General features: G+C 49.4%; 3 protein-coding genes across 5 annotated transcripts; 1 reads left to right on the top strand and 2 right to left on the bottom strand.

Annotated features, from left to right (window-relative positions):
- Nucleotides 1-151,980: 151,980 nt before the first annotated feature.
- Nucleotides 151,981-236,125, bottom strand: LOC144805760 (uncharacterized). Of its 3 annotated transcripts, none has more exons than XM_078672249.1 (2): nt 236,059-236,125; nt 151,981-155,103 (listed from the first exon to the last, which is right to left on the bottom strand). In XM_078672249.1, exon 2 carries the CDS (start codon nt 154,384-154,386, stop codon nt 152,200-152,202), a length of 2,187 nt encoding a protein of 728 aa, XP_078528375.1. In that variant the 5' UTR covers nt 154,387-155,103; nt 236,059-236,125; the 3' UTR covers nt 151,981-152,199. The 3 variants fall into 3 exon arrangements, 2 of the variants coding, with proteins under 2 accessions (XP_078528375.1, XP_078528374.1); XM_078672248.1 differs by lacking the exon at nt 236,059-236,125 and adding an exon at nt 193,298-193,501; XR_013605594.1 differs by lacking the exons at nt 151,981-155,103; nt 236,059-236,125 and adding exons at nt 174,221-174,424; nt 193,298-193,501.
- Nucleotides 236,126-360,721: 124,596 nt separating this feature from the next.
- Nucleotides 360,722-887,008, top strand: LOC144805763 (NACHT, LRR and PYD domains-containing protein 3-like). Its single transcript, XM_078672252.1, has 11 exons — nt 360,722-361,004; nt 416,823-416,867; nt 473,662-475,348; nt 509,462-510,304; nt 532,927-533,106; nt 836,802-836,975; nt 837,085-837,255; nt 837,352-837,522; nt 843,602-843,772; nt 843,867-844,037; nt 886,966-887,008. The coding sequence occupies exons 1-11, from the start codon at nt 360,722-360,724 to the stop codon at nt 887,006-887,008; spliced, it is 3,939 nt and encodes a 1,312-aa protein (XP_078528378.1).
- A 189,813-nt stretch (nt 887,009-1,076,821) lies between these two features.
- LOC144805764 (uncharacterized) lies at nt 1,076,822-1,137,244 on the bottom strand. The gene is made up of 3 exons (XM_078672253.1): nt 1,137,096-1,137,244; nt 1,083,535-1,083,606; nt 1,076,822-1,080,707 (listed from the first exon to the last, which is right to left on the bottom strand). The coding sequence occupies exon 3, from the start codon at nt 1,079,594-1,079,596 to the stop codon at nt 1,078,199-1,078,201; it is 1,398 nt and encodes a 465-aa protein (XP_078528379.1). The 5' UTR covers nt 1,079,597-1,080,707; nt 1,083,535-1,083,606; nt 1,137,096-1,137,244; the 3' UTR covers nt 1,076,822-1,078,198.
- Nucleotides 1,137,245-1,153,433: the final 16,189 nt, after the last annotated feature.

The following is a 1,153,433-nucleotide window of genomic DNA, read 5'->3' as shown; positions in this document are numbered from 1 at the left end:
GTTTGGTACTGAATTCAGTCAAGTCAATGCAGTCATGTGCAAATTCTTCCCTCACTTCCTCTGCAAAAGAGCTAGGTAGTAAGGTAGCTGGATTCAAAATGTTACATCTTTCGATGGTTACATTTCCTGCACCTACAAGGATTCTCTCATACTTTGTCAGCCGACTAGGAGTGAGGTATTGAGTTTTGGTTCTTGTCAGCAAAATTACAACAGAATGTGGAACATATACAGTTACTGGATGTCCCATCACAATGGACTCACTCTGTTCAAGACTCATGCAAGTTCCAGCTACAGCTTTCAAACACCCAGATAATCCAGCTGCTACTGGGTCCAATGTGGAAGAAAAGTATGCCACTGGACGTCGAGTCATACCATGAATTTGAGTCAGGACTGACAGTGCACAATTGTCTCGTGTGTCACAGAACAGTGCAAAATCTTTTGAATAATCAGGCATTCCTAAGGCAGGAGCAGTACAGAGACAATCTCGCAATTTGATAAAAGCTGACATGCTTTCGTCATCCCACTCCACCGGGTCCTGTGCTCCTTTCCTTGTCATTTTTATCAATGGTTTTGCGAGGACTGCAAATCCCACAATCCATTACCTACAGTAGCCTACAACTCCAAGGAACATTCTTATTTCTTTCTGGGTATTTGGTAACTCCATGTTTCGAATTATCCTGATTCTTTCTGAGGTGACTTTCCTGATACCTCTCTCTATCTGGTGCCCCAGATATTTCACTGATGTGGTACAGAATTGCAGCTTTTCTGGGGACACTTTATGCCCTCCTCACCTAAATGGTTCAGCAAGGCAATGGTGTCAGTTACACAGTCTTTTCGACTCTTAGACGCCACCAAGAGGTCATCTATGTACTGCACCAGAACTGATTTTCCGGGCAAAATTAGGGTCTCAAGGCACTTTTTCAGAATCTGATTAAAGATAGAGGGGCTTTCTGTATACCCCTGGGGGACGCGATTCCAGACGTACAAGTGACTGTCGAATTCAAATGAGAAAAGAAATTTGCTGTCTGGATGCAATGGAATTGAAAAAAATGCATGACATAAGTCAATGACGGTGAACCATCCAGCATTCCATGGAATGTGGTATAGAATCACTGCAGGGTTTGGCACGACAGGGCAACAGGGAACCACAATTTTGTTAACCCTTCGCAGGTCCTGTACTACCCTGTACTTACCGATAGGTTTCTTGATTCCATTTATGGGTGAATTGCATGGACTGCTCATCACTTCCTGAATGATTTTGGCTTCTAACAATCTTTTTATTTCAATGGCAACCCCTGCTTTCACATCTGCACTCATTTTGTACTGTTTAATATTTGGGTACACTGCATTTTCTTTTATGGCTATTTTAATTGGGTCAGCATTTTCCATTAATCCTACATCTTTTCCAGTAAAATCCCATACTTCTAGTTTCACTGTCTCTTGGAGCTCTTCTGGTAAGTCATTTAATGTCAGTCTTTTAATTTCTGAGTCGGGTCTTGCTAACATTAATTTGTAAATTCCGTCCTCGTCGGGGGTTTGAATTTCAACGCCATTTGGTGTGCAAAAGATAGTACAATTCATTTTACACAGCAAATCCCTCCCTAGCAGGTTTACAGGACTGGAGTCGCAAACGACAAATTTATGCATCTCTTTGAAATTTCCAATTTTAATCTCCATAGGCTTGGTAACTCGGGTACTAATTAGCTGATTAGAAACGCCCACTACTTGGATCACTTCTCCCGAGAGGGGTAGGTTTGGAACATCTGCTGTTCTCACAGTAGAACGGGTGGCACCAGTGTCCAATAGAAAGGTGACATCATTTCCTTCAACCTTTCCTTCAATGTATGGCCCTGACTGGTCCACCGGCAAGGAGGCGCCAAGCACGCACTCCTTGTCCTCCCCTCTCAGGCCCCGTCAGTAGGTGTCATCACAGAGAAACGTGTCATTCAACAGGAATTGTTAGGTTGCTGTATTTTTATTCTCCCTTACTTCCCATTCTTCGGTGTCATCACCCTGTGGTGCTTTGCTCCTATAATTTTGCCTAGGTGCACGAGGCAACTGATTCTGCTTTACCTGTTGCTGGGTCTTCCGTAGTTTTTCATTCTGCGTCTGTGGATTTAAATCAGTTATTTGGATGTTACCATTCTGTACATGTGGACACTCGTCTCTCCAATGAACTATCTGGCCGCATCCGTGACAGGGGAACTTCTTTTTGGCCTCCTCTCAGCTCATTTTTACTCTGGGCGTTCCCCCACCCCTGGGGCCTTGTTTCTGATTACTAGTTAATTTATTTAGCTGTTGCTCCTGTTGTTCTGCCAACTTTACCTGAGCCCACATTGTTGAAAACTAGTTTGTGAACTGAACATCATCTGCGCCATCTTGTCCATTTCCTCAGACTCACGCACAAATTTGCACAGCAGCCATTTTAGGTGCCATGGCCTCTCATCCTACTGCCGATAGCCAGCGCGTCTCTCCTCCTCACTCCCCGGCCTCGCAAGCATTCCCCCCCGCGCCCTGACAGCCCCCGGTCTCTCCTGCTTGGGCCCTAAACGCACCTCCAGCGCGACCCTGCCTCCGAGCCACATCCTGTGCTGAACCCCCACACTCTTTCATCTCATTCATAAAACAGGCCCTTTGATAACCTCTTCCTCCTTGCCCGATTGTCCGGTCTGATCCCAGGCCATCACTTAGCCCAACAGATGCAGTTTATTGCCCCTACAGTAGGACCTCGCCTCACATCAAAGGAGCGGGGATTAATCAATGCCCTCACACCCCTAGATCCAACCGATCGCCTGCATTTCTGTTCCCAGCGGAATGTCCAGCTGCGCGATAGCCATCATGCTGAGATTAGGGGTGGGGACTCCTACTGTAGATATGTGTGGGAACGAGCCTGAACCGAGGATTCCAAAGATGCCTTTTCCGTACTTCAAAGCAATACCACGGATGTCACAAATGTAATAAAGCCATAAAACTGTGTATAAGAGGCCAGGCCTCAGAGATGCGGTTAGAGCACCTCGAAACGATACCTCGTTGTCCGATCTGATGTGTTCTGCTCCGTCAGAAATAAACTCCTGTTTCCTGCCTTCCAGTCTCCAGCGCCTGCCTCTTTATTTGGTAACCGTGAGTTGGGTGAGAAGCGGCTAACGCCGGGCAAACCTTGAAAAGGGGTAATCGAACTGATCTGCCTGACCCCTTTTTCCACAATTGGCGTCCCAAACGTGGGGCCCATCAGCGACACGTGGATCCAGTGGGAGAGGTCCTGACGACGGAGTGAACGACTGCAACGATCGGGAAGTGCACCTGCCCGATAGACCCTCGTCTGGCAGCCGATCATCCGAACTTCACTGGTTCCGAGCAGACCTCTCTCGAGTGATCTACGGTCCTGACTGGGAACCATCAGGAGTGCCGCGACAGAAGATAGAGGACGATCGGGCGCTGGAATCGGAAGACAGGAAACTGTCCATGCGGTCCGGGTAAGGTCGTGTAACACCACAAACTGTGAAATATTTGATTGATTGATTAAAAAATACTAGTATTACTCGCCGAATTGTTGGTTCTCTTGGAGATTCTCTGTCTGCAAACGGAGAGGAATAGAAAGTATTCTCTCTTCCTTTGCAGGTAGTGAAGGGTAGGTAACGCAGGCCTTTGCCCCCGTTGTAATCCGTCGTGCCTATCTTTCTCCCCCACTGATTGATTGTTTGCCCGAACATTGTTTGTTCGAGGATTGTTTTCTCGAGAATTCTCTGTCTACAAACGGGGAAGGATAAAAGTATTCTGTCCTCCTTTGCAGATAGTGAAGAATAGGTAACGCAGGCTTTTGCCCCTGTTGTAACCTGTCGTGCCTATTTCTTTCTCGCCACTGATTGTTTGATTGAACGGACATTGATTGTTCGATATTGGTTCTTTGGAGGTATTCTCTGCTTACAAATAACGTGGAATAGAGATATTATGTCTAGTCTTTGTAAGCAGTGAAAGAGTAGGTAGCGCAGGCTTTTGCCCCCGTTGTAACCCGTCGCGCCTATTTTATTCCTCATTTGATTGATTGATTGTTTGTCCGAACATTGACTGTTTGGAATTGGTTCTCTCTTTGGGTATTCCCTATTTGCGAATACTGTAGAATAGAAATATTCTGTCTAGTCATCGCAAAGTAGTGAAGGATAGGTAGTGCAGACTTTTGTCCCCATTGTAACCCGTCATGCCTATCTTCTCCCCATTGTTCAGTAGTTGGTTCAGCCCGGACCGCTTATTAGAGGTGGATCATCCGGCTCCTCTGGAGGGCACTCCTAATAAGGATATTTTTTTAAAGTATGGACTAGTCGCCGTAGCTTATAGTAAGTTATGGCATAAATATACTAAAAAGGATCAGGAAAGTCAGTGGCCACTGATAGGATCCTTCGATGACGCAAAAATAAGCGTGCTGGAAACAGCCCTTTGTAACAATAAAACAACGCCCACTATGCTTGATAGTTTCGGCATGTGGCGCAAAGAAGCAGAGCAACGAAAGAAAAGAGAAGAAGCAAGAATAGGAAAAGAGTTACGAAAGGCAGCCCACCTGACCGCTAAGAAACTAGAAGAAGAAATAAAAGAAAGAGAGGAGGCCAGACAAAAGCAGGAATCTGAGTCGGCAGGCCAATGCCCTGTTAGGACCCACTCTACGCTCTACCCTGAGCTGCCATCCAAACAACGGGCGAACGATGAGTTACTGCTAGGTCCTCCGATCATCTACATGCCCCCCCCCCCCATATGCCCCCTCCCAACCTCTAGTGCAGCACCTGCCAGCTCCGAGTGCAAATGAGAATGACCTTGGAGCTAGTACCCCAGCCCTCACGGCCTCCGCACCGGCCGCATTAGTAACGACATCAGATGAACTCGAGACTAGCAAGCAGCCACCAGCCAGACTGAATAGATTGAGCAAAGATGAGCGGGATGGAATTGACAAGATAGTAAAGACACTGGTAGAACGGAAGGAGAGCGAAGAATACACGATAGATATGCACAATTCACATGCCGGTAGCCACAGACGGCATTTCATTTTACGGTTTAGCTACCACACCCTGAACGCATATGAGGATAGGTATCAGAATCAGGGTCCTGCTAAACTGACAGCTTTATATAGAAAAGTCAATGTTGGAGACGAGGCTGAGCACGACGTGACGGACCTCTTCATGCAAACGCTTGAGGTCTTCCGCCACCTCACGGAACAGAAACCAGAAATTAAGATTACAGTCCCTGAAACGACTGGGTCCTCATCAGAAGTAGCCAACACTATGATGCCTATCAGAGAAGCCGCCCCCTACTGGGTTCCCCCGCGAGGTCAGGGAACAAACGACGATATCAACCAGGCAGATGCGAAGGGGAGGGTTGTGTACAACTGGGTTTATCAACCATGGGATCTGCAAGATATTTTAACTTTTAGGCAAACCCTGCCCGATTTAAGAAAGAACCCGACAGCATTTTATACCGAACTAGGTACAACCTTGGGTTCAACAATAATGACCCTAGCGGACATTGACTTGTTTTTCGGGTTATGTCTGCCGGCTGACGTGTGGAAGCAAATCCGGAAAACCGACCACACAGATCTGTTCGGACATACCTGGAATCAACTCAGTGAACTAGATAGACAGCGAGAGCCCGGAAAGAAACCTGTAAAAGACATACTGGAACTCCCGGACAAAATAGTTCAGAAGCTAAAGACATTGATCCCAGAGAAGAAGGTAGACTGGTCGATAGTCACGGCTTGCCGTCAGAAACCCCAGGAAGACGTATCAGAATACTTCTCCCGATTTGAGACGGTGTTCTCCGACTACAGTGGCCAAGACATGACCACTGCAACCGGACAACACCTATTCGTGCAAAACTACGTAAAGGGTCTATCGCAAGAGGTCTCCCAAAAGTTACAGACGAGCGAGAGTAGTTGGGGGGCCTCCAAACCTGCAGCTATCCTTCAGATGGCTCAGTACTACGAACACCAAAAGAACGAGAACGATAGGGCGACTGAGAAAAAGAAAAAGGACTTGAAAGAACGAGTGATGATTGCTCAATTGCAAGGAGTGACGACAGGAAGGGAACAGTATAGAGGAAACTACCAGTCGAATGCCCCTAGAAATCCACCCCCTAGAGACCCCACACCCACACCCGGCGCTCCACGAACAGACCTCGATGAGAACCAGTGTGCGTTTTGCAAAGGATTTGGCCATTGGAAGTCTCAATGTCCGGTTCTTCTGGAAATGATTAAAAATAAAGAGACGAGGGACATGACGAATGGCCCCAGGACTAGAGGGCAGGGGCGAGGGCACACCCACGACACCAACAATGACAGACCTGGCAGACCGAACACGTTTGACCGTCCCCGGCAGAATCAGTGCCAACAGTCTGACTGCGACAATGCCCGCGACTTTGCATAGGACTGCCAAGGGCAAGGAAGGGATCCAGTCGAGCTCTATGTTGACCAGCAAGGTCCTTATGTCACCGCTAAGGTCCTAGGTACGAAGTCTCCATTCCTGGTAGACACTGGCGCGACACGTAGTGCGTTATCTAAACGACTGATTCCAAGGGCACCCTTGTCTGGCTCACACATAACATCAATAGGCTTTGATGGAACGCCCTCCACTAACCCCTTATCCGCACCGGTTTCCTTCGACTTGGACAGTAACCCCACTGACACGACGTTTCTGCTTTCCTCCAACACCCCCGATGCCATTATGGGACTTGACTTACTGAAGCATTTCCGAGCTACTATCAGGTGTTCACAGGACGGAGTTCGAGTCATTCTGTACGATAACCCGACTCTGCTCAGACCTCATCCCGCACGACACATGTTCTCTATCTCTGACGCTGACGCATCCTTACTTGACTCTCTACCTCTGTATCTGTGGGCTAAAACTGACTCTGACGTAGGACGAATGATGATCGACCCCGTGCGCATAACTGTTCGCCAAGATGCGATACTCCCAAAACTCCCACAGTATCGGATATCGCCCGAAGGTGAGAAGGCATTGGTAATGATAATCCAGTCCCTGGTAGAGGCAGGAGTGGTAGAGGAAGTAGTCAGCAATATTTGCAACAGCCCTATCCTACCCATTGTGAAGAAGCAGGGCGAGGGAGATGAGAAAGCGTACCGCTTCATCATCGACCTTCGAGAGGTCAACAAGGTAGTTGTACCTCAGTACCCTGTAGTATCAGATATCGCCACCATTCTGACCCTGATCCCTTCCACAGCCACCACCTTCACTGTAATAGACGTCAAGAACGCTTTCTTCTCCATCCCCATCCACCCAGACAGCCGCTACCTTTTCGGCTTCACGTTAAAATCCCGCTCATATAGATTTTGTAGAGCTCCCCAAGGTTACACAGAAAGTCCCAGCATCTATAGCCAGGCCCTCAAGAGGCAGCTGGACGCCGTTCAGCTACCGGAGGGAGTGGTGTTAATACAGTACGTCGATGACATCCTTTTGGCGGCCGACACCACTCCACTTGCAGTCACAGCCACCATCCAACTCTTGCACTTCCTTGCGGAAAATGGCCACAAGGTCTCCAAGAGAAAGTTGCAATTCTGCCAACCCCAGGTCACCTACCTAGGCCTCCTCTTGTCCAAAGACGGGAGAAAGCTTACACCCGATCGAATTCAGGCCATTCTAGAAACCCCCGTCCCAAAGACCCAGAAACAAGTCCGCTCCCTGGTAGGCCTCACCTCCTTCTGCCGGCAGTGGTTGCCAAATTTCAGTCTCATTGTAAAGCCACTACTTTCCCTACTAGCCAAAGATGTCCCCTTTCCACTCCCTTGGACCCCCGAATGCCAATCTTCCTTCAAAGAACTTCGAGACGCCCTTTGTTCTGCACCAGTCCTAGGAACCCCCGATTACACCAAACCCTTCTCTCTCTACACTCACGAAAGGGAGGGGTGCGCTTTGTCTGTCCTGACTCAAACTATTGGCCACAAGCAACGACCATGTGCCTATTTCTCTGCCACCCTTGACCCCGTAGCGAGAGCCTTGCCTGCCTGCCTTTGAGCCGTAGCTGCCACTGCTGTCTCTATCCGACAAAGTGAGGGGATCGTACTCTCAAATTCCCTCACGGTATTAGTGCCCCATGCTGTTGACACCCTCCTAAACCAGACTAAGACGCAACACCTGACTAGCGCACGACTGACCGGATACGAACTGACTCTGCTTGCACCCCACATCACGCTGAAAAGATGCACCACACTGAACCCAGCCACCTTGTTGCCTCTGCCCGAAAACGACCCAAATGTCCCCCCTATACATGACTGTGTGACCCTCACAGACGAACAGACTAGGGGTAGAGTTGACCTCCGAGACACCGCCTTCACAGACCCTGATGGAGAGCTATGGGTAGACGGCTCTTGCATAAAACTCCCCGACGGCACCACCTCAGCTGCCTATGCAGTTACCACAGTCCGAACTGTAGTTGAAACCGCCCGCATCACGCAACGATCCGCACAGGCGGCAGAACTGATTGCCCTCACACGAGCATGTATTATAGCGACAGGGACTATGGCAAACATTTACACGGACAGCCAGTACGCCTTCGGAGTGGTTCACCATTTTGGACTCTTGTGGAGAGAAAGGGGATTCCTGACGTCCCACGGCACGCCCATCCTCCACGGAGACCTAGTCTCCACTCTGATTGAAGCAGTTCTCCTCCCCAAACGATTAGCTGTAATCAAATGCCAGGCACACAGGAAGGTGACAGACTTAGTCGGACAGGGAAACGCGCTGGCCGACATCACTGCCCGAACCACAGCTGAGAATAGGACGACGACACGCATGTATGTGACCAGGTCACAAGCAGAAAAATGGACTGACGCTAGGGAAACGATTAGGGACATCCAGATGGCCAGCTCACCACACGAATTGACTGAATGGACACGGGTGGGATTGAAAGACGATGAAGGCTGCTGGCGGACAAAGGACACTAACAAATGGTTGCTACCCAATTCATACCTGATCCCCATACACACTATGGCTCACTCCCCTGCACACATAGGATCTGCCCCCATGATCAAACTCATCTCCAAGGTCTGGCACAACAACAAAATCCCCGACTCAGCCAGACGCCTGGTCCAGCAATGCCTCATCTGCCTGCAACACAACCCTGGGAAAGGAACTGTGGTACCCCGGGGAGGGTTTGGGGTCCCGACCATCCTTTTGAGGTCCTCCAGATGGACTACATCCAACTAGAAAGATGCCAAAGCCTGAAGTATGTATTAGTCATTGTGTGTGCCTTCAGCAAATGGGTAGAAGCCTATCCAACCCATGATAACACTGCCATGACCACTGCCAAGGTACTACTGAAAGAGTTTTTCCCTCGCTACGGTCTTTGTCGAATTCTATGGACTGACAACGGCCCCCACTTCATAGCTGAAGTTATGTTATGTTATGTTGTTATGTTATTCAAATTTTTGAGCGCACAGCTGCCCCAGCCAAGGGGCGACGGCGCTATAATTAGTGCAGATAACACAACTGAAACACAAAAGATGGGGAATAATTAGTAAGGCAAAGGGAAAAGGTAAGTTTTAACAGCCTTCCTAAAGGAGAACAGATCCTCCAGTGAACGTATGTGGGCCGGGAGTGCGTTCCATAGTTTAGCGGCCAAAACCGTAAACGATCGACCACCCAGTCGACATTTTTTGAAACGGGGAACAAGTGCCAAGTTTTGTCCGGTAGAACGAAGGCAGCGCAGAGGGTTATAGGGGGACAAAAGGTGCTGAAGTATGACAGGGGTGCCGAGCTTGAGAATTTTAAATGAAAAGCAAAGGCCTTGAACTCTATGCGTTTGGATATTGGTAGCCAATGCAAGTTAGAAATTGTAGCACGGGCTAAACAGAAGCGCGGAAGGCCAACCAAGGCCCGAGCTGCCGCATTCTGCACCCGTTGGAGTCGCCGAACTTCCGCCTGGTTGGTGCCCAAGAACAGAGAGCTCGCGTAATCGAGCCTCGATAGTACACTAGCTTGGATCACCATCTGGCGGGTAGGGGCATCAAAAAACTTGAGGATAGGCCTCAAACCCCGTAGGATGCCAAAACACATGGATGCCACCTTCTTAGTATGGAGCGAGAAGGATAGTTTGGAATCCAGCCAGACGCCAAGATTTTTAAGTTCGGAGACCGGTTTCGGTGAAGGTCCCAGCTCCTCAGGCCACCAACTAGCGCCCCACAAATCAGGGTGTTTCCCTAGCACCATCACTTCAGTTTTGAGGGCGTTGAGTTGTAAACAATTGGCAGTAAGCCAGTTGGCAACAGCCCTCATACCATCCGCAAAGTTCGATGCCAGTTGGTCAGAGTCCCCATTAAGAGCCACTGCCAACTGGGTGTCATCGGCATATGATACCATAGTGAGACCCCAACTCTTCGCCACCTCCGCCAGAGGTTGAACGTACAGATTAAAAAGAGTGGGGCTCAACGCCGAACCTTGCGGGACTCCTTTGGTGATAGCGTGGGACTTAGATCTGAACGGTGGCACCACAACCTGAAAAGATCGCTCCGAAAGGAACGAAAGGAACCACTCCAACGCCCTTCCTGAAATGCCAGCCTCACTGAGCCTACGAATGAGAATGGTATGGGATACAGTGTCAAAGGCGGCACTTAGGTCCAAAAGGACCAAGGCCGCCGTTTGACCTTTATCTAGTACAGAGCGGAGATGTTCAACCATAAATAAAAGTGCCGTCTCTGTACTATGTCCAGATCTAAAACCATTCTGTGTTGGATCCAGAAGATGTGCAGAAGCCAAATGATTTGTTAAAATGTTGTTCACGTGGGCCTCTGTGATCTTTGCCACCCAAGGAAGAAGGGAGATAGGTCGATAACTCTCCGACTTCAACGGATCCAATCCAGGCTTCTTTATAATGGGCATGACACAAGCAGCCTTCCAACTAGGAGGAACAGAACCGATGGTAAGGGACTGCTCCACCAGATGACGAATAGGAGGAAGGCAGAGGGGCGCCGAGTCCAAAAACTGGGCAGGTCTCAAAGGGTCATCCGGAGAACCAGATTTAACCTTGGTCACTAGATGGTTAAACTCCTGCTCCGATGGTATGGAGAGGGAGGCCAGACACTGAGAAGTACGCATTAACAAGGGCGTACTATCAGGGTCAACTTTGGGAAAGGAGCAATAGATAGCATTTACTTTGTCCACAAAGAAGCTGGCTAACAACTCACAGTGAGCTAGAGAACATACTTCCGTAGTAGGAAGTCTGCTCACTGTGAGCTCCTTCAAGACTTTAAAAACCAGTTTGGACGGGTTAGAGCTCGCCTGGAACTCCCGTGCATAGTAATCAGCGCGGGCCCTGCAGACGGCTCTGTGGTATACCTTTACTTTGGCCAGATAACTGACCTTCAGGGCTTTATCATAGTTCTTTCTCCAAGCTCTTTCAGCTTGTCGGCAGGTGGCTTTAATACACCTGAGTGCCTCCGTGTACCAGGGGTTAGGCAAAGCATGACGATTCCTGCTCCAACTGGCTGGAATTAATTCGTCAAGGACTTTGACAATCCAAGCGCAGTAGATGGTGTAACCGGTTGCAACGTCATCGGAATGGACCCGAGGTGTAATAGTTAACAGACGATGGAAATCCTCCAATTTGAGCTTTTTCCAGGGCCGCCTGTAAGATGTTTTACCAGGCTTCCCAGTAGATTGTGTCGCCATTGTGACAGACAGCTCAATGAGGTGATGATCACGCCATACCATCGGTCTAGGGGGGGAAACCTCGACCAGTTGAAGATTGGTGAAAACCGGGTCGAGGATGTGACCTCCATCATGGGTCGGATGACGGACCAGTTGAAGTAATTGTACTGCTTCCAAATCATCCAGCAAGCCTCTAACCGCCGGTATCTCCATGGCATCAAAGTGCATATTGAGATCGCCAACGATGGTGAAATTAGAAGAGAGCAGGGAGAGAGAGCTTACCAACTCAGGAAGGGCTGTCCTGAACGCAACGTCACTACCAGGTGGACGATAGATCAGGAGACCAGACAGTGTTTGATGGTGACTAAGGCTGATAGAAAAATGGGCACACTCAGCACCAGCCAGGGTCGTCGGTTTCCAGGTACAGGTAAAGCAATTTTTAAAGGCCACAGCTATACCTCCTCCTCTCCCCTTACGGTTTAATGTATGAAATGCATAGCCAGGTGGAAGGGCCAGATTAATAGTGGCCATGTCCTTGTCACCAAGCCATGTCTCCGTCATAAAGAAGACATCAGGGCTCTCTAAGGAGATAAGTTCATAAATATCTCGGTGATGTTTCGACAAGGATCTGATGTTCATGTGCCACAGTTTACCGGTAATGGGAGGTGGAGGTTCCCTCTTACGAGGCGATGATAACTGGCTGGGAGCCAGCGTCGGGGCCAATAGTACCCAGCATCCACATGAACACGTATAAGGTCCACACAGAGGATGCTGGGCTGAGTGCAAACAAGGGGGCAAACATCGTCTGATCGAATGAAGAGCTTGGCTAGAATACTGGCGGGTCATACTCACAGTGCGATAGAGTCCTGCCACGTCCAGCGTCTCCCTTGCGCGGACGAGCGTAGACGGGCAGGACTCTGGCACGACTCCGGCACAGTGAAGGCGTCACAACTGCGCGTCCCGCTGCGCGGGAGAGGGGAGCTTTAAATAGGCCGACCAATCTCGGCGCGAGCGCGAGTACGCTCCAAGATGGCGCCCGTATTTTCAGATATGAGCCCAACGCAAGATGGCGCCCACAGGACCACCCTCGGGACCAGGACCCACCAAATGGCGGTGAAATCAACTTTTTAAATGCAGGTGAGAGGGAGGGAGGCAACCCTGACCAAGCCCCGCTAAAAACAGGGGAGAAGTGAGTCAAACGAGCACTAAAGCAAATACAAAATAGGGAGGTTTAAAAACCAGAAGCGCCAGCAGCAGCGCGTGCGCAGCAGTGGTAAAATCTGTCCAGGCTGCCAGATAAGTGGGTCCGCCTTAAATAGGCCGACCAATCTCGGCGCGAGCGCGAGTACGCTCCAAGATGGCGCCCGTATTTTCAGATATGAGCCCAACGCAAGATGGCGCCCACAGGACCACCCTCGGGACCAGGACCCACCAAATGGCGGTGAAATCAACTTTTTAAATGCAGGTGAGAGGGAGGGAGGCAACCCTGACCAAGCCCCGCTAAAAACAGGGGAGAAGTGAGTCAAACGAGCACTAAAGCAAATACAAAATAGGGAGGTTTAAAAACCAGAAGCGCCAGCAGCAGCGCGTGCGCAGCAGTGGTAAAATCTGTCCAGGCTGCCAGATAAGTGGGTCCGCCTTAAATAGGCCGACCAATCTCGGCGCGAGCGCGAGTACGCTCCAAGATGGCGCCCGTATTTTCAGATATGAGCCCAACGCAAGATGGCGCCCACAGGACCACCCTCGGGACCAGGACCCACCAAATGGCGGTGAAATCAACTTTTTAAATGCAGGTGAGAGGGAGGGAGGCAACCCTGACCAAGCCCCGCTAAAAACAGGGGAGACGTGAGTCAAACGAGCACTAAAGCAAATACAAAATAGGGAGGTTTAAAAACCAGAAGCACCAGCAGCAGCGCGTGCGCAGCAGTGGTAAAATCTGTCCAGGCTGCCAGATAAGTGGGTCCGCCTTAAATAGGCCGACCAATCTCGGCGCGAGCGCGAGTACGCTCCAAGATGGCGCCCGTATTTTCAGATATGAGCCCAACGCAAGATGGCGCCCACAGGACCACCCTCGGGACCAGGACCCACCAAATGGCGGTGAAATCAACTTTTTAAATGCAGGTGAGAGGGAGGGAGGCAACCCTGACCAAGCCCCGCTAAAAACAGGGGAGAAGTGAGTCAAACGAGCACTAAAGCAAATACAAAATAGGGAGGTTTAAAAACCAGAAGCGCCAGCAGCAGCGCGTGCGCAGCAGTGGTAAAATCTGTCCAACTTATCCAACTAATCTTGAAAGGATTGGGTGTAAAACAGAGGTTTCATGCAGTCTTTCACCCCCAATCTGCTGGCTTAGTTGAGCGACACAAGGACCGTCCCCGGCAGAATCAGTGCCAACAGTCTGACTGCGACAATGCCCGCGACTTTGCATAGGACTGCCAAGGGCAAGGAAGGGATCCAGTCGAGCTCTATGTTGACCAGCAAGGTCCTTATGTAACCGCTAAGGTCCTAGGTACGAAGTCTCCATTCCTGGTAGACACTGGCGCGACACGTAGTGCGTTATCTAAACGACTGATTCCAAGGGCACCCTTGTCTGGCTCACACATAACATCAATAGGCTTTGATGGAACGCCCTCCACTAACCCCTTATCCGCACCGGTTTCCTTCGACTTGGACAGTAACCCCACTGACACGACGTTTCTGCTTTCCTCCAACACCCCCGATGCCATTATGGGACTTGACTTACTGAAGCATTTCCGAGCTACTATCAGGTGTTCACAGGACGGAGTTCGAGTCATTCTGTACGATAACCCGACTCTGCTCAGACCTCATCCCGCACGACACATGTTCTCCATCTCTGACGCTGACGCATCCTTACTTGACTCTCTACCTCTGTATCTGTGGGCTAAAACTGACTCTGACGTAGGACGAATGATGATCGACCCCGTGCGCATAACTGTTCGCCAAGATGCGATACTCCCAAAACTCCCACAGTATCGGATATCGCCCGAAGGTGAGAAGGCATTGGTAATGATAATCCAGTCCCTGGTAGAGGCAGGAGTGGTAGAGGAAGTAGTCAGCAATATTTGCAACAGCCCTATCCTACCCATTGTGAAGAAGCAGGGCGAGGGAGATGAGAAAGCGTACCGCTTCATCATCGACCTTCGAGAGGTCAACAAGGTAGTTTTACCTCAGTACCCTGTAGTATCAGATATCGCCACCATTCTGACCCTGATCCCTTCCACAGCCACCACCTTCACTGTAATAGACCTCAAGAACGCTTTCTTCTCCATCCCCATCCACCCAGACAGCCGCTACCTTTTCGGCTTCACGTTAAAATCCCGCTCATATAGATTTTGTAGAGCTCCCCAAGGTTACACAGAAAGTCTCAGCATCTATAGCCAGGCCCTCAAGAGGCAGCTGGACGCCGTTCAGCTACCGGAGGGAGTGGTGTTAATACAGTACGTCGATGACATCCTTTTGGTGGCCGACACCACTCCACTTGCAGTCACAGCCACCATCCAACTCTTGCACTTCCTTGCGGAAAATGGCCACAAGGTCTCCAAGAGAAAGTTGCAATTCTGCCAACCCCAGGTCACCTACCTAGGCCACCTCTTGTCCAAAGACGGGAAAAAGCTTACACCCGATCGAATTCAGGCCATTCTAGAAACCCCCGTCCCAAAGACCCAGAAACAAGTCCGCTCCCTGGTAGGCCTCACCTCCTTCTGCCGGCAGTGGTTGCCAAATTTCAGTCTCATTGTAAAGCCACTACTTTCCCTACTAGCCAAAGATGTCCCCTTTCCACTCCCTTGGACCCCCGAATGCCAATCTTCCTTCAAAGAACTTCGAGACGCCCTTTGTTCTGCACCAGTCCTAGGAACCCCCGATTACACCAAACCCTTCTCTCTCTACACTCACGAAAGGGAGGGGTGCGCTTTGTCTGTCCTGACTCAAACTATTGGCCCCAAGCAACGACCATGTGCCTATTTCTCTGCCACCCTTGACCCCGTAGCGAGAGCCTTGCCTGCCTGCCTTTGAGCCGTAGCTGCCACTGCTGTCTCTATCCGACAAAGTGAGGGGATCGTACTCTCAAATTCCCTCACGGTATTAGTGCCCCATGCTGTTGACACCCTCCTAAACCAGACTAAGACGCAACACCTGACTAGCGCACGACTGACCGGATACGAACTGACTCTGCTTGCACCCCACATCACGCTGAAAAGATGCACCACACTGAACCCAGCCACCTTGTTGCCTCTGCCCGAAAACGACCCAAATGTCCCCCCTATACATGACTGTGTGACCCTCACAGACGAACAGACTAGGGGTAGAGTTGACCTCCGAGACACCGCCTTCACAGACCCTGATGGAGAGCTATGGGTAGACGGCTCTTGCATAAAACTCCCCGACGGCACCACCTCAGCTGCCTATGCAGTTACCACAGCCCGAACTGTAGTTGAAACCGCCCGCATCACGCAACGATCCGCACAGGCGGCAGAACTGATTGCCCTCACACGAGCATGTATTATAGCGACAGGGACTATGGCAAACATTTACACGGACAGCCAGTACGCCTTTGGAGTGGTTCACCATTTTGGACTCTTGTGGAGAGAAAGGGGATTCCTGACGTCCCACGGCACGCCCATCTTCCACGGAGACCTAGTCTCCACCCTGATTGAAGCAGTTCTCCTCCCCAAACGATTAGCTGTAATCAAATGCCAGGCACACAGGAAGGTGACAGACTTAGTCGGACAGGGAAACGCGCTGGCTGACATCACTGCCCGAACCACAGCTGAGAATAGGACGACGACACGCATGTATGTGACCAGGTCACAAGCAGAAAAATGGACTGACGCTAGGGAAACGATTAGGGACATCCAGATGGCCAGCTCACCACACGAATTGACTGAATGGACACGGGTGGGATTGAAAGACGATGAAGGCTGCTGGCGGACAAAGGACACTAACAAATGGTTGCTACCCAATTCATACCTGATCCCCATACACACTATGGCTCACTCCCCTGCACACATAGGATCTGCCCCCATGATCGAACTCATCTCCAAGGTCTGGCACAACAACAAAATCCCCGACTCAGCCAGACGCCTGGTCCAGCAATTTCTCATCTGCCTGCAACACAACCCTGGGAAAGGAACTGTGGTAACCCGGGGAGGGTTTGGCGTCCCCGACCATCCTTTTGAGGTCCTCCAGATGGACTACATCCAACTAGAAAGATGCCAAAGCCTGAAGTATGTATTAGTCATTGTGTGTGCCTTCAGCAAATGGGTAGAAGCCTATCCAACCCATGATAACACTGCCATGACCACTGCCAAGGTACTACTGAAAGAGTTTTTCCCTCGCTACGGTCTTTGTCGAATTCTATGGAGCGACAACGGCCCCCACTTCATAGCTGAAGTTATGTTATGTTATGTTGTTATGTTATTCAAATTTTTGAGCGCACAGCTGCCCCAGCCAAGGGGCGACGGCGCTATAATTAGTGCAGATAACACAACTGAAACACAAAAGATGGGGAATAATTAGTAAGGCAAAGGGAAAAGGTAAGTTTTAACAGCCTTCCTAAAGGAGAACAGATCCTCCAGTGAACGTATGTGGGCCGGGAGTGCGTTCCATAGTTTAGCGGCCAAAACCGTAAACGATCGACCACCCAGTCGACATTTTTTGAAACGGGGAACAAGTGCCAAGTTTTGTCCGGTAGAACGAAGGCAGCGCAGAGGGTTATAGGGGGACAAAAGGTGCTGAAGTATGACAGGGGTGCCGAGCTTGAGAATTTTAAATGAAAAGCAAAGGGCCTTGAACTCTATGCGTTTGGATATTGGTAGCCAATGCAAGTTAGAAATTGTAGCACGGGCTAAACAGAAGCGCGGAAAGCCAACCAAGGCCCGAGCTGCCGCATTCTGCACCCGTTGGAGTCGCCGAACTTCCGCCTGGTTGGTGCCCAAGAACAGAGAGCTCGCGTAATCGAGCCTCGATAGTACACTAGCTTGAATCACCATCTGGCGGGTAGGGGCATCAAAAAACTTGAGGATAGGCCTCAAACCCCGTAGGATGCCAAAACACATGGATGCCACCTTCTTAGTATGGAGCGAGAAGGATAGTTTGGAATCCAGCCAGACGCCAAGATTTTTAAGTTCGGAGACCGGTTTCGGTGAAGGTCCCAGCTCCTCAGGCCACCAACTAGCGCCCCACAAATCAGGGTGTTTCCCTAGCACCATCACCTCAGTTTTGAGGGCGTTGAGTTGTAAACAATTGGCAGTAAGCCAGTTGGCAACAGCCCTCATACCATCCGCAAAGTTCGATGCCAGTTGGTCAGAGTCCCCATTAAGAGCCACTGCCAACTGGGTGTCATCGGCATATGATACCATAGTGAGACCCCAACTCTTCGCCACCTCCGCCAGAGGTTGAACGTACAGATTAAAAAGAGTGGGGCTCAACGCCGAACCTTGCGGGACTCCTTTGGTGATAGCGTGGGACTTAGATCTGAACGGTGGCACCACAACCTGAAAAGATCGCTCCGAAAGGAACGAAAGGAACCACTCCAACGCCCTTCCTGAAATGCCAGCCTCACTGAGCCTACGAATGAGAATGGTATGGGATACAGAGTCAAAGGCGGCACTTAGGTCCAAAAGGACCAAGGCCGCCGTTTGACCTTTATCTAGTACAGAGCGGAGATGTTCAACCATAAATAAAAGTGCCGTCTCTGTACTATGTCCAGATCTAAAACCATTCTGTGTTGGATCCAGAAGATGTGCAGAAGCCAAATGATTTGTTAAAATGTTGTTCACGTGGGCCTCTGTGATCTTTGCCACCCAAGGAAGAAGGGAGATAGGTCGATAACTCTCCGACTTCAACGGATCCAATCCAGGCTTCTTTATAATGGGCATGACACAAGCAGCCTTCCAACTAGGAGGAACAGAACCGATGGTAAGGGACTGCTCCACCAGATGACGAATAGGAGGAAGGCAGAGGGGCGCCGAGTCCAAAAACTGGGCAGGTCTCAAAGGGTCATCCGGAGAACCAGATTTAACCTTGGTCACTAGATGGTTAAACTCCTGCTCCGATGGTATGGAGAGGGAGGCCAGACACTGAGAAGTACGCATTAACAAGGGCGTACTATCAGGGTCAACTTTGGGAAAGGAGCAATAGATAGCATTTACTTTGTCCACAAAGAAGCTGGCTAACAACTCACAGTGAGCTAGAGAACATACTTCCGTAGTAGGAAGTCTGCTCACTGTGAGCTCCTTCAAGACTTTAAAAACCAGTTTGGACGGGTTAGAGCTCGCCTGGAACTCCCGTGCATGGTAATCAGCGCGGGCCCTGCAGACGGCTCTGTGGTATACCTTTACTTTGGCCAGATAACTGACCTTCAGGGCTTTATCATAGTTCTTTCTCCAAGCTCTTTCAGCTTGTCGGCAGGTGGCTTTAATACACCTGAGTGCCTCCGTATACCAGGGGTTAGGCAAAGCATGACGATTCCTGCTCCAACTGGCTGGAATTAATTCGTCAAGGACTTTGACAATCCAAGCGCAGTAGATGGTGTAACCGGTTGCAACGTCATCGGAATGGACCAGAGGTGTAATAGTTAACAGACGATGGAAATCCTCCAATTTGAGCTTTTTCCAGGGCCGCCTGTAAGATGTTTTACCAGGCTTCCCAGTTGATTGTGTCGCCATTGTGACAGACAGCTCAATGAGGTGATGATCACGCCATCCCATCGGTCTAGGGGGGGAAACCTCGACCAGTTGAAGATTGGTGAAAACCGGGTCGAGGATGTGACCTCCATCGTGGGTCGGATGACGGACCAGTTGAAGTAATTGTACTGCTTCCAAATCATCCAGCAAGCCTCTAACCGCCGGTATCTCCATGGCATCAAAGTGCATATTGAGATCGCCAACGATGGTGAAATTAGAAGAGAGCAGGGAGAGAGAGCTTACCAACTCAGGAAGGGCTGTCCTGAACGCAACGTCACTACCAGGTGGACGATAGATCAGGAGACCAGACAGTGTTTGATGGTGACTAAGGCTGATAGAAAAATGGGCACACTCAGCACCAGCCAGGGTCGTCGGTTTCCAGGTACAGGTAAAGCAATTTTTAAAGGCCACAGCTATACCTCCTCCTCTCCCCTTACGGTTTAATGTATGAAATGCATAGCCAGGTGGAAGGGCCAGATTAATAGTGGCCATGTCCTTGTCACCAAGCCATGTCTCCGTCATAAAGAAGACATCAGGGCTCTCTAAGGAGATAAGTTCATAAATATCTCGGTGATGTTTCGACAAGGATCTGATGTTCATGTGCCACAGTTTACCGGTAATGGGAGGTGGAGGTTCCCTCTTACGAGGCGATGATAACTGGCTGGGAGCCAGCGTCGGGGCCAATAGTACCCAGCATCCACATGAACACGTATAAGGTCCACACAGAGGATGCTGGGCTGAGTGCAAACAAGGGGGCAAACATCGTCTGATCGAATGAAGAGCTTGGCTAGAATACTGGTGGGTCATACTCACAGTGCGATAGAGTCCTGCCACGTCCAGCGTCTCCCTTGCGCGGACGAGCGTAGACGGGCAGGACTCTGGCACGACTCCGGCACAGCGAAGGCGTCACAACTGCGCGGGAGAGGGCAGCTTTAAATAGGCCGACCAATCTCGGCGCGAGCGCGAGTACGCTCCAAGATGGCGCCCGTATTTTCAGATATGAGCCCAACGCAAGATGGCGCCCACAGGACCACCCTCGGGACCAGGACCCACCAAATGGCGGTGAAATCAACTTTTTAAATGCAGGTGAGAGGGAGGGAGGCAACCCTGACCAAGCCCCGCTAAAAACAGGGGAGAAGTGAGTCAAACGAGCACTAAAGCAAATACAAAATAGGGAGGTTTAAAAACCAGAAGCGCCAGCAGCAGCGCGTGCGCAGCAGTGGTAAAATCTGTCCAGGCTGCCAGATAAGTGGGTCCGCCTTAAATAGGCCGACCAATCTCGGCGCGAGCGCGAGTACGCTCCAAGATGGCGCCCGTATTTTCAGATATGAGCCCAACGCAAGATGGCGCCCACAGGACCACCCTCGGGACCAGGACCCACCAAATCGTGGTGAAATCAACTTTTTAAATGCAGGTGAGAGGGAGGGAGGCAACCCTGACCAAGCCCCGCTAAAAACAGGGGAGAAGTGAGTCAAACAAGCACTAAAGCAAATACAAAATAGGGAGGTTTAAAAACCAGAAGCGCCAGCAGCAGCGCGTGCGCAGCAGTGGTAAAATCTGTCCAGGCTGCCAGATAAGTGGGTCCGCCTTAAATAGGCCGACCAATCTCGGCGCGAGCGCGAGTACGCTCCAAGATGGCGCCCGTATTTTCAGATATGAGCCCAACGCAAGATGGCGCCCACAGGACCACCCTCGGGACCAGGACCCACCAAATGGCGGTGAAATCAACTTTTTAAATGTAGGTGAGAGGGAGGGAGGCATCCCTGACCAAGCCCCGCTAAAAACAGGGGAGAAGTGAGTCAAACGAGCACTAAAGCAAATACAAAATAGGGAGGTTTAAAAACCAGAAGCGCCAGCAGCAGCGCGTGCGCAGCAGTGGTAAAATCTGTCCAGGCTGCCAGATAAGTGGGTCTGCCTTAAATAGGCCGACCAATCTCGGCGCGAGCGCGAGTACGCTCCAAGATGGCGCCCGTATTTTCAGATATGAGCCCAACGCAAGATGGCGCCCACAGGACCACCCTCGGGACCAGGACCCACCAAATGGCGGTGAAATCAACTTTTTAAATGCAGGAGAGAGGGAGGGAGGCAACCCTGACCAAGCCCCGCTAAAAACAGGGGAGAAGTGGGTCAAACGAGCACTAAAGCAAATACAAAATAGGGAGGTTTAAAAACCAGAAGCGCCAGCAGCAGCGCGTGCGCAGCAGTGGTAAAATCTGTCCAGGCTGCCAGATAAGTGGGTCCGCCTTAAATAGGCCGACCAATCTCGGCGCGAGCGCGAGTACGCTCCAAGATGGCGCCCGTATTTTCAGATATGAGCCCAACGCAAGATGGCGCCCACAGGACCACCCTCGGGACCAGGACCCACCAAATGGCGGTGAAATCAACTTTTTAAATGCAGGTGAGAGGGAGGGAGGCATCCCTGACCAAGCCCCGCTAAAAACAGGGGAGAAGTGAGTCAAACGAGCACTAAAGCAAATACAAAATAGGGAGGTTTAAAAACCAGAAGCGCCAGCAGCAGCGCGTGCGCAGCAGTGGTAAAATCTGTCCAGGCTGCCAGATAAGTGGGTCTGCCTTAAATAGGCCGACCAATCTCGGCGCGAGCGCGAGTACGCTCCAAGATGGCGCCCGTATTTTCAGATATGAGCCCAACGCAAGATGGCGCCCACAGGACCACCCTCGGGACCAGGACCCACCAAATGGCGGTGAAATCAACTTTTTAAATGCAGGTGAGAGGGAGGGAGGCAACCCTGACCAAGCCCCGCTAAAAACAGGGGAGAAGTGAGTCAAACGAGCACTAAAGCAAATACAAAATAGGGAGGTTTAAAAACCAGAAGCGCCAGCAGCAGCGCGTGCGCAGCAGTGGTAAAATCTGTCCAACTTATCCAACTAATCTTGAAAGGATTGGGTGTAAAACAGAGGTTTCATGCAGTCTTTCACCCCCAATCTGCTGGCTTAGTTGAGCGACACAACGCCACACTGAAACTAAAACTGTCGAAGATAGTTGCCACCACAGGACTTAAATGGCCAGATGCCCTCCCACTGGCATTGCTATCGATGCGCTCCACTCCCACTAAGCACCATTTGACCCCCTACGAGGTTGTATTTGGGCGACCGATGAACATCTGGACTGCCCCTAAACCGACCTCCATTCACGACGTCCCGGATGTCCTACTGTCTGATTACTTGTGCAAATTGGCTAAAACATTGTCTGTCATTCATCAGCAGGTGCACGTGACCCGGACCCCGATGCTTCCAGGGGTCCGGGTCACGATATCCAACCGGGGGATTATGTGCTGATCCGAAATTTCCAACGGGCGAAGAGTCTGGAACCCCGGTGGACGGGCCCCTGGCAAGTACTGATCACCACCCGGACGGCTCTTCGAGTGGAGGGGAAATGACACTGGCTGCACGCACACCACTGTAAGAAGGTCTCCTCGACCCTGGCCACGACAGAAAACGTCAGCACCCAAGAAGAACTGCTGAACAAAGACCGGCCATCACTGAACTGTTATCCTGATACCGAGGCACTCAAACTTGCAAAATTCTCTGATCCCACTGTGCCATCCAGGGAAGGGTATTTCCTGCGTCGAAAGGAGGGAGCTTCGGCTAAGTAGACCACAGACTAAGTTGAATCTCAGAACGGTAGCCTAAACACAACCAAGGGTTGCCCGGAGAGAAGCTAAACGAAGTCTGCGGTTCTGCCCACTACCGAGCACCTCGAAGATGATGGAAGCGCCAGATAAGAAGATGATGGAAGCAACCGGAAATACCCACTACAGGAACCCAAAGACTGACAGTATGCACAAATCAAAGACAATTGCCCTTTTCATTGTCCTCCTCTTTTGCCTCCTCCTCATGACTTCCTTCTGGATCGTGGAAGAGAGCGCACCCGCTCGTCAGATATTGCTGACCACTGCACAGCCAACCACTATGAAAGAGCATCACCTGATCTCCCTTTCGCCTCAGCTCCGAGAAAGGCGTAAGGAGTTCTGGAACAATTCCTTCGTGCAACTGTTGCATCAACACAACCTTGCCGCCAATGCCACAAACTGCTGGATCTGCGGGTTGTTCCCGCATGCCACCGGACACTCCATCCCTTTCATCCCTTCCCCTTTCTCAGTTCATGGCTCCTGCCTTGCCTGGTTGATCCTCTTGCAAGAGAGCTACAAGGACAACGCCACTTCTGGTCAAACAGTGTCACACTTCTACCATGGGTTCTGGCTGAACAAAACCGGAAGAACATCTGCTCCCTTTTGTCCTTTGACCTCTGGTTCCTCCTTCCATATGGACATCCCTGCCAAGGAACGAGTTGAAATGCAGGTGTTCCATAATCCAGCCAGACCCACCTTCTCCTACCTACGGAAACGAACTGCTGCCACTCAGACTGTGGCTCTGTCTGTTATCAATGTCACGGGCCTCGTGTGCCTCGAAGGCCTGGGAACACAGCTGGTGGGTCACAGTTCCTGCCACATCACCAGAACATTGGACTCAATTGATCCCCCCTCCTTTGTTGCTTCTCCGAATATGTACTTTGTTTGTGGCATCAAAGCTTACACTTGGCTTCCAAAGGGTTGGGGGGTACTTGCCACATCGCCTTCATTCTCCCTCCAACATACGTGGCCCCAGCAAACCATCACCGGCAGAAGCGCGCAAGAGACATTGAACAAGCCAACTCCACCGGAGCACAGTTCCTGGATGCAGTGAAGGGACTTGTTCCTCTGTGGGGCCCAATGGCAAACAGCCGCGCCATCCGACACCTGACCCAGGCAGTAGAAACGACCATGAACATCACGGTTGGCATCCTCACTAACAATACGGCCGAGCTTCAGGCAGTTCGCCTGGTGGCTCTTCAGAACCGCCTTGTTCTAGATGTGGTTCTATCTGACCGTGGAGGAGCATGCCGCATCATCGGATCCAGCTGTTGCACCTACGTGCCAGATAACTCGCCCTCAGTCTACAAAGCAATCGAGCACCTCCACAGACTTTCCTCAGAGGTTCACCAGGAGCAGGAAGGATGGTCGCTTGGGAGCTGGTTCTGGGGTACTTTGAAGGACTGGGGATGGAGGTTGTTTACATTTATATTGATACCGGTCATGGTACTGTGTGGGTGTTGCCTAGGTATTCAATGCTTGCCACCTTTGTGTTCACTCATTGCCAACTGCATGTGCCCTAAGACTTTGGACTTCGGAACTGAGCACATGAGTCCCCTCTATGAGGTAGAAATACGTGGCCTTATGGGGATAGATCCGAATTGACAAGTTGGCGAGACATGTTAAAAGGGAGGACTGTTGAAAACTAGTTTGTGAACTGAACATCATCTGCGCCATCTTGTCCATTTCCTCAGACTCACGCACAAATATGCACAGCAGCCATTTTAGGTGCCATGGCCTCTCTGCCTACTGCCAATAGCCAGCGCGTCTCTCCCCCTCACTCCCCGGCCTCGCAAGCATTCCCCCCCGCGCCCTGACAGCCCCCGGTCTCTCCTGCTTGGGCCCTAAACGCACCTCCAGCGCGACCCTGCCTCCGAGCCACATCCCGTGCTGAACCCCCACACTCTTTCATCTCATTCATAAAACAGGCCCTTTGATAACCTCTTCCTCCTTGCCCGATTGTCCGGTCTGATCCCAGGCCATCACTTAGCCCAACAGATGCAGTTTATTGCCCCTACAGTAGGACCTCGCCTCACATCAAAGGAGCGGGGATTAATCAATGCCCTCACACCCCTAGATCTGACCGATCGCCCGCATTTCTGTTCCCAGCGGAGTGTCCAGCTGCGCGATAGCCATCATGCTGAGATTAGGGGTGGGGACTCCTACTGTAGATATGTGTGGTAACGAGCCTGAACCGGGAATTCCAAAGATGCCTTTTCCGTACTTCAAAGCAATACCACGGATGTCACAAATGTAATAAAACCATAAAACTGTGTATAAGAGGCCAGGCCTCAGAGATGCGGTTAGAGGACCTCGAAACGATACCTCGTTGTCCGATCTGATGTGTTCTGCTCCGTCGGAAATAAACTCCTGTTTCCTGCCTTCCAGTCTCCAGCGCCTGCCTCTTTATTTGGTAACCGTGAGTTGGGTGAGAAGCGGCTAACGCCGGGCAAACCTTGAAAAGGGGTAATCGACCTGATCTGCCTGACCCCTTTTTCCACAACATAACCTTTTCCTGTAGCGCTTTTCGTTTGTCTGCCATCTCATCCTCGCAGTATTTGGCATACTTTAGGACCTCATCAATTGGTTTAGACTGCCAACAGATTTTATTGTCTTTGATCCATTGCGAAATCTCAGGCCTTAACCCTAGCACGAATCTATAATTAAAATGAGTCATGTCCTTCATCTCTATGTTATCCAAACCACTGTACGTTTTGAACACCTGTAACAGTCGTTCATAATAGTAATGCACAGTTTCATCTCTATTCTGGGTAGTTCTATCTATTCGGATCCAATCAGTTTCCTTTGCAGGTACTTTTCCCTTGAGATGTAACATTACCTGGTTGTATTTCTTCATTACTTCTGCTGAAGGTGCCCCTGTGTTTGGGTCTCTTGGGAATTCCTCACTAGGCCAATCAATTGCAATTTTACATTCTGTCCACAGATCTACAGGCACCACAATGTCAAAGAACCCATCCAAATCTTTCCAGAGACATTTCTGGACTTTCACAAATCTCTCGACCTGTCTGTACCAATCTACAGGTTTTTCTCGCAATTTTGGGAAGTCATTAGTAAAGGACACAATATCCTGTCGGGACCATGGAACATGCACATACTTTCCCCCTGGCACTTCTCGCATAGGATATAATTTTTCTGCCTTGTCTGCTTCTTGCAACACATACTCAGATGTCATTTGCTTTGACCTATTATCTTCTTTTTTCTTGGCCCACCTGGATTTCCAATTTTCTAAGTCTCCCCATTTTTGTAACAGGTTTAGCAATTCTCTGATCTGTACCTTTTTCCCTGACACATTCATGTTCTCCAAATCTTTGTCAGAAAATTCTGCTCTGTAGGGTTTTTGCAAGATTTTAGATTTACCAATATCTATTCCCATACTAGCCGCGGTGTCCATTAATTTCTCGTGGAACACTCTGGTATTTCGAGTTAGGCTCTTGCAAATGAACAACAATTCTTCCTCAGAAAAGGTATTCAGTCTGTCTAACCCCACATTTCCAGCCATCAGTTCTTCTAATTCTATTCTTAATTTGTAAATATCTAATGGTTTCGACTGAGGATTCTGTTTCTCTAATTCAGGAGTCACTACTGTGGCACTTCTAGTACCAGAGGCTGACTCAATCTGCACCTCTCCTGAATTGAAAGGAGGGTTCTTCCTCCGTAAACTCCTCCCTGGTTCCCTTATTGGTAAATCCATCAATGAAATCTCAGACTCACATTCACTTGCCTGATCATCTACAATTATTGGCTCTCTTCTCGGCTGCACTACAGCTGGGGTAATAATCGGAGTCTTTGGACTCCCCTGTTTGTCCCCGTACAAAGGAACAACTGGTCCAATAGTTACTGGGATTGTCAAGGCTTCAGGACTTGTATTTAGTTGGGACATTTTCTGAATTAATTCTGTTCTTTGTTTAGCTAGAGCCTCTCGCTCTCTCTCCTGCAGTACCCTTTCGAGGCTTGTTTCATTCACTATCTGCGGAGTCAGGGTTGGAGTAAAATTCGGGGCAGTCGGATGTGTCATACCTGGTCCCTCACCATAGTTAGGTTTCAGGAACGGATTCCCTGTACTTAAAGGTCTCGGCTCCTCCTGATAAGGAGGTATTAGACAGGCGTCTCTTGCACTTACTGGTCTGAGTCCTTCATTATAAGGAGGTGGATTCTTCATTAACAATTCCTCCAAATAATCATCGTCTGAATCCCCACCGGTCATCAGATGCTTGGTCTTTTCTGTCCTTTTCCCTCCCATGGGTTCCTCTAGTGCCATCATAGGGTACACTCCTTCTACTATCATATTCTGTCTCCACTCTTTCATTCTCTTCTCTCTGGTTTCTTTTTTCACTTTTGGATACCATTTGGTTAACCCTTTGTCCATTCTGGGTCTGTCTCGCTCAAAAGCCTCTATTTCCTATTCTTCTAAGGCCTCATATTGCGGTAATCTGGGTCTGGGATGTAAATCATTCATTCTAGTTCTCAAATTGAACAAAATTCTGCTGTTAAATGTTCCATCTAATGGAAACGCCAAAATTCCATCATTTTTAGTGTACTCCACCCAATTTTCCAACCACACACAAGAGTAGTATCCCGTATCAAACATCATGATTGATGCGGAAGTATTAGGTGGTGGAATGACAACTCCTTCTCTAGTTTTGATAGGTTTGTCTTTCTTGAAATAATTCTTTACTTTGTTTACTAAGGTCATTTTCCTCTTATTTCCATACATAATGTTGTATCTACGACCTTTCCACTTCTCTTTTCCAAACCCTAAATATTTTGGATCAGGTCTAGTCTCTGGGTTAGACGTCTGCCACATATACTTTTCCGCAATTTACCTTTGTTTACAAAATCACTTCCAATGCAAAAGTGTCTTTTATTTTCGTGCAACCAATCAAATGCGCGAATTCAAATTAATTCAGCCAATGGGTGAGCGGTGTTTCTCGCAAACGAGTTCTCACGCTCCTTTGCTCACCCCTCCTTCACAATTCCGCCTCAGCTACACGCCCGCTGTCTCGACCAATGCCAGCGCGACACTGAGTGACGTCAGCGCAGCTCCGCAACTGACTCCCTCCTTCACAAGGTAAGGAAAATTCAATTTCTAGCTTTAAAGTGCAAGTACTCAGTTTAATTAATAACGTAAACACATTTGCCACTGTACTCGAGTGTCTAGAAAAAAAAAATTTGTTTCACTGCAAGTAAACCTCTTTTATTTACTTTTCAAATACTGCGATTAGATCCCTTCAGCCTACTCTTCACATAAGCATTAGTGAACCTGCTACTCCTTCGACTCATCCACGGTGGGATATATACTAAGCCAAAGGTTTCACTAGTGAACTCCGTTGCTACCAATCAAGCTTAGACGAACCCTGCTACTCCTTCCGTGTGACCCTTACTAGGTTATATCACAATAGAAGTTTTGCCAGCGAACTCTTTGCTACCATTTATTCAAACATGCATTCAGAAAACCCTAATCAGTGCTTCCAGTTCTGCCTAACCTGCACCAATTTTCCTCTAGTAAGTGACCTCACTACGGCGTGGATTCTCCTCACCACCCGTTATTTTATTCCCCGGGGATTCCAGACAAACATATAACAATTTACTAACGGATATTTATTAGTACATTTATCAATATAACAGCAAGAAAAACAATTTAAAACATTTCATAATTTTCAAAGTAATAAAACAACAATTGTACAGTCGATCGATCTAGCAGCAATAAAATGTTCACAATTAGCAGCAAATAACCTATCTTAACTATCTTAACTAGTCCTACCTAACTTTAACTAGTCCCTAACCATTTCCTCTGCTACCAGAAAAACTACTGCTAGAGCGCGCAGGTCACCTGGCTATAATTTTACCATACACGTATTGGGCCCATATATTTCAATTTACCATGATCATTAATCAGGTGACCTTACACTCTACTACCAGTAACCCTTGTTCCTTCCTATTTTATTTTCAGTGTACCCGACTTACCAATCCACTGTTTCGGGTACCTATGATCACAATGGATCAGGGAGCTAGCTGTAAAAGAAAGGCAGACACCAAAAATACGTATCTATATTTGCACTCATATAATAACCAGAGACACGGGAAGTTTTAAAACCTTTATCTAAAATTCATCAGTTTCATTAAGCATTAGGTTTACAGCCAATAAACTGTCAATAACTAAAATTATAAAGAGCACGTATCCATATAAGAAATAAATCAGGCCAACCATTTAGAATTCTAAAGGAAGGTAAAAACAGGGAACATGCTAGTAAGTAGTTTCAGACTTTAGACTAAACGTGGAGTGACTAAAGGACGGGGAAAAATAAGGAACATACTAGAAAGTCACAGTTGAATTTCCCCTAGATATTGGGCACGGAAAAGGACATTGGTTTGTATTACGAAAATTTCTGAGATACCATGTAACTATGGGGAAGGTAAGAGTTGGAACACGCTATAAGTCCAGAACAATCATTTCATTTAGCTAAAGGAAGGTAAAGAAAAGGGAACATCTATATTTCATGAACTGTATGTAGGACGTGCTTAAAGGATAAGGAAAAATTGGAACATGCTAGAATTACAACGATAAGGTATGATTGTTTCATTTATCAGGGCAGAGAGAGAAAAAACATGGAAAATCAATATGCAAGAGTACGTCTTTATTAAAGCAAGGAAAAGAAAGAAGGATGCAGAATAAGTTTCCCAGCACTATATTTACCTAGCACAGTGTGAAGACCAACCCTGGCCACGGGTCAGTTAAGGACAGGAGAAACCCCAAGGAAGGACAGTCGCCAGTAGGCCAGCAGGTGCAGAATGGACACCCCAGGACAGGACAGGAAGACCAGATTAGGATCAGGACAGGACCACCAAGGTAAGACCAGCACTCGCAGTTCGGAAGCAACGCCTGCGCTCCACCCTCTCTGCAGCTAACAGTCAGAACCCTGATTGGGTTATCGAATTTCCAAGCAAAGTGCTCCGCCAGAAATTAAGGTTTCCCAATACCCCCCTGGGTCTATGGAAATTAGGGACAGAGTGCTCCGCATCACCTCTGTTTCAGGATCAGCTATTGAGTGCGTTGGGTCTGTGACAGGTCAGCTATTCGGACAAGTCGGACAATTTCTCTAGCTAAACCTAGGCTAGTTATACTGTTTTCGGGTCTGTGTACCACCCCCCAAATGTTGCAAGTGTAAGAATCCCCAATTTCGATTGGTCCTCAAGTAGGACAGGTCAACACACCAACCAGGAATAACTTCTACAAGTCCCAATTTGCATCTTTTGGGATCGCCTATTGAATTTGGGATTCCCATGACATTGGTCTCAATATTACAATAGCGCATCAATTAAATTATACATTATGATACATTTGGTACATTTCAGCTTCTTCTGCGAGGCGAAGGTGCATCTTCCCAGGCACATCTTGGCTGGGACCTCGGGTTGGCAAGGGTTCAATGCCATGGAGTTCATCTACTTACAGAAGACTGTCATGCGCAGAAAGGCTGTTCAATATGGAGTATTCCCATCCCTCATGCCCACGGATTTCGATACATGAAAAGAAAGTGAAAACAATTTAGAACACAGAAAATAAATGATTATACTGTATACCAGGAATCCCTATATGACTCCCCTTACTTTATATTAACTATAGCATTAAGATTAGTGCAAAACTAACAGAAAAGCAGAAAGCGGCAGGGCAAGCTTCGGCATGTGAGAACACAAAGCGGCCATCTTAAGTCGAGTGCGCAAGCGTGAAAAGTTTCCACCAGAACTGCGAGTACGTCATGTCACCTGAGTATGACCAACACATGCACAGAAGAAAACCTCGCCAAGCAGCGGCCATTTTAGTGGCAAGCGTGTTAAGGTTAATAAACACATAGACAAGCATCACTCTGATACCCAAAATGTCAAAATTAATGGGAAATTAGTAAGACAAGCATATTGATTATTATTTTAATAACGTTATTTGAGGTTCTTGATTCAAGCAAGCCGCTTTACGTGCGAATTCTTGCTCCATCATCATTAAACCAACAAAAACAGGTCAGAGAGAATATTGGAGAAGGCAAAAAGTTCAGGGATGACCCTGCCAAGAGGGCCAAGTCCAACATAGCCTTACGACCTGCTGTAGTAGGGCTATACCAGCCATTAAAGACCTGCTCCCTTTTTAAAGGCCCTTACCTTCGGCTTGGGCCTTTAATGGGCGGAGTAGAGCAATAAGGCTATGATTAAACATTGGAATGTTCAGCGCTCCATTAAATAAAATGGAGTACTCTGTCTGGTAAACAACATTTAGGGCCCGATGTAGGTAATCTCGATTGACCTACTCTTAAATACAGAATCATACCGATTCGGTATTTAAGAGTAGGTAAATGGGATGTAGGTAATTTCTCTTTTTAAATTACCGAATCGGTAAGATTTGGTAATTATCGAATCGGTATTTACCGATTCGGTAATTGCCATTCATTCCTATGGGCCTGGAGGCCCATAGGAATGAATGTCAATTACCGAATCGGTAAATACCGATTCGGTAATTGGGGGAAACATTGAAGGGTGGCAGGGTGTCACTTTGACACCCTGTTGCACCCCTCAATCGTTTATGGGTGCACATGTCTGCAACATGGCAGCGTTTGAAAAGCAAAAACGATGCTTTTTCAAGGCTCTTCATTATTTACCACCAACTTCTAGTTGGTGGTAAATAACGAATTTATAAAGCCCTGTAGCACTGATTACAGTGCTACCTACATCTCATGACACAGATTCGGTAATTTTACAGAATCGGTAATTTTACCGAATCTGTAAAATTACCGAATCTGTATTTTAGGTGGCCCTACATCTCATTTTCCAAATACCGGTCGGTAACGGCCGAAATTACTGAATTTCGGCCGTTATCGACCGGTGTTTGCCTATCTACATCTGGCCCTTTGTACGCAGCTCCTAGTGCGCATATCATTACTTCGCAAACGTTGCTACACTTGCGATGTTACAACACGTACCATAAGTACGCAAGTTGTTACATTGCAAGCGTTGTTACAATGCATGCGTTGTCATGGTATGCGCTATCCACATCGTTGTTTGTAAGGCGCTTCTGTTTGCAAACAACAAAGTGCAGATCTGACGTCGCTGTAAGCCGGAGAAGAGAGGAACCACGGAGGAGAGAGAGAGGTAAGTGTAGTTTTTTTGGGTCATGCAGGGGTGTTTTTTTAGGTTATTGGGTTGTGTTTGAGTAGTATAGAGTAGTGTATTTGAGTTTAGGGTAGTGTCGGGGGTCGTGAAGTGTTGTGTTGGGGAATAGTGATGTGGTGTTTGTGTAGGGTAGTGTTTTAGGGATTAGGGTAGTGTTGGGGTGTCGTGCAGGGTAGTGTAGTGTAGGGAGCAGACTGGGGTAAAGGTAAGGGTCATGCAAGGAGTAGTGTTTTAAGGTTTAGGGTAGTGGTGTGGGGGGTCGTGAAGTGTAGTGTTCGAGTGTAAGGTCCAGGAAGGGTGAAGGTCGTGAAGGGGGTAGTGTATTAGGGATTAGGGTAGTGGTGTGGTGTTTGTGTAGTGTATGGTAGTGTTTTAGGGTTCAGGGTAGTGTTGGGGTGTCGTGCAGGGTAGTGTTGCAGTGTAGGAAATGAACTGGGGGAAGGGTGAGGGTCATGCAGGGCGGTAGTGTTTTAGGGTTAAGAGTAGTGGTGTGGCATTTGTGTAGTGTAGGGTAGTGTTTTAGGGTTCAAGGTAGTGTCGGGGGGTCGTGAAGTGTAGTGTTCGAGTGTAAGGTCCAGGCAGGGGGAAGGGTGTGTTAAATCGCAGTTTACAAACATGAACATCACCGGCGCCATCTTGCCTAACAAGAGCCATTGTCCACAAGTAAACGGCATCCATTTTAGGTGCCGCGGCCATCTCGCACTTTGTAAGTCACCCACGATTCACCCTGACCTCGCAACCATCCCCAGTGCCCTGATTCAGCGTAACCAAATGAACTAAGGTCATAAAACCTTGTCCTCGTGACAAGACTGTGGAGCCACTTCCCGCCCTAACACGTTTGTCCTTTCATCCTCCACACTCGAGCAGGCCCTTCTGATAACCCCCAACTGCACCTGGCCACTCGATCCAGTCCCAGGCTGTAAACCAAGCCCTGCAGATGTAGTTTATTGCCCCCACACAGCAGGACTTGTTGCACGAACAGAAATGCTTGATCTTATCACTTACATAACCCTTAGATGTGACTGATCACACACATTTACAGATCCTGTTGGAATGTCCAGCTGCGAGATATCAATCACTAATTAGGACCCGGGTGGGGGGGGGACAAATTGTTGGGACTCTGTGAGAACCTGCTGGGGGCGGGAATTCCTAGGATGTTTGACCACCAATAAAGTTACTGTAAATTGTATAAAAAGGAGAGCAGTGGAGAAGTTGTTAGAACACCTCCTGAAAACATCCCTTGTGTCAGACCTGACGTGTTCTCCTCTAGAGCAATAAACTTGTTCTTGCTTATCAGTTGCCAGCGCCTGCCTTTTTATTTTGATAACTATCGATATCGATATTGGGAATTAGAGGTGTCTTGCGCCAAGCAGCCTGGGTATTCGTAAGAGATTGGCTGTTTTTTCCACAAATTGGCGTCCCAACGCGGGGCCCATCAGCGACACGGGGTCCGGGGGAGAGGTCCTAACGACAAAGAGAACGACTGCAACGATCGGGAAAGTGCACCTGTTAGACCTGGCACCTTGGCGTGAGTTTCCCTTCCACTTTTTGCTGATGTGCCTCAGATGTTTTTGCTGGTGTCCGCCGCTCAGGGCACTGCGCCACGGCCAACCCGTGCCGCAGTGCAAGTGCTCCCCATGAAAAGTATAACTGTGATTGGTATACCTGATTGGTTTATTGGATTTACTGTCAGTCCCCAGTAAAGTGCACCAGGAGTGCCAGGGCTTGTGAATGCCAATACTGCTAGTGGGCCTGCAGCGCTGGTTGCGCCACCCACAGAAGCAGCCTTAAAATGTGTCTAGGGTCTGCCATTGCAGAACCTGCGTGCGGTCTGGTACTGTCATGCTGGCTGGGCAAGTGCACACACTTGCCAGCCCCTAATTTATTTATTTATTTATTTATTTGCTTATTGAGCGCCTGATTCAATTCCCGAAGGGATATCTCTGCGCTTTTTTTGCTTCTACTGTCTGGTCGCTGTTGACTTTAGTTGTAAACAGAGTAGAAAAAGGGATTGTATTAGGGCAGTGTGAAAAGGTATGTTTTAGGTTTTTTCCTGAAGGATTCAAGGCTAGGGATCAGTTTCAGCGCAATTGGTAAAGAATTCCAGAGTATTGGTCCTTTGTATGATAGAGCTCGTCCACCTTGTCTGGCTCTTCTCACTTTTGGAACCTGTAACAGTAGATGATTGCTGGAACGCAGTGTGCGCCCGGGGATGTATGGTGCAAATATTTTCTTAAGATATTTGGGACCTGTACCGAACAGACATCTATGTATCATGCAGCATATTTTGAACTTGATACGCTGCTTCACCGGCAGCCAATGGAGTTGGTGTAAAAGGGGGCGAGAGGGGGTTCTAGGGGGAGCATTTAAAGCTAATCTTGCTGCCGTGTTTTGGACTACTTGTAATTTCTCCAGTTGTTCCTCATTTACCGATATGTATAGGCCATTACAGTAGTCCATTCTACCTATTATTAGAGTTTGAATGAGTGTTTTCCTGTGATTGTCCGGCAGAAAAGGGAAAACGCGCCGGAGCAACCCCACCACATGGAAGCATGCACCTGTCACTTGGGTAGTGTGTTCCTTAAGTAGGAGTGCCTGATCTAGTTTAATGCCAAGGTTTTTTACTGTTAATTTAGGGGTTGGGACCGGACCCAGCTCCAAGGGCCACCAGTCTGGAGACCATAAAAGAGTTGCCCCCCAAATAGCATTACTTCGGTTTTGGTCACATTACATTGGAGATAGTTCTGTGTCATCCAATGTGCAACTGCTCTCATTCCGTCCGCAAAAGTTGTTTGGATTGCGGAGTGAGGGTTTGGAAAGGAAACAGAAGTTGGGTGTCATCAGCGTATGACACCGGGGTGAATCCGTAAGATCTTATGATGTTTGCTAAGGGGGCCACGTACACGTTGAAGAGCGTGGGGCTTAGGCATGAGCCCTGTGGCACTCCCTTAGTAAGCTCCCTTAAGGTCGAGGAATGGGAGCCCAATTTAACACCTTGTTTACGCCCCGAGAGAAAGCTCTCCAGCCAAGACAAAGCCATTCCTTCCACACCTATATCACTCAGTCTGTCAAGAAGAAGTTCATGTGACACCGTGTCGAAAGCAGCGGAAAGATCTAACAGCACCAGAATTACTGAGCCCCCTCCATCCAGTGACATTCTGATGTAATCGGTCACTGAGAGGAGGGCTGATTCTGTGCTGTGATCAGGCCTGAACCCAGATTGAGAAAGGTCCAGGCCTTCCGCTGCCTCAATGTATTTCGACAGTTGGGTGTTCACATGCTTCTTGGTGAGTTTGCTGAGATAGGGTAGAAGGAAAATGGGTCTTAGGTTGGAAAAGTCCGTCCAGGGAAGAGTGGCGTTTTTGCGAATGGGACTGACCACAGCTTGTTTCCATTCTGCTGGTACACATCCTTCTCTAAGGGAATGATTTATTATTGTTTGGATGTGGGGACCTAAAAGGGAGCATAGGGATGTCATCATTTTGGCAGGTACAAGATCATTAGGAGAGCCTGATTTAATGTGGCTAGTGAGGAGGGGAAGATCTGTGTCCGTGACTGGTGAGAAGGTTAGTAAGGACGACTTCTTTTGTTTAGGTGTAGAGGGGATAGAAATACCACAGTTGGGGCTGGTGGCTTTCAAGATTTTCTCATAAATTGTGTTTATTTTACTCTCGAAGAATAATGATATTTCATTACACAAAGGCAATGAAAAATCATTTGAGGTCACACAGGCTGTGGGTTTGACAAATGTTTCAAGTATTTTATATAACTCCTTCGAGGAGTTTCCTGCCTCTACCAGTTGTTGGGTCAGACTATTCTTACGGGCCAATCTGATGTTTTTATAATATTTCGATTGCGCTTCAAGGTATGCTTTTTTTTCCTCTTCTAGATGTGTCTTTCTCCATCTTTTTTCTAATCTTCTGCATCCTTGCTTCTCAGATCTCAATGCCTCTGTATACCATTTCTCCTGTTTATTCGGGGGAAATTGTTTATGCAGTTTGAGAGGAGCCAGTTTGTCTATTGCCTCAGTAAGAGAATTCTTAAATTTGCTTAATGTGTCTTCCACACCATCTGTTTCCAGAAATCTGGGGTTTTCCCAGACCCTCTGCAGCTCTTCTACTGTAATTCTATGCCACTGACGGCGCAAAATGGGAGGGAGGATTTTTTTATGAGGGTGTTTATTAGTAGCGGGTAAATGGAATTCTACCAGATAATGGTCTGTCCAGTCTAGCTGAATGGCAGCATTGGGGGGATTTATAATACAGTTCGAGAAAAGCAGATCTAATAAATGTCCGCCTTCATGGGTGGGTCCATGATTCTGTAATGTAAGACCTAAGGTGGACAGATCTGCAAGCAGCGATTTTGTTTCGGCTAGTTCTGGAATATCTGCATGTATGTTAAAGTCGCCCAAGAGGACAAAGTCTTCTTTGGCTCTGATATAGGGAGCTAACAGTTCCATGAGGGAGAGAGAGAACCCAGAACATGGTCCTGGCGGGCGATAAATGAGAGCTCCTTTCTTGGATATTCTGGTAGACAGATTGATTCTAAAAATAAGAATTTCTAATGTGGAGCAGCATTTTTTCTCCAAGATGGTGACTTTCAAGTGATCTTTAAAAACTATTGTCAGACCGCCTCCTGTTTTAGTGGGTCGATCCATGTTTAGAAACTTATATCCTGTGGGAACTCCTAATGCGATGGCCGGGGTTGTGTGGGGCTTAAGCCATGTCTCTGTCAGGAGACATAGATCAGGCTGTAATGTGTGGAGTAAATCCCATATTTGCAATTGGTGTTTGGGCATAGAGCGTACATTTAATAGTATGCATGTTAGTCCTTCTTTTGGTTTCCCTACACCAGTGGCCAAAGGTTCTAAAGAGTTTGTATAAGTCGTTTGAAAATGGCAGATGTTACAGGAGAATGGACCCTCAGGATATAGCCATTTGTCATTAATACAGTTAGGAGTGATTGCGGGTTTCAGGGACAGCAGATCTTGAGCGGAATACCTGAGTGTTCTCCGTGGGGTATCCGCGCAGAGCATAGCCCCTGGCTCCTGGCACCGTCCTGGCGCGGACGGGCGCAGACGGGCAGCTCTTTGGCGGGTCTTCGGCGGGTATTCAGCTGCGCGCGATCGCTGCGCGCTCCTGAGGGGGCGAAGGCTAAATAGCCACTGAAATTAAACACTAGAGCGCTACCCGCTCCAGTGAATACAGGAAGTGCCTGAAGTGTGTGGCTCTCACCTGTCCGCCCTCCGCACAACGGTACTAATTACCCTGTCGGAACGAGGCGGACAGGAAGTAGAGTTGAACCACCACTACTCCTCGCTATCTCCTGAAAGTGTGACTGGCTGAAGCTGCTTCCCTGCTATTCAATCAGGTAAGGGAACGTCAGCGCGATGACTTCTGGCGCATAGTAATCAGCACAAGAAATGCAAGTTTAGAATAACAGTTAAGGTGCGCGTTCGTATTCAACACACACACTAGTTATATATTTAAAATTAGCACAAGTGTGCACAAAGCTATGGCGAGGTTAAAATTCCTGTTTGAGATTCAGCATAAATCACCAGCAGCGCTGTACCAGCATCAGCAAAAGCGGGTCAGAGACACTGCCACCATCTCCTGCCGCAGACGCGCTGCGTCTGGTGCTCAGCCTAAATAGCCACTGAAATTAAACACTAGAGCGCTACCCGCTCCAGTGAATACAGGAAGTGCCTGAAGTGTGTGGCTCTCACCTGTCCGCCCTCCGCACAACGGTACTAATTACCCTGTCGGAACGAGGCGGACAGGAAGTAGAGTTGAACCACCACTACTCCTCGCTATCTCCTGAAAGTGTGACTGGCTGAAGCTGCTTCCCTGCTATTCAATCAGGTAAGGGAACGTCAGCGCGATGACTTCTGGTGCATAGTAATCAGCACAAGAAATGCAAGTTTAAAATAACAGTTTAGGTGCACGTTCGTATTCAACACACACACTAGTTATATATTTAAAATTAGCACAAGTGTGCACAAAGCTATGGCGAGGTTAAAATTCCTGTTTGAGATTCAGCATAAATCACCAGCAGCGCTGTACCAGCATCAGCAAAAGCGGGTCAGAGACACTGCCACCATCTCCTTCCATCTCCTTCCCTTAACTTCATATTAGTCACCCCTATGGTAGGCCCCAGGGCAGGGTGCATTGTAAGTGTAAGGTAGGACATGCTCTGATGAGTGTGGCATGTCCTAATAGTGAATTACAGCCAATTTCGTTTTTCACTATTGTAAGGCTACCTGTTCCCTTTAGGCCAGATGGGCTGCTGGAATTATTACACTCTATAATCCCAGCAGGCTCAGGGAACATGGTAGAAAATAATGTTTAGTATGCCTGAACTCAGAATAATAAAATACTTCTTTTAGTAAAGTTTATTTTAATATCTTGTGTTTGCAAATGCTACTTTTAGAAAGTTAGCATTTGCTTGCCTAACCATTTCAGCCCGCCTCTGCTAGTATGTGTATCTGGCTGTCTGGGATGTGTGAGTGACAGGGCTGGGGGATGACAGGTGGTGAATGGAAGGATTACACCTTAGTGGGAGGTAGGAGTGGCCCTGAACTTTCCCTCAGGCTGTGCTATGCCACCACAATGCTGGCTCCGCCCCCCTGAGGGGCGACTGATGACTCAGCCTGCACCTGGCCCAGGAAGGGCAAAGCACTGTCAACAAAGTACTCCTGGCAGCCCCTGTCCCCACAATGGTGGCTCCGCCCCCCTGGGGAGCGTCTGATGTGCCTGCCCTCACACTGAAAGCAACAGCCCGAGTACACCCCACAAGTGCTCAGAGACTGAAAGGGATTATGCAGAGGCACCCCTGGCCTGGAAAGACAAAGGAAATGGGGTATAAAAGTAGGAGCCCTGCTCCTTGTAAAGTAGATGCTGTTTGCGCTACAGAAGAAACTCTGCCCGAAGAGAAGGACCTGGAAGAAGACTACAAGGAGGAGTGCTGTCTCTGGCCTGTGTCTGGTGCCTTGCTGCAGAAGGAGAGGAGAGAAAAGACTACAAGAGACTTTTGCTTTTATTGAACTTTGTGCCAAACTCTGCTAAAGATCTCCAAGGGCTTGCTGTGGAACTTGCCCCCTGAACTGCGCCCCAGGAACATTGGGCGCTACCCCCCTGAAGAAAGCTTCTGCTGACGTGTGCTGTGTGTCCCTACAGCGCCGAGTGGAGGAGAGCTGAGAGCGCTGTGCATCCCCGCCACGCTCTCTGCCAATTCGTGCAGCCGTGCCCCCCCGATCACCGTGACTGTGGCCTGATCGTGTCGCCAGCTACAAAGTGAAGACCGGCCCCGCTGGTCCGAGCACCGTGACTGTCCCGCTCTGAGCCGTGCTCACATCGTAAAGGGAGGACCTGTCCGGTCCGAGCATCGCCGCCTGTTTGATCCCCGAGTCACAGGCCGCCCCGCAAAGACAGACGCTGCCAAGATTGTGCCCTCCGTAACCCGGGCGCTGAGACCCCTTGTCCCCGCAGCTGAGAAGTGAATCGCTGCAGGGCCTCGCCTGATCGGTGCACCGCACCTCGTGGAGTGCACCCCCCCTCAGCCCCGCCTGCCTCAGCTTCCCCCTTCAGAACCGAAGCGAACATCACCGAAAGGATCCTGTCCCATAACTCACCGCCGTCCCGGGTGCCCCGTGACCTGCAGCTGCGATCCGCAGGCCGCCGCACCCTCCAGGGAAAGCAACGCGACGTGGGACAGCCCCCCTTTCAGCCGTCCGCTTCACCAAGAACAATATCATAAAGGTATTGTGCGCTGTGCCCAATAATTGTGTGCCATGTGGGGAGAGAATCCAGACCGCACCGTACGCCGCTCACGCAAGAGGCGTGGGGCGGGAGGAGACGCTCGGGGAGAAGCCGGGCCAAGCCCACGAGAACACCGCAGTGCGGCAGAGTGCTAATACAGGGCAGGAGGCCCCAAAACCCCTTGCCTTTTGAACATTGCCTTTTTACAAGAACTATCTGAGAAACGAGCTAAGAACTGTGACATTGCTGAGAGTAACTGGAACCTTGCATTTTGAAGTAACAGAACTGTATTTACAAGCCTGCTTCTGAGAATATATAAAGCGAATATATTTTTTTTACTAAAATACAGTTTGGTGTCATTGTGTGGTGGGTTAGTGGTGATTGTTGTGATACTGCAAATGTTTAACCATATGTGCCCCAGAGATTAGCCTAGACTGCTTGCGCCACACTACCTAGAGGGTGAGCAGGGGTTGTTCTTGAAGGTAATCCTTTGCCCTGACTTGGAAGAGAGGGTCCCTGCTTGTCGCCAGTGCTGCACTGCACCAACCAGAGACCCCCAATTCCAACAGCACCTGCCTGAAAGAGACCCTCGTCTGGCAGCCAATCATCCGAACTTCACCGGTTCCAAACGGATCTCTCTTGAGTGACCTACGGTCCTGACTGGGATCCCACAGGAGTGCCGCGGCTAATACGGAGAAAAGAGGACGATCGGGCGCTGGAAGTGGAAGACAAAGATCTGTCCATTCGGTCTGGGTAAGGTCGTGAAAACGACTTCTGTCGAATGATTGATTGTATTGGAATTGTTTGGATTGAATACTAGTATTGCACTTTATTTGTTTGTTAGCTCGTTAGCTATTTTGGTACGTTGGCTCTTTTTGAGATATTCCCTGTTTGCAAACAACGAAGAATAAGAATATTCTCTCTCTGTGCAGGCAGCGAAGGATAGGTAGTGCGGACCTTTGACCACAATTGTTTGAGATCTTTATTTGTCCGATTATACGTCATGCCTATCTTCTCCCCACTGACTGGTAATTGGTTCAGCACGGACGGCTTATTAGAGGTCAGTCATCCGGCTCCACCGGAGGGCACCCCTAATAAGGACATGTATCTGAAGTATGGAATAGTCGCTTTAGCTTATAGCAAACTATGGCACAAGCACACTAGGAAGGATCGAGAAAATCAGTGGCCACTGACGGGATCTTTTGATCCTGCTAATATAGAAACGCTAGAAATAGCCTTACGCGAAAAGAAAACCACGCCGACTATGCTTGACAGCTTCGGCTTATGGCGAAAAGAAACAACACAGCGAAAGAAAAGAGATGAAGCGAGAATAGAAAAAGAACTACAAAAATCAGCTCACCTAGCAGGCAAAAAGTTAGAAGAGGAAGTTGAGAAAAATCTAGGAAGGAGCGAGAGGCAGAGATCTCAGGTCAACACCCGGTTAGAGCTCCCTCAACTCTTTACCCTGAGCTCCCATCGAAACAAAGGGTAGACGACAATCTACTCCTAGGTCCACCGAATATCTACATGCCACCTCCATATGCCCCTACCCTTCCACTAGTGCAACAACAAGGATCTCAGAATACAACTGAAAGTAGCGACAGGGCCTCGGTATCCACGGCCTCTGCGCCAACCGAGTCACGCCTAATGCCTTGCCAGAGGACACATCAGAAAGAATCGAAGTGAAAGGGCTGGTGAGAATCCCACGATTAAGTAAAAATGAGCGAGCAGGCATCGATAGGATAGTTACAACCCTAGTAGACAGGAAAGAAACAGAGGAATACATAACAGATATATGTAACTCCTACGCCGACAACCGCAAATGACACTTTGTCGTGAGCTTTTGTTATTACACACTCACAGCGTATGAGGAAAAGTATAGGAATAAAGGGCCCGACCGACTCGTGACTCTGTACAGAAAGGTAGATACAGGAGACGAGAGTGAATGCGATGTAGCGGAAATTTTCTCCTATACATTAGAAGTCTTCCGCCACCTCATGGAGCAAGGGCAGGTAGACAAAAATGCAACATCTGTAATGACGGAACCCCGATAGAGAGAATAGATAACATGATGCCCATTAAGGAAGCTGCCCCCTATTGGGTCCCCCCTAGAGGACAAGGAACTCACAATGACTTAAATCACAAAGACGCTAAGGGAAGGGTGATATATAATTGGGTATATCAGCCCTGGGATAGACAGGACATTCTGACGTTCCGAAAATCCCTGCCGGACTTACGAAAGAATCCTACCGCATTTTACACGGAGTTAGGTATAGCCCTAGGGTCGACAATTATGACGCTAGCTGACATCAATTTGTTCTTTGGGCTATGTCTGCCAGCCGATGTGTGGAAACTGATCAGGAAAGTAGACCACACAGACCTATTCGGTCATACCTGGGGACAACTCGATGGGCTGAATAAACAGCGAAACCCTGGTCAGACACCCTTGAAAGCCATACTAGACCTCCCTGACAAAATAGTGCAGAAGGTAAAGACCCTGATTCCCGAGAAAAAGATAGATTGGTCTATCGCAACAGCTTGCAGCCAGAAACCTCAAGAAGATGTTTCAGAATTCTTCTCCCGGTTCGAGACAGTGTTCTCAGATTATAGTGGACAAGACATGTCCACTGCGACCGGACACCACTTGTTTGTACAGAACTATGTTAAGGGACTGTTGCCAGAAGTCTCACAGAAACTACAGACCAGTGAGAGCAGTTGGGCGGCCTCTAAACCAGCGGCCATCCTCCAGATGGCCGAATACTATGAACACCAGAAAAACGAAAACGAAAGAGCCAATGGAAAGAAAAAGAAACATTTGAAAGAAAGAGTCATGATAGCGCAGCTACAGGGTGTAAATTTAGGAAGGGAACAGGACAAGGGAGGATATCAGCAAAATACCCCTAGAGCGCCACCACCACCTAGAAATACCATGCCTGCCCCATACAACGGGCGCAGAGACTTAGGGGAAGATCAGTGTGCATTTTGTAAAGGGTATGGACACTGGAAATCCCAATGCCCGATCCTGGCAGAAATAAATAAAGAAAAGGGAACGAGAGAATTAGTAAATAGGCCAAGAGGTAGAGGACGAGGAAGAGGGTACACTAACGACATTAGTGAGGAGAGGCCAGGTAGGACAAATGCTTTTGACAGTCCCGACAGAACCAGTATCAGCAATCAGACTACGACAACACGTACGACTTTCCATAGGACAGCCAAGGGTAAGGGAGGGATCCAGTCGAGCTCTATGTTGATCAGCAAGGCCCTTATGTTACCGCAAAGGTTCTGGGCACAGAGTCGCCATTTTTGGAAGACACAGGAGCAACACGTAGTGCACTATCCAAACGACTGATTCCAAGGGCACCCATGTCTGGCTCACATGTGACCTCAATAGGATTTGATGGTACGCCCTCCACTAACCCTTTGTCCAGACCCCTCCCTTTTAATCTAGAAAATAACATCCTTGACACGACATTCCTTCTCTCTTCCAACACCCCAGACGCCATTATGGGTCTCGACTTACTGAAGCACTTCCGAGCAACTATTCGATGTTCCCCTGACGGAGTGCGAGTCATCTTATATGACAATCACCAACACCAGAGAGATAGTCCACTCCAACGCATGTATCCCATTTCCGAAGCAGACACATCCCTACTGAACACTTTACCATCGCACTTGTGAGCTAGGGCTGACTCAGACGTAGAACAAATGATGATTGACCCAGTGCATGTAACAATACGATAAGACGTGACTCTGCCAAAGATACCGCAGTACAAAATCTCGCCAGAGGGAGAGAGAGCTCTCACAGACATCATTCTCTCACTTGTAGAAGCAGGGGTGGTAGAAGAAGTGGTGAGCAACGTTTGTAACAGTCCTATTCTGCCGATCATAAAGAAACAGGCAGAGGGAGATGGAAAAGCCTACTGCTTTATCATTGACCTAAGAGAGGTCAACAAGATCGTAGTGCCCCAATATCCAGTCGTTTCCGACATTACCACCATCCTGACCCTCATCCCATCCACTGCCACCGTTTTCACTGTTATCGATCTCAAAAATGCATTATTTTCTATACCCATTCATGAGGACAGCCGCTATCTTTTTGGATTTACACTAAGATCCCGCTCATTTAGATTTTGTAGTGCACCACAGGGGTACACAGAAAGTCCAAGCATCTATAGTCAGGCACTCAAACGACAGCTGGATGCCATACAATTGCCAGATGGAGTAGCACTGATACAATACGTAGACGGCATTTTGCTAGCAGCAGACACCACTCCAATAGCAGTCGCTGCCACCATACTACATTTCCTTGCCGAAAATGGTCACAAGGTCTCCCGCAAGAAACTGCAATTCTGCCAACCACAAGTGACGTATTTCGGACACCTTTTGTCAAAGGAAGGGAGAACGCTCACACCAGACAGGATCCAGACCATTATAGACACTCCTGTCCCCAAAAACCAGAAACAAGTCCACTCACTGATAGGCCTCACTTCATTCTGTCGACAATGGTTACCAAACGTCAGCCTCATCGTCAAACCCCTTCTCTCCCTCCTAGCCAAAGACACACCTTTTCCACTCCTTTGGACACCCGAATGCCAGTCAGCATTCAAGGAATTACGAGATGCCCTTTGTTCAGCACCTGTTCTAGGGACACCAGACTACTCCAAACCATTTTCCCTCTACACACACGAAAGGGAGGTATGTGCATTATCTGTCCTGACACAATCAATTGGCCACAAGCAACGCCCCTGTGCGTATTTTTCTGCCACCCTCGACCCAGTAGCTAGAGCGCTACCCGCATGCTTGCGCGCTGTAGCAGCTGCAGCAGTCTCCATACGATAGAGCGAGGGAATAGTGATCTCCAACCCCATCACATTGCTAGTACCACATGCAGTTGACACATTGCTAAACCAGACTAAGGCGCAACATTTGACGAGTGCCCGACTGACTGGATACGAACTGACCCTGTTAGCACCACACATTATGCTGAAACGATGTTCCATCCTCAATCCAGCCACATTGCTGCCTCTTCCAGAAAACGACCCTAATGCAATTTCGCTACACAACTGCGTAACCCTCACTGACGAGCAGACTAAAATTAGAGTTGATCTCCGAGACACTGCCTTCCCAGAACCAGACGGGGAACTATGGGTAGACGGCTCATGCCTCAAGCTCCCTGATGGCACTACCTCAGCAGGGTATGCCGTGACCACAGCTCAAACTGTCCTAGAAACTGCCCGCATTGCCCAATGATCTGCCCAAGCAGCTGAGCTCATTGCCCTTACACGAGCATGCATTCTAGCGGCTGGCACGACAGTCAACATATACAGCGATAGCCAGTACGCCTTTGGGGTAGTTCATCATTTTGGACCCCTTTGGAGGGAAAGAGGGTTCCTGATGTCACACGGCACGCCCATCTTACACGGGGACCTAGTCTCCGCATTGACAGAAGCAGTCCTCCTCCCCAAGCAGCTAGCAGTAATTAAGTGTCAGGCTCATAAGAAGGTGACCGATCTCATTGGGCAGGGAAATGCACTAGCAGACATTACTGCCCAAACCACAGCACAAGACAGAACCACAACACGCATGTATGTGACCAGGTCACAAGCAGAACACTGGACTGACGCTAGGGCGACTATAAGGGACATACAGACAACAGGCACACAGAGCGAGCTGACTGAATGGGCGCAGGTGGGACTGAAAGATGAGGAAGGCTGCTGGAGGACAAAAGACGGTGACGAATGGCTGTTACCAGGCGCCTATCTGATTCCCATATTGACCATGGCACACTTACCCGCACATATAGGATCCGCCCCCATGACAGAACTAATCACGAGGGTATGGCATAACGGCAAGGTTGCAGACTCAGCATGACGTTTAGTACAGCAATGCATGGTGTGCTTGCAACACAACCCAGGGAAGGGGACAGCAGTACCACGGGAGGGTTTGGGATCCCCCATCACCCCTTTGAAATCCTCCAAATGGATTACATACAGTTAGAAAGATGTCATGGTCTCAAATACGTCTTAGTCATTGTGTGCGCTTTCAGCAAATGGGTGGAAGCATACCCCACTCGTTACAATACCGCCACAGCTACTGCTAAGGTGTTGCTCAAGGAATTCTTCCCTAGATACGGCCTTTGTCGAATTTTATGGAGTGACAATTTATTTATTTATTTATTTGATATATTTGTAGAGCGCAAGCCTGTCACCCAGAGGGCATCCTGGCGCTTTGATCAGAGAACCAAGCACTTGACTGAAGCAGTCGCGCAACCATTACTTAGGGAATAAGTGCGTCTTTAAGGCCTTCCTGAACGGAAGATAGTCCTTGTGACTCCTAAGAGAGAGTGGGAGGGAGTTCCATAATTTAGCTGCAGCCACGCTAAAAGAGCGACCGCCCATCCTCACTCTTTGAAACCTTGGCACCACCAGAAGGTGAGCCGACGAAGACCGCAGAAGCCGTGGGGCCGAATACCATGCAAACATATTTTGCAGCGAGGTAGGGCCCAAAAGGTGTACAGCTCTAAACACCAAGCATGCCGCTTTAAACTGAACCCGTAGATCTACCGGGAGCCAGTGCAGATCTCGTAGCGCAAGAGTGGAGGAGCTAGACCTGGATCGGGAAAGGGCCAACTTAGCGGCCATATTCTGCACCCGCTGAAGCTTCCCAATCAAATTTTTTGGGGCCCCCAAAAGAAGTCCGTTGCAATAGTCGAGCCGACTTAATATAGTCCCACGGACTACTTCCGGCCTGGCCTGAACAGGGAGAAAAGGCAGAACTCTGCGTAACATGCGTAGCAGCATCATACATGTTCCCGTGGTTTTGTTGACATGTATGTCCAGTTGTAGATTAGGGCCAAACATTACCCCCAGATTGCGTGCTGACTCCGATGCCAGCACTGGTTCGGAAAAGGTACTAGGCCAGAAGTTCGCGGGCAGTGCCTGCGGAATACGATCAGTAGAACAGTGGAGCACCTCCGTCTTCGAGCTGTTGAATTGCAAGGAGTTAGCTCGTAGCCAGTCCGCTGTGGCTGCCATACAGCGATGGAAGGTGCCCAGCGAGACCGCATTATTCCCTTCCAAGGAGAAGACCAGCTGAGTGTCGTCGGCATAATTAAATGCCAAGACCCCGAAAGATTTTATTAGCTGGACTAAAGGGCGGAGGTACAGGTTGAACAATATCGGGCTGATGGCCGAGCCCTGTGGAACCCCCTGTCCTATTTTCCTTGGCTCAGAGCTGAAAGGCGGAAGTGAGACCAACTGTTGCCTACCCTCGAGATATGAAATCAGCCAGTCTCTAGCCCCCTCGTTGACCCCGCACTCCTCCAGCCTCCGGACCAGGGTCCGATGGCAGACCGTGTCGAACGCAGCCGACATGTCGAGCAGCACCAGAAAGGCTGCCCGCCCACTGTCGACACGCGAACGCAGATTGTCCAACACGGTCACCAGTGCGGTCTCCGTCCCATGTCCAGGGCGGAAGCCAAACTGGGCCTCGTCGAACCACCCGATGTTCTCCAGGAAGCCAGACCCCTGTTTCGTAGTGGAAGTGATTCAAAACATTCTGAAGGGCTTGGGGTGAAGCAAAAGTTCCACGCCGTCTTTCACACCCAATCAGCGGGCCTGGTGGAACGACACAATGCCACACTAAAATTAAAATTGGCAATGAGAGTCGCCACAACTGGGGTGAAATGGCCTGACGCACTCCCACTGGCATTGCTATCGATGCGTTCCACCCCAACCAAGCACAGACTGACCCCATACGAAGTAGTCTTTGGCAGGCCTATGAATATTTGGGCGGCACCGAAACCAACCACCATTAATGATGTCCCGGACATATTAATGTCTAATTATCTGTACAAGTTAATGAATGAATTAATGCTTATCCACCAACAGGTGCTGCATGCCATTCCGGACGTGTCCAGGGGGCCCAGGACATGATAGCAGACCTAGGGATTTCGTCTTGATCAGAAATTTCCAAAGGTCGAAGAGTCTGGAACCCAGGTGGACAGGCCCCTGGCAAGGCCTCATCACCACCCGAACTGCCCTTCGAGTGGAAGGAAAGAAAAATTGGCTGCACACCCACCACTGTTGGAAGATCTCACCAACCCTGGCAACCAGCAAGGAAGTGGACGTGTAAGAAGAGCTCCTGACCAAAGATCGACCAACCTTGAACTGCTACCCACAGACAGAGACTCTAGAACTGGCAGAGTATCCCGACCATACTGTACCATCCAAGAAAGGGTACAACCTGAGGTCGACAAAAGGAGGGGGTCTCGACACGCAGACCACTAACTAAGTCAAAAGTCACAAATCGGTAGCAAACACTTCAAAGGCTACCAGGAGATACGCTAGACGAAGTATGTGGTCAAATTGGCGGCTAGATACGAAGCGGAGTCAAAAACTACGTAACCTCAGACCCTCCTTTTGCCATACTCAGGCAAAGCACAAAGGACTCATGTTAGTCTGAGTCGATGTCAATGGTCATGAGGTCATTGAGTTGTTGCTGTAACATCACTCTAATATTCTCTGTTTTCTGTGACACTGGTTTTGGGACGCATACAGTGGCACAAAGTCCACAGATGGCTGGGCCACACTGTAAACAGAGGCAACAAGAAAAGATAATCGCTAAAACCGCTCCAAGGAAAGTTAATACTTTCCATGCCCATGTGGACAGTAGTCCCCAAAACCATCCCATCACAGACCAATCTCCAGTATCCTGATGAATGGACTCGGAAATTACATGTAGTTTAGAAATGGCTTGGTATACTGTAGGGGCATTATCGGGAAAGTAAACGCAACAACTAGACCCAATTAATTTACAGACTCTTCCTCTATCTGCAAGAACAATATCTAAAACCATTCGGTTTTGTAAAGTCTTAAGGCGATCCGCCTGAAGTTCAACTGTCAGATTATTCAATGCTCCAGAAGTTATGTTTATGGTAGCATCGACCACACGGACTAGACGTCTGATGTTTCTGCTATTAACTATTGGACCCCAAAAGGGAAGAAACCCTTTCAGAAAATCTCCTCCCTCTTGTCCAGCTGTGTCTTCAGAATCAATAACCCCTCTACCATATCTCTTTCTGTGATGATCTGCAGGAGCAGTATATGTCGGAGGAAGAAGGAAAGCTATATAAAATGTCCCCGAGAAATATGTGGCAAGCCATGTATAAGCTCTATCATGACATATAAAATATATACCTTGAGATGGTACCAACGGTGAAGAAACTGAGGGTGTGTAAACATATGTATGGGAACAATTACTCTTTTCCTGTTTGATTTTGGTGTTCTGGCCATTTATTTGTAAACACAAATTACCTTTATGAGGTATAGTCCAGATCGGTGAAGATCTTTTCTGCTTTATCTTGTCAGTGAGGCTAGTGATATAACGAGTCACATTCCACCCATCATATGCTTGCTTTTCATCCTTGGGAATTTTACTAATGTCAGCGATTTTGCCATAGTTACTATTCCCTTTATCAAAGGACTGTGGCTAAAATCTACTCCACCATTATAGGACCCATCAGGAGGGTATCGAAGTTGATTCTGGTATGCATTAGAAAACATAGCCAGATAAGCCCAAGCAGAACCTTCATATGAAAATGGGAGAACTAAGTACGGCATCCCTCTCTCTGTATTGTGGGGCATAATCCCACAGACCCAACAGTCAGTTGTATTTACTACCAATTAATGCTGATGTAACAATTGGATAAATGTCAAAAGCCGTACGAAATTTAAGGCACTGTGTATTGCTTACAAGGCTATTAACAATTCTGGCCCGCAGTTTCTTAAACATGCTTTTCGTCCTCTTGTAACTTCCAGGACACTTAGCTCATCCTCAGCTCATCTGCTTAATGTCCAACGCACAAGGAAAGCGAACTGGGGCAACAGATGTTTTGTGATTTCCACGGCTATACTATGGAACTCCCTTCCCCTCACCATTAAAACCTCCCCCACCCTCCTCAGCTTCAGGAAGCAAGTAAAAACTTGGCTGTTTCCACATTAAAGATCTTGTAATTGTCATCATCTGATCATTTAAGCGCCGAGACACCCCCGGGTATTTGCGCGCTATAAAAATTGCCAAAACATAAACATAAACATGTAGGAGCACATGTTTCACATATAGCAGTGACATGTAGCATCAGTAAACATTCTGCTAAAAGAAAATATGCAACTCTCTCTCTTTTTTTTTCCTCCCTCTCTCTTCTCCGGTAACACATTATTGATAAGTTCTCATCTGGAATAATGTGTCCTCCTTTGAGGCACTCGTCTGGAATATTGCCCCCTGTTCTCAATGCCTCACCTAGGACATTGTTACTACTCCTATAGAAACAAGCATTAAAAATGCAACAGGTTTCACATTTCATTAAGTTAAAGCCATTTGCTTTGGTATACAATACCATTAGCAAAGCAAATGGCTTTAACTTAATCAAAAGCGAGACCTGTTGCATTTTCAATGCTTGTTATTTTATCCAATTGAAGGTAATAAAACATGCCCCCCACTCTCTTTCTTTTCATAAAACTCCATTAAAGCATTGCTTTGCGGAAAGGCAATACGCACATATGGGGCACTTTTTTATTGGTGTGCCCGGGCTGATTGTTGATCCCAATCGAACCCTGATACAGCCTGAGTTACAAGAACAGCTAGTGTGAGAAGGCAAAGAGGCTGTGGCAATTACTAGACTGCTTATGCAAGACTCTGGCTCGCAGGGGTAGGAAGCCAGGCAGGCACATAACATAGACTGCGGCTGTTGGAAAGAGACATTTGCTAAAAAAAACAGCTGACCAGAAAAGCTTTGACAGGCAGTGCTTTAAATGGGCCAGCACTGTCTGGTAATGAGCATCAGCACTTGTTCATTTTGAGAGGGAAAGTACCTGCACTTCTCAAGAGAGACGTAATACCTTTAATTGGAGAGTACCTGCATTTCTCAGAACCAGGGAGGTAGGTACTCTGGTACAGGGTACCTTAACTTTTATTTCTCCATTTCAAGCACTGTTGACAAGTATCGCACTTTGTGACAATTTGGTCCACCTAGGCGTCTGGTTCTCAAATAATTGAGCTGTTAGTTGCCGGAGCATCCACGGTGGGGGTTCCTGCCAAGTATTAAAGTGGGTGCTTGCGCCCAGCTAAGACCGCATCATAGATCCCAGCAGCCTCAGCGGTGCCGGTTGACCCACACCTTCCAAGGGGGCTCTTCCTACCCCTGGCTAAGAGGATCTGTGAGATATGGGGTCTCATGGGCCCCTCGCCACATCCTGCAAAGGGGCCTATCATGCTGAGTGTCTCTGGGTTACAGGGACAGTCCAGTAAGATAAGGTGGTGTGTGCAGACGTGGGGGGTGGCCAGAGTCCCGCTGTGCACACGCTGTTTACATTTGTATTTTTACTGGTGATTCCCATGTAAACCAGCCAGTTACGCAATCTGTAGAGCACATGAAAAGGACAGCTAGTTACAGCTGGCCTGGGGGACAGCATGTTTTTACATCTCCCTGGGATTGGCCATCCCCCCAGAGCAATGCTGCATCCAAGGCCCGCGTGACGCCTCGTGCCAGCCGCTCTAAGCCCTCTTCTATCTCGATACCAAAATACTAGAAGATGGGGGCCGAGCTAGGCTCACTCGCTGCCCGACGGGAAGGGCTGGCTCCATGCTAGCGAGGGGCACTTCCACATCCAGTCACTCCTGCACCCCTTCCAGGCTGCCGAATGGGCGAGGCAGCCCTTCATCCGCAATTAGACTAATGTTTGCAGTGGGATAAATGTTACACGTTTTGAAATGATACTGCTTACTGTCACACTTATGCAGCTTTATAGCGCTATTAAGAGCAATTGTTAATATTATTACAGCCCAGCTGGCAGCTGTAAGGTATTGATTTCACTAACTTTAAAAAGATCAGCCAGCTACGGCAAATTTACACCTTCAATCAGTCAATTAATCAGTCAGCATTTGTATAGCTCAGCACTGTCTCCCCCAGGGGTATCTGGGCGCTGAGGGTCTCTGTCTCCGTCGAAAAACCAGGTCTTGAGTTTCTTTCCGAAGTCTGACAGGGAGGGTGCTGCTTGGAGGTGGAGGGGCAGGTCGTTCCAATTCTTGGTGGTGAAATAGGAGAAGGAGCAGCTCCCACTGCAGCTCCGATGGATGCGGGGTTGGTGCACGAGGACGAGTGAAGCGGAGCGCAGGTGTCTTGTAGGTGGATAGAAGTTCAGTCGATGGTTGATGTAGGATGGTCCATGCTTGTTGAGGACTTTCTAGGAGTGTGTGAGGATCTAGAACTTGCATCTCTTCGGGATGGCGAGCCAGTGGAGGTTTCTGTGGTGGGTCCATTTAGGGAGGTCCAGGATGAGTCTGGCTGCAGTGTTCTGTATGGTCTGGAGTCTTCTGAGGAGCTGGGTGGAGATTCCGACGTAGAGAGTGTTTCCGTAATCGATGCTGCTGCTGATGAGGGCCTGCGTAATCCTCTTTCTGGTGTTGATTGGGACCCATTTAAAGATTCCGCGGAGCATGCAAAGAGTTTGAAAGCAGGTGGGGGTGTCTGTGTTGACTTGTCGTTTCATGGTTAGTTGGCTGTCGAGGGTGCGTGCATGGTCTGTTGGAGTGGGTGTCCGTCCGAGTTCTGCTTGCCACCAGCTGTGGTCCCATACGGAAGTGTTGTTCCTGAGGATCAGTCCTTCTGTTTTGTTGGAGTTGAGTTTAAGGCAGTTGACTCTCATCCATTTTGCTACATTGTGCATGCCATTGCAGACGTTGGTTTTGGCATTGGAGCGGTCGTCTTTGAGAGAGAGGATTAGTTGAGTGTCGTCTGCGTCGGAGATTATGTTGAGTCCATGGGATCTGACAACATCTGTAAGGGGTGTCATGTAGATGTTTGAACAGGGTGAGGCTGAAGGATGATCCTTGGGGTACACCATATATGATGTCCTTGGGCGTGAAGGTGAAAGAAGGCAGTCAAATGCTCTGTGGGAGTAGTCCTGTAAGTAAAGAGGCAATCTACTTGAGGTTGTTTTGCTGACTGCCGATGTTGTATAGTCTGTTGATGTGTGTGATGGGAGATGCTGTTGAGCGCAGCAGAAAGGTCGAGAAGGATCAGGGCTACCATTTTCCCATGTTCGAGGAGAGTTCTGATGTCTGTGGCAGCGATCAGTGAGGTCTCAGTGCTGTGGCTGGCATGGAATCCTGTTTGCGAGGCATTGCTGAGGCAGGGGCGGCTCCTCCATGTGGGCGGAAGAGTGTTGCCCCACTGCTTTCTTGAAGTGCGAGAAGTAAAAACATAAAATGGTATTATAAATATCATTTTATGCTTCTGCTTCTCACACTGAGAGAAAGCAGAAGGGTTTGGTTGAGTTCTCTGCTCTAGGGCTGGGGAGGAGTAGCTTGCCCACTGCTGAGGGCACCGCCTGGTTGATCAGCCCTCTGGGGCCGACCAAACCAGTCATGCGCACTTTGCCTTTTCTCCATGTAGGCTGCATGCATGCTGCCTACATGGGGAAAATGGCCTCCCCATAGATGCCTGGCTGGTTTGCATCCCGACCAATCACAGCGCTGCCATTGCAGCATTGTGATTGACTTAGGGGATGGGAGGGTGTCTTTCTGCTTCCAGGACAGGAGCAGATACAACGTAGGACCGGGCCGGCGAAGATAAGTTAACTTTATTGTTTTCATTTTAAATTAAACCTCTCCCTTCCCCATGTGACGCCTTGCCCCGCGCAACCCCCCGCCCCCGACTCGTGAGGCATGCCTGCCGCGACTGCGCTGAGGTGGTTTTGTTATAGGTATTTGTTGAGCTGTTGTTTGATGGCTTTCTCGAGTACTTTGGCTGAGATGGGGAGGAAGAGAGATTGGTTGGTAGTTTTTGAGGTCGCTGAGGTCGGCAGAGGGTTTCTTTAGGGGCGTCTGATCTCTGCATGTTTCCATCTGTCCAGGAATGTTGTTGTGGAGAAGGAAGTATTGAGGATGCTGGTGAGTTCTGTGCTGATTGGGTTGGTTCCCAGGTTGAAGAGATGGTGGGGGCAGGGGTCGGTGGACAACCTGGAGTGGATGGACAACATGGCTGTGGTGGTCTGAGTGGTGAAAGGAGACCAGGTGGTGATCATTTGGCTGGTGTTTGCTGTTTCGTTGAGGTTGTCAAAGCTGAGAGTGGTAGGTTTGGGGTCAAAGTTGTACTGTGGAAGTAGTCTGCAAGGGTGTCGCAGAGTTCTTGGGAGGGCTGGACAATGTTCTCTGTAGCTGTCAGGTTGGAGAATTCCTTGACTATTTTGAAGAGTTCCTTCGTGTAGTTGGCTGCGGTATCGATGCGGGCAGTGATAGCTGCTCTCTTGGCTTCCTTGATGCAGAAGTGGTAGTTGTTGAGGGCTGCTTGGGTTCTTAGTGATGCACCAGCGCTTCTCAAGTCAGTAACAGTTGTGCTTGGTGGTTCTGATCTGTGGGATGTATCATCTGGCTTGTTTAGAGGTTTTGTTGGCCTTTGCTAGTTTCAGCGAAGCACCTCTGACAGTGCATTTGGTGATCCAAGCAGAGAAGTTTTGGACCGCCTGGTTATGGTCAGTTGATGTTTCGGGTAGTGTGGTGCTGAGGGCTTGTGTCCACTGAGTCTTGATTACATTGCCTCAGCTGAGGTGGGAGGAGCCATGGTGCTTGGTGATGTATGCCGGGCATCAGAGACGATAAAGTGAACAATGGCGTGGTCTGTCCAGGTGAGTTCCATGGGCGACTTTAATTCTGTTGCTGGAGGTAAGAAGGAGTCTGTGTGAGTCCGGCTTTTTGCGTGGGTTCGGAGACGAGTTGGGTGATGCCAGTGTTGTTCATTTTCTCCAGGAGGGTGATGGAGCTGGCGTTGTTGGGGTCGTTGACGTGGAAATTGAGTTTGTGAGTAGGAATCAGTGGTGAGATTTTGATGGCTAGGAGGGCAATGTGTTGGAGATGGCATCACAGAAAAGGGGTCGGGGTCTTGGAGGTCTGTAGGCAAGGGTGCCTCTTATCGTGGTCTTCGCGTCGGTCTGTAGTCAGAAGGGGGGGTTCCATGAAAGGCATTGAGTCATTGTTGGTGATGGTGCATAGGGTGGTTTCCTTGAAGATGATGGCGCTGCCCCCACCGTGTTTGTGAGTGGAGTCCTGTTGTATAATCTTGTAGTCATCAGGAGTGGTGGTGGCGATGTTGGGATTTGAGGAGGGTTTGACCTACTGTTCGGTGAAGGCAATGTCAGGGGAGAGGGGGGTGATGGTGTCCCAGACTTCCATCACCTGTTTGCACAGGGAGCAGGGGTTGAGCAGGATGCATTGGAGCGGTTCTCTGTTGTTCATAGACTTCTGGGCAGAAGCAGCACGGGGTCCGGTGCGGGCAGGTGGACCTGTGTGGCAGGAGAAGCGGCAGTTGTGGTCGATCGCCGGGGGATGTGCAACAGCTGTTGTTCTGACATCCGAGGGCCCGCAGCTCCTCTGTGGTGTAGAAGTGGATGTTTGGAGGGCCATGAGTCCTCCATAAGTTGTCTAGGGAGATGAGAGTGTCTGGCAGGGAGGCAGGAGGGTGGAAACCAGTGGGAGAGCTGCAGTGGGAAAAACAGCAGAACGCGGGAGGGGGCTGTACTTGCAACTGCACAACTGAACTTACACAGTAGGGACCAAAATGGCCAGAGCCACAATAAATGAGCTGAAAAATAACGAAAAGCGTCAAAACAAAGCAAAGAAATTGGCAAAGAAAATGAGAATGAGAATGAAAATGAGCCCACTGGAGGCCGGAGCGAACCAGAGGGCTACAACGGCAGGAACTGACGAGTGGTCCTCAAGCAAATGGAGCTAATCACAAGCTCAGGTGTCAAGGCTACTCCTCTTGACATTCAACTTCCACACGTATCTCTGCATCAGATGTATTAACTCAACAGTATCAAAGAGCACCCATTCAAGCATTCATCTTGTATTTACCAAACATTAAATGTCATGCAGGACAGCCCAGGAAATATGCGACATTAAACCAAGCATATCTTTGAAATTGATGAAATGCAATTCATAATGTTAACATACATTTTTGATTTCAGACTATCAGTTAAATTTAAGCTCGTTGCCCCAGCTCACAATCCCCATGGTGGCATTGGTAGATCCAGTTGGTCTCACCTTTGGGACCCAGGGATTTTGTTGATGTTTTTTAGCTGTTCTTAGTGTGTGGTCTGAGGGCCGCTGGCAGTCTATGCCCCTACTCACTAGGTCCCCAACTTTAGAAAATTTGATAATATTAGCAGATTACTAAAGTATAAATAAGTGGAAAAGCGAACTGTAGAACTGAACATTTTTAAACATTTCCCCAATGTAAAGGAATTTGAAATTGAGGACTTAAAATGAGCTTGGTATTAACATCTGCTCAGTTCATGGGCACATCACAAGAACAGTGAACAGAATCTAGTATGGACGTTTGGTGGCCTCAATGGATGCACTGGAATGCATTATGAGTGAAAATGAAAGAGTGATATTCTGGATTCTAAAATTCAAAGAGCTCCAATCTTCCCATTAAAATTAAAATTTAGATTTTTGTATACTTTTTTGGAAGTGAATTGAATAAAATAGTTAATAACTTTTTCAACTAGTAGTTGTATTTTTGAGTATTATTCTGAGGTTCAAATCATAGAAATTGCTAAGGAAGGGGTCCCCAGCTCAAGTATTAATTCGATAGGCGTCCTTAGATGTCAAACGATTAAGAACCTGTGCTGTACAGCACCTCTGATGATGTGCAGCATAGCTAAATATAACAAGCATTGGCATAGCCAATAGGTCTTGCTTTTGGTACCTTCTAAGTATTTAGTTATGCAGCACAATATCCTTGGTGCAACCACATCAACTGTTGCGTGACTAAACACTTATAAGGTCCCAAAGGCTAGACCTATTGGCTATGCCAATGCTTGGTGTAGTTGTGTGTGCAGTTGTGTGTGTGGTTGTGTGTGTGTGTGTGGTTGTGTGTGTGTGCGTGGTAGGGTGTGTGGTTGTGTGTGTGTGGTTGTGTGTGTGTTTGTATGTGTGGTTGTGGTTGTGTGTGTGGTTGTGTGTGTGGGTGTGGTTTGTGTGTGGTTGTGGGTGTAGTTGTGGATGTGGTTATGGATGTGTGTGTGGATGTTTGGTTGGGTATGGTTGTGTGTGTGGTTGTGTGTGTTGTTGTGTGTGTGTGTGGTTGTGTGTGTGCTTGTGTGTGGTTGTGTGTGTTATGTTTGTGGTTGTGTGTGGTTGAGTGTGTATGTGTGGTTGTGTGTGTAATTGTGTGTGTGTGGTTGTGTGTGTGATCAGGATTCTGACTTTATGGTGATTTGGGAAGGCACATACCCCTCCGTTCCCTCAGAGGTTCAAAGGAAAAATGCTGACGCGTTTCCAATCCCCTTCAGAGTTTGGGGATTATCGCCAGGGCTGAACCACGGTGTAATCTGATATTTTTGAAGTGGTTTTCACTTTTGGTACACCATCCTTTATGTAATTAAGACAAAATGGCCGGGTAATTGGCAAATGACAGTTTCAAAAGCGTGTATTCAAAACGGATGTCAGATCTCACAGTGAGACGTCATTGCTCGTGTACACCGTGGTTGAGCCCTGACTGAAGGAGATTGTAAACGCGTCAGCATTTTCCCTCTGAACCTATGAGGGAACTAAATTTGACTTGGACTCTCAAGAGGATTTACCAGCAAGAAGTACACCCATAGAGAGAACTCAAACTTTCTTTTCCCCATAGTTAGTCTGCCCTTTAAAGGAAACAAAGCACAAAGGACCTTGGTTTAACGGCAGGCTGATTACTAGCAATCACGGCTGGTGTAATTATCTGTAAATGCACATGGGTTGTAATGTTATGTATTCACATTTCTTAATGTTTTGTTATATTTTGCACAATTTTGTTCCATATGTTGATCAAGTTTTCTTTTTGAAAAATGAAGAATGTATCTTTTGAATGCATTATTGGAAAACAAAATGTCGCTTTAAAATTGTTCTAAATGCAGGGTGAATTGGTGGCCAGGTACCCTCTATTTTAAGAACTTTATTACGTCCTACCAGGCCCCCGTAATGAACGTGACCCCTTTGGTTTGACACCACATGAAGAGAGCATCGTTAGGAAGAGGTGTCAATTTATTTCTGTTTTAACTTTGAAATGTATTATAGATTATGTGTATATTTGTAGGATATTTTTAAATTATGAGCTGTCTGATATGTTTTTATGCTTTCATGTGCTTTTATGATTGTCTGATATAGCAATCGAATAAAGCTCTCTTTGACTTGACTTGACAAGCCAAGTGCAAGTGAACCACACAGGTCTTTGAATGCTTTAACAAATTTACTATGGCGTATCTGATGCAGCAAGAGAGGGAACAACTGTTGGGGTACAGAGATTACCTCGATATTTGTACCATTTGCTCCAGATAGAGGATAATTTTTTAGGCCATGCTCTTGCTACATATGCTGTGTTTTCCCTTATCATACACCAATCCATGTTATCCTTCCAAGACTCCACTTTGGGTGGCACATTTGCACCCCACAGCCTAGTGAGATTCTTCTTGGCTACCATCAAACCCAGCGTGGCCCATATTTTGTCTTTACTATTCAAATTAGTGGGTTCCTAGACGTTCAATAGATATCGTTTGGCCTCCACTCCTATATCCTGTCCTGGGACTTCACCAAGACAGTCGTGTGTACCATTCCAGTAATTCTGAATGTGCACACATTCCCAGAGACTATGGATGAATGTACCTGCCTGGCCACACTGCCTTCGGCACAGTAAATCAGTTGCCCTGTCCATACTGACAAGCTTAACCCCCGTAATATATATTCTGTGGCGATTTTTGAGTTGGACCAATCTCAGTCAGGAAGAGATTGCAACCTCTCGTGGGGAAGCTACTGCTTCCTGCCTTTCCTCACCGTCCAGATACAGTCCATCCCCTTTCCAGTGCTCTCGGATCCATTCCAAGGGGTCAGGAGCATTATTAATCAGTTTCTTGTAAGTCAGGGACACCGCTTGTGTCTGCATATATCTGTCAAGCAACCTATCCTCCAGCGGTGAAGACTCTGCAGGAGATACTCCCCTCGGTAACTGTGATGTTAGTGCGTGTCTCACTTGTATGTACCTAAAGTGTTCTGTATCCGCCATTTCATATTCTTGTTGCAGGGTGGCAAATGATATCATTTCTCCCTTCTTCCAAAGGTCTCCTATCTTTGTGATCCCAATCATATCCCACTTGTCAAATCCTTTTGTGTTCTTCAGGGTGCCCAACTGCTCTGAGTCCTGTAGGGGGTAGCCTAGCTGAGCTTCCGTTCCCAGCCCAGACTACTGTTGACCTGGACCAAGTGTCCAGTTGGTCCCTTTAAGGGAAATGTTTGGGGTTTAGAGTAGAGGGCCATGGTATAGTTTATGCCGGGATGGAGCCAATTGTTCATCCTGTAGCCCGAATCACCCCAGAGACGGTACGTGCACTGATTAATAGCCAATAGTATTTTTTGATGCCCGGTAGTCCAATCCCGCTGTCATACAAACTTAACATCAGCTTTGGGAAGGCTAAACGTAGACGACCATCCCAGAGCAAATCTCTCTGAAGACTCTCCACTGCTTTGAAATATTTCGCAGGGACTGGGTCCGGGAGGTTCTGAAACGCTTAAAAAAACGCGTAGGGACATCATTTTAAACAATGCTGCTCTTCCCAGTAACGAAAGCAGAAGCGTTTTACAATTGGCAACATCTCTACCCAATATCTGCAGTGGGAGAAGCAGGTTACGTTCATATCTCTTTGCGGAGTCTTTTGCGATAAATATTCCTAAATACTGGAATCATTCTGCCTCTATCTGCATAGGGCATCCCCTGGGCAAGGGGGGGTCCCCCATGTAGGGCATACATCAGGGATTTGCTCCAGTTGATTGTACATCTGGAATACTTCCCTAAAGTACTCTGTGGAGGGAAGTCTTGGGAGAAGTGTGGCTCACCGGTTAGAGGCGGCAGACCCAGAAGCAGAGGTCGGCCTGGGACCAGGGTTCAATTCTCGACGCGGCAGGGTACGGGACCAACGTCAGCGGGCTCGATAAATCTCGCCTCGGTGCCTCTCTAACCATGGGTCCCACGCTGCAACTCTGGGCAATAGCTTGCTTAATCTCCACTACGGCCCCCTCGCTGCCGGGGATGCCTGGCTTCACCTTGGGGATGCCCAATAGGGACCATCTCACAGAGAAAGCCAGGACGGGTTCCCCAGCGGTATACAGCGCCAAGAAACCCCAGGGTGAACGTGCGCTCTACAAATACATACTAACATAACAGATGCGAGGTACAGCAGAATATCATCCGCGTTGAGAGAGATGTGGTCCTCCCATGTTTCGGCCCACTTCAATCCCCAAATTACGGGGTCTCTGTGAATCAGGGCGAATAGCAAGGGAGACCATGGACAACACTGTCTTGTCCCCGTCCCAGTGTGAATACATCCAATTTTTTATTGTTAACAACCATCTGTGCAAAGGATTTCGTCAGTGGTTCCCAAACTTTTTTGACCCGTGGCTCCCTTGACCTATTTGCTGTTGGCCACGGCCCCCCCATTATGTTACTTTCTTTCAGCTGGTGGGGGATGTAAGCCCTGCCTCTGGAGTACTTTCATTTTTTTCTGCTGAAAATACCTGGTATGAAGCCAATGGTCATACAGCCTCCCTCCTGCAGCCTCCACAGTGCCAGCCGTGTGCACATTCACGGTGCAGGCCCTTCCCTCCAGCTGTTGCTGGACACTGTGTGCCAATACCAAAAAACAGTGGTCCAATGGACTGATAGTTCAAATATCACAATTAATTCAACATTTTATATTTCACATGGTAGAATATTCTTAAAGCACAAAACAGCCAGAACACATAACCAGTGGTGATAAATTTATTCTCTACCACTAATCGTCATAATATTTATATATTTTTATATTTACAAGTAATGCAGGGTCAAAAGGTTGCCCCAATCAGAGCGTGCACAAATAGAAAAGTTGAGTGGATTTAGTGATGAAGAGAAAGAGGGAAATTGGCAAAGATGGTGATATAAAAACAATTGTATACTTCAAATACAAGGATCAATAATCATCCCCACATCAAGACCTGACCATACATCAATTTGGCAACAAATCATTCAAGTTTTTTAAGAACTGTTGTGACTAGTACATCCTGTGCACATAGAAAGGAAATAATAATGGTCCAGGTCAATAATCTGTAATAAGCGTCGACGTTTCGACTCGACTAATGGCCACACAGTGAATTATGCCTGGGCCGGGCGAGTCTTCATCAGGACTAGATGGGCAACCATATATTCTTGGGATGACCCCTGACGTGGATAGATGTATCTATGTTCAATTTTCAGTTTCAATTAATGAAGATAACGTCCTCCTTGATGTATATATCCCTCCGGGACATTCACATGAGGTTCTCAGCTTGCCCACTCCATTGTTCCAAGAGTTACGTGATTTGAAAGGCAGACGTGTTGTAAGAAGGTATTTTATTAATGAATGTTCTCCCCAAACTGGCAAGATATATTTTCTCACTAACTAATTCAGAATGTATTCCTGTGTTTCTACTCCTCGTTGTTTCGTTCCGACGGCTCACAAGGAGACTGCCCTCGAGTTCCGGGTGTTTACAAAGTTAGTAGAAAGCAATGATTCCCCCGCGAGGTGGGGGAATCATTGCTTTCTACTAACTTTGTAATAAAATACCTTCATACAACACGTCTGCCTTTCAAATCACGTAACTCTTGGTGCTTCACAGGAAACGCCCACGCTGTTCACATTGTCACCTGCGTCGCTACTTTGGTTTTCACACATAAACCACGAGCACAACGTGCAATTTGGGTTGATACAATTGTCTTCATTTATTAGTACAGAGATGTTACAACTGTATTACTCTGTTTCTCCCCAATTTACAACAAACTGTTTATATAAATGATGCCATGAGCACATACTATAACCAAATAGAGTTTCCTTGTTTCCTTGTGGATAATCTTGTATGCATATCCTTATTAATTGATACAAAAGGGGATGATGGACGGAGCGTTTGAGCAAATCAAACACTCACCCCCAGTCAACTGATCTGGGTTTAATCCATCACCATTCTTTAGCCCACTCAGCCACCCCATTTCAGACATGGCTATATGCATGCCAACTGCCAAGCCATGTCAACCATGTTTGATTTGTTCAAACGCTCCGTCTATCACCCCCTTTTGTATCGCTTTGTTCGCCCTAAGTGTGGCAGGGTATGCACAGACGTGAGTCCCTTGTTAACTTGGCCACTGGATTCAAGATAGCCTGGCTGATGAGGATTATGAATCCGAAACTGGTCCCAGGATGCTTGTTTCCGGTCCAGGGAAGACATGGCTTGGCAGTTCGGGCTGCACTGTTCCCATGAGGCACAGGGTCAGACTGATTTGCATATGGCCATGTCTGAACTGAGGTGGCTGAGTGAGCTAAAGAATGGTGATGGATTAAACCCAGATTAGTTGACTGGGGGTGAGTGTTTGATTTGTTCAAACGCTCCGTCCATCATCCCCTTTTGTATCGCTTTATCCTTATTAATTGCCTATGAATAATACCAGTTGGGACATCCTTTGTTTGTATTACTCTTTACCCCAATCCCAACACGGTTGACAGGTTACGCTCCTGTTTTTTGCTACAAAATCCTTTTCAGGGCAGCATTGTGCACCCTGGGGCAGATTTACAAACTCCTTGCGTCTCTTTCAGGTCACTTTTCCCATGTTAATAGTTACGCAAAAGCAGCGCGTGGGGTTTGTAAATCTGCCCCCCTGTGTCTCTGGCACGTGCACCCAATACAGGCGCTTTGCTTTGGTTGGTTCTCATTACTGAAATAATGAGAGGACAACATGTGCGCATATTTTTATATTTTGGGAGGCAGATTTACAAGCCCCTTGCGCCTCTTTTACGCCGCTGTTGCATCACTTTTGTGACCCAGCGGCGCCGCAAACCCAGCACCATGCTGCTGGGTATTTACAACGTGATGGATCTGGGAGATGCGTCGCATTGTAAAGCCCTCCGCCACATGTACGCGTTGTGGCGCGGGGGGCGTTCTGGCGCAGGAACGCCTCCTAAAAGTGGCTGAGTGAAATCTACAAGATTTCACTCAGTCACTTTTAGGGCCATGCTGCGTGAAAACCCTGCGCCTGCCTGAAGCAGGCGTAAGGATTGACCCAGCATGTTATGGATAGGGCACCCCCGAGCCTTGCCGGAGCTGCATCGCGCTTGTGACGCAGCTCCAGCAATGCGCCACCTTTACGGCACAGATGGGTCACGCATCTGTCCATCCGTGCGCCACGGTGTGCCGCATTGTAAATGCGGCGCATCAGTGGTGGCGCACGGGTGGGCAGATGCGTCGCAACTCTTCTGGCGCATCCCTGCTGAGGATGCGCCAGAAGTCATAAATCTGCCCCTATATATTTCATATTTCATTCCTTCATCCCAGAGGCCGAAAGGTGTCTGTGTTTATTGAGCGTCGCTGAGGGATATTCTCTTTGGTGAACAGTGAATAATAAGTGGCCTTGCCATTCTGAATGTTTGTATAAAATGAATGAATCTACAGTGGACGCCCAGCACTAAAGTTTGCAGACTCTTAGATTCTGCTTGTACCTGGTGAAGAATCCCCCCCCCCCCACAATCGTGATGCACGTGTGCCCTGTGCGTGCCCTGTGCGTGCGGTGCGTGGATTCCCCCCCACACTCGTGATGCACGTGTGCCCTGTGCGTGCCCTGTGCGTGCGGTGCGTGGATTCCCCCCCACACTCGTGATGCACGTGTGCCCTGTGCGGGCCCTGTGCGTGCGGTGCGTGGATTCCCCCCCACACTCGTGATGCACGTGTGCCCTGTGCGTGCCCTGTGCGTGCGGTGCGTGGATTCCCCCCCACACTCGTGATGCACGTGTGCCCTGTGCGTGCGGTGCGTGGATTCCCCTTAACAATGTCTAAAACATATAGAAATACAAAGCATCAGCGCGCGCTCTCCCCCTCTCCATGGAAAATGGATATTTTTGTATTTCCTGGTGGAGATGCTTCTTGTTTCTTTCAAATCTAAAGTTTATTGATTCGTTTTCGCCGCTTGAAGCTGTTCATCTTCGAACCCCGGAGCTGCAGATAAATAAAAGCCTCTTTTACTCGTGTCTGGTACACGCCGTCTGAGGTTGTTTCCTGCGGGAGGCGGGTGTCTGTGTGTCTGTCCTGGAGGCGGGTGTCTGTCTCTCTGTCTGTCTTTCCTTCTTTCGAATCCAGTGCAGCCCCCGGGGGGCCTTCTTTGTGGTCGTTTCCAGAGCCCTCATCTTGTTCCATGAATGGGAATGAATGACTGGGGGGGGGGAGAGGGGGGGCACATCCACTTATGGGGGTCCGAACACTTCAGGCAGCGGATACAATCCACAGCCTTCATTGATGTGCTTTGAGCCCCTCACACTCCTGTGCCCGGTGCGCTGCACCTGCTGCACAGTCACAGACACGCCCCGAATCGACTGCGCACCCCTCACACCAGCTGCCCCTGGAAGGGTCTTTCTCTTTCTTTTTTGCCTTCTTTGCCCTTGTGCCTGGACAAGAAATAATCACAGCTCCTTGGATGGATCGGTTGCCAAGGAACGGCCCGAGGGAGGAGGGAGCAGAGGATGAAAGGAGGAGAGGCCTGTGCAGGGGTACAGGAGGGGTGCAGGAGGGCACCCTGTTTCCCATCAGCCCCCTCGGCAGAAGGACTCATAGTGCGAGCAGACCCTGGATGTGTCCAGACTTTCATCATATTTGGGATAAAGGTGAGACCCCCCCCACTCTCTGCCCCCATCAAGGGTGGGTCCTGGTTCTCCAGCTGCACCTGGGGGACCGCGGGGGCTTGGCACAGCCCCCCCTCCCCCTATGGAAGGCGTCCGTGCGCTGGAGCCACCGCTGGGGCCTCAAGGCGCTATAAACACGAGGGTCTGTGGTGCTAAAGAGGGGCGCGGCCATAGCAGGGCCCCCCGACCCGAGAGCCTCCGTGTCTGAGGGGCTCAGACAAGAGCCTCTTGGCTCAGGGGCCCCAGCTTTAGAACCACTGATCCTGGGGCAGCGCCTAGAGGCAGCGCATGGAGGCAGCGCTCGGAGGGTTCTGAGGGGTGTAGAGGAGGCGAGGCCTTTCCTGGAGAGGTAAGCATCTGTAAAGAAGAGTACACTGCTGAATACAACTGGTAAGTGTAGATTATCTCTCTGCGGGGAGCGCGCGCGTCATCGGGGCAGGCAGACAACATGGGGTCATGTCGTGAGGAACTTTGAAGTAAAAAGAGAACGTTTTCTCCTGGGTCTATTTAGAAACCCGCTAATCAATATTAGTCCCGGGTAATAATTCTATAAAACGCTCATTTCTTTGTCAATCTTCCATTCCTCACACAGACAGTTCCTCAAAGGTAATTTAGTGACATCAATTAAACAACGCGTCATTGAATGTTACATCCCAGGAACTATACGTGTGTTTACATTGATGAAATGATTAACGGACACCTGGTTAAAAATATACATTGAGTTCAAAGTGGAGTAACAGAATTTGAGATGCTTTTTATTTTTCTGCACTTTACTTGGTTGTCAGCTCTCTAATTTTTAGTCTTACATATTGTTTTCTTACATAAATTGTATTTTAATTCTATGTTCAGCCAAAACTGATGGTCAATAGGCATTTTATCTGTCATTTATATTGATTGGTTGTTGTATTATATGTCATTATTAATTTTATTAAAGATATATTGTGGTTTTCCCAACTAGTTCTGTTGTTTAATTGATGTCACTAAATTACCTTTGAGGAACTGTATGTGTGAGGAATGGAAGATTGAGGAAGAAATGAGCGTTTTATAGAATTATTACCCGGGACTAATATTGATTAGCGGGTTTCTAAATAGACCCAGGAGAAAACTTTTTCTTTTTACTTAGCAGTGGTACCCCTTCTCTTGGGTGTGGGGTCGCTCCCAGTTCATAGTTTCAGTGAGTAACTTTGAACCTGGCAAGGGTGAGTGATGTGTGGTGGGCTTGGAGTCTGCAGAGACCTCTTTCTTCATGTCTGTGGGACGTGATGCACGAGTAACTACCATCATTCTCTCACTGAGAAGAGGTGTGGCGCAGCGGCCAGGGAGCCTGACTCTGGACCACGGGGTTCACAGTACGGTCCCTGGAGGCAGGTTAGCCCAGCACCATGTGACTCTGCGCAATAGCTCGCTTCATCCTTCCGACCGCTCCCAGCGCCTGGACACCTCTCCGGAGGCAGCTGTGCGCTTTACCAATGCTGGTATTTCATTTCTTTTCATTTGACTGGTGCTCCGCGCTCACGCTGCTTCAACCCATTACACTGACCTCAGGTTAGCGCACTAGCCAAGCGCCTCCTAGTTTAGGTTTAGTTAAGGACACCCTTACCGTTGAATTTAAATGAGGAAGTTTTAGCTAAAGAAAATAATAAAATGACAAATTACGCTTAGGATTTATTGTGGGGGTCATTGTTCAAAGGGCCCCTCCCCCCCCCCGTGCACATTGATTTCTTTCAGTAATTCTGGTCTGAGATCTTTTCAAAAACGTGCCCCCAAAATATTCTCAAAATGAACTTTTTCTTCGAAAGAGCAGTTTTTCACTTAAGCATCATTTCACTTTAGGGAGAGTTGAATGTGTGAACTTCATGGTGTCTCCACCAGAGGGGTTTGGGATTATGGAGAGCACTTCTGACAGGAGAAGAGCTCCTGCTAGACTGAAGACTGCAAAGAGTGTGTTCTGTTGTAAAAAGTACAAAGTGCAATGTCATTCTCTTGTTTTTAGGGATAGAGTCACAATTAATTCATCATTAATGGGTGCGTAATTTAAAGTTACATTTTGTTGAGCTGTGTTTTTATGAACAGATATTGGCTGTTGTAGTTGGTGCCTCAACATGAACCTTGTTGATAATGCGTGCTCTCTGCTGGTATTGGAGCAGCGGACACCAACATTCCTTTGAGTAGTAACTTTGGTTTCCTTCCTGTGTCCTGGTAAGGCAGACAAAGTTGTGTACGTTTTGGTCATTGATAATACGTCTCGCCTTTTGTGTTTGTTTATTTTGTTTTGATTCTCATTGTGAATGGGTGAGCATGTAATACATCTCTGAATACTACTTGCGAGGGAGAGACTTTGCCTCCAGCTAGTGCACCAGCCCACTGAATGTTACTGAATCTACGGCTACATACATGTATCCGGGCTACATACATGTTTGTGGCTTAAAAAATGGAATAAGATCACTGCTGACGATGAGCAGATACACTTTCCTGGGCACGGTACGTTTACTCTGAGGAAGATTGCTGGGATTCTGCTGAGTCGAGGAACTATGCTTGGGACCATAGAACCTTAGTATGTAGGGACTGCGTCATTGTAGCACCGTAGCAGACATGAGCGCTGGACCGACTCGCTAACATCTCTCACTTGCCTTCCTACTCACTCACAGAGGACTAAGGCAATTTTGCGATCGCAAACGCCGAAATTCGCAGAATTTCGTCGCTCGCAAAATAGCTAAGTGGTATGTACGAAAGCAAAACAACCTCGCAAGATAAGGAATTGCAAATTTACGATTCCCTATTTTGCGATTGCATTTAAGCAATCGCAAATTGCGATTCCTTAAAGCCAATGTATGAGGCCCAGAAAAAGTGCAATTTCGCCATAAGGCATCGCAAATTACCACCAACTTCAAGTTGGTGGTAATTTGTGATTCCTTTTTTTTAATTTATTTTTTTATTTTTGACGTCAGAGAATGCAGTAGTGGCAAACAAACAGATACATACATAGGTCAAATTTGGTAAACAGCAAGAGCTAACAAAGAGTTAATACATGTAGATTAATCAATGAAATAGTGCAGAGAAAAGAGAAGAAAAAGAAACCAAGAAGAAATTACGAGGCAAAGGATAGTTCATGGAAAACAGCAACTCAACGATAAAAGACTTATAAGTATGTAATAGGCCCACAATACCTATTTTAATCATTAGTCCACCAGGGCCCAGATCTTACAGGCCTGCCTCCGCTTCTTCCCACCCTTTAGTGTGAATACGGAAAGCTCCCAGTTATAGATAGCAAGCAACCTAGCTCTCCAATTAATAAATACAGGTGGATCAGGAGATAACCGTTGTGAAGTAATACACAGCCGGATCATAGACATAGCTATAAACAAAAATGCAGTGGCATGCCAAGAATGTATTGCCAATGATGAACCTTCAAAGCCCATTATAACCATCTCTGGAGACATAGTGCAAGAGTTATTGAGCGTAACAGTGATAAAGCGCTCCACGTCAAGCATAAAATCACGAAGTCTCGGGCATGAATAGAACATGTGGATCGGGTCAGCTGCATACAACCCACACTTAGCACAATGATCCCCCTTCCTACTATCCCATTTTGCTATTTTTGCCGGCGTATAATAGAGTTCAAAAACTGCCATGTAACTTTGAGTCCGTAGACTACCAGAGACCAGGGCCTCACGGGCTAACTCCAAAGCAGGCCTCAGATCAATCCCAGTCTTCTCAAGTTTAGCCGCCCACTTCAAGTTTTGCACCTCTAAATCGTCCGGGAAACTGAGCAGTAAATGTTGATATACTGTCCCTACTCTAGCTTTTTGTTGTATGAATTGAAATATATCCACCGTATCTAGCATTGAAGAGGTTGTACTAAGCAGTTTGTGAATAAAGCTTCTGATCTGCAAGTATTTAAAAAAGTCATGCGTATTCTTATCCTTAAGCAACGAAAAAGAAAGTATTTGCCCAGCACACACTAAATCCCCGATGGTCTGAAAACCTGAGGCCTGCCATCTAAAAATAGTATAATCCTGAAAAATGGAGGCGAGGAGGCGAGCAGCTTTGAGTGGAGTATAAATATTAACATTTGGAATACCCAATTTCCGCCGTATTTTCTGCCAAATATGAAACATAGGATTGATAACCTTAAACCTGGTCTTCTTAAAATAGCTGGGCTCCATAACTTGTGTCAAAATACCCTTGGCGGTCGTGCCAAGACCAATCTCGAAAATAGTGGGTCTATTGCATGGGTGGACCTCGATGCTTGAACCCAAAAGAGGCACTCTCAGGGACTGACCCTATGCTGCCCAGTAATAGATTAATAATTTGGGTACAGCCCAACCACCACGATCGCGGGGGAGGCACATCCACTTAGCAGCTCTACGGGAATGGCGGTACCCCCAAAGGAACCTATAACAAATTCTATCAGCCTTTACCAGGCTACGATTAGATCACCTACACCTCTCCTTATATGGTCGTTGCAGTGTCCTTAAAATGCTGGTACTCCCAAAGTTTTTATATCTCTTTAGGACAATACTGGTAATTTGCGATTCCTTTGAAAAATGTACTTTTTTGCATTTTTCAAAGTGCCATGTGGCGCACATACATGCCCTTAGGTCATGTATGTGTGCCACATGGGCCCACATGCACATTTCAGGGGTGCAACAGGGTGTCCTTTTGACACCTTGAAATTGCATTCTCAATTTGCGATTCTCAAATCGAGAATTGCATATTGAGAATGTCTTCCTATTCATTCCTATGGGAATCTAGATTCTCTAAAAATCGCTATTTCAGAATCGCAAAACGTAAGTTTCATACAATTGGCCCCAAGTGATTAGACAACCCAGAACATAACACTCCAAACTCTCAGCAATCGTGGTGACAAGACACACCCTTTTGCTCTCACGCATGTACTTGTCCACAGTAAATTCTGACAGAGACAAGACAAGTTTAAAATGTTTACTTTAACTATCGTGCTCTAGTATGCAGTACATGTGCCAAAATAAGCAAGAAAAAGCCTAACACAAATATGGTCAGTATAGCAAGTAATCCATAACTCATAAAAGGAGCTGTCATGATATCCGACAGGGCAAAATAACCCCTCCCCTTCCATAGAAGCAAATTGATTATGCATCAGAAGATCTCTGGGTGTTTGCAGCAGACCCCGTACCTTAGCATGCACAGATGAAAGTTCTACATCACAGTTGTAGTCACTTTCTTCTGTCTGAAAATCTCCCTCCAAGTGTGTCTTTCACATGACTGTACATACCTATATGACAAAGAGCATGTGTTCCCAAAAGAAAGCTGCATCTGTATGTTTTGTCTTGGTGCTAGAGCCTGACCAGAAAACAATAACAAGGGTTATTGTTGTTTGACCCTGTTCACTGTGTTCATACGAGATCCCAGGAAAGGACAGAACACAAAAACAACTGTAGGTTCCGTGTGAAAGTACAGGGTGCCACAAAGCAAAGTGCGTTTGTATAGTAACGTGTGCAACGTAGAGTGCAGCCTGCTTAGGCTACCATTGGGAAAACAACAATGGGCCTGCATGGGATATTTGACACCCTCACCTTGGTCAGGATAGAAGCACCCAAGATCATGACAGAACTCAGCATCTAAGCAAAAGCAAAGTGTTCAAATACATCCGTTTGACACATTTCTCAATTAGTTGTCATGTCAGCCAGGCAAAAAAATAGTTTAAAGAAAGTTCCCAGTTATAGCATGTCATTGGGGCCCAGACGGCGATTTAGGGACATCAGCCATCCAATTGAGCAGGTCAAAAAAACACACATGCTCTTCAGTGCCAGACGTCGGAAGGACCAACAAAGTACGACTTGTGTTAGTTTTGATGATGCTGAGATCCAGAAGACGATGTACTGTTGCATAGGTAGCACCTCCGGTCATCAGCCATAATGCAGGGCTATACATCAGTTGCATACCGAAGGAATAGTCCTGTAATGGGTCACTAAGGAATCCATCAACAGCTTGTGGTGGCATAGCCAAGCAGATATCCATGACCCATTGAAATGGGCACCTGATACAATGAAACACAGGTTTCGAATAATGTGGAGGCAGCACCAGATAGATAGTCACAAATTGAAACGTGAAAGTGTTTTGAAGTTTCTTTTATTTTTCTTCTTTATATGTAATCCAGAACAAACAGTGAACGCGTTTCGTTCCTACTTGAGGAACTTCATCAGGGCTGCAAACAACACAAGACATATATAAATATACATAAATATATACAATATATACAACACAATACGAATATAGCAAAAGTACATATAACTTGAGGCAGAAAAGGCACTAATGATGAGAGAAAGAGAAACCATACAAACATATATATATTTATACATAGAAAAAGCCGAAAGAACAATACACACATGTACCAATACATGCAAACTTGTTGGACAGAAAACTTATAATTTATATGTAATACATATGTTTTCACATATAGTTACTTCCAAATATTGACTCTAAAGAGGAAGAAACAAGATGAAATAAGTATTCCTTTATTTTAACAAAGCAAAGCAAGAAAGATAGTACCAAGGATAAAATATGAAAAACAGGGGGGGTTTTGGAAAAAAGAGAGATTTTGGGCATATTGGAAAGAAATATTAAAAAATAGAAAAAATAGAAAAAAGAATAGAAGGAAAGGGGGGGTGAACGGGAGAGATGAAAAAGAAAAGAAAAAGCAATTCTATCCAAAAGCGAGAAATGTACGTGATTAGATGGACTTAACATGGGGAACACCTAATCCAACATAAATGGAGTCAAGTTGTGTTGCTCACCATAGGAGTGCAGAGAATGTAGCAATTGGAGTTTGCCAAATATGAAAAAATGAATCAAGGAGCGCACTTGGTTAATGGGTATTCGCTGTATTTGAGACACAAGAAAAAACAAACATTGCAATGATAAATATTATGAGGTAGAAAAAAGCGAGAGGCGCGTGTACAGCATGGTTAATATTCAGTCTTGTACAAAAACTGTACTGATGGTAGACTAACCGGTTCAAATAAACAGGGAGTTGGGTCATGATACTCAGTTTGTTGGTAGAGAAAAACACAATAATCCCCTATAAGCGGTAAAGACAATAGGTCAGTGATTTGGCAAAGACCACTACAAAGTAACCCAACAACGGTAAATGTATCTATATACAGTGCACCCATATAAAGTATGTAAAGTACAGGACCTTACCAGAGAGTTATATAGAGTGGCCAGTTTTCTAGAAGAGTCGTTTGCACTCAATATGTTGATAGAGAAAAATACAATAATCCCCTATAAGCGGTAAAGACAATAGGTCAGTGATCTGGCAAAATTGAATCAATGTGACCAACGACCTATAGATGTAGAAGCATATTACAAATTCAACTTACTATTTAGTTCAAGGTATCAGCAATCTAAAGTTGACTCAGTAAAAGGCACGACGTTCAGGGCGGCCATAATAAGCCACCAACTTTCCCAATCTGGAAAACATATATTAAGTGCCAAAGTAAATAATGAAACAAAAAAACCTTTAAATTGTCAACAGATATAGCCATGTATACAACAGGCTCGTCTTTAGCATGGATTCATAGCTCAGTATTAAGAGAGTACAAAAAACACTAAAGATTATCCCGTGCACTAGTGGGTTCAAGCTGCCAAAGGGGTTAGTCCAATCCTATAATGTAGCCCCCAAGGGTCCCAATAGTGTCAAACAAGGTGTGGCCATATTAAATACACCATGGTCGTTATTGTGGGCCCATGAGAAAATATATATATTCAAGTAGCACAAGCACCACTAAAAAATAGCCCGACATTCGTCCAATCCCCTGTTGCAGTAACTGAGGGTCCCAGGCGGTTGTTATGATTTCCAACAGACTACCCCACAAAAATCGGTAACCCACCAATCTAGACGAACACATAACATATTGAAATAACAATAGGTTGTCAAGTGTGGCATGGCGCAAAAATCAGAGCCCTTTGGTTGTGGACAGAGGTAAATATTTTTAAGAAATAAGAGTCATGGGCGCGAGCCCACATGCAGATTTTAACAAACACATGGAAACACAATCAAAGACTGTGTCATGATCGGTTTAGGAAGGGACAGCCCAGTGTTATATAACAACAAGTAGGGGTCCCGACGGAACAATCTCAAACGCGTATCCCATCCGAGCCCCCCCCGGCAGGCAGCAGCATTCACCAGAAAGATAGAATATCCGGTATTTCCTCCCGTGCCTCGAAAAACGCCAGTCGCCATGTCAAATTTCCCATCTGTTATTTAAGGCATCGGCAATTGGTCACGTGATCATCCACGTGTTGCAAATACGGACTACCTCATAATCTCAGCAGTACTAGACAACGGTATTATTATCGGCGCCATATTGTAGTAGTTAAAGGTTGATGTTATATCTGATAGTGTCGCGTGTGGACAGAGAGGAAATATGACCATGGCCACAGTTTACTGGATAAATGGTAATACGAAAACTCATAACAAAGATATCTAGTCTTAAAAAAAATATATATTAAATTCATAAAGTAATAAGACCATCCAGATAGCGATTTGTTTCAGATTTCAAATGGATAAAGACCATTGGTAATATGTTATTCTAAAGAACCAACTGATCAGTATATAGTTTAACATCAAAAAGAAATGTTTTGTTCATAGAAAATAGTGCACCTCACTGTCGGTATTGTGTCCTAGATTAATTGATCAGAGACGACATATCCATTTTGCTTCCTGTTATCTGAGCAACAGCTCCCTGTTGCCACCTCTCTTATTAGCTGGGACATGTTCAATTGCATGAAACCAGAAGGTATTATAGATACCAAACTAGATACTAGATGCACTATTTTCTATGAACAAAACATAGGACGCATGTGTATAGATGTATATGAGGCACTTTTTAGTGTTAAACTATTTAAAGCGATTAAGGTACCCGACTGTATGTCCATCCTTTGCAAGTATATTAGCTCTGCTTGTGATGAGGAACTTTTTGTATATCATGGCTATATATGCATAACCATGTTAAATGTGGGTTTTAGGTTGTTTATGCCCCTAGCCTTTCTTTGTCTATTTCCACTGTCTTTCCCTTAGTCTGTCATTTTATATTTGTCTGATCCCCATCTGCTTCCACTATATCCCCCCTTTTTTTATTCAAAATCATGAGTTTTTGACAGTAGTTTTCTTCTTGTAGAACCGGTTATCCTAATCAATATATAATATCTCTAATTTATAGATGGCTCGCCCCTTGTTAATGAAGTTGATATTATAGGTGTGTCCACCTCGGTTGATCTGACAAGGGATAATATATTTAAACGTCCTTATTTGTTATATTTCTTATCTTTTTTAATATTGGCGGTGTATTATTACCTTTCAAATAATTTATTATCAATATTGTATCCCATCAATCTAGGATTCGACTCCATACATAGAAAAAATGATTTCCCCCTTGCTTTCTCGGTCACTCCAATATGGCGCTGACATTTCTTTTTGGTGTTAAACATTATACTGATCAGTTGGTTCTTTAGAATAACATATTACCAATGGTCTTTATCCATTTGAAATCTGAAACAAATCGCTATCTGGATGGTCTTAATACTTTATGAATTTAATTTTTTTTTTCGTTTGTCGTGATTTCGAAAGAATATATATTTTTTAAGACTAGATATCTTTTTTATGAGTTTTCGTATTACCATTTATCCAGTAAATTGTGGCCATGGTCATATTTCCTCTCTGTCCACACGCGACACTATCAGATATAACATCAACCTTTAACTACTACAATATGGCGCCGATAATAATACCGTCGTCTAGTACTGCTGAGATTATGAGGTAGTCCGTATTTGCAACATGTGGATGATCACGTGACCAATTGCGATGCCTTAAATAACAGATGGGAAATTTTTGACATGGCGACTGGCTTTTTTCGAGGCACGGGAGGAAATACCGGATATTCTATCTTTCTGGTGAGTGTTGCTGCCCGCCGGGGGGGGCTCGGATGGGATACGCGTTTGAGATTGTTCCGTCAGGACCCCTACATGTTGTTATATAATACTGGGCTGTCCCTTCCTAAACCGAGCACGACACGGTCTTTGATTGTGTTTCCATGTGTTTGTTAAAATCTGCATGTGGGCTCGCGCCCATGATTCTGTTATTTCTTAAAAATATTTACCTCTGTCCACAACCAAGGGGCTCTGACTTTTGCGCCATGCCACACTTGACAACCTATTGTTATTTCAAAATGTTATGTGTTCGTCTAGATCGGTGGGTTACCTATTTTTGTGGGATAGTCTGCTGGGAATCATAACAACCGCCTGGGACCCTCAGTTAAAGCAACAGGGGATTGGACGAATGTCGGGCTATTTTTTAGTGGTGCTTGTGCTACTTGAATATATATATTTTCTCATGGGCCCACACTAACGACCATGGTATATTTAATATGGCCACACCTTGTTTGACACTATTGGGACCCTTGGGGGCTGCATTATGGGATTGGACTAACCCCTTTGGCAGCTTGAACCCACTAGTGCACGGGATAATCTTTAGTGTTTTTTGTACTCTCTTAATACTGAGCTATGAATCCATGCTAAAGACGAGCATGTTGTATACATGGCTATATCTGTTGACAATTTAAAGGTTTTTTGTTTCATTATTTACTTTGGCACTTAATATATGTTTTCCAGATTGGGAAAGTTGGTGGCTTATTATGGCCGCCCTGAACGTCGTGCCTTTAACTGAGTCAACTTTAGATTGCTGATACCTTGAACTAAATAGTAAGTTGAATTTGTAATAAGCTTCTACATCTATAGGTCGTTGGTCACATTGATTCAATTTTGCCAGATCACTGACCTATTGTCTTTACCGCTTATAGGGGATTATTGTATTTTTCTCTATCAACATATTGAGTGCAAACGACTCTTCTAGAAAACTGGCCACTCTATATAACTCTCTGGTAAGGTCCTGTACTTTACATACTTTATATGGGTGCACTGTATATAGATACATTTACCGTTGTTGGGTTACTTTGTAGTGGTCTTTGCCAAATCACTGACTTATTGTCTTTACCGCTTATAGGGGATTATTGTGTTTTTCTCTACCAACAAACTGAGTATCATGACCCAACTCCCTGTTTATTTGAACCGGTTAGTCTACCATCAGTACAGTTTTTGTACAAGACTGAATATTACCCATGCTGTACACACGCCTCTCGCTTTTTCCTACCTCATAATATTTATCATTGCAATGTTTGTTTTTTCTTTTGTCTCAAATACCGCAAATACCCATTGACCAAGTGCGCTGCTTGATTCATTTTTTCATATTTGGCAAACTCCAATTGCTACATTCTCTGCACTCCTATGGTGAGCAACACAACTTGACTCCATTTATGTTGGATTAGGTGTTCCCCATGTTAAGTCCATCTAATCACGTACATTTCTCGCTTTTGGATAGAATTGCTTTTTCTTTTCTTGTTCATCTCTCCTGTTCACCCCGCCTTCCTTCTATTCTTTTTTCTATTTTTTCTATTTTTTAATATTTCTTACCCATATGCCCAAAATCTCTCTTTTTTCCAAAACCCCCCTGTTTGTCATATTTTATCCTTGGTGCTATCTTTCTTGCTTTGCTTTGTTAAAATAAAGGAATACTTATTTCATCTTGTTTCTTCCTCTTTAGAGTCAATGTTTGGAAGTAACTATATGTGAAAACATATGTATTACATATAAATTATATGTTTTCTGTCCAACAAGTTTGCATGTATTGGTACATGTGTGTATTGTTCTTTCGGCTTTTTCTATGTATAAATATATATACGTTTGTATGGTTTCTCTTCTCTCATCATTAGTGCCTTTTCTGCCGCAAGTTATATGTACTTTTGCTATCTTCGTATCGTTTAATGTTGTATATATTGTATATATTATTGTATATTTATATATGTCTCATGTTGTTTGCAGCCCTGATGATGTTCCTCAAGTAGGAGTACAGATGATACAATATTAGCGAAAGTATAAATATGAGGTGACAATGTATTATTGTTGTCCACCACAGCAATATCTAAATTATCTTGGTCAATTTGACGTAAACGTACTGCTGGCTGCAGTTGCAACAATTTCTAGAGTTCATTGTAAGCAGCATAAACCAATCATTTAGAACGTGGTGATTTTGACCCAAAAGGGAATCAGATAGATCCAATTCTTCGGACTTGAGTGAAAGATGTTGTTTCACTGCAGATAAAGTTTAATGTTTTAACTGCCGTTGTTACAATTTACATACAGAATATGCTGTTACAGTGTTAGAGTGTAAGGCTTGTGAAGGTCTATTTAATTTGAATTCAAATGTTGTGTTTAAAAAAGCAAGAGTGACAAACATTTGTGTCTATCGGCCATGATAACCACTCACCTTGAGACATGATTGAAGAATTAAAGGTACTGTTTTGTATAATACCATTTAATTGGTCTTCAGTATAATATGTGTAAGACTGCCAATCAGGAAGAGGTTTTGTGATTTAATATTGGGAGTATTCAAGTATTTAATTTTTGCCAACCCCAGAAAAGTTGTTTGCCGGACAATGTCGTTCAGAAAAATAGTTTGCCTGGGTGGAGCAGTGTGGTGCAGCAGCTAGAGCAGCTGACTTCGGAGCACATGGCTCACGGTTTGATCCCCGGCTCCAGCGACAGATCAGCTCAGCACACTGTGACTCTGGGCAATAGCTCAATTAATTTCCATGACAGCCCCCAGCGCCTTGACACCCGTAAGGGTGAGTAGTTCGTGCCTTACAAATACTGATTTTTAGGATTTAGAATCAGACATCCACGAAATAGAGATTCTGTACCTTGGACTTGCCAAGACATAGCACCCCAAATCGATTTCAACTCAATATTATCCTTCCACTATTGATAGACTTTTAGAACTAGGTTATCAAGGCGTATATAATAACTTAGTTTAAGAAAGCATATATATTTTTAAGTAGCGGGAACCAATATAAAATAGTAAGATCTTAGGTCTGATGTGTCATAGCTCGTGAAATACGTATATTTTATCTTGTGAGTTTCGGAGCTATCCTGAGGCAGAATTGGACAATGCTCCCATTGAGTATAGTTATATTGGGGACCCTGTCCATTAGCTCTAGGCAAAAAATTATGCCCATAATGTTGATAACAGAACAACTCGGCATAATTAGCAGAGTTAAAAAATAAACCCAAACTTTGGTGTGGTGCGCCACTCGTTATTAAAAAGGCGGTTGGTCAATAAGTTAATAAGACATATGGTCTTGTTAGAATTGTCTCAATCCTTTATTTTCATAAGTGTCCAAATACAAAAAAGCCAGCCAACGCGTTTTGTTCATAAACAATTAACTTCTTCAGGGCATAGAATGACGGTCCTGGGAGAGACAATGTATGTGTGCAGTATAGCTAAGTATGGGCAAAATTTGTGAATTCGCGGTCCGCGAATTCGCGCGAAATGGCAAAAAAATCTGCGAGTTCGCAAATTTTCCTGCAAACTCGCGGATTTTTTTGCCATTTGCACAAATATGTGACCATGTGTGCCTGTAACTTTGCCAGCGCGCCAAAAGGCACCGAGGTCCCTTGAGTGAGCTGGCCATCATAGTGGGGACGGGCGGAAAGACGTTTCGACCTTGCTCACTTCTTTTTAGGGCTGATTGATATGTTACTTAATTTGAGCTTCAACTCGGGCACCTGCTTTTATATCTGTGAGTGCTTCCTGTTGAGGTTTACTTTTTGTGACAGGAGCATCGTGCCAGAATGAATCCTGCCCTGCATATTCGTCCACGAAGATGCCACCGTTTTGTGCAATACTTCTACTCAACTGGAGTGCTTTCTACTGGCTAATCAGTAAGTGCTCCCTCGTTGGGTAAATGTATAGTGCTTTTCCTACACTGCAGCTGCGTAACGGGTCAGATGATTTGTCTACAGTGACCATGTGTGCGTGTAACTTTGCCAGCGCGAGAAAAGGTGCCGAGGTCCCTTGAGTGAGCTGGTCATCATAGTGGGGACGGGCGGGAAGACGTTTCATACCGCTAGTGTGTGGTGGATGGGGCCAAACGGGCAGGGCTTCTATGCGAGTTCACATGCATCTTGTTTATAAAGGGCCAGAGACCGAGCAGAGCAGCAGATGAGGAGAAAGCAGCCTCTTGGCCACAGGAGCTACACTGGGATGGCGCTCGGGAAACTCATAGATGCAAAGACCTCCCTCAAGGAGTACAGCTAATTTTCGACGACAGATATGGGGATAAAGGACACTTGCCCAGCCTCGACCTTGCTCACTACTTTTTAGGGCTGATTGATACGTTACTGAATTTGAGCTTCAACTCGGGTACCTGCTTTTATATATGTAAGTGCTTCCAGTTGAGGTTTAATTTTTGTGACAGGAGCATCGTGCCAGAATGAATCCTGCCCTGCATATTTGCCACGAAGAGGCCACTGTGTTGAAAAAATCCGCGGGCAGATTTCAGCAATTTTGCGAAAATCCACAAAATCTGCAAGCGGAACGGATTTTGCGCCCACCCTTAAGTATAGCTGCATGGGCCTCCTTGATAAGGGCCGGTATGCAGTGGGTCTGGTCCAGGTGTACGAGTTCAAAAATAAATCTTCAGATTCAAAAAAAGTGTAATATTGTAATTCTGAAAACATCAAATTTATAGTATCAACATGTTATGTTATGTTATGTTATTTTATTTTATAGTGCGCACAGCTACCCAACAAGGGTTTCCCAGCGCAGGACATAACAGAAGCTAGGAGAATATCGGAATTAGCAATGTAGGTTAAAAAAACAGGTTTCCGGAAGACGGAAAACAGCTTCTCCCTCCTCATCGCATCAGGTAAGGAATTCCATAAGGTTGGCCCAAGAAGAGAAAAGGAGCGGCCTCCCACTCTCGACAGTTTAAACCTCGGGATTTCAAACAGTTCTCCTGATGACGAACGAAGCAGGCGACGGGGATGGTACTCATGAACCAGATCTTGTAAATATTTGGGGGCAGAGCCGATCTTTATTCTGAACATGTAGCATAAGGATTTACATTTTATGCGATGTTCTACCTTGAGCCAATGTAGTTCTCTCAGGGCATTTCCCATGTTGGACATTCTGGGAAGGCCGCAGAGCAATCTAGCGGCACAATTTTGCACCACCTGAAGCTTACGTAGTACCTCTCTGTTGGACCCCGGGAAGAGAATGTTACCGTAGTCCAGGCGAGATGTTATTAAAGCCTGGACAACTGTTCTTTGGGCGTCTACAGGGAGCATCCAGATAATTATTTTTAGCCATTTTAAGATGGTGAAACAGGTGGCTGCTGTCTGAACTGCCTGTTGTTTCATTGACAATTTATTGTCAATGATAAAGCCTGGATTACGTGCCTGAGAGGAGGGTATGGAAAAAGGTCCCATATTAGCTGTCCAATGTTGGGGGCCCCAACGTTCAGACTCTTTCCCAAAAATTAGTACTTCCGTCTTTTCCCCATTAAGCTTGAGCAAATTTAGATGCATCCAAGCTGCAATCCTGCGCAAGCCTAGTTGCAGATTAGAAGGGTCCTGTTTCCTCCCTGCTGATAATGAAAAGATGATTTGTGTATCATCAGCATAGGAAAACAATGCAAGCCCTGCCGCTTCTGCAATAATTGCTAATGGTTGCATATAAATATTGAAAAACAACGGGCTCAAAATAGAGCCCTGTGGCACACCATACGGGAAGGAATAGGACTTAGACGAGGCCCTGGTGGAGAACACCTGGAATGTTCGTTCCGCTAAAAAGGAAGACACCCAGCCAAGCGCAGTCCCAGCAATACCCAGTGCCTGTAAAGATTCAATTAATACGGTATGAGAAACCGTATCAAAAGCGGCACTTAGATCTAATAAAATAAGGGCAACTGTGTTGCCGGCGTCCAAGCGCTGGCGTAACATCTCAGTAACACCCAGCAAAGTGGTCTCCGTGGAGAGCCCTGCTCTAAACCCTGATTGCGAGTAGTGCAAAAATTGAGACGCTTCCACGAACAAGGATAACTGTCCATTAACGTGTTTCTCCAAGACCTTCGAGAAAGCCGGGAGCAGGGAAATGGGTCTAAAATTAGATGACATGATCGGATCTGCATTAGGCTTTTTCAACAGAGGTAAGACCATTGCATGTTTCCAGACTGTGGGCATCTGTGCTTCTCCAAGAGAAGCATTTAGTAGCCCCATCACTACTTCAAGAGCAGGTTGTTCCATCTGAAGAAGCACTATGGCTGGAAGCAGATCACAAGGAGAACCTGATTTAATATTAGTTAAAATATTTAATAGGGACCCCATATCCAAAAGATCCCACTGCTCCAGTTTTAACCGCGAGACTTCTGACCCAGAATACATCCGGGCAGTGTTCTGGAGGGCTGGGGTGGACACATATATTCCCCCTAGTTTCTGATAAATTTGCTCAACTTTGTTTATGAAGAACTTGGCTAGGGAATCACATTGAAGTTCATCAAGAGCAGGCGGACTTGGTTCAGTCCCAGCACCTGCCAGCTTTTTAACCATGGAAAACAAAGTCCGCGAGCAATTTTTTGCCCCCGAAATGGACGATGAAACATAATCAGCACGTGCCTTTTTACACAATGCATGAGATTTTTTAAGTGCGGCTTTATAAATATTTTTGGCCTCTGGAGCATTGTTCCTTCTCCAACTTCTTTCCACCGCTTTACACTTGCTTTTTTCGATTTTTAACTGCTCAGTAAACCATGGGGCAGGGGGGCGATGGTCATTACATTCTTTATCCGACAATGGCAGGAATGCATTGGCCGCAGAGGCAATCCAATTATAAATACTATTAAAACATCCCAATCATCCGATTGTAACCAAGGCACTATAACATCACCCATGAAAAGCCTGAATACATAGGGTATCTGAAGGGTCTCCATTGGACCAAACATATCAAATTGTACTTTATCCGATACAATTCCATCAGTGTCTGAGACCGCTGATATGTTGACATGGGACTAGTATATTTTAATTTTATGCGAGGATGAATGCGGAGCCAACAGCCCGCCCAACGGTTCCGCAACAAAGCGTTCGGGGAGGAAAGGGCCTTTATTCGAAAGGAAAAAAACAGTCACAAATCTAATATGCATGAACAGAAATACCATGGAGAGTACTATCCTGATATATATATATGTACTGTGGAATCAGATAAGTGCATTTTAACAAGGAGATGAAAACACAAATCGGCACTGGTGTGGATGCAAAACCGAGGTCAATGAAAAAATGTGGAAAGGAAAGTTATCTTGATCAATATAGTAGCCTGAAGAACTCAGTTGGAATAGAGGAGGCTGTGAGTCTGGATAAGAACTTGAAGCTCGCACCTCTGAAGGGGTCTCAAGTGGTGGATCAGAATAAACTATTTCAATCATGGAATGTGTATAGATGTAACAGTTACCAGGGCAACTGAAGGCTTGACCTTTCCCTCTGGTGGCTGGGTAGAAGCAGGAATGATGGTGTTTAACTGCTACAAAACAACATTCTGTAGCGGGACACTTCTAGGCATAATATTTAGAATTGGCCATATGGTGTAACTTCACCTTTTAAATGGAAACAAACAATTGTCTTTGAATCCTGAAAGAGGAGGTAGAATCACAGTTCAGGTACTCTGAAGATCAAGCACAGCGTGTTATATTTTCCAAGTGCATGTGAAAATATTTCCCCCCCCTGGAAGTGAAGATTAGCCTCTCTTCCTGTCAAGTGTTTCCCCCATGGGACATTTTAGTTTTCCCTATGGTAACCTAACTTTATAGGCCTCAGTTTTCTTTGCACATGTTACTATGTAAATATGCTTGCTTCTACTTTCACACGTATAGGAAGGTGGATATCTGACTATATGGTTCCCCCCACTTTTTGCCTGGTGTTTTGCTGGTTTTCGACTTAGTTGGGCTGGGACCCTGCTAATCAGTGCCCCAGCTTATCTGCTTTCACTCTAAAATGGACTCCATGTACTTTAGGTACATACCAGAATGGGTATTGGGTCACCTTGTGAGTCCGTGTATAGTGTACCGTAGGTACCCAGGGCATAGGTACATCCAAGGCCTACCAGGGGCTGCAGCATGTATTATGCCACTCCTGGCTGGCCCTCCAAACTGACACCACAGGTCTGTTCACAGAGCCTGGGTAAGGTGGTGTAATCACCCCTTACTGGGATATAGTATACCTATAACCACCTGTACATATAGACACATATACACCTATAAGTCACTCCTATGGCAGGCCTTGACAATCCTGGAAGCAGAGTGCTTGGTTTTATGTGAGAGGGTGCCCTAGCATGAGTTGAGCCCATCTGCAGCTGGCATCACAAAATGGATGCTGCTGCCACAGACACAAGTCTGCCCTCCTGCTGCTGGACAAAACTCCAGCAGGGGAGGCCTGGACAATAGGTTTCCTGTCAGGTGAGGTGCTAGCACCTCTCCAGGCAGGCTTTAGTGTATTGGGGCAGGCAGGGTTGCATTCAGGGAATGCTTTTTCAGACACTGCCTGTGGCACACATGGTGCTCCATGCATAGTCCAGTCCAAACCAGTTGCTGGGGTGCAAGCCCCAGCTCTGGCGCGAAACTGGACAAAGGGAAGGGGGTGTAACCACCCTCTCCCCTGGTCCACCCATAGGAGGGACCTTACAGGTAGTCCAGCCCCCAAACTTACTATAAGTATGTTAGCTGTGTCCCTAGAACTTTGGATTATCCTGGAATGAAACTTTGATACTGAACTCTTGGGCCTTCGACATTCCATTCTGACTGGAAGATGGAAGACATCTCCCTTGTGGTCAAGGAGTGACCACCCTGTTCAAACAGGCACCACAAGCAACTTGCCGTTCTGCAGTTTTGAGGCTCTGCCGGATCCCGAAGAGACTGCAACACAGGACACAGACTTCCAGACTTCTCTGACCTCGACCTTCGATCACAGCAAAGTTGAAACCTGCGGCGGACACGAGAGACGTGGGACCAGAACTCCTGGACATCCTGCATTTTGCTTACTGCAGTGACTCCTGAGGTAACTCACAGTTGTACATTGGGGTACTTGAAGCCCCAGCCCAGATCGCCATTTGCACTGAAGCTCAAGCCTGCACACTACATGAGTGTCTCGTGGGCCCCACCTTTGCATTTTAGCTTGACGCGTCTTCCCGGTTCCTAGTCCGTTGGCTAGTGAGCCCCTGGAAGACTTCCTTTACAATCTAACTTGCTTTTCTGGTTTCTGCAGGCTTTCTCCAGCTTTCCTACAAAGAAGAAGCTCCCCAGACCTTGCTGGTCTGCAACAAAGCTCATCTCAACTTCCTATGCGGGTTGCGGTTACCATGGCTTGTTGAGTCCAATCTGGATACCGACACCGCAGTCAACTAGATCCTTCATGGGACAGCTCTAATCCAGTGCCTGGTCATCATCGATGACTCCTGGACCACGTGGATGAAGAGACAAGCTCCACTTCTTCACTCGAAAGCACCCAACATCGCCTGGTTCCTTCCTGGTACCTTCCTGGTCACTGGCTAGTGACCCAGATTCTGTCCCCTCTGCTTTCAGGTTTTGCAGATCTTCGATCCACCCTTGGATCCACCCGGACACTTTTCCTCTGGCCGCCTGCAGCACTTCTTTACAGGTCTCCATAGAAAACGACGACGAAACCCGACACGAAAAGGCACCTATGCACCCGGCTTTCCTGGGTGAGCTAACACGAGTACCACGGGGCTCCCGTGGGTCTTGACTCTCGAAGTGTCCTAGTTTAAAAGGGTTCCATCCAAGTCCATCCGGAAGTGTCCTTAAATTATATATTTGTAATTTCTTCGTTTCCCATAAAAAGTCAATGGTAACCCGCAGCTGTGTTTAGACACTGCACGCGTCTCCCGTGGGCCTCTACTTCCTAACCTTTGGTTGTTTAGAGTAGCCCCAGCGATTCCACAGGTCCCAGGCCTGCTTTGTAATCCTCACGTGGTTCTTATACCACTATTTTAGTATATGGTTTGTAAGGGCATAACTGTATTGGTGCAACTTATTGTTTGCTAATTGAGATTCTTGTAATGTATTTTGACCTCTGACCTCATAAAGAGTGTAGAGGGGTTGTGTTTAGAATAAATACATATATATTTGATATATACCTTGTGTGGTGTACTTTCATTTGGTACTCAAGAGATTATAACTCGCCTACAGAAGTCTTAGCCTGATGACTGCTGGCCCATGCTACCACTAGGATAGCTTTCTATAAGGTTGACTTTACAACCACCATCAATAAGGGTCTATTAGACTGGTGTAAGGTGCCCACTAGAACTAGTGGACATCATATGCCAGGCTAACTTCTCACAACACGGAACATGCAAATGTTTTTGCGTTCTGTTCTTTTCCTGGGATTTACTCTGCGTGCAACCGACAAGGCCAAACAATGATGCCCCATGTTATTCTTCCTGGCCAGTCACTAGCACCTAGATATAACACAAGAATGCAGTTGTTGTTTATGTGCACACATGTCCTATTATATAGATAAATACATGAGCTAAAAACAGACAAATGGAAGGAGAGTTATTATAGAATAGCACTGCGTGCGCTGAAATGTAAACGTCCATCTGTGCATGCTTAGGTACGGGGTCTGCCGGTAATCCCCGAGATCATTCATATATTCATTTAGCCTTAGAAGAAGGGGATTGTGTGTAAGATTACTCTGTCCTATAACATGACAGCGCTTCTGATTGTATATCAATCATTAACCATGCCGGAAATATTTTTATTATGCGTCTCATTTCTAATTGTGGCTCATATACTTAATTTCAGAGCACAATAGTTTGAATAAATATTCTCAACCTTCTTTGTGTCTTCTGGTTATCTTATTGTTGACAATCACAAGTGAGCGAGCAAAAGGGTGTTTCCTGTTACCGCGATCCCTGAGATGGTCTAGAGTGTTGTGTTCTGGTGGTGCAAAATCACTTGTTTCTCTGGTAAGGTTAGGAGGGCAAGTGAGGCACTCTAGGTAGTCAGACTCTGCCTTATAGATACTGAGGTGGTTTGGTGACTCAGTCTCTATATGCTGATGTTCTATGGTTCCAAGCATAGTTCTATTCCAGAGCAGATTCCCTGCATGTTATGTTATGTTATGTTATAATTTTGTTAAGCGCACAGCTGCCCCAGCTAGGGGGCGTCCCGGCGCTGACCGTCTAATTGTACAAGATAGCAGTTATAGGCCGAAAAGATGGAAGCCCTAGATCAGTGGAAAAAGAAAGGTCTTAATAGCTTTCCAGAATTACAGTAAGTCATCAATACCACGAATGGAGACAGGCAAAGAATTCCACAGTTTAGTCGCCAGGAGCCGAAAAGAACGGCCTCCGGCACGGCAGAGTTTAATCCTGGGTATGGTCACCAAATGTTGACCCAAGGAGCGCAGGCTACGTTGGGGAGTATAGGGAGTTAAAAGAGGGCGAAGTAGCTCAGGACTAGTGCCTTTTAGTATTTTAAACGCCAAACAAAGAGTTTTAAACTGGATTCTTGCTTGGATCGGTAGCCAATGTAAAGCTCTGATAGTGGCTCTGGCGGAACATCTACGTGGGAGTCCCACAAGAGCACAAGCTGCCGAGTTTTAAACTCGTTGGAGCCGCAAAACCTCTGCTTTGTTTGCGCCTAGAAGTAATACGCTGGCATAGTCCAAGTGTGATAAGATTGTAGCCTGGACAGTGAGCTGCCGAACAGGCGCGTTAAAGAACCTCAGGATAGGGCGGAGGCCTCTCAAAAGGCCCACACACGATGCTGCCACCTTCTTCGTGTGGGACTGAAAATTGAGATCCGCGTCCAGCCAAACTCCCAGGTTCTTAACCACTGGCTTAGATGTTGGCATGATGCCTAGCGAGGCCAGCCACCACTGCTCATTCCAGAGGGAGATGTTTTTCCCTACCAGCATCACTTCCGTTTTAGTGGCATTCAGTTATAAACAGTTGTCAGCCATCCACTGAGCAACTGCAGTCATCCCATCTCTAAACCTTGTGGCAACTGCAGAAGGGCCTTCAGCTAAGGTGATAACCAGCTGAGTATCGTCAGCATACGATACCAGCGTTAGGCCCCAATCTCTTGCCACAACCGCAAGTGGTTGTACATAGAGATTGAACAGAGTCGGGCTCACTACAGAGCCCTGCGGAACCCCTTGGCCGATGGAGTGGGCTTGAGATAGGAATGGCGGTGCCGAGACCCAGAAGGATCTGTCCGACAAGAATGCACGGAACCATTCCAAGGCCTGGCCCGTGATCCCTATTGCCTCCAGGCGATACAACAAGATGTTGTGAGACACCGTATCAAAGGCAGCGCCAAGATCTAATAATATAAGCGCTGCACTCTGACTGGCATCAAGAATAGTTCTTAGATACTCAGTGGAGGCTAGCAAGGCAGACTCGGTACTATGACCCAATCTAAAACCGTTTTGCGAAAGGTCCAGAATGTTGTTAAGGGTCATGCATCAATCCTTTATTATTTTAACACGATTGTCAATAAAAATGTTCACACTTCACATTCTTCTCGGAGTATGCTAAATAAACTATTTGCACGAAATAGATTAATTTTCCTTGTCACTTGTGCTTTTTCTCCACCGTTGTTGTTTCCTTAGTTGGGAAGCAGTGACATCTTTCAAATTGAAAGCTCCGGAGGCGTATCTACATGAATATTTATCTTCTATTGCTGCCACCAGTGTATCCTGTTATGAACCCCAATGTACTCCTATATAGGCCTAGGAAGTTGCACAACCTTTTACCTACATTTGTCTTATCATTGTTCTACATAACGGGTCTGGTGCTGACCCTTTACCTAGTTAGGCGCTGCATAAATGTTGTGTGGTTTTCACCGAAAACTAGCCTAATTTATTATGCATGAGGATTCTCAGTATCACAGCAGGATTACCATCTTCTGCATAATAACTCTGTATAAGGGTCACCACTATTATCATCCTTGGCCGACATGGCCACAGTACCATGACACATCTAGGTAGAATCCCTGAGGGTAACTTTCGGGTATATAAGCACCATATCTTTGCTAGGCAGCCATAGGAGAAGAAACTTCCATGCTGACAGGAGACGCTGAAGTCCCTGCCCGCAGACACTCCAGCACAGAGTGGTCTGACATCCCTCAATGGGTGTCCAATTCCAGACCAAGACGGGTTCCTTCCCTCTCTCACATCAGGCAATGAGGTTAGCTCTTTCCTAGGGGGAATTCTTGGCTATACACCCACATACATGCTAGGTACCCTTAGATACATCTAGTTGGGGTTGCATTATAGGAGTACGCATTAATATTGTCATGTATCTATATGGTAAACAACATTTACAACGCAACTTTTACAACGCACTACCATTACAACGCATTTTTTACAACGCAAAAACTTTTACAACGCATACCATTACAACGCATGTTTTTACAACGCAAGTACTTTTACAACGCATGCCATTACAACGTAAGTATTGGTAAGTATATAATTATATTTAATATTTTATATGTTTGGTTTTTTTTTACGTTTTCAGCTTTTGGGTAAAGGGGTATTTTTAGGGTTTAGGGTCAGTTTTCAGTTTTTGGGTAAAGGGGTATTTTTAGGGTTTAGGGTCAGTTTTCAGTTTTTGGGTAAAGGGGTATTTTTAGGGTTCAGGGTCAGTTTTCAGTTTTTGGGTAAAGGGGTATTTTTAGGGTTCAGGGTCAGTTTTCAGTTTTTGGGTAAAGGGGTATTTTTAGGGTTCAGGGTCAGTTTTCAGTTTTTGGGTAAAGGGGTATTTTTAGGGTTCAGGGTCAGTTTTCAGTTTTTGGGTAAAGGGGTATTTTTAGGGTTCAGGGTCAGTTTTCAGTTTTTGGGTAAAGGGGTATTTTTAGGGTTCAGGGTCAGTTTTCAGTTTTTGGGTAAAAGGGTATTTTTAGGGTTCAGGGTCAGTTTTCAGTTTTTGGGTAAAAGGGTATTTTTAGGGTTCAGGGTCAGTTTTCAGTTTTTGGGTAAAGGGGTATTTTTAGGGTTCAGGGTCAGTTTTCAGTTTTTGGGTAAAAGGGTATTTTTAGGGTTCAGGGTCAGTTTTCAGTTTTTGGGTAAAGGGGTATTTTTAGGGTTCAGGGTCAGTTTTCAGTTTTTGGGTACAGGGGTATTTTTAGGGTTCAGGGTTAGTTTTCAGTTTTTGGGTACAGGGGTATTTTTAGGGTTCAGGGACAGTTTTGGGTTTATGGGATACAGGGGTATTTTTTGGGTTCAGGGACAGTTTTGGGTTTTTGGGGTACAGGGGTATTTTTAGGTTTCTGGGTTAATTTGGGTTTTGGGGGTACAGGGGTACAGGGTAAAAAAATTAAATTAAATAAATTAAATTAAATTAAATTATATTAATTACAATTAATTTAAAAAATATATATTATATACTTACCAATACTTACGTTGTAATGGCATGCGTTGTAAAAGTACTTGCGTTGTAAAAACATGCGTTGTAATGGTATGCGTTGTAAAAGTTTTTGCGTTGTAAAAAATGCGTTGTAACGGTATGCGTTGTAAAAGTATGCGTTGTAACATCATACATCCATCTATATGCCTGCATATATTCATTGTTTTAGCACTATGATAGAATTTGACTTTCTATTTACTTTATTGGTGCTTATAACCATATACATCTGTTACTGTCTAATGGTTGTTGCAGCACACGCATTTTATACTAGCATGACGCTGGTTCAGTAAATGCTTATTGAAAACATCCCCATATTTTATTATATATATCTCTCTGAGAAAAAGTGATCAAGAGTGAGCGAAAAGTACTGTACTATTGCCACGATCCCTGAGGGGATCAGGGTTGTCATGTTCAATAGTTTCCAGAAACTGTTTACTCCTTGGTAAGAGGGGCTCATAGTGGCACTGTGAGCCGGCTGGTCTGCAGAATAACATATCCTCGGGGGGGGTCTGGAACCAGTCTGGACACCAATACCTTAGTTTCTGTTGCCTAAACCCGCAGATCCTTTATAGACTATAGTGGTTATTTTGGCTAAAAGGAGGTTACGCTTCACATTAGCTGACCGTGGCAAAATTAAATCAGCAGGTTCCCACCCATCCCCCAGCCTATGAATGTAGCTGAAAGTATGCAGCGTTTGAGCTAGTGGAATTGCATACTGAATGTCACACTCACAAAGAGATAAGATGCCTTGACAAACATCGTACATTCTGAGAGGTAGGCGAGTCCGAAAATTAAGGGTAGTGTCATGTTTGTGTGGGTTTCTGATGGATGTTACAACGGTTTACCTCATTTCATTTACTCGTTCTGTGGTTGGGTTATTTTATGCAACTGTATTCTCGAGTGACAAGCGTGGTTTAATTTTGATTCCCGCTGCCTGAAAAAAGTGTTTCCCATTGTATTATTTGGATCAGACCATCACGCAGGACGCTTCTGGGGACGTATTGCTTTAAGTGAAAGCCATATACGCGCCCATTGGTGTATATATATATTTTGTTTATAAAATGGCGAGTATGTCTATAAATATCATGGTTTTAATCATTTTTAATGCAGCTTTGTGTAAAACAACGTGCGTGTCCAACAATTACACCCCATTATTATACCTTGGGCCTGTGTAACTACGCTATTTGTTTGCACTATGTGCCCCTTTCTCTTTCGTTAATTGTGATTTACTCTTGGATTTTATAGCAAGAAACCAGAGGGAAAAAGTCATCAACCTCGTCAGTGCTCATTCGCTGCTCCCTGCATGATTGAGGTAATATTATGTTCTTTTTAACTTTTAGTGCGATGCATACAGAAGGCATTGACTGGGAAAAAAATGTGCCCAGCAGAATGAACAAAATTGCAAACATTTATTTTCGATAGTTAGTTTTCTTCAAATTTTGCCAATCTTTTCTCACCTTGCAATCAGATTTTCTTTTCTTTTTGCTCATGGGTGCTGTCACAGTAACATTAACACCAAGACACCAACATTAACACTGTCACAGTAACATCAATTAGGGGGCCAAATATGGCTAACAGACATTCAAATTCACAATGCCAATAGCTAAAATTTTGGACATTGCTGAGACCTTTTAAATCCATACAACGACTGAATCACCCACTCAGACATCTATGCACAGACTCATACACCCCCATGCACCCACCCACACAGACACTTAGGGACTCATACAGATACTCAGACAACATATCAATAACCTATATAGACACTCATGTAGCTATTCAGCAACCCATGCAGTTGCTTACACACCAACAGAGAGACTAATACAGACTTTTACACAGTTTAGTCACTAACCCATGCATTCAGTAAGACACGTTCAATCACTCACTTATACAGTCAGTCATGTACCTACTAAATAATACCTTTAGGCACTTGTAAATGCATTCATTCTTCAATACACCTTGGCATAGATATATAAAACATATTTAACCTTTACAGAAACACACATTCACTGGATGATGTTATGAGTGATGTCATGAGTGATGTCATTTGAGATGTCATCAGAGATGTCATCAGTGATGTCACTGACCATGTCAAGAGTGATGTAATATGTGATATCATCAGCAGTGCATTGCAGGCTCCCGAGTTATAGTTAGCTCAACTAACTATAACAGGCGAATTTCTCTGGTTTTACATGAGTCAAATGTTCAACTACCTATAACGTCTTTGAAACCTATGTTTTTTTAGTGAATTTCTAAGGTTTCTTAAATGCTAATTCCTAACTATAACTTGTCTGAAACCTATGTTTTTTTCCAGCGAATTTACATATATTTTATATATAATAAACGCAACTTTACTCAGCGCAAAGCACACCCTATGCGTAGCGATATAGTAAAAACAAGCCCTGAATTAGACACCAAAAATGGGTGGCTTTCCCCTAAAAAGGGTTTCTATAAGTGCAGCACATGTCGTGTTTGCAAATTCAGGGTGAATTCTAAAACGTATTCCACTGCCTTTTCAGATGTCCCTGTACAACTTAAAGGACATTACACCTGGCGCACATTTTACAGTGTATCTGTGGATTTCGCTATGTAGGCAGCACTAAGCTGCAGGTATATGTGTGAATCATGCAGCATTTACGTGCGACGGTTAATTCTGACCCCTCATATCCTGTCGCCAGACATATCAAGGTGGAACACGATAGCAACCTAAACGTTCTCCAATACTATGTCAAAGACAGTGTACCTGTGAACAAACGGGAGTGGGGGCAATCGCGAGAAAAAACTGAGGCAGTTAGAGACCAAATTTATAGTTGAGCTAGATACGAAGGCCCCTAGGGGATTAAACATCTGCGAAGATTTACATCATTATCTATAAAGTGTATCTAGTTACTATTGTGTAGTCTCCCATCTCCCCGTGTGAAAGTCCTGATTTAGTAGGGATGACTCACTATGTCAGGTATACTTCAGTACATTTAAATATCAGAATGTTAGCTCCTGTACAGTGGCGCCTTTACAAGATCAGTTTCTTTCATTCATTTTTTTGTATATAGTCAATTGTATATCTAGATTCAATGATGAATTAACATGCAGCCTTCTCTCACAATTTTTAAAACTTTATTCACTGCACTTTTGGCACTTTTATAGCGATTATTGCACTTTAAAGAGGATTTGAATAAAATCTTAATGCTCTCTAGATATTTAAATAATTTCTTAATCATCCAGATTTATAGATCGAGTATTTGTACGGGTATTTATTGCAAGATATGTTTATAATGAAGCGAATGTTAAGGAAAATTTCCGAAAAACCATTACACCATGATTTCCCAGTTCATGCTTTATTTGGTCCATTGTGCATTGCTGAATTTATACTTTAGTCGATTAGAAATGTGATCCACAAGAAAAATGCTATGATTACATACATTTTTTTTAATCATGTCACCACATAGACATGGATGGTTAAGGGTTATCAATTATATTTCCTTTCAATTATAATTATATTTCCTTTTTCAAATATTGAATTCACAATAACTATGTATATAATAATGAAATGTAAGTAAATGTTATCTATTTGTCAAGGAGCAGTGCGCTTGTTCAGGCAATGTTTATTTCATATAGTATTTCCTCTATGTTCAAGCAGTTGGTAGGCGTTATGTCACATGGTCAAATAATTGCCTTATTTAAACGTCACTTACTTGCGACGCATTTATGTGATCAAGGCCACCCCGTTGGCCGAAACGTGTCATGTTCGAGATTTGCATTATTGAAAAGGAAAAATAAAAACGCTATTGCCGCTGGCAGTATCGGCAAAAAACAAGTTGTCCGTCTCTCTTTCCGGTGCCTGGATGCACTTTGAGTGGTAATTGGATATATATATATATATATATATATATATATATATATATATATATATATATATATATATATATATTCACTGAAAAAACCATAGGTTAGAGACCATATATAGTTAGCTGGACATTTTATTGACATAAAACCAATGAAATTCCATATATAGTTAGTTGCACTAACTATATATCGCGCACCCGCAATCCACTGCTGATGATGTCACATATTACATCATTCATGACATGGTCAGTGACATCACTGATGACATCACTGATGACATCTCAAATGACATCACTGATGACATCACTGATGACATCTCAAATAACATCACTGATGACATCATCTAGTGTCTGTGTGTTTTTGTAAAGTTTAAATATGTTTTACATATTGAAGAATGAGTGGATGTATGGAAGACTGAGTGTGTGTGTGGCTGGCTGGGAGGTGTGTGACTCTGTGCATATCAATGTGTACTTGTATCAGTGATTGTATAAGAGAGTAAGTATGTGTTAGTATATGTGTGAAAAGTATGGTGTTCTGTGTTTAACTGTATAGATGAGGAAATCGAAGTGTGATTGATTCTTCACAGGACTGACTAGGTGTATGAGTGCATATGATAGTGTTGTAATAATGAGTGACTGTATGTATGAGTGATTGTATGGGTGAATGAGTGAATGTGTGTGTAGACGTAGGAATCAGTGAGTGCGTATGTAGTAACTGGTATTGGTGTGTCATGATGTCATCAGTGATGTCATTTGAGATGTCATCAGTGATGTCATTTGAGATGTCATCAGTGATGTCATCAGTGATGTCACTGAAGTATGGTGTTCTCTGTTTAACTGTATAGATGAGGAAATGGAAGTGTGATTGATTCTTTACAGGACTGACTAGGTGTGTGAGTAACTCCATGGATGAGTGGCAGTGTGTGAGTGTCTGCATAGGTGTATGAGTGCATATGATAGTGTTGTAATAATGAGTGACTGTATGTATGAGTGATTGTATGGGTGAATGAGTGAATGTGTGTGTAGACGTAGGAATCAGTGAGTGCGTATGTAGTAACTGGTATTGGTGTGTAATGATGTCATCAGTGATGTCATTTGAGATGTCATCAGTGATGTCATCAGTGATGTCATTTGAGATGTCATCAGTGATGTAATCAGTGATGTCACTGACCATGTCATGAATGATGTAATATGTGACATCATCAGCAGTGGATTGCGGGTGCGCGATATATAGTTAGTGCAACTAACTATATATGGAATTTCATTGGTTTTATGTCAATAAAATGTCCAGCTAACTATATATGGTCTCTAACCTATGATTTTTTCAGTGAATTTTCAAGGTTTTGTAAATGCAAATTCCTAACTATATATGGTCTATAACCTATGGTTTTTTCAGTGAATTTCATTGGTTTTTTAAAAGCTAATATCTATAGCTGTAAAATATATTCTTTATTACGTGACGTATCACGTAGCCACGTGAGACGCCTCATGACGCGTCGCATAACCGTGACGTATCGGCTCTGCAGCGCAAACAAAACCCGTAACGTAAGCGTGCCGGAGCACGCTTACAGATATATATATTTTTTTTAACCTTAATTAGACAAAATCCACACGTGCACATATCTTGAGGCCTTGCAAAGGCACATCAAACAAACAGTCCCTACAATTTTGCCAAGTTTGCTGGAAATCTATTCCCTTAATTTTTTTTTTTACTGTTTCTCTTGGTTTTCCCCTTGTTACGCTTACTGGGACGCTACCCGGTACGCGAACCGGACGCTCCAAAAACACAAGATGGCGGACTCCCGTTACGCTGCCGGTTAGCTGCACGGTTCGCGTACCGGGAAGCGCCTCTACCGCGAAAAATCGCGGGGGACTTTAATATCCCCCTCATCAATCCTAGGGGGTCAGGAGGGGTTTACCTTTCCCCCTTTCCTTCATTTCCCCCTTCTTTTTTCACCACATCTTGTCTCTCGAACCTACCGAGAGACAAGATGGCGGCCGCTCCGGACTGTTTACAATGTTGACAGCTACGCTGCCGGTTAGCTGCCCGGTGAGCTGCCCGGTGAGCTGCCCGGTGAGCTGCCCGGTTCGCGTACCGGGACGCGCCTCTACGGCGTAAAATCGGAAAAAATTTTTTTTTTCTTTTTTGCCCCGCCGGGCACTTTAATATCCCCCTCATCAATCCTAGGGGGTCAGGAGTGGTCTACCTTGCCCCCTTTCCTTCATTTCCCCCTTCGTTTTTCACCACATCTTGTCTCTCGATCGTACCGAGAGACAAGATGGCGGCCGCTCCGGACTGTTTAGAATGTTGACAGACACCGGAGAGCCAATCAGCTTCGCTTCGCGAAGTTCCGTTACGCGTCAGGTACGCGAACCGGGGCGCTAACCGGAGCGCTGTCACAGATATATATATTTTTTTAAACGTTAATTTCTCAAAATCCACTGGAGCACATATATTGAGACATAGCAAAGGCACGTCGGGCAAACCATATCTACAATTTTGCCAAGTTTCATGTAAATCTATTCAGCCGTTCGAGCTAAAAGTGAGTCCAACCGCCCTATGGAAAAATGAATGGGAAAAACGCGTTTTGGGACCCCCCTTTTTTCTCGGCCCCCCCTTGACGAAACCCCCCCAGATTTTCAGGGGCTGCTCAGAAACTAAATGTGCCATTTTCCTGAAAATTTCAGCCAATTCCGTCCACAAACGCCAAAGTTATTAGACATAGAATTTTCAGAAATCCCATAGAGAAAAAATCCTAACTATATATACCCACTGGCTATCGCCAGTAGGTAATATACATATATAAACATATATAATCTGCATATCTATATAAATATAAATGCATGCATACATATACATATATGCATACATATGCATGTTATTTACATGAAAGTTTTAAAAACACTAATAAAAGCAAAGCTAAAAAGCCACCTCATTACAAACAGAATGGCTTTAACTTGAACGAGGGCGAGATCTATTGCATTTTCAATGCTTGTTTACTTTGGTTCTATCAAGAAGGCATTCAGATGTGTCACACATTTGCCATAAATTCTGAATGTTAGCACTCTAGTTGCTCATTAGATCACTGTAGTAAAGCTAGTGCTCACCAGGGAAGTCTGCTGCTAATCATGGTTTGCAGCCATTTTCCCGCATTTTTTATCCCGCAGACTTTCAGTCCGCATACCATTATCCCGCAAGGTCATTGACCTCGCATACCATTATCCCGCATTTTTTCAAAACGCATGTGCATTTATCGCGCATGCCTTTACAAAGAATTACGTTTTAAAGGCATGTATGTAAATGCATTTGCGTTGTGAAAACCACGATGACGAGAGAGGTAAGTGGGTTTGTGTTAATTTTTTCGTGGGTTAGTGATTGTGTAGTGTAGTGTAGTGTTGTGTAGTGTAGTGTTGTGTTAGTGTAGTGTAGAGTTGTGGTGGTTGTTTAGTGTAGGGTCATGCTGGGGGTAGTGTTTTAGGGTTTAGGGTTGTGTTGTAGTGTTTGCGTAGTGTAGGGTCATGCTGGGGGTAGTGTTTTAGGGTTTAGGGTAGTGTTGTAGTGTTTGCGTAGTGTAGGGTCATGCTGGGGGTAGTGTTTTAGGGTTTAGGGTTGTGTTGTAGTGTTTGTGTAGTGTAGGGTCATGCTGGGGCTAGTGTTTTAGGGTTTAGGGTAGTGTTGTAGTGTTTGCGTAGTGTAGGGTCATGCTGGGCATAGTGTTTTAGGGTTTAGGATAGTGTTGTAGTGTTTGCGTAGTGTAGGGTCATGCTGGGGGTAGTGTTTTAGGGTTTTGGGTAGTGTTGTAGTGTTTGCGTAGTGTAGGGTCATGCTGGGGTGTAGTATTTTAGGGTTTAGGGTAGTGTTGTAGTGTTTGCGTAGTGTAGGGTCATGCTGGGGGTAGTGTTTTAGGGATTTGGGTAGTGTTGTAGTGTTTGCATAGTGTAGGATCATGCTGGGGGTAGTGTTTTAGGGTTTTGGGTAGTGTTGTAGTGTTTGCGTAGTGTAGGGTCATGCTGGGGTGTAGTGTTTTAGGGTTTTGGGTAGTGTTGTAGTGTTTGCGTAGTGTAGGGTCATGCTGGGGTGTAGTGTTTTAGGGTTTTGGGTAGTGTTGTAGTGTTTGCGTAGTGTAGGGTCATGCTGGGGTGTAGTGTTTTAGGGTTTTGGGTAGTGTTGTAGTGTTTGCGTAGTGTAGGGTCATGCTGGGGGTAGTGTTTTAGGGTTTTGGGTAGTGTTGTAGTGTTTGCGTAGTGTAGGGTCATGCTGGGGGTAGTGTTTTAGGGTTTTGGGTAGTGTTGTAGTGTTTGCGTAGTGTAGGGTCATGCTGGGGGGTAGTGTTTTAGGGATTTGGGTAGTGTTGTAGTGTTTGCGTAGTGTAGGGTCATGCTGGGGGTAGTGTTTTAGGGTTTAGGGTAGTGTTGTAGTGTTTGCGTAGTGTAGGGTCATGCTGGGGGTAGTGTTTTAGGGTTTAGGGTTGTGTTGTAGTGTTTGCGTAGTGTAGGGTCATGCTGGGGGTAGTGTTTTAGGGTTTAGGGTTGTGTTGTAGTGTTTGTGTAGTGTAGGGTCATGCTGCGGGTAGTGTTTTAGGGTTTAGGGTAGTGTTGTAGTGTTTGCGTAGTGTAGGGTCATGCTGGGGTGTAGTGTTTTAGGGTTTTGGGTAGTGTTGTAGTGTTTGCGTAGTGTAGGGTCATGCTGGGGGTAGTGTTTTAGGGTTTAGGGTAGTGTTGTAGTGTTTGTGTAGTGTAGGGTCATGCTGGGGGTAGTGTTTTAGGGTTTAGGGTAGTGTTGTACTGTTTGTGTAGTGTAGGGTCATGCTGGGGGTAGTGTTTTAGGGTTTAGGGTAGTTTAGTTGTTTAGTGTATGCTAAAGGCATATTCGTTCTAAAAGTTTTCGTTATTTTAATTTGCGGCCTAATAGTACATGCGGGATTTTTTTTGCGGACTGATGGTATGCGGGATTTCGTCATATATTCGCTAATCATACTTTCTATGGCAAAATGAACCCCCTCATTTTGTTCCTTTTTAAATTAAATGTTTTAAGAGTTACCACTTTATTCCAATCAAGATGGCTTCAGGTGTGCCATACCTTTGTAATAAGTAGGACTGTTAGCACTCTAGTTGTTCTTTAGAACACTCTGGGACATTCTGTCATTGGGCTATAGTTGGGCTACATCTGGCTGATATTTGGGCTACATTTGTTTTTTTTGTCTCTGGTGGCCATCTTTGGGCTACATTGGGCTACATTGGGCTACATTGGGCTACATTTGGGCTCCAACATATATATAGCCCAATGTAGCCCAATATATATTTTTCAAAGTTAATTTTCGTAAAAATCACTGGAGCCTATATCTTGAGACATAGCAAAGGCACATCGGGGTACCAGTCTCTACAATTTTGCCAAGTTTGGTGTAAATCCATTCAGCCGTTCAGGCTAAAAGTGAGGCCAACCGCCCTATGGAAAATTGCATGGGAAAAACACGTTTTGGGACCCCCCTTTTTTCTCGGCCCCCCCTTGACGAAACCCCCCCAAATTTTCAGGGGCTGCTCAGAAACAAAATGTTCCATTTTCCTGAAAATTTCAGCCAATTCTGTCCTCAAACGCCAAAGTTATTCGACATAGAATTTTCAAAAATTCCATAGGAAAAAAATCCTAACTATATATACCTACTGGCGACCGCCAGTAGGTAATATATATATATATATATATATATATATATATATATATATATATATATATATATATATATTACCTACTGGCAGTCGCCAGTAGGTATATATAGTTAGGATTTTTTTGAATAGGGATTTCTGAAAATTCAATGTTGAATAACTTTGGCGTTGATGGACGGAATTGGCTGAAATTTTCAGGAAAATGGCACATTTTCTTTCTGAGCGTCCCCTGAAAGTTTAGGGGGGTTTCGTCAAGCGGGGGCCGAGAAAAAAGGGGGGTCCCAAAATGTGTTTTTAACATTGAGTTTTCCGTAGGGCGGTTGGACTCACTTTTAGCTCGAACGGCTGAATGGATTTCCACAAAACTTGGCAAAATTGTAGGGACTGGTAGCCCGATGTGCCTTTGCTATGTCTCAAGATATATGCTCCAGTGGTTTTTACGAAAATTAACTTCGAAAAATATATATTGGGCTACATTGGGCTATATATATGTTAGAGCCCAAATGTAGCCCAATGTAGCCCAATGTAGCCCAATGTAGCCCAAAGATGGCCACCAGAGACAAAAAAAAACAAATGTAGCCCAAATATCAGCCAGATGTAGCCCAACTATAGCCCAGTGACAGAATGTCCCAGAGTGTTCTAAAGAACAACTTATGGAGTTGCCTTGTACACCATACAGAGGACCAGGAAACAGTGTAAGGTTTCTATAATCGCTTTATTAGCATCAATAGTTACACTCAGGAAGAGCGCCGGGCGCCTGCTGTATGTAGCGCAGTGCCGGCGTTGATCTGGCGCGAACCGCCGCTCGCGCATGCCTAGTCCATCCGGACGCGCTCAGGCGTGTTATGTCACACGCCCTGAGCGTAGCGTCTAGAACGCTAACACCACATATCTCCCCTTTTTCCTTAAGGGAGGAAACAGTTCAGTGTTCAGTGTTCATTTATTCAAAGTCTCTAAGATGCGAGGGTCTGACCACCAACCACCCAGCACGCGTGCGTCTTACCGGAGTGGAGGTTCTTCCCAGCAGCTTGGGTTCAGGGCTCTCTACCTTTCCTCCTGCTGGACCTTGTCCCGCTCTCCCAGGTGTTTCTTCCACTCTCGCCGACGTTTCTCTTCCACTGGTATCGATGGGGTCTCCCATGTCCGTGCTCACATTTTCCATTCCTCTGCTTGCCTCTTCGGGCTCTTTTTCTCCATTTCTTGCTCCTTGTACCTGAACGTGCACATCGTTGTTGTTCTCCCCTGGCCACTTCACTATCTTGTTGACTTTGGCCATGCGATCGTGTGACCACACCCTGCCATCGCTAAGGAGAGCTGCTCTGCCGTACACTTCTTCTACTTGTAGGGGTGGGCTATACCTGCTGTCCCCTTTCTTCTTCATGATGGCATGCTTTACTCTCACCCACTCTCCTTTTTCCAACGAAGAACTTTGTGTCCTTTTCCTTTGATTGTAGTGGTCTGTGTACACTTTCTGTGCTCTCTGCAAGTTGTGTTGGACTACTGCCGGTGACCATTTGCTGGTGATCGTTTTCTCTCTCCAGACCACATTGTCTTTCGTGAACGGGTGTCTACCCCTGAGAATCTGGAAGGGACTGTACCCCGTTGTGGTGGGGGTAATTCTATACGCCCACAACATTCTTTGGACCTCTAATTCCCAGTCTTTTCCTTGCATGATGGCTGCTTGAATGGATCCCATCAGCACGCAATTGAATCTTTCCACTTGTCCATTACAGGCGGGATGATACACTGCCGTGTGTTTTGACTTGATTCCATTTCTTTCCATATAGCTTTTCCATTTCTCCGACGTGAACTGTGGACCATGGTCTGTCAGGATGGTTCTCGGGATGCCTTCTCTCAGAAACACGGATGTGAGAAATTTGATGACAACCTCCGCGTCCATTACTTCATGTACGTGTACCTCGTGACATTTTAAATACTTGTCCACCAGCACGCACAAGTACTTTGTTATCCCTTGCCCATCCAATATCGGCCCTAGGATGTCAACAGCTATGTCCTCCCATGGGTCACTGGGTTGTTCGAAGAGGCCTAACGCCGGTCTTAAAGGCTTGAGTACTTTGTCTGACTCTTGGCATTGGTTGCAGTCACTGACGTGTCTCTCAACTGCGATGTCCATTCCTGGCCACCAGTACATCTGCTTCACTCGAGACTTGGTCTTCACTATCCTGAGGTGACCTTCGTGCAGTTGGTTCAGCAATATAGGGATCAGCTCCTGAGGGGGTATCACCTTGTCCCCCCGGTACAGAAAGGTTCCTGAGTCACTCATGGACAACTCCTCTCTCACTTCAAACAGTTTCTTGAGCTCCTCCTTCAGTTTTCTTTTGTCCGGCCAACCGTTGACTACGTACCTCTTAGCCTCCTCCAGGGTCTCATCATTTCCATATGCTTGGGTCCATTCCTGCATGCTTATCGCCCTCTCTTCATCTTCCAGAGCTGCCACCATTTCCTCGTTCTCCTCTGCGGAAGCAGGCGCTTCTTCCATGTTCGACGCCCTGCTAAGGTAGTCTGCTACCTTGTTGCGCGTACCCGGGATATACTCAACGTCATACGTGTACTCCAGTAGCTTGAGCATCATTTTGGCAATCCGCGGGGTTGCCGTTGCATGTCCACTTGAGGTCAGCACCTTGACTAGTGGCTTATGGTCGGTTTGCAGGCGGAACCTCGTGCCCCACAGGAACTGCCGGAACTTTCCCATGGCCCACACGACTGCCATCATTTCCTTCTCAATTACACTGAACTTCTGCTCAGTGGCTGACAATGCTCTGGACGCAAAGCTCAGCGTTTCAACAGTGTTATTCTCTCTTAGTTGAGCAAGGACAGCTCCCAGTCCTTTTTCACTGGCATCTGTGGTGAGGATGCTGATTCCCATAGGGTCATAACCCTGCAACGGCACAGCCTGGCTGACGTCCTTCTTCAGCTCATCGAATTCTTGTTGAGCTGCACTATTCCAGAGAAAGGACGTCTTGTCTCTGACCAGTTGACGCAAGCCGTGTGTCTTTGTCGCAAAGTGTTGGACGAACTTGCTATAGTACTCTGCCATCCCTAGAAATGACCGTACTTCTTCTTTGTTGTTGGGGGCTCTGGCCTCGCAGATTGCTCTCACGTTGTCTTTCTTGGGTGTTATTCCAGATCCACTTATTTCGTGCCCCAGATAGGTGACGGAAGTCATACCGAAGCGGCACTTCCCCCATTCCGCTGTGAGGCCTCTGCCTTGCAGTACACTCAGTACTTGGTCCAGTTTGGCATCATGGGCCTTGCGATCCATACCCATCACCAGGATGTCGTCTTGGAAGTATTGAATGCCTTTGACATCCTTGAACAGGCGATGCATTAATTTTTGGAACACCGCCGCTGCGGACGCCAGCCCAAAGGGCATCCTGCGGAATCGGTAGCACCCGTAAGGGGTAATGAAGGACGTGAGTTTCCTGCTGGACGGGTGGAGTTCTATCTGATGGTACGCCAACGTGAGATCGACGGTGGAGAACCACTGCACACCCCTGGTTTTTGCTAGCATCTCTTCTATTCTCGGGAGAGGAAACTTTTCCACCACCAAGCATTTGTTCAGCTCGCGTAAGTCCACACAGAGGCGCACCTTCCCGTTGGGCTTCTTGGCAACCACTAGCATGGGCGTAAAATCCGCTCCGCTCGCGGATTTTTCGGATTTTCGGCAAATCCGCAATCCGCGAACGCTCGCGAATTTGTCGAAAATCCGTGAATCCGCTCGCGGCGGATTTTTTGCTTGGTTGCGGCGCGCGGCGTGGTGCACGGCGTTCACTTTCCGTCATTTTAGCGTTTGCCGAGTTGTTTTTCTTTGCGAGTGACGCGCCATTTTAGATCTTGCTGCGTGTTCCCGCGGGAGTTTGTCGCCCGCGAATACGTACTCGCGGCTTGCCACCTTGCACAGCACACCTCGCGAGAGTTCGCAATTGCGAACATGTAGTTGCGGCGGAAAGGAACAATCTCGCACTTGCGAAATAGAGATTTTGCAATTTCGCACAAGAAAATCACCAGCAAACAGGATAAACCTTCAGAAAATTATGATTTTTATCAGAATCACTCCTCAGGTTGACATTTGCATGGCCTTTTTTTTTGCAAGGAGTCCATTTTGGGGGGGGGGGGAGGAAGGAAGTGCCCCACAGTCTCCAACTTCCTGTTCCTGTCCAGCAGGCTCCTCCCAGTGCTTTGTCCATCTCCTGGTCACTTTCATTTGGATCTGGAGCTGGAAGGATTACTTTTTGTGGGTGCTGCTGGATATTTGGATTTGAGGCCTTTTTGACTGTCTTTGGATCACTTTTGGATTAGAAATCAACTTTCACAAGTAAGTTTGTTTGGGGCATTACAGTTGCTGCAAGTACAATTTTGGAACTTTTTCAGAAAATTAAATAAATTATATTGTGGGTAGCCACAGTATCCAGTAGGACCAGGGTTGGTTATGGGTGCATGATACAACTGTTTTGTTGAATTTAAACACCATTGAGGCCATGGATGGGCTGGGATTGTGCAGATTTTATTGTTTTTTGTCGTTTTTTTGGGCCTGCTGGTGTGGCCCTTTGCCCAGGGGTGGTGAGTGTTGCATGGGCCTAGTCTTTCTGTGGGGTGTCTTCTTGAATTTAAACATAATTGAGGCCATGGATGGGCTGGGATTGTGCTTATTTTATTGTTTTTTGTCGTTTTTGGGGGGCTGCTGGTGTGGCCTTTTGCTTGCCCAGGGGTGGTGGTGGTGCATGGACTGAGTGTGCCTGTGGTGTTGTCTCACTCTCTTTGATGTAAACATCATGGATGGCATTGGATTGTGGTGATTTCTGGCTGTTTTTCTGTTTTTTGGGGGTGTACTGTTGATGTGGTCTGGCCATGTGGGTGGTGGTGGTGGCCATCTTGAGTGCTGGCTGGTACAGGCAGCAACATGTGCTTGGGGTGTAAGGGGGCCATTTTGAGGAGAGGCAGTGTCTGAGGCCTGCACTTATTTTGCCTACTTTTCATCCCTTATGCCCAGGGGTAGTGAGTGTTGCATGGGCCTAGTGTTTCTGTGGGGTGTCTTCTTGAATTTAAACATAATTGAGGCCATGGATGGGCTGGGATTGTGCTTATTTTATTGTTTTTTGTCGTTTTTGGGGGGCTGCTGGTGTGGCCTTTTGCTTGCCCAGGGGTGGTGGTGGTGCATGGACTGAGTGTGCCTGTGGTGTTGTCTCACTCTCTTTGATGTAAACATCATGGATGGCATTGGATTGTGGTGATTTCTGGCTGTTTTTCTGTTTTTTGGGGGTGTACTGTTGATGTGGACTGGCCATGTGGGTGGTGGTGGTGGCCATCTTGAGTGCTGGCTGGTACAGGCAACATGTGCTTGGGGTGTAAGGGGGCCATTTTGAGGAGAGGCAGTGTCTGAGGCCTGCACTTATTTTGCCTACTTTTCATCCCTTATGCCCAGGGGTAGTGAGTGTTGCATGGGCCTAGTGTTTCTGTGGGGTGTCTTCTTGAATGTAAACATAATTGAGGCCATGGATGGGCTGGGATTGTGCTTATTTTATTGTTTTTTGTCGTTTTTGGGGGGCTGCTGGTGTGGCCTTTTGCTTGCCCAGGGGTGGTGGTGGTGCATGGACTGAGTGTGCCTGTGGTGTTGTCTCACTCTCTTTGATGTAAACATCATGGATGGCATTGGATTGTGGTGATTTCTGGCTGTTTTTCTGTTTTTTGGGGGTGTACTGTTGATGTGGACTGGCCATGTGGGTGGTGGTGGTGGCCATCTTGAGTGCTGGCTGGTACAGGCAGCAACATGTGCTTGGGGTGTAAGGGGGCCATTTTGAGGAGAGGCAGTGTCTGAGGCCTGCACTTATTTTGCCTACTTTTCATCCCTTATGCCCAGGGGTAGTGAGTGTTGCATGTGCCTAGTGTTTCTGAGGGGTGTCTTCTTGAATTTAAACACCATTGAGGCCATGGATGGGCTGGGATTGTGCAGATTTTATTGTTTTTTGTCGTTTTTTTGGGCCTGCTGGTGTGGCCCTTTGCCCAGGGGTGGTGAGTGTTGCATGGGCCTAGTCTTTCTGTGGGGTGTCTTCTTGAATTTAAACACCATTGAGGCCATGGATGGGCTGGGATTGTGCAGATTTTATTGTTTTTTGTCGTTTTTTTGGGCCTGCTGGTGTGGCCCTTTGCCCAGGGGTGGTGAGTGTTGCATGGGCCTAGTCTTTCTGTGGGGTGTCTTCTTGAATTTAAACATAATTGAGGCCATGGATGGGCTGGGATTGTGCTTATTTTATTGTTTTTTGTCGTTTTTGGGGGGCTGCTGGTGTGGCCTTTTGCTTGCCCAGGGGTGGTGGTGGTGCATGGACTGAGTGTGCCTGTGGTGTTGTCTCACTCTTTTTGATGTAAACATCATGGATGGCATTGGATTGTGGTGATTTCTGGCTGTTTTTCTGTTTTTTGGGGGTGTACTGTTGATGTGGACTGGCCATGTGGGTGGTGGTGGTGGCCATCTTGAGTGCTGGCTGGTACAGGCAGCAACATGTGCTTGGGGTGTAAGGGGGCCATTTTGAGGAGAGGCAGTGTCTGAGGCCTGCACTTATTTTGCCTACTTTTCATCCCTTATGCCCAGGGGTAGTGAGTGTTGCATGGGCCTAGTGTTTCTGAGGGGTGTCTTCTTGAATTTAAACACCATTGAGGCCATGGATGGGCTGGGATTGTGCAGATTTTATTGTTTTTTGTCGTTTTTTTGGGCCTGCTGGTGTGGCCCTTTGCCCAGGGGTGGTGAGTGTTGCATGGGCCTAGTCTTTCTGTGGGGTGTCTTCTTGAATTTAAACATAATTGAGGCCATGGATGGGCTGGGATTGTGCTTATTTTATTGTTTTTTGTCGTTTTTGGGGGGCTGCTGGTGTGGCCTTTTGCTTGCCCAGGGGTGGTGGTGGTGCATGGACTGAGTGTGCCTGTGGTGTTGTCTCACTCTTTTTGATGTAAACATCATGGATGGCATTGGATTGTGGTGATTTCTGGCTGTTTTTCTGTTTTTTGGGGGTGTACTGTTGATGTGGACTGGCCATGTGGGTGGTGGTGGTGGCCATCTTGAGTGCTGGCTGGTACAGGCAGCAACATGTGCTTGGGGTGTAAGGGGGCCATTTTGAGGAGAGGCAGTGTCTGAGGCCTGCACTTATTTTGCCTACTTTTCATCCCTTATGCCCAGGGGTAGTGAGTGTTGCATACTTGCATGTCCCTAGTCTTTCTGTGGGGTGTCTTCAATGTAAACATCATGGATGGCATGGGATTGTGCTCATTTTTCTGTGTTTTGTCGATTTTTTGGGGTGTATAACTGAACTGATGTTCCTCTGTCTTCCATTGCTTTTAGGTGCACAAGAAGACTCAATAGAACCACCAGTGCCAGGAAGAAGTCCTGCAGCGGTGTGTGCAGCATAACGTCACGCGACGTCACGTCTGGACACAGAACCCTCTGCAACTCGTGCAACTGCTGCCTGCTGACCTGCTCTGAAGAAGATGGCCCCAAAAAAAGTAACCCGTAGCTCCTCTAGCAAGAAAGGTGCCAGTAAGGAGCAGAAGAAGCAAGTTACCAAGGACACTGGTGTGCCGCCCGCCCCTTTTTTTGTGAGTAAAAAAAAAAGTATGCCTGCAGCAGCTGCAGCGGGATCTGCTGGGGACCAAGCTGGCAGCAGCACCCCCGCTCCATTGGGCTCAGTGCCACCACCACCACCACGCCAACTTAAGTCCAAGCCCTTGAGTGCTGCAGAGGCAGCCAGTATACTTCTTCAATCACCATCGACCAGTGATGTTGGCTCATCGCAAGAAAGCAGCAGCAATGTCCCTCAATCAACACAGGTTGTTGTAGCTCATCTGACGAGTGTTGAACAACCACAGCGGCAACAACAATCACATGTGCAAGTACAAGCCCAAGTACATGTGGAAGGAGAGGCAGCGCAAGGAGATGCGCATGCAGAGGTGCATGGAGGGTCACAACAAGTGCCCACAATAGTTGTTCCTCCCGAAGTAGGGGCACATCAGGAAATCGACAATCAAGGCGAGGTATCATTTGAGGAAGCCACTCCTCCTGATGATCCTTCATTGTCTTCCACAACCCTAGCAAGGAAGAGATCAAGGGTGGTGTCTACATCCTCTTCAAGCACACCTCCTTCTGATGATACGGATCAAACTTGGGAACCAGCACCACAGCCGTCTGAGAGTGAGGCACACCATGATCCAACAAAGGTACTTAAGCGTAAAAGGAAGCTCGTCCAAAGTCTCAGACTTATGGAGTGTGATGAGGCTCAACAAGAAGTGGCGGATACTGCTGCTGATGAAGACTCTGCCAACGACGACCCAGTCATCATAAAGGTCACTGCAGCCCCAGCGGGCATGCAGCAAACAGACATTTTGACCCTAGCCCGAAGAGCTGCTGAGCGTGATGATGATGATGATGTTGTCGATGAGGAGGCAGTGGAAACACCACAATCATTGGAGTTAAGTAGTACACCAACTCGTCCCGCTTCCATATTTCTTTCTGGCAAGAAGAGACCTCCGTCAACCTCGACCTTAATTAGTGGCGGTGAAAGTGCAAAACGTACAAAAGTTGGGCAATCCAGATCCTCCACTTCATCTGGCATTAGCTTCATGACCACCACCACCAGTATCGCCGCCTCCTCCATGTCCCACAGACACTTCAAGTCCCCCGTTTGGGACTTCTTTACTGTTTGTCCAAAAAATCCAAAGTTTGCCATTTGTACCATTTGTAAGCAAGCAGTTAGTCGTGGTAAGCCAGGTACCAACTATGGTACCGGAGGCCAGAGAGGTCATCTTAGGAGACAGCACACTGTCAAATGGTTTGCGCACCTAGATGCGATCAAGAAAGGCCAAATTCAAGGAAACGTTGATGTTTCATCTGATGATGACGAGCAGGAAGAAGACGTGTCAAACACTTCCCTTACACCCAGTACCCCTGTCAGCAGCACACCCAATGTGAGGCACACTAAGAGTGTTGGAGCGAGTGAGACACCAACGCACAAAAGTTCACCAGCGAGCAAAATTGGGTCAACGAAGTCATTATCAGCCCGTAAATGCTTGGTCCAGGGCAACATTAGAACAATGCTTACTTCAGACGTGCCATATGAACGCAACCACCCACTGACGCGTCTGTATAACACTAAGCTGGCTAAAATGCTAGCTGTGGACCTTCTACCTTTTTCTTTTGTAGAAGCGGTAGGTTTTCTTGAATTAGTTGCAACGCTCTGCCCTAAATGGAAGGTTCCGAGCCGGTTCTATTTTGCCAGAGTTGCGGTTCCAGCACTACATGAAGATGTGCTGCAGGCGATTGGGGCAGCTTTGCAAAAGAGTGCTGTTCACACAATACATCTGACAACAGACATGTGGACCAGTGGCCCAGGCGATGATTACATGTGCATCACTGCACACTGGGTCTCTTTTTCAGGTGTTATAGCAAAGCTAAACGCAGGTGTTGACCCGGACCAAGTTTTCAAAGCTGCTCGGAAACATGCAACACTAGCCATGTTTGCCTTGGAGAAAAGTCACACAGCAGAAAACCTTTTGGAAGAGTTTGACAAAAAGGTGTTGTCAATGCTATCCCCCCTAAAACGCAAGATTGGTTATGTTTCCACGGATAATGGCGCCAATGTAGTTAAGGCCATGTCACAGGGTCACCATGTTAGAGTGCCGTGTTTGGCGCACTGTATCAACCTGGTAGTTCAAAAATTCTTGAGTGATAAAGAGAGTCCAGCGTTCGAGGTAATGGCCACCTGCCGCAAAATGTGCAACCATTTCAGCCATTCTTTTAAGGCCCGGAAGCATCTGCGGAGACTGCTACTTCAACGTGGAATGCCAGTGAAAGCACTCATCCAGGAGGTGGCAACACGTTGGAACTCAACCTTCTACATGCTTGAGCGTCTGCATGAGCAGTATACGGTACTCGATCACTATTTCTTGACAGAGGCTACATCTCAGAAGGAGGACCTGCGGATGAGTAAGGCGCAATGGGCCATAGTTAAAAGCCTGACAGACATGCTTCGTCCTTTTGAGTTCTTCACGCGTGCAGTCAGCCAGGAGGACTGTAATTTGGGAAAAGCTATCCCATTGTTGTGCATACTGGAGCACCAACTGATGGCGGTTTCTTCTGAGTTTGAAAAAGATGAAAAAAAAAAAAACCATTTCATTTTGTCTGAGAAATTATTACATCGCCTACGTGGTGATGAACGTCTTAAAAACATCAACTCAGATCAGCATTACATTTGTGCTACTATTCTGGATCCACGCTACAAAAAGGCGCTGGCAGACAACGCATTCTTTCCTTTCGCTGATGCAGATGTTCAAAAGTACAAACATTGGTTAGCCTGGTCAGCCAAGAGGTTTGAAAAAGAACGGCAGGTTATTGAAGGAGAAGCCAGTACATCAGCATCAGCATCAGCAGGCCATCCGCAGTCACAAGAATCCACTTCTGCACCTGTGGCTGGGGCACAAGTGACCTCTCAGCCGTTAAAGACACCGGCAACTGGATCATCTGCACCACACACAATGACAACACTAACAGTGGCTGGGGAGGAGGATTGGCTAAGTTTGATGGGGTATGGTTCTCTAAAAAATGTCACAGGCACAGCAAAAAGTAAGCAAAGTGGAGGAACAGTTGATGACCTTGAGTCGATGGTGCAGGACTATCTGAATGACTCAACAGTGGTCTTTCTTAATGAGGAGCCATTGCAGTATTGGCATGGCAAAAAACAATTGTGGCCACAGCTCTACAACCTGGCTATAAACTATTTGTCTTGCCCACTCGCAAGTGTGTCTTCTGAACGTGTTTTCAGTGCTGCTGGTGGCATTGTAACTGCCAAACGGAGCCGCCTATCGCCCAAAAATGTGGAGCGGCTGACAATGATCAAGATGAATCAGCACCTCATACCACCAGATTACAAAGTGCGAGAAAGCACGCCACATGAAGACGATGAGGACAGCAACGTAGATGAGGGGATTTTTTCTCTGTTCGGTGCCACTGACCTCATCCAGCCTGAATTCGCAGAGTATGATGACGAAATCTTGTTCTTATTCCCTGACACCGAGCCCTGAAAATGAGACAATCAATCAAGAACTTTCTTTTTCGTCCTTATTCACTTTTATTCCTGTGTGCTTTGTGTCTCTCTTTCTTTGTTTTGCACAGTTAATTTAATTCAAACTTTAATCACCTAATCCCAAAAAGAAGACCATCATCAGTACTGTCTTCACTTGTTTGCTTATTGATTTGAAGGTGCCGCAGTCTACATTCCTCAGGTTCACAAGTTCTGAAGAACATGCTCCTCTATCCTCCTCCTCCAGACTGCGATTTCCCTCCAAGCAGAGTGCTGGATTACGCACAATGAAGAAAGACTCAGCACTTGTGGGGGTGTTGTACTTCTTTGCGGGTGAGTTGACGGTTTTGGGCCCATTGCTGTGAAGCTCTAATAATGGACAAAAGTGTTTTGGACCAAATATGAGGTGAAAATTTCTTGCCGTTTTTGCTGACTTGCTTGCCTTTGAGGTGCTCTTTGGCGGGGTTCCGGGGGTTTGTGTGTAATTTTTGGTGTCTGTCGAAGCACTGCTGCGACAGTCTAATCTTGATTGCATTTGCTTTTCAGGAAATCCGTGGTGGAAAACAGGAGTTATGATGATTGATGATGACCTAGCTGCACAGCGCGTTACTTTGGACCGAAGGCCGAGAGATATTGTAAGTATGAGATTTAGCTTTTTCGCTGTTTGGGGGTGTTGTCGGGTGTTTTTTTGCGGGTGGGTTGGCGCCGGCGGGTCTTGCCTGGGGCATTCCTGGGAAGGTCTAATACCGGATACAAGTGTTTTGGACAAAATCCATAAGGAACAGCCTTTTTTTTGCCATTTCTTCAGACATCTTGCTCAATGTAGCATTTTGGGGGGCTTCCTGCTGTTCGTGGGTGGGTTGCGGCCGGGGTCTCTGTCGAAGCACTGCTGCGACAGTCTAATCTTGATTGCATTTGCTTTTCAGGAAATCCGTGGTGGAAAACAGGAGTTATGATGATTGATGATGATGACGACCTAGCTGCACAGCGCCGCGTTTGGACCGAAGGCCGAGAGACATTGTAAGTATGAGATTTAGCTTTTTCGCTGTTTGGTGGTGTTGTGTCGCGTGTTTTTTTGCGGGTGGGTTGGCGCCGGCGGGTCTTGCCTGGGGCTTTCCTGGGAAGGTCTAATACCGGATACAAGTGTTTTGGACAAAATCCATAAGGAACAGCCTTTTTTTTGCCATTTCTTCAGACATCTTGCTCAATGTAGCATTTTGGGGGGCTTCCTGCTGTTCGTGGGTGGGTTGCGGCCGGGGTCTCTGTCGAAGCACTGCTGCGACAGTCTAATCTTGATTGCATTTGCTTTTCAGGAAATCCGTGGTGGAAAACAGGAGTTATGATGATTGATGATGATGACGACCTAGCTGCACAGCGCCGCGTTTGGACCGAAGGCCGAGAGACATTGTAAGTATGAGATTTAGCTTTTTCGCTGTTTGGTGGTGTTGTGTCGGGTGTTTTTTTGCGGGTGGGTTGGCGGGTCTTGCCTGGGGCATTCCTGGGAAGGTCTAATACCGGCTAGAAGTTAGTTGGACAAAATCCATAAGGAAACACCAGTTTTGGCACTTTGTAAGTTAGGGTTCGTTAGGGTTAGCCCTAGCAGCAGGATTGCATGTGTTTAGGGGGGTTCTATTGCAACGCGGTTCTGTTGTTGTAGAGCACTGTTGGAGCGATGCTGGCTATGGATACTTTTGCTTGCAGGCAAGTGGTTTGAATACAATCCACGGTCTGTATTTGGGTCTACTGTTACTTTCAAAGTACGTTTTGTAACCATTTTTCTGCTAGGCATCATCAAAGTGTGACTTTTTGAACCACACAGCGTACATACCTTTTATTTATTTATCAGTGGTATTGTAATAGCACTTCCTGTTTTCCGTTCAATAATTACAGGCCGGGTTTCAGTCAACATCCGCCAGGCAGGCAGTGGACAGGGTGTCTCTTCTGTCAGTGGTCACCACCACATTGATGGACGAAGCGTCAGCTGGAATGGAGGAGTGCCGCCAATAAGAGGAATTGTTTGCTGCATGCAACTTACTTACCAATTTCAACAGGACAACTCCAACAACATACGCAATACAGATACAGTATCCATTGTTGTCTTTTATTCTATGAGTGTGACTGCATGTGCTTACCTTTACTTTGTAACCAAAGATTGTCTGTAAACTCTGTATCTTCAATTATTGTTTGTCCATGCTCTGCTTTTTTTTTCTTCTCTCAACAAAACCTACCCAAAAAGAAACCCCCATTCCCATCCATTTTACAAACCCTAACCCTCTTCCCCCGGGCTGTGTTGTTTTGCTTGATGTCTGACTAAAATGACATCAATAATTCCACACACTTGCTGGGGAGGATAAGGTGATAGCAGCAACAGGCTGGTGAAGGAATACGAGGATATCTTCTAGACTTACTCAGCTTCAGTACTATATCTTCTAGTAGTAGTAGCCAATGTCAAATAAATTCAACGCAAGTACTAGTTATACTTGCAATACTTTACCATTTGTTAGGCTACATTATGGCACTGTTCTAGTGTACTGTCACCTGCTATTTTCTCGATCGTACCGTAACCGTTGTAATGCTACAGTAAGGAGTACAAACAAGGTTTCGTTTTCTTTTTTTCCATAGGCATGCAACTGCCACTGTGTCACACCACTAGTAACACCGCAATGAGGAAATGTCACCCGCCCAGGAATGACAACGTTAATCCCCATTTCACCTGGAGCCAGCCCTGGGCCTAGCCCTAATTTCTAACACAAATTACAGGTAAGATAAGCGTTTGGTGGGAGGTAGTATAATGGAGTATTATTTCGGAGTAGACAAGAGTTTGACGGTTGTACTACTAAAGTCCTACGACTGTTCAGGAAAACAAAGTTACTGTTACACCCCCGCCCCCCACCCACCAGACTGAAAAGCAGTAAAAAACAGGTATGGTCAGATAAAGTAGTTGAAAAATATATTTATTTATCCCTAACAAAATAATCTCCCTCACCCACCCTAACCCCAACGATTGTCTCTGAAACGTCCCAAAACGATCCCAACTCCCAAATCCCACCCCCCAAAAGTCTATAAAAAAAGGGCAAGGGACACTCCACTACTGGAGGGTGCTGGTGCTGGTGCATGATGCGGCATGGGCATCATACTCCTTGCGGAGGGTGGCAAGCTCGGAGCGGAGGCCCTTAACCAAGGTCTTATACCTCAGGACCTCCTGCTCCAGGTTGGACATGCGGACTCGGAGGCGGTGTTGGCGTTCCTTGCAGCTCCTGTGGGGGGCAGCTGGTGTTTCCGGTGCTTGGCGGTGGCGGTCGGCTTTCTTAGCCCGGCTCGGTCCCGCTGGTTTAGTCACGGAGGAGGATGCAGTCGAAGATGTTGCCCCGCTCGACTGCGTGTCCTCCTCCTCCTCCAGGGCCACCAGCCGCCGATACTCGGCGACTGTGGCCTCCAGCCTCCGTTGCCGGGCCAATCTAGCCTGCTCCCTCCTTGTTGTTGATTTGGAAGAAGGAGCAACTATATGAAGAAAGAAAGACATAGTCTGTAACCAATGCTCCTTATTAATAACACAAAGTGATTGAGCCGAAAGTTGGGTCACAGAGTACAAGTAGCAAATTGAAAGCACAGTACATAACTATTGAGGACAGTATCTATGTAACCCTCCCACTTCTGCATCCTTGCTCTAACAGTAGTGGTAGTTTAATGAACTAATTCTACGACCACTATGGACTTCCATTACAGTCGACTATGACAGTACACCAGTCTTATTCTTCTTCTTCTCTCTTGTTTAGGGAAATGGGTACGTTATCTTATGCAAGCCGGCAGAATGACATGGACACAGCACAGTGAAGTTGCACCCGAGAAAAAAAGTTGCACACCATGATGATGGAGACAGACTTGCGTTACTGTACCGGTCCAGTACATGCAGGTGGTGAAGCTATTACTTTTCTATTACGGGTGGCACTGAGAATACTCTGTTACAAGGGCTACTGCTTAATTAATTTACCTTTCACCCTACAGTGCAAATGAGTACTAGAAAAGGAAACTGAAGAAGCTAACTAATTTGATTATCTATCACTTCACATGGGACGTATTTAATGACAGATGAGATGACTTTAGGTGCTTTGCTTAATATTGAGTGAACACAGTGATACACCCACACATGAATGACGTACTACAAGTAAACTAAAGTTATTAAGAGAGGTACGGAGTGTCCACCGTAATAACCAGATATATGCTGTGAATGCAAACGCAATACAAAGTACTGCTACTATTCATGGAAGTATTGGACACATTTACAATTTCTTTTCCTTGCCTTCCCTGCACTGGGACGGACGTGCGGGTGCGGTGGTACATGCTCTTCAAGGTAACACTTACTTCACCTGGCGACCATCTACTCTCTCTAGATACACATTTGCTATGTAAGAGTCAGAGAATACCATGCTCCAGGCATCCATTCATTCAAAGTATACGCACACATACAGTTTCTGTTTCACCCACCCAGGCTGCTGTCCTTCCACCCATCCTTGCTTCATCATTGACCCAGCCATGCACCATACCATATTCTTTCCTTCCCAGCCACCTCTGGGTCCAAGCAAACACATATCGTTCTTCTTTGCCAGCCATCATACAAGTTCGCGTCCCACTTACTTACACCCTTCTTTCGCTTTTCGTTCATCCCATCCATCACGTTCGTCTAAGAACTTATTGGGATTCTTCTCACCAAAAACTTCACAGCTAAGTCGAAGTACATTTCGAGGAGGCTACTACCTGGTTGATTTGTAATTGTAATACACCCGTGCAGAAAGCACACTATGCAGTCTTCAATCTCAATAAGTAAGGAATATATAGCTTACCTGTTTCCGCCACCACCGTTTGATCCCCCACAGGAACGGCCACCAGCTCTTCTACCGCCGCATCCTCCCCAGAGGCCTCCGAGTCCAAGTCCAACACATCAGCCACCTCCGCGCTGGCCCCGTCACCAGATGTTACACCTACAAAGTACATTTAAGAAAGTTAGAATACACCACTCACTACTATATAATATTTGGTCTAGGAGAAATGTTAAAAAAACAGAATACAATGTAATAATTTGTGACTGTCTACTCCATAGTAAAAATGTCCCATTTTCCAGGGAAGGCTGTTGTCTTGCTGCACTTTTATGCACAACTGATGAATGCTTGCTTTTGATTTTTAACACGCACCACTTTTTCTCCTAACAGACAGAAGCTTGACTCCTGAGTCCTAAGAACACGACCAGGATCAAGTTCAAAGTAGGTGAGAGTTCGGCTCGACCACAAGAAATGTGTCCAATTAATCGTCAGCACTAACCACTTTTCCGTTTACAGTTAAATAGTTTTATGACAAAGTAGATTTCAATAAATGTGTTTACTTTTAATAAAGCTTTTACACTTAAATAGACTCTGTGGTTTTTGTTCCTCTAGACTAGAGTGGATGAGCTAAAGGTTTTGGAATTTTTGCAAGCATGAGTGCCTCTGACACTTCTTGACTGTGCTGTGACTCCGTACTACTCTCTTGTCCTGCGTACGATAATCTAGAGATCATTGGGGATCTATAATCGGTGACTTCGGGAGCTGAATGACTCTGCCACACTATCTAGTCAGTAAGGAGACAGTGCATAGAGGTATTGCTGAATATAATGGGAGTCCAATGGAATTGCCAAATGTCCAATCTTAGTTAGCTACACAGACAGACTAATAAAAATAGTCTAGTAATACCACAGGGAGTCATCATATTCGAGGCAGGATAAGAATTTATATTCAGTCTACAAGAAGATCAAAGACGATTTAGAAAAAATCGAATGAGGAACGCTAGGAAAAAATAGGTACTGTTTAGTAAAATGTAAACTTACTGGGGCCAGCAAAGGAGCCCTCGCCTGCCCGATCCTGGCCTGCATCCTCAGCACCCTCCTCCTGTGTCCTCTTGCCCTTGGGGGGAGCTGATGTACAACATGAAAGAAAGAAAAACCATAAAACATGGATGAGATTTTTCAACCAAATCAAACATTTCAAAAGAACAATAACAACATATTTTGGAAAAATAGCAAATAGATAGACAACTATTCCACGGGATCTATCTCATGTGGTATACTACGTTATTCGTATTGCCTGATTTGCGGAACGTTGACTTAGAAAGTTCCTATGTAACTCAATAAACAGACTACTAAAGAGGTTTGCCTAGGCCTGGCACTGCAGGCAGTAGTGCACAACACGTGACAGACAAAGTCCATCCTGCTTGCAGATCAGTGAATACTCAAACTATCAATCCACCCGCCACCACCGCCACTATTTCTTCTGATAGCCATGTGACTGTCTAAAGGAAGGACACTGGACTTCAGTCTGTTGGGGCTGATTTATAAGTCCCTTGCGGAAGTTGCGGCTGATTTTCCTCCATTGTTGCGTGCCTTTTCTGACGCAGCGGCAGAACAAAAGACTCGCCATGGTGTTGGTGCGGCGTATATATTAAAAAAAAAACACATATGGGCATATGGGCGATGCATCACGTTGTAAAGCCCTGCGCCATCAGGGGGCGTTCCGGCGCAAGGGAGGGCGTACCTGCGCAGGAACGAATCCTAAAAGTGGCTGAGGGAAATCTACAAGATGTCAATCAGTCATTTTTATGACAATGATGCATGACTCAAACCCTGCGCGCTTGAAGCCGACGTACGGCTTGATGCAGCATTGGGGAGATAGGGTACCCCAGAGCATTGCTGGAGCTGCGCCATCGTTGGCACGCAACTCCAGCAATGCGCTGCCTTTACGGCACAGATGCGTAAGGCTTCTGTGACGTTTTGGGCCAATGGGTGGTGGTGGCATGGCACACAATTACTGCCGCATCCCTGCTACTTTGCAGGGATGCGCCGGTAATTGAAAATATGACCCTTACTGTCTAGCATTACGCAGTTCTTTTCTTTACAGTACACTGATACATAATTTCTTAGGCCAATGAAATGCTTCTGAACACAACATACAAAACAAAGAAGCATAGTAGCAAGCAAGGCTACTGAGAAGGAGAGCAGTGCACCTGAAAATGAAATGCATAGAAGATTTTGAAATATAATTTACCTCAATGTAATCGGCAGCATTATTGCTCTTGGTAAAGAACAAAGATTTGCAAATAACAGAGCCGGATAAAACAGAGTAGTAAATGTACTACTACTACTACTCACCAAGCCCGGGGACCTCTACGCCGAGCGCGTCCAGCAAGTCCCGCTCCCGGTCCATGACATCGGTCCAGCGGTGGGTGGCCTGGTTATACGTGCGCCGGACCCCAGAGATCTTGTACATGGCCCGGCACACCTTCTCCCACCGCTGGCGGCGCTCCCGGATGCCATAGCCGGTCGCGATCTTGCCGCCTCCCAGGATCGTCTTGGGGAGGCGGCGCTGGACATGGAAGATCAGTGCCGCCACTTCCTCCGCGCTAAAGATCTCCCTCGGGACCACTTGCTCCCCCCTTAAACGCCCGCACGGGAGCCGGGCACGGGGTGCGGGACCCTTCCCCTTCTCAGGGTGCTTCCCGGCTCCCTTTACCATGGTCTGGGCAGAAATAAACTTAAATGATAAAGAAGAAATAGAATAGTGAAGAAGAAAATAAAAGAGTTTAAAAAAGTAGTTTAAAAGTAACTAAAAGCTGCAGAAAACACAAAAATATAGAGCTAGAAAAATAGAGGGTTAGATAATAAGTAAAATTAGATCAAAAAAACTTCAAACAAGCAAAGGATGGCAGAGATTGAGAGAGGATAGAGAAAGCATGCCCAGAACCATAGCAATGAATGAGAAACAAGATGGCCGCGCCCGTTCACGACCGCGTGGGTAAGTTCGCGCGAGATTTTCCTTGCGAGTACGCGCGAACTTGTACTCGCGAGCAGCACACTTTGCGAGATTACACATAGCGGGCGGAAACGGAATTACGTCACGCCAACAAGATGGCCGCGCCCGTGTACGACCGATAGGGTAACTTGGCAAACGAATAGCTAGAAGCGCCTCGCGAACACGCGCAAGATCACGCGAACATACACGTCGCAACAAAAACAATTTTGTATTCGCACGTATTCGCGGCTTCCGAAATCGATCTCGCACGGATTCGCGCCCCAAATAACGCGCGAAATTGCAAAAAAAACGATTTTAGCTAAAATGAAAGCAATGAGCAGGTGCAAAAGTTCAAACTTAACATTAGTAACATTCAAGGTAGTGCTTCCTGATGGGCCCCTCCAGAGTTTGCAACAATTCTATGACCCTGCTATGACCCAAACAGCAGGCTCATAGAATAGCACCATAAAGGTCCTGTAAAAAAAAAAAATCACTGCAACAAATAGCAAATTACAGATAAGGAAGGAAGCAGGTGCCAGCCAGACTGGAACTTTCAAAATTACTGACACATTAATGAAACACAAATTAATTGATGGCAGTTGAAGAAGGGCAGGTGTGCTAGCTTTTTTCAACCACCATAATCTACAGTAATAAATAAACCTAATAGGTGCCTGTGAGGATGTACTAGAGGGTGGCATGGGTGTCCCAGAGGGTGGCAGTGGTGAAACAGAGGGTGCTGTGAACCTGTGATGATAAACCAGACGTAGAAACAACATAGTCGCGGCCGTTGCAAGCCGAAAAGTAAGTTCGCAATTGCGAACTTGTCCCAAAATCGGCGCGAACACGCGCCAACACAAAAAACGGAAAAATCCGCAAGTCCGCTAGAGTTCGCGGATCTTCGCGGATTGCGAATCCGTAAATACGCAAGTTCGCGGATTGCCAATCCGCAAAATCCGCCCATGCTTAGATCCTACGGGTGGTCTGGCTCATTGTGGTCTCAGGATCCTACGGGTGGTCTGGCTCATGGTGGTCTCAGGATCCTACGGGTGGTCTGCTAATGGTGGTCTCATGATCCTATGGGTGGTCAGGCTCATTGTGGTCTCAGGATCCTACGGGTGGTCTGGCTCATGGCGGTCTCATGATCCTACGGGTGGTCTGGCTCATGGTGGTCTCATGATCCTACGGGTGGTCTGGCTCATGGTGGTCTCATGATCCTATGGGTGGTCTGGCTCATGGTGGTCTAATGAGCCTACGGGTGGTCTGGGTCATGGTGGTCTCATGATCCTTCGGGTGGTCTGGCTCATGGTGGTCTCATGATCCTATGGGTGGTCTGGCTCATGGTGGTCTAATGAGCCTACGGGTGGTCGGGCTCTTTCTTCCAAACATCTTGTGTCGGTGTAAATGTGGCCAAAGAATGTGATCTCTTCTTTTTCTGGTTCACGCATGACTGGATTCAGTCGATCGAACGCCGTCCTGCTGGAGGTCTCTCCTCCTCCGTCGGGAAGCCCAGAGACTCTGGGCCTCATTTATGAGGTCTTGGGTAGGGCCGCACCACAAGGAATCTTGCTGCACTGCTCTACGTCAGAACAAAAGGGCAGGAATGTGCCGTATCTATGTGATACAGCGCATTCCTGTCCTTTTCCCCAGCGCAGGCGCACAGTGGGCTGCCATGCGCCAATGCAGGCAGCCTTTCTCCATGGTGCGATGCAAGGGTGCCTGCGTTGCAGGATGATTGATTTTGTGCAGGAAGGGCGACCTTCCTGCACAAAGTCAATCACAAAAGACTATTTCCTATTTCTATGTGTGCTGCAGAATGCAGCACAAATAGAAAATGGAAAGCATGAGGATACAAATAAATCTCCTGTTGTGCCTCCCTGACGCCACCCCTTTGGTGGCGTTAGATACTGACGTATTCCCAGGTTTACAATCTCTTGTAAACCTGGGAATACGTCAGGTTTCATGAGTGTTGTGCGGGAACACCCACAGCAACACTCATGGAACGCCTGTTTCATGCAGTGCTCTGCAGGGTGCCAGTCTCTGTGTTCTACGTGCACCAACATGGGATCTGGTTAGGTGCCAACCATCTAGTCAGATCTCAGCCTGAGTTGGCTTCATCTTGCCAACCACGAGCGGCATCTCCTTTTGGATTATGGTGAAGAACATGTTAGCCCTGTGGGTCCCCCTCAGGTTAACCGATTTGTAACTTGTTATAACGTCCATTGTCCACAATTGAGTGTCCTCCAGTTTACACTGGGAAATGCTGGGGGACACATTTCGGTTGAGGTGGAGTATTCCACTTCACTACACCTTTCTTCCCATATCCTAAATTCCTCCAGTTGTCAGGAACATTCACCATGACTGGTGCAAAGCAATTCTTGCCACCCATGACTGGTCAAAAGGCTGTGGTACGTGGACCATCTGCACCTCTCTGTGTGCCACCCTCTACATCTGCCTCTCAGAGTGGAGCTTCTTTCTCAAGGTCCACTCTGAGAGGCAGATTGGAAAGTCTGGAGATTGAGAGGAGCAGGATACGCACCTCACTCTCCAGAGCCTCCACCTTCATGTCTGGAGACTGAGAGGGGCATCAGAGATCCTACCAGCTGCCAATGGAGGTGGTCGATATAATTCTATCAGCTTGTTGCCCCTCCACCTAGTCAGTCTATTCTGGAAGGTAAAACTCATACATCGTCTGACCTGTTAATCATAACATGGACCCTTCGAAGGCTCTTCTTTCAGAAGGTTTCCATTGTGCTCTATGTCCTTTCTCATGCGTCAATGGACTTGTTTTCACATTTCTGAGCCCTTCCACAAATACCAGCTATGGTTACTGATGATGTAAACCGTTTTTTATTGCTATTATTTTGATGATATACAACAAGCAACAATGCTTCGCTGTAGACTTATTATGAACTAAGACAGTTTACAAACCATAGAACGAAATGGAGTGTCTATAGTGCCTGGAAGTCACTCGAGGAGTCAAGTCATACGTCTTCACTTTGTCTCGATGCACCCCTCACTTCTTTATTCACATGAGCAGCTGTTCACATCTTGAGCACTTTATTTCACTATTATAGCTGACTTCATTTGCTAAATTCTGTGAATAGATTGATCAAGTGTGATTGTTCTATCGTTGTTTTTCAAATGTATTTTCCAAATTGTCGAAGTCATGTCAGCAAATGTTAAAACTGTACATTTCTGGTTCATGGACCGCTCATGGAGAGCGGCGGCATCCACACAGTCATCGAGTTGGTATTTTTCAGAAATCAGTCTACAGGGAAGCATTGCTACTTGTTATCTGCTGTACCCCCGGTTCCTGCTCTAGCAGTTTGGGCAAACCTTTGGTCTCTTTATAGCATCACTTCGTTGAGGCACATCAGCGAGTTACAGGCACTGAGCGTGCGGCCGCCCTTCACATGCTTCTTCCTGGAGGAATTATTCCTCAGAACTACATCGCCTCTCCTTCCCAAGGTGGTGACCTCTTTCCATCTGAGGCGATCTGTCACCCTTCCCACCTTCTACCTCCAAAGGAGGCGAGATCAGATCAGATCAGAATACGCTTTATTCGATTTAAGAAGATGTTAAACCATAAAAGCACAATACATAATAAAAAACATGCATTTCATGTATGTATACAAAATAAAAATTTAAATGATATTTTAAGAAAGAGTGGGACAATCCATTGTCAGCCGTTGTCTAACCACCCCTTTCAAGGATTTAACAAAGTGATCAGTCACAGATCGGTCATTCAAATATTGCAGCTTTAGAAGGGCGGGCGGCATTGTCTCAAGTCATAAGTCATTAAAATTGGTCAGTCAGTCAGTCAGTCAAAGATTCTTTATTTTGATTAATTAAAATCATAAAAGAGCAATAAAAACACATACATCCTATAAACAAATAAAAATATATAAAAGAATTAATATGCGTTTGATTATTCCAATTCAGCAACAGACTATTTACAATACAAAAATTCATTGTATACTATTGTCAAGTATAATTAATAACCAACAAGTTTCCCACTATAAGTCCTACTCGTCGATTACATACACACTCTCTTTCTATTATGGATCGGGACAGCGGCCACCAGAAAGCACGCTACACTATAAGTGACTTGCATACTACTGAATATTTGTAGATAGAGCAGGGCCGGCCTCACTTGTACGAAGCCGACCTCATGCAATAAGGGATATAGACATTTTTTCCTTGGCTCTAAATAAAGCTCACAAAACATCACGAAATGTAGAGTGTCCTGTGTGGAAAACATATCACAAGAACAGGGAGCTGAATTTTCCGGTTTACCCTACCTTGGGAAGGTACCCAAGGTAAAATAAATTTGATTGAACCGAAATCTAACCAACAGGAAGCGATGGAAAGGCTTACTAACAAATTTTAAGTATGGTTCAATAGCAGGGGAGGTGGCTAACAAATAGTTGTTTCTAACCCCTGTTTCCTTAGCTCCTGCTCTTCAAGGTATGTCACTAACAGATTCAAAAAATTACGTTTAATCCAACCTATGTCCTCTGTTTGTAGGCCCTCAGGTGATATGTACAGTTCAGGACGCCCAAGCCTGAAGCATGCCACTCTAACGTAACTGAGCCATGGAATCCTGTTTGCCCTATCCAGGGCTACACAATCTTTTAAAATCAAGTGGCTTAGTGTGATTTCTTCATTTAACCACGATTTCACCTAGCATATTATTGGGGCCATTTTTAGGTGGTCTGAATTATAACCCATACCTAGTTCAGTGTGTAGGGTGTAGGTCGGAGTCGACTGGGGAAGTGACAGGAGTGATCTTAAGAACCTGTTTTCTGCGACTTGGATTTTATTCAGAGCAGTAAAGCCCCATAGATCTGCCCCATACGAGGCAATCGCTAGGCACTTAGATTTGTAGATTTTTAACATTGCCTCTATAGGTCTTGCTCCCAACCTCTTTGAGAAGCCCAGGAGTGCTGCTGTGGATCTTGCAACAACATTACCCTTGAGCTTCAGTTGTGGGCCCCAATTTCCCTTCTCATCAAAAAGGACCCCCAGATAAGTAAAAACCGGGACCTTCGATAATTCTGCTCCATTGCACGTAAATGTTTTTGCTTTTATGTTCCTGATTCCTGCTCTGGCCACCATTACATGGGATTTTTGAATGTTCACTTTTAAATCTAGTGAATCCGTGAAGCTACCGAAATGATCCAGCAGCCTCTGTAGGCCCAACCCTGTACGAGCCAGTAAAACTGCGTCATCCGCTTACAGGAGAACCGGGATACCCAGTCCCCTGCACGCGGAATATCTAAGGTGGCCACTCCCAGGGACTCCTCCAGGGCGTTGATGTAAATAGTAAAAAGTAGGGTTGCCAGAATGCACCCTTGTCTGACACCCCTCCTAGTTCTAAATTGGCCGGTGCATCGGCCCTCCCTGGTGACCCTAACTGAAGCTGAGAGGTCCCGGTGTAAATCACTTAAGAAGTTTACCAAGGTGGGATCTTAGTTCCCTGAGGATTCACCATAGTTTGGAACGGTTAACCAAATCGAACGCAGACGCGAGGTCCATGAAACCCATGTACAGTAGCCCATCCTTGGCGACTGTGTACTTGCTTATCAAGAAATATCAATTAAAGCATTGGTCCATGGTACTCCTGTGGCCTCTAAAACCATACTGAAGGTATGGTATCGTATCCATATTGCCTTGGTGTGCCTGATATCGTATTCGCACTGTATCTCCTGCATTCTGTGCCATTATTATTGCATTGTTTTGGTATTTGTGCCAGTGACCTCCTTGGTTGTGTCCCCGATCTCACCTGTGCCATTATTATTGCATTGTTGTGCCCTTAGCCCGTCTCTCCTCCCCGCTCTCTGCCGCTGCTCCCCTGTGGCCCCACCAACGCTCCCTCCAGCATCTCTGGACATATCCCCTCCCCACTCGCCACCCCGCTCCCGCCTCCCAGCTGCTCCTCCCTCCCACTAACAACATAAGGCAATACCCGCGAGGCGAGGAGCTGTGACTGTCCTGCCTTGTCAGAACCGGTCGCTCCACCCGCCGCGCGGCCCTCCTTGGTGTGCCTTGGTGTGCCTGATATCGTATTCGCACTGTATCTCCTGCATTCTGTGCCATTGTGCCTGGTATCGTATCCATATTGCCTTGGTGTGCCTGATATCGTATTCACACTGTATCTCCTGCATTCTGTGCCATTATTATTGCATTGTTTTGGTATTTGTGCCAGCGACCTCCTTGGTTGTGCCCCCGATCTCGCCTGTGCCATTATTATTGCATTGTTGTGCCCTTAGCCCGTCTCTCCTCCCCGCTCCCTGCCGCTGGTACCCCATGGCCCCACCCCCGCTCCCTCCAGCACCTCTGGACCGATCCACTCCCCACTCGTCACCCCGCTGCCGCCTCCCAGCTGCTCCTCCCTCGCTCCGCCCCCTCAACTCTCCACTTATGGCAGAGTTGCATACGTGCTGTGGGCGCGCACTAAACGCGCCAAAGGCGCGCCAAAGGTATGCCCGTCTGCGCCCGTCCGCGCCTGGACCACGCCCAGCGCCAGACCCCCTGGACCCCGCAGAGGCCATCCCACCCGCCAAACGTACGACGCCGCCACCCTCACTGCACTCAACACCGGCCGACTCCCCGACTGCTACCGAGCCAACCCAGGACGCACCCATGGACCCTTCACCTGCCAATCCTGCAAGTTCTGCTGCATCAAGACCTACACTGCATCCGCTCACGCCAAGAGGAGCTCCAACATCAACCACCTGAAGTGCATCCTGCTCAACACCCGCTCGGTCCACAGACACGCCATTGAACTATGGAACCTACTCGACTCCACATCTCCGGACGTCGCCTTTCTCACTGAAACCTGGATGAACGCCTCATCAGCACCCGACATCGCCATAGCCATCCCTGACGGTTACAAGGTCATCCGAAGGGACTGCATCAATCAAACAGGAGGAGGCATCGCCATCGTCCACAAGAACACCATCCGCATCACGACCATCTCCAACGACACCCTCACAGCCGCCGAACACCTACACTTCCAGATACACACCGACCCCAAGACCACACTCAGAGGCACCCTCATTTACAGACCCCCAGGACATCGCACACAATTCAGCGAACACATCGCTGACTTTGTCAGCCCACACGCCCTCCCCTCCGATGACTACATTCTCCTAGGGGACCTCAACTTCCACCTGGAGAATAACAACAACAGGAACACCACCACCCTGCTGGACAACCTCGCCAATCTCGGACTCCAACAACTGGTGAACACCCCCACCCACTACGCCGGACACACGCTCGACCCAATCTTCTCCTCCAGCAAGCACATCTCCTTCGGGTGACCGTCCTGTCCTGCACAGAAGTGGTCGCTCCCCGCATTTCCTCCTGGTATCGTAGCGCTTCTTGTTCCACGCTGCCAGGGCTTTGCTTGCAATCATTTGGTGTCGCTTTCCATCTCGCCACATTTCATAGCGCCGCATTGTGCCTCGTGTTTAGATGCTACCTGTGCTTTGTAACTTAATTTGATTTGCCACATTTGTTAGAGCCGCATTGTGCCTGTGACTAGACGCTACTTGTACTGTTACCGCATTTCATTTGCCACATCCCATAGCGCTGCACTCTGCTTTAATGCGCTGTAACCATAACGCTACTGTGTATTTTATTTTTGTGCTCACTGCTCGCCCCAACCTCTCCCTGATCACCGTTGTTTACTGCTGCTGCCATTTTGTTGTTTGTGCAGTCCCAACCTTGTCCCTCCAATCACGCTCCCGCCTCCCTGCTGACCCTTCCTCGCCCCCCCCACCAACCATTTATGACAGATGCTTTTGCGCGCAGCGTTCACGCGCAGAGTTCACGCGCAGCGGTCACGCCCCATGCGCGCCAAGGCGCGACAAAGGTAATCCCGTCTACGCCCGTCCGCGCCTGGACCGCGCCCAGCGCCAGACCCCCTGTTCCCCGCCGCACCCAACCCACTAGAGTCACATATGATGCCGCAACTCTCCTCGCCCTCAACCCCGGACGCACACCACAATGCTGCTTAGCCACCCCAGGACATACCCATGGTCCATTCACCTGCCTCTCCTGCAAGTTCAACTGCTCCAGGACCCTCACCAAACCCTCCTCCGCCACACGCCGCCCCGACGCTAACCACCTGAAGTGCATCCTGATCAACACCCGCTCGGTCCACAGACACGCTACGGAACTCTGGGACCTACTCGACACTGCTTCACCTGACATCGCCTTCCTTACAGAAACATGGATGAACACATCATCAGCACCTGACATCGCCATAGCCATACCGGACGGCTGCAAGATTACCCGTAAAGACCGCACCAACCAAACAGGAGGAGGCATCGCCATTGTCCATAAGAACACCATCAAAGTCACGACCAGCACCGATGATAATCTTACATCCGCAGAACATCTCCACTTTCAAATCCACACAGACCCCAGGACCACACTTAGAGGCACCCTTATCTACAGGCCCCCAGGCACCCGCACTCAATTCAGCGATGACATCACGGACTTCGTCAGCCCACATGCCCTCGCCTCCGATAACTACATTCTTTTAGGCGACTTCATCTACCACCTTGAAAATAAACACGACAGCAACACCACCTCCCTTCTGGACAACTTGGCCAATCTCGGACTCAAACAACTCGTTGACGCCCCCACCCACGCAGCCGGACACACGCTCGACCCTATCTTCACCTCCAGCAAGCACATCTCCTTCAATCACACCACAGCCCTCCACTGGACGGACCACAGCTGTGTTAACTTCAGCTACAAAACCACCCTAAACCACAACCGCCCACAACCCATTCCTCGGAGAAACTGGAATAAAATCACCTCCGACCAACTCCTCACATCACTCAATCAAAACCCTCCCACCCTCTCATTGGACATAAACCAAGCAGCCACCAATCTCAAGCAATGGATCACCCATAGCGCTGAAGAATTAGCACCCCTGAAAAAACACCAGATCAAATCAACCAACAAAAAGGCTCCCTGGTTCAACGATGACCTTAAAAAATCCAAGAAGCTATGCCGCACCCTGGAGAAAACATAGAGAAAAAACCCGACCACAGACAAAATGGCCACCCTTAAGGCAGCCACCCGAATACACCACCAACTGATCCGATCCGCCAAGAAATCAGCATTCAAGGATCGCCTCGACAACAACTCTCACAACAGCAAGGAACTCTTCAACATCGTTAAAGAATTCACCAACCCCACCGCAGCATCCAACGACATTACTCCTTCCCAAGACCTCTGCAACGCGTTATCCTCCTTCTTCTACAACAAAAATGCCGACATCCACAACAGCTTCGAGAATACTCCCAGCGTTCATCCCTCCCCACCCCCCTCAGATCCAACCCCGCCAACTAACATCCTTAGCGCCTGGAACCCAATCACCACTGAAGAAACCATCCGCCTAATGAACTCAATCCACTCTGGCTCGCCAACTGACCCCTGCCCCCACCACATCTTCAACAAAGCAGACTCCATCATCGCACTCCAACAACTGGTGAACACCCCCACCCACTACGCCGGACACACGCTCGACCCAATCTTCTCCTCCAGCAAGCACATCTCCTTCGAGTGACCGTCCTGTCCTGCACAGAAGCGGTCGCTCCCCGCATTTCCTCCTGGTATCGTAGCGCTTCTTGTTCCACGCTGCCTGGGCTTTGCTTGCAATCATTTGGTGTCGCTTTCCATCTCGCCACATTTCATAGCGCCGCATTGTGCCTCGTGTTTAGATGCTACCTGTGCTTTGTAACTTAATTTGATTTGCCACATTTGTTAGAGCCGCATTGTGCCTGTGACTAGACGCTACTTGTACTGTTACCGCATTTCATTTGCCACATCCCATAGCGCTGCACTCTGCTTTAATGCGCTGTAACCATAACGCTACTGTGTATTTTATTTTTGTGCTCACTGCTCGCCCCAACCTCTCCCTGATCACCGTTGTTTACTGCTGCTGCCATTTTGTTGTTTGTGCAGTCCCAACCTCGTCCCTCCAATCACGCTCCCGCCTCCCTGCTGACCCTTCCTCGCCCCCCCCACCAACCATTTATGACAGATGCTTTTGCGCGCAGCGTTCACGCGCAGAGTTCACGCGCAGCGGTCATGCCCCATGCGCGCCCAAGGCGCGACAAAGGTAATCCCGTCTACGCCCGTCCGCGCCTGGACCGCGCCCAGCGCCAGACCCCCTGTTCCCCGCCGCACCCAACCCACTAGAGTCACATATGATGCCGCAACTCTCCTCGCCCTCAACCCCGGACGCACACCACAATGCTGCTTAGCCACCCCAGGACATACCCATGGTCCATTCACCTGCCTCTCCTGCAAGTTCAACTGCTCCAGGACCCTCACCAAACCCTCCTCCCCCACACGCCGCCCCGACGCTAACCACCTGAAGTGCATCCTGATCAACACCCGCTTGGTCCACAGACACGCTACGGAACTCTGGGACCTACTCGACACTGCTTCACCTGACATCGCCTTCCTTACAGAAACATGGATGAACACATCATCAGCACCTGACATCGCCATAGCCATACCGGACGGCTGCAAGATTACCCGTAAAGACCGCACCAACCAAACAGGAGGAGGCATCGCCATCGTCCATAAGAACACCATCAAAGTCACGACCAGCACCGATGATAATCTTACATCCGCAGAACATCTCCACTTTCAAATCCACACAGACCCCAGGACCACACTTAGAGGCACCCTTATCTACAGGCCCCCAGGCACCCGCACTCAATTCAGCGATGACATCACGGACTTCGTCAGCCCACATGCCCTCGCCTCCGATAACTACATTCTTTTAGGCGACTTCATCTACCACCTTGAAAATAAACACGACAGCAACACCACCTCCCTTCTGGACAACTTGGCCAATCTTGGACTCAAACAACTCGTTGACGCCCCCACCCACGCAGCCGGACACACGCTCGACCCTATCTTCACCTCCAGCAAGCACATCTCCTTCAATCACACCACAGCCCTCCACTGGACGGACCACAGCTGTGTTAACTTCAGCTACAAAACCACCCTAAACCACAACCGCCCACAACCCATTCCTCGGAGAAACTGGAATAAAATCACCTCCGACCAACTCCTCACATCACTCAATCAAAACCCTCCCACCCTCTCATTGGACATAAACCAAGCAGCCACCAATCTCAAGCAATGGATCACCCATAGCGCTGACGAATTAGCACCCCTGAAAAAACACCAGATCAAATCAACCAACAAAAAGGCTCCCTGGTTCAACGATGACCTTAAAAAATCCAAGAAGCTATGCCGCACCCTGGAGAAAACATGGAGAAAAAACCCGACCACAGACAAAATGGCCACCCTTAAGGCAGCCACCCGAATACACCACCAACTGATCCGATCCGCCAAGAAATCAGCATTCAAGGATCGCCTCGACAACAACTCTCACAACAGCAAGGAACTCTTCAACATCGTTAAAGAATTCACCAACCCCACCGCAGCATCCAACGACATTACTCCTTCCCAAGACCTCTGCAACGCGTTATCCTCCTTCTTCTACAACAAAATTGCCGACATCCACAACAGCTTCGAGAATACTCCCAGCGTTCATCCCTCCCCACCCCCCTCAGATCCAACCCCGCCAACTAACATCCTTAGCGCCTGGAACCCAATCACCACTGAAGAAACCATCCGCCTAATGAACTCAATCCACTCTGGCTCGCCAACTGACCCCTGCCCCCACCACATCTTCAACAAAGCAGACTCCATCATCGCACCCCATCTCCGTGATGTCATCAACTGCTCATTCAACTCTGCCACCTTTCCGGAAAGCTGGAAACACGCCGAGCTCAGCGCCCTCCTGAAGAAACCCACAGCAGACCCCTCTGAACTTAAAAACTACCGGCCCATCTCCCTCCTCCCATTCCCGGCCAAAGTCATCGAGAAAGCCGTCAACAGCCAGCTCGCCGCCTTCCTTGAATCCAACAACTCCCTAGACCCATCCCAATCCGGATTTCGAGCCAAACACAGCACCGAAACTGCCCTAATTGCAGCTACTGACGACATCCGAACTCTACTGGACAACGGTGAAACAGTGACCCTCATTCTACTCGACCTCTCCGCCGCTTTCGACACAGTCTGCCACAGTACCCTTATACAACGCCTCAGCAACATTGGAATACAAGGAAAAGCCTTGAACTGGATCACCTCATTCCTCGCTGGGAGAACCCAAAGAGTCCGACTTCCCCCTTTCAACTCTGAAGCCACCTAAGTCATCTGTGGCGTACCACAAGGATCTTCACTCAGTCCCACCCTCTTCAACGTTTACATGCGTCCACTCGCTTCCATCGCGCGTCAACACAACCTCAACATCATCTATTACGCCGACGACACCCAGCTTATCCTTTCCCTCACCAAAGACCCCAACACCGCCAAAACCAATCTTCACGAAGGCAAGAAAGATGTAGCCGAATGGATGAATCATAGCCTCCTAAAGCTCAACTCAGACAAAACGGTGGTGCTCATCCTAGGATCTTCCCCCACTGCCTGGGACGACTCTTGGTGGCCTTCCGCTCTGGGCACAGCACCCACACCCACAGACCACGCACGTAACCGTGGCTTCATCCTAGACTCCTCTCTCTCGATGTCCAGACAAGTCAACGCAGTCTCATCCTCTTGCTTCAACATACTTCGCACTCTCAAAAAGATCTTCCGCTGGATCCCCCTGGATACAAGAAAGACTGTCACCCACGCACTGGTCACAAGTCGACTCGATTACGGCAACACACTTTACGCCGGAATCACAGCAAAATTACAGAAAAAACTCCAACGCATCCAAAACGCATCAGCGAGACTCATATTGGACATCCCTTGCCAAGATCACATCACCGAACACCTAAAAGACCTCCACTGGCTTCCCGTCAACAAAAGAATTACATTCCGCCTTCTCACCCACGCACACAAGGCCCTCTACAATCTAGGTCCCGAATGCCTCAACACTCGCCTGTCCTTCTACAAGCCCACCCGCCAACTAAGATCGTCCAATCAAGCCCTTGCCGTAGTCCCACGCATCCGAAAATCCACCATGGGTGGCAGATCCTTCTCCTTCCTTGCCGCCAAGACCTGGAACTCACTCCCCACTCACCTCCGCCTTACTCAAAATCACATCGCCTTGAGGAAAGATCTTAAAACTTGGATATTCGACAAATAATGATCCCCTTCCCCAAGCGCCTTGAGACCCTCTGGGTGAGCAAAGCGCTATACAAATCCCTGAACTTGAACTTGAACTTCAACCACTCCACGGGACTCCACTGGACAGACCACAGCTGCGTCCACTTCAGCTTCAGAAAGACCACGACCCACCACCACCCACAACAGGTCCCCCACAGAAGCTGGAACAAAATTACCACCGCCCAGCTCACCACATCACTAAACCAGAACCCTCCTGCCAGATCAACGGACCCCAATCAAGCAGACAACAACCTCGCACAGTGGATCACCAACTGCGCTGACGACCTAGCACCCCTGAAAAACTGTCCCAACAAACCAGGAAGCAAAAAAGCCTCCTGGTTCAACGACGACCTCAAGAACTCCAAAAAGAACTGCCGCGCCCTCGAGAAAGCCTGGCTAAGAAACCCAACCACAGACAACATGACCGCCCTCAAACACACCACCCGCAAACACCACCAGCTGATCCGCACCACCAAGAAGTCAGCATTCAGGGAGCGTCTAGAAAATAATGTCCACAACAGCAAGGAACTCTTCAGCATCGTCAAAGAGCTCACCAACCCCAGCGCCGACAACAACGACATCATTCCCTCACAAGACCTCTGCGACTCTCTCGCCTCGTTTTTCCACAGCAAGATCGCAGACATACACAACAGCTTCGGCGACCAGACCACTCCCCCACCCACAGAATCGAACTCCCCCCACCACCACCCTCCGCGCCTGGATCCCGATCAGCACCGAAGACACCATCCGCATGATGAACAACATCTACTTCGGATCGCTAACCGACCCATGCCCCCACCACATCTTCAACAAGGCCGACTCCGTCATCGCCCCTCAACTCCAGGACATCATCAACTGCTCCTTATACACCGCCACCTTCCCGGAAAGCTGGAAGCATGCCGAGCTCAGCGCCCTCCTGAAGAAACCTTCAGCAGACCCCACCGAACTTAAGAACTACCGCCCCATCTCGCTCCTCCCTTTCCCCGCCAAAGTCATAGAAAAGACCGTCAACAGTCAGCTCGCCGCCTTCCTCGAGTCCAACGTTTCCCTCGACCCCTCACAGTCCGGTTTCCGAGCCAACCACAGCACCAAGACCGCCCTCATCGCAGCCACAGACAACATCCGAACACTACTCGACAATGGGGAAACAGTGGCCCTCATCCTTCTGGACCTCTCCGCAGCGTTCGATACGGTCTGTCACCAAACCTTAATTCAACGCCTTAGCAACATCGGGATACAAGATAAGGCACTGGACTGGATCATCTCGTTCCTCGCCAGAAGAACCCAGAGAGTCCGCTTCCCCCCGTTCAGATCAGAGGCCACAGAAGTCATCTGCGGCGTACCACAAAGTTCATCGCTCAGCCCCACCCTCTTCAACGTCTACATGAGCCCCCTCGCATCCATCGCACGCCAACACAACCTCAACATCATCTCCTACGCTGACGACACCCAGCTGATCCTCTCCCTCACCAAAGACCCAACCACCGCCAGAACCAACCTACACAAAGGGATGAAAGAAGTAGCCGAGTGGATGAAGAACAGCCGCCTAAAACTGAACTCAGACAAGACGGAAGTCCTCATCCTGGGATCATCCCCCTCTGCCTGGGACGACTCCTGGTGGCCCCCGGCCCTAGGCAGCGCACCCAAACCAACGGACCATGCACGAAACCTGGGCTTCATCCTAGACTCCTCCCTCTCGATGACCAGACAAGTCAACGCCGTCTCATCATCATGTTTTAACATCCTACGCATGCTCCGAAAGATCTTCCGATGGATCCCCATCGAAACAAGGAAGACGGTCACCCAAGCACTTGTCACCAGCCGCCTGGACTACGGAAACATCCTCTGCACCGGAACCACAGCCAAACTGCAGGAAAGACTTCAACGCATTCAGAACGCCTCCGCACGACTCATCCTGAACATACCTCGACACAACCACATATCCGGACACCTGAGAGACCTGCACTGGCTCCCCGTCAGCAAGAGGATCACGTTCCGTCTCCTCACTCACGCACACAAGGCCCTCCACGACCTAGGACCCAGATACCTTAACAACCGCCTGACCTTCTACACCCCCACCAGCCAACTGCGTTCGTCCAACCAAGCCCTCGCCGCGATTCCACGCATTCGAAGATCCACCATGGAAGGTAGATCCTTCTCCTACCTGGCGGCCAAGACCTGGAATTCCCTCCCCTCCCACCTCCATCGTACCCAGAACCACCTCTCCTTCAGGAAGCAACTCAAGACCTGGTTGTTCGATCAGTAGCGAACTCCTCTCCCCTAAGTGCCATTGAGACCCTCTGGGTGAGCAGTGCGCTATACAAATTTCTAATTGGAATTGGAATAGAGAGCACCCCCCTGTCCTTGAGCCAATCTCCCAATCTCTGTAAAACCACTCTGCCCGGGATTTTAACTGCAGAGTCTAGAAGGGAAATTGGCCTATAGCAGGCGGGGTCCCCTTGATCTTTTGTGGATAAACTCCTGTTTTAAAAATTGGGACTATAACCGCTGTGGCCCACGATGGTGGGGCACCAACTAGAGATGCAGCATTAAAAACATTAGTCAGAATTTTTGCCCAAAAGACTGGGTAAAGACTATATAAGTCCGCGGGAACCCCGTCAGGGTCTGGAGCTTTATGTTTTGACATTTCTCTAATGGCCCTCTCCACTTCTGTCGAGTCAAATGTAACAGGGTTTACCTGTCGAGCACCCATGATATCCACTTCCACTAGATCAGGGTGCCCCACGCCCTAGATATTATTGAAGTGTTGAAGCCACCGTTCATCTGGAATTACACAGTCCGTCCCCTCATTTTCCTGTTCCGAGAAGAACGGGTGATTAATTGTAGTCCAAAACTTCTTACTATCCCTAAGCACATCAATGGATTGAAGATTGTCCCACGCCTCCTCTCTGATTTGCCGTTTACGTAGGGCGATGGCTATTTTATAATTCTTGCGCAGGGATGCAACTAGCGCCCTATCTCTTGGCCTTTGTTTAAGTGCCAATTGTAGTGCTCCATGAGCCCCTGAGCAATTATTATCGAACCATTTGTGTGCTTTCCTGGGTTTGGCCCTATTATCTGCCTCTACATTTTTGTCAATCTGATCGCATATGGCCGCGTAGGCATCCAGAAGCTCAATGCCCGAGGCCATACCATTAAGGCAGGTTGCAAAATTTGCCTCAGCCTTGCCTGTGAGATCTTCAAAGAACACTTCCGGGACCACCCTGTCCCATTTGATTCTTCTCCCTTGATCTTTTGTGGATAAACTCCTATGAACCCCCCCCCCTGTATTCCTTAGCACCACTGGAGTTCCCTAAGACCACCTCCAGCAGGACAGGATTGTGTGTATGTGTCTTGTATTGTGGTCGCTAAAGATTGAAGTCACCACTCTATATAGTGTAGTTTTAGCCAAAACTGCGGAGGATGAAAAGATATAGTCAATGACTGAGACTGCTCTCCGCCCTATAAAACTGGGTACTCTCTCCTCTCCTTTTTCAATATAGGGTTCAAAAAGGTTCATGTTAGACAAAAACTCCTCAAGAGCCTCTCCGTGCCTGCTATGCTCAAAGTGGGGAACCCCACAACTTAGCGGCCCAAAAGGTTCACCTAAGGAACAGTCCCATTTACAAGGATGTATGTTAAAATCGCCCAGAAGTATCACTTCGGTGAAGAGTTCTGTTTCAGCTTAAAATCTGACAAAAACAGGTCCAAAGCACATATGTGCTCATTGTGCTATGATCCGTCAATAGAGTTATAACAATTAATTAATAAATAACTCTTACGGTCAAAACCGCTCCATTCAACTATCAAAATGTTGCCAGAATCTGCCTCAAGTTTTTGGAAAACACCTGGAAGGTTAAGCGAAAAGAGGAAGAGAAGACCCCCCTTTGCTCTCCCCGGCTTCCCTACAACCGCTGGAATAACGAAACTTACGTACCCATCAAAGCTAAAACTGCTTGCGGGGTCCCAAGTTTCCTGCATGGCAATAATATCATGCTGACTGACAAAATCCACCCAGATAGCATCAGTTTGTTTAGCTCAGGTGCCTGACACATTCCAGCTCAAAAACTTACGTGCAGCTATAGGGTTAGGCCCTCCCGCTGTGACACCTTGCCCTTGAAAACGGGCGGACTGTCAATCATTGGACTCCATATGAGACAGAGGGGAGAAGCGATGTGTAAGAGCCACATCTGCGTTTATCTGATGCTGTGGGGGGGGAGCAGGTGTTATCGGCATGAAAACCCTTTCAACCCTCTGAGGCAATCGCCCTATAAGTCTAGGCTGTGTGGTATCATCACTTGGATATGGGGTCGTATGTGGGCTATGTCGACTATGCCGTTCCCGAGTTGAAATCGGATATTGTACCAGTGGCTTCGATGGGGGATAAAAATATCCCAAAGGAAGTGGTCTAATGCCCTTATTAGCAACCACTGAGGCATCCCAGAATAATCTTTCCACACATGCCCGATTATAGAAATTTACCACCATACAGTCCCCCAAGTTACCTTTTGGGCCCCGCTCAACCCATCTAACCCTCCTTGCCATAATAATAGAATCTGTTATATCTGTGCCTCCGCTACTATGTTGTGCACACCAGAGACTGGCTTGTTTCATAAGATCTTGGGTAGATTCATTTTCGCTGTGCCTTAATGGGGGAACCCCTGTAAAAACAGCCACCAAAGGGGCAGCCTCTGGTGGTAACTCCAAGGTCAGGCCCTGCTGAATGGTCTGCCTATTTCTATCTGGACCCGGTCTCCTAATATTACTCCTGATGTTACTTACTCCGGGATTGGGATTCCCCCCCTCCTTAAAGGTAACAGGCAACAAACTTCCACGTAACTTATCCGGGCTTTTCCCCCTTGGAACCTTGGACTCCCTGTTCGAAATATCGACCCTATCCCTGTTCCCACTAAAGGCTTGTGTCTGGACCGAACACCTCCCGTGACATGTGAGCTGGTTAATAAATAAATCAATTTTTTCGCATTTTTTTAGCAGTCCTGCAACACATGTATTTAAGGTGTCCACAATGTCTTTAGCGATAGCCTCTAAAGCTGGTTCCAATCGCACTATGAACAGCTCCGCCACCATTTTCCCAAGATATTCTCTGGAGCTAGAGTCTGAACAAAGGGTCGCGTCTACAAGTTTTTGCCTTCTCATAGTTTTTTTCGCTGTCTTGTGCTTAGGGGGTAATTGTCTAGCAGGTCCAGCGTAGCTATTGTTCTCCAATGTCTCCTGTGTCTCTGGCACTACCAGAGTATCTGACAGGCCTAGCCGGGACTCCGCCCCAGAGAAGCCATTCGTTATTACGATGTTCGGCTCCAACGGTACAGAGGGGATCTGGTGGTGAATTAGCGATATCCAAGCCCAGTTCTTTCTCGCCATTAGCAATTTCCTCTGATAATACCCCCACCGCAGATGTCAGATATGTAATGATTGACTCTGATTTTCTAGCCACCTTAGCTTGATTCCCCTCATGCACCCCAGGGCATTGGGTTTTTTCTCTTACCCATTGCTGCTAACAAATGTCAGAGTGGTAGCCCGGCCCGTCCTCTTCCGTCCTCGGACAGCCACAAACGGCCCACCCTTTGCCCAGGCTTAGACCGGCGCGTCCCGCTCGCGTCCCGCTGGGTGGGAGATGTTAATTAGTTAAATACTCCTGGTGGTGGAGGGAGGGGCTGCCTCGCTGCGCAGAACCCCGCAGGTGTCTGGGGCGAGTAGTCCGTGTCGCCAAAGAGCCCCCTGCAGCCTCAGGTGAAGCGTCTCCCGCGAAGCGGGAGGTGCGAACAGTATTTAAAGATCCTGGTGGTGGAGGTAGGGGCTGCCTCGCTGCGCAGAGCCCCGCTGGTATCTGGGGCAAGTAGTCCGTGTCGCCAAAGAGCCCCGTGCAGCCTCAGGTGAAGCATCTGCCGCGAAGCGGGAGTCGCGAACAGTATTTAAAGATCCTGGTGGTGGAGGGAGGGCCTGCCTCGCTGCGCAGAGCCCCGCTGGTGTCTGGGGCGAGTAGTCCGTGTCGCCAAAGAGCACCCTGCAGCCTCAGGAGAAGCGTCCATTTTTTTCTGGGCATAGAATAAAACTTGCAAAAACACATAACATGAATTGTCGACTGAGCAGAGATGTTATCACACGGGCATAAACATAGGGTGCGGGACCATTCATTAGTTTTTGGGAAGGTAACCCTAGTGTGAAAGCTGCCAAGGCGTAGGCAGGTCAATAACAATCTAGCATAGGCTCCTGCAGTGTTTAATAAGTATGGTTGTATTCCTGGTTGAGTCAAGAGTAGTTGGTGTGTACTCACTGACGGTTTTACAATGTTGCTAGATAGATTAATGGACTCCAAATAGTCCAGACATAGTGATTTTAAACTATTTCTAGTAACATTGTCCAAGCTGTCAGGGTTAGAGAAATATTCAGGATTGCCTAGACTCTCTAATAAATGTTTGACATAGGTCAACCAGGAAATTCGGTCAGCCCCATCAAGGGACAGACAATCATTGATCAGGTCCCTGTTCAAGCCAGTAGAAGTGCCAGTCCAAAGTTTATGCCACAACAAGATGGGCTGCAGTTTAATCAAGTCTAGGAGTTAAGGCAACCACAGCTCAGCGTGGCATACGGATGCATCTGTACTACTGGGTACAGCTAAAAGATATCTCAGGAACCTATTTTCAACTATTTGCAGGCACTCGGCATTGGCATGACCCCAGATGCCTGCTCCATACATGACAACAGGAATGCATTTGGCTTTATAGATTGTTATTAAAGCTGCAACTGGGCACCCCCCCAAGTTCCTGGCAAAATGAATGATGGCACCAGTGGCTTTACAAAATAATAACTTCCTGGATTCAATAGCTTTAGACCACAGACCCCTTTTTTCAAATACATTGCCCAAGTAGGAAAAATGAGCCGTGAATTTGAGTTTCCTGTCTTCAATAAAGAATTCACAGGCACTTGGTACTGGGCTTACAGCATTTCATTGTAAATGTTTTATTTATATTGACACGAAGGTCAAGATCTAGCATATAGGCCGAAAAGCTGGTAATTACATTTTGTAGGCCAATGGGGGTACGAGCCAATAGGACGTTATCATCTGCATATAATAAAGCTCTTATTGGCTTTCCGTTTATGCATGGCAAGTCCTGACAATCATTACCTAATTTTGCGCCCAGGTTATTAATATAAAGAGTGAACAGGAGGGGTGCCAACACGCACCCCTGCCTCACCCCCTTCTTTACCGAAAGGGTCTTACTGAGTTCACCACCCCTTCCATAGTGCACCCGGGCCCTAGCATCTAAATAAGACTGTTTTAAAAAGTTAAGAATGGGTTGATCAACCCCCATGGCGTCTAAAATGCTCCATAGCTTCTGATGGTTAACACAGTCAAAGGCTGAACTCAAATCAACAAAGCATAAAAATAAATTCCCCCTTTTAGCCTTTAAATACTTTCCAACCAGTAAGTTCAGGTTTAAGCATTGTTCGATGGTTCCCACACCTTGGCAGGAAAGCATACTGTAATTCAGAAATTATACAGTTTTCCTCTGCCCATAACTGGAGGCAATTTAAAACAACACGCCCAACCACCTTTGCAAAAGAATCTAGTAATGAGATCGGTCTATTGCAGGACGGATTGTCACGATTGCCCTTCTTGTAAATAGGGACCAGTATCGATTCCGTCCAAGTGGCTGTAAATCCCAGGGCCAAGCAAGCTTTTAAGACCAGGGCTAACAGGGGTCCCCATTGCAGTGGATCTGATTTAAATAAGTTTCACTGGCATGCTATTGGGGCCTGGGGCTTTGCCCTCCATACTTTCGTTGATTTCAATAGGAAGATGGTTTGGAGGGATTAAACGTATGGCCGCCTCGTTTTGGGGATCCACCTGATTATTATAAAAGCCAGAAAAATGGGGCACCCATTTATCCTCCTCTATTTCAATACTAGGCAGGTTACCCGAGGCAAGGAAAGGGGCATTCACTGCCTTCCAGAAACCTTCTGTATCTTTCAAGGCTGATGCTAGTTTTAGATCTTGCCATAATTCGGACTTTATGTTTGCCTTGCGTTCCTTAAGAGATGTCTTATAGGCTAATCTTGCCCTTTTTATATCTGCTCGATCTTTTACGGGTTTATGTAAGGAGGTTATCAAGGCTGCATGGGTTTGGGAACATTTGGCATCAAACCAACTGCTTCTCTTGTCAGCCCATTTCTTACTTTTTGCCCGTAGTCTATTTTGTATAGTCTGAATTATTTTCCCAAAAGAACTAAGAATATCTGTTTTGTTAATGTTTTCATCGAGATAACCTGTAAAATCATCTTTGCAGATGGTTAAGAGGTGCTTACAAAGTTCAGATTGATTTACAGCCGCCCATTCGACTGTGTAACCATTTTGTCTATCAATAGCAACATCTCCTGCAGGTGTGTGTCCAGTGTTTTACTTGTTAATGCTTTGGCAGGGAGTTTTAAAAGGACGCTAATCGGTTAATGATCGCTAAAAGCAACAGGATGTACTTTAAAATTGTGTATTCTGTCCGCATATCTATTTGATATCAGTATATGGTCTATGGCTGAAAACAAGCCACGTCCGTTAAAGGTACTATTAAAAGGAATTAGGGACGAACACACACTATTTGCAAATCCCAAATCCATAGAATATTTTAGCAAATTAAATGAATCTCCAGAAGCAGTGTGCAAGAAACGGAACGCATCATTTGCATCATCTCGGTCTATACCACAAACGTCTCCCATTGTATGTGGGCACGGTCCACAATTAAAATCCCTGCCCCTGATTATACAGTAGTCTTTACCAGAACTTCTTTGGGTCTTGTCCAAATCTCTCTGCAAAGGCATCAAGATTTGTCTGGTGTCAGCAATTGGTATATTATTATAAAAATTTGACAAGACTAAATAATACTTATTATCTAAGTTGATTTTTAACACCTGATAACAGGTTTTAGACTTCATGAGGTCTATCTTGTGAGCATTTAACCTATAGGACACATAGATGCAAAGGACGCCCTTAGTCCTTCCCTTACTTGAGGGCACTGCTGAACTGGAAAATGTCTTAAAACCATTAATATGTAAGATGTTATCAGACCAAGTTTCTTAAATACTTATATTATGGATGAATTCCAGCCAGGCAGCATTAGACAGTTTAGCTTTAAGACCTGCCACATTCCAGAACAGGATCTCTATTTCTTAAGCAACTGTTTAATCTTTTTTTAACTATCTATCTATGAAATGCTTCTTTTAAATCGAAACTTTTTAATACCATATCTAAATTGTTGTATTTTCTCCCATATATTTTAATTGTAATCAAATTAATTTATGTATTTTTATTGTGAAGCTTTTATGATAAATTTTATCGAAATAAAGCCTTTTTGACTTGACTTGACTATTTCTTTCAGTCTAGGCCCAGACTGTGATATACAATCAGTGGGGGCAGGGACTACGTTCGGGCCACCAGAGCTATTTGGTGTTTCACTATAAGAAATGCAGGCCTTCGACTGAGTTATTTCACTCTGAGTATTACAGTTACAATGATTAGCGGCATTGCTTGCCCTAATGTCGGGTTGTTCAGTATTTACAAGTAAAGCTGTACATTGCGAGATTGTTCCTATTGATTGACATTGTACCCTATTGCTATTAATGTTACTGAGTCAATCGTTATCTTCCAGGGAAGAAAGGGCCTCAAATCTACTAGTCAAAGGTATGCTGAACTGAGTGTGGTGCATGTTATTCATGAAATGGGCTGGGAGTTGCATCTCCTGTCCTGCGTGTCGGAGGTAGTTAGTGGGGGGATACAAGTAACCCAACGGGAGTACATTTATTCCATGATTGGTCACATAGAGGGAACCCTGTAGGCTCAAAATTTCTTGTGTTAATCTTGGTGTTCTAAAAGTGAGGACTATCCAATCACCCGGGAGCCTCTTATCACATTTCCCCACCCATCCCACTCTCCGTGCCATTTTAAATTAGCTAAATAGGGCATCAGTTAAGCCAATTTTAGACCCGAGCCTGCAAAGAGACTTATTATGTAAAGTCTCCCAGGATTAAATTGATTTGGACGTGGATTGTGGTACATTTGCCGATATTATTGTATATGGTGTGGCTTCTGGAGATAGATGAGATAGATTTAAGGTCAGGCCTTCTTCATTTACCCTGCCCCTTACCCTATATGTGATCTCGGGTTTGGGCAGTCTTTGATTAATAACGGGTGCTATATCAGATGGCGCTTTATTATAATCTAAATTAAGATGACTCGTATGTCCAACACCCCCCCCAGATTGCACGGCTGGTTGTGAGATGTCCGCCATATGGGGGTTGGCTATATTTCCACCATTTGATGTGCTCCCTAGACACCCTAAGCAACTGGGCGTTATGTTATTTGTGCCTACACCCTGCATTTTTCTCAACAGTTCCTCGATCGCCAGGGTCATTGCCTGCAGTTTCTCTGATGTGGCCGAGGCCGATAGTGAAAGTTGATGGTATGGGGCATTGCCAGATCTCTGCCCCTCACTGGGCACCAAAGAGATCACGGAAATGGAACAAGACTCCAGGCGCCCAGACAAATCAATCAATGTACCTTCCAGAAGCTTTAAACGGCCGCCCAATGAAGCAACATTTTTGTCTATAGATTCCCTGATCCCACCAAGGACAGTGTCCAATACTGTCATATTAATGGCATTAATGGCTGTGCCGTCCTCCTTGGGCAGAATTGTGTAGACAATGAAACATCCATGGTCTGAGGACTTACAGAGCAATTCTTTACCGCTGTATTGGTCTGGGAGTCACACTCGGATTCCTTTTGAAGTTTTTGTTTTGATGGACCCTTACCCTTCTTACGGTTCACGGATGCCTTTGCCTTCGGCTTAGCCTTTGTGCCCCCAATGGAAGAATTGGAAGTCCGGGTTCTAGAGGCTATGCTTGGCCCGTTAGAGATATCCATTTGTAGTGCTGGCGGCTCATCATGTACAAGGGCCAACACATCCGAGACCACTGGTAGTGTCCCTAAGTTTTAAGGTGATGAGCAGGATTGGGTTAAGTTTTGGGAGATACCTGCTGGATTATGTAATCCTAATGAGGTTCACCTTGAATGAGAAAAGGGGTCTAGAGACAGCCGCCTCTCTGTTAGTTCTATCTCATGGCATAGTAATGATTCTTCCCTCGTTATAAATGCGTCAGATAATCACTCCACCACGACGTTAAGTACCAATCCCGCTTCACACGAATCAACAGAAAGTTATAATTAAAATCTGTACCTGAAGGTCGTTATAGAGGTGGTATAATGTAGGGCCACTTGTAGGTTAGTTAAATGGGGCGACAGGCACACTGCAAGTTGGGGTGGCTTTTTGGTCTACCGCAGGGGTGCAGGGTGGGGGGATGTGTGTTGAGGGGTTCTTGGGGGGTGGTGGAGGGGTCTTTTCTTGTTTGTTTGTTTCGAGGCTACGATTTGGTCAGTATTTTATCCTATGTGCCTGTTTCGTGGCGGAGGGACTGTTTGTTCATTTCTGGGATGGGGGTAGGGGGCTGAGGGTGCTGAGCTGGAACGTTAATGGTCTCGGGGATAGGATAAAACGGGGGATAGTTTTGCAGTATTTGAAGCGACACTCCCCGGATATCGTTTTACTCCAGGAGACTCATCTCGTAGGAAATACGTGCCATGCGTTGAATAGACGGGGCTACCGTTTGGTGGCCCACTCTGGCTTTACTACTGGGTCGAGGGGGGCGGGTATCCTGGTTAGAAACTCCCTCCCCCTCGAAATAGATGACATGGTTTTGGATGATAGGGGCCGCTATGCCGCTGTTGTGGGCCGTTGGGAGGGGAAGACGATCTCCATTTTGTCTGTGTATGTTCCCCCTGGTCTACAATCCACCACGTTTTCTGATTTGGGCGGGGTGGTCCTGGGGCTCCCCGATGGTCTGTTGGTAGTGGGTGGCGATTTTAATTCAGTTGTCAGTGGGGAAGAGGATCGTAGCCCTCGCAGAACCCTCCCCACGTCGCAGCTATGGCTGGGGAATTTTTTGTACACGTTGGGTTTAGCAGATTGTTGGAGGCAGCTGCACCCTGGACAGCTCCAGTATAACTTCTATTCGGAGCGCATGGTAGTCTCTCGAGACTCGATTACATACTTGTACCAGCGGCACAGATGGTCTCTGTGAGGGAAATTAGGCATTTGGCTAGAGGGATCTCAGACCACTCCCCACTCTGGCTCACTATTGACGTGCGGCTAGAGTCCGGGGGTCGGGTCGCTCCAATTAATCCATGGCATCTTCGCAACCCCAACATTGGTACGGAAGTGGTTAAGTGTATGGATCTCTACTTTGCCGAAAATGTAGGGTCGGTGTCCTCCCCTGTTTCTTTATGGGAGGCATACAACACTGTGGTCCGGGGTCAGACTCTATCTTTGATTGCCAGCGAGAGGAAGCGCAGAACTATGGAAGTGGTGGGCCTGGAAAATGACATCACTGAGTTGGAGGAACGGATGGGGTCTGGGACTACGCCTGAGGACTTGCACTCCTTGGTACTTAAACAGTCTGAATACAGAGCTCTGGTGACTGATGCGGCTAGGGCAATGAATCGTGAGCAGCAAGGTCGTCTGTGTTATGTGGGTGACAAGGCGGGAAAATTGATTGCTTGGCTGGACAAGAGGGATAGATTGAGTCGGGTGGTGCCTGTTATTGAGAGAGTGGATGGCGTGCGAGTGGTGGACCCGGTCGAGATAGTGGAGGTCTTTGCCCAGCACTTTCAGAAGGTTTACGCGCCGGTCTCTGGCAGACCGGAGGAGGATTCGCACTTGTTGCTCCGCGATATAGCGTTGCCTAGTCTGTCGGACTCAGACAAGGAGCTTATGGAGGCAGATTTTTCCACCGATGAAGTAGCGCTCGCTATCCGTTCGCTTCGTTCGGGCAAGGCTTCAGGCCCGAACGGCATACCGGTCGAGCTGTATAAGCTGAGCCCTGACAAAATGGCGCCGTATCTTCGCCGGATGTTCTTGGCATCGCAAGATCTCGGGCTTCTTCCCCGGGACCAGAGACTGGCGTCCATTGTGGTCATCCACAAGGATGGCAAGCCTCGTGAACTCTGTTCGTCATATCGGCCGATCTCGCTTTTTAATGTGGAGCCCAAGATCCTTGCAAAGCTCTTGGCGAGCCGGCTGATTACGGTGATCGGCGATTTGGTACACCCGGATCAGTCTGGTTTTATACCCCACCGCAATACCGCATTGAATCTTCGACGTCTTCATGGTGTCTTGGCAAGGGCGCGGTCTCTTGAGGAGGCGGCCATCTTGGTCTCACTTGACGCCTCGGTGGCCTTCGACACGGTGGAATGGCCATATCTGTGGGCTGCCCTTGCCAAGTTTGGCTTTGGCCCTAAGTTCATTGGGTGGGTTAGACTTTTATATGAGCAACCGCTGGCTCAGGTGGTGGTCAACGGAAGGGCCTCGGAACCTTTTGTTCTTGGGCGCGGCACGAGGCAGGGCTGCCCTTTGTTGCCGCTCCTTTTTGCACTTGCTTTTGAACCCCTTGGAATCCGTTGGGAGCCCTCGCTCAAGGGCATACGGTGGTCCCCCGCCTTCGAGGATCGTGTGTCGCTTTATGCCGATGATATATTGTTGTATCTCACTTCTCCCCGTAAGTCGTTGGGTGTTCTGTTTGACATCCTGAGTTCTTTCGGGAGGAACTCTGGTTTGGATATCAACTGGGCTAAGTCCTGTATTTACCCACTTAGGGGTGGACAACCTTCTCTGCCCCGCATTTGCCCTATACCTGTTTCCGAAGTTGGCTTCAAGTACTTGGGGATCTACATTTCGATGGACCCCACGGTGCGCTATGAGCGGAATTTACTACCTCCGCTTGTCCGGCTTAGGTCGGATGCTGCAGCGTGGTGTGGATTGCCTCTGTCCCCTTTGGGAAGAGCGGCCTTGTTTAAAATGATGTCTCTTCCCCGGTTCCTGAATGCCATTCAGAATACGCTCGATCTGGTTCCGGCCAGCTATTTCCGTGAAATTGAGGGCCTCCCGAGGAAGTTGGTTTGGGGCGGGCGGCCCCGCATAGCATTGGCAAAATTGACTTTGCCGTGGTATGACGGTGGTATAGCTTTGCCTGATGTCAAACGTTATTACTGGGCAACTCAGTTGAGTGCTATCAATCACGCCATGTATGGTCCTGTCCCGAATCCCGAATCCCGCCTATGAGATGGACAGGTGGCAACTGCCGGGGGGTGATTACAATAGAGCGCTCTATTCCAGAACCGCCAGGAGGAATCTGACGGGCCCCACTGCTGTGGCGGTACGGGTATGGGGCAGTGCAACATCGGCCACGGGCTGGACGGATAAACTGACTAGGGCAACTCCCCTGTATGCTGCTGAGAGATTGGGTGGTCTGTGTTCATCGAAGGGATTCGATAGTTGGGACCTTATCGGTATCAGCAAATTAGGCGATCTTTGGGCCACCAGCAGAGTCAAAACTTTTGACGAACTGAAACGGGAGTATAAGTTGAGTGACAGGGAATATTTTCGATATATTCAGGTCCGCCACGCACTCGATTCGGTCTTCCCTGTTGGGACTACGATTCCTGAGTCTTCACCCCTGGAGGATAGAGTGCTGGATGGGCATGTCCCTGACAGCACTATCTCTCTCATATATAAAAAAAACTTATTAATGCCCGTTCGGACCTCCTTATACAGCTAAGAGATGCGTGGATTGGTGATGGTCTGGAGTTGGACGACGAGGACTGGCAAGCTGCAATATCCTCCCCTAAAGAAGTTGCGATTCCGGCGCGTCTCCGACTGGTGCAGCTGAAGATTCTGCATCGTGTCTATGTCACGGGTCCACGGTTGGTGCATTTGGGTTATTCTGTGGATGTGTCATGTCGGCGAGGCTGTGGTATGCTTGCTACCTTCCTCCACATTATATGGGAATGCCCGGAGGTAGTGGTTTTCTGGAATCGAGTGCATGCGGTCATGGGTGAAGTGACGGGTGTTGAGCAGCTCCCTGAGGCCAGACGCTGTTTGTTGAATGTATGGGAACCGAATGACTGTACGGTTGCTCAGACTCAGTGGGTCACGCTGGGTAACATGATTGCAAAGAGAGATATTGCTCAATTGTGGGGATCTCATAGGGCACCGTCGGTCTCGACCTGGGAGGAGAACATGGACTGGTGCATGTTTAGAGAAAAAATCGTGTACATATCTCGTGGTAGGCCCAAGAAGTGGGGCAAGATATGGGGTCAATGGAATTCATATCGAGGAGAGATCTGTGCTCCTCCCCTTGCTGAGCCCCCTGACATTCCACGATCTCCTTGACTGTACGTTCTGGTACTTTGATTTCCTGTTGTATGTGATGCACTGCTCACTCTCGGTCCCCACTCCCCTCTCCCGTGATTTCTTGATGCCTGCTACTCATTTGTCTCCCCCTACCGTACGTAACAGTCCTTATATTGCTTGGTTTTGCCTCGACTATTTTTCGGGTTTTTCTTTGTGGTGTTTATACATTGTAAAAAATGGAAACCTTTATTTATCCTCTCTTGCCATGGGCTTCGGATAACATCGTGCTTCTACGCTGCCGGACCCTCGGGCTGTCGGCTGATGAGCTGTGTATAGAGTTGTTATTGTTATTGCATGTAACTGACCGGCCTCTGTGGTTGTAGGTCTGTAACTGTACTCTTTTTTACGAAATAAAGGTTTTTAAAAAAAAAGAAAGGGGGGGAGAGATGACCCCCCCAACTATCGGCTAATTTCCCAATTAGGCAACATCTGGAAAATCTTTGGGAAACCCTTACAGTCACGACTCGAGACCAGGACAGAGGAGGACAATATTGCCTCTAACTCTCAGGCTGGATCCTGAAAAGGCTAAAGTAGAATCGACCAGGCTCTGAGGTTGCACATGATCTGTATGAAGTTTGTGTCCCTGGAAACTACCCGCTCTACTTGGTCTTAAGAGACCTAAAAACAGCATTCGATTCTGTCGCCGCTCCGTCCTTCTGAGTCTTCTGGAAGAAGGAGGTTCCCAAGCAACTATTTAAGTATCCGAAAGGATCTGCCGCGGCAATCATTCCAGAGTAAGATTTGGTGTAAAAGAAGAATGCACAGAGAAGTTTGAAATAAACATTGGCGTTGGGCAGGGTTGCGTACTTGCCCCAGCTTTATTCAACATTCACATCAGTGGAACTGATTTCTCTCGGGAATCTTCGTCTTGATGTTCCGATATTGGAGAAGGAAAATATTCCAATCCCGCTGGTTGCAGATGATGCAGTAATATTAGCGCGTACTGAAAAATCAATGCATCAACTTTTGGAAGGCTTTGAGCTATTCTGTAAGGTACGGAAGTTAATAATCAATAAAGAGAAAAATATATGATAATTATTCATTAATCAAAGGTATTGTTGACATTCAGGATTAATGGTAAACCAACTAAGCGACTTAAAACATGACTACCTCTGCATACGAATGGATGACCATTTATATTGGAAAGCTCATGTGGCGAAGGCGGAAACAAACTTGACGCCACTATTCTACATTTTGCTAACTCAAGCAGCAAGAGACCAATAAAACTAGCATTGATGCATTCAAGACAAATGCACGTATGGCCTGCGCTTATGGTGCTGAACTGTGGGATTTTACGAAAGTTCAGGCTCTTCTTAAACTGGGAAACATCTTCTTGTTACGTGTACTAAACCTGGGTCTGGGAACCCCACTGACAGTATTAAGAGCTGAGCTGGGGTTCACTGGAGGATCTCACCCAATAAGATATTGGATGCGAGTGTGGTCAAATCTATTGTTTGCATCATATAGTATGGTTCCGCAGGAACTGCGACGATGCAGGATTACAATAATTTACTCCGGTTCAAGCACACTGAGAACATTCTAACATACACTAGTTGAGTAGAGAAATAGAATCATCTGGAACTGATGAATAAGGCAACACTAGAATTGGTTAAAAAGAAATATTGTGCATTCATGTGGAGCACGCAAGCAGCAAGGAAAGGCATCCTTCCGACTAATTACCAGAAAGTAAAATGTGAACCTTGCCTGGAGCAGTTCATGGACTTGCTGTTCCCTGCTGAGAAAATGGCTTTATATCTCATGTTCAGATTAGGAACTCTTCAGGTGCGGACCTTAACTAAATCATGGGTAAAGCCCCTGGAGGCGGATCTGACACGTGTCCCCGTACATAAGGGGGCCCTGAGTCATTTATACATTTTATGCTGCTGTGTGATATGTCGCGTAAAATACGAAGGTACTACCTACGTCCACTTTTTCTAACATGTAATCTGAGATGCTGCAGTGCAGTACTTTTCTTATGTTATAGAACTGATCGTATGGAGATTTGCCAGGCAGTTGCTTCGTATATGCAGACCTGCCATAGACAGCAGTGAAGGAAGTGGGTTCAAACCATAAACCAACTGTAGTGATGGTTTTGACATTTTCCGTTTATCTCTGGGGGCTGTGCTCGTCCTTTGACATACTTGCCCTCATAAACTGGGGCGTAGCTCGACTCCAACATGAAAGGCACTGGAGAACCTTATGGACTGGACAGAGCATCGAGAGGTATTGTTGCACATTTCTACTTGTACCTGCACTTTATAAAATGCTCGCTTAGGTGTTGGCCGTCTATTGGCCCATATCTGAGGGTTTAATTTTCACCCGGCTGTCAGCAAAACAAACTATTTGGACAATCCTTGTTTTTTTAACACACTAGGTAACGTCTGCGCAGCAGGCTAGTGCTCTTCTTTTATTTCTGATGTTTATAAGACAGCTGTCAGGCTTGCTAGGGGTTTACTTGCTCTGAGTAGGCAACAAGCAGACGGCGACGCCGGTATCTGCACCAATGTACGTGCTTGTTAGCTGGTACGCTTTGTAAGATCTAATGACCGCTCTATCTAATTGATTGGTTTTAAAAGTGATGTACGTCATCCATTTGCACTAGCATTTTACGTCAGATCATGGATTATGCGCAAAGTGAAGTATTTGTATGAAACGTGCTTAAGTCGTTTTAAATCAACAAGAATTGTGATTGTTTTATCTGCTGTAAATAACGCTGACAATAAACCTTTGCTATCAAGTACCACACCTGCAGGAATGCTCAGTGGGTTGTGCAAAGCTAGATTTAACATGGTCGTCTGTGGAAGTGTGTCCCTCCAGAAATCAGAGTAGATCATACGGTGGGGGGCAAGAAAGGTTTATTTAAGTATCACAGATGCAGAGACCCTTTCCATCATCAAGCTAAGACCAACGGACAAATGTCTCTATTCCAGCTCACGGCCTAGCAACCGTCCCCACATTCCAGAATATCATGACACAGGACGTCACACCTTCTCCCCCCTTATATATAGGGAGGAGTCACTTTAGTCTGGTGCTCAATTACATATGTAGATGTGTCTGGTGGAACCTGATAACTGAAAGGCACGCATTTGTTTACATACAATTTCAAATATGTCTGATTTATTATTCCTATTACCGCGCTTTCAACCTTGAGAAGGCCCATCCTAGACCAGTGTGTGGACAAAAGACATGCCGACAAATCGAGGGCAAAGGTATTGGAACATGGTCTAGGGACACTGACAACTCCTACATCAAACCTCACGTTTAACTCATGAAGCGCAAAGAGGGATATAAAGCGATATACTGAGAAAAAGTAACCTTGAGAATTGCTGCAAACTAAAGTAAATTTTAAAAAACTAATAAAAGTACTACATATCCACAGCTGTGAGACCTGGAAGCCGATTATTTCTCAATATAGCCCTAGTTTATGATTACCTTACAGTGCTCACATTATCATCCGTGCTAGAAAAGATGGGAGCCTGGGATGTCTGGTCACAGAAGCTCATTTACATACAAAGGGGGTGACAACCTGTTCACAACGCACAGCACAGCTTGTACACAGAAAAGGGTAAAGTCTTGAGTCTCTTTTTTTCATTTTCTTTAATATATCTTGCACCTCGCTCTCTTCTTCTCTTTCTCTCATTTCATTCATCATAAATTACTCAAATTCACTATTGCTTTATCAGCACGGCACAAGTCGGGGGTAGCCACAGTTTGAAGGGGTCCCCCCACTATTATCTAGAAACTTGACTCAGTTCCATCTAGCTCCTTAGCCTGCGACTGTTTGTTTGTGTGAGTGGCGCAAGAGAGGAACAGAGAACTTGACAAAATTAGCCCTTCTTTTGCTTAATACACAGTAAATGTGAACCACTTTGGGGCTTAGGGGCTGGATAATGAATAACATCAGGAAACAAACGCAAATTAAAAGCACATTTTATTTATTTGCTGAAAATTGTTTAAAAATGTAATTTCAAAGTTTCACATATCTGCTTAAAAATATTTACACTTTCAGTCATTTCCGAGTTTAGTTACAAACTAATAGTGGGAAAAACAAATGATGTATAAAAACTGAAACCAAAAACATATTTTTACATTATTTTATATTTCTTGTTTTGTGTTTTTAAAACTGGCCGTCAACCTTTCACGTGAAAATTAGTATAAGGGCCTGACAACACTTCTTGTGATGTCACTACATGTGACGTCACTGTGATTTGCATATGATAATGGGCTCCTTTACTATTTTCCTTACTTGTGCGCTGTTTATTGGCATGACATGGGTCTATAGGTATTAAAAATAAACATATAAATTCACAGGTGTTCAGGCCATTTCTTTGGTGATGTCACACATTGACATGTATTCGGCTGCTTCTTCTATTTTTAGGTGAGTACATGTAACGTGCCGTTTCCCCTCCTTCCATTTCTCTCTATTTCTCGCCCCTTTCTTTGTCTCTCTCGCTCTCTTTATCTCTCACCCTCTCTATCTCCCACACACTCCTGTTAGCGTTAGCTTCATGAATGTCACTGCCACTTCTGGCATTCATACGACAAATCCTTTAGAAGATTTGAGGACAAGGGACAATCAAGTGTGGAAGACTAGTTGCTGGGAGTGCAACTGATTATCCTGGCACATATATGCTGTTGATGTGGGAATTCGCTATTTCACCACATTCTTCAAACAGAGTCGACTGCTTACAATGGCTCAATTCTGGTAAAAAGAAGAGTTTGGCAAGTCACAAACTGAATAGGGAGAGCCATGTCGGAGAGGAGCCACGGGTCACACTTAGTTATAAGGCCCGAGGCACGAGCTGATCCATCAACCGATAACAGAGTGTAAAAGATGCAGCAAACATTACTTAAAAACACTTATATGCTCTTTTATATCTAAAAACAGGTTATTTCTTGAACACCTGTGCTTCACTTTAGTTCATCACATATACTGCTGCGGCATTTGTTAATAGTAATATCTACATTTTACCAATGAAGCTTCCCATCTCCAGAGCTCTGACAACGTGTCCACTCTGGGTGTGTTTGGTTTATAGGTTTTATCACTAATCCGACAAGTTAGCTGAAAATATCGTTGCTAGTCCCAGTATTGTTCAGTGTTGCTTTTAAAGGAAGTGTGATCCGGTGCGATTGAATGTTTTTCTTTGTATCTCTTCTTCACCAAATAAAAATCAACAATTTTTCTTTTCTTTTAGTCCACATTGTGCTAGCCTCCCACTGTGTATCCTGGTACATCATGCTGCTTTGCTATGTGTACAGAAGTGAACAATCACTGGAAACAAACACTTTTATAACTCTGCAAATACTGTTATCTGTTTTCCTTCTTTACTGCTAGTCCTGTCTTCTATCATCTGGCATTTCAATGTCCCACATAATTTGAATTTAATTTTTTTCCGTAATTCATTCCTCTCACAATAACTGCACTGTTCTGCTGTTGTCTTTGTCCTCAGATGGGTCAATATTATTTTTGATGTTCTTAAGTTCTTTCCAGAGTCTCTGTGTTCGGGGTCTTGAGCCCAAATATCCACGGACTCGATAATTCTCGTTTCGGTGCCTACTCGAATCACGGGTTCACACTCTGCAGCTCTGGGCATCAACTTGCTTAATCTCCACTACGGCCCCCCCGCAGCGGGATGCCTGGCTTTCACCTTGGGGATGCCCAGTACGGGTGACTCACAGGGAAAAAGCCAGGACGGGTTCCCAAGGCAAGCGCCGAGATGCCTACGGGTAATCGAGCGCTATATAAGAACGCATAATAATAATAATAATAATAATTCGCTGATGTGTTTGGAGGTTTGATAAGTGACTAAAGCTCTTCCTACATTCACTGCCCTTGAATAGTTTTTCCCAAGTGTGTGTTTGCTGAGGATTTTGAAGGTGTGATAACTGACTAAAGCACTTTGCACATTCACAGCACTTGAATGGTTTTTCTCCTGTGTGTGTTCGCTGATAAATCCTTATTGCTGACGAGTCGCGAAAACTACTGTCACATTCACTACAATGATAGGGTTTTTCCCCTGTGTGTGTTCGCTGATGTGTTTGGAGGCTTGATAAGTGACTAAAGCTCTTCCCACATTCACAGCAGTTGAATGGTTTATCCCATGTGTGAGTTCTCTGATGAATCCTTAATGCTGAAGAGCCGCGAAAACTACTGTCAACTTCACTACAATGTTAGGGTTTTTCCCGTGTGTGTTCGCTGATGATTTTGTAACACTGATAATTGACTAAAGCTCTTTAGACATTAATTGCACTTGAATGGTTCTCCTGCGTGAGTTAGCTGATGATACCTTAATGCTGAAGAGCTGCGAAAACTACTGTCACATTCACTACAATGATAGGGTTTTTCCCCTGTGTGTGTTCGCTGATGATACCTTAATGCTGTAGAGCTGCGAAAACTACTGTCACATTCACTACAATGATAGGGTTTTTCCCCTGTGTGTGTTCGCTGATGACTTTGTAGATGTGACAATCGGCTAAAGCTCTTTGCACATTCACTGCACTTTAATGTTTCTTTTCCTGTGTGAGTTCGCTGATGATACCATAGTGCTGAAGAGCCATGAAAACTACTGTCACATTCACTACAATGATAGGGTTTCTCCCCTGTGTGTGTTCGCTGATGTGTTTGAAGGTTTGATAAGAGACTAAAACGCTTCCCACATTCACTGCAGTTGAAAGGTTTTTCCCCTGTGTGTGTTCGCTGATGTGTTTGTAGCTCTGATAATTGACTAAAGCTCTTGACACATTCATTGCACTTGAATGGTTTTTCTCCTGTGTGAGTTCGCTGGTGACGCCTTAATCCTGAAGAGCCGCAAAAACTACTGTCACATTCACTACAATGATAGGGTTTTTCCCCTGTGTGTGTTCGCTGATGTGTTTGGAGGTTTGATAAGTGATTAAAGCTCTTCCCACATTCACTGCAGTTGAATGGTTTCTCCCCTGTGTGTGTTCGCTCATGACCTTGTAGTACTGATAATTTACTAAAGCTCTTTAGACATGCATTGCACTTGAATGGTTTTTCTCCTGTGTGAGTTCGCTCATGATACCTTAATGCTGAAGAGACGTGAAAACTACGGTCACATTCAGTACAATGATAGGGTTTTTCCCCTGTGTGTGTTCGCTGATGACTTTTTAGGTCTGATAACCGACCAAAGCACTTTGCACATTCACTGCACTTGAATGGTTTCTCCCCTGTGTGTGTTCGCTGATGACCTTGTAGTACTGATAATTTACTAAAGCTCTTTAGACATTCACTGCACTTGAATGGTTTTTCTCCTGTGTGAGTTCGCTGATGATACCTTAATGCTGAAGAGCTGTGAAAACTACTGTCACATTCACTACAATGAAAAGGTTTTTCCCCAGTGTGTGTTCGCTGATGACTTTTTAGGTCTGATAACCGACTAAAGCACTTTGCACATTCACTGCACTTGAATGGTTTTTCCCCTGTGTGTGTTTGCTGATGAATCCTTAATGTTGAGTAACGACTAAAAATGCTTTCACATTCATTGCAATGGTATGGTTTTTCCCCTGTGTGTGTTCGCTGATGTGTTTGTAGATTTTCTAATCGATTACAGCTCTTCCCACATTCACTGCACTGGTATGGTTTTTCCTCCGAGTGTGTTCGCTGATGTCTTTGTAGGTGATATAACTGACTAAAGCTCTTGCCACATTCACTGCATTTAAATGGCTTTTCTCCTGTGTGTGTTCGGAGATGAATTTGTAGGTGTGATGACTTACTGAAGCACTTTGCACATTCACTGCACTTGAATTTTTTTTCTCCTATGTGGTTAGACAGATGGCTTTGTAGGTGTGACGAGAAAGTAAAACACTTTGCATATTCACTGCACTTGAATGGTTTTTCCCTTGTGTGTGTTTGTTGATGTCTTCGTAGGTTTGATAATCGACTAAAGCTCTTCCCACATTCACTGCACTTGAATGGTTTTTCTCCTGTGTGTGTTCGGTGATGTCTTTGTAGGTGTGATAACTGACTAAAGCTCTTGGCACATTCACTGCACTTGAATGGTTTATCGCCTGTGTGCGTTAGCAGATGAATCCTTAATGCTGAAGAGTAACTAAAACTACGGTCACATTCACTACAATGATAGGGTTTTTCCCCTGTGTGTGTTCGCTGATGACTTTGTAGCTCTGATAATCGACTAAAGCTCTTCACACATTCACTGCATTTAAATGAATTTTCCCTTGTGCGTGTTTGATTATGTCTTTGAAGGTGTGATAACTGACTAAAGCACTTTACACATTCACTGCACTTGAATGGTTTTTGTCCTGTGCTCGTGTGCTGATGAAGCTTGAGTAGTGATGACAAACTAAAGCTCTTGCTGTATGTGTATGATTCTTCTTTCTTAGTTAGTGCCTGTGGGTCGGGTATAAATTTATCTACATCCCTTGACTGTAGTTCCTGATGGGCCAACATGGCTGATAAAGCACTTGTGATTTCTCACACACTTTAAATGTGTGCAGTATTTTGCACGTTTGATTTCTGTTTTAACAATAAAATACAATAGCCACCAAATATTTGCCACACTTCTAGTACGTAGTATGTGTCTTTGTAGGGGATTGTGCCTTTAGATTGGATTATGGCTGTGGACGCTTGCAGGTAAAGATGTATCTTCCTTCTGGCTGGTGCAAATTGGGACAGTCTGTTGTATTGTAGATAGAAGAGCTCCTCTTTCCTTTACCCGTCAGTTGTCTGGCTCCGCTCTGTTGTGCTTTTCGCTTGTTACTGTGGTTTGGCCAGAAAGAGTTTACAATTCACCTAGAGCACGGAATGAAGGCTTGTCTTCATTTTAGAAAATAGAGCACTGCGGTAATCACATCATACCGATACATTGATCAAAGTTAGTATTTGACACTTGTTTATTCAGGAGGTGGTTTGTTATTGTTGTTGCCTTAATTTTCCTAAGGTCATTTATTCGTCTTTTGGCGTGGAGGTGCACAGCTCAGACTCTTACAATCACTGAACTGCCCTTGATGCTTCATCCGGGATCTGTCAGTTTGTGTGCAGGTTCCTCTGTCGCCGACTGCGCTGATGTTTTCCTGAATACTGTAGCTCAATATTTCTGCTATTATTGAAGATTTACAGCATTCGCGTTATTATTGATGGTCAATTCATACATTCAAGGCTTGTTATCTGTAGGATGTAAAGATATTTAAAATTACTAAATTGAAACAAAATAGAATGAGAAATCACAATATTTATCTGGTTGTAAAAGACATTTCAGGGGAGATTTACCAAATCTCCACGCAATGTGGCGCAGGCCTCCCCCTGCGAGGCTGCACTGCATGACAGGGAGGGAGCAGGAGAGCACCATATTTTCAACGATATGGCTCTCTCCTTCCCTTTCCCTTGCGCCGGCACTGATTACAGCAGCCCTGCGCCATGCACACACCTTAGCACCAGAGCGCTAGCGTGTGTGTGTGAGCCCAGCATAGGTTTTCTACAGGAAGGACACCCTTCCTGTACAAAATACTATGCCTAGACATGAGGGAAACCTTTTCCAACCTTGTATGCATGTTGCACAGTGCAGCACGCATGCAAAATTCAGAAAAGGAAGGAGAAATTAAAGCATTTCTCCTTCCAAGCGCCTAGTTTAAAAGGGCGCAGTTTTCTCACGCTAAACCCAATCTACTGTATTTGGTAAATTGAGTTTAGCGTGAGAAACAATGGGGCAGATTTATGTCAGACGCGGAAATGTGGCGCATCCCTGCAACCTATTTACAACGTGACGCATCTAGGCAGATGCGTCACGTTGTAAAGCCCTGCGCCACATGAAACCTGCGTCAGGTTTCATGTGGGCGTTCTGTCGCAGGTTGGGCGTTCCCTCGTAGGAAAGCCCCGTAAAACTGACGTAGTGAAATCTATAAGATTTCACTGAGTCAGTTTTACGACGCTGCTGGGTCAAATCCTTACGCCTGCTTGAAGCAGGCGTAAGGAGTGACGCACCACGTTATGTATGGGTGGCCTCTGTACATTGCAGGAGTTGCGTCGCACTTGCGACGCTACTCCAGCAATGCGCCGCCCGTACACCACAAGATGCGTCACGCATCTGCCCTTCCTTGCACCATGGTGCGCCGCAATGTAAATGCGGCGCATCTGTGGTGCCGCAAGGAGGGAATTGCGTGACATCAGTTCTGGCGCATCCCTGCTGATTTGCAGAGATGCGCCAGAACTCATAAATCTGCCCCAATGGGTGGTTGCACGGGAACGCCCATGCCCCACCATTGGCAGGCCCCAAGGTGCAAAGTAACGCGAAGCAGTGCAGTGCGATGCTTCACATTACTTTTACGCTATTTGCTGGAAAGAAAATTAGGAAAAAAAGATTTTGCACTCTTTTGTGCCACTTTTGTGACGCAAACACGACGCAAAATCTTAGTAAATCGCCCATTCTTCTTTACTGCCTTTGAACTTAGTAGGGAATATTTCATAATACACAAATATTTAACTAAAAGTTCTGGTGATCAGGTGACATCCTATTAATGTCTGAAAACTAGGTGATTTAACAGTGTTCACTGAGTAACTTAGCAAAGTAAGGGTGCTCGGAGCTCCCAAGTGCTTAAGGTTTTGCTTAAGATAGATGCATACGGTCAAGATTTCATTCAAACAACAATAGAGTTTAGAAAAAGAGATGGACCAGGCGGGGCTGCAAAATTTCCAGTAACTCTTTACGAAGTATACAACGAAAGTAACTCCATTCACACACTTCTCATTTCTTTCCTATTCACTTAAGATTATCTCAAATACCAACTTCTGTCTTTACCTTGCTGTTCATAGGTCACCTTTGACACTTTCAACAGCTCCCTTGGTTCAAGCATTTTTGGTTTCGTCTAACCTGGAAGAGTGGAACATTATTGTGGTTTGTCGGGGTTTCCTATCGCCATAACATCTGTCCATCTCCCTGAAACTAGTGCAGCTTACAGTGCCCGGTTCTGGTCCGGAAAGTCTGGATTTTCTGAGCTCCGTAGAACATTAAGACAGTTCTTCCGCATCTAACACATACTACAAGACTCCAAGAGTCCACGCTACAAGTGCTGCTGCAAGGTTTAATTAACCCACTGTATCTGAACATCCCCTGGCAAATGCCAACTAGAGAATAAACATCCAGCCTGCACCAGCAGAGTGCAGAAAGCTTTTCAAGCTCCTCGAGGTACATGGACTTTCTCTGTCTGTCGTAACTGAAGATGTTAATCCTTGGTAACATCTATTGCCTTTGGACAATGTCCTCCATTTTGCTATCAGAATGTAACTCATCCTGCGCAGACACAAACCCTCAAGTCTGTATTGCATGAAGCTGGGTGGTTCTCACGCAAAAGAGGGCCCTCCACAAATTGCTGACATTTTCTTACACCCCCTGGACAGCCGTGGCAACACACAGACCACCCACACCCCCTCAGGGATCACCAGTCCATCTGCCAGGATCAAGACTCCGATCTTTCAACCTTCTCTGTTACCGTCTTTGGAACAGCCTGTCTCTGAGATTCGTGGAAGCTCCACACTCAGTGAGCTCAGAGTTGCCTTGAAAAACCATCTCATGAGAGTGCAAGAAAAGAACATTAAGTGACACGCACTACACAGAAGTGTAAATATATCTACCATTATTGTTCCATGTACCATTGTCCTACTGCTGCTGTTTTGACATGGATGTTTTGCCGGCTATCACAGCAGCTTCTTCGTTTAAAACCTTACGCAATAGTTTGTTTTCCATCATACCTACTTACCTATGTACTGTTTCTGACCCTACAGCATCTCTGGCAGACATGTTGTGCTGTCTGTTGCCACATAAATAGGAAGTAGATTGTTACTGCAGGAAGTGTCCTTGCAGTCAGATGCACTTGATTGGGATAAAAGGTACCATGTTTGTTAGAAAAGCTGCAACTATTGGAATAATAACATACCAAAAGCCGCTGATACAGTGCAATAACACAGACCAGGTACTAGAAAAACGTGATGCAAACAATGCAATAACACAGGCCAGGCATTGCAAGAATATGACACAATCAGTGCAATAACACAGGCCAGGTACTAGGAAAACGGGACTCAAAAAATGCAATATCACAGGCCAGGCATTAGGAGAATCCGACGCAAACAATGCAATAACACAGGCCAGGCACAAGGAGAATCTGATGCAAACAATATAATAACACAGGCTGGGCACTAGGAGATTCTGATGCAAACAATGCAATAACACAAGCCAGGCACTAGGTGAATCCGAGGCAAACAATGCAATAACACAGGCCAGGCACTAGGAAAACGGAACGCAAACAATGCAATATCACAGGCCAGGCATTAGGAGAATCCGAGGCAAACAATGTAATAACACAAGCCAGGCACTAGGTGAATCGGATGCAAACAATGCAATAGCACAGGCCAGGCACTAGGGGAGCAAGCTATCTTATCACCAGCAAGGGACTCCACAAGCTCTGTGCAGCACCCTGGTAGCAAAGGAGTCCCAGGGTCCACGTCGGAAACGCCGCTATTGCCATTGGCCTATCCAGGCGCTCAACCTCAGTGTGAGGACTGCCTGCCCCAGCATCCCTTGATGTCACGGCGCTTATAGCGCTGCCTCTCCCCCCGCAGCGCGGGACGCGCGCGGGCGAAGCCCGGGCCAAGGGCTGTCCCGTCCTTGCCCTCATTGCCAGGAAGAGGCAGGGCAGGGCTACCCCCCTTTCCACTGGCATTAGGCATCTTGCCTACTCAGATTCGCTGGACATTCAAGAACTGTTGTGGACTAGTCAAGGTACTGTTAACGCGGTTATCTCCCAGCATTGCCCAAACTACTCTCTTTGATTCTAAATAATTACGCTCTCTCTCCTGAGGGGTTTGTGGGGCCGGTATACGGGTGGCCTGCGGGTTCTCATTGTCCACGGGGCCAAGAGGCCTGTTCATTGCTGATTGTGTAGACAGGTTGCTTTAGACTTAACTTGCACTATAGCGGTAGCATGGGGAAAGGGAAAACTATGGAGGGCAGTGGGGGAGGGGCGGGCGGGATAGTAAAGGGAAAAAGGCTAGGAAGGTACAGAAACATGCAGGGAGTAATTGTGTACTGGATAGGATAGACACCCGCATTAGCGAGTGCGAGGACATATTAGTGACAGATACAACCGCCCATGTAGCAAATACTAAATCCCCACAACGCTCTACCCAACCAGCTAGCTTAAACAACCCTACTACGGCCCGCCAATTAGCTATTCCAGCTATGTTTCATAACCCCCTAAAACAAGCGTTGTCATAGCCAATGGGTCTCGCCTTTGGGACCTTATGTGTTTAGCCAGAACTTTTGGCTATGTTGTACAGCGTTGTGGCTGCTGTGAATTTTGTTGAAAAGTTATAATAAAAAGTGTTAAGCATTTTTGTTAAGTTTATACAAACGAAGACAACATTATATACAACTGAAAAACCTGATAAAAAAGATTTTAACATAAAAAATGTCTTCTATTTTTTTTGTACTTGCACGGCTGGCAACTTTTTCTTGCCTGTTCTCATGCTTGTTTGTTATAATTTTTTTATTATGGGAAAGCAGGACATAAATAACGGGGGAGTGCAGGTTGGAAAACAGTAATTTAATTAGAACACGAGCAGCGGACGGACACTAGGGAAGAATCAACAGATTCCAGGGCAGACTGACGTGATGATTAGGTGATGCACTGATACAAAATGGTGGTGGTGAATGATGACTAGTGCTCAGGTGGTGACAATATATGGTGTGGATTGGAGGTACGTTGTGGATTGTGGTGTTGGAACATGTTGTTTGGTGTGTAATTATGCAGTGTGTTTTGGAAATGTGGAGTTTAAATGTGTGGCCTGGAACTGTGGTGTTGAGTGAAATTATGCTTAGGAAAATTGTGTCATGGTGTGGAGTGCATTTATGTTGATTGGTGGTATGTGGTATAGAGTGCATTTATGTGGAGTGTATTTATGATGCATTGAGTACAGTGCAATTATATGGCGTGTAGTTATCTGGCACTGACTGGTATTATATGGAGTGTATTTATGTTGCATTGAGTAGAGTGTTATTATGTCGTGTAATTATGTGGCACTGAGTGGTATTATATGGAGTGTATTTATGTTGCATTGAGTAGAGTGTTATTATGTGGTGTGTAATTATGTGGCACTGAGTGGTAATATGTGGAGCGTATTTATGTTGCATTGAGTAGAGTGCAATTATGTGGATTGTAATTATGTGGTACTGAGTGGTATGTGGAGTGTATTTATGTTGCATTGAGTAGTGTAATTATGGGCGTGTAATTATGTGGCACTGAGTGGTATTATGGGGAGTGTATGTTGTATTCAGTGGAGTGTAATTTTGTGGCATTAATTGGAGTGTATGTTACATTGAGTGCAGTGTAATTATGTAGCATATAATTATGTGGCACTGAGTGGTATTGTTTGGAGGGCATGTTGCATTCAGTAGTGTAATTATGTGGTGTGTAATTATGTGGCACTGAGTGGTATTATTTGAAGCATATGTTGCACTGAGTGCAATTTAATGTGTAGCATATAAGTATGTGGCACTGTGTGGTATTATGTGGAGTGTATTAATGTTGAATTGAGTAGAGTATAAATATGAGGCATGTTATTATGGCACTGAGTGGTATTATGTGGAGTGTATTTATGTTGCATAGAGTAGAGTGTAATTATGTGGCGTGTAATTATGTGGCACTGAGTGGTATTATGGGGAGTATGTTTTATTCAGTAGAGTAATTATGTGGCACTGAGTGGTATTGTTTGGAGGGCATGTTTCATTCAGTAGTGTAATTATGTGGTGTGTAATTATGTGGCACTGAGTGGTATTATTTGAAGCATATGTTGCACTGAGTGCAATTTAATGTGTAGCATATAAGTATGTGGCACTGTGTGGTATTATGTGGAGTGTATTAATGTTGAATTGAGTAGAGTATAAATATGAGGCATGTTATTATGGCACTGAGTGGTATTATGTGGAGTGTATTTATGTTGCATAGAGTAGAGTGTAATTATGTGGCGTGTAATTATGTGGCACTGAGTGGTATTATGGGGAGTGTATGTTTTATTCAGTAGAGTAATTATGTGGCACCGAGTGGTATTATTTGGAGTGTATGTTGCATTGAGTGCAGTGTAATTATGTATCAAATAATTATGTGGCACTGTGTGGTATTATGTGGAGTGTATTTATGTTGCATTGAGTGGAGTGTAAGTATGTTGTGCGTAATTAAGTGGCACTGAGTGGTATTATTTGGAGTGTATGTTGCATTGAGTGAAGTGTTATTATGTAGCATATAATTATGTGGCGCTGAGTGGTATTGTGTGGAGTGTATGTTGCATTCAGTAGAGTGTGATTATGTGGTGTGTAATTATGTGGCACTGAGTGGTATTTGGAGTGTATGTTGCATTTAGTGCAATGTAATTATGTAGCATATAATTATGTGGCACTGAGTGGTATTGTGTGGAGTGTATGTTTTATTCAGTAGAGTGTAATTATGTGGCGTGTAATTATGTGGCATGTAATCATGTTGCACTAAGTGCTATTATTTGGAGTGTATGTTGCATTTAGTGCAGTGTAATTATGTAGCATATAATTATGTGGTATCTATCGTGACACCCCAAAGCGGACTCCATCTATGCATGCACCCAGGATCTGGGGACAACACCCTTAATTCTGCTCGAGTTTAGCATAGTGCTGAACACAAGTCACCTTAAAAAATAACACTACATCACAATGCAGTAACAATAGACTTCTGTTCCCTGAACCCAGACACCCCTCCGATCACTCATGGACTTTCCTTTACCTTTGCCCGTGTATAGTGCTCAGCTGCCTTTAGGGTAGGTTTGCGCTCTACAGATACCACATATGTACATAAATATTGAACCAAAGCCAATCAGGGAGGTTCAGTGCTAAATATGTCAGACAATGAGTGCATTTCACTTGTGCGAGCAGTGTGCGCAGCCTCTCGTCGGGTGGATGGGGTGACCAATTCTCTGTGTTGTTGGGTTTATTTAATTTACTGAACTGACAGTGTTCTTACAGAATACTAACGCTGGTGTGTGACTCCTTCTGCGGCACAGTGACTGAATCGAATCATTTGACTCGATTTACAGTGAATTCAAACCAAATGCGTCTAATTAGTAAACGTGAGAACTAGAGAGAGAGGGGGGCTTAGTTCGAATAAAGGACAAGAGATGGGAAGAGGTAATAGAACATTATAAGGAACACAGAAGAGCAGGTTTAAGGAACAGGGTGGAAGAAAGGGTGAAACCGGGGTAAGAAAGATTGCCCCTTGAGCATCAGTTTCAGGAGCAAACTCAGAACTTTTAGAAGCTGCAGCGTCCCGCGAGTGGTGCGCACGCTCGTGTGAAATCTGACACAAAACAGATGGCACACTGCGCGCCGCTGCTCGTAACCGCAAGCCGTAGGCCTTTTCACACGCTTCCAGAGCGATTCCAAGAGGTCGTTTTCCTAGAGCAGCGCATGCGCACATGGTTTCAAAGGTCAACGCACATCCACTGGTTAATGGTTGACAGGGTACCAGTGGATAGTTTAAAAACCAACAGCGTCAGTCCCAAAACCGGGAGTGATCCAGTAAGATAACTCCTACATTTATTACCCTTTGCCCATCACTGTTTGATACTTTAATTTAAGTAGGGAACAACATGAGATATCCCTGAACATAATGGTGCATATTACTCTGAAGATCAAACAAGCTGTGAAGGCGTGCTTGAAGCAACTTTTTCTGTCACACTCTACTGACTTTGAAAATAGTGAATAAGAAACACCTTAAGTCAAACTCTAGGACGAAAGCAAAGGGTGTGACTGGCACCAGAATTTTAGCTAAAAAGAGAAAGGAATAAAGCACATTAGCTGCCACCAGGGCCTGATCTCATTCCATGCTCTAGGCTTATGGGCAACATCAGAGGAAGAAGGTCCGAAATACTTGATGGCCTAATGATGCCCGGACAATCACTTCCAAGTTTGTCAATCCAGCAAGCAGGACAGGAGGAAAGGGCAAGCAAAAATCACCCTCCACCAGCCAAAGTGATAATCCCCATGTAGGTAAGGGAACATTTGTAAAAGAATGATTGGCCACCAGAGGATGAAAGCCGACTCACTGTTCTGCCCCATTTCCATTCACAGAAGGCTGCGGATAGCCTCTTCCACATCAGCACTTCAGCCACTGTCCTGTTGTGTTTGTTTTCTTACGAAACTCTGGCTCAGGTTGCCCTTTTAGTGAATTACATTTCAAAAGGTTCAGCTATTTATTTAGCACGCTATAAAAAACCACTAATAAAGTAAAAATCGGTATCAACCAAATACTCCCTTACAATGTATCCCTACACTTCAAATATAAAATTTTAATGGATTTAAAGTACAGAAAAGTGAAAGTTGTAGATGTTTGAAGTGTGGCAATTTCCTTTTTAGGTCTCACTTACCAGACATTGCTGTTGCGAGTCTATTGCGAGTGTGCGCGTGCGCTGGTGTGAAAACTGACACAAAACAGCTAGCATACTGCACGTCGCCGCTTGTGCCCGCAATCCGTAGGCCTTTTCTCACGCACAAGCGTGTGAAAAGTCAACAGCAATTCCAAAAGGTACGTTTTCCTAGAGCAGCGCATGGGCTGCTCTAGGCTTGACCTAAAAATGGTGCCCACACGTAGGCGGTGAGGGAAACCTAGATGCTGGAAGTGATAGCCAATCCTCAAATAAGTAATCTAGGAGTGACCTACAGAAGACAGGGTCGGAAATCCCGTACACTAATAGGTTTCTACCACTGGTGGAGTTGCTGGAGGAGGACACCGAAACGGGGCCTAGGTGTCAACCACCTCATCAAACACAGCATTCCGAGACATGTATCCTAGAACCAGATTGTAGATCTGCCAATGTTCCCCAAGAAATACTTAGCCTCATTAATACTCTCAGGCTAGAGGTCGAGGATATGAGAACCATGCTTGAGGGTCTTACTTCCCTGGTAAATCAGCTATTGAATAAGGAGCCTTCCTGTCCCTCTCGGCCTGTACCCAGTGACTCTACATCTCATCAGGTGGTTTATCCAGAGTGGGAGATACCCACTGTAGATAAGGCTCCCAAGTTGGCATTTTTTTGCAAGCTAGCCCCCCGCAGCCATACCACGTATAGTGGTTCCAGCACCCTCCAGGACCGAGTAATTAGCTTTGTAATTCACGAAGGCATCTCAAGGGCTTCCAGACTTACCTCCCGAACCCAATCACTAGATTGTATTGAGCTTACACTGAGTGAGGTTGATGTTGGAGAAAATCTTCTTTCCCTGGAATATCGTACTTGTCCCCAGAGGGTTCCTCGATCCAATTCAGACGGTTCTTACCAAGCAGTGCGTGCCACCAAACACTGGAAAATACACTGCCTGGGTTTAGAGGCTTTTCCTCTCTTGAGGCTAATGATTGACTGCTTTGTAATACACAGAACAAACTAGATGGTCTTTTTGCTCCCCATATGATTAAAGAATCCCCTCTCTTACCCTTAGCTGGTACTTAACTTCCTTGTCTTCATCCAGGAAGGGAGGCTACTGCCTCTCGGGAAGCACCCTCCTTAACCTAGGAGTATCGGGCCCAAATGATGTACTTATTGATGTTACAAGCGGACAGCGGCTACATTCACCTGCTACCCATGGGATATCCATGTTATCCTGGAATGTAGCTGGATTGAAGACGAAGACCGTCTCCCCTGATTGGTTCGCTTTTATTGATCAGTTTGATGTCTGTTGTTTTCAAGAAACCTGGGCAATAGACCCCCTATACTGCTTAGGTTACTTAAATGTCTATACCCCTGTAACATGTGGGGGTAAGGGTCGACCCTCAGGGGGATTGGTAATCTGGGTGCGCCAAGCTGGCGGTTTTAATATGGAGGTCCTTAAAACACAGAGTAATGATATCGGTGCGATCAGGTTGAAGTGGGGCCAACAAGGGGTTGTGGACGTTTCTAACATTTATGCCAGGGGCTCAAAGGGGAAGAAGTCGGACGTTATAGCGGTTTTGGACGACTTATTAGATCTACACTCCTGTGGTTCAAACATTCTGATCGCGGGGGATTTTAATGTGACTTTTGAGCCCCTCACTCTTGAACATTGTTGTAGGAAGGTGTCATCTGACTGCATGGTTGCCCCCACTTTTTTCCTGCTGTTTTGCTGGTTTTCGACTTAGTTTGGCTGGGATCCTGCTATTCAGGACCCCAGCCTATCTGCTTTGTCCCTAAAATGGATTCCATGTACAATAGGTACACTCCAGTTTGGTTACTGGGGTACCCTTGTGAGTCCCTAGTATATGGTACAATAGGTACTAAGGGCATAGGTACCCCAGAGGCCTACCAGGGGGTGCAGCATGCATTATGCCACCCCTGGGAAGCCTTCCAAAAGTACACCACAGGACTGGTGGCGTAGCCTGGGTAAGGTGGTGCATGCACCACCTTACCCAGGCTGCGTAGATATAGGTTACCTATATCTACCTTAAATCACTTCACATAGAGACCTATCAGTCACTCCTATGGCAGGCCTTATCAATCCTGAAGGCAGGGTGCTTGATTTCATGTGAGAGGGTGCCTATGCATGAGCAGAGACCCTCTGTAGCCTCAGAACCTATTCTCTGGGGCTGTTCTGTGATGCAGCCTGACCATATACTCTTAAGTGAATTATATCCTCGCTGTAAATGCTAACTTTGGGATGGCTGCACGGAAACATGTTGTGTTTGGTGTCAAACACTTTGGTATCCTACCCCCCCGCCAGTCCTGGCAGCGGGGGTAGAATTCCACCCTTTTAGAGGGAGAGACATGTACACACCGGTCTACCCGATAACCAGTTTGAAGAGCCCTGGCATTACAAAATGGATGCTGCAGCCACAGACACAAGTCTGGCCTCCTGCTGCTGACCGAAATTCCGGCAGGGGAGGCCTGGATAATAGGTTTCCTGTCACAGGGAGGTGTAGCCACCTCCCAGACAGGCCTTAGGGAATTAGGGCTTGGTGGGTGCACTCCAGGATTGCTTTGAAGTCTGCACTGGGGGCACATTTGGTGTCCCTGTGCATAGTCCAGTTCAAACCGGTTGCACGGGGCTACGAGCCCCTGCTCTGGCAAGAAACTGGACAAAGGAAATGGGTGTAGCCACCCCTCTTACCAAACCCTCCCTTAGGTGGGTCACTAGAGTTAGTCCAACCCCTTTCTTATGTATAAGTAAGGAACCCCTGGCAACAGGACTTTAGATATCCCTGGACGAAACTCTGCAACTGAATCCTGGAACTTCAACACTCTACTCAAGACTAGAGGACTGAAGAAATCCCTCTTGGGGTCAAGGAGTGACTCCCCTGCTTGGCAGGCACCAACGAAGCATTTGCCGGTCTGCATCTCCGAAGCTCCCGACGGACTCCAAAGTATCTGCAGCCCAGGAAGAGGATTTCCAGACTTCTCAGAGGTTGACCCGAGTCCCCAGCAAAGCTGCGACCTGCAACCCTCATGAGTGACGTGGATCCGGAACGCCTAGACACCGTGCACATTTGCAAGTGCATTGACTTCTCGACATCTCTTGAAGTTGTGCTTTAGGTTACTTGTAGCCCTAGCCCCGAGCACCATCTGCACTGAAGATTGTGGGCCCACATTCCAAGAGTGTTCCGTGGGCCCGATTCTTGCATTTCCACTCGAGGCTCCTTTGCGATCCCTAGTCCATTGACTGGTGGGTCCCTGTGAAGTCAACTCTGATTTTCCTTAGGCTTCTCTGATTGCTTTAGAAGTGCCCTGACTCCCCACCAAGTGGTGAGTCCCTTGGACCTTGCTGGCCCGCACCGAAGTATCTTTCTCCTTTCTGCGTGCGTTGCTGTTGCCACGGCTTGTTGGGTCCAATCCGGACAACGATACCGCAGCACTCGACATCCTTCATGGGACATCACAAATCTAGCTCTTGGTTGTCGTTGACGCCGCCTGGTCCTCGTGGCTGAAGAGTCAAGCTTCACCTCCTTCACCTGAAATCACCCAACATCGGTGGGTATCTGCCTATCTTGCCCCTGGTCACTGTCTAGTGACCCACTCTGTCCCCTCTGCTTTCAGGTTCTTCTCATCTACGATCCAGGCTTGGATCACTGCGGACACTTTCCACTTCGACTGCAGTAGCACTTTGCAGCAGATCGCCATTGGAAACAGCGACGATTCCCGACACCTAAAGATACCTATGCACCCGGCTTCCCTGGGTGAGGTAACTCGAGTACTCCATTGCTCCTGTGGGTGTTGGCTCTAGAACCCCTTAAGTCTAAAGGGGTTTGCTCAAAGTCCTCCTCTAAGTGTCCCTTTTCTTTAAATTTCCAACCGTGACATTCCCCATTGAAGTTAACGGCGATCCGTGGCTGTGTTCAGACACTGCACGTGTCCCCTGTGGGTCCCCTGCGTCACTACCTTGGGTGGTTCCTGGAGGCCCCAGCACTTCTACAGGCTTTAGGACTTGTGTCTATCAAAAGTTGTGGTTCTTATACCACTTTATTGATATATGGTTTGGTGCGCCCCTAGGGCTCAACATATATTGTGTTAATTTACTGTGTGCTATTAAGTTTTCTGTATGTACTTTTGCCTCTAGCCTCATAAAGAGACTAGAGGGATGTGTTTAGAATAAATACATATATTTTATATATATCCCTTGTGTGGTTCTCCTTTCATTTGGTCATTCACGAGATTATCGACTGGTAAAACAAGCTGCTTCACATTCCTCCAAGACTTAGCCTGAAGGCTGCTCTCCATAGCTACCACAAGGATAGCTTTCAATAAAGGTTGTCTGTAACCTATCATCAATAAGGGTCGTTTGGACTGGTGCAAGGTACAAGAATAGTGGACAGAATATGCCAGGCCAACTTCTCACATATTAATTCAAGTCTTGCTAAAGCAGGCACGACAAAGTGCACAGCATTGGCGCCCTTCTTCTTTGTATTTGCAGCAGCGTGCCATGCGCCCTTCCACTTTAATAATGCGTGTCGCTTATTTGAAATGCAGTCCACACAGCACTCGTGGGACGCCGCTTGTTTGTATTTGCATCGCCATGCAGGATTTCTCTTTGGGAGCGGCTGCCGCCCCGCACAGCATCCGTGTCCTGCAAGTGCTGTGTGGGGCGGCGGCTGTTCTTGAAGTGGGAGCGTGCAGGGCCCGCTGCAAATGCAAACAAGCGGGCACCATTGCCCAATTAATGGATAACTTATCCTACGCCTTCGTCAGGACCTTAAGTATTGCTACTGCTCTCCGTCGGTACCTCTGGCGGTTTCAAAAGCCGCCTGGGGCTTTTGGAACCGCCGGAGGTACCGACGGAGAGAGTGGTGCCTCCTATGTCCTGATCCGTGACCAGGTGATGCGAGGTCTTGTCCTCGCAAAAGACGGGAAATTGTTATTTACAGAGGAACTGTTATCCTTATTTACAGGTAAAGAGGTTGTATCAGTTCCAACTCTTTACACATGTTATAAATTGTGTATTTATAACACTCACTTGCAGTAGCAATACTTAAGGTCCTGACGAAGGCATAGGACAAGTTATCCATTATTTGCTGAAACATGTTGACCCTTCACATCTAGACAGTTATTTGTTTAAGACTGTCGTTTTGCACTGTTTTTATGTCTTGATCTCTGAGAGGCACAAATAAATAATGTTGCTTCCCATTGGTCAATTTTAACTCACATCACGTACACACTACTGCACTGCATTCACGATTCCCACATAATCGAGTACTCGCATCTAGAGGTCCAAATACAGTCAGATGTGTTCACCCAGTACTTCATTATCGGTGGACATGACCATACTGTATAGACGAACATAGCCCATGCCAATGCATGTTTTCGCTACATGTTTGTCTTTCCTGGGTCAGTCCTGTGTATCATTTTGAGTGTGCCATTAATGAAGTGAAATCATAACATGTTTGAGGGCAGTGTCCCACTTGTATCTGTGAATTACAACTATAGTCCCTTCCTTATTTCCCCGTCACCATCAAAATAATTTTTGGCATGTCATCTTGTAGTGTTCTTTAGTGTCTTGTGACCGATCCTCTTGACAGAGGCAGATCCAGTATGTCTGTGAGGGTGCTTGTGAACCAGGTGTCCCTCAATGCTTGTGGTTTTTCCTGCCTGTGACTGGAAGCATTTAGCCTGTTGAATTGTGGGATTTGCAGTCCAAACTCTGTAGTTTTTCCTTCTCATTACCCGTGACTATTGGTTTTTCCCTCCAAATGTCTCCTTTGCTCTGTGCTAAAACGTGTATGTTAAACAGTGCACCCACAGTGACCATTTTGTGTTAACAAGTAAGTGAAACCAGCCCCCTTCCCCCATGAGACAGCAATAATCTGCCGTAAGATGTTTAAACTGTGTTTAATAGGGACTGTGCACTTTGTTTTTTGGCCAGGAGAGGGAGTACAGTTTTATACAAATAGTGTTGTTAGAGGACAAGTTTGTTAGGGCCTTACCTGCAGAAGGAGAGGGAGTACAGTTTTATACAAATAGTGTTGTTAGAGTACAAGTTTGTTAGGGCCTTACCTGCAGAAGTCCAAAGTGTGGATTGAGCCTGTCTGTCTCCTAGGAGATTTCTGAATACAGGAGCAGCTTCCAACTCCCTGGCCAGCAAACCTTGTCTGAGGTTGCTGAGACCTTATATAGTCTGATATTGTTTGGTACATTGGACACTGATTGGTCGCTGTATCTGGTGTTTCTATTGGTTTAGGGTTAGTGTCTTCATTGGTTGGGTATTTGAGGGCTCTGATTGGTTTCTGGGTCTGTGATTCAATCAATGTAGGGTTGGAGCTAGTGTTAGGATTTCTATTGGAAGTAGGGACTAGGGCTTCCTGTGTTATTTGTTGTTTGGACTGGGGCTAGGGTTAGGCCTTTAATTGGAAGTAGCGATTAGAGCTTCTGGTGTGATTGGTTCCTGGACTAGGTGTGGGACTAAGAGTAGGGTTAGGCTTTCTATTGAAAATAGGAACTAGGGCTTCCTGTGCCATTTGTTGCTTGGACTAGGGTTGAGACTACTGGTAGGGCTAGGGCCTCTATTGGACGTAGAGATCAGGGTTTTCTAAACTGATTGGGTGCTTGGACTAGGGTCATGATTGGCTGTAAGGTCCTGGTCTCCAATTGGTTCTAGAGTTTAGGGTTAGTGTTGTGATTGGATAGTGTTTGGGCTAGGGTTCCCAATGGCTGAAGGGGTCACCTGACTACTAGGGCTATAAACAGCCAAGGCTTAGGGCATCTCCGCTTGGGAGTCGGAGCTAAGGGTGGAGAGGACATGGGTGAGTGCCTGTTTAAACCTGTTGGAGACTGGCCGGGACCAGTACCAGGAATGCTGGCCATTCATTAATACCCACCCTACGTATTTGTCACTCAGTATATATACATTTATTTTCACTATAGATATGTGCCTATCTTTGTGTATTGCTTTGTATAAACATGTACAATACTTATGTTATAAAACAACAAAAAAGACAAAAATCATCTTTGGTCTACATGTACTTGCTTCCATTGTGCATCTATGTACCTCCATGTACTTGGATCTATGTGTCTGTTACTTTTCTCCTTAAAAAGCATATCCACTGCACTACCCTATTTCTCATCCTGTACCTCTATCAATATCTTTAATCTGCATATACTTACCTCCTTTATGCATCTATATACTTTCAATTTACTTATGTATCTATATATTTATCACTTTCTTCTAATTTAGCATATCCAATGCACTACCCTATTTCTCATCCTGTACCTCTATCAATATCTTTAATCTGCATATACTTACCTCCATTATGCATCTATTTACTGTCAATTTACTTATGGATCTATACATTTATCACTTTCTTCTAATTTAGCATTTCCAATGCACTACCCTATTTCTCAGCCTATACTTCTCTCAATATATCTTCTAGCCCAACATTTTGACTCATCTCAAACTTCTTTCTACTACTCTTTCCAATTCACTACCCTATGTCTCACCCTATACATCTATCAATATATCCTCTACACCCACTCTCTTTTATCCCAACCCCCATACCACTACTATGTTTCACAAAATAATCCTCTCTCCTACTCTATCCCACCTTGCATCAACAGACAACTCTTTTACTATACCGATCCCCCAAAAGAAACCTTTCTAAACTCTCCGCTCTGACTCTTCCCCTCCAAAAACACTTTTTACTCATCCAAAAGCCTCCTCCTACTGCTATGACCTAAAAAAAGAAATCCTTCACTCTTCCATCCCTCCAGTATCCTTTTCAATCAAAATAACAGACTAACATGTTCACTTCTCTAATTCCATATTCCATTATATTAATTCACCTCTAATCCTTTATGGGTTCCAGAGTAGCGTGCTACTGGCCATCAAAGTGTTTCAACACCTCATCAGGCTTACAAGCGCTATATAAATGCAAACCTTTTTTTCTTTTTTACCTCTCCCCAACCCTTCTCATTCCAAATAACTGACTAACATATCCACCACTAAAAATTACTTCATATTTCACTATACTAATTCAACACTAATCCTTTATGGGTTCCTGAGTAGCCTGCTACTCGCCAGAAAAGCGATTTAACACCCCATCAGGGGTAACAGGCACTATATGAATGCAACCCTTTCTTTCCCTTCTATCCCTCCGCTATCCTTCGCACTCCAAATAACTGACTAATATCCAACACTCAAATTACTTTCATATTTCACCATACTAATTCAGCACTAATCCTTTATGGGTTTCCGGAATAGCATGCTACCAGCCAAAAAAAGCGCTTCCTGGGTTAGAAGTGCTATATAAATACAAACCTTCTTTCCTCTTCTATCCTTCTGCTATCCTTCCGAATCCAAATTACTGACTAACATATCCACCACTTAAAAGTTACTTGCATGTTTTACTATACTAATTCAACACTAATCCTCAATAGGTCCCGGAGTAGCTTGCTACTTGCCGAAAAAGCGCTTCGACGCCTCGTCAGGGGTAGTAAGCGCTATACAAATGCAATTACAATAAAATATAATACAATATTGTGATTTTATTGCAGATGCTGATGAGCAATGGGGGATCTTAAAGTTAGAACTGCCACCAATTAAAAAATGGTCTGACGTGGCAATCCAAATCAATGCCACTTGTCTAGAGAAGGGACCACGGGCGGCGAATGTCAGATCCACATCCGATAGGCATGGAGCAAATACTTTCAACAATGGCAATTGTGCCATTAGCATAGACTACTTATTAATCAATCTGCGACTGTGGCATCCCTTAAGGGATATGGTAGTAAGAGAGCGGCCAGAGAGTGACCACAACCCCCTGTGTGCAACTCTTGATTTGTTACCACAACGGGAACACACGCGATCAGAGAGTAATTTGCTCACAAGGATGTGGTTCCATCAAACGACATGAGACGCCTAAAATGGGCAAATATACTCGAGCACCCCGAAGCTTTAGCTTCAATATCCCTAGACGTTGAAGGGGCGATTTCAGAGTTGGAAGTATGCATGCTAAACTCAGCTGCTCTTGACCCGGTGATCGGTACCCATGTTAGTTTTTTTGCCAAGCTACGCACTTATTTCATTAGATGCCATAAGGCTAAGGGAGTCTATCCTAGGAAAGGCCCTAAGTGGTTCAATATGGAATGTAAAGAGGTGCGTAGACAACTAGGAGCTGCAATTAAAGAGTGAAATCCCAGTGCTGTACAGCAACTAAGGTATATTTACCGAAGAGCACAAGTTAAGGCAAAAAAATCCTGGGATAAGGATAGATGGCAGGAACTCAAATTAGCATGCGTAAACAAAAATCCCAACAGTTTTGGAACATAGTTAAGTGGGACAGGGGTGGTCTGCCAACCCAGCCGCAAAACCACTTTTCACAGGAGCATTGGGTCACTCACTTTAAACCTCAATATGCACGTAGCTCAGGGGAAGGGACGGAAGAGAAGCCCCCGTGCCGGTACTAAACAGGCACAGTTTTTGAAGATGCTGAAGTTAGTCTGGCCTTGGGGGCAGTAACAGGAGGTAAAGCACCGGGCCCAGACGGCATTCTGCCGGACATATTTCTGTATGAAAAATCTAAATGGTGCCACTACAACGCGATGGTGGCTAACGCTATTGCGCAGGGTGCCCCAGTTACTGAGTCGTGGAAAGGGGCAGAGATTATCCCCGTTTTTAAAAAGGGGGATAAATCCCTGCCAGGAAACTACGGGCTTATCAGCCTGAGAGACTCACTCCAAAAGATAATTCTGCATCTAGTTTTGAACAAACTGCAGGAATGGGTGGGAGAGACAGATAGCGTATCTCCTCTACAGGCAGGCTTTAGGGCGTGTAATAGTACCATTGATCAGGAATTTTGTTTTATTATGCTCTACTGGAAGACTGTGGTCTTGAACAAGGGTAGTCTTTATGCTGCCTTTGTGGATCTTAAATCGGCTGCATGCTGAGGTGCAACGGAGGGCAAGAACAAGAAGGTTGGGCTTGGATGTGTCCCAGAGTAATTACCAGTGGCAGAGATGAACTCAAACGTTCCACCCATCATTTTCCGTATTCATAAATATGCCAGGTGTGCCCAGATGTGGGTCCCATGCTCGCTGCAATGCTGGAATCAAGCCGCACCCTACAGTCAGAGCCCAGATGTGGGTCCTGGGCTCGCTGCACCACTGGAATGAAGCCGCGCCCTACAGTAAGGACCCAGATGTGGGTTCAGTGCTCACTGCACCGCTGGAATCAAGCCGCACCATACAGTCAAGGCCCAGATGTTGGTCCCATGCTCACTGCACCACTGGAATGAAGCCGCACCCTACAGTCAAGGCCCAGATAGGCTGAAACCGGTCTTGGGTTGCTTCTGTTCCGGTTCAGAAAGGATCTGGATTGGCTCTTCAGGCTGGACTGCTTCTATTGGAAGGAGTCTAAAGCTGATTTGCATATGTCTGCTTCCTGTTTGAGGTGGCATTGTGGGCCAACACCAATTGATCTCCCTCTCAGGCTTGGCCTGGGGAGGACCTGGACCACAGCCGGAGTCTAGTGAGGATGAGGATGTGATAAGTGCCTGGTATGGACCAGATACAAGAAAGTGAGCAACCCAGATTACCCTTGAGGGCTTGGGTAATTAAATGAAAAGGTAAGAGTGCCTTCAAGGGAATTCGTTTAGACAGATTTTTACACTTTCAGTGTGACTTGCAAGAATCAATGAATAATCCTCATCAGAATTCAATTCAACTGAATAAAATCAAACAAACATAACTACATAAATGACAAACATAAACACAAGCCAGGTGTATAGAGAAAGAAGTTTATCAAAAATTTAAAACAATTCATCTGGTATACAGAAAGTAACATAGGACTGCAGGTTGACACTTAGTATATGCACAAGCAACTCAACAGAACCTATTAACGCCTATCCCAAAAGCTTAATGAAGAAACAAAAAGGATGAAGCGGAGGTCGACGTTTCGGTCTCCTACAGAATACTTGGCGAGACCATCTTCAGGACTGATGACACTTTAAATCTGTATATTACAAAGTGTAATCTGAAACAGAAATGTTTTCAGTTACCAAACTTATCGAATTGATCTTTTTACTAACACCTTAGCTTGTACAGCTACATTTATAACAACATAAAAGAACAGTATTACACAAAACATATTTACAAAAAACATATTAGACATCCAAGGAGAGAATTAATTTTTCAATTACATTCTTGATAGCGATCTCCATTTGTGTGGCATACAGAAACCTGTCTATACACTCATCACTTAAACGCAAATAACTACTGAATCAAATTATGACATCAGCTTAAATGCATATTGTGCTACCATCAATTTCAAATTATGAGGCAGTATGTAGACTAACTTTATACAGAGCAATATTCTCTTTACTGATGCCTACAGGCAAAACACTTAAAGCCCCTTGTGGATGTTTCAAAAAGGCCACCGCAGAAAACATGCGACCTAGCTTTATTTAAACCTTATTTTTAATGTTAGAGGGACAAGAAAGAATCTGGGCTGTGCAAGTGAAACAAGGCTAAATGCTCTATATACAAAATAACTTACAGCGAGTATTGTAACAGTTGCAAATTGAATTTGGGCAACAAGATCACGTCACGTCCTTAAGTTGTGGACATGGGTACTTCGGCGGGTTTATTAATATCAACCAATCTGAGGAGATATAATACAACCTTTTAGTTTAAATGCCTCATACTACTATGGAAACCAAGTTAAAATACCTCGACTGAATTACCTTTCACTTTTGGTGAACTCGTGAATGCAGGGTACCGCTTTCACTGAAACGTCAGTCAGACGGCAATTCAGGAGAATAAATCTGATTGACAACAAAACACATTGTTTGTATTGTGGCCTTTCTAAATCTAAATAAAATTGATTTACAGAGTATAGTTGAGCGCTTACCAAAAAGAAAAGGTCCTTTGATCAGATGTTAGCTTAAATCAACTTCAGGTATCTTCCGTAAATGCTACAAAAAATAAACTCACTATTAGAACTCATTCTACACGTGTGTTACAGTGTTTTTCTTCAAGAGAAGAACGGAGCTCTAGCTCAGGTTATCGACTTACCGATAGCGTTCTAACCGAGGTCCACAAGACGGGGATCCTGTTTCTATCGAATAGGCGGAAACACCTCATACCTATTGCGCTTCCATTTAAAGGGCCGTTTGGATATCGAGATAGGACTGCGCCAATGGGCGCCATCTTTGAACGGGTTTTAGCCGCCCATGTTTAAAGGTGGATAGAAATCGGCAATAAGCCTATATTGTATTGTAGACCGCGAATGCCACATAGACAAAGTAAAAGAATGGTGGCGACAAAGAGAATGAAATGTCGACGCTTCTGAAATGGTCAGATTGAAACATCCTTTTATACTAACAGTGATTGTAAGCAAACATCGAAACAGATACATATTTCATTTGTAGCTTAGTGCATTTCTTCAAAAAATCAGAAATTATACTTTTTCAGAAAATCACATAAAGTTTTACAGTTCAAGGGTGCTTAATAAAAACTCATTCTATACAGTGAATCTTGTAGCTATGAGGGCGACAGTTCTAGTCATAATACTGCTCCATAGTTGACCTTCTAAGCAGTTTTAACAGCACAGATTAAGAATATTTTCAGAAAATGACATTACGCTAAACATGCTAACGCATGCCATTTAATTACCTCCAACACCCACCCAAATAGTGTAGCAAACACGGGATTTCCAGGCTAAAACTTTCTCTAATTGCAACACTGCTAACGTGGTGTACTGTATTCAATGCCCGTGTTTGCTACACTATTTGGGTAAAACCATTCAACCCATCAAAAAACGTATCTTGCAGCACCAGTCCAGAATTAGGTGTAGAAAAGAAAATGCACCTTTGGTGGAACACTACCTACAACTGGGTCACAAAGAAACGGATATGACTTGGTGGGTGTTGGAGGTAATTAAACCTAATAAAAGACAGAACAACATCGACAAAGTCCTCTCTTTAAGAGAAGGCAAACTTATCTGTTTAACTGACACTGTTAAGAGAGGATTACATTCAGCCACTGAATGGCATGCGTTAGCATGTTTAGCGTAATGTCATTTTCTGAAAATATTCTTAATCTGTGCTGTTAAAACTGCTTAGAAGGTCAACTATGGAGCAGTATTATGACTAGAACTGTCGTCCTCATAGCTACAAGATTCACTGTATAGAATGAGTTTTTATTAAGCACCCTTGAACTGTAAAACTTTATGTGATTATCTGAAAAAGTATAATTTCTGATTTTTTGAAGAAATGCACTAAGCTACAAATGAAATATGTATCTCTTTCGATGTTTGCTTACAATCACTGTTAGTATAAAAGGATGTTTCAATCTGACCATTTCAGAAGCGTCGACATTTCATTCTCTTTGTCGCCACCATTCTTTTACTTTGTCTATGTGGCTTTTCGCGGTCTATAATACAATATAGGCTTATTGCCGATTTCTATCCACCTTTAAACATGGGCGGCTAAAACCCGTTCAAAGATGGCGCCCATTGGCGCAGTCCTATCTCGATATCCAAACGGCCCTTTAAATGGAAGCGCAATAGGTATGAGGCGTTTCCGCCTATTCGATAGAAACAGGATCCCCGTCTTGTGGACCTCCGTTAGAACGCTATCGGTAAGTCGATAACCTGAGCTAGAGCTCCGTTCTTCTCTTGAAGAAAAACACTGTAACACACGTGTAGAATGAGTTCTAATAGTGAGTTTATTTTTTGTAGCATTTACGGAAGCTACCTGAAGTTGATTTAAGCTAACGTCTGATCAAAGGACCTTTTCTTTTTGGTAAGCGCTCAACTATACTCTGTAAATCAATTTTATTTAGATTTAGACAGGCCACAATACAAACAATGTGTTTTGTTGTCAATCAGATTTATTCTCCTGAATTGCCGTCTGACTGACGTTTCAGTGAAAGCGGTACCCTGCATTCACGAGTTCACCAAAAGTGAAAGGTAATTCAGTCGAGGTATTTTAACTTGGTTTCCATAGTAGTATGAGGCATTTAAACTAAAAGGTTGTATTATATCTCCTCAGATTGGTTGATATTAATAAACCCGCCGAAGTACCCATGTCCACAACTTAAGGACGTGACGTGATCTTGTTGCCCAAATTCAATTTGCAACTGTTACAATACTCGCTGTAAGTTATTTTGTATATAGAGCATTTAGCCTTGTTTCACTTGCACAGCCCAGATTCTTTCTTGTCCCTCTAACATTAAAAATAAGGTTTAAATAAAGCTAGGTCGCATGTTTTCTGCGGTGGCCTTTTTGAAACATCCACAAGGGGCTTTAAGTGTTTTACCTGTAGGCATCAGTAAAGAGAATATTGCTCTGTATAAAGTTAGTCTACATACTGCCTCATAATTTGAAATTGATGGTAGCACAATATGCATTTAAGCTGATGTCATAATTTGATTCAGTAGTTATTTGCGTTTAAGTGATGAGTGTATAGACAGGTTTCTGTATGCCACACAAATGGAGATCGCTATCAAGAATGTAATTGAAAAATTAATTCTCTCCTTGGATGTCTAATATGTTTTTTGTAAATATGTTTTGTGTAATACTGTTCTTTTATGTTGTTATAAATGTAGCTGTACAAGCTAAGGTGTTAGTAAAAAGATCAATTCGATAAGTTTGGTAACTGAAAACATTTCTGTTTCAGATTACACTTTGTAATATACAGATTTAAAGTGTCATCAGTCCTGAAGATGGTCTCGCCAAGTATTCTGTAGGAGACCGAAACGTCGACCTCCGCTTCATCCTTTTTGTTTCTTCATTAAGCTTTTGGGATAGGCGTTAATAGGTTCTGTTGAGTTGCTTGTGCATATACTAAGTGTCAACCTGCAGTCCTATGTTACTTTCTGTATACCAGATGAATTGTTTTAAATTTTTGATAAACTTCTTTCTCTATACACCTGGCTTGTGTTTATGTTTGTCATTTATGTAGTTATGTTTGTTTGATTTTATTCAGTTGAATTGAATTCTGATGAGGATTATTCATTGATTCTTGCAAGTCACACTGAAAGTGTAAAAATCTGGTATGGACCATGTGGTAAATAAATAATTAAATACCTGATCTATTTTTCGGAATAATTAATTAACAGATAGCTCAATAAATAAGAGTCAAAATTCGAGGTAGCTGGAGTTTGCAGGTTTTAATACAGCATAAAGGACAGGAACAGGACAACCTGCACGATCTGGGATGGCTAGCTAGCACGGGGGGCAGGATCGGGACAACAGCTAACTTTAATAACAGTGTACAACATATATATACTAAAACAATTGCATTACATTCAGTGTAGTAGGCGTAGCAGTGGGCGGGGTTTGTAGCAGTCGCGAAAGATAAGGCATAAAGTGGGTGTAACAAGAGGCGTGTACATAGACATGTGATGCAAACGTAACGGAGTATGTCATAAATGGGGCGGAAACATGGAGGGGGCTACCTAAGGAGCCGGGACCTCTGACCTAGTGGTGCGCGCAAGCTGGCAATGACGTGTTACTGGGAGGAACTGGGGCTATGACTTCTGCGCTAGAAGGAGAGACTAAAGTCTGGAGAGTCAGAGCGACATGTACCTAAACACTATCTAGTATCTGATGTTTAAAGAACATGTTGATAGAATCCAAAAGTTATCAGGGTAAAGGCTAACAGACTCTAAGACTGGTGCATGCATTATTCTACATGTAGTGCGTGTTGAGGAATATTAAATGACCATTAATACAGTATTTCTCTTACATGGAGACGTAAAAGCTAGACGATGACTGAAACTATTGATGCGATTCAGTAGCTTAGGAATGCAGAGAAGGAGAGCTGGACTGATAACTAGAATCATAACATACTCTTGGCAGACTGGAGGCAGAGCAAGGCCGAGCCGGGCACTGTGAGGCATGAAGTAAGCTAAGGGTCAGGGATACAGGTGGGGGCTGTATCGCTCCTCGGAGAGGGTTCAGAAGACAGGAGCTGAATCTGAGTCCGGGCCCTTTTGAGGCCTAGAAACGGGGACTTTACAATGAAATAACGTGCACACTGAGAAACGTGGCAACGTAACTTTACATAGGCCTGATATTCGTTGTATTCACGAAAACTGGGAACTGGCATACTAGAGATGGACACAACTGTAATTGCGTCTTTAATCGATCATAAGGGATACATATGCATATTAATCATGCACATATAACATAACATGGGGAACACGTAGGCACATATAACATGGCAAAATTTACTTTTCCACATTCCCTCCTTGTGCCCTACGTTTCCATCAGGAAACATCTATATTCATGATACCGTCTATCATTTCATACAGTATCATTTGCTCGTCTCGAATTTTCTTGGAACGGGATCTAGGACGGGACTTGGGACTAGGAATACAAGAGGTAGCACAAATGCCGCAAATCGCAGGGCCACATTGTATACAGAGGCAGCAACTGAATATGATCGCTACTGCAATACCTAGAAATGACAATATTTTCCATCCCCAGGCAGATATGATACTCCAAAACCAACCGGACCATGTCCAGGTGCCTGGATTCTGGTGTAACTGATGGGCAATTTTATGAAGTCTGGTTATAGCTGAATAAACAGACGGCGCGTTATTAGGAATGAAAATGCAGCAACTAGATCCGATGACTCTACATGCTCCTCCTCTATCGGCCAGTATGACGTCAAGAACGAGACGATTTTGGAGCACGACAAATCTCAGAGCAGATTGCTCTTCGGTTAAGTTACCTAGAGCAGAGGCAGTCTCATTCACTACTGCTTCAAGGGTTCTGGTTAACCTACGGATTAGCTTACTATTCTGGATAGGGCCTATAAAAAAGAAGAATCCTTTATTGAAGTCTGTATACTGTTCTAGAGCAGTTTCAGTTTGATCGACAATCGGGGACTCGATCTCCCTTCTATGTCTAATGTGTACTAGATGTGTGTTTCTATGATAATCAGATGGGGCTAGGAAAACTGGTGGCAGTAGGAAGGCAATGTAACAGGTTCCATCCCAATCGAGGGGCAGACGAACATATGCGATCTGACCACAAACAAAATATGAATGACGTGAGGCTTTGAAAATAGATTTCCCACTGTCACTATACTTGACAATAGTAGTACAATCACTATGTCCTACATGTGCGGAACCATTCTTTCGGACACATAATTCGCCTTTGACTGGTAGTACTGAAATAGCAGGTAAATCTGGAGTGGTATCAGACTGAACATTCAGGACCATAAAATTCGAAGAATAATTACCTAAATTATAAACTTCATTTTCTAGATCTAACCCTGTTCTATGGGTGAGACCTTGCTTGTCTGGAAAACATGTACTATTCAGAAGGGACATATCAGTTGAGGATGACGTTAACGTGGACCATGCTCCACACGAACCATTATGTGAAAACGGATAAGGAAAGAGTGGCAGAACTCCCTTCGGTGTCTGGAAAGGGGGGAGACGACCACACACCCAACAATTAGTAGCATTGCTGGTCTGGTGTGAATAATGCAGCATACGGATAAATGTGTTGTTGCGCATAGCAAGACGATAGGATAGTTCGTGAGGAGGCAGATCACTAAACGTGTGCTCTACTGTAGCATTAGAAAACTTATTTACATGAGAAATTGGAAAACATAAATGAAATGCATAACTTGTGCAGGTAACCATCAAACTCAGAAACAATATGAAACTTAGAAAAACGATACATCTGATTGAGTTTTGACTAACTCTCTCACTATGGGGGTCTATCTCATACATGTCAGATACCCGTCTAACCGTTTCACCCGAGGGGGACTTAGACAATTAAACTGGCTGACTTATTTTACTAGACCGGAGCTTACTTTTATACTCCTGCTGCGGAGTTTTCTCTAACAGGGGAGGCTTGGAATCAAAGTCAATAGCGGGACAGTCCTTGAGAATAGGGCAATTTTTAGAATCGGAAGTGTCTGTAGAAGTGTCATTGAACGTTTTAGTTCTTAGTCCATGAAATTTCTTGACGTGAGACAGGTGCACCCAGCCTTTTCTGCCTTCCAACTTCACGGCCGTACGGGTGGTCAGAAGGACTAACTTCGGCTCCTTCCAGCGAGGTTCCAGCGGACTTGAACGATCAAAGTTCCTTATTAAGACCAGATTGCCAGGAAGGATCTCATGTGGCTTGACTTCAGTATTGTCGGGAAATGCAGCGGCAACCTGTGAACGACAAGAGTGTAGGGCAGACATCAAGGAAGCTAGGTAATCTGTCAGCATATTACTGGAAACATCGGTAATACTGCGGGGTCTAGGTGTACCCCACATATTTGGGGGGCGGCCGAATACGACCTCATAAGGGGACAGACCTGATCTGGAATGTGCGACCATGCGCATATAGAATAGGGCGACTGGCAGAGCTACTAGCCAGTCCACACCTTTCTCTTTACCGACTTTGGCGATGCGGATTTTTAGGGTCTGGTTATGTCTCTCTACGAGACCTGCTGCTTCAGGATGGCGTACACAATGGAACTTCCACTGGTACCCTAACAAAAGGGAAACATGCTTCATGAGTTCAGATGAGAATGGCTGGCCGTTGTCTGAATACACGACCCTAGGGAGTCCATAGCGGGGGAAAAATTCACGAACCAACTGCTTGGCAGTGGTCGCGGCTGTGTAATCTGGAACTGGATATGCTTCTGTCCATCTGGACAAAGCGCATACAACTACAAGGACATACTTGAAACCTCGACATCGCTCCATCTGAATGTAATCCATCTGGAGGACCTCAAAAGGGTGGTCAGGAGGCTGAAATCCCCCTTGTTCCACCGGGACACTTTTACCTGGATTGAACTGACAACATATCATACAGGTACGGACTTTCTGCTTGGCTGCAGCTCGTAAATGCTTGTTGAACCAAATGTTCTGGATACTGTCTAACATGGCTTTTTCTCCTAAGTGTGCTGGACTATGTGCGGTATTAATAATTACTTGAACCATTGAGTCGGGGAGAAACCATGTGGCTTTTCCCTTCGTCAACCATCCCTGATCTGTCTGGACCCCTCCTTGTTCGGACCATTTCTTGATTTCTTCGGGAGTAGCATGTGACTGGATATCTATGACATCTTGAGTAGGGTCCTTAACTGTCATACATGTAGTCGGATCTGGAGTGGATGTCGGTGTCTTGTTAACTGGTATGTCTGGTGTCTTGTTAACTGGTATGTCTGGTGTCTGAACAGTAAGCTTGGCTGTTCGATCTGCTAGATCATTGCCTTGAGAAATAATGTCTGTAACTTTCGTGTGTGCTTTGCATTTCATGATAGCGATAGATGTCGGTAAATGTATTGCATCTAACAGAGCTTGAATAAGGAAACCATGCTGAATCTTGGTTCCATGAGAAGTCATGAAACCTCTTTCTTGCCAAAGCACTCCGAAGTCGTGTACAACTCCGAATGCGTAACGTGAATCTGTGTAAATGTTAACTTTCAGGTTCTTGGCACGTATGCAGGCTTGGGTCAGAGCAACTAGCTCTGCTGCTTGAGCGGACAGGGTGTCAATACGGTGTGTCTCTATAACTTCAGTGTCAGTAGTCACTGCATACGCGGCTACTAGTTCTCCTGTACTTGTTCTCATACATGAACCATCCACATAAAGTGTCAGGTCAGGATCTGGTAATGGAATATCTGTCAGGTCTTGTCTTGGCTTTGTCATGGTGTTAACAACTTCCACACAGTTATGTGTGGCAGGATTTGAAGAAACTGACGGTAACAGTGTAGCAGGATTTAAAACGTTGCAGCGTCTGATTTCTATGTGTGGCTGGAACAGTGTCAATTCATAACCTGTTAAACGTGCAATTGTCAAGTGCTGAGTCTGTGTTCGGTTTAAAAGAACTTCCACGGAGTGTGGAACTTGTACTGTCAGGGAATGTCCTAATACTATGGAATCACTTTGTCTGATAGCTAGTGCTGTGGCTGCAACTGACTTGAGGCACGCAGGCAGGGCCTGGGCTACTGGATCTAATGTGCTCGAAAAATAAGCACAAGGCTTGTATTGTCCGGCTTGATCTTGTGTAAGAACAGATAATGCTGTACCATCACGTTCTGTGACAAAAAGGGTAAAAGGCTTACTGTAGTTCGGTGTAGCTAGAACAGGTGCTTGGCATAAAGCTTTCTTCAACTCATTAAAACTAAGTGTATGTTCAGATGTCCAAGGGAGAACAGTCGATACGGCTGCCTCCTGTGTCGTTAACTGTATCAGTGGCTTGGCTAGGAATGCATACTGATGAATCCATTGTCTGCAGTAAGAAGTAAGGCCGATAAAAGCTCGTACCTCCTTCTGTGTCCTGGGCTGTGGAAGACTCGCTATTAACTGGATGCGATCGGGTGTCAACTGCCTACCCCACTTGGACAGTAAGTGGCCTAAGTAGATCACTTGCTGGACTCAGAATTGAAGCTTCGAAGGGGACACCTTGTGCCCCATCTCGGCTAGGAAATACAGAACTGTAAGTGACGCTCGCTCGCAGTCACGTTCAGAACGGGCTGTGATCAGTAGATCATCGACATACTGGAGCAGGGCAGTGTCAGTTGGCATGTGAATATTGTCTAGTTGTCTCTTAAGTGCTTGACTGTAAATACTAGGACTTTCTGTGAAACCTTGAGGAGCTCGTGTAAATTTATAGCTCCTTCCATTTAAACAGAATCCGAAAAGGTACTGGCTATCTGGATGAATTGGAACACTGAAAAATGCATTCTTGAGGTCGATAACAGTAAAAAATATTGCCTCAGAATCAATGGCTGTCAATAGGGATGAGATATCTGGAACGACTGGGTACTGGGGAATGATACATTTATTGAGTTCTCGAAGGTCAATCACTAATCGATATACTGGGGGTGCATTTGGATCAGTACGTTTCATGACTGGAATGATAGGAGAATTACATACATTGGAGTCAGTTTCTACAACTACTCCTTGAACCATGAGCTCGTCAATAATTTTGGATAAGGCTGCTACAGCCTCAGGTGGCAATCTGTACTGTCTGATTCGTGGTAACACTACACCTGGCTTGAGAGTCACACGATGGGGTGTGATTTGCATAAAACCAACATCAGTTGGACCTTGCGCCCATAGATGCTGCGGAACATTGGACAATCTCGGATCAAAATCTCGTAAAACATAGTGACCCTTGAAGTCACGTAAAAACAAACGTATTCCTTCTGGGGAGCAGCAAATAACTGCACCTAATTCTTTTAATGTCTTAATGCCTAACAAATTTTCTGGACATGATTTCGTAAGTAACAGGTCAGTAGTTCGGGACAATGGACCAACTTCTAGAGTAACTGGTTTGGAAATCTCATTAACTATTGGCTTTCCGGAAAATCCAAGGGAAACATTTCTAGAGCCTGAGAGCGGAGCCCCTGGAACCTCGTCATGACTGATAGTAGTCCTACTTGCCCCTGTATCAATCAGAAACTTTCTGTCTTTCCCTAATACTTGACTGTGAACATAGGGACCCTCTTGATCTACAGGTATCTCGATGAGAGGCAAGCCTACCTCCCTCTCTAGGCTGTTTCATGAATACGGTTGATACTCTGGATACTCTGACTGGGCATACTGGTACATCTGCTGTGTAACATGCTGTGTTGCAGCGATAGGCTGCGGTACTGGAACTGTCTGTGGTGCATTCTGTGGTGACTGAGAAGTCTGTGAAACTTGTTCTTGTCTAGGCGGACGTGGTCTTTCTTTAGTCTTACCAGTGGCTATGTTGTGTTTCAGAACTGCACACTCGTTTATAAAATGACCTGGCTGTTTACAATAATTGCAGGTCCCTTTAACAGGAACTGCAGCATGACTGGCTTGATTCGTACCCCTCTTCTGACTGTCTTGAGGAACAGATTGTGCGACTAATACTTTCATTTTCGTATCTTTCATACGTCTCCTTTCATGATCTTGCTCTTCTCTGATTCTATTCTGGTGATACTGGAGCATCTGAAGCATTTGGGACGGAGTATTAGCTTGCCAGGTACTCTCGACTTTCAAAACTCTATTTTTAACTTGTGGACTTGAATTCTCGACTAGTTTAGTAACAAAAAGATGAGGGTATGACTCACTACTCGTCTTTAAACCACTGTTGATGCTAAAACATTTCTCGAATCTGGAATAAAAATCACTAGTGTCTTCGTCTGGTTTCTGTTTACAGGCTGAGATTGCATCCCAGTCTTCCTTTTTAGTGGCTAATAACCTAGGCAAAACCTGTATCAATAATTCTGGTAATTCTTTACATTTGTCTCCGAGACCGGTACCTGGTACTCGTATCTTATCTTCAGCTTCTAGAGCTGTCCAATCGATCTTTTTCTCTCCCACCTCCCATTCTTTTTCCTTGAGTTTTTCGTATACCCCTGCGGGCAACAGGACCTTTAGCATTTTAATAATATCTGGATACGTGTATTCTCCCATACGGAGCATGTCTTTTAATTCACGGTGGAACCCTGCTGGATCTTTATCGTGACAGGGAATTAACTTCTTCATCTCTCAGAGTTCCATCTTTGTAATCGGGGTGTAAACAAATACTCGTTGCATTTCACCACCCTCTGTCCTAACTGGGTGTACTTCTCGTAACGGATGCTGTCTGTCTATGTAAAACGGTTTACTTTCTGGGGGTGAGACGTGAACAAAATGCAGATTCAGAAACGTTCTATATTTGTGGCGCTGTTCTAGAATGACAGTAATTAAATCGGTACCTAAACCTTTCCATCTATACTGGAGTAACTCGTTCAGGATATCATGTAACGGACCTGGATCAGAATGTTGACCCTCATACAATGTAATGAGGTGCTGGATCATATACATACCCACCAGTCGCTGCTCGGCTGGGGGCAGTTTCAGAAACATTTGTGCCACTATTTCGTCTGGAAAAGTGGTAGAATCAGTAATCCATCGGACTGCTGATCGGGCCAGTTCTTGTTCATGCATGGTACCTAACTCAATATAACCGATTCGTGATTTCAGAATTTGATCGGTAGCTTGAAATACTTGTTCTAGAGAGCCTTGTTCTGGTGCTGGAAGATGAAAGACTTTCTTGTGTTCTAGGCGTAAATGTCGGTCTGGAAATCTAGATTTACCTACATACGCTATTCTGGCGGGATTCTCGTCGTCTACCTCTTCAGTAGAAGAGTCATTTTCTTTCTCGCTTACTAGAGCTTCTTTGCGTTGTTCGTGTAACCTTATTATTTCTTTACGTATTTTCTTGTACATACTCTCTATACTATTGAGTGTCTTGTGCTTACCCTCGGCTATATTATCACTCCACCTTGTCAGAATTTTCATTTCGTTCAAATCTTTAGTCGGATAATCTTGTTCCCTTATTAAACAATTGATTAGAAACTTTAATAGCATGAACTGAATCTCAGCTTTCCTGAGAGACATGACTTCACCAATACTTTCTGGATCTTGTCCTGTACGAATGAAACGATACATTCTGTCTAGATCTTTTTTCATATTCGGTAGGGTGACCAAATACTCGGACACCTGTCTTATACGCACGGAATATATAACCATACCATCCTCGCCTGGAACTGGATCATAACAGCATTCAGTAAGAGCTCGTCTGATATCTGCAATGGACTGATATTTAGGCGTACGCTGTAATGCACGTTCATGTAACTCGACTAACCCTAGACGTCTATTTGGCGGCGGGGTACCAGGAGGACCTCCTCCCGCGGCCCCTGAACTGGAATCATCGACTGACACTCTTCGTGCTGGCAGAGTGATCGATGTAGCGGGTACTTGTAATGTAGGCTGGACCGGGGGTACCGTAACAGGTGCTGTAACAGGTGCCCCGGTGACTGGAGGAGCAGGATTTACATTATTTACAGGAGCTGGCGAAACAGGATTTGCATATTCTGGGACTGTGTCGTCCAAATAGGACGAGAGAAAAATATCAGCTGCGGTCGGTTTGTGACGTAGCTTGGTCGGAACTAAGGGCGGCGGAAAATTACTGGATGCCTCCGGGGTTGCTTTTGGCAAGCCCTCGGCAAGAAGAGGATACATACCCTTAATGAGGTCATTTCTCTGTCTGTCTGACTGTTCGGTTTTAACTCGTTCACCTATTTCGATTAATTCCCTTTCTTGGGCTCTCTCTGTGGATTCCCTACTTAATTCTGACTTTCTGATTTCTTTTTCGGTTCTTTTATGAGATTCTTTGTGCCATAACTCGATGGCATCTTTCTGTGACTGTCTGGCTTTCTTTTTCCATAATGCTTCTTCTACTCGCATGATGCACTCGGCATCCCACGTACCTGATACAGGCCATCTATACTTTTCTTCTAACTGTTTGGTGTACTCCACCCATAAATCTAGATATAATATGGCGCTTATGCCATGCTTATGATACATAAAATGACCTGGACTGTCCCTAGGCGGGACAGGGACTGCTTCTTCTAACAGACCTTTTCTAGTTCTTAACTGACGTAACTTGGAGAATAGAGGCATGACTGGGCTGGAGTCTAGACACAATACAATACACAATAAACACGATAATTACTGAAGAACAACACATTCATACCACGACATTGAAATACATGAATGACATTTAAGATAACTGTTCAGACAAAATACTACCTGGAATACCAAAAACAGAATACATGAATTTCTCGAGAACAGAACAGACTAGAACAGAAACTAGATGCACTGCTAAAACAGTACGAAACTTACCGGTCTCATAAAGAGACACGTCAGGACCCGCATCCACCTAAGTGGACACTTCGTGTTGGATCTGTGTACCCAAACCCACGGACCAGAGACAATACAATTGACCCTGTCTAGATACTACCCCAGCAACGGTACTCACCGGGCAGCAAGAACGGAAGGCCTCGGACTGGACTGGACTGCTACGACGACGGACGGACGAACTTCGGACTTCTGTTACGGGTGGGCCTCCGGATACCTCGGACCTTGGACTCTCGGCTTGGGCTCTGGTCGGGACTCGCCGCGTTCCTCCACCGCCTCGTCTGGATGCTGGACCGCAACCTCCGTCTCCTCCGTGGGCCTGAGGGATACTTGAAGCAGAAATATCTGCACGTGCACGGTATGGTTCCGTCACGGCTGCAGAGGATCAGGGGGCTTGCGTGGCTTCTCCGGCGCGTGGGGAAAGGGCAAGTCCCTGTTCGGGCGCCATTATGTGGTAAATAAATAATTAAATACCTGATCTATTTTTCGGAATAATTAATTAACAGATAGCTCAATAAATAAGAGTCAAAATTCGAGGTAGCTGGAGTTTGCAGGTTTTAATACAGCATAAAGGACAGGAACAGGACAACCTGCACGATCTGGGATGGCTAGCTAGCACGGGGGGCAGGATCGGGACAACAGCTAACTTTAATAACAGTGTACAACATATATACTAAAACAATTGCATTACATTCAGTGTAGTAGGCGTAGCAGTGGGCGGGGTTTGTAGCAGTCGCGAAAGATAAGGCATAAAGTGGGTGTAACAAGAGGCGTGTACATAGACATGTGATGCAAACGTAACGGAGTATGTCATAAATGGGGCGGAAACATGGAGGGGGCTACCTAAGGAGCCGGGACCTCTGACCTAGTGGTGCGCGCAAGCTGGCAATGACGTGTTACTGGGAGGAACTGGGGCTATGACTTCTGCGCTAGAAGGAGAGACTAAAGTCTGGAGAGTCAGAGCGACATGTACCTAAACACTATCTAATATCTGATGTTTAAAGAACATGTTGATAGAATCCAAAAGTTATCAGGGTAAAGGCTAACAGACTCTAAGACTGGTGCATGCATTATTCTACATGTAGTGCGTGTTGAGGAATATTAAATGACCATTAATACAGTATTTCTCTTACATGGAGACGTAAAAGCTAGACGATGACTGAAACTATTGATGCGATTCAGTAGCTTAGGAATGCAGAGAAGGAGAGCTGGACTGATAACTAGAATCATAACATACTCTTGGCAGACTGGAGGCAGAGCCAGGCCGAGCCGGGCACTGTGAGGCATGAAGTAAGCTAAGGGTCAGGGATACAGGTGGGGGCTGTATCGCTCCTCGGAGAGGGTTCAGAAGACAGGAGCTGAATCTGAGTCCGGGCCCTTTTGAGGCCTAGAAACGGGGACTTTACAATGAAATAACGTGCACACTGAGAAACGTGGCAACGTAACTTTACATAGGCCTGATATTCGTTGTATTCACGAAAACTGGGAACTGGCATACTAGAGATGGACACAACTGTAATTGCGTCTTTAATCGATCATAAGGGATACATATGCATATTAATCATGCACATATAACATAACATGGGGAACACGTAGGCACATATAACATGGCAAAATTTACTTTTCCACAACCAGGACATCAGCCAGGGGCTTGTGAAGCTCAGGATATATGCCAGGGCATTGTGAGGACCAGGACATGAGCTGGGCCTTGTGAGGACCAGGACGTGAGCTGGGACTTGTGAGGACCAGGACATGAGCTGGGCCTTGTGGGGACCAGGACGTGAGCCAGGGCCTTGCGAAGACCAGGACGTGAGCTGGGCCTTGTGAGGACCAGGACGTGAGCCAGGGGCCTTGTGAAGACCAGGACGTGAGCTGGGGCCTGGCGGACCAGGATTTGAGCTAGGGCCTTGTGAGGACCAGGACTTGAGCTGGGCCTGGTGGACCAGGACATGACCTGGGGCCTGGTGGACCAGGGCCTTGTGAGGACCAGGATGTGAACCGTGGCCTGGTGAGGACCTGTTATGTTCCATATAGGTACCCATATATAGGTCCGGGTAATATCATATACTTTCACCTTTTAGGATTGAACCTTTACCTAGTTCAAGTCCTGGGTGCAGCAGGAGGGTTTTCCCCTGAACAATAGCCTCCTATAACTTCATCAATGGACTCATACAGTATGAATGAATATTCATGAGGGTTCTTGGAAACCAGGTAGAAGCTACACCACCTGCATAATATCTATGTACAAGGTTAATCACCTACGTCATGCTCAAATCCAACAATGCCTAACACAAGGAACAAGGGACAAAGAAACAGATAATTTTTGTATAAATACAGCACATCTTACTGAGTTAAGAGAGAGGAGATCAGGACTTCCATGCCGACACACTAACGTGAGGCGCTGAAGTTCGTGCACTCGGACACTCCAGCTCGCAGTGGTCTGAACATCCCTTGCGGGTTGTCCAGTTCGAGACCAGAACGGGGGTCCCACACGCATTTTATGGTAATGTATTTTATATGCTGGTATGCATTCATTATTTTAGCAGAATGGTAGAAATCTATCATCCTTTTATGTTTCTAGTGCTTCTAGTTATGTATATCCTCTACTGTCTATTGATTGCCTCAGCACATCTATTTTACACTAGAATAACGACTGTTCATAAAATACATATTGAAAACATCCCAACCGTTTATTCTGTGTATCTATCTGAGAGGATCAGAGTTGTCAACCGTTTATTCTGTGTATCTATTTGAGAGGATCAGAGTTGTCATGTTTGATAGTTGCCAGAAACTCTTCCCTCCTTGGTAAGAGGAGTTTCCATTGGCACTGTGAGCTAGCTGGTATACAGGCCAACATACCAGACAGAGGTGTCCAGAATCAGTCTGACACCAATCCTATAGTCTATGTTGTCTAAACGCACAAAACCCAGATGACAAGCCAGGACAGGCCTCTATGCCTACACCCCTGGACAGACCTCACCTCCTCTGCACCCCTGGACAGGCCTCCCCTCCTCTGTACCACTGTACAGGCGTCACCTCCTCTCCTCCCCCTGGACAAGCCTCGCCTCCTCTGCACCCCTGGACCGGCCTCAGCTCCTCGCACCCCTGGACAGGCCTCACCTCCTCTGCACCCCTGGACAGGCCTCTCCTCTCCACCCCTGGACAGGCCTCTCCTCCTCTGCACCCCTGGACAGGCCTCACCTCCTCTGCACCCCAGGACAGACCTCACCTCCTCTGCAACCCTGGACAAGCCTCACCTCCTCGGCACCCCTCGACAAGCCTCACCTCCTCTCCTCCCCCTGGACAAGCCTCACCTCCTCTGCACCCCTGGACAGGCCTCTCCTCCTCTGCACCCCTGGACAGGCCTCACCTCCTCTGCACCCCTGGACAGACCTCATCTCCTCTGCACCCCTGGATAGGTCTCACCTCCTCTGCACCCCTGGACAGGCCTCACCTCCTCTGCACCCCTGGACTGGCCTCACCTCCTCTCCTCCTCTGGACAAGCCTCGCCTCCTCTGCACCCCTGGACAGGCCTCTCATCCTCTGCCCCCAGGACAGGCCTCACCTCCTCTGAACCCTGGACAGGTCTCACCTCCTCTGCACCCTTGGACAGGCCTCTCGGTGAAGGATTCTCATTAAGGAAAGAGGAGCCCAGAGTTCATTCCACCCCATACAGCACCTCTGACTCCACTCTGAGCCTCGGGGCGCTATGCACAGGCCCCAGAGAGACACTGCTTCCACGGACAGGTCTCACCTTCTCTGCACCCCTGGACAGGCCTCACCTCCTCTGCACCTTTGGACAGGCCTCTCCTCCTCTGCACCCCTGGCCAGGCCTCTCCTCCTCTGACCTCTGGACAGGCCTCTCCTCCTCTGCACCCCTGGACAGGTTTCTGGACAGGCCTCACCTCCTCTGCACCCCTCGACAGGCCTCTCTTCCTCTGCACTCCTGGACAGGCCTCCCCTTCTCTGCACCTTTGAACAGGCCTCTCTTCCTCTGCACCCCTGGATAGGCCTCTCCTCCTCTGACCCCTGGACAGGCCTCTCCTCCTCTGCAGCCCTGGACAGGCTTCACCTCCTTTGCACCCCTGGACAGGCCTCACCTCCTCTGCACCCCTGGACAGGCCTCTCCTCCTCTGCACCCCTGGACAGGCCTCACCTCTTTTGCACCCCTGGACAGGCCTCTCCTCCTTTGAACCCCTGGACAGGCCTTGCCTCCTCTGCACCCCTGGACAGGCCTCAGCTCCTCTGCACCCCTGGACAGGCCTCTCCTCCTCTGCCCCGCCTCTGGACAGGCCTCTCCTCCTCTGCACCCATGGACAGGCCTCTCTTCCTCTGCATCCCTGGACAGGCCTCACCTCCTCTGCACCCATGGACAGGCCTCACTTCCTCTGCATCCCTGGACAGGCCTTACCTCCTCTGCACCCCTCTGGACAGGCCTCACCTCCTCTGCACCCTTCTGGACAGGTCTCACCTCCTCTGCACCCCTGGACAGGCCTCACCTCCTCTGCACCCCTGGACAGGTCTCGCCTCCTCTGCACCCCTGGATAGGCCTCAGCTCCTCTGCACCCCTAGCCAGACCTCAGCTCCTCTGCACCCCTGGACAGACCTCACCTCCTCTGCACCCCTGGACAAGCCTCACCTCCTCTGCACCCCTGGACAGGCCTCTCCTCCTCTGCACCCCTGGACAGGCCTCACCTCTTCTGCACCCCTGGACAGGCCTCTCCTCCTCTGCACCCCAGGACAGGCCTCACCTCCTCTGCACCCCTGGACAGGCCTCTCCTCCTCTGCACCCCTGGACAGGCCTCTCCTCCTCTGCACCCCTGGACAGGCCTCTCCTCCTCTGCACCCCTGGACAGGCCTCTCCTCCTCTGCCCCCCTGGACAGGCCTCAGCTCCTCTGCATCCCTGGACAGGCCTCTCCTCCTCTGCCCCCCTGGACAGGCCTCAGCTCCTCTGCACCCCTGGACAGTCCTCAGCTCCTCTGCTCCCCTGGACAGGCCTCTCCTCCTCTGCCCCGCCTCTGGACAGGCCTCACCTCCTCTGCCCCTGGACAGGCCTCTCCTCCTCCGCACCCCTGGACAGGCCTCTCCTCCTCTGACCCCTGGACAGGCCTCGGCACCAGAAAGAGCTGAGCTCTCCTGACCTCACCATAAATGCCAGGGGGGGATCTGATCCATGGATTAATAAATTGCAGCCAAGTGAGTTAGTTAGTCAGCTCCTACCTGATCAGAAACCTGTCCAGGCTCTCTCCTCCTCCTGGGGGGCAGATCTGGGATCTGAGTGGGGCAAATCTGGGGTCTGAGGGGGTCTGTAGATGAAGGTCTCTGCCCACCAGACAGGGCTCCTTCCTCCTCTGCTGCAGGCTGCACACACCAGGAGAGACAGGAAGTGATGTCAGCATTTGCTGCTGGTGCTGTCTCTGCCGCCGCTGACCCGGAAGAGGAAACCCTTCTCCCTTTATTACAATGTGCAGCTCAGTGGGTTTCATCAGCAGGCGAGGAGCGCCATCTGGTGGCTGCTGACGGAACCGCCGCCTCCAGGCTCCAGCAGGGAAACAAGCTTTGGTGACTGTAAAGACCTGGGTTTTTAAATGTCACGGAGATGTGGACACTCACAGTCCATGACAGGGTCTTGTATTGGAAACAAGCATTGGCGCCTGCAAATGAACAGACATGACATTCAGGAGTGAATTTAAATGAGGACTTGTATTTCATTCAATATGTGCAATGTAGACACAGCTGCTGCAATGAGGCTGGGCAGCGTTTCTACTGTTCCTGTTCCAGGGGGTGATTCTTTATATTTTACAGGGCCGTGAATCCTCAAACCATAGCTGCCAAGGTTTCAGATTGCTATGTGTGACATTTTCATAATTTCAGTGAAATTATGAGTGACATTTCAATGACTATGAGTGACACTGTCTTGTGGCGGGCAAAATCAAGTAATAAAGATTAGGGAAACAGATAAATAACAGAAATTACCCCCATTTCAGCAACAAGAAACTCTAACAAGGTCTTAAAACTGCAGCAAAGCAGCAGGAATGGAAGGAAGGGCACTAACCGGAGACAGCAGCATGACTGCAGCTCTCAGTGACAGAGACATTTTCCCCCTGAAATAAAACCAAACACATAAGTCCATGGAAAAAGCAAAATATCAGAAATGACTTCACCCTTTAAAACAGTAATAAGCTTTGGAAAGACGTTCAAGCTTCTACATAGCCCCTGAATTGCAAACTTACTAACCTACAGCCCCGTTCTAAGATGAATGTTACTGGAAGGGGGCCTGCTACAAAAGGCATATGTTTTAAAACTCACTATTCACAGGGGAGAGGGTCAAAGAAATTATACAACTCCACCACCCCGAACCCCCTAAGGCAAAGTATACACACAAGAAGGGGTGGAGAGATTAGAGTACACGTGTAACAACACGAGACAGAAAAAAGAAATCTGTTTTGAAAACTGCCCTCACCCACACACAAAAGTGTGTGACATGCTTCATCATCGGGTCTGCTTACAAAACGCCCTGGTGTAGCCACACTCAGGGCGGAGCATAAGGGAAGGGGAAAAAGTAATAATATTTTGAGAACCTAGTCTTCTCTTCTAACACGACCCATCCTCATTCATTTTAACCCTTTCCATGCTGATGACGGCCCCCAGCCGTCATACACTACGGGGCTCGTGTGCTGATGACGGCTGGGGGCCATCATAAACCCGCCCACTCGCCATTCTGCCGCACAGGCGCAGAATCGCAGCCGCATGGACGGGGTTAATCCTGGTTGTGGAACCTATAAATAAAGGTTTCATTGCTATCCACAAACCAGTTTTAAAGCACTTTCCCATTAACTGCACTTTGTCTTATCACCATTCCCAGTCACAGGGTGATATTCACTGTTCTATCACTCGGTTTGTTAAATTTGTGTTGTGTCTTGTCATTTCTCAATATTTTATTATTTTTCCCCCTTCCCTTATGCTCCGCCCTGAGTGTGGCTACACCAGGGCGTTTTGTAAGCATATGTTTTAAAACTTCATGGGATATAATTTGCACACAGATGATCAATCATGGTAATTTAGAAATCATTTTTAGAAGCATTAAATGTGAACTGTAACTCATCCAAGCATGTTTTTGTTTTTATGGGACCACTTCTCCATTTCCGTCTTCATACTGCTTTTCAATACAGGTTTTCATTTTGGCGTTTATAAAAACAGAAGAGTTCAGGTCTTACAAGCAATATTCTGCTTAGGCCGCATGTGCAGAGCAGGGCACGTGCACACTCCATTACGGATTACAGCGCTAGGTCAGGTGTAACATGAAAACGAAGTACAGAACTCCCATGATCGCTTTTAGGTGACCTCAAGACGCCACAATGTACTAAAGAAACAGCCCACGGAAAATAAAATGCAATAGTTTAGACAAAAACGCAGTCATGTAGCTAAGAACCGGAGTATGTGCAAAACAAGAGAAGTTCGGTATTAAATACACTCGTACCACTGCTAAACAATTCCCAAGCAGGCCTCTGGAACAGGTTATGAAATAATTGCATAACATTATGATGTGAATGCAGAACCCGCACACTGCCCAGGTGAACAGAAGGGCACTGCACACATTTGTTTTCAGAAGTTGCTGTCACGGAGAGCTACAACATAGATACTGAGCACGTGAGTTGTGCTGAATTAAGTTTGCTAGAAGAAACCAAGAGAACCCGTTTACTAAATAGATTAATCCAGTCTAGAAACAAAGCTACATTGGCACAACTAAGCTGAATAGCTTAGACAATTGTGACAAATGAGGCCTCTGTCTTTACAACAATGGAATAAGACACCTACAATGTATTCGCATGTCTTGTAAACAAAAAAAACAATCTCTGCCACACACGCTAGTTACATGATGAAAGAGAGCGCACAACGGGAACGTCGTACCACACATAAATCAAGGACAATTTGCAATTAAAGAAATGTTTACTTTTTAAGAAACGCTACAAATTGAAGATATTTTACATTATTATTGAACGATGCCACTCCAGTAAGCAAAAACATAGCCGGGACTGCATAGAAGAGGGTTTCGCTGTGAATAAGCAGCACAACCTTTTACTATTTAGTACAAACAACTCAGGTCACAAACTGGCACTGAAAGTATTAGGAACAGCAGCACTGGCAGCGCGCTAGCGCTATTAATAAAATGTAAAGTACACTTTGAATAAAACCGATACCTCTCGAGCAGCAGCAATTGTACGGGCCGGACCTCGCCGCAGAACCATCAGGTGTGACCCACACAGGGGTCTCTCGCTCAGTGGATGGGTCTGAAGATGGAGGGGGTATTTCAGCAGCACAGGGGTCTCTCACTTAGTGGATGGGGCCTGAGGACAAAGGGGGTATTTCACCCATACAGGGGTCTCTCACTCGGTGGATGGGTCTGAAGACGGAGGCAGTGGCGTCACTGGGGTTGGTGCCACCCGGTGCGGGTAACTCATGGTGTCACCCCCTCACGACTTACCGCATGGACCACCTCTGTCGAAATGTACGGCGCTAGGTACTGTTTTACTCCCTCTAGCTCCCTCTCTCTCTCTAGCTCCCTCTAGCTCCCTCTCTCTGTCTAGCTCTCTCTAGCTCCCTCTCTCTGTCTTACTCCCTCTAGCTCCCTCTGTCTCCCTCTCTCTCTCTGTCTTACTCCCTCTAGCTCCCTCTCCCTCTGTCTTACTCCCTCTAGCTCCCTCTCTCTGTCTTACTCCTTCTAGCTCCCTCTCTCTCTCTCTCTGTCTTACTCCCTCTAGCTCCCTCTCCCTCTGTCTAACTCCCTCTAGCTCCCTCTCTGTCTTGCTGCCTCTAGCTCCCTCTCTTACTCCTTCTAGCTCCCTCTGTCTCTGTCTTACTCCCTCTAGCTCCCTCTCTCTCTGTCTTACTCCCTCTAGCTCTCTCTCTCTCTGTCTTACTTCCTCTAGCTCCCTCTCACTCTGTCTTGCTCCTTCTAGTTCCCTCTCTTTCTCTTACTCCCTCTAGCTCCCTCTCTCTGTCTAGCTCCCTCTCTCTGTCTTGCTCCCTCTAGCTCCCTCTGTCTCCCTCTCTCTGTCTTACTCCCTCTAGCTCCCTCTCTCTCTGTCTTACTCCCTCTAGCTCCCTCTCTCTGTCTTATTCCCTCTAGCTCCCTCTCTCTGTCTTATTCCCTCTAGCTCCCTCTCTCTCTCTGTCTTACTCCCTCTAGCTCCCTCTCTCTGTCTAGCTCCCTCTAGCTCCCTCTCTCTCTCTCTCTCTCTCTCTTACTCCCTCTAGCTCCCTCTCCCTGTCTTGCTCCCTCTAGCTCCCTCTCCCTGTCTTGCTCCCTCTAGCTCCCTTTCTCTATCTTAATCCCTCTAGCTCCCTCTCTCTGTCTAGCTCCCTCTCTTCCCGTCTTACTCCCTCTAGCTCCCTCTGTCTCCCTCTCTGTCTTACTCCCTCTAGCTCCCTCTCTCTCTGACTTACTCCCTCTAGCTCCCTCTCTCTCTCTGTCTTACTCCCTCTAGCTCCCTCTCTCTTACTCCCTCTATCTCCCTCTCTCTTACTCCCTCTAGCTCCCTCTCTGTCTTGCTCCCTCTAGCTCTCTCTCTCTCTGTCTTACTCCCTCTAGCTCCCTCTCTCTCTGTCTTACTCCCTCTAGCTCCCTCTCTCTTACTCCCTCTAGCTCCCTCTCCCTGTCTTGCTCCCTCTAGCTCCCTCTCTCTCTATCTTAATCCCTCTAGCCCCCTCTCTCTGTCTAGCTCCCTCTCTTCCTGTCTTACTCCCTCTAGCTCCCTCTGTCTCCCTCTCTGTCTTACTCCCTAGCTACCTCTCTCTCTGTCTTACTCCCTCTAGCTCCCTCTCTCTCTCTGTCTTGCTCCGTCTAGCTCCCTCTCTCTCTGTCTTACTCCCTCTAGCTCCCTCTCTCTGTCTTACCTCCTCTAGCTCCGTCTCTCTATCTTACTCCCTCTAGCTCCCTCTCTCTCTCTTACTTCCTCTAGCTCCCTCTCTCTCTGTCTTACTCCCTCTAGCTCCCTCTCTCTCTCTGTCTTGCTCCCTCTAGCTCCCTCTGTCTCCCTCTCTGTCTTACTCCCTAGCTCCCTCTCTCTCTATCTTACTCCGTCTAGCTCCCTCTGTCTCCCTCTCTCGCTGTCTTACTCCCTCTGGCCCTGGGACCCAAACTGCTGGGCAAGTGTCAGTGAAACCAAACTGCAAGTCAACGATGCCATTGCCTGCCTGCCTGGTATATGCATAACTGGGTTTGGTTTGGCTTCGGTTTAGTTTCGACTTTCGTCACAGAACAACAATGCAAACCCAAACCCTTGAATCTTTGACTTCTGTGACCCATCCATTCTGTTGTGGAAAAGTAAATTTTGCCATGTTATATGTGCCTACGTGTTCCCCATGTTATGTTATATGTGCATGATTAATATGCATATGTATCCCTTATGATCGATTAAAGACGCAATTATAGTTGTGTCCATCTCTAGTATGCCAGTTCCCAGTTTTCGTGAATACAACGAATATCAGGCCTATGTAAAGTTACGTTGCCACGTTTCTCAGTGTGCACGTTATTTCATTGTAAAGTCCCCGTTTCTAGGCCTCAAAAGGGCCCGGACTCAGATTCAGCTCCTGTCTCCTGAACCCTCTCCGAGGAGCGATACAGCCCCCACCTGTATCCCTGACCCTTAGCTTACTTCATGCCTCACAGTGCCCGGCTCGGCCTGGCTCTGCCTGCCAGTCTGCCAAGAGTATGTTATGATTCTAGTTATCAGTCCAGCTCTCCTTCTCTGCATTCCTAAGCTACTGAATCGCATCAATAGTTTCAGTCATCGTCTAGCCTTTACGTCTCCATGTAAGAGAAATACTGTATTTATGGTCATTTAATATTCCTCAACACGCACTACATGTAGAATAATGCATGCACCAGTCTTAGAGTCTGTTAGCCTTTACCCTGATAACTTTTGGATTCTATCAACATGTTCTTTAAACATCAGATACTAGATAGTGTTTAGGTACATGTCGCTCTGACTCTCCAGACTTTAGTCTCTCCTTCTAGCGCAGAAGTCATAGCCCCAGTTCCAGTAACACGTCATTGCCAGCTTGCGCGCACCACTAGGTCAGAGGTCCCGGCTCCTTAGGTAGCCCCCTCCATGTTTCCGCCCCATTTATGACATATTCTGTTACGTTTACATCACATGTCTATGTATACGCCCTGTTCACGCCTCTTGTTACACCTACTTTATGCCTTATCTTTCGCGACTGCTACAAACCCCGCCCACTGCTACGCCTATTGTATTGAATACCATGTATTTTGTTTAAGTATATATATGCTTGTGCACTGTTATTAAATGTGCTAGCTAGCCATCCCAGATCGTGCAGGTTGTCCTGTTCCTGTCCTTTATGCTGTATTAAAACCTGCAAACTCCAGCTACCTCGAATTTTGACTCTTATTTATTGAGCTATCTGTTAATTAATTATTCCGAAAAATAGATCAGGTATTTAATTATTTATTTACCACATAATGGCGCCCGAATAGGGACTTGCCCTTTCCCCACGCGCCGGAGAAGCCACGCAAGCCCCCTGATCCTCTGCAGCCGTGACGGAACCATACCGTGCACGTGCAGATATTTCTGCTTCAAGTATCCCTCAGGCCCACGGAGGAGACGGAGGTTGCGGTTCAGCATCCAGACGAGGCGGTGGAGGAACGCGACGAGTCCCGACCAGAGCCCAAGCCGAGAGTCCAAGGTCCGAGGTATCCGGAGGCCCACCCGTAACAGAAGTCCGAAGTTCGTCCGTCCGTCGTCGTAGCAGTCCAGCCCAGTCCGAGGCCTTCCGTTCTTGCTGCCCGGTGAGTACCGTTGCTGGGGTAGTATCTAGACAGGGTCAATTGTATTGTCTCTGGTCCGTGGGTTTGGGTACACAGATCCAACACGAAGTGTCCACTTAGGTGGATGCGGGTCCTGACGTGTCTCTTTATGAGACCGGTAAGTTTCGTACTGTTTTAGCAGTGCATCTAGTTTCTGTTCTAGTCTGTTCTGTTCTCGAGAAATTCATGTATTCTGTTTTTGGTATTCCAGGTAGTATTTTGTCCGAACAGTTATCTTAAATGTCATTCATGTATTTCAATGTCGTGGTATGAATGTGTTGTTCTTCAGTAATTATTGTGTTCATTGTGTATTGTATTGTGTCTAGACTCCAGCCCAGTCATGCCTCTATTCTCCAAGTTACGTCAGTTAAGAACTAGAAAAGGTCTGTTAGAAGAAGCAGTCCCTGTCCCGCCTAGGGACAGTCCAGGTCATTTTATGTATCATAAGCATGGCATAAGCGCCATATTATATCTAGATTTATGGGTGGAGTACACCAAACAGTTAGAAGAAAAGTATAGATGGCCTGTATCAGGTACGTGGGATGCTGAGTGCATCATGCGAGTAGAAGAAGCATTATGGAAAAAGAAAGCCAGACAGTCACAGAAAGATGCCATCGAGTTATGGCGCAAAGAATCTCATAAAAGAACCGAAAAAGAAATCAGAAAGTCAGAATTAAGTAGGGAATCCACAGAGAGAGCCCAAGAAAGGGAATTAATCGAAATAGGTGAACGTGTTAAAACCGAACAGTCAGACAGACAGAGAAATGCCCTCATTAAGGGTATGTATCCTCTTCTTGCCGAGGGCTTGCCAAAAGCAACCCCGGAGGCATCCAGTAATTTTCCGCCGCCCTTAGTTCCGACCAAGCTACGTCACAAACCGACCGCAGCTGATATTTTTCTCTCGTCCTATTTGGACGACACAGTCCCAGAATATGCAAATCCTGTTTCGCCAGCTCCTGTAAATAATGTAAATCCTGCTCCTCCAGTCACCGGGCACCTGTTACAGCACCTGTTACGGTACCCCCGGTCCAGCCTACATTACAAGTACCCGCTACATCGATCACTCTGCCAGCACGAAGAGTGTCAGTCGACGATTCCAGTTCAGGGGCCGCGGGAGGAGGTCCTCCTGGTACCCCGCCGCCAAATAGACGTCTAGGGTTAGTCGAGTTACATGAACGTGCATTACAGCGTACGCCTAAATATCAGTCCATTGCAGATATCAGACGAGCTCTTACTGAATGCTGTTATGATCCAGTTCCAGGCGAGGATGGTATGGTTATATATTCCGTGCGTATAAGACAGGTGTCCGAGTATTTGGTCACCCTACCGAATATGAAAGAAGATCTAGACAGAATGTATCGTTTCATTCGTACAGGACAAGATCCAGAAAGTATTGGTGAAGTCATGTCTCTCAGGAAAGCTGAGATTCAGTTCATGCTATTAAAGTTTCTAATCAATTGTTTAATTAGGGAACAAGATTATCCGACTAAAGATCTGAACGAAATGAAAATTCTGACAAGGTGGAGTGATAATATAGCCGAGGGTAAGCACAAGACACTCAATAGTATAGAGAGTATGTACAAGAAAATACGTAAAGAAATAATAAGGTTCATGCATGAACAAGAACTAGCCCGATCAGCAGTCCGATGGATTACTGATTCTACCACTTTTCCAGACGAAATAGTGGCACAAATGTTTCTGAAACTGCCCCCAGCCGAGCAGCGACTGGTGGGTATGTATATGATCCAGCACCTCATTACATTGTATGAGGGTCAACATTCTGATCCAGGTCCGTTACATGATATCCTGAACGAGTTACTCCAGTATAGATGGAAAGGTTTAGGTACCGATTTAATTACTGTCATTCTAGAACAGCGCCACAAATATAGAACGTTTCTGAATCCGCATTTTGTTCACGTCTCACCTCCAGAAAGTAAACCGTTTTACATAGACAGACAGCATCCGTTACGAGAAGTACATCCAGTTAAGACAGCGGGTGGTGAAATGCAACGAGTATTTGTTTACACCCCGATTACTAAGATGGAACTCTTAGAAATGAAGAAGTTAATTCCCTGTCACGATAAAGATCCAGCAGGGTTCCACCGTGAATTAAAAGACATGCTCCGTATAGGAGAATACACGTATCCAGATATTATTAAAATGCTAAAAGTCCTGTTGCCCGCAGGGGTATACGAAAAACTCAAGGAAAAAGAATGGGAGGTGGGAGAGAAAAAGATCGATTGGACAGCTCTAGAAGCTGAAGATAAGATACGAGTACCAGGTACCGGTCTCGGAGACAAATGTAAAGAATTACCAGAATTATTGATACAGGTTTTGCCTAGGTTATTAGCCACTAAAAAGGAAGACTGGGATGCAATCTCAGCCTGTAAACAGAAACAAGACGAAGACACTAGTGATTTTTATTCCAGATTCGAGAAATGTTTTAGCATCAACAGTGGTTTGAAGACGAGTAGTGAGTCATACCCTCATCTTTTTGTTACTAAACTAGTCGAGAATTCAAGTCCACAAGTTAAAAATCGAGTTTTGAAAGTCGAAAGTACCTGGCAAGCTAATTCTCCGTCTCAAATGCATCAGATGCTCCAGTATCACCAGAATAGAATCAGAGAAGAGCAAGATCACGAAAGGAAACGTATGAAAGACACGAAAATGAAAGTATTAGTTGCACAATCTGTTCCTCAAGACAGTCAGAAGAGGGGTACGAATCAAGCCAGTCATGCTGCAGTTCCTGTTAAAGGGACCTGCAATTATTGTAAACAGCCAGGTCATTTCATAAACGAGTGTGCAGTTCTGAAACACAACATAGCCACTGGTAAGACTAAAGAAAGACCACGTCCGCCTAGACAAGAACAGGTTTCACAGACTTCCCAGTTACCACAGAATGCACAACAGACAGTTCCAGTACCGCAGCCTATCGCTGCAACACAACATGTTACACAGCAGATGTACCAGTATGCCCAGTCAGAGTATCCAGAGTATCAACCGTATTCATGAAACAGCCTAGAGAGGGAGGTAGGCTTGCCTCTCATCGAGATACCTGTAGATCAAGAGGGTCCCTATGTTCACAGTCAAGTATTAGGGAAAGACAGAAAGTTTCTGATTGATACCGGGGCAAGTAGGACTACTATCAGTCATGACGAGGTTCCAGGGGCTCCGCTCTCAGGCTCTAGAAATGTTTCCCTTGGATTTTCCGGAAAGCCAATAGTTAACGAGATTTCCAAACCAGTTACTCTAGAAGTAGGTCCATTGTCCCGAACTACTGACCTGTTACTTACGAAATCATGTCCAGAAAATTTGTTAGGTATTAAGACATTGAAAGAATTAGGTGCAGTTATTTGCTGTTCCCCAGAGGGAATACGTTTGTTTTTGCGTGACTTCAAGGGTCACTATGTTTTACGAGATTTTGATCCGAGATTGTCCAATGTTCCGCAGCATCTATGGGCGCAAGGTCCAACTGATGTTGGTTTTATGCAAATCACACCCCATCGTGTGACTCTGAAACCAGGTGTAGTGTTACCACGAATCCGACAGTACAGATTGCCACCTGAGGCTGTAGCAGCCTTATCCAAAATTATTGGCGAGCTCATGGTTCAAGGAGTAGTTGTAGAAACTGACTCCAATGTATGTAATTCTCCTATCATTCCAGTCATGAAACGTACTGATCCAAATGCACCTCCTGTATATCGATTAGTGATTGACCTTCGAGAACTCAATAAATGTATCATTCCCCAGTACCCAGTCGTTCCAGATATCTCATCCCTATTGACAGCCATTGATTCTGAAGCTACGTTTTTTACTGTTATCGACCTCAAGAATGCATTTTTCAGTGTTCCAATTCATCCAGATAGCCAGTACCTTTTCGGTTTTTGTTTAAATGGAAGGAGCTGTAAATTCACACGAGCTCCTCAAGGTTTCACAGAAAGTCCTAGTATTTACAGTCAAGCACTTAAGAGACAACTAGACAATATTCACATGCCAACTGACACTGCCCTGCTCCAGTATGTCGATGATCTACTGATCACGGCCCGTTTTGAACGTGCTTGCGAGCGAGCATCACTTACAGTCCTGTATTTCCTAGCCGAGATGGGGCACAAGGTGTCCCCTTCGAAGCTTCAATTCTGTGTCCAGCAAGTGATCTACTTAGGCCACTTACTGTCCAAGTGGGGTAGGCAGTTGACACCCGATCGCATCCAGTTAATAGCGAGTCTTCCACAGCCCAGGACACAGAAGGAGGTACGTGCTTTTATCGGCCTCACTTCTTATTGCAGACAATGGATTCCTCAGTATGCATTTCTAGCCAAGCCACTGATACAGTTAACGACACAGGAGGCAGCCGTATCGACTGTTCTCCCTTGGACATCTGAACATACACTTAGTTTTAATGAGTTGAAGAAAGCTTTATGCCAAGCACCTGTTCTAGCTACACCGAACTACAGTAAGCCTTTTACACTTTTTGTCACAGAACGTGATGGTACAGCATTATCTGTTCTTACACAAGATCAAGCCGGACAATACAAGCCTTGTGCTTATTTTTCGAGCACATTAGATCCAGTAGCCCAGGCGTTGCCTGCGTGCCTCAAGTCAGTTGCAGCCACAGCACTAGCTATCAGACAAAGTGATTCCATAGTGTTAGGACATTCCCTGACAGTACAAGTTCCACACTCCGTGGAAGTTCTTTTAAACCGAACACAGACTCAGCACTTGACAATTGCACGTTTGACAGGTTATGAACTGACACTGTTCCAGCCACACATAGAAATCAGACGCTGTAACGTTCTAAATCCTGCTACACTGTTACCGTCAGTTTCTTCAAATCCTGCCACACATGACTGTGTGGAAGTAGTTAACACCATGACAAAGCCAAGACAAGACCTGACAGATATTCCATTACCAGATCCTGACCTGACACTTTATGTGGATGGTTCATGTATGAGAACAAGTACAGGAGAACTAGTAGCCGCGTATGCAGTGACTACTGACACTGAAGTTATAGAGACACACCGTATTGACACCCTGTCTGCCCAAGCAGCAGAGCTAGTCGCTCTGACCCAAGCCTGCATACGTGCCAAGAACCTGAAAGTTAACATTTACACAGATTCACGTTACGCATTCGGAGTTGTACACGACTTCGGAGTGCTTTGGCAAGAAAGAGGTTTCATGACTTCTCATGGAACCAAGATTCAGCATGGTTTCATTATTCAAGCTCTGTTAGATGCAATACATTTACCGACATCTATCGCTATCATGAAATGCAAAGCACACACGAAAGTTACAGACATTATTTCTCAAGGCAATGATCTAGCAGATCGAACAGCCAAGCTTACTGCTCAGACACCAGACATACCAGTTAACAAGACACCGACATCCACTCCAGATCCGACTACATGTATGACAGTTAAGGACCCCACTCAAGATGTCATAGATATCCAGTTACATGCTACTCCCGAAGAAATCAAGAAATGGTCCGAACAAGGAGGGGTCCAGACAGATCAGGGATGGTTGACGAAAGGAAAAGCCACATGGTTTCTCCCCGACTCTATGGTTCAAGTCATTATTAATACCGCACATAGTCCTGCACATTTAGGAGAAAAAGCCATGTTAGACAGTATCCAGAACATTTGGTTCAACAAGCATTTACGAGCTGCAGCCAAGCAGAAAGTCCGCACCTGTATGATATGTTGTCAGTTCAATCCAGGTAAAAGTGTCCCGGTGGAATAAGGGGGATTCCAGCCTCCTGACCACCCTTTTGAAGTCCTCCAGATGGATTATATTCAGATGGAACGATGTCGAGGTTTCAAGTATGTCCTTGTAGTTGTATGCGCTTTGTCCAGGTGGACAGAAGCATATCCAGTTCCAGATTACACAGCCGCGACCACTGCCAAGCAGTTGGTTCGTGAATTTTTCCCCCGCTATGGACTCCCTAGGGTCGTGTATTCAGACAACGGCCAGCCATTCTCATCTGAACTCATGAAGCATGTTTCCCTTTTGTTAGGGTACCAGTGGAAGTTACATTGTGTACGCCATCCTGAAGCAGCAGGTCTCGTAGAGAGACATAACCAGACCCTAAAAATCCGCATCGCCAAAGTCTGTAAAGAGAAAGGTGTGGACTGGCTAGTAGCTCTGCCAGTCGCCCTATTTTATATGCGCATGATCGCACATTCCAGATAAGGTCTGTCCCCTTATGAGGTCGTATTCGGCCGACCCCCGAACATGTGGGGTACACCTAGACCCCGAAGTATTACCGATGTTTCCAGTAATATGCTGACAGATTACCTAGCTTCCTTGATGTCTGCCCTACACTCTTGTCGTTCACAGGTTGCCGCCGCATTTCCCGACAATACTGAAGTCAAGCCACACGAGATCCTTCCTGGCAATCTGGTCTTAATAAGGAACTTTGATCGTTCAAGTCCGCTGGAACCTCGCTGGAAGGAGCCCAGACTAGTCCTTCTGACCACCCGTACGGCCGTGAAGTTGGAAGGCAGAAAAGGCTGGGTGCACCTGTCTCACGTCAAGAAATTTCATGGACTAAGAACTAAAACGTTCAATGACACTTCTACAGACACTTCCGATTCTAAAAATTGCCCTATTCTCAAGGACTGTCCCGCTATTGACTTTGATTCCAAGCTTTCCCTGTTAGAGAAAACTCCGCAGCAGGAGTATAAAAGTAAGCTCCGGTCTAGTAAAATAAGTCAGCCAGTTTAATTGTCTAAGTCCCCCTCGGGTGAAACGGTTAGACAGGTATCTGACATGTATGAGATAGACCCCCATAGTGAGAGAGTTAGTCAAAACTTAATCAGATGTATCGTTTTTCTAAGTTTCATATTGTTTTTGAGTTTGATGGTTACCTGCACAAGTTATGCATTTCATTTATGTTTTCCAATTTCTCATGTAAATAAGTTTTCTAATGCTACAGTAGACCACACATTTAGTGATCTGCCTCCTCACGAACTATCCTATCGTCTTGCTATGCGCAACAATACATTTATCCGTATGCTGCATTATTCACACCAGACCAGCAATGCTACTAATTGTTCGGTGTGTGGTCGTCTCCCCCCTTTCCAGACACCGAAGGGAGTTCTGCCACTCTTTCCTTATCCGTTTTCACATAATGGTTCGTGTGGAGCATGGTCCACGTTAACGTCATCCTCAACTGATATGTCCCTTCTGAATAGTACATGTTTTCCAGACAAGCAAGGTCTCACCCATAGAACAGGGTTAGATCTAGAAAATGAAGTTTATAATTTGGGTAATTATTCTTCGAATTTTATGGTCCTGAATGTTCAGTCTGATCCTACTCCAGACTTACCTGCTATTTCAGTACTACCAGTCAAAGGCGAATTATGTGTCCGAAATAATGGTTCCGTACATGTAGGACATAGTGATTGTACTACTATTGTCAAGTATAGTGACAGTGGGAAATCTATTTTCAAAGCCTCACGTCATTCATATTTTGTTTGTGGTCAGACCGCATATGTTCGTCTGCCCCTCGATTGGGATGGAACCTGTTACATTGCCTTCCTACTGCCACCAGTTTTCCTAGCCCCATCTGATTATCATAGAAACACACATCTAGTACACATTAGACATAGAAGGGAGATCGAGTCCCCGATTGTCGATCATACTGAAACTGCTCTAGAACAGTATACAGACTTCAATAAAGGATTCTTCTTCTTTATAGGCCCTATCCAGAATAGTAAGCTAATCCGTAGGTTAACCAGAACCCTTGAAGCAGTAGTGAATGAGACTGCCTCTGCCCTAGGTAACTTAACCGAAGAGCAATCTGCTATGAGATTTGTTGTGCTCCAAAATCGTCTCGTTCTTGACGTCATACTGGCCGATAGAGGAGGAGCATGTAGAGTCATCGGATCTAGTTGCTGCATTTTCATTCCTAATAACGCGCCGTCTGTTTATTCAGCTATAACCAGACTTCATAAAATTGCCCATTAGTTACACCAGAATCCAGGCACCTGGACATGGTCCGGTTGGTTTTGGAGTATCATATCTGCCTGGGGATGGAAAATATTGTCATTTCTAGGTATTGCAGTAGCGATCATATTCAGTTGCTGCCTCTGTATACAATGTGGCCCTGCGATTTGCGGCATTTGTGCTACCTCTTGTATTCCTAGTCCCAAGTCCCGTCCTAGATCCCGTTCCAAGAAAATTCGAGACGAGCAAATGATACTGTATGAAATGATAGACGGTATCATGAATATAGATGTTTCCTGATGGAAACGTAGGGCACAAGGAGGGAATGTGGAAAAGTAAATTTTGACATTTTATATGTGCCTACGTGTTCCCCATGTTATGTTATATGTGCATGATTAATATGCATATGTATCCCTTATGATCGATTAAAGACGCAATTATAGTTGTGTCCATCTCTAGTATGCCAGTTCCCAGTTTTCGTGAATACAACGAATATCAGGCCTATGTAAAGTTACGTTGCCACGTTTCTCAGTGTGCACGTTATTTCATTGTAAAGTCCCCGTTTCTAGGCCTCAAAAGGGCCCGGACTCAGATTCAGCTCCTGTCTCCTGAACCCTCTCCGAGGAGCGATACAGCCCCCACCTGTATCCCTGACCCTTAGCTTACTTCATGCCTCACAGTGCCCGGCTCGGCCTGGCTCTGCCTGCCAGTCTGCCAAGAGTATGTTATGATTCTAGTTATCAGTCCAGCTCTCCTTCTCTGCATTCCTAAGCTACTGAATCGCATCAATAGTTTCAGTCATCGTCTAGCCTTTACGTCTCCATGTAAGAGAAATACTGTATTTATGGTCATTTAATATTCCTCAACACGCACTACATGTAGAATAATGCATGCACCAGTCTTAGAGTCTGTTAGCCTTTACCCTGATAACTTTTGGATTCTATCAACATGTTCTTTAAACATCAGATACTAGATAGTGTTTAGGTACATGTCGCTCTGACTCTCCAGACTTTAGTCTCTCCTTCTAGCGCAGAAGTCATAGCCCCAGTTCCTCCCAGTAACACGTCATTGCCAGCTTGCGCGCACCACTAGGTCAGAGGTCCCGGCTCCTTAGGTAGCCCCCTCCATGTTTCCGCCCCATTTATGACATATTCTGTTACGTTTACATCACATGTCTATGTATACGCCCTGTTCACGCCTCTTGTTACACCTACTTTATGCCTTATCTTTCGCGACTGCTACAAACCCCGCCCACTGCTACGCCTATTGTATTGAATACCATGTATTTTGTTTAAGTATATATATGCTTGTGCACTGTTATTAAATGTGCTAGCTAGCCATCCCAGATCGTGCAGATTGTCCTGTTCCTGTCCTTTATGCTGTATTAAAACCTGCAAACTCCAGCTACCTCGAATTTTGACTCTTATTTATTGAGCTATCTGTTAATTAATTATTCCGAAAAATAGATCAGGTATTTAATTATTTATTTACCACACTGTGCACGTGCAGAATGCAGATGGCGGATGGTGCCCGTAGCTACGGCGGGCCGGGGTGTCGTGGTGGCGCGCTTCTTGCACTAAAGCAGGATGCAGGTAGACTCGTCAGTGTAAATTGGTGTCACCCCCCAGATGGGGTGACACCCGGTGCGGTCCGCACCCCCCTAGTGACGCCGTTGGACGGAGGGGGTATTTAACCCACACAGGGGTCTTTGACTCAGTGGATGGGGTATGATGGACAGAGGGGGTATTTCGCCCACACAGGGGTCTCTCACTCAGTAGAGGGGGTCTGAGGACGGAGGGGATATTTCACCCACACAGGGGTCTTTCACTCAGTGGACGGGGTCTGAGGATGGAGGGGATATTTCACCCACACAGGGGTCTCTCACTCAGTGGATGGGGTCTGATGGAGGGAGTATTTCACCCACACAGGGGTCTCTGACTCAGTGGATGGGGTCTGAGGATAGAGGGGTATTTCACCCAAACAGGGGTCTCTCACTCAGTGGATGGGGTCTGAGGATGGAGGGGGTATTTCACCCACACAGGGGTCTCTCACTCAGAGGATGGGGTCTGATGGAGGGGGTATTTCACCCACACAGGGGTCTCTTACTCAGTGGAGGGAGTCTGAGGACGGAGAGGGTATTTCAACCACACAGGGGTCTGTCACTCAGTGGATGGGGTCTGATGGGGGGTGTTTCACCCACACAGGGGTCTCTCACTCAGTGGATGGGGTGTGAGGAAGAAGGGTGTGTTTCACCCACACAGGGGTCTCTCACTCAGTTGATGGGGTCTGAGGACGGAGGGGGTATATCACCCACAAAGGGGTCTCTCACTCAGTGGATGGGGTCTGAGGATGGAGGGGGTATTTCACCCACACAGGGGTCCCTCACTCAGTGGACGGGGTCTGAGGACAGAGGGGGTATTTCACCCACACAGGGGTCTCTCACTCGGTGGAGGGGGTCTGAGGACAGAGGTGGTATTTCGTCCACACAGGGGTCTCTCACTCAGTCGAGGGGGTCTGAGGACGGAGGGAGTATTTCGCCCACACAGGGGTCTCTCACTCAGTGGATGGGGTCTGACGGAGGGGGTATTTCACCCACACAGGGGTCTCTCACTCAGTGGATGGGGTCTGATGGAGGGGGTTTTTCACCCACACAGGGGTCTCTCACTCAGTGGATGGGGTCTGATGGAGGGGGTATTTCACCCACACAGGGGTCTCTCACTCAGTGGATGGGGTCTGATGGAGGGGGTTTTTCACCCACACAGGGGTCTCTCACTCAGTGGATGGGTCTGATGGAGGGGGTATTTCTCCCACACAGGGGTCTCTCACTCAGTGGATGGGGTCTGAGGACGGAGGGGGTATTTCACCCACAAAGGGGTCTCTCACTCAGTGGATGGGGTCTGAGGACAGAGGGGGTATTTCACCAACAAAGGGGTCTCTCACTCAGTGGATGGGGTCTGAGGATGGAGGGGTTATTTCACCCGCACAAGGGTCTCTCACTCAGTGGATGGGGTCTGATGCAGGGGGTATTTCACCCACAAAGGGGTCTCTCACTCAGTGGAGGGGGTCTGAGAACGGAGGGGGTATTTCACCCACACAGGGGTCTCTCACTCAGTGGCTGGGGTCTGAGGGCGAAGGGGCTATTTCACCCATAGGGGTCTCTCACTCAGTGGATGGGGTCTGAGGACGGAGGGGGTATTTCACCCACAGGGGTCTCTCAGTCAGTGGATGGGGTCTGAGGGCGAAGGGTGTATTTCACCCACAGGGGTCTCTCACTCAGTGGATGGGGTCTGAGGACGGAGGGGGTATTTCACCCACACAGGGGTCTCTGACTCAGTGGATGGGGTCTGAGGACGGAGGGGGTATTTCACCCACACAGGGGTCTCTGACTCAGTGGATGGGGTCTGAGGACGGAGGGGGTATTTCACACACACAGAGGTCTCTCACTCAGTGGATGGGGTCTGAGGACGGAGGGGGTATTCACCCACACAGGGGTCTCTCACTCAATGGATGGGGTCTGAGGACGGAGGGGGTATTTCACCCACACAGGGGTCTCTCACTCAGTGGATGGGGTATGAGGATGGAGGGGGTATATCACCCACACAGGGGTCTCTGACTCGGTGGATGGTGTCTGAGGATAGAGGGGTATTTCAACCACACAGGGGTCTCTCATTCAGTGAAGGGGTCTGAGGACGGAGGGGGTATTTCACCCACACAGGGGTCTCTCACTCAGTGGATGGGGTCTGATGGTGGGGGTATTTCACCCACACAGGGGTCTCTCACTCAGTCGAGGGGGTCTGATGACGGAGGGGGTATTTCACCCACAAAGGGGTCTCTCACTCAGTGGATGGGTCTGAAGATGGAGGGGGTATTTCACCCACACAGGGGTCTCTCACTCAGTGGAGGGGGTCTGAGGACAGAGGGAGTATTTCACCCAGACAGGGGTCTCTCACTCAGTGGAGGGGGTCTGAGGACGGAGGGAGTATTTCACCCACACAGGGGTCTCTCACTCAGTGGATGGGGTCTGATGGAGGGAGTATTTCACCCACACAGGGGTCTCTCACTCAGTGGATGGGGTCTGATGGAGGGGGTATTTCACCCACACAGGGGTCTCTCACTCAGTGGATGGGTCTGATGGAGGGGGTATTTCACCCACACAGGGGTCTCTCACTCAGTGGATGGGGTCTGAGGACGGAGGGGGTATTTCACCCACAAAGGGGTCTCTCACTCAGTGGATGGGGTCTGAGGACAGAGGGGGTATTTTACCCACAAAGGGGTCTCTCACTCAGTGGAGGGGGTCTGAGAATGGAGGGGGTATTTCACCCACACAGGGGTCTATCACTCAGTGGCTGGGGTCTGAGGACGGAGGGGGTATTTACCCCACAGGGTTCTCTCCGTCAGTGGATGGGGTCTGAGGGCGAACGGTGTATTTTACCCACACAGGGGTCTCTCACTCAGTGGATGGGGTCTGAGGACGGAGGAGGTATTTCACCCACAGGGGTCTCTCACTCAGTGGATGGGGTCTGAGGACGGAGGGGGTATTTCACCCACAGAGGTCTCTCACTCAATGGATGGGGTCTGAGGATGGAGGGGGTATTTCACCCACACAGGGGTCTCTCACTCAGTGGATGGGGTATGAGGACGGAGGGGGTATATCACCCACACAGGGGTCTCTGACTCGGTGGATGGGGTCTGAGGATAGAGGGGTATTTCACCCACACAGGGGTCTCTCATTCAGTGAAGGGGGTCTGAGGACGGAGGGGGTATTTCACCCACACAGGGGTCTCTCACTCAGTGGATGGGGTCTAATGGTGGGGGTATTTCACCCACACAGGGGTCTCTCACTCAGTGGATGGGTCTGAAGATGGAGGGGGTATTTCACCCATACAGGGGTCTCTCACTCAGTGGAGGGGGTCTGAGGACAGAGGGGGTATTTCGTCCACACAGGGGTCTCTCACTCAGTGGAGGTGGTCTGAGGACGGAGGGAGTATTTCACCACCACAGGGGTCTCTCACTCAGTGGAGGGGGTCTGAGGACGGAGGGAGTATTTCACCCACACAGGGGTCTCTCACTCAGTGGATGGGTCTGAAGATGGAGGGGGTATTTCACCCATACAGGGGTCTCTCACTCAGTGGAGGGGGTCTGAGGACGGAGGGGGTATTTCGTCCACACAGGGGTCTCTCACTCAGTGGAGGTGGTCTGAGGACGGAGGGAGTATTTCACCACCACAGGGGTCTCTCACTCAGTGGAGGGGGTCTGAGGACGGAGGGAGTATTTCACCCACACAGGGGTCTCTCACTCAGTGGATGGGGTCTGATGGAGGGGGTATTTCACCCACACAGGGTCTCTGACTCAGTGGATGGAGTCTGATGGAGGGGGTATTTCACCCACACAGGGGTCTCTCACTCACTGGATGGGGTCTGATGGAGGGGGTATTTCACCCACACAGGGGTCTCTCACTCAGTGGATGGGTCTGATGGAGGGGGTATTTCACCCACACAGGGGTCTCTCACTCAGTGGATGGGGTCTGAGGACGGAGGGGGTATTTCACCCACAAAGGGGTCTCTCACTCAGTGGATGGGGTCAGAGGACAGAGGGGGTTTTTCACCCACAAAGGGGTCTCTCACTCAGTGGAGGGCGTCTGAGAACGGAGGGGGTATTTCACCCACACAGGGGTCTCTCACTCAGTGGCTGGGGTCTGAGGGCGAAGGGGGTATTTCACCCACAGGGGTCTCTCACTCAGTGGATGGGTCTGAGGACGGAGGGGGTATTTCACCCACAGGGGTCTCTCAGTCAGTGGATGGGGTCTGAGGGCGAAGGGTCTATTTCACCCACAGGGGTCTCTCACTCAGTGGATGGGGTCTGAGGACGGAGGGGGTATTTCACCCACAGGGGTCTCTCACTCAATGGATGGGGTCTGAGGACGGAGGGGGTATTTCACCCACACAGGGGTCTCTCACTCAGTGGGTGTGGTATGAGGACGGAGGGGGTATATCACCCACACAGGGGTCTCTGACTCGGTGGATGGGGTATGAGGATAGAGGGGTATTTCACCCACACAGGGGTCTCTCATTCAGTGAAGGGGGTCTGAGGACGGAGGGGGTATTTCACCCACACAGGGGTCTCTCACTCAGTGAATGGGGTCTGATGGTGGGGGTATTTCACCCACACAGGGGTCTCTCACTCAGTCGAGGGGGTCTGATGATGGAGGGGGTATTTCACCCACACAGGGGTCTCTCACTCAATGGATGGGTCTGAAGATGGAGGGGGTATTTCATCCACACAGGGGTCTCTCACTCAGTCGAGGGGGTCTGATGATGGAGGGGGTATTTCACCCACACAGGGGTCTCTCACTCAATGGATGGGTCTGAAGATGGAGGGGGTATTTCACCCACACAGGGGGCTCTCACTCAGTGGATGGGTCTGATGGAGGGGGTAGTTCACCCACACAAAGGTCTCTCACTCAGTGGATGGGGTCTGAGGACAGAGGGGGTATTTCACCCACACAGGGGTCTCTCACTCAGTGGATGGGGTCTGATGGAGGGAGTATTTCACCCACACAGGGGTATCTTACTCAGTGGATGGGGTCTGAGGACAGAGAGGGTATTTTACGCACACAGGGTCTCTCACTCAGTGGATGGGGTCAGATGGAGGGGTATTTTGCCCACACAGGGGTCTCTCACTCAGTGGATGGGGTCTAAGGACGGAGGGGGTATTTCACCCACACAGGGGTCTCTCACTCAGCAGATGGGGTCTGATGGACGGGGTATTTCACCCACACAGGGTCTCTCACTCAGTGGATAGAGTCTGAGGATAGAGGATTATTTCACGCACACAGGGGTCTCTCACTCAGTGGAGGGGGTCTGAGGACGGAGGGGGTATTTCACCCACAGGGGTCTCTCACTCAGTGGATGGGGTCTGAGGACGGAGGGGGTATTTCACCCACAGGGGTCTCTCACTCAGTGGACGGGGTCTGAGGACGCACGTGGTATTTCACCCACACAGGGATCTCTCACTCAGTGGAGGTGGTCTGATGACGGAGGGGGTATTTCACCCACAAAGGGGTCTCTCACTCAGTGGATGGGTCTGAAGATGGAGGGGGTATTTCACCCACAGGGGTCTCTCACTCAGTGGATGGGGTCTGAGGACGGAGGGGGTATTTCACCCACAGGGGTCTCTCACTCAGTGGACGGGGTCTGAGGACGCACGTGGTATTTCACCCACACAGGGATCTCTCACTCAGTGGAGGGGGTCTGAGGACGGAGGGAGTATTTCACCCACACAGGGGTCTCTCACTCAGTGGAGGGGGTCTGAGGACGGTGGGAGTATTTCACCCACACAGGGGTCTCTAAACTCAGTGGATGGGGTCTGATGGAGGGGGTATTTCACCCACACAGGGGTCTCTCACTCAGTGGATGGGTCTGATGGAGGGGGTATTTCACCCACACAGGGGTCTCTCACTCAGTGGCTGGGGTCTGAGGGCGAAGGGGGTATTTCACCCACAGGGGTCTCTCACTCAGTGGATGGGGTCTGAGGACGGAGGGAGTATTTCACCCACAGGGGTCTCTCACTCAATGGATGGGGTCTGAGGACGGAGGGGGTATTTCACCCACACAGGGGTCTCTCACTCAGTGGATGTGGTATGAGGACGGAGGGGGTATATAACCCACACAGGGGTCTCTGACTCGGTGGATGGGGTATGAGGATAGAGGGGTATTTCACCCACACAGGGGTCTCTCATTCAGTGAAGGGGGTCTGAGGACGGAGGGGGTATTTCACCCACACAGGGGTCTCTCACTCAGTGGAGGGCATCTGAGAATGGAGGGGGTATTTCACCCACACAGGGGTCTCTCACTCAGTGGCTGGGGTCTGAGGGCGAAGGGGGTATTTCACCCACAGGGGTCTCTCACTCAGTGGATGGGGTCTGAGGACGGAGGGAGTATTTCACCCACAGGGGTCTCTCACTCAATGGATGGGGTCTGAGGACGGAGGGGGTATTTCACCCACACAGGGGTCTCTCACTCAGTGGATGTGGTATGAGGACGGAGGGGGTATATAACCCACACAGGGGTCTCTGACTCGGTGGATGGGGTATGAGGATAGAGGGGTATTTCACCCACACAGGGGTCTCTCATTCAGTGAAGGGGGTCTGAGGACGGAGGGGGTATTTCACCCACACAGGGGTCTCTCACTCAGTGGATGGGGTCTAATGGTGGGGGTATTTCACCCACACAGGGGTCTCTCACTCAGTCAAGGGGGTCTGATGACGGAGGGGGTATTTCACCCACAAAGGGGTCTCTCACTCAGTGGATGGGTCTGAAGATGGAGGGGGTATTTCACCCATACAGGGGTCTCTCACTCAGTGGAGGGGGTCTGAGGACAGAGGGGGTATTTCGTCCACACAGGGGTCTCTCACTCAGTGGAGGTGGTCTGAGGACGGAGGGAGTATTTCACCACCACAGGGGTCTCTCACTCAGTGGAGGGGGTCTGAGGACGGAGGGAGTATTTCACCCACACAGGGGTCTCTCACTCAGTGGATGGGGTCTGATGGAGGGGGTATTTCACCCACACAGGGTCTCTGACTCAGTGGATGGAGTCTGATGGAGGGGGTATTTCACCCACACAGGGGTCTCTCACTCACTGGATGGGGTCTGATGGAGGGGGTATTTCACCCACACAGGGGTCTCTCACTCAGTGGATGGGTCTGATGGAGGGGGTATTTCACCCACACAGGGGTCTCTCACTCAGTGGATGGGGTCTGAGGACGGTGGGGGTATTTCACCCACAAAGGGGTCTCTCACTCAGTGGATGGGGTCTGAGGACAGAGGGGGTTTTTCACCCACAAAGGGGTCTCTCACTCAGTGGAGGGCGTCTGAGAACGGAGGGGGTATTTCACCCACACAGGGGTCTCTCACTCAGTGGCTGGGGTCTGAGGGCGAAGGGGGTATTTCACCCACAGGGGTCTCTCACTCAGTGGATGGGTCTGAGGACGGAGGGGGTATTTCACCCACAGGGGTCTCTCAGTCAGTGGATGGGGTCTGAGGGCGAAGGGTCTATTTCACCCACAGGGGTCTCTCACTCAGTGGATGGGGTCTGAGGACGGAGGGGGTATTTCACCCACAGGGGTCTCTCACTCAATGGATGGGGTCTGAGGACGGAGGGGGTATTTCACCCACACAGGGGTCTCTCACTCAGTGGGTGTGGTATGAGGACGGAGGGGGTATATCACCCACACAGGGGTCTCTGACTCGGTGGATGGGGTATGAGGATAGAGGGGTATTTCACCCACACAGGGGTCTCTCATTCAGTGAAGGGGGTCTGAGGACGGAGGGGGTATTTCACCCACACAGGGGTCTCTCACTCAGTGAATGGGGTCTGATGGTGGGGGTATTTCACCCACACAGGGGTCTCTCACTCAGTCGAGGGGGTCTGATGATGGAGGGGGTATTTCACCCACACAGGGGTCTCTCACTCAATGGATGGGTCTGAAGATGGAGGGGGTATTTCACCCACACAGGGTCTCTCACTCAGTGGATGGGGTCTGAGGACGGAGGGGGTATTTCACCCACACAGGGGGCTCTCACTCAGTGGATGGGTCTGATGGAGGGGGTAGTTCACCCACACAAGGGTCTCTCACTCAGTGGATGGGGTCTGAGGACAGAGGGGGTATTTCACCCACACAGGGGTCTCTCACTCAGTGGATGGGGTCTGATGGAGGGAGTATTTCACCCACACAGGGGTATCTTACTCAGTGGATGGGGTCTGAGGACAGAGAGGGTATTTTACGCACACAGGGTCTCTCACTCAGTGGATGGGGTCAGATGGAGGGGTATTTTGCCCACACAGGGGTCTCTCACTCAGTGGATGGGGTCTAAGGACGGAGGGGGTATTTCACCCACACAGGGGTCTCTCACTCAGCAGATGGGGTCTGATGGACGGGGTATTTCACCCACACAGGGTCTCTCACTCAGTGGATAGAGTCTGAGGATAGAGGATTATTTCACGCACACAGGGGTCTCTCACTCAGTGGAGGGGGTCTGAGGACGGAGGGGGTATTTCACCCACAGGGGTCTCTCACTCAGTGGATGGGGTCTGAGGACGGAGGGGGTATTTCACCCACAGGGGTCTCTCACTCAGTGGACGGGGTCTGAGGACGCACGTGGTATTTCACCCACACAGGGATCTCTCACTCAGTGGAGGGGGTCTGATGACGGAGGGGGTATTTCACCCACAAAGGGGTCTCTCACTCAGTGGATGGGTCTGAAGATGGAGGGGGTATTTCACCCACACAGGGGTCTCTCACTCAGTGGAGGGGGTCTGAGGACGGTGGGAGTATTTCACCCACACAGGGGTCTCTAAACTCAGTGGATGGGGTCTGATGGAGGGGGTATTTCACCCACACAGGGGTCTCTCACTCAGTGGATGGGTCTGATGGAGGGGGTATTTCACCCACACAGGGGTCTCTCACTCAGTGGATGGGGTCTGAGGACGGAGGGGGTATTTCACCCACAAAGGGGTCTCTCACTCAGTGGATGGGGTCTGAGGACAGAGGGGGTATTTCACCCACAAAGGGGTCTCTCACTCAGTGGAGGGCATCTGAGAATGGAGGGGGTATTTCACCCACACAGGGGTCTCTCACTCAGTGGCTGGGGTCTGAGGGCGAAGGGGGTATTTCACCCACAGGGGTCTCTCACTCAGTGGATGGGGTCTGAGTACGGAGGGAGTATTTCACCCACAGGGGTCTCTCACTCAATGGATGGGGTCTGAGGACGGAGGGGGTATTTCACCCACACAGGGGTCTCTCACTCAGTGGATGTGGTATGAGGACGGAGGGGGTATATAACCCACACAGGGGTCTCTGACTCGGTGGATGGGGTATGAGGATAGAGGGGTATTTCACCCACACAGGGGTCTCTCATTCAGTGAAGGGGGTCTGAGGACGGAGGGGGTATTTCACCCACACAGGGGTCTCTCACTCAGTGGATGGGGTCTGATGGTGGGGGTATTTCACCCACACAGGGGTCTCTCACTCAGTCGAGGGGGTCTGATGATGGAGGGTGTGTTTCACCCACAGGGGTCTCTCACTCAGTGGATGGGGTCTGAGGACGGAGGGGGTATTTCACCCACACAGGGGTCTCTCACTCAGTGGATGGGGTCTGAGGACGGAGGGGGTATTTCACCCACACAGGGGTCTCTCACTCAGTGGATGGGTCTGATGGAGGGGGTAGTTCACCCACACAGGGGTATCTTACTCAGTGGATGGGGTCTGAGGACATAGAGGGTATTTTACGCACACAGGGTCTCTCACTCAGTGGATGGGGTCAGATGGAGGAGTATTTTGCCCACACAGGGGTCTCTCACTCAGTGGATGGGGTCTGAGGATGGAGGGGGTATTTCACCCACACAGGGTCTCCCACTCAGTGGATAGAGTCTGAAGATAGAGGATTATTTCACGCACACAGGGGTCTCTCACTTAGTGGAGGGGGTCTGAGGACGGAGGGGGTATTTCACCCACAGGGGTCTCTCACTCAGTGGATGGGGTCTGAGGACGGAGGGGGTATTTCACCCACAGGGGTCTCTCACTCAGTGGATGGGGTCTGAGGACAGAGGGGGTATTCCACCCACACAGGGGTCTCTCACTCAGTGGACGGGGTCTGAGGACGCACGTGGTATTTCACCCACACAGGGATCTCTCACTCAGTGGAGGGGGTCTGATGACGGAGGGGGTATTTCACCCACAAAGGGGTCTCTCACTCAGTGGATGGGTCTGAAGATGGAGGGGGTATTTCATCCATACAGAGGTCTCTCACTCAGTGGAGGGGGTCTGAGGACGGAGGGAGTATTTCACCCACACAGGGGTCTCTCACTCAGTGGAGGGGGTCTGAGGACGGAGGGAGTATTTCACCCACACAGGGGTCTCTCACTCAGTGGATGGGGTCTGATGGAGGGGGTATTTCACCCACACAGGGGTCTCTCACTCAGTGGATGGGTCTGATGGAGGGGGTATTTCACCCACACAGGGGTCTCTCACTCAGTGGATGGGGTCTGAGGACGGAGGGGGTATTTCACCCACAAAGGGGTCTCTCACTCAGTGGATGGGGTCTGAGGACAGAGGGGGTTTTTCACCCACAAAGGGGTCTCTCACTCAGTGGATGGGGTCTGAGGACAGAGGGGGTTTTTCCACCCACAAAGGGGTCTCTCACTCGGTGGAGGGCGTCTGAGAACGGAGGGGGTATTTCACCCACACAGGGGTCTCTCACTCAGTGGCTGGGGTCTGAGGGCGAAGGGGGTATTTCACCCACAGGGGTCTCTCACTCAGTGGATGGGGTCTGAGGACGGAGGGGGTATTTCACCCACAGGGGTCTCTCAGTCAGTGGATGGGGTCTGAGGGCGAAGGGTCTATTTCACCCACAGGGGTCTCTCACTCAGTGGATGGGGTCTGAGGACGGAGGGGGTATTTCACCCACAGGGGTCTCTCACTCAATGGATGGGGTCTGAGGACGGAGGGGGTATTTCACCCACACAGGGGTCTCTCACTCAGTGGATGTGGTATGAGGACGTAGGGGGTATATCACCCACACAGGGGTCTCTGACACGGTGGATGGGGTATGAGGATAGAGGGGTATTTCACCCACACAGGGGTCTCTCATTCAGTGAAGGGGGTCTGAGGACGGAGGGGGTATTTCACCCACACAGGGGTCTCTCACTCAGTGGATGGGGTCTGATGGTGGGGGTATTTCACCCACACAGGGGTCTCTCACTCAGTCGAGGGGGTCTGATGATGGAGGGGGTATTTCACCCACAAAGGGGTCTCTCACTCAGCAGGTGGAGTCTGATTGAGGGTGTGTTTCACCCACACAGGGGTCTCTCACTCAGTGGATGGAGTCTGATGGAGGGGGTATTTCACCCACATTGGGGTCTCTCACTCAGTGGATGGGGTCTGATGGAGGGGGTATTTCACCCACACAGGGGTCTCTCACTCAGTGGATGGGTCTGATGGAGGGGGTATTTCACCCACACAGGGGTCTCTCACTCAGTGGATGGGGTCTGAGGACAGAGGGGGTATTTCACCCACACAGGGGGCTCTCACTCAGTGGACGGGATCTGCGGACGGAGGGTGTGTTTCATCCACAGAGGGGTCTCTCACTCAGTGGATCGGGTCTGAGGACGGAGGGTGTGTTTCACCCACACAGTGGCCTCTCACTCAGTGGATGGGGTCTGATGGAGGGGGTATTTCACCCACAAAGGGGTCTCTCACTCAGTGGATGGGGTCTGATGGAGGGGGTATTTCACCTACACAGGGGTCTCTCACTCAGTGCATGGGCTCTGATGACGGAGGGTGTGTTTCACCCACACAGGGGTCTCTCACTCAGTGGATGGGGTCTGATGGAGGGGGTATTTCACCCACAAAGGGGTCTCTCACTCAGTGGATGGGGTCTGATGGAGGGGGTATTTCACCCACACAGGGGCCTCTCACTCAGTGGATGGGGTCTGAGGATAGAGGGGTATTTCACCCACACAGGGGTCTCTCACTCAGTGAAGGGGGTCTGAGGACGGAGGGGGTATTTCACCCACATAGGGGTCTCTCACTCAGTGGATGGGGTCTGATGGTGGGGGTATTTCACCCACACAGGGGTCTCTCACTCAGTCGAGGGGGTCTGATGACGGAGGGGGTATTTCACCCACAAAGGGGTCTCTCACTCAGTGGATGGGTCTGAAGATGGAGGGGGTATTTCACCCATACAGGGGTCTCTGACTCAGTGGAGGGGGTCCGAGGACAGAGGGGGTATTTCGTCCACACAGAGGTCTCTCACTCAGTGGAGGGGGTTTGAGGACGGAGGGAGTATTTTACCCACACAGGGGTCTCTCACTCAGTGGAGGGGGTCTGAGGACGGAGGGAGTATTTCACCCACACAGGGGTCTCTCACTCAGTGGATGTGGTCTGATGGACGGGGTATTTCACCCACACAGGGTCTCTGACTCAGTGGATGAGTCTGATGGAGGGGGTATTTCACCCACACAGGGGTCTCTCACTCAGTGGATGGGGTCTGAGGACGGAAGGGGTATTTTACCCACACAGGGGTCTCTCACTCAGTGGAGGGGGTCTGAGGACGGAGGGGGTATTTCACCCACAGGGGTCTCTCACTCAGTGGATGGGGTCTGAGGACGGAGGGGGTATTTCACCCACAGGGGTCTCTCACTCAGTGGATGGGGTCTGAGGACGGAGGGGGTATTTCTCCCACACAGGGGTCTCTCACTCAGTGGACGGGGTCTGAGGACGCACGTGGTATTTCACCCACACAGGGATCTCTCACTCAGTGGAGGGGGTCTGAGGACGGAAGGGGTATTTCACCCACACAGGGGTCTCTCACTCAGTGGATGGGGTCTGATGGGGGCGTGTTTCACCCACACAGGGGTCTTTGACTCAGTGGATGGGATCTGAGGACGGATGGGGTATTTCACCCACACAGAGGTCTCTCACTCAGTGGACGGGATCTGCGGACGGAGGGTGTGTTTCATCCACACAGGGGTCTCTCACTCAGTGGATCGGGTCTGATGACGGAGGGTGTGTTTCACCCACACAGGGGTCTCTCACTCAGTGGATGGGGTCTGATGGAGGGCTTATTTCACCCACAAAGGGGTCTCTCACTCAGTGGATGGGGTCTGATGGAGGGGGTATTTCACCCACACAGGGGTCTCTCACTCAGTGGATGGGGTCTGATGGAGGGGGTATTTCACCCCACAGGGTGAGGTTCTGTAAATTACGAATTCGTTTGTGCTCAGCCTCCATTTTTTAGTCGCCTCCATTTTATGTTGCCCTCACTCAGGCAGCGCGGCGAACGCGATGTTTTTGTCGTTTCTGCATTCACGTGTCAGGTGGATTCTTTGCCTATGTTTACTAACGAGTGTCAGGGTCTGGCCGAGTACACTAATTTCTGTCAGAGCTGATTAATCCCCGTCCGGACTATTTGTTGGTTCGCACCATTCTTTCCTTTAAGTTTTCTTATCTGCTGTCCTTCGCTACACATCTCATGCATTCTGCTGTTTCACGACTGTCCTTCTAACACATACTGCTGTGTTTTCTCTACTTGTAAATCGAATTGTGTGGATTCATTTGTAATTTGCTTAAGGGGTCGAGTGACAAACACAACCGGGAACTTGAGTTACTTTGGACTTAAGGCATTGTTTATAATGTTTGTTTATGTCTCATGCTCTTGTGTGATTGCATTTTGCATTGTATTGTACCGTATATAAACCTGTGCGCCACGGGGTTAAGTGGCAGTCTCTTTTGAACCTCGTTTTATCGACGACTTCTAAGACCACTGTACTAGCTGCCTCTAATAAATACTATCTTCTACGCCAGACGAAGAGTCCGTGTCTCTGTATCTGACAAGGCAGGTGAATCTCGGGGATTTTAGGCGTACCCTGCGCCGCCGGGCCTTAAGGCTGCGGTTCTCCAAGGGGTCTCTCTCTCCCTGGTGGGGGTCTGAGGACGGAGGGAGTATTTCACCCACACAGCGGTCTCTCACTCAGTGGATGGGGTCTGAGGACCGAGAGGGTATTTCACCCACACAGGGGTCTCTCACTCAGTGGATGGGGTCTGAGGACCGAGGGGGTATTTCACCCACACAGGGGTCTCTCACTCAGTTTATGGGGTCTGATGACGGAGGGGGTATTTCACCCACATAGGGGTCTCTCTCTAAGTGGATGGGGTCTGAGGACAGACGGGGTATTTCACCCATACAGGGGCCTCTCACTCAGTGGATGGGGTCTGAGGACGGAGGGGGTATTCCACCCACACAGACAATCTTGGCTCCTTTATCTCACTCTTGATTCCACCTCGTGGCTGTTTAATCCACCCCCAGCCACTCTCGGCTCGTTTTTCTGACTCTTGATTCCACCTTGTGGCTCTTTAATCCACCCCCAGACACTCTTGGTTTCTTTATCTCACTCCTGTAGGTCCCTGCTTTCTCCCTTTGTCACATTTTTTCATCTTTCTCTTCCTCTTTCTTCCTGCTCGTGTGTTTTTCACTCCCTTCTTATGGGTAAAAGTCTGGTGAGGGAAAATAAGTGCCGGCTCCACCTGCGATCACCGGCTCAAATTAAGCTTTAATCAACATCTTACCCCTTCTTTGATAAATTAAAGAATTTAGGGCAATCGAAAGAAGAAAAACAGACAGGAGGGAGAGGAATGAAAGGAAAGATAACACAAAAAAGAGAATGCTGAGGAAGAGAATACGCGTGAGTCACTCCATGACCGCATCTCCTCGACCCATCACTGTGGACTTCTGATACAGCGAATGTCTGAGTCTTAGCTGCTGCTTCTTGCTCAAACGCTATGGTGGTCTCATGACCCTACGGGTGGTCTGGCTCATGGTGGTCTCTTGATCCTAGGGGTGGTCTGGTTCATGGTGGTCTCATGATCCTAGGGGTGGTCTGTCTCATTGTGGTCTCATGATCCTACGGGTGGTCGGGCTCATGGTGGTCTCATGATCCTACGGGTGGTCTGGCTCATGGTGGTCTCATGATCCTACGGGTGGTCTGGCTCATGGTGGTCTCATGATCCTACGGGTGGTCTGGCTCATGGTGGTCTCATGCTCCTACGGGTGGTCTGGCTCATGGTGGTCTCATGATCCTACGGGTGGTCTGGCTCATGGTGGTCTCATGCTCCTATGGGTGGTCTGGCTCATTGTGTTCTCATGATCCTACGGGTGGTCTGGCTCATGGTGGTCTCATGATCCTATGGGTGGTCTGGCTCGTGGTGGTCTCATGATCCTATGGGTGGTCTGGCTCAGGGTGGTCTCATGCTCCTATGGGTGGTCTGGCTCATGGTGGTCTCATGATCCTACGGGTGGTCGGGCTCATGGTGGTCTCATGATCCTACGGGTGGTCTGGCTCATGGTGGTCTCACAATCCTATGGGTGGTCTTGCTCAGGGTGGTCTCATGATCCTTGGGGTGGTCTGCCTCATGGTGGTCTCATGATCCTGTGGGTGGTCTGGCTCATTGTGTTCTCATGATCCTACGGGTGGTCTGGCTCATGGTGGTCTCAGGATCCTACGGGTGGTCTGGCTCATGGTGGTCTCATGATCCTATGGGTGGTCTGGCTCATGGTGGTCTCAGGATCCTAGGGTGGTCTGGCTCATGGTTGGCTCATGAGCCTACGGGAGGTCTGGATCATGGTGGTCTCATGATCCTACGGGTGGTCTGGCTCATGGTGGTCTCATGATCCTGCGGGTGGTCTGGCTCATGGTGGTCTCATGATCCTACGGGTGGTCTGGCTCATGGTGGTCTCATGATCCTACGGGTGGTCTAGCTCATGGTGGTCTCATGATCCTACGGGTGGTCTGGCTCATGGTGGTCTCATGATCCTACGGGTGGTCTGGCTCACGGTGGTCTCATGATCCTACGGGTGGTCTGGCTCATGGTGGTCTCATGATCCTACGGGTGGTCTGGCTCATGGTGGTCTCATGATCCTACGGGTGGTCTGGCTCATGGTGGTCTCATGATCCTATGGGTGGTCTGGCTCATGGTGGTCTCATGCTCCTACGGGTGGTCTGGCTCATGGTGGTCTCATGATCCTACGGGTGGTCTGGCTCATTGTGTTCTCATGATCCTATGGGTGGTCTGGCTCATGGTGGTCTCATGATCCTACGGGTGATCTGGCTCATGGTGGTCTCATGATCCTCCGGGTGGTCTGGCTCATGGTGGTCTCATGATCCTACGGGTGGTCTGGCTTATGGTGGTCTCATGATCCTACGGGTGGTCGGGCTCATGGTGGTCTCATGATCCTGCAGGTGGTCTGGCTCATACTGGTCTCATGATCCTACGGGTGGTCTGGCTCATGGTGGTCTCATGATCCTACGGGTGGTCTGGCTCATGGTGGTCTCATGATCCTACGGGTGGTCTGGCTCATGGTGTTCTCATGGCCCTACGGGTGGTCTGGCTCATGGTGCTCTCATGATCCTATGGGTGGTCTGGCTCATGGTGGTCTCATGATCCTGTGGGTGGTCTGGCTCATTGTGTTCTCATGATCCTACGGGTGGTCTGGCTTATGGTGGTCTCATGATCCTACGGGTGGTCTGGCTCATGGTGGTCTCATGATCCTACGGGTGGTCTGGCTCATGGTGGTCTCATGATCCTACGGGTGGTCTGGCTCATGGTGGTCTCATGATCCTAAGGGTGGTCTGGCTCATGGTGGTCTCATGATCCTACGGGTGGTCTGGCTTATGGTGGTCTCATGATCCTACGGGTGGTCGGGCTCATGGTGGTCTCATGATCCTGCGGGTGGTCTGGCTCATGGTGGTCTCATGGCCCAACGGGTGGTCTGGCTCATGGTGGTCTCATGATCCTACGGGTGGTCTGGCTCATGGTGGTCTCATGATCCTACGGGTGGTCTGGCTCATGGTGGTCTCATGGCCCTACGGGTGGTCTGGCTCATGGTGGTCTCAGGATCCTATGGGTGGTCTGGCTCATGGTGGTCTCATGATCCTGTGGGTGGTCTGGCTCATTGTGTTCTCATGATCCTACGGGTGGTCTGGCTTATGGTGGTCTCAAGATCCTACGGGTGGTCTGGCTCATGGTGGTCTCATGATCCTACGGGTGGTCTGGCTCATGGTGGTCTCATGATCCTACGGGTGGTCTGGCTCATGGTGGTCTCATGATCCTAAGGGTGGTCTGGCTCATGGTGGTCTCATGATCCTACGGGTGGTCTGGCTCATGGTGGTCTCATGCTCCTATGGGTGGTCTGGCTCATGGTGGTCTCATGATCCTACGGGTGGTCTGGCTCATGGTGATCTCATGATCCTATGAGTGGTCTGGCTCATGGTGGTCGCATGATCCTACGGGTGGTCTGGCTCATGGTGGTCTGGCTCATGGTGGTCTCAGGATCCTACGGGTGGTCTGGCTCATGGTGGTCTCATGAGCCTATGAGAGGTCTGGCTCATTGTGGTCTCATGATCCTACGGGTGGTCTGGCTCTTGGTGGTCTCATGATCCTACGGGTGGTCTGGCTCATGGTGGTCTCATGATCCTACGGGTGGCCTGGCTCAGGGTGGTCTCATGATCCTACGGGTGGTCTGGCTCATGGTGGTCTCAGGATCCTATGGGTGGTCTGGCTCATGGTGGTCTCAGGATCCTACGGGTGGTCTGGCTCATGGTGGTCTCATGATCCTACGGGTGGTCTGGCTCATGGTGGTCTCATGATCCTACGGGTGGTCTGGCTCATGGTGGTCTCATGATCCTACGGGTGGTCTGGCTCAGGGTGGTCTCATGATCCTCCGGGTGGCCTGGCTCATGGTGGTCTCATGATCCTGTGGGTGGTCTGGCTCATTGTGTTCTCATGATCCTACTGGTGGTCTGGCTTATGGTGGTCTCATGATCCTGCGGGTGGTCTGGCTCATGGTGGTCTCATGATCCTGTGGGTGGTCTGGCTCATTGTGTTCTCATGGTCCTACGGGTGGTCTGGCTCATGGTGGCCTCATGATCCTACGGAAGGTCTGGCTCATGGTGGTCTCATGATCCTACGGGTGGTCTGGCTCATGGTGGTCTCATGATCCTACGGGTGGGCTGGCTTATGGTGGTTTCATGATCCTACGGGTGGTCTGGCTCATGGTGATCTCATGATCCTACGGGTGGTCTGGCTCATGGTGGTCTCATGATCCTACGAGTGGTCTGGCTCATGGTGGTCTCATGATCCTAGGGGTGGTCTGGCTCGTGGTGGTCTCATGATCCTACGGGTGGTCTGGCTCATGGTGGTCTCATGATCCTACGGGTGGTCTGGCTTATGGTGGTCTCATGATCCTACGGGTGGTCTGGCTCGTGGTGGTCTCATGATCCTACGGGTGGTCTGGCTCATGGTGGTCTCATGATCCTACGGGTGGTCTGGCTCATGGTGGTCTCATGATCCTACGGGTGGTCTGGCTCGTGGTGGTCTCATGATCCTACGGGTGGTCTGGCTTATGGTGGTCTGGCTCATGGTGGTCTCAGGATCCTACGGGTGGTCTGGCTCATGGTGGTCTCATGAGCCTACAAGAGGTCTGGCTCATTGTGGTCTCATGATCCTACGGGTGGTCTGGCTCTTGGTGGTCTCATGATCCTACGGGTGGTCTGGCTCATGGTGGTCTCATGATCCTACGGGTGGCCTGGCTCAGGGTGGTCTCATGATCCTACGGGTGGTCTGGCTCATGGTGGTCTCAGGATCCTATGGGTGGTCTGGCTCATGGTGGTCTCAGGATCCTACGGGTGGTCTGGCTCATGGTGGTCTCATGATCCTACGGGTGGTCTGGCTCATGGTGGTCTCATGATCCTACGGGTGGTCTGGCTCATGGTGGTCTCATGATCCTACGGGTGGCCTGGCTCATGGTGGTCTCATGATCCTGTGGGTGGTCTGGCTCATTGTGTTCTCATGATCCTACTGGTGGTCTGGCTTATGGTGGTCTCATGATCCTGCGGGTGGTCTGGCTCATGGTGGTCTCATGATCCTGTGGGTGGTCTGGCTCATTGTGTTCTCATGGTCCTACGGGTGGTCTGGCTCATGGTGGCCTCATGATCCTACGGAAGGTCTGGCTCATGGTGGTCTCATGATCCTACGGGTGGTCTGGCTCATGGTGGTCTCATGATCCTACGGGTGGTCTGGCTCATGGTGGTCTCATGATCCTATGGGTGGTGTGGCTCATGGTGGTCTCATGATCCTACGGGTGGTCTGGCTCTTTCTTCCAAACATCTTGTGTCGGTGTAAATGTGGCCAAAGAGTGTGATCTCTTCTTTCTAGTTCACTCTTGACTGGATTCAGTCGATCCAACACCTTCCTGCTGGAGGTCTCTCCTCCTCTGTCGGGAAGCCCAGAGACTCTGGGCCTCATTTATGAGGTCTTGGGTAGGGCAGCACCACAAGGAATGTTGCTGCACTGCTCTACGTCAGAACAAAAGGGCAGGAATGCGCCGTATCTATGTGATACCTCGCATTCCTGTCCTTTTCCCCAGCGCAGGCGCACAGTGGGCTGAAATGCACCAATGCAGGCAGCCTTTCACCATGGTGCAATGCAAGGGTGCTTGCATTTTGTGAAGGAAGGGAGACATTCCTGCACAAAGTAAATCACAAGAGGCAATTTCCTTTTTCTATGTGTGCTGCAGAATGCAGCACAAAAAGAAAAGGAAAGCACGATGAGAAATTCTCCTTGTTGCACCTCCCTAACGCCACCCTCGGGGTGGCGTTAGATTCTGATGTATTCCCAAGTTCACAATTTCTTGTAAATCTGGGAATGCGTCAGGTTTCATGGGTGTTGTGTTGGAACACCCTCAGCAACACCCATGGAACGCCCGTTTTATGCAGTGTTCTGCGTGAAAGGAGCACATATTTATAAGGCCATGAAAAGCCACGTAAAGTGGCTTTACGTCGCCTTATAAATATGCAGTGACACATTGCGCCACTGCAACATCAAAAAAGTGAAGTTCCGGCGGCGCAATAGTGCCAGTCTCTGGGTTCTACGTGCACCAGCATGAGACCTGGCTAGGTGCCAACCATCTGGTCAGCTCTCAGTCTGAGTTGGCATCATCTTGCCGATCACGAGCGGCATCTCCTTTTGGATTCTGGTTCAGAACATGTTAGCCCTGTGGGACCCCCCAGGTTGACAAATTTGCAACTTGTGATAACGCCCATTGTCCACAATTGTACGGCCTCAAGTTTACACAATGGGATATGTTGGGGGACACATTTCGGTTGAGGTGGAGTTTTCCGCTTCACTACACCTTTCTTCCCATATCATTAATTCCTCCAGTTCTCAGGAATATTCACCATGACTGGTCTGAAGCCTTTCTTACCACCCATCATTGGTCTTAACGTTGGAGCAGAAACCTCCCTACAGATGAACATACACACAGAAAGGCTTATTCATTAGTACATCAGAAAGCGGCCTTGGAAAGGCAGACAGAAAATAATAATGAAATGCAGTATTCTGCTGAGGCAAGCAAAGTGAACATTTTGCGGCCTACTTCGGGCCTAGTTAAAGCAGCCTAATAGGAACTGCAAAAGCTGCAAAAGCTAATGGAGTCACAAGTATACATAGGGGTCACTCATTACTCAGATAGCTCAGTGGGTTGTACAACATGAAATGCAAATTGTATCTATTTAGCCACGCAATGCTAACCTAAAATACTTATGATGTTATGTGACTGGAAGCATTACGCAAATGGGGATTTCAAGTCTAACAGATCCTCCTTTTAGCATAAGTGGCTAAAAAATGCTTTAATTGCCATCAGGTAGGATCTTCACAATATTAAGGGGGGTGGCCGAGGCGAGGGAAGCAATAGGCACACACAAGATATAACACTTAGGATATAACAGAGGAATACAACACTCTTTTTTTTTTTGTAGAGTTTTATATAGCACGAACTAGACCCGAACCGAATCAGGTATCAGAGCGCTTTACATAGCACCAGTTACGTTACATGAGGACGGACACACATTTATTTTTGGCACGGGGAGATTAAGTGATTTGCCCAGAATCACAGGAGGTTTTGGCGTCGTTGCCGAGACTCGAACCCAGATCCCCAGGTCCGAGGTCGAGCGCCCTAGCCGTTAGGCCAACTCCTCACCCCTCTCCACTCTTGAACGCATCAATACTACTAGTTTTCGAAGATGCCTTTATCAATCAGCATCGGATCCTGAACTTCTTGCATCATCATAGATGAAGCCTTTGCATCATGTCCTGGTGATTACGGAGCAGGTGTTATTTTGCTTATACAAAAGAGAGCACCCCAGATGACTGGGTGGAAGTGACAGCCCACCCAGAGTGGTCCCCCTGATGTGGTAGAGAGCACCCTAGCTGACCAGGTGGAAGTGACGGCCCACCCAGAGTGGTCCTCCTGACATGGAAGAGAGCACTTCAGCTCACCGGATGGAAGTGATGCCCACCCAGCTGTCATCTCCCAACAGAGTGGTTCTACTGAGGTGGAACCGAGCACTCCAGCTGACCAGTTGGACTGACAGCCCACCCAGAGTGGCCCTCCTTATGTGGAAGAGAGCACCCCAGCTGACCGGGTGGAAGTGATGGCCCACCCATCTGTCGCCTCCCTGTAGAGAGCCCAGCTAGAAGGATTTGCCAAGTGGAATGAGATGCGGATAGAACAACTGAGAGACTCTGGCAAGTCTTGGGAGAAAATCCTTCCAAGATCTCCAGTCAAATTCTCCCAATACACTACACAATTTCACAAATATCTTCAGCTCAAACAAACTCTGCCATCCACTCTCCCCTCCTACATATTTTGCCCGAGTCAGGTGAAACGCCCAATGGGCTCACTAGGTAAGGGCATGATTTCTCAAATCTACAAATCATTCATACTAAATCCACCCGACAGGTTAGCCCCTGTGGAACACAAATGGGAGGTGTAGGCGAGTCCCCTCGATGATGCAGACTGGGGGGCCTCGTCACCTCAATCAATCATATAACTTGTAAAGCGCACTACATACCTGTGAGGGTTCCAAGGCGCTGGGAGGGGGGGGGGGGCTGCTGCTATTGGTCGAAGAGCCAGGTCTTGAGTTGTCTCCTGAAGGTCAGCAGGTCTTCGGTTTGTCGCAGGTAGAGGGGGAGGGTGTTCCAGGTCCTGGCGGTACGATGGGAGAAGGATCTGCCTCCGGAAGTGGTTCTCCGGATGCGTGGGACCGTGGCCAGGGTGTGGTCGGCGGAGCGGAGTTTCCTGTTGGGTACGTAGAAGGAGAGTCGACTGTTGAGATAGGCTGGGCCGGTTTTGTGGAGTGCCTTGTGTGCGTGGATCAGAACCTTGAAGGAGATTCTTTTGTCGACGAAGAGCCAGTGCAGGTTCCTCAAGATGGGGGGTGATGTGGTCGTGGCAGGGGACGTCGAGGATCAGGCGTGCCGAGGCATTCTGGATTCTCTGTAGTCTGCTGATGAGCATGGACGAGGCTCTGGTGTAGAGGGCGTTTCCGTAGTCGAGTCTGCTGCTGACTAGGGACTGGGTGACTGTTTTCCTCGTGTTTGTCGGGATCCATCTGTAGATCTTGCGGAGCATGCGGAGGGTGTTGAAACAAGTGGAGGAGACCATATTGACTTGTTTCGTCATGGAGAGTTTTGAGTCGAGGATGACTCCCAGGTTGCGTGCGTGGTTGGTGGGGGTTGGGGGGACTCCAGTGACGTGGGCTACCAAGAGTCGTCCCATGCAGAGGGGTTGGACCAGAGGATGAGGATTTCCGTTTTGTCTGTGTTTAGTTTGATGCGGCTGTACACCATCCAGTCTGCGATGGCCTTCATTCCCTGGTGGAGGTTAGATTTGGCAGTGCGGGGGTCCATGGTGAGGGAGAGGATCAGCTGAGTGTCGTCGGCGTAGGAGATTATGTTGAGGTTGTGCTGTTGGGCGATGCGTGCTAGTGGAGCCATGTAGACATTGAACAGCGTCGGGCTGGGGGAAGATACTTGAGAGACACCGCAGATGATCTCGGAGGCATCGGATCAGAACGGGGGGAGGCGGACTCTCTGAGTTCTGCCGGAGAGGAAGGAGATGGTCCAGCCCAGGGCCTTGTCTTGGATCCCTGCGTCGTGCAGGCATGTGCGTAGTGTGTGATGGCAGACTGTGTCGAAGGCAGCGGAGAGAATCAGGAGAATGAGGGCCGCCGACTCGCCGTTGTCTAGTAGGATCCTGATGTCGTCTGTGGCGGTGATGAGGGCGGCCTCCATGCTGTGGTTGCTGCGAAAACCTGATTGGGACGGGTCCAGGATGTTGTTGTCTTCGAGGTGACGGGTGAGCTGGGTGTTTACTATCTTCTCGATGACCTTTACTGGGAACAGAAGCAGGGAGATGGGACGGAAGTTCTTGAGGTCGCTCGGATCCGCCTTGGGTTTCTTCAGTAGGGTGTTGATCTCTGCGTGCTTCCAGTTGGTGGCGGTCTCAAAGGAGAGGTTGATGATTTTGTGCAGGTGTGGTGCGATGGAATTGCTGGCTTTGTTGAAGATGTGGTGCGGGAGAGGGTCGGATGGGGAACCGGAGTGGATTGTTCCCATGGTCCTGATTGTGTCCTCGACGCTCACGTTGGCCCAGGTTGTCAGTGTGTCGTGGGCGGTGGGGTGCGGGGGGTTCGGTGCGGTGTGGTCGGCAGGGATCGTACGGGGTCTGAAGCTGTCATGGATGTTGGTGATCTTCAGATGAAAGAAGGTGGCGAGGGAGTCGCACAGGGCTTGCGATGGTGGGATGTTGTTGGCGTTGGAGCTGTGGTTGAAGAGTTTCTTCACGATGGTGAAGAGCTCCTTGCTGTTGTGTGCGTTGTTGTCAAGGCGGTTTGTGAAGGAAGTTCTTTTGGCGGTCCTGATGAGGTGGTGGTGGTTGTGGACGGCGTCTTTGTGGCAGTGTGGCTGTCTGGCGTCTTGTCGCTGTGCCATATGAGAGGGACTGGTGAACGAATGGGTGCGGAGGGGGCGGGGCCGCAGGGGCGGGGACAGGGGACAGGAGACCGGCGCAGGGCACAGAAGAGAAAAGAGGACAAGAACAAGGGGCACAGAGGCACAAGTCAGCACAGGGGTACAAAGAACGGCGAGGGGTACAGAATAAAAGGGGGCACAGAATCAGAGCGGCGAGCGGGGGGCAGGGGGTACAGACAGTTACAAAGCAGGCACAAAGCAACAGGCAGCAAGCAAAACATACCTAAGGCCACCACTGGCCACCAGGGATGAGGCGCAGGTGGAGCCTGCGGGTGGTGGAGGGCCTCGATACACCGGCAGCAGCCGGAGACAGCGGGGTGATGGTGGAGCTGCAGCGGGGGAAGCGACCTACCAGGAAGGTCAAGGGTCCATACAACTATTTTAGTATATCACATATTACACTCCCCGCAGGTAACCTTTCTTCTCCCAGATGTCACCGCTGCACGCCCCCAAAGGCCAACTTTCACCATATGATGCGGTCCTGCCCAGCACTCATGCCTTACTTGTGGGTCATTTGAATGGGAGCTCTTTGAGGCCCTCGGCCCCCCTTGAGCTGACCTCCAGAGGGGGGATACTGGGGATACTAGAAAGCATGGGGGGGCACTTGAGCGGAGTGTACCCTGGTGGGCTCAACCCCGCTCCTGGCTGGAACTGGACTGATGAACACCACCTCAACTCTCGAACGAAACCATTACATTTTGACATTTTGTTTTTATTTTGATACAGAACTCCTACAGAGGTCCACAAAAATGCATACGCATATTAAACAAAAAATACTTCACATACAATACAAAATTCTTCCTTTATACATAGCTGCTGCCTAAAAAAGACTTTTATTAAACATACTATGTAGTGTACAAAAAAAATATAAAAATAAATCAGAGCATTCGTATGGAACATGAGGAGAAATATTAAAACATGTATACAATTAAATATCCAACCATCAAAATATTGCGACATACAAAAGAACGTTAATAATTACCTAATAAATAGCCAAAAAAGGTTTAAAAAATTGATATATCCTATAGCAAACGATTACAAAACAATGGGGAAATCCAGGAGGCCATAGGAACTTGGTGAGAATTGGTACAGAACGCAGTTTTAAAGCGATTACTTGATATTCCATATAAGGAATCTTGAAATTAATTTATCACGGTACTGTGTAATTCTGTGGGGGTAGCATTCCACCCTTCTAGAGGGAGAAGACATGTATTTACTGGTTTACCCGGTTAAAGTTAAACAGAGCCTCAGCATCACAAAATGGATGCTGCTGCCACAGACACGAGTCTGCCCTACTGCTGCTGGGCTGCTGGACGAAACTCCGGCAGGGGAGGCATGGACAATAGGTTTCATGTCCAGGGAGGTGCCAGCACCTCCCCAGACAGGCTTTAGTGTATTGGGCAGGGAGGGCTGCATTCAGTGAATGCTTCCCAGACACTGCCTGGGGCACACAAGGTGCTCCATGCATTTCCCAGTTCAAACCCGTTGCTGGGGCACTCTGCCCCAGCTCTGGCGTGAAACTGGACCAAGGGGAAGGGGTATAACCACCCCCTCCCCAGGTCCTCCCATAGGAGGGACCTTAAAGATAGTCCAGCCCCTAAACTTAGTATAAGTATAGGAACCCAGTCCCTAGGACTTTAGATTACCCTGGACGAAACTCTGAAACATAAATCCTGGACCTTCGACATTCCATTTTGATTGGAAGACATCTCCCTTGTGGTCAAGGAGTGACCGCCTTGTTCAAACAGGCACCAACAGCAACTTTGCCGGTCTGCATTTTCAAGGCTCCCGCCAGATCCCGAAGAATCTGTGACACAGGACATGGACTTCCAGACATCTCTGACCCCGACCTTCGCTCACAGCAAAGCTGAGACACGTGGCGGACACGAGAGACGTGGGACCAGAACTCCTGGACATCCTGCATTTTGCAAGCTGCACCTACTTCACGAGGTATCTCAAAGTTGTGCATTGGAGTGCTTGAAGCGCCAGGCCTGCTTTCTAATTCTCACGTGGTTCTTATACCACTATTTTAGTATATGGTTTGTGAGGCCCCTAGGGCATAACATATACTGTGCAACTTATTGTATGCTAATTGAGATTCTTGTAATGTACTTTGACCTCTGACCTCATAAAGAGTACAGAGGGGTTGTGTTTAGAATAAATACATATATATTTGATATATACCTTGTGTGGTGTCCTTTCATTTGGTATTCAAGAGATTATAATTGGTAAAAGAACTAGCTTCACATGCTCTCTGAAGTCTTAGTCTGATGACTGCTGGTCCATGCTACCACTAGGATAGCTTTCTATAAGGTTGACTTTACAACCACCATCAATAAGGGTCGATTAGACTGGTGCAAGGTGCCCACTAGAACTAGTGGACATCATATGCCAGGCTAACTTCTCATACCAGACAGAAGTCTACAGGTCTCGGACATCTGCTGATATAAATGCTACAACCTTGAAATTCTGTGGACGACTGAGGCACATTTAATGTTTTTGTGAGGAACTCAAAGGTACTGCCCGACAAGCACTGTCCCAAAAGGAAATGCGCCAACAGATGCAGCGGGACAGCTAGACGGCTGCTATAGAGCATCCAGCAAGTGGCAATGGGCTCAAGTCTCATGAGGAACAGATGTTTCTAAGGCTCAACCACTGAGGGGACCTTCTGGAGGCCACTTTAAAGCATTGCTATAAGAGTCACCTCCAAATCCTTGGACACTGCATTGCAATAAGGGACCTGGCTGGTGACAATACAAGGAATTAAGTCTGATGACAACTTACCTCTAGTCGGTGCTGTTCTTGTGGCAACCCTTGGTCCGGATCAGGGCTGCTACAGTGTCCAGGGGTCTACAAACAAGAGAAACCAGGTTAATCACACATTGTAGATGTTTGCCAACTGCAATAATAAGAAATAGTGTGTGCATGAAACATTGGAACCACGTTTGAACCACTGGACAGAAAGCGGGAAAGGAGAAGCATAGATGTGTCGGTGACACTGGAGACCTGAAAAAGTATAAAACCAATAAGACTCTAGCAAACAATACACAAAAAATCTCTAGGGGTAAGCACAGAGTGCCCGATTCATAGAACTAACTTAGTACAAAATCCTAAACTTACTACCATTTTGGTATTCACAGAAGGCACTTACTCATTTTGGTATTCACAGAAGGCACTTACTCATTTCGGTATTCACAGAAGGCACTTACTCATTTTGATATTCACAGAAGTTAGAAGTCCTAACTTTAGGATTCCTAAATGCCTCTGTGAATACCGAAAGTCTTAAAGTTAGGATTTTTCTGAGTTTAGGAGTAGTAAAGTTAGGATTCCTAAATGCCTCTGTGAATACCGAAAGTCTTAAAGTTAGGATTTTTCTCAGTTTAGGAGTAGTAAAGTTAGGACTCCTAACTTTAGGACGCCTAAATGACACCTATGGTAAGATTGGGTGTTGGATGGGCATGGGCACGCCATTGACACCTCTGGTCAGATTGGTAGTTGGATGTACACGGGCACGCCATTGACACGTATGGAAGAATTGCGTGTTGGATGGACGCGGGAACGCCATTGACACTGATAGTCAGATTGGGTGTTGGAAGGGCGCGGGCACGCCATTGACACCTATGGTCAGAATGGTAGTTGGATGTACAAGAGCACGCTATTGAAACGTATGGAAGGATTTAGTGTTGGATGTATGTGGGCACGTCATTGACACCGATAGTCAGATTGGGTATTGGATGGGCACGGGCACGCCATTGACAAGCATGGTAAGATTGGGTGTTGGATGGAGGCAGGCACGCCATTGACACCGATGGTCAGATTGGGTGTTGGATGGACGCGGGCACGCCATTGACAAGCTTGGTCAGATTGGGTGTTGGATGGGGGCGGGCACGCCATTGACACGTATGGTCAGATTGGGTGTTGGATGGAGACGGGCACGCCATTGACACCGATGGTCAGATTGGGTGTCGGATGGACGCAGGCACTCCATGGACACGTATAGTTAGATTGGGTGTTGGATGGGCGTGGGCACGCCATTGACACCTATGTTCAGATTGGTTGTTGGATGTACACGGGCACACCATTGACACAAATGGTCAGATTGGTTGTTGGATAGACGCGGGCACGCCATTGACACGTATGGTAAGATTGGGTGTTGAACGGAGGCGGGCACGCCATTGACACTGATGTTCAGAAACGGTGTCGGATGGACGCAGGCACGCCATTGACACTGATGTTCAGATTGCGTGTTGGAGGGATGCGGGCACGCCATTCACACCGATGGTCAGATCGGGTGTTGAATAGGCGCGGGCATGCCAATGACAAGTATGGTCAGATAGGGTGTTGGATGGACGCGGGCACGCCATTGACACCTATGGTCAGATTGGGTGTTGGATGGATGCAGGCACACCATTGGCACGTACGGTCAGATTGGTTGTTGGATGGACGCAGGCACGCCATTGACACTGATGTTCAGATTGGGTGTTGGATGGACGCGGGCACGCCATTGACACGTATGGCCAGATTGGGTGTTGGATGGACGTGGGCACGCCATTGACACTGATGTTCAGATTGGGTGTTGGATGGGCGTGGGCACGCCATTGACACATATGGTCAGATTGGTTGGTGGATGTACACAGGCACGCCATTGACACGTATGGTCAGATTGCGTGTTGGATGAATGCAGGCACACCATTGGCACGTATGGTCAGATTGGTTGTTGGATGGACACAGGCACGCCATTGACACTGATGTTCAGATTGGGTGTTGGATGGACGCGGGCACGCCATTGACACGTATGGTAAGATTGGGTGTTGAACGGAGGCGGGCACGCCATTGACACTGATGTTCAGACTATCAAGCTATTGTTTTCAGGATTGCTTGCTGAATATTCGTTATTTATGGTAATAGACATGGACTCGCTATTATGTAACTTGTTACCCTGCAGAGTATTCAGACGTGGAGCTCTCTTTTGCATGATTTGTTGTAATATGTATGCATTATAAAAATGATAAATAAAACTTTTTTTTAAAAATGAGGCCCAGGGTTCTTACAATGAGTTTCCTGAGTGGTCTAATTCCCTCCTTAGTTGACTGCACCACCTGGGGGATAGTGTTTGCTGCAGTGTATACACTGTGCTTTGGCACCTCCTCCATGAGTGCTATACCATTGACTCCAGGACATTTTTGACCTGTCCCTAGTACAGCGCGACCACCCCCCCCCTCACCCCTCTCCACCGTGCCAATCTTGAACCCCAGGGGCAGTGCTCTAGGGGGCCAACCACAAGATGGCCACCTAAAATAACCTCATACCAGACCTGAAAACCACCAAAACTGAATGCCACCTCTCCCCCCACAGACAGGAGCTCACTGTCTGTATCGAGCGTGTTAGCTTCCTTAGCTCTTCCGGTCAGTCCTGACCACCACAGGCTACTCTGTGAAGGGACGGCCAGGAACATAACTCTACTGAGGCGACCCCGCTCTCCACACCACCAGCACCATACCCACCGCATCCCTTGAAGCTAACCTCCTCTATTATGACCACGTAATTCCGACCCTATTCTCTCCAAATTTGTATTCCAAATCCATGGCTTCCCGTAGCTGGCCCTCCCCTAATCAGACCACATAACACCGCCCCAATTCTCTCCAAATTTTAAACTTCCTCCTCCTCTCACCTTTCTTCTTGCCTTAGACTTGCCATTTTCAGCTCCCGCCCTCCTCTTCGGAGCCCGCCCCCATACCCCTCCCCCTAACACCCTACTCACACTGTGCCTCCAGAGAGGACAACCCACACTGCCCCCCTATGAACCATGTAACTCCGCACACTATGCCTCCCGACAGGACAGCCCACACCGCCCCCCCACCCTCTGTGAGCCACGTAACTCCGCACGGCCGGAACACCTTCATGTTCTGCTTCCCACCTGACCTCTCTCCCAAAGCAAAGAAAAACTTTAAACAGAAACTGATCCGACAGCATCCCGAGTCACTCTTTACAGACACCTACCACTGTTTCTCCAAAGGACTGGTAAAAACGGACCTTATCTACACTGAGAGACACGAAGCATGGAAATACATCATCAATTCGCACCTCAAAATCTAAAAAAAAACAACACCTCACATAGCTGCAAACCAACAATATCACTCCCCCACCGCCCAAAGGCGTACTGGAAATACCACAGTAACCATTTACTCTATTGGCACAGTCCTGATACAAGCTAATAGCAACAACCTAGAGTCCTTTGATATCCTCTTCCCTTCTCTCCAGGATACACCCTCTCACGCTCCTCCTCTCCCGCATACTCCCACACCGGAGGAACCAGACCAACCATTTGAACGGACATACCGCCTTGGAACTCACTATCAACAGCACTCGACCCTCAGCACGTGACCTTCCTCCCACAAACCCCAGGGAGTGAACGTCCCCCCTCTTCCCGTATCCAATTCTCACCCTCAGCTGTCTCCTAGCCACCCCCCATGCCTGCCTCCTGGCCTCATCCCTGCCCCTCCCACAGGGAGAATAAGATCTATCCCCTCCCCCACTTCAGCTCTCACTGCCATCCGCCACCTACCGCCCGATACCACCTTGCAACCCCACACTCCACACACCGCACGTCATTCACCTCACGATCCCCCCAAATAACAGGACCGCCCTACTCCTCACCCTTGAGTCCCACTCCCACCCACCATTTGCCAGCTCTCCCCCCTTCCACCTCTGGTAAACTCTCACCCCCTCCCTACACCTGCCCCCCACACACGCCAACTCACTGCGAACAACCAGAACACCCCCTCCACACATCCACAAGCAACAAAGCCACTACACCCCATTGAGACCTCGGACCACATGACATCTCCCTCACCACCCTCAGAGAGACCAGGACCACCCTTTTGCCCACGGAAGGCACTCATCTCCGTCCATCACCTGCTGGGACAACGCACGACATCCCCCCCACCACACCCATAGACAACAGTAACCCCCCATGACCATCATGGGCTCTCACCCCCATCCTTCACCTACAGGCTCTCATCCTCCTCCACAACCTGCCCTCCACTCTCTTCTCCTCGCGTCGAACCACCTGAACACCCATTCCCCGATCACACAGGATATACAGCACCACCTGAACACCCACCCCCCTACTGGACCCCCAACACCCTACACTCATGGCCTCACGGAGGCTTAGCGATCATCCACAGAGGCAATATGTCTGCACAGAGACAATATGTCTGTGACGGAATCAGAATCACAACTAGAACACCTTTGAGTGCCTAACAGTCAACATCATCACCTGCAACAAACAAGCATTTGTAATGCAATAGGTCTCGCATTAGGAAAGTTTGAGCTATTGGTATTGTAAATGACACATTTTTTATTTATGTGTTGGTTTTGAAAATAGCAAAATAAATAGCTTTGTCAATTACAATGCCAAAAGTTTTAACTTTCGCAAATGTGACACCTAGAGCATTTGTAATGCAATGTGTGTTGTATTTACGTCACTTAGATGTATTGATATTACAAATAACAATGGCTTTTAATTTTTAAAAATAATTAATACTTAAATAAAAGTTATTGTAGTTTATAATGGCAATAGCTTTTTTTTATTACTTTATTTTCCAGTTTTGCAATGAAGGCATGACAATAAAGATACAATGCAGTCATACGTGGCACAGTCAGCGAAGAAATGAGATGACATACATAAAGCATTGACATGGGAACCAATATTGACAACAAAGAATCAAATGCTGTGACCAAAAAACAAAATACCTTTCCGGAAATAATGATAACCATACGATATATACTGCACTCAAGCAAGTAGTCTAGAAGCAGGTAATCAATGTCATGAGGAACTAGCCCACCCCCTCCGGGGTAATGCCAGCTTGTAGTTGGGAATCATGCCCCAAATAACCACCGGTCTGGAGGAGCGGGGAAGCAGGGTACTGAACTCCTCACAGTTCACATTGCAGAAGGCAAGGCTGTTCAACCAAGCGTGTAGCATGGGGGTACGTCTACTGCCCCACAATAGCGCAATCTCTCGCTTGGCTAGGAGAAACCCCAGTGCAGCTAGCCTACGGACCTTTTTGGGGAAATTCGCCACATATCCCAGAAGAGCGATCTCAGGTAGTGGTAGGAGTTGCATGGATAATATGTCCCCCAAAGTGGTATGAATGTTCAACCAATACTGGTGAATCCTAGGGCATGTCCAAGTGAGATGTGCAAAGTCAGCATTGGGGGCTAAACATTTCTGACATTGGTGGGGCCTAGAGTCGTCAATTATATGAGAGTGAGCTGGGGTGAAATACATCCGATGAAGGAATTTAAAGTGGATTAATCTGTGTCGACTGTTCAGGGAAATGTCTCTTGTGGCCCTGCAGTAATGCTCCCACCGGTAGTCCAGGATCGGAGCTCCCAAGTCCGCCTCCCAAGCAGCCCTGAACCTAGAGTCGTCTAGGAGTGTAAGTGTCCCACGCATGTTGTAGAGCTTGGACATGAGATGGGCGCAGTCCGGAGTCTGAATCAATAGGGTGAGGGGAGGGGCCTCAACAGGGGCCACCGGGAAGGACCCGAACCCAGCTCTCAAAGCCGAGCGCATACGGGTCAGAAGGAAGGCGTCCATAAAGGAACGCTCACTGAAGCGAGTATCTTCTGTCAATGAAAATGCATGTCTGTCTGGGAACAGGTCTCCGAGTGTGTGCCTGACCAGTGATTCCCCGGTGTTCTGGAGCACAGAGGAATTGGGCAATGGCAAAGAAGGGGAATTTAGGGAGTCAAGTCCAAATAAACGGCGTAGTCTGCTCCAAGCCCAGCAAGTGGTAGATACCGTCTGTACACTCCGAGGATCACAAGAGAAACCGGTAGGGAGGAGTGTGAGAAGTTGTCGTGGAAGTATGAGATCGGCCTCAGGTTTCAAATACGGGATGCGTGAGTCGGGGTGGAACCAGGCGTATGCGTAACAGCATTGCGCAATTAAATAATATAAATACAAATCTGGAACGCCGAGCCCACCTCTGTCTGGCCGTAATGTCAGTATCTTCCAACTGACCCGGGGTGTCTTGTCTCCCCAGACCAGCCGCAGCAATATGGAGTGGAGCTGCGAAAAAAAGGTCTTAGTGAGGGGGATGGGAATATTGTTAAAATAATACAAAAATCGGGGCAGGACTATCATCTTTAGACTTTAGGACTTTAGATTACCCTGGACGAAACTCTGAAACATAAATCCTGGACCTTCGAAATTCCATTTCGACTGGAAGACATCTCCCTTGTGGTCAAGGAGTGACCACCCTGTTCAAACAGGCACCAACAGCAACTTTGCCAGTCAGCATTTTCAAGGCTCCCACCAGATCCCGAAGAATCTGTGACACAGGACATGGACTTCCAGACATCTCTGACCCCGACCTTCGCTCACAGCAAAGCTGAGACACGTGGCGGACACGAGAGACATGGGACCAGAACTCATGGACATCCTGCATTTTGCAAGCTGCACCTCCTTCACGAGGTATCTCAAAGTTGTGCGTTGGAGTGCTTGAAGCGCCAGGCCTGCTTTCTAATTCTCACGTGGTCCTTATGCCACTATTTTAGTATAAGGTTTGTGAGGCCCCTAGGGCATAACATATACTGTGCAACTTATCGTATGCTAATTGAGATTCTTGTAATGTACTTTGACCTCTGACCTCATAAAGAGTGCAGAGGGGTTGTGTTTAGAATAAATACATATATATTTGATATATACCTTGTGTGGTGTGCTTTCATTTGGTACTCAAGGGGTTATAATTGGTAAAACAACTTGCTTAACTCGCCTACAGAAGTCTTAGCCTGATGACTGCTGGTCCATACTACCACTAGGATAGTTTCTATAAGGTTGACTTTACAACCACCATCAATAAGGGTCGATTAGACTGGTGCAAGGTGCCCACTAGAACTAGTGGACATCATATGCCAGGCTAACTTCTCACACCAGACAGAAGTCTACAGTTCTCGGACATCTGCTGATATAAATTCTACAACCTTGAAATTCTGTGGACGACTGAGGCACATTTAATGTTTTTGTGAGGATCTCAAAGGTACTGCCCGACTATCACTGTCCCAAAAGGAAATGCGCCAACAGATGCAGCGGGACAGCCAGACGGCTGCTATAGAGCATCCAGCAAGTGGCAATGGGCTCAAGTCTCATGAGGAACAGATGTTTCTGAGGCTCAACCACTGAGGACCTTCTGGAGGCCACTTTAAAGCATTGCTATACGAGTCACCTCCAAATCCTTGGACACTGCATTGCAATAAGGGACCTGGCTGGTGACAATACAAGGAATTAAGTCTGATGACAACTTACCTTTAGTCGGTGCTGTTCTTGTGGCAACCCTTGGTCCGGATCAGGGCTGCTACAGTGTCCAGGGGTCTACAAACAAGAGAAACCAGGTTAATCACACATTGTAGATGTTTGCCAACTGCAATAATAAGAAATAGTGTGTGCATGAAACATTGGAACCACGTTTGAACCACTGGACAGAAAGCGGGAAAGGAGAAGCATAGATGTGTCGGTGACACTGGAGACCTGAACAAGTATAAAACCAATAAGACTCTAGCAAACAATACACAAAAAATCTCTAGGGGTAAGCACAGAGTGCCCGATTCATAGAACTAACTTAGTACAAAATCCTAAACTTACTACCATTTTGGTATTCACAGAAGGCACTTACTCATTTTGGTATTCACAGAAGGCACTTACTCATTTCGGTATTCACAGAAGGCACTTACTCATTTTGATATTCACAGAAGGCACTTACTCATTTTGGTATTCCCAGAAGGCACTTACTCATTTCGGTATTCACAGAAGGCACTTACTCATTTTGATATTCACAGAAGTTAGAAGTCCTAACTTTAGGATTCCTAAATGCCTCTGTGAATACCGAAAGTCTTAAAGTTAGGATTTTTCTGAGTTTAGGAGTAGTAAAGTTAGGACTCCTAAATGCCTTCTGTGAATACCGAAAGTCTTAAAGTTAGGATTTTTCTCAGTTTAGGAGTAGTAAAGTTAGGACTCCTAACTTTAGGACGCCTAAATGACACCTATGGTAAGATTGGGTGTTGGATGGGCATGGGCACGCCATTGACACCTCTGGTCAGATTGGTAGTTGGATGTACACGGGCACGCCATTGACACGTATGGAAGAATTGCGTGTTGGATGGACGCGGGAACGCCATTGACACTGATAGTCAGATTGGGTGTTGGAAGGGCGCGGGCACGCCATTGACACCTATGGTCAGAATGGTAGTTGGATGTACACGAGCACGCTATTGAAACGTATGGAAGGATTGGGTGTTGGATGTACGTGGGCACGTCATTGACACCGATAGTCAGATTGGGTATTGGATGGGCACAGGCACGCCATTGACACATATGGTCAGATTGGGTGTTGGATGGATGCGGGCACGTCATTGACACCGATAGTCAGATTGGGTATTGGACGGGCACGCCATTGACAAGCATGGTCAGTTTGGGTGTTGGATAGAGGCGGGCACGCCATTGACACGTATGGTTAGATTGTGTGTTGGATGGGCGTGGGCACGCCATTGACACCTATGGTCAGATTGGTTGTTGGATGTACACGGGCACACCATTGACACAAATGGTCAGATTGGTTGTTGGATAGACGCGGGCCAGCTATTGACACGTATGGTCAGATTGGGTGTTGGATAGACGTGGGCACGCCATTGACACGTATGGCCAGATTGGTTGTTGGACGGACACAGGCACGCCATTGACACTGATGTTCAGATTGGGTGTTGGATGAACGCGGGCACGCCATTGACAAGTATGGCCAGATTGGGTGTTGGACGGTGGTGGGCAGGCCAATGACACTGATGTTCAGATTGGGTGTTGGATGGGCGTGGGCACGCCATTGACACTGATGTTCAGATTGGGTGTTGGATGGACGCGGGCACACCATTGACACGTATGGTCAGATTGCGTGTTGTATGGATGCAGGCCCACCATTGGCACGTATGGTCAGATTGGTTGTTGGATGGACACAGGCACACCATTGACACTGATGGCCAGATTGGGTGTTGGACGGTGGTGGGCACGCCATTGACACTGATGTTCAGATTGGGTGTTGGATGGACGCGGGCACACCATTGACACGTATGGTAAGATTGGGTGTTGAACGGAGGCGGGCACACCATTGAGACGGATGTTCAGAACGGTTGTCAGATGGACGTAGGCATGCCATTGACACTGATGTTCAGATTGCGTTTTGGATGGATGCGGGCACGCCATTCACACCGATGGTCAGATCGGGTGTTGAATAGGCGCGGGCATGCCATTGACAAGTATGGTCACATAGGGTGTTGGATGGACGCGGGCACGCCATTGACACCTATGGTCACATTGGGTGTTGAATAGACGCGGGCCCGCCATTGACACGTATGGTCAGATTGGGTGTTGGATGGAGGCAGGCACGCCATTGACACCGATGGTCAGATTGGGTGTTGGATGGATGCGGGAAAGCCATTGACACGTATGGTCAGAGAGGGTGTTGGATGGACACAGGCACGCCATTGACACTGATGTTCAGATTGGGTGTTGGATGGACGCGGGCACGCCATTGACACGTATGGTAAGATTGGGTGTTGAACGGAGGCGGGCACGCCATTGAGACTGATGTTCAGAACGGTTGTCAGATGGACGCAGGCACGCCATTGACACTGATGTTCAGATTGCGTGTTGGATGGATGCGGGCACGCCATTCACACCGATGGTCAGATCGGGTGTTGAATAGGCGCAGGCATGCCATTGACAAGAATGGCCAGATCGGGTGTTGAGTAGGCGCGGGCATGCCATTGACAAGTATGGTCAGATAGGGTGTTGGATGGACGCGGGCCCGCCATTGACACGTATGGTCAGATTGGGTGTTGGATTGATGCAGGCACACCATTGGCACGTATGGTCAGATTGGTTGTTGGATGGACGCAGGCACGCCATTGACACCTCTGGTCAGATAGGGTGTTGGATGGAGGCGGGCACGCCATTGATACGTATGGTCAGATAGGGTGTTGGATGGGCGCGGGCACACCATTGACACGTATGGTCAGATTGAGTGTTGGATAGGCGCGGGCACACGATTGACACCTATGGTCAGATTGAGTGTTGGATAGGCGCGGGCACACCATTGACACCTATGGTCAGATTGGTTGTTGGATGGACACAGGCACGCCATTGACACTGATGTTCAGACTGTCAAGCTATTGTTTTCAGGATTGCTTACTGAATATTCGTTATTTATGGTAATAGACATGAACTCGCTATTATGTAACTTGTTACCCTGCAGAGTATTCAGACGTGGAGCTCTCTTTTGCATTGATTTGTTGTAATATGTATGCATTATAAAAATCATAAATAAAACTTTTTTTGAAAAATGAGGTCCAGGGTTCTTACAATGAGTTTCCTGAGTGGTCTAATTCCCTCCTTAGTTGACTGCACCACCTGGGGGATAGTGTTTGCTGCAGTATATACACTGTGCTTTGGCACCTCGTCCATGAGTGTTATACCACTGACTCCAGGACATTTTTGACCTGTCCCTAGTACAGCGCGACCACCCCCCCTCACCCCTCTCCAACGCGCCAATCTTGAACCCCAGGGGCAGTGCTCCAGGGGGCCAACCACAAGATGGCCACCTAAAATAACCTCATACCAGACCTGAAAACCACCAACACTGAATGCCACCTCTCCCCCCACAGACAGGAGCTCACTGTCTGTATCGAGCGTGTTAGCTTCCTTAGCTCTTCCGGTCAGTCCTGACCACCACAGGCTACTCTGTGAAGGGACGCCCAGGAACATAACCCTCTACTGAGGCGACCCCGCTCTCCACACCACCAGCACCATACCCACCGCAACCCTTGAAGCTAACCTCCTCTATTATGACCACGTAATTCCGACCCTATTCTCTCCAAATTTGTATTCCAAATCCACGGCTTCCCGTAGCTGGCCCTCCCCTAATCAGACCACATAACACCGCACCAATTCTCTCCAATTTTGAACTTCCTCCTCCTCTCACCTTGCTTCTTGCCGTAGACTTGCCATTTTCAGCTCCCGCCCTCCTCTTTTTAGCCCGCCCCATCCCCCTCCCCCTAACACACTACTCACACTGTGCCTCCAGAGAGGATAACCCACACCGCCCCCTATGAACCATGTAACTCCGCACACTATGCCTCCCGACAGGACAGCCCACACCGCCCTCCCACCCTCTGTGAGCCACGTAACTCCGCACGGCCGGAACACCTTCATGATCTGCTTCCCACCTGACATCTCACCCGAAGCAAAGAAAAACTTTAAACAGAAACTGATCTGACAGCATCCCGAGTCACTCTTTGCAGACACCTACCACTGTTCCTCCAAAGGACTGGTAAAAACGGACCTTATCTACACTGAGAGACACGAAGCATGGAAATACATCATCAATTCGCACCTCAAAATCTCAAAAAAACCAACACCTCACATAGCTGCAAACTAAGAATATCACTCCCCCACCGCCCAAGGCGTACTGGAAATACCACAGTAACCATTTACTCTATTGGCACAGTCCTGATACAAGCTAACAGCAACAACCTAGAGTCCTTCGATACCCTCTTCCCCTCTCTCCGGGACACACCCTCTCACGCTCCTCCTCTCCCGCATACTCCCACACCGGAGGAACCGGACCAACCATTTGAACGCACATACCGCCTTGGAACTCACTATCAACAGCACTCGACCCTCAGCACGTGACCTTCCCCCCACAAACCCCAGGGAGTGAACGTCCCCCCTCTTCCTGTATCCAATTCTCACCCCCACCTGTCACCCACTTCGCTGAGTCCCCCTAGCCACCCCCCATGCCTGCCTCCCGTCCTCATCCCTGCCCCTCCCACAGGGAGAATAAGATACATTCCCTCCCCCACTTCAGCTCTCACTGCCATCCGCCACTTACCGCCCGATACCACCTAGCAACCCCACACTCCACACACCGCACGTCATTCACCTCACCATCCCCACAAATAACAGGACCGCCCTACTCCTCACCCTTGAGTCCCACTCCCACCCGCCACTTGCCAGCTCTCACCCCCTTCCACCTCTGGCAAACTCTCCCTACACCTGCCCCCCACACACCCCAACTCACTGCGAACAACCAGAACACCCCCCTCCACACATCCACAATCAACAAAGCCACTACACCCCTATGAGACCTCGCACCACATGACATCCCCCTCACCACCCTCAGAGAGACCAGGACCACCCTTTTGCCCACCGATGGCACTCATCTCCGTCCATCACCTGCTGGGACAACACACGACATCCCCCCCCCACCACACCCATAGACAACAGTAACCCCCCATGACCATCGTGGGCTCTCACCCCCATCCGTCACCTACAGGCTCTCATCCTCCTCCACAACCTGCCCTCCACTCTCTTCTCCTCGCGTCGAACCACCTGAACACCCATTCCCCCGAGCACACAGGATATACAGCACCCACCCCCCTACTAAACCCCCACCACCCTACACTCATGGCCTCACGGAGGCTTAGCGATCATCCACAGAGACAATATTTCTGTGACGGAATCTGAATCACAACTACAACCCCTTTGAGTGCCTAACAGTCAACATCATCACCTGCAACAAACAAGCATTTGCAATGCAATAGGTCTCGCATTAGGAAAGTTTGAGCTATTGGTATTGTAAATGACACATTTTTTATTTATGTGTAGGTTTTGAAAATAGCAAAATTAATAGCTTTGTCAATTACAATGCCAATAGTTTTAACTTTTCGCAAATGTGACACCTAGAGCATTTGTAATGGAATGTGTGTTGTATTTACGTGACTTAGATGTATTGATATTACAAATAACAATGGCTTTTAATTTTTAAAAATAATTAATACTTAAATAAAAGTTATTGTAGTTTATAATGGCAATTGCTTTTTTTTTAAACTTTATTTTCCAGTTTTGCAATGAAGGCATGACCATAAAGATACAATGCAGTCAGACGTGGCACAGTCAGCGAAGAAATGAGATGACATACATAAAGCATTGACATGGGAACTAATATTGACAACAAAGAATCAAATGCTGTGACCAAAAAACAAAATACCTTTCCGGAAATAATGATAACCAAACGATATATACTGCACTCAAGCAAGTAGTCTAGAAGCAGGTAATCAATGTCATGAGAAACTAGCCCACCCCCTCCAGGGTAATGCCAGCTTGTAGTTGGGAATCATGCCCCAAATATCCACCGGTCTGGAGGAGCGGGGAAGCAGGGTACTGAACTCCTCACATTTCACATTGCAGAAGGCAAGGCTGTTCAACCAAGCGTGTAGCGTGGGGGTACGTCTACTGCCCCACAATAGCACAATCTCTCGCTTGGCTAGGAGAAACCCCAGCGCAACTAGCCTACGGACCTTTTTGGGGAAATTCGCCACATATCCCAGAAGAGCGATCTCAGGTAGTGGTAGGAGTTGCATGGATAATATGTCCCCCAAAGTGGTATGAATGTGCAACCAATACTGGTGAATCCTAGGGCATGTCCAAGTGAGATGTGCAAAGTCAGCATTGGGGGCTAAACATTTCTGACAATGGTGGGGCCTAGAGTCGTCAATTATATGAGCGTGAGCTGGGGTGAAATACATCCGACGAAGGAATTTAAAGTGGATTAATCTGTGTCGACTGCTCAGGGAAATGTCTCTTGTGGCCCTGCAGCAGTGCTCCCACTGGTCGTCCAGGATCGGAGCTCCCAAGTCCGCCTCCCAAGCAGCCCGGATCCTAGAGTCGTCTAAGAGTGTAAGTGTCCCACACATGTTGTAGAGCTTGGACATGAGATGGGCGCCGTCCGGAGTCTGAATCAATAGGGTGAGGGGAGGGGATTCAACAGGGGCCACCGGGAAGGACCCAAACCCAGCTCTCAAAGCCGAGCGCACACGGGTCAGAATGAAGGCGTCCAGAAAGGAACACTCACTGAAGCGAGTATCTTCTATCAATGAAAATGCATGTCTGTCTGGGAACAGGTCTCTGAGTGTGTGCATATGAAATGTTTCCAGGGTGTGCCTGACCAGTGATTCCCCGGTGATCGGGAGCAGAGAGGAATTGGGCAATGGCAAAGCGTGGGAATTTAGGGAGTCAAGACCTAATAAACGGCGTAGTCTGCTCCAAGCCCAGCAAGTGGTAGATACCGTCTGTACATCCCGAGGATCACGAGGGAAACCGGTTGGGAGGAGTGTGAGAAGTTGTCGTGGAAGTATGAGATCGGCCTCAGGTTTCAAATACGGGATGCGTGAGTCAGGGTGGAACCAGGCGTATGCGTAACAGCATTGCGCAATTAAATAATATAAATAAAAATCTGGAACGCTGAGCCCACCTCTGTCTGCGGTAATGTCAGTATCTTCCAACAGACCCGGGGTGTCTTGTCTCCCCAGACCAGCCACAGCAATTTGGAGCGGAGCTGCGAAAAAAAGGTCTTGGTGAGGGGGATGGGAATATTGTTAAAATAATACAAAAATCGGGGCAGGGCTATCATCTTAATAATGGTAATTCGACCCGCTATGGATAAGGGCAGACGGAGCCACCTCGTGACCTGCGACTCCAGAGAACTAATGGCGCTACCATAGTTGAGGCTGAGGATGGAATTGGCGTCCAGGTGGATGTGGACGCCAAGATATTTGACAGAGTCATCACACCATTCCAACGGAAATTCACACTGCCAGGGAGTGGTGCTCGACGTAAGGGGAAATATAACGGATTTATGCCAATTAATGTGGAGTCCAGAGAACTCACCAAACCGTATAATCTCGCGAATTAAGGGTGATAGGTTGTCCTGGGGCATGAGAACATACAACACGGTGTCGTCAGCGTACATTGACAATAACAGAGGCCCGTACGGAATTGTAGACCACGCTGCAAGTGGTTCTCTTGGAATTGCCTGGCCAGGGGGTCCATGGCCAAAATGAACAGAAGAGGGGATAAAGGGCAGCCGTGCCGCGTGATAAAGGTAACGGATCAGTAAGCGTGCCATTAAGGCGAAGGCGGGCCGTGGGTTTAGTGTATAATAACGCAACCGTCGCGACAAAACATTCCGGCATGCTCTTATGACGCATGATGGAAATGAAGAAGGGCCATTCGAGGGAATCAAGCGCTTTTTCCGCGTCAAGTAAAATCACGGCCGCAGGGGTGGAGGGCTCGATTCGATGTAATACAGTGAACAGCGTCCGGAGATGAAGCAAGGTGGATCTGCGGGGAACGAAGCCCGACTGTACCGGCGATATGATGAATTCCATTAATAGCGATAGTCTGATGGCAATGACTTTGGCCAGGATTTTATAGTCCAGGTTCAAGAGGGATAACGGTCGGTAAGAGCCGCAGAGCCCGGGGTCCTTCCCAGGTATAATGGCAATAGCTTTAACTTTTGTAAATAACTTTTGTGAAGATTATGTTCGGTGTATTTTATTGTGACGAAAATCCAAGAACAGAAGTGATATATTAACATATTTTTGTGACATTTGCAATAAAGCTTGAAACATTGAGAGAACATATTTGAACCAGTTGTTGTTTATTGGTTGCACAGATTGAAGCTGTGGTGGGGCTGAGTGATGTTCTGGTGGCGACGAGTGATGCTGTGGCATTCAGTGATGCTGTGGTAGCGCATAGTGATGTTGTAGTGCCCCTGAGTGATGCCGTGGTGCCCCTGAGTGATTCTGTGGTGGTGCTGAGTGATGCTGTGGTGATGCGATGGATAGATAGATAGATAGATAGATAGAGTGAGGGCGATAGATAGATAGAGTGAGGGCGATAGATAGATAGAGTGAGGGCGATAGATAGATAGAGTGAGGGCGATAGATAGATAGAGTGAGGGCGATAGATAGAGTGAGGGCGATAGATAGATAGAGGGAGGGAGATATATAGATAGAGGGAGGGCGATAGATAGAGTGAGGGCTATAGATAGATAGATAAAGTGAGGCCAATAGATAGATAGACAAAGTGAGGGCGATAGATAGATAGATAGATAGATAGATAGATAGATAGATAGATAGATAGATAGATAGATAGATAGATAGATAGATAGATAGATAGATAGATAGATAGATAGATAGATGAAGTGAGGGAGATAGATAGATAGATAGCTAGATAGATAGATAGAGTGAGGGCGATTTATTTATTTATTTATTTATAGTGTTTTATATAGCGCGGACAAGACCCGTGGGTATCAGAGCGCTTAACATAGAAAGATTACAGATTGACATTATAATAGCAATTATAACAACAAAACAGATATGAGGTAGAAGGCGATATGCTATAAGGGGTGATTAGATATATATATTCCTAACACCTGTGCAATTAGCATTAAGAGGTGAATAAGGCTTAGCTTGTGTCATAAGCATATAGTCAAGCTCGGTGAGGTAGGGTTACATAGCATTACCAGTGCAATTACATGTGCAATTAGCATTAAAAGTTGAATAGGCTTAGCTTGTATCAAGCATCATATAGATAAACAAAGTGAGGTAGAGGTTATATAGTTTTGGCTGTGAGATACAGTATATAAGATCACATATATATGAGGTAGCAGTAAAGTGTACAGCCGAGGCTTGAACGGGGAATCAGTCATTTGTCAGATATTGATCTTCAAATTATTCATGATGAGTACAACCCTCTTTTGGCGTAAATGTTCATACCAGTGATCTGTAGGCTTCCCTATGTAGGGTATTTACTCATCATGTGGCTCTTCAGTTCCCGTTTGAATGTTACAGTATTTTGAATCTTCCTGATATTTGGAGGGAGTGAATTCCAGACTCTAGGGGCGGCTCCGGAGAAAGCTCGGTCATAGGTCTTTTTCTTACGGAAGAAGGCTGGCCGCAATAGCAACTCTTTAGCGCTTCTAGTTGGTCTGTTACCTCCCGATAGCCTAATTTTCTTGGCTAGATATCTAGGCGTGTTGTAGTGAACCGCTTTGTGGGTAATACAGGCCATCTTCATTTGAATTCTGGCCTCGTAAGGTAGCCAGTTTAGTGCTTTCAGGTGGGGAGATATGTGATTGAATTTCTTAGATAGATAGATAGATAGATAGATAAGATAGATAGATAGATAAATAGATAGATAGATAGATAGATAAAGTGAGGGCGATAGATAGATAGATAGATAGATAGATAGATAGATAGATAGATAGATAGATAGATAGATAGATAGATAGATAGATAGATAGATAGATAGATAGATGGCGATAGATAGATAGATAGATAGATAGATAGATAGATAGATAGATAGATAGATAGATAGATAGATAGATAGATAGATAGATAGATAGATAGATAGATAGATAGATAGAGTGAGGGTGATAGATAGATAGAGTGAGGGCGATAGATAGAGTGAGGGAGATAGATAGATAGACTGAGGGTGATAGATAGTCTGAGGGCGACAGATAGATAGAGTGGGGGCGATAGATAGATAGATAGATAGATAGATAGATAGATAGATAGATAGATAGATAGATAGATAGATAGATAGATAGATAGATAGATAGATAGATAGATAGATAGATAGATAGATAGATAGAGTGAGGGTGATAGATAGATAGAGTGAGGGTGATAGATAGATAGATAGATAGAGTGAGGGCGATAGATAGATAGATAGATAGATAGATAGAGTGAGGGCGATAGATAGATAGATAGATAGATAGATAGATAGATAGATAGATAGATAGATAGATAGATAGATAGATAGATAGATAGATAGATAGATAGATAGATAGATAGATAGATAGATAGATAGATAGATAGATAGATAAAGTGAGGGCGATAGATGGATAGAGTGAGGGCGATAGATGGATAGAGTGAGGGCGATAGATAGATAGAGTGAGGGCGATAGATAGAGTGAGGGCTATAGATAGATAGAGTGAGGGCGATAGATAGATAGAGGGCGATTGATAGAGTGAGGGCTATAGATGGATAGAGTGAGGGCGATAGATAGATAGAGTGAGGGCGATATATAGAGTGTGGGCAATAGATAGAGAGAGGGCGATAGATAGATAGAGTGAGGGCGATAGATAGATAGAGTGAGGGCGATAGATAGATAGAGGGCGATTGATAGAGTGAGGGTGATAGATGGATAGAGTGAGGGCGATAGATAGAGTGAGGGCGATAGAGGGCTATAGATAGATAGAGTGAGGGCGATAGATAGAGTGAGGGCAATAGATAGAGGGAGGGCTATAGATAGATAGACTAAGGGCGATAGATAGATAGAGTGAGGGTGATAGATAGATAGAGTGAGGGCGATAGAGGGCTATAGATAGAGTGAGGGCGATAGATAGATAGAGTGAGGGCAATAGATAGAGTGAGGGCGATAGATAGATAGAGTGAGGGCGATATAAAGATAGAGTGAGGGCGATAGATAGATAGAGTGAGGGCGATAGAGGGCTATAGATAAATAGAGTGAGGGCGATAGATAGATAGAGTGAGGGCGATAGATAGAGGGAGGGCGATAGATAGATGGACTGAGGGCGATAGATAGATAGACTGAGGGCGATAGATAGATAGACTGAGGGCGATAGATAGATAGATAGACTAAGGGCGATAGATAGATAGATAGATAGATAGATAGAGTGAGGGCGATAGATAGAGTGAGGGCGATAGATAGATAGAGTGAGGGTGATAGATAGATAGAGTGAGGGCGATAGAGGGCTATAGATAGATAGAGTGAGGGCGATAGATAGATAGAGTGAGGGCAATAGATAGAGGGAGGGCGATAGATAGAGTGAGGGCGATAGATAGAGGGAGGGCTATAGATAGATAGACTAAGGGCGATAGATAGATAGAGTGAGGGTGATAGATAGATAGAGTGAGGGCGATAGAGGGCTATAGATAGAGTGAGGGCGATAGATAGATAGAGTGAGGGCAATAGATAGAGTGAGGGCGATAGATAGATAGAGTGAGGGCGATAGAAAGATAGAGTGAGGGCGATAGATAGATAGAGTGAGGGCGATAGAGGGCTATAGATAAATAGAGTGAGGGCGATAGATAGATAGAGTGAGGGCAATAGATAGAGGGAGGGCGATAGATAGATGGACTGAGGGCGATAGATAGATAGACTGAGGGCGATAGATAGATAGACTGAGGGCGATAGATAGATAGATAGACTAAGGGCGATAGATAGATAGATAGATAGAGTGAGGGCTATAGAAAGAGTGAGGGCGATAGATAGATAGAGTGAGGGTGATAGATAGATAGATAGATAGAGTGAGGGCGATAGAGGGCTATAGATAGATAGAGTGAGGGCGATAGATAGATAGAGTGAGGGCAATAGATAGAGGGAGGGCGATAGATAGAGTGAGGGCGATAGATAGATAGAGTGAGGGCGATAGATAGAGGGAGGGCGATAGATAGATGGACTGAGGGCGATAGATAGATAGACTAAGGGCGATAGATAGATAGATAGAGTGAGGGCGATAGATAGAAACACTGAGGGAGATAGATAGATAGACTAAGGGCGATAGATAGATAGATAGAGTGAGGGCGATAGATAGAGTGAGGGCGATAGATAGATAGAGTGAGGGCGATAGATAGATAGAGTGAGGGCGATAGAGGGCTATAGATAGATAGAGTGAGGGCAATAGATAGAGGGAGGGCGATAGATAGATAGAGTGAGGGCGATAGATAGATAGAGTGAGGGCGATAGATAGATAGAGTGAGGGCGATAGAGGGCTATAGATAGATAGAGTGAGGGCGATAGATAGAGGGAGGGTGATAGATAGATGGACTGAGGGCGATAGATAGATAGACTGAGGGCGATAGATAGATAGACTAAGGGCGATAGATAGATAGATAGAGTGAGGGCGATAGATAGAGTGAGGGCGATAGATAGATAGAGTGAGGGCGATAGATAGATAGAGTGAGGGCGATAGATGGCTATAGATAGATAGAGTGAGGATGATAGATAGAGTGAGGGCAATAGATAGATAGATAGATAGATAGATAGATAGATAGATAGATAGATAGATAGATAGATAGATAGATGGCTATAGATAGATAGAGTGAGGGCGATAGATAGAGTGAGGGCAATAGATAGAGGGAGGGCGATAGATAGATAGAGTAGCCTTGGACCAGGGGGTGCCGCAGGGCTCGCCCCTGAGTCCAACTCTTTTTAATCTCTACGTTGCCCCGGTTGCCACCATAGTGGAGAGTCACGGCCTGCGCATGGTGTCGTATGCCGACGACACGCAGCTGGTCATCTCCCTGTCACGTGCGCCAAGTCTTGCGGCGGACATCTTCAGAGCATGCATGCAAGATCTTGCTGCCTGGATGTCTGCCAATTGCCTCAAGCTCAACGGAGGCAAGACTGAGGTGCTGGTCGTGGGGGGAGGCCAGGCGGCGTGGACGTCGGCATGGTGGCCACCATGCCTGGGACCAGCACCAATCCCCTGCCAGTTCGATCCCAACCTCACCTTCGGACCCCAGATCAACCGGGTGGTTGGATCATGCTTCGGGACTCTCAAGAGCCTCAGGAAGGTTCTGAAGTTTCTGCCTATCAAACACGCCAAACATTAGTGCATGCATTAGTTACATCGAAGATGGACTATGGCAATCTTCTCTATCTAGGGTCTTTAGAGAAGAATCTGAGCCACCTGCAGGTTTTGCAGAATGCTGCCTCTTTGTTTGTGAAACAGTTCGCAGATATTTAAAGAAGGGAAATCAATTTCCTCTACGAGTTCGGTGACTACGAGTAAATCGCCTTAGTCTCAACCACATTCGGCATCAAAACGCCATCCGATGGTTTCACAAACAAAGAGGCAGAAGGAATTTACAAGTTATATGGTTGTTCATTGTGCAACACGGGTCCTGATGATGGTCTCGACGAATTATACTATATGAGACCGAAACGTCGACGATAAGACACTTCTTTGTATGTACAAGCACGGAATTTGTATTTGTATATAGTTGTTGAAAGATGTATATATGGTAGATATGTAAATACTATCCATATTTTGTACAAAAAGTGTCAATAAGTACTGTACAGTGAAAAAAAACTTAGTAACAGTACATTTGTTTTGTTGCCGTTTATGAATTGACATATGATTTATCTGTATGCAAATGAAAAAGAATGTGACACAATACAATAAAATAACTAATGGATTGTATGTATGTCCCTCGAGTACTCTTAAATTGATGTTCACTGCTGTGACAAGAATCAAAAATTACAAAAAGATTAATGAATGACTCCTTCAGGAACATTTATATTGTGTTATTGATTATACCCAGTTCCTTGGGAATATTGGGTCACCCTATTGATTGTGAACACTAAAAGAAAGGCACAAAATAAGTAACCTAGCTCCTTGTGTATAAAAATAGGAATTATAAGCAAAGACGGCCAGCTTGAGAATTCAGACTGCTGGGGAAGGCTCTCAGCTCTGCAAACACTGGGGGCGTGGGCTGAAAGAGGCCTGATGGAGCCCGGAGGTCAATGTGTTTGTCATGCAGTGCTGAGGGAAGCTCCCTTCACACCTCCTTCACAGCCAGGTGAATGACAACAGAAGTTCTTGGGGCATATTACCAAGGTGGCGATAGGTAATTATCGCCGGTTTAGCAGCCGTTTTCGGCCGCTAAGCGGCGATAGTTCTATCGCTCTATTAGCAAGCTGTCGCTAACTGATGTTAGCGACAGCTTTTAGGCGATAGCGAGCGGTTTGGGGCCCGCTTTGCATGTCAGCGATGTTTATCGCTAATGACATGCAAAGTGGGCGTACCCAACCTGTTAGTGACTGAAAGCAGTCGCTAACGTCGCTATCGCCTATTAGCAAGGCAGGCGTAGCGATGGAAATATTCCTGCTATCGCCAAAAACTAACGGCTGCTCAGACCAGTTCTTAGCCATGTTATCCAATGGGAGGTGGATAACATGGCTAAGAGCATTTTGTCGCTAATGCGTGAATATCACTGTATTCTCAGCGATATTCACGCATTTCGCCGCTATCGCTGGATATTTTAGCACAATGGAAAAAACGTTGCTAATAGCATGTTTTCTCTGCTAACATATCCAGCGATAGGCAGCAATAAAAAAATCGTCGCTCAGCCTATTTAGCGATAATTGTCGCTACTTGTTGGTAATATGCCCCTTGTGCTTTGCTCAGTCCCCACCCTGCACACGACCAGGGGGGAAGGGCTGCCAAGTTGAAGTGGCAGTGAAAGGGCTCTTCCCGGAGGACGAGGAAGGTAAAAAATGAAAGAAATGCACATCCACTCTATGTTATCCTGTTAGGAGTGAAAAGGTGAATGGAACCTCCGTTCTCTGACCTATAAAAACGGGCATTTCTGCACCTTTGTGCACAGGCTGGAAATATATTGTGAAATAACCCATCAACTATAGGCCAATTTAAGTAAACTGTTAACTTTCCGTGAATAGAGAAATACAACATTTCTCATTTCAATTTCTAGTTTTCTGTGTTGGTGTTTTAGAGCGGGGGTACTTTGAAAAGCACAGACAGTGAAATGCTTTGTATTTGCTTATGCGTTTTCCCTTATTTGAATTGTATAGGTAAAATGTCCAAGTTTGCACATTTTCAATCCTGTGCTGCGTGGCTTCTTGAGCTAAGGTTAGGGCTTTAAGTGGGCCGGGTCTCAAGGGGTCTGAGCACTGGCAGTTTTTAGGTCTCGCCTGTCGATGCGCATGCGCATCGAGCTTGCGAGCCTATTGCGGCTTAAACAACCTTTAACTAGCAAGCAAGGAATCGTGGCGATTCCTTGCAGTGCCCGTGACTTTTAAGCTCAATGCGCATGTGCATTGAGCTTAAAAGCGCGTGCACAGCCGCCCGCATTCCTCCGACACCTTTGAAGTGAAGCTTAGCTTCACTTCAAAGGCCCGGCTTCTTCACACCCACATGCCGCTCTCCCCGCTCCGCCCCCTCCCCTGCCCGCCGTGTGACCTCGGCCACAATAGCCGTCTTAGCTTGAGATTGCTCTTCCACAGAATTCACTCGCACTTTCACCTGTGCAGATTTCTAAAAAGTCGGCGTAGATTGCAATGAGTGTGCCTGCCATGGTGTTCTTCCTATTACAGAACTAGCGTTGACTGCCTAGGTACACGGAGGCTGCATTCTCAAAAAAAGCCAAGGAAATATCACTGCGACTCTTTGGTACAGCGGGAGAGAAGCTACAATAAAATTCACTGCTTGCTGCAAACTCTCCCCATAATGCTTTGCAGGGCCTCGCCTTTAAAATATATTTTCAACCATATCTCTGCCGAGGCTGTTCTTACAGCGTACCTGTTCTTCTCAGTTAAACATTGCCACAATAGCCGTCTTAGCTTGAGATTGCTCTTCCACAGAATTCACTCGCACTTTCACCTGTGCAGAGAATTCCTGTGCTTGTGAAGGGTGGCATGATGGGACAGAACCTGCCTCCTCCTTCAAAGACAGTTTGAAAGGATGCAGCAGTCTGCCAAGTCTTTTCACTCTGTAACTTAGTAGTGCAAATGGTGCTGTGTTTCGGCCCTTCCGTTAGTTTTTCCCCTGCCCCCGCCTCAACCCCCCCCCCCCACTGGGAGCCCATCACTTCATCTGCATCAGGGTGCGCTTCCTGATGTAAGTACTGTTTACCGAGCATGGAGCTTGTAAACCTTTAATTCACGTGCTTTTCCTGGATTGCTCTTTAAGCCTGAAAACAATATGTTTCCCGTGAAGGGCGGAACTAGCTGTCTTTCTGAGCGGAGCTGCATTCAGAAAAGGGAGTGTTATTTTATTTTATTTCATTTTTTTTACGGAGTGCGTAATTGGGCTTATTCCACGCATTTGTGTGATTTACCGCTTTAAAGACTGAAAGACTCTTTTCCTTTGATAATTGATTTTTGCCAACTTCTTTCTTGTGTGCTGGAATCTTCTGGCTCTTGCAGCTTGATGCGTCATCAGCCGGCGTTAGTTTTTGCCCTGCCCCTGCCCCTGCCTCAACCCCCCCCTCTCCCCCCCCCCCCCCACTGGGAGCCCCTCACTTCATCTGCATCAGGGTGCGCTTCCTGATGTAAGTACTGTTTACCGAGCATGGAGCTTGTAAACCTTTAATTCACGTGCTTTTCCTGGATTGATCTTTAAGCCTGAAAACAATATGTTTCCCGTGAAGGGCGGAACTAGCTGTCTTTATGAGCGGAGCTGCATTCAGAAAAGGGAGTGTTATTTTATTTTATTTCATTTTTTTTACGGAGTGCGTAATTGGGCTTATTCCACGCATTTGTGTGATTTACCGCTTTAAAGACTGAAAGACTCTTTTCCTTTGATAATTGATTTTTGCCAACTTCATTCTTGTGTGCTGGAATCTTCTGGCTCTTGCAGCTTGATGTGTCATCAGCCGGGTTGGGTCCTTCCCCACCCAAAACAGAGCCAGCAAATCTGTGCCTCGCCAAGTATGCAACGTCAGCACGAGTGCTGGGATATGGCCCTTTGCTGCCAAACAGCTCTCCGATGAGGCCTGGCCGCAACTTATCCTGCTCTGAAGGCATGGATCTTTTCAGAGCCCAGCACATCAAAGGGCTTCTCCTCCCCTAATTATTCATGGCCGGCCACAGGCCGGCCGTACTTTCAGTTTCCCGAAACGGCTTCTCCTCACCTAATTAGGGGAGGAGAAGCCCTTTGATGTGCTTCACACCAATGCGCCTCACAGTCATTCCTAAGTCAGTAAGGCTCTCCTTTGCTGCGCGCGGCGCTTGTGGTATCTAGGCGCTGTTTCAGTAAATTTTAAATCCCCGTTTTGTCCATTACTTTAAAATATTTTTTTATTGTTACCCTGCTTTTAGAATCACTGCCCACCTACTTGCACCATAATTGTGCCCTCACCGCGGTTTCAGCGGGTCCTTTCCAGCGCGTTTTCGCGCTCTCCTGGAACATCGACGCCATCTTGGGGGTAGGTAGGGGAGGCTGATAGGACGCCAGGCCAGCTAGCGCTCTAGCAGTCAGGCAGACTCGCTAGAGGCTATCAGGAGTATAACGCGATAAAAGGGTCAGCTGAAGTGAGATTTGCCTGTTAAGGCTCTCCTTTGCTGCGCGCGGCGCTTGTGGTATCTAGGCGCTGTTTCAGTAAATTTTAAATCCCCGTTTTGTCCATTACTTTAAAATATTTTTTAATTGTTACCCTGCTTTTAGAATCACTGCCCACCTACTTGCACCATAATTGTGCCCTCACCGCGGTTTCAGCGGGTCCTTTCCAGCGCGTTTTCGCGCTCTCCTGGAACATCGACGCCATCTTGGGGGTAGGTAGGGGAGGCTGATAGGACGCCAGGCCAGCTAGCGCTCTAGCAGTCAGGCAGACTCGCTAGAGGCTATCAGGAGTATAACGCGATAAAAGGGTCAGCTGAAGTGAGATTTGCCTGTTAAGGCTCTCCTTTGCTGCGCGCGGCGCTTGTGGTATCTAGGCGCTGTTTCAGTAAATTTTAAATCCCCGTTTTGTCCATTACTTTAAAATATTTTTTAATTGTTACCCTGCTTTTAGAATCACTGCCCACCTACTTGCACCATAATTGTGCCCTCACCGCGGTTTCAGCGGGTCCTTTCCAGCGCGTTTTCGCACTCTCCTGGAACATCGACGCCATCTTGGGGGTAGGTAGGGGAGGCTGATAGGACGCCAGGCCAGCTAGCGCTCTAGCAGTCAGGCAGACTCGCTAGAGCCCTATATAGGCTCATTATGCAGGCGCGCAGCGTGTGCGCGTTGCGTGTGGGCCGTAGTACTGCCGGAGTCACGCCAGAGTCCAGCCCGTCTGCGCCCGTCCGCGCTAAGGACGGGCTGGATGGCTGGGAGTCAGGACATAATATTGGTGAATCTGTAGGGATTATATATTCTCCGCAGGATTTCACCAGCCTTCGGCCCTCTAAGTTGCCTTGTCATCATAGCCATCCACCGGAGCATTTTCTGATCCCCCCAGGCTGCCTCTGTTCCTGTTTCACCACCACAGTGCCGCCCTCGGCTCAGGTGGTCACACTAGCGGGTCCTGATGCCAAAACAGGAACCTCGAGGAGGAGTGATAAGGGGTTTCTTCTGAATGCAAGATCTTTGATTAAGAACAATCTTGCGTTCAAGGACTTTGTACTGGCCAGAAAACCGGCCTGGGTCTTCATCACCGAAACATGGGCCAAGGACTCCTCGGGTCCGGACCTGGTGGAAGCGGTACCAGAAGGCTATACGCTGGTGAGGGAGGATAGAGTGGGACGTATTGGTGGGGGGCTCGGTATCCTCCATAAGGACAGCCTCTCATGCCATATTACGCCTTTCTCCGAGTTGCCAAACGCCTTCCAGGCCCTGCAGTTTTCAATCAACGGAGCATACACAGTACCGTTTAAAGGCTTTCTCATCTATAGACCTCCAGGGAATAGAACAGATTTCGGCCTCCATATGCTCAATATGTTGGAGCCACATTTCGGCTGTGAGCACCTCACTGTCTTGGGGGACCTGAATTTCCACTTAGAAAATCGGGAATCAAAGGAATCGCTATCCCTATTGGATATCTTTTCTGGCTGTGGCATGCAACAGCTAGTTAAAGGTCCCACCCATCAGGCAGGCCATACGCTGGACGGGGTCTTTTCGAATGACCCCAGGTTGTCCATTGAGTCGCCCATACCTCTCTCTTGGTCGGATCACTATGCTATCCCCATTGATTTAATAACTACTACTGGGAATAGCAAGGAAAGTGAGCCTAGTAAAAGGGATCTGAGGCGTAAGCTTAGAAATATTACCAATGACATGCTTGCTCCCAGACTGCCAAATCGGGAAATCTTCTCAGAGGAGGACGTAGGTTCGGCGGTCGAGAGGATCGACACTGCCATTAAAATAGCCATCGACGACCTTGCTCCTGCTTCACTGTGCTATTCTGCGAGGAAAAGTCCATCGGCTCCCTGGTTCTGTGAATCATTAAGAATCCTCAGGCAGGGAGTACGAAGACAGGAGCGCCTCTGGAGGACTAGCTGGGATCTGCGAGAAAGGGACAAACATAAAACCCTTCTAATGAAGTATAAGAGGGAAGTGATTAGAATCAAACAGGATTATTTTACCTCTCTAACCACCTCTCTCTCTTCGCCGAAAGAGCTGTTTAAGATAGTAGATACGCTCATTTCTTTGAAGGTACCGGACCCCGTGATGAGTTCACAGCAGCTCTGTAATGATATTGCACAATTTTTTCAATCCAAAATTGTCGATATATACTCGGCTTTAGAGCTTCAAAGGACGGCTCTGTCGTCCATACCATGTCCATCTGTCCCTGTCATAACATCCTCTAAGGAGTTGCTGCCGGGACGTTTGTCCAGCTTTCCACCCCTTTCCCTCCAAGAACTTGAAGTCCTTCTGTCAAAGACCAGATCGGGCTCACCCCTAGATCCGTGCCCCTTGAAACTCCTTAAACAATGTAAGGAGTCTCTTCTGCCCATCTATCTAGAGATGATGAATCGGGCAATGGAGGACGGTACTTTTCCCCTACAATGGAAAAGAGCGGTGGTTAAACCACTACTAAAAAAGTCTACACTAGATCCGGGTGTCCTCAAAAATTTTCGCCCCATTTCGCTGCTTCCAGCCCCCGCAAAGATGCTGGAAACCCACCTTAACCAGCATCTTGCAGCCTTTCTGGAAACCTCTGGCCTCCTAGATCATTCGCAGCATGGTTTTCGGAGAGATCATAGCACTGAGTCGGCCCTCACCATCGTGCTTGATAACATCCGCACAAAAGTGGATAAGGGCCAGACCACCCTCCTTATTCTGCTAGATCTTACGGCTGCGTTTGATACCCTGTCCCCCTCAGTGCTAACATCTCGACTGAGGGAGATAGGGGTCGAGGGGCCAGCACTTAGTCTGCTGACCTCTTTCCTTGGCCAGAGGGAACAGAGAGTCAAGATGGGGGAGTTCCTATCTCCATCCCACCCTGTGCAGTGTGGGGTCCCTCAGGGGTCGGCTCTAAGCCCGACCCTTTTTAACATCTATGTGACCCCACTTGCCAGGCTGATCAGATCTTTTGGGATGGAGGTAGTATCCTATGCCGATGACACGCAGATCCTGGTGTCTCTCGCCCAACCTTCCAACTTGGCTGCCTCCAATTTTAGACACTGTATGGAGGCAGTAGCTCAATGGATGATTTGCAATTCATTGAAGCTCAACGGCGAGAAAACAGAGATCCTGGTGTTCGGAGGCAAGGAGGACATCTGGTCGGCGGAATGGTGGCCCCCATCTTTGGGCCAGTGCCCTACACCCACTGCCGTGGCCAGAAACTTAGGAGTCATGATTGATCCTATTTTGGGGATGAGTCACCAAGTGAACAGGACCATCTCTACCTGCTGGGGCATAATAAACATCCTGCGGAAGATAAAATATTATCTATCCCCTCAAGCCAGGAAACAAGTGGTAGTTGCTTTAATAGGCTCAAGATTAGACTATTGCAATGCCCTACTTCTAGGCATTAACAAGGGCCTCATAAGGAGACTTCAAATGGTACAGAATGCCGCAGCAAAATTTGTACTAGATCTTCCTAAGCGGGCCTCCGCTACGGCTGCAAGAAAAAGTTTGCACTGGCTTCCGATAGAGTCCAGGATCGCTTTTAAGTCCCTATGTCTGATCTATGGGGCTTTGGCTGCATATGGGTCTAGAGGTCTGAGGGAACTGCTGGTTCCCTATACCCCTGGCAGAGCTCTGCGCTCAGCTAATAAGTCCCTGCTGGCAATTCCCCGTGTCCGCAGAGCCAAATGGGGTGGCAGAGCCTTTTCAACCTTGGCTCCTAAGCTATGGAATGCTCTGCCAACTGAGATTAAATCCCTCCCCACTAAGCAAGCCTTCAGGAAGATGCTCAAAACGTGGCTATTTGCCAAAGCCTACCCCTAGCTCTGGATTTGCCTTCTTTGATTTTTTGGTTAGGCGCCTTGATGCCTTCGGGCTTAGTTGCGCGTTTATAAATCCCATTTCATTTCATTTCATTTCATTTCAGTACTCTGCCTCTGCCCAAGACCTGCTTTCTAACACTTTGAGCCTCGCAGGCAGGCCTGGCCAATTGCTGCTTGTTTGTATTTGCTTCGGCTGCCATTCTCAGACTCCACGATCTGCTCATGTGACATGGTTGCTCCACAAGACGCTTTACACATTACACTCATCTGCCTGAAGTGGGAGAGCATATGTCATAAGTACATATGTCCTCTTCTTTTGCCTCTGAGTTTTAAACAAGCAAAGCTGGTCCTTCTGTACTTGCAGTTTCACTTCTAATGTGTGTTGTTATTTATCATGATGTTTAGCTGAGGTGTATCACGCTCGTTCATGAGTTTGATCTTTTCATACTGTGAAATGTTTTCTAAGTTGTTTTTGATTGTCTTACCGCTGGAGGTCTCCCTGTGCTACATTTAGCCACTCACACATGCAACGCCACTCACACATGCAACGCCACTCACACATGCAACGCCACTCACACATGCAACGCCACTCACACATGCAACGCCACTCACACATGCAACGCCACTCACACATGCAACGCCACTCACACATGCAACGCCACTCACACATGCAACGCCACTCAACCATGCAACGCCACTCAACCATGCAACGCCACTCAACCATGCAACGCCACTCAACCACGCAACGCCACTCACACATGCAACACCACTCACACATGCAACGCCACTCATGCATGCAACGCCACTCATGCATGCAACGCCACTCACGCATGCAACGCCACTCACGCATCCAACCCCACTCATCCACGCAACGCCACTCACACACGCAACGCCACTCACACACGCAACGCCACTCACACACGCAACGCCAGTCACACACGCAACGCCACTCACACACGCTACGCCACTCACACACGCTACGCCACTCACACACGCTACGCCACTCACACACGCAACGCCACTCACACACGCAACGCCACTCACACACGCCACTCATCCACGCAACGCCACTCATCCACGCAACGCCACTCATCCATGCAACGCCACTCATCCACGCAACGCCACTCATCCACGCAACGCCACTCTTCCATTTGCAAAAAGAAAAAAGTCTAACTATTCTATTGCGAGACCTATTGCATTTCCAATGCTTGTTTTAAGGGGGCCTCGAAACGGGTATCTATCGGGTCTGTTTTGAGCCCTGGCACAGGACTGCAGTGACAGCAGTCACTGCAGTCTGGAAAAAATGTGCCAGGGCGCAAACAGCCCGATAGAGACCCGTTTCGAGACAGCAGGCACGTCGATGTGCGCTGCCCACACTGCTCACTTCTCACTAGTGGAGAAGTTACGGCATGACGTCATGGCAGGTGAGCGTTGTAGGGGAAGGGAAATCCTTCAAAGAGTCATTTTCTTTCTGGATTTCCCTTCTCTTTCTGAGACGCAAGAGCAGCAACATTGTGGTAGGGTCACCAGGGCTTTAATTGGAAGCTTTTTCAATATTATATGTAATAAACATAGTTGCCGCTTATTTATCTCATGCAACTAACAACCATTGACAAAGCCAATAGTCCTTACTTGTTGTAGGTATGATGTTACTTTTTGTATCATATATCTGGATGAAATGACAAACAGAAAAAGTCGGGCGGCACACTATGCTAAACACAGATTTTTAGCGTAAGTGTTTTAAAGCCACGCCCCTGGCCACGCCCCTTTGAGAGACCCCCATTTTTTTCTTCCCACTTAAAGCCCTGGCTAAGGTCTCACAAGCCTCTCCTTAATGTTAGCACATGAACACTGCACCATTATAGAGTAATTCGTCAAATTCTACTTTTATCCTTTCCATTCTGGAACTTTATTATGTTATCATTATATATGAGAACAATAAGTCACAGGATGGAAGGAAAATATAACAAGCACAAGGTGGTGTGGGGGTGTAGAGAATGACGGAAACACCATCGCAAAGGAAGAAAGCGTGCCATTGAGGAGAAGGCGGGCCGTGGGTTTGGAGTACTAAAGTTGTTTGCTCTGTTATGTTAACGCTTAGTGTGTTTCCCTTTTGCGCTGTGTTTCTTTGCGGCGCTACAATGACGAACAATCTAGTGCTGTGCGCGCTGATACTGCAGGAGAGGGGGCAGGGGCAGAGAGACTGACAGGGGCAGGGAGAGGGCAGGCAGCATTAGTCCAGCGTCCGCAGGGGGCGAGGGGGTGCAGTGCCCCCCTTGGAGGGCCCCAGTCTGGCTACTCAGCCATACCCTGAGACGGCCGGCCGGGGCGGGGTCAGGGAGGGACCCTGCGGCTGCTGCACTGCGGGGTGGGGTGACTATAGCTCCTCGAAGCTGGGCTCCAGGGGTGCAGCGAGCTGTGCCCGTGGGCATGGGGGGCATCCAGGTTCCGAAAAGGAGGATTGAAGGGCGAGCTCTGGGGGAGGGAGGGGGGTAATGGAGGGCGGGAGGGTCGCCGGGTGGAGGGGCCGCTTCACTAGCCTCCAGTGCGCACACATGTGCGCCACGGATGAACACACATGTCCCGTTCATGCCTCATTCTTTGCTGTGCTCGGCGCCGGCAGCATGAGAGTCCGAGCCCCACGGTCACTCACTCACCCGGGCTCTGCCCCCTCTCCGGGGCTCGGGGCGCCCTCTCTGCCCTCCTCAGTGTCCACCCTCTCTCCTGGTGCCCTCTACCTCCTCAGCCGCAGCTCAGCGCATGGAAGCTCCTTCGCGGCGCTAGAGCGCAGAGGCCCGGACGTGGTGGAGGTCTGGGGGGGGCTGGGGTGGGGGAGGGCTCACTTACCAGTGCTGGTCAGTCGGTGCCCCCTCTGCTGGGGGGGTCCTCCGTCTGTGTGTCTCTGTGGGCGCTGGGTCGGTGCAGCCTCGAGGCGCTAGAGTGCGGAGGCCCGGACCCAGGGGCGGGGGAGGCCGCAGTGGAGGGTGGGGGGGGGGCTCCCATCTGCTGTCCCACGAGGACTGTGGGTTAGGGGGGGGGCTGTGGTGGCAGCCCTCGAGGGGTCCGGACTGAAACAGCCAATCAGAAAGCGGGGGGAGGGGGAGTGCTATCCCCCAAGAGAGACCAGCCCGCCCCCCGCAGATCCTCACCAGACATGCCTGCCCCGGGTGGGGTCAGGAGGGTGCAAGTCCGCCCCGTCCCAGGGGCAGCGCTGGAGCCTCCTGTGATCCTGGGCACATCCCTCCCACAAATCCACACATCCATTCCTTCCTCTCGCAGCCGGTGCCCCCTCCAGCAGTGCCAGGCGGCGCTGGGCACCACAGCTGCTGCCTCGACCCCTGGCAGGGCATGCGGTGCCAGGCTCGCTTGGATTGGTTGGTAATCCGCCGGAAAGTTGCTTCCTTGAGAGCAGCGAGAAGTTATCAACGAGCCTCAAACTTGCCAAGTGATATTGAACCCGTGGCTGCGCCTCCGCCCCTCCCACCGACAGGAAGCGCAGACACGGGGCGCTTTGAAGTGTCATTGATTCACTGCTGCTCTCGCGGAGAAACGCAGATTTAAGCCCCCTGAGAGCGTGGGTTTGGTGCAGGAGGTCCACGAAGGTCTCGCATGCCAGGGTTGAGCTTCAACCATGGGACATGTGTGTTTAGGCTCCACGCGGGGCACAGTGGCCACAACCCGAGTGGAATAAACCGTGAGGCGGGGGCGTGATTTTGTAAAGAATAGCATTAGATATCCCCACGCATCCGGAGAGCGAGGGCCGGTGCTCGCTCCTTTGGCCGCAAAACTCTGGAACTCACTCCCTTTTCCCATGAGAGTCACATCGAATCATCTGGCTTTTCGCAAAAACCTTAAAAACTTGGATTTTTCCCTGTAAGTAGCCTATCTGCGGGCATTCACTATTGGCTCCGGACCCTGGGGTTTCTGATAGCGCTGGGACGCCTTGTCGCTGGGGCAGCTATGCGCTCTATAAAACCGAAAATAAAATAAATATCAACGCTGCACAAGAACGATGGTGGGGAAGTGTGCTCTTTTTCTTTAGGAGGCTTGGAGCGAAAGAAAGGGATTGAGGTTCTGTAACTTATACTCAACAGGGTACTTCGGCCACTGCCCCACTGCCCCACTGCCCCACTGCCCCACGGCCCCACTGCCCCACTGCCCCACTGCCCCACGGCCCCACTGCCCCACTGCCCCACTGACCCACGGCCCCACTGCCCCACTGCCCCACTGACCCACTGACCCACTGACCCACGGCCCCACTGACCCACTGACCCACTGCACCTCAAGTGACTCGAGTCCACGACCACCACGGTTCACCAATAAAGGACAATGGCGCAGCGGGGGGGGGGGGGGGGGGGGTCTTCAGGCATAAAAGTAATGTGTTTTCTGGCACGGCCGGCTATGCTCCACGGCCTAGGCCCTGACCTGGGTCAGGGAGGTGTATCCATGTAGCACGATATCAGGAAGCTGGAGCTGTTACATAATGTCACTACAGGACCCTTCGCCCCATATCAGGTGCGGCCACAACAAGAAACCCAGTTTGTGCTCTAGCTCTACATCGTGGAGATGAGTCTTGTCACAATCACTCACCCCTTCACAAAAGTGATATTGATGGCAACATTTGTCTTTTTTAATCGTATAGGTACACAAATCCTGTTCTTTCGAATTTACATCTCCCCTGATGAAGACTTTCACAAAAAGAAGTGTCACCCAGCAGGTCGAAACGCGTTGGCCCATTTTGAGAGAGGTTTCCAGGCTAACCGAGTAGAGTACAGACCTCGAATCGAATCCATCTCAGCCCTAAATTCAGGGTTCCTCTGTCACTCATGTTGTAAATAACTCCCTTAACCTCTCCCCTGCGAGAAAACAGTACTATTAGCCTGAGGACAGTAAAAAGTTACAGTCTGCCCTTGTTGCTTTTTCGCAAAGTAATAGGACTAATGGTGGATGGAATAATCCACATCCACATGTACCATTGAAATATTCTTAACGTCTCTTCATGTTTTGTTTGCGATTGGAATACACTTGTCTTAAATGTATATAGGATCACATGTTTAAGTTGTTTTTCACTCTATATATTTACAGAACATACTGCCTTGTTTTGATTGTACACATTAATAAATGTTTCAAACGCCCATCTTTGGGTTATGTTTCTGTAATTGGAAAAATTGAAAAAAGAAGAAAGATAAATGTAAATATCCCAACGTTAATTAAAAAAACGTTTGGGTATCAAAGAGTTTGCTGAATTCATGGTGTCAGAGGCACGCTGTTGTTGCACTATGTTACATAATGTCGCAGCATCATGGTCTGCTGTGCCGGCTAGTCACAAGCAGGTTTAAGGTTTTATTCTTTGCCCTCGTGGCCAATGGTTTTTTGGAATCCTGCAGGTTGTCTCGTAAATATTAAAGAGGAAATGTGAGTGCACAGCGCAGGCTAACCAAAGTATGGCACGGATGCCAACACAAGTCAATTTTGTCTCCCTATAGCGGGGATTATGCCTGGCCATGAGGCTTGTCCTTCGCTGCAGGCCGCTATACATGGGGGGAGAGGACATGGTTGATGACCAGAACTCTTGACCGAGGGTTTAGACTATTAGAAGTTGTCCAATAAAATCAACGTTTGATGGTTCTTCGAACCGGAGGAGTTGAATCTTAGTCTATTTCCACCGCTCATAGTCTAACTACTGTATTAGTGACAGCCTTAGTGTCAGTGACGCTTGTTTGTTTTGGGCTTTGCCCCCAGTCAACACCGGCTTTTATACAGGGTGGTCTGCGGGATGCGTCCGGGCGCCGCTAGGCCCACGAGGTGGTAATTCAATCAATCAATCAATCATAACATTTGTATAGCGCGCTACTCACCCGGAAGGGTCTCAAGGTGCTTGGGGGAAAGGGTCCGCTACCGCTCGAACAGCCAGGTCTTGAGTTGTCTCCTGAAGGCGAGATGGTCCTGGGTGAGTCGAAGGTGGATGGGGAGGGAGTTCCATGTTTTGACCGCCAGGTAGGAGAAGGATCTGCCTCCGGCCGTGGCTCTTCGGATGCGTGGAACGGCGGCGAGGGCGTGGTTGGTCGATCGTAGCTGGCGGGTGGGAGTGTAGAAGGTCAGGCGGTCGTTGAGGTACTTGGGGCCCAGGTCGTGGAGAGACTTGTGTGCGTGGGTGAGGAGCCTGAACGTGATCCTCTTGTTGACAGGGAGCCAGTGCAGGTCCCTCAGGTGGTCGGAGATGTGGCAGCGACGGGGGATGTCCAGGATGAGTCGGGCGGCGGCGTTGTGGATGCGTTGGAGTCTTCTCTGTAGCTTGGCTGTGGTTCCGGCGTAGAGGGTGTTTCCGTAGTCCAATCGGCTGGTGACGAGTGCCTGGGTGACCGTCTTCCTGGTTTCGGTCGGGATCCATCGGAAGATCTTGCGGAGCATGCGAAGGGTGTGAAAGCAGGATGAGGAGACGGCGTTGACTTGTCTGGTCATCGAGAGGGAGGAGTCCAGGATGAATCCCAGGTTGCGTGCGTGGTCTGTTGGCTTGGGAGCGGTGCCCAGGGGGGGGGCCACCAGGAGTCGTCCCAGGCGGAGGGCGATGGTCACAGGATGAGGACTTCCGTCTTGTCTGAGTTCAGTTTCAGGCGGCTGGTCTTCATCCACTCGGCGACGTCTTTCATCCCTTCGTGTAGGCTGGTTCTGGCGGTGTCGGGGTCCCTGGTGAGGGAGAGGATCAGCTGGGTGTCGTCGGCGTAGGAGATGATGTTGAGGTTGTGTTGGCGTGCGATAGCTGCAAGAGGTCTCAAGTAGACGTTAAAGAGGGTGGGGCTGAGTGATGATCCTTGTGGTACGCCGCAGATGACTTCGGTGGCCTCGGATCGAAACGGGGGGAGGCGAACTCACTGTGTCCTTCCGGCGAGGAACGAGATGATCCACTCCAGTGCCTTCTCTTGGATGCCGATGTTGCTGAGGCGTTGAACTAGGGTGCGGTAGCAGACCGTGTCGAACGCTGCAGAGAGGTCCAGGAGGATGAGTGCCGCTGTTTCCCTGTTGTCGAGCAGGGCTCGGATGTCGTCGGTGGCTGCGATCAGGGCGGTCTCGGTGCTGTGGTTGGCTCTGAAACCGGACTGCGAGGGGTCGAGGGATCCGTTCGTCTCAAGGAAGGCGGCCAGCTGTCTGTTGACGATCTTCTCGATGACTTTAGCAGGAAAAGGGAGGAGCGAGATGGGGCGGAAGTTCTTGATGTCGGTGGGGTCTGCTGTTGGTTTCTTCAGTAGGGCGCTGAGCTCGGCATGCTTCCAGCTCTCCGGGAAGGTGGCGGTGTTGAAGGAGGAGTTGATGATGTTCCGGAGTTGGGGCGCGATGGTGGAGTCGGCTTTGTTGAAGACGTGGTGGTGGCATGGGTCGGTCGGAGATCCGGAGTGGATGGTGTTCATCGTGCGGGCGGTGTCTTCGGTGGTCACTGTGGTCCAGGTGCAGAGGTGGGTGGTGGGGGGCGTTGGTTCGACGGTTGGGTGCGTGGGTGGTGCGCCGAAGCTGTTGTGGATGTCGGCAATCTTGCGGTGGAAGAAAGAGGCGAGAGAGTCGCAGAGATCTTGTGAAGGAGTGATGTCGTTGTTGCCGGTGCTGGGGTTGGAGAACTCCTTGACGATGCTGAAGAGTTCCTTGCTGTCGTGGGCGTTGCTGTCCAGTCGGTCCTTTAGTGATTTCTTCTTGGTGGTGCGGATAAGCTGGTGGTGCTTTCGGGTGGCTTGTTTGAGGGCGGTCATGTTGTCAGTGGTCTTGTCGAGGAGCCAGGCTTTCTCGAGGGTGCGGCAGTTCTTCTTGGAGTCCTTGAGTTCGTCGGTGAACCAGGAGGCCTTCTTGCTTCTGGGCCTGCTGGGAGGGAATTGTAATCGCAGAGGGGTCAGGGAGGAAGAGGTGTGGCGCCGCGGCTAGGGCGACTGACTCCGGAATCTGGGGATTACGGTTCGATCCCCGGCACCGGCGGCAGATTAGCCCAGCACCATGTGACTCTGGGCAATAGCTTGCTTAATCTTCCCAACGGCCCCCAGCGCCTTGAGACCCTTACGGGTGATTGTGCGCTTTACAAATGTGGATTATTATTATTATTTATTATAACGCCGCCGCAAGACTGGTCCTCAACCTGCCAAAACACTGCCACATCTCCCAGCACCTGTGCACACTCCACTCGCTGCCCGTCGAGGCGAGAATCACCTTTAAGATGCTCACCCACGGCACTGGACCAGCATCCCTGAACAGCCGACTCAAATTCCACGCACCCCAAAGGACCCTACGATCAGCCCAGCTCTCCTACGCCGTGGTCCCCCGCACCAGAAAGACCAGATCGGGAGGCCGCTCCTTCTCCTTCCTCTCGGCCAAAGCATGGAACGCCCTTCCGCTCCACCTCAGACAGACAACATCGCTCCCCATCTTCGCAAGAAACCTCAAAACCTGGCTCTTCGACAGACCCCCTCCTTGATGGAATGGAACCTGCACCCCCCCACCACCCCTAGCGCCTTGAGACCCTTACGGGTGAGTAGTCGCGCTTTAACAAACCCCTGATTGATTGATTGATTGTGGGGCCATGCGTCATGTGATAGGTGATGCCTCAGTTGGGCAGGAGGTTCTTATGGTATGCGCCTTGCTACAAGTGTTAGTAGGGTACACTGCTGATTGAGTGGATGCATAAGGTGTTATGCTAAGTACAGTTCCTACCAGCAACTACGGGGTTGGTAAATGAGATATAGGACGATGGCCTGATTGACCCAGTGAGTTAGGTAGTCCCTGTGATGTAATGATGGGTTTGGTAGAACAGGGTAATCGGGACAGATGGAACCAATTTTATCTTGCATGGACGATACGATGGGTAATTAAAAATTACCTGGTATGGAGTCTCCTCTGTAGGGTGCATAGTGTGTCACTGTGGTAGTGCAGGTTCAGTGTGTACTCCCTTCTCCTGACTAAGGTGGGTTCGGCTAGGCTTAGGTGCATACCCAAGCCAACCAAAAACTCCATTTACAACATTGGTAGAGAATGCCTAGGACTTGTTTGCTGTCCATTCACAGCCGCTCCACAGGGGAAATGTTTTAGGGCACGAGGTTTGTGGAGGGCTCTGGTGTGGGAGCCTGGTGAAGAGCTAAGGTCAGGCTAAGATGTCTTGTGCTTGCACCGCACGGTTGAGTCCCAGCCACGAGTGGATTGTATCAGGGTGAGCTAGCTGTGGGTCAGGAAGCGCCTAAGCATCAGTGGCACTGAGCAGCTTACAGCCAGATGTTGCATCCTATGCAAAGGGCATATGTTGGATTAGAGCCCTACTTCGAGGTACTGCTTTAAGTGCTTGGAGGTCTGTTTGGCACCACCTTTCTATGGAAACCAGGGTCTAGCAGGCTGCTCTGAGATGAATGTTTGCTGGCGTTCAAACATGCATCTGTCACTAATTTACTCCGATAACTGGGACAAGAAGTAGGCGGGCTGGATAATTTCATTCTACCTGCATTGGCACATCATGTTCCCTTTTTCTTGTCTGCGCCCTGGTATACTAGCAGAAGTTTTTGCAGGGCAAGACTTCACTAGGGGGGTGACTGGCTTTCTGTATTCGACAAGTCCAATATGTTTCACATTTACTAACGTGTGAAAGTTTTCAGCTGCTGGTGCATAGTTTAGTCTTAGGCACAGTATTATTAATTTATTTAATCACTCTACGTAGTAGTGCCACTACCATGCGTTTACGCACCAAGACATAGTGCAGCGGTGTAAGGTGCCATGCTGTTGGATATAAAGTTTCACTATGACTGCAAGGTCCCGCGGGTGGGTCAGCGATTTGGCCACTTTCGTGTTTCAATCAAACCTTCCTTCCTCTGTGGGTGGTTGTTGGACTTGGCCCTTCTGGCAGGTTCACCCCTAAACTTTTTGCTTTTAATGGTGACCCAGTAGTAGTGATTTTTGGTTTCTGCGCACTTTCACTGTGTCCCAGTGGAAAGTGCGTGCGCACTCTGAGTGCATGTGGTGAGGTTGGTCTGCCCTCCCATAGGAATGCATGGGGAATGTATGTGTCGCTGGTAGTTCCTGATGCGTGGGGTGTGCAGGCTCGAGTCTGGTATATGCTGACTCGTGTGATTGAATGCTGCGCAATGATGCGTGCAGCATGTTTGTTTCTAATATGGAAGTGCCACTTCTAGAAGTGTGCCTGTCTGTGCAGTGAATGTGCTGGCGTGTGATTGACTGAAGCTGGCTGGGATGCCAGGCTCCATGAGTCATGATGGGTCTGCCCGGTGGTGAGTGTGGAGATCTGCATGCTGATGGCAGGGGAGGAGTGCACCTGGGTCCTGAATAGGGCTGGGCTTTCCCCACACAATGCTGGCTCCGCCCCCTGTGGTGCATCTAACGACCCTAGCCCTGCCAATGAATGGAGTGAGGGGCTGAGCACATCAAGAGTGCTCACAAACCAGCTGTGACTAGTTTTGCCCCCTCACCCAGCTGAGGGGGGCTGCTGCTGCTGCTGGGCGCCAGGAGGACCGCCACTTGGACTGCCTCCCTGCCTGGAGGCCCAGTGAGCTGGCTCTGGGCCCAGCCTTGCCCCCCCCCCAATCTTGCTACAGTCCTAGGAGGACTTTGTTCTGGACTTGCTGAACTTTTTGTGCCCTTCCAGCGTTTTATCTGGTCACTAGCGCCTGGGAGCGCTTTATTGGTGCTAGCGCTTGGGAGCGCTGTATTTAGTCGCCATAGCACTTGGGAGCGCTGTATTTACCCCTCAAGCGCCTAGAAGTGCTTTAATTGTATCTAGCGCAGGGAGCGCTTTACTATCCTCTAAGCGCCTGGGAGCGCTTGGTCTTCCTATAGCACTTAGGAGCGCTGTGTTCCAGAGTGTGCCCACCCCTCGTTCTGTGCGAAGAGAGTCACCGCGGCCACCTGGCCGGAAGTCAGGCAGGCTGGGGGGCGGGACGACAAGACACCCGGAAGTGACCTCCCTTCCCCGGGGCTCCGAGACGAGAGGAGAGCCCCGGGGTGCAGTAGCGGAGTCACGGCCGCCGGTGAGGCCCCAGAAGAGGGGAGCCCCGCCGCGGCCCCTACTGAGCAGCCCCAGAGAGAAGAATCACCCCAGGCAGCAGCGCGGGATGAAGTGGAGACCGCAGCAGCAGGAGTCTCGGTGAGTGGGGCTGGGGTTCTTTGGCAAGGAGGGGGGCGTCGGGGCACATTGCCGGTGCCCGCCCCCCCCCCACGAGTGCTCACCTCACTTTTTGTGACCCCTTGTGTCACAGTTCCCCGAGCGGGACTCCAACGGAAAGGCACGCAGTCCTCCAGAGCCCTGAGAGGCTCCAAGGGGGATCCATTGTTCCTTAAAGGCCCCGTGGGGGCCTGGGCATATTCTTGGGGCGGCCCCGGGAGGCAACGGGCCGCTCCCACTTTCGTCTCCTCCAGTGAGGCCCGTGGGGCCTTACTTTGATCTCGAGCCCCAGAGGAGGGCTCCAACGACCCCGCATTTGGTTGTAAAGCCGACGAGAGGCTCATGGGGGCATTTCTGTATTGAGAGCCTCGAAGGCTCCCCGGGGGCATTTGTAATTAGGAGCCCCGAGGCCCCAGGGCCCCATTGTTGTTTTAGAGCCCAGAGAGGCTCACAGCCCACATTGTGTTTAGAGCCCAGAAAAGCTCTTGAGTGCCCAGTCAGTGGCACAGAGCCTTCGAGGCTCCAACGTTGGCCCTCAGTATCTACACAGCTGCCCAGCACTTAGTGGGCAGCTGCTACGTTTAGGCCCCTGACTTTGGGACACAGGGCGTCCTAGCCCCAACAAGGCCAGTTGGCCTAGGGACTGCCACCGGTGGTGGCTCATATGAGTTCTGCGCAATTGTTCCTGCACCTCTGGATGTGTTGTTTATGCGTCATGTGCCTTGTTCCTACACCTCTGAATGTGCTGTGTTGCATCATGTGTTTTCCTTCCCTACACCTCTGACTGTTTATGCATCATGTGTAATGTGCCTATACCCCTACATGTATTGTGATACTTAGGTGGTTGTTCTTGCTAGTACAGGTGTTGCTAGTGAGGTCCTGGTTCCCTGCGTGACATTCTCCTAAGGTGGTTAGGGTTGCGTAGGTGGTACTTACCTGTTACCAGTAGTTACTGGTTGTGTGCTAAAGTGATTATTATTCTATGATCTACAAGTGCTAATTCTACCAAGTACTAAGTCTAAAAGTGCATATTCCTGACAGTGGTCCAGGTGGCCCTGTCTTGTACATATCCCCTGTAAATTCTGCCCGTGCCTGTTGGCACATTGTAAAGTGTGTGTTTTTATCTAATGTGTTTTGGTATAATACATAGGCTATTTTTACATATAACCTTGTGTGGAGTTTCCTTTGTGGTGGGCCTTGGGTGTTGTTGCTGGGGGTGCGTGCGCAAACACTTAACCTACATAGCCTCCAAGATTAGCCTTGCTGCTCGCGTCACGTTACCTAGAGGGTGAGCGGGGGTTATCTTGGTGTGTAACTCCCTTGCCCTGATGTGGAAGTGGTGGTCTCTGACTGACTTTGGCGCAAGCCCTGGCCAGCCAGGGATCCCATTTCTAACAGTGGTAAAAGGTATATCAGTAGCAGAGTAAGGAAGATACCTGATCGAACTGCAACACACCTGCTTGAGCACTCGCTCTTCAAAAATACACAAGCTTCATGCCCCAACATGCGCTATACACAGATAGCTGAGAAAGGAAGTAAGGCAGGCTGGATACTTTTTCTCCTCCCCCAGTGGCACATCTTGTCAGGAGTCAAAGGTACAGCACTTCAGCCGGGCAATGTTAACACCCAGCCACTCCAAGCTGATTATTTAAGGTCATCTTAGCCACATATACTCAGCTCAGTATTAGGCCCCTGGTTTGGTCAGAGTCACTAATAACTAAATTCAACTAAACAAGAGGCGTGAACGTGAGCAGTCGGTCACACTGGCAGCAACAAAGCTGCCTGGGAGGTCTGGGTTCAGCCACCACAGATTAAACTGACCAGGTAACAGCTTGGTTATAAGGACCAGTGGGGTTTGTGGTATCTTTTCAAAAGGGAGGAGATATGTTAGGCACTTTATTGCCCACAACGTAGCACATTCATGCAGGCATTGTTTTATTGCATGTTGCAACATGTGTTTCCCTGAATACGCCAGCAGATGCGCACGCGGCCAGCACCACGCACCCTGGAAAGTCTGGAGGCGAATACCACAGAATAAGCTTTAATGGCAAGAGGAGTAGAGCGGGACGTCCTGCCCCAGGGTGCGGTTATCGCACGGGCATCACAGCAGATAGGCTGCGGTCAGACGAGGGATATTGAGGGCCAGGAGGCCAGGCAATGAAGCAGAACCAATGCTAAGGACCCCCCCTCCACCACTGGACTGCCCGGGTATGCGAGTGCAGTGTGATTTGCAGTGTTACAGGTATTTTCCCGCCCACACATGGGCAGAAGGGTACATTGCAGGAACCTGGATAATTAGAGTGGGGGAGTTAGACCTATAGAGCATCAAGGGTCACTGCTGGTTAGCGGGTATGTTGGTACCTGTGATCGAGCTTTAGTTAAGCAAGCCTGGGAGTTGGCGTTAGTGGCTGGTCAACCCTAACAGAGTAGGTTAACTCTGCTCCCAGGGCAGGTTATGGGCGGCTTCAGTGAGGCATGACATGCCTCGTCCGCACAGCCAGAGGATACAGGTCGGTTGTGGAAGCGGTCTTTCTAGCAAGTGTGCTACTGTTCCATAATTGGGATACGAGCGTTAGGGAGCTCAAAATGCTAGAAGAGCTGCAACTACAGGTTACAGGAGGAGGGAGCCACATCAACGTGCAGGATGACATAGCGATGTTTAAGAGAGCTCCCTCCTGGGAAGCCATCACAGTCTGGCTGGGCATGTGAGGCACTGGTACATTCCCAGAGACAGATAAACCGCTCCATGCGCAAAAACGCTGAGCATGGGGCTTTGGCCTCAGCAGGAATGGGCCACGCCTGTCTTAGCACGGAGCAAAGTCCATGAAGCAGTGGAGCGTTCCCGCAAAGGGCGAATAGTGCTATGTGCAAGTTCAGACCAAAGAGGTTTTGGGTTTTATCAGACAAGAGCCGTTCCAAAGGAAAGTGAGGCTATTTTGATGCTGTTGAGGTTCACTTGTCTTAGGTTGGAAGGGATGTTAGAAAGGCAGCCCCGGGGGAGGCAGAAGATGTCTGACTGACCATCCCGAGACCCACCTCTCCTTAAGGAGTTGTCCGAGCGCCGTCGAGAGGCCTCCTGAGCGAGGGCCCTCTCTAAGAATCGTCACAGCAGAGTAATCACACACTACAAAGGGACACCACACAAGAGGGTACTACTTCGAATCTTTATCTGTATTAATGGTTCGGTTCCTTCAGCAATATATATACAACGGATCGAGGGATCCTCAGAGTCTCGGTCACAAGGGAAGAAAGGGTAGCGGGACAGTCTTACGATCAGTCTAGCACGGGGATACCCTGCGCTCAGCTCTCAATCCTCGAGCTGGGGGGTTCCGCCAGGTTGGGCCGCGGCAGTGCCAGCAGGCTCCGAAGATGGTCTCAGCGAGGTGGGGCCGCGGCAGCGCCAGCAGGACTCCCAGATGGTATCAGCGAGGTTGGGCCGCGGCAGCGCCAGCAGGACTCCAAAGATGGTTTCAGCGAGGTTGGGCCGCGGCAGCGCCAGCAGGTCTCCAAAGGTGGTTTCAGCGAGGTTGGGCCGCGGCAGCGCCAGCAAGTCTCCAAAAGGTGGTTTCAGCGAGGTTGGGCCGCGGCAGCGCCAGCAGGACTCCAAAGATGGTTTCAGCGAGGTTGGGCCGCGGCAGCGCCAGCAGGACTCCAAAGGCTCAGGGTTCCAGGTAGTGAGTTCTTCTCGGGGTCAGCCGCGACAGCGTCAGCAGGGCTCTCGACTCCAGGATACAACTGCCGACCCATCCCGGAGCTGCCCCAGATATAGGTCTGGAGTCCTTTGATATCCGGACCCTCGCGCCTGGGGGTCAGAGGGGCCGGGATGAGAGTGTCCAGACACCCAGCAGGGGGGTGGAGCCAGCGCCCAGGGAGGCCGAAGGGCGATCGAAACCAGGCGTCAGGGGACTGTTGGAGGTCCATCGAAACTCCCCTCTTCCCGGATCTGTCAAGTGGCCGCTTTACCACCTGGTTGGATCTTGGTGCCTCGATGTCGGGGCTTCGCTGGGGCTGTGGCCGAGGTCGGGCCGAGGCCACGTGGTCCGGGCGTGTAGGGTCCAAGATGGAGTCGGGCCTGAAATGGTGGGCCGGAATCGTAGAGTGGGGCAAGCCGGGGTCACCGGGCTCCCGAGGGGGAGAGCCGGGGATCGCCAGGGGTGGCGGCCCTCGCGAAGCTTGGAGGGTATCGTTTTTCAGCCGGGGGATAAGGGTTGATATCGTCCAGGGCCCGCTCGGCGGGAGCAGTGGGACCACGCCACGAGGCCGGGTCCAACAAGGGACCTGATCCTCTTGGATATACAAGAGACACTGGAAGGAGCCGGTTGCAAGTGAGTTAGGTGGTGTTTGGTTGGTGGGGGGCTCAGTAGGGGACGGGGTCCGCCTCCAGAGCTGTGGCAGAGTTACAGGGCGATCTGGAAGCAGTCTGGGTACAGAAGGATACCTCTGCAAGAGCACAATAAGGGTGCCAGAGACAAACCCCAGAAGCCTCAGGGGAGGGTCCTGGAACAATGACGTCGGCGCCCCATTAGTCCTCCGGGCGGTTGTGGGCCTGAACAACCGGGAGCTTGCCTTGTTGCGCTCCGCCCTGAAAGGGGCGCGAGTAATAAGGGACCAATGTGTCACGTGATCCAGTAAGGGGATCACCCCTTAAGGGTAGCACTGATTGGGTTTTCCACAGTGCTTGGCTCATCAGGCGGGCAGGGTAGCATAGGTTAGTACGCCTACCTGCCCTTGGATCGCCCGTAAGATAACTCACCATAATTTGCATCCTGTTGTATGTAATAAACCTGCAGCCATAATTTTCTCCCAACAAAAAGTTGTGTGGTGTATTTATTTATGCATGCCTTTTCTACTTTGGTGCGGGTGGGGATCATCCTGCGTCGATAATGGAACTAGGCCTCGATTCATGTTGACAGCAGCATTTCGGCTCTTTTATCCTCTCCATGTATCTGGGCCCGGATTCCCAGGCAGCCTGCAGCTCACTTGCTGCTCAGTTATATATGTATAATCCGGGCGCGCATTGGAGAAGCATTATCCAAATCCCTCTGCAGTAAGTAGAAATGCAGCAAGCAAGATTGTTTATCCGGCAGCTCTAGTGTTAGTGGAACATGTACAAATGTAATTTTAACCCTCGTGGTTGTGATTAATAGCCATCATATAGCCTTATAGCCCTTCGTAGCTGGACTATACCAGCTATTAAAGGCCCTCCCCAGTGAGCGCAAGGGGATTGGGCTCCCTGAAGCCTTTGTTCAGAGCTAGAGCTGTGAACAAAGAAACGTTGGAATGTTGGAGCTCCAGGCTTATACCATGCGGCACTGTTGCTTCTGTGAAGGTTAAATATACTGGGAAGCAAAGCCCGGTCTCGTTTTGCCTGGGCTCCACGTTATTGTTCACTGCTCCTCACTGTGGGTATGTCCCAGCCTTCTTTGAGCGGGGCAGGGGGCTCTGAGTGATTCTACGTTGGTGATTAGGCCACAAGGTGGCACTGCGCGACTGTTCCTCGCACTAGGCAAGCTGCAGCAAGGAGCACTGTAATAATTTACACCTTAATTTTATCCCGACCACTTGAAGTGTTCCCACACTTAAATAGCCAATTGTGACGTAGTCGTGACTAGTATGAGCGTGTCACACTACATCACATTTGTATGCCCTATCAAGTTGGCCAGCAGAAGGCAAGCCCTGCCACAGCTCACGGGATCAAAGCCATTGGCAGCTTTTCATTCCTTCCAACTCACTAGCTTCCCTTTCCTGGGTGCAGGGGTCAACTTTCCGCAACCAACATCAATGGTGTCGATTACATTCGCTGGTGCAAGGCCGATCACTTGGAGGCTCACTCCGCTCAAAAACACATAACATCAAGGTAATGCAGAAGAAAGCTCAATGGTATGTAACCTTATATGATAGACCTCTAGGAGGCCATAGGCAGCTGTTAAAAGGTAATTAACAGGCATGATACTGGTTTCATAAATTGCATTTAGCTCATGCTCTTACTGCCTTTTCTGTAAATTTAAGGTGATTAGAGCAGTCATTCTGTCCACCCAGTTGAAGTAAAGTGTAGTGTTCAAGTTTTTGTCCCAGTTTTGGCTTTAAAATCCTGGTCACCCTATGCTGAGGGCAAGGACGAGCAGCCAAGAATGAGGGGTGAGAAGAGACGTGTGTCTCCTGCCGTTGATTCTCACTGAGCATTAGTAGGTCTGGGCCACGACCCCAATAGCGGCCTGGTGCCCGATGGATCCGGCGCAAGTACGAGGGGTGCGCGGTCATGATGTGCTTACCCCATACATGCACTGTCATTGTGGGTGTGGATGCATGGGGGCCGGAAGGGGCTCAGATACAGGGCCCTCTTTCCGGTTGTTGCCGATCCTTCTCGGTTTTGGTTTGGGGTTCTGCCTTTGCCCTGGGTGTTGCGTCGCCACTGTGGGTTGTCCCCACGTGCTCCTTCAAGCCTTAGCCTATTGTGCAGTGAGTTTGTCCTCAAATCCTTTCACTGTTCCTTTACGCTGCGGGTAGTGTTGCCTGTGTGGGCTGTACCCTTGGGCTCATTTCAGGCCTGAGTCTTATTGTGCAAGGCATAGACTGCTGCCTAGACCCTCCCCACCCATCTGCGGCAGACCCAGGATCTGCTCACCTTCAGGAAGCTCCTCAAGATCTGGCTCTTCGAGCAGTAGCAGCTCCCCCCCAGTGCCTTGAGACCCTCACGGGTAAGTAGTGCGCTTTACAAATTCAATGATTGATTGATTGATTGATTTGCATGTTGTCATTGTTTCAGCTGGGATGGCATTCACCCTGAACGTAGCGGTTGCATTCTGGGTTTGTTGTTGTGGCTGTTCTTGAACAGTCCTCTCAATGTACCAGGCCCTTCACAGGCGAATGCCTAGGAGAGGGCCCGGGGACACAGGGGAGGCTGGAGTCACCCGCTGCTGCAGGACAGGGACGCAGGCACATGTTCCACAAAAGCAATCAGCATGGCTCGGGCAAGTTGCACCGCCATGGGGGAGGGATCGCTTACTCGGGCGTGCTTCTCAAAAACGTCACCCCCTCCCCCTTTGTTCCTACTGGTCACCCTGTCTGGTCATGTCGCGGGTCCCCTTGCGGTCCCTGGTCTCGCTGGATACATTGTTGTCCCCCCGCTTTGTGTTGCGGGGTGCCTTGAGCCCGGTGGCAGCATGGTCGTTGGTGATGTATGATGGTGAGTCTGAGGCCCACGTTGACATTATACTCTAATAAAGTTTTCGATAGTGTTGAGGAACTCCACAACACATTTCATCACCGAATACCCCTTCATAGTGTTCGTGGGGTAGCTAGCATGGGTAGGTTGGGTATGCACCGTATCATTGTTTAATTTTGCTCCAAGAAAGTGTCATTCATCGTCTTTTGAATGTATATTTGTACTGAAATGATGAACATCTCAAACATAGCAATCCGAAACCTGGAGAGCTATGGATGGGGGTGTCCAGCTCTCGGTTGGCTATGCAACTGAGCTACAATTGTGGCTTATTTCACCTTATGCAAATAGAAGCACTGATTAGCCAATAGATGGGCTTGTTGTAGGCAGTGCTCCTTTTGTAGTAAATATAGGGATGCAATGACATATGCTTAATATGTAATGGACCTGGTGCTCATGTAGAGCGTTTCAATACCCTTGCATTCACGTACACGTTACATGAGTGTAATTAATATGTAATTCTCAATGCGTGTTAGAGTAACGCGATGAATGGCGGATCGGTCAGGCTGTTCAGGGAGCGGAATACCTAGTAAATGCGGTGTGTGCCGGTGGCCGGTCTGAATGCCATAGTCATTGCCTGAGATGGCTGGGTAGCCCTGCAGCTTAGTTTTAACTCTTAAACAATCCTTGAAGCTTGCTCAGGGCGCCCTCTGCTGTTGGTGTCTTTTATATTGGCCAGACCCTTCTGGAACTCTTCAACGCTGTGTCCGGGACCAGGTGGAAGGTGTACACATCGCTTTCAGCACCGATGCTAGACAAAGATTTAAGCTTAGTGTCGAGGGTGATATAATGTTCCCTGGTCTTGCTGAGGGGCTCCATAGGGTAGGATGACCCAGCGGCAAGGAGCAGCTAGGGTAGTTTATGTGCGCATTATCGACCATGAAGCCAAGTATGCATCGCGGGTCTCTGCTCACACTAAAGTGGGCCAAGATCGCACAAAACATAGGAGGAGAGTGCGGTGTCAGTCATATATGGCGATTTATAAGAATATGCCAGAGGTAGCGACTATGACATCACAGACTTGATTTCATTTTGCATTGCGGGCGTGTGACTTAGCAGTAACCGGACAGGGTGCCCTGGGTGGGGCAAAACAGTAGATCAGTTTTATCCATGAAAAAAATATTTAAAAAATCCCTGCGGTGGTCAGTTTCTCCCTAGTTGGATGAGAGTAAAGGGTGATCTAGCCAGCATTTTTGGGGTGCGATCTCGGCCCCCCCATTTGCTTTGTCATGGCCGCAGAATGCAGTTTTGTGCAGTTGTGGGGAACGAACCAGCCTGAGGGGGTAGAAGCTGCACCCTTGTCCCGGCGTGAAGCCAATTGTACACAGCACTATGGTGATATGTGATGCCTCTGTTGGGCTTGAGGTACATATGATATGCGCCCTGTTACAAGTGTTAGTACGGTACACTGCTGATTGAGTGGTTGCATAAGGTGTTATGCTAAGTGCAGTTCCTACCAGAGCTACGGGGTTGTGCTAAAAGGAGCTGTAGGACTGTGGCCCGATTCACCCAGTGAGTTATGTAATCCAGGGTAATTAAAATAACCTGGGATGGAGTCTCTCTAGTGTACCTAGTGTGTCACGGTGGGAATGCGGCTGGCACTTGACAGTTACACTGCCTCGGGGCTAAGCCAAAATCTCTGCCTAGCCACCTAGGGGGTAGGATGGTGTCAGCTTAAGTGTGTACTCACTTCTCCTGACTAGAGAGGTGGGTTCGGCCAGGCTTAGGTGCATACCCAAGCCAAACAGAAACTCCATTTACAACATTGGTAGAGAATGCCTAGGATTGTTTGCAATCCATTTGCAACCGCCCCACAGGGCAGAGGTTTTAAGCCCCAAGGTTTGTGGAGGGCTCTTGTGTGGGAGTCGGTTGAAGAGCTAAGGTCAGGCTAGGATGTCTCACGCTTTCGCCGCACGGTTGAGTGCCAGCCACGAGTGGATTGTATTAGGGTGAGCTGGCGGTGGGTCGGAAGTGCCGAGGCATCAGTAGCACTTAGCGGCTTACATCTAGATGTGGTTTCCAACAATGCATGTGGCATCTGTTAGAATAGAGCCCCACTCTGAGGTAACGCCTTAAGCGCTCGGAGGGCTATTGGCACCGTCTTTCAATGGAAGCCATTGTCTAGCGGGCTGCTCTGAGTAGAGCATTTGCAGGCATCTTTCAATAATTTACTCAGATAACTGGGATAGATATAAAAGGTGGGCTAGATACTTTCTTCTACCTGCATTGGCACATCTGGTCAGGATTGATCGGCAAAAGGGATTGCACTTCATCCAGGTAATGTTAGCATTCATCCACACCAAGCCGATTGTTTAAGGTCACACTTACATAGCCCAATATTAGGCCTTTGTGTATGTCAGTGCCATAAATGATAACATGGAACTGAACAGGAGGCGTGACCGTGGATTACAACAGCAGAATTTTGGGGATAGCTAGTCTCCACAAGCTCTTATTTGCATGGTGGTCGATGCTACACGGGGCATCGCCCCACTTCGGACAGAGCACCGGCATTGTGTTTCCCAGGGGGCAGCAAGTGAATGCAAGGCTCTTTCCAAATCTGGCACCAGAACACAAGGTAGTCAGGGCCAACTTGTCTGTTGGGTGTCTTGTGTAGGCGCCTGTGTAGCTGTCGCTCCACGAAGGGCTGAGTTGCCTCCAATAGAGGGCGCCAGGCATATATCGTTTCAAAAGGGGGGGTGGTAATGGACGGAGCATCTGAACCATAGGAACAGTCCAGCCCGAACTGCCAAGCCATGCCTTCCCTGGACCGGAAACAAGCTTCCGAGGACCGGTTTCTGGCATTACAGACGTCTTCAGCCCGGCTTGCTTGAATCCAGTGGCAAAGTGAGCAAGGGACTCACGTCTGAGCATACCCTGCCACACTTGTGGTGGCCAAAAGCGGTACAAAAGGGGGGGTAATAATGGACGGAGCATCTGAACCAATCAAACACTCACACCCAGTCAAAAGATCTGGGTTTAATCCATCACTGTTCTGTGTGGCAGGGTATGCTCAGACGTGAGTCCCTTGCTCACTTTGCCACTGGATTCAAGCAAGCCGGGCTGAAGATGGCTGCACTGCCAGAAACCGGTCCTCGGAAGCTTGTTTCCGGTCCAGGGAAGGCAAGGCTTGGCAGTTCGGGCTGGACTGTTCCCATGAGGCACAGGGTCAGACTGATTTGCATATAGCCATGTCTGAACTGGGGTGGCAGAGTGGGCTAAAGAACGGTGATGGATTAAACCCAGATCTTTTGACTGGGTGTGAGTGTTTGATTGATTCAGATGCTCCGTCCATCACCACCCCCTTTTGTATATATAGTTTCAAACCAGATTCTACACCATGAATGCGTTCACCAGGGTCTAGCAATCAAAGAGGTCTGTAAAATTGTCTGGTCAACGGCGCAGATTAAGTGCTCTCTAGAACCAAGGTTAGGTGACACAAGAGGGTGATTCAAGATACACAGGTGGTGTGACGGAAACGCAAGACTGTCAGCTTATGCTGGGTAGGAGGTTCTGTATCACCAACCAGAAGGGTGCCATGCAAAACCAGTAAATATGTTTAAGAATGACATAGATGCCAGTCAGGTGTGGTAAATAAATAAATAATACCCTATTTTTGACTAAACTTATAGCATAACAGATAGCTCAATAAATAAGAGTCAAGATTCGAGGTAGTAGGAGTTTCTGCAGGTTTATTACAGCATAAGGACAGGATCAGGACAACCTGCATAGGAACAGAGTGACAGGGCCCAGCAGGACAACTGGGGCCCAACAGGGGAAAAGAGGCCCAGCAGCTGCTGGGGCTAGGTCTGGGATGAGCGCGCTAACATTCAATAACAAAACACAGGCATATATACATAGCGCGAACACATAGCATTACATTGCAGTAGGCGTAACAGTGGGTGGAGCAGAAAGGCATGACGCGTAGCAGTCGCGAAAGATAACAGTAAAAGTGGGTGTAACTGGGAGTATACTTAGACATGTGGTGCAAACGTAACAGAATATGTCATGAATGGGCGGAAACATAGGAGGGGGCTACCTAAGGAGCCGGGACCTCTAACCTAATGGTGCGCGAAAACTGGCAATGACGTGTTACTAGGAGAAGCTGGGGGCTACGAACTCTGTGTTAGGAGCAGAGACTAGAGTCTGGAGGGTCGGAGCGACATGTACCTAAACCCTATCTGGTATCTGATGTTTAGGGAACATGTTGATATGAACTAGAAGTCATGAGGGGAAAAGCTAACTTGATTCTAAGACTGGACCATGCATTATTCTACATGTAGTGCGTGATGAAGAATATTAAATGACCATTAAATACAGTATTTCTCTAACATGGAGACGAGAAGGCTAGACAATGACGGAAACTATTGATGCAGTTCAGTAGCTTAGGAATGCAGAAGAGGAGGACTGAACTGATAACTGGAATTATAACATACTTTTGGCAGACTCAGAGGCAGAGCCGGGCTGCACCGGGCACTGCGAGGCAGGAAGTAAGTGAAGGGTCGAGGATACAGGTGGGGGCTGTATTGCTCCTCTGCGAGGCTTTCAGGAGACAGGAGCTGAATCCAGGGTCCGGGCCCTTTTGAGGCCTGGAAACGGGGACTTTATAATGGAATAACGTGCACACTGAGAAACGTGGCAACATTACTTTACATAGGCCTGATATTCGTAGTATTCACGAGGACTGGAAACTAACATACTAGAGGTGGACACAACTGGAATTGCGTCATTAATCGGACATGGGGAATAACATATGCATATTGGTCATGCACACATAACATATGATGGGTGAGGCGTAGGGACACAGAACATGGCAAAATTTACTTTTCCACATTCCCTCCTTGTCACTACGTTTCCATCAGGAAACATCAATTTTCATGATACCATCTATCATTTCATACAGTACCATTTGCTCGTCTCGAATTGTCTTGGAACGGGATTTGGAACGGGGCTTGGGACTAGGAATACAAGAGGTAGCACACATGCTGCAAATCGCAGGGCCACATTGTATACAGAGGCAGCAGCTAAATATGATCGCTACTGCAATACCTAGAAAGGACAGGACTTTCCATCCCCATGCGGAAATTATATTCCAGAACCAACCGGACCATGTCCAGGTGCCTGGATCTTGGTGTAACAGATGGGCAATTTTATGGAGTCTGGTTATAGCTGAATAAACAGACGGCGCGTTATTTGGAATGAAAATACAGCAACTAGATCCGATGACTCTACAGGCCCCGCCCCTATCGGCCAGTATGACGTCAAGGACGAGACGATTTTGCAAAACGACAAATCTCATAGCAGATTGTTCTTCGGTTAGGTTACCTAGAGCAGAGGCAGTCTCATTTACTACAGCTTCAAGGGTTCTTGTTAACCTACGGATTAGCTTACTATTCTGGACAGGTCCTACGAAGAAGAAGAAACCTTTATTGAAATCTGTATACTGTTCTAGAGTAGTTTCAGTATAATCGACAATTGGGGACTCCCTTCTATGTCTAATGTGTACTAGATGTGTGTTTCTGTGATAATCAGATGGGGCTAGGAAAACAGGTGGCAGTAGGAAAGCAATGTAACAGGTTCCCTCCCAATCGAGGGGCAGACGGACATATGCAGTTTGACCACAAATAAAATAAGAATGACGTGAAGCTTTGAAAATAGATTTCCCACTGTCACTATACTGGATAACAGTAGCACATTCACTATGACCTATATGTACGGAACCATAACTACGGACACATAATTCGCCTTTGACAGGTAGTACTGAAATAGCAGGTAAGTCTGGAGTAGTATCAGACTGAACATTCAGGACCATGAAATTCGACGAATAATTACCTAAATTATATACTTCATTTTCTAGATCTAAACCTGTTCTGTGGGAGAAACCTTTCTTGTCTGGAAAACATGTACTGTTAAGAAAAGACATATCTGTTGAGGATGACGTTAACGTGGACCATGCTCCACACGAACCATTATGTGAGAATGGATAAGGAAACAGTGGCAGAACTCCCTTCGGTGTCTGGAAAGGGGGGAGTCGACCACACACCCAACAATTAGTGGCATTGCTGGTCTGGTGTGAGTATTGTAACATACGGATAAATGTGTTGTTGCGCATAGCGAGGCGGTATGAATATTCGTGAGGAGGCAGATCACTAAACGTGTGCTCTACTGTAGCATTAGTAGACATATTTACATGAGGAACTGGTAAATACAGGAAAAATGCGTAGCTGGTGCAGGAAATCATTATGCTGAGAAACAATATGAAACTTAGAAAAACGATACATTGAAGTGAACTTCGACTGACTCTCTCACTATGGGGGTCTATTTTATACATGTCAGAAACAGTCTAACCGTTTCACCTAGGGGAGGACTTATACAATCAAACTGACTGACTTATTTTACTAGACCTGAGCTTTAACTTATACTCCTGTTGCGGAGTTTTCTCTAACAAGGGAGGGGTTGTAATAATGTCTTGTGCGGGACAGTCCTTTAAAACAATGTTCTGGCAATCTTTCGAATCCTGGAAATCCTTGGAAATGTTTTTGGAGACTGATTTCAATCCTTTGAAAAGTTTTACATGAGAAAGGTGGACCCACCCCTTCCTGCCTTCCAACTTGACGGCCGTTCGGGTGGTCAAGAGGACCTGACGTGGCTCCTTCCAACGTGGTTCCAGCGGACTTGATCTGTCGAAATTTCGGATCATTACAAGGGAGCCTGGAACGATCTCGTGCGGTGCCACCTCGGTATTGTCTGGAAATGCGGCGGCAACCTGTGAACGACATGAGTTGAGGGCAGACATCAAGGAAGCTAGGTAATCTGTCAGCATATTACATGAAACATCGGTAATACTTCGGGGCCTAGGAGTACCCCACATGTTAGGGGGGCGGCCGAATACGACCTCGTACGGGGACAGACCTGATCTGGAATGTGCGACCATGCGCATATAAAACAAAGCGACTGGCAGAGCTATTAACCAGTCCACACCTTTGTCTTTACAGACTTTTGCAATACGGATTTTCAGGGTCTGATTATGTCTCTCTACGAGACCGGCTGCTTCAGGATGGCGTACACAATGGAACTTCCACTGGTACCCTAACAAAAGGGAAACGTGCTTCATTAACTCTGAGGAGAATGGCTGACCGTTATCAGAATATACGACTCTAGGGAGTCCGTATCTAGGGAAAAATTCACGAACCAACTGCTTGGCAGTGGTCGCGGCTGTGTAATCTGGGACTGGATATGCTTCTGTCCACCTGGACAAAGCGCATACTACTACAAGGACATACTTGAAACCTCGACATCGCTCCATCTGAATATAATCCATCTGGAGGACCTCAAAAGGGTGGTCAGGGGGCTGGAAACCACCTTGTTCCACCGGGACACTTTTACCTGGATTAAACTGACAACATATCATACAGGTACGGACTTTCTGCTTGGCTGCAGCTCGTAAATGCTTGTTGAACCAAATGTTCTGGATACTGTCTAACATAGCTTTTTCTCCTAAATGTGCTGGACTATGTGCGGTATTGATAATGACTTGAACCATAGAATCGGGGAGAAACCATGTGGCTCTACCCTTCGTTAACCATCCTTGATCTGTCTGGACCCCTCCTTGTTCAGACCATTTCTTGATTTCATCGGGAATAGCATGTAACTGTATATCTATGACATCTTGTGTAGGGTCCTTAACTGTCATACATGTAATCGGATCTGGAGTATGTGTCTGATTAACTGGAATGCCTGGAGTCTGTGCTGTAAGCTTGGCTGTGCGGTCTGCTAGATCATTACCCTGGGAGATAATGTCAGTGACTTTCGTATGTGCTTTACATTTCATGATAGCAATAGATGTCGGTAAATGTATGGCATCTAACAGGGCTTGAATAAGGAGACCATGCTGAATCTTGGTTCCATGAGAAGTCATGAAACCTCTCTCCTGCCAGAGCACTCCGAAGTCGTGTACAACTCCGAATGCGTAACGTGAATCTGTGTAAACATTAACTTTCAGGTTCTTGGCATGTATACAGGCTTGTGTCAGAGCGACTAGCTCTGCTGCTTGAGCGGACAGGGTGTCAATACGGTGTGTTTCAATAACTTCAGTGTCAGTAGTCACTGCATACGCGGCGACTAGTTCTCCTGTACTAGTTCTCATACATGAACCATCCACATAAAGTGTCAGGTCAGGATCTGGTAACGGAATGTCTGTCAGGTCTTGTCTTGGCTTTGTCGTAATGTTAACTACTTCCACACAATCATGTGGGTCTGGATTTGAATTAACTGATGGTAACAGTGTGGCAGGATTCAGAACGTTGCAGCGTCTAATTTCTATGTGTGGCTGGAACAGTGTCAATTCATAACCTGTTAAACGTGCAATTGTCAAGTGCTGAGTTTGTGTTCGGTTTAAAAGAACTTCCACTGAATGTGGGACTTGTACTGTCAGAGTATGTCCTAAAACTATGGAATCACTTTGTCTGATAGCTAGTGCTGTGGCTGCAACTGACTTGAGGCACGCAGGCAACGCCTGGGCGACTGGATCTAATGTGCTCGAAAAATAAGCACAGGGCTTGTATTGTCCTGCTTGATCTTGTGTGAGAACAGACAATGCTGTACCTTCGCGTTCAGTAACAAAAAGTGTAAAAGGCTTACTGTAGTTCGGTGTAGCTAGAACTGGAGCTTGACATAAGGCTTTCTTTAACTCGTTGAAACTAAGTGTATGTTCAGATGTCCAAGGGAGGACAGTCGATACGGCTGCCTCCTGTGTCGTTAACTGTATCAGTGGCTTGGCTAGAAATGCATACTGGGGAATCCATTGTCTACAATAAGAAGTAAGGCCGATAAAGGCACGTACCTCCTTCTGGGTTCTGGGCTGGGGAAGACTCGCTATTAACTGGATACGGTCTGGTGTCAACTGCCTACCCCTCTTGGACAGCAAGTGTCCTAAGTATACCACTTGCTGGACACAGAATTGAAGCTTCGAAGGTGACACCTTGTGCCCCATCTCGGCTAGAAAATACAAAACTGTAAGGGATGCTCGCTCGCAAGCACATTCAGAACGGGCTGTGATCAGTAGATCATCGACATACTGGAGCAGGGCAGTGTCAGTTGGCATGTGAATATTGTCTAATTGTCTCTTGAGTGCCTGACTGTAAATACTAGGACTTTCTGTGAAACCTTGAGGAGCGCGTGTAAACATATAGCTCCTTCCATTTAAACAAAATCCGAAAAGAAACTGGCTGTCTGGATGAATAGGAACACTAAAAAATGCATTCTTGAGGTCTATGACAGTGAAAAACGTGGCTTCGGAATCAATGGCTGTTAACAGGGAAGAAATATCTGGGACAACTGGGTACTGAGGAATAATACATTTATTAAGCTCTCGTAAATCAATCACTAATCGATATACTGGGGGTGCATTTGGATCAGTACGTTTCATGACTGGAATGATCGGAGAATTACATACATTGGAGTCAGTTTCTACAACTACTCCTTGAGCCCTGAGCTCGTCAATAATTTTGGATAAGGCTGCTACAGCCTCAGGTGGCAATCTATACTGCCTGATTCGTGGTAACACTACACCTGGCTTGAGAGTCACACGATGGGGTGTGATTTGCATGTAACCTACATCAGTTGGACCTTGCGCCCATAAGTGCTGCGGAACATTAGACAATCTTGAATCAAAATCTCGTAATACATAGTGACCCTTAAAGTCACGTAGGAACAGACGTATTCCCTCTGGGGAACAGCAAATAACTGCACCTAATTCTTTCAGTGTCTTAATGCCTAATAGGTTTTCTGGACATGACTTAGTAAGTAACAGATCAGTAGTACGGGACAATGGACCTACTTCTAGAGTAACTGGCTTTGATATCTCGTTAACTATTGGTTTTCCTGAAAATCCAAGGGAAACATTTCTTGAGCCTGAGAGCGGAGCCCCTGGAACTTCGGCGTGACTAATTGTGGTCCTACTTGCCCCTGTATCGATCAAAAACTTTCTGTCTTTCCCTAATACTTGACTGTGAACATAGGGACCTTCTTGATCTACAGGTATCTCGATGAGAGGCAAGCCTACCTCCCTCTCTAGGCTGTTTCATGAATATGGCTGGTACTCTGGATACTCAGACTGTGCATACTGGTACATCTGCGATGTAACGTGCTGCGTTGCAGCAATAGGCTGCGGTACTGAAACTGTCTGTTGTGCATTCTGTGGCTGAGGAATCTGTGAAACTTGTTCTTGTCTTGGCGGACGTGGTCTTTCTTTAGTCTTACCAGTAGCTATGTTGTGTTTCAGAACTGCACACTCGTTTATAAAATGACCTGGCTGTTTACAATAATTGCAGTTCCCTTTAACGGGAGCTGCAGGATGACTGGCTTGATTCGGACCCCTCTTCTGACTGTCTTGAGGAACAGATTGTGCAACTAGCACTTTCATTTTTGTGTCTTTCATACGTTTTCTCTCGTGTTCTTGCTCTTCTCTGATTCTATTCTGGTGATACTGGAGCATCTGGAGCATCTGGGACGGGGTATTTGCTTGCCAGGTGCTTTCGACTTTCAAAACTCGATTTTTAATTTGCGGACTTGAATTCTCGACTAATTTGGTAACAAAAAGATGAGGGTATGACTCACTACTTGTCTTGAGACCACTATTAATACTGAAGCATTTTTCAAATCTAGAATAAAAATCACTAATATCTTCATCTTGTTTCTGTTTACAGGCTGAGATTGCATCCCAGTCTTCCTTCCTAGTTGTCAATAATCTGGGTAAAACTTGAATCAATAATTCTGGTAATTCTTTACATTTATCTCCAAGACCGGTACCTGGTACTCGTGCCTTGTCTTCAGCTTCTAGAGCTGCCCAATCGATCTTTTTCTCTCCCACCTCCCATTCTTTTTCCTTTAACTTTTCATACACCCCTGCGGGTAACAGGACCTTTAACATTTTAATGATATCTGGGTAAGTGTATTCTCCCATACGGAGCATGTCTTTTAATTCTCTATGGAACCCTGCTGGATCTTTGTCATGACAGGGAATTAATTTCTTCATTTCAAGAAGTTCCATCTTTGAAATCGGAGTGTATACGAACACTCGTTGCATTACGCCACCCGCCCCTTGGACTGGGTGGACTTCTCGTAACGGATTCTGTCTGTCTATGTAAAACGATTTACTTTCTGGAGGTGAGACATGAACAAAATGCGGGTTCAGGAACATTCTATATTTGTGGCGCTGTTCTAGAATGACACTAATTAAATCGGTACCTAGACCTCTCCATCTATACTGGAGTAACTCGTTCAGGATATCGTGCAACGGACCTGGATCAGAATGTTGACCCTCATACAGAGTAATGAGGTGCTGGATCATATACATACCCACCAGTCGTTGCTCGGCTGGGGGCAGTTTCAGAAACACTTGTGCCACTATTTCGTCTGGAAAAGTGGTAGAATCAGTAATCCATCGGACTGCTGATCGGGCTAGTTCTTGTTCATGCATAGTACTTAATTCACTGTAACCGACTCGTGATTTCAGAATGTGATCGGTAGCTTGAAATACTTGTTCTAGAGAACCTTGTTCTGGTGCTAGATGATGAAAAATAGACTTGGGTTCTAGACGTAAATGGCGATCTGGAAATCTGGATTTTCCTACATACGCTATTCTGGCGGGATTCTCGTTCTCTTCCTCTTCAGGATCAGAGATACTTTCTTTCTCGCTTACTTGTGCTGCTTTACGCTGGTCGTGTAACCTTATTATTTCTTTACGAATTTTCTTGTACATACTCTCCATGGCACCGACGGTCTTGTGCTTACCCTCGGCTATATTATCACTCCACCTTGTCAGGATTCTCATTTCGGCGGGATCTTTAGACGGGTAATCTTGTTCTCTTATTAGACAATTGATCAGGAACTTTAATATCATGAGCTGAATCTCGGCTTTCCTTTGAGACATAATCTCGCCAATACTTTCTGGATCATCCCCTGTACGGATGAAACGATATATTCTGTCTAGATCTTCTTTCATATTCGGTAAGGTGACTAGATACTCGGTCACTCTCCTTACACGTAAGGAATATAAAACCATAGTATATTCGCCTGGAACTGGATCATAGACACATTCGTTAAGGGCTTGCCTGATTTCTGTGACAGACTTATTACTTTTAGGAGTACGCTGTGATGCTTGAGCATGTAATTCGAGTGCCGATAAACGCTTGTGTGGCGGCGGGGTTTGAGGAGTAGCTCCTCCTGCGGCCCCTAGACTGGAGTCGTCTACTGACATTCTTCGTCCTGGCAGGGTCGGTAATTGTAACGTGGGCTGGACTTGTATGGCGGGCTGGACCGGGGGTACCGTAACAGGTACTCCGGTGTCTGGAGGAGCAGGAAGTGCCTGATTTACAGGGACTGGCGGAGCGCGAACAGGATTTGCATATTCGGGGACTGTGTCGTCCAGATAGGACGAAATAAAAATATCAGCTGCGGTCGGTTTGTGACGTAGCTTGGTCGGAACTAATGGTGGCGGGAAATTACTGGATGCCTCTGGGGTCGCTTTTGGCAAACCTTCGGCAAGGAGAGGATACATACCCTTAATAAGGGCATGCCTCTGTCTGTCTGACTGTTCGGCTTTGACTTGTTCACCTATCTCGATTAATTCTCTTTCCTGGGCTCGTTCCTGGGATTCTCTACTTAACTCTGACTTTCTGACTTCTTTTTCCGTTCTTTTATGCGCTTCTTTACGCCATAACTCGATGGCATCTTTCTGTGACTGTCTGGCTTTCTTTTTCCATAATGCTTCTTCTACTCGCATGATACATTCGGCATCCCATGTACCCGATACGGGCCATCTGTACTTTTCTTCTAACTGTTTGGTATACTCTACCCATAAATCTAGATACAGTATGGCGCTTATGCCATGTTTCTGATACATAAAATGACCTGGACTGTCCCTAGGTGGGACAGGAACCGCTTCCTCTAACAGACCCTTTCTAGTTTTTAACTGACGTAACTTGGAAAATATGGGCATGACTGAACTGTAATCTGGACACAATACAATACACAATAAAAACACGAAATCACATCGCACTCATACCACAACAGTAAATTACATGAAGAACATTATAAATAACAGTTCGAACAGAATATTACCTGGAATACTGAGAACAGAAATAGAACAGATTTTCTCGAGAACGGAACAGACTAGAATTACTGGATGCACTGCTGTAACAGTACGGAACATACCGGTCCCATAAAGGGACGCATCAAGACCCGTATCCACCTAGGTGAACACTTCGTTTGTGAGTCTGGGCACCACCAACCCACGGACCAGGAGTCAATTTAGATTGGTCCTGTCTAGATACTACCCCAGCAATGGTACTCACCGGGCAGCACGGAACGGAAGGCCTCGGACTGGACTGGACGACGGACGACGAACTTCGGACTTCGGACTTCAGTTACAGGTGGGCCTCCGGATACCTCGGACCTTGGACTCTCGGCTTGGGCTCTGGTCGGGACTCGCCGCGTTCCTCCACCGTCTCGTTCGGATGCTGGACCGCCTCCTCCGTCTCCTCCGTGGGCCTGAGGGATACTTGAGCAGAAATATCTGCCACTGCGCAGAAGAGTTCCGTCACGACTGCAGAGGGTCAGGGGGTCGGCGTGGCTTCACCGACGCGTGGGGAAAGGGCAAGTCCCTATTCGGGCGCCATTATGTGGTAAATAAATAAATAATACCCTATTTTTGACTAAACTTATAGCATAACAGATAGCTCAATAAATAAGAGTCAAGATTCGAGGTAGTAGGAGTTTCTGCAGGTTTATTACAGCATAAGGACAGGATCAGGACAACCTGCATAGGAACAGAGTGACAGGGCCCAGCAGGACAACTGGGGCCCAACAGGGGAAAAGAGGCCCAGCAGCTGCTGGGGCTAGGTCTGGGATGAGCGCGCTAACATTCAATAACAAAACACAGGCATATATACATAGCGCGAACACATAGCATTACATTGCAGTAGGCGTAACAGTGGGTGGAGCAGAAAGGCATGACGCGTAGCAGTCGCGAAAGATAACAGTAAAAGTGGGTGTAACTGGGAGTATACTTAGACATGTGGTGCAAACGTAACAGAATATGTCATGAATGGGCGGAAACATAGGAGGGGGCTACCTAAGGAGCCGGGACCTCTAACCTAATGGTGCGCGAAAACTGGCAATGACGTGTTACTAGGAGAAGCTGGGGGCTACGAACTCTGTGTTAGGAGCAGAGACTAGAGTCTGGAGGGTCGGAGCGACATGTACCTAAACCCTATCTGGTATCTGATGTTTAGGGAACATGTTGATATGAACTAGAAGTCATGAGGGGAAAAGCTAACTTGATTCTAAGACTGGACCATGCATTATTCTACATGTAGTGCGTGATGAAGAATATTAAATGACCATTAAATACAGTATTTCTCTAACATGGAGACGAGAAGGCTAGACAATGACGGAAACTATTGATGCAGTTCAGTAGCTTAGGAATGCAGAAGAGGAGGACTGAACTGATAACTGGAATTATAACATACTTTTGGCAGACTCAGAGGCAGAGCCGGGCTGCACCGGGCACTGCGAGGCAGGAAGTAAGTGAAGGGTCGAGGATACAGGTGGGGGCTGTATTGCTCCTCTGCGAGGCTTTCAGGAGACAGGAGCTGAATCCAGGGTCCGGGCCCTTTTGAGGCCTGGAAACGGGGACTTTATAATGGAATAACGTGCACACTGAGAAACGTGGCAACATTACTTTACATAGGCCTGATATTCGTAGTATTCACGAGGACTGGAAACTAACATACTAGAGGTGGACACAACTGGAATTGCGTCATTAATCGGACATGGGGAATAACATATGCATATTGGTCATGCACACATAACATATGATGGGTGAGGCGTAGGGACACAGAACATGGCAAAATTTACTTTTCCACACAGGAGAGGTTTGTCAAAGGTATTACACTTCTTGCCAGGCATCGTTAACAACCCATCCACACCAAGCCTATTGTTTAGGTTCCTGGGCCACAAACACACAGCCACTTGCGGTTGTCAGCGCCATTAATACTAAATTACAACTGTACAGTGGGCATACTTGCTGGCCTGGCAGTATTGCTACAGCCTCCAAGGGCCGATCAGTCAGACACCAATAGCAGTGAGTGTGGCTGGCCCTCTGTGCAGTTGTTAGGGGAATTCAAATTCCATGTACTTGCTACTAACGGGTATCATGTGTGAGCGTGTTAACTGATTTAAAAAAGGAATAAAAAGGAGTACGGCTTAACACATAGTCTATTAGGAAGTAAATCAGGGACCAGCTACCTTTACACATGGATTTCGGTGAAGGGCCTTTAATACCGGGGGTAGTGCATTGCATCTTAGGTCAAAGCGGGTTGACACACAGGGGGTGTCTAGGATCATCCAGGCACACACTGCAGTGTAGAATGCAAAAGGACTGCACGTTGCCACTATCTTGAGTGTGACAGATGCAACAAATTGATCCCTCCCTAGCAAATCAAGGTTCTTATGGTCAGATGCACACATACAACCGCTCACTCCAGCTTTACTGAAGGTAGTCTGTTAGCAGAGGTATAGAAAGGGACGTCCTGCGCCATGGTGCGGTCATTGCACAGGCAACACAGCAGATCGTGTGCTGTCAGACGAGTGTGCTTGCGGGCTAGGAGGCCTGGCAGGATAGCTGAACCAATTTTAAGGACCTCTCTCCTCCACCGGACTGCCTGAGAATAAGAGTGCAGTGGGTTTCGCAATGTTACTGGTATTTTCCTGCCCATTGTGTTGTGTATTTATTTATGCATGTATACTCTGTTGTGGTGTGGGTGAGGTGTGGTGTCATAATGGGACTATGCGACTGCCCGCGGCCCCCGCAGGTGGCCATCCTAAACGGGCGGCCCTCCTTAGTGCCATTTGGACACTTCCCCACCCCCACTAAAATGTGGGACTCTAGGAGGAGTCCCCTTACCAGACAAGTCACTTCCAGCATGCAGAGGAGGTGGGGAGGTATTTATGCCTCCCCCGGCCATCTTGTCATCCTCTTTGCGCCGGACATGCATTCTCCCACCCTACTGCTTACCCGGCGTGGGGTTGGCAGGCGAAGTAAATAGAACGTTGTAATGTTTTCTTTGTCATTGCAGGCGGAGTTACTGGGTGATCTGGAAGCATTTGGGTACAGAAGGGTACCTCTGCAAGAGCACAATAGGAGTGCCAGAGTCAAATCCAAGGAGCCTCAGGGGAGAGTCCTGGAGTAATTAGGTCGGCGCACCGTTAGTCCTTCAGGTGGTAATGGGCCTGAACAACCAGGGGCTTGCCTTGCTACGCTCTCCCCTGAAGGGGCGTGAGTAATAAGGGACCAATGTGTCACGTGATCCCTGTAAGGGGATCACCCCCATAAGGGGTAGCGCTGATTGGTTTCTCCACAGTGCTTGGCTCATCAGGCGGGCAGGGCAGGGCAGCATAGGTTGGTACAGCTGCCTGCCCTTGGATAACCCACCATATTGCATACGTTTGGATGGAATAAACCTGCAGCAATATTTTCCCAAACAAAAGTTGTGTTGTGTATTTATTTATGCATGTAAACTCTGTTGTGGTGTGGGTGGGGTGTGGTGCCATAATGGGACTATGAGCACAGCCACACACACTCGTGCACTACACACAAGCACACACTGAGCACAGCCACACACACTCGTGCACTACACACAAGCACACAATGAGCACAGCCACACACACTCGTGCACTACACACAACCACACTGACCACAGCCACACACACAAGCACACACTGAGCACAGCCACACACACTTGTGCACTAAACACAACCACACTGAGCACAGCCACACACACTTGTGCACTATACACAAGCACACACTGAGCACAGCCACACACACTTGTACACTACACACTGTGGTGGTGGGCCTCAGCAAGGCCTACCAGTGCTAGGGGTTCGCCCTTCTCTGCATAGAGTCCTCAGACCATAGAATAGAAGTTGCCACAGAAACTGGAATAGAAAATAGAAGATTTATTAAACCTCATTAGGTGGAACTACATTCACACAACACCCTTTAGAAATGTACGACGTAGCACACCGAACTGAAGGAGCATGGTCTTGTTATACCCACACAGGGGCTCAGAAGAAGGCGGTACAAGTAGAAAATACAAGTTTTAGGTACATATATGGTCATATAGAAAACCTACAGTCAACAAGTGGGTGGCGCTAACAGTGGCTAATTCTAATAAACACATCCTGACAGTTATGAACTAGGAACAGCTGCAAGCTCAACTGGGCATGTGCGAGACAGGAAAGGCTAAATATACCTTGTCACTAGGCAGAATACAAGAGCAGGGGACAGAAAGGTAGGACATAGCAGTGGTAGCACATGGCATACAAAATGGTGGACAGAGATACAAAATGGAATCCACAAAATGGACAAGATAGCTTCTAAATACAAGATGGTTTCTGCTAATGCTAACCCAATTGCTGCCAAATTACAACAGACGACCCTTTTAGCATTAGCTGAAGACATTCGTTTATCTGGGGTAATCTAGATATGCATCCTGTACATTGATGCTCATAATCTCAGTGATCTCTTTATTTAGCATTGGCTGTGCTTTCATTTCTGCAATGCTTCTCTTGGCAGGTGTACAAACAGTGATGTACATGGAGCAAAGCATAGGACCACATTGTATACAAGTACAGCATGTAAATAATATCGCCAACAGTATACAAAAAATAGTCAGTAGTTTCCAGCCCCAAGTAGCAAATAGTGTCCAGAACCAGGTCGAAAAAGTCCATGTACCAGTCTCTGGGAGTATCTGTGCAGCAATCTTTTGCAGTTTTGATATTACGTCGTATACTGAAGGTGAGTGGTCTGGTATAAATACGCAGCAACTGCTGCCGATGATGGGACATGCACCACCTCGATCAGCCAAAATCACATCAAGTACCATTCTGTTCTATAGTGTTACAATCCTTACAATTTGCAGTTCTTCTGTAATGTTCCCAAGTGCCATTGCTGTCTGATTGGTAACAGCTTCCACAACACAAGTGAGTCTCTTTATTTTCCTACTGCAGCACCCACGAAGAAGAACAAACCCAAATTGAAATCGACATATTGTTACAAAGTGGTATCAGTCTGATCAACCTCATCAGTACTTATTGTTCGTTTGTATGTGTTCTTAGAAATATTGTTATAAAGTTTATAGTCTCTGTGATAAGAGGCAGGTGCCAGAAACACAGAGGGCAATAGAAAGGATGCATAGCACACGCCAGACCACCCAACAGGTAGTTGATAATATCCCTTATTTCCGCACACAAAATAAGTATTACGTGAGGCTGTAAAACTGCTGTTATTAACAGCTTCAATGATCAGAACTACTGTACACTCACTCCTTCCTACTGGAATTCTTCCAACACTGCTTATACACAAATCTGCTTTAGCTCTGGTCACAGAAATTACAATTTGGCAGCAATAACTTGGGTTGTTGAGAAAGTGGCTCCTGCTCGACAATTGCTGATTGCCATTACTCCAGTACCGGTTGAGCATCACAACTTTACGCTTCCCTACCATGAGCAGAGGCATCGACAATCCTACCTAAATAATACATTCATCCAGATGTTGCATCATACACACAATGCCACGAATACTACCAACTGTTGGGTGTGTGGGATGATACCTGCACACCAAAAGAAAGGCGGAACACCTTTTATTCCTCTGCCGTTTTCCCATAATGGTTCATGTCAAGCTTGGTATGCACTTTTGTTTGCTTCTGGAAAGCCTTCAGTAGGTGGGGTTAACTTTCGTCTGAATAAAGTATGCTATCAAGATAAAGAAGGGTATCCACAAGCTAAAAGGACTAAGTGGGAATGAGAGGAGTATCAACCTGACAATATTTCGACACCATATGTCTTCACGAATATGAGGACTATGAGGCTGACATCTTGTTTCTGGATTCGGGTGTTTTGGATGGCGGGCATCGTGCTAAGCCAGGGACCTCTAGTGGCTGTCTGTGATTGGTGGTTGCTTCACTGGGCGCAGGTGCCAAGGGCCTTTATGGCTTACCTTAGTCTGACATACCAGCACTACTCTCAGCCGGGGAAGATCACAGCCTTACAGCCTATAGGTACTTGGCAAAGTCACGGGCAAGCCTTCCCTCGGGGGCGCAAGTTGTATCGGTCGTAAGTAGGGACAGTATGGTCGGGAAACAATTGTTCTTGGTGTTGAGCAGACCTAAGGGAAGGTTCCACCCTTCCTTTCAGTATGCTGTCACTCTCTACTTCCGTAGATGTAGAATGCAGTCTGGCTTCGCTGAATGGGACAAACGTCAGGACCGTTTCTGTTTCTGAGACTCCTAGTCCTTCCCATACCCACTGATCATTGGGGAGGGGCAGAGGCACACGCCTGCAGTGTGATGAATGCACCCAATTCTTCCGACCTTCTACTTTCACGGCGGTGCGGGTGGCTAGTAACACCTGACGGGGTTGTGTCCAGCAGGGCTCGAGGCTCTAAGTCCGTTGAAAATTACGGATCAGGACCCAGTCACCAGGTTGGATAACGTGCCCTGGGCCCTCGCTTTTGTCAGGTATGGCCTCATGCACATGGTGATAAAGAATACGAAAGTTATTAGTTAGACTGTACAGATAATCAGTTAATACAGGGTATTCAATGTCAGACAGTTTCTTAGGCCGCGGGACACCCCATACATTGGCAGGCCTCTCGAACACAATTTCATGTGGGGACAGCCCTATTCTGGTGTGGGCTGTTGTTCTTGTTGACAGTAGGGCTAAGGGCAGAGCATCACCATTGTCTTTCCATAGTCGTACGGACCCAACAACCATCAATACCCTCCTTTGCTAATTGCTCCTTCCACACCCTTAGTTCCTCAGGAGTAGTATGGGACTGAATATCAATCACACTCTTTACTGTGTTTTCAACCATGCCCTCATCTTCCACCCACCTAGCCTGACCTCCTACATACATTCCTTCCATTTTTCTAAGAGCTGTTTGTCTGGCCGTCTGGTCAGCCAGGGCATTGCCTTTCCCAACATCATCTGTCACTTTCTTATGGGCCTTACATTTAATGATGGCCACCTTTCTGGGGAGTGTCAGGGAGTCTAACAGTCGGTGAATTAGGGGGCCATGTTGAATTTTGGTCCCATGGTAAGTAAGGAAGTTCCTTTCTTTCCACAACCTCCCGAAGTTGTGGGCCACCCTGAAGGAATATTGGCTGTCAGTATAAATATTTACCATCATCCCTTTGCTTAACTCACAAGCTCTAGTGAGGGCCACTAATTCTGCTGCTTGAGCAGAGCACTGCGGAATCGGAGCTGTTTCTACTACTCGCCCTAATGTCGTGAGGGCGTAGGCAGCTGAGGTGCTACCATCAGGCCCTCTGAGACATTATCCGTCTACATACAGTGTACATTCTGGTTCTGCTATCGGGGTATCCTGTAAGTCAACCCGTCCCTTCATCTCTTCCTCTGTCCTTAATATGCAGTCATGTGGGTCTAAGCAGGCATCCTGAGTATCCAGTGGGAGTAATGTGGCGGTGTTTAGTACAGTGCATCTTTTGATGTTAATGTGGCTGGCAAAGAGTGTCAGTTCATATCCTGAGAGTCATGCGCTAGTAAGGTACTGTGTCTTGGTGTTATTAAGGAGGGTATCTACAGAATGGGGGACCATCAGAGTCAGGGGGGAGTTCATGACGATCCCCGCACTCTGACGGACCATGAGGGCGGCTGCAGCGGTCGCCCGTAGGCATCCTGGTAGAGCCCTTGAAACAGGATCTAAGGTGGCTGAAAAATAGGTACATGGCCGATGGTGACCTCCGAACATCTGTGTCAAGATAGCGCATGCACAGCCGTCTGTTTCATGTACAAAAAGAAAAAATTGTTTGTAATAATCAGGAGTACCGAGGACTGGAGCAGTACAAAGAGCCTTTTTTAAATCTTGGAAGGCCTGTGCATGCTTTCTAGTCCATGGAAAGGAACTGTCTGATGTCTTTAGTGGTGAGGGCAAGAAGAGGTATGACCATGGCTGAAAAGTTGGAAATCCACTGTCTACAGTATGAGGTTAGGCCTATGAAGGCTCGCACCTGCTTTTGTGTTCGTGGGGCCATCATAGCATTGATAATGGCTACACGATCAGCGGTGAGCTGCCTTCCCTCCTTCGAGAGGAGATGACCTAAATAGGTCACCTTCTCTTGACAAAACGGAAGCTTTTTCAAAGAGACTTTGTGATTATGGAGTGCAAGGTGGCGTAACAAACAGAGAGTAGCTTCTTTACATGTTGGGGCAGAATTTGCAGTAATGAGGAGGTCATCTACATATTGTAATAGTGTGGAATTATCAGAGAGTTCCAAGGAATCTAGTTGACTTTTTAGGGCTTGACTATAGATACTGGGGCTCTCGGTGAAACCTTGAGGGGCGCGGGAGAATCTAAAGCTTTGCCCACCAAGGGAGAAACCCAAAAAAATGTCTGCTGTCAGTATGTATAGGAATGCTGAAAAAGGCATTCTTCAGGTCTATGACAGAAAAGTGCGTTGCATCAGAAGGGACCATCGTTAAGAGGGCTGTAATGTCGGGACAACAGGATATTGGGAGATTGTTATTTTGTTAAGGGCTCTAAGGTCAATTACAAATCTGTATATTTTAGGGTAGAGAGCATCTCCATTGGTCTTTTTAAGAATGGGAATAATGGGACTGTTACAGATATTGCCACGTGTTTCCTCAACTACGCCCTTGTCCATTAATTCTGATATTATTGTTAAAAGGGCCATTTCTCCTTCCGCGGGCAGTCGATACTGCCGGAGGCGGGGAGAAGTGCACCTGGCTGGATGCATACCACATGAGGGGATATGTTGAGACACCCTACATCAGTGTCTGATGCTGCCCAGAGGGAGGAAGGTAAAGACTGCAACTCTGGTGGGAGGAGACCTGATAGATATATATAGGAAGCTGCGGTGGGGGAAATCGTTAGGGAAACACCTTGGGGACTACATGATATGGTCGCATACAGAGCTTTCAGTAAATCCATGCCTAACAAGTTTTCACTGCAACCTGTAGTAAGGACCAAGGGAACGTCAACATGTGCAGGTCCAATATCGAGAGGAAAGGGTTCAGAGACATGGCTGGTCACAGGTGTTCCTGAAAAACCCACAGAGAAATTCATATTGCCAGAAAGGGGTGCCTCTGAGACTGACAGACATGCAATAGAAGACCTGGTAGCCCCAGTATCTAAAAGAAAATTCTGATCATTCCCCACAACTGACATTTGAACATACGGGCACCTTTGATCCACTGGAATTTTCACTCTGGTAATACCCCTTTCCTGGCTGTCCTATGCTTGGTAGTACCCTGTCTCATCAACTTCATCATAATCATAATTGTAATAAATGCGTGTTGCTTCGTATCCATCAAACCTATTGGCTGGGCGCTGCCGGATGGGGGCGTCATCCCTAGGCCTACGGTCTTTATCCTGTGGATGGGGCGGGCCATGGTCCCTAGTCGGCCTCCCCTCCCTGGGAGCGCGAGGCCGAGTCTTCCCTGATCGGAAGTTTTCAGCTAACACAGGACATTCCTCTATCCAATGGCTGTACCCCTTACAATAAGCACACTGATCTGTTTGGAGGGCTCCCGTACCTTGAGGGCTGGAGGGGGTAGACTGGCTAGCCCTTGGAGGGGGTTGGGGTTGAGGTCTGAAATTCCAGCGGGCATCGGGACCTCAGGGAGGGTAAGCCTGCTGCAGAAGTGCCTTAGTCTTAAGATACCTTCTTACTTTGCTTGTTTCTATCTTCATTCTCCCTATTCTCGTGATATTGTGCCATAGCAAAGATACCAGTCATAGTTTGTGCAGACCACGTACTTTCAACTTTCTTAAGCCTGGCGGAAATCTCAGGAAGCAAGTTGCTGACAAACTTATCGACAAACACTGGGCCAGAACCTGGGGTGCGGGGATCCAAACCACTATGTCCCTTGTATTCTGTCTCAAAACGGGTAAAGAAGTCAGCCACATTCTCATCTTTTCGCTGCCTACAGGCAATTATTTTATCCCAGTTAATGACAGTGTCCGGTAAAAGTGTTTTCATAAACGTCATAATTTTACCGGGCAAAGTCAGGATGGCAGCTTCTGGTTTACTCCCTCATACCCTTGCTTCTTCCATAGCCTCTTGGTCAGCCCATTACCTCCCAACACCCCTTCATGGTCAGTATGTCGAATCTTGTCCCAAATTTCAGTGGGGACAACTGTACCAAAAAGTAAATCTATATCCTCAAGAATGAGAGTACCTGCAGATATAATCTGACCTAATTCTCTGTAAAAGGCAGCCAGATTCTTCCGGGGATCTGGTAATTGTCCTTTTAACTGCATTACTTCTGACCTTTTCCAAGGAACATGAACCCAAAGTCTGCGCCAGTGTGCCTCAACAGCCCCTCGACCATTATTTTGGGCATCTGTAAGTGCGTTAACAAAGACAGGGGCCGCCTCTCTCATTGGCATAGCTGTTTCTAGAAGGGTGTTGGGAAAAACGGCCATATCACGGTTAGCCATTAAAGCAGACATAGCGCCAAACATCCCCTCTCCCTGAACATCGCCTCTTTTTATTTGCGACCTAAGGTCCATTAATCTGGTGGGTATCTGCATAAGCGCATTCTCAAATCTTTGCATGACCATGGTACACATGTATTCAGCCCAAGTGGTCTGTTCCATAATCGTCTACTGGGAAAAGGTGGACCATATTTCTTTAAAGGCATAAATATTCCTGTTATTTATCCAACATACACACTGTTGCCTCTGTAGGTCATTTTCTCGAAGGGACGAAAAGCTGACTGCAGAGCGCAGGGAGGCCAGTCGGGGGGAATTCAACAATTTATATAAATCCTGCTTAACTGTAGACCACGGGGAAGTAAGAAAAGGGCATGTAAGGGTAAAGCCGCAGGGGTTGGGCGGATGTAGACTTGTTGTCATTCCTGCAGCGAGAACAGGGTTAGCGGGCGTGGTCTGTGTTGTAGGAAAAGTCGGGAGGGATGGTGTGACAGGGAGAACAGTAAGAGGGGCAATGGGATCAGGAGTGGGCTGTGGCGGGGGGACATGCGGGGTGTGAGGCGTCAGGCAGGGTACATTGGGGCATATGCAGGAGGGTTTCTAGCATGGTATCAAGCAAAGAATCACCTTCTTCTCCCCCTTCTATATGGCCCTTTCCTTTCTCCTCACGAGCTGGATAACATTTTTGTACCCGGGCCCCATGCTCCCTATCGGCTATTTATACTGACTTGGTCATTTGATTTTGTAAATTTTCTCTGGCGTGGTCGGCCTTTGACATACGTTCCTGTTTTCTTTCTTGAGCCTTTTGCTTTCTAGCTCTCTGCTCTATCTCTTTCCTCCAAAAGCGGACAGATTCAAACATAGACGGGCGCGTTTTTCTTTTCATTAATTGTTCCTCTAAGTTGGTGAGAACTTGGGAATTAATGGAGCCATAAAGTGGCCACTGTAATTCCGCATCACTTCGTTTCGTATATTTGAACCAGAATTAGGTAAACATTATGGCAGAAGGGCCATGTTTAACATACATCGTATGGCCAGGGGTCCCTTCTGGAGGAAGCGGACAAGCCGCCTCCAGCAGGGAGTCCTGTGTACACATACAACAACAAAAGTTCATCAACTTTACTACTGACTGGTATGCTTAAAACAGATAACAGACACCAGCGGGTTTTAAAACTCACCTCGCTTGCTTGGCTTTTGCAAAAGTCAATAACAGCAGAATCATACAGAACAGACACCAGCGGGTTTTTAAAAACTCACCTTGCTTGCTTGGCTTTGGCAAAAGTTAATAACAGCTTGGCTTTTGCGAAAGCCAATAACAGAATCAGACAGACTTGGTGGGTGATCAGTCCACCCTTACCTTACAGGGGTAGTTCTCTTCTGCAGTCGTAGGGCTGTGTCCTGCTCCAGAAATTATTTGCTAGGAGACTCCAGCGAGAACGAAGTCAAGTGGCCCAGACCGGGTGGGGAGGAACAGCGGGCGAGTCGTTCGGCTTACCGGATTGCAAGAATCCCTCTGGTAGGGTACCTCCATCAGAGTCTCTCCGTGCACCCCCTCACATCCACCGGGCCTGACCTTCGTGCTCGTGGAGTCCCTGTTCAGGTGCCATTTGAAGAACCGGAATACTCCACTTACTGGGTCTCGGCGGCGGGGGAACCGCCCAAGTCTTCCATACCTTCCATACTTAGTAAAAGGAGACACAGGAGCCTTCGTCTGCAGGAGGAACCCAGGTTTATTCAATAGCCCGGGCTATGGAACAGAGTCACAGGCAAGTCAGAGACAAAACCCAGGAGGCTGCTACTTCACTCTGTAGCTTACAAGCCTTTTATACTTTTTCATGCCAGTATGTTAGCTGTTAGTTCATTGTTTAATCAGGGCAGTGTTTGCAGTTGATAACCAGATCCAGACGACGTTTGTAGATGGTGACCTGGTCAAGGCTTGGTACACAGATCATTGTTCACTCGGCTTTGATCAAGGCTCAGTCCTTTCAGGTCATTGTTCAATTGCCTTGATCAAAGCCCGGTCTTTCAAGTCATTGTTTAATCACCCTGATGAAGGTCCAGCAGTCAGACCATTGTCCAGATACCCTGGTCACGGTGTCAAGGATGTTTACCAGGCTGAGAGCAGGAGACGGAAAATAAATTATTTACCCAGGGTGTGAGTGTCTTGTGGCTTCTAGTTGAACTGCAAAGAACAGGGGGGTTGGGTGTGTGACAGTTCCTGGGCAGAAATGCAGGCTGCAAGATGGTTTTTCTCGTGTCAGTTAGAATTTCCTCAGGCATCAGCAGAAATGACCGGTGGGTCGTGTGGAAGTGTTTGACAAGAAATGGCAATGAAAAAACAATGGAGCCCCGGTACAAATGATGCTGATTAGAAGAACACTTTTTCTCACACAGGGTCAGACTGATTTGCATATGGCCATGTCTGAAGTGGGGTGGCAGAGTGAGCTAAAGAATGGTGATGGATTAAACCCAGATCAGTTGACTGGGGGTGAGTGTTTGATCTGCTCAAACGCTCCGTCCATCATCCCCTTTTGTATGGGCACACCACGCGTGCACAAGAGAATGTGAGGGTTGAGCCTGGACAGACCACGCATGCACAAAAGAATGTGAGGGTTGAGGCTGGGCAGACCACGTATGGACACTACGGAGCAGATTTATTATTTTTTAGTGCAACATAGTTCAGCAGTTAAGTGCAGCGCTGTGATGTGCGAGGGGGAGAGAGCCACGCTGAGCCAGAATTATGAAATACATCACGCTGCTGCTCACTACCCCTGCACTAGTACACAGTCTGCCTAGTGCCACACAAAACCTTTACACCATAGGCCAGAGGTGTGTGCTGTCTAGCATAGGATTCGTACTGGAAACACACCATTCCAGTATAAAATCCTATAAATAGAGTAATCCTTAAACACTCCAGAGTTTGTGTTTGTGGTGTAAAGTGCAGGGCAGGTTGTGTTTTTGCTGTGAAGTGCAGGGCAGGTTGTGTTTGTGCTGTGAAGTGCAGGGCAGGTTGTGTTTTTGCTGTGAAGTGCAGGGCAGGTTGTGTTTGTGCTGTGAAGTGCAGGGCAGGTTGTGTTTGTGCTGTAAAGTGCAGAGCAGGTTGTGTTTGTGCTGTAAAGTGCAGTGCACATGCAATGTGTGGAGTGTTTGAAGAAGTGACGTTTCTCTGTGTTATCACCTGATTCAAGGTTTTTTTAACATAAAATTCACAGATCCTCAGTACTCTCACAATGTGATATTGAAGCCTTGTACATTTTTCCATATTTCCGCGTGTCGCTAATATATGTAGTATCGCGTGTCCATGGCGGTGATAGAAAGGAGGAGTTTATTTCTCACAGAATGCTCCATCCACAGATCTGCTTCCTCCTCAGATACTGACACCTTCCAACTCCCTCAGAAGCATTCCACATGCAGTGTTGCCTCAGAGACTCTGGGATGTCACAGCGCTGTTGAAGAGACTGCAAGAACTTTATGTGAAGAGTGAGCCATGATTATTTGAGGTGTTACATGTGATTGTGCAGATCTGTGCCCACCCTGTGTGTAGGTCTCTGGGAGTAGGTGATGCCCGTGAATGGCTTGGACGAAGTCTAACCTTTCACTACAAAATGTATGGAAGTGATTTGTGTGTGCGAGACAGTGTGTATGTGCTTGTTTGTGATTGGTCGTCTTGGGTGGATACATTATATATGAGCGTGTAAGCGACTGATCCGTTTGATTACTTATATCCAGTGTGTAGGTCTTTGTGCCTGGGGATGAATTGTGTTTCACGTGTGTGTGTGTGTGTGCACTGCAGAGCACAATGCCTGTGTAATTGTGCAGCATTGAAGATGTGGTTAAGAGATATCTGCTTTGTTACATTAATCCATTTATAAATGAGGTGTGAGACTGTACAAGTGAGAGTTGGAGTTTGTGTCACATCTGTGAGTACACAATTGAATGGACGTTTTAAAGAGCAATTTTTTTTGTGTGCATGTTTGTTGCAAACATTTGGCGTGTGTGTTGCAAGCATTATGCCAAAGTCAAGCCTGTCTGCTCCCAGGCACACCTGGCCGCCACTGCTGGGACCAGAAGTCAGGTAGTATACTCAATATTTCTCATATTCTGCATAAGATCTAAAGTCTTTCAGGTACACAGATTTTAGTATCTCCCCATGTTTGTCTCGACTTTAGAAGCAAATGGCGTGTATGCCAGCTGCACATATAGAGTAATCTGGTACTCAACAGACAAAAAAAATCTTAGAAGCGAATGAAAACTGTTTTTTGATATCCTGAATGATTAGTCACCCCCAGATGAAATGAGAACTTCCCTGGCTCCTATCGAGGCATTCTGTGACAATCTAAATACTTAACAAAAACGTCTTTAAAGATCGTATAAACAAATACAGCAGCAGTAATTCTGAAGTTGAGTCTGAAAAAACTCTACTCTCCTTATCCTTGTTTGAAGAAATAAACAACCTCCATGAATTTGTGATCAAGGTCAAATCCGGGTCACCAACTGATCCGTGCCCTCCAGCAGTCATAGAATCTCTGACCTCCGCAATCAATCAATCAATCAGCTTTTATAAAGGGTACCCAAGGGTATCTGGGCGCTGAGGGTGCTGCGTCTCCATCGAAAAGCGAGGTCTTGAGCAGTCCCCTGCAGAGCAATTTCATCAATTCAGCAGCTCAAGCTGTCGCTCCAAGCGCGTTTCAAAATGTTGTAGAGCTCACGTTACTGAAAAACCAGGGAGAAGTCCCGGATATAACCAGGAATTATAGGGCAATATCTCTGCTCCCTTAACCTGCAAAGACCATTGGTCAGAAAACTATCTTCAAGAGTTTCCAGGCTTTATAAATACAGCGGCTCTCACATAATTCTTGTCGATGGAATGTCCGCTTCACAACTCCAGATTTGAAATATGATGCAATTTGATAATTACTTGATGAGGTTGAATCAGCTAAAACTGAATATTGACCAAACTGAGATTGTAATTTGAAAGAATAAGACCAACGTTTGGAGCCAACTTTACTCTCCAACAAAAATGAGATTGCTACCAGAGCCTAAACCCACAGCTAAAAGCCTCTGAGTGATAATCGATAGCAAGAACCAGAAGGCTGGAGCAGTAGGATCTAAATGCAGATTTGTGCTGAAACTACTTTAGAAACTAACCCCACTCCTCCCACTTTAGACGAGAAAATCAATAGCGGTGGCCGCAGTCCTGTCTAGATCGCATTATGCCAACCGAGTACATGTAAGAATACCCAATAACACCATTCATAGACTACAAGTAATTCACAGCGACGCAGTTTGTTTACTACATCATCTTTAGAGGTGGGCATGTAGTATGTTTATCTAGGGACCTGTATCGATACTCCTATTTCTGACCCTTGTCCGGTTATATTTCACTAATATCCATATAACGGCACAGAAACCCGTTCATAAATTAGTCATAGCGCATGCTGTCACATTAAGCAAGCACTATTCTCCAGCCCCTAGAAAGCACACCGAGTTCTCAAAACAAACCAAACCTCCAGCAGACCTGGGAAATCCCCTGCAGCTATTGTTTTGATTCGGCCGAGAACTCCTGTAAAGAATGTAAGAACGACCAGTTCTTATGACATCCTTACTGACGTCTTATGTCCATCCTTACGTCAAACTCGGCACCTTTCAGGTATAAATATACCGACGCTGCCCTAAGCAAAGACACGGTGGTGATGAGCTTGGAGCAGCGCTACTTGCCGGAGAGCCCAGCTGATGCAGGAAGCCCACGGACGCTGCCCCTCCCTTTTGACGCGCTGAGAGAGATGCTGCCTTTTCTCCTGCCGAGAAATCCAGCCTCCGGCGTTTCCAGCCGCCCTCGCGGGTAACTGGGATACCGAGTCCTGAGAAAGAGATACCAGCCCTACAGCCTTCTAAATCCCAGGTACTGAACTGACTAACCCCTTACAGAGAATTCTTGAGTCAGATTCTTGGCAAAACAAACTTAACTTAAACTGCTACTTACTTACTCCCTTCCATGTATTAGGCTTAGGTCAGGTACACCGGGGTAGGCGTAGTTAGAAGCACCAGTTGAGTACGATTAGTCATTGTATATATGTATGTATAACTTTTATCCATTTTAAAGTATCATATGGCTAAGAAACCATATCAATGCTTTTACAGTATTATTTTATAATCCTACTTTTACTGTATGCACTTTACTTAACCTTAAGTATTGCAATTGTAGCGATTCATTTCTCTTGTATGAGAAAAGAGACTGATCAATAAATAACACCTTTTATTGAACACGCCCGTCTCTTCTTTTCTCTACAATCTGGTGAAACTAAGTATGCACGTATTGACTGAGTAAAATAGCTGTCTTTTGTTTTCACACGACTCTAGAGATATACTCTTGATCAGGGAGAGCAAAGTTGTCATGTTCTATGGTTGTCAGAAACTAAATCCTTTCTTGTCTATCCAGAGAGGTTAAACTCCTCCTCGCCTATTCGAGAAAGTTTCTAGTGAACTCTGAGCTAGCTGGCACACAAAACTTTAAGTCTAATATCGTCAGTAGAAGACCTAGTTAACCTCTGTCCTACGTCTATACTATTGAAGATATTATTCCAATGCGCAGAGCCTATTGGGAATATAGGAGCTACACTACATGGCGCCCAACGTTTGGTAAGGCGATAAATCTAACGCAAGGCATTAGAGTAACTCAGTCGTGCTTTTTCACACAGACCCTTTCTCCCATAATACTCCAAAGACGTCTGGAGTGGGTCAAAGGTTAAAATCCGCCAAACTTAGTAGGAGGAGACTCCTATAAATGGTTTTTGGTTTATTCAACGTTGAAGGATACAGTGTTCCACAATATTGTGCATCTAATCTTTGTTTCCTTGGAAACCTGATCTGCAACAAAAAACCTTCCTGTCAGTAAAATGTCAGACAGTGAAGTAGAAAGGGAGACGGCTAGAATAGCAGCTCAACTCCTAGTGGATGACACAAGTCTCCTGCAAAATGACCCGGAGGCAATACTCATCCCGGTCAACATAAGAAAAACTATAACTGGGCTGACATCGAGAGGTGGTACAGTCATATTCGTAATTGAGGCACATGAATATCGGCAGACAGAGGTATTCTATTCATGGATAAACTTTCCAGCAGCTAACGCTGTAACAAAGGAATTCCACTATTACAAGATAGAGGAACCTCCGGATGAGTACACTCCTTTCGAGGAGGTGGAAATACCACTAAAATACCAAGAGCACCTGCTCTGGTTTAAAGGCGCCCTAAAACACAATGATCACATCACCAGGCTCGGTCCACTAGGTAGACCAGGAGCAACGTGGCTGGTTCTAGCCGGATACACACCACATCCAGACATCGAAAAAATGTCGATACCAGAACTTTTAGCACACCTAAAACAACTGATTAAAATACACAGGCAATTAGTCCAATATGTAATGCGGACTTCAACAGTCCAACCAGCTATTAACATTCCACAGCTGACCCCTCATCAGGGGAACACAAATAAAATCACACCACAGAACATACAGTCCTGTCTAGGTAAAGTACCTATTAAAAGGGAACAAATTCCATTCTGGTTAGCACAAAAAATCACTCAAATAGAGGCGGTATTTCCAGATACCACCCCTGTTGAGAAACGCAGAATTCTGACTATCTGTCTTCCAATGGGGATCGCACCACATGTGGAAGACTGTGACACTTGGGGCACAGTCTTTGCTTCCATTTACACAAAAACACATGGTGTTCCGTCCATGGCGGTAATACCAGAAGTGCTAAAACAGATTCAAAGTGAATACGGTCCAGAACCTGCTTTAACTCTGGGTATGAAATTACTGAAAGACTTCAAGCAAGTCTCGGCAATATTACTATCCAACATAAAGGGGGAAGCAGCAACTGTGGCAATCTGCCAAAGATTGAAAGAAACAGATATAGCAGACCAACCATTTGAACTTGCCAGAATCATAGAAAAATCCTATGAAGAACTAGGAAGAGATAGTTTGGGTGGGAAATCAGTGAAACCCCTACTAACTGAAAATCCTGAAAAGGTATTTATTAAAAATAATCTAAACACTCCAAAAAAAGAGCTGGGATGGAAATAAACAATCCACTCCCAAAGGAAAAAGATTCCAGTCCAGAGGAAGAGAGAAAAATCTCCGGACCAAGGACACAAGTCTCCCCAAAGGGAGCCCTCTGAGAAAAGATACAACCTTAGAAATAGGGATAATTTAAAGAAACCTGATAGATATCAAGATATTGATACACGTCCCTCTCGATCTTTTCAGACTTCCTCGCAGAAATCGGAAAGAAGAGGACGGTCAGAACACAGGGAAGAGCACGTCAAGTCCATAGACAAAGAACCTGCTCATCAAAGTAAAAAGTTACAATTTCCAAAGAAGAAGGTAGCCAGTATTAAAGTAATCAAACATGCCGAAGATACTGAGAACACAACTGAAAAACGGAGAGTGGGCCCAGACAATGCTAGACAGCGCAGCAGAAGTGAGCATAGCTCGCAAGATCCTGATGAATCATCTGGAGACAGTGGACACGAATGAATACATTCAGGTGGAAACTGCAGATACCAGAGTTAGCAAACCTCATAAACTATATGAAATAACATTACGTATAGAGGGGGATAAGACTAGGAAAATAAGGGGTCTATTTTGGGATAATCTCTCCAAAGGCTATGACATCCTTTTAGCTGAAAAAGACTGGCCACCGGAGTTTGTCAGGGAGTGCCCTCATGGCGAAGAAATGATTATGCCTGCCTTCTCAAATCATATTCCAATGCATAAAAAATATACACTTGCAAGAAAGTGGGCAGTAGCCCAAGCTCCTGCGTTATATAAAAATCATGTGGGATGGGATGAGGACTCTCCTCCTCACAAAATCCAGTTAAAATCTCAACCAACTGCACAGCGGCAGTACCCAATTAAGCAAGAAGCTAAAAAACAGGTCAGGGAGATCTTCGATCAACTTGAATACCAGGGGGTGATTGAAACTTGCACCTCACAAATGAACAATCCTTTGTTTCCTGTCTCCAAGCCAGATGATTCATATCGTCTAGTTTTGGACTACAGACACCTAAACTCATGTTGCAAGACCTTTGCGGTACAAAACTCACATAGTGCAGCACTAATGAATAACATAGTGCGCAAAAAATACAAAACAACATTAGACATCTCTAATGGAATCTTTTGTCAAAATATAGCACCAGAAAGCAGATATTTGACCGCGTTCTCAATAAACGGCTCGCAGAAAAATTTCTGTTGTTTGCCACAGGGGTTCAAGAACAGCCCAGGATTATTCTCAGCGAGAGTAACAGAGTTACTACAAATATATGATGATGAGGCATTATCTTATGTCGATGACATCTATTTAACAGATGATGACTTGGATACTCACTTGAAAAGGGTGAACACCATAATACTTGGGTTCGCAGCAGAGGGTTACAAATTCAACTTTAAAAAATCAAGAATTGCCCATCTAACTGTCCTGTTTTTAGGATATGAATTATCAAGTGAAGGCAAAAGACTGGCTGACAATTTCTTAGAGAAATGTGCTGTATTCCAAGCACCAAGAACGCTGAAAAACTTACAATCAATTCTAGGTTTCCTGAATTTCGGAAGAACTTACATCCTAAACTATGCAGAGAGGGTTAAACCTCTCTACGACCTAATAAAACCAGATTTTAGAAGAATAAATTGGACTCAAAAACACACAGAAATTTTGAGATCTTTACAAACAGACATGTTAAGTAAAACACAACTACAAACACGTGATAACACATGCAATCTTGTAATCTGAGTCATCCCAGGAAGATGCGAATTCACATACCTAACCTCTAATGAGGGAGAAACGGTACCAATAGCATACAAATCTCATTTATACACAAAAGCTGAAATCAAATTTAGCCCAACGGAATTTTTTTTAACCTAAGCACAGACTGCTGTAGCGAAAGAAAGAGCACTAGCACAAGGTAAACGAATAATCATTGTGACACCAATACCAGCCCTGGAGGCGGTAACAAAGGCAAGCATCCCGAATGCTAAAGCACTACATCCAAGATGGATACAGTGGGCTAATTCTCTTGCTGCAACAGACGTGGTATACGAATTTGATCCTAATTTAAAAACACAAGAATTTCTCCAATATGAATTTGAATGTCCTCTGCCGACCGAAATCCTGCCTCTTGAACATTACGGCTGTATAATATATACGGACGGATCAGCACAACCCGCAGTTGGGGGTAAACATGCTAACAGTGCTGCGTGCGCGATTGTTAAAGGTCGCTGGCACAAAGGAAAATTTAGACCACTAGTCACTAAAACGCAATCTCTAGGAGATTGTTCAGCTCAGCGAGCTGAACTACTAGCATTTAAGATGGCGCTTGAAAATGCCGATCGCGAATTCCCCGCACTCATAGTGTGTGATTCGTATTATTGCGTCCAATCTTACAATGAATACTTGCAGAACTGGGTTCAGAACGGATTTAAAGATGCAAAAGGTGGCACAATCAAGCATAAAATGCTTTGGGAACAGGTAGTTCTGTTACAGAAAGAACTACAAAAGACTCACGTGATACATACACTGAGTCATCAACGTGATGGCGTTCACGTTGCAGGGAATTCATTGGCTGATGAGGCCGCGAAGGCAGCTGTGCAAATGGCTTCCGTAGCTGCCATCACCCGGTCAAAAACAAAAATAGACAGCGAAATATTACAGGCTGTCAGCGCTACGGTAAAAGATGCGGTAGAAACACTCCCGAAAGGCTTTCCGGTAAAGTACTCATACATAACTGATGCGAATAACGTTCCATTTGCTCGAATCCCTGGAGTGGGGGATAGGGCAATTCCAAACATGGAATATAGGTTAGGACTCATTACAGCGGCACACGAAGGGCTTGCCTCTGTACATGCTGGCGTTTCAGCCACAGTATCATTATTAAAACAGAGATACTGGTGGCCACAAATGAGAAGACAAACCAGGAACTATGTTCTAGACTGTGAAATATGTCAAAGAATGAAGGTATCAACAGTGAAACGACCAGCACAGACGCCCCTTATAATCTCAGATAAACCATTAGCATGTGTATACCTGGACCACTGTGGTCCCTTACAAAGGGATGGTAACTATAAATATATCATGGTCGCAGTGGATTCATGCACGAGATTCATATGGATGTGGCCCCAGCGCTCGGCTGACGCCAGAACTGTTATAAAAGATTTGCGAGTCTTTATCGGCACATACGCAATTGGCATGCTACATTCTGACCAGGGTCCTGCTTTTAGCTCTCGAGCTTATAAGGAGGCCATGACCAGCATGGGCATTGCATTGCGGTACTCTTGTCCCTTTCATCCTGAGGGAAACGGAATTATGGAAAGAAAAAACCGTGACATAAAGCAATCTATAACGGCAAAGGTATTAGGTTCGGGAGCTGGGTGGGTCAAACATTTAATAAGTGTCCAACGTAGTCTTAATAATCTGCCAAGAAATTCTCTAAGAGGTCTCAGTCCGTACGAATTATTGTTTGGGACTAGAATGTTAATCCAGGACCTGGATAGTCAAACTTCAGTGGTGAAAGAAAAATGCTTTGATATCAAAGATCGTTTGGCTATTTTACAGGACTTAAATGAAACAAGAAAAGACCTGAGCAACATAAAGTTGAAACAGCAGCCTACAACCACTGAAGAGAAACCACCTGTCCCAGCAAGGCCTGTCTGGATTCCAAAAATCGGGGATCTGGTCAGAGAGAAGATCGCGGTAAAGAAGGAATTTGGGCCTTCTTACAGAAAAGCAGTACCTGTCTTGTCTGTCAACGGGACAAGATCAGTGGTATTACCGCCCCTTGCTGGTAAAAAGGAGAACCGAGTTGTGTCCATCGACCTGGTTAAACCACAATCATGTGGCCGATAACAAGTAGTAGGCCAAGTGGACTCCCAAAAAGTAGTAGAACACCAAAGTTTGCTACAAATACAGAGGTTCAAACTGAGAGACTAATCACATTTGATAAACCTACAGTGAATCAACAAGGACTATGCAACAAAGCAATGGAACTTAAACCTCTTGAAACCCAAATCAGAATCTTACATCAAGAAACACCAATCTACAATGATGTAACAACTGACTATGCTAAAGAAACAAAGCAAATTCCAAAAGCAAAAAGGAATCCTGAAGCAATTGAAACAATTGACAGAACAGCATCAGGCTACTTCATCAACTTCGATGATTTTTCTGAAGATCCAAGTGAACCTGGTGAACAACCAACAACAAAAACTTTTAAAGACAAAGCTAAGGAATACTTTCATCAACTAAAAGAAACCTATCTGATTTCTCCATGGATTGAATTTTGGGTGGCTCTAGGTGTATTCATCCTCATACTTTGGCTCATCATGGTACTATGCTTGGGACATTTTATTGAAGGAAAATATGTTGCAATGGACACAGCAAGTCAGAATATCAACTTGGTCCTGAAACCACACAAGTCTTCACACATCGAGAAAAGAGAACTTTCTCCAGTAAACTTCACAGCCAATCCAATACCCGGTGGGGTAGCATGGGACAAAACTGATTACGAAATCTATGGTCCGGTCGAGCTCCTGAAGTATCCACATCAATTCAAGATTTCATTGAGTGACTTTGTAAAACCAAGCACATTCGCTGATGATTGGGACTTTGAAAGTATTAAGTCAGATCTAGTGATGTCAGCTAAATTTACAGAACATGATTATTTACAGGGTTCATCTAATTATGACCAGATGTATTGTTACAACCACTATGGTAACCATTATCTGCATAAATCTGCTCAACCTAGAAATGTTTTAAATTATAACCAATGGGAACATTGTGCAACTCCACCAAAAGGCAGTTCAAGAACATTTTATGAAAAATTTTCATATTTTTCAGGGTTTAACACAAGTGATCCAGAAACATTCTATTTCAAATTGTTAAATAAGACGGGAATGAAAACCATGCTTACAAACACAAAATTGATATATTCAGAATCATTTTTTGAAAAATTGAATACATTCGGTTTTGATTTCTGGAACAATAACATTGAAACGAAAACGATCTGGTGCACAAAAGATTGGCAAGTGCAAGGTAAAGAATCATTATTTAGAGCCTGCATGATCCCAGAACAAATTATATTCTTGAATGACACAATTCAACAGACTACCTGTCTTGGCCTAGCCAAAATTAAAGACTTAAACAAACTGTCTATTCCAAAACCAACACATGAAAGTAATAGCACTACAGATGTTGAGATAGACGTATCCCATATTTTAAACCAAAACAGAACACATCCTGATTGGAAAAAATGGTTGATCTGGCCCACAGACACAAATAACTGTCAAGATAGATTCCTGAACAAAATGCAGGGGTTCACATTGACCAGGCCAGACCCTAGATATTCCCAGAGACAACATCCAGGGATTGTAACTACTTACAGTGTAGGGAAACTATGCCTCGAATGGCTACATACATCCACACTGGTGGAAATTAAGCAACACTTGACTTTAATTAAAGAAGGTGCTGACTTGCGTGATTTCATAATGGGACCACGCAAACAGCGTCAGAAACATTTCATAGCGGCCTCTATATATGCAGCTTACAACGAAGCTTGGAAAGAAACTCAACTTGAGACAGCAGAGAAAATACGGGAAATTGACCGGGTTAATTTGGAAAAATCACTTTCTGTTGTGGACAATGGGTTAATGACTCTGTCTTCCAGAATATACTCACTGGACAGTATTGTATCTTCTGCAATCGATATAATAGAGCAAGACTTACTGATGTTGCAACACGGTCAGTCACAACTGCGGTCTATTGTACAGCTTGGCTGGACGTTACAAAATCTGCGTTCAGGCTATGTGCCTTGGGGTTTAATCAACACAATGTCATTATTCAGTATCTTTAACCTTACTGATAAACAAATCAGTTTGGCACAAAAGGGTGCAGAGTATACAATTCTGGGCATTGAAAAACTTGAGAGATTACCATTGACAATGTCAGAACGACCTGTCATTGAATGGATCATACATGGGCTAATAACTATTCCGATAACGACTTTCCAGTTTCGATACTGCCAAAAATATATACAGGCAGGCCAGTATGAAAAGTTGGGTAAAGGATACATTAAGTCAACATGGAACTTACCTTATACACACACATGTTACAGCAATAAAGGACAGAGTGTATTTCTTAGTGGTAAAAATTGTGAAAAATCACTAAGTGGTATACTTCTGTGTCAGGGTATAAGTTTGCATGGGGCCTGTGAAGGGACTTCAAATAACCTTTCATGTCACCAGCTAGGCACACCTGCAACACGAATAGAACCATTCTTTAGAAGACTTTCTAACGGGAGTTACATTCTAATTGTAGATCACAGATGTTGTGGCTTAATGCCAGGAAAACCTTATCTCATAAGCGTGAGCTCCATGGTCACTTGTTGTGAAAGAGTATTGTTCCCGAATGACGCTCCAGACAGGAAGGAAAAAATTTGGCCCGGTTTGAATATCTCTTCTATTCGAATTGATACTTTAAGCAGAATGAAGACTGTGCTCCTACAGACGCCAACACATTTGACGTCATCAAAAGAAACGTATGATCTCCAAGTTGCAAGGACAACAGGAGAGATACATGCATTGTTATCAACAAATTGCCCCCTACATTTCGCAGAAATGCTAAACGAAATCTTAAATATTTCTGATACAAATGGTATCGCGAGTGTATTTAAGACCGTTTTTTCGGGACTGTTAACACCATTCAAAGCAGTCCTGGGTATTTTTCCTAATTTCGTCCATTCCATCTTTGGGGGACTTCCACTCCTGTTGGGACTCGTAGCAGGCATTTTATTTTTGCTACTCCTACTTCGTTATGGCAAGCCATGTCACACACAAGACTCCAGCAACGATGGAAGAAACGATCCTAGCTATACGCTACCGGGACCGCATAACTAAAGTCCTTGGATTAGCCCGGCTATGAGATCTAAATATGACCTGGTTTCTTTCGTTCAGACCCATATGGCAGAATTGTGTTATGCCTGTATTGAGGTGCATGCTATGCGGCGAAGAATGCGTGTTGGACACCTGTCTTACACTACAATCAGAAGTACTATTGGATGCAGATACTTTGTTGGGTCCAGTAAAGACTCATGCATTGTGCTGTCCCCAGCGGCTACCTATCCTGATGACGGCATTCGTGGAGACTTCACCACTACGATTGAAGGGTAGTGAAGTACAAGATGAAAGCAGCATCAACCAAGTACGACCTTCTGTGAGCAATACTGATCGAAACATCACTGAAAGCGAACATGCGCATGACTGCATGGTAGCGACATTTTCCAACCTAGTCGAACTTTCACCAGAAGCGGTAGACTGTTTTTTCGAGAGTCTGTCTGAAATGATGTTTTCACCCGAACAGAGAGAATGACTTTAAGCAAACGTGCACACAGCGTTCCCTGAACTCTGAATTTGGCCTTCAACTTTGAAAAACAAAGCCACTGAGAACTATTTTTTTCTTCTTCTTCCCCTGCAAACGAATTTTTTTTTTCCCAAATCCAAAATATTTACCTTTTTGGGCACTTATCTTCTGCTTAAAGTAGAACTATTCTTAGAGAACAGAGCTTCTATTTTTAGGAACTCTAGAGACAATAGATTACCTCAACCTCTAGCTTATTTACAAGTAATTGTATTTTATATGTGATGAAGTGGTCTGGCACTTTTTCTTCTGTATTAAGAGCCATTTCATGTGTAATTTTGCAAATCATTCATGCTGATATAAAAAGCGCATCTTTTTTTAATGATTACACTACTTGAATGCATACAGTACCTATACTCATTTTCGTGTATTTCGCATAAGCCATTTTTCCAATGCAAAAAAAAAAAAAAGTATTTTGGGGTGGTTCGGTGTACACATGTACTATTAGTTATGTTTACTATTGCTTAGGTTAGTAAATATGGACATAAATGCGTGGAGTGGTTGTAGTATGTTTATCTAGGGACCTGTATCGATACTCCTATTTCTGACCCTTGTCCGGTTATAATTCACTAATATCCATACAACGGCCCATAAACCCGTTCATAAATTAGTCATAGCGCATGCTGTCACATTAAGCAAGCACTATTCCTCCAGCCCCCTAGAAAGCACACCAAGTTCTTAAACAAATCCAAGCCTCGAGCAACCTGGGAAATCCCCGCCTGCCATGTTTTGATTTAGTCCAAGAACTCCTGTAAAGCACTGCAAGAACGCTCAGTTCTTAGTGACATCTTTATTGACGTCTTATGTCCATCCTTACGTCAAACCCAGCACCTCTCAGGTATAAATATACCAACGCTGTCCTAAGCAGAGACACGGTGGTGATGAACCTGGAGCAGTGACTACTTGCCGGAGAGCCCAGCTGATGCGAGAGCCCACGGACGCTGCCCCTCCCCTTTGACGCGCTGAGGAAGACGCTGTCTTTTCTCTTGCCGAGAAAACCAGCCTCCAGCGTTTCTAGCCCACCTTCGCGGGTGACTGGGATACCGAGTCCTGAGAAAGAGATACCAGACCTCCTGCCTTCTAATACCCAGGTACTGAACTGAATAACCCCTCACAGAGAATTCTTAAGTCAGATTCTTGGCAAAACAAACTTAACTTAAACTGCTACTTACTTACTCCCTCCCACGTATTAGGCTTAGGTCAGGTACACCGGGGTAGGCGTAGTTAGAAGCACCAGTTGAGTACGAGTAGTCAATGTATATATGTATGTATGTCTTTTATCCATTTTAAAACCACTTGGATGCTAATGACAAGGGTAACTCGTCATGGAGTTCCCATTCATTTCAATGGAATTTACATGTCATTGTCGGACATGGCTTAGCATCCAAGTTTAAAGTATCATATGGCTAAGAAACCATATCAATGCTTTTACAGTATTATTTCATAATCCTGCTTTTACTATATGCATTCTACTTAACCCTAAGTATTGCAATTGTAGCGATTCATTTCTCTTGCATGAGAACAGAGACTGATCAATAAATAACACCTTTTATTGAACACGCCCGTCTCTTCTCTACAAATCTGGTGAAACTAAGTATGCACGTATTGACTGAGTAAAATAGCTGTCTTTTGTTTTCACACGCCTCTAGAGATATACTCTTGATTAGGGGAGAGCAAAGTTGTCATGTTCTATGGTTGTCAGAAACTAAATCCCTTCTTGTCTATCCAGGGAGGTTAAACTCCTCCTCGCCTATTCGAGAAAGTTTCTAGTGAACTCTGAGCTAGCTGGCACACATAACTTAAGTCTAATATCGTCAGTAGAGACCTAGTTAACCTCATTCCTACGTCTACACTACTGAAGATATTATTCCAATGCGCAGAGCCTATTGGGACTATAGGAACTACACTACACTTCAACAACGTGTAACATGTTGCATCAATGTATTTTGTCCTTCCCCACATGCGCTTGAAGATAGTTTGCTGTGGCCTTCCATTCCTACTTTAAAAACATATTAATAGCGAACACTATCTCAAAACGCTACTGTTTCAACAACAAACATCCTGTGACCTTCAAATAACAGATGGCTAAAAACCACCAAGTGACATTGACTCACTCCTTTATCCCTATCTCCCACTACATTTTTCACAATTCATACACTAAATATTTAATCACTCTGAAACCGAAGGCTTACGTCATTTTTCTAAACTATCGCACTCCCGCCTTATCTCTTTTCACACTACTTTTATAGTATTACTGGATTTCGTTCACTGAAATTTTGTAAGCTCATTTCACAGGTCCCTTGCAGCTTCTTCCTCATTTACACAGTAGCCGTTCTTCAGCTCCTACTATAAAATTGCTGCCCGTCCTGTGCTTCAACCCCATCCACGTCAATCGCAGCTGTACCATGAACGGATGCTACAACTTTTTTAATGCTTGCCATTGCCATTATTTCGCATCAGATACACGCACAATTTTCGCTACGTGTACTTCACCTGCGTACAGTCCGTCTTTCTACTGTCTCCGGTGCCCCTTTGAAAGCGACCTGCATGTATGCCTCTCTACTACTTCACCCGATCCCCTGGATTATAAACTATTGCTGCAACCATTAGTAGCTCATGGCCAGCAGTTTTCTGGAGACACACGCAATATGGATGCGTTTAATAATGTAATTAGGGGAAGATGTAGTACATGCGTTTATATGGAGAACCTGTTGCAGCAGATTATCATCGAATATCATGCAAGTTGCCTTGACATGCTCCGGCTTGCAGAAGATTACGATGACCATGCATGTTCTTTCAACTTGCTAAATTGGATGGCCACCTTCCTTGCTTGGAGAAGTGCAGATGACCTTTTGAAACTAATTGCATATCACAGTGCTTCTGAGTTCCTGAACTTTGATGAATATCTATAACTGCGGATGCTAACCTGAACTGACGAACTCTTATTTCTACACTTCAAAAACACTGTTTTATTTTTATTTTTCTTATTTCGCTTTTCCTTCCTTTCCGGATTTTTACACATTGACTTTCTTTACGAATTCCCCTTTACAGACTTGGTTAAGCTCTCTACATTTGCCCTATCTTTGCCTCGGTGTTAGCGGCCCAGTCGACAAAACGTGCGACTTGCCCGTTGGGGACTTTAATATCTATATTAAAAAGGTATGTAGTCTGCAGACAAAGTTCTGAGATGTTCTATTTTATGCTAACTTTTTTTTATGTGCGAGACTAACGTTACTCAAGATGGCCTTTTTTCTATTCTCTTTTCCTGATGACATCTCCCTTTATCAGATATCGATTCACAACTATACTGATTAAGATTCCATCATACAGTTTTTTTTTGTTGTGCCACATATGCGGCACATTATGCTATGTACTTCCAAATACATTTAAAAAAATGTTTGATATCTGTGTCATATGTTACAAATACAATACTTACAGTTAATTCCTTTCCCACCATGTCTTTGCCCTTATCTGCCTGTTGTATCTTCAACACCCAGCAACTACTAACAATCTTGTGCCTACCCAAATGCAAACCAGAAACACTTTCCAGGTTACAATTAACAGTTCACATATTACTCAAAGCATGCATACATCTTGTGTGCCTTTTCCTAGTGGCATCATATTTAAACAAACATCGAAATAGATCTATGCCTGTGTTTTACAGGTACTGCATCTTCCGATACATAAGTTGTGTGAAAATACGTCTTCAAACATAGAGATACCTCCCAAAGTTAAACTCTTAACACCAATCACCCAACAATGTAAATTGCGCGATATGTAAATTACAACTGTCCGCCGCTTTTTCCTATAGCACAAAAGTCTATTATAACTTTCTCTCTGCTCGTCACATACCCCCAACAGCCCACTAAGAGTTAACAAAGATGGGCCTGTATTACGTTCCTTTTACAAACAAGGGGAAGCAACTATTAGAGAGTGACAGCAAAGAGCGAGGGGGGTCAAGTAACGTGTCATTCCATTTTCTCGATCTGCCACCCCTCTGGTTTATACAGCTTCAACGCGACCAGGAAGCCTCACAATTACCTTAAGTTATATTCACGTGTGCTTTACCACTGTGAGCAACACTGTGCACCCAGTGCAGGCAACATACTATTCTTCATCTCCCTGAACTTAATAAAGCATGTCCCTCTGAAAGCCCCCCTCCCAGTATTTTCATACAAGGTTCTATGTTCCTCAGCCAACTTTGAGACCCAATTCATCCCTTTACCATAGTCACAAGGCCATGTAGTCACACAGTGCACTAGTGTAGCATTAAAACATATTTCTACTTTTTCTGTCCTCTACAGATGCCACCAATAGGCCAGCAAAAGTGCAACTGCTATTTTTCCTGGTACAAGAACCTCTGTTACCTTCCTTCTACAAACGACATGAGAGGAACTGTTAGAAACAGGGATGAAAGAGACAGGGAGTCAAGTAACCTGTTATTCCCAGTCTCTTGATCTGCCACCCCTGTGATGTACGCAGCTTCACAATAACCAGTAAGCCTCACAATTCCCTTAACTTATATTCACGTATGCTTCACAAGTGTGCAGAAACCCGTCTACCAAGTGTACACGCAACATTTCATTGGTTTTCATCTACTTGAAGTTAATAAAGCATGTTTGTTTCTCAAAAACTAACATGCACCCTAGTTTCCACTACATAATGTTCTTTATCACTCAATCAGTTATCGTTTTCTGTAAAAAAAAAAAAAAGGTTCTTCCCCATTTTTCAACATATCTCTTACTCTACCAATGGACTGCATGAGCTACAGACATCTTTCGATACCTCCCAGTCATACCTTCAAAATGCAAGTGTGGATCGTAGGACACAGCTATGTTTTCTGGTGCAAGAGGTATGCAGAACAGGGACGTATTGACAAAGACCTAGGTTTAAAAATTGTGGACATTAAATGGTTTGCACAGAGAGGATTGAAGTGGCACCAATTGCTGCCTTTGGTTTAAACCTGTTGCATCTCCAACACCATGACCTCATGATTGTGCACTATGGTGGCACCGACCTAGGCACATTGACTGGGATAGGTTTGGAAATGCTCATCAAAGATACCTTTGGACAATTGATGTTGCTTTTGCCTCACACAGACTTTGTATGTTCCAATATATGCCAAAGACAGAAGTGGAAATGGTCAAATTAATTCTGTCCTCAGATTGAAAAAGCGAGGAAGAATGGCAACAAAGCTGTGTCTGCATACCTCAGAGATCATAGAATGGGGTCGATCTACAACAACAACATACGTTTTGATGTGGCTCATATCTACAGAAGTGATGGAGTACACTTCACTGATCAGCGAAACAGAGTTTTTCTGAATAACCTGAAGCTGTGCATCCTCACTTACATGTAGCTCCGACTAATGAACACAAGGGCTCTTTTTAGAGCTAACCTATAACTCACAGCTCAGCTGCACCATTTTAGGCCCAGGAAATGGCATCTCCCGAACCCTCGCCAAAATATATTCCCCACACTACCTCCCACCTTTCTGACTCCTGCGGCAGCCAGCATTCCTTTTCAAGAAACCCAGGTGCTCTACGCAAGCTCCCTTTCCCCAAAAGCAAATCTGCTTCACTTCATAAAAGCAAAATCAAATTTCCTCCTCTCGCTTCCATAAACCAAACCAGAAGTACGTATACACACGTGCTCCGATGACTTCCTTCTTCGAGCAGAGAGGGAAAGAACATGTGTACCCCACCCCAGACAAAATAGACATGAGGATGCATTTTTGAGCTAAGAAATAGCGCTAATTGCAGCAAACCATGATTAGTGAGTGCCAACGGCCACCGATGCTGGCTAAATATTCTCTTGGGGTAGAATATTTCCCCAACTTACTACCAGCATTAAGAGCTATTTTCATAATGTAAATTGCACCTTTGAGTCCACAATGGAAGCAAGGATACCTTTTTTGCACAAAGAAATAGCACTAAATGCACAGAACACAATTAGCCACCGCGCGCACGCCTACTTACAAGGAAAACAAGCATTGGGATATCCAATAGGTCTCGCTTTTGGGACCTTATAAATACTAAGTTATGCAGCACAATATCCTTGGTGCAACAACATCAACTGTTGCATGGCTAAACACTTATAAGGTCCCAAAGGCGAGACTTATTGGCTATGCCAATGCTTGTTTTGGTTGGCTGTGGCCTAGAGAATGCTCTCACTATCCCGGGGGGTGGGGGTAGGGGGGGCTCAGCTGCTCCTCATCTCCATGCAGGTCTGTGGTGCACGGGCCCCCTCTCCGGAGCTCCCTCCCCCCTGCAGGTCTGTGGTGCACAGGCCCCCTCTCTGGAGCTCCCTCCCCCTGCAGGTCTTTGGTGCACGGGCATCCTCTCCACAGCCCTCCCCCTGCAGGTCTGTGGTGCACGGGCCCCCTCTCCGGAGCTCCCTCCCCTGCAGGTCTGTGGTCCATGGGCCCCCTCTCCAGAGCTCCCTCCCCTGCAGGTCTGTGGTCCATGGGCCCCCTCTCCAGAGCTCCCTGCAGGTCTGTGGTGCATGGGCCCCCTCTCCAGAGCTCCCTGCAGGTCTGTGGTGCACGGGCCCCCTCTCCGGAGCTCCCTGCAGGTCTGTGGTGCACGGGCCCCCTCTCTGGAGCTCCCTCCCCCTGCAGGTCTGTGGTGCACTGGCCCCCTCTCCAGAGGTCCCTGCAGGTCTGTGGTGCACGAGCCCCCTCTCCGGAGCTCCCTGCAGGTCTGTGGTGCACGGGCCCCCTCTCCGGAGCTCCCTGCAGGTCTGTGGTGCACGGGCCCCCTCTCTGGAGCTCCCTCCCCCTGCAGGTCTGTGGTGCACTGGCCCCCTCTCCAGAGGTCCCTGCAGGTCTGTGGTGCACGAGCCCCCTCTCCGGAGCTCCCTGCAGGTCTGTGGTGCATGGGCCCACTCTCCGGAGCTCCCTCCCCCTGCAGGTCTGTGGTGCACGGGCCCCCTCTCCGGAGCTCCCTGCAGGTCTGTGGTGCACGGGCCCCCTCTCCGGAGCTCCCTCCCCTGCAGGTCTGTGGTCCATGGGCCCCCTCTCCAGAGCTCCCTGCAGGTCTGTGGTGCATGGGCCCCCTCTCCAGAGCTCCCTGCAGGTCTGTGGTGCACAGGCCCCCTCTCTGGAGCTCCCTCCCCCTGCAGGTCTTTGGTGCACGGGCACCCTCTCCACAGCCCTCCCCCTGCAGGTCTGTGGTGCACGGGCCCCCTCTCCGGAGCTCCCTCCCCTGCAGGTCTGTGGTCCATGGGCCCCCTCTCCAGAGCTCCCTGCAGGTCTGTGGTGCATGGGCCCCCTCTCAGGAGCTCCCTGCAGGTCTGTGGTGCACGAGGCCCCTCTCCAGAGCTCCCTCTCCCCTGCAGGTCTGTGGTGCACGGGCCCCCTCTCCGGAGCTCCCTGCAGGTCTGTGGTGCACGGGCCCCCTCTCCAGAGCTCCATGCAGGTCTCTGGTGCATGGGCCCCCTCTCCAGAGCTCCATGCAGGTCTGTGGAGCACGGGCCCCCTCTCCAGAGCTCCCTCCCCCCTGCAGGTCTGTGGTGCACGGGCCCCCTCTCTGGAGCTCCCTCCCCCTGCAGGTCTTTGGTGCACGGGCACCCTCTCCACAGCCCTCCCCCTGCAGGTCTGTGGTGCACAGGCCCCCTCTCTGGAGCTCCCTCCCCCTGCAGGTCTTTGGTGCACGGGCACCCTCTCCACAGCCCTCCTTCTGCAGGTCTGTGGTGCACAGGCCCCCTCTCTGGAGCTCCCTCCCCCTGCAGGTCTGTGGTCCATGGGCCCCCTCTCCAGAGCTCCCTGCAGGTCTTTGGTGCACGGGCACCCTCTCCACAGCCCTCCCCCTGCAGGTCTGTGGTGCACGGGCCCCCTCTCCGGAGCTCCCTCCCCTGCAGGTCTGTGGTCCATGGGCCCCCTCTCCAGAGCTCCCTGCAGGTCTGTGGTGCATGGGCCCCCTCTCCAGAGCTCCCTGCAGGTCTGTGGTGCACGGGCCCCCTCTCCGGAGCTCCCTCCCCTGCAGGTCTGTGGTCCATGGGCCCCCTCTCCAGAGCTCCCTGCAGGTCTGTGGTCCATGGGCCCCCTCTCCCGAGCTCCCTGCAGGTCTTTGGTGCACGACACCCTCTCCACAGCCCTCCCCCTGCAGGTCTGTGGTGCACGGGCCCCCTCTCCGGAGCTCCCTCCCCTGCAGGTCTGTGGTCCATGGGCCCCCTCTCCAGAGCTCCCTGCAGGTCTGTGGTGCATGGGCCCCCTCTCCAGAGCTCCCTGCAGGTCTGTGGTGCACGGGCCCCCTCTCCGGAGCTCCCTCCCCTGCAGGTCTGTGGTCCATGGGCCCCCTCTCCAGAGCTCCCTGCAGGTCTCTGGTCCATGGGCCCCCTCTCCAGAGCTCCCTGCAGGTCTTTGGTGCACGGGCACCCTCTCCACAGCCCTCCCCCTGCAGGTCTGTGGTGCACGGGCCCCCTCTCCGGAGCTCCCTCTCCTGCAGGTCTGTGGTCCATGGGCCCCCTCTCCAGAGCTCCATGCAGGTCTGTGGTGCATGGGCCCCCTCTCCCGAGCTCCCTGCAGGTCTTTGGTGCACGACACCCTCTCCACAGCCCTCCCCCTGCAGGTCTGTGGTGCACGGGCCCCCTCTCCGGAGCTCCCTCCCCTGCAGGTCTGTGGTCCATGGGCCCCCTCTCCAGAGCTCCCTCCCCTGCAGGTCTGTGGTCCATGGGCCCCCTCTCCAGAGCTCCCTGCAGGTCTGTGGTGCATGGGCCCCCTCTCCAGAGCTCCCTGCAGGTCTGTGGTGCACGGGCCCCCTCTCCGGAGCTCCCTGCAGGTCTGTGGTGCACGGGCCCCCTCTCTGGAGCTCCCTCCCCCTGCAGGTCTGTGGTGCACTGGCCCCCTCTCCAGAGGTCCCTGCAGGTCTGTGGTGCACGAGCCCCCTCTCCGGAGCTCCCTGCAGGTCTGTGGTGCACGGGCCCCCTCTCCGGAGCTCCCTGCAGGTCTGTGGTGCACGGGCCCCCTCTCTGGAGCTCCCTCCCCCTGCAGGTCTGTGGTGCACTGGCCCCCTCTCCAGAGGTCCCTGCAGGTCTGTGGTGCACGAGCCCCCTCTCCGGAGCTCCCTGGAGGTCTGTGGTGCACGGGCCCACTCTCCGGAGCTCCCTCCCCCTGCAGGTCTGTGGTGCACGGGCCCCCTCTCCGGAGCTCCCTGCAGGTCTGTGGTGCACGGGCCCCCTCTCCGGAGCTCCCTCCCCTGCAGGTCTGTGGTCCATGGGCCCCCTCTCCAGAGCTCCCTGCAGGTCTGTGGTGCATGGGCCCCCTCTCCAGAGCTCCCTGCAGGTCTGTGGTGCACAGGCCCCCTCTCTGGAGCTCCCTCCCCCTGCAGGTCTTTGGTGCACGGGCACCCTCTCCACAGCCCTCCCCCTGCAGGTCTGTGGTGCACGGGCCCCCTCTCCGGAGCTCCCTCCCCTGCAGGTCTGTGGTCCATGGGCCCCCTCTCCAGAGCTCCCTGCAGGTCTGTGGTGCATGGGCCCCCTCTCAGGAGCTCCCTGCAGGTCTGTGGTGCACGAGGCCCCTCTCCAGAGCTCCCTCTCCCCTGCAGGTCTGTGGTGCACGGGCCCCCTCTCCGGAGCTCCCTGCAGGTCTGTGGTGCACGGGCCCCCTCTCCAGAGCTCCATGCAGGTCTCTGGTGCATGGGCCCCCTCTCCAGAGCTCCATGCAGGTCTGTGGAGCACGGGCCCCCTCTCCAGAGCTCCCTCCCCCCTGCAGGTCTGTGGTGCACGGGCCCCCTCTCTGGAGCTCCCTCCCCCTGCAGGTCTTTGGTGCACGGGCACCCTCTCCACAGCCCTCCCCCTGCAGGTCTGTGGTGCACAGGCCCCCTCTCTGGAGCTCCCTCCCCCTGCAGGTCTTTGGTGCACGGGCACCCTCTCCACAGCCCTCCTTCTGCAGGTCTGTGGTGCACAGGCCCCCTCTCTGGAGCTCCCTCCCCCTGCAGGTCTGTGGTCCATGGGCCCCCTCTCCAGAGCTCCCTGCAGGTCTTTGGTGCACGGGCACCCTCTCCACAGCCCTCCCCCTGCAGGTCTGTGGTGCACGGGCCCCCTCTCCGGAGCTCCCTCCCCTGCAGGTCTGTGGTCCATGGGCCCCCTCTCCAGAGCTCCCTGCAGGTCTGTGGTGCATGGGCCCCCTCTCCAGAGCTCCCTGCAGGTCTGTGGTGCACGGGCCCCCTCTCCGGAGCTCCCTCCCCTGCAGGTCTGTGGTCCATGGGCCCCCTCTCCAGAGCTCCCTGCAGGTCTGTGGTCCATGGGCCCCCTCTCCCGAGCTCCCTGCAGGTCTTTGGTGCACGACACCCTCTCCACAGCCCTCCCCCTGCAGGTCTGTGGTGCACGGGCCCCCTCTCCGGAGCTCCCTCCCCTGCAGGTCTGTGGTCCATGGGCCCCCTCTCCAGAGCTCCCTGCAGGTCTGTGGTGCATGGGCCCCCTCTCCAGAGCTCCCTGCAGGTCTGTGGTGCACGGGCCCCCTCTCCGGAGCTCCCTCCCCTGCAGGTCTGTGGTCCATGGGCCCCCTCTCCAGAGCTCCCTGCAGGTCTCTGGTCCATGGGCCCCCTCTCCAGAGCTCCCTGCAGGTCTTTGGTGCACGGGCACCCTCTCCACAGCCCTCCCCCTGCAGGTCTGTGGTGCACGGGCCCCCTCTCCGGAGCTCCCTCTCCTGCAGGTCTGTGGTCCATGGGCCCCCTCTCCAGAGCTCCATGCAGGTCTGTGGTGCATGGGCCCCCTCTCCCGAGCTCCCTGCAGGTCTTTGGTGCACGACACCCTCTCCACAGCCCTCCCCCTGCAGGTCTGTGGTGCACGGGCCCCCTCTCCGGAGCTCCCTCTCCTGCAGGTCTGTGGTCCATGGGCCCCCTCTCCAGAGCTCCATGCAGGTCTGTGGTGCATGGGCCCCCCTCTCCAGAGCCCCCTGCAGGTCTGTGGTGCACAGGCCCCCTCTCTGGAGCTCCCTCCCCCTGCAGGTCTGTGGTCCATGGGCCCCCTCTCCAGAGCTCCCTGCAGGTCTTTGGTGCACGGGCACCCTCTCCACAGCCCTCCCCCTGCAGGTCTGTGGTGCACGGGCCCCCTCTCCGGAGCTCCCTCCCCTGCAGGTCTGTGGTCCATGGGCCCCCTCTCCAGAGCTCCCTGCAGGTCTGTGGTGCATGGGCCCCCTCTCCAGAGCTCCCTGCAGGTCTGTGGTGCACGGGCCCCCTCTCTGGAGCTCCCTCCCCCTGCAGGTCTGTGGTGCACAGGCCCCCTCTCTGGAGCTCCCTCCCCCTGCAGGTCTGTGGTCCATGGGCCCCCTCTCCAGAGCTCCCTGCAGGTCTTTGGTGCACGGGCACCCTCTCCACAGCCCTCCCCCTGCAGGTCTGTGGTGCACGGGCCCCCTCTCTGGAGCTCCCTCCCCCTGCAGGTCTGTGGTGCACTGGCCCCCTCTCCAGAGCTCCCTGCAGGTCTGTGGTGCACGGGCCCCCTCTCCGGAGCTCCCTCCCCTGCAGGTCTGTGGTCCATGGGCCCCCTCTCCAGAGCTCCCTGCAGGTCTGTGGTGCATGGGCCCCCTCTCCAGAGCTCCCTGCAGGTCTGTGGTGCACGGGCCCCCTCTCCAGAGCCCCCTGCAGGTCTGTGGTGCACAGGCCCCCTCTCTGGAGCTCCCTCCCCCTGCAGGTCTGTGGTCCATGGGCCCCCTCTCCAGAGCTCCCTGCAGGTCTTTGGTGCACGGGCACCCTCTCCACAGCCCTCCCCCTGCAGGTCTGTGGTGCACGGGCCCCCTCTCCGGAGCTCCCTCCCCTGCAGGTCTGTGGTCCATGGGCCCCCTCTCCAGAGCTCCCTGCAGGTCTGTGGTGCATGGGCCCCCTCTCCAGAGCTCCCTGCAGGTCTGTGGTGCACGGGCCCCCTCTCCGGAGCTCCCTCCCCCTGCAAGTCTGTGGTACACCCTCTCTGGAGCTTCTCCCCCTTCAATCGCAAGTCACTTCCTCGTCCACTTCTCACTGTTTCTTCCTCTTTCGGATTTAAGTCCCGCAGGGGTGACGACGGAGGGCTTTTTCTCCTGAGAGTTTTTTGCTGCTTTTCATTTTTCTCTTCTTCCTCTCTGTTAATGGACCCTTTTAGTTCCTCTGGACGTCGGGGGTCGTCTTCTTGAGCCGGTGTCAGAGCCCACAGGTGAGTGTCCCTCTTTTGTCTCATCCTTCCATCCCTCCTGTGTTTCTTCGTCGCCACTGATGTGTCCGAGCAGCGCTTGTGCTCCCCCCTCAGGGGCCTCGGCTGTCAGTCCTCCGAGGCCTGGGGGAGTGCAGAGGCCTTTAAGCAGGGCCGGCTTCAGCCCTCTCTGAACCGGGTTTAAGCGCAGACTGAACGCAGAGACCCCCGCAGCATGAGACACCGAGCCCGCCCCGCTCCTGAGTGTGTACAGGGGGTCGGGGGGGGGGGGGGGGGGGTCACTAATGGTCGCTTCTAGCAGAGGTGGGCGAGCCTCTGAGAGCCGAGCCAGGCTCGAGCCGGAAGCTGGTTCATAACGGGCCCTCGTGTGGCTTCTGACCCCCTCCCTTCCTCTAAGTGGGATGTGGTGTTGAGGCCAGAGCTGCCGGCTTTTGAACTGAGGAACCAGCTTCAGTCCGTTTGACATCGTGTGATTCTGGGCACATTTCTTAGACTCCCCAGGCAGCCGTGAAGAATGCACGTGACCTTGAGCAATGTAACTGGTGATGCAAAGCGCCCTGATACCTTCGGGCCGAGTTCACACAGAAGAATGCACTAAGAGGTAAAAACAAACCCTTAACATAAGGGGCATTGGGGAAGACTTATAGATGCCCATTCACTCGCTGACTTGTACACAGTGAACCCAGGAAACGAGGATAAATCTCAGCTCCCCTGCTTAAATTGTATGATCTTGGGCAGATATGTGTTGTCCCCAAAACTCTTTTTAGTTCCTCGTCACCTACGAAAGCACTTTCGAGTACGAGTATGTGAGTTGAGAATACCAGCTGTAGAGAAGTGTCACTTTTCATAAGTGCGTCTCAGTACAGCGCTGTAATGAGCCCTGTGAATGTCAAAGCTTCCACGTTAAAGAAATAAACTTTTTTAACCTTCGAAGGGACGTTTTCATATTTGATGTGGCATATTGTGTGATTTACATAACACATATTTTCAGGTCTCGGCTCGTGCACAGGCTCTAAGATCCTCGCCAGGCGCTTGGCTCGGCTCTGGCTCGTGCACGTGCTCTGAGATCCGTGCAGACCCTTGGCTCGGCTCTGGCTCAGCTCGTGGACGGGCTCTAAGATCCGTGCAGACCCTTGGCTCGGCTCTGGCTCGGCTCATGTACAGCTCTAAGATCCAGACCCTTGGCTCGGCTCTGGCTCGGCTCATGTACGGCTCTAAGATCCAGACCCTTGGCTCGGCTCTGGCTCGACTCATGTACAGCTCTAAGATCCAGACCCTTGGCTCGGCTCTGGCTCGGCTCATGTACGGCTCTAAGATCCAGACCCTTGGCTTGGCTCTGGCTCGGCTCATGTACGGCTCTAAGATCCAGACCCTTGGCTCGGCTCTGGCTCGGCTCATGTACGGCTCTAAGATCCAGATCCTTGGATCGGCTCTGGCTCGGTTCTGGCTCAGCTCGTTCACAGGCTCTAAGATCCAGATGCTTGACTTGTGCACGGGCTCTAAGATCTAAGCCAGACCCTTGGCTCGGCTCTGGCTCAGCGCGTGCCCGGGCTCTAAGATCCAGACGCTTGGCTCAGCTCTGGCTCGGCTCATGTGCGGCTCTAAGATCCAGATGCGTGGCTCGGGTTCTGGCTCGGCTATCCCTGTTAACTTGTTGGCTCGCCCACCTCTAGTTTCCAGCAGGATAAGGAATTGAGCCCTACTCTCTTGTCAGCGTTCCATACCTGGAAAATCAGGGTGTACAAGGATGAGAGAGAGAAGAAGTAAATAAAAGCATATCAGCAACAGCTGGCGATAATTATCGCTAATCGCGCTTAGCGCAAGTATAATTATCGCCAGCTATCGCTGAATTTTATCGCAGAGATAGCGCTCTATCAGCGAAGCTTATCTCCAAAGCGATAGAAATACCAGCGATAGCTACAAAATGTGCGATTATCGCTTGAAATCAAGCGATAATCGCACAGCGAAAGGCAAAACGTTGATGATAGGGCAGGGAGGTGGCATCATTAGGATCCACCACCCATAGACTATCATTGTTTAGTCAGTTTCAAGCAGGCGTAAGCAAACTGCGTTAAGCGCGGTTAGCGCTACTTTTCCTGTCGCTACACAGGTTAGCGATCAGCCTCATAATTGGAGAAATGTCTGTTAGCGACATTCTTCACGTTAGTTTGGCAGGGTACGCCCACTTTGCATATCATTGGTGATGCAAAGATGGGCATTAGGGAAACCGGCGCTGAGGCATAGGTACACGCGTTAGCGTGTCCTTGCTGATAGTGCGATCCACTTATCGCTGCTCTTCGCCCGTAAACGGACGTGATAATTTTATTGCGGCGCCTTGCTAATATGCCCGTAAAAGTATTCACTGGGGCCGATGGAAGGATTGGCTAATGGGTTGCACCCCCTTAAGTGCCCACTGGGGCAGAGCAGGGTCATGCACACTTATTTACTGTGAATGTTCACTGCTCTTCCGCCTTTTTTTTAATTGTTTATCTAACAGGTTGTGTTTGTGGTTTTACTACCTCTGTCTGATCAGTGCACACGATGGAACATCTGACCACAAAATTACACAATGAAGTGATGCTTCCAATCTAGCAATATATGAAGAAAACACGTAGGACTTGTGTTATTTGTGGCTTGCGTGACACTCCAGTGCTCCACTTCACACAACACACACTTTTGATTAACCCTTTCCTGGTTAGCAGAGAGTCACATCCTGCGCCTTTTGGGATCTTGTCACCTATGCATGAAATGTGATGTTTAATAATATGATAGGATGTTTTATTCCGTTGAATTCAGAAGTAATGGACACATAACATTTTATGTAAGAAGAATCATTTGTTGACTTGTGGCAATAACAATTATTTAGCACTGAACGTTACTTTTTTGAATCCGAAAATAAACAGTATTTAAATATGCGGTTGCATTTACATAATGCTTGAATTTACATGACAGACACTGCAAATACACTTTGGAAATGAGTAAATATTGGTGCTACATTTCTGTAACGCACACATGGGAATGTATAGTGTCTGTTTCTGATCAAAAATGAGTTTAGAGATTTTCTCCATGTGAAATCCTGAGTCTATATGACTGTCCTATCTCTGGCACCAGTTGGCGTCTGCTTATGTAGCTCACAGGGTGCTATGATTGTAAATGATTGTTCGATATATCTGACGCCTACTTTACCGGGTTCTATTTGGACAACGAGGAGACCTGTTCCCCACCGGTGGAATGATGGGTGTTAAACGAGTGTGACGGATCCCTCGTGACGTGTTTGTATGAGTCCTGTCAGGGAACAGTAAGAGCTATTCTCTGCATAGGAGATTATGGACATTAAGAGGTTAATTAATGCTTATACCAGGGTATACTAATGCGTCCTGTTATCAAAATGTGAATAGCTCATTTTTATATGGACCTTTTTGGAAGGCCGTCTGCAATCTGTCTGGTCCACACCTTTCTCAGCGGATATTCCATCAGGGCTCAGCTTTGAGTCCAACTCTTTTTAATATTTATATGCAACCATTGGCACCCCTAGAAACACGGGGCAAAAGTTGAAACTTATGCCGATGATTCCCAACTGCTGTTCACGTACGAGAAGGATGAGCTGCTGAATGAAAATTCAATACATCTATGCCCGACTAAAGTGTTTGACGGGTTTCGACAAAACCAACTGTCATGCAATTCCGCCAAAACTGAAATAATCTTCTTCGGACATTCCCCTGGTGATGAATGGTGGAATTGGTGGCCCCAGGATCAGCCTCCTCCTTCTAGTCCTGTCACCACTGTTAAAAATCTTGGAGTCATGCTTGACTCGGATCTTTCCATGGTTGAGTCTGTGGCTGCCATGTGTTTCAGACTCCTAAAAATGATGAGGGACTTCTTACCACTGCTGCCATTGCCCCATAGGAAGACGGTAGTCCAAGCCGTGATTATGTCATGGCTGGGTTATGCTAATGTGTTATACCTGGGCATCCCAAATTATTTATTGGGCCGCCGACAGGTTGTTCAAAATGCGGCAGCCAGAGTGGTTTCTATGGTAGGGCCCAGGACTTACATGACGAGTGATTTGAAAACTTTACACTGGCTTTCAGTGAAAAATAGGATTGATTTTAAGTCTCTTGTGCTGGCCTTTAAGGCTCTTCATAACAGTGGGGCTCAGTACATTAGCAAGAGAATTATACCTTATACCCCAGCCAGGACACTGAGGTCATCGGCCCAACATTTGCTATTGGTGCCAAAATTTATCCGGACCAGGAAGGGGGACGCTCCTTCCAGGTGGTAGTGGCAAGACTATGGAACTCGTTGCCGCTCTCCCTCAGACAAGAACAAGAGCTTCTTAGTTTCAGGTTCCAAATTAAGACCTGGTTGTTCCATCAGTAATGATGTTGTGTAGGATTGTGAGTACTTATTGTCTCTCTTTTCAAGGGGGACCTCTTAGCACCGGGACACTCCTCGGAGTAGCCGTGCACTTTACAAATTCCCCATAACATTAACAACCTCTCAGCCAAAGAACTCCACTGTTGCAGGGATTCTCTACATACAGAACTATGCACAAGAAAACAGGACTTCGGTGAATAGGGGTTGTATCTATCTACCACCCAGCACCCAAAATCCCAAAACTGACTAGCTATAGTGTCTCATTAGCTCCCGAAACCTTCCGAAGATACCTAATGATTTTTATTTATTTTTTTTGTCCTCATTCTGCAATAGTATGTGTAAGGAGTTGTAGGGGATCCGCCTCTCTTTCTTCGAGACATTCACTGCCCCTTTTTTTTCCAAGCAGTACAAAAGGGGATGGTGATGGATGGAGCATCTGAACCAATCAAACACTCACACCCAGTCAAAAGATCTGGGTTTGATCCATCACCGTTCTTTAGCCCACTCTGCTACCCCAGTTCAGACATGGCCATATGCAAATCAGTTTGACCCTGTGCCTCATGGGAACAGTCCAGCCCGAACTGCCAAGCCATGCCTTCCCTGGACCGGAAACAAGCTTCCGAGGACCGGTTTCTGGCATTCCAGCCGTCTTCAGCCAGGCTTGCTTGAATCCAGTGGCAAAGTGAGCAAGGGACTCACGTCTGAGCATACCCTGCCATACTTAGGGCGAACAAATAGGTACAAAAGAGAGTTGTGATGGACGGAGCATCTGAACAAATCAAACACTCACACCCAGTCAAGAGATCTGGGTTTGCTCCATCACCGTTCTTTAGCCCACTCTGCCAAGGGACTCACGTCTGAGCATACCCTGCCCACTCTGGCATAATGGTAGCAGTGTGTGACAATCCGAAGTAGACAGTGCAGCACCCTGCTGGCAAATGAGGTACAGTACATCAAGCATTTGGACAACCCAATCCCCTCGGTGACATAGTTCTTTATATTATCTTAACCATTTAGTCTAAGTGTGGAGTCGGACGAATAGTGTAATTTGCTTCATGCAGGTGTAATGCTGCAGGTGGAACTAATGGTCAGGGGGCGCAGGGCGCTGCGGAGCAGAGGCAGCACCAAGGTCAGCGTCCATCGCGTTCGTCATTCCTGTCTTGTACGGAGCCCAAAAGTTCTTTGGCCTGTTGTGGGGCAGAAACAGTTCGCTGTAGCGTTCAATCTAGGTGCAAGAGAACATCATATCTTTAGACCACTGAGCTATTGTAGGCGTAGGGCCGTGAAGCCAACAGATCGCAACACATCTCTTTGCTAAAAGTAACACCATGTCTACCAGTCATCGCAGCGCCTGAGGGAGAGGCTTGGAGTACCCCAGCAATGCTAAGAACGGGTCCTGGACCAACATCAGTTCTGTGATTCGGGTTATTTCAGTAAATACCAGACCCCAGAAGCGGGCGATCCCCGGGCATGTCCAGGCTAAATGGAAGAAGTCAGCAATTTTTTCACCACATCTTTCACAGTGAGACTCCTCTCGTTGCCATTAACGGTGTAGACATTCCGGCGTGTAATCAATCCTGTTTAATAATTTGAAGTGAACAAGTCTGTGTCGGCCATTCAGCGAGACGCGTTTCGAGCTCGTGCAGCAGTAGAGCCATTTGTCATCAGTAAGGTCTATCTGTAGGTCACGCTGCCAGGCCAGCCGTGATTTAGTATATTTACTTCCCCTAGCAGACATTGTGGTGCAGTAAATCTTAGAAGCCATCTTAACAGGTGTTTGTTCTCTAATAACAGCAGTTAGGGCCATCACCTCAGGGGGCTCCGCCATATCTTCACCCAATAAGTCCTTGAGAGCAGATCTAATGCTATGGAATTGGAATTGAGCAAGGAGCGTAGCTTCCCCTCCATTCATATCATCCCATGTGCGCGCTGCTACATCTGCGAAGAGATCCCCTATGGCATGGGCATTTAGCGTCTGTAAAGCGGCTATAAGTTTTTAGAACTTGTGACTCCTGAGGTGGAAGCCGGGAGTAGGGCACCTTTTTTAACAATTGTGAATCTCTGCTAGTGCTTTCAATAATTTTAACCACCGACTTTAGTCTTCTTGTTTATTTTTTAAAATACATTTGCACAGCCTTACCTCCTACTTGCCTTGTCCCCCGCCGGACCCGCGCTGCTTCCAGGGACCGATTTAGGGTTCTCTGTGGTAGTGCTGGACCTCAGCTCCCCGGCGCAGAATCATGGGCGCCATCTTAGGGGAGGGTGAGGTGAGCGCACTAATGCTGCGGCCGATTAGGGCCAGGCGCCATTAAATGCACGTCACTTCCCGTCCGCGCAGCGGGCGCGCCGATGGCGCGCGCAAGCCCGTCTGCGCCCGTCCGCGCCCATACAGGCCGAGGGCCAGAAACTCTGCCCGATCTGGCAGGCTACCCCATTAGTTATACACGCAAGGCCCTTTTACAGTTAAGACCTACTAAACATTAAAAATGTCACGCCCTGTACAGACTAGATGAATCTTATACGCCGCGTAACATTTGCAATTCATCCCAACGGATAAAAATGCAGGAGACTCCAACTATGACACATCTCCGCATGGCCTTATTGAACTGCAGGTCGTTACCAAAACACACCGTAGAGATTAACTTTTTGATTCAGGACAATAACTTAGACATACTATTCTTGACGGAGACATGGCTTACCTCTAATTCAGAGGCAGACATAGTTAAGGCGCTCCCCACAGGGTTTCTCATTCAACTTCAAGATAGGCCCATTGGGAGAGGGGGTGGACTAGCCATACTTTACAGGAAACACTTTACCTGTAGGATGACGGATATTGGCATATCTAATAGCGAAAGCGCCCACTTCGCAATACAATTATCCCCCACTACTTCCATAACAGGTCTGTTGGTATACCGCCCACCGGGCTGCCCGAAGCAATTTGTCAGTTCGGTACTGGAAACAGTGACGGTATCGGCCTCGATTACCTCCAATTTCCTGGTGCTGGGAGATTTGAATTTACATTTCAACGACCCTCAGGACAAAATAGCGACTGACCTACTACTCGATCTCAAATTTTATAATTTGAGACTGATTGTCACGGAGGCTACACATAATAAGGGCTTCCTTCTGGATCCGATCTTCACCAACATCCAGATGCTTGCATCTAATCCCCCAGTTCCCTTCCCTTGGACCGACCATTTTTTGGTCCCTTTTTCCTGGCAGGTCAGGAATGATCTTTCTCGAATCCCAGTTCTATATACTTATGATAGAGCCTGGCCCAAATTATCCGTTGAAAACTGGATGTATAAATTGGAACAGACTGATCCCCCTCATGACCCTGATCCCGTGAAGGCGGACGAAAACTTCAGGAGCTGGCTTCTTAGCTCACTGGATGTAGTCCTACCAAAGAAAAGAATTGAGAAAAAGTGCAGAGGGTCTAAATCTTCCTGGTATACCCCGGAACTTAGAGCTCAAAGGAAAAAGTGTAATAGATTTGAGCATATCTGGAGGAAGGACTGGGCGGACCATAGTAAGACAACCTACCGGGAGGCGATTAGAGCCTATAAAGTTTCCCTCAAGAAGGCCAAGAGTGCATTCTTTGAAGAGAGAATTAGGACATCTTCCAACTCATCGAGAGAAACGTATCAGATCATGAAGGAATTATTAAAGATCTCTGATCCCCTATTGGCCCCGGACATCTCGGGTGTGAAATGTAATCAGCTTGCGATGTTTTTTGATTCTAAAATTCAGAACATTTTAAAAACACTGCCGCAATTAGGGGATACTCCAGACCTGAGTAATAAGCCCCATGCACGCGGTCCTCAGATGAATACCTTTGCTCCAGTCACAGTAGAAGATGTGGAAAAAAAACTTTTGGCTATGAAAAGCGGATCGCCAAGTGATCCTGCTCCTATGTATATTCTTAAACAGGTCTATGCCACCATATCACCTCCTGCCACTGAACTAATTAATTCCTCTCTTTGTCAAGGCTGTATTCCGCCAAGTTGGAAAGGCGCGATTGTAAAAGCTCTACTAAAAACCCCCAGATGGATCCCACAGAACTGGCCAATTTTAGACCCATATCACTGCTACCAGGACTCAGTAAGATTGGGGAGAAGATGGTGAATCAGCAACTATCCACTTTTCTGGAATCTAACGAGCTACTTCGGAGCTCGCAGACAGGCTTCCGACCTGGTCAGGGAACAGAAACGGCCCTGATTGCAGTTATGGAAGAGGCGAGGTGCATTCTGGACTCAGGAGGATCAGTGGCAGTGATCCTCCTGGATCTGAGTGCAGCCTTTGATACGGTTAACCACTGTATCTTAATCCAGCGCCTATCTAACATCGGAGTCTCAGGCATAGCATTGGCATGGTTATCTTCCTTCTTTGAAAATCGGATTTATCAAGTCTGGGAAGGAAATGCACGATCTAGTCTGATTCCCCTCCAGTGTGGTGTACCACAGGGCTCCTCGTTGAGCCCCACCTTGTTCAACGTGTACATGTTCCCACTGGAGGAAGTGGTCGCTCCATTCGGGATAAAAATAGTGAGCTACGCTGATGACACTCAACTTGTCGTCTCACTTACCCAACGGGATCAAAGTTCTGGAACCCTTTACTCATGCCTTGCCGAAATACATACGTGGATGAGTAAGTCAGCACTCAAACTTAATGGCTCAAAAACCGAGCTAATGCTTTTGGGGCATAAGATGACATCAATGCCTGATGCCATTTGGCCGGCTTGCATGGGTGATCCCCCGCCTCCTAAAAGTGAAATCAAAAGTCTGGGAGTGTGGATCGATCAGGACCTCTCATTCAAAGTTCAAGCCAAGAAAACTGCTGGCATCTGTTTTGGCTTGCTTCGCTCAGCTCGAAAGGTTCTTCCTCTTCCTCCCCCTCCCTCAAAGAAACTTTTGATTCAGGGTCTGATCCTTTCACGGCTGGACTTCAGCAACGCCTTATACCTGGGCGCTCCTGAAGCAACTATCAATAAGTTACAACATATACAGAATTCCGCAGCTAGGCTGCTAACAGGTACTCGAGCAAGGTCATCAGCAAAACCAGCCCTTAGAATGCTGCACTGGTTACCTGTCCGCGAGAGGATAAAGTTTAAATCCCTCTGTATCACTCACAAATTATTACAAGGCAAGGGCCCCCCCATTCTGAAGGACTTAGCGCTCCCCTACAAAACTAATAGGCCCCTTCGCTCAGATCATGAAGGACGAGCCAAAGTCCACAGAGTAAAAAGGGCACGATCAGTTAGACGGAGGTCCTCCATCAATGCAGCTACCTTGTGGAATTCCTTACCACTCAAGCTCCGAGTTGAACCTAACCTTCTTCGCTTTCGCAAGCTCCTAAAAACCTTCCTGTTCCCTCAGGGCCTTTGACTCCACCTTCCGTCTGTAGTAGTCTAAGGGGCATATTATCAAGGGGGTTTATCTCCGCTTTTTGGGCTTTAAAAGCCAAGAAAGCGGAGATAAAATTATCTCCCTATTACCAAGCTGTCGCTAACACCAGTTAGTGACAGCTAATAGGAGATAGCGACCATCTTGGGCCCCGCTTTGCATGTCAGTGATATTTATCACTAATGATATGCAAAGTGGGCGTGCCAAGATGTTAGCGACTGGAAACAGTCGCTAACATCGCTATCTCCTATTACCAACTTTTGGAGATATTCGCGCTAAGCGCGAATATCTCCAAAAGCTAACACCTGCCCTGAGCAGTTCTTCACCATGTTATCCAATGGGAGGTGGATAACATGGCTAAGAGCATTAGCTCGGTAATGCATGAATATCGCTGACTTTTCAGCGATATTCATGCATTGCGACCGTTTTTTATCGCATTTGCGATAAACCTTGCTAATAGCAAGGTTTATCTGCGATAAAACTCGCCGATGTGCGGCGATAATTTTTGTCTCTAAACAAGTTAGAGACAAAAATTATCGCTAGTTGTTGGTAATATGCCCCTGAGTTCTGTAGCGCTGGGACGCCCCAGGGTAACCACGCGCTCTATAAATCCGCATCCAATCCAATCCAATCCAATCACCCCCCTATCTTTACATGGTGCAAGCCAGTGGCACCATTCAAGGCGGGCTACTGGGGAATACAATATATTGCCCTCCGGAATAGCCAATAAATAATGCCAGGCGTGAGCAACCGTGTTAAGGGAATCCAACATACCCGTACGTCTATCAGGGGGTGTAAACAGCAATGCAGGTAGAGGCCTAAGAGCAGCAACTATTGTCTCTATCCATACGTGTGAATGTCAAACGGCCATGTATCCAATGATATGCCTGATCACTTTGAGCAGCTCTATAATATAAATCCAAATCAGGAGCACCCAGTCCCCCGAGCGAGTACGGCAATGTCAGTATTTGCCAGGCGACGCGCGCCGGCTTGCCCGCCCAGGCCAGGTGTACCATTAGGAACTCGAGGCACTGGAAGAATACACGGGGCAGTACCATGGGTATATTCGTATAGAGGAAGAGAAAGCGCGGCAGCACAATAATTTTCATAAGGGACACTCTCCCCATCAACGAGAAAGGGAGGCGCACCGAGTGGTTAATATCCTCTTCCAACTTGGAAATAGCGACCCCATATCCTCCCTGAAGACCACCTAAGAGTCAGTGTGCAGTTTGATCCCCAAGTGCCGCACCACCTCTGTAGACCACTGCAGCGGCCGCTGTGGCAGGGGTTAGGGGGAACATGATGGATTTGTTCCAGTTGACCCTTAGGCCAGACAGGGAGCCAAAGAGCACTTCCTCATATAAGACCAGGGAGAGATTGGACTCGGGGTCTTTGACATAAAGCAGTGTGCCGTCTGCACAGGTGGAGACAATCAGGCGGTAGTTCGGAAAGCGGATTCCTCTATGGCTATGATACTCCTGCAGGGCACATTTCAAGGGCTCAGCTATCAGGGCATAGAGAATCGGAGATAAGGGGCAGCCCTGTCTCGTGCCCCTGTATATACATATAGGGTTCGTGACCAGGGAGCCTATTTTGATACGCGCTGTGGGAGAGGAATACAGTATGGTGAGAAGTTGCAGAAACACCTCTCCCATCCCCATGCGGCTGAGGACCTGTCTCCGGAAGGGCCATTTGACCAAGTTGAATGCCTACTCCATGTCTAGGAATGCAGCAATAGCCGGCACCTCCGGTCTTGTATGCTGAAGGACAGCGAATACCGTACGCAGATTGTTTGTCAGATTTCTGCTTGGCACAAATCCGGCCTGTTCCGGGGCCACCAAAGTTGTGACAAGTGGTGCCAAACGATTAGCAAGCAGTTTTGCTAAGATTTTGGTGTCCACATTCATCAAAGATAGAGGTCGATACAGTTGTGAAAAAAAAAAAGATAGAGGTCGATACGAGACGCTCTTGTCTGGAGGCTTTCCTGTCTTAAGGATAGCCACTATGATCACCTCCTGCATAGATGGGGGCATCCCGCCTGTGATACACATGTCCTCAAACAGCGTGAGCAGGTGAGGCAGTAGAAGATCAATGAACGCCTTATAAAAGGCGACAGTGAGGCTATCCCCCCTGCGCACTCCCCGCCCTCATATCAGAGAGATTAAGTGTAATGGGGTGACCCTGTAAACCTCAGAACCTGGGCGAGTAATTAAACAAAAAACAATGGTTCTGTCGGAAAGGGCATGTCAATTGAACATGGTACTTAATCAATGGACGTAAACATATATTCCACGAATGATATATACAAATAGTAATAAGCACTGACCACATACAAAGAAGGTGAAAAAGTCAATCTTTAGTATTTAACCTTTTCAAAGATTTGAATTATGCAATGATTCAAAATGTACTGTCCAAAATACACAAAACACATGGACTGTGAATACACAAGGAATAAACGTTGTGACTGGTGACTGGATGTTTACAAGTGATAACACATTATACATAAAAGAAACACTTTTTCAAAATATCCACTGTAAATCACGATAGTCTCAGAAAAGTTAAATTGTTTCTTTTGCTCAATGGGACTTTGTGCAGATGGATATATAACATATAACGTTGACGGTTCGACCCTGGGGGCGATGCGCTAGTTTGTGTGCATCAAGAGCGGGTCTTCATCAGGACTGGATTATGGTTGGACAGCCTTAATTATAGGTGTGTGATACTTCCGGTCTGTTTTCTGGGGGTCAGCGGACAAGCATGTTTGGCACTATGTTGCTGTCTGGCTCTTTTTAAATCATGTTGATTCCTCTACACCAGCCGGTGGAAGGATTTGATTGGTCTGGGATGCCTTGGCAATGGCTCGGGCCTGATGGCAGTGAACGTCTGTCTCCGTCGGATCGTCGGTGAAGGTAATCTGGACTATTTCATCCCTTTCGATCGGCCGCATCGGAAACTCTCGATGCCAGTTGGACAGCCATGGAAGCTTTATATACATCAGGTAATCTAATATTTGCTCATCTGGACTGCAGCCTCTCGAGGCATATAGGTCCGAATAATATTGTCGAAATTGCTCCGCCACTTGGGCATTTGTTAGCAGAGAGTCTCCAGGTTGTGTTCTAATTTCTGGGATCGCCGTGTTGTCTCTGCATTACCTGAGGAGCTGCGCGCAAGTACCGCTCCGGCCATTCACCCTCACCATAAGTACGAGCAGTGGCATACTTCCCGAGATGCTTTATTTCTGCATCAGCCTCTACCTGGTATTCTTGTAGAATCTGCGTCAATTCTGGGCTAATCAAGCAGGGAAACCTCTAACTCCTGCATCTTATGTTCCAGATCCACCAGTCTATTACAAATCGATTTAAGAACCCCCGCATGTTTAGATATTGCCTCCCCCTAAAATATACCTTAAAAGCCTCCATACAGTTTGGAAGGAATCAACTGATCCTACATTGGTCTAAAAAAACATCTCTATTGCCGTAGCAATATCTTCCTTAAAAGCGGCGTCTAGTGGGGAGTAGGGTGGAAAGCGCCACATGAAGGGGGAATGCGCTTCTTGGGAGAAGCAAGAACCAAGAGAAGGGGTGAATGATCAGAATATGTGCGCAGCACAATTGAGCAAGACTGGATGTGAGGCAATGGGTGGAGGTGAACCAGTAGTCAATTCTGGTATGGACATTATAATACGCGGAGTAATGTGTGTATCCACCCTGGCCCGTGTGCTTGTTGTGCCAAACATCGCACATATCCAACCTGATCAATGACGTCTCCACGACACTAGCCGAAGCAGAGACACGTCTGTCAGGGTCGTCTGACCTATCCAAAGTGGGGTCCCTCACAAAATTGAAATCCCCTCCCCACATGATCTGCCCAGGAGCATGAAGGTGAGAGAGGTCAGTCAACTTACTATAAAAGTCTGGGTGATCATAATTAGGTCCATAAACGTTTAGGATAACCAGCTCCATTCCCTTACCGCAACATTTGGTGAGAACAAACGGACTCTCCCTATCCGTCTCCAAGGGCGACAGTCGGAACTCCGTCTTTGGGTTAACCCACGTCAGGACCCCCCTAGCATACGTGGTGAAGCCGGCCGCATGCACATTGCCCAGGAGCCCTTTAGTGCGTAAAATGGGACTATCTAGTGGAAGGTGTGTCTCCTGTAGGAGGGCGCTATCGATATTATGCCTATATAGGTAATTCAAACATTTTGGGACGTTCCTATAGTCATTAAGGCCACGCACATTCCACGTGAGCACTGCGACAGAGTCTGGAGGGTTGTCATAACTTGTCTCAGCCATATATGTCATGAGGGAGTATCCAGCTCAAGTTCCACAGTGCCAGTCTCGCTGGGCTACACAGCCATGGTGTTGCACTTCATATGTTGTCACATCAGAAAAATGTCATAAGTCAGTCTCAGTACATTACCACCCCCCACCCATGCCAGGCCTATCCCAACATAGCCTGTACGATTAAAACCCCCATAACGTGCATTTTGACAGAACGGATCCATGTCATCAACCACACAAAACATCAATTCGCATCTCAAACCCCACCCTCCCCCCACCCATGCCGGCCCTGCCCCAACTTGGCCGCGGTACCATCCCTCCCACCAACAGAACTGCCCCACCCTCACCCCAACAGAAAGAACACTGGCCAGTGTGATTCACGCGATGGTGGATGTAGCTCGACAGACAAGTAGAAGTATGTGGCCCATGTAAGGCCGCACTCCGAACACCGTGAATAGTATGCAACTGTTTTCATTATTTACCACTAAATCCCAGGAGCAACCCCAAGAGTTTTACAGTAAGTGTGGCCACAACACTATGATATGCCATGGTGAAAGTTCCACCTGAGGTGTCACATAAGTTCTGTGTAATCCCAGTCTGCATGGGAAGTTGGCGTCCGAGCTGAGCGATATCCACGAACATCCCCATAGCCGCTTCCCCCAGGAAAGAAGGCTTAGCTTGCCCCTTCTGGGCAGTGGAGTCTACCGAGTAGAGTCATTCTATCATAGGCATCAGGAGGGGAGAGCAAAGAGTCACAGCCCTACACACAGGGCCCCCACAACAACACACCCTCCCACCCAGGAGCTATCAGGTCATACTTATCAGACAATGTCACCAATGAGTGGTGAGTCCTGTTCCCCCGTCAGGCCTCCCGTCGCTTCATCAAGCAGATGCTTCTCAGGGCTATGTCGCCTCTCCTTCGACCAGTCTTTCAGCGCCATTTGCAGTGCCTTCAGGTCTGTGAAGATGTGGGAGCGACCCTGCCTGTTAACTCGAAGTTTCGCTGGATATAGCATGGCATAGTCCACATCTCAGAGTTGTCTCATCATGGGGGCGAACAGGCATCATGCTTCTTGGACCCGGATCGTGAAGTCCGGGAACAGAGAGATCGTGGACCCCTCAAATCGTTGTGGCTGTTTCTCACGGGCCAGCTTCAGCGCAACATCGCAATGCTGGTAGTTGAGTAACTTTGCTATGATCGGTCTAGGGGCAGCTCCTGATGGCAGCCTCAGACCCAGAGAGCGGTGCGAACTCTCCACAACATATCGGAGAACGAGTCCTCACCAAGCAGGGTTTTCAGGAGCCTCTCCGTGAAATGTTCCATATTGCCCGTATGGGTAGTTTCCAGGAGGCCCATGATTCGAAGTTTACAGCGCCTGGAACGCACTTCCAAGTCCTCTGTTATGTCCTGCAGGACCTTCAGGACCCGGCCCAGCTGTTTATTGTCAGTGTCCATGGCGGTCTTTGCTTCCTCCGTTTCTGTTAGCCTGCGATCTGACATATCAAGCCTCTCAGCGTGCTTATGCTGCCTTTCAGCCATACGGTCCTTCCTATAGGACAGCGCATCCATCTTGGTACCAAGAGATGTGATTCCCCCTTGTAGATTCTTCTCCATTGCCAGTAGCAGGCCGCGGATGTCCTGGTGTGAGTCTATGGTTGATTGGTCCTGCTCCCTGGCTCCATCCTCGATGGAAGCGCCTCTTCTGGTCAAACGTCAGTTTCAGTTGCGCTCTGTCCACTCGGCCCATCCTGACCTCCCATGGGTGTCCTCATGCTCGCTTCTCCGTATCTTTGCATGAGAGCAGTTGCAGCACCGATATCGCGTCTTCACTGGGGGTTACGTGGGTGTCTTCTAGTGATGGCACCAGGCTCTCTCCCAACTAGGGCAGTCACCACCAGGACTTTGTGTCAACTGCCTCCCACGGAGAGTGCCCAGTCTCATCCTTCCAGGCACAGATAGCGCAATGCGGCGCAGTGGCGCCCGCCGCAATCTCCGTAGTGGGCCCCCTGCGTCACGGGCCATGAAGAAGAGTGTCACCTCTCTTCCAGCTAGTCTGTATCTTCGCCCTGTGAGAGAAGCAACACCCCAATGTTCTAGCCCACCAGATCCTGCGTCAGCAGCCGCAGGGGCTCAAGGGTCAGTAAGCAGCATGTACAGGTTCTGCGCCGGGGTCATAGCAAATGAACTTCATGTGCCTTCCCTGGCTCTCTGCAGCGTGTTGTCGAAGCTGTCCACAGGGGGCTCAGCGATCATCCATCTAGCAAGCCCTCTAACTCGTCAGGACAATCAGCCCGCCTGTCACAAAATGGCAGCCACATTCCAGTCGGCCCACCGGGGTTTCGCAAGGCCCCGTAGAGCGGTGGGGGCAGAGGGCCCCACCTGCGGCGTGTGTCCAGCAATGCCCCTGATCAGCGTGGATTCTGGGTAAAACAGCTATGCCCCAGGGTAATGCGAGACACGGGCTGCTCATCTGCTGCAACCAGTCCTCTTCATGGGATAAGCCCCGCTCCCCAAGGGCGTTCGATGCGTAGGCCCGCGGCCAGGGAGAAGCAACGATCCCCAGGGGCCCAGCAGCACCAGTTGTTCCACCACTCACGGGTCCCAGCCTGACTGTGCGCGATCGGGGTCCACGTGTCGCTGGTCTCTCCGCAGAGGCGCCTCTACAGAGAACAGCTCGATTTTAGGTGTTTCACCCTGCCGAGGCCCCAGATGTCAGCTGTCAGGGATCCCTTCTTCGTGCCTCAGTAGCAGCGCAGTTGCCGGATAAATGACTGTTTTGTAGACGGTTTATCAGAGCTCTCAGCTCAAGCGGCCATCTTGGTCGCGAGATAGCTCCGCCCCGAACTCATGATATATAGACAGTGGAAAATGCACTATAAGATTTAACCACCCTCCCCTTGGTCAGAATGGAGTTTATCATATAAACAAAGATCTCTGATCTCTGAGTGTTGATAGCAGACTCGATACCTTAAGGCCTAGATGATAGGTTTACATGATAGAAACTGCGTAGCTCTTCTTCCTGTGAAGGTTTCCCTCCAAGTGTGTTGAATAACATGCAACGTGATAATATCAAAGCACAAGCTTTGCAGCTGCGCCGATGTGTGATGTGTGTAGCATGTTTCGTCTAGGCAATAGGGACTGACCAGAACAGAATTACAAGAGGCATGTTTTTCAACCTTGTACTTAATGTGCAGATGACAATGTTCAGACTAAACTCCAGGATATGGAAAGGACGCAGAAGACAGATTGTTCTATTTTGAGAGGCACAAAAAGACATTGTGCCCAATAAAACATTACAGTAACATGCGCAAAAGAAGCAATATGGCAGCGAAGCGAATGCTAACTTAGTAATGTTGAAAATAACCATAAGGCCCGCATAACACCCTCCCCCTGGAAAGACCGTAGGGATAAAAATAAACAGGAAGCAGAGTTCAAAAAGCTAAGTGTGGTCCAAAAGCGCTTCTTGGATAAAAATGAAAAGCGCAATCCAAATTAAGATACAATATTGTTTAATTCAATCCATAAAAGTACATGAGGTGAAGAATGCAATTTGTTCCAAAAGGCCATCTCTGTCATTAGTCGAAAAAAGGGATGCCTTCCAATTAAGAATGTCAAATGAACAAGCATTGCTCCTCATAAGGTGGGGCAGTGTTAGATATGGGAGTCTCTAGTTGGCATAGGTAGGTACCTGTGACAAATAGGGACCCTTGCCTCTAGTCAGGATAAGTGGGTACACTCCTAAAATAACCTCTGCTCACCCCCTTGGAAGCTTGGCACGAGCAGATAGGCTATCTCAGAGGCTGTGTGTACAGCATTTGTGAACACATACAGTAATCAAGTGAAACACTACAGATGGACACCACAGCAGTTTTGTATCAAAAATAAGTCTTCCTAACATAGATTTAACACAAGACCATAAACAACAAAAATCCACAATACTGTACTTTAAAAATGGTAGAATTAGCTTAGTTCTCTCAAGTTGGTAAATGCGACACTCTTAGTTCAATGTACCTCCGATTGCGTAACGCAAGACAACAAAAGTGTTGCAAGAATGGTGATGCGTTGAAGATCCGGTGCAAAGAAACAAAGATCTGTGATGCGATACGCTTCTCTGATGTTGCGAGAAGTCTCGACTCGATGCGACAGCTGTAGCGGCGACACCCTAGTCCAGTGATGCGACAACAGCGGCTTTGGCGGCGGCACTCTCCTCCGATGATGTAAGACTCTTCCGCTCGATGCGACAGTTGCAGGGGCGACACCCGTGTTCAGTGATGCGACGACAGCGGCTGCGACGGCGGCACGCTTCTCTGTGGATGCGAGGTGCTTCTTGTGATGCGGTGCAATGCGACAGCTACAGCGGCAACACCCTTGTTCAGTGATTCGACGGCAGCAGCTGTGACACGCTTCTTAAGTGTTGCGAGACGCTTCTCGTGATGCGGTGCAATGCGACAGCTACAGTGGCAACACCCTTGTTCAATGATGTGACGGCAGCGGCTGTGACGGAGACACACTTCTTCTCCGTGAGTCACGCTTCTAGCTCCTTGCGACACACAGTCCCTCAGAAGGCCCAAATAGAGCTACAGGCACTTCCATAGAACTCTGGGGAGCTGGTGGTTGAAGTCTGTTGTCCCTGAGACTTCAGCAGGAGGCAAGATATTTCTCAAGCCCTTGGAGATCCTTCACAAGCTGAATAAAGTGCACACAAAAGTCCTTTCTCCTTTCTTTGGCAGTCAGGCAACCACTGCAGGCCAATCCCGCAAGCAGAAATTAAGTTTAGGGATAGTCTCTCCTCAGTTTCTTCTGGTTTCTCTCCTCAGCAAAGGTTTCTTCTTGTTTCCCAAAGTGATCTAAAGTTCCTGGGTTTGGGTCCCAATATTTATACTCAGTTAGTCTTTGTTCTCTGAAGGCAGAGAGGCCTTTGCCTGATCCAACCCAGTTCTGGGCAGTCCTGGAGCACTCTGTTGATATGACTCCTTCTTTCCTTTCACATAGCAAATTTGTGGAAGGTTTTGCAACCAAATTGGAGCCTCTAAGACTTTTATTGAGACAAAATACGGAATTTGAGTGGACAAAAGAACAACAGGAAGCATTTGAGGGCATAAAAAAAGATATTGTGAATGTACCACCTTTGAAACCATGTAGAATGAAGAAAGAATGTATTATTACAGTAGATACCATCATGTATGGTGTAGGAGGAGTACTTTCACAAAAGGAGGGAAAAGAAGAGTGGAATGTGGCCTTTACGTCACGCACTCTGAATGAATGTGAACAAAAGTATGCTGTGATTGAAAGAGAATTACTTGTGTGTGTATGGGAAGTTGAGCATTATAGGTTGTATGTATGGGGCAGTAAATTTACCCTTCGGCCTGATCACAAACCGTTAGTCAGCATTCTATCTACGGGTGGAGGTTGGAATTCTACTGCCAGAATTGCAAGCTTAACACCTAGGTTGCAAGCGTATAATTTCAGTATAGAGTATGTGCCTGGGAAGAAAACTGTTACCGCAGATTTTCTGTTGCGTTTACCATGTGATGGAAATAAGGTAAATATAATCCAAGAATGTGATTATGTTGTGACATTTGGTGATATTGTTTCCAATCAGTTTCAGGAAATTACTGACGACAAGTGGATTAATAGTGAGCAACTGGATGACAGGTGGTGGGATTTAAAAAAATGTGTCATTGATGGATGGCCTAGGAAAAACATGGTAAGACCAGATCTTATATCATTCATCAACGTAGCTGAATAACTAGAATTTTAAGAAAATTTCCTGTTTAAATCCGGGAAATGTGTTCCTCCCAGAGGTATGCAAGACATTATACTTAATGTAGCGCACAAGACACATCCTGGTATTTCATCTATGATGCGTTTGGTCAGGAGTATTAATTTTGGTGGCCAGGCATGGACAGGTTTATAGATTGTATAGTCAGGGAATGTCACAATTGTGTATCGAGTGAAAAAATGTTAAAATTACATATTCCACCGTTAAAAGTTGTCAAGTGGCCTGAAGTACCATGGCAGAAGGTAGCTTTTGATATATCTGGTCCTTTTAGTGATTTGCCTGAATCATCACGTTTTGCTTTGGTCATGATTGACTACCACTCTAAATGGCCAGAGATTAAGGGGCATATTACCAAGCAATAGCGCTAATTATCGCTATTGCTTGGTTAGAGATAAAATTTTACCGCTAAGCTGCGACGATTTTTATCGCAGATAAACCTTGGTATTACCATGGTTTATCGCAAATGCGATAAAAAACGGCCGCAATGCATGAATATCGCTGAAAAGTCAGCGATATTCATGCATTACCGAGCTAATGCTCTTAGCCATGTTATCCACCTCCCATTGGATAACATGGTGAAGAACTGCTCAGGGCAGGTGTTAGCTTTTGGAGATATTCGAGCTTAGCGCGAATATCTCCAAAAGTTGGTAATAGGAGATAGCGATGTTAGCGACTGCTTCCAGTCGCTAACATCTTGGCACGCCCACTTTGCATATCATTAGTGATAAATATCACTGACATGCAAAGCGGGGCCCAAGATGGTCGCTATCTCCTACTAGCTGTCGCTAACTGGTGTTAGCGACAGCTAGGTAATAGGGAGATAATTTTATCTCCGCTTTCTTGGCTTTTAAAGCCAAAAAAGCGGAGATAAACCCCCTTGATAATATGCCCCCAAGTTTGTTTCTAAAGCTACAACAAATGCAGTTATTGGGTTTTTTTAAGGAAATGTTTGCACATGTAAGGTGTCCCTCCATTTTAGGTACTGATAATGGGGTGCAATTAACATCTGTTGAAATGGAGGTGATTGGATGAATTATTTTAGAGAAAAATTATGGGTTTATCGCATTACACCCCATTTGACTACAGAGATTAGTCCGTTCAAGTTGCTCAAAGGAAGAGATCTTGCATCTCACGTGAGTCCATGGTGGTTTCGAAATAAATGTCAAACTAAGTTTATTAATAGGGAATGTGTGCATGATAATGCAAAAAGAGTTTAAATGAAACAAAGCTAAACTATGAGATGGTTCAATGATAGATGGAAAACCAGAATTCATAGTTTTCATGTTGGACACTGGGTCAGAATTCTTAGACCTGGTATAATGAATAAAAGCAGTAACAAATCTGGAAAACCCATTCAGATAAAAAAAGTTTTCAGCAATAGTGTGATTACTCAAGACGGTAAGGTTTGGCATGTAAGAAGACTAGCTAAATGTCCCAAGAGTTACAATGTTCAAAACAATGACACTGGAAATGCCGATATGTTCAATACAAAAACATGTCATGAGGTGAGCAATGAGACGGTTGCCTCAAGAGTCAAATTATATAATCGCATACGACAGGTACTAAAAAGATTTAATGATTTTATGTAACTGGCTGAACTTATATTTTGTATTTATTAAAAAAGAAAGATGTGTTACATTCTCTCCTTCCCTGTTTTCCTTCCTTTTCCTTCCCCTTGTTACATCTTTAGGTTCTTTGCCAGCCTTGGTATGCACTGTGTTTATTTTCTAGTGACATTCCAGATTCTGGATGTTTGGTTTAGATGGAATTACTGTTTGTGGCTCAGTTGCATCTGGAGCTGTTATTGTTGGAAGGATTTTGCTGTGCTGAACTGAAAATAAACCTACTACAAAATCTCTTTGGATTTTGGGTTAATTTCTACACAGCGACTCTCTGTGTTGTCAGCGGCAACAACTGGATAAAATGCATTGGGGACAACCTGCTCCTGATACACCAGGTGACACTTGACAGCTGTCACACTGGCTCCTGTGTCTCTCAGAGCCTCCACTCTATGGCCATTGATGGTCACCCACTGCCTGTATTTCTTAGTGTTATCAGGCAGCTGGGCCCTGTGGAACACTTCACAGTCTCCTAAAGAGACAAGGGACATCTCTGCGAGACCCCATCCACCTTGGGCACACATCTCCTCACCCATGGCTACACTAGCCATCTGCCGGGGGATGTACCAGGGGGTGCTGTCTTTCCAATCTGGCGGCACCTGTTATCATTCGCTACATTCCCCACATTTGTAACATCTCAGGGGTTCCCTCTGAACAGGTGGACCTGTAGGGACCCCGGTTGGTTTCATAGGGGGAGGCTGGAAACCTTTCCCTTGGCTCCCTTGGGGAATACTTTGGGGCCCTTTTTGGAACTCCCTCTGTTTACCCTTGTTCCCCCCCACTCTTCTGCTGGGGACCCTGCCCACCCTTGGCTGAGTCTCCCACATGACCCTTGTAGACCCTGGTACTGACCCTACGGTCCGCCTCTTCAGCAAGCTTTCTAGGATTAGTCAGCCTACTATCATTCAGGTGCTGGCGTAGCTCTGGAAAACTATTACTGGACAAGTGCTCTCTTGCAATCAAATCAAGTAGCCCCTGAAAATCATCTACTTTGCTACCCTTCACCCAACCATCCAACGTTCTGCAGAAAAAAGTGACATGTTTCACCCAGGTACTGTTCTCTATCTTCTTGCAACCTCTGACTTAGAGACTTCAGCCTGGTCTGAAGTGGAGTTTAGGACAAATGCAGAAATGTTAGGAATCTCAGCACATGTCCTTGCTGTGACTAGGTCACAGGTCAGAAAGTCTAACACTTAGCAGGCCCTGGATTCTGGAATAATGGACCCGGTGCCTTCCAAGAAAAGGAGCAATATGGTTAAGGCAGTGCCTTCCCCCATGACTCAGAGTGATGATCCGTCTCTTGAGGTAGATGATTGTGCTCCTGAAGAAGGATCTGTCCCAGAGGAGCTTGAGCCTGATCAGGTTGAGTTCTTGGGGGCAGGGGGCCCTTCCAGGGCAGATCTGAGTCAGGAGCAGCTGAGCTGCCCTTCTCTTGAACCCCTCAGACAGCAGGCTGCTGTTGAGGCTTAGGGGATTCTTAGTGGCACCCATAAGATTTATTGGGATGATGGAATCCTGTATTCAGAGGGTAGAGACCCCAAGCCTGGAGCAGCCAGGAGGTTGGTAATACCTTTGAAGTTCAGGGGATTCCTATTGACACTAGCCCATGATATTCCTTTAGCAGGACACCTGGGCCAGAACAAGACTTGGGACAGAATTGTCCCTCACTTTCACTGGCCCCACATGTCTGAATACACAAAAGAGTTTTGTCGCTACTGTGTCACCTGCCAAGCCAGTGGTAAGTCAGGTGGCACCACAAAAGCTCCCCTGATACCACTACCTGTGGTGGGGGTTCCCTTTGAGAGAGTGGGGATTGACATTGTTAGACCAATGGATCCTCAGACAGCATCTGGGCACAGGTTTATCCTAGTGGTAGTGGATCAAGCCACCAGGTACCCAGAAGCTTTACCCCTTAGGACCACTACAGCACCTGTTGTGGCAAGGGCCCTGTTGGGATTTCTCTAAGAAGGTAGTATTTGACATAGATGCAAGCTTTATGTCCTGTTAACTGACTGCAAAGTAGAAGGAGTGTGGAGTGAACTACAAATTCACCACACCCTATCACCCACAATGCAATGGTTTAGTTGAAAGATTCAACCAAACCTTAAAGGGTATGATCAAGGATCTCCCAGTAAAGCGCAGGCGGAGATGGGACATCCTATTACCCTGCCTTTTGTTTGCATACAGGGAGGTTCCTCAGAAGGGGGTTGGCTACAGCCCTTTCGAACTCCTGTTTGGGCATCCTGTAAGAGGCCCATTGTGTCTGGTGAAGGATGGATGTGCGTAACCTCTCAAACCCCATAAACAGGACACAGTGGACTATGTACTTGGTCTCCGCTCCAGGATGGCTGAGTACATAAAAAAGGCAACTAAAAACCTTGAGGCTAGCCAGGAATTACAGAAAGCCTGGCATGACCAAAAGGCTGCACTGACTGTTTACCAGCCAGGACAGAAAGTGTGGGTGTTGGAGCCTGTCGTCCCATCAGCACTCCAAGACAAGTGAAGTTGACCCCACACTATTGTTGAACAAAAGGGAAAGGTTACCTATCTGTTAGATCTTGGAACTCCCAGGAGCCCCCATAGGGTGTTTCTTGTCAACAGACTGAAACCATATGTTGATATGACAGACATGGGCTTGCTCATGGCTACTGATGAAGGACAGGAGGAAGAGAGTGACCCTCTCCCAGACCTGCTCTCTCAGAACCCTGATGATGGATCAGTGGATGGAGTAACCTTGACAGGCAGCCTCACCGATCAGCAGCACACTGATTGATTGCAGACAAGTTCTCAATCAGTTCAGACATATGTTTTCTCTGACTCCAAGTCAGACCACCTGGTGTACTCATGAAATGGACACTGGGGACAGCTGCCTGTTAAAAATAAGATTTACAGGCAACCTGATCATGTCAGCGACTGTATCAGGACAGAAGTTCAGAAAATGTTGAATTTGGGAGTGATTGAACCTTCAGATAGCCCTTAGGCTAGTCCAGTAGTCTTGGTACCAAAACCTCACACCCAGGGTAGTAAGAGAGGGATGAGATTTTGTGTTGACTACAGGGGTCTCAATGCAGTCACCAGGACTGATGCCCATCCAATTCCCAGAGACGATGTGATCGTAGATATGTTGGCCTCAGGCAAATTTCTGAGCACATTTGATCTAACAGCTGGCTGCTGATGCTAGCTGATGATGCAAAGCCAAAAACAGCATTCTCAACCCCTAGTGGACATTATAAATGTGTGGTACTGCCTTTTGGTCTGAAGAATTCAACTGCCACTTTTCAAAGGTTGGTGAATAAAGTCCTAACAGGCCTTGAAGACTATAGTCTTGCATATCTAGATGATATTGCTGTCTTTAGCTCCACCTCGGAGGATCACCTGGTCCACCTGAGAAATGTTTTGGAGGCCCTGCAAAAGGCAGGCCTATCAAGGCCACCAAGTGCCAGATAGGGCAGAGTCAGGTTGTGTACCTGGCCACCTTGTAGGTGGAGTCCAGGTTCAACCATTGCAGAGCAAAATCCAGACCATCATGGACTGGGTTGTTCCCACTACCCAGACTCAATTCAGAGCTTTCTTGGGCCTGACTGGATACTACAGAAGATTTGTCAAGGGGTATGGATCCATTGTGACACCCCTGAATGAATTAACTTATAAAAGAATGCCTAAGAAAGTACAGTGGACAGTCAGCTGTCAAAAGGCATTTGATAACATGAAGCAGGCCATGTGCACTGCACCAATTCTGCAAAGTCATAACTACTACAGAGATTTCATTGTCCAAACAGATGTATCTGAGTTGGGGGTAGGGGCTGTGCTGTCACAATTGAATGATGAAGCTCAGGACTAACCATTATCTTTTATTAGCAGAAGGCTGACTCCTAGAGAGAAATGTTGGTCAGCTATTGAGAGGGAAGCTTTTGCTGTGGTTTGGGCTCTGAAGAAGCTGAGGCCATACTTGTTTGGTACTCACTTCACTGTTCAGACTGACTATAAGCCCCTCTTATGGCTAAAACAGATGAAGGGTGAAAACCCCAAACTTTTGAGGTGGTCCATTTCCCTACAGGGGATGGACTACACAGTGGAACATAGATCTGGGAGTAACCATGCCAATGCAGATGGACTCTCCAGATATTTCCACTTAGTACATGAAGGCTTAACTGGTTACGGTTAGTTTAATGTGCCTGTGTTTGGGGAGGGTGGGGGGTTGTGTAGGATAGTAGGATCTGCTTACTATGGTTACCCTCACTTTTTGCTGGTGTTTCACTGTTTCTCGACATTAGTCTGGTGGGGCCCTGCTATTCAGGACCCCAGCCTAGCTGCTTCCTCTCTAAATTGATTGCATGTATTTTAGGTACACTCTAGATTGGTTACTGGTTTACCCTTGTGAGTCCCTAGTATATGGTACCTTAGGTACCAAGGCTATAGAACATTGGACTCTGTGCTCTAGAGTGCACTCTACATTAGAGTGGACATGAATATTTCTAATAGCCGCGCACCTACTACAGCTCCAAGACGCCCTACTGGGTCAACAGTAGCGCTATATTATGTAGATTTCATCCATTAAGTGAAACACATTGTGCACATTCGAAAAGTTTGTTAACATGTATCTGAGTTCTGTGACTCTCGAGTTTGAGACTAGCCCTCTTTTTACGTCCCAACATGTTTTTCAGACAGAGCCTCACATGAACCATGGAGGACAGAGGGAGCACATCTGGGGACGTCCTGCTCTACGCTTTGCAGAACCTCTACGAAGCTGACTTCAAGACCTTTAAAAATAAATTATCAGAAATCAACTTCAAAGGAGAGCGAAACATTCCACAAGGAATCCTGGAGAAAGCAGACCAGATTGACACCAAGAACCTTCTTGTACAGTACTACGGCTCGGACTCAGCCATTGATGTGACCATCGAAGCCTTCTCCAGGGTCAGCCTGATGGAGCCGGCAGCCAGACTCAGAGAGGAGCGACAGCGAGGTAAGAGGGTGAGATCCTTTAAGATCACACTCCAAGGTCCACCTTGTTGGCCACATTTAAAACATTTTCATAGGTTTTCTTACTTAGAGGATAATAAAAAAGATTTTTCTAAGCCAGCACTGTTGCAGAATTCAACATTGGACTTCCTCCAAGTATATTTAGTCTGATTTCCGCTCTAAGCACCTCAGAGAGTCTTCCTTGGAGCCTGCATTTTGTTGTTTTTTGAGTGCTTTTGTGGTGTAGGTGCCCCGTCCATAACTACCTCTGATGGTGCATAATCGAACTTCTTATAGTATCGCGACAAGAGTGGGGCAACCTCATGCAATCCTATGTGAAGAGCTGTAACAGGCCTCGACACACCTTTTCCAACATCCATGAAGTGGTATCGACCACCCGGCACTATCAGAGGTCACATTGCACACGCTCCTTACTGACCAACATTCTGGGTATTAGTTCTATGTTGGAAAGATGGTCTCAATCGTCTCGTTGACTCTCTAGAGTGTCTTGGACGAGCTTTAAAGACCTGTCTTGTAGGAGGCGATGTCAAGTCCTAGGCAAAGATTTACAATGCAGACCAGTAAACCCATGTAGAACCTTTTTGGGAATTTTCAAACGAACGCACACTGGTATTTGCATTGGTTTGTAAGGAAAAGTATTGCTAACCATGGCGAAGAGCTGCTTTGTGTTGCTGAGAGGCAAGGGGCCGTTCCATTGGTGGTACATGGCCATTTCCATGCAACCACCCCACCCACGCTTTTTGATGCAAAACATTATCTACTACCATTAAAAGACAGGATTTTGCCCTTCAAAAATAAGGCTGCTGGAAACCAGGCATTCTCCTTTCTTTCTTTCCAGGCTTTGCATGTTTGCAGCCCTGTAAAGCACACACACAAAGTAAGAGAAGTCTTAAAACTTGTCTAGTCATAGTTTTTTGTACTTGACTGGGAGCCTTCCAGTACGAAACCTATGCAAGACTCATGCACACACCCTGGCACTATGGCGGAAAGGTGTGTGCGTGGTGCTCGGCAGCAGATTTCTGCACCTGCACTAGGGGGATGGGAGGAGAGAGCCATATCTCTGTAGGTATGGCACTGTTGTGTTTTCTCCCTGGCACGCAATACATTTGAGAGAGCACAAGTCTGAAAAATGTATAAGTGCACCATATTTACAAGCACGTAGTTAGTTTAAATATGTTTTGCACACGAGTGTTTTATATATAGGAGTGAAATATACAGAGTGTTCTATATTCAGTAGTGAAATGTATCGAGTGTTTAAGTAGAGTAACAATAATCATAACCGTGTGAGATTAATGTAGAAATGTTGGAAGGAATATGAAAACCTCACGTTCTCATGTTAAAGGAATCATGTCAGAATTAAATGTAACTCTGAAATCCAGTTAAATGTGTAGGCCTCAGGGCAATTCACAGCAAATCTAAACGTGCTGCTAAATTAATGTGAGATGGGGTTAACATGGTTCTTTAAAATGTATTATCGAATTTAGTGTTAAAATATATGTTTTATAGATGTGTTGCTTTTAGAAACGTATGCTAGTTAAGAATGCTTGCTGTTTAAATCAAGTTAATGTTTTAAGAGTGCAGGGACCCGCTTCATGTAAATCAAGTAGGCCTGAACTGATAATGTCATCTCCTTTGATGTGCCATGTGCTCGTTAGGGAAGAAGTCGAGAGGTGTCCAGCATAGAGCTTTGTATGTGCTTTACGACCTATAGATATGGAGGAGTCTGGAATTTGAGGCCCACTGCAGGACGATCTGTATGCAGGTGCGAGGGTCCTAATCAGCTCGTATGAAAGGGGCTTTGTTCAGTGGCGCTTGGCGCAGGCCTGTAGGAGTCTCCAGGAATTTCAGGGGGTATCGGCGCACTGGAGAAGAAGCCTGGGAACCAAGGTCAACTTTAACGAGGGTCTTGAAGAGTACCATCATGGAGTTTACCGCGCAAAGATGTACCACGTGAGGGGCGTCTCAAGGGGCGTTCCTATCGGAAATGTGATTTGGTATTAGGGAGAGAGACCCGGGAGGAGAGCAGAGCAGATGATTTTGGGAGCCTAAGGAAGCGGATGGGTAGGCAGATAGATTGATCAGGAGAGACCCATTATCGAGAGAAGAGACAAAGAGAAGTGTGTGATCTTCTTAGGAAGTCACCACGGCTGACACCTAGAGGGGTAAAGATCTTGTTAAGTAGGGATGTCATTTAGTGCAGTGTAGGGACAGCCTAACTTGAACTTTTCTTTTCTGTAATGACTCTGAGGTTGCAACTTGTATCCATTTTGGCAACGCTCATGTTATTTGAAATTGTACTCATTATTCTGTTTTTCAGACTCAGACTATTTAAAAAGTTCATGTTCATAGTTATACCAATTTATCTTCTGAATCTCATTTTGAGAAGTTTGTATCTTCAGTTATCTTTGACTTTATATTAAATCTTTGAAACTTAATCCTGGTCAGTGGTCATTTAAAGTGGTGTAAGTTCTTAATTGATTGACCTATTGTTAGATTGCCTTTTACTTAATGACAGGTACCAACGATCCAGTCGACTTGGTTTGGGAGCTGGTAAGGTAACTAGTAACCAGAAATCCCGCGTTAGCAGTTGGTAGCAGAGTGAGGATGGTTATCTTCTTGAGGAAGGTAATCTAGATAGGTTAGTTTACCCCAAGGCCCCTAGACATCGAGAGAAGAGCAGCGGAAGAATCGTGAGCCGAAGGTGCAGACGGTGCGAGAGAAGCAGCAGTGTCGGAGGAGAGTGAGTATAACAAGGGTCATGCGTGAACAGATTGCGGTGTTTTGTGTTGTCTTTGTATTGTAATGTCTTGCGGAGTTGAATGCCTGTAGTGTGATTGAGAGAGGGTTGTGAGCGCGCGCAACCTGGTAAACTGGTTACCTGGTAAACGGGTGAACTGGTGAAATCTTAAGTTCAGGCCAGAGCTTAAGTGGTTTTGGGTGTATCGAACATCCAGGGTAGTTGTCGACCATAGTACGGAGGTCACGAGGTACCATTGACCGCCGTGGACCGAGATAGGGGGAGTGTTAGAGCGAGTGTATGAGTAACGGACGCTGGTCGAAAGTTACTGTGTGTGAGAAACCTATCAGAGAAGGCGATTGTCTGGAAGTAATCGGAAAGACATTTCGTCAAGTTAAGGTGACAACTACAGAACAGACTGTGGGCGTACAGTCAGGAAAGGTGATCGCTTGAACGGAAGTAATCATTTTTCAGAGTATGAATGGGACGCGTGCATGACCGAGGAGACGAGCTGAGAAAGGAGGGGAACTGCTGCGAAGGGGGACGGGTGACGTTGGCTAGAGCCGCGCTGTGATTGAGCGGTCGGTGTGACGTTAGCTAGTGCTGCGCTCTGGTTGGGCGGCTAGTGTGACGTCGGAGAAAAGCCGCGCACGGATAGGCCAGTTAGTGAGAACCGCGCTGAGATTGGTGGATTGTCATCAGGAAGTAAACAAACGCGGAGAAAAGAGAAATCATGAAGTGTTTTAAGTGTTTGAAAGGGATTTTTAAAAGAAAAAGAAGTGAATATTATTATGGGGAAGAGGCTCCGCCGGAGGGTACACCAGCCCATTATATGGGAACGAATGTGGGGCTGCATACAATATTATGGATTGGGGCTTGGAATAAGCTTACGGAAGGAAATGAGGAGATGCAGTTCCCGAAGTACGGGACGTTTAAGTTAGAGGTGTTACATCGGCTAAAAGCAACTATGTCCTCATTGAAACCCTCACCTAGACCTACACAGTTTGAGGCCCTTAATGCATGGATTAGGGCAGCGCACGACCGAAACTTGAACAGGCGTCAACAAAGACTGACGCGATCGGTAAGAGCAGTGCGAGATTCTAAATGGGATGAGGAGGCAAAGCGTTGGAGGGTACAGGCTATTGAGGTGGAAAAAATGTATCCGATGAGGGAGGTGGCAGGAGGGGGAGGAAATCTCATGGAAGAGGACGAAGAAAGTGAATCGGAAGACAACCTGATAAACAGGTTGCTGTTAGATAGACCACCTCCGAGAGTTGAGGAGATTGAAGATAGGGGACTCGCAAGGGAAGGTGAGACTGTAATAGAGGGGTATACACCACTCCCTGTATCGGAATGGACACCTACCAAAGGCGAGGAAACACCACAAAACCACACAGTACAGAGTGTAGTGGGAAGGTTCGTGGTACAGAAAGTGCCAACTACCGAAAGGGTTGAGTCTTTTGGATTGCCAGATGCTCTTCAAGTGCCTGTTACCATAGGACCCATAGTTTCGATCTATAACCCTGAGAGAGATAGAGAGGGAGAACAGAGGCAATTGGATAGAGAAAAGATTGAGATGGAAAGGAGGAATAATGTGACAAATGCATGGAAACAATTGCCAGGATTGGTAACGTGGAATACCCCATTAGACACAACTGTAGGTCCCGATCCAGGACAGGGAGGTCCGAGAGGACCAATGGATCTAAGGGGACCGCGGCCAAGGCCCTATTCAGAATTAAGAGCAGATTTGAGAGAGTGGGACGGGTCCGTAGTAACTCCGAGTAACAGGTCAAGAACAGGACCAGAATGGGAAAGCAGAGGTAACGGGACTGCATCTCATTGTGGGGCCAGCGAAAGCAGTCAGGGGCGGGAAGGCCAAAGTCAAGAGAATAGAGGGGATACACGTCCTACAGATCAGGGAGAACAGCAGGAGCAAAATAGTAGGAGTGTAGAGTGTGAGGAAATGTCCCGTCTCTGGGAGAAAGGAGGAGATGAGATGGTACGGGCTTTTCAGAATAGGTTTAGGTGCCTTCATCATACACTCGGGGAAGACGTTCAACATTGGAGGAAAGAGAACAGTGATAGGTCCCGCCATACTTCGAGTAATCAAGAATCACGGGGAAATAGTGAGGAAAGGGGGAGCAATGGGATGCCTTACTATGTACCCAGAGAAAACAGGCAGAATGGGGAAGGCGGGAAGGTGAGAAACAAGGAAGTATTTCACCATCCACCCCGAGAGGATGGAAAGGCATGGGACCTAGAGAGATGGGAACAGGGGAGAACTCCCTTTAACTCACCAGTGCCTAGGCGCAGGGCTAGGAGCTGGGATGGGAAAGACGTGGAAGGTACATCTGGATCAGAGATGCTGAAAGCTGCGATAAAGGTTAAAAGGCTTGATGTCTCCAGTCTAAAATCCGATCTAGACGAGATTATAGAAGGGACGGTGCCTTTAGAAAGGATCGATTTGTACGAACAAGATGAGCTGCTGTTCATAGCGAAGGATACTACTAGGAGAGCTAGAGCATTCCATGAGAAATTGACTAATTTGGCAGACAGGTATGCTGTAGATTTATCTAGGACGAGGGCATTACAGAGTAACCACCGACTACAATACTCAGACCAAGACCTAGATGAGAAGAGGACTACGGGATTGAAAACTCACATAAGAGAGTTGATATCTGGAATAAGAGTGTGGAGGGAACTGGACAAATGGGAAGAAAGGTGGTCGAAAAAGGGCACGGTTAGACGAAGTACAAATGTGATGACCCCAGAGGGAAGGGCAATGCATATGGAGGCATTCCCTTTGCGAGAAATATCCAACGGAAATTATGTACATGTGCCCTGGAGTAGAGGAGACTTAGCTGCATTTACCAACTCATTTCCGAAGTTAAGGGACAATCCAGTTGAGTGGTATAAGCAGGTAGAATGGTTTGTCAAGATTTCGAAAGTATTGTGGATTGATTTGAACACGTTGTTTGACATCGTGGTCCCATCTGATTTGTGGACCCCGTGCAAGACTAGCGTTGAATGGCCAAATACTGAACCAGTGAGGGATGTTCGAACTAATGGACCATCCGAGATTGTCATGCGAAAGTATGAAAGGGTAATAGCTTGGCTGAAAGATAAGGTACCACCACAGGATATAGATTGGGTGAAGATAGATCGAACAAGGCAGGAACCAAAAGAGACCGTTCATGAGTTTTATGAGAGGTTGTTGAAAACATTTAAACAATATAGTGGACTCGATGTAATGGATCCCAAAGATATAGGACAATTCGTGTCCAAGTTTGTTTTGGGGTTGAGACCTGATATTTGTTTGATGATTCAGCAACATTTAATCTGTTGGCAAAACAAACCACTCGATGAGATCCTACGTTATGCAAGATATTGTAGTGACGAGATAGATTCTAAAGCAAAAAATCTAAAGGAGAAATTGATGGTGGTGCAAATGCAGTCAGCCGGGAAAGGTGGACAACAGAAGCAGGGAACAGGGCGAAAGCCAAACGGACAGAACAAAGATAATGAAGAAGGGCAGAGACCTAGGATAGACTTTGCCACGTTAAAGAAAATGACAAAGTGTCACCAGTGTCACCAGGTGGGACATTGGCGACGCGAGTGTCCCTTTAACCCTGAAAATGGAGAGCTAGAAGTTGAAGAGCAGGATCAAGAGGTTCCGGCTCCAAAGGGAACAGTTACGGGAAGCAAGGGAGCCAAAGGGGGGACTTCGGCTCCACGAGCCCAGTTCCCACAGCCACCGAAAATATCGACAGGGGGAAAGGTCTTCAAACAAATGCCTCTCTTTATCGAAGAAGAAAAGTGCTATTACATTGATCCGTTGACGGGACAACGGGTGAGCAGTGAAGAGGATTGCACCCTTGGGGCAGTCCTAGAGGTGGATCAGAGAGGGCCGTTTGTTGAGGCAGAAGTGGCAGGGTGTCCTACAACGTTCTTAGTGGATACTGGGGCTACGCGATCAACTCTGAGGTCAGCGGTGGTTCCAGGTTTGCCGATGTCAGGAGAAACAATTCAGGTGGTAGGAGTCGCAAATAAAAGAATGACTAGTCCCTTGACAGAACCAGTGTCTGTGAAGATAGGAAACCATATGAACGAGCATCAGTTTGTGGTTTGTGACTCGAGTCCTGTATGTCTGTTAGGAAGGGATTTGTTGTGTAAACTGAACTGCACAATATACTGTACCCCGCAAGGAGTGGAGGTACAGACTACAGATGATGATGCTACTTTCAAGGTGGTCAATTCAAAATCCTGTGTAGAATTATATCCTACTCTGACAATAGAAGATCTTCCCCAAGATTTACGAGATACAGTGGCGTCAGAGGTATGGGATTTCACGGGAGAGGAAATAGGATTGATTAAAGGGGTAGAACCTGTAAAGATACTGGTAAAGCCAAATGCAGAGTTTCCAAGAACGCCTCAATACAAATTGTCCCAAGAAACGATTGCAGGAATAAAACCTGTGATCGAGTCAATGATTCAACAGGGAATACTGAAAGAAATCGTGGGTAGTCCTTGTAACTCCCCGATCATGGGTTTGCAGAAACCTAGTGGGAAATTCAGGATAGTTCAAGATTTACGAAAAATTAACAACTTAGTTGTTTCATGTTGTCCCGTGGTACCGAATCCATCAGTGATACTGTTTCAAATACCATGTCAAGCAGAATGGTTCACAGTGATAGATCTTTGTCAGGCTTTCTTTTCAATCCCATTGGACGAAGAGAGCAGGTATCTTTTCGCTTTTAAAATGGAAGATCGCGTTCTAACATGGTGTCGAATTCCACAGGGATTCACAGATAGCCCATCCATCTTCAACCAGTTGTTAAAGAAGAATCTTGAAAATCTAGTACTGCCGCAGAATTCGGTTCTGGTCCAGTACATAGATGACCTACTTGTTGCGTCAGAGACAGAAGAAGCCTGTAAAGTAGATTCAATTGCCTTACTGAACCATTTAGCTGAAAATGGACATAAGGTATCTCCGAGCAAGTTGCAGTATTGTCTGACAGAAGTACAGTATTTGGGACACCGGTTAGAAAAGGGAAAACGCAAGGTGTCCCCGGAGAGGATTGAGGCGATAATGAAAATGAATGCGCCTACAACACAGAGGGAAGTTAGAATGTTTCTAGGGATGGTGGGTTACTGCCGACAGTGGATAGTCAACTTTTCACTGAAAGCAAAACCCTTGCAGAAACTGACGCACAAGGAGGTGAGTGATCCGGTACCATGGGATGACGAATGCCTGGTGGCGTTCTTGCAGCTGAGAGACGATTTGTGTCGTGCTCCGGCTCTGGGAATGCCCGATTACGAGAAACCTTTTTCACTCTATTGCTGTGAGAGAGAGGGATGTGCTTTGTCGGTTTTGGCACAGACCCATGGAAATGCCCGTAGACCAGTTGCATACTTTTCGGCTACATTAGATCCAGTAGCCGCAGCGTTGCCCGGATGTCTCAAATCCGTTGCTGCAACGGGTGTCAGCATTGAAAGGAGCGAAAGCATTGTGATGGGACATCCAGTAGTGGTGTATGTACCACATTCTGTAGAATTGTTAATGACCAGGACGAAGACGCAGCATCTGACCAATAGCAGGCTCACGCGCTACGAGCAAGTTATTCTTGCTGCGGAGAACGTGACCCTTAAGAGATGTTCTGTCTTGAATCCTGCTACTTTGATGCCCTTACCTAATGTAATAGAAGGCGAAGGATGTGAAGACCACGATTGCCTTGATGTGACTGAACTATGCACGAAACCCAGACCAGATATTGTGGATGAGCCGTTGTCTGACCCTGATGAGATTTATTTTGTCGATGGCTCATGTTTAAGAGACGATACTGGTCGGTTGAGAGCAGCTTATGCTGTTTGTACCATTACTGGAGTTGTGGAAGCCGCTTGCCTGGAAGGAGTACATTCCGCACAGGTAGCAGAAATTATTGCCCTAACTCGTGCCTGCATAGCAGGAAACGGAAAGAAAGTCACCATATACACTGATAGCCAATATGGTTTCGGTGTGGTTCATGATTTCGGGCAGCTGTGGTCTCAGAGAGGTTACATGACCTCCTCTGGTTCGCCCATACGAAATGGAGAATTTGTGCGATTGTTGTTAGAAGCATTGCAAGGTCCAGTTGCCATCGCCATAGTAAAATGTGCAGCTCACACTAAGAATACAGATTTTGTGTCACAAGGCAACAGATACGCTGATGAAGTCGCACGTTATTGTGCCGAACAAAATTATTCTTTCTCAACAACAGAAATTGAAGGGGCTGAAGAGAAGACAGAATTGAGCATGATGTTAGAGACCGTGGATACATGGGAAGACTTGAGGGTAATGCAGGAGAATGCACCAGAAACTGAGAAAAAGGCATGGGAAACAGCAGGGTGTGTGCGAAGTGAAATGGATTTTTGGGTTTCAGCAGATGGGAGGGCTGTATTACCTGAAGAATTAGCTAACCCCATGGCAAGAAAAATACATGGTCCAGTACACCTAGGAAGAGATGCTATGATGAGAGTGTTTAGACAAACTTGGTATTGCCCTAAATTTAGAATAGCAGCAGAATCAGTTTGCAAGCGATGTGTTACCTGCCAGCAACTGAATGTAGGCTAACGAACACCAGTCACACTGAGTCACATTGGGAGGTCGGGGGGGCCTTTCAATAGGATGCAACTAGACTTTATTGAAATGCCAAGAGTCAACCGCCTTAGATATGTGTTGGTGGTTGTATGTGTATTTTCCAGATGGGTTGAAGCGTACCCAACACGTAGGTGCGATACACTCACAGTGGCTAAATTGTTGCTCAGGGAGTTGATACCGCGCTTCGGGGTGCCTGCCTCTTTGGAATCGGACAGAGGAAAACATTTTAACAGCGAAATAGTGAAGATGTTGTGCTCCACATTAAAGATTGATCAGAAACTGCATTGTAGTTATCGACCAGAAGCCTCAGGAATTGTGGAACAAGTAAATGGCACTTTGAAGAATAGATTGGCTAAAGTAGTGGCATCCACATCTTTGAGTTGGCCAGATGCTCTTCCTTTAGTGCTCATGAGCATGCGCAGCACACCCGACAGGAGGACAGGTCTCTCTCCACATGAGATCCTAATGGGGAGGGCCATGAGACTTCCCACAGTTCCAACTGCTGCCTTATTGAATATTACAGATGATCTGATCTTGGATTATTGTAAAGGACTGTCTGACGCCATCCGTTCTGTGTCCTTTCAGGTGCATGCGGCTGAAGTTCCAGCATCAAGGAACCTGTGTCATGATCTGAATCCAGGGGACTGGGTTTTGGTTAAAAAGCACGTCCGGAAGAACTGCCTCGATGTTCGTTGGCGTGGGCCTTTTCAGGTGATCCTGATCACGAATACCGCGGTGAAGTGCGGAGGGCTGCCAAATTGGATCCATGCATCCCATACTCGACGAGTTCCAGCACCTCTAGAAGAGACAGCTCCTATCCCAGACGAAAGTCCAGAAGGGGAAGAAGAGCCACAGGACGAGATTGAATCAGCTGAGGGGGTGTCTGAGTGTAGGAGAGTAGGGTCTGCTATCCTATGGTCACCCCAAATTTTTGCTTTTTGCTTCACTGGTTTTCGACTACTGAGGCTGTGGGCCTGCTGATCAGACCCCCAGCCTGCTGTTCTCTCACTAAATTAATGACACATGTGCTATAGGCACATACCAATTGGAAATGGACTCCTTGTCAGCCCCTGTAGAATGCACTATAGGTGCACAGGGCACAGGAGCCACTAAGGCCTACCAGGGGCTGCAGCATATCTTTTGCCACCCCTGGCTGGTTCTTAAATTGACACAACTGGCTGATCACTCAGCTGGGGTAAGGTGGTGTACACACCCCTTGCTTAGATATAGTATACCTATGTCTAAACCTATATCTGGACACATGTAAACCTGTGAGCCACTCCTATAGACAGGCCTCACCAATCCTGGAGGCTGGGTGCATGGTTTTTATGTGAGATGGAGCTCTAGCATGAGCTGAGCCTGTCTGCAGCCGTCGGGAACAAATCCCTAAGCTGTTTCAGGATAATGCCATACCATATACTATTAAGTGCCTTATAATCCTCGCGGTTATTTAGCAACTCTGGTTTGGCTTTATCAAAACATGTCGTGTAAGGTGTCATACGCTTTGGAATACCATCCCCTCGCCAGTTCTGGCGACGGGGATGGCATTCCACCCCTCTAGAGGGGTAAGACATGTTACTTCACTTTAATGCGGTTGATTTCTCCAAAGGCCTTAAGATCCACAAAATGGATGCCTCTGCCACAGACAAATGTCTGGACCCCTGGAGCTGACCGAAACCCAGTCAAGGGGGTCCTGGACAAAGGGTTTCCTGTCACAGGAGGGTGTCACCGCCCTCCAGACAGGAGATAGTGTATTGTAGCAGGGAGGTTTGAAAGAAACCAGACACTGCCTGGGGCGCACAAGGCTGCCCCTTGCATAATCCGGCCAAACCGGTTCTGGGGCACTCCAGCCCTCGTGCCAGGGCGGCCTGGATCAAAGGAAGGGGGTGTATCCACCCACTTCCTGGGTCCCACCCATAGGAGGGGACCTAGCAGGTAATCACGCCCACCAGATTCGAATAAGAGTGGGAGCAGTGCCAATGCACATCAGATTTCCTGGAAGAAACATTTGAAACGATATTCTGGACCCTTCGCCCTCCATCTCAACGTGGAAGCCCGAAGAATCTCCCTTGTGGTCAAGGAGTGACCACCCTGCAGCAGCAGGCACCATCCAGCCCTCGACGTCTACTTGGTTGCAGTTCCCGTCGGAACTCGAGCGACTGAGATCGACGAGATCAAGCCTGCCCAGCTTCTAACAGCCCGATCCACAGTCCCTGCAAAGCTGAGACCCGTGGAGGCGACCGGAAGCGTGGGGCACGCCATCTTGAAGTGACCACGAGACGCTGACCGTGCAGCCCACGAGTGACCCTCGAAGCTGTACACCGGGGTTTGAGAAGCCCCCACCCTGAGCTACTCCTGAGCCGAAGTTCAGCCCTCCACACTCGACGAGTGTTGCGTGGGGCCCTTTGGCACGATTTGGCTCAACGCGTTGGCCCGGTCACTTGCCAGCTGGCTTGTGGTCCCTGTGCCGACGAACTACAAAAGAAGACTCGTGATTCTGGTTGCTCCAGATCCACACCAGCTCCCCTGAAAGGGAGCCCCGACTCTGACCTTCCTGGTCCGAGTGAGACGCCATCTTCCAATCCCGCGTGGATTGCTCTTACCAAGGCTTGTTTGCTCCAAACCGGAAGCCGACTGCACCGACGGTGAGAGCCTGCGTGGGACAGATCGTGACCTGCTCCTGGACGTCGCAGATGCCCCAGAGCCCACGTGACAGCGAAGAGAAGCGCCTCGACGACCACCTGATTGCGCCCGACATTGCCTGGTTCCGTCCTGGTTCCACCCTGGTCACTGCTGAGTGACCCAGACTCTGTCCCCTCTGCTTTCAGGTACTCTACAACTTGAGTCCACCCTTGGACTCCACCGGACACTTCGTCTTCACCCTGCCTGCAGCCCTTTCAGCTTCAAGCACCAAGAGCCTGCGTGTCAAAACCCGACGCCACTTCGACCCTGTGCACCCACTTCCTGTGGGTGAGGTAACTTTGCTCCGCCGGTGTTCCCACACTGGTGCACACCTCTAGGGTCTGTGTGTTAAGTTTTGTTCCTCTAGGTTCAGCGGAAGTGTCCTTAAACTTTAACTATTTGACTTTTACGCACCATTGGTTAACATTGGTGCATGCGTGCGCTTTCCGCACATCTCCCGAATCCCGAGGGCCATTCCCGACTTCAGCATTGCTTGTCCTGACTGCTCCCAGCGATTCCCTAGGCCCTAGGCCTAACCACTGTTCGAGTGGCCTCTCTTATACCACTTGTTTAGTATATGGTTTGAGTGGCCCCCTGCCCTCATCCATAATTGTGCAACTTTGTATGTTTAAACAGTGCTTTTGATTTAACGCTTGTGCCCCTTTATTCATAAAGAATACTGGGGATTGTTTTTAGTAATAAACACATATATTTTTATAATATATACTTGTGTGGTGTCCTTTCATTTGGTATTACAGGATTGTAGGTGGTAAAACAGCTCGCTTAACACGACCTCTTAAGTTAAGCCTTTAGGCTGCTTAGTCCATGCTACCCCTAGGATAGCTTGTCTAATAAGGTTGACTTACAACCAGACACCATAAGGGGATTGTTTGGTCAGGTAGTAGGTGGTTCCAGAATTGGAAACATCCCCTACCAGGCCAACTTCTCACATTGGTGAGCAGCGGTGCGGATTTGAGCTTGCTGTTGTTTTACCATTGCAATCTTTATATCAAATTGAAAGATCACATCAAGTACCTCTAGGTACATATAAAATCAAAAGCTTAGCATATTAAGTTCTACTGAACTTAGTAGTTGTAGGTTGAAGGGAGTAGCACACCCCTGACTACAACTCACTAGCAAGGTCCAGTAGGAAAACACTTAGTGTAGGTAAGTGCACCACTTACACCTCACTAGTAACCATGTCTGACACAGGAAAGGCCTCAGGGTCTAGTCCTGTGACAGTTGACCCTACCCAGGCAACTTTTGGATATGACAAACTAACCCGCAGAGACTTGATTGCCTTGTGCAAAGCAAGAGGGTTAAAAAGGGGCAGAAGCCCCACCTGCCTAATCCTGGTAGAAATCCTAGAACAGGATGACTTAGAGAAGGCAAAAGCAGCTTCCCTAGATACAGGAACTGGAGGGAACCCCCCTGTAGTTGATCCCCCTGAAGAGGAGGATGATGATGACTTGGATGAGGACTCAGATGGTGGGGACTCACAAGTACAGGATCAGGGTAGCCAGGTTCCAGTTGGTAGGCTTAGCCAGGCCAACTTGGACCTACTGGGGAATGGAGAGGGCCAGCACCTCCCCAGAACCCAACATGTGATTCTCCCAGGCAACAGAAGAGTGAGATCTCCCTCAGGAGACTCTCATCTTTCTAGTGCCTCCAGAGAATCAGAGAGAGGCATGAGTGCTTCTCAGAAAGCTGAGCATAGGGCTAGAATGAGGGCTGTCAGACTCCAGATAGAGAGAGAGGAGGTAGCCCTGAGTCAAGCTAAGCTTACCTTAGCTCAGGCTAAACTTGCCTTGGCAAGAGAGCAGAAATTAAGTGGCTTAGATGTCACTGGTGGCAGCAATTTTCCAAGAGAAAAAGACAGGGCCTATGATAATAGAAACCTGACCAAAATTGTGCCCCCCTTTAAAGAAGGGGATGACATCCACAAATGGATGACTGCTCTTGAGAGAGCCTGCATGGTACAGCAGGTTCCTGAGAATCAGTGGGCTGCAATTTTGTGGTACTCCTTTTCTGAGAAAGGGAGGGACAGGCTCCTCACAGTTAGACCTGAGGATGCCAAAAACTACTCTGTTTTGAAGAGTGCTCTCATTGAAGGGTATGGCCTAACCACTGAGCAATACAGGTTGTTGTTCAGAGACACCCAGAAAGCACAGACTCAAGACTGGACTGATTTTGTGGAGTGTGCCACTAAGGCTTTGGAGGGTTGGTTACAGGGAAGTAAAGTTTCAGACTATACAGGATTGTACAATCTTATGATGAGAGAACAGATCCTTAATAACTGTACAAACCAGCTGTTGCATCAATACCTTATTGACTCTGATCTGACCTCTCCCCAAGAATTGGGAAAGAAGGCAGACAAATGGGTCAGAACAAGGATTAAGCAGAAACCCCAGAACCAAGGTGGTGACCAGAAGAAAACAGACCAGAAGGGTGGTAATCAGAATCAGAAAGATAAAGAAAAAGACCAGAAGTCTTCAGGCCCCCAAACTAATAGTAAGGAGGGTGGTTCCCAAAATGGTAACAAGAAGAAGAAGAACAAAGGTCCAAAGACACCTTGGTGTAATACCTGCAAATCAGTTTCACACTGGGGCAGTGAGTGCACCAAGGCAAATCCAGTTCCCACCACTACAGCTCCTAAAGCAACTGCAACCCCAAGTACAGTAAGCAGTGGTGGAACACAGTCCAAGGGTGTAGCTGGGTTGACCCTGGGTATTGAAGTAGGATCTGGCCTAGTCAGAGTCCCTACACAGGCAGTTCTCCTGTATGATGTGGACATTGAGTTGCCCACTGCAGTAAGCCCCACTAACCTGGGCAAATACAGGCAGACTCCCTTAATAAATGAGAAACTGGCTCAAGCTTACAGGGACACATGTGCTAGTGTCACCATGGTGACCCCTGGCTTTGTGGACCCTGGACAGATTGTACTAGGAGAGAGCTACCTAGTAACCAATGCAAGCAACTCCACTACCTCCCATAGTGTGGCAGTTGTGAACTTCTCCTGGGGAGGGGTTGATGGCCTAAAGAAAGTTGTGGTGAGTGCAGACCTACCAGTAGACTGTCTGTTAGGCAATGACCTTGAAAGCTCAGCATGGTCAGAAGTGGAGTACAGGACTCATGCAGAAATGCTAGGGATTTCAGAGCATGTCCTTGCCATGACAAGGGCTCAGGCTAAGAAGTGCCTTCCTGAACCAGTGGTGGATCTTGAGACAATAGACCAGCCACAACCCAAGAGAAGGAGCAAGAGAGGAAAGGCCTCGCCTTCCACCTTGCCCCAGGTTGAGGATCAGGTTTCAGAGGAAACTGATTCTGCAGTCCAAGAGGAGACTGTCTCTGAGGAGCTTGAACCTGACCAGGTTGAGTTTCTGGGGACAGGGGGACCCTCAAGGGCAGACCTGAGGCAGGCTCAATTAGATTGCCCTTCCCTTGAACCCCTCAGACAGCAGGCTGCTGCTGAGGCTGCTGGGGATGCCCAAGGTACCCATACTGTGTATTGGGATGAGGGACTCCTTTACTCAGAGGCTAGAGCCCCCAAGCCTGGCATGACCAGGAGGTTGGTGATACCTCTGCAGTTTAGGGGATTCCTCCTCACCTTGGCCCATGATATTCCCCTTGCAGGACACTTAGGCCAGAACAAGACGTGGGACAGGCTTGTTCCACACTTTCACTGGCCTCACATGTCAGAGGATGTCAAGGAGTTTTGTCGCTCCTGTGTCACTTGCCAAGCCAGTGGTAAGTCAGGTGGCACAACAAAGGCCCCCCTAATACCACTACCTGTGGTGGGGGTCCCCTTTGAGAGAGTTGGAATTGATATTGTGGGTCCAATGGACCCCCAAACAGCATCTGGGAACAGATTCATACTGGTGGTAGTGGATCATGCCACCAGGTACCCAGAGGCTATTCCCCTAAGGACCACCACAGCACCTGTGGTGGCAAAAGCCCTCATTGCAGTTTTCTCAAGAGTGGGCTTTCCTAAGGAGGTACTATCAGATAGAGGGACAAATTTTATGTCCAGCTATCTAAAAGCAATGTGGAAGGAATGTGGAGTAAACTATAAGTTTACCACCCCATATCATCCACAATGCAATGGGCTTGTGGAGAGATTTAACAAGACCCTTAAAGGCATGATAAAAGGATTACCAGAGAAGCTCAGGCGGAAATGGGACATTCTTTTACCCTGCCTGCTCTTTGCTTACAGAGAGGTCCCACAGAAGGGGGTTGGCTACAGCCCTTTTGAACTTTTGTTTGGCCACCCTGTGAGAGGTCCATTGTGTTTGGTGAAGGAAGGATGGGAGTTACCTCTCAAAAAGCCCAAACTAGACATAGTGGACTATGTACTTGGTCTCCGCTCCAGGATGGCTGAGTACATGGAAAGAGCATCCAAAAACCTGGAGGCCAGCCAAGAATTGCAGAAAGCTTGGCATGACCAAAAGGCTGTGCTGGTAGAGTTCCAACCAGGACAGAAGGTATGGGTACTGGAGCCAGTGGCTCCAGCAGCACTCCAAGACAAATGGAGTGGACCCTATCCTATTATTGAGAAGAAAGGGGAAGTCACCTACTTGGTAGACTTTGGAACACCCAGGAGCCCTCACAGGGTAATCCATGTGAATCGCTTGAAAGCATTTGTAGACAGGGAGGACATGAGCTTGCTCATGGCCACAGATGGGGAACAGGAGGAAGAGAGTGACCCTCTCCCAGACCTGCTTTCCCAGAACCCTGATGATGGTTCAGTTGATGGAGTAGCCTTGGCAGGCAGCCTCACTGACCAGCAACAGAGGGACTGCAGACAAGTTTTGCAGGCTCACAGGCAAATGTTTTCACTCACACCCAGCCAAACTGACTGGTGTACCCATGTTGTGGACACTGGTGACAGTCTGCCTGTCAAGAATAAGATCTACAGGCAACCTGATCATGTCAGGGATTGCATCAAGGCTGAGGTGCAAAAGATGTTGGAGCTTGGAGTGATTGAGCCATCAGAGAGCCCATGGGCCAGCCCAGTAGTCCTGGTACCAAAACCTCATACCCAAGATGGTAAGAGAGAAATGAGGTTTTGCGTGGATTACAGGGGTCTCAATGCTGTCACTAGGACAGATGCTCACCCCATTCCAAGAGCAGATGAGCTCATTGACAGATTGGCTTCTGCCAAGTTTCTGAGCACATTTGATCTGACAGCTGGCTACTGGCAAATCAGACTAGCTGAGGAGTCAAAGGCCAAGACAGCATTCTCTACCCCTAGTGGGCATTATCAGTTTGTGGTAATGCCCTTTGGTTTGAAGAATGCACCTGCCACTTTTCAAAGGTTGGTGAACCAAGTCCTTACTGGGTTGGATGACTTTTGTGCAGCTTATCTGGATGATATTGCTGTCTTTAGCTCCACCTGGGAGGATCACCTGATCCACCTGAAGAAAGTTTTGGAGGCCCTGCAAAAGGCAGGCCTAACTATCAAGGCCACAAAGTGCCAGATAGGGCAGAGTAAGGTTGTATACCTGGGCCACCTAGTAGGTGGAGGCCAGGTTCAGCCACTGGAAAGCAAAATCCAGGCCATACAGGACTGGGCTCCTCCAGTTACCCAGACACAAGTCAGAGCCTTCTTGGGCCTGACTGGGTATTACAGAAAGTTTGTGAAAAACTATGGGTCTATAGTGACACCATTAAATGACTTGACATCCAAGAAGATGCCAAAAAAGGTTCAGTGGACAGTTAGCTGTCAGAAGGCATTTGAAGACCTGAAGAAGGCCATGTGCTCTGCACCTATCCTAAAGAGTCCTGACTACTCCAAACAGTTCATTGTTCAGACAGATGCTTCTGAGTTGGGGGTGGGAGCTGTACTCTCACAACTTAATCAAGATGGTCAAGACCAGCCAATTGCTTTCATTAGCAGGAGGCTAACCCCAAGAGAAAAACGTTGGTCAGCCATTGAGAGGGAGGCCTTTGCTGTGGTTTGGGCATTAAAGAAGTTGAGGTCCTACTTGTTTGGAACTCACTTCCTGGTGCAAACAGACCATAAGCCCCTCTTATGGCTTAATCAGATGAAGGGTGAAAATCCCAAACTGCTCAGGTGGTCCATTTCCCTACAGGGGATGGACTTTACAGTGGAGCACCGCCCAGGGACTGACCATGGTAATGCAGATGGTCTCTCCAGGTACTTCCACTTAGAACATGAAGACTTATCTGGTCAAGGTTAGTTTAATGTCCCTGCGTTTGGGGGGGGGGTTGTGTAGGAGAGTAGGGTCTGCTATCCTATGGTCACCCCAAATTTTTGCTTTTTGCTTCACTGGTTTTCGACTACTGAGGCTGTGGGCCTGCTGATCAGACCCCCAGCCTGCTGTTCTCTCACTAAATTAATGACACATGTGCTATAGGCACATACCAATTGGAAATGGACTCCTTGTCAGCCCCTGTAGAATGCACTATAGGTGCACAGGGCACAGGAGCCACTAAGGCCTACCAGGGGCTGCAGCATATCTTTTGCCACCCCTGGCTGGTTCTTAAATTGACACAACTGGCTGATCACTCAGCTGGGGTAAGGTGGTGTACACACCCCTTGCTTAGATATAGTATACCTATGTCTAAACCTATATCTGGACACATGTAAACCTGTGAGCCACTCCTATAGACAGGCCTCACCAATCCTGGAGGCTGGGTGCATGGTTTTTATGTGAGATGGAGCTCTAGCATGAGCTGAGCCTGTCTGCAGCCGTCGGGAACAAATCCCTAAGCTGTTTCAGGATAATGCCATACCATATACTATTAAGTGCCTTATAATCCTCGCGGTTATTTAGCAACTCTGGTTTGGCTTTATCAAAACATGTCGTGTAAGGTGTCATACGCTTTGGAATACCATCCCCTCGCCAGTTCTGGCGACGGGGATGGCATTCCACCCCTCTAGAGGGGTAAGACATGTTACTTCACTTTAATGCGGTTGATTTCTCCAAAGGCCTTAAGATCCACAAAATGGATGCCTCTGCCACAGACAAATGTCTGGACCCCTGGAGCTGACCGAAACCCAGTCAAGGGGGTCCTGGACAAAGGGTTTCCTGTCACAGGAGGGTGTCACCGCCCTCCAGACAGGAGATAGTGTATTGTAGCAGGGAGGTTTGAAAGAAACCAGACACTGCCTGGGGCGCACAAGGCTGCCCCTTGCATAATCCGGCCAAACCGGTTCTGGGGCACTCCAGCCCTCGTGCCAGGGCGGCCTGGATCAAAGGAAGGGGGTGTATCCACCCACTTCCTGGGTCCCACCCATAGGAGGGGACCTAGCAGGTAATCACGCCCACCAGATTCGAATAAGAGTGGGAGCAGTGCCAATGCACATCAGATTTCCTGGAAGAAACATTTGAAACGATATTCTGGACCCTTCGCCCTCCATCTCAACGTGGAAGCCCGAAGAATCTCCCTTGTGGTCAAGGAGTGACCACCCTGCAGCAGCAGGCACCATCCAGCCCTCGACGTCTACTTGGTTGCAGTTCCCGTCGGAACTCGAGCGACTGAGATCGACGAGATCAAGCCTGCCCAGCTTCTAACAGCCCGATCCACAGTCCCTGCAAAGCTGAGACCCGTGGAGGCGACCGGAAGCGTGGGGCACGCCATCTTGAAGTGACCACGAGACGCTGACCGTGCAGCCCACGAGTGACCCTCGAAGCTGTACACCGGGGTTTGAGAAGCCCCCACCCTGAGCTACTCCTGAGCCGAAGTTCAGCCCTCCACACTCGACGAGTGTTGCGTGGGGCCCTTTGGCACGATTTGGCTCAACGCGTTGGCCCGGTCACTTGCCAGCTGGCTTGTGGTCCCTGTGCCGACGAACTACAAAAGAAGACTCGTGATTCTGGTTGCTCCAGATCCACACCAGCTCCCCTGAAAGGGAGCCCCGACTCTGACCTTCCTGGTCCGAGTGAGACGCCATCTTCCAATCCCGCGTGGATTGCTCTTACCAAGGCTTGTTTGCTCCAAACCGGAAGCCGACTGCACCGACGGTGAGAGCCTGCGTGGGACAGATCGTGACCTGCTCCTGGACGTCGCAGATGCCCCAGAGCCCACGTGACAGCGAAGAGAAGCGCCTCGACGACCACCTGATTGCGCCCGACATTGCCTGGTTCCGTCCTGGTTCCACCCTGGTCACTGCTGAGTGACCCAGACTCTGTCCCCTCTGCTTTCAGGTACTCTACAACTTGAGTCCACCCTTGGACTCCACCGGACACTTCGTCTTCACCCTGCCTGCAGCCCTTTCAGCTTCAAGCACCAAGAGCCTGCGTGTCAAAACCCGACGCCACTTCGACCCTGTGCACCCACTTCCTGTGGGTGAGGTAACTTTGCTCCGCCGGTGTTCCCACACTGGTGCACACCTCTAGGGTCTGTGTGTTAAGTTTTGTTCCTCTAGGTTCAGCGGAAGTGTCCTTAAACTTTAACTATTTGACTTTTACGCACCATTGGTTAACATTGGTGCATGCGTGCGCTTTCCGCACATCTCCCGAATCCCGAGGGCCATTCCCGACTTCAGCATTGCTTGTCCTGACTGCTCCCAGCGATTCCCTAGGCCCTAGGCCTAACCACTGTTCGAGTGGCCTCTCTTATACCACTTGTTTAGTATATGGTTTGAGTGGCCCCCTGCCCTCATCCATAATTGTGCAACTTTGTATGTTTAAACAGTGCTTTTGATTTAACGCTTGTGCCCCTTTATTCATAAAGAATACTGGGGATTGTTTTTAGTAATAAACACATATATTTTTATAATATATACTTGTGTGGTGTCCTTTCATTTGGTATTACAGGATTGTAGGTGGTAAAACAGCTCGCTTAACACGACCTCTTAAGTTAAGCCTTTAGGCTGCTTAGTCCATGCTACCCCTAGGATAGCTTGTCTAATAAGGTTGACTTACAACCAGACACCATAAGGGGATTGTTTGGTCAGGTAGTAGGTGGTTCCAGAATTGGAAACATCCCCTACCAGGCCAACTTCTCACACTGAGGGAATTGGGAACGCATCGGATCCAGAAGAAGAGCGAAGACAAGACGGCAGTGAAACTGAGGACGCAACTGAAGGAGAGAGCAGTAGTGAATACGACACAGACACAGATCGGTACCAGAGTGATGAAGACCAGACAGTGAGAACGAGAAATAGGAGAGTAAGGCTTGGAGCTGCTACTTGGCCAGAAAGAAGAAGGAGGCTAAGTTTACGGTCGGCTCAAGAAGAAACGCTTGCTCCTATATCCGAAGACTCAGATCCGGAAGAAGACACCCAGGATCCAGCCGAGGAAGGTCTCAGAAGGTCAAGGAGGGTGCGAGTGCCTAGTAGAAGATACTCTACTCCTGATTGGACCTATCTCGTTGCAGATGTCTGTGGGACACCGAACCGGGCGGGTGAGGGAAGTGAACGTGATCAGAACTGAACCAATTATCACAGTCCATATAAAGTTCTTGCTACCAGGATTGGAGGTTGAAAGGTTGCTGACACTCAACATCGTCTATCCTCCTCTCTTGAGTGGAATAAGAAAATTGATATTAGAGACAGTTGAATTTCCGGTTTGTTGTTCACAATATCCATTACTGGCGAGTACCCTTCTTCGCTTGGAGATGCTTGAGCGGGTAGTGGAAGCTCTCGGAGTGCTTATTGTCTTGGATTGATATATAAAAGAACTTTGTAAAGACTACTGCAAGATAACCTAGCGCCGAGTGGAAGAAGAAAAATGGTAGGGTCTTCCTTTTAGAGGACGGAGAAGGGCTAGGGTTGTCTATATTTTACAGGACTTTTTAACTGCTTTGCGGAATAAATTGTCAGCTTCCAGGTGTTCAAAAGAGAGACATTGCGTGAAAGAGAGACTTTGTTCAACAAGAGGAAGAAGTTGATGCTGAAAGAACATCCAGAGCTACACTGTTTGAGAACATGGAGGCCGGCAACCCGAACCGCAGGGCAAAATGTATAGTTGGTACACTTTTAGGAGTAGTGATTTCTCTTATAGTTTTAGTGGTTACTGTTTCATACATAGTGGGACTCGAGAAGGATGCAACTGCAGTCAAGGAAGTCAAGGGAGTGACAACACCGAGAACTACTACTGTTAACTATGAGAGAAACATCAATGATAAAGACAAAGTGTTGTTAGATGCAGAAATAAAAAAGTTACACACGGACGAGTCGCAGGGAAATTTCAGGTCAAATGCTTATGTCAAATTACTTTATGAGTACGTTGATGTCATGGAGGCGAAGAATTGTTACGTTTGTATGCAGTTACCAGCTTCTGTGGATGAGGGTATCAGATACCATCATCTTCCATTGACATATGGAATAACATGTAGTTTGTTGTTGAGCATATTTTATGGACGAGAAGGATTCGAGTATTATTTTTCGAATTTCGACTCGATCTTGCCAGAGGTCCCAAATTACAAGCATTTGAATAAGTGGGATTATTACAAGAGTGAAGACAGATTACAGAAATGGTTTCTTCCATGGAATACGATAGACACATCACATGCCCGGAGGAATAATCTGACTTGTCAAGTATCAGAAATTGAGAAGAAGTTTATAGGGCAGGTGGATACTCGATACAGAAGACAGAATATTCACAAAGCATCAGGACAAGGGGTGACTGATTGGACCAAAGAGGAAAGGGAACACCAAAGGAAGGGTAGCAAGGGTCCAATCGCTCTAGACAAAGAGAAAAGGGGGAAACTATGTATACATAGGAGTTCCTCCTATTATGAGAATTTGTTTGTAGGGGAAGTTAGCTGTGAACATGCTTTCCAGTTAGAGTATTACTCCAAAGACTTTTTGAAAGAAATGCAAGTCATACCAAATGTATATTTTGTATGTGGGAGAAATGCCTATGTGAGGTTACCAGATAATTGGTACGGATCATGCTATTTAGCGATTGTCTTTCCCAAAATATACCATGCTGAGGATTTGGAGACAACAAAGAAGGGACAACGTCCTAGAGGGAGAAGAGATCTTGCCACTGAGGAAGTGGTGGGAGATGTATTTGGGGTGGTATTTCCATTTTTGGGATTGATATTGAATGACATCAAGATTAGGAGGTTAGCTACAGTTGTAGATAGGCTATCTGCCAGTACTGCTAGATCATTAATGCTGGTGGAGGGTGAGATGCAATCGATTAGGGCAATGGTTCTTCAGAACCGACTTGCTTTAGACGTTCTGTTAGCTAAAGAGGGAGGAGTCTGTAAGGCTTTGAAGGTCCAGGAATGCTGCACTTACATTCCGGACAATTCAAAACCTCTAGAGAAGTACATACGAAACATCACTGCAATTCACTATGAAATTGAGGATCTGGCAAAAGTGAACGTGTGGGAAAAAGTAGGTCAGGGAATGGGTAAGTTGGAAGTTGGTTTGCCAACCTAGGAAAGGGTATCGTTTGGTACATATTGAAACCCATTGTCATAATTGTGATTTGTGTAATCACTTTGTGGGGATTGGTGCGTTTGTATCAGTGGTATAGAGCAAATAGGTTGCAGAGATCTATGAGGAACAGGAGAAAAAGTTGACAGCGATGCAGGACAATCAATACCGGAGTCTGAAGGCATTAGAGACAATGAAGAGGGGTGGTACTGCAACGACTTCACTTTGAGGGGTCCTACATTTTGTGACGGTGTTTTGATGGTGATGACCCCTGAAGGTCATCAAAGGGGGGATTGAGAGAGCACAAGTCTGAAAAATGTATAAGTGCACCATATTTACAAGCACGTAGTTAGTTTAAATATGTTTTGCACACAAGTGTTTTATATCTAGGAGTGAAATATACAGAGTGTTCTATATTCAGTAGTGAAATGTATCGAGTGTTTAAGTAGAGTAACAATAATCATAACCGTGTGAGATTAATGTAGAAATGTTGGAAGGAATATGATAACCTCACGTTCTCATGTTAAAGGAATCATGTCAGAATTAAATGTAACTCTGAAATCCAGTTAAATGTGTAGGCCTCAGGGCAATTCACAGCAAATCTAAACGTGCTGCTAAATTAATGTGAGATGGGGTTAACATGGTTCTTTAAAATGTATTATCGAATTTAGTGTTAAAATATATGTTTTATAGATGTGTTGCTTTTAGAAACGTATGCTAGTTAAGAATGCTTGCTGTTTAAATCAAGTTAATGTTTTAAGAGTGCAGGGACCCGCTTCATGTAAATCAAGTAGGCCTGAACTGATAATGTCATCTCCTTTGATGTGCCATGTGCTCGTTAGGGAAGAAGTCGAGAGGTGTCCAGCATAGAGCTTTGTATGTGCTTTACGACCTATAGATATGGAGGAGTCTGGAATTTGAGGCCCACTGCAGGACGATCTGTATGCAGGTGCGAGGGTCCTAATCAGCTCGTATGAAAGGGGCTTTGTTCAGTGGCGCTTGGCGCAGGCCTGTAGGAGTCTCCAGGAATTTCAGGGGGTATCGGCGCACTGGAGAAGAAGCCTGGGAACCAAGGTCAACTTTAACGAGGGTCTTGAAGAGTACCATCATGGAGTTTACCGCGCAAAGATGTACCACGTGAGGGGCGTCTCAAGGGGCGTTCCTATCGGAAATGTGATTTGGTATTAGGGAGAGAGACCCGGGAGGAGAGCAGAGCAGATGATTTTGGGAGCCTAAGGAAGCGGATGGGTAGGCAGATAGATTGATCAGGAGAGACCCATTATCGAGAGAAGAGACAAAGAGAAGTGTGTGATCTTCTTAGGAAGTCACCACGGCTGACACCTAGAGGGGTAAAGATCTTGTTAAGTAGGGATGTCATTTAGTGCAGTGTAGGGACAGCCTAACTTGAACTTTTCTTTTCTGTAATGACTCTGAGGTTGCAACTTGTATCCATTTTGGCAACGCTCATGTTATTTGAAATTGTACTCATTATTCTGTTTTTCAGACTCAGACTATTTAAAAAGTTCATGTTCATAGTTATACCAATTTATCTTCTGAATCTCATTTTGAGAAGTTTGTATCTTCAGTTATCTTTGACTTTATATTAAATCTTTGAAACTTAATCCTGGTCAGTGGTCATTTAGAGTGGTGTAAGTTTTTAATTGATTGACCTATTGTTAGATTGCCTTTTACTTAATGACAGGTACCAACGATCCAGTCGACTTGGTTTGGGAGCTGGTAAGGTAACTAGTAACCAGAAATCCCGCGTTAGCACATTCATGGCTGCTGCGCTGCACTTGTGACACATTTGTACATCTGGGCCTTAGTGTCATACTGTAGTTATCGCCATCATGAATAAAGGAACAGATGGGATGGGCTAACTTTAAAAATACACTCCTCTCTTCTTTCACCTATGTCCATGAGCCTTGAAGCCTGGTAACATTCACGGCTCGTACCTCACACTCGTATCCTTACTTTTGACCTTGTGGTAGAGGAACCTTAATACTGCTGAACTGCCTATTCACACATAGTGTTAGTTTCTTGAAGAATAGACAGATCGACTGAATTCTTTAGTAAATGCTCATTTATGTACTCACAGACACAGGTGAGAGAAGTGACAAAAGTATGTATGTACATGGTATGCTATTCCAGAAATCTCAACACAAGGCAGGGGAGCGCTGTACAAGGTCAAAGACAGCAAGTGACAGGAGAGGCAGCCGGTTTGGGGATGGGTTAATGCTTGGTGATACAGAGTTCGTTAAAGAGACCTGTCTTCAACTTTTTCCTAAATTGGAGCATCTTTGGGGCGGTCCTCATAGAGATGGGGATGCTATTCCATATACTGGGGGCCGGATTTATGAACGGACCGCACTGCCCTTGTTGTTCCACAACACAATCCCTAAGTCAGATTCACCAAGCAAAGAAAGGCAAACTTGCGCGGCCCTGCGTGGCCCTGTGTTTCCTTGCGTGGCCCTGTGTTTCCTTGCGTGGCCCTGCGTGACCTTGCATGGCCTTGCATGGCCCTGCATGGCCCTGCCTTGCGTGACCTTGCATTGCCTTGCATGGCCCTGCGTGGCCCTGCGTGGCCCTGCGTGGCCTTGCGTGGCCCTGAGTGGCCCTGCGTGGCCCTGCGTGACCTTGCGTGGCCCTGCGTGGCCTTGCGTGGCCCTGCGTGGCCTTGCGTGGCCCTGCGTGGCTTGGTAAATTTGGAGTGCTTTGCGTTACTTGGTTCCACAAAGGTGATAAATGCGGCGAGTGTGGGTGTTCCCTGCATCCACCCACGGACTGTGGTGCATTCCCAGATTTACTAAGACTGGTTAACCTGGAATTCATCAAAATGCTGCGCATTCCCAGGAAAGATGCAGAGGAGAAATATCATTATTTCTCCGTGTTGTTTGCTCTCTTCTGCAGCAGACTTAGAGATATCTTTAGATCCGGAAACCTGGAAGTTGGATGCGGTCACAACCACCCTGCTATACATCTTCATGGCCTCACCGAATGTGCATCCATTAGAACTTCCACAGTAGCAAGTCTCTCGCCTGCAACACGTCAAGCATATTGCACATCAAGCCACACATCTGAACTTTCTCGAACAGCGAGAGACAATCTTTAAGAATTCCACACTCTTCTCAAACAGCCATGAGGGGAACGGCCGACAACGCCGCGCTGCCCACTACCTTACGTGCCGTGAGGGGAACGGCGGCATTGTTTCACTCGTCTTTCCCGAGTCGTGAGGTGAACGGCAGGTAAAGAACTTCATCCCCCAGCAGCCCCTGGGAGCGGGCGGAGGGAGGCGGCGTCACTGCGGCCCTGAAAGGCGCGCAGCACTCGCGCACCGCGGGCGATACCCGGGCCAAATCCGGGCAAAGGGCGGGTCGTCTGTGGCCGTCAGGGGCCGACAGAGGCCGGGTCGGGCAACCCCTCTAAGATTCAGCATAAGGTGAGCGACATCAAGTACTATCAAGTACTATGGGTAAACGTACAGTTATATCTGCCCCAAAGACCTCAACTGCTACCACCATTGAAAGTATGCTCGTAGAAGCTGTTCATATGGTCTCAACAGAAATTAAGTTAACCGAAAGAAGACTTCCCATGGGTCTACTGGCAGCTAACTTGCATTTGTCTAACGGAGCTGAACAGGGCCATTTACCCATCTCACTCCCATTATCCCCAAATGTTCTGATCAGCCAGCAAGAAATATTGCACGTGGACCTTGGGACTGATGATGGTGTTGTGGACAATCCAGAATGCCAATTGGGGCCAAAGTCATTGCCAGTAGTGGGGATTCGGCCTTGGTTACTAAAATAGTGGGGGAAAAAAGGAAGAGAGTAGTAACTAAATCCACTAGCAGTAAGAGGAAACAGCCTGCTCGCCTAAAAACTCAACCAACTCCCCTAAGTATGTGAAGGCGAGGATCTACTGCTGTCATAGCAAGCGCCATTGAGCAAACACAGGATAATACTATAGACCTGACCACTACCGAAGTTGCAATTAACTCCGCACATACACAAACGGAGCATGTAATTGCACATGGTACACATGGAAGATCGGGCGATATTCTAATTGACACAATAATGGACTCTGTTTATAACCGCTTAAAAATTCTAGTAGATAAACAATTTAATGCTTTGTTCAAACGGTTGGATAGATTGGAAAATTTGGTTAAGAAACCGGATACAAAGAAAAATAATGTTACCATTGTTGATAAAATTTTGGGGGGCAACAAGCAAACAGAAGTAATTGATCATGGCACGTTAAGGGCGAGTGGTGATAGTATGCTTTCATCTGTTAACGCTGCATGTGACAAGTGTGGCAATTCTAAAGATAGCCCTTCTCTCCAATCCACTCCCAACCTGATGCCCCCGTCAAAGGCAGCCATTGGCAATGGGACCTTTAGCAACAGCCAGTCACGAAATTAAGTTTCAGCTATACCTGTACCGTCGGTTCCCGATCCTACAAGTATAGCAACTGCATTGAATAATCAGGCCAGGAATTTTTCTAAAGTTGTCCTTAACTTACCCCCCGAAGCCTGCCCATATGTTGGAATTTTAGCTGGTGTTCCTCCCCTGAAGCAAGACCAATCAGAATCATGGGAACAACTCAAAAATAAGAGTATTGATTGGCCAACAAAGTATAAGGGCCTAGGGATGGCGAACGCCAACGAAATCCTAATGGTGCGACGTGTAGGATGGGTGGGACCTTCAGAAAAGAACATCCCAGGCAACTGTATAGTCGTGAATTTTAGACGTCCCTCCATGATGAAATGGCTATTGCGAGCACAAGTTAATCACAATACTGCCCCAACCCTCATACATTTGCTACCTTTGGGCTTTTTCTATAAATCCCCCTTAGGCCCACGTAATCCTTTGATACTAACTTGTACCACACAAAATCGGTTTACTGCCTTGTCCATTCTGGAGAGTCAGGATTGACTATTGAATCACCCACCTATTATCATCTCAGAGACAGTAAACCCTTAATATCATGCCCAGCTGTTAGTGAACCCATAATCCCAGATTCAAAATTAAATGTTTTAAGTTGGAATATCGCAGGTTTAAGATCCAAACTAAATTCCAGGGAGTGGATTGATCTGGTTAGTAATTACGATATTTTGAGGTTTCAGGAGACTTGGTGTACAAATGAATTGTTTTTAGAAGGACTCATGTGTAACAATAGTATTGTAAATAGCCCCTAAATAGGCTGACCGTGTGGGGGGTTATCGACATGGATAAAGATATCGGCTGAGGGCAGTATAAAACCTGTAACGACAAATAATGCGAATTTTCAAGCCGTTATTTACTCACGGGGCCTTCGATATGTTTAATTAACTTTCATAATAATGATTTTACATCACTACCAAATAGAAATTTTACTAAGCTGTTTGAATTTATTGATGAACTGAATGGCAAGCGGAGGTATGGCAAAATAGACGGAATAATCCTAGGTGGGGATTTTAACGCACGACTGCATAGTGTTATTGATAACATCGCTACAAGGGCGACCCCATGCAAAAAAGGGGAGGAACTTCGTAACTACTTATTACCCGCCATCTGATTAATGTAATGGAAAAGGTCGACGTCAACCCAATTAAGGGTCTATTGCCCACATATAGAGGTCGCGGATGTTCATCTACTATAGATTATATTTTTATATCTTCCTCATTGGTAAATATTTTAGTAAAGGCTGAGGTTTTATGCACGATTCAAGGTGACCATAACCCAATTTTAACAACTATTAGACTTTCCTCTAAATTTAGTGCTCAAACGGAAATAGGAGCTAAATATTTGGTAGCATCCACTGACAAACTTAGAGTGATCTGGAAGGGGATAGACAATAAAGCCCTTTTTGCACATATGATAAGATCACACCCTGTACTGATAGATATCTGTTTGTCAAGTAGCACCTCGGGTGGGAAGATTATCAAGGCTTTTAGTGATCTTTGTGCTGGCATTAAACATATAATCTCTAAACCTTCTACTAATTTAAGCAAGAATCCCAGATGGTTCGATAGCACTTGTTCGCGGGCTAATAGAGAACTGCGTGTAGCATTAGCGGCTACACCCAGGGATATAACTCTAGCCAAATCATTAAGAGCCTGCTACAAAAAAGCAACTAAATTACGCTCAGATGAGATACTGAGAGAACGCTGGAACAATCTTGCCAGGGCTGCTTCACTTAAGGATGTAACTGGATTTTGGAAGGAAGTTAAAGGTATGAGGTCCATGGATACGAATATTACCCCCATAAGTTGTAATATATCCAGTGAACTATGGGAGGAGCATTTTGCTAGAATTTATACTGCTTTGGCAAAGACCTCTAGTAGTTTTACCTGCTTCCCAGCCCTAAAGGTTGTTATAACTATATCCGAAGTCGAGGATGCTATACATCAAAGTTTAGGGAACAAAGCACCAGGTTCGGATGGGCTATCCATCGACCTTATAAAGCACGAACTGGACTTTTGGGCACCCCTCTTATGTAAAGTATTATTGTGCCCATCTTTAAAAAAGGAGACAGATCCAACCCCAGCTGTTATCGCCCAATTTCTTTGATAGGCAACACTTTGAAGATTCTAGGCAGGGTTGTCTTTAATAAGATTAGGAATTGGGCAGAAGACAATGATATTTTAAACTATTGTCAGCTGGGTTTTAGAAGTAATGTTGGAACAGTGGAACAGTGCTTGTATTTGAACCTTATTTTTGGGAAATATATGGTTGCTCAAAAAGTTCCACTTTATTTGGGTTTTATGGATCTAACCTCAGCCTTTGATTTTGTTAATAAATCACGTTTATCAAAGATTCTTTTAAATCATGGGTTGGACGAGGCTTTGTTTTTTTTTGGGCGTATTTGCACAGGGATTTGAAGGCCCGGGTGAGGATAAGCAATGATGGGGAAGTCTCTGGGGACATTACCATTGGCAGAGGGGTCAGAAAAGGTTGTGTTCTGGCCCCTCTGCTTTTTATCCTCTATATAAATGACTTACATTATTCCTTATCGAGACTGACCAGCGATGTACCAAAAATCAATGGCAAATTACTCCCTGCGCTTTTATACGCAGACGATGCGGTCCTTATGGGCTGCACCCCCAATGCACTTGGCACTTTAGTCAGGGGATTTGTGTCTTTATGGCAGATCTTGACCTTTGTACAAATTTTTAAAAATCTTATATAATGACTTGTGGGCCAAAAAAACACTGCACTAAGTCCATTATAACGGGCAGCGATTCGCTAACATGCACAAGCACTTTTTCATACTTGGGCCTAGTATTCTCCGAATCAGGTTCCTGGCAAGCCCACATGGCCCACGGTAGAAGTAAACTCACTAAGGCGGTTAATTCTATTGTTAGCCTTCGGCAACCAAAACAATCTGAGGTAGTGGTACCGTTGATTCAGATATATAAATTACAATGTGTACCAACGGCCACTTATGGTGCCAAAGTCTGGGGGCATGCAAATTGTAGTGGGATTCAAATTGAAGAGAACAGAATCTGTAGGAAAATCCTTGGGGCGCAAATTTCATCTCCAGATTATATATGCCATGAGGAATTGAATTTACAATATGTGGAGGATTTTATTAGGTCCCGCCCAGCGATATTTTGGTTAAAAATATGGCAGAATCCTGCAGCAATTTTAACAAGGGAGATAATTATAGATTACCTTAAGTGTGATAAGGGTGGCAGCAGCTGAGGTACTGGGTTTTTCAGAACCGGTACCGAACCGGTAACCCAGTGGTGTCAGGGTACACCCTAAGACCTTGAGTACTTTCCTGATTCAGACACAGAAACTCAGAGTCTTCTAGGTGAAGTCAAAGATCAAATTTATTGGCTGCAACCAAGTAACAGGCATCCTAGAAGTACAACAACACGGTGTGTATATTCTCAGGAGACTGCTCAATCTTACAAAGCCAGGCTTCTCTTTTTATACGAAATATTATGCTTCAGGCAAACATTCTTAGATTTACAGTAGACCATACACATATTTTCACTACAAAGAAAAAGCAGAGTCATGATGACAAACCCACATTTCAGTTCGTCCAGCCCACAACAAATTACCCGGCAAGGCCCAACATTTTCATCAGATATCGGTGGACCCCCAATAAAAACGGGCACCTCCTCCTCGTAAAGCAAGACATATGTAAAGAAACAGGGACAGGTGTGAGCAAGATTAGACAGGGTGTGTGTGCGATGAAAAGGTTTATGGCATGTTGTGCCTTGATGCTATCTCGCTCGGCCACTGGGAAAGGAACTGGCCGGGCAGGTTCGGCCTGGGGCAATGGTTCCAGCTTGCCCAGGTCGCAGAGTAGTCAACTAAGGTGTACGTGTCCTTTAGAATCGTGTTTGGCCTTAATCATTAGCCTATCTGAGGGCAACTCACAAAATGGCTGCCGTACACAAAATGGAACCCAAGGGTTCAGAACGAAAACTACGATTTCGAGGAGAAATCGTCACTCGAATATGACGAAAATGCTTGTGCATAGTGTACTAGCCATTTTCGGTCTTTTGATACCAAAATCGTCATACTACGACAAAGTTTATTACACGAGTCCAGAATTTTCAGAACCACAAACCCTCCATTTGCCCTTACATAGGCAATTAACCTATCCTCATGCTAATCTGAGTCCAGGTCTATATTCCTAAAGTCATTGAGATGTTGCTGTAACATCATCCTAGTACTTAGCTCGTCTCTTGATACAGGTTTCCTAACACATGATGTAGCACAGAGGCCACATATTGCAGGAGCACACTGCACGCACAGACAGAACAGGAAAAGAATGGCTAAGACCATCCCAATGACCATCAGAATTTTCCATCCCCAGGCGGATATCAGTTCCCAGAACCATCCCATCAACGACCAATCTCCTTTATCCACATGAATAGATTCGGAAATCTTATGCAGTTTGGAGATGGCCTGGTACACTATTGGAGCGTTATCTGGAATGAAAACACAGCAACTCGATTGGATCAATTTACATACCCCACCTCGGTCTGCAAGTATGACATCTAATGCGACCCTGTTCTGAAGGGTCATGAGACGATCCGACTGGAGCTCAGCAGTCAAGTTACTAAGGGCACCGGCAGTTTCAACCACGGTGGATTCAACCACGCTTGTCAATTGCCTTATGTTCCTGCTGTTAGCCATCGGTCCCCAGAACGGCAGAAAACCCTTTACGAAGTCCCCAAATTCTTGTCCTGCAGTGTCTTCTTTACTGAAGACACCTCTAACTACCCTTGTCTTATGGTAATCTGCCGTAGCTGTGTAGGTGGGAGGCAGCAGGAACGAAACAAAACATGTGCCCGAAAAGTCAGGGGGCAACCATGTATAGGCTCTATCATGGCAGATGAAATAGGTACTCTTAGCTGCTAAGAACGAAGGGGAAGTCTGGGCTGCAAAAACATACGTTTTAGTACAGATACTCTTCCCTAACTGAGCTCTGGGATTCTTGCCATTACCTTGCAGACACAGGTGACCCTGATGGGGTACAATCCAAATCGGGGAAGATCTCTTAGCTTGCTGTTTCTCACTCAGAGTAGCTCCATATCCGGTCACGTTCCATCCTATGTATACTAGTGTCTCATCTCTCGGGATAGTCTCATAGGAAATATCTTCCTTAATCATGTCTACTATACCCTTAACTAGAGCACTGTTCTTAGGATTGTCTGTTACAGAACGTAGGAGGTAGACTTCATGTGCATAGATGAACATCGTTCTGTATGCCCACACAGAACCATTGTGGTTGAATGGCAGGACCAGATAAGGAATACCTTTATCTGTTGTGTGAGGCATAAGAACACACACCCAACAGTTAGTCGTGTTCATTACTAGTTGGTGTTGGTGCAAAAGCTGAACGAAGGAGTTATTAATAAACTCTAATCTCCTAGCGGATTCATATTCAGGAAGGGGTTGAAAAGATTGTGGGGAAACAGTAGAAGGAGGAGGTATGGGCGATGTAGTGGGTGCAAATGTTACTCGAAAATAAAATAAAACATATCCTATTAAAAACATCATTACACTGAATAACATGTGTTGGACAGGCCCCATGAAGGGCTCGCTCCCTCCCCGCACGACAGGGCCCCGACACCGGCTCCCCGGGTGCTACCCACAGAAGCAACCCGCAATCCGTCCCCTACCGGACGCCTCCTCCCAGATATCTCTGTGTCACTGGCCCGGGCCACCGTCAGCACCATTGCCCGGCCCATCCGCCATCTTGGACACTGCACCACGCGGCCGCGTGGCCTCAGCTCGACCCCAACCCTGGGCCTGGCCAGGCCCCGACATCCCGGCACCACCATCCACCCAGGAGGTGAACGGACCACTTGGCAGGTCAATGGGAGAAAGAAGTGTCGATGGCTCTCCCCCGCCAGGTGCCGATCGCCCCCAGCCTCCCCGGGCGCTGGCTCCACCCCCCCGCTGGGTGTCTGGACTCCCTCATCCCGGACCTCCTGACCTCCAAGTGCGAGGGTCCGGACATCAAAGGGCGCCAGACCTATAACTGGGGCAGCTCCAGAGCAGGAAGGAGTTGTATCCTGGAGTCGAGAGACCCTGTGAAGAACTCATCCTGGACGGACTGCTGGTGCTGCCGCAGCCCCGCCTAGTGACTGTCGTCCTGCCTGCTGGCGCTGCCGCGGCCCTCTGCACCCTTCATCCTCGGGGGACCTGCTGGCGCTGCTGCGGCCCGTTGTAATCGTCATCGTCGTTGGGACCTGCTGGCGCTGCCGCGGTCCGATCTGCCCGAACACCGAGCTCGAGGATTGTGAGCTACCACCGTCCCATCTCCGCACCAGTGGAAACCAAGACTGTCCCGCTACCCCCTTCCCCTACTAGAGACTGGAATTGAGAGGATCTCCGGGTCCTGACCTCATTGTACCGTACTACCTTACTTAAAGAACTGCCTATAAAGAGTGGTAATCTTATCTTCGTGTGGTGTCCCTCTGTGGGGGGGAAGTTACTTATCTGTACGATCGCTGGAGACGGCCCTCACCGGAGGCCTCTCCTCGTGCACTCGGCCGACCCTCCAGGTCCCCGTCTAACATTGGTGGCCAGCGGCGCGATCCGAACCAACGCGTAATCGTACGGAGAGTAACTCACCCCACGACTAATCCACAATGACGACCAAAGAGAGCGGATCTACAGAGAAATTCCAGATGGAAAAACTGGAAGAGTACAGCCACCGAGAGCTAAAACAATTTTGCATAGAACTAGGCATTGCCACCACCGGTCTGAGCACGAAGGATGACTTCAAACACGCCCTAGAATCCTGGGCAGAGACAAATGCCGCCGGACCCCGGGACCAGAACATCGAAGCCCCGGAGACTAACACCACTCTGACGGAAGAAAGGAGAACGGGTCTCTCCCGGGAGGAGATCCAAGAACGAGAGAAAAATAGACTACACGAATTAGAGTTGGCACGACTCCGGTTGGACGGAGAACTGAAACTGGCAGAACAAAAGATGAACTTAGAACACTTACGGCTCCGCGAAGAGCGGGAGGAAAAGCAGAGACAGAGAGAACTAGAGGAAAAAAAACTGGCATACGAACACGAGTGCAAGCTAGCGGAGATAGAAATGCGGAAACAGAACAAAGACCTAGGGGTGCACGAGCAGCCGCGCCCCCCAGGTGCTACCGAACAGAAGGTCCACATCCCCAAAGATGTGGTCCGCGAATATTATCGGAACGACGACATACAGCAGTGGTTCAAGGCCTACGAGATCGCCATGACAGCCCACCGGATCGGTCGAAGTGACTGGGGAGCCGGTCTATGGGGGAGGTTCGTCAATGAAGGCCGCGATGCCCTGCTGCAGCTTCCGGACAATCAAATGACATCCTATGACCACATGAAGGCCGCCCTCCTCAGTCGATATGGGCTTACGCCCAAGATGTACCGCCAGAGGTTCCGCGACTGCACCCGGATCCCGGGTACAAATTGGGTAGAATACGTAAACTATTTCAGCCGAGCCTTCGAGGGATGGATCAAGGGTAGCAACGTAACCACCTACGAGCAGCTGTTCAACCTCATTGTGTGGGAGCACCTCTCCAACAACTGCTTCGTCGAGCTCAGGCAGCACCTCCTCGACAGTAAATTGACTGAACCCCGGCAGCTCGCCGCTGAGGCTGACCGATGGGAAAGCACCCGAGTGGCCCGGAGTGGGCCCAATGAGCAAAACAGAACCAATCCAGGCCATCATCGTCCCCGAGGAGGAGGAGGAGGACAGGGCCGGGGCAGAGACGCCGTCCTGGCCGCTCCCGCTAACAACGCCCCGCCCCCGGCCGGCCGGGGCAACCCCCCGATGCGCCCGGGGTTCCGAGCCAATGTTACGTGTCACCGATGCCAGCGAGTCGGCCACTATGCCAGTGACCCGACCTGCCCAAAGAACCAGTCCCCCGGGCCCCGCCAGGTGACTGCCGCCGCCCTAGGAGAAGAGCAAGTCTCCGAAGAGCATGAGGAGTACGAGCAAGGGCAGCCCGAGTGGGAACCTGCCGCCATGACCCTGGCTTGCCTGGGAGAAAGAGACATGATCCCGCGGGCTTCCCTACCAGCCAACACCAGAAAATACAGCCAGTGGGTGAACATAAATGGGCGCAAGGCCGAAGCCCTGCGTGACACGGGGGCCAGTGTGACGGCTGTCCGCTGTCACCTGGTGACCCCAGAACAGATCCTGCCAAACGTTCTTTGCCCCGTCCGATCGGCCGACAATTCGGAGAGCCTGTGTCGGATGGCCTGCGTCCCCTTCGAATGGGGAGGAGTGTCCGGTATGTTAAAAGTGACTGTCCGCGACGATGCCCCCGTGGACTGCCTCCTGGGAAACGATCTCGAGAGTTCCCCGTGGGCGGCCGTTGAAAGAAGAGAGCATCTGGGGATGTTGGGCCTCCCGGACTGGGCGTGCGTAACAACCCGGTCCATGGCCGCCCGCACTATCCCTAGACCTGAAGAACCCGAATGGCCAGCACCTCCTCCCCCGATCGCTCCAGAGGAAGACACCATCTTTACCGTCCCCCCGGAACAAACCCAAGAAGGGCCCGCTCAGCCCCAAGACCTTCCAGACCTGGCTCAGTGGCGTCAGGAAGGGGGACCCACCCAGGAGCAATTCCGGCAAGAGCAAAAGACCTGTCCCTCCCTCGAGGGACTACGACAGCAAGCACTCGCCCAGAGCGCGGGAGATACCGCAGGGGCCCACTGGATATATTGGGACAATGACCTGCTGTACAGCGAACAAAGATTCGCGGAGTTGGGGGCCAGTTGAGTGCTGGTGGTGCCCCTCCGTTTCAGAGACTTCCTGTTGAACTTGGCCCATGATGTCCCCCTGGCTGGACACTTGGGGCAAGACAAAACCTACAACCGCCTGGTAACCCACTTTTACTGGCCAAAAATGAGAAATGACGTCTCCAACCACTGCCGGTCCTGCCCGACCTGCCAGGCCAGCGGGAAGAACGGCCGCAAACTCAAGGCACCCCTGCAACCATTCCCCGTGGTGACCACCCCGTTCGAAAGGGTAGGAATAGACATTGTGGGGCCCCTGGACCCCCGCACAGCACAAGGGCATCGATTCATCCTGGTCCTGGTGGACCACGCCACCCGCTATCCCGAGGCCGTTCCCCTTCGGACGGTAACAGCACCAGTGGTAGGCCGGGCCTTAATGGGGATCTTCTCCCGCGTGGGCTTCCCCCGGGAGGTCGTCAGCGACAGGGGCACGAACTTTATTTCAAAATATATGAAATCCCTATGGCAGCAGTGCGGAGTCACCTACCGATTCACAACCCCCTATCACCCGCAAGGAAACGGATTGGTCGAGCGGTTCAACCGCACTCTCAAGGGGATGATCATGGGGCTGGAAGAACCCCTACGCCGCCAGTGGGACGTGCTACTACCGTGCCTCCTCTTCGCCTACCGAGAAGTTCCCCAGAAGTCCCTCGGCTTCAGCCCCTTCGAACTCCTGTACGGACACCCCGTTCGCGGGCCACTCAGCCTCGTTAAAGAAGAATGGGAAATGGCCCCCCTGAAGACCCCTCCAGACGTCTACAAGTACCTCCTGACCCTCCGCAACCAGACCAGGCGATTCCGAGAGATCGCCAAAGCCAATCTTGAAGCCAGTCAGGAGGACATGAAGAAGTGGCACGACCAACATGCCTCCTCCATCGAGTTCGAGCCTGGTCAGCAGGTTTGGGTGATGTCCCCCATCGAACCTTGTGCCTTGCAGGACAAATGGACGGGGCCCTTCAAGGTGATCGAGCGCAAGAGCCCCGTCACCTATCTCATCGACATGGAATCCCCCCGGAACCCCCTCCGGGTCCTCCACGCCAACAGACTCAAACCCCACTTCACGCGCTCTGAGCTCAGCCTGCTGATGGCTACAGACAGTGGGGCGGAAGAGGACTCCGAGCCCCTCCCGGACCTCCTGAGGACCCGTGAAAAGGATGGTTCGGTGGACGGGGTCCGACTCTCCGAGGCCCTGACCCCGGAGCAGCGCCAAGACTGTCGGGCCCTCCTGCTGCAATTTTCAAGCCTATTCTCCCTCACACCCGGGGTCACCCCCTGGTGCCTGCACGACATGGACACGGGGGACAGTCACCCTATCCGACACCGGGCGTACCGAGTACCAGATCGGGTACGCACCTGCATCCAAGAAGAAGTCGCCAAGATGCTCGCACTCGGAGTCATCGAACTCTCGGGCAGCCCTTGGGCCAGCCCGGTCGTACTGGTCCCCAAAGCTGCGGCCCCGGGCACCACACCCGAGCTCCGATTCTGCATCGACTATCGGGGTCTGAACGCTGTCACCCGAACCGACGCTCACCCCATCCCCCGAGCCGATGAACTAGTCGACCGCATGGGGGCGGCCCGCTACCTAAGCATCTTCGACCTGACAGCGGGCTACTGGCAGATCGGCCTCACCCCCAGGGCCCAAGAACGATCCGCTTTCTCTACCCCGGATGGACACTACCATTTCAGAGTGATGCCATTCGGCATGAAAAACGCTCCAGCCACTTTCCAACGACTCGTGAACCAGGTATTGGCGGGCCTCGAGGAGTTCAGCGCCGCATACCTGGACGACATCGCGGTATACAGCCGCCACTGGTCATACCACCTCCGCCACCTCCGAGAGGTCCTGCAGGCCCTCCAACAGGCCGGCCTCACAATCAAGGCCAGCAAGTGCCAAATCGGCCAGGGGTCCGTGACCTACCTCGGACACAAAGTGGGGAGCGGTCTGGTGGCCCCCCTCCAGCTCAAGATCGCTGCCATTCAGTCCTGGCGCCCCCCTGTAACGCAAACCGAGGTCCGAGCCTTCTTGGGACTCACCGGATACTACCGGCGGTTCGTGAAGGACTATGGCAGCATTGTGGGGCCCCTCACGGCCCTCACATCCAAGAACAACCCAAAAACAGTCAACTGGACTGCCGACTGTCAAGCGGCCTTCGAGCGGCTGAAGGCCGCCATGTGCACCGCCCCTGTGCTCCAGGCCCCCGACTACAGCCGCGAGTTCATCGTCCAGACTGATGCCCCGGACCATGGCATCGGGGCCGTCCTCTCCCAACTGAACCCCGAGGGAGTCGACCAACCAGTGGCCTTCATCAGCAGACGCCTGCTGGCCCGAGAACAGCGCTGGAGCACCATTGAACGGGAGGCCTTTGCCGTAGTATGGGCCCTTAAGAAGCTCTGGCCCTACCTCTTCGGTACCCACTTTCGGGTACAAACAGATCATCGCCCCCTGCAATGGCTGATGCAAATGCGGGGGGAGAACCCCAAGCTATTGCGATGGTCCATCTCCCTGCAGGGGATGGACTTCACTGTGGAGCATCGCCCTGGCCAAGACCACGCCAACGCGGATGGCCTGTCCCGCTTCTTCCGCCTCGACGAGGAGAGTCCCCAAGAGGATGGGTGACTCTCCCCGCCTTCAGCTGGGGGGGACGCATGTTGGACAGGCCCCATGAAGGGCTCGCTCCCTCCCCGCACGACAGGGCCCCGACACCGGCTCCCCGGGTGCTACCCACAGAAGCAACCCGCAATCCGTCCCCTACGGGACGCCTGCTCCCAGATATCTCTGTGTCACTGGCCCGGGCCACCGTCAGCACCATTGCCCGGCCCATCCGCCATCTTGGACACTGCACCACGCGGCCGCGTGGCCTCAGCTCGACCCCAACCCTGGGCCTGGCCAGGTCCCGACATCCCGGCACCACCATCCACCCAGGAGGTGAACGGACCACTTGGCAGGTCAATGGGAGAAAGAAGTGTCGATGGCTCTCCCCCGCCAGGTGCCGATCGCCCCCAGCCTCCCCGGGCGCTGGCTCCACCCCCCCGCTGGGTGTCTGGACTCCCTCATCCCGGACCTCCCGACCTCCAAGTGCGAGGGTCCGGACATCAAAGGGCGCCAGACCTATAACTGGGGCAGCTCCAGAGCAGGAAGGAGTTGTATCCTGGAGTCGAGAAACCCTGTGAAGAACTCATCCTGGACGGACTGCTGGCGCTGCCGCAGCCCCGCCTAGTGACTGTCGTCCTGCCTGCTGGCGCTGCCGCGGCCCTCTGCACCCTTCATCCTCGGGGGACCTGCTGGCGCTGCCGCGGCCCGTTGTAATCGTCATCGTCGTTGGGACCTGCTGGCACTGCCGCGGCCCGTTGCAATCATCGTCTTCGTTGGGACCTGCTGGCGCTGCCGTGGCCCGTTGCCACCTACGACCTCTTCGGGACCTGCTGGCGCTGCCGCGGTCCGATCTGCCCGAACACCGAGCTCGAGGATTGTGAGCTACCACCGTCCCATCTCCGCACCAGTGGAAACCAAGACTGTCCCGCTACCCCCTTCCCCTACTAGAGACTGGAATTGAGAGGATCTCCGGGTCCTGACCTCATTGTACCGTACTACCTTACTTAAAGAACTGCCTATAAAGAGTGGTAATCTTATCTTCGTGTGGTGTCCCTCTGTGGGGGGGAAGTTACTTATCTGTACGATCGCTGGAGACGGCCCTCACCGGAGGCCTCTCCTCGTGCACTCGGCCGACCCTCCAGGTCCCCGTCTAACAACATGAGAATGCACAATATCAAAAAGCTTTTCTTGGTCATCATTTTACATATTCTGCTTTTAAAGTTCGTTTCCTTGGCAGGTCTCTCCATCTCGAAAAACTCCATCCTCTCTAATATTCTGCTCGCGATGGTTGGGTGTTCTATGCTAAGGAATGCTTCTGTCAGTCCAGGGCAACTCCCGCAGACCAACCAGAACTATTGACCTAACGTCTTCAGCTGCACCCCAAAGACTTTGGGCAACCGCGACCCTACAGCGGAACCCGGATGGTGGTTCGAAAAACAAAAATAAAAAAGTTTCTCAGATGGGAGAGCTGCACTTTCAAAAATAGCAAAAGAAAGGAATATCTTTTTATTAGTTCATAGTTTTCGGCCTCAGATTGTATCTTTGCTTTCCAGGTATTGTTTGGTCTTGGAACAAGAGTTCAGATTCTGTAGTGTCCAATCGAACTGACAGTGATACAGCTGGTTGCAAAATATTGTCACTCTCTTTTTCAGTAAGTGTTCCTTTTATACATGCATCACTGAAAGGTGAAAAACGAGGCACGGTTTCAGTCTCTGAGTCGGCGACACCCTCCTGGACCCACCGGTCGTACGGCAGAGGTAAAGGCACCCTCTTACAATATACACCGTGGATCCAGTGCTTCTTTCCTTCCACTCGAACAGCTGATCTCGTTGAAAGAAGGACGAGGTGTGGGCCGGTCCACCTGGGCTGGTCGTTCTTTGTTCGTTGGAAGTTCTTTACCAGCACCCAGGATCCAGGATCGATTTGGTGACCTGGAGCTTCAGAGGCTTGAGGCAGAGTGTTGTGGACCTGTTGGTGTAAAACACGCAATTTAGCCGTCAATTCGTACAAATAGTCAAGCAAAACAGGGTGTTCGATTTCACTAAATTTTGTGGGCCTGGCACTCCCCATATGTTGGCCGGACGGCCAAAAACTATCTCGTAAGGACTAAGTCCCACTCGCGAATGCACAGTCATTCTGGTTGATAGGAGTGCTAAAGGGAGAGCGTCAGGCCATTTAAGACCAGAGCTCGCTTGAATTTTGGCCAATTTAAGTTTCAACGTGCCATTGTAGCATTCTACTAGTCCAGCTGATTGGGGGTGATTTGCAGCCTGGAATTTCTGCTGGATGCCTAGCCCTTCACATACTTTCTTCATCACACGACCCACAAATTCACTTCCATTGTCACTCCAGATCATTCTCGGCATTCCAAATCTAGGGAAGAACTCTTTCACAAGGTCTTTAGCTGTGGATAGGGCAGTGTTGTCCTTTAGGGGGTAGGCTTCCACCCATCTTGAAAAGGCACAAACAACAACGAGTACGTATTTTAAATTGTTGCACCTCTCCATGTGGATGAAATCTAGCTGCAAAACCTCGAACGGATACGTAGGAGGTGCAAAATGACCAGCTGGAGTTGGGGTTCCCCTACCAGGATTGTGTTTCAGACACACCATGCAATTCTTGACCACATTCTCTGCACACTTAGGAATGCCAGCATTTTGCCATACTGGAGCCAACAACTTACAAATCCCTTTCACACTGATGTGAGCCATTCCATGGGCCATTGTAACCACTGCAAGCACATACGCATCGGGTAACAACCATCTCTGATGTTCTGACAATTCAACCCAACAACCATTGGCATCCATTTTACCCGTACTTTCTCTCCACACACTCAACTCTTTCTCTGTAGCTTCAGCTTGGATCGATTTCACACTCTCTATCGTGTCTTCACACATGCCAACGTCACCAATCCATCTTGCAGGGCCTGCAACATACATTCGACTCATCACATTCCTCGCTGTTTCTTTTGCGATTTCGTCAGCAAATGCATTTCCACGACCAACATCATCAGTCACTTTCTTGTGAGCACTACATTTCACAATCGCAACTTGCAGGGGCAAGGTCAGTGACTCAAGAAGCTCATTCACCAACTGACCATGCTGTATCTTAGCTCCATGCGAAGTCAGGAACCCACGCTCTTTCCACAATCGTCCAAAACTGTGAGCCACTCCAAATGCATACTGGCTGTTGGTATAGATGGTCACTTTCATTCCTTTTGACAACACACATGCTCTCGTAAGTGCAATCAATTCTGCTGCTTGAGCTGAATTATGTGGGATACGTGCAGCTTCAACTATCATATGCAAAGTCGTGACAGCATATGCTGCAGTCGTATCACCATTCGGAAGCTTGAAGCATGAACCATCCACCCATAAGGTACCATCACGCTTTGCGAGGGGAGTATCCTGGAGGTCTATTCTCCCTTTTGTTTCTTCTTCTGTTCTAAGAAAACAATCATGCTGTTCTGAATCATCTAACTCTGTTAGAATTGGCAACAACGTAGCTGGGTTAAGTGTGTTACATCTCTTTATGTGCACATGACTCGCTAACAATGTTAACTCGTAACCTGACAATCGAGCACTAGTTAAGTGCTGTGTCTTGGTTCTGCTTAACAATGTGTCCACTGCATGTGGAACCATTATAATTAACGTGTTATTCATCACTAAACCAGCAGACTGCCGAATAGAAACAGCTGCTGCCGCTGTGGCTCTCAAGCAACTCGGCAATGCTTTAGCTACTGGGTCCAAAGTCGACGAAAACTGCTTGTCTCCAAACAACTGTGTCAATACTGATAATGCACAACCTTCTTTCTCATGGACATACAATGTAAAGAGCTTACTGTAGTTGGGGGTACCCAACACAGGAGCCGAACATAATGCATCACGCAATTCGGAAAAACTTTTCTGACAATCTTCAGACCATGGAACGGGATTTGGTGTATCTTTACAGGTTAATGCCACCAAAGGTTTGGCTAATAACGAAAAATTTGGTATCCATTGCCTGCAATATGATGTAATGCCCGAGAAAGCATGCACTTCTCTCTGTGTTCTTGGCACACTCAATTTTGCTATTGCCTGAATTCTTTCTGGGGTCAGTTTCCTTCCCTCCTTCGATAAGAGATGACCTAAGTAGGTCACTTCTTGTCGACAATATTGCAATTTTGAGAGAGACACTTTGTGATGCAACTCACACAAATGACGCAATAAAGACAACGTGGCTTCTTGACAGATTTCCTCAGTATCTGCAGCAACAAGCAAATCGTCGACGTACTGTACAAGTGTAGAACCATCAGGTAAAACAATCGTATCAAGTTGTGTTTTTAGAGCTTGACTATATATTGATGGACTTTCATAGTAGCCCTGGGGAGCGCGTTTAAAGCGGAAGCTTCGACCTCCTAAACTGAAGCCAAAAATATCCCTACTCTCCTCAGCAATCGGGATGCTGAAGAAAGCATTCTTCAAGTCAATCACCGAGAACCAGGTGGCAGAAGCTGGAATCATAGTCAATAGGGCAGTAATGTCAGGAACAACTGGAAATTGTGGCACAACTATTTTATTCACCTCTCTAAGATCAATCACAAATCTGTAAACAGGTGGCTGGGAAGGATCAGTTCGTTTCAAAACAGGCAGAACAGGACTATTGCAAACGTTGCCTCTTGTCTCTTCAATCACATCTTTTTCAATCAGATCATAAATGATCGCTAGTAAAGCTTTTTCACCTTCACTAGAAATTTTATATTGGGGAATGGGTGGCATTTTAACATTGGCTTTCAATGTTACAACATATGGCGGTATTTCCAAAAGACCTACATCATTAGGACCAGTAGCCAAAAGAATTTTAGGAAGAAACGACAATTCTGTCGGAAGTTTATCCCTTGACAAATACATTGGAGAAACCACTTTCTTACCCAGTGTAAGTTGTACTCCAGAAGGAGAACAGTACAAAGTCGCATACAATCTTTTTAATAGATCCAATCCCAACAAGTTTTCACCACAACCTGTCGTTAAAATAAGGGGTGCTTCGAATTCACAAGGTCCAACAGAAAGGGACAAAGGGTCAGAAATCGGATTTCCAACTGGGGCGCCAGAAAAACCTACTGATACATTCGTTTCGCCAGACAAAGGTGCGCCAGGGAGTTTTGAGTGCATAATAGAACTCTTTGTAGCACCAGTATCCAACAGAAAAGGCTCTGACACACCTGATGTAATCACCTCAACGTAAGGTCCACTCTGATCTACTGGAACTGAAACAACTCCCTCTCTTTGTCTATGGCTGTCCTAGTAATCATTACCATCCATATTCTCATCTTCTGCATAGTAATCATCGGCATAGTACTGAGCTGTCCTACCAGACGCGTTATTCTGCTGATCAAAACTATTAATTGAATTTTGAGGCGGAAAGGGACGTGCGTTCTGGGGGAAATTTCCACGTCCTCTACCTCTAGGAGCTTGTTGAACACCTCGACCTCTTGCACCTGAGACACCATTCGCGCGCTGTAACAAAACAGGGCAACTATACTTAAAATGACCCTCTTCCTTACAATACGAACACTGGTTGGGACCTACAGGGACACGTTGTTGAGTATACTCGACTCTTTGCGAGTTCCTCTGAAACTGTTGAGGCTGCTGATAGTTATTCTGATAGTTACTCTGACCACCACTATTTTGACCACCACGCGGCGGATATGCTTGTTGTAACAGAACCTTCGTTTTTAACTCCTTAGTTTTCTTCTCTGCTCTGTCTTTCTCATCTTTATCTCGATTTTCGTAGTACTGTGCAGTAGCCAATATTTGTGCTGAAGAGGAAACGGCCCAAGAACTCTCTGAATCTTTTAACTTCTTACACAACTCTGGTAACAAATTGTGCACGAACTTATCGACAAACAACCGTTGACCACCTTCTGTACTCATATCTTGACCACTGTGGTCGACAAACGTTTCTTCAAACCTGGTGAAGAAATCTGACACTGTTTCATCTTTCTTCTGCTTACATGCAGACAATTTATCCCAATTTACACGCATCGCAGGCATTAAAGTTTTCATGTAATTAATGATCCTACCAGGGAGATCTGCTACTAAAGGCTCGGGTTTAGCACCACCAACTTGTCAGGCATCTGCAGCAGCAATATTAGCCCATGAGTCACCTAACTCCTGATCATGATCTGCATGACGAATCTTTCCCCATAAAGGTTGTGGAACAACATTCCCAAATAACATGTCTATATACGCTAAATTCATGATGCATGAACCTGCAGTTTGTGACAATTCCTTGTAATACCCTGCAGGATTTTTACGGGGATCAGGCAATGTCTGCTTAAGGGCCAAAACTTCAGCTCGCTTCCAAGGAACATGTACCCAGACACGCTGAAAATGTGCTGGTACAGCATCAACGTGATTAGCTACATCAGCAGCAACGGCGTCCTTCCATACTGGAGGAACTTCTCTCATTGGGTACTGTCTCACCTTCTTTTTAACAGAGGAATCAAACTCAAACAATGACCGAGAAGCACCTTTAGTCCTTAATGACAACAATGTCGCAACTGCTTTCTTAACATCTGAACCCACAATTGCGCCTTTCCCAAACTCGAACCGTACACGACACAACTCAGGCGTATTGGGCTCCAAATCATTCTCCTCTCTATCCTCACAAAGAAAGGTACACATTTTCTCAAAAACGTACCTCTGTTTTGATGCTTCCCACTGATGGAAGACATCCATAACAGACTCTAGCCCGTACCTCGTCGGGTCGGTAACCCATTTATGTGCTAAATAATTCAACGTTTCCTTCTCCCTACAATCAGGCAGTTGGCTACGCAACTGCTTACGCTCTGTGTCAGGAGTTACACTTGTTGCACCAAAGAGAGGATATAGGAGACTAGTAACAGTACTAGCCACTCTCTGTCGGACAGAAGGAGAAGTCGATGAAAAGACAAGCGGAAAAGCAGGGTGAGGCGAGGCAGACGCAGAGGCAGTATCAGAAGGAATACCAGGAGTGGTAGTCGTTATAGTAGTTGAAGTTGTAGGAAGTAAAGGCAGAGCAGATGTCAAAGCCGGTAGCCCTTGAGGAGGCTGCACCGGAGGAATAGGAGCCAACTGAAGAGCAGCTGGTGGTTGTGGAGGAGCAGGAGGCAATACAACCAAAGGTTGCGCAGCTAAAGGTTGCAGAGGTGCCGTAGCATTCTGTGCATAAGGGGGTGGCGAACTTAACAAATGCGACATTAGGGGATCTTTTTCAAGGTCTTTTGCTGCATCTTGCTGAAGAGGCGGCAAAACTGGATAGCATTTATCTATTACCATTTTACGTTGCCTGTGCAACTGCTCACTCATCTGTTCCTCTTCGTTATCTTTAAACTGCATAGCAGCTTGCATTATCGAAATACCCCTTTCTCTCTTATTTTTCTTCGCTAATTTAATTTCTTTCTGTTTGGCTTCCTTACGCCATAGGCGGAAAGAGTCAAACATCGCCGGCCGGGCTTTCTTCTTGAAAAGTTTAACTTCGAGGTTATCTAAGATTTCTGTGTCAAAGCTACCATATTGGGGCCATTTTAAAACACCATCCTTTCTGGTGTATCGGATCCACACTTCATTGTATGTGATGGGGCCTACTCCATGTTTCACATATAATTCATAGGTTGGAGTTCCAATCGGAAGAACCGGACACGAGTCCTCCAATCGGGAATCCCTATTACTACCACAACAAAACAACTTTCCAAGTCTGCTAAGACCAGGCATTTTCGCTCTCTAGTCTAGCTTCAAACTTCAAAGGATTATCGATTACGATAGTCTCGTGAATACACGAGTCCTTCGGCTTTGGTACTTGTAAGTTCCAAATCAAAGATCCCAAGGGGATACCCAAAACTAAGAACCAACTAAGGACTGGGAGACGCTCCACTTATACTTAACTGAGATATCGATGACGTCACCAGAAGACTCGTCTATCGTTTCGCTCTACCAAACATCAAGGGTCCAAATCAGGGCGATAGCCAGGGCAGCAGTCCTTCGTAGCCTTCGGGAAACGGGGAACCTCGCAGCAAAGACTTTCGGATCACGTCGACATGCAGGGGTCGATGAAGTGGCGGCCTTCCTCCAGAATTTTCACATGAAGCGCCTCACGAACCTCTGGCTTGGACCGGTACCGTTGGTATCGCCCCACGTTGGGTGCCAGCTGAGGTACTGGGTTTTTCAGAACCGGTACCGAACCGGTAACCCAGTGGTGTCAGGGTACACCCTAAGACCTCGAGTACTTTCCTGATTCAGACACAGAAACTCAGAGTCTTCTAGGTGAAGTCAAAGATCGAATTTATTGGCTGCAACCAAGTAACAGGCATCCTAGAAGTACAACAACACGGTGTGTATATTCTCAGGAGACTGCTCAATCTTACAAAGCCAGTCTTCTCTTTTTATACAAAATATTATGCTTCAGGCAAACATTCTTAGATTCACAGTAGGCCATTCACATATTTTCACTACAAAGAAAAAGCAGAGTCATGATGACAAACCCACATTTCAGTTCGTCCAGCCTACAACAAATTACCCGGCAAGGCCCAACATTTTCATCAGATATCGGTTGACCCCCAATAAAAACGGGCACCTCCTCCTCGTAAAGCAAGACATATGTAAAGAAACAGGGACAGGTGTGAGCAAGATTAGACAGGGTGTGTGTGCGATGAAAAGGTTTATGGCATGTTGTGCCTTGATTCTATCTCGCTCGGCCACTGGGAAAGGAACTGGCCGGGCAGGTTCGGCCTGGGGCAATGGTTCCAGCTTGCCCAGGTCGCAGAGAAGTCAACTAAGGTGTACGTGCCCTTTAGAATCGTGTTTGGCCTTAATCATTAGCCTATGTGAGGGCAACTCACAAAATGGCTGCCGTACACAAAATGGAACCCAAGGGTTCAGAACGAAAACTACGATTTTGAGGAGAAATCGTTACTCGAATATGACGAAAATGCTTGTGCATAGTGTACTAGCCATTTTCGGTCTTTTGATACCAAAATCGTCATACTACGACAAAGTTTATTACACGAGTCCAGAATTTTCAGAACCACACATCCCCTGGCTAGCTGCAGTAAAAAACAGCCTAGCTAGCGTGAATTTGGAGCACATTTTCTTAAGCCCGTCAGCAGTGGAAGGTATAAATATAAGTTCAGTCAGGGGCGCGCTTCATGACCTGTACCATAAAGAAATACAGGCCATTGAGCACAATAAACCATTGATCATTAGATATTTGCCTCTTTTGGGGGCACTGAGCATTCAACATAATATGCCACAGCAATATCTTATATATGTGGATGATTGTCGCACACTCTCCTTAACTTTAAACTCTTTTTAGACGGTATGCATAGATGGGAACTGTTGGAAGTTGAACCAGATTTTGGAAATTTGTTTAGTGAAAAACCATTATGCGCATATTCAAGAGCCCAAAATCTAAAAGAGTTTCTAACAAAACCAGCAAAAGCCAAACTAAAAAGTGGCTCATTCCGGGGCACTATGAAATGTTGGAATTGCAACAACTGCAACAATATGATATTAGGGACCACATTATTACATCCTAGAACTGGTGAAAAAATCCCATTATATCACACGTCGGACTGTAACACTGAATTCGTTGTCTATTCTATCAAATGTCCATGTGGGCTATTATATGTTGGTAAAACCACAAGGAAATTTAAAACACGAATATCAGAGCATAAGAGTAGGATACGTAATCAAAATCGCACGTCTCCATTGGCAGTACATTGGATCGAACAGAGACACACCATCGCACAGATGAAGTGTCAGATCATCGAAGCAGTAGTTCGGTATGCAGGTAGAGACAATGACCAGGCACTCCTCCAGAGAGAGGCTTTCTGGATCAAAAAACTACAAACTTTGACCCCAGGGGGGCTTAATGACAAGTTGTTTCCTTTAATAGCTCGGGCAGGAGGACAGCCTCAGTTTACCTTAGGAATCCTATAGAATCATATGATAACACTACATTTTGCAATTTAAACTAATGGGTTTGAAATCGATGTATACAGAACGTGGAAGTAAAAGTTGTAAATAGTAGGCAGGGTAATTCATGTTTATTTTTGCTTAGGTGTAAATAGCAGGCAGGGATTTGTTTAGTTTATTTTATTTTATTATTATTTTTTTTTATTATTTTTTTTTTTTTATTTCATTTCACTAATTCAGCCTTTTGAAACTATTCATTTGTTGCATGTCACTGTTGCTGTTTTGTCACGTCTTTTTGGCATATTCACACATTGGGTATGGTTTGATAAAGTTTTGTTGATTTGAACAAACTAGTGGTCGGCGAGTATTTCGCTTTTGTTATCAGTAATGACTGTTTTTGTAAAACGCGGTGGTTTTTGAAACAATGAGTAATGTACATAAAGGAACTTTTAGATATATCACAATTGCGGGCTCGAGCGGACTTTTTGTAGTTCTACAACTCTTCGGTTGTAGTCAGGTTTAGTCTGTCGTCAATGTCCAGGATGGGAGTCCGACCGGAAGGGATCGTTTTAAGCTGGCAACGATGACACGGAAGTGCATCAGATAGCCAGGCGGATGAGTTGGAAACGCACTCGGCGCGTGTAAGAGGTATGCGAGGAGGGCTTTATTTTGGTAAAGGCAACGAGTGGTTAATATTACAAAGGTATTTATGTTACCTTTACTTTTTTTGTAGGTATCGAGAATTTAGTACACGGACTCTCGGTGGGATTCACTGTTACAATAGAGGTGAGCAGTGGGCGGCGACTATAGGCATCACGAACTGTTAGCTTGAGGATTGTGTTACTGATTTCAGTCATTGCATTTTTTTTAGAGTTAGCATCTGACCACGAGATTGGCTGTTTGGATTAAGTGGTAGTACTGGTTTAAAAAGGTGAGCAGTCAACCAGTATAACATTGGTGATTCATTTTTTATCATTTTTCCGTGATTGGTTGAAGTGATGTTTTGGATACTTTTATTTCAGAAATAAGTCTCCAAATACTTGCGAGGTATGTTTTTCTTACGTTGGCACTTTTGGTGGCTGGGCACTGTGTAAGCATGAGTTCTTTCACGTTGCTGACTATACATGTTGTGTTTCAGTTTATATTAGTGGAAACAGATGTAGTGGGGCATAATAACATCCATGTGAACGTTGCAGAATACATGTAATGCTGATGTATTGTGATGATTGTTATCAGTTTATGCGAGTAGGCATCGTTTCATATTGTTTCCTTGTTGCTTTTACAGTTGACTACTGGAACCCCTGACGAAGGGACAAAGAAGTCCCGAAATGCATTGGGTGGTGATTCTGACAAATTTGCAAATACTGATGTATATGTTTGAAGTTTGAAATTTAAAATTTCGTAATATGTTTATGTTCATGATTTGAAGATGAATTAAATACAAAAGTTATGACATGGTATAACATTGGTCAAATGTTTTGAACACCTTAGAATTGTTCTGAATTTTTTCATTTAAGTAGTGCGCACTGCAGCCCTAATAGCCCATGTGGTGTTAGGCCATAATTCACAGCAATATCTTAGGAAAAATATAGGGAAATGGAAAAGGAGTTTCCTCTACCGCCTTAGAGATGGCAGCATAAAATACTCACTCTGCTTGCCAATAGGCTTTAACAACAATTTGGAGCAATTGAGCTGCCCCTGCGGCATTGGTAGCAAACAAACTTTGTTACATTTCTTACTCTTTTGCAAATTCTATGTAAGATACACAAAACAGTATTTCGCTCCCTATTTCAAGGCACGGGCTATTATGGATTTTAAATTAGCAGATTCTGAGATTTTAAAATTAGGAAGTGATGATTTGATTTTTCCTGCAAGTATATTCTTACAAGCTGCGGTACGCTCACGTGCCTCAATGATTGAATCCTAATGTTGCATAAACCCTGTAAGAAGGTAATATCGCACTTTCTTTGAAAGATTACTGCTGACTCATTGAATGTAATACACCTTAGTTATATACTATTGCTGATTTGCACAATTATCCCAAATGTCATATTTTGCACTTGTCTGACTGATTGCATCTATTGCACTTTATTTGCAGCCTGTTGCTGATTTTGCACAATTCTCTCAAATTCATATTTTGCACTATGCCATTTATGCTGCTAGTCTTTAGGCCCGTCCAACTCTTTTAAATGTAATTCTATTTTAATTTTGTACCTGTATTGGATGATATTGTATATTTATATCTTTTAAAATATTACTGTACTTCTTATTGGTGGGGATGAAATGTGCGTTTATGGATATTCTTATCCGAATAAAGATTATTTGACTTGACTTGACTTGAGAATTCCATACTCTCTTCACCTTAGAGAGCTTCCCAGTAAGGTACTTGGGCTCAAGTACCTTTTTTACAGCGAGTCAAACAAGACGTGAACTGTTCTGAAGTTCTGGAATCTACCGGCCTAGCCTGTGTGACTTTAGTGCCACCATAGCAACAACTCAGCCATCTAAGCCATCAAACTAACCCTCCACTTATTTTAGATTTTCATTCATTCATTTCTGGAATCTTTGTGGCTTTCCTGAATAAGGTCGCTGTGTACGCCGAAACGTGCGTAGAAAATACATACAAGAAAATGTAGCAATCTGCCACTACTTTGTCTTTGTATTATATGAATATTCTTTTATATGTATGTGATATCTGATTTCAATTCTATTTATAGTCATTGGGAATTTTTCTATATGTATATATGTAATGACTCTTTGTTAGTTTTGTGTTCAATTAATGTTGTCTAGTTATTTATGATTCTCTACATGTTTTTAAATAATTTTTATTATGAAAAAAAAATACATCAGTAAAATAAATCTAATTTTTTCATTTTGGGTCTAATATACACTGAGTCATTTCATAGTACGACCATGCTGTTTTAGGTTTAGATACCTAGTCTTGATCTTGTTGCCTGGAGATGTTATTTTCATAATCTCCTGGGAGAAACCCTCAGGCATGCGGTCTTCCAAGAAAGCCAGCTGGTTCTCTTCCACCCTCCAAGCATCCAGCACACCTGCAGATGGTTGGAGAAAAAATGGAGGAACAGCAAGATTTTGGCATACCACTCAGCCTTCAAACAGTAGTCACCCCACAACACCACCTCATCAGCACAACAAAGAAAAGAGCTATACAGGAACGCATCAATACAAATGCACACAACAGCAAATAACTCTTCGCCCTGGTTAAAGAATTTGCAAACCCAGCACAGAGACAGGAGACATTCCCCTTCTCAAGACCTCTGTGACAACCTCGCCACCTACTTCCACCACAAGATCAAGGAGATATACGAACCCAAGACCCACCTGTAACCATTGCACCCAATAGTTCCAGACCCCAGCAGACCCTGGCCAGCTGGACCACTCTCACCTCTGTGAATACCCTCTGGATCATGAAGAGCATTGACTCCGGAGCCCATTGGATCTCTGCCTTCACCACATCTTCAACAGAGCCGGCACCTCCATCGCCCCTGAACTCTGCAGCACCATCACCTGCTCCATTGAGCCCACCACCCTCCCCGAAGACTGGAAACATGCAGAGATAAACCCCCTGCTGAAGAACCCCTCTGCCAACCCGACAGACCTCAAGAACTACAGACCTATCTCTCTGCTCCTGTTATGTTTCATATATATACCCTTATATAGGCCTGGGTAATATCATACACCTTCACCTATATTTCCTCCCCTACACTATACAGTAACAAGCCTTTTAGGATTGAACGATTACCTAGTTCTAGTCCTGGGCACAGAAGGAGGGTTTACCCTGAACAATAGGGTTCTATAACTTCATCAATAGACTCACATAGTATGAATGAATATTCATAAGGGTTCTTGGAACCCAGGCAGGGGCTCCACCACCTGCATAATATCTATGTACAAGGTTCATCCCAAATGTCATCCTCGAATCCAACAATACCTAATACACGAAACAAGGGACAAAGGAGCCCTAGATACTTTCCGCATAAATACAGCACATCTTGCTAGTGTTAGCTAGCGGGAACTGAGACTTCCAGGCCCACACACTGACCAGAGACGCTGAGGCTACTGCATGCAGACGCTCGAGCTGACAGTGGTCTGACATACCCCTCGCGGGGTGTCCAACTTGAGACCAGGACGGAATCCCACACTCTCTCACTTCAGTTAATGGGGTTAGACTAAAACCTAGAAGGATTCTAGGCTTCACACCTAGTCACATGCTAGGTACATCTAGACAGGCATCATAGGAGTATGCGCTTTCTTTTTATCATGCATCTTACGTTTATGTATGTATTCATGATTATTGTAAGGTGGTAGAACCTCTTGTATTCACTGTACTGCTGATCATAAATATCTGAAACTGTCTACTGGTTGTTGCAGTACATCTATGTAACAACTGTGCAATAAATTCTTATTGTAACACGCCTGACTGTTTCTTCTGTGTAAATTCTCTGAGACTGAATAAGAGAGCACGAGTGACTGAGCGAAAAGTAGTACATTGTTCCACGAATCTGAGGGATCAGGGTTGTCATGTTCTAAGGTTGCTGGAAGCTATCCTCTCCCTGATAAGAGGAGATTCTAGTGGCACTGTGAGCTAGCTAAACATTTTCGGATGGGGTGCTCAGAACCAGTCTGCCACCAACCCCAAAGTTTGTTATCTGAATGCGCATATTGTGTATAGGTATATATAAGAACTACACTACACTCCGCTTCCCAGCCTAAGTCATCGAGAAGGCCATCAACACCCAACTCTCCAAGTTCATAGAAATGAGCCACATCCTGGACTTCTTCCAGTCAGCTACAGAAGTAGCCACATCACCTAGAGCATGCTCCTTGCCACTTCAGACAACATCCACTCCCTCTAAGACTGAGGTGAAAATGCAGCCATCATCCTACTGGACCGCTCGCCAGCCTTCAACACCCTCTCCCATCACACCCTCTGCACAAGACTCCACTATGCCGGCATCCTCTACCCTAGAAAGGAACTGCTCTTTCCTCACCGGCAAAACGCAATCAGACTTCCACCGTTCTACTTAGAACCCACAGAGATCAGCTGTGGAGTGCCTCAGTGCACCTCCCTGAGCCCCACCCTCTTCAACATCATAATGGCCCCACTTGCTGCCATTGTCAGAAGCCACAGACTCAACATCATCTCCCACACAGACAACAACGAGATGACTCTCTCCTTCACAGACAAACCCACAGCTGCCAAGAGCAACTTCCACAATGGGCTGAAGGCAGTCGCCACCTGGATGTAGGACAGCTGCCTAAAGCTCAACTCATACAAGACTGAAGTCGTGATCCTGGACCCCACGCCTCCGCTTGGAATGACTCGTGGTGGCCTGCTGTGCTCTGAACCCAACACACACCCATGGACCACACACGTTGCCTTGGCATCATCCTGGACTCCTCACTCTCTTTATGAATGAATGCCGTCTCGTCCTCCTGCTTTCACACGCTCTGTATGCTTTCAGAAAATTTTCAAGTGGATCCCCACCATGTCCAGGAAGACAATCACCCATGCATTCATCAGCAGCAGACTGGATGATAGAAACACACTCTATGCTGGTGCCACCAAAAAGCTCCTAAAAACTACAGAACATCCAGAACGCCTCTGCAGACTCTTCCTGAACATCCCCGGTTGCCGCCACATCATCTGTCACCTACACTGGATCCAGATGAATTTCTTTTTACCTTCAAGCTCATCACGCACACCTGCAAAGCCCTCCACAATGCTGGACCTGCATACCTCTACCACGGCCTCTCCCTCCACACACCCACCAGACATCTCCGCCCAACTGGCTCTGGTCACCATCCCACGGATCTGCAAGACCATGGCTGGGGGAAGATGCTTTTCCTATCCAAATGCGAAGACCTAAGACTCCCTGCCTCTACATATCACGCAATCACTGTCTCTGTATCAATTCAGGAAGGACCTCAAGACCTGGCTCTTTGACTGAACTGCAGATCCACCCTCAACCCCCCCAGAGCATTGAGACCCTAATGGGTGCGTAGTTGCCCTGTACAAGAACCCTGATTGATTGATTGATGATGGCAGAGCCATCTGAGGCTCAGCCGTCAGAAACCCAGTGGACAGCAAGTTCAGTGGATGGCGTTCTAGAAATCACAGACCTCTTATGATCATTTAGCAGCTGGCCCTCTCCTGCAGCTTTGCGTATTGTTTTTAACTGATAAGTTGTATTCAATATTGGTATATCCTGTTGTAACTCAGCTGCATGTCGAGCATCTGTTCCACAGTGCTCAGAAATGCCTTTCTCGCCTATTTCCTACAACCTGGCATTGATGTGGTATCGGTCCGATAGTTTTGGCTATACAAGACCCAAACCCCACCCCCTACCATGTTGAATTAATTGTCAAAGCCCTTAACCCATCATAATTAAATCTACGTAATAATCCCTAACATGAAAATGAACCTTCCTGCACATTCTGGCTAGGATTTTGGTGACTACTTAAGATCCCTCATTACGGCGACCTAAGATTATTCCATAAAATCACATTAAAGTGGACACTGTTTTTGGATCACTCTATTTGTGTGTGATAGTGTTGACATTAATAAGTGTCATTTCATTTTCAGTGTTGGATCCTCATGAGGCCCGCGAGTTCCCAGGAACGACGTCAGGTAAGTGAAGCTTCGATGCAGATGATGAATAGGACTTTGAACTCAGGAAAGAGAGCTCTCGCTGTGACGGGGCTTGAACTTCACTGTGAAGCATAAAATTGTGCAGTGACCCATGTTGTGTGCGACGACTGTGGATAGGAGGCTTTATTTATGCATGACGATGATGCTGAATGATGTGGAGGATGGGTTTGGCCATGCTGATGATGCTCAAGGATGTGGAGGCTGGGTTTGTCCATGTCAATGATGTTCAAGGATATGGAGGCTGTGTTTGTCCATGTCAATGATGCTGAAAGGTGTGGTGGCTGGGTGTGTGCATGTCGATGATCCTGATGGATGTGGAGGCTGGGTTTGTCCTTGTTGATGATGCTCAAGGATGTGGAGGCTGGGTTTGTCCTTGTCGATGATGCTGCAGGATGTAGAGGCTGGGTTTGTCCATGTTGATGATGCTCAAGGATGTGGAGGCTGGGTTTGTCCTTGTCGATGATGCTGCAGGATGTGGAGGCTGGGTTTGTTCTTGTCGATGATGCTCAAGGATGTGGAGGCTGGGTTTGTCCATGTCAATGATGCTCAAGGATATGGAGGCTGTGTTTGTCCATGTCAATGATGCTGAAAGGTGTGGTGGCTGGGTGTGTGCATGTCGATGATCCTGATGGATGTGGAGGCTGGGTTTGTCCTTGTTGATGATGCTCAAGGATGTGGAGGCTGGGTTTGTCCTTGTCGATGATGCTGCAGGATGTAGAGGCTGGGTTTGTCCATGTTGATGATGCTCAAGGATGTGGAGGCTGGGTTTGTCCTTGTCGATGATGCTGCAGGATGTGGAGGCTGGGTTTGTTCTTGTCGATGATGCTCAAGGATGTGGAGGCTGGGTTTGTCCATGTCAATGATGCTCAAGGATATGGAGGCTGTGTTTGTCCATGTCAATGATGCTGAAAGGTGTGGTGGCTGGGTGTGTGCATGTCGATGATCCTAATGGATGTGGAGGCTGGGTTTTTCCTTGTTGATGATGCTGATGGATGTGGAGGCTGGGTTTGTCCTTGTCGATGATGCTCAAGGATGTGGAGGCTGGGTTTGTCATTGTTGATGATGCTCAAGGATGTGGAGGCTGGGTTTGTCCTTGTCGATGATGCTCAAGGATGTGGAGGCTGGGTTTGTCCTTGTCGATGATGCTCAAGGATGTGGAGGCTGGGTTTGTCCTTGTTGATGATGCTCAAGGATGTGGAGGCTGGGTTTGTCCTTGTTGATGATGCTGAAGGATGTAGAGGCTGGGTGTGTGCATGTCAATGTTGCTGAAAGGTGTGGTGGCTGGGTTTGTCCACGTCGATGATGCTGAAGTATGTGGAGGCTGGGTTTGTCCATGTCAATGATGCTCAAGGATATGGAGGCTGTGTTTGTCCATGTCAATGATGCTGAAAGGTGTGGTGGCTGGGTGTGTGCATGTCGATGATCCTGATGGATGTGGAGGCTGGGTTTGTCCTTGTTGATGATGCTCAAGGATGTGGAGGCTGGGTTTGTCCTTGTCGATGATGCTGCAGGATGTAGAGGCTGGGTTTGTCCATGTTGATGATGCTCAAGGATGTGGAGGCTGGGTTTGTCCTTGTCGATGATGCTGCAGGATGTGGAGGCTGGGTTTGTTCTTGTCGATGATGCTCAAGGATGTGGAGGCTGGGTTTGTCCATGTCAATGATGCTCAAGGATATGGAGGCTGTGTTTGTCCATGTCAATGATACTGAAAGGTGTGGTGGCTGGGTGTGTGCATGTCGATTATCCTGATGGATGTGGAGGCTGGGTTTATCCTTGTTGATGATGCTCAAGGATGTGGAGGCTGGGTTTGTCCTTGTCGATGATGCTGCAGGATGTAGAGGCTGGGTTTGTCCATGTTGATGATGCTCAAGGATGTGGAGGCTGGGTTTGTCCTTGTCGATGATGCTGCAGGATGTGGAGGCTGGGTTTGTTCTTGTCGATGATGCTCAAGGATGTGGAGGCTGGGTTTGTCCATGTCAATGATGCTCAAGGATATGGAGGCTGTGTTTGTCCATGTCAATGATGCTGAAAGGTGTGGTGGCTGGGTGTGTGCATGTCGATGATCCTAATGGATGTGGAGGCTGGGTTTTTCCTTGTTGATGATGCTGATGGATGTGGAGGCTGGGTTTGTCCTTGTCGATGATGCTCAAGGATGTGGAGGCTGGGTTTGTCCTTGTTGATGATGCTCAAGGATGTGGAGGCTGGGTTTGTCCTTGTCGATGATGCTCAAGGATGTGGAGGCTGGGTTTGTCCTTGTCGATGATGATCAAGGATGTGGAGGCTGGGTTTGTCCTTGTTGATGATGCTCAAGGATGTGGAGGCTGGGTTTGTCCTTGTTGATGATGCTGAAGGATGTAGAGGCTGGGTGTGTGCATGTCAATGATGCTGAAAGGTGTGGTGGCTGGGTTTGTCCACGTCGATGATGCTGAAGTATGTGGAGGCTGGGTTTGTCCATGTCAATGATGCTCAAGGATATGGAGGCTGTGTTTGTCCATGTCAATGATGCTGAAAGGTGTGGTGGCTGGGTGTGTGCATGTCGATGATCCTGATGGATGTGGAGGCTGGGTTTGTCCTTGTTGATGATGCTCAAGGATGTGGAGGCTGGGTTTGTCCTTGTCGATGATGCTGCAGGATGTAGAGGCTGGGTTTGTCCATGTTGATGATGCTCAAGGATGTGGAGGCTGGGTTTGTCCTTGTCGATGATGCTGCAGGATGTGGAGGCTGGGTTTGTTCTTGTCGATGATGCTCAAGGATGTGGAGGCTGGGTTTGTCCATGTCAATGATGCTCAAGGATATGGAGGCTGTGTTTGTCCATGTCAATGATGCTGAAAGGTGTGGTGGCTGGGTGTGTGCATGTCGATGATCCTAATGGATGTGGAGGCTGGGTTTTTCCTTGTTGATGATGCTGATGGATGTGGAGGCTGGGTTTGTCCTTGTCGATGATGCTCAAGGATGTGGAGGCTGGGTTTGTCCTTGTTGATGATGCTCAAGGATGTGGAGGCTGGGTTTGTCCTTGTCGATGATGCTCAAGGATGTGGAGGCTGGGTTTGTCCTTGTCGATGATGCTCAAGGATGTGGAGGCTGGGTTTTTCCTTGTTGATGATGCTCAAGGATGTGGAGGCTGGGTTTGTCCTTGTCGATGATGCTGATGGATGTGGAGGCTGGGTTTGTCCTTGTCGATGATGCTCAAGGATGTGGAGGCTGGGTTTGTCCTTGTTGATGATGCTCAAGGATGTGGAGGCTGGGTTTGTCCTTGTCGATGATGCTCAAGGATGTGGAGGCTGGGTTTGTCCTTGTCGATGATGCTCAAGGATGTGGAGGCTGGGTTTGTCCTTGTTGATGATGCTCAAGGATGTGGAGGCTGGGTTTGTCCTTGTTGATGATGCTGAAGGATGTAGAGGCTGGGTGTGTGCATGTCAATGATGCTGAAAGGTGTGGTGGCTGGGTTTGTCCACGTCGATGATGCTGAAGTATGTGGAGGCTGGGTTTGTGCATGTCGATGATGCTGAAGGATGTGGAGGCTGGGTTTGCCCATGTCAATGATGCTGAAGGATATGAAGCCTGGGTTTGTAAATGTCGATGATGCTGAAAGGTGTGGTGGCTGTGTTTGTGCATGTCGATGATCCTGATGGATGTAGCTGGGTTTGAGCTGATGGAGAGTATTCAAAGACTGAATCTTCCAGGTCTGAGGGTGCAGTTGGTTGAAATGGCCGTGATATAAGAATTTTTTTTAGGTATGTTCAGAATTCAAGTGGGTGCCTCGAGCATTAGCAATAGAATGTTTTATGATTTGGGTTTGGAACAGAAATATGTTGACAGAGATGCTGTTGGCAATGAGTCTATGTGGGAGGAGGGACAGAGCAGAGAGTGACCGGGTTAGATATTCTGAGCATCTCTGTACTGTTCAGGAAGGAAATACTATCCAGTGTGGGTACAAGTAGGTTTTCTCTCCCTGGAGTGAAAAAAATAAATACTGTGAAGCACCATCTAACTTGAAACCCTCAAAACCCTCAAAATAACATAGGGCCTAATTTACCACAAAATGACGCAGCGCCGCAAGCCATTATACTGCGCCGAACTGCGTTATTTTAAAAGCACAGGGATGCGTCGTATTAACAACAATATAAGTGTTTTCCCCGGTGCTGACACACAATTGGCTGCCATGCACCATCCTTGTGTCATGTTGCAAGGGTGCCTGCCTTCTGGGGATGATTGTCTTTGTCCAGGAGGGGACGCCTTTCTGAACAAAAACAAAACATTGACATTTTCCTCTTTCTATGTGTGCTGCAGGATGGGGAGGTGTAGGATTCTGACCCATTCTCAACTTTACAAAACGCTGTAATTCTGGGAATGTGTCAGGTTCCATGGATGTTGCAGGGGAACACCCACAGCAACACCCTTGGAATGCCCCTTTCACGCAGAGTAAACCGTGAGAGGGCACCATATTTATAAGGCTATGAAAAGTCAGCAGGTTGACTTTACGTGGCTTTGTAGATATTGGCAAGCTCATTGTGAAGCCAGTGCATCAAAAAAGTGACTCACCAACGGTGGAATGGGCTTGCAAATGATGCCATAGTTTAAAGAAATTCCTCTGTTGATAAAATTAAGGGTGCAAGGGACGAGATTTAGGTCAAATTTAAAACTCGATACCCCTCTTAAATCTGAACACATAGGACCAAGAAGCAAACTCCATTTATGTTGATATTCAAAAACCTGAGTGAAAAAAAAAAATATAGGGATATGTATACACTAGAAAAAAGCAAAATGTTTATATTCTCTAATATTAGACTAATAAAACAAAAGAATATTTTTAAAAAACTTTCAGTGATTGTAGAAGGAAACACAAGAAAACTAGAGGATGTAAAAAATAAACACCACAGTAAAAAGTGAAAAGAAATGTTTTGCCCATAGAAATGAATGGGAATCTGAGAGAAAAAGAAAATATAAATATTTTTTAAAAAAACATATAAAAAGTAAATGTTTGGAAATGATAAAACAATGTATTAAAGTTATATTTTTGTATAACAATAAAGCCATTTTACAAAATACAGTGTTTGTATATGAATGTAATAAAGAGTTTTAAAATTATAGTATGCCTGTATTTAATTTATTATATGTTACTTTAAACAAGCATTGACATAGCCAATAGGTCTTGCCCTTGGGACAGTGTAAGTGTTTATCTGTGCAGCACATTATAGAGACAATAAACAAGACCGGCCATGCCGTAAAGGGTATTTACAGTGAAATTGCATTTATGTAGCACTGCCGCCGTATGACGAGGCGTTGAGGTGCTTTAACATGCTAATCCAGAACCCGAAATTACTGGGTAGTGCAGAAGTGAATGGTTATTCTTGTGCTGTTAAGGAAGCCGCTCCTTGCTCCTACTCCAGTTACTTTGTTGTAACATTAATGATTTCGGTATGATAATTAGTTGAGGGTATGTGGGAAGCAAATCTTGGATGGAGTGACTAAACATATTGTTAGGATGTGGGGACTTATTTTCAGAGCGAGAGATTAAGGCATGTGGTGTACCGTGTACTCAGGGAGCATGCGGAAGGAGAAGGAGAGGGTCCTTAAAAAATATAAAGGAGGGGTTAAGTCAAGGTCAGATTTTCACGCAGCGTGAACGTACATTGCGGACTGTGGTTATTGAGACAGTATGTGATCTGTGGATGTATAAACAGAGTCCGATGTTTACACCGTCCAGGTCGTAGGGGCCTCTTTTAGAACAAGGTGGGGGAGGGGAAAAGCAAAAGTCAACAAAAACAAGCATTGACATAGCCAATAGGTCTCGCCTTTGGGACCTTATAAGTGTTTAGCCATGCAACAGTTGATGTTGTTGCACCAAGGATATTGTGCTGCATAACTAAACACTTATAAGGTCCCAAAAGCGAGACCTATTGGCTATGCCAATGCTTGTTGGAGATAGTTAGCGAAGAGGTGGTGCGAAGGCTTAGTACATTATAGAAAATTCCCAAATCCTGCTGCATTGTCAGTGAATACTTGTTAGTTTGAAGGCTAAAAGCCAAGGTTTGGGGATGTATTTTGTAAGGGGCTGGACACAGGAGTTGGTCGTCAACAGTCCTTGGGTTCTGGGCCAATGGTAACGCTGGTTACATAAAAATGCTTGAAATAAGTAAGCATGAAAACTTTATTGGTGCATGACCCTAGGTCAGAACCAGTTGCTCACAGTGACATCAAGCTTTTAACTGCTCGACTCGTCTTGATGGATGCGTGTCGTTCTGGAGCGCCAAGGATTGAGGCTAAGGAAGCTGGAGTCCACAACGTCATTGTCACAGTGGTGAACCAAGGAGCGGAGCAAAGACCCTTGTGACTCAGAGCAGCCATTCTGAAGAGTTGCAATGTAACCAGGCTTGACTCGAGAGCTGCTGCGGCATCAGGAACCAGCAGCCTTGATGGATTGGTTTCATCTCACACAGGAAATTGACCAGCCCCCATGACAAAATGGTGAAAATACAAAATTTTCCCGGAAGAGAAACCACTCCCTAGAAGCAACCACAGTCTGCCACAGACACACTTGCACCACCCCCCACCCCCCCCAAGAAGCACTAGACACCAGAGCAGAGAACCAGGGTGACAGCCAGGGAGTAGAATTGAGATAGCAAACAACAGCAAACCACTGATCTGATGTGCAACTCTGGAGGCCAAGCGTCCCACACAGCAAGGACACAATGAACAGAGCCACCAGCTCCCTCTGATGACATTCAAGAATCCGTGTGATTCGCGCCTTCCAAAAATGACATGAAGACCTACACGGCTAGTGCCCCAGGTAAAGCGCACACTGGGAGGGACCTGGTAAGCCATTTCCAGCAGGTGAACAGATCTCAGAAACACCTTCACTAAAAAAAGTACAAACCTGACCAACAACAACAACCGGGCAAAGCTCAGTGCGAAGCACAACAGTCTGTGTGTTCCATTTGTGTTTGCATGCATGAGTATGGTGGGGTCATGGTGTCATGTGATGTGCTTATGGTGGGGGCATTTTCTGTGTTCATGGAGGGATGGTAACTAGGCACTCATGGTGATTTTCTGTTATATGCTTGTTTGATCATGTGAGACAAGATGAGGGTGTTTGTGTGCTCATGGAAGGCTTGTTGAGAAGGTCTGTCTGCTCACAGTATCTGCATGTTGAGAGTGTGTGTTTGTGGTAGGCATAGCAAGGGTGTTTGTGGTGGACATGCTGGCTGTTTCTGTGGTCATGGTGGGATGGTAACTCGGCACTCATGGTGATTTTCTGTTATATGCTTGTTTGATCATGTGAGACAAGATGAGGGTGTTTGTGTGCTCATGGAAGGCTTGTTGAGAAGGTCTGTCTGCTCACAGTATCTGCATGTTGAGGGTGTGTGTTTGTGGTAGGCATAGCAAGGGTGTTTGTGGTGGACATGCTGGCTGTTTCTGTGGTCATGGTGGGATGGTAACTCGGCACTCATGGTGATTTTCTGTTATATGCTTGTTTGATCATGTGAGACAAGATGAGGGTGTTTGTGTGCTCATGGAAGGCTTGTTGAGAAGGTCTGTCTGCTCACAGTATCTGCATGTTGAGGGTGTGTGTTTGTGGTAGGCATAGCAAGGGTGTTTGTGGTGGACATGCTGGCTGTTTCTGTGTTCATGTTGGGATGGTAACTCGGCACTCATGGTGATTTTCTGTTATATGCTTTTTTGATCATGTGAGACAAGATGAGGGTGTTTGTGTGCTCATGGGAGGCTTGTTGAGAAGGGCGGTCTGCTCACAGTATCTGCATGTTGAGGGTGTGTGTTTGTGGTAGGCATAGCAAGGGTGTTTGTGGTGGACATGCTGGTTGTTTCTGGGTTCATGGTGGAAGACAAGGTGAAGAAGTCTGGGAGGTCACGGTTCCTTATGTTGTAATTGGCTGAGCTTATGGCGGTGGCATTTTCTCCGTTCATAGTGCGAAATGGTAACTGTGGGCTAATGGAGAGTTTATGGGGTTTGTGTGCTCATGGGAGCCATGGCATGGTAAGGGTGCTTATGTGCTCATGTTGTCAGACTCAGAGAGTACGTTTGCACACTCATGGCGGGTGCTTCTTCAGGCTGTGTGCTTGTGGGAATACATGGTGAGTATGTTTGTGTTTTCACAGTGGAGAACATAGTGAGGAGGTTTGTGGGATCATGCTATGTGCAAGCTGAGGATGTGTTAATGGTATACATGTTAAGAGTGTCTGTGGGGGGCATGATGAGGATGTTTGTGTGCTTCGTGTCAGGGTGTATGATGGGCGTTTGTATATATCAGTGCTGGAAAGTAGGGGGATCCTGCCGGATCCCAGTTCCGACAGCTACTTCTCGGCCAGATCTGGAATCTTTGATCCAGAAACATCCTGAATTTGTCCTGGCATCATTTTTGGACACTGGCACATAATTCTGCAGTGAGCCAACATGGTCTGCATTGCGTTTGGAGCAGCAACATGCAGCCGACAAGAGGGCGTTTTGATTTTAGATTCCATCTGGACCTAAAACAAAGGCCTGATTTAAATGGCCATTAGCCCTCCTTTCATTTTACATATCATCTTGGCTGAGAGCTGTCTGGAGCCTTACACCTACATTCCAATACAATGGCAGGAAACAAAGGCACACAGTGTATTACCACTTCACAAGAGAAACTACTGGAGGCAAGTTTTTAACTTTAGTCTCCTCCCTGTGTAAAAGATGTACAGTTTTCATCCAGCTCCTCAATACTGATAAATAGATCACTGTGCAATATTAGAAGACTTACAGCTTTTGAAGTGACCTTAACAAAATGACCTCAGAGTCAAAAGCAGTGGCCCACTTACCTCTCAAAATAAAAAAAGCAATCTGTGACCCGTATCTTATGCAATGTGGAGGCAGATTAACCCTTTATACTGCTAAGGAGTCAAAACTGTGACTGAACAAAGCACAGAACCTTTCCAGAGCTGCGTTCAGCACTAGAGTTATCTAATCCCTATTATAATCCCTTCAGGATTGCTGGGCACACAAAGATCTCTGCAGCAGGTGCCTTAACCCTGGGAGATATTTTAAAGTGCAGCCTCTTTGTGGACAATAAATACATTTAGAACAGAGTTACAGTCACGTCTTTGTTGCCTATTTCTTTGCAGCAGATTTCTTTTTAAATTCACGTATAAATCGACGGTTAGTTAGTCTCTGCTTGTCAAACTCAGCCCCTCGTGACTTCCCTCTAACACACCTTAACCCCCAATTCATGGGTTCCTGAAGTCATTTTATCTCATTACAGCACTGGTATAAATATGCTTAGGATGGGGTGTTAAAATATGTGCCCAAAAAAGAGGTGGGTGAGTAAGCTGAAGGGGGTGCTTTGTCTGTGCTCTGACGGCATGGGTGTGTCATATGGGTGTTTGCTTACAGTGGTTTGGGATGGGTGCCCGTGCATTCCTGGTGTGGCACAGAGAGGGCGCGTGTGCAGGGCCGGACTGGGAACCAAAACTGGCCCTGGCAAATAGCTCGGCCGAGCAGTTTGCCAGCGCTGGTTTCGGGCTGATTTTATTACAGCGGCCGATATTGCAGCTATGCTGCAAAAACGGCGCGAGGGGCCTAAAATCGTCCCCCCACCCTAGCGGCACACTGGGGAAACACCCGGTGCCCACTAAGGCCAGTCCAGCCGTGCATGTGTGTGCGTGTGTGGGCGTGCACGCGGTAGCAGTAGTACAGGATGCAGCCCAGTACAACAACAAAGGCAGCCAAGGTAATCAGCGTGATCCCGGTAAACAAGATTTAAGGTGGACCAAGGCAGTTGCTGAGGCAAGGCGCATCCGGGTCTTCTGCCTAGAGAGAAGGCAGGCAGCCCATCTGAGCCACATCGGGGTTGGGGGGGGCAGCCCCAAGACCAGACAGACTGGCCACCTACCTGTTTGTCACAGCCCGCTCCATTTATGAGCAAGCTCATCAGGGCTTTAAGTGGGATGAAAAAACTGGAGAGTCTCTCACAGGGGCGTGGCCAATGTCATTAAGGGTGTGGCTTTAAAACACTTCCGCTAAAAATCTGTGTTTAGCATAGTGTGCCGCCCAACTTGTATTTTACTGTCTCTGTCATTGCATCCAGATATGTGATACAAGTAACATCATACCTACAACAAGTCAGGACTATTGGCTTTGTCAATGGTTGTTAGTTTCATAAGATAAATAAGTTGCAACTATGGCTTTTATAATATTGGAAAAGCTTCTACATCAAGCCATTGTGACACCAGGACAATGTTGCTGCTCTTGTGTTCCAGAAAGAGAATTGAAATCCAGAAAAAAAAATGACTCTTTAACCGCATGCGTGCGGGCGGAATTCCGCTCGTACGCTGACTTTTGCGAAACCGCATGTTACGTGACGAGCTGGGCTCGTCATCAGCGTAGCAGGAGGCTACCTCATGACGAGCCCAGCTCGTCATCAGCGTGCAAGGGGTTAAAGGATTTCCCTTCCCCCACAACGCTCACCTGGCCTGACGTCATGCTGTAACTTCTCCACTAGTGAGAAGTGAGCAGTTTGAACAGCACACATCAATGTGCCTGCTGTCTCGAAATGGGTCTTTTCAGTCCGGAAAAAAAACTGACCACCTATGCCAGGGTTCAAAACAAAGCCCGATAGGGACCCTTTTCGAGGCCCCCTTTAAAAAACTGCCGGTGCTCAGATCCCTGGAGACCCGACCCACTTAAAGCCCTGAAGCTCATCATTGTCAGACGTGTCACCAGTACCAAAGCTTTTTAACACATTAGGGCCCAGTGTATTGTTCTATGAAAGGGACACGCAATTGATTATTATTTACATTATAACACTGCAAGGTTCCATCTGTGGACCCTTTGGTTGCGATACAACCTACCTCGCTTCATTCATTTAAGGTGCAGTAAATGTCAGGTGAGGCAGATGGGCAGGTTGGGCCCCTGTTGCGTTGGGCCTCAGGCCCACATGGTAATAAAATGAGGGACACGGACACTCTGTTGTATAGTACGATAACTGACCCCGAACACGTGCGCCCGGGCCCTTTTATTTGCAGGCTCACGTCACTCGTGACGCCTGTGAGGGATGCGTGTGGGGGTGCCAGTGTGCCCACTCCCATAGGGGAGTGGCTACAAACGCTGTGCCTGTCGAGACACTAGAACGTGTCTCGCAGGACACAACATTCCTCCAAAATTGTAATGCAAACAAAAGCGCAATAGTTTAACCTGTAGGGATAACTAACAATGAAATATACACCATAAGGTCCATCAGTTTCTCAAGCCCGGCATCAGGAAGACGGTCGACAAGGGCTGGTGAGTTCGACTGTGGCAGGATGCTCTCAACAGATGTCCAACATTTACCCTGATCAGTTCAGGACACAAACTCTTGCTTGAAGATGTCATCTGCGCACTAGGAACGTGCCAGTATAATCATGTCCTCTAGTCCCTCGTAACTTTGGTCCGCCGACCCGGATGATGGTATGTGGTGTATAACAATAGTTCATTTACTGGGTGCGTCAAGATCATGGTGGGAGTCGATGTTGACAGTTCACTGGATTATTTTCGTATTGCCTGAAGTCTCTATGAGGCTGTCTTACTGTGCCCGGTGACCTGTCGGTGGGGCAACGTCTCTTCCCGCTCTCCAGCCTGGGAAGGCCCTTCGTCGGGCTTGCCACGGGACTGCTGGTAGGCTGCGATGGGGCTGCGTGTGTGCCAGCCGGGGGCAGCTGCAAACTGCCGGTGAGCCAGTAGCCAGTCTCTCGCACAAACCTCAAGGGTGTATGGGTCTTGGTCAGGACATGCTCTCTCTGCCGCGGTTCAGGTTAGCAGGTAGTCTCTGAGTTTTCTTGCTTGCTAGTTTGGCAATAGTGAAGCACTCCAATCCATGTGTTCAAGATGGTGTCGATAGACGCATGTGATTGAGGACCGGCGTGGTAGCATTGACAGCCGTGTAGTGAATCGGGACGACGGCGGGTGACGACTTGCCTTGACGGGTGTAGGCGTCTAGTCTGGAGTCGATCACCTGAGGTAGGGATTGGCCAGGTACCTCCGTGTTCTCTGGGGAGGTCCTTGCATTCGTGTACATGGACTTCTTGGGCTGTTGGGACTTTGATGACGGAGGAGTGACAAACGTGCTGAGGAACGTACAACTTGAAACTCGGTTCGCGCAGGCTGTGTGGCTTACTCTTGGATTCCCGCTGTGCGGTTGCCAGTTCCTTATCGGGTTATCCCCCTCTTCCCTTGCTGTCACTGTGTCAGGACTCACTCCTGTTGTAGCTATGGTTTTGTTCATCGTCCAGCCCTGCCGCTCATGACTTCCCCTTCTGACCTCAGCTGGTTTTCTGATTCTTGGTGTAGACCCTCCGATTACACTTCCACATTTCTTGCTGAGTGTGGTGTCATGCACATGGCACTGATGATGTAGCTGCCATTGAGCCTGGACGACAGCTGGCGAGGATTAACTAGGAGAGGAAGGTTTTGGATGGACGTCGTAGCCACGTGACTGCCTCTTCTGAGTCTTCTCTTGCACCACTGACATTTGCGGCCAGGGCGAGGGACACTGTTCGACTCCAACTGCCGACACTCGGGACTAGACGGTCTCACTGTGAAGCGATAGGAGGAATGCAGTTTGCGCTTGCTGCGGCTTACGTGCCTCTCAGCGCTGGGCCTCTCAGCTCTCTGGCCTCTCAGCTCTCGGGCCACTCAGCGCTCGGGCCTCTCAGCGCTGGGCCTCTCAGCTCTCGGGCCTCTCAGCGCTTGGCCTCTCAGCTCTCGGGCCACTCAGCTCTCAGGCCACTCTGCGCTCGGGCCTCTCAGCGCTGGGCCTCTCAGCGCTGGGCCTCTCAGCGCTCGGGCCTCTCAGTGCTGGGCCTCTCAGCGCTGGGCCTCTCAGCTCTCGGGCCTCTCAGCGCTGGGCCTCTCAGCGCTCGGGCCTCTCAGCGCTGGGTCTCTCAGATCTCGGGCCTCTCAGCTCTCGGGCCTCTCAGCGCTGGGCCTCTCAGCTCTCGGGCCTCTCAGTGCTGGGCCTCTCAGCGCTGGGCCTCTCAGCACTGGGCCTCTCAGCGCTGGGCCTCTCAGCGCTCGGGCCTCTCAGCGCTGGGCCTCTCAGCTCTCGGGCCTCTCAGCGCTGGGCCTCTCAGCGCTCGGGCCTCTCAGCGCTCGGGCCTCTCAGCGCTCGGGCCTCTCAGCTCTCGGGCCTTTCAGCGCTGGGCCTCTCAGCGCTCGGGCCTCTCAGCGCTCGGGCCTCTCAGCGCTCGGGCCTCTCAGCTCTCGGGCCTCTCAGCGCTGGGCCTCTCAGCGCTGGGCCTCTCAGCGCTCGGGCCTCTCAGCGCTGGGCCTCTTAGCGGTAGGCCTCTCAGCTCTCGGGCCTCTCAGCGCTCGGGCCTCTCAGCTCTCGGGCCTCTCAGCGCTCGGGCCTCTCAGCTCTCGGGCCTCTCAGCGCTGGGCCTCTCAGCACTCGGGCCTCTCAGCGCTGGGCCTCTCAGCTCTCGGGCCTCTCAGCGCTGGGCCTCTCAGCTCTCGGGCCTCTCAGCACTCGGGCCTCTCAGCGCTCGGGCCTCTCAGCGCTCGGGCCTCTCAGCTCTCGGGCCTCTCAGCGTTGGGCCTCTCAGCTCTCGGGCCTCTCAGCGCTCGGGCTCTCAGCGCTCGGGCCTCTCAGCGCTCGGGCCTCTCAGCTCTCGGGCCTCTCAGCGCTGGGCCTCTCAGCGCTGGGCCTCTCAGCGCTCGTGCCTCTCAGCGCTGGGCCTCTCAGCGCTGGGCCTCTCAGCGCTCGGGCCTCTCAGCTCTTGGGCCTCTCAGTGCTGGGCCTCTCAGCGCTGGGCCTCTCAGCTCTCGGGCCTCTCAGCACTCGGGCCTCTCAGCGCTGGGCCTCTCAGCGCTCGGGCCTCTCAGCTCTCGGGCCTCTCAGCGCTGGGCCTCTCAGCTCTGGGGCCTCTCAGCGCTCGGGCCTCTCAGCGCTCGGGCCTCTAAGCTCTCGGGCCTCCCAGCGCTGGGCCTCTCAGCGCTGGGCCTCTCAGTGCTCGGGCCTCTCAGCGCTGGGCCTCTCAGCGCTGGGCCTCTCAGCGCTCTGGCCTCTCAGCTCTCGGGCCTCTCAGCGCTCGGGCCTCTCAGTTCTCGGGCCTCTCAGCGCTGGGGCTCTCAGCTCTCGGGCCTCTCAGCCCTGGGCCTCTCAGCTCTCGGGCCTCTCAGCGCTGGGCCTCTCAGCTCTCGGGCCTCTCAGCTCTCGGGCCTCTCAGCGCTCGGGCCTCTCAGCGCTGGGCCTCTCAGCGCTCGGGCCTCTCAGCACTCGGGCCTCTCAGCTCTCGGGCCTCCCAGCGCTGGGCTCTCAGCTCTCGGGCCTCTCAGCGCTGGGCCTTTCAGCGCAGGGCCTCTCAACTCTCAGGCCTCTCAGCGCTCGGGCCTCTCAGCGCTGGGCCTCTCAGCGCTCGGGCCTCTCAGCGCTGGGCCTCTCAGCTCTCGGGCCTCTCAGCGCTGGGCCTCTCAGCGCTGGGCCTCTCAGCGCTCGGGCCTCTCAGCTCTCGGGCCTCTCAGCGCTGGGCCTCTCAGCGCTGGGCCTCTCAGCGCTCGGGCCTCTCAGCGCTGGGCCTCTCAGCGCTGGGCCTCTCAGCGCTGGGCCTCTCAGCGCTGGGCCTCTCAGCGCTGGGCCTCTCAACGCTCGGGCCTCTCAGCGCTCGGGCCTCTCAGCGATCGGGCCTCTCGGCTCTCGGGCCTCTCAGCACTGGGCCTCTCAGCGCTGGGCCTCTCAGCGCTCGGGCCTCTCAGCGGTGGGCCTCTCAGCGTTCGTGCCTCTCAGCGCTGGGCCTCTCAGCGCTGGGCCTCTCAGCGCTGGGCCTCTCAGCTCCCGGGCCTCTCAGCGGTCGGGCCTCTCAGCTCTCGGGCCTCTCAGCGCTCGGGCCTCTCAGCGCTGGGCCTCTCAGCTCTCGGGCCTCTCAGCGCTGGGCCTCTCAGCTCTCGGGCCTCTCAGCGCTCGGGCCTCTCAGCATGTGCGCGCTGTATCCCTGGGGGCGGGCGGGGAGCTGGAGGCTATCTGCACCAAAGCCTTCGGCTGCCTCCTGGGGGGGACACGCAGGGGCGGGCAGATGCCACGTGAGGACTCCGTCTGCACTCCAGCGAGCGCCTTGCTCCCCCGTCCTCCTTGTTGGTGGCCTCACGTGCACGCGCTCCATGGCCTGCAGCCTTTGCCACTCACTGCGCAGGGGCTAGCACGGATGGGGGACCGCCGGCTTTCTTCTTGGCGGGGTGGGGTGAGCTCCTGCACACCTCCGGCTGGAAGTCACTCTTCACGCCTCTGGGCTCACCTCCTCCCTGGCGTGGCATCGCGGCCCGTGAGGGTAGGCTCCGCTCGGCTCGCTCTTCAGTAGGGCTTCAGTGGGCAGGCTGGCAGAGGCGGGCATGCCACCAACTCAAGGACTCGCCACTTGGGCCCTCTTCCTTCGTGTGCTGCCGTGCGCTAGCGGGTGCTCCAGGTGTGGGGTGGGCTCCCAATCACCTTTCTCTTCACCCTGGACCTTTGGTCGCCGCCGGTCCTCTAGGGTCAAGTTACACTTCCCCCACCAAGTCCTGCAGAGCGGTCGCCACCGCACATGTGGGATAAGACCCACTCGTCGCCATTGTTGTGTTGAGCCTCAGGCCCACATGGTAATAAAATGAGGGACACAGGAACTCTGTTGTTTGATACGATAACTGACCCCGAACACGTGCGCCCGGGCCCTTTTATTTGCAGGCTCACGTCACTCGTGACGCCTGTGAGGGATGCGTGTGGGGGTGCAAGTGTGCCCACTCCCATAGGGGAGTGGCTACTAACTCTGTGCCTGTCGACACTCTAGAACGTGTCTCGCAGGACACAACAGGCCCCTGCTGCTGAGATCAGGTGGGACCTGAAGCGTTCGGCTTGACAGCCTAGAACTTTGATGAGGTCGGTTACTCTAGCGTCTTACACCCGGACTGCCCTAGCGCCTGTCATTTAAGAGACAATTCTCTGCAGTTCGGATAAATCAATGTGTCTGGCGGGTTTTCAGTTCAGTCTCTCCTAAAGGTAGCAGCGCCTTCAAGCAATACACCAAGCGCTATCCAAAACCCAGCAATCCACATACTACATTTGCACAAACCATCAAAGTGCAATAAAGCTCGAGCACCGAAGCTCTTAGACAAAGGTAGATTCTTGAAAGTTGTGGAACTTTAATTGAGCCAGACAAACCGCAGAAGGTAGTGGCAGACAGTATACTGCTTTAAATCACAGACAGATATATTCAGACACCATGTACAATTTAAAATAATATATATAAAAAAAGTATAGATCGCCTATAGTGGAAAAAAGGTTTACATTTAACCGGGAGGCGATCTGAGAAATGGTGATCAATTATAGGGAAATGCACTGTGGTAATGAATTTTGAGGTGCACCAGGTTATAAAAAAGATAGGGCAAAGAGAGCAGAAAAGTTCTTGTTTTTCATTTATATGTTTATATGTGTTATATGTATAAATGTAAATAAGTGTGTGTATATACATGTTAAATCGATGTATTTATGTATGAAAATTGTGTTTTGAAAAGACATTTCATTGTAAGTATATACAGATAGAAAAAGAAAAATTTGATCTGAACAGAGGTGTTCTGGTTATTTGTTTTTTTGTCTTTTGGCTACAAAGAGTGGAACTTAAGGAGATTTATTGCTGAGATTTATATCGATAGGAAGAGTTAAAATGAATTTGCTCTTCATCTTACTGTTTAGCCTCTATATTGATCCCGTGGCATTATCTGTTTTTTTTAATTAAATCACAGCCTGCATAGCACTGAGTAAGGAAGAAGGTGCTCTGACGCCAATCTCAGCCCAGTCAGAAATACAATATAGAGAAGTAACTCATTCAATAATATATAGGTTTGCCAATCAACAGGTCTGAGCGTGAACTGTTTTTAAACTTAAAGCGCGCTCACTACAGTGCACAGGTTATCATAGGCCTGTGTTCCTACAAATCACAACGAAAAAGCGGTATGCACAAAATATACTTTTTCAGACAGGGCAGCGCCCAGCACCAGTACGTATGCATCACTTTGAGCTGTAGTGCCAGTAAAATCATGTATTCACATTCCGCCATTATCCAAAAACAAATCTTCAATCCCACTTTATTCCCACAGTACCTACCTCTAAACTCATTTGCAATATCAAAGTATCTGTGCTGCGTTGCATTTTCTGCAGTGACCTCAATTTAAACTCAAGTGAAATTGCGAAATACTCTATAGCCCTCTATTACATATGGTGCCTAAATACAAGCTGGACGCAACATGCATGCCAGGCAGACATGCATTCAGCACTTTGGGGCAGCAGTATCGAACTGGCAGCCAAGGCTGGTGGATCTAAAGAAATCAAAAGTACAACCCGAAACAAAGAAAGAACGTAAACAACAAGGTACGGGCTACGGAGGGCCAGTGTTGAATGGGAAAGAAAGAGGAAAATAGCAGCAACTTCTTGTGTGGCTTTGATGTGGGAAAACGGCACTGTTTTGTTGCGCATTCGTATGATGCAAGGCATCACACGCATGCGAGTAAAAGAGTGCGACCTCATCCACCAATCACACGACCAAAAAGCATTGAAAATGCAATAGGACTCGGATTTACCCGAGACCTATTGGATTTTAAATGCAAGTGCCAACATGAAAGAAAGCACCAAGGGGAAGGGGTGGGGGGAAAATGGGGTACAAAATGTTACGGACTGCAGGAGGGAACGGGGAGAGACAGGAAAACAAAACTGTTTTCCCAGTAAAGGGGCTGATAGCCTCAGAAGAGGAAAAATGACGTCGTGGCAGCCAGGAGGCGGGACTAAGGAGGCAAAAATTAATGAAAATGCTGAATTTATCATTGCAGCCAATCATATTTATGGCCAAAAAGTGGGCGGGTTTTCCCCCCACTATACTGTATACATCATCTCTCGACGAGACAGCGCATGCGCTGCCTAGACGAGACCTAAAAAGTGGTCCAGTTACAGCTGGGCGTGACCGCGCTGTGAGCACTTGCCAGGCAATTGATTTAGCTATATTTGTCTAAGATTTCATGGCAGAAAAACTCTTTCTGTACAGCTGTGTTGTGCAGACGGACATCGCTTCTACTGACGTAAAATGGCTTGTTGTGAAATGTCCCGGGTTTTGGCTTTAAAATTCTGGGCATCCCACCTGCAGGATCTCAATGAATAACACTTATGAACTCCGTGGTTATCATGAAAACCTGGCATGGATATTACCCTCCTGGAATTAATGTGGACTCAGACGTTTATTAGTTTTGTGGGGTTTTTGGAGGGGGGTGGGAGGAGTTTTATAAAGCATGAACTCGAACCGAAGGCATCAGAGCGCTTTACATGAGCACCAGTCATGTTACAAATGGGCTGGGCACATTCATTTTGTTAGGCACGGGGAGATTACGTGATTTTCCAAGAATCACAGTGTCCCTGCTGAGTAGGATTACAGTTTCATGACGTTTCTCACCCAACAGAATGAGATAAACCGCGTTAATATGTGGAAAATATACATGTGTTGTGTAATAGATCGAACAACTTTCTTGTTCTCTTCACATTTGCATTTATGACAATATGTAGTTGATTGTTGTTTTTGTCTAGCGCTCAGAAAGCCTTGAGACCGCTTTTGAGTACTAATAAAGCAAAACACAAACTTCTGAGACATTATATCTACATCAGAAATGAGTGCATATGACATGATAGTGAACGTTGGTGTTAATTTCGTGAGTTTCAAGTATTAGTAATAACGGGGTCGCGGCCCGCCACGGATCACAAAAAAGTGTGTGCCTCACAGCTCCTTACAAAACACAGTAACCTCAAGGCGCTTTACAGGTTTACATTAAGGCACTTTACCACTCTTCATTCCTAGGATAATCTGATTTTTGTCAGAGTCGCCTCCAGGGTCTGATCTCACAATAGGCACCTTGGCAAATCCAAACAGCCCCAAAGACACGATGCAGCAACAGAAGTGCTTTTCATGTCCCAGGCGGCTCACACCAGCAGCGGAGACTTCTGCAAACACACTGAGCACATGAAAGGGGTGCGGGCCGTGTTTGGTGCAGGGCTTAATTTGTGCCGGAGCTTTCCGGTGCTAAGCACCGGCACTTAATTTTCAGGGCCGGGTCTTCCCTTTGATCTCGAATGTTCACTAAATTCACAGTACTGTCCCACTCTGATTGAAACTGCCAGGGCCCCTGCCTCGTCGTAAAATTAAATGTCACTCAGTTTTTGGAATGCGGTCCTCAGGGGGGTTCCTCGGTCTAAGGAAGGAATCGGCGGCAGGCTCTGCTCTCTCATTCATGCCGTGCCATCCAGTGATGCACAGAGGCAGGCGAGCACGAGCGGCTCCCCCACCCCCTAGGCTGAATGAACTCTCTAAGCCTCCCAGTCACAGCGGAGCATGTGCCGGGGTGTGTGTGTGGGGGGGGGGAGGAGGAGGGAGATGGAGGGAGAGGGGCTGTGAGGGAATAAACACGGACAGGGAGACAGACGGTGGGTGAAAGAGCGAGGTAGAGATGGAGAGACTACAGAGAGGTAGAATGGATGGACGCGAGGAGGGAAAGTGAGGGAGAGAGATGGGCACACGAGGGACGAGAGAGAGAAGGGAGAAGCTACGGGGAGCAGCAGGTGAGAGGAGTGAGGACGGAGGCAGGAGGGGGAGTCTGGGGTTTTGAGGGGAGAGAGGAGAGCGAATGAACCCCAGCGATGGAGATGGCAAGGAGGGTAAAGGCAGCGGGTAGAAGGGAAAAAGATGGGCAGGAATGAGGGAGCAAGTGAAGGTGGTGGTAGACAAGGTAATAGAGACGTAGCTGTTACAATCAAGGCTGTGGCCTGCACACACTGGTTCTGCAGGCTTGTGGTGATTGCAGCTGGCTTCTATCAGGCTGACTGTGCCTGCACTGCTGCTACAATGTATTCTGATGCCCGCCCTGCGGCGCCGCTGAGGCAGGATGTAATTCAAAGTCTGCCCGGGTTGCCGTGGGGGGACTTCACCTCCGGTCCTGTTGCCAGAGTGGGAAGTTTGCAGAGAAGGCAGTTAGCAGGCACTGGACTAGATGCGTTTGGGGACGGGGAGACAAGGAGCCGGAGGAAAGATGTGAAGAAATGAGGGCATATTCACGAGGCACACAGCAAAAACAAAAATCACATAAAGTCTGGGCTGGTGGCGGCAACTGGCAGAGCAGAGGAACACATGCTGATGCCATAAATCTGGGACAGGAGGCCTGAAGGCGCACCCCTCCACGAGTCTCGCGGTAGGGCAATTAACTTAACTCTGGGTACTGGTTAGAGGGACTTAGGCGCTGTCTGCTGCTCGCACTGACCTGTCCTCTCTGTGTCTGTAACTATGGCCTAGGCAAATTGAATTATGGCAGTGCCGAGCCGGTCAGGCTCCTCTCAGTGAGAGAAGTGTCAACCATTTGCCTCAGAAATAGGTGATTGTACAGAATAAAAAGCAGCAAAAAGGAAGTAACGCCCGAATTAAAGGACTACAGGTTGCTGGTTCATCGTCAATTTCTACCGGGTGAAAACGGAAAAGCTGGTGTAGGCGAGGGTGCTTGTGAATGGCAATCTGTCATGGGAGAGAGTGGAATGGGTGACCCTTTGAATGAATGAAAACTCCACCGCAATGATTTCCTACACTGAGTGGTAAATAAACCTAAAACAACCCCCCTGGCTGCTTATCGTCGGGGCATCTGCCACCGTCGTGTGCTCAGAGTCATGGGACAAAAGGACGGGTAGAAAATGGGGGGAACCCTGTGCCCCCGCACCTCTATTCCACAGGGATTGTCCCAAAGTGCGCTCATCCTGCAATACTGCAGCAATTCCCCGGATGCCGTGCTAAGCATAGAGCAGTTATTTTGACCCAATCCGCAGCAGGTGTCTTGCACAGCTTCGCAGAGTACCTACACTGTCTGTATACACTCAGACGTGCTATTCCAGCCATATTAGCCAGAGGGACGGGAAAAATGGGAGGAGGGTAGCGGCTGGAATTAAATATAGACTACTGCATATGAATCATTTAGCCTTACAGCAAAAGTCTCTAAAAATGAATGGGATGCAAGTTTGATGGAGTAGAATGATATTGAAATGTAGATAGTAGATATAGATAGAGCTATTGCCATAGATACCAACATTATAGATCGAAAGGCTGACATCTAAGATTACATTTGCGAGCCTGGAAAGTGGTAATCACGGGTGACTGCTGTAATGCTAATAACTGATTCCTAGAATTTCTTGTTGCGCAAATGGGTGCAATTTCTGATGTTTATATGTTCCCCTCGCCGTCATTGCTTTATTTTGCTAGCGAGAAACTGTCACTCATAGTCTTTGAAAAGTCACTCAGAATTGCTCTGAAATGATAGAAAAGTCAAAAATAGCAATCTAAAACCATGGCAGCAATACACGGAGGGCTCTGGCAGGCGATAGACTGTGGGGCTCTGGCAGGCAGTGTGGAGGCAGAAGGTAAAAGGCAGCAGCCCAGTTCTAGCCATAGTCGGACGAAAATACAGACTTCAGCCAAACTTCGATCAATTCCAGAAACACATTGAAGCATTACCCACTAGGAATGCTCTCAGCCAGGATCCCTCTTTGCCCGACTGACCTGCGAGGCCCAGATTTCTTTCCCGCTTCAGAAGAACTGTAAATATTGTTTATATGTCAGAAGTGTCTCATTAGTGACCTTAAAAATTTAGCATGATGCCCTTGATCTATTGAATCATCTTGTATTCTGGTCCCATGCTTAGCTGGTGATGGGAACCTGAAAGTGTGAGGATGATGACTTGTTGCCAGTTAGGGCTTAATGTGTGAAAAAACAGAAATGCAGGGGCCCAAAGTTTGTCTTTCGAGCCATTGGGAGAACTTCTGAATGCCAGTGTTGCAAACTACAGAGGCTGTCTGTTCCACCTCATTATGGCTCTTTCTTCACTCTGCACCATTTTACTCTCTTGTTTGTTCTTTTTAAAGCCGGCTTTCTCCGTGTGTCTCTGTTTCCCAACCCTTCTCTTCCGCCATTCAATCTTTTTCACCTTTCTCTATCCTGCTCTGACTCAGTCTGATGTTGAACAATAAGTCCAGGTCTTCAAAAACGAGGGCTTGTTACCACCACCTGCAACAACTAGCACAAATTAAGCAGTGCAGTAAGGGCAGCACCCAGCACTTAATTTCAGCTGGTGTTTTCCGGTGCTCGGTAACGGTACTTAATTCTTAACACCTATTTTCCGGTACCTATGAAAGTATGGCACCTGGCGGCACTGTCTCTCTAATTTTGAGTTAAGCACAGCAACAGATGTTTAATAATTTAATATACATTATATATGAATAGTATCTACTGCTCACACCATTTTTATAGCTTTAAGTGACTTGAAATAGTCTGAATTGTCACACTTCTAGGTGAGTGATGATACTAGTTGTGTTGGTACTGCTATTAGCAGTACTGCCAGGGAGGGAAAATGCGTGGTGCAAGCTGCAATGGCATCCTGAAAAGGGTCCTGGCACTGGTTTACTGTGGCTGGAAGTTAACAACACACCCCGGCTGGATGCCTATATGTGACATTTCAATGATTTATTGCATGGATCATGGATATTTATGTGTGACATTTCCACGTTTTTTGGCCTAGCCCTGTCCTGGATGCTTATGTGTGACGGATTATGGCATGCTTTCTGTTCTGGGTGCTTATGTACAACATTTCTATGCTTTCTGGCCTGGGTGCTATGTGGGACTTTTCCATGCTTTCTGGCCTGAGGGCTTAAGTGTGACATTTCCACAGTTTATTGCTTGGGTGCTTGCTTATGTGTGACATTTCCATGGTTTATGGCATGGGTGCTTATGTGTAACATTTCCATGCATTCTAGCCTGAGGACATGTGTGACATTTTCACAGTTTATGGCTTGCGTGCCAGTTGAGGGTGAGGGTGGAGCCAATAGAGGAGGTGGGTGGAGCTAGTGATGGAAGTGGGTGGAGCTGGAGGAAAGGGGTGTGACCTCTGACAAAAATGTGAGCACCTGGACTTCATATTTTACAAATTAAGCACTGGTTTGGTGCAGTCACGCTGCCCAGTGCCAGGGAGGGCAGGGCCGCTGGAAGCACTATTTGTTTCCCCGGTAATCAGATTGTAAATCTGTTGTTGTGACAACTGCTTACATTCTGAGCTTTTATCTTTGCTGGGTGGCTCAGACAGGGGCCAGGTGATGTCCCACGGATCAGCACTATGGCAGCGGGGTGATGTCAGCATAGCTGCGGCAGTAGGTAAGATTTGTATAGTGCTTCTTGTCCCACTTCTTCACGCTGTGTGGAACAGGTGTCACTATCTCCCAATTTAATTGGACTCCGTAGGATGAACGGCTGAGGTGACCTTTTGTGGGTTTTGGACAGCACTTACCCACCTATGTCAGCAGCGAGCATGCTTCTGGGAATCATTGAATGTTCTGCTCAGAGGTCACTGCAGCCTGGCCGGGCCCTGCTAAAGGTTGGACGGCTCCCGCCTGTCTCCCTGCTTTATTAATGCGTTTATTACTGACCCGTTAGTGGTACGTGCCGCAGCAGGTGATGAGTTAATGGCCTGGGCTCATGGCTCATGCAGTTAGCCTCTCTCATGGATGTGCTAGGGTGACTGACCCACTGCTGTCATAACACTGGATGCTGCACATTTCTTGAAAGTACAGGTAACATGCCTAAAGTGTAGTGTGCTGTCCCAATGTGTGATATTTGAGGCCAACAAAGACCCTTTTGAAAAGGGGGTTGGCTGTGACAAAACATTCAAGAGCCCACTGGCACAACCAGGAGAGTTGGGTTAGAGTCGCAGCTTCCCCCACTTGACGACCAAGGTGTGTGCTCCTGGGGCAAGCACCCTTTATCTCCCTGTGCCACCAAGGAAATAGTGTCTGGCCAAATAGCACAGCGCCTAGAGGTGATCCAGTTGCGCTGGACAGGAAAACAATGTTTATTTTTACAACAAAATGTATGTAGCGCTAAGATTTATCAGGGTTGACCTAAGATGTTTCCTGGAAGAGTTGACAATAATTTAATAAATGGAACCACCTTTGGGCTGAATGGTGGTGATAGTGAGCAAAATATCTCCTATTCTGCCATGTAGCTCAAAGGTGCTGTACGGGAGAGAAGCCGGTCTCAGCAGCAACAAGAGCGGACTCATGCCTTCCCCTCTCTGGCACAACACGTTATTTTTTTACCTGCCCAATGTGCAAAAGGAGTAGAGCAACCCACAATAATATAGAATACATGCAGGAAATATAATATTGCTCGCCGTGTAAATTGTTTTCCAAAATTGCCAATAATGGAGATGTATATTCCAGCAATGCCCATGGCAATATATACATTTTGAAGCACAATACATCTAGGACTTCAGAAACACTGATAGAGCAGCGGTGACAACGGTGGGACTGTGCTGTGTGATGAAACTCATCCACGAGAGGAGATGAGGAGGCAGCAGGAGGTGGGGAGAGAGGAGGGGTCCTGCGCCTGTTTCCTTGTGGTAGGGGTGGGGGAGTGCGGCCGAGAGCAGAGACACACAGCGTTTACCTTCCGGGAGCGAGCGCGATAATTGCTAACACATGGCGCCGTTCGCACCCGCAAGGGAATCACCAACCATGCACGCATTGCCATTGAAACAATGCAACCGTGCATGTTTTTAGGGCCAAAAAAGAATCGATCCCAAAAGGTATTTTTCCTATGCAGCGCATGTGCGATGCGTAGGTGAGACCTATAAGTGTGTATTATGTTATTTTTGTGTACATCTATAAAATAAAAAATAAATACACGCAACCCTGTAGCCTTAACATTCCACTTTTAGCACGCTGCTTGTACAGTTAACAAAACTGTAAAGAAAGATACAAAATCCTAAAAAATAAATACCAACAACCCCAAAAAAACTAATAACGCACCAAAAAATAATAAAACCTCTAAAATTAATACTCTTCCCACTCTTCTTCCCTATAACCCTAACATCACGATCCTAAGTCCTAAAAAGAAATACATACCGTCTAACCCCCCAAAAAATAGCTTAAATTGAATACACTTCCTACACTTATTCCCTATAACCCTATCATCCCGCTCTTAACATTGTGCATTAACAGTTAACCTCCCTTACCCTACCCAGTCCTAACGCCTAAAAAACCCTTAGTAACTCATAAAATCCCTTATAAATACATACCTTATTTTGCTTTGTAACAACAGAATGTGTTGTAAGGACTTGCATTACTTCTGGATTCATGTCATAAAAACTGTGTGGTAAAGGCCTTTTCATTGATATTGTCTTTTACTTCTCTACACTTGATTTTACTACATTTAAATTGTGTTTACTTTCATTTTGCATTAGCTGTATTCTGAATTAATTACGTACCGAACCACTGTACCATTCTATGTAGTCATTGAGGGTGGAGCCATGTCTCAGATATCTGCTTTTCTGGAACTGCCTCTGGATCAAGATGAAGCAGGGTTTCATCCTTCCTCCAGAGTGAAGTTCATTCGGCTGAATCCAGATGACCTGCTAAAAGTCTTGAACATCAGCAGTGTTGCAGCGCTGATTCTTTTAGGCTCGTTTACAGCTTTAAACCCCGTTGACCTTTCAGTCCTACCTGCTGTTGTACAAATCGAACTTATGATACTTCGGCCAGACTTAGAGGTTGGCTGGAAGGATACAGGTATCTAGCCCACTGTATCAAAAGTGCATTACATCCTATGGGATGGAAGATCCGTCACATTTGAGACTAAGTATCCTCTCTGCCGTATCACAAGGGCATTACAGCCTATGGGACGGGATATCCATCACATTTGAGATTAAGTATCCCATCCAACGTATTACTGTTGAAGCTGAAATTAAAAAGGATAATAAAGAGACACAAATAATTCTCTCTCAGCACACAAGTTTGCAAGATTTATTGGGAACCCAATCAGAATGCAAATAAACGTGCAGCACGGAGACCTCAGCAAAGCTTACTGAGTGCCCAATTGGTATGACAGTGCAGAGACATTTTATAGATACAAACCCAAGAGGATGGGCATCACAAATACGTAACACAGATCAGACTATGCCTGCTGGACCAATCAGTGAAGGCTAATCCTGGTGTGATACCTTCTAAGGCCCGAAATACGTCTACGATCTGGTGTTGCTGCCCACGTGTCATCGGCAAAAGCAGATATGGGGTATTTCCATAGAGGTGAAATATGTGCTTCTGGTATACGTGGGCATGGCATGGACGTGACTGGTCAGGTCGCGCTGACACTGATAGGAAATGTAAGATTTTGCAATAGCTAGCTGGAAGCTGGCACGCGTATTTCTCGGAAAGCCTTGCGTTGTCTTGCACGTTTGCAGCTGGCTGACACAAAATGGAACGTGTGACCATTTTGTGCATTCTCGCTGGTGTCCATTTTAAGTAGATTAAAAAAACTACAGGCCTCAAAGCAAAGGCATTTAGTATCATGAAAATCCGCGTCATCATCGCCCCATTTGATACTAAATCATATGCTAATCAGAAATCGGCTTTGTACATCATCTCTTGTCCCTCATCCTCATGGGTGTGGTGTTGTGTAATACCATCCCTAGACATACAGCGGGCACAGGAGTTGGAAATAGCTGTACAACAGGCTGGGCAGATTTTGACCAGGAGGCATAGCGTCAAAAGGACTGCTACCACTATCATAATCGCCTTTAGTATCCACAAACCCCAGTCTGCAAACCAGTTCATCATGTCTTCCCACAAGCCTCGTGTGTGTATACCATGGGCCTCATCTCTAATTTCCTTGATCTTCATTATTGCTTTATTTATATTCCCATTGTTATCTGGTATGAAAACACAGCACTGAGAAGTTAATTGATGAATGGCGTTTCAGACTCCTCCTTCTTTGGCCAGAATGATGTCTAGAGCAACCCTGTTTTGGATCACAACGGCCCTCATGGAGGTGAGTTCTTCCGTTATATTACCTAAGGCGTCAGTGGTAGAGTCCGCTAGATCCTCAATCTTTCTGGATAACTGGTGTACCCTGACTGAGGTATAGACACTGCCTACTACTGGGACCGTGCCCCAAAACCCGTTAACAGGTTGTCTATCCATGCTGCTGTTCTTTTGGCCCTAACCGGTGCCAACACTTTCTCTTCTGCTGGCACTAATTTGGTAATTTGGTGAAGTGGGTCATTCGAGGGATGATGGATGCTAAGTAGCAACTTCCATACCATCCTGGGGGCAAATAGAAGTATGCCCATGGACCACAGACAAAGAAAGGGCCCTTGTAACCTATTAGACCTGGTGACGACTCGTCACGGCTCCTGGGTCGTGTCAGTCTTGTCGTGTAGTTACAGCTGCTGATGCCCATATATATCTGTTGGACTGTCTTTGCTGGTTGTATACCTCTCATTCTGTTTATCCTGTCTTCACAGTCTAACAATCCCTGCTGACCCTGAGCCAGTTCTGCTAAGGTGCATGTAAATGAGATGCATTCTTTCCAGACATCTTTGTCCAGTAATTCTGAAATGCTACATGCTCTTCCTTTTTTCGGCAAAGCTGGTATTCGTTTGGGTGCTATCGTTTCATCATTGAGGATGCAGGAGGGGGCAGACACTTCCTCTATCCTGAACCTTGGCACTTTCATGTTGCCTGTCTGCTCTGTCCCTAAGTCATCCCAGCCTGCTCGGCCTCTCCAATCATTATTCCTTGACGTCCTGTCAAATCCCTTTAACATCTCTAGGTCTCCCTTAGTTGGCTGCATATTCATGCAAGGGACCTTTTTTGGAATGAGAGGAGGGCCTGTTGTTTGTGTGTTATAGTTGTAGGTATAGCTATAGCTGGGATTGGCCTGTACTTCAGGTATAGTCATACCTACTGACACCGACACAGACATGCTGTGTTGGCTCAGTAGCATGTCGCGCATTAAAACACAGCCTACATACTTGGGCACGGGCAGTATGTTGCACTTTAGACTATGTGTGGCATCTGTTGGCAGGTGTGTACAAACATATCAATCGGATACATTAAAAATTGATACATAAAGCTTTAACATTTCAATATATTGATTTCCTTCATATGTTTCCCACAATTCTGCTTGATCCCCTTTATTAGTGTAAGAAAATATTATAGCTAGAAGCTGATATCAGTAGAAATTTAGAAAATTAGAATACCTCTAAAAGTATCATTAATTGCAATGAGAGAGATAGACCACCCTAAAGTACGTAATCAGTAAACACATGAAAAATATTTATCAAAACAATATATTTATTTATTATATCTTTTATGGGCATAATTTATTTTGTAGATCAAGGTTTCAATTGTGCATATAGAATACATAATGATGACTACATAGAATAAATATCATTAATCGACATTGATATATACAAATACATGATGGTAGACGCAAAGTTGATGCAGGCAGTGCGGCAGATGTCTTCTTTATTCACACCCACCCCCATTTCAGCATTCATTGTGGTCATATTCAGTTCATAGTCCTTTGGGGATTTTGTTGGTTCACTTTCATCACTTCCATCCCCCACCCTTCCATTGAGATGCGGTATCTCAAGATCAGCAGAATATACTATAATCATCGTTGTCACTAGTATTGCTGGTGCCGGTAATAATATTGTAAGGATCACTGCTTTCCTGTTACATGTGTGTGGTTCAGTGGATGGCATGGCTCCAGTACAAACCTGTCCCTTCTCTATGCTTTCAATCTTCTTGTAAATGGGCCCTAAGTTTATTCCTGGTCCACTCGGGCTGGTGAATAGGCCCTAATGTTATTCTTCTTCCTCTTGGCGCTATGCTAACTAACCCTTAGAGCCAAGTATTTAACCACTGTTTTCCTTTTCTATTTAATGTCTCGAATAAGTCTAGGAACAGTGTTCTCTATTGAAAAAAACAGCACAATGGGGAGTGTTCCAGGTTTTGGATAAGGCTAGAACCAGTGTCCTCTATCGCACAAATGGCACCATTGAGAATGTCAAAACATACATTGGTTAATTCTTGTTCAGGTACTAGCGCTGAACTCGTTGGAAAAGAAATGTCACGAAAAATCAGTCTTATTAGCTCACTGAGCAATAGTGGGCTCGGTAGCAGTAATGTCAGTGTTGCACTTATCTCTATTCCCGGACAAATAGTTATTTGTATTCTGGAACGTCGCCCACTGACTTGTATTGACACAGATCGAAGTCTATCAGTTCTGAGTCCTTGCATTAGGCAGCGGTTAGTAAATCATCAATCCACTTCTTCAGCTTTCCGTGTGTTGGAGCGAAGGTTATATCCACGATGCACTTCTGATGTCGGTGCTGACGTTGGTGGAATTTGTCCTTTGCTCTCAGGTGGCGTTGCCTTCTTTGTGTGTGTTGCGTGAATCCACGAAGTTAGTCCATCGCATTTCACTGCTGTGGCTGTCGTTAGAATAATTTGCAGAGGCCCTCTCCACCTCGGCTGTAAGCAGTTCCTTCGTGTGTGGGCCTTCACCCAGTCCCTCTGGCTGTAGATCGTGGGCTGGCGGAGTGGCTGCTTCTGGGAGGGATTTCAGCACCTGAATGGAGGTAACGTAAAATGTCTGTTAATTTCTTACAATAATAAAGCAAAAGGTCATCAGTTACTGACAGGGGGGCAGTTGACATGTGTCCTGGAATATGCAGTGGTCTGCCAAACACAATGTCGTGTGGGCTTAGCTTGGTCACCCTATCTGATGTGCTTCTCATTGCTAGTAGTGCTAAGGGCAATGCATCTACCCAGGAGAGGTCTGTTGACGCACAAATCTTCGCTATTTTATTTTTCAACACCCCATTCTTTCCCTCAACAGCGCCTGCAGCTGGTAGGTGATAGGCACAGTGCAGTTTCTGCGTTATCGCAAGCCCCTTACATAGTCCTTTTATTACATGGGAGATGAATGCAGGCCCATTGTCCCATTGTCGGACGCAAGGAGAGAGGGTACCCCAAATCTTGGCAGTAGTTCTTGCAGCAGGCACTTGGCCACACTCTGTGCATCACAATGTTTTGTTCTGTCCATTTACTAAACATGCATACCACCACCAAAACATACTTGTATTTCTGGGTGGGGGGCATGTCGATAAAATCAAGCTGAAGGCTTTCAAATGGTCCATGAGGGGGGGAGTGGCCAGGGGCAGTTAGTGTACCTTTTCCTGTGTTATATTGGGCACAGACAGAACATTGCTTGCAAAGTCTTTCTGCTGTCTGACGAAATTTGGAGTTATACCAACACTGGGAAAACAGTCTAATCATACCATCTCGCCCTACATGTGAAGGCCCATGAAAGAGTCTGGCCATTGAAGGGAGCATGATAGAGGGCAAACATATCCTTCCATTAGGCCCCGTCCATAACCCCTCCTTGGATTGTACGCAGCCATTTTGGGCCCATTCCTCTTTTTCCTGGTGAGCCGCCCTCATCTGAATCTGTATTGGGTCAAAGTGCAAGGAATCATTGTCATCCCTGGTGTCTGCCTCACTGCCCACTAATTGTATCATCGTTAGCTGGCAGCCTGTAAGCGCTATTCTCTTTGCTTCTTGATCAATGAAAGCATTGCCTCTGGAAACGGGGTCTTTTGATGAGGTGTGGGCGGCACATTTTATTATAGCAACTTTGGAAGGAAGTAGCAGTGCTCGGAGAAGGTCACAAATCAATTGTGCATGCTGTATCTACTGGCCAGCTGATGTGAGGAATCCCCTCACTGACCACAGCTGGCCGAAGTCATTGACCACCCCAGAGGTGTACTGGCTGTCTGTGTATATATTCACTTTCTTCCCTTCAGCCCACGCACATGCCCTTGTAAGTGCCACGAGTTCGGCTGCCTGAGCACTCTTTGCTGCGGTCAGTCTCCCACCTTCCAATAATTTAGTAGCTGTGCCCACTGCATATGATGCTTGTAACACTCCTCTGTCATCCCTCAGGCACGACCCATCTACAAACAAATCTCCTTGAGCATCTGTGAGTGGTGTATCTTTAAGGTCTGGGCGTACCTTTGTATGCCTATCTATGGCCATGGCACAATCATGATAGGAATCATCTGAATCAAAATCCTCCAGCTCGTGTTCAGTTGGTAGCAAACACGCAGGGTTCAGAGTTGTACATCTCTTGATGACAATGTGTGGTGTCAACAGTACCAGCTCATACCTGGTGAGGTGTGCATTTGTGAGATGCTGTGTCTTAGTGGATGTGAGAAGTATGTCCACGGCATGTGGAACGTGTAACACTAGTGTGTGTCCTAACACTAGGTTGTCTGACTGTTCCACGGCAAATGCCGCAGATGCCACTGCTTTCAGGCACGGCGGGAGCATCGAGGCCACTGGGTCTAGCGTGGCAGAGTAATATGCCACTGGGCGGTAGAAGGCTCCATGTTTCTGAGCCAAGACCCCCATTGAGCAACCTCCCTTCTCATTGCTATAATCAGGGATGCCTAATGCTGGTGCTTCACGCAACCCTCTTTTCAGTTCATCAAAAGCTTTCTCGCATTCCTGTGACCAAGGTACAATGTCAGGTATGTCTTTGTGTGTGAGTGCCTGCAAGGGTTTCTCGATGAGAGACAAATTAGGTATCCAGTGACGACAGTAGCCTGCTACCCCTAAGAATGCTCTAACCTCCTTCTGAGTGCGGGGTCTGAGAAAATGGATGATGGTCGATATTCTGTCAGGCAGCAGTTTCCGGGTGCCCTCAGTTAGTTCGTGGCCTAGATACTTCACAGAGGTGAGGCAAAACTGTAGCTTCCTGGGGGAGACTTTGTAACCCTTGAGTGCTAAGTGGCACAGGACAGTGATGGTGTCCTTTACGCAAGCCTCCCTCGAAGGCGAGGCCAATAATAAATCGTCATCATACTGGATAAGTGTGGATCCCTCCTTAAGTACCAGGGAGTCAAAATCCGTTTTCAAGGCATGTGTGAAAATAGAAGGTGACTCTATATAGCCCTGCACGAGCCTTGTCCAACAACATCTCTTCTGTCTGAAACTAAAGGAGAAGAAATGTTGGCTGTCAGGGTGCTAGGGGATGGTAAGGAAGGCGGAGCTAAGATTCATCACTGTGAAAGTGGTGGCTGTCACTGGGATGTTGGATAATATTGTTGCTGGGTTTGGGACCACCGGGAAAGAGGGCAACACTATTTTGTTCAATTCTCTCAGATCCTGTGTGAATCTGTAGATAGGAGCCCCATTCAAGCCCTTTGTTGCTTTTTTCACCGGAAGTATGGGTGTGTTACATTGACTGTACTGAATTTCCCTTAAAATTCCTTGCTTCAAAAGGTCCTGTATGACTGGTGCGATGCCTTCCTCCCCCTCTTTAGAAATCTTGTATTGTGGCACTCTTGGGAGAAGTGCTCCTGGTTTTAATTTTATCTGGACTGGTGGGTAGTTTAATACCCGCCCTACGTCATTGGCACTGGTGGCCCAGACTTCAGGCGGTATACAGTTGCGTAGTTCTGGTGGTATTGTAGGGGTGCATGTCATGAAGGCTTGTAACATGCGGCCATTGGTCTTGCTCTCTAGAAAGACCTCTGTTGGTGAACAGTGTATGGTGCATTGCAATTTGCATAACAAATCTTTACCCATCAAATTGACGGGGCAAAACCTGCTAAGGATAAACTGATGGTGCACTGTTATTGTACCTACTACAAACTGTAGTGGCTCAGTAATGGGTTGTCCGGTCATGCCTACTGCGGTTACCATAATCCTAGAAAGTGGAGCCTCAGGCATTGTAAGTGCCTTCAGCATTGATCTTTGAGCCCCTGTATCAATTAGGAATGGAACAATCCTACCCAAGACTTCTCCCTCTACATAAGGTCCGGATTGATTCACTGCTATTGCTGGGGCTATTACGCAGTTTCCCACTTTCAAGCATCCCTAGAATGAAATTGGAGGCGGTGGTTGGGGCCAGTCATTGCCTACTGGTGTCCACCCCTCCCCTCCTGTCCATTGCTGCTGTTGTTGAGGCTCATTTTTCTGTGGCGCATTTTTCTGGTACCCTGTGTGCCTATTGTAATTGGTCTGCTGGTGTCGGCCCTCCTGCCCGCTGTTCTGTCTGTACCTATTGTCCTCATTCCTTTTCTTCAATATTGGGCAATCTGCTTTCCAATGGTTGGGGTCCTTACAATAGAAACATGCTGTTCCTTGTGGTGGCAGGGAGGCTGATCTGCGGGGCAAGGCAGGTGTCCTACTGTTCTGTTGTCTTCTTGCGCCTCGTGCCCCCCCCTCAGCTCCTTTCCCTCCCTCTGTTATTGCTGTAAAATCGTTCTTGTGCTACGATTAACCTCACTTTTTCTTTCTTTAATTTTTCTGTCTCCATTGCCAGCGCACCAGACTGAAAATCTGAGCAGTACTTAGCTGCCGTCAACACTTTCTCTATCGGCTCTTGCTGCCAGCAGACAAAAGAAGTTTGCAAGTGTGTTTTGATAGGTGGTGTGAGACCTTGTACAAATGTGGTTACCAGGGCCGGCATTGCATCCCCCATAGGGTTTTTCAATCCACTGTTCTGCCTATATACTTTCAGGAGGCGGTCAAAGTATGTATTCACTGTGAGAAGTTGGCCTGATAGGTGATGTTTCCAATTCTGGAACCACCTATTATCAGACCAAACAATCCCTTATGGTGTCTGGTTGTAAGTCAACCTTATTAGACAAGCTATCCTAGGGGTAGCATGGACTAAGCAGCCTAAAGGCTTAACTTAAGAGGTCGTGTTAAGCGAGCTGTTTTACCACATACAATCCTGTAATATCAAATGAAAGGACACCACACAAGTATATGTTATAAAAATATATGTATTTATTACTAAAAACAATCCCCAGTATTCTTTATGAATAAAGGGGCACAAGCGTTAAATCAAAAGCACTGTTTAAACATACAAAGTTGCACAATTATGGATGAGGGCAGGGGGCCACTCAAACCATATACTAAACAAGTGGTATAAGAGATGCCACTCGAGCAGTGGTTAGGCCTAGGGCCTAGGGAATCGCTGGGCGCAGTCAGGACAAGCAATGCTGAAGTCGGGAATGGCCCTCGGGATTCGGGAGATGTGCGGAAAGTGCACGCACGCACCAATGTTAACCAATGGTGCGTAAAAGTTTTAAAGTTAAAGGACACTTCCGCTGAACCTAGAGGAACAAAACTTAACACACAGACCCTAGAGGTGTGCACCAGTGTGGGAACACCGGCGGAGCAAAGTTACCTCACCCACAGGAAGTGGGTGCACAGGGTCGAAGTGGCGTTGGGTTCTGACACGCAGGCTCTTGGTGCTTGAAGCTGAAAGGGCTGCAGGCGGGTTAAAGATGAAGTGTCCGGTGGAGTCCAAGGGTGGACTCAAGTCGAAGGGTACCTGAAAGCAGAGGGGACAGAGTCTGGGTCACTCAGCAGTGACCAGGGTGGAACCAGGACGGAACCAGGCAATGTCGGGCGCAATCAGGTGGTCGTCGAGGAGCTTCTCTCCGCTGTCACGTGGGCTCTGGGGCATCTGCGACGTCCAGGAGCAGGTCACGATCTGTCCCACGCAGGCTCTCACCGTCGGTGCAGTCGGCTTCAAGTTTGGAGCAAACAACACTTGGCAAGAGCAATCCACGCGGGATCGGAAGATTGCTTCTCACTCGGACCAGGAAGGTCAGAGTCGGGGCTCCTTTTCAGGGGAGATGGTGTGGATCTGGAGCAACCAGATTCACGAGTCTTCTTTGTAGTTTCGTCGGCACAGGGACCACTAGCCGGCTGGCAAGTGACCGGGCCAACGCGTTGAGCCAAATGGAGCAGAAGGGCCCCACGCAGCACTCGTCGAGTGTGGAGGGCTGAACTTCGGCTCAGGAATAGCTCAGGGTGGGGGCTTCTCAAACCCCGGTGCACAGCTTCGAGGGTCACTCGTGGGCTGCACGGTCAGCGTCTCGTGGTCAATTCAAGATGGCGTGCCCCACGCTTCCGGTCGCCTCCACGGGTCTCAGCTTTGCAGGGACTGTGGATCGGGCTGTTGGAAGGCAGGCAGGCTTGATCTCGTCGATCTCAGTCGCTCGAGTTCCGGCGGGAACTGCAACTAAGTAGACGTCGAGGGCTGGATGGTGCCTGCTGCTGCAGGGTGGCCACTCCTTGACCACAAGGGAGATTCTTCGGGCTTCCACGTTGAGATGGAGGGCGAAGGGTCCAGAATTTTGTTTCAAATGTTTCTTCCAGGAAATCTGATGTGCATTGGCACTGCTCCCACTCTTATTCGAATCTGGGGGGCGTGATTACCTGCTAGGTCCCCCCTATGGGTGGGACCCAGGAAGTGGGTGGATACACCCCCTTCCTTTGATCCAGGCCGCCCTGGCACGAGGGCTGGAGTGCCCCAGAACCGGTTTGGCCGGATTATGCAAGGGGCAGCCTTGTGCGCCCCAAGCAGTGTCTGGTTTCTTTCAAACCTCCCTGCTACAATCCACTATCTCCTGTCTGGAGGGCGGTGACACCCTCCTGTGACAGGAAACCCTTTGTCCAGGACCCATTTGGTTGAGTTTCGGTCAACTGCAGGGGTCCAGACATTTGTCTGTGGCAGAGGCATCCATTTTGTGGATCTTAAGGTCTTTGGAGAAATTAACCGCATTTAAGTAAAGCAACATGTCTTACCCCTCTAGAGGGGTGGAATGCTATCCCCGTCGCCAGAACTGGCGAGGGGATAGTATTCCAAATCGTATGACACCTTACACGACATGTTTTGATAAAGCCAAACCAAAGTTGCTATTTAACCGCGAGGATTATAAGGCACTTAAGAGTATATGGTATGGCATTATCCTGAAACAGCTTAGGGAGTGGTTCCCGACAGCTGCAGACAGGCTCAGCTCATGCTAGAGCTCCATCTCACATAAAACCACGCACTCTGCCTCCAGGATTGATGAGGCCTTCTATAGGAGTGGCTCACAGGTTTACATGTGTTCAGATATAGGTTTAGATATAGGTATACTATATCTAAGCAAGGGGTGATTACACCACCTTACCCCAGCTGAGTGATCAGCCAGTTGTGTCAATTTAAGAACCAGCCAGGGGTGGCAAAAGATATGCTGCAGCCCCTGGTAGGCCTTGGTGGCCCCTATGCCCTGGGCACCTATAGTGCATTATACAGGGGCTGACAAGGAGTCCATTTCCAATTGGTATGTGCCTATAGCACATGTGTCAGTAATTTAGTGAGAGAACAGCAGGCTGGGGGTCTGATCAGCAGGCCCACAGCCTCAGTAGTCGAAAACCAGTGAAGCAAAAAGCAAAAATTTGGGGTGACCATAGGATAGCAGACCCTACTCTCCTACACAACCCCCCCCAAACGCAGGGACATTAAACTAACCTTGACCAGATAAGTCTTCATGTTCTAAGTGGAAGTACCGGGAGAGACCATCTGCATTACCATGGTCAGTCCCTGGGCGGTGCTCCACTGTAAAGTCCATCCCCTGTAGGGAAATGGACCACCTGAGCAGTTTGGGATTTTCACCCTTCATCTGATTAAGCCATAAGAGGGGCTTATGGTCTGTCTGCACCAGGAAGTGAGTTCCAAACAAGTAGGACCTCAACTTCTTTAATGCCCAAACCACAGCAAAGGCCTCCCTCTCAATGGCTGACCAACGTTTCTCTCTGGGAGTCAGCCTCCTGCTAATGAAAGCAATAGGCTGGTCTTGACCATCTTGATTAAGTTGTGAGAGCACAGCTCCCACCCCCAACTCAGAAGCATCTGTCTGTACAATGAACTGTTTGGAGTAGTCAGGACTCTTCAGGATAGGTGCAGAGCACATGGCCTTCTTCAGGTCATCAAATGCCTTCTGACAGCTAACTGTCCACTGAACCTTTTTTGGCATCTTCTTGGATGTCAAGTCATTTAATGGTGTCACTATAGACCCATAGTTCTTCACAAACTTCCTGTAATACCCAGTCAGGCCCAAGAAGGCTCTGACTTGTGTCTGGGTAACTGGAGGAGCCCAGTCCTGTATGGCCTGGATTTTGCTCTCCAGTGGCTGAACCTGGCCTCCACCTACTAGGTGGCCCAGGTATACAACCTTACTCTGCCCTATCTGGCACTTAGTGGCCTTGATAGTTAGGCCTGCTTTCTGCAGGGCCTCCAAAACTCTCTTCAGGTGGATCAGGTGATCCTCCCAGGTGGAGCTAAAGACAGCAATATCATCTAGATATGCTGCGCAAAAGTCATCCAACCCAGTAAGGACTTGGTTCACCAACCTTTGGAAAGTGGCAGGTGCATTCTTCAAACCAAAGGGCATTACCACAAACTGATAATGACCACTAGGGGTAGAGAATGCTGTTTTGGCTTTTGACTCCTCAGCTAGTCTGATTTGCCAGTAGCCAGCTGTCAGATCGAATGTGCTCAGAAACTTGGCAGAAGCCAATCTGTCAATGAGCTCATCTGCTCTTGGAATGGGGTGAGCATCTGTCCTAGTGACAGCATTGAGACCCCTGTAATCCACGCAAAACCTCATTTCTCTCTTTCCATCTTGGGTATGAGGTTTTGGCACCAGGACTACTGGGCTGGCCCATGGGCTCTCTGATGGCTCAATCACTCCAAGCTCCAACATCTTTTGCACCTCAGCCTTGATGCAATCCCTGACATGGTCAGGTTGCCTGTAGATCTTATTCTTCACAGGCAGACTGTCACCAGTGTCCACTACATGGGTACACCAGTCAGTCTGGCTGGGTGTGAGTGAAAACAAATGCCTGTGGGCCTTCAAAACTTGTCTGCAGTCCATCTGTTGCTGGTCAGTGAGGCTGCCTGCCAAGGCTACTCCATCAACTGAACCCTCATCAGGGTTCTGAGAAAGCAGGTCTGGGAGAGGGTCACTCTCTTCCTCCTGATCCCCATCTGTGGCCATGAGCAAGCTCATGTCCTCCCTGTCCACAAATGCTTTCAAGCGATTCACATGGATTACCCTGTGAGGGCTCCTGGGTGTTCCAAAGTCCACCAAGTAGGTGACTTCTCCCTTCTTCTCAATAATAGGATAGGGTCCACTCCATTTGTCTTGGAGTGCTGCTGGAGCCACTGGCTCCAGTACCCACACCTTCTGTCCTGGTTGGAACTCTACCAGCACAGCCTTTTGGTCATGCCAAGCTTTCTGTAATTCTTGGCTGGCCTCCAGGTTTTTGGATGCTCTTTCCATGTATTCAGCCATCCTGGAGCGGAGACCAAGTACATAGTCCACTATGTCTAGTTTTGGTTGTTTGAGAGGTAACTCCCATCCTTCCTTCACCAAACACAATGGACCCCTCACAGGGTGGCCAAACAAAAGTTCAAAAGGGCTGTAGCCAACCCCCTTCTGTGGGACCTCTCTGTAAGCAAAGAGCAGGCAGGGTAAAAGAATGTCCCATTTCCGCCTGAGCTTCTCTGGTAATCCTTTTATCATGCCTTTAAGGGTCTTGTTAAATCTCTCCACAAGCCCATTGCACTGTGGATGATATGGGGTGGTAAACTTATAGTTTACTCCACATTCCTTCCACATTGCTTTCGGGATAGCTAGACATAAAATTCGTGCCTCTATCTGATAGTACCTCCTTAGGAAAGCCCACTCTTGAGAAAACTGCAATGAGGGCCTTTGCCACCACAGGTGCTGTGGTGGTCCTTAGGGGAATAGCCTCTGGATACCTGGTGGCATGATCCACTACCACCAGTATAAATCTGTTCCCAGATGCTGTTTGGGGGTCCATGGGACCCACAATATCAATTCCAACTCTCTCAAAGGGGACCCCCACCACAGGTAGTGGTATTAGGGGGGCCTTTGTTGTGCCACCTGACTTACCACTGGCTTGGCAAGTGACACAGGAGCGACAAAACTCCTTGACATTTTCTGACATGTGGGGCCAGTGAAAGTGTGAAACAAGCCTGTCCCACGTCTTGTTCTGGCCTAAGTGTCCTGCAAGGGGAATATCATGGGCCAAGGTAAGAAGGAACCCCCTAAACTGCAGAGGTATAACCAACCTCCTGGTCATGCCAGGCTTGGGGTCTCTAGCCTCTGAGTAAAGGAGTCCATCATCCCAATACACAGTATGGGTACCTTGGGCATCCCCAGCAGCCTCAGCAGCAGCCTGCTGTCTGAGGGGTTCAAGGGAAGGGCAATCTAATTGAGCCTGCCTCAGGTCTGCCCTTGAGGGTCCCCCTGTCCCCAGAAACTCAACCTGGTCAGGTTCAAGCTCCTCAGAGACAGTCTCCTCTTGGACTGCAGAATCAGTTTCCTCTGAAACTTGATCCTCAACCTGGGGCAAGGTGGAAGGCTCAGCCTTTCCTCTCTTGCTCCTTCTCTTGGGTTGTGGTTGGTCTATTGTTCCAAGATCCACCACTGGTTCAGGAAGGCACTTCTTAGCCTGAGCCCTTGTCATGGCAAGGACATGCTCTGAAATCCCTAGCATTTCTGCATGAGTCCTGTACTCCACTTCTGACCATGCTGAGCTTTCCAGATCATTGCCTAACAGACAGTCTACTGGTAGGTCTGCACTCACCACAACCTTCTTTAGGCCATCAACTCCTCCCCAGGAGAAGTTCACAACTGCCACACTATGGGAAGTAGTGGAGTTGCTTGCATTGGTCACTAGGTAGGTCTCACCTAGTACAATCTGTCCAGGTTCCACAAAGCCAGGTGTCACCATTGTGACACTGGCACATGTGTCCCTGTAGGCTTGAGCCAGTTTCTCATTAATTAAGGGAGTCTGCCTGTATTTGCCCAGGTTACTGGGGCTCACTGCAGTGGGCAACTCAATGTCCACATCATACAGGAGAACTGCCTGTGTAGGGATTCTGACTAGGCCAGATCCTACTTCAATACCCAGGGTCAACCCAGCTACACCCTTGGACTGTGTTCCACCACTGCTTACTGTACTTGGGGTTGCAGTTGCTTTAGGAGCTGGAGTGGTGGGAACTGGATTTGCCTTGGTGCACTCACTGCCCCAGTGTGAAACTGATTTGCAGGTATTACACCAAGGTGTCTTTGGACCTTTGTTCTTCTTCTTCTTGTTTCCATTTTGGGAACCACCCTCCTTACTATTAGTTTGGGGGCCTGAAGACTTCTGGTCTTTTTCTTTATCTTTCTGATTCTGATTACCACCCTTCTGGTCTGTTTTCTTCTGGTCACCACCTTGGTTCTGGGTTTCTGCTTAATCCTTGTTCTGACCCATTTGTCTGCCTTCTTTCCCAATTCTTGGGGAGAGGTCAGATCAGAGTCAATAAGGTATTGATGCAACAGCTGGTTTGTGCAGTTATTAAGGATCTGTTCTCTCATTATAAGATTGTACAATCCTGTATAGTCTGAAACTTTACTTCCCTGCAACCAACCCTCCAGAGCCTTAGTGGCACACTCAACGAAATCAGTCCAGTCTTGAGTCTGTGCTTTTTGGGTGTCTCTGAACAACAACCTGTATTGCTCAGTGGTTAGGCCAAACCCTTCAATAAGAGCACTCTTCAAAACAGAGTAGTTTTTGGCATCCTCAGGTCTAACTGTGAGGAGCCTGTCCCTCCCTTTCTCAGAAAGGGAGTACCATAAAATTGCAGCCCACTGTTCCTCAGGAACCTGCTGTACCATGCAGGCTCTCTCAAGAGCAGTCATCCATTTGTGGATGTCATCCCCTTCTTTAAAGGGGGCCACAATTTTTGTCAGGTTTCTATTGTCATAGCCCCTGTCTTTTTCTCTTGGAAAATTGCTGCCACCAGTGGCATCTAAGCCACTTAATTTCTGCTCTCTTGCCAAGGCAAGTTTAGCTTGAGCTAAGGTAAGTCTAGCTTGACTCAGGGCTACCTCCTCTCTCTCTATTTGGAGTTTGACAGCCCTCATTCTAGCCCTATGCTCAGCTTTCTGAGAAGCAGTCATGCCTCTCTCTGATTCTCTGGAGGCACTAGAAATATGAGAGTCCCCTGAGGGAGATCTCACTCTTCTGTTGCCTGGGAGAATACCATGGTGGGTTCTGGGGAGGTGCTGGCCCTCTCCATTCCCCAGTAGGTCCAAGTTGGCCTGGCTAAGCCTGGCAACTGGAACCTGGCTACCCCTCTGATCCTGATCTTCTAAGTCCTCAACTTCTGAGTCCTCCTCCTCCTCTTCTTCTTCCTCATCTTCCTCCTGAGGGGGGTCAGTTACAGGGGGGTTCCCTCCATTTCCTGTTTCTAGGGAAGCTTCCTTTGCCCTTTCTAAGTCATCCTGCTCTAGGATGGCTACCAGGATTTGGCAGGTGGGGCTTCTGCCCCTTTTTAACCCTCTTGATTTGCACAAGGCAACCAAGTCCTTTCGGGTTAACTTGTCATAGCTGAAAGTTGCCTGGGTAAGGTCAACTGTCACAGGAGTAGACCCTGAGGCTTTTCCTGTGTCAGACATGACTACTAGTGAGGTGTAAGTGGTGCACTTACCTACACTAAGTGTTTTCCTACTGTACCTTGCTAGTGAGTTGTAGTCAGGATGTGCTAATCCCTTTAATCTACAACTACTAAGTTCAGTAGAACTTAATATGCTAAGCTTTTGATTTATATGTACCTAGAGGTACTTGATGTGATCTTTCAATTTGATACAAAGATTGCAATGGTAAAACAACAGCAAGTTCAAATCCGCACCGCTGCTCACCAATGTGAGAAGTTGGCCTGATAGGTGATGTTTCCAATTCTGGAACCACCTATTATCAGACCAAACAATCCCTTATGGTGTCTGGTTGTAAGTCAACCTTATTAGACAAGCTATCCTAGGGGTAGCATGGACTAAGCAGCCTAAAGGCTTAACTTAAGAGGTCGTGTTAAGCGAGCTGTTTTACCACATACAATCCTGTAATATCAAATGAAAGGACACCACACAAGTATATATTATAAAAATATATGTATTTATTACTAAAAACAATCCCCAGTATTCTTTATGAATAAAGGGGCACAAGCGTTAAATCAAAAGCACTGTTTAAACATACAAAGTTGCACAATTATGGATGAGGGCAGGGGGCCACTCAAACCATATACTAAACAAGTGGTATAAGAGATGCCACTCGAGCAGTGGTTAGGCCTAGGGCCTAGGGAATCGCTGGGAGCAGTCAGGACAAGCAATGCTGAAGTCGGGAATGGCCCTCGGGATTCGGGAGATGTGCGGAAAGCGCACGCACGCACCAATGTTAACCAATGGTGCGTAAAAGTTGTAAAGTTAAAGTTAAAGGACACTTCCGCTGAACCTAGAGGAACAAAACTTAACACACAGACCCTAAAGGTGTGCACCAGTGTGGGAACACCGGCGGAGCAAAGTTACCTCACCCACAGGAAGTGGGTGCACAGGGTCGAAGTGGCGTCGGGTTCTGACACGCAGGCTCTTGGTGCTTGAAGCTGAAAGGGCTGCAGGCGGGTTAAAGATGAAGTGTCCGGTGGAGTCCAAGGGTGGACTCAAGTCGAAGGGTACCTGAAAGCAGAGGGGACAGAGTCTGGGTCACTCAGCAGTGACCAGGGTGGAACCAGGACGGAACCAGGCAATGTCGGGCGCAATCAGGTGGTCGTCGAGGAGCTTCTCTCTGCTGTCATGTGGGCTCTGGGGCATCTGCGACGTCCAGGAGCAGGTCACGATCTGTCCCACGCAGGCTCTCACCGTCGGTGCAGTCGGCTTCAAGTTTGGAGCAAACAACACTTGGCAAGAGCAATCCACGCGGGATCGGAAGATTGCTTCTCACTCGGACCAGGAAGGTCAGAGTCGGGGCTCCTTTTCAGGGGAGCTGGTGTGGATCTGGAGCAACCAGATTCACGAGTCTTCTTTGTAGTTTCGTCGGCACAGGGACCACTAGCCGGCTGGCAAGTGACCGGGCCAACGCATTGAGCCAAATGGAGCAGAAGGGCCCCACGCAGCACTCGTCGAGTGTGGAGGGCTGAACTTCGGCTCAGGAATAGCTCAGGGTGGGGGCTTCTCAAACCCCTGTGCACAGCTTTGAGGGTCACTCGTGGGCTGCACGGTCAGCGTCTCGTGGTCAATTCAAGATGGCGTGCCCCACGCTTCCGGTCGCCTCCACGGGTCTCAGCTTTGCAGGGACTGTGGATCGGGCTGTTGGAAGGCAGGCAGGCTTGATCTCGTCGATCTCAGTCGCTCGAGTTCCGGCGGGAACTGCAACTAAGTAGACGTCGAGGGCTGGATGGTGCCTGCTGCTGCAGGGTGGCCACTCCTTGACCACAAGGGAGATTCTTCGGGCTTCCACGTTGAGATGGAGGGCGAAGGGTCCAGAATTTCGTTTCAAATGTTTCTTCCAGGAAATCTGATGTGCATTGGCACTGCTCCCACTCTTATTCGAATCTGGGGGGCGTGATTACCTGCTAGGTCCCCCCCTATGGGTGGGACCCAGGAAGTGGGTGGATACACCCCCTTCCTTTGATCCAGGCCGCCCTGGCACGAGGGCTGGAGTGCCCCAGAACCGGTTTGGCCGGATTATGCAAGGGGCAGCCTTGTGCGCCCCAAGCAGTGTCTGGTTTCTTTCAAACCTCCCTGCTACAATCCACTATCTCCTGTCTGGAGGGCGGTGACACCCTCCTGTGACAGGAAACCCTTTGTCCAGGACCCATTTGGTTGAGTTTCGGTCAACTGCAGGGGTCCAGACATTTGTCTGTGGCAGAGGCATCCATTTTGTGGATCTTAAGGTCTTTGGAGAAATTAACCGCATTTAAGTAAAGCAACATGTCTTACCCCTCTAGAGGGGTGGAATGCTATCCCCGTCGCCAGAACTGGCGAGGGGATAGTATTCCAAATCGTATGACACCTTACACGACATGTTTTGATAAAGCCAAACCAAAGTTGCTATTTAACCGCGAGGATTATAAGGCACTTAAGAGTATATGGTATGGCATTATCCTGAAACAGCTTAGGGAGTGGTTCCCGACAGCTGCAGACAGGCTCAGCTCATGCTAGAGCTCCATCTCACATAAAACCACGCACTCTGCCTCCAGGATTGATGAGGCCTTCTATAGGAGTGGCTCACAGGTTTACATGTGTTCAGATATAGGTTTAGATATAGGTATACTATATCTAAGCAAGGGGTGATTACACCACCTTACCCCAGCTGAGTGATCAGCCAGTTGTGTCAATTTAAGAACCAGCCAGGGGTGGCAAAAGATATGCTGCAGCCCCTGGTAGGCCTTGGTGGCCCCTATGCCCTGGGCACCTATAGTGCATTATACAGGGGCTGACAAGGAGTCCATTTCCAATTGGTATGTGCCTATAGCACATGTGTCAGTAATTTAGTGAGAGAACAGCAGGCTGGGGGTCTGATCAGCAGGCCCACAGCCTCAGTAGTCGAAAACCAGTGAAGCAAAAAGCAAAAATTTGGGGTGACCATAGGATAGCAGACCCTACTCTCCTACATTCACACTTTCATCCTTCTCTTGTTTAGTATTCGTAATCTTACTCCAATCAATCGGATCGGATTCTTGAGTCCTCCTGAGGCGGAAAGCCGGGAGTGGACACTGTGCTTTTAAAACTGTACCAATTTATGTGTTGCTTTTAAAATTTGTGTATTTGATTTAAATACCTACTTTGCACTTTTCCCTGCTCCCCGCACGGCCGAGTCAACGCTGTAGCGGTAGGGATTTCGATCGCCTCCACCCCTTCCTGCCACTTCGGCGAGCGCCCAGGCCACGCCCCTCACGGAGGCCACGGCCCTTAGCCGCGCACTATTTAGACGCTGAATACTAGCGTCTCCTCATTGATTCTTGAGTCCTCCTGAGGCGGAAAGCCGGGAGTGGACACTGTGCTTTTAAAACTGTACCAATTTATGTTTTGTTTTGAAAATTTGTGTATTTGATTTAAATACCTACTTTGCACTTTTCCCTGCTCCCCGCACAGCCGAGTCAACGCTGTAGCGGTAGGGATTTCGATCGCCTCCACCCCTTCCCGCCACTTCGGCGAGCGCCCAGGCCACGCCCCCTCACAGAGGCCACGCCCCCTAGCCGCGCACTATTTAGACGCTGAATTCTAGCGTCTCCTCATTGATTCTTGAGTCCTCCTGAGGCGGAAAGCCGGGAGTGGACACTGTGCTTTTAAAACTGTATCAATTTATGTGTTGCTTTTAAAATTTGTGTATTTGATTTAAATACCTACTTTGCACTTTTCCCTGCTCCCTGCACAGCCGAGTCAACGCTGTAGCGGTAGGGATTTCGATCCCCTCCACCCCTTCCCGCCACTTCGGCGAGCGCCCAGGCCACGCCCCCTCACAGAGGCCACGCCCCCTAGCCGCGCACTATTTAGACGCTGAATAATAGCGTCTCCTCATTGATTCTTGAGTCCTCCTGAGGCGGAAAGCCGGGAGTGGACACTGTGCTTTTAAAACTGTACCAATTTATGTTTTGTTTTAAAAATTTGTGTATTTGATTTAAATACCTACTTTGCACTTTTCCCTGTTCCCCGCACAGCCGAGTCAACGCTGTAGCGGTAGGGATTTCGATCGCCTCCACCCCTCCCCGCCACTTTGGCGAGCGCCCAGGTCACGCCCCCTCACGGAGGCCACGCCCCCTAGCCGCGCACTATTTAGACGCTGAATACTAGCGTCTCCTCATTGATTCTTGAGTCCTCCTGAGGCAGAAAGCCGGGAGTGGACACTGTGCTTTTAAAACTGTACCAATTTATGTGTTGCTTTTAAAATGTGTGTATTTGATTTAAATACCTACTTTGCACTTTTCCCTGCTCCCCGCACAGCCGAGTCAACGCTGTAGCGGTTGGGATTTCGATCGCCTCCACCCCTTCCCGCCACTTCGGCCAGCGCCCAGGCCACGCCCCCTCACGGAGGCCACGCCCCCTTCCTCTCCTCAACCTCCCATAAATCATGTGCCTTCACCGGACGCGCAGCGGACGAGCGCAGCGGGCACGACGTTTGCGCGCCAAAGGCGCGCCTAAGGCAAGCCCGTCTGCGCCCGTCCGCGACCGACCGTGCCCAGTGCCTAGGCCACCCCGCTATTCTGGGCCTTTACAATACTCATCCGCACAACTTACTTCTCTCCAAGGCCCCTGGCCTATCGAGGCCTCCCTGACCTCCCATCTCATCAACCTGGGACTGTTAATTCCAACTACTCTTCAAACTCTTCTTGATCCAAATCACCTGTCTATGCTCCCTCCCCCCCCTCCCTCCGGGTCTAATCCCCAGGCCAGCCCCAGGCAGTCGCCCCTCACGATGTACTATCTTAACACGCGTTCTGCAGTCAAACACTGGCACGAACTCTCTGTTCTGTTGGATCTTCACAAACCAGACCTCCTGTTTCTTACAGAGACCTGGTTTCGCGACAGCTCCCTCCCCATCTTATTAGCATCTCTCCCTGCCACCTATTATGTCCTTCGAGCCGATCGACCACCTGGCAAATCAGGCGGGGGTGTGGCCCTGATTGCCCGAAAGGAACTGCCGTTTAAACCTCTAAGTTTCCCCCCGATTGGCACTTCAGACTTCTTAGTGGTCCGCTCACTTTCTCTTAAAGTGCCCCTCACTTGTTTACTTATGTACCGCCCCCCCATCCCCCCAAACCTTTCTTGAAGAGTTTCAGGAACTCACAGCCACCCTAGCAGTCAATAACTCCTCTGTTTTGGTGCTGGGTGACTTTAATTTCTGGCCCTCTGACCCAGCGGAATGCTCCACCTCTAAAGAATTTTCCGAAACCTTACGTTCCCTTACTTTCATTTCGTTCGTTCACTCCCCTACGCACACCCAAGGCCACATCCGTGACCAGATTTGGTCCCTTAACTGTCCTATCACGTCCCTATCTGTCTCTCCCCGTCCCTGGTCCGACCACTAACTCATTTTTTTTCCTCTCAAATCGGCCCGCCCACCAAACCCTTGCACCCTAAAAATGTTTGGGTGAGATCCTGGGGTCGGGTGGATGTAGCCTCCCTAGCTTCCTCTCTCCCCGCTTCTAGTCCAGTCGTAGCTGGCCTGTCCTCCTCAGATCAAGCCAACACCATCAACTCATGGCTTTGCTCTGTCGGCGAGTCCATCGCCCCACTTAGGCGGGTCCCATCTAGACGGACGAACTAAAATCACTAAAACTTCTAGTCCGGCAAGCAGAATGGGCCTGGAGATGCCAGTACTGCCCCATCATTAAAGCTAAGTATACCTCCCTGCTGTTGCAATATAAAAAACTTATCTTTTCCACTAAAAAAGATTACTTTTCTGCCAAAATCATTGTCGCAGAGAATAAACCCAGAGAAATTTTTTCTATCATCAACAAACTGGCCTATTCGGACAGAACCACCCTCAAGCCTTCCCCCTCACAACCTTTATGCGATTCCCTGAACTCTTACTTTCTGGATAAAATTGCAACTATCAGAGCTAATATTCCCCCCCCCCCCTCCCCCTCTTTCCTTATCCCGCCCTGTATCCCTACAGAGGCCTGTCTGGACTCATTCCCTCCAGTCACAGAGGAATACTTTCTCTCGCTCCTGTCTCTGGTTAAATCCGGCTCTCCACTTGACCCTTGCCCTGCCCATGTTCTCCGCCACATCTTCACGTGTTGCCCTCTGCCCCCGCTCACCTTTCTTAACTGCTCCCTGTCTCAAGGCGTGGTTACCCCTGCTCTCAAAGCCGCGATTATCACTCCCATTCTTAAGAAACCTGGGGCCGACCTTTCTGACCCCGCTAACTATCGCCCCATTTCCCTGCTTCCCTTTTTAGGGAAAGTTTTGGAGCGACACGTGACCAAAGTACTCACCACCTACGTGGAAGAAAACTGTATCCTAACTCCCCGCCAGGCCGGCTTTCGCCCAGGTCACTCCACCGAGTCGGTCGTGCTCTCAGTACTCGACACTCTCAGAGAGGGATTAGACACGAACATCCCCCAGGCCTTGGTGCTACTCGATCTCTCCGCCGCCTTTGACACAGTGGACCATTCCATCTTACTTTCCCGTGTCAGGGCGGCGGGGGTCGGCGGCACAGCTTTGGTCTGGTTGTCCTCCTTTCTAAACGGCCGCACTCAAGCGGTCCGTTTAGGGGACTTCTCGCTGAACCCCGGAAGGTGCTATGCGGTGCCCCACAGGGCTCCTCCCTCTCTCCCCTACTTTTCAATTTGTACATAGCCCCCCTGTCTTTGCACTTCAGCAACAGGAGGTATCCGTATACAATTATGCGGATGACCTCCAGCTTATTTTTTCTCTCTCTCACTCCCCTCACTCTAAATCTAATTTTCAATCCACCATGCTTTTCATCCGGGACTGGATGAATCACAACCACCTAAAATTAAACCCTGATAAAACCGAGTTGGTCTTGACAGGTGGTTGCTCCAGTCCCTGGTCCCCCCTCTTCGGGCCCCCCTCCCTCGGGCCCCCTCCCTCTTCTTCCCCCGCTGTTAAAACCCTTGGCATTAAGCTTAATGACCAACTCACTTTAGATTTCCAGGTGAGCTTGGTGGTTTCTTCCTCTTTTCTGTCTCTCCGCACCATCCGAAGGGTCTCACGGTTTTTCTCCTTCACGGCCCTAAAACTTATCACACTGGCTATGGTCATCTCTCGATTGGACTACGCCAACTCCCTCTACTACGGCATGCCGGCCTATAACGTCCGCCGACTGCAGTTGCTTCAGAACCAAGCTGCCCGCCTGGTCTACAATCTCTCCAGATCTCACCATGTCACCCCCCTTTTGAAATCCCTACACTGGCTCCCCATCCTTCAACGCTCTCAATTCAAGGCAGGCTGTCTTGCCTTTCAGGCCCTGTCAGGCTCTGCCCCTTCGTTTATCTCTTCAGAGATCAAACCCTATATCCCCAGCAGGGAGCTCCGCTCCTCTACCCTGCATTTGCTGGTCATCCCCCGATTCCGCCGAAAGAAATGGGGAGGCTCCAAATTTTCCACTCTTGCCCCCATATTTTGGAACTCCCTCCCGGCCCACCTGAGATGTACTACCCAATATCCACTCTTTAGAAAGGCTTTAAAGACATTTTTATTCACCAAAGCCTTCCCCCAATAAATTATCGCCCATCCCCCTCCCGTTTTTCTTGTCTTCGAGGACTTGGTTTATCATAGCGCCATGGAACCGTTCCGGTGAACGCGCGCTCTATAAATAATTTAAAACTCAAACTCAATCAACACTATCTTCCGGTACCTTCTCTTTTAAATGTTCTACCACTTTCGTGTATAAGTCATCTATTAAGTGCATTACAGTTTATGGGACAGGATATCTGATACATTTGAGATAAGTGTCTCATTCACCATATCACAAGTGCATTACGGCCTATGGGACGGGATATCCTCCACATTTGAGACTACGTATCCCATCCGCTGTATCACAAGTGCATTGCAGCCTAAGAGATGGGATACCCCCCACATTAGAGACTAAGTATCCCATCCACCGTATCACAAGTGCATTGCGGCCTATGGGATGGGCTATCCACCACATTTGAGATTAAGTATCCCATTCTCCATATCACCAGTGCATTACAGCCTATGGGACAGGATATCCACCACATTTAAGACTAAGTATCCCATCCCCCATGCCACAAGTGCACTACAGCCTATGGGATGGGATATCTGTCACATTTGAGACCAAGAATCCCATCCGCCATATCACCAGTGCATTACAGCTTATGAGATAGGATATCCACCACATTTGAGACTAAGTATACCATCCTCCATGCCACAAGTGCGTTACAGCTTACGGGACGGGATATTCACCACATTTGAGACCAAGTATCCCATCCACCATATCACAAGCGCATTACAGCATATGGGACGGGATATCCACCACATTTCAGAGACTGCTCAGCCCTCCACAGGGCTTGGTCGCCCTACTCACTGCTGCCGCTCCTGCCTGCCTTTGCCGCCTCCTGCCTGCAGATTCCTTCGCTCGGTGCCCACTGCTCCTGGGAATTTCCCGCTGCCCGCTGCTTCTTGGAATTTCCCGCAGCTGCCTCCCTGCGGCCCCGCCCCCCTGTGATTCCATTCGCCGCCCCGCTCCCGCCACCCAGCTGCTCCTCCCTCCCGGCTCCTTACTTAAGGGGACCGTAGGGGACCACAGAGTGTGACCGCTCAGCCCTCCACAGGGCTTGGTCGCCCCACTCACTGCTGCCGCTCCTGCCTGCCTTTGCCGCCTCCTGCCTGCAGATTCCTTCGCTCGCTGCCCGCTGCTCCTGGGAATTTCCCGCTGCTCCTGGGAATTTCCCGCTGCCCGCTGCTTCTTGGAATTTCCCGCCGCTGCCTCCCTGCGGCCCCGCCCCCCTGAGATTCCATTCGCCACCCCGTTCCCGCCACCCAGCTGCTCCTCCCTCCCGGCTCCTTACTTAAGGGGACCGTAGGGGACCACAGAGTGTGACCGCTCAGCCCTCCACAGGGCTTGGTCGCCCCACTCACTGCTGCCGCTCCTGCCTGCCTTTGCCGCCTCCTGCCTGCAGATTCCTTCGCTCGCTGGCCGCTGCTCCTGGGAATTTCCCGCGGCTCCTGGGAATTTCCCGCTGCCCGCTGCTTCTTGGAATTTCCCGCCGCTGCCTCCCTGCGGCCCCGCCCCCCTGTGATTCCATTCGCCGCCCCGCTCCTGCCACCCAGCTGCTCCTCCCTCCCGGCTCCTTACTGAAGGGGACCGTAGGGGACCACAGAGTGTGACCGCTCAGCCCTCCACAGGGCTTGGTCGCCCCACTCACTGCTGCTGCTCCTGCCTGCCTTTGCCGCCTCCTGCCTGCAGATTCCTTCGCTCGCTGCCCGCTGCTCCTGGGAATTTCCTGCTGCTCCTGGGAATTTCCCGCTGCCCGCTGCTTCTTGGAATTTCCCGCCGCTGCCTCCCTGCGGCCCCGCCCCCCTGTGATTCCATTCGCCGCCCCACTCCCGCCACCCAGCTGCTCCTCCCTCCCGGCTCCTTACTTAAGGGGACCGTAGGGGACCGTAGGGGACCACAGAGTGTGACCGCTCAGCCCTCCACAGGGCTTGGTCGCCCCACTCACTGCTGCCGCTCCTGCCTGCCTTTGCCGCCTCCTGCCTGCAGATTCCTTCGCTCGCTGCCCGCTGCTCCTTTGAATTTCCCGCTGCTCCTGGGAATTTCCCGCTGCCTGCTAGGAACACCATCCGCATCACGACCGACGCCAACGACTCCTTTGCCGCAGCCGAACATCTCCACTTCCAGATTCACACCGACCCTAAGACGACCCTCAGAGGCACCCTCGTCTACAGACCCCCGGGACCACGCACACAATTCAGCGAAGACATCACAGACTTCATCAGCCCGCACGCCCTCCCCTCCACTGACTACATCCTCCTCGGGGACCTCAACTTCCACCTGGAGAACAACAAGGACCGCAACACCACCGCCCTGCTGGAAAACCTCGCCAACCTCGGACTCAAGCAACTGGTCAACACCCCCACCCACTACGCCGGCCACACGCTTGATCCCGTCTTCTCTTCCAGCAAGTACATCACCTTCAGCCACGCCACCGGACTCCACTGGACCAACCACAGCTGCGTCCACTTCAGCTTCAAAAGATCCACGACCCACCACCACCCGCAACAGGTACCTCACAGGAATTGGAGCAAGATCACCGCAGACCAGCTCACCACCTCCCTCAGCCAGAGCCCACCCGCCAACACAACGGACCCCAACGAAGCAGCCCGCAACTTCACACAGTGGCTGACCGCCTGCGCCGACGACCTCGCGCCACTAAAGAACCCTCCCAGCAGACCCAGAAGCAAGAAGGCATCCTGGTTCACCGACGACCTCAAGGACTCCAAGACGACCTGCCATACCCTTGAGAAAGCCTGGCTCCTCGACCGGACCACCGACAACATGACCGCCCTCAAACACGCTACCCGCAAGCACCACCAGCTCATCCGCACCACCAAGAAGAAATCCCTGAAGGAACGACTGGACAACAACGCCCACGACAGCAAAGAGCTCTTCACTATCGTCAAGGAGTTCTCCAACCCCAGCACCGGCACCAACGACATCACTCCGTCACAAGACCTCTGCGACTCCCTCGCCTCGTTCTTCCACCGCAAGATCGCCGACATCCACAACAGCTTCGGTGCCCCACCCATGCACCCAACCGTCGAACCAACGCCCCGCACCGCCACCCTTCGCACCTGGACCACGGTGACCACCGAAGACACAGCCCGCACGATGAACACCATCCACTCCGGATCACCGACCGACCCCTGCCCACACCACGTCTTCAACAAGGCCGACTCCACCATTGCACCCCAACTCCGGAACATCATCAACGCCTCCTTCAACACCGCCACCTTCCCGGAGACCTGGAAGCACGCCGAGATCAGCGCCCTCCTGAAGAAACCTACAGCGGACCCCACCGATCTCAAAAACTTCCGCCCCATCTCGCTCCTCCCTTTTCCTGCTAAAGTCATCGAGAAGATCGTCAACAGACAGCTGACCGCCTTCCTCGAGACGAACGGATCCCTCGACCCCTCGCAGTCCGGCTTCAGAGCCAACCACAGCACCGAGACCGCCCTCATCGCAGCCACCGACGACATCCGGACCCTGCTCGACAAGGGGGAAACAGTGGCCCTCATCCTCCTGGACCTCTCCGCTGCGTTCGACACGGTCTGCCACCGCACCCTAGTCCAGCGCCTCAGCAACATCGGTATCCAAGAGAAGGCACTGGAGTGGATCATCTCGTTCCTCGCCGGAAGAACACAAAGAGTCCGCCTCCCCCCGTTGCGCTCCGAGGCCACCGAAGTCATCTGCAGCGTCCCACAAGGATCTTCACTCAGCCCCACCCTCTTCAACATCTACATGAAACCTCTCGCAGCCATCGCACGCCAGCACAACCTCAACATCATCTCTTACGCCGACGACACCCAGCTGATCCTCTCCCTCACCAGAGACCCCGACACCGCCAGAACCTGCCTACACGAAGGGATGAAAGATGTCGCCGAGTGGATGAAGGACAGCCGCCTGAAACTGAACTCGGACAAGACGGAAGTCCTCATCCTGGGATCTTCGCCCTCCGCCTGGAGCGACTCCTGGTGGCCCCCAGCCCTGGGCACCGCACCCAAGCCAACCGACCACGCACGCAACCTGGGCTTCATCCTGGACCCCTCCCTCTCGATGACCAGACAAGTCAACGCCGTCTCCTCATCGTGCTTCAACACCCTGCGTATGCTTCGCAAGATCTTCCGCTGGATCCCGACCGAGACCAGGAAGACTGTCACCCAGGCACTCGTCACCAGCCGACTGGACTACGGAAACGCCCTCTATGCCGGAACCACAGCCAAGCTACAGAAAAGACTCCAGCGCATCCAGAACGCCTCCGCCCGACTCATCCTGGATGTCCCCCGACGCAGCCACATCTCCAGCCACCTGAGGAACCTGCACTGGCTCCCCGTCGACAAGAGGATCACGTTCCGGCTCCTCACCCACGCACACAAGTCTCTCCACGACCTGGGCCCCAAGTACCTCAACGACCGCCTGACCTTCTACACGCCCATCCGCCAGCTACGGTCCACCAGCCTCGCCCTCGCAGCCGTACCACGCATCCGAAGAGCCACCGCCGGAGGAAGATCCTTCTCTTACCTGGCTGCCAAGACTTGGAACTCCCTCCCCATCCACCTTCGGCTGACCCAGGACCATCTCGCCTTCAGGAAACAACTCAAGACCTGGCTGTTCGAGCAGTAGCATACCCCTGCCCCCAAGCGCCTTGAGACCCTCCCGGGTGAGTAGTGCGCTATACAAATGGCATGATTGATTGATTGATTGAAGTATCCCATCCACTATATCACAAGTGCATTACAGCCTATGGGACGTGATAACCGCCACATTTCAGACCAAGTATCCCCTCGGCCGTATCACAAGTGCATTACAACCTATGGGACGGGATATCCACCACATTTGAGGCTGAGTATCCCATTTACCATATCACAAGTGCATTACAGGCTATGGGACGAGATATCCGCCACATTTGAGGTGAAGTATTCCATCCGCCGTATCGCAAGTGCATTACAGGTTATGGGATGGGATATCAACCACATTTGAGACTAAGTATTCCATCCACCGTATCGCAAGCGCATTACAGCCTATGGACGGGATATCCGCCACAATTGAGACTAAGTATCTCATCCGCCATATCACAAGTGCATTATAGCCTATGGTGATGGCTCTGATGCATTAGTATTAGTAAAATAGCTTGTATTCTTTTCAGCAAAACAGATGTCATGCACATGAGTCTTCAAGCGGCCATGTTAGTGCCTTCTGCTAATGCGCAAGAATTTCCCTCCAAGCGACAGCTCGTCATACTACGTAGATGTAGTTTACACATGCGCAGTAAAGATTCCCTGTTTAAAGTGTTCTTAGTCCTTCATTTATTTTATTTACATTAGTAAACACATAGGCAAGCTTCACTAACCCACGTGTTCATGTGGTGCGTATTAGATTTTGACATGACGACGTTAGTAATTTGTTAATAAGTTAAACGAGCGGTTTGTGTACAAGCAAGTCTCTTTTCTATGAGTCCTTGCTCCATCAATGGGGCGGGATATCCACCACATTTGAGACAAAGTATCTTATCCGCCGTATTGCAAGTGCATTACAGCCTATGGGACGGGATATCTGCCACATTTGAGACTAAGTATCCCCTCTGCCGTATCACAAGTGCATTACAGCCTGTGGGACGGGATATCCACCACATTTGAGACTAATTATCCCATGCGCCTTATCATACGTTCATTGCAGCTAATGGAACGGGATATCCGCCACATTTGAGATAACCAGCTCACTAACCAAACTCTAAAGCCGACATTTAGTCCTAGAATGGATTCAGTTCCTTTTGTAGGACAGAATCCAGGATGTTTCTCTGACGCTGGCGTGTCCTCCTTTAGAAGTCTTCCTTGTAGACGTCCTAAGGGCTCTCCAATAGCCCACTCTTCTTAACCTACATTTTGTTTACTTGGCCAGCTTGGCTTCTCCCCCTATTTTTCCCTCTAAACGTATGTATGACCACGACACCGGCTCCTCTTCAGGTCTGACAGTGATTGGGGTCTGTTGTCTGTCTCTTTAGGGATCGCATGCTGGCAGTTCAACTATAGATTTGTAATCAAAACCATGATCTTTAGGTGATTTACCAGATGTGCAGACGTCAATCAATGCCCCCCCCCCCGCCTGGTCACACCTCAGCTTGCAGGTTTGACGTTCCATTCATGTCCAGCTCTCTCTGGCCCGCGGGTCCTCAGGGCTGCAATGGACTTTTAATTACTGTAGGAATCCTCTAGGAAAATGCATCTACCACCCTCAACAAATTAAAACTCAATTGATATAAAACCAAAGCAGTGATAAAGACAAAAGGGAGCTTGATTGCTAACCACAGCACAGTTGAGAGAGTTGGGGGAACAAACCTCCTCCCGCGGCTCACTGCTGAAGATCTACAGCAGACACTACAAAGGCTGCGCCTAGACTCCACCTTTTATCTCTCCATATAAAACCCTAGAGGGCCCCATTACTGACCCCCTACTGAAGGTTCTAGAGGTGAAACTGTTCCCATCAAGCAGCTCTGGCTGAGAAGCTCTCCCAGAGGTAAGCAAACACTCCTGATAAAAGTCACAAAAATATTCAAAATGTTCCTTCCTCTACCAAGATTTGCGTCACCAGCTCAAGTCCGCCTGGAGTTTGGGATGACAGAGGAAGATACACCAAGGCAGGAGCTTCCTTAAAATGATGTGTTCAGCTTCGATCCACACAAGAACAGGCTCTGAATGAACTATAACCAGCTGTGACGCACATCCTCCCACACGACCCTCCATGGAAGGAGCCCGGACAGATACTCAAGCAAAGGACTTTGGAACCAGTCACTCTACAGGTTTTTTTTTCAAAAAAACTCCTAAATAAAAGCAGGGTCTGTGGGGCTGCCGGGATGTGGACACCCCTGGAAGGTCGTAAATTCTTACACTTCTTTGCACTTTCAGTCCTATTTTCCTGCGGGATATTCTCCCGTCATAAAACATAAATTCATGTCCTCTCGTCCCGGCCGCTGCTGCCCCTTTATCAGGGTCTGAGGTGGGACAGGGCGAGGGGAAACAACATGCCCAGACTCTGTGATCACGCGGATGAAACATGTGCGATAATTGCACAATGTTTAGCGCTACATTGGTGATAGGACAGGGCATACTTAGCCATGATATCCACCTTCCATTGGCTATCAAGTCAGATGAAAAGCAGGCGCAGGTAAAGTAGCACTAACCGAGGTTAGCGCTACTTTTCTTATTGCTCTGCAGGTTAGCGTGAGGCTTGATAATAGGAGAAATATCGCTTAGCGACATTTCTCCCATTATTCTGGGGAGGAATGCCCACTTTGCATCTCATTAGAGATGCAAAGCTGGGCATTAAGGGAAAGGGCGCTGAGGCAAGGATTCACGCGATAGCGTGCCCTTGCTAATAGGGCGATACAATTATTGCTGCTTTCCGGCTGAAAACGGCGGCTAAAGCGGTGACAATTGTCTTGCTGATATGCCCCCGTATCTTTTTGGGGCACACGTACCACAAATGTATTTCTAGACACACTCAAAATACTCATTGTCTTTTGTTTCCAAGAGATGTATTTTCAAGGCTCAGGCCGGGTCTTGTTTTTCTCCAATTGAAGCTCAAGTGATGCCCCTGTTTATGTTTACTGTGCCCATCACATCCGGACCTGCTGATGTTCCCAGAAGCCTCCTCTTGATTGCCGGCCTTGGAGCTCTGTCTCATTGGGCACCAACGGTTGAGGATGCGCTTCTTCCTACCCTGCACCACTTGTGGAACTGGCCCAATAGGGAGACACTTGAAAACTGGATTTTTAAACTCTGACCTAGGATGGTTCTTCCTGTTTTGTTCTGTCTGTTCTGTGTTTCCTAGTGCCAGGAGTTCCTTTGGGGCAGCAGTTTGTTCTTTGCAAATTTCTAAACACTAAGAAACTGAAATATCCTTCTGCAACTTGCTCTGGTGATGTTTATGATTTTGAATTTGTGTCCATGAGATATTTACCATGTTCTGATTCTCAGATTACAGGGACAGCTACATGAAGCATATTGCTGAGCGATACAGACTGATAGAAGACAGGAACGCCCGGGTGGGTGAGACGGTCCTTCTGCAGAAAAGGTACACAAAGCTGCTGATCGTCCAGAAGCATCGCCACGAGGAGGAGCGTCAGCACGAGATCATGTCCAGAGGCAGAGAGCACACTGAGATAATGGACGTCCTGGCCCGCAAGCATTATATTGGTTTAGATGCTCTCTTCACTGCTGTGGACCATGGGCACAGACCCAGGACCGTAGTCCTGCAGGGGCCAGCGGGCATCGGGAAGACCATGACAGCCCAAAAGATCATGCTGGACTGGGCTCTAGGAAAGCTCTACCAGGAACTGTTTGATTATGTGTTCTACCTCAGCTGCAGAGAAATCAACCAAGTCAGAAGCAGCAAAAGTGTCACTGATGTGATTGCAGCCGGCTGCCCCAACAGGACGGTACCAAGGAGCGCGCTGCTGGCTGGTCCCAGCAAGATACTGCTTATCCTTGATGGCTTTGATGAGCTGAAGTTTTCTCTTGACTTGAAGAAGGACCAGCTCTGCACTGATCCGTCTCAGAGGAATCCAGTGGAAGTTACCCTGAGTAACCTGTTGAGAAGAAATATCCTGCCAGGGTGCTCCATGATCATCACCACACGCCCAACAGCTCTGACACAGCTCAGGCAGTGCATAAAGCCTGATCTTTGTGCTGAGATAATGGGATTTACAGAAGAGGACAGGAAGTTGTACTTTAAGGGTTACTTTGATGATAATAAACAGGCATCCCGAGCCCTTGCCGTGGTGCAAGACAATGACACCCTGTATACCATGTGCTTCCTCCCTATCGTCTGCTGGATTGTGTGCACTGTCATGAAGCAACAGATGGAGAGAGGCCAGGATATTACAAATTCTTCGAAGACCACAACATCCGTCTACTTGTTCTTCTTGTCCACTTTGTTGAGGGACCACAGTGATGCTTCCGCACAGACCAGGCAAAGGAGCCTGAAGAAGTTCTGCTCCCTGGCACTCAATGGCATCTTTGAGCAGAGAATCCTCTTCGATGAGGAAGACCTTCAGCAGTTCGGCCTTGAGGTGTTGGACATCCAATCGCTGTTTCTCAATCAGACCATCTTCCAGCAAGACATTGGCATCTACTCGGCCTACAGCTTCATCCACCTCAGCTTTCAGGAGTTTTTTGCAGCCCTGTTCTACATCTTTGACTTGGATGTGGAGTCACTAAACCCTCAGAGAGATTTAAAGCATTTATTGAAAGAATATAGTGAGCAGACAAAAGGCCATTTAATGCTAACAGTGCGATTCTTATGTGGCCTGATCAACAAGGACCATTTGCGCCACGTGGAGAAAGTTCTAGGGTGTAAAACATCTCCCAGCACCAGAGCTGACCTAGTAGCATGGCTTCAGGAACCAAAAGAGGAAAGATTGCTACTGGATGTTTTCCACTGCTTGCATGAGACTCAAGATGAAGAGTTTATTTCCAGGGCCATGAACAATATTCAGAACATTAATCCAACTGGCGCCCATTGTACGATGATCGATTTTAAAGCGCTTTCATTCTGCTTAAAGCATTGCCAAGGAGACAAGACTCTCATCATATCAAATGTACACTTCGGACCAAAACTTCAGGAAATCATGAGGCCGGGGATGATAAATTGCTCTAGCCTCAGGTATGTGCCTCTGTATGTTACACATAAATGTTTTATGTTTAGGTATGTGGCTACGTGTGTTAAATGTAAATGTTCCTTCTATATAGTATTTGTGTAACACACTCCTAGCCAAAGGCAATGGGGTGTGGTACAGAGTCAAATACAGAAATACCGTCAACTTATAATTGGAAAGGGAGCTTGTTTCTTGTTATAACATCATGATGTAATATGCTTTAAAGGGGTTTAATTAGTCCATCATGATATATGAGTTTATGTGCTCTTTATTGAGGTTTCTGCCTCTCTGTGTTAAACCTACAAACTCTACATTCAGTTTTGCGTCTCTTTCTGTTAAACCTACCGACTCTACATTCAGGCTTGAGCCTCTTTGTGTTAAACCTACATGTGAGAAGTTAGCCTGACATATGATGTCCACTATTCTAGTAGGCACCTTGCACCAGTCTAAACGACCCTTATTGATGGTGGTTGTAAAGTCAACCTTATAGGCAAGCTAACCTAGTGGTAGCATGGACCAGCAGTCTTAGGCTAAACTCCAAAGAGCATGTGAAGCTGTTTGTTTTACCAAATTCTAATCCCTTGAATATCAAATGAAAGGACACCACACAAGGTATATATCAAATATATATGTATTTATTTCTAACACAACCCCTCTGCATTCTTTATGAGGTCAGAGGCCAAAGTACATTACAAGTTACTCAATTAGCATACGATAAGCTGCACAAATACAGTTTTGCCCTAGGGGCCTCACAAACCATATACTAGAATAGTGGTATAAGAGCCACTACAGGAAGAGTGAATAGGCCTAGGGCCTAGGGAATCACTGGAGCTACACTAAACGACCCAGGGTTAGGAAGTAGGAGACCCACGGGAGACGCGTGCAGTGTCTAAACACAGTCTCAAGTTGTCATTGACATAATGGGAACGTAAAAGTTACAAAGTAGTTGATTTAGGCACTTCCGGATGGACTACGACAAAACCACTTTAGACTAGGACACTTGGATAGTCAATACCCATGGGAGAACCGGAGTACTCGCGTTACCTCACCCAGGAAAGCCGGGTGTCTTTTGGTGTCGGGTTTCGTCGATGTTTTCAATGGAGATCTGCAAAGAAGTGCTGCAGGCGACCAGAGGAAAAGTGTCCGGGTGGATCCAAGGGTGGATTGAAAATCTGAAGAACCTGCAAGCAGAGGGGAGAGAGTCTGGGCCACTAGCCAGTGACCAGGTGTCACGGTTCGCGCGCTTGCCGCTCCCTGCCATTCTCGCTAACGCACTCAGAATTGCCGGAATACTCACTTCCGGGCGGAAGTTGAGTCCCGGTCTAGTCCTGGGCAGCTGACCTGGGTTTACTGAAGCACTTCCTGGGGAAACGCTTAAACATCGCGTTTCTCGCCGGCTCAGTGCTTCGAATCTATTCTGATTCTCCGGAGACGCGGATTCGTATTCCGGAGCTGAGACGCGTCAGGAATCAGCTGGTCTACGCCGTGCTGGAGCGCTGTCTGTTGTCTGGTCTACGCCGCGCTGGAGCGCTGTTTGTTGTCTGGTCTACGCCGCGCTGGAGCGCTTGTTGTTTTGAACCATATGTACTCGCACAGGAGCGCTTGCTTGTTTTCCTTAAGGTTCACCGCGCTGGAGCGCTATCCAGGGCTGTACATTTTCTGCCTCCATTAACCCTTGCCGCGCAGGAGCGCTGTACTGGGGTTAAGGGTCTTTTGCACAGGAGTGCTTTACTTTTGGGTTTGTCTTCGCAGATATTAGTTTCCCCATCGCGCAGGAGCGCTGCTTGGGGGAATAGCTCTGCTGAGCTGGAGCATTGTACATAGCTTGCTTTTGTTTTCCAGGGATGCCACAGGTTTCGTGACTAAGTTCTATTCATGCTACACGCGCAGGAGCACTTTGCCTTCTGGTTTGACATTTATTTATTGGTACCTTGCGCAGGAGCGCTTTCCTTTGGTTTTAGCTTGGGTACCTTGCGCAGGAGCGCCTCAACTTGGTTATCCTTATCAGGAGCTGTAATGATGTCTGGGTACCGCAGTCTACAGAAGTACTGGCGAGTTCCCGGAGGGAAACCATTTCTGTGTGTGTTTTGAGGGGTTGCGCAGAAAGCGGAAGGTGTGGTTCTTTTCTGATCTGGTTCTTTTCTGGTTTCCAGCTGGCACCGAGATACCCCGCAAGCTCCACACCCACACTAAGCCTCTACATCCTGGCTCCCTTCCCTGCGTCCATCTCATCCCTGCTGGGTCCTACATTCCACAAGGGTCAGGTGGGTACAGGGGCGGGTGCTCTTGTCGTCTCTGCGGAATTGCTTCACAAGCAGAGGTAAGTCTTGTGGGGCACCTGACACCAGGAAGGAACCAGGCGATGTCGAGTGATTTCAGGTGAAGAAGGTGAAGCTTGTCTCTGCAGCCATGAGGACCAGGAGGCGTCGACGATGACTAGGAGCTGGATTCGAGCTGTCCCTCAAAGGATCTAGTTGACTGTAGTGTCGGTATCCGGATTGGACCCAACAAGCCTTAGCAAACGCAATCCACGCAGGAAGTGAAGATTGGCTTTGAGTCAGACCAGCAAGATCGGGGGAGCTTCTCCTTTGCAGGGAAGCTAGGGCAAGCCTGGAGCAATCAGGCCAGTGGTGTAAATTAAAAAAAAAATCTTCAGAGGGCTCACTAGCCAATGGGCTAGCAACCGGGCAGACGTGTCGAGCTGAAATGCAAGAGCAGACCCCACGCGGCACTCGTGGAGTGTGGAGGGTTGAGCTTCGGTGCAAATGATGCTTGGGTCTGGGGCTTCTCGTACCTCAATGCACAACTATGAGTTACCTCAGGAGTCGATGCAGTTAGCAAAATGCAGGAGGTTCAGGGAGTCTGGTCCTACGTCTCTCGTGTCTGCCACGGGTCTGAGCTTTGCTGGAGGTGTGAGTCGGGGTCTGAGAAGTCTAGACGTCCAGTCCTGAGTTGCTGAGTCTTCGGGTTCTGGGAGGAGCGTTGACAAAGCAAAATGTCAGGGTGGTCACTCCTTGACCACAAGGGAGATGTCTTCAGTCTTCTAGTCGAAATAGAACATCGAAGGTCCAAGAATTATGCATAAGAGTTTCGTTACAGCTTAATCTAAAGTCTGGGGACACAGCTCCTATACTTATACTAAGGAAAGGGGCTCGATTACCTGCTAGGTCCCTCCTATTGGTGTACCTGGGAAGGGGGTGGTTACACCCCTTTCCCTTTGTCCAGTTACGCGCCAGAGCGGGGCTGGAGTGCCCCAGCAACTGGTTTGAACTGGGCTATGCATGTGAGGTTCCGTGAATCCTGAACCCGTTTCATAAAGGTCATTGTTTCGTTACAAATTTGATATTAGCGAACCGTAACCAGTTAGTACGGCAAGCATGAGTGTTTTCGTCACGTTACACCGATGGATTTACTACGTATTTAGAGATTCGTTCTGAACCCTTGGGTTCCATTTTGTATACGGCAGCCATTTTGTAGTTGCCCTCACATAGGCCGATGACTTCGGCCGAGCGAGTCTTTAGCACACGTACACTTTAGCTGACTTCTGAATGACCCGAGCGAACGACCCTCTTGCCTGAAGCCAAACTTGTTAGACCAGTTCCTTTCCCAGTAGCTGATCGAGATTGGGAATCAAGGCACAGGAGATCATAAACCCTTTATTACACACAACTACGCCTTATCTTACTCACACCTGTCTCTGCTCCTTACTCCTCTGGCTGTTTACGATGGGGAGGTGCCCGGTTTTATGATGGTTTTCGATCGAACTGCCTGATGAAGAATGTTGGGTTCAACCAATGATCGATCGTGGGCTGGGCAACTGAAAAGTGGGTTTTACCGTCATGCGATACCTCTGATTTGGATACATGTGATTGGACAGTTTGTAAATGTAAGGTATTTGTCTGGAATGTGATTTTTGGCAAAAAAAGGATGGCTTGCTTTGTACAAATTGAGCAGTCTCCTACGAATATACAGCCATTGTACTTCGTGGACCTCTGTTTCTGGTTGCAGCCAATAAATTCAGTCTTTTACGTCACCAAGAAGAATCCGTGTCTCTGTGTTTAGAAGACAGGTGAACTCGGAGACTTTGGGCGTGTCCCCTGACGCCGCTGGGTCTTAAATAACCCGGTTCTTCATTTGGCGCCCCACGTGGGGCGACTTCAGCGGTACCGGTCCAAGCCTGAAGATCGTGAGGAGCTTCGTGTGGAAATTCTGGAGGAAGGCCTGCCACTTCATCGACCCCTGTATGTTGTCGTGGTCCGAAAGTCTTTACTGCGAGGTTTCCCGCTTTCCGGCGGCTACGAAGGACTGCTGCCGTGACTGTCGCCCTGTCTTGGAGCCTTTGATGATTTGTAGAGCGAGATGTTAGACGGATCTTCTGGCGATGCCATCGATACTTCAGTTAAGTATGAGTGGAGCGTCTCCCAGTCCTTAGTTTTGTTTTTGGGTATCCCTTGGGATCTTTGATTTGGAACTGGCAGGCTCCAAAGCCGAGGGACTTGTGGATTCACGAGACTATCGTATTCGATACTCCCTTGAAGTTTGAAGCTAGACTAGAGAGCAAAGATGCCTGGTCTTAGCAGACTTGGAAGAATATTTTGTTGTGGTCATAATAAGGATTCCCGATTAGAGGACTCGTGTCCGGTTCCTCCGATTGGAACTCCAACCTATGAGCTCTATGTGAAACATGGCGTGGGCCCCATCACGTATAATGAATAATGGATTTGGTACACAAGAAAAGACGGTGTCCTCAAATGGCCCCAATATGGTAGTTTTGACACAGAAGTTTTAGATAATCTAGAGGTTAGACTTTTTAAGAAGAAAGCCCGGCCGGCGATGTTTGACTCTTTCCGCCTATGGCGAAAGGAAGCCAAACAGAAAGAAATTAAATTAGCGAAGAAAAATAAAAGAGAGAAGGGTATCTCGATAATGCAAGCTGCTATACAGTTTAAAGATAATGAAGAAGAACAAGCTAGTGAGCAGTTGCACAGGCAACGTAAAATGGCGATTGATAAATGCTATCCAGTTTTGCCGCCTCATCAGCAAGATGCGATGAAGGATCTTGTGAAAGATCCTTTGATGTCGCATTTGTTGAATTCGCCACCCCCTTATGCTCAGAATGCTACAGCACCTCCGCAACCTTTAGTTGCGCAATCTCTGGGTGCTTTGCCCCTTGCTGTTGCACAACCGCCAGCTCCTCTTCAGTTGGCTCCTACTCCTCTGGTGCAGCCTTCTCAAGGGCTACCGACTTTGCTACCTGCTCCGCCTTTAATTCCTGCGACTTTTCCGCCTGTTCTCGCTGCCTCCTCTGCTACTGTTCCTACGTTGACCTTTTCTCAGTCCGCTTTATCTCCTGTCCTGTCAACTTCTCCTTCTGTTCGACAGAGAATGACTGATACTGTCACTACTCTTTTGTCTCCTTTCTTTGGGTCATTTAGTAAGACCCCCGTTTCAGAGTGTAAGCAGTTGCGTAGTCAACTACCTGATTCCCGAGAGAGGGAAGTATTGGATCATTTAGCACGTAAATGGGTCACTCGTCCGTTAAGATATGATGTAGAGTCTGTTATGGATGTCTTCCATCAATGGGAAGCGCCGAAGCAGAGATATGTCTTTGATAAGATGTGCACGTTCCTTCGTGAGGAATGGGAAGATGGTGATCTGGAACTAACTCCGCCTGAGTTGTCCAATGTGCAATCCGTGCTTGCGAAAGGCACGATTGTGGGTGTGAGAAGTTGGCCTGATAGGTGATGTTTCCAATTCTGGAACCACCTGTTATCAGACCAAACAATCCCTTATGGTGTCTGGTTGTAAGTCAACCTTATTAGACAAGCTATCCTAGGGGTAGCATGGACTAAGCAGCCTAAAGGCTTAACTTAAGAGGTCGTGTTAAGCGAGCTGTTTTACCACATACAATCCTGTAATACCAAATGAAAGGACACCACACAAGTATATATTATAAAAATATATGTATTTATTACTAAAACAATCCCCAGTATTCTTTATGAATAAAGGGGCACAAGCGTTAAATCAAAAGCACTGTTTAAACATACAAGTTGCACAATTATGGATGAGGGCGGGGGGCCACTCAAACCATATACTAAACAAGTGGTATAAGAGATGCCACTCGAGCAGTGGTTAGGCCTAGGGCCTAGGGAATCGCTGGGAGCAGTCAGGACAAGCAATGCTGAAGTCGGGAATGGCCCTCGGGATTCGGGAGATGTGCGGAAAGCGCACGCACGCACCAATGTTAACCAATGGTGCGTAAAAGTTGTAAAGTTAAAGTTTAAGGACACTTCCGCTGAACCTAGAGGAACAAAACTTAACACACAGACCCTAGAGATGTGCACCAGTGTGGAAACACCGGCGGAGCAAAGTTACCTCACCCACAGGAAGTGGGTGCACAGGGTTGAAGTGGCGTCGGGTTTTGACACGCAGGCTCTTGGTGCTTGAAGCTGAAAGGGCTGCAGGCGGGTTGAAGATGAAGTGTCCGGTGGAGTCCAAGGGTGGACTCAAGTCGAAGGGTACCTGAAAGCAGAGGGGACAGAGTCTGGGTCACTCAGCAGTGACCAGGGTGGAACCAGGACGGAACCAGGCAATGTCGGGCGCAATCAGGTGGTCGTCGAGGAGCTTCTCTCCGCTGTCACGTGGGCTCTGGGGCATCTGCGACGTCCAGGAGCAGGTCACGATCTGTCCCATGCAGGCTCTCACCGTCGGCGCTGTCGGCTTCAAGTTTGGAGCAAACAACACTTGGCAAGAGCAATCCACGCGGAACCGGGAGATTGCTTCTCACTCAAACCAGGAAGGTCAGAGTGGGGGCTCCTTTTCAGGGGAGCTGGTGTGGATCTGGAGCAACCAGATTCTCGAGTCTTCTTCATAGTTTCGTCGGCACAGGGACCACTAGCCAACTGGCAAGTGACCGGGCCAACGCGTTGAGCCAAATGGAGCAGAAGGGCCCCACGCAGCACTCGTCGAGTGTGGAGGGCTGAACTTTGGCTCAGGAGTAGCTCAGTGTGGGGGCTTCTCAAACCCCGGTGCACAGCTTCGAGGGTCACTCGTGGACTGCACGGTCAGCGTCTCGTGGTCAATTCAAGATGGCGTGCCCCACGCTTCCGGTCGCCTCCACGGGTCTCAGCTCTGCAGGGACTGTGGATCGGGCTGTTGGAAGGCAGGCAAGCTTGATCTCGTCGATCTCAGTCGCTCGAGTTCTGGCGGGAACTGCAACTAAGTAGACATCGAGGGCTGGATGGTGCCTGCTGCTGCAGGGTGGTCACTCCTTGACCACAAGGGAGATTCTTCGGGCTTCCACGTTGAGATGGAGGTCGAAGGGTCCAGAGTTTCATTTCTAATGTTTCTTCCAGGAAATCTGATGTGCATTGGCACTGCTCCCACTCTTATTCGAATCTGGGGGGCGTGATTACCTGCTAGGTCCCCCCCTATGGGTGGGACCCAGGAAGTGGGTGGATACACCCCCTTCCTTTGATCCAGGCCGCCCTGGCACGAGGGCTGGAGTGCCCCAGAACCGGTTTGGCCGGATTATGCAAGGGGCAGCCTTGTGCGCCCCAAGCAGTGTCTGGTTTCTTTCAAACCTCCCTGCTACAATCCACTATCTCCTGTCTGGAGGGCGGTGACACCCTCCTGTGACAGGAAACCCTTTGTCCAGGACCCATTTGGCCGAGTTTCGGTCAGCTGCAGGGGTCCAGACATTTGTCTGTGGCAGAGGCATCCATTTTGTGGATCTAAGGTCTTTGGAGAAATTAACCGCATTTAAGTAAAGCAACATGTCCTACCCCTCTAGAGGGGTGGAATGCTATCCCCGTCGCCAGAACTGGCGAGGGGATAGTATTCCAAATCGTATGACACCTTACACGACATGTTTTGATAAAGCCAAACCAAAGTTGCTATTTAACCGCGAGGATTATAAGGCACTTAAGAGTATATGGTATGGCATTATCCTGAAACAGCTTAGGGAGTTGTTCCCGACAGCTGCAGACAGGCTCAGCTCATGCTAGAGCTCCATCTCACATAAAACCACGCACTCTGCCTCCAGGATTGATGAGGCTTTCCATAGGAGTGGCTCACAGGTTTACATGTGTCCAGATATAGGTTTAGATATAGGTATACTATATCTAAGCAAGGGGTGATTACACCACCTTACCCCAGCTGAGTGATCAGCCAGTTGTGTCAATTTAAGAACCAGCCAGGGGTGGCAAAAGATATGCTGCAGCCCCTGGTAGGCCTTGGTGGCCCCTCTGCCCTGGGCACCTATAGTGCATTATACAGGGGCTGACAAGGAGTCCATTTCCAATTGTGGTATGTGCCTATAGCACATGTGTCAGTAATTTAGTGAGAGAACAGCAGGCTGGGGGTCTGATCAGCAGGCCCACAGCCTCAGTAGTCGAAAACCAGTGAAGCAAAAAAAGCAAAAATTTGGGGTGACCATAGGATAGCAGACCCTACTCTCCTACAGTGGGTCTCGACGTTGAAAGAGCGGTAGCGACACTGTTTTCGTTCAGGAAGGAGTCTCCTTCTCGGTCGTTGTTTGAGCCTGACCCTTCTGTTAGGAGGAAAGGGAGACAGTATCCAATGAGAGAGGTTCCTCCGTTCAGGCCAATGTTAATGCTGGTATTGTAGCTGCACCAGCCCATTTTCAACGTGTTTGGGTGCATGTCCCGTGGAAGTGAGCTGAAGTCTTGGCTCTTAAGCAGACTTTGCCTGACCCCCGTAAAAATCCTGCAGGATACTATAAGGAATTATCACAGACCACAGACTCATGCATCATGAATCTAGCGGATATAGATAAGTTGTTTGGTAATGTGGTCCCGCAGCCTTTATGGGGATTGATTCGTCATACTGATCATGCGCCGGAGTTAGGTGATACATGGGCTAATATTGGTGCTGTGGATGCGCGACAAGTTGGTGGTGCTAAACCTTAGCCTTTAGTCGCAGAACTTCCTGGTAAGATCATTACTTACATGAAAATGTTAATGCCTGCTATGCGAGTAAATTGGGACAAATTGTCTGCGTGTAAGCAGAAGAAGGATGAAACCGTATCCGATTTCTTCACTAGGTTTGAAGAAACGTTCATTGACCATAGTGGTCAAGACATGAGTACCGCGGGTGGTCAACAGTTGTTTGTTGATAAGTTTGTGCATAATTTACTTCCCGAGCTATGTACCAAGTTAAAGGATTCAGAGAGTTCTTAGGCTGTTTCCTCGTCGGCACAGATATTGGCTACTGCGCAATACTACGAAAATAGGGATAAGGATGAGAAGGATAGAGCCGACAAAAAGACGAAAGATTTGAAGACGAAAGTTCTTTTACAGCAAGCGTATCCGCCTCGTAATAATCAACGTGATTATCAGCAACCTCAGCAGTTTCAGCGAAACTCGCAAAGGTTTGAGCCTTCTCAACCGCGTTTTCATGTAGGCCCTAATCAATGTGCGTATTGCAAAGAAGAGGGTCATTTTAAATATAGTTGCCCTGTTTTCTTGCAGTGTATGAATGGTGTTTCTGGTGCAAGAGGTCGGGGTGTTCCGCAAGCTTCTAGAGGTAGGGGACGTGGAGGTTTCCCCAGAACGCGCGTTCCTTCCCTCAGCAGAATTCAATGAATTGTTTCGATCAGCAGAATAACACGTCTGGTAGGACGACTCAGTACTATGCTGATGACTACTACGTCGAATGTGAGAATGTGGATGATAATGATTGCTAGGACAGCCATGGACAAAGAGAGGGAGTTGTTTCAGTTCCAGTAGACCAGAGTGGACCTTATGTTGAAGTGATTACATCAGTTGTGTCAGAGCCTTTTCTGCTGGATACTGGTGCTACGAAGAGTTCTAATATGCACTCTAGACTCCCTGGCGCACCTTTGTCTGGCTTAATGAATGTTTCAGTAGGTTTTTCTGGCGCCCCAGTTAGAAACCCGATTTCTAATCCTCTGTCTCTTTCTGTTGGACCTCGTTGTTAGTTCCTGACCAGCTATGCCCATGCACTGCAGGAGCGAAGAAAGCCCCGTTCCTCTGAACCTACCACTCCGTGGCTCATACCATAAATAGTACCATGGGCCAACGGAATAGCAAGGGACAGGGGGCGGGAATAAGGGAAGGACAGACAAGGAATCCCAGGTCTTCTCTCCTAGGGGAAGGGTCCTTCTGCCGGGACCACGTCACTCCACGTACTGTATCACAAGGGACTGGCTGAAACACCGTCTGCCACACAAAAAACAAATGTCAGCAGTATAAATACAGAAGCCCTCTTTCTCCTCTCATGCACCCACACACCACCCTATAACACTCCTCCTTACCACTGATACTGTGATAATCGCCGGGTGGAGTACTCCATCCTGGAGTATATATGAAGTCCAACAGGCAGATGGCAGGAGGGCAAAATCAGGGGATGAAGGGACTAGGCGGCAGGGAAATATGCCATAGGAGACCAGGGACCAATGGGGAACAAATGAAAAGGAGGAAAAAGTCTTAAAAACGACTGAAAAAACCTCCGTGTAGCAGTCCGCTAAGTGTCTTCCTTGCGTACCGCCCAAAAAGGAGACCAAATCAGGTCAAAATCGGGAAATATTCGCAGCACAACACAAGCTTCGTTGTGCGCTGACCAGAAACCCGGAAACGCCCAAACCGGCACTCCGCCTCCGCACAATGAGGTGGACAGCCTGCACAAGAGGCGGAAGTGCGGGACAGCATCGGCGTCAACAGGACAAAAAACAACAGCAAGAACCACCGGGCAATCCAGCCGGATCACCCGATTCCCGTAAGAAGCGCCGGAGCCCCAGCCACCTCTTAATCCCAGCCGGGATAAAAATGACCCCAAAACATGAAAGGTAAATAACTAACACAAAACAAGACAAAACAGACAAACAACTAAACTCAGGAACCCAGACACAAACAAGCGAAGGAGGAGGTCAGGGGAACCAAAATAGGGGGGGAGCAGGGATTAACAGGAGTCAAAAAGCGAAATGGGAAATCCCACGAGCCCGTGAATGCTGCAAAGTTCCCAAGGTACAAAAACAGCTCCCAGCACGAACCAGGAACCACAATTCAAGATAACGAGCACCGGGAACAGGGAAAACAAACCTTTTAACCCCACCTAGCACATCACATGGGTACTGTGTACATGGCAAGAGAAAGAGGACTACGGGGCAGATTCCTAACAGTACCCCCTCCCAACGATCCTCCCACAGGGCAGGGCTTAGACGGATGTTGACGATGGAACATACGGATCAGGCGAGGAGAGTGCACTCCCCCAGCCGGCTCCCATGTACGGTCCTCAGGGGCATACCCTTTCCAGTCTATCAAATAGAAAAGACGCCCCTTTCGTCTTTCTGAATCCAGGATAGCCCGGACCTCATACTCTTTCTGTCCATCCACTATTATAGGGGGAGGAGGTGGTAAAACCTGTGAGGATGGTATGTAGGGCTTCAACAGGGACGTATGAAATACAGGATGAACCCGATAATCTCCAGGCAGATCTAATTTCATAGCCACGGGATTTATAATCTGTATTATCGGGAATGGTCCCGCATACCTAGGTTGTAATTTACGGGATCCCCCAAGCCTCAAGTTCTTCGTAGCCAACCATACCTGGTCTCCAACTTGATAACCAGGTGCGGGGACACGATGTTTGTCCGCCTGCAACTTCATAGCAGCCTTAGCTGTCAACAACTGCTCCCGGGCAATCTCCCATATCTTGCCCAGACGGTCACAAACATCATCTATGGCTGGCACACGTCCCGTAGGCTGGATTGCCACCGCCCTGGGATGATAACCTAATGAACAGTAGAAGGGTGTCATGCCTAAGGCTGAGTGCTGACTGTTGTTATACGCAAACTCAGCAATGGGGAGAGCCATAACCCAATCACAAGCCAGCGATGACGTTAAACACCGAAGGTACTGTTCCATAGTCTGATTGGTGCGTTCGGTCTGGCCGTCAGATTGTGGATGATATGCGGATGACAATCTGACGTCCACCTGCAACACTGAACACAATTCCTTCCAAAAATGTGAAACGAACTGAGCCCCCCTGTCTGTCACTACTGCAGAAGGCAACCCATGGATCCGCACTATGGAAGACATGAAGACCAAAGCCATCTCCCTAGCTGTAGGGATCTTCGGAAGAGGGATAAAATGAGCCATCTTGGTAAACAAGTCAACCACCACCAAAATAGCAGTGAACCCAGAAACAGACGGAAGATCGGTCACAAAATCCATACTAATGGTGTGCCAAGGAGAAGGAGGCACCTCCAAAGGTTGCAACAGACCCGATGGTTTACTATGTGAGGGCTTACTGATGGCACATACCGGACAGGCCGCAACATACCCCTGAACATCCTTGGCCAACGAATCCCACCAAAACCATCTTGTGCACATCTCCTAAGTCTTAGGGATCCCAGGATGTGCCACCAAGGCAGATGAATGACACCACTCCATGACCTGATCTCTCAAAGCAGGGGGTACAAACAACCGATCCTCATAATACAACAATCCATCCTGAACTGATGCCTGGGGCAAAGACAACCATGGAGTAAGATCCATCTTACGCAGTTGGTTCTTCACTGATGTAGTAAACGCCTCCCTTTCCACTGCCCCAACAATCCTGTCTTCAGATATCATGGGCCTACTCTCTTTCTCATGGCATTGCTCTTTGGGATCCACATGGATACGGGACAAGGCGTCAGATTTAACCTGCTGCGCTGCTGGTCTGTACGTAATGATGAAATCAAACTCATTAAAAAAAAGAACCCACCGCATTTGGCGTGGCGTCAAGGCTCGCGCCGAACGGAAAAACTCCAAATTTTTATGGTCCGTATAGATGGTAACGGTGTGTCGTGCCCCCCACAGATAATGTCTCCATTCCTCAAAGGACAACTTAACTGCTAACAGTTCCCTTTCAGCCACAGTATAATTGCGCTCTGCAGGCAGCAAGGTCTTAGAGAAATAAGCAATAGGATGCATATAACCTGTCTCGGCCACTCTCTGGGACAGCACTCCACCAACTACACACAATGATGCATCCGTCTCCACAAAAAATGGTAGAGCCGGGTCAGGATGGATCAACACTGGTGCCGATGTAAACGCCCCCAACAACCGCCGAAACGCCCCCTGCGCCTCTGTGGACCACTCAAAGGATACCCCCTTTCGCAGCAGCTGAGTCAGGGGAGCCACAATGTCAGAGAAATGTGAGATAAAACGCCTATAAAAATTGGCGAATCCCAACAACACCTGTATATGTTTTACGGACGTTGGAACAGGCCAGGTGATAATGGCCTCGATCTTTCTTGGATCCATCCGAACCCCTCCGGCAGACACCACAAATCCTAGGAACTCCACCTGTGTAGTGCCGAACTGGCATTTTGCCAATTTCGCATAAAGATGGTGCTCCCGCAACTTGCGCAAAACCTGGATCACATGTTGCTGATGCTCGACCCCTGTCTCCGAAAAGATCAGGATATCATCCAGATACACAATCACGCTCCGATCCAAGAACTCCCGAAGCACCTCATTTATGAAATACTGGAATGCCGCCGGCGCATTGCATAGCCCGAACGGCATTACACAGTATTCATAAAGGCCATGCTTTGTTTTAAAAGCTGTTTTCCACTCATCCCCAGTTCGCACACGCACCAGATGATAGGCGCCCCGCAAGTCCAACTTGGTGAACACCTTTGCGCTGTGAAGCTGATCTAGTAACACGGGGATGAGTGGAAGCGGGTATTTATTCTTGACAGTGGCCTTGTTTAGCGTGCGATAGTCCACACACGCCCGTAAGGTACCTTCCTTCTTCGGAATAAAAAAGATAGCCGAAGAAACGGGCGAACACGATGGACGGATAAACCCCAGACGTAGCATCTCCTCGAGATACACCTTCAAGTGCAACTCCTCCGGCTCAGAGAGAGCATACACCCTACTACAAGGAAGAGGTGCCCCGGGAATAAGATCGATCTTACAATCGAATGATCTGTGTGGGGGCAAGCCCTGCGCCTCTTCTGCATCAAATACCTCCCTGAACTCCTGATATTGCAAAGGCACTGCATCCATGTCAGTGGCAGCACAGGACAACGACAACTCCTTTTCACCTGCATCCTTATAGCAGTGCTTCAAACAATACGAGGAATCAAGAGACACTAGCCTTTGTACCCAATCTATCCTGGGATTGTGCTCCTGCAACCATGGCACACCCAAGACCATCCCGAAAGAGGGAGCATCAATGAGGTCAAAACACACCATCTCTGAATGTCCGTTCTCACACACCAGATACAAAGGCACCGTCCTCTTAGTAATAGAGCCCGATGTCAATTCAGTGCCATCAATCGCCCGCACAGGTTCAGGCTGGTCTTTTACGCAACATGGAACATTCAGTTTTTTAGCCAACGTAATGTCGAGGAAATTGCCTGTAGCCCCTGAATCCAACAATACCGATACCGGCACTCTACCACTGCACAATGCCAGATGAGCATTAATAATAAAGTGCCTAGGGGCCCTATCTACTGCTCCAAGTACCTCGTACTGCCGATCCTTCCTTTCATGGTACAAACAGGCCACCCTCTTTCCATAAGAGGATCCAGAGGGTTTCACTGGACATTCCCTCGCGAAATGCCCACCCCGGCCACAATACAAACACAGACCCATCTCTCTCCTTCGTTTCTTCTCCTCATCGGACAAAGGCCCCCTTACTCCAACTATCTCCATTGGTTCGGACACACTCTTTGTCTCTCCTGCTCCCAGGGACTTATTATCGGGCTTCACAAACCCTCCCCTCGGCGCCTGATAACGGCTTTTCTCTCCCTGTCTCTCCGCTAGGCGATGGTTCAGTTTGACTACGAGATCGATAAAAGCCGCACAGTCAAGAGGGGGATCTACTACCTGTGAGACTATGTCCTTCAAATCTTCGGACAATCCCTGATAAAATAAAGAAGTCCTCTTGTCTTCGGGCCAATGTGTCTCTGACACCAAGCGATTGAAGGTGGAAATATATGTTAATAGATCCTGACGCCCTTGTCTTAGTTTCAATAGTTCTGCGTCACTTGCCTGCATAAAGGCGTGCTTTGCAAACAAACCACGCATCAGTTCTTTGAATGCAGGATAGTTGGTTAACACCGGATCATCCCTGTCTACTAGGGGTATACCCCACTGTGCCGCTGTACCAGCCAAGTATGATATTGTGAACGCCACTTTGGCCGAATCATTGGGAAAAGCAGTTGGTTTGCACATAAAGTGCAGTTGACATTGGTTCATAAATGTGCCAAATTTGCCGCTATCCCCTACAAACCTTTCAGGCGGTGCCAATGGGACAGGAACAGGAGTGTTCACAGTAACTGCCACCGGTACCCCCCCACTGGCTCCCTGCCCTTGCCCACCAGAGTATTGGAAAGTGGCTGGATGTATCACCTGGGCCTGAGGAGTCCTAAGCTGCACCCTTTCCCTGCTAAGTAGTGCCCCAACCTCTTGCTTCATAGCCACGTTCTCTTGTCGCAAGTCATGGATCTGGCTTTGGAGGGCAGTCAAAGCACCCATGACATCCTGCAAAGTGGGAGTTGTACCAGCCGTAGCCCCCACATCCTCATCCATCGTCGCTCAGGCAGTGCAATTATTACGTGGGCTCGTTATTCTGTTAGTTCCTGACCAGCTATGCCCATGCACTGCAGGAGCGAAGAAAGCCCCGTTCCTCTGAACCTACCACTCCGTGGCTCATACCATAAATAGTACCATGGGCCAACGGAATAGCAAGGGACAGGGGGTGGGAATAAGGGAAGGACAGACAAGGAATCCCAGGTCTTCTCTCCTAGGGGAAGGGTCCTTCTGCCGGGACCACGTCACTCCACGTACTGTATCACAAGGGACTGGCTGAAACACCGTCTGCCACACAAAAAACAAATGTCAGCAGTATAAATACAGAAGCCCTCTTTCTCCTCTCATGCACCCACACACCACCCTATAACACTCCTCCTTACCACTGATACTGTGATAATCGCCGGGTGGAGTACTCCATCCTGGAGTATATATGAAGTCCAACAGGCAGATGGCAGGAGGGCAAAATCAGGGGATGAAGGGACTAGGCGGCAGGGAAATATGCCATAGGAGACCAGGGACCAATGGGGAACAAATGAAAAGGAGGAAAAAGTCTTAAAAACGACTGAAAAAACCTCCGTGTAGCAGTCCGCTAAGTGTCTTCCTTGCGTACCGCCCAAAAAGGAGACCAAATCAGGTCAAAATCGGGAAATATTCGCAGCACAACACAAGCTTCGTTGTGCGCTGACCAGAAACCCGGAAACACCCAAACCGGCACTCCGCCTCCGCACAATGAGGTGGACAGCCTGCACAAGAGGCGGAAGTGCGGGACAGCGTCGGCGTCAACAGGACAAAAAACAACAGCAGGAACCACCGGGCAATCCAGCCGGATCACCCGATTCCCGTAAGAAGCGCCGGAGCCCCAGCCACCTCTTAATCCCAGCCGGGATAAAAATGACCCCAAAACATAAAAGGTAAATAACTAACACAAAACGAGACAAAACAGACAAACAACTAAACTCAGGAACCCAGACACAAACAAGCGAAGGAGGAGGTCAGGGGAACCAAAATAGGGGGGGAGCAGGGATTAACAGGAGTCAAAAAGCGAAATGGGAAATCCCACGAGCCCGTGAATGCTGCAAAGTTCCCAAGGTACAAAAACAGCTCCCAGCACGAACCAGGAACCACAATTCAAGATAACGAGCACCGGGAACAGGGAAAACAAACCTTTTAACCCCACCTAGCACATCACATGGGTACTGTGTACATGGCAAGAGAAAGAGGACTACGGGGCAGATTCCTAACACTCGTGACCTCGAAGCACCCCTTATTTTGACGATAGGTTGTGGGGAGAACTTGTTGGGATTGGATCTGTTGAAAAGATTGTATGCGACATTGTATTGTTCTCCTTCGGGAGTACAACTTACATTGGGTAAGAAAGTGGTCTCTCCGATGTATTTGTCGAGGGATAAACTTCCGACAGAATTGTCTTCTCTTCCTGATACTATTTGGGCTACTGGACCTAATGATGTGGGTCTTTTGGAGATACCACCGTATGTTGTGACGCTGAAAGCGAACGTTAAAATGCCACGCATTACCCAATATAGGATCTCTAGTGATGGTGAAAGAGCGCTGTTAGCGATTATACATGATCTAATTGAGAAAGATGTAATTGAAGAAACGAGAGGTAATGTTTGCAATAGCCCTGTTTTGCCTGTCTTGAAACGCACTGACTCCTCTCAGCCACCTGTTTACAGGTTTGTGATCGATCTTAGAGAGGTGAATAAGATAGTTGTGCCACAGTTTCCTGTTGTTCCAGATATTACTGCCCTATTGACCATGATTCCAGCTTCGGCCACGTGGTTTTCCGTGATTGATTTGAAGAATGCTTTCTTCAGCATCCCGATTGCCGAGGAGTGTAGGGACATTTTTGGCTTCTCTTTAGGAGGCCGAAGCTTCCGGTTTAAGAGAGCTCCTCAAGGCTATTGCGAGAGTCCTTCTATCTTTAGTCAGGCTTTAAAAACACAGCTTGATACGATTGTTTTACCTGATGGTGCTGCTCTTCTCCAATACGTCGACGATTTGTTAGTCGCTGCCGATACTGAGGAGATTTGTAAGGAAGCTACCTTGTTGTTGTTGCGTCATTTGTCTGACTTCCATCACAAGGTCTCTCTTTCAAAGTTACAGTTATGTTGACAAGAAGTGACCTATTTAGGTCATCTCTTATCGAAGGAGGGAAGAAGGTTGACCCCAGAGCAAATTCAAGCGATTGCGAACATGAGTGTGCCAATTACACAGATAGACGTGCGTGCTTTCTTGGGTATCATATCATATTGCAGACAATGGATACCGAATTTTTCTTTGCTGGCCAAACCTCTGGTGGCATTGACTTGTAAAGATACACCGAATCCCCTCCTGTGGTCTGACGACTGTCAGAAAAGTTTTTCTGAATTGCGCGATGCATTGTGTTCGGCTCCTGTGTTGGGTACTCCCGACTACAGTAAGCCTTTTACGCTTTATGTCCATGAGAGAGAGGGATGCGCGTTGTCAGTGTTGACACAATCTTTTGGGGACAAGCAACGTCCATGCGCGTATTTCTCGTCGACCTTGGATCCGGTAGCTAGAGCGTTGCAGTCTTGTTTGAGAGCCACAGCGGCAGCAGCTGTTTCCATTCGACAGTCTGCTGCTTTGGTGATGAATAATACGTTGATTGTTATGGTTCCACATGCAGTGGACACTTTGTTAAACAGGACGAAGACACAGCACTTAACTAGTGCTCGATTGTCAGGTTATGAACTGACACTTTTAGCGAGTCATGTGCACATAAAGAGATGCAATACGTTGAATCCAGCGACGTTGTTGCCGATTTCAGTAGATACAGATGTTTCCGAACAGCATGATTGTTTTCTCAGGACAGAAGAGGAAACGAAAGGGAGAGTAGATCTTACGGACACTCCTCTTTTGAAGTGTGATGGTACCTTATGGGTGGATGGTTCATGCTTCAAGCTTCCAAATGGTGATACGACTGCGGCATATGCTGTTACGACTTTGCATACGATTGTTGAAGCTGCACGTATCCCACATAATTCAGCTCAATCAGCAGAGTTGATTGCACTTACGAGAGCGTGTGTGTTATCGAAAGGAAAGAGAGTGACCATATACACCGACAGCCAGTATGCGTTTGGTGTGGCTCATAGTTTTAGACGCTTGTGGAAGGAACGTGGGTTCCTCACGTCACATGGAACGAAGATTCAGAATGGTCAGTTGGTGAATGAGCTTCTGGAGTCACTTACCTTGCCGTTGCAAGTTGCGATTGTGAAATGCAGTGCACACAAGAAGGTTACCGATGACGTGGGTCACGGTAATGCGTTTGCCGACGAAGTTGCAAAAGATGTGGCGAGGGATGTGATGAGTCGAATGTATGTTGCAGGCCCTGCAAGATAGATTGGTGATGTTGGAATGTGTGAGGATACGATAGAAAGTGTGAGGTCTATCCAAGCTGAAGCTACAGAGAAAGAGCTGAGCGTATGGAGAGAGAGTACGGGTAAATTGGATGCGAATGGTTGTTGGGTCGAGTTGTCAGAGCATCAGCGATGGTTGTTACCCGATGCGTATGTGCTTGCAGTGGTTACGATGGTGCATGGAATGGCTCATATCAGTGTGAAAGGGATTTGTAAGTTGTTGGCTCCAGTATGGCAGAAGGCTGGAATTCCTAAGTGTGCAGAGAATGTGGTCAAGAATTGTATGGTTTGCCTGATGTACAATCCTGGTAAGGGAACCCCAACTCCAGCTGGTCATTTTGCGCCTCCGACGTATCCGTTTGAGGTTTTGCAATTAGATTTCATTCACATGGAGAGATGCAACAACCTTAAATACGTACTCGTGGTTGTTTGTGCCTTTTCGAGATGGGTAGAAGCATATCCCCTAAAAGATAATACTGCCTTCTCCACAACTAAAGCCCTTATTAAGGAGTTTTTCCCTAGGTATTGTTTGCCGAGAATGGTCTGGAGTGACAATGGGAGTGAATTTGTGGGTCAAGTGATGAAGAGAGTGTGTGAGGGGTTAGGTATCCAACAGAAGTTCCACTCTGCAAATCACCCGCAATCAGCTGGACTAGTAGAGTGCTATAATGGCACTCTTAAGTTAAAACTGGCCAAGATACAGGCGAGCTCTGGTCTTAAATGGCCTGACGCGTTGCCATTAGCACTTTTGTCAACTAGGATGACTGTACATTCTCGAGTGGGACTTAGTCCCTATGAAATACTTTTTGGTCGCCCAGCAAACACATGGGGAGTGCCGAGGCCGACGAAATTCAGCGAGATTGAACACCCTGTATTTCTTGACTATCTGTATGATTTGATGGCTAAATTGCGTGTCTTACACCAACAGGTTCATGATACATTGCCTCAGGTTTCTGACGATCCAGGACATGTCATCGATCCTGGCTCTTGGGTGCTGATCAAGAACTTTCAGCGGACAAAGAACGATCAGCCCCGCTGGATTGGTCCCTACTTGGTGCTGCTATCAACGCGATCTGCAGTGCGAGTGCAAGGAAAAAAGAACTGGATCCAAGGCGTACATTGTAAGAGAGTCCATTTGCCTCTGCCGTACAACCGGTGGGTCCAGGAGGGCATTCCTGATTCGGAAACTGACACTTTGCCACGTTTTCTGCCTTTTAGCGATGCTCGTTTAATTGGGACAAGTTCTGAGCGAGAAAGCGACGATATTCTGTAAGAAGCTGTGCCACCGTCAGTTCGATTGGACACTACTGAACCTGAATTGCTATTCCGCGACCAGACATTACCTGACAAAGGCCGTTATAATTTGCGACTAAGAGTCATGGGACAAATAAACTGACAACATTTGCCTTTTGCTATTTTGAAATTCAGCTCTCCCATCTGAGAAACTGTTTTGACCGATTTTTGTTTTTCGAACCGCCATCCGGGTTCAGCTGTAGGGTCGCGGTGTAAAGTCTTGGGAGTGCAAGCCGAAGACACAAGGTCTACGGTTCTGGTTGGTCCTAGGGCGTTCCCCTGGATCGACAGGCGCATTCCTTAGCACGGAACACCCTACCGCCGCGAGCAGCACGATTAGAGGATGGAGTTTTTCGAGATGGAGAGACTTGTTGAAGAAGCGAGTTTCAAAAGCAAAATGTGTAAAATTATGAGCAGAAAATGTTTTTAATATTGTGTCTTTTCATGTTACTCAGCTTAATGATGTTTTTAATGGGATATATTACATTCTCTTTTCAAGTGACGTTTGCACCCATTACACAACCTATACCTTCTTCTACTATTTCTTCACATTCTTTTCATCTTCTGCCTGAACATGAATACATTAGAAGATTGGAATTCATTAATAACTCCTTTGTTCAGTTTCTGCACCAACACCTAACACGACTAACTGTTGGGTGTGTGGCCTTATGCTGCATACTACTGATAAAGGTATTCCTTACCTGGTCCTGCCATTCAGCTACAATGGTTCTGTGTGGGCGTATAGAACGATGTTCATCTATGCTCGTGAAGTCTACCCCCTACGTTCTGTGAAGGATAATCCAAAGAATAGTGCTCTAGTTAAGGGTATAGTTGATATGATTAGAGGAGTTAACTCCTATGAGACGATCCCGAGAGAAGAGACACTAGCGTATATTGGATGGAACATGACTGGATATGGAGTTAGTCTGAGTGAGAACCAGCGAGTGAAAAGATCCTCTCCGATTTGGATCGTACCCCATCAGGGTCATCTTTGTCTGCAAGGTAATGGCAAGAATCCAAGAGCTCAGTTAGGGAAGAGTATCTGCACGGAGATGTATGTTTTCGCGTCCCAGACTTCCCCATCGTTTCTAGCAGCTAAGGGTACCTATTTTGTCTGTTACGATAGAGCGTACACATGGTTGCCCCCTGACTTCTCGGGCACATGTTTTGTCTCGTTCCTGTTGTCTCCCACCTATACAGCTGCGGCAGATTACCACAACACAAGAATTGTTAGAGGTGTCTTCAGTAAGGAAGATACTGCAGGACAAGAATTTGGAGATTTCTTGAAGGGTTTTCTGCCGTTTTGGGGACCGATGGTTAACAGCAGGAACATACGGCAATTGACGAGAGTGGTTGAGTCCACCGTAATTGAAACTGACGGTGCCCTTAGTAACTTGACTGCTGAGCTCCAGTCGGATCGTCTTATGACACTCCAGAACAGAGTTGCCTTAGATGTCATACTTGCAGATCGAGGTGGGGTATGTAAAGTGATCCATACGAGCTGCTGCATTTTCATTCCAGACAATGCTCCGACAGTATACCAGGCCATTTCCAAGTTACATAAGATCTCCGACTCTATATACGTGGATAAGGGAGATTGGTCGTTAATGGGATGGTTCTGGGAACTGTTATCCACCTGGGGATGGAAGATTCTGATGGTCATTGGGATAGCTTTAGCGATTCTTTTCCTGTTCTGTCTTTGCGTGCAGTGCGCTCCTGCTATATGTGGCCTTTGTGCTACTACGTGTGCAAGGAGCCCTGTCCCAAGAGAGGTACTAAGTAATAGGATTATGCTTCAGCAACATCTTAATGATCTGATGAATATAGACCTGGACTCAGATTAACGTGAGTGTAGGTTAATTGCCTATGTAAGGGCAAAAGGAGGGTCTGAGGTTCCGTGAATCCTGAACCCGTTTCATAAAGGTCATTGTTTCGCTACGAATTTGGTATTAGCGAACCGTAACCAGTTAGTACGGCAAGCATGAGAGTTTTACCTCACGTTACACCAATGGATTCAACCACGTATTTAGAGATTCGTTCTGAACCCTTGGGTTCCATTTTGTATACGGCAGCCATTTTGTGGTTGCCCTCACATAGGCCGATGACTTCGGCCGAGCGAGTCTTTAGCACACGTACACTTTAGCTGACTTCTGAATGACCCGAGCGAACGACCCTCTTACCTGAAGCCAAACTTGTTAGACCAGTTCCTTTCCCAGTAGCTGATTGAGATTGGGAATCAAGGCACAGGAGATCATAAACCCTTTATTGCACACAACTACGCCTTATCTTACTCACACCTGTCTCTGCTCCTTACTCCTCTGGCTGTTTACGACGGGGAGGTGCCCGATTTATGATGGTTTTCGATCGAACTGCCTGATGAAGAATGTTGGGTTCAACCAATGATCGATCGTGGGCTGGGCAACTGAAAAGTGAGTTTTACCGTCATGCGATACCTCTGATTTGGATACATGTGATTGGACAGTTTGTAAATGTAAGGTATTTGTCTGGAATGTGATTTTTGGCATAAAAAGGATGGCTTGCTTTGTACAAATTGAGCAGTCTCCTACGAATATACAGCCATTGTACTTCGTGGACCTCTGTTTCTGGTTGCAGCCAATAAATTCGGTCTTTGACGTCACCAAGAAGAATCCGTGTCTCTGTGTTTAGAAGACAGGTGAACTCGGAGACTTTGGGCGTGTCCCCTGACGCCGCTGGGTCTTAAATAACCCGGTTCTTCACATGGAGCACCTTGTGGGCCCCAGGCAGTGTCTGTAAATGCATCTTTCATTTCAGCCCACCCTGCCCCAATACACTACAGGCTGTCTGGGGAGGTGCTGGCACCTCCCTCGACAGGAAACCTATTGTCCAGACCTCCCTTGCTGGAGTTTCACCCAGCAACAGGAGGTCAGGCTCGTGTCTGTGGCAGCAGCATCCATTTTGTGATGCTGTGGCTCTGGTTTACTTTAACCGGGGTTAGCAGTAACAACATGTCTTCTCCCTGTAGAAGGGTGGAATGCTACCCCCACCACCAGAACTGGCGAGGGGGTAGTATTCCAAAGTGTTTGACACCTTACACAACATGTTTTGATAAAGCCAAACCAAAGTTAGCATTAACCCCGAGGATTATAATGCACTTAAGAGTATATGGTATGGCTATATCATAGAACAGCATGTCTTCTCCCTGTAGAAGGGTGGAATGCTACCCCCACCACCAGAACTGGTGAGGGGGTAGTATTCCAAAGTGTTTGACACCTTACACAACATGTTTTGATAAAGCCAAACCAAAGTTAGCATTAACCCCGAGGATTATAATGCACTTAAGAGTATATGGTATGGCTATATCATAGAACAGCTATGAGGAGAGGGTTCCGAAAGCTGCAGAGGAGCTCAGCTCATGCTAGGGCACCCTCTCACATAAAACCAAGCACCCTGCCTCCAGGATTGTTAAGGCCTGCCATAGGAGTGTCTTATAGGTTACTATGTGTCTATATATAAGGTAGATATAGATATACTATATCTAGGTAAGGGGTGATAACACCACCTTACCCAAGCTGAGTGATCAGCCTGTGGTGTCAGTTTAGATGGCCAGCCAGGGGTGGCTTAATACATGCTTCAGCCCCTGGTAGGCCTTGGATACACTTATGCCCTGGGTACCATGGGTACACTATACAGGGGCTCACAAAGGTGACCCAGTAACCAATCTGGTATGTACCTAAAGTACATGGGATCAATTTAGAGAGAGAACAGCTGGGCAGTGGGTCTGATTAGCAGGCCCACAGTCACACTAAAGTCGAAAAACCAGAGTATCACAGCAAAAAGTGGGGGGACCATAGGAAGCAGACTCTACTCTCCTACACAACCCCCCCAAACGTAGGAACATTAAACTAACCTTGACCAGTTGAGTCTTCATGTTCTAAGTGGAAATATCCTGAGAGTCCATCTGCATTGGCATGGTCAGTACCAGGTCTATGTTCCATTGTAAAGTCCATCCCCTGTAGGGAATTAGACCACCTAAGCAGTTTGGGATTTTCACCCTTCATCTGATTTAGCCACAAGAGGGGCTTATTGTCTGTCTGAATCTTGAAGTGAGTACAAGTATGGCCTCAGCTTCTTCAGGGCCCAAATCACAGCAAAGGCCTCCCTCTCAATAGCTGACCAACGTTTCTCTCTAGGGGTCAGCCTTCTGCTAATAAAAGCTACTGGCTGGTCTTGACCATCTTTATTCAGCTGTGAAAGTAAAGCACCTACACCCAACTCAGAAGCATCTGTTTGAACAATGAATTCCTCGGAGTAGTCTGGACTTTGCAGAATAGGTGCAGTGCACATGGCCTGCTTCAGGTCATCAAATGCCTTTTGACAGCTTACTGTCCACTGAACTTTCTTTGGCATCTTCTTTGAAGTTAAGTCATTGTGAGGTGTCACAATGGACCCATAACTTTTGACAAACTTCCTGTAGTACCCAGTCAGGCCCAAGAAAGCTCTGACCTGTGTCTGGGTGGTGGGAGCAGTCCAGTTCTTGATGGTCTGGATCTTGCTCTCAAATGGTTGAACCTGACCTCCACCTACCAGGTTGCCCAGGTATACAACCTGACTCTGCCCTATCTGGCACTTGGTAGCCTTGATAGTTAGGCCTGCCTTTTGTAGGACCTCCAAAACATTCTTCAGGTGGATCAGGTGATCTTCCCAAGAGGAGCTAAAGACAACAATATCATCAAGATAAGCTGCACAGTAGTCATCCAGGCCTGAGAGGACTTGGTTCACCAATCTTAGGAATGTGGCAGGTGCATTCTTCAGACCAAAGGGCATCACCACAAATTGATAATGCCCACCAGGGGTTGAAAATGCTGTTTTGGCTTTTGCATCATCAGCTAGCCTGATCTGCCAGTTGCCAGCTGTCAAGTCAAATGTGCTCAAAAACGTGGCAGAACCCAATCTGTCAATGAGCTCATCTGCCCTGTGGATGGGGTGGGCATCTGTCCTAGTGACAGCATTGAGACCTCTTTAGTCCACACAAAACCTCATCTCTCTCTTACCATCTTGGGTGTGAGGTTTAGGCACAAGGACTACTGGACTGGCCCAAGGGCTCTCTGAGGGCTCAATAACTCCCAACTCCAACATCTTTTGGACCTATGTCCTGATACAGTCCCTGACATGATCAGGTTGCCTGTAAATCTTACTTTTAACAGGCAGACTGTGAGAAGTTGGCCTGATATATGATGCTCACTAGTTCTAGTGATCACCTTGTATCAGTCCAAACAACCCTTATGGTTATTGGTTGTAAGTCAACCTTATAGACTAGCTATCCTAATGGCAGCATGGACAAAGCAGTCTTAGGCTAAACTCGTTTGGCATGTGAAGCCAGCTGTTTTACCACATATAACCCCTTGAATACCAGATAAAAGGACACCACACAGGTTGTTATGAAAATAAACAATATATTTATTACTAACAAACACCTCTGAACTCTTTATGAGATCAGAGGGCTAAGCACATGACAATCTCTTAGGAAAAATACAGTAAGTCGCACAAATTACAATGGCGCCCTAGGGGCACGACAAACCATACACTAAGTAAATGGTATAAGGAAATCGATGGAGGAAATGATGATGCCCAGAGGCTGTATGATCACTGGGACTACACTACCCTATCCTTAGGTAAGTAGCAGGAGGCCCACGGGACGTGTGTGCAGAGTGTGAACTCACACGCGAGATGCGGAACAAAGTCAATGGGCAGAACAAATTACGAAAAGGTAAGTAACAGACAATTCCGACTAGTTAGGACTAAAACGACTGGATACCTGGACACTAGGAGAGTCAATCTACCCTTGAGCACCGAAACGCTCTTGTTACCTCACCCACGGGCTGCGGGTGCATAGGTGTCAAAGTGTGTTGGGTTTCCGCGTCGAAGTCTATGGAGCCTTGAAGAAAGATGCTGCAGGCGACCAGGAGGAAGATGTCCGGCGCGATCCAGGGGTGGATCGAGGAAGAAGAGGACCTGAAAGCAGAGGGGACAGTGTTCGAAGTCACTAGCCAGTGACCGGTGTGGAACTAGGAAGGAACCAGATGCTGTTGTCGCGATCAGGTGAAGAGTGGACGCTTGTCTCTGCAGCCACGTAGACCAGGAGGTGTTTCCGATGACCAGGATGGAGGCACGAGCTGTCCCACACAGGCTCTCGCTGTCGGCGGTGTCGGTTCCGGATTTGGAGTCAACAGGCCTTGGCAAAGGCAACCCACGCGGTGAGTGGAAACGGCATCTGGTGCGGACCAGGAGGGTCCGGGTGCTACTCTTTTGGAACGGAGCAAGGGCCAGTCTGGAGCAACCAGACCAGCAGTGTGGATTTCGTGGATCGTCATCTAGGAGGCCACTAGCCAGCCGGCAAGTGACCAGACAACGCGTCAAGCAGCAACCAAGCAAAAGGGCCCCACGCAGATCTCGTGGATGCTGGAGGGCTGGTCTTCAGTGCAGGAGCTGCTCGGGGCTGGGGCTTCTCAGTCCCCAAAGCACTTACTCGAGGATGCTTCTGAAGTTGTGCTGGAAGCGAAGTGCAGTTTCTTCAAGATGGCCGTTCCCATGTGTCTCGTCGCACCCACGGATCTCAGCTGTGCTGCAGATGTAGGTTGAGGTCGGAGAGGTCTGGAAGTCTGGATCTCGTCGGGCTCTGAAGTCTGGTTCCGGCAGAAAGGACGACAAAGTGAACCGCTAGGACGCTTGATGGTGCCTGCAGTTGCAGGGTGGACACTCCTTGCCCACAAGGGAGATTCTTCAGTCTTCTGGGGAGCAGAACGTCGAAGTCCAGAGTTTCTTCTTTGTAGAGTTGTTCAGGATAATCTAATTTGGAATGGGACCAGCTCCTACCTTTATCCTGCTAAAGGGAGCTGTACTGGTGACTAGGTCCCTCCCATGGGTGGGACCAGGAAGGGGGGTGGTTACACCCCCTATCCTTTGTCCGGTTTTGCGCCAGGGCTGGGGCTGGAGTGCCCCAGCAACTGGTTTGAACGGGGTATGCACAGGGACACCTTGTGTGCCCCAGGCATGTCTCATTCCTTTCAGCCCTCCCTACCTCAATACACAAAATCCTGTCTGGGGTGGTGCTAACACCTCCCAAGGCAGGAAACCCTTTGTCCAGGCCTCCCTCGCTGGAAGGACTCCCAGCAGCAGGAGGTCAGACTTGTGTCTGTGGTGGCAACATCCATTTTGTGATGCTGAGGCTTCGTTTAACCTTAACCGGGTTCACAGTTACATACATGTCGTGTCCCTCTAAAAGGGTGGAATGCTACCTCCGTCGCCAGAACTGGCGATGGGGTAGTATTCCTATTCGTATGACACCTTACTCGACATGTTTTGATAATGCTATACCAAAGTTAGCAATAACTGCGAGGATTATAATGCACTTAAGAGTATATGGTATAGCGTTATCATGGAACAGCTATAAGGACTTGGTTCCGCAAGCTGCAGACAGGCTCAGCTCATGCTAGAGCACCATCTCACATAATTCCAAGCACTCTGCCTTCAGGATTGATAAGGCCTGCCATAGGAGTGACTGATAGGAATATATGTGTCCATTTTGGGGTTAGATATAGGTATATTATATCTACAGCAAAGGGTGATTACACCACCTTGCCCCAGCTGTCTTACCAGCCAGTTGTGTCTGTTTAGATGGCCAGCCAGGGGTGGCATAATACATGGTAGGCCTTAGGTTCACCTATGCCCTGGGTACCTAAGGTACACTGTACAGAGGCTGATAAGATGTCCCAATACCAATTGGTAAATGCACCTAAAGTACATGGATGTCAATTTAGAGAGAGAACAGCTAGGCTGTGGGTCTGATTAGCAGGCCCACAGCCAGGGAAAGTCGTAAACCAGTGAAGCAAAAAGCAAATATCTGGGGTGACCATAGGATTGCAGACCCTACTCTCCTACACAGACTGTCACCAGTGTCCACCTCATGGGTGCTCTAGGTAGTCTGACTTGGAGTCAATGAAAACATATGTCTGTAGGCCTGCAGAACTTGTCTGCAGTCCCTCTGCTGTTGGTCAGTGAGGCTGCCTGCCAAGGCTACACAAGCAACTGATCCATCGTCAGGGTTCTGAGAGAGCAGGTCTGTGGAGAGGGTCACTCTCCTCCTCCTGTCCATCAGTAGCCATGAGCAAACCCATGTCAGCCCTGTCAACATATGGTGTCAGTCTGTTGACATGTAGCACCCTGTGGGGGCTCCTGGGAGTTCCAAGATCAACCAAATAGGTTTCCTCTCCCTTCTGTTCAACAATAGTGTGGGGTCCAGACCATTTGTCTTGAAGAGATTCTGGGGCCACTGGCTCCAACACCCACACTTTCTGTCCTGGCTGGTAAACAGTCAGCACAGCCTTTTGGTCATGTCAGGCTTTCTGTAATTCCTGGCTAGCCTCAAGGGTTTTGGATGCCTTTTACATGTACTCAGCCATCCTGGAGCGAAGACCAAGTACATAGGCCACAATGTCTTGCTTTGGAGCTTTGAGAGGTAACTCCCATCCTTCCTTCACCAGACACAGGGGTCCTCTTACAGGATGCCCAAACAGAAGTTCAAAAGGGCTGTAGCCAACCCCCTTCTGTGGGACCTCTCTGTAAGCAAACAAAAGGCAGGGCAGTAGGATGTCCCATCTTCGCCTAAGCTTTTCAGGTAGACCCTTAATCGTGCCCTTTAAGGCCTTGTTGAATCTCTCCACCAGACCATAGCATTGTGGGTGATAGGGTGTGGTGATCTTGTCATTCACTCCACACTCCTTCCACATAGCAGTCAAATATCCAGACATAAAGTTTGCACCTATGTCTGAGACAACCTCCTTAGGAAACCCCACTCTGGAGAAAACTCCCAGGAGGGCTCTTGCCACAACAGGTGCTGTTGTGGTCCTTAGGGGAATAGCTTCTGGATACCTGGTGGCAAGATCCACTACCACCAGAATAAATCTGTGCCCAGAGGCTGTTTGGGGGTCCATTGGTCCAACAATGTCTATCCCAACTCTTTCAAAGGGAACCCCCACCACAGGTAGCGGGGGTGGTATTAGGGGGCCTTTGTGGTGCCACCTGATTTGCCACTGGCTTGGCAGGTGAGACAGGAGCGACAAAACTCCTTGGTATCTTCTGACATGTGGGGCCAGTGAAAGTGAGGGACAAGCCTGTCCCAAGTCTTGCTCTGGCCAAGATGTCCTGCAAGGGGAATATCATGGGCTAAGGTGAGAAGGAACCCCCTGAATGCCAAAGGTGTGACCAACCTCCTGGAAGCACCAGGCTTGGGGTCTTTAGCCTCTGAATACAGGAGCCCTTCATCCCAATGCACTCTATGGGTACCATTAGCATTCCCAGCAGCCTCAGCAGCAGCTTGCTGTTTGAGGGGTTCAAGAGAAGGGCAGTCCAACTCCCCCTGCCTCAGATCTGCCCTTGAAGGTCCCCCCTGTCCCAAGAAACTCAACCTGTTCAGGCTCAAGCTCTTCTAGGACAGTTCCTTCTTGGGTCTCACAATCGGCTTCCTGGAAAGGCTGATCCTCATTCTGAGGCAAGAGGGAAGTCACTGCCTTAACCCTACTGCTTCTCCTCCTGGTAGGCAACTGGTCCATAATTTCAGGATCCAGGGCCTGTTCAGTATTGCAATTTTTGACCTGTGGCCTGGTCACAGCAAGGACATGTGCTGAGATACCTAGCATTTCTTCATGAGTCCTATACTCCACTTCAGACCAGACTGACGATTCTAAGTCATTGCCAAGCAAACATTCTACAGGGAGGTCTGAGCTAACAACAACCCTTTTGAGGCCAGTTACCCCTCCCCAGGAGAAATTCACCATTGCCATACTATGGGTGGTTGTGACATTGCTTGCATTGGTCACTAGGAAATTCTCACTTAGTATGATTTGTCCAGGGTTCACAAAGCTTGGTCTCACCATTGTGACACTAGCCCCTGTGTCCCTGTAGGCCTGAGCCACTCTATCATTGATTAAAGGAGTCTGTCTGTACTTGCCCAAGTTACTGGGGCTCACAGTAGAGGACATAGCCATGTCCACATCACAGACAAGAACAGCTTGAGTTGGTATTCTGACTAGGCCAGAATCTACCTCAGTTCCCAGGGTTAACTCTACTATACCCTTCTGCTGAGAACCACCACTTGGAGCTGAAATAGGGGGAACAGTTGCCTTAGGGGCAATGGTGGCTGGATCTGCCTCCTTCTTGGTGCAATCACTGGTCCAGTGAGTATTACTTTTACAAAAATTACACCATGGTTTCTTAGGACCTTCTTTCTTTTTAGGTTTTTGGGGACCCCCACCAATAGAAGGTTTTTGGGGACCTTGAGAAGACTTCTGGTCTTTTGCTTTCTGATCCCCACCCTTTTGGTCTTGCTTCTTCTGATCACCACCTTGGTTCTGTACCTTATGCTTCACCCTGGTTCTGACCCATTTGTCTGCCTTCTTACCCAATTCTTGGGGAGAGGTCAAATCAGAGTCAACCAGGTGTTGATGCAATAACTGGTTCTGACAATTATTAAGAATCTGTTCTCTCATAATCAAATTATACAATCCCGTGTAGTCATTGACCTTACTGCCCAGTAACCAGCCTTCCAGAGCCTTAGTAGCACAATCTACAAAGTCAGTCCAGTCCTGAGTCTGTGTCTTCTGAGTATCTCTGAACAGCAACCTGTATTGTTCAGTGGTTAAGCCAAACCCATCTGTCAGAGCACTCTTCCGGACAGTGTAGTTGTCAGCATCCTGTTGATTAACTGTTAGGAGCTTATCTCTACCTTTGTCTGAAAAGGAGAGCCATAATATTGCTTCCCACAGACTTTGGGGTACCTGCTGTACTTTGCAGGCCCTCTCCAAACCAGTCATCCACTTGTGGATGTCATCCCCTACCTGATAGGGGGGCACAATTTTACTCAGGTTTCTATGGTCATGAGACCTTCCCTTATCTCTAGGAATTATGCTGCCACCAGTGGACTCCTAAGCTTGGATTCCCTCATCCTAGCCTTATGCTCTCATCTCTCAGGGGAAGTCATTCTCCCTAGAGCTGAGGCATGGAACCCTATTGAGTCAACAGAGTGGTTGGATCCAATGGAATGTGATCTTCTACTTCTGTGCCCATTGTTAGGCCTACTTGGGGGTCTGGTTTGGATTCTTCCATTCCCAGTCCCATGTAGGTCTAGGTTAACCTGGTTCAGTTCTCTGACTTCTTCCTGGCTAGCATCCACTTCATCCTCAGAGTCTCTCTGGTTGTCACCAGTGGGATCATCTGAGGAGGGCTGGCCCCCCTCTGGACTACCTGTAGGATCTGGGTTGGATGCTCTTTCCACATCATATTCCACTAACAAATCTGCCAGGTGGTTAAAGGTAGGACTCTGTCCTTGTCTCAGTTTCCTGAGTGCACACAGACTTCTCACTTCATGAAAAGTGAACGTGTCATATTTAGAAGGTGCCCTGGGAGGGTCAGCTTCAGGCACAGACCCACTAGGTCCTGCTTCTAAGGACATTTTCTAGTGAGGTGTGGTGTATGCACCTACCTACACTAAGTGTTATCTACTAGAACCTCTCTAGAGTTGTAGTCAGGGCATGCTAAGCCCTTTGCTCTACAATAACTAAGTTCAGTAGAACTTAAGTATTATAAGACTTGATTTATATGTACCTACTGGGACCTTATCGTGATCTTTCAAATGATATTGCAAGATTATATGGTAAAACAAATTCAAACTCTTTTCCCATCCTCTGCACACCAATGTGAGAAGTTAGCCTGGCATATGATGTCCACTATTCTAGTGGGCACTTTGTACTAGTCTAAATGACCCTTATTGATGGTGGTTGTAAAGTCAACCTTATAGACCAGCTATCCTAGTGGTAGCATGGACCAGTAGTCTTAGGCTAAACTCCAAAGAGCATGTGAAGCTGTTTGTTTTACCAATTATAATCCATTGAATACCAAATGAAAGGACACCACTCAAGGTATATATCAAATATATATGTATTTATTTCTAACACAACACCTCTGCACTCTGTACGAGGTCAGAGGCCAAAGTACATTACAAGTTACTCAATTAGCATACAATAAGTTGCACAAATACAGTTTTGCCCTAAGGGCCTCACTAACCATATACTAAAATAGTGGTATAAGAGCCACTACAGGAAGAGTGAATAGACCTAGGGCCAAGGGAATCGCTGGGGCTACACTAAACGACCAAGGGTTAGGAAGTAGGAGACCCACGGGAGACGCATGCAGTGTCTAAACACAGTCGCGAGTTGCCATTGACTTATAATGGGAACGTAAAAGTTAAAAAGTAGTTGATTTAGGGCACTTCCGGATGGACTACGGCAAAACCACTTTAGACTAGGACACTTGGATAGTCACTACCCATGGGAGCACCGGAGTACCTGCGTTACCTCACCCAGGGAAGCCGGGTGCATAGGTTTCTTTTGGTATCGGGTTTCGTCGTTGTTTTCAATGGAGATCTGCAAAGAAGTGCTGCAGGCGACCAGAGGAAAAGTGTCCGGGTGGATCCAAGGCTGGATCGAAGATCTGAAGAACCTGAAAGCAGAGGAGACAGAGTCTGGGTGTTGGACCTGGCCTCGTGGCGTGGTTACCCCTGTCCCTCAGCACCCCGGTAGCCTAGCCCCGCCCCCGGCCGCCATTACCCTTCCCGAGGTCCCTGACTCCCTAGACCTTGCCTGACCCCGGCCCCAGCGAAACTTAGGCTTCAGATGCGCCATGCCCGGCTGGGGGGTAGAGGGCTTCCTGAGTGAGATGAGACAAGGGGTTTCGAGTGCACCTCTGGCCTCCCCTGGGAGACTGGTTTCTCTCACACCTCTGGCCTTCCCCTGTGGGCCGGTTTCGATCACACCTTTGGCCTCCCCGAGAGCTGGCTCCAGACCCTGCTGGGCATCTGGGAATTCCCGGACACATCTTCTAATGGATGAAAGAGCCAGCCGACGGAACACTCCAACGACCAGCCCGAGGCATGAGATCCCCGCCTGCGAGGGTCCGGACATCAAAGGGCCACAGCGCTATATCAAGGCCCGTCCAAGAACTAGCGGGCAGTTGTATCCTGGACAAGAGAGCCCTGCTGATCTGATCGCGGCTCAACCCTTGGAGAGAAGACTGAAACTTGGGACTTATCGAGCCCTTCTGACGCTGTCGCGGCTCACCCTCGTGAAGAAGGAACTGGAACCTCGGAGCCCTGCTGACCTCGTTGCGGCTCATCCTTGAACTCTAAGGACATTCGTTGAACAACCGGAGCCCTGCTGACGTGGTCGCGGCTCCTCAAGAACTGACAGACACTCTGTTCACTCCGGATCGAGCCCTGCTGAACTTGTCGCGGCTCGAGGAGTATTCTGGTCTGGCTGGACCATCGACGCTACCAACACGACCTGGCTCGAGAAGAAGTGAGTAGAGCAGCAAGTACGATCGCCATCTTCCGTATCCCCCGGCTCGAGGATTGAGAGCTGTGCGCAGGGTACGCTTCGTGCTGGCCTAAAGATCGAGACTGTCCCGCTTCCCTCTTCCTCATCACTAAGACTTTACGATCCCTCGATCGCTTGTAAATACGTGTGCATTTTGCCTAAATCTCTACTGTTGATAAAGAACTTGCTTACTGAAATCCACGGTGTGGTGTCCGTTCATAAGTGTGGTGTGAGCTCAGTGTGTACGATCCTAGACTCGAAGTCCTCTCCGTCGAGGACCCCACGTTAAGGCTCGGCATTATTTGGGGGAGAGGTGGGTCACGGAGTGGTCGGGAGAGCCTAACCTGGCCCTCTGGGATCGCCCCTTCTAACATTGGTGGCAGCGACGGGATAAGAGCCTACGTCTAGCGATCGTACAGTAAAACGACTGACACACGACATGAACGAAGAACACAAGAACAACAGATGGAAAAAATAATCATGAGTTCCACCGGAACAAGCGAGAAGCCAACATTCCAAAAGGACCGTGTGGAAGAGTATACCCACAAAGAACTAAAACAATTCTGCAAGGAACTTCACATCACTACCACTGCTTTAAGCACCAAAGAAGATTTTCAAAAAGCCCTGACGGCCTGGGTAGAGGCCGGGGCCCCCCTCCCCCCACCGGAGGAAGACGGCGGAGAGGAGGGGCCACAGACCGAAACCAGCGGCCAGGAAGGTGAGAGAACATACTCCCTGACACGGAGTCTCCGCGCGGAAAGGGGTCTGTCCCCAGAGGAGATGACAGACCGAGAACGTACCCGAATCCACGAGCTGGAGCTAGCGCGCCTTAAAATAGGAGAGCTCAAGTTGGCTGAGAAAAAACTGGCCCTAGAACAATTACGGTTACAAGGGGAACTAGAAGAAAAGAAGCTCCAGAGGGAGCATGAGGGAAAGAAACTCCAGCTCGAACATGAGCGCAGCCTAAAAGAACTTGAACTAAAAGCCAGAAGCGAAGACACCCGTCCCTCGGGGAACCGAGAAACCCCTTCCCCGGTGGAGGCCAAAGTACACATCCCCAAGGATGTAGTAAAAGAGTTCTACAAGGGGGACGACATCCAGCAGTGGTTTAAAGCGTACGAGGTCGCCATAACCTCCCACCGAGTGCCCGAGAAGGATTGGGGGGCCGGATTGTGGGGCCGCTTCCTCAGTGAGGGAAGAGACACCATGCTGGACCTGCCCTCCACAGTCATGAACTCCTACACCCATATGAAGGACGCGCTGCTATCCCGATATGGGCTCACCCCGGAGATGTATCGGCAGCGGTTCCGAGACTGCAAAAAGATCCCCGGCACCACATGGGTAGAATATGTGAATTTCCACAGCCGGGCCCTGGAAGGGTGGATCAAGGGCAGCAAGGTGACCACCTTTGAAGGACTATTTGACCTCATCACGTATGAACACCTCTCCACAAACTGCTTTGTGGAACTGAGACAGCACCTTCTGGACAGCAAATTGACAGACCCCCGGAAGCTTGCTGTCAAGGCAGATCGCTGGGTGAGCACCCGAGTCCCAAGGGGGCCAGTGGGAGACTATGGCCAAAACGAACAAGGGTCCTCCCGCCAGAGAGGAGGGGGAGGTCAAGGTAGACAGTGGGGGTCCCAGTCCAGGCCCCAGCGTAGCCCCCCCGGAACCAGTCCGGAAGCTCTCCTACTGTAACTAGAGCAGGGCTTCCCTTAGGTAGACAGGGACCCCGGGCCAGCATAGCCTGCTACAGATGTCAGCAACCAGGGCATTATGCCAGTGACCCCCAATGCCCCCTGCTCAAGAAACCCGCTGCTGCGAGTCCCCCCGAGCGCCAGATAGCCACAGTGGCCCTAGAAGAGGAAGAGATAGAGGACCCAGAGGGGTGGGAACCAGCAGCCATGTCATTAGTCTCCCTTGGGGATAGAGAAATGGTCCCAGGAGTCCCCCTGCCCGACAACACTGAGAAGTACAGGCGACAGGTAACCGTCAACGGGCACCGCATAGGGGCCCTCCGAGACACAGGAGCCAGCATCACCGCAGTGCGCTGTCACCTGGTAACAGAAGACCAAGTTATACCCGACGCCTCCTGCAGGGTAATCTCAGCCGACAATTCCGTCCGCACCTGCCGAATAGCTCAGGTCCCGTTTGAATGGGGAGGAGTCTCCGGGGACTTGCGAGTAGCAGTCCGCACCGACATGCCCGTGGACTGTCTACTGGGCAACGATCTGGAGAGCTCCCCGTGGAAGCAGGTAGAGAGAAGGACTCACCTAGAGATGGTGGGCCTGCCCGAATGGGCCTGCGTGAGCACACGATCCATGACCGCCCGAGTCTCCACCCCTGGGGGGGTGGAACCCGAGACCCCTCGCCCGGTCTCTGACGACCCGAGGTCCCAGAGCTACCCCCCGGTGAAGAAATTAACCCCGACGCAGGTCTCCTCGGCCCTCCGGTCGAACAGGCCCCGACCTTGGATGACCTGCCTGAGTTAGCCCAGTGGCGCCAGGAAGGAGGACCTTCCCGAGAGGAGTTCTGCCTGGAACAGACCTCCTGTCCTTCTCTAGTTGGGCCGCGGCAGCAGGCCACCCCCCAGGCTGCCGGGGACCAGTCCGGCTCCCACTTTGTCTATTGGGAAAATGGCCTCTTGTATAGTGAACAGAAGTCCGCCGAACTAGGGTCAGCCCGGGTGCTGGTGGTACCCCTACATTTCCGCGGCTTCCTCCTGAACCTGGCCCATGATGTGCCCCTGGCGGGACACCTGGGACAAGACAAAACCTATCACCGTCTGGTCACTCATTTTCATTGGCCCCGCATGCGTGCCGATGTGGAGACCCACTGCAAGTTCTGCCCCACGTGCCAGGCCAGCGGGAAGAGCGGGAGAAAGCGCAAGGCTCCCCTCCAACCCTTCCCCGTTGTCAGTACCCCCTTTGAGCGGGTGGGAATAGACATCGTGGGGCCCCTGGACCCCCGGACCTCCTTAGGCCACCGGTTCATCCTCGTCCTGGTAGACCATGCCACACCGTACCCCGAAGCCATTCCCCTCTGAACGGTGACGGCCCCCGTGGTGGGGCGGGCCCTCATGGGGATCATTGTTTGCCATTTTCCCTTTTTTAACTTTACTGCCCTCTCACCCGCAGAATAATTGGTTGAAGCACCGCTGTTTGGCGGGTCCTTTTCCCGGTACTCCCGGTATTGTTGCACTTTGGTGGCCATATTGGGGGGGGTCGAGGTACGCCCGGCGGCGCCATCTAGACGCTCTGATGGTCTAGTCGTCACAAGGACGCTAGTTGTCTACTTAAGGAGGTCACGCGGTCGCGCAGCGGACTCGCGCAGCGGGGTCGCTGGATTTCTGCCGGAGTTATGCCAGAGTTCTGCCCGTCTGCGCCCGTCCGCGCTGAGGACGTGCTGCAGGACGGGCTGCGCAGGGAGGACGATGTCTCTTCGGTAGCTTGTCAGGTATTTTGCTTTTATTCTGTCGCAGATATGATTGCTTTGAAACCATCTCCCTTACCCTGTCACCATAGATCCACTCCTGAGGCACTGCTAAGTACTTTCATTTGCCGTATTTGTCATAGTGATCCCCTCCCCACTTTGGCTTCCGGAAGTATACAAGCTCCCTCTATTGATGGGGTACTCCTACATTCGGAAAGGGTTTTTTTGATTAATGCCCGATCGCTAATTAAAAATAATATTGCTTTCCATGACTTTGTCTCGGCTAGGAATCCCTCTTGGGTTTTTATAACGGAAACCTGGGCCACGGAGTCGTCGGGTCCGGATCTTTTGAACGCAATCCTGGAAGGCTACGCGTTACATAGATCTGATAGAGTAAAACATAGAGGGGGAGGTCTGGCAATTCTTTACAAAACCTCTTTTGTTTGTCGCATGCAAGTCCTCTCTGAGCCCTCTGACCCCTTTCAGGCTATGCACTTTTGCATTTCCTCTTCTCCATCGGTATCCTTTACGGGTCTTCTTATTTATAGACCTCCTGGTCCCAGGTCCAATTTTAGTCATGATTTGTTTAGAATTTTGGAACCTTACTTTGGTAAATCTCATTTTACCATCCTAGGGGACTTAAATTTCCATTTAGACGACCTGAGTTCGAAAGACACTGTCTCCCTGATGGATCCACTTACCGCATGTGGTTTTCTTCAGTTGGTGAACAGTCCAACTCATTTGGCAGGGCATATTTTGGACGGGGTGTTTTCCAACGACCCTAGGCTCTCCTCGGGCCCCCCCGTACCACTGGTCTGGTCAGATCATTTGGCCGTGCCCTTAGAATTGATTTCTTCTTCAGGACCACTGACTACCCAGGTTTCCGCCAACCGAATCCCCAAGAGATGCTATAGGAATATCACAAATGAGGCCCTTGCCCCCCTCATTGGATCCGTGGCCCTCTTAGCCACTAGAGATGCCGGTGCAGCTGCACAGGATCTCGACAATTCCATCACTAGAGCAGTTGATGTGCTAGCCCCAGCATCTCTTCGCTATTCAGCAAGGGCTAAAACCTCTGCCCCCTGGTTCACAGAGTCTTTGAGACTCTTGAGGCAGAATTGTAGGAGGCAGGAGAGGAAATGGCGGAAATCTTAGGAGCCGATGGAGAGAGACTGTCATAAGCGGCTGCTGGGAGAATATAAGGCCAGGATCATCAGGGAAAAACAGGAATTCTTTTCCAAACGTACGATGTCCCTTACTTCATCGAGGGAGCTTTTTAAGATTGTCGATTCTTTGTGCTCCCTACAAAAACCGGACCCGGTCGTAGGCTCGCAAGAGCTCTGCGACAGGATTTCAGAGTTCTTCCACTCTAAAATTGTGGATATCTACCTTACGTTAGAAGCACAAAAAAAGACTCTTGATGTCAATTCCAGTCTGACCCAGGATAGTCCTGAGCCTTGGTCTAGAGATCCGGCTAAGACCCTTATGGTCTTTCCCCCACTTACCATTGAAGATCTTCGCTCTCTGCTGAACAGAACTAAATCAGGCTCCCTGCTGGACCCCTGCCCTTTAATAGTTCTGAAGGATTGTAGGGATACCCTGTTACCACCATTATTGGAGGTGATGAATGGTGCTATCCTTCAGGGTATCTTTCCGGCAGCCTGGAAAAAGGCGATAGTTAAGCCCCTTCTTAAAAAGCCCGCCCTGGACCCTAAAATTTTAGACCTATCTCCCTGCTCCCAGCCCCTGCCAAGATGCAGGAATCTCACCTGAATTTACATCTTACTGCTTTCCTTGATTCCTCTGGGTACCTGGACCAGTCCCAACATGGGTTCAGGAAATCCCACAGCACTTACTGTGGTGATGAATAATATCCGAACTAAGGTTGACCAAGGTCAGACCACCCTGCTAGTTTTACTAGATCTGACGGCTGCCTTTGATACCCTGTCTCCCTCGACTTTAACAGCTCGTCTGAGGGAGATAGGGTTGCAGGGCTCAGCGCTCAGCCTTCTGTCCTCCTTTTTAGAACTAAGAGAGCAGAGGGTCAAGCTTGGAGAGTTCCTCTCCCCTGCCAAGCCGCTGCAATGTAGGGTTCCTCAAGGGTCGGCGTTAAGTCCGACCCTGTTTAACATCTATGTGGCCCCACTTGCTAGGTTACTAAAATCGCAGGGGATGGAGTTTGTATCATACGCAGATGATACACAGATCATGGTGTCCCTGGCCCATTCGGTCAGCACCTCTGCGTTCAGCTTCAGGAACTGCATGCAAGCAGTTTCCGAATGGATGATTCCAAATTCCTTGAAGCTGAATGGCGAAAAACTGAGGTGCTGGTCTTTGGTAAGGACCAGGAGATCTGGTCCAGTGAGTTGTGGCCCCCTTCGTTGGGAGCCTGTCCTATACCATCACACTCTGCCAGGAATCTTGGTGTTATTTTTGACACCTCGCTGACTATGAACCTCCAGGTGAATAGAACTGTGGCTATCTGTTGGGGAGTTATCAGGATTCTTAGGAGACTCGTTCACTATCTCTCCCCTCAGGCACGTAAGCAGACTGTAGTTGCGTTGGTGTCTTCCCGGCTGGATTACTGCAACACTCTGTGTGCAGATATCAATAAGGGCCTTATTCAGCGCCTTCAGAGTGTGCAGAACGCGGCAGCGAGATTTGTGTTGGACGTCCCCAATTCCTTCTCTGCCACTTTAGCCAGGAAGAATCTCCATTGGCTTCCAATCCAGCACAGAATTTTGTTTAAAATTCTGTGTCTGGTTTTTGGAGCACTATTGGCAGGACATTCGGATGCTTTAGGCTCCCTGCTAACCTGCTATACCCCCAGCAGGAGCCTTCATTCTTCCAACATGAATCTTCTGTGTATCCCGCGCATTAAAAAAGTCAGATGGGGAGGTAGGGCCTTTGCCACCGTGGACCCCCGTTTGTGGAATGCCCTCCCCACTGACATTAAGGCGCAACCCTCGTTGTCCCTTTTTACAAAAGCATTAAAAACGTGGTGTTTCATCAAGGCCTATCAGCAAGCTTGCGCTGTGGATATTATAGTTATTTGGATTAGGCGCCTTGACGCCCTATGGGCTAAGTAGCGCAATATAAGTCGGGTTTCATTCATTCTCCCGGGTGGGATTCCCGCAAGAAGTGGTGAGCGACCGAGGAACGAACTTTATCTCCAAATACATGAAGGCCCTGTGGCAACAGTGTGGGGTGACGTACAAGTTCACCACCCCATACCACCCCCAAGGGAATGGCCTGGTTGAGCGATTTAACCGTACCCTCAAGGGGATGATCATTGGTCTCGAGGAGCCCCTGAGTCGCAAGTGGGACATCCTCCTACCCTGCCTCCTGTTCGCCTACCGAGAAGTCCCCCAGAAATCCTTGGGGTTTAGCCCCTTCGAGCTGCTCTACGGGCACCCCGTCCGGGGGCCCCTCAGCCTGGTCAAGGAAGGTTGGGAAGCGGCACCCCAGGATCCACCCCCAGATGTGTTCCGATACATCCTGGCCCTCCGAAACCAGACTCGGAGGTTCCGGGAGCTTGCCGAGGCAAACCTCGAGGCAAGCCAAGAAGAAATGAAACGTTGGTATGACCAGAATGCCACTCTGGTCGAGTTTCAGCCCGGCCAGCAGGTCTGGATGATGGCCCCAGTGGAACCTTGTGCTCTTCAGGACAAGTGGACCGGGCCCTTCAAAGTGGTGGAACGCAAGAGCCAAGTGACCTACCTTATAGATGTGCAGTCCCCCAGGAACCCCTTGAGGGTCCTCCATGTGAACCGCCTCAAACCCCACTTCGTGCAGTCCGAGTTGAGTCTGCTCCTCGCCACAGATGACGGAGCGGAAGAGGGCACGGAGCCTCTCCCCGATCTCCTAAGTGCGAAGGAAAAAGATGGCTCCGTAGAGGGAGTGAGTCTCTCCTCCTCCCTCACCCTTGGGCAACGCGAGGACTGTCGCCAGTTACTGGGACAGTTCTCTGACCTTTTCTCTCTCGTCGCCGGTGTCACCGGTTGGTGCGTTCACGACGTGGACACTGGGGACAGCCCTCCGGTACGGCACAGAGCCTACCGTGTCCCTGACAGAGTCCGGGCCTGCATCAAGGCCGAAGTCTCCAAGATGCTAGCCCTGGGGGTGGTCGAAGCCTCTGACAGCCCATGGGCATGCCCCGTGGTCCTGGTTCCGAAGGCGGCCGCCCCTGGCGCTGTTCCCGAGCTGAGGTTCTGTGTAGACTACCGGGGGCTCAACGCAGTCACCAGGACCGACGCTCACCCCATTACACGAGCAGACGACCTCATTGACCGCCTAGGGTCTGCTCGCTTTCTCAGCACCTTCGACTGCGGGTACTGGCAAATCGCCCTCACGGAGGGGGCCAGAGAGAGATCCGCCTTCTCCACTCCGGATGGCCACTACCATTTCCGGGTGATGCCCTTCGGAATGAAAAATGCCCCCGCCACCTTCCAGAGGCTGGTTAACCAGGTACTGGCTGGGTTGGAGGGATTCAGCGCCGCGTATCTAGATGATATCGCTGTATTCAGCTCCCACTGGACCGAACACCTCCAACACCTCTGGGAGGTGTTGATGGCCCTGCGTCGAGCGGGTCTCACCATCAAAGCAAGTAAATGTCAGATCGGACAAGGGTCAGTGGTCTACCTGGGGCACCAGGTCGGGAGCGGCCTAGTGCCACCCCTCTACCCCAAGATCGATGCGATCGTTGCCTGGGAGGCCCCCACGACCCAGACGGAAGTGTGGGCTTTCCTGGGGCTCACGGGGTACAACCAAAGGTTCATAAAGGTGTATGGCAGCATCGTAGTCCCCCTCACGGAATTGAACTCCAAAAAGCAACCGAAGAGAGTTAGCTGGACCCCCGCCTGCCAAGAGACGTTTGAAGCATTAAAAGTCGCCATGTGCACTGCCACGTACTGCAGGCCCCCGACTACTCCCGAGAGTTCATGGTCCAAACGGACGCGTCCGAGCATGGCATCGGAGCAGTCCTGTCTCAGATGAATGAAAAGGGCCTAGACCAGCCAGTGGCATTCATTAGCCGGAGGTTACTCCCTCGAGAGCAAAGGTGGAGCAGCATCGAGCGGGAGGCCTTCGCGGTGGTTTGATCCCTGAAGAAGCTGAGGCCCTACCTGTTCGGTACTTACTTCCAAACCGACCATCGACCCCTCCGGTGGCTAATGCAAATGAGAGGGGAGAACCCCAAACTCTTATGATGGTCCATCTCCCTCCAGGGGATGGATTTCACTGTTGAGCACTGGCCTGGTGCTGACCATGCCAACGCGGACGGCCTGCCCCAGTTCTTCCGCCTCAGTTAAAAGAACCCGCAAGGGGATGGGTAGTTTCTGCCTTTCAGCTGGGGGGGACGCGTGTTGGACCTGGCCTCGTGGCGTGGTTCCCCCCCGTCCCTCAGCACCCGGGTAACCTAGCCCCGCCCCCGGCCGCCATTACCCTTCCCGAGGTCCCTGACTCCCTAGGCCTTGCCTGTCCCCGGCCCCAGCGAAAATTAGGCTTCAGACGCGCCATGCCCGGCTGGGGGGTAGAGGGCTGCCTGAGTGAGATAAGACGAGGAGTTTCGATTGCACCTCTGGCCTCCCCTGGGAGACTGGTTTCTCTCACACCTCTGGCCTTCCCCTGTGGGCCAGTTTCGATCACACCTTTGGCCTCCCCGAGAGCTGGCTCCAGACCCTGCTGGGCGTCTGTGAATTCCCGGACACATCTTCTAAAGGATCAAAGAGCCAGCCGACGGAACACTCCAACGACCAGCCCCAAGGCATGAGATCCCCGCCTGCGAGGGTCCGGACATCAAAGGGCCACAGCGCTATATCAAGGCCCGTCCAAGAACTAGCGGGCAGTTGGTGTACTGGACAAGAGAGCCCTGCTGATCTGATCGCGGCTCAACCCTTGGGGAGAAGACTGAAACTTGGGACTTATCGAGCCCTGCTGACGCTGTCGTGGCTCACCCTCGTGAGGAAGGAACTGGAACCTCGTAGCCCTGCTGACCTCGTCAAAGATCATCCTTGAACTCTAAGGACATTCGTTGAACACCCTGAGCCCTGCTGACGTGGTCGCGGCTCCTCAAGAACTGACAGACACTCTGTTCACTCCGGATCGAGCCCTGCTGACATCGTCGCAGCTCGAGGAGTACTCTGGTCCAGCTGGACCATCGACGCTACCAACACGACCTGGTTCGAGAAGATGTGAGTGGAGCAGCCAGTACGATCACCATCTTCCGTATCCCCCGGCTCGAGGATTGAGAGCTGTGCGCAGGGTACGCTTCGTGCTGGCCTAAAGATCGAGACTGTCCCGCTTCCCTCTTCCTCATCACTGAGACTTTACGATCCCTCGATCGCTTGTAAATACGTGTGCATTTTGCCTAAATCTCTACTATTGATAAAAAACTTGCTTACTGAAATCCACGGTGTGGTGTCCGTTCATAAGTGTGGTGTGAGCTCAGTGTGTACGATCCTAGACTCGAAGTCCTCCCCGGCGAGGACCCCACGTTAAGGCTCGGCGGGGGAGAGGTGGGTCACGGAGTGGTCGGGAGAGCCTAACCTGGCCCTCTGGGATCGCCCCTTCTAACACTGGGTCACTAGCCAGTGACCAGGAAGGAACCTGGAAGGATCCAGGCGATGTCGGGTGATTTCAGGTGAAGAGGTGAACCTTGTCTCTGCAGCCATGAGGACCAGGAGGTGTCGACGATAACCAGAAGCTGGATTCGAGCTGTCACACCAAGGATATAGTTGACTGCGGTGTCAGTATCTGGATTGGACCCAACAAGCCTTGGCAAACACAATCCATGCAGGAAGTGAAGATTGGCTTTGAGTCAGACCAGCAAGGTCTGGAGAGCTTCTCCTTTGCATGGAAGCTAGGACAACACTGGAGCAACCAGGCCAGTGGTGTAAATTAAAAAAGAAGTCTTCAGAGGGCTCACTAGCCAACGGGATAGCAACCGGGAAGACGCGTCAAGCTGAAATGCAAGAGCAGGCCCCACGCAGCACTCATGCAGTGTGGAGGGCTCAGCTTCAGTGCAAATGGTGCTTGGGTCTGGGGCTTCTCATACTCCAATGTACAACTTCGAGTAATCTCAGGAGTCTATGCAGTTAGCAAAATGCAGGATGTCCAGGTAGTCTGGTCCCACATCTCTCGTGTCCGCCATGGGTCTCAGCTTTACTGGAGGTGTGAGTCGGGGTCTGAGAAGTCTGGAAGTCCAGTCCAGAGTTGCTGAGTTTTTGGGTTCCAGCAGGAGCGTCGACAAAGCAAACCAGCAAGTTACTGGTGGTGCCTGTTTGCACAGGGTGGTCACTCCTTGACCACAAGGGAGATGTCTTCAGTCTTCTAGTCGAAATAGAATGTTAAAGGTCCAAGAATTATGTATCAGAGTTTTGTTCCAGGATAATATAAAGTCTGGGGACACAGCTCCTATACTTATACTAAGGAAAGGGGCTGGATTACCTGCTAGGTCCCTCCTATGGGTAGACCTGGGAAGGGGGTGGTTACACCCCTTTCCCTTTGTCCAGTTTTGCACCAGAGTGGGGCTGGAGTGCCCCAGCAACTGCTTTAAAACGGGCTATGCATGGAGCACCTTGGGTGCCCCAGGCAGTGTCTGGAAATGCATCTTTCCTTTCAGCCCACCCTGCCCCAATACACTACAGGCTATCATGGGAGGTGCTGGCACCTCCCTCGACAGGAAACCTATTGTCCAGGCCTCCCTTGCTGGAGTTTCACCCAGCAACAGAAGGTCAGACTCGTGTCTGTGGCAGCAGCATCCATTTTGTGATGCTGAGGCTCTGTTTTACTTTAACCGGGGTTAGCAGTAACTACATGTCTTCTCCCTCTAGAAGGGTGGAATGCTACCCCCGCCACCAGAACTCGTGAGGGGGGGTAGTATTCCAAATTGTTTGACACCTTACACAACATGTTTTGATAAAGCCAAACCAAAGTTAGCATTAACCGCGAGGATTATAATGCACTTAAGAGTATATGGTATGGATATATCATAGAACAGCTACAAGGAGATGGTTCCGAAAGCTGCAGAGGGGCTCAGCTCATGCTAGGGCACCCTCTCACATAAAACCAAGCACTCTGCCTCCAGGATTGTTAAGGCCTGCCATAGGAGTGACTTATAGATTACTATGTGTCTATATATAAGGTAGATATAGATATACTATATCTAAGTAAGGGGAGATTACACCACCTTACCCAAGCTGAGTGATCAGCCTGTGGTGTCAGTGTAGATGGCCAGCCAGGGGTGGCATAATACATGTTTCAGCCCCTGGTAGGCCTTGGATGCACCTATGCCCTGGGTACCATGGGTACACTATACAGGGGCTCACAGAGGTGACCTAGTAACCAATCTGGTATGTACCTAAAGTACTTGATATCAATTTAGAGAGAGAACAGCTGGGCTGTGGGTCTGATTAGCAGGCCCACAGCCACACTAAAGTCGAAAAACCAGAGTATCACAGCAAAAGTGGGGGTGACCATAGGAAGCAGACCCTACTCTCCTACACTACAGACTCTATGACAGCGCCTGGAGGGGTCGAAGGCTAAGAGTGGCAGAACCTCCTGCACAGCACAGGGAGAGAGAGCTGGGGAGAGACTTCCTTCTTCCACCTCCCAGTCATTACACTGCGAGCAATGATCTTGCTGCAGAGGTGAATGCAGCAAGGAGACGCCCGGGGAGGGCCCGCGGTCCTGGGGCCCGTCCGCGGCTAGTGACTGTCTAGAGAAGAGATTTGAGGAGACAGAGGTGTAAGCACGATGCGGTAGGGGAAGTACTCGACTCCCACTGGGGGTGCATTCATCCGGTGGTAGTGGCAGGTACATGCAAAAGTACACAAGAGAGTGCAGCAGAAGCCACCCTAAGGGACTCTGCAACGCTGTAGAGCAGAGACATTTTCCCTCCTCTGGGATTGGTATTCCAAGGGTTGCACCATCTGTTGAAGCATTAATCTGCGGCATAGTTCACCCAGTGTGGTAACATGGAGCCATGCACTCCCTGGTCTGATGAGTGATACAGGAGCAATGCACAAGGGTACTCGCTCTGGGGCTACCGGATGCCAGCCTGGGCATTAGTGCGAATTGTGCGAGCAAGCATGCTGGCCACTAGGATGCAGGTGACGCTGGGCGGTCTTTCCGGACTATGAACTCCCCCTCACTCCTAGATATTAAAGTAGTGCCTACTCATCCTGATTAGAGTGAGTGTGGGAACCCCCTCATAGGGGGTAGTGAATTTGACTGAAGTTAGGACCCCCATGGGGCCTGTGGGGAAAGGCCGTACTGAGACGGGGGAGCCCTATGACTGCTGAAGAGGCTGTGCCCTTCGGACTCGATTGTGCCGTGGCCGACCCTCCATCCTGGTGTGTGCCACCAGGGGCGTTGGAAGGTGCTGGCATCTTATCACCTGGACGCAGGCCAGAGATAAAGAACCAAAGCCTCCTTGACAGGGCAAAATGGACAGATATGTCAAGGTAGTGACACACGCGGTGGAGGTGGCTTCACTGCGGAGCCCAATAATGCTGCTCTTCTCCAGGCTATCCAGACTCCAAGGGAGGCCCCGGAAAGGGGGATGGGAGAGGTGCTCTCCGAGGTGTCTCGCTTACGCCAGAACCACTGAAATGTGGCGAAGAGGGTCACCTCAACGGAGAATAGGATATCCGAACTAGAGGACACAGAGCAGGCCCTAAAAAAGGATATGGCAGAAGCCCGGGCCATGAATTTGGAGGTGGTGTGGCGGCTCGAAGATGCTGAAAATAGGGCTCAACGTAACAACCTTAGGTTTGTTTGATTTCACAAGGGGGTCAAGGGCACAGACATGCAACGATTTCTGGATGCTTTGTTACGAAGTATTCTGCCACAAGACAAACTCTCTCCCAGCTTTGTAATTGAAAGGGCCCACCGTGCACTGGGGAGTAGGCTGCCCCGAGGGTGCCACCAAGGCCAGCCATAACCTGTTTCTTGAATTTTCAGGACAAAGATATGAGTCTTACGGAGGTGCATAAAATAGGAGAGGTATTCCATGATAACTCCAAAATTATGATTTTTACAGTTTACACAAGGGAGGTTTAGCACTAGAGGCGCACATGTGACACAGTGAAAGTTAAACCGCGATCCCTGCAAATACAATACATGTTTCTCTTCCCAGCCAAGCTGGAGGTTCTGAGAAAGCATGGGAGTGATTGGAGTACAAGCCCCGGCTGATGCGGACTGAGCAACAGAATCCAGACAGGGGTGTACTGCCAGCCGAGTTGCTGCGCCGTGGATCGGGCGGAGAGGACACTGATCCTGACAATAATTGACACCACCCCCTGGAGGCGGAGAGACCCAATGTGAGACAAGGGGGGCTCATCAGGCTTGGACAGTAAAGATGTAGCGGCCTCCAAAAAAGCAGGTCGGTGGACCAGGAGAGAGGACTCCTCATGTGGGCTTACAGGGGACGATAACGAAACTGAATCTAAGACTCCCCACCCACTGGTGGTTGTCATAACACATGGAGAAGGAACATTATGTGTCCCCTTCAGACCCTACTGACAGTGGTTGTTTAGTCAAGGATGTAACCAGAGAAACCAGGGCCCTGATGCATGATGGAGCCACAATCTGCCAAGAAAAACGTAGTGGCAACAAACTGATTCATTGTTTTGGTTTGTTTGCTTCTCTTGGCCACTGCTACCAGGAGTTGTCGGCCCTGATTGTGTGAGTGGGTGTTGGGGATTCCAACTAGTGGCTGGGGGGCTACAGACCTTTCACATCCCCTGTCGAATATTTTTTGGTGTGTTATGGGGGTCTGCCCTCTCAGTGGTCTTTGGGGTTAAGGAGGGGGGATGGAGGGCTCATTGTTATGAGGGTTCAGGAAAAGTTAGGTCGAGACACTATAGCGCAGCTGCAGCAGTTCACTAAATACCCCAACAGAGGTGGTATGCGCCACGCTACCTGCCATTTCATTGGGAAGGGCACTGTCCCATTCTATTGCCCCTTCTCCCGATGGGTACATCACAAGTGGACATTAAGGCCCTCTCTGTTCTATCATGGACGGTGAATGGCTAGGTGACAGGAATAAAAGGGGTCTGTAACCCAGTCTATCAAGCGTCAGAATCCAGATGTGATACTTTTACAGGAAACCCATCTCACAGGCACTCAGTGTAAATTCTTGGAGAGAGTGACTTATGCCACAGTTGCCCATGCGTGGTACACTTCTAGGTCCAGAGGAGTAACTATCCTGTTTAGAAAAAAACACCTTTTTGTATACATTAAACAACAGACAGACCCACTGAGGAGATACGTGGGAGTGCTGGGGTTTTGGGGCGGGGCAGGACTAAGGCTATGCTGATTACTGCCTATGCACCCCCTTCTTTATCCCCCCACTCTGGAAAAGTTAGCCAAGTTATTGCTAGAAGCATACTCTCCTCTCCAAATTTTGGGAGGTGATTTTAATGATCTAATGAAGACCGAGAGTGATAGCTGTGGTTCACGTGGAGCTAACACACACCCCAACCACTCACTTTTTTTTGCAGCCACCCTGGGCCTCTCTGACATATGGTGGCGTGCCCATCCTTCCGAACAAAAATATTCATACTTATCGGGGGCTCATAAAGCTTTTTCTTGCATAGATTATATTTTTGCTCCCGCAGGACAAGTGGATATGGTCCAACTGGATGATTACATAGCCAGCGGCCGGTTGGATCACTTCCGTCTGTTAGGTTGTACCCTCAAGAGGGGGGAGGGGTGTATTGGAAGCTAAACGCACAGGATTTCAGCAATAGGGAGGTGACAGTTGGGTTGAGGGTAAACTCTGAACTATATTTTCAAGAAAACGGGCACTCAGTCATGTTCAAAACAACACTGTGGCAGGCATATAAAATGGTCCTCCGTGATAGCGCCCAAAACCAAGAGAAGGAAACCAGTGGGAGCCTTGGAAGAGGCGAACGCAGCTGTTGAATGCCAAGGATAAACTTGGCCCAGACCCTAATCCCTCCACCCTTAGACATATAACACTTCTGAGGAAGGAATACAAGTCCTTAGCGCAGGAGGGAGCCAAGACTCCGATGACAGCCTCCCTGCAGCGCCTCAGCGACATCGGAGATAAAGCGGGTAAACTTCTTGCCTGGCTGGGTAGACTGGAAGCAGAAGCCAGATGGGTACACCAGCTTAGACTCTCCCGGGGTGCCTCTGTGGAATCCGAAGAAGCGATTGCAGAAACCTTCATGCAATACTCTGAGAAGAGGCTCGGCCGCTCCAGACCCAGCTCAATATTGACCAATATTTGCAGTCGATAACAATGCTGACTCTGGATACCAAGGCTAGAGAGGCTTACAAAGCAGAGATCACACTGGAAGATGTACAATCTGCTATTACTAAGCTTAAAGCAAATAAGACCCCGAGACCTAATTGGATTCCTGCTAAATTGTATATACTATTTTCAAGCCTTCTGGGAATCGGGCCACTCCTCCGAATTTGCAACGGGTGGTCCTAGTGGTTATACCCAAGGACGGCAACCCTAGGGTCTGCTGCAGTTCTTACTGCCTGATCTCATTACTTAATATTGAGGTTAAAATACTGGCCACAAGCTAGTCAGCTAGACCGCTGCAAGTCATAACGGCTTTGATTCATAGAGACCAGTCTGGAGTTATGTCCTGGAGATCCCCCCGCTACAATTTCCGTAGAACCCACAACTGGCTAAATGAAGTCTAGAAGCGTCCAACCCCCATATATTCCTTGCATTGAATGCCGAGAAGTCGTTCAACGTAGTACATTGGCCCTTCTTAGATAGTACTTTTGGTTTTGGTCCCCGCTATAGGAGGTGGGTACAGTTACTATACCAGGCTCCAGTGGCGGCAGTCCGGGTAAATGGTGTGGTCTCTTTCCCATTGGTAGAGGCAACCGGCAGGGCTGCCCATAGGCCCCCTCCTTTTTGCCCCGACGAAAGAGTCTTTAGCCTGTGCAGGTCAGAACCACCCTGACAATCATGGCTTCCAGCTCCCTGATGAGAAAGAGGCAGAAGAAAAAAATGTTGATCTGTTCGGAAGATATCCTACTGTATTTGACTGAGCCTTCCTTTTCTTTGCCTGTGACTTTCCAAGTATTTTTAGGAGTATGGGAGGTATGCCAGATACTGTATCAACTGGGGTCAATCGGTGCTCTTTCTCCCACAAGACGGCTTGGAGATGCCCCCCCACCCCGACAGTTACCTACACGTACCTCGGATTCAAATATCTGGGTATATTTATGACAGAGCGAGGAACCTGCTTTCCTCACAACCTCAGGAGGGTGATCCAATCCTGTGAGGGAAATATGGAGGGATGGAGCAGGCTGCCCATCACACTTATGGGGAGAGCACCTATGTTCAAGAGGATCTCTTTGCCCAAATTGCTGTATGTTCTGCAAGATACTTATTATGGGATTCCCCCCAAGGTTTTCCAATCCATAAAGAGTGACGTGAGGAAACTGTTGTGGGAAGGTGGTCACCCTAGAATTGCTCTAAAATACCTGCAATGCAGCCAATATAATGGCGGGCTTGCCTTGCCGCACATACGAGCTTATTATTGGGCCGCGCACCTCATCATTATAAACAACTGGTAACTCGCCCCAGACAACCACTCCACATGTGGGTTGGAATGGACACAATGGAGGGGTGGGTCACATTTCCTATATCTATATGGAGGTGGCGGGAAGGGCATCTGCTACTGGCAACACAGGTCACTTTGGTGGTTTGGGAAAATGCATTGAAATTGATTGGGTGGCGTGGGAGGCCTAACAGAGAAACAGCGTTGTGGGAGGGGGAAATGGCTCCCCGAAATGCGGAAGTTGCAGGACTTTGGACCCTGGGACTTGCTTGGACTATCTAAAGTGGGGGATCTGTTGGAGGACGGTGTAAGAAACTGACTCTATATGTACTGTACCAAAATGAGGTACAGTGTGTATAGAGTCCAAGGGTCTCCCGAGGTAGGCAAAGGTTAAAGTTAGATAGAACCTTACTCTCTGTGGTCGAGTGGTCGAGCAGTAAGGCAGTATCAGAGGACAGTGTTAAGCATTTAATGTACACACTCAGCATCTGAATTCATACACTCAAGAACTGAACTCTAGGCCAGTTGTTGTATAAAGAAAATATACTGTTGTTTTATTTCTAGAACCAAACAAGCTTGGTACAGGTAAGCATTAAATTACTTTTCAGATATGGGATGCTGTTGTTGAATAAGTTAAAAATACAGTAGGACTTTGTACCAATTCGTGTTTACAGGGGTTGCAATGCAATGCACGAACGTAGTAAATTCAGTACATAGAAATCAATAGGCTTTTTAAGAAAAATGCGGTTAATTACTTTTTGAGATTACTTTTTCTAACACAGTGCTGGTTCCTAGATGCAGCACTGGGACATTTTCGGAAAACAGTTGATGAAATGCGTGTTAGTTGGATGTATGATTTTTAAAGAATATTCTTGTATTTCAAAAGTTGACACTCGAGGTAAGTACTCAGTCTTTAGAGTTAGGGTCCTGGGGCTAGACTCAGGGGTCTCCTAGGGTCAGTGATGCACTGTTGTTGCACCCTCAGCGGCACTAGGTCGGCCAGGTGCAGAGTGTTGAGGCCCAATGTTATCCAATGGCGGATAGGTGGGCTCCGGTTGGTGGCTGCCGGCAAGCAGGCCATGAGGCAGTGGGAGTGAAGCTCCTAGGATTTAGCTCAGGGCAAGTTGGGGACCAAAGTAGCACCAATGGTGCACCCTCAGCAACACTAGGGCGACCGGGTGCAGGGGGCTGTTTTGAGGTCGGGTGCCCTGTTGATTTCAATGGAGATTCTCCAGGACACAGAAACCCTGCAGGCTCAGGGAGGAGGATCTTCTAGGAGCGACCACCACTTTGAGGGGTAATTTGGGATGTTGAGGGATGGTTTGGCACTGCTATGTTGGGCACACAAACCTTGGGGCGTCGGGTGCAGGGGTGCCTTTGAACGTCAGATTTTCTTAACCGCTCTGGTCGCGGTAGGGGGGGTCCTCTGGATTAAGGCTGCAGGCGTCGTCTGGAGGCTTGAGGCAGGTCAGGAGTCACCGAATCTCGGGTCAGGAACACCTTGGGGGACCTCCTCATGGTGTTTTTTCACTCGAGCTCGGGCTGTGTTCGGCGGGTGCAGAGTGGGCTGGATTTGCGGTTTCTGGCTGGCAACAGGAGCTGCAGTTCAAAAACACGTCCGGTGTTCACGGGAGAAACAGTCTTGAAAGTGAAGGCAGGCAGGTCCTCCGGGGTTTTTGAGGTTGCTTGGTGCTGGACACGCCGGGGTTTCGCAGGAGCAGGTTAAAGGGGAGACAGGCCTGTAGGGCTGGGGCCAAGTCAGTGGGCGCCGTCCTCTTGTTAGCTCTGCACAGCTTCTCGTTCTTCTTCTTCTCTTCTTTTCTTGTTCTTGTTGGATCTGAGGAAGCAAAGTTCAGGGTGCCCCTAAATACTAATTTAAGCAGCGTTACAGGTAGGGAAAGGGTAGGGACCAATGGTTCCCTTCCCTGTGGTGAGTACACCCCTTAGTCTGACACTCTCCTGTGGGAGGGGGCGGGAGCCTGTTCCTAGGTTCCCCCATCCTCAAGATGGCGGGGACTCGAGATTGTCCTTCACCTCACCTCCCCCACCTGAGGGGGGGAGTTGGCAAAGGTGGGCACACCTCCCTTCCTCACTTGTTTTTCCGCCTGTTCTCCCACCCAAAGTGGAAGCAGCAAATGGTCTGGAGAGGCTGACAAAGGCGGCATACCTTTGAAGCTTCCCCTTCGTGAACCCTGCCTATCCTGGGCGAGGAGGCTTGGCACCTTGTCCCAGGATGTGCATTGTTTCATGCCCCAGAGAGCAGCAGGCTCTCGACCCAGGGGTCCAGAAACATGTCTGGTGGTGGCAGCTGAAAGCAGCCACTCAGTCAGGTCACTAGAAGTTGGTCGAGTTTCGGGGGGCATCTCTAAGATGCCCTCTGGGTGCATCTTACATTAAATCCCACACTGGCATCAGTGTGGGTTTAATGTGCTGAGAAGTTTGATACCCTACTTCTCAGTCTTCAGTGTAGCCATCATGGTGCTGTGGAGTTTGTATTGCCAACCTCTCAGCACCATATACTCTTAATGGCAACACTGCACAGGCCCTGGGTACTTGGTTGGCAGGAGCCAAGGGCACACTCAGTCAAAGCACATCAGCAATTCAGCAAAAAGTGGGGGCATACCAAGCAAGAAAGAGGGCACTTTCTCACAGGCGGTGACATCATGTTGTTTGCATTGCTTCAGAGAAATTATGAGATGAACGCCAACCAAAGAGCCTTGGGGGATGCCACAAGTTACAGTTCGCGAAGTAGAAGAATAAGAAGAAAGCTGACCCGCCTGTTGGCTGTTCTCCAGGAAAGAGGAGACCCAACTCAAGGCCACAGGTGAGATGCCAGCTCCCCGGACACGGTCAACCAAAAGAAGATGGTCGACCGTGTCAAAGGCCGCCGATAAATCGAGAAGTACAAGGGCCTGAGTGGATCCATGGTCAGCACTAACTCTCAGTTCATCCAAAACTGAGAGAATAACTGATTCCGTAGAATGAGTGGGACGGAAACCAGCCTGATAAGGATCAAAATAATTTGAGGCCTCCAAAAAAGAACTAAGGCAATGGGTGACATATCTCTCCAAAACTTTACCTAAAAAGGGAAGCAGGGAGATTGGTCGAAAATTGGACGGAATAGTTGGATCCGCTCCCACCTTTTTCAAAACCGGAACAATCTTAGCTGATTCAAAAAGATCAGGGACGACGCCCAAAGCCAATGATTTGTTAAGAAGGGGAGGGGCGATACTGACCGAGAAAATCTCACAAAGGATGTGTGAGGGACAGCTGTCAGTGGGAGAGCCCGATTTCGTGGAGCTCACCAGGCTGAGAAAATTCTCTGTCAGAATAGGTGGAAAAATGTAAAGGAATGTGTACTGGGAGGGGGTAGAGGAGGATCAAAGAAGGGAGAAGGAGAAGATATATGGAGTTTGATAGTAGAAATTTTTGTGAAGAAATAATCGTGAAGGGAGTCACACAGGTCCTGAGAGGGGAGAGGTTTAGCAGTGACTCGATCAAGTTTGGAGAGACTGTTGAGGAGGGGGAAAATTTCCTTGGGCTTATTAGGAGATGATAGAATCATTGCAGAAAAGTATTGAGTTTTTGCAATGAGGATATCATTTTTGTATTCCCTCAGAATAGCGGAGTAAATAGTTTTGTCGGAGGGGTCGTAACGCCGACGCCACTTACGTTCTGCCTGTCTGAGCTGAAGTTTCTTATTGTAGAGAGGAGGAAAACCATCTTTGCGCATCTTGTGAACGTTTAAGTCGAATCAATCTCCAAGGGATCAATTCATCACAGGATGAGGTAAGCCAAGAATTTATGGCCAAGGCCTGGTCATGAAGGGAAGAGTCTGGATTATTAGCAATAGTCGGACTAGAGATGGAAAGCAAGGAGCAGAGAGAATTAATATTTACTCACCCCCAGTTTCTCACTTTGATGTTGGTAGGTAAAGGGGTACTGGTCGTGGGTTTTAGTAACAATGAGAATGAGACCAAATAATGATCAGACCACAGACTGGGAGAAACCGAGAGTAAAGAGATGTCCAAATTAGCCGACCAGATTTGGTCCAAGGTGTGGCCAAACTTATGGGTAGGTAGATGAACCAATTGTACCAGATTCAAATGAGTAAGCAAATCAGAAAACTCCTTAGAATGAGGGTCCTCCACAGAGTCGCCAGGCCAGTAGTTAAAATTGCCTAAAATCACTATACGCGAGTTATTTACTGTCAAATTGGCCAGAATCTCGCCCACTAGGGAAGGAAAAGCGGGCATCGATTGGGTAGGGCGGTAAAACAGAACACAAACCAGCGGGGGAGAAACAGACATGGTTTTCATAACTAAATAATGAACCGCAGAAATCGTGGGGGAGGGCATTAGAGAGAAAGACCATCTTGAGTGAATGATGGCAGCCACCCCACCCCCACTTTTACCAGTCGCACGATCTGAGCGCAAAAGACAATAGTTTTCAGGAAGGGCCGCTAAAATGTCTGCTGAAGATGCGGGGGTGAGCCAAGTTTCGGTAAGAAATAAACAATCCGGTTGGACTTGGTCGAGGAAACAGAATATCTCTAGCTGGTGCTTAACTAGTGAACGAATAAAAAGCAGGCATGCCGAAAATACCGCAGGGGGGTGGACAGAGGAGGGAACTGTTGGAGGGTTCCCACTATCTTTGGGGACAGGAACTTTCCCGAACTGCATGGATCAAAGAGGGGGGATCGGGGAGACAAAAGAGACCCAAAGTAACTAGCTTGGCCTGTGTGTATTTAGGAATAAGCCACTTACCCTGACACGCCATTAGTTCTGAGGAAGTGTAGATGAAATTTTGGGCAGCAGCCTGGCCCCTGTCCCCAGTCGGGCGCAGACGGGCACAGACGGGCTTGCCTTTGGTGCGCCTTCGGCGCGCCTGCTGCGCGCGTCCGCTGCACGACCAGAATGACATGTGGACTTTGTAGTCCACCAACGTGACTCCTGAGGTGAAGCATCGCCCCCTGGATCAGGTGTAGTGAGGTCAGGTGACTCATTTCCTCACAAGCCCTCCGCTCGAACGGGAAAACCCGGCGTCGGATCAGGCTGTGACGAAGAGGCTGATGTGAGCTGTGATTGTGCCTTATTCATCCATTCATTCTGTTGCTCCCTGCTGGCAGTTACAGATGTGGTGTATTCATTAATTCTTTTCTTCCCTACTGGGAGTTTCTTCGGTGTTAAATAATTAGTAAATAATCAGTCAATATTTATTTCTTGTGGGGTTTGGTACAAACCATTGCAATGTAAAAACATACTTACATTAAACTATAAAAATATTTTTAAAAGCACAGCTTTAGATTCAACATTATAGTACAGACTGAAGCTAAACCTGTTTACGGTACTCGTAGTAAGTACAGGTGACACCTATTGTGTATTGGTTACTCCAGCTGAAGCTGCTTTTAAGAACTAATGTTACTGCAAGGGTAATCTTCTTACTTTCCCGCCCAAACAAATAATTTAAAACATTTCCCAGTCTGGAGTCTTCCAGGCCCTATTTCTGTTTCCGCTGTGGGGCTCGCGGGGTCAGAGGTCAGTGTGCTCGTCTCCCTGATGCCTCCTGGGACAGGAGCAGTGCAGCCCTTTCACTGTCAGTAAAATCCTCGCCTCATTAACAGGAAATACCTTCATAACTCTGAAGAAGAAAGATACCAGTGAAGGAAGCTTTGCACTGAGTGACCCCTGCCCTGACCCCTGCACTAACCACTGCCCTGACCCCTGCACTGACCCCTGCACTGACCACTGCCCTGACCCCTGCCCTGACCCCTGCCCTGACCCCTGCACTGACCACTGCCCTGACCCCTGCCCTGACCCCTGCACTGACCACTGCCCTGTCCCCTGCACTGACCCCTGCACTGACCACTGTACTGACCCCTGCACTGACCCCTGCACTGACCCTGCACTGACCCCTGCCCTGACCCCTGCACTGACCCCTGCACTGACCCCTGCACTGCCCCCCTGCACTGACCCCTGCACTGACCCCTGCACTTACCCCTGCACTGACCTGTGCACTGACCCCTGCACTGACCCCTGCTCTGGCCACTGCAATGACTCCAGCCCTGACCCCTGCACTGACCCAGACCCTTGCACTGATCTCTGCACTGACCCCTGTACTGACCCCTGCACTGACCCCTGCACTGACCCCTGCACTGACCCTTGCAAAGACCCCTGCCCTGACCCCTTCACTGACCCTGCACTGACTCCTGCACTGACTCCAGCCCTGACCCCTGCACTGACCCCTTCACTGACCCCTGCACTGACCCCTGCACTGACCCCTTCACTGACACTGCACTGACCCCTGCCCTTACCCCTGCACTGACCCCTGCACTAACCCCTGCCCTGACCCCTGCACTGACCTTTGTAATGACCCCTGCACTGACCCCTGCCCTGACCTCTGCACTAACCCCTGCACTGATCCCCGCACTGACCCCTGCCCTGACCCCTGCCCTGACCCCTGCCCTGACCCCTGCCCTGACCCCCCACACTGACCCCCACACTGACCCCTGCCCTGACCCCTGCACTGCCCCCTGCACTGCCCCCTGCACTGCCCCCTGCCCCCTGCACTGACCCCTGCACTGACCCCTGCAATGACCCCTGCACTGACCCCTGCCCTGACCCCTGCACTGACCCCTGCACTGACCCCTGCACTGACCCCTGCACTGATCCCTGCACTGACCCCTGCACTGACCTTTGTACTGACCCCTCCACTGACCCCTGTCCTGACCCCTGCACTGACCCATTCTATGACCCCTTCCCTGACCCTGCACTGACCCCTGCCCTGACCCCTGCACTGACCCTGCACTCACCCCTGCACTGATCCCTGCACTGACCCCTGCACTGACCCCTGCACTGACCCCTGCACTGACCCCTGCACTGACCCCTGCACTGACCCCGTGACGCTCATGACTGCTCTTTCTTCCACAGATTCGAAAAATGTTCCATGCGGGATGAGGAGAGCTTACCTGAGCCCGGGTCCACCGATGAGGAGAGGTCACCTAAGTACTGGTGCTTTAATTGTTGCATGCGGTGTAAGGAGACCAAGCCAGACATGTCTGCGCTGTGCGCGGTGCTGAAGGATCCGCGGAGCAGCCTGCGGGAGCTCAGGTGAGTCGAGTCGGGGGAGTCATATCCACCGAGTCCATGTTAGGGTCAGACGTGGGGGCTCCTCTTACGGGTATAAACCCCCCTTCTGCTTTCAGCAGCAGTTCTAGGATACCGTGAGGTTCACCGGTCAGATCCAGTTTTAATGAGATGGCTCAGCGAGCGAATGCACCCATGCCAGGATCTGTCTGCTCCTTTCAGTCACCGGTCCCTATTCTATTGCGATGGCTCAGCGAGCTAATGCACCCATGCCAGGCTCTGGCTGCACCTTTCAGTCACCGGTTCCTATTCTATTGCGATGGCTCAGAGAGATCATGCACCCATGCCAGGCTCTGTCTGCACCTTTCAGTCACCGGTTCCTATTTTATTGCGATGGCTCAGCGAGCTAATGCACCCATGCCAGGGTCTGTCTGCACCTTTCAGTCACCGGTTCCTATTCTATTGCGATGGCTCAGCGAGCTAATGCACCCATGCCAGGGTCTGTCTGCACCTTTCAGTCACCGGTTCCTATTCTATTGCAATGGCACAGCAAGCTAATGCACCCATGCCAGGGTCTGTCTGCACCTTTTAGTCACCGGTTCCTATTCTATTGCGATGGCTCAGCGAGCTAATGCACCCATGCCAGGGTCTGTCTGCACCTTTCAGTCACCGGTTCCTAATCTATTGCGATGGCTCAGCGAGGTAATGCACCCATGCCAGGGTCTGTCTGCACCTTTCAGTCACCGGTTCCTATTCTATTGCGATGGCACAGCGAGCTAATGCACCCAGGCCAGGGTCTGTCTGCACCTTTCAGTCACCGGTTCCTATTCTATTGCGATGGCTCAGCGAGCGACCACTGAGCCTTGCTTAGGCCTGGTCGCCCCCTCGCTCCTCCTGCTGCCTGCCTCCTTGCTCCTGTGCCCCAGCACTCGCCAGCACTCGCCTAGGGCGACCCAGCCGCCGCTGAGCCGCCCGCCCGCACCAGACTTTCCCGCCACTGCCTACCTGCAGCCCGCCCCCCGCGAGCCCATTGGGCGACCCGCTCCCGCCCCCAGCTGACCCTCCCTCCCGGCTACCTTCTTATGTCACCCCACGCACGCGCAGAGGGCGCCCCGATTGTGTGCCGAAGGTGCGCCAAAGGTAAGCCCGTCTGCGCCCGTCCTCGCCTCGCCCGCGCCCAGCGCCAGTACCCCTGGCCCCCGCAGAGGCCAGCCTACCCGCCAGACCTACGACGCCGCCACACTCAATGCACTCAACACGAACCCCCGGATGCTACCGAGCCACCCCGCGACGCACTCACGGACCCTTCTGCTGCCAGTCCTGCAACTTCTCCTGCACCGCACCCGCCAAGCCGAACACCAGCAGCAACCACCTGAAGTGCATCCTGCTCAACACCCGCTCCGTCCACAGACATGCCGTAGAACTCTGGAACCTGCTCGACACCACAGCTCCAGACGTCGCCTTCCTCACGGAAACCTGGATGAACGCCTCCTCAGCGCCCGATACAAGATCACCCGGAGGGACCGCGTCAACCAGACTGGAGGAGGCATCGCCATCGTCCACAGGAACACCATCCGCATCACGACCAGCTCCGACGACACCCTCACCGCCGCCGAACACCTCCACTTCCAGATACACACCGACCCCAAGACCACCCTCAGAGGTACCCTCATCTACAGACCCCCTGGACCACGCACACAATTCAGCGAAGACATCGCCGACTTCATCAGCCCGCACGCCCTCCCCTCCGCTGACTACATCCTCCTTGGGGACCTCAACTTCCACCTGGAGAACAACAACGACCGCAACACCACCACCCTGCTGGACAACCTCGCCAACCTCGGACTCAAGCAACTGGTGACCACCCCCACCCACTACGCCCGCCACATGCTTGACCCCGTCTTCTCCTCCAACAAGGACATCTCCTTCAGCCACTCCACTGGACAGACCGCAGCTGCGTCCACTTCAGCTTCAGAAGGACCACGCTCCACCACCACCCGCAACAGGGCCCCCGCAGAAGCTGGAACAAGATCACAGCCGACCAGCTCGCCACATCCCTGAGCCAGAACCCCCCCCCGCCAGCTCAGCGAACCCCAACCAAGCCGCCAACAACCTCACGAGGTGGATCAGCAACTGCGCAGACGACCTCGCTCCGCTGAAAACCCCCCCGCCAGACCCGGCTCCAAGAAAGCATCCTGGTTCATCGACGAACTCAAGAGCTCCAAGAAGAAGAAGAACTGCCCAGCCCTCGAGAAAGCCTGGCGCAGAGACCCTACTACAGACAACATGACCACCCTCAAGCTGGCCACTCGAAAACATCACCAACTGATCCACGCCACCAAGAAAACCGCATTCAAGGACCGACTGGACAACTTGTAATTGTAATTGTAATTGTAAGTGGATTTATAGAGCGCGATTGATGCCCGGGGGCGTCCAAGCGCTAAGGGACCAACAGATGGTTAGGCAGAGGCGGGAATAGTACCAGGAAATTACTGTGGGGAGTTAAAAAGAAGAGTCTTGAGCTGTTTCCGGAATGAGGTAAGATTGGAGTTAGCTCTCAGATGAAGGGGAAGGGCGTTCCACAACTTGGAGGCGTTATGGGCGAAGGTCCTACCGCCTGATCTGGCTCTTTTTATTCTGGGTGCGGTGGCCATGAAGGTCTGGGTTGACCGTAGGTTTCTGCTAGGATGGTAGTGAGAGATTAGGTCGCGGGTGATAATGGGGCCTATGTCCCAGAAGGCCTGGTGGGCGATACACAGGGCTTTGAAGTGGATTCTTTGGTGGACTGGCAGCCAGTGTAGACTGGTCAGGCCAGCTCTGATGGATTGTCTGCGTGGGAGCTGGAGCAGTGTCCGGGCTGCACAGTTCTGCACTGTTTGAAGTCTCCGCAGTGTGTAGTCTGGTGCAGCGAGATACAGGACGTTATTGAAGTCCAGGCGGGACTGGATCAGCCCCTGGATGGCCACCTGTTTAGCCTCCATGGGTAGAAGATGAAGAATTTTTTTGAGCATTTTAAGCAGGCCAAAGCAGGTGGCCGAAAGTTTGGTAGCTTGTGTGTCAAATGACAGGGTTTTGTCGAGCCACACCCCAAGACTCCTAATGTTGTCCTTGGGTGTTGGAGGGGTACCCAGACAGGGTGGCCACAGGGAATTGAAGGAGCTTGGGTTCGCGGAACCTAGAAGCATCATCTCCGTCTTGTCCCCGTTTAGCTTGAGTGATGAGGCAGACATCCAGCTCTTTTCCTCCTCAAGGCACTTACAGAGTCCTCCGCTTATGGGAATGTTGGCCTCCTGCGCCAGTGAGACCACCAGCTGGGAGTCGTCCGCGTAGGAGATGATCTTAACTCCATACGGACGAACAACCTCAGCCAGTGGCCTCATATAAATGTTGAATAGCGCCAGGCTTAAAGAGGAGCCTTGAGGGACCGCGCCTTAAAGGTCTGCTGGTGGACACTGATTCACCGTCGAATACCTGAAAGGATCTGTCTTTCAGGAAGGACTCGAACCATAGCCAGGCCTTGTGCTTGACACCAACATTTGACAGACGGTTCAGCAAGATGTCGTGGCTGACCGTGTCAAAGGCCGCGCTAAGGTCAAGGAGGATCACTGCCACTGATCCTCCTTGGTCCAAGATTTTTCTGGATTCCTCGGTGACCATGAGGAGGGCGGTCTCGGTTCCGTGCTTGGGTCGGAAGCCTGTCTGGGTGGGATCTAGTAGTTGGTTGGTTTCTAGGAAGGTGACCAGATGGCTGTTGATGTATTTCTCCAAAACCTTGCTCAGCCAGGGAAGTAGGGAGATTGGCCGATAGTTGCTGAAGTCTAGGGGGTCCAAACTGGGTTTCTTCAGCAGCGCTTTAACCATGGCCCGTTTCCATCCAGGCGGTACCGTGCCGGAGGAGATGGAGGCATTCAAGAGGTCCATTATGATGGGCGGGTGACCTGAGATGCCGACATTATAATGTCAGGTGGAGCTGGGTCATTGGGGGAGCCAGATTTGACTTTCCGGGCTACAGTTTCCAGAGATACCAGATCTAGGGGGGGAAGTGATCTAGTGTAAAGGGAGTCTGTGGGGAAGGGTGTGCCAAGGATGGGTTAGTCGAGGCTGTGACGGGGGCGGCCAAGGGGGGGAAGGAGGCGTAGATTTTGTCAACCTTTTGATGGAAAAAGGCTGCCACCTTGTGGCAGTGCTCTGAGGATGTGGTTTCCGGCAGGCTGGGTGGTAGCTTGGTGAGATTTTTTACTATTTGGAAAATCTCCCTAGGTTTTGATTTGGCTAGAATGATTTTATTGGAAAAATATGCCGCTTGAGTAACTTTGATTTCTTCCTTGTACTCTTTAAGTAACATTCGGTATTGGGTTTTTTCCATTGGAGAGAAGTCCAAACGCCATTTCCTTTCAGCTTTCCTGCATAGGCGTTTCTTTGCCCTAAGGGCCTCTGAGTACCAGGGTGCGGATTTGTGGGAACGTTTCAGAGTGGTTTTTCTTTTGGGGAGAGTATTGTCAAGGGATAGGGTGATCCAGTCTTCAAATGTCTGGTTGGCTAGGCAGGGATCCTTGTTATGGAGGGGAAGGCTGCTAGCGAGTTTGGTCTTCCATTTATTGACTGGGAGGCGGGACCAGGCTCTGGCTATTCGTACTGTGGGTTTAATGGTTGGAGGTTTGAATGTGGTCCAGGTGAAGGGGACTAGTAAATGGTCAGTCCATGGAAGGGGAATTGGTGGGCTGGATGTAAGATCTGCACAATTGCTGAACACAGGGTCCAGCAAATGGCCTTTGACGTGAGTGGGGGACCTGACGATTTGGGTTAGCTGCAGCGCTGCTAGGTCATCTACCAGCATGGTGGCTATGTAATCGGTTGTAGAGTCAAAATGGCAGTTAAGATCCCCTAGCAGGGTGAAGTTCGAGGAAATGCTGACGCGTTCCGCCACAATCGAAGCGAGGAGATTGTGGAATTGCTTGGGAGGGCCTGGGGGGCGGTAAATTAGAGTACCTGTGAAGCAGATGTTAGGGGAGAGTTCGAGGCTGAAGGCTAAGCTCTCGCAGTCCGGGATGGTTTCAGGGATTACTCGACAGAGGAATTGGTCTTTATAGATAATAGCTAGACCTCCTCCTCTGCCCTCAGGTCGGTCCTGCCGAATGTTTTGGAAGCCAGGGGGGAGGGCTGTGATTACCGCCGGGTCCGAATCTGTGGCCAGCCATGTTTCGTCAGGAAAACAATGTCTGGCATACGTTATTCTAGCAGTAGTGCAAACTCTGCCCTGTGTTTGGGCAGGGATCTGCAAATGAGCAAGAACGTGCGGTACTCGTATGATTGGTCTGGGGCCGGCTTAGGTTTGAGGGTTGATTGACAGGAGGGACAGGTAAATGGGATGTTTTCTGCGTGAAACTGGGACTGATAGCAGTTCCTGCCATGGGGTCTTAATCCCAAGAGGGTTTCCGTGCTGTAATGCTTAAGTTTTGTAGCCTGGGATATAGGGGGGGTGGCCCTAGGCCCGGTCTTGGCACGGACAAGCACAGACGAGCTTGCCTTATGCGCGCCTTCGGCGCGCAATCGTCGCGCCCGCTGCGCTCGTCCGCTGCGCTTTCGGAACATGCACATTTTTGTAGGGAGGGGATAGGTGAAGGCGTGGCCTCGAGTGGGCGTGTCCCAATCAGGGCGGGAGGAGATTATTAGGCGGGAAAGGCGGCGATTTCGCCCTTACCAGCGCTCGTTTTCAGCGTGGAAGGGTGCCTGCACACAGAGGATATGTCCCAGGAAGGGTGAGTGAGTTTAAAATTCAAGTGGCAAAATACAATTTTTAAGTTAAAAACGGTGAAATAATTGTCTCCTACTACTCCCGGCTGCGCCTCAGGAGGGTCCAAGTTATCTAACTCGCTTGTGATTCAGCGTTTTTTTTATAGCTTGGTGTAGGGGGCGTGGCCTCGAGTGGGCGTGTCCCAATCAGGGCGGGAGGAGATTATTAGGCGGGAAAGGTGGCGATTTCGCCCTTACTAGCACTCGTTTTCAGCGTGGAAGGGTGCCTGCACACAGAGGATATGTCCCAGGAGGGGTGAGTGAGTTTAAAATTCAAGTGGCAAAATACAATTTTTAAGTTAAAAACAGTGAAATAATTCTGTCTCCTAAAACTCCCGGCTGCGCCTCAGGAGGGTCCAAGTTAACAACAACGCCCACAACAGCAAGGAACTCTTCAACATCGTCAAAGAGCTCTCGAACCCTAGCACCGGAAACAACGACATCACTCCCTCGCAAGACCTCTGCACCTCGCTCGCCTCGTTCTTCCACAGCAAGATCGCAGACATACACAACAGCTTCAGCACACAGCCGACGCCCCCTTCGACCGCACCAACGCCCCCCACCACCACCACCCTCCACGCCTGGACCCCGATCAACACCGAAGACACCATCCGCACGATGAACTCCATCCACTCCGGATCTCCAACAGACCCCTGCCCTCACCACGTCTTCAACAAGGCCGACTCCGTCATCGCACCCCACCTACGGGACATCGTCAACGCCTCGTTTTAACACCGCCACCTTCCCAGAGAGCTGGAAGCACGCCAAACTCAGCGCCCTACTGAAGAAACCATCTGCCGACCCCACCGACCTCAAAAACTACCGCTCCATCTCGCTTCTTCCTTTTCCTGCCAAAGTCATCGAGAAGACCGTCAACAAACAGCTGGCCGCCTTCCTCGAGACGAATGGATCCCTCGACCACTCGCAGTCCGGCTTCCGGGCAAACCACAGCAACGAGACCGCCCTCATCGCAGCCACCGACGACATCCGAATCCTGCTCGACAACGGAGAAACAGCGGCCCTCATACTCCTGGACCTCTCCGCGGAGTTTGACACGGTCTGCCACCGCACCCTAGTTCAGCGCCTCAACATCGGAATCCAGGAGAAGGCACTGGAATGGATCATCTCCTTCCTCGCCGGAAGAACACAGAGAGTGCGCCTCCCCCGTTCAGATCAGAGGCCACCGAAGTCATCTGCGGAGTACCACAAGGATCATCACTCAGCCCCACACTGTTCAACATCTACATGAGCCCCCTTGCGGCCATCGCACGCCAACACAACCTCAACATCATCTCCTACGCCGACGACACCCAGCTGATCCTCTCCCTCACCAACGACCCCGCCACCGCCAGAACCAACCTACACGAAGGGATGAAAGACGTAGCCGAGTGGATGATGAACAGCCGCCTGAAACTGAACTCAGATAAGACGGAAGTCCTCATCCTGGGATCTTCGCCCTCCGCCTGGGACGACTCCTGGTGGCCCCCTGCCCTGGGCAGCGCACCCAAACCAACAGACCACGCACGCAACCTGGGCTTCATCCTGGACTCCTCCCTCTCCATGACCAGACAAGTCAACGCCGTCTCCTCGTCATGCTTCAACATCCTGCGCATGCTACGTAAGATCTTCCGGTGGATCCCCACCGAAACCAGGAAGACGGTCACCCAAGCCCTCGTCACCAGCCGACTGGACTACGGCAACTCCCTCTACGCCGGAACCAAAGCTAAGCTCCAGAAAAGACTCCAGCGCATTCAGAACGCCTCAGCACGCCTCATCCTGGACATTCCCCGACACAGCCACATCTCCACACACCTGGAAACCTGCACTGGCTCCCTGTCAGCAAGAGAATCACGTTCCGACTCCTCACCCACGCACACAAAGCTCTCCACAACCAAGGCCCAAGATACCTTAACGAACGCCTGACCTTCTACACTCCCACCCGCCAGCTTCGATCGACCAGCCACGCCCTCGCCGCCGTCCCCCGCATCCGAAGAGCCACAACGGGAGGAAGATCCTTCTCCTACCTGGCGGCCAAGACGTGGAACTCCCTCCCCATCCACCTCTGACTGACCCAAGACCACCTCGCCTTCAGGAAGCAACTCAAGACCTGGCTGTTCGAGCAGTAGCAGACCCCCCTTCCCCAAGCGCCTTGAGACCCTCTGGGTGAGTAGCGCGCTATACAAATGCTTGATTGATTGATTGATTGATTGAGCTAATGCACCCATGCCAGGGTCTGTGTGCACCTGTCAGTCACCGGTTCCTATTCTATTGCGATGGCTCAGCGAGCTAATGCACGCATGCCAGGGTCTGTCTGCACCTTTCAGTCACCGATTCCTATTCTATTGCGATGGCACAGCGAGCTAATGCACGCATGCCAGGGTCTGTCTGCACCTTTCAGTCACCGGTTCCTATTCTATTGCGATGGCTCAGCGAGTTAATGCACCCATGCCAGGGTCTGTCTGCACCTTTCAGTCACCGGTTCCTATTCTATTGCGATGGCACAGCGAGCTAATGCACGCATGCCAGGGTCTGTCTGCACCTTTCAGTCACCGGTTCCTATTCTATTGCGATGGCTCAGCGAGCTAATGCACCCATGCCAGGATCTGTCTGCACCTTTCAGTCACCGGTTCCTATTCTATTGCGATGGCCTAGCGAGCTAATGCACCCATGCCAGGGTCTGTCTGCACCTTTCAGTCACCGGTTCCATATTCTATTGCGATGGCTCAGCGAGCTAATGCACCCATGCCAAGCTCTGTCTGCACCTTTCAGTCACCGGTTCCTATTCTATTGTGATGGCTCAGCGAGCTAATGCACGCATGCCAGGGTCTGTCTGCACCTTTCAGTCACCGGTTCCTATTCTATTGCGATGGCTTAGCGAGCTAATGTACCCATGCCAGGCTCTGTCTGCACCTTTCAGTCACCGGTTCCTATTCTATTGCGATGGCTCAGCGAGCTAATGCACCCATGCCAGGCTCTGTCTGCACCTTTCAGTCGCCGGTTCCTATTCTATTGTGATTGCTCAGCGAGCTAATGCACCCATGCTGAGGTACTGGGTTTTTCAGAACCGGTACTTAACCGGAAACCCAGCGGTGTCAGGGAATACACACCCAAAGACCTCGAGTCCTTTTCCTGATTCAGACCACAGAAACTCAGAGTCTTCTAGGTGAAGTCAAAGATTAGTTTATTGGCTGCAACCAAGGTAACACGTGTCCTAGAAGTACAACACGGGGAAGTATATTCTCAGGAGACTGCTCAAATTTACAAAGTCAGGCTTCTCTTCTTATACACAATTTTAGGCTTCAGGCAAAACATTCTTGGTTGTAAAGTAAATCGTTAACATATTTCTAATACAAAGAAAAGGCAGAGTCATGATGACATGGCCATATTTCACTTCGTGCTGCCTACAACAAATCATCCGGCAAGGGCCAACATTTCATCAGATATCGCTGGACCCCCAATAAAACGGGCACCTCCCCATCATAAATTAAGTGAAGCAAAGGAGTAAAGACAGATGTGAGCAAGATACGGCAGGTGTGTGTGCAATGAGGAGGTTTATGGCCGGCTGAGCCCTGATGCTATCTTGCTTGGCCACTGGAGAGGAACTGACCTAACGAGTTCGGCCTGGGGCAATGGTTCCAACTTGCACAGGTCATGGAAAAGTCGATTAAGGAGTATGTGTCCTTGTGGAATTGAATTCAGCTGGATTAAGGCCTATGAAAAGGGCAACTCACAAAATGGCTGCCATACACAAAATGGAAGCCGAGGGTTCTTGAACGAGAGTGACGATTAAAAGGTGAAATCGTCACTCGAATATGCTGAAAATGTATGTACATGATGTACTCGTCATTCTCGGTCTTTTGATACCAAATTCGTCAATTTATGATGAAGTTTTATTCTCGAGTGCAGATACCTTACACGAGTCCAGAATTTTCAGTACTACAATCCCTCCTTTTGCCCTTACATAGGCAATTAATCTATCCTCATGTTAGTCTGAGTCCAGATCTATATCTCTAAAGTCATTGAGATGTTGCTGTAACATCATTCTAGTACTTAGTTCATCTCTTGACACAGGTTTCCTTACACATGATGTAACACAGAGGCCACATATTGCAGGAGCACACTGTATGCATAGACAGAACAGGAAAAGAATAGCTAAGACCATCCCAATGACCATGAGAATTTTCCATCCCCAGGCGGATATCAGTTCCCAGAACCATCCCATCAATGACCAATCTCCTTTATCCACATGAATAGATTCGGAAATCTTATGTAGTTTGGAGATGGCCTGGTACACTGTTGGAGCATTATCAGGGATGAAGATACAGCAACTAGATTTGATCAATCTGCATACTCCACCTCGGTCTGCAAGGATGACATCTAAGGCGACCCTGTTCTGAAGGGTCATAAGAGGATCCAACTGGAGCTCAGCAGTCAAGTTACTAAGGGCACCAGCAATTTCAGTCACGGTGGACTCAACTACCCTTGTCAATTGTCTTATGTTAGCCATGGATCCCCAGAACGGCAGAAAACCCTTTGCAAAGTCACCAAATTCTTGACCTGCAGTGTCCTCTTCACTCAAGACACCTCTAACTATCCTTGTCCTGTGGTAGTCTGCCGCTGCTGTGTAGGTGGGAGGCAACAGGAAGGAAACAAAACAGGAGCCCGAAAAGTCGGGGGGCAACCATGTATAGGCTCTATCATGGCAGATGAAATAAGTACCCTTAGCTGCTAAAAACGCTGGGGAAGTCTGAGATCCAAAGACATATGTTTCTGTACAGACACTCTTCCCTAACTGAGCTCTGGGATTCCTGCCAATACCTTGCAGACAAAGGTGACCCTGATGGGGTACGATCCATATTGGGGATGATCCTTTCGCCTGCTGTTTTTCACTTAAAGTAGCTCCATATCCGGTCACGTTTCAATTTACATATGCAAGTATCTCATCATCAGGAGTATCTTCATAAGAAATTACTTCCTTAATCATGTCAACTATTCCTTTTACTAGGGCGCTAGTCTTGAGGTTGTCTTTTACAGAACGTAGTGGTTGGATTTCATGTGCATATATGAACATCGTTCTGTATGCCCATACAGAGCCATTACGACTGAAAGGCAAAACTAGATAAGGGATACCTTTATCCGTAGTGTGAGGCATAAGGCCACAAACCCAACAGTCAGTCGTGTTCATCACTAGCTGGTGCTGGTGCAATAGCTGAATGAAGGAGTTATTAATGAACTCTAACCTTCTATTGTATTCATGGCCAGGAAGGGGGTGGAAAGAATGAGAGGAAACAGTAGTAGGAGGTATGGGTGATGTAGTGGGCGCAAATGTTACATGGAAAGAGAATAAAACATAACTTATCAAGAAGATCATTACGCTGAATAGCATAAAAATACACAATATTATAAAACTTTTCTTTGTCATCGTGTTACACAGTCTCTGCTTAAAGTTCATTTGTTTGGCAGGTCTCTCCACATCGGGAAACTCCATCCTCTCTAAAGTGCTGCCCGCGGTGGGAGGTTGCCTCTGCTAAGGGATGCTTCCGTCAGTCTAGGGCAACTCCCTTGGACCAACCAGAACTACCGACCTAACGTCGTCAGCTGCACCCCAAAGACTTTAATCAACCGCGGCCCTAGCAGCGGAACCCGGATGGCGTTTCGAAAAACAAAAATAAGCAAGTTTCTTAGATGGGAGAGCTGCACTTTCAAAAATAATACTTGGGGGAAAAGATAGATTTATTTGTCCATAGGTCTTGGTCTCAAATCATAAAAGGAATCACTTTTATTAGTTCGTTTTTCTCGGTCTCAAATCGTATCTTCTTTTTCCCAGTGCTGTTGATCCATAAACAAAAGTTCAGGCTCTGCAGTGTTCAATCGTTTCGATGGAGGCACAGCCTCTCACAGAATGTTATCGCTTTCACATTCAGAGTTAGTTCCTTTCACTCGTGCATCGCTGAAAGGCAGAAAACGAGGCACGGCATCCGTCTCTGAGTCGCCGACACCCTCCTGGACCCACTGGTCATAGGGCAGAGGTAAGGGTACCCTTTTACAGTGGACCCCGTGGATCCAGGCCTTCTTCCCTTCCACTCGAACTGCCGATCTGGTAGAGAGAAGGACGAGGTATGGTCCCGTCCACCTGGGCTGGTCGTTTTTGGTCCTCTGGAAGTTCCGCACCAGCACCCAGGTTCCAGGGTCAATGCTGTGTCCCAGAGTCTCAGAGACCGGAGGCAGGGTGTCATGTACCTGTTGATGCAAAACACGCAATTTAGCCGTCAATTCATACAGATAGTCAAGCAAAACAGGGTTTTCTAGCTCGCTGAACTTGGTGGGCCTTGGCACTCCCCATATGTTGGCTGGCCGGCCAAAGACAATCTCATAGGGACTGAGTTTCACTCGCGAATGCACAGTCATTCTGGTGGATAGGAGTGCTAAAGGGAGAGCGTCAGGCCATTTAAGACCTGTGCTCGCCTGGATTTTGGCCAATTTAAGTTTAAGCGTGCCATTGTAACATTCTACTAATCCAGCTGATTGGGGGTGATTTGCAGCGTGGAACTTCTGCCTAATACCTAGCCCTTCACACACTCTCTTCATCACACGACCCACAAATTCACTCCCGTTATCAGACCAGACCATTCTAGGCATTCCAAACCTGGGGAAGTACTCTTTCACAAGGGCTTTTGCTGTGGACAAGACAGTATTGTCTTTCAGGGGATATGCTTCTACCCATCTTGAGAAAGCACAAACAACAACGAGCACATATTTTAAGTTGTTGCACCTCTCCATGTGTATGAAATCTAGCTGCAAAACCTCGAACGGATACGTAGGAGGTGCAAAATGACCAGCTGGAGTTGGGGTTCCCCTACCAGGATTGTGCTTTAGACATACCATGCAATTCTTGACAACATTCTCCGCACACTTGGGAATCCCTGAATTCTTCCACACTGGGGCCAACAACTCGCAAATCCCTTTCACGCTGATATGAGCCATTCCATGAGCCATTGTAACCACTGCAAGCACATATGCATCGGGTAACAACCATCTCTGATGCTCTGTCGATTCAATCCAACAACCATTTGCATCCATTCTACCTGTACTCTCTCTCCACGTGCTCAACTCTTTCTCTGTGGCCTCAGCTTGGATGGACTTCACACTCTCTATCGTGTCCTCACATATTCCAAATCACCAGTCCATCTTTCAGGGCCTGCAACATACATTCGGCTCATCACATTCTTGGCCGTTTCTTTAGCGATCTCATCAGCAAATGCATTTCCACGACCAATATCATCAGTCACTTTCTTGTGAGCACTGCATTTCACAATCGCCATTTGCAAGGGCAAGGTCAGTGATTCAAGAAGCTCATTTACCAACTGACCATGCTGAATCTTAGCTCCATGCGTAGTCAGGAACCCACGTTCTCTCCACAATCGTCCAAAACTGTGAGCCACACCAAACGCGTACTGGCTGTCGGTGTAGACAGTCACTTTCATTCCTTTCGACAACACACATGCTCTCGTGAGTGCAATTAGCTCCGCTGCCTGAGCTGAATTATGTGGGATGCGTGTAGCTTCAACAATCGTGTGCAAAGTCGTGACAGCATATGCTGCAGTCGTATCGCCATTCGGAAGCTTGAAACATGAACCATCCACCCACAATGTACCATCACATTCAGCAAGAGGAGTGTCGAAGAGGTCTACTCTTCCTTTCATCTCTTCCTCTGTTCTATAAAGACAATCATGCTGTTCTGAAGCATCTGATTCTTCTATGAATGGTAACAATGTGGCTGGGTTTAAGGTGCTGCACTTTTGAATGTGCACATGACTTGCTAGCAAAGTCAGTTCGTACCCTGACAATCGAGCACTGGTTAAGTGCTGTGTCTTGGTTCTATTTAACAATGTGTCTACTGCATGTGGGACCATCACGATTAGTGTATTATTCATTACTAGACCAGCAGACTGTCGAATAGAAACAGCTGCTGCTGCTGTGGCTCTTAAAACTTGGCAATGCTCTAGCTACCGGGTCCAAAGTTGACGAGAAATAGGCGCATGGGCGCTGCCTACCTCCAAATAACTGTGTCAACACAGACAATGCACAGCCCTCCTTCTCGTGGACATACAATGTGAAAGGCTTACTGTAGTTGGGGGTACCTAACACAGGAGCCGAACATAATGCTGTGCTTAATTCAGAAAAACTGTTCTGACACTCATCAGACCAAAGAACGGGATTGGGTGTATTTTTACACGTTAATGCCACCAAGGGTTTGGCCAGTAACGAAAAATTTGGAATCCACTGTCTACAGTACGATGTAATGCCCAAGAAAGCACGCACTTCTCTCTGTGTTCTTGGCACATTCAATTTCGCTATTGCCTGAATTCTTTCTGGGGTCAGTTTCCTTCCCTCCTTCGATAAGAGATGACCTAAGTAGGTCACCTCTTGTCGGCAGTATTGAAGCTTGGAAAGTGACACCTTGTGATGTAAATCGCACAGATGGCATAACAATGACATTGTTGCTTTCTTGCAAATTTCCTCAGTATCCGCAGCTATAAGCAAATCGTCAACATACTGTACAAGAGTAGCACCTTTTGGCAAAACAATCGTATCAAGCTGGGTTTTTAGAGCTTGGCTGTATATTGACGGACTTTCACAGTAGCCCTGAGGAGCGCGTTTAAAACGGAAACCTTGACCTCCTAAACTGAAAGAAAAAATATCCCTGCTCTCCTCGGCGATCGGGATGCTGAAGAAAGCATTCTTCAGGTCAATCACCGAAAACCAAGAGGCAGAGGCTGGAATCATAGTCAATAATGTTGTAATGTCTGGGACAACTGGAAATTGTGGCACCACGATCTTATTCACCTCTCTGAGATCGATCACAAATCTGTACACCGGTGGCTGAGATGGGTCAGTTCGTTTTAAAACAGGTAGAATAGGACTATTGCACACGTTGCCTCTTGTCTCTTCAATCACATCTTTTTCAATCAACTCGTGAACGATCGCAAGCAAAGCTTTCTCGCCTTCACTAGAAATTCTATATTGGGGAATTCGTGGCATTTGAACATTGGTTTTCAATGTTACAACATATGGTGGAATTTCTAAAAGACCGACATCGTTAGGACCAGTAGCCCAAAGAATGTCCGGAAGAAACGACAACTCTGTTGGAAGTTTGTCTCTCGACAAATACATGGCAGAAACCACTTTCTTACCTAAAGTGAGTTGTACTCCCGAGGGAGAACAGTACAAAGTCGCATACAATCTTTTTAACAGATCCAATCCCAACAAATTCTCACCACAACCTGTTGTCAGAATAAGGGGTGCTTCTAATTCATGGGGACCAACAGAAAGAGTCAAAGGGTCAGAAATTGGATTTCTAACCGGGGCGCCAGAAAAACCTACTGATACATTCGTTTCGCCAGACAAAGGTGCGCCAGGGAGTTTTGAGTGCTTAATGGAACTCTTCGTAGCACCAGTATCCAACAGAAAAGGTTCTGACACGCCTGATGTAATCACCTCTACGTATGGTCAACTCTGATCTACTGGAACTGAAACAACTCCCTCTCTTTGTCTACGGCTGTCCTAGCAATCATTATTCTCCCAATTCTCACTTTCTGTATAGTAATCATTTGTATAGTACTGAGCTGTCCTACCAGATGTGTTATTCTGCTGATCAAACTTGTTCATGGAATTTTGAGGTGGAAGGGGACGTTCGTTCCCGGGGGGCATTCCCGTGTCCTCTTCCTCTAGGCGCTTGCTGAGCACCTCGACCTCTTACACCAGAAGCGCCATTCGCACGCTGTAGTAGGGCAACTATATTTAAAATGACCTTCCTCCTTGCAATATGAACATTGGTTGGGACCTACAGAAACAAGTGGTTGACAATACTCGATCCTTTGCGAGTTCCTCTGATATTGTTGAGGCTGCTGCAAATTACTCTGGTAGTGATTCTGGCTGCCATTGTTCTGATTACCACCACCACGTGGCGGATAGGCTTGCTTTAGCAAAACCTTCGTTTTCAGTTCTTTCGTTTTCTTTTTTACTTTATCTTTCTCGTCTTTGTCTCGATTTTCGTAATACTGTGCTGTAGCTAATATCTGTGCCGAAGATGAGACTGCCCAAGAACTTTCCGAATCCTTTAACTTTTTGCACAACTCAGGAAGCAAATTGTGCACAAATTTATCGACGAACAGTCTCTGACCACCTTCTGTGCTCATATCTTGACCACTGTGGTCGTCAAAAGTTTCTTCAAATCTGGTGAAGAAATCAGACACCGTTTCATCTGTCTTCTGTTTACATGCAGACAGCTTATCCCAATTCACGCGTATTTCAGGCATTATCATTTTCATATAATCAATTATTTTACCAGGCAGTTCTGCTATCAAAGGTTCAGGCTTAGCACCACCAACTTGTCGGGCATCTGCAGCAGTAATATTAGCCCATGAGTCACCTAATTCCTGATCATGATCTATATGAAGAATTTTACCCCATAAAGGCTGTGGAACAACATTCCCAAATAGCATATCGATATCGGCTAAATTCATTATACATGACCCAGCTGTTTGCGACAACTCTTTGTAATATCCTGCAGGATTTTTACGCGGATCAGGTAATGTTTGTTTAAGTGCTAAAACTTCAGCTCGCTTCCATGGGACATGTACCCATACACGCTGAAAGTGTGGCAGAATAGGTGGGACAGCAGTCGTGTCACCCTCTCTCCATTGTGGGGGAACTTCTCTCATAGGGTATTGTCGCGCCTTTTTCCTACTAGATGTACTAGGTTCAGATGGTGACCCAGAACTGCTTCCCTTACTCCGATATGATAACAACATTTCAACTGCTTTCTCCACATCTGGACCTACAATCATACCCTCTCCGAACTTAAACTGTACACGACACATCTCTTGTGGGATGCCTTCCAGATCATTGTCTTCTAAATCCTCGCAAAGAAAAACACACATCTGTTCGAAAACATATCTCTGTGTCGCTGCTTCCCATTGATGGAAGACTTCCATGACAGACTGTACATCATATTTTACAGTGTCCATGACCCACTTCCGTGCTAAACTATTCAGTGAGTCTCTCTCTTGATAGTCAGGCAGTCGGCTTCGCAACTGTCTTCTTCCTATGTTAGGGGTCGTAGTAGGCGACCCGAAAAGAGGTAAAAGAAGGTTAGTAACAGTGCTGGCCATTTTCTGCCGAATTGAAGGTGAAACTGAAGGAAGAACGGATGGAAAAATGGGGTGAGATAAGGCAGGGGTAGAGGCAATAGCAGAGGGAGCATTATGAGAAATCGAAGGTGCACTAGGCAAAGTTGTAGAAGGCATAAGCGAAGTAGATGTAGTCGGTGTGCCTTGAGGAGGCTGCACCGGAGGAGCGGAAGCCAGCTGAAGAGCAGCTGGTGGGTGCTGTAGAGGAGCAGGCATAACAACCATGGGCGGCGCAACTAAGGGTTGCGGAGGCGCCGTGGCTGTTTGTGTATAGGGGGTGGTGAACTTAACAAATGGCATGATTTAGGGGTGGGGTAGCACACCTTGATTTCTATTCAATGTTAAACCAATTCTCTTTGTCCAAGTCGCGTGCACACTGGTGACGTGCTCAGCCCGTGTTGCACGTAATTTGCTAAACAACATCTATATGGAACACCTTCAAGCTCCATCCAGTGGCACAGCTTATTTCAAAAGCATATGCAGCCAATTTTTCACTTCTTCACATTTTTCTTAATTTCACTTTCATTTCTGTTCATCATTATTACACTTTCATCACTCTTTACTTCCTCATGCCAGGAAACGGCATTTTTCCAAGTTTCTTATGTAAATGCAGGGCCATCCGAACCTCTTAGCAAAAACACGTGCTGAAGCCAAAATCCGTGAAAAGCAGTTTTATTGTAACCCAATGCATTTCAGGCCTCCCAGGGCCTTTCTTCAGGGGTGACTTGAGGTGAATTGAGTGCTTTCCTTTCCTGACGCTCTCCATGCGTCCTCGAGGACGTTCCGTCACATAGTATGTGATTGGTTGTAAGTCAACCTTTCAGACCAGCCATCCTAGTAGCATGGACACGAGCAGTCTTCAGGCTAAACTCTAGAGGGCGTGTTAAGCCAGCTGTTTTACCATCACATATACCCCTTGAACACCAAGTGAAAGGACACCACACAAGTTGTTATAAAAATATAGGATATTTATTAATAACAGTTCTACCCTGAACTCTTTATGAGTCAGGGAGCTAAGCACAATACAAAACTTTTACGAAAATACTTGCACAATTTACACAAATGCCCGAGGGGCACGAAAAACCATATACTACAAAAGTGGAATGCGAAATACTAGCTGGTAAGTAACAAGATCTAGAGGCTTCAGGATCGCTAGAACTACACTACTGAACCTTAAGATTACGAGCAGGAGGCCTAGGGAGATCGGGTGCAGAGTGTGCACTCTCACGCGGGATGCGGGACAAAGTCTATGGATGCTAGATTTCGTAAAGTTAGTGTTATCGGACGAATCCGACCAGTTAGGCTGAAAATGAAAAAGGATCTGGACACTTAGATAGTGAACCTACGTGGGAGCACCGAAATGCTCGAGTTACCTAGCCCAGGGGCTGCGGCTGCATAGGGTTCAAAAGACGTCGGGAATCCTCGTTACAGTCTATGGAGCCTGAAAGAAGAAGTTGCTGGCAGGCGACCAGTGATGAAGTTCGATGGGATCCAAGCCTGGATCGGAGTTGAAGATGACCTGAAAGCAGAGGGGACTCAGTTCTTGATCACTAGCCAGTGATCAGATGGGTACCAGGATGGCACCGGATGAGGGCACCTCGACCAGGTGAGTGGGCGACGCTTGGCTCTGCAGTCTCTCGGACCAGGAGGCGTTGTCGGCGACCAGGATGGAGGGGCGAGCTGTCCCACGAGGGTGTCTGCTGTCGGCACTGCTGAAACCAGGATTGGAGCAACAAGCCTTGGCAAAGGCAAGCCCACGTGGTGGACTCAAGATGGCGTCTGGAGTGGACCAGGAGGGTCCAGGGTGCTCCTCTGTTGGAGGGGAGCAAGGGCCAGTCTGGAGCAACCAGACCAGTGGTGAAATCGTCATGGTACGTCGTCAAGAGGGTCACTAGCCAACGGGCAAGTGACCGGACAACGTGGCAAGCAGCAAGGAAGCAGAAGGGCCCCACGCAGATCTCGTGGATGCTGGGAGGCTGGACTTCGGTGCTGGAGCTGCTTAGGGTTAGGGCTTCTCAAACCCCAGTGCACTTACTCGAGGGTCTCTCGGGGGTCGTGCTGGAGAAGCGTCGTGCAGGTCTTGAAGATGGCCGGTCCCACGGGTCTCGTCGCACCCACGAATCTCAGCTGTGCTGGATGATGTAGGTAGAGGTCAGAGATGGCAGGGAATCCGGGTCTCGTCGAGCTGGGCAGTCTTGATCCGGAGGATGGACTTACAGCAAACCGCAAGAGCTTCGATGGTGCCTGCGCGTGCAAGGTGGCTACTCCTTAGCCACAAGGGAGAGTCTTCAGAAGAGTCAAGAGTTCCTTTCGTGGAAAGTAGTTTCAAGATTCAAGATTATCTAATTTGGGAAGGGGGCCTGCTCCTATCTTTATACTAAGAAAAGGGGCTGCCACGCGACTAAGTCCTGCCCTATGGGTGGGACTAGGAGGGGGGTGGTTACACCCCTCTCCTTTGTCCGGTCTCTCCCCAGCTCAGGGGCTGGTGTGCCCCAGGAACTGGTTTGAGCCGACATATGCACAGTGAGCACCGGGGTGCCACTTGCAGTCACCTTCCTTTCAGCCCTGCCTACCTGGGATACACAAAATCCTGTCTGGGATGGTGCTGGCACCGCCCCTGACAGGGAACCCTTTGTCCATGCCTCCGTTGCTGGAAGGACTCCCAGCAGCAGGAGGGCAGACTTGTGTCTCGGTGGCAGCATCCATTTTGTGGAGCTGAGGCTATGTCTGACTTTAACCGGGGTTCACAGTTACATACATGTCGTGTCCCTCTAGAAGGGTGGAATGCTAACCCCGTCGCCAGAATTGGCGAGGGGTTAGTATTCCAATTCGTATGACACCTTACTCGACATGTTTTGATAAAGCTATACCAAAGTTAGCATTTAACCGCGAGGATTATAATGCACTTAAGAGTATATGGTATAGCGTTATCATGGAACAGCTATTTGGACTTGGTTCCGCAAGCTGCAAACGTGCTCAGCTCATGCCAGAGCACCATCTCACATAATTCCAAGCACTCTGCCTTCAGGATTGATAAGGCCTGCCATAGGAGTGACTGATAGGAATATAGGTGTCCATTTTAGGGTTAGATATAGGAATACTATATCTAAAGCAAAGGGTGTTTACACCACCTTGCCCCAGCTGTCGTGCAGCCAGTTGTGTCTGTTTTGGGTGGCCAGCCAGGGGTGGCATAATACATGCTTCAGCCCCTGGTAGGCCCTGGGTACACCTATGCCCTGGATACCTAAGGTATGCTGTACAGGGACTGATAAGGTGGCCCAGTACCAATTGGTAAGATGCACCTAAGGTACATGGTTGCAATTTAGAAAGAGAACAGCTAGGCTGTGGGTCTGATTAGCAGGCCCACAGCCAGGGAAAGTCGTAAATCAGTGAAGCAAAAAGCAAAAATCTGGGGTGGCCATGGGATTGCAGACCCCACTCTCCTACATAACCCCCCCCCCAAACTTAGGGACATTAAACTAACCTTGACCAGGTGAGTCTTCTTGCTCTAAGTGGAAGTACCTGGAGAGACCATCTGCATTACCATGGTCAGTTCCTGGGCGGTGCTCCACTGTAAAGTCCATCCCCTGTAGGGAAATGGACCACCTAAGAAGTTTGGGGTTTTCACCCTTCATTTGATTTAGCCATAAGAGGGGCTTATGGTCGGTCTGAACTTTGAAGTGAGTACCAAACAAGTATGGCCTCAACTTCTTCAGGGCCCAAACCACAGCAAAGGCCTCCCTCTCAATAGCTGACCAACGTTTCTCTCTAGGGGTCAGCCTTCTGCTTATAAAAGCAATGGGCTGGTCATGACCATCAATATTCAGCTGAGATAGAACAGCTCCCACACCCAACTCAGAAGCATCTGTTTGGACAATGAATGGCTTGGAGTAGTCTGGACTCTTGAGAATAGGTGCAGTGCACATGGCCTGCTTTAGGTCATCGAATGCCTTCTGACAGCTAACTGTCCACTGAACTTTCTTTGGCATTTTCTTACTTGTCAGGTTTATTAAGTGGGGTCACAATGGTCCCATAATTTCTGATAAATTTCCTGTAATAACCAGACAGGCCCAAGAAAGCTCCGACCTGTGTCTGGGTGGTTGGAGGAGCCCAGTCCTTTATGGCCTGCATCTTGCTCTCCAGAGGTTGAACTTAGCCTCCACCTACAAGGTGGCCCAAGTATACAACTTGACTCTGCCCTATCTGGCACTTAGTAGCCTTGATAGTGAGGCCTGCCTTTTGCAGGGCCTCTAAAACTTTCCTCAGGTGGATCAGGTGATCCTCCCAGGTGGAGCTAAAGACAGCAATATCATCTAGATATGCTGCACAAAAGTCATCCAACCCAGTGAGAACTTGGTTCACCAACCTTTGAAAAGTGGCAGGTGCATTTTTCAAACCAAAGGGCATCACCACAAATTGGTAATGACCTCCTGGGGTAGAAAATGCAGTCTTGGCCTTGGCATCCTCAGCTAACCTGATTTGGCAATAACCAGCTGTTAGGTCAAATGTACTTAAGAAAGTTGCAGAAGCCAACTTATCTATCAGTTCATCTGCCCTGGGTATTGGATGGGCATCTGTCTTAGTGACAGCATTGAGACCCCTGTAGTCTACGCAAAACCTCATCTCTCTCTTGCCATCTTGGGTGTGAGGTTTAGGCACTAGAACTACAGGACTAGCCCAAGGGCTCTCTGAGGGTTCAATGACTCCCAATTCCAACATCTTTTGTACTTCAGTTTTTATGCAGTCCCTGACGTGGTCAGGTTGCCTGTAGATTTTACTCTTTATAGGCAGACTGTCTCCAGTGTCCACCTCACGTGTGCACCAGTTTGTCTGACTGGGGGTCAGAGAAAACATTTGTCTGAAGGATTGCAGGACTTGCCTACAATCCTGTTGCTGATGCTCAGAGAGGCTGTCAGAAAAGACTACACCATCCACTGACCCATCATCAGGGTTCTGAGTGAGCAGGTCTGGGAGAGGGTCACTCTCTTCCTTCTGTCCCTCATCTGTGGCCATGAGCAAGCCCATGTCCTCCCTGTCAACAAATGCTTTGAGCCTATTCACATGAAGTACTCTGTGAGGGCTCCTGGGAGTTCCCATGTCCACCAAATAGGTGACTTCTCCCTTCTGTTCAATGATGATGTGGGGTCCAGACCATTTGTCTTGGAGAGCTGCTGGGGCCACTGGCTCCAACACCCACACCTTCTGTCCTGCATGGTATACAGTTAGGACAGCCTTTTGGTCATGCCAAGCTTTTTGAAGTTCCTGGCTGGCCTCAAGGTTTTTAGATGCCTTCTCCATGTACTCTGCCATCCTGGAGCGGAGACCAAGTACATAGTCCAGTATGTCAAGCTTAGGCTTTTTGAGAGGTAACTCCCATCCTTCCTTCACAAGACATAGGGGTCCTCTTACAGGATGTCCAAACAAAAGCTCAAAAGGGCTGTAACCAACCCCCTTCTGTGGGACCTCTCTGTAAGCAAACAGAAGGCAGGGTAAAAGGATGCCCCATCTTCGCCTAAGCTTTTCTGGTAACCCTTTTATCATCCCTTTGAGGGTCTTGTTGAATCTCTCAACAAGCCCATTGCATTGTGGGTGATAGGGTGTGGTGAATTTGTAATTGACACCACATTCCTTCCAAATAGCAGTCAAGTATCCTGACATAAATTTTGCACCTCTGTCAGAGATCACCTCCTTAGGGAACCCCACTCTGGAGAAAACTCCAACCAGGGCCCTTGCCACAACAGGAGCTGTAGTGGTCCTAAGGGGAATAGCTTCTGGATACCTGGTGGCATGATCCACTACCACCAGTATAAATCTGTGCCCAGATGCTGTTGGGGGGTCCATTGGTCCAACAATGTCAATCCCCACTCTTTCAAAGGGAACCCCCACCACAGGTAGTGGTATAAGGGGGGCCTTTGTGTGCCACCTGATTTGCCACTGGCTTGGCAGGTGACACATGAACGACAAAAGTTTTTAGTGTCCTCAGACATATGGGGCCAGTGAAAGTGTGGGGCAAGCCTGTCCCAAGTCTTATTCTGGCCTAAGTGACCTGCAAGGGGAATTTCATGGGCCAAGGTGAGAAGGAAACCTCTCAGAGTCAAGGGGATGACCAGCCTCCTGGTAGCACCAGGCTTGGGGTCTCTTGCCTCAGAGTAAAGGAGTCCATCGTCCCAGTACACTTTATGGGCACCTGTGGCATTCCCTGCAGCCTCAGCAGCAGCCTGCTGTCTGAGGGGTTCAAGAGAGGAACAGTCTAACTGTGCCTGCCTCAAGTCTGCCCTGGAAGGGCCCCCTGTCCCAAGAAACTCAACCTGTTCAGGTTCAAGCTCTTCTAGGACAGTTCCTTTTGGGGTCTTGGGGTCAGTCTCCTGAGAGAGCTGATCCTGTTCCTGAGGCAGGAGGGAAGAGTCAATCTTACCCCTACTGCTCTTTCTCTTGGGTAGTGTCTGGTCCATTGTCCCAGGATCCAGCACTAGTTCAGCTGGGCATTTCTTGGCATGTGACCTAGTCACAGCAAGGACATGTGCTGACAACCCTAACATTTCCACATGAGTCCTATACTCCACATCTGACCATAAGGAGGATTCCAAATCATTGCCCAAAAGACAGTCCACAGGGAGGTCTGAACTAACAACAACCCTTTTGAGGCCATTTACCCCTCCCCAGGAGAAGTTAACAAGTGCCATACTATGGGAGGTATTGGCATTGCTAGCATTGGTCACCAGGTAGTCTGCTCCCAGTATTACCTGGTCAGGGTCCACAAAGTTAAGTGTCACCATGGTGATACTGGCACCAGTGTCCCTGTAGGCCTGAGCCATTTTTCCATTAATCAAAGGCGTCTGCCTGTACTTGCCCAGAGTACTGGGACCTATTGTAGGGGTCATATCCATGTCCCCAGTACAAACAAGAACAGCCTGAGTAGGTGTTCTGACTAAGTCAGAGCCCGCCTCAGTTCCCAGGGTTAACCCCACTATAGCCTTGGGAGGATTACTACCACTACTAACTGTACTAGGGGGTGCAGGTGCCTTAGGAGCAGTAGTGGTAGGAGTTGGGCCTTTCTTGGTGCACTCACTAAACCAGTGAGTATTACTTTTGCAGTAATGGCACCATGGTTTCTTCTGACCATTCTTCTTCTTTTGGGAATTCTGGGAATTCTGGGACCCACCCTCTTTAGATTGTTGGGGCCCTGTTGAAGACTTCTGGTCATTTTGCTTGTTTTCATTACCCTTGGGATCTGCTTTCTTCTGGCCACCACCCTGGTTCTGGTTCTGCTGCTTGACCCTTGTCCTGACCCATCTGTCTGCCTTCTTTCCCAATTCTTGGGGAGAGGTCAGATCTGAGTCAATAAGGTGCTGATGCAACAACTGATTCTGACAATTACTTAAGATTTGTTCTCTCATAATTAGATTATACAATCCTGTGTAATCAGTAACTTTACTTCCCAGTAACCAGCCTTCAAAAGCCTTAGTGGCACAATCTACAAAGTCAGTCCAATCTTGAGACTGAATTTTCTGGGTGTCTCTGAACAGCAACCTGTACTGTTCAGTGGTTAAGCCAAACCCATCAATCAGTGTATTCTTCAAGACTTGGTAATTGTTAGCATCCTCAGCTCTAGTAGTGAGGAGCTTATCTCTACCTTTACCCTCAAAGGAGAGCCACAAAATAGCTGCCCACTGACTCTGGGGGATGCACTGGACAGTGCAGGCCCTCTCCAAAGCAGTCATCCACTTGTGGATGTCATCCCCTTGTTTAAAGGGGGGCACTATTTTACTCAGGTGTCTAGTGTCAAAACTCCTGTCTTTATCCTTAGGGATATTGCTGCCACCAGTGGGGACTACCCCACTCAACTGTTGCTCTCTAGCAAAGGCAAGCTTCTCTTTGGCAAGGGCAAGTTCTTCCCTCTGAATCCTCAGATTAGCCTGCTTCATCCTTGCTTCATGTTCTCTTCTCTGAGGGGAAGTCAGTCTCCTCTGGGGAGAGATCATTCTCCTCTGAGCAGAGGCATGAGAGTGCACAGAGATGTTGGAGTCCCTAGAATGAGATCTATCTCTTCTAACTCCAAAGTTAGGCCTGCTTAGGGTCAGTACTGGGGGTCCCCCAGATCCTTCCCTATGTAGGTCTAAGTTGGCCCTAGTAAGCCTGACTAGCTCAGGACCATTGTCTGCCTCATCCCCAGAGACTTCCTCTACCTCCTCCACCTCCTCCTCTTCTACATTCTCTGTTTCAGGGAGGTTGGAGTCTGGGTCACCACGAGTACCTTCTAAGGGGGGCATGCTCCCATCTGTCTGAGAAGCTTTCCTAGCATCAAAAGTCTCTAAGAGACCTAACAGAAAAGGAGTGGTAGGGTTAGAACCCTGTTTTAGTTTCCTGGAGGTACACAGTTGTCTCATCTCCTGGAAGCTAAGGCCTGCATATCTGGAAGTGACCTGTGGAGGGTCAACAGCCACAAGGGGAGTCTCTGAAGACTCTCCATGGGTAGACATGCTTCTAGTGTGGTGTAAGTGATGCACCTACCTACACTATGGGTTTACCTACTGATCCCTTGCTAAGAGTTGTAGTCAAGGTGTGCTAAGCCTTGTTACACTACAACAGCTGGTTCAGTAGAACTCAGAGTATTCTAAGTTAAGTTATATGTACCTGGGTACTTATGTGATCTTTCAATCGATATTCTTAGGATACGTGCGAGGTAAAACAACAGCAAGCTCAAATCCCAACCGCTGCACACCAATGTGAGAAGTTGGCCTGATATATAGTGCTCACTATTCTAGTGATCACTTTGTATCATACCAAACAACCCTTATTGATGATTGGTTGTAAGTCAACCTTTCAGACCAGCTATCCTAGTAGCATGGACACGAGCAGTCTTCAGGCTAAACTCTAGAGGGCGTGTTAAGCCAGCTGTTTTACCATCACATATACCCCTTGAACACCAAGTGAAAGGACACCACACAAGTTGTTATAAAAATATAGGATATTTATTAATAACAGTTCTACCCTGAACTCTTTATGAGTCAGGGAGCTAAGCACGATACAAAACTCTTACGAAAATACTTCAAGTTGCACAATTTACACAAATGTCCGAGGGGCACAAAAAACCATATACTACAAAAGTGGAATGCAAAATACTAGCAGGTAAGTAACAAGATCCAGAGGCTTCAGGATCGCTAGAACTACACTACTGAACCTTAAGATTATGAGCAGGAGGCCTAGGGAGATCGGGTGCAGAGTGTGCACTCTCACGCGGGATGCGGGACAAAGTCTATGGATGCTAGATTTCGTAAAGTTAGTGTTATCGGACGAATCCGACCAGTTAGGCTGAAAACGAAAAAGGATCTGGACACTTAGATAGTGAACCTACGTGGGAGCACCGAAATGCTCGAGTTACCTTGCCCAGGGGCTGCGGCTGCATAGGGTTCAAAAGACGTCGGGAATCCTCGTTACAGTCTATGGAGCCTGAAAGAAGAAGTTGCTGGCAGGCGACCAGTGATGAAGTTCGATGGGATCCAAGCCTGGATCGGAGTTGAAGATGGCCTGAAAGCAGAGGGGACTCAGTTCTTGATCACTAGCCAGTGATCAGATGGGTACCAGGATGGCACCGGATGAGGGCACCTCGACCAGGTGAGTGGGCGACGCTTGGCTCTGCAGTCTCTCGGACCAGGAGGTGTTGTCGGCGACCGGGATGGAGGGGCGAGCTGTCCCACGAGGGTGTCTGCTGTCGGCACTGCTGAAACCAGGATTGGTTTGTTTTACCAAAAAGGGGTAACCCTGTGTCCCTCAGAACCTGGGTAAGTATGATTAAAGACAAAAACGGTTCTGTCGGGTGAAAGAATAAATTGCTTTTGAGTGAAGGCTAGGTTAGCTCATAACACCATGTAACCAATAAGAATGATAAAACCTCTCTGACAACAGATATAGTTCAAAACTTTTATATAAGAAACATAGTCACATTTAAACACCGGAATTACTTCATTCCATTTCAATTTCAATCATATGTGAAAAGTGACTATTGGTGAGCAAAGTGAATAGTGCAACAAATTCAGTGACACTTATTTACAAATATACAAAGTTTATACACGGAAAATTGGGCGGGGGGAAAAGATTTTTTGGCGGTCAGAGTTCTAAGTTAATGCTCCAAGGAGACAGATGGTTACTGTGCCCGTTCCCGGAGGTTTCTTGACCAGTATTGTGCGTCGACGTTTCGATCCTTGTGTGCCCCGATTGGTGGTCACGGCGGATCTTTATCAAGACAGGGGGGGAGGGGGGCCGTGGGCCTGGAAGAGATTAAAAGGGGGGGGGTGTCAGAGAAGTGTGGATCATTATTTGTGCTGATACAATCTGGTGAGTGCATTATACTCACGGGGGGGGGGTCTGGATTCACAGGAGGCAAATGTCACACACTGTATGGAAAGCCAGTAAGTCGATCTGAGAAAAAGGTAACTAAAATCAGTCCATTTTCAAATGAGAACAACTGACAAATCAAGCGTTTTGACTGGTGCTGTGTGGGTACATGCAATGCTTGCATGCAGGAAGTGATCTCATCAGGAAAGACACTAAGTTGAATCGAGTGATGTCCTGACACTCAAGTTATTGTCTATTACAAATAAAATAATTTACCAGGAGAGGCGGCATTAAAGATAACCAGCGCTCAGGGTTTGGTTTACGGGCTGCAAATTATAAAACCACCGGGCGTGCAGGATTATTAATAAACCGGCGCTCATGGTTGGGTTACAAGTTATATAAACGACCACCAGACGCGCGTGAAGAAACAGCAACACTGAAGCAGAATTCGTGAGCTGACCAGTGCCTAAACCGGGTATGGGGAAAACATGCTTCTGTTCTATAGCGAACCCACCTAGTGCTATTCAGATGGCTTACCCAAAGTAGAGGAACGCTTTTCAGAAGAGCAGAGCACCGACTGTCATAGTTCGCGGTTGCTCGATCAATGGAGATACTGGGCGCGAGGACGCATCATTGGGTGAGATTGGCGGGCCCCTGGGTAACTAGGCAACGTGAATGCTGATGTCTGTCGCACTAGGAACTGTGTCAAACGGCTGCTGGCGCGCAAGAAAGGATCGTGTGGTTTGGGGAAACAAATAACAGTATTTCATAATTCAGTGTGTGATTATAAGACACATTCAACAGTAATTCAATACTTCAGTGTGTGATTAAAAAACACATTATAAGAGATCACAGAGTGGACAATGTTGCAGTTAAGTGAAGCTGGAAAGGAAATTCACAAAATATAGAACATCGTGCAGGTTTGTTCCAGCATATCATGGAAGAGCATACTAAAACATATAGTTCAAGATTGATGAATAAACTCATGCTCATAATAGTCCCATTTGTTTAGAGATCTCCTCATGTTCGTTTAATCCCTGGCTTACAGAGTTCAGAATATGGATCCATTTACACTCCTTTCTATTGAGGGCAGAGGTAATGGAGCCACCACGTGGGTTCACATTGATTTTTTCAAGTATACGCCAGCGTATACTGTCTGGATCATGATTCCGGCTAACAAAGTGATCGACCATGGGGGCCCCCTGGACTTTACAGCGGATTCTACTCATGTGCTGCAATATGCGTGTCTTAACCTTATGTGTTGTTTGGCCCACATAAGGTTTTCCACATGGACACAGAACGATGTAAATGACGTTCGAGGTATTGCAATTTGTCAAGGAAGGCAATGTGTATGTTTTGTTGTGGTGGGAAAAAGATGGTCCATCAATGCATAGCGGGCATGCTTTGCATGTGCTGCATTTGAAGTGTCCTTTCACCGCAGGCAGGCCCAGTTGATCCCTCAGGGTGACTGGTTTTGGAGGTGCCAGAAATGCTTTTACCACGTTGTCCTTTATGTTCCGGCCTCTTTTGAAGGCAAATAACGGGCCTTCATTGGTATTGATCTCTGATGCAACCAGATTCCAGTATTTCTTTATTGTTTTCTTCATGATGTTGCTCTTGGAATGAAATGTAGTAACACAAACCAGATTGGGGGAGACATCTTTCTTCTCTTTTGGAGCAAGCAACTCCTCTCTTGGATAGTACCAGGCTCTTTTTTTGGCACGTTTGAGCAATCCCAATGGGTAACCTCTTTCGCGTAGGCGGTTGGTAAGTGTCTCACACTCTTTGAAGAAATCTGTTCTTTTTGTACAGTTGCGTCTCATACGTAAGTATTGCCCGAAGGGCAAGTTGTCACGTAGATTACGTGGGTGGTTAGAATCATATTTTAAGAGGGTGTTTCTCTCTGTAGGCTTTCTATAGAGGTCACAAATGATCAGTCCATCCTGAACTTTAAATAGGAGATCCAGAAAGGCAATGTTCTTTTTATCGTAGTTCATAGTGAACTGGATATCGTTGCATCTGGTGTTCAGCCAGGTGAAGAAGTCTTTTAAATCAGCTTCAGTACCAGTCCATATCATGATCACGTCATCAATATATCTTTTCCATATTGATATTGAGTTGACGTATGGATTCCTTGCTGTGTATCGATGTTGTTCCTCATATTGGTCCATATATAGATTCGCTAGGCTGGGTGCATAGGTCGCGCCCATAGCCACTCCCTTGCATTGCATATAGAATATAGAGTCAAGAGTTAGATTATCTAATTTGGGAAGGGGGCCTGCTCCTATCTTTATACTAAGAAAAGGGTCTGCCACGCGACTAAGTCCTGCCCTATGGGTGGGACTAGGAGGGGGGTGGTTACACCCCTCTCCTTTGTCCGGTCTCTCCCCAGCTCAGGGGCTGGTGTGCCCCAGGAACTGGTTTGAGCCGGCATATGCACAGTGAGCACCGGGGTGCCACTTGCAGTCACCTTCCTCTAAAGCCCTGCCTACCTGGAATACACAAAATCCTGTCTGGGATGGTGCTGGCACCGCCCCTGACAGGAAACCCTTTGTCCATGCCTCCGTTGCTGGATGGACTCCCAGCAGCAGGAGGGCAGACTTGTGTCTCGGTGGCAGCATCCATTTTGTGGAGCTGAGGCTATGTCTGACTTTAACCGGGGTTCACAGTTACATACATGTCGTGTCCCTCTAGAAGGGTGGAATGCTAACCCCGTCGCCAGAATTGGCGAGGGGTTAGTATTCCAATTCATATGACACCTTACTCGACATGTTTTGATAAAGCTATACCAAAGTTAGCATTTAACCGCGAGGATTATAATGCACTTAAGAGTATATGGTATAGCGTTATCATGGAACAGCTATTTGGACTTGGTTCCGCAAGCTGCAAACGTGCTCAGCTCATGCCAGAGCACCATCTCACATAATTCCAAGCACTCTGCCTTCAGGATTGATAAGGCCTGCCATAGGAGTGACTGATAGGAATATAGGTGTCCATTTTAGGGTTAGATATAGGAATACTATATCTAAAGCAAAGGGTGTTTACACCACCTTGCCCCAGCTGTCGTGCAGCCAGTTGTGTCTGTTTTGGGTGGCCAGCCAGGGGTGGCATATTATTATTATTATTTATTTTTGTAGAGCGCATAGTCACCATAAGGTATCCCAGCGCTAGGCACCCTATCTCTTTGGTTTGGGCCGGTTCAGGACGGTTAAAGAAGGAAAGGGGGGGGCAGGGGGTCAATGTTTAGAGTGGGCGTGAGTCATTGGGGAAAAAGATGAGTTTTAAGCCGCTTCCTGAAGTGAAGGTACCGTGTTTCTAGTCTCAGGTCGCGGGGGAGCGAGTTCCAAAGACGTGCGGTTTGGACTGAGAAGCGTCTTCCGCCTGAGCGGGTTTTCTTAAATCTGGGGGTAGTGATGAGGTTTTCTGTGTCCGACCGGAGAGATCTCGTGGGTCTATAGGGTGTGATAAGTTTACTGAGAGCGGGTGGGCCTTGCTTTTGAAGTAGTTTGTGGGCTAGACACAAGGCCTTGAATTTGACCCGCTCCCTTATGGGAAGCCAGTGGAGGAGTTTGAGGGCAGGTTTGGCGGAGGTTCTGGCAGGGGTATTTGTGATAATCCGGGCCGCAGTATTCTGGATTCTTTGAAGCTTGGTGAGGGTCGCCTCAGGGGCACCTAGGTAGATCACATTACTATAGTCAAGCCTTGAGATTATCAAGCCTTGAATAAGCAATTTTTGGGAGTTAAAGGGCAAAAGGGGCAGGACTTTCCTCAGTGATTTCAGGAGCCCGAAACAGGTCCCGGCTACTTTGTTTGCCTGCACAGTGAATGAGAGGTCCGAGTCGAGCCATACCCCTAGGCTTTTTACCTCTACTTTCGGGTCAGGGGCATAATACATGCTTCAGCCCCTGGTAGGCCCTGGGTACACCTATGCCCTGGGTACCTAAGGTATGCTGTACAGGGACTGATAAGGTGGCCCAGTACCAATTGGTAAGATGCACCTAAGGTACATGGTTGCAATTTAGATAGAGAACAGCTAGGCTGTGGGTCTGATTAGCAGGCCCACAGCCAGGGAAAGTCGTAAATCAGTGAAGCAAAAAGCAAAAATCTGGGGTGGCCATGGGATTGCAGACCCTACTCTCCTACAACGTGTGCAGCTGGCCCATGAAGTAACAGTCTCTCCCCAGTCTAGGAATGCAGAGCACATGGTCTGCGGCTGGCTGTCTGTAAACAGGAAGTGACGTAGGCAGCGGAGCGATGAAGTAACAGTCTCTCCCCAGTGCAGGAATGCAGAGCACATGGTCTGCGCCTGGGTGTCTGTAAACAAGACGTGACGTGTGCAGCTGACCCATAAAGTAACAGTCTCTCCCCAGTGCAGGAATGCAGAGCACATGGTCGGCGCCTGGCTGTCTGTAAACAGGAAGTGATGCATGCAGCTGACCCATGAAGTAACAGTCTCTCCCCAGTGCAGGAATGCAGAGCACATGGCCTGTGCCCGGCTGTCTGTAAACAGGAAGTGACGTGTGCAGCTGACCCATGAAGTAACAGTCTCTCCCCAGTGCAGGAATGCAGAGCACATGGTCTGCGCCTGGCTGTCTGTAAACAGGAAGTGATGTGTGCAGCTGACCCATGAAGTAACAGTCTCTCCCCAGTCTAGGAATGCAGAGCACATGGTCTGCGCCTGGCTGTCTGTAAACAGGAAGTGACGTAGGCAGCGGAGCGATGAAGTAACAGTCTCTCCCCAGTGCAGGAATGCAGCGCACATGGTCTGCGCCCGGCTGTCTGCAAACAGGAAGTGACGTAGGCAGCGGAGCCATGAAGTAACAGTCTCTCCCCAGTGCAGGAATGCAGAGCACATGGTCTGCGCCCGGCTGTCTGTAAACAAGATGTGACGTGTGCAGCTGACTCATGAAGTAACAGTCTCTCCCCAGTGCAGGAATGCAGAGCACATGGTCTGCGCCCGGCTGTCTGTAAACAGGAAGTGACGTGTGCAACTGACCCATGAAGTAACAGTCTCTCTGCAGTGCAGGAATGCAGAGCACATGGTCTGCGCCTGGCTGTCTGTAAACAGGAAGTGATGTAGGCAGCGGAGCCATGAAGTAATAGTCTCTCCCCAGTGCAGGAATGCAGAGCACATGGTCTGCGCCTGGATGTCTGTAAACAGGAAGTGACGTGTGCAGCGGACCCATGAAGTAACAGTCTCTCCCCAGTGCAGGAATGCAGAGCACATGGTCTGCGCCTGGCTGTCTGTAAACAGGAAGTGACGTAGGCAGCGGAGCCATGAAGTAACAGTCTCTCCCCAGTGCAGGAATGCAGAGCACATGGTCTGCGCCTGCCTGTCTGTAAACAGTAAGTGACGTGTGCAGCGGACCCATGAAGTAACAGTCTCTCCCCAGTGCAGGAATGCAGAGCACATGGTCTGCGCCTGGCTGTCTGTAAACAGGAAGTGATGTAGGCAGCGGAGCCATGAAGTAACAGTCTCTCCCCAGTGCAGGAATGCAGAGCACATGGTTTGCGCCTGGCTGTCTGTAAACAGGAAGTGACGTAGGCAGCGGAGCCATGAAGTATCAGTCTCTCCCCAGTGCACGAATGCAGAGCACATGGTCTGGGCCTGGCTGTCTGTAAACAGGAAGTGACGTAGGCAGCGGAGCCATGAAGTAACAGTCTCTCCCCAGTGCAGGAATTCAGAGCACATGGTCTGCGCCTGGCTGTCTGTAAACAGGAAGTGACGTAGGCAGCGGACCCATGAAGTAACAGTCTCTCCCCAGTGCAGAAATGCAGAGCACATGGTCTGCGCCTGGGTGTTCTGTAAACAGGAAGTGACGCGTGCAGCGGAGCCATGAGATAACAGTCTCTCCCCAGTGCAGGAATGCAGAGCACATGGTCTGTGCCTGGCTGTCTGTAAACAGGAAGTGATGTAGGCAGCGGAGCCATGAAGTAACAGTCTCTCACCAGTGCAGGAATGCAGAGCACATGGTCTGCGCCCGGCTGTCTGTAAACAGGAAGTGACGTGTGCAGCTGACCCATGAAGTAACAGTCTCTCCCCAGTGCAGGAATGCAGAGCACATGGTCTGCGCCTGGCTGTCTGTAAACAGGAAGTGACGTGTGCAGCTGACCCATGAAGTAACAGTCTCTCCCCAGTCTAGGAATGCAGAGCACATGGTCTGCGCCTGGCTGTCTGTAAACAGGAAGTGACGTAGGCAACGGAGCGATGAAGTAACAGTCTCTCCCCAGTGCAGGAATGCAGAGCACATGGTCTGCGCCTGGGTGTCTGTAAACAAGATGTGACGTGTGCAGCTGACCCATGAAGTAACAGTCTCTCCCCAGTGCAGGAATGCAGAGCACATGGGCTGCGCCTGGCTGTCTGTAAACAGGAAGTGACGCGTGCAGCTGAGCCATGAAGTAACAGTCTCTCCCCAGTGCAGGAATGCAGAGCACATGGTCTGCGCTTGGCTGTCTGTAAACAGGAAGTGACGTGTGCAGCTGACCCAGGAAGTAACAGTTTCTCCCCAGTGCAGGAATGCAGAGCACATGGTCTGCGCCTGGCTGTCTGTAAACAGGAAGTGACGTGTGCAGCTGACCCATGAAGTAACAGTCTCTCCCCAGTCTAGGAATGCAGAGCACATGGTCTGCGCCTGGCTGTCTGTAAACAGGAAGTGACGTAGGCAGCGGAGCGATGAAGTAACAGTCTCTCCCCAGTGCAGGAATGCAGAGCACATGGTCTGCGCCCGGCTGTCTGCAAACAGGAAGTGACGTAGGCAGCGGAGCCATGAAGTAACAGTCTCTCCCCAGTGCAGGAATGCAGAGCACATGGTCTGCGCCCGGCTGTCTGTAAACAAGATGTGACGTGTGCAGCTGACCCATGAAGTAACAGTCTCTCCCCAGTGCAGGAATGCAGAGCACATGGTCTGCGCCCGGCTGTCTGTAAACAGGAAGTGACGTGTGCAGCTGACCCATGAAGTAACAGTCTATCTGCAGTGCAGGAATGCAGAGCACATGGTCTGCGCCTTGCTGTCTGTAAACAGGAAGTGATGTAGGCAGCGGAGCCATGAAGTAAGAGTCTCTCCCCAGTGCCGGAATGCAGAGCACATGGTCTGTGACTCGCTGTCTGTAAACAGGATGTGACGTGTGCAGCTGACCCATGAAGTAACAGTCTCTCCCGAGTGCAGGAATGCAGAGCACATGGTCTGCGCCTGGCTGTCTGTAAACAGGAAGTGACGTGTGCAGCTGACCCATGAAGTAACATTCTCTCCCCAGTGCAGGAATGCAGAGCACATGGTCTGCGCCTGGCTGTCTGTAAACAGGAAGTGACGTGTGCAGCTGACCCATGAAGTAACAGTCTCTCCCCAGTGCAGGAATGCAGAGCACATTGTCTGCGCCTGGTTGTCTGTAAACAGGAAGTGACGTAGGCAGCGGAGCCATGAAGTAACAGTCTCTCCCCAGTGCAGGAATGCAGAGCACATGGTCTGCGCCTGGCTGTCTGTAAACAGGAAGTGACGTAGGCAGCGGAGCCATGAAGTAACAGTCTCTCCCCAGTGCAGGAATGCAGAGCACATGGTCTGCGCCTGGCTGTCTGTAAACAGGAAGTGACGTAGGCAGCGGAGCCATGAAGTATCAGTCTCTCCCCAATGCACGAATGCAGAGCACATGGTCTGGGCCTGGCTGTCTGTAAACAGGAAGTGATGTACGCAGCGGAGCCATGAAGTAACAGTCTCTCCCCAGTGCAGGAATTCAGAGCACATGGTGTGCGCCTGGCTGTCTGTAAACAGGAAGTGACGTAGGCAGCGGACCTATGAAGTAACAGTCTCTCCCCAGTGCAGAAATGCAGAGCACATGGTCTGCGCCTGGGTGTTCTGTAAACAGGAAGTGACGCGTACAGCGGAGCCATGAGATAACAGTCTCTCCCCAGTGCAGGAATGCAGAGCACATGGTCTGCGCCTGGCTGTCTGTAAACAGGAAGTGATGTAGGCAGCGGAGCCATGAAGTAACAGTCTCTCACCAGTGCAGGAATGCAGAGCACATGGTCTGCGCCCGGCTGTCTGTAAACAGGAAGTGACGTGTGCAGCTGACCCATGAAGTAACAGTCTCTCCCCAGTGCAGGAATGCAGAGCACATGGTCTGCGCCTGGCTGTCTGTAAACAGGAAGTGACGTGTGCAGCTGACCCATGAAGTAACAGTCTCTCCCCAGTCTAGGAATGCAGAGCACATGGTCTGCGCCTGGCTGTCTGTAAACAGGAAGTGACGTAGGCAACGGAGCGATGAAGTAACAGTCTCTCCCCAGTGCAGGAATGCACAGCACATGGTCTGCGCCTGGGTGTCTGTAAACAAGATGTGACGTGTGCAGCGGACCCATGAAGTAACAGTCTCTCCCCAGTGCAGGAATGCAGAGCACATGGTCTGCGCCTGGCTGTCTGTAAACAGGAAGTGACGTAGGCAGCGGAGCCATGAAGTAACAGTCTCTCCCCAGTGCAGGAATGCAGAGCACATGGTCTGCGCCTGGCTGTCTGTAAACAGTAAGTGACGTGTGCAGCGGACCCATGAAGTAACAGTCTCTCCCCAGTGCAGGAATGCAGAGCACATGGTCTGCGCCTGGCTGTCTGTAAACAGGAAGTGACGTAGGCAGCGGAGCCATGAAGTAACAGTCTCTCCCCAGTGCAGGAATGCAGAGCACATGGTTTGCGCCTGGCTGTCTGTAAACAGGAAGTGACGTAGGCAGCGGAGCCATGAAGTATCAGTCTCTCCCCAGTGCACGAATGCAGAGCACATGGTCTGGGCCTGGCTGTCTGTAAACAGGAAGTGACGTAGGCAGCGGAGCCATGAAGTAACAGTCTCTCCCCAGTGCAGGAATTCAGAGCACATGGTCTGCGCCTGGCTGTCTGTAAACAGGAAGTGACGTAGGCAGCGGACCCATGAAGTAACAGTCTCTCCCCAGTGCAGAAATGCAGAGCACATGGTCTGCGCCTGGGTGTTCTGTAAACAGGAAGTGACGCGTGCAGCGGAGCCATGAGATAACAGTCTCTCCCCAGTGCAGGAATGCAGAGCACATGGTCTGTGCCTGGCTGTCTGTAAACAGGAAGTGATGTAGGCAGCGGAGCCATGAAGTAACAGTCTCTCACCAGTGCAGGAATGCAGAGCACATGGTCTGCGCCCGGCTGTCTGTAAACAGGAAGTGACGTGTGCAGCTGACCCATGAAGTAACAGTCTCTCCCCAGTGCAGGAATGCAGAGCACATGGTCTGCGCCTGGCTGTCTGTAAACAGGAAGTGACGTGTGCAGCTGACCCATGAAGTAACAGTCTCTCCCCAGTCTAGGAATGCAGAGCACATGGTCTGCGCCTGGCTGTCTGTAAACAGGAAGTGACGTAGGCAACGGAGCGATGAAGTAACAGTCTCTCCCCAGTGCAGGAATGCAGAGCACATGGTCTGCGCCTGGGTGTCTGTAAAAGAGATGTGACGTGTGCAGCTGACCCATGAAGTAACAGTCTCTCCCCAGTGCAGGAATGCAGAGCACATGGGCTGCGCCTGGCTGTCTGTAAACAGGAAGTGACGCGTGCAGCTGAGCCATGAAGTAACAGTCTCTCCCCAGTGCAGGAATGCAGAGCACATGGTCTGCGCTTGGCTGTCTGTAAACAGGAAGTGACGTGTGCAGCTGACCCATGAAGTAACAGTTTCTCCCCAGTGCAGGAATGCAGAGCACATGGTCTGCGCCTGGCTGTCTGTAAACAGGAAGTGACGTGTGCAGCTGACCCATGAAGTAACAGTCTCTCCCCAGTCTAGGAATGCAGAGCACATGGTCTGCGCCTGGCTGTCTGTAAACAGGAAGTGACGTAGGCAGCGGAGCGATGAAGTAACAGTCTCTCCCCAGTGCAGGAATGCAGAGCACATGGTCTGCGCCCGGCTGTCTGCAAACAGGAAGTGACGTAGGCAGCGGAGCCATGAAGTAACAGTCTCTCCCCAGTGCAGGAATGCAGAGCACATGGTCTGCGCCCGGCTGTCTGTAAACAAGATGTGACGTGTGCAGCTGACCTATGAAGTAACAGTCTCTCCCCAGTGCAGGAATGCAGAGCACATGGTCTGCGCCCGGCTGTCTGTAAACAGGAAGTGACGTGTGCAGCTGACCCATGAAGTAACAGTCTATCTGCAGTGCAGGAATGCAGAGCACATGGTCTGCGCCTTGCTGTCTGTAAACAGGAAGTGATGTAGGCAGCGGAGCCATGAAGTAAGAGTCTCTCCCCAGTGCCGGAATGCAGAGCACATGGTCTGTGACTCGCTGTCTGTAAACAGGATGTGACGTGTGCAGCTGACCCATGAAGTAACAGTCTCTCCCGAGTGCAGGAATGCAGAGCACATGGTCTGCGCCTGGCTGTCTGTAAACAGGAAGTGACGTGTGCAGCTGACCCATGAAGTAACATTCTCTCCCCAGTGCAGGAATGCAGAGCACATGGTCTGCGCCTGGCTGTCTGTAAACAGGAAGTGACGTGTGCAGCTGACCCATGAAGTAACAGTCTCTCCCCAGTGCAGGAATGCAGAGCACATTGTCTGCGCCTGGTTGTCTGTAAACAGGAAGTGACGTAGGCAGCGGAGCCATGAAGTAACAGTCTCTCCCCAGTGCAGGAATGCAGAGCACATGGTCTGCGCCTGGCTGTCTGTAAACAGGAAGTGACGTAGGCAGCGGAGCCATGAAGTAACAGTCTCTCCCCAGTGCAGGAATGCAGAGCACATGGTCTGCACCTGGCTGTCTGTAAACAGGAAGTGACGTAGGCAGCGGAGCCATGAAGTATCAGTCTCTCCCCAGTGCACGAATGCAGAGCACATGGTCTGGGCCTGGCTGTCTGTAAACAGGAAGTGATGTACGCAGCGGAGCCATGAAGTAACAGTCTCTCCCCAGTGCAGGAATTCAGAGCACATGGTGTGCGCCTGGCTGTCTGTAAACAGGAAGTGACGTAGGCAGCGGACCTATGAAGTAACAGTCTCTCCCCAGTGCAGAAATGCAGAGCACATGGTCTGCGCCTGGGTGTTCTGTAAACAGGAAGTGACGCGTGCAGCGGAGCCATGAGATAACAGTCTCTCCCCAGTGCAGGAATGCAGAGCACATGGTCTGCGCCTGGCTGTCTGTAAACAGGAAGTGATGTAGGCAGCGGAGCCATGAAGTAACAGTCTCTCACCAGTGCAGGAATGCAGAGCACATGGTCTGCGCCCGGCTGTCTGTAAACAGGAAGTGACGTGTGCAGCTGACCCATGAAGTAACAGTCTCTCCCCAGTGCAGGAATGCAGAGCACATGGTCTGCGCCTGGCTGTCTGTAAACAGGAAGTGACGTGTGCAGCTGACCCATGAAGTAACAGTCTCTCCCCAGTCTAGGAATGCAGAGCACATGGTCTGCGCCTGGCTGTCTGTAAACAGGAAGTGACGTAGGCAACGGAGCGATGAAGTAACAGTCTCTCCCCAGTGCAGGAATGCACAGCACATGGTCTGCGCCTGGGTGTCTGTAAACAAGATGTGACGTGTGCAGCTGACCCATGAAGTAACAGTCTCTCCCCAGTGCAGGAATGCAGAGCACATGGTCTGCGCCTGGCTGTCTGTAAACAGGAAGTGACGCGTGCAGCTGAGCCATGAAGTAACAGTCTCTCCCCAGTGCAGGAATGCAGAGCACATGGTCTGCGCTTGGCTGTCTGTAAACAGGAAGTGACGTGTGCAGCTGACCCATGAAGTAACAGTTTCTCCCCAGTGCAGGAATGCAGAGCACATGGTCTGCGCCTGGCTGTCTGTAAACAGGAAGTGACGTAGGCAGCGGAGCCATGAAGTAACAGTCTCTCCCCAGTGCAGGAATGCAGAGCACATGGTCTGCGCCCGGCTGTCTGTAAACAAGATGTGACGTGTGCAGCTGACCCAGGAAGTAACAGTCTCTCCCCAGTGCAGGAATGCAGAGCACATGGTCGGCGCCTGGCTGTCTGTAAACAGGAAGTGATGCATGCAGCTGACCCATGAAGTAACAGTCTCTCCCCAGTGCAGGAATGCAGAGCACATGGCCTGTGCCCGGCTGTCTGTAAACAGGAAGTGACGTGTGCAGCTGACCCATGAAGTAACAGTCTCTCCCCAGTGCAGGAATGCGGAGCACATGGTCTGCGCCTGGCTGTCTGTAAACAGGAAGTGATGTGTGCAGCTGACCCATGAAGTAACAGTCTCTCCCCAGTCTAGGAATGCAGAGCACATGGTCTGCGCCTGGCTGTCTGTAAACAGGAAGTGACGTAGGCAGCGGAGCGATGAAGTAACAGTCTCTCCCCAGTGCAGGAATGCAGAGCACATGGTCTGCGCCCGGCTGTATGCAAACAGGAAGTGACGTAGGCAGCGGAGCCATGAAGTAACAGTCTCTCCCCAGTGCAGGAATGCAGAGCACATGGTCTGCGCCCGGCTGTCTGTAAACAAGATGTGACGTGTGCAGCTGACCCATGAAGTAACAGTCTCTCCCCAGTGCAGGAATGCAGAGCACATGGTCTGCGCCCGGCTGTCTGTAAACAGGAAGTGACGTGTGCAACTGACCCATGAAGTAACAGTCTCTCTGCAGTGCAGGAATGCAGAGCACATGGTCTGCGCCTGGGTGTCTGTAAACAGGAAGTGACGCGTGCAGCGGAGCCATGAAGTAACAGTCACTCCCCAGTGCAGGAATGCAGAGCACATGGTCTGCGCCTGGCTGTCTGTAAATAGGAAGTGACGTAGGCAGCGGAGCCATGAAGTAACAGTCTCTCCCCAGTGCAGGAATGAGGAGCACATGGTCTGCGCCTGGGTGTCTGTAAACAGGAAGTGACGCCTGCAGCGGAGCCATGAAGTAACAGTCACTCCCCAGTGCAGGAATGCACAGCACATGGTCTGCGCTTGGCTGTCTGTAAACAGGAAGTGACGTAGGCAGCGGAGCCATGAAGTAACAGTCTCTCCGCAGTGCAGGAATGCAGAGCACATGGTCTGCGCCTGGCTGTCTGTAAACAGGAAGTGACGTAGGCAGCGGAGCCATGAAGTAACGGTCTCTCCCCAGTGCAGGAATGCAGAGCACATGGTCTGCGCCTGGCTGTCTGCAAAAAGGAAGTGACGTAGGCAGTGGAGCCATGAAGTAACAGTCTCTCCCCAGTTCAGGAATGCAGAGCACATGGTCTGCGCTTGGCTGTCTGTAAACAGGTAGTGACGTAGGCAGCGGAGCCATGAAGTAACAGTCTCTCCCCAGTGCAGGAATGCAGAGCACATGGTCTGCGCCTGGGTATCTGTAAACAGGAAGTGACGTAGGCAGCGGAGCCATGAAGTAACAGTCTCTCCCCAGTGCAGGAATGCAGAGCACATGGTCTGCGCTTGGCTGTCTGTAAACAGGAAGTGACGTGTGCAGCTGACCCATGAAGTAACAGTCTCTCCCAAGTGCAGGAATGCAGAGCACATGGTCTGCGCCTGGCTGTCTGTAAACAGGAAGTGACGTAGGCAGCGCAGCCATGAAGTAACAGTCTCTCCCCAGTGCAGGAATGCAGAGTACATGGTCTGCGCCTGGCTGTCTGTAAACAGGAAGTGATGTAGGTTCCGGAGCCATGAAGTAATAGTCTCTCCGCAGTGCAGGAATGCAGAGCACATGGTCTGCGCCTGGCTGTCTGTAAACAGGAAGCGACGTAGGCAGCGGAGCCATGAAGTAACAGTCTCTCCCCAGTGCAGAAATGCAGAGCACATGGTCTCTGCCTGGGTGTCTGTAAACAGGAAGTGACGCGTGCAGCTGACCCATGAAGTAACAGTCTCTCCCCAGTTCAGGAATGCAGAGCACATGGTCTGCGCTTGGCTGTCTGTAAACAGGAAGTGACGTAGGCAGTGGAGCCATGAAGTAACAGTCTCTCCCCAGTGCAGGAATTCAGAGCACATGGTCTGCGCCTGGCTGTCTGTAAACAGGAAGTGACGTAGGCAGCGGACCCATGAAGTAACAGTCTCTCCCCAGTGCAGGAATGCAGAGCACATGGTCTGCGCCTGGGTGTCTGTAAACAGGAAGTGACGTAGGCAGCGGAGCCATGAAGTAACAGTCTCTCCGCAGTGCAGGAATGCAGAGCACATGGTCTGCGCCTGGCTGTCTGTAAACAGGAAGTGACGTAGGCAGCGTCGCCATGAAGTAACAGTCTCTCCCCAGTGCAGGAAGGGAGAGCACATGGTCTGCGCCTGGCTGTCTGCAAACAGGAAGTGACATAGGCAGCGGAGCCATGGAGTAACAGTGTCTCCCCAGTTCAGGAATGCTGAGCACATGCTCTTCGCTTGGCTGTCTGTAAACAGGAAGTGACGTAGGCAGCGGAGCCATGAAGTAACAGTCTCTCCCCAGTGCAGGAATGCAGAGCACATGGTCTGCGCCTGGGTGTCTGTAAACAGGAAGTGACGTAGGCAGCGGAGCCATGAAGTAACAGTTTCTATGCAGTGCAGGAATACAGAGCACATGGTCTGCGCCTGGGTGTCTATAAACAGGAAGTGACGCGTGCAGCGGAGCCATGAAGTAACAGTCACTCCCCAGTGCAGGAATGCAGAGCACATGGTCTGCGCCTGGCTGTCTGTAAATAGGAAGTGATGTAGGCAGCGGAGCCATGAAGTAACAGTCTCTCCCCAGTGCAGGAATGAAGAGCACATGGTCTGCGCCTGGGTGTCTGTAAACAGGAAGTGACGCCTGCAGCGGAGCCATGAAGTAACAGTCACTCCCCAGTGCAGGAATGCACAGCACATGGTCTGCACTTGGCTGTCTGTAAACAGGAAGTGACGTAGGCAGCGGAGCCATGAAGTAACAGTCTCTCCGCAGTGCAGGAATGCAGAGCACATGGTCTGCGCCTGGCTGTCTGTAAACAGGAAGTGACGTAGGCAGCGGAGCCATGAAGTAACAGTCTCTCCCCAGTGCAGGAATGCAGAGCACATGGTCTGCGCCTGGCTGTCTGCAAAAAGGAAGTGACGTAGGCAGTGGAGCCATGAAGTAACAGTCTCTCCCCAGTTCAGGAATGCAGAGCACATGGTCTGCGCTTGGCTGTCTGTAAACAGGAAGTGACGTAGGCAGCGGAGCCATGAAGTTACAGTCTATCCCCAGTGCAGGAATGCAGAGCACATGGTCTGCGCCTGGGTGTCTGTAAACAGGAAGTGACGTAGGCAGCGGAGCCATGAAGTAACAGTCTCTCCCCAGTGCGAGAATGCAGAGCACATGGTCTGCGCTTGGCTGTCTGTAAACAGGAAGTGACGTGTGCAGCTGACCCATGAAGTAACAGTCTCTCCCCAGTGCAGGAATGCAGAGCACATGGTCTGCGCCTGGCTGTCTGTAAACAGGAAGTGACGTAGGCAGCGCAGCCATGAAGTAACAGTCTCTCCCCAGTGCAGGAATGCAGAGTACATGGTCTGCGCCTGGCTGTCTGTAAACATGAAGTAATGTAGGTTCCGGAGCCATTAAGTAATAGTCTCTCCGCAGTGCAGGAATGCAGAGCACATGGTCTGCGCCTGGCTGTCTGTAAACAGGAAGCGACGTAGGCAGCGGAGCCATGAAGTAACAGTCTCTCCCCAGTGCAGGAATGCAGAGCACATGGTCTGCGCCTGGGTGTCTGTAAACAGGAATTGACGCGTGCAGCTGACCCATGAAGTAACAGTCTCTCCCCAGTTCAGGGATGCAGAGCACATGGTCTGCGCTTGGCGGTCTGTAAACAGGAAGTGACGTAGGCAGCGGAGCCATGAAGTAACAGTCTCTCCCCAGTGCAGGAATGCAGAGCACTTGGTCTGCGCCTGGCTGTCTGTAAACAGGATGTGACCTGTGCAGCGGACCCATGAAGTAACAGTCTCTTCCGAGTGCAGGAATGCACAGCACATGGTCTGTGCCAGGCTGTCTGTAAACAGGATGTGACCTGTGCAGCGGACCCATGATGTAACAGTCTCTCCCGAGTGCAGGAATGCAGAGCACATGGTCTGCGCCTGGCTATCTGTAAACAGGAAGTGACGTAGGCAGCGGAGCCATGAAGTAACAGTCTCTCCCCAGTGCAGAAATGCAGAGCACATGGTCTCTGCCTGGGTGTCTGTAAACAGGAAGTGATGCGTGCAGCTGACCCATGAAGTAACAGTCTCTCCCCAGTTCAGGAATGCAGAGCACATGGTCTGCGCTTGGCTGTCTGTAAACAGGAAGTGACGTAGGCAGAGGAGCCATGAAGTTACAGTCTCTCCCCAGGGCAGGAATGCAGAGCACATGGTCTGCGCCTGGCTGTCTGTAAACAGGAAGTGACGTAGGCAGCGGACCCATGAAGTAACAGTCTCTCCCCAGTGCAGGAATGCAGAGCACATGGTCTGCGCCTGGCTGTCTGTAAACAGGAAGTGACGCGTGCAGCGGAGCTATGAAGTAACAGTCTCTCCCCAGTGCAGAAATGCAGAGCACATGGTCTCTGCCTGGGTGTCTGTAAACAGGAAGTGACGCGTGCAGCTGACCCATGAAGTAACAGTCTCTCCCCAGTTCAGGAATGCAGAGCACATGGTCTGCGCTTGGCTGTCTGTAAACAGGAAGTGACGTAGGCAGTGGAGCCATGAAGTAACAGTCTCTCCCCAGTGCAGGAATTCAGAGCACATGGTCTGCGCCTGGCTGTCTGTAAACAGGAAGTGACGTAGGCAGCGGGCCCATGAAGTAACAGTCTCTCCCCAGTGCAGGAATGCAGAGCACATGGTCTGCGCCTGGGTGTCTGTAAACAGGAAGTGACGCGTGCAGCGGAGCTATGAAGTAACAGTCACTCCCCAGTGCAGGAATGCATAGCACATGGTCTGCGCCTGGCTGTCTGTAAACAGGAAGTGACGTAGGCAGCGGACCCATGAAGTAACAGTCTCTCCCCAGTGCAGGAATGCAGAGCACATGGTCTGCGCCTGGGTGTTCTGTAAACAGGAAGTGACGCGTGCAGCGGAGCCAGGAAGTAACAGCCACTCCCCAGTGCAGGAATGCAGAGCACATGGTCTGCGCCTGGGTGTCTGTAAACAGGAAGTGACGCGTGCAGCGGAGCCATGAAGTAACAGTCACTCACCAGTGCAGGAATGCAGAGCACATGGTCTGCGCTTGGCTGTCTGTAAACAGGAAGTGACGTAGGCAGCAGAGCCATGAAGTAACAGTCTCTCCCCAGTGCAGGAATGCAGAGCACATGGTCGGCGCTTGGCTGTCTGTAAACAGGAAGTGACGTAGGCAGCGGAGCCATGAAGTAACAGTCTCTCCGCAGTGCAGGAATGCAGAGCACATGGTCTGCGCCTGGCTGTCTGTAAACAGGAAGTGACGTAGGCAGCGTCGCCATGAAGTAACAGTCTCTCCCCAGTGCAGGAATGCAGAGCACATGGTCTGCGCCTGGGTGTCTGTGAACAGGAAGTGCCGTAGGCAGCGGAGCCATGAAGTAACAGTTTCTATGCAGTGCAGGAATACAGAGCACATGGTCTGCGCCTGGGTGTCTGTAAACAGGAAGTGACGCGTGCAGCGGAGCCATGAAGTAACAGTCACTCCCCAGTGCAGGAATGCAGAGCACATGGTCTGCGCCTGGCTGTCTGTAAATAGGAAGTGACGTAGGCAGCGGAGCCATGAAGTAACAGTCTCTCCCCAGTGCAGGAATGAAGAGCACATGGTCTGCGCCTGGGTGTCTGTAAACAGGAAGTGACGCCTGCAGCGGAGCCATGAAGTAACAGTCACTCCCCAGTGCAGGAATGCACAGCACATGGTCTGCACTTGGCTGTCTGTAAACAGGAAGTGACGTAGGCAGCGGAGCCATGAAGTAACAGTCTCTCCGCAGTGCAGGAATGCAGAGCACATGGTCTGCGCCTGGCTGTCTGTAAACAGGAAGTGACGTAGGCAGCGGAGCCATGAAGTAACAGTCTCTCCCCAGTGCAGGAATGCAGAGCACATGGTCTGCGCCTGGATGTCTGCAAAAAGGAAGTGACGTAGGCAGTGGAGCCATGAAGTAACAGTCTCTCCCCAGTTCAGGAATGCAGAGCACATGGTCTGCGCTTGGCTGTCTGTAAACAGGAAGTGACGTAGGCAGCGGAGCCATGAAGTTACAGTCTATCCCCAGTGCAGGAATGCAGAGCACATGGTCTGCGCCTGGGTGTCTGTAAACAGGAAGTGACGTAGGCAGCGGAGCCATGAAGTAACAGTCTCTCCCCAGTGCAGGAATGCAGAGCACATGGTCTGCGCTTGGCTGTCTGTAAACAGGAAGTGACGTGTGCAGCTGACCCATGAAGTAACAGTCTCTCCCCAGTGCAGGAATGCAGAGCACATGGTCTGCGCCTGGCTGTCTGTAAACAGGAAGTGACGTAGGCAGCGCAGCCATGAAGTAACAGTCTCTCCCCAGTGCAGGAATGCAGAGTACATGGTCTGCGCCTGGCTGTCTGTAAACATGAAGTGATGTAGGTTCCGGAGCCATGAAGTAATAGTCTCTCCGCAGTGCAGGAATGCAGAGCACATGGTCTGCGCCTGGCTGTCTGTAAACAGGAAGCGACGTAGGCAGCGGAGCCATGAAGTAACAGTCTCTCCCCAGTGCAGGAATGCAGAGCACATGGTCTGCGCCTGGGTGTCTGTAAACAGGAATTGACGCGTGCAGCTGACCCATGAAGTAACAGTCTCTCCCCAGTTCAGGGATGCAGAGCACATGGTCTGCGCTTGGCGGTCTGTAAACAGGAAGTGACGTAGGCAGCGGAGCCATGAAGTAATAGTCTCTCCCCAGTGCAGGAATGCAGAGCACATGGTCTGCGCCTGGATGTCTGTAAACAGGAAGTGACGTGTGCAGCGGACCCATGAAGTAACAGTCTCTCCCCCGTGCAGGAATGCAGAGCACATGGTCTGCGCCTGGCTGTCTGTAAACAGGAAGTGACGTAGGCAGCGGAGCCATGAAGTAACAGTCTCTCCCCAGTGCAGGAATGCAGAGCACATGGTTTGCGCCTGGCTGTCTGTAAACAGGAAGTGACGTAGGCAGCGGAGCCATGAAGTATCAGTCTCTCCCCAGTGCACGAATGCAGAGCACATGGTCTGGGCCTGGCTGTCTGTAAACAGGAAGTGACGTAGGCAGCGGAGCCATGAAGTAACAGTCTCTCCCCAGTGCAGGAATTCAGAGCACATGGTCTGCGCCTGGCTGTCTGTAAACAGGAAGTGACGTAGGCAGCGGACCCATGAAGTAACAGTCTCTCCCCAGTGCAGAAATGCAGAGCACATGGTCTGCGCCTGGGTGTTCTGTAAACAGGAAGTGACGCGTGCAGCGGAGCCATGAGATAACAGTCTCTCCCCAGTGCAGGAATGCAGAGCACATGGTCTGTGCCTGGCTGTCTGTAAACAGGAAGTGATGTAGGCAGCGGAGCCATGAAGTAACAGTCTCTCACCAGTGCAGGAATGCAGAGCACATGGTCTGCGCCCGGCTGTCTGTAAACAGGAAGTGACGTGTGCAGCTGACCCATGAAGTGACAGTCTCTCCCCAGTGCAGGAATGCAGAGCACATGGTCTGCGCCTGGCTGTCTGTAAACAGGAAGTGACGTGTGCAGCTGACCCATGAAGTAACAGTCTCTCCCCAGTCTAGGAATGCAGAGCACATGGTCTGCGCCTGGCTGTCTGTAAACAGGAAGTGACGTAGGCAACGGAGCGATGAAGTAACAGTCTCTCCCCAGTGCAGGAATGCAGAGCACATGGTCTGCGCCTGGGTGTCTGTAAACAAGATGTGACGTGTGCAGCTGACCCATGAAGTAACAGTCTCTCCCCAGTGCAGGAATGCAGAGCACATGGGCTGCGCCTGGCTGTCTGTAAACAGGAAGTGACGCGTGCAGCTGAGCCATGAAGTAACAGTCTCTCCCCAGTGCAGGAATGCAGAGCACATGGTCTGCGCTTGGCTGTCTGTAAACAGGAAGTGACGTGTGCAGCTGACCCATGAAGTAACAGTTTCTCCCCAGTGCAGGAATGCAGAGCACATGGTCTGCGCCTGGCTGTCTGTAAACAGGAAGTGACGTGTGCAGCTGACCCATGAAGTAACAGTCTCTCCCCAGTCTAGGAATGCAGAGCACATGGTCTGCGCCTGGCTGTCTGTAAACAGGAAGTGACGTAGGCAGCGGAGCGATGAAGTAACAGTCTCTCCCCAGTGCAGGAATGCAGAGCACATGGTCTGCGCCCGGCTGTCTGCAAACAGGAAGTGACGTAGGCAGCGGAGCCATGAAGTAACAGTCTCTCCCCAGTGCAGGAATGCAGAGCACATGGTCTGCGCCCGGCTGTCTGTAAACAAGATGTGACGTGTGCAGCTGACCCATGAAGTAACAGTCTCTCCCCAGTGCAGGAATGCAGAGCACATGGTCTGCGCCCGGCTGTCTGTAAACAGGAAGTGACGTGTGCAGCTGACCCATGAAGTAACAGTCTATCTGCAGTGCAGGAATGCAGAGCACATGGTCTGCGCCTTGCTGTCTGTAAACAGGAAGTGATGTAGGCAGCGGAGCCATGAAGTAAGAGTCTCTCCCCAGTGCCGGAATGCAGAGCACATGGTCTGTGACTCGCTGTCTGTAAACAGGATGTGACGTGTGCAGCTGACCCATGAAGTAACAGTCTCTCCCGAGTGCAGGAATGCAGAGCACATGGTCTGCGCCTGGCTGTCTGTAAACAGGAAGTGACGTGTGCAGCTGACCCATGAAGTAACATTCTCTCCCCAGTGCAGGAATGCAGAGCACATGGTCTGCGCCTGGCTGTCTGTAAACAGGAAGTGACGTGTGCAGCTGACCCATGAAGTAACAGTCTCTCCCCAGTGCAGGAATGCAGAGCACATTGTCTGCGCCTGGTTGTGTGTAAACAGGAAGTGACGTAGGCAGCGGAGCCATGAAGTAACAGTCTCTCCCCAGTGCAGGAATGCAGAGCACATGGTCTGCGCCTGGCTGTCTGTAAACAGGAAGTGACGTAGGCAGCGGAGCCATGAAGTAACAGTCTCTCCCCAGTGCAGGAATGCAGAGCACATGGTCTGCGCCTGGCTGTCTGTAAACAGGAAGTGACGTAGGCAGCGGAGCCATGAAGTATCAGTCTCTCCCCAGTGCACGAATGCAGAGCACATGGTCTGGGCCTGGCTGTCTGTAAACAGGAAGTGATGTACGCAGCGGAGCCATGAAGTAACAGTCTCTCCCCAGTGCAGGAATGCAGAGCACATGGTCTGCGCTTGGCTGTCTGTAAACAGGAAGTGACGTGTGCAGCTGACCCATGAAGTAACAGTCTCTCCCCAGTGCAGGAATGCAGAGCACATGGTCTGCGCCTGGCTGTCTGTAAACAGGAAGTGACGTAGGCAGCGCAGCCATGAAGTAACAGTCTCTCCCCAGTGCAGGAATGCAGAGTACATGGTCTGCGCCTGGCTGTCTGTAAACATGAAGTGATGTAGGTTCCGGAGCCATGAAGTAATAGTCTCTCCGCAGTGCAGGAATGCAGAGCACATGGTCTGCGCCTGGCTGTCTGTAAACAGGAAGCGACGTAGGCAGCGGAGCCATGAAGTAACAGTCTCTCCCCAGTGCAGGAATGCAGAGCACATGGTCTGCGCCTGGGTGTCTGTAAACAGGAATTGACGCGTGCAGCTGACCCATGAAGTAACAGTCTCTCCCCAGTTCAGGGATGCAGAGCACATGGTCTGCGCTTGGCGGTCTGTAAACAGGAAGTGACGTAGGCAGCGGAGCCATGAAGTAATAGTCTCTCCCCAGTGCAGGAATGCAGAGCACATGGTCTGCGCCTGGATGTCTGTAAACAGGAAGTGACGTGTGCAGCGGACCCATGAAGTAACAGTCTCTCCCCAGTGCAGGAATGCAGAGCACATGGTCTGCGCCTGGCTGTCTGTAAACAGGAAGTGACGTAGGCAGCGGAGCCATGAAGTAACAGTCTCTCCCCAGTGCAGGAATGCAGAGCACATGGTCTGCGCCTGGCTGTCTGTAAACAGTAAGTGACGTGTGCAGCGGACCCATGAAGTAACAGTCTCTCCCCAGTGCAGGAATGCAGAGCACATGGTCTGCGCCTGGCTGTCTGTAAACAGGAAGTGACGTAGGCAGCGGAGCCATGAAGTAACAGTCTCTCCCCAGTGCAGGAATGCAGAGCACATGGTTTGCGCCTGGCTGTCTGTAAACAGGAAGTGACGTAGGCAGCGGAGCCATGAAGTATCAGTCTCTCCCCAGTGCACGAATGCAGAGCACATGGTCTGGGCCTGGCTGTCTGTAAACAGGAAGTGACGTAGGCAGCGGAGCCATGAAGTAACAGTCTCTCCCCAGTGCAGGAATTCAGAGCACATGGTCTGCGCCTGGCTGTCTGTAAACAGGAAGTGACGTAGGCAGCGGACCCATGAAGTAACAGTCTCTCCCCAGTGCAGAAATGCAGAGCACATGGTCTGCGCCTGGGTGTTCTGTAAACAGGAAGTGACGCGTGCAGCGGAGCCATGAGATAACAGTCTCTCCCCAGTGCAGGAATGCAGAGCACATGGTCTGTGCCTGGCTGTCTGTAAACAGGAAGTGATGTAGGCAGCGGAGCCATGAAGTAACAGTCTCTCACCAGTGCAGGAATGCAGAGCACATGGTCTGCGCCCGGCTGTCTGTAAACAGGAAGTGACGTGTGCAGCTGACCCATGAAGTAACAGTCTCTCCCCAGTGCAGGAATGCAGAGCACATGGTCTGCGCCTGGCTGTCTGTAAACAGGAAGTGACGTGTGCAGCTGACCCATGAAGTAACAGTCTCTCCCCAGTCTAGGAATGCAGAGCACATGGTCTGCGCCTGGCTGTCTGTAAACAGGAAGTGACGTAGGCAACGGAGCGATGAAGTAACAGTCTCTCACCAGTGCAGGAATGCAGAGCACATGGTCTGCGCCCGGCTGTCTGTAAACAGGAAGTGACGTGTGCAGCTGACCCATGAAGTAACAGTCTCTCCCCAGTGCAGGAATGCAGAGCACATGGTCTGCGCCCGGCTGTCTGTAAACAGGAAGTGACGTGTGCAGCTGACCCATGAAGTAACAGTCTCTCCCCAGTGCAGGAATGCAGAGCACATGGTCTGCGCCTGGCTGTCTGTAAACAGGAAGTGACGTGTGCAGCTGACCCATGAAGTAACAGTCTCTCCCCAGTCTAGGAATGCAGAGCACATGGTCTGCGCCTGGCTGTCTGTAAACAGGAAGTGACGTAGGCAACGGAGCGATGAAGTAACAGTCTCTCCCCAGTGCAGGAATGCAGAGCACATGGTCTGCGCCTGGGTGTCTGTAAACAAGATGTGACGTGTGCAGCTGACCCATGAAGTAACAGTCTCTCCCCAGTGCAGGAATGCAGAGCACATGGGCTGCGCCTGGCTGTCTGTAAACAGGAAGTGACGTGTGCAGCTGAGCCATGAAGTAACAGTCTCTCCCCAGTGCAGGAATGCAGAGCACATGGTCTGCGCTTGGCTGTCTGTAAACAGGAAGTGACGTGTGCAGCTGACCCATGAAGTAACAGTTTCTCCCCAGTGCAGGAATGCAGAGCACATGGTCTGCGCCTGGCTGTCTGTAAACAGGAAGTGACGTGTGCAGCTGACCCATGAAGTAACAGTCTCTCCCCAGTCTAGGAATGCAGAGCACATGGTCTGCGCCTGGCTGTCTGTAAACAGGAAGTGACGTAGGCAGCGGAGCGATGAAGTAACAGTCTCTCCCCAGTGCAGGAATGCAGAGCACATGGTCTGCGCCCGGCTGTCTGCAAACAGGAAGTGACGTAGGCAGCGGAGCCATGAAGTAACAGTCTCTCCCCAGTGCAGGAATGCAGAGCACATGGTCTGCGCCCGGCTGTCTGTAAACAAGATGTGACGTGTGCAGCTGACCCATGAAGTAACAGTCTCTCCCCAGTGCAGGAATGCAGAGCACATGGTCTGCGCCCGGCTGTCTGTAAACAGGAAGTGACGTGTGCAGCTGACCCATGAAGTAACAGTCTATCTGCAGTGCAGGAATGCAGAGCACATGGTCTGCGCCTTGCTGTCTGTAAACAGGAAGTGATGTAGGCAGCGGAGCCATGAAGTAAGAGTCTCTCTCCAGTGCCGGAATGCAGAGCACATGGTCTGTGACTCGCTGTCTGTAAACAGGATGTGACGTGTGCAGCTGACCCATGAAGTAACAGTCTCTCCCGAGTGCAGGAATGCAGAGCACATGGTCTGCGCCTGGCTGTCTGTAAACAGGAAGTGACGTGTGCAGCTGACCCATGAAGTAACATTCTCTCCCCAGTGCAGGAATGCAGAGCACATGGTCTGCGCCTGGCTGTCTGTAAACAGGAAGTGACGTGTGCAGCTGACCCATGAAGTAACAGTCTCTCCCCAGTGCAGGAATGCAGAGCACATTGTCTGCGCCTGGTTGTCTGTAAACAGGAAGTGACGTAGGCAGCGGAGCCATGAAGTAACAGTCTCTCCCCAGTGCAGGAATGCAGAGCACATGGTCTGCGCCTGGCTGTCTGTAAACAGGAAGTGACGTAGGCAGCGGAGCCATGAAGTAACAGTCTCTCCCCAGTGCAGGAATGCAGAGCACATGGTCTGCGCCTGGCTGTCTGTAAACAGGAAGTGACGTAGGCAGCGGAGCCATGAAGTATCAGTCTCTCCCCAGTGCACGAATGCAGAGCACATGGTCTGGGCCTGGCTGTCTGTAAACAGGAAGTGATGTACGCAGCGGAGCCATGAAGTAACAGTCTCTCCCCAGTGCAGGAATTCAGAGCACATGGTGTGCGCCTGGCTGTCTGTAAACAGGAAGTGACGTAGGCAGCGGACCTATGAAGTAACAGTCTCTCCCCAGTGCAGAAATGCAGAGCACATGGTCTGCGCCTGGGTGTTCTGTAAACAGGAAGTGACGCGTGCAGCGGAGCCATGAGATAACAGTCTCTCCCCAGTGCAGGAATGCAGAGCACATGGTCTGCGCCTGGCTGTCTGTAAACAGGAAGTGATGTAGGCAGCGGAGCCATGAAGTAACAGTCTCTCACCAGTGCAGGAATGCAGAGCACATGGTCTGCGCCCGGCTGTCTGTAAACAGGAAGTGACGTGTGCAGCTGACCCATGAAGTAACAGTCTCTCCCCAGTGCAGGAATGCAGAGCACATGGTCTGCGCTTGGCTGTCTGTAAACAGGAAGTGACGTGTGCAGCTGACCCATGAAGTAACAGTCTCTCCCCAGTGCAGGAATGCAGAGCACATGGTCTGCGCCTGGCTGTCTGTAAACAGGAAGTGACGTAGGCAGCGCAGCCATGAAGTAACAGTCTCTCCCCAGTGCAGGAATGCAGAGTACATGGTCTGCGCCTGGCTGTCTGTAAACATGAAGTGATGTAGGTTCCGGAGCCATGAAGTAATAGTCTCTCCGCAGTGCAGGAATGCAGAGCACATGGTCTGCGCCTGGCTGTCTGTAAACAGGAAGCGACGTAGGCAGCGGAGCCATGAAGTAACAGTCTCTCCCCAGTGCAGGAATGCAGAGCACATGGTCTGCGCCTGGGTGTCTGTAAACAGGAATTGACGCGTGCAGCTGACCCATGAAGTAACAGTCTCTCCCCAGTTCAGGGATGCAGAGCACATGGTCTGCGCTTGGCGGTCTGTAAACAGGAAGTGACGTAGGCAGCGGAGCCATGAAGTAATAGTCTCTCCCCAGTGCAGGAATGCAGAGCACATGGTCTGCGCCTGGATGTCTGTAAACAGGAAGTGACGTGTGCAGCGGACCCATGAAGTAACAGTCTCTCCCCCGTGCAGGAATGCAGAGCACATGGTCTGCGCCTGGCTGTCTGTAAACAGGAAGTGACGTAGGCAGCGGAGCCATGAAGTAACAGTCTCTCCCCAGTGCAGGAATGCAGAGCACATGGTTTGCGCCTGGCTGTCTGTAAACAGGAAGTGACGTAGGCAGCGGAGCCATGAAGTATCAGTCTCTCCCCAGTGCACGAATGCAGAGCACATGGTCTGGGCCTGGCTGTCTGTAAACAGGAAGTGACGTAGGCAGCGGAGCCATGAAGTAACAGTCTCTCCCCAGTGCAGGAATTCAGAGCACATGGTCTGCGCCTGGCTGTCTGTAAACAGGAAGTGACGTAGGCAGCGGACCCATGAAGTAACAGTCTCTCCCCAGTGCAGAAATGCAGAGCACATGGTCTGCGCCTGGGTGTTCTGTAAACAGGAAGTGACGCGTGCAGCGGAGCCATGAGATAACAGTCTCTCCCCAGTGCAGGAATGCAGAGCACATGGTCTGTGCCTGGCTGTCTGTAAACAGGAAGTGATGTAGGCAGCGGAGCCATGAAGTAACAGTCTCTCACCAGTGCAGGAATGCAGAGCACATGGTCTGCGCCCGGCTGTCTGTAAACAGGAAGTGACGTGTGCAGCTGACCCATGAAGTAACAGTCTCTCCCCAGTGCAGGAATGCAGAGCACATGGTCTGCGCCTGGCTGTCTGTAAACAGGAAGTGACGTGTGCAGCTGACCCATGAAGTAACAGTCTCTCCCCAGTCTAGGAATGCAGAGCACATGGTCTGCGCCTGGCTGTCTGTAAACAGGAAGTGACGTAGGCAACGGAGCGATGAAGTAACAGTCTCTCCCCAGTGCAGGAATGCAGAGCACATGGTCTGCGCCTGGGTGTCTGTAAACAAGATGTGACGTGTGCAGCTGACCCATGAAGTAACAGTCTCTCCCCAGTGCAGGAATGCAGAGCACATGGGCTGCGCCTGGCTGTCTGTAAACAGGAAGTGACGCGTGCAGCTGAGCCATGAAGTAACAGTCTCTCCCCAGTGCAGGAATGCAGAGCACATGGTCTGCGCTTGGCTGTCTGTAAACAGGAAGTGACGTGTGCAGCTGACCCATGAAGTAACAGTTTCTCCCCAGTGCAGGAATGCAGAGCACATGGTCTGCGCCTGGCTGTCTGTAAACAGGAAGTGACGTGTGCAGCTGACCCATGAAGTAACAGTCTCTCCCCAGTCTAGGAATGCAGAGCACATGGTCTGCGCCTGGCTGTCTGTAAACAGGAAGTGACGTAGGCAGCGGAGCGATGAAGTAACAGTCTCTCCCCAGTGCAGGAATGCAGAGCACATGGTCTGCGCCCGGCTGTCTGCAAACAGGAAGTGACGTAGGCAGCGGAGCCATGAAGTAACAGTCTCTCCCCAGTGCAGGAATGCAGAGCACATGGTCTGCGCCCGGCTGTCTGTAAACAAGATGTGACGTGTGCAGCTGACCCATGAAGTAACAGTCTCTCCCCAGTGCAGGAATGCAGAGCACATGGTCTGCGCCCGGCTGTCTGTAAACAGGAAGTGACGTGTGCAGCTGACCCATGAAGTAACAGTCTATCTGCAGTGCAGGAATGCAGAGCACATGGTCTGCGCCTTGCTGTCTGTAAACAGGAAGTGATGTAGGCAGCGGAGCCATGAAGTAAGAGTCTCTCCCCAGTGCCGGAATGCAGAGCACATGGTCTGTGACTCGCTGTCTGTAAACAGGATGTGACGTGTGCAGCTGACCCATGAAGTAACAGTCTCTCCCGAGTGCAGGAATGCAGAGCACATGGTCTGCGCCTGGCTGTCTGTAAACAGGAAGTGACGTGTGCAGCTGACCCATGAAGTAACATTCTCTCCCCAGTGCAGGAATGCAGAGCACATGGTCTGCGCCTGGCTGTCTGTAAACAGGAAGTGACGTGTGCAGCTGACCCATGAAGTAACAGTCTCTCCCCAGTGCAGGAATGCAGAGCACATTGTCTGCGCCTGGTTGTCTGTAAACAGGAAGTGACGTAGGCAGCGGAGCCATGAAGTAACAGTCTCTCCCCAGTGCAGGAATGCAGAGCACATGGTCTGCGCCTGGCTGTCTGTAAACAGGAAGTGACGTAGGCAGCGGAGCCATGAAGTAACAGTCTCTCCCCAGTGCAGGAATGCAGAGCACATGGTCTGCGCCTGGCTGTCTGTAAACAGGAAGTGACGTAGGCAGCGGAGCCATGAAGTATCAGTCTCTCCCCAGTGCACGAATGCAGAGCACATGGTCTGGGCCTGGCTGTCTGTAAACAGGAAGTGATGTACGCAGCGGAGCCATGAAGTAACAGTCTCTCCCCAGTGCAGGAATGCAGAGCACATGGTCTGCGCTTGGCTGTCTGTAAACAGGAAGTGACGTGTGCAGCTGACCCATGAAGTAACAGTCTCTCCCCAGTGCAGGAATGCAGAGCACATGGTCTGCGCCTGGCTGTCTGTAAACAGGAAGTGACGTAGGCAGCGCAGCCATGAAGTAACAGTCTCTCCCCAGTGCAGGAATGCAGAGTACATGGTCTGCGCCTGGCTGTCTGTAAACATGAAGTGATGTAGGTTCCGGAGCCATGAAGTAATAGTCTCTCCGCAGTGCAGGAATGCAGAGCACATGGTCTGCGCCTGGCTGTCTGTAAACAGGAAGCGACGTAGGCAGCGGAGCCATGAAGTAACAGTCTCTCCCCAGTGCAGGAATGCAGAGCACATGGTCTGCGCCTGGGTGTCTGTAAACAGGAATTGACGCGTGCAGCTGACCCATGAAGTAACAGTCTCTCCCCAGTTCAGGGATGCAGAGCACATGGTCTGCGCTTGGCGGTCTGTAAACAGGAAGTGACGTAGGCAGCGGAGCCATGAAGTAATAGTCTCTCCCCAGTGCAGGAATGCAGAGCACATGGTCTGCGCCTGGATGTCTGTAAACAGGAAGTGACGTGTGCAGCGGACCCATGAAGTAACAGTCTCTCCCCAGTGCAGGAATGCAGAGCACATGGTCTGCGCCTGGCTGTCTGTAAACAGGAAGTGACGTAGGCAGCGGAGCCATGAAGTAACAGTCTCTCCCCAGTGCAGGAATGCAGAGCACATGGTCTGCGCCTGGCTGTCTGTAAACAGTAAGTGACGTGTGCAGCGGACCCATGAAGTAACAGTCTCTCCCCAGTGCAGGAATGCAGAGCACATGGTCTGCGCCTGGCTGTCTGTAAACAGGAAGTGACGTAGGCAGCGGAGCCATGAAGTAACAGTCTCTCCCCAGTGCAGGAATGCAGAGCACATGGTTTGCGCCTGGCTGTCTGTAAACAGGAAGTGACGTAGGCAGCGGAGCCATGAAGTATCAGTCTCTCCCCAGTGCACGAATGCAGAGCACATGGTCTGGGCCTGGCTGTCTGTAAACAGGAAGTGACGTAGGCAGCGGAGCCATGAAGTAACAGTCTCTCCCCAGTGCAGGAATTCAGAGCACATGGTCTGCGCCTGGCTGTCTGTAAACAGGAAGTGACGTAGGCAGCGGACCCATGAAGTAACAGTCTCTCCCCAGTGCAGAAATGCAGAGCACATGGTCTGCGCCTGGGTGTTCTGTAAACAGGAAGTGACGCGTGCAGCGGAGCCATGAGATAACAGTCTCTCCCCAGTGCAGGAATGCAGAGCACATGGTCTGTGCCTGGCTGTCTGTAAACAGGAAGTGATGTAGGCAGCGGAGCCATGAAGTAACAGTCTCTCACCAGTGCAGGAATGCAGAGCACATGGTCTGCGCCCGGCTGTCTGTAAACAGGAAGTGACGTGTGCAGCTGACCCATGAAGTAACAGTCTCTCCCCAGTGCAGGAATGCAGAGCACATGGTCTGCGCCTGGCTGTCTGTAAACAGGAAGTGACGTGTGCAGCTGACCCATGAAGTAACAGTCTCTCCCCAGTCTAGGAATGCAGAGCACATGGTCTGCGCCTGGCTGTCTGTAAACAGGAAGTGACGTAGGCAACGGAGCGATGAAGTAACAGTCTCTCACCAGTGCAGGAATGCAGAGCACATGGTCTGCGCCCGGCTGTCTGTAAACAGGAAGTGACGTGTGCAGCTGACCCATGAAGTAACAGTCTCTCCCCAGTGCAGGAATGCAGAGCACATGGTCTGCGCCCGGCTGTCTGTAAACAGGAAGTGACGTGTGCAGCTGACCCATGAAGTAACAGTCTCTCCCCAGTGCAGGAATGCAGAGCACATGGTCTGCGCCTGGCTGTCTGTAAACAGGAAGTGACGTGTGCAGCTGACCCATGAAGTAACAGTCTCTCCCCAGTCTAGGAATGCAGAGCACATGGTCTGCGCCTGGCTGTCTGTAAACAGGAAGTGACGTAGGCAACGGAGCGATGAAGTAACAGTCTCTCCCCAGTGCAGGAATGCAGAGCACATGGTCTGCGCCTGGGTGTCTGTAAACAAGATGTGACGTGTGCAGCTGACCCATGAAGTAACAGTCTCTCCCCAGTGCAGGAATGCAGAGCACATGGGCTGCGCCTGGCTGTCTGTAAACAGGAAGTGACGCGTGCAGCTGAGCCATGAAGTAACAGTCTCTCCCCAGTGCAGGAATGCAGAGCACATGGTCTGCGCTTGGCTGTCTGTAAACAGGAAGTGACGTGTGCAGCTGACCCATGAAGTAACAGTTTCTCCCCAGTGCAGGAATGCAGAGCACATGGTCTGCGCCTGGCTGTCTGTAAACAGGAAGTGACGTGTGCAGCTGACCCATGAAGTAACAGTCTCTCCCCAGTCTAGGAATGCAGAGCACATGGTCTGCGCCTGGCTGTCTGTAAACAGGAAGTGACGTAGGCAGCGGAGCGATGAAGTAACAGTCTCTCCCCAGTGCAGGAATGCAGAGCACATGGTCTGCGCCCGGCTGTCTGCAAACAGGAAGTGACGTAGGCAGCGGAGCCATGAAGTAACAGTCTCTCCCCAGTGCAGGAATGCAGAGCACATGGTCTGCGCCCGGCTGTCTGTAAACAAGATGTGACGTGTGCAGCTGACCCATGAAGTAACAGTCTCTCCCCAGTGCAGGAATGCAGAGCACATGGTCTGCGCCCGGCTGTCTGTAAACAGGAAGTGACGTGTGCAGCTGACCCATGAAGTAACAGTCTATCTGCAGTGCAGGAATGCAGAGCACATGGTCTGCGCCTTGCTGTCTGTAAACAGGAAGTGATGTAGGCAGCGGAGCCATGAAGTAAGAGTCTCTCTCCAGTGCCGGAATGCAGAGCACATGGTCTGTGACTCGCTGTCTGTAAACAGGATGTGACGTGTGCAGCTGACCCATGAAGTAACAGTCTCTCCCGAGTGCAGGAATGCAGAGCACATGGTCTGCGCCTGGCTGTCTGTAAACAGGAAGTGACGTGTGCAGCTGACCCATGAAGTAACATTCTCTCCCCAGTGCAGGAATGCAGAGCACATGGTCTGCGCCTGGCTGTCTGTAAACAGGAAGTGACGTGTGCAGCTGACCCATGAAGTAACAGTCTCTCCCCAGTGCAGGAATGCAGAGCACATTGTCTGCGCCTGGTTGTCTGTAAACAGGAAGTGACGTAGGCAGCGGAGCCATGAAGTAACAGTCTCTCCCCAGTGCAGGAATGCAGAGCACATGGTCTGCGCCTGGCTGTCTGTAAACAGGAAGTGACGTAGGCAGCGGAGCCATGAAGTATCAGTCTCTCCCCAGTGCACGAATGCAGAGCACATGGTCTGGGCCTGGCTGTCTGTAAACAGGAAGTGATGTACGCAGCGGAGCCATGAAGTAACAGTCTCTCCCCAGTGCAGGAATTCAGAGCACATGGTGTGCGCCTGGCTGTCTGTAAACAGGAAGTGACGTAGGCAGCGGACCTATGAAGTAACAGTCTCTCCCCAGTGCAGAAATGCAGAGCACATGGTCTGCGCCTGGGTGTTCTGTAAACAGGAAGTGACGCGTGCAGCGGAGCCATGAGATAACAGTCTCTCCCCAGTGCAGGAATGCAGAGCACATGGTCTGCGCCTGGCTGTCTGTAAACAGGAAGTGATGTAGGCAGCGGAGCCATGAAGTAACAGTCTCTCACCAGTGCAGGAATGCAGAGCACATGGTCTGCGCCCGGCTGTCTGTAAACAGGAAGTGACGTGTGCAGCTGACCCATGAAGTAACAGTCTCTCCCCAGTGCAGGAATGCAGAGCACATGGTCTGCGCCTGGCTGTCTGTAAACAGGAAGTGACGTGTGCAGCTGACCCATGAAGTAACAGTCTCTCCCCAGTCTAGGAATGCAGAGCACATGGTCTGCGCCTGGCTGTCTGTAAACAGGAAGTGACGTAGGCAACGGAGCGATGAAGTAACAGTCTCTCCCCAGTGCAGGAATGCACAGCACATGGTCTGCGCCTGGGTGTCTGTAAACAAGATGTGACGTGTGCAGCGGACCCATGAAGTAACAGTCTCTCCCCAGTGCAGGAATGCAGAGCACATGGTCTGCGCCTGGCTGTCTGTAAACAGGAAGTGACGTAGGCAGCGGAGCCATGAAGTAACAGTCTCTCCCCAGTGCAGGAATGCAGAGCACATGGTCTGCGCCTGGCTGTCTGTAAACAGTAAGTGACGTGTGCAGCGGACCCATGAAGTAACAGTCTCTCCCCAGTGCAGGAATGCAGAGCACATGGTCTGCGCCTGGCTGTCTGTAAACAGGAAGTGACGTAGGCAGCGGAGCCATGAAGTAACAGTCTCTCCCCAGTGCAGGAATGCAGAGCACATGGTTTGCGCCTGGCTGTCTGTAAACAGGAAGTGACGTAGGCAGCGGAGCCATGAAGTATCAGTCTCTCCCCAGTGCACGAATGCAGAGCACATGGTCTGGGCCTGGCTGTCTGTAAACAGGAAGTGACGTAGGCAGCGGAGCCATGAAGTAACAGTCTCTCCCCAGTGCAGGAATTCAGAGCACATGGTCTGCACCTGGCTGTCTGTAAACAGGAAGTGACGTAGGCAGCGGACCCATGAAGTAACAGTCTCTCCCCAGTGCAGAAATGCAGAGCACATGGTCTGCGCCTGGGTGTTCTGTAAACAGGAAGTGACGCGTGCAGCGGAGCCATGAGATAACAGTCTCTCCCCAGTGCAGGAATGCAGAGCACATGGTCTGTGCCTGGCTGTCTGTAAACAGGAAGTGATGTAGGCAGCGGAGCCATGAAGTAACAGTCTCTCACCAGTGCAGGAATGCAGAGCACATGGTCTGCGCCCGGCTGTCTGTAAACAGGAAGTGACGTGTGCAGCTGACCCATGAAGTAACAGTCTCTCCCCAGTGCAGGAATGCAGAGCACATGGTCTGCGCCTGGCTGTCTGTAAACAGGAAGTGACGTGTGCAGCTGACCCATGAAGTAACAGTCTCTCCCCAGTCTAGGAATGCAGAGCACATGGTCTGCGCCTGGCTGTCTGTAAACAGGAAGTGACGTAGGCAACGGAGCGATGAAGTAACAGTCTCTCCCCAGTGCAGGAATGCAGAGCACATGGTCTGCGCCTGGGTGTCTGTAAACAAGATGTGACGTGTGCAGCTGACCCATGAAGTAACAGTCTCTCCCCAGTGCAGGAATGCAGAGCACATGGGCTGCGCCTGGCTGTCTGTAAACAGGAAGTGACGCGTGCAGCTGAGCCATGAAGTAACAGTCTCTCCCCAGTGCAGGAATGCAGAGCACATGGTCTGCGCTTGGCTGTCTGTAAACAGGAAGTGACGTGTGCAGCTGACCCATGAAGTAACAGTTTCTCCCCTGTGCAGGAATGCAGAGCACATGGTCTGCGCCTGGCTGTCTGTAAACAGGAAGTGACGTGTGCAGCTGACCCATGAAGTAACAGTCTCTCCCCAGTCTAGGAATGCAGAGCACATGGTCTGCGCCTGGCTGTCTGTAAACAGGAAGTGACGTAGGCAGCGGAGCGATGAAGTAACAGTCTCTCCCCAGTGCAGGAATGCAGAGCACATGGTCTGCGCCCGGCTGTCTGCAAACAGGAAGTGACGTAGGCAGCGGAGCCATGAAGTAACAGTCTCTCCCCAGTGCAGGAATGCAGAGCACATGGTCTGCGCCCGGCTGTCTGTAAACAAGATGTGACGTGTGCAGCTGACCCATGAAGTAACAGTCTCTCCCCAGTGCAGGAATGCAGAGCACATGGTCTGCGCCCGGCTGTCTGTAAACAGGAAGTGACGTGTGCAGCTGACCCATGAAGTAACAGTCTATCTGCAGTGCAGGAATGCAGAGCACATGGTCTGCGCCTTGCTGTCTGTAAACAGGAAGTGATGTAGGCAGCGGAGCCATGAAGTAAGAGTCTCTCCCCAGTGCCGGAATGCAGAGCACATGGTCTGTGACTCGCTGTCTGTAAACAGGATGTGACGTGTGCAGCTGACCCATGAAGTAACAGTCTCTCCCGAGTGCAGGAATGCAGAGCACATGGTCTGCGCCTGGCTGTCTGTAAACAGGAAGTGACGTGTGCAGCTGACCCATGAAGTAACATTCTCTCCCCAGTGCAGGAATGCAGAGCACATGGTCTGGGCCTGGCTGTCTGTAAACAGGAAGTGACGTAGGCAGCGGAGCCATGAAGTAACAGTCTCTCCCCAGTGCAGGAATTCAGAGCACATGGTCTGCACCTGGCTGTCTGTAAACAGGAAGTGACGTAGGCAGCGGACCCATGAAGTAACAGTCTCTCCCCAGTGCAGAAATGCAGAGCACATGGTCTGCGCCTGGGTGTTCTGTAAACAGGAAGTGACGCGTGCAGCGGAGCCATGAGATAACAGTCTCTCCCCAGTGCAGGAATGCAGAGCACATGGTCTGTGCCTGGCTGTCTGTAAACAGGAAGTGATGTAGGCAGCGGAGCCATGAAGTAACAGTCTCTCACCAGTGCAGGAATGCAGAGCACATGGTCTGCGCCCGGCTGTCTGTAAACAGGAAGTGACGTGTGCAGCTGACCCATGAAGTAACAGTCTCTCCCCAGTGCAGGAATGCAGAGCACATGGTCTGCGCCTGGCTGTCTGTAAACAGGAAGTGACGTGTGCAGCTGACCCATGAAGTAACAGTCTCTCCCCAGTCTAGGAATGCAGAGCACATGGTCTGCGCCTGGCTGTCTGTAAACAGGAAGTGACGTAGGCAACGGAGCGATGAAGTAACAGTCTCTCCCCAGTGCAGGAATGCAGAGCACATGGTCTGCGCCTGGGTGTCTGTAAACAAGATGTGACGTGTGCAGCTGACCCATGAAGTAACAGTCTCTCCCCAGTGCAGGAATGCAGAGCACATGGGCTGCGCCTGGCTGTCTGTAAACAGGAAGTGACGCGTGCAGCTGAGCCATGAAGTAACAGTCTCTCCCCAGTGCAGGAATGCAGAGCACATGGTCTGCGCTTGGCTGTCTGTAAACAGGAAGTGACGTGTGCAGCTGACCCATGAAGTAACAGTTTCTCCCCAGTGCAGGAATGCAGAGCACATGGTCTGCGCCTGGCTGTCTGTAAACAGGAAGTGACGTGTGCAGCTGACCCATGAAGTAACAGTCTCTCCCCAGTCTAGGAATGCAGAGCACATGGTCTGCGCCTGGCTGTCTGTAAACAGGAAGTGACGTAGGCAGCGGAGCGATGAAGTAACAGTCTCTCCCCAGTGCAGGAATGCAGAGCACATGGTCTGCGCCCGGCTGTCTGCAAACAGGAAGTGACGTAGGCAGCGGAGCCATGAAGTAACAGTCTCTCCCCAGTGCAGGAATGCAGAGCACATGGTCTGCGCCCGGCTGTCTGTAAACAAGATGTGACGTGTGCAGCTGACCCATGAAGTAACAGTCTCTCCCCAGTGCAGGAATGCAGAGCACATGGTCTGCGCCCGGCTGTCTGTAAACAGGAAGTGACGTGTGCAGCTGACCCATGAAGTAACAGTCTATCTGCAGTGCAGGAATGCAGAGCACATGGTCTGCGCCTTGCTGTCTGTAAACAGGAAGTGATGTAGGCAGCGGAGCCATGAAGTAAGAGTCTCTCCCCAGTGCCGGAATGCAGAGCACATGGTCTGTGACTCGCTGTCTGTAAACAGGATGTGACGTGTGCAGCTGACCCATGAAGTAACAGTCTCTCCCGAGTGCAGGAATGCAGAGCACATGGTCTGCGCCTGGCTGTCTGTAAACAGGAAGTGACGTGTGCAGCTGACCCATGAAGTAACATTCTCTCCCCAGTGCAGGAATGCAGAGCACATGGTCTGCGCCTGGCTGTCTGTAAACAGGAAGTGACGTGTGCAGCTGACCCATGAAGTAACAGTCTCTCCCCAGTGCAGGAATGCAGAGCACATTGTCTGCGCCTGGTTGTCTGTAAACAGGAAGTGACGTAGGCAGCGGAGCCATGAAGTAACAGTCTCTCCCCAGTGCAGGAATGCAGAGCACATGGTCTGCGCCTGGCTGTCTGTAAACAGGAAGTGACGTAGGCAGCGGAGCCATGAAGTAACAGTCTCTCCCCAGTGCAGGAATGCAGAGCACATGGTCTGCGCCTGGCTGTCTGTAAACAGGAAGTGACGTAGGCAGCGGAGCCATGAAGTATCAGTCTCTCCCCAGTGCACGAATGCAGAGCACATGGTCTGGGCCTGGCTGTCTGTAAACAGGAAGTGATGTACGCAGCGGAGCCATGAAGTAACAGTCTCTCCCCAGTGCAGGAATTCAGAGCACATGGTGTGCGCCTGGCTGTCTGTAAACAGGAAGTGACGGAGGCAGCGGACCTATGAAGTAACAGTCTCTCCCCAGTGCAGAAATGCAGAGCACATGGTCTGGGCATGGGTGTTCTGTAAACAGGAAGTGACGCGTGCAGCGGAGCCATGAGATAACAGTCTCTCCCCAGTGCAGGAATGCAGAGCACATGGTCTGCGCCTGGCTGTCTGTAAACAGGAAGTGATGTAGGCAGCGGAGCCATGAAGTAACAGTCTCTCACCAGTGCAGGAATGCAGAGCACATGGTCTGCGCCCGGCTGTCTGTAAACAGGAAGTGACGTGTGCAGCTGACCCATGAAGTAACAGTCTCTCCCCAGTGCAGGAATGCAGAGCACATGGTCTGCGCCTGGCTGTCTGTAAACAGGAAGTGACGTGTGCAGCTGACCCATGAAGTAACAGTCTCTCCCCAGTCTAGGAATGCAGAGCACATGGTCTGCGCCTGGCTGTCTGTAAACAGGAAGTGACGTAGGCAACGGAGCGATGAAGTAACAGTCTCTCCCCAGTGCAGGAATGCACAGCACATGGTCTGCGCCTGGGTGTCTGTAAACAAGATGTGACGTGTGCAGCTGACCCATGAAGTAACAGTCTCTCCCCAGTGCAGGAATGCAGAGCACATGGTCTGCGCCTGGCTGTCTGTAAACAGGAAGTGACGCGTGCAGCTGAGCCATGAAGTAACAGTCTCTCCCCAGTGCAGGAATGCAGAGCACATGGTCTGCGCTTGGCTGTCTGTAAACAGGAAGTGACGTGTGCAGCTGACCCATGAAGTAACAGTTTCTCCCCAGTGCAGGAATGCAGAGCACATGGTCTGCGCCTGGCTGTCTGTAAACAGGAAGTGACGTAGGCAGCGGAGCCATGAAGTAACAGTCTCTCCCCAGTGCAGGAATGCAGAGCACATGGTCTGCGCCCGGCTGTCTGTAAACAAGATGTGACGTGTGCAGCTGACCCAGGAAGTAACAGTCTCTCCCCAGTGCAGGAATGCAGAGCACATGGTCGGCGCCTGGCTGTCTGTAAACAGGAAGTGATGCATGCAGCTGACCCATGAAGTAACAGTCTCTCCCCAGTGCAGGAATGCAGAGCACATGGCCTGCGCCCGGCTGTCTGTAAACAGGAAGTGACGTGTGCAGCTGACCCATGAAGTAACAGTCTCTCCCCAGTGCAGGAATGCGGAGCACATGGTCTGCGCCTGGCTGTCTGTAAACAGGAAGTGATGTGTGCAGCTGACCCATGAAGTAACAGTCTCTCCCCAGTCTAGGAATGCAGAGCACATGGTCTGCGCCTGGCTGTCTGTAAACAGGAAGTGACGTAGGCAGCGGAGCGATGAAGTAACAGTCTCTCCCCAGTGCAGGAATGCAGAGCACATGGTCTGCGCCCGGCTGTCTGTAAACAAGATGTGACGTGTGCAGCTGACCCATGAAGTAACAGTCTCTCCCCAGTGCAGGAATGCAGAGCACATGGTCTGCGCCCGGCTGTCTGTAAACAGGAAGTGACGTGTGCAACTGACCCATGAAGTAACAGTCTCTCTGCAGTGCAGGAATGCAGAGCACATGGTCTGCGCCTGGGTGTCTGTAAACAGGAAGTGACGCGTGCAGCGGAGCCATGAAGTAACAGTCACTCCCCAGTGCAGGAATGCAGAGCACATGGTCTGCGCCTGGCTGTCTGTAAATAGGAAGTGACGTAGGCAGCGGAGCCATGAAGTAACAGTCTCTCCCCAGTGCAGGAATGAGGAGCACATGGTCTGCGCCTGGGTGTCTGTAAACAGGAAGTGACGTGTGCAGCTGACCCATGAAGTAACAGTTTCTCCCCAGTGCAGGAATGCAGAGCACATGGTCTGCGCCTGGCTGTCTGTAAACAGGAAGTGACGTAGGCAGCGGAGCCATGAAGTAACAGTCTCTCCCCAGTGCAGGAATGCAGAGCACATGGTCTGCGCCCGGCTGTCTGTAAACAAGATGTGACGTGTGCAGCTGACCCAGGAAGTAACAGTCTCTCCCCAGTGCAGGAATGCAGAGCACATGGTCGGCGCCTGGCTGTCTGTAAACAGGAAGTGATGCATGCAGCTGACCCATGAAGTAACAGTCTCTCCCCAGTGCAGGAATGCAGAGCACATGGCCTGTGCCCGGCTGTCTGTAAACAGGAAGTGACGTGTGCAGCTGACCCATGAAGTAACAGTCTCTCCCCAGTGCAGGAATGCGGAGCACATGGTCTGCGCCTGGCTGTCTGTAAACAGGAAGTGATGTGTGCAGCTGACCCATGAAGTAACAGTCTCTCCCCAGTCTAGGAATGCAGAGCACATGGTCTGCGCCTGGCTGTCTGTAAACAGGAAGTGACGTAGGCAGCGGAGCGATGAAGTAACAGTCTCTCCCCAGTGCAGGAATGCAGAGCACATGGTCTGCGCCCGGCTGTATGCAAACAGGAAGTGACGTAGGCAGCGGAGCCATGAAGTAACAGTCTCTCCCCAGTGCAGGAATGCAGAGCACATGGTCTGCGCCCGGCTGTCTGTAAACAAGATGTGACGTGTGCAGCTGACCCATGAAGTAACAGTCTCTCCCCAGTGCAGGAATGCAGAGCACATGGTCTGCGCCCGGCTGTCTGTAAACAGGAAGTGACGTGTGCAACTGACCCATGAAGTAACAGTCTCTCTGCAGTGCAGGAATGCAGAGCACATGGTCTGCGCCTGGGTGTCTGTAAACAGGAAGTGACGCGTGCAGCGGAGCCATGAAGTAACAGTCACTCCCCAGTGCAGGAATGCAGAGCACATGGTCTGCGCCTGGCTGTCTGTAAATAGGAAGTGACGTAGGCAGCGGAGCCATGAAGTAACAGTCTCTCCCCAGTGCAGGAATGAGGAGCACATGGTCTGCGCCTGGGTGTCTGTAAACAGGAAGTGACGCCTGCAGCGGAGCCATGAAGTAACAGTCACTCCCCAGTGCAGGAATGCACAGCACATGGTCTGCGCTTGGCTGTCTGTAAACAGGAAGTGACGTAGGCAGCGGAGCCATGAAGTAACAGTCTCTCCGCAGTGCAGGAATGCAGAGCACATGGTCTGCGCCTGGCTGTCTGTAAACAGGAAGTGACGTAGGCAGCGGAGCCATGAAGTAACAGTCTCTCCCCAGTGCAGGAATGCAGAGCACATGGTCTGCGCCTGGCTGTCTGCAAAAAGGAAGTGACGTAGGCAGTGGAGCCATGAAGTAACAGTCTCTCCCCAGTTCAGGAATGCAGAGCACATGGTCTGCGCTTGGCTGTCTGTAAACAGGTAGTGACGTAGGCAGCGGAGCCATGAAGTAACAGTCTCTCCCCAGTGCAGGAATGCAGAGCACATGGTCTGCGCCTGGGTATCTGTAAACAGGAAGTGACGTAGGCAGCGGAGCCATGAAGTAACAGTCTCTCCCCAGTGCAGGAATGCAGAGCACATGGTCTGCGCTTGGCTGTCTGTAAACAGGAAGTGACGTGTGCAGCTGACCCATGAAGTAACAGTCTCTCCCCAGTGCAGGAATGCAGAGCACATGGTCTGCGCCTGGCTGTCTGTAAACAGGAAGTGACGTAGGCAGCGCAGCCATGAAGTAACAGTCTCTCCCCAGTGCAGGAATGCAGAGTACATGGTCTGCGCCTGGCTGTCTGTAAACAGGAAGTGATGTAGGTTCCGGAGCCATGAAGTAATAGTCTCTCCGCAGTGCAGGAATGCAGAGCACATGGTCTGCGCCTGGCTGTCTGTAAACAGGAAGCGACGTAGGCAGCGGAGCCATGAAGTAACAGTCTCTCCCCAGTGCAGAAATGCAGAGCACATGGTCTCTGCCTGGGTGTCTGTAAACAGGAAGTGACGCGTGCAGCTGACCCATGAAGTAACAGTCTCTCCCCAGTTCAGGAATGCAGAGCACATGGTCTGCGCTTGGCTGTCTGTAAACAGGAAGTGACGTAGGCAGTGGAGCCATGAAGTAACAGTCTCTCCCCAGTGCAGGAATTCAGAGCACATGGTCTGCGCCTGGCTGTCTGTAAACAGGAAGTGACGTAGGCAGCGGACCCATGAAGTAACAGTCTCTCCCCAGTGCAGGAATGCAGAGCACATGGTCTGCGCCTGGGTGTCTGTAAACAGGAAGTGACGTAGGCAGCGGAGCCATGAAGTAACAGTCTCTCCGCAGTGCAGGAATGCAGAGCACATGGTCTGCGCCTGGCTGTCTGTAAACAGGAAGTGACGTAGGCAGCGTCGCCATGAAGTAACAGTCTTTCCCCAGTGCAGGAAGGGAGAGCACATGGTCTGCGCCTGGCTGTCTGCAAACAGGAAGTGACATAGGCAGCGGAGCCATGGAGTAACAGTGTCTCCCCAGTTCAGGAATGCTGAGCACATGCTCTGCGCTTGGCTGTCTGTAAACAGGAAGTGACGTAGGCAGCGGAGCCATGAAGTAACAGTCTCTCCCCAGTGCAGGAATGCAGAGCACATGGTCTGCGCCTGGGTGTCTGTAAACAGGAAGTGACGTAGGCAGCGGAGCCATGAAGTAACAGTTTCTATGCAGTGCAGGAATACAGAGCACATGGTCTGCGCCTGGGTGTCTGTAAACAGGAAGTGACGCGTGCAGCGGAGCCATGAAGTAACAGTCACTCCCCAGTGCAGGAATGCAGAGCACATGGTCTGCGCCTGGCTGTCTGTAAATAGGAAGTGACGTAGGCAGCGGAGCCATGAAGTAACAGTCTCTCCCCAGTGCAGGAATGAAGAGCACATGGTCTGCGCCTGGGTGTCTGTAAACAGGAAGTGACGCCTGCAGCGGAGCCATGAAGTAACAGTCACTCCCCAGTGCAGGAATGCACAGCACATGGTCTGCACTTGGCTGTCTGTAAACAGGAAGTGACGTAGGCAGCGGAGCCATGAAGTAACAGTCTCTCCGCAGTGCAGGAATGCAGAGCACATGGTCTGCGCCTGGCTGTCTGTAAACAGGAAGTGACGTAGGCAGCGGAGCCATGAAGTAACAGTCTCTCCCCAGTGCAGGAATGCAGAGCACATGGTCTGCGCCTGGCTGTCTGCAAAAAGGAAGTGACGTAGGCAGTGGAGCCATGAAGTAACAGTCTCTCCCCAGTTCAGGAATGCAGAGCACATGGTCTGCGCTTGGCTGTCTGTAAACAGGAAGTGACGTAGGCAGCGGAGCCATGAAGTTACAGTCTATCCCCAGTGCAGGAATGCAGAGCACATGGTCTGCGCCTGGGTGTCTGTAAACAGGAAGTGACGTAGGCAGCGGAGCCATGAAGTAACAGTCTCTCCCCAGTGCAGGAATGCAGAGCACATGGTCTGCGCTTGGCTGTCTGTAAACAGGAAGTGACGTGTGCAGCTGACCCATGAAGTAACAGTCTCTCCCTAGTGCAGGAATGCAGAGCACATGGTCTGCGCCTGGCTGTCTGTAAACAGGAAGTGACGTAGGCAGCGCAGCCATGAAGTAACAGTCTCTCCCCAGTGCAGGAATGCAGAGTACATGGTCTGCGCCTGGCTGTCTGTAAACATGAAGTAATGTAGGTTCCGGAGCCATTAAGTAATAGTCTCTCCGCAGTGCAGGAATGCAGAGCACATGGTCTGCGCCTGGCTGTCTGTAAACAGGAAGCGACGTAGGCAGCGGAGCCATGAAGTAACAGTCTCTCCCCAGTGCAGGAATGCAGAGCACGTGGTCTGCGCCTGGGTGTCTGTAAACAGGAATTGACGCGTGCAGCTGACCCATGAAGTAACAGTCTCTCCCCAGTTCAGGGATGCAGAGCACATGGTCTGCGCTTGGCGGTCTGTAAACAGGAAGTGACGTAGGCAGCGGAGCCATGAAGTAACAGTCTCTCCCCAGTGCAGGAATGCAGAGCACTTGGTCTGCGCCTGGCTGTCTGTAAACAGGATGTGACCTGTGCAGCGGACCCATGAAGTAACAGTCTCTTCCGAGTGCAGGAATGCACAGCAAATGGTCTGTGCCAGGCTGTCTGTAAACAGGATGTGACCTGTGCAGCGGACCCATGATGTAACAGTCTCTCCCGAGTGCAGGAATGCAGAGCACATGGTCTGCGCCTGGCTATCTGTAAACAGGAAGTGACGTAGGCAGCGGAGCCATGAAGTAACAGTCTCTCCCCAGTGCAGAAATGCAGAGCACATGGTCTCTGCCTGGGTGTCTGTAAACAGGAAGTGATGCGTGCAGCTGACCCATGAAGTAACAGTCTCTCCCCAGTTCAGGAATGCAGAGCACATGGTCTGCGCTTGGCTGTCTGTAAACAGGAAGTGACGTAGGCAGAGGAGCCATGAAGTAACAGTCTCTCCCCAGGGCAGGAATGCAGAGCACATGGTCTGCGCCTGGCTGTCTGTAAACAGGAAGTGACGTAGGCAGCGGACCCATGAAGTAACAGTCTCTCCCCAGTGCAGGAATGCAGAGCACATGGTCTGCGCCTGGGTGTCTGTAAACAGGAAGTGACGCGTGCAGCGGAGCTATGAAGTAACAGTCACTCCCCAGTGCAGGAATGCAGAGCACATGGTCTGCGCCTGGGTGTCTGTAAACAGGAAGTGACGCGTGCAGCGGAGCCATGAAGTAACAGTCACTCCCCAGTGCAGGAATGCAGAGCACATGGTCTGCGCTTGGCTGTCTGTAAACAGGAAGTGACGTAGGCAGTGGAGCCATGAAGTAACAGTCTCTCCGCAGTGCAGGAATGCAGAGCACATGGTCTGCGCCTGGCTGTCTGCAAACAGGAAGTGACGTAGGCAGCAGAGCCATGAAGTAACAGTCTCTACCCAGTTCAGGAATGCAGAGCACATGGTCTGCGCTTGGCTGTCTGTAAACAGGAAGTGACGTAAGCAGCGGAGCCATGAAGTAACAGTCTCTCCCCAGTGCATGAATGCAGAGCACATGGTCTGCGTCTGGGTGTCTGTAAACAGGAAGTGACGTAGGCAGCTGAGCCATGAAGTAACAGTCTCTCCCAGTGCAGGAATGCAGAGCATATGGTCTGCGCCTGGGTGTCTGTAAACAGGAAGTGACGTAGGCAGCGGATCCATGAAGTAACAGTCTCTCCCCAGTGCAGGTATGCAGAGCACATGGTCTGCGCTTGGCTGTCTGTAAACAGGAAGTGACGTAGGCAGCGGAGCCATGAAGTAACAGTCTCTCCCCAGTGCAGGAATGCAGAGCACATGGTCTACGCCTGGGTGTCTGTAAACAGGAAGTGACGTAGGCAGCGGAGCCATGAAGTTATAGTCTCTCCCCAGTGCAGGAATGCAGAGCATATGGTCTGCGCTTGGCTGTCTGTAAACAGGAAGTGACGTAGGCAGCGGAGCCATGAAGTAACAGTCTCTCCCCAGTGCAGGAATGCAGAGCACATGGTCTGTGCCTGGCTGTCTGTAAACAGGAAGTGACGTAGGCAGCTTAGCCATGAAGTAACAGTCTCTCCCCAGTGCAGGAATGCAGAGCACATGGTCTGCGCCTGGGTGTCTGTAAACAGGAAGTGACGTAGGCAGCGGAGCCATGAAGTAACAGTCTCTCCCCAGTGCAGGAATGCAGAGCACATGGTCTGCGCTTGGCTGTCTGTAAACAGGAAGTGACGTAGGCAGCGGAGCCATGAAGTAACAGCCTCTCCCCAGTGCAGGAATGCAGAGCACATGGTCTGCGCTTGGCTGTCTGTAAACAGGAAGTGGCGTGTGCAGCTGACCCATGAAGTAACAGTCTCTCCCCAGTTCAGGAATGCAGAGCACATGGTCTGCGCCTGGGTGTCTGTAAACAGGAAGTGGCGTGTGCAGCTGACCGATGAAGTAACAGTCTCTCCCCAGTGCAGGAATGCAGAGCACATGGTCTGCGCCTGGCTGTCTGTAAACAGGAAGTGACGTAGGCAGCGGAGCCATGAAGTAACAGTCTCTCCCCAGTGCAGGAATGCAGAGTACATGGTCTGCGCCTGGGTGTCTGTAAACAGGAAGTGACGTAGGCAGCGGAGCCATGAAGTAACAGTTTCTATGCAGTGCAGGAATACAGAGCACATGGTCTGCGCCTGGGTGTCTGTAAACAGGAAGTGACGCGTGCAGCGGAACCATGAAGTAACAGTCACTCCCCAGTGCAGGAATGCAGAGCACATGGTCTGCGCCTGGCTGTCTGTAAATAGGAAGTGACGTAGGCAGCGGAGCCATGAAGTAACAGTCTCTCCCCAGTGCAGGAATGAAGAGCACATGGTCTGCGCCTGGGTGTCTGTAAACAGGAAGTGACGCCTGCAGCGGAGCCATGAAGTAACAGTCACTCCCCAGTGCAGGAATGCAGAGCACATGGTCTGCGCTTGGCTGTCTGTAAACAGGAAGTGACGTAGGCAGCGGAGCCATGAAGTAACAGTCTCTCCGCAGTGCAGGAATGCAGAGCACATGGTCTGCGTCTGGCTGTCTGTAAACAGGAAGTGACGTAGGCAGCGGAGCCATGAAGTAACAGTCTCTCCCCAGTGCAGGAATGCAGAGCACATGGTCTGCGCCTGGCTGTCTGCAAAAAGGAAGTGACATAGGCAGTGGAGCCATGAAGTAACAGTCTCTCCCCAGTTCAGGAATGCAGAGCACATGGTCTGCGCTTGGCTGTCTGTAAACAGGTAGTGACGTAGGCAGCGGAGCCATGAAGTAACAGTCTCTCCCCAGTGCAGGAATGCAGAGCACATGGTCTGCGCCTGGGTGTCTGTAAACAGGAAGTGACGTAGGCAGCGGAGCCATGAAGTAACAGTCTCTCCCCAGTGCAGGAATGCAGAGCACATGGTCTGCGCTTGGCTGTCTGTAAACAGGAAGTGACGTGTGCAGCTGACCCATGAAGTAACAGTCTCTCCCCAGTGCAGGAATGCAGAGCACATTGTCTGCTCCTGGCTGTCTGTAAACAGGAAGTGACGTAGGCAGCGCAGCCATGAAGTAACAGTCTCTCCCCAGTGCAGGAATGCAGAGTACATGGTCTGCGCCTGGCTGTCTGTAAACAGGAAGTGATGTAGGCAGCGGAGCCATGAAGTAATAGTCTCTCCGCAGTGCAGGAATGCAGAGCACATGGTCTGCGCCTGGCTGTCTGTAAACAGGAAGCGACGTAGGCAGCGGAGCCATGAAGTAACAGTCTCTCCCCAGTGCAGGAATGCAGAGCACATGGTCTGCGCCTGGGTGTCTGTAAACAGGAAGTGACGCGTGCAGCTGACCCATGAAGTAACAGTCTCTCCCCAGTTCAGGGATGCAGAGCACATGGTCTGCGCTTGGCTGTCTGTAAACAGGAAGTGACGTAGGCAGCGGAGCCATGAAGTAACAGTCTCTCCCCAGTGCAGGAATGCAGAGCACTTGGTCTGCGCCTGGCTGTCTGTAAACAGGATGTGACCTGTGCAGCGGACCCATGAAGTAACAGTCTCTCTCCAGTGCAGAAATGCAGAGCACATGGTCTCTGCCTGGGTGTCTGTAAACAGGAAGTGACGTAGGCAGCGGAGCCATGAAGTATCAGTCTCTCCCCAGTGCACGAATGCAGAGCACATGGTCTGGGCCTGGCTGTCTGTAAACAGGAAGTGATGTACGCAGCGGAGCCATGAAGTAACAGTCTCTCCCCAGTGCAGGAATTCAGAGCACATGGTGTGCGCCTGGCTGTCTGTAAACAGGAAGTGACGTAGGCAGCGGACCTATGAAGTAACAGTCTCTCCCCAGTGCAGAAATGCAGAGCACATGGTCTGGGCATGGGTGTTCTGTAAACAGGAAGTGACGCGTGCAGCGGAGCCATGAGATAACAGTCTCTCCCCAGTGCAGGAATGCAGAGCACATGGTCTGCGCCTGGCTGTCTGTAAACAGGAAGTGATGTAGGCAGCGGAGCCATGAAGTAACAGTCTCTCACCAGTGCAGGAATGCAGAGCACATGGTCTGCGCCCGGCTGTCTGTAAACAGGAAGTGACGTGTGCAGCTGACCCATGAAGTAACAGTCTCTCCCCAGTGCAGGAATGCAGAGCACATGGTCTGCGCCTGGCTGTCTGTAAACAGGAAGTGACGTGTGCAGCTGACCCATGAAGTAACAGTCTCTCCCCAGTCTAGGAATGCAGAGCACATGGTCTGCGCCTGGCTGTCTGTAAACAGGAAGTGACGTAGGCAGCGGAGCCATGAAGTAACAGTCTCTCCCCAGTGCAGGAATGCAGAGCACATGGTCTGCGCCCGGCTGTCTGTAAACAAGATGTGACGTGTGCAGCTGACCCAGGAAGTAACAGTCTCTCCCCAGTGCAGGAATGCAGAGCACATGGTCGGCGCCTGGCTGTCTGTAAACAGGAAGTGATGCATGCAGCTGACCCATGAAGTAACAGTCTCTCCCCAGTGCAGGAATGCAGAGCACATGGCCTGTGCCCGGCTGTCTGTAAACAGGAAGTGACGTGTGCAGCTGACCCATGAAGTAACAGTCTCTCCCCAGTGCAGGAATGCGGAGCACATGGTCTGCGCCTGGCTGTCTGTAAACAGGAAGTGATGTGTGCAGCTGACCCATGAAGTAACAGTCTCTCCCCAGTCTAGGAATGCAGAGCACATGGTCTGCGCCTGGCTGTCTGTAAACAGGAAGTGACGTAGGCAGCGGAGCGATGAAGTAACAGTCTCTCCCTAGTGCAGGAATGCAGAGCACATGGTCTGCGCCCGGCTGTATGCAAACAGGAAGTGACGTAGGCAGCGGAGCCATGAAGTAACAGTCTCTCCCCAGTGCAGGAATGCAGAGCACATGGTCTGCGCCCGGCTGTCTGTAAACAAGATGTGACGTGTGCAGCTGACCCATGAAGTAACAGTCTCTCCCCAGTGCAGGAATGCAGAGCACATGGTCTGCGCCCGGCTGTCTGTAAACAGGAAGTGACGTGTGCAACTGACCCATGAAGTAACAGTCTCTCTGCAGTGCAGGAATGCAGAGCACATGGTCTGCGCCTGGGTGTCTGTAAACAGGAAGTGACGCGTGCAGCGGAGCCATGAAGTAACAGTCACTCCCCAGTGCAGGAATGCAGAGCACATGGTCTGCGCCTGGCTGTCTGTAAATAGGAAGTGACGTAGGCAGCGGAGCCATGAAGTAACAGTCTCTCCCCAGTGCAGGAATGAGGAGCACATGGTCTGCGCCTGGGTGTCTGTAAACAGGAAGTGACGCCTGCAGCGGAGCCATGAAGTAACAGTCACTCCCCAGTGCAGGAATGCACAGCACATGGTCTGCGCTTGGCTGTCTGTAAACAGGAAGTGACGTAGGCAGCGGAGCCATGAAGTAACAGTCTCTCCGCAGTGCAGGAATGCAGAGCACATGGTCTGCGCCTGGCTGTCTGTAAACAGGAAGTGACGTAGGCAGCGGAGCCATGAAGTAACAGTCTCTCCCCAGTGCAGGAATGCAGAGCACATGGTCTGCGCCTGGCTGTCTGCAAAAAGGAAGTGACGTAGGCAGTGGAGCCATGAAGTAACAGTCTCTCCCCAGTTCAGGAATGCAGAGCACATGGTCTGCGCTTGGCTGTCTGTAAACAGGTAGTGACGTAGGCAGAGGAGCCATGAAGTAACAGTCTCTCCCCAGTGCAGGAATGCAGAGCACATGGTCTGCGCCTGGGTATCTGTAAACAGGAAGTGACGTAGGCAGCGGAGCCATGAAGTAACAGTCTCTCCCCAGTGCAGGAATGCAGAGCACATGGTCTGCGCTTGGCTGTCTGTAAACAGGAAGTGACGTGTGCAGCTGACCCATGAAGTAACAGTCTCTCCCCAGTGCAGGAATGCAGAGCACATGGTCTGCGCCTGGCTGTCTGTAAACAGGAAGTGACGTAGGCAGCGCAGCCATGAAGTAACAGTCTCTCCCCAGTGCAGGAATGCAGAGTACATGGTCTGCACCTGGCTGTCTGTAAACAGGAAGTGATGTAGGTTCCGGAGCCATGAAGTAATAGTCTCTCCGCAGTGCAGGAATGCAGAGCACATGGTCTGCGCCTGGCTGTCTGTAAACAGGAAGCGACGTAGGCAGCGGAGCCATGAAGTAACAGTCTCTCCCCAGTGCAGGAATGCAGAGCACATGGTCTGCGCCTGGGTGTCTGTAAACAGGAAGTGACGCGTGCAGCTGACCCATGAAGTAACAGTCTCTCCCCAGTTCAGGGATGCAGAGCACATGGTCTGCGCTTGGCTGTCTGTAAACAGGAAGTGACGTAAGCAGCGGAGCCATGAAGTAACAGTCCCTCCCCAGTGCAGGAATGCAGAGCACATGGTCTGCGTCTGGGTGTCTGTAAACAGGAAGTGACGTAGGCAGCGGAGCCATGAAGTAACAGTCTCTCCGCAGTGCAGGAATGCAGAGCACATGGTCTGCGCCTGGCTGTCTGTAAACAGGAAGTGACGTAGGCAGCGGAGCCATGAAGTAACAGTCTCTCCCCAGTGCAGGAATGCAGAGCACATGGTTTGCGCCTGGCTGTCTGTAAACAGGAAGTGACGTAGGCAGCGGAGCCATGAAGTATCAGTCTCTCCCCAGTGCACGAATGCAGAGCACATGGTCTGGGCCTGGCTGTCTGTAAACAGGAAGTGACGTAGGCAGCGGAGCCATGAAGTAACAGTCTCTCCCCAGTGCAGGAATTCAGAGCACATGGTCTGCGCCTGGCTGTCTGTAAACAGGAAGTGACGTAGGCAGCGGACCCATGAAGTAACAGTCTCTCCCCAGTGCAGAAATGCAGAGCACATGGTCTGCGCCTGGGTGTTCTGTAAACAGGAAGTGACGCGTGCAGCGGAGCCATGAGATAACAGTCTCTCCCCAGTGCAGGAATGCAGAGCACATGGTCTGTGCCTGGCTGTCTGTAAACAGGAAGTGATGTAGGCAGCGGAGCCATGAAGTAACAGTCTCTCACCAGTGCAGGAATGCAGAGCACATGGTCTGCGCCCGGCTGTCTGTAAACAGGAAGTGACGTGTGCAGCTGACCCATGAAGTAACAGTCTCTCCCCAGTGCAGGAATGCAGAGCACATGGTCTGCGCCTGGCTGTCTGTAAACAGGAAGTGACGTGTGCAGCTGACCCATGAAGTAACAGTCTCTCCCCAGTCTAGGAATGCAGAGCACATGGTCTGCGCCTGGCTGTCTGTAAACAGGAAGTGACGTAGGCAACGGAGCGATGAAGTAACAGTCTCTCCCCAGTGCAGGAATGCAGAGCACATGGTCTGCGCCTGGGTGTCTGTAAACAAGATGTGACGTGTGCAGCTGACCCATGAAGTAACAGTCTCTCCCCAGTGCAGGAATGCAGAGCACATGGGCTGCGCCTGGCTGTCTGTAAACAGGAAGTGACGCGTGCAGCTGAGCCATGAAGTAACAGTCTCTCCCCAGTGCAGGAATGCAGAGCACATGGTCTGCGCTTGGCTGTCTGTAAACAGGAAGTGACGTGTGCAGCTGACCCATGAAGTAACAGTTTCTCCCCAGTGCAGGAATGCAGAGCACATGGTCTGCGCCTGGCTGTCTGTAAACAGGAAGTGACGTGTGCAGCTGACCCATGAAGTAACAGTCTCTCCCCAGTCTAGGAATGCAGAGCACATGGTCTGCGCCTGGCTGTCTGTAAACAGGAAGTGACGTAGGCAGCGGAGCGATGAAGTAACAGTCTCTCCCCAGTGCAGGAATGCAGAGCACATGGTCTGCGCCCGGCTGTCTGCAAACAGGAAGTGACGTAGGCAGCGGAGCCATGAAGTAACAGTCTCTCCCCAGTGCAGGAATGCAGAGCACATGGTCTGCGCCCGGCTGTCTGTAAACAAGATGTGACGTGTGCAGCTGACCCATGAAGTAACAGTCTCTCCCCAGTGCAGGAATGCAGAGCACATGGTCTGCGCCCGGCTGTCTGTAAACAGGAAGTGACGTGTGCAGCTGACCCATGAAGTAACAGTCTATCTGCAGTGCAGGAATGCAGAGCACATGAACTGCGCCTTGCTGTCTGTAAACAGGAAGTGATGTAGGCAGCGGAGCCATGAAGTAAGAGTCTCTCCCCAGTGCCGGAATGCAGAGCACATGGTCTGTGACTCGCTGTCTGTAAACAGGATGTGACGTGTGCAGCTGACCCATGAAGTAACAGTCTCTCCCGAGTGCAGGAATGCAGAGCACATGGTCTGCGCCTGGCTGTCTGTAAACAGGAAGTGACGTGTGCAGCTGACCCATGAAGTAACATTCTCTCCCCAGTGCAGGAATGCAGAGCACATGGTCTGCGCCTGGCTGTCTGTAAACAGGAAGTGACGTGTGCAGCTGACCCATGAAGTAACAGTCTCTCCCCAGTGCAGGAATGCAGAGCACATTGTCTGCGCCTGGTTGTCTGTAAACAGGAAGTGACGTAGGCAGCGGAGCCATGAAGTAACAGTCTCTCCCCAGTGCAGGAATGCAGAGCACATGGTCTGCGCCTGGCTGTCTGTAAACAGGAAGTGACGTAGGCAGCGGAGCCATGAAGTAACAGTCTCTCCCCAGTGCAGGAATGCAGAGCACATGGTCTGCGCCTGGCTGTCTGTAAACAGGAAGTGACGTAGGCAGCGGAGCCATGAAGTATCAGTCTCTCCCCAGTGCACGAATGCAGAGCACATGGTCTGGGCCTGGCTGTCTGTAAACAGGAAGTGATGTACGCAGCGGAGCCATGAAGTAACAGTCTCTCCCCAGTGCAGGAATTCAGAGCACATGGTGTGCGCCTGGCTGTCTGTAAACAGGAAGTGACGTAGGCAGCGGACCTATGAAGTAACAGTCTCTCCCCAGTGCAGAAATGCAGAGCACATGGTCTGGGCATGGGTGTTCTGTAAACAGGAAGTGACGCGTGCAGCGGAGCCATGAGATAACAGTCTCTCCCCAGTGCAGGAATGCAGAGCACATGGTCTGCGCCTGGCTGTCTGTAAACAGGAAGTGATGTAGGCAGCGGAGCCATGAAGTAACAGTCTCTCACCAGTGCAGGAATGCAGAGCACATGGTCTGCGCCCGGCTGTCTGTAAACAGGAAGTGACGTGTGCAGCTGACCCATGAAGTAACAGTCTCTCCCCAGTGCAGGAATGCAGAGCACATGGTCTGCGCCTGGCTGTCTGTAAACAGGAAGTGACGTGTGCAGCTGACCCATGAAGTAACAGTCTCTCCCCAGTCTAGGAATGCAGAGCACATGGTCTGCGCCTGGCTGTCTGTAAACAGGAAGTGACGTAGGCAACGGAGCGATGAAGTAACAGTCTCTCCCCAGTGCAGGAATGCACAGCACATGGTCTGCGCCTGGGTGTCTGTAAACAAGATGTGACGTGTGCAGCTGACCCATGAAGTAACAGTCTCTCCCCAGTGCAGGAATGCAGAGCACATGGTCTGCGCCTGGCTGTCTGTAAACAGGAAGTGACGCGTGCAGCTGAGCCATGAAGTAACAGTCTCTCCCCAGTGCAGGAATGCAGAGCACATGGTCTGCGCTTGGCTGTCTGTAAACAGGAAGTGACGTGTGCAGCTGACCCATGAAGTAACAGTTTCTCCCCAGTGCAGGAATGCAGAGCACATGGTCTGCGCCTGGCTGTCTGTAAACAGGAAGTGACGTAGGCAGCGGAGCCATGAAGTAACAGTCTCTCCCCAGTGCAGGAATGCAGAGCACATGGTCTGCGCCCGGCTGTCTGTAAACAAGATGTGACGTGTGCAGCTGACCCAGGAAGTAACAGTCTCTCCCCAGTGCAGGAATGCAGAGCACATGGTCGGCGCCTGGCTGTCTGTAAACAGGAAGTGATGCATGCAGCTGACCCATGAAGTAACAGTCTCTCCCCAGTGCAGGAATGCAGAGCACATGGCCTGCGCCCGGCTGTCTGTAAACAGGAAGTGACGTGTGCAGCTGACCCATGAAGTAACAGTCTCTCCCCAGTGCAGGAATGCGGAGCACATGGTCTGCGCCTGGCTGTCTGTAAACAGGAAGTGATGTGTGCAGCTGACCCATGAAGTAACAGTCTCTCCCCAGTCTAGGAATGCAGAGCACATGGTCTGCGCCTGGCTGTCTGTAAACAGGAAGTGACGTAGGCAGCGGAGCGATGAAGTAACAGTCTCTCCCCAGTGCAGGAATGCAGAGCACATGGTCTGCGCCCGGCTGTCTGTAAACAAGATGTGACGTGTGCAGCTGACCCATGAAGTAACAGTCTCTCCCCAGTGCAGGAATGCAGAGCACATGGTCTGCGCCCGGCTGTCTGTAAACAGGAAGTGACGTGTGCAACTGACCCATGAAGTAACAGTCTCTCTGCAGTGCAGGAATGCAGAGCACATGGTCTGCGCCTGGGTGTCTGTAAACAGGAAGTGACGCGTGCAGCGGAGCCATGAAGTAACAGTCACTCCCCAGTGCAGGAATGCAGAGCACATGGTCTGCGCCTGGCTGTCTGTAAATAGGAAGTGACGTAGGCAGCGGAGCCATGAAGTAACAGTCTCTCCCCAGTGCAGGAATGAGGAGCACATGGTCTGCGCCTGGGTGTCTGTAAACAGGAAGTGACGTGTGCAGCTGACCCATGAAGTAACAGTTTCTCCCCAGTGCAGGAATGCAGAGCACATGGTCTGCGCCTGGCTGTCTGTAAACAGGAAGTGACGTAGGCAGCGGAGCCATGAAGTAACAGTCTCTCCCCAGTGCAGGAATGCAGAGCACATGGTCTGCGCCCGGCTGTCTGTAAACAAGATGTGACGTGTGCAGCTGACCCAGGAAGTAACAGTCTCTCCCCAGTGCAGGAATGCAGAGCACATGGTCGGCGCCTGGCTGTCTGTAAACAGGAAGTGATGCATGCAGCTGACCCATGAAGTAACAGTCTCTCCCCAGTGCAGGAATGCAGAGCACATGGCCTGTGCCCGGCTGTCTGTAAACAGGAAGTGACGTGTGCAGCTGACCCATGAAGTAACAGTCTCTCCCCAGTGCAGGAATGCGGAGCACATGGTCTGCGCCTGGCTGTCTGTAAACAGGAAGTGATGTGTGCAGCTGACCCATGAAGTAACAGTCTCTCCCCAGTCTAGGAATGCAGAGCACATGGTCTGCGCCTGGCTGTCTGTAAACAGGAAGTGACGTAGGCAGCGGAGCGATGAAGTAACAGTCTCTCCCCAGTGCAGGAATGCAGAGCACATGGTCTGCGCCCGGCTGTATGCAAACAGGAAGTGACGTAGGCAGCGGAGCCATGAAGTAACAGTCTCTCCCCAGTGCAGGAATGCAGAGCACATGGTCTGCGCCCGGCTGTCTGTAAACAAGATGTGACGTGTGCAGCTGACCCATGAAGTAACAGTCTCTCCCCAGTGCAGGAATGCAGAGCACATGGTCTGCGCCCGGCTGTCTGTAAACAGGAAGTGACGTGTGCAACTGACCCATGAAGTAACAGTCTCTCTGCAGTGCAGGAATGCAGAGCACATGGTCTGCGCCTGGGTGTCTGTAAACAGGAAGTGACGCGTGCAGCGGAGCCATGAAGTAACAGTCACTCCCCAGTGCAGGAATGCAGAGCACATGGTCTGCGCCTGGCTGTCTGTAAATAGGAAGTGACGTAGGCAGCGGAGCCATGAAGTAACAGTCTCTCCCCAGTGCAGGAATGAGGAGCACATGGTCTGCGCCTGGGTGTCTGTAAACAGGAAGTGACGCCTGCAGCGGAGCCATGAAGTAACAGTCACTCCCCAGTGCAGGAATGCACAGCACATGGTCTGCGCTTGGCTGTCTGTAAACAGGAAGTGACGTAGGCAGCGGAGCCATGAAGTAACAGTCTCTCCGCAGTGCAGGAATGCAGAGCACATGGTCTGCGCCTGGCTGTCTGTAAACAGGAAGTGACGTAGGCAGCGGAGCCATGAAGTAACAGTCTCTCCCCAGTGCAGGAATGCAGAGCACATGGTCTGCGCCTGGCTGTCTGCAAAAAGGAAGTGACGTAGGCAGTGGAGCCATGAAGTAACAGTCTCTCCCCAGTTCAGGAATGCAGAGCACATGGTCTGCGCTTGGCTGTCTGTAAACAGGTAGTGACGTAGGCAGCGGAGCCATGAAGTAACAGTCTCTCCCCAGTGCAGGAATGCAGAGCACATGGTCTGCGCCTGGGTATCTGTAAACAGGAAGTGACGTAGGCAGCGGAGCCATGAAGTAACAGTCTCTCCCCAGTGCAGGAATGCAGAGCACATGGTCTGCGCTTGGCTGTCTGTAAACAGGAAGTGACGTGTGCAGCTGACCCATGAAGTAACAGTCTCTCCCCAGTGCAGGAATGCAGAGCACATGGTCTGCGCCTGGCTGTCTGTAAACAGGAAGTGACGTAGGCAGCGCAGCCATGAAGTAACAGTCTCTCCCCAGTGCAGGAATGCAGAGTACATGGTCTGCGCCTGGCTGTCTGTAAACAGGAAGTGATGTAGGTTCCGGAGCCATGAAGTAATAGTCTCTCCGCAGTGCAGGAATGCAGAGCACATGGTCTGCGCCTGGCTGTCTGTAAACAGGAAGCGACGTAGGCAGCGGAGCCATGAAGTAACAGTCTCTCCCCAGTGCAGAAATGCAGAGCACATGGTCTCTGCCTGGGTGTCTGTAAACAGGAAGTGACGCGTGCAGCTGACCCATGAAGTAACAGTCTCTCCCCAGTTCAGGAATGCAGAGCACATGGTCTGCGCTTGGCTGTCTGTAAACAGGAAGTGACGTAGGCAGTGGAGCCATGAAGTAACAGTCTCTCCCCAGTGCAGGAATTCAGAGCACATGGTCTGCGCCTGGCTGTCTGTAAACAGGAAGTGACGTAGGCAGCGGACCCATGAAGTAACAGTCTCTCCCCAGTGCAGGAATGCAGAGCACATGGTCTGCGCCTGGGTGTCTGTAAACAGGAAGTGACGTAGGCAGCGGAGCCATGAAGTAACAGTCTCTCCGCAGTGCAGGAATGCAGAGCACATGGTCTGCGCCTGGCTGTCTGTAAACAGGAAGTGACGTAGGCAGCGTCGCCATGAAGTAACAGTCTTTCCCCAGTGCAGGAAGGGAGAGCACATGGTCTGCGCCTGGCTGTCTGCAAACAGGAAGTGACATAGGCAGCGGAGCCATGGAGTAACAGTGTCTCCCCAGTTCAGGAATGCTGAGCACATGCTCTGCGCTTGGCTGTCTGTAAACAGGAAGTGACGTAGGCAGCGGAGCCATGAAGTAACAGTCTCTCCCCAGTGCAGGAATGCAGAGCACATGGTCTGCGCCTGGGTGTCTGTAAACAGGAAGTGACGTAGGCAGCGGAGCCATGAAGTAACAGTTTCTATGCAGTGCAGGAATACAGAGCACATGGTCTGCGCCTGGGTGTCTGTAAACAGGAAGTGACGCGTGCAGCGGAGCCATGAAGTAACAGTCACTCCCCAGTGCAGGAATGCAGAGCACATGGTCTGCGCCTGGCTGTCTGTAAATAGGAAGTGACGTAGGCAGCGGAGCCATGAAGTAACAGTCTCTCCCCAGTGCAGGAATGAAGAGCACATGGTCTGCGCCTGGGTGTCTGTAAACAGGAAGTGACGCCTGCAGCGGAGCCATGAAGTAACAGTCACTCCCCAGTGCAGGAATGCACAGCACATGGTCTGCACTTGGCTGTCTGTAAACAGGAAGTGACGTAGGCAGCGGAGCCATGAAGTAACAGTCTCTCCGCAGTGCAGGAATGCAGAGCACATGGTCTGCGCCTGGCTGTCTGTAAACAGGAAGTGACGTAGGCAGCGGAGCCATGAAGTAACAGTCTCTCCCCAGTGCAGGAATGCAGAGCACATGGTCTGCGCCTGGCTGTCTGCAAAAAGGAAGTGACGTAGGCAGTGGAGCCATGAAGTAACAGTCTCTCCCCAGTTCAGGAATGCAGAGCACATGGTCTGCGCTTGGCTGTCTGTAAACAGGAAGTGACGTAGGCAGCGGAGCCATGAAGTTACAGTCTATCCCCAGTGCAGGAATGCAGAGCACATGGTCTGCGCCTGGGTGTCTGTAAACAGGAAGTGACGTAGGCAGCGGAGCCATGAAGTAACAGTCTCTCCCCAGTGCAGGAATGCAGAGCACATGGTCTGCGCTTGGCTGTCTGTAAACAGGAAGTGACGTGTGCAGCTGACCCATGAAGTAACAGTCTCTCCCTAGTGCAGGAATGCAGAGCACATGGTCTGCGCCTGGCTGTCTGTAAACAGGAAGTGACGTAGGCAGCGCAGCCATGAAGTAACAGTCTCTCCCCAGTGCAGGAATGCAGAGTACATGGTCTGCGCCTGGCTGTCTGTAAACATGAAGTAATGTAGGTTCCGGAGCCATTAAGTAATAGTCTCTCCGCAGTGCAGGAATGCAGAGCACATGGTCTGCGCCTGGCTGTCTGTAAACAGGAAGCGACGTAGGCAGCGGAGCCATGAAGTAACAGTCTCTCCCCAGTGCAGGAATGCAGAGCACGTGGTCTGCGCCTGGGTGTCTGTAAACAGGAATTGACGCGTGCAGCTGACCCATGAAGTAACAGTCTCTCCCCAGTTCAGGGATGCAGAGCACATGGTCTGCGCTTGGCGGTCTGTAAACAGGAAGTGACGTAGGCAGCGGAGCCATGAAGTAACAGTCTCTCCCCAGTGCAGGAATGCAGAGCACTTGGTCTGCGCCTGGCTGTCTGTAAACAGGATGTGACCTGTGCAGCGGACCCATGAAGTAACAGTCTCTTCCGAGTGCAGGAATGCACAGCACATGGTCTGTGCCAGGCTGTCTGTAAACAGGATGTGACCTGTGCAGCGGACCCATGATGTAACAGTCTCTCCCGAGTGCAGGAATGCAGAGCACATGGTCTGCGCCTGGCTATCTGTAAACAGGAAGTGACGTAGGCAGCGGAGCCATGAAGTAACAGTCTCTCCCCAGTGCAGAAATGCAGAGCCCATGGTCTCTGCCTGGGTGTCTGTAAACAGGAAGTGATGCGTGCAGCTGACCCATGAAGTAACAGTCTCTCCCCAGTTCAGGAATGCAGAGCACATGGTCTGCGCTTGGCTGTCTGTAAACAGGAAGTGACGTAGGCAGAGGAGCCATGAAGTAACAGTCTCTCCCCAGGGCAGGAATGCAGAGCACATGGTCTGCGCCTGGCTGTCTGTAAACAGGAAGTGACGTAGGCAGCGGACCCATGAAGTAACAGTCTCTCCCCAGTGCAGGAATGCAGAGCACATGGTCTGCGCCTGGGTGTCTGTAAACAGGAAGTGACGCGTGCAGCGGAGCTATGAAGTAACAGTCACTCCCCAGTGCAGGAATGCAGAGCACATGGTCTGCGCCTGGGTGTCTGTAAACAGGAAGTGACGCGTGCAGCGGAGCCATGAAGTAACAGTCACTCCCCAGTGCAGGAATGCAGAGCACATGGTCTGCGCTTGGCTGTCTGTAAACAGGAAGTGACGTAGGCAGTGGAGCCATGAAGTAACAGTCTCTCCGCAGTGCAGAAATGCAGAGCACATGGTCTGCGCCTGGCTGTCTGCAAACAGGAAGTGACGTAGGCAGCAGAGCCATGAAGTAACAGTCTCTACCCAGTTCAGGAATGCAGAGCACATGGTCTGCGCTTGGCTGTCTGTAAACAGGAAGTGACGTAAGCAGCGGAGCCATGAAGTAACAGTCTCTCCCCAGTGCATGAATGCAGAGCACATGGTCTGCGTCTGGGTGTCTGTAAACAGGAAGTGACGTAGGCAGCTGAGCCATGAAGTAACAGTCTCTCCCAGTGCAGGAATGCAGAGCATATGGTCTGCGCCTGGGTGTCTGTAAACAGGAAGTGACGTAGGCAGCGGATCCATGAAGTAACAGTCTCTCCCCAGTGCAGGTATGCAGAGCACATGGTCTGCGCTTGGCTGTCTGTAAACAGGAAGTGACGTAGGCAGCGGAGCCATGAAGTAACAGTCTCTCCCCAGTGCAGGAATGCAGAGCACATGGTCTACGCCTGGGTGTCTGTAAACAGGAAGTGACGTAGGCAGCGGAGCCATGAAGTTATAGTCTCTCCCCAGTGCAGGAATGCAGAGCATATGGTCTGCGCTTGGCTGTCTGTAAACAGGAAGTGACGTAGGCAGCGGAGCCATGAAGTAACAGTCTCTCCCCAGTGCAGGAATGCAGATCACATGGTCTGTGCCTGGCTGTCTGTAAACAGGAAGTGACGTAGGCAGCTTAGCCATGAAGTAACAGTCTCTCCCCAGTGCAGGAATGCAGAGCACATGGTCTGCGCCTGGGTGTCTGTAAACAGGAAGTGACGTAGGCAGCGGAGCCATGAAGTAACAGTCTCTCCCCAGTGCAGGAATGCAGAGCACATGGTCTGCGCTTGGCTGTCTGTAAACAGGAAGTGACGTAGGCAGCGGAGCCATGAAGTAACAGCCTCTCCCCAGTGCAGGAATGCAGAGCACATGGTCTGCGCTTGGCTGTCTGTAAACAGGAAGTGGCGTGTGCAGCTGACCCATGAAGTAACAGTCTCTCCCCAGTTCAGGAATGCAGAGCACATGGTCTGCGCCTGGGTGTCTGTAAACAGGAAGTGGCGTGTGCAGCTGACCGATGAAGTAACAGTCTCTCCCCAGTGCAGGAATGCAGAGCACATGGTCTGCGCCTGGCTGTCTGTAAACAGGAAGTGACGTAGGCAGCGGAGCCATGAAGTAACAGTCTCTCCCCAGTGCAGGAATGCAGAGTACATGGTCTGCGCCTGGGTGTCTGTAAACAGGAAGTGACGTAGGCAGCGGAGCCATGAAGTAACAGTTTCTATGCAGTGCAGGAATACAGAGCACATGGTCTGCGCCTGGGTGTCTGTAAACAGGAAGTGACGCGTGCAGCGGAACCATGAAGTAACAGTCACTCCCCAGTGCAGGAATGCAGAGCACATGGTCTGCGCCTGGCTGTCTGTAAATAGGAAGTGACGTAGGCAGCGGAGCCATGAAGTAACAGTCTCTCCCCAGTGCAGGAATGAAGAGCACATGGTCTGCGCCTGGGTGTCTGTAAACAGGAAGTGACGCCTGCAGCGGAGCCATGAAGTAACAGTCACTCCCCAGTGCAGGAATGCAGAGCACATGGTCTGCGCTTGGCTGTCTGTAAACAGGAAGTGACGTAGGCAGCGGAGCCATGAAGTAACAGTCTCTCCGCAGTGCAGGAATGCAGAGCACATGGTCTGCGTCTGGCTGTCTGTAAACAGGAAGTGACGTAGGCAGCGGAGCCATGAAGTAACAGTCTCTCCCCAGTGCAGGAATGCAGAGCACATGGTCTGCGCCTGGCTGTCTGCAAAAAGGAAGTGACATAGGCAGTGGAGCCATGAAGTAACAGTCTCTCCCCAGTTCAGGAATGCAGAGCACATGGTCTGCGCTTGGCTGTCTGTAAACAGGTAGTGACGTAGGCAGCGGAGCCATGAAGTAACAGTCTCTCCCCAGTGCAGGAATGCAGAGCACATGGTCTGCGCCTGGGTGTCTGTAAACAGGAAGTGACGTAGGCAGCGGAGCCATGAAGTAACAGTCTCTCCCCAGTGCAGGAATGCAGAGCACATGGTCTGCGCTTGGCTGTCTGTAAACAGGAAGTGACGTGTGCAGCTGACCCATGAAGTAACAGTCTCTCCCCAGTGCAGGAATGCAGAGCACATGGTCTGCTCCTGGCTGTCTGTAAACAGGAAGTGACGTAGGCAGCGCAGCCATGAAGTAACAGTCTCTCCCCAGTGCAGGAATGCAGAGTACATGGTCTGCGCCTGGCTGTCTGTAAACAGGAAGTGATGTAGGCAGCGGAGCCATGAAGTAATAGTCTCTCCGCAGTGCAGGAATGCAGAGCACATGGTCTGCGCCTGGCTGTCTGTAAACAGGAAGCGACGTAGGCAGCGGAGCCATGAAGTAACAGTCTCTCCCCAGTGCAGGAATGCAGAGCACATGGTCTGCGCCTGGGTGTCTGTAAACAGGAAGTGACGCGTGCAGCTGACCCATGAAGTAACAGTCTCTCCCCAGTTCAGGGATGCAGAGCACATGGTCTGCGCTTGGCTGTCTGTAAACAGGAAGTGACGTAGGCAGCGGAGCCATGAAGTAACAGTCTCTCCCCAGTGCAGGAATGCAGAGCACTTGGTCTGCGCCTGGCTGTCTGTAAACAGGATGTGACCTGTGCAGCGGACCCATGAAGTAACAGTCTCTCTCCAGTGCAGAAATGCAGAGCACATGGTCTCTGCCTGGGTGTCTGTAAACAGGAAGTGACGTAGGCAGCGGAGCCATGAAGTATCAGTCTCTCCCCAGTGCACGAATGCAGAGCACATGGTCTGGGCCTGGCTGTCTGTAAACAGGAAGTGATGTACGCAGCGGAGCCATGAAGTAACAGTCTCTCCCCAGTGCAGGAATTCAGAGCACATGGTGTGCGCCTGGCTGTCTGTAAACAGGAAGTGACGTAGGCAGCGGACCTATGAAGTAACAGTCTCTCCCCAGTGCAGAAATGCAGAGCACATGGTCTGCGCCTGGGTGTCTGTAAACAGGAAGTGACGCGTGCAGCTGACCCATGAAGTAACAGTCTCTCCCCAGTTCAGGGATGCAGAGCACATGGTCTGCGCTTGGCTGTCTGTAAACAGGAAGTGACGTAGGCAGCGGAGCCATGAAGTAACAGTCTCTCCCCAGTGCAGGAATGCAGAGCACTTGGTCTGCGCCTGGCTGTCTGTAAACAGGATGTGACCTGTGCAGCGGACCCATGAAGTAACAGTCTCTCTCCAGTGCAGAAATGCAGAGCACATGGTCTCTGCCTGGGTGTCTGTAAACAGGAAGTGACGTAGGCAGCGGAGCCATGAAGTATCAGTCTCTCCCCAGTGCACGAATGCAGAGCACATGGTCTGCGTCTGGCTGTCTGTAAACAGGAAGTGACGTAGGCAGCGGAGCCATGAAGTAACAGTCTCTCCCCAGTGCAGGAATGCAGAGCACATGGTCTGCGCCTGGCTGTCTGCAAAAAGGAAGTGACATAGGCAGTGGAGCCATGAAGTAACAGTCTCTCCCCAGTTCAGGAATGCAGAGCACATGGTCTGCGCTTGGCTGTCTGTAAACAGGTAGTGACGTAGGCAGCGGAGCCATGAAGTAACAGTCTCTCCCCAGTGCAGGAATGCAGAGCACATGGTCTGCGCCTGGGTGTCTGTAAACAGGAAGTGACGTAGGCAGCGGAGCCATGAAGTAACAGTCTCTCCCCAGTGCAGGAATGCAGAGCACATGGTCTGCGCTTGGCTGTCTGTAAACAGGAAGTGACGTGTGCAGCTGACCCATGAAGTAACAGTCTCTCCCCAGTGCAGGAATGCAGAGCACATGGTCTGCTCCTGGCTGTCTGTAAACAGGAAGTGACGTAGGCAGCGCAGCCATGAAGTAACAGTCTCTCCCCAGTGCAGGAATGCAGAGTACATGGTCTGCGCCTGGCTGTCTGTAAACAGGAAGTGATGTAGGCAGCGGAGCCATGAAGTAATAGTCTCTCCGCAGTGCAGGAATGCAGAGCACATGGTCTGCGCCTGGCTGTCTGTAAACAGGAAGCGACGTAGGCAGCGGAGCCATGAAGTAACAGTCTCTCCCCAGTGCAGGAATGCAGAGCACATGGTCTGCGCCTGGGTGTCTGTAAACAGGAAGTGACGCGTGCAGCTGACCCATGAAGTAACAGTCTCTCCCCAGTTCAGGGATGCAGAGCACATGGTCTGCGCTTGGCTGTCTGTAAACAGGAAGTGACGTAGGCAGCGGAGCCATGAAGTAACAGTCTCTCCCCAGTGCAGGAATGCAGAGCACTTGGTCTGCGCCTGGCTGTCTGTAAACAGGATGTGACCTGTGCAGCGGACCCATGAAGTAACAGTCTCTCTCCAGTGCAGAAATGCAGAGCACATGGTCTCTGCCTGGGTGTCTGTAAACAGGAAGTGACGTAGGCAGCGGAGCCATGAAGTATCAGTCTCTCCCCAGTGCACGAATGCAGAGCACATGGTCTGGGCCTGGCTGTCTGTAAACAGGAAGTGATGTACGCAGCGGAGCCATGAAGTAACAGTCTCTCCCCAGTGCAGGAATTCAGAGCACATGGTGTGCGCCTGGCTGTCTGTAAACAGGAAGTGACGTAGGCAGCGGACCTATGAAGTAACAGTCTCTCCCCAGTGCAGAAATGCAGAGCACATGGTCTGGGCATGGGTGTTCTGTAAACAGGAAGTGACGCGTGCAGCGGAGCCATGAGATAACAGTCTCTCCCCAGTGCAGGAATGCAGAGCACATGGTCTGCGCCTGGCTGTCTGTAAACAGGAAGTGATGTAGGCAGCGGAGCCATGAAGTAACAGTCTCTCACCAGTGCAGGAATGCAGAGCACATGGTCTGCGCCCGGCTGTCTGTAAACAGGAAGTGACGTGTGCAGCTGACCCATGAAGTAACAGTCTCTCCCCAGTGCAGGAATGCAGAGCACATGGTCTGCGCCTGGCTGTCTGTAAACAGGAAGTGACGTGTGCAGCTGACCCATGAAGTAACAGTCTCTCCCCAGTCTAGGAATGCAGAGCACATGGTCTGCGCCTGGCTGTCTGTAAACAGGAAGTGACGTAGGCAGCGGAGCCATGAAGTAACAGTCTCTCCCCAGTGCAGGAATGCAGAGCACATGGTCTGCGCCCGGCTGTCTGTAAACAAGATGTGACGTGTGCAGCTGACCCAGGAAGTAACAGTCTCTCCCCAGTGCAGGAATGCAGAGCACATGGTCGGCGCCTGGCTGTCTGTAAACAGGAAGTGATGCATGCAGCTGACCCATGAAGTAACAGTCTCTCCCCAGTGCAGGAATGCAGAGCACATGGCCTGTGCCCGGCTGTCTGTAAACAGGAAGTGACGTGTGCAGCTGACCCATGAAGTAACAGTCTCTCCCCAGTGCAGGAATGCGGAGCACATGGTCTGCGCCTGGCTGTCTGTAAACAGGAAGTGATGTGTGCAGCTGACCCATGAAGTAACAGTCTCTCCCCAGTCTAGGAATGCAGAGCACATGGTCTGCGCCTGGCTGTCTGTAAACAGGAAGTGACGTAGGCAGCGGAGCGATGAAGTAACAGTCTCTCCCTAGTGCAGGAATGCAGAGCACATGGTCTGCGCCCGGCTGTATGCAAACAGGAAGTGACGTAGGCAGCGGAGCCATGAAGTAACAGTCTCTCCCCAGTGCAGGAATGCAGAGCACATGGTCTGCGCCCGGCTGTCTGTAAACAAGATGTGACGTGTGCAGCTGACCCATGAAGTAACAGTCTCTCCCCAGTGCAGGAATGCAGAGCACATGGTCTGCGCCCGGCTGTCTGTAAACAGGAAGTGACGTGTGCAACTGACCCATGAAGTAACAGTCTCTCTGCAGTGCAGGAATGCAGAGCACATGGTCTGCGCCTGGGTGTCTGTAAACAGGAAGTGACGCGTGCAGCGGAGCCATGAAGTAACAGTCACTCCCCAGTGCAGGAATGCAGAGCACATGGTCTGTGCCTGGCTGTCTGTAAATAGGAAGTGACGTAGGCAGCGGAGCCATGAAGTAACAGTCTCTCCCCAGTGCAGGAATGAGGAGCACATGGTCTGCGCCTGGGTGTCTGTAAACAGGAAGTGACGCCTGCAGCGGAGCCATGAAGTAACAGTCACTCCCCAGTGCAGGAATGCACAGCACATGGTCTGCGCTTGGCTGTCTGTAAACAGGAAGTGACGTAGGCAGCGGAGCCATGAAGTAACAGTCTCTCCGCAGTGCAGGAATGCAGAGCACATGGTCTGCGCCTGGCTGTCTGTAAACAGGAAGTGACGTAGGCAGCGGAGCCATGAAGTAACAGTCTCTCCCCAGTGCAGGAATGCAGAGCACATGGTCTGCGCCTGGCTGTCTGCAAAAAGGAAGTGACGTAGGCAGTGGAGCCATGAAGTAACAGTCTCTCCCCAGTTCAGGAATGCAGAGCACATGGTCTGCGCTTGGCTGTCTGTAAACAGGTAGTGACGTAGGCAGCGGAGCCATGAAGTAACAGTCTCTCCCCAGTGCAGGAATGCAGAGCACATGGTCTGCGCCTGGGTATCTGTAAACAGGAAGTGACGTAGGCAGCGGAGCCATGAAGTAACAGTCTCTCCCCAGTGCAGGAATGCAGAGCACATGGTCTGCGCTTGGCTGTCTGTAAACAGGAAGTGACGTGTGCAGCTGACCCATGAAGTAACAGTCTCTCCCCAGTGCAGGAATGCAGAGCACATGGTCTGCGCCTGGCTGTCTGTAAACAGGAAGTGACGTAGGCAGCGCAGCCATGAAGTAACAGTCTCTCCCCAGTGCAGGAATGCAGAGTACATGGTCTGCACCTGGCTGTCTGTAAACAGGAAGTGATGTAGGTTCCGGAGCCATGAAGTAATAGTCTCTCCGCAGTGCAGGAATGCAGAGCACATGGTCTGCGCCTGGCTGTCTGTAAACAGGAAGCGACGTAGGCAGCGGAGCCATGAAGTAACAGTCTCTCCCCAGTGCAGGAATGCAGAGCACATGGTCTGCGCCTGGGTGTCTGTAAACAGGAAGTGACGCGTGCAGCTGACCCATGAAGTAACAGTCTCTCCCCAGTTCAGGGATGCAGAGCACATGGTCTGCGCTTGGCTGTCTGTAAACAGGAAGTGATGTAGGCAGCGGAGCCATGAAGTAACAGTCTCTCCCCAGTGCAGGAATGCAGAGCACTTGGTCTGCGCCTGGCTGTCTGTAAACAGGATGTGACCTGTGCAGCGGACCCATGAAGTAACAGTCTCTCTCCAGTGCAGAAATGCAGAGCACATGGTCTCTGCCTGGGTGTCTGTAAACAGGAAGTGACGTAGGCAGCGGAGCCATGAAGTATCAGTCTCTCCCCAGTGCACGAATGCAGAGCACATGGTCTGGGCCTGGCTGTCTGTAAACAGGAAGTGATGTACGCAGCGGAGCCATGAAGTAACAGTCTCTCCCCAGTGCAGGAATTCAGAGCACATGGTGTGCGCCTGGCTGTCTGTAAACAGGAAGTGACGTAGGCAGCGGACCTATGAAGTAACAGTCTCTCCCCAGTGCAGAAATGCAGAGCACATGGTCTGGGCATGGGTGTTCTGTAAACAGGAAGTGACGCGTGCAGCGGAGCCATGAGATAACAGTCTCTCCCCAGTGCAGGAATGCAGAGCACATGGTCTGCGCCTGGCTGTCTGTAAACAGGAAGTGATGTAGGCAGCGGAGCCATGAAGTAACAGTCTCTCACCAGTGCAGGAATGCAGAGCACATGGTCTGCGCCCGGCTGTCTGTAAACAGGAAGTGACGTGTGCAGCTGACCCATGAAGTAACAGTCTCTCCCCAGTGCAGGAATGCAGAGCACATGGTCTGCGCCTGGCTGTCTGTAAACAGGAAGTGACGTGTGCAGCTGACCCATGAAGTAACAGTCTCTCCCCAGTCTAGGAATGCAGAGCACATGGTCTGCGCCTGGCTGTCTGTAAACAGGAAGTGACGTAGGCAGCGGAGCCATGAAGTAACAGTCTCTCCCCAGTGCAGGAATGCAGAGCACATGGTCTGCGCCCGGCTGTCTGTAAACAAGATGTGACGTGTGCAGCTGACCCAGGAAGTAACAGTCTCTCCCCAGTGCAGGAATGCAGAGCACATGGTCGGCGCCTGGCTGTCTGTAAACAGGAAGTGATGCATGCAGCTGACCCATGAAGTAACAGTCTCTCCCCAGTGCAGGAATGCAGAGCACATGGCCTGTGCCCGGCTGTCTGTAAACAGGAAGTGACGTGTGCAGCTGACCCATGAAGTAACAGTCTCTCCCCAGTGCAGGAATGCGGAGCACATGGTCTGCGCCTGGCTGTCTGTAAACAGGAAGTGATGTGTGCAGCTGACCCATGAAGTAACAGTCTCTCCCCAGTCTAGGAATGCAGAGCACATGGTCTGCGCCTGGCTGTCTGTAAACAGGAAGTGACGTAGGCAGCGGAGCGATGAAGTAACAGTCTCTCCCCAGTGCAGGAATGCAGAGCACATGGTCTGCGCCCGGCTGTATGCAAACAGGAAGTGACGTAGGCAGCGGAGCCATGAAGTAACAGTCTCTCCCCAGTGCAGGAATGCAGAGCACATGGTCTGCGCCCGGCTGTCTGTAAACAAGATGTGACGTGTGCAGCTGACCCATGAAGTAACAGTCTCTCCCCAGTGCAGGAATGCAGAGCACATGGTCTGCGCCCGGCTGTCTGTAAACAGGAAGTGACGTGTGCAACTGACCCATGAAGTAACAGTCTCTCTGCAGTGCAGGAATGCAGAGCACATGGTCTGCGCCTGGGTGTCTGTAAACAGGAAGTGACGCGTGCAGCGGAGCCATGAAGTAACAGTCACTCCCCAGTGCAGGAATGCAGAGCACATGGTCTGCGCCTGGCTGTCTGTAAATAGGAAGTGACGTAGGCAGCGGAGCCATGAAGTAACAGTCTCTCCCCAGTGCAGGAATGAGGAGCACATGGTCTGCGCCTGGGTGTCTGTAAACAGGAAGTGACGCCTGCAGCGGAGCCATGAAGTAACAGTCACTCCCCAGTGCAGGAATGCACAGCACATGGTCTGCGCTTGGCTGTCTGTAAACAGGAAGTGACGTAGGCAGCGGAGCCATGAAGTAACAGTCTCTCCGCAGTGCAGGAATGCAGAGCACATGGTCTGCGCCTGGCTGTCTGTAAACAGGAAGTGACGTAGGCAGCGGAGCCATGAAGTAACAGTCTCTCCCCAGTGCAGGAATGCAGAGCACATGGTCTGCGCCTGGCTGTCTGCAAAAAGGAAGTGACGTAGGCAGTGGAGCCATGAAGTAACAGTCTCTCCCCAGTTCAGGAATGCAGAGCACATGGTCTGCGCTTGGCTGTCTGTAAACAGGTAGTGACGTAGGCAGCGGAGCCATGAAGTAACAGTCTCTCCCCAGTGCAGGAATGCAGAGCACATGGTCTGCGCCTGGGTATCTGTAAACAGGAAGTGACGTAGGCAGCGGAGCCATGAAGTAACAGTCTCTCCCCAGTGCAGGAATGCAGAGCACATGGTCTGCGCTTGGCTGTCTGTAAACAGGAAGTGACGTGTGCAGCTGACCCATGAAGTAACAGTCTCTCCCCAGTGCAGGAATGCAGAGCACATGGTCTGCGCCTGGCTGTCTGTAAACAGGAAGTGACGTAGGCAGCGCAGCCATGAAGTAACAGTCTCTCCCCAGTGCAGGAATGCAGAGTACATGGTCTGCGCCTGGCTGTCTGTAAACAGGAAGTGATGTAGGTTCCGGAGCCATGAAGTAATAGTCTCTCCGCAGTGCAGGAATGCAGAGCACATGGTCTGCGCCTGGCTGTCTGTAAACAGGAAGCGACGTAGGCAGCGGAGCCATGAAGTAACAGTCTCTCCCCAGTGCAGAAATGCAGAGCACATGGTCTCTGCCTGGGTGTCTGTAAACAGGAAGTGACGCGTGCAGCTGACCCATGAAGTAACAGTCTCTCCCCAGTTCAGGAATGCAGAGCACATGGTCTGCGCTTGGCTGTCTGTAAACAGGAAGTGACGTAGGCAGTGGAGCCATGAAGTAACAGTCTCTCCCCAGTGCAGGAATTCAGAGCACATGGTCTGCGCCTGGCTGTCTGTAAACAGGAAGTGACGTAGGCAGCGGACCCATGAAGTAACAGTCTCTCCCCAGTGCAGGAATGCAGAGCACATGGTCTGCGCCTGGGTGTCTGTAAACAGGAAGTGACGTAGGCAGCGGAGCCATGAAGTAACAGTCTCTCCGCAGTGCAGGAATGCAGAGCACATGGTCTGCGCCTGGCTGTCTGTAAACAGGAAGTGACGTAGGCAGCGTCGCCATGAAGTAACAGTCTCTCCCCAGTGCAGGAAGGGAGAGCACATGGTCTGCGCCTGGCTGTCTGCAAACAGGAAGTGACATAGGCAGCGGAGCCATGGAGTAACAGTGTCTCCCCAGTTCAGGAATGCTGAGCACATGCTCTGCGCTTGGCTGTCTGTAAACAGGAAGTGACGTAGGCAGCGGAGCCATGAAGTAACAGTCTCTCCCCAGTGCAGGAATGCAGAGCACATGGTCTGCGCCTGGGTGTCTGTAAACAGGAAGTGACGTAGGCAGCGGAGCCATGAAGTAACAGTTTCTATGCAGTGCAGGAATACAGAGCACATGGTCTGCGCCTGGGTGTCTGTAAACAGGAAGTGACGCGTGCAGCGGAGCCATGAAGTAACAGTCACTCCCCAGTGCAGGAATGCAGAGCACATGGTCTGCACCTGGCTGTCTGTAAATAGGAAGTGACGTAGGCAGCGGAGCCATGAAGTAACAGTCTCTCCCCAGTGCAGGAATGAAGAGCACATGGTCTGCGCCTGGGTGTCTGTAAACAGGAAGTGACGCCTGCAGCGGAGCCATGAAGTAACAGTCACTCCCCAGTGCAGGAATGCACAGCACATGGTCTGCACTTGGCTGTCTGTAAACAGGAAGTGACGTAGGCAGCGGAGCCATGAAGTAACAGTCTCTCCGCAGTGCAGGAATGCAGAGCACATGGTCTGCGCCTGGCTGTCTGTAAACAGGAAGTGACGTAGGCAGCGGAGCCATGAAGTAACAGTCTCTCCCCAGTGCAGGAATGCAGAGCACATGGTCTGCGCCTGGCTGTCTGCAAAAAGGAAGTGACGTAGGCAGTGGAGCCATGAAGTAACAGTCTCTCCCCAGTTCAGGAATGCAGAGCACATGGTCTGCGCTTGGCTGTCTGTAAACAGGAAGTGACGTAGGCAGCGGAGCCATGAAGTTACAGTCTATCCCCAGTGCAGGAATGCAGAGCACATGGTCTGCGCCTGGGTGTCTGTAAACAGGAAGTGACGTAGGCAGCGGAGCCATGAAGTAACAGTCTCTCCCCAGTGCAGGAATGCAGAGCACATGGTCTGCGCTTGGCTGTCTGTAAACAGGAAGTGACGTGTGCAGCTGACCCATGAAGTAACAGTCTCTCCCCAGTGCAGGAATGCAGAGCACATGGTCTGCGCCTGGCTGTCTGTAAACATGAAGTAATGTAGGTTCCGGAGCCATTAAGTAATAGTCTCTCCGCAGTGCAGGAATGCAGAGCACATGGTCTGCGCCTGGCTGTCTGTAAACAGGAAGCGACGTAGGCAGCGGAGCCATGAAGTAACAGTCTCTCCCCAGTGCAGGAATGCAGAGCACATGGTCTGCGCCTGGGTGTCTGTAAACAGGAATTGACGCGTGCAGCTGACCCATGAAGTAACAGTCTCTCCCCAGTTCAGGGATGCAGAGCACATGGTCTGCGCTTGGCGGTCTGTAAACAGGAAGTGACGTAGGCAGCGGAGCCATGAAGTAACAGTCTCTCCCCAGTGCAGGAATGCAGAGCACTTGGTCTGCGCCTGGCTGTCTGTAAACAGGATGTGACCTGTGCAGCGGACCCATGAAGTAACAGTCTCTTCCGAGTGCAGGAATGCACAGCACATGGTCTGTGCCAGGCTGTCTGTAAACAGGATGTGACCTGTGCAGCGGACCCATGATGTAACAGTCTCTCCCGAGTGCAGGAATGCAGAGCACATGGTCTGCGCCTGGCTATCTGTAAACAGGAAGTGACGTAGGCAGCGGAGCCATGAAGTAACAGTCTCTCCCCAGTGCAGAAATGCAGAGCACATGGTCTCTGCCTGGGTGTCTGTAAACAGGAAGTGATGCGTGCAGCTGACCCATGAAGTAACAGTCTCTCCCCAGTTCAGGAATGCAGAGCACATGGTCTGCGCTTGGCTGTCTGTAAACAGGAAGTGACGTAGGCAGAGGAGCCATGAAGTAACAGTCTCTCCCCAGGGCAGGAATGCAGAGCACATGGTCTGCGCCTGGCTGTCTGTAAACAGGAAGTGACGTAGGCAGCGGACCCATGAAGTAACAGTCTCTCCCCAGTGCAGGAATACAGAGCACATGGTCTGCGCCTGGGTGTCTGTAAACAGGAAGTGACGCGTGCAGCGGAGCTATGAAGTAACAGTCACTCCCCAGTGCAGGAATGCAGAGCACATGGTCTGCGCCTGGGTGTCTGTAAACAGGAAGTGACGCGTGCAGCGGAGCCATGAAGTAACAGTCACTCCCCAGTGCAGGAATGCAGAGCACATGGTCTGCGCTTGGCTGTCTGTAAACAGGAAGTGACGTAGGCAGTGGAGCCATGAAGTAACAGTCTCTCCGCAGTGCAGGAATGCAGAGCACATGGTCTGCGCCTGGCTGTCTGCAAACAGGAAGTGACGTAGGCAGCAGAGCCATGAAGTAACAGTCTCTACCCAGTTCAGGAATGCAGAGCACATGGTCTGCGCTTGGCTGTCTGTAAACAGGAAGTGACGTAAGCAGCGGAGCCATGAAGTAACAGTCTCTCCCCAGTGCAGGAATGCAGAGCACATGGTCTGCGTCTGGGTGTCTGTAAACAGGAAGTGACGTAGGCAGCTGAGCCATGAAGTAACAGTCTCTCCCAGTGCAGGAATGCAGAGCATATGGTCTGCGCCTGGGTGTCTGTAAACAGGAAGTGACGTAGGCAGCGGATCCATGAAGTAACAGTCTCTCCCCAGTGCAGGTATGCAGAGCACATGGTCTGCGCTTGGCTGTCTGTAAACAGGAAGTGACGTAGGCAGCGGAGCCATGAAGTAACAGTCTCTCCCCAGTGCAGGAATGCAGAGCACATGGTCTACGCCTGGGTGTCTGTAAACAGGAAGTGACGTAGGCAGCGGAGCCATGAAGTTATAGTCTCTCCCCAGTGTAGGAATGCAGAGCATATGGTCTGCGCTTGGCTGTCTGTAAACAGGAAGTGACGTAGGCAGCGGAGCCATGAAGTAACAGTCTCTCCCCAGTACAGGAATGCAGAGCACATGGTCTGTGCCTGGCTGTCTGTAAACAGGAAGTGACGTAGGCAGCTTAGCCATGAAGTAACAGTCTCTCCCCAGTGCAGGAATGCAGAGCACATGGTCTGCGCCTGGGTGTCTGTAAACAGGAAGTGACGTAGGCAGCGGAGCCATGAAGTAACAGTCTCTCCCCAGTGCAGGAATGCAGAGCACATGGTCTGCGCTTGGCTGTCTGTAAACAGGAAGTGACGTAGGCAGCTGAGCCATGAAGTAACAGCCTCTCCCCAGTGCAGGAATGCAGAGCACATGGTCTGCGCTTGGCTGTCTGTAAACAGGAAGTGGCGTGTGCAGCTGACCCATGAAGTAACAGTCTCTCCCCAGTTCAGGAATGCAGAGCACATGGTCTGCGCCTGGGTGTCTGTAAACAGGAAGTGGCGTGTGCAGCTGACCGATGAAGTAACAGTCTCTCCCCAGTGCAGGAATGCAGAGCACATGGTCTGCGCCTGGCTGTCTGTAAACAGGAAGTGACGTAGGCAGCGGAGCCATGAAGTAACAGTCTCTCCCCAGTGCAGGAATGCAGAGTACATGGTCTGCGCCTGGGTGTCTGTAAACAGGAAGTGACGTAGGCAGCGGAGCCATGAAGTAACAGTTTCTATGCAGTGCAGGAATACAGAGCACATGGTCTGCGCCTGGGTGTCTGTAAACAGGAAGTGACGCGTGCAGCGGAACCATGAAGTAACAGTCACTCCCCAGTGCAGGAATGCAGAGCACATGGTCTGCGCCTGGCTGTCTGTAAATAGGAAGTGACGTAGGCAGCGGAGCCATGAAGTAACAGTCTCTCCCCAGTGCAGGAATGAAGAGCACATGGTCTGCGCCTGGGTGTCTGTAAACAGGAAGTGACGCCTGCAGCGGAGCCATGAAGTAACAGTCACTCCCCAGTGCAGGAATGCAGAGCACATGGTCTGCGCTTGGCTGTCTGTAAACAGGAAGTGACGTAGGCAGCGGAGCCATGAAGTAACAGTCTCTCCGCAGTGCAGGAATGCAGAGCACATGGTCTGCGTCTGGCTGTCTGTAAACAGGAAGTGACGTAGGCAGCGGAGCCATGAAGTAACAGTCTCTCCCCAGTGCAGGAATGCAGAGCACATGGTCTGCGCCTGGCTGTCTGCAAAAAGGAAGTGACATAGGCAGTGGAGCCATGAAGTAACAGTCTCTCCCCAGTTCAGGAATGCAGAGCACATGGTCTGCGCTTGGCTGTCTGTAAACAGGTAGTGACGTAGGCAGCGGAGCCATGAAGTAACAGTCTCTCCCCAGTGCAGGAATGCAGAGCACATGGTCTGCGCCTGGGTGTCTGTAAACAGGAAGTGACGTAGGCAGCGGAGCCATGAAGTAACAGTCTCTCCCCAGTGCAGGAATGCAGAGCACATGGTCTGCGCTTGGCTGTCTGTAAACAGGAAGTGACGTGTGCAGCTGACCCATGAAGTAACAGTCTCTCCCCAGTGCAGGAATGCAGAGCACATGGTCTGCTCCTGGCTGTCTGTAAACAGGAAGTGACGTAGGCAGCGCAGCCATGAAGTAACAGTCTCTCCCCAGTGCAGGAATGCAGAGTACATGGTCTGCGCCTGGCTGTCTGTAAACAGGAAGTGATGTAGGCAGCGGAGCCATGAAGTAATAGTCTCTCCGCAGTGCAGGAATGCAGAGCACATGGTCTGCGCCTGGCTGTCTGTAAACAGGAAGCGACGTAGGCAGCGGAGCCATGAAGTAACAGTCTCTCCCCAGTGCAGGAATGCAGAGCACATGGTCTGCGCCTGGGTGTCTGTAAACAGGAAGTGACGCGTGCAGCTGACCCATGAAGTAACAGTCTCTCCCCAGTTCAGGGATGCAGAGCACATGGTCTGCGCTTGGCTGTCTGTAAACAGGAAGTGACGTAGGCAGCGGAGCCATGAAGTAACAGTCTCTCCCCAGTGCAGGAATGAACAGCACTTGGTCTGCGCCTGGCTGTCTGTAAACAGGATGTGACCTGTGCAGCGGACCCATGAAGTAACAGTCTCTCTCCAGTGCAGAAATGCAGAGCACATGGTCTCTGCCTGGGTGTCTGTAAACAGGAAGTGATGCGTGCAGCTGACCCATGAAGTAACAGTCTCTCCCCAGTTCAGGAATGCAGAGCACATGGTCTGCGCTTGGCTGTCTGTAAACAGGAAGTGACGTAGGCAGAGGAGCCATGAAGTAACAGTCTCTCCCCAGTGCAGGAATGCAGAGCACATGGTCTGCGCCTGGCTGTCTGTAAACAGGAAGTGACGTAGGCAGCGGACCCATGAAGTAACAGTCTCTCCCCAGTGCAGGAATGCAGAGCACATGGTCTGCGCCAGGCTGTCTGTAAACAGGATGTGACCTGTGCAGCGGACCCATGATGTAACAGTCTCTCCCGAGTGCAGGAATGCAGAGCACATGGTCTGCGCCTGGCTATCTGTAAACAGGAAGTGACGTAGGCAGCGGAGCCATGAAGTAACAGTCTCTCCCCAGTGCAGAAATGCAGAGCACATGGTCTCTGCCTGGGTGTCTGTAAACAGGAAGTGATGCGTGCAGCTGACCCATGAAGTAACAGTCTCTCCCCAGTTCAGGAATGCAGAGCACATGGTCTGCGCTTGGCTGGCTGTAAACAGGAAGTGACGTAGGCAGAGGAGCCATGAAGTAACAGTCTCTCCCCAGGGCAGGAATGCAGAGCACATGGTCTGCGCCTGGCTGTCTGTAAACAGGAAGTGACGTAGGCAGCGGACCCATGAAGTAACAGTCTCTCCCCAGTGCAGGAATGCAGAGCACATGGTCTGCACCTGGGTGTCTGTAAACAGGAAGTGACGCGTGCAGCGGAGCTATGAAGTAACAGTCACTCCCCAGTGCAGGAATGCAGAGCACATGGTCTGCGCCTGGGTGTCTGTAAACAGGAAGTGACGCGTGCAGCGGAGCCATGAAGTAACAGTCACTCCCCAGTGCAGGAATGCAGAGCACATGGTCTGCGCTTGGCTGTCTGTAAACAGGAAGTGACGTAGGCAGTGGAGCCATGAAGTAACAGTCTCTCCGCAGTGCAGGAATGCAGAGCACATGGTCTGCGCCTGGCTGTCTGCAAACAGGAAGTGACGTAGGCAGCAGAGCCATGAAGTAACAGTCTCTACCCAGTTCAGGAATGCAGAGCACATGGTCTGCGCTTGGCTGTCTGTAAACAGGAAGTGACGTAAGCAGCGGAGCCATGAAGTAACAGTCTCTCCCCAGTGCAGGAATGCAGAGCACATGGTCTGCGTCTGAGTGTCTGTAAACAGGAAGTGACGTAGGCAGCGGAGCCATGAAGTAACAGTCTCTCCGCAGTGCAGGAATGCAGAGCACATGGTCTGCGCCTGGGTGTCTGTAAACAGGAAGTGACGTGTGCAGCGGAGCCATGAAGGAACAGTCACTCCCCAGTGCAGGAATGCAGAGCACATGGTCTGCGCTTGGCTGTCTGTAAACAGGAAGTGACGTAGGCAGCGGAGCCATGAAGTAACAGCCTCTCCCCAGTGCAGGAATGCAGAGCACATGGTCTGCGCTTGGCTGTCTGTAAACAGGAAGTGGCGTGTGCAGCTGACCCATGAAGTAACAGTCTCTCCCCAGTTCAGGAATGCAGAGCACATGGTCTGCGCCTGGGTGTCTGTAAACAGGAAGTGGCGTGTGCAGCTGACCGATGAAGTAACAGTCTCTCCCCAGTGCAGGAATGCAGAGCACATGGTCTGCGCCTGGCTGTCTGTAAACAGGAAGTGACGTAGGCAGCGGAGCCATGAAGTAACAGTCTCTCCCCAGTGCAGGAATGCAGAGTACATGGTCTGCGCCTGGGTGTCTGTAAACAGGAAGTGACGTAGGCAGCGGAGCCATGAAGTAACAGTTTCTATGCAGTGCAGGAATACAGAGCACAAGGTCTGCGCCTGGGTGTCTGTAAACAGGAAGTGACGCGTGCAGCGGAACCATGAAGTAACAGTCACTCCCCAGTGCAGGAATGCAGAGCACATGGTCTGCGCCTGGCTGTCTGTAAATAGGAAGTGACGTAGGCAGCGGAGCCATGAAGTAACAGTCTCTCCCCAGTGCAGGAATGAAGAGCACATGGTCTGCGCCTGGGTGTCTGTAAACAGGAAGTGACGCCTGCAGCGGAGCCATGAAGTAACAGTCACTCCCCAGTGCAGGAATGCAGAGCACATGGTCTGCGCTTGGCTGTCTGTAAACAGGAAGTGACGTAGGCAGCGGAGCCATGAAGTAACAGTCTCTCCGCAGTGCAGGAATGCAGAGCACATGGTCTGCGCCTGGCTGTCTGTAAACAGGAAGTGACGTAGGCAGCGGAGCCATGAAGTAACAGTCTCTCCCCAGTGCAGGAATACAGAGCACATGGTCTGCGCCTGGCTGTCTGCAAAAAGGAAGTGACATAGGCAGTGGAGCCGTGAAGTAACAGTCTCTCCCCAGTTCAGGAATGCAGAGCACATGGTCTGCGCTTGGCTGTCTGTAAACAGGTAGTGACGTAGGCAGCGGAGCCATGAAGTAACAGTCTCTCCCCAGTGCAGGAATGCAGAGCACATGGTCTGCGCCTGGGTGTCTGTAAACAGGAAGTGACGTAGGCAGCGGAGCCATGAAGTAACAGTCTCTCCCCAGTGCAGGAATGCAGAGCACATGGTCTGCGCTTGGCTGTCTGTAAACAGGAAGTGACGTGTGCAGCTGACCCATGAAGTAACAGTCTCTCCCCAGTGCAGGAATGCAGAGCACATGGTCTGCTCCTGGCTGTCTGTAAACAGGAAGTGACGTAGGCAGCGCAGCCATGAAGTAACAGTCTCTCCCCAGTGCAGGAATGCAGAGTACATGGTCTGCGCCTGGCTGTCTGTAAACAGGAAGTGATGTAGGCAGCGGAGCCATGAAGTAATAGTCTCTCCGCAGTGCAGGAATGCAGAGCACATGGTCTGCGCCTGGCTGTCTGTAAACAGGAAGCGACGTAGGCAGCGGAGCCATGAAGTAACAGTCTCTCCCCAGTGCAGGAATGCAGAGCACATGGTCTGCGCCTGGGTGTCTGTAAACAGGAAGTGACGCGTGCAGCTGACCCATGAAGTAACAGTCTCTCCCCAGTTCAGGGATGCAGAGCACATGGTCTGCGCTTGGCTGTCTGTAAACAGGAAGTGACGTAGGCAGCGGAGCCATGAAGTAACAGTCTCTCCCCAGTGCAGGAATGCAGAGCACTTGGTCTGCGCCTGGCTGTCTGTAAACAGGATGTGACCTGTGCAGCGGACCCATGAAGTAACAGTCTCTCCCCAGTGCAGAAATGCAGAGCACATGGTCTCTGCCTGGGTGTCTGTAAACAGGAAGTGATGCGTGCAGCTGACCCATGAAGTAACAATCTCTCCCCAGTTCAGGAATGCAGAGCACATGGTCTGCGCTTGGCTGTCTGTAAACAGGAAGTGACGTAGGCAGAGGAGCCATGAAGTAACAGTCTCTCCCCAGTGCAGGAATGCAGAGCACATGGTCTGCGCCTGGCTGTCTGTAAACAGGAAGTGACGTAGGCAGCGGACCCATGAAGTAACAGTCTCTCCCCAGTGCAGGAATGCAGAGCACATGGTCTGCGCCAGGCTGTCTGTAAACAGGATGTGACCTGTGCAGCGGACCCATGATGTAACAGTCTCTCCCGAGTGCAGGAATGCAGAGCACATGGTCTGCGCCTGGCTATCTGTAAACAGGAAGTGACGTAGGCAGCGGAGCCATGAAGTAACAGTCTCTCCCCAGTGCAGAAATGCAGAGCACATGGTCTCTGCCTGGGTGTCTGTAAACAGGAAGTGATGCGTGCAGCTGACCCATGAAGTAACAGTCTCTCCCCAGTTCAGGAATGCAGAGCACATGGTCTGCGCTTGGCTGGCTGTAAACAGGAAGTGACGTAGGCAGAGGAGCCATGAAGTAACAGTCTCTCCCCAGGGCAGGAATGCAGAGCACATGGTCTGCGCCTGGCTGTCTGTAAACAGGAAGTGACGTAGGCAGCGGACCCATGAAGTAACAGTCTCTCCCCAGTGCAGGAATGCAGAGCACATGGTCTGCACCTGGGTGTCTGTAAACAGGAAGTGACGCGTGCAGCGGAGCTATGAAGTAACAGTCACTCCCCAGTGCAGGAATGCAGAGCACATGGTCTGCGCCTGGGTGTCTGTAAACAGGAAGTGACGCGTGCAGCGGAGCCATGAAGTAACAGTCACTCCCCAGTGCAGGAATGCAGAGCACATGGTCTGCGCTTGGCTGTCTGTAAACAGGAAGTGACGTAGGCAGTGGAGCCATGAAGTAACAGTCTCTCCGCAGTGCAGGAATGCAGAGCACATGGTCTGCGCCTGGCTGTCTGCAAACAGGAAGTGACGTAGGCAGCAGAGCCATGAAGTAACAGTCTCTACCCAGTTCAGGAATGCAGAGCACATGGTCTGCGCTTGGCTGTCTGTAAACAGGAAGTGACGTAAGCAGCGGAGCCATGAAGTAACAGTCTCTCCCCAGTGCAGGAATGCAGAGCACATGGTCTGCGTCTGAGTGTCTGTAAACAGGAAGTGACGTAGGCAGCGGAGCCATGAAGTAACAGTCTCTCCGCAGTGCAGGAATGCAGAGCACATGGTCTGCGCCTGGGTGTCTGTAAACAGGAAGTGACGTGTGCAGCGGAGCCATGAAGGAACAGTCACTCCCCAGTGCAGGAATGCAGAGCACATGGTCTACGCCTGGGTGTCTGTAAACAGGAAGTGACGTAGGCAGCTGAGCCATGAAGTAACAGTCTCTCCCCAGTGCAGGAATGCAGAGCATATGGTCTGCGCCTGGGTGTCTGTAAACAGGAAGTGACGTAGGCAGCGGATCCATGAAGTAACAGTCTCTCCCCAGTGCAGGTATGCAGAGCACATGGTCTGCGCTTGGCTGTCTGTAAACAGGAAGTGACGTAGGCAGCGAGCCATGAAGTAACAGTCTCTCCCCAGTGCAGGAATGCAGAGCACATGGTCTACGCCTGGGTGTCTGTAAACAGGAAGTGACGTAGGCAGCGGAGCCATGAAGTTACAGTCTCTCCCCAGTGCAGGAATGCAGAGCATATGGTCTGCGCTTGGCTGTCTGTAAACAGGAAGTGACGTAGGCAGCGGAGCCATGAAGTAACAGTCTCTCCCCAGTGCAGGAATGCCGAGCACATGGTCTGTGCCTGGCTGTCTGTAAACAGGAAGTGACGTAGGCAGCTTAGCCATGAAGTAACAGTCTCTCCCCAGTGCAGGAATGCAGAGCACATGGTCTGCGCCTGGGTGTCTGTAAACAGGAAGTGACGTAGGCAGCGGAGCCATGAAGTAACAGTCTCTCCCCAGTGCAGGAATGCAGAGCACATGGTCTGCGCTTGGCTGTCTGTAAACAGGAAGTGACGTAGGCAGCGGAGCCATGAAGTAACAGCCTCTCCCCAGTGCAGGAATGCAGAGCACATGGTCTGCGCTTGGCTGTCTGTAAACAGGAAGTGGCATGTGCAGCTGACCCATGAAGTAACAGTCTCTCCCCAGTTCAGGAATGCAGAGCACATGGTCTGCGCCTGGGTGTCTGTAAACAGGAAGTGGCGTGTGCAGCTGACCCATGAAGTAACAGTCTCTCCCCAGTGCAGGAATGCAGAGCACATGGTCTGCGCCTGGCTGTCTGTAAACAGGAAGTGACGTAGGCAGCGGAGCCATGAAGTAACAGTCTCTCCCCAGTGCAGGAATGCAGAGTACATGGTCTGCGCCTGGGTGTCTGTAAACAGGAAGTGACGTAGGCAGCGGAGCCATGAAGTAACAGTTTCTATGCAGTGCAGGAATACAGAGCACATGGTCTGCGCCTGGGTGTCTGTAAACAGGAAGTGACGCGTGCAGCGGAGCCATGAAGTAACAGTCACTCCCCAGTGCAGGAATGCAGAGCACATGGTCTGCGCCTGGCTGTCTGTAAATAGGAAGTGACGTAGGCAGCAGAGCCATGAAGTAACAGTCTCTCCCCAGTGCAGGAATGAAGAGCACATGGTCTGCGCCTGGGTGTCTGTAAACAGGAAGTGACGCCTGCAGCGGAGCCATGAAGTAACAGTCACTCCCCAGTGCAGGAATGCAGAGCACATGGTCTGCGCTTGGCTGTCTGTAAACAGGAAGTGACGAAGGCAGCGGAGCCATGAAGTAACAGTCTCTCCGCAGTGCAGGAATGCAGAGCACATGGTCTGCGCCTGGCTGTCTGTAAACAGGAAGTGACGTAGGCAGCAGAGCCATGAAGTAACAGTCTCTCCCCAGTGCAGGAATGCAGAGCACATGGTCTGCGCCTGGCTGTCTGCAAAAAGGAAGTGACGTAGGCAGTGGAGCCATGAAGTAACAGTCTCTCCCCAGTGCAGGAATGCAGAGCACATGGTCTGCGCCTGGCTGTCTGTAAACAGGAAGTGACGTAGGCAGCTGAGCCATGAAGTAACAGTCTCTCCCCAGTGCAGGAATGCAGAGCATATGGTCTGCGCCTGGGTGTCTGTAAACAGGAAGTGACGTAGGCAGCGGATCCATGAAGTAACAGTCTCTCCCCAGTGCAGGTATGCAGAGCACATGGTCTGCGCTTGGCTGTCTGTAAACAGGAAGTGACGTAGGCAGCGGAGCCATGAAGTAACAGTCTCTCCCCAGTGCAGGAATGCAGAGCACATGGTCTACGCCTGGGTGTCTGTAAACAGGAAGTGACGTAGGCAGCGGAGCCATGAAGTAACAGTCTCTCCCCAGTGCAGGAATGCAGAGCATATGGTCTGCGCTTGGCTGTCTGTAAACAGGAAGTGACGTAGGCAGCGGAGCCATGAAGTAACAGTCTCTCCCCAGTGCAGGAATGCAGAGCACATGGTCTGTGCCTGGCTGTCTGTAAACAGGAAGTGACGTAGGCAGCTTAGCCATGAAGTAACATTCTCTCCCCAGTGCAGGAATGCAGAGCACATGGTCTGCGACTGGGTGTCTGTAAACAGGAAGTGACGTAGGCAGCGGAGCCATGAAGTAACAGTCTCTCCCCAGTGCAGGAATGCAGAGCACATGGTCTGCGCTTGGCTGTCTGTAAACAGGAAGTGACATAGGCAGCGGAGCCATGAAGTAACAGCCTCTCCCCAGTGCAGGAATGCAGAGCACATGGTCTGCGCTTGGCTGTCTGTAAACAGGAAGTGGCGTGTGCAGCTGACCCATGAAGTAACAGTCTCTCCCCAGTTCAGGAATGCAGAGCACATGGTCTGCGCCTGGGTGTCTGTAAACAGGAAGTGGCGTGTGCAGCTGACCCATGAAGTAACAGTCTCTCCCCAGTGCAGGAATGCAGAGCACATGGTCTGCGCCTGGCTGTCTGTAAACAGGAAGTGACGTAGGCAGCGGAGCCATGAAGTAACAGTCTCTCCCCAGTGCAGGAATGCAGAGTACATGGTCTGCGCCTGGGTGTCTGTAAACAGGAAGTGACGTAGGCAGCGGAGCCATGAAGTAACAGTTTCTATGCACTGCAGGAATACAGAGCACATGGTCTGCGCCTGGGTGTCTGTAAACAGGAAGTGACGCGTGCAGCGGAGCCATGAAGTAACAGTCACTCTCCAGTGCAGGAATGCAGAGCACATGGTCTGCGCCTGGCTGTCTGTAAATAGGAAGTGACGTAGGCAGCGGAGCCATGAAGTAACAGTCTCTCCCCAGTGCAGGAATGAAGAGCACATGGTCTGCGCCTGGGTGTCTGTAAACAGGAAGTGACGCCTGCAGCGGAGCCATGAAGTAACAGTCACTCCCCAGTGCAGGAATGCAGAGCACATGGTCTGCGCTTGGCTGTCTGTAAACAGGAAGTGACGTAGGCAGCGGAGCCATGAAGTAACAGTCTCTCCGCAGTGCAGGAATGCAGAGCACATGGTCTGCGCCTGGCTGTCTGTAAACAGGAAGTGACGTAGGCAGCGGAGCCATGAAGTAACAGTCTCTCCCCAGTGCAGGAATGCAGAGCACATGGTCTGCGCCTGGCTGTCTGCAAAAAGGAAGTGACGTAGGCAGTGGAGCCATGAAGTAACAGTCTCTCCCCAGTTCAGGAATGCAGAGCACATGGTCTGCGCTTGGCTGTCTGTAAACAGGTAGTGACGTAGGCAGCGGAGCCATGAAGTAACAGTCTCTCCCCAGTGCAGGAATGCAGAGCACATGGTCTGCGCCTGGGTGTCTGTAAACAGGAAGTGACGTAGGCAGCGGGGCCATGAAGTAACAGTCTCTCCCCAGTGCAGGAATGCAGAGCACATGGTCTGCGCTTGGCTGTCTGTAAACAGGAAGTGACGTGTGCAGCTGACCCATGAAGTAACAGTCTCTCCCCAGTGCAGGAATGCAGAGCACATGGTCTGCGCCTGGCTGTCTGTAAACAGGAAGTGACGTAGGCAGCGCAGCCATGAAGTAACAGTCTCTCCCCAGTGCAGGAATGCAGAGTACATGGTCTGCGCCTGGCTGTCTGTAAACAGGAAGTGATGTAGGCAGCGGAGCCATGAAGTAATAGTCTCTCCGCAGTGCAGGAATGCAGAGCACATGGTCTGCGCCTGGCTGTCTGTAAACAGGAAGCGACGTAGGCAGCGGAGCCATGAAGTAACAGTCTCTCCCCAGTGCAGGAATGCAGAGCACATGGTCTGCGCCTGGGTGTCTGTAAACAGGAAGTGACGCGTGCAGCTGACCCATGAAGTAACAGTCTCTCCCCAGTTCAGGGATGCAGAGCACATGGTCTGCGCTTGGCTGTCTGTAAACAGGAAGTGACGTAGGCAGCGGAGCCATGAAGTAACAGTCTCTCCCCAGTGCAGGAATGCAGAGCACTTGGTCTGCGCCTGGCTGTCTGTAAACAGGATGTGACCTGTGCAGCGGACCCATGAAGTAACAGTCTCTCCCCAGTGCAGAAATGCAGAGCACATGGTCTCTGCCTGGGTGTCTGTAAACAGGAAGTGACGCGTGCAGCTGACCCATGAAGTAACAGTCTCTCCCCAGTTCAGGAATGCAGAGCACATGGTCTGCGCTTGGCTGTCTGTAAACAGGAAGTGACGTAGGCAGAGGAGCCATGAAGTAACAGTCTCTCCCCAGTGCAGGAATGCAGAGCACATGGTCTGCGCCTGGCTGTCTGTAAACAGGAAGTGACGTAGGCAGCGGACCCATGAAGTAACAGTCTCTCCCCAGTGCAGGAATGCAGAGCACATGGTCTGCGCCTGGGTGTCTGTAAACAGGAAGTGACGCGTGCAGCGGAGCTATGAAGTAACAGTCACTCCCCAGTGCAGGAATGCAGAGCACATGGTCTGCGCCTGGGTGTCTGTAAACAGGAAGTGACGCGTGCAGCGGAGCCATGAAGTAACAGTCACTCCCCAGTGCAGGAATGCAGAGCACATGGTCTGCGCTTGGCTGTCTGTAAACAGGAAGTGACGTAGGCAGCGGAGCCATGAAGTAAAAGTCTTTCCGCAGTGCAGGAATGCAGAGCACATGGTCTGCGCCTGGCTGTCTGCAAACAGGAAGTGACGTAGGCAGCAGAGCCATGAAGTAACAGTCTCTACCCAGTTCAGGAATGCAGAGCACATGGTCTGCGCTTGGCTGTCTGTAAGCAGGAAGTGACGTAAGCAGCGGAGCCATGAAGTAACAGTCCCTCCCCAGTGCAGGAATGCAGAGCACATGGTCTGCGTCTGGGTGTCTGTAAACAGGAAGTGACGTAGGCAGCGGAGCCATGAAGTAACAGTCTCTCCGCAGTGCAGGAATGCAGAGCACATGGTCTGCGCCTGGGTGTCTGTAAACAGGAAGTGACGCGTGCAGCGGAGCCATGAAGGAACAGTCACTCCCCAGTGCAGGAATGCAGAGCACATGGTCTGCGCTTGGCTGTCTGTAAACAGGAAGTGACGTAGGCAGCTGAGCCATGAAGTAACAGTCTCTCCCCAGTGCAGGAATGCAGAGCATATGGTCTGCGCCTGGGTGTCTGTAAACAGGAAGTGACGTAGGCAGCGGATCCATGAAGTAACAGTCTCTCCCCAGTGCAGGTATGCAGAGCACATGGTCTGCGCTTGGCTGTCTGTAAACAGGAAGTGACGTAGGCAGCGGAGCCATGAAGTAACAGTCTCTCCCCAGTGCAGGAATGCAGAGCACATGGTCTACGCCTGGGTGTCTGTAAACAGGAAGTGACGTAGGCAGCGGAGCCATGAAGTAACAGTGTCTCCCCAGTGCAGGAATACAGAGCATATGGTCTGCGCTTGGCTGTCTGTAAACAGGAAGTGACGTAGGCAGCGGAGCCATGAAGTAACAGTCTCTCCCCAGTGCAGGAATGCAGAGCACATGGTCTGTGCCTGGCTGTCTGTAAACAGGAAGTGACGTAGGCAGCTTAGCCATGAAGTAACAGTCTCTCCCCAGTGCAGGAATGCAGAGCACATGGTCTGCGCCTGGGTGTCTGTAAACAGGAAGTGACGTAGGCAGCGGCGCCATGAAGTAACAGTCTCTCCCCAGTGCAGGAATGCAGAGCACATGGTCTGCGCTTGGCTGTCTGTAAACAGGAAGTGACGTAGGCAGCGGAGCCATGAAGTAACAGCCTCTCCCCAGTGCAGGAATGCAGAGCACATGGTCTGCGCCTGGCTGTCTGCAAACAGGAAGTGACGTAGGCAGCAGAGCCATGAAGTAACAGTCTCTACCCAGTTCAGGAATGCAGAGCACATGGTCTGCGCTTGGCTGTCTGTAAACAGGAAGTGACGTAAGCAGCGGAGCCATGAAGTAACAGTCCCTCCCCAGTGCAGGAATGCAGAGCACATGGTCTGCGTCTGGGTGTCTGTAAACAGGAAGTGACGTAGGCAGCGGAGCCATGAAGTAACAGTCTCTCCGCAGTGCAGGAATGCAGAGCACATGGTCTGCGCCTGGGTGTCTGTAAACAGGAAGTGAAGCGTGCAGCGGAGCCATGAAGGAACAGTCACTCCCCAGTGCAGGAATGTAGAGCACATGGTCTGCGCTTGGCTGTCTGTAAACAGGAAGTGACGTAGGCAGCTGAGCCATGAAGTAACAGTCTCTCCCCAGTGCAGGAATGCAGAGCATATGGTCTGCGCCTGGGTGTCTGTAAACAGGAAGTGACGTAGGCAGCGGATCCATGAAGTAACAGTCTCTCCCCAGTGCAGGTATGCAGAGCACATGGTCTGCGCTTGGCTGTCTGTAAACAGGAAGTGACGTAGGCAGCGGAGCCATGAAGTAACAGTCTCTCCCCAGTGCAGGAATGCAGAGCACATGGTCTACGCCTGGGTGTCTGTAAACAGGAAGTGACGTAGGCAGCGGAGCCATGAAGTAACAGTGTCTCCCCAGTGCAGGAATACAGAGCATATGGTCTGCGCTTGGCTGTCTGTAAACAGGAAGTGACGTAGGCAGCGGAGCCATGAAGTAACAGTCTCTCCCCAGTGCAGGAATGCAGAGCACATGGTCTGTGCCTGGCTGTCTGTAAACAGGAAGTGACGTAGGCAGCTTAGCCATGAAGTAACAGTCTCTCCCCAGTGCAGGAATGCAGAGCACATGGTCTGCGCCTAGGTGTCTGCAAACAGGAAGTGACGTAGGCAGCGGCGCCATGAAGTAACAGTCTCTCCCCAGTGCAGGAATGCAGAGCACATGGTCTGCGCTTGGCTGTCTGTAAACAGGAAGTGACGTAGGCAGCGGAGCCATGAAGTAACAGCCTCTCCCCAGTGCAGGAATGCAGAGCACATGGTCTGCGCTTGGCTGTCTGTAAACAGGAAGTGGCGTGTGCAGCTGACCCATGAAGTAACAGTCTTTCCCCAGTTCAGGAATGCAGAGCACATGGTCTGCGCCTGGGTGTCTGTAAACAGGAAGTGGCGTGTGCAGCTGACCCATGAAGTAACAGTCTCCCCCCAGTGCAGGAATGCAGAGCACATGGTCTGCGCCTGGCTGTCTGTAAACAGGAAGTGACGTAGGCAGCGGAGCCATGAAGTAACAGTCTCTCCCCAGTGCAGGAATGCAGAGTACATGGTCTGCGCCTGGCTGTCTGTAAACAGGAAGTGATGTAGGCAGCGGTGCCATGAAGTAACAGTCTCTCCGCAGTGCAGGAATGCAGAGCACATGGTCTGCGCCTGGCTGTCTGTAAACAGGAAGTGACGTAGGCAGCGTAGCCATGAAGTAACAGTCTCTCCCCAGTGCAGGAATGCAGAGCACATGGTCTGCGCCTGGGTGTCTGTAAACGGGAAGTGACGCGGGCAGCGGAGCCATGAAGTAACAGTCTCTCCCCAGTGCAGGAATGCAGAGCACTTGGTCTGCGCCTGGCTGTCTGTAAACAGGATGTGACCTGTGCAGCGGACCCATGAAGTAACAGTCTCTCCCGAGTGCAGGAATGCAGAGCACATGGTCTGCGCCAGGCTGTCTGTAAACAGGATTTGACCTGTGCAGCGGACCCATGAAGTAACAGTCTCTCCCCAGTGCAGGAATGCACAGCACATGGTCTGCACTTGGCTGTCTGTAAACAGGAAGTGACGTAGGCAGCGGAGCCATGAAGTAACAGTCTCTCCGCAGTGCAGCAATGCAGAGCACATGGTCTGCGCCTGGCTGTCTGTAAACAGGAAGTGACGTAGGCAGCGGAGCCATGAAGTAACAGTCTCTCCCCAGTGCAGGAATGCAGAGCACATGGTCTGCGCCTGGCTGTCTGCAAAAAGGAAGTGACGTAGGCAGTGGAGCCATGAAGTAACAGTCTCTCCCCAGTGCAGGAATGCAGAGCACATGGTCTGCGCCTGGCTGTCTGTAAACAGGAAGTGACGTAGGCAGCTGAGCCATGAAGTAACAGTCTCTCCCCAGTGCAGGAATGCAGAGCATATGGTCTGCGCCTGGGTGTCTGTAAACAGGAAGTGACGTAGGCAGCGGATCCATGAAGTAACAGTCTCTCCCCAGTGCAGGTATGCAGAGCACATGGTCTGCGCTTGGCTGTCTGTAAACAGGAAGTGACGTAGGCAGCGGAGCCATGAAGTAACAGTCTCTCCCCAGTGCAGGAATGCAGAGCACATGGTCTACGCCTGGGTGTCTGTAAACAGGAAGTGACGTAGGCAGCGGAGCCATGAAGTAACAGTCTCTCCCCAGTGCAGGAATGCAGAGCATATGGTCTGCGCTTGGCTGTCTGTAAACAGGAAGTGACGTAGGCAGCGGAGCCATGAAGTAACAGTCTCTCCCCAGTGCAGGAATGCAGAGCACATGGTCTGTGCCTGGCTGTCTGTAAACAGGAAGTGACGTAGGCAGCTTAGCCATGAAGTAACATTCTCTCCCCAGTGCAGGAATGCAGAGCACATGGTCTGCGACTGGGTGTCTGTAAACAGGAAGTGACGTAGGCAGCGGAGCCATGAAGTAACAGTCTCTCCCCAGTGCAGGAATGCAGAGCACATGGTCTGCGCTTGGCTGTCTGTAAACAGGAAGTGACATAGGCAGCGGAGCCATGAAGTAACAGCCTCTCCCCAGTGCAGGAATGCAGAGCACATGGTCTGCGCTTGGCTGTCTGTAAACAGGAAGTGGCGTGTGCAGCTGACCCATGAAGTAACAGTCTCTCCCCAGTTCAGGAATGCAGAGCACATGGTCTGCGCCTGGGTGTCTGTAAACAGGAAGTGGCGTGTGCAGCTGACCCATGAAGTAACAGTCTCTCCCCAGTGCAGGAATGCAGAGCACATGGTCTGCGCCTGGCTGTCTGTAAACAGGAAGTGACGTAGGCAGCGGAGCCATGAAGTAACAGTCTCTCCCCAGTGCAGGAATGCAGAGTACATGGTCTGCGCCTGGGTGTCTGTAAACAGGAAGTGACGTAGGCAGCGGAGCCATGAAGTAACAGTTTCTATGCAGTGCAGGAATACAGAGCACATGGTCTGCGCCTGGGTGTCTGTAAACAGGAAGTGACGCGTGCAGCGGAGCCATGAAGTAACAGTCACTCTCCAGTGCAGGAATGCAGAGCACATGGTCTGCGCCTGGCTGTCTGTAAATAGGAAGTGACGTAGGCAGCGGAGCCATGAAGTAACAGTCTCTCCCCAGTGCAGGAATGAAGAGCACATGGTCTGCGCCTGGGTGTCTGTAAACAGGAAGTGACGCCTGCAGCGGAGCCATGAAGTAACAGTCACTCCCCAGTGCAGGAATGCAGAGCACATGGTCTGCGCTTGGCTGTCTGTAAACAGGAAGTGACGTAGGCAGCGGAGCCATGAAGTAACAGTCTCTCCGCAGTGCAGGAATGCAGAGCACATGGTCTGCGCCTGGCTGTCTGTAAACAGGAAGTGACGTAGGCAGCGGAGCCATGAAGTAACAGTCTCTCCCCAGTGCAGGAATGCAGAGCACATGGTCTGCGCCTGGCTGTCTGCAAAAAGGAAGTGACGTAGGCAGTGGAGCCATGAAGTAACAGTCTCTCCCCAGTTCAGGAATGCAGAGCACATGGTCTGCGCTTGGCTGTCTGTAAACAGGTAGTGACGTAGGCAGCGGAGCCATGAAGTAACAGTCTCTCCCCAGTGCAGGAATGCAGAGCACATGGTCTGCGCCTGGGTGTCTGTAAACAGGAAGTGACGTAGGCAGCGGGGCCATGAAGTAACAGTCTCTCCCCAGTGCAGGAATGCAGAGCACATGGTCTGCGCTTGGCTGTCTGTAAACAGGAAGTGACGTGTGCAGCTGACCCATGAAGTAACAGTCTCTCCCCAGTGCAGGAATGCAGAGCACATGGTCTGCGCCTGGCTGTCTGTAAACAGGAAGTGACGTAGGCAGCGCAGCCATGAAGTAACAGTCTCTCCCCAGTGCAGGAATGCAGAGTACATGGTCTGCGCCTGGCTGTCTGTAAACAGGAAGTGATGTAGGCAGCGGAGCCATGAAGTAATAGTCTCTCCGCAGTGCAGGAATGCAGAGCACATGGTCTGCGCCTGGCTGTCTGTAAACAGGAAGCGACGTAGGCAGCGGAGCCATGAAGTAACAGTCTCTCCCCAGTGCAGGAATGCAGAGCACATGGTCTGCGCCTGGGTGTCTGTAAACAGGAAGTGACGCGTGCAGCTGACCCATGAAGTAACAGTCTCTCCCCAGTTCAGGGATGCAGAGCACATGGTCTGCGCTTGGCTGTCTGTAAACAGGAAGTGACGTAGGCAGCGGAGCCATGAAGTAACAGTCTCTCCCCAGTGCAGGAATGCAGAGCACTTGGTCTGCGCCTGGCTGTCTGTAAACAGGATGTGACCTGTGCAGCGGACCCATGAAGTAACAGTCTCTCCCCAGTGCAGAAATGCAGAGCACATGGTCTCTGCCTGGGTGTCTGTAAACAGGAAGTGACGCGTGCAGCTGACCCATGAAGTAACAGTCTCTCCCCAGTTCAGGAATGCAGAGCACATGGTCTGCGCTTGGCTGTCTGTAAACAGGAAGTGACGTAGGCAGAGGAGCCATGAAGTAACAGTCTCTCCCCAGTGCAGGAATGCAGAGCACATGGTCTGCGCCTGGCTGTCTGTAAACAGGAAGTGACGTAGGCAGCGGACCCATGAAGTAACAGTCTCTCCCCAGTGCAGGAATGCAGAGCACATGGTCTGCGCCTGGGTGTCTGTAAACAGGAAGTGACGCGTGCAGCGGAGCTATGAAGTAACAGTCACTCCCCAGTGCAGGAATGCAGAGCACATGGTCTGCGCCTGGGTGTCTGTAAACAGGAAGTGACGCGTGCAGCGGAGCCATGAAGTAACAGTCACTCCCCAGTGCAGGAATGCAGAGCACATGGTCTGCGCTTGGCTGTCTGTAAACAGGAAGTGACGTAGGCAGCGGAGCCATGAAGTAAAAGTCTTTCCGCAGTGCAGGAATGCAGAGCACATGGTCTGCGCCTGGCTGTCTGCAAACAGGAAGTGACGTAGGCAGCAGAGCCATGAAGTAACAGTCTCTACCCAGTTCAGGAATGCAGAGCACATGGTCTGCGCTTGGCTGTCTGTAAGCAGGAAGTGACGTAAGCAGCGGAGCCATGAAGTAACAGTCCCTCCCCAGTGCAGGAATGCAGAGCACATGGTCTGCGTCTGGGTGTCTGTAAACAGGAAGTGACGTAGGCAGCGGAGCCATGAAGTAACAGTCTCTCCGCAGTGCAGGAATGCAGAGCACATGGTCTGCGCCTGGGTGTCTGTAAACAGGAAGTGACGCGTGCAGCGGAGCCATGAAGGAACAGTCACTCCCCAGTGCAGGAATGCAGAGCACATGGTCTGCGCTTGGCTGTCTGTAAACAGGAAGTGACGTAGGCAGCTGAGCCATGAAGTAACAGTCTCTCCCCAGTGCAGGAATGCAGAGCATATGGTCTGCGCCTGGGTGTCTGTAAACAGGAAGTGACGTAGGCAGCGGATCCATGAAGTAACAGTCTCTCCCCAGTGCAGGTATGCAGAGCACATGGTCTGCGCTTGGCTGTCTGTAAACAGGAAGTGACGTAGGCAGCGGAGCCATGAAGTAACAGTCTCTCCCCAGTGCAGGAATGCAGAGCACATGGTCTACGCCTGGGTGTCTGTAAACAGGAAGTGACGTAGGCAGCGGAGCCATGAAGTAACAGTGTCTCCCCAGTGCAGGAATACAGAGCATATGGTCTGCGCTTGGCTGTCTGTAAACAGGAAGTGACGTAGGCAGCGGAGCCATGAAGTAACAGTCTCTCCCCAGTGCAGGAATGCGGAGCACATGGTCTGTGCCTGGCTGTCTGTAAACAGGAAGTGACGTAGGCAGCTTAGCCATGAAGTAACAGTCTCTCCCCAGTGCAGGAATGCAGAGCACATGGTCTGCGCCTGGGTGTCTGTAAACAGGAAGTGACGTAGGCAGCGGCGCCATGAAGTAACAGTCTCTCCCCAGTGCAGGAATGCAGAGCACATGGTCTGCGCTTGGCTGTCTGTAAACAGGAAGTGACGTAGGCAGCGGAGCCATGAAGTAACAGCCTCTCCCCAGTGCAGGAATGCAGAGCACATGGTCTGCGCCTGGCTGTCTGCAAACAGGAAGTGACGTAGGCAGCAGAGCCATGAAGTAACAGTCTCTACCCAGTTCAGGAATGCAGAGCACATGGTCTGCGCTTGGCTGTCTGTAAACAGGAAGTGACGTAAGCAGCGGAGCCATGAAGTAACAGTCCCTCCCCAGTGCAGGAATGCAGAGCACATGGTCTGCGTCTGGGTGTCTGTAAACAGGAAGTGACGTAGGCAGCGGAGCCATGAAGTAACAGTCTCTCCGCAGTGCAGGAATGCAGAGCACATGGTCTGCGCCTGGGTGTCTGTAAACAGGAAGTGAAGCGTGCAGCGGAGCCATGAAGGAACAGTCACTCCCCAGTGCAGGAATGTAGAGCACATGGTCTGCGCTTGGCTGTCTGTAAACAGGAAGTGACGTAGGCAGCTGAGCCATGAAGTAACAGTCTCTCCCCAGTGCAGGAATGCAGAGCATATGGTCTGCGCCTGGGTGTCTGTAAACAGGAAGTGACGTAGGCAGCGGATCCATGAAGTAACAGTCTCTCCCCAGTGCAGGTATGCAGAGCACATGGTCTGCGCTTGGCTGTCTGTAAACAGGAAGTGACGTAGGCAGCGGAGCCATGAAGTAACAGTCTCTCCCCAGTGCAGGAATGCAGAGCACATGGTCTACGCCTGGGTGTCTGTAAACAGGAAGTGACGTAGGCAGCGGAGCCATGAAGTAACAGTGTCTCCCCAGTGCAGGAATACAGAGCATATGGTCTGCGCTTGGCTGTCTGTAAACAGGAAGTGACGTAGGCAGCGGAGCCATGAAGTAACAGTCTCTCCCCAGTGCAGGAATGCAGAGCACATGGTCTGTGCCTGGCTGTCTGTAAACAGGAAGTGACGTAGGCAGCTTAGCCATGAAGTAACAGTCTCTCCCCAGTGCAGGAATGCAGAGCACATGGTCTGCGCCTGGGTGTCTGCAAACAGGAAGTGACGTAGGCAGCGGCGCCATGAAGTAACAGTCTCTCCCCAGTGCAGGAATGCAGAGCACATGGTCTGCGCTTGGCTGTCTGTAAACAGGAAGTGACGTAGGCAGCGGAGCCATGAAGTAACAGCCTCTCCCCAGTGCAGGAATGCAGAGCACATGGTCTGCGCTTGGCTGTCTGTAAACAGGAAGTGGCGTGTGCAGCTGACCCATGAAGTAACAGTCTTTCCCCAGTTCAGGAATGCAGAGCACATGGTCTGCGCCTGGGTGTCTGTAAACAGGAAGTGGCGTGTGCAGCTGACCCATGAAGTAACAGTCTCCCCCCAGTGCAGGAATGCAGAGCACATGGTCTGCGCCTGGCTGTCTGTAAACAGGAAGTGACGTAGGCAGCGGAGCCATGAAGTAACAGTCTCTCCCCAGTGCAGGAATGCAGAGTACATGGTCTGCGCCTGGCTGTCTGTAAACAGGAAGTGATGTAGGCAGCGGTGCCATGAAGTAACAGTCTCTCCGCAGTGCAGGAATGCAGAGCACATGGTCTGCGCCTGGCTGTCTGTAAACAGGAAGTGACGTAGGCAGCGTAGCCATGAAGTAACAGTCTCTCCCCAGTGCAGGAATGCAGAGCACATGGTCTGCGCCTGGGTGTCTGTAAACGGGAAGTGACGCGGGCAGCGGAGCCATGAAGTAACAGTCTCTCCCCAGTGCAGGAATGCAGAGCACTTGGTCTGCGCCTGGCTGTCTGTAAACAGGATGTGACCTGTGCAGCGGACCCATGAAGTAACAGTCTCTCCCGAGTGCAGGAATGCAGAGCACATGGTCTGCGCCAGGCTGTCTGTAAACAGGATTTGACCTGTGCAGCGGACCCATGAAGTAACAGTCTCTCCCCAGTGCAGGAATGCACAGCACATGGTCTGCACTTGGCTGTCTGTAAACAGGAAGTGACGTAGGCAGCGGAGCCATGAAGTAACAGTCTCTCCGCAGTGCAGCAATGCAGAGCACATGGTCTGCGCCTGGCTGTCTGTAAACAGGAAGTGACGTAGGCAGCGGAGCCATGAAGTAACAGTCTCTCCCCAGTGCAGGAATGCAGAGCACATGGTCTGCGCCTGGCTGTCTGCAAAAAGGAAGTGACGTAGGCAGTGGAGCCATGAAGTAACAGTCTCTCCCCAGTTCAGGAATGCAGAGCACATGGTCTGCGCTTGGCTGTCTGTAAACAGGAAGTGACGTAGGCAGCGGAGCCATGAAGTTACAGTCTATCCCCAGTGCAGGAATGCAGAGCACATGGTCTGCGCCTGGGTGTCTGTAAACAGAAAGTGACGTAGGCAGCGGAGCCATGAAGTAACAGTCTCTCCCCAGTGCAGGAATGCAGAGCACATGGTCTGCGCTTGGCTGTCTGTAAACAGGAAGTGACGTGTGCAGCTGACCCATGAAGTAACAGTCTCTCCCCAGTGCAGGAATGCAGAGCACATGGTCTGCGCCTGGCTGTCTGTAAACAGGAAGTGACGTAGGCAGCGCAGCCATGAAGTAACAGTCTCTCCCCAGTGCAGGAATGCAGAGTACATGGTCTGCGCCTGGCTGTCTGTAAACATGAAGTGATGTAGGTTCCGGAGCCATGAAGTAATAGTCTCTCCGCAGTGCAGGAATGCAGAGCACATGGTCTGCGCCTGGCTGTCTGTAAACAGGAAGCGACGTAGGCAGCGGAGCCATGAAGTAACAGTCTCTCCCCAGTGCAGGAATGCAGAGCACATGGTCTGCGCCTGGGTGTCTGTAAACAGGAATTGACGCGTGCAGCTGACCCATGAAGTAACAGTCTCTCCCCAGTTCAGGGATGCAGAGCACATGGTCTGCGCTTGGCGGTCTGTAAACAGGAAGTGACGTAGGCAGCGGAGCCATGAAGTAACAGTCTCTCCCCAGTGCAGGAATGCAGAGCACTTGGTCTGCGCCTGGCTGTCTGTAAACAGGATGTGACCTGTGCAGCGGACCCATGAAGTAACAGTCTCTTCCGAGTGCAGGAATGCACAGCACATGGTCTGTGCCAGGCTGTCTGTAAACAGGATGTGAATAGTGCAGCGGACCCATGATGTAACAGTCACTCCCGAGTGCAGGAATGCAGAGCACATGGTCTGCGCCTGGCTATCTGTAAACAGGAAGTGACGTAGGCAGCGGAGCCATGAAGTAACAGTCTCTCCCCAGTGCAGAAATGCAGAGCACATGGTCTCTGCCTGGGTGTCTGTAAACAGGAAGTGATGCGTGCAGCTGACCCATGAAGTAACAGTCTCTCCCCAGTTCAGGAATGCAGAGCACATGGTCTGCGCTTGGCTGTCTGTAAACAGGAAGCGACGTAGGCAGAGGAGCCATGAAGTAACAGTCTCTCCCCAGGGCAGGAATGCAGAGCACATGGTCTGCGCCTGGCTGTCTGTAAACAGGAAGTGACGTAGGCAGCGGACCCATGAAGTAACAGTCTCTCCCCAGTGCAGGAATGCAGAGCACATGGTCTGCGCCTGGGTGTCTGTAAACAGGAAGTGACGCGTGCAGCGGAGCCATGAAGTAACAGTCACTCCCCAGTGCAGGAAAGCAGAGCACATGGTCTGCGCTTGGCTGTCTGTAAACAGGAAGTGACGTAGGCAGTGGAGCCATGAAGTAACAGTCTCTCCGCAGTGCAGGAATGCAGAGCACATGGTCTGCGCCTGGCTGTCTGCAAACAGGAAGTGACGTAGGCAGCAGAGCCATGAAGTAACAGTCTCTACCCAGTTCAGGAATGCAGAGCACATGGTCTGCGCTTGGCTGTCTGTAAACAGGAAGTGACGTAAGCAGCGGAGCCATGAAGTAACAGTCTCTCCCCAGTGCAGGAATGCAGAGCACATGGTCTGCGCCTGGGTGTCTGTATACGGGAAGTGACGCGGGCAGCGGAGCCATGAAGTAACAGTCTCTCCCCAGTGCAGGAATGCAGAGCACTTGGTCTGCGCCTGGCTGTCTGTAAACAGGATGTGACCTGTGCAGCGGACCCATGAAGTAACAGTCTCTCCCGAGTGCAGGAATGCAGAGCACATGGTCTGCGCCAGGCTGTCTGTAAACAGGATTTGACCTGTGCAGCGGACCCATGAAGTAACAGTCTCTCCCCAGTGCAGGAATGCACAGCACATGGTCTGCACTTGGCTGTCTGTAAACAGGAAGTGACGTAGGCAGCGGAGCCATGAAGTAACAGTCTCTCCGCAGTGCAGGAATGCAGAGCACATGGTCTGCGCCTGGCTGTCTGTAAACAGGAAGTGACGTAGGCAGCGGAGCCATGAAGTAACAGTCTCTCCCCAGTGCAGGAATGCAGAGCACATGGTCTGCGCCTGGCTGTCTGCAAAAAGGAAGTGACGTAGGCAGAGGAGCCATGAAGTAACAGTCTCTCCCCAGGGCAGGAATGCAGAGCACATGGTCTGCGCCTGGCTGTCTGTAAACAGGAAGTGACGTAGGCAGCGGAGCCATGAAGTAACAGTCTCTCCGCAGTGCAGGAATGCAGAGCACATGGTCTGCGCCTGGGTGTCTGTAAACAGGAAGTGAAGCGTGCAGCGGAGCCATGAAGGAACAGTCACTCCCCAGTGCAGGAATGCAGAGCACATGGTCTGCGCTTGGCTGTCTGTAAACAGGAAGTGACGTAGGCAGCTGAGCCATGAAGTAACAGTCTCTCCCCAGTGCAGGAATGCAGAGCATATGGTCTGCGCCTGGGTGTCTGTAAACAGGAAGTGACGTAGGCAGCGGATCCATGAAGTAACAGTCTCTCCCCAGTGCAGGTATGCAGAGCACATGGTCTGCGCTTGGCTGTCTGTAAACAGGAAGTGACGTAGGCAGCGGAGCCATGAAGTAACAGTCTCTCCCCAGTGCAGGAATGCAGAGCACATGGTCTACGCCTGGGTGTCTGTAAACAGGAAGTGACGTAGGTAGCGGAGCCATGAAGTAACAGTGTCTCCCCAGTGCAGGAATACAGAGCATATGGTCTGCGCTTGGCTGTCTGTAAACAGGAAGTGACGTAGGCAGCGGAGCCATGAAGTAACAGTCTCTCCCCAGTGCAGGAATGCAGAGCACATGGTCTGTGCCTGGCTGTCTGTAAACAGGAAGTGACGTAGGCAGCTTAGCCATGAAGTAACAGTCTCTCCCCAGTGCAGGAATGCAGAGCACATGGTCTGCGCCTGGGTGTCTGCAAACAGGAAGTGACGTAGGCAGCGGCGCCATGAAGTAACAGTCTCTCCCCAGTGCAGGAATGCAGAGCACATGGTCTGCGCTTGGCTGTCTGTAAACAGGAAGTGACGTAGGCAGCGGAGCCATGAAGTAACAGCCTCTCCCCAGTGCAGGAATGCAGAGCACATGGTCTGCGCTTGGCTGTCTGTAAACAGGAAGTGGCGTGTGCAGCTGACCCATGAAGTAACAGTCTCTCCCCAGTTCAGGAATGCAGAGCACATGGTCTGCGCCTGGGTGTCTGTAAACAGGAAGTGGCGTGTGCAGCTGACCCATGAAGTAACAGTCTCCCCCCAGTGCAGGAATGCAGAGCACATGGTCTGCGCCTGGCTGTCTGTAAACAGGAAGTGACGTAGGCAGCGGAGCCATGAAGTAACAGTCTCTCCCCAGTGCAGGAATGCAGAGTACATGGTCTGCGCCTGGCTGTCTGTAAACAGGAAGTGATGTAGGCAGCGGTGCCATGAAGTAACAGTCTCTCCGCAGTGCAGGAATGCAGAGCACATGGTCTGCGCCTGGCTGTCTGTAAACAGGAAGTGACGTAGGCAGCGTAGCCATGAAGTAACAGTCTCTCCCCAGTGCAGGAATGCAGAGCACATGGTCTGCGCCTGGGTGTCTGTAAACGGGAAGTGACGCGGGCAGCGGAGCCATGAAGTAACAGTCTCTCCCCAGTGCAGGAATGCAGAGCACTTGGTCTGCGCCTGGCTGTCTGTAAACAGGATGTGACCTGTGCAGCGGACCCATGAAGTAACAGTCTCTCCCGAGTGCAGGAATGCAGAGCACATGGTCTGCGCCAGGCTGTCTGTAAACAGGATTTGACCTGTGCAGCGGACCCATGAAGTAACAGTCTCTCCCCAGTGCAGGAATGCACAGCACATGGTCTGCACTTGGCTGTCTGTAAACAGGAAGTGACGTAGGCAGCGGAGCCATGAAGTAACAGTCTCTCCGCAGTGCAGGAATGCAGAGCACATGGTCTGCGCCTGGCTGTCTGTAAACAGGAAGTGACGTAGGCAGCGGAGCCATGAAGTAACAGTCTCTCCCCAGTGCAGGAATGCAGAGCACATGGTCTGCGCCTGGCTGTCTGCAAAAAGGAAGTGACGTAGGCAGTGGAGCCATGAAGTAACAGTCTCTCCCCAGTTCAGGAATGCAGAGCACATGGTCTGCGCTTGGCTGTCTGTAAACAGGAAGTGACGTAGGCAGCGGAGCCATGAAGTTACAGTCTCTCCCCAGTGCAGGAATGCAGAGCACATGGTCTGCGCTTGGCTGTCTGTAAACAGGAAGTGACGTGTGCAGCTGACCCATGAAGTAACAGTCTCTCCCCAGTGCAGGAATGCAGAGCACATGGTCTGCGCTTGGCGGTCTGTAAACAGGAAGTGACGTGTGCAGCTGACCCATGAAGTAACAGTCTCTCCCCAGTGCAGGAATGCAGAGCACATGGTCTGCGCCTGGGTGTCTGTAAACAGGAATTGACGCGTGCAGCTGACCCATGAAGTAACAGTCTCTCCCCAGTTCAGGGATGCAGAGCACATGGTCTGCGCTTGGCGGTCTGTAAACAGGAAGTGACGTAGGCAGCGGAGCCATGAAGTAACAGTCTCTCCCCAGTGCAGGAATGCAGAGCACTTGGTCTGCGCCTGGCTGTCTGTAAACAGGATGTGACCTGTGCAGCGGACCCATGAAGTAACAGTCTCTTCCGAGTGCAGGAATGCACAGCACATGGTCTGTGCCAGGCTGTCTGTAAACAGGATGTGACCTGTGCAGCGGACCCATGATGTAACAGTCACTCCCGAGTGCAGGAATGCAGAGCACATGGTCTGCGCCTGGCTATCTGTAAACAGGAAGTGACGTAGGCAGCGGAGCCATGAAGTAACAGTCTCTCCCCAGTGCAGAAATGCAGAGCACATGGTCTCTGCCTGGGTGTCTGTAAACAGGAAGTGATGCGTGCAGCTGACCCATGAAGTAACAGTCTCTCCCCAGTTCAGGAATGCAGAGCACATGGTCTGCGCTTGGCTGTCTGTAAACAGGAAGCGACGTAGGCAGAGGAGCCATGAAGTAACAGTCTCTCCCCAGGGCAGGAATGCAGAGCACATGGTCTGCGCCTGGCTGTCTGTAAACAGGAAGTGACGTAGGCAGCGGACCCATGAAGTAACAGTCTCTCCCCAGTGCAGGAATGCAGAGCACATGGTCTGCGCCTGGCTGTCTGCAAACAGGAAGTGACGTAGGCAGCAGAGCCATGAAGTAACAGTCTCTACCCAGTTCAGGAATGCAGAGCACATGGTCTGCGCTTGGCTGTCTGTAAACAGGAAGTGACGTAAGCAGCGGAGCCATGAAGTAACAGTCTCTCCCCAGTGCAGGAATGCAGAGCACATGGTCTGCGCCTGGGTGTCTGTAAACGGGAAGTGACGCGGGCAGCGGAGCCATGAAGTAACAGTCACTCCCCAGTGCAGGAAAGCAGAGCACATGGTCTGCGCTTGGCTGTCTGTAAACAGGAAGTGACGTAGGCAGTGGAGCCATGAAGTAACAGTCTCTCCGCAGTGCAGGAATGCAGAGCACATGGTCTGCGCCTGGCTGTCTGCAAACAGGAAGTGACGTAGGCAGCAGAGCCATGAAGTAACAGTCTCTACCCAGTTCAGGAATGCAGAGCACATGGTCTGCGCTTGGCTGTCTGTAAACAGGAAGTGACGTAAGCAGCGGAGCCATGAAGTAACAGTCTCTCCCCAGTGCAGGAATGCAGAGCACATGGTCTGCGCCTGGGTGTCTGTAAACGGGAAGTGACGCGGGCAGCGGAGCCATGAAGTAACAGTCTCTCCCCAGTGCAGGAATGCAGAGCACTTGGTCTGCGCCTGGCTGTCTGTAAACAGGATGTGACCTGTGCAGCGGACCCATGAAGTAACAGTCTCTCCCGAGTGCAGGAATGCAGAGCACATGGTCTGCGCCAGGCTGTCTGTAAACAGGATTTGACCTGTGCAGCGGACCCATGAAGTAACAGTCTCTCCCCAGTGCAGGAATGCACAGCACATGGTCTGCACTTGGCTGTCTGTAAACAGGAAGTGACGTAGGCAGCGGAGCCATGAAGTAACAGTCTCTCCGCAGTGCAGGAATGCAGAGCACATGGTCTGCGCCTGGCTGTCTGTAAACAGGAAGTGACGTAGGCAGCGGAGCCATGAAGTAACAGTCTCTCCCCAGTGCAGGAATGCAGAGCACATGGTCTGCGCCTGGCTGTCTGCAAAAAGGAAGTGACGTAGGCAGTGGAGCCATGAAGTAACAGTCTCTCCCCAGTTCAGGAATGCAGAGCACATGGTCTGCGCTTGGCTGTCTGTAAACAGGAAGTGACGTAGGCAGCGGAGCCATGAAGTTACAGTCTATCCCCAGTGCAGGAATGCAGAGCACATGGTCTGCGCCTGGGTGTCTGTAAACAGGAAGTGACGTAGGCAGCGGAGCCATGAAGTAACAGTCTCTCCCCAGTGCAGGAATGCAGAGCACATGGTCTGTGCCAGGCTGTCTGTAAACAGGATGTGACCTGTGCAGCGGACCCATGATGTAACAGTCTCTCCCGAGTGCAGGAATGCAGAGCACATGGTCTGCGCCTGGCTATCTGTAAACAGGAAGTGACGTAGGCAGCGGAGCCATGAAGTAACAGTCTCTCCCCAGTGCAGAAATGCAGAGCACATGGTCTCTGCCTGGGTGTCTGTAAACAGGAAGTGATGCGTGCAGCTGACCCATGAAGTAACAGTCTCTCCCCAGTTCAGGAATGCAGAGCACATGGTCTGCGCTTGGCTGTCTGTAAACAGGAAGTGACGTAGGCAGAGGAGCCATGAAGTAACAGTCTCTCCCCAGGGCAGGAATGCAGAGCACATGGTCTGCGCCTGGCTGTCTGTAAACAGGAAGTGACGTAGGCAGCGGACCCATGAAGTAACAGTCTCTCCCCAGTGCAGGAATGCAGAGCACATGGTCTGCGCCTGGGTGTCTGTAAACAGGAAGTGACGCGTGCAGCGGAGCTATGAAGTAACAGTCACTCCCCAGTGCAGGAATGCAGAGCACATGGTCTGCGCCTGGGTGTCTGTAAACAGGAAGTGACGCGTGCAGCGGAGCCATGAAGTAACAGTCACTCCCTAGTGCAGGAATGCAGAGCACATGGTCTGCGCTTGGCTGTCTGTAAACAGGAAGTGACGTAGGCAGTGGAGCCATGAAGTAACAGTCTCTCCGCAGTGCAGGAATGCAGAGCACATGGTCTGCGCCTGGCTGTCTGCAAACAGGAAGTGACGTAGGCAGCAGAGCCATGAAGTAACAGTCTCTACCCAGTTCAGGAATGCAGAGCACATGGTCTGCGCTTGGCTGTCTGTAAACAGGAAGTGACGTAAGCAGCGGAGCCATGAAGTAACAGTCTCTCCCCAGTGCAGGAATGCAGAGCACATGGTCTGCGCCTGGGTGTCTGTAAACGGGAAGTGACGCGGGCAGCGGAGCCATGAAGTAACAGTCTCTCCCCAGTGCAGGAATGCAGAGCACTTGGTCTGCGCCTGGCTGTCTGTAAACAGGATGTGACCTGTGCAGCGGACCCATGAAGTAACAGTCTCTCCCGAGTGCAGGAATGCAGAGCACATGGTCTGCGCCAGGCTGTCTGTAAACAGGATTTGACCTGTGCAGCGGACCCATGAAGTAACAGTCTCTCCCCAGTGCAGGAATGCACAGCACATGGTCTGCACTTGGCTGTCTGTAAACAGGAAGTGACGTAGGCAGCGGAGCCATGAAGTAACAGTCTCTCCGCAGTGCAGGAATGCAGAGCACATGGTCTGCGCCTGGCTGTCTGTAAACAGGAAGTGACGTAGGCAGCGGAGCCATGAAGTAACAGTCTCTCCCCAGTGCAGGAATGCAGAGCACATGGTCTGCGCCTGGCTGTCTGCAAAAAGGAAGTGACGTAGGCAGTGGAGCCATGAAGTAACAGTCTCTCCCCAGTTCAGGAATGCAGAGCACATGGTCTGCGCTTGGCTGTCTGTAAACAGGAAGTGACGTAGGCAGCGGAGCCATGAAGTTACAGTCTATCCCCAGTGCAGGAATGCAGAGCACATGGTCTGCGCCTGGGTGTCTGTAAACAGGAAGTGACGTAGGAAGCGGAGCCATGAAGTAACAGTCTCTCCCCAGTGCAGGAATGCAGAGCACATGGTCTGCGCTTGGCTGTCTGTAAACAGGAAGTGACGTGTGCAGCTGACCCATGAAGTAACAGTCTCTCCCCAGTGCAGGAATGCAGAGCACATGGTCTGCGCCTGGCTGTCTGTAAACAGGAAGTGACGTAGGCAGCGCAGCCATGAAGTAACAGTCTCTCCCCAGTGCAGGAATGCAGAGTACATGGTCTGCGCCTGGCTGTCTGTAAACATGAAGTGATGTAGGTTCCGGAGCCATGAAGTAATAGTCTCTCCGCAGTGCAGGAATGCAGAGCACATGGTCTGCGCCTGGCTGTCTGTAAACAGGAAGCGACGTAGGCAGCGGAGCCATGAAGTAACAGTCTCTCCCCAGTGCAGGAATGCAGAGCACATGGTCTGCGCCTGGGTGTCTGTAAACAGGAATTGACGCGTGCAGCTGACCCAAGAAGTAACAGTCTCTCCCCAGTTCAGGGATGCAGAGCACATGGTCTGCGCTTGGCGGTCTGTAAACAGGAAGTGACGTAGGCAGCGGAGCCATGAAGTAACAGTCTCTCCCCAGTGCAGGAATGCAGAGCACTTGGTCTGCGCCTGGCTGTCTGTAAACAGGATGTGACCTGTGCAGCGGACCCATGAAGTAACAGTCTCTTCCGAGTGCAGGAATGCACAGCACATGGTCTGTGCCAGGCTGTCTGTAAACAGGATGTGACCTGTGCAGCGGACCCATGATGTAACAGTCTCTCCCGAGTGCAGGAATGCAGAGCACATGGTCTGCGCCTGGCTATCTGTAAACAGGAAGTGACGTAGGCAGCGGAGCCATGAAGTAACAGTCTCTCCCCAGTGCAGAAATGCAGAGCACATGGTCTCTGCCTGGGTGTCTGTAAACAGGAAGTGATGCGTGCAGCTGACCCATGAAGTAACAGTCTCTCCCCAGTTCAGGAATGCAGAGCACATGGTCTGCGCTTGGCTGTCTGTAAACAGGAAGTGACGTAGGCAGAGGAGCCATGAAGTAACAGTCTCTCCCCAGGGCAGGAATGCAGAGCACATGGTCTGGGCCTGGCTGTCTGTAAACAGGAAGTGACGTAGGCAGCGGACCCATGAAGTAACAGTCTCTCCCCAGTGCAGGAATGCAGAGCACATGGTCTGCGCCTGGGTGTCTGTAAACAGGAAGTGACGCGTGCAGCGGAGCTATGAAGTAACAGTCACTCCCCAGTGCAGGAATGCAGAGCACATGGTCTGCGCCTGGGTGTCTGTAAACAGGAAGTGACGCGTGCAGCGGAGCCATGAAGTAACAGTCACTCCCCAGTGCAGGAATGCAGAGCACATGGTCTGCGCTTGGCTGTCTGTAAACAGGAAGTGACGTAGGCAGTGGAGCCATGAAGTAACAGTCTCTCCGCAGTGCAGGAATGCAGAGCACATGGTCTGCGCCTGGCTGTCTGCAAACAGGAAGTGACGTAGGCAGCAGAGCCATGAAGTAACAGTCTCTACCCAGTTCAGGAATGCAGAGCACATGGTCTGCGCTTGGCTGTCTGTAAACAGGAAGTGACGTAAGCAGCGGAGCCATGAAGTAACAGTCTCTCCCCAGTGCAGGAATGCAGAGCACATGGTCTGCGTCTGGGTGTCTGTAAACAGGAAGTGACGTAGGCAGCTGAGCCATGAAGTAACAGTCTCTCCCCAGTGCAGGAATGCAGAGCATATGGTCTGCGCCTGGGTGTCTGTAAACAGTAAGTGATGTAAGCAGCGGATCCATGAAGTAACAGTCTCTCCCCAGTGCAGGTATGCAGAGCACATGGTCTGCGCTTGGCTGTCTGTAAACAGGAAGTGACGTAGGCAGCGGAGCCATGAAGTAACAGTCTCTCCCCAGTGCAGGAATGCAGAGCACATGGTCTACGCCTGGGTGTCTGTAAACAGGAAGTGACGTAGGCAGCGGAGCCATGAAGTTACAGTCTCTCCCCAGTGCAGGAATGCAGAGCATATGGTCTGTGCTTGGCTGTCTGTAAACAGGAAGTGACGTAGGCAGCGGAGCCATGAAGTAACAGTCTCTCCCCAGTGCAGGAATGCAGAGCACATGGTCTGTGCCTGGCTGTCTGTAAACAGGAAGTGACGTAGGCAGCTTAGCCATGAAGTAACAGTCTCTCCCCAGTGCAGGAATGCAGAGCACATGGTCTGCGCCTGGGTGTCTGTAAACAGGAAGTGACGTAGGCAGCGGAGCCATGAAGTAACAGTCTCTCCCCAGTGCAGGAATGCAGAGCACATGGTCTGCGCTTGGCTGTCTGTAAACAGGATGTGACGTAGGCAGCGGAGCCATGAAGTAACAGCCTCTCCCCAGTGCAGGAATTCAGAGCACATGGTCTGCGCTTGGCTGTCTGTAAACAGGAAGTGGCGTGTGCAGCTGACCCATGAAGTAACAGTCTCTCCCCAGTTCAGGAATGCAGAGCACATGGTCTGCGCCTGGGTGTCTGTAAACAGGAAGTGGCGTGTGCAGCTGACCGATGAAGTAACAGTCTCTCCCCAGTGCAGGAATGCAGAGCACATGGTCTGCGCCTGGCTGTCTGTAAACAGGAAGTGACGTAGGCAGCGGAGCCATGAAGTAACAGTCTCTCCCCAGTGCAGGAATGCAGAGTACATGGTCTGCGCCTGGGTGTCTCTAAACAGGAAGTGACGTAGGCAGCGGAGCCATGAAGTAACAGTTTCTATGCAGTGCAGGAATACAGAGCACATGGTCTGCGCCTGGGTGTCTGTAAACAGGAAGTGACGCGTGCAGCGGAACCATGAAGTAACAGTCACTCCCCAGTGCAGGAATGCAGAGCACATGGTCTGCGCCTGGCTGTCTGTAAATAGGAAGTGACGTAGGCAGCGGAGCCATGAAGTAACAGTCTCTCCCCAGTGCAGGAATGAAGAGCACATGGTTTGCGCCTGGGTGTCTGTAAACAGGAAGTGACGTAGGCAGCGGCGCCATGAAGTAACAGTCTCTCCCCAGTGCAGGAATGCAGAGCACATGGTCTGCGCTTGGCTGTCTGTAAACAGGAAGTGACGTAGGCAGCGGAGCCATGAAGTAACAGCCTCTCCCCAGTGCAGGAATGCAGAGCACATGGTCTGCGCCTGGCTGTCTGCAAACAGGAAGTGACGTAGGCAGCAGAGCCATGAAGTAACAGTCTCTACCCAGTTCAGGAATGCAGAGCACATGGTCTGCGCTTGGCTGTCTGTAAACAGGAAGTGACGTAAGCAGCGGAGCCATGAAGTAACAGTCCCTCCCCAGTGCAGGAATGCAGAGCACATGGTCTGCGTCTGGGTGTCTGTAAACAGGAAGTGACGTAGGCAGCGGAGCCATGAAGTAACAGTCTCTCCGCAGTGCAGGAATGCAGAGCACATGGTCTGCGCCTGGGTGTCTGTAAACAGGAAGTGAAGCGTGCAGCGGAGCCATGAAGGAACAGTCACTCCCCAGTGCAGGAATGCAGAGCACATGGTCTGCGCTTGGCTGTCTGTAAACAGGAAGTGACGTAGGCAGCTGAGCCATGAAGTAACAGTCTCTCCCCAGTGCAGGAATGCAGAGCATATGGTCTGCGCCTGGGTGTCTGTAAACAGGAAGTGACGTAGGCAGCGGATCCATGAAGTAACAGTCTCTCCCCAGTGCAGGTATGCAGAGCACATGGTCTGCGCTTGGCTGTCTGTAAACAGGAAGTGACGTAGGCAGCGGAGCCATGAAGTAACAGTCTCTCCCCAGTGCAGGAATGCAGAGCACATGGTCTACGCCTGGGTGTCTGTAAACAGGAAGTGACGTAGGCAGCGGAGCCATGAAGTAACAGTGTCTCCCCAGTGCAGGAATACAGAGCATATGGTCTGCGCTTGGCTGTCTGTAAACAGGAAGTGACGTAGGCAGCGGAGCCATGAAGTAACAGTCTCTCCCCAGTGCAGGAATGCAGAGCACATGGTCTGTGCCTGGCTGTCTGTAAACAGGAAGTGACGTAGGCAGCTTAGCCATGAAGTAACAGTCTCTCCCCAGTGCAGGAATGCAGAGCACATGGTCTGCGCCTGGGTGTCTGCAAACAGGAAGTGACGTAGGCAGCGGCGCCATGAAGTAACAGTCTCTCCCCAGTGCAGGAATGCAGAGCACATGGTCTGCGCTTGGCTGTCTGTAAACAGGAAGTGACGTAGGCAGCGGAGCCATGAAGTAACAGCCTCTCCCCAGTGCAGGAATGCAGAGCACATGGTCTGCGCTTGGCTGTCTGTAAACAGGAAGTGGCGTGTGCAGCTGACCCATGAAGTAACAGTCTCTCCCCAGTTCAGGAATGCAGAGCACATGGTCTGCGCCTGGGTGTCTGTAAACAGGAAGTGGCGTGTGCAGCTGACCCATGAAGTAACAGTCTCCCCCCAGTGCAGGAATGCAGAGCACATGGTCTGCGCCTGGCTGTCTGTAAACAGGAAGTGACGTAGGCAGCGGAGCCATGAAGTAACAGTCTCTCCCCAGTGCAGGAATGCAGAGTACATGGTCTGCGCCTGGCTGTCTGTAAACAGGAAGTGATGTAGGCAGCGGTGCCATGAAGTAACAGTCTCTCCGCAGTGCAGGAATGCAGAGCACATGGTCTGCGCCTGGCTGTCTGTAAACAGGAAGTGACGTAGGCAGCGTAGCCATGAAGTAACAGTCTCTCCCCAGTGCAGGAATGCAGAGCACATGGTCTGCGCCTGGGTGTCTGTAAACGGGAAGTGACGCGGGCAGCGGAGCCATGAAGTAACAGTCTCTCCCCAGTGCAGGAATGCAGAGCACTTGGTCTGCGCCTGGCTGTCTGTAAACAGGATGTGACCTGTGCAGCGGACCCATGAAGTAACAGTCTCTCCCGAGTGCAGGAATGCAGAGCACATGGTCTGCGCCAGGCTGTCTGTAAACAGGATTTGACCTGTGCAGCGGACCCATGAAGTAACAGTCTCTCCCCAGTGCAGGAATGCACAGCACATGGTCTGCACTTGGCTGTCTGTAAACAGGAAGTGACGTAGGCAGCGGAGCCATGAAGTAACAGTCTCTCCGCAGTGCAGGAATGCAGAGCACATGGTCTGCGCCTGGCTGTCTGTAAACAGGAAGTGACGTAGGCAGCGGAGCCATGAAGTAACAGTCTCTCCCCAGTGCAGGAATGCAGAGCACATGGTCTGCGCCTGGCTGTCTGCAAAAAGGAAGTGACGTAGGCAGTGGAGCCATGAAGTAACAGTCTCTCCCCAGTTCAGGAATGCAGAGCACATGGTCTGCGCTTGGCTGTCTGTAAACAGGAAGTGACGTAGGCAGCGGAGCCATGAAGTTACAGTCTATCCCCAGTGCAGGAATGCAGAGCACATGGTCTGCGCCTGGGTGTCTGTAAACAGAAAGTGACGTAGGCAGCGGAGCCATGAAGTAACAGTCTCTCCCCAGTGCAGGAATGCAGAGCACATGGTCTGCGCTTGGCTGTCTGTAAACAGGAAGTGACGTAGGCAGCGCAGCCATGAAGTAACAGTCTCTCCCCAGTGCAGGAATGCAGAGTACATGGTCTGCGCCTGGCTGTCTGTAAACATGAAGTGATGTAGGTTCCGGAGCCATGAAGTAATAGTCTCTCCGCAGTGCAGGAATGCAGAGCACATGGTCTGCGCCTGGCTGTCTGTAAACAGGAAGCGACGTAGGCAGCGGAGCCATGAAGTAACAGTCTCTCCCCAGTGCAGGAATGCAGAGCACATGGTCTGCGCCTGGGTGTCTGTAAACAGGAATTGACGCGTGCAGCTGACCCATGAAGTAACAGTCTCTCCCCAGTTCAGGGATGCAGAGCACATGGTCTGCGCTTGGCGGTCTGTAAACAGGAAGTGACGTAGGCAGCGGAGCCATGAAGTAACAGTCTCTCCCCAGTGCAGGAATGCAGAGCACTTGGTCTGCGCCTGGCTGTCTGTAAACAGGATGTGACCTGTGCAGCGGACCCATGAAGTAACAGTCTCTTCCGAGTGCAGGAATGCACAGCACATGGTCTGTGCCAGGCTGTCTGTAAACAGGATGTGACCTGTGCAGCGGACCCATGATGTAACAGTCACTCCCGAGTGCAGGAATGCAGAGCACATGGTCTGCGCCTGGCTATCTGTAAACAGGAAGTGACGTAGGCAGCGGAGCCATGAAGTAACAGTCTCTCCCCAGTGCAGAAATGCAGAGCACATGGTCTCTGCCTGGGTGTCTGTAAACAGGAAGTGATGCGTGCAGCTGACCCATGAAGTAACAGTCTCTCCCCAGTTCAGGAATGCAGAGCACATGGTCTGCGCTTGGCTGTCTGTAAACAGGAAGCGACGTAGGCAGAGGAGCCATGAAGTAACAGTCTCTCCCCAGGGCAGGAATGCAGAGCACATGGTCTGCGCCTGGCTGTCTGTAAACAGGAAGTGACGTAGGCAGCGGACCCATGAAGTAACAGTCTCTCCCCAGTGCAGGAATGCAGAGCACATGGTCTGCGCCTGGGTGTCTGTAAACAGGAAGTGACGCGTGCAGCGGAGCCATGAAGTAACAGTCACTCCCCAGTGCAGGAAAGCAGAGCACATGGTCTGCGCTTGGCTGTCTGTAAACAGGAAGTGACGTAGGCAGTGGAGCCATGAAGTAACAGTCTCTCCGCAGTGCAGGAATGCAGAGCACATGGTCTGCGCCTGGCTGTCTGCAAACAGGAAGTGACGTAGGCAGCAGAGCCATGAAGTAACAGTCTCTACCCAGTTCAGGAATGCAGAGCACATGGTCTGCGCTTGGCTGTCTGTAAACAGGAAGTGACGTAAGCAGCGGAGCCATGAAGTAACAGTCTCTCCCCAGTGCAGGAATGCAGAGCACATGGTCTGCGCCTGGGTGTCTGTATACGGGAAGTGACGCGGGCAGCGGAGCCATGAAGTAACAGTCTCTCCCCAGTGCAGGAATGCAAAGCACTTGGTCTGCGCCTGGCTGTCTGTAAACAGGATGTGACCTGTGCAGCGGACCCATGAAGTAACAGTCTCTCCCGAGTGCAGGAATGCAGAGCACATGGTCTGCGCCAGGCTGTCTGTAAACAGGATTTGACCGGTGCAGCGGACCCATGAAGTAACAGTCTCTCCCCAGTGCAGGAATGCACAGCACATGGTCTGCACTTGGCTGTCTGTAAACAGGAAGTGACGTAGGCAGCGGAGCCATGAAGTAACAGTCTCTCCGCAGTGCAGGAATGCAGAGCACATGGTCTGCGCCTGGCTGTCTGTAAACAGGAAGTGACGTAGGCAGCGGAGCCATGAAGTAACAGTCTCTCCCCAGTGCAGGAATGCAGAGCACATGGTCTGCGCCTGGCTGTCTGCAAAAAGGAAGTGACGTAGGCAGAGGAGCCATGAAGTAACAGTCTCTCCCCAGGGCAGGAATGCAGAGCACATGGTCTGCGCCTGGCTGTCTGTAAACAGGAAGTGACGTAGGCAGCGGAGCCATGAAGTAACAGTCTCTCCGCAGTGCAGGAATGCAGAGCACATGGTCTGCGCCTGGGTGTCTGTAAACAGGAAGTGAAGCGTGCAGCGGAGCCATGAAGGAACAGTCACTCCCCAGTGCAGGAATGCAGAGCACATGGTCTGCGCTTGGCTGTCTGTAAACAGGAAGTGACGTAGGCAGCTGAGCCATGAAGTAACAGTCTCTCCCCAGTGCAGGAATGCAGAGCATATGGTCTGCGCCTGGGTGTCTGTAAACAGGAAGTGACGTAGGCAGCGGATCCATGAAGTAACAGTCTCTCCCCAGTGCAGGTATGCAGAGCACATGGTCTGCGCTTGGCTGTCTGTAAACAGGAAGTGACGTAGGCAGCGGAGCCATGAAGTAACAGTCTCTCCCCAGTGCAGGAATGCAGAGCACATGGTCTACGCCTGGGTGTCTGTAAACAGGAAGTGACGTAGGTAGCGGAGCCATGAAGTAACAGTGTCTCCCCAGTGCAGGAATACAGAGCATATGGTCTGCGCTTGGCTGTCTGTAAACAGGAAGTGACGTAGGCAGCGGAGCCATGAAGTAACAGTCTCTCCCCAGTGCAGGAATGCAGAGCACATGGTCTGTGCCTGGCTGTCTGTAAACAGGAAGTGACGTAGGCAGCTTAGCCATGAAGTAACAGTCTCTCCCCAGTGCAGGAATGCAGAGCACATGGTCTGCGCCTGGGTGTCTGCAAACAGGAAGTGACGTAGGCAGCGGCGCCATGAAGTAACAGTCTCTCCCCAGTGCAGGAATGCAGAGCACATGGTCTGCGCTTGGCTGTCTGTAAACAGGAAGTGACGTAGGCAGCGGAGCCATGAAGTAACAGCCTCTCCCCAGTGCAGGAATGCAGAGCACATGGTCTGTGCCTGGCTGTCTGTAAACAGGAAGTGGCGTGTGCAGCTGACCCATGAAGTAACAGTCTCTCCCCAGTTCAGGAATGCAGAGCACATGGTCTGCGCCTGGGTGTCTGTAAACAGGAAGTGGCGTGTGCAGCTGACCCATGAAGTAACAGTCTCCCCCCAGTGCAGGAATGCAGAGCACATGGTCTGCGCCTGGCTGTCTGTAAACAGGAAGTGACGTAGGCAGCGGAGCCATGAAGTAACAGTCTCTCCCCAGTGCAGGAATGCAGAGTACATGGTCTGCGCCTGGCTGTCTGTAAACAGGAAGTGATGTAGGCAGCGGTGCCATGAAGTAACAGTCTCTCCGCAGTGCAGGAATGCAGAGCACATGGTCTGCGCCTGGCTGTCTGTAAACAGGAAGTGACGTAGGCAGCGTAGCCATGAAGTAACAGTCTCTCCCCAGTGCAGGAATGCAGAGCACATGGTCTGCGCCTGGGTGTCTGTAAACGGGAAGTGACGCGGGCAGCGGAGCCATGAAGTAACAGTCTCTCCCCAGTGCAGGAATGCAGAGCACTTGGTCTGCGCCTGGCTGTCTGTAAACAGGATGTGACCTGTGCAGCGGACCCATGAAGTAACAGTCTCTCCCGAGTGCAGGAATGCAGAGCACATGGTCTGCGCCAGGCTGTCTGTAAACAGGATTTGACCTGTGCAGCGGACCCATGAAGTAACAGTCTCTCCCCAGTGCAGGAATGCACAGCACATGGTCTGCACTTGGCTGTCTGTAAACAGGAAGTGACGTAGGCAGCGGAGCCATGAAGTAACAGTCTCTCCGCAGTGCAGGAATGCAGAGCACATGGTCTGCGCCTGGCTGTCTGTAAACAGGAAGTGACGTAGGCAGCGGAGCCATGAAGTAACAGTCTCTCCCCAGTGCAGGAATGCAGAGCACATGGTCTGCGCCTGGCTGTCTGCAAAAAGGAAGTGACGTAGGCAGTGGAGCCATGAAGTAACAGTCTCTCCCCAGTTCAGGAATGCAGAGCACATGGTCTGCGCTTGGCTGTCTGTAAACAGGAAGTGACGTAGGCAGCGGAGCCATGAAGTTACAGTCTATCCCCAGTGCAGGAATGCAGAGCACATGGTCTGCGCCTGGGTGTCTGTAAACAGAAAGTGACGTAGGCAGCGGAGCCATGAAGTAACAGTCTCTCCCCAGTGCAGGAATGCAGAGCACATGGTCTGCGCTTGGCTGTCTGTAAACAGGAAGTGACGTGTGCAGCTGACCCATGAAGTAACAGTCTCTCCCCAGTGCAGGAATGCAGAGCACATGGTCTGCGCCTGGCTGTCTGTAAACAGGAAGTGACGTAGGCAGCGCAGCCATGAAGTAACAGTCTCTCCCCAGTGCAGGAATGCAGAGTACATGGTCTGCGCCTGGCTGTCTGTAAACATGAAGTGATGTAGGTTCCGGAGCCATGAAGTAATAGTCTCTCCGCAGTGCAGGAATGCAGAGCACATGGTCTGCGCCTGGCTGTCTGTAAACAGGAAGCGACGTAGGCAGCGGAGCCATGAAGTAACAGTCTCTCCCCAGTGCAGGAATGCAGAGCACATGGTCTGCGCCTGGGTGTCTGTAAACAGGAATTGACGCGTGCAGCTGACCCATGAAGTAACAGTCTCTCCCCAGTTCAGGGATGCAGAGCACATGGTCTGCGCTTGGCGGTCTGTAAACAGGAAGTGACGTAGGCAGCGGAGCCATGAAGTAACAGTCTCTCCCCAGGGCAGGAATGCAGAGCACATGGTCTGCGCCTGGCTGTCTGTAAACAGGAAGTGACGTAGGCAGCGGAGCCATGAAGTAACAGTCTCTCCGCAGTGCAGGAATGCAGAGCACATGGTCTGCGCCTGGGTGTCTGTAAACAGGAAGTGAAGCGTGCAGCGGAGCCATGAAGGAACAGTCACTCCCCAGTGTAGGAATGCAGAGCACATGGTCTGCGCTTGGCTGTCTGTAAACAGGAAGTGACGTAGGCAGCTGAGCCATGAAGTAACAGTCTCTCCCCAGTGCAGGAATGCAGAGCATATGGTCTGCGCCTGGGTGTCTGTAAACAGGAAGTGACGTAGGCAGCGGATCCATGAAGTAACAGTCTCTCCCCAGTGCAGGTATGCAGAGCACATGGTCTGCGCTTGGCTGTCTGTAAACAGGAAGTGACGTAGGCAGCGGAGCCATGAAGTAACAGTCTCTCCCCAGTGCAGGAATGCAGAGCACATGGTCTACGCCTGGGTGTCTGTAAACAGGAAGTGACGTAGGTAGCGGAGCCATGAAGTAACAGTGTCTCCCCAGTGCAGGAATACAGAGCATATGGTCTGCGCTTGGCTGTCTGTAAACAGGAAGTGACGTAGGCAGCGGAGCCATGAAGTAACAGTCTCTCCCCAGTGCAGGAATGCAGAGCACATGGTCTGTGCCTGGCTGTCTGTAAACAGGAAGTGACGTAGGCAGCTTAGCCATGAAGTAACAGTCTCTCCCCAGTGCAGGAATGCAGAGCACATGGTCTGCGCCTGGGTGTCTGCAAACAGGAAGTGACGTAGGCAGCGGCGCCATGAAGTAACAGTCTCTCCCCAGTGCAGGAATGCAGAGCACATGGTCTGCGCTTGGCTGTCTGTAAACAGGAAGTGACGTAGGCAGCGGAGCCATGAAGTAACAGCCTCTCCCCAGTGCAGGAATGCAGAGCACATGGTCTGCGCTTGGCTGTCTGTAAACAGGAAGTGGCGTGTGCAGCTGACCCATGAAGTAACAGTCTCTCCCCAGTTCAGGAATGCAGAGCACATGGTCTGCGCCTGGGTGTCTGTAAACAGGAAGTGGCGTGTGCAGCTGACCCATGAAGTAACAGTCTCCCCCCAGTGCAGGAATGCAGAGCACATGGTCTGCGCCTGGCTGTCTGTAAACAGGAAGTGACGTAGGCAGCGGAGCCATGAAGTAACAGTCTCTCCCCAGTGCAGGAATGCAGAGTACATGGTCTGCGCCTGGCTGTCTGTAAACAGGAAGTGATGTAGGCAGCGGTGCCATGAAGTAACAGTCTCTCCGCAGTGCAGGAATGCAGAGCACATGGTCTGCGCCTGGCTGTCTGTAAACAGGAAGTGACGTAGGCAGCTTATCCATGAAGTAACAGTCTCTCCCCAGTGCAGGAATGCAGAGCACATGGTCTGCGCCTGGGTGTCTGTAAACGGGAAGTGACGCGGGCAGCGGAGCCATGAAGTAACAGTCTCTCCCCAGTGCAGGAATGCAGAGCACTTGGTCTGCGCCTGGCTGTCTGTAAACAGGATGTGACCTGTGCAGCGGACCCATGAAGTAACAGTCTCTCCCGAGTGCAGGAATGCAGAGCACATGGTCTGCGCCAGGCTGTCTGTAAACAGGATTTGACCTGTGCAGCGGACCCATGAAGTAACAGTCTCTCCCCAGTGCAGGAATGCACAGCACATGGTCTGCACTTGGCTGTCTGTAAACAGGAAGTGACGTAGGCAGCGGAGCCATGAAGTAACAGTCTCTCCGCAGTGCAGGAATGCAGAGCACATGGTCTGCGCCTGGCTGTCTGTAAACAGGAAGTGACGTAGGCAGCGGAGCCATGAAGTAACAGTCTCTCCCCAGTGCAGGAATGCAGAGCACATGGTCTGCGCCTGGCTGTCTGCAAAAAGGAAGTGACGTAGGCAGTGGAGCCATGAAGTAACAGTCTCTCCCCAGTTCAGGAATGCAGAGCACATGGTCTGCGCTTGGCTGTCTGTAAACAGGAAGTGACGTAGGCAGCGGAGCCATGAAGTTACAGTCTATCCCCAGTGCAGGAATGCAGAGCACATGGTCTGCGCCTGGGTGTCTGTAAACAGAAAGTGACGTAGGCAGCGGAGCCATGAAGTAACAGTCTCTCCCCAGTGCAGGAATGCAGAGCACATGGTCTGCGCTTGGCTGTCTGTAAACAGGAAGTGACGTGTGCAGCTGACCCATGAAGTAACAGTCTCTCCCCAGTGCAGGAATGCAGAGCACATGGTCTGCGCCTGGCTGTCTGTAAACAGGAAGTGACGTAGGCAGCGCAGCCATGAAGTAACAGTCTCTCCCCAGTGCAGGAATGCAGAGTACATGGTCTGCGCCTGGCTGTCTGTAAACATGAAGTGATGTAGGTTCCGGAGCCATGAAGTAATAGTCTCTCCGCAGTGCAGGAATGCAGAGCACATGGTCTGCGCCTGGCTGTCTGTAAACAGGAAGCGACGTAGGCAGCGGAGCCATGAAGTAACAGTCTCTCCCCAGTGCAGGAATGCAGAGCACATGGTCTGCGCCTGGGTGTCTGTAAACAGGAATTGACGCGTGCAGCTGACCCATGAAGTAACAGTCTCTCCCCAGTTCAGGGATGCAGAGCACATGGTCTGCGCTTGGCGGTCTGTAAACAGGAAGTGACGTAGGCAGCGGAGCCATGAAGTAACAGTCTCTCCCCAGTGCAGGAATGCAGAGCACTTGGTCTGCGCCTGGCTGTCTGTAAACAGGATGTGACCTGTGCAGCGGACCCATGAAGTAACAGTCTCTTCCGAGTGCAGGAATGCACAGCACATGGTCTGTGCCAGGCTGTCTGTAAACAGGATGTGACCTGTGCAGCGGACCCATGATGTAACAGTCACTCCCGAGTGCAGGAATGCAGAGCACATGGTCTGCGCCTGGCTATCTGTAAACAGGAAGTGACGTAGGCAGCGGAGCCATGAAGTAACAGTCTCTCCCCAGTGCAGAAATGCAGAGCACATGGTCTCTGCCTGGGTGTCTGTAAACAGGAAGTGATGCGTGCAGCTGACCCATGAAGTAACAGTCTCTCCCCAGTTCAGGAATGCAGAGCACATGGTCTGCGCTTGGCTGTCTGTAAACAGGAAGCGACGTAGGCAGAGGAGCCATGAAGTAACAGTCTCTCCCCAGGGCAGGAATGCAGAGCACATGGTCTGCGCCTGGCTGTCTGTAAACAGGAAGTGACGTAGGCAGCGGACCCATGAAGTAACAGTCTCTCCCCAGTGCAGGAATGCAGAGCACATGGTCTGCGCCTGGCTGTCTGCAAACAGGAAGTGACGTAGGCAGCAGAGCCATGAAGTAACAGTCTCTACCCAGTTCAGGAATGCAGAGCACATGGTCTGCGCTTGGCTGTCTGTAAACAGGAAGTGACGTAAGCAGCGGAGCCATGAAGTAACAGTCTCTCCCCAGTGCAGGAATGCAGAGCACATGGTCTGCGCCTGGGTGTCTGTAAACGGGAAGTGACGCGGGCAGCGGAGCCATGAAGTAACAGTCACTCCCCAGTGCAGGAAAGCAGAGCACATGGTCTGCGCTTGGCTGTCTGTAAACAGGAAGTGACGTAGGCAGTGGAGCCATGAAGTAACAGTCTCTCCGCAGTGCAGGAATGCAGAGCACATGGTCTGCGCCTGGCTGTCTGCAAACAGGAAGTGACGTAGGCAGCAGAGCCATGAAGTAACAGTCTCTACCCAGTTCAGGAATGCAGAGCACATGGTCTGCGCTTGGCTGTCTGTAAACAGGAAGTGACGTAAGCAGCGGAGCCATGAAGTAACAGTCTCTCCCCAGTGCAGGAATGCAGAGCACATGGTCTGCGCCTGGGTGTCTGTAAACGGGAAGTGACGCGGGCAGCGGAGCCATGAAGTAACAGTCTCTCCCCAGTGCAGGAATGCAGAGCACTTGGTCTGCGCCTGGCTGTCTGTAAACAGGATGTGACCTGTGCAGCGGACCCATGAAGTAACAGTCTCTCCCGAGTGCAGGAATGCAGAGCACATGGTCTGCGCCAGGCTGTCTGTAAACAGGATTTGACCTGTGCAGCGGACCCATGAAGTAACAGTCTCTCCCCAGTGCAGGAATGCACAGCACATGGTCTGCACTTGGCTGTCTGTAAACAGGAAGTGACGTAGGCAGCGGAGCCATGAAGTAACAGTCTCTCCGCAGTGCAGGAATGCAGAGCACATGGTCTGCGCCTGGCTGTCTGTAAACAGGAAGTGACGTAGGCAGCGGAGCCATGAAGTAACAGTCTCTCCCCAGTGCAGGAATGCAGAGCACATGGTCTGCGCCTGGCTGTCTGCAAAAAGGAAGTGACGTAGGCAGTGGAGCCATGAAGTAACAGTCTCTCCCCAGTTCAGGAATGCAGAGCACATGGTCTGCGCTTGGCTGTCTGTAAACAGGAAGTGACGTAGGCAGCGGAGCCATGAAGTTACAGTCTATCCCCAGTGCAGGAATGCAGAGCACATGGTCTGCGCCTGGGTGTCTGTAAACAGGAAGTGACGTAGGCAGCGGAGCCATGAAGTAACAGTCTCTCCCCAGTGCAGGAATGCAGAGCACATGGTCTGTGCCAGGCTGTCTGTAAACAGGATGTGACCTGTGCAGCGGACCCATGATGTAACAGTCTCTCCCGAGTGCAGGAATGCAGAGCACATGGTCTGCGCCTGGCTATCTGTAAACAGGAAGTGACGTAGGCAGCGGAGCCATGAAGTAACAGTCTCTCCCCAGTGCAGAAATGCAGAGCACATGGTCTCTGCCTGGGTGTCTGTAAACAGGAAGTGATGCGTGCAGCTGACCCATGAAGTAACAGTCTCTCCCCAGTTCAGGAATGCAGAGCACATGGTCTGCGCTTGGCTGTCTGTAAACAGGAAGTGACGTAGGCAGAGGAGCCATGAAGTAACAGTCTCTCCCCAGGGCAGGAATGCAGAGCACATGGTCTGCGCCTGGCTGTCTGTAAACAGGAAGTGACGTAGGCAGCGGACCCATGAAGTAACAGTCTCTCCCCAGTGCAGGAATGCAGAGCACATGGTCTGCGCCTGGGTGTCTGTAAACAGGAAGTGACGCGTGCAGCGGAGCTATGAAGTAACAGTCACTCCCCAGTGCAGGAATGCAGAGCACATGGTCTGCGCCTGGGTGTCTGTAAACAGGAAGTGACGCGTGCAGCGGAGCCATGAAGTAACAGTCACTCCCTAGTGCAGGAATGCAGAGCACATGGTCTGCGCTTGGCTGTCTGTAAACAGGAAGTGACGTAGGCAGTGGAGCCATGAAGTAACAGTCTCTCCGCAGTGCAGGAATGCAGAGCACATGGTCTGCGCCTGGCTGTCTGCAAACAGGAAGTGACGTAGGCAGCAGAGCCATGAAGTAACAGTCTCTACCCAGTTCAGGAATGCAGAGCACATGGTCTGCGCTTGGCTGTCTGTAAACAGGAAGTGACGTAAGCAGCGGAGCCATGAAGTAACAGTCTCTCCCCAGTGCAGGAATGCAGAGCACATGGTCTGCGCCTGGGTGTCTGTAAACGGGAAGTGACGCGGGCAGCGGAGCCATGAAGTAACAGTCTCTCCCCAGTGCAGGAATGCAGAGCACTTGGTCTGCGCCTGGCTGTCTGTAAACAGGATGTGACCTGTGCAGCGGACCCATGAAGTAACAGTCTCTCCCGAGTGCAGGAATGCAGAGCACATGGTCTGCGCCAGGCTGTCTGTAAACAGGATTTGACCTGTGCAGCGGACCCATGAAGTAACAGTCTCTCCCCAGTGCAGGAATGCACAGCACATGGTCTGCACTTGGCTGTCTGTAAACAGGAAGTGACGTAGGCAGCGGAGCCATGAAGTAACAGTCTCTCCGCAGTGCAGGAATGCAGAGCACATGGTCTGCGCCTGGCTGTCTGTAAACAGGAAGTGACGTAGGCAGCGGAGCCATGAAGTAACAGTCTCTCCCCAGTGCAGGAATGCAGAGCACATGGTCTGCGCCTGGCTGTCTGCAAAAAGGAAGTGACGTAGGCAGTGGAGCCATGAAGTAACAGTCTCTCCCCAGTTCAGGAATGCAGAGCACATGGTCTGCGCTTGGCTGTCTGTAAACAGGAAGTGACGTAGGCAGCGGAGCCATGAAGTTACAGTCTATCCCCAGTGCAGGAATGCAGAGCACATGGTCTGCGCCTGGGTGTCTGTAAACAGGAAGTGACGTAGGAAGCGGAGCCATGAAGTAACAGTCTCTCCCCAGTGCAGGAATGCAGAGCACATGGTCTGCGCTTGGCTGTCTGTAAACAGGAAGTGACGTGTGCAGCTGACCCATGAAGTAACAGTCTCTCCCCAGTGTAGGAATGCAGAGCACATGGTCTGCGCCTGGCTGTCTGTAAACAGGAAGTGACGTAGGCAGCGCAGCCATGAAGTAACAGTCTCTCCCCAGTGCAGGAATGCAGAGTACATGGTCTGCGCCTGGCTGTCTGTAAACATGAAGTGATGTAGGTTCCGGAGCCATGAAGTAATAGTCTCTCCGCAGTGCAGGAATGCAGAGCACATGGTCTGCGCCTGGCTGTCTGTAAACAGGAAGCGACGTAGGCAGCGGAGCCATGAAGTAACAGTCTCTCCCCAGTGCAGGAATGCAGAGCACATGGTCTGCGCCTGGGTGTCTGTAAACAGGAATTGACGCGTGCAGCTGACCCAAGAAGTAACAGTCTCTCCCCAGTTCAGGGATGCAGAGCACATGGTCTGCGCTTGGCGGTCTGTAAACAGGAAGTGACGTAGGCAGCGGAGCCATGAAGTAACAGTCTCTCCCCAGTGCAGGAATGCAGAGCACTTGGTCTGCGCCTGGCTGTCTGTAAACAGGATGTGACCTGTGCAGCGGACCCATGAAGTAACAGTCTCTTCCGAGTGCAGGAATGCACAGCACATGGTCTGTGCCAGGCTGTCTGTAAACAGGATGTGACCTGTGCAGCGGACCCATGATGTAACAGTCTCTCCCGAGTGCAGGAATGCAGAGCACATGGTCTGCGCCTGGCTATCTGTAAACAGGAAGTGACGTAGGCAGCGGAGCCATGAAGTAACAGTCTCTCCCCAGTGCAGAAATGCAGAGCACATGGTCTCTGCCTGGGTGTCTGTAAACAGGAAGTGATGCGTGCAGCTGACCCATGAAGTAACAGTCTCTCCCCAGTTCAGGAATGCAGAGCACATGGTCTGCGCTTGGCTGTCTGTAAACAGGAAGTGACGTAGGCAGAGGAGCCATGAAGTAACAGTCTCTCCCCAGGGCAGGAATGCAGAGCACATGGTCTGGGCCTGGCTGTCTGTAAACAGGAAGTGACGTAGGCAGCGGACCCATGAAGTAACAGTCTCTCCCCAGTGCAGGAATGCAGAGCACATGGTCTGCGCCTGGGTGTCTGTAAACAGGAAGTGACGCGTGCAGCGGAGCTATGAAGTAACAGTCACTCCCCAGTGCAGGAATGCAGAGCACATGGTCTGCGCCTGGGTGTCTGTAAACAGGAAGTGACGCGTGCAGCGGAGCCATGAAGTAACAGTCACTCCCCAGTGCAGGAATGCAGAGCACATGGTCTGCGCTTGGCTGTCTGTAAACAGGAAGTGACGTAGGCAGTGGAGCCATGAAGTAACAGTCTCTCCGCAGTGCAGGAATGCAGAGCACATGGTCTGCGCCTGGCTGTCTGCAAACAGGAAGTGACGTAGGCAGCAGAGCCATGAAGTAACAGTCTCTACCCAGTTCAGGAATGCAGAGCACATGGTCTGCGCTTGGCTGTCTGTAAACAGGAAGTGACGTAAGCAGCGGAGCCATGAAGTAACAGTCTCTCCCCAGTGCAGGAATGCAGAGCACATGGTCTGCGTCTGGGTGTCTGTAAACAGGAAGTGACGTAGGCAGCTGAGCCATGAAGTAACAGTCTCTCCCCAGTGCAGGAATGCAGAGCATATGGTCTGCGCCTGGGTGTCTGTAAACAGGAAGTGACGTAGGCAGCGGATCCATGAAGTAACAGTCTCTCCCCAGTGCAGGTATGCAGAGCACATGGTCTGCGCTTGGCTGTCTGTAAACAGGAAGTGACGTAGGCAGCGGAGCCATGAAGTAACAGTCTCTCCCCAGTGCAGGAATGCAGAGCACATGGTCTACGCCTGGGTGTCTGTAAACAGGAAGTGACGTAGGCAGCGGAGCCATGAAGTTACAGTCTCTCCCCAGTGCAGGAATGCAGAGCATATGGTCTGTGCTTGGCTGTCTGTAAACAGGAAGTGACGTAGGCAGCGGAGCCATGAAGTAACAGTCTCTCCCCAGTGCAGGAATGCAGAGCACATGGTCTGTGCCTGGCTGTCTGTAAACAGGAAGTGACGTAGGCAGCTTAGCCATGAAGTAACAGTCTCTCCCCAGTGCAGGAATGCAGAGCACATGGTCTGCGCCTGGGTGTCTGTAAACAGGAAGTGACGTAGGCAGCGGAGCCATGAAGTAACAGTCTCTCCCCAGTGCAGGAATGCAGAGCACATGGTCTGCGCTTGGCTGTCTGTAAACAGGATGTGACGTAGGCAGCGGAGCCATGAAGTAACAGCCTCTCCCCAGTGCAGGAATGCAGAGCACATGGTCTGCGCTTGGCTGTCTGTAAACAGGAAGTGGCGTGTGCAGCTGACCCATGAAGTAACAGTCTCTCCCCAGTTCAGGAATGCAGAGCACATGGTCTGCGCCTGGGTGTCTGTAAACAGGAAGTGGCGTGTGCAGCTGACCGATGAAGTAACAGTCTCTCCCCAGTGCAGGAATGCAGAGCACATGGTCTGCGCCTGGCTGTCTGTAAACAGGAAGTGACGTAGGCAGCGGAGCCATGAAGTAACAGTCTCTCCCCAGTGCAGGAATGCAGAGTACATGGTCTGCGCCTGGGTGTCTCTAAACAGGAAGTGACGTAGGCAGCGGAGCCATGAAGTAACAGTTTCTATGCAGTGCAGGAATACAGAGCACATGGTCTGCGCCTGGGTGTCTGTAAACAGGAAGTGACGCGTGCAGCGGAACCATGAAGTAACAGTCACTCCCCAGTGCAGGAATGCAGAGCACATGGTCTGCGCCTGGCTGTCTGTAAATAGGAAGTGACGTAGGCAGCGGAGCCATGAAGTAACAGTCTCTCCCCAGTGCAGGAATGAAGAGCACATGGTCTGCGCCTGGGTGTCTGTAAACAGGAAGTGACGCCTGCAGCGGAGCCATGAAGTAACAGTCACTCCCCAGTGCAGGAATGCAGAGCACATGGTCTGCGCTTGGCTGTCTGTAAACAGGAAGTGACGTAGGCAGCGGAGCCATGAAGTAACAGTCTCTCCGCAGTGCAGAAATGCAGAGCACATGGTCTGCGCCTGGCTGTCTGTAAACAGGAAGTGACGTAGGCAGCGGAGCCATGAAGTAACAGTCTCTCCCCAGTGCAGGAATGCAGAGCACATGGTCTGCGCCTGGCTGTCTGCAAAAAGGAAGTGACATAGGCAGTGGAGCCATGAAGTAACAGTCTCTCCCCAGTTCAGGAATGCAGAGCACATGGTCTGCGCTTGGCTGTCTGTAAACAGGTAGTGACGTAGGCAGCGGAGCCATGAAGTAACAGTCTCTCCCCAGTGCAGGAATGCAGAGCACATGGTCTGCGCCTGGGTGTCTGTAAACAGGAAGTGACGTAGGCAGCGGAGCCATGAAGTAACAGTCTCTCCCCAGTGCAGGAATGCAGAGCACATGGTCTGCTCCTGGCTGTCTGTAAACAGGAAGTGACGTAGGCAGCGCAGCCATGAAGTAACAGTCTCTCCCCAGTGCAGGAATGCAGAGCACATGGTCTGCGCCTGGCTGTCTGTAAACAGGAAGTGATGTAGGCAGCGGAGCCATGAAGTAATAGTCTCTCCGCAGTGCAGGAATGCAGAGCACATGGTCTGCGCTTGGCTGTCTGTAAACAGGAAGTGACGTGTGCAGCTGACCCATGAAGTAACAGTCTCTCCCCAGTGCAGGAATGCAGAGCACATGGTCTGCTCCTGGCTGTCTGTAAACAGGAAGTGACGTAGGCAGCGCAGCCATGAAGTAACAGTCTCTCCCCAGTGCAGGAATGCAGAGCACATGGTCTGCGCCTGGCTGTCTGTAAACAGGAAGTGATGTAGGCAGCGGAGCCATGAAGTAATAGTCTCTCCGCAGTGCAGGAATGCAGAGCACATGGTCTGCGCTTGGCTGTCTGTAAACAGGAAGTGACGTAGGCAGCGGAGCCATGAAGTAACAGTCTCTCCCCAGTGCAGGAATGCAGAGCACTTGGTCTGCGCCTGGCTGTCTGTAAACAGGATGTGACCTGTGCAGCGGACCCATGAAGTAACAGTCTCTCCCCAGTGCAGAAATGCAGAGCACATGGTCTCTGCCTGGGTGTCTGTAAACAGGAAGTGATGCGTGCAGCTGACCCATGAAGTAACAGTCTCTCCCCAGTTCAGGAATGCAGAGCACATGGTCTGCGCTTGGCTGTCTGTAAACAGGAAGTGACGTAGGCAGAGGAGCCATGAAGTAACAGTCTCTCCCCAGTGCAGGAATGCAGAGCACATGGTCTGCGCCTGGCTGTCTGTAAACAGGAAGTGACGTAGGCAGCGGACCCATGAAGTAACAGTCTCTCCCCAGTGCAGGAATGCAGAGCACATGGTCTGTGCCAGGCTGTCTGTAAACAGGATGTGACCTGTGCAGCGGACCCATGATGTAACAGTCTCTCCCGAGTGCAGGAATGCAGAGCACATGGTCTGCGCCTGGCTATCTGTAAACAGGAAGTGACGTAGGCAGCGGAGCCATGAAGTAACAGTCTCTCCCCAGTGCAGAAATGCAGAGCACATGGTCTCTGCCTGGGTGTCTGTAAACAGGAAGTGATGCGTGCAGCTGACCCATGAAGTAACAGTCTCTCCCCAGTTCAGGAATGCAGAGCACATGGTCTGCGCTTGGCTGGCTGTAAACAGGAAGTGACGTAGGCAGAGGAGCCATGAAGTAACAGTCTCTCCCCAGGGCAGGAATGCAGAGCACATGGTCTGCGCCTGGCTGTCTGTAAACAGGAAGTGACGTAGGCAGCGGACCCATGAAGTAACAGTCTCTCCCCAGTGCAGGAATGCAGAGCACATGGTCTGCACCTGGGTGTCTGTAAACAGGAAGTGACGCGTGCAGCGGAGCTATGAAGTAACAGTCACTCCCCAGTGCAGGAATGCAGAGCACATGGTCTGCGCCTGGGTGTCTGTAAACAGGAAGTGACGCGTGCAGCGGAGCCATGAAGTAACAGTCACTCCCCAGTGCAGGAATGCAGAGCACATGGTCTGCGCTTGGCTGTCTGTAAACAGGAAGTGACGTAGGCAGTGGAGCCATGAAGTAACAGTCTCTCCGCAGTGCAGGAATGCAGAGCACATGGTCTGCGCCTGGCTGTCTGCAAACAGGAAGTGACGTAGGCAGCAGAGCCATGAAGTAACAGTCTCTACCCAGTTCAGGAATGCAGAGCACATGGTCTGCGCTTGGCTGTCTGTAAACAGGAAGTGACGTAAGCAGCGGAGCCATGAAGTAACAGTCTCTCCCCAGTGCAGGAATGCAGAGCACATGGTCTGCGTCTGAGTGTCTGTAAACAGGAAGTGACGTAGGCAGCGGAGCCATGAAGTAACAGTCTCTCCGCAGTGCAGGAATGCAGAGCACATGGTCTGCGCCTGGGTGTCTGTAAACAGGAAGTGACGTGTGCAGCGGAGCCATGAAGGAACAGTAAAGTCCACATTTGTAAAGCGCACAATCACCCGTAAGGGTCTCTAGGCGCTGGGGGCCGTCGGGAAGATTAAGCGAGCTATTGCCCAGAGTCACATGGTGCTGGGCTAACCTGCCGCCGGAGCCGGGGATCGAACCGTGGTCCCCAGATTCCAGCGTCAGTCGCCCTGGCCGCGGCGCCACACCTCTTCCTCTCTCCCCAGTCACTCCCCAGTGCAGGAATGCAGAGCACATGGTCTGCGCTTGGCTGTCTGTAAACAGGAAGTGACGTAAGCAGCGGAGCCATGAAGTAACAGTCTCTCCCCAGTGCAGGAATGCAGAGCACATGGTCTGCGCCTGGGTGTCTGTAAACGGGAAGTGACGCGGGCAGCGGAGCCATGAAGTAACAGTCTCTCCCCAGTGCAGGAATGCAGAGCACTTGGTCTGCGCCTGGCTGTCTGTAAACAGGATGTGACCTGTGCAGCAGACCCATGAAGTAACAGTCTCTCCCGAGTGCAGGAATGCAGAGCACATGGTCTGCGCCAGGCTGTCTGTAAACAGGATTTGACCTGTGCAGCGGACCCATGAAGTAACAGTCTCTCCCCAGTGCAGGAATGCACAGCACATGGTCTGCACTTGGCTGTCTGTAAACAGGAAGTGACGTAGGCAGCGGAGCCATGAAGTAACAGTCTCTCCGCAGTGCAGGAATGCAGAGCACATGGTCTGCGCCTGGCTGTCTGTAAACAGGAAGTGACGTAGGCAGCGGAGCCATGAAGTAACAGTCTCTCCCCAGTGCAGGAATGCAGAGCACATGGTCTGCGCCTGGCTGTCTGCAAAAAGGAAGTGACGTAGGCAGTGGAGCCATGAAGTAACAGTCTCTCCCCAGTTCAGGAATGCAGAGCACATGGTCTGCGCTTGGCTGTCTGTAAACAGGAAGTGACGTAGGCAGCGGAGCCATGAAGTTACAGTCTATCCCCAGTGCAGGAATGCAGAGCACATGGTCTGCGCCTGGGTGTCTGTAAACAGGAAGTGACGTAGGCAGCGGAGCCATGAAGTAACAGTCTCTCCCCAGTGCAGGAATGCAGAGCACATGGTCTGTGCCAGGCTGTCTGTAAACAGGATGTGACCTGTGCAGCGGACCCATGATGTAACAGTCTCTCCCGAGTGCAGGAATGCAGAGCACATGGTCTGCGCCTGGCTATCTGTAAACAGGAAGTGACGTAGGCAGCGGAGCCATGAAGTAACAGTCTCTCCCCAGTGCAGAAATGCAGAGCACATGGTCTCTGCCTGGGTGTCTGTAAACAGGAAGTGATGCGTGCAGCTGACCCATGAAGTAACAGTCTCTCCCCAGTTCAGGAATGCAGAGCACATGGTCTGCGCTTGGCTGTCTGTAAACAGGAAGTGACGTAGGCAGAGGAGCCATGAAGTAACAGTCTCTCCCCAGGGCAGGAATGCAGAGCACATGGTCTGCGCCTGGCTGTCTGTAAACAGGAAGTGACGTAGGCAGCGGACCCATGAAGTAACAGTCTCTCCCCAGTGCAGGAATGCAGAGCACATGGTCTGCGCCTGGGTGTCTGTAAACAGGAAGTGACGCGTGCAGCGGAGCTATGAAGTAACAGTCACTCCCCAGTGCAGGAATGCAGAGCACATGGTCTGCGCCTGGGTGTCTGTAAACAGGAAGTGACGCGTGCAGCGGAGCCATGAAGTAACAGTCACTCCCTAGTGCAGGAATGCAGAGCACATGGTCTGCGCTTGGCTGTCTGTAAACAGGAAGTGACGTAGGCAGTGGAGCCATGAAGTAACAGTCTCTCCGCAGTGCAGGAATGCAGAGCACATGGTCTGCGCCTGGCTGTCTGCAAACAGGAAGTGACGTAGGCAGCAGAGCCATGAAGTAACAGTCTCTACCCAGTTCAGGAATGCAGAGCACATGGTCTGCGCTTGGCTGTCTGTAAACAGGAAGTGACGTAAGCAGCGGAGCCATGAAGTAACAGTCTCTCCCCAGTGCAGGAATGCAGAGCACATGGTCTGCGCCTGGGTGTCTGTAAACGGGAAGTGACGCGGGCAGCGGAGCCATGAAGTAACAGTCTCTCCCCAGTGCAGGAATGCAGAGCACTTGGTCTGCGCCTGGCTGTCTGTAAACAGGATGTGACCTGTGCAGCGGACCCATAAAGTAACAGTCTCTCCCGAGTGCAGGAATGCAGAGCACATGGTCTGCGCCAGGCTGTCTGTAAACAGGATTTGACCTGTGCAGCGGACCCATGAAGTAACAGTCTCTCCCCAGTGCAGGAATGCACAGCACATGGTCTGCACTTGGCTGTCTGTAAACAGGAAGTGACGTAGGCAGCGGAGCCATGAAGTAACAGTCTCTCCGCAGTGCAGGAATGCAGAGCACATGGTCTGCGCCTGGCTGTCTGTAAACAGGAAGTGACGTAGGCAGCGGAGCCATGAAGTAACAGTCTCTCCCCAGTGCAGGAATGCAGAGCACATGGTCTGCGCCTGGCTGTCTGCAAAAAGGAAGTGACGTAGGCAGTGGAGCCATGAAGTAACAGTCTCTCCCCAGTTCAGGAATGCAGAGCACATGGTCTGCGCTTGGCTGTCTGTAAACAGGAAGTGACGTAGGCAGCGGAGCCATGAAGTTACAGTCTATCCCCAGTGCAGGAATGCAGAGCACATGGTCTGCGCCTGGGTGTCTGTAAACAGGAAGTGACGTAGGAAGCGGAGCCATGAAGTAACAGTCTCTCCCCAGTGCAGGAATGCAGAGCACATGGTCTGCGCTTGGCTGTCTGTAAACAGGAAGTGACGTGTGCAGCTGACCCATGAAGTAACAGTCTCTCCCCAGTGCAGGAATGCAGAGCACATGGTCTGCGCCTGGCTGTCTGTAAACAGGAAGTGACGTAGGCAGCGCAGCCATGAAGTAACAGTCTCTCCCCAGTGCAGGAATGCAGAGTACATGGTCTGCGCCTGGCTGTCTGTAAACATGAAGTGATGTAGGTTCCGGAGCCATGAAGTAATAGTCTCTCCGCAGTGCAGGAATGCAGAGCACATGGTCTGCGCCTGGCTGTCTGTAAACAGGAAGCGACGTAGGCAGCGGAGCCATGAAGTAACAGTCTCTCCCCAGTGCAGGAATGCAGAGCACATGGTCTGCGCCTGGGTGTCTGTAAACAGGAATTGACGCGTGCAGCTGACCCAAGAAGTAACAGTCTCTCCCCAGTTCAGGGATGCAGAGCACATGGTCTGCGCTTGGCGGTCTGTAAACAGGAAGTGACGTAGGCAGCGGAGCCATGAAGTAACAGTCTCTCCCCAGTGCAGGAATGCAGAGCACTTGGTCTGCGCCTGGCTGTCTGTAAACAGGATGTGACCTGTGCAGCGGACCCATGAAGTAACAGTCTCTTCCGAGTGCAGGAATGCACAGCACATGGTCTGTGCCAGGCTGTCTGTAAACAGGATGTGACCTGTGCAGCGGACCCATGATGTAACAGTCTCTCCCGAGTGCAGGAATGCAGAGCACATGGTCTGCGCCTGGCTATCTGTAAACAGGAAGTGACGTAGGCAGCGGAGCCATGAAGTAACAGTCTCTCCCCAGTGCAGAAATGCAGAGCACATGGTCTCTGCCTGGGTGTCTGTAAACAGGAAGTGATGCGTGCAGCTGACCCATGAAGTAACAGTCTCTCCCCAGTTCAGGAATGCAGAGCACATGGTCTGCGCTTGGCTGTCTGTAAACAGGAAGTGACGTAGGCAGAGGAGCCATGAAGTAACAGTCTCTCCCCAGGGCAGGAATGCAGAGCACATGGTCTGGGCCTGGCTGTCTGTAAACAGGAAGTGACGTAGGCAGCGGACCCATGAAGTAACAGTCTCTCCCCAGTGCAGGAATGCAGAGCACATGGTCTGCGCCTGGGTGTCTGTAAACAGGAAGTGACGCGTGCAGCGGAGCTATGAAGTAACAGTCACTCCCCAGTGCAGGAATGCAGAGCACATGGTCTGCGCCTGGGTGTCTGTAAACAGGAAGTGACGCGTGCAGCGGAGCCATGAAGTAACAGTCACTCCCCAGTGCAGGAATGCAGAGCACATGGTCTGCGCTTGGCTGTCTGTAAACAGGAAGTGACGTAGGCAGTGGAGCCATGAAGTAACAGTCTCTCCGCAGTGCAGGAATGCAGAGCACATGGTCTGCGCCTGGCTGTCTGCAAACAGGAAGTGACGTAGGCAGCAGAGCCATGAAGTAACAGTCTCTACCCAGTTCAGGAATGCAGAGCACATGGTCTGCGCTTGGCTGTCTGTAAACAGGAAGTGACGTAAGCAGCGGAGCCATGAAGTAACAGTCTCTCCCCAGTGCAGGAATGCAGAGCACATGGTCTGCGTCTGGGTGTCTGTAAACAGGAAGTGACGTAGGCAGCTGAGCCATGAAGTAACAGTCTCTCCCCAGTGCAGGAATGCAGAGCATATGGTCTGCGCCTGGGTGTCTGTAAACAGGAAGTGACGTAGGCAGCGGATCCATGAAGTAACAGTCTCTCCCCAGTGCAGGTATGCAGAGCACATGGTCTGCGCTTGGCTGTCTGTAAACAGGAAGTGACGTAGGCAGCGGAGCCATGAAGTAACAGTCTCTCCCCAGTGCAGGAATGCAGAGCACATGGTCTACGCCTGGGTGTCTGTAAACAGGAAGTGACGTAGGCAGCGGAGCCATGAAGTTACAGTCTCTCCCCAGTGCAGGAATGCAGAGCATATGGTCTGTGCTTGGCTGTCTGTAAACAGGAAGTGACGTAGGCAGCGGAGCCATGAAGTAACAGTCTCTCCCCAGTGCAGGAATGCAGAGCACATGGTCTGTGCCTGGCTGTCTGTAAACAGGAAGTGACGTAGGCAGCTTAGCCATGAAGTAACAGTCTCTCCCCAGTGCAGGAATGCAGAGCACATGGTCTGCGCCTGGGTGTCTGTAAACAGGAAGTGACGTAGGCAGCGGAGCCATGAAGTAACAGTCTCTCCCCAGTGCAGGAATGCAGAGCACATGGTCTGCGCTTGGCTGTCTGTAAACAGGATGTGACGTAGGCAGCGGAGCCATGAAGTAACAGCCTCTCCCCAGTGCAGGAATGCAGAGCACATGGTCTGCGCTTGGCTGTCTGTAAACAGGAAGTGGCGTGTGCAGCTGACCCATGAAGTAACAGTCTCTCCCCAGTTCAGGAATGCAGAGCACATGGTCTGCGCCTGGGTGTCTGTAAACAGGAAGTGGCGTGTGCAGCTGACCGATGAAGTAACAGTCTCTCCCCAGTGCAGGAATGCAGAGCACATGGTCTGCGCCTGGCTGTCTGTAAACAGGAAGTGACGTAGGCAGCGGAGCCATGAAGTAACAGTCTCTCCCCAGTGCAGGAATGCAGAGTACATGGTCTGCGCCTGGGTGTCTCTAAACAGGAAGTGACGTAGGCAGCGGAGCCATGAAGTAACAGTTTCTATGCAGTGCAGGAATACAGAGCACATGGTCTGCGCCTGGGTGTCTGTAAACAGGAAGTGACGCGTGCAGCGGAACCATGAAGTAACAGTCACTCCCCAGTGCAGGAATGCAGAGCACATGGTCTGCGCCTGGCTGTCTGTAAATAGGAAGTGACGTAGGCAGCGGAGCCATGAAGTAACAGTCTCTCCCCAGTGCAGGAATGAAGAGCACATGGTCTGCGCCTGGGTGTCTGTAAACAGGAAGTGACGCCTGCAGCGGAGCCATGAAGTAACAGTCACTCCCCAGTGCAGGAATGCAGAGCACATGGTCTGCGCTTGGCTGTCTGTAAACAGGAAGTGACGTAGGCAGCGGAGCCATGAAGTAACAGTCTCTCCGCAGTGCAGGAATGCAGAGCACATGGTCTGCGCCTGGCTGTCTGTAAACAGGAAGTGACGTAGGCAGCGGAGCCATGAAGTAACAGTCTCTCCCCAGTGCAGGAATGCAGAGCACATGGTCTGCGCCTGGCTGTCTGCAAAAAGGAAGTGACATAGGCAGTGGAGCCATGAAGTAACAGTCTCTCCCCAGTTCAGGAATGCAGAGCACATGGTCTGCGCTTGGCTGTCTGTAAACAGGTAGTGACGTAGGCAGCGGAGCCATGAAGTAACAGTCTCTCCCCAGTGCAGGAATGCAGAGCACATGGTCTGCGCCTGGGTGTCTGTAAACAGGAAGTGACGTAGGCAGCGGAGCCATGAAGTAACAGTCTCTCCCCAGTGCAGGAATGCAGAGCACATGGTCTGCGCTTGGCTGTCTGTAAACAGGAAGTGACGTGTGCAGCTGACCCATGAAGTAACAGTCTCTCCCCAGTGCAGGAATGCAGAGCACATGGTCTGCTCCTGGCTGTCTGTAAACAGGAAGTGACGTAGGCAGCGCAGCCATGAAGTAACAGTCTCTCCCCAGTGCAGGAATGCAGAGCACATGGTCTGCGCCTGGCTGTCTGTAAACAGGAAGTGATGTAGGCAGCGGAGCCATGAAGTAATAGTCTCTCCGCAGTGCAGGAATGCAGAGCACATGGTCTGCGCTTGGCTGTCTGTAAACAGGAAGTGACGTAGGCAGCGGAGCCATGAAGTAACAGTCTCTCCCCAGTGCAGGAATGCAGAGCACTTGGTCTGCGCCTGGCTGTCTGTAAACAGGATGTGACCTGTGCAGCGGACCCATGAAGTAACAGTCTCTCCCCAGTGCAGAAATGCAGAGCACATGGTCTCTGCCTGGGTGTCTGTAAACAGGAAGTGATGCGTGCAGCTGACCCATGAAGTAACAGTCTCTCCCCAGTTCAGGAATGCAGAGCACATGGTCTGCGCTTGGCTGTCTGTAAACAGGAAGTGACGTAGGCAGAGGAGCCATGAAGTAACAGTCTCTCCCCAGTGCAGGAATGCAGAGCACATGGTCTGCGCCTGGCTGTCTGTAAACAGGAAGTGACGTAGGCAGCGGACCCATGAAGTAACAGTCTCTCCCCAGTGCAGGAATGCAGAGCACATGGTCTGTGCCAGGCTGTCTGTAAACAGGATGTGACCTGTGCAGCGGACCCATGATGTAACAGTCTCTCCCGAGTGCAGGAATGCAGAGCACATGGTCTGCGCCTGGCTATCTGTAAACAGGAAGTGACGTAGGCAGCGGAGCCATGAAGTAACAGTCTCTCCCCAGTGCAGAAATGCAGAGCACATGGTCTCTGCCTGGGTGTCTGTAAACAGGAAGTGATGCGTGCAGCTGACCCATGAAGTAACAGTCTCTCCCCAGTTCAGGAATGCAGAGCACATGGTCTGCGCTTGGCTGGCTGTAAACAGGAAGTGACGTAGGCAGAGGAGCCATGAAGTAACAGTCTCTCCCCAGGGCAGGAATGCAGAGCACATGGTCTGCGCCTGGCTGTCTGTAAACAGGAAGTGACGTAGGCAGCGGACCCATGAAGTAACAGTCTCTCCCCAGTGCAGGAATGCAGAGCACATGGTCTGCACCTGGGTGTCTGTAAACAGGAAGTGACGCGTGCAGCGGAGCTATGAAGTAACAGTCACTCCCCAGTGCAGGAATGCAGAGCACATGGTCTGCGCCTGGGTGTCTGTAAACAGGAAGTGACGCGTGCAGCGGAGCCATGAAGTAACAGTCACTCCCCAGTGCAGGAATGCAGAGCACATGGTCTGCGCTTGGCTGTCTGTAAACAGGAAGTGACGTAGGCAGTGGAGCCATGAAGTAACAGTCTCTCCGCAGTGCAGGAATGCAGAGCACATGGTCTGCGCCTGGCTGTCTGCAAACAGGAAGTGACGTAGGCAGCAGAGCCATGAAGTAACAGTCTCTACCCAGTTCAGGAATGCAGAGCACATGGTCTGCGCTTGGCTGTCTGTAAACAGGAAGTGACGTAAGCAGCGGAGCCATGAAGTAACAGTCTCTCCCCAGTGCAGGAATGCAGAGCACATGGTCTGCGTCTGAGTGTCTGTAAACAGGAAGTGACGTAGGCAGCGGAGCCATGAAGTAACAGTCTCTCCGCAGTGCAGGAATGCAGAGCACATGGTCTGCGCCTGGGTGTCTGTAAACAGGAAGTGACGTGTGCAGCGGAGCCATGAAGGAACAGTAAAGTCCACATTTGTAAAGCGCACAATCACCCGTAAGGGTCTCTAGGCGCTGGGGGCCGTCGGGAAGATTAAGCGAGCTATTGCCCAGAGTCACATGGTGCTGGGCTAACCTGCCGCCGGAGCCGGGGATCGAACCGTGGTCCCCAGATTCCAGCGTCAGTCGCCCTGGCCGCGGCGCCACACCTCTTCCTCTCTCCCCAGTCACTCCCCAGTGCAGGAATGCAGAGCACATGGTCTGCGCTTGGCTGTCTGTAAACAGGAAGTGACGTAGGCAGCTGAGCCATGAAGTAACAGTCTCTCCCCAGTGCAGGAATGCAGAGCATATGGTCTGCGCCTGGGTGTCTGTAAACAGGAAGTGACGTAGGCAGCGGATCCATGAAGTAACAGTCTCTCCCCAGTGCAGGTATGCAGAGCACATGGTCTGCGCTTGGCTGTCTGTAAACAGGAAGTGACGTAGGCAGCGAGCCATGAAGTAACAGTCTCTCCCCAGTGCAGGAATGCAGAGCACATGGTCTACGCCTGGGTGTCTGTAAACAGGAAGTGACGTAGGCAGCGCAGCCATGAAGTTACAGTCTCTCCCCAGTGCAGGAATGCAGAGCATATGGTCTGCGCTTGGCTGTCTGTAAACAGGAAGTGACGTAGGCAGCGGAGCCATGAAGTAACAGTCTCTCCCCAGTGCAGGAATGCAGAGCACATGGTCTGTGCCTGGCTGTCTGTAAACAGGAAGTGACGTAGGCAGCTTAGCCATGAAGTAACAGTCTCTCCCCAGTGCAGGAATGCAGAGCACATGGTCTGCGCCTGGGTGTCTGTAAACAGGAAGTGACGTAGGCAGCGGAGCCATGAAGTAACAGTCTCTCCCCAGTGCAGGAATGCAGAGCACATGGTCTGCGCTTGGCTGTCTGTAAACAGGAAGTGACGTAGGCAGCGGAGCCATGAAGTAACAGCCTCTCCCCAGTGCAGGAATGCAGAGCACATGGTCTGCGCTTGGCTGTCTGTAAACAGGAAGTGGCGTGTGCAGCTGACCCATGAAGTAACAGTCTCTCCCCAGTTCAGGAATGCAGAGCACATGGTCTGCGCCTGGGTGTCTGTAAACAGGAAGTGGCGTGTGCAGCTGACCCATGAAGTAACAGTCTCTCCCCAGTGCAGGAATGCAGAGCACATGGTCTGCGCCTGGCTGTCTGTAAACAGGAAGTGACGTAGGCAGCGGAGCCATGAAGTAACAGTCTCTCCCCAGTGCAGGAATGCAGAGTACATGGTCTGCGCCTGGGTGTCTGTAAACAGGAAGTGACGTAGGCAGCGGAGCCATGAAGTAACAGTTTCTATGCAGTGCAGGAATACAGAGCACATGGTCTGCGCCTGGGTGTCTGTAAACAGGAAGTGACGCGTGCAGCGGAGCCATGAAGTAACAGTCACTCCCCAGTGCAGGAATGCACAGCACATGGTCTGCGCCTGGCTGTCTGTAAATAGGAAGTGACGTAGGCAGCAGAGCCATGAAGTAACAGTCTCTCCCCAGTGCAGGAATGAAGAGCACATGGTCTGCGCCTGGGTGTCTGTAAACAGGAAGTGACGCCTGCAGCGGAGCCATGAAGTAACAGTCACTCCCCAGTGCAGGAATGCAGAGCACATGGTCTGAGCTTGGCTGTCTGTAAACAGGAAGTGACGTAGGCAGCGGAGCCATGAAGTAACAGTCTCTCCCCAGTGCAGGAATGCAGAGCACATGGTCTGCGCCTGGCTGTCTGTAAACAGGAAGTGACGTAGGCAGCAGAGCCATGAAGTAACAGTCTCTCCCCAGTGCAGGAATGCAGAGCACATGGTCTGCGCCTGGCTGTCTGCAAAAAGGAAGTGACGTAGGCAGTGGAGCCATGAAGTAACAGTCTCTCCCCAGTGCAGGAATGCAGAGCACATGGTTTGCGCCTGGCTGTCTGTAAACAGGAAGTGACGTAGGCAGCTGAGCCATGAAGTAACAGTCTCTCCCCAGTGCAGGAATGCAGAGCATATGGTCTGCGCCTGGGTGTCTGTAAACAGGAAGTGACGTAGGCAGCGGATCCATGAAGTAACAGTCTCTCCCCAGTGCAGGTATGCAGAGCACATGGTCTGCGCTTGGCTGTCTGTAAACAGGAAGTGACGTAGGCAGCGGAGCCATGAAGTAACAGTCTCTCCCCAGTGCAGGAATGCAGAGCACATGGTCTACGCCTGGGTGTCTGTAAACAGGAAGTGACGTAGGCAGCGGAGCCATGAAGTAACAGTCTCTCCCCAGTGCAGGAATGCAGAGCATATGGTCTGCGCTTGGCTGTCTGTAAACAGGAAGTGACGTAGGCAGCGGAGCCATGAAGTAACAGTCTCTCCCCAGTGCAGGAATGCAGAGCACATGGTCTGTGCCTGGCTGTCTGTAAACAGGAAGTGACGTAGGCAGCTTAGCCATGAAGTAACATTCTCTCCCCAGTGCAGGAATGCAGAGCACATGGTCTGCGACTGGGTGTCTGTAAACAGGAAGTGACGTAGGCAGCGGAGCCATGAAGTAACAGTCTCTCCCCAGTGCAGGAATGCAGAGCACATGGTCTGCGCTTGGCTGTCTGTAAACAGGAAGTGACATAGGCAGCGGAGCCATGAAGTAACAGCCTCTCCCCAGTGCAGGAATGCAGAGCACATGGTCTGCGCTTGGCTGTCTGTAAACAGGAAGCGGCGTGTGCAGCTGACCCATGAAGTAACAGTCTCTCCCCAGTTCAGGAATGCAGAGCACATGGTCTGCGCCTGGGTGTCTGTAAACAGGAAGTGGCGTGTGCAGCTGACCCATGAAGTAACAGTCTCTCCCCAGTGCAGGAATGCAGAGCACATGGTCTGCGCCTGGCTGTCTGTAAACAGGAAGTGACGTAGGCAGCGGAGCCATGAAGTAACAGTCTCTCCCCAGTGCAGGAATGCAGAGTACATGGTCTGTGCCTGGGTGTCTGTAAACAGGAAGTGACGTAGGCAGCGGAGCCATGAAGTAACAGTTTCTATGCAGTGCAGGAATACAGAGCACATGGTCTGCGCCTGGGTGTCTGTAAACAGGAAGTGACGCGTGCAGCGGAGCCATGAAATAACAGTCACTCTCCAGTGCAGGAATGCAGAGCACATGGTCTGCGCCTGGCTGTCTGTAAATAGGAAGTGACGTAGGCAGCGGAGCCATGAAGTAACAGTCTCTCCCCAGTGCAGGAATGAAGAGCATATGGTCTGCGCCTGGGTGTCTGTAAACAGGAAGTGACGCCTGCAGCGGAGCCATGAAGTAACAGTCACTCCCCAGTGCAGGAATGCAGAGCACATGGTCTGCGCTTGGCTGTCTGTAAACAGGAAGTGACGTAGGCAGCGGAGCCATGAAGTAACAGTCTCTCCGCAGTGCAGGAATGCAGAGCACATGGTCTGCGCCTGGCTGTCTGTAAACAGGAAGTGACGTAGGCAGCGGAGCCATGAAGTAACAGTCTCTCCCCAGTGCAGGAATGCAGAGCACATGGTCTGCGCCTGGCTGTCTGCAAAAAGGAAGTGACGTAGGCAGTGGAGCCATGAAGTAACAGTCTCTCCCCAGTTCAGGAATGCAGAGCACATGGTCTGCGCTTGGCTGTCTGTAAACAGGTAGTGACGTAGGCAGCGGAGCCATGAAGTAACAGTCTCTCCCCAGTGCAGGAATGCAGAGCACATGGTCTGCGCCTGGGTGTCTGTAAACAGGAAGTGACGTAGGCAGCGGAGCCATGAAGTAACAGTCTCTCCCCAGTGCAGGAATGCAGAGCACATGGTCTGCGCTTGGCTGTCTGTAAACAGGAAGTGACGTGTGCAGCTGACCCATGAAGTAACAGTCTCTCCCCAGTGCAGGAATGCAGAGCACATGGTCTGCGCCTGGCTGTCTGTAAACAGGAAGTGACGTAGGCAGCGCAGCCATGAAGTAACAGTCTCTCCCCAGTGCAGGAATGCAGAGTACATGGTCTGCGCCTGGCTGTCTGTAAACAGGAAGTGATGTAGGCAGCGGAGCCATGAAGTAATAGTCTCTCCGCAGTGCAGGAATGCAGAGCACATGGTCTGCGCCTGGCTGTCTGTAAACAGGAAGCGACGTAGGCAGCGGAGCCATGAAGTAACAGTCTCTCCCCAGTGCAGGAATGCAGAGCACATGGTCTGCGCCTGGGTGTCTGTAAACAGGAAGTGACGCATGCAGCTGACCCATGAAGTAACAGTCTCTCCCCAGTTCAGGGATGCAGAGCACATGGTCTGCGCTTGGCTGTCTGTAAACAGGAAGTGACGTAGGCAGCGGAGCCATGAAGTAACAGTCTCTCCCCAGTGCAGAAATGCAGAGCACTTGGTCTGCGCCTGGCTGTCTGTAAACAGGATGTGACCTGTGCAGCGGACCCATGAAGTAACAGTCTCTCCCCAGTGCAGAAATGCAGAGCACATGGTCTCTGTCTGGGTGTCTGTAAACAAGAAGTGACGCGTGCAGCTGACCCATGAAGTAACAGTCTCTCCCCAGTTCAGGAATGCAGAGCACATGGTCTGCGCTTGGCTGTCTGTAAACAGGAAGTGACGTAGGCAGAGGAGCCATGAAGTAACAGTCTCTCCCCAGTGCAGGAATGCAGAGCACATGGTCTGCGCCTGGCTGTCTGTAAACAGGAAGTGACGTAGGCAGCGGACCCATGAAGTAACAGTCTCTCCCCAGTGCAGGAATGCAGAGCACATGGTCTGCGCCTGGGTGTCTGTAAACAGGAAGTGACGCGTGCAGCGGAGCTATGAAGTAACAGTCACTCCCCAGTGCAGGAATGCAGAGCACATGGTCTGCGCCTGGGTGTCTGTAAACAGGAAGTGACGCGTGCAGCGGAGCCATGAAGTAACAGTCACTCCCCAGTGCAGGAATGCAGAGCACATGGTCTGCGCTTGGCTGTCTGTAAACAGGAAGTGACGTAGGCAGCGGAGCCATGAAGTAAAAGTCTCTCCGCAGTGCAGGAATGCAGAGCACATGGTCTGCGCCTGGCTGTCTGCAAACAGGAAGTGACGTAGGCAGCAGAGCCATGAAGTAACAGTCTCTACCCAGTTCAGGAATGCAGAGCACATGGTCTGCGCTTGGCTGTCTGTAAACAGGAAGTGACGTAAGCAGCGGAGCCATGAAGTAACAGTCCCTCCCCAGTGCAGGAATGCAGAGCACATGGTCTGCGTCTGGGTGTCTGTAAACAGGAAGTGACGTAGGCAGCGGAGCCATGAAGTAACAGTCTCTCCGCAGTGCAGGAATGCAGAGCACATGGTCTGCGCCTGGGTGTCTGTAAACAGGAAGTGACGCGTGCAGCGGAGCCATGAAGGAACAGTCACTCCCCAGTGCAGGAATGCAGAGCACATGGTCTGCGCTTGGCTGTCTGTAAACAGGAAGTGACGTAGGCAGCTGAGCCATGAAGTAACAGTCTCTCCCCAGTGCAGGAATGCAGAGCATATGGTCTGCGCCTGGGTGTCTGTAAACAGGAAGTGACGTAGGCAGCGGATCCATGAAGTAACAGTCTCTCCCCAGTGCAGGTATGCAGAGCACATGGTCTGCGCTTGGCTGTCTGTAAACAGGAAGTGACGTAGGCAGCGGAGCCATGAAGTAACAGTCTCTCCCCAGTGCAGGAATGCAGAGCACATGGTCTACGCCTGGGTGTCTGTAAACAGGAAGTGACGTAGGCAGCGGAGCCATGAAGTAACAGTGTCTCCCCAGTGCAGGAATACAGAGCATATGGTCTGCGCTTGGCTGTCTGTAAACAGGAAGTGACGTAGGCAGCGGAGCCATGAAGTAACAGTCTCTCCCCAGTGCAGGAATGCAGAGCACATGGTCTGTGCCTGGCTGTCTGTAAACAGGAAGTGACGTAGGCAGCTTAGCCATGAAGTAACAGTCTCTCCCCAGTGCAGGAATGCAGAGCACATGGTCTGCGCCTGGGTGTCTGTAAACAGGAAGTGACGTAGGCAGCGGCGCCATGAAGTAACAGTCTCTCCCCAGTGCAGGAATGCAGAGCACATGGTCTGCGCTTGGCTGTCTGTAAACAGGAAGTGACGTAGGCAGCGGAGCCATGAAGTAACAGCCTCTCCCCAGTGCAGGAATGCAGAGCACATGGTCTGCGCTTGGCTGTCTGTAAACAGGAAGTGGCGTGTGCAGCTGACCCATGAAGTAACAGTCTCTCCCCAGTTCAGGAATGCAGAGCACATGGTCTGCGCCTGGGTGTCTGTAAACAGGAAGTGGCGTGTGCAGCTGACCCATGAAGTAACAGTCTCCCCCCAGTGCAGGAATGCAGAGCACATGGTCTGCGCCTGGCTGTCTGTAAACAGGAAGTGACGTAGGCAGCGGAGCCATGAAGTAACAGTCTCTCCCCAGTGCAGGAACGCAGAGTACATGGTCTGCGCCTGGCTGTCTGTAAACAGGAAGTGATGTAGGCAGCGGTGCCATGAAGTAACAGTCTCTCCGCAGTGCAGGAATGCAGAGCACATGGTCTGCGCCTGGCTGTCTGTAAACAGGAAGTGACGTAGGCAGCGTAGCCATGAAGTAACAGTCTCTCCCCAGTGCAGGAATGCAGAGCACATGGTCTGCGCCTGGGTGTCTGTAAACGGGAAGTGACGCGGGCAGCGGAGCCATGAAGTAACAGTCTCTCCCCAGTGCAGGAATGCAGAGCACTTGGTCTGCGCCTGGCTGTCTGTAAACAGGATGTGACCTGTGCAGCGGACCCATGAAGTAACAGTCTCTCCCGAGTGCAGGAATGCAGAGCACATGGTCTGCGCCAGGCTGTCTGTAAACAGGATTTGACCTGTGCAGCGGACCCATGAAGTAACAGTCTCTCCCGAGTGCAGGAATGCAGAGCACATGGTCTGCGCCTGGCTATCTGTAAACAGGAAGTGACGTAGGCAGCGGAGCCATGAAGTAACAGTCTCTCCCCAGTGCAGAAATGCAGAGCACATGGTCTGCGCCTGGGTGTCTGCAAACAGGAAGTGACGCGTGCAGCTGACCCATGAAGTAACAGTCTCTCCCCAGTTCAGGAATGCAGAGCACATGGTCTGCGCTTGGCTGTCTGTAAACAGGAAGTGACGTAGGCAGAGGAGCCATGAAGTAACAGTCTCTCCCCAGTGCAGGAATGCAGAGCACATGGTCTGCGCCTGGCTGTCTGTAAACAGGAAGTGACGTAGGCAGCGGACCCATGAAGTAACAGTCTCTCCCCAGTGCAGGAATGCAGAGCACATGGTCTGCGCCTGGGTGTCTGTAAACAGGAAGTGACGCGTGCAGCGGAGCTATGAAGTAACAGTCACTCCCCAGTGCAGGAATGCAGAGCACATGGCTGCGCCTGGGTGTGTGTAAACAGGAAGTGGCGCGTGCAGCGGAGCCATGAAGTAACAGTCTCTCCCCAGTGCAGAAATGCAGAGCACATGGTCTGCGCCTGGGTGTCTGCAAACAGGAAGTGACGCGTGCAGCGGAGCTATGAAGTAACAGTCACTCCCCAGTTCAGGAATGCAGAGCACATGGTCTGCGCTTGGCTGTCTGTAAACAGGAAGTGACGTAGGCAGAGGAGCCATGAAGTAACAGTCTCTCCCCAGTGCAGGAATGCAGAGCACATGGTCTGCGCCTGGCTGTTTGTAAACAGGAAGTGACGTAGGCAGCGGACCCATGAAGTAACAGTCTCTCCCCAGTGCAGGAATGCAGAGCACATGGTCTGCGCCTGGGTGTCTGTAAACAGGAAGTGACGCGTGCAGCGGAGTTATGAAGTAACAGTCACTCCCCAGTGCAGGAATGCAGAGCACATGGTCTGCGCCTGGGTGTGTGTAAACAGGAAGTGGCACGTGCAGCGAAGCCATGAAGTAACAGTCACTCCCCAGTGCAGGAATGCAGAGCACATGGTCTGCGCTTGGCTGTCTGTAAACAGGAAGTGACGGGGAGGTATGTTGTATTCTACTTCTTATTAAATAGTACTGTGTTCCTTTAAGATGCTAGTCATGCCAGCATCCAGTTTATGATGTCATGTATTTCCAGTGCATGGTAGAATGTTATGCTTTAAGACTAGGAAACTGTTACACTAGAAGATGCTGGCAGATGATGAGCTGTGTAGTTATTCTCAAATAAACTACCTTTAACCCAAGTTCCTGCCTCCTGGATTATTGGATTACAACATATTTTTGGCGACGCGAGCACTACACAGCTGAACCCACGCATTCAACTTCAAATTTTTTTTTCTTCAAACCATTTGCCAACCATTTCAACTTCAACTTCAACCCTTCAAGAAACCTTCAATCATCCGTACCTGAGGCTAATTACTTCATTCTACTTTCAAATACCTCTCAACATTGACTACAGATAAGTGACTTTTAACTTTCTTTAATTCAATTCTTGTAGCGCTTTCAATATTGACATTCTACTTCACAGCGCTAGCAATTACCAATGAAGAATGAAAGCCTCAAAATCTTCAAAGACTTACTGCTAAGCGCTGCTATCTCTTAACAAGCACATTTAACTCTGCTTCAACGCATGCTAATTCTGCTTAAACATTTCCTGCTGCGTGTGTTTGAATAATAATTTGACCACTAAATGCCTTCGCGCATTCGCGCATTGAATACCACCAGCGTGTTTACTATGTTAAAGCTATGCAGCGGTACCTCTAAAAGCAGTATTGTCGCTTGAAATCAATCAAACATAACTTGTTTACTTTTGACTTAACGTCCTCTCCAGCGCGTCAACTCACTCGAGCAGTGGCTCGCTCCCATTGTTGACATTTCAATCCTGCGCGCAGCGGAGCTCCCTCGAGCGGTGACTCGCTCCCACGGTTTACAACTCCCTCGAACGTTCGCTCACTTCCTCTGTTGTCAAAGAGACTAATGTTCAACGCATGCGCAGGAATATTAATCGTCACACACGGAAGGGAGAATTCTTGCTCTTTCCGTTGCCAAGCAACTAACTATTGACTCAAGGATTTCTTTGTTGGATTCTCAATTTACATTCTTCGTCTAGTTGCTAAACAATCTGAGGAATCTCTACAACAAATTCTAGTCTGGAGTGTCATTTGTTTTGAACATTCTCTCAGAACCCTGCTTCTTTTGACAATCAATTGTTTCTTTTCATAGCAAATTCCAGAAGCTTTTCACACAGTTTTTTCTCACGCCTTCTCCTCAATAGTGTGACATCACAGGGGAATACATTTTTTTCTTTCCCTACTGCAAGACAAGACATTTGAATATATGTGGAAACACCTATGAGTCATTTCGTTTCACCTGCTCTACAGTGGTGTAACAATTAGAGACTTGAAGAATACACCTTATTTATTCTGAAGAGTTTTTTTTGTTATTATTATTCAAACTTTACTTACCCAACTCGCAAGTTCAAAATGTCCTCTTTACAATCCATAAATGCTCCCCCCGCATTTCTTGACTCTCCTGGCGATCCTCCTGTGAAATGGGATATTTGGTTTGATGCTTTCGAAACCTATTTAGGTGCCATTGGAGCTTCAAGGTTTCGCCCTGAACGAAAGAAATGTCTTCTGCTGCACTCTTTGGGATTTGAGGGGAGAACTATATTCAAACACTTGCCTGAGCTTCCTGTAGACAATGAAATTGTTGCTGATGAATATCAAACCACTGTCACGAAACTTAAGTTGAGATTTGATAAGAAACCTAACTTGATTGTACTTAGGCATAAGTTCTTTATGAGGAAACAGTCTGATTGTGAGGATGTTGATACATACTTTTCCACTCTTAGGAAACTAGCTTCTGTCTGCTTGTTTGAAAATTTCACTGAGCAATTGATACGTGATCAATTTGTTGGTCACTGCAAGGACAAACAAACTAGACAGAAGTTACTCACTATGGACAATCCCACTCTTGATGAAACCATCAAGATTGCGAAAAGTATTGAAACCTCTCATGTTTCTCTAAAAGAATTAGAAGACAAGCCTATAGACTGTGTTAATTTTGTTGGAGGATCAAAAAAGAGCAAAAGTAGATCTTTTAAACCCGTTAACAATCTTACTAAACTCAAAGACAGTTCTTCTACTAAATTCAAAGATGGTGGGCCTATACCCAACAACATGTGTTTGCGTTGTGGGGCTTCCACTCACAACAAAGGTTCAAGATGTCCTGCCATGAATTCTACATGCAATTATTGCAAAAAAGTGGGACATTACGCTACTGTTTGCCTAAGGAAAAAGTTCCAAAAGAAGACTATAGCATGTGTTCTGGAATCAGAAGAAGATTCAGACACGGAAACTATCTCTGTTGTTACCGATGATGTAGAGCCTGATGGAACATCGATCCCACTCACTGGAGATCCTTCGACCTGTGTAGATCCCATTGTTGAAATTCTAGTGGGTGATAAGAAACTTAATCTGTTAGTAGATTCGGGTGCCAGAATTACTATAATCACCAATGACTTGTTCCGTGAAACATGGGGTCAAAGAACTTTATTTCCCCCTGATAGAAAACCCATTTCATTTCAGAAACGCAAAATAGCTCTCTCAGGATTCTTCGAAGATTACTTAGAATTCAAGGGTAGGAGAATCAGAGGGAAAGTGTATGTGGCGGTGGATGGGTTAAATATCCTAGGGTGGTTTCATCAAGGGCTTTTTGGTATGCAACTGAGACCAGGAATGAGAGAACAAGTCTTACTTGTATCCTGTGAAGAAGAAAACACTAGATGGGTTAATGAATTCCCTTCTGTGTTTGGAAACCAACTTGGCAAAATTGCAGGTTTCAAACACAAAATAGTTATAAAAGATGGTGCCACTCCCATAAAACACAAGCTCAGGAGTGTCCCATTTAGCGTTAGGGAAGACCTTGATAAAGAAATAACCATGCTTTGTGAAAAGGGAATTATTGAACCCACGGAATCTTCATTGTGGTTGTCTCCTCTTGTGGTTGCACGTAAGAGGGATGGAAAGCTCAGGGTTTGTGTAGATCTCAGGTCCTTAAACAAAGAGATCTGGGTTGACTCCCATCCCCTTCCCAAGATTACTGATCTATTCACTAATATCATAGGGGCAAAAGTTTTTTCAAAGCTAGATTTAGCCAGTGCGTATCATCAGATCGAACTTCACCCTAACTCGCGATCTCTTACTGCCTTTGTTTCACCACTAGGTACGTTTCGTTACAAGAGGATGCCATTTGGGTTAACCTCCGCAGCCTCTGTTTTCCAACGAGTGATGCAAAACATGTTGAGAGATGTTAAAGGGGTTCTTGTTTTTCAAGATGATGTTCTAATCCATGCTAAAGATAATATGACACATGATAACATTATCAGGAAAGTTTTGAGTATCTTTAAAGAAAGTGGTGTTGTCTTGAAAACTGAAAAGTGCAAATTCAGTTGCAGTGAAGTTGAGTACCTTGGACACTTATTGTCTTCCGAGGGGATCAAACCTAGGGACGGGTTGATTGATGCCATTATGAAGGCACCAATACCAAAGGACAGGTCAGGAGTCAAATCTTTGTTGGGACTCTTAGAATATTATTCGAGATTTATACCAGGGTACGCGTCCATTGTTAGACCCATCAGTAATCTACTCAAATTTTCCACGAAGTTCTCATGGACCAGCGACTGTGATGATGCTTATTCCGAAGTTAAAGATATTCTTAGAAAAGGTGATGCTCTTACCACATTCCATCCGGACTTACCTTGTTATATCACTGTAGATGCAAGCAAAGTGGGTTTGGGTGCCATTCTTACACAACGTTCTGGTGAGAGAGAGTTTACTGTTGCTTTCGCTTCCAGAGTACTTAGAAGTGCTGAAGTTCAATATTCCGTTATTGAGAAAGAATTACTAGCGTGTGTGTGGGCTATTGACAAGTATCGGCCGTATATTTGGGGTAGGCGTTTTAATTTGATTACTGACCACAAGCCATTAGTCTCCATTTTGTCAGCTGGTCCAAGCAAGTGTTGCACGCCCAGAATCACAAGAATGGTTACCAACTTACTCCAATATCAATTTGACATCACACACATCTCTGGGGGGAAAAACACACGAGCAGATTATTTGTCACGTTTTCCTCAGAGTGATGGTGTAAGAGAAGGTACGAATTTTCATGATCTGAATGATGAAGACAAGGAAGATTGTTTTGTAGCTTCAATAGATGTACCTGTTTTAGCTATGGGGTCTGAGGAGAATTGGAGAGAATTGTTGACAAAGGACAAAGTGTTGCAGGAAGTATTTGGCTTTGTCAGAAATGGGTGGCCCAAAGAAAAATCCTTGTCTTCTGTACTACAGCCTTATTGGAAAGTCGAATCAGAAATTTCAATTGAGGATGGTCTTTTAATGAGGTGTGACAAATTAATACCACCTCATAATCTCAGACCTATCATCATGAAAGAGTCCCATTAGGGACATTTGGGAATGTCCCTTACAATACGTCGAGTGCGACAAGATTTTTGGTGGCCGAGCATGGACAATGAAATTCGCACTTATGTTGAGAATTGTCCAGTGTGCTCTGTATCTGAAAAATCACTCAAAATTACTGTTCCACCCCTATCTCCTATTGAGTGTCCCAACAGTCCTTGGGTTAAAGTAGGCATTGATATCATGGGTCCTTTAGATGTTTTGCCATCAGGTTTGAGGTTCATTATAGTTTTAATGGATTATACATCGAAATGGCCTGAAATTAAAGTTGTAAGAGATGTTAGTGCTACCACTGTGATTAAGTTCCTCAAGGAGGTGTTCATGAGGGAAGGTTTTCCTGAATCGATTGTCTCAGACAATGGGACTCAGTTTGTTAGCTTGGAGTTTCAGTCGTTTCTCAAGTCATGTGGGATTAAGCACTTCAAGAGCTCACTTTACTATCCACAAACGAATGGCCTCGTTGAGAGAATGAACCGTGTTGTGGGAGAATGTGTCAAGTGGGCTGTGGAGACGAAGCATGATGTCCTTGTTTCTTTAGAAAGTATGATTTGGTCTTACAGAACTACACCACACTCTTCCACAAAGATTTCTCCTTTTGAAGTTTTGAGGGGGAGAAGAGCCAATACCAGCTTTAGGCCTAGCTGGATGTCAAAATGGTCTTCTTCTATTGTTAATCTTGAATCTGTCTTAGAAACAGTCAAGTCAAATTCTATAGTAGCTCAAGATAGAGAGAAATGTTGGTTTGATCAAAAAAAAAAAACAAAGATGGTCACTTTATGTGTGGGGGATTTTATAAAAATAAAGAACTCTACACATGTAAAGAAAGGGAGAAGCAAGTACAGTCAACCTATCAAAATTGTGAGAATAGGTGGTAATGCTGTTCAAGTTGAAGGAGGATGTTGGTGGAATGTTTCGAAGGTTGTGAAAGCTAAAACTAAAGAAGTTACTGTAGCTCCTCAACAACAAGGTGACATACTTACCAACAGTACGAATTTACCCAGTAGAAAAAGTTCTAGATCTATCAACTTACCTTACAGGTTTCGTGAGTGATATCCAGATGTTTTCAAACTAAGTTTTCTTTACGTTTTTTTTTTATCTTTTGTATTTTTCTTTCCTTTAGAAGAAAGGGAGGTATGTTGTATTCTACTTCTTATTAAATAGTACTGTGTTCCTTTAAGATGCTAGTCATGCCAGCATCCAGTTTATGATGTCATGTATTTCCAGTGCATGGTAGAATGTTATGCTTTAAGACTAGGAAACTGTTACACTAGAAGATGCTGGCAGATGATGAGCTGTGTAGTTATTCTCAAATAAACTACCTTTAACCCAAGTTCCTGCCTCCTGGATTATTGGATTACAACAGTAAACAGGAAGTGGCGCGTGCAGCGGAGCCATGAAGTAACAGTCACTCCCCAGTGCAGGAATGCAGAGCACATGGTCTGCGCTTGGCTGTCTGTAAACAGGAAGTGACGTAGGCAGCGGAGCCATGAAGTAACAGTCTCTCCCCAGTGCAGCAATGCAGAGCACATGGTCTGCGCCTGGCTGTCTGTAAACAGGAAGTGACGTAGGCAGCGCAGCCATGAAGTAACAGTCTCTCCCCAGTGCAGGAATGCAGAGTACATGGTCTGCGCCTGGCTGTCTGTAAACAGGAAGTGATGTAGGCAGCGGAGCCATGAAGTAATAGTCTCTCCGCAGTGCAGGAATGCAGAGCACATGGTCTGCGCCTGGCTGTCTGTAAACAGGAAGCGACGTAGGCAGCGGAGCCATGAAGTAACAGTCTCTCCCCAGTGCAGGAATGCAGAGCACATGGTCTGCGCCTGGGTGTCTGTAAACAGGAAGTGACGCGTGCAGCTGACCCATGAAGTAACAGTCTCTCCCCAGTTCAGGGATGCAGAGCACATGGTCTGCGCTTGGCTGTCTGTAAACAGGAAGTGACGTAGGCAGCGGAGCCATGAAGTAACAGTCTCTCCCCAGTGCAGGAATGCAGAGCACTTGGTCTGCGCCTGGCTGTCTGTAAACAGGATGTGACCTGTGCAGCGGACCCATGAAGTAACAGTCTCTCCCCAGTGCAGAAATGCAGAGCACATGGTCTCTGCCTGGGTGTCTGTGAACAGGAAGTGACGCGTGCAGCTGACCCATGAAGTAACAGTCTCTCCCCAGTTCAGGAATGCAGAGCACATGGTCTGCGCTTGGCTGTCTGTAAACAGGAAGATACGTAGGCAGAGGAGCCATGAAGTAACAGTCTCTCCCCAGTGCAGGAATGCAGAGCACATGGTCTGCGCCTGGCTGTCTGTAAACAGGAAGTGACGTAGGCAGCGGACCCATGAAGTAACAGTCTCTCCCCAGTGCAGGAATGCAGAGCACATGGTCTGCGCCTGGGTGTCTGTAAACAGGAAGTGACGCGTGCAGCGGAGCTATGAAGTAACAGTCACTCCCCAGTGCAGGAATGCAGAGCACATGGTCTGCGCCTGGGTGTCTGTAAATAGGAAGTGACGCGTGCAGCGGAGCCATGAAGTAACAGTCACTCCCCAGTGCAGGAATGCAGAGCACATGGTCTGCGCTTGGCTGTCTGTAAACAGGAAGTGACGTAGGCAGCGGAGCCATGAAGTAACAGTCTCTCCGCAGTGCAGGAATGCAGAGCACATGGTCTGCGCCTGGCTGTCTGCAAACAGGAAGTGACGTAGGCAGCAGAGCCATGAAGTAACAGTCTCTACCCAGTTCAGGAATGCAGAGCACACGGTCTGCGCTTGGCTGTCTGTAAACAGGAAGTGACGTAAGCAGCGGAGCCATGAAGTAACAGTCTCTCCCCAGTGCAGGAATGCAGAGCACATGGTCTGCGCTTGGCTGTCTGTAAACAGGAAATGACGTAGGCAGCTGAGCCATGAAGTAACAGTCTCTCCCCAGTGCAGGAATGCAGAGCATATGGTCTGCGCCTTGGTGTCTGTAAACAGGAAGTGACGTAGGCAGCGGATCCATGAAGTAACAGTCTCTCCCCAGTGCAGGTATGCAGAGCACATGGTCTGCGCTTGGCTGTCTGTAAACAGGAAGTGACGTAGGCAGCGGAGCCATGAAGTAACAGTCTCTCCCCAGTGCAGGAATGCAGAGCACATGGTCTACGCCTGGGTGTCTGTAAACAGGAAGTGACGTAGGCAGCAGAGCCATGAAGTAACAGTCTCTCCCCAGTGCAGGAATGCAGAGCATATGGTCTGCGCTTGGCTGTCTGTAAACAGGAAGTGACGTAGGCAGCGGAGCCATGAAGTAACAGTCTCTCCCCACTGCAGGAATGCAGAGCACATGGTCTGTGCCTGGCTGTCTGTAAACAGGAAGTGACGTAGGCAGCTTAGCCATGAAGTAACAGTCTCTCCCCAGTGCAGGAATGCAGAGCACATGGTCTGCGCCTGGGTGTCTGTAAACAGGAAGTGACGTAGGCAGTGGAGCCATGAAGTAACAGTCTCTCCCCAGCGCAGGAATGCAGAGCACATGGTCTGCGCTTGGCTGCCTGTAAACAGGAAGTGACGTAGGCAGCGGAGCCATGAAGTAACAGCCTCTCCCCAGTGCAGGAATGCAGAGCACATGGTCTGCGCTTGGCTGTCTGTAAACAGGAAGTGGCGTGTGCAGCTGACCCATGAAGTAACAGTCTCTCCCCAGTTCAGGAATGCAGAGCACATGGTCTGCGCCTGGGTGTCTGTAAACAGGAATTGGCGTGTGCAGCTGACCCATGAAGTAACAGTCTCTCCCCAGTGCAGGAATGCAGAGCACATGGTCTGCGCCTGGCTGTCTGTAAACAGGAAGTGACGTAGGTAGCAGAGCCATGAAGTAACAGTCTCTCCCCAGTGCAGGAATGCAGAGTACATGGTCTGCGCCTGGCTGTCTGTAAACAGGAAGTGATGTAGGCAGCGGTGCCATGAAGTAACAGTCTCTCCGCAGTGCAGGAATGCAGAGCACATGGTCTGCGCCTGGCTGTCTGTAAACAGGAAGTGACGTAGGCAGCGGAGCCATGAAGTAACAGTCTCTCCCCAATGCAGGTATGCAGATCACATGGTCTGCGCCTGGGTGTCTGTAAACAGGAAGTGACGCTGGCAGCGGAGCCATGAAGTAACAGTCTCTCCCCAGTGCAGGAATGCAGAGCACTTGGTCTGCGCCTGGCTGTCTGTAAACAGGATGTGACCTGTGCAGCGGACCCATGAAGTAACAGTCTCTCCCGAGTGCAGGAATGCAGAGCACATGGTCAGCGCCAGGCTGTCTGTAAACAGGATTTGACCTGTGCAGCGGACCCATGAAGTAACAGTCTCTCCCGAGTGCAGGAATGCAGAGCACATGGTCTGCGCCTGGCTATCTGTAAACAGGAAGTGACGTAGGCAGCGGAGCCATGAAGTAACAGTCTCTCCCCAGTGCAGAAATGCAGAGCACATGGTCTGCGCCTGGGTGTCTGCAAACAGGAAGTGACGCGTGCAGCTGACCAATGAAGTAACAGTCTCTCCCCAGTTCAGGAATGCAGAGCACATGGTCTGCGCTTGGCTGTCTGTAAACAGGAAGTGACGTAGGCAGAGGAGCCATGAAGTAACAGTCTCTCCCCAGTGCAGGAATGCAGAGCACATGGTCTGCGCCTGGCTGTCGGTAAACAGGAAGTGATGTAGGCAGCGGACCCATGAAGTAACAGTCTCTCCCCAGTGCAGGAATGCAGAGCACATGGTCTGCGCCTGGGTGTCTGTAAACAGGAAGTGACACGTGCAGCGGAGCTATGAAGTAACAGTCACTCCCCAGTGCAGGAATGCAGAGCACATGGTCTGCGCCTGGGTGTGTGTAAACAGGAAGTGGCGCGTGCAGCGGAGCCATGAAGTAACAGTCACTCCCCAGTGCAGTAATGCAGAGCACATGGTCTGCGCTTGGCTGTCTGTAAACAGGAAGAGACGTAGGCAGCGGAGCCATGAAGTAACAGTCTCTCCCCAGTGCAGCAGTGCAGAGCACATGGTCTGCGCCTGGCTGTCTGTAAACAGGAAGTGACGTAGGCAGCGGAGCCATGAAGTAACAGTCTCTCCGCAGTGCAGGAATGCAGAGCACATGGTCTGCGCCTGGATGTCTGCAAACAGGAAGTGACGTAGGCAGCGGAGCCATGAAGTAACAGTCTCTCCCCAGTTCAGGAATGCAGAGCACATGGTCTCCGCTTGGCTGTCTGTAAACAGGAAGTGACGTAGGCAGCGGAGCCATGAAGTAACAGTCTCTCCCCAGTGCAGGAATGCAGAGCACATGGTCTGCGTCTGGGTGTCTGTAAACAGGAAGTGACGTAGGCAGCGGAGCCATGAAGTAACAGTCTCTCCGCAGTGCAGGAATGCAGAGCACATGGTCTGCGCCTGGGTGTCTGTAAACAGGAAGTGACGCGTGCAGCGGAGCCATGAAGTAACAGTCACTCCCCAGTGCAGGAATGCAGAGCACATAGTCTGCGCCTGGGTGTCTGTAAACAGGAAGTGACGTAGGCAGCGGAGCCAAGAAGTAACAGTCTCTCCCAAGTGCAGGAATGCAGAGCATATGGTCTGCGCTTGGCTGTCTGTAAACAGGAAGTGACGTAGGCAGCGGAGCCATGAAGTAACAGTCTCTCCCCAGTGCAGGAATGCAGAGTACATGGTCTGCGCTTGGCTGTCTGTAAACAGGAAGTGACGTAGGCAGCGGTGCCATGAAGTAACAGTCTCTCCCCAGTGCAGGAATGCAGAGCACATGGTCTACGCCTGGGTGTCTGTAAACAGGAAGTGACGTAGGCAGCGGAGCCATGAAGTAACAGTCTCTCCCCAGTGCAGGAATGCAGAGCATATGGTCTGCGCTTGGCTGTCTGTAAACAGGAAGTGACGTAGGCAGCGGAGCCATGAAGTAACAGTCTCTCCCCAGTGCAGGAATGCAGAGCACATGGTATGTGCCTGGCTGTCTGTAAACAGGAAGTGACGTAGGCAGCTTAGCCATGAAGTAACAGTCTCTCCCCAGTGCAGGAATGCAGAGCACATGGTCTGCGCCTGGGTGTCTGTAAACAGGAAGTGACGTAGGCAGCGGAGCCATGAAGTAACAGTCTCTCCCCAGCGCAGGAATGCAGAGCACATGGTCTGCGCTTGGCTGCCTGTAAACAGGAAGTGACGTAGGCAGCGGAGCCATGAAGTAACAGCCTCTCCCCAGTGCAGGAATGCAGAGCACATGGTCTGCGCTTGGCTGTCTGTAAACAGGAAGTGGCGTGTGCAGCTGACCCATGAAGTAACAGTCTCTCCCCAGTTCAGGAATGCAGAGCACATGGTCTGCGCCTGGGTGTCTGTAAACAGGAAATGGCGTGTGCAGCTGACCCATGAAGTAACAGTCTCTCCCCAGTGCAGGAATGCAGAGCACATGGTCTGCGCCTGGCTGTCTGTAAACAGGAAGTGACGTAGGCAGCGGAGCCATGAAGTAACAGTCTCTCCCCAGTGCAGGAATGCAGAGTACATGGTCTGCGCCTGGCTGTCTGTAAACAGGAAGTGATGTAGGCAGCGGTGCCATGAAGTAACAGTCTCTCCGCAGTGCAGGAATGCAGAGCACATGGTCTGCGCCTGGCTGTCTGTAAACAGGAAGTGACGTAGGCAGCGGAGCCATGAAGTAACAGTCTCTCCCCAGTGCAGGAATGCAGAGCACATGGTCTGCGCCTGGGTGTCTGTAAACAGGAAGTGACGCCGGCAGCGGAGCCATGAAGTAACAGTCTCTCCCCAGTGCAGGAATGCAGAGCACTTGGTCTGCGCCTGGCTGTCTGTAAACAGGATGTGACCTGTGCAGCGGACCCATGAAGTAACAGTCTCTCCCGAGTGCAGGAATGCAGAGCACATGGTCTGCGCCAGGCTGTCTGTAAACAGGATTTGACCTGTGCAGCGGACCCATGAAGTAACAGTCTCTCCCGAGTGCAGGAATGCAGAGCACATGGTCTGCGCCTGGCTATCTGTAAACAGGAAGTGACATAGGCAGCGGAGCCATGAAGTAACAGTCTCTCCCCAGTGCAGAAATGCAGAGCACATGGTCTGCGCCTGGGTGTCTGCAAACAGGAAGTGACGCGTGCAGCTGACCCATGAAGTAACAGTCTCTCCCCAGTTCAGGAATGCAGAGCACATGGTCTGCGCTTGGCTGTCTGTAAACAGGAAGTGACGTAGGCAGAGGAGCCATGAAGTAACAGTCTCTCCCCAGTGCAGGAATGCAGAGCACATGGTCTGCGCCTGGCTGTCGGTAAACAGGAAGTGACGTAGGCAGCGGACCCATGAAGTAACAGTCTCTCCCCAGTGCAGGAATGCAGAGCACATGGTCTGCGCCTGGGTGTCTGTAAACAGGAAGTGACGCGTGCAGCGGAGCTATGAAGTAACAGTCACTCCCCAGTGCAGGAATGCAGAGCACATGGTCTGCGCCTGGGTGTGTGTAAACAGGAAGAGACGTAGGCAGCGGAGCCATGAAGTAACAGTCTCTCCCCAGTGCAGCAATGCAGAGCACATGGTCTGCGCCTGGCTGTCTGTAAACAGGAAGTGACGTAGGCAGCGGAGCCATGAAGTAACAGTCTCTCCGCAGTGCAGGAATGCAGAGCACATGGTCTGCGCCTGGCTGTCTGCAAACAGGAAGTGACGTAGGCAGCGGAGCCATGAAGTAACAGTCTCTCCCCAGTTCAGGAATGCAGAGCACATGGTCTCCGCTTGGCTGTCTGTAAACAGGAAGTGACGTAGGCAGCGGAGCCATGAAGTAACAGTCTCTCCCCAGTGCAGGAATGCAGAGCACATGGTCTGCGTCTGGGTGTCTGTAAACAGGAAGTGACGTAGGCAGCGGAGCCATGAAGTAACAGTCTCTCCGCAGTGCAGGAGTGCAGAGCACATGGTCTGCGCCTGGGTGTCTGTAAACAGGAAGTGACGTAGGCAGCGGAGCCATGAAGTAACAGTCACTCCCAAGTGCAGGAATGCAGAGCACATGGTCTGCGCCTGGGTGTCTGTAAACAGGAAGTGACGTAGGCAGCGGAGCCAAGAAGTAACAGTCTCTCCCAAGTGCAGGAATGCAGAGCATATGGTCTGCGCTTGGCTGTCTGTAAACAGGAAGTGACGTAGGCAGCGGAGCCATGAAGTAACAGTCTCTCCCCAGTGCAGGAATGCAGAGCACATGGTCTGCGCTTGGCTGTCTGTAAACAGGAAGTGACGTAGGCAGCGGAGCCATGAAGTAACAGTCTCTCCGCAGTGCAGGAATGCAGAGCACATGGTCTGCGCCTGGCTGTCTGCAAACAGGAAGTGACGTAGGCAGCGGAGCCATGAAGTAACAGTCTCTCCCCAGTTCAGGAATGCAGAGCACATGGTCTCCGCTTGGCTGTCTGTAAACAGGAAGTGACGTAGGCAGCGGAGCCATGAAGTAACAGTCTCTCCCCAGTGCAGGAATGCAGAGCACATGGTCTGCGTCTGGGTGTCTGTAAACAGGAAGTGACGTAGGCAGCGGAGCCATGAAGTAACAGTCTCTCCGCAGTGCAGGAATGCAGAGCACATGGTCTGCGCCTGGGTGTCTGTAAACAGGAAGTGACGCGTGCAGCGGAGCCATGAAGTAACAGTCACTCCCCAGTGCAGGAATGCAGAGCACATGGTCTGCGCCTGGGTGTCTGTAAACAGGAAGTGACGTAGGCAGCGGAGCCAAGAAGTAACAGTCTCTCCCAAGTGCAGGAATGCAGAGCATATGGTCTGCGCTTGGCTGTCTGTAAACAGGAAGTGACGTAGGCAGCGGAGCCATGAAGTAACAGTCTCTCCCCAGTGCAGGAATGCAGAGCACATGGTCTGCACCTGGCTGTCTGTAAACAGGAAGTGATGTAGGCAGCTTAGCCATGAAGTAACAGTCTCTCCCCAGTGCAGGAATGCAGAGCACATGGTCTGCGCCTGGGTGTCTGTAAACAGGAAGTGACGTAGGCAGCGGAGCCATGAAGTAACAGTCTCTCCGCAGTGCAGGAATGCAGAGCACATAGTCTGCGCCTGGCTGTCTGTTAACAGGAAGTGACGTAGGCAGCGGAGCCATGAAGTAACAGTCTCTCCCCAGTGCAGGAATGCAGAGCACATGGTCTGCGCCTGGGTGTCTGTAAACAGGAAGTGGCGCGTGCAGCGGAGCCATGAAGTAACAGTCACTCCCCAGTGCAGGAATGCAGAGCACATGGTCTGCGCTTGGCTGTCTGTAAACAGGAAGTGACGTAGGCAGCGGAGCCAAGAAGTAACAGTCTCTCCCAAGTGCAGGAATGCAGAGCATATGGTCTGCGCTTGGCTGTCTGTAAACAGGAAGTGACGTAGGCAGCGGAGCCATGAAGTAACAGTCTCTCCCCAGTGCAGGAATGCAGAGCACATGGTCTGCACCTGGCTGTCTGTAAACAGGAAGTGATGTAGGCAGCTTAGCCATGAAGTAACAGTCTCTGCCCAGTGCAGGAATGCAGAGTACATGGTCTGCGCCTGGGTGTCTGTAAACAGGAAGTGACGTAGGCAGCGGAGCCATGAAGTAACAGTCTCTCCCTAGTGCAGGAATGCAGAGCACATGGCCTGCGCCTGGCTGTCTGTAAACAGGAAGTGACGTAGGCAGCGGGCCCATGAAGTAACAGTCTCTCCCCAGTGCAGGAATGCAGAGCACATGGTCTGCGCTTGGCTGTCTGTAAACAGGAAGTGACGTAGGCAGCGGAGCCATGAAGTAACAGTCTCTCTGCAGTGCAGGAATGCTGAGCACATGGTCTGCGTTTGGCTGTCTGTAAACAGGAAGTGACGTAGGCAGCGGAGCCATGTAGTAACAGTCTCTCCCCAGTGCAGGAATGCAGAGTACATGGTCTGCGCCTGGGTGTCTGTAAACAGGAAGTGACGTGTGCAGCTGACCCATGAAGTAACTGTAGTGTAGTTCCCATTTTCCCAATAGGCTCTGCGCATTGGAATAATACCTACAGCAGTAAAGGCCTTGGCCAGACGTTAACTAGGTCTACTACTGTCGATACTAGACTTAATTTTTGGGTTTGCCAGCGTAGCTCAGAGTTCGCTAGAAACTTTCTCGAATGTTCAAGGAGGAATTAACTTCCCTGATTAGACAAGAAGGGATTTAGTTTCTGACAACCATAGAACATGACAACTTTGCTCTCCCCTAATCAAGAGTCAATCTCAAGAGTCGTGTGAGCACAAGGCAATTATTTTACTCAGTCAGTACGTGCATTCTTAGTCTCATCAGATTGTAGAGAAAAGGAAGAGAGACGGGCGTGTTCAATAAAAAGGTGTCATTTATTGATCAGTCTCTTTTTCTCGTACAAGAGAAATGGATCGATATTATTGCAATACTTATAGTTAAGTAAAGTGCATACATTAAAAGCAATAGTATAAAATAATACTGTAAAAACATTGATATGGTTTCTGAGCCATATGATGTTTGAAATGATTAAAATATATTTACATACACATATACATTTGACTAAACGTACTCAACTGGTGTTTCTAAATACGCCTACCCCGTGTACCTGACCTAAGTCTAATGCGTGGGCGGGAATAGAAAGTTACAGTTTAAGTTAAGTTTATTTTTGCCAAGTGAATAACTAAAGAATTCTCTGTGAGGGGTTATTCAGTTCTGTACCTGGAAGTTAGGATGAATGAGGAATGGTATCTCTTTCTCTGCTCTCGATATTCCAGGCTGCCTGCGAGGGCTGCCCAGAAGCGCCGGTGCTGGGTCTCTCGGCTTGAGATAGCAGCGCGTCTCTCAGCGCGTCAGGAAGGCGGGGCTGTGCCAGCGGGGTCTGCTTCTGCTCTCGGCTTCGGCAAGTGTGGCTGCTCCGTCTTGTCACCACGCGTGTGTTTGCATAGGGCAAGATCGGCAATATTTATACCTTAAAGGTGCCGAGATTGACGTAAGGATGGACATAGATACGTCAATAAAGATGTCATACGACTTGCTCGTTAGCACATTCTTTACTAAAGTTCTCTGTGAAATCAAAACAATGGCCGCACGGATTTTCCAGGTTGTCATAGGTTTGATTTGTTATGAGAACGTCGTATGCCTTATCAGGGGCTGGAGGAATGTCGCTTGTCTAATTAGATCTCAAGCGTTATGACCTAATCAGATAACACGTTCCTGTGCCGTAGTGTGACTGCGTCAGATAACGGTATCTGCATCATGGGGGCTGTTCTTGCCTCATGGGCTGACTGTTAGTTAACTTGATAGTTAGTTTAACCAGAATAGGGTCAGGAATAGGGGGATCGATTCAGAACCTATAGGAATACATGACACCCACTCCACGCTAACTATGGTCATATTTACTAATCTATGCATAGTATAACATAGTACAACATACTATAGAGTACAGTGTATACCTTACCACCCCAAAATACATAAATGCATTTCGAAATTTTCAAATATACTGAAAAATTGCAGTCATATATATTGTATGCACTTAAGCTATGAATTAAATGCAAAAGTAAACACGCATTTTTATGCATTATTGCTTATTGGTATATGAGAAATACACATGAAATGGCTCTTAGTATGGCTATACAGAAAGGAAGTTCGAGACCATTTCATCACATAATAAAATATTTGTGAACATCCCAGCGGGCAACTAAAGTTTATAAAGTATCTACAAATAGAAATCTTAGTTCTCTAGGAATAGTTTCTTACTTTAAGCAGAAGATCAGTGTCCCGGAAAATTTTGTAAAAAATAATTTGGGGCTGCTAAAAAATTGCTGTCCGTGAACTGGTGGGAAAAATTGTTCATGTTACTTTATTTTTAAAGTTGAAGGCCGAATTCAGGGAACGCCGTGTGCGAGTTTACTCAAAAGTCTCTATTTCTGTTCTGGAGAGAACATCATATCATTCAGGCTTTCGAAAAAACTGTCAACAGCTTCATGGGAAAGTTCCACTAAGTCGGAAATAGGTGTAACCATACATTCATGCGCATGATTGTCTCCATTGACATTCTGATTTGCATCACTGACAGAAGGTCGTACCTGTTCGATGCTGCTTTCATCTTGAACTTCACTACTCTTCAATCGTAGTGGTGAAGATTCCAGGAATGCCGTCATCAGGATTGGCAGCCTTTGAGGGCAGCACAAAGCGTGAACCTTGGTAGGAACCAACAGTGTATCTGCATCCACTGGCGCATCCGATTGTAGCGTCAGACAGGTGTCTAACACGCATTCTTCTCCGCATAGCAGACACCTTAGTACAGGTAAAACACACCTTTGCCACATTGGTCGAAATGATAGAAACCAAGTCATGTTCAGGTCTCTAAGCCGGGAGAGTCCCAGGATTTTTGATATCCGGTCCCGGTATCCAATGGCTAGGATTGTCTCTTCCATTGTCGCGAGAGTTTGATCTGTGACATGGGTTGCCATAACGAAAAATAAGGACTAAGAATAGGATTCCTGCAATTAGTCCCAGGATCAGGGGAAGTCCGCCAAAAATCGAATGGACGAAATCTGGAAAAATACCCAGTATGGCTTTGAATGGTGTTAATGCCATCGAAAATACTGTCTTAAATACCCCTGAGATCCCATTGGCATCAGAAATATTTAAGATTCCGCTCAGGATTTCCGCGAAATGTACGGGGGAATTAGTTGATAATAATGTATGTATCTCTGCAGTCGTCCTTGCGACTTGTAGATCATACGTTTCTTTTGATGACGTGAGCCTTGTAGGCGTCTGAAGAAGCACTGTTTTCATTCTGCTTAAAGTATCTATTCGAATAGAAGTAATTTTCAAATTGGGCCATGCCCTTGCCTCCCTGTCTGGAAAGGAGCTGGGGAACAAAGAACGTCCACAGCACTTGACCTTCGCCGTCGTAGTGACTAGATAAGGAGTCCCGGGCCTAAGACTACAACATCTGCGGTCTACAATAAGAATGTAACTCCCATTATTTCAGTTGCAGGTGCGCCTTGCTGGTGACATGAAAGGTTGTATGAATTCCCTTCACAGGCTCCGTGCAAACTAATACCGTTACACAGAAGCGTGCCGCTTAGTGACATAGCACAATTGTTGCCACTAAGAAACACTTTCTGTCCTTTATTACTGACACATGCATATGAATAGGGCAGGTTCCAAGTTGTTTTAAGGTACCCCTTTCCCAATTTCTCGTACATGCCAGCCTGTATATATTTTTGGCAGTATTGAAACCTGAAGGTTGAGATTGGAATATTTATGATTCCGTGTATTATCCATTCACTGACAGGTCGTTCTGACATTGTCATTGGTAATCTTTCTAGTGTTTCAATGCTTAAGATTGTATAATCAGCACCCTTTTGCGCCATACCGATTTGTCTATCAGTAAGGTTAAAGATTTGGAATAGTGACGTTGTGTTGATTAAACGCCAAGGCACATAGCCTGAACGCAGATTTTGTAACGTCCAGCCAAGCTGTACAATAGAACGCAATTGTGACTGACCATGTTGTAATAACAGTAAGTCTTGCGATAATATATCGATTGCTGAAGACACAATGCTGTCCAAAGAAAAAATTCTGGAGGACAGAGTCATTAACCCATTGTCCACTACAGAAAGTGATTTTTCCAAATTGATACGGTCAATTTCCCGTATTCTTTCTGCTGTTTCAATTTGAGTAACCTTCCAGGCCTCATTGTATGCTGCATATACAGAGGCTGCTATGAAACGCTTTTGACGCTGTTTGCGTGGTCCCAGAATGAAATCACGCAAGTCAGCACCATCAGTAAGTAAAGTTAGGTGTTGCTTAATTTCAGGCAGTGTGGAAGTTTGAAGCCATTGAAGGCATAATTTGCCCACACTGTAGGTTGTTATTATCCCTGGGTGATGTCTTTGGGGATATCTAGGGTCTGGCCTGGTCATTTTGAACCCCTGTGTTTTATTCAGGAATCTGTCTTGACAGTTATTTGTATCTGTGGGCCAGATCAACCATTGTTTCCAATCAGGATGTGTTCTGTTTTGGTTTAATATATGGTTTACGTCTATCTCTTCATCTGTATCAGAGCTATTGCTAAACATTGTTGGCTTTGGAATAGACAGATTATTTAAATCTTTGATTTTGGCTAAGCCAAGACAGGTGGTTTGTTGAACAGTGTCATTTAAAAATATCATTTGTTCTGGGATCATGCAAGCTCTAAACAAAGCTTCTAAACCCTGTACTTGCCATTCTTTTGTACCCCAAACACTTTTCAAATCAACATTATTGTCCCAATAATCAAATCCAAAAGTATTCATTTTTTCAAAGAATGAATCTGAATATATCAATTTTGTGTTGGTTATCATGGTTTTCATCCCTGTCTTGTTTGACAATTTAAAATAAAATGTTTCAGCATTACTTGTGTTAAAACCTGAAAAATATGAATATTTGTCATACACGGTTCTAGAGCTCCCTTTTGGAGGTGTAGCACAATGTTCCCATTGATTATAATTTAAAACATTTCTAGGTTGTGCAGATTTATGTAAAAAATGGTTACCATAGTGGTTATAACAGTACATACTATCATAATTTGTAGAACCTTGCAAATAAACATGTTTTGTAAATTTAGCAGACATTACTAAGTCAGACATCATGTTGTTAATGCTTTCGAAGTCCCAATCATCAGCAAATGAGTTTGGTTTTGCAAAGTCACTCAAGGAGATCTTGATTTGGTGTGGATATTTCAGGATCTCGACCGGACCATAAATTTCATAGTCAGTGTTGTCCCAGGCTACCCCACCAGGTATAGGATTGGCTGTGAAGTTGGCTGAAGAAAGTTCTCTTTTCTCGACGTGTGAAGATGTGTGTGGTTTGAGGACCAAGTTGATGTTCTGACTTGCTGTGTCCATTTTAGCATATTTTCCCTCAATGAAGTGTCCCAAAGTAAATTCCATGATGAGCCAAAGTATGAGGATAAATGCACCAAAACCCACCCAAAATCCAATCCATGGAGAAATCAGATAAGTTTCTTTCAGTTGTTTCAAAAGTTCCTTAGCTTTGTCTTTAAAGGATTTTGATGATGGCTGTGTCTTTGATTCACTGAAGCCTTCAGAGGAATCATCGAAGTTGATGAAGTACCCGGATGCAGTTCTGTCAATTGTTCCAATTGCTTCAGGATTTTTGTTTCTTGCATTGTCACTCGGTACTTCATTGTAGATTGGTGTTTCTCTGCTAAATGTTTTTATTTGGGTTTTCAGAGGTCTTAGTTCTATTGCATTGTTGCATAGTCCTTCTTGTTCTTCTGTAGGCATTTCGAATGTGATGAGCCTCTTTGTTAGGACCTCTGTACTGGTAGCAAACCTTGGTGTTCTGCTACTTATTGGGAGTCCACTTGGCCTACCGTTTGTTATCGGCCACATGTTGTCGTTTTACCAGGTCGATGGATACAACTCGGTTCTCCTTTTTTCCAGCAAGTGGCGGTAGTACAACTGATCTTGTCCCGTTGACAGACAAGACAGGAACTGCTTTTCTGTAAGAAGGCCCAAATTCCTTCTTTACCGCGATCTTCTCCCTGACTAGATCCCCGACTTTTGGAATCCAGACAGGTCTTGCTGGGACAGGTGGTGATTCTTCAGTGGTTGTTGGCTGTTGTTTCAACTGTATGTTGCTCAGGTCTTTTCTTGTTTTGTTTAAGTCCTGCAAAATAGCCAAACGGTCTTTGACATCAAAGGTTTTTTCTTTCACCACTGAAGTCTGACTATCAAGGTCAAAGATAATCATTCTAGTTCCAAATAATAATTCGTACGGACTGAATCCCTTCAGAGAATTTCTTGGCAAGTTATTTAGACTACGTTGGACACTTATTAGATGTTTGACCCACCCAGCTCCCGAACCTAATATCCTTTCTATTATAGATTGCTTTCTGCCTTGGTTTTTTCTTTACACCATCCCGTACCCTCAGGAAGGAAGTGAAAAGATTCCCGCTGGGCTGTGCTCATTTGGCCATGTTTCCCCCCAGGCTGGTGTGCCTGAGTGAAAACAATGGTCGAACGTAGCATGCTCTTAGCGTATATGCCATTTAGACTCGCAAATCTTTGTATAACAGTCCGGACGTCAGCCGAGTGCTGAGGATCTACATTATAAGTGGAAACTAGCCTGTATATGTTAATCGCAAGCCATTCTTTTTACTGGTGATATTATCTGCAGTCAGATTCCACCGTATTATATTTTTTCTCTCCCCACTGCGATTTCTGTTGCAGTTTGGGCAGTTTTTTACAAACATGGTATGATGTAGGCTCATGCCTGGCCACCAGTACCGTGATTGTAATTCTTCCAGAGAATCTTTTAGTTTGAGGTGTCCAAGACCCTCACCCATATGTGCGTCTGCGATTAACAAGTGTCTCCTGTCCATGTTTGGAATCACTCTATCCCCCACTCCAGGGATTCGAGCAAAAGGGACGGAGTTTGCATCGATTATGTATGTATAATTGAGTGGATAGTTGATCGGTAACGCTGAGCAGTCGCCTTTTGATGACGTTTTCACCGCCAGCAATGTTTCACCGTCAATGTATTTTAATGTACGCTTTTTTCGAACTACGGGAGCCGATTTAGTGGCTGCCGCTGCGGCTGTTTCAGCCAATGAATTCCCTACAACGTGAACGCCATCACGTTGATGACTCAGTGAGTGAGTCACGTGAGTCTTTGGTAGTTCTTTTTGTAAAAGAGCTATTTGTTCCCAGAGCAGTCTCTGCTTTATTGGTGCATCTGTGTCATCTTTGTAACCGTTCTGAATCCATGTCTGCAAATCGCTGTTATATGATTTGACGCAGTAATATGAATCTGACACTATAAGTGTCGGGAATTCGCGATCCGCATTATCTAGCGCCATTTTCAATGCGATTATTTCAGTTTGTTGTTCTGAATTAGTTTCTACTGAGTGTGATTTTGTTAATAGAGGTTTTAATATACCTCCGCGCCACACTTCTTTTGTAATCTCACATGTGGGGTTGTATGCTTGTTCTCCCCAAACGGAGGGTTGAGCATGTCCGTCTGTATAGATTACACAGGCGTAATGTCGTAGAGGCAGAATGTCGATTGGCAGAGGATACGTCTTTTCATATTTTAGATTTTTTAATTCTTCTAGTTCTGGATCAAAGTAGTAGTATACTTTGTCCGTTGTGATTGAATTCACCCATTGTATCCATTCCGGATTCAATGTTATTGTTGGTAAATTACACGGTGTTGTTAGTGCCTCAAAGGCTGATTCTGCTGTTCTGACTGCGATATGTCTACCGTCAGCTATGTCTTTTTCTCTAGCTATTGCGGTTTGAACTGCACGAATGATTTTTTCTGTATTACTGAATTTCTGTTCAGCTTCTGTATACATGTGATTTGAATGCAATTGGTACCTTTTCTCCCTCATTAGAGGTCAGGTATGTGAATCCGCATCTCCCTGGGATGACTCGAATCACAAGATTGCGTGTGTTATCACGTGTTTCTAATTTTGTTTTAATTAGCATGTCTGTTTGTAAGGATCTCAAAATTTCTGTGTGTGTTTGAGTCCAATTGGATCTTTTAAAGTCTGGTTTAATTAGATCATAAAGGGGTTTGACCCTTTCTGCGTAATTTGCAATGTATGTTCTTCCGAAATTTAGGAAACCTAGAATTGACTGTAGGTTTTTTAGTGTTTTAGGAGCTTGGATTACGGCACATTTCTCTAGGAAATTGTCAGCCAGGCTTTTGCCTTCACTTGATAACTCATATCCTAAGAATAGGACCGTCAGATGGGCAATTCTGGATTTTTTGAAGTTGAATTTGTAATCCTCTGCAGCGAACCCAAGTATTATGGTGTTCACCCTTTTCAAGTGAGTCTCCAAGTCATCATCTGTTAAGTAAATGTCATCGACATAGGATAATGCTTCATCATCATATAGTTGTAGTAATTCTGTTACTCTCGCTGAGAATACCCCCGGGCTGTTCTTGTACCCCTGGGTTAACCGACAGAATTGTTTTTGAGTGCCATTTACTGAGAATGCAGTTAAATATCTGCTCTCTGGTGCTATGTTTTGACAAAAGAATCCATTGGAGATGTCCATGGTTGTTTTGTATTTTTTGCGCACTATGTTATTCATTAGTGCAGCACTGTGTGAGTTTTGCACTGCAAAGGTTTTGCAACATGTGTTAAGGTGTTGGTAATCCAAAACTAGACGATATGAATTGTCTGGTTTGGAGACCGGAAACAAAGGATTGTTCATTTGTGAGGTGCAAGTTTCAATCACCCCCTGGTATTCTAGCTGATCTAGTATTTCATTTACTTGTTTTTTAGCTTCTTGCTTAATTGGGTACTGCCTTTGTGCAGTAGGTTGTGATTTTAACTGGATTTTGTGAGGAGGAGAATCCTCATCCCATCCTACATGATTTTTATATAAAGCAGGTGTTAAGGCCACTGCCCACTTTCTAGCAAGTGTGTATTTTTTATGAATCGGGATTTGATTCGAGAAGGCAGGCATAATTACTTCTTCGCCATGAGTGCACTCTCTGACAAACTCTGGTGGCCAGTCTTTTTCAGCTAGAAGGATATCATAGCCCTTGGAGAGATTATCCCAAAATAGTCCCCTTATTTTCCTAGTCTTATCTCCCTCTATACGTAATGTTATCTCGTATATCTTGTGGGGTTTGCTAACTCTGGTGTCTGCAGTTTCCACTTGAAGATATTCATTCGTGTCCACTGTCTCCAGATGATTCATAAGGACTTTGCGAGCTATGCTCACCTCCGCTGCGCTGTCTAGCATTGTCTGAGCCCACTCTCCGTTTTTCAGTTGTGTCCTCAGTATTCTCGGCATTGTTAACTACCTTGATACTGGCTACCTTCTTTTTTGGAAATTGTAATTTCTTTTTTAGCTGAGCAGGTTCCTTGTCTTTGGACTTGGCGTGCTCTTCTGTTCGTCCTCTTCTTTCCGATTTCTGCGAGGAAGTCTGAAAAGATTGAGAGGGACGTGTATCAATGTCTTGATATCTATCAGGTTTTTTAATATTATCCCTATTTCTAAGGTTATATCTATTCCCAGAGGGGTCACTCTGCGGTGACCTCTGTCTTTGGTTTGGAGATTTCTCTCTTCGCCTGGGAGACCTCCCTCGGGACTGGAATTTCTTTTCTTTAGGATTGGATTGTTTGTTTCCATCCCAGTTCTTTTTTGGTGAATTATTATTAAAAAATATTTTTTCTGGACTTGTAGTCAGTTGCGGTTTTACTGGTATTCCACCTAGACTATCTCTGCCTAGTTCTTCATAGGATTTTTCTATGATTCTGGCAATTTCAGCTGGTTGGTCTGCTATATCTGTCTCTTTTAACCTCTGGCGGATCGCCACGTTTGCTGCTTCACCTTTTATGTTGGCTAATAATATAGCCGAGACCTGCTTGAAGTCTTTTAGTAATTTCATACCAAGAGTTAAAGCAGGTTCTGGACCGTATTCATCTTGAATTTGTTTTAGCACATCTGGTATTACCGAAATGGATGGAACACCGTGCGTTTTTGTGTAGATGGAAGCAAAGACTGTACCCCAAGTGTCACAGTCCTCAATGTGTGGTGCGATTCCCATTGGGAGACATATAGTCAGAATCCTGTGTTTTTCTAATGGGGTGGTGTCAGGAAACACCGCCTCTATTTGGGTGATTTTCTGTGCCAACCAGAATGGTATCTGTTTCGTTTAGCCGGAACTTTACCTAGGCAGGATTGGATGTTCTGTGGTGTGATTTTATTTGTGTTCCCCTGGTGAGGGGTCAGCTGTGGAAGTTTAATCGCTGGCTGAATTGTTGAAGTCCGCATTACATACTGAACTAATTGTCTATGAATTTTTAGTAGTTGTTTTAGCTGTATTAACAGCTCTGCTGCAGGCATTCTTTCGATGTCTGGATGTGGTGTGTATCCGGCTAAGACCGGCCACGTTGCTCCTGGTCTTCCTAAAGGACCGAGCCTTGTAATGTGATTGTTATGTATTAGGGCGCCATCAAATAAGAGCAAATGCTCTTGGAATTTGAGTGGTACTTCCACCTCCTCGAAAGGAGTGTACTCATTAGGAGGTTCCTCTACTTTGTAATAGTGGAAGTACTTTGTTACAGCATTAGCTGCTGGAAAATGTATCCATGAATAGTATACCTCTGTCTGCCGATATTCGTGTGCCTCGATTACGAATATGACTGTGCCACCTCTAGGTGTCAGTCCATTTTCTATAAGTTTTAAGGTTATAGATCTCCTTTTAATGACCGGAATGAGTGTTATATTCGGGTCTGCTGCTTGCATGGTAGCATCAGCATCTGCGAGTTCAGTTGCTAATCTAACTGTTTCTCTTTCATCATCACTTTCAGTCATTTTACTGACCGGATAGTATTATAGCTGTTTGCAGATCAGGTTTCTTTATGGAAACAGAGATTAGATGCACAATATTTTGGAACAGTGTATCCTTCAACGTTGACTATACCAAGAACCATACATAGGAGTTCCCTCCTGCGAGGTTTTGGAGGATATAACCTTTCACCCACTCCAGACGTCTTTGGAGTATAATGGGAAAAGGGGTCTGAGTGAGAAAGCACGACTGAGTTACTCTAAATGTCTTACGTTAGTTTTATCGCCCTTTCCAAACGCGTTGGGCGCCATGTAGTGTAGTTCCTATTTTCCCAATAGGCTCTGCGCATTGGAATAATACCTACAGCAGTAAAGGCCTAGGCCAGACCTTAACTAGGTCTACTACTGTCGATACTAGACTTAATTTTTGTGTTTGCCAGCGTAGCTCAGAGTTCGCTAGAAACTTTCTCGAATGTTCAAGGAGGAATTAACTTCCCTGATTAGACAAGAAGGGATTTAGTTTCTGACAACCATAGAACATGACAACTTTGCTCTCCCCTAATCAAGAGTCAATCTCAAGAGTCGTGTGAGCACAAGGCAATTATTTTACTCAGTCAGTACGTGCATTCTTAGTCTCATCAGATTGTAGAGAAAAGGAAGAGAGACGGGCGTGTTCAATAAAAAGGTGTCATTTATTGATCAGTCTCTTTTTCTCGTACAAGAGAAATGGATCGATATTATTGCAATACTTATAGTTAAGTAAAGTGCATACATTAAAAGCAATAGTATAAAATAATACTGTAAAAACATTGATATGGTTTCTGAGCCATATGATGTTTGAAATGATTAAAATATATTTACATACACATATACATTTGACTAAACGTACTCAACTGGTGTTTCTAAATACGCCTACCCCGTGTACCTGACCTAAGTCTAATGCGTGGGCGGGAATAGAAAGTTACAGTTTAAGTTAAGTTTGTTTTTGCCAAGTGAATAACTAAAGAATTCTCTGTGAGGGGTTATTCAGTTCTGTACCTGGAAGTTAGGATGAATGAGGAATGGTATCTCTTTCTCTGCTCTCGATATTCCAGGCTGCCTGCGAGGGCTGCCCAGAAGCGCCGGTGCTGGGTCTCTCGGCTTGAGATAGCAGCGCGTCTCTCAGCGCGTCAGGAAGGCGGGGCTGCGCCAGCGGGGTCTGCTTCTGCTCTCGGCTTCGGCAAGTGTGGCTGCTCCGTCTTGTCACCACGCGTGTGTTTGCATAGGGCAAGATCGGCAATATTTATACCTTAAAGGTGCCGAGATTGACGTAAGGATGGACATAGATACGTCAATAAAGATGTCATACGACTTGCTCGTTAGCACATTCTTTACTAAAGTTCTCTGTGAAATCAAAACAATGGCCGCACGGATTTTCCAGGTTGTCATAGGTTTGATTTGTTATGAGAACGTCGTATGCCTTATCAGGGGCTGGAGGAATGTCGCTTGTCTAATTAGATCTCAAGCGTTATGACCTAATCAGATAACACGTTCCTGTGCCGTAGTGTGACTGCGTCAGATAACGGTATCTGCATCATGGGGGCTGTTCTTGCCTCATGGGCTGACTGTTAGTTAACTTGATAGTTAGTTTAACCAGAATAGGGTCAGGAATAGGGGGATCGATTCAGAACCTATAGGAATACATGACATAACAGTCACTCCCCAGTGCAGGAATGCAGAGCACATGGTCCGCGCTTGGCTGTCTGTAAACAGGAAGTGACGTAGGCAGCGGAGCCATGAAGTAACAGTCTCTCCCCAGTGCAGGAATGAAGAGCACATGGTCTGCGCCTGGGTGTCTGTAAACCGGAAGTGACGCGTGCAGCGGAGCCATGAAGTAACTGTCACTCCCCAGTGCAGGAATGCTGAGCACATGGTCTGCGCTTGGCTGTCTGTAAACAGGAAGTGACGTAGGCAGCGGAGCCATGAAGTAACAGTCTCTCCGCAGTGCAGGAATGCAGAGCACATGGTCTGCGCCTGGCTGTCTGTAAACAGGAAGTGACGTGTGCAGCTGACCCATGAAGTAACAGTCTCTCCCCAGTGCAGGAATGCAGAGCACATGGTCTGCGGCTGGCTGTCTGCAAACAGGAAGTGACGTAGGCAGCGGAGCCATGAAGTAACAGTCTCTCCCCAGTTCAGGAATGCAGAGCACATGGTCTGCGCTTGGCTGTCTGTAAACAGGAAGTGACGTAGGCAGCGGAGCCATGAAGTAACAGTCTCTCCCCAGTGCAGGAATGCAGAGCACATGGTCTGCGCCTGGCTGTCTTTAAACAGGAAGTGATGTAGGCAGCTTAGCCATGTAGTAACAGTCTCTCCCCAGTGCAGGAATGCAGAGCACATGGTCTGCGCCTGGGTGTCTGTAAACGGGAAGTGACGCGGGCAGCGGAGCCATGAAGTAACAGTCTCTCCCCAGTGCAGGAATGCAGAGCACTTGGTCTGCGCCTGGCTGTCTGTAAACAGGATGTGACCTGTGCAGCGGACCCATGAAGTAACAGTCTCTCCCGAGTGCAGGAATGCAGAGCACATGGTCTGCGCCAGGCTGTCTGTAAACAGGATTTGACCTGTGCAGCGGACCCATGAAGTAACAGTCTCTCCCGAGTGCAGGAATGCAGAGCACATGGTCTGCGCCTGGCTATCTGTAAACAGGAAGTGACGTAGGCAGCGGAGCCATGAAGTAACAGTCTCTCCCCAGTGCAGAAATGCAGAGCACATGGTCTGCGCCTGGGTATCTGCAAACAGGAAGTGACGCGTGCAGCTGACCCATGAAGTAACAGTCTCACCCCAGTTCAGGAATGCAGAGCACATGGTCTGCGCTTGGCTGTCTGTAAACAGGAAGTGACGTAGGCAGAGGAGCCATGAAGTAACAGTCTCTCCCCAGTGCAGGAATGCAGAGCACATGATCTGCGCCTGGCTGTCTGTAAACAGGAAGTGACGTAGGCAGCGGACCCATGAAGTAACAGTCTCTCCCCAGTGCAGGAATGCAGAGCACATGGTCTGCGCCTGGGTGTCTGTAAACAGGAAGTGACGCGTGCAGCGGAGCTATGAAGTAACAGTCACTCCCCAGTGCAGGAATGCAGAGCACATGGTCTGCGCCTGGGTGTGTGTAAACAGGAAGTGGCGCGTGCAGCAGAGCCATGAAGTAACAGTCACTCCCCAGTGCAGGAATGCAGAGCACATGGTCTGCGCTTGGCTGTCTGTAAACAGGAAGTGACGTAGGCAGCGGAGCCATGAAGTAACAGTCTCTCCCCAGTGCAGCAATGCAGAGCACATGGTCTGCGCCTGGCTGTCTGTAAACAGGAAGTGACGTAGGCAGCGGAGCCATGAAGTAACAGTCTCTCCGCAGTGCAGGAATGCAGAGCACATGGTCTGCGCCTGGCTGTCTGCAAACAGGAAGTGACGTAGGCAGCGGAGCCATGAAGTAACAGTCTCTCCCCAGTTCAGGAATGCAGAGCACATGGTCTCCGCTTGGCTGTCTGTAAACAGGAAGTGACATAGGCAGCGGAGCCATGAAGTAACAGTCTCTCCCCAGTGCAGGAATGCAGAGCACATGGTCTGCGTCTGGGTGTCTGAAACAGGAAGTGACGTAGGCAGCGGAGCCATGAAGTAACAGTCTCTCCGCAGTGCAGGAATGCAGAGCACATGGTCTGCGCCTGGGTGTCTGTAAACAGGAAGTGACGCGTGCAGCGGAGCCATGGAGTAACAGTCACTCCCCAGTGCAGGAATGCAGAGCACATGGTCTGCGCCTGGGTGTCTGTAAACAGGAAGTGACGTAGGCAGCGGAGCCAAGAAGTAACAGTCTCTCCCAAGTGCAGGAATGCAGAGCATATGGTCTGCGCTTGGCTGTCTGTAAACAGGAAGTGACGTAGGCAGCGGAGCCAAGAAGTAACAGTCTCTCCCAAGTGCAGGAATGCAGAGCATATGGTCTGCGCTTGGCTGTCTGTAAACAGGAAGTGACGTAGGCAGCGGAGCCATGAAGTAACAGTCTCTCCCCAGTGCAGGAATGCAGAGCACATGGTCTGCGCTTGGCTGTCTGTAAACAGGAAGTGACGTAGGCAGCGGAGCCATGAAGTAACAGTCTCTCTGCAGTGCAGGAATGCAGAGTACATGGTCTGTGCCTGGATGTCTGCAAACAGGAAGTGACGTAGGCAGCTGACCCATGAAGTAACAGTCACTCCCCAGTGCAGGAATGCAGAGCACATGGTCCTCGCTTGGCTGTGTGTAAACAGGAAGTGACGTAGGCAGCGGAGCCATGAAGTAACAGTCTCTCCCCAGTGCAGGAATGAAGAGCACATGGTCTGCGCCTGGGTGTCTGTAAACAGGAAGTGACGCGTGTAGCCGAGCCATGAAGTAACTGTCACTCCCCAGTGCAGGAATGCTGAGCACATGGTCTGCGCTTGGCTGTCTGTAAACAGGAAGTGACGTAGGCAGCGGAGCCATGAAGTAACAGTCTCTCCGCAGTGCAGGAATGCAGAGCACATGGTCTGCGCCTGGCTGTCTGTAAACAGGAAGTGACGTGTGCAGCTGACCCATGAAGTAACAGTCTCTCCCCAGTGCAGGAATGCAGAGCACTTGGTCTGCGCCTGGCTGTCTGTAAACAGGATGTGACCTGTGCAGCGGACCCATGAAGTAACAGTCTCTCCCGAGTGCAGGAATGCAGAGCACATGGTCTGCGCCAGGCTGTCTGTAAACAGGATTTGACCTGTGCAGCGGACCCATGAAGTAACAGTCTCTCCCGAGTGCAGGAATGCAGAGCACATGGTCTGCGCCTGGCTATCTGTAAACAGGAAGTGACGTAGGCAGCGGAGCCATGAAGTAACAGTCTCTCCCCAGTGCAGGAATGCAGAGCACATGGTCTGCGGCTGGCTGTCTGCAAACAGGAAGTGACGTAGGCAGCGGAGCCATGAAGTAACAGTCTCTCCCCAGTTCAGGATTGCAGAGCACATGGTCTGCGCTTGGCTGTCTGTAAACAGGAAGTGACGTAGGCAGCGGAGCCATGAAGTAACAGTCTCTCCCCAGTGCAGGAATGCAGAGCACATGGTCTGCGCCTGGCTGTCTGTAAACAGGAAGTGATGTAGGCAGCTTAGCCATGAAGTAACAGTCTCTCCCCAGTGCAGGAATGCAGAGCACATGGTCTGCGCCTGGGTGTCTGTAAACAGGAAGTGACGTAGGCAGCGGAACCATGTAGTAACAGTCTCTCCCCAGTGCAGGAATGCAGAGCACATGGTCTGCGCCTGGGTGTCTGTAAACAGGAAGTGACGCGGGCAGCGGAGCCATGAAGTAACAGTCTCTCCCCAGTGCAGGAATGCAGAGCACTTGGTCTGCGCCTGGCTGTCTGTAAACAGGATGTGACCTGTGCAGCGGACCCATGAAGTAACAGTCTCTCCCGAGTGCAGGAATGCAGAGCACATGGTCTGCGCCAGGCTGTCTGTAAACAGGATTTGACCTGTGCAGCGGACCCATGAAGTAACAGTCTCTCCCGAGTGCAGGAATGCAGAGCACATGGTCTGCGCCTGGCTATCTGTAAACAGGAAGTGACGTAGGCAGCGGAGCCATGAAGTAACAGTCTCTCCCCAGTGCAGAAATGCAGAGCACATGGTCTGCGCCTGGGTGTCTGCAAACAGGAAGTGACGCGTGCAGCTGACCCATGAAGTAACAGTCTCTCCCCAGTTCAGGAGTGCAGAGCACATGGTCTGCGCTTGGCTGTCTGTAAACAGGAAGTGACGTAGGCAGAGGAGCCATGAAGTAACAGTCTCTCCCCAGTGCAGGAATGCAGAGCACATGGTCTGCGCCTGGCTGTCTGTAAACAGGAAGCGACGTAGGCAGCGGACCCATGAAGTAACAGTCTCTCTGCAGTGCAGGAATGCAGAGCACATGGTCTGCGCCTGGATGTCTGCAAACAGGAAGTGACGTAGGCAGCTGACCCATGAAGTAACAGTCACTCCCCAGTGCAGGAATGCAGAGCACATGGTCCGCGCTTGGCTGTGTGTAAACAGGAAGTGACGTAGGCAGCGGAGCCATGAAGTAACAGTCTCTCCCCAGTGCAGGAATGAAGAGCACATGGTCTGCGCCTGGGTGTCTGTAAACAGGAAGTGACGCGTGTAGCCGAGCCATGAAGTAACTGTCACTCCCCAGTGCAGGAATGCTGAGCACATGGTCTGCGCTTGGCTGTCTGTAAACAGGAAGTGACGTAGGCAGCGGAGCCATGAAGTAACAGTCTCTCCGCAGTGCAGGAATGCAGAGCACATGGTCTGCGCCTGGCTGTCTGTAAACAGGAAGTGACGTGTGCAGCTGACCCATGAAGTAACAGTCTCTCCCCAGTGCAGGAATGCAGAGCACATGGTCTGCGGCTGGCTGTCTGCAAACAGGAAGTGACGTAGGCAGCGGAGCCATGAAGTAACAGTCTCTCCCCAGTGCAGGAATGCAGAGCACATGGTCTGCGCCTGGCTGTCTGTAAACAGGAAGTGATGTAGGCAGCTTAGCCATGAAGTAACAGTCTCTCCCCAGTGCAGGAATGCAGAGCACATGGTCTGCGCCTGGGTGTCTGTAAACAGGAAGTGACGTAGGCAGCGGAACCATGTAGTAACAGTCTCTCCCCAGTGCAGGAATGCAGAGCACATGGTCTGCGCCTGGGTGTCTGTAAACAGGAAGTGACGCGGGCAGCGGAGCCATGAAGTAACAGTCTCTCCCCAGTGCAGGAATGCAGAGCACTTGGTCTGCGCCTGGCTGTCTGTAAACAGGATGTGACCTGTGCAGCGGACCCATGAAGTAACAGTCTCTCCCGAGTGCAGGAATGCAGAGCACATGGTCTGCGCCAGGCTGTCTGTAAACAGGATTTGACCTGTGCAGCGGACCCATGAAGTAACAGTCTCTCCCGAGTGCAGGAATGCAGAGCACATGGTCTGCGCCTGGCTATCTGTAAACAGGAAGTGACGTAGGCAGCGGAGCCATGAAGTAACAGTCTCTCCCCAGTGCAGAAATGCAGAGCACATGGTCTGCGCCTGGGTGTCTGCAAACAGGAAGTGACGCGTGCAGCTGACCCATGAAGTAACAGTCTCTCCCCAGTTCAGGAGTGCAGAGCACATGGTCTGCGCTTGGCTGTCTGTAAACAGGAAGTGACGTAGGCAGAGGAGCCATGAAGTAACAGTCTCTCCCCAGTGCAGGAATGCAGAGCACATGGTCTGCGCCTGGCTGTCTGTAAACAGGAAGCGACGTAGGCAGCGGACCCATGAAGTAACAGTCTCTCCCCAGTGCAGGAATGCAGAGCACATGGTCTGCGCCTGGGTGTCTGTAAACAGGAAGTGACGCGTGCAGCGGAGCTATGAAGTAACAGTCACTCCCCAGTGCAGGAATGCAGAGCACATGGTCTGCGCCTGGGTGTGTGTAAACAGGAAGTGGCGCGTGCAGCGGAGCCATGAAGTAACAGTCACTCCCCAGTGCAGGAATGCAGAGCACATGGTCTGCGCTTGGCTGTCTGTAAACAGGAAGTGACGTAGGCAGCGGAGCCATGAAGTAACAGTCTCTCCCCAGTGCAGCAATGCAGAGCACATGGTCTGCGCCTGGCTGTCTGTAAACAGGAAGTGACGTAGGCAGCGGAGCCATGAAGTAACAGTCTCTCCGCAGTGCAGGAATGCAGAGCACATGGTCTGCGCCTGGCTGTCTGCAAACAGGAAGTGACGTAGGCAGCGGAGCCATGAAGTAACAGTCTCTCCCCAGTTCAGGAATGCAGAGCACATGGTCTCCGCTTGGCTGTCTGTAAACAGGAAGTGACGTAGGCAGCGGAGCCATGAAGTAACAGTCTCTCCGCTGTGCAGGAATGCAGAGCACATGGTCTGCGCCTGGCTGTCTGCAAACAGGAAGTGACGTAGGCAGCGGAGCCATGAAGTAACAGTCTCTCCCCAGTTCAGTAATGCAGAGCACATGGTCTCCGCTTGGCTGTCTGTAAACAGGAAGTGACGTAGGCAGCGGAGCCATGAAGTAACAGTCTCTCCCCAGTGCAGGAATGCAGAGCACATGGTCTGCGTCTGGGTGTCTGTAAACAGGAAGTGACGTAGGCAGCGGAGCCATGAAGTAACAGTCTCTCCGCAGTGCAGGAATGCAGAGCACATGGTCTGCGCCTGGGTGTCTGTAAACAGGAAGTGACGCGTGCAGCGGAGCCATGAAGTAACAGTCACTCCCCAGTGCAGGAATGCAGAGCACATGGTCTGCGCCTGGGTGTCTGTAAACAGGAAGTGACGTAGGCAGCGGAGCCAAGAAGTAACAGTCTCTCCCCAGTGCAGGAATGCAGAGCACATGGTCTGCGCCTGGCTGTCTGTAAACAGGAAGTGATGTAGGCAGCTTAGCCATGAAGTAACAGTCTCTCCCCAGTGCAGGAATGCAGAGCACATGGTCTGCGCCTGGGTGTCTGTAAACAGGAAGTGACGTAGGCAGCGGAACCATGTAGTAACAGTCTCTCCCCAGTGCAGGAATGCAGAGCACATGGTCTGCGCCTGGGTGTCTGTAAACAGGAAGTGACGCGGGCAGCGGAGCCATGAAGTAACAGTCTCTCCCCAGTGCAGGAATGCAGAGCACTTGGTCTGCGCCTGGCTGTCTGTAAACAGGATGTGACCTGTGCAGCGGACCCATGAAGTAACAGTCTCTCCCGAGTGCAGGAATGCAGAGCACATGGTCTGCGCCAGGCTGTCTGTAAACAGGATTTGACCTGTGCAGCGGACCCATGAAGTAACAGTCTCTCCCGAGTGCAGGAATGCAGAGCACATGGTCTGCGCCTGGCTATCTGTAAACAGGAAGTGACGTAGGCAGCGGAGCCATGAAGTAACAGTCTCTCCCCAGTGCAGAAATGCAGAGCACATGGTCTGCGCCTGGGTATCTGCAAACAGGAAGTGACGCGTGCAGCTGACCCATGAAGTAACAGTCTCTCCCCAGTTCAGGAATGCAGAGCACATGGTCTGCGCTTGGCTGTCTGTAAACAGGAAGTGACATAGGCAGAGGAGCCATGAAGTAACAGTCTCTCCCCAGTGCAGGAATGCAGAGCACATGATCTGCGCCTGGCTGTCTGTAAACAGGAAGTGACGTAGGCAGCGGACCCATGAAGTAACAGTCTCTCCCCAGTGCAGGAATGCAGAGCACATGGTCTGCGCCTGGGTGTCTGTAAACAGGAAGTGACGCGTGCAGCGGAGCTATGAAGTAACAGTCACTCCCCAGTGCAGGAATGCAGAGCACATGGTCTGCGCCTGGGTGTGTGTAAACAGGAAGTGGCGCGTGCAGCAGAGCCATGAAGTAACAGTCACTCCCCAGTGCAGGAATGCAGAGCACATGGTCTGCGCTTGGCTGTCTGTAAACAGGAAGTGACGTAGGCAGCGGAGCCATGAAGTAACAGTCTCTCCCCAGTGCAGCAATGCAGAGCACATGGTCTGCGCCTGGCTGTCTGTAAACAGGAAGTGACGTAGGCAGCGGAGCCATGAAGTAACAGTCTCTCCGCAGTGCAGGAATGCAGAGCACATGGTCTGCGCCTGGCTGTCTGCAAACAGGAAGTGACGTAGGCAGCGGAGCCATGAAGTAACAGTCTCTCCCCAGTTCAGGAATGCAGAGCACATGGTCTCCGCTTGGCTGTCTGTAAACAGGAAGTGACGTAGGCAGCGGAGCCATGAAGTAACAGTCTCTCCCCAGTGCAGGAATGCAGAGCACATGGTCTGCGTCTGGGTGTCTGAAACAGGAAGTGACGTAGGCAGCGGAGCCATGAAGTAACAGTCTCTCCGCAGTGCAGGAATGCAGAGCACATGGTCTGCGCCTGGGTGTCTGTAAACAGGAAGTGACGCGTGCAGCGGAGCCATGGAGTAACAGTCACTCCCCAGTGCAGGAATGCAGAGCACATGGTCTGCGCCTGGGTGTGTGTAAACAGGAAGTGGCGCGTGCAGCGGAGCCATGAAGTAACAGTCACTCCCCAGTGCAGGAATGCAGAGCACATGGTCTGCGCTTGGCTGTCTGTAAACAGGAAGTGACGTAGGCAGCGGAGCCATGAAGTAACAGTCTCTCCCCAGTGCAGCAATGCAGAGCACATGGTCTGCGCCTGGCTGTCTGTAAACAGGAAGTGACGTAGGCAGCGGAGCCATGAAGTAACAGTCTCTCCGCAGTGCAGGAATGCAGAGCACATGGTCTGCGCCTGGCTGTCTGCAAACAGGAAGTGACGTAGGCAGCGGAGCCATGAAGTAACAGTCTCTCCCCAGTTCAGGAATGCAGAGCACATGGTCTCCGCTTGGCTGTCTGTAAACAGGAAGTGACGTAGGCAGCGGAGCCATGAAGTAACAGTCTCTCCGCTGTGCAGGAATGCAGAGCACATGGTCTGCGCCTGGCTGTCTGCAAACAGGAAGTGACGTAGGCAGCGGAGCCATGAAGTAACAGTCTCTCCCCAGTTCAGGAATGCAGAGCACATGGTCTCCGCTTGGCTGTCTGTAAACAGGAAGTGACGTAGGCAGCGGAGCCATGAAGTAACAGTCTCTCCCCAGTGCAGGAATGCAGAGCACATGGTCTGCGTCTGGGTGTCTGTAAACAGGAAGTGACGTAGGCAGCGGAGCCATGAAGTAACAGTCTCTCCGCAGTGCAGGAATGCAGAGCACATGGTCTGCGCCTGGGTGTCTGTAAACAGGAAGTGACGCGTGCAGCGGAGCCATGAAGTAACAGTCACTCCCCAGTGCAGGAATGCAGAGCACATGGTCTGCGCCTGGGTGTCTGTAAACAGGAAGTGACGTAGGCAGCGGAGCCAAGAAGTAACAGTCTCTCCCCAGTGCAGGAATGCAGAGCACATGGTCTGCGCCTGGCTGTCTGTAAACAGGAAGTGATGTAGGCAGCTTAGCCATGAAGTAACAGTCTCTCCCCAGTGCAGGAATGCAGAGCACATGGTCTGCGCCTGGGTGTCTGTAAACAGGAAGTGACGTAGGCAGCGGAACCATGTAGTAACAGTCTCTCCCCAGTGCAGGAATGCAGAGCACATGGTCTGCGCCTGGGTGTCTGTAAACAGGAAGTGACGCGGGCAGCGGAGCCATGAAGTAACAGTCTCTCCCCAGTGCAGGAATGCAGAGCACTTGGTCTGCGCCTGGCTGTCTGTAAACAGGATGTGACCTGTGCAGCGGACCCATGAAGTAACAGTCTCTCCCGAGTGCAGGAATGCAGAGCACATGGTCTGCGCCAGGCTGTCTGTAAACAGGATTTGACCTGTGCAGCGGACCCATGAAGTAACAGTCTCTCCCGAGTGCAGGAATGCAGAGCACATGGTCTGCGCCTGGCTATCTGTAAACAGGAAGTGACGTAGGCAGCGGAGCCATGAAGTAACAGTCTCTCCCCAGTGCAGAAATGCAGAGCACATGGTCTGCGCCTGGGTATCTGCAAACAGGAAGTGACGCGTGCAGCTGACCCATGAAGTAACAGTCTCTCCCCAGTTCAGGAATGCAGAGCACATGGTCTGCGCTTGGCTGTCTGTAAACAGGAAGTGACATAGGCAGAGGAGCCATGAAGTAACAGTCTCTCCCCAGTGCAGGAATGCAGAGCACATGATCTGCGCCTGGCTGTCTGTAAACAGGAAGTGACGTAGGCAGCGGACCCATGAAGTAACAGTCTCTCCCCAGTGCAGGAATGCAGAGCACATGGTCTGCGCCTGGGTGTCTGTAAACAGGAAGTGACGCGTGCAGCGGAGCTATGAAGTAACAGTCACTCCCCAGTGCAGGAATGCAGAGCACATGGTCTGCGCCTGGGTGTGTGTAAACAGGAAGTGGCGCGTGCAGCAGAGCCATGAAGTAACAGTCACTCCCCAGTGCAGGAATGCAGAGCACATGGTCTGCGCTTGGCTGTCTGTAAACAGGAAGTGACGTAGGCAGCGGAGCCATGAAGTAACAGTCTCTCCCCAGTGCAGCAATGCAGAGCACATGGTCTGCGCCTGGCTGTCTGTAAACAGGAAGTGACGTAGGCAGCGGAGCCATGAAGTAACAGTCTCTCCGCAGTGCAGGAATGCAGAGCACATGGTCTGCGCCTGGCTGTCTGCAAACAGGAAGTGACGTAGGCAGCGGAGCCATGAAGTAACAGTCTCTCCCCAGTTCAGGAATGCAGAGCACATGGTCTCCGCTTGGCTGTCTGTAAACAGGAAGTGACGTAGGCAGCGGAGCCATGAAGTAACAGTCTCTCCCCAGTGCAGGAATGCAGAGCACATGGTCTGCGTCTGGGTGTCTGAAACAGGAAGTGACGTAGGCAGCGGAGCCATGAAGTAACAGTCTCTCCGCAGTGCAGGAATGCAGAGCACATGGTCTGCGCCTGGGTGTCTGTAAACAGGAAGTGACGCGTGCAGTGGAGCCATGGAGTAACAGTCACTCCCCAGTGCAGGAATGCAGAGCACATGGTCTGCGCCTGGGTGTCTGTAAACAGGAAGTGACGTAGGCAGCGGAGCCAAGAAGTAACAGTCTCTCCCAAGTGCAGGAATGCAGAGCATATGGTCTGCGCTTGGCTGTCTGTAAACAGGAAGTGACGTAGGCAGCGGAGCCAAGAAGTAACAGTCTCTCCCAAGTGCAGGAATGCAGAGCATATGGTCTGCGCTTGGCTGTCTGTAAACAGGAAGTGACGTAGGCAGCGGAGCCATGAAGTAACAGTCTCTCCCCAGTGCAGGAATGCAGAGCACATGGTCTGCGCTTGGCTGTCTGTAAACAGGAAGTGACGTAGGCAGCGGAGCCATGAAGTATCAGTCTCTCTGCAGTGCAGGAATGCAGAGCACATGGTCTGCGCCTGGATGTCTGCAAACAGGAAGTGACGTAGGCAGCTGACCCATGAAGTAACAGTCACTCCCCAGTGCAGGAATGCAGAGCACATGGTCCGCGCTTGGCTGTGTGTAAACAGGAAGTGACGTAGGCAGCGGAGCCATGAAGTAACTGTCACTCCCCAGTGCAGGAATGCAGAGCACATGGTCTGCGCCTGGCTGTCTGTAAACAGGAAGTGACGTGTGCAGCTGACCCATGAAGTAACAGTCTCTCCCCAGTGCAGGAATGCAGAGCACATGGTCTGCGGCTGGCTGTCTGCAAACAGGAAGTGACGTAGGCAGCGGAGCCATGAAGTAACAGTCTCTCCCCAGTTCAGGATTGCAGAGCACATGGTCTGCGCTTGGCTGTCTGTAAACAGGAAGTGACGTAGGCAGCGGAGCCATGAAGTAACAGTCTCTCCCCAGTGCAGGAATGCAGAGCACATGGTCTGCGCCTGGCTGTCTGTAAACAGGAAGTGATGTAGGCAGCTTAGCCATGAAGTAACAGTCTCTCCCCAGTGCAGGAATGCAGAGCACATGGTCTGCGCCTGGGTGTCTGTAAATAGGAAGTGACGTAGGCAGCGGAACCATGTAGTAACAGTCTCTCCCCAGTGCAGGAATGCAGAGCACATGGTCTGCGCCTGGGTGTCTGTAAACAGGAAGTGACGCGGGCAGCGGAGCCATGAAGTAACAGTCTCTCCCCAGTGCAGGAATGCAGAGCACTTGGTCTGCGCCTGGCTGTCTGTAAACAGGATGTGACCTGTGCAGCGGACCCATGAAGTAACAGTCTCTCCCGAGTGCAGGAATGCAGAGCACATGGTCTGCGCCAGGCTGTCTGTAAACAGGATTTGACCTGTGCAGCGGACCCATGAAGTAACAGTCTCTCCCGAGTGCAGGAATGCAGAGCACATGGTCTGCGCCTGGCTATCTGTAAACAGGAAGTGACGTAGGCAGCGGAGCCATGAAGTAACAGTCTCTCCCCAGTGCAGAAATGCAGAGCACATGGTCTGCGCCTGGGTGTCTGCAAACAGGAAGTGACGCGTGCAGCTGACCCATGAAGTAACAGTCTCTCCCCAGTTCAGGAGTGCAGAGCACATGGTCTGCGCTTGGCTGTCTGTAAACAGGAAGTGACGTAGGCAGAGGAGCCATGAAGTAACAGTCTCTCCCCAGTGCAGGAATGCAGAGCACATGGTCTGCGCCTGGCTGTCTGTAAACAGGAAGTGACGTAGGCAGCGGACCCATGAAGTAACAGTCTCTCCCCAGTGCAGGAATGCAGAGCACATGGTCTGCGCCTGGGTGTCTGTAAACAGGAAGTGACGCGTGCAGCGGAGCTATGAAGTAACAGTCACTCCCCAGTGCAGGAATGCAGAGCACATGGTCTGCGCCTGGGTGTGTGTAAACAGGAAGTGGCGCGTGCAGCGGAGCCATGAAGTAACAGTCACTCCCCAGTGCAGGAATGCAGAGCACATGGTCTGCGCTTGGCTGTCTGTAAACAGGAAGTGACGTAGGCAGCGGAGCCATGAAGTAACAGTCTCTCCCCAGTGCAGCAATGCAGAGCACATGGTCTGCGCCTGGCTGTCTGTAAACAGGAAGTGACGTAGGCAGCGGAGCCATGAAGTAACAGTCTCTCCGCAGTGCAGGAATGCAGAGCACATGGTCTGCGCCTGGCTGTCTGCAAACAGGAAGTGACGTAGGCAGCGGAGCCATGAAGTAACAGTCTCTCCCCAGTTCAGGAATGCAGAGCACATGGTCTCCGCTTGGCTGTCTGTAAACAGGAAGTGACGTAGGCAGCGGAGCCATGAAGTAACAGTCTCTCCCCAGTGCAGGAATGCAGAGCACATGGTCTGCGTCTGGGTGTCTGAAACAGGAAGTGACGTAGGCAGCGGAGCCATGAAGTAACAGTCTCTCCGCAGTGCAGGAATGCAGAGCACATGGTCTGCGCCTGGGTGTCTGTAAACAGGAAGTGACGCGTGCAGCGGAGCCATGAAGTAACAGTCACTCCCCAGTGCAGGAATGCAGAGCACATGGTCTGCGCCTGGGTGTCTGTAAACAGGAAGTGACGTAGGCAGCGGAGCCAAGAAGTAACAGTCTCTCCCAAGTGCAGGAATGCAGAGCATATGGTCTGCGTTTGGCTGTCTGTAAACAGGAAGTAACGTAGGCAGCGGAGCCATGAAGTAACAGTCTCTCCCCAGTGCAGGAATGCAGAGCACATGGTCTGCGCTTGGCTGTCTGTAAACAGGAAGTGACGTAGGCAGCGGAGCCATGAAGTAACAGTCTCTCCGCAGTGCAGGAATGCAGAGCACATGGTCTGCGCCTGGCTGTCTGCAAACAGGAAGTGACGTAGGCAGCGGAGCCATGAAGTAACAGTCTCTCCGCAGTGCAGGAATGCAGAGCACATGGTCTGCGCCTGGCTGTCTGCAAACAGGAAGTGACGTAGGCAGCAGAGCCATGAAGTAACAGTCTCTACCCAGTTCAGGAATGCAGAGCACACGGTCTGCGCTTGGCTGTCTGTAAACAGGAAGTGACGTAAGCAGCGGAGCCATGAAGTAACAGTCTCTCCCCAGTGCAGGAATGCAGAGCACATGGTCTGCGCTTGGCTGTCTGTAAACAGGAAGTGACGTAGGCAGCTGAGCCATGAAGTAACAGTCTCTCCCCAGTGCAGGAATGCAGAGCATATGGTCTGCGCCTTGGTGTCTGTAAACAGGAAGTGACGTAGGCAGCGGATCCATGAAGTAACAGTCTCTCCCCAGTGCAGGTATGCAGAGCACATGGTCTGCGCTTGGCTGTCTGTAAACAGGAAGTGACGTAGGCAGCGGAGCCATGAAGTAACAGTCTCTCCCCAGTGCAGGAATGCAGAGCACATGGTCTACGCCTGGGTGTCTGTAAACAGGAAGTGACGTAGGCAGCAGAGCCATGAAGTAACAGTCTCTCCCCAGTGCAGGAATGCAGAGCATATGGTCTGCGCTTGGCTGTCTGTAAACAGGAAGTGACGTAGGCAGCGGAGCCATGAAGTAACAGTCTCTCCCCACTGCAGGAATGCAGAGCACATGGTCTGTGCCTGGCTGTCTGTAAACAGGAAGTGACGTAGGCAGCTTAGCCATGAAGTAACAGTCTCTCCCCAGTGCAGGAATGCAGAGCACATGGTCTGCGCCTGGGTGTCTGTAAACAGGAAGTGACGTAGGCAGCGGAGCCATGAAGTAACAGTCTCTCCCCAGCGCAGGAATGCAGAGCACATGGTCTGTGCTTGGCTGCCTGTAAACAGGAAGTGACGTAGGCAGCGGAGCCATGAAGTAACAGCCTCTCCCCAGTGCAGGAATGCAGAGCACATGGTCTGCGCTTGGCTGTCTGTAAACAGGAAGTGGCGTGTGCAGCTGACCCATGAAGTAACAGTCTCTCCCCAGTTCAGGAATGCAGAGCACATGGTCTGCGCCTGGGTGTCTGTAAACAGGAAATGGCGTGTGCAGCTGACCCATGAAGTAACAGTCTCTCCCCAGTGCAGGAATGCAGAGCACATGGTCTGCGCCTGGGTGTCTGTAAACAGGAAGTGACGCTGGCAGCGGAGCCATGAAGTAACAGTCTCTCCCCAGTGCAGGAATGCAGAGCACTTGGTCTGCGCCTGGCTGTCTGTAAACAGGATGTGACCTGTGCAGCGGACCCATGAAGTAACAGTCTCTCCCGAGTGCAGGAATGCAGAGCACATGGTCAGCGCCAGGCTGTCTGTAAACAGGATTTGACCTGTGCAGCGGACCCATGAAGTAACAGTCTCTCCCGAGTGCAGGAATGCAGAGCACATGGTCTGCGCCTGGCTATCTGTAAACAGGAAGTGACGTAGGCAGCGGAGCCATGAAGTAACAGTCTCTCCCCAATGCAGGTATGCAGATCACATGGTCTGCGCCTGGGTGTCTGTAAACAGGAAGTGACGCTGGCAGCGGAGCCATGAAGTAACAGTCTCTCCCCAGTGCAGGAATGCAGAGCACTTGGTCTGCGCCTGGCTGTCTGTAAACAGGATGTGACCTGTGCAGCGGACCCATGAAGTAACAGTCTCTCCCGAGTGCAGGAATGCAGAGCACATGGTCAGCGCCAGGCTGTCTGTAAACAGGATTTGACCTGTGCAGCGGACCCATGAAGTAACAGTCTCTCCCGAGTGCAGGAATGCAGAGCACATGGTCTGCGCCTGGCTATCTGTAAACAGGAAGTGACGTAGGCAGCGGAGCCATGAAGTAACAGTCTCTCCCCAGTGCAGAAATGCAGAGCACATGGTCTGCGCCTGGGTGTCTGCAAACAGGAAGTGACGCGTGCAGCTGACCAATGAAGTAACAGTCTCTCCCCAGTTCAGGAATGCAGAGCACATGGTCTGCGCTTGGCTGTCTGTAAACAGGAAGTGACGTAGGCAGAGGAGCCATGAAGTAACAGTCTCTCCCCAGTGCAGGAATGCAGAGCACATGGTCTGCGCCTGGCTGTCGGTAAACAGGAAGTGATGTAGGCAGCGGACCCATGAAGTAACAGTCTCTCCCCAGTGCAGGAATGCAGAGCACATGGTCTGCGCCTGGGTGTCTGTAAACAGGGAGTGACACGTGCAGCGGAGCTATGAAATAACAGTCACTCCCCAGTGCAGGAATGCAGAGCACATGGTCTGCGCCTGGGTGTGTGTAAACAGGAAGTGGCGCGTGCAGCGGAGCCATGAAGTAACAGTCACTCCCCAGTGCAGTAATGCAGAGCACATGGTCTGCGCTTGGCTGTCTGTAAACAGGAAGAGACGTAGGCAGCGGAGCCATGAAGTAACAGTCTCTCCCCAGTGCAGCAGTGCAGAGCACATGGTCTGCGCCTGGCTGTCTGTAAACAGGAAGTGACGTAGGCAGCGGAGCCATGAAGTAACAGTCTCTCCGCAGTGCAGGAATGCAGAGCACATGGTCTGCGCCTGGATGTCTGCAAACAGGAAGTGACGTAGGCAGCGGAGCCATGAAGTAACAGTCTCTCCCCAGTTCAGGAATGCAGAGCACATGGTCTCCGCTTGGCTGTCTGTAAACAGGAAGTGACGTAGGCAGCGGAGCCATGAAGTAACAGTCTCTCCCCAGTGCAGGAATGCAGAGCACATGGTCTGCGTCTGGGTGTCTGTAAACAGGAAGTGACGTAGGCAGCGGAGCCATGAAGTAACAGTCTCTCCGCAGTGCAGGAATGCAGAGCACATGGTCTGCGCCTGGGTGTCTGTAAACAGGAAGTGACGCGTGCAGCGGAGCCATGAAGTAACAGTCACTCCCCAGTGCAGGAATGCAGAGCACATGGTCTGCGCCTGGGTGTCTGTAAACAGGAAGTGACGTAGGCAGCGGAGCCAAGAAGTAACAGTCTCTCCCAAGTGCAGGAATGCAGAGCATATGGTCTGCGCTTGGCTGTCTGTAAACAGGAAGTGACGTAGGCAGCGGAGCCATGAAGTAACAGTCTCTCCCCAGTGCAGGAATGCAGAGCACATGGTCTGCGCTTGGCTGTCTGTAAACAGGAAGTGACGTAGGCAGCGGAGCCATGAAGTAACAGTCTCTCCCCAGTGCAGGAATGCAGAGCACATGGTCTACGCCTGGGTGTCTGTAAACAGGAAGTGACGTAGGCAGCGGAGCCATGAAGTAACAGTCTCTCCCCAGTGCAGGAATGCAGAGCATATGGTCTGCGCTTGGCTGTCTGTAAACAGGAAGTGACGTAGGCAGCGGAGCCATGAAGTAACAGTCTCTCCCCAGTGCAGGAATGCAGAGCACATGGTCTGTGCCTGGCTGTCTGTAAACAGGAAGTGACGTAGGCAGCTTAGCCATGAAGTAACAGTCTCTCCCCAGTGCAGGAATGCAGAGCACATGGTCTGCGCCTGGGTGTCTGTAAACAGGAAGTGACGTAGGCAGCGGAGCCATGAAGTAACAGTCTCTCCCCAGCGCAGGAATGCAGAGCACATGGTCTGCGCTTGGCTGCCTGTAAACAGGAAGTGACGTAGGCAGCGGAGCCATGAAGTAACAGCCTCTCCCCAGTGCAGGAATGCAGAGCACATGGTCTGCGCTTGGCTGTCTGTAAACAGGAAGTGGCGTGTGCAGCTGACCCATGAAGTAACAGTCTCTCCCCAGTTCAGGAATGCAGAGCACATGGTCTGCGCCTGGGTGTCTGTAAACAGGAAATGGCGTGTGCAGCTGACCCATGAAGTAACAGTCTATCCCCAGTGCAGGAATGCAGAGCACATGGTCTGCGCCTGGCTGTCTGTAAACAGGAAGTGACGTAGGCAGCGGAGCCATGAAGTAACAGTCTCTCCCCAGTGCAGGAATGCAGAGTACATGGTCTGCGCCTGGCTGTCTGTAAACAGGAAGTGATGTAGGCAGCGGTGCCATGAAGTAACAGTCTCTCCGCAGTGCAGGAATGCAGAGCACATGGTCTGCGCCTGGCTGTCTGTAAACAGGAAGTGACGTAGGCAGCGGAGCCATGAAGTAACAGTCTCTCCCCAGTGCAGGAATGCAGAGCACATGGTCTGCGCCTGGGTGTCTGTAAACAGGAAGTGACGCCGGCAGCGGAGCCATGAAGTAACAGTCTATCCCCAGTGCAGGAATGCAGAGCACATGGTCTGCGCTTGGCTGTCTGTAAACAGGATGTGACCTGTGCAGCGGAGCCATGAAGTAACAGTCTCTCCCCAGTGCAGGAATGCAGAGCACATGGTCTGCGCTTGGCTGTCTGTAAACAGGATGTGACCTGTGCAGCGGAGCCATGAAGTAACAGTCTCTCCCCAGTGCAGGAATGCAGAGCACATGGTCTACGCCTGGGTGTCTGTAAACAGGAAGTGACGTAGGCAGCGGAGCCATGAAGTAACAGTCTCTCCCCAGTGCAGGAATGCAGAGCATATGGTCTGCGCTTGGCTGTCTGTAAACAGGAAGTGACGTAGGCAGCGGAGCCATGAAGTAACAGTCTCTCCCCAGTGCAGGAATGCAGAGCACATGGTCTGTGCCTGGCTGTCTGTAAACAGGAAGTGACGTAGGCAGCTTAGCCATGAAGTAACAGTCTCTCCCCAGTGCAGGAATGCAGAGCACATGGTCTGCGCCTGGGTGTCTGTAAACAGGAAGTGACGTAGGCAGCGGAGCCATGAAGTAACAGTCTCTCCCCAGCGCAGGAATGCAGAGCACATGGTCTGCGCTTGGCTGCCTGTAAACAGGAAGTGACGTAGGCAGCGGAGCCATGAAGTAACAGCCTCTCCCCAGTGCAGGAATGCAGAGCACATGGTCTGCGCTTGGCTGTCTGTAAACAGGAAGTGGCGTGTGCAGCTGACCCATGAAGTAACAGTCTCTCCCCAGTTCAGGAATGCAGAGCACATGGTCTGCGCCTGGGTGTCTGTAAACAGGAAATGGCGTGTGCAGCTGACCCATGAAGTAACAGTCTATCCCCAGTGCAGGAATGCAGAGCACATGGTCTGCGCCTGGCTGTCTGTAAACAGGAAGTGACGTAGGCAGCGGAGCCATGAAGTAACAGTCTCTCCCCAGTGCAGGAATGCAGAGTACATGGTCTGCGCCTGGCTGTCTGTAAACAGGAAGTGATGTAGGCAGCGGTGCCATGAAGTAACAGTCTCTCCGCAGTGCAGGAATGCAGAGCACATGGTCTGCGCCTGGCTGTCTGTAAACAGGAAGTGACGTAGGCAGCGGAGCCATGAAGTAACAGTCTCTCCCCAGTGCAGGAATGCAGAGCACATGGTCTGCGCCTGGGTGTCTGTAAACAGGAAGTGACGCCGGCAGCGGAGCCATGAAGTAACAGTCTCTCCCCAGTGCAGGAATGCAGAGCACTTGGTCTGCGCCTGGCTGTCTGTAAACAGGATGTGACCTGTGCAGCGGACCCATGAAGTAACAGTCTCTCCCGAGTGCAGGAATGCAGAGCACATGGTCTGCGCCAGGCTGTCTGTAAACAGGATTTGACCTGTGCAGCGGACCCATGAAGTAACAGTCTCTCCCGAGTGCAGGAATGCAGAGCACATGGTCTGCGTCTGGCTATCTGTAAACAGGAAGTGACATAGGCAGCGGAGCCATGAAGTAACAGTCTCTCCCCAGTGCAGAAATGCAGAGCACATGGTCTGCGCCTGGGTGTCTGCAAACAGGAAGTGACGCGTGCAGCTGACCCATGAAGTAACAGTCTCTCCCCAGTTCAGGAATGCAGAGCACATGGTCTGCGCTTGGCTGTCTGTAAACAGGAAGTGACGTAGGCAGAGGAGCCATGAAGTAACAGTCTCTCCCCAGTGCAGGAATGCAGAGCACATGGTCTGCGCCTGGCTGTCGGTAAACAGGAAGTGACGTAGGCAGCGGACCCATGAAGTAACAGTCTCTCCCCAGTGCAGGAATGCAGAGCACATGGTCTGCGCCTGGGTGTCTGTAAACAGGAAGTGACGCGTGCAGCGGAGCTATGAAGTAACAGTCACTCCCCAGTGTAGGAATGCAGAGCACATGGTCTGCGCCTGGGTGTGTGTAAACAGGAAGTGGCGCGTGCAGCGGAGCCATGAAGTAACAGTCACTCCCCAGTGCAGGAATGCAGAGCACATGGTCTGCGCTTGGCTGTCTGTAAACAGGAAGAGACGTAGGCAGCGGAGCCATGAAGTAACAGTCTCTCCCCAGTGCAGCAATGCAGAGCACATGGTCTGCGCCTGGCTGTCTGTAAACAGGAAGTGACGTAGGCAGCGGAGCCATGAAGTAACAGTCTCTCCGCAGTGCAGGAATGCAGAGCACATGGTCTGCGCCTGGCTGTCTGCAAACAGGAAGTGACGTAGGCAGCGGAGCCATGAAGTAACAGTCTCTCCGCAGTGCAGGAGTGCAGAGCACATGGTCTGCGCCTGGGTGTCTGTAAACAGGAAGTGACGCGTGCAGCGGAGCCATGAAGTAACAGTCACTCCCCAGTGCAGGAATGCAGAGCACATGGTCTGCGCCTGGGTGTCTGTAAACAGGAAGTGACGTAGGCAGCGGAGCCAAGAAGTAACAGTCTCTCCCAAGTGCAGGAATGCAGAGCATATGGTCTGCGCTTGGCTGTCTGTAAACAGGAAGTGACGTAGGCAGCGGAGCCATGAAGTAACAGTCTCTCCCCAGTGCAGGAATGCAGAGCACATGGTCTGCGCTTGGCTGTCTGTAAACAGGAAGTGACGTAGGCAGCGGAGCCATGAAGTAACAGTCTCTCCGCAGTGCAGGAATGCAGAGCACATGGTCTGCGCCTGGCTGTCTGCAAACAGGAAGTGACGTAGGCAGCGGAGCCATGAAGTAACAGTCTCTCCCCAGTTCAGGAATGCAGAGCACATGGTCTCCGCTTGGCTGTCTGTAAACAGGAAGTGACGTAGGCAGCGGAGCCATGAAGTAACAGTCTCTCCCCAGTGCAGGAATGCAGAGCACATGGTCTGCGTCTGGGTGTCTGTAAACAGGAAGTGACGTAGGCAGCGGAGCCATGAAGTAACAGTCTCTCCGCAGTGCAGGAATGCAGAGCACATGGTCTGCGCCTGGGTGTCTGTAAACAGGAAGTGACGCGTGCAGCGGAGCCATGAAGTAACAGTCACTCCCCAGTGCAGGAATGCAGAGCACATGGTCTGCGCCTGGGTGTCTGTAAACAGGAAGTGACGTAGGCAGCGGAGCCAAGAAGTAACAGTCTCTCCCAAGTGCAGGAATGCAGAGCATATGGTCTGCGCTTGGCTGTCTGTAAACAGGAAGTGACGTAGGCAGCGGAGCCATGAAGTAACAGTCTCTCCCCAGTGCAGGAATGCAGAGCACATGGTCTGCGCCTGGCTGTCTGTAAACAGGAAGTGATGTAGGCAGCTTAGCCATGAAGTAACAGTCTCTCCCCAGTGCAGGAATGCAGAGCACATGGTCTGCGCCTGGGTGTCTGTAAACAGGAAGTGACGTAGGCAGCGGAGCCATGAAGTAACAGTCTCTCCGCAGTGCAGGAATGCAGAGCACATAGTCTGCGCCTGGCTGTCTGTTAACAGGAAGTGACGTAGGCAGCGGAGCCATGAAGTAACAGTCTCTCCCCAGTGCAGGAATGCAGAGCACATGGTCTGCGCCTGGGTGTCTGTAAACAGGAAGTGGCGCGTGCAGCGGAGCCATGAAGTAACAGTCACTCCCCAGTGCAGGAATGCAGAGCACATGGTCTGCGCTTGGCTGTCTGTAAACAGGAAGTGACGTAAGCAGCGGAGCCATGAAGTAACAGTCTCTCCCCAGTGCAGGAATGCAGAGCACATGGTCTGCGCCTGGCTGTCTGTAAACAGGAAGTGACGTAGGCAGCGGAGCCATGAAGTAACAGTCTCTCCGCAGTGCAGGAATGCAGAGCACATAGTCTGCGCCTGGCTGTCTGTTAACAGGAAGTGACGTAGGCAGCGGAGCCATGAAGTAACAGTCTCTCCCCAGTGCAGGAATGCAGAGCACATGGTCTGCGCCTGGCTGTCTGCAAACAGGAAGTGACGTAGGCAGGGGAACCATGAAGTAACAGTCTCTGCCCAGTGCAGGAATGCAGAGTACATGGTCTGCGCCTGGGTGTCTGTAAACAGGAAGTGACGTAGGCAGCGGAGCCATGAAGTAACAGTCTCTCCCTAGTGCAGGAATGCAGAGCACATGGCCTGCGCCTGGCTGTCTGTAAACAGGAAGTGACGTAGGCAGCGGGCCCATGTAGTAACAGTCTCTCCCCAGTGCAGGAATGCAGAGCACATGGTCTGCGCTTGGCTGTCTGTAAACAGGAAGTGACGTAGGCAGCGGAGCCATGAAGTAACAGTCTCTCCGCAGTGCAGGAATGCAGAGCACATGGTCTGCGCCTGGCTGTCTGTAAACAGGAAGTGACATAGGCAGCGGAGCCATGAAGTAACAGTGTCTCCGCAGTTCAGGAATGCTGAGCACATGGTCTGCGTTTGGCTGTCTGTAAACAGGAAGTGACGTAGGCAGCGGAGCCATGTAGTAACAGTCTCTCCCCAGTGCAGGAATGCAGAGTACATGGTCTGCGCCTGGGTGTCTGTAAACAGGAAGTGACGTGTGCAGCTGACCCATGAAGTAACTGTAGTGTAGTTCCCATTTTCCCAATAGGCTCTGCGCATTGGAATAATACCTACAGCAGTAAAGGCCTTGGCCAGACGTTAACTAGGTCTACTACTGTCGATACTAGACTTAATTTTTGGGTTTGCCAGCGTAGCTCAGAGTTCGCTAGAAACTTTCTCGAATGTTCAAGGAGGAATTAACTTCCCTGATTAGACAAGAAGGGATTTAGTTTCTGACAACCATAGAACATGACAACTTTGCTCTCCCCTAATCAAGAGTCAATCTCAAGAGTCGTGTGAGCACAAGGCAATTATTTTACTCAGTCAGTACGTGCATTCTTAGTCTCATCAGATTGTAGAGAAAAGGAAGAGAGACGGGCGTGTTCAATAAAAAGGTGTCATTTATTGATCAGTCTCTTTTTCTCGTACAAGAGAAATGGATCGATATTATTGCAATACTTATAGTTAAGTAAAGTGCATACATTAAAAGCAATAGTATAAAATAATACTGTAAAAACATTGATATGGTTTCTGAGCCATATGATGTTTGAAATGATTAAAATATATTTACATACACATATACATTTGACTAAACGTACTCAACTGGTGTTTCTAAATACGCCTACACCGTGTACCTGACCTAAGTCTAATGCGTGGGCGGGAATAGAAAGTTACAGTTTAAGTTAAGTTTATTTTTGCCAAGTGAATAACTAAAGAATTCTCTGTGAGGGGTTATTCAGTTCTGTACCTGGAAGTTAGGATGAATGAGGAATGGTATCTCTTTCTCTGCTCTCGATATTCCAGGCTGCCTGCGAGGGCTGCCCAGAAGCGCCGGTGCTGGGTCTCTCGGCTTGAGATAGCAGCGCGTCTCTCAGCGCGTCAGGAAGGCGGGGCTGCGCCAGCGGGGTCTGCTTCTGCTCTCGGCTTCGGCAAGTGTGGCTGCTCCGTCTTGTCACCACGCGTGTGTTTGCATAGGGCAAGATCGGCAATATTTATACCTTAAAGGTGCCGAGATTGACGTAAGGATGGACATAGATACGTCAATAAAGATGTCATACGACTTGCTCGTTAGCACATTCTTTACTAAAGTTCTCTGTGAAATCAAAACAATGGCCGCACGGATTTTCCAGGTTGTCATAGGTTTGATTTGTTATGAGAACGTCGTATGCCTTATCAGGGGCTGGAGGAATGTCGCTTGTCTAATTAGATCTCAAGCGTTATGACCTAATCAGATAACACGTTCCTGTGCCGTAGTGTGACTGCGTCAGATAACGGTATCTGCATCATGGGGGCTGTTCTTGCCTCATGGGCTGACTGTCAGTTAACTTGATAGTTAGTTTAACCAGAATAGGGTCAGGAATAGGGGGATCGATTCAGAACCTATAGGAATACATGACACCCACTCCACGCTAACTATGGTCATATTTACTAATCTATGCATAGTATAACATAGTACAACATACTATAGAGTATAGTGTATACCTTACCACCCCAAAATACATAAATGCATTTCGAAATTTTCAAATATACTGAAAAATTGCAGTCATATATATTGTATGCACTTAAGCTATGAATTAAATGCAAAAGTAAACACGCATTTTTATGCATTATTGCTTATTGGTATATGAGAAATACACATGAAATGGCTCTTAGTATGGCTATACAGAAAGGAAGTTCGAGACCATTTCATCACATAATAAAATATTTGTGAACATCCCAGCGGGCAACTAAAGTTTATAAAGTATCTAAAAATAGAAATCTTAGTTCTCTAGGAATAGTTTCTTACTTTAAGCAGAAGATCAGTGTCCCGGAAAATTTTGTAAAAAATAATTTGGGGCTGCTAAAAAATTGCTGTCCGTGAACTGGTGGGAAAAATTGTTCATGTTACTTTATTTTTAAAGTTGAAGGCCGAATTCAGGGAACGCCGTGTGCGAGTTTACTCAAAAGTCTCTATTTCTGTTCTGGAGAGAACATCATATCATTCAGGCTTTCGAAAAAACTGTCAACAGCTTCATGGGAAAGTTCCACTAAGTCGGAAATAGGTGTAACCATGCATTCATGCGCATGATTGTCTCCATTGACATTCTGATTTGCATCACTGACAGAAGGTCGTACCTGTTCGATGCTGCTTTCATCTTGAACTTCACTACTCTTCAATCGTAGTGGTGAAGATTCCAGGAATGCCGTCATCAGGATTGGCAGCCTTTGAGGGCAGCACAAAGCGTGAACCTTGGTAGGAACCAACAGTGTATCTGCATCCACTGGCGCATCCGATTGTAGCGTCAGACAGGTGTCTAACACGCATTCTTCTCCGCATAGCAGACACCTTAGTACAGGTAAAACACACCTTTGCCACATTGGTCGAAATGATAGAAACCAAGTCATGTTCAGGTCTCTAAGCCGGGAGAGTCCCAGGATTTTTGATATCCGGTCCCGGTATCCAATGGCTAGGATTGTCTCTTCCATTGTCGCGAGTGTTTGATCTGTGACATGGGTTGCCATAACGAAAAATAAGGACTAAGAATAGGATTCCTGCAATTAGTCCCAGGATCAGGGGAAGTCCGCCAAAAATCGAATGGACGAAATCTGGAAAAATACCCAGTATGGCTTTGAATGGTGTTAATGCCATCGAAAATACTGTCTTAAATACCCCTGAGATCCCATTGGCATCAGAAATATTTAAGATTCCGCTCAGGATTTCCGCGAAATGTACGGGGGAATTAGTTGATAATAATGTATGTATCTCTGCAGTCGTCCTTGCGACTTGTAGATCATACGTTTCTTTTGATGACGTGAGCCTTGTAGGCGTCTGAAGAAGCACTGTTTTCATTCTGCTTAAAGTATCTATTCGAATAGAAGTAATTTTCAAATTGGGCCATGCCCTTGCCTCCCTGTCTGGAAAGGAGCTGGGGAACAAAGAACGTCCACAGCACTTGACCTTCGCCGTCGTAGTGACTAGATAAGGAGTCCCGGGCCTAAGACTACAACATCTGCGGTCTACAATAAGAATGTAACTCCCATTATTTCAGTTGCAGGTGCGCCTTGCTGGTGACATGAAAGGTTGTATGAATTCCCTTCACAGGCTCCGTGCAAACTAATACCGTTACACAGAAGCGTGCCGCTTAGTGACATAGCACAATTGTTGCCACTAAGAAACACTTTCTGTCCTTTATTACTGACACATGCATATGAATAGGGCAGGTTCCAAGTTGTTTTAAGGTACCCCTTTCCCAATTTCTCGTACATGCCAGCCTGTATATATTTTTGGCAGTATTGAAACCTGAAGGTTGAGATTGGAATATTTATGATTCCGTGTATTATCCATTCACTGACAGGTCGTTCTGACATTGTCATTGGTAATCTTTCTAGTGTTTCAATGCTTAAGATTGTATAATCAGCACCCTTTTGCGCCATACCGATTTGTCTATCAGTAAGGTTAAAGATTTGGAATAGTGACGTTGTGTTGATTAAACGCCAAGGCACATAGCCTGAACGCAGATTTTGTAACGTCCAGCCAAGCTGTACAATAGAACGCAATTGTGACTGACCATGTTGTAATAACAGTAAGTCTTGCGATAATATATCGATTGCTGAAGACACAATGCTGTCCAAAGAAAAAATTCTGGAGGACAGAGTCATTAACCCATTGTCCACTACAGAAAGTGATTTTTCCAAATTGATACGGTCAATTTCCCGTATTCTTTCTGCTGTTTCAATTTGAGTAACCTTCCAGGCCTCATTGTATGCTGCATATACAGAGGCTGCTATGAAACGCTTTTGACGCTGTTTGCGTGGTCCCAGAATGAAATCACGCAAGTCAGCACCATCAGTAAGTAAAGTTAGGTGTTGCTTAATTTCAGGCAGTGTGGAAGTTTGAAGCCATTGAAGGCATAATTTGCCCACACTGTAGGTTGTTATTATCCCTGGGTGATGTCTTTGGGGATATCTAGGGTCTGGCCTGGTCATTTTGAACCCCTGTGTTTTATTCAGGAATCTGTCTTGACAGTTATTTGTATCTGTGGGCCAGATCAACCATTGTTTCCAATCAGGATGTGTTCTGTTTTGGTTTAATATATGGTTTACGTCTATCTCTTCATCTGTATCAGAGCTATTGCTAAACATTGTTGGCTTTGGAATAGACGGATTATTTAAATCTTTGATTTTTGGCTAAGCCAAGACAGGTGGTTTGTTGAACAGTGTCATTTAAAAATATCATTTGTTCTGGGATCATGCAAGCTCTAAACAAAGCTTCTAAACCCTGTACTTGCCATTCTTTTGTACCCCAAACACTTTTCAAATCAACATTATTGTCCCAATAATCAAATCCAAAAGTATTCATTTTTTCAAAGAATGAATCTGAATATATCAATTTTGTGTTGGTTATCATGGTTTTCATCCCTGTCTTGTTTGACAATTTAAAATAAAATGTTTCAGCATTACTTGTGTTAAAACCTGAAAAATATGAATATTTGTCATACACGGTTCTAGAGCTCCCTTTTGGAGGTGTAGCACAATGTTCCCATTGATTATAATTTAAAACATTTCTAGGTTGTGCAGATTTATGTAAAAAATGGTTACCATAGTGGTTATAACAGTACATACTATCATAATTTGTAGAACCTTGCAAATAAACATGTTTTGTAAATTTAGCAGACATTACTAAGTCAGACATCATGTTGTTAATGCTTTCGAAGTCCCAATCATCAGCAAATGAGTTTGGTTTTGCAAAGTCACTCAAGGAGATCTTGATTTGGTGTGGATATTTCAGGATCTCGACCGGACCATAAATTTCATAGTCAGTGTTGTCCCAGGCTACCCCACCAGGTATAGGATTGGCTGTGAAGTTGGCTGAAGAAAGTTCTCTTTTCTCGACGTGTGAAGATGTGTGTGGTTTGAGGACCAAGTTGATGTTCTGACTTGCTGTGTCCATTTTAGCATATTTTCCCTCAATGAAGCGTCCCAAAGTAAATTCCATGATGAGCCAAAGTATGAGGATAAATGCACCAAAACCCACCCAAAATCCAATCCATGGAGAAATCAGATAAGTTTCTTTCAGTTGTTTCAAAAGTTCCTTAGCTTTGTCTTTAAAGGATTTTGATGATGGCTGTGTCTTTGATTCACTGAAGCCTTCAGAGGAATCATCGAAGTTGATGAAGTACCCGGATGCAGTTCTGTCAATTGTTCCAATTGCTTCAGGATTTTTGTTTCTTGCATTGTCACTCGGTACTTCATTGTAGATTGGTGTTTCTCTGCTAAATGTTTTTATTTGGGTTTTCAGAGGTCTTAGTTCTATTGCATTGTTGCATAGTCCTTCTTGTTCTTCTGTGGGCATTTCGAATGTGATGAGCCTCTTTGTTAGGACCTCTGTACTGGTAGCAAACCTTGGTGTTCTGCTACTTATTGGGAGTCCACTTGGCCTACCGTTTGTTATCGGCCACATGTTGTGGTTTTACCAGGTCGATGGATACAACTCGGTTCTCCTTTTTTCCAGCAAGTGGCGGTAGTACAACTGATCTTGTCCCGTTGACAGACAAGACAGGAACTGCTTTTCTGTAAGAAGGCCCAAATTCCTTCTTTACCGCGATCTTCTCCCTGACTAGATCCCCGACTTTTGGAATCCAGACAGGTCTTGCTGGGACAGGTGGTGATTCTTCAGTGGTTGTTGGCTGTTGTTTCAACTGTATGTTGCTCTGGTCTTTTCTTGTTTTGTTTAAGTTCTGCAAAATAGCCAAACGGTCTTTGACATCAAAGGTTTTTTCTTTCACCACTGAAGTCTGACTATCAAGGTCAGAGATAATCATTCTAGTTCCAAATAATAATTCGTACGGACTGAATCCCTTCAGAGAATTTCTTGGCAAGTTATTTAGACTACGTTGGACACTTATTAGATGTTTGACCCACCCAGCTCCCGAACCTAATATCCTTTCTATTATAGATTGCTTTCTGCCTTGGTTTTTTCTTTACACCATCCCGTACCCTCAGGAAGGAAGTGAAAAGATTCCCGCTGGGCTGTGCTCATTTGGCCATGTTTCCCCCCAGGCTGGTGTGCCTGAGTGAAAACAATGGTCGAACGTAGCATGCTCTTAGCGTATATGCCATTTAGACTCGCAAATCTTTGTATAACAGTCCGGACGTCAGCCGAGTGCTGAGGATCTACATTATAAGTGGAAACTAGCCTGTATATGTTAATCGCAAGCCATTCTTTTTACTGGTGATATTATCTGCAGTCAGATTCCACCGTATTATATTTTTTCTCTCCCCACTGCGATTTCTGTTGCAGTTTGGGCAGTTTTTTACAAACATGGTATGATGTAGGCTCATGCCTGGCCACCAGTACCGTGATTGTAATTCTTCCAGAGAATCTTTTAGTTTGAGGTGTCCAAGACCCTCACCCATATGTGTGTCTGCGATTAACAAGTGTCTCCTGTCCATGTTTGGAATCACTCTATCCCCCACTCCAGGGATTCGAGCAAAAGGGACGGAGTTTGCATCGATTATGTATGTATAATTGAGTGGATAGTTGATCGGTAACGCTGAGCAGTCGCCTTTTGATGACGTTTTCACCGCCAGCAATGTTTCACCGTCAATGTATTTTAATGTACGCTTTTTTCGAACTACGGGAGCCGATTTAGTGGCTGCCGCTGCGGCTGTTTCAGCCAATGAATTCCCTACAACGTGAACGCCATCACGTTGATGACTCAGTGAGTGAGTCACGTGAGTCTTTGGTAGTTCTTTTTGTAAAAGAGCTATTTGTTCCCAGAGCAGTCTCTGCTTTATTGGTGCATCTGTGTCATCTTTGTAACCGTTCTGAATCCATGTCTGCAAATCGCTGTTATATGATTTGACACAGTAATATGAATCTGACACTATAAGTGTCGGGAATTCGCGATCCGCATTATCTAGCGCCATTTTCAATGCGATTATTTCAGTGTGTTGTTCTGAATTAGTTTCTACTGAGTGTGATTTTGTTAATAGAGGTTTTAATATACCTCCGCGCCACACTTCTTTTGTAATCTCACATGTGGGTTGTATGCTTGTTCTCCCCAAACGGAGGGTTGAGCATGTCCGTCTGTATAGATTACACAGGCGTAATGTCGTAGAGGCAGAATGTCGATTGGCAGAGGATACGTCTTTTCATATTTTAGATTTTTTAATTCTTCTAGTTCTGGATCAAAGTAGTAGTATACTTTGTCCGTTGTGATTGAATTCACCCATTGTATCCATTCCGGATTCAATGTTATTGTTGGTAAATTACACGGTGTTGTTAGTGCCTCAAAGGCTGATTCTGCTGTTCTGACTGCGATATGTCTACCGTCAGCTATGTCTTTTTCTCTAGCTATTGCGGTTTGAACTGCACGAATGATTTTTTCTGTATTACTGAATTTCTGTTCAGCTTCTGTATACAAGTGTGATTTGAATGCAATTGGTACCTTTTCTCCCTCATTAGAGGTCAGGTATGTGAATCCGCATCTCCCTGGGATGACTCGAATCACAAGATTGCGTGTGTTATCACGTGTTTCTAATTTTGTTTTAATTAGCATGTCTGTTTGTAAGGATCTCAAAATTTCTGTGTGTGTTTGAGTCCAATTGGATCTTTTAAAGTCTGGTTTAATTAGATCATAAAGGGGTTTGACCCTTTCTGCGTAATTTGCAATGTATGTTCTTCCGAAATTTAGGAAACCTAGAATTGACTGTAGGTTTTTTAGTGTTTTAGGAGCTTGGATTACGGCACATTTCTCTAGGAAATTGTCAGCCAGGCTTTTGCCTTCACTTGATAACTCATATCCTAAGAATAGGACCGTCAGATGGGCAATTCTGGATTTTTTGAAGTTGAATTTGTAATCCTCTGCAGCGAACCCAAGTATTATGGTGTTCACCCTTTTCAAGTGAGTCTCCAAGTCATCATCTGTTAAGTAAATGTCATCGACATAGGATAATGCTTCATCATCATATAGTTGTAGTAATTCTGTTACTCTCGCTGAGAATACCCCCGGGCTGTTCTTGTACCCCTGGGTTAACCGACAGAATTGTTTTTGAGTGCCATTTACTGAGAATGCAGTTAAATATCTGCTCTCTGGTGCTATGTTTTGACAAAAGAATCCATTGGAGATGTCCATGGTTGTTTTGTATTTTTTGCGCACTATGTTATTCATTAGTGCAGCACTGTGTGAGTTTTGCACTGCAAAGGTTTTGCAACATGTGTTAAGGTGTCGGTAATCCAAAACTAGACGATATGAATTGTCTGGTTTGGAGACCGGAAACAAAGGATTGTTCATTTGTGAGGTGCAAGTTTCAATCACCCCCTGGTATTCTAGCTGATCTAGTATTTCATTTACTTGTTTTTTAGCTTCTTGCTTAATTGGGTACTGCCTTTGTGCAGTAGGTTGTGATTTTAACTGGATTTTGTGAGGAGGAGAATCCTCATCCCATCCTACATGATTTTTATATAAAGCAGGTGTTAAGGCCACTGCCCACTTTCTAGCTAGTGTGTATTTTTTATGAATCGGGATTTAATTCGAGAAGGCAGGCATAATTACTTCTTCGCCATGAGGGCACTCCCTGACAAACTCTGGTGGCCAGTCTTTTTCAGCTAGAAGGATATCATAGCCCTTGGAGAGATTATCCCAAAATAGTCCCCTTATTTTCCTAGTCTTATCTCCCTCTATACGTAATGTTATCTCGTATATCTTGTGGGGTTTGCTAACTCTGGTGTCTGCAGTTTCCACTTGAAGATATTCATTCGTGTCCACTGTCTCCAGATGATTCATAAGGACTTTGCAAGCTATGCTCACCTCCGCTGCGCTGTCTAGCATTGTCTGAGCCCACTCTCCGTTTTTCAGTTGTGTCCTCAGTATTCTCGGCATTGTTAACTACCTTGATACTGGCTACCTTCTTTTTTGGAAATTGTAATTTCTTTTTTAGCTGAGCAGGTTCCTTGTCTTTGGACTTGGCGTGCTCTTCTGTTCGTCCTCTTCTTTCCGATTTTTGCGAGGAAGTCTGAAAAGATTGAGAGGGACGTGTATCAATGTCTTGATATCTATCAGGTTTTTTAATATTATCCCTATTTCTAAGGTTATATCTATTCCCAGAGGGGTCACTCTGCGGTGACCTCTGTCTTTGGTTTGGAGATTTCTCTCTTCGCCTGGGAGACCTCCCTCGGGACTGAAATTTCTTTTCTTTAGGATTGGATTGTTTGTTTCCATCCCAGTTCTTTTTTGGTGAATTATTATTAAAAAATATTTTTTCTGGACTTGTAGTCAGTTGCGGTTTTACTGGTATTCCACCTAGACTATCTCTGCCTAGTTCTTCATAGGATTTTTCTATGATTCTGGCAATTTCAGCTGGTTGGTCTGCTATATCTGTCTCTTTTAACCTCTGGCGGATCGCCACGTTTGCTGCTTCACCTTTTATGTTGGCTAATAATATAGCCGAGACCTGCTTGAAGTCTTTTAGTAATTTCATACCAAGAGTTAAAGCAGGTTCTGGACCGTATTCATCTTGAATTTGTTTTAGCACATCTGGTATTACCGAAATGGATGGAACACCGTGCGTTTTTGTGTAGATGGAAGCAAAGACTGTACCCCAAGTGTCACAGTCCTCAATGTGTGGTGCGATTCCCATTGGGAGACATATAGTCAGAATCCTGTGTTTTTCTAATGGGGTGGTGTCAGGAAACACCGCCTCTATTTGGGTGATTTTCTGTGCCAACCAGAATGGTATCTGTTTCGTTTAGCCGGAACTTTACCTAGGCAGGATTGGATGTTCTGTGGTGTGATTTTATTTGTGTTCCCCTGGTGAGGGGTCAGCTGTGGAAGTTTAATCGCTGGCTGAATTGTTGAAGTCCGCATTACATACTGAACTAATTGTCTATGAATTTTTAGTAGTTGTTTTAGCTGTATTAACAGCTCTGCTGCAGGCATTCTTTCGATGTCTGGATGTGGTGTGTATCCGGCTAAGACCGGCCACGTTGCTCCTGGTCTTCCTAAAGGACCGAGCCTTGTAATGTGATTGTTATGTATTAGGGCGCCATCAAATAAGAGCAAATGCTCTTGGAATTTGAGTGGTACTTCCACCTCCTCGAAAGGAGTGTACTCATTAGGAGGTTCCTCTACTTTGTAATAGTGGAAGTACTTTGTTACAGCATTAGCTGCTGGAAAATGTATCCATGAATAGTATACCTCTGTCTGCCGATATTCGTGTGCCTCGATTACGAATATGACTGTGCCACCTCTAGGTGTCAGTCCATTTTCTATAAGTTTTAAGGTTATAGATCTCCTTTTAATGACCGGAATGAGTGTTATATTCGGGTCTGCTGCTTGCATGGTAGCATCAGCATCTGCGAGTTCAGTTGCTAATCTAACTGTTTCTCTTTCATCATCACTTTCAGTCATTTTACTGACCGGATAGTATTATAGCTGTTTGCAGATCAGGTTTCTTTATGGAAACAGAGATTAGATGCACAATATTTTGGAACAGTGTATCCTTCAACGTTGACTATACCAAGAACCATACATAGGAGTTCCCTCCTGCGAGGTTTTGGAGGATATAACCTTTCACCCACTCCAGACGTCTTTGGAGTATAATGGGAAAAGGGGTCTGAGTGAGAAAGCACGACTGAGTTACTCTAAATGTCTTACGTTAGTTTTATCGCCCTCTCCAAACGCGTTGGGCGCCATGTAGTGTAGTTCCTATTTTCCCAATAGGCTCTGCGCATTGGAATAATACCTACAGCAGTAAAGGCCTAGGCCAGACGTTAACTAGGTCTACTACTGTCGATACTAGACTTAATTTTTGTGTTTGCCAGCGTAGCTCAGAGTTCGCTAGAAACTTTCTCGAATGTTCAAGGAGGAATTAACTTCCCTGATTAGACAAGAAGGGATTTAGTTTCTGACAACCATAGAACATGACAACTTTGCTCTCCCCTAATCAAGAGTCAATCTCAAGAGTCGTGTGAGCACAAGGCAATTATTTTACTCAGTCAGTACGTGCATTCTTAGTCTCATCAGATTGTAGAGAAAAGGAAGAGAGACGGGCGTGTTCAATAAAAAGGTGTCATTTATTGATCAGTCTCTTTTTCTCGTACAAGAGAAATGGATCGATATTATTGCAATACTTATAGTTAAGTAAAGTGCATACATTAAAAGCAATAGTATAAAATAATACTGTAAAAACATTGATATGGTTTCTGAGCCATATGATGTTTGAAATGATTAAAATATATTTACATACACATATACATTTGACTAAACGTACTCAACTGGTGTTTCTAAATACGCCTACCCCGTGTACCTGACCTAAGTCTAATGCGTGGGCGGGAATAGAAAGTTACAGTTTAAGTTAAGTTTGTTTTTGCCAAGTGAATAACTAAAGAATTCTCTGTGAGGGGTTATTCAGTTCTGTACCTGGAAGTTAGGATGAATGAGGAATGGTATCTCTTTCTCTGCTCTCGATATTCCAGGCTGCCTGCGAGGGCTGCCCAGAAGCGCCGGTGCTGGGTCTCTCGGCTTGAGATAGCAGCGCGTCTCTCAGCGCGTCAGGAAGGCGGGGCTGCGCCAGCGGGGTCTGCTTCTGCTCTCGGCTTCGGCAAGTGTGGCTGCTCCGTCTTGTCACCACGCGTGTGTTTGCATAGGGCAAGATCGGCAATATTTATACCTTAAAGGTGCCGAGATTGACGTAAGGATGGACATAGATACGTCAATAAAGATGTCATACGACTTGCTCGTTAGCACATTCTTTACTAAAGTTCTCTGTGAAATCAAAACAATGGCCGCACGGATTTTCCAGGTTGTCATAGGTTTGATTTGTTATGAGAACGTCGTATGCCTTATCAGGGGCTGGAGGAATGTCGCTTGTCTAATTAGATCTCAAGCGTTATGACCTAATCAGATAACACGTTCCTGTGCCGTAGTGTGACTGCGTCAGATAACGGTATCTGCATCATGGGGGCTGTTCTTGCCTCATGGGCTGACTGTTAGTTAACTTGATAGTTAGTTTAACCAGAATAGGGTCAGGAATAGGGGGATCGATTCAGAACCTATAGGAATACATGACATAACAGTCACTCCCCAGTGCAGGAATGCAGAGCACATGGTCCGCGCTTGGCTGTCTGTAAACAGGAAGTGACGTAGGCAGCGGAGCCATGAAGTAACTGTCACTCCCCAGTGCAGGAATGCTGAGCACATGGTCTGCGCTTGGCTGTCTGTAAACAGGAAGTGACGTAGGCAGCGGAGCCATGAAGTAACAGTCTCTCCGCAGTGCAGGAATGCAGAGCACATGGTCTGCGCCTGGCTGTCTGTAAACAGGAAGTGACGTGTGCAGCTGATCCATGAAGTAACAGTCTCTCCCCAGTGCAGGAATGCAGAGCACATGGTCTGCGGCTGGCTGTCTGCAAACAGGAAGTGACGTAGGCAGCGGAGCCATGAAGTAACAGTCTCTCCCCAGTTCAGGAATGCAGAGCACATGGTCTGCGCTTGGCTGTCTGTAAACAGGAAGTGACGTAGGCAGCGGAGCCATGAAGTAACAGTCTCTCCCCAGTGCAGGAATGCAGAGCACATGGTCTGCGCCTGGCTGTCTGTAAACAGGAAGTGATGTAGGCAGCTTAGCCATGTAGTAACAGTCTCTCCCCAGTGCAGGAATGCAGAGCACATGGTCTGCGCCTGGGTGTCTGTAAACAGGAAGTGACGCGGGCAGCGGAGCCATGAAGTAACAGTCTCTACCCAGTGCAGGAATGCAGAGCACTTGGTCTGCGCCTGGCTGTCTGTAAACAGGATGTGACCTGTGCAGCGGACCCATGAAGTAACAGTCTCTCCCGAGTGCAGGAATGCAGAGCACATGGTCTGCGCCAGGCTGTCTGTAAACAGGATTTGACCTGTGCAGCGGACCCATGAAGTAACAGTCTCTCCCGAGTGCAGGAATGCAGAGCACATGGTCTGCGCCTGGCTATCTGTAAACAGGAAGTGACGTAGGCAGCGGAGCCATGAAGTAACAGTCTCTCCCCAGTGCAGAAATGCAGAGCACATGGTCTGCGCCTGGGTATCTGCAAACAGGAAGTGACGCGTGCAGCTGACCCATGAAGTAACAGTCTCACCCCAGTTCAGGAATGCAGAGCACATGGTCTGCGCTTGGCTGTCTGTAAACAGGAAGTGACGTAGGCAGAGGAGCCATGAAGTAACAGTCTCTCCCCAGTGCAGGAATGCAGAGCACATGATCTGCGCCTGGCTGTCTGTAAACAGGAAGTGACGTAGGCAGCGGACCCATGAAGTAACAGTCTCTCCCCAGTGCAGGAATGCAGAGCACATGGTCTGCGCCTGGGTGTCTGTAAACAGGAAGTGACGCGTGCAGCGGAGCTATGAAGTAACAGTCACTCCCCAGTGCAGGAATGCAGAGCACATGGTCTGCGCCTGGGTGTGTGTAAACAGGAAGTGGCGCGTGCAGCGGAGCCATGAAGTAACAGTCACTCCCCAGTGCAGGAATGCAGAGCACATGGTCTGCGCTTGGATGTCTGTAAACAGGAAGTGACGTAGGCAGCGGAGCCATGAAGTAACAGTCTCTCCCCAGTGCAGCAATGCAGAGCACATGGTCTGCGCCTGGCTGTCTGTAAACAGGAAGTGACGTAGGCAGCGGAGCCATGAAGTAACAGTCTCTCCGCAGTGCAGGAATGCAGAGCACATGGTCTGCGCCTGGCTGTCTGCAAACAGGAAGTGACGTAGGCAGCGGAGCCATGAAGTAACAGTCTCTCCCCAGTTCAGGAATGCAGAGCACATGGTCTCCGCTTGGCTGTCTGTAAACAGGAAGTGACGTAGGCAGCGGAGCCATGAAGTAACAGTCTCTCCCCAGTGCAGGAATGCAGAGCACATGGTCTGCGTCTGGGTGTCTGAAACAGGAAGTGACGTAGGCAGCGGAGCCATGAAGTAACAGTCTCTCCGCAGTGCAGGAATGCAGAGCACATGGTCTGCGCCTGGGTGTCTGTAAACAGGAAGTGACGTGGGCAGCGGAGCCAAGAAGTAACAGTCTCTCCCAAGTGCAGGAATGCAGAGCATATGGTCTGCGCTTGGCTGTCTGTAAACAGGAAGTGACGTAGGCAGCGGAGCCATGAAGTAACAGTCTCTCCCCAGTGCAGGAATGCAGAGCACATGGTCTGCGCTTGGCTGTCTGTAAACAGGAAGTGACGTAGGCAGCGGAGCCATGAAGTAACAGTCTCTCTGCAGTGCAGGAATGCAGAGCACATGGTCTGCGCCTGGATGTCTGCAAACAGGAAGTGACGTAGGCAGCTGACCCATGAAGTAACAGTCACTCCCCAGTGCAGGAATGCAGAGCACATGGTCCTCGCTTGGCTGTGTGTAAACAGGAAGTGACGTAGGCAGCGGAGCCATGAAGTAACAGTCTCTCCCCAGTGCAGGAATGAAGAGCACATGGTCTGCGGCTGGCTGTCTGCAAACAGGAAGTGACGTAGGCAGCGGAGCCATGAAGTAACAGTCTCTCCCCAGTTCAGGATTGCAGAGCACATGGTCTGCGCTTGGCTGTCTGTAAACAGGAAGTGACGTAGGCAGCGGAGCCATGAAGTAACAGTCTCTCCCCAGTGCAGGAATGCAGAGCACATGGTCTGCGCCTGGCTGTCTGTAAACAGGAAGTGATGTAGGCAGCTTAGCCATGAAGTAACAGTCTCTCCCCAGTGCAGGAATGCAGAGCACATGGTCTGCGCCTGGGTGTCTGTAAACAGGAAGTGACATAGGCAGCGGAACCATGTAGTAACAGTCTCTCCCCAGTGCAGGAATGCAGAGCACATGGTCTGCGCCTGGGTGTCTGTAAACAGGAAGTGACGCGGGGAGCGGAGCCATGAAGTAACAGTCTCTCCCCAGTGCAGGAATGCAGAGCACTTGGTCTGCGCCTGGCTGTCTGTAAACAGGATGTGACCTGTGCAGCGGACCCATGAAGTAACAGTCTCTCCCGAGTGCAGGAATGCAGAGCACATGGTCTGCGCCAGGCTGTCTGTAAACAGGATTTGACCTGTGCAGCGGACCCATGAAGTAACAGTCTCTCCCGAGTGCAGGAATGCAGAGCACATGGTCTGTGCCTGGCTATCTGTAAACAGGAAGTGACGTAGGCAGCGGAGCCATGAAGTAACAGTCTCTCCCCAGTGCAGAAATGCAGAGCACATGGTCTGCGCCTGGGTGTCTGCAAACAGGAAGTGACGCGTGCAGCTGACCCATGAAGTAACAGTCTCTCCCCAGTTCAGGAGTGCAGAGCACATGGTCTGCGCTTGGCTGTCTGTAAACAGGAAGTGACGTAGGCAGAGGAGCCATGAAGTAACAGTCTCTCCCCAGTGCAGGAATGCAGAGCACATGGTCTGCGCCTGGCTGTCTGTAAACAGGAAGCGACGTAGGCAGCGGACCCATGAAGTAACAGTCTCTCTGCAGTGCAGGAATGCAGAGCACATGGTCTGCGCCTGGATGTCTGCAAACAGGAAGTGACGTAGGCAGCTGACCCATGAAGTAACAGTCACTCCCCAGTGCAGGAATGCAGAGCACATGGTCCGCGCTTGGCTGTGTGTAAACAGGAAGTGACGTAGGCAGCGGAGCCATGAAGTAACAGTCTCTCCCCAGTGCAGGAATGAAGAGCACATGGTCTGCGCCTGGGTGTCTGTAAACAGGAAGTGACGCGTGTAGCCGAGCCATGAAGTAACTGTCACTCCCCAGTGCAGGAATGCTGAGCACATGGTCTGCGCTTGGCTGTCTGTAAACGGGAAGTGACGTAGGCAGCGGAGCCATGAAGTAACAGTCTCTCCGCAGTGCAGGAATGCAGAGCACATGGTCTGCGCCTGGCTGTCTGTAAACAGGAAGTGACGTGTGCAGCTGACCCATGAAGTAACAGTCTCTCCCCAGTGCAGGAATGCAGAGCACATGGTCTGCGGCTGGCTGTCTGCAAACAGGAAGTGACGTAGGCAGCGGAGCCATGAAGTAACAGTCTCTCCCCAGTTCAGGATTGCAGAGCACATGGTCTGGGCTTGGCTGTCTGTAAACAGGAAGTGACGTAGGCAGCGGAGCCATGAAGTAACAGTCTCTCCCCAGTGCAGGAATGCAGAGCACATGGTCTGCGCCTGGCTGTCTGTAAACAGGAAGTGATGTAGGCAGCTTAGCCATGAAGTAACAGTCTCTCCCCAGTGCAGGAATGCAGAGCACATGGTCTGCGCCTGGGTGTCTGTAAACAGGAAGTGACGTAGGCAGCGGAACCATGTAGTAACAGTCTCTCCCCAGTGCAGGAATGCAGAGCACATGGTCTGCGCCTGGGTGTCTGTAAACAGGATGTGACCTGTGCAGCGGACCCATGAAGTAACAGTCTCTCCCGAGTGCAGGAATGCAGAGCACATGGTCTGCGCCAGGCTGTCTGTAAACAGGATTTGACCTGTGCAGCGGACCCATGAAGTAACAGTCTCTCCCGAGTGCAGGAATGCAGAGCACATGGTCTGCGCCTGGCTATCTGTAAACAGGAAGTGACGTAGGCAGCGGAGCCATGAAGTAACAGTCTCTCCCCAGTGCAGAAATGCAGAGCACATGGTCTGCGCCTGGGTGTCTGCAAACAGGAAGTGACGCGTGCAGCTGACCCATGAAGTAACAGTCTCTCCCCAGTTCAGGAGTGCAGAGCACATGGTCTGCGCTTGGCTGTCTGTAAACAGGAAGTGACGTAGGCAGAGGAGCCATGAAGTAACAGTCTCTTCCCAGTGCAGGAATGCAGAGCACATGGTCTGCGCCTGGCTGTCTGTAAACAGGAAGCGACGTAGGCAGCGGACCCATGAAGTAACAGTCTCTCCCCAGTGCAGGAATGCAGAGCACATGGTCTGCGCCTGGGTGTCTGTAAACAGGAAGTGACGCGTGCAGCGGAGCTATGAAGTAACAGTCACTCCCCAGTGCAGGAATGCAGAGCACATGGTCTGCGCCTGGGTGTGTGTAAACAGGAAGTGGCGCGTGCAGCGGAGCCATGAAGTAACAGTCACTCCCCAGTGCAGGAATGCAGAGCACATGGTCTGCGCTTGGCTGTCTGTAAACAGGAAGTGACGTAGGCAGCGGAGCCATGAAGTAACAGTCTCTCCCCAGTGCAGCAATGCAGAGCACATGGTCTGCGCCTGGCTGTCTGTAAACAGGAAGTGACGTAGGCAGCGGAGCCATGAAGTAACAGTCTCTCCGCAGTGCAGGAATGCAGAGCACATGGTCTGCGCCTGGCTGTCTGCAAACAGGAAGTGACGTAGGCAGCGGAGCCATGAAGTAACAGTCTCTCCCCAGTTCAGGAATGCAGAGCACATGGTCTCCGCTTGGCTGTCTGTAAACAGGAAGTGACGTAGGCAGCGGAGCCATGAAGTAACAGTCTCTCCGCAGTGCAGGAATGCAGAGCACATGGTCTGCGCCTGGCTGTCTGCAAACAGGAAGTGACGTAGGCAGCGGAGCCATGAAGTAACAGTCTCTCCCCAGTTCAGGAATGCAGAGCACATGGTCTCCGCTTGGCTGTCTGTAAACAGGAAGTGACGTAGGCAGCGGAGCCATGAAGTAACAGTCTCTCCCCAGTGCAGGAATGCAGAGCACATGGTCTGCGTCTGGGTGTCTGTAAACAGGAAGTGACGTAGGCAGCGGAGCCATGAAGTAACAGTCTCTCCGCAGTGCAGGAATGCAGAGCACATGGTCTGCGCCTGGGTGTCTGTAAACAGGAAGTGACGCGTGCAGCGGAGCCATGAAGTAACAGTCACTCCCCAGTGCAGGAATGCAGAGCACATGGTCTGCGCCTGGGTGTCTGTAAACAGGAAGTGACGTAGGCAGCGGAGCCAAGAAGTAACAGTCTCTCCCCAGTGCAGGAATGCAGAGCACATGGTCTGCGCCTGGCTGTCTGTAAACAGGAAGTGATGTAGGCAGCTTAGCCATGAAGTAACAGTCTCTCCCCAGTGCAGGAATGCAGAGCACATGGTCTGCACCTGGGTGTCTGTAAACAGGAAGTGACGTAGGCAGCGGAACCATGTAGTAACAGTCTCTCCCCAGTGCAGGAATGCAGAGCACATGGTCTGCGCCTGGGTGTCTGTAAACAGAAAGTGACGCGGGCAGCGGAGCCATGAAGTAACAGTCTCTCCCCAGTGCAGGAATGCAGAGCACTTGGTCTGCGCCTGGCTGTCTGTAAACAGGATGTGACCTGTGCAGCGGACCCATGAAGTAACAGTCTCTCCCGAGTGCAGGAATGCAGAGCACATGGTCTGCGCCAGGCTGTCTGTAAACAGGATTTGACCTGTGCAGCGGACCCATGAAGTAACAGTCTCTCCCGAGTGCAGGAATGCAGAGCACATGGTCTGCGCCTGGCTATCTGTAAACAGGAAGTGACGTAGGCAGCGGAGCCATGAAGTAACAGTCTCTCCCCAGTGCAGAAATGCAGAGCACATGGTCTGCGCCTGGGTATCTGCAAACAGGAAGTGACGCGTGCAGCTGACCCATGAAGTAACAGTCTCTCCCCAGTTCAGGAATGCAGAGCACATGGTCTGCGCTTGGCTGTCTGTAAACAGGAAGTGACATAGGCAGAGGAGCCATGAAGTAACAGTCTCTCCCCAGTGCAGGAATGCAGAGCACATGATCTGCGCCTGGCTGTCTGTAAACAGGAAGTGACGTAGGCAGCGGACCCATGAAGTAACAGTCTCTCCCCAGTGCAGGAATGCAGAGCACATGGTCTGCGCCTGGGTGTCTGTAAACAGGAAGTGACGCGTGCAGCGGAGCTATGAAGTAACAGTCACTCCCCAGTGCAGGAATGCAGAGCACATGGTCTGCGCCTGGGTGTGTGTAAACAGGAAGTGGCGCGTGCAGCAGAGCCATGAAGTAACAGTCACTCCCCAGTGCAGGAATGCAGAGCACATGGTCTGCGCTTGGCTGTCTGTAAACAGGAAGTGACGTAGGCAGCGGAGCCATGAAGTAACAGTCTCTCCCCAGTGCAGCAATGCAGAGCACATGGTCTGCGCCTGGCTGTCTGTAAACAGGAAGTGACGTAGGCAGCGGAGCCATGAAGTAACAGTCTCTCCGCAGTGCAGGAATGCAGAGCACATGGTCTGCGCCTGGCTGTCTGCAAACAGGAAGTGACGTAGGCAGCGGAGCCATGAAGTAACAGTCTCTCCCCAGTTCAGGAATGCAGAGCACATGGTCTCCGCTTGGCTGTCTGTAAACAGGAAGTGACGTAGGCAGCGGAGCCATGAAGTAACAGTCTCTCCCCAGTGCAGGAATGCAGAGCACATGGTCTGCGTCTGGGTGTCTGAAACAGGAAGTGACGTAGGCAGCGGAGCCATGAAGTAACAGTCTCTCCGCAGTGCAGGAATGCAGAGCACATGGTCTGCGCCTGGGTGTCTGTAAACAGGAAGTGACGCGTGCAGCGGAGCCATGGAGTAACAGTCACTCCCCAGTGCAGGAATGCAGAGCACATGGTCTGCGCCTGGGTGTCTGTAAACAGGAAGTGACGTAGGCAGCGGAGCCAAGAAGTAACAGTCTCTCCCAAGTGCAGGAATGCAGAGCATATGGTCTGCGCTTGGCTGTCTGTAAACAGGAAGTGACGTAGGCAGCGGAGCCAAGAAGTAACAGTCTCTCCCAAGTGCAGGAATGCAGAGCATATGGTCTGCGCTTGGCTGTCTGTAAACAGGAAGTGACGTAGGCAGCGGAGCCATGAAGTAACAGTCTCTCCCCAGTGCAGGAATGCAGAGCACATGGTCTGCGCTTGGCTGTCTGTAAACAGGAAGTGACGTAGGCAGCGGAGCCATGAAGTAACAGTCTCTCTGCAGTGCAGGAATGCAGAGCACATGGTCTGCGCCTGGATGTCTGCAAACAGGAAGTGACGTAGGCAGCTGACCCATGAAGTAACAGTCACTCCCCAGTGCAGGAATGCAGAGCACATGGTCCGCGCTTGGCTGTGTGTAAACAGGAAGTGACGTAGGCAGCGGAGCCATGAAGTAACTGTCACTCCCCAGTGCAGGAATGCAGAGCACATGGTCTGCGCCTGGCTGTCTGTAAACAGGAAGTGACGTGTGCAGCTGACCCATGAAGTAACAGTCTCTCCCCAGTGCAGGAATGCAGAGCACATGGTCTGCGGCTGGCTGTCTGCAAACAGGAAGTGACGTAGGCAGCGGAGCCATGAAGTAACAGTCTCTCCCCAGTTCAGGATTGCAGAGCACATGGTCTGCGCTTGGCTGTCTGTAAACAGGAAGTGACGTAGGCAGCGGAGCCATGAAGTAACAGTCTCTCCCCAGTGCAGGAATGCAGAGCACATGGTCTGCGCCTGGCTGTCTGTAAACAGGAAGTGATGTAGGCAGCTTAGCCATGAAGTAACAGTCTCTCCCCAGTGCAGGAATGCAGAGCACATGGTCTGCGCCTGGGTGTCTGTAAACAGGAAGTGACGTAGGCAGCGGAACCATGTAGTAACAGTCTCTCCCCAGTGCAGGAATGCAGAGCACATGGTCTGCGCCTGGGTGTCTGTAAACAGGAAGTGACACGGGCAGCGGAGCCATGAAGTAACAGTCTCTCCCCAGTGCAGGAATGCAGAGCACTTGGTCTGCGCCTGGCTGTCTGTAAACAGGATGTGACCTGTGCAGCGGACCCATGAAGTCACAGTCTCTCCCGAGTGCAGGAATGCAGAGCACATGGTCTGCGCCAGGCTGTCTGTAAACAGGATTTGACCTGTGCAGCGGACCCATGAAGTAACAGTCTCTCCCGAGTGCAGGAATGCAGAGCACATGGTCTGCGCCTGGCTATCTGTAAACAGGAAGTGACGTAGGCAGCGGAGCCATGAAGTAACAGTCTCTCCCCAGTGCAGAAATGCAGAGCACATGGTCTGCGCCTGGGTGTCTGCAAACAGGAAGTGACGCGTGCAGCTGACCCATGAAGTAACAGTCTCTCCCCAGTTCAGGAGTGCAGAGCACATGGTCTGCGCTTGGCTGTCTGTAAACAGGAAGTGACGTAGGCAGAGGAGCCATGAAGTAACAGTCTCTCCCCAGTGCAGGAATGCAGAGCACATGGTCTGCGCCTGGCTGTCTGTAAACAGGAAGTGACGTAGGCAGCGGACCCATGAAGTAACAGTCTCTCCCCAGTGCAGGAATGCAGAGCACATGGTCTGCGCCTGGGTGTCTGTAAACAGGAAGTGACGCGTGCAGCGGAGCTATGAAGTAACAGTCACTCCCCAGTGCAGGAATGCAGAGCACATGGTCTGCGCCTGGGTGTGTGTAAACAGGAAGTGGCGCGTGCAGCGGAGCCATGAAGTAACAGTCACTCCCCAGTGCAGGAATGCAGAGCACATGGTCTGCGCTTGGCTGTCTGTAAACAGGAAGTGACGTAGGCAGCGGAGCCATGAAGTAACAGTCTCTCCCCAGTGCAGCAATGCAGAGCACATGGTCTGCGCCTGGCTGTCTGTAAACAGGAAGTGACGTAGGCAGCGGAGCCATGAAGTAACAGTCTCTCCGCAGTGCAGGAATGCAGAGCACATGGTCTGCGCCTGGCTGTCTGCAAACAGGAAGTGACGTAGGCAGCGGAGCCATGAAGTAACAGTCTCTCCCCAGTTCAGGAATGCAGAGCACATGGTCTCCGCTTGGCTGTCTGTAAACAGGAAGTGACGTAGGCAGTGGAGCCATGAAGTAACAGTCTCTCCCCAGTGCAGGAATGCAGAGCACATGGTCTGCGTCTGGGTGTCTGAAACAGGAAGTGACGTAGGCAGCGGAGCCATGAAGTAACAGTCTCTCCGCAGTGCAGGAATGCAGAGCACATGGTCTGCGCCTGGGTGTCTGTAAACAGGAAGTGACGCGTGCAGCGGAGCCATGAAGTAACAGTCACTCCCCAGTGCAGGAATGCAGAGCACATGGTCTGCGCCTGGGTGTCTGTAAACAGGAAGTGACGTAGGCAGCGGAGCCAAGAAGTAACAGTCTCTCCCAAGTGCAGGAATGCAGAGCATATGGTCTGCGCTTGGCTGTCTGTAAACAGGAAGTAACGTAGGCAGCGGAGCCATGAAGTAACAGTCTCTCCCCAGTGCAGGAATGCAGAGCACATGGTCTGCGCTTGGCTGTCTGTAAACAGGAAGTGACGTAGGCAGCGGAGCCATGAAGTAACAGTCTCTCCGCAGTGCAGGAATGCAGAGCACATGGTCTGCGCCTGGCTGTCTGCAAACAGGAAGTGACGTAGGCAGCGGAGCCATGAAGTAACAGTCTCTCCCCAGTTCAGGAATGCAGAGCACATGGTCTCCGCTTGGCTGTCTGTAAACAGGAAGTGACGTAGGCAGCGGAGCCATGAAGTAACAGTCTCTCCCCAGTGCAGGAATGCAGAGCACATGGTCTGCGTCTGGGTGTCTGTAAACAGGAAGTGACGTAGGCAGCGGAGCCATGAAGTAACAGTCTCTCCGCAGTGCAGGAATGCAGAGCACATGGTCTGCGCCTGGGTGTCTGTAAACAGGAAGTGACGCGTGCAGCGGAGCCATGAAGTAACAGTCACTCCCCAGTGCAGGAATGCAGAGCACATGGTCTGCGCCTGGGTGTCTGTAAACAGGAAGTGACGTAGGCAGCGGAGCCAAGAAGTAACAGTCTCTCCCAAGTGCAGGAATGCAGAGCATATGGTCTGCGCTTGGCTGTCTGTAAACAGGAAGTGACGTAGGCAGCGGAGCCATGAAGTAACAGTCTCTCCCCAGTGCAGGAATGCAGAGCACATGGTCTGCGCCTGGCTGTCTGTAAACAGGAAGTGATGTAGGCAGCTTAGCCATGAAGTAACAGTCTCTCCCCAGTGCAGGAATGCAGAGCACATTGTCTGCGCCTGGGTGTCTGTAAACAGGAAGTGACGTAGGCAGCGGAACCATGTAGTAACAGTCTCTCCCCAGTGCAGGAATGCAGAGCACATGGTCTGCGCTTGGCTGTCTGTAAACAGGAAGTGACGTAGGCAGCGGAGCCATGAAGTAACAGACTCTCCCCAGTGCGGGAATGCAGAGCACATGGTCTGCGCTTGGCTGTCTGTAAACAGGAAGTGGCGTGTGCAGCTGACCCATGAAGTAACAGTCTCTCCCCAGTTCAGGAATGCAGAGCACATGGTCTGCGCCTGGGTGTCTTTAAACAGGAAGTGACGCGTGCAGCGCAGCCATGAAGTAACAGTCTCTCCCCAGTGCAGGAATGCAGAGAACATGGCCTGCGCCTGGCTGTCTGTAAACAGGAAGTGACGTAGGCAGCGGACCCATGAAGTAACAGTCTCTCCCCAGTGCAGGAATGCAGAGCACATGGTCTGCGCCTGGGTGTCTGTAAACAGGAAGTGGCGCGTGCAGCGGAGCCATGAAGTAACAGTCACTCCCCAGTGCAGGAATGCAGAGCACATGGTCTGCGCTTGGCTGTCTGTAAACAGGAAGTGACGTAAGCAGCGGAGCCATGAAGTAGCAGTCTCTCCCCAGTGCAGGAATGCAGAGCACATGGTCTGCGCCTGGCTGTCTGTAAACAGGAAGTGACGTAGGCAGCGGAGCCATGAAGTAACAGTCTCTCCGCAGTGCAGGAATGCAGAGCACATGGTCTGCGCCTGGCTGTCTGTAAACAGGAAGTGACGTGTGCAGCTGACCCATGAAGTAACAGTCTCTCCCCAGTGCAGGAATGCAGAGCACATGGTCTGCGCCTGGCTGTCTGCAAACAGGAAGTGACGTAGGCAGCGGAGCCATGAAGTAACAGTCTCTCCCCAGTTCAGGAATGCAGAGCACATGGTCTGCGCTTGGCTGTCTGTAAACAGGAAGTGACGTAGGCAGCGGAGCCATGAAGTAACAGTCTCTCCCCAGTGCAGGAATGCAGAGCACATGGTCTGCGCCTGGGTGTCTGTAAACAGGAAGTGACGTAGGCAGCGGAGCCATGAAGTAACAGTCTCTCCCCAGTGCAGGAATGCAGAGCATATGGTCTGCGCTTGGCTGTCTGTAAACAGGAAGTGACGTAGGCAGCGGAGCCATGAAGTAACAGTCTCTCTCCAGTGCAGGAATGCAGAGCACATGGTCTGCGCCTGGGTGTCTGTAAACAGGAAGTGACGCGTGCAGCGGAGCCATGCAGTAACAGTCACTCCCCAGTGCAGGAATGCTGAGCACATGGTCTGCGCTTGGCTGTCTGTAAACAGGAAGTGACGTAGGCAGCGGAGCCATGAAGTAACAGTCTCTCTGCAGTGCAGGAATGCAGAGCACATGGTCTGCGCCTGGCTGTCTGTAAACAGGAAGTGACGTGTGCAGCTGTCCCATGAAGTAACAGTCTCTCCCCAGTGCAGGAATGCAGAGCACATGGTCTGCACCTGGCTGTCTGCAAACAGGAAGTGACGTAGGCAGCGGATCCATGAAGTAACAGTCTCTCCCCAGTTCAGGAATGCAGAGCACATGGTCTGCGCTTGGCTGTCTGTAAGCAGGAAGTGACGTAGGCAGCGGAGCCATGAAGTAACAGTCTCTCCCCAGTGCAGGAATGCAGAGCACATGGTCTGCGCCTGGGTGTCTGTAAACAGGAAGTGACGTAGGCAGCGGAGCCAAGAAGTAACAGTCTCTCCCAAGTGCAGGAATGCAGAGCATATGGTCTGAGCTTGGCTGTCTGTAAACAGGAAGTGACGTAGGCAGCGGAGCCATGAAGTAACAGTCTCTCCCCAGTGCAGGAATGCAGAGCACATGGTCTGCGCCTGGCTGTCTGTAAACAGGAAGTGATGTAGGCAGCTTAGCCATGAAGTAACAGTCTCTCCCCAGTGCAGGAATGCAGAGCACATGGTCTGCGCCTGGGTGTCTGTAAACAGGAAGTGACGTAGGCAGCGGAACCATGTAGTAACAGTCTCTCCCCAGTGCAGGAATGCAGAGCACATGGTCTGCGCTTGGCTGTCTGTAAACAGGAAGTGACGTAGGCAGCGGAGCCATGAAGTAACAGACTCTCCCCAGTGCAGGAATGCAGAGCACATGGTCTGCGCTTGGCTGTCTGTAAACAGGAAGTGGCGTGTGCAGCTGACCCATGAAGTAACAGTCTCTCCCCAGTTCAGGAATGCAGAGCACATGGTCTGCGCCTGGGTGTCTGTAAACAGGAAGTGACGCGTGCAGCGCAGCCATGAAGTAACAGTCTCTCCCCAGTGCAGGAATGCAGAGAACATGGCCTGCGCCTGGCTGTCTGTAAACAGGAAGTGACGTAGGCAGCGGACCCATGAAGTAACAGTCTCTCCCCAGTGCAGGAATGCAGAGCACATGGGCTGCGCCTGGGTGTCTGTAAACAGGAAGTGGCGCGTGCAGCGGAGCCATGAAGTAGCAGTCTCTCCCCAGTGCAGGAATGCAGAGCACATGGTCTGCGCCTGGCTGTCTGTAAACAGGAAGTGACGTAGGCAGCGGAGCCATGAAGTAACAGTCTCTCCGCAGTGCAGGAATGCAGAGCACATAGTCTGCGCCTGGCTGTCTGTTAACAGGAAGTGACGTAGGCAGCGGAGCCATGAAGTAACAGTCTCTCCCCAGTGCAGGAATGCAGAGCACATGGTCTGCGCCTGGCTGTCTGCAAACAGGAAGTGACGTAGGCAGGGGAGCCATGAAGTAACAGTCTCTGCCCAGTGCAGGAATGCAGAGTACATGGTCTGCGCCTGGGTGTCTGTAAACAGGAAGTGACGTAGGCAGCGGAGCCATGAAGTAACAGTCTCTCCCTAGTGCAGGAATGCAGAGCACATGGCCTGCGCCTGGCTGTCTGTAAACAGGAAGTGACGTAGGCAGCGGGCCCATGAAGTAACAGTCTCTCCCCAGTGCAGGAATGCAGAGCACATGGTCTGCGCTTGGCTGTCTGTAAACAGGAAGTGACGTAGGCAGCGGAGCCATGAAGTAACAGTCTCTCCGCAGTGCAGGAATGCAGAGCACATGGTCTGCGCCTGGCTGTCTGTAAACAGGAAGTGACGTAGGCAGCGGAGCCATGAAGTAACAGTGTCTCCCCAGTTCAGGAATGCTGAGCACATGGTCTGCGTTTGGCTGTCTGTAAACAGGAAGTGACGTAGGCAGCGGAGCCATGTAGTAACAGTCTCTCCCCAGTGCAGGAATGCAGAGTACATGGTCTGCGCCTGGGTGTCTGTAAACAGGAAGTGACGTGTGCAGCTGACCCATGAAGTAACAGTCACTCCCCATTGCAGGAATGCAGAGCACATGGTCCGCGCTTGGCTGTCTGTAAACAGGAAGTGACGTAGGCAGCGGAGCCATGAAGTAACAGTCTCTCCCCAGTGCAGGAATGAAGAGCACATGGTCTGCGCCTGGGTGTCTGTAAACAGGAAGTGACGCGTGCAGCGGAGCCATGAAGTAACAGTCACTCCCCAGTGCAGGAATGCTGAGCACATGGTCTGCGCTTGGCTGTCTGTAAACAGGAAGTGACGTAGGCAGCGGAGCCATGAAGTAACAGTCTCTCCGCAGTGCAGGAATGCAGAGCACATGGTCTGCGCCTGGCTGTCTGTAAACAGGAAGTGACGTGTGCAGCTGACTCATGAAGTAACAGTCTCTCCCCAGTGCAGGAATGCAGAGCACATGGTCTGCGCCTGGCTGTCTGCAAACAGGAAGTGACGTAGGCAGCGGAGCCATGAAGTAACAGTCTCTCCCCAGTTCAGGAATGCAGAGCACATGGTCTGCGCTTGGCTGTCTGTAAACAGGAAGTGACGTAGGCAGCGGAGGCATGAAGTAACAGTCTCTCCCCAGTGCAGGAATGCAGAGCACATGGTCTGCGCCTGGGTGTCTGTAAACAGGAAGTGACGTAGGCAGCGGAGCCATGAAGTAACAGTCTCTCCCCAGTGCAGGAATGCAGAGCATATGGTCTGCGCTTGGCTGTCTGTAAACAGGAAGTGACGTAGGCAGCGGAGCCATGAAGTAACAGTCTCTCTCCAGTGCAGGAATGCAGAGCACATAGTCTGCGCCTGGGTGTCTGTAAACAGGAAGTGACGCGTGCAGCGGAGCCATGCAGTAACAGTCACTCCCCAGTGCAGGAATGCTGAGCACATGGTCTGCGCTTGGCTGTCTGTAAACAGGAAGTGACGTAGGCAGCGGAGCCATGAAGTAACAGTCTCTCCGCAGTGCAGGAATGCAGAGCACATGGTCTGCGCCTGGCTGTCTGTAAACAGGAAGTGACGTGTGCAGCTGTCCCATGAAGTAACAGTCTCTCCCCAGTGCAGGAATGCAGAGCACATGGTCTGCGCCTGGCTGTCTGCAAACAGGAAGTGACGTAGGCAGCGGAGCCATGAAGTAACAGTCTCTCCCCAGTTCAGGAATGCAGAGCACATGGTCTGCGCTTGGCTGTCTGTAAGCAGGAAGTGACGTAGGCAGAGGAGCCATGAAGTAACAGTTTCTCCCCAGTGCAGGAATGCAGAGCACATGGTCTGCGCCTGGGTGTCTGTAAACAGGAAGTGACGTAGGCAGCGGAGCCATGAAGTAACAGTCTCTCCCCAGTGCAGGAATGCAGAGCACATGGTCTGCGCCTGGGTGTCTGTAAACAGGAAGTGACGTAGGCAGCGGAGCCATGAAGTAACAGTCTCTCCCCAGTGCAGGAATGCAGAGCACATGGTCTGCGCTTGGCTGTCTGTAAACAGGAAGTGACGTAGGCAGCGGAGCCATGAAGTAACAGTCTCTCCCCAGTGCAGGAATGCAGGGCACATGGTCTGCACCTGGCTGTCTGTAAACAGGAAGTGACGTAGGCAGCGGAGCCATGAAGTAACAGTCTCTCCCCAGTGCAGGAATGCAGAGCACATGAACTGCGCCTGGGTGTCTGCAAACAGGAAGTGACGTAGGCAGCGGAGCAATGAAGTAACAGTCTCTCCCCAGTGCAGGAATGCAGAGCACATGGTCTGCGCTTGGCTGTCTGTAAACAGGAAGTGACGTAGGCAGCGGAGCCATGAAGTAACAGCCTCTCCCCAGTACAGGAATGCAGAGCACATGGTCTGCGCTTGGCTGTCTGTAAACAGGAAGTGGCGTGTGCAGCTGACCCATGAAGTAACAGTCTCTCCCCAGTTCAGGAATGCAGAGCACATGGTCTGCGCCTGGGTGTCTGTAAACAGGAAGTGACGCGTGCAGCGGAGCCATGAAGTAACAGTCTCTCCCCAGTGCAGGAATGCAGAGCACATGGTCTGCGCCTGGCTGTCTGTAAACAGGAAGTGACGTAGGCAGCGGAGCCATGAAGTAACAGTCTCTCCCCAGTGCAGGAATGCAGAGCACATGGTCTGCGCCTGGGTGTTTGTAAACAGGAAGTGACGTAGGCAGCGGAGCCATGAAGTAACAGTCTTTCCCCAGTGCAGGAATGCAGAGCACATGGTCTGCGCCTGGCTGTCTGCAAACAGGAAGTGAGGTGTGCAGCGGAGCCATGAAGTAACAGCCGCTCCCCAGTGCAGGAAAGCTGAGAATATGGTCTGCGCCTGGCTGTCTGTAAACAGGAAGGGACGTAGGCAGCGGACCCATGAAGTAACAGTCTCTCCCCAGTGCAGGAATGCAGAGCACATGGTCTGCGCCTGGGTGTCTGTAAACAGGAAGTGACGCGTGCAGCTGAGCCATGAAGTAACAGTCTCTCCCCAGTGCAGGAATGAAGAGCACATGGTCTGCGCCTGGGTGTCTGTAAACAGGAAGTGACGCGTGCAGCGGAGCCATGAAGTAACAATCTCTCCCCAGTGCAGGAATGCAGAGCACATGGTCTGTGACTGGCTGTCTGCAAACAGGAAGTGACGTGTGCAGCGGACCCATGAAGTAACAGCCGCTCCCCAGTGCAGGAAAGCTGAGAATATGGTCTGCGCCTGGCTGTCTGTAAACAGGAAGTGACGTAGGCAGCGGAGCCATGAAGTAACAGTCTCTCCCCAGTGCAGGAATGCAGAGCACATGGTCTGCGCTTGGCTGTCTGTAAACAGGAAGTGACGTAAGCAGCGGAGCCATGAAGTAGCAGTCTCTCCCCAGTGCAGCAATGCAGAGCACATGGTCTGCGCCTGGCTGTCTGTAAACAGGAAGTGACGTAGGCAGCGGAGCCATGAAGTAACAGTCTCTCCGCAGTGCAGGAATGCAGAGCACATAGTCTGCGCCTGGCTGTCTGTTAACAGGAAGTGACGTAGGCAGCGGAGCCATGAAGTAACAGTCTCTCCCCAGTGCAGGAATGCAGAGCACATGGTCTGCGCCTGGCTGTCTGCAAACAGGAAGTGACGTAGGCAGGGGAGCCATGAAGTAACAGTCTCTGCCCAGTGCAGGAATGCAGAGTACATGGTCTGCGCCTGGGTGTCTGTAAACAGGAAGTGACGTAGGCAGCGGAGCCATGAAGTAACAGTCTCTCCCTAGTGCAGGAATGCAGAGCACATGGCCTGCGCCTGGCTGTCTGTAAACAGGAAGTGACGTAGGCAGCGGGCCCATGAAGTAACAGTCTCTCCCCAGTGCAGGAATGCAGAGCACATGGTCTGCGCTTGGCTGTCTGTAAACAGGAAGTGACGTAGGCAGCGGAGCCATGAAGTAACAGTCTCTCCGCAGTGCAGGAATGCAGAGCACATGGTCTGCGCCTGGCTGTCTGTAAACAGGAAGTGACATAGGCAGCGGAGCCATGAAGTAACAGTGTCTCCCCAGTTCAGGAATGCTGAGCACAAGGTCTGCGTTTGGCTGTCTGTAAACAGGAAGTGACGTAGGCAGCGGAGCCATGTAGTAACAGTCTCTCCCCAGTGCAGGAATGCAGAGTACATGGTCTGCGCCTGGGTGTCTGTAAACAGGAAGTGACGTGTGCAGCTGACCCATGAAGTAACAGTCACTCCCCAGTGCAGGAATGCAGAGCACATGGTCCGCGCTTGGCTGTCTGTAAACAGGAAGTGACGTAGGCAGCGGAGCCATGAAGTAACAGTCTCTCCCCAGTGCAGGAATGAAGAGCACATGGTCTGCGCCTGGGTGTCTGTAAACAGGAAGTGACGCGTGCAGCGGAGCCATGAAGTAACAGTCACTCCCCAGTGCAGGAATGCTGAGCACATGGTCTGCGCTTGGCTGTCTGTAAACAGGAAGTGACGTAGGCAGCGGAGCCATGAAGTAACAGTCTCTCCGCAGTGCAGGAATGCAGAGCACATGGTCTGCGCCTGGCTGTCTGCAAACAGGAAGTGACGTAGGCAGCGGAGCCATGAAGTAACAGTCTCTCCCCAGTTCAGGAATGCAGAGCACATGGTCTGCGCTTGGCTGTCTGTAAACAGGAAGTGACGTAGGCAGCGGAGCCATGAAGTAACAGTCTCTCCCCAGTGCAGGAATGCAGAGCACATGGTCTGCGCCTGGGTGTCTGTAAACAGGAAGTGACGTAGGCAGCGGAGCCATGAAGTAACAGTCTCTCCCCAGTGCAGGAATGCAGAGCATATGGTCTGCGCTTGGCTGTCTGTAAACAGGAAGTGACGTAGGCAGCGGAGCCATGAAGTAACAGTCTCTCTCCAGTGCAGGAATGCAGAGCACATGGTCTGCGCCTGGGTGTCTGTAAACAGGAAGTGACGCGTGCAGTGGAGCCATGCAGTAACAGTCACTCGCCAGTGCAGGAATGCAGAGCACATGGTCTGCGCCTGGGTGTCTGTAAACAGGAAGTGACGTAGGCAGCGGAGCCATGAAGTAACAGTCTCTCCGCAGTGCAGGAATGCAGAGCACATGGTCTGCGCCTGGCTGTCTGTAAACAGGAAGTGACGTGTGCAGCTGTCCCATGAAGTAACAGTCTCTCCCCAGTGCAGGAATGCAGAGCACATGGTCTGCGCCTGGCTGTCTGCAAACAGGAAGTGACGTAGGCAGCGGAGCCATGAAGTAACAGTCTCTCCCCAGTTCAGGAATGCAGAGCACATGGTCTGCGCTTGGCTGTCTGTAAGCAGGAAGTGACGTAGGCAGAGGAGCCATGAAGTAACAGTCTCTCCCCAGTGCAGGAATGCAGAGCACATGGTCTGCGCCTGGGTGTCTGTAAACAGGAAGTGACGTAGGCAGCAGAGCCATGAAGTAACAGTCTCTCCCCAGTGCAGGAATGCAGAGCACATGGTCTGCGCCTGGGTGTCTGTAAACAGGAAGTGACGTAGGCAGCGGAGCCATGAAGTAACAGTCTCTCCCCAGTGCAGGAATGCAGAGCACATGGTCTGCGCTTGGCTGTCTGTAAACAGGAAGTGACGTAGGCAGCGGAGCCATGAAGTAACAGTCTCTCCCCAGTGCAGGAATGCAGAGCACATGGTCTGCGCTTGGCTGTCTGTAAACAGGAAGTGACGTAGGCAGCGGAGCAATGATGTAACAGCCTCTCCCCAGTACAGGAATGCAGAGCACATGGTCTGCGCTTGGCTGTCTGTAAACAGGAAGTGGCGTGTGCAGCTGACCCATGAAGTAACAGTCTCTCCCCAGTTCAGGAATGCAGAGCACATGGTCTGCGCCTGGGTGTCTGTAAACAGGAAGTGACGCGTGCAGCGGTGCCATGAAGTAACAGTCTCTCCCCAGTGCAGGAATGCAGAGCACATGGTCTGCGCCTGGCTGTCTGTAAACAGGAAGTGACGTAGGCAGCGGAGCCATGAAGTAACAGTCTCTCCCCAGTGCAAGAATGCAGAGCACATGGTCTCCGCCTGGGTGTTTGTAAACAGGAAGTGACGTAGGCAGCGGAGCCATGAAGTAACAGTCTTTCCCCAGTGCAGGAATGCAGAGCACATGGTCTGCGCCTGGCTGCCTGCAAACAGGAAGTGAGGTGTGCAGCGGAGCCATGAAGTAACAGCCGCTCCCCAGTGCAGGAAAGCTGAGAATATGGTCTGCGCCTGGCTGTCTGTAAACAGGAAGTGACGTAGGCAGCGGACCCATGAAGTAACAGTCTCTCCCCAGTGCAGGAATGCAGAGCACATGGTCTGCGCCTGGGTGTCTGTAAACAGGAAGTGACGCGTGCAGCTGAGCCATGAAGTAACAGTCTCTCCCCAGTGCAGGAATGAAGAGCACATGGTCTGCGCCTGGGTGTCTGTAAACAGGAAGTGACGCGTGCAGCGGAGCCATGAAGTAACAATCTCTCCCCAGTGCAGGAATGCAGAGCACATGGTCTGTGACTGGCTGTCTGCAAACAGGAAGTGACGTGTGCAGCGGACCCATGAAGTAACAGCCGCTCCCCAGTGCAGGAAAGCTGAGAATATGGTCTGCGCCTGGCTGTCTGTAAACAGGAAGTGACGTAGGCAGCGGAGCCATGAAGTAACAGTCTCTCCCCAGTGCAGGAATGCAGAGCACATAGTCTGCGCCTGGCTGTCTGTAAACAGGATGTGACGTGTGCAGCTGACCCATGAAGTAACAGTATCTCCCCAGTAGAGGAATGCAGAGCACATGGTCTGCGCCTGGCTGTATGTATACAGGAAGTGACGTGTGCAGCTGACCCATGAAGTAACAATCTCTCCCCAGTCTAGGAATGCAGAGCACATGGTCTGTGACTGGCTGTCTGCAAACAGGAAGTGACGTGTGCAGCGGACCCATGAAGTAACAGTCTCTCCCCAGTTCAGGAATGCAGAGCACATGGTCTGCGCCTGGCTGTCTGTAAACAGGAAGTGACGTGTGCAGCTGACCCATGAAGTAACAGTCTCTCCCCAGTTCAGGAATGCAGAGCACATGGTCTGCGCCCGGCTGTCTGTAAACAGGAAGTGACGTAGGCAGCGGAGCCATGAAGTAACAGCCTCTCCCAAGGACAGGAATGCAGAGCACTTGGTCTGCACCCGGCGGTCTGTAAACAGGAAGTGACGTGTGCAGCTGACCCATGAAGTAACAGTCTCTCCCCAGTGCAGGAATGCAGAACACATGGTCTGCGCCCGGATGTCTGTAAACAGGAAGTGACGTGTGCAGCGGAGCCATGAAGCAACAGTCTCTCCCCAGTTCAGGAATGCAGAGCACATGGTCTGCGCCCGGCTGTCTGTAAACAGGAAGTGACGTGTGCAGCTGACCCATGAAGTAACAGTCTCTCCCCTGTGCAGGAATGCAGAGCACATGGTCTGCGCCTGGCTATCTATAAACAGGAAGTGACGTAGGCAGCGGAACAATGAAGTGACAGTCTCTCCCCAGTGTAGGAATGCAGAGCACATGGTCTGCGACTGGCTGTCTGTAAACAGGACGTGATGTAGGCAGCGGAGCCATGAAGTAACAGTCTCTCCCCAATGCAGGAATGCAGAGCACATGGTCTGCGCCTGGCTGTCTTTAAACAGGAAGTGACGTAGGCAGCGGAGCCATGAAGTAACAGTCTCTCTCAGTGCAGGAATGCAGAGCACATGGTCTGCGCCTGGCTGTCTGTAAACAGGAAGATACGTGTGCAGATGACCCATGAAGTAACAGTCTCTCCCTAGTCTAGGAATGCAGAGCACATGGTCTGTGACTGGCTGTCTGCAAACAGGAAGTGACGTGTGCAGCTGACCCATGAAGTAACAGTCTCTCCCCAGTTCAGGAATGCAGAGCACATGGTCTGCGCCTGGGTGTCTGTAAACAGGAAGTGACGTAGGCAGCGGAGCCATGAAGTAACAGTCTCTCCCCAGTGTAGGAATGCAGAGCACATGGTCTGCGCCTGGCTGTCTGTAAACAGGAAGTGACGTAGGCAGCTGAGCCATGAAGTAACAGTCTCTCCTCAGTGCAGGAATGCAGAGCACATGGTCTGCGCCTGGCTGTATGTAAACAGGAAGTGACGTGTGCAGCTGACCCATGAAGTAACAGTCTCTCCCCAGTTCAGGAATGCAGAGCACATGGTCTGCGCCTGGCTGTCTGTAAACAGGAAGTGACGTGTGCAGCTGACCCATGAAGTAACTGTCTCTCCCCAGTTCAGGAATGCAGAGCACATGGTCTGCGCCTGGCTGTCTGTAAACAGGAAGTGACGTGTGCAGCTGACCCATGAAGTAACAGTCTCTCCCCAGTTCAGGAATGCAGAGCACATGGTCTGCGCCCGGCTGTCTGTAAACAGGAAGTGACGTAGGCAGCGGAGCCATGAAGTAACAGCCTTTCCCCAGTGCATGAATGCAGAGCACTTGGTCTGCACCCGGCTGTCTGTAAACAGGAAGTGACGTGTGCAGCTGACCCATGAAGTAACAGTCTCTCCCCAGTGCAGGAATGCAGAGCACCTGGTCTGCGCCTGGCTGTCTGTAAACAGGAAGTGACCTGTGCAGCTGAACCATGAAGTAACAGTCTCTCCTCAGTGCAGGAATGCAGAGCACATGGTCTGTGACTGGCTGTCTGCATACAGGAAGTGACGTGTGCAGCGGAGCCATGAAGTAACAGTCTCTCTCCAGAGCAGGAATGCAGAGCACATGGTCTGCACCTGGGTGTCTGTAAACAGGAAGTGACATGTGCAGCTGACCCATGAAGTAACAGTCTCTCCCCAGTGCAGGAATGCAGAGCACATGGTCTGCGCCCGGTTGTCTGTAAACAGGAAGTGACCTAGGCAGCGGAGCCATGAAGTAACAGTCTCTCACCAGTGCAGGAATTCAGAGCACATGGTCTGCGCCTGGCTGTCTGTAAACAGGATGTGACGTGTACAGCTGACCCATGAAGTAACAGTCTCTCCCCAGTCTAGGAATGCAGAGCAAATGGTCTGTGACTGGCTGTCTGCAAACAGGAAGTGATGTGTGCATCTGGCCCATGAAGTAACAGTCTCTCCCTAGTTCAGGAATGCAGAGCACATGGTCTGCGCCTTGCTGTCTGTAAACAGGAAGTGACGTGTGCAGCTGACCCATGAAGTAACAGTCTCTCCCCAGTTCAGGAATGCAGAGCACATGGTCTGCGCCTGGCTGTCTGTAAACAGGAAGTGACGTGTGCAGCTGACCCATGAAGTAACAGTCTCTCCCGAGTGCAGGAATGCAGAGCACATGGTCTGCGCCTGGCTGTCTGTAAACAGGAGGTGACGTGTGCAGCTGGTCCATGAAGTAACAGTCTCTCCCCAGTGCAGGAATGCAGAGCACATGGTCTGCGCCTGGCTGTCTGTAAACAGGAAGTGACGTGTGCTGCTGACCCATGAAGTAACAGTCTCTCCCCAGTGCAGGAATGCAGAGCACATAGTCTGCACCTGGCTGTCTGTAAACAGGAAGTGACGTAGGCAGCGGAGCCATGAAGTAACAGTCTCTCCCCAGTGTAGGAATGCAGAGCACATGGTCTGTGCCTGGCTGTCTGTAAACAGGAAGTGATGTAGGCAACGGAGCCATGAAGTAACAGTCTCTCACCAGTGCAGGAATGCAGAGCACATGGTCTGCGCCTGGCTGTCTCTAAACAGGATGTGACCTGTGCAGCGGACCCATGAAGTAACAGTCTCTCCCCAGTGCAGGAATGCAGAGCACATGGTCTGCGCCTGGCTGTCTGTAAACAGGAAGTGACGTGGGCAGCTGACCCATGAGATAACAGTCTCTCCCCAGTGCAGGAATGCAGAGCACATGGTCTGCGCCTGGCTGTCTGTAAACAGGAAGTAATGTAGGCATCGGAGCCATGAAGTAACAGTCTCTCCCCAGTGCAGGAATGCAGAGCACATGGTCTGCGCCTGGGTGTCTGTAAACAAGATGTCACCTGTGCAGCTGACCCATGAAGTAACAGTCTCTCCCCCATGCAGGAATGCAGAGCTAATGCCTGGGTGTCTGTAAACAGGATGTGACCTGTGCAGCTGACCCATGAAGTAACAGTCTCTCCCCAGTGCAGGAATGCAGAGCACATGGTCTGCGCCTGGCTGTCTGTAAACAGGAAGTGACGTGCGCAGCTGACCCATGATGTAACAGTCTCTCCCGAGTGCAGGAATGCAGAGCACATGGTCTGCGCCTGGCTGTCTGTAAACAGGAAGTGACATGTGCAGCTGGTCCATGAAGTAACAGTCTCTCCTCAGTGCAGGAATGCAGAGCACATGGTCTGCGCCTGGCTGTCTGTAAACAGGAAGTGACGTGTGCTGCTGAGCCATGAAGTAACAGTCTCTCCCCAGTGCAGGAATGCAGAGCACATGGTCTGCGCCTGGCTGTCTATAAACAGAAAGTGACGTAGGCAGCGGAACAATGAAGTGACAGTCTCTCCCCAGTGTAGGAATGCAGAGCACATGGTCTGCGACTGGCTGTCTGTAAACAGGACGTGATGTAGGCAGCGGAGCCATGAAGTAACAGTCTCTCCCCAATGCAGGAATGCAGAGCACATGGTCTGCGCCTGGCTGTCTTTAAACAGGAAGTGACGTAGGCAGCGGAGCCATGAAGTAACAGTCTCTCTCAGTGCAGGAATGCAGAGCACATGGTCTGCGCCTGGCTGTCTGTAAACAGGAAGATACGTGTGCAGATGACCCATGAAGTAACAGTCTCTCTCTAGTCTAGGAATGCAGAGCACATGGTCTGTGACTGGCTGTCTGCAAACAGGAAGTGACGTGTGCAGCTGACCCATGAAGTAACAGTCTCTCCCCAGTTCAGGAATGCAGAGCACATGGTCTGCGCCTGGGTGTCTGTAAACAGGAAGTGACGTAGGCAGCGGAGCCATGAAGTAACAGTCTCTCCCCAGTGTAGGAATGCAGAGCACATGGTCTGCGCCTGGCTGTCTGTAAACAGGAAGTGACGTAGGCAGCTGAGCCATGAAGTAACAGTCTCTCCCCAGTGCAGGAATGCAGAGCACATGGTCTGCGCCTGGCTGTCTGTAAACAGGAAGTGACGTAGGCAGCGGAGCCATGAAGTAAGAGTCTCTCCCCAGTGCAGGAATGCAGAGCACATGGTCTGCGCCTGGCTCTCTGTAAACAGGAAGTGACGTAGGCAGCGGAGCGATGAAGTAATAGTCTCTCCCAAGTGCAGAAATGCAGAGCAGATGGTCAGCACCTGGCTGTATGTAAACAGGAAGTGACGTAGGCAGCGGAGCTATGAAGTAACAGTCTCTCCCCAGTGCAGGAATGCAGAGCACATGGTCTGCGCCTGGCTGTCTGTAAACAGGATGTGACATGTGCAGCTGACCCATGAAGTAACAGTCTCTCCTCAGTGCAGGAATGCAGAGCACATGGTCTGCGCCTGGCTGTATGTAAACAGGAAGTGACGTGTGCAGCTGACCCATGAAGTAACAGTCTCTCCCCAGTTCAGGAATGCAGAGCACATGGTCTGCGCCTGGCTGTCTGTAAACAGGAAGTGACGTGTGCAGCTGACCCATGAAGTAACAGTCTCTCCCCAGTTCAGGAATGCAGAGCACATGGTCTGCGCCTGGCTGTCTGTAAACAGGAAGTGACGTGTGCAGCTGACCCATGAAGTAACAGTCTCTCCCCAGTTCAGGAATGCAGAGCACATGGTCTGCGCCCGGCTGTCTGTAAACAGGAAGTGACGTAGGCAGCGGAGCCATGAAGTAACAGCCTTTCCCCAGTGCATGAATGCAGAGCACTTGGTCTGCACCCGGCTGTCTGTAAACAGGAAGTGACGTGTGCAGCTGACCCATGAAGTAACAGTCTCTCCCCAGTGCAGGAATGCAGAGCACCTGGTCTGCGCCTGGCTGTCTGTAAACAGGAAGTGACCTGTGCAGCTGAACCATGAAGTAACAGTCTCTCCTCAGTGCAGGAATGCAGAGCACATGGTCTGTGACTGGCTGTCTGCATACAGGAAGTGACGTGTGCAGCGGAGCCATGAAGTAACAGTCTCTCCCCAGAGCAGGAATGCAGAGCACATGGTCTGCACCTGGGTGTCTGTAAACAGGAAGTGACATGTGCAGCTGACCCATGAAGTAACAGTCTCTCCCCAGTGCAGGAATGCAGAGCACATGGTCTGCGCCCGGTTGTCTGTAAACAGGAAGTGACCTAGGCAGCGGAGCCATGAAGTAACAGTCTCTCACCAGTGCAGGAATTCAGAGCACATGGTCTGCGCCTGGCTGTCTGTAAACAGGATGTGACGTGTACAGCTGACCCATGAAGTAACAGTCTCTCCCCAGTCTAGGAATGCAGAGCAAATGGTCTGTGACTGGCTGTCTGCAAACAGGAAGTGATGTGTGCATCTGGCCCATGAAGTAACAGTCTCTCCCTAGTTCAGGAATGCAGAGCACATGGTCTGCGCCTTGCTGTCTGTAAACAGGAAGTGACGTGTGCAGCTGACCCATGAAGTAACAGTCTCTCCCCAGTTCAGGAATGCAGAGCACATGGTCTGCGCCTGGCTGTCTGTAAACAGGAAGTGACGTGTGCAGCTGACCCATGAAGTAACAGTCTCTCCCCAGTGCAGGAATGCAGAGCACTTGGTCTGCGCCCGGCTGTCTGTAAACAGGAAGTGATGTAGGCAGCGGAGCCATGAAGTAACAGTCTCTCCCCAGTGCAGGAATGCAGAGCACCTGGTCTGCGCCTGGCTGTCTGTAAACAGGAAGTGACCTGTGCAGCTGAACCATGAAGTAACAGTCTCTCCCCAGTGCAGGAATGCAGAGCACTTGGTCTGCGCCCGGCTGTCTGTAAACAGGAAGTGATGTAGGCAGCGGAGCCATGAAGTAACAGTCTCTCCCCAGTGCAGGAATGCAGAGCACCTGGTCTGCGCCTGGCTGTCTGTAAACAGGAAGTAATGTAGGCATCGGAGCCATGAAGTAACAGTCTCTCCCCAGTGCAGGAATGCAGAGCACATGGTCTGCGCCTGGGTGTCTGTAAACAAGATGTCACCTGTGCAGCTGACCCATGAAGTAACAGTCTCTCCCCCATGCAGGAATGCAGAGCTAATGCCTGGGTGTCTGTAAACAGGATGTGACCTGTGCAGCTGACCCATGAAGTAACAGTCTCTCCCCAGTGCAGGAATGCAGAGCACATGGTCTGCGCCTGGCTGTCTGTAAACAGGAAGTGACGTGCGCAGCTGACCCATGATGTAACAGTCTCTCCCGAGTGCAGGAATGCAGAGCACATGGTCTGCGCCTGGCTGTCTGTAAACAGGAAGTGACATGTGCAGCTGGTCCATGAAGTAACAGTCTCTCCTCAGTGCAGGAATGCAGAGCACATGGTCTGCGCCTGGCTGTCTGTAAACAGGAAGTGACGTGTGCTGCTGAGCCATGAAGTAACAGTCTCTCCCCAGTGCAGGAATGCAGAGCACATGGTCTGCGCCTGGCTGTCTATAAACAGAAAGTGACGTAGGCAGCGGAACAATGAAGTGACAGTCTCTCCCCAGTGTAGGAATGCAGAGCACATGGTCTGCGACTGGCTGTCTGTAAACAGGACGTGATGTAGGCAGCGGAGCCATGAAGTAACAGTCTCTCCCCAATGCAGGAATGCAGAGCACATGGTCTGCGCCTGGCTGTCTTTAAACAGGAAGTGACGTAGGCAGCGGAGCCATGAAGTAACAGTCTCTCTCAGTGCAGGAATGCAGAGCACATGGTCTGCGCCTGGCTGTCTGTAAACAGGAAGATACGTGTGCAGATGACCCATGAAGTAACAGTCTCTCCCTAGTCTAGGAATGCAGAGCACATGGTCTGTGACTGGCTGTCTGCAAACAGGAAGTGACGTGTGCAGCTGACCCATGAAGTAACAGTCTCTCCCCAGTTCAGGAATGCAGAGCACATGGTCTGCGCCTGGGTGTCTGTAAACAGGAAGTGACGTAGGCAGCGGAGCCATGAAGTAACAGTCTCTCCCCAGTGTAGGAATGCAGAGCACATGGTCTGCGCCTGGCTGTCTGTAAACAGGAAGTGACGTAGGCAGCTGAGCCATGAAGTAACAGTCTCTCCCCAGTGCAGGAATGCAGAGCACATGGTCTGCGCCTGGCTGTCTGTAAACAGGAAGTGACGTAGGCAGCGGAGCCATGAAGTAAGAGTCTCTCCCCAGTGCAGGAATGCAGAGCACATGGTCTGCGCCTGGCTCTCTGTAAACAGGAAGTGACGTAGGCAGCGGAGCGATGAAGTAATAGTCTCTCCCAAGTGCAGAAATGCAGAGCAGATGGTCAGCACCTGGCTGTCTGTAAACAGGAAGTGACGTAGGCAGCGGAGCTATGAAGTAACAGTCTCTCCCCAGTGCAGGAATGCAGAGCACATGGTCTGCGCCTGGCTGTCTGTAAACAGGATGTGACATGTGCAGCTGACCCATGAAGTAACAGTCTCTCCTCAGTGCAGGAATGCAGAGCACATGGTCTGCGCCTGGCTGTATGTAAACAGGAAGTGACGTGTGCAGCTGACCCATGAAGTAACAGTCTCTCCCCAGTTCAGGAATGCAGAGCACATGGTCTGCGCCTGGCTGTCTGTAAACAGGAAGTGACGTGTGCAGCTGACCCATGAAGTAACAGTCTCTCCCCAGTTCAGGAATGCAGAGCACATGGTCTGCGCCTGGCTGTCTGTAAACAGGAAGTGACGTGTGCAGCTGACCCATGAAGTAACAGTCTCTCCCCAGTTCAGGAATGCAGAGCACATGGTCTGCGCCCGGCTGTCTGTAAACAGGAAGTGACGTAGGCAGCGGAGCCATGAAGTAACAGCCTTTCCCCAGTGCATGAATGCAGAGCACTTGGTCTGCACCCGGCTGTCTGTAAACAGGAAGTGACGTGTGCAGCTGACCCATGAAGTAACAGTCTCTCCCCAGTGCAGGAATGCAGAGCACCTGGTCTGCGCCTGGCTGTCTGTAAACAGGAAGTGACCTGTGCAGCTGAACCATGAAGTAACAGTCTCTCCTCAGTGCAGGAATGCAGAGCACATGGTCTGTGACTGGCTGTCTGCATACAGGAAGTGACGTGTGCAGCGGAGCCATGAAGTAACAGTCTCTCCCCAGAGCAGGAATGCAGAGCACATGGTCTGCACCTGGGTGTCTGTAAATAGGAAGTGACATGTGCAGCTGACCCATGAAGTAACAGTCTCTCCCCAGTGCAGGAATGCAGAGCACATGGTCTGCGCCCGGTTGTCTGTAAACAGGAAGTGACCTAGGCAGCGGAGCCATGAAGTAACAGTCTCTCACCAGTGCAGGAATTCAGAGCACATGGTCTGCGCCTGGCTGTCTGTAAACAGGATGTGACGTGTACAGCTGACCCATGAAGTAACAGTCTCTCCCCAGTCTAGGAATGCAGAGCAAATGGTCTGTGACTGGCTGTCTGCAAACAGGAAGTGATGTGTGCATCTGGCCCATGAAGTAACAGTCTCTCCCTAGTTCAGGAATGCAGAGCACATGGTCTGCGCCTTGCTGTCTGTAAACAGGAAGTGACGTGTGCAGCTGACCCATGAAGTAACAGTCTCTCCCCAGTTCAGGAATGCAGAGCACATGGTCTGCGCCTGGCTGTCTGTAAACAGGAAGTGACGTGTGCAGCTGACCCATGAAGTAACAGTCTCTCCCGAGTGCAGGAATGCAGAGCACATGGTCTGCGCCTGGCTGTCTGTAAACAGGAGGTGACGTGTGCAGCTGGTCCATGAAGTAACAGTCTCTCCCCAGTGCAGGAATGCAGAGCACATGGTCTGCGCCTGGCTGTCTGTAAACAGGAAGTGACGTGTGCTGCTGACCCATGAAGTAACAGTCTCTCCCCAGTGCAGGAATGCAGAGCACATAGTCTGCGCCTGGCTGTCTGTAAACAGGAAGTGACGTAGGCAGCGGAGCCATGAAGTAACAGTCTCTCCCCAGTGTAGGAATGCAGAGCACATGGTCTGTGCCTGGCTGTCTGTAAACAGGAAGTGATGTAGGCAACGGAGCCATGAAGTAACAGTCTCTCACCAGTGCAGGAATGCAGAGCACATGGTCTGCGCCTGGCTGTCTCTAAACAGGATGTGACCTGTGCAGCGGACCCATGAAGTAACAGTCTCTCCCCAGTGCAGGAATGCAGAGCACATGGTCTGCGCCTGGCTGTCTGTAAACAGGAAGGGACGTGGGCAGCTGACCCATGAGATAACAGTCTCTCCCCAGTGCAGGAATGCAGAGCACATGGTCTGCGCCTGGCTGTCTGTAAACAGGAAGTAATGTAGGCATCGGAGCCATGAAGTAACAGTCTCTCCCCAGTGCAGGAATGCAGAGCACATGGTCTGCGCCTGGGTGTCTGTAAACAAGATGTCACCTGTGCAGCTGACCCATGAAGTAACAGTCTCTCCCCCATGCAGGAATGCAGAGCTAATGCCTGGGTGTCTGTAAACAGGATGTGACCTGTGCAGCTGACCCATGAAGTAACAGTCTCTCCCCAGTGCAGGAATGCAGAGCACATGGTCTGCGCCTGGCTGTCTGTAAACAGGAAGTGACGTGCGCAGCTGACCCATGATGTAACAGTCTCTCCCGAGTGCAGGAATGCAGAGCACATGGTCTGCGCCTGGCTGTCTGTAAACAGGAAGTGACATGTGCAGCTGGTCCATGAAGTAACAGTCTCTCCTCAGTGCAGGAATGCAGAGCACATGGTCTGCGCCTGGCTGTCTGTAAACAGGAAGTGACGTGTGCTGCTGAGCCATGAAGTAACAGTCTCTCCCCAGTGCAGGAATGCAGAGCACATGGTCTGCGCCTGGCTGTCTATAAACAGAAAGTGACGTAGGCAGCGGAACAATGAAGTGACAGTCTCTCCCCAGTGTAGGAATGCAGAGCACATGGTCTGCGACTGGCTGTCTGTAAACAGGACGTGATGTAGGCAGCGGAGCCATGAAGTAACAGTCTCTCCCCAATGCAGGAATGCAGAGCACATGGTCTGCGCCTGGCTGTCTTTAAACAGGAAGTGACGTAGGCAGCGGAGCCATGAAGTAACAGTCTCTCTCAGTGCAGGAATGCAGAGCACATGGTCTGCGCCTGGCTGTCTGTAAACAGGAAGATACGTGTGCAGATGACCCATGAAGTAACAGTCTCTCCCTAGTCTAGGAATGCAGAGCACATGGTCTGTGACTGGCTGTCTGCAAACAGGAAGTGACGTGTGCAGCTGACCCATGAAGTAACAGTCTCTCCCCAGTGCAGGAATGCAGAGCACATGGTCTGCGCCTGGCTGTCTATAAACAGAAAGTGACGTAGGCAGCGGAACAATGAAGTGACAGTCTCTCCCCAGTGTAGGAATGCAGAGCACATGGTCTGCGACTGGCTGTCTGTAAACAGGACGTGATGTAGGCAGCGGAGCCATGAAGTAACAGTCTCTCCCCAATGCAGGAATGCAGAGCACATGGTCTGCGCCTGGCTGTCTTTAAACAGGAAGTGACGTAGGCAGCGGAGCCATGAAGTAACAGTCTCTCTCAGTGCAGGAATGCAGAGCACATGGTCTGCGCCTGGCTGTCTGTAAACAGGAAGATACGTGTGCAGATGACCCATGAAGTAACAGTCTCTCCCTAGTCTAGGAATGCAGAGCACATGGTCTGTGACTGGCTGTCTGCAAACAGGAAGTGACGTGTGCAGCTGACCCATGAAGTAACAGTCTCTCCCCAGTTCAGGAATGCAGAGCACATGGTCTGCGCCTGGGTGTCTCTAAACAGGAAGTGACGTAGGCAGCGGAGCCATGAAGTAACAGTCTCTCCCCAGTGTAGGAATGCAGAGCACATGGTCTGCGCCTGGCTGTCTGTAAACAGGAAGTGACGTAGGCAGCTGAGCCATGAAGTAACAGTCTCTCCCCAGTGCAGGAATGCAGAGCACATGGTCTGCGCCTGGCTGTCTGTAAACAGGAAGTGACGTAGGCAGCGGAGCCATGAAGTAAGAGTCTCTCCCCAGTGCAGGAATGCAGAGCACATGGTCTGCGCCTGGCTCTCTGTAAACAGGAAGTGACGTAGGCAGCGGAGCGATGAAGTAATAGTCTCTCCCAAGTGCAGAAATGCAGAGCAGATGGTCAGCACCTGGCTGTCTGTAAACAGGAAGTGACGTAGGCAGCGGAGCTATGAAGTAACAGTCTCTCCCCAGTGCAGGAATGCAGAGCACATGGTCTGCGCCTGGCTGTCTGTAAACAGGATGTGACATGTGCAGCTGACCCATGAAGTAACAGTCTCTCCTCAGTGCAGGAATGCAGAGCACATGGTCTGCGCCTGGCTGTATGTAAACAGGAAGTGACGTGTGCAGCTGACCCATGAAGTAACAGTCTCTCCCCAGTTCAGGAATGCAGAGCACATGGTCTGCGCCTGGCTGTCTGTAAACAGGAAGTGACGTGTGCAGCTGACCCATGAAGTAACAGTCTCTCCCCAGTTCAGGAATGCAGAGCACATGGTCTGCGCCTGGCTGTCTGTAAACAGGAAGTGACGTGTGCAGCTGACCCATGAAGTAACAGTCTCTCCCCAGTTCAGGAATGCAGAGCACATGGTCTGCGCCCGGCTGTCTGTAAACAGGAAGTGACGTAGGCAGCGGAGCCATGAAGTAACAGCCTTTCCCCAGTGCATGAATGCAGAGCACTTGGTCTGCACCCGGCTGTCTGTAAACAGGAAGTGACGTGTGCAGCTGACCCATGAAGTAACAGTCTCTCCCCAGTGCAGGAATGCAGAGCACCTGGTCTGCGCCTGGCTGTCTGTAAACAGGAAGTGACCTGTGCAGCTGAACCATGAAGTAACAGTCTCTCCTCAGTGCAGGAATGCAGAGCACATGGTCTGTGACTGGCTGTCTGCATACAGGAAGTGACGTGTGCAGCGGAGCCATGAAGTAACAGTCTCTCCCCAGAGCAGGAATGCAGAGCACATGGTCTGCACCTGGGTGTCTGTAAACAGGAAGTGACATGTGCAGCTGACCCATGAAGTAACAGTCTCTCCCCAGTGCAGGAATGCAGAGCACATGGTCTGCGCCCGGTTGTCTGTAAACAGGAAGTGACCTAGGCAGCGGAGCCATGAAGTAACAGTCTCTCACCAGTGCAGGAATTCAGAGCACATGGTCTGCGCCTGGCTGTCTGTAAACAGGATGTGACGTGTACAGCTGACCCATGAAGTAACAGTCTCTCCCCAGTCTAGGAATGCAGAGCAAATGGTCTGTGACTGGCTGTCTGCAAACAGGAAGTGATGTGTGCATCTGGCCCATGAAGTAACAGTCTCTCCCTAGTTCAGGAATGCAGAGCATATGGTCTGCGCCTTGCTGTCTGTAAACAGGAAGTGACGTGTGCAGCTGACCCATGAAGTAACAGTCTCTCCCCAGTTCAGGAATGCAGAGCACATGGTCTGCGCCTGGCTGTCTGTAAACAGGAAGTGACGTGTGCAGCTGACCCATGAAGTAACAGTCTCTCCCCAGTGCAGGAATGCAGAGCACTTGGTCTGCGCCCGGCTGTCTGTAAACAGGAAGTGATGTAGGCAGCGGAGCCATGAAGTAACAGTCTCTCCCCAGTGCATGAATGCAGAGCACCTGTTCTGCGCCTGGCTGTCTGTAAACAGGAAGTGACCTGTGCAGCTGAACCATGAAGTAACAGTCTCTCCCCAGTGCAGGAATGCAGAGCACTTGGTCTGCGCCCGGCTGTCTGTAAACAGGAAGTGATGTAGGCAGCGGAGCCATGAAGTAACAGTCTCTCCCCAGTGCAGGAATGCAGAGCACCTGGTCTGCGCCTGGCTGTCTGTAAACAGGAAGTAATGTAGGCATCGGAGCCATGAAGTAACAGTCTCTCCCCAGTGCAGGAATGCAGAGCACATGGTCTGCGCCTGGCTGTCTGTAAACAGGAAGTGACCTGTGCAGCTGAACCATGAAGTAACAGTCTCTCCCCAGTGCAGGAATGCAGAGCACTTGGTCTGCGCCCGGCTGTCTGTTAACAGGAAGTGATGTAGGCAGCGGAGCCATGAAGTAACAGTCTCTCCCCAGTGCAGGAATGCAGAGCACCTGGTCTGCGCCTGGCTGTCTGTAAACAGGAAGTAATGTAGGCATCGGAGCCATGAAGTAACAGTCTCTCCCCAGTGCAGGAATGCAGAGCACATGGTCTGCGCCTGGGTGTCTGTAAACAAGATGTCACCTGTGCAGCTGACCCATGAAGTAACAGTCTCTCCCCCATGCAGGAATGCAGAGCTAATGCCTGGGTGTCTGTAAACAGGATGTGACCTGTGCAGCTGACCCATGAAGTAACAGTCTCTCCCCCATGCAGGAATGCAGAGCTAATGCCTGGGTGTCTGTAAACAGGATGTGACATGTGCAGCTGGTCCATGAAGTAACAGTCTCTCCTCATTGCAGGAATGCAGAGCACATGGTCTGCGCCTGGCTGTCTGTAAACAGGAAGTGACGTGTGCTGCTGAGCCATGAAGTAACAGTCTCTCCCCAGTGCAGAAATGCAGAGCACATGGTCTGCGCCTGGCTGTCTATAAACAGAAAGTGACGTAGGCAGCGGAACAATGAAGTGACAGTCTCTCCCCAGTGTAGGAATGCAGAGCACATGGTCTGCGACTGGCTGTCTGTAAACAGGACGTGATGTAGGCAGCGGAGCCATGAAGTAACAGTCTCTCCCCAATGCAGGAATGCAGAGCACATGGTCTGCGCCTGGCTGTCTTTAAACAGGAAGTGACGTAGGCAGCGGAGCCATGAAGTAACAGTCTCTCTCAGTGCAGGAATGCAGAGCACATGGTCTGCGCCTGGCTGTCTGTAAACAGGAAGATACGTGTGCAGATGACCCATGAAGTAACAGTCTCTCCCTAGTCTAGGAATGCAGAGCACATGGTCTGTGACTGGCTGTCTGCAAACAGGAAGTGACGTGTGCAGCTGACCCATGAAGTAACAGTCTCTCCCCAGTTCAGGAATGCAGAGCACATGGTCTGCGCCTGGGTGTCTGTAAACAGGAAGTGACGTAGGCAGCGGAGCCATGAAGTAACAGTCTCTCCCCAGTGTAGGAATGCAGAGCACATGGTCTGCGCCTGGCTGTCTGTAAACAGGAAGTGACGTAGGCAGCTGAGCCATGAAGTAACAGTCTCTCCCCAGTGCAGGAATGCAGAGCACATGGTCTGCGCCTGGCTGTCTGTAAACAGGAAGTGACGTAGGCAGCGGAGCCATGAAGTAAGAGTCTCTCCCCAGTGCAGGAATGCAGAGCACATGGTCTGCGCCTGGCTCTCTGTAAACAGGAAGTGACGTAGGCAGCGGAGCGATGAAGTAATAGTCTCTCCCAAGTGCAGAAATGCAGAGCAGATGGTCAGCACCTGGCTGTCTGTAAACAGGAAGTGACGTAGGCAGCGGAGCTATGAAGTAACAGTCTCTCCCCAGTGCAGGAATGCAGAGCACATGGTCTGCGCTTGGCTGTCTGTAAACAGGATGTGACATGTGCAGCTGACCCATGAAGTAACAGTCTCTCCTCAGTGCAGGAATGCAGAGCACATGGTCTGCGCCTGGCTGTATGTAAACAGGAAGTGACGTGTGCAGCTGACCCATGAAGTAACAGTCTCTCCCCAGTTCAGGAATGCAGAGCACATGGTCTGCGCCTGGCTGTCTGTAAACAGGAAGTGACGTGTGCAGCTGACCCATGAAGTAACAGTCTCTCCCCAGTTCAGGAATGCAGAGCACATGGTCTGCGCCTGGCTGTCTGTAAACAGGAAGTGACGTGTGCAGCTGACCCATGAAGTAACAGTCTCTCCCCAGTTCAGGAATGCAGAGCACATGGTCTGCGCCCGGCTGTCTGTAAACAGGAAGTGACGTAGGCAGCGGAGCCATGAAGTAACAGCCTTTCCCCAGTGCATGAATGCAGAGCACTTGGTCTGCACCCGGCTGTCTGTAAACAGGAAGTGACGTGTGCAGCTGACCCATGAAGTAACAGTCTCTCCCCAGTGCAGGAATGCAGAGCACCTGGTCTGCGCCTGGCTGTCTGTAAACAGGAAGTGACCTGTGCAGCTGAACCATGAAGTAACAGTCTCTCCTCAGTGCAGGAATGCAGAGCACATGGTCTGTGACTGGCTGTCTGCATACAGGAAGTGACGTGTGCAGCGGAGCCATGAAGTAACAGTCTCTCCCCAGAGCAGGAATGCAGAGCACATGGTCTGCACCTGGGTGTCTGTAAACAGGAAGTGACATGTGCAGCTGACCCATGAAGTAACAGTCTCTCCCCAGTGCAGGAATGCAGAGCACATGGTCTGCGCCCGGTTGTCTGTAAACAGGAAGTGACCTAGGCAGCGGAGCCATGAAGTAACAGTCTCTCACCAGTGCAGGAATTCAGAGCACATGGTCTGCGCCTGGCTGTCTGTAAACAGGATGTGACGTGTACAGCTGACCCATGAAGTAACAGTCTCTCCCCAGTCTAGGAATGCAGAGCAAATGGTCTGTGACTGGCTGTCTGCAAACAGGAAGTGATGTGTGCATCTGGCCCATGAAGTAACAGTCTCTCCCTAGTTCAGGAATGCAGAGCACATGGTCTGCGCCTTGCTGTCTGTAAACAGGAAGTGACGTGTGCAGCTGACCCATGAAGTAACAGTCTCTCCCCAGTTCAGGAATGCAGAGCACATGGTCTGCGCCTGGCTGTCTGTAAACAGGAAGTGACGTGTGCAGCTGACCCATGAAGTAACAGTCTCTCCCCAGTGCAGGAATGCAGAGCACTTGGTCTGCGCCCAGCTGTCTGTAAACAGGAAGTGATGTAGGCAGCGGAGCCATGAAGTAACAGTCTCTCCCCAGTGCAGGAATGCAGAGCACCTGGTCTGCGCCTGGCTGTCTGTAAACAGGAAGTGACCTGTGCAGCTGAACCATGAAGTAACAGTCTCTCCCCAGTGCAGGAATGCAGAGCACTTGGTCTGCGCCCGGCTGTCTGTAAACAGGAAGTGATGTAGGCAGCGGAGCCATGAAGTAACAGTCTCTCCCCAGTGCAGGAATGCAGAGCACCTGGTCTGCGCCTGGCTGTCTGTAAACAGGAAGTGACCTGTGCAGCTGAACCATGAAGTAACAGTCTCTCCCCAGAGCAGGAATGCAGAGCACATGGTCTGCGCCTGGGTGTCTGTAAACAGGAAGTGACATGTGCAGCTGACCCATGAAGTAACAGTCTCTCCCCAGTGCAGGATTGCAGAGCACATGGTCTGCGCCCCGGCTGTCTGTAAACAGGTAGTGACGTAGGCAGCGGAGCTATGAAGTAACAGTCTCTCCCCAGTGCAGGAATTCAGAGCACATGGTCTGCGCCTGGCTGTCTGTAAACAGGATGTGAAGTGTACAGCTGACCCATGAAGTAACAGTCTCTCCCCAGTTCAGGAATGCAGAGCACATGGTCTGCGCCTGGCTGTCTGTAAACAGGAAGTGACGTGTGTTGGAAATGGGATCCCCGGCTGGCCAGGGCTTTCGCCAAAGTCAGTCAGAGACCACCACACCCAAGTCAGGGCAAGGGAGTTACACGCCAAGATAACCCCTACTCACCCTCTAGGTAACGTGGCGCGAGCAGCAAGGCTAAACTTGGAGGCGATGTAGGCTAAGTATTTGCGCACGCACCCCAGCAACAACAACCAAAGGCCCACCACAAAGGAAACTCCACACAAGGTTATATAAAAAATAGCCTTTGTATTACACCAAAACACATTAGATAAAACACACACTTTACAATGTGCCAGAGGCACGGGCAGAATTTACAGGGGATATTTACAAGACAGGGCCACCTGGACCACTGTCAGGAATCAGAAGTAGCACTTAGAACATAGAATATAGCAAAAAATAGCACACAACCAGTAATTACTGGTAACCAGGACCTCACTAGCACCACCTGTACTAGGGAGAAAACAACCACCTATGTATTACAATACCTGTAGGGGTGTAAGAGGAAAACACATGATGCAATGCATAACATTCATTCAGAGGTGTAAAGGCACATGACGCATAAACAATACATTCAGAGGTGCATAAACAATAACAATTGCGCCAAACTCACGTAAGTCACCACCTGTGACTGTCCCTAGGCCCTCTGGCCTTGTTGGGGCTAGGACGCCCTGTGTCCAAAGTGTCAGGGTCCTAAACGTGGCAGCTGCCCACAAAGTGCTGGGCAGCTGGGTGAAGATGGGGCAACACGATGGAGCCTTGTGGGCTCAAGCACACTGGTGGGCAAAAGGAAATGCCCCCTGGAGCCTCCTCTGGGCTCTAAACACACATGGCACCCAAAGAGCCTCTCTAGGCTCTAAACAAATGTGGGCTGTGAGCCTCTCGCAGGGCTCTAAAACAAAATGGGGTCGCCTGAGCCTCTCTGGGCTCTTAACTCATGATGTGCCCCTCAAGAGCCTCTCGTGGCTCAAAGCAACAATGGCCCTCCCAGAGCCTCTCAGGGCTCTTGCACACAGCAATGGGGGCACTCAGGGTTAAAGAAATGCCCCATGAAATGTAGGAGCCTCTCTGCTGGAGTCCCCCTCCTGGGGACTCAAAAAGGCAATGACCCCTTCTCTAAAGCTTAGGCACTGTCTTTAGGGCCCAGGTACCGTGTTTGCAAAGTCTGGGTCCTCTGGAACGCTCCTGTGCGCTCCCTACGATTACCGGCAATGGACCCTACCAAACCTCACGCATCTGGCGTGAGATGCGCACACCGCAGCCGGTCCAGACAAGGGAAGGGGTACGAGTCGTACTAAGCCTGTGCGACTCGTACCTTCAGGCGGATGGGCCCAAGAACGATCACCAATGCCAGCAGGGTGTGCCAAAACGTGAGAAGGGTACAACAGGGAGGGGGTGGGCACCGGCGACGCCCCCCTCCTTGGACAGGAACCCCGGCCCCACTCACCGGTCTGTGGAGGCGGCGTCCTCTCTCTGGTCACCCGGTCCCGCTCCTGGGGGCCAGGTACTGCTAAAGGCGGCGGGCGGGGCTCCCTCTCCAAAGCACCGGAGCCCTGCCTGCACCCTCGGACGACCTCCTCTCTTCGGGCTGCGGGGGCGGGACTTCCGGGCAGGCCGCGCAGCGATTGGCCGGCCTGTCAGCTGCTTCCGGGTCGCCGTGGGCAGAACGGCGGCCCGCGGGAAGGCTTCACTGCAGGAATCTGGTGCAGATGCCGGGTGGCACCGGCTTGGCAATTATCAAGGAATCGAGGTGGGCACTCGATAGGCAGGCAAAGCGCTCCTCAGCGCTAAAAGGCGATTTAAAGCGCTCCCTGCGCTAGCTCAATTTTTAAAGCGCCTCCTGCGCAAAAGTAGCCAATAAAGCGCTATTAAGCGCTGGGGCCGAAATCGAGCGCTCCCAAGCGCTAGGGGAGAGCTCAGGCCCCCAAAGTCCAGGCAGAGCCCCTCAGCAAGGCAGGGGGGGGCAAGGCTGGGCCCAGAGCCAGCACACTGGGTCTCCAGGCAGGGAGACACCCCAAGTGGCGGTCCTCTGGCCCAGCGACAGCAGCAACAGCCCCTCAGGATCCTAGAAGAGAACAACCTCAGTGGGGACACAGCCCCATTTTTATACAGTGCATTCCTTTGTCTGAGGGTGCAGAGTGGGGGCGGAACCAGTCGCAGCTGGTTCTTGAGTACTCTGTTTACCTCAACCACCCTCTCTATTCACTGGCAGGGCTTGGGTCATTAGACACACCACAGGGGGGCGGAGCCAGCATTGTGTGGGGAAAACCCAGCCCATCCAGGACACAGGTACACTCCTCCCACACATTACTCATGCAGATCTCCCACTCACCACCGGGCAGACCCATCCAGACTTCCTGGAGCCTGGCATGCCAGCCAGCTCCAGCCAATCACACGCCAGCACCCTCACAGCACACGTACAGCCATGTCTAGAAATGGCGCTTCGCTACTAGACACATACATGCTGCATACACCGTTGCGCAGCATTCACTCTCACGAGTTCACACATACCAGACTCAAGCCTGTACACCCCACGCATCAGGAACTACCAGGGACACATACATTCCCCATGCATTCCTATGGGCGGGCAGGCCTAGCTCAGCACATGCACTCAGAGTGCGCACGCACTTTCCCCTGGGACACAGTGAAAGTGCGCAGAATCCCAAAATCACCATCTCCAGGTCACCCTTTTCCAGCAAAAAGTCTAGGGGTGAACCTGCCCTAAGGGCCAAAGTCCAACAACGTGTGCAGCTGACCCATGAAGTAACAGTCTCTCCCCAGTGCAGGAATGCAGAGCACATGGTCTGCGCCTGGGTGTCTGTAAACAGGAAGTGACGCGTGCAGCTGAGCCATGAAGTAACAGTCTCTCCCCAGTGCAGGAATGAAGAGCACATGGTCTGCGCCTGGGTGTCTGTAAACAGGAAGTGACGCGTGCAGCGGAGCCATGAAGTAACAATCTCTCCCCAGTGCAGGAATGCAGAGCACATGGTCTGTGACTGGCTGTCTGCAAACAGGAAGTGACGTGTGCAGCGGACCCATGAAGTAACAGCCGCTCCCCAGTGCAGGAAAGCTGAGAATATGGTCTGCGCCTGGCTGTCTGTAAACAGGAAGTGACGTAGGCAGCGGAGCCATGAAGTAACAGTCTCTCCCCAGTGCAGGAATGCAGAGCACATAGTCTGCGCCTGGCTGTCTGTAAACAGGATGTGACGTGTGCAGCTGACCCATGAAGTAACAGTATCTCCCCAGTAGAGGAATGCAGAGCACATGGTCTGCGCCTGGCTGTATGTATACAGGAAGTGACGTGTGCAGCTGACCCATGAAGTAACAATCTCTCCCCAGTCTAGGAATGCAGAGCACATGGTCTGTGACTGGCTGTCTGCAAACAGGAAGTGACGTGTGCAGCGGACCCATGAAGTAACAGTCTCTCCCCAGTTCAGGAATGCAGAGCACATGGTCTGCGCCTGGCTGTCTGTAAACAGGAAGTGACGTGTGCAGCTGACCCATGAAGTAACAGTCTCTCCCCAGTTCAGGAATGCAGAGCACATGGTCTGCGCCCGGCTGTCTGTAAACAGGAAGTGACGTAGGCAGCGGAGCCATGAAGTAACAGCCTCTCCCAAGGACAGGAATGCAGAGCACTTGGTCTGCACCCGGCTGTCTGTAAACAGGAAGTGACGTGTGCAGCTGACCCATGAAGTAACAGTCTCTCCCCAGTGCAGGAATGCAGAGCACATGGTCTGCGCCCGGATGTCTGTAAACAGGAAGTGACGTGTGCAGCGGAGCCATGAAGCAACAGTCTCTCCCCAGTTCAGGAATGCAGAGCACATGGTCTGCGCCCGGCTGTCTGTAAACAGGAAGTGACGTGTGCAGCTGACCCATGAAGTAACAGTCTCTCCCCTGTGCAGGAATGCAGAGCACATGGTCTGCGCCTGGCTATCTATAAACAGGAAGTGACGTAGGCAGCGGAACAATGAAGTGACAGTCTCTCCCCAGTGTAGGAATGCAGAGCACATGGTCTGCGACTGGCTGTCTGTAAACAGGACGTGATGTAGGCAGCGGAGCCATGAAGTAACAGTCTCTCCCCAATGCAGGAATGCAGAGCACATGGTCTGCGCCTGGCTGTCTTTAAACAGGAAGTGACGTAGGCAGCGGAGCCATGAAGTAACAGTCTCTCTCAGTGCAGGAATGCAGAGCACATGGTCTGCGCCTGGCTGTCTGTAAACAGGAAGATACGTGTGCAGATGACCCATGAAGTAACAGTCTCTCCCTAGTCTAGGAATGCAGAGCACATGGTCTGTGACTGGCTGTCTGCAAACAGGAAGTGACGTGTGCAGCTGACCCATGAAGTAACAGTCTCTCCCCAGTTCAGGAATGCAGAGCACATGGTCTGCGCCTGGGTGTCTGTAAACAGGAAGTGACGTAGGCAGCGGAGCCATGAAGTAACAGTCTCTCCCCAGTGTAGGAATGCAGAGCACATGGTCTGCGCCTGGCTGTCTGTAAACAGGAAGTGACGTAGGCAGCTGAGCCATGAAGTAACAGTCTCTCCCCAGTGCAGGAATGCAGAGCACATGGTCTGCGCCTGGCTGTCTGTAAACAGGAAGTGACGTAGGCAGCGGAGCCATGAAGTAAGAGTCTCTCCCCAGTGCAGGAATGCAGAGCACATGGTCTGCGCCTGGCTCTCTGTAAACAGGAAGTGACGTAGGCAGCGGAGCGATGAAGTAATAGTCTCTCCCAAGTGCAGAAATGCAGAGCAGATGGTCAGCACCTGGCTGTCTGTAAACAGGAAGTGACGTAGGCAGCGGAGCTATGAAGTAACAGTCTCTCCCCAGTGCAGGAATGCAGAGCACATGGTCTGCGCCTGGCTGTCTGTAAACAGGATGTGACATGTGCAGCTGACCCATGAAGTAACAGTCTCTCCTCAGTGCAGGAATGCAGAGCACATGGTCTGCGCCTGGCTGTATGTAAACAGGAAGTGACGTGTGCAGCTGACCCATGAAGTAACAGTCTCTCCCCAGTTCAGGAATGCAGAGCACATGGTCTGCGCCTGGCTGTCTGTAAACAGGAAGTGACGTGTGCAGCTGACCCATGAAGTAACAGTCTCTCCCCAGTTCAGGAATGCAGAGCACATGGTCTGCGCCTGGCTGTCTGTAAACAGGAAGTGACGTGTGCAGCTGACCCATGAAGTAACAGTCTCTCCCCAGTTCAGGAATGCAGAGCACATGGTCTGCGCCCGGCTGTCTGTAAACAGGAAGTGACGTAGGCAGCGGAGCCATGAAGTAACAGCCTTTCCCCAGTGCATGAATGCAGAGCACTTGGTCTGCACCCGGCTGTCTGTAAACAGGAAGTGACGTGTGCAGCTGACCCATGAAGTAACAGTCTCTCCCCAGTGCAGGAATGCAGAGCACCTGGTCTGCGCCTGGCTGTCTGTAAACAGGAAGTGACCTGTGCAGCTGAACCATGAAGTAACAGTCTCTCCTCAGTGCAGGAATGCAGAGCACATGGTCTGTGACTGGCTGTCTGCATACAGGAAGTGACGTGTGCAGCGGAGCCATGAAGTAACAGTCTCTCTCCAGAGCAGGGATGCAGAGCACATGGTCTGCACCTGGGTGTCTGTAAACAGGAAGTGACATGTGCAGCTGACCCATGAAGTAACAGTCTCTCCCCAGTGCAGGAATGCAGAGCACATGGTCTGCGCCCGGTTGTCTGTAAACAGGAAGTGACCTAGGCAGCGGAGCCATGAAGTAACAGTCTCTCACCAGTGCAGGAATTCAGAGCACATGGTCTGCGCCTGGCTGTCTGTAAACAGGATGTGACGTGTACAGCTGACCCATGAAGTAACAGTCTCTCCCCAGTCTAGGAATGCAGAGCAAATGGTCTGTGACTGGCTGTCTGCAAACAGGAAGTGATGTGTGCATCTGGCCCATGAAGTAACAGTCTCTCCCTAGTTCAGGAATGCAGAGCACATGGTCTGCGCCTTGCTGTCTGTAAACAGGAAGTGACGTGTGCAGCTGACCCATGAAGTAACAGTCTCTCCCCAGTTCAGGAATGCAGAGCACATGGTCTGCGCCTGGCTGTCTGTAAACAGGAAGTGACGTGTGCAGCTGACCCATGAAGTAACAGTCTCTCCCGAGTGCAGGAATGCAGAGCACATGGTCTGCGCCTGGCTGTCTGTAAACAGGAGGTGACGTGTGCAGCTGGTCCATGAAATAACAGTCTCTCCCCAGTGCAGGAATGCAGAGCACATGGTCTGCGCCTGGCTGTCTGTAAACAGGAAGTGACGTGTGCTGCTGACCCATGAAGTAACAGTCTCTCCCCAGTGCAGGAATGCAGAGCACATAGTCTGCGCCTGGCTGTCTGTAAACAGGAAGTGACGTAGGCAGCGGAGCCATGAAGTAACAGTCTCTCCCCAGTGTAGGAATGCAGAGCACATGGTCTGTGCCTGGCTGTATGTAAACAGGAAGTGATGTAGGCAACGGAGCCATGAAGTAACAGTCTCTCACCAGTGCAGGAATGCAGAGCACATGGTCTGCGCCTGGCTGTCTCTAAACAGGATGTGACCTGTGCAGCGGACCCATGAAGTAACAGTCTCTCCCCAGTGCAGGAATGCAGAGCACATGGTCTGCGCCTGGCTGTCTGTAAACAGGAAGTGACGTGGGCAGCTGACCCATGAGATAACAGTCTCTCCCCAGTGCAGGAATGCAGAGCACATGGTCTGCGCCTGGCTGTCTGTAAACAGGAAGTAATGTAGGCATCGGAGCCATGAAGTAACAGTCTCTCCCCAGTGCAGGAATGCAGAGCACATGGTCTGCGCCTGGGTGTCTGTAAACAAGATGTCACCTGTGCAGCTGACCCATGAAGTAACAGTCTCTCCCCCATGCAGGAATGCAGAGCTAATGCCTGGGTGTCTGTAAACAGGATGTGACCTGTGCAGCTGACCCATGAAGTAACAGTCTCTCCCCAGTGCAGGAATGCAGAGCACATGGTCTGCGCCTGGCTGTCTGTAAACAGGAAGTGACGTGCGCAGCTGACCCATGATGTAACAGTCTCTCCCGAGTGCAGGAATGCAGAGCACATGGTCTGCGCCTGGCTGTCTGTAAACAGGAAGTGACATGTGCAGCTGGTCCATGAAGTAACAGTCTCTCCTCAGTGCAGGAATGCAGAGCACATGGTCTGCGCCTGGCTGTCTGTAAACAGGAAGTGACGTGTGCTGCTGAGCCATGAAGTAACAGTCTCTCCCCAGTGCAGGAATGCAGAGCACATGGTCTGCGCCTGGCTGTCTATAAACAGAAAGTGACGTAGGCAGCGGAACAATGAAGTGACAGTCTCTCCCCAGTGTAGGAATGCAGAGCACATGGTCTGCGACTGGCTGTCTGTAAACAGGACGTGATGTAGGCAGCGGAGCCATGAAGTAACAGTCTCTCCCCAATGCAGGAATGCAGAGCACATGGTCTGCGCCTGGCTGTCTTTAAACAGGAAGTGACGTAGGCAGCGGAGCCATGAAGTAACAGTCTCTCTCAGTGCAGGAATGCAGAGCACATGGTCTGCGCCTGGCTGTCTGTAAACAGGAAGATACGTGTGCAGATGACCCATGAAGTAACAGTCTCTCCCTAGTCTAGGAATGCAGAGCACATGGTCTGTGACTGGCTGTCTGCAAACAGGAAGTGACGTGTGCAGCTGACCCATGAAGTAACAGTCTCTCCCCAGTTCAGGAATGCAGAGCACATGGTCTGCGCCTGGGTGTCTGTAAACAGGAAGTGACGTAGGCAGCGGAGCCATGAAGTAACAGTCTCTCCCCAGTGTAGGAATGCAGAGCACATGGTCTGCGCCTGGCTGTCTGTAAACAGGAAGTGACGTAGGCAGCTGAGCCATGAAGTAACAGTCTCTCCCCAGTGCAGGAATGCAGAGCACATGGTCTGCGCCTGGCTGTCTGTAAACAGGAAGTGACGTAGGCAGCGGAGCCATGAAGTAAGAGTCTCTCCCCAGTGCAGGAATGCAGAGCACATGGTCTGCGCCTGGCTCTCTGTAAACAGGAAGTGACGTAGGCAGCGGAGCGATGAAGTAATAGTCTCTCCCAAGTGCAGAAATGCAGAGCAGATGGTCAGCACCTGGCTGTCTGTAAACAGGAAGTGACGTAGGCAGCGGAGCTATGAAGTAACAGTCTCTCCCCAGTGCAGGAATGCAGAGCACATGGTCTGCGCCTGGCTGTCTGTAAACAGGATGTGACATGTGCAGCTGACCCATGAAGTAACAGTCTCTCCTCAGTGCAGGAATGCAGAGCACATGGTCTGCGCCTGGCTGTATGTAAACAGGAAGTGACGTGTGCAGCTGACCCATGAAGTAACAGTCTCTCCCCAGTTCAGGAATGCAGAGCACATGGTCTGCGCCTGGCTGTCTGTAAACAGGAAGTGACGTGTGCAGCTGACCCATGAAGTAACAGTCTCTCCCCAGTTCAGGAATGCAGAGCACATGGTCTGCGCCTGGCTGTCTGTAAACAGGAAGTGACGTGTGCAGCTGACCCATGAAGTAACAGTCTCTCCCCAGTTCAGGAATGCAGAGCACATGGTCTGCGCCCGGCTGTCTGTAAACAGGAAGTGACGTAGGCAGCGGAGCCATGAAGTAACAGCCTTTCCCCAGTGCATGAATGCAGAGCACTTGGTCTGCACCCGGCTGTCTGTAAACAGGAAGTGACGTGTGCAGCTGACCCATGAAGTAACAGTCTCTCCCCAGTGCAGGAATGCAGAGCACCTGGTCTGCGCCTGGCTGTCTGTAAACAGGAAGTGACCTGTGCAGCTGAACCATGAAGTAACAGTCTCTCCTCAGTGCAGGAATGCAGAGCACATGGTCTGTGACTGGCTGTCTGCATACAGGAAGTGACGTGTGCAGCGGAGCCATGAAGTAACAGTCTCTCCCCAGAGCAGGAATGCAGAGCACATGGTCTGCACCTGGGTGTCTGTAAACAGGAAGTGACATGTGCAGCTGACCCATGAAGTAACAGTCTCTCCCCAGTGCAGGAATGCAGAGCACATGGTCTGCGCCCGGTTGTCTGTAAACAGGAAGTGACCTAGGCAGCGGAGCCATGAAGTAACAGTCTCTCACCAGTGCAGGAATTCAGAGCACATGGTCTGCGCCTGGCTGTCTGTAAACAGGATGTGACGTGTACAGCTGACCCATGAAGTAACAGTCTCTCCCCAGTCTAGGAATGCAGAGCAAATGGTCTGTGACTGGCTGTCTGCAAACAGGAAGTGATGTGTGCATCTGGCCCATGAAGTAACAGTCTCTCCCTAGTTCAGGAATGCAGAGCACATGGTCTTCGCCTTGCTGTCTGTAAACAGGAAGTGACGTGTGCAGCTGACCCATGAAGTAACAGTCTCTCCCCAGTTCAGGAATGCAGAGCACATGGTCTGCGCCTGGCTGTCTGTAAACAGGAAGTGACGTGTGCAGCTGACCCATGAAGTAACAGTCTCTCCCCAGTGCAGGAATGCAGAGCACTTGGTCTGCGCCCGGCTGTCTGTAAACAGGAAGTGATGTAGGCAGCGGAGCCATGAAGTAACAGTCTCTCCCCAGTGCAGGAATGCAGAGCACCTGGTCTGCGCCTGGCTGTCTGTAAACAGGAAGTGACCTGTGCAGCTGAACCATGAAGTAACAGTCTCTCCCCAGTGCAGGAATGCAGAGCACTTGGTCTGCGCCCGGCTGTCTGTAAACAGGAAGTGATGTAGGCAGCGGAGCCATGAAGTAACAGTCTCTCCCCAGTGCAGGAATGCAGAGCACCTGGTCTGCGCCTGGCTGTCTGTAAACAGGAAGTGACCTGTGCAGCTGAACCATGAAGTAACAGTCTCTCCCCAGAGCAGGAATGCAGAGCACATGGTCTGCGCCTGGGTGTCTGTAAACAGGAAGTGACATGTGCAGCTGACCCATGAAGTAACAGTCTCTCCCCAGTGCAGGAATGCAGAGCACATGGTCTGCGCCCCGGCTGTCTGTAAACAGGTAGTGACGTAGGCAGCGGAGCTATGAAGTAACAGTCTCTCCCCAGTGCAGGAATTCAGAGCACATGGTCTGCGCCTGGCTGTCTGTAAACAGGATGTGAAGTGTACAGCTGACCCATGAAGTAACAGTCTCTCCCCAGTTCAGGAATGCAGAGCACATGGTCTGCGCCTGGCTGTCTGTAAACAGGAAGTGACGTGTGCAGCTGACCCATGAAGTAACAGTCTCTCCCCAGTTCAGGAATGCAGAGCACATGGTCTGCGCCCGGCTGTCTGTAAACAGGAAGTGACGTGTGCAGCTGACCCATGAAGTAACAGTCTCTCCCCAGTGCAGGAATGCAGAGCACATGGTCTGCGCCTGGCTGTCTATAAACAGGAAGTGACGTAGGCAGCGGAGCCATGAAGTTACAGTCTCTCCCCAGTGCAGGAATGCAGAGCACATGGTCTGCGCCAGGGTGTCTGTAAACAGGAAGTGACATGTGCAGCTGACCCATGAAGTAACAGTCTCTCCCCAGTGCAGGAATGCAGAGCACATGGTCTGCGCCTGGCTGTCTGTAAACAGGAAGTGACGTAAGCAGCGGAGCCATGAAGTAACAGTCTCTCCCCAGTGCAGGAATGCAGAGCACATGGTCTGCGCCCGGCTGTCTGTAAACAGGAAGTGACGTAGGCAGCGGAGCCATGAAGTAACAGTCTCTCCCCAGTGTAGGAATGCAGAGCACATGGTCTGCGCCTGGCTGACTGTAAACACGATGTGACCTGTGCAGCGGACCCATGAAGTAACAGTCTCTCCCCAGTGCAGAAATGCATAGCACATGGTCTGCGCCTGGCTGTCTGTAAACAGGAAGTGACGTAGGCAGCGGAGCCATGAAGTAACAGTTTCTCCCCAGTGCAGGAATGCAGAGCACATGGTCTGCGCCAGGGTGTCTGTAAACAGGAAGTGACGTGTACAGCTGACCCATGAAGTAACAGTCTCTCCCCAGTGCAGGAATGCAGAGCTACGCCGACGACACACAACTAGTGGTGTCTCTATCCCACCCCAGACAACAATCAGCAGATCTATTTAACTGCCTTTCACAGGTCCACCTCTGGATGAACAACTCAGCCCTAAAATTAAATGGGACAAAAACCGAAGTTCTGCTCCTCGGTCCAAAAGGGCTCTCACTCTCCCCGAACATCTGGCCAGCCTGTATGGGCCCCCCCCTGACCCAAAAGTAGAGGTAAAAAGCCTAGGGGTATGGCTCGACTCGGACCTCTCATTTACTGCGCAGGCAAACAAAGTAGCCGGGACCTGCTTCGGGCTCCTGAAATCACTGAGGAAAGTCCTGCCCCTCTTGCCCTTCAACTCCCAAAAATTGCTTATTCAAGGCTTGATAATCTCAAGGCTTGACTATAGTAATGTGATTTATCTAGGTGCCCCGGAGGCGACCCTCACCAAGCTTCAAAGAATCCAGAATACTGCGGCCCGGATTATCACAAACACCCCTGCTAGAACCTCCGCCAAACCTGCCCTCAAACTCCTCCACTGGCTTCCCATAAGGGAGCGGGTCAAATTTAAGGCCCTGTGTCTAGCTCACAAACTACTTGAAAAGCAAGGCCCCCCCGCTCTCAGTAAACTGATTACACCCTACAGACCCACGAGATCCCTTCGGTCGGACACAGAAAACCTCATCACCACTCCCAGATTTAAGAAAAGCCGCTCAGGCGGAAGACGCTTCTCAGTCCAAACTGCACACCTTTGGAACTCGCTCCCCCGCGACCTGAGACTTGAAACACGGTACCTTCACTTCAGAAAGCGGCTCAAAACTCATCTTTTTCCCCAATGACTCACGCCTACTCTAAACAGTTATCCCCTGCCCCCCCCCGTTCCTTCTTTAACCGTCCTGAACCAGCCCAAACCAAAGAGATAGGGTGCCTAGCGCTGGGATACCTTATGGTGACTATGCGCTCTACAAAAATAAATAATAATAATAATGGTCTGCGCCCGGCTGTCTGTAAAGATGAAGTGACGTAGGCAGCGGAGCCATGAAGTAACAGTCTCTCCCCAGTGTAGGAATGCAGAGCACATGGTCTGCGCCTGGGTGTCTGTAAACAAGATGTGACCTGTGTAGCTGACCCATGAAGTAACAGTCTCTCCCCAGTGCAGGAATGCAGAGCACATGGTCTGCGCCTGGCTGTCTGTAAACAGGAAGTGACGTGCGCAGCTGACCCATGAAGTAACAGTCTCTCCCGAGTGCAGGAATGCAGAGCACATGGTCTGCGCCTGGCTGTCTGTAAACAGGAGGTGACGTGTGCAGCTGGTCCATGAAGTAACAGTCTCTCCCCAGTGCAGGAATGCAGAGCAAATTGTCTGCGCCTGGCTGTCTGTAAACAGGAAGTGACGTGTGCTGCTGACCCATGAACTAACAGTCTCTCCCCAGTGCAGGAATGCAGAGCACATGGTCTGCGCCTGGCTGTCTGTAAACAGGAAGTGACGTAGGCAGCGGAGCCATGAAGTAACAGTCTCTCCCCAGTGTAGGAATGCAGAGCACAAGGTCTGTGCCTGGCTGTCTGTAAACAGGAAGTGATGTAGGCAGCGGAGCCATGAAGTAACAGTCTCTCACCAGTGCAGGAATGCAGAGCACATGGTCTGCGCCTGGCTGTCTCTAAACAGGATGTGACCTGTGCAGCGGACCCATGAAGTAACAGTCTCTCCCCAGTGCAGGAATGCAGAGCACATGGTCTGCGCCTGGCTGTCTGTAAACAGGAAGTGACGTGGGCAGCTGACCCATGAGATAACAGTCTCTCCCCAGTGCAGGAATGCAGAGCACATGGTCTGCGCCTGGCTGTCTGTAAACAGGAAGTAATGTAGGCATCGGAGCCATGAAGTAACAGTCTCTCCCCAGTGCAGGAATGCAGAGCACATGGTCTGCGCCTGGGTGTCTGTAAACAAGATGTCACCTGTGCAGCTGACCCATGAAGTAACAGTCTCTCCCCAGTGCAGGAATGCAGAGCACATGGTCTGCGCCTGGCTGTCTGCAAACAGGAAGTCACGTGTGCAGCTGACCCATGAAGTAACAGTCTCTCCCCCATGCAGGAATGCAGAGCACATGCCTGGGTGTCTGTAAACAGGATGTGACCTGTGCAGCTGACCCATGAAGTAACAGTCTCTCCCCAGTGCAGGAATGCAGAGCACATGGTCTGCGCCTGGCTGTCTGTAAACAGGAAGTGACGTGCGCAGCTGACCCATGATGTAACAGTCTCTCCCAGTGCAGGAATGCAGAGCACATGGTCTGCGCCTGGCTGTCTGTAAACAGGAAGTGACATGTGCAGCTGGTCCATGAAGTAACAGTCTCTCCTCAGTGCAGGAATGCAGAGCACATGGTCTGCGCCTGGCTGTCTGTAAACAGGAAGTGACGTGTGCTGCTGAGCCATGAAGTAACAGTCTCTCCCCAGTGCAGGAATGCAGAGCACATGGTCTGCGCCTGGCTGTCTGTAAACAGGAAGTGACGTAGGCAGCGGAGCCATGAAGTGACAGTCTCTCCCCAGTGTAGGAATGCAGAGCACATGGTCTGCGCCTGGCTGTCTGTAAACAGGACGTGATGTAGGCAGCGGAGCCATGAAGTAACAGTCTCTCACCAGTGCAGGAATGCAGAGCACATGGTCTGCGTCTGGCTGTCTGTAAACAGGATGTGACCTGTGCAGCGGACCCATGAAGTAACAGTCTCTCCCCAGTGCAGGAATGCAGAGCAAATGGTCTGCGCCTGGCTGTCTGTAAACAGGAAGTGACGTGTGCTGCTGACCCATGAACTAACAGTCTCTCCCCAGTGCAGGAATGCAGAGCACATGGTCTGCGCCTGGCTGTCTGTAAACAGGAAGTGACGTAGGCAGCGGAGCCATGAAGTAACAGTCTCTCCCCAGTGTAGGAATGCAGAGCACAAGGTCTGTGCCTGGCTGTCTGTAAACAGGAAGTGATGTAGGCAGCGGAGCCATGAAGTAACAGTCTCTCACCAGTGCAGGAATGCAGAGCACATGGTCTGCGCCTGGCTGTCTCTAAACAGGATGTGACCTGTGCAGCGGACCCATGAAGTAACAGTCTCTCCCCAGTGCAGGAATGCAGAGCACATGGTCTGCGCCTGGCTGTCTGTAAACAGGAAGTGACGTGGGCAGCTGACCCATGAGATAACAGTCTCTCCCCAGTGCAGGAATGCAGAGCACATGGTCTGCGCCTGGCTGTCTGTAAACAGGAAGTAATGTAGGCATCGGAGCCATGAAGTAACAGTCTCTCCCCAGTGCAGGAATGCAGAGCACATGGTCTGCGCCTGGGTGTCTGTAAACAAGATGTCACCTGTGCAGCTGACCCATGAAGTAACAGTCTCTCCCCAGTGCAGGAATGCAGAGCACATGGTCTGCGCCTGGCTGTCTGCAAACAGGAAGTCACGTGTGCAGCTGACCCATGAAGTAACAGTCTCTCCCCCATGCAGGAATGCAGAGCACATGCCTGGGTGTCTGTAAACAGGATGTGACCTGTGCAGCTGACCCATGAAGTAACAGTCTCTCCCCAGTGCAGGAATGCAGAGCACATGGTCTGCGCCTGGCTGTCTGTAAACAGGAAGTGACGTGCGCAGCTGACCCATGATGTAACAGTCTCTCCCAGTGCAGGAATGCAGAGCACATGGTCTGCGCCTGGCTGTCTGTAAACAGGAAGTGACATGTGCAGCTGGTCCATGAAGTAACAGTCTCTCCTCAGTGCAGGAATGCAGAGCACATGGTCTGCGCCTGGCTGTCTGTAAACAGGAAGTGACGTGTGCTGCTGAGCCATGAAGTAACAGTCTCTCCCCAGTGCAGGAATGCAGAGCACATGGTCTGCGCCTGGCTGTCTGTAAACAGGAAGTGACGTAGGCAGCGGAGCCATGAAGTGACAGTCTCTCCCCAGTGTAGGAATGCAGAGCACATGGTCTGTGCCTGGCTGTCTGTAAACAGGACGTGATGTAGGCAGCGGAGCCATGAAGTAACAGTCTTTCACCAGTGCAGGAATGCAGAGCACATGGTCTGCGTCTGGCTGTCTGTAAACAGGATGTGACCTGTGCAGCGGACCCATGAAGTAACAGTCTCTCCCCAGTGCAGGAATGCAGAGCACATGGTCTGCGCCTGGCTGGCTGTAAACAGGAAGTGACGTGGGCAGCTGACCCATGAGATAACAGTCTCTCCCCAGTGCAGGAATGCAGACCACATGGTCTGCGCCTGGCTGTCTGTAAACAGGAAGTAATGTAGGCATCGGAGCCATGAAGTAACAGTCTCTCCCCAGTGCAGGAATGCAGAGCACATGGTCTGCGCCTGGCTGTCTGTAAACAGGAAGTGACGTAGGCAGCGGAGCCATGAAGTAACAGTCTCTCTCAGTGCAGGAATGCAGAGCACATGGTCTGCGCCTGGCTGTCTGTAAACAGGAAGATACGTGTGCAGATGACCCATGAAGTAACAGTCTCTCCCTAGTCTAGGAATGCAGAGCACATGGTCTGTGACTGGCTGTCTGCAAACAGGAAGTGACGTGTGCAGCTGACCCATGAAGTAACAGTCTCTCCCCAGTTCAGGAATGCAGAGCACATGGTCTGCTCCTGGGTGTCTGTAAACAGGAAGTGACGTAGGCAGCGGAGCCATGAAGTAACAGTCTCTCCTCAGTGTAGGAATGCAGAGCACATGGTCTGCGCCTGGCTGTCTGTAAACAGGAAGTGACGTAGGCGGCTGAGCCATGAAGTAACAGTCTCTCCCCAGTGCAGGAATGCAGAGCACATGGTCTGCGCCTGGCTGTCTGTAAACAGGAAGTGACGTAGGCAGCGGAGCCATGAAGTAAGAGTCTCTCCCCAGTGCAGGAATGCAGAGCACATGGTCTGCGCCTGGCTGTCTGTAAACAGGAAGTGACGTAGGCAGCGGAGCCATGAAGTAATAGTGTTTCCCCAGTGCAGGAATGCAGAGCACATGGTCTGCACCTGGCTGTCTGTAAACAGGAAGTGACGTAGGCAGCGGAGCCATGAAGTAACAGTCTCTCCCCAGTGCAGGAATGCAGAGCATATGGTCTGCGCCTGGCTGTCTGTAAACAGGATGTGACATGTGCAGCTGACCCATGAAGTAACAGTCTCTCCTCAGTGCAGGAATGCAGAGCACATGGTCTGCGCCTGGCTGTATGTAAACAGGAAGTGACGTGTGCAGCTGACCCATGAAGTAACAGTCTCTCCCCAGTTCAGGAATGCAGAGCACATGGTCTGCGCCTGGCTGTCTGTAAACAGGAAGTGACGTGTGCAGCTGACCCATGAAGTAACAGTCTCTCCCCAGTTCAGGAATGCAGAGCACATGGTCTGCGCCTGGCTGTCTGTAAACAGGAAGTGACGTGTGCAGCTGACCCATGAAGTAACAGTCTCTCCCCAGTTCAGGAATGCAGAGCACATGGTCTGCGCCCGGCTGTCTGTAAACAGGAAGTGACGTAGGCAGCGGAGCCATGAAGTAACAGCCTCTCCCCAGTGCAGGAATGCAGAGCACTTGGTCTGCACCCGGCTGTCTGTAAACAGGAAGTGACGTGTGCAGCTGACCCATGAAGTAACAGTCTCTCCCCAGTGCAGGAATGCAGAGCACCTGGTCTGCGCCTGGCTGTCTGTAAACAGGAAGTGACCTGTGCAGCTGAACCATGAAGTAACAGTCTCTCCTCAGTGCAGGAATGCAGAGCACATGGTCTGTGACTGGCTGTCTGCATACAGGAAGTGACGTGTGCAGCGGAGCCATGAAGTAACAGTCTCTCCCCAGAGCAGGAATGCAGAGCACATGGTCTGCACCTGGGTGTCTGTAAACAGGAAGTGACATGTGCAGCTGACCCATGAAGTAACAGTCTCTCCCCAGTGCAGGAATGCAGAGCACATGGTCTGCGCCCGGCTGTCTGTAAACAGGAAGTGACCTAGGCAGCGGAGCCATGAAGTAACAGTCTCTCACCAGTGCAGGAATTCAGAGCACATGGTCTGCGCCTGGCTGTCTGTAAACAGGATGTGACGTGTACAGCTGACCCATGAAGTAACAGTCTCTCCCCAGTCTAGGAATGCAGAGCAAATGGTCTGTGACTGGCTGTCTGCAAACAGGAAGTGATGTGTGCATCTGGCCCATGAAGTAACAGTCTCTCCCCAGTTCAGGAATGCAGAGCACATGGTCTGCGCCTTGCTGTCTGTAAACAGGAAGTGACGTGTGCAGCTGACCCATGAAGTAACAGTCTCTCCCCAGTTCAGGAATGCAGAGCACATGGTCTGCGCCCGGCTGTCTGTAAACAGGAAGTGACGTGTGCAGCTGACCCATGAAGTAACAGTCTCTCCCCAGTGCAGGAATGCAGAGCACATGGTCTGCGCCTGGCTGGCTGTAAACAGGAAGTGACGTGGGCAGCTGACCCATGAGATAACAGTCTCTCCCCAGTGCAGGAATGCAGACCACATGGTCTGCGCCTGGCTGTCTGTAAACAGGAAGTAATGTAGGCATCCGAGCCATGAAGTAACAGTCTCTCCCCAGTGCAGGAATGCAGAGCACATGGTCTGCGCCTGGCTGTCTGTAAACAGGAAGTGACGAAGGCAGCGGAGCCATGAAGTAACAGTCCCTCCCCAGTGCAGGAATGCAGAGCACATGGTCTGCGCCTGGCTGACTGTAAACAGGAAGATACGTGTGCAGATGACCCATGAAGTAACATTCTCTCCCTAGTCTAGGAATGCAGAGCATATGGTCTGTGACTGGCTGTCTGCAAACAGGAAGTGACGTGTGCAGCTGACCCATGAAGTAACAGTCTCTCCCCAGTTCAGGAATGCAGAGCACATGGTCTGTGCCTGGGTGTCTGTAAACAGGAAGTGACGTAGGCAGCGGAGCCATGAAGTAACAGTCTCTCCCCAGTGTAGGAATGCAGAGCACATGGTCTGCGCCTGGCTGTCTGTAAACAGGAAGTGACGTAGGCAGCGGAGCCATGAAGTAAGAGTCTCTCCCCAGTGCAGGAATGCAGAGCACATGGTCTGTGCCTGGCTGTCTGTAAACAGGAAGTGATGTAGGCAGCGGAGCCATGAAGTAATAGTTTCTCCCCAGTGCAGGAATGCAGAGCACATGGTCTGCACCTGGCTGTCTGTAAACAGGAAGTGACGTAGGCAGCGGAGCCATGAAGTAACAGTCTCTCCCCAGTGCAGGAATGCAGAGCACATGGTCTGCACCTGGCTGTCTGTAAACAGGATGTGACATGTGCAGCTGACCCATGAAGTAACAGTCTCTCCCCAGTGCAGGAATGCAGAGCACATGGTCTGCGCCTGGCTGTATGTAAACAGGAAGTGACGTGTGCAGCTGACCCATGAAGTAACAGTCTCTCCCCAGTCTAGGAATGCAGAGCACATGGTCTGTGACTGGCTGTCTGCAAACAGGAAGTGACGTGTGCAGCTGACCCATGAAGTAACAGTCTCTCCCCAGTTCAGGAATGCAGAGCACATGGTCTGCGCCTGGCTGTCTGTAAACAGGAAGTGACGTGTGCAGCTGACCCATGAAGTAACAGTCTCTCCCCAGTTCAGGAATGCAGAGCACATGGTCTGCGCCTGGCTGTCTGTAAACAGGAAGTGACGTGTGCAGCTGACCCATGAAGTAACAGTCTCTCCCCAGTTCAGGAATGCAGAGCACATGGTCTGCGCCCGGCTGTCTGTAAACAGGAAGTGACGTAGGCAGCGGAGCCATGAAGTAACAGCCTCTCCCCAGTGCAGGAATGCAGAGCACTTGGTCTGCACCCGGCTGTCTGTAAACAGGAAGTGACGTGTGCAGCTGACCCATGAAGTAACAGTCTCTCCCCAGTGCAGGAATGCAGAGCACCTGGTCTGCGCCTGGCTGTCTGTAAACAGGAAGTGACCTGTGCAGCTGAACCATGAAGTAACAGTCTCTCCTCAGTGCAGGAATGCAGAGCACATGGTCTGTGACTGGCTGTCTGCATACAGGAAGTGACGTGTGCAGCGGAGCCATGAAGTAACAGTCTCTCCCCAGAGCAGGAATGCAGAGCACATGGTCTGCACCTGGGTGTCTGTAAACAGGAAGTGACATGTGCAGCTGACCCATGAAGTAACAGTCTCTCCCCAGTGCAGGAATGCAGAGCACATGGTCTGCGCCCGGCTGTCTGTAAACAGGAAGTGACCTAGGCAGCGGAGCCATGAAGTAACAGTCTCTCACCAGTGCAGGAATTCAGAGCACATGGTCTGCGCCTGGCTGTCTGTAAACAGGATGTGACGTGTACAGCTGACCCATGAAGTAACAGTCTCTCCCCAGTCTAGGAATGCAGAGCAAATGGTCTGTGACTGGCTGTCTGCAAACAGGAAGTGATGTGTGCATCTGGCCCATGAAGTAACAGTCTCTCCCCAGTTCAGGAATGCAGAGCACATGGTCTGCGCCTTGCTGTCTGTAAACAGGAAGTGACGTGTGCAGCTGACCCATGAAGTAACAGTCTCTCCCCAGTTCAGGAATGCAGAGCACATGGTCTGCGCCCGGCTGTCTGTAAACAGGAAGTGACGTGTGCAGCTGACCCATGAAGTAACAGTCTCTCCCCAGTGCAGGAATGCAGAGCACATGGTCTGCGCCTGGCTGGCTGTAAACAGGAAGTGACGTGGGCAGCTGACCCATGAGATAACAGTCTCTCCCCAGTGCAGGAATGCAGACCACATGGTCTGCGCCTGGCTGTCTGTAAACAGGAAGTAATGTAGGCATCCGAGCCATGAAGTAACAGTCTCTCCCCAGTGCAGGAATGCAGAGCACATGGTCTGCGCCTGGCTGTCTGTAAACAGGAAGTGACGAAGGCAGCGGAGCCATGAAGTAACAGTCCCTCCCCAGTGCAGGAATGCAGAGCACATGGTCTGCGCCTGGCTGACTGTAAACAGGAAGATACGTGTGCAGATGACCCATGAAGTAACATTCTCTCCCTAGTCTAGGAATGCAGAGCATATGGTCTGTGACTGGCTGTCTGCAAACAGGAAGTGACGTGTGCAGCTGACCCATGAAGTAACAGTCTCTCCCCAGTTCAGGAATGCAGAGCACATGGTCTGTGCCTGGGTGTCTGTAAACAGGAAGTGACGTAGGCAGCGGAGCCATGAAGTAACAGTCTCTCCCCAGTGTAGGAATGCAGAGCACATGGTCTGCGCCTGGCTGTCTGTAAACAGGAAGTGACGTAGGCAGCGGAGCCATGAAGTAAGAGTCTCTCCCCAGTGCAGGAATGCAGAGCACATGGTCTGTGCCTGGCTGTCTGTAAACAGGAAGTGATGTAGGCAGCGGAGCCATGAAGTAATAGTTTCTCCCCAGTGCAGGAATGCAGAGCACATGGTCTGCACCTGGCTGTCTGTAAACAGGAAGTGACGTAGGCAGCGGAGCCATGAAGTAACAGTCTCTCCCCAGTGCAGGAATGCAGAGCACATGGTCTGCACCTGGCTGTCTGTAAACAGGATGTGACATGTGCAGCTGACCCATGAAGTAACAGTCTCTCCCCAGTGCAGGAATGCAGAGCACATGGTCTGCGCCTGGCTGTATGTAAACAGGAAGTGACGTGTGCAGCTGACCCATGAAGTAACAGTCTCTCCCCAGTCTAGGAATGCAGAGCACATGGTCTGTGACTGGCTGTCTGCAAACAGGAAGTGACGTGTGCAGCTGACCCATGAAGTAACAGTCTCTCCCCAGTTCAGGAATGCAGAGCACATGGTCTGCGCCTGGCTGTCTGTAAACAGGAAGTGACGTGTGCAGCTGACCCATGAAGTAACAGTCTCTCCCCAGTTCAGGAATGCAGAGCACATGGTCTGCGCCTGGCTGTCTGTAAACAGGAAGTGACGTGTGCAGCTGACCCATGAAGTAACAGTCTCTCCCCAGTTCAGGAATGCAGTGCACATGGTCTGCGCCCGACTGTCTGTAAACAGGAAGTGACGTAGGCAGCGGAGCCATGAAGTAACAGCCTCTCCCCAGTGCAGGAATGCAGAGCACTTGGTCTGCACCCGGCTGTCTGTAAACAGGAAGTGACGTGTGCAGCTGACCCATGAAGTAACAGTCTCTCCCCAGCGCAGGAATGCAGAGCACATGGTCTGCTCCCGGCTGTCTGTAAACAGGAAGTGATGTAGGCAGCGGAGCCATGAAGTAACAGTCTCTCCCCAGTGCAGGAATGCAGAGCAGCTGGTCTGCGCCTGGCTGTCTGTAAACAGGAAGTGACCTGTGCAGCTGAACCATGAAGTAACAGTCTCTCCTCAGAGCAGGAATGCAGAGCACATGGTCTGCGCCCGGCTGTCTGTAAACAGGAAGTGACGTGTGCAGCTGACCCATGAAGTAACAGTCTCTCCCCAGTGCAGGAATGCAGAGCACATGGTCTGCGCCTGGCTGGCTGTAAACAGGAAGTGACGTGGGCAGCTGACCCATGAGATAACAGTCTCTCCCCAGTGCAGGAATGCAGACCACATGGTCTGCGCCTGGCTGTCTGTAAACAGGAAGTAATGTAGGCATCGGAGCCATGAAGTAACAGTCTCTCCCCAGTGCAGGAATGCAGAGCACATGGTCTGCGCCTGGCTGTCTGTAAACAGGAAGTGACGAAGGCAGCGGAGCCATGAAGTAACAGTCCCTCCCCAGTGCAGGAATGCAGAGCACATGGTCTGCGCCTGGCTGACTGTAAACAGGAAGATACGTGTGCAGATGACCCATGAAGTAACATTCTCTCCCTAGTCTAGGAATGCAGAGCATATGGTCTGTGACTGGCTGTCTGCAAACAGGAAGTGACGTGTGCAGCTGACCCATGAAGTAACAGTCTCTCCCCAGTTCAGGAATGCAGAGCACATGGTCTGCGCCTGGGTGTCTGTAAACAGGAAGTGACGTAGGCAGCGGAGCCATGAAGTAACAGTCTCTCCCCAGTGTAGGAATGCAGAGCACATGGTCTGCGCCTGGCTGTCTGTAAACAGGAAGTGACGTAGGCAGCGGAGCCATGAAGTAACAGTCTCTCCCCAGTGCAGGAATGCAGAGCACATGGTCTGCGCCTGGCTGTCTGTAAACAGGAAGTGACGTAGGCAGCGGAGCCATGAAGTAAGAGTCTCTCCCCAGTGCAGGAATGCAGAGCACATGGTCTGCGCCTGGCTGTCTGTAAACAGGAAGTGATGTAGGCAGCGGAGCCATGAAGTAATAGTTTCTCCCCAGTGCAGGAATGCAGAGCACATGGTCTGCACCTGGCTGTCTGTAAACAGGAAGTGACGTAGGCAGCGGAGCCATGAAGTAACAGTCTCTCCCCAGTGCAGGAATGCAGAGCACATGGTCTGCACCTGGCTGTCTGTAAACAGGATGTGACATGTGCAGCTGACCCATGAAGTAACAGTCTCTCCCCAGTGCAGGAATGCAGAGCACATGGTCTGCGCCTGGCTGTATGTAAACAGGAAGTGACGTGTGCAGCTGACCCATGAAGTAACAGTCTCTCCCCAGTCTAGGAATGCAGAGCACATGGTCTGTGACTGGCTGTCTGCAAACAGGAAGTGACGTGTGCAGCTGACCCATGAAGTAACAGTCTCTCCCCAGTTCAGGAATGCAGAGCACATGGTCTGCGCCTGGCTGTCTGTAAACAGGAAGTGACGTGTGCAGCTGACCCATGAAGTAACAGTCTCTCCCCAGTTCAGGAATGCAGAGCACATGGTCTGCGCCTGGCTGTCTGTAAACAGGAAGTGACGTGTGCAGCTGACCCATGAAGTAACAGTCTCTCCCCAGTTCAGGAATGCAGTGCACATGGTCTGCGCCCGACTGTCTGTAAACAAGAAGTGACGTAGGCAGCGGAGCCATGAAGTAACAGCCTCTCCCCAGTGCAGGAATGCAGAGCACTTGGTCTGCACCCGGCTGTCTGTAAACAGGAAGTGACGTGTGCAGCTGACCCATGAAGTAACAGTCTCTCCCCAGCGCAGGAATGCAGAGCACATGGTCTGCTCCCGGCTGTCTGTAAACAGGAAGTGATGTAGGCAGCGGAGCCATGAAGTAACAGTCTCTCCCCAGTGCAGGAATGCAGAGCAGCTGGTCTGCGCCTGGCTGTCTGTAAACAGGAAGTGACCTGTGCAGCTGAACCATGAAGTAACAGTCTCTCCTCAGAGCAGGAATGCAGAGCACATGGTCTGCGCCCGGCTGTCTGTAAACAGGAAGTGACGTGTGCAGCTGACCCATGAAGTAACAGTCTCTCCCCAGTGCAGGAATGCAGAGCACATGGTCTGCGCCTGGCTGGCTGTAAACAGGAAGTGACGTGGGCAGCTGACCCATGAGATAACAGTCTCTCCCCAGTGCAGGAATGCAGACCACATGGTCTGCGCCTGGCTGTCTGTAAACAGGAAGTAATGTAGGCATCGGAGCCATGAAGTAACAGTCTCTCCCCAGTGCAGGAATGCAGAGCACATGGTCTGCGCCTGGCTGTCTGTAAACAGGAAGTGACGAAGGCAGCGGAGCCATGAAGTAACAGTCCCTCCCCAGTGCAGGAATGCAGAGCACATGGTCTGCGCCTGGCTGACTGTAAACAGGAAGATACGTGTGCAGATGACCCATGAAGTAACATTCTCTCCCTAGTCTAGGAATGCAGAGCATATGGTCTGTGACTGGCTGTCTGCAAACAGGAAGTGACGTGTGCAGCTGACCCATGAAGTAACAGTCTCTCCCCAGTTCAGGAATGCAGAGCACATGGTCTGCGCCTGGGTGTCTGTAAACAGGAAGTGACGTAGGCAGCGGAGCCATGAAGTAACAGTCTCTCCCCAGTGTAGGAATGCAGAGCACATGGTCTGCGCCTGGCTGTCTGTAAACAGGAAGTGACGTAGGCAGCGGAGCCATGAAGTAACAGTCTCTCCCCAGTGCAGGAATGCAGAGCACATGGTCTGCGCCTGGCTGTCTGTAAACAGGAAGTGACGTAGGCAGCGGAGCCATGAAGTAAGAGTCTCTCCCCAGTGCAGGAATGCAGAGCACATGGTCTGCGCCTGGCTGTCTGTAAACAGGAAGTGATGTAGGCAGCGGAGCCATGAAGTAATAGTTTCTCCCCAGTGCAGGAATGCAGAGCACATGGTCTGCACCTGGCTGTCTGTAAACAGGAAGTGACGTAGGCAGCGGAGCCATGAAGTAACAGTCTCTCCCCAGTGCAGGAATGCAGAGCACATGGTCTGCACCTGGCTGTCTGTAAACAGGATGTGACATGTGCAGCTGACCCATGAAGTAACAGTCTCTCCCCAGTGCAGGAATGCAGAGCACATGGTCTGCGCCTGGCTGTCTGCAAACAGGAAGTCACGTGTGCAGCTGACCCATGAAGTAACAGTCTCTCCCCCATGCAGGAATGCAGAGCACATGCCTGGGTGTCTGTAAACAGGATGTGACCTGTGCAGCTGACCCATGAAGTAACAGTCTCTCCCCAGTGCAGGAATGCAGAGCACATGGTCTGCGCCTGGCTGTCTGTAAACAGGAAGTGACGTGCGCAGCTGACCCATGATGTAACAGTCTCTCCCAGTGCAGGAATGCAGAGCACATGGTCTGCGCCTGGCTGTCTGTAAACAGGAAGTGACATGTGCAGCTGGTCCATGAAGTAACAGTCTCTCCTCAGTGCAGGAATGCAGAGCACATGGTCTGCGCCTGGCTGTCTGTAAACAGGAAGTGACGTGTGCTGCTGAGCCATGAAGTAACAGTCTCTCCCCAGTGCAGGAATGCAGAGCACATGGTCTGCGCCTGGCTGTCTGTAAACAGGAAGTGACGTAGGCAGCGGAGCCATGAAGTGACAGTCTCTCCCCAGTGTAGGAATGCAGAGCACATGGTCTGCGCCTGGCTGTCTGTAAACAGGACGTGATGTAGGCAGCGGAGCCATGAAGTAACAGTCTCTCACCAGTGCAGGAATGCAGAGCACATGGTCTGCGTCTGGCTGTCTGTAAACAGGATGTGACCTGTGCAGCGGACCCATGAAGTAACAGTCTCTCCCCAGTGCAGGAATGCAGAGCAAATGGTCTGCGCCTGGCTGTCTGTAAACAGGAAGTGACGTGTGCTGCTGACCCATGAACTAACAGTCTCTCCCCAGTGCAGGAATGCAGAGCACATGGTCTGCGCCTGGCTGTCTGTAAACAGGAAGTGACGTAGGCAGCGGAGCCATGAAGTAACAGTCTCTCCCCAGTGTAGGAATGCAGAGCACAAGGTCTGTGCCTGGCTGTCTGTAAACAGGAAGTGATGTAGGCAGCGGAGCCATGAAGTAACAGTCTCTCACCAGTGCAGGAATGCAGAGCACATGGTCTGCGCCTGGCTGTCTCTAAACAGGATGTGACCTGTGCAGCGGACCCATGAAGTAACAGTCTCTCCCCAGTGCAGGAATGCAGAGCACATGGTCTGCGCCTGGCTGTCTGTAAACAGGAAGTGACGTGGGCAGCTGACCCATGAGATAACAGTCTCTCCCCAGTGCAGGAATGCAGAGCACATGGTCTGCGCCTGGCTGTCTGTAAACAGGAAGTAATGTAGGCATCGGAGCCATGAAGTAACAGTCTCTCCCCAGTGCAGGAATGCAGAGCACATGGTCTGCGCCTGGGTGTCTGTAAACAAGATGTCACCTGTGCAGCTGACCCATGAAGTAACAGTCTCTCCCCAGTGCAGGAATGCAGAGCACATGGTCTGCGCCTGGCTGTCTGCAAACAGGAAGTCACGTGTGCAGCTGACCCATGAAGTAACAGTCTCTCCCCCATGCAGGAATGCAGAGCACATGCCTGGGTGTCTGTAAACAGGATGTGACCTGTGCAGCTGACCCATGAAGTAACAGTCTCTCCCCAGTGCAGGAATGCAGAGCACATGGTCTGCGCCTGGCTGTCTGTAAACAGGAAGTGACGTGCGCAGCTGACCCATGATGTAACAGTCTCTCCCAGTGCAGGAATGCAGAGCACATGGTCTGCGCCTGGCTGTCTGTAAACAGGAAGTGACATGTGCAGCTGGTCCATGAAGTAACAGTCTCTCCTCAGTGCAGGAATGCAGAGCACATGGTCTGCGCCTGGCTGTCTGTAAACAGGAAGTGACGTGTGCTGCTGAGCCATGAAGTAACAGTCTCTCCCCAGTGCAGGAATGCAGAGCACATGGTCTGCGCCTGGCTGTCTGTAAACAGGAAGTGACGTAGGCAGCGGAGCCATGAAGTGACAGTCTCTCCCCAGTGTAGGAATGCAGAGCACATGGTCTGTGCCTGGCTGTCTGTAAACAGGACGTGATGTAGGCAGCGGAGCCATGAAGTAACAGTCTTTCACCAGTGCAGGAATGCAGAGCACATGGTCTGCGTCTGGCTGTCTGTAAACAGGATGTGACCTGTGCAGCGGACCCATGAAGTAACAGTCTCTCCCCAGTGCAGGAATGCAGAGCACATGGTCTGCGCCTGGCTGGCTGTAAACAGGAAGTGACGTGGGCAGCTGACCCATGAGATAACAGTCTCTCCCCAGTGCAGGAATGCAGACCACATGGTCTGCGCCTGGCTGTCTGTAAACAGGAAGTAATGTAGGCATCGGAGCCATGAAGTAACAGTCTCTCCCCAGTGCAGGAATGCAGAGCACATGGTCTGCGCCTGGCTGTCTGTAAACAGGAAGTGACGTAGGCAGCGGAGCCATGAAGTAACAGTCTCTCTCAGTGCAGGAATGCAGAGCACATGGTCTGCGCCTGGCTGTCTGTAAACAGGAAGATACGTGTGCAGATGACCCATGAAGTAACAGTCTCTCCCTAGTCTAGGAATGCAGAGCACATGGTCTGTGACTGGCTGTCTGCAAACAGGAAGTGACGTGTGCAGCTGACCCATGAAGTAACAGTCTCTCCCCAGTTCAGGAATGCAGAGCACATGGTCTGCTCCTGGGTGTCTGTAAACAGGAAGTGACGTAGGCAGCGGAGCCATGAAGTAACAGTCTCTCCTCAGTGTAGGAATGCAGAGCACATGGTCTGCGCCTGGCTGTCTGTAAACAGGAAGTGACGTAGGCGGCTGAGCCATGAAGTAACAGTCTCTCCCCAGTGCAGGAATGCAGAGCACATGGTCTGCGCCTGGCTGTCTGTAAACAGGAAGTGACGTAGGCAGCGGAGCCATGAAGTAAGAGTCTCTCCCCAGTGCAGGAATGCAGAGCACATGGTCTGCGCCTGGCTGTCTGTAAACAGGAAGTGACGTAGGCAGCGGAGCCATGAAGTAATAGTGTTTCCCCAGTGCAGGAATGCAGAGCACATGGTCTGCACCTGGCTGTCTGTAAACAGGAAGTGACGTAGGCAGCGGAGCCATGAAGTAACAGTCTCTCCCCAGTGCAGGAATGCAGAGCATATGGTCTGCGCCTGGCTGTCTGTAAACAGGATGTGACATGTGCAGCTGACCCATGAAGTAACAGTCTCTCCTCAGTGCAGGAATGCAGAGCACATGGTCTGCGCCTGGCTGTATGTAAACAGGAAGTGACGTGTGCAGCTGACCCATGAAGTAACAGTCTCTCCCCAGTTCAGGAATGCAGAGCACATGGTCTGCGCCTGGCTGTCTGTAAACAGGAAGTGACGTGTGCAGCTGACCCATGAAGTAACAGTCTCTCCCCAGTTCAGGAATGCAGAGCACATGGTCTGCGCCTGGCTGTCTGTAAACAGGAAGTGACGTGTGCAGCTGACCCATGAAGTAACAGTCTCTCCCCAGTTCAGGAATGCAGAGCACATGGTCTGCGCCCGGCTGTCTGTAAACAGGAAGTGACGTAGGCAGCGGAGCCATGAAGTAACAGCCTCTCCCCAGTGCAGGAATGCAGAGCACTTGGTCTGCACCCGGCTGTCTGTAAACAGGAAGTGACGTGTGCAGCTGACCCATGAAGTAACAGTCTCTCCCCAGTGCAGGAATGCAGAGCACCTGGTCTGCGCCTGGCTGTCTGTAAACAGGAAGTGACCTGTGCAGCTGAACCATGAAGTAACAGTCTCTCCTCAGTGCAGGAATGCAGAGCACATGGTCTGTGACTGGCTGTCTGCATACAGGAAGTGACGTGTGCAGCGGAGCCATGAAGTAACAGTCTCTCCCCAGAGCAGGAATGCAGAGCACATGGTCTGCACCTGGGTGTCTGTAAACAGGAAGTGACATGTGCAGCTGACCCATGAAGTAACAGTCTCTCCCCAGTGCAGGAATGCAGAGCACATGGTCTGCGCCCGGCTGTCTGTAAACAGGAAGTGACCTAGGCAGCGGAGCCATGAAGTAACAGTCTCTCACCAGTGCAGGAATTCAGAGCACATGGTCTGCGCCTGGCTGTCTGTAAACAGGATGTGACGTGTACAGCTGACCCATGAAGTAACAGTCTCTCCCCAGTCTAGGAATGCAGAGCAAATGGTCTGTGACTGGCTGTCTGCAAACAGGAAGTGATGTGTGCATCTGGCCCATGAAGTAACAGTCTCTCCCCAGTTCAGGAATGCAGAGCACATGGTCTGCGCCTTGCTGTCTGTAAACAGGAAGTGACGTGTGCAGCTGACCCATGAAGTAACAGTCTCTCCCCAGTTCAGGAATGCAGAGCACATGGTCTGCGCCCGGCTGTCTGTAAACAGGAACTGACGTGTGCAGCTGACCCATGAAGTAACAGTGTCTCCCCAGTGCAGGAATGCAGAGCACATGGTCTGCGCCTGGCTGGCTGTAAACAGGAAGTGACGTGGGCAGCTGACCCATGAGATAACAGTCTCTCCCCAGTGCAGGAATGCAGACCACATGGTCTGCGCCTGGCTGTCTGTAAACAGGAAGTAATGTAGGCATCCGAGCCATGAAGTAACAGTCTCTCCCCAGTGCAGGAATGCAGAGCACATGGTCTGCGCCTGGCTGTCTGTAAACAGGAAGTGACGAAGGCAGCGGAGCCATGAAGTAACAGTCCCTCCCCAGTGCAGGAATGCAGAGCACATGGTCTGCGCCTGGCTGACTGTAAACAGGAAGATACGTGTGCAGATGACCCATGAAGTAACATTCTCTCCCTAGTCTAGGAATGCAGAGCATATGGTCTGTGACTGGCTGTCTGCAAACAGGAAGTGACGTGTGCAGCTGACCCATGAAGTAACAGTCTCTCCCCAGTTCAGGAATGCAGAGCACATGGTCTGTGCCTGGGTGTCTGTAAACAGGAAGTGACGTAGGCAGCGGAGCCATGAAGTAACAGTCTCTCCCCAGTGTAGGAATGCAGAGCACATGGTCTGCGCCTGGCTGTCTGTAAACAGGAAGTGACGTAGGCAGCGGAGCCATGAAGTAAGAGTCTCTCCCCAGTGCAGGAATGCAGAGCACATGGTCTGTGCCTGGCTGTCTGTAAACAGGAAGTGATGTAGGCAGCGGAGCCATGAAGTAATAGTTTCTCCCCAGTGCAGGAATGCAGAGCACATGGTCTGCACCTGGCTGTCTGTAAACAGGAAGTGACGTAGGCAGCGGAGCCATGAAGTAACAGTCTCTCCCCAGTGCAGGAATGCAGAGCACATGGTCTGCACCTGGCTGTCTGTAAACAGGATGTGACATGTGCAGCTGACCCATGAAGTAACAGTCTCTCCCCAGTGCAGGAATGCAGAGCACATGGTCTGCGCCTGGCTGTATGTAAACAGGAAGTGACGTGTGCAGCTGACCCATGAAGTAACAGTCTCTCCCCAGTCTAGGAATGCAGAGCACATGGTCTGTGACTGGCTGTCTGCAAACAGGAAGTGACGTGTGCAGCTGACCCATGAAGTAACAGTCTCTCCCCAGTTCAGGAATGCAGAGCACATGGTCTGCGCCTGGCTGTCTGTAAACAGGAAGTGACGTGTGCAGCTGACCCATGAAGTAACAGTCTCTCCCCAGTTCAGGAATGCAGAGCACATGGTCTGCGCCTGGCTGTCTGTAAACAGGAAGTGACGTGTGCAGCTGACCCATGAAGTAACAGTCTCTCCCCAGTTCAGGAATGCAGTGCACATGGTCTGCGCCCGACTGTCTGTAAACAGGAAGTGACGTAGGCAGCGGAGCCATGAAGTAACAGCCTCTCCCCAGTGCAGGAATGCAGAGCACTTGGTCTGCACCCGGCTGTCTGTAAACAGGAAGTGACGTGTGCAGCTGACCCATGAAGTAACAGTCTCTCCCCAGCGCAGGAATGCAGAGCACATGGTCTGCTCCCGGCTGTCTGTAAACAGGAAGTGATGTAGGCAGCGGAGCCATGAAGTAACAGTCTCTCCCCAGTGCAGGAATGCAGAGCAGCTGGTCTGCGCCTGGCTGTCTGTAAACAGGAAGTGACCTGTGCAGCTGAACCATGAAGTAACAGTCTCTCCTCAGAGCAGGAATGCAGAGCACATGGTCTGCGCCCGGCTGTCTGTAAACAGGAAGTGACGTGTGCAGCTGACCCATGAAGTAACAGTCTCTCCCCAGTGCAGGAATGCAGAGCACATGGTCTGCGCCTGGCTGGCTGTAAACAGGAAGTGACGTGGGCAGCTGACCCATGAGATAACAGTCTCTCCCCAGTGCAGGAATGCAGACCACATGGTCTGCGCCTGGCTGTCTGTAAACAGGAAGTAATGTAGGCATCGGAGCCATGAAGTAACAGTCTCTCCCCAGTGCAGGAATGCAGAGCACATGGTCTGCGCCTGGCTGTCTGTAAACAGGAAGTGACGAAGGCAGCGGAGCCATGAAGTAACAGTCCCTCCCCAGTGCAGGAATGCAGAGCACATGGTCTGCGCCTGGCTGACTGTAAACAGGAAGATACGTGTGCAGATGACCCATGAAGTAACATTCTCTCCCTAGTCTAGGAATGCAGAGCATATGGTCTGTGACTGGCTGTCTGCAAACAGGAAGTGACGTGTGCAGCTGACCCATGAAGTAACAGTCTCTCCCCAGTTCAGGAATGCAGAGCACATGGTCTGCGCCTGGGTGTCTGTAAACAGGAAGTGACGTAGGCAGCGGAGCCATGAAGTAACAGTCTCTCCCCAGTGTAGGAATGCAGAGCACATGGTCTGCGCCTGGCTGTCTGTAAACAGGAAGTGACGTAGGCAGCGGAGCCATGAAGTAACAGTCTCTCCCCAGTGCAGGAATGCAGAGCACATGGTCTGCGCCTGGCTGTCTGTAAACAGGAAGTGACGTAGGCAGCGGAGCCATGAAGTAAGAGTCTCTCCCCAGTGCAGGAATGCAGAGCACATGGTCTGCGCCTGGCTGTCTGTAAACAGGAAGTGATGTAGGCAGCGGAGCCATGAAGTAATAGTTTCTCCCCAGTGCAGGAATGCAGAGCACATGGTCTGCACCTGGCTGTCTGTAAACAGGAAGTGACGTAGGCAGCGGAGCCATGAAGTAACAGTCTCTCCCCAGTGCAGGAATGCAGAGCACATGGTCTGCACCTGGCTGTCTGTAAACAGGATGTGACATGTGCAGCTGACCCATGAAGTAACAGTCTCTCCCCAGTGCAGGAATGCAGAGCACATGGTCTGCGCCTGGCTGTATGTAAACAGGAAGTGACGTGTGCAGCTGACCCATGAAGTAACAGTCTCTCCCCAGTCTAGGAATGCAGAGCACATGGTCTGTGACTGGCTGTCTGCAAACAGGAAGTGACGTGTGCAGCTGACCCATGAAGTAACAGTCTCTCCCCAGTTCAGGAATGCAGAGCACATGGTCTGCGCCTGGCTGTCTGTAAACAGGAAGTGACGTGTGCAGCTGACCCATGAAGTAACAGTCTCTCCCCAGTTCAGGAATGCAGAGCACATGGTCTGCGCCTGGCTGTCTGTAAACAGGAAGTGACGTGTGCAGCTGACCCATGAAGTAACAGTCTCTCCCCAGTTCAGGAATGCAGTGCACATGGTCTGCGCCCGACTGTCTGTAAACAAGAAGTGACGTAGGCAGCGGAGCCATGAAGTAACAGCCTCTCCCCAGTGCAGGAATGCAGAGCACTTGGTCTGCACCCGGCTGTCTGTAAACAGGAAGTGACGTGTGCAGCTGACCCATGAAGTAACAGTCTCTCCCCAGCGCAGGAATGCAGAGCACATGGTCTGCTCCCGGCTGTCTGTAAACAGGAAGTGATGTAGGCAGCGGAGCCATGAAGTAACAGTCTCTCCCCAGTGCAGGAATGCAGAGCAGCTGGTCTGCGCCTGGCTGTCTGTAAACAGGAAGTGACCTGTGCAGCTGAACCATGAAGTAACAGTCTCTCCTCAGAGCAGGAATGCAGAGCACATGGTCTGCGCCCGGCTGTCTGTAAACAGGAAGTGACGTGTGCAGCTGACCCATGAAGTAACAGTCTCTCCCCAGTGCAGGAATGCAGAGCACATGGTCTGCGCCTGGCTGGCTGTAAACAGGAAGTGACGTGGGCAGCTGACCCATGAGATAACAGTCTCTCCCCAGTGCAGGAATGCAGACCACATGGTCTGCGCCTGGCTGTCTGTAAACAGGAAGTAATGTAGGCATCGGAGCCATGAAGTAACAGTCTCTCCCCAGTGCAGGAATGCAGAGCACATGGTCTGCGCCTGGCTGTCTGTAAACAGGAAGTGACGAAGGCAGCGGAGCCATGAAGTAACAGTCCCTCCCCAGTGCAGGAATGCAGAGCACATGGTCTGCGCCTGGCTGACTGTAAACAGGAAGATACGTGTGCAGATGACCCATGAAGTAACATTCTCTCCCTAGTCTAGGAATGCAGAGCATATGGTCTGTGACTGGCTGTCTGCAAACAGGAAGTGACGTGTGCAGCTGACCCATGAAGTAACAGTCTCTCCCCAGTTCAGGAATGCAGAGCACATGGTCTGCGCCTGGGTGTCTGTAAACAGGAAGTGACGTAGGCAGCGGAGCCATGAAGTAACAGTCTCTCCCCAGTGTAGGAATGCAGAGCACATGGTCTGCGCCTGGCTGTCTGTAAACAGGAAGTGACGTAGGCAGCGGAGCCATGAAGTAACAGTCTCTCCCCAGTGCAGGAATGCAGAGCACATGGTCTGCGCCTGGCTGTCTGTAAACAGGAAGTGACGTAGGCAGCGGAGCCATGAAGTAAGAGTCTCTCCCCAGTGCAGGAATGCAGAGCACATGGTCTGCGCCTGGCTGTCTGTAAACAGGAAGTGATGTAGGCAGCGGAGCCATGAAGTAATAGTTTCTCCCCAGTGCAGGAATGCAGAGCACATGGTCTGCACCTGGCTGTCTGTAAACAGGAAGTGACGTAGGCAGCGGAGCCATGAAGTAACAGTCTCTCCCCAGTGCAGGAATGCAGAGCACATGGTCTGCACCTGGCTGTCTGTAAACAGGATGTGACATGTGCAGCTGACCCATGAAGTAACAGTCTCTCCCCAGTGCAGGAATGCAGAGCACATGGTCTGCGCCTGGCTGTATGTAAACAGGAAGTGACGTGTGCAGCTGACCCATGAAGTAACAGTCTCTCCCCAGTCTAGGAATGCAGAGCACATGGTCTGTGACTGGCTGTCTGCAAACAGGAAGTGACGTGTGCAGCTGACCCATGAAGTAACAGTCTCTCCCCAGTTCAGGAATGCAGAGCACATGGTCTGCGCCTGGCTGTCTGTAAACAGGAAGATACGTGTGCAGATGACCCATGAAGTAACATTCTCTCCCTAGTCTAGGAATGCAGAGCACATGGTCTGCGCCTGGCTGTCTGTAAACAGGAAGTGACGTGTGCAACTGACCCATGAAGTAACAGTCTCTCCCCAGTTCAGGAATGCAGTGCACATGGTCTGCGCCCGGCTGTCTGTAAACAGGAAGTGACGTAGGCAGCGGAGCCATGAAGTAACAGCCTCTCCCCAGTGCAGGAATGCAGAGCACTTGGTCTGCACCCGGCTGTCTGTAAACAGGAAGTGACGTGTGCAGCTGACCCATGAAGTAACAGTCTCTCCCCAGCGCAGGAATGCAGAGCACATGGTCTGCTCCCGGCTGTCTGTAAACAGGAAGTGATGTAGGCAGCGGAGCCATGAAGTAACAGTCTCTCCCCAGTGCAGGAATGCAGAGCAGCTGGTCTGCGCCTGGCTGTCTGTAAACAGGAAGTGACCTGTGCAGCTGAACCATGAAGTAACAGTCTCTCCTCAGAGCAGGAATGCAGAGAACATGGTCTGTGACTGGCTGTCTGCATACAGGAAGTGACGTGTGCAGCGGAGCCATGAAGTAACAGTCTCTCCCCAGAGCAGGAATTCAGAGCACATGGTCTGCGCCTGGCTGTCTGTAAACAGGATGTGACGTGTAGAGCTGACCCATGAAGTAACAGTCTCTCCCCAGTCTAGGAATGCAGAGCACATGGTCTGTGACTGGCTGTCTGCAAACAGGAAGTAATGTGTGCATCTGGCCCATGAAGTAACAGTCTCTCCCCAGTTCAGGAATGCAGAGCACATGGTCTGCACCTGGCTGTCTGTAAACAGGAAGTGACGTGTGCAGCTGACCCATGAAGTAACAGTCTCTCCCCAGTTCAGGAATGCAGAGCACATGGTCTGTGCCCGGCTGTCTGTAAACAGGAAGTGACGTGTGCAGCGGAGCCATGAAGTAACAGTCTCTCCCCAGTGCAGGAATGCAGAGCACATGGTCTGCGCCTGGGTGTCTGTAAACAGGAAGTGACCTGTGCAGCGGACCCATGAAGTAACAGTCTCTCTCCGGTGCAGGAATGCAGAGCACATGGCCTGCGCCTGGCTGTCTGTAAACAGGAAGTGACGTGTGCAGCTGACCCATGAAGTAACAGTCTCTTCCCAGTGCAGGAATGCAGAGCACATGGTCTGCGCCTGGCTGTCTGTAAACAGGAAGTGACGTAGGCAGCGGAGCCATGAAGTAACAGTCTCTCCCCAGTGCAGGAATGCAGAGCACATGGTCTGCGCCAGGGTGTCTGGAAACAGGAAGTGACGTGTGCAGCTGACGCATGAAGTAACAGTCTCTCCCCAGTGCAGGAATGCAGAGCACATGGTCTGCGCCCAGCTGTCTGTAAACAGGAAGTGACGTAGGCAGCAGAGCCATGAAGTAACAGTCTCTCCCCAGTGTAGGAATGCAGAGCACATGGTCTGCGCCTGGCTGTCTGTAAACAGGAAGTGACGTAGGCAGCGGAGCCATGAAGTAACAGTCTCTCCCCAGTGCAGGAATTCAGAGCACATGGTCTGCGCCTGGCTGTCTGTCAACAGGAAGTGACGTAGGCTGCGGAGCCATGAAGTAACAGTCTCTACCCAGTGCAGGAATTCAGAGCACATGGTCTGCGCCTGGGTGTCTGTAAACAGGAAGTGACGCGTGCAGCGGAGCCATGAAGTAACAGTCTCTCCCCAGTGCAGGAATGCAGAGCACATGGTCTGCGCCCGGCTGCCTGTAACAGGAAGTGACATAGGCAGCGGAGCCATGAAGTAACCGTCTCTCCCCTGAGCAAAGGCTGTGCTCCTCGGCAAATGATATAGTTGAGTGTTTCTCTTCCGCAGGGGATGTATGTGCCCTGGGACTGATTCTGTGAACTGCTTCCTTTGTGTAAACTAGCTTGGTGGGGGGGCATAGAATGGCGGGCGATGCAAGTAGGTGAGGGTTAAACTATTACAGCGAAAACGGCCAGGTTAGGGAAGTATGCCCCAGTAAACAAAGGAAGTATTTGCACAAACAAGGCCCAGGATCATGTCCGATGATCTAATTTAAGTGAATGAGGGCAGTGGGCGAGGCGGGGGCACCCGTCCCTGGTGCCAGCTCTGCATTCAGCCTCATGGCGTGGTCATCCTAAGTACCAGCGCATCCCTCCATCCTCGCCCACCTGGCTGCGCTGGAGCCCTGTGATTGGATGGAAGGGAGGGGTGAGCAGAGAGTGGGATGAATGACAGTGAGAGGAAGGGAGGGGGAGAGCAGAGAGAGTGGGATGAAGGAGAGTGAGAGGAAGGGAGGGGGAGAGCAGAGAGAGAGGGATGAAGGATAGTGAGAGGAAGGGAGGGGGAGAGCAGAGAGAGTGGGATGAAGGAGAGTGAGAGGAAGGGAGGGGGAGAGCAGAGAGAGTGGGATGAAGGAGAGTCAGAGGAAGGGAGGGGGAGAGCAGAGAGAGTAGTATGAAGGGCAGTGAGACGAAGGGAGGGGGAGAGCAGAGAGAGTGGGATGAAGGACAGTGAGAGGAAGGGAGGGGGAGAGCAGAGAGAGTGGGATGAAGGATAGTGAGAGGAAGGGAGGGGGAGAGCAGAGAGAGTGGGATGAAGGAGAGTGAGAGGAAGGGAGGGGGAGAGCAGAGAGAGTGGGATGAAGGATAGTGAGAGGAAGGGAGGGGGAGAGCAGAGAGAGTGGGATGAAGGACAGTGAGTGGAAGGGAGGGGGAGAGCAGAGAGAGTGGGATGAAGGACAGTGAGTGGAAGGGAGGGGGAGAGCAGAGAGAGAGGGATGAAGGATAGTGAGAGGAAGGGAGGGGGAGAGCAGAGAGAGTGGGATGAAGGAGAGTGAGAGGAAGGGAGGGGGAGAGCAGAGAGAGTGGGATGAAGGGCAGTGAGAGGAAGGGAGGGGGAGAGCAGAGAGAGTGGGATGAAGGACAGTGAGAGGAAGGGAGGGGGAGAGCAGAGAGAGGGATGAAGGAGAGTGAGAGGAAGGGAGGGGAGAGCAGAGAGAGTGGGATGAAGGAGAGTGAGAGGAAGGGAGGGGGAGAGCAGAGAGAGTGGGATGAAGGAGAGTGAGAGGAAGGGAGGGGGAGAGCAGAGAGAGTGGGATGAAGGAGAGTGAGAGGAAGGGAGGGGGAGACCAGAGAGAGTGGGATGAAGGATAGTGAGAGGAAGGGAGGGGGAGAGCAGAGAGAGTGGGATGAAGGATAGTGAGAGGAAGGGAGGGGGAGAGCAGAGAGAGGGATGAAGGAGAGTGAGAGGAAGGGAGGGGAGAGCAGAGAGAGTGGGATGAAGGAGAGTGAGAGGAAGGGAGGGGGAGAGCAGAGAGAGTGGGATGAAGGAGAGTGAGAGGAAGGGGGAGAGCAGAGAGAGTGGGATGAAGGGCAGTGAGAGGAAGGGAGGGGGAGAGCAGAGAGAGTGGGATGAAGGAGAGTGAGAGGAAGGGAGGGGGAGAGCAGAGAGAGAGGGATGAAGGATAGTGAGAGGAAGGGAGGGGGAGAGCAGAGAGAGAGGGATGAAGGATAGTGAGAGGAAGGGAGGGGGAGAGCAGAGAGAGTGGGATGAAGGAGAGTGAGAGGAAGGGAGGGGGAGAGCAGAGAGAGTGGGATGAAGGAGAGTCAGAGGAAGGGAGGGGGAGAGCAGAGAGAGTAGTATGAAGGGCAGTGAGACGAAGGGAGGGGGAGAGCAGAGAGAGTGGGATGAAGGAGAGTGAGAGGAAGGGAGGGGAGAGCAGAGAGAGTGGGATGAAGGAGAGTGAGAGGAAGGGAGGGGGAGAGCAGAGAGAGTGGGATGAAGGAGAGTGAGAGGAAGGGAGGGGGAGAGCAGAGAGAGTGGGATGAAGGAGAGTGAGAGGAAGGGAGGGGGAGAGCAGCGAGAGGGATGAAGGATAGTGAGAGGAAGGGAGGGGGAGAGCAGAGAGAGGGATGAAGGAGAGTGAGAGGAAGGGAGGGGGAGAGCAGAGAGAGTAGTATGAAGGGCAGTGAGACGAAGGGAGGGGGAGAGCAGAGAGAGTGGGATGAAGGAGAGTGAGAGGAAGGGAGGGGAGAGCAGAGAGAGTGGGATGAAGGAGAGTGAGAGGAAGGGAGGGGGAGAGCAGAGAGAGTGGGATGAAGGAGAGTGAGAGGAAGGGAGGGGGAGAGCAGAGAGAGTGGGATGAAGGAGAGTGAGAGGAAGGGAGGGGGAGAGCAGAGAGAGTGGGATGAAGGAGAGTCAGAGGAAGGGAGGGGGAGAGCAGAGAGAGTAGTATGAAGGGCAGTGAGACGAAGGGAGGGGGAGAGCAGAGAGAGTGGGATGAAGGAGAGTGAGAGGAAGGGAGGGGAGAGCAGAGAGAGTGGGATGAAGGAGAGTGAGAGGAAGGGAGGGGGAGAGCAGAGAGAGTGGGATGAAGGAGAGTTAGAGGAAGGGAGGGGGAGAGCAGAGAGAGTGGGATGAAGGAGAGTGAGAGGAAGGGAGGGGGAGAGCAGAGAGAGTGGGATGAAGGAGAGTGAGAGGAAGGGAGGGGGAGAGCAGAGAGAGAGGGATGAAGGAGAGTGAGAGGAAGGGAGGGGGAGAGCAGAGAGAGTGGGATGAAGGAGAGTGAGAGGAAGGGAGGGGGAGAGCAGAGAGAGTGGGATGAATGACAGTGAGAGGAAGGGAGGGGGAGAGCAGAGAGAGTGGGATGAAGGAGAGTGAGAGGAAGGGGGAGAGCAGAGAGAGTGGGATGAAGGAGAGTGAGAGGAAGGGAGGGGGAGAGCAGAGAGAGTGGGATGAAGGACAGTGAGAGGAAGGGAGGGGGAGAGCAGAGAGAGTGGGATGAAGGAGAGTCAGAGGAAGGGAGGGGGAGAGCAGAGAGAGTGGGATGAAGGAGAGTGAGAGGAAGGGAGGGGGAGAGCAGAGAGAGTGGGATGAAGGATAGTGAGAGGAAGGGAGGGGGAGAGCAGAGAGAGTGGGATGAAGGATAGTGAGAGGAAGGGAGGGGGAGAGCAGAGAGAGTGGGATGAAGGAGAGTCAGAGGAAGGGAGGGGGAGAGCAGAGAGAGTGGGATGAAGGATAGTGAGAGGAAGGGAGGGGGAGAGCAGAGAGAGTGGGATGAAGGATAGTGAGAGGAAGGGAGGGGGAGAGCAGAGAGAGGGATGAAGGAGAGTGAGAGGAAGGGAGGGGAGAGCAGAGAGAGTGGGATGAAGGAGAGTGAGAGGAAGGGAGGGGGAGAGCAGAGAGAGTGGGATGAAGGAGAGTGAGAGGAAGGGGGAGAGCAGAGAGAGTGGGATGAAGGGCAGTGAGAGGAAGGGAGGGGGAGAGCAGAGAGAGTGGGATGAAGGAGAGTGAGAGGAAGGGAGGGGGAGAGCAGAGAGAGAGGGATGAAGGATAGTGAGAGGAAGGGAGGGGGAGAGCAGAGAGAGAGGGATGAAGGATAGTGAGAGGAAGGGAGGGGGAGAGCAGAGAGAGTGGGATGAAGGAGAGTGAGAGGAAGGGAGGGGGAGAGCAGAGAGAGTGGGATGAAGGAGAGTCAGAGGAAGGGAGGGGGAGAGCAGAGAGAGTAGTATGAAGGGCAGTGAGACGAAGGGAGGGGGAGAGCAGAGAGAGTGGGATGAAGGAGAGTGAGAGGAAGGGAGGGGAGAGCAGAGAGAGTGGGATGAAGGAGAGTGAGAGGAAGGGAGGGGGAGAGCAGAGAGAGTGGGATGAAGGAGAGTGAGAGGAAGGGAGGGGGAGAGCAGAGAGAGTGGGATGAAGGAGAGTGAGAGGAAGGGAGGGGGAGAGCAGCGAGAGGGATGAAGGATAGTGAGAGGAAGGGAGGGGGAGAGCAGAGAGAGGGATGAAGGAGAGTGAGAGGAAGGGAGGGGGAGAGCAGAGAGAGTAGTATGAAGGGCAGTGAGACGAAGGGAGGGGGAGAGCAGAGAGAGTGGGATGAAGGAGAGTGAGAGGAAGGGAGGGGAGAGCAGAGAGAGTGGGATGAAGGAGAGTGAGAGGAAGGGAGGGGAGAGCAGAGAGAGTGGGATGAAGGAGAGTGAGAGGAAGGGAGGGGGAGAGCAGAGAGAGTGGGATGAAGGAGAGTGAGAGGAAGGGAGGGGGAGAGCAGAGAGAGTGGGATGAAGGAGAGTCAGAGGAAGGGAGGGGGAGAGCAGAGAGAGTAGTATGAAGGGCAGTGAGACGAAGGGAGGGGGAGAGCAGAGAGAGTGGGATGAAGGAGAGTGAGAGGAAGGGAGGGGAGAGCAGAGAGAGTGGGATGAAGGAGAGTGAGAGGAAGGGAGGGGGAGAGCAGAGAGAGTGGGATGAAGGAGAGTGAGAGGAAGGGAGGGGGAGAGCAGAGAGAGTGGGATGAAGGAGAGTGAGAGGAAGGGAGGGGGAGAGCAGAGAGAGTGGGATGAAGGAGAGTGAGAGGAAGGGAGGGGGAGAGCAGAGAGAGAGGGATGAAGGAGAGTGAGAGGAAGGGAGGGGGAGAGCAGAGAGAGTGGGATGAAGGAGAGTGAGAGGAAGGGGGAGAGCAGAGAGAGTGGGATGAAGGAGAGTGAGAGGAAGGGAGGGGGAGAGCAGAGAGAGTGGGATGAAGGACAGTGAGAGGAAGGGAGGGGGAGAGCAGAGAGAGTGGGATGAAGGAGAGTCAGAGGAAGGGAGGGGGAGAGCAGAGAGAGTGGGATGAAGGAGAGTGAGAGGAAGGGAGGGGGAGAGCAGAGAGAGTGGGATGAAGGATAGTGAGAGGAAGGGAGGGGGAGAGCAGAGAGAGTGGGATGAAGGATAGTGAGAGGAAGGGAGGGGGAGAGCAGAGAGAGTGGGATGAAGGAGAGTCAGAGGAAGGGAGGGGGAGAGCAGAGAGAGTGGGATGAAGGAGAGTGAGAGGAAGGGAGGGGGAGAGCAGAGAGAGTGGGATGAAGGAGAGTCAGAGGAAGGGAGGGGGAGAGCAGCGAGAGGGATGAAGGATAGTGAGAGGAAGGGAGGGGGAGAGCAGAGAGAGGGATGAAGGAGAGTGAGAGGAAGGGAGGGGAGAGCAGAGAGAGTGGGATGAAGGAGAGTGAGAGGAAGGGAGGGGGAGAGCAGAGAGAGTGGGATGAAGGAGAGTGAGAGGAAGGGAGGGGGAGAGCAGCGAGAGGGATGAAGGATAGTGAGAGGAAGGGAGGGGGAGAGCAGAGAGAGTGGGATGAAGGAGAGTGAGAGGAAGGGAGGGGGAGAGCAGAGAGAGTGGGGTGAAGGACAGTGAGAGGAAGGGAGGGGGAGAGCAGAGAGAGTGGGATGAAGGGCAGTGAGAGGAAGGGAGGGGGAGAGCAGAGAGAGTAGTATGAAGGGCAGTGAGAGGAAGGGAGGGGGAGAGCAGAGAGAGAGGGATGAAGGAGAGTGAGAGGAAGGGAGGGGAGAGCAGAGAGAGTGGGATGAAGGAGAGTGAGAGGAAGGGAGGGGGAGAGCAGAGAGAGTAGTATGAAGGGCAGTGAGAGGAAGGGAGGGGGAGAGCAGAGAGAGAGGGATGAAGGAGAGTGAGAGGAAGGGAGGGGGAGAGCAGAGAGAGTAGTATGAAGGGCAGTGAGAGGAAGGGAGGGGAGAGCAGAGAGAGTGGGATGAAGGAGAGTGAGAGGAAGGGAGGGGGAGAGCAGAGAGAGTAGTATGAAGGGCAGTGAGAGGAAGGGAGGGGTGAGCAGAGAGAGGGATGAAGGAGAGTGAGAGGAAGGGAGGGGGAGAGCAGAGAGAGTGGGATGAAGGGCAGTGAGAGTACCAGCGCAGTCCTACATCTCCGTCCACCTGGCTGCGCTGTGAAGTAGGCTACTCTGGAGCACCTTGACTGGCTGGAAGGGAGCGGCAGCTGCTGTTCTGATTATTTATACCTTCTTTTTAGTACTTTCAGCAATAAAACCTTAGAATTGTTATTGTTTTAATCCTCTCTCTCTTTCTCACACCTTCTTAGCCTCTTTGACTGTGGGATAACCAGTGCTTCCTATGCAACTCTGGCCGTCGCCCTTCGCTCCAACCGCTCTTTGTTAGACCTGGACTTGGGTGCCAATAAACTACTGGGTGACGCTGGTGCTACACTGATCTGTGACGCCCTGAAGGAGCCAGACACCCGGCTGCAGAAGATCCGGTAAGGAGCAGGAGGAGGAGGGTGTGGCTTTTTTCTATCAGTAGAATTATTTATGTTTTAATCCCTCTCTCTCTTTCTCTCTCTCTCTCTCTCTCTTGCACCTTCTTAGCCTCTTTGACTGTTCGATAACCAGTGCTTCCTGTGCAGCTCTGGCCGCTGCCCTTCGCTCCAGCCGCTCTTTGCTGGACCTGGACTTGAGTGTCAATCCCCTGGGTGACGCTGGTGGGACCCTGATCTGTGACGCCCTGAAGCACCCGGACACCCGGCTGCAGAAGATCAGGTAAGGAGCAGAGGAGGGGGGTGTGGCTTTTATCAATCAGTAGAATTATTTATGTTTTAATCCCTCTCTCTCTCTCTCTCTCTCGCTCCTTCTTAGCCTCAGTGAGTGTGGATTAACCGCTGCTTCCTGTGCAGCTCTGGCCTCCTCCCTTAGCTCTATCTGCTCTTTGCTGGACCTGGTCTTGAGTCACAATTCTTTGGGTGACGCTGGTGCGACCCTGATCATTGACACCCTGAAGGAACCAGACACCCGGCTGCAGAAGATCTGGTAAGGAGCAGAGGAGTGGGGTGTGGCTGTTCTCTATCAGTAGAATTATTCATTCAGGGGACCCTTGCGACTTGCTGTTTTTCCTGTGAGGATCTACGTCGTGCACCCTGCTTTGGTGTGTCTGCTGGGCGGAGGCGGCTTCCGTGAACAACTCGCCGGACCCGCTGCGCGGGTCCCGCAGCGCGCCTGTGGCAGAGGAGGCGGTTGGGCACAGGCTGCTGAGGACTGCGGGAGGAGAGCGAGAGAGGCGTTGGGACCAGCGGGGTTGCGAGTGCCAAGCAGGGACTCCAGTATCCAGGAGCCCCTGCGCGCCCAATTAGTAACACCTGGGCTGCTCTCCCCGCTGGCCACGCCCCCCTGCCTATCAGCCAACCAACAAATCGGTCCTGTGTACTTAGGCCTGCGCAGTAGCCGCTACGCGGGAGCGTGCGGGAGCGCGCCGGGAGAAGCCCGGGACAAGGGCGGGACCGTCTGTGGCCGTCCGGGGCAGGAGGAGGCAGGGCAGGGCCACCCCATTTTCATCTACCGTACCGGTTTCAACTTGTGGTGCCGCAACTCAGCATGTCAACTCGCTCCGGTAAGGCCTTGAGGGGTTGCGGGGAGAGTGCCCCCGGGGGTGCTATGTTCGGCTCTATGGACAAATTCCTGACAAGGGTGGCGGCTGTCATCGACAATGAACTTGCCATATCTGAACGGCGCCTTTCTCTTGACTTTCCTCCTGCTAAAAGTCCATCTCCAGCAATAGTGTTGTCCCCTCTAAATCCTACTTCCCCTGCACCCTTGCTTGGGGATCTACCTGGGGATTCTTTTATTGCACCATCAGTGGGTGGTATAGAAGGGTTAGAAAGCTCACTGACCGGTAACCACGGTACTAGCCCTTGTGCCGTGCTTATAGATCCATGCAATGAGCTCTCCTTAGTAGGCTCACCTGGCATTCAGTCCCAACACTGCCCCGAGGTTCCTGCTCCAGTCCTACAAGCTCCGACTAAAAAGCGACCTAACCAGGAGCCTATCAAAAGGAAGGGGAAAAGGGCAATTTACACTCGAAAGGGCTGCTCATCCAAGATTACTAACCATCCCAGGTACCCGCCCCTGAGGGGTCCTTCCCCCCTGAGCGCCGCAGGACCTGTATCCTCAGGGACACCTATTTGCGCTCCAGCTGTTATTGATACAGTTCCACCTTCCTTGTTGGCCCCACCAACGCCTGACCAGGCCAACGTGGGTCACTCCATGGAGGCGATTGAGAAGTTGGTCAAGTCTCTTGTGTTGCCACTTATAGACCAGGTCAAGAGGTTGGGGGACAGGCTTGACTGCTTTGAGCAGGTTACTAGGGACAATTTTTTTGCCCTAAAGACCCTTCTCAAGCACCAGCCAAAGCTCAGTGAGGATAGGACAGATAGGTTAGATAAGTCCAATAGGATAGAGGTTCCAGTGAGACCCCCCTTGGGAGATCAGCTGATGCAGCCGCCCAAGCATCCAGCCCCTGGGAATACTATCTTGGCTACTCCTAAGGTTGGTCCTAGACAGATAAAGCCGAAGGCTCCCACTCATGCTGCTCACGTGCATGCTACCCCTCCCCCAGTAGCAATAACCCCGGTGGCTACCCAGGACCTAAGGCAACACCAGAAGGGAGGGACGGGCCCTTCTTCGCAACCTGGGGCTGTTATATCTGATGCATCTGGCGGTGTTGCATCAACTTCTAAGGTTGCATCTATTCCCGTCCCACCTACAAATCGTCCCCCTTTAGGTCCTCCTCAGAACAGTAGACGAAAGTGCCCCCCAGTTAACCTCCCCCCTGAGTGCCACCCGTATGTTGTCATCCTTACGAAAGTCCCTCCTATTGGGAGTACCCAGCGGGAAAACCATCAGGCACTCAAGAATAAGGTCATCCACTGGCTGAAAGCCAACAGGCCCCTGCCTGCGGGAGTGGATGGTATTATTCTTGGTGTACGCAGGGTGGGATGGATTGGACACGGGAAAAAATCGCTCGAAGGGGATTGCGTGGTGGTAAATTTCCAAGATGCTAGGGTTGCCCATCTAATATGCTCTCAAGGTCAACCCACGGTTGGATCGGGTATCGACATAGTCGATTTGACATTTTTTTACCCACGGTCTATTATGACCACCCCCACCATCCACCTTGGACAACCCACCTATATTAGCAGCCCTGGGGGCCAATTTTCTGTGGAGAACACTGCCCACGGCCTTTCGACCCCGGGAGTTTTTTCCCAGCAGCTATGCCTAGCTCCAGTGATACCAAATTGGGGACCTTGGAGCTGTTGACTCAGTTATGATCCGGGGGAGGACGCTGTGGCCCCAGGCTCTGTCGCTGAGTCAACACCATACCCCAAATCCAATGGCTCCTCCTCCCCACCGCAGACTCAGGCTACGGCCGAGTCTGTAGAGGGGAAGGGGGAGACTGGGGCATCCTATAATTTTCTGGCTGGTCCCCCTGATGTGGGTTCTGTGGTCTTATCACCCCCTGTCGAGGATTGTAGCATTGCAGCTGTAACGGACCCCCAGATTAGGGTTTTCAGCTGGAATGTGGCGGGCCTCGAGAGGAAGCTGGCGTTGCCGGACTGGAGCGAGCGTGTGGAGAAATACTCCATATGCCTGTTCCAGGAAACCTGGAGTCGGGTGCCCCTACACAAGGCGGGCTATTCCACCCACTTTTTGCCGGCAGTAGAAAGTGCAACTGGCAGGGGCCGCCCCTCTGGTGGCCTGTTAATCTGGGTAGCCACTGAACTCAACTGTAGGGTGGAGGAGAGGGACACTAATTGCCCTGACCTCCTAAATATTTTGCTTAGAAATTCCCAGGGCAGAGTCATTCTAAATATTTTTAACATCTATGCCCGTGGCACTAAGGGGGGAAGAGAATCCCCAGTTATAGCTTGCCTGGAAGCGCAACTCCGCTCATCTCCACACAGGTCCTGTACCTTGTTGGCAGGTGACCTGAACTGCACTTTCGAGCCCCTGGACCTGGACATCCTAGCAGATCAAGAGGAACTTGATAATGGGTGGGGGATTCCGCCCCTCGAGCTTAGTCCTGTTAAAAAGTGGACAGAAGTGGCCCTCCAGATTAACTCATTAGTTATGGAGTTTGGTCTTAGAGCTGCCAATGGTAGGACCAGGTCCGACAAAGTAGGGGCGCACACCTACAACAGGCCAGGACACACGTCACGGATTGATTATTTCCTCCTTGACATACACCTGTGGAGCCTGGTGGAGGACATGGTAGTTGTACCTTCTGTGGAGAGTGACCACAATCTCCTGTCCCTCACCCTGTCCCACAGGTGTGTCAATAGCACCGTGAGTAGTTCTCCTTGTAACCCCGCTCCGGACCTGTCAGTGGTCACGAACTGTGGACGAAGGCTAAAGTGGGCGAAGCTAGCTCTTTCGGAGGAGAAAACCTCTGCGATTAGGCAGCTTCTGGTCTCAGCCCTAGCCAATCTTGACTGCCAAGAGGAAGGGCTGATGGAGGTGGCACCCAGGTTTTGTGTCATAATTCAGGCCATTGGCGACCTCTTTGTAGTTCCAGCTCACCCGAGCGGAAGGAAACCAAGCCTACGATCGGGTCAGGGCTGGTACAACCAGAAGTGTAGGGAGGCGAAATCACTTCTTATCGAGGCAGTCAAGTCCAAATTACCGTCTAGGACTAGGGAGGCCAGGAGACACTATGCACTCTGCCAGAAAAATGCAAGGATGGAGTGGGAGGTTAATTTCTGGCAGGACCTCCTGGCTGCCAGTCGTGGGAAAGATGCCAAAGGTTTTTGGGATATGGTGGGCAAAAGGAATCGTCCTGACGATTCCCGGAGGACTTGTGCCATTAACGCCCAGACTTGGTTCTCCCATTTCCAAAATCTTTATTCTGCTGTCGAAGGCCCACTTAATGATTCCTTTAAAATCCCACCCTTTACTCTAGTTCGTGACCTGGAACTGTTTTCTCCCCTGGATGTAACAAAGCAGATCAAAACCTTGGTCCCTTTGAAAGCAGCTGGTCCGGATGGCCTACCGGGGGACATCCTCCGTGCTTACCCGGAAGAATGGGGGGTACTAATCTCTGCACTCCTCAATGCAATCATGGGGGGAGGGCCTGTGCCTGACTCCTGGAGAGGTGCGGAGGTGGTCCCCATTTTTAAAAAGGGCAGTCGGGACCTACCCGGGAACTATAGGCCTATAAGCCTAATAGATTCCAGCCAGAAATTGGCCGGGAAAACCATCTTGGGGAGAATCACTCAATGGGTGGACGACAATCACATTCTGTCCGACATGCAGGCTGGGTTCCGTTCGGGTACAGGAACTATTGAACAGGCCTTTAGGCTTTTGTTGTTACACTGGAAGGTGGTGGTGCTGGGCAAAGGCAGTCTTTACTTGGCCTTTATTGACCTTAAGACTGCCTTTGACCTGGTACCAAGGGAGGAACTTTGGAGGGTGCTTCATGGTTTAGGGATGCCCCCGTACCTATTGAACCTCCTTATTAACCTGCACATCAACACCTATGCCCAGGTTAGATGGGGGCTGAATGGGGAAAAGACCGATAAGATCAGGGTCGAGAGGGGAGTAAGACAGGGCTGTGTCTTGGCCCCTACCTTATTCTCCCTCTATATTAACGGGGTGGTAGATCATCTACTGGGCGAACCATCAGACGCTCCCAGCCTGGGTGGAGTAAAAATTCCAACTCTGTTGTTCGCCGACGACACCCTCCTCATTTCCAAAACCCCCCAAGGTCTACAGACATTGCTGAACCGCTTCCAGGACTTCTGTACCACTAAAGGCCTCGTCATCAACATAGACAAGACCAAGTACCTAGTCATGCATCCACCTCGCAAACTTGGCCGCCCTCCAATTCTGAACTCTATACCCCTAGAAAGAGTGGCGGAATTTGATTATCTGGGAATCCGACTGAATGATGCAATGAGCTGGACTGCCCACATTGATAAAATGACTCTGGCCCACAAAAGGGTGGGGGGCGCCCTTCTTAAGGAGTACAATAACTCCACAAAACATTGTGTTGCTCCTATACTTGAGATCTACAAAGCTCGTGCGGTCCCAGCTTCACTCTATGGATCGGAACTGTGGGGCTTGGGCAAAGTCGACTCATTGAGTAAGGCCGAAAACAAATTTATCAAGGATCTTCTTGCCATTCCATCGAGCAGCCCGACCATCCCAGTGCTCATGGACACTGGCTGTAAAGCCATAAGGGACCAGGCTCGGCTTCGTCCCCTTCTGCTCTGGGCACGCTTGTGGAGGGTCCCGGAGCTACAATCCTATGCCAATGGGCTGGCAGAAGTGATGCATGCTGATGGTTGGAGTAGCATCAAATGGCTGAAGGACATAAAACATCTTTTAGGGGAACTAGGTTTGGACTCTTGCTGGCATAGTCACTCCGCTCCTCCAAAGAAGATTTTAAAAAAACGTTTCTGGGAGTGGGTTAGTGTGAAGCGCTCTAGAAGCCAGCAGCACTGCAAAACCACCGCAGCTTTCCTGCTGTTCAAAGACGCTGTCTTGTATGAGCCATTTATGGATATTATATCAGTTGCTATGGATAGGTCCTTGTACATTAAATTTCGGCTAGGAACCTTGCCCTTGGCCGACCTCTGTTCAAGGTGGAACAAAGCCCAGCCCACATCACGCTTTTGTGCCTTTTGCCAGGACAAACCAGAGACGGTGCCACACTTCCTTTTCGAATGCCCGGACTACGGTCGCCCCAGATCACGTTGGCTTGGTCCCATTTGCAGAGAACTGGGGACTCGTCAGTACTCTGTTGCCCTTCGGATTCTTTTAACTAATACAGCCCCTCCTATTGTTTGTGCTGTTGCTAAGTTTTTAAAATGGGCTTGGTTGATTAGACTTAGAAGACTGACCATAACAATTTAATTCCTTTTTATCTAATTTATGCTGACATAACGTGTTTTAATTTTCATTCCATTTATACAGTCTTACTTATTTCGACATGCTGTTTTTATCTTTTTGTACTGCTTTTATGATATGTGCATATCGAAATAAAGCAATCAATCAAGAATTATTCATGTTTTAATCCCTCTCTCTCTCTCTCTCTCTCTCTCTCGCTCTTTCTTAGCCTCAGTGAGTGTGGGATAACCGGTACTTCCTGCGCAGCTCTGGCCGCCGCCCTTCGCTCCAACTGCTCTTTGCTGGACCTGGACTTGGGTTACAATGCCCTGGGTGTTGCTGGAGTGTCCCTGATCTGTGACGCCCTGAAGCACCCCGACACCCGGCTGCAGAAGATCCGGTAAGGAGCAGAGGGGGGTGGGGGAGGAGGCTTTTTTCAATCTTTAGAATTATTAATATTTTAATCCCTCTCTCTCTTTCTCGCTCCTTCTTAGCCTCCATGGCTGTTCGATAACCGGTGCTTCCGGTGCAGCTCTGGCCGCCGCCCTTCGCTCCAACCGCTCTTTGCTGGAGCTGGACTTGAGTCTCAATGACCTGAGTGACGCTGGTGCGACTCTGATCTGGGACGCCCTGAAGCACCCGGACACCCGGCTGCAGAAGATCAGGTAAGGAGCAGAGGGGGGGGGCTTTCCTGTCTCGTCTGCATTTGTTAATTTCCTCTGTATTTATTGACCATCAGTACAGTATCTCTCGTCTGGGTGTTTGTCTCACATGCAGATTAGCTCTCTGAAGTAGGGTGACCAACTGGCATAGTTGCAAATTCAGGATAGTGAGTGTAAAAATTCAGGACAAAGGGTCAAAATTCAGGACAAAAAATCAGGACAGAAATTTGGGATAAAATTTACGTTTTCAGACACATCAGAGAAGGTCGTACAATAGTGTATAAGTAAGTAAATAGATAACCAACATAAATGCCTGTAAAAAAAAGTTTATATTAAGTTGAGACAATCGTGCACCTCACCGTTTTGGTATGTACACAGCTTTGAGCAACTGTGCAGCTCTTTTTGTGGTATTTCATATGATATTTTGTTTACAGTTTGGGGTTTCTTTGAAATGTTGTCCCACCCGCAGGGGATGCAGAGACCTTCATCCTTCATTACGCCCCTTCACCAAAGACCTCCCTCTGCACAGATTCCCTCACTATTCACCTCCCATGGTGCCCCCATCTCTATATAGACCCTCGCTCATGTGTATGTCATTTATTTTACAATGCTGCTCCAACCAATGTAGGGAGTTGAGCGCTTCGGCTCACACACTTATTGTTCAGAGACAATGACTCATATAAGTATGTAAATCAATGTATAGGAAATGTTACTTAAGGCAAGGAGGGCTACAAGGTGTAGGAGTCACAAGGCATCCATACTGGTAGGTACTATATGCAGGGTCACTGAAACTATGCAGCAGGGAGGGCTGAATTATGCTGCAGGGTTGATTACATTATTTTTTCAAGAAAAGGGAATTTATGCAGCGTAATGCTGCAAATGTTGTCATAGTATTACCATATTATTTTCTCATTTGTGCACATTTTAACACTTTCTGGTCATAGATTGCGCCTCATTAGTACCCGTATAACACCCACATTTAGTAATACGCAAAGGAAGGTGACCAGTCAACCTTTACAAAGGGCCTTTGCAATACATCACTGCTCTTTTTGTTATTTTTCAACCATTTGAGGTAGCAACTGTTTTTAAATTAGAATCTTCAGATATATTCAGGTAATGATGGATTATGTGGCACATGCGGCAAATCCATCGATCATGCGAAAACTGTTGAAGCCGCACAATTGCACAATTCCAGTGACCCCGGAATACAAACTGAGGATATAACACACAACATAGTGGTGGGGGTTGTCTTTACAATTATTGATACATATGAAAACTTTACTCTGCATGTTACACTTTGTGCCTTACAAGAGGCGTATTATGCCTCATAGCTTCTTTATGATGAGTCAAAACCGGGAGGAAGGAATACATTGAAGAGTGGTAATATTTGCAGTTTTTACTAGGTTGAGAACGGGATGATAATTAAAAAAGAGGAAAAAGCAGATATTTTTAATGAACATTACAATTAGGAATTGTCATTGAAAAAACCTTTGAAATTCACTGAAAAAACCATAGGTTTCAAGCAGGTTATAGTTAGGAATAATCCTTTAAAAAACCTTAGAATTCACTGAAAAAAACATCAGATCTCCGAAAGAGAGACATTAATCACCAGAGTTAAAGAGACATTTTTGTTATGGCCCAAACATTGCACTAGTGCAAAGCACTCCGAAGTCTTTGCCTTTCATCCTGTCGTATATTTCAAACTGTAGCTTAATCCTCCAGCACGGCTCCTCCACAAAAGCAGCATGCAGTGCCCGAAGCCTATACAGCGGACGGCACGCCATGCGCTGTAACTACACAAGGGCCCATTGCAAGGGAGTAGCCAGAAAAATAAAATACCCACATTTTATATGGCACTAAATAAAGGAACAAAGTGATCTATCCTGGTCTTTCATTTTGAAGTCTGTGAAAATTGTTCCCCTGATAAAAGTTTGCAAAAATAATGCAAAATGATGCTTTTTACAGCAGGAAAAAAACTTGGTCAAAAAGTGCATTTACCGATATTGCCGTTTGTCTTTTATTCTTTCCGTCTTTAAATGTTCTTTCTTTCCTTATGTCCTTCTTTCTATCCACCTTTGTCATCTACTTTCTTCTTTACATCATCCATTTATTTTCTTTCTATCTTTCTGTCTGTGCATCCTTTCATTTAGTCTCAGTCACTCACTATTCTTTAAATTCATATTTCATTTTCTTTTCATATTTCCATATTCCACATTAAAATTCATTTGTGTTCCATTTTTCCATTTGATCCTCCTCTTGTCCTTCCTTCCATTGTTAAATATAAATCTTTCTCTTTCTTTCCAGCATTCTTTCAGCATTTGCATTCTATTCTTCCTTCGCTTTCTCCCTCTGTTTGCCTTGTGTTTTTTACTTTATTTACCAATATCATATTATTTTTTCTGTCACCCCATTAGGCTATTTCGGCGCCCTATGCCCCTCTGTGCCCCGACCCCCAACGTCCCACACACTCATGCTGCTTTACAGTGATTATTCTAGCCTTATTTACTTGTTTTTATTCTGCCCTGTGCTGATCTGCGAGTAGATCAAAGGAAGGGCCATTGTTGGACAGGCCGCATGTTCGAACTGTACCCCCTCCCCGCAATGGGACCAGGACCCTGGCTCTCCCTGCATCCCCAGCCAGAGTCCACCAACGACCACCCGAAGTACCCTGCAATCCCTCCACTACAAGACACCAGCTCCGGACCCAGCTGGCCCGGGTCACCATCTACCCCACGACATCGACCCGGCCACCATCTTGGGGCACTGCAGCACGAGGCCGCGTGGCCTCAACTCGACCCTCACCCTGGGCCCGGCCGGGCCCGACATCGAGGCACCAACCTCCCCCCAGGAGGCAGAGTGACCACTTGGCGAGTCAATGGGAGAAGGAATCGTCAACGGCTCTCCTCCGCCAGGTGTCGATCACCCCAGGCAGGAAATGTTACTTAAGGCAAGGAGGGCTACAAGGTGTAGGAGTCACAAGGCATCCATACTGGTAGGTACTATATGCAGGGTCACTGAAACTATGCAGCAGGGAGGGCTGAATTATGCTGCAGGGTTGATTACATTATTTTTTCAAGAAAAGGGAATTTATGCAGCGTAATGCTGCAAATGTTGTCATAGTATTACCATATTATTTTCTCATTTGTGCACATTTTAACACTTTCTGGTCATAGATTGCGCCTCATTAGTACCCGTATAACACCCACATTTAGTAATACGCAAAGGAAGGTGACCAGTCAACCTTTACAAAGGGCCTTTGCAATACATCACTGCTCTTTTTGTTATTTTTCAACCATTTGAGGTAGCAACTGTTTTTAAATTAGAATCTTCAGATATATTCAGGTAATGATGGATTATGTGGCACATGCGGCAAATCCATCGATCATGCGAAAACTGTTGAAGCCGCACAATTGCACAATTCCAGTGACCCCGGAATACAAACTGAGGATATAACACACAACATAGTGGTGGGGGTTGTCTTTACAATTATTGATACATATGAAAACTTTACTCTGCATGTTACACTTTGTGCCTTACAAGAGGCGTATTATGCCTCATAGCTTCTTTATGATGAGTCAAAACCGGGAGGAAGGAATACATTGAAGAGTGGTAATATTTGCAGTTTTTACTAGGTTGAGAACGGGATGATAATTAAAAAAGAGGAAAAAGCAGATATTTTTAATGAACATTACAATTAGGAATTGTCATTGAAAAAACCTTTGAAATTCACTGAAAAAACCATAGGTTTCAAGCAGGTTATAGTTAGGAATAATCCTTTAAAAAACCTTAGAATTCACTGAAAAAAACATCAGATCTCCGAAAGAGAGACATTAATCACCAGAGTTAAAGAGACATTTTTGTTATGGCCCAAACATTGCACTAGTGCAAAGCACTCCGAAGTCTTTGCCTTTCATCCTGTCGTATATTTCAAACTGTAGCTTAGTCCTCCAGCACGGCTCCTCCACAAAAGCAGCATGCAGTGCCCGAAGCCTATACAGCGGACGGCACGCCATGCGCTGTAACTACACAAGGGCCCATTGCAAGGGAGTAGCCAGAAAAATAAAATACCCACATTTTATATGGCACTAAATAAAGGAACAAAGTGATCTATCCTGGTCTTTCATTTTGAAGTCTGTGAAAATTGTTCCCCTGATAAAAGTTTGCAAAAATAATGCAAAATGATGCTTTTTACAGCAGGAAAAAAACTTGGTCAAAAAGTGCATTTACCGATATTGCCGTTTGTCTTTTATTCTTTCCGTCTTTAAATGTTCTTTCTTTCCTTATGTCCTTCTTTCTATCCACCTTTGTCATCTACTTTCTTCTTTACATCATCCATTTATTTTCTTTCTATCTTTCTGTCTGTGCATCCTTTCATTTAGTCTCAGTCACTCACTATTCTTTAAATTCATATTTCATTTTCTTTTCATATTTCCATATTCCACATTAAAATTCATTTGTGTTCCATTTTTCCATTTGATCCTCCTCTTGTCCTTCCTTCCATTGTTAAATATAAATCTTTCTCTTTCTTTCCAGCATTCTTTCAGCATTTGCATTCTATTCTTCCTTCGCTTTCTCCCTCTGTTTGCCTTGTGTTTTTTACTTTATTTACCAATATCATATTATTTTTTCTGTCACCCCATTAGGCTATTTCGGCGCCCTATGCCCCTCTGTGCCCCGACCCCCAACGTCCCACACACTCATGCTGCTTTACAGTGATTATTCTAGCCTTATTTACTTGTTTTTATTCTGCCCTGTGCTGATCTGCGAGTAGATCAAAGGAAGGGCCATTGTTGGACAGGCCGCATGTTCGAACTGTACCCCCTCCCCGCAATGGGACCAGGACCCTGGCTCTCCCTGCATCCCCAGCCAGAGTCCACCAACGACCACCCGAAGTACCCTGCAATCCCTCCACTACAAGACACCAGCTCCGGACCCAGCTGGCCCGGGTCACCATCTACCCCACGACATCGACCCGGCCACCATCTTGGGGCACTGCAGCACGAGGCCGCGTGGCCTCAACTCGACCCTCACCCTGGGCCCGGCCGGGCCCGACATCGAGGCACCAACCTCCCCCCAGGAGGCAGAGTGACCACTTGGCGAGTCAATGGGAGAAGGAATCGTCAACGGCTCTCCTCCGCCAGGTGTCGATCACCCCAGGCCGCCTGGGCGCTGGCTCCACCCCCCTGCTGGGTGTCTGGACTCCCTCATCCCGGACCTCCCGGCCCCCAGGCGCGAGGGTCCGGACATCAAAGGGGACCAGACCTATAACTGGGGCAGGACCAGACCAGGAAGGGAGTTGTATCCTGGAGTCGAGAGACCCGAGAAGAACTCATCCGTGACCTGGCCTGCTGGCGCTGCCGCGGCCCTCCGCCTCGTGAAACCATCGTCTTGGCCTGCTGGCGCTGCCGCGGCCCTCTGCCTCGTGAAACCATCGTCTTGGCCTGCTGGCGCTGCCGCGGCCCTCTGCCTCGTGAAACCATCTTGGCCTGCTGGCGCTGCCGCGGCCCTCTGCCTCGTGAAACCCTCTTGGCCTGCTGGCGCTGCCGCGGCCCTCTGCCTCGTGAAACCATCGACTTGGCCTGCTGGCGCTGCCGCGGCCCTCTGCTTTATGAGACTATAACCTTGGCCTGCTGGCGCTGCCGCGGCCCGATCCACAGACCCTCCAGCTCGAGGATTGTGAGCTCGCCTTTTACCACCACCTGTACCGATCCGGTACTAAGACTGTCCCGCTACCCCCTTTCCCTACAGAGACTAGAAGTGAGAGGACCCCCGGGTCCAAGTTATCCTGTATCGCTGATATCCGTGCCTTAAGAACCTTATATAAAGCCTTGAACTCGACTTGGTGTGGTGCCTGTTTGTGGGGAGGGAGGGTACTTGTCTGTACGATCGCCGGAGACGGTCCCCCTCGGGGATCTCTCCCTCGGTATCCGGCCGACCCTCAGGGTCCCCGTCTAACATTGGTGGCAGCGGTGGGATCCAAACCTACGCATAATCGTACAGAAAGTCACTCGCCCCACCACACACAACAACCATGTCAATAGAGAGCGGAACAACGGAAAAATTTCAGATGGAAAAATTGGAAGACTACAACCACCGGGAACTGAAGCAATATTGCATAGAACTTGGACTTCCAACCACAGGTCTTAGCACAAAGGAAGACTTCAAACGAGCCCTAGAAGCTTGGGCAGAAACGGGTACGGCCGTACCCCGAACACAAACAACCGAAACGAGCCCCGCACCAACTAAAGAAAGGACGGATCTCTCCCTGGAAGAGATCCGAGAAAGAGAAAAAACCAGACTCCACGAATTAGAACTTGCCCGACTTCGCTTGGATGGGGAACTCAAGCTGGCAGAACAAAAAATAACCCTGGAACACTTACGACTCAGGGAAGAGCGGGAAGACAAGCAAAGACAGAGGGAGCTAGAGGAAAAGAGACTAGAATACGAACATGAGCGCAATCTCAAAGCACTGGAGATTCAGAAACAGAATAAAGACCTCGGGCTCCCCGAACGACCGACCCCGTCTGCCTCGACCGAACCCAAGGTTCACATCCCCAAAGATGTCATCCGGGAATACCACAAGAACGATGATATCCAGCAGTGGTTTAAAGCCTATGAGGTGGCAATGACCTCCCACCGGATTCCCCGAAGCGATTGGGGAGCCGGATTATGGGGGAGGTTTGTCAACGAAGGGCGGGACGCCCTGCTGCAACTCCCGGACCAGCTGATGACCTCCTACGACCACATGAAGGCCGCCCTCCTCACTCGATACGGGCTCACACCTGAGATGTACCGCCAACGGTTCCGCGACTGCAAACGGATTCCGGGTACAACTTGGGTGGAGTACGTGAACTTTTTTAGCCGAGCCTTCGAGGGGTGGATCAAGGGCAACAAAGTAACCACCTACGACCAACTCTTTGACCTTATCGTATGGGAACACCTGTCGAACAACTGCTTCGTGGAGCTCCGGCAACACCTCCTGGACAGCAAGCTAACCGACCCTCGACAACTCGCCGCCGAAGCCGACCGGTGGGAAAGCACCCGAGTTGGCCGGAGCGCACCCAGCGAAGTATCCAGATCGTATCGCCCCCGAGGGGGAGGAGGAAGTCAGGGTCGGGGGAGAGACCCCGGCCCCTCGTCACCCCCCAGAAACCCCTCGACCCCGGTTGGCCGGGGAAGCCCTGCCGTCCGGGCCGGTTTCCGGGCCAACATTACGTGCCACAGGTGCCAGCGACCCGGCCACTACGCCAGTGATCCCAACTGCCCAAAGAATCCGAACACTACTCCCCGCCAAGTTGCAGCGGCGGCCCTAGGGGAAGAAATAATCCCGGAAGACCAAGAAGAGTACGAGACCGATCCCTCGGAATGGGCACCCGCCGCCATGGCACTGGTCTGCTTAGGGGAGAGAGACATGATTCCGCGGGCCCCCCTTCCCGCCAACACACAGAAGTACGGTCAATGGGTCAACATCAATGGCCGCCGGGCGGAAGCCCTCCGCGACACCGGGGCCAGTGTAACGGCGGTCCGACGCCACCTCGTCACTCCAGACCAAATCTTGCCGAACATTCTTTGCCCTGTTCGATCAGCCGACAACTCCGAAAGCCTATGCCACATGGCCTGCGTCCCCTTCGAGTGGGGAGGAGTAACAGGGATGTTAAAAGTAACTGTCCGCGATGATGCCCCCGTGGACTGCCTCCTAGGAAACGACCTTGAAAGCTCTCCCTGGGCAGCTGTCGAACGGAGGGAGCACCTGGGGATGCTTGGCCTCCCCGAATGGGTCTGCGTCACGACCCGGTCCATGACCGCCCGCGCGGTCCCCAGCCCAGAAGAGCCCGAGTGGCCAGAACCTCCTCCCGCGCTCATCCCAGAGGAGACCGCCCCAGAAGCCATTCCCTTGACCCAAACCGAAGAAGGACCCGACCAGCTTCGGGACGTCCCTGACCTGGCACAATGGCGGCAGGAGGGAGGCCCCACGCAGGAACAATTCCGGGCCGAGCAACAAACCTGTCCTTCTCTCGAAGGACTCCGGCAGCAAGCCCTGGCCCAGAGCGCCGGGGATACCTCGGGGGCCCACTGGATCTACTGGGACCAAGACCTGCTCTACAGCGAGCAGAAAATCGCAGAACTAGGGGCCAGTCGGGTGCTGGTGGTGCCCCTTCGCTTCCGAGACTTCCTCCTGAACTTAGCCCACGATGTCCCCCTTGCCGGACACCTGGGGCAGGATAAAACCTACGACCGCCTGGTGACCCATTTTTTCTGGCCCCACATGCGGAAGGATGTCACCAACCACTGCAAGGCCTGCCCCACCTGCCAGGCCAGCGGAAAAAGTGGCCGAAAAATCAAAGCACCATTACAACCCTTTCCTGTCGTCACCACCCCGTTTGAACGAGTGGGAATAGACATTGTGGGGCCCCTCGACCCTCGAACAGCCCAAGGACACCGGTTCATCCTGGTCCTGGTAGACCACGCCACCCACTATCCCGAGGCCATCCCTCTTCGGACTGTGACGGCCCCCGTGGTGGGCCGGGCCCTGATGGGGATCTTCTCCCGGGTGGGGTTCCCCCGGGAGGTCGTCAGTGACAGGGGCACGAACTTTATCTCCAGATATATGAAGTCCCTCTGGCAGCAATGCGGGGTCACCTACAAATTCACGACCCCCTATCACCCGCAAGGAAACGGACTGGTCGAGAGATTCAACCGCACCCTCAAGGGGATGATTATGGGTCTAGAAGAACCCCTTCGACGCCAGTGGGACGTACTGCTGCCATGCCTCCTGTTTGCCTATCGGGAGGTCCCGCAGAAGTCCCTCGGCTTCAGCCCCTTTGAACTACTGTACGGACACCCCGTCCGGGGCCCCCTCAGCCTAGTCAAGGAAGGTTGGGAGCAGCCTCCCCAGAAAACTCCCCCGGACATCTACCGGTATCTCCTGGCTCTCCGCAACCAGACCCGGCGGTTCCGAGACACCGCCAAAGCCAACCTCGAGGCCAGTCAGGAGGACATGAAGAGGTGGTACGATCAGCACACGTCCTCCATTGAGTTCGAACCTGGACAACAGGTCTGGGTGATGTCCCCGGTTGAGCCCTGTGCCCTCCAAGACAGATGGTCCGGGCCCTTCAAGGTAATCGAACGCAAGGGGCCCGTCACCTATTTAATCGACATGGAGACTGCCCGGAACCCCCTACGGGTCCTCCATGCCAACCGGCTCAAACCCCATTTTGTGCGATCCGAACTCAGCCTCCTAATGGCTACCGATACTGGGACAGAAGAAGACTCCGAACCCCTTCCGGACTTACTGAGGGCCTTCGAGCAGGATGGCTCAGTGGAAGGGGTCCAGCTCTCCGAGGCCCTGTCCCCGGAGCAACGCCAAGACTGCCAAACGCTCCTGAGGCAGTTCGCCTCCCTGTTCTCCCTCACCCCCGGAGTCACCCCCTGGTGCCTCCACGATGTGGACACCGGGGACAGCCCTCCTATTCGACACCGAGCATACCGCGTACCAGACCGGGTACGAGCCTGCATCCAGACCGAGGTGTCCAAGATGCTGACCCTAGGAGTAATCGAACCCTCAGACAGTCCCTGGGCGAGCCCAGTCGTCCTGGTTCCCAAGGCAGCTGCCCCGGGCGTTGCCCCTGAGCTCCGGTTCTGCGTGGACTATCGAGGGCTGAATGCAGTTACCCGGACCGACGCTCATCCCATCCCCCGGGCAGACGAGCTAATTGACCGGATGGGGGCCGCCCGCTACCTGAGCATCTTCGACTTAACAGCGGGCTACTGGCAGATCGGCCTCACCCCTAGGGCCCAAGAACGATCTGCCTTCTCTACCCCAGACGGGCACTACCACTTTAAAGTCATGCCCTTCGGCATGAAGAACGCCCCGGCAACGTTCCAACGGCTGGTAAACCAGGTACTGGCGGGCCTGGAAGACTTCAGCGCCGCCTACCTGGACGACATTGCTGTGTACAGCCACCAGTGGACCGACCACCTCCGCCACCTGCGGGAGGTTCTACTCGCCCTCCAGCAAGCCGGGCTCACCATCAAGGCCAGCAAGTGCCAGGTTGGCCAAGGGTCCGTGACCTACCTGGGACACCAAGTGGGAAGCGGGCTGGTGGCCCCTCTCCAACTCAAGATTGCTGCCATCCAGGCCTGGCAACCCCCTACGAGCCAAACGGAGGTCCGGGCCTTCCTGGGGCTCACCGGATACTACCGGCGGTTCGTGAAGGACTATGGCAGCATCGTGGGGCCCCTCACAGAGCTCACCTCCAAAAAGAGCCCCAAAACCGTCAACTGGACCCCGGGCTGCCAATCAGCCTTCGAGAAGCTAAAGACCGCCATGTGCACGGCCCCCGTGCTCCAGGCTCCCGACTACAGCCGGGAATTCATTGTGCAGACGGACGCCTCCGATCATGGTGTGGGGGCCGTCCTCTCCCAACTCAACGCCGAAGGGGTCGACCATCCGGTGGTCTTCATCAGCAGACGCCTCTTGCCCCGAGAACAGCGCTGGAGCACCATTGAGAGGGAGGCCTTCGCCGTAGTCTGGGCACTCAAGAAGCTCCGGCCATACCTCTTCGGCTCCCACTTCCGGGTGCAAACAGACCACCGACCCCTGCAATGGCTGATGCAAATGCGGGGGGAGAACCCGAAGCTGTTGCGCTGGTCCATCTCCCTGCAGGGGATGGACTTCACGGTGGAACATCGTCCAGGCCAGGACCACGCCAACGCCGACGGCCTGTCACGCTTTTTCCGCCTCAGCGAGGAGAGTCCCCAGGAAGATGGCTGACTCTCCCCGCCTTCAGCTGGGGGGGACGCATGTTGGACAGGCCGCATGTTCGAACTGTACCCCCTCCCCGCAATGGGACCAGGACCCTGGCTCTCCCTGCATCCCCAGCCAGAGTCCACCAACGACCACCCGAAGTACCCTGCAATCCCTCCACTACAAGACACCAGCTCCGGACCCAGCTGGCCCGGGTCACCATCTACCCCACGACATCGACCCGGCCACCATCTTGGGGCACTGCAGCACGAGGCCGCGTGGCCTCAACTCAACCCTCACCCTGGGCCCGGCCGGGCCCGACATCGAGGCACCAACCTCCCCCCAGGAGGCAGAGTGACCACTTGGCGAGTCAATGGGAGAAGGAATCGTCAACGGCTCTCCTCCGCCAGGTGTCGATCACCCCAGGCCGCCTGGGCGCTGGCTCCACCCCCCTGCTGGGTGTCTGGACTCCCTCATCCCGGACCTCCCGGCCCCCAGGCGCGAGGGTCCGGACATCAAAGGGGACCAGACCTATAACTGGGGCAGGACCAGACCAGGAAGGGAGTTGTATCCTGGAGTCGAGAGACCCGAGAAGAACTCATCCGTGACCTGGCCTGCTGGCGCTGCCGCGGCCCTCCGCCTCGTGAAACCATCGTCTTGGCCTGCTGGCGCTGCCGCGGCCCTCTGCCTCGTGAAACCATCGTCTTGGCCTGCTGGCGCTGCCGCGGCCCTCTGCCTCGTGAAACCATCTTGGCCTGCTGGCGCTGCCGCGGCCCTCTGCCTCGTGAAACCCTCTTGGCCTGCTGGCGCTGCCGCGGCCCTCTGCCTCGTGAAACCATCGACTTGGCCTGCTGGCGCTGCCGCGGCCCTCTGCTTTATGAGACTATAACCTTGGCCTGCTGGCGCTGCCGCGGCCCGATCCACAGACCCTCCAGCTCGAGGATTGTGAGCTCGCCTTTTACCACCACCTGTACCGATCCGGTACTAAGACTGTCCCGCTACCCCCTTTCCCTACAGAGACTAGAAGTGAGAGGACCCCCGGGTCCAAGTTATCCTGTATCGCTGATATCCGTGCCTTAAGAACCTTATATAAAGCCTTGAACTCGACTTGGTGTGGTGCCTGTTTGTGGGGAGGGAGGGTACTTGTCTGTACGATCGCCGGAGACGGTCCCCCTCGGGGATCTCTCCCTCGGTATCCGGCCGACCCTCAGGGTCCCCGTCTAACAGCCATGAAACACTTTTCTGACACCCTCCCCACGCCCCCCCCTCCAACCCCGTGCTTCCCTACACCTTTGGCCCATTGTCATTCTTTAGGGGATGATCAGCCAGATCAGAATGACCATGGGCCCTTACAAAGACTGAGAGAGGTCGGGGTGGGGCTGCTGCGTGAAAGAATGTCTCACGGACAACGGACAAGGGGCCCAAATAACGGGCAGTCCGTGAAATTTACGGACGGTTGGTCACCCTACTCTGAAGCCTCTTCGAGGCGCTATCAGCCCCGAGTGCACAGGTAGGAGAATGACCCCAGAGGAGGCTGACTTTAGGAAGTCTCCCTCCTGCTGCATAAGTTTCCTTTTCTGTGGGTTCTGCAGTGCCCCATCCAGCTGCATCTATTATTGGCTGCAGTGGCGGCTGGCAATGGGGGGGGGTGAGGGGGCGTTATGGGTGAATGTACCCCAAGATGGAATATTACTGCCAAAACTATAGACCAAACATTGTAAAACTAGCAATGAATGCTGCCGTGCGTTCCAACAACTTTAGGACTGAAAGTGCAGGAACTCCTAGTAAACTAAGGCTGTGCGGGTTACCCCTGAGTATACAAACCAGTCCCCACGTTCATTTATTGATTTTATTTACATTTTATTACCGCAGGCCAGGCTTCCCGGACATCAGAGAACCGTACAGAAGAATGTATATATCATCCGTTTACAGGAAGAGCGAGAATTCACAGCAAGATGGCTCGTGGTAGGGACATAGGAAGAAATAAAAACAAGCATTTGCAACGCTATAGGTCTCGCATTTTTGAGAGCTAGAGCTAGTGCTGCTGTAAATGACAATGACTTTGTGTTTTTGTTTGAAGGGTAGTGGTTGTATGAACAGGGTCTCAGCTGGAGTACTGCCTACAGAACTTTGAATGAGGAATTACCGATGGGACCAGAGAAGCAGCTACAACGTCTCTCCAAGAAAAAAACATACAATCGTACCTTGTCAGGAATGGCCCTCAGGACGCTTTACCCCCAGAAACAAGACTTAATCCCTCTGCGGCCTTATTCAAAAAAGAAGTGAAATCGATTCTCACGTCCAAATTCACTTGAACTTGTCCTATACACTCCTGTAGCTATGTGGTAATCTCTAATTGTTACTAGTACAGTAGTGACATAATCCACTGTATTTATTTGTATATGAGTGTATATGCCATTACCTATATTTGATCTGTAAAGCGCTCTGATACCCGCAAGGGTCTTGTTCGCGATATACAAAACCGCCAAAATAAAATGAAATAAATAAAATACAGCACCGTCTAGAAGACATAAAATGAGGAATTACCACTGGGAACAGAGACGCAGCTGCAGCACTGCCTAGAGGACTTAGAATGAGGAATTACTGACAGGACCAAAGAAACAGCTACAGCACTGCCTAGAGGACATAAAATGAGGAATTACCACAGGGATCAGAGAAGGAGCTGCATACTGTCCAGAGGACTTAGAATGAGGAAATACCGCTGGGACCAGAGAAGCAGCTGCACACTGTCCAGAGAACTTAGAACGAGGAATTACCACAGGTATCCAAGAAGCAGCTGCAGCACAGGCTAGAGGACTCAGAATGGGGAATTACCACTGGGACCAGAGATGCAGATGCAGCACTGGCTACAGGACTTACAATGAGGAATTACTGACAGGACCAGAGAAGGACTAAGAATGAAGTATTAGCACTGGGACCAGACGCGCAGCTACAGCATTGGATAGAGAACTTAGAATGGGAGAGTTACTGACGTGACTAGAGAAGCAGCTAACAACACTGTCTAGAAGACTTAGAACAAGGAATTACCAACAGGGCCAGATTTGGAGCTGCAGCAGTGTCTAGAGGACTGACTAAGAATGAAGAATTACCTCCGCGGCCAGAGACACAGCTGCAGGCTGTCTAAAGAGCTTAGAATGAGGAATTACCACTGGAACCTAAGAAGCAGCTGCAGCACTGTCTAGAGGACTTAGAATGAGGAATTTCCACTGGGAACAGAGATGCACCTGAAGCACTGGCTAGAGAACTTAGAATGAGGAATTACCACTGGAACCCAAGAAGCAGCTGCAGCACTGGCTATAGGACTTAGAATGTGGAATTACCACTAGAACCCAAGAAGCAGCTGCAGCGCATCTGCAGCACTGGCTAGAAGACTTAGCTTGGAAATTGCCAATGGAACCCAAGAAGCAGTTTCTGCAACACTGTCTAGATGACTTAGAATGAGGAATTACCAACAGGTCCAGAGAAGCAGCTGCAGCACTGCCTATGAGCCTCAAAATGAGGAATTACTGACAGGGACAGAGATGCACCTGCAGAACTGTCTTGAGGACTTAGAATGAGGAATTAAGAATGGCAACAAAGACGCAGCTGCAGGTCTGGCTAGAGGACTTAGAATGAGGAATTACCACTGGAACCCAAGAAGCAGCTGCAGGACCAGAGAAGGACTTAGAATGAAGAATTACCACTGAAACCCAAGAAGCAGCTGCAGCACTTGCTAGAGGACATAGAATGAGGAATAACTAATGGGAACAAATGTGCAGCTGCAGCACTGTCTAGAGGACTTAGAATGAGGAATTACCAACAGGACCAGAGAAGCAGCTGCAGCACTGCCTAGAGGCCTTAGAATGAGGAATTACTGACCGGGACAGAGATGCACCTGAAGCACTGTCCAAAGGACTTAGAATGAGGAATTATCACTGGAACCCAAGAAGCAGATGCAGCACTGGCTAGAGGACTTAGAATGGGGAATTACCGATAGGACCAGAGAAGGACTAAGAATGAAGAATTACCACTGAGACCAGAGATGCAGCTGCAGCGCTGTCTAGAGGACAAAGAATGGGGGAGTTACTGACGTGACTAGAGAAGCAGCTAACAACACTGTCTGGAAGACTTAGAACAAGGAATTACCGAAGGGATCAGATTTGGAGCTGAAGCAGTGTCTGGAGGACTTAGAATGAGGAATTACCGCTGGGATCAGAGATTCAGCTGCAACACTGGCTAGAGGACTTAGAATGGGGAATTACCAATGGAACCCAAGAGGCAGCTGCAGCACTGTTTAGAGGACTTAGAATGAGAAATTACCACTGGAACCCAAGACGCAGCTGCAGCACTGGCTAAAGGACTTAGAATGGGGAATTACTACTGGGACAAGAGAAGCAGCTGCAACACTGTCTAGAGGACTTAGAATGGGGAACTACCAACAGAACTAGAGAAGCAGCTGCAGCACTGGCTAGAGGCCTTAGAATGAGGAAATACCAGTGGGACCAGAGAAGCAGCTACAGCACTGGCTAGAGGCCTTAGCATGGGGAATTACTGACAGGACCAGAGAAGGACTAAGAATGAAGAATTACCACCGTGGCCAGAGACACAGCTGCAGCGCTGTCTAAAGGGCTTAGAATGAGGAATTACCACTGGGACTAAAGAAGCAGCACTGTCTAGAGGACTTAGAATGAGACATTACCACTGGAACCCAAGAAGCAGCTGCAGCACTGGCTAGAGGAGTTAAAATGAGGAATTACCACTTCGAACAGAGATGCACCTGCAGCACTGACTAGAGGACTTAGAATGAGGAATTACCACTGGGAACAAAGACACAGCTGCAGGACAGGACCAGAGAAGCAGCTGCAGAACTGCCTAGAGGCATTAGAATGAGGAATTACAGACAGGACTAAAGAAGCATCTACAGCACTGTCTGGAGGACTTAGAATTATGAATTACCACTGGAACCAGAGATGCAGCTACAGCTATGGCTAGAGAACTTAGAATGAGGAATTACCACTGGAACCCAAGAAGCAGATGCAGCACTGACTAGAGGACTTAGAATAGGGAATTAACGACAGGACCAGAGAAGGACTAAGAATGAAGAATTACCACTGAAACCCAAAGACCTGTGCGACAACTTCACCAACTTCTTCATAAACAAAATCACCAAGAGTGAGCTCTCTCTAGACATCAACCCTAACACCTCCTGCACAATCTCACCCCATGAAACCAAGGCCAATGCACCTAAACACCCCAGGAAAGTCTAGAAATCTTTCAACCCCATACCAGAAACCTCCAGACCTGCAGCTCACGCATTAGATCCTCTTCCCACTCAATTGACAAAAAAACTGAAACTCTCCATAGCTCCATACTGGTGCAAGATCATAAACAGCTCCCTGAGAACCGGCATCATTCCTGACTGCCTCAAAGCCGGCCAAGTTAACCCACTTGACGCCTTGACTCCGACAATCTCAACAACTTCAGACCTGTTTCTAATCTACCTCTCCATGCCAAAATTCTTGAAAAGTGCGTTATTTCTCAATTGACTCAGCACATGGACAGCAGCAACCTTCTAGATCCCCACCAATCGGGTTTGGGAAAAGGCTGTAGCACGGAGACTGCAATACTTAACATCGTAGATGACATTCACAAATCTCTAGATACCGACAAATGTTGCCTGCTCATCCTCCTGGACTTGTCGGCAGCCTTTGACACGGTGGATCCCAACCTTCTCATCAAGGCTCTCCAAGACAGGGTAGGAGCAGATGAGGTGGTCATACAGTAGTTATCTTCCTTACTACACAACCGCTCCCAAAGGATAAAAATTGAAACCTTCATGTCTGACTCTCATCCTGTCAATAGAGGGGTCCCCCAATGATCAGTGCTCTCCCCTCAACTATTCAACATTTATATAGAACCCCTCACCTCCATACTCAAAAAAGCCAACATCACCTTTCACCTCTATGCAGACGACACCCAGATCTATCTGGAAATGTCCTCCTTTGAAGATATTCAGAGAATAAACAAAACTCTCAAAGAAGTCCAGCATTGGCTATCCATGAACCACCTCAAACTCAATTAAGACAAAACTTAAATTTTCCTTATCTCCAACAAAGACTAAAACCCCCAAATCATGGAATGGCTTAAAGAAATCGATGCTCTCAACTGTAATCTCTCTCTGGCTAACTCCACCAAATCATTAGGATTTATCCTAGACCCCAAACTTGACATAGTCAGTCACATCAAGAATTCAGCGAAAAGTACCTTCCTCAATCTGAAGCTTCTTAACAAATTAAAACCCTTCATCCTGCCCAACGACCTCAAACAAGCCACCCAATCCCTGGTGTTATCCAGACTCGACTACGGAAATGCTATCCTCACTGGTACAGCAAATCCCACCTAGCCCCCCTCAAAACAACACTAAATGCAGCAGCCAGAATGGCCACCGGAGTCAGAGAATCCGAGCATATAACACCCGCACTCAAAGATCTAAAATGGCTTCCAATAGAGATGCGTGCCTGCTTCAGAACTGCATGCCTCACGCATAAAGCCCTTCACACAGGGAAACCTGAATACCTGGCCTCCAAACTCAAAAAGGCAGGCCAGACAAGGAACCTCAGGAGTTCCAACTCCCTCCTGCTCATTCCTATGAAAACACGCAAACAAAAAACCTGCACGATCTTTCCCCGGAAATGCTCCCAGAATCTAGAACTCCATCCCAGCAGACATTAGGACTACCCCGTCCCCTGTGAAATTAAAAAAACTCCTAAAAGACCTCTACCTCAACCGTGCCTTCCCGGACTGATAACCAGTGCTAAAGGACTCATGCCTGCACTCCGCAGCACCATGACACTTTTCAACATAATCTACTTCCTCACAGCTTCCTTTAGCCCCTCCTCGCTCCCTCCCCATGAATTGTGCACTCTGCGAGGCTCACAGGACTGCCATGCCTCTATGTTGCACTACAGGCCGGGATTTCCGAATCTGATATGTTCACCAATGTCTATTTGAGATTTCTGTACTTGATGATTTGTAATTCCTGTACGATAAATGCTGCAAAGCGCTCCGATACCCTCGGGTCTGGCGCTATACAAAACTCCTAAAAAAAAAATGCACCTGCAGTACTGTCTAGAGGTCTTAAAATGAGGAATTACGACTGGAACCCAAGAAGAAGCTGCACCACTGGCTAAAGGACTTAGAATGGGGAATTACCGACAGGACCTGAGAAGGACTGAGACTGAAGAATTACCACTGAATCCCAAGAAACAACTGCAGCATTGGCTAGAGGACTTAGAATGGGGAATTACCACTAGAACCCAAGAAGCAGCTGCAGCACTGTCTAGAGTACCTATAATGAGGAACTAACACTGGGAACAGAGATGCACCTGCAGCACTGTCTGGAGGACTTAGAATGAGGAATTACCAATGAAACAGCTTCTGCAATGTCTAGAGGACATTGAATGAGGAATTACCACTGGGAACAAAGACACAGCTGCAGCACTGTCTAGAGGACCTAGAATGAGGAATTACTGCTGGGACCAGAGAAGTAGCTGCAGCACTGCCTAAGGGATGTAGAATGAGGAATTACCATCAGGACCAAAGAAGCAACTGTCACACTTTCCAGAGGACGTAGAATGAGGAATTACCGCTGGGACCAGAGAAGCATCTGCAATACTGACTAGAGGACTAAGAATGGGGAATTACCGACAGGTTACGGAGAAGAGAGAAGACCCCTCGTGTTCCAGGGAACAGGGACCTAACAAGGAATAGGACCTAACAAGTCTGAGGGATATCCCTGGAATGACTTATACACAAAGCATTAAAGTTGTATCACTCTGGGCGCACTTAATCCCTACCCATCCTCCGAAAGATAGACCAAAAGCTAAAGTGCAGCGGCCGTTAACACTCTTTATTAAAATATAGTTAAAAAAAAGTACTTCGTTAAAATTTCAGAAAATACATATTCTGAAAACATACAATATAAATACATTTCATACATTAATACAAATAAAAATACTTTTCCACATAAGTTTCTGAAGAGTACAGTACAACACTTTTCTAATAAGGTAAGCACAGAATACAATAATTCATTACACAACTTCAATAACAAACAGGAACCCCCATGCTTAGATAGTTCGAACAATTTTTCTACCAATTGATTAGATCCAATAGCCTTACACTGGTAACACAGCACAAACCATAAATATTGATTTAACATATAGGTATCACATCGGAAGAGACCGGAGGTTATGACAGACGCGACTGAAAGTAAGAACATATCCAGTTCTTCATAATCCGTGGAGCCATCCCGCTATATAGCCTCCGAGTACAAAATAAAACTTTGATAATACGGAGCACCATATCACGGACATCTTTCTAAAGAGAAGATATGCGTGTATCAAAGAAAAGTTAAAGAACACGTAAGAAGAGAAGGAACTTGTAATCAAGACAGAAATATAGATACATATCTAAAGGAGATTAAAGACGAAAAGACAACCAAGGTGGGAATGGTATAATCTCCAATGGCGGACAGGAGCTGCGTAACGAATAGTACTTTATGACAACATCGACGTAAAATTAAAAGACGGTCAATAGTGATCTACCAACAAGCGGGGGGAAGATTTATACTCAGACCCGAGGTGATCATTAGCAGTCCACATCAGACTCCTTAAAAGACAACAATTGAGAAGGACACCAGTCGTATGAATTCGATGACCCCATACAAATTTGTCCTGAGGAAGGTGTGACCATATCAACGGCCTTAACACCGAAACGCGTCGACGCACTATGTATTAGAGAATCCAAGTAAAGCCCAGATGGCATTACCTATATGTTAAATCAATATTTATGGTTTGTGCTGTGTTACCAGTGTAAGGCTATTGGATCTAATCAATTGGTAGAAAAATTGTTCGAACTATCTAAGCATGGGGGTTCCTGTTTGTTATTGAAGTTGTGTAATGAATTATTGTATTCTGTGTTTACCTTATTAGAAAAGTGTTGGACTGTACTCTTCAGAAACGTAGGTGGAAAAGTATTTTTATTTGTATTAATGTATGAAATGTTTTTATATTGTATGTTTTCAGAATATGTATTTTCTGAAATTTTAACGAAGTACTTTTTTTGACTATATTTTAATAAAGAGTGTTAACGCTGCACTTAAGCTTTTGGTCTATCTTTCGGAGGATCTGGTATGGATTAAGTGTGCCCACAGTGATACAACTTTAATGCTTTGTGTATAAGTCATTCCAGGGATATCCCTCAGACTTGTTGAATTACCGACAGGACCAGAGAAGGACTCAGAATGAAGAATTACCACTAGGACCAGACGCGCAGCTACAGCACTGGCTAGAGGACTTAGAATGGGGGAGGTACTGACTTGACTAGAGAAGCAGCTAACAGCACTGTCTGGAAGTCTTAGAACAAGGAATTACCAACAGGACCTGATTTGGAGCTGCAACAGTGTCTAGAGGACCTAGAATGAGGAATTACTGCTGGGACCAGAGAAGTAGCTGCAGCACTGCCTAAGGGATGTAGAATGAGCAATTACCATCAGGACCAAAGAAGCAACTGTCACACTTTCCAGAGGACATAGAATGAGGAATTACCGCTGGGACCAGAGAATCATCTGAAATACTGACTAGAGGACTAAGAATGTGGAATTACCGACAGGACCAGAGAAGGACTAAGAATGAAGTATTACCACTGGGACCAGAGATGCAGCTGCAGCACTGTCTAGAGGACTTACAATGAGGAATTACCGACAGGCCCAGAGAAGGACTGAGAATGAAGAATTACCACTGGGACCAGAGGCGTAGCTACAGCACTGGCTAGAGGACTTAGAATGGGGGAGTTACTGACTTGACTAGAGAAGCAGCTAACAGCACTGTCTAGAAGTCTTAGAACAAGGAATTACCGACAGGACCTGATTTGGAGCTGTAGATGTGTCTAGAGGACTTACAATGAGGAATTACCGACAGGACCAGAGAAGGACTAAGAAAGAAGAATTACTACTGAAACCCAAGAAGCTGCTGCAGCACTGTCTAGAGGACATAGAATGAGGAATTACAACTGGAACCAAAGACGCAGCTACAGTACTGTCCAGAGGACTTAGAATGAGGAAATAACGCTGTGAGAAGTTGGCCTGGTATATGCTGTCCACTAGTTATACTGGGCACCTTGCACCAGTCCTAACAACCCTTATTGATGATAGGTTCACAACAACCTTTATTGAAAGCTATCCTAGTGGTAGCTGTGGAGAGCAGCCTTTAGGCTAAGTCTTGAAGGAATGTAAAGCAGCTTGTTTTACCTGTCTATAATCTCTTGAATGACCAAATGAAAAGAGATCCACACAAGGTATATATATAAAATATATGTATTTATTCTAAAACACACCCCCTAGTCTCTTTTTGAGGCTAGAGTTCGAAGTACATAGGTTACAAGAAGAATTAACACAGTAATTAGCAAAATATATGTTCAGGCCCTAGGAGCGTACCAAACCATATATCAATAAGGTGGTATAAGAACCACGACTTTGCTAGGCACAAGGCCTAGAGCCTTTAGAAGTGCTGGGATCACAAGGAACACCCAAGGTAGGGACACAGGGGACCCACGGGGGACGCGTGCAGTGTGAAAACACAGCCGTGAATCGCCGTTAACTTTAATAGGGAAAGTCAGGATTGGAAAATTAAAGAAAAGGGACACTTAGGAGCGGACTTTGAGCAAACCCCTTTAGACTTAAGGGGTTCTAGGGCCAGCACCCATGGGAGCACCGGAGTACTTGAGTTACCTCACCCAGGGAAGCCGGGTGCATAGGTGTCTTTTGGTGTTTGGAATCGTTGTCGATTTCAATAACGATTTGCTGTAAAGTGCTGCTGCCGTCAAAGAGGAAAGTGTCTGGGTTGAGCCAAGCCTGGATCGAAGATGAAGAAGACCTGAAAGCAGAGGGGACAGAACCTGGGTCACTTGCCAGTGACGAGGGGCACGATAAACGTATGCCCACCAATGTCGGGTGCTTCAGGTGAGTTGATGAACAGCTTGTCTCCTCAGCCACGAGGACCAGGAGGTGTCGACGATGACCAGGAGCTGGATTCGAGCTGTCCCACGAAGGATGTCTTGTGCTGCATCGTTAGTGGCCCGATTGGACACAGCGAGCCTTGGCAACAGCACCCCACGCAGTTAGAGAACAAAGGCTTTGGAGAGGACCAGCAAGGTCCGAAGGACTCACACAACGAGGATGAGTCAGGGCACATCTGGAGCAACCAGGGAAGCCCACAAGTAGTCAAAGATTCCTTCGCAGAGACCCACCAGTCAACAGACCATGGATCGCAAAGGGGCCTCGAGCGGTCGCCCTTGGATCTGGCTCACGGAACAATCGTGGAGTGTAGGCCAGCATTCTTCGGTGCAGATGATGCTCGGGAGTTAGGCTACATGTAACCCAAAGCACAGCCTCAAGGGACGTCAAGCGCTGATGCACTTGCAGATGTGCGCGGTGGCCAGGAGTTCCTATTCCACGCTACTCACGAGGGCTGCTGGTCTCAGCTTTCCTGGGGACTCGGGTCGGCCTCTGAGATGTCTGTAACTCCCCCTCTTGGGCTGCAGGTACTTCGGAGTCCGTCGGGAGCATCGGAGTTGCAGACTGGCAAAATGCTTTGTTGGTGCCTGCCAAGCAGTGGAGTCATTCCTTGACCCCAAGGGAGATTCTTCAGTCTTCTAGTCTTGCGTAGAAAGTCGAAGTTCCAGGATTTAGCTACAGAGTTTCATCTAGGGATATCTAAAGTCCTAAGGACTGGGGTTTCTACTTTATACCCAAGGAAAGGGTTGGACTGGCTCTGGGGACCCACCCATGGGAGGGTTTGGAAAGAGGGGTGGCTACATCCATTTCCTTTGTACTGTTTCGCACCAGAGCAGGGGCTGGTAGCCCCATGGACTGGTTTGAACTAGACTATGCAAAGGGACTACCAAATGTGCCCCCAGCGCAGACTTCAAAGTGCTCAGATGGCGCTCCTGCCCAGCCCCAAAACACTACATCTGGGAGGTGATAACACCTCCCTGTGACAGGAAGCCTATTGTCGAGGCCTCTCCTGCCGGAGTTTCGGTCAGCAACAGGAGGCCTGACTCGTGTCTGTGGAAGCGGCATCCATTTTGTGATGCCAGGGCTTTAGAAAGTTGGTACCGGGTATACCGGTGCTGTCATGTCTCTCCCTCTAGATGGGTGGCATGATACTCCCACACCAGTTACTGGTGTGGGGGAATGATTCCAAGGTGGGACATCATTTATCCCTGCCTTTGAGGTGAGGAGTGGGTGGGACATCACTTGTACCTGCCTATGAGGTGTGAGGAGCAGGTGGGACATCACTTGCACCTGCCTCTGAGGTGTGAGGAGCAGGTGGGACATCACTTGTTCCTGCCTATTAGGTGAGGAGCAGGTGTAACATCACTTGTAACTGCCTATGAGGTGAGGAGCAGGTGGGACATCATATGTACATTCCTATGAGGAGAGGAACAGGTGGGACATCACTTGTACCTTCCTATGAAGTGGGGGACAGGTGGGACATCACTTGTACCTGCCTTTGAGGTGTGAGGAGCAGGTGGGACATCACTTGTACCTTCCTATGCAGTGGGGGACAGGTGGGACATCACTTGTACCTGCCTTTGAGGTGTGAGGTGCAGGTGAGACATCACCTGTACCTTCCTATGAGGAGAGGAACAGGTGGGACATCACTTGTACCTTCCTATGAAGTGGGGGACAGGTGGGACATCACTTGTACCTGCCTTTGAGGTGTGAGGAGCAGGTGGGACATCACTTGTACCTTCCTATGAAGTGGGGGACAGGTGGGACATCACTTGTACCTGCCTTTGAGGTGTGAGGAGCAGGTGGGACATCACTTGTACCTGCCTATGAGGTGTGAGGATAAGGTGGGACATCACTTGTACCTGCCTATGAGGTGTGAGGAGCAGGTGGGACATCATTTGTACCTGCCTATGAGGTGTGAGGAGCAGGTGGGATATCACTTTTACCTGCCTATGGGGTGTGAGGAGCAGGTGGGATATCACTTTTACCTGTCTATGAGGTGAGGAGCAGGTGAGATATCACTTTTACCTGCCTATGAGGTGTGATGGTAAGGTGAGACATCGCTTGTACCTGCCTATGAAGTGTGAGGAGCTGGTGGTATATCACTTTTACCTGCCTATGAGGTGTGAGGGTAAGGTGAGATATCACTTGTACCTGCCTATCAGGTGTAAGGAGCAGGAGGGACATCACTTGTACCGGCCTATGAGGTGTGAGGAGCAGGTGTGACATCACTTGTACCTGCCTATGAGTCGAGGAGCAGGTGTGACAACACTTGTACCTGCCTATGAGGTATGAGGAGCAGGTGTGACATCATGTGTACCTGCCTATGAGGTGTGAGGAGCAGGTGGGATATCACTTGTACCTGCCTATGAGGTGTGAGAAGCAGGTGGGATATCACTTGTACCTGCCTATGAGATGAGATTTGAGGAGCAGGTGGGACATCACTTGTACCTGCCTATGAGGTGTGAGGAGCAGGTGGGATATCACTTGTACCTGCCTATGAGGTGTAGGGGAAGGTAGGACTTCACTTGTTACTGTCTATGAGGTGTGGGGGAAAGATAGGACATCACTTGTACCTGTCTATGAGCTGTGAGGAGCAGGTGGGACATCACTTGTACCTGCCTATGAGGTGTGAGGAGCAGGCGGGATATCACTTGTACCTGCCTATGAGGTGTAGGGGAAGGTAGGACTTCACTTGTTACTGTCTATGAGGTGTGGGGGAAAGATAGGACATCACTTGTACCTGTCTATGAGCTGTGAGGAGCAGGTGGGACATCACTTGTACCTGCCTATGAGGTGTGAGGAGCAGGCGGGATATCACTTGTACCTGCCTATGAGGTGTAGGGGAAGGTAGGACTTCACTTGTTACTGTCTATGAGGTGTGGGGGAAAGATAGGACATCACTTGTACCTGTCTATGAGCTGTGAGGAGCAGGTGGGACATCACTTGTACCTGCCTATGAGGTGTGAGGAGCAGGCGGGATATCACTTGTACCTGCCTATGAGGTGTAGGGGAAGGTAGGACTTCACTTGTTACTGTCTATGAGGTGTGGGGGAAAGATAGGACATCACTTGTACCTGTCTATGAGCTGTGAGGAGCAGTTGGGACATCACTTGTACCTGCCTATGAGGTGTGGGGGGCAGGTGGGACATCACTTGTACCTGCCTATGAGGTGTGGGGGGCAGGTGAGACATCACTTGTACCTGCCTATGAGGTGTGAGGAGCAGGTGGGACATCACTTGCTCCTGCCTATGAGGTGTAGGGGAAGGTAGGACTTCACTTGTTACTGTTTATGAGGTGTGGGGGAAAGGTAGAACATCACTTGTACCTGCCTATGAGGTATGAGGAGCAGGTGGGATATCACTTGTACCTGCCTATGAGGTGTAGGGGAAGGTAGGACTTCACTTGTTACTGTCTATGAGGTGTGGGGGAAAGGTAGGACATCACTTGTACCTGTCTATGAGCTGTGAGGGGCAGGCGGGACATCACTTGTACCTGCCTATGAGGTGTGGGGGGCAGGTGGGACATCACTTGTTCCTGCCTATGAGTTGTGAGGAGAAGGTGGGATATCACTTGTACCTGCCTATGAGTTGTGAGTAGCAGGTGGGACATCACTTGTACCTGCCTATGAGGTGTGAGTAGCAGGTGGGACATCACCTGTACCCGCCTATGAGGTGAGAGGAGCAGGTGAGACATCACTTGTACCTGCCTATGAGGTGTGAGTAGCAGGTGGGACATCACTTGTACCTGCCTATGAGGTGTGAGGAGCAGGTGAGACATCACTTGTACCTGCCTATGAGGTGTGAGGAGCAGGTGGGACATCACTTGCTCCGGCCTATGAGGTGTGAGGAGCAGGAGAGACATCACTTGTTCCTGTCTATGAGGTGAGAGGAGCAGGTGGGATATCATTTGTACCTGCCTATGAGATGAGATTTGAGGAGCAGGTGGGACATCACTTGTACCTGCCTATGAGGTGTGAGGAGCAGGTGGGATATCACTTGTACCTGCCTATGAGGTGTAGGGGAAGGTAGGACTTCACTTGTTACTGTCTATGAGGTGTGGGGGAAAGGTAGGACATCACTTGTACCTGTCTATGAGCTGTGAGGAGCAGGTGGGACATCACTTGTACCTGCCTATGAGGTGTGAGGAGCAGGTGGGATATCACTTGTACCTGCCTATGAGGTGTAGGGGAAGGTAGGACTTCACTTGTTACTGTCTATGAGGTGTGGGGGAAAGATAGGACATCACTTGTACCTGTCTATGAGCTGTGAGGAGCAGTTGGGACATCACTTGTACCTGCCTATGAGGTGTGGGGGGCAGGTGGGACATCACTTGTACCTGCCTATGAGGTGTGGGGGGCAGGTGAGACATCACTTGTACCTGCCTATGAGGTGTGAGGAGCAGGTGGGACATCACTTGTACCTGCCTATGAGGTGTAGGGGAAGGTAGGACTTCACTTGTTACTGTTTATGAGGTGTGGGGGAAAGGTAGAACATCACTTGTACCTGCCTATGAGGTATGAGGAGCAGGTGGGATATCACTTGTACCTGCCTATGAGGTGTAGGGGAAGGTAGGACTTCACTTGTTACTGTCTATGAGGTGTGGGGGAAAGGTAGGACATCACTTGTACCTGTCTATGAGCTGTGAGGGGCAGGCGGGACATCACTTGTACCTGCCTATGAGGTGTGGGGGGCAGGTGAGACATCACTTGTACCTGCCTATGAGGTGTGGGGGGCAGGTGAGACATCACTTGTACCTGCCTATGAGGTGTAGGGGAAGGTAGGACTTCACTTGTTACTGTTTATGAGGTGTGGGGGAAAGGTAGAACATCACTTGTACCTGCCTATGAGGTATGAGGAGCAGGTGGGATATCACTTGTACCTGCCTATGAGGTGTAGGGGAAGGTAGGACTTCACTTGTTACTGTCTATGAGGTGTGGGGGAAAGGTAGGACATCACTTGTACCTGTCTATGAGCTGTGAGGGGCAGGCGGGACATCACTTGTACCTGCCTATGAGGTGTGGGGGGCAGGTGGGACATCACTTGTTCCTGCCTATGAGTTGTGAGGAGAAGGTGGGATATCACTTGTACCTGCCTATGAGGTGTGTGGAGCAGGTGGGACATCACTTGTACCTGTCTATGAGGTGAGAGGAGCAGGTGGGACATCACTTGTACCTTGCTATGAGGTGTCAGGAGCAGGTGGGACATCACTCGTACCTGCCTATGAGGTGTCATGAGCAGGTGGGACATCACTTGCTCCGGCCTATGAGGTGTGAGGAGCAGGTGAGACATCACTTGTACCTGTCTATGAGGTGAGAGGAGCAGGGTAGGACATCACTTGTACCTGCCTGTGAGGTGTGAGGAGCAGGTGAGACATCACTTGTACCAGTCTATGAGGTGTGAGGAGCAGGCGGGATATCACTTGTACCTGCCAATGAAGTGTGAGGAGCAGGTGGGACATCACTTGTACCTGCCTATGAGGTGTGAGGAGCAGGTGGGACATCACTTCTATTTGCCTATGAGGTGTGAGTAGGGTGGGAATGATCCAGTGGAGTGTCATGGTGGGGTGCTGCCTGCCCCATGCCTCAGCTATCCCAGTCTCACAATCGTATTCCCTCATTCACATATATCTAGCCCAATGTCTCCAATTCTTGACTGTGGAGAGGGGGATTGGCTACTGATGATGTGAAGTGGCCAATCGTCTGTTAGCTATCAGGACTGGTGCGTATGTCAGCTCTCTGTGACGTATCGCTGTCAGGGCTACCTGTGCCCGAAGGGTTGAGTTTTTTGGGTGCAGCAGATACATGTGCATTTGTAAAGTGGGAGTCGGAGAGCTCTAAAGGACCGGCTACGCTGTCACCCTCTTGTTTCTAGTTGGATTGCGCCCTAACCTTGGGTTCACTTAGTATGAGAAGAATGATGGGCCGTGGGCACTTGACTAACTGTTGTGATTGATTTATGCAAATGTTTGTCCTTATCAGCCTGTATTGTTCTTAGAGAAACTAGAGGGTGGGGGAGGAAGTGTTAGTATAACCCTGTGCTGTCTACGGTGTTTGGTAGCTCTACTCATGAATATACACTCAGTTACGTCGTAAATACTGTGCAAACTGGATTTTTCGTTGTCATTTATTTGCACAATATCGAATCAATATCGTACCCTCTCTGTCCCACAGGCTTCAAATGTCTTTAATCAATGGGTCTGTGCTCGATGCACTGAAGAGAGCCAGGCCGGAGCTAGAGATCATGGACTGGTGCCCGTGACGAGATGTATTCTGGACGTCCATGGCGTGTCCGGAACAGTGCCGGCGCTAGAGATCCTCTAACATGACCTGTGAGGTGGTGTATCGGACAAAGATGGCTCGTTGTCAAAGTCCTCTTATCATTAGTCTGAATCAACACATGTAAGGTCACTGCTGTTTCACCCTATGGTCGTAAAAACACGTACAATACTAATAAGTTATACAGGTTAAATCACTCCAGGGGGTCTGGTGAATCACTCAAGGGGGTCAATCACTCCCGGGGGTCTGGTCAATCACTCCAGGGGGTCTGGTCAATCACTCCAGGGGGTCTGGTGAATCACTCCAGGGAATCTGGTAAATCACTCCAGGGGTCTGGTCAATCACTCCAGGGGGTCTGGTCAATCACTCCAGGGGGTCTGGGGAATCACTCCAGGGGGGTCTGGTAAATCACTCCAGGGGGTCTAATGAATCACTCATGGGGGTCTGGTGAATCACTCCAGGGGGTCTGGTGAATCACTCCAGGGGGTCTGGTCAATCACTCCAGGGGGTCTGGGGAATCACTCAAGGGGGGTCTGGTCAATCACTCCAGGGGGTCTGGTCAATCACTCCAGGGGGTCTGGTCAATCACTCCAGGGGGTCTGGTGAATCACTCCAGGGGGTCTGGTGAATCACTCCAGGAGCCTTGTCAATCACTCCAGGGGGTCTGGTCAATCACTCCAGGGGTCTGGTAAATCACTCCAGGGGGTCTGGTCAATCACTTCAGGGGGTCTGGTCAATCACTCCAGGGGGTCTGATGAATCACTCCAAGGGGTCTGGTGAATCACTCCAGGGGGTCTGGTGAATCACTCCAGGGGGTCTGGTCAATCACTCCAGGGGGTCTGGTCAATCACTTCAGGGGGTCTTGTCAATCACTCCAGGGGTCTGGTGAATCACTCCAGGGGGTCTGGTAAATCACTCCACGGGGTCTGGTCAATCACTCCAGGGGGTCTGGTCAATCACTCCAGGGGGTCTGGTCAGTCACCCCAGGGGGTCTGGTCAATCACTCCCGGGGGTCTGGTAAATCACTCCAGGGGGTCTGGTGAATCACTCCAGGAGTCTTGTCAATCACTCCAGGTGGTCTGGTCAATCACTCCAGGGGTCTGGTAAATCACTCCAGGGGGTCTGGTCAGTCACTCCAGGAGTCTTGTCAATCACTCCAGGGGGTCTGGTCAATCACTCCAGGGGGTCTGGTCAATCACTCCTGGGGTCTGGTCAATCACTCCAGGGGGTATGGTCAATCACTTCTGGGGGTCTGGTCAATCACTCCAGGGGGTCTGGTCAATCACTCCAGGAGTCTTGTCAATCACTCCAGGGGGTCTGGTCAATCACTCCAAGGGTCTGGTAAATCACTCCAGGGTGTCTGGTCAATCACTCCAGGGTGTCTGGTCAATCACTCCAGGGGGTCTGGTCATTCACTCCAGGAGTCTTGTCAATCACTCGAGGGGGTCTGGTCAATCACTCCAGGGGGTCTGGTCAATCACTCCTGGGGTCTGGTCAATCACTCCTGGGGTCTGGTCAATCACTCCAGGGGGTCTGGTCAATCACTCCTGGGGTCTGGTCAATCACTCCAGGGGGTCTGGGGAATCACTCCTGGGGTCTGGTCAATCACTCCAGGGGGTCTGGTCAATCACTCCTGGGGGTCTGGTCAATCACTCCCGGGAGTCTGGTCAATCACTCCTGGGGTCTGGTCAATCACTCCTGGGGGTCTGGTCAATCACTCCCGGGGGTCTGGTCAATCACTCCTGGGGTCTAGTTAATCACTCCTGGGGGTCTGGTCAATCACTCCAGGGGTCTGGTCAATCACTCAAGGGGTCTGGTAAATCACTCCAGGGGGTCTGGTCAATCACTCCAGGGGGTCTGGTCAATCACTCCAGGGGGTCTGGTCAATCACTTCAGGGGGTCTGGTCAATCACTCCAGGGGGTCTGGTAAATCACTCCAGGGGGTCTGGTCAATCACTCCAGGGGGTCTGGTGAATCACTCCAGGGGGTCTGGGGAATCACTCCAGGGGGTCTGGTGAATCACTCCAGGAGTCTTGTCAATCACTCCAGGGGGTCTGGTCAATCACTCCAGGGGTCTGGTAAATCACTCCAGGGGGTCTGGTCAATCACTTCAGGGGGTCTGGTCAATCACTCCAGGGGGTCTGATGAATCACTCCAGGGGGTCTGGTGAATCACTCCAGGGGGTCTGGTGAATCACTCCAGGGGGTCTGGTCAATCACTCCAGGGGGTCTGGTCAATCACTTCAGGGGGTCTTGTCAATCACTCCAGGGGTCTGGTGAATCACTCCAGGGGGTCTGGTAAATCACTCCACGGGGTCTGGTCAATCACTCCAGGGGGTCTGGTCAATCACTCCAGGGGGTCTGGTCAGTCACCCCAGGGGGTCTGGTCAATCACTCCCGGGGTCTGGTAAATTACCCCAGGGGTCTGGTCAATCACTCCAGGAGTCTTGTCAATCACTCCAGGGGGTCTGGTCAATCACTCCAGGGGTCTGGTAAATCACTCCAGGGGGTCTGGTCAGTCACTCCAGGAGTCTTGTCAATCACTCCAGGGGGTCTGGTCAATCACTCCAGGGGGTCTGGTCAATCACTCCTGGGGTCTGGTCAATCACTCCAGGGGGTCTGGTCAATCACTTCTGGGGGTCTGGTCAATCACTCCAGGGGGTCTGGTCAATCACTCCAGGAGTCTTGTCAATCACTCCAGGGGGTCTGGTCAATCACTCCAAGGGTCTGGTAAATCACTCCAGGGTGTCTGGTCAATCACTCCAGGGTGTCTGGTCAATCACTCCAGGGGGTCTGGTCATTCACTCCAGGGGGTCTGGTAAATCACTCCAGGGGGTCTGGTCAATCACTCCAGGGGGTCTGGTGAATCACTCCAGGGGGTCTGGGGAATCACTCCAGGGGGTCTGGTGAATCACTCCAGGAGTCTTGTCAATCACTCCAGGGGGTCTGGTCAATCACTCCAGGGGTCTGGTAAATCACTCCAGGGGGTCTGGTCAATCACTTCAGGGGGTCTGGTCAATCACTCCAGGGGGTCTGATGAATCACTCCAGGGGGTCTGGTGAATCACTCCAGGGGGTCTGGTGAATCACTCCAGGGGGTCTGGTCAATCACTCCAGGGGGTCTGGTCAATCACTTCAGGGGGTCTTGTCAATCACTCCAGGGGTCTGGTGAATCACTCCAGGGGGTCTGGTAAATCACTCCACGGGGTCTGGTCAATCACTCCAGGGGGTCTGGTCAATCACTCCAGGGGGTCTGGTCAGTCACCCCAGGGGGTCTGGTCAATCACTCCCGGGGTCTGGTAAATTACCCCAGGGGTCTGGTCAATCACTCCAGGAGTCTTGTCAATCACTCCAGGGGGTCTGGTCAATCACTCCAGGGGTCTGGTAAATCACTCCAGGGGGTCTGGTCAGTCACTCCAGGAGTCTTGTCAATCACTCCAGGGGGTCTGGTCAATCACTCCAGGGGGTCTGGTCAATCACTCCTGGGGTCTGGTCAATCACTCCAGGGGGTCTGGTCAATCACTTCTGGGGGTCTGGTCAATCACTCCAGGGGGTCTGGTCAATCACTCCAGGAGTCTTGTCAATCACTCCAGGGGGTCTGGTCAATCACTCCAAGGGTCTGGTAAATCACTCCAGGGTGTCTGGTCAATCACTCCAGGGTGTCTGGTCAATCACTCCAGGGGGTCTGGTCATTCACTCCAGGAGTCTTGTCAATCACTCGAGGGGGTCTGGTCAATCACTCCAGGGGGTCTGGTCAATCACTCCTGGGGTCTGGTCAATCACTCCTGGGGTCTGGTCAATCACTCCAGGGGGTCTGGTCAATCACTCCTGGGGTCTGGTCAATCACTCCAGGGGGTCTGGGGAATCACTCCTGGGGTCTGGTCAATCACTCCAGGGGGTCTGGTCAATCACTCCTGGGGGTCTGGTCAATCACTCCCGGGAATCTGGTCAATCACTCCTGGGGTCTGGTCAATCACTCCTGGGGGTCTGGTCAATCACTCCCGGGGGTCTGGTCAATCACTCCTGGGGTCTAGTTAATCACTCCTGGGGGTCTGGTCAATCATTCCAGGGGTCTGGTCAATCACTCAAGGGGTCTGGTAAATCACTCCCGGGGGTCTGGTCAATCACTCCCGGGGGTCTGGTCAATCACTCCAGGGGTCTGGTCAATCACTCCAGGGGTCTGGTAAATCACTCCGGGGGGTCTGGTAAATCACTCCAGGGGTCAGGTCAATCACTCCGGGGGTCTGGTAAATCACTCCAGGGGGTCTGGTCAATCACTCCAGGGGTCTGGTCAATCACTCAAGGGGTCTGGTAAATCACTCCCGGGGGTCTGGTCAATCACTCCTGGGGTCTTGTCAATCACTCCAGGGGGTCTGGTCAATCACTCCAGGGGGTCTGGTCAATCACTCCTGGGGGTCTGGTCAATCACCCCAGGGGGTCTGGTCAATCACTCCAGGGGGTCTGGTCAATCACTCCAGGGGGTCTGGTCAATCACTTCAGGGGGTCTGGTCAATCACTAATGGGGGTCTGGTCAATCCCTCCAGGGGGTCTGGTCAATCACTCCTGGGGGTCTGGTCAATCACTCCAGGGGGTCTGGTCAATCACTCCAGGGGGTCTGGTCAATCACCCCAGAGGGTCTGGTCAATCATTCCAGGGGGTCTGGTAAATCACTCCAGGGGGTCTGGTAAATCACTCCTGGGGGTCTGGTCAGTCACCCCAGGGGGTCTGGTCAATCACTCCACGGGGTCTGGTCAATCACCCCAGGGGGTCTGGTCAATCACTCCAGGGGGTCTGGTCAATCACTCCAGGGGTCTTGTCAATCACTCCAGGGGTCTTGTCAATCACTCCAGGGGTCTGGTGAATCACACCAGGGGGTCTGGTCAATCACTCCAGGGATCTTGTCAATCACTCCAGGAGTCTGGTGAATCACTCCAGGGATCTGGTAAATCACTCCAGGGGGTCTAGTCAATCACTCCAGGGGTCTGGTAAATCACTCCAGGGGGTCTGGTCAATCACTCCAGGGGGTCTGGTAAATCAATCCAGGGGGTCTGGTAAATCAATCCAGGGAGGTCTGGTCAATCACTCCAGGGTGTCTGGTCAATCACTCCAGGGGGTCTGGTCAATCACTCCAGGTGGTCTGGTGAATCACACCAGGGGTCTGGTCAATCACTCCAGAGGGTCTGGTGAATCACTCCAGGGGGTCTGGTCTATCACTCCAGAGGGTCTGGTGAATCACTCCAGGGGGTCGGGTCATTCACTCCAGGGGGTCTGGTCAATCACTCCAGGGGGTCTGGTCAATCACTCCAGAGGGTCTGGTGAATCACTCCAGGGGGTCTGGTCATTCACTCCAGGGGGTCTGGTCATTCACTCCAGGGGGTCTGGTCAATCACTCCAGGGGGTCTGGTCAATCACTCCAGGGGGTCTGGTTAATCTCTCCAAGGGGTCGGGTCAATCACCCAGGTTTGAATGATCCTTACTAAACACATATTGATCTCATTCAAACACTGACTGTCAAGTGAGTGAGTGCAACATGTAAATAAGTCACATTATGGGCTGCCCGTCTCAGAAAACTAAAGCATCAGACGGGTGAGCCGGGACCAGCTCATAAACAGGGGCAACTTATAGCAAAGAACAAAACACCTCAGAGAAGGAGCCAAACACACTCTGCAGCCGAGTATACATCCAGGAGCTGTAACAGGACGAGCATTAATTCTACGCAGATTCATGGATCAAACTTCAATTATCAAACAGCTTTGGAACCATCAGCAGACCCGAGAGTGAGCACGAGGCACAGAGAATCATTTTAAATATGGAAGTTAGTAGGTTTGCAACATCTGGGTATAATAACCAGTAAAGTGAGAGGATGAGGCGAAGATTATCGTGGAATAATGCCCTCTGAGAACCCAAACCAAGGTCTGGGCTGAGAACAAAACACTGGACGCAACGAGAGGAACAGGGCTATAGTTTGTGCAGAAGAAATAAGGCCTTATAGGATAATATATGTAATTTATAATCAACTGCAGTTACCTCCACACGCCAAGGAGCTGATAAAGTCATTCGCACAGACAAACTGATATGCAATGGAAAAAAGGCAATACAGTCAGTCAGTCAAATTCACTTTATTCGGTTAATTAAAGCCATAAAAGCATACTACAAATGTACAATAAAAATATCCAAGAAATGTTATAAAATGCAATCTAATTCATCGATATGCACATTAAAAAGAAGTCTCATCAGTTTCTAACAGTGGACACAAATTATTATCATATCCTACTTAAAAAACTAGCAAAACTGAAAAATTTCCGACACATTATTTAACATTTGAAGATAAATAAAGGCTGGTCTTGCCTAAATAAAACCTTTGCCTTTTAAAATAGGAATTATAAACCGATTTCGAATCTGTATAAAGTATTCACAAAATAAAACAAAAGTGCATGGAATCCTAAGTAGAGAAATTGTCACAAGTGCATGCATTCAAATCCTCCAACTTTTCAATCCCTTAGGTTCAGCGAAGAGCAAGTACAATTAATTTAATCTAAAACGGACCAGAAGAAAACGATGCTCCTGATTTGACACTATTGTCAAATACGGCTGAATCGTTAATGTTGTGTATATCAAGTGGTGTGCTCGCACCTGAGGTTTATTTAGTTCTTTCCGCTCTCTATCACTTTGGGAAATTTGGACATACATTTTTTGGGCCTACAATATGTCTGCCTTAACCATTTTGTCCGGAGAACTAAACAACTAAGGTCTTCCTAAATGTATAGCAGTCCTTTTACATAGTTCAATCATGGTATACTACTAACCAAATCAAGAAATAAACAATCACGGATAATATCACAATTCATCCCAAGCTCAGGGTTAGTCCAAATACTAATCCATTTGAGCAGAGGAGCCACTTCTATAGTATCTTAAATAAAACCAATGCCCAGCTCTTGATAAGTGATATGAGTGGAAGTCGAAGACGGAACAGGTAAAAATGTGTTTTCTACAATTTGAATATCCTTAGTATTCCTATAGCCCCAAAGGTCAGATCCATAGCTCGCAATAGCAAGACATTTGTCCTTAACATTGCTTGGACGGGTTTATGCCCAAAATCTAAGATGGTAGTAGTAGACCATGCCATTATATTTCTTTTAGCGTGCATTCGTGGGATCCAAGAAACCCTTTCGCCGAATAGCACTCCTAGATATAGGAATGACTTTACCCGAGTAAGTTCATTCCCCTCACAATAGTGAGTCTTATATTTTTTGGGTTTGGACCCCATAATCATGATGTGAGATTTAAAAAAAATTACGTCCATGTCCTGGGACTTCCTAAAGGTGGCAAAGGTAATTAAAAGATGCTGTAACCCTTTCGCCGTTCTGGCTAAAAGGGCAGCGTCATCCGCATATAGGAGGGCCAGAACTAATCCCTGCCCTATACGAGGAATATCCATACAGGCACCCGATGAAATTTCGTCAAGATCATTAATGTATATGGTAAATAAAAGTGGTGCTAAAATGCAACCCTGTCTCACTCCTTTAATTATACGAATGTTGCGTGTTAAGTTACCTTTTTGATCGATCTTACTGTGGATTCAAGATATTGGTGAAGATCCGCTAAGAAATTTACAATATTCTCGTCTACTCCAAGTTTCAGCAATAAATGCCATAACTTAGATCTATTTACTCAGTCAAAGGCCGAGGAGAGGTCCATGAATGCTAGATGTAGTGTACCCTTCTTCGCCAGAGTGTATTTCCCGATCAACAGAAGCAGATTTAGGCATTGATCAGTGGTACCTCTCCCCTTCCTAAAGCCATACTGTAGATTGGAGAGAATATTAGAGTGATCCAGCCACTCTGTAAGCTTTGCCAGTACCGCTCTGCCTAAGACCTTCACAGCTGAATCAAGCAAAGAAATAGGCCAAAAACAGCACGGATCACTTCTTAGTCCCGATTTAAAAACTGGTACTATTACTGATAACGACCAGGACTGCGGTAAGCCTACTTTGCAGGCACTATTAAAAACGTTAGCCAACAGTTTAGACCAAAGAGGTATATTAATTTTAAAGAGGTCAACAGGAACCCCATCCAGTCCTGGGGCTTAATTTCTAAACATTTGGGCTATAGCATTTGCTATTTCACTGTCTGTAAAGCTTAGAGAGTATTTTTGCCCACATAAATAAGATCACTTGATTCAGTATCTTCCTGGTCCCCATATATAGTTTTAAAATGGTTAACCCAATAATTTTCACGTATATTACATTCCAATGTGGTTCCTTTATCCTCTGAAAAGAATGGCCTATTAACAAGACTCCAACATTTTGAACTATTTTTTAAAACATCAATAGATTGCAGGAAACCCCTAAATATTTAAAGGCAATACAGAAAAAAACTAAGAGCACTAATAAAAAAGAAAAATCCATAAGAGAGCAATAAAGCAGGAATATACAAATCAAATAATAAAAATGAAGAAACCATCATATACTTGGTTGGTTAGGCCTTCAATCAGAAATAAATACAGGCACTAATCACACATTTTGGTCCTTAATATTGACAGGCCTACTGCAACATTAGAGCAGAGAAGTGTATAACATCTCGTGCAGTAAATGCAAAGCGTTTATGTAAGTTTTATATGGAAAAAGTCCACACCCACAACTTCTTGCGAGCAATATGGACTTTGAGCTCTACATTGCGGGCGGTGGAAAATTCTGCTCAGCTGGCGGAGTTTTGGGCACTCCGTGTTATTAATGGAATGCAGAGTTCCGGCTAAATTCCGCCAACCGTGCGATTTTCCGGTGCTACCCAGTGATGTTTTTCCCAAAGCAGGCAGTCACAACTCAAGCGGCAGCAAAACCAAATTGAGAAGCGGCGCCCTCAGATGACTCTGGTCAATTTCTGTTCACGCTGATTTTTCAGTGCGGAACGAGCTTCTGGCGCTAAAAATCAGTGCGAGCAGTGCAATGTGCCAATTTCCACCAAGTCTCGGACTCTTCAGAATCTCATGAAGTTTTCATGTAACTCCACGAGTTGCTTCCACCTCTACCATCTGTAGGTTTAAAGCGGTAGAGCTCTTAAAAGGAAATATCAAAAATACCGGGCCGCTGGGATGAATGGTACACCCATATCAGTCATGAAAACAGGCATAATAAACTGGAGTAACCTTTTGTCGTTATTAACTAAACAATCAATTTTTCTCTTTGTTAATTATAGAAAAACTAAAATGATGTCATTTGGAATCCCAAAGTCCCGATTTAAGTGGAATGTCAACAGGGCCAGCTATATCGCAGGTGGAGCCTGGTGCGACAATGTTTGTTGGCGCTTCCCCAATGACCAGCCCCGGATTCCCTCACGACCACCCTTTATCAGGGCCCCCAAGGCTCCATAACCGCTCTCTCCCTCTTGCATTTCTTTTGTTTTATAGCGCCACTCCTACCAATGTAGGGCTTCAGAGCACTTTACATCACACACACCTTACACAGAGGCAATCAATCATACATGTGTAAATCAGTGCAGAGGAAATGCTACATAAGTCCGAGGACTACAGGGGGCAAGAGTTACAAGTCATCCATACTGGTGGCAGTACATTTTAAGTGCTTGGTCTGAAGAAGCACAAACCAAGAATTTAAAACGTAGCACCATGGTTGTGGGTTGGCTTTACTAATGAAAATTGATTTCTACCCAAGTGGGACCTTGTTGCAACATTAGGATGATGAAAGACTGGGAGAAAAATCACAACGCTCTAATCTACACCTTGCAGTTGGTATGCAGCTCTTGGATGACAGTTAATAGCTCACTGTTCTATGTTAAGATTGAAACTTATAAACTGCAAGTAACAATAGGATCTCTCTGACAGAAGCAGGAACACACTGACATATTTACATTATACGCACTTTGTGATCTGCATGGTTCACCTGCTTTGCAGCAGGCACTTTACCCTCCTGTGCTACTTGATGATGAGTCTCTCTGCAGCAGGTCCATCAATCACCAGAGTTATCTTGATATTTTTATGGTTGCCTGAAAATTTACAAAGGCCAGGAACCCGGCAGCGGGTGCTTTTAAAACCATATTGTATTTAAAAACACGGCGCCTCCCCAAAGTCAGCGCCCGGTGCGGCGGCACCGATATCACCGCCCTACAGCCGGCCCTGCATGTTGAGGTAGTAACTGAGCAAAGCACAGAATACACTTATTTAGGGGTTTCCTGCGAATAGAAATTGACCCGGTAATCACACTTAAACCAGATTAAAAATTCAGTGTCGGCGACAGGTAGAGCCGTTGCACATTTTTCACATCTCTACGGGGGGCTCTGGGCCCCGCACTTACGGTCATAACTATGAAAATATGTTTTTGCCTTCTTATACAAAGGCATCATTTTAAAGAAACAAAAGATGGCGGTGTTAAACTCCTTGTTTATTAATATTAAACAGCACATTTTCAAGTTACGATCTTGTACGTCGCACTGTTGGATTTGATTAGAATTTGTACTAAAGCATCTACCTCCCTTAAATTATATTAATCTGGCTAATCATTTATGTGACGTAGAGAATGCACCATCATCTTGTTTAAAGGTCTTTATCAGAGAAGACCTGGGATAAAACCGGAGTACAAGCGTGGAAGCCACAGAACCTAAGTTGTAATTGATATTAAGAAATGTCTAATTATGTCCAATAAAGTAACTAGTGGCAATCCTAAAGTTAACTAAGAAGACGCTAATAAACAGGACCATGGACTAGATGTATGCAGCGGCAGCACAGGGGAAGAACCCACACTAGACTCATGAACTCTCTCCAAGGAAAGCCAAATGTATCTTGACCCTAACCTAAGCCAGAGGGTAGAAGAGGCTTCTCTGCGCTTCAGGCTCCCATGCGTCCCACTGTTGCAGTCCGGGGGAAGGGGAATAAGTCTGACCATCAATTGACCCGATGCTGTGCTCTCAACTCTTATTCGGAAACAATTGGGCAAATCCTTTGCTTGTGTCCTATCAACAAGACTTAAGAAATAAGTACCTGAAACCACCTTTTAAGGAAGCGGCATTAGTACACTCTGAGGCGAGTGATTACTGGTTTGCAGGAAACACAAACAAACTAATCGGGTGGACGATCAAGGTCATCTCGCTAATGGCGCTGCATTGGAAGAATTTCAAGAATCTATCAAAATAATTTATTTTATGATTTTAAGGTTTAATAATGTACTCAGGGATTTTAAAAAGCCGACCTTGGTGATTTGTAGAAGTTTTGTGTCGATCAAATAATAACATTGCATGGGGCATTTTCATAAAGAAAATGGGAAATTATTTGTAATGGAACTCAAGGAATATTAATGAATTTATTTGTGCAATTTCTGAGTATTATTAGTGGAGGAGATTGAGGGCTGTTTGTATGATTTGCTTTGGTTTATAACATACATTTTCAAATAAAGATTTACCTCCCTATGACTTCGACTTATTGCAAGCGTTCTTCCCTCACTTTTGGTGTGTTTGACTCCCAGCGTGGACCTACACTGATTGCCTCCCACGACATCTCAGAGAACACCTCAGCGTCTGAGATTGGCATCTAGAGGGTATTGAAATCGTGGGGAGGGGGCCCTGCATGGTTGCCCAACTCCTGGGAATACACCCCGTCTCTGAGATTGGCGTCATGTGGGGCCTGAGATCTTGGGGACGCAGCCTGGCTCCCCAAGATCTCAGAGAACCCCCCAGTGTCTCAGATTGACATCATGGTTGGAAGCATAAGATCCTGGTGGGAGCACAGTCTGACTACTGAAGACTTCAGAGGTCACAATGGCTGAGAATTCATGAACAGAGAGAGGTGACCAACTGTCCTTGTGTCTGAGTAAGATCTCCCTGAGGCCGATGGACCTCTTCTTACAAATGTCCTTGTGTCTGAGTAAGATCTCCCTGAGGCCGATGGACCTCTTCTTACAACTGCCCATGTGTCTGAGTAAGATCTCCCTGAGGCCGATGGACCTCTTCTTACAAATGTCCTTGTGTCTGAGTAAGATCTCCCTGAGGCCGATGGACCTCTTCTTACAACTGTCCTTGTGTCTGAGTAAGATCTCCCTGAGGCCGATGGACCTCTTCTTACAACTGTCCTTGTGTCTGAGTAAGATCTCCCTGAGGCCGAGGGACCTCTTCTTACAACTGTCCTTGTGTCTGAGTAAGATCTCCCTGAGGCTGATGGACCTCTTCTTACAACTGTCCTTGTGTCTGAGTAAGATCTCCCTGAGGCTGATGGACCTCTTCTTACAACTGTCCTTGTGTCTGAGAAAGGTCTCCCTGAGGCCGATGGACCTCTTCTTACAACTGTCCTTGTGTCTGAGTAATATCTCCCTGAGGCCGAGGGACCTCTTCTTACAACTGTCCTTGTGTCTCAGTAAGATCTCTCTGAGCCCGGCAATCCTCTTCTTACAACTGTCCTTGTGTCTGAGTAAGATCTCCCTGAGGCTGATGGACCTCTTCTTATAACTGTCCTTGTATCGGAGCTAGATCTCCCTGAGGCTGATGGACCTCTTCTTACAACTGTCCTTGTGTCTGAGTAAGATCTCCCTGATGCTGATGGACCTCTTCTTACAACTGTCCTTGTGTCTGAGTAATATCTCCCTGAGGCCGAGGGACCTCTTCTTACAACTGTCCTTGTGTCTGAGTAAGATCTCCCTGAGGCTGAGGGACCTCTTCTTACAACTGTCCTTGTGTCTGAGTAATATCTCCCTGAGGCCGAGGGACCTCTTCTGACAACTGTCCTTTTGTCTGAGTAAGATCTCCCTGAGGCTGAGGGACCTCTTCTTACAACTGTTCTTGTCTCTGAGTAAGATCTCCCTGAGGCTGATGGACCTCTTCTTACAACTGTCCTTGTGTCTGAGTAAGATTCCCCTGAGGCTGATGGACCTCTTCTTACAACTGTCCTTGTTTCTGAGTAAGATTCCCCTGAGGCTGATGGATCTCTTCTTACAACTGTCCTTGTGTCTGAGTAAGATCTCCCTGAGGCTGATGGACCTCTTCTTACAACTGTCCTTGTGTCTGAGTAAGATCTCCCTGAGGCTGATGGACCTCTTCTTACAACTGTCCTTGTGTCTGAGTAAGATCTCCCTGAGGCCGATGGACCTCTTCTTACAACTGTCCTTGTGTCTGAGTAATATCTCCCTGAGGCCGAGGGACCTCTTCTTACAACTGTCCTTGTGTCTCAGTAAGATCTCTCTGAGCCCGGCAATCCTCTTCTTACAACTGTCCTTGTGTCTGAGTAAGATCTCCCTGAGGCTGATGGACCTCTTCTTATAACTGTCCTTGTATCGGAGTAAGATCTCCCTGAGGCTGATGGACCTCTTCTTACAACTGTCCTTGTGTCTGAGTAAGATCTCCCTGATGCTGATGGACCTCTTCTTACAACTGTCCTTGTGTCTGAGTAAGATCTCCCTGAGGCTGATGGACCTCTTCTTACAACTGTCCTTGTGTCTGAGAAAGGTCTCCCTGAGGCCGATGGACCTCTTCTTACAAATGTCCTTGTGTCTGAGTAAGATCTCCCTGAGGCCGATGGACCTCTTCTTACAACTGTCCTTGTGTCTGAGTAAGATCTCCCTGAGGTCGATGGACCTCTTCTTACAACTGTCCTTGTGTCTGAGTAAGATCTCCCTGAGGCTGATGGACCTCTTCTTACAACTGTCCATGTGTCTGAGTAAGATCTCCCTGAGGCCGATGGACCTCTTCTTACAACTGTCCTTGTGTCTGAGTAAGATCTCCCTGAGGCAGTGGGACCTCTTCTTACAACTGTCCTTGTGTCTGAGTAACATCTCCCTGAGGCCGAGGGACCTCTTCTTACAACTGTCCTTGTGTCTGAGTAAGATTCCCCTGAGGCTGATGGACCTCTTCTTACAGCTGTCCTTGTGTTTGAGTAAGATTCCCCTGAGGGTGATGGACCTCTTCTTACAACTGTCCTTGTGTCTGAGTAAGATTCCCCTGAGGCTGAGGGACCTCTTCTTACAACTGTCCTTGTGTCTGAGTAAGATTCCCCTGAGGCTGATGGACCTCTTCTTACAACTGTCCTTGTGTCTGAGTAAGATTTCCCTGAGGCTGAGGGACCTCTTCTTACAACTGTCCCTGTGTCTGAGTAAGATTCCCCTGAGGCTGATGGACCTCTTCTTACAACTGTCCTTGTGTCTGAGTAAGATCTCCCTGAGGCTGATGGACCTCTTCTTACAACTGTCCTTGTATCGGAGTAAGAGCTCCCTGAGGCTGGTGGACCTCTTCTTACAACTGTCCTTGTATCTGAGTAAGATCTCCCTGATGCTAATGGACCTCTTCTTACAACTGTCCTTGTGTCTGAGTAAGATCTCCCTGAGGCTGATGGACCTCTTCTTACAACTGTCCTTGTGTCTGAGTAAGATCTCCCTGAGGCTGATGGACCTCTTCTTACAACTGTCCTTGTGTCTGAGTAAGATCTCCCTGAGGCTGATGGACCTCTTCTTACAACTGTCCTTGTGTCTGAGTAAGATCTCCCTGAGCCCGACGATCCTCTTCTTACAACTGTCCTTGTGTCTGAGTAAGATCTCCCTGAGGCCGATGGACCTCTTCTTCAACAGTCCTTGTGTCTCAGTAAGATCTCTCTGAGCCCGGCAATCCTCTTCTTACAACTGTCCTTGTGTCTGAGTAAGATCTCCCTGAGGCTGATGGACCTCTTCTTATAACTGTCCTTGTATCGGAGCTAGATCTCCCTGAGGCTGATGGACCTCTTCTTACAACTGTCCTTGTGTCTGAGTAAGATCTCCCTGAGCCCGACGATCCTCTTCTTACAACTGTCCTTGTGTCTGAGTAAGATCTCCCTGAGGCTGATGATCCTCTTCTTACAACTCTCTTGCCATTTCAGGGACCTTCAAGTGAACTCAAGTTCTCACTGGAAGCCATTGTGACCTGGCCAAAGCAGGAGAAGGCCTCTCTCCAAACCTCTGCTTCTACATTTCCCCGAAGCCTCGCTTGTGTTCTCATCTCAAGCTGGAGGTGGGACAGGCTGGAGAGTTGTTATAACTAGGACTTGCAACTATCCATCCATCTTTGAAAGAATGATGACCAAAATCAGGGCCATCCTGGCTTGAGCGTCAAGAAGAGGAAAGATGTTTTTGGCCAACTTTGTACTCTGTGCTTCCTGATTTATTATTGGCCACAAGAACGTGAGTCTCTAAATGCCTCTCCAGAGAACCACACGACCAAACACACTGGCTGTGGGTTAGGAAAGAATGAGCTTGAAGATGCAAACCACAAATGCACACCACCAAGAACCTAGTCACCAAACAGTAATTTGAGTGTGACAACCACACCCTCACATATCCAGCCTTGCCAACCTGCTGCTGGGCAGTATGGGAAGAACATTAAAAGGCATAGTTACTAACCTTTCACACAATGCAGCACAACAAGTGAAGTTTCAGTGCTAAATAAAAAGGAGAGAGGAGAGCAGTGCCGTATTTTCAAAGACACTGCGCAGTTCTGCATTCTGCTAATACTGGTGCACTTGGGATTGTCTAGCGCCAACGCAGGGTCCTTTGTGTCATTGCACAAAGTGTCTGCATTGTGGTCAGAATAGTTTTTTGTGCAGAAAGAAATACTTTCCTGTACAAAAACTATCCTTTGAAGTTATTCTCTCTGTTCATGTGTGCCGCCGCTGCAGAAAAAGTCAATAACAAGGAGAAATAAATAGAATTCTCCTTGTTTCTCCGGCCTCAGGTAGACGCGGTCTCGCAGTCAAGGTAGGGGGCCCGCACTTGTTGCAGAGGCCCCGCAGTAATAGTGGGGGCTCGCACTTGTGGAAGAGGATCCACAGTTGAGGCGGGGCCCGCACTTGTTGCAGAGGCCCCGCAGTAATAGTGGGAGGCTGAGGTTACGCATGTTTTTGCTCCGCTTTGCATTTAGCAGCCATTTTGTGGTTAGCCGCCATTTTGTGTTGCCTCACTCAGGCAGCACGGCTAACGCGGTAAACATGGTCTTTCTGCCTTTTCAGCTGCTCTGTGTCTTTTCTATTAAAGAACAACCCTTGTCTTTGTTTATGAAACTGATGTCAGGGTCTGGCCGAGTTCGTAAAGCCATGTCTAGACTGATTAATCCACGTCTTACTCCACTATTTGGGTCCCACCATTCTTCCCTACTTTATATTGTTTAACTGGCCTTCACCATTCTCTTCGTGTGTTCTCTTGTTACATAGCCCTTCCTTTGAAGCATTCTACACATGTTTTGCCACCTGTAAATTGAATTACGGGCACTAGTGTTGATTAACCTGAGGGGAGGAGAGCACACGGGGTCTGAAAGGAGGGTGTGTTTCAGACATCCGATAGTTTGTTTTCGAACTATTCCTATTTGTTAGTTTTTTGTGTATTGGGAGTTGTCATTGTAAACTTGTTCTGTATAATAGACTGTGCGCCAGGGATTGAAGTGGCAGTCTCTTGAGAACCTACCTGTGTGGTACTTCTTAGATAACTGTACTTAGCTGCAGCTAATAAATCTACTTTTCTATGCCCAACAGAGTGTTCCGTGTCTCTTTCGGTCGAGGCAGGTGAACTCGGAGATCTTAGGCGTGCCCTGCGCCGCCTGGCCCATAAGGTCAGGTTCTCCAATTGGCGGCCCAACGTGTGGGCGACTTCAGCGGTAGTAGTTTTTGCCCTAGAGTCGTGAGGAGCTTCGCGAGAAAATTCCGGAGGATTTCGCGAACCACGTGAGCGACCCCTGCATGTCGAAGTGGACCGAAGGTTTTTTGAAGCGCGGCTACTCCTTCCCGACGGCTGCTGACGACTGCTGCCCTGACTGTCGCCCTGCCTTGGCCCTTTGGTGATGATTGGTATCGCGAGACGTTAGACGGACATCTGTTGGCGTGAGAAAAACACTAAGTTAAGTATTTGTGGGTAGCGCCCACTCTTTGTTTTTGTCTTTGTTATTCGATTAGCATGCTAACCGAAGCCAAGGGGTAATTACGTTTGTGCTGTGACTATATTGTCAGAAAAAAATCCCTTGACGTTTGTAAGGAAGTCCAGTTCATTACGAAATGCCTGGATTTAGTAAGTTTAGGAAATTTTGCTGTTTTGGTTGTTCTAGGGATTCCCGGCTAGAGGATTCTTGTCCGGGTCCTCCAGTTGGAACTCCTACTTATGAGCTTTACTAAAAACATGGTCTGGGTCCAATTGTTTTTAACGAAACATGGATCCGATATACAAAGAAAGATGGTGTTCTACAGTGGCCACAAAATGGTACTTTTGAGCCTGATATACTAGATAATTTGGAAGCGATTCTATTTAAGAGAAAAACCCAGCCGGCAATGTTTGACTCTTTCCGCCTTTGGTGTAAGGAAGCCAAACAGAAAGAAATTAAGCAAATGAAGAAAGATAAGAAAGAGCAGAGTATGACGATTTTACAGGCTGCCCAACAGTTTAAAAATGACGAAGCTGATCAGGTGATTGAGGTGTCGGAAAGACAACATCGTATGGCAATATATAGATGTTATCCTGTTTTACCTACTGTATCGAAGAGTAAAACTCCCGATGACGATTGTTTTATGTCCCATTTACTGACATTACCTCCACCATATGTGTTAGGTGCTAATGCACCGCTATTACAACCTGCTGTTAATCCAGCTGTTTTGGTCCCTGCTCGATTGCCTATTCCTGTGATTCCAGTTCCACCCCCTTTGCCAGCGACTTCTGTACCCCAATCTTCTGTGCCTCAGCCTCCTCCGTCTGTTGTTTCTTTTGCTACAGATTCTTCTTCTGTCTTACAGAATACGGTGTCTCCTGTTTTAGTGTCAGATTCCCCTACAGCTCGACAACGCTTAGTTGACACCGTTTCAGGTCTTTTGTCACCTTTTCTTGGGCCTTTTTACTTTTCTCCTGCGTCGTCTAGGAGAGAATCTCGTAGTAAGTTTCCAGATTTGGAAGAACGGACTAAGTTAGATTCTCTTGCTCGTAATTGGATTATGAGTAGTGTACAGTATAGTGTACGTGATATTTTAGATACTTTCCTTCCATGGAACGCGCCTACACAGAGATATGTGTTTAATGCTATGTGCAATATTTTGATTAAAGGATGGGGAGATGTGGATCTGGATTCACCTCCTCAGGATTTATTCGAAATACAAGATCAATTTGATAAGGGACTTATTGTGGGTCCTGCTGTAGAGCCTGCTATTCAAAAGCTTGTTACTTTTCGTACTGACTTTTTCTCCCAAAATTCTCTTGAGCCTGATCCCTCGGTTCGTCGTAAAATGGCGCAATATCCTATGCGAGAAGTTCCTCCAGTATGGAGAGATGAGGTTCCTCAAGCGGGTGCTAATCCAGGTATTCCTGCCCATTTTCAGCGTATATGGGTACATGATCCTTGGAAACGGTCAGAAGTGTTAGCTCTTAAACAGTCTTTACCGGACCCTCGTAAGAATCCTGCTGGGTATTATAAAGAATTGTCCCAGACTGTTGACGCTTGTATTATGAATTTGGCAGATATAGATTTACTTATGGGAAATGTAGTCCCACCAGCGATATGGACCAAGATTCGTAAACAGGATCATGATGCAGCTTTAGGCGGTAATTGGGCTGCTATTACAGCTGCAGATGCAGGACAAATAGGTGGTGCCAAACCTGATGATTTAATTACAGAATTACCTGGAAAAATAATAGATTTGATGAAAACTATGATGCCTGCGGTGCGCGTTAACTGGGATAAGTTAGTGGCGTGTAAACAAAAAACGGATGAAAGTGTCTCCGATTTCTTTACTCGTTTCTAAGAGACTTTCATCGACCATAGTGGTCAAGACATGAGTACTGAAGGTGGACAGCGATTGTTCGTGGATAAATTTGTCTTTAATTTACTTCCAGAACTATCACATAAATTAAAACAATCGTAGAGTTCGTGGGCCGTTTCTTCCACTGCCCAGATATTGGCTACTGCTCAATATTATGAGAATAGGGATAAGGAAGATAAGGAAAAAGTGGAGAAAAAGACTAAGGAATTAAAAACGAAGGTTCTTCTGCAACAGTCTTATCCCCCTCGTTCTGCTCAGCCCCAATTCCAACAGCCCCCGCAGTTTCAGAGGTCGTTGCAGAAACCGGTACCCTCAGCTCCACGAGTTCCATTGGGTCCTAATCAATGTGCCTATTGTAAGGTAGAAGGTCATTTTAAGAATGCTTGTCCGATTTTATTGCAGCATTATGGTGGATCGTTGGCACCACGGGGTCGTGGTGATTCTCGGTCCGTATCCAGATGTAGGGGACGTGGTGCGTCGACTCTCCCCCTCAGGACTCTACAAATTACTTTGAGCAACGGAATTCTCAGTCCGCACAATATTACAATGATGATTATTGTCTCGACAATGAGGACGTTGATTTTCATACTAGCTAGGACAGCCATACGCAAAGTACGGGAGTCGTATCAGTTCCAGTGGATCAGGAAGGACCTTATGTTAATGTTATGGCATTAGGTGTTACAGGACTATTTCTTTTGGATACTGGTGCAATGAGAAGTTCCATAATGCATTCCAAACTCCCTGGGGCACCTTTGTCTGGCTTAACAAATGTTTCTGTAGGATTCTCTGGCGCCCCAGTTTCAAATCCGGTTTCTTGTCCTTTGCCTATTTCTATTGGTCCGTACAATTTGGAAGCTCCGCTTCTTTTAACGACGGGTTGTGGAGAGAATTTATTGGGTTTGGACTTATTGAAATGTTTACATGCTACGCTGTATTGTTCATCCTCTGGTGTGCATCTCACTTTGGGTGATAAATTGATTTCTCCAATGTATGTATCTAAAGAACAGCTGCCACTTGAATTACGTTCACTTCCTACTACACTTTGGGCTACGGGTCCGAATGATGTTGGTTTATTGCAAATTCCACCGTATGTGATTACTGTTAAGACCAACGTTAAGCTGCCACGTGTTCCCCAATACAAAATATCTAATGATGATGAGAGAGCTATGTTGGCCATTGTTCATGATCTGGTTCAGAAGGGTGTGGTCGAAGAGACTAGAGGGAATGTTTGTAATAGCCCTGTTTTACCCATTCTTAAACGTACTGATCCCTCTCAGCCACCTGTGTACCGTTTTGTAATTGATCTTCGAGAGGTCAACAAAATTGTTGTCCCTCAGTTTCCGGTTGTGCCAGATATCACTGCCCTGCTTACTATGATTCCTGCTTCAGCGGCATGGTTCTCGGTCGTTGATCTTAAAAATGCTTTCTTTAGCATTCCCATTGCTGAAGAAAGTAGGGATCTCTTTGGCTTCTCTCTTGGAGGCCGAAGCTTCCGGTTTAAGCGTGCACCTCAAGGTTATTGTGAAAGTCCTTCCACATACAGCCAAGCTTTGAAATCACAGCTTGACACCTTTTCTTTGCCTTCGGGTGCTACTCTTATCCAATACGTGGATGATTTGTTAGTGGCTGCTGATTCGGAAAATGTCTGTAAAACTGCAACTGTGTCGCTTTTGCAACATTTGTCTGATTTACATCATAAAGTATCATCTTCTAAGTTACAATATTGCCGACAAGAGGTTACCTATTTAGGTCATCTCTTGTCGAAGGAGGGAAGGCGATTGACCCCAGAACGTATTCATGCAATTGCACGGATGCCTGTACCGTCCACACAAAGAGAGGTGCTTGCTTTCTTAGGCATTACCTCTTATTGTAGACAATGGATTCCGAACTTTTCCCTAATTGCTAAACCTTTGTTGGCACTCACACTTAAAGATACGCCCCAGCCTCTTCCTTGGACTGATGAATGCCAAAGGAGTTTCTCTGACTTACATACTGCCTTGTGTTCTGCTCCTGTGTTGGGTATTCCAAATTACAGTAAACCTTTTACGCTCTATGTCCATGAAAAGGAAGGTTGCGCATTATCAGTTCTGACACAACAATTCGGCGACAAACAAAGGCCGTGTGCCTATTTCTCGGCTACATTAGATCCAGTAGCTAAGGCATTACCTAGTTGCCTTAGAGCAACAGCAGCAGCGGCGATTTCTATTCGACAATCTGCTGGACTAGTGTTAGATCCTACTCTTAATGTTATGGTGCTACATGCAGTCGATACTCTTCTTAATAGGACGAAAACACAGCACTTAGCTAGCGCCCGTTTGTCTGGATATGAGTTAACACTTTTAGCTAGCCATATACATATAAAAAGATGTAATGTTCTGAATCCAGCAACATTGTTGCCTATTTTGGATGACAAACATGTACAAGATCAGCATGATTGTTTTCTTCGTACCGAAGAAGAAACAAAGGGTCGAATAGACCTGAAAGACACCCCGCTTGTGGATCCGGATGGCATCCTGTGGGTAGATCAGTCTTGTTTCAAGCTTCCTAATGGTGAGACAACAGCTGCTTATGCTGTAACAACCTTGCACACAGTGGTCGAAACTGCACGTATTGTGCAAAATTCAGCGCAAGCTGCAGAGTTGATTGCATTAAAAAGAGCATGTGTGTTGGCGAAAGGGAAAAGAGTGACTGTTTATACTGACAGTCAATATGCGTTTGGTGTTGCCCATAGTTTTGGCCGTTTGTGGAGGGAGAGAGGATTCTTTACCTCCCACGGCACTAAAATACAGCATGGTCAGTTGGTAACTGACCTTCTTGAATCACTTGTTTTGCCTACTCAAATAGCGATTGTAAAGTGCAGTGCACATAAAAAGATTACTGATGACGTGGGTCAAGGGAATGCGTTTGCAGATGAAATAGCGAGGGAAACAGCAAGGAATGTCGAAAGTCGCATGTATGTTGCAGGCCCTGCAAGATGGGTCGCAGAAGGTGGTATGTGTGAAGACATAGTAGAAAGCGTGAAAGCGATTCAGAAGGAGGCCACCGAGAAAGAATTGAATACGTGGAGAGAGAGTACGGGAATGTTGGATACAATGGGATGTTGGACGGAATTGTCAGAGCATCAATGATGGTTGTTACCAGATGCGTATGTACTGCCTGTAGTTACTATGGCTCATGGACCAGCCCATATTAATGCAAGGGGTGTATGTAAGCTTTTAGCTCCAGAATGGCAGAATGAAGGTATTCCAAAATGTGCAGAAAATGTGGTGAAACATTGCATTGTTTGTTTGATGCACAATCCAGAAAAGGGAACTCCAACTCCAGCAGGTCACTTTGCACCCCCTACATATCCATTTGAGGTATTACAAATAGACTATATCCATATGGAACGCTTTAACAATCTTAAGTATGTCCTGGTGGTGGTTTGTGCCTTTTCCAGATGGATAGAGGCCAACCCCCTAAAGGACAATACTGCTTTATCCACTGCTAAAATACTTCTGAAGGAATTTTTCCCGAGGTTTGGTTTGCCGCACATTGTCTGGAGTGACAATGGAAGTGAATTTGTAGGTCAAATTATGCAGAAGGTATGTGTGGGTCTAGGTATTAGGCAGAAATTCCATGCGGCAAACCATCCTCAGTCAGCGGGTCTGGTAGAGTGCTATAATGGCACTCTCAAACTTAAATTAGCAAAGATTCAGGCCAGCACAGGCCTTTCTTGGCCTGATGCCTTACCTTTAGCACTTCTTTCAACTAGGACGGCTGTTCATTCTCGTTTGGGGCTTAGCCCATACGAGATTGTTTTTGGACGCCCAGCCAATGTTTGGGGAGTCCCCAGACCCAAAAAGTACTCAGACATTCCGTATCCACTGTTGGTTGACTACATGCATGATCTCACCACTAAATTGCATGTTATTCGTCAACAGGTCCAAAACGCTTTGCCGGAGGCCTCCTCAGATCCCGGACACTCCATCCAGCCTGGGGACTGGGTGTGTCTGAAGAACTTTCAGAGGAAAAAGAACTTGGAACCTCGTTGGGGGCCGCCGAGACAAGTGTTACTCACAACTCGTACAGCTGTCAAGGTTTTGGGAAAGAAAAACTGGATCCACGGCGTGCATTGCAGACGGGTACCATTGCCTTTACCTTTTGATCAGTGGGTCCGAGAAGGTGTTGGTGATAGTGAAGGGGAGAAGGTACCCCAATTTGTACCGTTCAGCAGTGCACGCCTGGATTGGACTAGTTCGAGAACGAAGACGATGACGTCTTACCGGAAGCTGTACCTGTACATTTGAGACTCAACACAACCGATCCTGAAAATGTATTTAAGGACCAAACAACACCTGGAAAGAGACGATAAAATCTGAGAAGGAGATTGCTTAAAGACAATTAATTTTGGGTTTTCTAATTTTGTTTAAAAAAAATAACGTCCTTTTTCTTTTATCCATCAAGTTGCAGGGTCACGGTAGGAGTCTTGAGCTGTGACTGGATAGTGACTAGGTCAACAGGACTTGCAGTGTCATAGGACGGCTAACAATCACAGCCAAGTGATTAAGGAAGATTATCGTGAGCAACGCCTTTAGAGTAATGGATAATTTCAAAAAGGGGGTGGTGATGGACAGAGTATCTGAGTTAATCAGAACACTCCTACCCAGTCAACAGATCAGGGCTTGATCCATCACCGTTTTTTAGCTCACTGCACCATCCCAGTTCAGAACCTGGCTATATGCAAATTAGTCTGTCCCTGGCCCAGTGCATCATGGGAACAGGGCAGACCAAACTACCAAGCCAATTCTTCACTGGAAAGGAAACAAGCTTCCGGGGACCGGTTTCTGGTATTACAGCCGTCTTCGGCCCGGCTTGCTTGAATCCTGATGGTGCAGTGAGCAAGGGACTCATGTCTGAGCATACCCTTCCACACTCATGTGGCCAAAATAATTTCAAAAAGGGGGTGGTGATGGACAGAGTATCTGAGTTAATCAGAACACTCCTACCCAGTCAACAGATCAGGGCTTGATCCATCACCGTTTTTTAGCTCACTGCACCATCCCAGTTCAGAACCTGGCTATATGCAAATTAGTCTGTCCCTGGCCCAGTGCATCATGGGAACAGGGCAGACCAAACTACCAAGCCAATTCTTCACTGGAAAGGAAACAAGCTTCCGGGGACCGGTTTCCCGGCATTACAGCCGTCTTCGGCCCGGCTTGCTTGAATCCTGATGGTGCAGTGAGCAAGGGACTCATGTCTGAGCATACCCTTCCACACTCATGGTGGCCAAAATAATTTCAAAAAGGGGGTGGTGATGGACAGAGTATCTGAGTTAATCAGAACACTCCTACCCAGTCAACAGATCAGGGCTTGATCCATCACCGTTTTTTAGCTCACTGCACCATCCCAGTTCAGAACCTTAGAGTAATGGATAGTACAAGAGAAGGGAGTGATATTAAAATGATGAAAAGAGCTCATTATAAGAAACTATTATTCAGTCGTTGTGGCGTAGCATTGTGTGTTTTAGTACGTTTATGTAGTTTATTAGCATGCATAGAATGGCTTATACATATCCTACGGTTAGTACATGTTCCCACTTCTGTTCCTCTAACTCCCTCTACTACTGTTTCTCCGCATAAATTTTACTCGCTCCCAGACCACGAGCAAATGAGAAGAATGGAATATCTTAACAATTCGTTTATTCAGTTATTACATCAGCATCAATTGATAGTAAATACTACTGATTGTTGGGTTTGCGGTCTCATACCACATAATGCACAGAGAGGAATTCCGTATCTAGTCCTCCCATTTTCATATGAAGGTTCTGCTTGGGCCTATCTGGCTATGTTCTCTAATGCATACCAGAATCAACTTCGATATCCTCCTGGTGGGTCCTATAATGGTGGAGTGGATTTCAGTCACAGTTCTTTGATAAAGGGGATTGTAACAATGGCAAAGATTGCTGACATTAGCAAGATTCCTAAAGATGAGAAGAAAGCATATGATGGGTGGAATATCACTCGTTATACTCTCAGCCTCACCGATAAGGCTAAGAAGAAGAGTTTTTCACCGATTTGGGTCCTACCCCAAAGAGGTCATTTGTGTCTGCAAATAAATGGCCAGAATACCAAAACTAAGCAAGAGAAGGGTAATTGTTCTCACACATATGTCTATACACCCCTGATTTCCTCACCGTTAGTGCCATCTCAAGGTACATATTTTATCTGTCACGACAGAGCTTATACATGGCTTCCCACATATTTTTCAGGAACATGTTATATAGCCTTTCTTCTTCCCCCAACCTATACTGCTCCTGCTGATCATCACAGAAAGAGATTTGGTAGAGGAGTTGTAGATTCAGAAGACACAGCAGGACAAGAGGGAGGGGATTTCCTGAAAGGGTTCCTTCCCTTTTGGGGTCCGATGATCAATAGCAGAAACATCAGGCAATTTTTTCGCGTTGTTGATGCCACAATCAATGTAACTTCTGTAGCATTGAAGAATTTGACCGCCGAGCTTAGACATAGTTCTTGCAGGTAGAGGAGGAGTTTGTTAACTGATTGGATCTAGTTGCTGCATTTATATTCCTGACAATGCCCCTACAGTATACCAAGCCATCTCTAAGCTACATGTCATCTCTGAATCTATACATCAGGACAGTGAAGATTGGACTGTGATGGGATGGTTGTGGGGACTACTGTCCACTTGGGGATGGAAAGTGCTAACTTTCCTTGGAACGATTCTAGCAATCATCTTTTCTTGTCTCTGTTTACAGTGTGGTCCAGCCATTTGTGGACTTTGTGCCACTATCTGTGTTCCAAACCAGTAGCACAGCAGACAGAAAATATTAAGATGATGGTGCAACAACACCTCAATGACCTTATGACCATTGATATTGACTCAGACTAACATGGGTCCCTTTGTGCATTGCCTGAGTATGGCAAAAGGAGGGACTGAGGTTACGCAGGTTTTTGCTCCGCTTTGCATTTAGCAGCCATTTTGTGGTTAGCCGCCGTTTTGTGTTGCCTCACTCAGGCAGCACGGCTAACGCTATAAACATGGTCTTTCTGCCTTTTCAGCTGCTCCGTGTCTTTTCTGTTAAAGAACAACCCCTTGTCTTTGTTTACGAAACTGATGTCAGGGTCTGGCCGAGTTCGTAAAGCCATGTCTAGACTGATTAATCCACGTCTTACTCCACTGTTTGGGTCCCACCATTCTTCCCTACTTTATCTTGTTTAACTGGCCTTCACCATTCTCTTCGTGTGTTCTCTTGTTACATAGCCCTTCCTTTGAAGCATTTTACACATGTTTGCCACCTGTAAATTGAATTACGGGCACTAGTGTTGATTAACCTGAGGGGAGGAGAGCACACGGGGTCTGAAAGGAGGGTGTGCTTTAGACATCCGATAGTTTGTTTTCGAACTATTCCTATTTGTCAGTTTTGTGTGTATTGGGAGGTGTCATTGTAAACTTGTTCTGTATAATAGACTGTGCGCGACGGATTGAAGTGGCAGTCTCTTGAGAACCTACCTGTGTGGTACTTCTTAGATAACTGTACTTAGCTGTAGCTAATAAATCTACTTTTCTACGCCCAACAGAGTGTCTCATGTCTCTGTCGGTCGAGGCAGGTGAACTCGGAGATCTTAGGCGTGCCCTGCGCCGCCTGGCCCATAAGGTCAGGTTCTCCAAGGCTCGCACTTGTGGAAGAGGATCCACAGTTGAGGCGCAGCCCGCACTTGTTGCAGAGGCCCCGCAGTAATGGTGGGAGGCTCGCACTTGTGGAAGAGGATCCACAGTTGAGGCGCAGCCCGCTCTTGTTGCAGAATCCCCGCAGTAATGGTGGGGGCTCGCACTTGTGGGAGAGGATCCACAGTTGAGGCGGGGCACGCTCTTGTTACAGAGGCCCCGCAGTAATAGTGGGGGCTCGCACTTGTGGAAGAGGATCCACAGTTGAGGCGGGGCCCGCTCTTGTTGCAGAGGCCCTGTAGTAATGGTGAGGGCTCGCACTTGTGGAAGAGGATCCACAGTTGAGGCGGGCCCACTCTCTCTTGTTGCAGTGGCCCGCAGTAATGGTGAGGGCTCGCACTTGTGGAAGAGCATTCACAGTTGAGGCGGGCCCGCTCTTGTTGCAGAGGCCCCGCATTAATAGTGGGGGCTCGCACTTGTGGAAGAGGATCCACAGTTGAGGCGGGGCCCACTCTTGTTGCAGAGGCCCGCAGTAATGGTGAGGGCTCGCACTTGTGGAAGAGGATTCACAGTTGAGGCGGGCCCGCTCTTGTTGCAGAGGCCCTGCATTTGAGGTGGCGGCTCGCACTTGTGGAAGAGGATCCACAGTTGAGGCGGGGCTGCTCTTGTTACAGAGGCCCCGAAGTAATGGTGGGAGGCTCGCACTTGTGGAAGAGGATCCACAGTTGAGGCGGGGCCCGCACTTGTTGCAGAGGCCCCGCAGTAATATTGGGGGCTCGCACTTGTGGAAGAGGATCGACAGTTGAGGCGGGGCTGCTCTTGTTGCAGAGGCCCCGCAGTAATAGTGGGGGCTCGCACTTGTGGAAGAGGATCCACAGTTGAGGCGGGGCCCACTCTTGTTGCAGAGGCCCTGTAGTAATGGTGGGGGCTCGCACTTGTGGAAGATGATCCACAGTTGAGGCGGGGCCCACTCTTGTTGCAGAGGCCCGCAGTAATGGTGAGGGCTCGCACTTGTGGAAGAGCATTCACAGTTGAGGCGGGCCCGCTCTTGTTGCAGAGGCCGCGCATTAATAGTGGGGGCTCGCACTTGTGGAAGAGGATCCACAGTTGAGGCGGTGCCCACTCTTGTTGCAGAGGCCCGCAGTAATGGTGAGGGCTCGCACTTGTGGAAGAGGATTCACAGTTGAGGCGGGCCCGCTCTTGTTGCAGAGGCCCTGCATTTGAGGTGGCGGCTCGCACTTGTGGAAGAGGATCCACAGTTGAGGCGGGGCTGCTCTTGTTACAGAGGCCCGAAGTAATGGTGGGAGGCTCGCACTTGTGGAAGAGGATCCACAGTTGAGGCGGGGCCCGCACTTGTTGCAGAGGCCCCGCAGTAATATTGGGGGCTGGCACTTGTGGAAGAGGATCGACAGTTGAGGCGGGGCTGCTCTTGTTGCAGAGGCCCCGCAGTAATGGTGAGGGCTCGCACTTGTGGAAGAGGATCCACAGCTGAGGCGGGCCTGCTCTTGTTGCAGAGGCCCCGCAGTAATAGTGGGGGCTCGCACTTGTGGAAGAGGATCCACAGTTGAGGCGGGGCCCACTCTTGTTGCAGAGGCCCTGTAGTAATGGTGGGGGCTCGCACTTGTGGAAGAGGATCCACAGTTGAGGCGGGGCCCGCTCTTGTTGCAGAGGCCCCGCAGTAATGGTGGGGGCTCGCACTTGTGGAAGAGGATCCACAGTTGATGCGGGGCCCGCTCTTGTATTTGTATTTGTATTTTTGATTTGTAGAGCGCCTTATCACCCAGGGGTCTCTAAGCGCTTAGCGGATAGTGGACACAAAGTTGTTAGGTGGAACAAGCTAGATGGTACCCCATGCCTCCTGGAATAGAACGGTTTTTAGCTTTTTCTGAAGGGCAACAGACTTGTTTCTTTGCGCAGGTTCTCAGGCAGTTTATTCCATGCACTGGGAATTGTGTAGGAGAACGTGCGTCCTCCTAAGGAGGACAGTTTGAACCGTGGGCAGATCAATAGTGCGGCCTCTGCTGATCGTAAGTTCCTGCTAGGGGCATACGGGACAAGATGTTCCTTAATGTATTTAAGGGCTTGCCCATATAAGGCTTTATGCGTAATGCATAGGCCCTTAAACGTGGCCCGTTGATTTACTGGCAGCCAATGAAGTTTACGAAGAAGGGGGGTGGCATGGGTCCTTCTTGGTTTGTTGAAAATGAGTCTGGCCGCGTCGTTCATGACAATCTGGAGTCTGTTCATTAGTTTTTGCGGAGTACCGACATACATGACGTTGCCGTAGTCCAGCCGTGCCAGGATTAATGCTGATACTGCTCTCCTGAGAGTGTCCGCCGTCAGGATGGGAGACAGTTTGCGTAGTTGTCTCATTAGGCCCACACAAGTGCCCACTACAGCTGAGACCTGGGCTGACATAGTGAGGTTGGCATCTACAACTATGCCTAGGCTTTTAACTGTGTCTGCCGGTACTGGGGGGTTTCCTAATTCAGTGGGCCATAAGAGGTCACTCCAAGGGCTAGATGATGTCGTAATTGCAAACACCTCTGTCTTATCAGGATTAATCTTTAAAGAATTTGCCGTCATCCAATTGACGGTAAATTTTAAGATGTTTTGCAAATTTTTTTTTATTATTATTTTTTTTTTTTTAAAACCTTTATTGACAATAAAAGGATATACATACACGGGCCCATAACCTATCGTGGCCGGCCATAGATCGAATGCAATCAATAATAGAGACAAGTAGCACGCAATCAGTCACGAAAAGGCAAATACACGGCAATCATGCATAAGGAGGGCAGGAGGCTGCGGTGGCCCATTTACAGGAATAGAGAAGGTTCATTTTACAATAACAAAATAAGGGGTATGACGGGTACGCGGGCAACATGGAGAAATCCGAAGCTCCAAACTATATCCTCATCGATATGAAAAGAAGGGGGGGGGGAGTGGAAGTCATGAGTCCATTACAATATGAAACAAGCGCAATATATACAGTGAGTGTACGATTGCTACCAACACATCATATCCTCCACCCAATGACACACTAACAAACAGAAGGGGATCCAATAAACATCAGAGACAAAACCAACCCGCCATACTAACCCGGGGAAAAAAAAAAGGGGGGGGGGGAAGGGAAATGGGAAGGGGAAAAAGGGGGGGGTGAAGATAAGGGAGGATAATAGAAGGAAAAGCAGGGGGGACAAACAAATAAGGACTAAAATAGGAAAAAGAGAAAAAATACAAAAACAAAGAGAAGGAAATGAAAGAACAACAACGCAAAAGAAGGGCGCCACCTCGGGCAAGCGTCCCGCGGCGAATAACACCAAAGAAATTAGGATATCGAAGACAAGAAGGGTACGACAGTCGCAACAGAAAATATCAAATCTTAACCGAGGCAACGAGACAACGTGCCCCAGCCCACTCATGCCACAGGGACGAAGACAGAAGCGGCGCCTCTAGAAAGGGATAGAAAAGGGCCATAGAACTGAGAAACGAAACACGAGAAGACCCCGCCCACCCATCCCACCCTGCACCCCTGTAGAAGGCTACGGCCTACCCTCCAAACAGCGTGCCTGTCGCCCTAATCCAGAACCCGAAATATAGTAGAAAAGAAAGAGGAGAGGTAGTAAAAACAAAGGAAAAGAAAGAGTGAGAGGGAGGAGCCAAGGAATATGAACAAACACACCCGGCTGCAACCCTCCCCCGACCACCAAATATAAAACAATAAAAGCAACGCAGCACCATCACACACATCAGTTACCTACGGGAGGGGGGGTGAAATAGTGTACAATGCACACAACATTAAGAATGCAAGCCACAGCGCCACGGAAGCGTAAACCAGCAGTCCGCCAACATTGCGTACCTCACCCCCAACCCTTCCTATCCACGAAACCAACCCAATAAAGTACAGTATGGATAGGGCCACCCGTCACAGCGTGATCGTAATGCCAACGAGCAGCACAACAGTATCGTAAACAATAGGCATCGAACAAACAAATGGAATACAGGATATCAAGGAAACAAGTCAATTGCAACAGCAATAACAGCGCAGGCAAAGATGAGCAGGAGTACAGTCTTGCAATTCGACAACGCAAAAGCACCTCTCCAAGACAGAGGCACGAATTCGTCGATGTGGGAGCAAGCCGCCATCCACCATTGTCCCCAATCACCCAGGAAGAAACAGGCCTCCTCGACACTTTCAAGTCCTCGAGTTCCAGGTGTTGAAAAACAGGAAAGTCAAGAGCCACCGGTCCATCCAGCAGCCGCAGTGCAGCGGTACCAACCCTCGGAGCGGCCGGAGGGGGAAAGGCAATGGAGGCATCAGGACAGGAAGGGTGCAGGAAAGAGCATCGGCTCAAAATGGCGGCGGGCCGCAGTGAGTCAGCAGAGACACCGGGGGCCAAGACGGCGCACCAAGACCTCAAGGCATCCAGGACATCTCCAATCGTGCACTCACGAGCACGCGCCCAGGCCCCCGTGCAGCACGGCCAGCAAAGGTCGTCGATGCGAGGCGAAACACCTCCTACGATGTCAGCAGCCATTTTGTGAGTTTCGCCGCCCCGCACCGAACCGCGGCCCCGCAAACGGTCCACAAATGTAGGGCTTTACAGATCTCCAGAGGGATCCCAACAGTGGCCTCCCTGGCACAGAAAGGGTAGACGCTCGGCGGTGGGGGAAGGGCCCCCGCCGAACCGCGGCAGGTCCCACAGGCGAGAGCCGAGCGCGGGGTCCAGGGCCGCCAGGCAGGATAAGGCGAAGGGACCCCTTCACACGATCAGGCCCCAACACGTCTCGCTCCCCTCCAGCCGCACGGTCTGCAAGGCGGGGCCGGTTCAGGATCACCGGGGTACATGCACAACGGCTCTCACCAGTGGCTCACTCTCCTGGCCGGGGCCAGCAATTGCAGCAGCGCCGGTCGGATCCCACAGGCGAGGTCCCGGTCTCGATCTCCCGGAGGCCTCAATCTTCTCGAGGGCACAGCTTCGGACTCACAGCACGCAGAGGCTCCCAGACAAAACGGTGAGTAGAAGCAAATCGTTATATGTCAAATTCTGTGGTGATGCATCGTCTCAGAGCAGGATAAGATACAGGATAGTCGAGGTCGGTCGGAGGGCCGACGGAGCCGAGCTAAAAGACGACCATTATGCTCGCGAGCTAGGCTCCTCCCTGTTTTGCAATTTTTGATCTGCTGTTGGAGTGTTACCAATTTGAATGATGATCTGAGTGTCATCAGCGTAGTTGTATATACTGCAGTCCATCTGATTCAATGATGAGATGAGGGGTTGCAGATATGCATTGAACATCAAGGGTGACAGGGCCGAGCCCTGTGGGACTCCACATGTGATCCTTGCTGCCTCTGATACCAGGTCATCCAGTTGTACTCTCTGAACCCGTTCACCGAGGAACGAGGTCAGCCAGGCATGGGCCGTGCCCTGGATACCGAAGTCCCACATCCGCGACAATAGTAGGTCATGATTGACCGTATCAAATGCCGCGGAGAGATCAAGCAGCACCAGGGCACAAGGATCTTTTTTATCTGCTTTAAGTCGCAGGTCATCTAGCACGGAAAGCATGACCAATTCCGTGCTATTGTGGGCCCTAAAACCGGCCTGGTTTGGTTCCAGCAAGGAATTGTTCTCAAGGTGGTAAGAGAGGCTGGGCAGCACATGCTGCTCCAGTATTTTGGCTAAAAAAGGAAGTTGTGAAATGGGCCTATAGTTTTTCAAGATCTTGGTATCAGCCCCTGCCTTTTTAAAGAGAGGAATCAATCGGGCTTCCTTAAGGTTGGAAGGGACCTGTCCGGAAGTGAGGGAGCTGTTTAGGAGCGATAGTATGTCATCCTCCAGTCCTGGCCAGGCTTGTTTGTAGATCCTCGGAGGGCATGGGTCAGCCAGTGAGCCTGATTTGACTTGATTCATCACTCTTTCCAGAGTTTCTTTGGTGAGTAAGGGTAGTGAAGTTAGGGGCTGGATGACTGTGGGGGTAGGTATTTGAGTGATTCCTGGGCAGGCCAGTCTAGGGGTGGTCTCGATTTCTGTCAGGAGGGCAGATATCTTGGTGGTGAAAAATGACTGGAATTTATGGCAGTCTTCTTGCGTTAAGGAAGGGGGCTGTTCCTTCTTTTTTCTCAGTTCTGTAAGGACTTTGAAAATTTCTTTCTGGGGATTGGGTGCTGTCGCAATTCTGCTTTCATAAAACTCACCTTTCCTGGCCCTAATAGCTTGTTTGTAAGTGGTGAGCTCTTTAACATACAAGGCTTGGGAATTAGGATCATACCCCTTTCGCCAGGCTCTCTCGCTCCGGCGCAGGGAGCATTTCAGGAGTCTCAGGGCATCATTGAACCAGGGGGCCCCTTTTCCTTTGTCCCCAATTTCAACCCTTCGTGCAGGTGCCACTGCCTCAATGGCATTTTCCAGTTTTAGTGATAGTTTGAGGCTGGCCCTCTCCACGTCATCCTCCGGTGGTCTGTTAAGGTGGGAGGATTTCTCTAATGAAGATAATAGAGTATCAATATTGATTGAATTCCACCTTCTCACCACCCGCCACTCGGCGGTGGGGATTCCTCCTTGCCCCGGGAATGCTAATCTACCCTGCAGCAGGTGATGGTCCGACCATATGCAAGGTGAGATAGTGACAGGGCTTAGCACCGGGACTGAGGTCCAAATCAGATCCAGTGTGTGACCTTTCTTGTGTGTTGGGCCTGTCACTATCTGGGTTAGTTCTAGTGCGGTCATAGCCTCTTCTAACTGTTTGGACGTTGCGTCTTTAGTGGACTCCTCCCAGTGGAGATTGAAATCTCCCATTACCACAAGACCCTCATACCTTGTGCGAAGGTCGTGGACCAGTCCCAAAAAAGGCTCGAAAAAGGCTGGGGGAGTTCTAGGAGGGCGATAGACGATGAGTATTGCCAGGCAATTGGTGGCAGAGCAGAGCTTGACCCCCAAGATGTCCGCACCCTCTATACTTTCTGCACAAATGGTTTCCGATTTAAAGGAGTTTTTATAAAAGACGGCAACTCCCCCCCCTTTCCTACCGTCTTTCCTATTATGGGTGGTGGCACTGAAGCTGGGTGGGAGTGCAGCCACTAAGTCGGGCATGGAAGAATCCTCTAGCCACGTCTCCATGACTCCTAATATATCTAGGTTGCCTTCATGGAGCAGGGAGAACACCTCCAAATTGTGTTTTTGGAGAGAGCGTGTGTCAAGCTTGTTGCAGAGGCCCCGCAGTAATGGTGGGGGCTCGCACTTGTGGAAGAGGATCCACAGTTGAGGCAGGGCCCGCTCTTGTTGCAGAGGCCCTGCATTTGAGGTGGGGGCTGGCACTTTTGGCTGAGGTCCTGCAGTTGATGTGGGGGGCTCACACTTGTGGAAGAGAACCCACTGTTGAGAGGGGGCCACACTTGTTGCAGAGACCCGCAGTTGTGATGGGAGTCCCGCATTTGAGGCGGGGGCGCACTTGTGGCTGAGGTCCCGCATTTGAGGCGGGTGGCCTGCACTTGTGACCGAAGTCCCACAGTCAATGTAGGGGCCCGCACTTGTGAAAGATGACCCACAGTTGAGGCGTTCCCCCCCTTGTGGCAGAGGTCTCGCAGTCGAGGCGGGGGATCCCGCACTTGTGGCGGCAGAGGCCCCTAAGTAATGGTGGGGGGCTCGCATTTGTGGAAGAGGATCCGCAGTTGAGATGGGGGGGCCCACACTTGTGGAAGAGGACCCACTGTTGAGGCAGGGGCCTGCCTTTGTGGCAGAGGTCCAGAAGTCGAGGCGGGGGAGACCGCACTTGTGGCTGAGGTCCCGCAGTTGAGGCGGGCGGCCTGTACTTGTGACCGAGATCTTGCAGTCTAGGCGGGGGAGCCTGCACTTGTGGCAGAGGTCCCTAAGAAATGGTGGTGGGCTCGCACTTGTGGAAGAGGACCCACAGCTAATGCGGGGCCCGCACTTGTTGCAGTGGCCCGTAGTTGTGGTGGGGGGCCTGCACTTGTGACCGAGTTCCCGCAGTCAAGGCGGGGCTCTGCACTTGTGACCGAGGTCTCACAGTCATGGTGGGAGGCCCACACTTGTGGGGGAGGTCCAGCGGTCAAGGCGGGGGCCCATACTTGTGGCAGAGGTCCCTCATTTGAGGCAGGGCCCTGCACTTGCTGCAGAGGGCCCACAGTCATATTGGGGGGCCCACATTTGTGGTGGAGGTCCCAAAGTCGAGGCGGGCCCGCACTCGTGGCAGAGGGCCCACAGTCATGGTGGGGGGACCGCACTTGTGGCAGAGGTCCCACAGACTAGGCGGGGGAGCCTGCACTTGTGGCAGAGACTCCTAAGTAATGGTGGGGGGCTCACACTTGTGGAAGAGGACCCACAGTTAAGGCAAGGCACACACTTTTTGCAGAGGCCCCGCAGTTGTGGTAGGGGCCTGCACTTGTGACCGAGCTCCCACAGTCAAGGTAGTGGCCCGCACGCATGGCAAAGGGTCCACAGTCAAGGGGGGCGCCTGCACTTGTGGTGTAGGTCCAGCAGTCGAGGCAGGGGCCCACACTCGTGGCAGAGGGCCCAGAGTGATAGTGGGAGGCCCACACTTGTGGCAGAGGTCCTGCGGTGGAGGCAGGGGCCCACATTCGTGGCAGAGGGCCCACAGTTATGGTGGGGGCCTGCACTTATGGCATAGGTCCTGCAATCAAGGCGGGGGCCCGCACTCATGGTAGAGGGCCCACAGTCATGGTGGGGGGCCCGCACTTGTTGCAGAGGGCCCACAGACATGGTGGGTGGCCCGCACCTATGGCAGAGGTCCCACAGTCGAGGCAGAGGGCCCGCACTCATGGTGGGACCTTCGCAATGAGTAACTGTAACACTTAGGAGGTCCCGCCACAAGTATGAGCCCCCCCACCCTGACTGCGGGCCTCGGTAGAAGTAAGTGCTCCCCCCAACCCGACTACGGGGCCTCCACGACAACTACAGATGTCACTTGTGAATCATGCCCTTATAGTACTTTATGCTGTATGCACCCGCCGCATCATGAGCCACATGGCACTAAGGGTAGTACTGTAAGGAGCCTCATTACACAGGTTTGTACACACCATTAGCGCTTTATGTTCTGTGCAGCCACCACATCAAGAGCTGCTTTGCACTAAGGGTAGTACTGTAAGGAGCCTCATTACACAGGTTTGTACACACCATTAGCGCTTTATGTTCTGTGCAGCCACCACATCAAGAGCTGCTTTGCACTAAGGGTAGTGCTGTAAACAGCCTCTTTTCTCAGGATTGTACACACTTATGCTTTAGATTCCACCTGTGCTTCTCCCTTAAATAGAGTGTTGTGTTCACTGTGATCTCATGAATGAATGTGGGGTGTTGTGGTTTTGAAGTTCAGTGGTGTATTGCAGTTACCACATTTTGGTAACGAATATACCTTGACACTCGTCCTTTGAGTTCGACGTTGCTGGCCACACAAACCTAATATTATTCATGTTGGTAGAAAACAGAGGACAACACTGCTGTAACAAGCTCAACTTTAAACCTAGACCATTGAAGCTAAGTGAGAAAACTGCTTCTCTGTATTTTTATACCTTACTTTATTTAAAGAATTTATTTACATTTTTAGATATGAAATTCATATACATTAACCTGCAAGCAATAAAGCAAATCAGGAAGCGGGTGAGTCACAGTGAGTCTTTAACCTGAAATGAAATACCACGGTCTCCCTCTGTGCTCACCCAAGAGCCTCCACCTCAGTATCCCTCTCCGCTTCCCCAAAAGCCTCTGCCACTGTCTCCCTGTCAGAACTCCCAAGGACCCCCACCAATGTCTCACCATCTGCGCGCCAAGGGCCTCCTCCACTGTTTTCTTGACTACTCCTTCACTGTGTCACTGACCACTTGCCGAAGAGCCTCCTCTACTGTCTTCAGGGCCTCAACCACTGTCTCCCTTTCTACTCCCCCAAGGGCCTCTGCCACTGTCTATCTTTCCATTCGCCCAGGGACCTACTCCACTGTCTCCCTAGCTAACACCCAAGGCCTCCGCCACTGTCTCCTTGTCCACTCGCCCCAGAGCATCCTCCACTGTGTCTCTGCCTGACCAAGACGCTACACCACTGTCTACCTGTCCACTCACCCAAGGACCTCTTCCACTGTCTCCCTGTCGGCTTGCTGAAGGGCCTCTTCTACTGTAGCTGAGTCCGCTCTTACAATGGCCTCTTCCACTGTCCCCCTGTCCGCTACCCCAGGGCCCCCCAGTCTCTGTGTCAGATCGGCCAAGGATCTCCTCCACTGTCTCTGCGTCCGCTTGCACAAGTGCCTCTGTCCCCCTGTCTGATACCCCAAGGGCCTCTGCCACTCTTTCCCTGTCCAGTCACCCAGGAGCCTCCTTTACTGTGTCCCTGACAGCTTTCCCACGGGTCGCCACCACTGTCTTCATGACCTCTCCCCCAAGTACCTCAACCACTGTCTCCCTGTACACTCGATCAAGTGCCTCCACCACTGTCCATCTGTCTGCTTGCCCAAGGGCCTCCTCTACTGTCTCCATGTCAGCCCCCCCAAGGGCTCCACCACTGTGTCCCTTTCCGCTCACCCAAATACCTCCTCCACTGTCCCCGTGTCAGCTCACCAAACACCTCCTCCACTGTCTCCCTGTCTGCTAACCCAAGGGCCTCAACGACTAGTGCCCTGACTTCTCCCCATGGTCCTTAACCACTGTCTCCCTGACCTCTCCCACAAGGGCCTTCACCACTGTCTTGCGGTCTGCTCACCCAAGGGCCTCCGTTAGTGTTTCCCTGTCTGTTCACCCAAGTGCCTCCATTACTGGACCGGGCTTGGCTGTTCGGGCTGGACTGTTCCCATGAGGCACAGGGTCAAGACTGATTTGCATATGGCCGGTCTAAACTGAGGTGGCATGGTGACCAAAAGAATGTTGGATTTAACCCAGATCTTTTGACTGGGGCGAACATTTTGAATTATTCTGCATTCCGTCCATCAATTGTGTATCTTTTGCTTTTTTTGCCCTAAGTGCGCCGGGTATGCTCAGACGTGGGTCCCGAGCTCACTGTGCCACTGGATTCAAGCTATCCTTGCTGATATGGGGTGAAACCCCGAAACCAGTCCTAGGATGCTTGTTTCTGATCCAGGGAGGACCTGGCTTGACAGTTAGGGCTGGACTGTTCCCACGGGGCACAGGGTCAAGACTGATTTGCATATGGCCAGGTCTAAACTGGGGTGTCATGGTGAGCAAAAAAAGGATGGATTTAACCAGATCTCTTGACTGGGGGTGAACGTTTTGATTTATTCTGCATTCTGTCCATCAATTGTGTGTCTTTTGCTTCTAAAACTGGAATAGGCATCTCGACACCTAGCTTTCCACTTGTCTATGGCCTCTAGTTCCTGCGTGTTTCCAGACTGATCCAGTGATACTGCAGCTGCCCAGGTTTTCCCACTGGGTTTCTCCCAACCTGGCTTTCCCACTCAACATTCCTTCCTCCAACAGAAGCCCCGCCCACTTCAGGACCTACTTAATGCAGGCCGCAGCAAGACCGAGCAGCGAGCACACTAAAGGCAGGCCCGTCTGTGCCCGTCCATGCCTGGACAGCACCCAGCACCCCAGGCCCTCCTACCCCTCCAAAGATACACCATTTCCGCGTTCTACACTGTCATGTATTTTAGGATAGTCCTGCCATGTATACCCCATTTTACATACATTGTCCCATCCACACGGCAATAATGATTCTAAGCAGGTGACCTTTTACCTAGTAGCTTGCTCCTGTCTCTTCGATACCAGGTTTTCCGTATTGTATCGTAATCCCTGTCCCAGCTGTGCATGATCGCATTTGTTTGGAAAAACATTCATGATGGTTTTCAAAACATATCGATTCTAGAAGAAAACCTGGAGTGACCACTTTATCATAAAAGACCCTCACTCCCCCCTACGAATTAGAGGAGAATTCCTTCCAAGCTGCCACAGTGTCCTGCATGCTGAATCTTCGACGTCTGACATCCCATGCGGGGTGTCATTCTCGAAGCAGAGATGGGGTCCTTTATTGCAACATCTCACTGGAAAATCGCCTGAAGCACACCCATTCCTTTCAAATTGTAATTATTTTTCTTTTTCTTTGTAATCCAGTTCGGCGTGCAGCACCCATTTGAACGGCTCCGTTCCTGAGCCTTTATGAGTTATACTACCACGAAAAGGTGACCCACTGTTTGTGGGTCAACGCTGAGTTGCACAGCCTTATACACATGTGGTATTTAATTTAATACTCTTAGTCCCAAAGTGTTTCAAAAAGTAATCCAGTTTATTCCATGTTTTCATCAAAGTTCATCAATCACGTCAAAAGCACGAAATTCATTTCCTTATGTATGTTGCATATTTAAGAATTGCCCATCCAGGCCTATTCAAAAACATTTGTAATTTCGTAGCCTTCACAAAGTTGCAATAACATCACCCAATGCATTTCGGTTCACTTAACCTTCGTCGGGGGTATCTGTGGTAAACAAAATATATATCTATCAGCGACTAATTGAACTCTGTCCCTACCCCAAATCATTATAACAAAGAATATGCCCATTTTTTTATATAGTGAAACATGATCAAAAAACAGTATCAAAAAACAGTATGTGACTCATTCTAAATGCGAAATATTTTCCAAAGCAATAATAATCAAACAGGTGCCCACCCTTTTTTTCCCCAGTATTATCTATAAACCAAGCATGTATATTTCAAACAAATGTTTTATACGCTCACTGTTTAAACTCCCTCCTCTGTCTATCAGATGCCAGATTACCCCTCCAATCGATATTCCCTTCCTCGCAGATTCACCCCGTTGGTTTCGAAAAACTCACGTGCATACCTGATATTGTCTTTCACTGCCCGTCGCACTCTCCCCATGTGCGCTTTGACTTATAGTGTTACCTGACTATCCAAACCAACTGAATTTAAGCCTCCGTTACCCTCCCACCTGACAACCCGTAATTACTAAAAAGTCACGTGCAAACATTTCCTACTATCGAAACCCAATGATATATTTAAAGCAATATAACCAGTGCATCTGAAAAACATTAGTTACTTGACTGTGTTAGCAAAAACCTCTTTAGTCCCTGTGATCTTTCGCTGTCCAATACATATTAGCAGTGTCATGGTTTTTCCGTGTCATCAAACTTTCGAAAACAGGCTTTTGACGTGAAACTTATCCTTCGCTCATTCTTGTTGTTTGTAGCCTCGGGGTGCTAATCAGGGTTGGAACGCTTTTTAATCAACATCTCACTGGAAAATCGCCTGAAGCACACCCATTCCTTTCAAATTGTAATTATTTTTCTTTTTCTTTGTAATCCAGTTCGGCGTGCAGCACCCATTTGAACGGCTCCGTTCCTGAGCCTTTATGAGTTATACTACCACGAAAAGGTGACCCACTGTTTGTGGGTCAACGCTGAGTTGCACAGCCTTATACACATGTGGTATTTAATTTAATACTCTTAGTCCCAAAGTGTTTCAAAAAGTAATCCAGTTTATTCCATGTTTTCATCAAAGTTCATCAATCACGTCAAAAGCACGAAATTCATTTCCTTATGTATGTTGCATATTTAAGAATTGCCCATCCAGGCCTATTCAAAAACATTTGTAATTTCGTAGCCTTCACAAAGTTGCAATAACATCACCCAATGCATTTCGGTTCACTTAACCTTCGTCGGGGGTATCTGTGGTAAACAAAATATATATCTATCAGCGACTAATTGAACTCTGTCCCTACCCCAAAGCATTATAACAAAGAATATGCCCATTTTTTTATATAGTGAAACACGATCAAAAAACAGTATCAAAAAACAGTATGTGACTCATTCTAAATGCGAAATATTTTCCAAAGCAATAATAATCAAACAGGTGCCCACCCTTTTTTTCCCCAGTATTATCTATAAACCAAGCATGTATATTTCAAACAAATGTTTTATACGCTCACTGTTTAAACTCCCTCCTCTGTCTATCAGATGCCAGATTACCCCTCCAATCGATATTCCCTTCCTCGCAGATTCACCCCGTTGGTTTCGAAAAACTCACGTGCATACCTGATATTGTCTTTCACTGCCCGTCGCACTCTCCCCATGTGCGCTTTGACTTATAGTGTTACCTGACTATCCAAACCAACTGAATTTAAGCCTCCGTTACCCTCCCACCTGACAACCCGTAATTACTAAAAAGTCACGTGCAAACATTTCCTACTATCGAAACCCAATGATATATTTAAAGCAATATAACCAGTGCATCTGAAAAACATTAGTTACTTGACTGTGTTAGCAAAAACCTCTTTAGTCCCTGTGATCTTTCGCTGTCCAATACATATTAGCAGTGTCATGGTTTTTCCGTGTCATCAAACTTTCGAAAACAGGCTTTTGACGTGAAACTTATCCTTCGCTCATTCTTGTTGTTTGTAGCCTCGGGGTGCTAATCAGGGTTGGAACGCTTTTTAATCAACATCTCACTGGAAAATCGCCTGAAGCACACCCATTCCTTTCAAATTGTAATTATTTTTCTTTTTCTTTGTAATCCAGTTCGGCGTGCAGCACCCATTTGAACGGCTCCGTTCCTGAGCCTTTATGAGTTATACTACCACGAAAAGGTGACCCACTGTTTGTGGGTCAACGCTGAGTTGCACAGCCTTATACACATGTGGTATTTAATTTAATACTCTTAGTCCCAAAGTGTTTCAAAAAGTAATCCAGTTTATTCCATGTTTTCATCAAAGTTCATCAATCACGTCAAAAGCACGAAATTCATTTCCTTATGTATGTTGCATATTTAAGAATTGCCCATCCAGGCCTATTCAAAAACATTTGTAATTTCGTAGCCTTCACAAAGTTGCAATAACATCACCCAATGCATTTCGGTTCACTTAACCTTCGTCGGGGGTATCTGTGGTAAACAAAATATATATCTATCAGCGACTAATTGAACTCTGTCCCTACCCCAAAGCATTATAACAAAGAATATGCCCATTTTTTTATATAGTGAAACACGATCAAAAAACAGTATCAAAAAACAGTATGTGACTCATTCTAAATGCGAAATATTTTCCAAAGCAATAATAATCATATTAGGAAATGTTTGCACGTGACTTTTTAGTAATTACGGGTTGTCAGGTGGGAGGGTAACGGAGGCTTAAATTCAGTTGGTTTGGATAGTCAGGTAACACTATAAGTCAAAGCGCACATGGGGAGAGTGCGACGGGCAGTGAAAGACAATATCAGGTATGCACGTGAGTTTTTCGAAACCAACGGGGTGAATCTGCGAGGAAGGGAATATCGATTGGAGGGGTAATCTGGCATCTGATAGACAGAGGAGGGAGTTTAAACAGTGAGCGTATAAAACATTTGTTTGAAATATACATGCTTGGTTTATAGATAATACTGGGGAAAAAAAGGGTGGGCACCTGTTTGATTATTATTGCTTTGGAAAATATTTCGCATTTAGAATGAGTCACATACTGTTTTTTGATACTGTTTTTTGATCATGTTTCACTATATAAAAAAATGGGCATATTCTTTGTTATAATGCTTTGGGGTAGGGACAGAGTTCAATTAGTCGCTGATAGATATATATTTTGTTTACCACAGATACCCCCGACGAAGGTTAAGGGAACCGAAATGCATTGGGTGATGTTATTGCAACTTTGTGAAGGCTACGAAATTACAAATGTTTTTGAATAGGCCTGGATGGGCAATTCTTAAATATGCAACATACATAAGGAAATGAATTTCGTGCTTTTGACGTGATTGATGAACTTTGATGAAAACATGGAATAAACTGGATTACTTTTTGAAACACTTTGGGACTAAGAGTATTAAATTAAATACCACATGTGTATAAGGCTGTGCAACTCAGCGTTGACCCACAAACAGTGGGTCACCTTTTCGTGGTCCTTTATTGCAAACCATCAGGTGAGGGGACTAGTTCTTCCCTAGGGGTTTCTCAGCAGCCCATACATACATATACGCATATACATGATACACATACAGAGCTAGGCTAGGTACATTTAGGCAAAATACTTAGGGCGCACATTTTAAGGAATATGCGAGTGCTACTGTTTTTATCTGAACTGCTTATGTTCATCTTATTAGCACTATGGTAGAAATGTATCTACTATTGACCCTATTGGTACTTGTAATCTCTTTGTATCCCTTCTGTCTCCTGATTGTCGCAGCACATATGTTTTACACAAGGTTGATGCTGGATCAATAAATACTTATTGAACCTTCCTATTCGCCATCCTGTGTATTTTTTGTAAGTAAGCAAGCACGAGTGTCTGAGCGAAACGTACCGTACTGTTTTCCATGATCCCTGAGGAATCATGGTTGTCTTGATCAGTGGTTGCCAGAGACTACCTACGCCACTGTAAGATACAGGGGGTGGTAGCTGGTCTAACGTCTGACATTTCCTGTGGGGGTGTCCGGAAGCGGTTAGGTCATCCAAAAACAGCACAGGTCCTGGGGATTCCTGGGAACTAAACAACAACACCCTTGACCCTAGATGCAGCAACAAACACTGCCGCCACGCCGACCCATGCTCGATGGTAGGACCTTTCACCTGCACCCACTGCGACTTCACCTGCCACTGCATACATCCCAGCCCACCTCGAATTCACCAGAGACACAACTTGAACAACAGCACCAACCCACATGCTCCGTTTTCAACACAAGCTCACTATGGAGGCATTCTGCGTAATTATGGGACCTCATTGCCATCCTTGCACGGGCACCATCTTCTTCACTGCTATCTGGCCGAACACCACATCCAACCCTGAAATTGCCACAGCGATTCCTGACAGATATGAAATCACTTACCAGAACTGCATCAACAAGTTGGGAGGAGGGACAGCCATCATCCAAAAAGAGACCATACAATGTACCACAACCACCAACAGCTCCACCAACCCCATGGAACATTTCAATTTCAAGGTCCACAACGGATGACATGACAACATTCGGATGCACCCTCATATACCGACCCTCAGGCTCGTGCTCCAGCTTCTGCAACATATCGCAGACTTCATTGTGCCCCCAGCCTTAGACTCCAAGGACTACATCATCCTCGGCATATTAAATTTCCACATCGAGGATCCCATAAAAAGAAACATTGTGCCGGACACATACTGGACTCAATCTTCACCTCCAGCAGTAGCGTCAAATACAGCCATGTCACAGAACTCACATGGATCCATCACTCCAACATCCACTTCAGCATCTCCAGCCCCCATACCACCACCCCAAAGATGACCAATGCCCCCCACCAGAGGTGGAACTAAATCTCAGAGATCCGCTGGGAAAATGCCCTCAGCACCTCCAACCATGCTACTGCCACCAGCCTTGAACAGGGAGTGAAAAACTTCAGCACCTGAATCACCAATTGCGCAGACAGAATCATCCTTATCAAGCGCAACATTCAGAGAAAATCCTCCAAAAAGGCCAGCAGGTACACCCAAAAACTACTCAGAACAGCTAAACGAACCAGCAAACAGTTGGAGAGGATATGTTGCACCAGCACAGACACCTCCAACCGGGCAGCCTTCAAGACCTCCGTCAACCCCTATCACTGGTTGCTAAAGGCAACAAAGAAGACAGCCCTTGCTGCATGCATCGCAACCAGCGCCTACAATGCCAAGAAACTTTTCAACATTTTTAAGGAATTCTTCAACCTGGCTGCCAGCAAAAACAGCATCTCACCCTCACAGGAGCTGTGTGACAACCTAGCCCACTTCTACCATGACAAATTGGCAACCATTTACAGAAACTTCAAACCCCAACCCACACCTACGGACTTCCTTGACAGATACACCACCACTGTAACTGACACTTGCCACACACTGACCATCTGGAACATCATCTACATCCAGGACACCACCTCCACCATGTAATCCATCGACTCTGGAGCTCCCACAGACCCATGCCCCCACCACATCTTCAACCTTGGAAACCAAAGAATTGGCCAGGAACTCACCACACTACTCACCATTACTCACCATCTCTTTCATCACCGCAACATTTCCCAATGTCTGGAAACATGCCAAAGTCAGACCACTACTCAAAAAGCACTCCTCTGACTCCAAAAAACTCAAAAACTAATGGCCAATCTTCCTGCTCCCATTCCCAGCGAAGGTACTGGAAAAGATCATCAACAATCAACTCATGACACAACTGGAGCAGAACCAGCTGCTCGATTCCTCCCAATCTGGCTACCCCAGCAATCACAGCATCAAAACCGCCCTGATCACAGCCACCAATCAATCAATCAGGGTTTATAAAGCTCAACTACTCACCCGTAAGGGTCTCAGGGTGCTAGGGTGGGATGAGGGAACTGCTGGTCCGTTGAATGCGATGTGGTTCAGTCCAAGAGCCAGGTTTTAAGGTCCTTCTAAACCCTCCTCGACTGAGGAGAAAAAACAGTTTTGATGCTCCCCGACCTCTTGGCATCCTTCAACACTATATGCCACCACACACTGATTGAAAGACTCCACCACATCAGCATCCAAGAGGAGGCATGCAGATGGATCACCTCCTTCTTCACTTGAACAACCAAGAGGATTCACCTCCCACCTTTCACCTCTGAACCCAAGGAAATCCCATGATGTGCCCACCAGGGCTTACGTTTCAGCCTCACGCTCTTATACTCAAATATGATGTTGCTGGCTAACATTGGCAGATCTCATAGTTTCAACATAATTTCCTACGCAGATGATACCCAACTCATCTTCTCATTCACCGACGACCCTACCACCACCAGAACCAACTTTCACAGAAGAGACAAACGTCACCGACTGGATAAAGAACAACGGCATGCAGATGAACACAAACAAGATGGAAGTACTGATCTTTGGCAACAGCAGCAACATATGGAACTACTCCTGGTGGCCATCAGACCTAGGACCTGTACCAACTCCCTCGGACCATAGCTGAATCCTCAGAATCATCATTGACAAAAAGCTCACCATTGAATTACAGATCAACGCCATCTCCCCTGTGTGCTTCCTCCCTCTGTGCATGTTACGTAAGATCATCAAGTGGCTACCCCTACACATGAGACCCACTGTGACACAAGGCCTTATTACCAGCCGCCTACGGCAATGCCCTCTACGTAGGAATCACTGCACTCCTTCTACAGAAACTACAGACCATACAGAACACTGCAGCCAGACTCATCCTTGACCTTCCCCGATGAACCCACATCACGCCCCACCCAGGAAACTCCACTGGCTCCCCGTACAGAAGAGATGCCAATTCAAGCTGCTGACCCACGCGCACAACTCTACACAACCAAGGACCAACCTACATTAACCACCGCCTAAACTTCCACCAACCATTGAGAAGACTACGCTCCACCTTCCTTTCACTTGCCTACACTCCCCACATCTACCGAAGCAGAAGTGGAGGATGCTCCTTCTCCCATATTGCAGAAAAGCAAGCACCTCCAAACTATCACCTCACTTACGGAATTCCAAATGGCGCTCAAGACTTGGCTGTTCGAATAGGCATCTGGGGCTGCAAGCGCCTGGATACAGGTGATTATTCATGCTTTATAAATCTTCATTGATTGATTGATTGTTTGATACTGCTGTCCAGTCTGATTGTCCAAGGGCCTCCTTCATTGTTTCCATGTCCACTCGCCAAATGGCCCCCTCCATTGTCCTCATATCCACTTGCCCAAGGGCCTTCACCACTGTGTCCATGCCCTCTGGCCCAAGAACTCAACCAATGTCTCCCAGTCTGCCTGCCCAATGGCCACCACCACTGTATCCCTGTCCGCTCACCCAAGGACCTCTTCGACCATGTCCCTGTCCCCTCACCCAAGAGCCTCTGCCACTGTCTCCCTGTCCGCTCGCTCAAGGGCCTCCACCACTGTCTCCCTGTCTGCTAGCTCAAGAGCCTCCACCACTGTCTCCCTGTCCGCTCGCTCAAGGCCCTCCACCACTGTCTCCCTGTCTGCTCGCTCAAGAGCCTCCACCACTGTCTCCCTGTCTGCTCGATCAAGCCCCTCCACCACTGTCTCCCTGTCTGCTCGCTCAAGAGCCTCCACCACTGTCTCCCTGTCTGCTCGCTCAAGGGCCTCCACCACTATCTCCCTGTCCGCTCAGCCAAGTGCCTCTGCCACTGTCTCCCTGTCCGCTCGCTCAAGGGCCTCCGCCACTTTCTCCTTGTACGCTCGCTCAAGGGCCTCCTCCACTGTGCCCCTGCCCTCTGGCCCAAGAACTCAACAAATGTCTCCTAGTCTGCCTGCCCAATGGCCTCCACCACTGTACCCCTGTCCGCACGGCCTAGGGCCTATTCCAATGTCTCTGTCTGCTCGCTCAAGGGCCTCCTCCCATGTCTCCCTGTCTGCACAGCCAGGGGCCTATTCCGTTCTCTCTCTGTCCGTTCATCTAAGGACCCCCTCCACTGTGTCCCAGTCCACTCACCCAAGGGCCTCCTCCACTGTCTCCCTGTCTGCACGCTCAAGGGCCTCCTCTAATGTCTCCCTGTCTGCTCGACCAAGGGCCTCCACCACTGTCTCTCTGTGTGCTTGGCCAAGGGCCCCTTCCACTGTTCTCCCTGTCTGCTCATCCAGGGACCTCCACCACTGCCTCTGTCGGCTCATCTAAGGGCTTTTTCCACTGTCTCCCTGTCTGCTTCCACAAGGGCCTCTGCTACTGTTTTCCTGTCCACACACCCAAAAGCCTCCTTCACTGTGTACTTGACGGTTCACCCAAGTGCCTCCTCCACTGTGTCTTTTGCGTCTTGCCTAAGGACCTCAACTATTGTCTCCTTGTCCACTTGTGCATGGGCCTCCGCCACTGTTGATTTGTCCACTCACCCAAGGGCCTACTCCATTCTCTCTCTGTCCATTCGCCCAAGGGCCTCTGCTACTGTCTCCCTGACCTCTCACCTAAGGGACTCAACCACTGTCTCCTTGTCCACTCACCCATGGGTCCCTTCCACTGTGCCTCTGACCGCTAGCCTAAGGGGCTCCTCTACTATCTTCCTGACCTCTCTTACAAGGGCCTCCACTACTGTCTCCCTATCTACTCACCCAAGGGCCTCCACCACTGTCTCCCTATCTACTTACCCAAGGGCCTCCACCACTGTCTCTCCATCCGCTCACCCAACGGCCTCCACCACTGTTTACCTGTCCATTCACCGAGAGGCCCCCTTTCCGGTGTCCCTGTCTACTTGCCCAAGGACCTCCTCTACTTTGTCTCTGTTCACTTGCCCAAGGGCCATCACTGCTGTCTTCCTCATCACTCGTCTAAGGGCCTCCTCGTCTGTCTTCATGTCTGCTCACCCAAGGGCCTCCACCACTGTCTCCCTATCTACTCACCCAAGGGCCTCCACCACTGTCTCCCTATCTACTCACCCAAGGGCCTCCACCACTGTCTCTCCATCCGCTCACCCAACGGCCTCCACCACTGTCTCCCTATCTACTCACCCAAGGGCCTCCACTACTGTCTCCCTATCTACTCACCCAAGGGCCTCCACCACTGTCTCTCCATCCGCTCTCCCAACGGCCTCCACCACTGTTTACCTGTCCATTCACCGAGAGGCCCCCTTTCTGGTGTTCCTGTCTACTTGCCCAAGTACCTCCTCTACTTTGTCTGTCTCCCTGTCTGCTCACCCAAGAGCCTCCACCACTGTGTCCCTGTCTGCTCACCCAAGAGCCTCCACCACTGTGTCCCTGTCTGCTCACCCAAGAGCCTCCACCACTGTGTCCCTGTCTGCTCACCCAAGAGCCTCCACCACTGTGTCCCTGTCTGCTCACCCAAGAGCCTCCACCACTGTGTCCCTGTCTGCTCACCCAAGAGCCTCCACCACTGTGTCCTTGTCTGCTCACCCAAGAACCTCCACCACTGTCTCCCTGTCTGCTCACTCAAGGACTTCCTTCATTGTCTCTCTGTCCTCAATGTTGTGGTTTTAACATGCCTGTCTATACCCTAAAAAAACCCTATGGCATAACCCAGCATTGATGATTGACAACTCCTCCTTCACTTTGCAGGACTGGGATTAGGAAGGCCTCCTATGCTGGACCATATTCTCAAAGGCGACACCATCCAACTGTTCAATGATATCATGTCTGAGCTCCATCTGCATCACAACCAACTTTGGAAGTATCAACAACTGAGGCATTGCCCCCATTCTTAACTGGGACTCCAGTCACGGACCCTCCCAAACTCATGCTGCCATGACGAGTTAGTAAAAGCGGGACATTTTAAGAATGTCTGTATGACCTCCTGATTACAAAACTCTTCTCTACACCAAGAATGGAAAGATCGCTCCGGTTACAGTGGCATGATCAGCTCCAGCTTTCGTGTTCTGATGAAGATTGATCTGCTTGCTTCACTGCGCATGTCAAGCTCAGTTTAAAAACAAATCCTACACAATTGCCACTGAACAGCATACAAGCTTCACTGGACCTGTATGTACGCTATTGACAAGTGCTGCGCCTGGCAGGTGCCTGGCAGTGATAAATGATATATCTGATGGTCTTAAAATCTTAATAAGAGCACTCACAAAGGAGGCTCAAATTATGGCACTTCTGGTTCGGACAATGGATCAAGTGATTCGGACACTTCAAACCAAGGTGGCCCCTCAGGATTACCGAGAGGCAGAGGGCGAGGGAACAACAGGAGGAACTGGAGAGGCTATGGCCAACAATATGGGCCGCCTATCGTACCCCCACCATGGTGGCAACCGTCCCCCTGGGGACCTCCACCATTTCCCCAGTACCCACCTATGGGACTTTATGATCCAAATCAATCCTTCCAAACGTATAATCAACAGCCTTTTTTAGGGTCTGGCCGGAGGACACGGGCCGACAACGAACAGCCCAACAGGGCCAGGTACGTTGGAACTTACCCCCCCAAGCAATGGGCTTGAGGAGCGGGAAAGTTCTCGGCCAAGACCAAGTGGAGACGTCGACAGGACCAACACTGTGATCAATCTGAGTTCATACCATCTTACTAGAGTGGAAGAAGAGGTACTTAATAAAGGCCTTGGCTTTGTTTCTACCAACAAAAGTGATCCTTTTGTCACCCAGATTGAAATGGGCAAGCTCTACAGAAAAATTAGGTTACATTACTTTTTCGCCCAAAAACAACAAAATCCGGAAGAGACAATTACAAGAGTGGTGAATACAGGTCTTCATAGACCCTCCACTTTTAACCCTACAACCATCGGTCTCCCGGCAAAGGTACTAACCTTTGAGGAAGCGGTGGATGCTGACCTAAAAAAACTCTTTCTGAAGGAGCATAGACCCTTCCACAATCTCTCGAGAAGGGAACAAGAGGCAATTACAAGCTTGTCAAATAATCAGTCTGTGGTTATTAAACCGGCGGACAAGGGCGGGGCGATTGTGCTACTAGACGCTGATGCCTATCAGACAGAGTGCCTTCGCCAACTCAACAACATCGGAGCCTATAGTAAACTATCAATAGACCCCACTGAGAGACTGACTAGAGAAATACGACACATTGTGGAAGAAGCCCTAAGTGAGGGCTGGATAACAGCCAAAGATTTCAATGAGAATACAGACATCTTGGTGTCATTTGATGTAGAGAGTCTCTACACCTCGATTCCCCAGCTAGAAACATTAGAGGTAGCGGAAGCACTTCTTACAGAGAGACAACTAGATTCTATTACTCCAGTAAGATTAATAATGTCATTGGCAAACTTAGCAATGACTGAAAACTTCTTCCGATATGAGGACTCACTTTATTTGCAAATCAGTGGGACCAGCATGGGCAGTATTTTTGCCCCTTCCCTGGCAAATCTATATGTCCATAGGTTTGAATCAGATCACATCTTCTCTGAGACCAACCCTTTCACAGACAAATTACGTCTGTGGAAACGGTATATAGATGATGTGCTGGTGATATGGAGAGGGAGCGAGGCAGAACTTGCTGTTTTTCATGAATGGTTGAACGGCAGGAACCAGTTCCTAAAATTCACCATTGAATACAATAGGACACACTTGCCCTTTTTGGACCTACTTATCACCTCAACATCCACAGGTTTGGCATCCGAACTCTACCGCAAACCGATGGCACGAAATTCATTATTGAATTATAACAGTTGTCATCCTAAATCCTTGAGGGATAATTTGCCCTTCGGGCAATTTTTGCGGATTCAGAGGAATTGTTCCACACAAGATAGCTTTGAACATCATGCGGGTAGTCTTGAACAAGATCTTCTGCATAAAGAATACCCCAGGCATCTGGTTCGGAGATCTAAGAAACGAGCCTCAAACAATAACCGTGAGGGGTTATTAGAGATCCCACCACCTAAATCTGAACAAGAACGCATGACATTTGTGAGTACTTTTACGACTCAGTCCAATAGTATTCAACAAAAAGTGAAAAAACATTGGAGTATTCTAAATACGGGAACAGACGGCATCAAGATCCCTCTGTTTGCGTTCAAGAGGGGGCAAAGCCTAAAGGACAGACTTGTGCATACCCGGCCTAAAGATGATTTACCAAGAGCATTGGGTACCCTGTGGGACATGCCGGCAGCCACCGGGCATCATCCCTGTGGCAATTGTTCAGTATGTCCCAACACTACCAGGTCACTGACCATAGACATTGGTACAGACCGCCCATGGGAGCAACGTAGATTCACCACGTGTAATAGCTCCAATCTAATTTATCTGATCACATGCCCTTGCCAGAAAAGGTATGTGGGCATGACGACTCGCAAAATAAAGACACGTATCACCGAGCACAAGAGTTCTATTCGGTGTTCTAGACAGTCAACGAGACTCACCAATCACTTCTTGCAAGTTAAGCACACTCCGAAGGATCTACACTGGACAGTGTTAGATCAACCTTTGATACCTACATACATCACTGACACAAAGGGGTTTCTGTTCAGACGTGAACAAAAATGGGTACACAAGCTTGGGACGGATAAAGAAGGATTGAATGAAGACATTCCATGGATGTCTCTATAAAGTTGGTAAGAGCCCTTATGTACTGACCGTCTTGATAATAGAAGAAAGAGTCTTATAATTACAACAAATCTCATGATCAGGAACAATGCATCCTTATCCTATATCTAAGGCATGTACACATATAGGTCTAATGACTATCCATTTACTTATGAGGTAGAGTTATGTTGCTGAATAGAATGATACAGCGCACTAATCAGACAAGATATGCGTAAATCACCTTTCAAAATCTTTTTCAATACTTAAGTATAATGGTCTGGGTTTGGAGCTTCCAATATAGAACGTGATGTTCAGACGATTGAATCTATTTTCACTTTCAGGGAGGTTAACACTGTAATTCTCATTTGGAAGTGTTCGAGTTGCCCGAGGCGTGGGTTCTTAAACTACCACATTGTTCTAAACTACAATCCCCATGATTCCTGGGCGCACCGTGGTGACGTCACGGCGCCACACGGAGGAATCAGTGAACACAACAGTGGTAAATATCGGCACTTCCTGCCCGTTCGGCACCTCCCACAGACAGCCCAGAAGGACGTCTGGAGTACCGACGGGCAGGTAAGCGCCCGGCGTGTGGAGATTGACTAGCAAGTTTGGCGGTTCCATTTAGATGCCGCGCTTGCAGTAAACCGACTGACGGCGCACGCCTTTAAACAAACCTGAATCGTGATAGGTATTTGGTAACAACTGCCAGATCGAGCGCGATGACCCTAAAGGCCGTGCGGTGTTTCTAAGAACATAACTATTCAAAGCACACATCTTTAAGCTGACGGCGCACGCCTTTAAACAAAACCTGAATCGTGATAGGTATTTGGTAACAACTGCCAGAACGAGCGCGATGACCCTAAAGGCCGTGCGGTGCTTCTAAGAACATAACTATTCAAAGCACACATCTTGAAGCTTTCTGAGCTACGATGAGGATTTTCCTCGTGAGTGCCTGTTAAAGCTAAATAATTACACAACGGTTGCCCTCGCGTGTAGGTGCTTCCTCTGACCTTTCTGCCCGTGTTTGTTTGTTTATCTATGCATTATCTCCCACAGAGCGGGGCTCCTTCCTACCTGCGCTGATGCCGGGTGAGGTGAGGCGTTACTCTCCTAAATAATAGGTGAGTGTATTGGACCATAAGTCATTCTGCTCTTGCATGAATCGCTAATAGCGAGATTGTGATATGTGGCTGTTGACATTACTAGTAGGATGTGAGCCACAGCTACTAAACAAAGCTGTGGATTTTTTGGAGCAAGAAGCGATAAAATAGCTTAATGTGTTTTCTCTCTGTTTTCTTGCATATTGGTGTGTGTGTTACTATATGAAATCCGGGAATTCTACAATCCAGGAGAGCTGAAGGTGATATTGTTTACACTTTTTTTGTTCATTTTCACTACAAGCAGTAGAATCAATAGGTCCTGATGAAGCAGTAGGTGACCCCTGGGCCCAAGGTAAACACTGCAGAAACATGTCGACCAAAACAACTGTTAAGGTAGTTATTTGTTAATGCTACCTTTCTTCCACTGTTTTTAATGTTGGGAAAGGAAGGTCACTATTAAACTGTTTTCCTTCCTTTACCTTTTTTTAATGGCACCACCACCGTTTATATTTAATTAATTTTGTTTAATTTAATACTTTTGCACTGCTTGTGAGCAACCCTTGATACCTACTCTTTGACAAAGCCTATCGTTTGGGTATAAAGAACCATTATAGCAGTATTGTGCGTGCTCGCACACTGGGCGACTTCCAGTGAGCCTTAAGATGTTTGTCCCAAATGATGAAGGGCGGTACAGGTTGGTTGCCTGATGGGAACACTATCAGCAGGTCTGAGAGTGCCCAGTGAACGACTCCTGCAAGTAACTCTTTCACACCTTTATTTATTTAATTCATTCTCTTTGGAGACAGTGACCAAATGCTACCTTGTTGTTGGTAGTAGTAAAGACAGAGGGATGTAGCATTTTGGTCGTTAATATTCCCTCAGACCCCCTTTTTGTATGTAGTCTTAAAATCTTGCCCCCACATCCAGCCATGCTGGTCACAAGTCTCGTGCATCATCAAAACCACAAGTGGACTTTCATTCCATCCTTCACGAGCACTTGTGATTCTATACAGTATGGGCACTATCCCGGGGTTAACCAACCACAAGAAGCATAGGATGGACTCAGCCCTGGCCACAGTGAAAATCTTCCTCCTTCGTCGATGGAAATCGTCACTCCTCTTCTACACACGTCACTGGATGGATGCCATGGCCACAATGGCAGCTCTTGAACAGCTGATGTATAGAATAAGTGATCAAGTCCGAACGTTCACTGAAATCTGAGTGTGATCCTCACCTGCTATCCTTGTGGTCCTGAAACTGTTGAGGAAGACCAGTTCCCCAAAGGGAATGACCTGGGCAGAAGGATGTAAAGCAGAGTAGGCCCTGCAACTTCAACCCACTTCCTCTACTCTTCCTCACCTGAAAGACTAGAAAGACTCTCCCAGGTTTGTCTGGGTCACCTGGCCTTTGGGCTTGAGGAGGCTTATGTGAGAAGCTGGGTTTCTGTTGCAGTAACCCCCCCCCCCCCACTTTTTGACAGAACTACTGATGCACTTTGACTTGATGTGCCCTGGGTCCCGGCCATTCATGCTCCCAGGGCCTGTGTTCTTTCCCCAAAACTGTACTAAACCCAATTGGCAACCCCTGGTAACTGGTACCCCTGGTAACCAGGGCACTGTGACAAGGGAAGGTCTCTAAGGGCTGCAGCACTTATTGCATCACCATTAGAGGTCCTGTACCTTCATACTCACACACTGCCTTTGCAGGCTGAGTGTTTTGGTGCAGAACGAAGTGAAGAGTCGACATGGCACAAATCCATGTGTGCCATGCCTACAAGCCACTGCCCCGTCATAGGTCAGCCACCCCTCTAGCTGGGTGCACTATACCAGTGGTGAAAATACAGGTGCATGAGCCCTGTAGCCCTACAGTGTCTAAGTCCATTCTTAGACACTGTAAATGCAGTGCTGCCATTAAGAGTATATGGGGCTGGGAGTTTGTCATTATGAACTCCACAGCATCATAATGGCTACACTGAAAACTGGGAAGTTTGGTATCAAACTTCTCAGCACATTAAACCAACACTGATGCCGGTGTGGGATGTAATGAAAAATGCACAAAGAGGGCATCTCAGAGATGTCCCCTGAAAAACTACCAGCCTCTGGTGGGTTCCCTGACTGGTACATACCAGCCTGCCACCACGAGACATGTTTCTGGGCCCCTGGGGAGGGAGCATTTGCTCCCTGAGCCCAGAAACAAAGTATTTCCTGGGAGGAGGTGTTCACACCTCCCCCAGGCCAGATAGCGCCATCTGTGGCAGGGGAGCTTCCAATGCCTTGCTGCCTTTGTAGTGCGACCCCTATTCTGTCCTGCTAACAGGAGCGGGCCCCTTCCTGCCTCCCCTCCTTTTCGGCAGGAAGACAGGCGGGGAAAACTAGCCAGCCCAGAAGGTGTGCCCACCTCTGCCAGCTCCACCCCTCAGGTGGGGAAGGCGGGATGAAGCTCACTAATCAGGATTAGGGATTGTGCTCACTCCCCCACATGAGGTGAGCACACCCAGGGTGTAGTCACCCTAAGGTCAGTAGTGCATTGACTCCTGACCCCAAGACCTGTAAACGCCCCCTTAATACAGTATTTAGGGGGCAGCCCTGAAGCTATTAGGCTGATTCCTGCTACCTAAGAAGAAAAAGGACAAAAGAAGCCGCCCAGCAGAGGAGACTGCAGAGAACACTTGGCCCCAGCCCTACCTGCCCATCAGCAGTTTCCAGAGATCCTGCACCACAAATCGTCTTGTCCTGCAGCCAGCGACCTCCAGAACCCTTGGAGGACAGACTGCCTTCAACAAAGACCGGATCTCTTGTGAACAGCAGCCCTGTTCAAATGAAACAACAAAAACAGACTCTGGGCCTGCTGAGGAGAAAGAAACCCGATGCCTGGAACTACCCCTGCACCCGTCATCTACGGTAAGTGTTCGAGTGGCCCACCGGTCCCAGCTAGGTCCCCCAGCGCTCCTGAGTCCGAGTCCACCATGGGTTGACCCCTCCAGGACTCCCCGACTACGCCTGCAGTCTCTGCACGGAGACCCCCCAACCGCGAGTGGCCCTGTAAGGTGAAATCTGACCTCAAAAGACACCCCTGTGCCCTGGAGAAAAGAACCTGGGGTGCACCTACGTCCCTGAGCCCTCCAACTTACCTGCCCAGCTGTTGGTTCCTCCCGGATGTCTTCCTGGAACGAGCCTGTAGCTAAAAACCAAAACCGAAAATCCCCATTGTAAAACAACAGGGCAACCAACGCCAAAACAGCACCCTGCACCCAGAGCCGGACTGGCCGTAGCGGGAACCGGGCGTTTCCCCGGTGGCCCACCAAGGTGGGGGCCAGTTTTGGACCCCTGGGGGCCATTTTTGTAACTGGGGGCGGCAATATCAGTCCCCTGTAACAAAAGGGACAGCGGTGAGACAGGAGTGGTGCTTCCAGCTGGCAACCCCCCCAACCCCTTTTCCCGGGGGGGGGGGGCAGCCAAGCTGTTTGCCAGGGCTGGTTTTGGTTTCCAGTCCAGCCGTGCCTGCACCCAGCCGCCCCTGTGCCATTGCGGGTACGCTTTGTGTGCTAAGCCAGATCCCCCTTTGCCCTGGGCTCCCACAACTAAGTGGTGTGCTAGTCAGCAGCCACCAACCGTAGGGCCCCTTTCTCTCATTGGATAGCAATGGGCCTCAGCACTCTGCACCCGGCCACCCTAGTGCCGCTGAGGGTGTAACAACAGTGCATCCTTGACCCTGGGGGACCCCTGAGTCTACCCCCAGAACCTCAACTCCCATTGTCAAATACTTACCTTAAAACCAATAACACTATTTTCTTCCATAGGATAACATTGACTGTTTTTCTTGGAACAATTTCTAAGTGTGTAGTTAGAAAACCTAAAGAAATTCTTTACAATTGTACTGTTTAACAAAAATGATTTTACTTACCTGTTTAAAGGAAATGTTCCAGAGTAGTATCTAGATATACTACTCTGTGAAAGAAAAGTAATCCAAAAAGTAACTTACCTGGTATGTTATTAAAAAGCCCACTCAAGTCTATGTACTGTATTTACACAGTATTGCATTTCTCTGCAACCATACTGTTAGTCAAACCAAAGTACATCACAATTGCAATTCAAACTGTGTTACAATCTGTACCATTACTCCAAAGTACTTGTTGCTTACCTGTGCCAGGCTTGCTTGGTTCTAGGAAATAAAATAACTAAAAGAATATTTTTTATACAAAAACAATTGGTCTCAAGTTCAGTCTTTGAGTGTGTGAATTCATTTGCTGACTGAGCGTGTACAACAAATGCATTAACACTGTCCTCTGATACTGCCTTACTGCTCGACCACACTGCCACAAATAGAGAGTAAGGTTCTATCTAACTTTTACCTCTGCCTACCTTTGGGGTTCAACTGGACTCTGTGCACGTTATACCTCACTTTGGTATAGTATATCCAGAGCCACCTTTCTACAATGTCCACATTGCGTTTTGGCCCATTTCCTGTCGTGGTCACTAGGCCTACCCACACAAGAGATGTACCATTTCTATCGGGAGACTTTGGGAAATGAGGGGTGGATGGAATTTGTGGATCCACACAGATTCCAGAACTTTCCATCACAGAAATGTGAGGAAAATGTGTTTTTTGACACAGTTTGAGGTTTGCAAGGGATTCTGGGAAAGAGAACCTGGTGAGAGCCACAACTGTCACCCCATCCTGGATTCCCCATGGTGTATAGTTTTCAAAAATGTATAGTTTTGCTAGGTTTCCTTAGGTGCCGACAGAGCTCGTGTTAAAAATCTGTAGCTAGGCACTTTGAAAAAAAGGGTCCGTTTTCACTGTAAAAATGTGACGCGTCCACGTTGCGTTATATGCCATTTCCTGCCACGGGCACTATACCTACCCACACAAGTGAGGTACCATTTTTATACGAAGACTTTACAAAATGTGGAGTGGGTGGAAGTTTGTAGATCCAAGCAGATTCCAGAACTTTCCATCACAGAAATGTCAGGCAAATGTGTTTTTTGACAAAGTTTGAGGTTTGCAAGGGATTCTGGGTAACAGAATCTGGAGAGAGCCGCAAAAGTCACCCTCTCCTGGATTTCCCTGGGTGTCTAGTTTTAAAAAATGTGTAGGTTTGCTAGGTTTACCTTGCTGCCAGCAGAGCTTGTGGTTCTGAAAAATCTGGATCCGTAATAGTTCTGGACTCGAGAATAAAAACTTCGTCGAAACAGGAGGAATTTGGTATCAAAAGACCGAGAATGACAAGTACATCAAGTACATGTATTTTCGGCATATTCGAGTGACAATTTCACCTCGAAATCGTCATTTACCTTCTAAACCCTTAGCTGCGTGTTGCCCTCTACATAGGCCTTAATCCAGTCGAATTTGATTCCACAAGGACACATCGATATTTTTCAGTTAAGTATAAGTGGAGCGTCTCCTAGTCCTTAGTTGGACTTACTTTGTGGTATCTTAGAGATACATAAAGGTTTTTTTTGGTACTTGCAAGCACCATAACCGAAGGACTCGTGTATTCACGAGAAATATCGTAATCGATAAATCCTTTGAAGTTTTGGAACTAGACTAAAGAGCGAGACTCGGGAATTGGTTTTGTCTTGGTAGTAATAATAGGGACTCCCGATTGGAGGACTCGTGTCCGGTTCCTCCAGTTGGAACTCCGACTTACGAGCTATACGTTAAACATGGGGTAGGCCCCATCGTTTACAACGAGGTATGGATTAAATACACTAGGAAAGATGGTGTTTTAAAATGGCCCCAATATGGTAGCTTTGATTCTGAAACCTTAGACAACCTTGAAGTTAAACTCTTCAAAAATAAAGCCCGGCCGGCGATGTTTGACTCTTTCCGCCTATGGCGCAAAGAAGCCAAACAAAAAGAAATTAAATTAGCTAAGAAAAATAAGAGAGAAGGGGGACTTTCAGTAATGCAAGCTGCCGTGCAGTTTCAAGATAATGAGGAAGAGCAGATAAATGAGCAGTTGCACAGGCAACGTAAAATGGCAATAGATAAGTGTTATCCAGTTTTGCCGTCTCTTCAGCTGGAGTTCTGGACTTTTTGGTTCCGTCCAGAGGTGTCAGGGACAACACCCGAAGACCCCGGAGTTCAACCTGTCTCGGTGCACAAACAAACAGAAACACGGGCTTCTCGATGGTGGCGTCAAAGACCAAAGGTTTATTACTGCAGGGACACAGAAGTCACAGAAACTGCACACGGGCAGTGTCTAGGAGCCTGTTCAATTTGTACAAAGAGGGTTGTTCCTTATATACCAAATATTCTGCTCGGGGCAAATTCTTTACATGTTACCACAGTTCTAAACATTCGTGTCTTAAACAATAAATATTTGGCGTTTGCACAGGAATCGTCAACAGTATCTGATGTCAAAACATTACGAATGAGGGGTTCCCACTAGTCCATCATAATCCCATGTCAATTCTTCATTCAAGACCCGGACCGCCTCATCGTAAATTTCGTTACCTCCCCCTAATAAAGGCCCAGAAGGAAAGGAGCAGAGCCAGGTGTGGAAGATAGAAAGACAGGATAAGAGATGTTTGTGGGTCGTAAATGGGCACGGTTACCAGCTTCGGCCGCCTAATCATGATCAGGCCAACGAACACAAGAACCAGTATAGCAGGACTGGCCTCAGGCTGGGGAGGCAGTTCTTGCCGAGTCATGCTGCTACAGCGTTGCTGGCCTAAGGTGCACGTGTCACTCGCAAGGTGAATCGCCGGCTAAAGCCTACGTGTCCTTAAATGAAAAAGAGGTCATTGCGTGTCCATTGACTATGTGAGGGCAAGGAATACAAAATGTCTGCCGTAATCTAAGATGGATGCCATGGGTAGAACAGAAATGTGTTTGTAACTGGAGTGCTCTTGCTCGTAGCATAGCGAAAACATCAGGATATACTAAATGGATCATTTGCGGTTCACTGATACCGAAATTATGTATTTACGACAATGTTTACAAACACGAGTAAAATCGTCACGGAACCTCAGACCCTCCTTTTGCCCTTACATAGGCAATTACTCAGTCTATGTCAGAGTCAGAGTCTAATTCTATGCTCATTAGGTCAGTGACATGTTGTTGTATCATCATCCTGTCTCGTGCCTTTTCTCCTAATGCAGGTGGTTTTCTGAAACAGGTTGCAGCACAGAGACTACACAGAGCGGGACCACATTGGATAATAAGACAGCACGAGAACAGAAATACTAGGATGACACCAATGACCATCAGAACCTTCCATCCCCACGCTGATACCAGAGTCCAAAACCACTCCATGAAGGACCAGTTTCCCTTATCTACGTGTATAGAGTCGGAAATCTTGTGTAGCTTAGAGATTGCTTCATAGACTGTTGGAGCATTATTTGGAATAAAGACACAGCAACTCGATTGGATCATTCTGCATACCCCACCTCGATCTGCAAGTATTACGTCTAGAACCATACGGTTCTGCAACGTCATGAGACGATCCGCCTGAAGCTCAGCTGTTAAGTTACTAAGGGCACCAGCAGTTTCTGTAATAGTAGATTCAACTACCCGTGTTAGTTGACGTAGATTTCTACTATTGGCCATAGGCCCCCAAAACGGAAGGAAACCTTTGAAAAAGTCTCCAGCTTCTTGACCAGCGGTATCTTCCTTGCTGAAGACACCTCTTGCTACTCTGGTCTTGTGATAATCTGAAGAAGCAATATAACATGAACCTGAAAAGTCAGCAGGCAGCCATGTATATGCTCTGTCCTGACAGATGAAGTAGGTACCCCTAGCAGTCAGGAAGGCAGGGGAGGAGTTAGACGGAAATACGTAAGTCTCAACGCACTCACTCCTCCCTAGTTGAGCTCTCAGATTTCTCCCATTTCCTTGCAAACAGACCTGACCTCGGTGAGGCACGACCCAAACTGAAGTGGAGCTTTTACGCTTGCTTTCTCCCAAACTAAGGCGATACTCTGTAGAGTTCCAACTCAAATACACCCGTAATTCATCTCTAGGGTAAGATGGAGTATTATTGACGTCTTTAATCATGTCAATAATTCCCTGGACTAAAGCTTTGTTGGCTGAGTTGTATTTAGTGGACCGTGGTGGACGCGGAGGATAGGTCTCAAGGGCATATGAAAAAATGGTCTGAAAGGCCTGAAATGATCCATTGTAGCTAAAAGGCAAGACTAGATAGGGAATGCCTTTATCCATAGTGTGAGGTATCAAGCCACACACCCAGCAGTCTGTAGTATTAACTACCAGTTGGTGTTGATGCAAGAGTTGTACAAATGTATTGTTAATAAATTCTGAGCGTCGAGCTTGTTCGTGTTCAGGAAATGAGTGAAAAGAATGCATAGAAGAAACCGTAGAAGTAGTAGGATCAAGGGGAGGTACTGTAGTTACTGGCATAAAAATCAAATGTACACCAAAGACGATTCCACCCACCAACGTTATCAAAACAATTAAAAATGTAACTGCACATTGCATTAGAAAGCATTTGCTGTGAAGTATTCTGTACAGTCTATTTCTGCGAACATAAATTACATTTTCTCGTTGCAGCTCAGGAAGCTCCATCTTCTACGACCGTTCGCGACCACTGATGATGTGTACGTAGATGAAAATGCCTCTATCAGCCCTGGGAGCTCCCAGAACTAACAGAAAGATCGACCTTGTGTCTGACCCCCGCAGATTCAACTAGGCACACAGCCACGACCCTACGGCTACCCAGACGGCAAGGCAATTTTAAAACAAAAAGAAACAATACAAAGTATTTAGCAAACTTCCTGGCTGGAGGCAATGTATAGAAAATTCAAATCTGAAAATAGGCAGTTTCCTGCTTTATTTGTCCATATTGCGAGGTCGCAAGTTGTATCTCAGTTTTGCAGGAGCTGTCTGATCTGGAAACAATGTATTTTCAACTGACGTTGCAATGTTCACGTTCGCAGATGGCAAATGTTCAGCGTTCAAAAGAGCAGTTTCAGGAGGAGAGTCAGAATTTGGTGAATCCGTGATCAGTTCTGCATCGCTGAAAGGTATGAACCTGGGGGCTTGTTCCGTTTCAGAGGCACCAATTCCTTTCTTTACCCAGTTGTCGTAAGGAAGTGGCAGAGGCACACGTTTGACATGTGTCGTATGGATCCAGTTTTTCCTTCCGGCCACACGAATAGCAGTTCTCGTTGCTAGTAGGACTTGGAAAGGGCCAATGAATCTGGGCTGAAGATTTTTCGTTCTTGCAAAATTTTTGATGACCACCTGATCACCCGGTTTCAGCTGATGGCCTGGACTCTCCGGTGGCTTTGGCAATGCATCGAAAACCTGTTGGTGAATAAGACTCAATTTAGCAGTCAAGTCGAAAAGGTAATCAATTAACATTGGGTATTCCAGCTGCTTGAATTCTTTTGGTCTAGGTACCCCCCAAACATTTGCAGGACGACCAAAAACTATTTCATAAGGACTAAGCCCTACTCTAGAATGTACGGTTGCTCTTGTTGATAGCAAAGCCAACGGCAATGCGTCTGGCCAGGACAAACCCGTGGATGCTTGTATCTTAGCAAGTTTCAGTTTAAGGGTGCCATTGTAACCCTCGACTAAACCCGCGGACTGGGGATGATTCGCACTATGAAACTTCTGTCTAATCCCTAGGCCGGCACACACACTCTGCATAACTTTCCCTACGAACTCACTTCCGTTATCTGACCATACAATCCGTGGCATTCCGTATCTGGGGAAGTATTCTTTAAGAAGAATTTTGGCAGTGGATAAGGCAGTATTGTCCTTTAGCGGGTATGCTTCGATCCATCTGGAGAAAGCACAAACTACCACTAGGACGTATTTCAGGTTATTACAACGATCCATGTGAATGAAGTCTAGCTGGATCACTTCAAAGGGGCAGGAAGGAGGAGCGAAGTGACCTGCAGGTGTGGGGATTCCCTTGCCAGGATTATGCATCAAGCATACCATACAATTTCTCACCACTCTCTCTGCACACTTACTAATCCCATCATTCTTCCAGACCGGAGCCAACATCTTACAAATCCCTTTTGAACTGATGTGCGCTGTTCCATGTGCCATCGTCACTACTGCAAGCACATACGCATCAGGCAACATCCAACACTGTTGTTCCGACAAGTCAATCCAACACCCACTCGAGTCCAATTTACCCGTGCTCTCTCTCCATGCAAGTTTTTCCTCCTCAGTCGCCTCTTTCTGAATTTCCTTCACGCTTTCCACTGTGTCTTCACACATTCCAGACTCAGAAATCCATCTTGCAGACGTTGCAACATACATTCTACTCATCATATTTCTAGCTGTCTGTTTTGCAGTCTCATCGGCAAAAGCATTCCCACGACCAACATCATCTGTGATTGCTTTATGAGCACTGCATTTCACAATCGCAACTTCAGTCGGCAAGGTTAGAGATTCCAACAAGTCATTAACTAGCTGACCATGTTGAATCTTAGTCCCATGGGACGTAATGAAACCTCTCTCTTTCCACAAACGGCCAAAACTATGGGCCACGCCGAACGCGTACTGACTATCTGTGAACACATTCACTCTCTTTCCCTTAGCTAAAACGCACGCTCTTGTTAGCGCGATCAATTCTGCAGCCTGGGCAGAATTCTGACTCACTCTCGCAGTCTCCACAATCGTACTCAAAGTCGTTACTGCATAAGCAGCAGTCACATCACCATTCTCCAATTTGAAGCAAGACCCATCAACATACAGCGTGCCATCTGGATCTGATAACGGAGTGTTTTTTAGATCAATACGTCCTTTGGTTTCTTCTTCAGTTTTGAAACAACAGTCGTGTGGTTCGGAATCACTTGACTCTTGGCTAGTCGGCAACAATGTTGCTGGATTCAATACATTGCATCTTTTGATCTGAATATGACTAGCTAACAGTGTCAGTTCATAACCTGATAATCTAGCACTGGTAAGGTGTTGCGTCTTGGTTCGGTTCATGAGTGTATCCACCGCATGAGGAACCATAACCACTAGCATATTGTTCATTACTAAACCAGCAGATTGTCGAATGGAAGCTGCAGCTGCGGCTGTAGCTCTCAAGCAACTAGGCAACGCTCTAGCTACTGGATCTAATGTTGATGAAAAATACGCACAAGGGCGTTGTTTATCACCAAATTTCTGCGTCAAAACACTCAATGCACAACCTTCTCTCTCGTGGACATAGAGCGTGAATGGCTTACTGTAGTCGGGTGTACCCAATACAGGTGCTGAACACAGTGCATTTCGTAATTCAGAAAAACTCTGCTGACATTCTGCGGACCATGGTACCGGACTCGGAACACCTTTCCCAGTCAAGGCTACCAATGGTTTTGCTAAAAGAGAAAAATTTGGGATCCATTGCCTACAATATGAGGTAATACCTAAAAAGGCACGTACTTCTCTCTGCGTGCTAGGAACATTCATCTGTGTAATTGCTTTTATTCTCTCTGGGGTCAACTTCCTTCCCTCCTTTGACAAGAGATGACCTAGGTAGGTCACTTCTTGGCAGCAGTATTGCATTTTTGAAGGTGACACCTTGTGATTCAAATCTGACAAGTGATGTAATAAAGAAATCGTAGCTGTTTTGCAAGTTTCCTTGTCATCAGCAGCCACTAGAAGATCATCGACATATTGTATTAAAGCAGAACCAAGAGGAAGTACGAAGGAATCTAACTGGCTTTTTAATGCTTGACTGTAAATGGATGGGCTTTCACAATAGCCTTGTGGAGCGCGTTTAAACCTGAAGCTTCGTCCTCCTAGAGAGAAACCGAAGATATCTCTGCTTTCTTCGGCTATCGGAATGCTGAAAAAAGGCATTTTTCAAGTCGACAACCGAAAACCATGCTGCTGTAGCAGGAATCAACGTTAACAATGCAGTAATGTCTGGAACCACAGGAAACTGTGGGATCACAATTTTATTAACCTCTCTGAGATCAATTACAAACCTATATACTGGAGGTTTTGTAGGGTCAGTTCGTTTCAAAATAGGCAGTACAGGACTATTGCAGACATTACCTCTAGTTTCTTCTATAACGTCTTTCTCAATCAGATCATGCACTATCAGTAGGAGCGCACGCTCACCTTCACTAGAGATTCTGTATTGTGGAATTCGTGGAAGTTTGACATTTGCTTTCAAAGTTACTACATAGGGTGGAATTTCCAATAGACCTACATCATTAGGACCAGTCGCCCAAAGAGTATCAGGGAGTGAACGCAGCTCTGGTGGGAGCGCATCCATCGACAAGTACATCGGAGAGATTATTGTTTTACCCAACGTAAGCTGTACTCCTTCTGGAGAACAGTACAATGTCGCGTACAGGCGTTTTAACAAGTCTAAACCAAGCAGATTTTCATTACAACCTGTCGTCAAAATCAGGGGTGCTTTCAATTGACAGGGTCCAACTGAAATAGACAAAGGACCAGAAACAGGGTTATGAACAGGGGCGCCCGAAAAACCTACTGAAACGTTTGTTGAGCCAGACAAAGGTGCGCCAGGGAGTTTCGCATGTATGATAGAACTTTTTGCTGCACCAGTATCCAACAGAAACGGTTCGACTATACCTGATGTTGCTACTGCGACATAAGGCCCACTTTGATCTACTGGAACTGATACTACTCCCTCTCTTTGTCCATGGCTGTCCTAGTACTCACTTTGCTGACCTTCCTCACTAGCTTCATAATAGTCTTCAACATGATATTGTGGAGACCTATTCTGTTGGGCAGATTGTCCATTTCGCTGGTCGAAATAATTAGAAGGGCGATCACTCGTCTGCGGAGGCATAGCACCTCGTCCTCGACCTCTAGAGTTTTGCATAGAACTACCACGACCTCTCTGAGCTGCCGCAGCATTATTTTGTGCCCGAACTGGACACTCATTTTTGTAATGACCTTCCACTTTGCAATAAGCACATTGATTCCATTGGTATTGTGGTCTTTGAAAATTATATTCCGTTCTTTGATATGACCCTTGCTGCATATTAGTCTGATTCGTGCGAGGCGGATAAGCTTGCTGTAAAAGTACTTTAGTTTTTAAATCTTTCGTCTTTTTATCTGATTTTTCCTTCTCTTCTTTATCCCTATTTTCATAGTACTGGGCAGTCGCAAGTATTTGCGCAGTCGTAGAGACAGCCCACGCACTTTCAGAATTCTTTAATTTACCACTAAGTTCTGGCAACAGATTGTGCACAAATTTATCAACAAATAATCTCTGGCCTCCTTCTGTGCTCATATCCTGACCACTATGATCCACGAAAGTCTCCTCGAATCTTGTGAAAAAGTCTGAGACGCTTTCGTCTTTCTTCTGTTTGCACGCGGACAATTTGTCCCAGTTAACGCGCAATGCTGGCATCAAGGTTTTCATTAAATCGATTATTCTACCAGGCAAATTAGCAATTAGGGGTTCTGGTTTGGAACCACCTATTTGTTGACCATCCGCTGCAATTATAGCTGCCCAGTCACCACCTAGGGCAACTGGATGATTCTCTTTACGAATTTTAGCCCAAATTGGTTGCGGTACTACATTACCAAATAGCAGATCTATGTCAGCAAGATTCAATACACAAGCGTCAACCGTTTGAGCCAACTCTTTGTAGTACCCTGCAGGATTTTTACGCGGATCTGGCAAGGCCTGTTTCACTGCTAATACTTCAGCTCGCTTCCATGGAATATGTATCCATACTCTCTGGAATTGGGCCGGAGCGGCTGCAATACCAAGGTTTACATTAGCTTGCACAGCTTCACGCCAAATTGGTGGAACCTCTCTCATTGGGTATTGACGATTTTGTTTCGTACTGCGTTTCTCTAACTCTCTCGGTGAAAGAAGGGATGAGTCGGTCCTATAACTTAGAACCAGTTCCATCGCTTCTTTTATATTTTGTCCAACTATCATACCTGCAGCAAACTCTTTCTGAACATTAATTAATTCTTCTAGATTTGATTCAGGGTCATCCTCTTCCAATTCCTCACGTAGAAGGAAACACATTTCATCGAACACATATCGTTGTGTCGGTTCATTCCATTGCATAAATGTATCTAATACATCTTGTACATTATATCTTCCAACTTTTGAAACCCATCTAAGAGCAGTGGAATCTAATATTCCTCTTTCTTCAGTACTGGGAAGCTGACTACGCCTCTGTACAGAGTCAGAGGTAGGAGTCTTAATCAGAGTTTTATAGAAGGGAGATAGAATATTAGAGACAGAATCAGTGATTCTCCGACGAACAGAAAGCGGAGTCATAATATTAGCAGAAGCAGTAAATAGAGTAGCAGTTGGAACAGATAGATTAGGAACAGTAGGAGTAGCAGGAAAAATAGCTTGTGAAGTAGCAGGTGTGAGCGACACAGGCATAGGTAAAGAAGCCGGCAACCCTAGAAGAGGGGTTGTCGAAGGAACATTAATATTGACCACAGGAGGTACAGGAACTTGATTCAGGGGAGCGGGAACACCAGGTTGTCCAGCAACCGGTAATTGAACATTCGGTATAGGTGGAGCCGTAGCACCCTGTGCATACGGTGGGGGTGATCGTAACAAGTAAGACAACAGGGGATCCTTTTCAGGGTCCTCTACTATCTTAGCCGTACTCGATGGCAAAGCAGGATAGCACTTGTCTATCGCTAAATTACGCTCTCTATTGGCCACCTCCATCGCTTTCTCAGACTCGTTGAGTTGCAGCTGCCTAGCAGACTGTTCTAAAGTCAACTCTTGCTCTTTCTGTTCTTTCTTCAACTTTTTAATTTCTCTCTGTTTAGATTCTTTTCGCCAATAACGGAAAGAATCAAACATTGCCGGCCGGGCTTTCTTCTTAAACAACCTTCTTTCTAGATTATCGAGAACTTCAGGTTCAAAACTACCATGTAGTGGCCAACTAAGGACACCATCTTTCTCTGTGAAGCGGATCCATACCTCGTTATAAGAGATAGGGCCCACACCAAATTTGCAATATAGATCATAAAGGGGAGTTCCAATCGGAGGAACCAAACACGAGTCTTCCAACTGGGAATCACTGTTGCAACTAAAACAAGACAACATACAATTTTTCCGACTTACCATTTTATAATCCGGAACACAAAACAAACAAGACACAAACAGAAAAGATGCGCACTCGAACCAAGAACTTAGGCCTACCAGAACTGACAAATGTATCGATACCTGAACTGAACAGAATGATTATCGTAACCAGAATAACCAGTGATAATCTTACAGAACTGAACTGAACTGAGAACTAAAAGGATTACTCAAACAGGAGCAACCCTCACAAAATACTTAACTGAGGTACTGAAGACGTCACCAAGGAGAAACCCGTCACGTCTCGCCGTACTAAGGACTGCACCTCGGGTCCAAGACAGGGCGACGGTCAAGGCAACGGACCACTGCAGCCGTCTGAACGGGAACCCTCGCGGAAGAGAACGTCGGGGCCACTTTTGCGATATGCCGGGATCGATGAAGTGGGGCGCCTCCCTCTGAAATCTTCACACGAAGCTCCTCGAACTCTTCAGGCTTTTGGACCGGTACCGAATGACGTCGCCCCACGTTGGGCGCCAATTGGAGTTCTGGACTTTTTGGTTCCGTCCAGAGGTGTCAGGGACAACACCCGAAGACCCCGGAGTTCAACCTGTCTCGGTGCACAAACAAACAGAAACACGGGCTTCTCGATGGTGGCGTCAAAGACCAAAGGTTTATTACTGCAGGGACACAGAAGTCACAGAAACTGCACACGGGCAGTGTCTAGGAGTCTGTTCAATTTGTACAAAGAGGGTTGTTCCTTATATACCAAATATTCTGCTCGGGGCAAATTCTTTACATGTTACCACAGTTCTAAACATTCGTGTCTTAAACAATAAATATTTGGCGTTTGCACAGGAATCGTCAACAGTATCTGATGTCAAAACATTACGAATGAGGGGTTCCCACTAGTCCATCATAATCCCATGTCAATTCTTCATTCAAGACCCGGACCGCCTCATCGTAAATTTCGTTACCTCCCCCTAATAAAGGCCCAGAAGGAAAGGAGCAGAGCCAGGTGTGGAAGATAGAAAGACAGGATAAGAGATGTTTGTGGGTCGTAAATGGGCACGGTTACCAGCTTCGGCCGCCTAATCATGATCAGGCCAACGAACACAAGAACCAGTATAGCAGGACTGGCCTCAGGCTGGGGAGGCAGTTCTTGCCGAGTCATGCTGCTACAGCGTTGCTGGCCTAAGGTGCACGTGTCACTCGCAAGGTGAATCGCCGGCTAAAGCCTACGTGTCCTTAAATGAAAAAGAGGTCATTGCGTGTCCATTGACTATGTGAGGGCAAGGAATACAAAATGTCTGCCGTAATCTAAGATGGATGCCATGGGTAGAACAGAAATGTGTTTGTAACTGGAGTGCTCTTGCTCGTAGCATAGCGAAAACATCAGGATATACTAAATGGATCATTTGCGGTTCACTGATACCGAAATTATGTATTTACGACAATGTTTACAAACACGAGTAAAATCGTCACGGAACCTCACAGCAAGGGACAGCAAAAGAGCGTGAAAAAGACCAATTAATGTCGCAATTATTAACTTCGCCACCCCCCTATGCGCAGAATGCTACAGCACCCCCGCAACCTTTAGTTGCACAAGCTGCGCCTCCGGCTCTTCCACAGCACCCACCAGCTGTTCTTCAGCTGGCTCCTACTTCTTCGGTGCAGCCTCCTTCAGGCCCACCGACAACTTCTGTTTCTCCTGTGTTTTCTACGATTTTGCCTAGTACCACATCTATTATTCCTGATCCCTCTTCTGCCATCTCTACCCCCGCCTTATCTCACCCCGTTTTTTCATCTGTTTGTCCTTCAGTTTCACCTTCCCTTCGGCAGAAAATGGCCAGCACTGTTACTAATCTTCTGTTACCTCTTTTCGGGTCGCCTGCTACGACCCCGAACATAAGTAGAAGACAGTTGCGAAGTCAACTGCCTGATTATCAAGAGAGAGATTCCCTGAATAATTTAGCTCGGAAATGGGTCATGGACACTGCAAAATATGATTTACAGTCTGTCATGGAAGTTTTCCATCAATGGGAAACAGCGACACAGAGATATGTGTTCGAACAAATGTGTGTCTTTCTTGGCGAGGATTTAGAAGACAATGATCAAGAATGCATCCCGTTAGAAATGTGTCGTGTACGATTTAAGTTTGGAGAGGGTATGATTGTAGGTCCCGATGTAGAAAAAGCAGTTGAAATGCTATTATCATATCGAAGTAAGGGAAGTAGTTCTGGGTCACCATCGGAATATAGTTCATCTAGTAGGAAAAAGGCACGACAATACCCTATGAGAGAAGTTCCCCCACAGTGGAGAGAGGGTGACGCGACAGCTGTCCCACCTGTCCTGCCCCACTTTCACCGAGTATGGGTACATGTTCCATGGAAGCGAGCTGAAGTTTTAGCACTCAAACAAACACTACCAGATCCGCGTAAAAATCCTGCAGGGTACTATAAAGAATTGTCGCAAACTGCTGGGTCATGTATAATGAATTTGGCCGATATCGATATGTTATTCGGGAACGTTGTTCCACAGCCTTTATGGGGAAAAATTCGTCATGTAGATCATGACCAGGAATTAGGTGACACGTGGGCTAATATTACTGCTGCAGATGCACGACAAGTTGGTGGTGCCAAGCCTGAGCCCCTGATAGCGGAACTACCTGGTAGGATAGTAGATTACATGAAAACAATAATGCCTGCGATACGTGTAAATTGGGATAAGTTATCTGCATGCAAGCAAAAGAAAGAAGAAACTGTGTCAGATTTCTTCACCAGATTTGAAGAAACATTCATTGACCACAGCGGTCAAGATATGACCACAGAAGGTGGTCAGAGATTGTTTGTCGATAAATTTGTGCACAATCTACTTCCAGACTTGTGTAGGAAATTAAAAGATTCAGAAAGTTCTTGGGCAGTCTCATCTTCAGCCCAGATATTAGCTACCGCACAGTACTACGAGAATAGAGACAAGGATGAGAAAGATAAAGTAGAGAAGAAAGCTAGAGAACTCAAAACGAAGGTTTTGCTACAGCAAGCCTATCCGCCACGTGGTGGTGGTAATAGAAATAATAATGGTCCGAATCAGTACCAGAACACTTTTCAGCAGCCTCAGAGAAACTTGCAGAGATTGGATTACAATCAAAACTGCGTAGGTCCCAATCAGTGTTTATACTGCAAACAAGAGGGTCATTACAAATATGACTGTCCTGCCCTGTCACAACGTGCAAATGGATTTTCTGGCGTAAGAGGTCGTGGTAGTCAGCAAGCGCCTAGAGGTAGAGGGCGTGGAAACGCCCCTCAGGACGCACGTCCCCTTCCACCACAAAACTCTATGAACAGGTTTGACCAGCAAAATAACGTATCTGACAGGACAGCTCAATACTACGTCGATGAGTATTACACAGAAAATGAGCAGTGGGAGAGTAATGATTGCTAGGACAGCCTTAGACAAGGAGAGGGAGTTGTTTCAGTTCCAGTAGATCAGAGTGGACCTTACGTTACAAAGAGTTCTATTATGCACTCCAAACTCCCTGGCGCACCTTTGTCTGGCGAAATGAACGTTTCCGTAGGTTTTTCTGGCGCCCCGGTTAGAAATCCGATTTCTATCTCTTTCTGTTGGTCCTTGTGAATTCGAAGCACCCCTTATTTTGACAACAGGTTGTGGTGAAAATTTGCTAGGATTAGATTTGCTAAAAAGATTGTATGCGACTCTGTACTGTTCTCCTTCAGGAGTACAACTTACTTTAGGTAAGAAAGTGGTTTCTCCCATATATTTGTCGAGAAATACGCTTCCAGCAGAATTGGCACTCCTTCCAGATATTCTTTGGGCTACTGGTCCGAATGATGTAGGTCTTTTGGAAATTCCACCGTATATTGTAACATTGAAACCGAATGTCAAAATGCCACGAATTCCCCAATACAGAATATCCAATGAAGGCGAAAAAGCTTTGCTAGCGATTGTTTCCGAGTTAATTGAGAAAGACGTAATTGAAGAAACACGAGGAAATGTTTGCAATAGTCCTGTTCTGCCTGTTTTAAAACGAACTGACCCTTCTCAGCCACCTGTGTATAGATTTGTGATCGATCTTAGGGAAGTAAATAAGATAGTGGTGCCACAATTCCCAGTTGTCCCCGACATTACAACATTATTGACTATGATTCCAGCCTCTGCATCCTGGTTTTCGGTGATTGACCTGAAGAATGCTTTCTTCAGTATCCCGATTGCTGAGGAAAGCAGAGATATTTTTTCCTTTAGTTTAGGTGGTCGCAGTTTCCGCTTTAAACGCGCTCCTCAAGGCTACTGTGAAAGCCCCTCAATATACAGTCAAGCTCTGAAAAGCCAGCTCGACGCAATGGTTTTGCCCAAAGGTGCCACTCTCGTACAGTACGTGGACGATTTGCTCATCGCTGCGGATACTGAGAAAATTTGTAAAATGGCCACGTTGACATTACTGCGCCATCTATGTGATCTGCACCACAAGGTGTCACTTTCCAAGCTTCAATATTGCCGACAAGAAGTGACCTACTTAGGTCATCTCTTATCGAAGGAGGGGAGGAAACTGACCCCAGAAAGAATTCAGTCAATAGCTAAATTGAATGTGCCAAGAACGCAGAGAGAAGTACGCGCTTTCTTGGGCATTACATCGTACTGTAGACAGTGGATTCCAAATTTTTCGTTATTAGCCAAACCCTTATTGGCACTAACGTGTACAAATACACCCAATCCCATTCCTTGGTCGGATGAGTGTCAGAAAAGTTTTCTCGAATTACGCACAGCATTATGTTCGGCCCCTGTGTTAGGTAACCCCAACTACAGTAAGCCTTTCACATTATATGTCCACGAGAAGGAGGGCTGTGCATTGTCTGTGCTGACTCAGTTATACGGAGATAGACAGCGGCCATACGCCTATTTTTCGTCAACTTTGGATCCGGTAGCACGAGCATTACCAAGTTGTTTAAGGGCCACAGCAGCAGCAGCTGTTTCTATTCGACAGTCTGCAGGTCTAGTAATGAATAATACACTAATCGTGATGGTTCCGCATGCAGTAGACACATTGTTAAATAGGACCAAGACACAGCATTTAACTAGTGCTCGACTGTCCAGTTATGAATTGACACTACTAGCGAGCCATGTGCACATCAAAAGATGCAGTACCTTGAACATAGCCACATTGTTACCAATTACTGAGGAATCGGATGCTTCAGAACAGCACGATTGTTTCCTCAGAACAGAGGAAGAGACAAAAGGGAGAGTTGATTTATTCGACACTCCTCTTGCTGAATGTGATGGTACATTGTGGGTGGATGGTTCATGCTTTAAACTCCCAAATGGTAACGTGACTACAGCATATGCTGTCACAACTTTGCACACAATCGTTGAATACCACATGGTTCAGCTCAAGCCGCTGAACTCGTGGCGCTAACGAGAGCATGTGTGTTATCCAAAGGAATGAAAGTGACTGTCTATACCGACAGTCAGTATGCTTTTGGAGTGACTCACAGTTTTGGAGGATTGTGGAGAGAACGTGGGTTCCTGACTTCGCATGGAGCTAAGATTCAGCATGGTCAGTTGGTGAATGAGCTTCTTGAATCACTGACGTTGCCCCTGAAAGTAGCGATCGTGAAGTGTAGTGCACACAAGAAAGTGATTGATGATGTTGGTCGTGGAAATGCATTTGCTGATGAAACTGCTAAGGAAACGGCAAAGAATATGATGAGCAGAATGTATGTTACGAGCCCAGAAAGATGGACTGGTGATGTTGGAATATGTAAAGACACGATAGAAAGTGTGAAGTCCATCCAAGCTGAGGCCACGGAGAAAGAGTTAAGCATGTGGAGAGAAAGTACAGGGAGAATGGATGCAAATGGTTGTTGGACTGAATCGACAAAGCAACAGAGATGGTTGTTACCCGATGCATATGTGCCTGCAGTGGTTACAATGGCTCATGGGATGGCCCATATCAGTGCGAAAGGGATTTGCGAGTCGTTGGCCCCAGTGTGGAAGAATTCAGGGATTCCCAAGTGTGCAGAGAATGTTGTCAAGAATTGCATGGTATGTCTGAAGCACAATCCTGGTAGGGGAACCCCAACTCCAGCTGGTCATTTTGCACCTCCTACGTATCCGTTCGAGGTTTTGCAGCTAGATTTCATACACATGGAGAGGTGCAACAACTTAAAATATGTGCTCGTGGTTGTTTGTGCCTTCTCAAGATGGGTAGAAGCCTATCCCCTATGGGACAATACTGCCTTGTCCACAGCGAAAGCCCTTGTGAAAGAGTTCTTCCCCAGGTTCGGAATGCCTAGAATGGTCTGGTCGGACAACAGAAGTGAATTTGTGGGTTGTGTGATGAAAAGAGTGTGTGAAGGGCTAGGCATTAGGCAGAAGTTCCACGCTGCAAATCACCCCCAATCAGCTGGATTAGTGGAATGTTACAACGGCACGCTTAAACTTAAATTGGCCAAAATCCAAGCGAGCACGGGTCTTAAATGGCCCGACGCTCTACCCTTAGCACTCCTATCCACCAGAATGACTGTGCATTCGCGAATGAAACTCAGCCCCTATGAGATAATCTTTGGTCGGCCAGCCAACATATGGGGAGTGCCTAGGCCCACGAAGTTTAGCGAGCTGCAACACCCCATTTTGCTTGACTATTTGTATGAATTGACGGCTAAATTGCGTGTTTTATATCAACAGGTCCACAACACCTTGCCTCCGGTCTCTGAGACACCGGGTCACTCCATTGACCCCGGTTCCTGGGTATTGGTCCGCAATTTCCAGAGGACAAGAAACGACCAGCCCAGATGGACCGGGCCTCACCCCGTCCTCCTGTCTACAAGGTCGACTGTTAAAGTGGAAGGGAAGGCCAATTGGGTCCACGGGAACCATTGTAAGAAGATACCCTTCCCTCTGCCACATGACCAATGGGTCCGAAAAGGAGGCACTGACTCAGAGCTCACAACTGATGAACGTGTAAAAGACGCTAAACGTGATTGTAAGAGTGGGAACATTTTTCAAGAAACTACGCCGCCATCAGAACAATTGAACTCTGTGGAACCTGAGCTACTATTTCTGGACCAGACGGTACCCGGGAAAAGACGCTACAATTTGCGACCAAGAAAAACAGACTAAAAGTAAAAGTGATTTATTTTATGATCCGAGAGAAAAACCTGTGGACTAATAAAATACGTTTTTTTTCCCCAAATCCTATTTTTGAAAGTGCAGATTCTCCCATCTAGGTAACTTGCTTATTTTTGTTTTTCTTGAACCGCCATCCGGGTTCCGCTGCTAGGGTCGCGGTTGATTAAAGACTTTTGGGTGCAGCTGACGACAATAGGTCGCTGGTTCCAGTTGGTCCAAGGGAGCCACCCTAGACTGACGGAAGCATCCTTTAGCAGAAACAACCTACCGCCGCGGGCAGCACCTTAGAGAGGATGGAGTTTCCTGATGTGGAGAGAACTGCCAAACAAATGAACTTTAAGCAGAGACTTTTGAAAACAATGAGAAAGAAAATTTTTATAATAATGTGTATTTTTATGCTATTTAGCGTAATGGTCTTTTTGATAAGCTATGTTTTATTCTCTTTTCATGTGACATTTGCGCCCACTACATCACCCACACCTCCTCCTACTGTTTCCTCTCATTCTTTCCACCCTTTGCCTGACCACGAATCAAATAGGAGATTAGAGTTCATTAATAACTCCTTCGTTCAGTTATTACACCAACACCAACTTGTAATGAACACAACCAACTGTTGGGTGTGTGGTCTCATGCCCCACACCGCGGATAGAGGTATCCCCTATTTGGTCCTGCCATTTAGTCACAATGGGTCAGTATGGGCATATAGGACAATGTTCATATATGCACGAGAAATCCAACCCCTACGTTCTGTAAAAGACAACCTCAAGACTAGCGCCCTAGTCAAGGGTATAGTTGACATGATCAAGGAAGTAACTTCTTACGAAGATACCCCGGATGATGAGATACTTGCATATGTAGGTTGGAATGTGACCGGATATGGCACTACATTAAGTGAGAAACAGCAAGCCAAGAGATCGTCCCCTATCTGGATCGTACCCCATCAAGGTCGCCTGTGTCTGCAAGGTATTGGTAGGAATCCCAGAGCCCAGCTAGGGAAGAGTGTCTGTACAGAAACGTACGTTTTTGGATCTCAGACTTCCCCTGCCTTTTTAGCCGCTAAGGGTACTTATTTCATCTGCCATGATAGAGCCTATACATGGTTGCCCCCTGACTTCTCGGGCTCATGTTTTGTTTCATTCCTGTTACCTCCCACCTACACAGCAGCGGCGGATTACCATCGGACAAGGGTAGTTAGAGGTGTTTTGAGTAAAGAAGACACTGCAGGTCAAGAATTTGGTGACTTTGCAATGGGTGTTCTGCCGTTCTGGTGAGCCATGGTTAACAGCAGAAACATAAGGCAATTAACAAGGGTAGTTGAATCCACCGTGATTGAAACTGCTGGTGCCCTTAGTAACCTGACTGCTGAGCTCCAGTCGGATCGACTGATGACCCTTCAGAACCGGGTCGCTTTGGATGTAATACTTGCGGACCGAGGTGGAGTATGCAAATTGATCCAGTCCAGTTGTTGCATTTTTATTCCAGATAATGCTCCAACAGTGTACGGGGCCATCTCCAAACTACATAAAATTTCCGAATCTATCCATGTGGATAAAGGAGATTGGTCATTAATGGGATGGTTCTGGGGACTGATATCTGCCTGGGGATGGAAAATTCTGATGGTCATTGGGATGGTCTTAGCCATTCTTTTCCTGTTCTGTCTATGCATACAGTGTGCTCCTGCAATATGTGGCCTCTGTGTTACATCATGTGTAAGGAAGCCTGTGTCAAGACATGAGCTCAGCACTAGGATGATGTTGCAGCAACATCTCAATGACTTTAGGAATATAGATCCGGACTCAGATTAACATAAGCATAGATTAATTGCCTATGTAAGGGCAAAAGGAGGGTCTGTGGTTCTGAAAAATCTGGATCCGTAATAGTTCTGGACTCGAGAATAAAAACTTCGTCGAAACAGGACGAATTTGGTATCAAAAGACCGAGAATGACGAGTACATCAAGTACATGTATTTTCGGCATATTCGAGTGACAATTTCACCTCGAAATCGTCATTTACCTTCTAAACTCTTAGCTGCGTGTTGCCCTCTACATAGGCCTTAATCCAGTCGAATTTGATTCCACAAGGACACATACTCCTTAATCGACTTCTTCCCGACCCCAGTACAAGTTAGAACCATTGCCCCAGGCCGAACTCGTTAGGTCAGTTCCCTCCCAGTGGCCAAGCAAGATAGTATCTAGGCCCAACCGGCCATAAAGCCATTTCAGCGCGCACACCTGCCATATCTCGCTCACATCTTTCTCCCCTCCTTTTCCTCACTTGTTTTATGGTGGGGAGGTGACCATTTTTATTAGGGGTCCAGCGATATCTGATGAAATGTTGGGCCTTGCCGGATGATTTGTTATGGGCAGCACGACGTGAAATATGTACATGTCATCATGACTCTGCTTTTCTTTTGTAATCAGTAACCATAAATGAAATACCACGAATCCAAGGAATGTTTTGCCCAAGGGTGAATATTGTGTAGAAGAAGAGAAGCCTAACTTTGTGAAAGTGTGCAGTCTCCTGAATATACTGGTATTGTACTTCTAGGACCCTGTCACCTTGGTTGCAGCCAATAAACGAATCTTTGACTTCACCTGGAAGACTCTGAAGTTTCTGTAGGTCTGACTCAGGAGAACCCGAGGTCTCTGGTGTGTTGATCCCCTGGCACCGCTGGGTTACCGGTTCTGTGCCGGTTCTTAAAAACCCACTACCTCAAGCTAGGGTTCAAAATCCACAGCTAGGCAGTTTGCACAAAAAAAGGGTACGTTTTCACTGTACAAATGTGGTGTGTACGCGTTGTGTTTTAGTCTGTGTCCTGTTGCGAGCACTAGGCCTATAAACACAAGTGAGGTACCATTTTTATCAGGCAGACTTTGTGGAATGCGGGTTGGGTGGAATTTTGTGGACTCACGCTGATTCCATAACTTTCCATCACAGAAACGTGAAGGAAATGCTTTTTTTTTTAACAAAGATTGAGGTTTGCAAGGAATTCTGACTAACAGACCCTGGTGAGAATCAGACAAGTCACCGCCTCCTGGATTTCCCTGGGTGTCTAGATTTTAAAAATGTATAGGTTTGCTAGGTACCAGCAGATATTGGGTTCAAAATCCACAGCTAGGCACATTGCAAAAAATGGTCAGTTTTCACTTTCAGTTTTTGGTGAGTGTGATACTGAGAGCTTGTGATCCTGCCCCAGTGAGCTCCATGAAGCAGCTCTATGAAGCGCCTAGACTCCAGCGCTGTGTGCCTCACAGTGTGTCTTGCTTAGTGTGACGTCCGTGGTGAGTGTGATGCTGAGAGCTTGTGATCCTGCCCCAGTGAGCTCCATGAAGCAGCTCTATGAAGCGCCTAGACTCCAGCGATGTGTGCCTCACAGTGTGTCTTGCTTAGTGTGACGTCCGTGGTGAGTGTGATGCTGAGAGCTTGTGATCCTGCCCCAGTGAGCTCCAGACAGCAGCTCTCTGAAGCGCCTAGACTCCAGCGCTGTGTGCCTAACAGTGAGTCTTGCTTAATGTGACGTCCGTGGTGAGTGTGATATTCAGAGCTCGTGATCCTGCCCCAGCGAGCTCCAGACAGCAGCTCTATGAAGCGCCTAGACTCCAGCGCTGTGTGCCTCACAGTGTGTCTTGCTTAGTATGACGTTCGTGGTGCGTGTGATGCTGAGAGCTCGTGATCCTGCCCCAGTGAGCACCATGCAGCAGCTCTATGAAGTGCCTAGACTCCAGCGCTGTGTGCCTCACAGTGTGTCTTGCTTAGTGTGACGTCCGTGGTGCGTGTGATGCTGAAAGCTTGTGATCCTGCCCCAGCGAGCTCCATGCAGCAGCTCTCTGAAGCGCCTAGACTCCAGCGCTGTGTGCCTCACAGTGTGTCTTGCTTAGTGTTAGACCTGGCACCTTGGCGTGAGTTTCCCTTCCACTTTTTGCTGAGGTGCCTCCGATGTTTTTGCTGGTGTCCGCTGCTCAGGGCACTGCGCCACGGCCAATCCGTGCCGCAGTGCAAGTGCTCCCTAGGTAAAGTGTAACTGTGATTGATATTCCTGATTGGTTCATTGGATTTACTGTCAGTCCCTAGTAAAGTGCACCAGGAGTGCCAGGGTTTGTGAATGCCAATACTGCTAGTGGGCCTGCAGCGCTGGTAGCGCCACCCACAGAAGCAGCCTTAAAAATGTGTCTAGGGTCTGCCATTGCAGAACCTGCGTGCAGTGTGATTCTGTCATGCTGGCTGGGCAAGTGCACACACTTGCCAGCCTCTAAACCTTCCCTTTGCTTCATATTAGTCACCCAATGGTAGGCCCAAGGGCAGGGTGCATTGTAAGTGTAAGGTGGGACATGCTCTGATGAGTGTGGCATGTCCTAATAGTGAATTACAGCCAAATTCGTTTTTCACTATTGTGAGGCTACCTGTTTTCTTTAGGCCAGATGGGCTGCTAGAATTATTACACTCTATAATCCCAGCAGGCTCAGGGAACATGGTAGAAAATAATGTTTAGTATGCCTGAACTCAGAATAATAAAATACTTCTTTTAGTAAAGTTTATTTTAATATCCTGTGTTTGCAAATGCTACTTTTAGAAAGTTAGCATTTGCTTGCCTAACCATTTCAGCCCGCCTCTGCAGTATGTGTATCTGACTGTCTGAGTTGTGTGAGTGACAGGGCTGGGGGATGACAGGTGGTGAATGCAAGGATTACACCTTAGTGGGAGGTAGGAGTGCCCTGGACTCTGAATCAGGCTGTGCTCTGCCACCACAATGCTGGCTCCGCCCCCCTGGGGAGCGACTGATGACTCAGCCTGCACCTGGCCCAGGAAGGGCGAAGCACTGTCAACAAGGTACTCCTGGCTGCCCCTGTCCCCACAATGCTGGCTCCACCCCCCTGTGGAGCGTCTGATGTGCCTGCCCTCGCGCTGAAAGCAGAAGCCAGAATTACACCCAACAAGTGCTCCGAGACTGAAAGCAGTTATGCAAAGGCCTCCCCGGCCTGTAAGAACAAAGGAAATACAGTATAAAAGTAGGAGCCCTGCTCCTTGTAAATTAGAATCCTGTTTCCCACAAAGAACCTCTGCCTGAATAGAAGGAGAAGAAGACGCTGGAAGGACTGGCCTGCTGCTTGCCTTGCTGAGGAAGGAGAGGAGAAGACTTTTCTAAAAGACTTTGCTGACTTGTGCTTGAAACTTTTCTCCAAGGGCTTGATTGAGCTTGCCCCCTGATCTGGACCCCAGGACTAGCGGGTCCTCTTGTGCTTTGGCTCGTCCCCTGCCTGAGGCCGAGTATTTCCTCCCGCCGGAGGTGAAGTCTGCCCCCTCTCGCCCCCTCCTAGGGCTGTGGTACCCGGGAGCCAGCCTGCCCTCTTGCCCTTGAGAGCCTCGCTCCACCCGGAGTCGCTCTCTGCCCCAGGGCTAAGGCCGGCGCTCCTCTACCTCTGCCTGCTTCACGGAGCCCTTGAGGAGACTTCAGCCCCTCCCGCCGGAATCCCGGGGACGCGAGCTGCCTGTAGCCTGGACGGCCATCTGTGCATTCCTTTTGCACCCGGCCGCCCCGCTTGGCTCTGCCCCCGCAGGAGAGGCCGCGCCGCACTGAGAAGGGAGCCCCCTTGCTGTACCGTCGGTACTGAGGGCCCCCGTGCTGCGTGTCACCCCGGAGATACTCCGCTTTTTGAAGGGATCCCAAAGCGCTATCCGGACCGAGTCGCGCTGCCTGTGCCGACTAGGCCCAACCGCAAGAAGGAGAAGTGTTCATAAATCATCATCGGGCTCGGGGCCCGCAACTTGTTCTTTCCCCGTCATCGAGCCGCTCCTTGCCTGGGAGCCAAAGAAGAGAAGTCTGCGCGTCCTCGGAGTCCACACGGGTGAGTGAGAGCTGTGCGCTATGTCTGCACTCCCCGTTAGGGACCCCAAGCTCCCCCTGACTGCCGCGCTGTCCCCAGAGCCCTCCCGCACCGCCGAGCCGGCCCGCAACTGACTCTGTCCCCGAGCCGAGGGGAAGAGCCGGTCCCGGCGCAGGCGTGCTCACGCCCGATGCGTGAGCCGCGGTAGGGGTGAAGTCAGTTTCACAGCGGAGAGCAAGGGAGGCGCTGCAAGGCACGCCGAAGGCCCGGGGTGGGTCCAAAACCCACCAAACTTGGAAGAGACTGCATTTAGAGTGAGATAAGACGAAGAGAACTATTGAATTTGAGAGAAACCACTTTTTAAGTACAACAAGGAGCATTTGCCTGTTTTTATCATCTGGTGGCATAAAGAAAAACGTTATTGGTCTTGTGAATAAGCCTGATCTGAGATATATATATATTTTTACATAAAGAATCATATTTTGATATATACTTCCAGCCTGGTGTCCATTTGTGGGGGGATTGGTACATTTTACTGTGTGTATGATTACAAATGCTTAACTGAAAACGCCTGAAGAATAGCCTTGGCTGCTCACGCCACGCACCTAGAGGGTGAGCAAGGGTAATTCTAAAGGGTCATCCTTCGCCCTGACTTAGAGGAGAGCGTCCCTGCTTGTCACAAGTGCATACTTGCGCCAACCAGAGACCCCCAATTCTAACATTGGACGCAGCGGTGAGGATTTGCGAATTTGCATTTGTAGTTGACATACAGTGAATTCCTGATCACCACATAGTGAGAGCAAACCTATAACGCAGCCACAGGTTTCCATTTCTATAATTTTGCTGGGAGATCTCCATGTGTTTTTGAAGACGTCATGCCTGGTTCAGTGAGGATGGAAAAGGCAGCAACCAGATGCCTGTCGCCAGAGGAGTTGGCAGACAAGGCAGCAGACAGGGCACATGCAATGGAGATGGCAAAGTTAGCTGGACAAATAGAATTGGAAAAGCAAAAATTGGCAATGGAAGCGCAAAAACGCCTAAGAGCTCACTACTTGAGGATGAGAGAACTTGATTTGGAGCTTGAAGCCAGGAGGGCTTCAGCCCCGCAACAAGAGATTTGTGTAGCTCAGAGACTGAGCTTTGCTGAGTTGGAGGTGGAGTCCAGATCAGCTGGTGGCAGCAACATTCAGGTATCTAGTGCTGACAGAGGTATCTGGACCTAAGAATAGTTTCGGCAGCCCACGCAGCAACCCCGTGCACACGCCTAATCCCTGCTGATGAGCGTTAATGAACGCGAAACACGTGTCCAGGGATGGCAAGCACACAAGTGAACACCCTCAAGACTTCAAACTCGGGTAGAAGCGCACCCGCTGATACCGACCACATCGACCATCATGCTCCGGGGTCACACGCTGATGGGACGAGCAGTGTGCGACCTCATTCGGACTTATGGAGCCAAAGCCAGCGGTCGCAAACAAGACAGAGCCGGTGTGAGCCCTCAAGACCAATGCCACCGAGAACCGCACGAAGCAACCCCGGCGAGGAAAACCAAGACGGCTCAGCCCTCCCACAGCCACGCCTGCGCGTGGTGCAGAGGTGCAACACCCCACAGCGGATCATGCCCGGCACAAGGCAATATCTGCAGCACATGTGGAAAAGCCAACCACTTCGCAAGCATATGTCTGTCGGCACCGAAGAAGAAGCAGAGTGGCTCACCCAGAAGGATAATACAGCTGGAGCCGCTGCCCAGCACCTCTACCAGCAGTGACATGGATGACGATGAAGTGGACGCGGCCTCCGTCCAGGTCGTGCGGATGCTTAACACCCTGGCAGCTACACCGTCCGCAGAACCCATGTGCACGGTCAACGTGCAGGACCAAGCAGTAGCGGCTTTGATCGACACAGGCGCGATGATCAACCTGATGGCAGCCAGCGTGTACCGGATACTAGAGAATGCACCGGCACTCCATCCCACGAGGGTGCAAGTGTACGCCTACGGCACCAGTCACCCACTATGCCTGTGCGGGATGTTCCGGACGGACCTGTCCCACGACGCCACTCGCCTGCAAACCAAAATCTATGTGTCGCAAGAAGGATCGGGATTCCTGCTTGGTTGCAGAACAGCCCAAGACCTCGGGCTGATCCATTTTGCACTCACAGTCCAAGCCCACAGCCTCGACCATCTAGTACTAGAACACACATCGCTATTTGAAGGGATCGGCTGTTTGAAGGGACCCGCCATCCATCTCCACATAGACAAATCGGTCGCCCCAGTGGTCCTCCGCCCCCAACGCATCGCGTTCCACCTACGACCCAAGGTAGAAGCGGAACTGCGTTTACTCGAGCTGGCTGGAATCATCGAAAGTGTAAGCGGGCCCACTCCATGGGTGTCGCCCATCGTGGTAGCCAAGAAACCGAAACAGCCAGATGCCGTGCGGATCTGCGTAGACATGCGCATCCCCAACCTCGCTATCAAGCGTGAGCGCCACCTGACGCCAACCATAGATGACATAGTTGGAGAGTTGTCTGGCTCAAAGTGGTTCTCGAAGATGGACCTGAGGTCTGGGTACCACCAAATTCCCCTACACCCTGATTCACGGCCGATTACCACTTTCTCCACTCACGCTGGCTTCTGGCGGTACACCCGGCTCAACTTTGGGTTATCGAGTGCAGCGGAGGTGTTTCAAAACATTATCCAGAACGTCCTGCAAGGGCTAGACGACGTCTTGAATGTCAGTGACGACATTTTGGTCCACGCACCAACCTTGGACGAACACATCCGATGCCTCTAGGCAGTGTTTACCCGGCTTCAAGAGCGAGGTTTGACCCTCCACAGGGAAAAGTGTGACTTCCTACGTAAGGACATTAGCTTTTTTGGCTACAGGTTCTCCGACCAGGGAATAGGCCCGGACCCAGAAAAAGTCAAAGACATCCACGCAGGTCCTGCCCCAACATCGGTGACAGCAGTTCGCAGCTTTCTCGGGATGGTCAACTACTGCGGGAGATTCATCAAGGACCTGTCCGACCTCACCGGCCCACTCCGCGACCTCACAAAAGCCACTGCCACCTGGGAGTGGGGTCCGGAACAGCAAGAGTCGTTCCAGAAGACCAAGGCGGCGCTCTCAGCTGACACGACCCTAGCCTACTTCGACCCCCGAAACGAATCACAACTCGTGGTGGACGCCAGCCCGACAGGCCTAGGGGCCGTGCTAACCCAGCAACAAGCATGCAGAGAATGGGCCCCCGTCGCATATGCAAGCAGAACCCTCATGCCAACAGAACAGCGGTACTCTCAGATTGAAAGGGAGGCCATCGCCATCCTGTGGGGGTGCCGGCATTTCCACATCTACTTGTATGGGCACCCTTTTGTGGTAATCACAGATCACAAACCCCTCGTTCCGCTATTCCAAGGATCCTCCTCACGGCCTCCTCCTCGGATTGAAAAATGGGTGCTCCAGCTCCAGGAATTCCAGCTCACCGTGGAGTATCGACCAAGCACCCAAAATCCAGCCGTCTTCTTATCGAGACACGCCAGTCCGGCCACTGACTCAGAAGCTGCAGAAGCCGTTGCCACGGAGGAGTATGTCAGGATGATCGTAGAAAGGTCAAGGCCTCTGCCAATCTCCCTGGAGGAAGTGGCGCGAGCCACCAAAAACAACAACTGCCTGCAGATCGCCATCCAGGCCGTCACGTCGGGCAACTGGAAGCCACTCCAAAGGCAGTCATCTTTCCGCATGCCTGGTGCCCAAGCAACGCTGAAGGCGCTCCACCAAGTCCGGAACGAACTGTCCGTGTCTCCGGAAGGATGTCTCCTGAGAGACCCCCGCCTGTTGCTACCTGACTGTCTCACCCAACAGGCAGCCCTCCTGGTGCATGGCGCGCACCAAGGCATTGTAAAGTCAAAAAACCGCCTTCGGAGCAAACTCTGGTTCCCAGGCCTTGATAAAGTTGTTGAAACAATCGTCCAGCGATGTCCTGTAAGTTTGGCGACCAGCCTTCCCAACCCTCCGGCGCCAGTGATCACCGAGGAAGGACCGACGTCTCCATGGGTAAGAGCCAGTGCTGATTTCGGCAGTCTTCGGCAGAAATACATGTTGGTTGTGATGGATGACTTCTCACGATACCCCGAAGTGGAGATCCTGTCCTCGACTGCCGCATCTGAGGTAATCCCCAAGCTGGAAAAGATCATTGCCACCCATGGCCTCATTGGGGAGCTGAAAAACAGACAATGGTCCACCTTTTAACGGCGCCGAGCTGGCTGAGTACCTGCAGTCCCACCGTGTCAAGCACCGACGCATAACCCCGAGGTGGCCTCAAGCTAACGGGGAAGTCGAGAGGCTAATGAGGACTCTGAACAAGACTATTCAGATCACCCTAGCGGACGGCCAGGGCCTGGAACTAGCCCTCTACCAATTCCTACGCGAATACAGGCTGACGCCCCACTGCACCACAGGAGTTTCTCCAAACCGCCTTTGTTTTGGCAGGGCAGTGACGGACACTATCCCACATCACCCCACGTGGGCGTCATCACCAACCCCGCCTAACCGATCCATGGAACAGGGAACAATGATCTATCGCGAAGCATCCCTGAAGAGGAGAGCCGCCGACAGCCCAATCCAAATTGGTGACCGAGTGCTAGTGAAAGACCGCCATCCAGGTGGAAAGTTCCGCCTGCCATTCAAGCTAGACCCTTGGACTGTCTCGAACATCAACGGTACCCTGATCACGGCGGCCAGGGACGGAGAAGAGGTCACAAGGAATGTATCATTTTTTAAGAGAGTCCCAAATGGAGTCGAGGAAGAACTTCCCCAGCCAGGAGAACACCGCCCAGTGTCATCCCCAGGTCCCCGAGAAGCCATAGAAGAAGAGACCCCACGCGAAACAGAAAATACAGGAAACGACTCGGCCACGCAAGCCCAAGGAGATTTTGTGTCGCAAGGAACACAGAGCCGCCCCGGCGTAGCTGAGACAGACTGCTCTGAGGACGTGTTTCAAACCACTCCAGACGGGCGCAGCCAAAGCAAGTACCATCTACACCCTTGTCCGAAGCCATCCCAGAGGTACCGAGACTTTGTGGCCTGCTGTCGACTGCTGAAGTGAGAGTGGGCTGTACCTCCGCCAAGACCAAGTAAGACTGTTCCTTTTTGTTTGTGAAACTCACAGAGACTGTGTTTGAGACTTTAAGATGTTTTGCCGCTATGTTTGATGTTTGTCATTTTTGCATTTCTGGGTAAAGGAGGAATGTAGTGTTGCCCAAGCTGGGCCCGACCATTGCTACGGGGGTCTCTGGAGATGTTTGTATAGCCTCTCCCTGTGCGTGTGCATAGTGGACACGCCCTACGTCCATACGGAAGGCACGCCAGTAACCAAATAAAAAGCCCGGAGCACTGGGCGTGACCAGACATTAAGCTGGCCACTATAGAGCACCCGTGTGGTCTGCATTGATTTCTAGGCCCTAGGCTTGAACACGTCAAGCGTGGCCTTAAAATAATGTCGTCCTAATCCGACAAGATGGGAACGCAGTGAGAACGAATGTATCCTCGGAGTAGTAGAAGGTGTATGCGTCCAGCAGAATGAGCAGACTTTCTAAACTCCGAGCACCCTCTTCACGCATAAACCAGAAAAGAGGCCCAAGCACGTGCGCAGAAATGGAAAGTAATCCGGCGAAAGGCTCGCGCCGCAGACGGCACTTCCATCGATGTTTTGAAATCATTAGTGCACCCAGACCGCCTCCCACAACTTCTCACCCCGTCAAACAGTCAGGGTTTCACGTCGCACTGTGGGTAGCAGATACCTGCGGAGCCCCAGCCCTGCCGCCCCTTTCTGCCCCCAGAGAAGAAAGTATTTGAGCCTCTTTTTTAAAGTTCCCTAAAGCACCCCAACTAATTGATGATTGAAAAGTTTACTTTGAGTGGTGCAGAATGCTAGGCCAAACCGAAATTCCCATTACGCTGGCGTAGCTTTGAGTAAATTAATAAATTGCTTGTTGCACAAAGTTCCACCCTTATGGCTCAATTTTACCATGGAAGCACAGGAACGGTACGGGCACGGGCAACAAGTGACTTTTGTTCGTGGCACTTGTGCCTCTGTAATATTCTTGGACGGGAGGACACATTCACACTGAAATGTGGCGCCAAATGTTGGCCACTGTAGTTCGCATAATTCTACCAATTTTGGGGGGAATTTTGCATTATTATGTATATAACTAGGGTCCGGCTGGACTATAGGGTAATCAAATCAGGCAGTGCCAGAGGGACTGATCCGATAGATGTGGAGAACAGATCTTTTTGGAAGTCTGTATGCCTGTTTTATGGTCTGCTGGCTCCGGGTTTTACTGTTGGAATTTCTATAATATTACCACAAATATTTCCTGCAACAAGATAGAATCCATGCTTTTTCCCATACCTTGCAAAACACCTATACAACATGTCTGTCCCAGTTCAATACTGCCATATTTGAAAAATGTGGGACAGTTTTTTTGTTTATCTGGGGGCCGTACTATGCATAGGGCGGACTTTCCCTGTTTGCACCACGTTAAACCTTTCAAAAAGGGCGGCAAGGGCAGTGCATCCTATTACAAAGAAGGCACACACGCTTCTCTGGGTGCAGCTCAGTCAAGGGAGGTGGGGCGAAGGTGTCCTTTAAATGCATCAGTGTAAAAGTCAAACGCAGACAGGGTTTGTTCATCTACTGTTGCTTCTTTTGTGACCTCGCCTGCATTATTTGTGTTTCACCCTCCCCCTGCACTTTGAAGAGTGGCTTACCAGATGTTCCTGTTCAGAATTGCACATTGAAGGACCACATGCCTGGGCCTTATTGAAGGGCTCAGATTGCCCTGTTGGATCTCCAGGCATAGCCAATAGGTCTCGCTTTGGGACCTTATAAGTGTTTAGCCACGCAACGGTTAATGTTGTTGCAACAAGGATATTGTGCTGCATAACTAAATACTTAGAAGGTCCCAAAAGTGAGACCTATTGGCTATGACAATGCTTGTTACATTCTGTTTTTGAACATACCACATTTAGTATGTAGGTATTTTCTTGCCTAACCATCCAGTATGCCTCTGCTAGGGTTGTGTATTGCATGTCTGGATTTTGGATGACAGGGGCTGGAGAGGGGCAGTGGCTCCAGACGTCTGATGTGTCAGGGCTGGGCTGAATAGACCTGGGCTGCATTTGGAGTAGGGGGAGAGATCTCCTTTCATCTGAATGGGCCTGGTCTGCCTTCAACAATGCCGTCTCCACCTCCTGCCAGGAAGCTGCACCAGTGAGGACAGAACTGGTTCTGGCTGGGTACAGACACTCTCTGCCTTCAGAGAACAATGGATTTTTGTATATCAAAAGAGGGGCCCAGATCCCAGACTTTTAGATCACTTCTGGGAACTCAAGAGGAACCTTTGCCAAGGAGAAGACCTGGAGAAGCTGAGGAGGAATGCTGCCCCTGTGCTGTTTGGTGTCTGGGGTTGGCCTGCAGTGGCTACTTGCTGCAAAGGAAAGGAGAAGAAGGACTCTGCTGCTTGCTTTGTCACCTGCTTGAAGAAGACCTCCAAGGGCTTGAAACTGAGCTTGCCCCCAGTTCTAGTGGCCTCATGAACAGCAAAGTCCTCACCACATCCGTGGAAACTGTCTCCGATTGTCTCCACAGAAGAAAAGGGTAACCTACTCCGTCACCAAGTCTGTCGCAGGATCCCGTGTACTGAAAGCCCCGCCGAGAGCAACGACTCATTTCACAATGCAACCCTGGTCTCACTGACTCCGTCAACGAGACGCTGCTTGCACCGCATTATGAGGGCTACGCACTCCGCAAAGCTTTGCTACAAGCTGCAAGGACGCCACTGACTCCGTTGCTACCCGACCCGAACATTGACCGGTTTTGTCCCCGCACTGTGACCTGCCAGCACCGCAGCGAGCACCGTCTCACCCTTCAAACGAAGCCCTGGTCTCCCAGACTACATCAACAAGCCACTGCCTGCACCGAATCATGAGGACATCGCCCACCGCAATTCTCCGCTTCACAACGCGACCACAACATTTGCCCCGACCGTCTCGCACTGACATATTTATCACAACAAGAAAGGTACTGTGTCCGAGTCTATTGACGCGTTAACTGGCTCGTATCGAAACAGTCAGCTGGAATTGTTAGGCTTTGTCGTATTCAATATTGCGATAGTGTCAGGAGAAGCTACTGAGTCAGATGAACTGTGTTTTATTGATTTTCCTGCAAGTTAAGGGTTATTTTGCACAAGGACTATTTTTCAAGAGTATTGTATGTTGGATTTTATCGTATATGGTCTTGTTGGTTTAGATAAAGATTTGCTATTTTTGTAAACTGATGTGGTGTCCATTTGTAGTGTTTTGACTGTATTACTGTATGTGTTCACAAATGCTTTACACACTGCCTCTGAGATAAGCCTGTCTGCTCGTGCCAAACTACCCCAAGGGGGTGAGCAGGGGTTATTTTAGGAGTGTATCCCCCTTACCCTGACTAGAAGCAAGGGTCCCTATTTGGACAAAGGTACCTACCTCTGCCAACTAAAGACCCTCATTTCTAACACCTGTCAGTTGGCTTGCGGTGCAATGCTGCTATTATCTGTCTTTGAATGCCCAGCATTTCTACATTTAAGTATATGATACATTTCTTACTTTTGGTCATACTGAACTTGGTGTCGGGAGAGCTGTTATTCAGCCAATTGAAAAACTGGTCAAGGGAGTGTTCCTCCCCTGTCCAGATGCAAAGAATGTCATCTATGTATTGATGTAACAACAGGATAAGAGTGACATTGAACACATTAGTATTTGGTAGAAAACCATTCTTATAAGACATGTTTCTCAGGTGAGTATGTTCTCCTCTTTTCTCACACCTGTCCACACCCTCCTGCTTTTTATTGATCTTATTTTTGATGGTTGCTATTTGAAGATATTATCATTGCACCTTTAGTCACTCTTATGTTGTTGTTACATAATTTATAGGGGTAAAGGAGTGGCCTACTGACCCTGACTCTCCTGTTGTTTAGCTATATTTATGTATTGATGCCAGCTTATGACATGGTGTCTACAGATATTGTTATTGTAGACAAACTTGTCCTTGAACCGCCAGCTCTGGGGTGAAGGAACATCTCATCCCAGTCCCTTTGATTTTTCCTTATGGCCAGTCTTGCCAAATCAATGATAAATTCAGTCAGGACAAAATGTGGTTTTGGTCTTGTTTCCAGATATATTTCAATGGCTTGAAGACCATCCTCATGGGAATTTTACAAGAAACAAATTTTCCACCACATTCATGCAGCTCACCATGGTCCTTTTTTTATTTACAGTGTCACCCAGTTCATGGTCCTGGGGAGAACCCTTAAGGGTCGCGTTCGAACCGCGTCAACACTTTCAATATTAGGGAGTTGGTAAAAAAACTATGGGACAAAGTGAACTTGATGAAAATAGAAAGAAAACTTGGGTCCCCAAGTTTCTCCAACCTCTAGTTTTTTGTGTTGGAGTATAGAGTAGGGTAATGAAAACTTACTCCTTGAATATTAGAATTAGGAACTGGGAAAACATTAATAGTATAATTATTCACTCAATGTTTTAATCCAAAAATAATTATTTGTATGCATATTGCTATGGCTTAACACCTTCGCTGCGGCGGCTATTCCGCCGCAGCACTAAGGGGGTGGGAGGGTGGCGCGGCGTGCCCATGCTGGTGACGGAACCGCTCCGTCACCAGCCTCGGTTGAGCTGTGCTCATGACGGAGCGGTTCCGTCATGGCCCCGCGCAGGCGCGTCGGGCGGGCCATGACGGAACCGCTCCGTCATCAGCACAGCGCTACTGCGGCTGATGACGGAGCAGTTCCGTCATCAGCACGGAAGTGGTTAAATGTATGATTTGAATGCTTGTTATTGTTTATCCAAGTGTGTTCACTATTGTAGTGTCTTTGAAAAGCAGCTACCCGAGTTTCACAACTGGTTTTGGGTTCCAAAGTCTATGACATGTTGGTTTTGAATGCACTTGTTATAAATTTGTAAAAAATGTAAGAGAATAATTATGTGGCAGTGCTAATTAAGTTTTGTGCCCAATACATTGATTTAAATGTCATAAATGGTCAATTTTCTTTCCGGAACTTTCTAAAAGTATTGCTATTTAAAATCCAACTTCACCATCAGTTTGGATTTTAAATTGTGATTCCAGAGACATGAGACTTGAAAGCTTTATTTCTTCCCAATTGGGAATTACACTTACTAAAGTGTGATAAGGTAATCCCAATGGTATCCTAGGAGATATAAACCTTGCTGTAGTGAGAAACAAATTTTTGTTTTTTTCACTACCAGGACATGTAAAACCTAAAAATGTATGTCCTGCCTTTTAAATACATTGCACCCTGCCCCCTGGGCTGTCCAGGGCCTACCTTAGGGGTAACCTATATGTATAAAGATAGAAGGTTTGGGCCTGGCAAAAGGTTTATTTTGTTAGGTTGTCATGGCAGTGTAAAATCGCACACATGCTCTGCAATGGCAGGTCTGAGACATGGTTAAAAGACTACTGTGGGTGGCACAAACCATGCTGCAGGCCCACTAGCAGCATTTCATTCATAGTCCAAGTATAAGTAGTACCACTGTACTAGAGATTTTCAATTAAATGAAATATACCAATTGGGGATGAACAAATATTGTAGGAGAGTAGGATCTGCTCACTATGGTTACCCCCACTTTTTGCTGGTGTTTCACTGTTTTTCGACTTTAGTCTGGCTGGGGACCTGCTATCCAGGACCCCAGCCTAGCTGCTTCCTCTCTAAATTGATTGCATGTACTTTAGGTACACTCCGGATTGGTTTTTGGGTTACCATTGTGAGTCCATAGTATATGGTACCTTACGTACTAAGGGCATAGGTACCCCAGAGGCCTACCAGGGGCTGAAGCATGTATTAAGCCACCCCTGGGAGCCTTCCAAATTGGTACCACAGGACTGCTACTGCAGCCTGGGTAAGGTGGTACATGCACCCCTTACTAAGATATAGGTAACCTATATCTACCATAAATCAATGACACATATAAACCTATAAGTCACTTCTATGACAGGCCTTATTAATCCTGAAGCGATACAAAAGGGGATGATGGACGGAGCGTTTGAACAAATCAAACACTCACCCCCAGTCAACTGATCTGGGTTTAATCCATCACCATTCTTTAGTTCACTCAGCCACCTCAGTTCAGACATGGCTATATGCAAATCAGTCTGACTCTGTGCCTCCTGGGAACAGTCCAGCCCGAACTGCCAAGCCATGTCTTCCCTGTACCGGAAACAAGCATCCTGGGACCGGTTTCGGATTCATAATCCTCATCAGCCAGTTGTACCGTTATTAATCCTGAAGGCGCCATGCTTGATTTTGTGTGAGAGGGTGCCCATGCATGAGCAGGACACCTCTGCAGCTTTCAGAATCTATTCTCTGAGGCTGTTCTGTGATGCAGCTAAACCATAAACTCTTAAGAGCATTATAACCTCGAGGTAAATGCTAACTTTGGAATGGTGGGATGGAAACATGTGTTTGGTGTCAAACACTTTGCAATCCTACCCCCCCCTCCCTCCCCCCCCGTCCACCCCCTGCTAGTCCTGGCGGCTGGTGTAGAATTCCATCCTACTAGAGGGAGAGACATGTACACACTTGTCTAAAGGGTAATAATTTAAAAGAGCCCTGGCATCACAAAATGGATGCTGCAGCCACAGACACGGGTCTGACCTCCTGCTGCTGGATGAAATTCCAGCAGGGGAGGCCTGGACAATAGGTTTCCTGTCACAGGGAGTTGTAACCACCTCCCAGACAGGCTTAAGTGTATTGGAGCTGGGTGGGTGCATTCAGAGAATGCTTTTCAGACAGTGCTGGGGGCACACTTGGTGTCCCTGTGCATACCCCAGTTCAAACCGGTCACAGCGGCACTCAGCCCCTGCTCTGGTGTGAAACTGGACAAAGGCAAAGTGGTGTAGCCACCCCTCTTCCCAGACCCTCCCATAGGTGGGTCCCCAGAGTATGTCCATCCCCCTAACTTAGTATAAGTATGGGAACCCAGTCCTTAGGACTTCAGATTACACCTGGACGAAACTCTGCAACACATATCCTGGTACTTCGACATTCTACACGACTAGAAGACGGAAGAATCTCCCTTGGGGTCAAGGAGTGTTTAAACAGGCACCAAAGAAGCATCTTGCTGGTCTGCATTTCCAAAGCTCCCGTCGGACGCCAAAGTATTTGCGACTCAGGACATGGACTTCCGGACTTCTTAGAGGTCAAAAGGAGATCCCAGCAAAGCTGAGATGAGCAGGCCCAGATGAGTGATGTGGAACCGGAAATCCTGGACACCGTGCACATTTGCCAGTGCATCGAATTCCCGAGCTTTCCCCAAGTTTTGCATTGGGCTACTTGTAGTCCAAGCCCCGAGCACCATCTGCATCAAAGATTGTGGGCCTACACTCCATGAGCGTTCCGTGAGCCCGCTTCTAGCATTTCTGTTAAGGCCCCTTTCAATCCCTGGTCTATCGACTGGTGGGTCCCCACGAAGGTAACTCTTCTGTTGATTGGGCTTCCCTGGTCGCTCCAGACGTGCTTTGACTCTCCACCGCGTGGTGAGTCCCTCAGACCTTGCTGGTCTGCACCAAAGCCAATCTCTGCTTTCTGCATAGGTTGCTTCTGCCAAAGCTTGTTGGGTCCAATCCGGAAACCGACACTGCAGCACTCGATATTCTTCATGGGACAGCTCGAATCCAGAACCTGGTCGTCATCGACGCCTCCTGTTCCTCGTGGCTGAAGAGTGAAGATTCACCTTCTTCATCTGAAATCACCCGACATCGGTGGGCATCCGCTCATCGCCTTCCTGGTCACTGGCCAGTGACCCTGACTCTGTCCCCTCTGCTTTCAGGTTCTTCAGATCTCCGATCCACCCTTGAATCCACCAGGACGCTTTCCACTTGGTCGCCAGCTGCACTTTGCAGCAGCTCGCCATTGAAAACGACGTTGAAACCTGACATCAAAAGACACCTATGCACCCGGCTTCCCTGGGTGAGGTAACTCGAGTACTCTGGTGCTCCTGTGGGTGTTAGCTCTAGAACCCCCTTGTTCTAAAGGGATTTGCTCCAAGTCCTCTTCCAAGTGTCCTTAATCTGTAATTTTCTAACCGCGACTTTCCCCATAGAAGTTAATGGTGATTCGCGGCTGTGTTTAGACACTGCACGTGTGTCCCCCGTGGGTCGCCTGTGTCACTGCCTTGGGTGGTTCCTGGTGGCCCCAGCAGTTCTAAAGGCTCTAGGCCTTGTATCTATGCAAGTCATTGTTCTTATACCACTTTCCTAATGTATGGTTTGGTACGCCCCTGGGGTCAACGTATATTGCGCTAATTTATTGTGTGTTAAGTGTAACTTATGTGCTTTGACCTCTAGCCTACTAAAGAGACTAGAGGGATGTGTTTAGAATAAATAAATATATTTTATATATATTCCTGGTGTGGTTCTCTCATTGGGTCAATCACGAGATTATAGACTGGTAAAACAAACTGCTTTACATTCCTCCAAGACTTAGCCTGAAGACTGCTCTCCACAGCTACCACTAGGATAGCTTTCTATAACGATTGGCTTTAAACCTACCATCAATAAGGGTTGTTTGGACTGGTGCAAGGTGCCCACTAGAATAGTGGACAGCATATGCCAGGCCAACTTCTCACAGCACTGTCTGAAATACGACCTCTGGTCCGCACATGCACACACTGTCACAAGTACGACCTCTGGTTCACACGTGCACACACTGTCATAAATACGACCTCTGGTCCGCACATGCACACACTGTCACAAGTACGACCTCTGGTTCACACGTGCACACACTGTCATAAGTATGACCTCTGGTACACACGTGCACACATTGTCATAAGTATGTCCTCTGGTCCGCACGTGCACACACTGTCTGAAATACAACCTCTGGTTTGGACGTGCACACACTGTCATAAGTATGTCCTCTGGTCCGCACGTGCACACACTGTCATAAATACGACCTCTGGTTCACGTGCACACACTGTCATAAGTATGACCTCTGGTACACACATGCACACACTGTCATACGTACGACCTCTGGTACACACGTGCACACACTGTCATAAGTACGACCTCTGGTCTGCACGTGCACACACTGTCATAAGTATGTCCTCTGGTCCGCACGTGCACACACTGTCTGAAATACGACCTCTGGTTTGGACGTACACACACTGTCATAAGTATGTCCTCTGGTCCGCACGTGCACACACTGTCATAAATACGACCTCTGGTTCACGTGCACACACTGTCATAAGTATGACCTCTGGTACACACATGCACACACTGTCATACGTACGACCTCTGGTACACACGTGCACACACTGTCATAAGTACGACCTCTGGTCTGCACGTGCACACACTGTCATAAGTATGTCCTCTGGTCCGCACGTGCACACACTGTCATAAATACGACCTCTGGTTCGCACGTGCACACACTGTCATAAGTACGACCTCTGGTCTCATGTGCACACACTGTCATAAGTACGACCTCTGGTCCGCACGTGCACACACTGTCATAAGTACGACCTCTGGTCCGCACGTGCACACACTGTCATAAGTACGACCTCTGGTCTCATGTGCACACACTGTCATAAGTATGTCCTCTGGTCCGCACGTGCACACACTGTCATAAATACGACCTCTGGTTCACGTGCACACACTGTCATAGGTACGACCTCTGGTTCACGTGCACACACTGTCATAAGTACGACCTCTGGTCTCATGTGCACACACTGTCATAAGTACGACCTCTGGTTCGCACGTGCACACACTGTCATAAGTACGACCTCTGGTCTCATGTGCACACACTGTCATAAGTATGTCCTCTGGTCCGCACGTGCACACACTGTCATAAATACGACCTCTGGTTCGCATGTGCACACACTGTCATAAGTACGACCTCTGGTCTCATGTGCACACACTGTCATAAGTACGACCTCTGGTCCGCACGTGCACACACTGTCATAAATACGACCTCTGGTCCGCAAGTGCACATACTGTCATAAATACGACCTCTGGTCCACACGTGCACACACTGTCATAAGTACGACCTCTGGTCCGCAAGTGCACATACTGTCATAAATACGACCTCTGGTTCACACGTGCACACACTGTCATAAGTATGTCCTCTGGTCCGCACGTGCACACACTGTCATAAATACGACCTCTGGTTCGCACGTGCACACACTGTCATAAGTATGACCTCTGGTCTCATGTGCACACACTGTCATAAGTACGACCTCTGGTTCACACGTGCACACACTGTCATAAGTACGACCTCTGGTCCGCACGTGCACACACTGTCATAAGTACGACCTCTGGTCCGCACGTGCACACACTGTCATATGTACGACCTCTGGTTCACGTGCACACACTGTCATAAGTACGACCTCTGGTTCACGTGCACACACTGTCATAAGTATGACCTCTGGTCCGCACACACTGTCATATGTATGACCTCTGGTTCACGTGCACACACTGTCATAAGTACGACCTCTGGTTCACGTGCACACACTGTCATAAGTACGACCTCTGGTTCACGTGCACACACTGTCATAAGTATGTCCTCTGGTCCGCACGTGCACACACTGTCATAAATACGACCTCTGGTTCACGTGCACACACTGTCATAAGTATGACCTCTGGTACACACATGCACACACTGTCATACGTACGACCTCTGGTACACACGTGCACACACTGTCATAAGTACGACCTCTGGTCTGCACGTGCACACACTGTCATAAGTATGTCCTCTGGTCCGCACGTGCACACACTGTCATAAATACGACCTCTGGTTCGCACGTTCACACACTGTCATAAGTACGACCTTTGGTCTCATGTGCACACACTGTCATAAGTACGACCTCTGGTCCGCACGTGCACACACTGTCATAAGTACGACCTCTGGTCCGCACGTGCACACACTGTCATAAGTACGACCTCTGGTCTCATGTGCACACACTGTCATAAGTATGTCCTCTGGTCCGCACGTGCACACACTGTCATAAATACGACCTCTGGTTCGCACGTGCACACACTGTCATAAGTACGACCTCTGGTCCGCACGTGCACACACTGTCATAAGTACGACCTCTGGTCCGCACGTGCACACACTGTCATAAGTACGACCTCTGGTCTCATGTGCACACACTGTCATAAGTATGTCCTCTGGTTCACGTGCACACACTGTCATAAGTACGACCTCTGGTCCGCACGTGCACACACTGTCATAAGTACGACCTCTGGTTCACGTGCACACACTGTCATAAGTACGACCTCTGGTTCACGTGCACACACTGTCATAAGTACGACCTCTGGTTCATGTGCACACACTGTCATAAGTACGACCTCTGGACAGCACGTGCACACACTGTCATAAGTACGACCTCTGGTCTCATGTGCACACACTGTCATAAGTATGTCCTCTGGTTCACGTGCACACACTGTCATAAGTACGACCTCTGGTCCGCACGTGCACACACTGTCATAAGTACGACCTCTGGTTCACGTGCACACACTGTCATAAGTACGACCTCTGGTTCACGTGCACACACTGTCATAAGTACGACCTCTGGTTCATGTGCACACACTGTCATAAGTACGACCTCTGGACAGCACGTGCACACACTGTCATAAGTACGACCTCTGGTCTCATGTGCACACACTGTCATAAGTATGTCCTCTGGTTCACGTGCACACACTGTCATAAGTACGACCTCTGGTCCGCACGTGCACACACTGTCATAAGTACGACCTCTGGTTCACGTGCACACACTGTCATAAGTACGACCTCTGGTTCATGTGCACACACTGTCATAAGTACGACCTCTGGACAGCACGTGCACACACTGTCATAAGTACGACCTCTGGTCTCATGTGCACACACTGTCATAAGTATGTCCTCTGGTTCACGTGCACACACTGTCATAAGTACGACCTCTGGTCCGCACGTGCACACACTGTCATAAGTACGACCTCTGGTTCACGTGCACACACTGTCATAAGTACGACCTCTGGTTCATGTGCACACACTGTCATAAGTACGACCTCTGGACAGCATGTGCACACACTGTCATAAGTATGACCTCTGGTTCACGTGCACACACTGTCATAAATACGACCTCTGGTTCGCACGTGCACACACTGTCATAAATACGACCTCTGGTCCGCACGTGCACACACTGTCATAAGTACGACCTCTGGTCCGCACGTGCACACACTGTCATAAGTACGACCTCTGGTCTCATGTGCACACACTGTCATAAGTATGTCCTCTGGTTCACGTGCACACACTGTCATAAGTACGACCTCTGGTCCGCACGTGCACACACTGTCATAAGTACGACCTCTGGTTCACGTGCACACACTGTCATAAGTACGACCTCTGGTTCACGTGCACACACTGTCATAAGTACGACCTCTGGTTCATGTGCACACACTGTCATAAGTACGACCTCTGGACAGCACGTGCACACACTGTCATAAGTACGACCTCTGGTCTCATGTGCACACACTGTCATAAGTATGTCCTCTGGTCCGCACGTGCACACACTGTCATAAATACGACCTCTGGTTCGCACGTGCACACACTGTCATAAGTACGACCTCTGGTCCGCACGTGCACACACTGTCATAAGTACGACCTCTGGTCCGCACGTGCACACACTGTCATAAGTACGACCTCTGGTCTCATGTGCACACACTGTCATAAGTATGTCCTCTGGTTCACGTGCACACACTGTCATAAGTACGACCTCTGGTCCGCACGTGCACACACTGTCATAAGTACGACCTCTGGTTCACGTGCACACACTGTCATAAGTACGACCTCTGGTTCACGTGCACACACTGTCATAAGTACGACCTCTGGTTCATGTGCACACACTGTCATAAGTACGACCTCTGGACAGCACGTGCACACACTGTCATAAGTACGACCTCTGGTCTCATGTGCACACACTGTCATAAGTATGTCCTCTGGTTCACGTGCACACACTGTCATAAGTACGACCTCTGGTCCGCACGTGCACACACTGTCATAAGTACGACCTCTGGTTCACGTGCACACACTGTCATAAGTACGACCTCTGGTTCACGTGCACACACTGTCATAAGTACGACCTCTGGTTCATGTGCACACACTGTCATAAGTACGACCTCTGGACAGCACGTGCACACACTGTCATAAGTACGACCTCTGGTCTCATGTGCACACACTGTCATAAGTATGTCCTCTGGTTCACGTGCACACACTGTCATAAGTACGACCTCTGGTCCGCACGTGCACACACTGTCATAAGTACGACCTCTGGTTCACGTGCACACACTGTCATAAGTACGACCTCTGGTTCACGTGCACACACTGTCATAAGTACGACCTCTGGTTCATGTGCACACACTGTCATAAGTACGACCTCTGGACAGCATGTGCACACACTGTCATAAGTATGACCTCTGGTTCACGTGCACACACTGTCATAAGTATGACCTCTGGTCCGCACGTGCACACACTGTCATAAGTATGACCTCTGGTTCACGTGCACACACTGTCATAAGTACGACCTCTGGTTCACGCGTGCACACACTGTCATAAGTACGACCTCTGGTCCGCACGTGCACACACACTGTCATAAGTACGACCTCTGGTTCATGTGCACACACTGTCATAAGTATGACCTCTGGTTCACGTGCACACACTGTCATAAGTACGACCTCTGGTTCACGTGCACACACTGTCATAAGTATGACCTCTGGTTCACGTGCACTGTGACATATAAGATCCTCTGTGTCCATCTTTAATGTTTGTGTCTGAAGTGCACACGCGTGTCTGCACACGCACACGCACCTTGACACAGGAATGCACAGGGTTAGATGCTACAGTTTAGGGACAGTGGAGAGAAGACGCCAAATATAAGTATTTTTAAAAATTGCCATTCAGGGCCGCAACAAACCCGCGCTTTCTGCTCCTTCAGCCGGCCCTAAAGCGCCTAATGCGGGCTCTTTGGCGCCAGGAGCTGGGAGCTATAATGACTCTTCTTTCTCAGCGCTACACACGGGTCCTTGATAGGAGACACGTGCCCGGGGTGATGCCTCAGTGCAGAGGGGTCTCATTCCGCCTGGAGGTAGCGCCTGGTTGTGTTTCCTCTGCTTTACTGTGTGAAGCGCTGCTTCGTTTTTACACACTGAAAACGAAACTAGAATAAATGAGCATAGAAACAAGCATTGGCATAGCCAATAGCTCTCGCCTTTGGGACCTTATAAGTGTTTATCCATGCAATAGTTGTTGTTGTTCAAGGATATTGTGCTGGATAACCAAACACTTATAAGATCCCAAAGGCGAGACTTATGGGCTATGCCAATGCTTGTTGAGTTTGCTGCTCTCCCACACAACACTCGGCCTCTCTCAGTGCTGGGAGCAGTTGTTGCTTCCGGTTTGCCCTTTGCACTTTGCTCAGGCTTGCAGTTGTTTGCTCCACACCCCTCCCTCTTCGAGGCCTCTCTGCGGTTCGGAGGTGAGGCTGGCGCTGATGGAGGGTGTTTTCTTTTCAGTGCTTGTTGTTTCTTCAAAGCTCCGAGCAGTTGTTGCTTCCGGTCTGCACTCTGCACTTTGCTCAGGCTTGCAGTTGTTTGCTCCACACCCCTCCCTCTTCGAGGCCTCTCTGCGGCTCGGAGGTGAGGCTGGCGCTGCTGGCGCTGATGGAGGGGGGTCTTTCAGTGCTTGTTGTTCTCAGCACCGGGAGGTTCCACAGACCGACGGACATCGGAGCTGCTCGTAAGTAGAGCGCCCCCCCTCCCCCTGCCCCGTGTGCGGTGGCACAGGGCGGGTGTGACACGTTCAGAGCTGGTGCGCGCTGTGGACCTTGGGAACGGGTTGAAGTGAGTGCTCGAAACCCGTGTTATTGTCATTATCACCGGCCGAGGTTCCCTCCCGGACTCAATCTCTCATTGGGTTCCATTATTCTTTCGGGATAATAAAGCAAATCTATCGATTGTCGAAATCTCTGCCTCTATCTCTCGGTGATTGGAGGAGAACATACATGACAAAGCCTCTGTGATGTGAGCACCCATGTGTCCGCGCGAGGCCAGGCCACATCTGAAGATGAATGACAGCGTGTCGGGTCCGAAGCCTTCTGCAATCAAATGTGGAGCAGAATTGGGAGCTATCGTTTCGGATCTGTTCCTTCCCATCCATGCCTGCCGCAGGCTCCTCTCAGAGGGCGGCGGCCCCCGCAGCCCCCGCAGTACGGGGAGCCCCCCAGTCTTACTCACACTGGAGGGCCCCCCCCCTCAGCCCCTACTGGTGTTAGCGCGAGGGGCTCCTTCAGCACATCGTGCAGGGGGGCCCTCCGTCGAAGTTGCCTCAAGGCGAGTTATTTTTCACGTCTCAACCCCTGTGTAGCAGGCAGACATGTCATATTTCAAGAAATACGTTCATATCGTTCCTTTTAGCTAAAACGACTATGTAAACAATGGCAAGCATGACACGAGACGCACTGACCACATATGCAAGATGTCCAACTTTTTTTCCATAATCCAAACAGAATAGTTGTTTTTTTTTTTTTTTTTTTATTTCAAAAGCTTTTATTGGCGTCAGCAAGAATAAAAAACCATACAAAAAATATATATATATGTGGAGTAGACATTGGCGGTTTTTTCTATCTACAGTCCATTTGTGGGTGCGCGCTTTTCTCATTCGTTTTCCCCCAGTTGAGAGGAGGGGGAGAAAGGACAAAGAGGGAAAGAGAGAGGAGGGGGGGGGGGCGCACTTGTCGTTGTCCTTTACTGGGTTTTCCTCAGGTGCTCGTCGAGTGGGCCCCACATGTGTACTTTGGCGTTGTGTTCTTTCGAGAATTTGCCTGTGATGTTGTCTGCCCCTCTCAGGAAGGTGACCCAATTAATCCATGTTTTAAAGTTTGCTTTGGCTGTGTTCTTCCAGTTTGTCAGGATTATTTTAAGGGCTGCTGTGAGGAGTAAGTCTAGTAGTTCTCTCTCTTCTCTACTTGTTAGGTTCGCGGTCAGGTGTTCTGTAGCCAGGCTTACGAAGCTGATTGTTAGGTTAGCTTTGAGCATGTCGTTTATGAAGGTGTTGATCTGTGTCCAGAACCTCTTGACTTTCACACAGTTGAAGATGAGGTGTTCGAGGGTGCCTTCTTCTTTCTGGCAGTTCCAGCATTTGCCCGACTCTGCAATGCCGACCTTGTGGAGCCTGGACGGGGTCCAGTAGGCCCTGTGGAGGAGCCAGAATTTTGTTTGCGCTAGTTGTGGGGTGACTTTGTTTGTTGTCGCTGAGCTCCACATTTTTGCCCGTTCTCTTTCATTTAGTTGCCTGCCCAGGAGCGTTTCCCATGTGTTGGTTGCTTTCTTGTTTTGCGCCAGTGTGGAGGGGCTCAGGAGCTTGTAGATCTTTGCAGTTTGGTGACCTGCTGAGTTGAGGATTTGCATGTATTTGATGATGCTTGGTTCCTCTTTATGTAAGTTCGCTTTCGTTTTGGCTGTCTTGATCTTGAGGAAGTTGTAGAGCTCTTGGTTCGGGAGGTCATGTAGCTGCTGTAGGTTTTGGAACGTCAGCGGGCCTCGCTTGGTTTCCGTCTGATTGGGGAGGCTGATACCTTTCTCGATCCATATGTCGTTGTGCATTGTCGCCCCGTGATAAGTTACTTTTGTATTGAACCAGATGGATTCCCATGCTGTACCTTTCAACTTCTGCGTCATGCGTCTGTCTATTTTCATCAGCGCTTCCCTCGTGTGTTTCAGTATAGGGTTGGACCTTTGGGGGTGTCTGTTTGCTGTTAGAAGGGCTATTGGCTTGAGCCCTCCCAGGATGTCTCTCTCTACCTCTAGCCAGACTGGTTTGTATGTTTGTGTGTCGTCTATCCAGGCAATACCCTGTCTCGCCAGGCAGGCCGTTTGGTATGTTTTGAAGTTTGCCAGATTGAGGCCTCCAAGGTCTTTTGTCAGTCTCAGTTTATGTAGGCTTATCCTGGGTTTTTTGTTTTTCCATAGGAAGGCGTTGATGAGTTTGTCTAGTTTCTTGTGGAAAGCTTCTGTCATTGGGAGTGGCAGCATTGTTAGTGTGTAGTTTATCGCTGGCGTTATCATCATTTTGATGGTCTCTATTCTTCCCCACCAGCTTATGTATTTTGGCGACCATAGTTCTAGCCTTTCTTTTATTTTTTTCAGTGTGAGGTCCTCGTTGTGTTGGAGTGTTGATGTGAGGTCTCTTCCAAAGTGCAGTCCTAGGTATTTTAGTGGTTTTGTCTGCCATGCCAGTCCGGAATCTCCTAGGACCTCTCTTGTGGTGTGGACATTCATTGGCTTGCACTCCGATTTATCTTTGTTGAGTTTGTAGCCTGAGGCTCCCGCGTATTCTCCTATTGTGACCATGAGCGCTTTTATTGACGGAGAGGGGTTTGTTGTTGTGATTAGGATGTCATCCGCATACGCCGCTAGTTTGACTGTCTTCTCTTTGATCTTGACGCCTGTTATACCTATGTTGTCTCTTATTCTGGCTAGCAGGGGTTCCAGAGCCAGCAGGAAGAGTCCGGGGGAGAGGGGGCATCCTTGTCTGGTGCCTCTTCCCAGCGTGAGTGTTTCGGAGGCACTTCCATTCACCACTATTTTTGCCTTTGGTTTGTTGTAGAGGGCCATCACCATTGCTATGTATTTTTCCCCCAGACCGAATCTCCCCATGCAGTTCTTTAGGAAGGGCCACGAGACTCTGTCAAAAGCTTTTTCCTCGTCCAGCGCTATCATGACTGCTTGTTCGTTGCTCCGTGTTGTGCGATTGATCAGATGGCACAGTAGCCTTGTGTTGTCCTGCGATAGCCTGTTTTTGATGTATCCCACTTGTGAAGTGTGGATGATGTCTGGGAGAACTCTGTTTAGTCTGTTGGCCAGGATCTTTGCGTAGACTTTGCAGTCAACATTTATTAGAGAGATAGGTCTGTAGTTTTGGGGATATTGTGGGTCTTTCCCCTCCTTGGGGATTATGGTGATGTTGGCCTCACTCATGGACTCCATCATCCTACTGTTCTGGATGCATGCCGAGTACGTTTGTGCCAGTAGCGTTTTTATGTGTTGGCCGAAAGTTTTGTAGAACGTTGTGGAGTATCCATCTGGTCCTGGCGCTTTGTTCTGTTTTAACTGGCTTATTGCTGTTTCAATCTCTTTTTCTGTTATATCGGCTTCGAGCGACCTCCTCTCCTCCTCTTTGAGTTCTGGCAGATTGGTGTCATCGAGCAGAGTTAGTCCTGCGTCTTTGCTCAGGTTCTTATCCTCGGCGTATAGTTCTTGGTAGAATTGTCTGAAGACTTCTAGTATTCCTTTGTTCGTTGTTTGGGACTTGTTCGTTCGGTCTGTTATCGCTGCGATCGTGTGCTGCCTTTGTTTTGCCTTTAGGTAGGATGCCAGCTGCTTCCCTGCTTTGTTTGCTGCGCACAAGTTGACTGATTTGAATTTTGTTAACCAGGACCCTGCTCTCTCGCTTAGAATCTTGTTCAGTTCGTATTTCTTTTTCGTGAGCAGGGTGAGTGTGTTCTTATCTGTTACGTTTGCGCAGTGACCTCTCTCCAGTGCTATTATCTCCTCCTCTATTTCGGAGATCATCTTGTTTCTGCCTCTGTTCATCCTGGATTTGATGTTGATTAGTTTCCCCCTTAGTGTTGCTTTGAGGGCGTCCCATATGATGCCCTTCCCTACTTCCCCATTGTCATTGTGCTTGAGGTAGTCTTTAATTGCGTCCTCAATTTCTTTCACGTTTTCTCTGTTCTGGAGGATATCGTCGTTAAGTCTCCATCTTCTCGTTGGGCTTTCGTTGTGTTTGCCGCTTAGAGTGAGTGTTATGTGAGCGTGGTCCGAGATAGTTATTGGAGCTATCTCCGTTTCTTCTATAAGGTGCGTGTGGGTGTTGGACATCAGTATGTAGTCAATCCTGCTGTAGGAGTTGTGTGGGTGTGAGTAGAACGTGTACTCCCGCGCCGTTGGGTGCTGTAGCCTCCATGGGTCAGCTAGGTGCTGTTTGATGCACAGGTCTTTCAGGGTGCAGTTGTTGTTGTTGGAGTTGTGGCTTGGTCTGTCTGGGTGCCTGTCTGTTGCCTGGTCCATTGTCTTGTTCATGTCCCCTGCTATGACCAGGAGGTCCTCTTGGGGTAAGCTGGATAGTTTGCTGTCCACCTCCTGCCAGAATTGTTTATTTTCAGAGTTTGGGCCGTATATGTTGACCACATGTATTCTGTCGCTCCCTCTCTGGACGCTTGTTATTAGCATGCGGCCGTCCTCGTCTGCGTCCGTTTTTTGTGTTATTAGGTTGGCTCTCTTGCTCAGGATCGTTATTACTCCTCTTTTTTTCCCTTTTGCCGGTGAGCAGAGTACTTCCCCTATCCATCTTGCTTTGAGTTGCTTTGCTTCTTCCTCTGAGAGTTTGGTCTCTTGCAGCGTGTATACGTCTCCCTTTAGTTTGGCCAGGTGCTCTAATATTTTCCTTAGTTTGACCGGGTGGTTCAGTCCTTTAACGTTCATGGATACCACCCTCAGGTCAGTAGACAGGCCAGCTTTTGTTGGGTCTGTCACGATGGGCCGGTGTTGTCGCTGATGCTTGTTCTTTTCTTACGTTTTGGCGCTGGCCTGTATGTCCGTTCTCCATGGTGCGTCTTGTGGCCCCCCCAAGGGTTTGGAGTGCACGGTGTGGGATGGGAATAGATAGAGGGAAAAAGTAAAGGGATTCTTTTTGTTACACAAATGATGGCTGTATCATCTACTATCTTGTCCACCTGCCCCGCTTCCCCCCCCTGTCCGTCCCCCTCCCCCCCTCCCCCCTCCCCCCGTCAGTAGAAAACCGGGTGTGCGACAGCAAGGGTCCTCACACTCCCCCCCAAGTCCTTGCATAGTTTCTATTGTTGAGTTGGGCCTCTGCCATAAGGGTCCCTCCGTGGAGACGGGAGAGGCCAGGTAATAAGACGTTAGATAAAAAAGGATATGGCTGTTGTTGTTCTCCCCCTTCTTCCCGTAATTGTGGTGGCACTGCTGAGGTAGCTGCGGTTGCTTTTGTGCGTGATTGTCTGAGGTAGATTAGTTCGTTTAAGTTCGAGTTGCACGTGTACGTTAAAGAAAACTATTCTCCTTCCTATTCCTCCCCTTCATTCGTTTCATCTGAGGATGCTCTTCGCTTTGCCCCCGGACTCGGTAGCTCCATTTCTTCTGGTGCCGGGCCTTGTAGGTATCTGTGTAGGTCGTTGGGGTCATCGAAGATTCTGCTTCCGTGCCTGTCTGTCACTCTCAATTTGGACGGACCCGCAAAAGTGAAGGCGATGTTCTTTTTGCGCAGGTGTTCCCTCTGGGCTAGGAAGCCTTTCCTCACCTCGACTGTTAGCCTGGAGAAGTCTTGGGTGATTGTTACCTTGCTTCCGTTTATCAGCATCGGGCGGCCCTTCCTGGCTACGGAGAAGATCGCGTCGGTGTGATTGTCTCTTAGCGGTTTACATATTATAGGCCTGGGGGCGTTACTATTCGCTTGCTTCCTGGCCGGTATGCGATATGCTCTGGTGATTTCGAGCGGTTTGTCGAAGCTGAGTCCAGTGAGTTTGGGTATTAGAGTTTCCAGCATTAGGGCGCACGCCCCCGGTGTGTCTTCCTCCTCCTCGGGCACTCCCAAGAGTCTTATGTTACCTTTGCGGCTCCTGTCCTCCTGCTCCGCCATGGCTTTTTGTAGTGCTGTGGTTCTCTTTATTACCAACCCCAGGTCTTTGTGTGTTATGTTGGCATTGTCCTCCAGCTGGCTTATCCTTTTCTCTGCCTCGTCTATTCTGCCATTGGCTTTGCTTTGCTCCGCTCTGATCGCTATTAGTTCCATCTGGATGCTGTCCACTGTTTTTTTCGTGGCCTTTGCCAGTTCGTTTCCTTCCGTTATTTTCTTCAGGAGAGTGTCAAGTGTGATTGTCCCGTCGCCTTGGCCGCTGCGCTCCTTGCTCGGTGAGGCGGGGGTCTAATTTTTGCTCTTTTTCAGGTCGTTTGTGCCTTGTTTGCCATCCCTCCCTGCCATGGCGTCGGTGACTCCTCTGGCCTGGTGCGTCTTGGGTTTCCCCTCTATTTGCCGTTGTTTCGTGGCGGCCTTGTTTTGCCCCTTTTCTTCCTTGTTTCTCAGGGTGCTTATCGCCGTTAGGGGGTTATCTCTGAACCTGGGTGGCCACTTGACCACTCTAGTTTTTGTCCTGTACTCCGCCAGCCTCTTGCGGTGCCCCCCCTTGTCTTGCCTTTTTCCACTCTTTCAGGCTCTGTTAGTCGTCACTCTGCTCCTTCTGTTGCTTCTGCTGGGGGGTCGACTGGTTGGTATGACTTGGTGTTTCACGACTTGTGGCAGGTGTTTCACGACTTGTGGCAGTTCTGGCTCCCTCAGACACCTGAGTGCTTCCCACCTTGCCCGGGGTTGACCTGCCGTCCTTTGTGCTTCCGGCGTGTGGGTTGTTTCAGTGCACGTCTCCTTAGGCTCCTCCTTTCCGCACCTTGTTTCCGTGCTAGCTGCCTTGTGGCTGATGCCTGTACCGCCTCTGCCGTTGGGGGTAGATCACTCTCTGGGTGGCTCCGCGCTGGGTCGGTGCCCCCACGCTGCTGCCTCCGGGTGCGTGTGTGCGCTGCTGGGTGTGCACGCTGCCTCTGCTCGCTTAGGTTTTTTTTTTTTTTTATCTCTCCGCTTCGCCTTCCCCAAAATGGCCGCTCGCTCGCTTCAGCACCTCTCCTAAGATGGCCGCCCCCTTCTGTGCCTCTCCCTCGTACTTCGAGTGAGCGTTTTTTTTTTTTCCCGTTTCCCTTTTCCTTCAATTGTTGTGTTTATTCTCCCCCTCAGCTACGCGTCGGCACTTGCCTTCCGCTGGCGAGCCGGTTCAGCCCAGAGCGCTCTCACTTGCAGGCGACTTGGTGGTGGGCTCTGCGCTCCCCGGCTGCCGTTTCCTCTCTCCCCTCTTTCTTGTTAGTACTTGTCTCCGCCGATCGCGCTCTCGCCTTGTGGTCCCCCCTTGCGCCCTGGAGTCTTCCGCTCGGGTGTGCGAGCCCACCTCGTGGTATTACCAAGATGGCCACCCCTCGCTTCTTTCCTCACTCAAGATGGCTGCCTTGTTGTCCCCGTCGGTTGGCTGGGGGCGGGGGGTCTGCTCGCCGCTTCACATGCGGTGTCGGTAGCGGGGTGCTTTTCCTCCCTTCTATGGGCCTCTGGGGGGGTCTGCGCCTAGGATCGGGTGCTCTTACTTGGTGGCTCGTGGTCGCGTTTCCGTTTATTCCCTCTCGGGTGCCTCCGCCATCTTGCGACTCCTCTTTCTTCTCCCGGCTTGCTTCTTTCCGCTTTTTTTCCCGTTTCTCAGTGGACGCCGCTCGACTTGGCTCAGCTCCGGTGGTGCCCCTTGTGTTCATGCACCTTCACTTTCGACTGCTTTCGCGTTTCTCCGCGTTGCGCCTCTCTTGCTCGCCGTTCTTTGACTTGGGGGTCGGGAGCTCCGGACTTAGGTCTGCTTCCTCCTTGCCATCCAAGCCACGCCCCCCAGAATAGTTGTTCTTTAATCAGGTAAATTTGCGTACACTTCCTGTGCTTTTTTTTTTCTGGAATTGCCATTTGGAATTTCTTAGGTAAGACAATTTTCCTTTCTGAAATGCGCACTTTAAAAAAATGAGGTTGCAATAGAGGGAGTCAAAACAACAGTTTGCTACAAGGATCGAAAACGTCTCTTGCATACAGCTGTGGTGCGCAGATCACAAACCAGTTAGTTACCTGCTACCAGCTGTCGAGTGAGTGAACCGATGATCCTAAGGGCAGCAACCTGTCCCTGAGCTCGACAACCTACTCATCAGAGCCAGGTGCATCTGCAAGCTATATGTGGCTAGGAACCCTAAAGTTCTTTTCGATTTAAAGCTGCAGTGACCCCTGTTGGGCCGGGGCTTCAGCAGGACACCAGTGGCGGCAGGCATCTACCAGGAGGAGGGGGAGCGGGGCACAGCGCAGAGAAAATATTATACAAAAATAAAAATAAAACATATCTGACGTGACATCCTCGCTCTGTACCTCTTCTTTACTGGAACCGAATGCTGGCACTCCCTTGCCCAATCCTGATGCTGATCACATGCAGCATGTCAGCAGCGCCAGGATTGGCGAGAGCGGCCTCACTCGGCGCTCCGCAGCACTTCAAAGGATGCTCCCCTGGCATGATGTCATGCTGTAACTCCGGGTCTCACCAGGTCTGAACACCGGCAGTTTTTTAAAGGGGGGCTCGAAACGGGTCTCTATTGAGTTCTGTTTTGTGCCCTGGCACAGGGGGTCGGTTTTTTTCTGGCCTACAGTCACAGCGGGCACATCGATGCTCACACTGCTCCCTTCATACTAGTGGAGAAGTTACGGCATGACGTCACGCCAGGTGAGCCTTGTAGGGGAAGGGAATCCTTTAAAGAGTCATTTTCTCTCTGGATTTCACTTCTGTTTTTGAAACTCAGGAGCAGCTACATTGTCGTGGTGTCACCATGGCCTTAAGTGGAAGCTTCTTCAATATTATATACAACGAGCAATAGTTGCTGCTTATTTATCTTAAGCAACTAACAAACATTGACAAAGGCAATAGTCCTGACTTCTTGTAGGTATGATGTTACTTGTATCATATATCTGGATGCAATGACAGAGACAGCAAAATAAAAGTCGGCGGCACACTATGCTAAGAACAGATTTTTAGCATACGTGTTTTTAGCCACGCCCTTAATTACATTGCTCACGCCCCTTTGAGAGACCCCCCAGTTTTTTCATCCCACTTAAAGCCCTGCCTTAACTTCTCCACTCGTGAGAAGTGAGCAGTGTGAGCACGCACACATAGATGTGCCTGCTGTCACTGCAGCCCGCCTGCGCCAGGGCACAAAACAGAGACCCCTTTCGAGGCTTTCTTTAAAAAACTGCTGGTGCTCGGCACTGGATGTACCTGTCCGAGCGCCAAGTGAAGTTTTAGCCCATGTGAGTGCAGAGTGACAGCTGAACCGTGTGAATGCAGTGTGAAAGGGGGGCCTCTGTGAATGTATTTCAGACCTGTGAATGCAGGGTGTGCCTCTGTGAGTGCTGATTGAGACGTGAGCTGATGTTCATGCAGGGTGAGTGACATGCCTATGTGCGAAATTAGTCTGTGTGGATTAAGGGGGACGAGGCGTACCTATGTTAGTGCATGGGGAAAGGTGAGTGTGGGACAGTGCATGGTGAGAGGTGAGCCTATGTGAGCAGAGAGTGAGTCACGTCAGTGTGTGTGTGCAGGGTGAGTCGTGTGCTCACGTGAGTGCAAAGTGGGAGGTGTGCTTGCTTAAGTAGAGGGTGAGTCATGTGAGTTCAGGGGGAGTGTGTGACTGTGTGATTGCAGGGAGAGAGGCATGTTTGTCTGAATGCTTGGAAAGAGGAACGGCTGGGAGAATTCAAACATGCCTGTGTGTAACGGAGTAGCCAGAAAATTAGACTATCCTACCACTTCGAACAAAAGCTCTGATGGCACCAAGCAAGCGCAGCAAGTGAGTCCAAAACACCCTAGAAGTGCTCGTCTGTCTCTTCCATCCACGCAACTGTTCATTCATCCTTTCTCCCTCACATCCACCTTCTGCTATCAATCATTTCACCTTTACATTCTGTCATCCATTCATTATTTCATCCAACTTTCAATCGTTCACCATTCCATCCATTGGCCATTTTATCCATCCCTCCTCTAGGATTGTCATTTACTCTACCATCTATTCACCCTTCCTCAGATTTGCATTAACTCTGCCATCCATCCATCCTCTAAAATTTCCCTTTACTCTGTCATCCTTTCATCCACCCATGTATCTACCCTCTCACTTACTTATCCTCTCATAAAACATATGTATTTGTAAAGCACACGTACAAGCAGAAGGGTATCTTGGCATTGAATAAAAGATGTTTATTGTTACCCTCTCAATGGAATTCATTGTATCGACCCCAGAAGGATGAAAGTCTGAGTGGACCTGCTGGGATTTGAATCTCTGACTATGACGTCAAACACAGTTTGACCTCACAGTTGACGGATTATTCCACTGAGCTACCAGACCCACTCATTCACCTATCCTCTCACCAGTGACAAAACAATAGCCCTCGCACACGCAGTAGTGCGTGGAGCTCAACTTACAGAGGGCCCCCTCCAGCATTGCGTATGAGTGGCTGGCCCCTGGCCTGAGAACTCCTGAATGGGTTCACAGCATGGGGGGCCCCACCATGTACTTTGCAGGGGGGCCCCCTCAAGCTTCATTACGCCACTGGGCACAGTGCCATCATCGTGGCCCCAGGGTCATGAACCCCACTTCCATGCCCCTCGGCGGGCACCACCACCCCCCCCCCCTCGACTGTTCTTCTGCTCGTGGAAGACTCGAGACTTCTCTGGTGAAGAAGTTACAAGACACCCAATCATCCCCTCCATTCCCTTCATGTCGCCCCCGCACTCCTGCTTCATTCCTTGGATGCTTCTTACAGTCTCTTGTTCTTTATGGTATTCTATATGGTGTCCTCGAATCATTCTCTGCTATCATATCCTGCGTTTCTTTCTATGTCTTTCGCTTCATTGCATTCTTTCGTTTTTAGCTCATCGAGCACGCTGCTGTTCACTTCAGGAGCTACAATCCCTTCTCACTTCACATTTCCATGGCTTCTTTCCTGCCTGAGCTGTGGCCGCCGGTGCTGTGGCTGGGTGTCCCTGTCATCTCTTACTGTGGCTTCTTCCTGCCTGAGCTGCGGCCGCCGGGGCTGTGGCTGGGTGTCCCCGTCATCTCTTACTGTGGCTTCTTCCTGCCTGAGCTGTGGCGGCCGGTGCTGTGGCTGGGTGTCCCTGTCATCTCTTACTGGGGCTTCTTCCTGCCTGAGCTGTGGCCGGCGGTGCTGTCGCTGGGTGTCCCTGTCATCTCTTACTGTGGCTTCTTCCTGCCTGAGCTGTGGCCGCCGGTGCTGTGGCTGGGTGTCCCTGTCATCTCTTACTGTGGCTTCTTTCCTGCCTGAGCTGTGGCTGCCGGTGCTGTCGCTGGGTGTCCCTGTCATCTCTTACTGTGGCTTCTTCCTGCCTGAGCTGCGGCCGCCGGTGCTGTGGCTGGGTGTCCCCGTCATCTCTTACTGTGGCTTCTTCCTGCCTGAGCTGTGGCGGCCGGTGCTGTCGCTGGGTGTCCCTGTCATCTCTTACTGTGGCTTCTTCCTGCCTGAGCTGTGGCCGCCGGGGCTGTCGCTGGGTGTCCCTGTCATCTCTTACTGTGGCTTCTTCCTGCCTGAGCTGTGGCCGCCGGTGCTGTGGCTGGGTGTCCCTGTCATCTCTTACTGTGGCTTCTTCCTGCCTGAGCTGTGGCCGCCGGGGCTGTCGCTGAGTGTCCCTGTCATCTCTTACTGTGGCTTCTTCCTGCCTGAGCTGTGGCCGGCGTTGCTGTGGCTGGGTGTCCCCGTCATCACTTACTGTGGCTTCTTCCTGCCTGAGCTGCGGCCGCCGGTGCTGTGGCTGGGTGTCCCTGTCATCTCTTACTGTGGCTTCTTTCCTGCCTGAGCTGTGGCTGCCGGTGCTGTCGCTGGGTGTCCCTGTCATCTCTTACTGTGGCTTCTTCCTGCCTGAGCTGCGGCCGCCGGTGCTGTGGCTGGGTGTCCCCGTCATCTCTTACTGTGGCTTCTTCCTGCCTGAGCTGTGGCCGCCGGTGCTGTCGCTGGATGTCCCTGTCATCTCTTACTGTGGCTTCTTCCTGCCTGAGCTGTGGCCGCCGGTGCTGTCGCTGGGTGTCCCCGTCATCACTTACTGTGGCTTCTTTCCTGCCTGAGCTGTGGCCGTCGGGGCTGTGGCTGGGTGTCCCTGTCATCTCTTACTGGGGCTTCTTTCCTGCCTGAGCTGTGGCCGCCTGGGCTGTGGCTGGGTGTCTCCGTCATCACTTACTGTGGCTTCTTTCCTGCCTGAGCTGTGGCCGCCGGTGCTGTCGCTGGATGTCCCTGTCATCTCTTACTGTGGCTTCTTCCTGCCTGAGCTGCGGCCGCCGGTGCTGTGGCTGGGTGTCCTCGTCATCTCTTACTGTGGCTTCTTCCTGCCTGAGCTGTGGCCGCCGGTGCTGTCGCTGGGTGTCCCTGTCATCTCTTACTGTGGCTTCTTCCTGCCTGAGCTGCGGCCGCCGGTGCTGTGGCTGGGTGTCCCCGTCATCACTTACTGTGGCTTCTTTCCTGCCTGAGCTGTGGCCGTCGGGGCTGTGGCTGGGTGTCCCTGTCATCTCTTACTGGGGCTTCTTTCCTGCCTGAGCTGTGGCCGCCGGGGCTGTGGCTGGGTGTCCCCGTCATCACTTACTGTGGCTTCTTTCCTGCCTGAGCTGTGGCCGCCGGTGCTGTCGCTGGGTGTCCCTGTCATCTCTTACTGGGGCTTCTTTCCTGCCTGAGCTGTGGCCGCCGGTGCTGTGGCTGGGTGTCCCTGTCATCTCTTACTGTGGCTTCTTTCCTGCCTGAGCTGTGGCCGCCGGGGCTGTCGCTGGGTGTCCCTGTCATCTCTTACTGTGGCTTCTTTCCTGCCTGAGCTGTGGCCGCCGGTGCTGTCGCTGGGTGTCCCTGTCATCTCTTACTGTGGCTTCTTTCCTGCCTGAGCTGTGGCCGCCGGGGCTGTCGCTGAGTGTCCCCGTCATCTCTTACTGTGACTTCTTTCCTGCCTGAGCTGTGGCCGCCGGGGCTGTGACTGGGTGTCCCCGTCATCACTTACTGTGGCTTCTTTCCTGCCTGAGCTGTGGCTGCCGGTGCTGTCGCTGGGTATCCCTGTCATCTCTTACTGTGGCTTCTTCTCTGCCTGAGCTGTGGCCGCCGGTGCTGTGGCTGGGTGTCCCTGTCATCTCTTACTGTGGCTTCTTCCTGCCTGAGCTGCGGCCGCCGGTGCTGTGGCTGGGTGTCCCCGTCATCACTTACTGTGGCTTCTTTCCTGCCTGAGCTGTGGCCGTCGGGGCTGTGGCTGGGTGTCCCTGTCATCTCTTACTGGGGCTTCTTTCCTGCCTGAGCTGTGGCCGCCGGGGCTGTGGCTGGTTGTCCCCGTCTTCACTTACTGTGGCTTCTTTCCTGCCTGAGCTGTGGCCGCCGGTGCTGTCGCTGGGTGTCCCTGTCATCTCTTACTGGGGCTTCTTTCCTGCCTGAGCTGTGGCCGCCGGTGCTGTGGCTGGGTGTCCCTGTCATCTCTTACTGTGGCTTCTTTCCTGGCTGAGCTGTGGCCGCCGGGGCTGTCGCTGGGTGTCCCTGTCATCTCTTACTGTGGCTTCTTTCCTGCCTGAGCTGTGGCCGCCGGTGCTGTCGCTGGGTGTCCCTGTCATCTCTTACTGTGGCTTCTTTCCTGCCTGAGCTGTGGTCGCCGGGGCTGTCGCTGAGTGTCCCCGTCATCTCTTACTGTGACTTCTTTCCTGCCTGAGCTGTGGCCGCCGGGGCTGTGGCTGGGTGTCCCCGTCATCACTTACTGTGGCTTCTTTCCTGCCTGAGCTGTGGATGCCGGTGCTGTCGCTGGGTGTCCCTGTCATCTCTTACTGTGGCTTCTTCCTGCCTGAGCTGTGGCCGCCGGTGCTGTGGCTGGGTGTCCCTGTCATCTCTTACTGTGGCTTCTTCCTGCCTGAGCTGTGGCCGCCGGTGCTGTCGCTGGGTGTCCCTGTCATCTCTTACTGTGGCTTCTTTCCTGCCTGAGCTGTGGCCGCCGGTGCTGTCGCTGAGTGTCCCTGTCATCTCTTACTGTGGCTTCTTTCCTGCCTGAGCTGTGGCCGCCGGTGCTGTCGCTGAGTGTCCCTGTCATCTCTTACTGTGGCTTCTTTCCTGCCTGAGCTGTGGCCGCCGGGGCTGTCGCCGAGTGTCCCTGTCATCTCTTACTGTGGCTTCTTTCCTGCCTGAGCTGTGGCCGCCGGTGCTGTCGCTGGGTGTCCCTGTCATCTCTTACTGTGACTTCTTTCCTGCCTGAGCTGTGGCCGTCGGGGCTGTGGCTGGGTGTCCCTGTCATCGCTTACTGTGGCTTCTTTCTTGCCTGAGCTGTGGCCGCCGGGGCTGTCGCTGAGTGTCCCTGTCATCTCTTACTGTGGCTTCTTTCCTGCCTGAGCTGTGGCCGGCAGTGCTGTGGCTGGGTGTCCCTGTCATCTCTTACTGTGGCTTCTTCCTGCCTGAGCTGTGGCCGCCGGTGCTGTCGCTGAGAGTCCCTGTCATCTCTTACTGTGGCTTCTTCTCTGCCTGAGCTGTGGCCGCCCGTGCTGTCGCTGAGTGTCCCTGTCATCTCTTACTGTGGCTTCTTCCTGCCTGAGCTGTGGCCGCCGGGGCTGTTGCTGAGTGTCCGTCATCTCTTACTGTAGCTTCTTCCTGCCTGAGCTGTGGCCGCCGGTGCTGTCGCTGGGTGTCCCTGTCATCTCTTACTGTGGCTTCTTCTCTGCCTGAGCTGTGGCCGCCGGTGCTGTCGCTGAGTGTCCCTGTCATCTCTTACTGTGGCTTCTTTCCTGCCTGAGCTGTGGCCGCCGGGGCTGTGGCTGGGTGTCCCTGTCATCTCTTACTGTGGCTTCTTTCCTGCCTGAGCTGTGGCCGCCGGTGCTGTCGCTGGGTGTCCCTGTCATCTCTTACTGTGGCTTCTTTCCTGCCTGAGCTGTGGCCGCCCGTGCTGTCGCTGAGTGTCCCTGTCATCTCTTACTGTGGCTTCTTCCTGCCTGAGCTGTGGCCGCCGGTGCTGTGGCTGGGTGTCCCTGTCATCTCTTACTGTGGCTTCTTCCTGCCTGAGCTGTGGCCGCCGGTGCTGTCGCTGAGTGTCCCTGTCATCTCTTACTGTGGCTTCTTCCTGCCTGAGCTGTGGCCGCCGGTGCTGTGGCTGGGTGTCCCTGTCATCTCTTACTGTGGCTTCTTTCCTGCCTGAGCTGTGGCCGCCGGTGCTGTGGCTGGGTGTCCCTGTCATCTCTTACTGTGGCTTCTTCCTGCCTGAGCTGTGGCCGCCGGTGCTGTCGCTGAGTGTCCCTGTCATCTCTTACTGTGGCTTCTTCCTGCCTGAGCTGTGGCCGCCGGTGCTGTCGCTGGGGGTCCCTGTCATCTCTTACTGTGGCTTCTTCCTGCCTGAGCTGTGGCCGCCGGTGCTGTGGCTGGGTGTCCCTGTCATCTCTTACTGTGGCTTCTTCCTGCCTGAGCTGTGGCCGCCGGTGCTGTCGCTGAGTGTCCCTGTCATCTCTTACTGTGGCTTCTTCCTGCCTGAGCTGTGGCCGCCGGTGCTGTGGCTGGGTGTCCCTGTCATCCCTTACTGTGGCTTCTTTCCTGCCTGAGCTGTGGCCGCCGGGGCTGTCGCTGAGTGTCCCTGTCATCTCTTACTGTGGCTTCTTTCCTGCCTGAGCTGTGGCCGCAGGTGCTGTCGCTGGGTGTCCCTGTCATCTCTTACTGTGGCTTCTTCCTGCCTGAGCTGTGGCCGGCGTTGCTGTGGCTGGGTGTCCCTGTCATCTCTTACTGTGGCTTCTTTCCTGCCTGAGCTGTAGCCGCCGGGGCTGTCGCTGAGTCTCCCTGTCATCTCTTACTGTGGCTTCTTTCCTGCCTGAGCTGTGGCCGCCGGTGCTGTCGCTGGGTGTCCCTGTCAGCTCTTACTGTGGCTTCTTTCCTGCCTGAGCTGTGGCAGACGGTGCTGTCACTGAGTGTCCCTGTCATCTCTTACTGTGGCTTCTTTCCTGTCTGAGCTGTGGCCGCCGGTGCTGTCGCTGGGTGTCCCTGTCATCTCTTATTGTGGCTTCTTTCCTGCCTGAGCTGTGGCCGCCTGTGCTGTCGCTGGGTGTCCCTGTCATGTCTTACTGTGACTTCTTTCCTGCCTGAGCTGTGGCCGGCCGGTGCTGTGGCTGGGTGTCCCTGTCATCTCTTACTGTGGCTTCTTTCCTGCCTGAGCTGTGGCCGCCGGTGCTGTCGCTGGGTGTCCCTGTCATCTCTTACTGTGGCTTGTTTCCTGCCTGAGCTGTGGCCGCCGGGGCTGTCGCTGAGTGTCCCTGTCATCTCTTACTGTGGCTTCTTTCCTGCCTGAGCTGTGGCCGCCGGTGCTGTGGCTGGGTGTCCCTGTCATCTCTTACTGTGGCTTCTTCCTGCCTGAGCTGTGGCCGCCGTTGCTGTCGCTGGGTGTCCCTGTCATCTCTTACTGTGGCTTCTTTCCTGCCTGAGCTGTGGCCGCCAGTGCTGTCGCTGGGTGTCCCTGTCATCTCTTACTGTGGCTTCTTTCCTGCCTGAGCTGTGGCCGCCGGGGCTGTCGCTGGGTGTCCCTGTCATCTCTTACTGTGGCTTCTTCCTGCCTGAGCTGCGGCCGCCGGTGCTGTGGCTGGGTGTCCCCGTCATCTCTTACTGTGGCTTCTTCCTGCCTGAGCTGTGGCCGCCGGTGCTGTCGCTGGGTGTCCCTGTCATCTCTTACTGTGGCTTCTTCCTGCCTGAGCTGTGGCCGCCGGGGCTGTCGCTGGGTGTCCCTGTCATCTCTTACTGTGGCTTCTTCCTGCCTGAGCTGTGGCCGCCGGTGCTGTGGCTGGGTGTCCCTGTCATCTCTTACTGTGGCTTCTTCCTGCCTGAGCTGTGGCCGCCGGGGCTGTCGCTGAGTGTCCCTGTCATCTCTTACTGTGGCTTCTTCCTGCCTGAGCTGTGGCCGGCGTTGCTGTGGCTGGGTGTCCCCGTCATCACTTACTGTGGCTTCTTCCTGCCTGAGCTGTGGCCGCCGAAGCTGTCGCTGGGTATCCCTGTCATCTCTTACTGTGGCTTCTTCCTGCCTGAGCTGTGGCCGCCGGGGCTGTCGCTGAGTGTCCCTGTCATCTCTTACTGTGGCTTCTTTCCTGCCTGAGCTGTGGCCGCCGGTGCTGTCGCTGGGTGTCCCTGTCATCTCTTACTGTGGCTTCTTCCTGCCTGAGCTGTGGCCGCCAGTGCTGTCGCTTAGTGTCCCTGTCATCTCTTACTGTGGCTTCTTTCCTGCATGAGCTGTGGCCGCCGGTGCTGTCGCTGAGTGTCCCTGTCATCTCTTACTGAGGCTTCTTTCCTGCATGAGCTGTGGCCGCCGGTGCTGTCGCTGGGTGTCCCTGTCATCTCTTACTGTGGCTTCTTTCCTGCCTGAGCTGTGGCCGCCCGTGCTGTCGCTGAGTGTCCCTGTCATCTCTTACTGTGGCTTCTTCCTGCCTGAGCTGTGGCCGCCGGGGCTGTCGCTGAGTGTCCCTGCCATCTCTTACTGTGGCTTCTTTCCTGCCTGAGCTGTGGCCGCCGGTGCTGTCGCTGGGTGTCCCTGTCATCTCTTACTGTGGCTTCTTCCTGCCTGAGCTGTGGCCGCCAGTGCTGTCGCTGAGTGTCCCTGTCATCTCTTACTGTGGCTTCTTTCCTGCATGAGCTGTGGCCGCCGGTGCTGTCGCTGAGTGTCCCTGTCATCTCTTACTGTGGCTTCTTTCCTGCATGAGCTGTGGCCGCCGGTGCTGTCGCTGGGTGTCCCTGTCATGTCTTACTGTGGCTTCTTTCCTGCCTGAGCTGTGGCCGCCCGTGCTGTCGCTGAGTGTCCCTGTCATCTCTTACTGTGGCTTCTTCCTGCCTGAGCTGTGGCCGCCGGGGCTGTCGCTGAGTGTCCCTGTCATCTCTTACTGTGGCTTCTTTCCTGCCTGCGCTGTGGCCGCCGGTGCTGTGGCTGGGTGTCCCTGTCATCTCTTACTGTGGCTTCTTTCCTGCCTGAGCTGTGGCCGCCGGTGCTGTCGCAGAGTGTCCCTGTCATCTCTTACTGTGGCTTCTTCCTGCCTGAGCTGTGGCCGCCCATGCTGTCGCTGAGTGTCCCTGTCATCTCTTACTGTGGCTTCTTTCCTGCCTGAGCTGTGGCCGCCGGGGCTGTCGCTGGGTGTCCCTGTCATCTCTTACTGTGGCTTCTTCCTGCCTGAGCTGTGGCTGCCGGTGCTGTCGCTGAGTGTCCCTGTCATCTCTTACGGTGGCTTCTTCCTGCCTGAGCTGTGGCCGCCGGGGCTGTCGCTGAGTGTCCCTGTCATCTCTTACTGTGGCTTCTTCCTGCCTGAGCTGTGGCCGCCGGGGCTGTCGCTGAGTGTCCCTGTCATCTCTTACTGTGGCTTCTTTCCTGCCTGAGCTGTGGCCGCCGGTGCTGTGGCTGGGTGTCCCTGTCATCTCTTACTGTGGCTTCTTTCCTGCCTGAGCTGTGGCCGCCGGGGCTGTCGCTGGGTGTCCCTGTCATCTCTTACTGTGGCTTCTTCCCTGCCTGAGCTGTGGCCGCCCATGCTGTCGCTGAGTGTCCCTGTCATCTCTTACTGTGGCTTCTTCCTGCCTGAGCTCTGGCCGCCGGGGCTGTCGCTGAGTGTCCCTGTCATCTCTTACTGTGGCTTTTTTCCTGCCTGAGCTGTGGCCGCCGGTGCTGTGGCTGGGTGTCCCTGTCATCTCTTACTGTGGCTTCTTCCCTGCCTGAGCTGTGGCCGCCGGTGCTGTCGCTGAGTGTCCCTGTCATCTCTTACTGTGGCTTCTTCCTGCCTGAGCTGTGGCCGGCGTTGCTGTGGCTGGGTGTCCCTGTCATCTCTTACTGTGGCTTCTTTCCTGCCTGAGCTGTGGCCGCCGGGGCGGTCGCTGAGTGTCCCTGTCATCTCTTACTGTGGCTTCTTCCTGCCTGAGCTGTGGCCGCCGGGGCTGTCGCTGAGTGTCCCTGTCATCTCTTACTGTGGCTTCTTTCCTGCCTGAGCTGTGGCCGCCGGTGCTGTGGCTGGGTGTCCCTGTCATCTCTTACTGTGGCTTCTTTCCTGCCTGAGCTGTGGCCGCCGGTGCTGTTGCTGAGTGTCCCTGTCATCTCTTACTGTGGCTTCTTCCTGCCTGAGCTGTGGCCGCCCGTGCTGTCGCTGAGTGTCCCTGTCATCTCTTACTGTGGCTTCTTTCCTGCCTGAGCTGTGGCCGCCGGTGCTGTGGCTGGGTGTCCCTGTCATCTCTTACTGTAGCTTCTTTCCTGCCTGAGCTGTGGCCGCCGGTGCTGTGGCTGGGTGTCCCTGTCATCTCTTACTGTGGCTTCTTTCCTGCCTGAGCTGTGGCCGCCCGTGCTGTCGCTGAGTGTCCCTGTCATCTCTTACTGTGGCTTCTTCCTGCCTGAGCTGTGGCCGCCCGTGCTGTCGCTGAGTGTCCCTGTCATCTCTTACTGTGGCTTCTTTCCTGCCTGAGCTGTGGCCGCCGGGGCTGTCGCTGGGTGTCCCTGTCATCTCTTACTGTGGCTTCTTCCTGCCTGAGCTGTGGCCGCCGGTGCTGTCGCTGAGTGTCCCTGTCATCTCTTACAGTTGCTTCTTCCTGCCTGAACTGTGGCCGCCGGGGCTGTCGCTGAGTGTCCCTGTCATCTCTTACTGTGGCTTCTTCCTGCCTGAGCTGTGGCTGCCGGGGCTGTCGCTGAGTGTCCCTGTCATCTCTTACTGTGGCTTCTTTCCTGCCTGAGCTGTGGCCGCCGGTGCTGTGGCTGGGTGTCTCTGTCATCTCTTACTGTGGCTTCTTTCCTGCCTGAGCTGTGGCCGCCGGGGCTGTCGCTGGGTGTCCCTGTCATCTCTTACTGTGGCTTCTTCCCTGCCTGAGCTGTGGCCGCCCGTGCTGTCGCTGAGTGTCCCTGTCATCTCTTACTGTGGCTTCTTTCCTGCCTGAGCTGTGGCCGCCGGGGCTGTCGCTGGGTGTCCCTGTCATCTCTTACTGTGGCTTCTTCCTGCCTGAGCTGTGGCCGCCGGTGCTGTCGCTGAGTGTCCCTGTCATCTCTTACAGTTGCTTCTTCCTGCCTGAACTGTGGCCGCCGGGGCTGTCGCTGAGTGTCCCTGTCATCTCTTACTGTGGCTTCTTCCTGCCTGAGCTGTGGCTGCCGGGGCTGTCGCTGAGTGTCCCTGTCATCTCTTACTGTGGCTTCTTTCCTGCCTGAGCTGTGGCCGCCGGTGCTGTGGCTGGGTGTCTCTGTCATCTCTTACTGTAGCTTCTTTCCTGCCTGAGCTGTGGCCGCCGGGGCTGTCGCTGGGTGTCCCTGTCATCTCTTACTGTGGCTTCTTCCCTGCCTGAGCTGTGGCCGCCCGTGCTGTCGCTGAGTGTCCCTGTCATCTCTTACTATGGCTTCTTCCTGCCTGAGCTGTGGCCGCCGGGGCTGTCGCTGAGTGTCCCTGTCATCTCTTACTGTGGCTTCTTTCCTGCCTGAGCTGTGGCCGCCGGTGCTGTGGCTGGGTGTCCCTGTCATCTCTTACTGTGGCTTCTTCCCTGTCTGAGCTGTGGGCGCCGGTGCTGTCGCTGAGTGTCCCTGTCATCTCTTACTGTGGCTTCTTCCTGCCTGAGCTGTGGCCGCCGGTGCTGTCGCTGGGTGTCCCTGTCATCTCTTACTGTGGCTTCTCTTCTATTCTGGTCTCACCTTCAATAATCCACATCTTTAGTCTGAAGGAGGTCAGAGTCTGGGGCTCAGGATGGTTCCAGAGGAGGCTCAGGGAGTGCCAGAAGGAGGAGGCGTTTGGAGGGGGGGGCCTGGGGGGACCTGGGGGGGCCTCCTGCGTCCATCAGTCCTGAGCATGGACGGCCCTGAGGATGAGGCGTTTGGAGGGGGGTGGGCCTGGGGGACCTGGGGGGCCGCCTGCGTCCGTCAGTCCTGAGCATGGACGGCCCTGAGGATGAGGAGTTTGGAGCGGGCGCCTGGGGGGACCTGGGGGGGGGCTGGGGGACCTGGGGGGCCACCTGCGTCCGTCAGTCAGTCCTGAGCATGGACGGCCCTGAGGATGAGGCGTTTAGAGCAGGGGCCTGGGGGGTCATGGGGGGGCCTGGGGGACCTGGGGGGCCACCTGCGTCCGTCAGTCAGTCCTGAGCATGGACGGCCCTGAGGAGGGGGCGACAGATACGGCTGCGCTGCTTCCGTTCTGAAGATGCAGGGCTGGAGGGGGGACTTCAAGGGGGCGCTCCAGCCCCAGCCCGCCGCCCCCTGCTTCAAATGTTGGTGACTGACACTTTACCTGCAGCCAAGGATCGCATGTTTGCATTAATCACCCGAAGGAAAACAAGCATTTGCAATGCAATAGGTCTCGGGTTAATTAAGTTTGAACCATTGGCGTAGCTAAATATTGCAACACCAGTTGCAACAAAAGTCTATAAATTGTAGGCCAAAACAAATGATGATGTGTGCACGAATGCTGGTGGTGTGTGTGCCTGGTGAAAGCGTGCACTGACGACTGATGGTGTCTGTGCCTGGTGAAAGCGTGCACTGACGGCTGGTGGTGTGTGTGCCTGGTGTGCACTGCCGGCTGGTGGTGTGTGTGCTTGGTGGAAGCGTGCACTGACAGCTGGTGGTGTGTGTGCCCGGTGAAAGCGTGCACTGACGGCTGGTGGTGTGTGTGCCTGGTGAAAGCGTGCACTGACGGCAGGTGGTGTGTGTGCCCGGTGAAAGCGTGCACTGACGGCTGGTGGTGTGTGTGCCTGGTGGAAGCGTGTACTGCCAGCTGGTGGAGTGTGTGCCTGGTGAAAGCGTGCACTGATGGCTGGTGGTGTGTGTGCCTGTTGGAAGTGTGCACTGACGGCTGGTAGTGTGTGTGCCTTGTGAAAGCGTGCACTGACGGCTGGTGGAGTGTGTGCTTGGTGGAAGCGTGCACTGCCGGCTGGTGGTGTGTGCGCCTGGTGGAAGCGTGCATTGACGGCTGGTGGTGTGTGTGCCTGGTGGAAGCGTGCACTGACGACTGGTGGTGTGTGTGCCTGGTGAAAGCGTGCACTGACGGCTGGTGGTGTGTGTGCCTGGTGAAAGTGTGCACTGCCGGCTGGTGGTGTGTGTGCTTGGTGGAAGCGTGCACTGACGGCTGGTGGTGTGTGTGCCTGGTGAAAGCGTGCACTGACGGCTGGTGGTTTCTGTGCCTGGTGAAAGCGTGCACTGACGGTAGGTGGTGTGTGTGCCCGGTGAAAGCGTGCACTGACGGCTGGTGGTGTGTGTGCCTGGTGGAAGGGTGTACTGCCGGCTGGTGGTGTGTGTGCCTGGTGAAAGCGTGCACTGACGGCTGGTGGTGTGTGTGCCTGTTGGAAGTGTGCACTGACGGCTGGTGGTGTGTGTGCCTGGTGAAAGCGTGCACTGACGGCTGGTGGAGTGTGTGCTTGGTGGAAGCGTGCACTGACGGCTAGTGGTGTGTGCGCCTGGTGGAAGCGTGCATTGACGGCTGGTGGTGTGTGTGCTTGGTGGAAGCGTGCACTGACGACTGGTGGTGTGTGTGCCTGGTGAAAGCGTGCACTGACGGCTGGTTGTGTGTGTGCTTGGTGGAAGTGTGCACTGCCAGCTGGAGGCGTGTGTGCCTGTGAAAGCGTGCACTGACAGCTGGTGGTGTGTTTGCTTGGTGGAAGCGTGCACTGACGACTGGTGGTGTGTGTGCCTGGTGGAAGCGTGCACTGACGGCTGATGGTGTCTGTGCCTGGTGAAAGCGCGTACTGACGGCTGGTGGTGTGTGTGCCTGGTGAAAGTGTGCACTGCCGGCTGGTGGTGTGTGTGCTTGGTGGAAGCGTGCACTGACGGCTGGTGGTGTGTGTGCCTGGTGAAAGCGTGCACTGACGGCTGGTGGTGTCAGTGCTTAGTGAAAGCGTGCACTGACGGCAGGTGGTGTGTGTGCCCGATGAAAGCGTGCACTGACGGCTGGTGGTGTGTGTGCCTGGTGGAAGCGTGTACTGCCGGCTGGTGGTGTGTGTGCCTGGTGAAAGCGTGCACTGACGGCTGGTGGTGTGTGTGCCTGCTGGAAGTGTGCACTGACGGCTGGTGGTGTGTGTGCCTGGTGAAAGCGTGCACTGACGGCTGGTGGAGTGTGTGCTTGGTGGAAGCGTGCACTGACGGCTGGTGGTGTGTGCGCCTGGTGGAAGCGTGCATTGACGGCTGGTGGTGTGTGTGCTTGGTGGAAGCGTGCACTGACGACTGGTGGTGTGTGTGCCTGGTGAAAGCGTGCACTGACGGCTGGTGGTGTGTGTGCTTGGTGGAAGCGTGCACTGCCAGCTGGAGGTGTGTGTGCCTGGTGAAAGCGTGCACTGACAGCTGGTGGTGTGTTTGCTTGGTGGAAGCGTGCACTGACGACTGGTGGTGTGTGTGCCTGGTGAAAGCGTGCACTGACGGCTGGTGGTGTGTGTGTGCCTGGTGAAAACATGCACTGACGGCTGGTGGTGTGTGTCTGCCTGGTGAAAGCATGCACTGATGGCTGGTGGTGTGTGTGTGTGCCTGGTAAAAGCATGCACTGACGTCTTGTGGTGTGTGCCTGGTGGAAGCGTGCACTGACGACTGATGGTGTCTGTTCCTGTTAAAAGTGTGCACTGACGGTGTGGCTGTGTGTGTGGTTCAGTGTGTGTTTGTATGTGTGTGTTTGTGTGTGTGTGGTTGTGTGTGGTTGTGTGTGTGGTTGTGTGTGTGTTTGTGGTTGTGTGTGGTTGTGGTTGTGTGTGTGGTTGTGTGTGTGGGTGTGTGTGGTTGTGTGTGTGGGTGTGTGTGAGTGTGGTTGTGTGCGTTTGTGGTTGTGTGTGTGTGTGGTTGTGTGTGTGGTTGTAGTTGTGTGTGTGGTTGTGTGTGTGGTTGTGTGTGTGGTTGTGTGTGTGTGTGTGTGGTTGTGGTTATGAGTGGTGTGGTTATGAGTGGTGTGGTTGTGTGTGTGTGTGGTTGTGTGGTTGTGTGTGTGTGGGGGGTTGTATGTGGGTGTGGTTGTGGTTATGTGTGTGGTTGTGAGGGGTTGTGTGTGTGGATGTGTGGGTTTGTGTGTGTGGTTGTGTGTGGTTGTGAGTGTGGTTGTGTGTGTGGTTTTGTGTGTGTGGTTGTGTGTGTGGCTGTGTGTGTGTCGTGTGTGTGGTTGTGTGTGTGACAGTAATACTAAAAGCATCTCAAAATAAAGGAACACAAACATCGAGTTTGTGGAAAGAGAAAGCTCATTGTAAGTCAAACAGGCGCAGCAAAGCATTAACACAACAACATGTTCTTTGATGTTTGATGTTCTTTGAACGAGAACATCATAGGGGTGCTGCTAAAGTGATCGCGGGCGAAAGTGATCACGGGCACTTAATGAGTATTTTTTTCATCAAAATATACTGTAAAACCTCTATTTTAATCAATTATACACAGCATCGGTTAACAGGCAGCTGAAAGTCTAGCATGCACATTATATGCCTGCATGTCAATGGTGGTGCTACCTAAAAGCTAAAATAAATGGAGAAATGTGCACGGCCATGTTTGAGGTGAACTGTATTATCCGAGCTACCGGCATGGGGTGTTGGCGTCACCACCTGTAGCTGCCAACTCTCCAAGTGCCAGCAGGAAGCACACGCTCCAGACCCAATGAGAAGTGTGTGACTCAGGGGGTCCAAACCCTCCTGGGCTGGTTTATTTAGGCTGTGGGATTTGGGGGGGGGGGTTTGAATTTGTCCTGTGCCACTTCACACCCAACCAATATTCAAATATTCATCCTGTCCACGTCCAAGTAATGCAGCAGCATCCACTACAATACCCTCTTTCCACAGCTCACCTTTTAACAGAGCTAAATAAACCAGATGGGCGTGTGGTATTCGTAGAAGTCGAACACAGGACAAACAGCGGGGGGGAGCGGGGGTTCTCCCACTCTAAAGTCAGAGAAGGAAGAAAAGGAAATAGGTGCCCTCGGGGAAACAGAGTCTGACGTGTTCTCAGTCTTTGAATGAAATGCAAATGTTACAAGATAAGATTCAGGAGGAGGAGAGCGCGCAGAGCCAGAGTGGCCAGGCACCGGGAGGAGAGCGCACAGAGCCAGAGTGGCCAGGCTACGGGAGGAGAGCGCGCAGAGCCAGAGTGCCCAGGCCCCAGGAGGAGAGCGCGCAGAGCCAGAGTGGCCAAGCTACGGGAGGAGAGCACGCAGAGCCAGAGCGGCCATGCTACGGGAGAAGAGCACGCAGAGCCAGAGTGGCCAGGCTATGGGAGGAAAGCGCGCAGAGCCAGAGCGGCCAGGCTACGGGAGGAGAGCGCGCAGAGCCAGAGTGGCCAGGCTACGGGTGGAGAGCGCGCAGAGCCAGAGCGGCCAGGCTACGGGAGGAGAGCGCGCAGAGCCAGAGCGGCCAGGCTACGGGAGGAGAGCGCGCAGAGCCAGAGCGGCCTGGCTACGGGAGAAGAGCGCGCAGAGCCAGAGTGGTCAGGCTACGGGAGGAGAGCGCGCAGAGCCAGAGTGGCCAGGCTACGGGAGGAGAGCGCGTAGAGCCAGAGCAGCCAGGCTACGGGAGGAGAGCGCGCAGAGCCAGAGTGCCCAGGCCCCAGGAGGAGAGCGCGCAGAGCCAGAGTGGTCAAGCTACGGGAGGAGAGTGCGTAGAGCCAGAGTGGCCAGGCTACGGGAGGAGAGCGCGCAGAGCCAGAGTGCCCAGGCCCCAGGAGGAGAGCGTGCAGAGCCAGAGTGGCCAAGCTACGGGAGGAGAGCACGCAGAGCCAGAGCGGCCATGCTACGGGAGAAGAGCGCGCAGAGCCAGAGTGGCCAGGCTACGGGAGGAGAGCGCGCAGAGCTAGAGTGGCCAGGCTACGGGTGGAGAGCGCGCAGAGCCAGAGCGGCCAGGCTACGGGAGGAGAGCGCACAGAGCCAGAGTGGCCAGGCTACGAGAGGAGAGCGTGCAGAGCCAGAGCGGCCATGCTACGGGAGAAGAGCGCGCAGAGCCAGAGTGGCCAGGCTACGGGAGGAGAGCGCGCAGAGCCAGAGGGGCCAGGCTACGGGAGGAGAGCGCGCAGAGCCAGAGTGGCCAGGCTACGGGAGGAGAGCGCGCAGGGCCAGAGCGGCCAGGCTACGGGAGGAGAGCGCGCAGGGCCAGAGCGGCCAGGCTACAGGAGGAGAGCGCGCAGAGCCAGAGTGGCCAGGCTACAGGAGGAGAGCGTGCAGAGCCAGAGCAGCCACGGGAGGAGAGCGAGCAGAGCCAGAGCGGCCAGGCTACGGGAGGAGAGCGCGCGGAGCCAGAGTGGCCAGGCTATGGGAGGAGAGCGCGCAGTGCCAGAGAGGCCAGGCTACGGGAGGAGAGCGCGCAGAGCCAGAGCGGCCAGGCTACGGGAGGAGAGTGCGCAGAGCCAGAGCGGCCAGGCTATGGGAGGAGAGTGCGCAGAGCCAGAGCGGCCAGGCTACAGGAGGAGAGGGCGCAGAGCCAGAGCGGCCAGGCTACGGGAGGAGAGCGCGCAGAGCCAGAGCAGCCAGGCTACGGTAGGAGAGCGCGCAGAGCCAGAGCGGCCAGGCTACAGGAGGAGAGCGCGCAGAGCCAGAGTGGCCAGGCTACAGGAGGAGAGCGTGCAGAGCCAGAGCAGCCACGGGAGGAGAGCCAGCAGAGCCAGAGCGGCCAGGCTACGGGAGGAGAGCGCGCAGAGCCAGAGTGGCCAGGCTATGGGAGGAGAGCGCGCAGAGCCAGAGAGGCCAGGCTACGGGAGGAGAGCGCGCAGAGCCAGAGCGGCCAGGCTACGGGAGGAGAGTGCGCAGAGCCAGAGCGGCCAGGCTATGGGAGGAGAGTGCGCAGAGCCAGAGCGGCCACTCTGCTTGGGGTGGTCTCAGGAGGAAGGGACCACCACTGAATCGTTCACCAGTATGGCAGCCCCAGAAGTGATTTGCGAGGGTTGGTAGGAAGGGGGGGGCACATGGTAATGCAACCGTGGAAATGGCCATCTCTACTCCCTAGCATGCGTCATGAGTCTGGAGAGCACTTCTGAAGCATAGTGCACTGCCTCACAGATCGCAATGCATCCAACTGGCTACCAACAGCACCCCAAGCAGACCCTCGGGGTAAGAAAATGATGCGCTTGTGCTGAAGCATGCTATGCGTCTTGTCAATCTCGTGCAAGGGCACACACAGCAATTATGTTAATTTGGTCTGGCGACTATAACAAAGTAAATCACCAACATAGTGAAATGCTAGTAACACTCTTAATCCCCCCAAACACCTTGTCCCCAAAAAAGTTGTAAGTGGAATGAGGGACTTAAATAGCAGCAGTGAAGAAAGAGGAAGGGCTGCAGGCAACAGGGATATTTATGCATTGATGCACTATATTGCTATTGGTTAATGGTTGTCCTAGACACTACCTAAGGACTCTTGGAAGTTGTACTGTGACAGTGTTTTTTTGTTTAACTTTGAAACTGCTGTTAATAAGAAGTGAAGAAAGTTATGTATAAATCTTGCATCCGGTCCTAACATAGAATTATTCAGGTGCATCCCTGGTCTCCTGGGGTGAGCCAGGGGTGCTTTGGAGAGAATACTTGGGTGCATCTCTGCGCGCTTGTGGTGCTGCAGGGGTGCTTCGGAGAGAATACTTGGGTGCATCTCTGCATGCTTGTGGTGCTGCAGGGATGCTTCAGAGAGAATACTCGGGTGCATCTCTGCGTGCTTGTGGTGCTGCAGGGGTGCTTTGGAGAGAATATTTGGGTGCATTTCTGCACGCTTGTGGGGCTGCAGGGGTCCTTTGGAGAGAATATTTGGGTGCATCTCTGCATGCTTGTGGTGCTGCAGGGGTGCTTCGGAGAGAACATTTGGGTGCATCTCTTCGCGCTTGTGGTGCTACAGAAGTGCTTTGGAGAGAATATTTGGTTGCATCGCTGCGCGCTTGTGGTGCTGCAGAGGTGCTTTGGAGAGAATATTTGGGTGCATCTCTGCATGCTTGTGGTGCTGCAGGGGTGCTTCTGAGAGAATATTTGGGTGCATCTCTGGTGCTTGTGATGCTGCAGGGGTGCGTCGGATAGAATACTTGGGTGCATCTCTGCGCGCTTGTGGTGCTGCAGAGGTGCTTTGGAGAGAATATTTGGGTGCATCTCTGCATGCTTGTGGTGCAGCAGGGGTGCTTTGGAGAGAATATTTGGGTGCATCTCTGCATGCTTGTGGTGCTACAGGGGTGCTTTGGAGAGAATATTTGGGTGCATCTCTGCACGCTTGTGGTGCTGCAGAAGTGCTTTGGAGAGAATATTTGGTTGCATCTCTGCGCGCTTGTGGTGCTGCAGGGGTGCTTCGGAGAGAATACTTGGGTGCATCTCTGCATGCTTGTGGTGCTGCAGGGACGCTTCAGAGAGAATACTCGGGTGCATCTCTGTGCGCTTGTGGTGCTGCAGAAGTGCTTTGGATAGAATATTTGGGTGCATCTCTGCGCGCTTGTGGTGCTGCAGGGGTGCTTCAGAGAGAATACTTGGGTGCATCTATGCATGCTTGTGGTGCTGCAGGGATGCTTTGGAGAGAATATTTGGGTGCATCTCTGCATGCTTGTGGTGCTGCAGGGGTGCTTTGGAGAGAATACTTGGGTGCATCTCTGCATGCTTGTGTTGCTGCAGGGGTGCTTTGGAGAGAATACTCGGGTGCATCTCTGCGCGCTTGTGGTGCTGCAGAAGTGCTTTGGAGAGAATATTTGGGTGCATCTCTGTGCGCTTGTGGTGCTGCAGGGGTGCTTTGGAGAGAATACTCGGGTGCATCTCTGCGTGCTTGTGGTGCTGCAGGGGTGCTTCGGAGAGAATACTTGGGTGCATCTATGCATGCTTGTGGTGCTGCAGGGATGCTTTGGAGAGAATATTTGGGTGCATCCCTGCATGCTTGTGGTGCTGCAGGGGTGCTTTGGAGAGAATACTTGGGTGCATCTCTGCATGCTTGTGTTGCTGCAGGGGTGCTTTGGAGAGAATACTCGGGTGCATCTCTGCGCGCTTGTGGTGCTGCAGAAGTGCTTTGGAGAGAATATTTGGGTGCATCTCTGCGCGCTTGTGGTGCTGCAGGGGTGCTTTGGAGAGAATATTTGGGTGCATCTCTGCACGCTTGTGGTGCTGCAGGGGTGCTTTGGAGAGAATATTTGGGTGCATCTCTGCGCGCTTGTGGTGCTGCAAGGGTGCTTTGGAGAGAATATTTGGGTGCATTTCTGCACGCTTGTGGTGCTGCAGGGGTGCTTTGGAGAGAATATTTGGGTGCATCTCTGCGCGCTTGTGGTGCTGCAGGGGTGCTTTGGATAGAATATTTGGGTGCATCTCTGCACGCTTGTGGTGCTGCAGGGGTGCTTCGGAGAGAATACTTGGGTGCATCTCTGCATGCTTGTGGTGCTGCAGGGGTGCTTTGGAGAGAATATTTGGGTGCATCTCTGCATGCTTGTGGTACTGCAGAGGTGCTTTGGAGAGAATATTTGGGTGCATTTCTGCACGCTTGTGGTGCTGCAGGAGTGCTTTGGAGATAATATTTGGGTGCATCTCTGCGCGCTTGTGGTGCTGCAGGGGTGCTTCAGAGAGAATACTTGGGTGCATCTCTGCATGCTTGTGGTGCTGCAGGGATGCTTCAGAGAGAATACTTGGGTGCATCTCTGCATGCTTGTGGTGCTGAAGGGGTGCGTCGGATAGAATACTTGGGTGCATCTCTGCATGCTTGTGGTGCTACAGGGGTGCATCGGAGACAATATTTGGGTGCATCTCTGCGCGCTTGTGGTGCTGCAGGGGTGCTTCGGAGAGAATATTTGGGTTCATCTCTGCGCGCTTGTGGTGCTGCAGGGGTGCTTCGGAGAGAATATTTGGATGCATCTCTGTGCACTTGTGGTGCTGCAGGGGTGCTTTGAGGAGAATCCTTGGGTGCATCTCTGCATGCTTGTGGTGCTGCAGGGGTGCTTCGGAGAGAATACTTGGGTGCATCTCTGTGTGCTTGTGGTGCTGCAGGGGTGCTTTGAGGAGAATCCTTGGGTGCATCTCTGCATGCTTGTGGTGCTGCAGGGGTGCTTCGGAGAGAATACTTGGGTGCATCTCTGCGCGCTTGTGGTGCTGCAGGGGTGCTTTGGAGAGAATATTTGGGTTCATCTCTGCGCGCTTGTGGTGCTGCAGGGGTGCTTCGGAGAGAATATTTGGATGCATCTCTGTGCGCTTGTGGTGCTGCAGGGGTGCTTTGAGGAGAATCCTTGGGTGCATCTCTGCATGCTTGTGGTGCTGCAGGGGTGCTTCGGAGAGAATACTTGGGTGCATCTCTGTGTGCTTGTGGTGCTGCAGGGGTGCTTTGAGGAGAATCCTTGGGTGCACCTCTGCATGCTTGTGGTGCTGCAGGGGTGCTTCGGAGAGAATACTTGGGTGCATCTCTGCGCGCTTGTGGTGCTGCAGGAGTGCTTCGAGAAGAATCCTTGGGTGCATCTCTGCAGGCTTGTGGTGCTGCAGGGGTGCTTCGGAGAGAATACTTGGGTGCATCTCTGTGCGCTTGTGGTGCTGCAGGGGTGCTTTGAGGAGAATCCTTGGGTGCATCTCTGCATGCTTGTGGTGCTGCAGGGGTGCTTCGGGGAGAATACTTGGGTGCATCTCTGCGCGCTTGTGGTTTTGCAGGGGTGCTTCCAGGAGAATCCTTGGGTGCATCTCTGAATGCTTGTGGTGCTGGAGGGGTGCTTCGGGGAGAATATTTGGGTGCATTTCTGTGCGCTTGTGGTGCTGCAGGGGTGCTTTGGGGAGAATGCTCGGGTGCATCTCTGCGCTCTTGTGGTGCTGCAGGGGTGCTTTGGGGAGAATACTCGGGTGCATCTCTGCATGCTTGTGCTGCTGCAGGGGTGCTTTGGGGAGAATACTCGGGTGCATATCTGTGCGCTTGTGGTGCTGCAGGGGTGCTTCGGAGAGACTATTTGGGTGCATCTCTGCGTGCTTGTGGTGCTGCAGGGGTGCTTTGGGGAGAATACTCGGGTTTATCTCTGCGCTCCTGAGGTGCTGCAGGGGTGCTTTGGGGAGAATACTCGGGTGCATCTCTGCGCTCTTGTGGTGCTGCAGGGTTGCTTTGGGGAGAATACTCGGGTGCAACTCTGCGTGCTTGTGCTGCTGCAGGGGTGCTTTGGGGAGAATACTCGGGTGCATCTCTGTGCGCTTGTGGTGCTGCGGGGGTGCTTTGGAGAGAATACTTGGGTGCATCTCTGCGTGCTTGTGGTGCTGCAGGGGTGCTTCAGAGAGAATATTTGAGTGCATCTCTGCGCGCTTGTGTTGCTGCAAGGGTGCTTCGGAGAGAACACTTGGGTGCATCTCTGCCTGCTTGTGGTGCTGCAGGGGTGCTTCGGAGAGAATATTTGGGTGCAACTCTGTGCGCTTGTGGTGCTGCAGGGGTGCTTCGGAGAGAATATTTGGGTGCATCTCTGTGCGCTTGTGGTGCTGCAGAGGTGCGTCGGATAGAATACTTGGGTGCATCTCTGCGTGCTTGTGGTGCTGCAGGGGTGCTTCGGAGAGAATATTTGGGTGCATCTCTGTGCGCTTGTGGTGCTGCAGGTGTGCTTTGGAGAGAACACTTGGGTGCATCTCAGCGTGCTTGTGGTGCTGCAGGGGTGCTTCGGAGAGAATATTTGGGTTAATCTCTGCGCGCTTGTGGTGCTGCAGGGGTGATTCGGAGAGAATATTTGGGTGCATCTCTGTGCGCTTGTGGTGCTGCAGGGGTGCTTTGGAGTGAATATTTGGATGCATCTCTGTGCGCTTGTGGTGCTGCAGGGGTGCTTTGAGGAGAATCCTTGGGTGCAGGAAGGTGCCGAGTTTGACGTAAGGTTGGACATAAGACGTCACTAAGAACTGTCACTAAGAACTGGCAGTACTTCCAGGACTCGCAGGAGTTCTAGGACAAATCAAAACGAAAGCAGGGGGAATTCCCGGGTTGCTGGAGGTTTGGTTTGTTTAAAGAACTCGTTGTACTTTCTAGGAGTCTAAGGAAGTAGCCGTGCCGTATTTGGACTGCATTGGCTATGACTAAATATGGATATGATTCCTACGCCTTTATAAGGATATGATTTGTTATAACCACATAAGGGCATACATCGGGAATATTTAATTAAGGTCCTAGATACGTTTACAACAAAGCGTCTGTTTGAACGATGAACTCTTTGGAGAGGTTGGGTGCCAGGAGCACGGGCACCGTGCACATGGCAGCTTTCAGGGCCTCAAAAGCTTTCAGACAGGTGTCCCTCTAAATCCCTTTCTTGGGCTGCTTCCTGGTAGTCAGCTCTGTCAAAGGTGCAACAATGTTGCCATACCCCTTGACAAACCTCCTGTAGTACTCTGTGAGCCATAAAAAGGCCCTCACCTCTGTCTGGGTTTTGAGGGGTTCCCAAGCCAGGATGGTTTCAATCTTGGGTTGTAGGGGCACCACCTGGCCGCTCCCAACTTGGTGTCCCAAGTACACCACAGAACCCTGCCCGATCTGGCACCTACTCGCCTTGATCGTGAAGCCTGCCTTCCTCAGTGCCAACAACACTTCCCAGAGGTGGCGCAGATGTGCCTCCCAAGTGACACTGAACACTGCGATGTCATCCAGGTAGGCGGCACTGAACTCATCCAGTCCAACCAACAGCTGGTTGACCAACCTCTGAAAGGTGGCAGGGGCATTCTTCATCCCAAAGGGCATAACACGGAACTGCAAGTGCCCATCTGTTGTGGAGAATGCTGACCTCTCCTTTGCCCCATCAGTCAAGGTGATCTGCCAATACCCAGACGTCAAGTCAAACGTGCCGAGGTACCGTGCAGCCCCTAACTGATCAATGAGCTCATCAGCTCTGGGGATGGGGTGCATGCCCACTTCTGACCTCTCTAAGTGGGGCTTAAGGCGGTTGACATGTAGGACCCTGAAGGGGTTCCTAGGAGACCGCAAGTCTACCAAGTAGGTAACTGGACTCTTGCGCTCTACAACCTCAAAAGGTCTGGTCCACTTATCTTGCAGCGCACAGGGCTCCACTGGGGCCATGACCCATACCTTCTGTCCAGGTTGAAGCTCTACCAGAGTGGCATTCTGATCATACCACCGCTACATCTCCTCCTGGCTGGCTTCCATATTCACCTCAGCGAGCTGCCTGAAACGCCTAGTCTAGTTCCTGAAGGCCAGCATGTAGCTATATACATCCTGGGGAGGTTTCCTGGGAGATTGCTCCCAGCCTTCCTTGACCAGACTCAGAGGTCCTCTGACTGGGTGCCCATAGAGAAGCTCAAAGGACTGAACCCTAGAGATTTCTTTTGCACCTCCCGGTATGCAAACAACAGGCATGGTAAGAGGACATCCCACTTACGCCTTATGGGTTCCTCAAGACCCATAATCATGCCCTTCAGGGTTCGGTTGAACCTTTAAACCAACCCGTTTCCTTGGGGGTGGTAAGGAGAGGTGAACTTGTAAGTTACCCCACACTCCTGCCACAGGGACTTCATATACTTGGAAATGAAGTTGGTGCCCCGGTCAGACACCAACTCTCGAGGGAATCCCACTCGTGAGAAAATTCCCATCAGTGCTCGTCCCACCCCGGGGGCCGTCACTGTCCTCAGAGGTATGGCTTCCGGGTACCGGGTGGCATGGTCCACCAAGACCAGGATGAACCTGTTGCCCATGCAGTGGTGGCTGGTGAGATTTGAAAGTGGTAGGGCGTAAAGTTTCCGTGATTACAAGCCCGAACAATTAAAGGAGGGGGGGTGGTTCTACCCCGAGACAAATTTGAAAAATGAGTCGGCAAATCGTGCATTTTCAAGCAAATTTGAGCAGCATGAACCTACATACAATTTCATGTCTTCCTCTTCCACACAGTGATGTAAATAAATTAATGTATAATAAATTAGCAATACTTCAACCTCGGACGGGGGTCCTCCTTTCACAAATGTATCAGGACACACACAAACCTACAGAAATAGCAACTTCTCTTATATATAGCGCCCAGAAACGATATGTGTGCTACATAAAAACAAAATGATAATGCTTCTTTTTGAAACCACTGTTCTTTGACAGCACGTGTATACCTTTTCAAACAACAAAAGAGTGTTGTGAAAAACAAATGTATGAGCACAGAACGGAGAGAAGGAAAAATCAACCTTAATGACTCACATTGGAAAATCATTGGGGATTTCTTTAGGAAGCCCTCACTCACCAGCTTGGGTGGTGACATGCTTCATCATCGGGCCCACCAGGAGAAGCCGAATGCCTCCCTGGTGTGCTACAACGCTAGATTACTGCAGAGCTGGTTATTCGTGGCAATAGTGTCAAAAGGATGTGATTTAAAAATGTCAAGGGCTATACCATGCAAAAGTTCTATTCAATGGTCAGCCTGACATGAGTAAAAATATATATGTGTGGGAAATCTACCAAATAATTGTTTGGATATTTCCACTTCGGAGTGGGGTCGACATGTTTCTGCCCTTCTATGTGTAATTTTACTGGGCTTTCAACAGAACCGTAAGTAGTGTACCTCGGCGGTATGGGCGCGCTAAGGCCCACCCTTACCAGAGGATGTGAAAATTAAAATCAGGTGTGAAAAGAGGGGTGCAAAAAACAAACCATCAAGTTTTGGGTTTTTCCTCACTTGAGAGGAACCTGTATAGTTTGCAAGTTAAAAGATCCACACCCCATAGGTCTCGGGAGGGGGTGGAGGCGACAATGGCACACCGCCCGCAACGCCTGACACCCGCTCGGCACCTAGCGTCTCCTACTACCGGACCACGTGTATACCGGCACCCCTCGATGCACCCGGCAAGCTTTGAAAACAGTAACACTATATGGCCTTACTTCAGTGCTTTCCTGTTGCTGCACTTTAGTTACCAGCCCCTTGCCTGCGAGGTCCATGCTGTTTGTAAACCTCCCTCCTCCCCGCATGCCCTTTTCTGAAGTCCCTCCGCCCTCCTGCTAGTCTGACACACGCCTGGGCTGACCCTATCCTACCGCTCTTGAGTTGTTTTTTTGCAGTTTTAATTAATAGCGCGAACTCGACCCGAAGGTATCAGGGCGCTTTACTTACATGAGTTGAGCACCAGTTGTATTACACACTGACTGACTGAAGTGGTACTATTAAAATTGCATCCATCAATTTACATTCAGAGCGCACTTCAGTGTGAGGTGAACGGACCATGCTGTCTGGAGAGGACACACAGAGCCCAAATAAGCACTTACAAAAATACACTCCACTGATTAAATACATTACTGAAAACGGAGCATCGTCCACCGTGGAAAATGAGGCTCACTGAAGAAATACATCCATTATAGGCTTAATGTCATAGTGTGTACCCAGAGAGCATGGGTTCAAATCACGGCTTCCTCGCTCGACCAAAATGTGATTCTAGCCCTAGGCAAAAAACTTTACTTTGCTATGCCTCAATTTAATGATGAACTCTGAGGTACTGGGTTTTCAGAACCGGTACTGATCCGGTAACCCAGCGGTGCCAGGGTACACCCAAAGACCTCGAGTTCTTCCTGATTTAGACCACAGAAACTCAGAGTCTTCTAGATGAAGTCAAGGATCGATTTATTGGCTGCAACCAAGGTAACAAGCGTCCAAGAAGTACAACACACAGGAAGTATGTTCTCAGGAGACTGCCGCAATTCACGAAGTCAGGCTTCTCTTTTTATGCAAAATAATAAGCTTCAGGCAAACATTCCTAGATTTTCAGGATACTATTCACATATTTCGAACACAAATAAGTAACAGAGTTATGATGACAAGCTCACATTTCGGTTGTCCAATCCATAATGAATTGCCCGGCAAGGTCCGGCATTTCCATCAGATATCGGTGTTCCCCCAATAAAACGAGCACGTCCTCATCATAAAACAAGTAAGAGAAAAAGAGTGGGGCCAGGTGTGGGCAAGATTCGGCAGGGTGTGTGTGTGTTGAAAGGGTTTTATGGCCTAGATGCTATCTCGACCGGCCACTGGGAGAGGAACTGACCAAACGAGTTTGGCCTGGGGCAATGGTTCCAACCTGCCCAGGTCACAGGAAAGTCAATCAAGGAGTACGTGTCCTTTCGATGTTGAATTAAGCCTATGTGAAGGGCAACACACAAAATGGCTGCCATATACAAAATGGAAGCCACGGGTTCAAGGTACAAGTGACGATTTCGGGGTGAAACCATCACTCGAATGCGACGAAAATGCTTGTGCATAATGTACTCGTCATTCTCGGTCTTTTGATACCAAACTCGCCATGATACGACGAAGTTTCATTCTCGAGTCCAGAATTGTTACACGAGTTCGGGATTTTCAGTACTACAAACCCTCCTTTTGCCCTTACATAGGCAATTTAACCTAATCTCACGCTAATCTGAGTCTAGGTCGACATTCCTAAAGTCATTGAGATGTTGCTGTAACATCATCCTAGTACTTAGCTCGTCTCTGGATACAGGTTTCCTTACACATGATGTGACACAGAGGCCACATATTGCAGGAGCACACTGCAAGCACAGACAGAACAGGAAAAGGATGGCTAAGACCATCCCAATGACCATCAGAATTTTCCATCCCCAGCCGGATATCAGTTCCCAGAACCACCCCATTAATGACCAATCTTCTTTATCCACATGAATAGAGTCGGAAATCTTATGCAGTTTGGAGATGGCCTGGTACACTGTTGGAGCGTTATCTGGGATGAAAACGCAGCAGCTCGATTGGATCAATCTACATACCCCACCTCGGTCTGCAAGTATGACATCTAAAGCAACCCTGTTCTGAAGGGTCATAAGACGATCCGACTGGAGCTCAGCAGTCAAGTTACTAAGGGCACCAGCAGTTTCAATCACGGTGGACTCAACTACCCTTGTCAATTGCCTTATGTTCCTGCTGTTTACCATGGGTCCCCAGAACGGCAGAAAACCTCTTGTAAAGTCCCCAAATTCTTGACCTGCAGTGTCTTCTTTACTCAAGACACCTCTAACTATCCTTGTCCTGTGGTAATCCGCCGCTGCTGTGTAGGTGGGAGGCAACAGGAACGAAACAAAACATGAGCCCGAGAAGTCAGGGGGCAACCATGTATAGGCTCTATCATGACAGATGAAATAAGTACCCTTAGCTGCTAGAAAAGCAGGGGAGGTCTGAGACCCAAAAACATAAGTTTCTGTACAGACACTTTTCCCTAAATGAGCTCTTGGATTCTTGCCAATACCTTGCAGACACAGGTTGCCCTGATGGGGTACGATCCAGATCGGGGAAGACCTCTTCGCTTGCTGTTTCTCACTTAAGGTAGCTCCATATCCGGTCACGTTCCAACCTACATATGCAAATATATCATCTTCCGGAGTATCTTCATAAGAAATTACTTCCTTAATCATGTCAACTATACCTTTGACTAGGGCGCTAGTCTTGAGGTTGTCTTTTACAGAACGTAGGGGTTGGACTTCTCGTGCATATATGAACATCGTTCTGTATGCCCACACAGAGCCATTACGACTGAAAGGAAGGACTAGATAAGGGATACCTTTATCCGTAGTGTGAGGCATAAGACCGCAAACCCAACAGTTAGTTGTGTTCATTACTAGCTGGTGCTGGTGCAGGAGCTGAACGAAGGAGTTATTAATTAACTCTAATCTTCTATTAGATTCATGGTCAGGAAGGGAGTGGAAAGAATGAGAGGAAACAGTAGGAGGAGGAGGTGTAGGGGATGTAGGTGGTGCAAATGTTACATGAAAGGAGAATAAAACATATCCTAATAAAAATATCATCACACTGAATATCATGAAAATGCACAAAATTAAAAAACTTTTCTTTGTCATCACTCTACATAATTTGTGTTCAGAGTTCGTTTGTTTGGCAGGCCTCTCCATTTCAGAAAACTCCATCCTCTCTAGAGTGCTGCCCGCGGTGGGAGGTTGATTCTGCTAAGGGATGCTTCTGTCAGTCCGGGGCAACTCCCTTAGACCAACCAGAACTACCGACCTAACGTCGTCAGCTGCACCCCAAAGACTTTTAAGCAACCGCGGCCCTAGCAGCGGAACCCGGATGGAGGTTCGAAAAACAAAAATAAGCAAGTTTTCTTTTAATGGGAGAGCTGCGCTTTCAAAAATAGTACTTGGAGGGAAGCAGGGAAAAAAATCTTTTTCTTTATTTGTCCGTAGGTCTTGGTCTCAAATTATATCGCTCTTTCCCAGGTACTGTCTGGTCCTGAAACAAGAGTTCAGGCTCCAAAGTGTTCAACCGGTTTGACGATGGTACAGCTTCTTGCAGAATGTTCTCGTTTTCACGTTCAGTTAGTTCCTTTCACTCGTGCATCACTGAAAGGCACAAATTTCGGCACATTGCTAGTCTCTGAGTCAGCGACACCTTCCTGGACCCACTGGTCATACGGCAGAGGAAGAGGAATCCTCTTACAGTGGACCCCGTGGATCCAGTGCTTCTTCCCCTCCACTCGGACAGCTGATCTTGTGGAGAGAAGGACGAGGTGCGGTCTGGTCCACCTGGGCCGATCGTTTTTCATCCTCTGAAAATTCCTCACGAGGACCCAGGATCCAGGGCTAATGACGTGGCCTGGAGTTTCAGAGACCGGAGGCAGGGTGTCGTTGACCTGTTGATGCAAAACACGCAATTTAGCCGTCAATTCATACAGGTAATCAAGTAAAACAGGGTGTTCAAGTTCGCGAAACTTTTTGGGCCTAGGCACTCCCCATATGTTGGCCGGACGGCCAAAGACTATTTCGTAGGGGCTCAGTTTCACTCGTGAATGCACAGTCATTCTGGTGGATAGGAGTGCTAAGGGTAGAGCGTCAGGCCATTTAAGACCTGTGCTCGCTTGGATTTTGGCCAATTTAAGTTTAAGCGTGCCATTGTAACATTCTACTAATCCAGCTGATTGGAGGTGATTTGCAGCGTGGAACTTCTGCCGGATACCTAGTCCTTCACATACATTCTTCATCACATGACCCACAAATTCACTCCCGTTGCCAGACCAGACCATTCTAGGCATTCCGAATCTAGGGGAGTACTCTTTCACAAGGGCTTTCGCTGTGAACACGGCAGTATTATCTTTTAGGGGGTATGCTTCCACCCATTTTGAGAAGGCACAAACAACAACGAGTACGTATTTTAAATTGTTGCACCTCTCCATGTGAATGAAATCTAGCTGCAAAACCTCAAACGGGTACGTAGGAGGTGCACAATGACCAGCTGGAGTTGGGGTTCCCCTACCAGGATTGTGTTTCAGACATACCATGCAATTCTTGACGACGTTCTCTGCGCACTTGGGAATCCCTGAATTCTGCCATACTGGAGCCAACAACTTGCAAATCCCTTTCACGCTGATATGAGCCATTCCATGAGCCATTGTCACTACTGCAAGCACGTACGCATCGGGTAACAACCATCTCTGATGCTCTGACAATTCAATCCAACAACCATTTGCATCCATTCTACCCGTACTTTCTCTCCATGTGTTCAACTCTCTCTGTAGCCTCAGCTTGAATAGACTTCACACTCTCTATCGTGTCTTCACACATTCCAACATCACCAACCCATCTTGCAGGTCCTGCAACATACATTCGGCTCATCACATTCTTCGCAGTTTCTTTCGCGATTTCGTCAGCAAATGCATTTCCACGACCAACATCATCAGTCACCTTCTTGTGAGCACTACATTTCACAATCGCTACTTGCAGAGGCAAGGTCAGTGATTCAAGAAGCTCATTCACCAACTGACCATGCTGAATTTTAGCTCCATGCGAAGTCAGGAACCCACGTTCTTTCCACAATCTTCCAAAACTGTGAACCACACCAAAAGCATACTGGCTGTCGGTATAGACAGTCACTTTCATTCCTTTCGCCAACACACATGCTCTCGTGAGTGCAATCAATTCTGCCGCTTGAGCTGAATTATGTGGAATACGTGCAGTTTCAACAATCGTGTGCAAAGTCGTGACAGCATATGCTGCAGTCGTGTCGCCATTCGGTAACTTGAAACATGAACCATCCACCCACAATGTACCATCACATTCAGCAAGAGGAGTATCATATAGATCTACTCACCCTTTCGTTTCTTCTTCTGTCTTAAGGAAACAATCGTGCTGTTCTGAAGCATCTAGTTCTTCTACAATTGGCAACAATGTGGCTGGGTTTAATGTGCTGCATCGTTTTATGTGGACATGACTCGCTAGCAAGGTCAATTCGTAACCGGACAATCCAGCACTAGTTAGGTGCTGTGTCCTGGTTCTGTTTAACAATATGTCTACTGCATGTGGGACCATAACGACTAGGGTGTTATCCATCACTATAACAGCAGACTGTCGGATAGAAACAGCTGCTGCTGCTGTAGCTCTTAAACAACTTGGCAATGCTTTAGCCTCTGGATCTAAAGTCGACGAAAAATATGCACATGGGCGCTGTTTGTTTCCAAACAATTGTGTCAGTACTGATAATGCACAACCTTGTTTCTCGTGGACATACAATGTAAAGGGCTTACTGTAGTTGGGGGTACCCAACACAGGAGCCGAACATAATGCAGCACGTAATTCAGAAACATTTTTCTGGCACTCTTCAGACCAAGGAACGGGATTGGGTGTACCTTTACACGTTAATGCCACCAAAGGTTTGGCTAATAACGAAAAATTTGGAATCCATTGCCTACAGTACGATGTAATACCCAAGAAAGCACGCACTTCTCTTTGTGTTCTTGGCACACTCAATTTCGCTATTGCCTGAATTCTCTCTGGGGTCAATTTCCTTCCCTCTTTCGACAAGAGATGACCTAAGTAGGTCACTTCCTGTCGACAGTATTGTAGTTTGGAAAGTGACACCTTGTGATGCAAATCACACAGATGACGCAACAATGACAATGTGGCTTTCCAACATATTTCCTCAGTATCTGCAGCAATAAGTAAATCATCTACGTACTGTACGAGAGTGGCACCATCAGGTAAAACAATCGTATCAAGCTGTGTCTTTAGAGCTTGACTGTATATTGATGGACTTTCACAGTATCCCTGAGCAGCGCGTTTAAAGCGGAAACTTCGTCCACCTAAAGTGAAGCCAAAAATGTCCCTGCTTTCCTTAGCAATGGGGATGCTGAAGAAAGCATTCTTCACGTCAATCACTGAAAACCACGTTGCAGAAGCTGGGATCATAGTCAGTAGGGCAGTAATGTCGGGGACAACTGGAAATTGTGGCACAACTATTTTATTGACCTCTCTCAGATCAATCACGAATCTGTACACGGGTGGCTGAGAAGGGTCGGTACGTTTCAAAACCGGCAGAACAGGACTATTGCAAACGTTGCATCTTGTTTCTTCATGACATCTTTTTCAATTAGATCGTGAACAATCGCTAGCAACGCTTTTTCACCCTCACTAGAAATTCGGTATTGGGGAATTCGTGGCATTTTAACATTGGCTTTCAATGTTACAACATATGGTGGTATTTCTAAAAGACCCACATCATTAGGACCAGTAGCCCAAAGACTATCAGGAAGAAGCGACAATTCTGCTGGAAGTTTATCTCTTGACAGATACATGGGAGAAACCACTTTCTTACCTAAAGTAAGTTGTACTCCTGAAGGAGAACAGTACAAAGTGGCATGCAATCGTTTTAACAGATCTAATCCCAACAAATTTTCACCACAACCTGTTGTCAGAATAAGGGGTGCTTCTAATTCACAGGGACCAACAGAAAGAGACAAAGGGTCAGAAATCGGATTTCTAACCGGGGCGCCAGAAAAACCTACAGAAACATTCGTTTCGCCAGACAAAGGTGCGCCAGGGAGTTTGGAGTGCATAATAGAACTCTTAGTAGCACCAGTATCCAACAGAAAAGGTTCTGACACACCTGATGTGATTACCTCAACGTATGGTCCACTCTGATCTACTGGAACTGAAACAACTCCCTCTCTTTGTCCATGACTGTCCTAGCAATCATTACTTTCCCAATTTTCACCTTCTGTATAATAATCATCTGCATAGTACGGAGTTGTCCTACCAGATGCGTTATTCTGCTGATCGAACCTATTCATAGAATTTTGTGGTGGAAGGGACTGCGTGTTCTGGGGGATGTTTCCACATCCTCTACCTCTAGGCGCTTGCTGAACGCCTCTACCTCTTGTGTTTGAAACACCTTTCGCACGTTGTAACAGGATAGGGCAACTATTCTTAAAATGACCTTCTTCCTTGCAATATGAACACTGATTGGGACCTACAGGAACACGTGGCCGAGTATACTCGACTCTTTGTGAGTTCCTCTGATACTGTTGAGGCTGCTGAAAATTATTCTGGTAGTTGTTCTGACCACCATTATTCTGGCCATTACCACCACCGCGTGGCGGATAGGCTTGCTGTAACAAAACTTTCATTTTCAATTCTTTGGTTTTCTTGTCTGCTCTATCTTTCTCGTCTTTGTCTCGATTTTCGTAATATTGGGCAGTAGCCAATATCTGTGCTGAAGAGAAGACAGCCCAAGAACTCTCCGAATCCTTTAACTTTTTACACAACTCTGGGAGTAAATTGTGCACGAATTTATCGACAAACACTGTGGTCGACAAATGTTTCTTCAAACCTGGTTAAGAAATCTGAGACAGTTTCATCTTTCTTCTGCTTACATGCAGACAACTTATCCCAATTTACACGTATTGCAGGCATTATCGTTTTCATGTACTCGATTATCCTACCAGGGAGTTCTGCTACTAAAGGCTCGGGTTTAGCACCACCAGTTTGTAGGGCATCTGCAGCAACAATATTAGCCCATGAATCACCTAATTCCTGATCATGATCTGTATGACGAATCTTACCCCATAAAGGCTGTGGAACAACATTCCCAAATAACATATCGATATCGGCTAAATTCATTATACATGACCCAGCAGTCTGTGACAACTCTTTGTAATACCCTGCAGGATTTTTACGCGGATCTGGCAATGTCTGTTTTAGGGCCAAAACTTCAGCTCGTTTCCATGGCACATGTACCCATACTCGCTGGAAATGAGGCTGAATAGGTGGATTAGCATTTGCGTCACCTTCCCTCCACTGTGGGGGGACTTCTCTCATGGGGTACTGTCGCGATCTTTTCCTACTGGATGTACCATGCTCAGATTGCGATCCGGAAGTGCCTCCCTTACTCCGATACGACAACAATATCTCGACCGCTTTTTTGACATCTGGACCTACAATCATGCCCTCTGCGAAATCGAACCGCGCACGGCACAATTCGGGCGGGTTACATTCCTGATCATTGTCTTCCAAATCTTCACAGAGGAAAACACACATTTGTTCAAAAACGTATCTCTGCTTTGATGCTTCCCATTGACGGAAGACATCCATTACAGAATCTACATCATATCTTACAGTGTCCATAACCATTTTCGTGCTAAACGATTCAATAAATCTCTCTCTTGATAGTCAGGTAATTGACTTCGCAACTGTCTTCGTTCTGTGTTAGGGGTCATGTTAGGCGACCCAAGAAAAGGTGAGAAAATATTAGTAACAGTGTTGGCCATTCTTTGTCGAACGGAAGGAGAAACTGACGGAAGAACGGGCTGAAAAATAGGCTGAGATGAGGTAGGAGCAGAGACAATAGCGGAAGGAGCATTAGGAGAAGTAGAAGGTATACTAGGCAAAGTCGGAGCAAGCACAGGTGAAGCAGGTGTGATCGGTGCGCCTTGAGGAGGCTGCACCAGAGGAGTATGAGCCAGCTGAAGAGAAGCTGGTGGGTGCTGTAGAGAAGCAGGCATAACAACCACAGGTGGCGCAACTAAAGGTTGCGGAGGTGCTGTGGCATTTTGCGCATAGGGCGGTGGCGAACTTAACAGATGTGTCATTAACGGATATTTTTCAGGCTCTTTTGCTGCATCTTGCTTAGGAGTCGGCAAAACTGGATAGCATTTATCTATCGCCATTTTACGTTGCCTGTGCAACTGCTCACTCATCTGTTCTTCTTCATTGTCTTTAAACTGCATAGCAGCTTGCATTACTGAAATACTCCCTTCTCTCCTATTTTTCTTTGCTAATTTAATATCCTTTTGTTTGGCCTCCTTACGCCATAGGCGGTAAGAGTCAAACATCGCCGGCCGGGCTTTCTTTTTGAAAAGTTTAACATCGAGGTTATCTAGGATTTCGGTATCAAAGCTACCGTAATGGGGCCATTTTAAAACACCATCTTTTCTGGTATATTTAATCCACACTTCGTTGTATGTGATGGGACCTACTCCATGTTTCACATACAATTCGTAAGTTGGAGTTCCAACCGGAGGAACCGGACACGAGTCCTCCAATCGGGAGTCCCTATTATTACAACCAAGACAAAACAAATTTCCAAGTTTAAGACCAGGCATCTTCGCTCTCTAGTCTAGTTCCAAACTTCGAAGGATTATCGATTACGATATTTCTCGTGAATACACAAGTCCCTCGGTTTTGGTGCTTGCAAGTACCAATACAAAATGATCCCAAGGGATACCCAAAACTAAGAACCAACTAAGGACTGGGAGACGCTCCACTTATACTTAACTGAAATATCGATGACTTCACCAGAAGACTCGTCTTAGTGTTTCGCTCTACCAAACTTCAAGGGTCCAAATCAGGGCGATAGCCAGGGCAGCAGTCCTTCGTAGCCGTCGGGAAGCGGGGAACCTCGCAGCAAAGACCTTCGGACCACGTCGACATGCAGGGGTCGATGAAGTGGTTGGCCGTCCTCCGGAATTTTCACACGAAGCTCCTCACGAACCTCTGGCTGGGCTGGTACCGCTGGAATCGCCCCAAACGTTGGGCGCCAACTGAGGTACTGGGTTTTCAGAACCGGTACTGATCCGGTAAACCAGCGGTGCCAGGGTACACCCAAAGACCTCGAGTTCTTCCTGATTTAGACCACAGAAACTCAGAGTCTTCTAGATGAAGTCAAGGATCGATTTATTGGCTGCAACCAAGGTAACAAGCGTCCTAGAAGTACAACACACAGGAAGTATGTTCTCAGGAGACTGCCGCAATTCACGAAGTCAGGCTTCTCTTTTTATGCAAAATAATAAGCTTCAGGCAAACATTCCTAGATTTTCAGGATACTATTCACATATTTCGAACACAAATAAGTAACAGAGTTATGATGACAAGCTCACATTTCGGTTGTCCAATCCATAATGAATTGCCCGGCAAGGTCCGGCATTTCCATCAGATATCGGTGTTCCCCCAATAAAACGAGCACGTCCTCATCATAAAACAAGTAAGAGAAAATGAGTGGGGCCAGGTGTGGGCAAGATTCGGCAAGGTGTGTGTGTGTTGGAAGGGTTTTATGGCCGGTTGCGCCTAGATGCTATCTCGACCGGCCACTGGGAGAGGAACTGACCAAACGAGTTTGGCCTGGGGCAATGGTTCCAACCTGCCCAGGTCACAGGAAAGTCAATCAAGGAGTACGTGTCCTTTCGATGTTGAACTAAGCCTATGTGAAGGGCAACACACAAAATGGCTGCCATATACAAAATGGAAGCCAAGGGTTCAAGGTACAAGTGACGATTTTGGGGTGAAACCATCACTCAAATGCGACGAAAATGCTTGTGCATAATGTACTCGTCATTCTCGGTCTTTTGATACCAAACTCGCCATGATACGACGAAGTTTCATTCTCGAGTCCAGAATTGTAACACGAGTTCAGGATTTTCAGTACTACAACTCTGAGAACACGTTAGAGCAAGTCAATTCAGGTAACAGCAATATTGGCACTTGACACAATGACGTCTCTTGGTCCACTCAACCTTAATTTTAACAGATGTTCATGCAATCTAAGCTACCAAAGTGAAAGTGAAACACAAGCCTTACAGCTGGCCTGGCATGAGTCGATTGAAGATTAAGACTTCGAGCAAGGAGCAAACCCTCTGCGTATGTGCATATGCCGGCGGGCAATAAATTAGATTGAGTCCGTGAGATGGCACGGGCATGAGCACAGTTGTTGCAACGCTGTGTCAAGGTCACAGTCTCGGTGACTGGCTGCTACCGACTTTCATTCAGTTTTACATTTGATCCACGACCACAAGACTGGGGTGACAGACGCCTCCGGGTCTCACTCTCATCATGCTCAGGCTCAGCCTCCCAAACCGCCCCTGTCTCACTCTCATCATGCCGTGCTCCCACATAGTGTAAAAGTAAAACTCCCTCTAGTTGCTGCCTTCATGGTGTGTGATGAAGCGCACGCCTGCATCTTCTGATTCCCAGTGCCGCTGTGCAGAGTTAAAGGCGGGCAGCTCGCAGGCATGCATTCTCGTTTGTAAGACTGTCTGAGCCGTTAGTATCACCCAAAAGAAAACGCACCCCGCTATAATAGCGGCCCTCAAGGTCCGGTTCCCCGGCATTTGCTCTGCTGGCTGTGCACCCGCTGCAGCGTTCAGTCACAGTCACTACTTACGTTCCGGGTTGACTCTGTTGTGTTTTTTTCAATGTTCTAAGCACCGTACTTGAAAATTCATCGCTTATAAGAATGGCAGGTCAGGACAGAAACTCCAGTGTTATATGGTCTGAAGAAAACAACCCGTCAGAGATGCTCTGGAAATCTAAATAACCCTGAGCACATTTTGAAAATAGCCCGTGCTACAGGAGGCCACCACCAGAATCGAACCAAGGTGGCATGGTTGCTCACTGGGCTCTGAAAGCAGAAACCTACTTCGGAAACGCCCGAGTGGTGAAACGGCCAGTCGACCATGGGGCACATGCAAAACTGTTCTGTAGATGCCTTTAGAGGGAGAAGTAAGATGAGAAATTGAGGTCCGGCATCACATACCAGACGCCAAAAGGCATGCCACCTGTAAAAGAATGTGATATATATATGGTGCTCATGCATGAGTTCAGAGAGAGGAGCTATAGACGACTGACCTCTGACACGTTGTGTGATCTGCAACAACGCACTCATCTTCTGCCTGACCAACCCGCCTGTGTTTTTGAAGGCCCAGAATGAGTCCCCTGTGCACCCTGTGAATGTGACAAAGCAGCGTCCACCTACCTAGGCAGGCCTGGGTGTAGTCGCAGCAGCAGTCCCTGGCCCGCGTGCACGCCTCATCACAATGCAGGTGCCATAGACCCAGTCCAGTATCTGTCTCCATGATACGTTCTCTCAATTTCGGGAAACAAAAAGATAAAATGATATAGAAATAATATTAAAAAATAACATTGGTACAAATAAACATATATTTTTGATCACTCATTATATTTGGTTGTTCACAATTTGTCTTTTCCTAATTCAAAGGTCCACTTTGTTATTTTAAATGGTTTTTTCACACTTGTAGAACAAATGATGATCATAGTCCGAATTTCCGTCTACGAGCCGTACTCATCAGCACATTACGCAACCTCTCATTTCATTAGCGACAAAAAAGTTAAAATCTCAAAGAAACTTGGCCGAACACCTGGCTAGGAAAAAAACAGGCAACACAAGCTTATTTAACAACTACAAGCAAGCACAAAAAGCCTTCAAATCATCTATATACAGTGACAAACAGCTGGCATCTTATCAGTTCTGGCTGAAGCTGGTTCACACAAGCAAGAACTCCAACACAGAGTTATTCTGGTCTCTAGTTAACAGGGGTCCTTTAGGTAGCCTTGGGCATGGTAGCGCAAATATAACCTCAGAAGAATGGACTCAGTTTTTATCTAAACATTTCCGCGACCACTCAAACAGGGGCGGTCAATGTAGCCCCCCCATCAACTAATTTAGTTATTACCTTTTGAAGCCAACGCATAGGAAAGACCGAGCCTGACAACTAAGCTAATCATGTCCTGGAATCAAAAACATTTGACGGAAAGGAGCAAAGCGAAGACCCACTGACGGACACCTTGATGACACCAGAAGTGTTAAGAAACAACATTGCCCGTACAATCAGGAAAGCAAGGTCAGAAGGAGCCCCTAAGCCTAACGGTCTTCCTCAGGCCCTGTTTAAATCGGACGTAGATTTGTGATCGGACCTCTTGGCTCCCCTGTTTTCATACTGTAGGCTAATCCACAACATCCTGGGGTCCTGGAAAGGCACTATTATCCACCCAATCTATAAAAGTGGAAAGAGAAATGACCCTAAGAACTTCCGAATGATAAATGGGAGAAGCTCCCTCACCCAAAACCAAAAAACCTGGGAATACGCTGGGATGACAAGCTATCTTTTACATCCCACATCCAGCAAACAGCTGGCAATTGCCTATGCAAGCTGAGGAATCTACGTAAGATTCTGAGACTCCTACCGGTAAACTGCCGAAAAACTGTAATCCATGCCACAGTAACATCAAGATTGGACTACGCCAACGGCTTGTACCTGGGCCTTCCCAAATACCAGGTACAGCGATTACAATTGGTCCAAAATGCGGCTGCGAGACTGTTATTGCGTATTCCTTTCAAGCAATCAGTCTCTCCGCATCTCCAACTTCTTCACTGGCTTCCGGTAGCCAGCCGAATTAAGTTCAAGGCACTCACATTGGCATACAGAGCGTTGTATGGCACATGTCCAAACTATCTAAAAATACGTCTACCGAGATACAGTCAAGCCCGCTCCCTCCGATCTAACAGTCGTGCTCAGATTGCTGTCCCGCGAGCAAAAAGAGCTCGGCTAGGCGGCCGGACGTTCTCAGCCAATGCGGCTAAACTTTGGAACTCCCTGCCCCCAGCCCTCCAGCAGGCCCCCTCTTAGCCTTGCTTTAAACGTATGCTGAAAACATGGCTCTTTGCCCAACCACGCTAGTCACTTACTCTGTTCAGTCCTCACGGTCAAAATGTGCTCTGTAGCGCCGGGACACCTCCTGGTTGAGGTAGCTGTTCGCGCTTTAGAAAACTCTTTATTATTATTATTATTATAAATACTATGCCAGTATTTTGCTGTCGGTCTGGGCCAAATCAACAAAGCACCTTCCCTTCAACCAGACCGGCTTGGTGGCGAACTCCGGAACAACTCGTAACCTACTTGCATTATCTGTTTTGATGGAGAAAGCGGGAGTCCAAGGTATCCAACTTCACTGCTACTTTGTGGACTTCAAAGCGGCTTTTGACCGGGTGCAGCGGGCTGTCTGTGGCAAAAATGTAGAGACCTGGGGCAAACCACGGCCCTCTTAAGAGCCATAATTCAACTTAATTTGAAAACCTGGATAGGAATAAAGTTGGGAGATGGGTGCCATGTCTCAAGGAAGATTTCGACCAATAGCGATGTCAAACAAGGCTGCATGTTGGTTCCACTCCTTTTTACCTTGTTTATTTCAGACTTATCTCCTTAACTTGCCATAGTCCATTCTCGTCCCCCTCAAATAGACGGATCCCGCATTAGCAACCTGGTATATGCTGACGACCTTGTGTTACTGACCCATACAAAAGTAGGACTACAGAGGTTACTTGATCAGCTGCTCCCCTACACAACAATAAACTCCCTTGAACCGAATTTGTCAAAAACAAAAATAATTTCTTTTGGGAAGCGGAAGCAGCAGAGAGGTGGGTGGGTCTTTAATAATAAAAACATTGAAACAGTATATCATTAAAAATATTTGGGAATTTTTTGAGACGCCAGAGGCTCCTTTGTAAAGCAGAAAGAGGCAGTAAAGGCAAAAGCCTGGTCATTAGAGGTTGCCTCAGCGAAACTTTCGAAACAACTACTTGGCCCAAGCCTTACCCCATTGCTAAAGGTGATGAAGGCAAAGATAACCAACTCCCTATCATATGGGCATGAGATCATGATGGGCGCATTAAGTACCCCTCTAAACAAATTAACCACCAACATTTTTGAATGAGCATGGTGCCTGCCAAGATCCTCGTCTCGAGTCCAAATCCGACTTGAACTTGGACTATTAGACCATCATGGTGTCTAGGCTGGCGCGTTTATCAAGCTTTGCAATAGACTGCGCAATTCCTGGGAAGGCAGTTTCGAGGTTAGACTTTGGAATTAAATATTGACCAGCCAATCTAGCCAAAAACAATGGCATCATCTCAACCATTCCTTGCCGCTACTCGGCGTCAAGGAATACTGGGGAATAAATCCATCACAGCCGGCGTTAGAGACTGTTATTAAGAGAAGTGTCCGGCTATGGTCCTTTCATTCAGACAGGGCAAATCTGTCCCGAAGGAAACATGCCTGGGCGGGTATTTCTTACTTCAAACTGGGGGTTGAACCATCTTATTTATCATGCACGTTTGCACTTTTTGGGAAGTTAAAATGTATGGTCCTGAGATTGGAGAATGGCCTTTTTTAGAGCATTTATTTAAATGGCGGCGCCACATGTCAGTAACGAATGTAGAAAATGCGGTTACCACTCTGAAGCAATGTAGCACATAGCCTGTGCGTGTCCCGTATTGCTCAATGACAGAAGGAACTCACTGCGTGACGAATGGAACAAACTCAGAGCTGGTACATGTCACCAGGAGATTATAGCCAACAAATTAGCCACCGGAGCGGCCAAGTCACTGGGCAAATACGGGGCCGCAAGACTCCCTAGTTCTGGCCGCACCATTACGCAGCCCCCTGATGAACTCATAAACATTTGATCACCCATTATAGTTTATTTGACCTTTTTTTTTACCTAATACTAATTGTTCTTACTTAATTACGGCTTGAAAATGTTGTCTAAGCCTCACTCTCCATCTTTTTAAAGTAATGCTATGATTGTCTTGTCAACCATGGGTTTTAACTTTTTAGGCAATCAGTCATTAGCTGGACATTTTAACTACACCTCACTTTATAGCAAGATTAACGCACCTTTTTAGCACTAATTGTGTCTTTTAAAAAAAAAATCCTTGTATACATGAATGACGCGATTTTAAAATTGTTGTGGGTTTAGTAATCACACAATAAAACTGAATTTGATCATTTACATCATCATTCAATCAAATCCGAGGAGACAGAGAAGTTGAAACATTTAAGGCCTGATTTAGATCTTGGCGGACGGGTTACGCCATCACAACGGTGACAGATATTCCATCCGTCGAAATCTGAATTCCATTATATCCAGTGGGATTAATATTTCGGCGGATGGGATATTTGTCACTGTTGTGATGGAGTAACCCGTCCTTCGAGATCTACATCAGGCCCCTGGTTATTAACAGGTTTCTGAAAACTTGACAAGTAAAAATTGAATTCTAGAACTTACAAAATAGAATACAGAACTCTACTTTACAGTTCTGGACCCTTGGCTTGGAAAATAAATCTGCATTTAGAACAGAAGGAACGTGAACAAAATTCATTCTTGACAGAAAAAATATTCTGTCTTTGTGTTTACAAGCAAAATGAATCCCTCATTTTATATAAACCCCGCTCGTGAAGGGTGCCCTCTGCGCAAATAGAGCTGCAGCCGTGTGATAGCCCGGCTGAGTATTTCACTTCAGAAGAGTGCAGGATCAATAATGAAGGTCATGGGATCCGTCCGGTCTGCCACTGGTGTGAATCCGACCCCGTAAACCAGCGCAATCGCCTGTGACCTTGCCGACCGAGAGGGGAGCGAGGATCCGGCCGTGATGTCGCACGGCTTCTCCCACTGCCAGCCCGGCGCATCAGGGGCAAGCCTGTCGGTCCTGGAGGGCACTCAGTGAGAGGTGGCCCCTCTCGCAACTGTTGCCGCTTTAAGCTTTCTGAGGACGGAGGTCCATACCGGCCTCCGTGAATTGCCAGCAATTTATTGAGTCCCGCAACGCCCGGATCAACACGCCCGGAGTGCCAAGACGTGCAGCAGTCTGAAGTGATTTCCCAGTGGCTGCCCTCGTGGGCCACAATTAGAGTCACCCATTGGTGGGTTGTCCCGCTGCACCTCCACACAGACGCTGTCCTCCTCTGCGTGCTCAATGGGCGACCAACTGATCTCCATGGCGGCAGACGCAGCCGCCTCACCAACGATCTGGCATCCCTCTTCGCACCACGCCATTGGGCGCCTGATACTCAGTGACCCTGCTAGGGCTTGGGGGTCCCGTGACTGTTTAGTAGCTGACTGGGACTTAGCCGCTGCCATTTTGATTTACAAGGGGCTGATAACGACCAAAAGTGAGCACAGATTGGACGCTACAGCTGCAATCTTTGACTCCTGCCCCGAGGGTCCTGACTCCCCCGCCTTGCTTTGGTCCTCCAGCAGGGGTCCCTACGCTGCTGAATCGGCCTCTGTCTGCAGTCCCACAGATCCTAGTCTCGCTATTCCCCTGGTTCGGTAGTCTCCCGCTGGAGGCAGAGAGCGGGACGCAATGGCCACCGCGAGGGGCCCCAGGCAATCCTCATAGCAAAAACTATCCAAATCTGCCCATTCCAAGTCAGATGAAGCCGAGGGGAAGCAGGCTGGTATGGAGGTGACGCAGCAAACTGAAGACGGTGCTCCGACGTTGCTGGACATCATGGAGGCGTGAAGTAGTGTGGCTCACTGGTTAGAGGCGGCAGACCCGAGAGCAGAGGACGGCCCGGGACCAGGGTTCGATTCCCGGCGCGGCAGGTTTCTGGACCAGGGTCAGCGGACTCGATAATTCTCTCGCCTCGGTGCCCACTCTGATCAGCGTTCACACTCGGCAACTCTGGGCATTAGCTTGCCTCATCTTCACTAACGGCCCCACCCGACCGCCGGGGATGCCTGGTCTCACCCTGGAGATACCCATTTGTGAGAAGTTGGCCTGGTAGGGGATGTTTCCAATTCTGGAACCACCTACTACCTGACCAAACAATCCCCTTATGGTGTCTGGTTGTAAGTCAACCTTATTAGACAAGCTATCCTAGTGGTAGCATGGACTAAGCAGCCTAAAGGCTTAACTTAAGAGGTCGTGTTAAGCGAGCTGTTTTACCACATACAATCCTGTAATACCAAATGAAAGGACACCACACAAGTATATATTATAAAAATATATGTGTTTATTACTAAAAACAATCCCCAGTATTCTTTATGAATAAAGGGGCACAAGCGTTAAATCAAAAGCACTGTTTAAACATACAAAGTTGCACAATTATGGATGAGGGCAGGGGGCCACTCAAACCATATACTAAACAAGTGGTATAAGAGAGGCCACTCGAACAGTGGTTAGGCCTAGGGCCTAGGGAATCGCTGGGAGCAGTCAGGACAAGCAATGCTGAAGTCGGGAATGGCCCTCGGGATTCGGGAGATGTGCGGAAAGCGCACGCATGCACCAATGTTAACCAATGGTGCGTAAAAGTCAAATAGTTAAAGTTTAAGGACACTTCCGCTGAACCTAGAGGAACAAAACTTAACACACAGACCCTAGAGGTGTGCACCAGTGTGGGAACACCGGCGGAGCAAAGTTACCTCACCCACAGGAAGTGGGTGCACAGGGTCGAAGTGGCGTCGGGTTTTGACACGCAGGCTCTTGGTGCTTGAAGCTGAAAGGGCTGCAGGCAGGGTGAAGACGAAGTGTCCGGTGGAGTCCAAGGGTGGACTCAAGTTGTAGAGTACCTGAAAGCAGAGGGGACAGAGTCTGGGTCACTCAGCAGTGACCAGGGTGGAACCAGGACGGAACCAGGCAATGTCGGGCGCAATCAGGTGGTCGTCGAGGCGCTTCTCTTCGCTGTCACGTGGGCTCTGGGGCATCTGCGACGTCCAGGAGCAGGTCACGATCTGTCCCACGCAGGCTCTCACCGTCGGTGGAGTCGGCTTCCGGTTTGGAGCAAACAAGCCTTGGTAAGAGCAATCCACGCAGGATCGGAAGATTGCTTCTCACTCGGACCAGGAAGGTCAGAGTCGGGGCTCCTTTTCAGGGGAGCTGGTGTGGATCTGGAGCAACCAGATTCACGAGTCTTCTTTGGTAGTTCGTCGGCACAGGGACCACAAGCCAGCTGGCAAGTGACCGGGCCAACGCGTTGAGCCAAATCGTGCCAAAGGGCCCCACGCAGCACTCGTCGAGTGTGGAGGGCTGAACTTCGGCTCAGGAGTAGCTCAGGGTGGGGGCTTCTCAAACCCCGGTGTACAGCTTCGAGGGTCACTCGTGGGCTGCACGGTCAGCGTCTCGTGGTCACTTCAAGATGGCGTTCCCCACGCTTCCGGTCGCCTCCCCGGGTCTCAGCTTTGCATGGACTGTGGATCGGGCTGTTAGAAGCTGGGCAGGCTTGATCTCGTCGATCTCAGTCGCTTGAGTTCCGGCGGGAACTGCAACTAAGTAGACGTCGAGGGCTGGATGGTGCCTGCTGCTGCAGGGTGGTCACTCCTTGACCACAAGGGAGATTCTTCGGGCTTCCACGTTGAGATGGAGGGCGAAGGGTCCAGAATATCGTTTCAAATGTTTCTTCCAGGAAATCTGATGTGCATTGGCACTGCTCCCACTCTTATTCGAATCTGGTGGGCGTGATTACCTGCTAGGTCCCCTCCTATGGGTGGGACCCAGGAAGTGGGTGGATACACCCCCTTCCTTTGATCCAGGCCGCCCTGGCACGAGGGCTGGAGTGCCCCAGAACCGGTTTGGCCGGATTATGCAAGGGGCAGCCTTGTGCGCCCCAGGCAGTGTCTGTTTTCTTTCAAACCTCCCTGCTACAATACACTATCTCCTGTCTGGAGGGCGGTGACACCCTCCTGTGACAGGAAACCCTTTGTCCAGGACCCCCTTGACTGGGTTTCGGTCAGCTCCAGGGGTCCAGACATTTGTCTGTGGCAGAGGCATCCATTTTGTGGATCTTAAGGCCTTTGGAGAAATCAACCGCATTAAAGTGAAGTAACATGTCTTACCCCTCTAGAGGGGTGGAATGCCATCCCCGTCGCCAGAACTGGCGAGGGGATGGTATTCCAAAGCGTATGACACCTTACACGACATGTTTTGATAAAGCCAAACCAGAGTTGCTAAATAACCGCGAGGATTATAAGGCACTTAATAGTATATGGTATGGCATTATCCTGAAACAGCTTAGGGATTTGTTCCCGACGGCTGCAGACAGGCTCAGCTCATGCTAGAGCTCCATCTCACATAAAAACCATGCACCCAGCCTCCAGGATTGGTGAGGCCTGTCTATAGGAGTGGCTCACAGGTTTACATGTGTCCAGATATAGGTTTAGACATAGGTATACTATATCTAAGCAAGGGGTGTGTACACCACCTTACCCCAGCTGAGTGATCAGCCAGTTGTGTCAATTTAAGAACCAGCCAGGGGTGGCAAAAGATATGCTGCAGCCCCTGGTAGGCCTTAGTGGCTCCTGTGCCCTGTGCACCTATAGTGCATTCTACAGGGGCTGACAAGGAGTCCATTTCCAATTGGTATGTGCCTATAGCACATGTGTCATTAATTTAGTGAGAGAACAGCAGGCTGGGGGTCTGATCAGCAGGCCCACAGCCTCAGTAGTCGAAAACCAGTGAAGCAAAAAGCAAAAATTTGGGGTGACCATAGGATAGCAGACCCTACTCTCCTACACAACCCCCCCCCAAACGCAGGGACATTAAACTAACCTTGACCAGATAAGTCTTCATGTTCTAAGTGGAAGTACCTGGAGAGACCATCTGCATTACCATGGTCAGTCCCTGGGCGGTGCTCCACTGTAAAGTCCATCCCCTGTAGGGAAATGGACCACCTGAGCAGTTTGGGATTTTCACCCTTCATCTGATTAAGCCATAAGAGGGGCTTATGGTCTGTTTGCACCAGGAAGTGAGTTCCAAACAAGTAGGACCTCAACTTCTTTAATGCCCAAACCACAGCAAAGGCCTCCCTCTCAATGGCTGACCAACGTTTTTCTCTTGGGGTTAGCCTCCTGCTAATGAAAGCAATTGGCTGGTCTTGACCATCTTGATTAAGTTGTGAGAGTACAGCTCCCACCCCCAACTCAGAAGCATCTGTCTGAACAATGAACTGTTTGGAGTAGTCAGGACTCTTTAGGATAGGTGCAGAGCACATGGCCTTCTTCAGGTCTTCAAATGCCTTCTGACAGCTAACTGTCCACTGAACCTTTTTTGGCATCTTCTTGGATGTCAAGTCATTTAATGGTGTCACTATAGACCCATAGTTTTTCACAAACTTTCTGTAATACCCAGTCAGGCCCAAGAAGGCTCTGACTTGTGTCTGGGTAACTGGAGGAGCCCAGTCCTGTATGGCCTGGATTTTGCTTTCCAGTGGCTGAACCTGGCCTCCACCTACTAGGTGGCCCAGGTATACAACCTTACTCTGCCCTATCTGGCACTTTGTGGCCTTGATAGTTAGGCCTGCCTTTTGCAGGGCCTCCAAAACTTTCTTCAGGTGGATCAGGTGATCCTCCCAGGTGGAGCTAAAGACAGCAATATCATCCAGATAAGCTGCACAAAAGTCATCCAACCCAGTAAGGACTTGGTTCACCAACCTTTGAAAAGTGGCAGGTGCATTCTTCAAACCAAAGGGCATTACCACAAACTGATAATGCCCACTAGGGGTAGAGAATGCTGTCTTGGCCTTTGACTCCTCAGCTAGTCTGATTTGCCAGTAGCCAGCTGTCAGATCAAATGTGCTCAGAAACTTGGCAGAAGCCAATCTGTCAATGAGCTCATCTGCTCTTGGAATGGGGTGAGCATCTGTCCTAGTGACAGCATTGAGACCCCTGTAATCCACGCAAAACCTCATTTCTCTCTTACCATCTTGGGTATGAGGTTTTGGCACCAGGACTACTGGGCTGGCCCATGGGCTCTCTGATGGCTCAATCACTCCAAGCTCCAACATCTTTTGCACCTCAGCCTTGATGCAATCCCTGACATGATCAGGTTGCCTGTAGATCTTATTCTTGACAGGCAGACTGTCACCAGTGTCCACAACATGGGTACACCAGTCAGTTTGGCTGGGTGTGAGTGAAAACATTTGCCTGTGAGCCTGCAAAACTTGTCTGCAGTCCCTCTGTTGCTGGTCAGTGAGGCTGCCTGCCAAGGCTACTCCATCAACTGAACCATCATCAGGGTTCTGGGAAAGCAGGTCTGGGAGAGGGTCACTCTCTTCCTCCTGTTCCCCATCTGTGGCCATGAGCAAGCTCATGTCCTCCCTGTCTACAAATGCTTTCAAGCGATTCACATGGATTACCCTGTGAGGGCTCCTGGGTGTTCCAAAGTCTACCAAGTAGGTGACTTCCCCTTTCTTCTCAATAATAGGATAGGGTCCACTCCATTTGTCTTGGAGTGCTGCTGGAGCCACTGGCTCCAGTACCCATACCTTCTGTCCTGGTTGGAACTCTACCAGCACAGCCTTTTGGTCATGCCAAGCTTTCTGCAATTCTTGGCTGGCCTCCAGGTTTTTGGATGCTCTTTCCATGTACTCAGCCATCCTGGAGCGGAGACCAAGTACATAGTCCACTATGTCTAGTTTGGGCTTTTTGAGAGGTAACTCCCATCCTTCCTTCACCAAACACAATGGACCTCTCACAGGGTGGCCAAACAAAAGTTCAAAAGGGCTGTAGCCAACCCCCTTCTGTGGGACCTCTCTGTAAGCAAAGAGCAGGCAGGGTAAAAGAATGTCCCATTTCCGCCTGAGCTTCTCTGGTAATCCTTTTATCATGCCTTTAAGGGTCTTGTTAAATCTCTCCACAAGCCCATTGCATTGTGGATGATATGGGGTGGTAAACTTATAGTTTACTCCACATTCCTTCCACATTGCTTTTAGATAGCTGGACATAAAATTTGTCCCTCTATCTGATAGTACCTCCTTAGGAAAGCCCACTCTTGAGAAAACTGCAATGAGGGCTTTTGCCACCACAGGGGCTGTGGTGGTCCTTAGGGGAATAGCCTCTGGGTACCTGGTGGCATGATCCACTACCACCAGTATGAATCTGTTCCCAGATGCTGTTTGGGGGTCCATTGGACCCACAATATCAATTCCAACTCTCTCAAAGGGGACCCCCACCACAGGTAGTGGTATTAGGGGGGCCTTTGTTGTGCCACCTGACTTACCACTGGCTTGGCAAGTGACACAGGAGCGACAAAACTCCTTGACATCCTCTGACATGTGAGGCCAGTGAAAGTGTGGAACAAGCCTGTCCCACGTCTTGTTCTGGCCTAAGTGTCCTGCAAGGGGAATATCATGGGCCAAGGTAAGGAGGAATCCCCTAAACTGCAGAGGTATCACCAACCTCCTGGTCATGCCAGGCTTGGGGGCTCTAGCCTCTGAGTAAAGGAGTCCCTCATCCCAATACACAGTATGGGTACCTTGGGCATCCCCAGCAGCCTCAGCAGCAGCCTGCTGTCTGAGGGGTTCAAGGGAAGGGCAATCTAATTGAGCCTGCCTCAGGTCTGCCCTTGAGGGTCCCCCTGTCCCCAGAAACTCAACCTGGTCAGGTTCAAGCTCCTCAGAGACAGTCTCCTCTTGGACTGCAGAATCAGTTTCCTCTGAAACCTGATCCTCAACCTGGGGCAAGGTGGAAGGCGAGGCCTTTCCTCTCTTGCTCCTTCTCTTGGGTTGTGGCTGGTCTATTGTCTCAAGATCCACCACTGGTTCAGGAAGGCACTTCTTAGCCTGAGCCCTTGTCATGGCAAGGACATGCTCTGAAATCCCTAGCATTTCTGCATGAGTCCTGTACTCCACTTCTGACCATGCTGAGCTTTCAAGGTCATTGCCTAACAGACAGTCTACTGGTAGGTCTGCACTCACCACAACTTTCTTTAGGCCATCAACCCCTCCCCAGGAGAAGTTCACAACTGCCACACTATGGGAGGTAGTGGAGTTGCTTGCATTGGTTACTAGGTAGCTCTCTCCTAGTACAATCTGTCCAGGGTCCACAAAGCCAGGGGTCACCATGGTGACACTAGCACATGTGTCCCTGTAAGCTTGAGCCAGTTTCTCATTTATTAAGGGAGTCTGCCTGTATTTGCCCAGGTTAGTGGGGCTTACTGCAGTGGGCAACTCAATGTCCACATCATACAGGAGAACTGCCTGTGTAGGGACTCTGACTAGGCCGGATCCTACTTCAATACCCAGGGTCAACCCAGCTACACCCTTGGACTGTGTTCCACCACTGCTTACTGTACTTGGGGTTGCAGTTGCTTTAGGAGCTGTAGTGGTGGGAACTGGATTTGCCTTGGTGCACTCACTGCCCCAGTGTGAAACTGATTTGCAGGTATTACACCAAGGTGTCTTTGGACCTTTGTTCTTCTTCTTCTTGTTACCATTTTGGGAACCACCCTCCTTACCATTAGTTTGGGGGCCTGAAGACTTCTGGTCTTTTTCTTTATCTTTCTGATTCTGATTACCACCCTTCTGGTCTGTTTTCTTCTGGTCACCACCTTGGTTCTGGGGTTTCTGCTTAATCCTTGTTCTGACCCATTTGTCTGCCTTCTTTCCCAATTCTTGGGGAGAGGTCAGATCAGAGTCAATAAGGTATTGATGCAACAGCTGGTTTGTACAGTTATTAAGGATCTGTTCTCTCATCATAAGATTGTACAATCCTGTATAGTCTGAAACTTTACTTCCCTGTAACCAACCCTCCAAAGCCTTAGTGGCACACTCCACAAAATCAGTCCAGTCTTGAGTCTGTGCTTTCTGGGTGTCTCTGAACAACAACCTGTATTGCTCAGTGGTTAGGCCATACCCTTCAATGAGAGCACTCTTCAAAACAGAGTAGTTTTTGGCATCCTCAGGTCTAACTGTGAGGAGCCTGTCCCTCCCTTTCTCAGAAAAGGAGTACCACAAAATTGCAGCCCACTGATTCTCAGGAACCTGCTGTACCATGCAGGCTCTCTCAAGAGCAGTCATCCATTTGTGGATGTCATCCCCTTCTTTAAAGGGGGGCACAATTTTGGTCAGGTTTCTATTATCATAGGCCCTGTCTTTTTCTCTTGGAAAATTGCTGCCACCAGTGACATCTAAGCCACTTAATTTCTGCTCTCTTGCCAAGGCAAGTTTAGCTTGAGCTAAGGTAAGCTTAGCTTGACTCAGGGCTACCTCCTCTCTCTCTATCTGGAGTCTGACAGCCCTCATTCTAGCCCTATGCTCAGCTTTCTGAGAAGCACTCATGCCTCTCTCTGATTCTCTGGAGGCACTAGAAAGATGAGAGTCCCCTGAGGGAGATCTCACTCTTCTGTTGCCTGGGAGAATCACATGTTGGGTTCTGGGGAGGTGCTGGCCCTCTCCATTCCCCAGTAGGTCCAAGTTGGCCTGGCTAAGCCTACCAACTGGAACCTGGCTACCCTGATCCTGTACTTGTGAGTCCCCACCATCTGAGTCCTCATCCAAGTCATCATCATCCTCCTCTTCAGGGGGATCAACTACAGGGGGGTTCCCTCCAGTTCCTGTATCTAGGGAAGCTGCTTTTGCCTTCTCTAAGTCATCCTGTTCTAGGATTTCTACCAGGATTAGGCAGGTGGGGCTTCTGCCCCTTTTTAACCCTCTTGCTTTGCACAAGGCAATCAAGTCTCTGCGGGTTAGTTTGTCATATCCAAAAGTTGCCTGGGTAGGGTCAACTGTCACAGGAGCAGACCCTGAGGCTTTTCCTGTGTCAGACATGGTTACTAGTGAGGTGTAAGTGGTGCACTTACCTACACTAAGTGTTTTCCTACTGTACCTTGCTAGTTAGTTGTAGTCAGGGTGTGCTAATCCCTTCAACCTACAACTACTAAGTTCAGTAGAACTTAATATGCTAAGCTTTTGATTTTATATGTACCTAGAGGTACTTGATGTGATCTTTCAATTTGATATAAAGATTGCAATGGTAAAACAACAGCAAGCTCAAATCCGCACCGCTGCTCACCAATGTGAGAAGTTGGCCTGGTAGGGGATGTTTCCAATTCTGGAACCACCTACTACCTGACCAAACAATCCCCTTATGGTGTCTGGTTGTAAGTCAACCTTATTAGACAAGCTATCCTAGTGGTAGCATGGACTAAGCAGCCTAAAGGCTTAACTTAAGAGGTCGTGTTAAGCGAGCTGTTTTACCACATACAATCCTGTAATACCAAATGAAAGGACACCACACAAGTATATATTATAAAAATATATGTGTTTATTACTAAAAACAATCCCCAGTATTCTTTATGAATAAAGGGGCACAAGCGTTAAATCAAAAGCACTGTTTAAACATACAAAGTTGCACAATTATGGATGAGGGCAGGGGGCCACTCAAACCATATACTAAACAAGTGGTATAAGAGAGGCCACTCGAACAGTGGTTAGGCCTAGGGCCTAGGGAATCGCTGGGAGCAGTCAGGACAAGCAATGCTGAAGTCGGGAATGGCCCTCGGGATTCGGGAGATGTGCGGAAAGCGCACGCATGCACCAATGTTAACCAATGGTGCGTAAAAGTCAAATAGTTAAAGTTTAAGGACACTTCCGCTGAACCTAGAGGAACAAAACTTAACACACAGACCCTAGAGGTGTGCACCAGTGTGGGAACACCGGCGGAGCAAAGTTACCTCACCCACAGGAAGTGGGTGCACAGGGTCGAAGTGGCGTCGGGTTTTGACACGCAGGCTCTTGGTGCTTGAAGCTGAAAGGGCTGCAGGCAGGGTGAAGACGAAGTGTCCGGTGGAGTCCAAGGGTGGACTCAAGTTGTAGAGTACCTGAAAGCAGAGGGGACAGAGTCTGGGTCACTCAGCAGTGACCAGGGTGGAACCAGGACGGAACCAGGCAATGTCGGGCGCAATCAGGTGGTCGTCGAGGCGCTTCTCTTCGCTGTCACGTGGGCTCTGGGGCATCTGCGACGTCCAGGAGCAGGTCACGATCTGTCCCACGCAGGCTCTCACCGTCGGTGCAGTCGGCTTCCGGTTTGGAGCAAACAAGCCTTGGTAAGAGCAATCCACGCAGGATCGGAAGATTGCTTCTCACTCGGACCAGGAAGGTCAGAGTCGGGGCTCCTTTTCAGGGGAGCTGGTGTGGATCTGGAGCAACCAGATTCACGAGTCTTCTTTGGTAGTTCGTCGGCACAGGGACCACAAGCCAGCTGGCAAGTGACCGGGCCAACGCGTTGAGCCAAATCGTGCCAAAGGGCCCCACGCAGCACTCGTCGAGTGTGGAGGGCTGAACTTCGGCTCAGGAGTAGCTCAGGGTGGGGGCTTCTCAAACCCCGGTGTACAGCTTCGAGGGTCACTCGTGGGCTGCACGGTCAGCGTCTCGTGGTCACTTCAAGATGGCGTTCCCCACGCTTCCGGTCGCCTCCCCGGGTCTCAGCTTTGCATGGACTGTGGATCGGGCTGTTAGAAGCTGGGCAGGCTTGATCTCGTCGATCTCAGTCGCTCGAGTTCCGGCGGGAACTGCAACTAAGTAGACGTCGAGGGCTGGATGGTGCCTGCTGCTGCAGGGTGGTCACTCCTTGACCACAAGGGAGATTCTTCGGGCTTCCACGTTGAGATGGAGGGCGAAGGGTCCAGAATATCGTTTCAAATGTTTCTTCCAGGAAATCTGATGTGCATTGGCACTGCTCCCACTCTTATTCGAATCTGGTGGGCGTGATTACCTGCTAGGTCCCCTCCTATGGGTGGGACCCAGGAAGTGGGTGGATACACCCCCTTCCTTTGATCCAGGCCGCCCTGGCACGAGGGCTGGAGTGCCCCAGAACCGGTTTGGCCGGATTATGCAAGGGGCAGCCTTGTGCGCCCCAGGCAGTGTCTGGTTTCTTTCAAACCTCCCTGCTACAATACACTATCTCCTGTCTGGAGGGCGGTGACACCCTCCTGTGACAGGAAACCCTTTGTCCAGGACCCCCTTGACTGGGTTTCGGTCAGCTCCAGGGGTCCAGACATTTGTCTGTGGCAGAGGCATCCATTTTGTGGATCTTAAGGCCTTTGGAGAAATCAACCGCATTAAAGTGAAGTAACATGTCTTACCCCTCTAGAGGGGTGGAATGCCATCCCCGTCGCCAGAACTGGCGAGGGGATGGTATTCCAAAGCGTATGACACCTTACACGACATGTTTTGATAAAGCCAAACCAGAGTTGCTAAATAACCGCGAGGATTATAAGGCACTTAATAGTATATGGTATGGCATTATCCTGAAACAGCTTAGGGATTTGTTCCCGACGGCTGCAGACAGGCTCAGCTCATGCTAGAGCTCCATCTCACATAAAAACCATGCACCCAGCCTCCAGGATTGGTGAGGCCTGTCTATAGGAGTGGCTCACAGGTTTACATGTGTCCAGATATAGGTTTAGACATAGGTATACTATATCTAAGCAAGGGGTGTGTACACCACCTTACCCCAGCTGAGTGATCAGCCAGTTGTGTCAATTTAAGAACCAGCCAGGGGTGGCAAAAGATATGCTGCAGCCCCTGGTAGGCCTTAGTGGCTCCTGTGCCCTGTGCACCTATAGTGCATTCTACAGGGGCTGACAAGGAGTCCATTTCCAATTGGTATGTGCCTATAGCACATGTGTCATTAATTTAGTGAGAGAACAGCAGGCTGGGGGTCTGATCAGCAGGCCCACAGCCTCAGTAGTCGAAAACCAGTGAAGCAAAAAGCAAAAATTTGGGGTGACCATAGGATAGCAGACCCTACTCTCCTACACCATTAAGGGACCATCTATCAGGGAAGCCAGGAAGGGTTTCGCAGCGGTCGAAGCGCCTTGGGACCCTACGGGTAAGTAGTGCGCTATATAAATGCCTATACATACATATACATACATACAGGCTATCCGGGGAGTCCACACAGCACTGGAACATAATATTGACACTGTTTTGATCGACGTCAACCTCATACACACCGATGTGAGAAACATGGGGGAGAGGGTCAAGGCAAACAAAGACTCTGTTGCAACACTGTGGAGAAGTGTGGCTCACTGGCAGGTGGAGAAGTGTGGCTCACTGGTTAGAGGAGGCAGACCTGGAAGCAGAGGTCAGCCCGGGACCAGGGTTCAATTCCCGGCTCAGCGGGGTCTTGAATCCTAAAATGTCCATGGCCTCGACAATTCTCGCTCCGGTGCCTACTCGATTCACGGGTTCACACTCTGCGACTCTGGGCAATAGCTTGCTTAATCTCCACAACGGCCCCTCGCGGCGGGATGCCTGGCTTTCACCTTGCGGATACCCTGCCGGGGTTATCTCACAGGGGAATACCAGGACGGGTTCCCTAAGCAAGCGCTTAGAAACCGCTTGGTGATTTGCGCTATATAAATTCCTGTACAAAATTCCTGTACACACTTAAACACTCCACGACGCAGCTGGAGACGACGGTTACGCAACTGCGGACTCAGACGTCAAACCTTGAGGTTCGGCTAGAAGATTATGAAGGGCGTGCGAGAAGAAACAACGTGTGCATCCTGGGAGTTGCCGAACGGGCAGAGGGACAGGCCATAGACCTATTCGCTGAAGACCTGATTCAAAACCATCTGCAGCCTCGACCCCTCTCCAACTACTTCTCTGTTGAGCATGCCCACAAGGTGCCTGTAGGCCCTCCGAAGCCAGGTACTCTGCCGCGTCCCATCCTGGCACGGCTCTTCAACTTTCGTAACCGGGATATTATCCTTCAAGCTCCAAGAGTTGGACCGCCTCTCAGATTTGATAACTCAAGCATAACCTTTTTTCCAGACTTTACCTATAAGGTGCACCAGAAATGCTACTCCTTCCTAGAAGTGAAACGGGCACTCAGTGGCCACAATATGAAGTATGCCATGCTTTTTCCAGCAAAACTGTGTGTGCAATCAGACGGTAAGTCGTTGTTTTTCCTGACCCCGGAGGATGCCTGTGATTGGCTGGAGAGGTGGCGTTCCTCTGAGGAACGGGATCGCTCATCCCCGGATCATCCTCATAGATCTGACCGCCATCTGGAAAAGGTTGACTGAGAGAACCGGATACAGGTGTCATTGGATGTTGACACGCACTTGGGTTCTGCCCTATGGTAATGTTTAGTTGAGCCGCCGACAATAGGGTGGCTACTGGACATGGTTCCTGGTTCAGTGGGAGGGAGGTGTTACTTGCTTCCAAATGTTGTCTATCATCTTGTGCCCCCGACTGAGCACCTTAATGATTGATTGATTGATTGTGGGTTTCTAAAGCGCTAGAATCGACTTCCGAAGGAGTATCTCTGTGCTGTAGACCGCTGGGGAACCCGTCCTGGTTTTCCCGGTGAGATGGTCCCTACTGGGTATCTCCAAGGTGAAACCAGGCATCCCCGGCGTATGTGGGGGGCCGTTGTGGAGATGAGGCAAGCTAATGCCCAGAGTTGCAGAGTGTGATCCCTAGTTACAGTAGGCACCGAGGCGAGAATTATCGAGCCCGTTGACCCTGGTCCAAGACCCTGCCGCATCGGGAATTGAACCCTGGTCCCGGGCAGTCCTCTGCTCCCGGGTCTGCCGCCTCTAACCAGTGAGCCACACCACTCCACTTAGGAATCTGTTAAGGGTTTCTTTGGGACTCGGTTTTGGAGAAGGGGGTGGAGACATATTCCGCTCAGGGTGGTCGGAGCTACATAAATCAAGCTTGGGGCTACGAGGCACTTCGGGATTCATCATGGGCAAATGTAACTGTTCTTTAGGGGGGACGGTCGTACCATGGGGTAGTTTGGTTGTGTAGCGTTCCCCTCTACACGGTTCTAGTTATGGGTACACAAGCGCTCTGCAAATTGAGATGGTGGGCAGTTCTGAGTCCACGTTGCAGGGATGGGGGGGTTCCAGGGTGTTTTCCAGGGTATTTATTTAATCTTTTATTGTGTTTTTTGAGTAGCTTGTCTTCCAAGGTCACATGCAAATGTGACGGGGTTACTGGCACACATGTTGTCTGGTGCAGTTCCGCTTATGATGCTACCTTTGCGGTGCTCCGTGTCACCCCCGGTGGCTCTGCCGAATTCTTCAAGGGTGACCCTGGGATCTGCTTATTATCCTGTTATGCTGCGGGGATATGTCTCGTTATGCCTGTTACACTTTTGTCCCTTTGGGAGGGTGGGCTCATAATCTCCGAGCTGAATGAGTGACGACCCCACCACTTACAGCACTGGGTTGACTCAAAATAATCTCCTGGAATGTGAATGGGTTGGGTGACCAAATTAAGAGGGGGCTAGTATTACAATACCTTAAGCGCCTCACCCCGACCTTGTGCTGCTCCAGGAGACGCACATTTCTGGTACTCCCTACTGCGCACTCAACAGATGGGGTTATAAACTGCTTGCCCACGCAGGTTATAAATGGGGGTCCAAAGCACTGGGCATTGGTAAGACATTATCTGCAGCAGGAGCAATTGCTATTCCCATTGACGTTGTCTGATGTGCTAGAATCTAGTTACTTCCGGGATCCGGACGGGCGCAGATGGGCTTGCCTTAGGCTCGCCTTCAGTACACCAGTGGCGCTTTGAACATCTTAAGAAGCGTTAGAAGAGAAAAGAGTAAGCTGCCCCGTCCACTGCTAAACTCTGGAGCGGGGAAGCGAAGGTTTTTGCAGTGGAGTTACACCGCCGCCATTTGAATGCAGGGAAAAGTGATTCAAGCATATTCAAATTCAAGCAAATCCAAATCGTATTCTAGCAAATTCGAATTGTATACCCCCAGTAAATTTAAAAACAAAAAGCTACCCCAAACTTGTATGACAACATCGCCCCGTGGCATGAAAGTACACATAAGCAATGTACAAATGAGTAAGGTATTTTTAAAATGAGAAAGGTAAAATGTTAAGTGTTTGAAAGAGGTTAAAAACACGGTGCGGAAGGCATGCGGTGTCTCTTACTTTCGCTCTATCTTAGGAATTCATTGTTTCAACAATATTCTTTTAAGCTCTATGGGAGGCCTCTTGTGAGCACTCTAAACTTCTCCGTATGGGTCTGACTCCTCCCACACATCGGATTGGCCTTTGCGTGTGTCTATCAATAATGAAGCACTCAAACGGCCAAAGGCGGGTGCATGTCCCACCTCTTCTCAAAGGTTGACTCCCACCTCGTTTTGCTCTCGGGAGCGAGCAGCGGCGCGCAGGGTGGCAGCTGCATTCCGCATTTTGGATCAGGTTACTAATTAAACACAGTGCAGTCACTTTCACTTTAGTGGTGCGCTTGTTTAATTTCCTGTTGATTTGCACCTGCCCCCCACCCTTTGTTCATGTTCACCAGGCTATCGCCCCCCGCTATCCGCATACCCTTTGCTCCTGCCCCCCTCCTTTGTCTGTGTTGAACATGCTCCTGCCCTCCTCCCGTTGTCTGCATTTTTTTGTTGTTTCTGCCTGCCTCTTCACGTGCGGCGGCCCGTGAGGTGCTCCCCCGCCCTTGCCCGCCCGCGGCACACCACTGTTTATTAAAAGGCTGAACAGAGTCACCAAAAACCATTGGCAAAGTCAAAAGGCGTGACCTATTGGCTTTGCCAATGCTTGTCTGCCAAGCCGGTACACGAGGGGCGTCAGTGTTGGGGTAACGGATCCGGTGAGGAGAAGCAGGGGGAGGGGAAGGACTGGGAAAAGGGATGTCCGAAATCGCTGCCCCTTCTCCAGGACCCATCTCTCTCTTTCTTCCCTTAAGGGAGATTTGTCACCTTTGCTGTAAAAGACTTCCCATGGTGTGCCTGGCATGGTGACCTCTCCCCGGCATGGGCACTGGCTGCCAGTTTAACAATGGCGACATTCATTTAAAAAAAAAAAAGGCGAGCTGCCAATTAACAATTAACAGTGCCACAGTGCTTGCTGTCTCATTATCCATGATATCATCGATTTAGTCACTCCGGGTAATAAAGGAGACGTGCCTAAGGCATCTAGCGCAGTGTGCGGGTGGCTCTGCTTGGGCAGCACGAGGAGCTGGGCACAGACTCTGGCTGGCAGATCAGGTGCCCGCATGCTCCCTCTTCATTGCCTGCTTGCACGAGTGTGTATGCTTGTACGTGTGCCTGGATCTGCTTGGTTCTGTTGGTGGTTGATTTGTGTTGCAGCAGCATGACCCCACAAACAGTAGCTTCAAAGATTAGTGCTAGTCTAAGCAAACCCACCCCTGCGCCCAAACCCTATTCTCCTGCATGGCTATACACTTATTAGGTCCCGTCGGCGAGACCTATTGGCTACGCCATTGCTTGTTTATTTTTTTTTAAGTGAATCATACTTGAGAGAGGGAGTTTTTTTTTTTTTGGTCGACTATTATTGGTGTTGATGAGTGTCCAGTGATAGATGAAGTGGTTATGGTGAAAATAGGGGATTATTGACCATCTGGAGAGAAACACAATAGATTATTCAGTTTACTTTTGACGCATTGCCTTTTATGAATTTTTTTAAGTCAATTTGTTGTGGGATAACTAACTGATCTAAAACAAGCTTGCTAGTGTTGTAAGATATTTTTATCCCTATACTGGCACTATTTCATATTTAATGTCTTTTTATTAAATTATTGTAAATGTTTTATGCACTTTTATGCAAAATAAAGTATTGAATTGATAGAGAGCGGGAGGTGGTCAACAAAGAAACAAAGAGACAGTCCCAAGTATCAATGCCTGACAGAGGCTGCTAACTTAGGGGCCGATTAGGATGGCGGAAGGATCGCCACCGCCATGCAGGCGGTGGCGATCCGTCCGCCATCCTTGCCCGTCCGCCACCTATTTCCTCCCGCCATATTACAATGGCGTGGGGGACCGTGGCGGATGGGAAGACCGTCCGCTGCTTTACCGCCGCGGTCGTGTCTATCAGACACCGCCAGCTATATTAGGATGGGCTGAGGGGTATGCCTTTCTGTGGCGGCAATGCCAACATGAAAAGGCATACGGTTCTTGCTTTGCGGGACCGTTGCGGGCCCCCTGGGTGAAGGGGGGGAGGTGGTGGGGGTGCACATGTGGGGTACCTATGGTAATTGGGGGGGCCGCAATGTTAAAAATGCGGGATGCACCCACCGCTGTGGCGGGTGCATCCTAATTGGGGGCACGGTCCCTCCGCCCTTGTGGCGGACAGTACCTGCCCCAGACAGGATGGCGGACGGACTTTGTCCATCCGCCATCCTAATCGACCCCTTAATATTTCAAGAGGCCATTGTGCTCTTGTGATCGTGGGTGGTCGGCTGGCTGGAAAATCAGGCAAGGAGGCCTGATATAGCGTGCAATAGTGTGGTTTTATTTCATACACTGAGAGTCCTTGTAACGTAGTCCAAGTGGGGTGAGGGAGGATAGGTACCAAAGAAACGATAACTCCGCTGTGGGGGTAGTTTGGTAAGGCAAGGAAAGACTCTGTGGAATCCGGGTCTTGAGATGAAGTTCCGGGTCTTGGGTGAAGGTCCTGGTCTTGGAATGAAGACCTGGGTCTTGGGTGAAGGTCCGGGTCTTGGGATGGAGGACCGCTCTGTGCCGGGGAGTTCTCCGGAGGGCAGTAAGAGGAGACAGAAAAGGAGCCGTTAGTAACACCGTACTGGGCACAGTAGAACCTCTACCAACACTGGGTCGTGAGGGACTTGAAACAGTATCGTGAGGGGGAAGAAGGGAGGGGGTTTTCAGGACGGTTGTGATAGGAACGGAGATGAAGATGCTAGGGCAGCAGCGTGAGACGTGTGGTGGAGGGGTGGTTAGTATTCCTGGGATATATACATAATAGGTGCTCTACAAGTATTTACAGTGATCTGGCAGGGTTAGCGTGCCTAAACTGTGTTAAGTAGGTAAGACAAACGTTCTATACTATATACAGGCACTCAAGGTGCAACAGAGAGGCTAGGTGTTACTCACGCGCTCCGCCGCAACTCTCCGGGTGAGTTGCGGCCGCTCTTCAGCTTCCTCCTGGGGACTCCACCACTCCTCGCACCAATCGTCTACTTCTCCGTTTTATCCGCTCTCTTCCTCCTCTCCAGTCGCAATCTCCTGCCACGATCTTCCGATGCCTTCTGGTCTTCCGCCTTCGTCTTTTCTGTCTGTTGCCGGCGGCGGGGAGGCGGGACTTCTTGGGTCAGGCGGTTGTGCTTCCGGTTCTCGGCTTCCCTGGGTTGGTTCCTGCAAAACAGAGAGGGGAGGGGTTTTCGTAGTCATGGACGCTGTTGCTGACTGATCCGCCAGGAAAGGTGAGTGTCTGAGGGGCGGTAGCCCTGGCGGGTTACGTGACGGTGTCCCCGGGGTCGCCTCCCGAGGGGCCGTTTCACATCCCCTTTCCCTAGCTGTCTTTCTTGTACCGGTAGGGGATCTGGTGTATCGGGAGAGATAGTCTGCATTGCCCTGATGGGTTCCTTTTTGATGGAGAGTTTTAAAATGATACGGTTGCAACTATAGGAACCAACGGAGGACGCGGTCATTCCGCCCTTTGTTTCGAGCCATCCACTCCAAGGGTGCATGATCCGTATATATGATGAAATCGCGGCCCTCCAAGTAATAGCGCAGACTTTCGACGGCCCACTTGATGGCAAGGGCCTCCTTCTCCACTACGGCGTAGTTCTTTTCTCTTGGGAACAGTTTCCTGCTGAGGTAGAGAATTGGTTTTTCGTTTCCCTGGTGGTCTTATTGGGATAGGACAGCTCCCAAGCCCTGGTCCGAAGCGTCTGTTTGGAGTAGGAATGGCTGGGTATAATCCGGACTTACCAATACGGGGCTGGTAGTCAGGGCGCTCTTTAGGTCAGTGAAGGCTTGCCACAGTAGGGGAGTGGGGTCTCTGAGGGGGGCTTCTGTTTTGGAAATTTTCTTGAGGAGATCGGTAAGGGGGGCTGCTCTTTGGGAAAAATTCGGAACAAACCGTCGGTAATAGCCCAAGAATCCTAGGAAGGCCCGTAGGCCTTTTCGGGTCTGTGGAAAGGGGAGAGTGTGTATGGCCTCGATCTTGTTCTTTTGGGGTCTTATCAGGCCTTCCCCTAGGAGATAACCGAGATATTTCACACCGTTTGTGCTGCAAGGGTGGTCTTGGCGGGGTTGATGGTGAATCCGAGAGAACCCAGGGACTTGATGACGTTCTGTAGGTGTTCCAGGTGCTGGGACCAACTGTTACTATAGATGATGATATCGTCGGGTGCGCCATGTAATCCAAAAGGCAAGACGACGAACTGAAACAACCCATCAGGGGTGGAGAAGGCTGTCTTCTTTCGGTCTTCGGTCCTGAGGGGTATCTGCCAGTACCCTTTACAGAGGTCCAAAGTGGAGATAAACTTCGCCTTCCCTATTCGTTCCACCATTTCATCGACGCGTGGTAAGGGGTACGTATCGAAGGTGGAGATTTTGTTGATTTCGCGGACATCTATACAAAACCTGACCGACCCTTCAGGTTTCGGGACAAGGACGATGGGGAGTTCCAATCACTAACCGAGGGTTCTATGATCCCCATCTTCAGTATCTGTTCCGTTTCCCTCCGTATCACCTCTCTACGGGCTTCGGGCACTCGATATGGTCGTTGTCGGACAGTTTTCCCTTGTTCAGTGTGGATGACGTGTTCTGTAACAGTGGTCCTTCCGGGTGAGGAGGAGAACACTTCTCGCAGGGGGTATAGGACGCTCTGAATCTCCTGTATTTGTGTGGCTGTCAGATCTATGTCCAGGCAGGGGTCGAAGGAGAGAGGGAGAGACGAGGTAGAGCCGGATAGGACAGGACGTGGTCCTTCCCATTTCTTGAGTAGATTCACGTGATAGATCTGAGTCGTGCCACGGTTGGAATCCAGCTCTAGTTCATACGTGACAGGGGTCACCCGTCGTAGGACAGAATATGGCCCCTGCCATTGGCCCAACAGTTTCTGGTCTGAGGACGGCATCATCAGGAGAACCAGGTCACCTACGACAAACTCCCGGGGTTTCGTACCCTTGTCGTATTGCCCTTTCTGGGCAAGCTGGGCTGTCTCCAGGTTTTGTCGGACTATATCACGGATTACCGATAGGTGGGTCTTTAAGTTGTCGACATATTCAGGAAGGGGACGGGTGCGGTCTGGCTCTGCTTCCCACATCTCTTGAGCCATGTCCAACAAAGAGCGAGGTGGGCGTCCGTACAGGAGCTCAAAAGGGGAATACCCGGTACTGCTTTGTGGTTTGCATCGGATAGCGAACAAGGCAAGCGGTAATATCTCTTCCCACCTTCTGGCTTCCAGTCCTAACAGTTTCTTTAACGTTTGCTTTAGGGTGGCGTTGTACCTCTCGACTAAGCCGTCTGTTTGTGGGTGGTAGGCTGATGTTCGGATTTGTTTTATGCCCAGCTGGGAGCAGACCTGCTTCATAAGAGCCGAGACGAACGGGGTGCCTTGGTCGGTCAGGATTTCCCAGGGAAACCCCACCCTGGAAAACACAGAAATGAGAGCTTTAGCGATGTTCTGTGTAGTGGGTTGACGCAGGGGCAGGGCTTCGGGGAATCGCGTGGCGTAGTCCACAATTACCAGTGCATAGCGACATCCACTTCTGGAGGGCAGTAGGGGTCCGATGATGTCCATCCCTACGCGGCTGAATGGGACATCGATCACAGGAAGAGGACGTAGTGGTGCTCTAGGGGGTCGGTATCTACTGTGCTTCTGGCATACGGGACATTCTTGACAGTAGGTTTTGATACGCTGATAAACGCCTGGCCAATAGAACTTCTCCAATACCGACTGGCTGGTCTTTTCGTCACCGAAATGGCCCCCCAGGAGGTGACTGTGGGCCAGGTAGAGTACCTTGTCCTGGAAGGGTCCAGGGATCAGGAGTTGGGGATTTTGTTGGGCCCCTCCCTTACGGTACAACAACCCTTTGTTTTAAAAAAAATATGGACCTACTTTAAGGGGGTCCTCGTTTTCCAGGGCTCTGCCCCAGGCCTCTTGCAGGTGGGGGTCCTCCAGCTGTGCCGGCCTGAATTCTCTGTCGGTCTGCCAGGGGTGGTCTTCTGACGTTGTGAGGTACGCCTCTGTGTATTCCCTCCTTTCCTTCCTTTTCTGGGTTTGGGTCTTGTGAACCTTGGAATCTTTAGCTGGCGGAGACAATCCTTGTGGATATGGTGCTTCTTCCCACCACCTGGTTAGGGAATCGGTGGGGTCCCGGAGAAGGTGGGGTAGGCCTGAGTAGTCTCTTCCTAGTATGGCTTGTTCGGGGAGAGCGGGTATGAGGCCCACGGTGAGTGTGGTACCGGGGTCCTTAGGGTGTTGGACACGTACCCGGGTGGTGGGGTATTTTTTTGTGTCCCCGTGTACACACTGTATGGCAACCATGCCAGAAGGAGGGTCAATCGGAGAGGACAGGTCTTGTGGCCTAAGTACGCTCTGGCGACACCCGGTGTCCGCTAGGGCCAGGACCTCATGTCCGTTAATGTTCACTGGACACCGAAACGGGGGAGGGGCCAGATCCGGTGGAGCGCATACGTAGTTGTGCACCAAGCCTACTTCTATGGGCTCGTCTTTCTGAGGGCAAACCCGTGCAATATGGCCAAACCCACCACAACTGTAGCACTGGGGCCCTGGATGGGTCGGTCTATACAAGAGCGGGGCTGGTATAATGGGTGGCAGTTCTGGTCTTCGTGGCAACGACGGACGGTGGGGGCGGACGCTTGCAGGCAGGTGTGGCTTGAATGGGTGTTCTTCTTTGTGTCGCTGTTGTTCCTGTGCCCGGCAATAGGCGCTCGCTATTTCTACTGCTGTCTACAAGGTGAGGCGGGCGTGTTGTCTCACCCACCTTTGGGTGCCTGGGTGTAGGGATGCCAGGAATTGTTCGAGGTAGAGCTTCTCGAGGATTTCCTCCTTGGAGGAGATTTCGGGTCTCAGCCATTGGTTGGTTAGGTCCTTAACCCTAAAGGACAGGGCTCTGGGGGTTTCCTGGGGTCCTTCCCTGATCTGCCTCAACTTTACTCTATATCGTTCATCGTCTATACCGAGGCGTTCCAGGATACACTTCTTGATATCTGCATACGGCGTGTTGCCCTGTATATTGGCCTGCTGATATGCCGCCTGCAGATCTCCCGTCAACAAAGGGCCTAGATACTGACCCCAGCGTTCATTCCGCCATGCAGCGGCCTGGGCCAGCCTCTCGAAGTTCGTGAAAAAGTAGTCTGGGTCTTCCCCCGGTACATACTTTTGAAGAACGACTGATGGGATGGAGGTCATCGGTCTCTGTTGACCCAGGACGTCTGTGAGCTTCCCCATTGCTTGATCATGGGAGTCCCCTTGTCCTTTAAGGACATCGTGCAATTGGCCACGGTCATCCTCGGCGGTCTTTAGGAACCGCTCCATGAGTTTCCCCAGCTGTTCTTGGGACTCGGCCATTCTTTTCACCGCGGCCTCCATGCTTCCAGGCGATCCCACTTCTGACACCAGATGTGATCGTGGGTGGTCGGCTGGCTGGAAAATCAGGCAAGGAGGCCGGATATAGCGTGCAATAGTGTGGTTTTATTTCATACACTGAGAGTCCTTGTAACGTAGTCCAAGTGGGGTGAGGGAGGATAGGTACCAAATAAACGATAACTCCGCTGTGGGGGTAGTTTGGTAAGGCAGGGAAAGACTCTGTGGAATCCGGGTCTTGGGATGAAATTCCGGGTCTTGGGTGAAGGTCCTGGTCTTGGAATGAAGATCCGGGTCTTGGGTGAAGGTCCGGGTCTTGGGATGGAGGACCGCTCTGTGCCGGGGAGTTCTCTGGAGGGCAGTAAGAGGAGACAGAAAAGGAGCCGTTAGTCCCACCGTACTGGGCACAGTAGAACCTCTACCAACACCGGGTCGTGAGGGACTTGAAACAGTATCGTGAGGGGGAAGAAGGGAGGGGGTTTTCAGGACGGTTGTGATAGGAACGGAGATGAAGATGCTAGGGCAGCAGCGTGAGACGTGTCGGGGAGGGGTGGTTAGTATTCCAGGGATATATACATAATAGGTGCTCTACAAGTATTTACAGTGATCTAGCAGGGTTAGCGTGCCTAAACTGTGTTAAGTAGGTAAGACAAACGTTCTATACTATATCCAGGCACTTAAGGTGTAACAGAGAGGCTAGGTGTTACTCACGCGCTCCGCCGCAACTCTCCGGGTGAGTTGCGGCCGCTCTTCAGCTTCCTCCTGGGGACTCCACCAGTCCTCGCACCAATCATCTACTTCTCCGTTTTCTTCGCTCTCTTCCTCCTCTCCAGTCGCAATCTCCTGCCACGATCTTCCGACGCCTTCTGGTTTCCGCCTTCGTCTTTTCTGTCTGTTGCCGGCGGCGGGGAGGCGGGACTTCCGGGGTCAGGTGGTTGTGCTTCCGGTTCTCGGCTTCCCTGGGTTGGTTCCTGCAAAACAGAGAGGGGAGGGGTTTTCGTAGTCATAGACGCTGTTGCTGATTGATCCGCCAGGAAAGGTGAGTGTCTGAGGGGCGGTAGCCCTGGCGGGTTACGTGACGGTGTCCCCGGGGTCGCCTCCCAAGGGGCCGTTTCACATCTCTCAAACCAGAAACTCTACACCTAATTTGGGCCACAATTTCAATCTTGCTTGGAGATGTAAAACCATATTAAATATAAGAAATTTCCCACAGACTTAGGAAAACGCGCAAGCTTTCCTTAAAATGTTTGCTTTGACACATGAGCTATGCCACACACTTTATTTGATCTAGTGCATAAAACTGTGTGGTATTTCTCTCTGTTTGCTTTGCTATGTACCACACTGAGCATTTGAAAAACCTGATAAAGTTCTTAAAAATTGCACCACTGACCAATATTCTCTTTTATTCCATGAAATACAATCTGTCACTTACAGTTGTCAACTTTCTGTATATACTTTTAGTTCTCGATATCAGGTTTTGGAAGAGGATTACGTGAAGTGAAGCTATAAATACTTTTCTACAGCAGCAACCAAGTGTGAGGCCTACACTTGAATGAGTGTAGCTTGAAAACACCCACAGAGCTGCCAAGGTTTCAGATTGCTATGTGCTACATTTTCATAATTTCAGTGTAATTATGGGTGACATTTCAATGATTATGAGTGACACTTTTTCGCAAGGAAAATCAAGTAATGAAACATATAGGGAACAGAAATATCAGAAATTACACCCATTCGAGCAATGAGGAAGTGACTGAAGACACAACATTCATCTCATATTTTTTCATGCATGTTTCATTCACTTTTTGTGGGTGGAACAAGTTAACCTCCATGCATAACATTTGTGTCTGTTTCAAATGAGTGAGATATAAATTAGGAAAACTATGCCTACGTCTCATTTGGTGTAAGCTAATTGGAATTACGGCCTACTACTGTTAAAACATATGCCTGCAGGGGTCAGAGAGAACTTCAGTACAGACTCAGGGCCCGATTCACAAAGGTAAACTGAGACGAAAGTCTAAATTTGCGACTTTCGGTATTCACAAAGGGCATTTACGAGTAGTAAAGTTACACTTTTTCTCAGTTTAACTTAAGTTTGCACTCATTTATACTTAAGACCAAAACTTAAATTAAACTGAGACAAAAGTCGAACTTTACTACACGTAAATTGCCTTTGTGAATTCCAAAAGTTGCAAAGTTAGACTTTCGTCTCAGTTTACCTTTGTGAATCGGGCCCTAAGTGCGGGCCTCCCCCAGGCTGCCAGTTCACAAGTGTGTGGGGGAGTGTGTCTGCCCATTGGAGCGCTTCACTGGTGACGTGGCAGTGTTGCGTGTGCTGAGGCCCCAGCTCAGGGCTGTTGTAAGTCCACCCGCATGAGAGCCTGCTGGCTGCAGACATGAAGTCGTCCGAGTTGTCACTCTGATATCTGGCGCTAGGATGCCGCAGACCGAATGCTCTCTTGACCTGACTATGGTAGGCTCGAGCACACCAGGAAAGAGTACATTCACTGCTGCTGCCTGCTGCAAAGCTTGTGGCCCTTTGGGGATGTGCTGGAATGTCTACCTCGCTGCAATTATGAGTACGCGTGGCAAGCTGGAACATATCAGCAGGCAAGGCGCAGCCTCATGGATCCACGTGTGCCTGGCGCTGTCTGTAAGTGATGGCAGTTATGCTATCAACATTTGAGGAGCAGCTATGCACGCTAAAAGACACGGTCTGACTCGGCTTCCAATAATAATGTAGGATTTTTTTTGCCTGCGCCAGAACCCAGACCAGAGTAAAATCAACAACATAATGCAAGCGCCCCCTCCCCAGGATTGGGGCTGTAGGACATAAATACCGGCTGTGGCAGGCACTATTGTGACAGAGCAAGCCACGGCCCGACTGGAAACAGAAACCGGCCCTGGCAAACAGCTCAGCATTGGGCAAATCATTGCAGTCTCATGTGACGGATTGGAGTGCCATGACTGAATGTAACTGAACCAGAACCCCTAAACGTGCGCTGCAAGCTTTGCTCAGTTTTACTTCTAATTATTATAGCATCGCTCCAGTACTTGACAGCTCAGAAAGCTATAAAAATGTGTATCTTTGCATTTCAGTACGGTGATGCGGACCACCACATTGAAATGCGTTAGTCTAACCTGTGATGCGTGGTACTTTGCAGGCCTGTTCCCCTCAACGCAGGCAACCTTGCACTATGGTGCAAGGCTGCCTGCATTGGTGCTCAGCAGCTAAATTTAGCACCAGCACAGGACGAAACACAGGGCTGCACTATATTCTTGTAAATACGGTGCACCCCTGCATTTCAGATGTGGAGAGCGCGGCGTTAAGCCAAGGAGGCCAACGCCGTATTCCTTCAATTGCTTGTAAATATGCCCCTCAATGACAACAGCCTGACCTTTTTTATCAAGAGGCAGAAAATCCTCTTATTTCGGGGGATGCACCACCTTTATGTAGCATTGCTCCAGGAAACACACCTGTCACCATTGAACATGATAAACTCAGAAGGGTTTGGATGAGTACATGCTAGCAGGATCCAGACTACCCTTATACACCCATCTACTTTTTTGGAACAGGGACACAGTGGGTTGGACATCTTATTTCACAAATTGCTGGGGGTTTGCACACAGCGGACATGGCGGTACACCCCTTAGCAGATATATACATTTGTCAATGTTCATATACCCATTGAATCTTTGTGTGTGGGCTCTATCTATGCCCTGGCATCTGACCAAACTCCTGCTCTCCTTTGGACAGCCAGGGTATTCATGAGGGGGGTGCTGGAATATGGCACCTTGACAAGTCCAAAAACCATACGACCAGGCAACCTAGAGACTGGTTCATCCTCTCTGACATTATTGATGATCATGCCTTGATGGATCCATGGTGGTTGACGCACCTGACGGACATGGACTTTACTTTCACCTCCTGCGTCCATTGCAAACGTTTACGCCTTGATCCTCCCAAACAGTACCTCTGATCATGATCTTCTTCTACTCGACCACAAACTTCGATTGTTGCAAACCCCTCAGGCCCGTTGTCATATGTATACAGCATGGTATAAAGCCCCTAAAGACAAGCACAGATGGTGCCAATATCTGAGCCAGTACTTGGAGGAAAACATTGGGTCCACGTCCTCTGCACAGGTGCAGTGGGAGGGCAGGAAGGCCTCTGAGAGGCAATTTGAGGAATGATTTGGCTGCCTATAAGTGCCACTGTGAGGCATAACAGCGTTGGTTGACTGACCTCACGTTTCACCTGGCTCAGACGTATAACGCACTGCTGACACCTGCTCTTCTCAAGGAGCTGCTTGGGGCCAAGTATGATCTGAAGTCCCATTACACAGTGGAGGGCCAGAGGGATATGCTCTGTGGACGATATAGTAGGGGACGGTGAGTTGGCCCCCTTTGCTACACTCGTGTGTGATTATGGGCTGCGACAGTCGCATCACTGACAGTACCGACAGCTCCTGCAGAGCCTGCGACACATGCTGGGTGCTCCCCCTTATGATCTAGAGACTGACCCAATGTTGAGTTATTCTCTGATGTGGAAAGGATTCAAGGACACTATGGTGGGATTGTATGTTACAGCTGCGGACAACCTTTTTTCGAGCACCACTGCCCACACTTTATGCTGTTTGTGGGAGCAGAGGCTGTGCCTCTCACTGTCTGAACAGGACGGACACGACTTTTGGAAAGACCACAGCAGTTTCCTCCAGGAGGTCAGGTTGAAATTCAGTTATTTCAAGTTCCTACACCACTGACACTGGACGCCGGAGTGGATCTATAAAGCACATACGGCAGACATATTCTAAGTGCTGGAGGAGCTGAAGGTGTGGCGCACTTGCCTGTGACATTTTACATTTCCTGCGTACTGTACAGTGCTTTGTGCTACTGGGGCTCCGTTTGGGATACCTTGATGACCAACCTAGGGGTGGCACCGCAATTGATGGCCCGTCTGACCTTGCTACACAAAATGTCAGTGTTATAATCTATCTATCCTAGTTCTTTGGAATGTTTCTCTTGTTGCCATGACTCTGTAGAATGTTCCTCCAGTCCTTGGGCATTACTTATTCAGCCCTTGGATCTGGTGGCTGTTTTATGTTGATGCTGTATTCTTTTCTACTAGAATAAACTCCTCAAACCATTCTTCGGTTTGTTCTTTGTTTCCCTGGCGACGAGGGTCTAACCTGATTGGGGACAGGTTTGACAGCATCAATTCCCCTAAGATTGGACTTTTGGGATTTTACCCACAAAAGACTTTAGAATTCTACAGGACTCAGGAATTCAAAGGAAATCCTGAAGCGAAGAAGAATAGTGAGTACCTGCGAGTTTGGAAAACCTTTGTGGATATTTTTGCTAATCTGGAAGTTTTTGCGGCATTTGGACACTTGTGTAACGGACTTTCTGCCTGTTTTTGATGGAATTTGTCTCTTTGTTTTTTTAACTTTTAAATCGACACTTTGGGCAAGTTTGAAAAACGATTTTAAATTGACTTGAGATATGCTTTTAACTTGGATTGGTCTGAACTAACTTTGTGGAAGAGTTCAGTTATTTCGTTTTTTCGCTGACGGCATTTTTCAAACATACCGTGTTTCGTGCTGAGGAGCGTGCACCTCGACGAGCTGCCACTGGCTTCCACGTTCTTTGTTCTTCCTTGGAACGGAGCGGAGACGTCCTGGAATCCATGGTCGAGGGAATCTTCACTTCAGCTGCAACCACCAGAAGGATTCCTACTACCGCGGTGTGTTCTGGGTAGGTATGACGTCATCACGCGTCATACGCTACGTGGCAGCCATTTTGTTTACCGTTACTTAGCAACAGTAACGAAGAAGCGCTTGAGGTGGGAGAAGCTACAAAACTTGCCGCATTTTCAGTAAGACTTGCCGTTTTCCCGTATTTACAGCTTTTTATAGTTACAGGTGCCTGAAAACGTTAAACAATTCATATTCTGGATCAAATTAAAACATTTGGAAGGATTTTGGGGGAAATTTGAAGAAAACATTGGAAAACAGTACTTCCTGACATCCTGACATCTTCGAGGTGTTAACAGTTTTTTTTTGGGGGGGGGGAGATTGACATTTATTTTAAATTAGCACATTTGCATTGGTCATCTCTCCTTTTCTTAACTCATTCAAAATGTCTTCTGCTTCTAGTATGTCCCAGCCACCAGCCTTTTTGTCAGAAAAAGGGGAACCAATTTTACCGTGGAAACGGTGGAAGAATCTATTTGACTCTTATATTGTTGCTATTGGTGGCGAAAAGTTTTCTGCGTTCAGAAAACAAGCGGTGCTTCTGCATAACTTAGGTGTGGAGGGAAGAAATGTGTATGACAGCATTGATTCTATTCCTCTAGGAAATGGAGAGGGGGAGCCTAGTGATGTCTATGCCATGTCTTTATTAATATTAGAACGCTATTTTGGCCCTAGGATAAATGTCGTTTTAGAAAGACATACATTTTTTCACTAGAGTCCAAGGAGCAAATGAACCAGTTAAAAGTTATGTGGGGTCACTTAAAACTCTTGCTAGAACGTGTGAATTTGAAGGTTTATCTGACTCTTTAGTCAGGGACCAGTTAGTGCGCTGCACTAACAGCACTAGAGTGCAAGAGAAATTATTGTCCAAAAATCCTACACTTTCTGAAGCTGTTGCGATTGTTGAGGGCATGGAGAACACTACTTCTTGGGTTAAAGAGATGAAAAAAGGGAATGACTCTGCTGATAAGAAGGAGAAAGAACCTTTAAGTAGTATACATGCTCTTACCTTGGATGAGAACCAAGAGGAGGTTGTGTCGAAAGTTACATCTTTTCAAAAACATAAGCAAGTAGAAAAAGAGTCACGCACTTCTAGTCAGAAACTGTTTCCGGTTAAGACTGAGAGGGAAACATTAGAAGCAGCAGGTACCAGTGGAAATTATTACAAAGGGAAGGGTTCTAGGGAATCTCCAAAATTGAAATGTTTAAGGTGCGGGAATTTTTCACATTTATCTAATTTTCCTCAATGTTATGCAAGAGGTTCTATTTGTATGAAATGTGGGATAAAAGGTCATTATGCACGTGTATGCAGGTCATCTCAACATGGGTCTAGTCCAAACATGAGTAGGAATTCTGACATTGTGCGTACTGTTATTAATTGTGTCAGCATTGGTGACAATTCAGGTGATGAAGAGGATACTCTTCTTGAGAGTGGCGAGAGTTTTGACTGTGTTGGTTGCACGGATGGTACTTCGGAAGAGCTGGATGTAGTAAATAGCATCTCTCAAACTAATGATTTGGTTGATGCTGATGAAATTTCATTGCCTGAGTGTGATATTAAGGTTGATAGTTATGAGTTTAAGGTTTTGGCTGATTCAGGGTCTCCTTTTACCTTGATTGGCAATAAGCAATGGGATGAGGTTGTTGGGATGGAGAACATGACCTTACTCAAACCGGATATAAATCCTGTAGGTTATGGAAAGAAAAATATTAATGTTCTTGGGTACATTGAAGGGACCATCGAATTCAAGGATAGGAGAACTATTGGGAAAATTTATGTTGCTGACAGGGGAGACAATTTATTAGGGTGGAGACACCAAAGAGATTTAGGTATTATGTTGAACCCGAGAGCGAGGAATCCAAAGGATCAAGTCATTTTAATCAATGACAGTGACAATACTGTTCAGCTTGTTTCAAGTGATGAAGGGAGTGTATACTTTGATAAATTCACAGATGTGTTCTCTGATGATTTGGGGTGTCTTAAGTCTTTTGAACACAGGATCATATTAAAGAAAAATGCGATACCATCTGTGCATAAGGTGAGGAAGGTGCCCAATATGATGGTCGGTCCATTGAAGTCAGAATTAGAGAGGTTATTGAAATTGGATATCATCAAGGAAATAGAAGCATCAGAATGGTTGGCCCCGATTGTTTTGGCCCCAAAGGATGGTGGGGTCAACGTTAGGATATGTGTGGACTTGAGAGGTCTAAATGAGTGGATTTGGGTAGACAGACAACCCTTACAAAACATTTCGGAGTCTTTAAGTATTCTCAAGGGGGCACGGATCTTTAGTGTTTTGGACTTATCATCTGCTTATCATCAGGTGCCTTTACACACGTATTCTTGGCATCTTACTTCTTTTGTTACTCCTCTGGGGGCATACTGTTTCAAAAGGATGCCTTTTGGGTTAGCATCTGCAGCAGCATGCTTCCAGAGAGTAATGAAGAAGGTGTTAGATGGTATAGATGGGATAATGTTTTTTCAGGATGACATCCTAGTATATGCTAAGGATAGTGAGGAACATGGCAACATTTTGGTTAAGGTCCTTGAGAAGCTAAGAGATAATGGGCTAACTGTTAAGCGAGAGAAATGTCGCATTGGTTTGGAGAGCGTAACCTACCTTGGTCATGTGATTTCAGGCAAAGGGATACAGCCTAAGTTGGAGTTGGCACAGAGCATTTTGAATAAAGATCAGGTAAAATCATTTTTGGGACTTATGGAATTCTATTCTAAATTTGTCCATGGCTTCGCTAGTGTGACAGAGCCCATCAGACTATTATTGAAGAAGGGCTCACATTTTGTTTGGTCTGAGGGTTGTCAAGAAGCTTTTGACAAGATTAAGAGTGAAATCGGGAAAATGCCTACTTTGGGGCATTTTGATACTTAACTTAAAACTGTTTTGACCACTGACGCTAGCTTAAAGGGTTTAGGTGCTGTACTCTCTCAGTTTGTGAATGGTGAGGAGAAAACTGTTGCTTTTGCCTCGCGTGCTCTTAAAGTGGCTGAGAAAAATTACTCTTGCATTGAAAGGGAAGCCTTAGCAGTTTTTTGGGCGGTTCAGCACTTCAAGTTTTATCTTTGGGGTATTCCTTTTCTGGTACGCTCAGATCATCGTCCTTTGGTACAAATTTTTTCTTGTAGGCATAGTAACAACGTTGCTCCCAGAATAAAACGGTGGAGCGGGGGACTACAAGAATATAATTTCAAGGTACAATATTTGTCAGGAAATAATAACAAATCCGCAAGATTGTCCTTCACGTTTGCCTTTAAGTGTGGATGAGGATTTGAGAGAAGAGGAGTCTGTTGGTTGTGTGGGAGAAGTGAGTGTTCTATGGACAGCTGAATCTTCTGTGACCAGGGAAGAGTGGGAGTGTGGTATAAGAGAGGATGATGTTGGTTTAAAATTGAAGATGTGGATCAATCAAGGCTGGCCTGAGTATAAGGTTCTGGACCAGGATTTGAGACCTTACTGGTTTGTGAGGGATGAGTTATCTTTTGTTAATGGAAATATGATGAGGGGGGATAGAGTTGTTCCTCCTAGCAAATTTTGGAAGAAAATCATCAATTCTGCTCATGAGGGTCACCTTGGAAGGAGTCTTACGAAAAATCGTGTGAGAGAAAGATATTGGTGGCCTGAAATGGACCGTATGGTTGAAGAGGTTGTTAAAGAGTGTGTTACTTGTGCTGCGAGCGATAAGTCTCATGTGATTAGGCATGCACCTTTGTCTCCTGTGGATGTACCTGACACAGTCTGGTCTAAGTTAGGTCTTGACATCATGGGACCATTTGAATTACTACCATCTTATGAACGCTTTGTTCTTCTTTTAGTGGATTACACTTCAAAATGGGTTATCACAAAGTGTCTTTCTTCTGTTAATACTAGAACTGTGGTAGAGTTTCTTAAGGATGTTTTTGCCACTGAAGGGTTGCCAAAATTCTTGGTGACTGACAACGTTCTTCAATTTGTTTCACAAGAGATGAGTGATTTCCTCAGTGAAAACAGCATTGTGCATCAGAAGACTGCTTTATATTCTCCGCAAGCCAATGGTTTAACAGAGCGGATGAATAGGGTAGTTAAGGACTGTGCCCAACGTGCTCTGTGTACGAGATCGTCTTTTTCTAATATTTTGAGAGAGACATGGTGGGCGCATCGTACCACTCCAAATGCAGTTACGCTCAGGTCTCCTTTTGAGGCGTTAAGGGGAAGGAAGGCAGTTTCCAAGTTGAACCCAAATTGGTTACCTGAATGTTCTGATTTGGGGTTGACTGTGGATGAGCGTCGCACTAGGATTGCAGACTACCAACGGAAGTATAAGGAAGGGTATGATACCAAGATGTGTGTTAAGTATAAGAAATGGAATGTAGGTGATGCAGTTCTGGTCAAGAATCCCAGACACACACTTAAGGGGTTATGTACCTTTCCGGGTCCTTTCAAGATTGTTTTCATCAAGAAAAATGTTGTGGTAGTAGATAATGGAAATACATGGAACATATCAAGGTTGGTGAAATGTAAGGATCACCTTAGAAATTTGGGTGATGATGTTAGTGCAGATCCACAATCTGTATGTGAAGATTCTCAGCGGAATTCTTTGGAGCCATGTGCGAATTCTGGTGAGAAACTTCCTTTGAGATCCTCTTCGAGGTCACGGTGTCTACCGTCGAAATTCAAGGATTTTGACCTCAGTTAATTTATGTTTTTCTGTTTCTTTTTGTTTCTTTTGTTTGTTTTATTCCTTTTTCTTTTGGGGAGATGGATGTGTGTTATAATCTATCTATCCTAGTACTTTGGAATGTTTCTCTTGTTGCCATGACTCTGTAGAATGTTCCTCCAGTCCTTGGGCATTACTTATTCAGCCCTTGGATCTGGTGGCTGCTTTATGTTGATGCTGTATTCTTTTCTACTAGAATAAACTCCTCAAACCATTCTTCGGTTTGTTCTTTGTTTCAGTCAGCATTCCAGGATTTAACCCACCACTGTAAGAGTTAGCTGGCTATGACCGACCTCTCCAACTTGCGCCCCATCTCGCTCCTGCCATACATCAGCAAAATAGCTGAGAAGCATGTGAACACCTATCTGTCACAACATCTCGAAGCGACGGAGGGCCTGGACTATTCCCAATCTGGTTTCAGGCCGAACCACAGCACCGAATCAGCCCTCCAAACAGTGACCAATAACATCAGAATGGCACTGGATGGAGGTAGCTCTATGATTCTGGTGCTGTTGGATCTCTCCGCCGCTTTCGATACGGTGTCTCACAAAGTGCTTCTTGAGCGACTAAAGGGCGTAGGATTGGAGGGAGTGGCACTGACATGGATGGAAAGCTTCCTGTCAGGCCGTTCTCAAGAGGTCAGGCTGGGCTCCCACAAATCCATCTACAGGGAGCTCAACAAGGGAGTGCCACAGGGTTCTTGCTTAAGTCCTACACTCTTCAACGTGTATGTGGCCCCCTTGGCCACTCTAGCAAGATCATTTGGGTTTACACCGGTGTCGTATGCTGACGACACCCAACTCCTCTTTCCCTTTAAAGATCTAACACCTGCAATACAAAGATCTTTTGCAGAGGGAATGAAAGCAATATCTACATGGATGTCATTAAATTGCCTCCAATGTAATATCGGAAAAACTGAGGTAATGTTGTTTGGGCAAGCAGCAACACACTGGACACCGGATTGGTGGCCCCTGGAATTGGGCCCTGTTCCCAGCCCTAAAAGCATGGTGAGAAACCTTGGAGTGTTATTAGACCAGACACTCACTTACAAGGACCATGTGAACCAGGTGGCTAGCACCTGCTTCCAAGCTATTGGAATGTTAAGAAGAGTGTTCCCCTATCTGCCAGACTGCCATAGGAAAACACTCGTGCAGGCATTAGTCATCAGCAGAGTGGATTACTGCAACGGCCTCCTTTTAGGAGCAAACGAAGGGCAGCTCAAAAAGTTGCAAGTGATTCAAAACACGGCAGCAAGGGTAGTCCTCAATGCCCCCCCTAGGACTCCCTCCCTCCCTCTGCTGATTAGGCTCCACTGGCTGCCAGTGAGGGCACGAGTACATTTTAAGACCCTATGCACCATCCACAAAAGCATGATAGGCAAAGGCCCAAAATATCTGGCCAACATCTTCCTGCCCTATGCCCCTGGACGTACCCTTCGTTCCGGTAACCAGCAGCTTCTGCAGGTGCCCAGAATAAAAAGGTCCAGACAAGGAGGGAGAGCTCTGGCCCATCTTGGACCAAAGCTCTGGAACTCCCTACCTTCTGAAATGAGAATACTTACCAACCATCTGACCTTCCGTAAGGTCTTAAAAACGTACCTATTCCTCAGCAATTGATCCCTCTCTGTTTATATGTACTACCCATATTCATCTGAGGATATTCTTACTGGCAAAGCGCGGAGATACCCCTTCGGGGGTCTATTCAGGCGCTATAGAAGAATATAAAATAAATAAATAAATAAATGGCCTTCATAGTGGGAGTTGGCTTTTTGGGGGCGACCATGGGGCTTGGCACCCTGGCATTTTTTTTTCCTGTTCCCATGTCCCTTCCCCTCGTGTTCTCCCTCATCCTCCTTCCCTGATCATCTGGGGGATTTTCTGAGCCACATCACCTCTATCTAGAGGGGTTCTTTCATTTATTGTGTTTCATATTTTCAATGTCTTCTCACAAGTTCTAGTTTATACAGCATCTTGGACTCTGCTGGATCGATACACTTCCATCCCTGTAATATGCTCATTGTATATGAAAAATCAACAGAGAATTGAGGTATTTAAAAAAGACACAGGGAGTGGTGTCACTTAACATTTGACTTTGACAATTCCAAAGGAAGACACTTTACTGAATTTATAGACATGATCAGAACACATGTAAAGTGATAATATTGACAACCAAGTCTCACTAAAATAGACATTCAATTTAACATTCTACTGTCATGGTGAAATATGAGAAAAGTTTTGCACCAAAATGTGGGACAGAGGGTTTGCTCTGTGCAGAATAGTCACGTGTGAAGTTCTAGTTAATCACCATAGTTTGGAAGAATGGGCCAGGTTTGTGTGACACCTCAGCACGACCTCCAAGAGTGTCACTCGTGATGAGTGAGGCTTGAGGGCTCTGATGTATGCACGTCCAAATTAATGTCGCTGTCGAGGCACTCAAGGTTGCTTGCATGACAATGCTACAAAGAGTTGACGCACTCACTAATCAATGGTGTACTGATGACGAGTGTACTGTGATATAGGGGCCTATGTGAAGGAGTAGAATATTTTAGAGTAGTGAAATGCCCCTCCCCTGTTCCTCAGACCAGTAACACCCACTCATTTTTATGATACAATGCAAAGTGTGTGAGAAATTTCTGGTTCATACTTGGTTGCCCTATCTTAGGAATTAATTGTTTCAAAGATAAATTGCTTTATTAAAGCCTGGAAGTGGCCGCTATCTTAATATTTTAGGAGACAGTTGTGCTCTTAAAGCAGAAACTCAAAACCTAATTAGAACCTACAATTCAGTCTTGTTCGAGGATATAAAACCGAATTAAATATAAGGAATAAGCCACAGACACAGGAAAATTAGAAATGCCACCTCTGCCAGACACCTGCTGATAGCAGTCACACTGTCGAGACAGGACCCCCTTCTAGTGCTACTTGTGCCGGACTCCCTGCTGACAGCAGTCACACTGTAGAGACAGGACCCCCTTCTAATGCCGCCTCTCCCAGACTCCCTGCTGACAGCAGTCACACTGTAGTGACAGGACCCCCTTCTAATGCCACCTCTGCCAGACTCCCTGCTGACAGCAGTCACACTGTCGAGATAGGACCCCCTTCTAATGCCAACTCTGCCAGACTCCCTGCTGACAGCAGTCACACTGTCGAGACAGGACCCCCTTCTAATGCTACTTGTGCCAGACTCCCTGCTGACAGCAGTCACTCTGTAGAGACAGGACCCCCTTCTAATGCCACCTCTGCCAGACTCCCTGCTGACAGCAGTCACACTGTAGAGACAGGACCCCCTTCTAATGCCAACTCTGCCAGACTCCCTGCTGACAGCAGTCACACTGTCGAGACAGGACCTCCTTCAAATGCCACCTGTGCCAGACTCCATGCTGACAGCAGTCACACTGTAGAGACAGGACCCCCTTCTAATGCCACCTCTGCCAGACTCCCTGCTGACAGCAGTCACACTGTCGAGACAGGACCTCCTTCTAATGCCACCTCTGCCAGACTACCAGCTGACAGCACAAATTATCTTGACCTTTTAGGCGAACAATCTACTTTCTTCACAATCAGCAGTCAAATAACATAAATCCAAATAAATATTTTTTGTTTTATTACATATCCAAAAACATAAATTTCTTTTTATCATGTAAAATTGAGTCATTATTGTGTACGTTATATAGCGTCATAATTAGTTCTAGGAATATAACAGCATGGTGAAATCAATCTCTTTTTTCATTCCTTTTGTGGATCAATCATTTCATAATTCGGCTTCATCTGCCATCTACAATTGTTGTCCAAAAATAATGTAAAATGGTGATTTTGTTCACATGGTGCTCGGCCTGGCTATCACACGGTGTGAGGCTCTGTGACCTTTGTTAATGATCCCTCACTCTTTTAAAGAGAAGCCTTGTGGTCCGCCTGGCTATCACGCAGCTGCAGCTCTGTGACCTTCATTATTGGTGGAGTAGTGTGGCTCACTGGTTAGAGGCGGCAGGCCTGAGAGCAGAAGTCAGCCTGGGACCAGGGTTCAATTCCCGACGCGGCAGGGTCGTGGACCTTGGTCAGCGGACTCGATAATTCTCGCTTCGGTGCTTCCTCTAATCAAGGGTTCCACTCGGCAACTCTGGGCATTAGCTTGCCTAATCTCCACAACGGCCCCACCAATTCCGGGGATGCCTGGCTCCACCTTGGGGACTCCCAGCAAGGGACCATCCCACAGGGAAAGCCAGGACGGGTTCCCCAGAGTTATACAGCGCCGGGACGCCCCGTTGCTGGGGCAGCTGTGCGCTTTACAAGTATACTACACATCCTGCACTCTTCTGAAGTGTGTTCAGCCTGGCTACCATACAGTTGCAGCTCTGTGACCTTCATTATTGATCCTGCACTCTTCTGAAGTGTGCTCGGCCTGGCTATCACACAGCTGCAGCTCTGTGACCTTCATTATTGATGCTGCACTCTTCTGAAGTGTGCTCGGCCTGGCTATCACACAGCTGCAGCTCTGCGACCTTCATTATTAATCTGGCACTCGTCTGAAGCTGCGTGCTGGTTATCACACAGCTGCAGCTCTGCGGCCTTCATTATTGATCCTGGGCTCTTCTGAAGTGTTTTCAGCCTGGCTATCACACAGCTGCAGCTCTGTGACCTTCATTATTGATCCTGCACTCTTTTGAAGTGTGCTCGGCCTGGCTATCACACAGCTGCAGCTCTGTGACCTTCATTATTGATCCTGCACTCTTCTGAAGTGTGCTCGGCCTGGCTATCACACAGTTGCAGCTCTGTGACCTTCATTATTGATCCTGCACTCTTCTGAAGTGTGCTCGGCCTGGCTATCACACAGCTGCAGCTCTGCGACCTTCATTATTAATCTGGCACTCGTCTGAAGCTGCGTGCTGGTTATCACACAGCTGCAGCTCTGCGACCTTCATTATTGATCCTGGGCTCTTCTGAAGTGTTTTCAGCCTGGCTATCACACAGCTGCAGCTCTCTGACCTTCATTATTGATCCTGCACTCTTTTGAAGTGTGCTCGGCCTGACTATCACACAGCTGCAGCTCAGTGGCATTCATTATTGATCCTGGGCTCTTCTGAATTGTTTTCAGCCTGGTTATCACACAGCTGCAGCTCTGCGACCTTCGGTATTGATCCTGGGCTCTTCTGAAGTGTTTTCAGCCTGGCTATCACACGGCTGCAGCTCTGAGACCTTCATTATTGATCCTGCACTCTTTTGAAGTGTGCTCGGCCTGGCTATCACACAGCTGCAGATCTGCGACCTTCATTATTGACCCTGCACTCTTCTGAAGTGAAGTGCTCAGCCTGGCTATCACACAGCTGCAGATCTGCGACCTTCATTATTGATCCTGCACTCTTCTGAAGTGTGCTCAGCCTGGCTATCACACAGCTGCAGATCTGCGACCTTTATTATTGATCCTGCACTCTTCTGAAGTGTGCTCGGCCTGACTATCACACAGCTGCAGCTCAGTGGCATTCATTATTGATCCTGGGCTCTTCTGAAGTGTTTTCAGCCTGGCTATCACACAGCTGCAGCTCTGTGGCCTTCATTATTGATCCTGTACTCTTTTGAAGTGTACTCGGCCTGGCTATCACACAGCTGCAGCTCTGTGATCTTCATTATTGATCCTGCACTCTTCTAAAGTGTTCTCGGCCTGGCTGTCTCACAGCTGGAGTTCTGCGACCTTCATTATTGATCCTGCACTCTTCTGAAGTGTGCTCGGCCTGGCTATCACACAGCTGCAGGTCTGTGACCTTCATTATTGATCTTGCACTCTTCTGAAGTGTGCTCGGCCTGGCTGTCACACAGCTGCAGCTCTGTGACCTTCATTATTGATCCTGCACTCTTCTGAAGTGTGCTCGGCCTGGCTGTCACACAGCTGCAGCTCTAAGACCTTCATTATTGATCCTGCACTCTTCTGAAGTGAAGTATTTGGCCTGGCTATCTCACACCTGCAGCTCTGTGACCTTCATTATTGATCTGGCACTCGTCTGAAGCTGCGTGCTGGTTATCACACAGCTGCAACTCTGTGACCTTCATTATTGATCCTGCACTCTTCTGAAGTGTGCTCGGCCTGGCTATCACACAGCTGCAGCTCTGAGACCTTCATTATTGATCCTGCACTCTTCTGAAGTGAAGTACTCTGCCTGGCTATCACACAGCTGCATCTCTGTGACCTTCATTATTGATCCTGCACTCTTCTGAAGTGTGCTCGGCCTGGCTATCACACAGCTGCAGCTCTGTGACCTTCATTATTGATCTGGCACTCGTCTGAAGCTGCGTGCTGGTTATCACACAGCTGCAGCTCTGTGACCTTCATTATCGATCCTGCATTGTTCTGGAGGGAAGTACTCTGCCTGGCTATCAAACAACTGCAGCTCTGCGACCTTCATTATTGATCCTGGGCTCTTCTGAAGTGTTCTCAGCCTAGCAATCACACAGCTGCAGTTCTGTGGCCTTCATTATTGATCCTGCACTCTTCTGAAGTGTTCTCAGCCTAGCTATCACACAGCTGCCGCTTTGTGACCTTCTTTATTGATTCTTCACTCTTCTGAAGTGTACTCGGCCTGGCTATCACACAGCTGCAGCTCTGTGACCTTCATTATTGATCCTGTACTCTTTTGAAGTGTACTCGGCCTGGCTATCACACAGCTGCAGCTCTGTGATCTTCATTATTGATCCTGCACTCTTCTAAAGTGTTCTCGGCCTGGCTGTCTCACAGCTGGAGTTCTGCGACCTTCATTATTGATCCTGCACTCTTCTGAAGTGTGCTCGGCCTGGCTATCACACAGCTGCAGCTCTGTGACCTTCATTATTGATCCTGCACTCTTCTGAAGTGTGCTCTGCCTGGCTATCACACAGCTGCAGCTCTGTGACCTTCATTATTGATCCTGCACTCTTCTCAAGTGTTCTCAGCCTGGCTATCACACAGCTGCAGCTCTGTGACCTTCATTATTGATCCTGCACTCTTCTGAAGTGTGCTCGGCCGGGCTATCTCACAGCTGCAGCTCTGTGACCTTCATTATTGATCCTGCACTCTTCTAGTTCAAGTTCAAGAATTTATATAGCGCACTACTCACCCAGAGGGTCTCAAGGCGCTTGGGGAGGGGGTTAATTATTTATCGAATAGCCAGGTTTTAAGTTCTTTTCTGAAGGAGATGTGGTTCTGTGTAAGGCGGAGGTGAGTGGGGAGTGAGTTCCAAGTCTTGGCCACCAAGTAGGAGAAGGATCTACCTCCCATGGTGGATCTTTGGATACGCGGAACTGCGGCGAGGCCTTGATTGGAGGATCTTAGTTGGCGGGTGGGTGTGTAGAAGGATAGTCGAGTGTTGAGGCATTCGGGCCCTAGTTTGTAGAGGGCCTTGTGTGCGTGGGTGAGGAGACGGAATGTTATTCTCTTGTTGACGCGAAGCCAGTGGAGATCTTTCAGGTGGCCGGTAATGTGAACTTGGCGAGGGATGTCCAAAATGAGTCTCGCTGATGCGTTTTGGATGCGTTGAGTTTTTTCTGTAATTTGGCTGTAATTCCGGCGTAGAGGGTGTTTCCGTAGTCTAGTCGACTCGTAACCAGTGCGTGGGTGACAGTCTTTCTTGTTTCGGTGGGGATCCAGTGGAAGATTTTTTTGAGCATACGAAGTACGTTGAAGCAGGAGGATGAAACGGCGTTGACTTGTTTGGTCATCGAGAGTGAGGAGTCTAGGATGAAGCCAAGGTTACGTGCGTAGTCTGTGGGTATGGGTGCTGAGCCCAGATCCGAAGGCCACCATGAGTCGTCCCAAGCAGAGGGTGATGATCCTAGGATGAGCACTTCCGTTTTGTCTGAGTTAAGTTTTAGGCGGCTGTTTTTCATCCATACGGCTACTTCTTTCATGCCTTCGTGAAGATTGGTTTTGGCGGTGTTGGGGTCTTTGGTGAGGGAAAGGATCAGCTGGGTGTCGTCAGCGTAGAAGATGATGTTAAGGTTGTGTTGACGTGCGATGGAAGCGAGTGGACTCATGTAAACGTTGAAGAGGGTGGGACTGAGTGATGATCCTTGTGGTACACCGCAGATGACTTCGGTGGCCTCTGATTTGAATGGGGGAAGTCGGACTCTCTGAGTTCTCCCAGCTAGGAACGAGATGATCCAGTCCAAGGCTTTTCCTTTTATGCCGATGTTGCTGAGGCGTTGTATGAGGGTGTTGTGACAGACAGTGTCGAAGGCGGCGGAGAGGTCGAGTAAAATGAGGGCCACTGTTTCTCCGTTGTCTAGTAGTGTTCGGATGTCGTCTGTTGCTGCGATGAGGGCGGTTTCGGTGCTGTGTTTGGCTCGAAAGCCGGACTGCGAGGGATCGAGGGAGTTGTTGGATTCGAGGAAGGCGGCGAGCTGGCTATTGACGGCTTTTTTGATGACATTGACCGGGAATGGGAGGAGGGATATGGGGCGGTAGTATTTAAGTTCAGAGGGGTCTGCTGTGGGTTTCTTCAGGAGGGCGCTGACTTCGGCATTTTTCCAGCTTTCTGGGAAGGTAGCAGAGTTGAAGGAGCAGTTGATGACATCACGGAGATGGGGTGCGATGATGGAGTCTGCTTTGTTGAAGATGTGGTGGGGACAGGGGTCGGTTGGCGAGCTGGAGTGGATGGAATTCATAAGGCGGATAATGTCTTCCGTGGTGATTGTGTTCCAGGCGCTGAGGTTGTTAGAGGGCGGTTTAGGTTCTGATGGGGGTGGAGAGGATTATTCGTTGGAACTGTTTTCGAAGCTGTTATGTATGTCGGCAATTTTGTTGTAGAAGAAGGAGGATAACGAATCGCAGAGGTCTTGGGAGGGAGTGATGTCGTTTGAGGCTGCGGTGGGGTTGGTGAATTCTTTGACGATGTTGAATAGTTCCTTGCTGTTATGGGCGTTGTTGTCGAGTCGATTCTTGAATGCTGATTTCTTGGTGGATCGAATCAGCTGGTGGTGTTTGCGGGTGGCTGCCTTGAAGGTGGTCATGTTGTTGGTGGTTGGGTTTTTTCTCCATGTTTTCTTGAGAGTACGGCATAGTTTATTGGATTTCTTGAGGTCATCGTTGAACCAGGGGGCCTTTTTGCTGTCTTGTTTGGTGTGATGGTTTTTCAAGGGTGCTAATTCGTCAGCACTGTGAGTGATCCATTGTTTGAATTTGATGGCTGCTTGGTTTGGGTCTGATGAGAGGGCGGGTGGGTTTTGGTTGAGCGATGTGAGGAGTTGGTCGGTGGTGATTTTGTTCCATTTTCTTCGGGGAATAGGTTGTGGGGGGTTGTGGGTCGAGGTGGTTTTGTAGCTGAAGTGAACACAACTGTGGTCCGTCCAATGGATAGCTGTGGTGCGATCGAAGGAGATGTGTTTGCTTGAGGTGAAGATTGGGTCGAGCGTATGTCCGGCTACATGGGTGGGGGTGTCAACAAGTTGTTTGAGGCCGAGATTGGCCAGGTTGTCAAGAAGTGTGGTGGTGTTGCTGTCGTTTTTCTTTTCCAGGTGGAAGTTGAGGTCTCCTAGTAGAATGTAGTTCTCGGAGGCGAGGGCATGTGGACTGATGAAGTCAGTGATGTCTTCGCTGAATTGTTTACGGGTGCCTGGAGGCCTGTAGATGAGGGTGCCTCTGAGTGTGGTTCTAGGGTCGGTGTGGATCTGGAAGTGGAGGTGTTCGGCGGTTGTAAGGTTATCGTCGGAGCTGGTCGTGATTTTGATGGTGTTCTTATGGACGATGGCGATTCCTCCTCCTATTTGAACGGAGCGGTCTTTTCGGATGATCTTGTAATTGTCCGGGATGGCTATGGCGATGTTGGGTGTTGATGATGCGTTCATCCATGTTTCAGTAAGGAAGGCAACGTCCGGTGATGTAGTGTCGAGTAGATCCCAGAGTTCGGTGGCGTGTCTGTGGACCGAGCGGGTGTTCAGCAGGATGTACTTCAGGTGGTTAGAGTCGGAGCTGTGTTTGGGGTTAGTGGATGTGGTATGGGTCTTGATGCTGGTAAAATTGCAGGAGTGGCAAGCAAAGGGACCGTGGGTACGTCCCGGGGCAGCTTCGTAGCATTGAGGTGTGCGTCCGGGGTTAAGGGCTAGGAGGGTGGCGGCGTCATACGTTATGCTGGAGGAGTGCAGAATGTGGGGGCCAGGGGGTCTGGCGCTGGGCGCGGTCCAGGCGCGGCCGGGCGTAGACGGGCTTACCTTTGGCGCACCTTCGGCGCGCATGGGGCGCTTCCGCTGCGTGTGACCACTGCGCGCGGGAGCATCTGTCATATGCGGATAGTGGAAGGGGAGGGGCGAGGGAGGGTCAGCTGGGAGGCGGGGCGGGCTGTGGAGGACGGGCTTTGAGGCACAACAACAAGTAAGATGGCAGCGAAAAATGAAACTAGAGATAGGCAGGGGGACTGAGATGAAATAATGGCTGAGACAATGTGTCTGACAAGCGCGACAATTATCGATTTAAAATACAGGCAATGCACAATCAAATAACGCAGCACAAATAGCGCTACAGCTGGAAGAGCGCGATTCAGAGCATGGTGCTATGAAATCCTAAAAGCGCTACAAATACTTCTAATGTTCAGCAATGGAAATCGCGCTATAGCGTTCTACAATAAAGGATCCAGCAGATTAGAGCAGCAGATCAATAAGTAGCGTAGCTAACGATACCAGGTGATGGCTGGGAGTGAAGGGAGCGACCGCTTCTGACAGCGCTTACGGGTGTTGGAGCGGGCTATGCAGTCCGTGGGAGGGAGGGTCAGCTGGGAGGCGGGGCGGGCTGTGGAGGACGGGCTTTGAGGCACAACAACAAGTAAGATGGCAGCGAAAAACGAAACTAGAGATAGGCAGGGGGACTGAGAAGTGTGAACTCTGAAGTGTGCTCGGCCTGGCTATCTCACAGCTGCAGCTCTGTGACCTTCATTATTGATCCTGCACTCTTCTGAAGTGTGCTCGGCCTGGCTATCTCACAGCTGCAGCTCTGTGACCTTCATTATTGATCCTGCACTCTTCTGAAGTGTGCTCGATCTGGCTATCACACAGCTGCAGCTCTGTGACCTTCATTATTGATCCTGCACTCTTCTGAAGTGTGCTCGGCCTGGCTATCACACAGCTGCAGCTCTGCGACCTTCATTATTGATCCTGCATTCTTCTGAAGTGTGCTCGGCCTGGCTATCACACGGCTGCAGCTCTGTGGCCTTCATTATTGATCCTGCACTCTTCTGAAGTGTGCTCGGCCTGGCTATCACACAGCTGCAGCTCTGCGACCTTCATTATTGATCCTGCATTCTTCTGAAGTGTGCTCGGCCTGGCTATCACACGGCTGCAGCTCTGTGGCCTTCATTATTGATCCTGCACTCTTCTGAAGTGAAGCCTTGTTCTCGGCCTGGCTATCACACAGCTGCAGCTCTGCGACCTTCATTATTGATCCTGCACTCTTCTGAAGTGAAGCCATGTTCTCGGCCTGGCTATCACACAGCTGCAGCTCTGCGACCTTCATTATTGATCCTGCATTCTTCTGAAGTGTGCTCGGCCTGGCTATCACACAGCTGCAGCTCTGTGACCTTCATTATTGATCCTGCTCTCTTCTGAAGTGAAGTACTCGGCCTGGCTATCACACAGCTGCAGCTCTGTGACCTTCATTATTGATCCTGCACTCTTCTGAAGTGTGCTCGGCCTGGCTATCACACAGCTGCAGCTCTGTGACCTTCCTTATTCTCCTGCTCTTTTCTGAATCAGCCTTGAGCTCAGCCTGGCTATCACAGAGCTCCAGCTTTGTTTGCTCAGAGTCCAGCGTACACCAGCAAGGTTTATGTAAAATGAGAGTTCCGTTTTGCTCATAAACTCAGAATATTATTTGTGTCAGGATTAAATATCGTTCATGCTCCTTCTCTTCTGAATCCAGATTTCTGTTCTAGGCCAAAGCAACCAGAACTGTAAAGCAGGGAGTCAGTAGTTCTACATTCTAGCTTCTAAGCTCTGGAATTCTTTGCTATTCAAGATTCAATTATTACCTAGCCGTCAAGCTTTCAGAAACCTGTTAATAACTAAAATGTTTCAACTTCTCTGTCTCCTCGGATTTGATTGAATGATGATGGAAATGAGCATCATTTCTTCCACATCAGTGCTTCAGAGGTAAATTGTTAGACCTGGCATCATTGGCGGGAGTCTCCCTTCCATTTTTGACCGATTTCCTCCTCTGTTTTGATATGTTTTTGCTGGATTTATGCTTTGGGCACTGTGCCACTGCTAATCAGTGCCACCTTGCAAGTGCTCCCTATGTTAAATTGATGTACTAATTGGTTATTCCATGATTGAGGAATTTGATTTACTGTCAGTCCCTAGTACAGTGCGCCATGTGTGCCCAGGGCTTGTAAATCAAATGCGACTGTTGGGCTTGCAGCACTGGTTGTGCCACCCACCGAAGCAGCTTGTAAAGTGTGTCTCAGGCCTGCCATTGCAAGGCCTGTGTGCAGTCTAGCACTGCCTTGTTGACTTGGCCAAGTGCACCCACGTATCTGTCTCTAAACCTTCCCTTTGCTTCATATTAGACACCCCTATGGTAGGCCCAAGGGTAGGGTGCATTGTAAGTATAAAGTAGGACATGCTCTGATGGGTGTAGTATGTTCTAATAGTGAATTACAGCCATTTTTGTTTTTCACTATTGAGTGCTACCTGTTCTCATAGGCTAGAATGGGCAGTTAAGATTAATACATTCTTATAATCCTAACTGACTCAGGGAAAATGGTAGAAATTCGAATTTAGTATGCCTTGACTCAAAATAATAAAATACATATTTTAGTAAAGTATATTTTAATATTCTGTGTTTGCAAATACCACTTTTAGAAAGTAGGTATTTGCTTGCCTAACCATTTGAGCCTGCCTCTGCTGGGTTGTGTATTCCTTGTCTGGGTTTGTGAGTGATAGGGCTGGGGAATTCCAGGAGACTGGCTGGGGTAGCCCAGTGGTGATTTGAGAGATCTGCATCTAGATGGGCGGGAGGAGGTGCACCCGGGACCTGAATAGGGCTGGGCCTTCCCTCTACAATGCTGGCTCCACCTCCTGTGGCCTGTTTGATGTCTCTACCCAGCACTGTGAAAGGAGAGGAGGAATCAGGTCAACAGAGTGCTCTAGAGCTGTATCTTCCCTCCCCTGTGCTGGCTCCACCTCCTGTGGGGCATCTAATGTCTCTGCCCTGCACAGTGAAAAGAAGAAGAGAGTCATGTAAACAAAGTGCTCAGGAACTGTTTTGAACTAGGCAGAGGCCTCTCTGCCTTCAGAGAACAAAGGATTTTGGGGTATAAATATTGGGACCCTGATCTCACGAAATTAGATCACTTCTGGAACAAGAAATCTTTCTGCCTAGGAGAAGAACCAAGGAAGCTGTAGGAGTTGGACTGCCCCTCTGCCAGTGTGCTGTTTCCTGGGTTGGCCTGCAGTGGTTGCTTTATTGCCGAGGGAAAGGAGAAGTAACTTTGTAAGGACTTTCATCTACAGAATATTCTCCAAGGGCTTGAACTGTGCTTGCCTCCTGCTGAAGTCTCAGGAACAAAAGACTTCACCTCCAGCTCCCTCCTGAATTTCCTTGCTGGGAATTCTGACTCCAGTCACTGGAAGCTGGAAGCGCGATGCATCGAAAAGAATCATGTCGCCGCCGCAGCTGAAATTATCGCAACGCGGGAGAAGCTAAACTTTGTTGCATCTCCCTGGAAGCGTGTGTTCATCAAAGCTGCTGCTGTCGCATCACCAGAGAAACGTGACACCATCGAGAGAGTCGCCATCGCATCACCGGAGAAGAGGGTCACAGGGCCTGTCGCGGCTCCAAAGTACAGAGTCTCGCAAGGCTGCCAGGGCGTCATCGCATCGTCAGCCCATCGCCGCATCAAGGGCGCCATCTTCTCGCATCGCAACCGGATCATTGCATCAAGGCGCCATCATGCGTAACACAACGGGCCCGCAAGCCGAGAATCTACGCATCTCCTTCGCTCCGGTAAGGCTCACGACGAGTCCCCTACTCTGCGCAAGAATTGAGGCAGGACACAACCGTTCCCCCGGATCACGGAACCGACGCAACTCCCCTTTTGCGAGCCTTTTGTTTACTTTGTGTATCGCATCCAGGTACTTTGTTGAGAACTTTGTTGCATTTGCCAACAACTTGAACTAAGCAACTTGCATCATATTTTAAGTCATCTTAAGTGTAGTATTGTAGATTTTTGTCATTTGTGGTCTTGTGTGTAAAACCTGTGTTGTGTCCATCGGTAGTGTTTTCACTGTATTACTGTGTATATTCACTAATACTTAACACACTGCCTCTGAGATAAGCCTGTCTGCTCGTGCCAAGCTACCAAGGGGATGAGCAGGGGTTATTAAGGAGTGTAATCCCCTTATCCTGACTTAGAAGTAAGGGTCCCTATTTGGACAAAGGTGAATACCATTGCCAACTAGAGACCCCCAGATCTAACACATCCTCATACACAAGAGTACTTGTAGTTCTCACAGTACACTAGCTGCACATCAGAATCGGCTTGCTCCTATGCAATTCCTCTGTGGCTTCCTTGGTCTTGCGACCTGAATGTCTAGGCCACACACTTTCGGACCAAAACCACCTCAAACCGGTGATTCAGTGGAGCAGAAGACATGCACCAGTACCTACTAGGAGGCTGTATGCCCCGGCCCTACAGGACAGAGTCTTCTGTGATACTGTAAGTACACATATCGCCATCTTTGAGGCGAACAAAGGGACGGCCTCTACAACAGTGATAGAGTGGGATACCTTTAAGGGTGTCACATAAGGCCTGTGCATCAAGATGTAGCACGGTGTAAAACATGCCTTGTGAGCCAAGAACCTCTCCTATGAACAAACAATATGAACAGCGAAATATATGTGGGATAGCTGCATGAAACGAGAACATAATCACCCCTCTCCGAAAGGAGTAAAGAGAGGCAATGGTCAGACTAGGAACACTACACTATCAAATAGTAGCAAGGCTCCTATGGTTGTTGACCCCAAAGACCCCAAGAAACGACAGTAGATCCCCGGTGGGAGAGATATTGAATGTGCAAGCAGATATAAACCAGGCTTTTCTGTAGTACCACACATCTGTCTACCAGGCCGAGGAGGGAGTGCAAGCTCCTCAATTAGATGAGTATTTGAATAGACTGTCGATTCCCATACTTAAACCCCTTTGGGGACATACACCAGACAAAACCCTGACCACTGAGGAAATTGGCTTCATGATTGACTAGATCGCGTGCAACAAAACTCCTGGGATGGTTGGGTTCCCGGTAGACTTTTACTTCACCTACAGAGCAACCCTCTCTCCAAAGCTACTCCAAATGTACCAACAGGCCTGGCAGGAGGGCACATTGCTGGGATCCCTATGGGAGGCTATGATATTGGTCCTGCCTAAGCACAACAGGGACCCCCTGGAGCTACGGTCCTACTGGCCACGGTACACCGACCACCATATTTGCAGGAAGGTCCTTGAAAACAGGTTGCTCCCCTGCCTCTTTCCATTGACACCAAGATCAGAATAATTTGGTACCTGGGAGGAAAATATGTCTAAACCTATGACGCCTCTTGTGGCTGATGGAAGAGAATCTTCATAAATTGCCTCCATACACAGCACTCTCACTAGTACAGAGAAGGCCTTGAACACCCTGGGCTAGTTTTACTTAGCGTAAGTGCTGATGTCCATGGAACTAGGCCCAGAATTACTGCACTGGATAAATCTCCTCTACACCAACCCGCTGGCCCACATCCGGACAGGCAGAGATCTCAGTTTCTTTTGAAGCATGCAGCAAAGATGCCCGCTGTCAATTACTTTTGCCCTAGCCTTGGGCCTGTTTGCTGGCCTGTTTTGTTCGCAGGACCCAGCAATCAGTATACCGAGTGAGCCAAATTGAGAGGCCATATCACTGTATGCTGATGATGCATTTGTGTACCTCAGGAATGTGTATGCGTATTCATCGCAGGTGCTGAAGGTTCTAGATGACTTTGGTAGGGCTTCTGGACTGAGGCTAAATTGGACCAAATCCAGCTTATATCCCATGCTCAAACTCACAACTGAGAACAGGAAGTGCCGCCCCAATTAGCACTGGGCTGGCACCATGACCTCTTCAGGTATTTAGCGGTGAACTTACTACACCGAAGAAGATGTTATAGAGGGCAACTTAGGTGATGTCCAATGTTTGCAGCTCCCTGTCGTTTTGAGGCTCGCTGCCACTATCGACCCATGGGTAGAGTGGAAGTTGCAAAAATGCTATTAACACATTTATACTGCTTCTCGACCCCTCTAGTTTACCTGCCCCGGCGCTTGTTCAGGAAATTGGACTCTGTTTCTGTTCTTATGGACTTAATCTGGGGAGCGGACAACAAGAGAGTCGCGCTTCACAAACTATACTCTACCTTGGAACGGGATAGAGGAATGGACATTTAAAAGACTAAAAAAGAACTACAAACTACTGTGTGACTTGGAAGCCTATTATTTCTCAATACAGCCCTTGTTTGTGATATCGTTACAGTTCTCACATTATCACCCGCACTAGAAGAAATGGGAGCCTGGGGTGTCTGATCACAGAAACTCATTTACATACAAAGGGGGTGAAAGCCTGTTCACAAAGCACAACACAACTTGTTTATGTTAAAGTTTGTACATTGCACAGGGATTGTGATTCAGGTAACAGTGTGATTGTTGTATGACAGGAGCGAGCAGTCTTACTTTCTGATACATGAATATCTGAAAGGTGCATCTTCAACTCTTTCAACTGTTTGAGAGAGGGCGGCAGTCTCAAATTCCCGGGGCACAGATACCAACAGCTTCACTCATAATCTTTGCTTTTTGCATCTACAGGTGGTGCAGATGCCACCTAAGAGAGTAACCTTTCCAGCTAGGTAGTGTGCTTCCTGGAGTCAGCCTGCTTTGCTTTTCCCAAACTTTGTTCAGCAAAGGTAAATGTGTCTTCTACTCAAGTGTTCTTAGCTCGCTTTTGCTAACGTGGCTTGATCAGTATGGCCTAAGGCACACTCAAAGGTAAAGCAAAACATTGAAAGTCACAAATTTCAATACAGTTTATTAAAAATAGACAAGGAACTTTAAGATTCAAACCAACTTTAGATAAAAAAACAATATTTAATAATAATTCAGAAGCAAAATCTAAAGAAGGGCTGGGATTTAAGGATTATTAATTAGCAACTGTCAAAACCAAACAAAAAAGTAAATAAATTTTTTTAAAAAGCCGATCCACTGAGTCAATTAGGAAGTCACATACAAAATTCTAGCTGACTTCACCAGCTATGCTTGAGGGGTCAAAGGTAAGTTTAGTCCCTGGTGATGATCAACACTTGAATTTGATGCGAGGTTTTTGGCTGAATCTGTCCCAGAAGGTGATGAGCTGCACAGAAGTGGCTTTAAGGGCAACATTCCCAGTTGAACCTGAATTCACAGCAATCAAAATCTATGAAAACTCCAGGCAGTTACAAGAGCTGTGAAGTCTTTGGAGCTTCCAAGTTATGGAGATGGTTCAAGGTTGATGATACAAAGCTTGGAGCATGGTGTGAGACAAGCAGCGTACTGGAGTTCACGCTGGTGGTTCAAACATGAAACTTGTAACCGCCAAGGTGTATCACAGCAGGTTCAAAGGTTGTTCAGCGATTCAAACCCATATCTCACGTATCCAAGTTGAAAGGTAGAATAGCAATAAAGGCAGATCAAGGTGCAGGAATCTCAGGGTTTGGGCTCTCGGTGCTTACATTGTAGCCGTACAGCGAAGGTGTTCATCGAATAAAAATGTACACAAAGGATAAGACCTCAGAACCAATTAACAGCAAAGTACATTTCTGAGCTAATGTTGTAGTAAAACCAACAAAATCAGGTAAAAGGAAGAGAAGGGAAAAACAAAAGCAAATCATGATAACATTGCTAACAACACAGAGAAATTACCTGACCCTACTACGGTAATGATAAATCACTGCTACACGAGGCCCTCAGGAGGCAGAATGATGTAGCAAATTCAGGACAATTACTTCAAGATATTTGTTGCCGCTCTCCAACTAAACAGACACATCGGACGAGTGCTCTGATGTTCGCGCAAGATCATCCAATTCACTCTAATAACAGACCAATTGCCCGTGTCCACTTTAGAGTTACCACAAAAATGGCACACCCAGGCGGAGTTGGACACCTCAAAGGCTATTCACAAAGGTACCTTACACCTGTGAGTAATCTGTACATGCAAGGATGCTCGTAGAGTAACTTTGCTTCTTGTATCTATTCCCTATTACGATAACGTTACTCAAAAGTGTGGACTTGCACATCTGCACACCCTTAAATAGATGTGGAGCAAAATGTACAAATGTAACTTACTGAAGCATAAATGGAGCATTAGAAAGTGCAGCATAACCGACCACTGGTAATGCCTTCTAAAACTGCATATACATTCAAAAGAATGTTACAAAATGACCTATATTTTAAAAATAATTATTGCATGAAAAAATATGTTGACCTTTTAATTAATAGTTATTTTAAACTATTAATATAAATAATTTCAATTAATTCTATACATAACTTTTTGTAAGGCAGTTCCACCTCTGAACAGAGTTGCAAAAGGAAATTTAGTAACTATGAGTACATAAAAAAAAGAATGATTTTACTTTAGGGGGGATTTTTCATACAAACCTTTGAAAAAAGATGTTTAAAATGAATTAACTTTCAAGTTAATAGTGTTGCATCATTTGTATTTGTTATAAAGTAAATTTACATTCATATTTAACATACAAATATTTTATTTTTTTCAAGTTTGATAAACTTGTATAATGTTCCCTACATTTTTTACACAGGGAGCGCTTCACCCAAGTTGAATATATATAAAGTTATATTTTTTCTAAAGCCTAAATTAAAAGTAAGCAACATTTTTATTATGTATTTATAATTATTAATTGTGAGGTAGAGAATTAATTGTAACAAGTGTAATTAAGTTAATAAATTGAGAGAAGACCCCACGCGTTCCAGGGAACAGGGTACTAAGTGACAATGTAAAGTCAGAGAAAAATCCCTGGAGAGATTAATGTATAGGGATACCTTAATCCAAATAAACAGTATAGATACCTAAATTTGATATTAAACAATCTGGTCACGGACTAGTTTGTGATGTTCACAATTTTTTATTAAAATATGCATCATGGTTAAAATTTCAGTAGAAATACAATTGTACTGAAAACATACAATAAAATAACATACACTCAAAATGACAGAATTTCAGAAATTAAAAAACAATTAAAAAACAATTGAATCTGTTCAAATTCAACTGAACAACGCAATACATATAAAAGTACACAATTTCTAAATCATCGACATACTTTCATTATAGAGAAAAGGATAGACAAAAGACAGAAGAAAACCCCTCTATAGAAAAAATATGGAATATAGTCACAGATAAGGAATGATTCAGCAGCCTATCCAATAATCTACTAGGAACCCCCGAGAGAACGAGATAGGATGTACCCGTGGAAAGCGCCGCATCGAGATTGACAAGATACATGCGAATGCCCACTGATCGTTATCAAGCGACATGTGACGAGGCTGAAACATAAGGCGAACCACGGGGAAAGTGACCCCATCTTAAATAAAAGGGGGTACCGCACGAAATAAAGGGAGGATACAACCCATAACGAAGGAATCCAGATCTAAAGGAAATATAGACAGGAAAAAAAGAACATAAACCTGTACCACTTAACAAAACGATTGGAATTATCCGAAAATAAAACCTTCTACATCGTATCCTTGGAGTTGTGTGAAAACTGACCAACACCAAGACTGCTGTCTAGTGTTCAAAATAAAGCTTTGATTTCTACCAATTGAATCAGATGACCCCCATCGATACCGTCCTGATGAAGGTGTAGCTATATTCATGTGCTGATACACCGAAACGCGTTGACGCCTTTTTGTACTTCTTTATGAATTCAAGCCTCTAGAACTCTGGATATTCTGCACATTGCAATACCGGGGTTCCTAGTAGATTATTGGATAGGCTGCTGAATCATTCCTTATCTGTGACTATATTCCATATTTTTTCTATAGAGAGGTTTTCTTCTGTCTTTTGTCTATCCTTTTCTCTATAATGAAAGTATGTCGATGATTTAGAAATTGTGTACTTTTATATGTATTGCGTTGTTCAGTTGAATTTGAACAGATTCAATTGTTTTTTAATTGTTTTTTAATTTCTGAAATTCTGTCATTTTGAGTGTATGTTATTTTATTGTATGTTTTCAGTACAATTGTATTTCTACTGAAATTTTAACCATGATGCATATTTTAATAAAAAATTGTGAACATCACAAACTAGTCCGTGACCAGATTGTTTAATATCAAATTTAGGTATCTATACTGTTTATTTGGATTAAGGTATCCCTATACATTAATCTCTCCAGGGATTTTTCTCTGACTTTACAAGTGTAATTAAACCTTACTAAAAATGAATGTTATATCTGAGATATTTTTTGCCATTGAATTTTTTATTTTTTATTTTTAACTAGTTGCAGTTCCAGTGGATGGCCATGTGTGACATTGGACTTACTCCGGCTCTGAGCAGGAGTACATTTATGACTCTTTAGGTACATTACTCCCTAGTGAGTGCCTGTCCTTCCCTAAACACCTCCCTATACTCCTGCCTTACCCCTCCCCTTTATTCATAATTATTTCACATTTCAAAGCCACTTCCCTCTGTCACTCCCACATTTACTACTAAAACTATACTAACTTGTGCGGAAACTCTGCAGTCAAGGCAGACAACTCCACAAAGAAAAAGATAGGAGAGGCAGAACGACTGCACGTAGTTTGTGAATCGCATTTTCTTGTATTGTAGTCGTCCTATAGTAGTTTCTGAATAGGCCTGATTATCCGGGTGTATCTGATGTGATTGTAAAGCTTGTGAAACTGTCCTCAGCAGATGGGAAGCAGGTTCCATTAGTAGCAAAAAGAACATGGAAAGAGGCAGCCAAAGTGGATCTTTGTAATATGAGGCTGTGTCCCATTGGATCGGAAGTCATTAGAACTATTTAGGGTGGTGCCAAGAATGGTTTGCATATGGTTGGCCTTGTCTTTAGTGGCACAGAGACTGGAGAATGATGTGGCGGGATGTTGCAGAGATTAACTACAAGTCCATCCATTACCTTTAGCTTTTCTCAATGATCAGCCCCATGTGGCACAGAACAGATGTTGGTCCCATAGAGACCTATGACACAGGGACTCCTGCTGCAGCCCCCTGGTGAGGCTCATTAATGCTGGAAACAGTTTGAGGTTACATTCATTCCTGAATCTAGCAGCGTGGCCTCAAAGTTCAGGATCGAATGGCCTTTGTGGGTCAGAGCTCTGCTTATAAACACTCAGGGACCAAAACACACTGAATGTTTACAAAGGAATGAGTTTAATTCAAGCATTTCCATCCCTCGCTGTGTGTTTTTCCCAGTAGACGGTTTGTTGGACAATCAATGGAGCGGTGTCTTTGTGGCTGCTTCATGTAAATGTTTTGTGATGCTGAAAGCTCCTCCTCAGGGTTCACAGTGAGCACCTTTTATTCTCCCACATTGTCTCTCTTATGTAGAAAGATTACAGTTACAACTGAAGTTTTTGTCACATTGAGAGCACGGGTCATTTCTTTTCTCATTGTGTGTTCTCTCTTGTTCAATGAAATTGAATCTCCAGCTGACGCTTCCCAGGCATTCAGAACAATGACAAGATTTCTTCCAGGTAAGTTCTCGCAGGTTGAGTGAGACAAGATTTCCGACTTTTTCAGCATTCAGAGAGCTAATCAGGTTTTTTCCCAGTGTGAGTTCCCTCGTGGTGAGTGAAAGTTATTTTATGACTGAAGCTTTTCTGGGATTCAGAACACTGATACGGTTTGAGCCCAGTGTGGGTTCTCTCATGTACAGTAAGGTTGGATTTCTGCCTGAAGCTTTTACAGCATTCCGAGCACTGATACAGTTTATACCGAGTGTGGGTTCTTCCATGTGAAGTGAGATTGGATTTGGTTCTGAAGCTTTTACAGCATTCAGAGCACTGATACGGTTTGAGCCCAGTATGGATTCTCTGATGTTGAGTTAAACTGGATTTGTAATAGAAACTGTTTTGGCATTCAGAGCACTGATACGGTTTATACCCAGTGTGGGCTCTTTCATGTACAGTAAGGCTGGATTTATGACTGAAGCTTTTCCAGCATTCAGAGCACTGATAAGGTTTTTGTTCAGTGTGAGTTTGCTGATGTTGAATCAGACCGCCACGAAAACGGAAGCTTTTTTGGCACGTGGAGCACTGATATGGTTTTTGTCCAGTGTGAGTTCTTTCATGTAAAGTGAGATTGGATTTGGTACTGAAGCTTTTACAGCATTCAGAGCACTGATATGGTTTTTGTCCAGTGTGAGTTCTTTCATGCAAAGTGAGATTGGATTTGGTACTGAAGCTTTTACAGCATTCAGAGCACTGATAAGGTTTTTGTTCAGTGTGAGTTCGCTGATGTCGAATCAGACTGCCACGAAAACTGAAGCTTTTTTGGCACGTCGAGCACTGATATGGTTTTTGTCCAGTGTGAGTTTTTTCATGTAAAGTGAGATTGGAGTTGGTACTGAAGCTTTTACAGCATTCAGAGCACTGATACTGTTTTTGTCCAGTGTGGGTTCCTTCATGTAAAGTGAGACTGGATTTGCGAGTGAAACTTTTGCAGCATTCAGAGCACTGATAAGGTTTTTGTCCAGTGTGAGTTCTTTCATGTAAAGTGAGATTGGATTTGGTACTGAAGCTTTTATAGAATTCAGAGCACTGATACGGTTTTTGTCCAGTGTGAGTTCTTTCATGTAAAGTGAGATTGGATTTGGTACTGAAGCTTTTACAGCATTCAGAGCACTGATACGGTTTTTGTCCAGTGTGAGTTCTTTCATGTAAAGTGAGATTGGATTTGGTACTGAAGCTTTTACAGCATTCAGAGCACTGATACGGTTTATGCCCAGTGTGGGTTCTTTCATGTACAGTAAGGTTGTATTTGCGAGTGAAGCCATCCTGGCATTCTGCACACTGATAGGGTTTTCGTCCAGAGCTAGTTTTCTCATGTTTAGTGAGGTGGGATTGATGACTAAAGCTGTTCTCACAGTCATTTCTCTTATTCGAGTAGTTTGTTTCTCCAAGTTGGGTTTGTTCCTGGATACATGCCATCTTAAGACTGACTCTGATTTCTGATCATGTACTTGTTTGTTACAACTCAGCATTAACTTCTAAAATACATTTCAGATGCTCTTCTTAACATATGTATTTAACTAATTATAGTTTTTTCCTGGAGATCATTTTCCTACCTTTAAAGGCACCGATCTAACTTGTCTTATAAACTTTCACTGAGGAGCCCCTTGTATTAATTAAGAGGCCCCTCATGGATTCATTTTCTCCAAGTTATGCCCGGGTGAATTCTATCTAGTTTAATTAGTCTCATTTAGTTATTCTAGTTTATCACATTTGATTTAGGAGTTTTAAAGGCACTGATAAGGTCTTTGGGCTTTAGTGTTTGCCTGTTAAGTATGTTTGTTCATACAAGTAATGGCAGGTAATTAGGGCATGCCAGGGTGGTTTATGAATTATCAATAGTGTAACACTGGCCTCTTTTATACTTTCTGTGCCAGTATATGCTTTTTTTGTTCAGTGGTTAAGACAGGTACATTATCCACTTTGGAAGTTACAGGACAATTTGAAACTACTCGGATCAACCCAAGAGACAGAGTTGGTGGGTGAAAATCTTCCTATATTGGAAATGATAATCCGGCATCTTTGCAGAAATATCTAAGAAAGAGCATTTACAATTTGTTTCTTTTAAACAATCTTTAATCTCCTCTGAATCACAGGAGACGGAGTCAAAAGCTTGCACTTGTAAATCGGGGATATTAGTCTTTTTGACAGTTCTGTCACATCACAACACGTCTACGGATGCTAATCTGTTGGGGAGGGTTTAAGTCTCCAATGCATTTCTCATAAACCATCAAACAGAATTTACAACACTGAGTTTTCTCAAGTGCTCTGTGTGGGTATCAGTTGTGGCCAATGTTCTCCTTACTCTCAGTTACTGACATTTGGTAAACATTTATGATCATTTTCCTTTAGGGATTTGACAACTTTCACATTCACCAGTTTCTTCCGCTCCAACATCCTCACCATTCCTGGCACATACAATGTGCTTCTTCTCTAGAGCTCGAGAATGTTTTAACTTTCCTTGAAATAATCCTTTTCGTTGTGTTTCACTAAATTTAAACCTTCTTTTTTCTGTTCATGTTTCTGTCACCTGTAGAAATGGAGTCAAAAATTGTAAATGAACACAAAGACAAAATATTTGTGACTTTATACTTTGCACAAAGAAAGCATTAACAAAAACAAGATAGGAAATCAGTTTGAGTTGCATTTCTGATAGTGGTGAAACAGTGGTGAAACAGTGTTCAATCACTGTCCAATGTATCTCGTTCACACAGTGTTGTGCCTCAAGGAAATGTGACGCCATTTTTGTGGTCTGTTTTTTGCACCTTACATTGCTTTTATGTTCGTTAATCCTGGTTTTGACAGCACGTGTAGTCATCCCCACATACTCCTTCCAACAAGGACATGTGATCAGATACACGACATTCCTGCTGTTACAGTTTGTAAAAGCCCGTTGGTCCCATTTTGTGCCATTTTGGAACTCGAGAGTGAGACTTTTCAGTATTCTGACAAGCGGCAATCTAAAATTGGAAAAACCCCTGTTTGCCCATAGGAGAGGTAGAAACCTAAAGGATATCTTGGTACATACCAGACCCAGTACCCAGGTGACCCAACAAACGAGACTGCAAGGTCTACCTGGGCACCACCCATGCGGTAACTGCAATAACTGTCACCTAACAGAAAAAAGTCTCACACTCGAGTTCCAAAATGGCACAAAATGGGACCAACGGGCTTTTACAAACTGTAACAGCAGGAATGTCGTGTATCTGATCACATGTCCTTGTGGGAAGGAGTATGTGGGGATGACTACACGTGCTGTCAAAACCAGGATTAACGAACATAAAAGCAATGTAAGGTGCAAAAAACAGACCACAAAAATGGCGTCACATTTCCTTGAGGCACAACACTGTGTGAACGAGATACATTGGACAGTGATTGAACAACTACCCTCTGAAAGGGGTCTTTTTGAGAAAGAACAGAGATGGGTTTTTCGCTTGGGCTCAGATGTAACTGGGCTGAATGACTCCATTCCATGGAGCCAATTACGCTAACTAAAGGAACATGAGCATATCCTTAGCCTAAGTGAATAATGCCCCCCCCTCTCAGGTTTAATGACTCCAGCCCATTGAACAATGTCCCTCTTTACTGTCAACTTCAGTCCTCATACACTCCCGTGAATAGATTGTAATTTGTTGACATCATTGACCCTGATTGTACTTGAACATATGGAAATCATCCTTTCCATTTGTATTTAAGATGCACTGATACAACTATAGACATGCTGGGCCCACACTGCACCAAAACGGAGAATAGCGTTAACAGCGTTATCTTACTCGCGCGTGCGCAAACCATCCCGTTTTTCTAAACCAGGCATCATTGTAAACACTACCGCCGTGCGCATGCGCCGACGGAGGGTGTTCTTGCTCTGCGCTCCGCAGAGACTACCGCCGTGCGCATGCGCCGACGGATAGTGGTCTTTCTCTGCGTTCGCTCGGCTACTTCAGGACATGCCGCGCAGTACCGGGATATATTAAGGGCCACATCCATCTTTGGGCATTTTCCGGTTTCAATTAAGGGTCAATCAACTACTTGTGGCGATACTATAAAACGGGACAACCTCTAAGCGGATCGACACTTCGTCGGAGCCGCGTTGAGGGGAGGAAGCCAAACAGGCACTGCTGTTACCGTGAGTGTGTGTGTACGTCAGAGGTATTTTTCTGCGGCTACTAGACCTGTTATCATAAGTAAGCTACATACTTCCTTACAGCATGCCTTCAATTCCTTTTTCCATAGTATGGAACCAGATGATGATCTTCAGACAACGTTTAATGTGTGTCCCTGTCTATGTGTTTGTTCATATTTTTACTTTTCTAGGGTTCCTGGACCGCATTTTGGTTCCTTGTTTCCCTGCTGTGTAATTACACTTTTTTTGAACATATTCTACATCTTGGTTTATTGTGACCTTTTGTTCATTTACAGGTTCAAAACACGCCAATTGGGCGCAACAAACTTTAATAAAACAGATAGGTACATTTTCACCAAAGTTTATTTTTGTAGAGCACACTTTTACATCTACATCCATGTGAGTAAGGTGAGGATACCTAGTGCACATCCTTGTCCTGAAGAAGGAGTTTTTACTCCGAAACATGTCGACGACGCACTTGTGAGGTTATCTTACCCTAATTAACAAAGACAAACCTCCCTTGCACTTTTTAACGATACCAGCCGGGGACTGAATACAATTTTTTAGAAACCCATGAGCCAGGTATTTTTTAATATTTCACTTTTCACCCCACCACTCACGTTATATCACCCTCACACACACCAACACATAGTTCACTCATAAGTGCTCCTACGTAGTCGTGAGTCGCAGCACGCCGCATTCCGTAGAGGTTTGCGAAGACCCCAATGATGAAGCATGACACCAAGGGGCCTTTTGGTGTGTGAGGGGTATTTAAACAACACTGGTTGCTCCCCACCACTGTAGGGGTCACCAAACCCATCTTAGTGGATTCCTTTTGTTTATGCATTTTGCTTGTAGTAGACAGGACAAAAAAGGGAAGGATGGGAGGACGCCAAGAGATGGAAGTTAGATCCAGAGAGAAAATACGCAGAAAGAACAGACAGAGGGAGGATGGTATCATGTGGTCTGGAAGAGGAGACAGATGTGCCAATTGTTAAGGAACTGCTGTGGTAAAACTGACCTAAAATGAACTGGACCTGCACTACACTCCCAACATGTACCAGGAGCAATGTGGATCCATCAGGTGATTATCAGAAGTTTGATAACAGCAAGAATAGTGCACAGAGGGAGTCAAATGTGGAAGCTGAAGAGACAAAAAAAACAGAGATCAAGAAAGGGAATAGAGAAAGAAGAAGCAGGGGAAAAGGAAACGTAGAGTTATAGGAATCCTTACCTGACAGGTATATTATATTTTGTTCTTCCGAGGGTGGCACCCACGCTGCACTGCCTGCTCATCCCAGAATACCTTGAAAGGAAGGAAAGAAATGTTTTTGCATCAGACGACAATCACACTTCATCCCATTTTACAAATAACCGTCCTGAACTTACAAAACAAAAGAATCTCTTGTTCTCTGGATGCCATTGTCAAGCAACTCTGGTTATGAATACATATTTTTTTTTTGGTTCAAGAGCCATGATCCTTTGCTGGAAAAGGTCTCTGTGAATATAGAGTGAACCCACAGTCTCAGAGAACAAACCCTAACAACCCAGTCCACGTCTTCATAACCCCCATCTTTCCATTTACAGACCATGAAACTTGCAAATTAAAACAATCTGGTTTGCAAAGGTATGTTAGAGTCCTTGTACATAATTCTGCCCACCGTTCAAAAATCAGTGAACCAGACTCTTAGATTTAAACAAACCGTGCTCTCTGGGCAACAGTAATTCAAGCTCAAGCTGGTGCAGAGTTTGAATGCTGAGCAATGGAAGCAACAAAGCATCAACATGTTGGTGCTTTTTATCGATAACTTATCTGAAGGGATGATGCGGGGGTCAGCATAAATAAATCCTTCATGAGACAAAACTTGGAACATTGAAATGTTGAGACCTCCATTGAAGACAATGGAGCAGCAGCAGCCTATTCAACCTGATATAGGCCCGCTGCTCTCAAAATTACAATGTCCTAATACACAGCCTCTGCCTCTCTGAAATATATGGTTTGGGCAGGAGAAGGCAGAAGATAGAGCCTGCAGCGGGGCACACAGGAGCCTCCCCCCTTCCTCCTCTCATAGCTCGTAGTGTCACTGGTATCTAAGAAGGAAGAGGGGGGGTTCTGCTCATCTCCTGCATCTCCCCGGCTCAACTTATTTATTTCTGGTATTTATAGAGCGCGACATTCATCCCAAGGGATATCAAGGCGCTAAAAAGAAAAGGGGACTGCTGAGGTTGTGCGGGGGAATTAGTTTTTAGGGAAGAGGTGGGTTTTGAGTTTATGCCGGAATTGGAGGAGGTTTGTAGTGTGTCTAAGATCCATAGGTAGTTCATTCCATCGTTTGGCCGCCAGGTGAGAAAAGGCTCGTCCACCTGTCCTTGTTTTGTAGATGCGCTTAGGTTTTGCTAGGGCTGAATTATTGGATCTTAAGTTCCTATTTGGAATATAGAACTCGATTTTCCCTTGTAGGATTGTAGGACCTGTTTTGTGGAGGGCTTTGTGCGTGTGACAGAGCAGTTTGAATGTGGCACGCTGGCGCATTGGCAGCCAGTGAAGTTGTTTCAGGCATGCTGATGCCAAATCTCGTTTGCCTTTATTGCATACCAGTTTGGCTGCCTGGTTTTGAAGGACCTGTAGGCGGGAGAACAGTTGCTCGTTCATCCCTTCGAATAGGGCATTGCCATAATCCAGGCGGCTGACTAGGAGGGCCTGGGTAATCGTACGTCGGCAGTCCAGTGGGATCCAAGAGAAAATTTTGGCTAGGAGTTTCAGGATTGCAAATCCTTTACCCCAGAGTATGCGTACATGATCTTTCATGGACAGTGCGTCATCCATCATAATGCCAAGGTTTCTGGCGTACTGTTTCGGGGTGGGGGCTGTTCCCAGTGACGGTGGCCACCACGTATCGTTCCACGATAGTTTGGCTCCTCCGAACAGTAATATTTCCGATTTTCCGGCATTGAGCTTAAGGCAGTGGTTGCGCATCCAATCTGCCATTTCGGAGAGGCAGCTGTGTAGTTTGTTTTTGGTTGTTTCCGATCTTTCCGATCTTTCGTCCATAGTCACCATCAGCTGTGTATCGTCGGCATATGAACATATGCCGATGCCCCACTTTCTTCCAATGTCGGCCAGAGATGAAACGTAGACATTAAAGAGAGTGGGGCTTAGAGAGGCCCCTTGTGGGACTCCACAGCCGATGGGACGGGGTTTTGAATGGAATTGGCCCATGTGCACTGCTTGGGTTCGGTTGCTCAAGAAGGATGCAATCCATTGTAACGCCATGGCTTGTATTCCTTTGCTCCGGAGGATGTTTAGTAGGCATTCGTGCGACACCGTGTCGAACGCTGCCGACAGGTCTAACAGTATCAGAGCCACCGATCCCCCTTGGTCAGTGATGCATCTGACACTGTCCGACACTGCCAGCAGCGTAGCCTCGGTGCTGTTGTTGGATCTGAAGCCAGTTTGGGTGGGGTCCAGAAGCGAGTTGTCCTCCAGGTATTTGGACAATTGTAAGTTGACCATTTTCTCCAATGCCTTGGAGAGGTAGGGGAGCTGTGAGATTGGTCTATAGTTCTCGGGGTTGAGGATATCGGAACCGGCTTTCTTCAGGAGGGGGGTTACAGATGCGTGTTTCCAGCAGTCTGGAAAGGACGCGGAGGCGAGGGACTGGTTGAAGAGTTTGGTAATGAGGGGGCAGAGAGTCGGTGCAATTTCTGAGAACACAAAGTGCGGGCAGGGGTCTGCAGGAGAGCCGGATTTTATTGCTTTAAGAACTGCTAACACCTCTTCTTCGGAGAGTGGTTGGAAGTTGGTTAGACGTGGAGAGTTGGCTACGTCTAGGTGAACATTGTCTTTGTCGGGTGTAGATGGACATACATCAGAGTTGTCGTAAGGGGTATTGGGATGGGAGGGGGTGAAGGTGGAATAAATTTTGTTAATTTTTTCGGAAAAGAAAGTGCTAATCCGTTCGCATGCTTCTGTTGAGGGGGTGAGGGTTTGCGAAGTGCTAGATGGGTTGCTGAGCTCTTTCACGATTTTGAACAACTCCTTTGCGGAGTTGTGGTTTTCGAGAATTCGTTGCGTAAAAAATGCTTTTTTTGCCTCTCGAATGGCAAGGATGTATTGTTTCCTTTTGGCGGTATAGTTGGCTCTGGTTACGGAGTCTTTCGTTTGTCTCCATTGGTGTTCTGTTTTTTGGCATTCCCTTTTAAGGCTCTTGAGGGTGGGGGTGTACCATTTTTCGTTAGTAGTTGTTTTTTTCCTGACTTCTCGTAAGGGTGCTATTTTGTCCAACGTTTGGCGGATTCCGGTTTCTAGCCGGATGACGTTGTTACCAAAAGATGCATTGTCTGGTAGGGAGATATCTGTTTCGTGAAAGTGATTTTGGAAGTTGGAGTCATTGATTAGTCTCCAAGCTCTATTGGAGGTGAGGGGGGTGGGTCTGGTTTTTACGGGTTTGCCGAGAAATTTGAGCGAGAATGAGAGCATGAAGTGGTCGGACCATGACAGGGGGCGGATTTCCTTGAGGGTGGTCGACTCGATGTTCGTAAAAAGGAGATCCAGGGTGTGCCCTGCTATGTGCGTAGGGCCATCGACCAGCTGCTTAAGTTGGAGGATTTCCATGTCGTATTTGAGCTGTGTCGCTCCGGGGGCATTGGGATTTTCGTAATGGACGTTAAAGTCCCCTATGACCATGTAGTTTTTGTGCTTTAGGCACAAGGGGAGTAGTTGATTCAGGAGTTTGGCGCTGAGGTTGATTTGTTGTCCTGGTGGATTGTAGACAACTGCGCCCGCTAGCATAACGAAATTCTCAGCGAGAATTTTAAATGATAGTAGCTCATGTTCGGGATATGCATTAATTGTATCCGTGAGACATGTTAGGTGGTCCCTGAAAATCACAGCGACTCCACCTCCTTTTTTCTTGCTTTGTCTATTTTGTGTAATTATGTTGTAGTTGGGGGGGAGGGCGTTGGCTAGGTCTGGAGCACTGGTGTCGGATAGCCACGTTTCGGTAATAAAAACCAAATCTGGGGTTTTAGAGGTTAGAATGTCCCATATGTCTAATGCATGCTTAGGTAGGGATCTGGCGTTAAAGTATAGACATTTTAGTTCATGCTGGTGGCTGGTAGGGATTGTGTGAAGATCCGTTGAGAGTTGACCCAAGCTGGTCCATTGACATGAGCGGCATGAAATAGGTCCATAGGATAGGCCTGGGCCGGTTTGGATGCAGTTTGTCGTTATGATGGATTTGTTCAGAGCTAGTAACTCGCTGCGATTGCAGCGAATGGTAACGGCCCTGGATGTGCTGGAGCCTGTAGGGGATATGGCCCCTGGTCCCGGTCGGTCGCGGACGGGCGCAGACGGGCTTGCCTTAGGCGCGCCTTCGGCGCGCAATCGTCGCGCCCGCTGCGCTCGCCCGCTGCGCGACCGAGGATTGCACATAGTTTATACTGCCCTGGAGTTGTGGGATAGGGGGTGTGGCCTGAAAAAGGGGCTGCTTTAAACCACAGGCTTTCCCAAAAAGCGTAAGTGTGATTTTAAAATTACACAGTATTCAGGTGACACAAATAGTTAAAATTGATACAGAGCCTCGCTCCCGGCTTCCGCCTCAGGAGCACAACAAACAGCAATTACCTGGCGCCTTAGCTCGGCGTCTTAAGTACTGTTTGTGGGAGGGGGCGTGGCCTCGAAAGGGGGCGTGGCCTCCGGTTTCAGCGCGATGGCGCTGGCGCCAAACAACGTTCTGTGGGGGTCTTACTGCAGCAATAGATCGGCTGCTTTAAACCACAGGCTTTCCCAAAAAGCGTAAGTGTGATTTTAAAATTACACAGTATTCAGGTGACACAAATAGTTAAAATTGATACAGAGCCTCGCTCCCGGCTTCCGCCTCAGGAGCACAACAAACAGCAATTACCTGGCGCCTTAGCTCGGCGTCTTAAGTACTGTTTGTGGGAGGGGGCGTGGCCTCGAAAGGGGGCGTGGCCTCCGGTTTCAGCGCGATGGCGCTGGCGCCAAACAACGTTCTGTGGGGGTCTTACTGCAGCAATAGATCGGCTGCTTTAAACCACAGGCTTTCCCAAAAAGCGTAAGTGTGATTTTAAAATTACACAGTATTCAGGTGACACAAATAGTTAAAATTGATACAGAGCCTCGCTCCCGGCTTCCGCCTCAGGAGCACAACAAACTGAATGATGAAAACAGTTTAGCCGAGCCCAGGCAGAACCAGGGTCTAACTTCAGCCTCCTTTCACAGCTATTGCTGTGACTGTTCAACATTTCACCCCTGTGGTCCTGCATGCGGCTGTTAACTGTTTCACATTCACAGCAACAACTGTGAAACAAAGGTTTCGGAGTACCGGAGGTGTTTCGACCCCCTCGGTCTCTGGGACACCTTTATTTTATTAATTAACACATTCTGCCCTCATGGGGCAAACAGTGTAATGACCTTATAGTCAGCCGTAGCAGCCATTAAAGGACCGTTCCCTTGGTAAAGGCACTTGCATTTAGCTTTGGAGTTACAGCAAGCAGTAAGGTCATATTAAAGATTTAAAGTAATGGTTACTTAGTCAGAGAAATAATCATCATAATATTTGCAGAAGGATCACATACAGTTGTCCTCTAAATTATATTAAAAGCCAGACTTAGATATAACTCTAGATGTGAAGTCAACAGACAGACCACCACAACAAAAGTGTGCTAAGAAATAAGAAAACCTTTTTCTATAATATCAAATAGCAAACTGACATAGAATCTGCTTAGTTCAAAATCAAGGAAAAGTTCTTACGTACAAAATCAGTAAGAGGAGTGACATGTAGTCTGCATTTTGGAAAAGGGTAAAATAAAACAATTGCAACAAATATCCCAAAACAGTACATTTTATAAGTTTTAGACAGAGAGAACACATTTTTGACATGGTTCATGATGAGGTAAAAATGACAACAATTAATGAATGTTCATGAAAACATAGCACAACAAAATGTAATTCAATAAAACACACCTACAAAATGAATAAATAATTATGACTCTTCAGCTTAAAGCAGGAGATTGGCATTGGATCTTGCATGTTCTACCATACAATACAGCAACATGGGACAACAATAGTATTAATTCTTCTCAGGTCCTTTACTATCCTCCTTTTTCTACCTGTTTATTTAATTCCCGTGATAGTAGAGTTACATGGGCTCCATATCTCTTCTTTTAGAATGCCTTGCTTAAAAATGTTATCAATGACAGGTATATGCCCTCCTCTGCTTCACGTGTATGGTTGTACTGAGGAGTGTGTGGACACACTGCATTCGGTTTCACCGTGATTTAAGCTGGCTCTGCACTTTCAATCAATTCACATTTCTTTCCTGTAAAATTCCAAGCCTCTTGATTTACTGTGCAATTTAAATCTGGAGTTAAATACACTTATGTAAAGCCTGGAAACAAATTAACTCTCGAGCTGCCGAATGTAATTTAGAGTCTTCACGTTGTGTTTGAATACCAACACCATCCTGTGTACAGTAATTTGCTCAAGTCAATTTACAAGGTTATTCCCTAACAAGTTTCTGGCCATTCATCATTGACCCAATTTGTACAGGAACATTTGCTGACAGCTCATCAGTTGTTTATTAGAAATGCCTACAACTTGGACTCCTTTCCCAAGAAGGGTGGGTTGGGAGCTCCTGTCAGTCTGACTGTGGAACGGGTAGCACATTTAATGATTAAAAGTGATGCTGGATTCCGATTTACTTCTTCTACAAAAGGGCCACTCTGGGTGACCTCTAGGACTGCACCAAGCATGCAATCCTTCTCCCGTCTCAGGCGCTGTCACTGTGTCTGATTCAGTCCAGTAGAAACTCCTAATGTAGATGCCAGTTATGGAAAATCCTTATTAATCACTAAAGGATTTTGTTGAAATCCTGAATTCTATGTCAGGAAGCGGAGGCGAGGATTCTGCATGTCCTTTCTTCATCTTATTAACAGCAAGTTAGAAGAAACAGAAAAAACACAGGCTGCCAACTACATATCCCATGAGGCACAACAGTAACCATGGGAGCCAGTCCACCAATCATAGTCCAGCCGAATACATAAAGCAGCTCCCTCGACGAAGTCCGTCCTCTTTCTTCATTGCTGCCTTCAGTTAAGTCCCTTTGTATATTCTTAACTGCGTATTTGGGACTTGCGGGGGCAGTTTCCTTGTGTGACAGCTTTTATTTATATTGTATTGCTTGCGGGTTTCTCCCGCTGTATAGCTGATGCGGTAGGCTTGGCTTGAGCGTCTCTGTTTAGCCAGTGCGCCGTGCGGTGCTGTCTTTCCATAGATGCGCGGCCGGTGCTTCAGCTTCACCACAGCGTTCTTCGCGCGTGTGTGGTGAAACACTCTGAGGCTTCTGGTGCTTCGTCTGTTGTGTTGCTCTGCCTCCCCCCCAGCACTGACACCGCATGGCGGTCTGTTTTACGGGCTTTGCCCTTTAATAATAAGCGTGGCCTGGTTGTATTAAAAAAAAAAAAGTTTGAATATATGTGAAAGTCTTCACAGCCACTTCTGTAGTACATTGAAGTCTAACATTTTGGTTACTCACCTGTTTCCAGAGGCACTCGTGTTGGGGGGAGCCTTTTATAATTTAGTAGGGTGTATCTGTTTATGGGGGCCCGGCCCTCATTAAATATGCAGTCACCTTCTGACCATGACTATGTATCAGCTCACTCTGCTGAGGTGCAGCCCCCCAGCCACGCACTCCTGCAGAGGTTGACAAGCTCCTTTCTTCGGCCATTGCCCAGGTGCTTGCCCCTCTGCAGGACAGCGTTAACAAATTGTCTGCGCATGTGTTCAAGACTGGTTCTGGTGTTGTGAATCGATCTAGGACTCTAATGAAATATTCCCGATTCATGCCCTTATGTGGTTATAACAAAACATATCCTTATAAAGGCATAAGAATCATGTCCATATTTAGTCATAGCCAATGCAGTACTAATACGGCAAGGCTACTCCCATGGATTCCTAGAAAGTACAACGTGTTCTTTAAACAAATCCAAGCCTCCAGCAGCCCGGGAATTCCCCCTGCTTTTGTCTTGATTTGGCAAGAACTCCTGGAGTCCAGAACATACTGTTAGTTCTTAGTGACGTCTTATGTCAAACCTTACATCAAACACGGCACCTTCCAGGTATAAATATACCAACGTTGCCTTAAGCAAATACACGGTGGTGGTTTGGAGCAGAGCGGCTATCTACTTGCCCGAAGCCCAGCTGATGCGAGAGCCGAAGGAAGCCGACCCTCCCATTGACGCACTGAGAGAGACGCTGTCTTTTCTCCTGCCGAGAAATCCAGCTCCGGTGTATCCAGTAACCCTTGCAGGTTACTGGGAGATCGAGTCCTGAGAGAGGGATACAAGACCTCCTTCATTCTAAAAACCAAGGTACGGAGCTGACTAAAACCTTAAGAGAATTCTTGATTCAGATTCTTGGCAAAATAACCAACTTATCTTAAACTGCTACTCACTTACTCCTTCCCACGTATTAGGCTTAGGTCAGGTACACCGGGGTAGGCGTATATTAGAAGCACCAGTTGAGTACGTTAGTCAATGTTTTTATGTATGTATATATTAAAGTATCATATGGCTAAGAAACCATATCAATGCTTTTACAGTAATATTTCATAACACTCCTTTTACTGTACGCAATTTACTTCATGATAAGTATTGCAACTGTGGTAATTCATTTCTCTTGCATGAGAAAGAAGACTGCTCAATAAATAACAACTTTTATTGAAAACGCCTATCTCTCTATTTCTCTGCACTCTGGTGAAACTAAAGCATGCACGATTGACTGAGTGAAATAGTTGTCTATTGTTTTCACACGGCTCTGGAGATACACTCTTATTCTGAGGGAGCAAAGTTGTCATGTTTATACGGTTGTCAGAAACTAATCCCTTCTTGTCTATTCAGGGAAGTTAACACCTCCTTGTTTACTCACGAAAGTTTCTAGTGACCTCTGAGCTAGCTGGCAAAATTTATTACGTATAATATAGTCAGTAGAGACCTAGATAACCTCAGTCCTACGTCTAAACTGCTGTCTATATTATTCCAATGCGCAGAACCTATTGGGAAAATAGGAACTACACTACATGGTGCCCAACGTGGGGCGCCATGTAGTGTAGTTTCTAGTGACCTCTGAGCTAGCTGGCAAAATTAATTAAGTTTAATATAGTGACGAGAGACCTAGATAACCTCAGTCCTACGTCTAAACTGCTGTCTATAATATTCCAATGCGCAGAGCCTATTGGGAAAATAGGAACTACACTACATGGCGCCCAACGTTTGGTAAGGTGATAATCTAACGCAAGACGCAAGACGCTAGAGTAACTCAGTCGTGCTTTTCACACAGACCCCTTTTTCCCGTAAAAAACTCCAATAGACGTCTGGAGTGGGTAAAAGGTTAATATCCGCCGAAACATAGTAGGATGAGAATCCTATGTATTAGTTTTTGGTTTAGTCAACTTTGAAGGATACAGTGTTCCAAAATATTGTGCACCTAATCTCGGTTTCCCTTGAAACTTGTTCTGCATAAAAGAAAAAAAAAACTTTATGTCACAAAAAATGCCAGAAAGTGATGAAGAAAGAGAAGATTCCCTTGTCTATTGCTGTTGTCCATTCCCTTGTCTATTGCTGTTGTCTCCACGCTGGGTTCGCTGTGCCTTTGAAGCTTGCCTATCCCCTGGATACTGCTCGCGGAACCCGCTGCGTGGGTCCCGCTTCGTCTGAGGCCATCTCCTATCAGCGCTACAGACGGATCTCTGACTGTGTGTGTGGGGACCTGCAGGGCTGCGAGCGTGTTGTGGGCACAGGACTACAAGTCCCAGGAGCGCCCACAACTCCCAATCGTTACCAGCTAGGACGCTCTCCCTGCTGGCTCCTCCCTGGTTCGACAACACGGTGATAAGCCGCCTCCTCACTTGCACCGGCGGATTCCCTTGTCTATTGCTGTTGTCTCCACGCTGGGTTCGCTGTGCCTTTGAAGCTTGCCTATCCCCTGGATACTGCTCGCGGAACCCGCTGCGCGGGTCCCGCTTCGTCTGAGGCCATCTCCTATCAGCGCTACCGACGGATCTCTGACTGTGTGTGTGGGGACCTGCAGGGCTGCGAGCGTGTTGTGGGCGCAGGACTACAAGTCCCAGGAGCGCCCACAACTCCCAATCGTTACCAGCTGGGACGCTCTCCCTGCTGGCTCCTCCCTGGTTCGACAACACGGTGATAAGCCGCCTCCTCACTTGCACCGGCGGATTCCCTTGTCTATTGCTGTTGTCTCCATGCTGGGTTCGCTGTGCCTTTGAAGCTTGCCTATCCCCTGGATACTGCTCGCGGAACCCGCTGCGCGGGTCCCGCTTCATCTGAGGCCATCTCCTATCAGCGCTACCGACGGATCTCTGACTGTGTGTGTGGGGACCTGCAGGGCTGCGAGCGTGTTGTGGGCGCAGGACTACAAGTCCCAGGAGCGCCCACAACTCCCAATCGTTACCAGCTGGGACGCTCTCCCTGCTGGCTCCTCCTCTTCCTCTGTAGTCAGTATTTCTTCAACTGGAGAGTCCCGCGGCGCGGGAGCGCGCGGGAGGGCGCCGGCAGAAGCCCGGGACAAGGGCGGGACCGTCTTAGGCCGTCCTAGGCTGACCTAGGTTGGGTTGGGCTAGGACCCCCGCCCGAAACTCCGGCGATCTCTTCCTGAACTCAGTTTGGCTGATCTGCACTGGGCAATTGAAACATCCACTGAGTCTTGCGAGTAAACATATTGCTTTGACTGTACTGCCCATTCTAACTATGCCCGGTAAACAACTAACTCCAGTCAACAACACCATGGATAACTACCTCTTCCAAGTAGTGGCAAAAATAAATAGCGACAGGAGATCCTCGTTGGGATTGGATTCATCTAACCAATCTCCTCTAACTGATAACAACACAGAAGATCCTTTCGTATTAAATAACAGTAGTACTTCTGGTGTGGTACATGATTCTCTTACTGATACAAACATCATCCAGTCTAGTGGCTTTGTGGCTCTTATTGAAGATAGTACTGATAGTGAAGAGGAGTCAGACACATCTACAAACATCGAGTCTCCTCTCCTTGACCCAGTCCCTGTCCCAGCCCCGAGGGCTATAGGGGGCAAAGGAAAGGTTATGCCTAAACGGGAGGGTTTGAGGTCTGGCAGAAATAAAGCTGTGTGGTTCTGAAAAAATCTGGATTCATATAATAGTACCGGACTCGAGAATAAAAAACTTCGTCGAAATAGGACGAATTTGGTATCAAAAGACCGAGAATGACGAGTACATCAAGTACATGTATTTTTCGGCATATTCGAGTGACGATTTCACCTCGAAATCGTCATTTACCTTCTAAACCCTTAGCTGCATGTTGCCCTCTACATAGGCCTTAATCCAGTTGAATTTGATTCCACGAGGACACATACTCCTTAATCGACTTCTCTCTGACCCCAGTACAAGTTAGAACCATTGCCCCAGGCCGAGCTCGTTAGGTCAGTTCCCTCCCAGTGGCCGAGCAAGATAGCATCTAAGCCCAACCAGCCATAAAACCATTTCAGCACGCACACCTGCCATATCTCGCTCACATCTTTCTCCACTCCTTCCTTCACTTGCTTTATGATGGGGAGGTGACCGTTTTTATTAGGGGTCCAGCGATATCTGATGAAATGTTGGGCCTTGCCGGATGATTTGTTATGAGCAGCACGACGTGAAATATGTACATGTCATCATGACTCTGCTTTTCTTTTGTAAACAGTAACCATAAATGAAATACCACGAATCCAAGGAATGTATTGCTCAAGGCTGAATATTAGGTATAAGATGAGAAGCCTGACTTTGTGAAAGTGTGCAGTCTCCTGAATATACTTGTATCGTACTTCTAGGACCCTGTCACCTTGGTTGCAGCCAATAAACGAATCTTTGACTTCACCTGGAAGACTCTGAAGTTTCTGTAGGTCTGACTCAGGAGAACCCGAGGTCTCTGGTGTGTTGATCCCCTGGCACCGCTGGGTTACCGGTTCTGTACCGGTTCTTAAAAACCCAGTACCTCATTTGGCGCCCAGCGTTTGGGGCGATTCCAGTGGTACCAATCAGCCTGAAGATCGTGAGGAGCTTCGTGTGAAAATTCCGGAGGAGGGCCCACCACCTCATCGACCCCTGCATGTCGACGTGGTCCGAAGGTCTTTACTGCGAGGTTCCCCGCTTCTCGACGGCTACAAGGACTGCTGCCCTGGCTATCGCCCTGATGTTGGACCCTTGAAATTTTCGGTAGAGCGAAACGCTGAGACGAGTCTTCTGGTGAAGCCATCGATATTTTTCAGTTAAGTATAAGTGGAGCGTCTCCAAGTCCTTAGTTGGACTTACTTTGTGGTATCTTGGAGATACATAAAGGTTTTTATTGGTTCTTGCAAGCACCATAACCGAAGGACTCGTGTTTTCACGAGCAATATCGTAATCGATAACTCCTTTGAAGTTTTGGAACTAGACTAGAGAGAAAGGATGCCTAGTCTTAGACTCGGGAATTGGTTTTGTCTTGGTAGTAATAATAGGGACTCCCGATTGGAGGACTCATGTCCGGTTCCTCCAGTTGGAACTCCGACTTACGAACTGTACGTTAAACATGGGGTAGGCCCCATCGTTTACAACGAGGTATGGATTAAATACACTAGGAAAGATGGTGTTTTAAAATGGCCCCAATATGGTAGCTTTGATTCTGAAATCTTAGACAACCTTGAAGTTAAACTCTTCAAAAAGAAAGCCCGGCCGGCGATGTTTGACTCTTTCCGCATATGGCGCAAAGAAGCCAAACAAAAAGAAATTAAATTAGCTAAGAAAAATAAGAAAGAAGGGGGACTTTCAGTAATGCAAGCTGCCGTGCAGTTTAAAGATAATGAGGAAGAGCAGATAAATGAGCAATTGCACAGGCAACGTAAAATGGCAATAGATAAGTGTTATCCAGTTTTGCCGTCTCTTCAGCAAGGGACAGCAAAAGAGCGTGAAAAAGACCAATTAATGTCGCAATTATTAACTTCGCCACCCCCCTATGCGCAGAATGCTACAGCGCCCCCGCAACCTTTAGTTTGAGGTTCCGTGACGATTTTAACCCGTGTTTTTAACATTGTCGCAAATACATAATTTTGGTATCAGTGAACCGCAAATGATCCATTTAGTATATCCTGGTGTTTTCGCTATGATACGAGCAAGAGCACTCCTGTTACAAACACATTTCTGATCTACCCGTGGCATCCATTTTAGAACACGGAAGCCATTTTGTTTTCTTTGCCCTCACATAGTCAATGAACACGCAATAACCTCTTTCAATTAAGGACACGTAGGCTTTAGCCGGCAATTCACCTTGCTAGTGACACGTGCACCTTAGGCAAGCAACGCTGTGACAGCATGACTCAGCAAGAGCTGCCTCCTCAGCCTGAGGCCAGCCCTGCTATACTGGTTCTCGTGTCCGTTGGCTTGATCATGATTAGGCGGCCGAAGCTGGTAGCCTTGCCCATTTACGACCCACAAACATCTCTTATCCTGCTTTTCTATCTTCTGCACCTGGCTCTGCTCCTTTCCTTCTGGGCCTTTATTAGGGGGAGGAAACAAAATTTACGATGAGGCGGTCCGGGTCTTGAATGAGAGGTTGACATGGGATTATGATGGAATAGTGGGAACCTCTCGTTCGTAATGTTTTGACATCAGATATTATTGACGATTCCTGTACAACGCCAAATATTTATTGTTCAAGATACAAAGGTTTTGGAAATGTGCTAACATGTAAAGAATTTGCCTGAAGCCCAATATTTAGTATATAAGGAGCAACCCTCTTTGTACAAATGGAACAGGCTCCTAGATACTGCCCATGTGTAGTTTCTGTGACTTCTGTGTCCCTGCAGTAATAAACCTTTGGTCTTTGACGCCACCATCGAGAAGCCCGTGTTTCTGTTTGTTTGTGCACCGAGGCAGGTAGAACTCCGGGGTCTTCGGGTGTTATCCCTGACACCTCTGGACGGAACCAAAAAGTCCAGAACTCCAATTGGCGCCCAACGTGGGGCGACGTCATTCGGTACCGGTCCAAAAGCCTGAAGAGTTCGAGAAGCTTCGTGTGAAGATTTCAGAGGGAGGCGCCCCACTTCATCGATCCCGGCATATCGCAAAAGTGGCCCGACGTTCTCTTCCACGAGGGTTCCCGTTCAGACGGCTGCAGTGGTTCGTTGCCTTGACCGTCACCCTGTCTTGGACCCGAGGTGCAGTCCTTAGTACGGCGAGACGTGACGGGTTTCTCCTTGGTGACGTCTTCAGTGCCTCAGTTAAGTATTAAGTGGTTGCTAGTTGGTTACTTCGTAAGGGTTGCTCCTGTTTTGGATAATCCTTTTAGTTTTAGGTTTGGTTTGGTTTCGTAAGATTATCACTGGTTGTTCTGGTTAAGATAATCATTTGGTTTAGTTCGGGTATCGATACATTTGTTCGCTTTGGTAGGCCTAAGTTCTTGGTTCAAGTGCGCACCCTTTTGTTTGTGTTTTGTCTGTTCTGTGTTCCGGATTATAAAATGGTAAGTCGGAAAAATTGTATGTTGTCTTGTTTTAGTTGCAACAGTGATTCCCAGTTGGAGGACTCGTGTTCGGTTCCTCCGATTGGAACTCCCCTTTATGATCTATATTGCAAATTTGGTGTGGGCCCTATCTCTTATAACGAGGTATGGATCCACTATACAGAGAAAGATGGTGTCCTTAGTTGGCCACTGCATGGTAGTTTCGAACCTCAAGTTCTTGATAACTTAGAAACGAAATTGTTCAAGAAGAAAGCCCGGCCGGCAATGTTTGATTCTTTCCGTTATTGGCGAAAAGAATCTAAACAGAGAGAAATTAAAAAGTTGAAGAAAGAACAGAAAGAGCAAGAGTTGACTTTAGAACAGTCTGCTAGGCAGCTGCAACTCAACGAGTCTGAGAAGGCAATGGAGGTGGCCAATAGAGAGCGTAATTTAGCGATAGATAAGTGCTATCCTGCTTTGCCATCGAGTACAGCTAAGATAGTAGAGGACCCTGAAAAGGATCCCCTGTTGTCTTACTTGTTACGATCACCCCCACCGTATGCACAGGGTGCTACGGCTCCACCTATACCGAATGTTCAATTACCGGTTGCTGGACAACCTGGTGTTCCTGCTCCTTTGAATCAAGTTCCTGTACCTCCTGTGGTCAATATTAATGTTCCTTCGACACCCCCTCTTCCAGGGTTGCCGGCTTCTTTACCTATACCTGTATCGCTCACACCTGCTAGTTTACAGGTTATTTTGTCCGCTACTCCTACTGCTCCTGATCTATCTGTTCCAACTGCTACTCTATTTACTGCTTCTGCTAATATTATGACTCCGCTTTCTGTTCGTCGGAGAATCACTGATTCTGTCTCTAATATTCTATCTCCCTTCTATAAAACTCTGATTAAGATTCCTACCTCTGACTCTGTGCAGAGACGTAGTCAGCTTCCTAACACTGAAGAACGGGGAATATTAGATTCCACTGCTCTTAGATGGGTTTCGAAAGTTGGAAGATATAATGTACAAGATGTATTAGATACATTTATGCAATGGAACGAACCGACACAACGATATGTGTTCGATGAAATGTGCTTCCTTCTACGTGAGGAATTGGAAGAGGATGACCCTGAATCAAATCTAGAAGAATTAATTAATGTTCAGAAAGAGTTTGCTGCAGGTATGATAGTTGGTCAAAATATAAAAGAAGCGATGGAACTGATTTTAAGTTATAGGAATGATTCATCCCTTCGTTCACCGAGGGAGTTAGAGAAACGTAGTACGAAACAAAATCGTCAATACCCAATGAGGGAGGTTCCACCAATTTGGCGTGAAGCTGTGCAAGCTAATGTAAACCTTGGTATTGCAGCCGCTCCAGCCCAATTCCAGAGAGTATGGATACATATTCCATGGAAGCGAGCTGAAGAATTAGCAGTGAAACAGGCCTTGCCAGATCCGCGTAAAAATCCTGCAGGATACTACAAAGAGTTGGCTCAGACAGTTGACGCTTGTGTATTGAATCTAGCTGACATAGATCTGCTGTTTGGTAATGTAGTACCGCAACCAATTTGGGCTAAGATTCGTAAAGAGAATCATCCAGTTGCCCTAGGTGGTGATTGGGCAGCTATAATTGCAGCGGATGGTCAACAAATAGGTGGTTCTAAACCTGAACCCTTAATTGCTAATTTGCCTGGTAGAATAATCGATTTAATGAAAACCCTAATGCCAGCATTACGCGTTAACTGGGACAAATTGTCCGCGTGCAAACAGAAGAAAGACGAAAGCGTCTCCGACTTTTTCACAAGATTCGAGGAGACTTTCGTGGATCATAGTGGTCAGGATATGAGCACAGAAGGAGGCCAGAGATTATTTGTTGATAAATTTGTGCACAATTTGTTGCCAGAACTTAGTGGTAAATTAAAGAATTCTGAAAGTGCGTGGGCTGTCTCTACGACTGCGCAAATACTTGCGACTGCCCAGTACTATGAAAATAGGGATAAAGAGGAGAAAGAAAAATCAGATAAAAAGACGAAAGATTTAAAAACTAAAGTTCTTTTACAGCAAGCATATCCGCCTCGCACGAATAATTCTCATACACAGCAAGGGTCATATCAAAGGACGGAGTATAATTCTCAGAGGCCACAGTACCAATGGAATCAGTGTGCTTATTGCAAAATGGAAGGCCATTATAGGGCTGAGTGTCCAGTCTTAGCGCAAAATAATGCTGCGACAGCTCAGAGAGGTCGTGGTAGTTCTATACAAAACTCTAGAGGTCGAGGACGAGGTGCTATGCCTCCACAGACAAATGATCGCCCTTCTAATCATTTCGATCAGCGAAATGGACAATCTGCCCAACAGAATAGGTCTCAACAGTATCATGTTGAAGATTACTATGAAGCTAGTGAGGAAGTTCAGCCAAGGGAGTACTAGGACAGCCATGGACAAAGAGAGGGAGTAGTATCAGTTCCAGTAGATCAGAGTGGGCCTTATGTCGCAGTAGCAACATCAGGTATAGTCGAACCGTTTCTGTTGGATACTGGTGCAGCAAAAAGTTATATCATACATGCGAAACTCCCTGGCGCACCTTTGTCTGGCTCAACAAACGTTTCAGTAGGTTTTTCAGGCGCCCCTGTTCACAACCCTGTTTCTGGTCCTTTGTCTATTTCTGTTGGACCCCGCCACTTGAAAGCTCCCCTGATTTTGACGACAGGTTGTAATGAAAATCTACTTGGTTTAGACTTATTAAAATGCCTGTACGCGACATTGTACTGTTCTCCGGCAGGAGTACAGCTTACGTTGGGTAAAAGAATAATTTCTCCGATGTACTTGTCGATGGATGCGCTCCCACCAGAGCTACGTTCTCTCCCTGATACTCTTTGGGCGACTGGTCCTAATGATGTAGGTCTTTTACAAATTCCACCCTATGTAGTAACTTTGAAAGCAAATGCCAAACTTCCACGAATACCACAATACAAGATCTCGAGTGAAGGTGAGCGTGCGCTCCTACTGATAGTACAAGATCTGATCAAGAAAGACGTTGTAGAAGAAACTAGAGGTAATGTCTGTAATAGTCCTGTACTGCCCATTCTGAAACGAACTGACCCAACAAAACCTCCAGTATATAGGTTTGTAATTGATCTTAGAGAGGTTAATAAAATTGTGATTCCACAGTTTCCTGTGGTTCCAGACATTACTACATTGTTAACGTTGATTCCTGCCACCGCAACATGGTTTTCGGTTATCGACTTGAAAAATGCCTTTTTCAGCATTCCGATAGCCGAGGAAAGCAGAGATATCTTCGGTTTCTCTCTAGGAGGACGAAGCTTCAGGTTTAAACGTGCTGCACAAGGTTATTGTGAAAGCCCATCCATTTACAGTCAAGCATTAAAAAGCCAGTTAGACTCCTTTGTACTTCCTCCTGGTTCTGCTTTAATACAATATGTCGATGATCTTCTAGTGGCTGCCGATGACAAGGAAACTTGCAAAACAGCTACAATTTCTTTATTGCATCATTTGTCAAATTTGAATCACAAGGTGTCACCTGCAAAAATGCAATACTGTTGCCAAGAAGTGACCTACCTAGGTCATCTCTTGTCAAAGGAGGGAAGGAAGTTGACCCCAGAGAGAATAAAAGCAATTACACAGATGGATGTTCCTAGCACGCAGAGAGAAGTACGTGCCTTTTTAGGTATTACCTCATATTGTAGGCAATGGATCCCAAATTGTTCTCTTTTGGCAAAACCGTTGGTAGCTTTGACTGGGAAAAATGTTCCGAGTCCAGTGCCATGGTCTGCCGAATGTCAGGAGAGTTTTTCTGAGTTACGAAATGCACTGTGTTCAGCTCCTGTATTGGGTACACCCGATTACAGTAAGCCATTTACGCTCTATGTCCATGAGAGAGAAGGTTGTGCGTTGAGTGTTTTGACACAGAAATTTGGTGATAAACAACGCCCTTGTGCGTATTTTTCATCAACGTTAGATCCGGTAGCTAGAGCGTTGCCTAGTTGCTTGAGAGCTACAGCCGCAGCTGCAGCCTCCATTCGACAATCTGCTGGTTTAGTAATGAACAACATGCTAGTGGTTATGGTTCCTCATGCTGTGGATACACTCATGAACCGAACCAAGACGCAGCACCTTACCAGTGCTAGATTATCAGGTTACGAACTGACATTGCTAGCGAGTCATATTCAGATCAAAAGATGCAATGTATTGAATCCAGCAACATTGTTGCCGACTAGCCAAGAGTCGAGTGATCCCGAACCACATGACTGTTGTTTCAGAACTGAGGAAGAAACAAAAGGACGAATTGATTTAAAAGACACTCCGTTATCAGATCCAGATGGCACATTGTATGTTGATGGGTCTTGCTTCAAATTGGAGAATGGTGATGTGACTGCTGCCTATGCAGTAACGACTTTGCGTACGATTGTGGAGACTGCAAGAGTGAGTCAGAATTCTGCCCAGGCTGCAGAATTGATCGCGCTAACAAGAGCGTGCGTTTTAGCTAAGGGAAAGAGAGTGAATGTGTTCACAGATAGCCAGTACGCGTTCGGCGTAGCCCATAGTTTTGGCCGTTTGTGGAAAGAGAGAGGTTTCATTACGTCCCATGGGACTAAGATTCAACATGGCCAGCTAGTTAATGACTTGTTGGAATCTCTAACCTTGCCGACTGAAGTTGCGATTGTGAAATGCAGTGCTCATAAAGCAATCACGGATGATGTTGGTCGTGGGAATGCTTTTGCCGATGAGACTGCAAAACAGACAGCTAGAAATATGATGAGCAGAATGTATGTTGCAACGTCTGCAAGATGGATTTCTGAGTCTGGAATGTGTGAGGACACAGTGGAAAGCGTGAAAGAAATTCAGAAAGAGGCGACTGAGGAGGAAAAGCTTGCATGGAAAGAGAGCACGGGTAAATTGGACTCGAGTGGGTGTTGGATTGACTTGTCGGAACAACAGCGTTGGATGTTGCCTGATGCGTATGTGCTTGCAGTAGTAACAATGGCACATGGAGCAGCGCACATCAGTTCTAAAGGGATTTGTAAGATGTTGGCTCCAGTTTGGAAGAATGATGGGATTAGTAAGTGTGCAGAGAGAGTGGTGAGAAATTGTATGGTATGCTTGATGCATAATCCTGGCAAGGGAATCCCCACACCTGCAGGTCACTTCGCTCCTCCTTCCTGCCCCTTTGAAGTGATTCAGTTAGACTTCATTCATATGAATCGTTGTAACAATCTAAAGTACGTCCTAGTGGTAGTTTGTGCGTTCTCTAGATGGATCGAAGCATACCCACTGAAGGACAATACTGCCTTGTCCACTGCCAAAATCCTTCTTAAAGAATACTTCCCCAGATTCGGAATGCCACGGATTGTATGGTCAGATAACGGAAGTGAGTTCGTAGGGAAAGTTATGCAGAGTGTGTGTGCCGGCCTAGGGATTAGACAAAAGTTTCACAGTGCGAATCATCCCCAGTCCGCGGGTTTAGTTGAGGGTTACAATGGCACCCTTAAACTGAAACTTGCTAAGATACAAGCATCCACGGGTTTGCCCTGGCCAGATGCACTGCCTTTGGCTTTGTTATCAACAAGAGCAACTGTACATTCTAGAGTAGGGCTTAGTCCATATGAAATAATTTTTGGTCGTCCTGCAAATGTTTGGGGGGTACCTAGACCAAAAGAATTTAAGCAGCTGGAATACCCAATGTTAATTGATTATCTTTTCGACTTGACTGCTAAATTGAGCCTTATTCACCAACAGGTTTTCGATGCATTGCCAAAGCCACCGGAGAGTCCAGGTCATCAGCTGAAACCTGGGGATCAAGTAGTCATTAGAAATTTTGCAAGAACGAAAAATCTTCAGCCCAGATTCGTTGGACCTTTCCAAGTCTTATTGGCAACGAGAACTGCTATTCGTGTGGCCGGACGGAAGAATTGGATCCACACGACACATGTCAAACGTGTGCCTCTGCCACTTCCTTACGACAACTGGGTAAAGAAAGGAATCAGTGCCTCTGAAACAGAACAAATACCCAGGTTCATCCCTTTCAGTGATGCAGAACTGATCACTGATACATCAAACTCTGACTCTCCTCCTGAAACTGCTCTTTTGAACCCTGAACATTTGCCATCTGCACCAAAAGAACATTTGCCATCTGCAAACGTGAACATTGCAACGTCGGCTGAAAATACATTGTTTCCAGATCAGACAGCTCCTGCAAAACTGAGATACAACTTGCGATCTCGCAATATGGACAAATAAAGCAGGAAACTGCCTACTTTCACATTTGAATTTTTGATACTTTGCCTCCAGCCAGGAAGTTTGCTACTATTTTGTTGTTTTAATTGCCTTGCCGTCTGGGTAGCCGTAGGGTCGTGGCTGTGTGCCTAGTTGAATCTGTGGGGGTCAGACATAAGGTCGATCTTTCTGTTAGTTCTGGGAACTCCCAGGGCTGATAGAGGCATTTTCATCTACGTACACATCATCAGTGGTCACAAGCGGATTGTAGAAGATGGAGCTTCCTGAGCTGCAACGAAAGAATGTAATTTATGTTCGCAGAAATAGACTGTACCGAATACTTCACAGCAAATGCTCTCTAATGCAATTTGCAGTCACATTTTTAATTGTTTTGATAACGTTGGTGGGTGGAATCATCTTTGGTGTGCATTTGATTTTTATGCCGGTAACTACAGTACCTCCCCTTGATCCTACTACTTCTACGGTTTCTTCTATGCATTCTTTTCACTCATTTCCTGAACACGAACAAGCTCGACGCTCAGAATTTATCAACAATACATTTGTACAGCTCTTGCATCAACACCAACTGGTAGTTAATACTACAGACTGCTGGGTGTGTGGCTTGATACCTCACACTATGGATAAAGGCATTCCCTATCTAGTCTTGCCTTTTAGCTATAATGAATCATTTCAGGCCTTTCAGACCATTTTTTCCTATGCCCTTGAGACCTATTCTCCGCGTCCACCACGGTCCACTAAATACAACTCAGCCAACAAAGCTTTAGTCCAGGGAATTATTGACATGATTAAAGACGTCAATAATACTCCATCTTACCCTAAAGATGAATTACGGGTGTATTTGAGTTGGAACTCTACAGAGTATCGCCTTAGTTTGGGAGAAAGCAAGCGTAAAAGCTCCACTTCAGTCTGGGTCGTGCCTCACCGAGGTCAGGTCTGTTTGCAAGGAAATGGGAGAAATCTGAGAGCTCAGCTAGGGAGGAGTGAGTGCGTTGAGACTTACGTATTTCCGTCTAACTTCTCCCCTGCCTTCCTTACTGCTAGGGGTACTTACTTCATCTGTCAAGACAGGGCGTATACATGGCTGCCTGCTGATTTCTCAGGTTCATGTTATATTGCTCGATTGTTACCTCCGACATACACTGCTTCTTCAGATTATTACAAGACCAGAGTAGCAAGAGGTGTCTTCAGCAAGGAAGATACCGCTGGTCAGGAAGCTGGAGACTTCTTCAAAGGTTTCCTTCCGTTTTGGGGGCCTATGGCCAATAGTAGAAATCTACGTCAACTAACACGGGTAGTTGAATCTACTATTACAGAAACTGCTGGTGCCCTTAGTAACTTAACAGCTGAGCTTCAGGCGGATCGTCTCATGACGTTACAGAACCGTATGGTTCTGGACGTAATACTTGCAGATCGAGGTGGGGTATGCAGAATGATCCAATCGAGCTGCTGTGTTTTTATTCCCAATAATGCTCCAACCGTCTATGAAGCGATCTCTAAGCTACACAAGATTTCCGACTCTATACACGTAGACAAGGGAAACTGGTCCTTCATGGAGTGGTTTTGGACTCTGGTATCAGCGTGGGGATGGAAGGTTCTGATGGTCATTGGTGTCATCCTAGTATTTCTGTTCTCGTGCTGCCTTATTATCCAATGTGGTCCCGCTTTGTGTAGTCTCTGTGCTACAACCTGTTTCAGAAAACCACATACATTTGGAGAGAAGGTACGAGACAAGATGATGATGCAACAACATGTCACTGACCTAATGAGCATAGAGTTAGACTCTGACATAGACTGAGTAATTGCCTATGTAAGGGCAAAAGGAGGGCTGAGGTTCCGTGACGATTTTAACCCGTGTTTTTAACATTGTCGCAAATACATAATTTTGGTATCAGTGAACCGCAAATGATCCATTTAGTATATCCTGGTGTTTTCGCTATGATACGAGCAAGAGCACTCCTGTTACAAACACATTTCTGATCTACCCGTGGCATCCATTTTAGAACACGGAAGCCATTTTGTTTTCTTTGCCCTCACATAGTCAATGAACACGCAATAACCTCTTTCAATTAAGGACACGTAGGCTTTAGCCGGCAATTCACCTTGCTAGTGACACGTGCACCTTAGGCAAGCAACGCTGTGACAGCATGACTCAGCAAGAGCTGCCTCCTCAGCCTGAGGCCAGCCCTGCTATACTGGTTCTCGTGTCCGTTGGCTTGATCATGATTAGGCGGCCGAAGCTGGTAGCCTTGCCCATTTACGACCCACAAACATCTCTTATCCTGCTTTTCTATCTTCTGCACCTGGCTCTGCTCCTTTCCTTCTGGGCCTTTATTAGGGGGAGGTAACGAAATTTACGATGAGGCGGTCCGGGTCTTGAATGAGAGGTTGACATGGGATTATGATGGAATAGTGGGAACCTCTCGTTCGTAATGTTTTGACATCAGATATTATTGACGATTCCTGTACAACGCCAAATATTTATTGTTCAAGATACAAAGGTTTTGGAAATGTGCTAACATGTAAAGAATTTGCCTGAAGCCCAATATTTAGTATATAAGGAGCAACCCTCTTTGTACAAATGGAACAGGCTCCTAGATACTGCCCATGTGTAGTTTCTGTGACTTCTGTGTCCCTGCAGTAATAAACCTTTGGTCTTTGACGCCACCATCGAGAAGCCCGTGTTTCTGTTTGTTTGTGCACCGAGGCAGGTAGAACTCCAGGGTCTTCGGGTGTTATCCCTGACACCTCTGGACGGAACCAAAAAGTCCAGAACTCCAAGTTGCACAGACTGCGCCTCTGGCTCTTCCACAGCACTCACCAGCTGTTCTTCAGCTGGCTCCTACTTCTTCGGTGCAGCCTCCTCCAGGCCCACCGACCACTTCTGCTTCATCTATGTCTTCTACGATTTTGCCTACTGTACTTTCTACATCTCCTAATGCCCCTTCTATGATTTTGCCTAGTACCACATCTATTATTCCTCATACCTCTTCTGCCATCTCTGCACCCGCCTTATCTCACCCCGTTTTTTCATCTGTTTGTTCTTCCGTTTCACCTTCCCTTCGGCAGAAGATGGCCAGCACTGTTACTAACCTTCTTTTACCCCTTTTCGGGTCGCCTGCTACGACCCCTAACATAGGAAGAAGACAGTTGCGAAGTCAACTGCCCGATTATCAAGAGAGAGATTCCCTGAATAGTTTAGCTCGGAAATGGGTCATGGACACTGCAAAATATGATTTACAGTCTGTCATGGAAGTTTTCCATCAATGGGAAACAGCGACACAGAGATATGTGTTCGAACAGATGTGTGTTTTTCTTTGCGAGGATTTAGAAGACAATGATCAGGATTGCCTCCCACAAGAGATGTGTCGTATAAGGTTTAAGTTTAGTCTGGGTATGATTGTAGGTCCCGATGTAGAAAAAGCAGTTGAAATGCTATTATCATATCGAAGTAAGGGAAGTAGTTCTGGGTCACCATCAGAATCTAGTGCATCTAGTAGGAAAAAGGCACGACAATACCCTATGAGAGAAGTTCCCCCACAATGGAGAGAGGGTGACGCGACAGCTGTCCCACCTGTCCTGCCCCACTTTCACCGCGTATGGGTACATGTTCCATGGAAGCGAGCTGAAGTTTTAGCACTCAAACAAACACTACCAGATCCACGTAAAAATCCTGCAGGGTACTATAAAGAATTGTCGCAAACTGCTGGATCATGTATAATGAATTTGGCCGATATCGATATGTTATTCGGGAACGTTGTTCCACAGCCTTTATGGGGAAAAATTTGTCATATAGATCATGACCAGGAATTAGGTGACACGTGGGCTAATATTACTGCTGCAGATGCACGACAAGTTGGTGGTGCCAAGCCTGAGCCCCTGATAGTGGAACTACCTGGTAGAATAGTAGATTACATGAAAACGATAATGCCTGCAATACGCGTAAATTGGGATAAGTTATCTGCATGCAAGCAAAAGAAAGAAGAAACTGTTTCAGATTTCTTCACCAGATTTGAAGAAACATTCATTGACCACAGCGGTCAAGATATGACCACAGAAGGTGGCCAGAGATTGTTTGTCGATAAATTTGTCCACAATCTGCTTCCAGACTTGTGTAAGAAATTAAAAGATTCAGAAAGTTCTTGGGCAGTCTCATCTTCAGCCCAGATATTAGCTACCGCACAGTACTACGAGAATAGAGACAAGGATGAGAAAGATAAAGTAGAGAAGAAAGCTAGAGAACTCAAAACAAAGGTTTTGCTACAGCAAGCCTATCCTCCACGTGGTGGTGGTAATAAAAATAATAATGGTCCGAATCACTACCAGAACACTTTTCAGCAGCCTCAGAGGAACTTGCAGAGATTCGATTACAATCAAAACCGCGTAGGTCCCAACCAGTGTTTATACTGCAAACAAGAGGGTCATTACAAATATGACTGTCCTGCCCTGCCGCAACGTACAAATGAATTTTCTGGCGTAAGAGGTCGTGGTAGTCAGCAAGCGCCTAGAGGTAGAGGGCGTGGAAACACCCCTCAGGACGCACGTCCCCTTCCACCACAAAACTCTATGAACAGGTTTGACCAGCAAAATAACGTATCTGACAGGACAGCTCAATACTACGTTGATGAGTATTACACAGAAAATGAGCAGTGGGAGACTAATGATTGCTAGGACAGCCTTAGACAAGGAGAGGGAGTTGTTTCAGTTCCAGTAGATCAGAGTGGACCTTACGTTGAGGTGATTACATCGGGTGTGTCAGAACCTTTTCTGTTGGATACTGGTGCTACAAAGAGTTCTATTATGCACTCCAAACTCCCTGGTGCACCTTTGTCTGGCGAAATGAACGTTTCCGTAGGTTTTTCTGGCGCCCCGGTTAGAAATCCGATTTCTGACCCTTTATCTCTTTCTGTTGGTCCTTGTGAATTCGAAGCACCCCTTATTTTGACAACAGGTTGTGGTGAAAATTTGCTAGGATTAGATTTGCTAAAAAGATTGTATGCGACTTTGTATTGTTCTCCCTCAGGAGTACAACTGACTTTAGGTAAGAAAGTGGTTTCTCCCATGTATTTGTCGAGAAATACGCTTCCAGCAGAATTGGTACTCCTTCCGGATATTCTTTGGGCAACTGGTCCGAATGATGTAGGTCTTTTAGAAATTCCACCATATGTTGTAACATTGAAGTCGAATGTCAAAATGCCACGAATTCCCCAATACAGAATATCCAATGAGGGCGAAAAAGCTTTGCTAGCGATTGTTTACGAGTTGATTGAAAAAGACGTGATTGAAGAAACACGAGGAAATGTTTGCAATAGTCCTGTTCTGCCTGTTTTAAAACGAACTGACCCTTCTCAGCCACCTGTGTATAGATTTGTGATTGATCTTAGGGAAGTAAATAAGATAGTGGTGCCACAATTCCCAGTTGTCCCCGACATTACAACATTATTGACTATGATTCCAGCATCCGCATCCTGGTTTTCGGTGATTGACCTGAAGAATGCTTTCTTCAGTATCCCGATTGCTGAGGAAAGCAGGGATATTTTTTCCTTTAGTTTAGGTGGTCGCAGTTTCCGCTTTAAACGCGCTCCTCAAGGCTACTGTGAAAGCCCCTCAATATACAGTCAAGCTCTGAAAAGTCAGCTCGACGCAATGGTTTTGCCCAAAGGTTCCACTCTCGTACAGTACGTGGACGATTTGCTCATAGCTGCGGATACTGAGAAAATATGTAAAATGGCCACGTTGGCACTACTGCGTCATCTATGTGATCTACATCACAAGGTGTCACTTTCCAAGCTCCAATATTGCCGACAAGAAGTGACCTACTTAGGTCATCTCTTATCGAAGGAGGGAAGGAAACTGACCCCAGAAAGAATTCAGGCAATAGCAAAATTAAATGTGCCAAGAACGCAGAGAGAAGTACGCGCTTTCTTGGGCATTACATCGTACTGTAGACAGTGGATTCCAAATTTTTCGTTATTAGCCAAACCCTTATTGGCACTAACGTGTACAAATACACCCAATCCCATTCCTTGGTCTGATGAGTGTCAGAAAAGTTTTCTCGAATTACGCACAGCATTATGTTCGGCCCCTGTGTTAGGTAACCCCAACTACAGTAAACCTTTCACATTATATGTCCACGAGAAGGAGGGTTGTGCATTGTCCGTGCTGACTCAGTTATACGGAGATAGACAGCGGCCATGCGCCTATTTTTCGTCAACTTTGGATCCGGTAGCACGAGCATTGCCAAGTTGTTTAAGGGCCACAGCAGCAGCAGCTGTTTCTATTCGACAGTCTGCAGGTCTAGTAATGAATAATACACTAATCGTGATGGTCCCGCATGCAGTAGACACATTGTTAAATAGGACCAAGACACAGCACTTAACTAGTGCTCGACTGTCCAGTTATGAATTGACGCTACTAGCGAGCCATGTGCACATCAAAAGGTGCAGTACCCTGAACATAGCCACATTGTTACCAATTGCTGAGGAATCGGATGCTTCAGAACAGCACGATTGTTTCCTCAGAACGGAGGAAGAGACAAAAGGAAGAGTTGATTTATTCGACACTCCTCTTGCTGAATGTGATGGTACATTATGGGTGGATGGTTCATGCTTTAAACTCCCAAATGGTAACGTGACTACAGCATATGCTGTCACAACTTTGCACACCATTGTTGAAACCGTGCGAATACCACATGGTTCAGCTCAAGCCGCTGAACTCGTGGCATTAACGAGAGCATGTGTGTTATCCAAAGGAATGAGAGTGACTGTCTATACCGACAGTCAGTATGCTTTTGGAGTGGCTCACAGTTTTGGACGACTGTGGAGAGAACGTGGGTTCTTGACTTCGCATGGAGCTAAGATTCAGCATGGTCAGTTGGTGAATGAGCTTCTTGAATCACTGACGTTGCCCCTGAAAGTAGCGATCGTAAAATGTAGTGCACACAAGAAAGTGATTGATGATGTTGGTCGTGGAAATGCATTTGCTGATGAAACTGCTAAGGATACGGCAAAGAATATGATGAGCCGAATGTATGTTGCGAGCCCAGAAAGATGGACTGGTGATGTTGGAATATGTGAAGACACGATAGAAAGTGTGAAGTCCATCCAAGCTGAGGCCACGGAGAAAGAGTTAAGCATGTGGAGAGAAAGTACAGGGAGAATGGATGCAAATGGTTGTTGGATTGAATCGACAGAGCAACAGAGATGGTTGTTACCCGATGCATATGTGCCTGCAGTGGTTACAATGGCTCATGGGATGGCCCATATCAGCGCGAAAGGGATTTGCGAGTTGTTGGCCCCAGTGTGGAAGAATTCAGGGATTCCCAAGTGTGCAGAGAATGTTGTCAAGAATTGCATGGTATGTCTGAAGCACAATCCTGGTAGGAGAACCCCAACTCCAGCTGGTCATTTTGCACCTCCTACGTATCCGTTCGAGGTTTTGCAGCTAGATTTCATACACATGGAGAGGTGCAACAACTTAAAATATGTGCTCGTGGTTGTTTGTGCCTTCTCAAGGTGGGTAGAAGCCTATCCCCTAAGGGACAATACTGCCTTGTCCACAGCGAAAGCCCTTGTGAAAGAGTTCTTCCCCAGGTTCGGAATGCCTAGAATGGTCTGGTCGGACAACGGAAGTGAATTTGTGGGTTGTGTGATGAAAAGAGTGTGTGAAGGGCTAGGCATTAGGCAGAAGTTCCACGCTGCAAATCACCCCCAATCAGCTGGATTAGTGGAATGTTACAATGGCACGCTCAAACTTAAATTGGCCAAAATCCAAGCGAGCACAGGTCTTAAATGGCCTGACGCTCTACCCTTAGCACTCCTATCCACCAGAATGACTGTGCATTCGCGAATGAAACTCAGCCCCTATGAAATAATCTTTGGTCGGCCAGCCAACATATGGGGAGTGCCTAGGCCCACGAAGTTTAGCGAGCTGCAACACCCCATTTTGCTTGACTATTTGTATGAATTGACGGCTAAATTGCGTGTTTTATATCAACAGGTCCACAACACCTTGCCTCCGGTCTCTGAGACACCGGGTCACTCCATTGACCCCGGTTCCTGGGTGCTGGTCAGGAATTTCCAGAGGACAAGAAACGACCAGCCCAGATGGACCGGGCCACACCTCGTCCTCCGGTCTACAAGGTCGACTGTTAGAGTGGAAGGGAAGGCCAATTGGGTCCACGGGATCCATTGTAAGAAAATACCTTTCCCTCTGCCACATGACCAATGGGTCCGAACAGGAGGCACTGACTCAAAGCGCACAACTGATGAACGCGTAAAAGAAGCTAAACGTGATTATGAAAGTGGGAACATTTTTCAAGAAACTACGCCGCCATCAGAACAATTGAACTCTGTGGAACCTGAGCTACTATTTCCGGACCAGACAGTACCCGGGAAAAGACGCTACAATTTACGACCGAGAAAAACAGACTAAAGTAAAAGTGATTTATTTTATGATCCGAGAGAAAAACCTGTGGACTAATAAAAAATAAGTTTTTTTCCCAAAATCCTATTTTTGAAAGTGCAGATTCTCCCATCTAGGTAACTTGCTTATTTTTGTTTTTTTTTTCGAACCGCCATCCGGGTTCCGCTGCTAGGGTCGCGGTTGATTAAAGACTTTTGGGTGCAGCTGACGACGATAGGTCGCTGGTTCCAGTTGGTCCAAGGGAGCCACCCTAGACTGACGGAAGCATCCTTTAGCAGAAACAACCTACCGCCGCGGGCAGCACCTTAGAGAGGATGGAGTTTCCTGATGTGGAGAGAACTGCCAAACAAATGAACTTTAAGCAGAGACTTTTGGAAACAATGAGGAAGAGAATTTTTATAATGATGTGTATTTTTATGCTATTTAGCGTAATGGTCTTTTTTATAAGCTATGTTTTATTCTCTTTTCATGTGACATTCACGCCCACTACATCACCCATACCTCCCCCTACTGTTTCCTCTCATTCTTTCCACTCTTTGCCTGACCACGAATCAAATAGGAGATTAGAGTTCATTAATAACTCCTTCGTTCAGCTATTACACCAACACCAACTTGTGATGAACACAACCAACTGTTGGGTGTGTGGTCTTATGCCCCACACCACGGATAGAGGTATCCCCTATTTGGTCCTACCATTTAGTCGCAATGGGTCAGTATGGGCATATAGGACAACGTTCATATATGCACGAGAAATCCAACCCCTACGTTCGGTAAAAGACAACCTCAAGACTAGTGCCCTAGTCAAGGGTATAGTTGACATGATCAAGGAGGTAACTTCTTACGAAGATACCCCGGATGATGAGATACTTGCATATGTAGGTTGGAATGTGACCGGATATGGCACTACATTAAGTGAAAAACAGCAAGCCAAGAGATCGTCCCCTATCTGGATCGTGCCCCATCAAGGTCACCTGTGTCTGCAAGGTATTGGTAAGAATCCCAGAGCTCAGCTAGGGAAGAGTGTCTGTACAGAAACGTATGTTTTTGGATCTCAGACTTCCCCTGCCTTTTTAGCCGCAAAGGGTACTTATTTCATCTGTCATGATAGAGCCTATACATGGTTGCCCCCTGACTTCTCGGGCTCATGTTTTGTTTCATTCCTGTTACCTCCCACCTACACAGCAGCGGCGGATTACCATCGGACAAGGGTAGTTCGAGGTGTTTTGAGTAAAGAAGACACTGCGGGTCAAGAATTTGGTGACTTTGCAATGGGTGTTCTGCCGTTCTGGGGAGCCATGGTTAACAGCAGAAACATAAGGCAATTGACAAGGGTAGTTGAATCCACCGTGATTGAAACTGCTGGTGCCCTTAGTAACCTGACTGCTGAGCTCCAGTCGGATCGACTGATGACCCTTCAGAACCGGGTCGCTTTGGATGTAATACTTGCGGACCGGGGTGGAGTATGCAAATTGATCCAGTCCAGTTGTTGCATTTTTATTCCAGATAATGCTCCAACAGTGTACGGGGCCATCTCCAAACTACATAAGATTTCCGAATATATTCATGTGGATAAAGGAGATTGGTCATTAATGGGATGGTTCTGGGGACTGATATCTGCCTGGGGATGGAAAATTCTGATGGTCATTGGGATGGTCTTAGCCATTCTTTTCCTGTTCTGTCTATGCATACAGTGTGCTCCTGCAATATGTGGCCTCTGTGCTGCATCATGTGTAAGGAAGCCTGTGTCAAGACATGAGCTCACCACTAGAATGATGTTGCAGCAACATCTCAATGACTTTAGGAATATAGATCTGGACTCAGATTAACATAAGGATAGATTAATTGCCTATGTAAGGGCAAAAGGAGGGTCTGTGGTTCTGAAAAAATCTGGATTCATATAATAGTACCGGACTCGAGAATAAAAAACTTCGTCGAAATAGGACGAATTTGGTATCAAAAGACCGAGAATGACGAGTACATCAAGTACATGTATTTTTCGGCATATTCGAGTGACGATTTCACCTCGAAATCGTCATTTACCTTCTAAACCCTTAGCTGCATGTTGCCCTCTACATAGGCCTTAATCCAGTTGAATTTGATTCCACGAGGACACATACTCCTTAATCGACTTCTCTCTGACCCCAGTACAAGTTAGAACCATTGCCCCAGGCCGAGCTCGTTAGGTCAGTTCCCTCCCAGTGGCCGAGCAAGATAGCATCTAAGCCCAACCAGCCATAAAACCATTTCAGCACGCACACCTGCCATATCTCGCTCACATCTTTCTCCACTCCTTCCTTCACTTGCTTTATGATGGGGAGGTGACCGTTTTTATTAGGGGTCCAGCGATATCTGATGAAATGTTGGGCCTTGCCGGATGATTTGTTATGAGCAGCACGACGTGAAATATGTACATGTCATCATGACTCTGCTTTTCTTTTGTAAACAGTAACCATAAATGAAATACCACGAATCCAAGGAATGTATTGCTCAAGGCTGAATATTAGGTATAAGAAGAGAAGCCTGACTTTGTGAAAGTGTGCAGTCTCCTGAATATACTTGTATCGTACTTCTAGGACCCTGTCACCTTGGTTGCAGCCAATAAACGAATCTTTGACTTCACCTGGAAGACTCTGAAGTTTCTGTAGGTCTGACTCAGGAGAACCCGAGGTCTCTGGTGTGTTGATCCCCTGGCACCGCTGGGTTACCGGTTCTGTACCGGTTCTTAAAAACCCAGTACCTCAGCTGCAACCCCACCAAGGAAAATACTCGAGGAGGAGGAGGTTGATTTGACTAAAGAAGCTTATGTGACTCTTTCGAATGCTCAATTTAAAAAACTATGGAGCATGATGGACATAAAAATCAAAGGCATAGTTAAACCCTTGGTTAGTAAAATTGATAAACAAACCGCTGAGGTTAACAGATTGGGTGGCTTATTACAGAAAACGCTGACGGAGGTTGAAAAGCTCCCTGATGAAGTTGTGACTAGGGTTGAGTCATTAACGAGTAAAATACCCTCTGACGAAAATTCTGGACCTATTTCCATTCCTACGTTAAATAAGCTAACGGTACCACCTACGAACTCAGCTGATAGTGCTCCAGGTGTGGTTCCCTTCTACTACTGACCTTAATACTGGGAAAGGGTCTTTTGAGCTTGTGGTAGAAGCCTCTCCACTAGTACTCGTTCTTGCAAATGTCCCCCCATTGGCACCAGGGGAGGTTGAAATTCCATCATCTTTAGTTCATAAATCTCTCTCGTGGCTTACTAATAACATGGTAATATCGCCTTGGGGGAGGCAACAACTAGCTGAAGAACTTGTAAATGCTAGAAGGGTAGAGTGGATTGGTAACAGGGTCAAGAGGTATAAAGGGGATTGTGTTGTCCTTGGCTTCTCTCACCCTGAGGTATTGTTAAATATCTTGCCTAACATCTTACCTCCACAGCGTAGATCAACTACGATTGTTCCACTGACATTGGACTTTTTCTACCCTCGGAGAGGAAAGGGCCCGAATCCTAGTATTCTAAGGACAAAATGGAATGTGGTGACCAAAAGGAGTAATAATGATGTTGGTTTTACCGTGGAGGGATTAGGCTTGGAAAATAGATTCTCTGCCCTCTCAGACTTAAATGCTTGTGATTGACTACCATTTAACTCTAAGCCTTTGATGCCAACTGCAATTGATGTATGCATTCCAAGGGAACCTGTTGATTTAGTGGGCGATCGTACTAAGAATGTTAACCCTGTGGTCATGATTGGTCCAAGTAACAAAAATGCAAACAACAATGTTATTGATGATATGGTGTTGACTGGGATTGACTCTAGTCCTAAACTTGAAAAGCTATATGGTTCAGGGAACTTATTATCCTGGAATGTGGCTGGGCTTTGCTCCAAACTTGACTGTGGAGCCTGGTTTGGGTTTGTTAGCAAGTATGATGTCTGTATTTTCCAGGAGACATGGGCCTGTGACCCTGCTTTTGCTCTGGGGTACTTAAATTTCTATGTACCAGCAATCAAGGGCCCGAAAGGGCGGCCGATGGGGGGCCTTACTATTTGGGTCCGCCAGTCCCTAAAGGTTGTAGTAAAAAGTGTGGAGCTTGATCAAAAAGACATCCAGCTCATTAGGCTCACGAGTGATACATCCACTTCCCTTGATATCTATAACATTTATGCCAGAAGTGGAAATAGAGGCAATTCTGAGGTTCTTCTTACCCTGTATAATCTACTTGAGACTTACTCTAGTAATAGAAATATAATAATTGCAGGCGACCTAAATCGCACGTTTGAACCTCTAAATAGTGGTGAGGCTTCCTTAGGTATAGAGGAAGATAAGCAATGGGATATTCCCTTATTAGATACTACCCCAGTAACTCGCTGGACCGAGGATATCTTAGGTCTAAACGCAATGTGTCTTGAACACGGGCTGAGAGCTCTGAATGGTAGGACAAAGTCAGATAGAGTACCAGCTATGACGTTCAATAATGGGAGACACAAAAGCCGCATTGATTATGTCATATGTAGCATGACTCTTTGGTCAACTGTTAGGGATATGGCTGTAATGGAAAGGCTCGAGAGTGACCATAACCCTCTATGTGTTTCCCATAAATGGTGGCTGTCCGACGGTATTGCTTCTAATTCCCACGAAGATCTTCTACCTCCACTGACTGTACCAACCAATGACATGCGAAGGTTGAGGTGGACAAGTGTCAAGACAGACCAGCATGTTCTAGTAAAAATAGGAGCCGCAACGGATACGGCTATCATGGCTCTAGAGTGTGTGGCAGGTGTTCCTCTGGGTCATGACGACATTACAAAAATACATGAGAATCTTTTTAAAGAAATTAAATGCTACTTTTTAAAACCTGTAAGTAGAAAAAGGGTATGCGCTTACAGAGCTGCCAAGTGGTATAATAACGATTGTAAGTTGGCACGACTCTCTTTGGGAGCCGCAATCAAGAGCAAAGATTTGGGGGCTATTCGATCTGCCAGGAAGAAATATAAAATCTGCATTGTTAAGGCGAAAAAAGATTGGGACGAGGCCCATTGGGCTAAGCTGAAATGTGCAAGTGATCAAAAACACTCTCGATTATTTTGGCACATTGTAAAATGGGGGCAAGAAAGGTCTGAAGAACCAAGTAACAATAATGTCCCACAGGATGCCTGGGTTAAATTCTTCAGTGACCAGTATGCTACTAGGGACCAGATTGTAACTAGCAACTGCCCCATACATTTATTTCCAGAAGACAATGTCTTCACCCAGAGTGAAATACTGTCTGCCCTTAGAACTGTACACAGTGGTCGTGCTCCCGGCTTAGATGGGGTCCCAGCGGACGTTTTTCTCAATGACTTAAAAAGGTGGTGTAAATATATCCACTTGCTAATAAACCACATTACCAAGGGTGCAGATATCCCGGAATCATGGCGGGGTGCGGTTATTATTCCTGTGTACAAAAAAGGCGATCGTGCCCAGCCTTGCAATTATCGCCCAATTAGTCTAATTGACACTGTCCAAAAAATAGTGGAACGAGTCATTGTAAATAGACTACTCGACTGGGCCGAGGAACATAATATTTTATCTCCCTTCCAGGCCGGGTTCCGCAGGGCAACTAGTACTGTGGATCAAGTCTTTCGATTTCAACTGATCCAGTGGAAGACCGTGGTGCTAGGAGGAGGCAGCCTCTATGCGGCGTTTGTCGATCTGCGGGCTGCCTTCGACCTGGTACCAAGGGCGAAACTGTGGGAAGTGCTTGCGGCTATAGGGGTCCCTGGGGTCTTGTTGACTTTGATCATGAGATTGGACGAAGGTACTTATGCCAAAATTCAATGGGGGGGTATGGCAATGACACTGCCGAATTTCCTGTTGAGCGTGGGGTTCGGCAAGGGTGCTCAATGGCACCAACACTGTTCACCCTCTTCATTAATGGTATTATCCCCCGTATGCAATCACAGGTAGTGGATGCCCCTTCTCTTGCAGGTGTAAAAGTTCCTATTTTAATGTTTGCCGATGACACGTTAATTTTATCTAAAACCCCAAGTGGTTTGCAGAAAGCATTGGCCATTTTCGATAAGTTTTGTGGTGATCACGGTTTGGAGGTAAATACGTCTAAAACTAAACTCATGGTTTTTAATCCACATAGAAATTTTAAATCGAAAATTATCATGAGTGGACGCATTCTTAAGGTTGTAAAATCATTTACCTACCTGGGGATCCACATCTCTAATGATAATAGATGGACCCAACATTTAAATATTGCATCATTAAGGCTAAAGCAACTAGCTGGTACTATTATAAAGGAGCATAGGAAATCATTGACCAAACCGATTAAACCGCCTATGATTATATATGAAGCAAAAGCAATTGGATCAGCATTGTATGGGGCTGAGCTGTGGGGGCACGAAAATCTGCATGAGTTTCAAATAACAGAGAACAAGTTTTTTAGGAAACTTACAGGCACTCCCCAGAGTAGTCCGTTACTGCCTCTAAGATATGAGCTTGGCAGGAAAGAAATCTCAAAAATGGGTAAACTACGACCAATTTTATATTGGCGTAGGCTTTGGACTACACCTGAACTCTCCCACTATGCGGATGGGTTTATTGACGTCATTAAAGCAGATCGCTTCAATAAAATTAGCTGGTTCAAATCACTAAAACTGTCTCTATTTGAACTAGGGCTAAATACTTTGTGGTTTGATCCAGCGGGTGCCTCTTTTCCCACTAAGGCTACCTTAAAAAATATCTTTTGGGAAAGGGTTAATACCAGGAGTTTGCTTAGCAACAGCAGTGGGTCCATGACTATTAGCTTTCTTGAGTTTAAATTGTTCCCTGCATATGAAATGTACTGGGATTACATATCCAACCCCATGGATAGGAAATTATTCTTTCAAATGAGGGTGGGCTCTCTCCCTCTCCGTTATTTAACATCTAAATGGAGGGTAGGAAGTCCAGCTACTTGTCCAGTCTGTGGGGGAGGAGATGAAACCCTTGGTCATTTTTTATTCTCCTGTAAAGTATATTCTGCTCCAAGGCGAGTCTGGTTGGCACCTATGTGCAAGAATTTGGGTACCAAAAGCAGCATGGTAGCTTTGCGTATTGTTGGGTCTACTTTGACTTGGATCACAATTGCTACTGCTAAGTACTTGGGGTGGGCGTGGGTATTAAGGCAGAGATTGCTAGTAGGGTAACTACTCTCTGCTCAGTCGTTCAGAGACTGCTAGACTATTGTCTATTCTCTGTATTGGTACAACTTACGTGTCATCTTGAATGAAATTTTGATGATTTTATCTCAAAGATATTGTTACTTCTTTTAAATTGTATTTTTAATAGTAATGAACTCTTACACCTGTGATTATGTATATTTTCTTGGTGATTATGTATATTTGCTTGGTAGATTTTGTGCTTATGTCAATTATGACTTTTGTCAATTTAATAGTTTTTTATTACGTGTCTGTATGTCTGCTTTTATGAGTAAATAACTCGAATAAAGCACTTTTTGAATTGAATCGAGAAGCTGCTTTAGCAACTCAACTATTAACTGAGGACACAAGTCTTCAAGATGAAGACCCGAATGCTATAAGAAGTGGAGAAGTGTGGCTCACTGGTTGGAGCAGGCAGACCCTGAAGCAGAGGTCAGACCCGGGACCAGGGTTCAATTCCCGACGCGGCAGGGTCTTGAGCTCAAATGTCCATGGACTCGATAATTCTCGCTTCGGTGCCTGACCCAATCATGGGTTCACACTCTGCAACTCTGGGCATTAAGCTTGCTTAATCTCCACAACGGCCCCCCTGCGGCGGGATGCCTGGCTTTCACCTTGGGGATGCCCTGTAGGGGCTATCTCACAGGGAAAAGCCAGGACGGGTTCCCAAGGCAAGCGCGGAGATACCCCTTCGGGGGTCGATTCAGGCGCTATATAAGAAACATAATAATAATAATAATATAATCATTCCGGTCAATGTAAGAAGAACCATAACTATTAAACTCATAGAAAATGGACTATCATCGAGAGGTGTTACAGTCATATTTGTGGTAGAGGCCCATGAATATCGGCAGACAGAGGTATTCTATTCATGGATACACTTTCCAGCAGCACACGCTGTAACACAAGTCTTCCACTATTATAAAATAGAGGAACCTCCAGATGAATACGCTCCTTTCGAGGATGTTGAAATCCCACTAACTTACCAAGAGCACCTGCTCTGGTTTAATGGCGCCCTAAAACATCAAAATCACATCACCAGGCTCGGTCCACTAGGTAGACCAGGAGCCACGTGGCCGGTTCTAGCCAGCTACACACCACATCCTGACATTGAAAAGATGTCAGACAAAGAGCTTTTAGCTCAGCTAAAACTGCTAATTAAAATACATAGACAATTGGTCCAATATGTAATGCGGACTTCAACAGTCCAACCAGCAATAAAAATTCCACAGACCACCCCTCAGCAGGGGAACATAAATAAGATAACTCCACAAAATATACAATCAGCGATTGGCAAAATTCCCGCAAAACGGGAACAGATTCCATTCTGGTTAGCTCAGAAAATTACTCAAATAGAGGCAGTATTTCCTGATACTACACCTTATGAGAAACACAGAATTCTGACTATGTGCCTTCCAATGGGGATCGCACCACATGTGGAGGACTGTGACACTTGGGGCGCAGTCTTTGCTTCAATGGTGTTCCGTCTATGGCGGTTATACCAGACGTACTAAGCCAAATTCAAAATGAATACGGTCCAGAGCCTGCTTTAAATCTAGGTATGAAATTACTGAAAGACTTTAGGCAAGTCTTGGCTATACTACTAGCCAACATAAAAGGAGAAGCAGCATCTGTGGCGATCCGCCAGAAATTGAAAGAAACAGATATAGCAGAACAACCATTTGAACTTGCCAGAATCATAGAAAAATCCTATGAAGAGTTAGGTAGAGATAGTTTGGGTGGGAAACCAGTAAAACCCCAACTAACTGACAATCCTGAAAAAAGATTTATTAAAAATAATCTCAACACTCCAAAAAAGAGTTGGGAGGGTAATAAACAATCCACTCCCAGAGAAAAACGATTCCAGTCCAGAGGAAAGTCTCCTCAATGAAGAGATAGATCTATAGAACGAGGAGGCAAGTCTCCCCAGAGGGAGCCCTCTGAGAAAAGATACAACCTTAGGAATAGGGATAATTTGAAAAAACCGGACAGATATCAAGACACTGATACATGTCCCTCTCGATCTTTTCAGACTTCCTCACAGAAATCGTAAAGAAGAGGATGGTCAGAACAGAAAGAAGAGCACGTCAAGTCCAAAGACAAGGAACCTGCTCATCAAAGTAAAAAATTACAATTTCCAAAGAAGAAGGTAGCTAGTGTTAACATAAAACATGCCGAGGATTCTGAGGACACAACTGAAAAACGGAGAGTGGACCAGACAATGCTAGACAGCGCAGCAGAAGTGACCATAGCTCGCAAGATCCTGATGAATCTTCTGGAGACAGTGAACACGAATGAATACATTCAAATGGAAACTGCAGACATCAGAGTTAGCAAACCCCATAAGTTATACGAAATAACATTACGTATAGAGGGGGACAAAACTAGGAAAGTAAGGGGTCTCTTTTGGGATAACCTTTTGAAAGGCTATGACATCCTGTTAGCTGAGAAAGACTGGCCACCAGAGTTTGTCAGGGAGTGCCCTCATGGCGAAGAAATAATTATGCCTGCCTTCTCTTATAACATTCCAATTCATAAAAAATACACATTGGCAAGAAAATGGGCAGTGGCACAAGCTCCTGCATTATATAAAAATCATGTAGGATGGGATGAGGATTCTCCTCACCATAAAATCCAGTTAAAAAATCAACCTACTGCACAAAGGCAGTATCCTGTTAAGCAAGAAGCTAAAAAACAAGTCAGGGAGATCTTAGATCAACTTGAATATCAGGGGGTGATTGAAACATGCACCTCGCAAATTAACAATCCTTTGTTTCCTGTCTCCAAGCCAGACGATTCATATTGTCTAGTTTTGGACTACAGACACCTTAACTCATGTTGCAAAACATTTGCAGTACAAAACTCACACAGTGCAGCACTAATGAATAACATCGTGCGCAAAAAATATAAGACGACATTAGATATCTCATATGGCTTCTATTGTCAAAACATTGCACCTGAAAGCAGGTATTTGACCGCTTTCTCAACAATGGGGTCGCAAAAACAATTCTGTCGACTCCCACAGGGATTCAAGAATAGCCCAGGATTATTCTCAGCCAGGGTAACAAAGTTACTACAAGTATATGATGATGAAGCATTGTCATATGTCGATGACATCTATCTTACAGACGACGACCTGGAGACTCACTTGAAAAGAGTGAACACCATTATATTTGGGTTCGCAGCTGAAGGGTACAAATTCAACTTTAAGAAGTCTCGAATTGCCTATCTAACTGTCCTGTTTTTAGGATATGAATTATCAAGTGAAGGCAAAAGCCTAGCAGACAACTTCTTAGAGAAGTGTGCTGTACTCCAAGCTCCAAAAACGCTGAAGAACTTACAATCAATACTAGGTTTTCTGAATTTCGGAAGAACATACATTCTAAATTATGCAGAGAGGGTTAAACCTCTCTACGAATTAATAAAACCTGATTTCAAACAAAATAATTGGACTCAAAAACACACAGAAATCTTAAGATCATTACAAACAGACATGTTAACAAAAACAAAACTGCAAACACGCGAAAACATACGCAACCTTGAAATCCGAGTCATCCCAGGAAGATGCGTATTCACGCACGTGACCTCTAATGAGGGAGAAACGGTACCAATAGCTTACAAATCACATTTGTACACAAAAGCGGAAATGAAATTCAGTTCTACTGAAAAAATTCTAACTGCGGTTCAAACTGCTGTAGCAAAAGAAAGAGGCCTCGTCCAAGGGAGAAACATATCTTTTTTAACAGCAGAATCAGCCCTTGAGGCATTAACAAGCCCACACAATCTAAATGCTGTGGCATTAGATCCAAAATGGATACAATGGGAACATTCTCTTGCTGCAGAAGACGTGAAACACTATTTTGATCCGAAAATGAAAAAACTAGAACATCTAGAATATGAACAGGAATATCCTCTGCCAATTGAAATTCTGCCTCTAGAACAGTATTCCTGTGTAATCTACACGGACAGATTTGCACAACACTACGTTGTGGACAAACAAATTTACTATCACGCGTGCGTGATTGTTAAAGGTCGCTGGCGCTTAGGTAAATTTAGACCAATGATCACCAAAACTGAATCACTCAGAAACTGTACAGCTCAGCGAGCTGAAATAAAATCTTTAAAGATGGCGCTTGAAAATGCCGATCGTGAATTCCCGACACTAATATAGTGTGATTCGCATTTCTGCGTCAGGTCTTACAATAATGACATGCAGACATGGATCAAGAACGGTTACAAAGATGACACAGGTGCCACAATAAAACATAAAAAGCTTTGGGAACAAGTAGTTCTTTTACAGAAAGAACTACAAAAGACTCACGTGATACATACACTGAGTCATCAACGTGATGGCGTTCACGTTGCAGGGAATTCATTGGCTGATAGAGCCTCAGCGGCAGCAGTTCAACCGGTTTCCGTATCCACAAAAAAACGTTCTGAAAAATACATAAATGGAGTAACCAGGCTGGCAGTAAAAGCCTCATTAAAAGGCGACTATGCGGCATTACCTCTAGGCTATCCACTCAATAATACATACATAATTGATGCAAACTCCGTTCCTTTTGCTCAATTCCCTGGAGTGGGGGATAAAGTAATTCCAAACACGAACCGGAGGGCTTACTTGATTCAAGAAGCACACATGGGACAGGGTCTGAGGCGCAAAGAGATCTTAAAATCCCTAATTGAATTAGAATCAGAATACTGGTGGCCCGGGATGAGCCTGCATGTTTTTAACTTTGCAATGGCTTGTCACAACTGCAATAGAGATCGAAGTTGTGAAACGGACCAGAAAACAGCCCAGATAACACTATTAGAAAGCATAAGGCTATCTATACGCAAACGTCCAGAAAGATATCAGCGATGCCATAATTATTAAGACTAGATTCCCTTAAGATGTAGACACCAGCACTCGGCTGACGCCAGAACTGTTATAAAATATGTGCGAGTCTTTATCGGCATATAAGCAATCGGCATGCTACATTCTGACCAGGGTCCTGCGTTTAGCTCTCGAGCTTATAAAGAGGCCATGGCCAGCATGGGCATTGCATTGCGGTACTCTAGTCCCTTCCATCCTGAGGGAAATGCGGTAGTGGAAAAAAAAACGTGACATAAAGCAATCTATAACGGCGAGGGTATTAGGTTCGGGTGATGGGTGGGTCAAACATCTAATAAGTGTCCAACTTAGTCTTAACAATCTGCCAAGAAATTCTCTACAAGGTATCACTCCTTACGAACTATTGTTCGGCACTAGAATGAAAGTCCAGGAATTAGATTGTCAGACTTCAGTGGTGAAAGAAAAAGCCTTTGATATCAAAGATCGCTTGGCTGTTTTACAGGACCTAAATGAAACAAGAAGAAGTCTTAGTAACATAAAGTTAAAGCCAACAGCCACTGAAGAGAAACCACCTCTCCCAGCAAGACCTGTCTGGATTCCAAAGATTGGGGATCTAGTCAGAGAAAAGATCGCGGTGAAGAAGGTATTTGGGCCTTCTTACAGAAAAGCAGTACCTGTCTTAGCTGTCAGCTGAACAAGATCAGTAGTACTACCGCCCCTTGCTGGTAAAAAGGAGAACAGAGTTGTATCCATCGACCTGGTAAAACCACAATCATGTGGCCAATAATAAGTAGTAGGCCCAGTGGACTCCCAAGAAATAGTAGAAGACCAAATCTTGCTACAATCCAAGAGGTTCAAACTGAGAGACTAATCACCTTTGATAAACCTACAGTGAACAAAAATGGACTATGCAACAACGCCATGGAACTTGTGCCTCTTGAAACCCAAATTGCAACAGTTCGTCAAGAAACACCAGTCTACAATGATGTAGCCTCAGACTATGCTAATGAAACAAAAAAAAATGCAAAGACAAATGAAAATCCGGAAACAATTCCAACAATTGACAGAACTGCATCCGGCTACTTCGTCAACTTCGATGACTTTTCTTATAATCCAAGCGAGCATGAAGAAATGCCAGCAACAAAAACTTTCAAAGAAAAAATAACTGAACTTTTTCACCAACTAAAAGAAACATTTCTGGTTTCACCATGGATTGAATTTTGGATTGTGTTAGGTGTACTTTTCCTCCTCCTTTGGCTCATCATGGTTTTATGTTTGGGTAGATTTATTGATGGAAAATATAGTACAATGGCCACAGCAAGTCAGAACATCAACTTGGTCCTAAAGCCTCACAGATCCTCTCACATCGAGAAAAGAGAACTGTCACCAGTAAACATCACAGCCAATCCAATACCCGGTGGGGTAGCATGGGACAAAACGGAGAATGACATCTATGGCCCGATTGAGCTCTTGAAATATCCTCATCAATTTAAGGTTTCCTTAAGTGACTTTGTGACACCAAGTACTTTCTCTGATGATTGGGACTTTGAAAATATTAATAATATGATGTCAGATTTAGTAATGTCAGCAAAATTTACAGAACATGATTATTTACAAGGTTCATCGAACTATGAAGAAATGTACTGTTTTAACCACTATGGTCATCACTATTTGCATAAATCTGCTCAACCTAGAAATGTTTTAACTTATAATCAATGGGAACATTGTCCAACACCGCCGATGGGCAGCTCGAAAACATTTTTTGAGAAATTCACATACTTCTCACGGTTTAACAACAGTGATCCAGAAACGTTTTATTTTAAAATGACAAATAAGACAGGAATGAAAACAATATTGACAAATACTAAAATGATTTATTCTGAAAAATGTTATGATAAAATGTCTACAATTGGTTTTGAATTTTGGAAAAATAACATTGAAACAAAAACTATCTGGTGGACAAAAGACTGGTAGGTACAAGGTCTAGAAGCATTATTTAGAGCCTGCGTGATCCCATAACAAATTATATTCCTGAATGACACCATTCAACAGACAACCTGTCTTGGTTTAGCCAAGATTAAAGATTTAAACAAACCATCTATTCCAACACCCATACCTGATGATAGTAGTACTACAGATATGGAGGTAGATGTATCCCATATTTTACACCAAAACAGAACAAATCCTGATTGGAAAAAATGGTTGATCTGGCCCACAGACACTAATAACTGTCAAGATAGATTCCTGAACAAAACACAGGGGTTCAAACAGAACAGGTCAGACCCAAGATATTCCCAGAGACAACATCCATGGATAGTTACAACATATAGTGTAGGAAAACTCTGCCTTAAATGGCTACAGAAATCCACACTGCCAGAAATTAAGCAACACTTGACTTTACTTAAAGACGGTACTGACTTGCGAGATTTCATAATGGGACCTCGCAAACAGCGTCAAAAACGTTTCATATACGCCGGTATATACGCTGCTTACAACGAAGCTTGGAAAGTAATGCAAATTGATACTGCAGCAAAAATACGAGAAATTGATCGTATAAATTTGGAAAAATCACTTTCTGTAGTGGACAATGGGTTAACGACTCTGTCCTCCAGGATTTATTCATTGGACAGTATTGCATCATCTGCTATTGATATAATAGAGCAGGACTTGCTAATGTTACTACATGGTCAGTCCTAATTACGTTCTATTGTACAGCTAGGCTGGACGTTGCAAAACCTGCGTTCAGGCTACGTGCCATGGCGTCTAATCAACACAACGTCATTATTCTCTATCTTTAACCTTACTGATAAACAATTCAGTTTGGCACAAAAAGGAGCAGACTATATGATTCTGAGCATTGAAAAACTTGAGAGATTACCATTGACAATGTCAGAGAGACCTGTCATTGAATGGATAATACACGTAATTATTACAATTCCGATAACAACTTTCCAGTTTAAGTATTGCCAAATGCCAAAAATATATACCAGCAGGCCTGTATGAAAGGTTGGGTAAAGGATACATCAAATCAACCTGGAAATTACCTTACACTCATAGATGTTGGAGTGGGAGAAATAAAGAGGTATTCCTTATGGTAACAATTGTAAACAATCACTAAGCGGTACACTTATGTGTCAAGGTATTAACTTGCATGGAGCCTGCGAAGGTTCATCGAATAACCTTTCATGTCATCTGCATGGCACTCCTGCAACACAGATAGAGCCTTTTTTCAGGCAGCTTTCCAACTGCAGTTACGTTCTAATAAGTGACCACAGCTGTTGTGGCATGGTGCTCGGAAAAGCCTATATCGTAACCGTCACATCCAGGGTCATTTGCTGTATGCAAGTATTTTATCCTATCAGCAATCCAGACATAGAGGCAACACTTTGGCCTTCTCTGAATATCTCTTCTATTCGAATTGATACTTTAAGCAGAATGAAGTCTATTCTTTTACAGACAACTGTGCCTTTAACCTCGTCCAAAGAGACGTATGATCTGCAGGTTGCAAGGACAGCGGCAGAGATACACTCCCTATTATCAACAAATTGCCCCGTACATTTAGTAGAAGTGTTAAGTCAGATTTTTAACATGTCTGATACCAGTGGCATCGCACATGTATTTAAGACAATGTTTCAGGGCTATTAGCACCATTTGAAGCAGTCCTGAACATCTTCCCGAATTGTGTGCATTCATTATTTGGCGGCCTGCCTCTTCTTTTGGGACTTGTAGAAGGAATTTTATTTTGCTCCTTCTGCTCCGATATGGCAAGCCAAGCCACAGACAAAACCCTAGCTACAATGGAAGAAACGATCCTAGCAATACGCTACCGGGACCAAATCACTAAAGTGCTCGGATTAGCCCTGCTAAGAGATCTAAGTGCAACCTGGTTTCTTTCATTCAGACCAATCTGGCAAGATTGCAACTTACCTGTGCTTCGATGTCTGCTATGCGGAGAAGAATGCGTGTTGGACATCTGTCTTACACTACCATCAGCAGTACCAATGGATATCGATACTTTGCTCGGTCCGGTAACGACTCATGCAACGTATTGTCCCCAGCGGCTACCTATTCTGATGGCGGCATTCGTTGAGACTTCACCATTACGAGTAGGTGGCGGTGAAGTACGAGATGAACGCAGCACCACACAGGTACAACCTTCTGAGAGCATTGCTGATCCAGACATCGATGATAGCAATCACTCTCACATATGCACAATTTCAGCTTTTTCGGACTTGGTCGAACTTTCACCTACTGTTGTAGACCAATTTTTCACAAGCCTGTCTGATATGATGTTCTCTCCTAGCAACGAGAATAACTTTTAAAACAACGAGCACACAGCGTTCCCTGAACTCTGAGTTCGGCCTTCAGTTTTGATAAACAACACTACTGAAAACAATTGGAACTATTTTTCCCCTGAAAACGAAATTATAATTTTTTACATTTCCAAAATATTTACCTTTTTTTTGGCACATGGTACTCTGCTTAAAGTAGAACTATTCTTAGAGAACAGAGCTTCTATTTTTAGGAACTCTAGAGACAATATTTTACATCAGCCTCTAGCATATGTACAGTATTGTATAAATATGTGATGAAATGGTCTCGACCTTCTTTTCTGTATTCAGAGCCATTTCATAAATGTAATTTTCGCAAATCATTCAGACGATATTTATATATGCATTATCTGAATGATACAACTGCTTAAGAAACGTACAGTATAATACTCATTTTTCGTGTATATACCATATACCATTTCAAATGCAATCAATGTATTTTGGGGAGGGTTGGAAAACACATGCATCGTTATATGTTTGCTATTGCTTAGTATTTTTAGTAATGATTGACATAATACGTGGAGTGGGTGTTGTGAATCGATCTAGGACCCTAATTAAATATTCCCGATTCATGCCCTTATGTGGTTATAACAAAACATATCCTTATAAAGGCATAAGAATCATGTCCATATTTAGTCATAGCCAATGCAGTCCTAATACGGCAAGGCTACTCCCATGGATTCCTAGAAAGTACAACGTGTTCTTTAAACAAATCCAAGCCTCCAGCAGACCGGGAATTCCCCTTGCTTTTGTCTTGATTTGCGCAAGAACTCCTGGAGTCCAGAACATACTATTAGTTCTTAGTGACGTCTTATGTCAAACCTTATATCAAACACGGCACCTTCCAGGTATAAATATACCAACGTTGCCTTAAGCAAATACACGGTGGTAGTTTGGAGCAGAGCGGCTATCTACTTGCCCGAAGCCCAGCTGATGCGAGAGCTGAAGGAAGCCGACCCTCCCATTGACGCACTGAGAGAGACGCTGTCTTTTCTCCTGCCGAGAAATCCAGCTCCGGTGTTTCCAGTCACCCTTGCGGGTTACTGGGAGATCTAGTCCTGAGAGAGAGATACAAGACCTCCTTCATTCTAAAAACCAAGGTACGGAGCTGACTAAAACCTTAAGAGAATTCTTGATTCAGATTCTTGGCAAACAACCAACTTAACTTAAACTGCTACTCACTTACTCCTTCCCACGTATTAGGCTTAGGTCAGGTACACCGGGGTAGGCGTATATTAGAAGCACCAGTTGAGTACGTTAGTCAATGTTTTTATGTATGTATATATTTTAACCATTTTAAAGTATCATATGGCTAAGAAACCATATCAATGCTTTTACAGTATTATTTCATAATACTCCTTTTACTGTACGCAATTTACTTCATGATAAGTATTGCAACTGTGGCAATTCATTTCTCTTGCATGAGAAAGAAGACTGCTTAATAAATAACAACTTTTATTGAAAACGCCTGTCTCTCTATTTCTCTGCACTCTGGTGAAACTAAAGCATGCACGATTGACTGAGTGAAATAGTTGTCTATTGTTTTCACACGACTCTGGAGATACACTCTTATTCTGAGGGAGCAAAGTTGTCATGTTTATACGGTTGTCAGAAACGAATCCCTTCTTGTCTATTCAGGGAAGTTAACACCTCCTTGTTCACTCGAGAAAGTTTCTAGTGACCTCTGAGCTAGCTGGCAAAATTAATTAAGTTTAATATAGTCAGTAGAGACCTAGATAACCTCGTCCTACGTCTAAACTGCTGTCTATATTATTCCAATGCGCAGAGCCTATTGGGAAAATAGGAACTACACTACACTGGTTTCCTGGGAGACAGTGGGGCTGGGCCTAGTGGAATTCACCCTGTGGTGCCACGTAAGGCCATTAGGCGTGACGCGGGGCACCTGGAAGGCTTCAGGAAGCTTGCGGAGGTCTTCCATAAGAGTGCGCGCACGCTAAGAAGCGCACCCTACCGGGAGGAAGACTTACCCGGATAAACTGGGGGTGAGTCCACCCAGACTTGGACGCTGATGAAGGGTTTCCCAAAGACGGAGAGGGTGAAGATGAGGAGGTGTTTGGGGATGATGACAATTCCTCCGACGATATGTTTGATTCGGGCAGGTCTTGGCGTCCACGTTATTCTTGTTCTGATGTTGGTGATGGAGCTCAGGTTTATGTGGATATGTTTGACCCTTCCTGTATCTTTCGACCTCGGAGTTCTGATTGGGTACCTGATAAGAAGACGGTGGATTATGTTGCCGCAAAGATTAGGCAGCCTCTTTCTCAATAGGTGAGATCCCGCCTTAGGTCAGAATGCCCTAGACCGTCTTTTCCCAACCGCGTTGCTAGTACCCCAGAGTTGGACCCCAAGCTCTGCACATTTTTTGCTAAATACATGAAGGATCCAAAAAAGGGGATAGATCGTTCCTGGAGGGCTTGTCAGGACAAGCTTCTTGATGTTGTGGAACCCCTAACTAAAATCATTGAGTTAGCGGAACGGTCCAGAGAGTCAGGCCTTCCTCTCCCGACGGACGATAAAGCGGGATGGGCGCAAAGGGCAATGTGTCTCTTGGGCAATGGCATTTGTGCCCTCTCCGCCGAGCGTCGCCGTTACCTACTTTTGAAAATTGATTCCAAATTAGGAGAACTGTCTTCCTACGAGGCAGGTTCAGTAGCTCAAGGTATGCTCTTTGGTGATCCCTTCGTTAAGGAGCTAGGAAAGTTTGTAGCCACCTTTTCTGCCCTGGATAAGGTTTTTGGGGGGGCCGGGCGAGGCAGGGGTCGCTCTTCCGGCCGACAATGAAACCACGGTCCCAATAGAGACCAGGCAAAAAAATAATGGATGGAACGATGGCAGACAAGGAACATTCTATCCTTCCTGTGGAGGCAAGGGACAAGGCAGAGGCCGTGGTGGCAACAAGAATGCACGAGCTTGAAAATCCTCTCTCCTGTTCGTCTGGGGGCAGGATTTCTCTGTTTCTAGCAAACTGGGCGGATTTAACGTCAGATCCTTGGGTGTTAGAGACAGTTCAAGGGTTTCACATAGAGTTCTACAGGTCCCCCATCCAAACATCTCATCCTCGCCCTTTGGTTTTTTCAGACTCAGAGACCGATCTGATAGATCACGAGGTTCTAGATCTTCTTTCAAAAGGTGCTATCACTCTCTCCCATCTTCATCCGTGCGGATTCTTAAGCAATATTATTCTGGTAGGAAAGAAAGAAAAAGGCTTCAGACCGGTTATCAATCTCAGGTCCTTCTACGAGTGGTTAGTTTACCGGCACTTCAAGATGGAGGGAATTCATCTGCTTAGGGACCTTCTTCTCCAGAACGATTGGTTCGTCCGATTAGACCTCAAAGATGCGTATCTGTCAGTTCCAATTCCCCCCCCCCCCCCCCCCATTGCAGGTTCCTGCAATTCCAGTGGAAGGGTCAAACTTACGAATTCAAAACTCTTCCCTTTGGTCTCTCAACAGCTCCTTGGTGTTTTACCAAGCTTCTTCGTCCTGTGGTGGAACATCTCCGCACCAAGGGTATTCGACTAATAATTTACCTGGACGATATCCTGCTCATGGATCAATCCAGGGATCATCTTATCCTTCACTTACAGATTACAATATCCCTATTACAGAATCTGGGGTTCACCATCAATGTCCAGAAATCGGACCTGGTTCCCCAACAGAGCATGATCTTTCTAGGCTTTCGCATCAACACGAGGGATGCCTCCTTGAATCTTCCTTCTCAGAAGATTTCAAAGATCAAGAAGGAGATTCGACAGGTTCTCCGCAGAGACAGGATATCCCTGCGACAGCTGGCCAGGATTGTTGGTTTGTTACGTCCTCGACTCAAGCCATCTTTCCAGGTCCTCTACATTACAGGGTCCTGCAGAGGTTGAAGGCCTCCCACCTGCGCAGGGGTCTCACTTACTCGGAGCTGATCTCCCTTTCCTCGGAGGCCAGGGCGGAACTTCTTTGGTGGATGGACCATATGGAGGCCTGGAATGGGAGAGCGATCTTCGGATCCCATCCGGATCTAGTGATAGAATCGGATGCCAGTCGCCTCGGCTGGGGTGCCAGATGCGGCTTTCATTTCGGTGGGAGGTCGGTGGACGTAAGAGGAACTCCTTCTCCATATCAATTGCCTGGAACTCCTAGCGGGCTCCTTTGCCATTCGATCTTTCACGACCAACAGAGTGTCCTGTTGTGTCCTTCTCAGGATGGACAACACGACGGCGGTGAGGTACATCAATCGCCTTGGAGGTACTCATTTCAAGATTCTGGCGGATCTCGCCAAGGATTTTTGGCATTACTGCCTCCAACATCAGATTTCGGTGATGGCAGAGTATCCCCTGGGAGATCAGAATTGTGTGGCAGACTGGAATTCCAGGAATTTCAGGGATGCCAGCGATTGGAGACTAGATCCCGGAGTGTTCTCTCAGATTGTGTCCCTTTGGGGCCTTCCCCTAGTTGATCTTTTTGCATCCAGATGGAACGCTCAGGTTCCCCGTTTCTTCAGCTGGACACGGGATCCGGGAGCAGAGGCAGTGGACGTTTTCCTTCAGGATTGGTCGGGGATACCAGCTTACGTGTTTCCACCCTTCCTTTTCATCCAAAGGGTTGCAACCCAGGTCCGCAGACAGAGGGCCTCTCTGATCCTGATCACTCTAATTTGGAGAGCCCAGATTTGGTTTCCGTCCCTTCTAGAATTATCTTGGGACAGACCTCTTCGGTTGCCGTCTTTCAACAACATCCCCTCAGACCCTCTGGGACTTCCTCACCCCCTGGTTCTCCAAGGCCATCTACATCTTATGGCATGGAGGACTTCAGAGACGTTGGACTGACGTCTCGCTTTCCAGAGAAGCTGAACTCCTTATGCAGCAGGCTTGGGCCCCGGGCACTACCAAGCGATACAGATCAGCTTGGAGAAGATGGGTTCATTGGTGTGTGGCAAAACACCTGGATCCCGTGGGCGCCTGCGTTGCAGAAGTTGTGAACTTCCTATCGGAACTTTTTAATCAGAAATTAGCCTATTGCACTATCAACTCTTTTAGGCCGGTCATTTCTGCTGGTCACTCTCTCGTGGATGGGGCTCCGATTGGGGAGCACCCATTGGTTTGTAAGCTTTTGAAAGGCATACGTCTTTCACGTCCGCCGGAGCCTCTATTTCTTGTAAGAGAGTGTCGGATGTCAGGGCCCTTGATATTTCTGCCTGTGTTTTTTCCCCGGAAGGTGTTACCTTTACCATCTCCAGGAGAACTAAATCAAGTACGAGGTCAGTAATCTATCCTGCTTTTCCAGATTCTCCGAAATTGTGTGTTGTTCAATGTTTAAAATCTTATGAAGATATGACTTTGGAGGTTCGTCCTCCGGGTGAACGGCAACTTCTGATTGCCATTAAAAAACCGTTTCAGGCGGTATCTTCTCCTACCATTGCTAGATGGGTCAAATGGATTATGACTGAATCTGGTATTGGCGTCAGGCATTTTGGGGCTCATTCTAGTAGGGGAGCAATGGCCTCCAAGTCTGTCCAGGTAGGTTGCAGGTTGGGGACATTATGAATGCAGCTGATTGGTCTTCAGAATCTACTTTTAAGAAATTCTATTAAACAAATTCATGAAGCCGTTGCGCTGGTGGAGAGTAAGCTTTGAACTTTCATAATCCTCGCCCCTGCTTCCTGACATAGAATGAGAAATTTCCTAGTTATCACAAAGGAAAGTTTCAATTCTATTAAGGACACGGAGTCGAGGATTATCCCACCCTGGCTTTTCGAGCCTCCCTCCCTTACGCTTGGAGGTCTTGCTGGATTTCGTATTTCTACATATCAGGAGAGTAATGGTTTCTTATATTTATGGTATTTTGTGCATTGATCTTATTCTGTACATTTGCACGTTCTATTTCTCTTTTGGTTATGCTACTGATAGTACTTTTGCATTTGCATTTTATCTTGCTCTGTGGTTCTTCTCTTCGTTTTCTGTTGCCCTAGGATCTGATCAGAAGACGGATTAATCTGGGGACGACTTAACTTCCTGCAGCGACGAAAGAGGACGGACTTCGTCGAGGGAGCTGCTTTATGTATTCGGCTGGACTATGATTGGTGGACTGGCTCCCATGGTTACTGTTGTGCCTCATGGGATATGTAATTGGCAGCCTGTGTTTTTTCTGTTTCTTCTAACTTGCTGTTAATAAAATGAAGAAAGGTCATGCATAACCCTCGCCTCCGCGTCCTTAAAAGAATTGAAACTTTCCTTTGTGATAACTAGGAAATTTCTCATTTGTTGAGAATTTGGTGTTCTATTCTGCACTGGGCTGTGGGACTATCTGGACTGAATGTGTGTTCCAATATACCTGCCTTTGATTCTGCATGCTCGGCACAGAGGCCAGTTGGGCTGGGACCATTGACTGAGACATCCCATTTGGTGCCTTCTAATTCGTGTTCCAGTTTCCCAGGTTCCTGCAAACATCGCACAGATCATGTCTTATTCTGCACATTATTAGTGTTTGAGGTATTTAAATTGCCACTGTCAGTAAAACCGATACCCTAAGCGGTGCCGCACTGGCCGTAACAGGCTTCCGGTGTTTCCCCGGGAGGCTGGAACAGTGGGGACCGATTGTTCAGTGCTGGTCACTGGGGGCTGGTTTTGCTGTGGTGTTGCTATATCACCCCCAGCAACAAAAGAGGCAGGGAGCTGGTCCGTCAAAATTGTCAGGCCTGGTTTGGGTTCCCAGTCCGGCCCTGACCCAGAGGAACAACATTTCCTCCTTGCATATACTGAACATCATTACTCTGCACACCAACGCCGTGCATTTCCAAATTCATACCAGGAACAAACCCAGAATCAAAACAAGAATACAATCCATGAGAACCACTTTCGTCACCCGTTTGGAAAAATGTTGTCTGAGCGATCATTATTTTTATTTTGATCTTCTTCTGCTTAGTAATAAAATTGTCACTAGAGTACTTTGGTTACAACAAAATCTCATCCAGAATGTTAGTCTGCAGCCCCTCACATTAAGCACTAACATCTGGATGCAACGCTAAATGATGCGTCCTCTTTTACCCGGTCTTCGACTTTGCAATATTGTCTGCAAATCTGCAATAATCTCTTGTAATATATAATAAAATATTTGGAGGCGCTTCACTCTGTGGCTCTTCAATTAGCCAGTTTACAAACAACTTACACTCATTCCACAAATCTCTTGGAACAACAATTAACAAACTTAAACTCAGCTCTCGACCACCCTGCCTGGACAAACACCTTCTATGAACCACCCAAACACAGGACAGGCCTCAACTCATCTGCACCCCTGGGCAGGCCTCTCCCCTTCTGCACCCCTGGACAGGCCTCATCTCCTCTGCACCCCTGGACAGGCCTGCACCCCTGGACAGGCCTCACCTCCTTTGCACCCCTTGACAGGCCTCACCTCCTCTGCACCCCTGGACAGGCCTCTCCTCCTCTGCACCGCTAGACAGGCCTGCACCGCTAGACAGGCCTGCACCCCTGGACAGGCCTCACCTTCTTTGCACCCCTTGACAGGCCTCACCTCCTCTGCACCACTGGACAGGCCTCTCCTCCTCTGTACCGCTAGACAGGCCACACCTCCTCTGCACCCATGGACATGCCTCACCTCCTCTGCCCACCTGGACAGGCCTTACCTCCTCTGCACACATGGACAGGCCTAACCTCCTCTGCACTCCTGGACAGGCCTCACCTCATCTGCACCCCTGGACAGGCCTCACCTCATCTGCACCCCTGGCCTCTCCTCCTCTGCACCCCTGGACAGGCCTCACCTCCTCTGCACCCCTGGAAAGGCCTCACCTCCTCTGTACCCCTGGACAGGCCTCTCCTCCTCTGCCCCCTGGACAGGCCTCACCTCCTCTGCACCCCTGGCCAGGCCTCACATCCTCTTCAACCCTTCTGGACAGGCTCCGACTCCTTTGAACCCCAGCTCAAGGCCTCACCTCCTCTGCACCCCTGGAAAGGCCTCACCTCCTCTGTACCCCTGGACAGGCCTCACCTCCTCTGCCCCTCCTCTGGACAGGCCTCTCCTCCTCTGCACCCCATGGATATGCCTCACCTCCTCTGACCCTGGGCAGGCCGCACCTCCTCCGCTCCCCACTCATCCTCAGCAGCAGGAAGAGCTGAGCTCTCCTGATGTCACCATGAATGCCAGGGGGGGGAATCTGATCCATGGATTCATAAATTGCAGCCAAGTGAGTTAGCAGCTCTCCTACCTGATCAGAAACCTGTCCAGGTTCTCTCCTCCTCCTGGGGGCCTGTGGGGGGCAGGGGCAGATCTGGGGTCTGAGGGGGGTTCTGTGAGGGTCTGAAGATGGAGGTAACTGCAAACACAGACAGACAGGGCCCCTTCCTCCTCTGCAACAGGCTGGGCACAGAGCACAGGGAGAAAGTGATGTCACCCCCTCTGCTGGTGCTGTCTCTGCCACCGCTGACCTGGAAGAGGAAACCCTTCTCTTTTTCATCCAATGTGCAGCTCAGTGGGTTTCATCAGCAGGCGAGGATCGCCCTCTGGTGGCCGCTGACGGAACCGCCGCCTCCAGGCTCCAAGAGTGAATACATTTCACATAAACAAGCATTTATACCTGTAAAGACCTGGGATTTCAGATGTCTCAGACAGGAATGTTTTTAAGGGTCAGACAGTTCAAGTACAGGGCCTCACCCTTGGCTGCTGCTGTAAAAAAGCATTTATAGCTTCACTTCAGATGAGCATCTTCCAAACATTGTTGTATAGGACTTAAGAGTATTTACAGAAAGGTGACAACTGGAAGCGACAGTCGGTATTTCAATGAATATATCTGTATTTCATTGAATATATCTGTATTTCAATGAATATATCTGTATTTCAATGAATATATCAGAATATCAGTCAGTTTTCCAATTAAACTGGGCAGCTTATTTATTCTTTTAAATAATTTATTTGCAGTTGTTCAAATCCACAACATCCTAGATAGCAAAGTAAACAGAGGTAAATACCATGGAGTTTAAGACACCAGATCAGTGACAATGAGGCATAGGTCATGTGTCAAAGCGACAATTGAAGGAGCTTATTTCTAATTTTCCTGTGTCTGTGGGTTATTCCTTATATTTGATACAGTTTTATATCCTCAAACAAAACTGAAATGTAGGTTCTAATTAGGTTTTGAGTTTCTGGTTTAAGAGCACAACTGTCTCCTAAAATATTAAGATAGCGGTCTCTTCCAGGCTTTGTTTTTTTGTTTCCAGTAACCACCATCCTCTCTCAACAAAGATTCATTGACCAAAAATAAAGCAATATATCTTTGAAACAATTAATTCCTAAGATAGGACAACCAAGTATGAACCAGAAGTTCCTCACACAGTTTGCATTGTATCATAAACATGAGTGGGTATTACTGGTCTGAAGAACAGGGGAGGGGCATTTCATTACTCAAAAATATTCTACTCTTTCACATAGGCTCTTATATCACAGTACGCTCGTCATCAATACACCATTGATCAGCGAGTGTGTCAACTCTTTGTAGCATTGTCATACAAGCAGCCTTGAGTGCCTCGACAGTGACATTAGTTCGGAGGTGCATACATCAGAGCCCTCAAGCCTCACTCATCACGAGTGACACTAACACATTTGGAGGTCGGTCTGAAGTCTCACTCAAACCTGGTCCATACTTCAAAACTATGGGGATTAACTAGAACTTCACAAGTGACTACTCGGCACAGAGCAGGGGAGGGAGATTCACAAGGATTATTTTAAAGAACTCGCTATTTTAACAAAGCCAGTTTCCAAGCACTCAAAGTGTTTACCGATAAGAGACTAAGGGCCAGACGTAGGCAGCTAAATACCGGTCAGTAATGGCCACAAATCAGTGAATTTTCCGTTACAGACCGGTATTTAGCCCTTTCCAATGTAGGAGGCTGTAAATAAGGATTCGGTAATTTACCGATTCGTTATTCTAAGGAATCGGTAACATTCCAATTCCTTATTTTAAGGAATCAGTAAATTACCGAATCCTTAAAACCTAAGTAGGTATTACTTAAGTGAGTGCATTTTTGCTTTAAGGATTCTCTATTTACCACCAACTACAAGTTGGTGGTAAATACCGAATACCTTTAAAAAGCAATTATTTGCTTTTTTCAAAGTGCCATGTGGCAGACATACATGCCCTTAGGGCATGTATGTGCGCCACATGTGCACACATGCATGATTCAGGGGTGTAACAGGGTGTCAATGTGACACCCAGCAACCCTTAAATATTCTCCCGCTATTACCGATTCGGTATTTACCGAATCGGTAATAGTGAATGGCTTCCTATTCATTCCAGGGCCATAGGAATAAATGGGAAGGTATTCCTCATTACCAAATCGGTATTACTGATTCGGTAATAAGCAATATTACCGAATCGGTAAATTTTATCTATTTTTACCTACATCATATTTACCGATTCTTAAATACCGAATCGGTAAAATTCGGTATTTAAGAATCAGTAAATTGAGATTACCTACATCGGACCCTAAAGGTATAATAAGGAGATAGCGATGCCTAAGATTTTATTTCATACCAATCAAGTTACTTCCTGTGTAGACTTGGCTAACCAAATGCAGCAATAGCAGGCAGAAAAGGCTTACTTTAAGGTCCAGTACCGTCTAATCTATGTTTCTTCCATACAATAGGGGATTCAACAAACTTTATTCGGTTTTATAAATGGAAAAAAACCATAAAAGTCATAGAAAGGATGCTTTTTTGCAGCATGCTGCTGGGGTTCTGGACAAGGAGATTGAACTGGCTATTAGACAATTATCTCGCTCACCTTTCCACCCTTCCCTAGGGGTTTCTTCTGTTGCTCCATATACTGGTTCCCATACTCAGTCCCCTCAAGTAGGCTTGGTGGACATACCTCAAGATATGCCTCAAGACCAGGCTGGGGGTATCGTTCCCCTTACACCAGTTGTTGTCACACGGGTCAGTGCCCAGTCTCCAATTTTTAGGTCAGCCCCTGACATGACCCCTGGCAATGGGTGGTGCCCAGGAGACGCTAAGAGGAAGCGCCCCTCGGGTGGGTGCCCTTGTAAATGAAAAAGAACATTGTAATGTAAATGTAAATTGATACTTGTATAGCGCACTACTCACCCACAAGGGTCTCAAGGCGCTTGTACGAATACCGCTGTGGAACCCATCCTGGCTTTCCCTGTGAGGTGTCCACTCCTGGGCACCCCCAAGGTGGAGGCCAGGCATCCTTAGCGTTGTGGGGGCCATTGTGGAGATTAAGCAAGCTATTGCCCAGAGTTGCAGAGTGGGACTCTATGATTGGAATAGGCACCGAGGCGAGAATTATCAGGTACGTGGAATTTTTTAGGTCAAGACCCGCCAAGGCGGGAAATTGAACCCTGGTCCCGGGCTAGACCTCTGCATCAGGGTCTGCCGCTCTAACCATTGAGCCACACTTCTCCACATTGGATCACAGTCATCTTCAGCAGTCCACCCAGAAGTGCCTAACCTGGATGCTATTTCGTTAGACATGCTCAAAGCAGCCTTGCTGTCAGCATTTGGAACTAAATTGGACTCCATCCTACTCCGAGTTTCTGCAATGGAAAGCAACCTGTCTGCACTGATAGCTACTTGCAAAGGGACTGTGTCCTTCTATCCACAAGTATCCCTCCTACAAGGCCTATGATCGCGACCACCATTTCCAGTCCCAGTAGTAGTGGCACAGTAGCAGGAGCCAGAGCAGTGTCTATCACAAAGCAGCCTAGTCACATGGTAGGAGATACAACGGCACCTATTGCCCAGGACTGACCCTCAGCACTATCCAGCCAACCGGAGGGGGGCACCCAGAACAGAGTATCTTTTCAGTCTCTGCAATCTCAGGGTTTCAAAGTGGGCGGATTGTACAGTTCCGATGATAGGTGTGATGTACCATAACAAATCAAATCCAGACCATACTTACCAACGCCCGATAATTACTAAATTAGTCAATCAGTCGGCAGTGAAGAAGAGGCAATCGTTTATTCTATATAGACTCTGCGCAGAGGAGCCCCCTCGTCAGCACACAGTCAGTGCACCGAGAAGACTCCCGAATTACACGTGAGATCAATCCTTTATACAAACACACGTTACATGAACTAACCATATTTGGCAGCATTCCAATAGGTATGAGATCTTTCGGGAAGGACCATATATGGGAGACAAAGAGAGCTTAGAAGTCTGTTTCTTCTATTAGAAGGAAGGTCAGTCAGGGTAACTCCCTTTCGTCTTAGTACATGGGAGTAATGGCCTGGCGCCAGCAAGAATGCGCTTATCGTCCCTTAACACCCCAGATGTGACCTTGGGCCTTAGTAAAGAAAAACAGTCATGAGTTCAGCTGTCCAGTAACTCAGCTAATTGGGACCTGAGCGATATATTCAGCAGGCAACACGTGATAGCCGCCCAGGCCCTGGTCGACAGATTCAAAATGGAGTCTTCGTGATCTCTCGAACTAGGATGCAATTTAGCCTATTTACAAGGAGCTCGACTACACTCGGTTGCTAATATAGAAATAACGCATAAATGAGAACACATATACATACAGCTATATCATGCTAACAAATATAACGTTAGCAACTATGCAAAAACAAATCTGTCCCTCAGATTCACCCTTTTAGCATGATGTAGCTAAATCAATCTTCAAAAATACCTTCATCTATCTGCATCAATTCTTGTATTTCTTGTTGTATCATTTGGGGCTTTTCCTTGATGGGCGGTGACGGTACCAGGGCAGAAGATACTCTCCTAGCACAATAGGAACAGCAGGCAGGGCCACAGTGTATGCATAAACAACAAGTAAAGAGGAATCCCGCTATACCTATCAGAATCATCAGAATCTTCCATCCTCAGGCCGACAAAAAATCCCAAAACCAACCAGTAAGTGACCAATTCCCTGTATCTGTGTATTTCGGATGCTAATCGGTGCAACTTTTGTATGGCCAGATGGACAGATGGGGCGGAGTCAGGAATGTATACACAGCAGGAGCTGCCAATCATGCGGCATGCTCCTCCTCGATCCGCTAGGATAACGTCCAATACCATACGGTTTTGGAGCGAGACAAGTCTCGTAGCCTGAAGCTCTACTGACAAATTGGTTAATATGCCGGCTGTAGTATTAATAACCCTCTCGACTAATCTTGATAATCGTCTTACTTACTTACTGGTTGTTATAGGTCCCCATATTGGAAACACTCCCTTTACTATATCGACGAAAGGCTGCTCAGGGATATCCATCTGGTCTACCTCAGACGTGTCCAACTCTTTTTTCTCTCTATTAATTAGCGACCCAAGGCCATCCAGTCTATGATCCTTGTGGTAATTTGAGGGAGCAATGTATACAGGTGGGTGTAGGAAGGATAAATAACAATGACCCATCCATCCCCGGGGAAGCCAGGTATATGCATTTTCTCCACAGACGAAATACACATTTGGGGGCGTTATCAATGGTGGACTAGTGAAAGTGCGGAGTCGGTACGTATAATTACACTGGCTATCCCCTAAGGAAATATGTCCTGCTCCTTGTATGCAGAATGCAGAGGTGCTGTTCAACATAGGTACTGGGATAGGTTTATCATCAGTGACATTTCGATCGTGAAAATACTGAGTAAAGTTGAACTCCGCAAAATCTAGAATTTCTGTCCTCAACCAAGTTACATTTTCATATTCAGTATACAAGTTCATACACGCCTTGCGGTCCAAAGACCCTTCCCCAATATTCCCCTGTGGGTCAAAACCTTGATGTACCTCTATATAGGTCAGAATCATCTCGTAATCCTTTTCCGTGTATCGGGAGGCATCTACAGTGTAATGTAAGTACATCATACTTAATAATTTGAACCATGCTTCACAACTTCCTAAATAGGATAGCGGCAGTGAGATGAAAAGGTCATGTCGATGCATTACAGAGGGTAATAATCCACAAACCCAACAATTGGTCGTATTAGTAGCACTGTGAGTCTGATGCAGCATTTCTACAAATACATTCTAAGCATAGGTCTGACGGTGTCTTTCCTTGTGGGGAGCTAACGTAAAGAAATGATGCTCTGGGGGTGGGGTAGAGGTTCCTATTATTGTATGCACAGGGTGATGCAATTCTAAATATAAAAACACACTCATGATTACAATAAACAATACTGCAATAGTCGTCACAAAAGCAACCTTCACTCTGGTTGTCCATGACGAAAACATAGGTACATAAATGGGCATATATCGGGGAGCAAGAGGATGCTCCTCCTCTGGCATAAACCGACCAAAAGGATACATTCTCACTAAAAGTCCAAACTATTCTAGGAACAATGCAGTCCGTCCTGCCAGAGGGTGTTTCTTTCCTGTGTCTGTCTAGAGCCTCACAGGCAGGCTCCTATCGTTCATCAAAAGAACAAATCTATTCACTGATTTTCCAGAATCACAAGCTGGCCCTTTTCCTTCAGTCTTTCTTTCTGAACAGAGCAACACAGAGTTCCAGCTCCCAACGGGTTCAGTCCAGTGTCTCGCTCAGTATTCCCAAATTCTTCCAGCAAGTCCCTACTACTCAAGTCTTTCCCTATCTCCTATCATCATTGGGAATACCGCGCCGGTTTTCTGGGCCCCAGGTTGTATCGAGCTTGACCTGACAATTCCTGATCATTGAACAAAACAGGCGTGGTGGCCTCCAAAGCGCCAAGTTTCCCCTGTACCCTCCTTTCAACTACTGGAGCAACAAACTCAGAGGCCAATTCTGCACTTGATGAGGTAGCCTCTTTCGTGCTCCTGGCTCCCCTGTCTCGCCCTTCACACTCCTGGGCTTGGGAAAAGGGAACCATACGGGGAGCTCTTTCACTTTCCTGGGTCAATATTCCTTCTGAATTCAGGCAATCAGATGGGAGGGGCAGAGGTACTCGCTTTGCATGGGCCACATGTACCCAATGCTTCCGTCCGGTCACCTTCACTGCCGTTCGGGTGGCCAGCAAGATCTGTGCTTGAATCTTTGCCATCTTCAACTTCAAAACACCATTATATTTTTCCACCAACCCAGCTGACTGAGGATGTCGAGCAGCATGACATTTTTGATTTATATGCAACCCGTTACAGATGTTCTTGATAAGAGCAGCGTTAAAATGGGTCCCATTGTCCGTCCATATGACCAGAGGGACCCCATATCTTGGGATACACTCTTTTATTAGGGCCTTTGCAGTCGCTAATGCAGTATTTTCCTTAGTAGGGAAAGCTTCTACCCACTTACTGAATGTACACACCACTACCAAAACATACTTTAAATTATTCACTCTCTAGTTGAATATAATCCATTTGAAGCACCTCGAAAGGTAAAGAAGGTGGTGCGAAATTTCCACTAAGAACAGGTTCTCTCCCTCCAGGACTATGTCGCAAACAAACCATACAATGTTGAACCAAATGGATGGCAGTTTTAGCAATGTTGGGATTATTCCAAACCGGGTCCAATAGTTTACTAATTCCCTTCGCTCCTATGTGAGCAGTCCCATGTGCCATCGTCACTACAGCATTAACAAAAGCATTAGGAAGCATCCATCTTTGCTTTTCACTCAAATCAACCCAGCACCCGTTATCATCCAACCTCCCTACTTCATTTTCCCAACGAGCTAGTTCATCCAGTGTTGCCTCCTTCTGCATTTCCTGGACACTTTCCATTGTGTTACCAAACATATCAGTCTCCTCCACCCATTGAGTTGAGTTCACATACATGGGGGGACACTATGGATCTGGCTGTCTCCTTCGCAGTCTGATCAGCGAAAGCATTTCCTTCTCCCACTGTATCCACTATAGCTTTGTGGGCACTACATTTAATAATGGCTACCTTCTTGGGCAAAGTTAGCGCAGTCAACAACCTCAATATCAAAGGGCCATGTTGTATTCATTGGCCATGATAAGTGAAAAATCCCCGTTCTGCCCACAACCTCCCAAAACTATGGGCGACACTGAAGGCATACTGGCTATCGGTATAAATATTTACTGCCAGTCCTTCACTCAATTCACATGCTCGTAAAAGGGCCATTAATTCAGCTGCCTGCGCAGAATTATAGGGAACTCGAGACGTTTAAACTACAGTACGCAAAGTGGTAATCGCATACGCAGCTGTTGTTGTGCCATCTGGTAAATTAAAGCAAGAGCCATCCACATACAACTCCCCTTCGGGCTCAGATAGGGGCGTGTCAGTAAGATCCACCCGTCCCTTCGTTTCTTCTTCTGTCCGAAATGTACAATCATGTATGTCATTATTTGGTTCATCCGAAGGAAGGGGTAGCAACGTGGTTGGGTTCAAAGTGGCACATCGTTTGATAGTGATATGGGGGGCAAACAAGGTTAATTCATATCCAGTAAGAAGTGCACTAGTAAGGTGCTGTTTATTAAATAGCGTGTCCACTGCATGTGGTACCATCACTGTGAGATCAGAATTTAACACGAGTCCTTCCGACTGCCTAATGGCCACTGCCACTGCGGAAGTAGCCCTCAGACAGCTAGGAAGTGCTCTAGCCACATGGTCCAATACTGCTGAAAAATAAGCACAAGGTCTTAACTTACCACCAAAACCTTGTGTTAACACTGAAAGCGAACAACCATCTACCTCATGCACATAAAGTACAAAAGGCTTCTGGTAGGCTGGAGTTCCTCCAACAGGTGCAGAGCAAAGAGAAGTTTTCAAAGAATCAAAGGCTTCCTGACATTCATCCATCCAGGGTAAGGGCTCATGCACTTCTTTCGTAATCAAATGTAACAATGGTTTAGTAAGAAGAGAAAAGTTAGGAATACACTGGTGACAGTAAGAGGTAATGCCAAGAAATGCACGAACATCTCGTTGAGTACGAGGAACAGGCATGTTAGATATAGCAGACACACGTTCGGGAGTCAGTTTCCTCCCCTCTTTCGACAGTAGATGACCGAGATAAGTCACCTCCTGTCGACAATATTGAAATTTGGAAAGAGACACTTTGTTACCATGTGCCGCCAAGTGGGACAGAAATTTAACCGCCGCCTCCTTGCAGCCTTCCTCTGTATCAGATGCCACCAGCAAGTCATCGACATACTGGAGGAGCACATTTCCTGGAGGCAAGGTCAATTCATCCAAGATGACCTTTAAAGCCTGGCTATAAATACTAGGACTTTCTGTATAGCGTTGAGGAGCGCGACAAAATCTGAAACTGCGGCCTGATAATGAGAAGCCAAAAATATGTCTGCTCTCAGGATGTATAGGAATGCTAAAGAAAGCATTCTTTAGATCGATAGCTGAGAAATATTTAGCCGTAGGAGGGATCATAGTAAGTATCTTTGTAGTATCAGAAACCACTGGATACTGTGGCACTACCAATTTATTAACCTCCCGGAGGTCAATTACAAAGCGGTACGTATCAGCTTAATCAGGACTGCTCCCAATAGGAGCCTTCTTCAAGATCGGTAATTTAGGACTATTACAAATATTAGAAGCTGTTTCTTCCACCACCCCTTTATCAATCAAATCCTGACTTATCAACATTAATGCCTTTTCACCAGCTTGGGATATTTTATACTGTGGAATACGGGGAAAACGAATGTTTGGTTTCAATGTAATAAAAACTGGTGGGATATTTAGTAACCCTACATCAGTATCCCCAGCTGCCCATAAGGCAGGGGGAATGTTTGCCAGCTCTGGAGGAAGCTGATCAGTTTTCATGAAGTTCTGCTTAGTATATTCTTCTGGTGTTTGGTAAGTTTTCTCCACATTGCGACGTCAACAAGAATGGAGAATCCACTGTGACCGGACCCACCGTGAATGCAAGGGGCTTTGAAATAGGACTCACCACGGGGTTACCCGAAAAACCCACCAACACATTATTTTGCCCGGACAGAGCAGCCCCTGGGACCAACGAATGAGAAATTGAACTGTTCATTGCACCTGTGTCCACTAAGACATTTTCAGAAACTTCCATGATCTGTCCCTTTACATAGGGTCCCCTTTGATCAACAGGTACTGACACTTGGCCCCCTCTCTGTCCGTGGCTGTCCTATGCACAAAAATATCTGTCCGACTCACTTGTTCCATAATCTTCATTATAATACTACTTTCCGTTATTTCTATCGAAATAATTCCCTCCAGACTCACTTCGTGTCATTTCATCTCGTCTCATATCACCCCGGTCAGTACCACCTCGTCCTCTGCCTCTAACTCTACCTCGCATGAGTCTGTTCTGAGTGGGGAGGTAGGGACACTGAGATCGCCAATGTCCTTCCTCTTTACAATAAGCACACTGATTCGGTCCCAAAGTGACAGCTGGCCCTTCTTCTCTTCTTTCAGTTCCTGCCCCCCTTTGACCAGTTCCCCTTGCTCTTCCATTCCAGCCTCGCCCCCCAGCCACCTGTTGCAATAAGACTCGAATTTTAAGATCCTTAGTCTTCTTATCTGTTCTATCCTTACTCTCGTTTTCCCTATGCTCGTAATACTGAGCCATGCTCAATATAATTGATGGGGTAGAGGTGGTCCAAGTACTTTCGGCGGCTTGAAGCCGTGCCGATACTTCCGGCAATAAATTAGTGACAAAACGATTAACAAACAATCTTATTCCTTCTTCCACGGACTGATCATGCCCACTAAAATCAATAAATACCCCTTCAAATTGAGTAAAGAAATCTGATACACTTTCATATTTCTTTTGTTTACATGCAGTTAATTTATCCCAATCTACTTTTCGAGGAGGGATTAAAGTGTGCATATATGCATTTATTCGAGCTGGCAGGGCCAGAATTTCAGCTCTTGGTTTATCTCCAGGTTTCCGCTCCCGTCCCAAGATTTAAGCTGATCCCATGTCCCTCCTAATTCATTTGCATGGGGTTGATCATGTACCTGGCGCCATACATCGATGGGGAACAATAATCCCAAAAATAGTCCTATATCAGCTAACGTCATTACTGCTGAGGAGGTTGCCTCAGTGAGTTCTTTGTAATAGGCAGTAGGCTTTTTACGTGGATCAGGTAATTGTGATTTTACGGAAAGAACCTCACTTCTCTTCCAAGGAGTATATACCCACTGCTCCTGAAATCGAGCCTCCACGTGAGCTCTAATAACTTCATTAGCATTGTCTTTAAGTTTGGCGATTACGGGGTGATAAATGGGGTGGACTTCCCGCATCGGGTGCTGAAAGTTCCAAGCCGGACTATTAGTAAACAATCATTGCCGGTATCGCAAAATGGTAACCAAATTCCCATACACATATTCCTGACCTAATTCAAATTTATGGGCCCGATCCACTATATCATATAAAATCTGGGGGGCCCTCCCATCTTCAAACTGCTGTTCCCATATTGAGATCAGACGGTTTACCATAGTTTCTAATGCATATTGCTGCATAACTGGTTCATAAACCTTCATAGTCCCCCAAATATCTTCAAGGGTATAAATAGTGTTGCGCACCCATTGGGACGTCTGATCTATTACTAGCTGCTTCTCCTCATATCCTACTATCGCCCGTGTATATAATCGCCGAGCACCCCTCAACCTGGGGGCTTGAGAGGAAGTCATGTCTGTCTTAACAGGAGTAGGGGTGGCTGACTCAGAGGGCCAGGCTACTGACGACGAAGGAGAAATTAAAGTCATTGGGGACGTAACAGAGGTCAACGGACCATCTGTCAACAAGGTTGCGGTGGCAGATGTCGTAGAGGGGGAAGCAAGAATAGCACTACTTGACACAGCAGAAACGGGGGGCGTAGGAGCAGTGGCCACCACGATGGGTGCGGAGGGGGCACTAGCTAAAGGTATCGCAGGATACACTCATTGTGGAACGTAAGGGGGCGGAGGACGGGCATTCAGTAGATCCTCTATTTCGTCCTCCGCCTCAGGGCGAACTGTGTAACTTGCATCTGTTTGTAATCGAAACTGTCTATCTATACATTCGATTTTCTTTTCTGTCTGATCTTTATCATATGCTATAGCTTTTTGCGTTATGGTCTGTCCATTCTGTATTTTTAACAATTTTTTCTCTCTAATTCGACGGCGTTTTGACTCTTTCTGCCATAACTGTAGAGCGTCAAACATTCCATGTCTACTTCGTTCTGAAAATAATCGGTCTTGTAAATACTGTATCTTTTTCTCATCGAAAGAGCCAGTTAGAGGCCATCTTAATTCTTCATTATCCTTTGTATACTTGTGCCATAAATTACTAAATAGAATGGGTGTAAGACCATGTTTCATATACATATCAAAATTTGGGCTGCCCTCCGGTGGGGCGGGTTGACTTTCATCTAATCGTATACTTTTTCGTCGACAACAACATCCAAAACATATTTTGCTAAAACGCGACATTTTTCTCTGACAACTGGTTCTTACACTCTGTTACACAGACTCAAAACATGGCCATGCTTCATTCACTCTCAACATATCATTAACCTCGCACCAACCATACACATTGAATTGACACACAATGTATTACAACAAGAAGGGAAACATTTTTCTTTTTCAAATTCTAAATCATGATTTCAAAAACAACCAAGGAACAGAGCCCATTGACTCCTGTTCATAGAGAAGTTGTGGCCCACTGGGCACCGGACCAAACAGAAACCAAACAAATCAGGCAGTCCAAAGACTACCAAGAGGCCATCAGACAGGAATTAACCACAGACCGGCCTACAGACCATCTCATGGGCCTCCCTGGTTCACTTTCAGGACTATTATGACAGAGCCCGCAGCCTTAGCGTCGCTTCAGATATGTCAAGAAGTCACCCAGTTACTGCCATGAGCATTTCCGAGTGCAGTCCGGCTGGGTGTGCAAACAAAACGCCACACCAGGGCGTCAGATCGTCACCTCTATTATTCCCAAAACAAGCCCGCGGAGCATCTGCCCATGCAGCCTCACTGCTACCCCATCAGATCTCCAAAACTCCTCGTGGTACGCCGACCACCAACCTAACCAAATCCAATTATTTCAACAACGTGGTTTAAAGAGCACAATCCATAAATAATAGGACCAATTTACTCACCTGGTGCACTCAGGTCTGATTGCGAGTTCTCCATTGCCCACTCCAGAAGATCAACTCGGATCGGTTCCCGGGTTACACCCGTAGGACTCCGGCGAGGGGTCACTAGCAGCAGGGGGCCCTCTGATCGCGAGAGCGGAGTCCGGTCAAATGACTTCCAGAAAATTGAGTCCGCCCCCTCGACCAAAGTACTTCCCTAATGTCCTTAATTCACCCGTGTTACGGGAGGACGACCCCATACACGGAGTCCCGGTGAGTCACCAACTGATGTACCATAACAAATCAAATCCAGACCATACTTACCAATGGCCCGATAATTACTAAATAAGTCAATCAGTCTGCAGTGAAGAAGAGGCAATGGTTTATTCTATACAGACTCTGCGCAGAGGAGCACCCTCGTCAGCACCCAGTCAGTGCACCGAGAAGACTCCCGAATTACACATGAGATCAATCCTTTAAACAAACACACGTTACATGAAATAACCATATTTGGCAGAATTCCAATAGGTATGAGATCTTTCGGGAAGGACCATATATGGGAGACAAAGGGAGCTTAGAAGTCTGTTTCTTCTATTAGAAGGAAGGTCAGTAAGGGTAACTCCCTTTCGTCTTGGTACATGGGAGTAATGGCCTGGCGCCAGCAAGAAGGCACTTATCGTCCCTTAACACAAGATGTGACCTTGGGCCTTAGTAAAGGAAAACAGTCATGAGTTCAGCTATCCAGTAACTCAGCTAATTGGGACCTGAGCGATATATTCAGCAGGCAACACGTGATAGCCGCCCAGGCCCTGGTCGACAGATTCAAAATGGAGTCTTAGTGATCTGTCGAACTAGGATGCGATTTAGCCTATTTACAAGGAGCTCGAACTATACTTGATTGCTAATATAGAAATAACGCATAAATGAGAACACATATACATACAGCTATATCATGCTAACAAACATAATGTTAGCAACTATGTAAAAAACATTCTGTCCCTCAGGTGGGAAGGGCTGGAAGCCATGCCCCTGGGGACAAGAATAACTATTATCCTAGTTTGGGTTCTATTCATCTCTTACCAGAGTCCACTCGCTTGTATTGGTGTTAGCTAGAGTACCATGCCTCAACCCCGGGACCAAGAAAGACTTTTACCAGCTGAACAATAAGGTGGTGCACTGGCTCAATTCCAACATTGCCCCTGGGCTTAGGGTGGAAAACCAAATTCTCATGGTGCGCCAGACACAGTGGGTTGGTAGCGCCAAGAAATCCTGGCTGGGGGACTGCATTATCATCAATTTTAACAATCCAGTCATGGTACACCGAACCTTAAGCACGGTTGCCAAGTCTAACTACAGGTGTTGGAACTCAGCAATCTTGACACTCCCCCGGGGAATACTTCTACAGACCCAATTATTACCAACTACGGTCCCAGCGCGAGCGGCTCCAAGAGGTGGGCCATAGGGGTCGTGCAGGGGGGATTATAGTGGTAAGCACAGCAGATAGGTTTACTCCTCTGAGCTCATAGGAAGATTGCGATTGATGATGAGTGGGTCCCTCGGACCCTCTGGCACCCGCATCCCAGGGAAATGTATCGCCCCCGGAACAGGCATCGAGTGTGAATGGAGGGTGTAAATTTCTTTCTTGGAATATCGTGGGGCTGGAGAGTAGGATTGGGCACACCGAATGGTCGGCCCTTGTTAAGAGTTTTGATGTGATATGCCTCCAGGAAACTTGGGCTGGAGACAATAATTAGCGCCTGGATGGCTATAAAACCCTCTTTGTTCCAGCTACCCCATCCAGGTCAGGGAGAGCCAAGAGGGGGCTTATCACCTTTGTTTCTCTAGCTGTCCTTGGCATCTCCGCTCCCTGTAGGAAGGAAAATGCTACTTACCAGTGTGCATCTGTTCTTGGCATGTAGAGCTGCAGAGATTCACACTCTATGCATAGATCGCCATCTGGTGTGGGGCTCGGATGCTTGCACCTTGTTGTTGTCTTGGAAGAAGTCTTTTTAGTCACAAGATAGGTGACTTCTCCTTTGGACGATAGTGCGCATGGGCATCAACTCCATCTTCAGATTGTTTTTCGCCATGTGAGTTTATAAGAAACAGAGATGTCCATGGGAATGTATCTAAGATAACACTGGAACAGATACATGTTCCGGGGAGGTGGGGGGGGGCGTGTGAATCTCTGCAGCTATACATGCCAAGAACAGATGCATGCTGGTAAGTAGCATTTTCCGTTCGAGGCATATGAGTCGCAGAATTCACACTCTGTGCATAGACTGTACAGCCGTGTCTCCCCTAGCGGTGGCTGCCTGTCTCTGTTGCAGTGGTTTGAAAAAGTGTTTGTCTGCACATCTACACAATAGTGTTTGGTGAAGGTGTATGTAGTAGAAAATGTTGCTGCCTTACAAATGTCTTCTAGGGGAATGTTCCCTAAGAATGCCATGGAAGCCCCTAGTTGGCGTGTTGAGTGCGCTCTAGGGGGAATTGTTAACATGCATTTTGCTTTCTGATAGCATATTTGAATGCATTTTACTATCCACCTGGCAATTCCAGCATTGAAAATTGGGTTGGTTTATGAGGTGGTGAGAAAGCCACAAACAGTTGTTTTGTTTACATAAAGGCTTTCGTCCTGTCTATGTAATAAAGTAAAGCTCTTTTGACATCAAGCGTGTGAAGACCTCTTTCCGCTACAGAATCTGGGTTTTGGAAAAATACTGGTAACTCTACTGATTGATTAAGATGGAATGAAGAAATCACCTTTGGAAGAACTGTTGGGTTTGTTCTAAGAACCACTTTGTTGCGATGTATTTGTAAAAATGGTTCTTGTACGGCTAAATCTGGAATCTCGCTTACTCTCCTGAGAGAGGTGATTGCGACAAGGAAAGCTACTTTCCATGTAAAGAATTGTAATTCGCATTTATGTAAAGGTTTAAACGGGGGACCCATGAGCCTAGTAAGAACATTGTTTAGGTTCCACACTGGAGATGGTGGCAGTCTGGTTGGAATTATTCTTTTAAGGCCTTCCATGAAGGCGTTGATAGCAGGTACCCTAAACAATGACAAATGTTGCCTGTTTTGTAAGTAGGCTGCAAGAGCAGCTAGATGTAATCTGATTGATGAGTATGCAAGATTTCATCTTTGTAGATGTAGTAAATAGCAAATAATGTTCTGAATTGAAGCATCTAATGGGTCAATTATGTTGGTATTGTAGTAAATGACAAATCTTTTCCATTTAGCTGCATTGCAAGCTCTAGTAGTGGGGCGTCTGGCTTCTTTAATAATATTCATACAGTCCGTGGGAGGTTTAGGTAACCGAACTCTAAGATTTCAGGAGCCAGATTGCTAGATTCAGTTGTGCTGGATCTGGGTGCCTTATCTCTCCATGGTTCTGTGTCAGCAGTTTTGGGGACAGATGTAGTTTTTGTTGTAGAACTATTGAGAGTTCGAGGAGTGTTGTGAACCATGGTTGCCGTGCCCATGTGGGAGCAACCAGGATCATCTTGAGAGACTAATGTTTGAGCTGCGTATTACTAGTGGGATGAGTGGGAGTGGCGGAAAAGCGTACGCAAATCTCCCTGACCAGTTCATCCATATTGCATTGCCCTTGGACAAT

This window comes from Lissotriton helveticus (genome assembly GCF_964261635.1).
Source record: "Lissotriton helveticus chromosome 1_1 unlocalized genomic scaffold, aLisHel1.1 SUPER_1_unloc_23, whole genome shotgun sequence".
Classification (NCBI taxonomy): domain Eukaryota; kingdom Metazoa; phylum Chordata; class Amphibia; order Caudata; family Salamandridae; genus Lissotriton; species Lissotriton helveticus.
This window is presented reverse-complemented; position numbering and strand designations above follow the sequence as displayed.

Bases quoted from the DNA above. Each gene is read 5' to 3' on its own strand.
- LOC144805760 (XM_078672249.1), bottom strand. From the start codon at position 154,386: ATGTTGGCCCATCAGGAACTACAGTCAAGGGATGTAGATAAATTTATA.
- LOC144805763 (XM_078672252.1), top strand. From the start codon at position 360,722: ATGGAGGACAGAGGGAGCACATCTGGGGACGTCCTGCTCTACGCTTTG. The intron at 416,868-473,661 runs GTAAGTGAAGCT...TCTGATTCTCAG, and splicing joins GTTCCCAGGAACGACGTCAG to ATTACAGGGACAGCTACATG. The intron at 475,349-509,461 runs GTATGTGCCTCT...ACATGAACGAAG, and splicing joins ATAAATTGCTCTAGCCTCAG to AACACAAGAACAACAGATGG.
- LOC144805764 (XM_078672253.1), bottom strand. From the start codon at position 1,079,596: ATGGCATGTATCCAGGAACAAACCCAACTTGGAGAAACAAACTACTCG.